This window comes from Drosophila yakuba, chromosome 3R (genome assembly GCF_016746365.2).
Source record: "Drosophila yakuba strain Tai18E2 chromosome 3R, Prin_Dyak_Tai18E2_2.1, whole genome shotgun sequence".
Classification (NCBI taxonomy): Eukaryota; Metazoa; Arthropoda; class Insecta; order Diptera; family Drosophilidae; genus Drosophila; species Drosophila yakuba.
In genome coordinates this window covers 18,675,887-19,767,208 of record NC_052530.2, presented here as the reverse complement: position 1 = coordinate 19,767,208, position 1,091,322 = coordinate 18,675,887, and the positions used below count along the sequence as shown (strand labels likewise).

The 1,091,322-nt window shown below is 43.3% G+C and overlaps 161 protein-coding genes and 14 long non-coding RNA genes across 285 annotated transcripts in view; 84 read left to right on the top strand and 91 right to left on the bottom strand.

Moving 5' to 3' along the window:
* LOC6537574 overlaps positions 1-1,294 on the bottom strand; it is a 2,584-nt gene extending 1,290 nt beyond the window's left edge. Inside the window, exon 1 of the mRNA XM_002098084.3 lies at positions 980-1,294. Within this exon, the coding sequence (XP_002098120.1) occupies positions 980-1,069 (90 nt within the window). The 5' untranslated portion in view covers positions 1,070-1,294. The remainder of the gene's footprint in view (positions 1-979) is intronic.
* A 2,142-nt stretch (positions 1,295-3,436) lies between these two features.
* Positions 3,437-7,564, bottom strand: LOC6537573. Of its 3 annotated transcripts, none has more exons than XM_015192936.3 (5): positions 7,454-7,564; positions 5,039-5,393; positions 4,597-4,743; positions 4,308-4,447; positions 3,437-4,041 (listed from the first exon to the last, which is right to left on the bottom strand). In XM_015192936.3, exons 2-5 carry the CDS (start codon positions 5,389-5,391, stop codon positions 3,509-3,511), a joined length of 1,173 nt encoding a protein of 390 aa, XP_015048422.1. In that variant the 5' UTR covers positions 5,392-5,393; positions 7,454-7,564; the 3' UTR covers positions 3,437-3,508. The 3 variants fall into 3 exon arrangements, with proteins under 3 accessions (XP_015048422.1, XP_039231571.1, XP_002098119.1); XM_039375637.2 differs by lacking the exon at positions 7,454-7,564 and adding an exon at positions 5,715-5,856; XM_002098083.4 differs by lacking the exon at positions 7,454-7,564 and adding an exon at positions 5,481-5,667.
* A 1,802-nt stretch (positions 7,565-9,366) lies between these two features.
* On the bottom strand, positions 9,367-18,876 carry LOC6537572. Its single transcript, XM_002098082.4, has 6 exons — positions 18,426-18,876; positions 12,586-13,300; positions 11,279-11,392; positions 11,056-11,217; positions 10,539-10,989; positions 9,367-10,113 (listed from the first exon to the last, which is right to left on the bottom strand). The coding sequence occupies exons 2-6, from the start codon at positions 13,241-13,243 to the stop codon at positions 9,903-9,905; spliced, it is 1,596 nt and encodes a 531-aa protein (XP_002098118.1). The 5' UTR covers positions 13,244-13,300; positions 18,426-18,876; the 3' UTR covers positions 9,367-9,902.
* Positions 14,718-15,214, top strand: LOC120321859. Its single transcript, XR_005561585.1, has 2 exons — positions 14,718-15,052; positions 15,108-15,214. It is a non-coding gene; the product is annotated as an uncharacterized LOC120321859 (long non-coding RNA).
* A 3,327-nt stretch (positions 18,877-22,203) lies between the features above and the next one.
* Positions 22,204-30,016, bottom strand: LOC6537571 (neuropeptide F receptor). 4 transcript variants are annotated; one of them, XM_039375775.2, is made up of 7 exons: positions 29,534-30,016; positions 28,418-28,627; positions 25,179-25,572; positions 24,947-25,116; positions 23,783-24,359; positions 23,467-23,713; positions 22,204-22,748 (listed from the first exon to the last, which is right to left on the bottom strand). In XM_039375775.2, exons 2-7 carry the CDS (start codon positions 28,418-28,420, stop codon positions 22,733-22,735), a joined length of 1,407 nt encoding a protein of 468 aa, XP_039231709.1. In that variant the 5' UTR covers positions 28,421-28,627; positions 29,534-30,016; the 3' UTR covers positions 22,204-22,732. The 4 variants fall into 4 exon arrangements, with proteins under 4 accessions (XP_039231709.1, XP_039231708.1, XP_015048418.2 ...); XM_039375774.2 differs by having other exon boundaries at positions 23,467-24,359; XM_015192932.3 differs by having other exon boundaries at positions 23,467-24,359; positions 29,582-30,016.
* Positions 30,017-32,164: 2,148 nt separating this feature from the next.
* On the bottom strand, positions 32,165-33,501 carry LOC6537570. The gene is made up of 3 exons (XM_002098080.3): positions 33,111-33,501; positions 32,729-32,851; positions 32,165-32,667 (listed from the first exon to the last, which is right to left on the bottom strand). The coding sequence occupies exons 1-3, from the start codon at positions 33,499-33,501 to the stop codon at positions 32,255-32,257; spliced, it is 927 nt and encodes a 308-aa protein (XP_002098116.1). The 3' UTR covers positions 32,165-32,254.
* Positions 33,502-36,544: 3,043 nt separating this feature from the next.
* On the bottom strand, positions 36,545-39,402 carry LOC6537568. The gene is made up of 5 exons (XM_002098078.3): positions 39,146-39,402; positions 38,646-38,984; positions 38,088-38,504; positions 37,765-37,917; positions 36,545-37,688 (listed from the first exon to the last, which is right to left on the bottom strand). The coding sequence occupies exons 1-5, from the start codon at positions 39,354-39,356 to the stop codon at positions 36,619-36,621; spliced, it is 2,190 nt and encodes a 729-aa protein (XP_002098114.1). The 5' UTR covers positions 39,357-39,402; the 3' UTR covers positions 36,545-36,618.
* A 1,782-nt stretch (positions 39,403-41,184) lies between these two features.
* LOC6537567 (glutaredoxin domain-containing cysteine-rich protein CG31559) lies at positions 41,185-42,312 on the top strand. Its single transcript, XM_043207096.1, has 2 exons — positions 41,185-42,081; positions 42,229-42,312. Exons 1-2 carry the CDS (start codon positions 41,185-41,187, stop codon positions 42,310-42,312), a joined length of 981 nt encoding a protein of 326 aa, XP_043063031.1.
* Positions 42,313-47,631: 5,319 nt separating this feature from the next.
* Positions 47,632-48,748, top strand: LOC26534708 (glutaredoxin domain-containing cysteine-rich protein CG31559). Its single transcript, XM_015192931.3, has 2 exons — positions 47,632-47,847; positions 48,141-48,748. Exons 1-2 carry the CDS (start codon positions 47,836-47,838, stop codon positions 48,612-48,614), a joined length of 486 nt encoding a protein of 161 aa, XP_015048417.1. The 5' UTR covers positions 47,632-47,835; the 3' UTR covers positions 48,615-48,748.
* Positions 48,749-76,066: 27,318 nt separating this feature from the next.
* Positions 76,067-76,893, bottom strand: LOC6537566 (V-type proton ATPase subunit F). The gene is made up of 4 exons (XM_002098076.4): positions 76,764-76,893; positions 76,626-76,707; positions 76,354-76,559; positions 76,067-76,295 (listed from the first exon to the last, which is right to left on the bottom strand). The coding sequence occupies exons 1-4, from the start codon at positions 76,815-76,817 to the stop codon at positions 76,263-76,265; spliced, it is 375 nt and encodes a 124-aa protein (XP_002098112.1). The 5' UTR covers positions 76,818-76,893; the 3' UTR covers positions 76,067-76,262.
* A 10,033-nt stretch (positions 76,894-86,926) lies between these two features.
* Positions 86,927-87,596, top strand: LOC6537565 (general odorant-binding protein 99a). Its single transcript, XM_002098075.3, has 2 exons — positions 86,927-87,079; positions 87,143-87,596. The coding sequence occupies exons 1-2, from the start codon at positions 87,023-87,025 to the stop codon at positions 87,521-87,523; spliced, it is 438 nt and encodes a 145-aa protein (XP_002098111.1). The 5' UTR covers positions 86,927-87,022; the 3' UTR covers positions 87,524-87,596.
* A 460-nt stretch (positions 87,597-88,056) lies between these two features.
* On the top strand, positions 88,057-89,393 carry LOC6537564. Its single transcript, XM_002098074.4, has 2 exons — positions 88,057-88,152; positions 88,585-89,393. The coding sequence occupies exons 1-2, from the start codon at positions 88,102-88,104 to the stop codon at positions 89,272-89,274; spliced, it is 741 nt and encodes a 246-aa protein (XP_002098110.1). The 5' UTR covers positions 88,057-88,101; the 3' UTR covers positions 89,275-89,393.
* LOC6537563 lies at positions 89,369-90,860 on the bottom strand. The gene is made up of 3 exons (XM_002098073.3): positions 90,679-90,860; positions 90,286-90,615; positions 89,369-89,821 (listed from the first exon to the last, which is right to left on the bottom strand). Exons 1-3 carry the CDS (start codon positions 90,745-90,747, stop codon positions 89,474-89,476), a joined length of 747 nt encoding a protein of 248 aa, XP_002098109.2. The 5' UTR covers positions 90,748-90,860; the 3' UTR covers positions 89,369-89,473.
* A 6,997-nt stretch (positions 90,861-97,857) lies between these two features.
* On the top strand, positions 97,858-109,682 carry LOC6537562 (protein obstructor-E). 2 transcript variants are annotated; one of them, XM_015192930.3, is made up of 5 exons: positions 97,858-98,043; positions 103,668-103,877; positions 103,979-104,167; positions 104,234-104,444; positions 108,806-109,682. In XM_015192930.3, exons 1-5 carry the CDS (start codon positions 98,001-98,003, stop codon positions 108,858-108,860), a joined length of 708 nt encoding a protein of 235 aa, XP_015048416.1. In that variant the 5' UTR covers positions 97,858-98,000; the 3' UTR covers positions 108,861-109,682. The 2 variants fall into 2 exon arrangements, with proteins under 2 accessions (XP_015048416.1, XP_002098108.1); XM_002098072.4 differs by lacking the exon at positions 108,806-109,682 and adding an exon at positions 105,015-107,004 and having other exon boundaries at positions 97,859-98,043.
* Positions 109,683-120,126: 10,444 nt separating this feature from the next.
* Positions 120,127-121,959, top strand: LOC6537561 (putative odorant receptor 83c). The gene is made up of 4 exons (XM_002098071.3): positions 120,127-121,119; positions 121,197-121,435; positions 121,534-121,723; positions 121,789-121,959. The coding sequence occupies exons 1-4, from the start codon at positions 120,565-120,567 to the stop codon at positions 121,954-121,956; spliced, it is 1,152 nt and encodes a 383-aa protein (XP_002098107.2). The 5' UTR covers positions 120,127-120,564; the 3' UTR covers positions 121,957-121,959.
* LOC120321899 lies at positions 121,458-121,845 on the bottom strand. Its single transcript, XR_005561631.1, has 2 exons — positions 121,762-121,845; positions 121,458-121,689 (listed from the first exon to the last, which is right to left on the bottom strand). It is a non-coding gene; the product is annotated as an uncharacterized LOC120321899 (long non-coding RNA).
* A 19,681-nt stretch (positions 121,960-141,640) lies between the features above and the next one.
* On the top strand, positions 141,641-144,371 carry LOC6537560. Its single transcript, XM_002098070.3, has 4 exons — positions 141,641-142,039; positions 142,132-142,980; positions 143,104-143,683; positions 143,788-144,371. The coding sequence occupies exons 1-4, from the start codon at positions 141,729-141,731 to the stop codon at positions 144,280-144,282; spliced, it is 2,235 nt and encodes a 744-aa protein (XP_002098106.1). The 5' UTR covers positions 141,641-141,728; the 3' UTR covers positions 144,283-144,371.
* A 492-nt stretch (positions 144,372-144,863) lies between these two features.
* LOC120321964 lies at positions 144,864-146,703 on the top strand. The gene is made up of 3 exons (XR_005561708.1): positions 144,864-145,849; positions 146,138-146,473; positions 146,563-146,703. It is a non-coding gene; the product is annotated as an uncharacterized LOC120321964 (long non-coding RNA).
* Positions 146,704-179,253: 32,550 nt separating this feature from the next.
* LOC6537558 (procathepsin L) lies at positions 179,254-180,491 on the bottom strand. The gene has a single exon (XM_002098068.3). The coding sequence runs from the start codon at positions 180,303-180,305 to the stop codon at positions 179,295-179,297; it is 1,011 nt and encodes a 336-aa protein (XP_002098104.1). The 5' UTR covers positions 180,306-180,491; the 3' UTR covers positions 179,254-179,294.
* Positions 180,492-180,939: 448 nt separating this feature from the next.
* LOC6537557 (procathepsin L) lies at positions 180,940-182,110 on the top strand. Its single transcript, XM_002098067.3, has one exon. It carries the CDS (start codon positions 181,009-181,011, stop codon positions 182,023-182,025), a length of 1,017 nt encoding a protein of 338 aa, XP_002098103.1. The 5' UTR covers positions 180,940-181,008; the 3' UTR covers positions 182,026-182,110.
* A 6,681-nt stretch (positions 182,111-188,791) lies between these two features.
* LOC6537556 (hatching enzyme 1.2) lies at positions 188,792-190,769 on the top strand. The gene is given in 3 exon segments (XM_002098066.3): positions 188,792-188,929; positions 188,931-189,099; positions 189,464-190,769. Coding segments are annotated over 3 exon segments (1,050 nt in total). The 5' UTR covers positions 188,792-188,854; the 3' UTR covers positions 190,270-190,769.
* Positions 190,770-191,286: 517 nt separating this feature from the next.
* Positions 191,287-199,358, top strand: LOC6537555 (ATP-dependent RNA helicase p62). Of its 3 annotated transcripts, none has more exons than XM_002098065.3 (5): positions 191,287-191,723; positions 194,628-195,755; positions 195,886-196,124; positions 198,081-198,259; positions 198,438-199,358. In XM_002098065.3, exons 1-5 carry the CDS (start codon positions 191,302-191,304, stop codon positions 198,627-198,629), a joined length of 2,160 nt encoding a protein of 719 aa, XP_002098101.1. In that variant the 5' UTR covers positions 191,287-191,301; the 3' UTR covers positions 198,630-199,358. The 3 variants fall into 3 exon arrangements, with proteins under 3 accessions (XP_002098101.1, XP_039231104.1, XP_039231105.1); XM_039375170.1 differs by lacking the exon at positions 191,287-191,723 and adding an exon at positions 193,762-193,787; XM_039375171.2 differs by lacking the exons at positions 191,287-191,723; positions 198,081-198,259; positions 198,438-199,358 and adding exons at positions 193,762-193,787; positions 196,704-197,572.
* Positions 199,359-223,041: 23,683 nt separating this feature from the next.
* LOC6537554 (pheromone-binding protein-related protein 6) lies at positions 223,042-223,890 on the top strand. The gene is made up of 3 exons (XM_002098064.4): positions 223,042-223,187; positions 223,250-223,325; positions 223,395-223,890. Exons 1-3 carry the CDS (start codon positions 223,050-223,052, stop codon positions 223,670-223,672), a joined length of 492 nt encoding a protein of 163 aa, XP_002098100.2. The 5' UTR covers positions 223,042-223,049; the 3' UTR covers positions 223,673-223,890.
* A 737-nt stretch (positions 223,891-224,627) lies between these two features.
* Positions 224,628-227,687, top strand: LOC6537553 (general odorant-binding protein 83a). 2 transcript variants are annotated; one of them, XM_015192926.2, is made up of 5 exons: positions 224,628-224,769; positions 226,530-226,758; positions 226,825-226,900; positions 227,216-227,472; positions 227,540-227,687. In XM_015192926.2, the coding sequence occupies exons 2-5, from the start codon at positions 226,645-226,647 to the stop codon at positions 227,555-227,557; spliced, it is 465 nt and encodes a 154-aa protein (XP_015048412.1). In that variant the 5' UTR covers positions 224,628-224,769; positions 226,530-226,644; the 3' UTR covers positions 227,558-227,687. The 2 variants fall into 2 exon arrangements, with proteins under 2 accessions (XP_015048412.1, XP_002098099.1); XM_002098063.3 differs by having other exon boundaries at positions 224,635-224,769; positions 226,552-226,758.
* A 5,781-nt stretch (positions 227,688-233,468) lies between these two features.
* On the bottom strand, positions 233,469-234,118 carry LOC120321779. 2 transcript variants are annotated; one of them, XR_005561502.2, is made up of 2 exons: positions 233,756-234,118; positions 233,469-233,689 (listed from the first exon to the last, which is right to left on the bottom strand). It is a non-coding gene; the product is annotated as an uncharacterized LOC120321779 (long non-coding RNA). The 2 variants fall into 2 exon arrangements; XR_005561501.2 differs by having other exon boundaries at positions 233,740-233,774.
* Positions 234,119-238,792: 4,674 nt separating this feature from the next.
* Positions 238,793-240,543, top strand: LOC6537552. The gene is made up of 3 exons (XM_002098062.4): positions 238,793-239,061; positions 240,335-240,377; positions 240,431-240,543. The coding sequence occupies exons 1-2, from the start codon at positions 238,906-238,908 to the stop codon at positions 240,356-240,358; spliced, it is 180 nt and encodes a 59-aa protein (XP_002098098.1). The 5' UTR covers positions 238,793-238,905; the 3' UTR covers positions 240,359-240,377; positions 240,431-240,543.
* Positions 240,544-241,276: 733 nt separating this feature from the next.
* Positions 241,277-337,719, top strand: LOC6537549. 3 transcript variants are annotated; one of them, XM_002098059.3, is made up of 18 exons: positions 241,279-241,980; positions 261,194-261,777; positions 296,764-296,896; positions 307,670-307,808; positions 307,907-307,976; positions 308,276-308,386; positions 313,200-313,406; positions 313,475-313,620; positions 313,766-313,916; positions 315,380-315,510; positions 315,581-315,740; positions 321,045-321,293; positions 322,004-322,129; positions 322,426-324,552; positions 327,256-327,390; positions 333,509-333,667; positions 334,066-334,334; positions 334,716-337,719. In XM_002098059.3, the coding sequence occupies exons 2-18, from the start codon at positions 261,618-261,620 to the stop codon at positions 335,376-335,378; spliced, it is 5,136 nt and encodes a 1,711-aa protein (XP_002098095.2). In that variant the 5' UTR covers positions 241,279-241,980; positions 261,194-261,617; the 3' UTR covers positions 335,379-337,719. The 3 variants fall into 3 exon arrangements, with proteins under 3 accessions (XP_039231069.1, XP_039231070.1, XP_002098095.2); XM_039375135.1 differs by lacking the exons at positions 327,256-327,390; positions 333,509-333,667; positions 334,066-334,334; positions 334,716-337,719 and adding an exon at positions 325,169-325,593 and having other exon boundaries at positions 241,277-241,980; XM_039375136.1 differs by lacking the exons at positions 327,256-327,390; positions 333,509-333,667; positions 334,066-334,334; positions 334,716-337,719 and adding an exon at positions 325,159-325,333 and having other exon boundaries at positions 241,278-241,980.
* Positions 337,720-338,095: 376 nt separating this feature from the next.
* On the top strand, positions 338,096-342,282 carry LOC6537548 (GTP-binding protein 2). 3 transcript variants are annotated; one of them, XM_015192925.3, is made up of 4 exons: positions 338,096-338,346; positions 340,044-340,716; positions 340,879-341,756; positions 341,817-342,282. In XM_015192925.3, the coding sequence occupies exons 2-4, from the start codon at positions 340,053-340,055 to the stop codon at positions 342,087-342,089; spliced, it is 1,815 nt and encodes a 604-aa protein (XP_015048411.1). In that variant the 5' UTR covers positions 338,096-338,346; positions 340,044-340,052; the 3' UTR covers positions 342,090-342,282. The 3 variants fall into 3 exon arrangements, with proteins under 3 accessions (XP_015048411.1, XP_015048410.1, XP_015048409.1); XM_015192924.3 differs by lacking the exon at positions 338,096-338,346 and adding an exon at positions 338,388-338,582; XM_015192923.3 differs by lacking the exon at positions 338,096-338,346 and adding an exon at positions 338,618-338,923.
* A 123-nt stretch (positions 342,283-342,405) lies between these two features.
* LOC6537547 (evolutionarily conserved signaling intermediate in Toll pathway, mitochondrial) lies at positions 342,406-343,740 on the bottom strand. Its single transcript, XM_002098057.3, has one exon. It carries the CDS (start codon positions 343,650-343,652, stop codon positions 342,423-342,425), a length of 1,230 nt encoding a protein of 409 aa, XP_002098093.1. The 5' UTR covers positions 343,653-343,740; the 3' UTR covers positions 342,406-342,422.
* A 260-nt stretch (positions 343,741-344,000) lies between these two features.
* Positions 344,001-350,257, top strand: LOC6537546 (protein dispatched). Its single transcript, XM_002098056.4, has 7 exons — positions 344,001-344,549; positions 344,818-345,825; positions 345,940-346,031; positions 346,842-347,387; positions 347,453-348,091; positions 348,159-349,139; positions 349,196-350,257. Exons 1-7 carry the CDS (start codon positions 344,394-344,396, stop codon positions 349,431-349,433), a joined length of 3,660 nt encoding a protein of 1,219 aa, XP_002098092.1. The 5' UTR covers positions 344,001-344,393; the 3' UTR covers positions 349,434-350,257.
* LOC26535106 lies at positions 345,851-346,799 on the bottom strand. Its single transcript, XM_015192922.3, has one exon. It carries the CDS (start codon positions 346,754-346,756, stop codon positions 346,049-346,051), a length of 708 nt encoding a protein of 235 aa, XP_015048408.1. The 5' UTR covers positions 346,757-346,799; the 3' UTR covers positions 345,851-346,048.
* Positions 350,258-350,282: 25 nt separating the features above from the next.
* LOC6537545 lies at positions 350,283-351,326 on the bottom strand. The gene has a single exon (XM_002098055.4). It carries the CDS (start codon positions 351,226-351,228, stop codon positions 350,497-350,499), a length of 732 nt encoding a protein of 243 aa, XP_002098091.1. The 5' UTR covers positions 351,229-351,326; the 3' UTR covers positions 350,283-350,496.
* Positions 351,327-351,835: 509 nt separating this feature from the next.
* LOC6537544 (facilitated trehalose transporter Tret1) lies at positions 351,836-357,061 on the bottom strand. Of its 3 annotated transcripts, none has more exons than XM_015192921.3 (4): positions 356,911-357,061; positions 353,734-353,906; positions 353,057-353,470; positions 351,836-352,903 (listed from the first exon to the last, which is right to left on the bottom strand). In XM_015192921.3, the coding sequence occupies exons 2-4, from the start codon at positions 353,876-353,878 to the stop codon at positions 351,987-351,989; spliced, it is 1,476 nt and encodes a 491-aa protein (XP_015048407.1). In that variant the 5' UTR covers positions 353,879-353,906; positions 356,911-357,061; the 3' UTR covers positions 351,836-351,986. The 3 variants fall into 3 exon arrangements, with proteins under 3 accessions (XP_015048407.1, XP_015048406.1, XP_002098090.1); XM_015192920.3 differs by lacking the exon at positions 356,911-357,061 and adding an exon at positions 356,605-356,622; XM_002098054.4 differs by lacking the exon at positions 356,911-357,061 and adding an exon at positions 354,431-354,561.
* A 97-nt stretch (positions 357,062-357,158) lies between these two features.
* Positions 357,159-359,766, top strand: LOC26536226. Its single transcript, XR_001454000.2, has 2 exons — positions 357,159-357,554; positions 359,175-359,766. It is a non-coding gene; the product is annotated as an uncharacterized LOC26536226 (long non-coding RNA).
* LOC6537543 (facilitated trehalose transporter Tret1-2 homolog) lies at positions 359,714-366,340 on the bottom strand. 2 transcript variants are annotated; one of them, XM_002098053.3, is made up of 6 exons: positions 366,204-366,340; positions 362,269-362,377; positions 362,035-362,205; positions 361,425-361,610; positions 361,126-361,370; positions 359,714-361,018 (listed from the first exon to the last, which is right to left on the bottom strand). In XM_002098053.3, the coding sequence occupies exons 1-6, from the start codon at positions 366,228-366,230 to the stop codon at positions 360,254-360,256; spliced, it is 1,503 nt and encodes a 500-aa protein (XP_002098089.1). In that variant the 5' UTR covers positions 366,231-366,340; the 3' UTR covers positions 359,714-360,253. The 2 variants fall into 2 exon arrangements, with proteins under 2 accessions (XP_002098089.1, XP_015048405.1); XM_015192919.2 differs by lacking the exon at positions 366,204-366,340 and adding an exon at positions 362,845-363,180.
* Positions 362,073-362,827, top strand: LOC26534648. The gene is made up of 2 exons (XR_005561747.2): positions 362,073-362,207; positions 362,278-362,827. It is a non-coding gene; the product is annotated as an uncharacterized LOC26534648 (long non-coding RNA).
* On the bottom strand, positions 366,268-367,951 carry LOC6537542. Its single transcript, XM_002098052.4, has 3 exons — positions 367,758-367,951; positions 367,499-367,703; positions 366,268-366,769 (listed from the first exon to the last, which is right to left on the bottom strand). The coding sequence occupies exons 1-3, from the start codon at positions 367,949-367,951 to the stop codon at positions 366,491-366,493; spliced, it is 678 nt and encodes a 225-aa protein (XP_002098088.1). The 3' UTR covers positions 366,268-366,490.
* An 84-nt stretch (positions 367,952-368,035) lies between these two features.
* On the bottom strand, positions 368,036-370,539 carry LOC6537541 (secreted protein CSS1). Of its 8 annotated transcripts, XR_005561745.2 has the most exons (7): positions 370,335-370,535; positions 370,219-370,274; positions 369,782-370,140; positions 369,625-369,723; positions 368,909-369,355; positions 368,285-368,522; positions 368,036-368,222 (listed from the first exon to the last, which is right to left on the bottom strand). XR_005561745.2 is itself a non-coding variant. In XM_039376564.1 (5 exons), the coding sequence occupies exons 1-5, from the start codon at positions 370,359-370,361 to the stop codon at positions 368,401-368,403; spliced, it is 1,188 nt and encodes a 395-aa protein (XP_039232498.1). In that variant the 5' UTR covers positions 370,362-370,536; the 3' UTR covers positions 368,239-368,400. The 8 variants fall into 8 exon arrangements, 5 of the variants coding, with proteins under 5 accessions (XP_039232498.1, XP_015048403.1, XP_039232499.1 ...); XR_005561744.1 differs by having other exon boundaries at positions 369,782-370,274; positions 370,335-370,536; XR_005561746.1 differs by lacking the exons at positions 370,219-370,274; positions 370,335-370,535 and having other exon boundaries at positions 369,778-369,918.
* Positions 370,540-370,821: 282 nt separating this feature from the next.
* On the top strand, positions 370,822-371,843 carry LOC6537540 (vesicle transport protein SEC20). The gene is made up of 2 exons (XM_002098050.4): positions 370,822-370,996; positions 371,050-371,843. The coding sequence occupies exons 1-2, from the start codon at positions 370,916-370,918 to the stop codon at positions 371,650-371,652; spliced, it is 684 nt and encodes a 227-aa protein (XP_002098086.1). The 5' UTR covers positions 370,822-370,915; the 3' UTR covers positions 371,653-371,843.
* A 56-nt stretch (positions 371,844-371,899) lies between these two features.
* On the bottom strand, positions 371,900-372,492 carry LOC120321699. Its single transcript, XM_039375083.2, has one exon. The coding sequence runs from the start codon at positions 372,164-372,166 to the stop codon at positions 371,900-371,902; it is 267 nt and encodes an 88-aa protein (XP_039231017.1). The 5' UTR covers positions 372,167-372,492.
* Positions 372,493-372,885: 393 nt separating this feature from the next.
* On the top strand, positions 372,886-375,635 carry LOC6537539 (THO complex subunit 1). The gene is made up of 5 exons (XM_002098049.4): positions 372,886-373,050; positions 373,121-373,804; positions 374,001-374,287; positions 374,347-374,649; positions 374,704-375,635. The coding sequence occupies exons 1-5, from the start codon at positions 372,973-372,975 to the stop codon at positions 375,491-375,493; spliced, it is 2,142 nt and encodes a 713-aa protein (XP_002098085.1). The 5' UTR covers positions 372,886-372,972; the 3' UTR covers positions 375,494-375,635.
* LOC6537538 (serine/arginine repetitive matrix protein 1) lies at positions 375,542-380,457 on the bottom strand. Of its 5 annotated transcripts, none has more exons than XM_039375082.2 (5): positions 380,203-380,457; positions 379,171-379,470; positions 376,330-376,881; positions 376,211-376,246; positions 375,542-376,149 (listed from the first exon to the last, which is right to left on the bottom strand). In XM_039375082.2, exons 2-5 carry the CDS (start codon positions 379,207-379,209, stop codon positions 375,640-375,642), a joined length of 1,137 nt encoding a protein of 378 aa, XP_039231016.1. In that variant the 5' UTR covers positions 379,210-379,470; positions 380,203-380,457; the 3' UTR covers positions 375,542-375,639. The 5 variants fall into 5 exon arrangements, with proteins under 5 accessions (XP_039231016.1, XP_039231015.1, XP_015048402.1 ...); XM_039375081.2 differs by lacking the exon at positions 380,203-380,457 and adding an exon at positions 379,618-379,861; XM_015192916.3 differs by lacking the exon at positions 380,203-380,457 and adding an exon at positions 379,657-379,861 and having other exon boundaries at positions 379,171-379,590.
* Positions 380,458-380,765: 308 nt separating this feature from the next.
* On the bottom strand, positions 380,766-391,005 carry LOC6537537. Its single transcript, XM_002098047.3, has 4 exons — positions 390,060-391,005; positions 387,160-387,207; positions 386,037-386,426; positions 380,766-385,954 (listed from the first exon to the last, which is right to left on the bottom strand). The coding sequence occupies exons 1-4, from the start codon at positions 390,169-390,171 to the stop codon at positions 385,503-385,505; spliced, it is 1,002 nt and encodes a 333-aa protein (XP_002098083.1). The 5' UTR covers positions 390,172-391,005; the 3' UTR covers positions 380,766-385,502.
* Positions 391,006-393,177: 2,172 nt separating this feature from the next.
* On the bottom strand, positions 393,178-397,937 carry LOC6537536 (zinc finger protein 800). Of its 2 annotated transcripts, XM_002098046.3 has the most exons (5): positions 397,593-397,937; positions 397,341-397,487; positions 396,790-397,258; positions 396,572-396,719; positions 393,178-396,270 (listed from the first exon to the last, which is right to left on the bottom strand). In XM_002098046.3, exons 1-5 carry the CDS (start codon positions 397,746-397,748, stop codon positions 394,320-394,322), a joined length of 2,871 nt encoding a protein of 956 aa, XP_002098082.1. In that variant the 5' UTR covers positions 397,749-397,937; the 3' UTR covers positions 393,178-394,319. The 2 variants fall into 2 exon arrangements, with proteins under 2 accessions (XP_002098082.1, XP_039231012.1); XM_039375078.1 differs by lacking the exons at positions 396,790-397,258; positions 397,341-397,487; positions 397,593-397,937 and having other exon boundaries at positions 396,568-396,711.
* A 287-nt stretch (positions 397,938-398,224) lies between these two features.
* LOC6537535 lies at positions 398,225-399,228 on the top strand. Its single transcript, XM_002098045.4, has 3 exons — positions 398,225-398,418; positions 398,474-398,901; positions 398,967-399,228. The coding sequence occupies exons 1-3, from the start codon at positions 398,318-398,320 to the stop codon at positions 399,143-399,145; spliced, it is 708 nt and encodes a 235-aa protein (XP_002098081.1). The 5' UTR covers positions 398,225-398,317; the 3' UTR covers positions 399,146-399,228.
* LOC6537534 (histone PARylation factor 1-like) lies at positions 399,160-400,660 on the bottom strand. The gene has a single exon (XM_002098044.4). It carries the CDS (start codon positions 400,559-400,561, stop codon positions 399,218-399,220), a length of 1,344 nt encoding a protein of 447 aa, XP_002098080.1. The 5' UTR covers positions 400,562-400,660; the 3' UTR covers positions 399,160-399,217.
* Positions 400,661-400,943: 283 nt separating this feature from the next.
* On the bottom strand, positions 400,944-402,965 carry LOC6537533 (26S proteasome non-ATPase regulatory subunit 12). 2 transcript variants are annotated; one of them, XM_015192915.2, is made up of 4 exons: positions 402,754-402,965; positions 401,644-402,698; positions 401,430-401,586; positions 400,944-401,369 (listed from the first exon to the last, which is right to left on the bottom strand). In XM_015192915.2, the coding sequence occupies exons 2-4, from the start codon at positions 402,690-402,692 to the stop codon at positions 401,067-401,069; spliced, it is 1,509 nt and encodes a 502-aa protein (XP_015048401.1). In that variant the 5' UTR covers positions 402,693-402,698; positions 402,754-402,965; the 3' UTR covers positions 400,944-401,066. The 2 variants fall into 2 exon arrangements, with proteins under 2 accessions (XP_015048401.1, XP_002098079.1); XM_002098043.3 differs by having other exon boundaries at positions 402,758-402,965.
* Positions 402,966-403,315: 350 nt separating this feature from the next.
* LOC6537532 (histone acetyltransferase type B catalytic subunit) lies at positions 403,316-405,105 on the top strand. The gene is made up of 3 exons (XM_015192914.3): positions 403,316-403,627; positions 403,682-404,183; positions 404,330-405,105. Exons 1-3 carry the CDS (start codon positions 403,561-403,563, stop codon positions 404,973-404,975), a joined length of 1,215 nt encoding a protein of 404 aa, XP_015048400.1. The 5' UTR covers positions 403,316-403,560; the 3' UTR covers positions 404,976-405,105.
* LOC6537531 (katanin p60 ATPase-containing subunit A1) lies at positions 404,976-410,821 on the bottom strand. 5 transcript variants are annotated; one of them, XM_015192910.3, is made up of 5 exons: positions 410,417-410,821; positions 407,039-407,307; positions 406,341-406,984; positions 405,700-406,174; positions 404,976-405,647 (listed from the first exon to the last, which is right to left on the bottom strand). In XM_015192910.3, the coding sequence occupies exons 1-5, from the start codon at positions 410,536-410,538 to the stop codon at positions 405,322-405,324; spliced, it is 1,836 nt and encodes a 611-aa protein (XP_015048396.1). In that variant the 5' UTR covers positions 410,539-410,821; the 3' UTR covers positions 404,976-405,321. The 5 variants fall into 5 exon arrangements, with proteins under 5 accessions (XP_015048396.1, XP_015048398.1, XP_015048397.1 ...); XM_015192912.3 differs by having other exon boundaries at positions 406,341-406,972; positions 410,417-410,819; XM_015192911.3 differs by lacking the exon at positions 410,417-410,821 and adding an exon at positions 408,972-409,650 and having other exon boundaries at positions 406,341-406,975.
* Positions 410,822-411,192: 371 nt separating this feature from the next.
* Positions 411,193-435,107, top strand: LOC6537528 (exocyst complex component 4). Of its 15 annotated transcripts, none has more exons than XM_039375066.2 (20): positions 411,193-411,557; positions 414,621-414,811; positions 427,564-427,614; positions 427,690-427,753; positions 427,808-428,136; positions 428,520-428,591; positions 428,780-428,788; positions 428,971-428,976; positions 429,206-429,318; positions 429,375-429,537; positions 429,802-430,012; positions 431,201-431,289; positions 431,547-431,887; positions 431,947-432,697; positions 432,760-432,884; positions 432,943-433,236; positions 433,304-433,705; positions 433,768-434,371; positions 434,426-434,632; positions 434,696-435,107. In XM_039375066.2, the coding sequence occupies exons 2-20, from the start codon at positions 414,725-414,727 to the stop codon at positions 434,870-434,872; spliced, it is 4,095 nt and encodes a 1,364-aa protein (XP_039231000.1). In that variant the 5' UTR covers positions 411,193-411,557; positions 414,621-414,724; the 3' UTR covers positions 434,873-435,107. The 15 variants fall into 15 exon arrangements, with proteins under 15 accessions (XP_039231000.1, XP_039230998.1, XP_039231002.1 ...); XM_039375064.2 differs by having other exon boundaries at positions 411,193-411,622; XM_039375071.2 differs by having other exon boundaries at positions 411,194-411,622; positions 414,621-414,784.
* LOC6537530 (protein jagunal) lies at positions 411,654-413,053 on the bottom strand. The gene is made up of 3 exons (XM_002098040.4): positions 412,861-413,053; positions 412,213-412,585; positions 411,654-412,153 (listed from the first exon to the last, which is right to left on the bottom strand). Exons 1-3 carry the CDS (start codon positions 412,947-412,949, stop codon positions 412,022-412,024), a joined length of 594 nt encoding a protein of 197 aa, XP_002098076.1. The 5' UTR covers positions 412,950-413,053; the 3' UTR covers positions 411,654-412,021.
* A 202-nt stretch (positions 435,108-435,309) lies between the features above and the next one.
* LOC6537527 (m7GpppX diphosphatase) lies at positions 435,310-436,752 on the top strand. Its single transcript, XM_002098037.4, has 3 exons — positions 435,310-435,561; positions 435,623-435,769; positions 435,831-436,752. Exons 1-3 carry the CDS (start codon positions 435,393-435,395, stop codon positions 436,637-436,639), a joined length of 1,125 nt encoding a protein of 374 aa, XP_002098073.1. The 5' UTR covers positions 435,310-435,392; the 3' UTR covers positions 436,640-436,752.
* Positions 436,753-436,953: 201 nt separating this feature from the next.
* LOC6537526 (nuclear receptor-binding protein homolog) lies at positions 436,954-440,827 on the bottom strand. The gene is made up of 2 exons (XM_002098036.3): positions 439,204-440,827; positions 436,954-438,652 (listed from the first exon to the last, which is right to left on the bottom strand). The coding sequence occupies exons 1-2, from the start codon at positions 440,329-440,331 to the stop codon at positions 437,864-437,866; spliced, it is 1,917 nt and encodes a 638-aa protein (XP_002098072.1). The 5' UTR covers positions 440,332-440,827; the 3' UTR covers positions 436,954-437,863.
* Positions 440,828-441,018: 191 nt separating this feature from the next.
* On the top strand, positions 441,019-445,138 carry LOC6537525 (symplekin). The gene is made up of 5 exons (XM_002098035.4): positions 441,019-441,247; positions 441,311-441,504; positions 441,563-443,685; positions 443,760-444,682; positions 444,816-445,138. The coding sequence occupies exons 1-5, from the start codon at positions 441,161-441,163 to the stop codon at positions 444,984-444,986; spliced, it is 3,498 nt and encodes a 1,165-aa protein (XP_002098071.1). The 5' UTR covers positions 441,019-441,160; the 3' UTR covers positions 444,987-445,138.
* LOC6537524 (glyoxylate reductase/hydroxypyruvate reductase) lies at positions 445,056-446,324 on the bottom strand. Its single transcript, XM_002098034.4, has 2 exons — positions 446,128-446,324; positions 445,056-446,051 (listed from the first exon to the last, which is right to left on the bottom strand). The coding sequence occupies exons 1-2, from the start codon at positions 446,265-446,267 to the stop codon at positions 445,148-445,150; spliced, it is 1,044 nt and encodes a 347-aa protein (XP_002098070.2). The 5' UTR covers positions 446,268-446,324; the 3' UTR covers positions 445,056-445,147.
* Positions 446,325-446,590: 266 nt separating this feature from the next.
* LOC6537523 (CCA tRNA nucleotidyltransferase 1, mitochondrial) lies at positions 446,591-448,227 on the top strand. Of its 2 annotated transcripts, none has more exons than XM_039375079.2 (2): positions 446,591-447,819; positions 447,868-448,007. In XM_039375079.2, the coding sequence occupies exons 1-2, from the start codon at positions 446,605-446,607 to the stop codon at positions 447,883-447,885; spliced, it is 1,233 nt and encodes a 410-aa protein (XP_039231013.1). In that variant the 5' UTR covers positions 446,591-446,604; the 3' UTR covers positions 447,886-448,007. The 2 variants fall into 2 exon arrangements, with proteins under 2 accessions (XP_039231013.1, XP_002098069.2); XM_002098033.4 differs by having other exon boundaries at positions 446,593-447,819; positions 447,881-448,227.
* On the bottom strand, positions 448,217-449,421 carry LOC6537522 (probable RNA methyltransferase CG1239). The gene is made up of 3 exons (XM_002098032.4): positions 449,346-449,421; positions 448,532-449,274; positions 448,217-448,470 (listed from the first exon to the last, which is right to left on the bottom strand). Exons 1-3 carry the CDS (start codon positions 449,353-449,355, stop codon positions 448,306-448,308), a joined length of 918 nt encoding a protein of 305 aa, XP_002098068.2. The 5' UTR covers positions 449,356-449,421; the 3' UTR covers positions 448,217-448,305.
* A 15,576-nt stretch (positions 449,422-464,997) lies between these two features.
* On the top strand, positions 464,998-468,518 carry LOC6537521 (transcription factor castor). The gene is made up of 4 exons (XM_002098031.3): positions 464,998-466,061; positions 466,543-467,236; positions 467,307-467,728; positions 467,805-468,518. Exons 1-4 carry the CDS (start codon positions 465,204-465,206, stop codon positions 468,204-468,206), a joined length of 2,376 nt encoding a protein of 791 aa, XP_002098067.1. The 5' UTR covers positions 464,998-465,203; the 3' UTR covers positions 468,207-468,518.
* A 336-nt stretch (positions 468,519-468,854) lies between these two features.
* LOC6537520 (TBC1 domain family member 4) lies at positions 468,855-492,374 on the bottom strand. 6 transcript variants are annotated; one of them, XM_015192900.2, is made up of 10 exons: positions 491,964-492,373; positions 490,930-491,230; positions 482,734-483,192; positions 473,747-474,495; positions 473,476-473,664; positions 472,300-473,187; positions 472,101-472,243; positions 471,450-472,042; positions 470,823-471,392; positions 468,855-470,760 (listed from the first exon to the last, which is right to left on the bottom strand). In XM_015192900.2, exons 2-10 carry the CDS (start codon positions 491,047-491,049, stop codon positions 469,729-469,731), a joined length of 4,743 nt encoding a protein of 1,580 aa, XP_015048386.1. In that variant the 5' UTR covers positions 491,050-491,230; positions 491,964-492,373; the 3' UTR covers positions 468,855-469,728. The 6 variants fall into 6 exon arrangements, with proteins under 6 accessions (XP_015048386.1, XP_015048385.1, XP_039231053.1 ...); XM_015192899.2 differs by having other exon boundaries at positions 492,064-492,373; XM_039375119.2 differs by lacking the exon at positions 473,476-473,664 and having other exon boundaries at positions 491,964-492,374.
* LOC6537518 (serine/threonine-protein phosphatase 2A activator) lies at positions 486,070-487,569 on the top strand. The gene has a single exon (XM_002098028.4). The coding sequence runs from the start codon at positions 486,170-486,172 to the stop codon at positions 487,445-487,447; it is 1,278 nt and encodes a 425-aa protein (XP_002098064.1). The 5' UTR covers positions 486,070-486,169; the 3' UTR covers positions 487,448-487,569.
* Positions 492,375-492,851: 477 nt separating the features above from the next.
* LOC6537516 (ras-related protein Rab-23) lies at positions 492,852-498,193 on the top strand. 2 transcript variants are annotated; one of them, XM_015192896.3, is made up of 3 exons: positions 492,852-492,884; positions 495,423-495,791; positions 496,402-498,193. In XM_015192896.3, the coding sequence occupies exons 2-3, from the start codon at positions 495,672-495,674 to the stop codon at positions 497,086-497,088; spliced, it is 807 nt and encodes a 268-aa protein (XP_015048382.1). In that variant the 5' UTR covers positions 492,852-492,884; positions 495,423-495,671; the 3' UTR covers positions 497,089-498,193. The 2 variants fall into 2 exon arrangements, with proteins under 2 accessions (XP_015048382.1, XP_002098062.1); XM_002098026.4 differs by lacking the exon at positions 492,852-492,884 and adding an exon at positions 495,142-495,163.
* Positions 498,194-498,850: 657 nt separating this feature from the next.
* Positions 498,851-508,636, bottom strand: LOC6537515 (RB1-inducible coiled-coil protein 1). Of its 2 annotated transcripts, XM_015192895.3 has the most exons (6): positions 507,776-508,636; positions 505,456-505,617; positions 501,673-504,735; positions 501,279-501,612; positions 501,119-501,218; positions 498,851-500,915 (listed from the first exon to the last, which is right to left on the bottom strand). In XM_015192895.3, exons 3-6 carry the CDS (start codon positions 504,516-504,518, stop codon positions 500,140-500,142), a joined length of 4,056 nt encoding a protein of 1,351 aa, XP_015048381.1. In that variant the 5' UTR covers positions 504,519-504,735; positions 505,456-505,617; positions 507,776-508,636; the 3' UTR covers positions 498,851-500,139. The 2 variants fall into 2 exon arrangements, with proteins under 2 accessions (XP_015048381.1, XP_002098061.2); XM_002098025.4 differs by lacking the exon at positions 505,456-505,617.
* A 380-nt stretch (positions 508,637-509,016) lies between these two features.
* LOC6537514 (A-kinase anchor protein 17A) lies at positions 509,017-512,759 on the top strand. 3 transcript variants are annotated; one of them, XM_002098024.4, is made up of 8 exons: positions 509,017-509,623; positions 509,764-510,224; positions 510,283-510,540; positions 510,954-511,161; positions 511,230-511,861; positions 511,931-511,990; positions 512,060-512,119; positions 512,243-512,759. In XM_002098024.4, the coding sequence occupies exons 1-8, from the start codon at positions 509,423-509,425 to the stop codon at positions 512,691-512,693; spliced, it is 2,331 nt and encodes a 776-aa protein (XP_002098060.1). In that variant the 5' UTR covers positions 509,017-509,422; the 3' UTR covers positions 512,694-512,759. The 3 variants fall into 3 exon arrangements, with proteins under 3 accessions (XP_002098060.1, XP_015048380.1, XP_039231399.1); XM_015192894.3 differs by having other exon boundaries at positions 512,042-512,119; XM_039375465.2 differs by lacking the exons at positions 509,017-509,623; positions 509,764-510,224; positions 510,283-510,540 and having other exon boundaries at positions 510,602-511,161; positions 512,042-512,119.
* Positions 512,760-513,480: 721 nt separating this feature from the next.
* LOC6537513 (pre-mRNA 3' end processing protein WDR33) lies at positions 513,481-518,242 on the bottom strand. The gene is made up of 9 exons (XM_002098023.4): positions 518,009-518,242; positions 517,590-517,924; positions 516,861-517,130; positions 516,652-516,803; positions 515,510-515,607; positions 515,323-515,449; positions 515,019-515,252; positions 514,746-514,957; positions 513,481-514,683 (listed from the first exon to the last, which is right to left on the bottom strand). The coding sequence occupies exons 2-9, from the start codon at positions 517,869-517,871 to the stop codon at positions 513,653-513,655; spliced, it is 2,406 nt and encodes an 801-aa protein (XP_002098059.1). The 5' UTR covers positions 517,872-517,924; positions 518,009-518,242; the 3' UTR covers positions 513,481-513,652.
* A 223-nt stretch (positions 518,243-518,465) lies between these two features.
* LOC26535673 lies at positions 518,466-524,964 on the top strand. 2 transcript variants are annotated; one of them, XR_001453997.2, is made up of 2 exons: positions 518,466-524,870; positions 524,926-524,964. XR_001453997.2 is itself a non-coding variant. In XM_039375463.1 (2 exons), exon 2 carries the CDS (start codon positions 518,890-518,892, stop codon positions 524,692-524,694), a length of 5,805 nt encoding a protein of 1,934 aa, XP_039231397.1. In that variant the 5' UTR covers positions 518,466-518,675; positions 518,731-518,889; the 3' UTR covers positions 524,695-524,964. The 2 variants fall into 2 exon arrangements, 1 of the variants encoding a protein (XP_039231397.1); XM_039375463.1 differs by having other exon boundaries at positions 518,466-518,675; positions 518,731-524,964.
* A 504-nt stretch (positions 524,965-525,468) lies between these two features.
* On the top strand, positions 525,469-528,896 carry LOC6537512 (gametogenetin-binding protein 2-like). The gene is made up of 4 exons (XM_002098022.4): positions 525,469-525,858; positions 526,589-527,155; positions 527,323-528,444; positions 528,561-528,896. Exons 1-4 carry the CDS (start codon positions 525,763-525,765, stop codon positions 528,777-528,779), a joined length of 2,004 nt encoding a protein of 667 aa, XP_002098058.1. The 5' UTR covers positions 525,469-525,762; the 3' UTR covers positions 528,780-528,896.
* LOC6537511 (mediator of RNA polymerase II transcription subunit 27) lies at positions 528,800-530,077 on the bottom strand. Its single transcript, XM_002098021.4, has 3 exons — positions 529,838-530,077; positions 529,512-529,778; positions 528,800-529,371 (listed from the first exon to the last, which is right to left on the bottom strand). Exons 1-3 carry the CDS (start codon positions 530,005-530,007, stop codon positions 528,927-528,929), a joined length of 882 nt encoding a protein of 293 aa, XP_002098057.1. The 5' UTR covers positions 530,008-530,077; the 3' UTR covers positions 528,800-528,926.
* A 295-nt stretch (positions 530,078-530,372) lies between these two features.
* LOC6537510 (calcineurin B homologous protein 1) lies at positions 530,373-532,557 on the top strand. 2 transcript variants are annotated; one of them, XM_002098020.4, is made up of 2 exons: positions 530,373-530,552; positions 531,399-532,557. In XM_002098020.4, the coding sequence occupies exons 1-2, from the start codon at positions 530,486-530,488 to the stop codon at positions 531,899-531,901; spliced, it is 570 nt and encodes a 189-aa protein (XP_002098056.1). In that variant the 5' UTR covers positions 530,373-530,485; the 3' UTR covers positions 531,902-532,557. The 2 variants fall into 2 exon arrangements, with proteins under 2 accessions (XP_002098056.1, XP_039231400.1); XM_039375466.2 differs by lacking the exon at positions 530,373-530,552 and adding an exon at positions 531,109-531,337.
* LOC6537509 (protein transport protein Sec23A) lies at positions 532,488-536,111 on the bottom strand. Of its 3 annotated transcripts, XM_015192892.2 has the most exons (7): positions 536,014-536,111; positions 535,536-535,837; positions 534,226-535,475; positions 534,016-534,169; positions 533,316-533,864; positions 533,135-533,155; positions 532,488-532,738 (listed from the first exon to the last, which is right to left on the bottom strand). In XM_015192892.2, exons 2-7 carry the CDS (start codon positions 535,812-535,814, stop codon positions 532,649-532,651), a joined length of 2,343 nt encoding a protein of 780 aa, XP_015048378.1. In that variant the 5' UTR covers positions 535,815-535,837; positions 536,014-536,111; the 3' UTR covers positions 532,488-532,648. The 3 variants fall into 3 exon arrangements, with proteins under 3 accessions (XP_015048378.1, XP_015048379.1, XP_002098055.1); XM_015192893.2 differs by having other exon boundaries at positions 535,536-536,100; XM_002098019.3 differs by lacking the exon at positions 533,135-533,155 and having other exon boundaries at positions 535,536-536,099.
* Positions 536,112-536,484: 373 nt separating this feature from the next.
* LOC6537508 (metastasis-associated protein MTA3) lies at positions 536,485-545,264 on the top strand. 2 transcript variants are annotated; one of them, XM_002098018.3, is made up of 13 exons: positions 536,485-536,707; positions 537,930-538,091; positions 540,412-540,519; positions 540,955-541,283; positions 541,371-541,691; positions 541,755-541,943; positions 542,024-542,293; positions 542,358-542,608; positions 543,025-543,275; positions 543,338-543,691; positions 543,819-543,946; positions 544,011-544,126; positions 544,230-545,264. In XM_002098018.3, exons 1-13 carry the CDS (start codon positions 536,674-536,676, stop codon positions 544,363-544,365), a joined length of 2,649 nt encoding a protein of 882 aa, XP_002098054.3. In that variant the 5' UTR covers positions 536,485-536,673; the 3' UTR covers positions 544,366-545,264. The 2 variants fall into 2 exon arrangements, with proteins under 2 accessions (XP_002098054.3, XP_039231398.1); XM_039375464.2 differs by lacking the exon at positions 540,412-540,519 and having other exon boundaries at positions 536,486-536,707.
* A 760-nt stretch (positions 545,265-546,024) lies between these two features.
* Positions 546,025-547,449, bottom strand: LOC6537507 (3-oxoacyl-[acyl-carrier-protein] synthase, mitochondrial). The gene has a single exon (XM_002098017.4). It carries the CDS (start codon positions 547,408-547,410, stop codon positions 546,091-546,093), a length of 1,320 nt encoding a protein of 439 aa, XP_002098053.1. The 5' UTR covers positions 547,411-547,449; the 3' UTR covers positions 546,025-546,090.
* Positions 547,450-547,931: 482 nt separating this feature from the next.
* On the top strand, positions 547,932-548,971 carry LOC6537506 (glucose 1-dehydrogenase). Its single transcript, XM_002098016.4, has one exon. It carries the CDS (start codon positions 547,971-547,973, stop codon positions 548,739-548,741), a length of 771 nt encoding a protein of 256 aa, XP_002098052.1. The 5' UTR covers positions 547,932-547,970; the 3' UTR covers positions 548,742-548,971.
* Positions 548,972-549,148: 177 nt separating this feature from the next.
* On the top strand, positions 549,149-550,161 carry LOC6537505 (uncharacterized oxidoreductase TM_0325). The gene has a single exon (XM_002098015.4). The coding sequence runs from the start codon at positions 549,226-549,228 to the stop codon at positions 550,018-550,020; it is 795 nt and encodes a 264-aa protein (XP_002098051.1). The 5' UTR covers positions 549,149-549,225; the 3' UTR covers positions 550,021-550,161.
* A 141-nt stretch (positions 550,162-550,302) lies between these two features.
* On the bottom strand, positions 550,303-551,267 carry LOC6537504 (cyclopentanol dehydrogenase). Its single transcript, XM_002098014.4, has one exon. The coding sequence runs from the start codon at positions 551,183-551,185 to the stop codon at positions 550,412-550,414; it is 774 nt and encodes a 257-aa protein (XP_002098050.1). The 5' UTR covers positions 551,186-551,267; the 3' UTR covers positions 550,303-550,411.
* A 371-nt stretch (positions 551,268-551,638) lies between these two features.
* LOC6537503 (3-oxoacyl-[acyl-carrier-protein] reductase) lies at positions 551,639-552,603 on the bottom strand. The gene has a single exon (XM_002098013.4). The coding sequence runs from the start codon at positions 552,549-552,551 to the stop codon at positions 551,778-551,780; it is 774 nt and encodes a 257-aa protein (XP_002098049.3). The 5' UTR covers positions 552,552-552,603; the 3' UTR covers positions 551,639-551,777.
* Positions 552,604-552,815: 212 nt separating this feature from the next.
* On the bottom strand, positions 552,816-557,318 carry LOC6537502 (trichohyalin). The gene has a single exon (XM_002098012.4). It carries the CDS (start codon positions 557,084-557,086, stop codon positions 552,884-552,886), a length of 4,203 nt encoding a protein of 1,400 aa, XP_002098048.1. The 5' UTR covers positions 557,087-557,318; the 3' UTR covers positions 552,816-552,883.
* Positions 557,319-557,590: 272 nt separating this feature from the next.
* On the top strand, positions 557,591-558,722 carry LOC120321978. The gene is made up of 3 exons (XM_039376391.2): positions 557,591-557,943; positions 558,001-558,404; positions 558,707-558,722. The coding sequence occupies exons 1-3, from the start codon at positions 557,803-557,805 to the stop codon at positions 558,720-558,722; spliced, it is 561 nt and encodes a 186-aa protein (XP_039232325.1). The 5' UTR covers positions 557,591-557,802.
* A 140-nt stretch (positions 558,723-558,862) lies between these two features.
* Positions 558,863-560,409, bottom strand: LOC6537498 (60S ribosomal protein L13a). The gene is made up of 3 exons (XM_002098010.4): positions 560,307-560,409; positions 559,691-559,931; positions 558,863-559,302 (listed from the first exon to the last, which is right to left on the bottom strand). Exons 1-3 carry the CDS (start codon positions 560,325-560,327, stop codon positions 558,947-558,949), a joined length of 618 nt encoding a protein of 205 aa, XP_002098046.1. The 5' UTR covers positions 560,328-560,409; the 3' UTR covers positions 558,863-558,946.
* A 428-nt stretch (positions 560,410-560,837) lies between these two features.
* Positions 560,838-567,408, top strand: LOC6537496 (CDC42 small effector protein homolog). Its single transcript, XM_002098008.3, has 3 exons — positions 560,838-560,970; positions 565,824-566,182; positions 566,689-567,408. The coding sequence occupies exons 2-3, from the start codon at positions 565,934-565,936 to the stop codon at positions 566,695-566,697; spliced, it is 258 nt and encodes an 85-aa protein (XP_002098044.2). The 5' UTR covers positions 560,838-560,970; positions 565,824-565,933; the 3' UTR covers positions 566,698-567,408.
* Positions 560,843-564,875, top strand: LOC6537497 (DPH4 homolog). 2 transcript variants are annotated; one of them, XM_015192891.3, is made up of 2 exons: positions 560,843-560,970; positions 562,126-564,875. In XM_015192891.3, exon 2 carries the CDS (start codon positions 562,126-562,128, stop codon positions 562,672-562,674), a length of 549 nt encoding a protein of 182 aa, XP_015048377.1. In that variant the 5' UTR covers positions 560,843-560,970; the 3' UTR covers positions 562,675-564,875. The 2 variants fall into 2 exon arrangements, with proteins under 2 accessions (XP_015048377.1, XP_002098045.1); XM_002098009.4 differs by lacking the exon at positions 560,843-560,970 and adding an exon at positions 561,022-562,066.
* Positions 567,409-567,983: 575 nt separating the features above from the next.
* On the bottom strand, positions 567,984-570,616 carry LOC6537494 (another transcription unit protein). Its single transcript, XM_002098006.3, has 4 exons — positions 570,461-570,616; positions 570,334-570,397; positions 569,463-570,270; positions 567,984-569,338 (listed from the first exon to the last, which is right to left on the bottom strand). The coding sequence occupies exons 1-4, from the start codon at positions 570,489-570,491 to the stop codon at positions 568,043-568,045; spliced, it is 2,199 nt and encodes a 732-aa protein (XP_002098042.1). The 5' UTR covers positions 570,492-570,616; the 3' UTR covers positions 567,984-568,042.
* Positions 570,617-570,847: 231 nt separating this feature from the next.
* On the top strand, positions 570,848-576,591 carry LOC6537493 (regulator of gene activity). 2 transcript variants are annotated; one of them, XM_015192888.3, is made up of 9 exons: positions 570,848-571,466; positions 571,555-571,846; positions 573,364-573,499; positions 573,559-573,773; positions 574,208-574,454; positions 575,035-575,607; positions 575,782-575,986; positions 576,111-576,275; positions 576,340-576,591. In XM_015192888.3, the coding sequence occupies exons 3-9, from the start codon at positions 573,367-573,369 to the stop codon at positions 576,557-576,559; spliced, it is 1,758 nt and encodes a 585-aa protein (XP_015048374.1). In that variant the 5' UTR covers positions 570,848-571,466; positions 571,555-571,846; positions 573,364-573,366; the 3' UTR covers positions 576,560-576,591. The 2 variants fall into 2 exon arrangements, with proteins under 2 accessions (XP_015048374.1, XP_015048375.1); XM_015192889.3 differs by having other exon boundaries at positions 570,848-571,846; positions 574,208-574,436.
* A 42-nt stretch (positions 576,592-576,633) lies between these two features.
* Positions 576,634-577,460, bottom strand: LOC120321816. The gene is made up of 2 exons (XR_005561537.2): positions 577,194-577,460; positions 576,634-577,142 (listed from the first exon to the last, which is right to left on the bottom strand). It is a non-coding gene; the product is annotated as an uncharacterized LOC120321816 (long non-coding RNA).
* A 370-nt stretch (positions 577,461-577,830) lies between these two features.
* LOC6537492 (golgin subfamily A member 6-like protein 22) lies at positions 577,831-581,238 on the top strand. Its single transcript, XM_002098004.4, has 3 exons — positions 577,831-578,051; positions 578,108-579,961; positions 580,036-581,238. Exons 1-3 carry the CDS (start codon positions 577,935-577,937, stop codon positions 581,065-581,067), a joined length of 3,003 nt encoding a protein of 1,000 aa, XP_002098040.1. The 5' UTR covers positions 577,831-577,934; the 3' UTR covers positions 581,068-581,238.
* Positions 581,239-581,252: 14 nt separating this feature from the next.
* Positions 581,253-583,291, bottom strand: LOC6537491 (O-phosphoseryl-tRNA(Sec) selenium transferase). 2 transcript variants are annotated; one of them, XM_002098003.4, is made up of 4 exons: positions 583,063-583,288; positions 582,876-583,005; positions 581,590-582,606; positions 581,253-581,529 (listed from the first exon to the last, which is right to left on the bottom strand). In XM_002098003.4, the coding sequence occupies exons 1-4, from the start codon at positions 583,174-583,176 to the stop codon at positions 581,357-581,359; spliced, it is 1,434 nt and encodes a 477-aa protein (XP_002098039.2). In that variant the 5' UTR covers positions 583,177-583,288; the 3' UTR covers positions 581,253-581,356. The 2 variants fall into 2 exon arrangements, with proteins under 2 accessions (XP_002098039.2, XP_039231699.1); XM_039375765.1 differs by lacking the exons at positions 581,253-581,529; positions 581,590-582,606 and adding an exon at positions 582,624-582,649 and having other exon boundaries at positions 583,063-583,291.
* Positions 583,292-583,581: 290 nt separating this feature from the next.
* On the top strand, positions 583,582-588,752 carry LOC6537482 (protein krasavietz). Of its 2 annotated transcripts, none has more exons than XM_015192886.3 (8): positions 583,582-583,727; positions 585,342-585,590; positions 585,661-585,761; positions 586,306-586,444; positions 586,694-586,859; positions 587,123-587,366; positions 587,432-587,774; positions 588,518-588,752. In XM_015192886.3, the coding sequence occupies exons 2-8, from the start codon at positions 585,353-585,355 to the stop codon at positions 588,553-588,555; spliced, it is 1,269 nt and encodes a 422-aa protein (XP_015048372.1). In that variant the 5' UTR covers positions 583,582-583,727; positions 585,342-585,352; the 3' UTR covers positions 588,556-588,752. The 2 variants fall into 2 exon arrangements, with proteins under 2 accessions (XP_015048372.1, XP_002098038.1); XM_002098002.4 differs by lacking the exon at positions 583,582-583,727 and adding an exon at positions 584,560-584,698.
* A 1,989-nt stretch (positions 588,753-590,741) lies between these two features.
* On the bottom strand, positions 590,742-593,697 carry LOC6537481 (V-type proton ATPase subunit E). The gene is made up of 5 exons (XM_002098001.4): positions 593,551-593,697; positions 593,347-593,452; positions 592,635-592,847; positions 592,239-592,565; positions 590,742-592,177 (listed from the first exon to the last, which is right to left on the bottom strand). The coding sequence occupies exons 2-5, from the start codon at positions 593,377-593,379 to the stop codon at positions 592,070-592,072; spliced, it is 681 nt and encodes a 226-aa protein (XP_002098037.1). The 5' UTR covers positions 593,380-593,452; positions 593,551-593,697; the 3' UTR covers positions 590,742-592,069.
* A 312-nt stretch (positions 593,698-594,009) lies between these two features.
* LOC6537480 (splicing factor 3A subunit 3) lies at positions 594,010-595,896 on the top strand. Its single transcript, XM_002098000.4, has one exon. The coding sequence runs from the start codon at positions 594,133-594,135 to the stop codon at positions 595,642-595,644; it is 1,512 nt and encodes a 503-aa protein (XP_002098036.1). The 5' UTR covers positions 594,010-594,132; the 3' UTR covers positions 595,645-595,896.
* Positions 595,728-596,551, bottom strand: LOC6537479 (DNA polymerase zeta processivity subunit). The gene has a single exon (XM_002097999.3). It carries the CDS (start codon positions 596,477-596,479, stop codon positions 595,883-595,885), a length of 597 nt encoding a protein of 198 aa, XP_002098035.1. The 5' UTR covers positions 596,480-596,551; the 3' UTR covers positions 595,728-595,882.
* A 622-nt stretch (positions 596,552-597,173) lies between these two features.
* On the top strand, positions 597,174-606,654 carry LOC6537478 (PHD and RING finger domain-containing protein 1). Its single transcript, XM_002097998.4, has 7 exons — positions 597,174-597,943; positions 598,012-600,303; positions 600,865-604,789; positions 604,874-604,941; positions 605,006-605,134; positions 605,203-605,393; positions 605,453-606,654. Exons 1-6 carry the CDS (start codon positions 597,659-597,661, stop codon positions 605,362-605,364), a joined length of 6,861 nt encoding a protein of 2,286 aa, XP_002098034.1. The 5' UTR covers positions 597,174-597,658; the 3' UTR covers positions 605,365-605,393; positions 605,453-606,654.
* LOC6537477 (dihydropyrimidinase) lies at positions 606,309-614,570 on the bottom strand. 4 transcript variants are annotated; one of them, XM_002097997.3, is made up of 12 exons: positions 614,417-614,569; positions 611,237-611,324; positions 611,109-611,172; positions 610,754-610,944; positions 610,616-610,692; positions 610,191-610,325; positions 610,069-610,131; positions 609,546-609,692; positions 609,059-609,297; positions 607,670-607,905; positions 607,128-607,601; positions 606,309-607,050 (listed from the first exon to the last, which is right to left on the bottom strand). In XM_002097997.3, exons 2-12 carry the CDS (start codon positions 611,313-611,315, stop codon positions 606,971-606,973), a joined length of 1,785 nt encoding a protein of 594 aa, XP_002098033.2. In that variant the 5' UTR covers positions 611,316-611,324; positions 614,417-614,569; the 3' UTR covers positions 606,309-606,970. The 4 variants fall into 4 exon arrangements, with proteins under 4 accessions (XP_002098033.2, XP_039231792.1, XP_039231793.1 ...); XM_039375858.1 differs by lacking the exon at positions 609,059-609,297 and adding an exon at positions 608,297-608,520 and having other exon boundaries at positions 614,417-614,568; XM_039375860.1 differs by lacking the exons at positions 606,309-607,050; positions 607,128-607,601; positions 607,670-607,905 and adding an exon at positions 608,382-608,520 and having other exon boundaries at positions 614,417-614,570.
* Positions 614,571-615,128: 558 nt separating this feature from the next.
* LOC6537476 (GTP-binding protein Rheb homolog) lies at positions 615,129-616,699 on the bottom strand. The gene is made up of 5 exons (XM_039375862.2): positions 616,352-616,699; positions 616,153-616,224; positions 615,848-616,055; positions 615,659-615,788; positions 615,129-615,596 (listed from the first exon to the last, which is right to left on the bottom strand). Exons 1-5 carry the CDS (start codon positions 616,398-616,400, stop codon positions 615,507-615,509), a joined length of 549 nt encoding a protein of 182 aa, XP_039231796.1. The 5' UTR covers positions 616,401-616,699; the 3' UTR covers positions 615,129-615,506.
* Positions 616,700-617,014: 315 nt separating this feature from the next.
* Positions 617,015-618,163, top strand: LOC6537475 (RNA-binding protein 42). The gene has a single exon (XM_002097995.4). The coding sequence runs from the start codon at positions 617,134-617,136 to the stop codon at positions 618,049-618,051; it is 918 nt and encodes a 305-aa protein (XP_002098031.1). The 5' UTR covers positions 617,015-617,133; the 3' UTR covers positions 618,052-618,163.
* On the bottom strand, positions 618,146-621,061 carry LOC6537474 (phospholipid phosphatase 5). Of its 4 annotated transcripts, XM_015192883.3 has the most exons (5): positions 620,337-620,484; positions 620,159-620,275; positions 619,266-619,561; positions 618,783-619,201; positions 618,146-618,722 (listed from the first exon to the last, which is right to left on the bottom strand). In XM_015192883.3, the coding sequence occupies exons 2-5, from the start codon at positions 620,249-620,251 to the stop codon at positions 618,316-618,318; spliced, it is 1,215 nt and encodes a 404-aa protein (XP_015048369.1). In that variant the 5' UTR covers positions 620,252-620,275; positions 620,337-620,484; the 3' UTR covers positions 618,146-618,315. The 4 variants fall into 4 exon arrangements, with proteins under 4 accessions (XP_015048369.1, XP_015048368.1, XP_015048370.1 ...); XM_015192882.3 differs by lacking the exons at positions 620,159-620,275; positions 620,337-620,484 and adding an exon at positions 620,930-621,061; XM_015192884.3 differs by lacking the exons at positions 620,159-620,275; positions 620,337-620,484 and adding an exon at positions 620,583-620,738.
* On the top strand, positions 620,780-621,466 carry LOC6537473. The gene is made up of 2 exons (XM_002097993.4): positions 620,780-621,192; positions 621,252-621,466. Exons 1-2 carry the CDS (start codon positions 620,873-620,875, stop codon positions 621,397-621,399), a joined length of 468 nt encoding a protein of 155 aa, XP_002098029.1. The 5' UTR covers positions 620,780-620,872; the 3' UTR covers positions 621,400-621,466.
* A 462-nt stretch (positions 621,467-621,928) lies between these two features.
* Positions 621,929-627,911, top strand: LOC6537472 (phosphatidylinositol 4-kinase type 2-alpha). Of its 3 annotated transcripts, XM_002097992.4 has the most exons (9): positions 621,929-622,072; positions 622,238-622,618; positions 622,678-623,293; positions 625,357-625,475; positions 625,747-625,877; positions 625,965-626,160; positions 626,226-627,040; positions 627,097-627,165; positions 627,228-627,911. In XM_002097992.4, exons 2-9 carry the CDS (start codon positions 622,454-622,456, stop codon positions 627,229-627,231), a joined length of 2,115 nt encoding a protein of 704 aa, XP_002098028.2. In that variant the 5' UTR covers positions 621,929-622,072; positions 622,238-622,453; the 3' UTR covers positions 627,232-627,911. The 3 variants fall into 3 exon arrangements, with proteins under 3 accessions (XP_002098028.2, XP_015048367.2, XP_039231791.1); XM_015192881.3 differs by lacking the exons at positions 621,929-622,072; positions 622,238-622,618; positions 622,678-623,293 and adding an exon at positions 624,198-624,759; XM_039375857.2 differs by lacking the exons at positions 621,929-622,072; positions 622,238-622,618; positions 622,678-623,293 and adding an exon at positions 625,203-625,287.
* On the bottom strand, positions 627,609-630,455 carry LOC6537471 (DNA cross-link repair 1A protein). Its single transcript, XM_002097991.4, has 3 exons — positions 629,308-630,455; positions 628,798-629,251; positions 627,609-628,693 (listed from the first exon to the last, which is right to left on the bottom strand). The coding sequence occupies exons 1-3, from the start codon at positions 630,381-630,383 to the stop codon at positions 628,001-628,003; spliced, it is 2,223 nt and encodes a 740-aa protein (XP_002098027.1). The 5' UTR covers positions 630,384-630,455; the 3' UTR covers positions 627,609-628,000.
* A 574-nt stretch (positions 630,456-631,029) lies between these two features.
* LOC6537470 (protein-L-isoaspartate(D-aspartate) O-methyltransferase) lies at positions 631,030-632,259 on the top strand. Its single transcript, XM_002097990.4, has 4 exons — positions 631,030-631,195; positions 631,257-631,393; positions 631,564-631,968; positions 632,022-632,259. The coding sequence occupies exons 1-4, from the start codon at positions 631,141-631,143 to the stop codon at positions 632,103-632,105; spliced, it is 681 nt and encodes a 226-aa protein (XP_002098026.1). The 5' UTR covers positions 631,030-631,140; the 3' UTR covers positions 632,106-632,259.
* Positions 631,913-632,468, bottom strand: LOC120321853. The gene is made up of 3 exons (XR_005561579.1): positions 632,390-632,468; positions 632,209-632,301; positions 631,913-631,990 (listed from the first exon to the last, which is right to left on the bottom strand). It is a non-coding gene; the product is annotated as an uncharacterized LOC120321853 (long non-coding RNA).
* A 62-nt stretch (positions 632,469-632,530) lies between these two features.
* Positions 632,531-635,368, top strand: LOC6537469 (transcription initiation factor TFIID subunit 6). 2 transcript variants are annotated; one of them, XM_039375861.2, is made up of 4 exons: positions 632,531-632,939; positions 633,453-633,912; positions 633,971-634,140; positions 634,520-635,367. In XM_039375861.2, exons 1-4 carry the CDS (start codon positions 632,887-632,889, stop codon positions 635,301-635,303), a joined length of 1,467 nt encoding a protein of 488 aa, XP_039231795.1. In that variant the 5' UTR covers positions 632,531-632,886; the 3' UTR covers positions 635,304-635,367. The 2 variants fall into 2 exon arrangements, with proteins under 2 accessions (XP_039231795.1, XP_002098025.3); XM_002097989.4 differs by lacking the exon at positions 632,531-632,939 and having other exon boundaries at positions 633,063-633,912; positions 634,520-635,368.
* A 106-nt stretch (positions 635,369-635,474) lies between these two features.
* On the bottom strand, positions 635,475-636,086 carry LOC26535854. The gene has a single exon (XM_015192880.3). The coding sequence runs from the start codon at positions 636,021-636,023 to the stop codon at positions 635,712-635,714; it is 312 nt and encodes a 103-aa protein (XP_015048366.1). The 5' UTR covers positions 636,024-636,086; the 3' UTR covers positions 635,475-635,711.
* A 1,005-nt stretch (positions 636,087-637,091) lies between these two features.
* LOC6537468 lies at positions 637,092-637,544 on the bottom strand. Its single transcript, XM_002097988.1, has one exon. The coding sequence runs from the start codon at positions 637,542-637,544 to the stop codon at positions 637,092-637,094; it is 453 nt and encodes a 150-aa protein (XP_002098024.1).
* Positions 637,545-638,259: 715 nt separating this feature from the next.
* Positions 638,260-638,857, bottom strand: LOC6537467. The gene has a single exon (XM_002097987.3). The coding sequence runs from the start codon at positions 638,828-638,830 to the stop codon at positions 638,402-638,404; it is 429 nt and encodes a 142-aa protein (XP_002098023.1). The 5' UTR covers positions 638,831-638,857; the 3' UTR covers positions 638,260-638,401.
* A 751-nt stretch (positions 638,858-639,608) lies between these two features.
* Positions 639,609-640,205, bottom strand: LOC6537466. Its single transcript, XM_002097986.4, has one exon. The coding sequence runs from the start codon at positions 640,154-640,156 to the stop codon at positions 639,737-639,739; it is 420 nt and encodes a 139-aa protein (XP_002098022.1). The 5' UTR covers positions 640,157-640,205; the 3' UTR covers positions 639,609-639,736.
* An 807-nt stretch (positions 640,206-641,012) lies between these two features.
* Positions 641,013-641,928, bottom strand: LOC6537465 (histidine-rich glycoprotein). The gene is made up of 2 exons (XM_002097985.2): positions 641,209-641,928; positions 641,013-641,151 (listed from the first exon to the last, which is right to left on the bottom strand). The coding sequence occupies exons 1-2, from the start codon at positions 641,849-641,851 to the stop codon at positions 641,090-641,092; spliced, it is 705 nt and encodes a 234-aa protein (XP_002098021.1). The 5' UTR covers positions 641,852-641,928; the 3' UTR covers positions 641,013-641,089.
* Positions 641,929-642,712: 784 nt separating this feature from the next.
* Positions 642,713-643,428, bottom strand: LOC26536022. Its single transcript, XM_015192879.3, has 3 exons — positions 643,067-643,428; positions 642,845-642,997; positions 642,713-642,783 (listed from the first exon to the last, which is right to left on the bottom strand). The coding sequence occupies exons 1-3, from the start codon at positions 643,281-643,283 to the stop codon at positions 642,773-642,775; spliced, it is 381 nt and encodes a 126-aa protein (XP_015048365.1). The 5' UTR covers positions 643,284-643,428; the 3' UTR covers positions 642,713-642,772.
* Positions 643,429-643,581: 153 nt separating this feature from the next.
* LOC6537464 lies at positions 643,582-644,204 on the bottom strand. Its single transcript, XM_002097984.4, has 3 exons — positions 644,005-644,204; positions 643,731-643,883; positions 643,582-643,677 (listed from the first exon to the last, which is right to left on the bottom strand). The coding sequence occupies exons 1-3, from the start codon at positions 644,177-644,179 to the stop codon at positions 643,667-643,669; spliced, it is 339 nt and encodes a 112-aa protein (XP_002098020.2). The 5' UTR covers positions 644,180-644,204; the 3' UTR covers positions 643,582-643,666.
* A 338-nt stretch (positions 644,205-644,542) lies between these two features.
* On the bottom strand, positions 644,543-646,324 carry LOC6537463 (lysosomal aspartic protease). Its single transcript, XM_002097983.3, has one exon. The coding sequence runs from the start codon at positions 646,093-646,095 to the stop codon at positions 644,905-644,907; it is 1,191 nt and encodes a 396-aa protein (XP_002098019.1). The 5' UTR covers positions 646,096-646,324; the 3' UTR covers positions 644,543-644,904.
* Positions 646,325-646,417: 93 nt separating this feature from the next.
* On the bottom strand, positions 646,418-647,733 carry LOC6537462 (cathepsin D). The gene has a single exon (XM_002097982.4). It carries the CDS (start codon positions 647,712-647,714, stop codon positions 646,608-646,610), a length of 1,107 nt encoding a protein of 368 aa, XP_002098018.2. The 5' UTR covers positions 647,715-647,733; the 3' UTR covers positions 646,418-646,607.
* A 119-nt stretch (positions 647,734-647,852) lies between these two features.
* On the bottom strand, positions 647,853-649,483 carry LOC6537461 (lysosomal aspartic protease). The gene has a single exon (XM_002097981.3). It carries the CDS (start codon positions 649,454-649,456, stop codon positions 648,059-648,061), a length of 1,398 nt encoding a protein of 465 aa, XP_002098017.1. The 5' UTR covers positions 649,457-649,483; the 3' UTR covers positions 647,853-648,058.
* Positions 649,484-650,121: 638 nt separating this feature from the next.
* On the bottom strand, positions 650,122-653,974 carry LOC122319619. 3 transcript variants are annotated; one of them, XR_006245246.1, is made up of 2 exons: positions 653,837-653,974; positions 650,122-650,272 (listed from the first exon to the last, which is right to left on the bottom strand). It is a non-coding gene; the product is annotated as an uncharacterized LOC122319619 (long non-coding RNA). The 3 variants fall into 3 exon arrangements; XR_006245247.1 differs by lacking the exon at positions 653,837-653,974 and adding an exon at positions 650,581-650,612; XR_006245248.1 differs by lacking the exon at positions 653,837-653,974 and adding an exon at positions 650,543-650,576.
* LOC26536096 lies at positions 650,720-651,380 on the top strand. Its single transcript, XM_015192878.3, has one exon. It carries the CDS (start codon positions 650,755-650,757, stop codon positions 651,220-651,222), a length of 468 nt encoding a protein of 155 aa, XP_015048364.1. The 5' UTR covers positions 650,720-650,754; the 3' UTR covers positions 651,223-651,380.
* LOC6537460 (salivary glue protein Sgs-5) lies at positions 652,142-652,873 on the top strand. Its single transcript, XM_002097980.4, has 3 exons — positions 652,142-652,388; positions 652,506-652,691; positions 652,753-652,873. The coding sequence occupies exons 1-3, from the start codon at positions 652,166-652,168 to the stop codon at positions 652,788-652,790; spliced, it is 447 nt and encodes a 148-aa protein (XP_002098016.3). The 5' UTR covers positions 652,142-652,165; the 3' UTR covers positions 652,791-652,873.
* Positions 653,720-654,325, top strand: LOC26534834. Its single transcript, XM_015192876.3, has 2 exons — positions 653,720-653,930; positions 653,997-654,325. Exons 1-2 carry the CDS (start codon positions 653,741-653,743, stop codon positions 654,053-654,055), a joined length of 249 nt encoding a protein of 82 aa, XP_015048362.1. The 5' UTR covers positions 653,720-653,740; the 3' UTR covers positions 654,056-654,325.
* LOC26535518 lies at positions 654,176-654,958 on the top strand. 2 transcript variants are annotated; one of them, XM_015192874.3, is made up of 3 exons: positions 654,176-654,328; positions 654,382-654,516; positions 654,582-654,958. In XM_015192874.3, the coding sequence occupies exons 1-3, from the start codon at positions 654,232-654,234 to the stop codon at positions 654,650-654,652; spliced, it is 303 nt and encodes a 100-aa protein (XP_015048360.1). In that variant the 5' UTR covers positions 654,176-654,231; the 3' UTR covers positions 654,653-654,958. The 2 variants fall into 2 exon arrangements, with proteins under 2 accessions (XP_015048360.1, XP_015048361.1); XM_015192875.3 differs by having other exon boundaries at positions 654,177-654,328; positions 654,385-654,516.
* Positions 654,959-655,035: 77 nt separating this feature from the next.
* Positions 655,036-662,349, top strand: LOC6537459 (leucine-rich repeat protein soc-2 homolog). Its single transcript, XM_002097979.3, has 3 exons — positions 655,036-655,173; positions 657,869-658,463; positions 658,740-662,349. Exons 2-3 carry the CDS (start codon positions 657,971-657,973, stop codon positions 660,182-660,184), a joined length of 1,938 nt encoding a protein of 645 aa, XP_002098015.3. The 5' UTR covers positions 655,036-655,173; positions 657,869-657,970; the 3' UTR covers positions 660,185-662,349.
* A 542-nt stretch (positions 662,350-662,891) lies between these two features.
* LOC6537458 (protein CREG1) lies at positions 662,892-664,240 on the top strand. Of its 3 annotated transcripts, none has more exons than XM_002097978.4 (4): positions 662,892-663,018; positions 663,209-663,659; positions 663,721-663,802; positions 663,866-664,240. In XM_002097978.4, exons 2-4 carry the CDS (start codon positions 663,216-663,218, stop codon positions 663,973-663,975), a joined length of 636 nt encoding a protein of 211 aa, XP_002098014.1. In that variant the 5' UTR covers positions 662,892-663,018; positions 663,209-663,215; the 3' UTR covers positions 663,976-664,240. The 3 variants fall into 3 exon arrangements, with proteins under 3 accessions (XP_002098014.1, XP_015048359.1, XP_039232497.1); XM_015192873.3 differs by having other exon boundaries at positions 662,900-663,018; positions 663,169-663,659; XM_039376563.1 differs by lacking the exons at positions 662,892-663,018; positions 663,721-663,802 and having other exon boundaries at positions 663,169-663,659; positions 663,866-663,943.
* A 276-nt stretch (positions 664,241-664,516) lies between these two features.
* On the bottom strand, positions 664,517-665,920 carry LOC6537457 (protein phosphatase 1 regulatory subunit 7). Its single transcript, XM_015192872.2, has 2 exons — positions 665,904-665,920; positions 664,517-665,765 (listed from the first exon to the last, which is right to left on the bottom strand). The coding sequence occupies exon 2, from the start codon at positions 665,610-665,612 to the stop codon at positions 664,632-664,634; it is 981 nt and encodes a 326-aa protein (XP_015048358.1). The 5' UTR covers positions 665,613-665,765; positions 665,904-665,920; the 3' UTR covers positions 664,517-664,631.
* Positions 665,921-666,190: 270 nt separating this feature from the next.
* LOC6537454 (transcription factor IIIB 90 kDa subunit) lies at positions 666,191-682,949 on the top strand. Its single transcript, XM_002097974.4, has 7 exons — positions 666,191-666,448; positions 666,513-666,881; positions 666,941-667,045; positions 680,535-680,684; positions 680,748-680,974; positions 681,033-681,960; positions 682,024-682,949. The coding sequence occupies exons 1-7, from the start codon at positions 666,376-666,378 to the stop codon at positions 682,170-682,172; spliced, it is 2,001 nt and encodes a 666-aa protein (XP_002098010.1). The 5' UTR covers positions 666,191-666,375; the 3' UTR covers positions 682,173-682,949.
* LOC6537456 (BTB/POZ domain-containing protein 6) lies at positions 667,276-677,752 on the bottom strand. Of its 3 annotated transcripts, XM_015192871.2 has the most exons (7): positions 677,560-677,752; positions 673,053-673,064; positions 672,724-672,989; positions 670,111-670,632; positions 669,890-670,043; positions 669,150-669,824; positions 667,276-669,095 (listed from the first exon to the last, which is right to left on the bottom strand). In XM_015192871.2, the coding sequence occupies exons 1-7, from the start codon at positions 677,628-677,630 to the stop codon at positions 668,558-668,560; spliced, it is 2,238 nt and encodes a 745-aa protein (XP_015048357.1). In that variant the 5' UTR covers positions 677,631-677,752; the 3' UTR covers positions 667,276-668,557. The 3 variants fall into 3 exon arrangements, with proteins under 3 accessions (XP_015048357.1, XP_002098012.2, XP_039232496.1); XM_002097976.3 differs by having other exon boundaries at positions 672,724-673,064; positions 677,560-677,750; XM_039376562.1 differs by lacking the exons at positions 672,724-672,989; positions 673,053-673,064; positions 677,560-677,752 and adding an exon at positions 671,351-671,704.
* A 9,896-nt stretch (positions 682,950-692,845) lies between the features above and the next one.
* On the top strand, positions 692,846-738,614 carry LOC6537453. Its single transcript, XM_002097973.3, has 7 exons — positions 692,846-693,219; positions 711,878-712,609; positions 725,603-725,817; positions 727,260-727,395; positions 731,196-731,329; positions 737,167-737,452; positions 737,561-738,614. The coding sequence occupies exons 2-7, from the start codon at positions 712,426-712,428 to the stop codon at positions 737,905-737,907; spliced, it is 1,302 nt and encodes a 433-aa protein (XP_002098009.1). The 5' UTR covers positions 692,846-693,219; positions 711,878-712,425; the 3' UTR covers positions 737,908-738,614.
* LOC120321751 lies at positions 731,932-734,170 on the bottom strand. The gene is made up of 2 exons (XR_005561468.2): positions 733,576-734,170; positions 731,932-732,501 (listed from the first exon to the last, which is right to left on the bottom strand). It is a non-coding gene; the product is annotated as an uncharacterized LOC120321751 (long non-coding RNA).
* A 17,335-nt stretch (positions 738,615-755,949) lies between the features above and the next one.
* Positions 755,950-756,774, bottom strand: LOC120321848. The gene is made up of 2 exons (XR_005561574.2): positions 756,310-756,774; positions 755,950-756,119 (listed from the first exon to the last, which is right to left on the bottom strand). It is a non-coding gene; the product is annotated as an uncharacterized LOC120321848 (long non-coding RNA).
* Positions 756,775-756,875: 101 nt separating this feature from the next.
* Positions 756,876-763,217, top strand: LOC120321847. 2 transcript variants are annotated; one of them, XR_005561572.2, is made up of 3 exons: positions 756,876-757,044; positions 757,119-757,304; positions 762,453-763,217. It is a non-coding gene; the product is annotated as an uncharacterized LOC120321847 (long non-coding RNA). The 2 variants fall into 2 exon arrangements; XR_005561573.2 differs by lacking the exon at positions 762,453-763,217 and adding an exon at positions 757,489-759,622.
* A 10,387-nt stretch (positions 763,218-773,604) lies between these two features.
* Positions 773,605-774,398, bottom strand: LOC6537451. Its single transcript, XM_002097971.4, has one exon. It carries the CDS (start codon positions 774,361-774,363, stop codon positions 773,656-773,658), a length of 708 nt encoding a protein of 235 aa, XP_002098007.1. The 5' UTR covers positions 774,364-774,398; the 3' UTR covers positions 773,605-773,655.
* A 198-nt stretch (positions 774,399-774,596) lies between these two features.
* On the bottom strand, positions 774,597-775,389 carry LOC120321824. Its single transcript, XM_039375792.2, has one exon. It carries the CDS (start codon positions 775,348-775,350, stop codon positions 774,661-774,663), a length of 690 nt encoding a protein of 229 aa, XP_039231726.1. The 5' UTR covers positions 775,351-775,389; the 3' UTR covers positions 774,597-774,660.
* Positions 775,390-776,873: 1,484 nt separating this feature from the next.
* On the bottom strand, positions 776,874-777,268 carry LOC6537449. Its single transcript, XM_002097969.4, has one exon. It carries the CDS (start codon positions 777,231-777,233, stop codon positions 776,904-776,906), a length of 330 nt encoding a protein of 109 aa, XP_002098005.3. The 5' UTR covers positions 777,234-777,268; the 3' UTR covers positions 776,874-776,903.
* A 19,666-nt stretch (positions 777,269-796,934) lies between these two features.
* On the bottom strand, positions 796,935-797,560 carry LOC120321767. Its single transcript, XM_039375582.1, has one exon. The coding sequence runs from the start codon at positions 797,264-797,266 to the stop codon at positions 797,102-797,104; it is 165 nt and encodes a 54-aa protein (XP_039231516.1). The 5' UTR covers positions 797,267-797,560; the 3' UTR covers positions 796,935-797,101.
* A 109-nt stretch (positions 797,561-797,669) lies between these two features.
* Positions 797,670-831,506, top strand: LOC6537447. Its single transcript, XM_002097967.3, has 7 exons — positions 797,670-797,826; positions 815,471-816,325; positions 823,953-824,167; positions 824,247-824,382; positions 824,803-824,936; positions 830,394-830,682; positions 830,996-831,506. The coding sequence occupies exons 2-7, from the start codon at positions 816,031-816,033 to the stop codon at positions 831,139-831,141; spliced, it is 1,215 nt and encodes a 404-aa protein (XP_002098003.1). The 5' UTR covers positions 797,670-797,826; positions 815,471-816,030; the 3' UTR covers positions 831,142-831,506.
* LOC120321766 lies at positions 809,068-810,168 on the top strand. The gene has a single exon (XM_039375581.1). The coding sequence runs from the start codon at positions 809,177-809,179 to the stop codon at positions 809,579-809,581; it is 405 nt and encodes a 134-aa protein (XP_039231515.1). The 5' UTR covers positions 809,068-809,176; the 3' UTR covers positions 809,582-810,168.
* Positions 831,507-844,643: 13,137 nt separating the features above from the next.
* Positions 844,644-847,528, top strand: LOC6537446 (sodium-coupled monocarboxylate transporter 1). The gene is made up of 10 exons (XM_015192867.3): positions 844,644-844,822; positions 845,145-845,254; positions 845,310-845,444; positions 845,507-845,666; positions 845,723-845,788; positions 845,845-845,896; positions 845,954-846,021; positions 846,079-846,492; positions 846,543-847,234; positions 847,294-847,528. Exons 2-10 carry the CDS (start codon positions 845,160-845,162, stop codon positions 847,367-847,369), a joined length of 1,758 nt encoding a protein of 585 aa, XP_015048353.1. The 5' UTR covers positions 844,644-844,822; positions 845,145-845,159; the 3' UTR covers positions 847,370-847,528.
* A 15,231-nt stretch (positions 847,529-862,759) lies between these two features.
* LOC6537445 (serine-rich adhesin for platelets) lies at positions 862,760-912,248 on the top strand. The gene is made up of 6 exons (XM_039375374.1): positions 862,760-862,949; positions 878,105-878,168; positions 884,768-884,818; positions 895,292-895,471; positions 905,698-911,885; positions 911,952-912,248. Exons 4-6 carry the CDS (start codon positions 895,327-895,329, stop codon positions 912,237-912,239), a joined length of 6,621 nt encoding a protein of 2,206 aa, XP_039231308.1. The 5' UTR covers positions 862,760-862,949; positions 878,105-878,168; positions 884,768-884,818; positions 895,292-895,326; the 3' UTR covers positions 912,240-912,248.
* Positions 912,249-912,473: 225 nt separating this feature from the next.
* Positions 912,474-913,879, bottom strand: LOC6537444 (tRNA-specific adenosine deaminase 2). Its single transcript, XM_002097964.3, has 2 exons — positions 913,258-913,879; positions 912,474-913,200 (listed from the first exon to the last, which is right to left on the bottom strand). The coding sequence occupies exon 1, from the start codon at positions 913,775-913,777 to the stop codon at positions 913,295-913,297; it is 483 nt and encodes a 160-aa protein (XP_002098000.1). The 5' UTR covers positions 913,778-913,879; the 3' UTR covers positions 912,474-913,200; positions 913,258-913,294.
* Positions 913,880-914,210: 331 nt separating this feature from the next.
* On the bottom strand, positions 914,211-915,255 carry LOC6537443 (single-strand selective monofunctional uracil DNA glycosylase). Its single transcript, XM_002097963.4, has 2 exons — positions 914,847-915,255; positions 914,211-914,785 (listed from the first exon to the last, which is right to left on the bottom strand). Exons 1-2 carry the CDS (start codon positions 915,156-915,158, stop codon positions 914,255-914,257), a joined length of 843 nt encoding a protein of 280 aa, XP_002097999.1. The 5' UTR covers positions 915,159-915,255; the 3' UTR covers positions 914,211-914,254.
* Positions 915,256-915,342: 87 nt separating this feature from the next.
* On the bottom strand, positions 915,343-916,139 carry LOC6537442 (baculoviral IAP repeat-containing protein 5). Its single transcript, XM_002097962.3, has 3 exons — positions 915,894-916,139; positions 915,642-915,821; positions 915,343-915,573 (listed from the first exon to the last, which is right to left on the bottom strand). Exons 1-3 carry the CDS (start codon positions 916,041-916,043, stop codon positions 915,442-915,444), a joined length of 462 nt encoding a protein of 153 aa, XP_002097998.1. The 5' UTR covers positions 916,044-916,139; the 3' UTR covers positions 915,343-915,441.
* Positions 916,140-916,411: 272 nt separating this feature from the next.
* Positions 916,412-921,206, top strand: LOC6537441 (protein fem-1 homolog A). 2 transcript variants are annotated; one of them, XM_002097961.4, is made up of 6 exons: positions 916,412-917,192; positions 918,167-918,489; positions 918,552-919,182; positions 919,240-919,783; positions 919,845-919,973; positions 920,039-921,206. In XM_002097961.4, the coding sequence occupies exons 1-6, from the start codon at positions 916,939-916,941 to the stop codon at positions 920,261-920,263; spliced, it is 2,106 nt and encodes a 701-aa protein (XP_002097997.1). In that variant the 5' UTR covers positions 916,412-916,938; the 3' UTR covers positions 920,264-921,206. The 2 variants fall into 2 exon arrangements, with proteins under 2 accessions (XP_002097997.1, XP_039231309.1); XM_039375375.2 differs by having other exon boundaries at positions 917,066-917,202.
* Positions 921,207-923,456: 2,250 nt separating this feature from the next.
* On the top strand, positions 923,457-924,778 carry LOC6537440 (mediator of RNA polymerase II transcription subunit 15). Its single transcript, XM_002097960.4, is given in 3 exon segments — positions 923,457-923,645; positions 923,729-924,036; positions 924,038-924,778. Coding segments are annotated over 3 exon segments (936 nt in total). The 5' UTR covers positions 923,457-923,630; the 3' UTR covers positions 924,651-924,778.
* Positions 924,766-926,884, bottom strand: LOC6537439 (carnitine O-acetyltransferase). Its single transcript, XM_002097959.4, has one exon. The coding sequence runs from the start codon at positions 926,775-926,777 to the stop codon at positions 924,846-924,848; it is 1,932 nt and encodes a 643-aa protein (XP_002097995.1). The 5' UTR covers positions 926,778-926,884; the 3' UTR covers positions 924,766-924,845.
* A 51-nt stretch (positions 926,885-926,935) lies between these two features.
* On the bottom strand, positions 926,936-927,963 carry LOC6537438 (chymotrypsin-2). Its single transcript, XM_002097958.4, has 2 exons — positions 927,255-927,963; positions 926,936-927,196 (listed from the first exon to the last, which is right to left on the bottom strand). Exons 1-2 carry the CDS (start codon positions 927,961-927,963, stop codon positions 927,072-927,074), a joined length of 834 nt encoding a protein of 277 aa, XP_002097994.1. The 3' UTR covers positions 926,936-927,071.
* On the top strand, positions 927,934-930,837 carry LOC122319612. The gene is made up of 2 exons (XR_006245229.1): positions 927,934-928,024; positions 930,585-930,837. It is a non-coding gene; the product is annotated as an uncharacterized LOC122319612 (long non-coding RNA).
* LOC6537437 (chymotrypsin-2) lies at positions 928,636-929,709 on the bottom strand. The gene has a single exon (XM_002097957.4). It carries the CDS (start codon positions 929,633-929,635, stop codon positions 928,817-928,819), a length of 819 nt encoding a protein of 272 aa, XP_002097993.1. The 5' UTR covers positions 929,636-929,709; the 3' UTR covers positions 928,636-928,816.
* On the bottom strand, positions 930,502-931,584 carry LOC6537436 (chymotrypsin-2). The gene is made up of 2 exons (XM_002097956.3): positions 931,354-931,584; positions 930,502-931,208 (listed from the first exon to the last, which is right to left on the bottom strand). Exons 1-2 carry the CDS (start codon positions 931,551-931,553, stop codon positions 930,581-930,583), a joined length of 828 nt encoding a protein of 275 aa, XP_002097992.1. The 5' UTR covers positions 931,554-931,584; the 3' UTR covers positions 930,502-930,580.
* LOC6537435 (8-oxo-dGDP phosphatase NUDT18) lies at positions 931,464-934,504 on the top strand. 4 transcript variants are annotated; one of them, XM_039376275.2, is made up of 4 exons: positions 931,464-931,544; positions 932,851-932,974; positions 933,036-933,294; positions 933,365-934,504. In XM_039376275.2, exons 3-4 carry the CDS (start codon positions 933,045-933,047, stop codon positions 934,135-934,137), a joined length of 1,023 nt encoding a protein of 340 aa, XP_039232209.1. In that variant the 5' UTR covers positions 931,464-931,544; positions 932,851-932,974; positions 933,036-933,044; the 3' UTR covers positions 934,138-934,504. The 4 variants fall into 4 exon arrangements, with proteins under 4 accessions (XP_039232209.1, XP_002097991.1, XP_015048350.1 ...); XM_015192864.3 differs by lacking the exon at positions 931,464-931,544 and adding an exon at positions 932,391-932,788; XM_015192865.3 differs by lacking the exon at positions 931,464-931,544 and having other exon boundaries at positions 932,391-932,974.
* Positions 934,505-934,551: 47 nt separating this feature from the next.
* LOC6537434 (putative tricarboxylate transport protein, mitochondrial) lies at positions 934,552-940,382 on the bottom strand. Of its 2 annotated transcripts, none has more exons than XM_039376276.2 (3): positions 940,255-940,382; positions 935,495-935,848; positions 934,552-935,426 (listed from the first exon to the last, which is right to left on the bottom strand). In XM_039376276.2, exons 2-3 carry the CDS (start codon positions 935,818-935,820, stop codon positions 934,799-934,801), a joined length of 954 nt encoding a protein of 317 aa, XP_039232210.1. In that variant the 5' UTR covers positions 935,821-935,848; positions 940,255-940,382; the 3' UTR covers positions 934,552-934,798. The 2 variants fall into 2 exon arrangements, with proteins under 2 accessions (XP_039232210.1, XP_002097990.1); XM_002097954.4 differs by lacking the exon at positions 940,255-940,382 and adding an exon at positions 936,835-936,979.
* On the bottom strand, positions 938,137-940,876 carry LOC6537433 (putative tricarboxylate transport protein, mitochondrial). Of its 2 annotated transcripts, none has more exons than XM_002097953.3 (3): positions 940,788-940,876; positions 939,031-939,361; positions 938,137-938,948 (listed from the first exon to the last, which is right to left on the bottom strand). In XM_002097953.3, the coding sequence occupies exons 2-3, from the start codon at positions 939,354-939,356 to the stop codon at positions 938,321-938,323; spliced, it is 954 nt and encodes a 317-aa protein (XP_002097989.1). In that variant the 5' UTR covers positions 939,357-939,361; positions 940,788-940,876; the 3' UTR covers positions 938,137-938,320. The 2 variants fall into 2 exon arrangements, with proteins under 2 accessions (XP_002097989.1, XP_039232211.1); XM_039376277.1 differs by lacking the exon at positions 940,788-940,876 and adding an exon at positions 940,255-940,388.
* Positions 940,877-940,927: 51 nt separating this feature from the next.
* Positions 940,928-944,028, bottom strand: LOC6537432 (fatty acid-binding protein, muscle). Its single transcript, XM_002097952.3, has 3 exons — positions 943,873-944,028; positions 941,298-941,569; positions 940,928-941,226 (listed from the first exon to the last, which is right to left on the bottom strand). The coding sequence occupies exons 1-3, from the start codon at positions 943,940-943,942 to the stop codon at positions 941,176-941,178; spliced, it is 393 nt and encodes a 130-aa protein (XP_002097988.1). The 5' UTR covers positions 943,943-944,028; the 3' UTR covers positions 940,928-941,175.
* Positions 944,029-946,078: 2,050 nt separating this feature from the next.
* Positions 946,079-953,016, top strand: LOC6537431 (probable multidrug resistance-associated protein lethal(2)03659). The gene is made up of 8 exons (XM_002097951.4): positions 946,079-946,681; positions 948,010-948,095; positions 948,165-948,312; positions 948,372-948,547; positions 948,605-948,795; positions 949,348-950,942; positions 951,000-952,641; positions 952,702-953,016. The coding sequence occupies exons 1-8, from the start codon at positions 946,605-946,607 to the stop codon at positions 952,735-952,737; spliced, it is 3,951 nt and encodes a 1,316-aa protein (XP_002097987.1). The 5' UTR covers positions 946,079-946,604; the 3' UTR covers positions 952,738-953,016.
* On the bottom strand, positions 952,966-955,859 carry LOC6537430 (GPI ethanolamine phosphate transferase 1). The gene is made up of 2 exons (XM_002097950.3): positions 955,067-955,859; positions 952,966-955,004 (listed from the first exon to the last, which is right to left on the bottom strand). Exons 1-2 carry the CDS (start codon positions 955,842-955,844, stop codon positions 953,068-953,070), a joined length of 2,715 nt encoding a protein of 904 aa, XP_002097986.1. The 5' UTR covers positions 955,845-955,859; the 3' UTR covers positions 952,966-953,067.
* Positions 955,860-955,895: 36 nt separating this feature from the next.
* LOC6537429 (GPI ethanolamine phosphate transferase 1) lies at positions 955,896-958,587 on the top strand. Its single transcript, XM_002097949.4, has 2 exons — positions 955,896-956,709; positions 956,768-958,587. The coding sequence occupies exons 1-2, from the start codon at positions 955,962-955,964 to the stop codon at positions 958,519-958,521; spliced, it is 2,502 nt and encodes an 833-aa protein (XP_002097985.1). The 5' UTR covers positions 955,896-955,961; the 3' UTR covers positions 958,522-958,587.
* Positions 958,588-958,682: 95 nt separating this feature from the next.
* On the top strand, positions 958,683-962,538 carry LOC6537428 (TBC1 domain family member whacked). The gene is made up of 4 exons (XM_015192862.3): positions 958,683-958,947; positions 960,493-960,744; positions 960,933-961,297; positions 961,356-962,538. The coding sequence occupies exons 2-4, from the start codon at positions 960,538-960,540 to the stop codon at positions 961,873-961,875; spliced, it is 1,092 nt and encodes a 363-aa protein (XP_015048348.1). The 5' UTR covers positions 958,683-958,947; positions 960,493-960,537; the 3' UTR covers positions 961,876-962,538.
* Positions 962,539-962,593: 55 nt separating this feature from the next.
* On the bottom strand, positions 962,594-967,510 carry LOC6537427. Its single transcript, XM_002097947.4, has 3 exons — positions 966,429-967,510; positions 965,918-966,371; positions 962,594-965,845 (listed from the first exon to the last, which is right to left on the bottom strand). Exons 1-3 carry the CDS (start codon positions 967,169-967,171, stop codon positions 963,305-963,307), a joined length of 3,738 nt encoding a protein of 1,245 aa, XP_002097983.1. The 5' UTR covers positions 967,172-967,510; the 3' UTR covers positions 962,594-963,304.
* Positions 967,511-967,737: 227 nt separating this feature from the next.
* LOC6537426 (microtubule-associated protein Jupiter) lies at positions 967,738-997,781 on the bottom strand. Of its 14 annotated transcripts, none has more exons than XM_039375154.1 (8): positions 982,234-982,390; positions 981,789-981,890; positions 971,223-971,356; positions 970,889-970,921; positions 969,847-970,107; positions 969,471-969,488; positions 968,966-969,382; positions 967,738-968,744 (listed from the first exon to the last, which is right to left on the bottom strand). In XM_039375154.1, exons 2-8 carry the CDS (start codon positions 981,848-981,850, stop codon positions 968,605-968,607), a joined length of 1,065 nt encoding a protein of 354 aa, XP_039231088.1. In that variant the 5' UTR covers positions 981,851-981,890; positions 982,234-982,390; the 3' UTR covers positions 967,738-968,604. The 14 variants fall into 14 exon arrangements, with proteins under 14 accessions (XP_039231088.1, XP_039231090.1, XP_039231089.1 ...); XM_039375156.1 differs by having other exon boundaries at positions 968,966-969,379; XM_039375155.1 differs by having other exon boundaries at positions 981,789-981,934; positions 982,234-982,388.
* On the top strand, positions 971,356-972,042 carry LOC120321713. The gene is made up of 2 exons (XR_005561416.2): positions 971,356-971,606; positions 971,676-972,042. It is a non-coding gene; the product is annotated as an uncharacterized LOC120321713 (long non-coding RNA).
* Positions 997,782-998,112: 331 nt separating the features above from the next.
* Positions 998,113-999,711, top strand: LOC6537425 (transcription factor Ouib). Its single transcript, XM_002097945.4, has 4 exons — positions 998,113-998,344; positions 998,403-999,139; positions 999,214-999,459; positions 999,517-999,711. The coding sequence occupies exons 1-4, from the start codon at positions 998,210-998,212 to the stop codon at positions 999,638-999,640; spliced, it is 1,242 nt and encodes a 413-aa protein (XP_002097981.1). The 5' UTR covers positions 998,113-998,209; the 3' UTR covers positions 999,641-999,711.
* On the bottom strand, positions 999,696-1,001,113 carry LOC6537424 (gastrula zinc finger protein XlCGF52.1). Its single transcript, XM_002097944.4, has 4 exons — positions 1,000,912-1,001,113; positions 1,000,212-1,000,855; positions 1,000,019-1,000,153; positions 999,696-999,948 (listed from the first exon to the last, which is right to left on the bottom strand). Exons 1-4 carry the CDS (start codon positions 1,001,032-1,001,034, stop codon positions 999,729-999,731), a joined length of 1,122 nt encoding a protein of 373 aa, XP_002097980.1. The 5' UTR covers positions 1,001,035-1,001,113; the 3' UTR covers positions 999,696-999,728.
* Positions 1,001,114-1,001,351: 238 nt separating this feature from the next.
* On the top strand, positions 1,001,352-1,002,987 carry LOC6537423 (transcription factor Ouib). Its single transcript, XM_002097943.4, has 6 exons — positions 1,001,352-1,001,558; positions 1,001,618-1,001,743; positions 1,001,809-1,002,317; positions 1,002,383-1,002,517; positions 1,002,576-1,002,686; positions 1,002,746-1,002,987. Exons 1-6 carry the CDS (start codon positions 1,001,424-1,001,426, stop codon positions 1,002,873-1,002,875), a joined length of 1,146 nt encoding a protein of 381 aa, XP_002097979.1. The 5' UTR covers positions 1,001,352-1,001,423; the 3' UTR covers positions 1,002,876-1,002,987.
* Positions 1,002,988-1,003,186: 199 nt separating this feature from the next.
* Positions 1,003,187-1,004,827, bottom strand: LOC6537422 (transcription factor Ouib). Its single transcript, XM_015192856.2, has 4 exons — positions 1,004,624-1,004,827; positions 1,004,145-1,004,563; positions 1,003,841-1,004,086; positions 1,003,187-1,003,768 (listed from the first exon to the last, which is right to left on the bottom strand). Exons 1-4 carry the CDS (start codon positions 1,004,732-1,004,734, stop codon positions 1,003,615-1,003,617), a joined length of 930 nt encoding a protein of 309 aa, XP_015048342.1. The 5' UTR covers positions 1,004,735-1,004,827; the 3' UTR covers positions 1,003,187-1,003,614.
* Positions 1,004,828-1,005,046: 219 nt separating this feature from the next.
* LOC6537421 (transcription factor Ouib) lies at positions 1,005,047-1,006,676 on the top strand. The gene is made up of 4 exons (XM_002097941.3): positions 1,005,047-1,005,261; positions 1,005,326-1,006,278; positions 1,006,340-1,006,450; positions 1,006,507-1,006,676. The coding sequence occupies exons 1-4, from the start codon at positions 1,005,145-1,005,147 to the stop codon at positions 1,006,619-1,006,621; spliced, it is 1,296 nt and encodes a 431-aa protein (XP_002097977.1). The 5' UTR covers positions 1,005,047-1,005,144; the 3' UTR covers positions 1,006,622-1,006,676.
* Positions 1,006,677-1,006,958: 282 nt separating this feature from the next.
* On the top strand, positions 1,006,959-1,011,609 carry LOC6537420 (mucin-5AC). 2 transcript variants are annotated; one of them, XM_015192855.3, is made up of 4 exons: positions 1,006,959-1,007,245; positions 1,007,315-1,007,479; positions 1,007,595-1,008,012; positions 1,008,076-1,011,609. In XM_015192855.3, the coding sequence occupies exons 1-4, from the start codon at positions 1,007,172-1,007,174 to the stop codon at positions 1,011,334-1,011,336; spliced, it is 3,918 nt and encodes a 1,305-aa protein (XP_015048341.1). In that variant the 5' UTR covers positions 1,006,959-1,007,171; the 3' UTR covers positions 1,011,337-1,011,609. The 2 variants fall into 2 exon arrangements, with proteins under 2 accessions (XP_015048341.1, XP_002097976.1); XM_002097940.4 differs by having other exon boundaries at positions 1,006,960-1,007,245; positions 1,007,312-1,007,479.
* A 91-nt stretch (positions 1,011,610-1,011,700) lies between these two features.
* LOC6537419 (tyrosine-protein kinase CSK) lies at positions 1,011,701-1,029,185 on the bottom strand. 2 transcript variants are annotated; one of them, XM_015192853.3, is made up of 9 exons: positions 1,028,566-1,029,185; positions 1,015,492-1,016,039; positions 1,014,722-1,015,428; positions 1,014,437-1,014,656; positions 1,014,109-1,014,377; positions 1,013,883-1,014,044; positions 1,013,630-1,013,825; positions 1,013,472-1,013,558; positions 1,011,701-1,013,405 (listed from the first exon to the last, which is right to left on the bottom strand). In XM_015192853.3, exons 2-9 carry the CDS (start codon positions 1,015,846-1,015,848, stop codon positions 1,013,229-1,013,231), a joined length of 2,175 nt encoding a protein of 724 aa, XP_015048339.1. In that variant the 5' UTR covers positions 1,015,849-1,016,039; positions 1,028,566-1,029,185; the 3' UTR covers positions 1,011,701-1,013,228. The 2 variants fall into 2 exon arrangements, with proteins under 2 accessions (XP_015048339.1, XP_015048340.1); XM_015192854.3 differs by lacking the exon at positions 1,028,566-1,029,185 and adding an exon at positions 1,020,781-1,021,658.
* Positions 1,029,186-1,029,407: 222 nt separating this feature from the next.
* LOC6537416 (putative elongator complex protein 1) lies at positions 1,029,408-1,033,783 on the top strand. 2 transcript variants are annotated; one of them, XM_002097936.4, is made up of 6 exons: positions 1,029,408-1,030,019; positions 1,030,083-1,031,223; positions 1,031,289-1,032,671; positions 1,032,728-1,032,959; positions 1,033,028-1,033,398; positions 1,033,596-1,033,783. In XM_002097936.4, exons 1-6 carry the CDS (start codon positions 1,029,453-1,029,455, stop codon positions 1,033,658-1,033,660), a joined length of 3,759 nt encoding a protein of 1,252 aa, XP_002097972.1. In that variant the 5' UTR covers positions 1,029,408-1,029,452; the 3' UTR covers positions 1,033,661-1,033,783. The 2 variants fall into 2 exon arrangements, with proteins under 2 accessions (XP_002097972.1, XP_015048338.1); XM_015192852.3 differs by having other exon boundaries at positions 1,029,409-1,030,019; positions 1,032,725-1,032,959.
* Positions 1,033,784-1,034,678: 895 nt separating this feature from the next.
* Positions 1,034,679-1,052,950, top strand: LOC6537414 (serine-rich adhesin for platelets). Of its 2 annotated transcripts, XM_039375516.2 has the most exons (6): positions 1,034,679-1,034,894; positions 1,035,105-1,035,200; positions 1,046,048-1,049,841; positions 1,050,292-1,050,388; positions 1,051,551-1,052,098; positions 1,052,198-1,052,950. In XM_039375516.2, exons 3-6 carry the CDS (start codon positions 1,046,297-1,046,299, stop codon positions 1,052,430-1,052,432), a joined length of 4,425 nt encoding a protein of 1,474 aa, XP_039231450.1. In that variant the 5' UTR covers positions 1,034,679-1,034,894; positions 1,035,105-1,035,200; positions 1,046,048-1,046,296; the 3' UTR covers positions 1,052,433-1,052,950. The 2 variants fall into 2 exon arrangements, with proteins under 2 accessions (XP_039231450.1, XP_039231449.1); XM_039375515.2 differs by having other exon boundaries at positions 1,034,679-1,035,200.
* Positions 1,052,951-1,053,244: 294 nt separating this feature from the next.
* Positions 1,053,245-1,053,951, top strand: LOC6537413 (peptidyl-prolyl cis-trans isomerase FKBP2). The gene is made up of 2 exons (XM_002097933.4): positions 1,053,245-1,053,429; positions 1,053,493-1,053,951. Exons 1-2 carry the CDS (start codon positions 1,053,283-1,053,285, stop codon positions 1,053,760-1,053,762), a joined length of 417 nt encoding a protein of 138 aa, XP_002097969.1. The 5' UTR covers positions 1,053,245-1,053,282; the 3' UTR covers positions 1,053,763-1,053,951.
* LOC6537412 (zinc finger protein 84) lies at positions 1,053,942-1,057,139 on the bottom strand. Of its 2 annotated transcripts, none has more exons than XM_015192850.3 (5): positions 1,056,898-1,057,139; positions 1,056,424-1,056,836; positions 1,055,462-1,056,368; positions 1,054,822-1,055,403; positions 1,053,942-1,054,757 (listed from the first exon to the last, which is right to left on the bottom strand). In XM_015192850.3, exons 1-5 carry the CDS (start codon positions 1,057,036-1,057,038, stop codon positions 1,053,981-1,053,983), a joined length of 2,820 nt encoding a protein of 939 aa, XP_015048336.1. In that variant the 5' UTR covers positions 1,057,039-1,057,139; the 3' UTR covers positions 1,053,942-1,053,980. The 2 variants fall into 2 exon arrangements, with proteins under 2 accessions (XP_015048336.1, XP_002097968.1); XM_002097932.4 differs by having other exon boundaries at positions 1,056,907-1,057,138.
* A 298-nt stretch (positions 1,057,140-1,057,437) lies between these two features.
* Positions 1,057,438-1,058,783, bottom strand: LOC6537411 (transcription initiation factor TFIID subunit 12). Of its 2 annotated transcripts, none has more exons than XM_015192848.2 (3): positions 1,058,654-1,058,783; positions 1,058,008-1,058,254; positions 1,057,438-1,057,936 (listed from the first exon to the last, which is right to left on the bottom strand). In XM_015192848.2, the coding sequence occupies exons 2-3, from the start codon at positions 1,058,173-1,058,175 to the stop codon at positions 1,057,616-1,057,618; spliced, it is 489 nt and encodes a 162-aa protein (XP_015048334.1). In that variant the 5' UTR covers positions 1,058,176-1,058,254; positions 1,058,654-1,058,783; the 3' UTR covers positions 1,057,438-1,057,615. The 2 variants fall into 2 exon arrangements, with proteins under 2 accessions (XP_015048334.1, XP_015048335.1); XM_015192849.2 differs by having other exon boundaries at positions 1,058,008-1,058,487; positions 1,058,654-1,058,766.
* Positions 1,058,784-1,058,828: 45 nt separating this feature from the next.
* On the top strand, positions 1,058,829-1,060,072 carry LOC6537410 (heme oxygenase 2). Its single transcript, XM_002097930.3, has 3 exons — positions 1,058,829-1,059,095; positions 1,059,161-1,059,666; positions 1,059,732-1,060,072. Exons 1-3 carry the CDS (start codon positions 1,058,939-1,058,941, stop codon positions 1,059,957-1,059,959), a joined length of 891 nt encoding a protein of 296 aa, XP_002097966.1. The 5' UTR covers positions 1,058,829-1,058,938; the 3' UTR covers positions 1,059,960-1,060,072.
* Positions 1,059,999-1,063,456, bottom strand: LOC6537409. The gene is made up of 7 exons (XM_002097929.4): positions 1,063,075-1,063,456; positions 1,062,274-1,062,788; positions 1,061,645-1,062,204; positions 1,061,341-1,061,585; positions 1,060,785-1,061,275; positions 1,060,363-1,060,729; positions 1,059,999-1,060,302 (listed from the first exon to the last, which is right to left on the bottom strand). The coding sequence occupies exons 1-7, from the start codon at positions 1,063,367-1,063,369 to the stop codon at positions 1,060,112-1,060,114; spliced, it is 2,664 nt and encodes an 887-aa protein (XP_002097965.3). The 5' UTR covers positions 1,063,370-1,063,456; the 3' UTR covers positions 1,059,999-1,060,111.
* A 387-nt stretch (positions 1,063,457-1,063,843) lies between these two features.
* On the bottom strand, positions 1,063,844-1,067,176 carry LOC6537408. Its single transcript, XM_002097928.4, has 7 exons — positions 1,066,756-1,067,176; positions 1,066,007-1,066,521; positions 1,065,389-1,065,948; positions 1,065,137-1,065,336; positions 1,064,596-1,065,086; positions 1,064,169-1,064,535; positions 1,063,844-1,064,110 (listed from the first exon to the last, which is right to left on the bottom strand). Exons 1-7 carry the CDS (start codon positions 1,067,090-1,067,092, stop codon positions 1,063,923-1,063,925), a joined length of 2,658 nt encoding a protein of 885 aa, XP_002097964.1. The 5' UTR covers positions 1,067,093-1,067,176; the 3' UTR covers positions 1,063,844-1,063,922.
* Positions 1,067,177-1,067,424: 248 nt separating this feature from the next.
* On the bottom strand, positions 1,067,425-1,068,979 carry LOC6537407. Its single transcript, XM_002097927.3, has 4 exons — positions 1,068,739-1,068,979; positions 1,068,177-1,068,661; positions 1,067,751-1,068,117; positions 1,067,425-1,067,687 (listed from the first exon to the last, which is right to left on the bottom strand). Exons 1-4 carry the CDS (start codon positions 1,068,932-1,068,934, stop codon positions 1,067,488-1,067,490), a joined length of 1,248 nt encoding a protein of 415 aa, XP_002097963.3. The 5' UTR covers positions 1,068,935-1,068,979; the 3' UTR covers positions 1,067,425-1,067,487.
* A 407-nt stretch (positions 1,068,980-1,069,386) lies between these two features.
* LOC6537406 lies at positions 1,069,387-1,070,836 on the bottom strand. Its single transcript, XM_002097926.3, has 4 exons — positions 1,070,594-1,070,836; positions 1,070,054-1,070,538; positions 1,069,641-1,069,995; positions 1,069,387-1,069,582 (listed from the first exon to the last, which is right to left on the bottom strand). The coding sequence occupies exons 1-4, from the start codon at positions 1,070,781-1,070,783 to the stop codon at positions 1,069,431-1,069,433; spliced, it is 1,182 nt and encodes a 393-aa protein (XP_002097962.1). The 5' UTR covers positions 1,070,784-1,070,836; the 3' UTR covers positions 1,069,387-1,069,430.
* A 1,624-nt stretch (positions 1,070,837-1,072,460) lies between these two features.
* Positions 1,072,461-1,073,329, bottom strand: LOC6537405 (protein Fer3). Its single transcript, XM_002097925.4, has 2 exons — positions 1,073,097-1,073,329; positions 1,072,461-1,073,034 (listed from the first exon to the last, which is right to left on the bottom strand). Exons 1-2 carry the CDS (start codon positions 1,073,233-1,073,235, stop codon positions 1,072,586-1,072,588), a joined length of 588 nt encoding a protein of 195 aa, XP_002097961.2. The 5' UTR covers positions 1,073,236-1,073,329; the 3' UTR covers positions 1,072,461-1,072,585.
* Positions 1,073,330-1,075,410: 2,081 nt separating this feature from the next.
* Positions 1,075,411-1,076,839, top strand: LOC6537404 (protein ABHD11). Its single transcript, XM_002097924.4, has one exon. It carries the CDS (start codon positions 1,075,556-1,075,558, stop codon positions 1,076,477-1,076,479), a length of 924 nt encoding a protein of 307 aa, XP_002097960.1. The 5' UTR covers positions 1,075,411-1,075,555; the 3' UTR covers positions 1,076,480-1,076,839.
* Positions 1,076,840-1,079,465: 2,626 nt separating this feature from the next.
* LOC6537403 lies at positions 1,079,466-1,081,613 on the top strand. Of its 2 annotated transcripts, XM_015192846.3 has the most exons (2): positions 1,079,467-1,079,546; positions 1,079,621-1,081,613. In XM_015192846.3, the coding sequence occupies exons 1-2, from the start codon at positions 1,079,509-1,079,511 to the stop codon at positions 1,080,990-1,080,992; spliced, it is 1,410 nt and encodes a 469-aa protein (XP_015048332.1). In that variant the 5' UTR covers positions 1,079,467-1,079,508; the 3' UTR covers positions 1,080,993-1,081,613. The 2 variants fall into 2 exon arrangements, with proteins under 2 accessions (XP_002097959.1, XP_015048332.1); XM_002097923.4 differs by having other exon boundaries at positions 1,079,466-1,081,613.
* A 1,143-nt stretch (positions 1,081,614-1,082,756) lies between these two features.
* LOC6537401 lies at positions 1,082,757-1,083,639 on the top strand. Its single transcript, XM_002097921.3, has one exon. It carries the CDS (start codon positions 1,082,842-1,082,844, stop codon positions 1,083,343-1,083,345), a length of 504 nt encoding a protein of 167 aa, XP_002097957.1. The 5' UTR covers positions 1,082,757-1,082,841; the 3' UTR covers positions 1,083,346-1,083,639.
* A 6,813-nt stretch (positions 1,083,640-1,090,452) lies between these two features.
* LOC6537400 lies at positions 1,090,453-1,091,105 on the top strand. Its single transcript, XM_002097920.3, has one exon. It carries the CDS (start codon positions 1,090,464-1,090,466, stop codon positions 1,091,094-1,091,096), a length of 633 nt encoding a protein of 210 aa, XP_002097956.1. The 5' UTR covers positions 1,090,453-1,090,463; the 3' UTR covers positions 1,091,097-1,091,105.
* Positions 1,091,106-1,091,322: the final 217 nt, after the last annotated feature.

Sequence of the window (1,091,322 nt, the reverse complement as noted above, 5' to 3'; positions counted from 1 at the left end):
TTTAAAAAATCCTAATAAAAATATATGTAATATGGAAGAATTTCCATAAGATGTCCATATGCTTTCAAAGTTTATATGCATTTTTAGAATGGATCTATAAAAAATAGATGCAATTTCTGGTTTAAAGATTTATTCATTATACCCGTTACTCGTAGAGTAAAAGGGTATACTAGATTCGTTGAAAAGTATGTAACAGGCAGAAGGAAGCGTTTCCGACCATATAAAGTATATATATTCTTGATCAGGATCAATAGCCGAGTCGATTTGGCCATGTCCGTCTGTCCGTCCGTCTGTCTGTCCGTCTGTCCGTCTGTCCGTCTGTCTGTCTGTCCGTCCGTATGAACGCTGTGATCTCAGGAACTACAAAAGCTAGAAAGTTGAGATTAAGCATACAGACTCCAGAGACATAGACGCAGCGCTAGTTTGTCGATTCATGTTGCCACGCCCACTCTAACGCCCACAAACCGCCCAAAACTGCCACGCCCACACTTTTGAAAAATGTTTTGAAATTTTTTCATTTTTGTATTAGTCTTGTAAATTTCTATCGATTTGCCAAAAAACTTTCTGCCACGCCCACTATAACGCCTACAAACCGTCAAAAACTGTGTTTAAGACTCTCCTTCTCCCTTCCACTAGCTGAGTAACGGGTATCAGATAGTCGGGGAACTCGACTATAGCGTTCTCTCTTGTTTTTTAATTAAATAAGTTGCTAAGATTATGTACGCTGCACCATAAAGATCTTTTTATCAGGCTGACCCTAAAAGTCGTAATGTCACAAAGGTCACAAAATGTCACGGTACCCATTTTACACTAAGAAGGGAAACAACAATCCTTTTCTACTTGTATTTTAGGTGACACTGGCGATGAACTTTTGGATAAAGCAATAAATACGGACAGCCAAAAGAAGGGCCAGTGTGCTTATGCTGCTGTTATCCTTGAAACTGACAATTATTACCGGCATTCCAGGACATTTCCTTACCGTAACGGTGCCATCGCGTCGTTTGCTGCCTCGGGCGGAAACAAGGACCAAGCAGAACGCTAGGAGAGCGCAGACCTTGAATGTTTGCATCGTTGGTTTTGTTTGCGGCTATTAAAGCGATTGTTCAGTTTTTGGCGATTGTTCTTGGGCTAAACTTGCACTGACTGATACACACAAAAGCACACGTATTTCTGGTATATCCTGGCCTTATCCTTTGGCTCTGATCACACACAATCACACTCTCACAGTCGCCCGCGTCTTCGCTCTACTAGAAGTGCTACGCTCTTGCTGTTGACATCGTCGTCTTGATAGAAAACCTAATGCGAATTTCCCGCCAGTGATTTCGATTTTATATGAAAAGCGGCCAAAAGCACCGCAAACACAATACAGGTCTCTGTCGCAGTCAGCGCCGACTGCGACGCCGGCGCTTGTGTTTGCAGGCACAATATCTGGATTTTGCAACTAGCTCCTTGGCCAAGAGCCACTGGTTTGGCCAGTTTCTGGGACTTCTCTTATGGCCTTGCCCACGACTGCCACCCATGGGTATGTCTTTGTTTATGTTTTTCTACGACGACAAGTTCTTTGCTGCCTTTGTTGTCTTTGCCAGCGTGGGTCGTCAATAAAAACACAGCCAGTCGAAAGTAAACAACAGACCTAATTCCCAACAACAAAGAGCCAAATTTTCCCACACAGCATCAGCCGCAGAGGAGTGGTGTGAGTAAGGGGAGGGGGTCGGAAAAGTAGCAGCAAATTAGCAGTGAAAAGCCGAGTGCCATTGACGACACGCATGCAAACCTGAAAACTTTTCAGTTGCTCCACTTTGAGTCCGTGGCGTCACTCGAGGAGGATAAAGAGAGTCCTAGTTAGAAATGGGTAATGTTTTCTTACTGGGAAATATTTAAAACTTATTGTTCTTAACTATAAGATATTAGACCATATACGATCTTATTGAAATGGCGAAATCTTAGTTTATAGGAATTGTAATGTAACTCGGTAGATGCTCTTCGTTTTTCATGTACAATGGTACACTTTCATTACAGCCGCGCGGCTATTATCTGCGGGGTTGAGGTGAAAACTCATGGTTTTTCCCACCGCCGAGGGACCGCCCTTTGGCACAATCAATTTGGGGCCTTTTCTTTGGCGGAACAGATAAAGAGCCGTATTTGTAGCTATTACGGATTCAGAGAGACGGCCCAACAGGTTGTGCGTCCGTTGGCCATTTAGTGAGGAAATTCAATCAATTTCCCCACCAAGACCAAAGCTATTGAACACACACAAAAAAATTGGCGGCCAGCCGCAGAGCCACTCGAATTTTCACGGAATTTCCACAGATCTGGAAGTAGGCTAGCCGGCTGGTCAGCTAAAGTGGCTAAAATGGGACGCCTGGCCACGAAAGTGGTGTGTTCATGTGGTCGCAAAAACCCGCTAGTTGATCTGTCCATAAAACGTTGCCTCCTCCGATCGCAGCTCCCAAATCAGACTTCACCGGGCCACTTCAGGCATTAAGTGCACAATAAAAAATTTTTAAAGACTTTCTTTCTTGATTAAAAGTTGTTTTTTACCTCTTAAGATAGGCGTCCTAAATTTGTGTTCTTAAATTGTTAAGACACTATGACAATTATATATATCCATATAATTAATTATTAGCTGGTGTTGATTTATGAATTTTTTTTATGTGGCATTAGGCTGGAGAGTCATAACAATTTGTTAATCTAAAGCAAGCCGCCTGGCAGCCCAGCAAAGCGGCTGCTGCGCTTTCTTTTGGAAAATGTGGTCCAGGCCAGTCGACTCCTCCGACAGTGTTGACATCGCCAGACACAGGCTTCTCGGCTACCCAGTTGCAGCTACTAGTATCACCTGTTTCGCTTTGGCATTGACTTTGAGTGGGTCGAGCCAATCGGAGGAGGTTCAAGCCGTTGTAAGGGGAATACAATTTAATAAGAAATGAAACTACAAATTTTAAACAATTTTAAAATCCTGTAAATCCCCTAAACAATAGCTTAGATTCCAAAATACTTCGACCCATATAAACTCCAGCAACATATGGTTTTGAACCAAGTTGATTAATGTTTCAAAAGATAAAATAATAAGGAAGCAAGCTGTAACCAAAGGGACATCGAGCTGCAGATGATTTATTGCGATTTATCCGAGCTCAATGGCAACCCTCGCTGAGGCAGGCAAAGCCAAAAAAAAAAAGAAAAACCAGTCCACTTTTCCTCAGCTTCTCAGCTTCTCGGCTTGGCTTTTCATTGCCTTAATTAAAAGCTGAATTTTATATGTATCGACTACGGCGCGAGTAAAAGCAGAGCAAGTGCAGAATTTGGAGAATCGTTTTGTAGTGAAATTTTTGCCGTTAATTGAAAACAGCTCTGGACCTCTGTTTCCAGGCAACTATGGTTTCCTTCCTTTCCCAGTGCGAAATTGAGGTTCATTTCACAAACTTTGTTTTATTTACAATTAGCTTAATAAATTATTTTATAGGAATGCAACAAATAAATAACAACGCGGAGGTGGCTGGAGTCCTCGAAGTTAGCTCTTCTGAGGCTGTTGCTCGGCCACAATGTCCTTGCCAGAGTTGCGTCCGTAGTAGCCGTTGTAGGCCGCTTCCTGCGGATCCCCAAAGCTGACGGAGTTGCCGGCAACCTGCTGACCCTGGACCTGCTGACCCTGGTAGCTCTTGCTATAGTAGTCGGTGTAGGGCTTGGCAAAGCTCGGCTCCTGGCGGTAGTAGGGTCCCGGAGCGCCTCCGTGGCCGCCCTCAAAGTGCTCGTGGTGGTGGTAGTAGGTGGCAGCTCCCACTCCTTGCGGATTGTACTCGGGGAAGGTGTTCTTGCCGCCAAACAGGCCCGACAGTCCACCGCCGAATGCTCCTCCAACGCCACCTGGCGGACGGCACAGCTTGAAGTAGGCGAACAGACCGGGTAGGATGATAGCGGCTAATCCAAGGATCTTTTTGAGGCCAGCGATTCCAAGGATGAAGGGCAGGAAGAGCAGCAGCTTCAGCTTGAAGATCTTCAGCACCAACAGCAGGGGAATGATCATCTTCTTCAGCTTCTTGCGCGCTGCAATAGTATTCAGGTATTGAGGTCATTTTAAGACAATTTAATTATCAATTGATCTAGTTTGTTAGTTCAAAGTTCCATTGCAAATTTAAGAATATTCAATTATGATTCATTCTTCAATCAAATTTTTACATTTTAAATAGAAATTAATAATGAATTTAATATAAAAATCATTCCTGGCTCATTTGCAATTCCATCTACTTAGAACATTTATCCACATGCAAATATCTCTTCAACTGAAAATAAAGAATATTTTTGAGACTTACAGAAATGTCCAGCCCGCTGTCCATCATCAATGAGGTCCAGTTCGCCATCAATGTCGTTTCCGATGAAGCGGGCCTCATAACGACCGGCTTCGGTGAGTTCCTCTGGCCACTCGACCTCCAGAGCCGTGGACTTGAGGAAGCTGCAAGCATGCGGAAACGTGACCGAGAATGAGCATTTACATTTTCATAAAAATCTCATTTTTTATTCAAAAGCCGGGCCAACTTTGCGGCCCAAATTCATTTGCATACGGCACGAGTCGCAGTCATTTGGCTAATTGTGACAGCTTACCGTTCGGTCCTTCGGAGTCCATATTTCAGCAGCTGATTCCATTCATCGTCGTCGCCACGTGGCTCCTCGGAGTACTCGAAGGGCTCCTGCAGCAAGGACCTCTGCTGGGTTTCTGGGAGTCGCACAACGCGGGCAAAGTCGGAGAGCCTGAAAGTTGAAGGGATTCTTGATTAAATTCCTCTTCGAGTGGTTTGTAAGAAAAAGGAAATATGCCTATAATAGCACGCCCGAACAAACAATTTTCCTCAAAGATGAAATTTTGGTCGAGCAACTACATTTTGTGCATAGAAAATGTCAAGGAAGCCATCTTCTATGTGATTTAAGCTAAATGTTCATTTCAAGGGGAATGATGAATGAAATATCATAAGGAAATTCTTTTTCCCTAAAGAAATCCACTAATAGAGATTTCTGACTACAGGTTATGTACAATCCTAGAGCTTACTTGTACTGGTCCTTGAAGAAGATCTCGTCGAAGGTGTTGAGCGCCTGGGTCTTGAAGCACGCGGAGAGGTCGCCGCCGAGGCAGTTGCTATTCGTCCTGGCCAGGAAGGGATCGTTGTCGTTGCCCAGGCCGAAGATGCTAAGCAGGGAGGAGCGTCCCCGTTCCTCGCCCACTCCTGGCTGCTGTGCCTGTGGGAACTGTTGTGGCTGCTGGGGCTGCTGAATCTGCTGCACCGCCGGCTGCGGGGCGTAGACTTGCTGAATGTTGTTGGACGACTGCTGGTCCGGAAGGCGGAGACCTTCGCCGGCCACCAGAGCGGCGAGGGCCAGAAAGATGAGTGCTCTCATTGCCATGTCTGTAAGCAGGAGAAGGTGAAATGGCTTTAAAAAAAAAACTACAGGCACCAGTTTCGTTTGAGTCGCTGAAGTTTTCTCCCAATCACCCGATTATTCCAGCATCTTCGGCTCCGTCACGCGATGACAAAGAAGAAGTGTATACGAGTATAAGCAACTTTTTGGCAACTGCTTGTTGTCTTGTTGGCTTAACGGATCGACTCTCCACTTAAAACTGACACACTTTTCCGATGGCTTAGCGGTCCCGATGCCTCACCGTGCAATTAGCCACTCAAACGTAATAACTCTCGCTTTCAAGCCAACTTGGACTTAACTCGGCTCACCACTCTTTGCTCTTCGGTGTTTACTGCTAACTCGAGTTTGCTCAAATTTCTCGAGGAGCTTTCTGCACCCAAAAACACAGATAAGCCCACATTTGAGTCGGACCCAAAGTGAAATGCAGGCGAACCGGTTTGCCGGCCTATCCCTTTGCCGGCAATGAGCCGACAAATGCTCGTAATTGAATTCCGTGCTAGAGCGCATAAACAGCGGGCCTAATGTGCTTTAAAAAGGTCAGCAGCTCAGTCTGGTCAAGCAGAAGTGCAGTAAGGCGTTCATAATGCGCATTATTGACCGTGGTTCGGATAATAACGATGGGGTATAAAGTGTACGCAATGTTTACTAATACTCGGTCCTTTTAAATTATGATATTATGTAAAAATAAAAATGGATTTGCAATACAAAAAAATCCCTCATTCATTGCAATTTCTTTATATTTCTTTGCTTTAGATTCGCCTTTTTTATATTTCTTTGCTTTAAATTCGCCATTTTATATTTCTTTGCTTTAAATTCGCCATAAAGAAGAGATTCAGACCACTGTATTAAGATGGACGCCAGCTGAAATCGCACGCGAAAAGTTCGTTATGCTCGAGGGGCGATTTTGGCCAGTTGCTTTTACTTTCGTTAGGTTCCCATTTGGGAACCCAAACACAGATTGGAACTGGGACTCATCAGCCGACGCTTGTGTGAATAACAAAGAATTTAGCTTGGCCACCAAGTTTTAAAGAAGTTACATGTCCACGAGAAGAAAAGTTTGTGGAGCGCCAAAGACTATGCAGCGAAAAACAATTTATGGCGCGAAAGTAAAAAGTTTATGGCAACTGCAAGTCGAGCACCCGAAAGCACGCAACAAATTCAGCATAAACAAATGTTTATGAGGGATCGTAATAGGTTGGGAATGGGTGCGTAAGATTTATGGATTAGTGAATCATTTATTGTGCCCAGTTAGTAGTCTTTGAGTGTGATGTCGAAAAAGCTAACACATTTTGGTCACTGTGCCTGCCGTGTTTGTTTCGCTATTTGTTTTGCTTTTCGATTTGCATTCGCCATCGAAGGTCAATGAAATGTGGACTGGTCATGGTCGGCATTTCGAAATTACATTGGCGATAAATGGAAATGATGGCTTAATCGTGTCGGTAGATTAAACAGTTTATGCACACCCTTCAAACGCCCACCATGTGGGTACATATTTGTCGAAAAAAAATATATTTTTACCAATATACATATATGCCCATTTGATTTTGAACACTATACATATAAACAATAGTATATAATGTATAGTACAGTAAAGTAAAGAATAGTATAGAATTGTTGAAAATAGCATCTCCTAACCAATTTTTGAATACATGTGAACAATTAGTTGATGATCAAATTATTTACATTTTTTTTCATTTTCCTATTTTTCATTACCCGCTTATATGTAACTAAATTACTTTTTTCTTATGGTCATGCAGAAAATTATATTAATTGGAATTAATAGAAAATATTCAAATAACTAAAGGCATGTTATAAAGACTTTTCTGTTTAGAGAAGTGTATTTTACAAAAAAAATAGTATATTTTCAACCGATTTATTAAAGTACGCTTAAAACCTTTCTGCCACAATCCAATGGTCGTTAAATTTGGCAATGCTGGCATTTCCCACATCTATTTTATTTGGTTATTACACAATTTCTCGCAGTTCATTTCACTTCACTTCACACAATTTTACTTTATTTTTTCGCTCGGTTTTTTCCGCTGTTTACCTTTAGCTGTTTCCTATGAGCGCCTGGGGTGATTTTTATTGGGTATATCCTTAACGCGTTTTTTAAGCGACTCTGTCTTTCTGTGGGCCAAAAGCGACTGTGCCGTGGCTGCTGGCCGGCAAAGATTTTATATGAAATGCGATAAGTGGCGAGAGGAGGAGTCGTTGGCAAAGTCAATACATGGAGACAATAGGCCAGCCGCTGTCGTCGCTTTTGGCCGACAACGATGATGATGGCTAAGAGGCAGATCTCAACACAGTCGCACTTGCGGTAGGTTGTGGATACGATCAGTCGATCGGGTTTACTTTTGCCTCCGTGGGTGAGAGACAACGACCTGCGCTTTTGCTTTTTCGCGTCCGGCTGGGCGAGTCGAGCGTTCGTGTGCCTTGAGAAAATCCCAAAAAATTATTGTGGCGCACGTCGAGGCCTTGGCTTTAATTTGAGTTTGATTTAAAGAGCCAACAAACTGTTGAAGTGACTCATTCCGGGAAAACGTACGTCACAGCCGCCCGGGGTTATGTAACTCTTGGCCTCTTGCCTCACATGCGATTATTACTTTTACTGCAAACGGGTTTTTGGGAACGCCCACGTTTAAAGCCAGAGCGAAATGCGAACCAGAGGCAAATGCATCCAGTTGGTTTTTGCATTCTCTGCAATTTCCTGCGGTGGCAACTGTGGGGCAACTGGGCAATTCCCCCTCTGGCTGCCACAAAAATCAAAACAACAAGCTGCATGCTGCGGGTTTTCCCGCTGCCACACTCGCACGATTTCCCGATTTTCCTCGGTCAGAGTAGGCACGATCTGCCAACGAGGCCGCAAACAGAAGCCCGCCGGCGGAAATTGTTTCCGTCAGTTCGAGGGCACTTGTCTGCCGTAGGGGGGGTGGGGGCGAAGTTGCGGTCGGGGACGCTCCTCTTTTGCCGGACATGTCCCGACCCCATCTGGACGTAATTGAATCATCTAGTCCAGAACTTTCGAGGATTCGACCAGTGGGAAAATTCATCAAATGTAAATAAAATGGACATTCCGCATATACATACATATATGTACTATGTATCTACATGTAAACAAGTGGGCCGGAATTCCGGTAACATGAAGGCTAAACCCAATATGTGCTTCCACTTTCACTGCCAGTCTGTGCAATAAATAAACCTAGCACAATTTTCCGTAGATAAATGTACGAAGCAATACCAATCGAGGCGAAACGCAATAGTCAAGGGTCTATTAAATATTTGTTACTTAATTGTCAACTTTGAATTGATTGAGAAATCCACTAAATCGTGATATCTGTTTCTATTTATAATAAAGAATATGCCATTTTACCACTATTAGTTTTCGAGTACCGCGACAATAAATATCAAGCTGCATGATTTAATCATAATACGTTTTTCCTAAGTCACTCAATAGAAAACAATTTCACAAGAGCCATAAAATATTCCTTTGATTAAAGTTTCTATAACTCTGTAAAATATAGATATTATTTTATCACACAGAATCATTAAACAAAGATCGATAAAAGTTCAAAACCACTCGTAACATTTTTTTTTTTTTGACAAATACTGGTAATATTAAAACATGTTATATTACAAATGAATTAACTATTCTCGATGGTTCATTGTCACTATTCGGACACTGTATTGAAGGAGAAAGGACAGAACGTTATCTCTGTGAAGGATACTATTATTTATTTACACGCATGTACATACATTTAGATGCATATACTAGCCATATACTAGCAAACACATGTTTGCTTGTAAGTAGGTTTTGTGCTAATTCAAGTCTTGCAGAGATTTCTGTATAACGCAGATATTTGCAATAAAACTAAAAGCTGTTTCTCCTTGACGTCAATTTAAAGCAGGAATAAGCTTAAGAAACCAAATCCCGGTTTCTCCTCCCGTATCAAGCGCAAAGTGTTAATCTTCCGCTGAAAGATTATTAGAGCAGTTTATTTCTGGTGGTACAACATGATTTTATTGAATAATTAGGACATTGAACAACGCTCGCTGACTAATCGCATAACAACAACAGAATAAATAATTAAAACTAGTTGGGTAAGTTTTAAGCATAGTCGTAGGCTAGAAATAAATACTTAAAATTCAGCTAAATGGCTAAAAATAACAGCGTCCTCCAGTAATTGGTGCTCGCGCTAATTAAACTAAACGAAACAAACTTTTCTATTTACAGCGTATTAATGATGCCCCCCGCCCCTGCGCACCCACCCTCGCCCTCCGCCGACAGCTGCCGTCGTCTGACGATCCTCTATATATATGGCTAGGCTATCCTATCTAAAGTACGATTTGCATAATTACACCGCCCATCCCCAGAAGGCAGGCGGGATGTCGGGATGTCAGACGGACTTTTGACGTGACTTCCACGAACTTTGCTGTCATCTCGACTCCATCCCGTCCCAGAGATTGCTCCGTGGTCCATTACTCCATTTCGACCCTGTCTACGCCAGCTTGCGGGCCTGGACCAGTTTGTTGATGTCGTTGTAGGTGGACAGCATTGCCGGGTTCTCGAGGTCCTTCAGCTCCTTGCACTTGGCGAAGGACTCGTCGCAGTCGACGCCGTCCTGGCCGTCCTTCGCCGCCCGCATGTACTTGAAGAATCGCAGGATGTCCGGGTTGTCGGAAGTCGGCTTCCGTAGCTCGTTTAGTTCCCTAAAAGTGGGCGAGGCAGTTAAATTAAATTTAAGGAATTAAATAATTGTTAAATTGTCATTAATATGAATAAGCGATTTCTGTGACTGCCTGAGTGAGAGACCTTATTCTCCGCTGTGCTCTAAGGAGATTCAGAATTGTTAATTGGTTTTTTATTTGTTATTATATTTTTCCACTTCTATCAACAAAATTTCTCGTTCGCCCTTCCTCTAGCTGACTAACGGGTATCTGATAGTCGGGGAACTCGACTGTACATTGTTTTTCTCTCTTGTTGTTATGTTATTAATGTTGTTAATATTAATATTTCAAATTTAGACGGCGCCAAGGACACAAAGCGGTAGCTGGAATTTCCCTATAACATTACCTAGTGTAATATTTCAACTGCGATTTATTATGGCATACTTTCAGGCGGAAAACAAACTCACCTGCTGAGTTGGGCGGATACCAGGTTGCTGTACGGAGCATACTTCGCGGGGTTGGCGTACATCAAGCAGATGAGTTTCTCCCGGCAAGCCTCGTTCTCCGGATTCAATTTGAGCTGGGCAAACACCGAGTCCAAGCGAGACAATAGTGGACTGTAGAAGGGGTCGTAGTTGGACAGCAAAAGCGACGAACTGGGCACCTTTTGGAAGCTCTGGAACGTGTTCATGACCGCTGGCGTTGGTTTCTTGGTCATTCCTGGAGCTCCGCCACCAGCACCTGCGCTGAAGGATCCCGACATGCTCTGGGAGTTCTTGAAGGAGGCAGCCCCAATACTCTGCAGAGCACTCAGATAGGTGTCCTGCATCATCTGCTGACCTCCGTAGCGCGACAAAGTGGCCTGGCTTACTGAGTTCCCATTCACCTGGGCATATTGCGCCTGCTGCTGGGAAGCCTCTGCAGGGTAAGCAAAAATTATAATAACTATCATCAAGACGGCATTTTCTTCTTCAGATGACCTACCTGCATTGTACTCGTAGCTAGCTGGCGTTTTGCTCTCTTCCGCCAGGGAGAACTTGCTGTCGTCATCGAAATTCATGCTGTTGTCCCGGAAGTCCAGTTCCTGCGGCGGCTCCATGGGACGGATGAACAACGGCACCGACCCAGCCGAGCCGGATGTGATGCCTGGCCCAAAAGGAATACAAATGTTTAAATTTATTCAAGTGCCCTAAGCCTATGTAGTTACCCTTGCCAATCAGTCGGCTTACACTGCTGATGATGGTTGGCAGGAACATGGCGAAGAGCACGCTCTTCAGCACTTGCAGTCCCATGTATATGGGCCACATCACCTTCTTCAAACCTGGTGTGGAAAATTGGTATGTCGTTAGTTAATACAAGAACAATGTACCAAGTGTGAATCAATAACTTGAATAACTTTAATATTGGATTGGTAATAGCCGATATACTATTCAAGTAAGCTATTGAGAGAATTTTGTGAGTAACGATGTCTGATGTATCCGATTTTGCTTTTGCTTTTGGTCCCTTTAATTTATTTTACCGTTACTTGTAGAGTACGAATTCAACGAGAAAAAAACGGATTATATTTGATCAAAAAATCGGAAAAAAAAATTTTTGTAAAAAAATCGTATATTTTCAATCGGCGTTTTCGCCATAACTTGGCCAAAAATGGCCGCAGAGCTACATAAGATAAGGACTGTTTTGTGCTGCTAATAAACATAGCTAACTATGTCTCCCTCTACTTTTTCAATTTTTGAAAAAAAAAATTGTACAAATTTTTGCATGTTTGATAAGGGGTACCATCATCAAAATTTGCGAAAAATAGCAAAAAATTAGCATTTCAATCTATGTACATGGATCGATAGAGAATTTTGTTACGAATTCAACGAGGTATGGCATTTCAGTCTTGGACAATTATTTTCCTTGCTATCGAAAAAAAATGATTATTTTTTATCAAAAAATTAAACAAAAAAATTTTTTTAAAAATCTGATATTTTTAATCGGCGTTTTCGGCATAACTTGGCCAAAAATGGCCGCACAGCTAAAATAAAGACTGTTTTGTGCTGCTAATAAACATAGACATCTCTACTTTTTCGGTTTTTAAAAAAGAAAAAAAAGTTCAAAGTTTTGCATTTTCGAAAAGGGGTACCAACATCAAAATTTGCAAAAAATGGCCAAAAATTACATTTTATTTTTTTGAGCTCATGTGGTTAGGAAATTTTGTTACGACTTCAACGAGGTATGACATTCTACTTTTGGACAACTATTTTTACTGCTGATTTACGGTTGATTCATGTTGCCACGCCCACTCTAACGCCCACAAACCGCCCAAAGGTGCCACGCCCACGGGGAACTCGACTATAGCGTTCTCTCTTGTTTTTACTTAATTTGGTTATGTACTTGAAGAAAAGCATGGAGATTTAAGTACTTAAATATGTGTGAAAAATGTTGCTCTTCAAAAATTAATCTACCTGCTACTTAAGTAAGGAGACATTTAATGGAGTTTCAAGGATTTTAGCTCTTACTTTTACTTACCGCTGAAAAAAAGCAGGCGTGCGCTTTCAAAAGCCCTTGGAACATTCAGCTCCACGTTGGTGTCCTCCAAAACACTTCGGGTTGTGCGCTTTCCAGTTCCAGACTGTGGGTGCGAGTGGTTCTGCTGAAGGGCCAGGATCAATCCAGGAGTGGGTTCATATTTGCCGTTGCTGAAGAACTGCTCCACGTAGTCCACGAGTAGATCCTCCAGACCCTTTAGTTCGGCGTCAATAGAGGCAGCGGTATTGTTCTTGAAGGCGACTCCCGAACTCTTGGACTCCTCCTGTATTGGTGAATCCGAGGTGTGCTTAAAGTTCCGGCGACGCATGGCCACTGCCAAGCGCAGATCACTTTCGCTCTCCGCCGGCTGGAACACTCGGTACTGTCCCGACTTGGTGAAGACATTGCGCGATATGAACTCCGGACTGATGTCAATGGGCAGGATGGGTCGGAATGTGTCATCGTTGCGCGGCTGTCCCGCCATCGTAGTTAGGGGCTGACTATAGGGCGTTCCTGCTTCCAATTGCGGAACAGCTGCCGGTATCATTGCCACTTTGTAAAGCAAAATAATTCCATATAGCAGTGGACTGCATCGCCGCTTTCTGTGGATGTTTGCTTTTAATTTCGCCCCGTCGATGTCCTGGCTACTCATTTTCATTATCCTTCGCCTTGCAGCTGCACTCGCATGCCAAGGTTCTCGATTCGGTTCAGTTTTCTGTAATGAATAATTGCTCTTTTCAGTGGGGAATTCTCTTCTCGGTGCGATGGAGTTGTGGCCAATTTCCGCGAACTCAGCGCGGTTGGCACACGAATAAATAACTTTTGGGAACGTGACAGGCAACTGGAAAAAATTCGCAACCTGATAAGCGCATTACGTGTGTCCTTGGATGGATAAAAGTATGCGAAGACTCAGGTACAGTTGGTTAGCATTCTTTCTTTTATTGTCCCCCATAAATAATTTATTTAAGACCCATTGGTAAAGTTTAAGAGCTGCGCACTTCATCTGAGCAACTATATTTACGAATAATATAATATAAGCGAATTTAAACTGGTAAAGTTCAAATTTTCAAATCATTTTGTGTAGTCATTTCATTTATTTGTTGTATTTAAAATCTTTTCTTTCGTAGTCTAACAGTTTTTCAATCTTCAATGTACGCTTATTAACTGACTACATTTCTTTTCAACATTCAGTGTGTATGATGATGAATGAATGATGAATGATGATGAATTTTGCGTGCGTAAAGGGTGAAAGGTGTGGTTATAATCTATTTAATCACCCAAATTGGCAGCTCAAAAATGTATTGTTTCAGTCTATGTTTACCAATTTAAGTTCGTGCGTAAATTTTAACTTATTTTGATGGAAAACTAAATAATATTTAAATTGTTCTATATATGCATTGTTAATTATATTGCCGTAACGATGTATTACTCAATATAATCGTAAAGTTGAAGGGTAACGATATTCGCTGAAAAGTATTTGAGAGTTAGACTGAAGAGTTTGCGACCCTATAAAGTGTATACAATGTTGATCTAGTTTACTAGTTTACAGCTGGGGAATTGATGCTGCTAAACATTTTGGATATTTGTGGTATTGTTTTTAGTGCAGTATAAACCATTTTGTTTGTTTCAGGCACCTCGCTAATCAGGCCGGTTAATGCGAATGATTTCCCGTTTCCCACTCTTTGGGCATCTCAATTGGAGGGGCTCGTGCCCAGCTCCACCAGCACCACCAGCACCACCTGAACCACCCACTCCTCCCCTCAAAAGCGCCACTCTTCGGCACACAAAGCACGTCGCCAACTTTTTATTTGCCTTTGGAATTCGTCGCACTCGCTGTGCGACACGCCATTCATTCGGCATTCGGCATGGGCTGTTCGCCATATTCCATCCACACTTTGGGGCTCCGGAGTGCGGAGCTCCGCACTGGGGAAAAGTGAAAATGTACTCTGTTTTGTTTGTGTTTACATTTACCCAGCACGAGCGCCTCGGATGCGTTGGCGCTACCTCCAGACTTTAGACTTTGGGCTTCGGGCCTTGGACTCCGGTCCAGATCACGTTATTTTCGTGTTGAATTTTCACTTTCGATTTTCACAGCGAGCCGAAGTGGCATGAAAACTATTACAGAACTGTGTTTGTGTGTGCCTCTAAAGCCGCAAATTGCACCCACAATTGAGCTGTACAAAACGAATCAGCGAACTTCTTGTTTATTTGTTTGCACCGCCATCAACGCCAAGAGAGTCTGTCTTCTGCAGTCGACTACTGTAACCTAAATTGAACATCACATGTTGGCAGGTGCTTAGAATGCTCCCCAGTTAATTACTCGAATGTTTCCGCACTGAATACCGTGGAGCAGGGAGAACGTCACTTTCGATCCTGGATGGAATGCCTGGTTACAATGACATTCGACTTGGACTATCAGATGTTTGAAATCAGCCAAAATGCCGAAGAGGAAATTGAAAACCTATAGGTACGCACTTTGCCAGCTGGAATTTCGTAAATTAATTTAGCTTTGCTTTGATTAGGTTGCTGTGTTAATTTACCACTAGCAATACTCAATTGTCTCATAAAAGTCTCTCTCTTAAAGCCCCATTGAAGTGAATTTTAATAAAGGAAAAGTAGACTTAATGAACTTATTGACACAGTATAAATCATAAAAGCAAAAAGAAACATCTGCATGCCCCAGATATTTTAAATATATATTCTCCTTTTCTTATTGTGAGCTGGTCTGAATCCAATTTAATGGAAACTGCTTAAAAGCCGCGGTGACTGATTGAAAATTGTTTCTGCTCGATGCTCGGGTAATGGGAAATTTCCCATGAAATGCAATGGGGCACTTTGTAAGCCTGCAAACAGCTCAGCTCGCATTGTTTGAGCATCAAGATGCATCATGGGAACGCTATGAGAAGACAGTGGACCAGTATCTGAGCAGCTAATGAAAACATTAGCTTTTTGGCCGCCCATTAGGGCAATCATTTATAGGTTTGCGCTTTCGTCGGTAGAATTCCCCTGTGCGACCGTCTGAACATGTCATTAAAAAGTATCGCCAGGCAACTTAAGCTGCGTACTCCCCACGTCGGTGGGTTCAACAGTTTGGCTGCTGCTTTAATTATTCACATTGTGCACGCTTTTGGGTCATGGCAATGGCATCATGCAAATTAGTTTCCAACATTACAATTAGAACTGAATTCCGTACCCTTTGAGCCCCGCCCCTTCTCCTGCACGCCGCCTCCCTTTGGCAAGACTTGGTTATGGTTTGTGGTCGGTCGGTGGGTCGGTGAGTCGGTGGGTCTACCTTCATGCTCTGATATTCCGCTCTGATATAGTTAAGGCAAACTTTTCGAAAAGGCTGCGTTTAATCAGATTTCTACCTCCCTGCCTTTTACCATATTATTCTGTTCTCTATGCAGCGGCGCTCATCCGAGGCGAAGTTTCCCAATTAAGTCACAAAGTTTCCCGGTTTCTGATCTAATGGAAAGCGATGTCTTGGCCGCATATGCTCCATAATTCCAGTGGCTCCATCCCCGCAAAGAGCGTGGGTCACGGGGCTAATAAGCTGGCAATCATTGCTTGCGACACGCCCGTCCAACGACTCTAAAAAACGCACAAAGTATCAAACTTAGACGTCGGCAACCAGTTTGGTTGACAAACAGCGACCACTAACGGTCGAAAACGCTCGTAAACACGCTGCATCGTAACTGTTAGTGTGTGACATAACTGTTAAGTCCAACAATGGCCGAGAACAAGTTGGTCGAGACCTCAGCTTGGTCGAGACCCGAGTGGACTCGCTTGCCCATATGTTCTGGTCGGTTGACAGGTGCATTTACCCAGAGACAGACGCGGTGTCTCTGCCAGACAAATTGGGATTCATGGTCGAGAAGGTCGACTTTGTGGCAGCTTATTATTTCTAATGAAATTCTATTCCCTGGTTGAACATCAACCTTTTAAAGGAAAATATTAAGCGAAGGCCACATTAATATAAGCTGGTTTTGCTCATAGTTGCATAAAGAATTGAAATAACTTTAGTTAATGGTAGTGCTGATGAAAGCTAACTCCCTTTAGCAGTAGAAAGTAGAAGCATTCTACTCGAGATAGTCCGAGTATCATATGCATTTATTATGTTGAAGTGTTATCAAATTGTTGAAAGCTTCCAACTCACTTTATTAAGCTGAAACCTAAGTTGATCAGTTGTGTATTTACTGCGCGAAACCCTTGTCAATGCGTTAATCTTTGGCAGCTCGGAGCCGAGCTAAAGTCACATACGATAGCTTTTGTCTGACAAATCCTGAATTGCTTCAGCGAGCAGTTTCTCGACTTAACTGCTGTTGCTTGAAAGCGGAATAATGGTCGCTACGTGGGGAACGGACTCAGGTCTCAGGTCTCAGACCTTTTCCGAATGGCGTTAAGCCATTCCGGGGTAGGACTTTCGGTTTTAGCCACCCAGCAACCCAGTGAGGCCATCTCTGTGGATTGGAATTTGGTTTTCGCCAATTAGCCGCCAATTTGGCGGCGATGTTAGCAGGCCATTAGGCGCTGATTGTTTTACGGGGCGTTGCCACTCACTCGCATTGAGTGATTTGAATGCGTGCCCAGCACCTAAGAGGTGTTTCTGCTATTTGCCCGCTACTCAGTTGGGCTTTAGAAAGTCGACAGCTATTTATGTCATTAAGTCGGTGCTGTAAGTCCAATTTAAACTCTCTTGCAGGGGCAGAGTGATGCAATCGTGGCTTTCTGTGATTTTACTCAAATGACATTTAATTCACAACCAATTCATGCCGTCCGGATTCAAGTGGCCGTGAAACCACTCCACCATCTACCATCTTGCGAGGATGTCGGGCGAGAGCACATCCACATGGGAAATAAGTGTGAATGCGGTCTGCATCTGCAGCTGTCGGATGATATGAGTGCTCTCGACAAGAAAGTTGCTTCTCCAGCAGGCGGTATTAAAAAGATGGCAAAATGAAAGTGCGAGTCGGTTGTAGTTGGGGGGAAACACTCATGACTCACTAGGATGTGCATATGCCTCTGCATCTGCCCCTTTATCTGAATCCCAACATCCTCTCATTTCACTTAGCTGCACCAATGGACCACTAACCACAATTCCATGGTTCACTGGAAAATAATACGTGCGCTACAGATCACTTACAATCACAAGAGCAATGATATGTGCATTTAAGAAAAGTTTGGGAAGTTTGAATATGATATTATTCGTACATTATCTATTCCTATACATAATATAATATCACTCGTTTTCGTAATTTAATGACATTTCAACCGAGTTGAGATGTTGCTGTGCTGCCCACTCCTCCGCTCGTATCATTTTCATAATTTGCAGTTGATCGACTGAGACGAGAGCTTTCTTCGACGCATTTTTACGCGCTGTGAGCCGAAAAAAGAAAGTATCGTTAAACATTTGGCGACGCTTCGATTGCCGGCCGAGCTGAGCAGATGATTCCCTTTTTGATTCCCCAGTTGGGGTAGGCCAGCTGGTCGGCTTACGTAACGTGGCTCGACAATTAATTACGCAGATTGCGGGGCTTTTCTATTAAGTTAGCGGCCAGTAAGTAGTTGCCGCACACAGTGTGGGACTCCAATAGATACAAAGTAAGATACAAAGGCACAGATGCGGAGGGACAGCGAAATGAATGGCTTTAAAGAGCCCCAGCAGTGTCTACAGGGAAATGTTAACAATCGGTTTCTTGTGGTGGCAACAACCTTCTCCCTAGCAGGCAATACCTCATCAATTGTTGGAATCGAGATACGTGAATAAAGATTGCACAGAGCATCTAGCTGGTGATTAATGAGGCCACTCTCTGGCGGTCATCAATTACAACTCAATTTACCTTCTCGCACTCGGCAGCTTGTAATTCCTGCAGGAGTTTCTGGTTCACTCGGCTGGCTGTTAAGTTGGCAATTAGGTTTTTGCATTCGGCGGCGGAGAACTTTCTTCACCAGACTTTCGTTTCTGTATGTTTCGAAATCGGAATTGCATTCACTGCCGCTCCGCGTCGGCTCTCCGATTTGGCCAGTTGAAAATGCTGGCCAAAACCCGTTCACTCACTGGCTCACTTCCTTTGTCAATGCAGTTGCCACAGCTCGTTTCACTTTAACAACACTTCGATTCACTGCATCCGATTTTTTGGCCACTGCAAACAATACCACCACTTTGAACTGGAGCAGCACACGCCACTGATAGGCTCTATTCTGGCAGTTATTATAATCAGAAGCTCTGGATCGCAAACTACTATTCTCGCATTTCTCGCGCGTATGCGTCCGTCTTTCAGCTCGCAAAGATTTTGACTGCCGGGCGAAAGCCGAACGGCCAGTGCCATCAACCAGTTTCTACCTTACGTAGCACTACGTGAGCAGACCCACTTCTTACGTAGCGAAGAGCGGCTTAAGAGAGCCTCTTAGCCAGACTTTGAGCCAGACCTCAACAGCTAACACTGCCGATCACTACACGGTAAAAAAATGTGGTTAAGCACTCCTTAGCTTGTTCAGCATGCTATCTAACTAACTGCCTTGGCATATCTTTATTTCAAATAAGGTTCACTTGTCTAATTTATAGAATAAGAATATATGTCTTATAAGAAATATGCGCTAAATGATAGTGTATCATTTTAGAGTTTAAATTAATAATCTTCCAAAAGTAATCTCAGTGTCTCATCAGTGACCACCCATTTTCTCTTCAACGCGGGAAATTAGTCGCTAATTTGAACTACAAACCGAGTCGCCGTGAAACTGCAAGCCAATTTTTCATGTGAATATAAATAAATAATAATACGTTGCTATTAAAATAAGTCAAGTCACGGCGCGAAAAAATCGTCACCATATGCTAGCGGAAAGTGGTCACTTATTAGTCAGTCGCCGGTTTAGTCGAACTTTCGATTTCGTTGGCCCTCTGAGGGAAGCTGCGGACCTCAGTTCAAAAACTTGGCCAAGAGTTGCCTCAAACTTTATTTAATTTGTTGCAATTTGTTTCTTGTGTTTTTCCCCGCCACAAGCGGTTAAACTTTTGAATTGCTGAGCAACCCACGCCATTTACACTCGGTTAAGAAAAATAATATTGCAAATGGCCGAAGAATTTAATAACTTTAAAAGAAAACCAGAAATAACGCTAAAGTCAAGATTTTTTGCAAATCAATGGAACTTTGCAAGACTAATAAAACTGTGAAAAATACCAAAACATGTTTAAAAAGTGTGGGCGTGGTAGTTCTAGTGGTCTGTGGGCGTTACGAGTAACGGGTAAAGTAAGCAGAGATTGCATTTTAGGCATTTTTAAAAGGAAAATATAATCAGTTCAATAGTTGAACAAGATAAAAAAATATATAACATTTTATAATAAAAGACACTGCTTGACTGTAAACTAAGTGAATGGGGAATAAGATTTTTTTTTCCAGTATTTCTTTGCAAAAGTTACGGTAGCAAACTTTAAAGTTTTTCTTAAAAGATGCCTGGTTGTAAATTAAACCAACCATATTTTACTGATTTTGAAAAAGTACACCCTCAGGCATAATTTTCTTTTTTTCCTTATTTTTCCTAATATCTGGTATATATCTTTAAATTGCACATTGTGTCGAGGTGGGGATTTGAGGATTAGGTATTCCGAACATGGTGGCAAAATGCAGCTGTGCATCTGCACATCTGCCGAGCATTTTCGATTTCTATAAATATTTAAGCTGAACTAGTTTAGCTGTAAGCAGATTTTCACTTATTTATAAGTTGTCACCGTCACCGTTTGCTCTGTGAACGGGTTTTGTTGGCCGGTTTACGCATGGGAAAGTCGTCGTTTAGAATTGGCCAACTGAGCGTCACATTGTTATTAATTTCTGGTGACAAACTTTGCCATTGACTTGTGGCTAACGAGCGGAAACACTCCGCCCCCGACCATCAAACCACCAATCCGACGAACCACTGAACCACTGAACCACTGGGAAGCTCAAAAGCCAAAACGAAATGAAAGCCAGTTTATGAGACCGCAAAATCAATAACCACTCTCAATGTAACAATGGTCAAAGCAATGTTTTCTAAAAACCCAACCAAAATCGGGGCCAACTTCTTTGCCCGAGAAAAGGCTGAACAATTGACTATCACCCATTTTGGCCATCTTCTGTGAAAGCGCTCTTTGCGAATACAATTAGCACCTATTAAGAAGCCGCCAAAGATGTCAAAGAAAACCCAGGCATCCTCTATCATTTTGACTGACATGTGTCCAGTCTTAAGTGCCTTGAACCCATTCACATATTGCATTACATTATGTTTGAGAAAAGAACCCAAGTCAGAGTCTGAATCCAATACATTGGTATGCAAATATTTAGTGTGCCGCAAATATTTGCAAACCTTTGCGTTGAATTTTATTCCAATCATTAATTTCACTTTTACTCATAAATATGCTAATTGCCAGCTCACGCCGGCTTCGTAAAATTTCGATGGTGCAAATGTGGTTTACTATAGCTGCTCCACGATACTATCACACACCCAGAATGCTTTTGTCAGCATTGCGCAATCTGCATGAGAAGAAAGTGAGATGGGTCTGCGTAATCAGCACTCCGTGGAGCGGATGGTGGTGATGGTAGTGATGGTGTTGACCAAGGGGAAGATGGTGTGGAGCCAAGCCGGCTGAGTGTGACAAAAAGTAAGGTAAACACTTTCACGAGCTCGAGTGCAAAAGGCCGTTACGAGCCGTCAAAACAAACCGTTGACAGTTTTACAGCAGCCAGAAACAGGTGAGGTGAGCCCTCACCTGTGTCGCATCACTCGTCACTCGTTCCCAACGAAATTTTTAATTAGTTTATTTTATTTGTTTCATTTTTCACGCTGCCTGGTGGGAACATTTCTCTTTTCGACTCTGATCCATAATTAACTCGCCACCGGTCACGTTTGTGTCACACGTCGGCGAACTGTGAACCCAGCAGCGATTTTGAGGAGATGGTGACCAGAGTTTCGCCCACGACGGTGCTTTTATACCGGTCGCCCATCCAAATCTGCTAATGAGTTTTTTATTAGCCGGCCTTGGTGCACAACTCTTTAAATACTGTGCTTTTCCTTACAAGTATATTTCCCATATTTATAGATATTGTGGCTCTCAAACTTCCTTACTGCCGTCTCAAATGTCTCACATGCTCGTGCGCTATTTTTATGGGTCGTAGGTTTTTATGTAGCGGCTGCTTGAGTGTCTTGAACCCACAAAAGTGTCAAAGGTTAAGTGTTGGGCCGGTCAGCTGCTGTTTATTACTGTGTTTGTTCAGCTTCGGAACACGGTGTTCCTTTTTTGGCTCACTTACTAGGAAATACATTTAAAATGTCTCGAATAATCTTTAAAGAGAATTAATATATTTTAGTTTACATACCTTATCTACTTCATACTTATACACAACTTTAAGATAACTTACCATACTTCAACCTAGATACACATTTATACTTTATTTGTATAAGGGAAAAAATAAACTGAAGTTTCGGGACTTGAAAGCATATTTTTCTCAATGCAAGAAACTCTAATTTGCACTTCAGTCAAACTTTTGGTGCAACCTTTCTATAATGCAGAACTTATAAACGATATTTATTACACATTTATTCGGGTTTGTGCACTTCTCGCCCATTGCAGACAATAAAACAGTTGCCTTGAATGTTTAAGAGCAGCTTTCATTTATTTTAATATTATCTTTTACATTTAATTTAAATTCAAGTTAGCTTAGTGAATCTACTTTTACTGAGTAACGAACAAAACAATAATTATGGCTAATCCTTAGCTTAGATGATACCAAGAAAAGCTATGACATAGAACGAAAATATTTCCTAGGAACTGTTGGGAGAACTTATTCGAGGTCTTAGGCGTATTCTACTTATCAAATACCCGAAATCCAATTGGGGGCTCAATCAATTACTTTTCGGCATTCGATACGAAAATGATTTACCCATAGACTAAGTCCGACGGTGGATGGATGATGGATGCCATGAGATTGTCGCTTAAAAATAGACTACAAGATCCGAGCTCTTACTCGCGTGTGTCTTAACTTAGGGTTAACTCAGCTTGGCTTTTGATCACTGAACAATATGTGTTAAGTCTAAGAGCGACATGTCAGTGTCAGTCTCCCTCATAGAACGCTGCTCTAGCCGCTTGCTGCTCCAGGATTGCCAATTGATTGCCAATTTAGTACTGTTCCAAACTGAAAATGTGTCACAAAAGGCGGGTCATAATCGATTGCTGCTCAAAAGCAAATAATGTCACAACATGGCAACGACAAGAGTTACAGCTCGACAAGGCAACGATAAGAGAAGCGCATGCATACACTGAGAAAATATATGGCCAGTTAGCCTAACTGAAAAGTAGTCGAAAGTTGGAGCCTTAGATCAGAAATATTCGTACAATTAGTAATGGAAATGTAAGTCAATAATTATCGGAGTAGAGGTTAAGATAATATTTAGATGGTTTTAAATGTTAAGATTGACATGTGCTCATACGATACTTACAAAAATATTTATAACACTTGCTTTTGGTATTTTTGTAAAATATTATCCAATTTTTACACTCAAAAACTTATAGTATAAACAAAAACATATAAATGGGGGAGCAATAAAATAAATTAACATAAGCTAGGAACTTTTCGAACGTGTTTAAGGCTGCTTATAGATTTTACAGCCAGAGTTTTTTTCCGGTTTTGTGACACGGCTTTTCGCTCAGTGTGCTGGAGAGGTGGCAGTTGCAGTTGGAACAAGTGAAACGTAATGCGAGAATGCGAGCAGCAGCGACGTTTGGAACATGCAAATCCAATCAGCCCGAGGGCGCACAAGAGTACATGCACCCATGCCCATACGCATATGTCGTGCGGAGGTGGACGACACGAGACCAGAGCTCAAAGATCTTACGACTACCCTGTGCTTTACCGCGGCATCAGCTTGGTGACCTCCGAGGGCGCCGGGTTGTGATCCGTTAGGGCCACCGACTCGGTAATGGCGCTGCGCAGTCCGCCCTCATGGGCGCCCGTCATGAAGTCGGTGGCCGCCAGACCGCCCTCCCCGCCGCCGGCGGTACCGCTCTGGGCGCCGCCCGGCCCCAGCAGCTTGAGCTCGCCCTTGGAGAGTTCGGCGCCGAACTTGCGACGCCTTCGGGCCGCCGCCTGGACGTTGCAGCCTGTCGTGTGACCGTTAAGAGCAACATTAGTGTCTGAGCAACGGCAGAGCAGTTCTTGAAATTCTTTACGGAAGTTGTCGTTGAGCCAGCCGTAGAGCAGTGGGTTGGAGCAGGCGGAGCTCATGCCGATCATGTGACAGATGGCGTAGCGGACGAGCATGCTCTGAGTGACCGGCGAGCGCTCCATGTCCGCGTACAGGTTAAAAAAGTTCAGCGGCAGCCAAGAAACCCCAAAGATGATGGCGATGCTGATCAGCAGGCAGTTGGTGCGCTTCATTCGCCGCCCTCGTTCCACCTTTCGCTGGGCGGAGGACGCCTGTACGGCCACCACGGTGATGCGGCTCTTCAGCTTGTTGTAGATCCCAAAGTAGGCCACCGAGACGATCAGGATGGGCACCAGGTATTGCACGCACAGCGAGAAGATCGAGTAGTAGAAGCGCCCATTGCGACTGGGCCAGTCCTCGATGCAGTACGGTATGGTGTCCTGCAGCCCGATCTGCTGCAGAAGCGCCGGCGTGTCCGTGTTGATCAGCTCCTTGTAGATGAACAGCGGCGAGGCCAGCAGCAGTGCCAGTGCCCAAATCCCGGCCAGGATCGTCACCGCGCCCACGAACTGCAGGCTGTCCCGCGTGGGGTACACGATTACCTGAAAGTGAAGTTATTTGCACTGTGAATATGACTTACTCGAAATACATATTGTTAAACTGGGTACCTTAAGTGGGTTTTCATAAAGAAATAGTATCTTTAATTAATAGCTCTATGAGTGTAAAGTTTCATTCTCTAACCTGACAATAACGACTATTTTATCACTACATTTCGGATAAGTGGTAGGTGATATTCAAGAAAACTCATAAATCTTTCTTCATAAACGCAAGAAACACCAATACGCCTTAAATGGAAGAAAAAATTGGCTTAATTTATATTTGTTTTACTTCTCTACTTTCCAACATTTATGCATAAATATTTACCCCCAGAACATTCTGACTATTTATAATAAATACGTTTGCCTTTAATCCATCAACCCTTTTTAATGGTCCTCGTTTCGACACCATATAAATAGGTACAATTGTGGGTTAAGCCCTTGTGTAATCGCCAAATATTTACTCGGATACCATCGATTTTCCCTCAATGTCCAATTTAATGGTTACAAATTGAATGAGGTGAACCATTAACCTCGATGGCCCCATTTACATACTAATATTGGCATTTAAAAGGACTCGAACCGGGACTAACCTGATATCTGTCGAAGGCAATGGCCGTTATGGATATTGTCGACACGAAAATACAAAGTGCCTGCAGCATGGCAATGGTTTTGCACAGGATGGAGCAGGAGCCGTAGGGCCAGTACTTGGACAGGATCTCCATCAGGGTCAGCGGCATGGTGACTAGGCATAAAAGTAAGTCTGAAAGTCCACACGAATGAGACATACAATTGCGACGGCTGTCTGTGAGGATGGTAACTCACCCGATATGGCCAGGTTCAGGATGAACAGATTGCGGGCAGTGCGCATGATGGGCTTCCGGATGACGGCTATGACCACCAGGGTGTTGCCTAGGGCTCCGAACAGGATTAGCACGCCGTACATGCTGATGAGCATGTGATACCACGGGCTGTCCACCGCCCGGTTGCTCAGGAACCTGTCGATGAGCACCGGATCCAGCGGCCTGCTCCCAGTCTCGTTCAGATCGGAGGTGTTGATGGCCGTGGTGTTGAGGGCGTGCACCGTGCCCAGGTCCAGGTAGTCCAACGGATGCCGGTCGTCCAGATAGCGCACGCTGTTGCCGCTGCTGGCGTATCCACTCAGATGCTCCCCAGCTGCCAGCTGGGCGGGGGGCTCCGTCTGGTTCATGCTGATTATCTGGGGAACGAAGTAGGCAAACATGGTCTCATTATTCCCCCAAATCCGCGGTATGAAATATTCAATTGTCAGGGGGCAAGTAAGCTACAGCAACTTATGCGTGCCACATCACGTATGATTTATGAGACTGGCTTGCTGCACGCGCGCCACTTTCTAGCGAGCTGCGAAAGGCAAAATTCACTAGTTTAATGCTTTGTGGCCTGAAATATGGGGCAATATCGCATTAAAAGTTTGTTTGGTGCCAGTAGGTGGCCCAGCACCAAAGGATTCTATGGGCACACGACATGCATGAAAAGTTCTCACCCGCAGCCAAACACTGAGAAAAACACGGGGTAATCTTACGAAGACCTTGTTACTGTCAGTTCCATTCTAATATCCATCATAATATACATCATATATTCATTATTTTAAAGGTTTTTAAGGTAAATTAAATAGACTAGAGTACAAGTAACTAGAGTTCTTTGCTAGATTAACATAAACGACAGTAGACAATTAGGCCATTTTAAATAAGGAATAAAACTTGTTATTCAAAAACTGTTTTCTGTTCAATACTTCAGGGAGAATCTTAAAAAACTTTATATACTTTAATCAGTAAATAGACAAGGACAAAGATTTTCAAATTTTCTTAGATAATGACACTATTTTAAGTTAAAAATTACTAAGAGAACATCTTTGTCAACATAAAAATCATATCGAGTACGAGCACCTCATCTTGATGCTAAATCCATTTGTCAGTGGGCCATTTTAATAATTGAGTTCAAATCTCGGGGCTTGATAAAACTTCAAAAGGCCCTGGCATACGACTTTTAATGCCTTTCCGAACACAGACAATGGCATTTGCTCATGGGACTCGACTTGAGTCTCAAATTATCTGCTCCAGGATATCTGTAGGAAGGCAAAATAATTCGCTTTGTTTTAAAGTTTATCAAGTTCGTCGTTTTTGAAAAATGTCTTCCCATTCGCAGTCAATTTATGCAATATTTCTTTGCCGGGCTTCAGTTAGTTGGTTGTTTTCCTTCGTAAATATTCATGCATTACTCGTCGCCGTAATTTATGCAGCACATCAGGGCGAGACATGCAGTTAATTGGAAAAGGTCAAAAGTGGCGTTTCTCCAGGGAAACGTGCGTTTGTTTTTGATGCCTTGCATTTGCTGCCAAATCAAGATATTCCCTTGTCGAGGGACACCCTTCATACCCACATCCAGATACCGATATAGAAGACACAGAAACAGAAACCGGCAGGTTATAAATGACGACATTTGCTAAAAATAATTGTGTAATTTTATGCGGCGGATGGCTGCGCACTTGTCAGTATCGATAAAATCGAATGCCTCGCTCGAAGGTTGGCGAAACAGACTTATGAAGGCGCCCAAAGGTATGCATTATGTGCCCCTGACAGCTGCGATAAATGAGGTGCTAATAAATCTCCCCAATCGGGGGATTAACTCGCCAGATACCACATCGAAAGTAGGGGCTTCGGGTATCGAGCATCGAGGCGAGGGCAAGTTTTCATGGAAATTTAATTTCAAGTTGCCTGGCCCTTAATTGACTAATATTTGCACTTCCAACTCAAACACAAGAGTCCCAAAAGGAAAAGTCTGTCGACCGCTAACTGGGCAGTCTGCCAAGTAGGATTCCCATTCCGCTTCGGGCAAGGAGATAATGGAAAATGTTCATCCTAGCAAGAAGGAGCATTAAACACTGCCCGAAGTTAATCATCAATTTGTCGCAAAAGTTCCAATCACACGACTTCGACAGATTGTTCATGTTCTGTTCAGCAAAGCAAAAGAAAATCACTGCGAAGCTGCTTTCTCCGTTGGGAGGAAAGAAAGGAATTTTGTGTGGGTTAAATTATGTAAAGCAGCCCCCTCCAAGTAATCGGCAGTTGTCACAAATCTGGAATAATTTTAGCAATCCGGGTGCCTACAACATTTTCGCTTTACTGGATAAGCGAGCATGACAAAGATTTTAAATGCCAGCCGTTTTCTGGGAAATTCGATTCAAGACGGATTCCTAGCTGCTGGCACTTTTAGTCAGCTATTTTTGTGATTTATTTGCGGTGGGTCTCATGTTTCGCCCACAATAAGATAAATTTGATTGCTTCTTGTGCGATTTGTTTGCTAGAAACACTGCCGCCTGATGAATTTATTAGACGGTTATTGGGTGCCCATTGTTTGCCTTAAGACTGGTTCCTTATTAATTGAAGTCGATTTAGTTTCAAAAAGGAAGAGGTGGGATGTAGTTTGAATTGGCCTCATCTCCGCGGTTGGTCAACTCCAAGTCATTCACGAGGAGGAAAAGTGTTGTGGTTAAGCGGAGACATCTGGCACAGGGCTAAACTGGGTTTCTACGGAACTAATCATCTAAGCTGCTTAAGAACTGAACGCAAATTCTAGCCATTTGTCTGAGTACCTTGCCGTTTAATCATGTTATTTATGCCGTCCGACACTTCTTTGGTGTCAAAGGAAAGCCACAGGGAGTTGGGATAAAAATAAAAGACCAAAGAGCCCAGACTCCCTACCACGAAAATGTCATGCGATTGTGTAACCAGGTAATTTAATATGGCTCTACGCGACTTTTAAACCTTCTCCAAGTTTTTAATGTGGCCGCCAGGAGGAAGCAATATTTTGAAATCTGTCTCTCAATCCGGCGAGGTATTCTGCAAATAGCAAGGAAGGGGCAGCTCAGACAACCATATGGGCAACTTGGAAAACAGTCTACTTCCCCAAAGCAACTCGAATAAACTTTTTCATTTTGGGAACAAAGAAATTTCGTTCCGTTTGACATCTACTCCTAAATGGCTTTCTGAGCTGGTTTTAAGTATTTACATTGCAATTACACTCACCATCGTCCTGGCAATATCCTTGCCCTGGGGATATGTATGCTATGTATTTGCTTTAGAGCGTGCCGTATTGTTTTCTAGCCGTCGGTTGTAGTTTATTCTTCTGCGAGTGACTCGAGTGAATCTCTGTTTTCCCGGCTGCCACAGCAGCAGTTGATCCTTTAGTTCCTAACTTGGAGTGCACTCATGGGACTTCGCGTTTGTCTCTTTGCTCTTGAAATGAAAAGTAAAGATAACATTTCAGCTAATGGATGTATTAGTTCAAGTGCCGGATGCACCTTGCATTTAATCTAAGCAATCTGGATGCGGGCACAATCAATTTCATAAAATATTCTTTAAACTGAGCAAAGTGCTTGATACAACGTTATCCTCAAGGCAGCAAACACACGGTACTGAAGCTAAAAGTTTTCACAAGTTACACTTTTCGAGTGCCTTGGGCGTTCCAGTTTTTTCCATTGGTATGCATAACTTTTGGAACATTTTCCAGATTCTGAAGCACTTTGAGGACGTTTTTTCCCGTTCAAGTCATGCTCAGTTGAGCGGTAAAACCTCAAACTTTAAATTGACTCGACATGTCATTAAAACTTTATTTAATATTAAGAAGGCAATTTATGTTCTCAGTTCATATTAAACTCGTTAGTTTTCACCGATGAGCATAAATGATTGAATAAGAACAAGAAAACCTAAAAAAATGAAAAAAGGTAAAGCAATAAGTGCTATTTTTTATTCATTTCAAATATCTATCTATACACTTTTTTTTTGTCATGTCATTATAATTATTATTGCTGCCATATTCTTGTCAGAATTTTCCCGTAACGCACAGAAGACTTTTGCGAAATGTGGCGGGAAATCCGCTTTAGTACTCAGCTTCTATAATTAATCCCTTTTGGTGGTAATTTGTGTTGAACTGCAGCACTCGTTTACATTTCATTACGCGCAGTACATTTATAAATTTTCCATCGTTTGGAACGCACTTCAATAGTTTGTTAGGACACCAACTGTCCTGAATTTTTGTTAGAATAAAATTTTGATACATTTTTGCCCACACACGTCACTTGAAAGATTTGTTTGCCCGTGAGGCGCAAGGGAATCATTTCTTTCGATAAATTTACAACTTACATTCACGATTCATTGGAGCGCGTTCGGAATAATAATCATAATAATTACCGACAACTGCGAGGCGTCCGGCAGACAATTGGCGAATTTCCGCGGACCAATTCGCATCACGGAAACATGGTCGTAAATGTCGATGCTGCGTGCGAAATCCTCACACTTCACTTTTTAATGGCGGCACAATTCAGATCCAAAGAATTTGGATGCCCTTGTGCTCAGCCGCCTCAAAATTTAACTTCAATATGCGGCCGTATTTTGATTGTTTCGCTTATTCCCCGCGTTTTTATTACACTTAGTTTCGGTGTTTAGTTTGGCTTTTTACTGATTTCCGATAACCACTCGCATGCACAGTCGGCGACCATCTGTTGGGTTTCAGTGCGCATCCCCAGCTTATATAGCCTCGTACCACCGATATAGCGATATATCCGCTAATTTCTGATTCGCTATTTGCCGCTGCGCGTTGCGTATACGCCGTGTGGCACAAAGGTCGTGACTGAAGGCATCGCACTTGGTCAACAGGCCGTGGGCCCTCGCTTCGAGTTTGTTTTGGATTTGGGCCCGTCAGCTGTGCGGAGCTTTCTTATCACTGAAGCTAGGGGTGGAAAAGCTCCGCACATTGGTCAAGGGGATGCCAGAAACTTGCGTATGCCTGAAAATCATTGATTAAATAAAGTTCTACATAAACAGTCGGGGTTAAGATGGCACCAAAAATTAACGCCAAAATGACAAACTGAGATATTATAGAAGAAAGTGGTGCCTGCAGATAGCTTATCAATTAAAGAGATGGTATACAGCCATTTGGGGAACCTATCTTAACTGCGGGAAATAAAATAACTAAGCACCGCAATAGAAACATACTGCAATATACATGCGCCCCCTTTTCATATCACATATAAGTAGTTTGAAAGCAATAACCCATAAATATTTTAAACTAAACTAATACGAATAATTAGTATGTACGTAACAGTTGCATAAAGTTAGATGATTCTGGTGACCAGAGCTTCAATAAAGAACCAAGCTCATAAATTCATTCGCTCACACCACTTTCCCACTTTCCCACTTTCCATTCGTATTGTTATTCTACACATATCTGACAGTTGCTAGAGCAACACTAAAACTCGGCCTTTGTTGGCTTTGCATCGTACCATCGGGCCATAAATGAGAGCAAACAGATGAATGTGCACACTGATATTTGCCCGGCTAAATCATTTACATGTGTTGCGGCAGATACTCGAATCAACCAGTTGGCCCGATGGCGACTTAACTGGCATTAAGCCAATTGATTACGGGACGTGCGTAGTTGGCTGGCCAAACAAGCGGCGTAGCTTCTTGGGAGTCCGGACCAAATTGTACCGCAAACAAAGGCAGGCCCTGATAAGAAGCTGGTACACATCGGAACAAAAAGGACGCCGAACAGAGCATTTGTATATTGGCCCATCTGGAGCCTGAAAAAAGAATTGCCTGCGGCATAAACAAAATGCAAAAATAACAAATATATCTATCTATCTATAATATATGGGAAGCCAAAACATATTTCATTGTGCTTGCACACAGACAAAGTTATTAATGGCAATCTTTTTAACATGTGTACCGATATTGCCATGTTGAGAAAGACATTCACTTTTGGTTGAATGACATAAAACTGAATAAAATTCAAATTGAAAATAAAATACACCTCAGTGGCTCTTAGCCTCGTAAAAATGAGTGTATAACCTCAATTTCTTTTTTTCAAATTGCGAAGTAGTTAAATATCAAACTATTGATCTTGATATAGTTTAATAGACTTATAATAATAATAATAATGAAAACCCCAACCCCGAGTCTGGCGCAGAAGTTGCTGGATATTTTATACTTATAAAAGTTGAGTCGCAAATTAAATCTTAAATGAATTTAAACTTACCAGCTGCAAGCACGAGCAAGTATGCTTAACTTTCGGCATGTAGCAATCAAGTATTTAAAAAGTATTAGGCATATTAAAAATATTAAATCGCCAACTGAACTTTTTCACCTTTCTGTTAAATTTCCCTGTACGCACAATAAAATTTTTTAGATTTTGGTCAGAAAATTCGGAGTTAGTAGGCGTATTGATTCGAGCAAATTGAAATGGCTTCTCGGAAGGCAAATCCGCATTGTTTGGTAAACAAAACGGCAATGCCATTGATAAGAACCGGGTAAACACTCACACGCTTTTGTTTTCATTTTTATTTGGTTTTTTGGTTTTTTTTTTGGTTTTTTTACCAGCGGTGTCTGTGGGGAAGTGCTTGTTTGCTTTCGTCATAAACAAATTGCTTTATGCCTGAACGAGAATTGTTTGCTCTGGAAAATCCGTTGGGCCAGCGGGGAAATCAACTCAGGGAAGGTTTTTTAATTTGGTGACAGCGCATGCAGGAACCAAAAAATCTAAACAAAACCGCCAATAAATGTTGAAATGGTAAATAAAAATAGTATTTGTTGGTGCACATCTAACATACAATTATCTAAAGGAATATTTATATCATTACTGCGCGTTTTAATGTTTCTCTTAGCGGAACCTCTGTTAATATTAAACATACTAGAACATTTTTTTATTAAAACTCCATCGTGTAGGGTTGCTCATTAAAAAAAAATAAATACCTTTATTAGGATACAAATAAATTACCTAAGCTAATGGCGCGATGACGGCGACGAGTAACAATTTACTAGGTTTCGGTATAGTTGGCACAAGTCCGTTTGGTTCCTCGGATTCCCTCACTGTATCCGCTTGCTGATCGTGTCCAGATAGTTGTGCGCGTTGTAGGCCTTACTCGTGGCCCAGTCCTTGCTGTAGCTATTGCCGCCGATCTCGTGAGGAGCCCCCGATCCGGAGCTGTACGGGGAGTAGGAGTTGGAGTAGCTGCCGCTGCCCACGAACTGCGAGTAGTCCGAGGGATCCGACTCGTAGACATGCGAGTGCGTCTGCACCAGGTGCGGATGGATCTTGCACATGGTCTTGTACTTAAGGTAGTGGATCAGCCAGCCCACGCCGCCCACCAGCAGCACGTTCATGCCCAGCACGCCCATCAGCATGCTCACCAAGGTCATCTTCAGGTGGGCGATCTTCATCAGAATAATGAGGGGCAGGATAATGAGCCACTTCTTCTTCTTGCGCTTCAATCGCGCTTCTGAGGGTGGTTTATCTGCATTATACTTGAGCTATAACTGGTAGCTTCTGCTAACACCCACCTGATTCCTCCATGACTCTCGCGCCGCCCTCGCTGTTCAGTCTCAGTTGCAGTCCATGGTTTCTGCCAAAGGTCTCCACTGCCCTCTTCAGGAACTTGAGAATCGTCGTCAGTTCGCTGTCACCTGCAAAACAAACACAAACACAGGAGCCAAGTCAATTACGGATTCGAGAAATGCAAAAGCAGCGGCCATAATTCTTCAAATTCATTTACAACCGGATGGATCGTAAACATCCGTTATGCTGTGCGTTTTATCCATTTGCCGTGGATACTGAGCAGGCACAGGTGATCAATTAAAGACCCATTCCCCATCCCCCCGCCCCAAACTCGGAGATTCGAGCTGCAGATTGGCCCGAAAACAACTTTCGATTGCGCGGACCCACCTTCCAAGCTCTTGGCGTCGTTGAACACGACCACCTCGTCGGCTGGCTCGCCCAACTGGACTAATCTCAGCCAGCGGCCTCTGTCCCCGGCCAGATCGCGTCCGTACTCGCTGGGGAAGAAGCCCATGCTGTTGGTGGCCAGTTTCCAGATCAGTTTGCTGGCCTTGTACTTGATGCAGGACACCAGGCTGCGGGTCTCGAAGCACTGCTTCTGGTTGCGCGAGATGAAGGGATCGGCTGGGACGACCTGCGATCCTGCCGATCTGGCCATGCTCTCAACCAAGGATACCGGCACCGCTCCACTCTGGTTGCTCTCCCCTGCATCCAGCGCCTGGCAGTAGTGGAGCAGCACTAGCAACAGCAGTGCCAGCACAACGCGACACAGCAGCATGTTTGTGATTGTGGTCGGAACTGGGATTTGGATTCTGTATCGATATAACGCAGGATGACAACGAGATCACTGGAAAACCACCGCACGGCTGAATGGACGACTCGCAAATGGCAACCGAGAGGTGCTGGCTACTCCTTTTATCGCGCAGCCGCAACCACAGGCCAACTCTACTGGTTTTTGCAGCCAGTGCTCATGTAGCTGGAGCATGGAGCATGCAGCATGCAGCATGGGGTATGGAGTATGGAGTATGAGCTTGGGGCATGCACCGGAATCGCAATTCCTGCCGCCAATGCCAATGCCACTGAAAGTTTCTGGGTCAGCGCTCTGCGATCTGCGATCTGCGATTTGCTAGCTGCGATCCGCAGATCTGCGATCGGTGATCAGCGTTCGTTCGATCGACAACCAATTGAAACGCATTGTCGCGGGATTATGAAGCCAGGCAACCGCCAATTGACCGCCTTCCCGCTGCGTGCGAGTGTGAGTGTGAGTCCCAATGAAAGCCGGCCATCGAAAGTGAATCGCGTTCCGTGCCCCAAAACAATTACGATGGCCTGGCGCCACTGGCAGTGGCAGTGGCAGTGGCATTGTCGGTTGCAGTCGCCGTTCGATCCAACGATGCCAATCAGAATAAGTGCAAATGTGCATTTATGCGGGTTTAAGCTGGCCATGCACCGGGTGGCTATTGCATCGTGCAATTTGCATACTTCAGTTTACTCCAGTGCTCGCAGCCTGGGAATAAATGACTACTTGGAGCTGGAGATGGGGATGGAGCTGTGACCGTCTTAATTACCAAGCCGCAGTCGCGAGATGCGAAAGTTGTTGTTGTCGCAGATGGAGATGGAGATGGAGATGCATTGCCCCTGTTGCATTATTGACTAGTGAAAGTAACAATTGGCGCAGCTTGCCGACTCTTTTTGCGTCGAATTCTCGAGCGGCGCTGACTCGCTGACTGACACCACTTGCAGAAAGATTAATTGGATGATGGCTACAAGCTGCTTGCTGGCCACCATATGGGGTCGCATTTAATGAGGATGAGGTAATCGAATGAGTGGCTAGAATCCATCGGGCCACACAGCTGCAGGGAAAGATTTAAGTAGCCACTCGGCACATTCCAGGATCGAAAATATTTTTGGCCAGCAAGCCAAGCCAAGGCTAACAATAATTACCAAAAGCCCACCCCACTGGCTGCTCCATTTGATGCCTACATATTAAATCACAAGGAGCACGCAAACGTGCGGGTATTCCGATCTCGGATTTACACCACAATCCACGGCCCGCAACGACTTTTACGAGAAATTAACAAAGGCGGTGAGAGGCCGAAACCGAGAGCAAATTGCCCAGGCAATTAAGAAAATCCGATGTGCCAAGATTTTTGGACCATTTGCCTGCCCGTGCAGCCGTCGGCCGGATGGGCCGATAATTGTTGGTGCCACTGGCCATGCTAAGCCATGCTAACTTGGCCATCAGACAGACCTGGGTCGTAAAGACGTGGTTACGGCCTTGACCAGTTTGATAGTGAAATTTCTGTTCAGCTGCCTATGCCTGATTGGCTTGGTGCTAAGCCGTTTCAGCAAATATATCCCAGCCAAATGGAGATTCCTTAACCACATTTAATTGACCTTTATTGGGATAACTAATATGCAGACACAAAATGACAAGACTTTGCACTTAGATAGCAAGTCCATTTTAGTGCCACTATTCCCAATGTAGAGGTCCTTTCAATAAAATGCGGATAATTATAACGTGAGTGAAAGGAAAGTTTCATATTATGTTACAGGATAGGTAAAATGTATTTTCAAATAGAAAGAATGCAAAGAATTTATGGTTATATGAATATATATATTCTATGGGCGGTTGGTTGACTCCACGAACAAATTAAATTGACAGTAACCTGGATGAAATCTAGAAACTAAACTCTTGCAAGTAGAGAAAATCAAAGTCAAACACCAGAGCGGTGTTTAAATCCGATATATTTCCTTTATAATTCCTTATTTTTTATACAAAATAGTTTGTTGCAAGAAGCTAGTGACTGTTTAAGCGAACTGTCACCAAATATTTTGTTGGCTAGGTTTTAAAAATGCACAACAAAATGATACTGAATACTAAACGTGAAAATTTAGCGATTAAAGTAGTTTTCTTTCAGAGATTGTATTGATATAAGTCCGAAAATATACATAAATTCTTAATCAACAGCAATAGTCGAGTTGATATAGCCACGTCCGTACTTCCGGTTCTACCCAAACTAGTGCCTTAGTTTTAAAGCTTTTTGCATACAACTTTCCCAAAAGTGTCCTTTCTGTTGCAGATAGTGTATAAGTAAGCGGCAGTTGGCTGAATCAGACTTTATCATACAGCTGACATTGATTTTACATTATACATATAATATTACTCAGTAGCGCCATCTACATGTACCTTCCGATACAAACACCTAAGTAGCAGAGCCACTCGACAAGTGTTTCTGTCTGCTTCCGCAAGATGGCGATAGGCACATGATGTAGAATGCGGGTATTAATGAAGCATTTAAAGGTCGCAATTGTCATTATGTATTTAACGTATGCCAGGTGCTAGTCTCGGATAAATGGTAAAGGAAGTGTTATACGGTTTGTAAAGACTAACGATCGTAGAATTCATAAAAACAAAAATGCATTTAAAACCAGTTTTCCAAATTTTAAGCCATACAAAACTTGTGAGTCACACAAATTAATAGTTAGACCATGCAGAGCGTTTTAATAAAATAAAATAAAATAAAAATAAAAGATAATCAGTACTAACAGTCGTTTTCAGTGTATGTAGACTGTTAGTTATACAGATAGCATTCACATTGAAATCATTTTCTGTCCGATATAAACAGTTTTCCATGCGTGTGTATTTATATTTTGAGCCATAAATATATAAAAGTTGCGATTAATAATGGCCACACTTTAGTGGCTAGCGCAAGTTCTTTCTAAATATTAACCATGTCTAAAATGTAGTATTGAATAACCCACATCAACTATTGAAATTTGTTAAACCCATGAAACCCCTAAGATAGAATCCATGTATGTATATTTAAGTCTTGTATTTATAGGAAACGTAAGCAAGTAACAACTTAAATTTATCTTTAACAGAGCTACGTAACTAGATGAACACGTTTTGGTTGCTTCTGGCGCGCAGCAACCTCATAATCAAGGAGTTCTTGTCGAGCCCATAGATGGAGGTCTGACCACTGGACTCGGAAATGGACTCATCCGCCGCGTAGTCAGCACTCAAAGTGGTCGTGGCCAACTTGTCGGAGGCCACGGTGGTTGTGGGCTCACTCCCCGTGGTTTGGCTGTTCATCTCGTCGGCCTCTGTGGTGGAAGACTGTCTTGCAGCTGAGGTGCTGGAATCCGTTGGATCAGTGGTTTCATCGAAGTCAGTGGTGGATTCTTCACTGTCCGGTTCCGCGGAGGAAGAGACAATGGCAACGCTGGTGGGCAATTCAGTGGTTGAAGGTTCGGTGCTGCTGGGCGCTGCAGTGGTGCTGGGCTCTGGTGGTGGGGTGGTTGAGGTGGTGCCCTTTTTAGTGGTTAGCATGAGCAGCAGCTCGTGCTCATCCTCTTCGTAGACGCTGGCAGTGTTTCCAATATCCAAATTTAATAGCTCCGTGGATGCCCTGCTAAGAATAGCTGGAAGTTTAGCTGGTGGTGCAGCTGTGGTGGTGCTGGTGGCACTTGTTTGCCTTGGTGGGGCCATCCAATAGGGCAGTGGGAATTTCTCACCGTGCGCCTTCTTAAAGGAAGTAGGCTTCTTTCCAAGTAAGCCCTTGACATTATCGAGAGTTTTGCGCACCAGCCAACTGTCATTGGAGGACCAGAAGGCATCTTCCTCAGAGCCCAGGTAATTTGACCCGCTTGACGCACCAAAACCTCCAAATCCCGCAGCGGCCAGCTCGATTTTGCGTATTTTGCGATTGTTGGCTTCCAGGGAAGGCGAAGGGACCGTGAAATTTGTCTTCGCCAAGGACCGTATCTTGTATGGTGTGCTGGGAGCCCTGGTGGTTGTGGACCTACGCAATGGTTTCCGGAAGCGGTTCCGTGGTGTGGTGGCACTCTTTCCATACAAAACACTTGGCACCACAGACGTTGGGCGACTTTTGCCAGTGTAAGACATTGGGGATGGGTTGCCGACTGGCTTGGGGCACTCACCAACGTGGGATAGCTTCCAAACTGCAAGAAGTTTAAATATTAAATATTATTTAAATTTAAATTATTTAAATAATGTTAATAATAATGTAAAACGTACTGCTCTTGGGATCCTTGCAGCGCACTCGCTCCAAATAGCACTCGTTTACGATTGTGTGATTGATGCCGTTTCGGGTGGCACAAATTGGTTGATAAACTGTGGGACAACTCTTATCGCAGCGGCGACAGGCTCCATGATGGGAAATGGTCCATGCTATGAGGAATCCAACAATTAGTATATAATTAGTATATAGCATTTAACCTATTTTCTAGACAGATATAGTAGCATTATCGTAGTTCCAGTCATTGATTTAAAGCGTTATTAAGTGTACATTTTAAGTTACATTTTTGCTGGCATATAAATAATGCCCATGAAGCACTTACCTTTTCCGATTTTTTGGCTGAACTCCATGAGTTCACACACGTTGGAGAAGGTGCGGCTCTGGCCCCTCAAGCTCCCGCAAACGGGTTCATTTCCGAAAACGCAGGATTTTGTGGGGACCCGCCACTTGGATTTGGGGGGTGCCACCACGTAGGGCTTCCTGGCGGGCAGCGAATAGCTCTTCTCCATGGCGCCCGACTGGCTGATGAACTGCGTGTGGAAGGTCGAGGGAGCGTAGATCTCGACGGCGTCCTCCGGTATCTGGAAGTCTTCCGCCTGAGTGGACAACCTTCTGCCTCCGTGGCTCCGCTTGGTGCGCTCCGCATCCGACTTGGGCTTGGCCTTCGGCTTCTGCTTGCGACTGTGCTTCATCTTGGTGCTGTCCTCGCCACAAAGGCCCTCGGAAACGATGCGCCAATCTGCACAGGAGAAAATCATGGAAATTTATGGTTTCCTTTATCACATTTCGTTACAATATAAGTTGATACGAGTATAAGGTACATTTTTGTTTTTCTTAAACGTACTGCTTGGGATTTGATATTGATTGTGATATAACTCACTTCTCTGGGTCTTGATGTTTTCCGCGTTCACCAAACACTCGTTGGAGAAGGTGGACTTGACACCGGCGTACATGGCGCACACAGGTCTATAGACCCTGGTGCAGGGCACGGGCACTGGTGGCTTCTGACTGTTTTGGGGCACCGTGTTGGCCTTGGGACACACTCCCCATCGGTGGACCATCCAGTCCGACCGGGAGAGGCAAGCGGTTCGCAGCATCTCGCAGCGACTCCTAAAGGTTTTCCGTTCCCCGGACTTTGAGCTGATCCCACAAACTGGCTGATATCTGGAGCTGCACTCGAACTCGCAGCTGGGAAAGCAGAAGCGGAGGGTAACGTCATCTGAAGGGAATATATTAAAGTTATATTTAAGTGTGAGTTATTAATAAACTTTTATAAGTACCGATTAAACAAATCAAAATAAATATGCCTTATATTTGATTTCAGCATTAAGCTAACAAAGTTACGAGTTATATATTTAGTCATCGGTAGATATTACTTACATAGAGGGCCATTCATGAGGTTGCCCCGCTGGGCCTTTCGAAGGTCACACTCGTTGGCGAACAAGAAGTACATGCCATTTTCGCGACTTTGGGCGCAGGCAGGGGTGTCGTCGTCGGAACAGAGCATGCTCATCCGATCCTGGTCAGCAGTGGCGAGCACCACAAGTGAGAGTATTCCAAAACAGAGACCAATCGCCCTTCGCCCGACCATGTTCTTGCAGTTCTTCTTCTGAGTCAGTTGCGAAACTCAATGCAACTCGAGATGCGTCCGGGCCTTTTATATGACACCGGAGGCACGCGTCCAAGGTTGATGCATAGTAATGCATAGTATAGCTCGAGTTGATGGTATTATCGGTGCCGAAATTCTGCAGACATCACATTGCGCGATAAACACGCTTGGCATCGGCATTCTGCGAAATTTGTCACAGTCGATAGATGTAGATGCTTCGATTGCCCGGATTCACTCTATTGATAGCGCCATCCGACGCGTCAATTAGATGCTCACAAAGTGCGGAGTGCAGACTCTGCGGCTACGTGATATTCGACCGATTTCGGAAAGCCGCGAGATAAGCCCCATTGCCATTTGCATAGATTGCGGGGCGACAGCTTTATAGTTAGTATCTTTTCCGTTCGCTTCTCTAAGCCGATAACGCGCTCATCCTCAGCCAGAATTGTGGCATAAATCAAAATAAGTGAGGTAGGGTGTTTGGGGAAAATACACATCAGACATTCTTTATTGGCCAACTCATGCTGGCCATGCTGGCACATTTCCACCGACGACTGAATGAGTTACTTTTACCTTTGCTATCTGGACAGGAAGTTGTCCGAGATGCGGTGGATAAGCTGTGCCGATGACGGCGACTCATTCAATAAAAAATTCGGAAAATTGTCACGCACATTGTGTTGAGATAGTCCGAAATACCATGGACTGCTATATGCTAAAAAAAACCGCTTTTATTTCGGTTTGAGTGTCTATAATCGTGGTTACATGTTTTTAATTCACTTTTCTCTCAATAAAGGTGTTAATTGGCAGTCTAGATATTGTTATTAGATAAGGTCAAGATCTAAATACTTTTTATTTTTATGATTTTTATATAAAAAGGTATGTAAGAGCTATAAGAACGGAGCCAAGAACAACAGCGCGTACTCAATATTCTGTGAAAACCATTATTCTGTAAAGCTTTATTATATTTCCTTTTCCTAGAAAATTCACAATATATTTAAGTAGGTCTGTAACAACTCTACAAAATCTGTGCTCCCCTAAATATTTTTGAGCTTATTCATATATACTATACTTAAATTCTCCAAATAGTCCAGCTAATAATACATTTTCTTTGGGCTCTCGACTACTGCTGCCAAAATCAATCGCCAGCTCCTAATCGAAAAAGTGGGTCAGCAAGGTCAAGTTCCAGAGATGATGGGACCCCTAATTGAAATATTATTTAATAAGCGCTGCTGTCTCCGCTAACTCGTGTTATTACGGTTCTGCAATCTCGGAACAGCAATCTGGCCAAGCGATCTGGCGTACTACATTCCCAGTTGGATTCCCAGTTGGATCGCGTCACAGTCACGCGCAGGCGTCATGCCAACTTTGGCAGCTGCTGCTCCCGGCTCTGTAGGCCAATTGCTAATTCGCGAGGCGGCCAGAAACTTCTTCTCCTACCGCCTAATGACAAACAATTTAAGCCCGGCAACGGGCTCTAAATTACCAAAGGTGCAATCTGGCCGAAAGAAAGCCACCTCGGAGTTGCTGAATCTCCGCCTGAGCGCTGAATAAATTGGCCCAGAGAGCAAAAAGAGAGAGAGTTGAGTGAAGCGATCGCAGCTCTGGCTTACCATCTTGGCCAGAAAAAGTCGGGCCAGTCTAACGACGATATCTGAAGCATAAAGACATGCGACGTCTCGGGTGCAACGGCCGTCAGAGTCATTGAACGCTTGCATTTTCCTGGGCCAAACGACAATACAGTACAGTGCCAGCCGAAAGTCGGCTTACTCCGCCAACACTAGATAGCCAGACAAGTGAACAAGTGATTAGCAGAATGGTGCTGGCCACGCCCCCTGTGAGCAAGGGCGGTAACGCGGGCGGCCTCTTCATGGACCAGTATCAGCAGTATGCGGCCCACTGTGAGACCGCGGACAGTGGCAATGGCAGTGACCTGGAGAGCACCGGATTGCCCACCAAGCCGGATGACAGCGAGGAGAGTGGCCCTTCCTCGCTGGGCAGCGACTCCATGCACGGCAGTAGCACGGAGTATGTGCGTCAGTCCGCCTCCCAGCCCAGTGGCCAGCGGCAGCGCCAGAAGTCCATGCGGGTCCTGGGCGCCCTGCTGCCCGACAGCCTGCTCAGGGACATACGGGACCGAAGGAGCACCGAGTATGTGGTGCAGTTCTCCCAGCCAGTGGACGAGCAGAAGATCCAGGTGCCCGACAAGATTCCCGAGAAACCCAGCCCATTTCGCCTGGCCCGCGAGTCGCTGAGCGAGGAGAAAATCGAGGAGCTGCGGGCAGCCGTGGAGCGGGCCAACTTTGTGCAAACCGGTGAGGAGGCGCTGGACAGCATCGATGCCAGTTCGCAATCTCTGCCAGCAAACAGCAACATCGGCGGACACCGGGGCAATATCAACTACAAGTATGCTGACGACCAGTACTACAGCTTTCACATTAACGAGCACGAGAACTTTGGTGCGAGAAGCGCGAGAAGTGGCGACGAGGCGGATCACTCCACGGGAGCGGGAACGGGAACGGAGGCGGGCTCCGTGAGCGGGATCCTAACGGAGCAGCAAGACCTCTTCGCCGGCTATCGGGACGTGCGATGTGGAGCCAGTTCCACCCAGTCCACCATCCGATCGGCCAAGGGAACGGTGCGGGGCGTCAAGAACCGTGTGCGCAATGGAATAGCCACGTTCTTGCAGCTCCAGCAGCAGCCCAATGCCAAGGTGAGTTCCGGGTTCATGGCGGGATGGGATTGGAAACGGAATGGGATGTGTATGCAATATTGAAAAACTACTCAGGTCAAAGTGGAGGCATTGCCAATCAGTAGCATTCCCCTTTTACCGGTTTACTAATCACTGTCTTAAACTTAGTTTCCAGTAATGGTAGCTCCCTGCATCTTGGAAATGTCCGTCCGTCTGTTGTCCATATTAATGCTGAAAGATCGGAAAATATAAAAGCTACATTTTAGGTTTAAATATGCAGATTGAGGCCCACCATTAGTAAAAATGCTTTTAGTTTTTCAACTCTTTTTTCTATCGAGATCCATTTGCGTATAGTTTTTATTAGTTATTTTTTTTACAATTTTAAAGTATTTTTTTTTATAACATTTAGCCCACAATGAAACATACTAACTTCGTTTAAAATTAGCATATTACTCATAAGTAATTTTATATTTTTGAGAAGTAATTTAGGTTTTAGTTTATTTTAGTAAAGCTAACTTGATCTTGGTAACTTACAAGATCATTAAATTACGTCTTACAAACGCTTACATTACCTGATGCAACGACTTCTTGTCTAAAATCTTGCCCTCCGCTGTGATGAATGAATACCGATATGAATATTCAGTTATTCAGTTATCGTTGGTTATATTGGTTCCCACGCTGCTGGGCGTCCAGTGGCAGAGGCCTCCAGTGGCGTTGAGTCACCTGCCCGCCCAAATTATGCAATTGGCTCGGTGCGAGCAATTGCCAATTGTCTGCATCTCGGCATTTCGGCATTTCAGTTGGCTGAAATGGAGAAAGTGCTGGCCAACAATTGCAATTGGCAAAACCGATGTGTGGCTGTGGCTATTCAATATAACATATCTTTCACATTTCGTATTTCGTATTTCGTGTTTGGCATTGCCCGTAATCTAATGAACAGCCCGCGGTTCCCCATCGCCCCCTTGGAAGCCACGAGAGATCTTGGAGACCAGCTGCGCTTTCAGCGTCTTCGCCGGTTTCTTCTTCAATTATAATGGAAACCGTTAAGTGGCTTATTTTGTCTCCGCCGATGTCGTTTTGTATGCGCTTAGCGCCCGCTCACAAAGTTGTATTGCCCAGAAAGTCAGTTGGCCAGCTATCGCCTTAGCCAAAGTCTCGTTTGTTTTAGCCCCTCGTTCCCAGAGACATGTAGTTTGGTAGTTTGGGTGCCGAATTGACACGACTAATCGCAGTTAATGTCGGGCAGTTGGGGCTGGAAAGCAGATACACAGAACAGCTAATTCCGCAAAGACAATGGAGCCAAGTGGCGTTGTCATCGTAAAAGCGGGATTACTGATTGGTAATAGTTTCTTTTCCGAGTGTGAGGCGTGTTCTCGGAACTAGATTTGCATAAAGCGATCTTAATTTATTCACTTGATATATCAATATCTCTTCGCTGATTTATGATCATTGGCTTAAGGAGCTTTCTAGTATTTTGATTAAAGGCATTCAAAGCCTGTGGAATTTATTAGCACTTGAAATTCCAATTTAAATTTGATGTTTTAAGGAGTGACCATACTAATGCTTCACTGCATATAAACTTAATTTCGCATATTTCTTTTTTTTTTTACCAATTTGTTTCGAGAGAGAGCTTTCTAGTAATTCATGATAGCATTAAATAGGTATTAAGTCTTAGATATCAACATCATTTATATTCCCAATGCTGATTTGTTAATACCGACTTTGTATTTCGGCTGCGTCTTCAAAAATCAACGAAATTTTGAGTCTAATGTCTCAAATTATCTCAATTACCGCCATTAGGAATTCCCATTCCCATTAGGGCTGTCATTGATTTCGAGTCTTTCCACATCAAACGCGATTTAGGATCAGAAACCTGTCCCCGTTTGTTGGATTGTCAATGGGTTTTTCCGGCTTTCCGAGCGCTTTTCTCCCGTTACGACTTTATCAACCGTGACGGGAGTAGAGATTTCTTCCATTCCAAATATAAACTTCTGTTTGGGCACGATGTTGTTTTTATGCTTTTTAGCTTTTATTAGTGGCCCGCTGCCAGATTTCCTTTTATCTAATTTAATGAGCAGATTTTAGATCACATTTATTGTTTTGCTTTGCGTCTCGGCCTGCGACTCCGTGGCTTTTCACTTTCTGAACCTGATGAATTGATGGAATGATAGCTGGCTTGCTTGGCGGACTAGAAACAACGGCGAATCGTCTTAGCTTAAGTGGATGCTAACTGAATAGAAATGAGAAATGTTTTATGGCCTTATAGCGGCTCGCATGCAAATGAGCACATGATTCGAATGCCACAATGAGGAAAGTGAGATGCTGCTAATTACAATGCAGCCAGTCGGTATGCAGAGCAGTAAAATCGAAAGTGAAAAGCTGGGCCAGCATTGTTTTGGCCTTTTCTTCTACCTTTTTTTGTTACCCCCTTTTTTTTAGACCTACGAGGGTCGTTTGATAAGTCCGTGACTTTTTGAATAAAATATATTTTTTTCGTCAAAGAAGCGTTTTATTTCTCAACATAATCTCCTTTTAGCTCTATACATTTAGTCCAGCGTTTTTCCAATTTTTTTATTCCTTCCAAATAATAGGTTTTCTCAAGGCCCTCAAAATAGTCGTTTGTTTCTGTGATGACCTCTTCATTTGACCCGAATCTCTTACCGCCGAGCCATTTCTTCATGTTTGGAAACAAAAAATAGTCACAGGGGGCTAAATCTGGAGAATATGCTGGATGGGGTAGCAGTTCGTAGCCCAATTTATGAAATTTTGCCATGCTGACTACACACGTGTGCACCCGTGCATTGTCCTGATGGAACAGCACTTTTTTTCGCCAAATGCGGTCGTTTCTGCTTCAAATCAATATCGAATCTGTCCAAAAGCTCTGAATAATATTCGCCGGTGATCGTTTTACCCTTTTCAAGGTAATCGATGTGAATGATACCTTGTGCATCCCAAAAAACTGTGGCCATGACCTTGTTGGCCGACAGACCCACCTTGGCCTTCTTTGGTGCACGTTCACCCGGAGAAACCCACTGTCTTGATTGTTCTTTGGTCTCTGGTGTGGTGTGGTGGATCCATGTTTCGTCTACGGTAACGAAACGGCGCAAAAATTCGTTTGGATTGCGGTTGAACATCGCCAAACACTCCTTTGAAATGGTCACACGGTTGCGCTTATGGTCGTGTGTGAGCAATCGCGGCACCCATCGCGCGGAAAGCTTTTTCATGTCCAAATATTCATGTAAAATGTGATGTACCCGTTCAGTTGAGATGCCTACAGCCTCAGCTACCTCACGCACTTTCATTCTCCGATCATCCAATATCATTCCATGGATTTTGTCGACGATTTCTGGCATGACGACCTCTTTTGGGCGACCTGAACGTTCGGCATCACTTGTACTGGTACGACCACAACGGAACTCAGTAAACCATTTCTTAACCATTGAAATTGATGGTGCAGAGTCCCCATAATATTTATCAAGTCTTTCCTTGGTTTCGGTGATGGATTTTTTACGCAAAAAATAATGCTTAATTAGCACACGAAATTCACTTTTTTCCATTTTCGTTAAAATTCACGAGATCGTCTGCTTTCAATGCCTATAAAACGCAAACCAAAAAACGCAGCTTTCTCAAAATTTTACAGTCAGCTGTTAATCGATAACTGCTGACAGGAGCAGTGTTGTATTTAGAGCAGGTGCGCGGCAAATACAAAAAGTCACGGACTTATCAAACGACCCTCGTATTCAGCGCATTGCTGCAAGCCATAATTAGAGCGCTCACCGAATTTTCGATTGCCGATTGGCCGCAAATTGGAGTTCGGTGGAGCTGGCCACAAATCACCAGCTGCTGCTGCTGCTGCTGCTCAGCTCGGAAAACAGACAACTCACTTTGTCACCTTCGAGAAGCATCAGCCGCATCAGCATCATCAGTATCTGGTCGGCATTAGCCTCCATCTCGATGCGACTGTTGCCCAACTCTTCGATTGCCAATCACTCCACCGCTGGCTCTTGGCCATACAAGTGACCTGCTTTCTCTTTTGTCCACTTATATGTAGCAGTGGCTGTTCGGTAGATTTTGCTTATGTGCTGTTGCTCATGCCGTGTTGATGTGCTGCTGTGACAAAAGTCGTCAAGCCGCCGAGGTCAACCGTGCAAATCACGTGTGGTAATTGTTAATTGCCGCCGTGTTTTTGGCAATGCAAATCGGCTGCTTCAGCTGACATTGAACCACTGCCTTCGTCAGTGGCGACCACCACCACCAGCAGCATCACTACCATCACTACCATCACTTGGTGGCTCATTGGCTTGGGGGCTTTTCTTTTCGCCAGAAGACAATCGGTGGAATTGAATTGGAAAAACAGCTCGGCGACGTTCACTTGGCACTTGGAGCTGGAGTTGACTTTCCATTTGACCGCAGCTAGTTGTTTGTTTGTTTGTCAGCCAGCCAGCCAGTTGTTTATTGTCGATTCGGTTCGGTTCGTGCTGCGTGGCTTTGAACTTTTCCTCAGTTTTGTCGTGAAATATTTTTCTCGCTTTTGTCGTTTATCGTTGACAACGGCACTTGCAGCTGCATCTCTCTTCGAATGCTGTGTTTTTGTCTCTGACTGGCAGTGTATGTGCGCATTTTCCATTTCCCTGCCTCACCAGCTTAATAAGTTTCCCTCTTCTCATTGGCATGCAAATTCTTATCTTAACTGTTTCAAGAATATCTAATCAGCCGCTAATTTCACGAATTTATGGATTCTTATTGACCTTCGGAAGGAAATTTCAAGTCTATACCAGCAAAGAATAGTATCTTTGATAGAAAAGTATTAAGCACATTTCCTGCATTATGAATATAATTATTAATAAATATTTAAATATTAAAAGGCATTCTTCATTTTTCGAACACCTATTCAACATTCAACTTTTAAGATTGCTCAATCTTTTCTTTTATGTGTACAAGACGTATCTGCACGGTTCATTGATACCTCAGGAGTAGTGCAGGTGGGGGAACCGGGATCAGATCCGAATGGTTCGGTTCGGTTCAGTTCGGTTCGGTTCGGACCGACTTGGTTCATTAGCCAAAGCAGACGCCACCAAAGTTGGCCAACTAACGGAAATGTTAATTGACAAATGAAATGAGCGAACCGGTTTATCTTACAAAATAAGACATCATAAATTGTCGGGAAAACATTCCAGGTTTCCATTGTGACTCTAGCTGGTGGCTGGCGATTGCCTAGCAGTTTTCCTATTATTGCTTAATTGTATTGATAAATAGGATTTTGAGTGACATGCAGAGTTGCGGAGCTGCGGAGTTGGGTTACGTGAGTCCAAGTCTCGAGCTAATGAACTCGAAGCCTGGCAGAGAGAGGTGACTTTTTCACTAGTCGCAGTTTGAAATGCAATTTCCAACCAGTTGGAATTCGGGTGATGAAATCCGAACTCAAAACTGCCTTGTCGAGTTATTTCCAAGACCTGATTCTAGGTCCAAATGTTAGCTATTCTGTTTAGGAAACACTCGAAACGATATACCATATTTGCCCACGTTTATCCCAGAAAATATTTCACAGTAGTCTTTCAATTAAACACCATAATTATTTACTAAGTAACGTCGGAAATTAAAGTCAGACAACAAGAAATCTGATTTTTTCCATGTAAAAATTGTACAAATCAAACAGTGCCGTTCTATGTAATCATCTGAATAACTCGTTTTCAGAGCGCAGCATTAGAAATATGATTGAAGTGCATTGATTACCCGAACATAAGACACAGTCAAACGTAGAATAATATTTTGGGAATGCTAAAACCTGTAAGTTATGCCTGCATAGCGGCTTCCGCATCGCCTTTGTCTGCGGCTGGCCTTCATCCTCAGTGGGTAGAGACCCAGTTTGGCATTGCCATTATTGCCATTCTTGCCTGGCCATGATAGAGTTCGAAATCCGCACTCTGTGGCGAATGGCGGGCCAGTTTCCAGTTTTCGATGGCCTGATTTTCATCATTTCAGAGCGCCGTCGCCGAACTGCAAACTCCAAACCAGAACTAATCTCGAACTAATCTGTGATCTGCTTTTCCGCTCTTTTTTTCATTCCTCTCGCCCCGCAGAACTTCAAGGAGAAAGACCTGGGCAAGGTGGTGCTGTACACCACCAGCATGGGCATCATCCGGGACACCTACACGAAGTGTGCCAACGTGAAGCAGATCCTGCGCACCCTGCTGGTCAAGTTCGAGGAGCGGGACGTCTTCATGAGCGTGGAGTACCAGGCGGAGATGCGCCAGCGGATGCAGAGCGGCCAGGTGCGGGTGCCACAGCTGTACGTCGAGGGCCAGCACATCGGGGACGCCGAGACCGTGGAGCGGCTGAACGAGTCCGGCGAACTGAGGCAGCTGCTCAAGCCGTACAAGTCCATGGCCAGCACCTACACCTGCCAGACCTGCGGCGGCTACCGCCTGCTGCCCTGCCCCTCCTGCAACGGGTCCAAGAAGTCCGTGCACCGCAACCACTTCACTGCCGAGTTCGTGGCCCTCAAGTGCATGAACTGCGACGAGGTGGGCCTGGTCAAGTGCCACAACTGCTGAGCTACAGTCCCAGTTCCAGCTCCAGTTCCAGTTCCACTTCCAGTTCTGGTAGTCGTAAGCCCAGTTAGTCTAGGCCACCAAAATCCAATACACTCGAAATACGCTAGGCCTAAGTAGTAAATAGCTAATCCGTACCAGGGCTCTGTGTTTTTTATTTCTGTTTAATTTTCGAGACAATAGTGCGGGTACTTAACATACTTCTATACTTTTTTCCTTTATCAGGTTTTCTACACAAAAGAGCATTAAAGGGGACATAAATTGGGGAATAGGAAAATATGGGCTAAGTAATTTGCTAAAAATTGTATTCTCTAACTGAATTGCACAGACGCATTTATTTTGCTTATAACGCTATCTAAAACGTGTCAAATCGTTTTTAAAAAAGAGTTAGTTTTAGACTTCTTATAGGATAGGTTATTATTAGGTCAATAAATGTTTCTTTTATCGGTGAACATTTAAGTTTTTGAATAAATATGTATAAGTTCGTCAATTTTAAGCTAGTAAAACAATCAAAACCAGCAAGAATTCAGCAATAAATAAAAAGTCAACCAAGAAGCCAGTATGTTTTCATATGTTCTCATATGTGTGCGATATAAAAGGGAATAATACATTTTCTGAGTGGCTAGAATGTTTGTCGGACCGATGAAATATTTCACCAAGAGAAAACCAATATTTGCCGACAAATTAATTGTTTGCCTGAAGTGCAGAGCATATATTTCAAATGCAATTAAGCCAGTTTAGCGTTTTAATGTTTCATTAATTTGAAATTAAGCCGCAAAGTATGCAAAGCCCAATATCTACTATGCGTTCGGTTAAATGCTGCAGCCATCTTGAATGTTTTGCGGCGCTTAAAATTAATTTGGAAATTCACTGATTGCGTTGCATACTTCTTTGCTGACTTTAGCCCACATGGAGGAGCAGTGGGTGCTAAGCCCAGATGATTATTCCTGTCAGGATCGGCAGCCCCAAATGTCCTTGTATTACCACATCAGCAGGACCATTGAATTCCAGCCTTCTGTGAAAGTGACTTACTGCCCAACTAAAGCGAAGGAGCAGCCAAAACCAAGCCACCGCAGAGCTGCCCAAGACACAGAGTGTATATTTCAGAAAATACTGTTTCAGAATAATACTGTAGAGGGTTTGCTCTGTGTAGACCCCATACATACGTACATATATGCACACGGGCGTTGTAGCAACGATTGCTTTCCGGTCCGAGCCTTAGTCTGTGGCTTATGCTTTAAATCTGACGAGCGTACACTGAGAAAATTTCCTCTAGGGTAAAAAAGAAACGAAAAAGGTAATTATCTATTAATGATCTTAATCATTGCAAACGGGTTCCCAGAAAAATAACACTATATTCACAATTAAATCTGAAAATATTTCTAAATTCACGAAAAGTTAATACTAAAGTTAATACCTGAGACTACAAAAAACTTTTAAAATCAACTACATTTATTTACTGTATACTCGTTATATACACACGTCGTTTAAATTATTTATTTCTTTATCATACGAAAGGTAAAAAACCCACCATTCTTGTTTTTGTTCCTTTAACCTTACATTAAATTTTTACATGATTTTAATTTTAGTAGGATTTTTTAAAACAAACTTTCGGTACACGCTGGGCTTTAAGTGCCGATTTTTTATCCAAGTGCGTCTTCTGGCTCCGGGCAATTATGTAATCCTGCCTTTTTTCTCTTTTTGGACCACACCGACCATGCAATTTTCTCGCGCCATTTAATTTTTGTCGGCCTGCTCCTGGTCGAGCTGGGAAAAGCGGGAAAAGCAGGAAAAGCGGGAAGAGTGGAAAGCTGGTGGAAAGCGTGCTGGCCCCTTTGCAGTTAGGCAAACATTTTGCATTGCCATTTGCTTTTGGTGTCTTTGTTAGTTATTGTTATAGCCCTTTTAATGTTATTTTCCACTTCGCTCACACTTTTGTTAACATGCCGCCTCGAATGCACAACCGGCAACCCGCTGACCAACCGAACTGACCGAAGGAGAACCCTTTCCTTTCAGATGGGATGGGACTCCGGACGGAAGTGGGTGGGATTGTTGCGTTTCCGCCTTCCGAAATCCCCCCCAGATCGTTAAATTCACAGACGGCTACATTGTAATTACCGAGCGGACCACCGTCGAGCTGTTGGCCCAAATCCTTGGCCAAGGCGGCTTGATTTATGGGCCAGCGACGGCGTCGTCATACGCAATTTTTCATAAACAATTTGGCAGAGTAACACACAGGGATTGGAGAGGGGGACATAGCTGAGAGTGTGGGCCTTGAAAATATTAAAATATATATTGTAAATACCGGTAATGCTGACAAACGGTGGCCACGTCATATGAGTGCCGACTGGTGGCCAAAAGCAGCGGGATGGCAGCCGATTCGCAGGCCTCTGGGCTCGAACCGCGAATCGCTGTGCGCCATTACCCAGCTGGTCGCACTCCAGTTAAGCTGTAGCCGGAACTGAACAGTGCACTGAAAAAAAAATATATTGCACACTAGGCAGGAAGGTTATTTTAGTTAAATTAAGAACTTTGTAAAGTCTACTGACATAGAACATAGCATTACATTCTGGAAAAGAAATTCGTTATTTAATAAATTAAAGCAACTTTATAAATACAATGGATGTTTCCATAAGAAGTTCGTGAATATCGCTATACTACATTCTGCTAAAGTAATTCGCGATAATACATTTTGAATTGTTACAGCCTCTCCTTTATTTTTCGAGTGCACGGAAGCACCACTCAATTGCGCTGCCTTTGTTAAACTTTATCCGCGGTAATTAGTTTATGCGCGCAATTTCATGTGCAATTTGGTCATTAAATATTTTTTGCGCCTCACGCTGGTTGAGGCTGTGTGCATTACAATTTTGCCATATTTCGTTGTGCTCCTGTGTTGTAGTCGACCTGGGGGAATGCGAGTATCTAAAAGCCATACCCACTGCCGAAGCCAGGAGCAGGTGGTCTGGAGCTCTGGCTCACTATAAATTAGTGTGTCAAGCGGACGGCGGCATCGCTCCCAATTGGCGACAAACAAAATTAGCCACACATTATGTTTTGGCAAAAACTTTCAAATTGTTTTGGCCACCGCTCCCGCAGCTCATTACACTGCTGTTCGGCGCCATTGTTGTTTTATTTTCCCAACTGCTCTCCTGCTGTCCGCATCCGTAGTTCTGTACTCTGCTGTTCAGCTTTGTTCCGGGCAAATCGGGTCGAATCGGGATGGCCACAAATCACGGACAGCTACTCAACGGATTATTAAGTGAAAATTATGGCACTCTGAAGGCTCATAAAGCATTTACAATGCCTCGACCGGAGCAGCGGCAGTTAGTTACATTTTTTTATTGTCACTGGGCTCGGTGTAGCCGTAACCCATTTGCCCATTTGTCTGACTGCCATAAAACTAGCGTGGCTCACATTACGGCCAGTCTAAGTCGCCTCCCAGGATCCGAAGATCCGGATCCGGAGCCGGAGACGGGAAAATACCAACTTGCGCTGAGTGTGTGCATAAGTTTTAATCTGCCTCCGTTACAATCAGCTGTGCTCTGCAGTTTCCCAGTAAAAAAGTACGCAACGGTGTTTTGGCCAAGAAGCATGAATACGCTTTCTAAGAGACAATACAGCTTTAAAGGTAAATTTGTAAAGGTGTGATAAAAATTTATGATTAATATTTTTATTGTCTAATCAAATGTACCTCTTAATCACACGCCATCAATAAGAATACTACAATTAAGTAATAAATTACTATTTGAATTTAAACAATTTAAGTCATTTGGGACTTCATATCTATTGTTTGGAAAATGTAAATAAGAACGTCTTGTGGTTATTGCCAAGCTTACCCAAAAAGCGTATAAGATAAACCTAAAAACTGGCTCACAAAATAGGAAAGTGCATTACAATTCGAGAGTTGCGCACTCCGAGCAGTAAATAAAATAAACAAGCAAGTGCGGCCAAGAGATAGAAAAAGTAAGCAAAGAATTGATTAAAATTTATGCTCCCCACCCAGATACCCACTTTCACACCAGAAGACAGGCGGCACATGTGCTCTATAAAGATATATCTCCTCGACAGCCATCCAGGCAACCAGCCATCCTCCTTTATCGAAATCTGGATCTGGCCCCGGCGCCTTGTGGGATGCATTGGGCTACGGCGCACAACATTTTGATTAAATTATTTTAATGGCAAGTGCAGAATGTATGGTAAATACATGTCCGGATCTATCGCCGCCTCGTCTCGCGCCTCTGGCGCAGCAGCCAATTAATTCAGTTGCGAACTATGAAAGCACACACTGGGCGCTCATAAATCGTGGCATGAGTTGCGATGGAGGCCCACCTCCACCTCCAGCTCCACAGATAGCCCCGGCGGAGGAGGAGGAGAAGGAGAAGCAGTATCAGCGGAGAACATCATGAACCGATTCCCCAGAATGACCTGCAAATGAATGAATATTTCAGAGACGCGAATCCGAATAGATGCACAGAGGCAAAGGCACTGCCGACGCGGAATTAGCTAAGCACGCAGCTGATGGACGGCTCGGAATTCGCCACGGATTCAAAAGAGCCACTCAACTGGCAGAAAGTGTAGGGAATATGCTTCTTAAATCTACACTTTAGTCTTCTATTCTAAACTTTGCTTTATTGTAAGACTTATTATAAAGACAAGACCTTTTTTGGTTAAAATACTGTAAAGCTCATTCACAGCTCATTTGCAGTGATAACTAAATACTGAAAAACGTACCTATGTGGTTCAGTATCAAAAGTAAGCTTTAAGAATATTTTATTTTATTTTAAGTTAAGGAAGTAGTTGTACCCAAGTATAAACTGAATAATATTCCTTGCCCTTTGTGATCATATTGTGATGCAAATCGACGATTGTGTCCATAATTTCGTGAGACTTTTCGGCGAGTGTGTGACTGGGCATGGAGTGTGCCCGCATGGAGTGTCTCAGCAGTGTCTCCCTTGCCATCGCCCGCATCCGATGGTTCAGGAGGTTCGGTGGTTCAGGGCCGCTACGACTGACTGGTAAATATTTATCGAACACGATTCGCTCGTTAGGCGGACGCAGCACACACATCACCATCGCACATCGCACATCGAGCAACCAACATTCAACATCGCACATCACACATCTCACATGGGGAGCCGAGTCCCTCCTGTCTGTTGCTCTGTGTCTCGCACATTCGTTTTTCACTTTGATTCATTCCGGAGCATTTTTCAATTTCTTTGTGAGTGCCAGCAGAGGAATACCGCCTCGAAGGATGCCTTTTCGGGGCGGAGTCCTTGGCCTCAGTTTCCTGCAGGTATCTTTAAGGGGAAGGGAGGTGGAAGGTGTTCCCCATTAACTGGCTCAATTTTCCTGCTCACCGACCATTGTTATGTTCTTTTCGGTGGCAGAGGGCATACAGCTTTCTCCATCTACACTTTTCCCCGATTCTTATCTAGAATGCTTGGCTCCGAGTGTAGCGATATGTGTGCAAATTTCTACGTGTGTGTGTGTGTGTGTGTGTGTGTGTGTGTTAGTTTAAATTTCGGCTTAGCCTGGCCATCGGCTCAATGGGCCGGGCCCAGAAAGAAACAGTTAATAAAATCCCCTGACACGGAGGCGTTTACATAAGCTTTTAGCAAATAATTGAGTGTGAGTGCCTTTGTTGCTATGCATAGCTATGGTTGTAGCTGTTTGCACGTGTATCGTGCGATTGGCAAAATTGCCAGGATCCGAGTCCCAAAGGATATCGGCTCGAGACTGGCCCTAGGACTAGGACTCCCCGGATTATGCTCCTCGTTTTCACAGTTCGAAATTCAATTGAATTTGCAAAAATTGTTGTTTACATGTCGATTTGCTTGTTTGATATATACAACAAAAAGGTGCCTGTGTGTGTGGGCGGATGAAATGGGAAGGGTGGAAACAAAAATGCCCACACACTAATGCGCATGATGATGTTAACCTGGAAATTTGGCCAAAACAATCTTGGCCCGGAATGAGCGAACTAGAGGGCTGGTCAGCAGCGGACAGTTTTTGCATTAAACCAAATTAGCTGGCAATGAACGAACGGCAGATTGCATCTCAGGATTGGATTTTGTGGCCGTGGCAGGGCTTAATAGACCTGGGATCGGACCTTTTCTTTTCTTCAGCGCCTGGGGATGTGTGGGCCGATTTCAATCTTGTTTGATAAATTTTTCTATTAACATACGATTCTGTTGGAGCTCTCTCCTCCTATTTTCCACTTGACATGACCATCACGTATACGCATTACGCATACGCCGCGTTGCCCCCCTGATGCGGACTAAGAGCTCCACCGCTTGGCCGCTAAGTGCAGTCCTGGCACTCCGAATTCCATCAACGTCAGCCCACATAATGACCTGACTAACACAACCCTGGCGTCGTGGAGGGAGCCCCGACCAGCCCACAATGCAATACTCAAGGAGAATAAAAATTTGTCTTCCCAACAAGTTGCAGTCTAGTTTGCTGGCGAGCTGGGGCGGATAAACATTTTTCAGCAGCAATAAATAATAACGCAGGATGGCGTGGAGCAGGACGGGGAAATATGGAGCGGGCTGAAATATTAATAATAAAAGCACACAACAGCAGTGCGCATAAAGGGACAATGGATGCGAGCTGGACAGAATCTGGGCAGCCAACAAGAAAAGTGCATCCACGAATAAAATCAAAGCCATCAACTGCAATTGCGGCAAAGAACGAAGAAGAAGAAGGAGCGAGGAGGAGCACGAAGGAGCTCGAAGGATTCGGGAGGAGCACTGGAGGAGCACAGGAGAAGCACAGGAGGAGGACCGGATTGAATGGTTATTGGAAGTGCTCGGTGGGGATGTTGAAAATAAAACTTTTGCGCTTCCCTCACGGCCATAAAACTATTACGCAAGATGCATAAAGACTTTGTCAAGTGGAAAATATGAAAAAGTTTTACATTTCTATGCAAAAGGACGTAAATTGCTTCCCCAGTCGAATCCATACATACATATACATACATATAGATGGACGTGTTATCAGCTGCATGCTGTGCGCGCTGAAATTGACTAACTTCCTGATCCGATCTAATTGCCCCAAAGAGGCCATAGAATTTGGCATTATTAAATGGCCCATCAATATGGGGCTCTGCGTTATTAAATTACAGTTAATACGTACAACCTTTACTTTGCTGGCCGATTTAAAGATTACAGTTATTTCGCAGGCGTCGGCACACAATGTGGCAAGTCACAAGGCACACTTTCCATTTTCGGAAAACACATAAAACTTGATTATCTTGATTAAATTGCAAATCAAAAACATGTTTCAAGGATTACTTGTGTGTGGGCAACACACCAACACACCAGCACACATATGTACATACATAGACACATAAGCGCAATGAGAGCTTATCAAACCACACACAAACACCAGCTCACCCCGAGCAAGGATATTTGTATACACATGGCAACAATGTGAGGATATAAATAATAATTGTAAACTGCAGACAAGATTGCCAGGCAGCCCGATTGTGTGGGTGCGCCCATGTTAATCTGTTAACAAGAAGCTTAGATCGATTTCATTTCCAAAGTGTTTATATCAATTTAAAGTAATTACAAGCAGCCGAAACACACAAAGCAAATCGCCAGATGTATGAAAGTCACTCGAACTTGGCTCTGCGTAATGCGAATATGACGAGAGCTGATTATGGCCACGCTCCAAGGACTCCTTTGGCTGGAGGAGCTGCTCTAGATTCTCCCAGAATCCTTTCAATCTGGGAACCACTCGACTGAGAAGTGTGTTGACAAATGCTGAAGCTGCAATTGTTTGGATTAGCAAAAGTTTCCGTTCGCAATTAATATGATTATTGATTCGGTGCGACAAGACTCTGCGCTAGACTCGCTTGTGGGTGTTGATTAATGTCAATCAAGTGATTAGTTGCAGTTAAACTAATTGAATTAAGGTCCTTGGGGACGGAATGAAAGTGCAACAAATATCCTGCTTGGCTGCCCCATTGTTGTCAAACGATTCAAATTGCCTAGTCACGCGGAAAATAATTGAAATTGCGAATGACACAAAGTGCAAAGTGTGCTGCTTAGCTTTAATTTGCATAAGTGTGTTTATTTATTTAGTAGGAAAAAAATGTGTTTTTGATAGCTTACTTATTGAAAAGCTTACTTACCTTATTATTTCCGCCACGAAATTACACATCAAATGAAAATCTTGCCTCATTTCTGATTAATTGCTTGCCAATCGAGGGCAATCTTACCTATAAAGTATTTTATTAGTGCAGAATCACTTTCTGTCCATGTTATTAAAAAATAGAATATCAAATATAAAATATGTATATAAAATATTAAAAATAGAAGATTTGCTTTCTCTATCTAGTAAGTGCAAGATATTTTCACACCAATCATTTCCCATGAGTTTATATTATTAATATTAAATTGCAGTTTTAACAAGGTTCCCCTGACATATATCGACTTTTAGAAAATGATGCAATTTAAATGTTAAAAAAAGACATAAGATATTAGATTGTATATAGTTATAGGTAGTTCCCTAGTTGTTTAGTAACATAATTTAAAACACTCCGCTCTAGAGTATGAATATTTTGATAGTACGCTATTGTGAAGCTCTGAACTCTAATTTACATTCGCAAACTAAGATAACAAAATTATGCTAAACATTTAATCTCTAAGGTTTCGGTTTTCAGGGCTTTTAGCAAGTGCCAAGGGGATCGGATGCATATGGCTTAAAGTCCAGGCAAATGTAGCAGCTGTAGGGCTGCATTCTATGTACACTAATTAAATGTCAGCCCAAAAACTTACCTAGATGTAATACTACTGCTGCTGCCTATGCCTCGGCTGCTGTTAAAAATGCACGAGGCACGGATGGCAACTTTTGCAGAGTGGGGCTTACAACTGGCCACCTGGCTCAGGTAAATCTCGAAATGTCAAAGAGATTAGCCGAGAAGGTGGCATGGCCTAGGGGCGGTGCGGTGGGGGGAGGGGAGGGGCTGTGTGCCGAATACCCGAACTAATCTTACCAATTCTAAGCGCATTGTCTTGCCAACTTCTGCGGGCTAGTTACGCCTTTTGTCCATGTTCTTGCTGTCATCCTTCGTCCTCCGCACCTTATTCCACCTCTTTTTCGGAGCATCGCCCATGAGGCGATGTTTGTGGGCGTGGCCGGGTGGGTAACAGGGCAAAAACCTGGTGTTTCTACGTACGTACGTGTGTGCAAAAAGTGCAAAAAGCAAAAAGTGCCAGCGGCTTCATGTCGATGTGTGTCTGCTGCTGTCTGTGTATTGGTGTCGGCGTGGGTGTGTATGTTTGCACTGCACTTATGCACATGTGTACAAACAGACGGGCGGGACGGAGGGGCGGGAGTTGAGTAGATGACGCTGTAATAGCATTCAAAACTCTTACTAATGAGCAGCAAGGCACACGGGAGGAAGCGAGAGGCAAGACGAGTGGGCGGGAAGTCGGTGGTGTTGTTGGTAGGGGGAGGGGGAGGGGCTAGCTTTTCCGGGCAGGTGATGTGTTGTTGCCTGCAGCGCGTTGCCAGCAATGCTTGAACCAATTTTACATTGTACCCCGCAAAGTAAAAGGGAGAGGCAGTGCACTGGAAAAAAAACACAAATATGTAGATTACATTGTAAAAGTCACAATATACCGCAGGCATTAATTGAAGATGTGAGCTCATATAAATTGAAAGATTAAACATAACGAAGCATCTTCAATATTTTTCAGTGGTGGAGAATCCATGCAATGAATTGAAAAACTTTCACTATCCCAAGATATATTTTTAACTGTTATGTTCTGTTTCCTTTGACACCAAAGAAACGACTTAAATACAATCTTGTCGTAGTCGTTACACTCACTAAAAAACAATCATAATAATTAAAAAGAAAACAAGGGTAAATAAAATCATTTCTATTCCTAATATTTCGTAATAATTAAAAAAAAACAATGGTAAATAAAATCATTTCTATTCCTAATATTTCATAATAATTTAAAAAAAACAATGGTAAATAAAATCATTTATATTTCTATTTGGATCATAGGAGCACATATTTTATTCAAACTAGATCTTTATCCTTTTCTCCCCTTGATTCTTTCTTTCTGTGTGGTTAGGGTGCGAAAGAAAAGGGGCAGCGGGAAAAGCGGGGACATCGGGAGCAGGGGTCATTCTCTGAAGGCAACTGCAGCGGCAGGCAGCTTCAAACTAATTGTGCAATTATTTTTGCATAAAGTGGCATAAACATGGCTAGAAGAGGCATTATGCGAGTGGCCCGGCTTTTGCAACACAGGGGCATGTGTGATGCTTTTCTGTGTTCTCACGAGCGACGGCTGGATGGGCGGGGTGGTGAAGGGCGGGAAATGCGGGAAATGCGGGTAAGTCGAGGGAAATGCAGGACGGTGTCGGAGGGGGGAGAGGGTGGGGCGCGTGCCTAAGTGGCACTCGTAAAATTTGAATGCAATATTCATTATTTTTTGCACATTGTCTGTCCGTCCGAATGTCTCGCTGTCAGTTAGTTACATTTTGGCTTTTCTTTGTTGCGGCTGCCGCCGAATTCCTTAACGGCAATAGGATTGGAGCACAGTGAGTGGAACTACTGTTTAAGGATAATTAATTACGCATACGACAAGTGGAACCTATGCCGAGAAAACTCACTTACAGTCGAGAGTATTATTATTATTATTCCTGGAAACCTAACTTATAAATTAGAGTCTTCATCTGCTTGTTTGCGCCTTAGTTCTTGAGAAGCTCTTTTGTAAAATTAAATGCGGTAGGTATGCAATTTGTTGCTAGAACAGAAGATTAGTGGTTGCACAAATTATAATAATTTTTAGTCATATGTATGGTAAAATTTCGATTTAAATCTTTAAAATCAAAAACACCAAAAATTGGCTTAAATACTCCATTACCTGTACTCCATTTAGCTCCATTTTAGGGTATCGGATATCTGATAGAAGAGAAACTTTACTATGGCGTTTCCTATTGTTTGGTTTTAAACAATTCGATAGATGGGCTTGTGACCCTTATTTAATTAAAATATCATTTTGTGTGGCTAAAATAATCGCATGTGTGCTTGTGGCCCAAAACAATTGCAAGTGACTTGCCTTTCATCTTTTCAGGCAGTTGTCAGACGCACACTCGAATGTTGTTTACGGCTTGGTTCTCTCTAGCAGCAAACTTAATTGAAGTTTAATTTTTTAACTCACAATAAAAACTGTGAGTGTGGCTTGGTGTTTGCGTTTGTCGATGCTGACGACGCCTTTGGAGAGCCAGCGATGCGAGCTGGCCAAACAGACCAAACAAACTTGCCCAACATCTCCGATGGCTGCATGCCATTTTTTCGACAATTAAAATTAAAATAATTAAAATTTCAATATAACGACAGGCGGCTTGTGTGTGGGTGAACTGGGTGTTCAGCGTGTGTGTGTAAGTGTGTGTGTGTGTGGCTGCAGTGTGTAGGCAACCACAACAGAGAGCAGGTCCTGGCAAGGACAACTGCAAAGCAGACCGCAGCAACCAGAAAGCCAAACAGAAGCGCTACGCAGCAAGGAGTCGACTTGCTTGTTGACGGCGGCGTCTGGCCCAGGAATTTGTGCACATATGTAAATGAAATTGTACGACTCGGCGGCACACAGACTCGTGCACCCGCATGTGGCAGTTGCAACATCCCCGCAGCAACTGTATGCTCGCCACTAGGCAACTAGGCAACTTGGAGGTGCAAATGGCTCTGTGTGGCTTGCTTTCTGCTTTCTGCTTTTTGCTTGTAGGTCGTTGACTTCTGAAGGTGCTCGTCGCCGGGGGGCGTCGCACTGGCGCACTTTGGCGCTACATTTATTACATTTGTAATTGTTGTCAGTCGGAGTTGCCGATGCAGCTTTTACAGCCAGGGCCATTCCGGATTTCGCTTTCCTTTAATTGGCAAAGGATCATTTTCAATTACAAGTAAATTAAGTAAAATTATGAGGTTTGGTGAAAACCAAAAGTTTGGTGCATGAAAAGTTTGAGCTCTTACTGGCTGTGATCTTTTATCTGTTTGTTTTCCTTAATTCCTTAGATCTAATTTTCTATTTTCCATCGATTCCATCGAGCCTAAAAAGCAATTTATTTATGACAGAAATTCGTTTACTTTTAAAAATGAATATTTGCATTTCATTTGTATTCTTGTTAATGTATTTCAATAGCGGCCTGTTAGTGTGTGTCGACTGCAATTTCGCGACGCGTGTTAACGGAAGTCGTTGCCAATCGAAGGAACTTCCTGCCTCGGTGGCTTTTTCCTGTCCTGCGGCTCCACCTTTAGCCGGCTCCTTTGACTTTCGCTTTTGGCCGCCTTGGGTCCTGCATGCGAATTCTGTATTTAAAACGCCTTTGCATATTTCATTAGCGTTTTAAAAATGCATGAGCTGCTAATTGAAAACGTTTGTCGTGCTCCAGCTCACACAAACAGAAGACCCGTACGAGGATATTCCAGGACCAGCGGTGCGTAGAGAAGAGTGGTGTGTGTGTGTGAGTCAGAGGAGTGGGAGTTGGGTAAAAAAAGGTTAAAAGGTGCCATCGTGGCACTCAAAAGCCGGGCAACATAGTTTAGCACTTTGCTCCGCCATTGCCCAAGAAATCAAAGCCTTCCGCCCCTTTTGCCAACGCTTCTAATGTTCTAATGTATGCGACCTGCACTCAAAGTTCGCCTACAACATGGCCAGTCCTTGGGTCGTCGGCTTGGTTCCCGGTATTTTCGCATTGTATGCGAGAATACCTAGACACATGTAGTATCGGGTCTTCGGGGTCAGTCCCTTGCAGAGTCCCAACACACTGGCACACCTCAATCACTTCCGCCGAACGATGAAGTAGCTCCTTTGCACGCTATTATTTTCCTGGATCCTGGATCCTGGATAGGAGGGAGTGGGAGAGCCGAGGTCGTATGTAATTGGAACGTGTGGGAAATATCAAGCGACGGCACAAGTCAAAGCTGAAGCAGTCCTACACTCGAATAAAATAATTGCTATTTAAGATTATACAATACCCTAATATGCCTACGAATTCTATAAATGCTTATATATAAAGTCAACTAGATTATGTTTACTAAGTAGTTGTGTTATTACCATGAAACTGTTTATTCCGAATATTTTTGTTTATTTATTACTTACTGTGTATCCCGGTTCGAAGTGGCTTTAGTGCGGCCCTGTTTTGCCGGATGTCCTGTTGGAAGCGTAAATAGGCATAAAACAACGAAAAGAACATTTCTATTACCCCTTCGCTGGCCGGAGCCCCCAGCGAGCCGTAAAAAGTTGTCTAAATGCCTGCGGCAGCGAGGCGGAAACGCTGCCAGGAGCTGTCTAATGGCTACGCAGCAATCCAACAGAAATCCAACAGAAACAGCCATCAGCGATCCTTCTGCATAGGCGTTTCAATTCGCTGGCAATGCAAATTTCCATGGAAACGCCAAAGCAGCCAAAGCGGTAAAACGCCAACTCGCCAAATCGCCACCGACGGCAGCTCATTATGCCAGCCACGGCTTTTGTTCCGCCTTGGCAGTGGAAAATACTCGAGTGGAAGTGGAAAACGAGTTGGCTGCCACCTCGTCCACTTGACACCTGGCTTGGCTGACTGTGTTTCCCACTCCCGCAGCCCAACTACTGCAGCTCGTCCTGGGCGAAAGGAGCCTGTGCCAACCGCAAAAGCTTGCTTAGCCAGTCTTAAAGTCGCGCCTCGAATGGAACAAGGAGCTGAGCCGGAGACAAAGCAAAAGTAGCCGTGGCCAAGTGCCAAATACACGTGCACCTTCCTTGCACGTAGCGTCCTACGTCCAAAGTCTCCGCGAAACACGATAAACTGCTTTTAGTCAACTTTAGTTACTTTGGATAGTGCCCGCCGCTGCTGCAGGACAACCACACTGCAAAATCGGAAGTTATAAATCTGTAATAAGGATGTACATTTCTTGCAGGTTATTCATTTATAAATTCCGATGAACGCAGCGTAATGAGAGTTGCCGAACTTAAATGAAAAGTGTAGCATAAAATGAGTAACCCAGAATTAATGTGTGACGTTCTTTTCCCCAGTGCATCGTCCATGAAGATTCCCCTTGCCAGTCCCAAAAAAAAAAGAAGGGAAATGAAAAGAAACTCCAGCTCGGAGCTGCTGGTCCACTATTTACAACTTTAGTTTTGTGCTTTTCGGCGTGCTTTGTTTGCCTGTCTCGTGTGTTTTGTCATGCCTCTTATGTCCTGCTCCGAAATGTGTAAACAACTTTGGGCGCCCAGCCAAGTGAAAGGTGTACGGTGTACGGTGCGCCGTGTGCAGAGTGCAGTGGGCAGTGCACACAGCACGGCAGCATCACGAGCCACGCTCCATGTCGTATCCATACTGCCCCCTCTCTGGTGCTTTGGCTTTCACGTTCTCAGCTGCCTCCTGACCAACGTCCGCCGTTAATCCGTGATGTTTGTTTACCTTGCTGCCGGGCCGGGCAACTACTTCTCCGGCTACGGCTCCAGCTACGGGTATGGGTATGGTACGGTACGGGTACGGGCACCATTCATCTTGCGAACGCAATAACAAGGACTTAGTCAAAGATTTGGTGCAGCCAGTGTGCAAATCCATTAAATGCATAGTCTCTATATGAAGTCGGTCTCAACAAGTTTTTTCCACCATGTTTTCCCTTAGCATATATGTATACTAAGCAATTTCTAAGTCTTGAAAGTCATAATAAGGGTGGAAACTAAAATATTTCATTAAATGTTATCTAAGTCGTGAATGCCATAATAAGTGTGGAAACTAAAATATTTCATTAAATGATATCTAAAGACAAATAAAAATAAGAATTCTCGACCTGTATGGTACTAAGCACTATTAACAGCCGTATTGTGGTTACTAGGCTAGTGAGGTTAAGAAAAAATACAATATATTAATACAATATTATATAAATATATAATTCATCATAAAATAATATTCAAATGAATTACAAATTGATGAGCTTTATGTATTTGGGTCAGTTATTAGTGAGCCATCTGAGGAGACGCCTAAATGGCAGCAGCAGGATTCATTGACTTTTGAACTGTATTTGCAAGCCAATTAAAGGATTCAACTGAATTGCGGGTTGCTTAAACGAACGAAAATAGAATGGGTACGCGATGGAGCCTGAAAAGAGCGAGGAAAGGTTTTTCAAATTTAATTGTGTTTCCGTGGCGGGGAAATTTTTGAATTTTTAATCGGTTCAACCGCTTTAATTCGCATTTAAATTAATTAAAATCACTTGCGAGCTGACCAAGGCATCTACAGCAACAACAACAACAACCACTGTGTAAACTGCTCAACGACGGCAAGGGAAAAACCCCAAATTAACTTTGCAGCGATACAGAATACAGAATCGGAAAAAGCCACAGCTGGGTCTCGAATCGGGAAAGTGGGGAATCCAGGAGTCTGTGGGCCGGGAAGTCGGGGAATTGGATTCAGAGCACGGCAGGTGGCAAGCGGCGGACACAAAGGACGCGACCGCAAAATCGAGGGGCTGGGGGAGGGAAGGGGGGGCGGTCAGATTCCCCCAGACAAGGACTCCATGTTGCATTTTATTTTAATAAAGACTTTTAATTGAATTTTCAATTGTTGCGCCGGCTTTGATGGCTCCGTGCCATCGCAGCACTTGTTGTTGGCCGTTGTAATTGTTGTAATTATTGTTATCATCATTACAATGTTATGTTGTATCGGCCACGGTTGCAGTTGTTGTTGTTTTCGAAGCTGCGCAAAAAGCGCAAGAGTGTGGTTAAACAATTACATGAGGTGCTGCTGGGTGTGGATAAGGTCCTTCCATCCATGTCCGCCTCACTCAGTCCACGTCCGCCAATCGCGAGTCACGAATGGCGGTCGCCACTTCCGTTTCCGCTGCCGCTGCAGCTGATGTCGCTGCTTAGCATTGCAATGCCATAAAAATAAAAAATATTAAAAAGGATCTGGCCAGGCGTTTTTTTGCCATTTTCCGCTCGCACCACGTTAAATCAATGAACGTGGCAACAATTAAAATATTCTGCCTGTTTCCGTTTAACCAGCGACAAAATGTCCTCTCCACATTATGAGGGTATACTGGACAAATTGGTCTATATTAATTTTTAAATTTGTGTTGGAAGGATGTACGATTATTAAAGAAAAATCAAGTTTTATAAAGATATATATATGTGCCAGTAAAATGATTGTTAACATTATTAGTTTAAATTAATATATTTTACGGTATTCAAAACGTTACAAATACGCTGGGTGCTCTGCAATCGCATACTTCAACTTGGTCAACCTTTTTGCTTTATCTCGTGTAATTGCGGAATTTCAATAATTTATTTATTATGTGTAAATAAAATACAGAGTCGAGTTATTAATTTTTAATTTTCCCCCCAATGTTGCTTTTGTGTACACAGGCGTTTTATTGTTGCATGCTCCACATTTTTTCGCTTAATTTTCAAGCTCTTTATTGCACTTAAAGGCCAGTACTCCCACCCATTCACATCGGTTTAAATCGCTGAAAGCTGAAAGCTGCGAGTGCATGAAATGCAATTGTTGTTCGAAATGCATTTGAACAACCATTTATTGGCCAGCATTGTGTGGATTGAGAATTTTGTTTTACATTTTCAATTAGTTCGCGATGCAGTTTATTGGCTATTGTTTCCACGCTAAGTACCTCCAAACGCACCCGCAAATTCAGCGAGTGCATCGGAACTCAGTCGCTCTTTTAATTTCTTAACAGTTAACAATTATAAATAAATATAAATATTTACACAGTGCTTGTGTGCCACTCTGCTAATATTATTGTGATGGTAAAAAAAGGAATGAAACGGGGTGGATTTTGAGTAATAAATAAATAGTAACTTAGGCTTTAAAAACTAATAATTATCCGTTTTGTATAATAATCACAGCCCTGGTAGTTATAATTCATAATTCATTGCAAATAAAATTTAGGTTCGGAAAAAATGGGCCACTATCTGAGAACTTGAAATGACAAAAATTATATATAATAACAATATATGTTAAAAATAAAAAATCATTCGTACTTAAAATAAAATTTGACAACTGATTATTATGGTGTATATCAGTTACTCATCCAGAGCTTCATTTATCATTTTACTGGTCGGGTGATTTATTTTAATCAATATTTCCAACTTTAGATCGCCTGATTTGATTTGGAAGACCACTCACCTGACTGGCAATACATTAAATACTTTAAATGCAGCCTAAGATGGCCTTTTGAGCCATGCAGAGCACAAAGTGTGAGCAGCACTCAATTAATTGGGTGCAATGGAGACGTCTTCCTGTGACGTGCAATAAAATTTTTAATTGAGTTTCAATGACTGCAGGGCTGGGGCTGGGTATTCGCAAATGCTTCAAATTAGTGCAGTGCGGAGCTCGCACATTTTCACATTTGCATTTGCATCTGCTGCTGCTGTTCGCTGTTCGCTGCACAAATGAGATAAATCAGGCGGGGGGAGCTGTAATTACCTTGCCAAAGTGTGCGAGCCAACTTTGCTCATTTCCGGAAGGAAAGCATGGAGGGCGCAAATTAAAAAAGATGGAGTGAAAAAAGATCTGCGTCTACAGTTTGACCATTTCCCCACCTTCTTTTTTTTTACCTCTTCTTTCGCGGAACAAAGCGCAACAAAACTCGGCAACCGCAGACCAAGGACGGACTCAGCACAAGAATCTCGTTGGGGTCAGAGTCGGAGCATGTGAAAATCGAATTTCCATCCGAGAAGCCACTGCAAAGCCACAGCAGCAGCATGCGGGAAAGGGGAGTCCAGAGGCGGGGGGAGTGCCGCATTAATTAAAATTTGAATGCACGCTCAAAGGCGAGCGCAAATCCGACAAATTTTTCATAGGCTAATAAACTTGAATGCCACTCCGGCAAAAAAGGGAGCAATCCCGACCTGACACCTGCCATCGGCATCGGAACAGAAGGGGAACTAGAAGCGGCGCCACAAGTGCTGGCCTGGCCAACAGTGTTTTCGCTTTTCGCATTTCCCATTTCACATTTTGCATTTTGCATTTCGTGTTTCGCTTTCCATTGCTGGTTTCGTCTTATTTATTTATTTTTTATTCTGCCGCACTGTCACCCAATTATGTCACACAGTGTACAACAAATTAATGCCTCGTTGCGTTGATTGCGTCGCCGCTGCGCGCTAAAGTATGCAGTGCAAAATGAACGCGCAAGTAAAATCACTAAAAACATTTCCATTTCCGGCTGGAGACTTCAGATGGGCAGACTACAGACTACAGACTACGGCCCACTGTCGTGTCTGCGACTATGGTAGCGAAATCATACGGAATACGGCATTCGACATACGGCATATAGTATAGAGACCACTGGCAGTTGCCGTTGTCTGTGTTGATGTCTGCTGTCTGGTTGGGTGTGCATTGATGTGATTGCATGACAATTTCAAACAGATTTAACCGCCAATTTAAAATGAAGTCAATACACACGAGAGCTGTCCAGCGAAGCAGCCCTAAGAAACGGCGGAGACTACAGGCCGTAACATACCTAGTAACCAGTTATAGACAATTTTGAAAAGATTTTCTTCGCTTACATTGATTTTTATTATAAACTACATATGATTCGCACTGACTCTAAAATATTTAAGTTTGGGATTTTAGGAATTTTATGCTAATGAACTTGACATTTAATGGTCTTAAAAAGGTCCAGGTTGGCACTGAAAATTATTTATATTTCCATTAGGTTGTTCTCCAATGTTTTTAAAATAAGCAAACACAGTATTAATCATCCGACCAGTATACCCGCGGCCAATGGCTGCAATGCAAAGAGATCAACGGCCCGTCAGCGGTGAAGTTGATGTCGAGTACGGCTGGGTATTTTGTTTTTCGCATCCGTTTGCTGCATTTTAAAAGGGCGGCTCTGAAGCGTCGGAGCGCTCTGATCTGCCACAGACTAGCTGATGGCCAGCGGCAACGGTGCGTATGTGCGTTCTGCCCATTGGCAGCTGAAAAATGTATTGTTAAACTCACGGTTTTTTGCGGGTTGGGCTTGGGTTGGCTCGGTCGGCTGGCTGGACTTTCTGGCGGGCTTTCTTTATTGTTTTTTAACGCTTTTTTGTAACGCTGCACTGAGCTTGTGTCAGATAAACGATTTAAATGAAATAAAATGAATTGAATGATGAATCACTCAATCGGTTTAAATAAAAATGTAGCGCATGTAATAAGATCCGATGTATATAATCTGACTGACAAACATTTGTAATTCAATGGGTTTCAGACAGATTCGATCAATTTGTCCTTGCGGAGAGACTCTTTGCCGTAATCCGGGCAACTGGTCACACACCTGCACACCTAAGCCAAAAACCAAGTTCTTTTTATGCTAGCTGGTATCCAATCGATGCTGGATATTGCCTGGCAAAAGCCGCCTAAATACATTTGCCAGCACACTGAACCATAAACCAATTGAAAGGGCAATCATTTGATACAAAAGTGAAATGCTTGAATCAAAGTGAGTCAGTCCCTGCCGACCATCTTTTCCATTTTCCCCCTATAGTTTTGGCTTAGTGGCAATCAGCAGTGCATGTAAATACCATGACAATGCACTCAAATATGGGACGGGATTGGGGCAAACTCGATGGCATTAGTCGCTACAAAGGAATCCACACACTCAGCCCCGCACAACCAGCGTGCTGTCCACCTGAATTGTCAACAAACCGTGAAATTATCAACACAAATTGGACGATGATGTCGAGGACGAGAAGCAGATTCAGTACTGCTTGTTTTTTCATCTATTTTTTCTATTTCTACGCCACATCATCGACGCATATGTAAAGCTCCTTCGCCTACAAAAACCTTTTAATAGAAATTGAAAGTACTCAAAGCACAAAAAGGACAAACATGCAACACTTGAGATAAGTGGAATGGTAACTTCCAATGCTAAGTCTGCTTAGGATTTACACTTTTAAAAATTTATAATAACTATTAGAGAAACATGTTTAAATAGACACGATATATAGATCTGGATATTATCTTTAATACTACTTTTATTATTACTTTTTTTGCCTAATGGAGCTACGTTTTTTCATTAACTTTAAAAACAGTTTCGATTTTCTTTAATCTGACCTGGCAAATAAATTATGCTCATTACCAAAACTCTAGATTTCATGGTTAAAAAAGTATTTACAGCCTAGGTAGGTTTTAAAATGACTAACACAATATCTTGGAAATCCCTTCTAGGCGTGTATTTTCATGGTCAGTAGAGTAGGCAAATAAGTGGAGTCAGGGTCCCTGTCCGAATGCCGAGGACGAAGGCTGCCGGAGTCTTTTCTCAGATAAGCCAATCGTATTGCCAAGGCGACGCAGGAATCTCTGCTGGACCTGGGCTAGTTTCTCAGAACACTTCTTTTAAACCCTATTCCCAAAAAAAGCGACTCAAATGCATGAATAACTGTTAGGAAAGTGAAAAATTTCCATGAGATTTACTAAGATGGTGGCTATTCATACCCGTTACTCGTAGAGTAAAAGGGTATACTAGATCCGTTGAAAAGTATGTAACAAGCAGAAGAAAGCGTTTCCGCCCAGATAAGGTATATATATTTTTGATCAGTCTGTCCGTTCGTCTGTCCGTATGATATTTGTAAAATTTTTTTAAATTTTGTAAGATATTTTGTCAATGTTGAAATTTCACCTTCGCACTTCCACTAGCTGAGTAAGGGGTATTCAATAGTCGGGTAACTATAGTATTCTCTCTTGTTACCTCTGCAGTCGGCAAATGCAGGGTCGCGATACGGACAAGCGCCGGAAATAGGCTATGTGCAGCATTTAAATACCCTCGTTTCCGGCGTTGGCCGACCTTCAGGCGGGCGCCACAATTAGTTCATTACGCTAAACGTTTGCATTTCACCTAATTTCGTCTGGAGTTTTGGGGGTCTGTAGGTCTAGAGGTCTGGGCTGCACGCAAAGTGCAACTGGGATCCGAATTTCGGAACCAGAGGCAGGAGCCAGAAAAGAAAACGGAATTTATTTCTCAATTCCCACTTCAATTTCGTAAATTGAATGAAAAAGCGCTTAAAAATATACAAAAGCAGAGCGAGCAGCCAGACCAAGCATAACCCAAATAGTGGAACAAAAGCACACGGAACGCGGAAAGGATACAAGGGGCGGCCAGGGATCAGGGGCGTGGCAGGGCAAGGCAGGACAGGCAGCAAAAAAGGCAAGCGAACGACGAGCAGAGCGAAAGGAAATCTTACAAATAAAACGGAAGTTAATTTACTACGTAAACCGAAAAGCATGGCGCAGCCACATCCGGATGGAAAGCGAAGCCAGACGAGAGGTGGAGAGGTGGGGAGGTGGGGCAACTCCGAAAATGCTACACTGTAAGGAATTGCAGTTGGCCATTTAATTGGGCGACTTTTTGCAGTCCAGCGCCCTCCGCTTAAAGTGCCCAAATATTTGCTCTGGCAACAGTGGCGAGCCCAAAAGCGATGAAGAGGTATTGGACCAGAGATATGGCCAAGAAAAGGAGAGTGGCGATGGACGGGGACGGGGAATGTTGGTTTGCAGGTGGCTGGTCGTAGCACAGGTTGTAGCACAGGTGCAGCTCGCAGTTAAGCCCGCTTATTACGTTAACAATTGCAAATATCGGCGCGGATTTCGCGAGCGGGCGAGACAGGATTACTTTGCATAATTTTAGGGGCATTCAAATAACAGCCAAGGGTTTCTTTGCCACACACACACACACACACCCACAAAACCGCACACACTCTCGCAGAGAGGAAGGAGGAGAGAGAGAGAGACAGCCAATGAAAGCATTTCGCGTTCTTGCCAAAGCGGAAGGAAATTTCACTAGCTGACTGCAGCAGCCGCAGCTTTAACCGCCTACGAATTGTTAGAATACACACTTGAGGTGGCAAAAATAGCACTCATAGTTAGAATGAGTGTGAAAGTACATACAAAGCAAATACAGTAATATTGCCCATCAAAGGATCATAAGCATTAAGTCGTTGCAATTTTAATGGGGAAAGGGTTGTAAACCAAACAATTTTTACTTAAATTATTGTAACCAAAATATTCCTTTCTCTGTTTAGCAAACAAAAAAGCTCGCTCCAGAATAAAGACTATAGGTTCAAAGGGTAATTGGTATGTATTAGTAGTACGAAACTAGCAAATCACTTCACAGTACCAAACAAATATGAGTCAGTTGTAAAAATGTTACTCTTATGGCCAAATAACAAAGGTATCTCGCGGCCTTGTGAAATATCTTAACGTGTCTTTTTTTTTTTTTTTTTTTTGTAAATTTTATTAATTGGAATTAAACAAGTTTACTGCTACCTATGTGGCAGCTTTACCAGGTTTTACATAAATTTCTACAGCATAGGCATAGGCAATATATACATTACTTTACAAATTAAGCTAAAAAACTTAACGTGTCTGTTATCCCTATTAATTTGTTTTATTTGTTTAATTTGCTTTCCACTATTTAAGTGCTATAATTTTGTCCGCATGTGTAAGAGTGTGAAAGCGTGCATGGGCGGTGGGCGGTGGGCGTGGACAAGCCACATTAGAGCAGAATGTAGGTGGCTGGGGGCAACAAAAGTATTTGTTATGCGGTAGAAATGCATAAAAATCCTGAGACCAGCATTTATTTAAATTTATGCCGTTATAACGTAATTTTGCATTACCCCAAAATGATGGCGAGCACCACCCATAAAGGAAGGCGCTACCCACCGTCAGCGGCTCTCTGGTATTTTATTGTTGCACCACCGAGTATGGGTGTTTCTGTGGATGTGGATGTGGATGTGGGATGTGCGGTGGGTGTGGCACACTTTGCTCTGGCATTTTTATACAAATTTTTGCACATTCTGCGGCCAACGCCACCGACAAAGCCCAAAGCCAGAAAGTTGCGCTGCGCCGTTATTTTGGTTAAATAAGTATTTGGCAATTGTTATTTGAATAAACCAAACTCGCGCGTCTTTTATCCTTTGTGCACCAGGCCCACTTGAATTCATTTGCTATTATTATTTTTTTTTATCGCATTTTAATTGTTTATCAGTGTTTACGTGCGCTCCGATTTTTTCCCATTCTGTTATTGTTATTGCAACTCGGGATAATACGAAACTTATTCATTTGTTATGCATATGAAGTGAATCCAAAAATGAGCCTCGCTTTATTGCAGCGTTGCTGTAGCAAACAAAAGAATAGTTCCCCAGTTAGAAGTGCAGTTTCCGCTCGAATTATTGGCGTAGGCTTTAAAATTGGAACTTCAAAGTTGGGGAGACCTGTTTTAGTCCTGGACCAAATGCAAACAGCGCCCAGCGGAGCCGAGCTTCCATTTGTCACTTCCAATTAGACGGAGTCAAAGCTAGTCAGGTGAACTTTGTCCCGTCTGCTAATCTCCCGACATCCGTGCCCAGCTTTCCAGACTTCGGACCCGAGGTCGACCCAGACTCATTCAATCAATTGAAACACTGACACTGCTTTCTCTGTTTTGAATACAAATTAGCCAGAGCGATGGCCGCCCCACAACATGCAGCTGCCACGCCTCCAATCAAGCAGACACACACTCAAAAAAAGAAGGAGTTTTCAGTACAAAACCTCCACTACATTTTGCTCTTGAAACTTCCTAGAGGGAAACTATTAAGTTTTATCGCTTTGTTCGGCAGATGAACAATGAACTATGTTTTCAATGAACTGGAATAAGTACATGTTTCACTCGATCACTCTTGAGTTTAACCGCACTACCTATTTGTACAATTAATATACAAATTAAATAGCAGACAAGCGGTGGTTTACTTACATACATCACTGTTTTTTGGCACCGATTCACGTTTTCCTGAGTGCACGTATCAGCTTGTAACACTACCGAACGAAATTTGCTCCGATGAAAAGGAGGGGGGTTCATTTAAATGCAAAGTAATTAATTAGACACTTGGCTGGCAAATCAAGTAATCCAATCTTGAGCAAAGGACCCGCAGGAGGACTAATCAAGGGCAGAACCTGGCAGGGCGACCCGCAAAGTGACCAGCGGTCTGGCCAAATGTGCTGTACTACTCGTATGGCGTATGGCATTCGAGTGGGAAACGAGTATGTGCCATATATCAATGCTGCCGTGCTTATCCACTCAGTGCCCAGACAATGGCAATTTCAATGATTTTGTTTAGCTCAGTGATTCGGAGAATTGAGTTCGGCTGCGAGTCGCCCACATACGTATTATCCATATGCTACGTGCCGCAGGCAAATCGAGGACGCACAAACCCACCGACGCACACGATTCGAATGCCTTTCAATGAATTGCTGCCAATTTGCAATGGTTAATGAAACGCTTTGTGCCGTGTCGATTGCATCGAGTCGGTGGTAAGAGGGGTAAGAGGGGTAAAGAGGGGTAAGAGGGGAGTGCAGCAAGCAGTCCTCGGACTAACTAATCCGATTCCCTGCAGCTCATCTCCGGACAGAGATACTGCACTTTAACCCGCTCACTTTCCTTGTTTTCTTTGACATTCGAGTTACATTTTGGCCAAGTTCCATCCGTTGACGTTCGAGTGAACTCTGCACTGGCAAAAGGGCCAGAACCTTAACATTTCAAATACATTCCTATATCTCCTAGAAACGACATTATATTGTTTCCCATTCAAGTCTCTTTTCCCTCTCCTCATATACAAGCTGTAAATTAATTTAAAAATTTAAAAATTTTTAATATGTCTAGAGATCAGTTTTATAATATATAAGAAATATTTTGTATATAAGCTTTTATTGATTATTTAGATAGCATATATTTATTTTTAAGCGGCTCCCTAATGATTTCGTGCTCACGATTAAAGTTCAAAAGCTTTTTCCCCCCAGAGTTCGCCTGGCCATTCCAATTTTGTAATTGAGATTAGCTTTCAGGGAATAATGGAGATCAGATCATTTAATTAACTTTGTTTTCGAGCACGTTCCTGCCACTGCGGATGTCGAGTCCCATCTGGGTGGGCGTGGTCGCTACAGGAGCATCCTATATACCGATTAGACCGACAAGTTCTGAAACGCAATAGTTTAGTGATGGCCGGACATTGTTAGTGGGTTAATTTAGCAAGCAACAATTCCATTTGTTAACTCGGCTGGAGACGGCATCTTATGCTCCATTTGGCAAGCAGATGAAGGACCATCGGCCATCGGAGGAGTACTGTGTCCATGTGTCTCGATTTCATTTCCGAAATTGAATTGCCAAAAATGTGGCATCAGTTTCCGCACTCGAGCTTGGCCCAGCTTTCGGCTCCCAGTTCCAATTATAATTATGCCAGTCCCTGTCGCTCTGAAGGACTCCATCTGCCCTGTTCTCTTGTCTATGCATTTCATTTACACTGGCTAAGCCGAGACGGATCCGGCTCCGGCTCCGGATCCGGACTTTTGCCGACTCTGACTATCTTTGTCATCGTCTGGCTGCTGCCGGTGCTGCTATATTTTCACTTTTCCTTCTCGCATGGCTTAGAATGAGCCAAATTGCATTCAGCTGTTTGTTTTATGCGCTGTCACGAGAATTCCAAACTACTTTTGAATAATTTCATTTATTTATGTTCCCTATTGCTCGTCGCAAAAGTTTCGCTGCAATGCTCCGATTCTACGCTGCTGCTGTCTTCAGTCAGTCAGTTAGTCGCTTATTTATTTAGTTTTCTTTCTTCTTTCCCCTAAACTGCTAGAAAGACGCAGAACTTGTCGCTGTGTGTCAAAAGTTCTGCCTTGGGCTCTAAAAGGTCTTGTCCCATTTCCGCCAATTGATGTCATATTGTGCTCGTCTAGCTGATGAAAGCGTAACGTGAAAATTTTAATTGGGGTGGTCATGATGTTCCATTTTCCAGGAACTATTTCCCTGCGTTGTGGCGCAAACTCATTGGCTAACACTCAGACTTAAAAATCGGATCGAAAAAAGGAAATCTTTAAAGGCTAGTTAGTTGACTCCCTTAGGAGTTCGAGTTATATTAACGCAAATGGCAAGTGCGCTGAGAAGTCTCATTTAGCTCTTTGAAGTGCCAATGGCAGGCTCTGGTTAGTATGGGTCTTTTCAAAATGCTTTTGGCAGGTGACAGCCAAACTGCAGCAAAGTGAGCTTGGCAGACGTCATGTAATGCAATTACGCATACGCCCCGTGCACCCCGCTTAATGTAAATGGCATGTGCGGCTAATTAGGTCCTAAATGCTCCACGCCATTTTGTTGTCAAAACCTGCCTGCCCTGAAAAGATGGGTGGCTAGTACTACGTGTCCAGATACTTGACAACCAGCCAGGTCTGTGTTCTCAGCTTTTGACTTTTTGGCGGCACTTCCGGATGGTAAACAATGAGCAAAGTTATAGACATACGATTTCATTAACAGCACGAAAATGAAATTTGAAAAAACCAAAAACCACTCTAACACTCAGGAAATTGACTATAGCGTTCACTTTTGTTATTCCACCTTTCTGTCATCTAAACCTGAAATTTAACTACCCCTCCAAAAGTATCATCTGATATTTTGAAAAAAAGCCAGAAGAATGAAAACGCATTGCAGACTTTTGGGGAGATTTTATTTGAATGGCGTTGGTAAAACTGGAGACCAGTTTATTATAGAACTGGATAATTAGTGCAAACTGAATGATAACCAGACTTTTAAACTGTCCATGCAGAAAGCATAGGACTTCAGCATTATGTACAAGCCAAATTGTAATTATCTGGAATGTTGAGATTCCTTTTCATAAAAGATAGTCGATCATAGAAATTTGTTTGGTTTTAAATCAGGAAGGATTATGTCGATGTCCCCTAGCCTTGTTAATAATGCAAAATGCAAATTGATACATTTATTAACAAAAGCATCGTACCGGGTGAAAATGCATGGCAATTGCCAGTGAATGTGAATGCCTTCTAGCCAAGATTAAAGCAATTTATATTATATAGTTTTGGGCGCAGTTCGTGTGTTGGGGTTGCTGGAGACCAGGGCTACGTCCTCCTTTCTCATTTCTAGATTCTGGGGGCTCGGTTGCAGCAAACTTGTCACTGGAGCAGAAGTTTCTGAATGCATTCTCGGCGCCAACTTTTTGGTGCGAAAAGTTGGCGCAAAATACTTTCCTCGAATATTGTTTTCGCTTGCTTTTGTTGCGCTTAGCAGGCCGTAAGAAGCCGCTTTTCCCCGACATTCCCTGCAACTGGGTCCAGATCCAGATCCAGATCCATCCAGACAACGTAAACTGTGCTGTCTTTTTAAGAGTTTTTATTTTGTCAGGTTTCTGTTGTCCCTTTTTTTCGGTTCGTCGTTTTGTTATACTTGGTTTTATTCGGGTTTCTTCTGGCATTTTTGCAATGTATTGGCATTTCAGCGCTTATTTGTATCGTTTTCGTTCACTTTGTTGGTACTTTGCTATGGCTTTTCCTTTTCTTTTGATTTGTTTTTGTGCGGTTGCTGTTTTCAATTTTGTTGCAAGCGCAAGGCATTTTTGTTGCTTTTCCCCTTTCAGATTGTTGCCGCTGCAGCTTTTTTTTGTTTTTTTTTTTTTGGCAATTTCCTTAAAACGCATGAATCGAGTGCAAAGTTGCCCCATGTAGATATAAGCTTTATTTTCTTCCATTATTTCTGTGAATATATCTATGTTTGTAGGATTCTGAGAACTATTCGAACTACTTTGTAGCACCAGCATTTGGTATGCATTTGAAAACTATGCAAATCCTTCATTACACTCCCCCACGATCGCCAAAGTGAATTCCAAAACTGAGCCGCTAGTAGTGCCTTTTGGGCGGACTGATGACGCTCTGCAGAGGAATTGATGGGGAATTGGGGCTAACTCTTTCACGGCGCAGGCTAACTCACTTGAGCCCGCTTCAGAATCGAGTCCCTGGAGACATCGTATGCCCGCTGCTTAGAGGGAATCTCCAGCACAGTGGGCATGGCCAGATGGTGAGCGTCGACAGTGGGGCGAATCATATCCGCGTAAACCTGGTTGATCAGGATGATGCCTATGTCCGGTCGTCTGAGGAACTTTTTGAAACACTCTTCGATCTGGTCGGAAGTGGTGTCTGGAATACAATTGAATACGATATGAGCATATAGTACTGAAAGTACTGATTACGAAATGAAATTACCCCTTTCCACGACCATGAAATTGGTCTCACGATCCTCGTCAACTTCTCCAATGCCACCAAGCAGAAAGCCGACACACGTGTCCTGAAAAAATAGTGTGTTGATGTATTAATTTGTAAATAATTTGGCTAGGCTCCTACCTCATCGCCAATCACAGCCAAAAGGCGTCCCAGCTCCTCTGTGTGCATCGACATATTTTCTTGGTTGGGAAAAATTACTGAAATTCGAAACAGACAAATTGAAAGAAGCACCTAAGGCAACTGCTACTTAATAGTCAATCAATGAAAATAACTTACTTTTCAAAGGCTTTGCTATAACTAGATTACCGTACCAAATACGAATGTATAATCATACGAATCATTCTTGAATGAAGGAATGAAGGAATGTGCATCTGCCGCCGATGACAAAACAATTGTTTGGGTGAAATGGATGTGGAAAATGGATGTGGTATAGGAGCTGAAAATGGGGAAAACTGCACTTGACAGCCACGCCGCATTTGATGGCAAAACGCTGGCTGCACTTCGCTGTTTGTAGTGTTGTCGAGCGTAAAACAAGTTTTATAATTGTTTAAAATGTTAGCTTTGCCGCTGTCCACTGCAGAGCAATTTTATAACGAATTTCTGTCAGTTGCTGCTCAAAACTTAATCGAAAACAATGGTCGGCAAGCGGCGAACTGTGTGTTAAATTGCCGGCTCACTCCCTTCAGCTCCGCCGTTTACGTAATGCCCATTGGATAAGATAACTTCCCAAAGGGCTGAAAATAGTACGCATAGTCGCACATATCACCTTCGTACCCATTGTCCCTACTGAAAGCCAATCGCACAAGATCCCGGCCCAAAGTTCCAGGCGCCAAGTTGGTGGTGTTACGTGTGTTGGCGAGGCGGCCTAAACCCAAGTGCCTAAATGCGGCTAATTGCCGGGCACGACTTTCGACAGAGCAGCTGCCACTTGAACCCCACACAACACTCGACTCCCAATTACAGTTAGCGTTTTTCAAATCAGCTCTAATTGTTTACAGTTTACAGTCCACATATCAATAGCCATCGTTGTTGCTGCCGGCGTGTGGCATAACTAATTATGATTAATGCTTCAAAGCCAGCCCCTGACATTTGCCATTAATTGACAGCTGGAGCAACAGCTCACACACCTGCACTGGAAGAAATGCCTGTCTCAAAAACCAGAGCTCCTATCTTATTTAAATATAAGTAAGTTGAAGGCTATACTGTTAATAAATATAGTACATATTGAATTCATTTCAAACGATTTATTTAAAAATTATTAAATATAAGTTTATTGTAAGTCAAAGTTTTGTAGATAACTTAAAAGGCAACTTATTTATTTATTATATCAATAAAAGATCCCTACAGTTTTCAAATATAGACATTTTTTACTACGTTGCCAAAATAGTCATGCAATTCTTTTCTGTGCGTAGATGCTTCCCTGAGGTGCATTGAACTTTCGACCAAGCGGAATGTTGTCATTTCACACAGAGACCGACAATGAAACTGCAATCCCACATGAACTAGAACCGAAAACTAAACGCTCTTAGCCAAACCCTAATCGAATGCCATTCCAGCCAAAACATCGCTGCTCTGGCCCGCTGACCTTTTTCTACACATTGCGATTGCTAATAGCGCAGCCATCGAGTTCCAGCCCCAAAATCATAACCGGCCATTCATGCTACCGGTTTTAGTTTATTGACTGCTGACTGCTGACTGCTACCAACATCGCAAGCCGAAGCAAAATCATCCGCAGCAACAGCAACAGTGTGTCAAATGACTTTTGGTGGCCGGCTGCTTAAATATGGTCATGGTGGCATTTAGTTTGCTGCTGCTAGAAATTTTCACTCATGCCCGACACGTTTTGCCTATTTTCCCCGTTTGGGTAGCTGGAAATTTAAATTTTGATTTCGAGTGCGAGGTTCTAGGCTTACCATTTTTCAACGATTGCCCATTTTCTCTTTTTGACTAGATTGTAATGCTCATGAACTAAAAACTCTGGCTAAAATCAATAGGGGTTTGCTTTAGGAAAATTCAAAAAGAATATTGTTGATCAAATACATAAGTCTTTTTGTAGCTCTTAACAAATTTAAATGGCATTAATAAGAAATGTGATGTATTAGTGCCTTTAAAGTCTATTTTTATAATTTTCCCGTAAAAAATGCATGATGTGCCCTTAAGAACAAGGTTTCTCATTCAGCCAATAAGAATTTGCCATTCAACTGCTGCCAGTTGTGGGATAGCCGGTTCCGAGGGAAGGTGAACCACCGTGGCTGGATCTTACGATGGTCGGGATTCACTTGCTCTTTTGCCTTTCGGCCTCTCGGTTTGAGGGGGCCTGATCTTTGGAAAGGCATTTGGAAGCATCACCGAGTGCAAGCACGCCTCTTATTTATTTAGTGCTTAAAATACCACAGCCTTTGCGGGATTATATAATGAAACCTGCCGCGGCCGCTGCTCCGCATGCACATCACGCAAATCAAGTCAAACCAAAATAACCAAAAAAATGGAAAAAATTCGCAATACACTTTCTTCTGAGCTAAAATGATTCGCAACAAAATGAAATGAACCTTTCAGAGCGCGTATCGCGCTACTGCATACTGTATGTGATGTTTCTGCTGTGCCTTTGATTATTCAACAATTTTATTGAAAGGTAAACAGGCGCAAGAGTAAGAGCTGTAATCACAAGAAAGCCATGTGCGAAATGTCAAATGCACTCGAACCGAAGGCAGTACATGTCATCGACATTAACGTCACGCCGCTGACATCGGCCGATATATCTCCCAGCCATTCACTTCACTTGCCAAGCTGACAACACACTATATTACTATATACACTCTCTCTCTGCGCGACTGGCAATCAGTTGAGTTGCGAATCAAATTAGCATAATGACAATATAATAAACAAGGGCAAAGGCCTCGTCAGCACTGCAACCGCAATTGATCGTTAGACAGGACCATCGGTGTTGCAGAACGGAGGGCATCACTAAGTGCAGGACTCCGCATCCCTGCGACCGCGGATTGGAAAAGGTTCGCCGCTTATGGCCACCTGTACTTAAACGGCCTGTTACATGAAAACAAACGTTCAGTATTTATACAATTTATACATATGTTTATGAAGCTGGCCTAATATGTTTCTTATTCCAAAAAACAAGGAACTTTTATTATCACGGTGTTGGTGGAAACCCATTTACAAGTAAAACCTCGCTAGGTCTTTGACTTATGCAGGAATCCAATCTCACGTTAATTTTTGATAAAAAATCGGTAAAATTTTACAATATTTTACCGATTTTTTATTTTACAATATTTTACCGATTTTTTATCAAAAATTAACGTGAGATTTGTTTCCATATAAAATAATAAATAAAGTTTCATTATTTTAACAACGTATACATTTTACTAGGCTGTAAACACATACTTACTATATTCTTATATGACTTTTATACTCGATACTCGTATATTAAAAGAGTATACTAGATTTGTTGAAAACGAACGCCTACAAACCACCCAAAACTAACACGCCCAAATTTGTTATGTTGTTTTCATTTAATTATTTTTTTCCCACTTTCTACTTATACTCCAGAAAATGTTAAAGTTTCTCAGTCGCACTTCCACTACCTGAGTAACGGGTATCTGATAGTCGGGACCTCGATTATAGCATTATCTCTTGATTTCAGAAAAGTACTATTTCTAAAATAATACTTATAATTACGAAGGTAAGAGAGACTGTCGTTATATTGGAATCGAAGAATTGTTTCTCCAAATTGTTTTTCCCATAACCTTTACAACCTAAAGTTGTTTTTTTTTGCAGTGTACTTGCCAACTGGTGTTAACGGGTGTTAACTGTTAATGTGCAGTTGGTTATTATGCAGGACCGAAGCCAAAATCCGTGTCAATGCATTGAACGCAGCTCTCCGGGTTGATGACCTCTGCTGAATGAATCGAGCCGAACGTCACAGCCCCACCCCCGTATTAAAGCCTCGTATTTGTGGATTCCATTGACGAACTGGGTCACCATGTGGCCGCCGAGTTGGCTGGCTGGCGGCGTTTTGGCCTTATTGGGACAAAAAACTGGAGAGCGGGTGGAGCCGGTGGCTATGGCCTATGGTTGTGGATGTGGATGTGGCCAACAGCCAGCGGAACCGTTAATAGAAATGCATTACAATCAAAGCGTTTTGGCGTTTGTTCCAATTCTGAGGGCATGCCGCACATTAGTCTCGAGTAATGGCCGTCTGCAAATCACGCCACGAATCACAATTTATCGGGAAACGTCACGTAATTACCAGTCGACGCCAACTACAAGTTACATTGACAGTTGTCGAAAACAGACGAAAACACACACGGTTCAGACTTCTTTCTAAATTCAAACTCCGAATTCCCAGCAGCTGTCTCCTCTGCCGTGCCGGCAGATGCGTTTGATTTGTGATTTCCATCCGAGAGCCACAGCCAGAACTGAAAGCCAAATCCATGGCTCGTCTTCCACAGATTTTGTGGCTCCATTCTGCACTGCCTTATTTCGTATTCCAATCACAAAGGCGTTGTCACAGCGGCGACAACAACGACGCCCAGCGTGGTTGCCAGTCCAAAGACCAAGCCAAACTGTTTCAGACACACTGCGTAGGAGACCCAGAAGCCAAGAGCCGATCGACACGTCACTCTCTTTCAAGAGGTTTTGCCCAAAAGTGGGCCCAGGGAGCCAGGGGAAGTACCATGCTAAATAGCAGCTTCTCCTCGATCTGAAGATAGGAGTGCTGGCTTTAGAAATCACTCAGATTTGTAGTACCATCCTAATAAAATGGGAAGGCCCACGTAAGCTCCAATGTTATTAAATAGTAAATAGCAAGTTACCAATGACGAAATATTTTTAAATATTGTGTCCACACTATAATTATGTCTGCATCAGATAATATCAAAGATCCATTAACTTCTAAATTCCTAACAAGAATTTTTCCCCTAAAATCCATAAGTTTTCAATGATTTATAAATTTATAACTAAAAATGCTACCTGTATCTAATGACTTTTGAACTTGAACAATATCCAGTGATATTTTATACTGAACTATATGGAACTCATCTTTTCTCCCTCTGCATGGTCAGATAGTAATCATCAGACGTGTGCAAAAACCTTAATAAGCCTTAAGCGGCGTTCCCTGTTCTGGTCTTATAAATAGTTTTCCAGAGATGAACATGACCAAGATAAAAGCGAAAAGTACGCAAAGGCGGTTCTCAGAATTCGTACCTTGTACACAGTTTGTAATTCCTTGCGCGAAAAGTAAAACCCATAATACGAGAGTACTTATGCAACATATCGCATTTTCATTGACTTTCGATGACATGACAGGCAGAAATCGGCGTTAAAAACAAGGGTTTTTATGCCTGCTGCGAATTTGTTTGTGCTGTGGGGGCTTACGCTAAACCTTTTCGAATTGCTGCCGCTTAATTGGCCATTTAAATTAATATAAATTTCAATTTATGCACGCGCACATGCTGCCGCAGTGCAAAATATAATGCGCATACCACATGTGGGCCGCCTGCCTGCCACGCCCCTCGGCGTCTCAAACAGGCGGAGCGTGAAAGAAATGCGCGGATAAAGAAAATGAAACATACACACACACATACACACATCAGATCAGCGCTTATAATACGCATCAAAACGAAATAAAATCGCTTTTTGTGATTGATTGAGGCGTGAGTAATGAAAAATTGAACGTGCAACAGACGCAGACGGGCGGCTTGGTTAGCGATATGTGTTCAATGTCTGTATGACTCTGATTTTGTGCGCTACATTACCTTTGATTTCGATTCACAACAAATCAGGCAGCCATTTACCTAAGAGAAGCGCCATAGTAAATCGAAATGGAACGAATGCCAAGAATGGAAATGGAAATGGATGCAAGAAGCGTGAAAAATATTTAATAAAACTGAATTAGCTCTGTGCACACAGCTGGAACTCCCCGGGCAAATGAAGATGATGATGATGATGACGATGAGCAGCCTCAGACTAAACAAAAGTTACAGGTCATATTAAAATGTCATCGTGTCATTGGCTGAGTCCAGGACATCTGAAGGGTGTGCGATGGGTGGCCACTCCGGAGGACAAGGTCCTGGGACAGCGGCTAACGACAACATGATGAAGCGTAAACAAACATGTCCCACTGGCGGACAGAAGGACAGACGGACAGGCGGCGGACAACGATGGCCAAAAGGAGAGTAAGTAAAACAAAATGAAATTTTATTTTGCATTGGAAATGATTGCTGTGACTCACATGACTCGGATTTTTATTTGTATTCGGAATGTTTTGCAAAAGTGCCAGCAGCATTTTCGGCCAGAGTCCATTTGCTAAACGCCCCGTCCGTTCGCCCCTTTTGTTATTTTCCAGCCAACTAGGAGCAGTAGGAGCACTAGGAGCAGTTGGAGCACTAGGCGAACTAGGAGTCCTCGGACTAGTTTTATTTGTGCCCAGTTCTGTGTGATTTTTGCCCTGCCCCAAAAAGTTGCAGCAGTGAGGCCCGGCTCGAAAAAAACACGAAAAACTCTCTGGGGCACAGACACACACGTAGCCTGACTTTCGGGCGCTGCAGCTGCATTTTGGAGCCGGAATCGGAGTTGGAGCTCGGCAGTTTGGAGCTGGGAGCTGGGAGCTCGGAGTTCCAAGGAGATGACCCGCATGAAAATGCTGGCCCTGGCATATTTTTATGCCGCAAGCATGCAGGACAAATGGCTGAAATTTTTGCAGCTCCTGATGATGACGAGGACCGAAGGGCCGAAAGGCGGAAAAGGACGAGACGAAGGGGGAGGGATGAGGGGGGCTAGGACGGCAAGGACAGCGGTGGCAGCAGTTAGTTTTCGACATGTGTACGTGGCCGCCATCAGCAGTTAGTCTGGTCCTGTAGTCCTGGCAAAAAAGTCACTTCTCTGTCGCAGCCCTTTCCTCGCATACATAGTTTCTTGGGCTCACACAGTTGAAATGTACACTGAAAACAAAAAAGACGAGTTTCCTAAGTTGTAGCAATGTTTTAAGCGATTGATTTATTTATGAAAAATTTGAAGTGAAAATATTAATATACAAAAAGTAAGTAAGTAAAATGTAATAACAGGAAGATCTCTTAAACTTTGGAATGATCTACCTCCTATTTGGGCTCAGTGCATCCCAGTTTCCGTGTCTAGTTCGAGAGGGGACAAGCTGAGGATGGGAAAATGTATGCGAGTGTATGGGAAGAGAAATTGAACAAGTCGTTTGTCGCCCGCCCTAGGAATTTATGTGAGCAGAGAGCGCGCTGCTCGAGTTGAAAATTAAACATTGCGTATACGCCTAGGTGCATAATAATTCATGCCTCAAGTGGAGGCTGCCACTGCTTGCCAGGCGACTGCAGGCGAAATTGTGTGTAAAATGTTTTAATATGAGCTCATAATATACGAGCCACAGACAGGACACACAACCGGGTCCAAAGTGAGTGGACGCCGCAGCTCAATTTGTGATATATGGCCCTCCATGCTTGGGGAGCAAGAACTGGAGCCCCTCCCGGTTATTGGAGGAGCGCATTGGCTCGAAAGTGTTGTTCTTTCTGCTGCACCAAGGACCGAAGGCCATGAAATTTTATTGTTTAGTTTGCTGGCCGGTCAAGGCATGCGATATGCGCTATGCGATATGCCTAAAAATGGCTGCCAGCCGGATATCCTGTGGCGCACGACCGGCAATTGAATTTACATTTGGTTGTTCTCTGCCGGAGAAAACACAAAAACACTCAGAGCTTGGTGCACTTTTTGCCGGCAACTTTTATGCATTTGTTTTGGCTACCCTGTTGTTTCTGTGTCTCTTTTTAATTGAACTGGAAGTTGTTTGTGCTCTGGACGACACCCTCGTACTTTAAAGTCGGGCGTGGCAGCTGCCATTTTCCTATTGAATGGTCCAAATTCAATCAGGAACTGACCTAATTATAATCTGCGTAAATCCTGCACACAAAACACACAGCAGGTTTGATTTTGTTTGCGCTGTTTTTTCGTTTTTTCAAGTAAGCTCTGTTTAGTAGTTGGTTTCCATTACCGAACTGGCCAGCTTATGTGGTTTTCATTTTTTTGAGTTTTCGAGCTGGAAAATCAATTATGCCCTGACTGGTATTTAATTAAATATGGTTGGCATTTTTTGTTGACTGCATATTAACGCAATTATCGGGGGGCACTAGAGGGCTTAGGCATTTTATAAGTTCATTCAGTATTTTTTGCACGCCGCCAAATATTTCTCTCCCACAGCAGGTGGGAAAAAAAGGATGTGGATGTGAAATGGTGATCGGTCCTGGGCGAAATGCAATTGTGAAGCGTTTTGCAAATATTTTAGCACTTTTAAATAAATACATGCCGGCGGGGCAGCTGCACTTTGGTGCAATTTATGGCAGCCAAAGTTAAAACGAAAGCCAGGCCAAAAATTGCATTCACGTTAGAAGTGGGAAAACCTGTGGACTGGGAATGCAAATGGCAGGCCCCGAACACCAACGTGTGTCGACGTTTCGAGAAATTCAAATATTTATTTTAAATTTCTGCGCTGCACAAACATTTCCGTTTTGTTTTTTATTTCCCTGGAATGGGCTGCCTCTGGCTTCCGGTCAATTTCGATGCTAGTAACGGGCGCGTAAGCGAGTACTAAGCTGAAATAATGGTGTTTTGGAATAAAGAATTCGTCCATCATTTAATTTCATAGTACATTTATGAAACTCGGCAGTGAAATTTCATCAGAAAACGTTAAAGGAAATCGGTTTTTACTATCTGCAAAGGCCTTTGTTTGCACTGATAACGTGCCATATGTTGGACATTTAAACTAAATTTGTGTCAAGTCATCTTTATGCTGTGTATGGATTTGGGCCAATTACTTGATTAAAGAGCCTGGATTTCTTTCACAAGCTGAGAGTATCAACTTACTCTTGCGATAATCTCAATCTTTTGTGTTCAGCCAACACACACTCAAAAAAATGATATGTAATCAAAAAAATATGTATTTAGAGAAAAGAAGCCGTTTATAAATCACTTGCAAAAGGTGAACCATTAAGCTATTTTTTACAGTCCATTTGGGTGGTCATGGAGTTCAAGAACCGGGGCCAATGTCGCTGACATGCCGCGAAAGTAAAAGCCAAACAAACGGACGACGCTCCAGGGCCAGGATGTTGGGTTGGGTTGAGTGGGCAGATGGAACCGGATCGCAATATTGCGACCTGGACGAAGGACCCTTTGCAATATGGGCAATAGTCCGCAATATTCAACAATATTTCGCGAACTGCCGTTAATTACACAAATGCAAAAGTCTGTTGAGCCGCCAAATTGGTCGGTAATAAATAAATTCAATTGAATAATTTATTTAATTTATTTTTGGGGCCTGCCAGTCCGCGTAACCCAAAAAGCAGTAAACAAACAAAATATTTTTTTTATCACTTCGGCCTCCTGTGTGTGGCAGGTGGGCAATACATACATATGTGTGGAAAAAATTTGTCCGGGATGCGGAAGTGCGCAGGAAGCTGACACCGAGGTGTTAGAATTTGTTGCAGCGCAAAAAGGCAAGTGGAGCGAGCCAACAACAAATGGTAAACGGGGCAAAACACACATTTTTCAGAGCCACGCAAATGTGCCGCGCAGGCCAAGTGAATTTGTGTAACGAACACAAATCGTTTAATTGGCTTTAGCAAAACGTAACCATTGTACGCTCGCCCCGTTGCGATTATATAACCGTCCATATCCGAGAGCTTGGCCCAACAACGATGCTGTTGACAGCGGCGTAGACTGCGACTCGACTTCGAGTTGGGATTCGGGTTCGGATTCAGGTAAACCAGTTTGCTTTGCCAGTTTCCCTCCGCTCCACCTCTGCGCCTGCGACTGCCCCAGTTAACCCAGCTCCGGCGATCTGCTTCGTTTTTGAGAGCAACTGACGCAAGGGTGCCACACCACCATTCACACCACACACCATACACCACACACCACACACCCAACACCACACACCACACACCACCGACCACTGCGAACCACTCAGCAACGGGTTTGGTGTGCTAGCACAGTGAACTTTGCGTATAGCGACTGCTCGATATAAGCCCAAGTTTGCATGGCTAAGAGGAAATCTTAGCAGTCAATACTAATACCAAATCATAAACTTTAGAATTTTTATAACTAACTTAAGTTTTAAGATGGTTATTCTAGTAAGTTTTCAAGCATTTCTTGTTTTGCCAACATCTTATTTAGGCAAATTCAACTTCGGTGAGACAGTTTACTCAGTAATACTCGTACTGTTTCCAACTTCGGTCCACAATCTGGTCCGAGAAATTCGTGCGTGGCGAGAGCATATAAGTTAATGGAAAATCTTGGCGCGACTTAGTCGCTAACCCATCGGCACATTCGCACTTGAGCCCTCGTCTGAGCCAGAAATGCAGTCCCAATTCCTCCTGCTGATCGCAGCCGTTGCCACGTTGCTGGTGGCCCAGGTGAGTGCCCAGTGGTTGCCCTTGCTGATGGAGATGACTCCTTATCCACTCCTTGCTTTGCAGACTGCGGCCAAGTTCCAGGTGAAGACCCCCGCCGACGCCAAGAAGGCTTTAGAGGAATGCCGTGAGGAGTTCTACGTGCCGGACGAAATCTACGAAAAGTACCTGAACTACGAGTTTCCCGACCACCTACGCACCAGCTGCTTCGTCAAGTGCTTCCTGGAGAAGCTCGAGCTGTTTTCGGAGAAGAAGGGCTTCAACGAGCGGGCCATGATCAAGCAGTTCACCTATAGGAACTTCGGGGACGTGGCCACGGTCCGGCACGGCCTGGAGAAGTGCATCGATCACAACGAGGCCGAGTCGGATGTCTGCACCTGGGCCAACCGCGTCTTCTCCTGCTGGCTGCCCATCAACCGCCATGTGGTGCGCAAGGTCTTCGCCTGACCTGCATGTGATATAATACACTGTACAGCTCACAGCATAATGTAGAAATAAACATTTTTAGTTTTCAGATATATTTTTTATTTTTTTACTTATTGAGATGCCATGGTAGTAATAATTCTTAAAAATATAACTTTTCCGCCATGGAAAATATGCTTGTAAGTTGTTTCTTTATGACATATGCAATTATATTTTCAGGAACAAGGTAACTTCTGTTCAATTAACATTGTTTCAAGTGTGACGATAATCAATGGCGGCTGTTTAACTTCTAAGCTTTCTAAAATCGAAGTCCAACTACTCATGTATGTCCAGTATAGTACGTACACATGGCAAGTGAGTAGAACTGACCTAGACCAAGGCGATCGGGCCACGCGCTATTGCGCTACTCTGTTGAGTGCATCCACATCCACATCCAAATCCACAGCCACTCTCCGGCGGATGAACTGGCATTCGTTGACCCGCCGACGTAATCTCGACTCGCTGATAACCTCCACTTCGCTGCATCGTCGGCGGCTAATCATTGACTCCATCCGGGCGGATGTTTTCGATGCCAGTTCAGTTTGTGCATTGCCCACAGTAAGATGGGTTCCCCGCGGACAGTTCTGGTCAGCCTGTTCCTCATCTGCAGTCAGGTGAGACAGCACAGGACGCAAAAAAAACAAAAAGCCCCGCGATTTTCAAATTTTTAGTCAGAATCCCTTTTATGCTGCTGTATACCTAGTATAAGCACACCCCACAAAGCAATAAACTCTATATAAGAAAGTGGAAGTATTAAATAAAACTTTAAGAAATAATAATACCGAAATAATAAGTACAAAACAATATTTATATAAACAGAATTAAAAATAATAAACTCGACATTATTGAGTCAAACACTCTTATCAATTCATGACTTTGTTAGTACGCCACTGAAATCTTTATTAAAAGATTGTCAAATTAGCACAGCTTCCCTATCTGAGATAGCTAGTATTTGGATGTCACAGTAATATAAGCAGTTAAAAATCTGTCTAAAAGGGAGATTTGTGCGTTTCAGCCAACAAACTAAAGTAGCCCGTACTTTGCAGGCACTAGCTGACCTTTCTGGTGATGCCCAGACGCTGGAAAAGTGCATGCGGGAGCTGAGTTCGCCGGAGACCATCGCTGCCGATCTTCGGAAGCTGGAGCGGTACTCGTCGTGGAGGCAGGAGGAGCTGCCTTGCCTGATGCGCTGCTTGGCCAGGGAAAAGGGCTGGTTCGACGTCGAGGCCAACAAGTGGATGCTCAAGAAAGTGACCGAGGACCTGGGCGCCGATGTCTATAACTACTGCAGATTCGAGCTGCGCCGGATGGGAACCGACGGCTGTAGCTTCGCTTACCGGGGACTCAGGTGCCTGAAGCAGGCCGAGATGCATGCGGGCACCAGCCTGAGCACCCTGCTGCAGTGCTCCCGCCAGCTGAACGCCACCAATGTGGAGCTGCTGCAGTACAGTAAGCTCAAGTCGAAGGAACCCATTCCTTGCCTCTTCCAGTGCTTTGCGGATGCCATGGGCTTCTACGATCGCGAGGGAAACTGGCGGCTGGAAAACTGGAAGCAGGCATTCGGACCTTCCGGAAATGAGGATGAGTCTTTTGGCTCGGACTACAGTGGCTGTCGACTAAGTGGGACACAGCGGCAGAAGGCGGCAAACAAGTGCTCGTGGATGTACCAAGAGTACAAGTGCTGGGAGCGAGTAAATGGGAATAAGCTGGTGGAGGACAACAGGGAGCAGTCGTAAGACGTCGGTAGTATTAAACTTATGGGATACTTGTCAATGCCAAAAATGAATAAGCACTATGTAAGATCTACAACTAAATATCAAAATGCAGAAATATTATCTAGACAAATGGAAGCATACTTCTACCATTGAATTAATATTTAATAAGTTTTACATTTTTCTTCATAATGACAGTTGCTTTGGAAAGTTGCCTAGTTGCCTAGACGGCCATCGCGTAGCAGGTGAACTGTTTGTAATATGTGGCACATCGGTCCTTGCCACGCTGACGATGACAGGTCCTTATGCGAGCTCCTTTGGCCGGAATGCCCAGGTTTTGTTTCATGGCCTCCAGTTTCCACAGTCGCGTTTTCTCCTCAAAGATATGCAACTTGTCCACAAAGCACCGGGTGAAGCACGGAATCGGTTCATTGACAGGATAGTCGGCGAAGACTGCGAAGCTCTTCCACTCGTCCTGGTGGACATCCTGCAGGCAGTCCTTCATTGAGTTCTTCGCCGACTGCGAGATATTTGGCATGTTGTCGATAATCGTGAACGGGTGGTTTTCCATCTGTAATGTATCAATAATATTTAGGTTTCAAAACTTTGATAAACCTTATAACCGTTTAGATTTTTTTGATTCTTCAATTTCTTTTTGATTTTAAAATATTTGAAAATTGCTGTACTCCAAAATATGATCAAAAGCAACGAACAACCGTTGATAAGGCTATAGGTCTTGTTACTCTTAAAGAGATTAATATGAAATTCCGGAGTAGAATAAATTTACATTAATTATTTGTATAGGAGCTGGATTATATATCTGATCTGTGCCATTCCAACGTAAGTACATAGCAGTTTTGCAAAAGACTAGCTTGCTGGGATGGAAATGTCTTTTTTACTGCGATACAAGCTTCGGAATGATGTTCCAATGGAAGCATTAATATATAATAAGCATTCGACAACTAAGGTTTGAAATACTTGAGTTAGTAGGCATCTTCTTACACCACCATTGGAGATTAGTGAAAATCTACTCACGTTTGTGATGCAGTGGAAGCCCTCGTAGGCATGTTTGCAGCTGCTCGCGACTAATTCGGGAGGCAGTTCTAATTTCCTTCGGCAGGCTTCGTAGACGGGGCTTCCAAAGACTGCCACAATTCGGGCTTTATCGAACCCCGTTATGTTATTGTAAAAGTCGAACATCCCAGACAAATAGCACTGCGTGAAGCAGGGGATTTCCTCGTAGCTGTCCGACCATTCCTTGAATCGTTCTAGACGCTCGGCGTTTTCCGCAGTAAGTCCGCCATAGTTTTGGATGCAGCTGTTGATGATCTCGCCTTCGTGCTCCAGTAGGGCCAGGCTATTATTCTGTTTAGTATTTTATATTGAAATACTTTTCAAAACTTTTCAAATGAATTTTTTTTTACTCACCAATGAAATGCATAGGCACAAGGCTATTAATATTCCACTTCTCATCTGCATTGCTAAACAATTCTTCATTTTCTAGTAGTTTCCTTCACGTTCTTTGCTTGATTAAATACTGAAGCTTCAGCAAAAATCATCTATCACCTCGCTGCTATTAGACATTGCACACTTAAAGAAAATATGGCAACCTATAGAATTAAAAAAATATTGATCTAATATACAAATTGTGGAGATTTAGAAGGAACTACAAATTAAATCCCAGTTAACAATCCTTAAACATTTTCACATATGTGAACATAGTTCATATGATGCTTATGACGAAAAAAGTACATTTGAACTAATTTTTCTTTGTTTGAGCTCTAGTTAGCTGACTAATCAGTAACTCACTTTCCGGCTCATTTATTTTAAAAGGAAGGCAAATGTAGCGTGCAGTAAAAACTATTATTTGCGGATAAGGCATATATTATGTATATATTTTATGAATTAGTTGCTCAGAAGCGCAGCCAATTTTAAATCAGTTGCAAAAGCGGTTTCTTAAGCTTTTATTTATGTTGTATTTCATTATTATTCTGACAAATATTTATTTCCAGTGATCTCCTCTGCCTCTATTAATAGATAACCCCATTTTCGACTACCTCAAGTTCAAATCGAAGCTTCCCAAAAGTTGGCTGATAAGAATGCCCTAATCAAGGTGTCCCTCGCTCGAGTTTTCAAGCCCGATTGCGCAAAGAACCTCCGCGGAGATTACGCAACTGTCCGTGGATCGCAGATCGCAGATCGATTGCGATGGCGATGGCGATGGTGATGGCGATGGCTATGGGCCAGCTGCTCTGTTGCATTTTTATTGATCAACACCTGCCAACGGGGCCACGCAAAAATAGTCACTGGGATGGTGCTGCTATTGAATGCAGTTAATTGATTTTGTGTTTTTGTTTTGGCATTTTGCCCGTCTACTTGTCGGGCTTTTCATAATGTCTTTTCTGGTCGGCCGGCTTGTAAAGGAGCGACATCGTCCCACTTTACGCATTTTTGAGCAACCGGATTCGGTTGCTTTGGGTACCGAGCTCCGGTCTCTTAGTGAGCAAAACATGTTTAACAAAACACGTCGCATCATCCCAGCTCGATGAAGAGGTCTTCATCGACGCAATTGCAAGTGGGCAAAACGGCAAATAACTCTAAAGTGGTTCTGCCAGATCGACCAAACAGTCAACAAAAACAACCGACGCAGCTTCCACGAATCCGAGACACGGAAAAAAAGTTACATGAAGATTTAAATAAATTCTTTAATTGCACCTACACGCCTTTTGATAAAACTTCTGATAAGTCTTTGAATATTATAATATATAGCGATTATTTTTTAAATCTTTACTTAAAAATCATTTTAGTTTGGTTTCGTTCGGACTCGAGTCTAACTTATTAATAGGTTCCTGGTTTGTGAATCGGTTTGCGAACATGCTTAAACGAGATTCCGGTATCATATGTGTATATATACTCGTATATATAAATTTATATATAACCGGATTTATATACATACATAAATTGTTTTTAAATAAACAAGAATTACATTTTCATTCTTGGACAAGTGAATGGATATTAGTGGGCAATTATTTATGACGTCGTTTAGTGGAAGCATTGCATAAACAACCTATTGGTGGAGCAAAAGCCGAAGGGAGAAATAATTTACTTTGTGAATTTGTATATGAACAAATTTATTTTAAATATCAGAAAAATAATGTTTATTTTTGCAGCGCTTGGTTTATTAAGAAAAATTTGTTTCTGTGGACGTTTCTCTCACAATTTCTTCGCAATGACCTTGGCTCGTTTTCTTGCGTGTTTGGCCGTAAAATTATAAATCCAGTTTTCGATTTCCTCTCTTCTTTCACTCTCGCACAGTCGCAATTTGAACAAATTTTCGTTGTATAGTTAATTGTTTTTCCCCGCCGCCAGTTAACAGTTGCCAAACGGCTTTCGATGGGGCAACCGCGATGACAACGATGACGACACAGCCCAGCACCACCAAGTCGCACAAAAATCAGAGATCACAAATCAGCACTACCACCAAACTGGACTGTCCAGTGATTGTGAGAAGATGCGTTGCAGTCCAACCTGACCTTTGGCAATTCGAAGTGCAGCGCCTGCAACTTTGGCAACGCTCGGTTTGCGATTTCAAAACGATCCCGAGTTGCTGTTTAGCATTTTCTGACCATTGAGCTCAGCTCAGCATAGATTTGAATACATTTTCAGACCTGTCGCATTAATTCGGCTTTCTTCTCAGCCCCAGACACTGCTAAATGTATTGGGAAGCTGGAATTTAAAAGCGCTGCCTTTGTGTCCGAGTTTTCAAGGTTATAACCCAGTTTCTGCCAGGGCGCGTTCATTCGATTCGCCGCGTTGTCTTCTTTTTTTTTTGGCAACAGTGCTTTATGGTGAGAAAGAAACTGGCACCGAAACTGAAACTGAAACTGAATCTGAAACTGAAACTAAAACGAAAATCGAATTTATTTACTGGCCTTTTGATAAAAAACTGAGATGATTGGGCGATAACAATGGGCAATGGGCAATGGGCTGTCCTTGGCTCCGTTGGGATCTGAACTTGCCCCTAAATGCAGGCCAGCTGCGTTTAATGACATTTACAAATTGGGCCTGGCAAATATAATTAAAAATACATCAGGGTTGTGCAATTTTCGGCACATTTCGCATGCAAATGAAATCTCCACTTAACGGGGTTGCTTCTGCTTGTCGACTACTCGCCTATCCTACTCGGGATCCATTTTCGAGAGTGCCACGTGAAATGGCCATAATTAAAAATACATCTGGGTGGCATGTGGATTTTATGTGTATCCAAGCTGCCCCGAAAACAGTACCGCAAAATCAGTACAGCTGAAATCGAAAGTGAGCTGGCGAAGCATTGAAGAAGTCAACAACCTGTGCGTGTTTGTTGCCTTCAATTTGGTGCAAAACACTCAGCTCATTAACTTGGCATCTTAGGTGGGAATTAATTATGCAGATTTATTCATTGTGTTGCGATTTCAAGTGTGGTAAAATGCAGTCCGCCTAATGAAGGTGTGTGTGCCAATGATGATGATGATGGGATGATGGGATGACGGAATGATGGGATGATGGCTTTTGTATTATGGGCGGCGGCTGTGCCCAATTCGGGAACTCCCTCGAAACCTCTGCCACTCAACTTCAGTTCAGTTCAGTACAGTTCAGTTTGTGATCTGACAAATTAATCTCCGACGAAATGCGCCGGGCCGCCGCCCTGGCAGAAACATTAGCTCTGGAAGTAAGCACTTTTCAACGGATTTTCGATTTTGAAAGTGAATTTCACTGATCATTGACCTCGGACTGTGGTTGCGTGTAATCGGTCGAGACCGAGGCCTGCCACTTGGGGATTACATAAATCCGAAATTAGTTAATAAATGAAAACTGTGAGCTGTGAAATGAGAAATAAGAAATAAGAAACAAGAAATGCTTTTGCTTGAGATATTGAAATCAGGCCGTTATGTTTCGGTAAAACACTTTGCTGCTTTGCTGCAGCTCCGGCTGCAGTTTTTTATTGACTTTTGGTCTACGTTTGGTCTACGTTTGGTCTACGTTCATTAAGATGGCCAATGGAATTGGCTTATGTAAAATCACTGCCATCAGCTGCCATAAACGTAGTGACATAAAAATTAACGGAAGACAAGGTGAGCAAACACTTAAGTGAATTGCCGGGCCTGCAAGCAAAATTAACGCTACTCAAATATCTTGTTGCTAAAATTGTATATTACTGCAGATGGGTTAGTTAATCCATGTGCCTAGCGTTGAGGTCACCAATTAACACTGATTAAAACGGATGCCCACATACCTTTTTTTGTTTTATTTAATCTTCCACTGTCCTTTTTGAAGGTCTAAAAATAAGTAAGTTGAGAAAACGGTTAGTACGAGAAGAAAAGGACGTGAGTTTACTGAAATATATATAATTTAATTGGTAATTATTACGGAGTTCGAGTTATACAATTTTCCCAGAAAGTTCAAACTAAGATTCTATCACTTTCAGTGCAAAGTCGTCAAACGAATTAAAACTATCTAAAAGATAAATCGTTTATGGGAATAGAGTCTGACAACCTAAAAAGCCAAGTGTCATGCAATTATAGTTGTTTTCGTGGTTATAGTATTTTATTTTTATTTTTAAATCGCTTTTACATTTACCTCAAAGAATAATACTATGGTATGAGATGGATATGAGTATGTTGCTAAATACAAGTCTGGGTCTCAAAGTCTTTAGTAAGTAGGAATGCTTTTATATTACTTTTATGTATCTATGCACCTTTAAGCAAATAGTTCACTCTGGAATACTGCATTATTATATATTATTTTTGTATGAATCAATATATATATATAAAATTAATTGTGTGAAATAGTATTCCCACAGTAGATACACAGTTTTCCCTGGTCAAGTTGGCCTAGACCTTGCAACTAACCTAGTATATCGGGCATTTGCATGTAACCTTAGCCTGGCTCTATTAATATTACAAAGTCACTCCACCTTCGCAGGTGATATCGCGGTGACACGTAGCCTCCCAATGCAAATACCGTCTCGACTTTCCACCACACCCTCCAAACTGGGAGGAGACATTCTGATTTTAATGAAGCGGCAATTTCAGAGAATACATAAAAAAATAGGCTTAATTAAATATAAGCCGTTCTAACGGGTTGTCAGTTATTCAAAAGATTCCAGTCACGAACGCAACTCGACGACAAATTACCGTTTTACAAATGCACTTGCCAAATACCCAAGAACCCGCTTAGCCAAATAAGACAGACTAAAAATAATGCACCGATCGCAACGTATCCACAGTCACTCAGGCCACGAGTATCTCAAAGTTTGAGTATTTCTGAGCTACCACCACTTACCACGTGTTTAATGGGGAAAGGGGCAAAGGGAAGGGAGGGTGTGTGTGTGGTTCGGGCCAAAACCACTTTTCTTCCGCATTGCACATGCGATGGCGATGGCGATGGCGATGGCGTTCGCAGACTACTACTTCAATACGACTTCAGGCGGCAACCGCACCCACCCACAAATGGCCCGCTTAAGTCAACAATTAAAACCGCTCACAATCTCCCGCCTGCATCTGATGCAATTTTAACATTTTTCGAATGCTTTATTAATTTTGCGCTCGCAAATTACTATGATAGTATTAACTGGGCAACAGACATCAGAGTTTCGAACTGGTATAATTTGGCATTCAATTGAAGGCGTAGTCCTCGCTGAAAAATAAGAGCCAAACAAGACCCACGAATACAGCTGCATGGCGAACTAGTTTCAAAGCATAGATATAGATAGAACGCGAAAAATCTAGGCTCCGGCTCCCGAAACAAAAGCAAGAAAAAGCTAACTGGCCTATGAGTAACCACTCCGAACTGCTTTTGAAAGCGAAAGCATGCTGGCAAGGTAGCTAGCTTGTTTTTGCTGCTTTTGCTGCAGTTGGGGCTGCTGTGCCGCTTTTGCACTTCTGAAACTGGTTCGCTGTCTGGACATGTAGGCAGCCAACTTAAAGTCTTCTAGCCTCCACTTCAATAACACCCAGGCCCAGCCATCACGACTCGCCCGAACTCAACTGAACTCGAACACATCACGGAAAAAAATTATCAAAAAGAACCAGTACGGACCCCGTGTTGACCAGTCATTAGTCGAAACTCACATAAAGTGAAATTGGTCTACCTTAACTACCTCTGAAAAACCCGTAAACGTAAACTGTCGGTGTGAATTTGTTAAAAGTATTTTCATAATATTACAGCGGCTTGAAATAGCAAAACCTAATTTATTATTATCGTAATATTTATTACACCAATATTACTGCTTATTAGACACATCAGTTACTGAACAACTGTCTAAATAGCCTTTTAAATCTGGAAAAAGAACGTTAGTATGTTAACGTTTTATTGTAAATGTTAAGAGTCAAAATGTTCTTCCTTTCATAGTTTCTCTCAGTGTCCCCAGATCGACTTGCCATCATCGCCAGCTGTAACTTTTTTGCCGCAGTCTGTGAGCTGGCTGTAATTTCATATTCTTCCTGCATTCCGAAACCTTGAATCACATTTCTTGCTATTAATTGCACATAGTTTTTTGCAATTTTTCTTCTTGCCACTTGAAGGCGCCGCCGAGTGGCTGCCGTTGACCGCCGAGCTGGGTCACTTTTAATAGCTATAGCAACAACAACACATCCAGCAAATAGCAGCCGCAGCAAAAACAACTTGCTGGCCTACCTTTTACTGGCACGCACTGCATTCGAGATGACGGCCTGTTTTAAATGCCAGCCAGTTGAGTGACTATGGGCTAAATGGCTCTCCACTTTTGTTTATATTTATTTGCTGTGGCGAGGCGCGTCGCTGGATATCGGTGCATAATTCGAATTGCATTGCCGGCCACCGGTTGACCATCGCAATAGGAAATCAAGCTAATGGAGCTGATTAAATTTAAGCTATGAGTTTTGCTTGCAACAGCCAGTGCGGCGTATACGCGATATTTGTATTGTGCACAGATACTTGTAAAATCACACCCAGCAGTGTCAAATAGAAAACCATTAAATATTGATAAATATATGTATTATTGCGGTGAAGTTCAGCCATGAATTTTCTACATATCTCTTGCACTGCTAGATGCCGTGCCCTCAGCCGTGATTAGTTGCAGATACAAATTGAATGCTAGTTGTGCACTCACACACACATACTCGCTGTGAACTTTTTCGGGCTAAAATTCCATATGCAACCCCCACCTTAAAAAAGTACATAAAAATATGAGAGAAAAAAGAAAAAATGCAAAGCGCAGGCAGCCGGAGTTGGAAGTGAAAAAAGATCAATTGACAAATGGTTTGGGCCACAAAACAATAGACGTCGACGGCGACTGCGACTGTGACTGCGACTGCGGCTGCTCTGCCAGCGTCGCTGCCTGCATACCAAACAGGTAAGCTGAGGTAAGCTCTGTAGAAAAGGACGGAGAGAGTGAAGGAGAGAGGTTCGCCACGCAGCGAGCGAAAAGCTGCCTGCTACGAATACCGTTGCAATGTCGCTGCTCGCGCCGACGCAGAAGCCGGCGTAAGCGTCGCAGCGACAGCGACAGCGACGGCAACGGCGACGTTTACGTGTGGATAGTTCGCGACGTTGCGCATGCGCAGCGGTATAAAAAGCTACCGCTCGACGGAAACCACACACATTTCCAGTCGCGGTGCCAGTGGAGCGCAGTCAGTTCACAGTTTTTGAGCTTGAGTTACAGTCTCAGTTTTTTCAAGTGCGGTTCCGTCGGTCCCGATTGCAACTAATATACAACTAACTACACTCGCAAAATGAAGAAGTTTCTCGTGGTGTTTGTGGCATTATTCGGAGCCGGTATGTATCTTTAGCTAGCTAAGTGAAATAATGAAAAAAAAGAAAAGAAAGAAAGAGGAGCGGCTAGTGGAAAATGCTTTTCCGCTTGCGCAACATGAAGGACACTTGAGTGCTGAAAATCAGTGTGCAAAAATCGAGAGTGTGCTTGTGCAACGACGGGTAAATCAACTATCACTGCTCCACTTTTACCAGCGATCGAAGCTAAAACTGAAGCTGAAACCAAATCGAGATCGAACAGCGAAAAGCGAAAAGCGAAAACCCAGACGCTGAAACGAAACGAAACGAAAAGCGAAGCCAAGCAGAGAAAAATGCAATTGAGCAAGTCCCAACCCAGCCAAAGTTTTCCACGCAGACACACAGTTACAGTTACGCTTGTGACCCAGGGTATCTGTATCCGCGTATCTGTATCGGTGTATCTCTGCATCTCTGCATCTCCGCATTCGATTCGATTCGGTTCGATTTCATTACCTCATCGGAAAGCCTTAAAAGCTGGGAGAGGTTACAACAGCGACGATCGTCTAGCTCCGCTGCAACTCGATTGCGAAATTGGCATCGGTGTGGTAATCAATATTAAGATTCGGGCTGCATTAGATAACCAGTTCGCAGCCTCGGATGTCTAACTTCAATTTCGAATATGCCATATGCCTTAAGACGTAAGGTGTGGTCAAGTCGCAATTCGCCAATTCTGACATTGACATTGAAAAGCACTTTAGACAGCAGCCTCCTAAAAGATGAGATACAACTGAGCAGGGCTGGGCTCAGGAATTTGAACTACGCAACTATGTAGCCACTCCCCAAAAGCCAAATCAAAACCCGTTGGCTTTTTGTTATTCAACATAACAATGCTTGCGAATTCGTGCCATGCATTTTTGCTGCCAAGTCGAGCATGGCCGTAAAAAGCAATTTCTCTACTCCAATTTAATTACCAGTAATTTCGAAGTTATTAAACTTCACAAGAGACCGAAATATAAATGCCTTTTCAAGTTCAAGTTGGCATTAATTATGCAACGGCACTTGCCAGTTTAACTCACTCACTTTCAAGCCCACTTGAAAGTCCGACTTTAAGGCGCAACTTCCATTTCAGTTTTCGAAAACCAGGCCGCTAATCGCGACGATAAACAATTTAAAGGGGTAAATATTCCCAAAAAAAAAAAAAAAAAAAAAACGATAGCGAGCACAATAAATTTCCGCATTCGACTCTTGATTATTTTCCCCTCTTGCGGTTCGGTATCAAAATCTAGCACCAACCGCCGCTGACAAAAAAATGGCCAAAGACAAACAAAATAAATTGTGCCATTTTGCTGTATTTTTATTTTGCTTATTCTCTATTGCCACACAGGCAACGGCAGCAAGTCACGCCTGAAAGGTTTTTATTTTGTGGCAACAAAATCAAATGAAAAGGGCCGACATGCAACTGGGCGTGCCGAATTCTATGGCTTGCATTAGGCCAGGCCAGCACACGCGCTCGGCTATCTATGCTGATTTATGGCCAACCTCGCGAAGGGCCAAAATACAACGCTTTTAAAACTCAATTTGCATGCCAATTTTGGCGAGGACCGTCGTGCTTTGAAAATCAATTTCTTTTAAAAACGCCAGCGTCGATCCGTTAAATTGCAATTAATGTCATATCTATACAGCGGTAAATACATGAAAACCGGCTAAGCCTTTTTGGGCCGAAATATTTATTGCGGATTTCTAGTGACACAAACAAGACGCAAAACATAGAAAATGCTATTTGAAAAGTTCTTATATGTTGAACCCAAACTTTTTCTATAACTATTCAAATATAGTTGGCTTTATAACTGCAACTTTTACAATGTAATTTTACTTAAGTTAATCGCAATGTAGTTTCTATATATTTTGTGTTTCAAAACTCGTATACATCATCATCGAATCGGTTGAGTATCTTCATGTGCACTTCTCGGCCAACAACTATAGAGTAAAAGACAAACAATAGACTGAACAATCCAAATACAGATTAACCCACATACGGACAGCAGGCCCACAACAATGTGGGCAAATATTTAAATATCATTACGATGTTGTCGGCGCCGCGTATACAAAAACTGTTTTTGAAAGACGGCAACATTTAGCGGAAATACTTGAGTGCCGTTGTTGCCGGGCAAATGTAAATACCTAACGGGCCAAAGGCTCCCCAACGAAACGTGCTTAAATGTCAGCAATTTTCTTGATTTATACGGCGGCGATGTCTTGCCAGACAAGAAGACAAACAGCGATAAAAATAACACCACGCCACCAGCTAGAGTTGCAAACAGCCAGGCAAATGATAGATACACACTTGTGCGGCTTGGTGCCTCCAAAAGTGGCAACCTGCAACCTGCGACTCTGACTCTGATTGTACCTGCAACCGCAGGAGCAGGAGCAGTAGCTGACGGCGATTATAGTCCTTGCGGGTCCTTCATAATGCCCCCGAATTTGCCTGGGTTCAATGCGCTGATACTGGTATTTATGGGCTGACGACTGAGTTGGCCGGCATGCGATGGCAAATTGTCATCATTTGTCACGTTACGAGTATCTTCGCGGCAGAACGTCCTGAGATATGCAGCTCGAGATTGCGGATTGCAGATAGAAAGAAAAGAAATATCGATACGTTTCGCATCTAACTACTGAGTTATTTAAAACCACGGGCACTTGACTATATCGCTAACACATTCATTTAATGATTTCAAATTATGAATTCATTTGCATCTTGACAGTGTCTGTCATTTGTGTAACAAATAAATTAATTTCATTTATTGCAGCTCTGCAGAGTTTGTAAATTGTGCCAGAGCTGTGTACATTTTTGGTTAATTAAATGATTATGTTAATGGACGACGACCGGACGTACGAATGATAAACAGCGACCGGGGTCATCCAATGCCAATGGTGTGTAATCAACCAATAAGACCAACACAAATGTCAGTTTAACTGTTAAAATGTCAATAAAAATATATTATTTAAATGCACATAAACAGCCACATAGACACCCATCCGCATTGTTTGCACCAAAGGAGCAAAAAATGTAATTAAGCGCTCCGCACTGATAGATAAACCAATTATGGCCAAACACTAAATTAAATGGCCTGCCACACCAGGCAATCAGTCTAACTAGCTTATAAATAATTCGCTGGCTCACGTGGATTGCAGTGCAAAATGTGCTCCTTACTCCTATGCAGTATTCGTACACTGAAATTGCATTGGCATGCCGCTCAATCTATTTATTTCCAAGGTGCGCCGGGCGGCACCGCCGAGAACAAAAGACATTGCCACATTGCCACATTGCCGGACTTCAGAGTGGGTTAGTAGTCGGTCTAGAATCTGGCCGAACCGGTTCCCCACGAGAATGTGGGCTAGCTGTGCCTTTGGCTTTCATTTTCGTTTTCGTTCGTCTTGCGGTTTGCTTTAAGCTAGTTCAGCGTTATGTCATGTCAACAGAATCTCGGCTCTTGTTAGATAATTAAATGAAGTAGCGCGTGATATGGTTAGATGCTATCGGTTTCAACTGAATTCGAACAGAGTGTTAAGTAAGTGAGTAAGTTAGTGGGTTGGACTTCAAATCGCACAAGCTTTTAGGAAAATAACAGGAATTCTATAGAAAACAAAAAGCTGCTCAAAACAGCCCAAGTCTGGACATCTCTTAATACAGATTGGTACTAAAATGTTTTTAAAATAAGTGCAGTTTTGAGTATACAAACATATAAAGCCCTTATTGCCTTTTCTTGCCCGCTTGCTTGACACATTGGGCTTGGCCTAATATTGCGCATACGCACTGTACACCAGGTGTCTCTGTAATTGCTTAGAAAACATGTGGCTAACTGTGTGTGCCACCACAGCCGTAAGTGCACAATCATCATGTGTGTACAAAGGCATTAGTGCGGTCCATTCCTGTGTGTCCATTCCGCTGCAAAAGGCACTCTTTCGCAGAGTTGCAGATGAAACCAAGTTGTTTCGCCGCTGCTGAAGTGGCGAAGGTTTCTAGCTGCCTGACTAAGTGCAAGCCAGTGGCTGTCCTCGAACCATGAAATGCCCGGCTAATTGAAGTCGCAGACTAATCACGAACGACTCGGAGAACGGGGGCAATAAATTGCCATTCCTTGAACTTAAAAATCATAACAAGAGCTAAGAGCTGCGTTATTAAATTCAAATTTAAATTGTGGCTGCGATCAAACTGCGTAATTAACAAAATTACAATAAACAAATGCGATCAAATGCGATGCGCAAAACGTAGACAAGTAAACAATCAATGTTTTTTGCGAATCCCAGCTGGCTAAATGACTGGCTAAGCCAACCACCATATATGTATATATGTTTGGCAATACAGCATTTTTTCGCTAAAAATAAATACGCAGCGAAAATAACAGTTTTAATTAAAGTCCGCAAATAATTTTGTGGGAGCCAGCGTTTTGATTTATACTAGCTTGTTCATGAGCCCAGAATCTGGGCAAATGTAAAATTTGAGATTTGATTAGTTTGCACACAAAATGAAAATTGCATTGCATGTTGTTTATGCAGACCAGCGAACCAGTTGATTTTTCTATGTTTTCATTCAATTGTTGCATTCATGTGGTTTCCCAGGCGATTTGCACCTGATTTTATGGCGCCCATCGTGGGTCCTTTTTGGGGGGCCTAACCATGGGGGGCCTGACCATGGACTTAGCCCCCGGCTTAGGCAATTGATGCGCACTTTTGATTGAACAGTGCACATTGGAAATGAAACGTGACCGCAACTCTGCGGCTTTGCAATTAGATTATCACACACACACATACACTGATGTACAGGAAACCAAACGGGCGAATTTCTTTTCAATGCCAGACTATACGTGGGTAATTATTTTTTGACTGCTGCCATTTGATTTTGCATCCCAGATATATCTATATATGTATATATAGAAAATGCCGGTAAATACCGCGTTAGTTAGATGTACAAATGCAATTTAGTTCGTTACGCCCTGCGGTTGCATTGAGCTCAGATTCGACAAAAACTGGAAACTGGAAAACCGGACAAGGCCGGCGACGGAGGAGAGGAGGAGAGGAGGAGAGGAGGCTTAAGTCCTTGGTGGCGCATTTCAGGAGCTTCAACTCCCTGTCACAGGGTTCGCTGTAATTCCATACCCAAAAACGAGGGAGAGTAAAACATCGCACGAAACAAAAGTAAATGCAGTTGGCCCTGAGCTGTCAGCGATCTGTGACTGTGTGTGACTGCGACTGCTGAAAGTTGCCTTCGAGATTTATTGGCAACCATCGTCTCCCTGTCAGACATCAGACTTTTTAAAGTGAATGCCTTTTGGGCCACATGACAAACGGCCGTGCCCAACATCATCATCATCGAGTTCGTCTTGCCGTAATAATGATAATAAGCATCTTGGATACGAGTATCTGCATCTGCATGCCTTGAGATTCCGCAATTCGTCTGCGACTTTCGTAAAATATATACTAGTATTGCCCAGAATTGACCGAAGATAATTATTGTATCCACCATGGAGCTTTAGGAATTTAGTTTTACACCTCATTTTATACACTTTTCCAATCGGTTCACCTTTCTACATTCTACACTTTGTAATTTTATTGAATTCTAAGTTGTATCAAGTTGCTTATTCCGTACCTTTTGATTGCATCTCTTACAGCTGTGGCCCAAAGTAGCTTTAAGTGCCCCGATGACTTTGGATTCTATCCACATGACACGTCCTGCGACAAGTACTGGAAGTGCGACAACGGCGTTTCCGAGCTGAAGACCTGCGGAAACGGTCTGGCTTTCGATGCCACGGACTCCAAATACCTCACCGAGAACTGCGACTATCTGCACAACGTGGATTGCGGCGATCGCAATGAGCTTGGTGAGTTATCAGTAAAATGAGGCATTTAGGCAACATTTTAATAATACAGTATTTTTTGTTAATGGTCATTACTTATGAAATGTTATATTCCAATTGCACAGAGCCCCCAATCACCACCCCCCACTGCTCCCGCCTGTACGGCATCTTCCCCGATGAGAACAAGTGCGACGTGTTCTGGAACTGCTGGAACGGCGAGCCCTCCAGATACCAGTGCTCCCCCGGATTGGCCTACGATCGCGATGCTCGCGTGTGCATGTGGGCTGACCAGGTGCCTGAGTGCAAGAACGAAGGTGGGTTCGACAAACCAACAGGTTCGACAGTCCAACAGAGTCAAATAACTATACCCTGAATTGCAGAGGTGGCCAACGGATTCTCCTGCCCGGCGGCTGGTGAGCTGGCCAACGCCGGATCCTTCTCGCGCCACGCCCATCCCGAGGACTGCCGCAAGTACTACATCTGCTTGGAGGGCGTGGCACGCGAGTACGGATGCCCCATCGGCACAGTGTTCAAGATTGGCGACAGTGATGGCACTGGCAACTGCGAGGATCCCGAGGATGTTCCCGGGTGGTAAGTTGAAATCTCTATTTTCAATCTGTTAATTCTGCCTAGGCTGGCACTCTGAACGCCAAAATAAGAAAGGTTAAGAGGTCATCTTGCTTGCACTTGAACATTTTGTGATAAATTGCCTTAGTCGAGGACAAAAGAAATGATTATATCAAAACATTATAGTTCCATATAATCTATTTCTAATTAAATCGAGTTACCTCATATGTACTTAGGTCTCAATATGGAAAATCTAAATTTAAAGAAGTTCCTGTAAAGCTGCCATTATATATAATCCTGCTTAAGGTGTTTTTTTTTATATTTTCGCTACAAAAAGGGAAAGCATTCTTTTAGCCACCCTCAAATATCTTCGGATATGACATTTCGATGCCCAACATTCTGAATCTATTTCGATGTTTTCTGCCACTCGTACATCACCTAGCACCTATCACCACATCCCCCAAAGTCTTGACATTCACTCCACTGTCTATACTCAACACATATCACAATCACTTATCCACGCATCACTTATCCATATCTCTGGCATATTCTTACATACATATCTCTTTACCTGGGTCCCATTTACTTTTGCAGCGAGGACTACTACGGTGATCTGGATTTGAAGAGCATCCGCAAGAGCGAACTTTTAGCTGGACTGAACAGTGAAGGTCGCAATAAGGGCGCGCCAAAAACCAAAGCTGCCTCCTCCTCCTCATAAACATACCATCTACAACAAGAACCTACAACTTTACAACTTTAACAACAATAACTAAACAACAACAACAGCAACTATTATTACAAAACAATACAACAAGATCAATCAATTCAGAACCCCCGTTCCCATCCTGCCAAAAATCCCCCACATCACAAATCAGATGAAAATCAGAAGATATAATACTCAGCCTCAATCTGAAATTAGAATCACATCAAGAACTATTTTCCTGCCATCTTCGAACTTCTCAGTTGACTTCTGTACTATGCTTCTAATTTATGAATCTATAAATCTCTGTCGTTTTGTCTGAGTCAAACTTGCTTGCTCGTCTCTTCATGTTTCTGTTTTCAACAAGTATAAAACATATCGAAATTGCCGAAATATCGAAATTCAGGCTCGAAGGACTTACACAAAATTTTGTAAACAAACATCGAGGAATGAAAGAAATCGTTCAATATGAAGCGTAAAATTTAGAGATTTGTACATTTAAGTGATCCTTGTTTATAAGATTATAATTTTATTTTATACATAAAAACAAAAAACAACAAAAATATATAAAGAAAAACACAATACAATTATAATTTTTTTTTAATTCCCTTCAAGATTTCACAGGAATAATATTACTTGTGTAGGCTAGCTGTTGTTTTACACCCACATTAGTGGAATCACCGGCTTAATTGAATACATTTAACAGGCTTTTATTCTTACTTCCCAATTCACATTTTTTTTGTTGAGTCCAAATTATACTATCTTAATTTTGGACTCTGCAAGGCAAGGAATTTTTGAATATCCTTGGAAAAAAAATGCTTAACAGAGCAGTAAGTATCGTGTGTTTTGTAGTAGGAAAGTTGACGATATCGATTTTTTTCTTCGCCTTTAGACTCGTTAGAGTCTGTAAATAATAAGTAAACATGAAACTTTGCCAGTCATATTTGCGGCAAATGGGAAGTTGGCTGGCATTTTCAAGGCGACCAGGAAGTCTCTGCCTTCTTCGCCGTTGACGTCTTTTCAAATGCACAAGAACTTTGTTAATTATTCATTAGATTCTATAAACAAAAACGCGATACAAAAACTTTAAATGAATTTTCAAATTATCAACACAATTGCAGGCAGAACCAGCCACACACACACACCGCCTTACAAAAAGCAAAAGGGAAATGGAAAATGGAAAATGTGAGCGGGAAAAGGAGAAAGGGGTCAGGAGACAGGGAAACCGTGGGCAGTGGCACCTCGATAAAGGTCCTGGAGGGGCTTGGAATCGAGTAGGGCTTCCTTTCTCCTCTCACTAACTCATAGAAGCTGGAAACTTTAACTTTAGCCTCTGTGTGCGAGTGTCCCTCGTTGTATGGGTGAACCTGGGCTTGTGTGCATTTATGGCGCTCTGGAAAAAAGTTTTAAAACTAATTAAATAAAAATTATAAAACTATACAAACTCCAGGCACAAGTTATCGCAAAAGGACATTTTCTGCTCTCTTCTCCGTCCGTGCGTGTGTGTGTGTGTGTGTGTGAGGCAGAGCTTCGTGTGTGTCGCATAAGCTCTTTTTGGCATCGAAAAGCCGCGTAAAGAGCTCTCGGAATGTTCGGGCAAATATGAGCATAAAGTCGCCTACATCCATTCAGTTTGATGTACATAGCTCCTTCTTGGCTCAGCTCTTATCCCGATGTCCTTGCTCATGGGCGCCACACACCGACCGTTGGATGCCATCTTTCACTTTAATATATTTTGAAATGCTCTCGTTGTGGCTGCGGGCTGGCAGTTAAGTGCAGCAAGTATGGTAAGCAATCTTCAATTAAAAGTTGCTGCTTTTCCCATTTCGCCATAAGAATCCTGTGTATTCTGCTTATGTTTGCGGCTAACTCAGCTTAGATGCGGAAAAAGGGACTCAAACCGATAACGCCCGTCGTACATACAAGTGTTTTATAAACAAAAATGATTTAACTTAAACAAAATTACATCAATGTCCAGGAATAAAGTAATTGAATCACTAAGAGAAAAGTGTGTAGGCTAAATGCGTGAACTTATAATAAGTAATGAAGTCATTAAATATGCATGTTATCTAACATTAGAGAAGTGTAACCATATTCAAAAAATATTTTAATTTGTTTCTAACGGGCTGTCCGAACTTTGTGTGCACGAACCTCTTTAAAATTTATAACTTTGGTAATTTGATTCGCAATATTTTATAATTTTGGTTCCAAGGACCAGATTTTGGCTTAAATCCTCCGTGCACAAGTAGTAACTGGGTAGCAGTCCCTGGCCAACCGCAGTGCAGACACAAGATGGGCACTGTGTGCGACAGAGGATAGTAACTCTTGATGGATAATGGCCAAGGGACGGATCTGTAGGATGTCCGCCTGGCAATGAAATCCTTTTAACATTTTGACTCTAATTAATTTTAATGATGGTACAAACGCAGAAGCAGAACTTATGAGTCGGCAACTGCTTGTCAATATAAAATATTCACATATATATATCAGGGACTGGAGGCGACGACCAACAGTCGAGGGAACCATGGTGGCCAAGAAATGGTGGCAAAAAAATGAGAAACGTAAATAGAAGAAAACAATTTTGGACCACTAAACAACAGCCATATTTTGCAGCTTATGCCCCCCCCACATCCACTACCCACTTACTACATGATCCGCATCTTTATCAGGGCCGCTACATTTATGGTGCTGACTTCTGAACAAGGACTCTGAGCTGTCCTTGGTTTTTGGTCAATTCCGTTTAATTTAATTTAATAGCCTTGCGCTTTTTGGCATTCGCTGCCCAGATCCGCAAACACACTGCGCATTTTATATGTTCGAGTACACAGAAACCACAAACTTGGTCACTTTTTATATTTTGCCTTAAAAACTTTTTTTATTGCTTTTTAAAAAACTATCTTAAAAACGAATAGTTTTCCACATTGCTCTTATTCTTGTCCAAATGTAGTTCATATGTTTCCAGCAGTAATTAATTTGTAACTTTTTTTGAGTGTATCAGAGCAAGGGGGGTGAGAGGACATGCATGTCCTGGCAGCAAAAGCGCGCCTCGCCAGCTCATCGCCATCACACTTGGTCCTTGTTGCCTGCGTTTTAAAGGCAATTTGTTGTTCGCTGATAATGTTGTTATTGCGGCCAGAAGGCAACCCAGCCAGCTAGCGTCTTTTAATCCTTGACGTCCTGTTGCTTTGCTCTGTCTCTGTCTCTATCTCTGTCTCATTCTCCTTCGTCCCTTTCCCCCCTGCCGTTTGCGCTATTCCATCTGGCCAAGCCACAAATCCTTGTGAGCGGACTGAGCCCCTCTCGTCGTTCGCTGTGCTCGTAACAAGATTTTAACAATATTATTTTTAATTACGCTTTTAATAAATATTTCCTTTGTCAATTTACAACACAAACCGGGGAGCTGCTAGGGGCTTAAAAAAAGAAAGGTGGAGGGAACAGAAAGAGAAACAGAAGTTGGGCGCATAAAAATAAAATTCCTTTCGTTACCTAATCAAATTCTCCCGACTTGTTAACCATGTACATACATGGCATGAATTCCTTGGAGCGTGACTGGCAAAAGACAAAATAATTTAATTAAACAAATAAGAGCCGGGCTAAGGAAACCCCTGAAAAGGAAATGCCCCTTTGAATACTATTTAGCAAGAATTTTGATTTATTTAATACTTTTCGTTTCTGGTTTTTTCAGCGAGGATTACTATGGCGATGTAGACCTGAAGGCTCTGAAAAAATTGGGCTTTTAAGGATACACTCGAAAGGCACATCGAATTCACACAAAATTTAAGCCACGGCAGTTGAGGCCTGAAAGTCACTGCGGAAAGGCAAGAAGAGAGGCAACAAAAGGAGTCAAAGGATGGCGAAGGATCAGAAGGAAACCACAATAGCAGTGGGCTTAAAATGCTTGCCACACGTACACTCACAACAAATCAAGACCTTGGATATAAAGTTGACTTTAATTGCGATATTCCGAGGAATGACTGATAACATTATTGATTTAAATTTCAATTGAGTTCATTTAACTACAACGGGTTTTGAATATAACACAGTTTTTAAATTACACCCTTTGTCTACAAAAAGAGAATCTTCAGAGCTCGAGTCAAACATGTTGAATGATTTATTAAAGTTTCTCACAGTGCAAACACACAAGCCACACATATGAAAAGCATAAAAAGTAAAGTATGCACGCAGAATACATAAGAATTGTACAGTTGCCTTTAAAGACTGACCATAGAATATCCCCAAAAATAGCCCGATGAACAAATAGTCGAAGGTGCAATTGAGCACCTTTAAGTTGAAGTAATAATAAAGGAATTCAATCACATTAGCTCTGGATTGAAGACCCTCATGCTTCGTGGGAATTCCCAGAAACCTTTGATGAGCCGGCAGCGAATTCCGTGTATTCCGCGGTTACCACAGTGGCCGCAAAGTCAAATTTAACTTATTTAACTAAATACTCACGAAACCACACACACAGACGGCTCATGATTCCCAGAACCTCTAATAACGTCAATGTATTGTACATAAATAAAAGCAGTTTAGGACATAAGTGTCAATCTGAAATAAAATACAAGTTTTTTTTTAAATTAAAGAAAGTCGTTGAGTTCGCAAAGATACTCGTGATTCATTTTCAGTTTTAAATTGTTGGATCTAGCTCAAAGTAAAAAAGTAGGAATTGAAGAATTTTTAATGTTTGCCGCACATTATTTTCACTCCCTAGTTTTAATCATTATACCCATGGTCAAAATTGATAAATGGCCTACAACAAATGCAACTGTTATCATCATCTTTCCATGCTTTTATTTTCCGCAAAGCTGTTAGCATATACACAGTTTAATCAGTTGAGTAGAACTTGGAGCTTTCATTTGGCCGAATTGGCTCTTGGCCACAATTTACTAGGACTAGGCATCGTTGCTAGCTGGCTGACTGACCGCAAAACAAAACACGCATACGCACTGTTTGCCAAGCAAATAGCAGCAAAATGCCTTAAGCCAAAAAACAAGTAAATAAACAAACAAAAATACAAAATATACAAACTCACACAAAATTGATAATTATTAAGGCTCGAATCGAAGCCCAGGCTTCTGAATACAACAATGCAGGCGATGCACCCGATGGGCGAAAGGGGCGGGGCAAGGCGGGTCAGAGGGCAAGCTCTAACGACGCACAAGTGTAACATTAGCCTATGAAAAGATTGAAAAGCGGCTGCAACAATGGGGGATGTTGCATGCTGCAACGGGAAGACATGCAGTTGCATGTTAATTGAAATCAATAAGTGGAACACACACACACCACCGCCACCAAATCCCACACCACCCAACGCGCTTCGTCTGGCTATCAATAAGTACACTGAGAACAATTTTTTCACTTCTTTCTTCCCAACATGATAGCTTTTTAGAGAGTTCGTCTAACTAAGGAATTATGATTAGAATTAGATCTATGTATGTAATTGCATTGCGTAGTGCAATTTCGACTTTAAATCACGACCTGACATCAGTTTATGTCGGGCCAATTGCCTAATTTTGTCCAGTGTACTTGTGTGTGTGAGCGTGCGGTCGCAATGGCCATCGGGCGCCAGGCGCCTGAACCAAAAGCAAAAGCAAAAGCAACAACGGACAACAGCAAGAGCAGCAGCAGCAGCAGCGGCAGTAGCAACAACACAATGGTTAGTTATCGAAGTAAATGTGGTAAAGTAAATTATTTGCCCAACGGCTAATGACAATGGCATTGGCCACTACGACAGCAACAACAGGAACGGTCCATCGAAGTGGCAACAACAGCAACGTGGCCAACACTCACAAATCCTTTTTATACCCGTTAGTAGTAGAGTAAAAGGGTATACTCGATTCGATGAAAAGCATGTAACAGGCAGAAGGAAGCGTTTCCGAGCATATAAAGTATATACATTCTTGATAAGGTTTAATAGTCGATCTGGCCATGTCCGTCTGTCCGTCCGTCCGTCTGTTCGTCCGTTTGTCCGTCCGTCTGTCCGTTTGTCCATCCGTTTTCCGTCCGTCTGTTCGTCCGTTTGTCCGTCCGTCTGTCCGTCCGTCCGTATGATCGGAGGGATCTCTGGAACTATAGAAGCCACAAAGTTGATATACTAGCTAAGGGTAACGGGTATCAGATAGTCGGGTAGTTCGACCACAGCCTTCTTTCTTGTTATTTATTATTTCGGCAGATGGCTGTTGCCTTTTCCCATTGCCAGCTGCTGCTACATTAGTCGAGCACATGGCCAGACGTAAATAATGCATTGTAATTTTTAGAATATTTCTGAAGCCCTACCTCAGACAGAGAAAGGAAATATTTACAATTAGATTAAAACCGTTTAAGATAAAATAATTTAATTAATTTTCTTATATTGATACATACTCAACCGATATGGTGTTTCTGACTATATTTTTACTATTTTAAATATGTTCGCAAAAATAAATAAAAACTCCTATTTTCGTTTACTTCCTTACTGTGATAACATTTAAAACTAAACTGATTTGATTGAAGTAATTTTTTTGCCTGCAACCCCCTCCTCTTCGATTCCTGGCTGTCTTTCCGATTTCATAGACCAGAACTAGGCTCTTCCTGGCCAGCGACGTGATGGCAATTACTCCAACTCCAACTCCAACTCCGACACCGACTTTGGGCCTCCGGTCGGCAACAACAACTGCCGCAATGCAGTCGCTTGTAGTTGCTGCTGCAAATGGCTCGAATAACGTGCAAAAACTGCAACGCCAAGGCAACTGCAACAACTGCAACAACGCAACATCTATACACGGGAAATGGCAGCAAAGAAAATTATGCTTGCAATAACATTTACATTCGTGTGTGTGCGTCGAGTTGGTAGTATGCTGTGTGGCAAATTTATACGCCAATCGTCGCTTGCGGTGGGCCACTAAGCAACGCAACAACAAGGCAGCAACACAGCAAGACAACAACCCAGCTGGACAGAGGTCACATTTTCATTTCATACATTTGACCAGCCCAAAATGAAAGCAGCCGAAAGAAAGGAGGGCACAAAACTCGAGAATAAACAGCGCGAGTGACTGAATGTCGGGCACGATGGTCAATTTAAGTGCACACCGAATGGTTATGCATAATAAACTAACGGGAAAGCCATCCTAAAGTCATTTATTTAATTTTGCTGTCGTGCAGAAAATGCCGAAAGCAAATATCTGAGAAGATGTATATTCAGTAACTACCAATTGTTATAAATATAAATTTAACAATTATTATAACTTCCCGAGAAAAATTACTTCATTATCCTCCACTTTTCTGATTAGTCATTTTTATTATTCCTCTTATTCTGCTCTTTTTTCCTCTTATATGTAGTGAAACCAACACTTGAAACAGTGCGTGGCTATACAGCTTTCTCGGAGTTTCCCAATTTCCCTACTCATCCTTCTTCAGCCCCAGAGAAGCTTATCACACTTCTTGCAGGCTGGGACAGTCCGCCGAAGCCATCTTATTCATCGGTCATCACAGTCAGCCCGCTTGATTCAATAAGAATTGGCTTCCAGTGGCCATTGTCAGGCGGGCCAGTAATGCGGCCCAGTGGCCAAGTACTTTTCCGATTATGTGGCAGCATAGCATCTTGCATGTGTTGTGCTCCACTGGGAGAAACCAGTCGCAAATTAATAATTGTTTTTTAACCCATAGGAAAGTGTGGATTTTGGCTTGATTGATGTATATAGGAAAATAACATCAACAAAACTAAATTACGATTAAATTAAATGACCAATTTCAATACAAAATCATAGATCAAGAATACTTTGTTTTCTTTCATAGTGATTTTAAATATTTTTTTAAGTTTGTGTATTTAAAACTATAAAAAAAACTTAATCAAACTATGTACATAGTGAACTTGTGGAGATGATTTGCGAGCTACTAGCACGTTCCATTCTTCTTTCAATTGGTTCAACTAGCTCCACTTTTTTGTTCAGTGCACAGCCTGGTTTTCCATTTGCCATTGCCTTTGCGGAGCGGAATGCAATGACAATGGCTGCACTCGCCGTTCCATTCGGTGTTCAATACGCTTCATGACAACGGCGCCGCGGATCGGGCCCAGACATTGCTTATTTTTGTTTGCCCTGGATGCCCCATGCCCCATGCCCCAAGCTCGGTGCCCAATGCCTGATGCCAGATGCCAGATGCCTGAGCGAGATGCCTGGAAAGGACTAATGCCCAGCGGCAGGGGCAACAACAAGCAGCGCGCTCTAACGCCCTTATCCTTGTAACGACTTTGCCGCTGCGCTTTTGCGGTTGACCGCATTTGCTGGGAAAATCTGTTGCTGCCAAAGCATTGGCCACTACCAACTGCTGCTCTTGACCGAGTGGAGCTATAAATATCTGCGATAGCGAAATGCAATTACGTGGCAACAATGAATACAGCGGCAGCGATTGCTTGCTTTTCCCGCTTTTCCCGCATTGCCCGTGCCTTCGTCGTCCTTTCTAAGGACTCGCCCCACATCCGGCAATTGACAATGATGATGTGTATGTAGTTTTTTGTCTCCTCTCCCGGCAAAAGGGGAAGTTTCTGGGGGGTTGGCACTGGAAATGAGGACATCTGAGTATGGCATTTTTCTACAACATTTTACCGCATTGTTGGCCGCTTTCTCGCTCTCCCAAGGAGCGATACATTGGCTGCGTTTTGGTGAATTTATGTGCTCCTTATGAGGGTTCAATGGTGGGCATCATAAAATATTGCAACTGACTACGAACGCAAGCTAGATACATAGATACTTTAATGCTCCCCACCTACAATCCCTACTCACAACTAACTATACTCTTACTATTCCTTAAATTAAAAATAGAAGGAACTTTTCGCATGAAAAGCGCTCGGAGTAAAAATGTTCATCAATCTAAGACTTAAGAACTCCAAAGGCCTCCCGGAATTCGCACTACCTTAACATAAGTCGAATAATGGACCGCAAAGTAATTGCCAAAGGACTTCGATCCAACAATGTCCTTTGCTATTAACTCGACGCATTCCGTAACATCCTGGGAGTGGGACGGCTAAGCACATTCCTTGGGTCAGCCACCAACAACTAGCCAGCAATCTCCCAATGGAGTGACCCATAAAAACGGCAATTTTTCCAGTTGTCAGCGGCAAATGCGTGGCTTAAATTACGGCGATTGGCTGACAGTTGACACCCCAGACCGAGACGCATAATTAAGTTCACGGACTCTATGTTGGCCAGATCCACCCACACCAGCACTTGCCCAAAAATTGGCCAATTCTTGATGCTAAAATATTATAATTTACATTAAATTTAGCGTGTCCTTGTCTTTTTCAAAACAAAACTTATATGTTAAAACTCCCACTACGCCAAATGATTCTCTGTTTTAAACCTTTAGTTTAAGCAAGTTTAAAAAATTATCGCTTTCATTTTTTGAATAAATATTTTTCATTTATTTTTCAATTCGTTAATTTTTCAAATAAAAGTAGTTCGGTTATTATAAAATTTATGAACTTTTTTTTGACGCTATGTTGTACGTCTCAATGAATTCCTACAATTTGAAGTACATATGGTATACAGTTTTTATTCAGTTTTCTTCAAGTGCACATAGCCCAGCAATTGTAAGTCATTTGAAAACAATTTTGATTATATTTTTTCCGAGCGATTTCACAAATCCGTTTTATGTTTGGGTCCGCAAAAACGGACGTGGGGATGGGAAAGTGCGTTTTGCGTATGAGTAGTTAACAACATGCCCCATAATAATAACATACATTTCGGCATTTCGGCATTCACCCACTCCACCACCCACCACCAGCCACCACCACCCACTCCACCCACTAGGCAAACGAAATGTTTGCTGTAAACGACCTTAAAAAACGAAAGCCAACGTCGAAGACGAAAAACGAGAGACGAGTGGCGAGTGGCGAAAACAAACAGAACAGAAATGCCTGCACACATATAAAATCAAGAGCTCCTCCTTTCCTCCTTTCCTTTCCAGGACTCGCTTGCTGGTAGTCCTGTTCTGTGTTTTCGCCATTGTTATTGTTGTCGAGGCAAATTGCAAATAACAAGCGAAAGTTCACACAGGCAGTTTGGCCCATCGACGGTTGGGATCTGGCAGGAATATCAAAAAAAAAAACAAGAAATGTGCGTAGCATTAGCCGTAGTCGACTTGATTTTGATCGCTTCAATGAACATTAATTCACAAAAGGGGCGGCCGTGGGGGTCGTGGGATTGGGGCGTGGCGTGCCGTGCCTAAGTGGGCGCTTGTATACATGCATACATTTGTATTTAGTTGAACTAGTAATCCTGTTCCATACTCTACCCTTCCTTAAATAGTGCTAATGGTTTGTCTGGAAGGAAATTATGTGAAATGCGGATGTACCATCCAAAAGCTAAGACCGTAAGAATAACAAAAAAGGTAATATTCAAAAATACTGATTGAAGCTGTGAAATCAAAATCTTAGCCTGGATAGCAAAGATTTCAGAAGTGTTAGGTTAGTGGAAAACATTTTGAAAATAGTAGTAGCATACGAAACAAAAGAATGCCAATGGAGATTACGCACACTTTTTCGCAAGCCATTTCCTTTGCCGATTTCTTGGCAACATTTGCTTGGCAAATGAAGCATACTTATGGAGGATCTTGATTTGCCAGTGCGTAAACATAACGGTGTGCAAGTGTGCGAGTGTGCGTCACACACACACACACACGTGCGAGAGAGTGTGAGTGAGTGGTGCTATATGGGCGCTTATTTCCGGCGTGGCATATCTCGTTTTAGATGCGTGCCACGGCAATCTCTTTGTGTGTGGCGTTTCGCGTTTCGCGTTTTCCTGTCATAAATGCCGCCGCCGAACCTTTGTTACGTTTCCGCTTCACTTTTATTTTAATAATTCACCCAGCATTTATGGTATGTACACACATACTTTTATTTATAAGTGCTCCCGGCCCCGGCCCCGCCCCTTCCATCTGGCCGCCTAACCTGCTCTCAGCCTGCCATTGTACACGTCATAAATCTCATTTTTCCGTTTCCGTTCTGCCGCCCATTGCCCAGTGATGATGTCCTTGATTGTCGCAGCACGCAGCGAGGTGGACGGGGAATGTACATTAAATGTTTTCCAAGGACTATAAGTATCCAGCTTTCATTCAATCGAGTATTGCCTTAGTCTTCAGTCGCTGGCAACAAGTGAAATTTCAAAAAAATCCATCCAATCCCTTTGCCAAATTCTAATTTTAAGCCCTTGAACGAAGTCTCTCTTTTCTTCCGAGTGACTTTCCGCTTTCCACTCTTATACTTCCATTCAGCGTACTGGAATGCTCTTTGCGCTCACTGAGTGCATTTCCAAGCCCAATTTCTCTCTTTGTATCCAGGCTTTCTCTCTTTCACAAAGGATGTTTTCTCTTTACCTCACCTTAATTCCACTTTGAGTGAAAAAACGAGCGTAATTTGTGGCCTACAATCGCCCGAGATTTTGGAACTTTGTGGAGTGTAATATTTTGAGGAAAACTCGCTTCTGTCTCCTGCCTCCTTCACGAAATGCAAATGTATGGGATTCATTATTATCTGCCACACCTGATAAGAAAGTATGAAAAGCATTCCTTTTTTGAGTTTTCATAATCTGTAACTTTCATAACTTCGAGTTTAAAGTGCTAATTACTTAAAAATATCTTTAAAAAAACTATTTATTATAGCATCGAAAACCTGTCAGATATTGAAGACATTCATTTCGAATTAATATGCCGGATCCTATCGACACCCACAACTCATTCAGATTTATTAAATCTGTACCCCCATGTCGTTCGCTGATTCATTTTAGCTGGCGTTTTTTTGGCATCGAAAAAAAGTGCAAAAATATGTGCTGCGTATTTGCATTTGTTAATTGGCCTTATTTGCTTTCAAACATGACCAATGGCGGTTTATTTGTGTCTCCTTTTTCATTCGCCCCTGACAAGGCAGATATATTTTTGGATTCCACGTTCCACGTTCGGAGTCCCTTCGAGCTCCTTCCTGTGGGATACTTAGCGTCTGGGCGCGGCGTTTGTGTCACTGGATGGATGACAAGTGCCCCAAATGTCGCCCAAACAAAGGAGCAATGCGGCAGGATGGAGGAGGAACGCCAGGCGCAGGAAAAAGTTATGACACACCTACAGCATTTAATCTGACGTCCTTGTAGTGGCTTTTCTCGGCGTCCACTGAGTGATAACCATCAATCAAGCTGCTCCCGGTTAGACGGTAGGCGTTACACTGGTTTTTCCCGGAGACCGAAAGACCGAGAGCCGGAGTTCATTTCAATCATTAGCGTGCCAAGTCAGCCAGCGCTCCTGTTGATGCTGTCAAATTAATAAAGAGCCCAGGGTGACCAAGAGTTGGCCAATGGCATGGAGCAAAAACCGAAAGAGGCAACAGACTACTCCCCACAATTTTGGGCCCACACAGCGAAAAATCTCTTGTTGTCATTGAAAAGTATAAAGTAATACGAATAAAAAAAAGAATGTTTAAATATATGTATATTCAATGAAACTTAATTGGAACAATACAATGGCCTTGTCCACAAATCACTAGAGTTAATATTTTCTTGCAAATTACATTTGGGCGTAAGTATTTCGTTTCCGGTGCCATCTTCAGGCATTCCCACACGCTTTAAGTCACTGCCGCTCATAAGGCCCATAAAAAATTTGTCATCATTAGCCAAAGCCAAAGCCAAAGAGAATGACGCTGACGTACCCGGGGTCCGCCCATCTATCAATGTGTGTACGAGTATCTGGGCACCAGGAGCAAGGACACTTAAAGATATTGCCCTGTCTGGGTCGTCCTGCTGCATATTAGTCGGCAGCTTAAAGCATTCGATTCGATTGATTGATTATGTATCATAGGGGGGCAGTGGGACACTCTGCAAAAAGGTCGCTTCACTCGCTTTAAGGCTTTAAGCCGCCCATTAGGGTTATTAAATATGCCGCTTGTGGGTGTACGTACATATGTATGTATGGTGTATGTGGGCTATTAGGAACGATAATGGATTGCGAATATTAATTTCTTTGCATGATGGAAAGAATCAACAAAGAACAATGCGTTTAATCTTTATAGACACGCAGCCGCAGGAGGGGACGGACAATGCCTTGTGCCAATAATGATAACCGGAAGCCATTAAAGGAAGTTTCAATACAAGAAACACTCTCCCACGCACACACACGCACACACACACGCACACATACACGCACGCTCACAGACAAACGCATGAATGCCTCCATAGGCAGCTTAAGGCTCTGCACTTTCCTTTTTGTGTTGTGCACTGGGCGAAAAACTAGGCCTTTTCTGGGCTTTGAAGGCGGATTGCAATGTTAAAATGCCTAAATTCTTGGCACATTTAGGTCATGTCTCTGGTTTGGATTGCGTAAAAAGGAATTTTAAAACATATGTTTTATCATAGGTACTCATATACATAATCAATATAAATAAATAAATTATTTAGAAAGTATGGTAAATAATTATACCCACAAATATATAAATAACTTATCCTGATTCCCACCCATCGTGTAGTGTACTAGTGGGTGTAGTTGTGCCTGTTGTTTGCCTTCCATTTTCATTGCATCGTCGGCGGCAACGGCGATATTGTAATTTTTATTCCTCTTTGAGGCATTCAGGCGGCAAGCAGCAAAGGCGAATCCTGCGAAAGGAAGCCGTCCTGCAAGTCGAGCGTTCAATTCCCTTTTAATAAGGAAGTGTATGTGGAGGCCAGTAGGTGTTTGTGCTAGTGTGGTTGTGGGTGTGTGGCACCGCACACGCACCTTGCAATCTTGCTAATGTTTTTCCAGTGAGCGCGTCTTAAGAACCGCCTGCAGTTCGTAGTTCGCAGTTCGCAGTTTGCAGTTTGCCGTTTGAGCTCCGCAAACAGCCGGCGGGTCGATGCGGAAGTCAAGTTGGAAATCCGACCCTGGCTTAGGTCACACCACCATGATGCCACGTCATACCATGCCACCACACCAGGGGCATTATGCAGGCAGACAAGTTGAGGCGCCAATTTTTCGGGATAGCAGAGGGAGGCCTCGGCTCGGGTCGACCATCTATGGCACACACAAGCATTTTCAATTGATTAAACATCAAACGCACAGGCACAGGGTTTGTGTGTGTGTGTGTGTGTGTGTATGCCTGCATTTTTTACGTGCCGCAGCGCAAAAATGCCAGGGATTATTATCCGAGAGCATTATGTTGATGCCGATATATACTCGCACAATATGAAATTCCATTGCATTTTATAGGCAGGCAGCGAAGGAAAAGAGAACAAAAATCGTAGGAGGAAAAGTAAGAACTACAAAGTCGAGTATTGCAACTATGAGATACCACGGTATTAACCTTTGATTTTGAACATGTGTTGCATACCTAAAATGCCTTCTTCTCATTCGAAACTGCCTACCCTTTTGATCATATAAGTTAATGTTTGAGCTCTATATCTTTTCAAATATATATATGTATATACTTCAGAACTCGGCATACCCCTCTAATGGGTGCAGAAATCAAACACACAGGCAGCAATACAATGGAAGGCAGTAAAAACCTGCGGCAGGCCATTGTGAGGCATAAACAAAAGATGCAGCAGATGGAAGGCGGAGCTGCTGGATCGGCCAGAATAACAAAATACCGCAGACAAAAACTGAAAGCTGTTCGAGCGTGGAAAGGTGAGTTGCCAAACCACTCCCCCCCATTCCCATTCCCATTCCGCCTTACACATTTTCCGGGCCAAGTACAAGAGAGTAGTTTTAGTGGAGAGGGATCGGCCTTTGGAAATGTGGCAAAGCAAAATTTATAGCTTGGAAATTAATAACAAAAAGCATACAATGAACTAGTGCATATATACCCGCCAGGCCATCCAAAGAGCCCTGACTAATAACGTTCCGCACTCTGAAGTGTATTAGACAACAGTGCGTATGATGAATGCCATAGGAGGACTTTCGAAACAAAAGGGGCATAATTGTATGCGAAAGGTGGCCACCTTTCCATCCACTGACAACAATCCACGGGAAACAAAGGGCGAGGGATCTTTATTGTGCTAATTCTGCGGTTGGCTAACCCAAAGTATAGAAGTCTTCGGCAGAATACTTTTGAAGTTCTCTCTTGTGCACTAAGTACAAAGTGCAGACAATGTGATTTTCTAAGCATAAGGATAGCTTTAAATCATAAATTTATTGAGTTTCTAAACGCGCTAGGAAGTATATAGTCCTTTTCAGGCCATAGGCACTAAACAAACTTTTCATGTTTATACAAAAAAGAAATTAAAACGAGGGACATATATAGTTTAAAATCTTTTACCTCTATACATGTTACCCAAATGGTGAAAGCCAATCCGGTAATTTCGCAAAGCAGAAAGTCCAACAATTAAAGTAGATAATAACAAAATTACTTGTAAATTATAATAATTGCGGTGACATTTGCGGTCCTACGGCCAAAACAATGGTTTCTGTATAAAAGGTAAGAAAATGGAGGCTTAAATCAGTTCCATTGCAATGAGCACTCCTGTGAGACCTTCTAGTCGCTTTAGCGAACTATCTAAGTACATCAATAGTTTGACCAATTTACTTGGCGTGGATATCCTTGCGCCCAAAATGGAATTTAACTATCGCACCTGGACCACGATTTTTGCGATAGCTAACTATACGGCATTCACGGTGTTTACGATCCTAAATGGAGGTGACTGGAGAGTTGGACTGAAGGCCAGCCTCATGATTGGTGGTCTTATCCACGGACTCGGAAAGTTCCTGACTTGTCTGCTGAAGCATAAGGAAATGAGACGCACAGTCCTTTACACACAGGGCATTTACGAGGAGTACGAGAATCGTGGAGAGTCCTACCACAAAACCTTGAATTTGAACATAGATCGTCTTCTGGGCATTATGAAGATTGTTCGAAACGGCTATGTATTCGCTTTTTGTTTAATGGAAATCCAGCCGTTGGCCATGCTTATGTACGATGGAACCCGGGTCACTGCGATGCAGTATGTAATTCCAGGTCTACCGCTTGAGAAGAATTATGGCTACGTAGTCACGTATCTGATTCAGTCGGTAGGATACACTAAAATTGCTGAGATTGTCTCAACACTTGATCGCTCTCCTACACGAGTCATTTTCGTCGATTGCAGGTCACAATGGTCGTGACAGGAGTCGGATTCTACGCCGGTGACTTGTTCGTATTTCTCGGCCTAACGCAGATCCTAACTTTCGCCGATATGCTGCAGCTAAAGGTGAATGACCTAAATGATGCCCTGAAGCAAAAAGCGGAAACCAGAGTTCTGGTGCCAGTTGGAGCTTCTGTTAAAGGAGAGGCAAATCGACAACGCCTTCTCTTAGAGGTTATCAAATGGCATCAGTTATTCACGGAGTAAGATCTTACTTCTTCTTGATTAGAGTTCATACATTTTGGATTATATTTATCCTCAGTATACCATTATCATTGGTCATTGTTTCCTTCGATTTTAGGTACTGTCGCGCCATAAATGCCCTCTACTACGAGTTGATTGCCACCCAGGTTCTCTCGATGGCTTTGGCTATGATGCTCAGCTTCTGCATTAATTTGAGCAGCTTTCACATGCCATCGGCCATCTTTTTTGTGGTTTCTGCGTACAGCATGTCCATCTATTGCATTTTGGGCACCATTCTTGAGTTTGGAGTGAGCTTCAGCAATATTGATTATATGAGCATTTATACCTATGCATATTTATTTTCCTACAACAGTATGACCAGGTGTACGAGGGCATCTGCAACGTGGCGTGGTATGAGTTGAGTGGCGACCAGCGAAAACTATTTAGTTTTTTGTTGCGGGAATCCCAGTATCCGCACAATATACAGATACTTGGAGTTATGCCGCTTTCCGTGAGAACTGCTCTACAGGTGAGTAAATGAGCGTGTACTTTGTTATTCTATACTTAATTTATTTACACTTTAAGATTGTTAAACTGATTTACAGCGTGTCCATGATGATGATGAATCGGGCATAAAATACAGTTTAAACTATAACATTTTAATTATGAGCCTAAAATCATAAAAAATATTCTAATACGCAAAACACAATATCTGGAAGCACAATAATGTTTTTAAAATAAAAGCGTTCCCTTCCCCATAAAGCATATATATAAAGAATATATTCTTGATAAGTACCAATCTTGGGGCTTGGGGACTTCAAAAGATACTTAAAGCATACAGGTTCTTGAAACGCCGATCAGAAGATTGCCACGCCCACCATTGAGCTACACACACACAATTGTGTGCACAATGGTTCATGCTTAAATAATAAAGCCTAATGCGATTTCTTTAAACAAAGTAAATAAATGATAGTAATTGTAATGCTAATTTGATTTAATTCCTTATTTTATGAGCGTGCATACTTTTTAGTTAAATACCTATCAACAAATGCAAAATTGAGTAAAGAATTTTAAAAAATCCTCTGGCTAAGCCGAAGTTTTATTCAGCCAACTTTGAAATGATTCTCTCCCGCCCACTTTGCTCCTGATGAACTCGTTTTTTCTGCATCCATTAACCTTGTCCACTAATTACCAGCACACAGAGCTGAATTTATGGCATCGGTTTATGGCGCTCGACTCGAAAACATTAATTGCGCATCTCATTTTGGGGAGTTTCTTATGCACAAAACGTTAAATATATTTCGCATACTCGCATAAAAATTTAATTTATTTTGAAATGCTTCGTTCACTTCCCCGATATTTGGCCGGAGGACATTAATAGCTGCCGGCCAGGCCATGAATAATGGGCATTTTATAAATGTGGTCAGGACAATGTCCCGGATGCTTGGATAAAAAATAATAACAATAATTGTAACGTTGTTATAATGCAGTTGTAATTAAGTATACCACTGTTGTATGAACATACCATCATCCAGCCAGCGACTATGAAAACAAAATGATTTTAATAAAATCAACAGTCGGAAGGTCAGAAAGGAGCAGAGCAACAGTTTGGTCAGCGGACTCATCGACCTCTTGGATTGAAATTTACGACCGCTCCGCATTCCATAATTTACTCATTTTTCATGAGCTATTTAATTACGCTAAATTATGGCCGCAAGGGGTTCAGCAGTGGTTTGTTTGTTTATGCCCAATGATAGCTGGATATGCGACAGCAAGCCAGAATAAATGTCGAAAGTAGAGGAGATGCTCTACACAATTTGGACACAATTCATTGCAAACAAAACAGTCGTTTTTGAAAATTTCGAAATGAAGAGAAGCACTTTAAAACTCAATAAATTGACTGTCAAACTCACATTAGGAATGAGACGGAGTTATGCAAGCAGCAAGTAGACTGGTATATCTAGGATATTTAAAACAATACAAAATCGTTAACGATACTTCATTACAGAACGCTACTCTTAATGCAGCTTAGGCGTGCCATACTAGTTGCTGTAACTCCCATTTTGTCAAAAGGTCTGAAAAAATATTTTAAAAAATATATATAAATATAAAAATAATGAGAAAATATTGATAGAGGCACAGTCGCGGGAAACTATAAGGCTATAAGGCTCTCGATAAATCGAAAAAGTTGCGCACTCCGTCCTATCCGGTTCCGCTCCAAGTAATGCAATTTGTTAGCTTGTTGGCAGGCAGATAACAAAACTCATTTGATGCCTGTCCACCGCAATGACGCGGAATCGTGGAGTCGTGGAGTTGGGGAGAAGTGGGGCCACTCAGCACTCGGATGGAGGCTCTTAGCGTCAAGACACTTTGTATCAAATGCAGCGACGTCGACAGCCAGCCAGCCTGCCATGCAATACATTTTCTAATGCTTGTTTTGAATCATTTTTAGAGGCGAAGCAGGTGAAAGGGGAGGGGAAGATGGGGGGAAGGTGGCCAGGTCGCCAGCTGGCAAATAAAATAAATTAGTTGCAGTTGAAAGGTGGCTCAGACACAAAAGTCAACACGCAACGCGCGATGGAACCGCAAACAAACGCCAGCTGCTGGGCGCAGATAAAGTGGCAGGCAAACACGCCCAAGGAGCAGGACGAAGGATGGAGAATTGGGGACGAAGGACGACGGACGAAGGACACCGTAAGAGGTGGGAGCTCAGATGGAGAAGCTCTAGACACGCTGGAAGGACCAATGGCAAATCAGCTGCCAGCACAGGGCAGCTTACTGGCAAATATTAAAATGCGAATTTTTATACTCGCGACACTCGAGCCTCCCACTTGGCCACCCAACTTATCTTGCTCCCCCTGGAAGCATAATTCTCACTATGCAAAATGAGGGGGAATGTGCTCTGTTCGCTGCACAGCGAAAACTAAAACTAAACAGATATGATGTGTTCCTCTCCTACTGAATCTAAACAGGACGCATGGCTCCATGTCATTATACCTTACTTTAAATAGTGGGTAAGTAATCTGAAGTAGTTCATCAAAACTAGATTTAAATTAAAAATATAAATATACAGATATATTTTACTACACTTGCCGTATTTTCATGATTTCTTTATATCTGTTTCGTCATAAATCTCTTCGATTCTTCTGCTTTAGCTCATTTTATTTCTACACCTTTCTACACTCTTTAGGTAAAGGGGTAAAAGTAGGTTTTGTATGAGATTCTGGCATCGATCCGATCACCAGCAAATATTAAAATTATTTGCCGTGTTTGAGCTGCCCCTGTTAGCTCCTTGCTGGCGGCTCCTGACTCCTGGCTCGCAGGATGGCGTATCCTTTCGCCAGCATTTTCTTGCCGCGTGCGCACATAAATTAGCTGCCAGGCTAAGAAATGGCGGCGGGCAGCAAAGGTTGTCCCAACTTGCCACGTTCTACCCTCCGCCCACCGCCCGCTGCGGTTTGTTGCGCCCTGTTTATGCGGGTGCCGCTGGTGGGTGCATTAAACCAATAAATCAGCGAGCCAGTGCAAAGAGCGCAAAATGCGAGCAAACTGTTGTCAGGCACTGTTTGAGCCAGCAGCGTGGCTCCGCATATTTAATCAATATGGTGAGCAGAAAACATGAATTAATCTTGGCGCCCTTTAAAGCGCTTCGCATTTTTACGGACACAAGGGAAGATGGCATTTTTAATTTAGAGAAATTCCTGCGGCCATAAAAAGCTTGTCGGGCAAATCAATTAAATTTAAATTGTATCCCATTAGAGCCACATTAAATGAGTTAAGTCATTTGGGGACCGCGTGCCGCGTCTTAGCCTTCTTTTATGCGGCTTTGAAAAGGGTACAAATGAATTCATTTTGAATTTATTTTTTGACGCTCATAGCCGCCGCCCCTTGTCCCAAATCACCGGACCCAACACCCCAACCCCCAGCACCCCAAACATCCCAAACCGCCCCTGGACGCAATTAAAATGCCCACGAGCTACTAATTTGCCATGAAACGGCGGGTGGCTGGCTGTCCAAAAGGCCCAGGAGCCCGATTTTAAAATGCTGCCGAAATTTAAGAGTTGATAGCTATTAATTTATATTACGCATGATTTGTGTAGCATTTTTTTGACGGCACAATCGCTTTCGCTCCCAGCCGGCTGTTGGTTCCCAGAATTTCCTTTTGCATTCTGCGGTAGATTTCCCAGTTCTAATATTGCAAATGGGTGAAATATTTGGGTCATGCAGCTGAAAGGGATCGAAATAGACATCGGGTAACACGAAGCCTGAAACATTTAAATAATTACAGAGATTAGACTGAAGCGGCTATGGAGTTGATGGACGTTGAAAAGACACAAAACAGAATCAAAATAGCATAATACCTAATGTTGAAATTATAAAAATATAAATTATAAAAATAAAATAAGAACAATGATGCGCATCGATAAAAAAAAGAAAGTTTCCTAATAGCTTAAAGTAAGTACACTCAATAAATGTGTCAACTTTGACAGTGTGAGCACATTCAAGCCGCATTTAATGTTCCAAATCTCTTACTTTATAAATTAGGCAATTTGCTGCCTCATGTGAATGGAGGCGTGGTCGTTAATGGCCAACGCCCCCCGATGTCAGTGGCCATCTGCTGAAGGTGGTTGTGTATCGACAGGAACGACGGCGATGACTTCGATCGACTTGGCAAAACAGCGCATTGCGACTGAGTTTTTTTGCCCAGTCGCAACATCCTGCTCCTGATCATCCTGCCCGCCAATTTCTGCTGATGTCTGCCCAAAACTTCACGCTGGCCAAGTAATTATTGGGCACCCGACATCCGCACTGCACTTGGCTCTTGGCTCTCAGTCGGAGGACTCACAGCTCACAGCTGAAAGCTCACAGCTAAGCAAAGTCGAAGCGTTAATGCTGCGTGTCGAAAGCAAACTTTGATGGCTTAATCACTATGGGGGACCCCCAGGGCGAGCGGGGGCCGGTGCGGGGCGGGGGGGGGTTTGCTCCAGTTTGCTATCAGCTTGTTATTTGCTTTGGGGGATTTTAAAGTGCACGTGTTTACCAGGCAGCTTCCTAAGACGCTGCTGGTAGAAACGTGTCTGAGGGCAGTTCAAATTGCACGGCAACAAACTTTTTATTGATTATTATTGAATACAAAAATTGGCTAAACATTGAGGAGACACTCAATAAAAGTACAAATATAAATTGTATAATTAAAATTGTATAAAAACATTTAAAAGTCATATTGAACCGCTAGCAACTTGTATTATTTGTAGTATACTTACTATATTTTTGTTTCTGCTTTTTTGTAACTTAGCTATATCTTCAGCAAGTTAAATGATTCTTTTAAAGTTGAAAACGGTTTTTTTTTTTGCTGTGTGTGAAGGAAAAGGGGAGCCAGAGACTGCAGCACTCGGTGCACAGTCAAAGTCATAAAACCATTTAATTATATTAAACTTTTAATTGCGTAGACAGCTAAGAAACACTCGCACACAAACACACTCCTCAAGGAAAGCCCCAACATATGCAGCCTGTGTGGAAAGCAGGGTGGAAAGCGGGAAAAATGTGGTTGTGGAGAAACCAGGACTCGCTCGACACACTTAACCAGGACAAGTTGGCGGCGGTAGCGTCGCTCTTGGCGTGCCCTGCTACTACTATGTAAATGCAATAATAAAGTTATTAAAAGTGTCATAACAACTCAAGTTGAAATAGCGAAAAGTTTCCACCAGTTTCTTGCTTTATGAAGGGCACCCACCTAGCTCCCGCCTTCCATTTGCTGACACTGAGAAGAGCAGCCCTGAAGGAAGTAAATGTGGAAAGTAAAAATCAAAGAACAGCCCAGACCCGCAGCTCGATGGCCAAGCAATTGATGTTTAATTGATCAATTAGTTGCTTGCTCCCTCAAATCTGAAATCCCTCCTACAAACACCAATAGTCACAATAATAAGCTAGAAAGAATCTAAGATTAATAATTGAATATAAGCAAGATAGTTTTTTAGTCGAAGATTAGTTTAACATGGGATATGGTATACCGCCTTTAGCCTTGTGCTTTAAATTACAAACTACTGATTTTGTTAATTATGTTTAGGGTTAATATTATTATTATATTAAATCACTTCGATTGCTAACGTCTTCACCGCAGTTATAGACGAGGCTTTAGTCTGGCTGTGTGTGCCCTTGTACCCTCATGTGTGCGTGGGCTCGCTGTATTGGAATTGCCCACATCAAAGCGGCATATAAGTATATTGACGCTCATCAATCAAATTGATTTATGCCAACAAATCATTCATGAGCAATTTCCCAAAGTGATTATCTCTCCACGAGAGACGAGACGGCCAATGGACCAGACCAATGGACCGGCCACGCCCCTTCTACAGCCCCTTCTACCACCAACTACCAAACAGTGCAGCTCCGAGATGGCAAACGCAAAAGGCATGTTAACTGACAGCCAGAAGGACATCGGACGGAGCACAAATAGACGACGGAAACGGTGTCTGCGACTGCGAATCCGACTGAGACAGAAGAAGAAAGGCCGAAAGAGACGGGCGCAGGACGCCGCGAAAGAGATGGTAGGATGGGGCAGAAAAGAGACAGGGAATCCGAATTCGAATCAGTCAGGCTCAGAGGCATTGCCATTGCCATTGCCAACGTCAGTGGCTGACTGATTGACGCTTGACTGTCTTCATCACAAGCAATTTGGCCGGCAAACACACCCGTGACTCGTCCACGAGGCACAGTCCACGGGAGCGGACAGGAATCCCGGTTCCCAAATCCCAGAATCCGGCACCAGAAGTAGGGCCAGAATCTAAAGCCAGGCCATAGAGATGCCCTGCCGAGATTGCGCGCCCTTCTCGCCGCTGGCCTTGTGTACTTCGCAGAGCTCCACAGACAGTTAATAAAGCTCAACTAACAGCGACGACAGCCACGCCCCCGCCCTCGTCACCGCCCCAGCACACAAACACTCACACACTGGGAAAAAATCAGATTTAAAATAGGAAGCACAAAGATAATATTCAAATTTATCTAAAAAAGTTACATTAATCTGCATATTGTTAATAGCAAATTTAAGCTAAATGTGTGAGTAGTTTATGGTGTGCTAACTATTCACATTAATGTTATCCGATTTAGCGTTTTTTTCTTCATAAATATGACTAAAGGACTAAATGTTTCCTTTTTTTAATTCTTTGCATTGGTTTATAAAACAACACTTGATTTTCTCAGTGCACAGCTGGCATTAGTCATTCGCTATGCGACTAGCAGCTCCAGCAGCCGATCGGCTTGTATCATATTAGCCGAACTTGCTTATAGCAGGCAATCAAATAAATTTTCACGGTAAGCGATCAAAGGCAGCAAGTGCAGCGAAGGACCTACTTCCCTTCCCCTCCCAGGACCTGCTCCCCGGCATTTTTCACTCACTCACACACGCCCACACTTATGGCTGTGCATCAACACATGTAAAGGGGCGGAGAAAGCATCTCACTTTGCCTAAGGCTTTTGATTGATTTAGTGATAAATTGACGAGGTGGCAACCGAAGCGGTGAACAGATTGCCGGCAGATTGAAGTCGGATAGTCGGAGACCTGCGACTAATTGCCGCCATCGAGGGCTTAAAAGGTCAAGGCGAAACGGCGGCAGTTGGTTGGGAATTCTGAGAAGAGGTGCAGATAGGAATTCTCTTAAATTCCATTCATCCAAATGGATTCTGGTTAATACAACCAATAACCCAACAAACTGAAGTAATGCCTGTAAACAAATATTATTTATCCAAGCAGATTAAAGTATAATATTTAATAAACCGTATAGCTTCCGGCTAAAGAAATACTATTTCGATGTTATTATAATCTAAGCATATTACAATATAATATTACATAAATATATTATATAAATATATTATATTAAATATAATAAACTCTGACTACTAAAGTTGTAAATACAATCTGGAATACTCTTCTGATTACGTGATTAATAAAGTTATAAATACAACCTGGTATACTATTCTTATTAAAAATCATCTGTCCATTGTCTGCAGTTTTCTATAGTGCCTGTATTCCCTTAGTTTAATCAGGTGAAATGTTTGATTTGGCAGAAGTCAGCTATAATTCACGAATTTCCTAGCCCAAACGAGCGTGTAAGTGAGTGTGAGCGCGAGAGACAGCTGCCGGGCCATGATTAATGTTAGCAATTATCTGGCACAAGTGTCAAAAATATTTAAATCAATTGTCGGAAAGATCGGGGATGAAGAAGGTGAAGTGTGGGGGTGGGGGGAAATCTGCGAACAAAGGGCCGAGACAAGGCGGCAGACAGAAAACAAGACAAGACAACACAATTCGCGCAAATTGAGCATGATGAAGAGCAGGAGATTGAGTCCGTTGTTGTTGCAGATGCTGCTTGTCAATGCCAAAAGATGGCTTTTCTTTTTAACTGACTCGTGTGCGTGTTGCTGCCAAGCTGCGAAACTTAAAGACGATGACGTGAGACGTAAAAATGAAGTGGAAGTGGGAGCAATGACAGCAGCGACGTGTCAGAAACATATCATTCATTTATTTTCTATTATAATGGGCACACACACACACACACAACCAACAACCACACACACACACACAAGGGGGCAGCCAGAAAAGATGCTGACAACACCCTTTTTCGCGCCCTTTCAACAGTTGCATTATTATGATGCCGGGGACATATCATTTATCATTGCAGCCCAGTGAAGTCGAGTGAACTCCGTTGACTCCGTCGCATCGACTGCATATGCCAGCCATAAAAATCGCTTAAATGCTCTTTGTTTTCGCAACTTGCTTCGCATTTAAGCTTTAAGACCTTTGTCAAAAGAAATTAGTAAAAAAAAACAGAATAAAAACAAAGCACGCCTGGCAGCACAAATTAAATTGCGATACTACGATGGCAAGCAGAGCTGCAGAATTATGAAACGCAGAATGGAGGGCTGCTTCGCTTTCGACTTCGCCTTCGCCTCCGCCTCGTTTGTATGCGGCTCACACGGCGTATGTGTAACAATGGACTAAAAGTTGCGTGAAACGTTTTAACAAAGATTAATGCCTGCGACGGCTGATGATTTTTTGAAGATTAATTATGCGATGATGAGGCCGAAGACAAAGACAATGACAGCCGGAGGAGCGATGCCAAAACAGAGGGAGTCGTGCGCAAGAGCCAAATGTGAGAGCGGAAGTTGCTTGGCTTGTTAAAGGATTACGAATTTTGTAAGCACGCGCCTTCCGACCATGTGTGATCCTTAATGTGCCAGGGTATTAGTGTGCAGGGGTTGGGCTGGGTGCATTGTGTTCGTGTAGTTATTAGTTATGAATGCCAATGAGGGATGCCAACATAATTATGACAACAAGAGAACACCAAGTGAACGGCCCCAAAAAGCGGGCAATGGTTTACACCAAGCAAAGCACTTCAAATGTATCCCATAAGCGAGAAGATTAACAGCCATGTGCCTGAAATAAGATAAATGCATTTAAAATAATTTAATTACACCTAGTCGACGACAGGGGACTTAACTTATACACTGTTCTAATTAAGTTAACATAATTGGTTGTGTAAGAAATAACGCTCTAAACTGAAATTGCACTTTATATTTTAGTTAGACGATTTAAAAATAATACAAAAAAAATACAAATGCATACGTACATCATCATAAATAGCAAGTTAATCCTTGACTTTAGGTTTATTCTTTTATAAGACTTATCTTGGTAAAACCAGAAGGAACGACTCTGTGACAAATATAAACAAGCACCACTCCCAACTTGTTAAGAGTCGCCACACCGATTTAATCCAGAAGGGACTCCTTTCCAGAGTTGTGCGACGTGCTGCATCTGGTTAAAAAATCCACGCCATGACGGATTTATATCAGATTTCCAGCGAAAAGTATTTGACTTTTGTTGCTCTTAAAGAGCCGCACTCGCTGGTCAGATTTTAATTGCCTTTACCATAACTTTTCATATTAAACGCGCCGACCATTTATCTATGGACGGCAATGCAGGCACCGCGCCGCTTAAATATGCCACGAGCCAGATTCGAGTTCGGACTCAGATGCAGTCCCGTTTCGAGTTGCAGGTGCTGCAGGAGGGGCGGAGGGGGGCGGGGCATGCTTTATGGCCAGGCGAAAGTTTAACGGCAGAATTGGAGGCACAACTGGCCAGTGGACGCAGTGAGTGCGCTTCTGTTGTTTAATTTATCAGGCAAGGAGAACTGTTGCACTATGAAGCCATGAACTGTGTGTGGGAACTTTTCAGTGGCATTAAATGCATTCAAGTTGCTTAATTTTTATGGCCAAAGATTGGAGGAGAAAGGATGGCCGAGTGACCACCGCTGACCACCGCTGGGCCACGGTAGCAAAAAAGCTTTTAACAATTAAAATTAAAAAGTTCAGCATTTACGCAACACAAAAAATGAGGGCAGTGCAAATGCCAAGCGTGGCATAATCAAATTCTATGTGAGCATGCATAAAAGTTGCACCACTCAGCCACACACTCACACACACTCGCAGACACACTCGCACACACACTTGCACACACACCCACTCTCATGCAGTTAAAGTCTGTCTGGTGAATTGTGTGCACTCATTTGTGATCATAAAGCATAAAACGCATAAAGTGGCGTTACAATTTTATGGTGCCCCAAACTCACAGCCGTGGGAGAAAATAGTGGTTCCTCTTAGGGCGCGAATTCGAATTGGATTTACCTTGGGAAAGGGAAATATTCATATGTAATTGCACCTGAAAGGTGATGGAAATATTTTTGCAAGGGCAAAGGCGCTCATTTTAAAAGTTGATAAGCTATTGTTAGCTGCAAAAAACATACGACACTTCTTAATAAAATATTATCTCCAAAAACGTATGCGTAAATATTTTACAACATCCTTACAAGGAACTCCTGCCCTCCAACAGTGCTCGATGCCAATTTTCGGCCAAGACCACGCATCCCTGCGGCTGAGGATGACTGTGGCAATGATGATGATGTCTGTTTCGGCTGCCGGTCCGTGGAATGGAGTTTTACCCACCAGACCATCAAGCGACAATGTAAATTTTGTGTTGAGCTTTTTAATTGTGAATATTGCAGCAGCTTCTCTTCGTACGCGAAACGAACTCAGACCGCAGCCACCGAACTCGCAAAATTTTGGAGCAGAGGACAGGAGCGATGGGAGCTGGACAATTTTATAAATAATAAAAAACAAACGTCCCCAAAATAAAACTCGATTCGAAGGCAGCGGTCCACGTGCAAAGTAGAAGGCAAATAAATTGCACGGCAGTTGGGGAGCGATGTCGTCAGGGGTTCCGAGCCGCTTTTAATGCAAATGCAGCACAAAACGGCGAAAAGTGCAAAATTTTGCATTTTAATTAAGGTGACCGTTCTCCAGTTAACGTTTGCATTTACATTTGGCTTAGACGCACACACAGACGCGTAATTTACAGCTCTTTTAATTAGCTACATGCCAAGTTTTTATGAGGATTTACGCGTGCTCTTAAAGCGGCATATTGTGCACTCAGAAAAAATTGAAGATAAAAGACTCCCTAAATAATTATATATATATATTGAATACAGATTCAATAAAATTGGGCAAATCTAGTTCAGAAATAATAAATATCTTCATTTCTTATAAACGTTCGTGTTTCTATCATTATAAAGGGATAAAACAATTAATGTTGTAAAATCTTTCACTTGCTAAAATTCCCTTTATATATGTACCTTATGTATTCAATTAAATATTTTAAGGCAGTTAATTTAATTAGGTTATTAGATTTAAAAATATATTTAATTTGTTTACAGACTTCCCACCTTTTTGCGAAAGAACTGACTCTTCCCACCAATATCAATACAGCGCAGAAATGAATATATGAAATTGCCGGATTTTGCTCAGTGTGGCGCAGAGCGAGCAGCAAAACGCTTTTGGCCATACGTACGAGTATGCATGCGCACAAAGAAGGAAATAACAATTGCAAATGGAAATGTGCATAACTGCCAGCCAGCCGAGGGCGTGGCGCCAAAAGAGGCGTGGGGAGATGGCGAACAGCAAAGACTGACTGACTGGCAGACAGACATCGTGGCCAGCTGCAGCTGCAGATAGAGATGCAGATGCAGATGCAGACGGAGAAGATGTGGAGACACAGATACAGATGCAGATGCAGATACAGATACAGATGCAGATACAGATGCAGATGGTGATGCAGGCTCAGTGGCTTTGAGCTCTTTGAACGCACCATCGCCATTTCAGCCAAAAGTGCAAGTGACTAAAATGCAAATGGCGAGTGTGTGCCCGTGTGTGAGTGCAATTGTCTGACTCAGTGTATGTGTGGGTGTGCGCGTGGGTGTGGTTGTGAGTGTGGGTGTGAGTGTGGGTGTGAGTGTAAGTGTGAGTGTGAGTATGTGCGAGTGTGAGTGTGGATGAGGGTGCAGTGTTCCATGTTAAAATGCAAAGCGATGCTTTTGCCGCTGCGGGGCAGCGCACGCAATAAAATGTTTTACATCCTGTTTATTTTAGTTAAATACTCGAAATTATGTGTTTGCCTAAGTGTATTTGTTAACACAATGCCAAAGCTCCTCGCTTGGCATGTGAGTGTGTGAGTGAGTATGTGAGCGGGTGTAGTGAAGTGCATGTAAGTGTAACAACGCCATTTTCAACATTTTAAACAGCGCTCGACATCAACTCAGACCAGCCCTTTTTTTGCATTTTAATGATGCTTTTCCTGCGCTATTAAGTACATAAAGTAAATAACGACTAATCTAGTGCTATTACTGGTTCACTTGTTGCAACAAATTTAAGAATTTCTTCAATGTGGTCAATGGGGAAACATGTTTATATCCTTTCCATGTCACATTTGGCCTTAGTCGTTTAAACAATTAACTATCTATTTGGTCAAATTTTAAATGAATAATAAGTGATACCATTAAATTCTTAAAAGTTTCTGCTTTATTCCAACAAGTTGTTTTTTAATTTCTGGAAGATCTAGTTTTAGTATTATTCCTACAATTTGAGTCCTTGCTAAGGCAGATTATGTGCTCCACTTTCGCGTAAGGAGGGACTTATGCTGAACAGCTCTCAATGGATTCCAGGAATAAGTGCCACAAACTGCTCGACGTCGTGGCTCGAAAGCGGACATCAAATGCAAATTTCCGGATCCGAATCCCCAAACATACGCACTCTACCTTTGTCTATGGCAAAAGAGCACGGGCCACAAACAACTTCCGCAAAAAGCGGAACGCAGGCCCGTAAGGACGGAGTCGATTCTCTGTTTTGGACATGTGCAAAACGGGCATTTAATGTCCTGGGCGCGAACCGGACCCTCAAAGGATTCTTTGTCTGGGAGCACCCACTCCGCACATTTGAGCCTGTTTTCCCTGCAAGTGCGTCTAACCCATTTGCTTAATGTAGCGTGAGGCTTTGTTTCGAGTTCAGTTTAGTTAAGTTTCTAGTATTTAGTTTCCAGTTTGCAGTTTGGGCACCATTCGCGTTAATGACTGCACACGAAATAAACTGGGTTTGGCAAAAAGAATCGTACCGTCGACATTTTTGACACTTTTTGTATTAAATTGTATTATTTGAAGTTATTTTTAGGCACCCTAAAAGGTGTATACAAAAACGCAGTGTACCCATTTTACAAGGTGTCCACCAGTGAGCAAAGCTCATATGTTTCCTCAAGTCCTTTCAGCGGGTAAAAGTGAAAAGTAAAAAAGTGAAAAGTCTGAAGGAAGAGCGCCAAGAAGAAATAAGAGTAGGCCACACATATTTTTCGCTCTGTGGGGGAAATGCACGAAATACGTTTTCAATGCAAATGCGCGAGTGTGAGCGTGTGTGATCGTAAAATACACATAAAGGAATAAAATAAATTCACACACAACTGTCAATGGTTGCGTATTTGCAAGGACCCTTGGTCCTGCCCCCCTGCACCGCATCGCCACCCATCGAAGGTTGCCGCCCACATTTCGCCCGCTCTTCCGCCCCACTCACAATCTTTTCTCGACGACGGCTGCTTGACTGTTGGGTCTTGGGTAATATTTTATGCAAATTGCAAGTTAAGTGTGAAAATAGTAGTGATTGGTTTAATTCAGCAATGTCAACCAAATGGACCGATTGGTGGGCCGTGGGTGGATATTGGGTGGTGGCATCACCAAAAAAACGGGAAAAATCGAACGAAGAACGAAGCTGGGAATGTGCGGAAACAGCAAAAAATCAGCAGAACTGGGAAACACCGAACACAGAATACTGAAATGACAATTTCCGAAACGAAGCACCAAAACCGACAAAAACAAGGCCATGAAATCGAGTCTGCGTTCTTGGTCCTGCTGGAAATGCACTTACTGGTATAAAATGGTACGTCTTTGGTTTAAAAAAACAATAAGCCGAATCTAGAAATAAAAATAATAAAAGTTTATTTCAGGAACTGGTTTAAGACATATACTTTGGTTCAAACTTTTATTCAGCAGTGCACTTTTAATGCCAATCTGCAAACTTTTATTTCTGCAGAACAATTTTGTTATTATTATTCTAAGCGTGAATATGAATACTTAAAAAATATATTACGTTTTTATAAGCTTGCTTTATTCCGTACCTATAATGAAGTCAATAAAGTTCCCCCTTTCTCTGCTCTGATATAAAATATAAAAATATATCTGAGCTTCATTAAATTAATTCACTTAAGGCAATCTAAAGAATTTAGTCAGTGAGATTTATTAATTGTTACTGCATTCATGCAAACCTAATAACAATTCTGTAAAGTCTCTCAAGTGAAGGCCTTTTATAAGCAATGCAGACTTTCATTGTCATGTAGCAAAGTCACTCGTTCCAGAAAGAGCAATGTGGCTGGCCCAAGCGGATTGCGTAAAATGGGGCCACGGCGAAAGCAAAAACCAACAGCAATTTCGAGAGCATTTAGATCAGTCGCCGGTCTGCAGCCCTTTTTGTTTTTTATATAAAATTTGTAGCATTTTTTTTTTGGCCACTCAGACTTCGGCTAGTGCGCTTAACCATTTAGCTGATGTAACAACCTCGCCGGAGCAGCCAACTACTCAGCCAGCCAACGGACAGCAAACTAACTACCCAATGGCCCACCCCCTTCGAATGTCCTTGTCAGCATTTTGCGCAGTGAAATTTTCGGTGAAATCTATTTTTCATTTTGGATTATGTGAATACATGAATAGGAAGCGAGAAGAATGGCAAGTTTTATTGTGACAGTTGAAGTTCATTTTCTGCAAACTCGTATCCGCACTTTCCGCAAGTCCTTCTTTCACTTTGAACCCTCGACTGCCCAATGTGTTGTCCTGTGCGACCACATTAATCAAATATCCGCATAATTAATGGTCGCTGATAATGCTTCCCAGTTCGAATTTCTGCTCATGCGACCTAAAATTACCTTTATTATTCTTTAAAAAAAATTTACGATTTGAAAATATACAATCAAACTATTTTAAATCATGTGAAAAATCCTCTCAGTATATCTGTTCATAATCCAAAATATTTTAACAATTAGCCTTGAATTATAAAACTACACCTGTTTTTTAAGGAGGAGGCGAAAACCATCCCTTTGTTTTAAAGAAATATATCTAAAAGAATGCAGGGCTTACTGTTAGTAACTTTTAATAGTTATTTTGCATAAGCTTTAACGTTTACATTACGTATGGTTCACCATCGAAATGCAACTTCAGCTTTAAACAAGGCATCTCAGAATGCCAATGTGAGTCCTTTAAATTACGGCTTGCTTAGTTTCGCTCGGTGCATGGGCTCTCACTTCATTTTCCCGAGAGCGTGTTGCGCTTTCGTCTTTTGAATACCAGACCGATTGTGCCAACCGGATTCGGGCTTCATTAGAGCCGTGTTTTACAAATGCCAGCGCGTATGGCATGCCTGTGTCATCTGCAGTGCGCTCAAAAGTATGCCATAAAGTATGCGATGCCACTGGACGCTGCAGCGTGTGTGGGTGTGTGGGTTTGGGTGTGTGCGTATGCTCTCGCTCTACCCCCCTTTGCCACCTTTCCCCCGCCATTTCTACGACTGTGTGCGCACCTGCCTGCAATCGTAATTTCAATAAAAGTTGTTACGTGCACGTTGAAATTTTAATTGAAAGCCCCAACTACGCTAGCACAGTTTCCCTCAAACACACACTCTCGCACTCTTGCACTCTCGCAAATGCAATCGAACAAACAACCGAGGCTGAAAATATTATTTAAAATTTATTTAAATTGTCTGAAAGTATTTAATGTTTAACCTCACCTTTAATCTTTTAACTGATCAAATCATTTGAAATGTACATAGACTTTTGCACAATTGTTATGATTTTGTTGCACTCAATCCAATTTGGCTATCAAAACTTAAATTATAATTTCCCAAGTAGAGGAGTGGAAAGTATGTAGGTAAGATGAAGAATGATAGTATTTTCTCACCTAAAATTCTGACCGCAACTGTGCCCACAGAGCCTTCTGTATTCTCGTCCTCGTCCTTGTTCGCGTTCTCGGTGTGCGTCAGCTGGTATTCTGCGACTCTCATCAGTGGAGTCCCGAACAAAACAGCAATGAGGACAACGGACATGAGCATGACATTTCAAATGCGCTGCGGCTAAGGAGATTATGTTGGTTTGATGATAAAAAAAAAGATCACCACATGTGACTCTGTTTGCAGGTACACATGCACCTGTCTCTAGCAGCGCTTGAAATTAACTACAACATGGCACTTCCTTGAAACCCCAAAGCACGTTCAAGCGGAACATGCTCGCTTATTAGCCAGGTGAGGAAAGTTACATCAAAGGGGAGTGCAGCCAGGTCTATAAGAAATGCATTTACAATTTCTGCGGTTACATGTAACAATAAAAGGCACCATTTTAATTTACATTACCAGTTCCCTCTTACCTGAATGAACCTGAACTTTTCATAAATGCTACGAAATTCTTCGTTAGCTCGCAAAATATTGTTATTTCTCCAATGGGACTCACCTTTCAATTGTCCACTTGGCGCATTTGGAGTTCGATCGGGTTTGGAGTGACAAGCGAGAATCGGTGGAACTTCGCCGACTTCGCAGTTGAAGCGGCAAAAGCCTCGACCGACCGCAAACTAAGTCGTTAAAACAAAGAACCCTATCGGCTTACGGAAACTTTGTTGCAGCAGCAGTTCCAGTCCCGGGATGGCAAACATGTTTGCCTCGGCCACTGCCAATTGCAAGTTTTGCATGTAAAGCGGCAAAACTTTATGCTAAACTTTGGCCATTTTCCATGGATTCTTTTCGTTTTGTCCCTTTGTTTTTGGCTGAATTTTAATTCCCTGCGAAAGTATGTAAATGTTGCCGACAGCCCAGTATCGAACGGCTCCGATGTCGTTAGATTTTATGTCGAGTTGCAAAGGGTCCCTGTTTCCCCACAGTGCGCAAGTGAGAACCCATAACAATCTGCATAGAAAGCATGTTAAACACGGCAAAATATAGCCGAAATGAAGGGTTTGGGCAGACAAGGAGCTGCGTAAACAAAGCATCACTTACATCTACGACTCGAGAGCTATTTATCGAGCACTCGACTCAATGCAGTTATAAACCAATATCAGCACTTGGTAGAGCAGCCCTCTAAGCCTTATCAAATATTTGAGGTGCCGGTCAGAGGACAACGCACAAATTCCTAGGACTCGAGCATGAAAAACATGTGCCCCCTAAAATGATTACTTAATAAAAGGGAAGTGGGAAGTCTCGGAAAAATAGTAAACACTGCCAAAAACAACGAATTTGCCTGGAAACTTTGTGAGTTATGCAAATGCACCGGGTTCCCTCTGGTCTGTCCAGTTGCTCTCCGCATCTTAGGATCCTGGATCCTGCAGATCCTGTGTGCTCAATGACGCAACACGCGCTGCCCAATGGGCCGTGTACATAATTCTCGCAGTAGCTTCTCGCTTTCGCTTAAAAGTTTAACTTAGAACGCTGAAAATGTTACTTAACTACTGCTTTCTCAAAAATGCGTTTCCATCGTTTATTTTAGATATTTAAGCTTTAACAGAATTATTGACAGTTAAGTATTCTTATTTCGCACAGCCGAAGTAATGGATATTGTATCCAACTGATTTAAGAAAAGTGAATTGAGGCACTTTTGCTAGAAAAGATGTAAAGATATCTTACAAGTTCGATACATTTAGGTGTTATATTCCAATAGGAAAAAAGAGTATTGTAGCTTTCCCTAAGTGCACACCGCAATGCCGGACTAGTTCATCAAAGTTGGCTCGAATACAAATGAAGGCTTCGAGCCGCAGCCATGAAAGATGCATGGCGTCTGCCCGAGTTGCACACCTGCACACTCACCTGCGAGTGGAGCCCCATATCCTACCCAAGTACTTCTGCCTCTGACGTGGGCTTTGTAAGTCAACAAGCCAAAAATGCTTAGAAAGGGCAGCAAATGCAAAAGCAAAGATTCGGGAAAACTCTTCTACGGCATCCGAGAAACCAGAGAAGGGAAACACCATCGTGTCGCGACTGAAAGTTAAATTTTTTTTTTTCTATTTGTGAAGCTTAGATCGACCCTGAGGCCAGTATTGCAAACAAGTCTGTTAAGCAATCGCGCCCACTTTTTGGCCTTTTTGCCTTGGGGGAATGTCAGAAGTTTGCCGTGAGACGGACGGCAGCTCGTAAATTTAAAAAATTTGAAAGCAACAGCGGCAGCAACAAATTCCTTTCGCGCGCTGGCCAAAATTATTTTAAATCACCTGCTGCCCGGCATTTATCATTAGAGCCAGTGGCCACCGACAAGGCGAACTCCCTAACGACCGCAGCCAGTCTTCAGCTCTTAACTCCCAGGACGACTACAACACGGTAGCGAGATTTGCGAGGAGCACTTTATTTTGGCCAAGCCATTGTCACGCCCTTGTACCCCAACCACCCCATTCATACCCTATCCACCCACTGGCAGTATATACTAGCTAACAGCGACCCACTCATAATGTCCGCTGCTTCGGAGGTTATTTTGCCATTTTCGCGCTGGTTTGCGGCTGGGGCGAAACTGTTTTGTTATCACAGTGATAAATGGAAAATTATTTTGAATCGAGTAACTACTTAAAAGAATTCCCAAAGGTTGTAATAAATTTTGGCACACACACAAGGACATGAGAGGAAGGACAAGTTGGTAAGACCGAATCCGAGTTGAGCTGGCTTGGTAATGTCCTTCCAGATAAAAAGGTGATTGACGAAGCGAAAGCAAAAGTCATGGTCGAACTTCCACTTAGCAATGCAGTTGTCGTTCCCAGAAAAGGACGAACAATGTGGATGGTTGTGTCCTGTGTGTGCTGCGTAGTGGTGGGAGTGGGATGGATGGCGAATTTCGTCCTGGCATGCACTTAATTTGTACTGGGAGCTGGGGACCATGGAGCTCCACTTGCTCTGAAGAGATACTCAAAGTGGAACACATTCACAAAGGCAGGAATGCTGTAGGTGCACACCGTGCTAAATGATTTCCTAACAACTTTAAAACTAAATAAATAATTATACGATTATTTAAATGAAGTCGAAATCAGACATACGAGAATATTGCCCACATAGGTAGGAAGGAAGATAAGTAGATCTTACGGAAGAATATTACAACTTATCAACAGTTTGTAATTAAAAGAAGTTAAAAATTAATATAAATATTTAATTTTCCCTGGTCAATAAAAAAATTGCTGCAAAGTCGTTTGCTTTCCTCAAGTGCAGCGTCTTTGTTTGCAACGGCAAGAGCCACTCAACTGCATGCACTATGGAAACCACTGTCAAACTGGAGGCCATCTCCGATCCAGGCACAAAGGCACCCAGCTCTAACAACATCTATTTTTATTTCATTAGGTAGAAAAATAGCCGGCAAGGTGAAGCTCATGGCAGCTCCGCCATCAAAACAAAGCGCAGAATATTGGCCCAAACGGAACGGGGCGTTCGGAGTGGAGTGGAGTGAAGTGGAGTGGTGCTGGCCACAAAAAGAAACTGCTCTCCGCTTCTCAATTAGGTTAGCTTAATTTAAATTTGCTTCGAGTGCTTGGCAAGTGCTTGTGAGACATTAGCAGCAAATATTAGCAAACGCTTAAAGAGCGCCTCAAGTGGAAAATATCCCAGGCGAGTTTTCTTAAATTAGCCATTGTAAACATTGCTTACGCACACAGGTCGGGAATTACAGTGTTTTAAATGAAAACCGAACAGTTTTTAAAGCGGAAGTACGTGAGTTAGGTGAAATGTAAAATATTGTACTTAGAGTATGAAGACTAAGGCACTTCCTATACTAGATTCGTTAAAAGTTAGATGAAACTTATCGATCACTTTCAGAAACAAACTTCAAAAAAAGACTTCCGTCCAACGAACAAACCCCACAAAGGAGCTACTCAAAAATAGCTCCACATGGACTTTGAAGAAGATGAGGAGGTTGTGCAACCGCACTATGCCCAGAAGTTCCGGGCTCCCAGCGATCCCCTCCTGCTGGCCACATATGAGCTGTTCAAGCCTTCTCGCCAGACTTTGAACCTATACAGCGAACGGAATCGCGAGATTTTTGCGGAGGCCTTTATTGAGGGAAACTTGGACACTTTGGTTAATCTGAGCGTCAAGAGTCTGGCCAAACTGGGCATTCGGGGCATATCTCCCACTTTGCAGGCGAGTCCGCAGCTTATGAGGATATTTTACGACGCCCTAGATGTGGAGCTATCTTTGAGGTAGGTATTAGGAGGTGTACAAGTATATTGTTGTATAGTTATATCGTTATTTGCAATGGCAAGAAACCCTAATGAGCTTTATACTGCCGAAGGGAATGCTATTTGATCGAGGACCAGCGCTTTTGGCGACGCGTCGTACTGAGCAAGACTTTGGACAAAACGTTGCACCTGAAGCGCTGGAACGAGTTCGACTGGAAGTCGGAGGGCGTGAGCCGGAAGTTTGTGGAGCAGGTGGAGTCCTGTCCAGTGAACGTGAAGCCGCAAAGAAGGCTTGCTCAGTTGGCTGAAATTGTTTGGGAGTACGTCAGCTCCATGCACATCCGCAAGTTGCAGGCACTACCCGACTATGCTTTTGTTAAGCATTTAGAGAGCGAGCCCGATGAGGATATATCCTCGGAGTCGTCCGACGAGGAGGAGATATCCAGTGATGAGCCGGATACGGATATAGACGACGAGGGCGAGGAGGAGCACAAGTCCAGTAGTTCCAGCAGCGAGGCTGCTATTACCTTCTGGCGCGCGGAAACCGAGGACGAGGACACACTTCGCCGGAATGCGCGACGTCAACGCAATGCCAACCGGCAGCAGGCTAGGGATATCATTGCCAGGAAACGGGAGGAACGCATGGAGCGCAAGAAGAGTCGCCAGGAGAAACTGGACGCTCTGAAGAACCCGGATCCCTCGGCCAAGAAAAAGAAGAAAAAGAAGAAGGAGCCGCCCATTCGAGACGTGTTCAGTATAAACGTTGAACCAGAAGTACTTGATGACGAGGACACCAAACCGGACCAGCGCAACAAGCAGCTGATGCTGGAGCGGATCAAGCGCTATGACTACCCGGATGCCCACTGCCATCACATCGATCTCGGATTTGTGCGCTATTTTGGAAATATGGTGTCTTTGACGCTGGAGTTCTTGGGACCGCCTAATGTAAAGGACTATCACAGGTAAGCTCTCACATGAGAAAGTTATCTAAAGAAACTACATCGATACATGGAATCAGAGATGCATCATCTACGAGCGATGAGCTTAAAATGAGAAGGTGATTATAATGTTTATCCCCCTTACAGCCGGTATATGAAGTTCTCAGACGGTGACATGGTTCGTCTCAGCAGAGGACTGAGATGCTTACCGAACCTCAAGACCTTCAGGCTTCGGAACAGTCGCTTGAGCATGAAGAAGTTTCGCATCCTGGCCCGCGCTTTGCAGAGCCTAGACACCCTTGAAGAGGTGGACTTTGGCTTCGATCAAATGACGGATGAGTGCAGCGAAGGTCTGTCCTACTTGCTGAAGCGCCCAATGATGTACCGCATCATCCAGCTGGAGCACAATAAACTGGGCGCCAATTCTGCAATTGTGCTGGGCGAGGCATTGAGCCAATCGCTGGTTGGGGTCTTGGAGTATCTGGGCCTGGCTCACAATCCGCTTAATGAATTGGCCCTGCACTCGCTCATCACGTGCATTATCGGCACACCCCATGTGTGGGCCCTCAACATCTCCGGGATCAACACCACCCAGGGCTCTTTTGCCCGGGACATAGGAATCCTCCTGCGCAGTCACACTCCTCTGATAAGCCTGGAAATGGCCGCCATTAACATAGGCAACTCACAGGGGAATCAAATACTGAGATCCCTGGAAAAGAACACACGGGTAGGTATAAACCTTAACAAGAGTCACTGAGTGTAGTCACCGTTGTGCAAAGGGTACTGAAGATCACTTTGAACAAAGTATTGAACTTACATTCCTACCCGAAGGTTCTATACGCCGACTTCCGGGAATGTGAGCTGAGCATCGACCAGGAGTTCGAAGTGGACATGATAGTGCGTCGAAATAACTACATAAATGAGAACCTCCATCACGGCGAGAATCTGTGTCAGGTGGTCAAGGATCGCCGCCAACCGATTGTCCAACGAATCGAGCAGGATTTTGCGCGGCGGAAGGAGTGCCTGGAGGTGCGGCCCAAGTTCTCCAGCTCCAGCAAGGAATCCATTCCGGAGGTGATCGATGAGAAGAAGGAGGTGGAGGAGGAGGGCGACTTCTGGGCAATGCTGGCTCGCTGGAACCAGCCGGCAGTGCCTGAAGTGAGGGAATCGCACACTTCGAAGGACTCGCACCTTTCTCCAACTGCACAGCCGCAAGCCTTTGTCTACGAGCCCAACAAGTTCGATCTGGACCAGTTTCGAGAGTCTGTCTTTCTGCCAGGGCCTGGCAATCGCTTTTTCTACCTGCAGAAGAACAAAACTCCCTAATTTGTAGCCCTTTTCACCAGCAACTATAATTGCATAACATTGTACTCTGAGTATATTTTCAAAGCATTAAACGCACTTAGTCCCTATCATTCTCGAGGGCTTGGAATGTCGTTCGACCTAATGGTCACCTTAAACCTTTGCCATAAAGTGCCGCGTTCGTATAAACAGAGATCTAATTAAGTCGCTGACAACGTGTTTGCCCCGCAGCCACGCCCACAATTCCGGGGGGCACACCTCGACCAAAGGTCATTGCAGTGCACTGCGAGTGCAACAAAGTTGAGCAGTTTGCATTTAAGCAGCGGAGATTGGGCAACAGTGTCGCCAGTTTAATGACACTCTCCATGGCTACTCCTGCCTTCCGAGCTCCACAGCCAATGCCGTTGACACTGGTCTACTAAGCCATCAAAAATGGGCATACACTCGAAAAAAAGCGCAATAGCAAACACAACATCAGTGGGCATTATGTGACTGCTAGATAAAAGGTTTAAATTCCGGAAAGCATCGGGAAAATATTTCAAATTTCTCACAAACTATTTTTAACTTGGGGGGGCTTTTTATTTGAAGACTTTGTTTAAAGTTGTTCTCAACAAGATATATCCGTGTTTTCAGTGTACTGGGGGGAGGTTAAAGAAAGCTGCTTGAACAATGAGTAGAAGTTCGTCTTGTTAGCAAAGCCAAAGCTCAGCGAGTATAAACAAATTAATGCATATGCCGGTTCGCCTGAGGTAATGTGTGTCTATCTTCTATATCTATTTGGATACGTTCCTGGGAGTGGGTGTTATATCGAGGGGTTACAGGAATTTACGTGGAGGGGCTGAATATGAGTTCACGGGCCCATTTCGCCGGAACTCTCATGAAAGATGTATGTATGTATGTGCACTGGTAACTCAACTTATCAACGCGCCGAGCCGCAAACTTTTCTCATCTACTTAACGCAGATAAGCGGCTGCCTTTTCGACATGTTTGGCTTCTAATTTGCCCTGCCGCAGAAACACATTCATAGACCCAACTGATGGCGTTAACTTAATTTTCAGCCAAAACTCTACTGGAGTCCGTAAAGAGGGAAAAGTAAAGAAAAAAGATGAGCCAACATTCCAACGGGGGTCGCCCTTTTTCTGACTTCTCTTGTGTGAAATAAAATTAACTAAATACGCTCACGAGTAACATTCATAATAAACATTAAGCAGCAAGGGCGAAAAAAGTCGAATAAATATAAAAAATAATATTTGCCAGACGACTCCTTTTTGCGATTACGATGCGCCGGCAGTGTGGCCAGTGTTTTTCGGCTTCGTCGGGCTGTGGGATCGGGTAAAATTATGGCATAAGTTACTTAGAAGTAAGCTGGTTTCCTGCTTCTGCTCCCCGAATCTTCACCACCACCATTCACATCCAGCCACCACCCACTTTGCAGCCCCCGATGGCATCAACTTGGCTACACTTTACTTTTATGTGGCGAGCTCGGAATGTACTTGCTGGCGAAATAAAGATACAGATACATAGATACGCAGATACGCAGAGAGTGCCCAGATACAAGCACATTTGTAGCGATAAGAGTCATAAAGTTATCGTAAGTAAGCGCCGAAAAATAGATAAAAAACAAGAAGGAAAGCTACAGTCCAGTTCCCCGACTATCAGATACCCGTTACTCAGCTGGTAAAAGTGGAAACGAGAAATTACAATAATATCTTAAGTATCAGTAGAAATTGAAAAGAAAAAGTTAGAAATACAAAATTACAAAAAATTACACAAATATTTTCTAGAAATATGCATATGCACATACATTTTTATTTGATTTCTTTTAGCAGGGACCTATTATCTTATTGTCCATTCTGTCATATTTCAAATATCATTGCAGTTGAAAGAATGTTGCCAAATGCCTCACCAAGAGTATTAAAAGTCAAGAAGGAAACGCAACGCGGCCACAAGTCGAAGGACTCGTTCGACTTGGAGGGGGCACAAATAGAACTATGACAAGGACGTAACTTTTAGCACTCCCATCAGGCATTCCCCGTTGGATCGGGCTTCTGGGGTTCAGCAGCAAGTCAATTACGCACTGCCAGCCAAGTTTCGCGCTTTGTTTCTCCCGGATTTGTCAGTTTAATGAATGCTTTCCCAGCGAATCGACGTATCTGCTAAATGGCGGAGGGGAGTCCGTGGGATTTATTCGCACTGACCGACAGGAGCAAGAGAAGTAAGACCGAGTAGCTTTTTTTCCTTAAAAAAACCCATCAAGTTTAGCACTGGTTGAATATTTTAGTAATATTTCATTTTCATTTACAGCTCGGTATGGGGACATATGTATGCTATTACTAGCAAACCCTGAGAAACCTATCAATTAGTGAAGTAGAGATAATCATTTGAAATTACAGTGGCTTGTGAAGGAATGCATGTGACCATTAATAAGTTAATTGCACATCAAAATTTAAGAATATCCTCACATATACTTGCACTTATTGCATTCGAAGGATGCCAGAGTGACTCGAAACTTATGGCATTGCCTTGGCACATCGTTAACTTGCTGTGTACATTAAGTCGGTGTAATGGCGGTGTAATCTGCCGGGGAATTAATTTAAATCGGTGCACCGAATGGGGGCAGGGCTGAGTCACATCAAAAAATCAAAAGGGAGGCCATTGAGTGCAAGAGAAATCTTTACAATTTAATTCACTGGACCCATCAGCAGACTGGCAGGGACTTCAGCCTTCAGACTGCTGCCAGTCGTTAATAAAACAACATACATACATATATCCCTTCGCCGATCATTCACATTCACATTCACATTCACATTTACACTCACATTCGAGTACTTGCATATATAGTCCTGAGTCAAGCTGTGCTTAAATGACAAGCGGACATGCATAAGTGACAGTGAAATGTTGCACTTGCAGCTGCATCGCAAATGCATCGGTTCGGTTGGGTTGGCCCTCCAACTGGGATTCTTGTAATCGCTGGTCATCCATTCAGGTAAATAAATATGCGCTTTAACGTATTCGCACATCTCGCATATCCACTTTTACAGCAGCTCCGCTTGCTTCTTTAAATGATTAAGGAAATTCCGCGTAATTGTTACAATTCAAATTCATTTTATCCTTTACAGGAAAGAAAGCAAGGCAAATGAGCCAAGATTTTTTTTACTTCAAGAAGGGTATTAAAGTGCCAGTTGAAAATTTCATATTTAATTGTTATTATTATTTTCCCAACTCTTATTGCTAAAAAAGAATATATAGTACATATATTAGTCACATAATAATAATTAGAAATATTACTACTCTCTTACTCTTTATTCAAAATATTAAAATATAAAAATAAGTTTTCATTCCTTTTTCCGATTGATTGATTTATCGAAAACTTAATATATATGATTAGTTGCAAATAAGATTTTTAAAACTGTCAGCTTAGTCTCAGTTAAAACCAAGTGGCACTTTATCCAAGGCCAACTGTTGCTCCCCTCGCACAATTTCCCCATTTCCACCATTTCCACCTGTCCATTAAAGGTGAGAGGCACCCGACTCGATTTCCACACAGACGCAGGACGTAGAGAGCTGCAAGCGGAAAATGCAGACTGCGCAGACGGGAAATGCATTGCACTTCCGTCATCAAATAGCAATTTTGCAAACATTTGCAATTACTTTTCCGAGTCGATCCCAATATTGTATTGATTCCGTGCAAACATCCCACGGGAATGCGATTTGCCATCACCTCAACGTGGAAATGGTTACCCAAAGAATGCTCATCATATTAACACCGAGCGGCACAAGACGCCTCAGCTTTTTGCTAGCAGAAAGTTGTCGTGCCAAATATCTAAAACTAAAAGCCTTAAACTATGCAAAACTTGGGACTCGCATGGAAACCTCGGAGCCTCGGATGGAAACTCTTTTTATGGCACAAAGACGGCAAATCTCGGGGGGAACAGAGCAAACTAAAAGCCAAATCAACCCGACGGTCCGGCGTCTAAACAACAAATGGCGGTCACAACCATTCCAGTGAGTGTGTGTGTGTGATTGCAAAACAGCAGGCTAGTGAGAGAACTAGTTTTGGAAAGCCGAATCTTAAATATCCTTGCCAAAAACATGTAGCTTATATAGCAGCTGCTTAAGAATACCCGTTTAGAGGGACCATTAAAACAGATATGCTTTATAAAGTGCCATCAAGTTTTAGTAAAATTAATGTTGCAGATGCTGCATATGTTTTCATTTAAAGGCATGCCAAGCAAGCCCAATCGTTTTTAAACCTATTTCATATCCTTTGAAGCGTCACAAAGACCTGACCAAACTTCAAATACCTTCAGTAAAGGTAAAAATAAAAAAAAAGAAGGAAAACAACGACTGACAACTTTAGTTTGTGACATCCGGTCCATTTAGCCGACGACGACAACAACCTGGCAGCAATCAGGCGCATTTTCCGGCCCGGCTACTGGCTGTGGTTGTCATGCATTTTAAAGCACTCTCGACAAAAGTTGATTTCTCTTTTGACCCATTATGAAATTGCTCTGGCAATTTTGCATAAACAAATTACAAAGCAAACACAAATGCTGACCTTTCGGCGCGCAGGGCAAATGGGCAGCTGGGCGGCTGGGCAGATGGCGAGTTGAGAAACCCAGATCCAGGACGCACAATCAGTGCCAGACGAGAAGACCTGCTTCTGGTCTTGTCAGTCAGTGGGTAACTTTTTATCTGCCTGTTTGCATAGGATCAACCAGATGGCAGATGGGGCTAGGGAATCCGGGAACGGCGCGTGCATCCCAGGGCAATTTTATTGAGTCCTTTAAGTTTTTAGTAAATAACACAAAGGCAACTCAAAGGCGACAGCAAATTGGCAGTAAATGTGGGCCGATGCGTAGCATTCGGATGATCAATGGAACTCGAAATGGGTTCAGGATAGCCCAACTTCTAAAGAATTTCGTACGAGCTTTCTTTAATTTTCAGCTGAATCGTTTTCCATTAATACCCCCCGGGGGTGGAGTTCTAAAGCGTCAAGCAGTTTGCCATGCAAATGATGCATAAAGTTTTGGGACTCCACAAGAATGGGTGAGTGTGTGTGTGAGTGAAGTGGTCGACCTTTGATTGGAATCTCGATTAAGTTTGTCGAAACTCAACGCAAATTAAAACCTCAAAGCGGTCGAAGAAAGTTGCTCGCCTACTAATATGTTCTAGAAAGTATTTATTCCGACAGAAATCAATAGAAAGGTAAGCTAGTTCGTTTCAGAGGAGTGTCATTGATTTGAGATTTAAAACGAGTTAAATAAAGTTTAATAATTATTTGAGATGTTAGAGGTTTATTATATGGCTGTTCGAATGTCGAAATATGTGATTTTAAAGGCCATTAACTCTGCCAGCAATTAGCACCGCTTCCAAAACTGAAAACTCGTACAGAGTCTAACTCGAATTGGCAGCAGATCAATTATGATTTCAGATGCCTCCGAGTTGGTTCAGCAAAATATGCAGCACATTTGCAGTGTGGCCACAAACAATTGAAAGGCATATAGAACGTGTGCATAATTCAATTCGACTGTCTGCACTCATCTGGGTTGAAAACTGGCAAAATGGGCTCGACAAAAGGAGGCCATTGCAGAGGGATAGGAAGGACTGAAGACTGGGTTTGGATTTTTTGTTATGACCAATGATGCATTGAGGCCAAGCCAACCGCATGCAATGGAGAACTAAGCTATGATAGCAGAAGGAAAACCCATCACAAATTGATGGATATCCATCCATGAAATGGAAAATACATTCAATAAGTTTTAGACAAGTTTTATCCATTACACCAAATGAGAGCACACGGCAAAGGAACTAGAATTTGTCGAAAATAAATTTCGAACGGCAAAGAATGTTACAGGAGTAGGCGGTTGCATTGCTAATCTACTGGAGAATCTAGAGACAGCAACTCAGGTGTGCAGGAACTCAGGTGAGCCGAGCGGAGTGGGGCTGGTAAATATTCTGCCCAAATGCCCAAACTGAAGCCGAGGTAAAAACCAGTGGGATGCTGGGCTTAAGCGAGGTGTAAGCCTGTTTTTATGTTGTTAACCCATTGAAAAAGAGAAGGGAGAGCTCGACTAAAAGCACCTGGATTGCTGCACTCGAAAAATGTAAAATGTCTAAGCATTCGACGTCATTGTAAAACGTCTTTAAAAACACTAAGACAGTATATTAAGTGTTATTAAAACGTTTTTAGCTTCAGCTATATTTTGTGAATAACTTGATTCATTCGATTGTGCTATTCAAAGAGTTTCCTTACCAACACTTTGTTTCAGTGCAGTCATGCTGCGTCTACGACATCTGCATATGCAGGATCCGGGAACTTAGGACAGGACACGCAAAAGCGCAGCACAAATATTGACCAAACTGCTAAAGCATTCAGAAACGGTCAACAAAAATGCCCTGACAGAACGAAACAGGTGAACTTAAGTGGAAGCGAAATCCTCAGACTGGGGCAACTGGATGGTGGAGAATAAAAGGATATTCCCACCTTGCCGATGGTCCCCAACTTCATTTGCGTGCTCCTGCTTGTTTGATTTGCCATTCTCGCTTTCGATTGCACTTAGCCATATTAATTTTCGAGTCGATGTTGCGAGTTATTATGGAAATAGCGCTGCCATCCTGCAGCAGGACAATAAGCTGTGGCAAGGATTTGTGCCGAGCGCTGGATCAAAGCAATACCGGAAACAGGAAACTGCCAGCGGAAATGTACTTTGTCTTTTTGGCGGCGACGGCGTAGTTCGAAAATACTTGGGGCAAAGTATGTCGAGCACAGGCACTACACCACCAGCAAAATCAACGAAACCGGCAACTACAGGGACGATGGCACTGCCATGAGGCTTTCCCGCTGCCGGAGGCCCATTTGGATAGACGCCAAGCCAAGTCAAGTCGGGCTAAGGCACTTAGAGAAAAATTATAGTTACAAATTATAATTTTTTTTATATTATATATTAAATTATATTATTATTATTATTATTATCTACTAAATAAATTATATTATAAATCATAGTTATATAAATTATAGTGGCATAGACTAGGGTACAAAAAGCATTAGATCTGCTACCAAATGAAGCCGACTTCTAGTCATTTTTGTACTTATTGGTAGCTATTAATAGCATTAACTAAAAAATCAGTCGATTACAAATCGATAATATCGATGATTATGAATATTCCCCGTAGATATACAATCAATCTGGTTTTTAATATTATTCCAAGCACATTTGGTAATTGATCATAAATATATGATTATTATTCCGTCTTAAAGTAAATCGATTGGGAAAATTATTTATCAATAAAATAAGTTTTAGTGTACGCCTAGCACTTACCCCGCAACTTCCTCATTTTCCCCTCCCTCGCCAATTCTGCATTTATGCCTCTTAACAAGAATATTTGTCATTTGCTGTTAGCATTTTGGCTAAATGCGAAATTAAATGAAGTGGATTTACATATTTCGTAGCTGGCTGTACTTTTAAGTACACATGGCGGGCTCCCCGCTCCCCTGTCCATCTAGGGAACTGGGTCCTTTCCTTGTGCCGGCATGTGTAGGAAAGTCCTTGCACCGTCGCCTTCGCCATCGCCTTCGCCGTCGCCATCGCCTTTCCTCTTCCCGAAGGCGTGTGTTTGCAGCTGCTGCGGAAAATAACTTTTTAATGAGATAAACTCGTTGATTTCTAGATTTTGTGCGCTGCGGTTTCTTGGGTGGACCGTCGAAGGAGCCTTCGGAGCCCCCGCGGATTACACAAAGTTGCAAAATTTTCTGTGACAAATTTATTTGTGTGCCGCATTATATTGCCCCGGCTCTCGTCCTTTTTATTATATATGTATGTGTATATGTGTGGCCGTGCTTGTGTGCCCGTGTTTGTGTGTTTGTGAGAACTTAATGAGCTAGCAGACTGTTAAAGTAGCTCAACAGCTGCTGTCGCCATTGCAGCTATTCCGTTTCTTGACTCAGCCGCTGTCCCGAAATTAAATTCAAATATTCCGCTTCTGCGAATGTGCCTGCGCTATAATTTGCCAAAAACTTTTGCCATTTTGGCAACTCTACAGTTCTGGTAGCTGCCACAAAGCAAGGCATAAGAAATGGGCCAAGTGTGTTGGTCGCATTTAAAAATGAATGAATGCGAACATCGTTCTACCCAAGGACTCGCAAGACAACTGCATAACTAGATATATGCATATGTGCTGTAGCTATTTGATATTTAGCACCCTGGTTGAGCGACTAGGCAAAAAGTTTTTCCAGCTGCTCGGCAAGTTCCGGAAATAGCGAAGCAGGAAATTAAAGTTGGAATTTGACAAAACTTTGTGCGGGAATTGGAATGGAGGAGTTCCCTTTGATTGCGTCTAAGAATGCAGCATCTAGCCAAGATTGCATGAATTAGCATTAATTAAGTTAATACATAACTAAGGATAATTTTTTAAACCTGTTATTGTAGAGTAAAAGGGTGTGTTCGATTTATTGAAAAGTATGTAGAAGGTAGAAAAAGCGTTTCCGACCATACAAAGTATATTTGTCATTGTAATAGTCGGCGAACTTTATAGAGTTCTCTCGTTTTAAAGATTTATAAGGTGGCTTGCATTAAACCAAGAAATGTAAGTAGTTAGTAATCGAAATCAGGTTTTTGTGAGCACCGCAATATCATTAACCCATTTACCCATCGACAAATGTACCTGACACAACCCCAAAAAGTGCGGACGACCTGATGTGCAATATTCAATGCAAATATTGACTACCCAGCACTTTGCCGGAGTGCTTCCTTTATTGCGCGGCGTGAAGCTTGATCTAATCAAATTACGGAGGATGTCGCCGTAACTGCCACTCCGCTTGCTCGGATATATTAAAAATCTATTTAAGTATTCGCAATGCAGCCGTGTCCAGAAGCGTTCATCCGGTGGCGTAATAAACTTTTGTAACAAAATTTACTTGGCAACATTTCGTTAATAAAGCTGAGATGCCGGTCCCCTTTTTTGGCTCGGACCCTAAAAAGATTATTCACGTTGTGCGTTATACTTTTAATAAGTTGCGACGGACTGGCGACAAAAAAGTTAACATTTATTAAAATTTTTGTCTTTCCAACGTAATTATAATAGTTTGATAAAACATCCTGCGCGATATCCAATACGGCATCCTGCCGCCTCTGTGCGTCCACTCCCGTTTTTGGCATAAAGTTTCGCCTTTAATTTCCCTTTATCATGTTTCAAATTATTAAAAATTTATGCTTTCAGCTGAAAGTAATTGAAAATGTTCAATAACTGCTGAGCGGGACAAAGAGTTATGGTCGCTGGACGGCGATGGCTCTACGATGACGATGGCGATGGCGATGGCGATGGCTATTGGCTGGCGGTCCGCTTTGCGATTTTGGATGCCAGACAAAGTTGCAGCCAAGTGGCAGGACGAAGTCATCGACAATGACGGGCGATGGCTCTTTGAGCTGAGTTGTGTAGTAAAAATTGCAGGCTACACTAAAAGTTAAGTGCGTCATCGTTGTCGTTGACATCGTTGCTCAAAAACTCAAAAACTGCTGCCACTTCTTCAGCTTCTGGTTGTGCTTTTACTTCTGGTGGCTGCCATAGTTTCTAGCAATTTCCGCTGCCCATGTTTTATATAATTATGCACGCTGCGCAAAATTATTAATGAGTCTCGGACGAGCCTTTGTTCCGCCAGCCATTGATAGTCTGCTCCTGCGACAGCAACCTTTGATGTCAGCCCGCAGGGGGAATTCTGGGCAGCCAGTACTAAAAAATGATACTAACATAGGTATTCCACAAGATGGCATCGGCTACAGGAACTTTAGATCAAAATGTTAATGACTAATCAGCAATTTGATAGTCCGCTTCCGCAGAGATAGCCTTATTTGCCACGAAGCATGGGGATTTTATAAAATCAAATTCTTAAAAATGGTACAACAAATATATTGAACAACAATTTATTAAAATATTTTTATTTAATAGAAACAAAGTTGGTTAGCATCCATTGCTATGTTATGCCATCTGTTAATTAAGCAACACAACTATAATTACTAGTTAGCCTTTTTTAAGGCATTTGAAAATATTTTATGTTAATTCAAAAAATTTAGTTGAAGAACATACGCAAATAACGCACACATATTTTCCCAATAAAATAAATTACCTTAATGTGCTACATATACATAGATTACCTATTTACAGAGATAAATATTATGCCAGCTCAAATTAAACACAATAAAATGCTTTACCCAAACTTATTTTTAATTTATCCTTGGCTTGTTACAAATTTAAAGAAAGGTCTAGGAAGAGCGACAAGCATTTTTCTCCGTGCCGCCAGTTGCATTGACAACTTGATCCGCATGTCTTGTATGAATATCAATTAAGAAGCAACAAACCAGAAGTCAAATCCGCTCCTGCAAAAAATAGAAACAATTGACAGCGCCGCCTGACACGGCGGACATCACCTGTCCGTCCGTCCGTGGATTTAGAGCCAATCAAATACGGCTCGTGGGTCCGGGGAAACCGCAGAGAGCAGTCGGCTGGGCCGGCATCTCAATAATAAAAGTAAACAAATTAAAACAGACAATGGCGGGTGAGGTGGTCAACACAACAGCAAAGAGCGACAGCCACAAGCTGGGCAAACTTTCAGCCGTGAAACGACAAAAGTTGGGCTGATGCTATGTTATGCACTGAAAAAACATTGTCAGACAAAATTGTATAATTAAAAATAGAAATTAATTTCCTGGACGAGGGGTATCTGAAATAACAGTGAGCTCATTAGAAGGAGTACCTTTTTAGGAATCAGTTGGTTTAACATCGCGGAAAGCAAAGATAACAAACAAATAGATTTTCATTATTGAAGACTACAGTTGCGCATACGTTGTATTTGTAAGTTCAAGTATATTTATTTTTCTTTTCTTCAACTATGAACATGCTGACCAATATATATGAGCAAGCTTTTTCTCCATGTATGCGGCATTATCCTGCCAGAGGCCGTGAGATTCGCACGCAGCTCAGCTGACGACGAGTAAGTCCATAAAATCCGCACTAATCTTCCAGCGCGAGTTATCGGTGACGGCACAAGCATGCCTTCACCTCCCCCGAAACCCCCACGGGCAGCGACCTACATATGAGACACTCAACCCGGACACACTCCGCAGCAAAGTCATCAACCCACACTGGATCAGCAGAGTCAGGATTCCCAAGAATCCAACCGAAGCACTGGAAGGGGCATCCGGATAAAAAGTGCTGACGCAAGGGGTTTCGCAGACCAAAAGAATTGTACGCTAGGCTTAGAGGAAAATTTATTCTGAATATAAATTCATTCTGTCACCGAACTTCAAACGAGTCGCTTTAATTACTACAAAATCCTCCTTGGCTTAAATACAAAACCAAACAGATCCTCGCCCACGACATAACTGGCGCAGCCGGAAAAGGAACCTGAAGGAGATCCAGGACATCCAGAAGAAGGATATGAAGATCACCGGGATATTCTTAAATATTATACTGTAACGCAGGTAAGCAGCCGGCCAAGTGACTTCAGTAAGTGAGTGCAAATATAAAATAAAGAAAGAAATGAAATTAAAAAAAATGCAGTGCATCCGAACAAATTGTAAATTCCGTGCGCTTAAAAGAAAAACAACCGACTCCAAACATTCAAAAAAATAAAATAAATAATTTTTACACAAAATTCCGTGCGCTTAAAAGAAAAACAAACGACTCCAAACATGCAAAAAATAAAATAAATAACTTTTACACAAAAAAATTTATAGAAACATATTTTTAGCAACGATCAATCGCTGATCGCCGCTATAAAATGCATCGCGCATTAAAATATGTACACGCCTAATATGTACCACAAAAAATAAAACAAATAATTTTTACACAAAAAAATTTATAGAAACATATTTTTAGCAACGATCAATCGCTGATTGCCGCTATAAAATGCATCGCGCATTAAAATATGTACACGCCTAACATGTGCCACAAAAAATAAAACAAATAATTTTTACACAAACAATTTTTATGGAAACATATTTTTAGCAACAATCAATCGCTGATTGCCGCTACATAATGCATCGCGCATTAAAATATGTAAACGCCTAATATGCGCCGCAATAAAAATAATAATAAATAATTTTGCATATTACACAAAAATTTTCTGTGAAAACATATTTTTAGCAACAATCAATCGCTGATTGCCGCTACATAATGCATCGAGCATTAAAATATGTAACGCCTAATATGTGCCGCAATGAAAAAATAATAATAAATAATTTTGCATATTACACAAATTTTTTTATGAAAACATATTTTTAGCAACAATCAATCGCTGATTGCCGCTACATAATGCATCGAGCATTAAAATATGTAACGCCTTATATGTGCCGCAATAAAAAAAAATAATTTCCCATATTACACAAAGAAAAATTATAGAAACATACATAGGCGGCAATCAATAATAATTAATAGCCGCTCATGCATCGCGCATAAATATGTGAATATAGCCACACTGAAAAAAAAAGGGAAACGAAACCTATGTGCCCCAACTTAACAAATGCTAGTGCTCCGCCACCTAAATTAATGCTTGTGTGTATATAAGTGCGGCCGATCATTTCTTTCTGTGTGCCGGGGAAGAAAGGGGAAACCGGCACCGACAGCAGTTCGTAGGGAGCCCCCTCCAGGCCTCGGCAACAGCACTTAACGGTCGACCACTTGAGGTTGTTTACGTAGGCACACATACTTGCATGCACGCCGCAGCGTCCGGCCGCTACATTGTAGACGGTGTCGCATGACAACATAAAATTATATTCAGTAAAATCGACAAAACGACCGCCGCGGAGTCGGATGCTTTTGCGCAACGGATGCTAAAATAAAAATATACAAATAATCAAATTTTACGACTGCAGTGCACAATGTATCAAGAAAACACTTAGAAAAAAAGAGAAACACTGCACTGAAACCACTTGGCTCGGCGGCTTTATTAGATTACTTTTTATCGATTGAGTAAACAATTATTAACGACACCCACTTGCAGATCCCAACGGATCAACCCATACACTACACAATAAAAAAATTTTTACGAATGATAAGTACAAACAAACAAAACATAAATAAACATCGTAATATATAAAATCTTACATTAGCACACAAATACATATATATATATATATTTTTTCCATACTATTACACATACACATTTTTTATACTCTAGTAGTATAAAGTATCAATATACAGATAACCAAATATCGTCAAAGATAGATAGGAAAAATTAAAAAGGGAAAATAAAACAAGAAATAGGCCGAATATCTTAACGTTATACTTACGCGAATTTTCACTTGCGAATAAAAGGGGTTCCGTAACCTAAATGTCAAAGAGGACAATAGTGGACAAAACGAGGTCCAGGCTAGGTCTCAGGAGTAGCGGTAGTCTACCGGAAATTAGGGAGGAAGAATTAATAGCCATGGATTCGGGACACGCCACCGGGGGTTCTAGAACCACCAGCCCGATCCCCGGCGGTTCGAATAGTATAGGGAATATGAGCACTGTCCTGAATACTTCAATTAATACTACTCTGTCCACTACATTGAATCCGAAAGATATTTTAGCATTTGTTAAACAACTACCGACTTTCGATGGGACCCCGGGGACCCTACAGAAGTTCATTATAAGCGTGGAGGAGGTCATTATGTTAATTAGAGGAACTGACCAAACACCTTACGGACAGCTATTGCTGCGTACGTTGAGGAACAAGATAATAGGGAGAGCGGACGAAACTTTAAATATGCTGGATACTAAGCTGGAATGGGATAGTATTCGCGACAACCTAAAACGCATGTACGCATGCAAAAAGACGGAACCCATACTAATATCTGAAATACAGAACCAACCAAACGGTCTCTCCTTCGGGAAGCTTTTTTACGAAATTACCAGGCTCAGGAGTGAACTACTTACACTGCCAACTAATTCAGAACAGGGGGTCAGTGCGGAATCAAAAAGAGCCCTCTATGATGGCATTTGCCTAAATGCCTTTTTAGTCGGGCTCCGCGACCCGCTCAGAACAGTCATTCGGGCTAAAGGGCCGTCGACCATTGAGCAGGCCCACGAATGGTGCCAGGTGGAACAAAGTTTCATGTACCAGAGACAAAATAGGGATAACAACTATAGTAACAGCTTCGACCGTAACAGGTCTTATCAAAATAGATCAGGCGGACGCTTTCAGCGTAACCGCAATTACCCCTCGAACAATTATAGGCAGGACTATAGGAGTAATAACCCTTTCCGACAAGAGGAGTCCCGGAACTACAGTAATAGGGGGCGTAACAACTCCAGGGATGGATCACGCGACCCGCAATCAAATAACTCAGGTCGGCGTAACAGATCCCCCCAAAGGGCCCCCGCCAACTTCAATAACATTGATGACAGCGTAAATTTTCAACAAGGAGCCTCGACCGACAAGTCGGTTACTTAAGTAACAAAACTCCTGGCTCTGCCCTTCCCTATGTAACACTGACTCTTTTTGACCCCCCCAAACTCCTAAAATTCCTTATTGACACCGGGTCATCCTACTCATTTATCGACCCGGACATTATTCCCCAAGAATTGACGCGGACACTTGACCAGGACGTAAAAATAACCACTGTCTTGGACAGTTATACACTAAAAAAAGCAACGACACTACCTATACCGAGGGAGTTCGAGGAGCAAGGGGTCATGAACCTCCTGCTCTTCAAATTCCACCCCTTTTTCAACGGGCTCCTCGGTATAGACTTCCTAACTCAAAATAAGGCAAAGATTGATATTGAGAATTTAACCCTCAAGACACAATCTGCCTCAATTCCAATAATGACACGAACTAACAGGGGTACACAGGAATTGCACATTCCACCACACAGCAGATCTCGCGTCAGACTGCCTGTAGACATTAGCAAGGGACATTTTTCCGTCAATACAGTGGGTATTAGTAACAACCTTACCATCACGGGGGGCCTCTACACAGCTATCGACGGACACAGTTACTTTGAGGTAACTAACAACTCTCACGACGAACGGACACTCTGCTTAGACCAACCAATAGAGGTTACACCGTATAATGAAGACGAATACAACCAAATCTACAGCATGACACTGGGGCCCAACCCCAATGAAAAATACAAACAACCAATCGACCACATCCGGACGGAACACCTAAACTCGGAAGAGAAAAAGGGACTCCTCCTCGTCTGCAACAAGTTCCGGGAGCTGTTCTACGATGAGAAGGAGACTCTCACCTTTTCGAATGCCGTCAAACACTCGATACCAACAACAGACGATATACCAGTACACGTGAAAACATACAGGTATCCTTACATCCATAAAGAGGAGGTACGGAGCCAAATAAAAAAGATGCTAGAACAGGATATAATCCGAAATAGCCACTCACCTTGGGGCGCACCTGTCTGGGTTGTACCCAAGAAAACCGACTCGGATGGCAATAAGAAATGGCGACTGGTCATAGATTTCAGGAAACTGAATGAAAAAACCATCGCCGATCGATACCCCATTCCCAACATCAACGAAATTCTCGATAGCTTAGGCCGTGCCACGTATTTCACTACCTTGGACCTGGCAAGTGGGTTCCATCAAATCCAGATGAACCCCGAAGACAGGGCTAAAACAGCATTCTCGGTCGAAAATGGCCATTACGAATTTACTAGAATGCCCTTCGGTCTAAAGAACGCCCCCGCCACATTTCAGCGTGTTATGGACAATGTCCTAGGTTCATTAATCGGAAATATATGCCTAGTCTATCTAGACGACATCATAATATTCTCCACTTCATTACAAAAACATTTGGGGGATATCGAATTAGTCTTCACAAAACTCCGTACGGCCAATCTAAAAATTCAAATCACCAAGTCGAACTTCCTACGAAAAGAAATAGACTTCCTGGGTCACGTGGTCACCCAGGAGGGTATCAAACCAAACCCTAATAAAATAATAGCTATAAAAGGATTTCCCTGTCCCAAAACCCGTCGGCAAATTAAGTCTTTCCTGGGACTTATAGGCTATTACAGGAAATTTGTAAAAGACTTCGCGCGAATTACCAAACCACTAACCAAACAACTAAAAGGAGGGAAGTCGGTAATAATCGACAACGAATTCCGCGAAGCCTTCGAATTCTGCAAAACACTCCTTATAAACGACCCCATTTTGAAGCACCCAGACTTCACCATGCCCTTCACCTTAACAACAGACGCGAGCAACGTCGCATTGGGAGCAGTGCTGTCACAAGGACCAAAATCCTGCGACAGACCAATCTGCTTCGCGAGCAGGACCCTTAACGAAGCCGAAACCCGTTACTCAACGGTAGAAAAAGAAATGCTGGGAATCGTCTGGGCAGTAAAGTACTTCCGACCGTACCTCTACGGCCGGAAATTCAAACTAGTTACTGACCACAAACCCTTATTAGGCCTAAAAAATTTTAATGGCCAGAACGCAAAACTCATTCGCTGGAGGGATGCCTTAAGCGAATACGATTACGAATTGGAACACGAAAAGGGTTCCCAAAACGTCGTCGCAGATGCACTAAGCAGGGTAGAACCGAATACCCATGTGAATGTCTCGATACCAAACGACCCGGAAGCAATCCCGATATCCCCGAGTCCACTTAACGTCTTTAGATTACAGGCCACCTTTACAATCTCACCAGACCCATCACGCACAACCTGTGCCCCATGCAGAAACAAAATTAGGAGACAGATATCCGAACCTCTCTTTAACTTAGAAATTGTTACGGATATCTTAAAAACTTTGCTAAAACCCAATAAAACCTTAGCCGTGTTCGCCACCGACGAAATTTTCGGAATAATACAAGAATCTTATTCCAAATATTTCGCGGGAACCAACCTTTATAAAATCCTCAGGTGCTTAACGTTCCTTAAGGAACCCTCAAGCAACGAAATAGAATCGATTATCAAGACAGGCCACACAAATAATAACCACCGGGGGGTGGACGAGATGTACACCCACCTAAAAAGGGAAATTTACGCGCCCCATCTGAAAAGCCTCATCACACAAGCAATTCGGAATTGCGAGATCTGCCTCACCCTCAAATATGATAGGCACCCGCAGAAACCGCCTTACAAATTGCCCGAAATCCCAAGCAGACCACTAGACATCCTACATACAGACATCTATACTATCAACAAGACCTACAACCTGACAATCATAGACAAATTTTCCAGATTCGCACAGGCGTTTCCATTACCTAATAGGAACTCCATAAGTGTCACTAAGGCATTCAAAAATTTCTTTTGCCAATTCGGCATACCTAAAAAGGTAATCTTTGACCAAGGAGCCGAATTTGCGGGTACCGTTTTTACCGACTTCCTGGGACAGTATGACATTGAAGTGCATGTGACTTCCTTCCAGCAGTCTAGTAGTAACTCGATAGTTGAAAGGCTCCATTCGACCTTAACAGAAATCTATCGAATCATCCTCACGAAGAGGAGGGAAATGAACCTAGATCTAGATCACGAGGAAATTATGTCGGAGGCAATAATAACATACAATAACGCTATACACTCGAGCACGAACCTAACACCGTTCGAACTCTTTAGTGGCCGCACCCATGTGTTCGAAAAAACAGTCAAGTTCAACAACGAACATGACTTCTTAAGCAGGCTTCATGAGTATCAGAGTAAGCTCTATCCAGTCGTCAAAACACACCTAGAAGAAACAGCCAGCAAACGGATAAACAAACTAAATGAAACTAGGGAAGACCCCCTTACTCTGCCTGTCGGAAGCTCGGTCTTCCGTAAGGAAAACAGAAGGAACAAAATTACTCCCAGGTTTAGCAAACATAAAATTTCTCGAGATAATGGGGTCACCGTGCGAACAATTAAAAAGCAGAAAATACATAAACAGAAAATTAGGAAAATCTCGTTACCTACAAACCCATAAAATTAAAAACTGACCACCTCGGAATTCTCCTCTTTACAGGCTGACGTTAGTCAATAGCCAGCGACTAGAAATAAATAGACTAGGTGAGGAGCAAACCCTCATTAAGCTCAACATGGGAACGGCCCGGACAATAACATCATTTATGACAATCAAACACCTGATCCACCTGGAAGAATACGAAGCTACTACAGACAAATTACACGAATTAATTACGAACCTGCCGGACCTGCCGAACATCGTCGAAATAAGAACACTATTACTTAGGAAACTTAATCAGATAGAACAGAAATTAACTTCACTTCTACCTAGCGAAAGTAATAGCAGACCTAGGAGAGGGCTCATTAACGGACTAGGGACAATAATCAAAACGATCAGCGGCAATATGGATGCCACTGACGAAGAAAAAATTAATTCCGAATTAAAACAATTGGGGAGGAACGCGGAAAATACAGCGCAATTTCAGAACGAAACATTAATAAGGTTCATGGAAATCACAGACCACATAAACAAAGAGCAGGAGATCATAAATAATTTCATCAATTTTAATCAGAATAGGATATCTAAGGAAATAGATACAGGACTCCAAGATGCAGAATTGAATATATTTTTGACTAGAATCAATATTAACTTAGATCTTCTCTACACACATTTGGCAGGTATAGCAGAAAGCCTATTATTCGCAAAACTCAATATTGTCCCCAAATACATCTTAGATAATGCTGAGATACAAAAAATCAAAATGTCTTTAACAGATCAAAACGTTAAGATAAAGGCAGACTACGAAGTTTACAACCTACTATCACTCGAAACTAGCACAGAAAAGAAAACAATTGTTTTTGAAATTAAAATACCAATTTTGTCTCCAAATAATTACACACTGTACCAAATTGTAACCATACCGTTCAACGGGACGGAAATTGTAAACCTACCAAAATTTATTTTAGAGGATAGAATAGAACTTAAAACACTAAACACAAATTGTATTAGAGTTAATGATTTATCAGTTTGCGAAACCCCCACCGACCCCGACAACCCAGAATGCATCCATAACCTGCTAGCCAACAAGACAGCGACATGTACCGTGGTGGAAACCATAACCCAGACACGGATCTACAGCCCCATAGAAGGACTCCTGGTTATCCTCAACGCAAGAGACGTTAATATGACCTCCGATTGTATACCGAGCAAAAGTTTGAGCGGGTCGTTTATTATAAATCACGACAGTTGCTCCATCACCATCAACGGTACGAAATATGCCGACGCCACCGTCACAATGACCGATAGATGGCAGATGGATATAACAAAAACCAACGACGTTAAAACCATGCCAGCCATAGAACCCATCAACCTTCAACAACTGCACCTCAGTACACTCAAAACCAAGTGGGCTATCAACACCATGCAGAGCAAAGCGGCGGACCACTTGACAACGATATATATATTGATCGCAAGCTCTATCGTACTAGCAATCGCCGCATGGATCTGGAGGAAAGACAAGATTATCTATGCAACTACTTCCCTGCCAACCACCGGAACTCCAGCTATACCTTCGTTGTGGCCCTCGTTCCGTCTTGAGGGGGGAGGAGTTATCGGTGACGGCACAAGCATGCCTTCACCTCCCCCGAAACCCCCACGGGCAGCGACCTACATATGAGACACTCAACCCGGACACACTCCGCAGCAAAGTCATCAACCCACACTGGATCAGCAGAGTCAGGATTCCCAAGAATCCAACCGAAGCACTGGAAGGGGCATCCGGATAAAAAGTGCTGACGCAAGGGGTTTCGCAGACCAAAAGAATTGTACGCTAGGCTTAGAGGAAAATTTATTCTGAATATAAATTCATTCTGTCACCGAACTTCAAACGAGTCGCTTTAATTACTACAAAATCCTCCTTGGCTTAAATACAAAACCAAACAGATCCTCGCCCACGACATAACTCGCGCGTTTCGACAAAACGCCAAACACTTTTTGCCAAATCATCCGCACACCTGATGTCTTCTTCTCCGCCGGCCAAGTGGCCCAACAAGTGTGGGGGAACTGGGTGCAAAGGTGTCGGTAAGTAGGTGGTTGCTGGTCCTCTGGCCAGGAGGTGGTTCCAGTGGAGGTGGAGGATGAGGGTGGGATCGTAAAACCGCTTTGTCACAGGGCAATTTCCGTGCGGAAATAAACGGGCTGCTTCGGTCCTTCGGCCGCGTGGCGAGTGTAATAATAGATTTTTAGCAAAGTTGTTAAAATATCCCCTGCCTCCACGAGCTCACACACCCCCACATGCCGAAGTCAAGAGCCAAAAAGGCCCTTAAAGTAAATAAGTCGAGGAAAAACAATTAAGGCAGATAATAATAATATGAAGAACCGGCAAGGGGCCGCAAAAAAAAAGAAAAGGAAAACTTTCACTTTAGCTCATTTTCACATTCAGAACTTTGCATTTAACTTTTGCCTGCTCGTTTTATCCCCGTTTTGCTATCATCTACACTCAAATACTCAATACTCAAAGTCGGAAAACACAAATGTTATAGCACTTTTTTCAGACAAACTTTTTTTAGACAATATTGCTAAAATGTTGCTAAATTGAAAAAATAGAAAAGTATTTCCGCAGAATGAACTGTGAATGATTTTGTGCAATCGTTCTCGCTCACCTATCGGAACTACTTAAACGCAGAACGTCGACGGCAAAATATTTGTTCGAAAGAAAGAACTTGCAAGTAAAAAAAAATACAGACTTACGCATATCCCCTTACAAGACCACGCCAAAGATGCTGAAGAAGAATTTGAGTGGGTTTGAGTTTCTGAAATTGCCTAATTGCTTTAGCTTTTTGGGGGTTCACCTCGACGCCCCCTAATAGAAATTTAATGGAAGTGAACACGTGCGGCAAACAATTCTAATGCCGGCTAAGTAGGCCGCTGAAAAATTCATGTCAGAAGCCACTTGACAAGCGACTTCATCTCATCGCCAACTGATGAGCCGCCGCCAATGGTGAAAAACAAAAAGCAGGGCAATAAATACAAAGGCCACTCGAGCGGGGTGGCAAAACTTTCACCACACTGGCAGAAAGCATTTATTACGCAGAGCGCGGTATTCAATTATTCAGGCGCGGCATCCGCTGCTTCCCAAAAGGATGCTAAATAATGTACAATCCTCTGCAGCTGCATTATATGAAAATGCATGTCCTTTTCGGCGGGCGAGGATGGTAGAAGGAAGCAGGAAGCAGGAAGACAGCTGACGTGCGTCCAAGGAGCGCGACATTCGCGCCCTTGTTTTGCCAAATGGCAAAGTTTTATTTCCGCGCTGCACTCAAATGAAAAATAAATATGACAGTCGACGGCCTCGCATTCGCACTTGCACTTGCACTCGCAGCCTCACAGACTCACAGACCCGAGATCGGGAGACTTGGAGACCAGGACAAAGACACTTGCATATTAAATGATTTTAAATAGTCAGGACAATGCAGCTGCTGCTTGGGGTCCTCCTCCTTTTACTGCCCCTTCCACTTTTAGTGCTGCGTCAGCACCGCATTAGGTTTATAAATTAGAAATGATGGGACCATGCTCCAGAGAGAACTAAGCGTCCTGGCAGTTCGGTAGCTGGACATCCCATATCCCGACTATAACATACCAATTACATTTATGTGGATACCTATTTGAAAAAATAAATTTTTACCCCTGAGATTGCACTACCAAGCGGCACTGCAAATAATCTCGTTAATCATTATCTTTATTACTTATTTCCATGTATTAAAGTGTAAATTTTGCATTCTATACTTTACATATATTTTGCCTAAAAATGGCACACTGTTCAGTTTGATTTTATTTGAAATTATCTTAATCTTACTGTAGCTTGAAATGTGAATTTTACATTAAAATATATCTACTTCTAATTAAAGTTTAAAACAAGCACTGAGAAGGCTTCTTTACATAGTATCTCAATCTATTTAATCTATTTAGTTGACTTTTAACTTTTTACCTATGGGTGCCAAATAACCCACTCATACCCTGGCATCTAAGAACGCAGTTAGAGCTTTATAACCCCGCGATATCGACGCGGGTTCGTTGATTCAGGAGAGGACCTCGGCGTAAGTTATGCAAATGCTATTACGCCGGTGGCAAAAACCTCTGGAAGCCGGCCAATGCGCTAATGATCAGAATCATTATTGCCACCGACGACGTCTATATCTACGTCTATATCATCGCCATGGCGATGCCGTCGCAATCTAATTGCTTTAATTAAGCAATCACAAATTAATACCGCACACACATATTGCATTGCAATGCCATAAAGCCGTAATCCGTACCCGCCACTTAGTTAACGCAATTAAATCCGTAGTTGGTTACTAATGATTCCCACTCGCGTTGGTCTTACTCCCTGATTGAGAAGCACCTTGTGTGCGGCCACGTAACCCTTTAGAATCCACTTAGGTCCTTGTCAGGAATCGAAGCCAACTATCAGTGACATTAGACAATATATCAATTTAAGAACCATTTGGCATTGGTCTTGAGCTCTTGGGAAATCTTAACATCTGGTTTTATAAATGACGCTTTAGTTAAAATTGTAGTTATTATGAAGAAGTTATTTGCAATTGTGACTGTAGTTTTTGAAGAATTATTTTGTATTATGAAATATATTATTTTGAGCCCAGCTGTGTGGAAAATGAAAATTGGGAGGAGACAGCGGCGAGTGGGAGGGCCTGGGCTTAACCACATATCAGTGGTTGCTCATATCCATACCTAAATTAACCACAGCTTCACTGATACTTCGGTTTTATTCCCGATAATACGGCGCTTAGACTGGGTCATAGGTTGCCATTTACATGTGACCTTGCCTCCCACCGCCAATCGCCCATCGCCTGAGTGCTATTGCATTAGCCCAGTTAACGGTTAAATAAAACTTAACTCGTTTAGGTAGCCTGTCTGTATTGACTAGTGTTAATTAATTTGGCCCCTCGTTTCAGTCGGCCATGTTAACATGTGTTTGCTGTCTTGGGCGGTGAAATTTCATTGGATTGTGTATAAATGGGTTCTCAAATGGGAGTTGGTCCTCTGTAGAAATGTGATTACAGTCTAATAATATATAATATTATAAACCCGATGCTCAACTAGCTTAAGCAAGCAAAAAGAAGACGGCTCTTTTTAAAGAACATATACAAGTATTCTTAATTTCCATCTCCCTCTCAGTGCGGCTGGGTAAGTGGTATCTGATAGTCGACGCACTCTGTCGTTATTTTTAATTTTAACGAGATATTATATATTGATAAAATATAAAGAGGCTCATTTAGTATTAGATATTATTAATTTATTATTATATTATATATGTATATATTATAATTTCTATCCTAACGTTAACAGTTTTTAAAATTACAAAGAAATAAATAAAACCAAATCAAACAACCCCAGGAAATACCATTTTTAATTATAAATTGTATACGTAGTTATGTATATCTTTACGTGAACAGCACACAATCCGATTGAAGATTTAAAAAAGGCGGAGGAAAAATGGGAAGCGGAAATACTGGGTCATTTATACGCATTATGGCGACGACAACCATAAACGGGGCAACGATAATCACAGCTAAAAGTCATCAACATAATAAACCCAACTTTTTCCTTTCACATGCACTCTGGCCCTCGGACAATGGTAATCAAGGGGGGTCTGAAGGGGGTTTAGGTCTGACAGGCGGGATGAACAGGGACAGGGACAGGGACAAAAGCTGGCAGCAGCATTTAAACATTTATGGCAACATATTTGATCACGTTTTCTCAATCATTGCCCTTACGACCCTAATCAAATTTCACCTGATGGCAGCCAGAAATTTACCAAAATCCATGAGCACACTGTGCACTGATTGCTACTACTACTGCTACCGCTGCTGCGATGTTGAAGCAACATTTATATGGTTGGTCTGCGGATGGCGATCCGTTCGTGCGGACAGTTTGGGGCTTCCTGGAATGGAATGGCTCCTTTATTTTATTATGAATCTAATTCCTTATAATTCGTAACATATGTTTCGGCCATGGCAGGGCACAGCAGCTAACACAGCTAACTGGCTTTGAATTACAAATCAGGGCGCCCAAGAAGCTCGACCTTCTTCGCGCTTTGTTTTGCTTCCTGGCAAATTTAAGTTAAGACATCGCTGATGACGATGTCCTCTGGTTTTCCCTTTTTAAGGCTTTTTTCGACCAAAGCCCCGGCGCCAGTTGGCCCGGCCATTAGACTAATGCCAAGTGATTTGAGTTTTGCATTTTGCCCCCAGGGCGCACTCGAAACTTGGTGACACTTTAAAGACCTTTCCTGGCTGCGTGTGTCCCGGAAAGCTGGCGCAACCAGGAAAACCCTATCTGACTGTCGCCCATATGAATATTTCATGTCAAACACACGTCATTAGAGTGGGACAGAAGTGGAAGAGGTGGCTGCCCGCTCCATTCAGCCAGTCAGAGTCAGTCAGTGGGATTCAATATTTTTTAGCGTCCTCGAACCATGCGATTCGAGTTGAGTAAAGTCGAGACAACAGCAGCATCAAAGGCAGCCAAACCGAAGTGAATCCTCCTGCACGGCGATCAAAATTGCCGGTATGTACTTTAGTTAAATGCAACATTTCGGAATCACTCAAATTTTTGGAGGCTTAAATAGAAAGTTCCACTGCTGTCTAGCTCAAAAAATATATTACTTTGAATAGTTTCGAAATTCAGTGGGCCCCAAAAGTTTTTCCCAGTGTGCTGTGGGTGGGGTTTTGCTCGGTGGGCGTGGCACATGTGTTCAGCTTTGCTGTGGCATGTGCACGAGCCTGAGCATGTAATTTACCTAAAGCTCGATGCGCCGGTAGCATCGGCTCCGCTGCTCCACTGCTCCGCTGCTCCAATTGCTGATGTTGCTGCTGCCACTGCTGCTGCTCCGGAGTAAATGCGGCAGCTGACCTATTCTAGCAGTCAACCATAAATCCACACTGATGATGTACTTCATGCTATTGTGCTTTGGAATTATATCGCATATTTTTGGTTTCTATTGCACATTCCTTTCAGGCAGGCCACACAAACGCTGAAACCCTCACACACACATGCACATGCACTCGTTCAGGACGAGGGGGGCGGTATGTGATGGTACGGGCTGGAGTGGGCGTGGCCCAGTAGCACAGTATCTGCTGGCACGCCATTTCATCATCATCAAACGGCAGCCACAGTGGCGGCTTAAACTGCGACCTGGCAAGGCGGCATCCGTTTACCCACCCGGCCTTCCCAGCAACTGCATCTGAATTTTCCCGGCTTGATGATATTCGGGGGATCCAAAAGAGACAGGGAGAGAGTGAAACTGGACAGACAGGGAGGACTTTCCAACTTTGAAACGCACGGCAAGGAATTTCGCCGTCCATATTGCAGCAGTATCATTGCCGAAACGAACTACTGCCCACCTGATCGCCCTTAATCACACATAACCACTGGGAGCTGTTCCGGAATGGAGCAGCTAAGAGTGCTTCAATCGCATTTGCTACTCGAGGAGTACAGAAGAAACATCATTAGTGGCTTGTGTATACAGTACAAGTGCCAAACATACTATTATTTATTTAAACATTCTTTCACAGGATCTTTAATACGGCTTAAATAATCAACAAGCAATCCATTTTTGTATGGCCTAACTTGCCAATTGTTGTGTTTTTTGCACAAGTCATTTAAATTCACCTAAATTCACAAACTAAAATATTATGTCTGCACTTTTCTTCCTTTACAGTTGAATAACTATATGTTCATCGTCACCCATTGGAGAACCCCAGTTCTCAGACAATTGCCATTAAATTTTTTTTCCTTTTTTCCTGGAGAGAAACAAAAGGTCCAGCGATCCAAGCCAATCCCCTCGAGATTTTTCGGTCGTCCCTTCGTAAAATTTTGAACCGTTCAGTTTGCAGCGATTTGTGTTTTATTTCCGCTGTGCAAATCGCAGTTACAAATGCAAATGTAACTAAACCAATAATATTTCCAACTGCAGCGGGGAAACTGGGCAACTAACTAACAAAACCGTGCACCAGCTGGGTGAATGCACACTGCTCAGGAATTTAATGGTTAAAATAGTGCATTTAATATTTATACTAAAATATAGGAAATATTATATAAGAGAAAGTTTAGAGAAATAGGATCTTCAAATTACAGCTTTCAAAACATGTTGCATCAACAATGTTGAAGTTAATATTTGTTAAGGCATTTTTTAATCGCATGCAATTGAAGGCACAATAGCTGTATTGATTTTAAGCTAAATCACTTGGCACCTGCAGAGTAATTTTTCTCAGTGTGCCCTTGCTATTTGTTCAAGATGACTGGACAAACAAACTAAAGCGGCGGGGTGGGGGGGAGTGGTTGCAAATCGGACTGGGGCGTCAATATGCAACATAGCTTCTCCATTTATGACCGGCAACCGACTTGCATTTTTTACAAACGCGAATTTGCGTTCGAGCAGCAGCAGATTCGCCGATTCCAATCGCAACACCCTTGCTAAAGTTAATTGCCGTGCAATTTTTGTATGCATAAATAACGGTAAATTTGTTATACACATCATTTTGATTGCACTCGCTAAATCATCAGAACAGCAGATGGCGAGAAACATTTGCTGGCCCCGTGGCCAAATGCGCGTAAAAACAGCACAAATGACTCAAAAAGGCCGGCAAAAAAGCGGCGATATTTATTTATACGAAACGCCGTGCAAACGAAATTTGATTTAAATCAAATAAAATATTTAAACATCAAAATGTTAGCGTCGGCCGAATGAATAATGGCAAAATGTTTCCACAACTATTTGGAGAACCCATGAAATATTAGCACAAGCTTCGAAATAATCGTCCGCTAATTTTGTGCTGTATTCGCAAACGCATTTCCAGTCAGTCATTGAAGTTGCTAAAAGTTAAATTTAAATCATTTAAAGATTTAAAAATCAATAACAGTTTTTGGGGGAAGTTAAGTCACTGAGTCTCTAGGCATTTCTGGGCCAATCTCAATAGTCTATAGTGCACAGCGAAAAATGTAATTAATTTGATTAAAATTTCATCACACACCTCTTTATGATAACGCTAGCTGCATCGATTTTGCGATGAATCATCGTTAGGCATTTAACAGAAAATGATAACTTATTTATACAATTTTCGAGGACATCAACTACAGAGCAGAAGCGGAGCCTCGCTGACATTTAATCTTATTGATTGATGACAGACTGCCATCCCGCGGCCCAAGAAGAATCCTAGCAAAATAGCGACGGCGGCTTGGCAATCGCACTTAGAACTGTTTGCAATCCCAAAAAGCAAAAAGCAAAATGCAAAAAGCAAATAGCAAAAAGCGTCAACGCATTGCAACACACTGGCGCATAAAGAAGCGGTGGCTGCTCTACTAAGTCGAGCATCAGAAGACATGCCACATCCATATAGAAATAAAACACAGCAAAAACATTACGTACAGTTCAACTGCAGCTAGTGAAGTTAATCAAATTAACATTCAATTCACTTGCATACAAAATAAGAGTTCAAGTAATAATAGTCAAGCCTTAACCATCAATGTCTGTTAACTAATAACCATTAACTATTAGCTTTTCTTATTCTTATTTATAGATAAAGCTAGTAAAGCATATATCAACTTTTGTATCTGGTAACAGATATGCAGTGTACTTTTCGGGCAGTGCACTTGTACACTCTATGCGGACTGGCAGCTGTGTAAAATTCATCTGTCATCGCGTGTGTAGAGCCAAAGCTTATGACGTTAATCCTTTAAATGCGCCAAATGCATGCAAAACTTTCCAACTGCAGCCCTTGGAGTGCGGCGTGTGTGTACTTCAGCTGCAGAGCCGTCAGCGCAGCGACAGGGGCTGAAGCTTTCGCAAATTGTAGAAATTGTATGCCTTGGCATGTGGAAAGGCGGAAAAGCGGAAAAGCGGTAGGGAGTGGGGAGTGGGAAGAGGGAAAGCTGGAAAAATGCGGGAGCAGTGGCAGTGGTGGTGTGGTGCTGGAGGTGTCAACTTGTGTGCGGAGGTTTTGTATCTGCGCGACAAAATCAACCAACCGAAAGCGTTCAATCATCGTTAGTTACCATATTCCGTGGCAAGCGGCCTCCCACCTCACACCTCCCAACTCCCACCTCCTACCTCGAACTTTTGATCCTAAAAGAGTGACGGGACAGGTAAGCGGAGTAGTAGAATAAAACGCAGAAACAGCCAGACCTCGCCCAGAAAAATAAGCGAATCCAAATAGAAAAACAGAGGAAAAACGAGGAAAGTAACGCCAGCAAGAATACAGCCAAAGTTGCAAGAGTTGCAGAAGGAGCACTGCATATTTTTGCGTTCGTTGGCATAAACTGGGTTAGATCTCGCACTTAATACGCATTCATGAATATTTTATAGACGATTCGTGCCGGCCGTGATGAACGGTCTGAGTCTGATCCTGTTTTTTGCCATTCATCAAATTAATGTAATTATACGCGAATGCTGGAGGTTTCACGTAATCAAATTCAAATTACAAGTGCCAAAAGAGGAATCGGAGAGGAGCAGCCATTTGCTGCAGTCGTGTTCCAAAACGGGAGTTGACATCAAGAATTTTTGATTTAACCAAGTGCATGATCTATGACAGCCAATGTGTCCCGCACAAAGACAGCTTCAGCTCACTGATGGGACAGAGGACCCACAGATGGGGAGTTAGCACACTGCAAAAAAATGCCCAAATCTACCAAGAAATAAACAAATAACAAGGGAAATTAAATAACTGATTGTTTGGCTTCCGATTGAAAGTTACAGAAATAAACGTCAAGGTGCAGTTGAGATCTATGCTAAGTATAAGAAATAAAACAATAATATATCACATTCTTTCTCCCCTTCACTAGATGAGTAAGTAACTTGACCATTTCATTATTTCTTAATTTATGTACAAGATTTCCCATATCGTAGGCACCTAAGGACATTTATTTTTCAACACCCAAACATCGATTATGTAAATAGCTAAGATCTAGTTAAGATCAATTTGAAATCTATATGGGATATAGAACTACTTTCCCAAACTCAGGGCGTTTTTTGGCCAGTGTCGGATGACTGTCGGTCGCATTTGCTTGGCTTGCTCGTCTATTGCCAGTCAAGAGTTAACACGAATCAATTACGCAGACATACACACAAGGCGAATACTTTCCCGGAAAACTGGAAAGATGGATGTAGGGCATGAAGATGCAGGTGGAGGTGAAGGTGGAGCTGGAGGTGAAGGTGGAGGCTGGGCAAGAGATGGAGATTGAGATGGGTACACAAAGAGATGGAGCCAAAGCTGTGGACTGCGGACTGCGGACTGCGGACTGTGGCCCTCGAATCACCGACTGACGCAGTCCAACTGGATGCGAAGAACTTGGCTGGCTGCTCCTGTCAAATGACATTTGACTTGGCTGCCGGGCCAAGGATTTACAATTTAAGGCAAGTGGCCAATAAACCAGATGAACGAACATTCGAATCCCATGGTTCCTCCTAGTACCTGCCTTTCTGAAGAGCCCCAGAATATTTGACTGACGTAAGTGTATCCCCAGCGTGTGTGTGTTCTGTGTGTTCCATGCACATATGTGTATGTGCGACAGGCTCAAATGCTGGAAAAGCGCTCTGTGCCAAAGCAATTGGGTTTATGGTCGAGTATGTGAGTGTGTCCGAATAGTGTGAGCGGTGAACGATGGCCAAAGGGTAATAAAAACGATAATTACAACATAAATGACAGATGTTACAGCGCCGCCGGGATAGCGACATATACGGCTAGGGGCACAGATAGTAAATATAGCCAAATAATGGGGGCAGACATATTAACAGCTATTAACAAACTATAAAGCTCAAATGGCCGGCTATTGTTTCAGGTGATTTAACCAGGGCTAATTGATGCCTGCTGCACACAAGGAAAATAATGATAACCATTAGATAGAACTCTAAAAACATGGCTCAAACGATGGAACTCAAAATTCTATCGATGCGCTCAAGTGCATTATATTTAACTTGGTTTCAGCTATTTTGGCCCCAAGAAAACTTCAAATTATATCTTAATATGCGTGTTACGACTCCTTTTACGCTGCCCAGTTAGTTACCCGTAGTGGAGAATAATTATTTAGTTTTATCAACAAATGAACTCAATTTAATACTTTTAATAAGCTAAACGAATGGCAAGAAATTTAAATATTTATTTAGCGCTACTAATCAATCTCAAGAATAATGCACCTTTTTATCAATAAGTATATTGTATTACTATACTATAGAAGGTCTAAGACTGAATCTCCATTATCTGAACCACAACTGACAACCGAGCAGGAGCAATTACATTTAGGGTACGCCGAGATAGGCCTACACTGAACTAAAGGCAACTCACGATTTTGGATTGCATATAATCAATGCAATACCCGACAATGGCCAATGGAACCGGACCGCTTTCAGAACATCCCCATCTCACCGAAACCACCGCAGAGGCATTCAAAATAGATGCATCACTCCATCCAGGGGCTTACTGCTTTTTGGGCCGACGGTCCACGGAGCAGTGGAGCAGTGGAGCAGTGGAGGTGCATTTTGCGTAACTCATTAGGACCTCATCTCATTTGGCGATGGATGAGTGGGCGGTCCAGTCAATGGCAAACACTCCGCAGCGGAATTGGAACCGGAGGATGCGAGTGGCAGTGATCAGGAACGCTTTCGATGGTAGTAGCACAACTAAAGCGCGGTCTGCACTTCAAAAAATTTTGACTAACCAAAAAGGACTATTATCGTCATTATAAACCAATTCATTTTAGATATTTTCAAAGTAACGCTGAATATATCAATACAATAAATTATTAATATCAACAATTATTACAAGATGAATAATGTGCGAATTTGAATTGGCTCATTGGGTATTTGCCATGTTGAAAAATGTTAACAACCGAAGAAACGCCTCCAAGAACACTTGAAATACTTTAACATGTGATGAACTTTCTTTTACAATTAATCCGTTTTTTATGTCGGTTTATAACAAATATTTTTTAATGTGTAAGGATATGGCTGCCATGGTTGCAATTTCATTCATCTGCGTTTGCACATCGTCAGCGCGAACGTCGATGCCTTGCATTGTGAATTTTTCCGCCCGCTAAATTGCGGTGAGCAGGTTTAGTGTGCCACTCCCAACGCTGCCACGCCCACACCCACACCCACGACCGCATTACCGCCCATCCCGTAAAGCCACCACTTCCCATCGCATTGTAGTGTGTATGTCACGTTTTCCACTTGCATGACCACTTCCGCAGCAGCTTTTCGCTGGTCCCTTGGCTGCTGGCATGATGTCTTGCATCACTGCTAACCGAAATGAATACCCACATTGCTTAGTTTAGATTATGCCCCAAAAATGGATCACTGTTCAGGACTATCATCAATCACAAGAGTGTCTATCAATACTTCACCCTTCTTTTTTTTAATCGCACAAGCCGCAGTTATAATGCTTAAACTTTAGCTGGTAAGTAGATTACAAAAGGAGATAATAAAGTATTTATTTTATAAACTAAACAAAAAAAATTTACAATTAAAAAGAAAATGGAAATATTTTCCAAAAATTTTGGGCGTGACAGTTTCGGTCGGCTTGTGTGCGTTAAAGTGTCCAAAAGAATCAAATAATAAAGTTTAGAAAAATATTAAAAAATTTTCCAAAAGTGTGGGCGCGAAAGGTTTGCATTGTAAATCTTCTGAATTATTTGTCTGTTCATTTTTCATGTTCATACACAACATTTTGTTTGTCTTCAAGGACTAATAGGAATATATAAAGACTTTTTAAATAATTCTAACAATTTATCCGAAATTTCAAGGACTCATATACACATTTATTTCATATACGCACAATAATAAAATAACCCATCGCCTCAAATAAACCGGCTTGACCAGAATCCCCGTGAGAGTTGACAACCAAAGTGTTTTCTGCAAGTCTCAAGTTGGTATCAAATATTTACACATTGCCGTCGTCCACTAGTTAACAGATTGTCTGGTGGTATTACGCACTAAAGGTATTCCACAGAAACTTTTCGTCACATTTCGTGATTAATTCTAATGGCCCACAAACATAGCACTTCAAGCCGGAACCCAAGCCAGAAGGTTAAGGAATCGCATACGGATACGGCAACTGGCCCAGACCTGTGGTCAACGTTGATTAGCCGCAATCACTTTGGACTCCGCTGGGACGAGTCGTTAACTGTCGAGAGTGCTCCATCGTCTAGTCGTTGGTCATGCATTTTCCATGACCCCGGCACACGCACTCCCGCCCAGAAGCCGAACTTACAGCCGTTTAGTGTCCTCTAGTTTGCAAGAAAAAAGAAAAGCTCACTTAGTGGGTTTGTGTGTCACTATTTAAATTTAAAAAAAAATGCACCTGTAACTTTGCATATTTTGTTTTTTAAGTATGAAAAATAAATGTTAAAAATTATAGAGCCTGATACATCCAACCAAAAATATCGTCTCAATATAAAAATGTTGCACAGTGTTATGTCGAGAGCAGTTGCCACGTAGTGCCGCAAAAACAAATGCAGTCGGCGGAGTCCGCTTGTTCCGCACCTTCCCATTCCATTGCGTATCCCATCCGGTCTCGTACCCCGGAATACATATTTAATAGAAAGAGCTTAGACGTGCTGGGGCCTCCAACGCGAATTAGGTGGCTGCCGAGGGAGGAGAGTAGTGAAGCTGATTTACGGACATTTGTCTATTGTGCCACAAAAGCTAATGAGAAGAGCATGAATCTTTTACTGATCGAAACAGGCAAATAATTTCGGAATAAATTGTCGCAAGCGGTATTTCCTGTGTTCATTATGTAGATCAGAAAATCTGAAAATGTTTAGTGAAATAAAAGAGATCATTTTAGTAGTTTATTCGACGTCAAGAGATTTCAGCAAAGTTTCTATCAAATCTGCATGCTTCTAAACATTCTAGCTTTTATAGTTCCTGCGATCGAAGCGTTCATACGGACAAACGGACACACGGACGGACGGGGATGTTACATACTTTTCAACGAATCTGTATAGTCTTTTACTTTACGAGGAACGGGTATAATTACCATAACCTTAGGGTCTGTTAGTAATTGAGAAACTCAATTTAGTGACTCGATTAGAACAGTGTCAAATTCACGTAACTTAAATTGAATACAAAAACAAATCAAGTTCGGTTTAAAATAGATGGCACTGTCCTGCTCGAGCCGTTTAAATAAAATGCATGTGAAATCCTTAAGTCGCACTCGCTCAATTGAATTTTGCTTAATTTATACAATTGCATACATGTTTGTGAATTTTTGTTTGCCTCAACATAAATCTTAACAAAGCTAACAGCAATGCCAACAACAAATGCTGCTAACCATTTGTCAATTTTAAATACATTTATTGTATTTGCATGCCTGTCTAGTCCCCGCACAACGAAAGAAAAGCAACAATAATTTAATAACCCACAAAGCGACAGACACACGCTCGCAGAAATACACACAAATAAATGGACAGACAGACATTCAGACATTCCACCCAAGTTGCCTTGTTGGCCAAGTGCTGTGTCTATTTATTATTCAAATTCAATTATAAAAATGCAATAAATAAAAAAAATGCTTATATGCAAAGGAGATAAGAGGGATATAGCCGAATGGAGAGGGAAAATGTTACTTGAATATTGAATATATATGAGTAGATTCCCCTGCGAGCACTTTCGGAAGAGCATGTGCTTCTAGGTTATAGGTTTTCTTCTGAATATATATATTCAGAATATTCAATACAGATTTTACTATATTATTTTTCAATTTCACTTTAAAATTAAACTTACATTTCAAAAATAAGTAAACAATTATTATCCGTACGTATACTTAATATTCGATGTATTCATACGTTGCAGTGTGCTCAACGTTTCCGATAAACTTGAAAATAGAGAAGCAAACCCCAAAAAGGGAATATTTATTATTTGAAAAATACCTTAAGGTCGTGGCAAACGTCGTAAGTTCATAAATAACATGCGGTCCCGAAATGGACACAATCAAGCGAAAAGTGCAAAGGGAGGCAAATAGAATTTGATAAGCGATGAGGAGCGTATCCCCGAGGCAGCCAGACAAATAATAATATTAGCAATAATAGTAATCAATGTGTAGTGTAAATAATAAAAACCACCGGCCCAGCACACTGGGACCCAGAAGCGCCAATAAATTGATGAAAGATGATGGCTCGACGGCCAGGACTGCCAGGATGGATGGAAGTTCGGTGCTCAATGTTGGATGGCCCATCAGCGATTAGCCCCTGCACGCAACAGTCCTGAAGAGAGCTTACAAAGGTCAAAGGAAAGCTCGAGTACAAAAACACACACACTCGAGGAGATAGAAAGCATAAACAACATAAATTTATTTGCTGTTAGCCTAATGTTATTTATACCTTTCAATTACAATAACAGCGGGACCAGGCTGCGGGGCAGTGGGCCTCCGTATCTCTCAGAGTAAATAATAAACCATGACCCATCAGCAATCAGCCAGAAAAGAGGACCCCCCCCCCCCCTGCCCCGCACTATCAACCATAATGCGTGCGCATAAATAACTGGGCCATCCCCCGCGAAAGGTGTGAATATTAAGCCGGTGGCAGCGCCAGTTGCCCAAAAATTTACGGTGGCCCGTAAAAGTTCCGCTCCAGTCATAACTCAAATTCATGCCTCCCAGGGGAAGGAGCTGCTCCGCGCTGCCAGCGCATTTGATTTGGCCTCAACGCCCAACGCAGGACTAAGAAACACCCGACAAATGAGGCAGCCAACCGCAGCAATATAATTCGCCAAATCTAAGGATGCAAAACGACATTACCGCTGGAGATTCTGGAGCTTCTCACCCCAAAAACCTGGCAGATTAATCATTCGGGAAACCCTTTTGCGGCGATCATAGCCGGCTTTCCGTCTTGCCCTGAATTTTAAAGATATTTCGGAATTAATATTTAACCTTAATGAGCTGACACAATTTAGAGCTTGGGAAAGACAAGGCGATATTTTTCGATATATACATATGTCATGGAACACGTCAACCTTAATAACAATCTAAAAGCAAGTGAACTAAATTTGAAAAATATCTATAATATCTCGAACTTTTGGAGCACCAAGATAGTTTCTTAAAATTATTAATCGGAATAAATAATCGGCATTTATTGAACGGAATCGCTTAAACAAGAGGATATTGCGGAAGGGTGGCTACCCCACACATGTTGTTCGCATTTCGAGCCAGTTTAAAGTAGCCGCTTTCTCCCCACTCGGTCCCAAAGGAGTTCTTTATTATCCAGTAGTCGCCCCACTTCGGATGGGTTCCAAAGCCAACCAAGAGAACGGAGTGTGTGAGATCGTATTTGGCATTTCCACACGACTGAATCCTCAAAATGCCGCCGAAGTACTGATCGAATTCCTCGTGGAGATGGTCAATGGACACCGCCACGGGTCCAATATTGTAGACCACCTCCGCCAACTCCCGTTCATTGTTGCCGGACAGTGTAACGTATCCCCGCAAGGTGCCTGCACTATTCCTGGGATCCCAGTGGCACTCTTCGTTTTTGGGCTTGTAGGGATAGGACTTCTTGGTGGCAATGCCAAAATCTCTCGTGTAGTTGAAGGCCACGCTTACCCAGCCAGCATTGCAGCCTTGGTTCGGAAAGGGAACACAGTCCACTAAATGCTTGGGCGAAAGAGGCACCAGCTTTCCGTTCTTCTTCGCCAGGTGAGCCTCCAGAACGCCGGAGGTGGAGAAGGCCCAGCAGCTCAGGCACTCGATACCCTGATCTCCCACTGGCGATATATAGCCGTACTGCCGCCAGTCGATTCCTCCGGTAATCTGGTCGTAGGTCTTGTAGTTCGCCGATTTCGTAACTTCTTCAGCAATCGGTTCCGAAGGAACAGCGATCGCTCTACGACGACTGTGAAGGAGGCGGAGATTTATGTCGGAGAACTTGTTCAAGCCCATCCTGAATCCCGATTTGCCCTGGGAAAAGAGTTTGTTGTGATGGGCAATCGCCTGCACCTTCTTTTCGTACAGCCACCGGTGGTATCCGTCCTCTTGCCCATATCGCTTTTTGTATTTGTCCTTGTACCGCGCCCACTCCTCATCAGTCACCGAAGTCAGGACGAGCTCCACGAGGAGCAGACTAAAAAGTACTTGGATTACTAGCAACTTAAAGGAGATCATGGCGAACTGATCATGTCCAGTGCAGATTTACAACTGATTTACAGCTTGAAGAGCACGAGATAAAAAGCTGGACGCGATTGCATTTTTATTCATAACTACTCATAATTTTAAAGAAATAAACAAGAATGAATGCTATAGTCAATAAACTCGACTATTCGTTACCCTTTGCTCTTCCATTGCCGGAAATCTTGACCAGTTCGTTTATAGATCATATATGTATAAAAGTACATGTGTTAAAATACATAGTTAAATGTAGTTAAAATATGTAGTTTATAATTCAATTAAACACATTTCGTTTTTTATTAAAAAACTTCGGTATTTATAGAGTAATCTCGTAAACATAACTGCTAGCTTCAAAAGGCAACAAAAGTATATAATTTATTCTAGAACTAAGACAAATTACTCGAAGACATAGCAAAACGTCATATTAGCTATAGGTACTAAAAGTTGAGAGGTCAGGGCTTAGAAGTAACACAGCCGGCTCATAGCTATAAAATATATAAATAAATAATATAACGTTATATGTTGATAATATATATTTTACTTTCATCGTAATCTTTTGATTTTTTCCAATGTCAATAAGCAGTTTAAATTAAAGCCCCCAGATAATGCATTCGCTGCCCACCAGGCAGCCAGAGCAGCTCTCGATTTCTAGTTTGTGCAGCTCAAAATTATTTACAAATCTACTTTGAACGCGGTCGCAATGGGCACTCCTCGGCTGCCCTTAGTACGAGGTATAATACTTGTGCTCCTTGTGGAGTTAGCTTTGGCTGCTGTCAGCGATACGGAGTGGGACCAGTACAAGGCTAAGTACAAGAAGCAGTACAGGAGCAGAGATGGTTACCACCGGGCGCTATACGAACAGAGAGTCCTGGCGGTGGAGCAGAACAACTTGCTCCATTCCCAGGGAAAGGTTGGATTTGAGATGGGAATCAACCAGTTCTCCGACATAGATCAGAGAGTGCTCTTCACTTATCGCTCGTCGATCCCTGCGCCCCTGGAGCCGAGTACCAATGACTTAACGAAGACTGCGAACTACCGGAGCTACGACCAAATCACCGGAGGAATCGACTGGCGGCAGTACGGCTATATATCGGCAGTGGAAAATCAGGGCACCGAGTGCCTGAGTTGCTGGGCCTTCTCCACCTCCGGCGTTCTGGAGGCCCATCTGGCGAAGAAGAACGGAAAGCTGGTGCCACTTTCACCGAAGCATTTAGTGGACTGTGTTCCCTATCCGAATAATGGCTGCAGCGGTGGATGGGTGAGCGTGGCCTTCAATTACACGAGAGAACATGGCATCGCCACCAAAGAATCCTATCCCTATGAGCCTGTGGCAGGGGATTGCCTATGGGACAGCAAAACCAACAGCAGTGCAGGCAATTTGGCGGGCTACGTCACTCTTGGTAACTACGATGAAAAGGAGCTGGCGGAGGTGGTATACAATATTGGACCCGTGGCGGTGTCCATTGACCATCTCCACGAGGAATTCGATCAGTATCTCGGCGGAGTACTTAGTATACCTGCGTGCAGGTCTTCGAGAAGGGACCTTACACACTCTGTTCTAGTAGTTGGTTTTGGGACCGATCCGAAGTGGGGAGACTACTGGGTAATTAAGAACTCTTATGGCATCCAATGGGGAGAAAGCGGCTACTTTAAACTGGCTCGAAATGCGAACAACATGTGTGGAGTGGCATCGCTTCCCCAATATCCCACGTTTTGAATAAAATCTTAGAAGAATGTGATATCTCTTAATTTATATCTGTTCCTTAAATAAAGTATCCAATTTCAAATAATGCAAATTGAAATTTGTATAATGACAAGTCTCGTTAGTTGAAACTGTGGATAATGGGTCTGCAGGAAAGCAGAATGCAAAATTTCCCGGTTGCTGGTATTACCATAGTCTTCCGTAATCATAAGGGTTCCTTGGACAAAAGTCTGCGCGTCAAATACACTTACTGGGAAACATTAAGGTCTCTGTCAGAGTCACAGAGTCTCCGTGAAAACGAAAGCTTAACAAAAAAGTAAGCTGATCAAGCCAATGCTTATATACCCTTTAATTACACATTAAACAAATGGTGTATACCGTATACCAGATAAATACAAACTTTGATATCTTATAATAATTTTCTGTTAATTCTCTTCTCTGATTTTTGATTTTAATTTTGTATATATATATTTTTTTTTCATATATTCCTATGGCATCTACATAATCTGAAGTGTTAAAATCCGGCCAAATTCCAAATTTCTTACTCTCCGCAATGGAATTAAGACTTATGTGTATGATTTATACAGCAGAAAGCAGGACAGGCGGACAAACAGACGGACAGACATGGCTAAATCGACTCAGTTTTTGATACTTTTTATGGTCGCAAATGTCTCCTTCCCCCTCTGCAAACTTCTCACGGAAATCAATATACTCTCTGCAAAGGTATAATAATGGGAGAGTGTTCTATTGAAATTCCAATTGAATTCTTATCGCCAAGTAATGGCAATGCACTTGCAGTTCCTCGAAGTCAATGGAGATAAGCCCTCTGTACACAATTAAATGGAAAAAAGTAATTTTTTTTTAAATAAAAAATGTGTATTGTATGTATTATGTATATAGATAGATATTTAGCTGTTGAACTGTATGGATGAGTATGAGAACAAAACAAAAAATGTTATGATGTGTTGGCAGCCCTGTTTTACAACCAAACTGAAGGAGAGCCAGACACCTTAAAGGTTTGATGTAATTACAGATTGGTCAATGCTAGATTTGTCATTAATTTGTCACTAAATGCCTGCAGTCAGCCCGTATACTCGTGACTCTTTGCCATGGAGGAGGACAGCTGATTGAGCAGCGGATACGTAGGGACAATTGATAAAATGTGATAAACGCGCAGCAGTGAGAGACAAATGGCGTCCAGCTTTGTGCATTAGCACGTGTCCAGGACGAGGCAGAAGCCACCACTCGTACACAGAAAGAAATGCTTATGGAAGGAAGTACAAGTATTCCGTATAGTGCTCAAAGAGCGCTTACATATATATGAATTATATATAATTGTGGAACATCTTTCGCATGACAATTCGTGAATATTTGTAATTAGTTTGTACAATTCCACGAAAACCAATAACATTTTCTCCCTGTGCAGCCGAGAATGGGACTGCCAGGGGACTCGAGGCAGCCAGCCAACAAATTGAATTTATGGCCAGGTCTAAGTGTTCGGGGTGTCAGCCTGGTTAGGTCTGATTCATTTGCCAGATATAGCATAGCTATATAGCCGGGTGAATCGGGAGTCCGGGAGTTGGGGCTGCTGCTCAAGTGCTGCTTTTAATTTCCGACTCAAGCAGTTGGCGATTTGCCGGCCCTGCGGCCTACAAACAATTTCAAGCAATTTGCCTAAAAGTGGGCAACAAAGTGGGCGGCGCAATGGATGGCTGCCAGTCTATCTGGGGGCATGCATCTAAATGAACTTTGCGTGCTGCCCCAGAGCAAAGGAGAGGGGGGAGGGATACGACAGAGGCAGATTCAGATACTGGGAGTCAGTGGCAGTGTCCCCTGGGGACAGCAGGCAACTCTCACATTGATATGATATACAAATTTAGCAATGTGAATAATTTATAATTGCCACGCAAGCAACTAAAAGATCTAGTGACACACTCAGAAAATTAATTTCAAGCAACAACATTAGCCGTCACAATTTTGGGCTCGCAAAGCATGATAACAATATGTGATTAATGTTTTTGAAGGGTTTTATTGCACTTTATTTTGTTGAGGTTCCAAACTTGTTTTCTCCATAAAGTGGACCAAGTTTTTGGTAGAGCTTCCATCCTTTTATTGCTAATTTAGTTTCTAATTGTTACTGTTACACATATAGACTCATATTATTTATTACCAAAAAACATTTGCTCTAAAAGTAAGAACTTCAATTAATTACATGGACAAGCAATTCAATATGTTGTTCCTCATGCATTATTGCAACTACTTGATAAAAATTTAATTTTTTCCAGTATTTCTTCTCCTTCTTGACAATATGCAAATTCTTGCTTTTTTGATGAGTATTTTTTCTCTCATTGTTATACCCAATACTCCTAGAGCAAAAGGGTATATTTGATTCGTTGAAAAGTATGTAACAGGCAGAAGGACGCTTCCTCCTTATAAAGTATACATATTTTTGAGCAGGATCAGTAGCCGAGTCGATCTGGCCATGTCCGTCTGTCCGTCCGTATGAAGGTCGGGATCTGAGGAACTATAGGAGTCAGGAACTATAGGATATACCAAGATATTCGCACTTCCACTAGCTGAGTAACGGGTATCAGATAGTCGTGAATTCGATTTTAGCGTTCCCTCTTGTTTTTTTCTCTTATTGTTTTTATTTATTTATCGCATTCACTTCGCATTCGCAGTTTGCCGTGTTGAAACCAATTTGCATACTTCAGGAAATGCCTACAACAGCGTTTCTTTTTATTTGCCCGAATCGAATCTGGCGGGAAAAAAATTACTGGGCTGGTGGAGAGCCAGAGCATTGTTTGCCATACTTTGCTGGAAAACCAGAACCACAATAATTCAGTAAGCCGAGGCGCCCTTCAAAAGCCATCATATGTCAGCAAACTATAAAAATCGCCATAAATGTATCGCAGCTTCCATGGAAAATCATAAAAAGTGAAAAAAACACATTGAAATTACAAAAATGTACAGATTGCATGCAAAAAGATTTTAAGTGTGCTGGGGCCGTTATTAAAGTATCAGAATCTCGTTGGTAACAAACCAATAATCTTCCATAAATTTGCTCTTGAAAATTAACGAACCAACTTTAAGCAGGATAGCAAAAAAAAACAGCAAGAATTGATTTAACTTTTAATAATAGCTTTTAATGAAATCTTAGATTTTATTAATTTTATATATATATCGTATTTATTTATTTATTCTGATGTTTAGATAAAAACATTTATTGCTTAGCTAGTAACTTACATGTGTAAAATAATCGATTAAGACTTCCTTAGTTATTAGCGTGCTGTGTAATTTCATTATCTTTAATTACTTAGTGGTAGTAAATACAATTCCTGCATTGCACAAAGAGAAGTCCGAGTCGGAATATTAGATTGTCATCGCTGTTGATCGAAGTTTTTCCGCCATTCTTTAACTCACAGTTAAGCCGTCTTTGGCACAACATTTTTTTTTCCTAGTAAGGAATTAATATGAGTCTTTTGTGGGGGAAATCGAGAGACTTCCACTCGCCCACATTAAGTTTCAGCATCGCAAAATCGACATTAGCGGAATTAAAAGTTTTCCATGCGGTGGAAATCTTGATAAAAAGTTTCGCACTTCCGCTTTATTAAGCGCAAAAGAATTAAACAAAGGGCGGGAAAGTTTCCTTTCAGCGAACATTATAATTAATACCCCACATAAATGCGTTGTTGTGAATATTCCAGAAATCCAACTAAGAAATCCGTTCCATTTCCGTTTAAGCAGCTTTGCAAGCGGCCATTATTATCTTTCTATTATGCAGATTAAACCATTCAGTTGCTATCAACTCGGCCACAAATCACTGGAGCCGCCTTAATGCAATTCAATTAATTCAGTTGCAAGTCTAATTGGAGATATCAGTTTTTGGTGTCAAAATAAACCGAAATAATGTGTGGGGGGGGGGGCTGAATAAAAACAGAAACCAAAACAGAAACAAAGGCAAATTGCAAAAGGCAGATGATGGGGTATGTGTGGCATTGTGTCATTATGTAATCAAATCAAATAACAATTTGTACTTTGTTAAATTTCTTGTCGCCATCGATGGTTGGCTGCCGGCTGTCTTCGCCTCGAAAAAATATGCAAATTTCCATTATTTTCGTTTGTTTCTTAGGTTTTTTGTATTTCTTTGATTGTTTGTCGCCTTTGTGGCTTATTGTTTTTGGCTTCGATGTTTCTGTGTTTTATTACGTGACAACTTTGAATTAGTCGCTGGGTTTTGACTTTGGGTTCGCTCGCCTTTGATTGTTTGTGTTTTGCCTTTGCTGCCTTAGTATTTCGCCATCTCTCTCTCTACTTTCCGCCCCGTCTCTTTCGCTCCTTGGGCGTATCTCTCTTTCTAATACAGACCCTGTGTGGCGCAAAATTACTCGGTGTCGCATTTTTATTGCCCAGCTGACACATAAAGTCAAGTGGCGGACTCAATCGAAGACAGACCCTCAGCAGTGGACTCTCACAATGGGTTAAAGTGGGCAAAGTGGGCGAAGTGGGTTAAAGTAGGGCGGGGCAAGGACAGGTTTACGATTGCAGGCCAATGATATATGACAATTACAGTCCATATTGACAATCAGTCAGTTGGCCAAAACAATGAAAACTGCACAGCATAAAGGGTTTTCAAACGGATAATCAATGTTCTATGTGGATGTCGACTTTTCTCTTTGAACTCTATTGCTCCGAGCTATTTCAATACCTTGATTCATTCTTCCAAGTTGCATAATTTAAACTCCTTCTCTTACCAGCTGTAAACATTTATCTCAGAGCCAAAGAATCCTATAGCTTTAAGAGGTGTACTAAGAATGCCTGTAATTATCCTATATATACATATATATTTATATAGAGCTCTACTTTTTAATCGTAGTATTGAATACTTTTTCTGTGTACTTAGCAACTCATAATTATTTATTTAGCAACCCATAAATAAGTTTTGCATTGCACAACGTTTAAGAAGTTAAATAGAAAAGAATCTATAATATTTACGTAATTATCCAATATACAGAGTAAGATGTCCTTAGAAAATAATTATTTAATTAAATATTACTTACCTACCTAAGTACACTAATACACAAATTTCCCCTCTGTTTGAGTAAATGAATAATTTGTGCGAAAGCCCTCGATTAACTCGGCTATTCCGGAATCCAAACATAATTTGGCACACATGTAAGTAAATTCATTTCGACTATCGCGATTAAATGTGTTTGAGCCAGATTCGTGAGCTGTTGTTGTTATGCTAATTAAGACGGAAAACTAATTTCGCCTAATTAATGATGACCGATTAAAATAGATTGTCAAATAAGCCCCGCCCAGATGGAGATGGAGATAGGGTATTCCGGGTTAACAGCTTAAGCTGCCAACTGACTAATTGGAACCCCGGAAAGTGCAAAGTGCACATTGCAGCCCGACTTTCCAGGCCAAGGTGTCACATATCAAAACCATCCTACCATCCTACATACAGACAGACACAAACGCCATCACAAACAAGTTGAAAGCAGTAAGCCAGGCAAACTGGCAGACAGTAAGAAAGACAGTTAGTTGAGCAGCCTGCACGCGAAACAAATAAGTCAATACTTACCTTGATTAAAGGATCTAAATATTATATATATAGTAAGTTTGTGATATTGATATGATATTGTCGAATTACAACTTAACAATAGCAATAGCAAAAAGTTTGAAAATACAATGTGTGACAAAAAAAGTTATACTTTGCATAATTCGCTCAGGAACAGTTCATTGCAATTAATTCTAGATATTGTTTCATAAGATTCCATTTTGAGTATTTACCGGCATGCAACATGCAAAGAGTCTATCATGTGGAAAAATATCAAAACATTTTTCAAAAGTGTGCACTCAGGGAAATCAGGGAAAAAAATTAACGCTATTCGATATCAAATCAGGAACGAAACGCATCAAAAGCACGGTAAACTCGAATTTTTTTTGTTTCAAGAACAAAAGTTGAATTTCAAGAATAATTCAAGAGAACTAAATTCACGAATAATTGGAGACTAACATTTGATTAGTACGATACAGTACTAATTTAAGAGCGATACATGTACCTACTGCTTTAAGTATGGGAAGTACTTAAACTAAATAATAATAATACTTGACAAATTTTGATAAGTGCATTATTCACGATTTAAGCTATACAAATTGACAACTGAAGTATTTTATGAACGAGATATTCTTATTTGCAGAGCAAACACTTTTATTTTTCAAAAGTTTGGGCTGTTTGTGGGTGTTGCAAAAAGTTTTCTGCAAATCGGTAAAAAATGTTCAATTCTAATTTAAATGTGAAAATATATCCAAACCTATCCAGAAGTGTGGGCGCGGCAGTCCCTTAACAATATTTTTAAATAATATTTATACACTATAGGTTGACTTGCAAGCGAAAGTACTTTGTTTGCCAGAAAGAGAATTTTGGTAGTAGGCCATACCAAAAAGCATTGAAGGTCGTTGCCCAAAGCCGCTAACTCGGCTTAAATTACGTGAGCGTCCAGCCCAGTTCAAGCCTGGTTTAATCAAAGAGTCTCGGCCGGGTTTGGTGGTAGAGCTTAAGCTGGGCTTTATCGAGGAGATTTAGTGCTGTTTGATCAGAGAGTCATAGGTGTAAAAGTGAGAGGGATAGGTGCTTTGCTGCGCGGTGATAGATTTGGGTTTTGTTTACACGCGGCCGATTGCGTGGCGTCTGCCCAACATCGGCGTTATTTAGTTTTATTTTCGCACATTTTGCATAAATTAAGGTGCCAAGACTGCAGACTTTGGTAGCCGCTGGAGCTGTCGGGCTATCAAGCCAGGTTCAGTTACCAATTTCGTGTGCAGCCGTTCGGTTTGAATGCGGCATGGCGTGGAAGAAGTGAGCAAACAGCGATCGAATGGAAATATAGTCACAGCCAAGGCGAATCCCATAGTCTATAATGTGTGCTCAGTTGAGTGAATCAGTGGTGCAGCTGGTGCTGATGGTGGTGGTGCTAGTGGTGCTATCCGCACCACCGTTCAGTGAAAGTGCCAAGCTCCCTGTCCGCCAGTTTGCCGCTGGAGTGGATTTCTTCGAGCACGAGTTCACCAGTGTTGCGGAAGGTTCGTTTCACTCCCAGTTTTCCCAATGACTCCATGAAACACAAAGGCCATTTTTGTTCGATTTGAGTTGTGAAAATCTTAAGATACCTAGTTCGAGCTTTAAAATGTACGCAGGAAGGGTATTCAACAATTAATGCAAATTAATACAAATATCTTATTGGAGTTCTGTTTTGCAGAATCTTTCAAGAATATCGTATCGAGTGTCAAAAAGAAAATAGATTATAATATCGGATTGATACGCAGGCCTACCAGTATCAGGAAAATTGCCATACGCCACATGATTAATGTGAATTTACTGTTTAATTTGCTGTTGCTGAAATAGTTTTGATAACCAAAATATTTAACAAAAACTGGTTCCTTTCAGATGAATACGATCCCTACGGACCCGACATCGGTGACGACGATTTGGGAATCGACGATCCGGAGACCATGCCCCGCCTGTTTCAAGGCGACATTGCCATCGATCCGTACACCTACATCACCCTGCGCCTGGGCGTCAATCCAATGAGACATCCCAAGCGACTGTGGCCCAATGGAACGATTCCCTTTGAGATAAGTCCGCGATACGCAAATGCGGAAAGAGAGGCCATAATACAAGCCGTGAAAACCTTCAACTCCCTGACATGTGTGCACTTTGTGCCGTACGACGGGGAAGTAGATGACTACCTGTTGATCGAACCGCCGGTGGAAGGACCCCAAGGATGTTGGTCCTACGTGGGACGAAGGGGAGGCGAACAGGTGGTATCCCTCCAGAGACCCGATGAGAACAGTGCCCACTGCTTCAGCAGCGAGGGAAGGATAATGCACGAGCTCATGCACGCCATAGGCATATATCACGAGCAGTCCCGAGCAGATCGCGACAACTTTGTCAAGATCCATTGGGACAATATTGTGCCGCGGTTTAGGAAGAACTTTAAGCTGGTTTCGAAAAAGAAGGGCAAGTACGCCTTCGACTACGATTACAACTCCGTGATGCACTACGGCGAGTTCTACTTCAGCAAGCGGAAGGGTGAGAAGCCCACCATGACCCCCCTACAACCCGGAGTTAGGATCGGACAGCGAAAGACCATCAGCAAGATCGACTGCCTCAAGATCAACGAGCTTTACGGGTGCCTGCAGGGGCGCAGGGCCAAGATGTACCGCAGTTTCTGCCACCTTCTCGGGCTGTAAATGGAACGTGGCTAAGAGATATAATTCTATGAATCACATTGATTTGATATTTATTATTTTAATTAATTAATTCGTTGACTTTGATACAAATACATTTGCCGCAGTGTATGTCATGGCTGCCGCATGCACCAAACTAACCAAAATATGCCATTACTCGTAGGGCAAGAAAGATAGTATTGTTCGATGAAAAGAATATAACAGATAGATCGTAATTTGTGGGCGTGCATTCAAATATTCTTGAGTCGACTTTGCTCATGCGCATAAGGTGGAAAAATAAAAAAATAAAGAATATTTCCCATAAGAAGCATAGATCATATACATACATACACATATGTATTGACATCTCATATGCACATTTAAAGCAGTAAACTGCTTACTTACGCATCTCTTTACTGCTCGCACCTATCCATATGCTTTAAAATAGTATTTCCTCAGTAAAAGAAGTTTTATTAAAAATGAGTAAATAAAATAATAACTTTATATAATTAAAATAAGAAACTATGGAGTTAACTGCAAACTCTAGTATAACAAAATAAATAATTTTAAGACTATTGAACAATAAATAATTATGTATGTATTAAGCAATAAACGAAAACTGGGGTGAGTCTTTGCTAATAGCAAAATCACATAATAAAGGTTATTTAAAGCAATATAAACCAATCTGATCACAAACGATGTTTTAGTAGATTAGAAATAGGAAATTTAAAAAATATTAAAGATAACGATGACGAACCGACAACGAATTTAATTTAAAGTTAGTTTCAGCAGCAGTTTAAATAATAAAAACTTATCGGCCAACGTAATGCGCGGCATTCAGCCGACAATCGATAGACCGGCAACCAAATGGTCACTCTAGAATGCGTTTTATAGCTAGCGCGCTGCGGTCACACCGACCCTTGGCTCGATTTTTCCTCTTCACCTAGGGTCACTCTAATTTTGGACGAGGTTAGGTAAGACACGCGCGGATGTCGCGCTGATTAGGATAAATCCGCCATTAGCATAACACCCGTGTAGAGCTAACCCTTCGGGAATATGCTCAAGCTAGTGCAATACATAGCCCCCCGACTGGGCGGCGCCACGCCCAGACCGGCCGGTTGCGGCTGGGGCAACATGCTATTGATTTCGCCGAAAAGTTCCGAGAGATGTATAACGAAACGTCGCCATTTTCTTTTCTCCTCCGCCAGCAGCAGCGGCACTTTCGCTTCTTCTTCTTCGCTCTGCACCGAACACCGACAACAGTTCCACGGGAGTCGCAGGAATCGGGAGATATTACTGTCCCCAAGCACACATAGTAGTCTTCAAGTCCAGTCGCAGCGTGCGTTTCGAGACAGTTCGAAAACAGAACCAGACGACTACCTAGATTCCATCCCGAAAGCAGAGCAGCGGACGAGAAGGAAATCGCTTTTTAACGACCCCGACGAGAGAACAGAGGAAATCAAAATTGAAGGAATAATGTGAGTACATCGAAAGATTTCTTATGAAATGCGCTGGTTTTTTCCACTCGCTGTCGCCATTTTATCACCCTTCGTGCCTTTTTTTTCTGTACACCTACGAAGCGAGGTGATGAGTAATTAGTATTAGCGAAAAAGAGTGAGGAAGGGGAGAGAGAGAAAAACACATGGTTTGCTAAAATTTGACATTCGGAGGTGAGGTTTTCAGCTATTTGTTGTTTTTTTTTTGTTTGGCCCCCACATCCGCAAAAGAATAACAAAAGCAACAAGAACGACAGCGCACGTCATAAAAAGAATTTGCCTGATTTGTGAAACGTGTTCTTGCTTCGTTTGCTTTTTTATAGCATTTTAATTTGTCTGTATGCCCCGAACACGAACACGCACTCACACAGCGGCACATTCAGACTTTCTTGTGTGCGTGAATGCCTGTTGACGGCGGCATTTTCGCGTGCTCGTATAACAGATTCGTAAGTGTGTGCGAGCGTATAACAGTCGGCGGCTGTCACTGACTCGCGCCATCCTACTCTCTCGCCAGCATACCTTTCTATCCCGCTCTTTCCCTCGCTCACACGCGGTTTTCTTAAGATATTGCGATGTATTTGGTATTTAGGGAATTATTTAAAACGTCTGCTTACGGTTATTGACCACAATCTGTAAGGTTATTAAAAATAATATTAGTTCACTAAAACTTTAATAATTTCAAATAGATTTAAATTTTTTTTGGTATAATTATGTTTGAATACTTCTTCTTCAATACCGAGCACAATGTTATGAAATAGTAAGAAGATAGGTTCTCCTTTTACTCTAAAATTTCCATATCCTAAGGAAAGTTCCATTTTCACACAATATACTGGCAAATAATCGGAAATCTATTTTATTTATTAAGCTGCGCCTTTTATTGCTAAAGCAAGCATTTAATTATTATGAACAATGCTTGTTATAAAAAGAAAATTGTGTATTAGAAATCAATATAGATAGTACATAATGATTAATACTCTATCACACATTGAAAGGTAATAGAGTAGGCCAGTTCGTGAACTTCGCCATCACATAAACGGCCCCATTAGTCTAAAATGTCAAATGACGCCAATTGATTATGATGAGGAGCTGCTCCCCCTTTGGCTAGCTTGCGATTCGTCTTTTCGCATGTCAAAAAGCGACAGGTAGACACACAGAAAGTCAGAGGTGCCCCCTGGGACCTTGCAACTGGGGGGGAAACTAGGAGCAAGACATTTGGCTGTCTCATAAATGTTCAGAGCGTTCCGCTCCGCTAGTTGGGCACAAATGCTAGCGTGCCAGTGGGTCCTACAAATATACGTTTACGTTTACGGCGGTACGGGGCTCAAATTGACAGAAAAATAGACGAGCAGACATGGCAGTGGATCATGGAGCACCCCATAGTGATGCCAACTAAGGTTGGAGCTACTAAAGAAAACCGATATAAGCTGGAAATTTCTAGGTTTGTAGGAAGTTTTTCCTATTATAGTAAAATGGTTGGTAGTTCATTACAAGTATGTTAAATATATTATTTGGTTGATTAGAATACAACTTCATCTAGAAGCAGTATTTATTAGCATATTGTATTTACACCCTGCAGTGGTCTTATCATACTTTCTAATTTATTGCCAAAGGGTTTCCTATTCCGTTTTTATGCTGTAATAAAGTTCCTTAGCCAGATCTGACTGAAACTGCCCCAGGTTGATAGTACCAGAGCAATAAACACACAGCTCCTTACGCGGGGTTGTTTAGTTGCGCAGTTTGGGGCTGGTAAACTGGGGTGAATCGGTGAACAATCGGTGGGTGGGAGTAATAGTAACCGTGCTCGAATTGCATGTTGTTGTCAATCAAATTTGCTTTACTGTTTGCATTATTCGAAATTTATTTAATTTCCCTAACACGCAATTAGTTTTATTTAAGTTTATTGCGGTTGTAGCACAACTCTATGTCAGCTGTTTAGCAGCGTCGAAAGAAATCGAAAAGCGAGAACTTACCTTCCAAGTCGGCCAGTCGCAGTTGAAATCCAAGTCCCAACTAGCAGACGTCTAGAACCGGCAGCATGCGAGCAAAGTAAGCCAAGTCACTCGGGTTTTTCCCCCAAATTGCTGCTGCCAAAGAAATACTTAAGAAAAGAAAATGCAGCTGTCTTCACCTAGCCCAAAAATATGGGCCCAGTTAAGCATGGTCTAATTCTCGAAGGCCGCTTTTATTAAGGGAAAATACCGAGCACAAAATGATTTTAGATGGCAGATAAGGAGGAATTGATTATACAAATGTACAACGCTAAATCGCTCACAGATAATACCGACCACCGACCTTACACAAATCCACAATATTCGTTCCACTTTATAAGTTTATGAAAAACGTTTGTACTATTAGTTTGTGGTTCAAACATCTTCACAAAGAACTGCAGTATCTTAATTATACAACCAAACCACAATTCGATTACTCAACTCAAAGTGTAATGCTTCATCAAAGATTCGACAAAACTCGAGGCAGCAAAATAACAAAGTGAAGTCGTTCGATTTTAATGAATAAGCAAAAGCCCTTTGATACTTGACACAAAGTAAATTTCGGCGATTCAGCTTATTCTTATTCGAAATAAATAAATACATTTTGTTAGCAGAAATTTAACTCGTTTGCTCAAATTTCATCAGTTAGCGTATTCATTTGGTTTTTTAGAGAACGAAAAACCAAATTACATTTACATTAGAATGGAATACCAAACAAAAAGGCGAAATAATATTGTAAATTGTAAATGTATTAATTTTATGATAAATCAATGTACCTTAAATGAAAATAAGCTGCAAGATGATAAAGATTTCTTTTCTTGAGCATTCCTTCTCTCTTCTCTCCAGCATTTTAATTCCTTCATTAGATACTCATCGATTCTCTTCTGCTATTTTCTAGGGCACCACACGATCGCGACTTTGGTCACAGTGGACGTGGCGGTCGCGGAGGCGATCGAGGCGGTGATGACCGGCGAGGAGGCGGCGGTGGAGGCAATCGCTTTGGAGGCGGCGGCGGTGGTGGTGGCGGTGGCGGTGGTGATTACCACGGCGTAAGGAATGGACGTATTGAGAAGCGCCGCGATGATCGCGGAGGCGGCAATCGTTTTGGAGGTGGTGGTGGTGGATTCGGTGATCGCCGAGGAGGAGGTGGAGGCGGCAGCCAAGACCTCCCCATGCGCCCGGTCGACTTCTCCAACCTGGCTCCCTTTAAAAAGGACTTTTACCAGGAGCATCCCAACGTGGCTAACCGATCACCCTACGACGTTCAGCGGTATCGCGACGAGCAGGAAATCACTGTGCGCGGACAGGTGCCAAACCCCATCCAGGACTTCTCCGAGGTCTATCTGCCCGACTACGTCATGAAGGAGATCCGCCGGCAGGGCTACAAAGCGCCCACCGCCATCCAGGCGCAGGGCTGGCCTATCGCCATGAGTGGCTCGAACTTCGTGGGCATTGCCAAGACGGGATCCGGCAAGACCCTGGGTTACATCCTGCCCGCGATTGTCCACATCAACAACCAGCAGCCGCTGCAGAGGGGTGACGGACCCATTGCCCTCGTGCTGGCCCCCACTAGGGAGCTGGCCCAACAGATCCAGCAGGTGGCCACCGAATTCGGTTCCTCGTCGTATGTGCGCAACACCTGCGTCTTCGGCGGCGCCCCGAAGGGCGGCCAAATGCGGGATCTGCAACGCGGCTGCGAAATCGTGATTGCCACACCCGGACGGCTTATTGATTTCCTCTCCGCCGGCTCTACTAACCTGAAGCGTTGCACCTACTTGGTGCTGGACGAGGCTGACCGCATGTTAGACATGGGCTTCGAGCCCCAGATCAGGAAGATCGTCTCACAGATCCGGCCCGACCGGCAGACGCTCATGTGGAGCGCCACCTGGCCCAAGGAGGTCAAACAGCTTGCCGAGGACTTTTTGGGCAACTACATTCAGATCAACATTGGATCGCTGGAGCTCTCCGCCAACCACAACATCCGCCAGGTGGTGGACGTTTGTGATGAGTTCAGCAAGGAGGAGAAGTGAGTAGCTATTGTTTTCGGCAACTATAGTTTTAGTTATACAATTAACCCTAGCATTTGGAGAAGTCAATTCCAAGGAGTTTATTTTTATACAATTTTTGTAATTAAATATTTTCTTTTATAAAACCAGGTTGAAGACCCTCCTGTCAGACATCTATGACACCAGCGAGAGTCCCGGCAAGATCATCATATTCGTGGAGACAAAGCGGCGCGTGGACAACCTGGTGCGCTTTATCCGCAGCTTCGGCGTTCGCTGTGGAGCTATTCACGGCGACAAGTCGCAATCAGAACGAGACTTTGTCCTGCGCGAGTTCCGCTCGGGAAAGTCCAACATCCTGGTGGCCACCGATGTGGCGGCCCGAGGACTGGGTAAGTTTGTTCCCGCATCGTTTTAAGACACAAAGTAGTTCGCAGCCGGAAGAATATTATTTGGACGGGCCTGCTGGCTGGCTATAAGGTTACACTTGCTAGGGACATTGCTTACATACCATCACTACTAGAGAACACCGCACTTAACGATCACCCAGCATCATTACACATACCCACTACTTGCGAGCAGAACCTAATCCCCGTAAACCCACACCCCAAATCCCATAACCGCACTGAAATATATATATATCCCGGTATCTATCCACATCTAGCGAGCGCGCCAACTCAGAAACAGTTTTTTTTAGACATAAGCCAAATGACGAAATCGAATAATCAACTTGAACTTTTACCCCACCCCTGCCCCTGCCTGACCTGCAACCCGCCCCCACCCCCACCCGCAAAACCCGGCCCAACCCCTGCTAAAATAATGTATGAAATGATGCGTATGATCGTATGATCTATATGCACTGCGGTGTACCTGGTACGCAATTTTTGTCTTTGTGCGTGTCTCTCTGCCTCTTTCTCTCTCCCCTCTCTCTCTCTCTCTCTCTCTCTTTCTTGTTTCTTTCTCGTTTACAGAGGCCGATTTTGGTAGTATGATGGGGAGGATAATGAATGAGCGGCGACCACTGCGAACACTCGTGACTTGAGCGACTTTTGCCAACATCAGAATCAGATCTGTTATGATATATGATGATAGCACACCCTGTGTGATATCTTGCGCAAAAGGACCGATGAAAGTTCTCAGATTCAGACGGTCGAGAGACACGAATATCGAATATCCCCAACATCATGCATCATATGTGGCCTCTGCAGTCCCCGACTTTTTGTTGAGAAAGAATGATAATGCGTTGATGATACGTTTTTGCGACCAAAGACTACCATCTACCAACCAAAAACCATCTACCAATCAACCAATGATCCAACAACAACAACAACAACAACTGAACCGAACCATCAGAGAGCCAGCTTTTTCCTCAGCAGTGGATGGCGGAAGGCGGCGTGCAAAGTATTGACGTGGTGGCCTGGCCCTTGAGAAAGCACTAGAATTGGACATGCACCATGTCGACAGCGACAGCAACAGCCAACAGCAAAAGCCAAAGCAAAGCAAAGCCAAGCAAGCAAAAGCACATTGACACCATCCACAACACAAAAACCAACCACACTCCCAAATAAGAACACTCGACATTTGCTTGAACCACAGAGAGGACGAGATCCGGAGATAAGAAGATGTGTGTGCTTTGGAGGATCCAGACGAAGATGCTGCTGCTGGGTGCTGCGTCCTCCCAAAAGCTCACTACCACCACCCACTGACCGCGTTTGCCGCCGCATCAGTTAAGACCACTGCTCCAGGACGAAAAGGCGGCCCGCTTGTTGTTGTTAATCCTCCCAATAAGTTAACTCTTTATATAATGGTCGTGTCTCCTCTCGGTGGTCATCTCCAAAATGGTCCATGTGAGAAGAGAGCTTAGTGTCAGAGGCGCACGCGGCTCAATGCAACAAACTCTCCGCTTCGCCGTGCGATCGAGATCGCTACCTTGTTGTTTCTGGGGAGAGTTTGGACCACGAGCTGCGCGACGCCAATCAGAGATTTTGATTGAGAGAAAATTGAGTGAAACAATTTATAGCACCAAGAAGGTAACGTACATTTTGAAACATTTTCTTTTTTTCTCTAAAAAAAATATACAAACAACCCACAAAACAAAAATACCATAGACTCAATAGTATGCTAACGTATAAAAAAAAAAATGAAAAAAGAAAAGACAAGTGTATTCAAAGTGTTCAAGACATCTCGGAAAAACGCTAAAAATTGTTGCAAGCGAGCGCGCATAGTGGAAAAATCATTTGGCAATTTGAAAACTGTTCGTCAATTAAATCATACACCCCAATTAAGTAAAAACAGCCAGGAGCTCGAAACTAATCTGCGTGCCTTCTCTTTTCCCCGGACATATGTAGACGTGGACGGCATCAAGTATGTCATCAACTTTGACTATCCGCAAAACAGCGAGGACTATATCCATCGCATCGGTCGCACTGGACGATCCAACACAAAGGGCACATCCTTCGCCTTCTTCACCAAGAATAATGCCAAGCAAGCCAAGGCGCTGGTCGACGTCCTCAGAGAAGCTAATCAGGTGAGCTAATTGGGCAGTAATACAGATAAGTTATGCATACCACAGTTACATATTTCTGTTCTAATATGTATAAAATCCTGTGTCCTATATTCCAAATCCTACGATTGGTATGCAGACTTACTGATCCCAGATCAAAAACGTGAACACAATACTAATGGTTTCTTTTTATAATTTCTAGGAAATCAATCCTGCCCTTGAAAATCTGGCCCGCAACTCACGCTACGACGGTGGCGGTGGACGCTCCCGTTATGGAGGCGGTGGCGGCGGCGGTCGTTTCGGCGGCGGCGGATTCAAGAAGGGCAGCCTGAGCAACGGACGCGGCTTCGGAGGAGGCGGCGGCGGTGAAGGCAGACACTCGCGCTTCGACTAGATCGCGGACAATTAGAAGAGCAGTAATAGAAGCTATAGGAACAGGAGATTTCAGTAGCTAAACTAAACCGCACTAGGTCCTAAGTTAAATTAAGTTCATAGCTTAAGTTTAAGATTTCGTACTACTTTCACCAAACCATTGACGGTTATTCTCAGACTTAAATTCAGACTTTTAACTCTGTTTAATGAAACACCACAATAAGCGAGCTATTTGAACATAGCGAATTTATGTTTAAATGATTTGTAAGTTATTTGACGCTGCCCGCGAGGTCGGTACACAATCCAATTGAAAACAACAAAAACCAAACTCACTCCTTAAACGCAAAATATTTTCAAATATCATGTGATAATTTCTTAATTTAATGCAACCTATCACTAAACTAAAAGCAGATGAAATCGTAGCGCGAGGAGTATATTGATGTAGTGAAGGAGGAGGAGGAGGAAGTAAGGATCATTCCCGTCTGTCCCGTCTTTATGACAATGAACAAAGGATGACGAGCGACCTTTGTTTGATAAATAAATTCTGCAAATTACTTTTGGAAAATTAACTTTTGGATACCTTTTATGGCTCAACAAGAATAAAGCAAACAAAACAAACGGGATTTCACTACTGACACTAAATACAAAAGAAAAACTGTATGTACAAGATGAGAACTCTTCTCACTTCAATTTAATTTTTCGGAAAAAATAAAGTGTGTGTATACCTATTACAACCTAAACCAACAACAAACGTGCTGTTTTATACATTTTATACATTGAGTTCAAGTGAATTGTGAGCGACTGGGTCCCACAAAGGAATTCCATTAACCATGAAAGGTTGCGGGTGTAAAATAATCGTGATTGCAGAAATATTTTCGCAGACATCATTAAATGCGAGACTTGGTCGCTCTTGGCAGTGTCACCCCAGCAAAACACCCCAGATAAGAGCTGTATTTTCTTCAGGATGAGGGCACAAGAGTTGCCCACCTATGCCGCCTTCTGGCCAAGATTGGTTTTCGCGACTGAAAATTATATAAAATGTGAAAGCACTAGGAATCATTAAACTTGTTAATGTTAGGCAAGAATTTATAGGAATCAACAAAATATATTAAAGTAACTTTAATTCAGGACTCATAATTCGTAATACCTGGTACATTTTTGTATGTTTTTGCTTTAGAACCGTTTTCGAGAGCGTAGTCAGACTGGTTTTCATTCGCATCAATTACTCCGATTTGAAGTTTCAACTGCGTTCTGGAAATCAATAGTTGGCAGCACCAAGAGAAATAAGCACGGAGGACCGGCGGCCAACGTGTCCGTGTCCGTGTCTTTTGACACCACATTTAGGCGCAATGAAGCCAATTTACTTTCGACTTGGCCTGCTTCGTTGCTCGGGTGCCACGACCTTTCTTTGTCCATGGGCCTCATCCGTGGTGGTATGACAAGTTAGTTAGATTGTTGGGACCAGATCGGTCCACTTACCCCATTTGCAGGACGATTTCTGGGGCCCGATAATGACGCCGCCGGGGACGTGAATGTGGTCGGATTGGAGGTCCTGCGATTCGCTGGCTCACGAGACGTCGCGCTCTTGCGGTTGCGGTCAAGCTGGAAGTCAAGAAGGAAGTCATTTGTTAAATTGCTTGAATTGGGCTGTGCGGTTGGAGGACGAAGAGGATGTTCGGGGCAGCTTTGATTGGCGATATGTAAAGCCGAAGCAACTTTGCGAAATTTGTTATCAAGTTTTGATGCAGAAGTTTGTTTAGGTCAGTGCTGGAAAATTTCTCTCTTCTTTCTCTTGCCATGATGGCTTCAACACAAACTGCTTAAATTTATGGACTATTCAAAATGTGATAACTCTTTGTACACAAATTATTCTTAAATTGTTAATTACAATAAATTTATTCAAAACTACAAAGCGTTTAAAAAGTACATTTATAGATGATCTTTATTGAAACTACTCGTACAGCAATAGATTCTAGATTCATTGAAAAGCATTTATTTCATTGAAGAACCAAACACATTTTAACCACGCCCACTTAAATGCCCATAGTTTAAAAATCCTGCAGTGACGTGGTGTAGACTTTTCTTGGCGGTAAGTATTTATTTTGTCAGCTGAAGTTGCTAGGAAACTAATAACTAATAAGTAATAAACAAGCACTCTGAGTAAAGGACATCGGATAGTCGGGGATTGGCTAAGAAATTGGAGTAAGATGTACATAAGGAAACTCCATTAAACGAAAAAGTAAATTCGTATTCCGTAATCTTTTGTTATAATTTAAGGCTAGAACTAATCGCATCAGCAGGCCAGCGATGATAGCCCCAAGTTGAGCATTAAGCAGCCACACAACATTTACTCCATGCTGCATCCACTTCGCCCCTCCTCCATCATCAAAAGCCACATTCCACGCTCCACGTTCGCCTCTCAAGCTCATTTTCATTCTTATCCCCTAGCATACACTGAAACAAATATATTTTTAATAACGAATCCATTTAAAGACTAGCACAAAAAACCTAAACCTTTTATACTAAGTACTCATAGGCTGACATCGATACTTTTCTGGCACTAAGACACATATATTTGAACTGAAGGCATTACAGCAAACCGTGCATTTATTTATTTTAACTATAAAATACGGAATAGTTGGTTCGCTCTTTTTTCCTGAGTGGCTCGCAGTAGCTAGCTTCGAGTGCCGAGCCGCTCGAGGAGGAGGGCCACTTAACCGAGAAGCAAGCAGGTCACTTACTTTGCTGTGCGCGCACTCGGATTACAAAGGGGGTGCCACCAGCATAAATTCATTAAATTTGCCTAATTTCGTTTTGCCAGACGCATACATGGCAGACATGGCAGTCGTACACTCCGAATCTGAGAATTGCCAAAGAGCTATGTAAATGGGTGGGAGTGCTGCGGGATTGGGCAAGGAGTCAGGACAACCAGTTGAAATTCATTGATTGTATTTACAACGCCCGCGACATCACCGCTCCACACATGCTCGCTGCTTTTGGTAATTTGACGCGTTATCACTTGTGTTGAGTTTGTTATCATTAAACCAGCGGCGCCGGCTGACGCACTTAAGCCAAATCAAAACTCGAGGAAGCCGAAATGTGAACCGGGCTCCAGGATCCAGGCTCCAGGCTCCAGGCTCGAGTTCATAAAAGACCGCCTCTTTGGCCTCCCGCACGCACATTAAGCACGCCTTAACTAACAGCCAGGCTGGGTCGCTTGTTTTTGACAACTTGGGCATAATAAGACATTAACTTCATGCACATCAAATACTTTATTTATGGCCGTCTGGGGTGAGTGCTGCACTGCAGCGAAAATATATATGTATGTTACTTGGAGGGATATTCAAAAAAAATCCTTATGAAATCAGAAATAAATATTTAAGTTGATATGACTGCACAAACTGTATTTACTTATTTTATATTTAAAACAAAGTATATAAAGTAAGCCTTTGCTTAGAGATTCAAAGTGTGTGGGAATCAATAACTGCGCAACAAACGTAGTTTTGCGCAGTGTACCTTCTTGTGTACAGAGTCTGCTTCCTGGGGCACTTCAAAAGAAGGCGATTGCGGCTGCGAATACCACGCCCAGTCGCAGATCCAAAGAAGCCAAAGTGCCGCGCCGTCTTGTATTTCTCGGTCTGCTCATAATTTCGGCTCAGTTCCCGCATTTCAAGGGGCTCCTGGCCCCAACCCTCCCTCGCCCACGCCTGCTTGATTTTTAATTTCGGTTACCAGAGCCCCCAAAACGCCCCACCACCGCTCCTGGTCCCCTGATATCGGTTCGGTTGCCCTGGCCCGCGCTGTCTGTTTATTTACCATAGCTGCCTGTTTGGCAAATTAAGTGCAATTGCTTGAATTTAATTTCATGCAAATAAAAGTTTTGATTAGACGCCACACATTACGCACGCCCCCACCCTGCCCCCACCCTGCCCCCATCTTGCCACCCATTAGATCCACCGACACATGTTCGTAATTAGGCACTTGGGCATATGCATGTGTGTGTTCGGCAGGCTACGTGGTGGTCCACGTGGCGTATGCGTAATATAAAACGGAGCGCATGAGATTCCCCAAAAATTGTATATGTGCCGGATATGCGGGTAATATAAACTATGCGAGTTGGGGCTCGTAATAAAATATTGCGATGCTCTCCCACTTGATTTCCTTTTGCTCAAGCAGGAATTTTTCAAGAACTCACACAAAAAGCATATACGTACGTAGTAAGTACACAAATCTGATGTTAGAGGGCTCCATTAAACTGGTGAATACTAAAACATGTTTTATGTTTGGTTGTCTTCAAAATGTGCTTCCTTAAATTTGTTTCATTTAACTTACCAATAATAAAAAAAAGGTTTTAATTAACAAGGATATGGAGCTACTACTTATTCATTTAAGAACATGCAAACAAATTAACACACCTTAAACTGATCTGCATGTACCATATAAATATAATGGGCTTAATTTTGATAAATTATTTTATAGAAACATTTTTACAACACTTTGCATTTCTAAGACCATTATATCCCAGGGGTGTCAGTCATCTAACAGTTCACTTTATGCTGCCAAAATAATTAAAGCACCAAATAATTAATAAAGTTCACTCCGACCTGCCATATGTCAAATTTAATTCCCCGCTCGACAGACCAGAAAGGGAATGGGCCAGAAGTTGGCTGCCCGATAAAGGCACTTCATTCTGTGCCATTTAGTTTGGGCCTAAACTTGCAGCAATTTGTGTCATATTTCTGGGCCGCCACGCCCGCACGGCACATAATTCAATAAAGCGTGGGCGGGCCACATGCCGTTCACGTCCTTGCTCGCAGCCCAGAATCCCAGCCCAGAATCGCAGCCCGTGGAGCGAGTGCCAGCCCGATGCCTGCATAATGATGTCGCAGCACATTACATATTATGTAAATATAAAATTCAATTGTTTAAGCATTTAGCAGGCTGCATAATTTATTAAAATGGCACACCTGACGCATGCCGGCTGCCGGCAGGAAACAAAGGCCAAAGTTGCTCTGGGCTACACTTGAAAACGTGGCTTCGAGTAAGCTAAATTTGGATTTGTGATGCGAAACAAGTAAAGTTGTTATAAATAGAACAAGTTCCAGGTTTTCATTACTATAAAATCAAAATATAATTACCCTAAATGCACTCCAACCCTTTGGAAATCGTTTGAAAAGAAACTTGGAACTTGGAACTTAGAGCTTAGAATTTTGATGTAGGCATACATTTTTATTTATTTTATGTAATTAGCTGAAGATGGCTCACATTGCATTAATTTTTTTCAGTGTGCCAGCCAGCCTGATGGGCGATGATGCTGCGTGATGGCTGCCTCAGCTTGTTCGCATCAGGGTGACGTCTATTGGCTTTTGTTGGGTGCAGGCGACGCTGCCTGACAGGAATATAAACAGGAGGACGGGATGGTTGGATGGGAGGAAGGGAGGTTCTGGGGAGCTGGCGATGCAGGGACTGCACGCGGCGATGAAATTGATTTTTAAACTGCCAGCGGAGCTCATGTCGTTAGCAAATCATAAAAGTGTGGCCGCTGCTGTTCCCGCTCCTGCTGCTGCGCTTAATAGTTGTTGTTTTGTCATCGCATAATGAGCAAAGTGCCGTTGTTCCACCAGCTCGAGCTCCTGCTCCTGCTGCTGCTTCGCAGGATGGGCTCTCCTGGAGCAGCGGGCGGTACTGCATCTGACATTAAGTAAGATGGATGGCGTTGACGTTGCGTGCAGCATTTAGCCCTGATCCCTTTGAGTCCATATTGATGCCAAAGACGCGTCCGTCGCCTTGGGGCAAAATTCAATTTGACCCGCCGATGGCTTTGGTCAACTTCATTTTACGCTCAACTTTTAATGGAGCGCGGCCAATGACTTGATGAACCGTGTTACGTTATTTGCGCTCCACAAAAAAACGAGAAAAACCAAAAAAATAATTTGTAAAATCGCTTTAGTAAAATCAAGGAAAGGGACATTTTCCAAGATTACTTGACATTATTCCTAAATAAAATAAATTCATAAAATTAATGAAATAACTGAAAGAAAATACTGTTTTTTGAGACTGCTTAATGTGAAAGAAAATTGTATTTTACCAAAAGCTTTAAATTCCCATAGCTCAAGGATCCTTATTCGAGTGCCTCCAACTGCTGAATGGTTGCTAAATTAGCGTTGCAAATATCCCCTAACGTTGTTGTTAGCCAACTGATTTTCCATATTAAAGTTGCAGTCAAGTGGTCTGTCCTTCAGGGCTTCCAGGTCCGTTGTTGCTGGACGCGTGCTTTTATGCAAGATTTATGGCTATTTAAACGACGCATAATGTGTCCTGGCTGCTGCTGCTTCCTCCTCCGCCGGCGCAGACACATCCACGACCACACTCGGGCGCAAAAAAATACTAACGGGGCCGTTGAATGTGTGCGAGCTGTGTGTGCAAACACCACGCCACACCACACCACACACACACTCCTTGACAACGTGTTCAAGTGGTTCTGGGCTCCTGCGCCTCCTTCACCCCATTACACCCACTCCCCCCACTGCACCCACTGCACCCACTTTGGACCACCCACCAGCCCGTCCTTGCCATATTTTATTTACATTTTTCACTCGTCGTCTGCTTGGCACATCCTGTTGTTGCCGTTACTTCTGGAGCGGTCACTCAAAGAAATGTTCTTGAATATACTCGTAGCACAATTGAAAATATCAATAGTAAAGAGTAGTAGCTTTATTTTAAATATATTTCTGATCTTTGCTAGATATGCCGACAGATTAAGATTTTACTACATATGTACCTTTTATCCAACTAAAGAAATTAATGACGTGATCAACTAGTTATAATATAGGAAATAATAATTTAAAAATAATATTAAACAAAATCCTCCAACAAATTTTCTCTGAGTGCTTTGTTGATGCTCCTGCGTTGACTGAATCCTTTTTTGTTGCCCGCCTGCTGTTTGCTTTTACTACTCTTCTAGGGTTTTCCTTTCGGATCCATCCCCCGCAGCTCTGCATTCGTTTTATTTGCATTTTTGTTTCATTTTTCTAATGAGCTGTAATTTCTTCTTTTATTTGCAGGCGTTATGCGTGCGTACACAAACAATAAACGGCAAAAGGGTGAGAGTGTGTGTCTGAGGTGTGAAAAACACTTCTAATATGAAAATGGCTTTCCTTTCCGCCCAGCTTTCACTTGGCCCGGCTGTCTGTCTGCCCTCCAGCTCCAGCTCCAGCTGCAGTTCGTGTTCAGGCCAAGGCCAAGTTACCAAACTTGTAATTACTAAGGCAATAGCATTCCAACGACTGAGAAGAGCGTGTCTCAGTCAGTTCTGAAACCGCCGAGATTTCATTACGGCTAATTAGAACTCGCATGTGGAATGATTGCTGTACTCAAGCGCTTCGATCTAACACTCACCCATATTTAATACAAATATTTCTGGCTTTGGTATTTCCGACCGTTACGAAATAAGTATTCATCATAAATATTTGTTTGTTGATTAATGTGCAAAAAGCGTAAGGAACTTCCTTAGTACGAATAGTTTTTCCAGACTTGGGACTTCCAGAATTTGGCAGATAAGATATATTTAATTTTATAAGCAAAAATATACGAACAAAGCACAATTAGGGGCAAAAAATGAATGTTAAAAAATTACTCGTCGCTTTTTAAACAGTAAGAGAATATACTTTGTTCTTATACTTGCAGATTTTCATTCATTGCTGTTTGCCCAACAAAATATGCTACAAATTCTTGTTCTTTTGGAATCTGGAGTCTAGAATACTGGCAATCGCCGTCCACAGGGTCAGCAAGTTCATACTATTTAATTCGTTTGATTCGCCCACTTTGCGGCCTCGCTCGGCTTTCTTTGTTATCTTGCAAAAATTATCTGCATTGCAATTTGTTATGCAGAAATTCAATTTGCGTAACATTTCATTGGCAGCCACTTCTGGCGGTGCAGCCCGGGCGGTGGCTTTGGGTTTTGCCTCTGGCGTTTTGCTTTGTGGTGCTCGAGATTCCGCCCGCTTCTGCCCAGAGCTCCCAGTTTCCAGTTTCCAGTTCCCGGCTAGCAGCTCTCGTCTCGCAGCTCAGAGAATGGCCTCCAGTTAGCGCATTTCGCCGCACTGAGAATTATACATGGCTCCCCCTCTTGAAGTTATATGTTTTCCAATGTTTTTCCAATATAAAATAGATACAGATTGGTCTAGCTTGAAACATATCATATTTATTTCTACATCAACAATCAAAAGCTCCCTACCGACAGAGATTATAAAATTCCCATTGCCCTAAGATCATTGAGCGTTTTCCTCAGTGTCCTGGATCTGGTTGAATGGTTTGGCTGCGTGGCAGTTGGCTGGTGGCCTCGACTCAGGCAGGATCCCAGTCACTCGACTCGGTCGACTACTCCATTAGCCTTTGGAGTGTAAAATTGTGCAAACAATTTCAATTATCCGAAGACGCTTTGCAGACTGCTTGTCCGGGTGCACAACGAAAAAAAATACATCTAAGCTGTGGATAAGTATACATTTCGGACTATGACTGGTATATGACTTTAAATATTTTACTTTGTATATTTATATACTCAAGACATGAAATCAAAACATAAATGCTCTTTTGTGTCAATTAATTTAAAAGTATTTTTTAAGTGGTCCACACTCTCTCGAAACTCAGTGGCAGCTTTTTGGTATTTGGATAATTTAAAACCTAAAATGGTAAACCATAATTTAGCTGGCATGGACTTTAAAAGTAAACTAAAAGGCTAAACTCTAAGGCTAAAGCCCTTTCCCATTCAAAGCACTTACTGCTTTATTTTATGCTAAATATTTTTCTTATTTCTTCCCCTTCGATTCCACACTGCTAGACGTATTTTCCGGAATGGGGAGAAAATGTGGCTGTGAAACGAGATGACAGCGAGCTGAAAGAAAATATGTTTGTAATAATAAGGCCAGCGAAAACAAGAATTTTAATGGCCTCGGACATTGGCTCGTCTCCCGTTGCTGCGCATCCTGGGCGAAACTGGAGCAGCTAGAATTAGGCCTGGCAATTGACTTGGCGTCTGGAGATGGCTCCAAATTTATTAAAGCAGCTCCAACTGGATCTGGGCCTGGAACAGACGGAGCAGCCGCGGGCTAAAGTGGGCCAACCGACTTGGAGTGAACTTTAAGCAGGGCACACCCAAATTGCTAGCTTATGGCCAATGAATGCAAGACGTTGCATCGGACTGCCAAAACAGGACGAAAAAGATGGCGGACACGAAAACTCAGTGCCGGAAATTGGCGGTCGCTATGGCTTTAAAGACTCCGATGACTCGGGCTTTTGCTGGCCACTTTTCGTTCATACCCGTACGTACGTACGTACGTATGTATGTATAGAGTTTTCCTCTTGCCAACTGGCGGGGTTTTCATTCAATCATCCATTTATTTTTTGACCATTCTCCAAGACTACTTGGTGGTCACGATGCTGTGCGCAGGAGGAAAAAAAATTCACCGACGGAGAACGGAGGAACTTAGTGCGTTAAGAAATTCCTTCAGCCGGAAGCAGAGAGATAACATTGTGTGTGTAAGTGTGTGTGCCAGTCTGACGCTTTGTATATAAATGCAAGTAATGCGGAAAATATGAAAAATGTTTGGCATCTCATAGAGGGAGGGGGAAACGCAACAGCGGATAGAAAAGACCTCCTCGAATATAGGAAAATATTCAGTGCTAATAATAATAAAGCACCATTACAAAGTGGCATGCGTTATAATTGAAAATAAATACGACAATAGAATGTGCCTCTGCGGAGTGGGAAACCGAATAAAGGACCTTGAAGGAAGGGGGAAAAAGAAGAAAAACAAACATCAGGACAACTAATTGATGACTGATCGTAGTTGCCTCTTCCCAGCTTTTTCTTCAGAAAGCAACCATTGCAGTGGATAAACTTTGTGTGATTCGCTTGGTCATCCAGTAATCAACAACTAGTGCTACTGATTTCGACTACTTTAAGAGTGATTTTGATGCATTGGGTGTGTTATTTTTGATCATAACACTTGAAATATTGCTCCAAATATGGAATGTTATACCTCGTTGAGTTCGTAATTTCATTTCCCATCAAACTGTGTTTACACCAAAAAATTTATTTTTTTTCAATTTTTGGCAATTTTATATGTTTATTTTGGATTATTGCCAAAAATCGATTTTCTGTGTTTTTGCGATTATAAGATCAGTATTTCGATCATAACATTCGAAATATTGGTCCAAATATGGAATGCTATACCTCGTTGAGTTCGCAATTCAATTTCCAATCAAACTGTGTTTTCAAAAAAAATTTTTTTTTTTCACATCTTTTGCAAATTTTGATGATGATACCCCTTACAAAAAATGCAAAAATTTGGCAAAAAATTATTTTGACATAATCGGTCAAAGAGTGATTTGGTTGGTTGGTATTGGTAATTAGGAGTAAAAAACTGTAATTCTTTCAGCGTTCTGACAATTTTTGGCCGAGTTATACAGAAAATACCAATTGTAAATATTAAATTTTTCTTGAAAATTGTTTTTCTGATTTTTTGTGTTTATAAATATTAGTATTTTGATCATAACATTCAAAATATTGCTCCAAATATGGAAAGTCATACCTCGTCGATTTCGTAATTAAATTTCCCATCAAACTGTGCTTACACCAAAAAATTTTATTTTTTTCAAATTTTTGCAATTTTATATGTTTATTTTGGATTATTGCCAAAAATCGATTTTCTGTGTTTTTGCGATTATAAGATCAGTATTTTGATCATAACATTCGAAATATTGGTCCAAATATGGAATGCTATACCTCGTTGAGTTCGTAATTCAATTTCCAATCAAACTGTGTTTTTACACCAAAATATTTTTTGCAAATTTTTTATGATGATTTTGGATTGTTGCCGAAAATCGATTTTCTGCGTTCAGCAGCATAGATCGGGAGTACAGGTATTTGACTGGGCTTAATATCTTATTTTTCTGTAGCGAAACATTACATTATATACACAATTTCAATCCTTGCATCACTTGGCTTCAATTTCTTGCAAAGCCAGGCCGAAAATGAGTTACTCGTAGCTGTTGTGCAATTTCAAAAGATCCTCCAACAGGTTAGGTGGGCAGCTCGGATTACGCCCCTCGTTGGGCTGGATTGTAACCATTTAATTGCCTGCAGCTGTTGACGGATGGCCAACAATGCGCCGCCGCTTACCTAAGTCAACTTACATAACAAACAAATTATCCCGGTGACCAGGGCCCACATAATTATGGAGACCTGGGCTCTCGATTCACAAGAAGTCGCAGCAAGCCGACACACAACGTTCACAACGTCCAATTTCTGGCACATAATTTACGGGGGAAAAGGAAAGGAAAAATCGCTTTTCAATTGGATGGGGGGTCTGTTTGAATTGCTATTGCTGTGGGGTGCGGGCTATGGTTATGGGTTATCGGGATTGAGAAGGGGGCTGTATTTTCTTCGATCCAGCGCCTGAGAACAACATCTGTGCTGTGTTTCGGAGGCGCAATGCCAAATGAAAATTCGAAAAATATTGCACAGCAGAAGGAGCCATGAAAAGGCCGGAGGCATTCCCGTTCCCAGTCGCAGTCGCAGCATCATTGAAATGTTTTTGGCACTTTCGGCGTGAAGTTGCCGATGAAAATGCCGATGCCGATGCCAATGTCGATGCCTTTGCCGTTATGATTATTATTATTATTGGCAGCACACCGCCCCAAATTTCCACACCCCCCTCTGCCCGCCATGGACAACAATGCATGGATGAATTCAGAAGTAATTTTCCGAGTCGACAAACGACAAATTTCCTTGCCTCCTTCGACACTTTCCAGAGGGTCTGGGCCATACGTTCTGGCCCCGACTGCTGGTGCTGCATTTGAAATTTATGACTTTTTGACTATTGGCAACAGATTGTCGAGCGGCTTCATTATTTGGCTGGCGCAAACTTTTGAATATTAATTTGCAAATTTAGCCCTATTCAGCCATTTTAATGAACTGTGCAGCGCGGCCCACTTGAATTACCCTTTCACTGCCTTTCAACGCCGTATGGGTAACGTTTTTGGCCCCTAATTACGCCGAAAATACATTATACATTAGTATGCCTGAATTCGGTGCCCTTCTCGGGCGTTAATTAAACGATCTGCCCGCCGAAACGCGTAACACCAAACACAGTACAGATAGAGAAAAAAGAGGTTAGACAGAGTGCTATCGATTGAAGGAGACATTTAGTTCAGTATGCGTTGAAAATATAATATGGGTCTCTGGAATAACGTTGCTGACTTAAAAAGAACTTAATGATGAAAAATTTAAAAACAACTCCTGCTCCAAACAGTATCGTGTATGATTTTTCTGTACTGTTCTCTGAGCACACACTAGACACAGAAAATCGGATTCCTGACTACCTGGAGGCATTAGGTATGTTCTCGTACTAGAAAATAACTAACCTTTATACGTGACTCTTAAACACACTTCAATAAATATAAGAAGTTCCCTATAGGAAGAAGAATTATTAACACTTCAAATGCAAAATTCTTTTTTCTAAATTGGTCAGAACAATTAAACTAGGGAGACTTGGTTTTTACCCCTATCAGATACCCTTTACTCAGTAGCTTTCTTCTACCTCTTAGCTACTTTTCAACGAATGCAGTATACCTTTTTACAATACAAGTACGTGTGTTATTTTTCTAAACTCAAGAGAAAATATTTATTTTGTAGCCCTGATGGGGAGTTTGGAGCATTCGTGAAATTTCCGAGTTTCCCAGAGTATTTGCCAGCCAGCCATTACAACAGCAGACTACGACTACAGACTCCGTGTTTGGAGTGGACGGAAAAATCGCGTTAGTTGCCAACATTTATGCGCGTTTCCGGTTGCAATTGTCACGGGAGCCAAATACAACAGAGAAGTACCTCGTATCGGGTGTAGTGTGGAGGACTGGCAATCGAATCGAGTTGGATCGGGAAGTACAGCCGCTGCAGGACCGACTGTGACCCCCATAAAATAGCAGGTTTTATGCATTTAGCGGGCCAAGTGCACACACAAACTTTGAATTTTATTTTGGACGTCTGCGCGAAGCCAAAAGCTAAAGGCGCACTGCCCTGTCCATCGGGCATTTTATGGCCAGTGGCCACCTCGCTCATTTCTATTGACTGCGGGATGCTTAAAGTCGAGGTGCAACTCTGTGCCACAATTAATTTCATCCAGCAAGTGCATTGCTATGATATTGTAGATATATGTATGTATACCGCTGCTAAATCGCACCTGCTGCCGCATTGTGAATGAATAATGCGGAATAATGCTGGCAGTGGCTTATCTGCTCGGAAGCACAAAGCAAGTTTGTTGGCCGGGGCTTATCGCTGCGTTAGCCAAAACTTAATGCTCGGCAAGCCAGTCCAGTGACGATTAAATTGCAATAACACAACCAGACCCAAACCAGCCACTCGTTGGCACTCAATGTTCGTCGGATGGGATATTGTTGTTCAAAAAATGTTACATCGCCGCAAATGTGTTTTTCAATTATCACAGGGATTATGTTAATTTGCGCTTCTTTCCTGCGCTTCGCAACCGCAGCAAATCGCCGATTTATGTGCATTTAGTAAGTAGATTTTACAGATTTTACAGATTTTACACATGTTATGGCATTAATTTATGGTTATGCGAGTGGATTTTGTGTTGTATATAATGGTCGCGATAAGAGCCTGACTTCACGGAGAATTCTTTGCAGCTGTGGGCTTTAATAGCTTTTCAAAATTGCAGTAATCGATGTTACTTAGCTTGTTATGTTGATTAAATACCTAATGAGGATTTTTTGGGATTATAAAAATCAGCTTAGACTGTTCCGCTGTGCCCATTTTGAACATAACTTTACTATAATTCGAATTTACCCTACGCTTGAGAGTCCATAAATAGCACTTAGTAAGAACCAGAACAGATGGCTTCCATCTATTTGCATCGTTTTTTTAGGGCACAAGTAAGGTCAGCAGTTAATACAAGTTTGATTCCACTTGTAATGAATCTTTCGAACTATTTCTTTATGCGGCACTCACAAAAGGAAACTTTCGCAGCGACACAGATTTCATTTCGGACCATTCCGTTCCATTTACTGACATAGTTCTGCTGGGAATTTTGGTGCTAGTTTCGCACTTTCAGCAGGAAAAGCTCGTCATTTAATTACAATGGGTCCAGAAGGAGAGCAATCGGAATGAGAATGAGAATGGGACTGGGATTGGGCATAAAAGAGAGACATTCCATTTGGTTGGCCAACATGAAAGTATCCAAGTTTAGGCAAATTAAATTACATACTTTAGTTTCGGGGCCCAGACACCAAATCAAAGATGCGGCAATGTGTTAACCATGGCCAACTTACGGACAATTCGGATTAGCAAACACAAAATATCTTAAATTATTTTGCCAGTCGGTGGGTCGGTCCAATCCGGTCCGCTTCGAGGGAATTCGGAACTTTGCCTCCTGTTTTGCCACACTTTGACACATTTTGTTGATTTTGCTGCTGCGTGGCTGGTGACGCCCACGGGGCGCATTAGAAATGTTAGGAATGGCAGGGAATGGCATGGATTGGAAGCCCAGCCATGTTGGGTTTGGGATTGTTTGATGCTTTTAGCTAAAGGGCCAATATTGATTTCGATCTTAATTAACTTTGGCACATTTGCAGCGGCCTCCAGCTCCCACCAACCCCCCTTTCTCCCAGCCAGCAAATGAAAAAGAAAAAAGACAAAAACACCGGAGACGCTCGGACATTTGCCCATAGAGGTTTATTTGTGCTTGTTTTTCTTTTTGGGTTGCTCCTTTTGCTAATTTGTTTGTGTGCACCTTACTGGGGCGCTCACTTAAGCACTGCAAGAAAATACGGCGAACCCAGGAGCCACATATAAATAAATACTATGAGTGAATTCCTTAATTGGTTAAGTTAGATATTATGCGAAACACACTTGAGTATAACTTCGCTTTATAATGCCAGTCTATTGACTAATCATCATTTGACAAACTCATTTCTTTCTTTCGACGTTTGTTTTTCTCATCATTTTATTTTGGTTTCCCCACTTAATTGCTTGCTGAATTTAAACTTTATTATTCGACCGACTAAGTCAACAACAAGATGAACAGAAGTAAACAATAAATATATGGTTTCCATACTAAGTTTTCAATAATAGTTTAAATATGGAAATTCATAATTATTTGATTCTGATTCTTATTTTTCTGATTTCTCAATGAATTCAGTCCCCTGCTGACATCTAAAGCATATGGATCTCAGCTCGCAGCTCTGAGACAGCATTCTGTCAGCTAAATTGGTGAGTATTTCCACTGTGTCGCACCTGAATTCCATCTATCCGTTTCGCCGTCGTTTCCATGTTTCCATGTTCCATGTTCCATGTGCGAAATATTCTAGAGCGCAGCTCAAATGGGTGTCAACCCTTGGCAAAAGTTTCCACTGCGGCCAGTGTGCCTTTGGTGTTACCTCAGCTGTATCGCTCACGATACTGGCTTCTATTGCGTTCGGTTGGACAGAGGGAGGTCCCTGAACTTTAGCCATTATCAGTGCCTTTCACCTCAGACCTCAAGCCTCGAACATTGAACCTCGAACCACAGTCCCTCCTCCCAGGACCGCACTGATATGGTATTTTTTGATTGGTTTTAGAGGGACTTCAAGTGGCGTTCGCTTTGCGTTTTAATTGCCAACTGAATTTTCGCTACACTCCGTGCGGGTTGGACTGCAAACAAATTTAGGCAAATATTTTTCTAGGCTTTTGTCTGCGACTGCCAAAAGAGTGAAGAGTGCTGATGTGACTCTGAGCTGCTCTGCTTCCAACAAATCCAATCAAAGAATCTTCCCTTTTTTTGAGCATTCGATTGATTGGTCTGAAGAGTGTTTTTTTTTTTTTATTTTTTTCTAAGCTCCATTCGTTTCACTTTCTTTCATGGCAAGAGAACTGGAAACCAGTGACAGGAAGGACTAAAGTTCTTTATGGAGAGTATACTTACTTTGAAAAATTAAAATTAAAATTTAAATGATTTTTTCTCAGTACAGATACTGCCTAGAATTATGTGAAATTACCCATATCGGCGTTGATATCGCTTTCTCACACTCCAATGCGCTATTTGCGCAACGGCTGCCAAAGCATTATTAATTGATAATTTGTTAATTAAAATCACTTTGGAAGGCACATTGTTATGCGCAACATCTTAGCGCCCTGACTTTGATGTGACCTTAAGTAGGCATAATTATGATGCATACTGAAAGCCATATTCGGGCATTCAGCACTGCGTATTTATTTAATTACAATTGGGCAACTTTCAACTTGAATGGCTGCCCCTGCCGCCCCTGCAGCCCCTGCAGCCCCTCATCCACGAGGACACAAAAGGCCAAACGCGAACAAAAGGCCAATGAAAAGGCATTTAATAATAATATTAGTCAACCGATGGCTAAGTTGCCTAGCGTTTAATTAATGAAAGCAAAACGCTCGGTTCTCGCATGGAAATGTTTAATGTGCCCTGGAGAAAGGGGGCGTTGAAAGTGAAACCTCGGCGTGGGCGGAAAAATAGGGAAAATAGGAAACAAGGCCAACGTCCTTCAACCATTTCTTATTTTGCGCTTTCTCAGCTGGCAGCTTGAAAGTTTTAATTAAACAATTTCTGGCCTGGCAACGTCGAAAAAATATAAACTTCTTACGACAAATTGCATGAAAAATAGAAAAACAAAAAAACAGGCAACAGGCAACACAACCCCACTTATAGCGTCACATTAGAAAGTCCGCCCAGCATTTAGATCTAATTAAATTCTGACTTCTTCCGTTGTCATGCAAAGCCGGAATAAATTTGGGCACATAGATCCCATCTATGAACGGAATTCCCCAGTCGCATCCGAGCCACATAGCCATGCCATGGCAACAGATGAGCGAGCGGAGGGCTTAAAGCCGAGAAAGAAAAGAAGTTGACAGAAAGTTTTAATAAGGCGAGTGCGAGCGGACTCAGGAGCGGACTCGGCCTGCGAAAAATAAACAAAAATAAGTAGTACGAGTAGTACGAGTAGTGGAAGTGGGCAAATAGAAAACGCAACGGGGCGAGCCGGATTCTCAGGCAGGAGGCATTCATTAGAAAATTTCTGGCCAGCTATAATTAAAGTTTACTTTGCCCTGTCCGCTGCAGCAGCAACTTTTCTCTACTATTTTTTGCTTGACTTATTTTTTCAGCTATTTTTTATTTTTTTCACTTTTTTTGTATTTTTCAGTTCTGGAGCCAGCAGCAGCTAGCTGCAAGAGCATGATAAAAAAACTTTCTGGGCGGGCTCTGAGTTCGGGCCATGATTTTCAAAAAGACATTACACATTACGAGGCTTAGAAGCGGGCGCAGCAGCCACAACAGCAACAGCAGCCATTAAATTGACATCGTTTGCATTTATTTGGTTTCACTCGGCTTTTTGCCTGACATTTTAGCATAGAAATTCGACAGGAGGTCGGACACAGGACCTCGGAAAAAATTTCCATTTCCATAGCCGCGGCCGCGACTGCGTCCGCTTCGAACGCGTGGGCCAACCCTTTTGATGTAACCATGCTTTGACTGGCGAAATCAACACCGCAAAATGCGAAAAAAACATGGAAAACTGCCAGCTGCGGGCTATGAATCCCCAAATACCCTTGTATACAAAGTATCACAGAGACAGGCTGAGGATCTATGGATATTGACCTGGCACAACCCTAGCTAGTCGATATAGGGGATATATTCAGCCCTTTCCTGATTACAGACCTTAATTCATGTAAGGACTTTGCTTGCTAAAATATAAATATAAAATGTTAATGAAAGTTGCAAATTAAATTTCAAGTAAAAAAGACAATTGTTAGGCTTCACTTACCAATTAACTAAGGAATTTTTTTTTAACTTATCCATTTCAAAATAATATTAGTTCGCATGGTTATAGTGATGATACTGTTTTCTTGATTTTGAGGGCACTGAATTCATGTGTTGATCTGGCTAAAGTTCCTTACAAAATATCTTTACAATATCTTTACAACTCCAGGTTTTTTTATTTGCCCTTTGAAAGGGTATGCACGCGAAAAGGGACTCCAGGAAAAGATGGTAACGCTTACGGAAAACAAAGGGCGAGAGTTGCTCCTGCTGGCAATTTGACCCTCCTGCCGTTCGCCGTTTGCCGTTTGCCTTTTGCTTTTTGTTTGTGGCCGTGTCATTTTTACAGACTAAATTAAAATATCTGGCCCAAAAAAATGGCGGTCTAATTTACATTTGTAAAGCGAATGCCAGAAGCCTTTCTCCGCCGCTCCAAAAGGAGAGCAGCCAAATCTTAATCACTGTCAAGTTCAAACGCCCCGAGCTCATGAATATCAATGACAATCCTGAGCAGGGACACTTTTGCTCAGTTTGGGGGCTCAGTTATCAAACTGAGCGTATCAAATTTGCGAGTGGTCAAGTGTTAAATGGATTTTTATGCATATTTATTTTGGTATATGAAAACTGCGATTTCCGGTGGCTTTGCTGGTGGGCTGGTGGCTGGTGGTTTGTGAGTGCAAAAAAGTACTCTCCATGTCGTTTGACATTTTATTTAATAAAAATAAATTGAATTTACTTTGTTTGGTCCGCGCACATGGAATGAATACGTTTGTATATTTTGCTCTTAATTAATTTTTAATGACATACAATTTTGTGTATTTATCAGCAATTTAATGCCCAAATGCATAACGTAAATTTGAGAACCGAACCGAGTGGTCAGCATGAGGCAAGCCGCTCACCAGGATCCAGTTAGTTTAAACTATTGAAAATAATTTTACTTTTCTATAATTTGAACTGTACATGTAGTACATGTTTGCTGAATTTGTATTTACCCTTGGGTGATGGACCATTAATTTAATGTTGTTTAATTATGGCCAATACTTCCGTTACACTTCCAAACTTGAGTTTCAGAGGCTCAATGATATCTTAAATTAATATGTTACTCTTCTCTTTATTTTAAGTTTCTATCATGTAAATTATTTGTTATAATGGAATACACTTTGTAAGCAGACTGAATAATGTAAGTACATGTAATACATAATGGAAATATTCCAATATATAATACAATATTATTCATATTGTTTAGTAAACCTTTTTCAATATCTCAGCCCTTACCAGAAAATGTTTCTAAGTCAAGTAAAAGTAAAGGTAGTTACCATAGATCTTTCTGCTAAAAGAGGTATTGAAACCCGTGATAAGCAAAGTGCTTCAGATCTTTAAACTTCATTCGCTGAGTCTTGGGTCAATTAGTATTACGATAACTGATAACTGGACGAAATCCCCGCCGGAAAAGCGACCCAGTTTGTCCACATGTAGACCCAGTTTTCAGTTGCAGTTCCAGTGGCAGTAGCTTTTCCATTTCCGTTTCCCCTGGCGGTTGCTAGCCAGCTATTAGAGCACAATTTTCAAATGTGTGCTTGGCTTGCACTTTGGCTTAATGCTTTCATTCGAGTGGCCCGCATGCTCAACTTGCATTTAAGTGCAAAACTTTCTAATTATGTGCCCGGGGGAGGGAACTAGCCAACGAGAATGGGCTGATGTTGATGTGATGTTGATGTTGATGTTGATGTTTATGCTGATTACGAGACTTGAGACTGCAGTGGCAGTGGCGCTGGAATGGCGACTACAACACGCTCTCAGCAAATTAATAGACTGTGAATATGTTAATGATGCAAGTTGTAAGTTTCGCCTTTGAGCGGTGTGGCATTTTTACGGACGCAAAGAGACGCAAACTTGCGACTACCCTTCTGGGGCATTAATAATAATCTAGACAATAATGAGGTGCAATAAAAATATTAAATTCGCCACTAAATTCAAATGCCCGACGACGGATCCTCTGGACCACTCTGACCTTGTCCAGTTTTATTTATTGTGTGTACTCTGCCTTGCCTAGTGCTAATTTAAATTTATTGGACCCGAGCAGTTTTGCAAGTAGCCCTCTATAAATTTCAAATGCTAAGCCGCCGCTCAAGCCGCAATCATTAATTATAATTCATTGGAGCTGGTTATGGTTATGCAGCCCGGTTGCTCCACTCCTTTCTATTCCTTTCCATGCCAGTCGTGGCCCAAAAGTCTGTGTCCTTTGATGAAATGCGTAGCACGGACTCCCACAATCCCACAATCCCGACATCACTAAATCGATTATGTCCAACCGGAAAAGGGCCCATGTCTATGTCTATGTATCGCACATTAACTGCACAAAACGGTGCACTTAAAGAAACGCCACAGCTGGTAAACAAATGAATTCTTCTATGTTCAATTTAAGTCTCTTTCATAAGCATTAATGGCATATCTTTAAACAGATTGGAGTATGCACTATTTAAATAAATTATATTTAGTATCTTATCTTGCTGGCTTAAGCGATGTTTGTATCTTAAGGCTGGCATCAATGTAAATTAAGCTAACAAATCAAAATTTTTGTTTGTCCTATTGTTCCAATTTGCAGACATTGCAGTTTAGCAAGAAAATAATCCGGTTATTGCGGCTATAATAAGATTTTCTATTCTATATTTTATTTCTATTTTCGATTATGTTACGAGTGGATGGAATGTGTAAAACTCCGCAGTGTAGTTTTCGATCGGACTGCAGTTCGCCTAACGAAGTTGTCGTCCAGCTGTCAGTGAGATCCTAGTCCTGCGGTGCCAACCACTGACGACGGACGGCAACTTTTCATGCCTGGGCCGGTCCAGAAAAATTACACATGTAAATTGCAAGTGCAAACCGCAAACGAGTTGTGCCATTTGCGTGCGAGTGTGTGCCAGTGTGTGCCAGTGTGTGCCAGTGTGTGTGCGTTGCCAAATAAGGTGTCAATAAATTGTGCAGCCAGGACAGCAGAAACCAGCAGACAACTGGACCTTCAACTGCTGCTGCAGCATGCCGATGCTGCCTGCGAGCGTTTAATTTGCAAGTGTCAAATGTCAATAGATTGCTGTTTGCCGCATTAAAGTGCATTATTATGGCCCGGAGCTGGTGGCCAGTATGCCGATGACAGCGGCGACTGAGCCCAAGTCAAACAGTGCATAATGAAAATGGGAAGGGGCGATGGGCGATGGGCGATGGAGCCCACACATGTCAGCCCCAAATAAGCTGACCCCTGGAGCTGGGCCAGCTCCTTTAACTGCTGCGCCAGATGGCGAAAACTTTAATTACAACGCACCCACCAGCCAGCCATCTAAATCTATTATTTGGCAACATTCGGGTGGCGGCGATTAAAAATTAATTTGACACTTTGCGCTTGCATGTCAAAGTATGCGAGAGGTCCTGTCCAAAACTTTTGCCGGGCGCTTAGCTTGCATAGTAATTAATGAATGCTGTGGGCGGGAAAGTGGGTTGGCAGTGGGGTGGCAGAGTGGGTGGCAGAGTGGGTGGCAGAGTGGGTGAGTGGGGAAAACTGCAATGGCCATAATTAACGCGTTTCGTGTGCGACAAATGATGGTGCTCAAGGCGGCAGAGTGCGGAGTGCGGCAAAAGGGCTATGTTTTAGCTCGCATTATTTTTAATGGCTCTCTGTGTGTGTGTTGTAGTTGCTGCTCTTGTTGTTATTGCAATTAACTTGTTGCCACAGTCCGCCGTTTGTTTCATGGCGGTTGGCCAGTTCCATGCATTGCCCAGGCCCCAAATAATTGTATGCATTATATGTTAATATTATTGTAATTATTGCACGACTAAGATTTAGTAATAATATAGCTAATGATTGTGTAAGATAAAATGCTTGTAAGACTTTTACAGTTGCATTCAATCAATCCAGTAAAAACAAAGCATTTAACATAGTTCATTCATGAAGGGACTTAAAAACAGAGGAACTGCGTTTACTGAAGACTTGTAGATTTTTCCCTAACTGCTGTTTGTTAGCCTTGTGGACCACGGTACAACACGGCGTATGATTACTCCGACATTTTGCATTTTCGCGCCTTGCAGTTCGGAATTTGATTGCCGAAGGCGGAGGTTAATTTTAGCGGTTCCTGTTTTGAAAGTCGCTCGGCATCAGCGGGTTCAGCGGTCATAAGTCTTTCAATTTGGCTCGGCACGTGATGGCTACTGAGCCACTAAGTCGCCGTCATCCCTGCCACTCACGTGCATCGATAGCCAGCTTACAGCTACTTAAGCTTTTGGCTTAACATCGTTCCATCGGTTCCCATCGCAGTCACGTGTGGCCACCGGTTCTGTCAGATGTCGTCAAACTTATTTTTGACAGAATTGGGTATTTTGCTGCTCCCGAATTGGGTAACAAGCTAGCTTCGTTGGATTAAAATATGAGCTTGACATCTGCTCAGGCAATCGCAATGTTCCTTTGGAATTTTTCTTATTTTTCAGTTTAGTTTGCTAAGTATCTGAGCAGCTCGGGTATGATATGCACTACAAAAAAAAGAGAGCTTTTCCCGGCATAAACTGGGTGGGCTTTAGATGTAAGGTTATTCGTCACCATGCCAGCTAAGCATCTTTAAAGGACAAATGAAAGGTCAAAAGGGGAAATATTTAACTCCACGCTTGTACACTGTGACAAAAAAACATGAACTTAAAACAAAACAGTATTAGTATTGTAGAATTTCAAAATATATATAAAGTTTACAAGCGAAAACCGAAAGCATCTGGAAATAAATATGGAATGTAGAATGTATCTGCACATATCAAATTTATCTTACAGTAATTTAATTTTATTCCTATCAAGACTCTTCACCTTCAGCAACTTCGGTGCATTACACTCTGGATAAGAGATGTAGAAAATATTCTTTTAGCTTTCATAACCTAAGAGCAGCCATTGATGCTGCAGTTACCAAAAGCGGATAACGAACTATGTAGTTTGTTGCATTATTTTTGCCGGAAGGCGATACAAAGCTGGGGCTTATTTAAGATTTGTGCTTTATTACAAGGTTTTCCAAATAGGATCCAGCTATGCAATGTACTTAGAAGGAAAGGGCTGTAACGAATAAAACAATGTTAAATTCATTTTATACAGCTGTTGCCATTTTATCCAGAATTGCATAATTGTCGCGCCTGATCGATGGCGCTCATAAATCGACCGACTGGCAATGACCCAAAGCATATTTAATTATTTAATTAGCGCTATCTAAAGAGCGCATCTATAATTTTATGCATCGACAAGCATTAATGGCGTCATAATAAAATTAATATGCGGCTGACAGCCAGCTGCAAGCGAGCTGCATCCTCATAATTATATTGCCCATTCCCCAATGGAACAGCAGCTGATGTTGCTTTAGATGTTGATGCTGCTGTTGCAGTTGCTGTTGCTGTTTCCACTGCAATTGCAGTTGCTGCTGCAGTTGCATTGGGTCACGAGTTCCGCGGATGCGCTTGCATTGCTGATTGAGAGCTGCGCATAGAAATTGCTTTGATTTCATGGCTGATTGAAGTGCTCGGCATTGGAATATGTTTGCCGTTAGTGAACAGCAAGCGACTCATATAGAGAGACTCATATAAAGCCATATAGATGTACCAATTAGCTTTGTACTTTCGCATACCCAGCCGTCGTTTTCATCTCTTTCACCTAATCGTGTCTTAATGTGTGTTAAATAGTTAACTAACAATTTCAAAAAGGGTTGACATTATTTATCTCTATTTAAATAACTAATTATATTAAAGAGCGCTATACTAGACTAAATGTATCTAAATTTATGATATATCCATATCTAAATACATACATAACAAAATCACTTTGTAGAGCAGCATCAACTAATATATTTTACAGACCATATGATATATATCTTTGCAAATCAATAAAGGCAGGTGCCGTAGATTGTGGGTTCCTCTATTTCCTAAAATGTAACCGCATATATTTATTATCCAAAGCAATATTCATTCACTTTTCATTTACAACCTCAGCCAGCTGTGATTGAAAAATGGTAATATATTTCCAGGCGCAACTTTGATTGATGCCACCTTTCAGTGCTCGACTTCGAGGCAATTGAGTTACGTTCGGTATTTCAAATATTCGCTCCATTGTCTACGCGAATTTGTTGATGTCGGCGTGTCAAAAGAAGCAAAGAAGCGCAAATTGGAATTGAATTTGACATACGTTTTTTGGCAGAGCGATATTTGGCTTTTATGACATGTTTCTGCCCACACAGTACAGCCGTAATGCGTGCGTGCTGCCACGCCCAAAAAAAAAAAATCAAATATCAAGTATTTTGAATCCAGGGCTTGTGGATCGCAATAAAGCAGTTCGGCGTGTTGGGGATGACACTCAACAATTGCAGGTCCCGGCCACATACAATCATGGCTTAATTTCTGTGTTTCGAGTTTTTAGTTCTCCATTTGGCAGCTGGCTATCAATTGCAGCTCTGTTCTGGGCTGTCATTTATTCATTTGCTTTGCGTGCTGCCAAATGGATTCGCAATGCGATTCGACTGCAAATGGCAAACTGCAAATGGCAGCCGGCAATTAGTGTGCGTTTTCTAATGACAGTCATCACGGCGTTGAATATTGAAATGGAGCCCCGGCAATCTCATAAAAGGGCCGTGCCAGCCCTCCATTTCATTGTAGTTTCAAAAATGTTCAAATACCTGGCACTGGTACTATTTATGCTTGGCTGTGCTGCTGCCCAGGAACCAAGGCGCGATGCAGAGGTTTTTCGCGGCCACAACATGAGTTTTCAATTTTGGTTTATAATTTTCGCAATATTTTCCAGTGGCCACCGCCCGCGATTCTCAAACTGGCAAAGCATTTTCACGACATTTGTGCACCCAAAACCGGCGTAACTGATGGTAAGATTCCACTTGTAAGACGCTGATCTCAAAAATTCGAAAATCTTACAAAATCAAATTAACCAACAGAGGCCATCAAGGAGTTCAGCGATGGGCAAATACACGAGGACGAGGCCCTCAAGTGCTATATGAACTGCCTGTTCCACGAGTTCGAGGTGGTCGACGACAATGGTGATGTCCACATGGAGAAGCTCTTCAACGCCATTCCGGGAGAGAAGCTAAGGAACATTTTGATGGAGGCTTCCAAAGGCTGCACGCATCCCGAAGGCGACACTCTGTGCCACAAGGCCTGGTGGTTCCACCAGTGCTGGAAGAAGGCAGATCCTGTCCACTACTTTTTGGTCTAAACGTAATTTTACTAAAGTTATTTAGGAACAGATAAGTTCGGCACTGGTGAGCGGAGCTAAGAGGACACATACTTTCAATGCTCGTAAAAATTCCAAAATGTAGTAGTTTGTTTATAATAAATGGTAAAAGGATTTAAAAATCATATAAACATTTACTTTAAATATATGAATTTAAAAGAAATGATTATTCTCTTAGGAATAATTATTGTACAGTTCAATACATTGAGTTATCTTATCTCTTCAATGCAAACGATTAGAGACCAACTAATTTTGTAAATATTATGAAATTCGAAAAGGTAAGTCACCCAAGCACCTGCAACTGGTTGGTTGTTTAGATAAGGCAGTATCTGCTTTATTCGTAGAAGTTCAAGTGGATTTCAACTCCAAAAGGAACCTTCGATATTGAGCTACTTACCAAATCTCACCGTCTAGCCCGGATTGACAACAAAAGCCCCATCCGCAACTGGCCATTGTGGGGATTGCCTTACCTTGATTACTTTTGCAGCCAGGAGCTTTCCGTTTTGCATTTCTTTCGCTTTGTCTGCCTCGGAAGTTGATTTAGCCTGCAACGGCTGACCCACTAACCATTTTACACTCGGAAAAGTTTGTAATGGCATTTCATTTATAATAGTTAATAATAGGTGGCAAGATCGCTTGCTTACGGCGAAAAAATGTATAAATAAAAGTCATTGTATCATGAATTTTGCAACGCTCAAATTATTGAATAATTGTAAACGATAGGACCGCCTTGTAACTTGCTGGCTTCTAGCATTCCGAGTCTACTCTGGAATTTTCCGCCTAATGATTAGAGACACGCCAGTGGGCGTGGCCCCGAGTTGCAGCCTGCACTTATATGGGCGATGGCATTATAGAGACATTCGGCTCGGCATAAAGCGCCAATTGGCCCGATAACTGAGTGCGGCAGTCAGTAGTTGTGGTCTTGTGAACTTGGCCAAAATCAATATAAAAGCCAAACGCTGCAAACGGCAATAAAGCAAATTCAATTGTGACTGCGGTTGTCAAACAATTCTTGCGTGTCGTGTCGGGTGTGTGCAGTATCGAGTTCTGGCCGTAACTACTTCTGCTAAAAGCGAACGGTAGGGTGCAGGACTAGCTGCCACATCCTGAGCGGAAAAGGACCTCCCAAGGGTGGGCGGCTGGAAAAAAGGGGAGGTGGTAGAGGTGGCTAGGAGGTCGAAGGTTGCCCAGGCATAGGCGAACGACGCGTTGCAACACGAAAATTGAAATGGCAATTAAAAAACCATCCATCGTTTCTGCCGCACACAACTGTGCGATACGTCGTACTCGCAGTCCATTCATACTACAAAAATGTGCTGTTGCTGTAATTTCATTCGTCCTCCATTTTTGTGCTAGTGTGTGTGCGAGTGTGTGCCAGTGTGTGCGTGTGTGCGAGTCGAGGGCGAATGTCGTTTTGTGGCTTTGTTTCGGTTGTTGCGTTGACATTTGATGAAACAAAAGTGACAGTTGTGCACAAGTTGAAGTCTTTGTTTTGTGTATTTCGGTTGTACAATTTCAAAAGAAGCAAGCGAATGGGAAATTTTATATTTTGATACCCTGGCATCCGGCGCAACGGTGGGAGGATCTGTGATCTAAATATGCCATATTTCAAGACCTACGACATACGATTTTTTAGGGCCAGTTTTTACTTCCAAATAAATATGTACTTACTAACAGTGTAATCCCGAAAATAATTTGAATCATTTTGGTGTTCATTTAAAATATTTCAATATTCGCTTCGTCCTAATTTGTTTTTACTTCCATTAAAATATTGTTATCAATCCGATCTGTGTGAACAGATCATTCATTCTAAAATTAATCACTGCTTAAGAAATGCATTTTTGTTTCCTTTATCTATTATCCAAAAAAAATAAAATGTTGTTTATAAAAATGTAGCTATCAGGGCGTTTACTTTAATTAAAAAACCCGTTGATTTTTTTTATATAAAAAGTGAACTTGAACACTTGGCTTGTGCAAAAGGCCAGTTGCCTCGCCCATACATACATCATAAGCAATCCTCGAACCCTAAAATTCTTAGCTAGGCAATATATCACCGTCGTCCTGGACGCGGGATTACGAGGAGCGGACGGGGGCATGCCACGTGGGCATGTGTTTGTCAGACGGAACACGACAATTGTAGACTTGTGACGACTCGCTGACGTCTCGGGCAGAGTTCCGTTTCCGTTTTGGCGGTCGCTTTTTGTTCGGCCATCAGCGGTTGGAATTAATTTGGCGTGAGCTGAGCTGGCGAGAAACAAATGATATTTTTAGGTTTTCATGGCTTCCAAAAATATAAAATATAAAATGTACAAGGATACAGGATCAGAAAAGGAAACACTCAATGGCTTAAAAAAAACACGCTCTTACACTCTAAGTAACTATTAAAGGCACAGCATTTTATTTTCTAGTAAAATACGTTACATTTGCTCAAAAGAGTTTAGGGTTCTCTTGAGTGAGTTAACAAATTATAAATTTGTATATTAATTTTATACAAAATGCAATAGTTCTCTGCATTTTTCAAGGCTCTCTTATATATGAAATTATTTGTTCAGATTTTGTTTAATTTATTTTTAATGTGGCTTTCCCCCCAGTGTAGCCACATAAAGCCACTCCCATTGTCATTGTCCAGCTGTCACGCGTGGCACATCGTCGTCAACAGCATCTGCATCCTCATCCTCATCCTCATGCCCATCCTGGCCCACGTCCTTACGTCCCTGTTTCTCATTCTTGTCCTTCCGACGCTTGCCCTCGTCCTGTGCCGTGTACTCCGCTATGCATCGCCGCTTTTGTTTCACGTTTCACGTTCCACGTTTCTCGTTTATTTTTTTTTTTTTTTCAGCGTTTGTTTTTGTTTTATTCAGAGCTCGCAAACAAGGCCGATCCAGGGTACAATTTTTGCTGTTTCACGGACGGACCAGGAAGGACCACGGAGCAACGGAAAGAGCCACATTAAAATGGCTTTGAATGGCTTTGGTCGGCGTGTCAGTGCGTCTGTCCTTTTAATCGCCTTGTCGCTGCTCAGCGGAGCGCTGATCCTGCCGCCGGCTGCGGCGCAGCGTGACGAGAACGTGGGTTAATGAAGTGCCCGGCCTCCGCCCTGCCACGCCCACTTAAGCAACAATTTTTAATTGCAGTATCCACCGCCGGGCATCCTGAAAATGGCCAAGCCCTTCCACGACGCGTGTGTGGAGAAGACCGGCGTCTCCGAGGGTGAGTAGCAAATGGCAATGGTCCTCGTCCGAAAGTGAGCCCATAATTGCAGCCATCGCGAGGAGGGGACACTTATGAACCCTTGGCCATGTGCTGAGTTTTGTGTATTTAACAACAACTAAAAAAAGGTGAATCATTTCAAAGGTATTTTCCGCTCATTATCCCTATTTCGTTGAACTCAAGCACATGAGTACTGAAGAGTAAAACAATATATCAGTATTAGTTATCCATGTGCATTTGCACTATATTGCAATATATGAATAATTTCTAATATAAACTTGGAAATGTTTAAATTTCCGTTCGTTTCATATGCAGCTGCCATCAAGGAGTTTAGCGATGGCGAAATTCACGAGGACGAGAAGCTCAAGTGCTACATGAACTGCTTCTTCCACGAGATCGAGGTAGTGGACGACAATGGGGACGTGCATCTGGAGAAGCTCTTCGCCACAGTGCCGCTCTCCATGCGCGACAAGCTGATGGAGATGTCCAAGGGCTGCGTCCATCCCGAGGGCGATACGCTGTGCCACAAGGCCTGGTGGTTCCACCAGTGCTGGAAGAAGGCCGATCCCAAGGTGCGAGCGGAAGTAGCCCGAAATCCTTCTAAGCTGTAACCCAATTCCCAAATCTCTCTCTTTGCAGCACTACTTCTTGCCGTGAACCGGGTGGCCGAGCCTGTGCCGAGGACCAAACGTTGCCGACCCCGCTCTATTTATGTGGTAGCTTAGTTTCTGCTAGTTTTCAATAGCTGTCGAGTAATAAACGTAGGCGAGTTGTGCATGCAAGCTAAGCTTTCAATTATTTGCCGACTGCCAAAAGGGAAACGCTCAATGCGCTGAAAAGTGCGCTGCAAAAAAAAACGGGCCACACAAAGGACGACACACACTCACACTCGTACGCTCTCTTTTGACATAATTTACACGCATTGTGAAGGAGTGTACAGTGTACGCTTGTGTGCATGCGACCGTGTGTAAATAAAATTATGCGTAAACTTCGTCTGCTTGTTGACGCCGACAAGCGTGTTACATTGCGGCATTTACATGCGAGCTGCTGTTTTTGCGCTTTTTGCTTTCAATTCGCTGTCAAAAGCGGCCAAGCGCTGGAAAAAAAAGCATTTAAATAAATGTTTAAGCCGGTCAGGGGCTTTGAGAGTCATTAGTCCGGCTCCGGAGTGGCAAAAAATCACCTGGTTTTATATCTTATTGGGCATCAATCACTTAGCATCAGACAGAAAGTCAAGAGTTGTTTGTGCCTTGGCAAAAAGTTGTGTAAAAACAAATAATTGCTACAGTAATAGACATGCTTCTTGAAAAAGCTTAAATTAAGCGTGCAGATTATTCCATTGAATTTATCTATAAGCAAAAAAATGAGTCTGTCAGCAGGACAATTAAACACCATATATAACCCCTATTTGTTATAATCAGTTGATGTGTTCAGTTGCCAGCTTTTGTGTGGTTTATAAAAATGCAATTTAGGGACTAGCCCTTGCGGTTAAAACATTGAAACATCGAAATAAAATTCCATTTAAGGTGTTTTCCCCATATTTCTGCTGCTTCAAGTTTTTCCACCGCCGCCATTCCATTTCCATAGTCATTAATTCTAATTTTTTTCCAATTTAACATATATTTCATTCCTGTCGGTCAAATGTTCGTCGGCACCTTTGGACCTTTGGATGGAGAGGGGTTGCCGCGCAGGATTATGGGTGGGGTTTGGTTTTTTATTGTTTCGACGACTTGTTGCGCAAAGCTTTTCATTTCAGAGTCAATGATTTATGTTTTCACTTGTGCCCTCGCCCGCCCCCCTCCATAATGCTCTTTTTATTATTTATGCGTATTGGTTTCCATTTTTCTCCGCCGCTTGAGTGAAAAGTTCGCTTGGAAAAATGAGCTTAACTGCGCCGTTGGTTTTCCCGTATCAACCCCCATTTCTGTAATTGTCGAAAGGAGCTTAAGGAAAGCGGTATCTTTTGTGCCGGCCAGCTCATTATTGTCAGCTGGCGATTTTCAGTTGGCGTTGTCATCATTACATTTCACTTAATACTAATTTCCTTTCCTCCTACTGCACTGGAAAAAAAACCATGTTAAAACAACACTCTGCTCCAATCAGTTGTACTCAGTCAATGATTTTCATGTTAAGACGACGGCTCAACGGTTAAAAGTTACAGCTATAGAGGATTTGTTATAATGAGATTGTAAGCAAGATTATTGATATAATAATTGGTTGTTTAGAAATTAAATAGAAATTCTTTAGAATTAAATCTATGACTAAGGCTGAGTTCCAAACTAAAAGTGTTTCATTCGCTCACAGGCACATATGTAATTGTACATTTTTTTTGATAAAACTTTTTGTCCAGTGTGGGGATCCTTCCGTTTTCAAGCCCACACATCTGCCGAACTAATTTGGTAAATTGAAAATTTTTTGACAGCCTTCAATGAAGTGTGGAAGACGACACTTTACGCTGTGCGGTCCATTGGATTCGGAGCGGAGCAGGACCCTCAATGGATTTCCACACGAGCAGCTTGAGCCATTTAGGCAGCCAATTAGCTGCCCAAATGTTGGTTAATTTCCTGGGCGCCTGTTTTTGTTCCTAATGATACAATCATCTAATTGATTCGCCCATGAGGCGCCGTTTCCACTTCCAATGCACAATTTACCGCGAATTTGCAGGCTGACCTGTTTGGGTAAGCAGTCCATGCATTTGTAATTCGAAACTGACACAGTTGGCAGTGAAATGCGATTGCGATTGGATTGGACTGGACTGGTGGACTGGACTGGAGTGGAGTGGAGTGGAGTAGAGTGGACTGGACTGGATTGTCCAGCGGAAGGAGTCTGGGCCACGTGGCGCTGACCGGGCGCACAATTAATGGAAGTTTAACTGTTCAATTGAAGCTGATTTTTTGCCTTTCTCCCGCTTCCGGCGGCCCATCTCGTATTTTTTGTGATTTTTTGTGTTCTTTCGTACTTTTTGAAATGAGTACAAGCGGCCGTGTGCCCGGCCATTAGGGCACTTTGTTCATTTTTCATTTCGTTGGATTTTCCGCGTTTGCGCTGGCCAAGTTTTCTTCCCTAAACGCCGTCCCGCTGCCTTTGCACTTATTTTACGCTCTATTGTTCGTTTTGTTGGCCACGTCCCGAGCAGAGAGCTCCATCACCATCACCATCCCGTCCTGACCTGACCATTCGGTCGACCCATTCATATTTTTGCTGGCTCTCCTCCTTTTGCATTCTTTTTTGGCTCACAACTTACTCCTGTCGTTGCCCGGGCAAAAGTAATTCAAACGGAATTAAATTTTTCCATGCCGTGTTCGTCTTGCGAAAAATTTAGGTTAGTCGCAATGGCCGAATAATTAGCATATAACTCGACAACTGGCCACAGTTTTGTCTTGTCCTCCGACGAAGGATCCGCAAGTGCCGCCAGTTCTGGCAATGCGATTTGCATAAATTGACATTGAATGCAAATTTCTGTCACCATGCCACTGCAACGGCGATCAAAATTGTTTTCGATGTAACGCGAAAGCGAAAAGTGGGCAAACTAACGCGAAAATCGCCGAGCTAAGCGTTAACAAACAAAACTCGATAACGAAATAACGAAATGAGAGCGAGAATTCTTCTCGATTTGTATAAAAAATCAAATTAGTGCGCCATTCTGAAATGCGGAGATAGGCGCACTGGCAAAGAATGACTACCAAGAGTGCTTGACACTAATCATTAAATAATAAAATAATGTTGATGTTATGAAGCGGCTTTAATGAGTAATTTAAGTTTTGCTTTTCATTTACCAGACAGCTGTAATATTTTTGTATTCAAGATTTTATTGGAACTGCAATTGGTTATAAATCCGAACGGATTATTGAAATTTTGAAAGTACAGCTTTTTAACTTTTAAATGAAAGTCCAAAATATATATTATTATAACGATATATTAAATTATATATTTAAATGTATATCAATAATATACTCAATGCATTTGTAGATATTTCATTAACTTTATCCTAGATCCTAGATGGGATTTCTCTCAGTGTTCAGTAACAGAGACACTTTCGCTTCGAAAAGCGACAGCAACTGCAGCCAAGTAACTGAATTGAGGCATTTCAAAAAAAGCTTGGTTCACAAGGCCGGGAGCAATCAGCTCCTACTTCCATATTGGTAGTCAACCGAACCACCAACTGCACCACTACTGCAATCGCCCATGTTGCCCAGTATCTGGTATCGCGCCGATTTTTATTATCCTTGTGCACATATCTTTTATTGTTGCAGTTATCGGATTTGCATGCCCGGTTAGTTGAAGAGCGAGAAGCCGACAACAAATGGTTTATTACGGTTTAAGGAGCCACGGGTTTTTCTAATGATGATGAAAAAATTGCCAAACTTACATATTTAAATGTGTAGGGCACGAAAAATTAAAATTTAAGAGCTATACGACTAGATTAGGCTTTTTTCTTTATGTATTAAAGATCAAATCCCTTACGTTTGTACTGAAAAGGATTTACAAATACAATTTAATAGTGAAGCATATTTAATAAAAATTAAAAAAAATAAACAATATCTATCCGTTTTTAGTTTACAGCTTAGCAAAGAGTATAAACACTTCCACTTATTGCAGTTAACTGACTTTTACTCCAGCTCTTTAAAAGGTTCATTTTCCGCGCATTTTTCACCCAGCACAAGTAAATCTTAATAGCTTTAGCATCGACGGACCAAACATTTGGGGAGTGAAAAGAGGATCCTGGCAGCAATTATGCTCAGTTGCATCAACGACATCGTGTTGCATTGGCAAATGGCCTTATGCTGCATTTAATAATTGCGCATACGCACCGTTGCCCTTAAAGCAGCCAGCCAGCCTGCAACTTGTAGTGAAAGACATTTCATTGCCGGACACATATATCGCAGAGAATAGGAGTACAAAACAGCCGGACTCCTTAGATTTCAAAACATGTACTCACCCACAAGAATAAATATACTTGGGCTTATCCTTTGTCTTTGTTGCAGCATTGTTGCAACATTGTTGCACTGGAGCATTGGAGCACTGTGCTCCACATTATGTCCACGTCAGCCCATGGCGATTCAGCCAACTGCGGCGGCCACAAACGGCGGCCCTAGTCAAATTAACCTCCATAGTTTAATGTCTGTGTGCCCGACTTGTTACCGCCTGACATGGTAGTGTCAGCTCCACACAATCCAAATGCAATGTACATACATATGTATGTATGTATGTACCAGCGGCATGTTGATTTTGTCCTTCCCGGGGGTCATCACCTCTCAATGGCGATGGATTCGTGAGGGTCGTGCTTTTTGACTAGAAGGTATTAGGCAAAATAATTATTTGTTTATTTGATTATCTTTAAATAATACTTAAAAGTTATAGGTTGATTTGAAGCTTTTGTAAACTTCTTATTTACTAAGAACTCACTTGCCTTGCAGGTCACTTACTTTATATAATCCTCCGAAAGGATAATGGGTATGACCTTAGCCTATTATACAAACAACACTTTGATTTACTTATAGATGGGTTAGCTCAAAACCATCATTCCTAGTCCTGTCACTCACTCCCCCCTTCCAGAACTTGTTGCAACCATATGCAAATTGTGTGGAGACTTCTGCCTGCTCTCGTGTTCTATGTAAATAAGCCGACGGCCAAATGGAAAACAAGACGCAATCGTAAACCTCGTCTGGTCAGGTCTGCTTAAGGCCTGCTTTAGATAGGCTAAAAGAGGAGTTTATAGAAAATGCGGCGAAGTCACACATTCCCGAAATGTTAACGAATCAAAGGCTACGCAAAGTTTGCGGAAAACTACAAAGGTGCCACAGGAAACGGACGTCGGAAAAGGGGCGGTGGGTGGTTGGTAGAGTGGTTGAGTGGTTGGGGGGAACCGAAAGTGATGTGGGCGTGTTGATAACGAGCGAAGGCGCCAAAGTCATGCATAATTAATCATTTGTTAATTATAGACTTTGACCAGGTACAGGTACTCAACGGACTCACCTGTCGTCATCACAGGAGCACCACACAATACCACACCCACACCCACACACAGTGGTACGCACACACATTTGACACCTGGCAAAGTAATTGCCTTTGTCCACTTTGAAGTTGTTTAGTTTTTGCTCTGGGCTCATTACAACGTGGGCGTGGCAAACGCCCTTAGACGAACTCATTCCCCTCCCGCCCGCCATGAAGCATTTATATAAATGAACTCGTCGCACTCGCAGCTCTCCGCTCGAGAAACACAATCTGCGTTCGGGCATCGTACACTGCGCGAAATTTCGATTGTGGTCGAGTATACATGGCAACTAAATATTTGAAGGGTACCTAAAAACTAAAAGATTATTATGGCTAATAATGTTGTGTAATATTGTTTGCAGTTAAACAATTTTTTATGTAAGATATTTCGATCTGGCTATGTCCGTCTGTCCGTCCGTATAAACGTCGGGATCTCAGGAACTATAAAAGCTAGAAAATTAAATAAGATTAAGCTCTTCCATTAGCTAAGTAGCAAGTATCTGATAGGCGGGCAACTCGACTACAGCATTCATTCTTTTTAAGATTCATTTTCTAAAAATAAATTTCTAAAAAATAATTTCTAAAGCATATTGCATTTCATGCATTTCAAAGTATTATTTTTTCGGGCTCAGAACCAGCCCGGATAAAGCACCGAGTTTTCCTCAGTGTGCGAATGTTTTGGCCATAGTTCACGTGCATGCGTCGCCCCTCCTTGCTGGTCGCCCATGTCCTTTGGGCCAGGACATGGCGGGCAGCTGGTGTGCGAGTCCTTGTATGCTGACTGTACCATGTTTGCTGCGGAACAGGAAATGAGCACCTGCTGCTTATTTATATTTTCCGCTCACTTGAATGTAAAATTACATAATATTTTGTTTTTCTTTTTCCTTTTTTCCTCTCCTGATGCGGCTGCTGCTGCTGCTGCTGCTGCTGCTGCTCCTCCTCCTGCCGCCCGGCACTTGTGCTAGTCTGAAAATTGCTGTGTGAAAATACTTCTAGTGGAACATTTGAAGACAGCTGGCCGCGGAGGAGAAGAGCAGATTCATGGTGGCCTTTTAAAGAAGTCGAATCATCAGAGCGGGCCTTCTTAATTGCAAGTGTTGTTCATAAATTGAAAAGCAATTTACTTGCAGGCAACTAACTACCTGCCTCCCTGTGCTACATGAAAATATGAATTGTAAGCCTTTCGGATAGAATTCTCTGAGAATGAACTGAAAGGCAAATTGTAAAATCATGGCCCGAGCTGAATAGCTGTAAATTGAACAGATATTTTTTTGGTTGTGGGAAAAAGGGTTTGCGCAAAGCAACATCATTCGAAATATTAGTTAACTATTTGTTCAAAATGTTTGCATACCACGGACATGGACGTGGAGGGCTTTTCCGACCGCTGCAGAAAAAGTTCACTATTTGTTGGCTGTTTCGGTTGCAATGTGGTAACCACAATGTACGTGAAGTGGCGATGGGACAGCCAACTGGCCAAATGGCCAACTGGCCAAATACTCATATGCGAGTTGTTTATGTTGTCGTTTTGGTTTTTTGGTGGCTGCTTTGCACTTTGCACTTTCCTTTTTTTTTGTTTTTGGCCGCGCAACTCGCATAAATTGTTGCCGCTTTTGAGTTTAAGCCAACAGTTTGTTTGCCGGCCACCAGACACCCAACCGGCCCTCACCGCCATCAGTTAATTGCCGTGGCGGCTGCAACATGATTGCACTTATTGGTCAGCTGCATAATCAAATGCTCAACTTTTTGGCATGAAAGTTTAATTAGAGAGCTCGCATGTGCAGCGCGTAATGTGATAGGGTGTGCTGCATTTAAGCCAAACTAATTCCAACTCATAATTAAGCCACTTGCGCTGCGAGCTCCCCCGTAATCAGCATATTTCTACAACTTTAGCTTCGTTTCTGGCTCTGGTTCATTAAAATGGCAAACAAACCTCTCATGCTCTCACCTTACACTGTTGCCGCTTCCTGGGATGGCTTTTATACTCAGTTTCTTGGACCCACTTGAATGCAACTCGTCCTGGCAGCGCTAACTCAATTTGTAACCCAACTTTTGTTGGCCTGATTGAGGGCATCACCATTCGCACAGGCTGCAGAGCGGGTTACCCCTTATTATAAGTCAAACCTCCGCTCTTCTTTCCGGTAGAGATATTTTCGAGCTTAACGTTTCATTTAATATTTTGCCAAATTTACTCGGTCACATAAATCAATGCCAAACAACGGGCCGGGGGCTTCTCCATTCCCATATGAATACTCAAGTGTCTGGCCAAGCAACAAATGGGACAAATTTCCATTTCAAGCCAATGCCGCATAAATGGCACATAATTTACGATATGAACAGCGGAGGGGAGCGGCAGGAGCAGCTAACCAAACATGCAGCTAACTATCCAAAAGCTGGTAACAATATTAGTTAGCAAGGCCGGCAACGGCAACAAAAGCTACAGCCCCACACTCGGAAAAATAAACTATAAAATCGAAATTAGTCAAACTTTCTAGGGCAAAATCGTTAGCCAATCTCATTGGGAGTCTGAATTTCAATTCTTTAAATGGACAAAAGAATGCTGCACAAGAAATGTATGCGAATAAGTGCGAGATACTGGCACACAGCCACATAAAACACAGAAAAGCGCGAATTCTTCAAGATCTGAGTTCTTTGCCATTTTCTATCATTCTCAATCATTTACCATTTTGTATATATTTGTATATATTATATACACTTAAAAGAGACTGTGTTTGTCTAGTAAGACCAGCAATTAATGAAAGAAAGCTAAACATATTTTTTCCCGGTGCATCGGCGCCATCGGAATCAGAGAGCAAACTTTACATTTGTGTAGGTTGTTGTCTGTCGGCTGGTGCTGGGAATACCAGCACCCGAAGCTGGTTGGCGTCAATGTGTGAAGTAATTAATTACAAAGCAACTGATGTGTATCTGAGTGTGGGTGTCCGTATGCGAGGGTGTGCGTGCGAGCCCTGGGTTTTGGATTATGATGCATGATCATATTGGTAGCTGCACGCACGCTGGAAACCCAGGCACCCTACACGCTCACTTTGAAACAGATACAGATAGATACAGTAATGCTATCTGGACATGTGCACCTCTACCTTGTACCACCTTCTCAGCCTGGTTTTCCAGTGGCCAAAAATTAAATTGATTTGCACCTGAGGTGGGAAAGCGGATTGGATAACCAGACCCGAATGCAGTTCGCTGCTGGCACAACGCAAACAACGATTTTCGAATCGGCTGAATTGAGTTGTTCGACAGATGGCATTGATATGAGTTTACTGCACAAAGTTTATGTTTCTGAGTATTATTTAAGACATATTTCAATGAAAAAAAATCACCAATACCGATCGATTTCAATGCTTAATTAAGATGTAAAATGGAAAACCTCCTTGGTACACCCTTTATTATAATCATAGTTTATGGGTGTTTCACTTTCCTAATCTGGCCCATAAAATTCATATATGATTACGATTCCCATGATTCCAGTTCCTTTTCAGCTCTGCTAATCCCAACAATCAAAAGGGTATTCCACATTAGCACGGCAACTTTAGGCGTTGTCTGCCATTGGGAGCTAATTTCGCCCCAGCCGAAAGCAAAAGCCGTCTTTCCTCTATGAACAATTCGATTTAAAATTGCGACGCGGAGCTTCCAGGATATTTATGAATCCCAAACACGTGACGGGGAATAAAAATGTGAGGAGGGACGGGGAAGTGGGAAATGGGAAATGGGGTGCATTTAAATTAATCACAGTAAAAGTGAATTGCCCAAAACAATGTAATATCCCGTGTGGGGACCTTTGGGAACGGAAATCTGTAAACCGTGACGAGACCGAAAACCAGAGTCTGTCACTGTATGCGTGGGTGTGTGTGGATGTGTGTGGATGTGTGTGGATGTGTGCGAATGTGTGTGGGTGCTGCTTGTTTGCTTGTGTGCGTGCGGTTGCTCAAATTAAAACAGAGTGTCGTGCTTTTGATGAAATGTAACGCATTTTGCTTAGCCAGCCAGCCAGCGACGCACATAAATGCTAATTGGCTTAAATATATGCGTGTATCCTCGTCTGCTTTAATGTGTGTGTGTGTGTGTGTGTGTGGGTGTGTGCAAGTATTTTGGCATTTGGGGAAAGCGTTTCCCTTCTTTGCAGGTGTTCAAACTTAAACATTTTATAGTTCGGCTAATTGTCAAAGCCGTCGCAAAAGACAACCAAAGTGAAAGGGTGTGCCAAACATTTGATGACTCAATTATTTGATGGTTTTTGTGGTTATCCTGTGCTGATAGGGGGATTACCAAGAGAAAGTGGTAAAATAAGCATTCAATATTAGATTTTCCACAAATTTAGCCAAGACTTTTCATGAAAACTTAAAAAGTTCAAGTCTAGTGGTTCTATATGCTCCTTTATTGCCTTGAGAAAAGAGATAATTTTTAAAAATCTTCGAACTCTTTCTACTACTCATTACATGAGTAAACGAGATAGAACTTAAACAAGTTAGAAGCTGTAAATATTTGTGGAATTATTCAAATAGCTGCGACCTGCTTTTAGGCTGGTAGAAAACGCAATGCGTACTTGATGGCAATTTGTTTCAGTGTATTGGCGGCTGTCTCCCTGATTAGCATTACCTCTACGTGAGTTCACCAAAAAATAAAGAAAAAAAACAGGGACTGGTAAAAAGTGAAAAACTTGGGCGCTGAGGAAAATTGAAAACAAGTGAAATAAAGTGATTGGCCATAACATTTGCGCGTACGCGTGCATTTTCCATTCGGCGAGCTGGCTTTTCCGATTTCCCTCGCATTTCCCGTCTTGTCGCGCCTTTGTGTGCCCACAATTCTATGCTATTTTTATGTTTATCTGCTTCACTCCATTACGACTTTATGCTCTTTAGCAGACAATCAACATTGTTGCCGCCGCCTCCCCGCCCACACTCCGCCCACTTTTCCACCCACTTTTCCACCCACTTTTCCACCCACTTTTCCACCCACTTTTCCACCCACTTTTCCACCCCATCCCGGGGGTAGAGTACCGTTGGATGGCTCACTGGGCGGACAATGCCCGTGCGAAAAATGCAAATTGCGAGTGGCGGAATGAAGTGAATGAAGTGAATGGGCGCCGCCGAATGATGGAATGAATGAATGAGTGAGTGAGTGAGTGAGTGATTGTTGCTGTGAGCCTTGAGCCAGACATTTAGAGGAATTTGCGCGGCGCTGCCTTGATAAATAGCAAACGCTTGGCCTAGCTTTAACTTGGACTGCCTCATATGCCATAATTTATGCAAATTAATTTATAAAAATATATGTATATGTGTGGTTGTGCTGCTACATACCAGAGTAGCAGCCGTCATGGACGCAGACATATTTCATGCAAGTGCGACAGTTTTCTCGGCAAGTACATAAATATAGTGTGCCTTAAAGTAGAGCCATTTATATGGCTTTATGCTTTTGCGTAATTTCGGGCGCTGACATTTATGATGCATGTCCATTTACACCGGCCTTCATGTCATTAGACAAGTCAATGCTGTTTCACAATTTAGAATTCCGCCAAAAGAAGTTGGAGTTAACTGTTAAAAAGAGATATTTTTAAATCATAAACCACAGCTAGCGTTTGATGCTGAAATAAATTATTTTTAAATGAATTCCATTAAAACCTTCATTACGCATGTTTTTGATCTAACCTAACATAATAACTGATTACCCTTAAGGGGTAATAAGAATAGATCATTGTCATCCATCTGCTGCTAATTCTGTGAGCACTGTTGTAGGTATATTTATGAGTCTTCAGTTAAGTTGCCGTGACGACTGACGAGTGAGTGGACTGCCCTATGACCTGTGACTGGCAGTCAGACTCAAAGTCATTCAGTCAGGTATTCGTTTGCATTCTGAAAGACTTCATGTTAACTTGAATCGATTTTCAAGTGGGCGAACACATTAAATTCATTCGGGGTAGCACACAAGTTATTGAAACATGTGGAAATTTTACTGTCAGTAGTAGTCTCAGATAATATTTGTAACGCGCCGTGAAAATGCCCGAAAAACCAGCAGCAAAGTCAGCTCCCAGGCCCCTGACCAGCATAAAGGCGACCAGGCCTTCCACATCCTCATCCAATCCCACCTCCAACAGGAACAGACCCACAGGAACTGGAGTGGCTCGACCTCCCCTGCCGAATGCACACGATAGGGTAAGACATTGTAGACTTTTTGTAGATGGGAACGTAACGGATTAATTAATCATGGTAATCATCGTAATCTAATTGCATTAGATTCGAGTATGTATGCGTAATTTAAACATCACTTCTAATTTGATTTAGCTCCTTTAAAATAATGGTAACTTTATATAATATACAAATTCATACATTAAGATGTGGATCCCTTAATGAATAATTGTTTTTATACCCGTTACTCGTAGAATAAAAAAGGTTACACCAGATTCGCTGAAAAGTATGTAACAGGCAGAAGTAAGCGTTTCCGACAATATAAAGAATATATATTCTTGATCAGGATCAATAGCCGAGTCTGTCCGTCCGTCTGTCTGTCCGTCCGTATGAACGTCGAGATCTAACTATAAAATGTAATGCATAGAAACCCACTTTTAATGTTAATCTAATTATACCCGTTACTCGTAGAGTAAAAGGGTATACTAGATTCGTTGAAAAGTATGTAACAGGGAGAAGGAAGCGTTTCCGACCATATAAAGTATATATATTCTTGATCAGGATCAATAGCCGAGTCGATTTGGCCATGTCCGTCTGTCCGTCCGTCTGTCCGTCTGTCCGTCTGTCCGTCTGTCCGTATGAACGTCGAGATCTCAGAAACTACAAAAGCTAGAAAGTTGAGATTAGGCATACAGACTCCAGGGACATAGACGCAGCGCAAGTTTGTCGAATCATGCTGCCACGCCCACTCTAACGCCCACAAACCGCCCAAAACTGCAACGCCCACACTTTTGAAAAATGTTTTAATATTTTTTCATTTTTGTATTGGTCTTGTAATTTTCTACCGATTTGCAAAAAAAATTTTTGCCACGCCCACTCTAACGCCCACAAACCGCCCAAAACTGCCACGCCCACACTTTTAAAAAATGTTTTAATATTTTTTAATTTTTGTATTGGTCTTGAAAAGTTCTATCGATTTGCAGAAAAAACTTTTTGCCACGCCCACTCTAACGCCCACAAACCGCCAAAAGCTACCACGCCCACACTTTTGAAAAATGTTTTGATATTTTTTCATTTTTGTATTAGTCTTGTAAATTTCTATCTATTCGCCAAAAAACTTTTGGCCACGCCCACTCTAACGCCCACAAACCGCCAAAAACTGTCCTTCGCACTTACACTAGGTGAGTAACGGGTATCAGATAGTCGGGGAACTCGACTATAGCGTTCTCTCTTGTTTTAATTCAATTATTTCGATGACAAGCAATTTTTTTCAATATATTAACTTTTGGATATTTTATAGATTTGGAAGATCATGAAGATGTAACATTATCTGAAAATAATGGGTAAGTGATTTAAAATTAAAAAGCTGTCAAGTTAAGTCTTTTTATAATTTTAGGTCCCCAAATTGAATCCAAGTTTCAAATCCTGATATTCTTTTTTTATAAAATGTACGGAGTCTTTGGCTTCTACAGCGCTGAATAAAGCGAATAAATCCCAATAAGGAAATTACTCTTATAATTTCTTCATATGCTGACTGGAAGTTTGAGCAAGCGCAGGCGCTTTTACTTAAAGAAAAGAGAGGAGTATTTAAATTTGTGGGGAAATTTTCTCTTTCATAGGTACTTTTTATCAGTTTGCCTGAAGCTGGGTTTGAGGTAAAAAATATTTAAGTCAATAAGAGTCTTAGGTGGTATTATTTTTACCATAAGGGGTTTATTAAACACGTTAAGAAACTTGTCTGCTATCCTTGTTGTTTTTATTGGTGGGTTCGCAGCTTGAAGAATGGATAGTTTCCGGTTATAAAAATGATTAAGCTTGATGTTAACAGCAAGGATAAAAAAACAGCAAAGAATGTAAATATGTGATCAATCTAATGAAGAATATACTGCGTATTTAAAACAGTAACTAACTGCACTTTGCTTAAACAAAGATAAGACTTGAGGGCAGGGTTTTGTTTTAAATCGTCCTTCAGGCAGGACGAGAATGCAAAAGAGCTTGGGATAGGCCCACTTTGGCAGTTCAAATGCAATTTAAACCAAAACAAACTCAAACTGCCGATACACTCTCTTCACCGCGCTCGGGCCATTTTTACTTTCATTCGGTAATTGAGTGAAAACGAGGTAGGTCCACCGAAGGACCTCTTCGTGCGACGAGCGCAAAAGTCCCCGAGATGAAATCGACCGAGCCAAAGGATATTTTGGTGCTCGGCAGCGTTTTTGCCAATGCCGTGGCTCAGTTTCGTATTCGTGTCGGAACGTGGCGCTACGTTCTTCTGCTCAAGGATACGCGAAAGTCCAATCCGCTGGAGGAGCAAAACGCGGCGCATCGAACCCACAAAACAAGCAAGCAAGCCAAACGTAAAAAAAAAGAAATGAAGCAAAAGCACAACTGATTCGGTCGAGTGTGCCTGTGCGAGAGTGTGTGAGTGCCGGAGTATCTGTGTGAGTGGATCGGTCCTGTGCTGTTTGGGCCATTTAATTTTATTAGCGCTCCGCTATGCGTCATGAAAATTGCGGGCAAAACACAGAAATACAACAATAAATGAAAAATTAAATATTAATTAAATTTTGCATACGAATCGAGCGGCGAGCGTTGCGATTCCGCTGATTGAAATGTTAAATAGATATTAAAAATTAATGGTGTATTTCGGCCACACACACAGTCGTCGGTGTCCTTCTGCCGGAAAAGTCAGACTGAGCCGTGGCCCCGCATACAAACGTACACATCCTTACAACTACGTGTATTGGCATCTTGGCCAGCGGGAGTGCGTGTATATGACTTTATTAAACTTGTAAGTGCCCAACTCGCGCGACCTTTTTCACATTGTTTGTGGACTTTTCGACTGCTCCAGATTTGCCAGCCATTTGTTGTTGCACTTATCGCGATTGCCGCACGGATTTCACCACCTGCAACCTGCCACCTGCCACCTGCCACCTGCAACGAAAAGTGCGTACGGAACAGCAAGTTAATTAAGTATTTGGCTTTGCACGTGACAAATCCCGACTTAAGCAGAAAGCACGGGTTTCTTTAATGTTTATCGCCTTTTTTTTATCGCCCAATTAAAACGGCTGTGGCGGGCGTAATATATTCATGGAATCCTTCTGCATGCTGCGCTTAATTGCATTTAACTGGCAATTAATTGCTTTGGAGGCCAAGGAGTCCATGTATTTGTTTCGTCAGCAACGCAGCAATGCATTTTGAACGTGTTCTTGTGGACATTTTTCAATACAATAGGGTTATCAGCACAGCACATTAAACAATGGGAAATAAAAGACGAATCTCAAATATTATATACATTCGTGGAAGGCAAATCAAAATAAAAATGATAAAGCAGTCGGCAGATTTTTACCATTTTACCAGCATTTGAGCAACATTTATGGCCCGCACAGACTGCTAACTGCAAGCCAGTTAGCCCGGGCATGAAAGCTGCTTACAACAAGCCAAAGAGTACGCCAAAAACCACACAGATAGGCCCAAGGACAGGCAATCGGCAAGTGGCTTATTCGCAAGGGCCGGGCTAAGCATTTTGGCCAGACACAGCCGGCATCTGCACTTACCTATCTGCGGCAGCAGCACGTTTTATAATATTTATGCATGTCCCTGCCAACTGGAGATGTGCACTCATGTTTGAGGGGCTGAGGGCTTTTTGTCGAGGGGCTGGGGAATTTCCGGGGCTCAGGAGGCTCAGGAGTTTAGGGGTATGGGTATATGGGTATATGGGCTGCAAAACAAACTCAACGGCGGGGGCAGCATGGATCTGAATTTGGATCTGGAGTGTGTGTAGAGGCACTCTGACATTTGCCAAAAGTAACACTCCACTCTGAAGTGGGCATCCAGGGCATCCTAAGCGATGCATACCCGCCCGAGTGGTAGGCGCATCCGAGAATTACATTTAAAATTATTTTACTTGGCAGGGGCTAGAGCAAACAAGCCAACACAAATGCGAATACAGATACAGGGAAAACAGAAGCCAGGCGACAGATGCCTCAACAACAAAATTAACGAAATAAAAACATGCCAAGAAAAACAAAACAAGTGCAGCCAGAGAAACAACACGCACAAAACGTATTTTTTAAGTTGATGTGGAATGGAATTAACCCATTCGGAAACTCGCTTCTATACGAGTATTTGAGGGCATTTTCCTTAAAGCTTTTCCGGAAGCAGTTCCTTTAATTTTGCTTTGTTGTGGAAAATGTACCAAATTTTATAACCATTTATTAACATAGTTAAGGCAACGCATTAGTTTAAGGAGCTGAAGTACTGTGCAAATGGTTGTTTTTAATATTAAAATGCCCGTTATGATAAAATTCTATTTGCTTAGATGTCGCTAGATTTTCCCTGTTCCTGGGTAAATAAAGGGTTAAGTGTGAATGTCTGGCGGATAGCTGAACATCTCGACGCCCACTTGGCCGTGGCTGTTTGCTAGTTTACACAAGCTCGACATTTTTGACAGTGGCACTTGCAACACGAAATCCATGTACATGTGGAGCAGCTGTGGAACAAGATTGATCCCTCGCCGCTCGGAAAAACGCAGAAAAAGAGAACCGAGTGCTGTCCGAGCAACAGCGAGCCCCTGGGTCCTTGGTCCTTGGTCCTTGACTTTTCCTTTGAAGTATTGCAGTGGCCGAGACCGTTTGTTTTGCTTATTCCCCATTTGTTGCTTGCTTACAGCTGTCCAAATTTATTACGGCCAAAACAAATCGGTAAACTTTCTATGCCAACTTGCAGCAACTTTCACGCACTGAGGGTTTCCCTGTGCACTTGCTCGTTGTTCGCATTCGTGTTGGCCTTTTGTCATAAAGCTTAACACATAAAAATGTTGTCCGATATGGAGTTGTGTGGCTTATGCTGATTTGTGTTTACCTAGTGAGCTTGCAGTGCCCAGGGCAATGGAAAAGAATCGGACATAGAATCAGAATCGGAACGACTATGGACGTTTTATGGTCGTAAGGCTGATTTAGGATTCCCAAGTGAAAGCTTTAAGGACTCGAAGCAAAAGCGCCGTGAGCTGGACGCATATCCGGGCACCAATTATGGAAATGCTCGTAAAATCCCGGCTTACCTAGAGGGAATGTAAAGAAATGTGGGTGGCTGTTACAGGTACAGGTCTACCTATAAATTTAAATTAACTAATTCCATTCTGTTGGGTTTTATGGTATTTGATGTTTTTTAGTATCAACAAAAGAAATTCGTCATGATTTTTTAAGTGCCCCAAAGGGAGTTCTAAGTTAGTTTCTTTAGTTTAACAAATTGTAGTTTTTCAACTGCTAAGCAATTTGTCCAAGCGGACTATTACATTTCACTGCAGTACAATAAAAATAATTTATACATTTCATTGACAGAAAATTAGTCTCTTTGAAATCAGCAACAAAACTAGTGATAATTTAAGCCACACGTAATCGTTTTGAACTTTTCACTTGCTATCGTAATTTATACCAATGAAGATTAAAGACACAATTTCGGAGTATTAGAAGAATATATTATTTACCTCGAAAATAATGTACGGCAAGCCTAAGCTTTCTAATATTAAAATTTATTTTATGACTTATATTTTACGCTTAAATTAATAGTTGTGGGAAAATTGCTTTAATATAAAAGTTTCGCATTAAGCCTTTTTGGACAAGCTGTGACTGTGTGTATCAATATATGTATAAGTGAGTTTAATTCGGTTTGTTCAATGTTTTTCAAAATAAAAAACATTAAAGTTTAGCTAGGCAATGAAAGAGTCAGTAGGTTTGCTTAAAATTATTGGTTTGCATTTATGTGTTGTTTTAAAAAGCGCTATAATAAAATTAAATGGCTGATTTGTTTTAGTTATTAAATATATGCAAACTATTCTCTTCTGAGTTCGGATGCCGTACTTTAGGAATCAAAGTTTGGCCTGTTTGATTCCTGTAAGATATTACACATTTCGGATGTGTTTTAATCCATTTGCCTGCAACCAAATTGAAAACAACGAATTCCTAAGCCCTTTCAAACTGAAGAAGTTATTTATTTAAATAATAATAAACAAAGCTGACGTAATGGCGGACACTTAACCCTTATCGAGTCCAAAGTTAACCTGTAATTGCGCCACTTGAGCATTTAACTTCCAGTAAGCTCGGTGAAAGCGGTGAAAGTGGGGGCTCCGCTCTCATCGGGAATTACACTTCATTTGCCTAACCAAACTGGTCGCCGAAAAGAGTTTTCCGCCGGAGTTTGCGCAAAGTTTTAACTCTTATCTGTTGTCTATCAGGAAATTTTATGCGATTTTGTTTACCTATTTTAATGAGAGCCGAAAAATGCTCGCACAAGAGCTGCGATGAGCGAACGGAGACGGGAAGCCAAGGAAAAACATACAAACTGGCTGAGCCTGGTGAGCAAAGTGAGAAAAGTGGGAAAAGTGGGTAAAGCCCTGGTGGAAAACCAGGTCAAAGCAAACAGAACGAACGAAAGGGCCGAAAATTTATGCAAAACTCAAAAAAACAAAACAGACCTGGAGCGGCTGGGAAAAAGGCACGAAAGGACATACACACAATGCAAGGACCATGTCCGAAATGAAAGTGCGAATATGTAGTCGTGGGGCCTCGTAGGTGTGTAGAAATGGCGTGTATTGTATCAAATTTAAATGCACAGCAGTAAAATAATGAATTCTTTTGTTTGTATTTGCATCTACGCCTGTTGTTGTTGATGGGCGCGTTGGAAGTACATACCTAAAAACAAAATACAAAACACAAATGAACAAACGAACAAAACCGAACCGAACCGAAAATAAAACAATGAAAACCGACAGGACTCACGCGTCCCTGCTGCACGGAAAACAATTTTTCAGGTATGGTTTCTTATCTCATTCAGGGTTCTTATCTATGATGTAACCTTATTTTGTGTCTTAAATGGATATTGGATAATTTTTAATCCTAAAGCAGACTCTAGTATTTTAGTACTAGTATTTTACGTGTTTTGTTTGCCAATATAGAAGGCTTCATCTCACAAAAAAAGAAGTAATAACAAAGTATATAAGACATATGTATTCACTCTTCATGAATTTCTTTTTTCTTAAAATGCAACAATAAATTCGTTATGTCAAATGAATTGACAAATATATATTTCAAAATATAAAGTGTAATAGCTTTGTAGCCAGAGGCCTTATTTAGCTCAGATGTTAGAAATTCTACACAAAACGCCATCGTTAACCTTTTCTCTATGTGCACCAAAAAAATCTCAAGTTCCTGGTGAAAATGTATAATATTTACTGCTTCAGAGATGAAAAGGCCACATGGAAATTACGCTCATATGGAAATTAATGCGTGTACAGTGAAAAGTTTTTTCGTTTGCACGTGTTCGACAGGCAACACAGTTAGTGCAAAAAGTCATTGGTCTAGCAATTAGTACTTGCTATTGTCCTTTTTTCGGGTAATAAATGTAATACACTATATATACATTGGTTTATTATTTTTTTGTTGAATTGATAATTCGATTGATTCTTAAAACTTGTGGCTTGAATTGTGTGCGAAACTATTTTAAAGTGGATTTTAAAAGTTTTTAGTAGTATTAGTATTTTTATAATAAATAAAATAGCATTAAAATGAATTAAAATCAATTAATTATATGTTAAAGAAAGATCTGCTTTACTATACATCGTATTCATTAAAATTAGGCCATCTTTCTGATGCATGATTAAATTTAGATTTTTTTGAGAAACGTGCAAAAAAGGATTTGCTTCGACGTCTGTGGGATTATTTTTCCTTTGTATTTTTTGCTGGCTAATTGCACGCCTTTGTGTGGAAATGCAAAAAGGTTTAAACTTGTGTTCGAAGGCTGTTCTCATAATTGCATGGCTCGGAGCGAAAAGCGAGGAATTCGTGGAAAAATATAATTTCAAGCCGTAATAACGCGGCAAGGTGTAAGCTAACGAAAAACGCTAAGTGAGGGCGTGGATTAGGGGCGTGTTGTGGGACGACTATAACTCAAGTCAACTTGGGGTCAGACAAAAAGGGCAGAAAATAGATCTGAGCTCGCTGGATTTTCGGAGGCGGAGGGCGTTTTTATGGGCTTATAGAAAAGTAACAGGCCTACTTATCGGGGCTGAACGGACTGCTAATATTAGCACGTGTGGGGCCCCACATCTAATACCTATCAATAAAACATTGCGCAGGGCGGTTTTCCAGGTCATCATTCCAAACTACACCTGCCAGCCACTGGCATTTATATATTTAGCTTATGCTTGGCACTTCATGTGGCCGCAAGCTGCCCATTCCCCCGCCCATTTTGCAGTACGAGTGCAAATAAAATCTAAGGCAAACATTTCATTTAAACAATCAACGTCAATGATCTGTAAACAACAATGAAAAGGGTTTTTACTACCGCCGAGTATTTCGAAGGAGGCGTGCATATGCACACTATACATCATACAAAGCAGCCAAGACAACCCCATGTTCCCACTAGAAAGAACACACACACACACACACACACACACACACACAAAGGCGGCCATTGTTCTGGCTGGGCATAAACACACACTTTTAAAACACATCAAGCATACGCCGTGTATGGCGCAGTGGTATGTGGCATGTGCTTCGGCGGGTGTGAGCACATTTGATATGAAGGTAGCTCGCGGGTTACTTTCGGTCTACAAACCGTGAAAATGTTTTATTCAGCAGCAACCAAACCAAACTAAATAGAACGAAAAAAACGTGCATCTAGAAGCAGACAGGCACTCTCGGCCTTAAAGCACTGAAAGAAATTGGGCTTCGAGTTTTAGAATATTTTAAAAAAGTAACAGCAACAGCTTATTAATGGTTTCTTACAGGAGATAACCTCAAGGACAACCTAAAAATTAATCAAATTAACCTTAGGATTATTTCCGGCAATGTACTGTTCTACTTTTTCGCAAAATGATAATTAACTACAAATTGCAACATATAAATCATACAAAAACCCTAAGAACACACATTTTCTACGAGTGCGCACAGATATCAAAGTTAACCACAAGCTACAGCAGCGGAAAACAACAGGAAAAGTTTCCGCCTTCGATGTTTTGTTGGGTTATTCATTTATTTTTTGTTTGCTGTTTGCAACTCCAACACATGCGGCTAACAAACAAGAGCGCATAAAATGTGACTTTTCCAAAAATAAATAACCGAAAGCGCTGAAAGCATTTGCCAGCGGCGTGAGTGTACACGCTCTTATAGAGGTGAGAAACCGCCGAGAGGTTTAGAAAGTGGTCCATGCTAATTTTTGGAAGGAGTCTGGCACGGTTTAAAGCTATATGGGCAGACATAAGTTTAATTTTAAGTGCCAGTCTAGAGTGGTAATTCAGTTTGCTTCATTAGAGCGACTGCTAAGGGCTCGCACATGCGACTTGCAGCTACGGAAAATTGACAAACAAGTTTTGGGAGCTTACTTAACACCAAAGCAAACACATGTTTACAGCATGTTATATATACATGCAAACACTCTTGGAGAAAAGACTTTCAGACAAAGTCGGGCTCATATAGGTACACTGACAGAAAAGCGAAACAATCTTGCTTTCTTACTCCTTACAAAAAAAAAAATCAGTAAATGATTACATTAGTTTTATTCTGTAAAATGTTATATTATTCAATTTATGTAGCTTTTTAGATCGAGTTGCTAGGCTCCGTGTGCTGTAAAGTGCAATTTATGAACCCTGACTCATTTCCTAAGTGTACATCGCAAAATGCTGAAGTAATTATTAAGTGCTGCTCTTTGCGGTAACTGAGGATGGGCCGCATGGGTAGCATGTTGCACTTTTCTCTACTTATGGTATGTTGGCAGGCGTGTTCGAGAGACTTGTAGAGTTTTTTGCTCCTTGAGGCGTATGCGCAATATTTTTGAGGGCAAAAGTCGCAGCCGCATTGTCAACAAACTTGAAGGATTATCAGAGACATGCTGGCTGAATAGCTCTATAGTTGGCTGGCTGGGCGGGCAAACAAGTCGAGTCGGCCAAGATGTCTACTAAACTATTCAAATATGCTTTTGCCTGGCTAAATGCAATTTTCAGCAGCTGCTCGCCTACTCAGTTTATATTGAACCTTCTCGGCTCAGCGCTGGCTAATAATTTAATTTAGCTGTAAATATTTTGCGGTCATTTGTTTTAAATTTAAATTTAATTTCATTAATTTATTTGAGTCCATAAATTGCCAGCAAAGATATTTCGGCCGAGCCTTTGGCCAATTCGCATTCGCATTCACAATTACATTGCATTCACATGCACAGGCATTTTAAAACCTTCCATTCGGGCTGAGTGTGTGTGCGTGTGTGTGTGTGTGTGTGTGCGTGGGCTTGTCGGGCGGAGAGTTGGCAAAATTAGTGCTCGTTTTAATTGAGTTTGTTAATAATTCAGTAATGGCCACTACATTCCATCGGTCTCCGAGCCAGAGAGCTTTAGCCACATGCCGGCAAGTGGATGTGGATGTGGACGTGGGACTTTGGCCAAATGGTTACATGGCAGCTGCCAACGAATTTCCAGCTGTCAGCCATGTTCGAGTCCATTTACAGTTGCGGTTAAGCTAATAGATAGACAGTTTTGTACCTATCCTTATTTCAAAGTAACAATACTAGTTGAAGTCGACACAAATAGACTTTATTATAGTTTCAATAACATCAAAATCGAAAAACTCGTTTTTTGAATTTCGAAGAATATTTGTATTTAAAGGAGGCTCCGACTTCTGTCAAAATGACCGCCGCTGTAGGTCCTTACATATCCTCACGTGTAACTGCAACTGGCGAGCATGTGTGTGTGCGTGAGAAAAACTAATTAACTAGTTTTGCATTTGGCTCATTTCATTTGGCTGCGCTCTCAGAGCTTTTTATGGTTTTGATTAATTTCAAGCCATAAATATTTATGCAGCCAGCTTTATTATTCCGCAGCAGCTGAGCTGGCTAAGGGCATTTAGCTTAGCTCCAGATCCCGATCCCGACTCGACTCCAACTCCCATTCCGAGTTCTAGGCGCACAAAGCTAGCAAAGCAACCAGGCCACCCAGTCAGCCTTTAATGTTTTCCGGGTCAGTCACAGTCACTCACTTCCCTTGAGCTCGTTGTCGGCACTTTTGTTTGTCAGCATGGACGATGACACCGCCGGACAGCCGGAGAGCCAGACGTTCAGACTGCCGGACGGAGTGCGACAAAGTGGGACGATCCCGGCGGACAGATGACGAAGGACGGAAGATAGAGGATACCGGCACCGGGCCAGAACGGAACAGAAGCCAGGGAACAGAGGCCAGGGTACAGAGTACGGGGAACAGAGAACAGGCCATGCCAAAGCCGCTGGCTGCGCTTTTCCATAGGAATCCGGCAGCAAAGGCCGCTTAAGAGGCACCCACAATCCGAAAAAAAAAATGTTTCTTTTTTCCACACAAAGGTAATTTTGTTTAATAAACAAGTCTGTACAAAAGTGTTCGCTTAATTAGTAAATTATATTTCTGTCTAAAAATCCTCCTTTATCAAATATAAATCACTAAATTGCCTATAAAGATTTCATGCCTCCTATTTTCTCCAAGTGCAAGGCAGACAATGAGTCCGTCGGTTCGTCGTGGTGCCATGCACTTGGGCGTCTAAGCTGCATCAGCTCACTGGGCAGCAGCTGTAACTGGGGGCCACCGAAGCCTCCTCTGTTGACAAATAAGCACAGGCCGTGGGCCACCAGCCTGCCGCCCACTTTTCATGCGGACAAATTGAGCAGGACATTGAATTGTCGACCAGGGGCTACGCAACAGCCCTTGACGGCCTGACGAACATTGCACCTCCCTTAGAAGTTCCCAACTCCCACAGTTCAAAACACCCCCTCCTTTTTAGATCCCGACTTCAAAGCCCCCCGACCAACTGGCAACTCCGGTGAAAAGTCGCTGTCTCCGGCGGAGGGGGATGGTTATATTGTTGACGTTGACGTTGATGTTGATGAAGCATGATTCGGATTTTCATCTTTATTGCATTATACTTAAAAACTATTAGTGGCAGTCCAACGGATCCACCGACTGCCATCCAGTGATGATCAGTTAGCTATTCTGCAGAAGCAGATACTATTTTCAACAGCAGAACGAAACATGTTTGGTGATTCCACGATTGGAATACACGGATTATTGCTTTCTTCTAATAATAAATAATAAGTATTAAGTTAGTATAAATTTTAGTCGGATGACAATTCTATAGATACCGGTTTTATACAGCACTGTAAAACTGTGAGCTATTTTTACTGGCCAAATCCATCAACTCTTTGGAATATAAAGCAGGCAACAGTGTGCCTGACATGATTGCATTAGCCGCGAATGGACTGGAGTCTAGACCAACTACTACCAACTACAACCAACTAAGACGTTAAGTGATTTATGTGATTAGTCGCGTTGCCGGGCTTAATGCAGATGAATGATGCTGTTAAAAATTGAGAAATCAAATGATTCGCGGCCAGTCGCTGTAATTTACGGGCTGATAAAAAGTGGCACTTAAGTCGACTGCTCGAAACGCTCGTTAGCCAGCATTCGCTGTGTATATAAATTTAACCAGCCAGAAAATAATGCCCAATAGACAAATGGCCAAGGGCCCTGTTTCCAAGTTGCCAAGTTCCCAAGTTCCCCATTCCCCACCGACGAATTATCTACACGTTGAGCAGCTCGGTGCAGAGAATCTTGATAATGGAAAATTTATTAATCCCATCAACGACAACAATAACAATAAAATGTAAACAAATGACTGACAACGAACGTAAGCTCTGTGGACAAAAGGGTGGCCATAATGTGGCTAACCCCTTATAGAGGTGTTGCACGACAGTCGACTCCATCGATACAAATCAAAATCGGCCATTTCAGAGTTTTATTGGAGCTGAGAAAATATGACCTACGCTACGAGTAGAGTGGGCTCTAATCAGGTGATCGGGGGGTCCTTTATATTGAAAATATACTTTTTTTCCGCACGCAACGGTGTCCATTGTCTGGATTGGATTTGACTTTCATTCGCCACCATGATGATGAAAACGGAGCTGATATACCGCATTGAGTACCAGTATTAACTCGATTGGCAAGATCGATGGTGTTTGATATAAAGTTGGTGATTATCAACATTTTATTACACCCCATAAGGGCCCATTGTTCTGATTTGTGTGCCTAATCCAAGGGCCAATTAACTTGGGCCATCGAAATGCGGGCCAAAATGCTTGACAACGTGCAATGGGCAGGATGGCTGGAAAAAAAGCAATTTAGCAAGTGTCAAAAGTGGCCAATTTACTTGTTACTCTTGGCTTTTGCGCCCAGAAACTCCGACTCCCGGCTGTGTCAACAATGAAATCGGTGAAATTGGCTGGAAGTCCATCAAAAACCCGCTTAGAGAGGCGAACGGAAACAAAGTTGAAATGAAATGAAACTTTACCAACTAATAGAAATGTTATTATTTGTCTGGGGGCTCCAGTCAAACGAAATATGAGGGGCCACAAAGTTGTAAGTTCCAAAGAGCATTGAGTGCCCGTTCTGTTTTTTTCCCCCGTTTTGCTTGGTAAATCAACAATTTGCTTGGGCCGAAACTTCATTAATTAAATACCGTATCCGATCGGGTTTTGATTTGTGCCTCTTAACCTTGAGCAGTTGAAATTGTTCACTCGGCCGCATCCTCAGCGAATCAGCTGAATCACAAGTCTCCGTCTTTTCAATAAACTCTGAAATATTGAACTTTGCCACTAATTAACATTCACGCTCCCAGACTAACTGACTACCTGAATAGCCCAGTTCCCTAGGCTTTCATCACGCCCATCATGTTGCGACTTAACTTTTCAGCGCTGAATTTATACAAAGTCATCTGGGGAGTTGGAGCCACCGTCTTGGGCCGGCATCAAAATAATTTAGTTACCACCTTCGTTCGCCTGCAATCGATGGCGGCTGTCGGAAACTTTAAAACTTTCCCCAACTGTTTGCACAATATCGCATGTTGGCAGCTCGGCAGCGCCATCTGTGGGCGGGGTCACCACCTTAACTCCAGACGACATTCCGAACGCTATATTATTGCAACAGTTCATCAAACCGGAAATCAATACACTGTGGGTTTTTATATATTTTATATTTTAGATTTTGGGTTAAATTTCGAGAAAACTCGGGGAGGAATAAGTGTTATTTTAATTTAGCTATGGGTCTTAAAAGAATTGTAAAATTCTCACGGTTTCACTGTACCAGTATATAGGAACTTAACGTTTTGGAAAGCTTCAATAATTACGGAAGCTTCAATAATACGGAGTATGATAAAAAATTCTTTAAAAAAGACATATAAGCATAATTAATAAAAAAAACTACATAAGCCATTTTATAACTTGAGTTTAGAATTTAACATTGCCATGGACCTTGGCATCTTATTAAAACTTGTCCACGATTTCGGCATACATCTGTTTCTCTCAGTACATCGAACTACATTTATAGCGAGGTATCGCTGTCGATGCCGACGTCCTCGCTAATGTAGATGTAAACGGGTAGCCCCTGGGAGTCACTTTTATCAAACAGCCCATTGGGTATTTGGGCTGGAGCTTTGGTAAACTTTGCCCCTGCTCCGCAGTTCCCTGCCCTCGGGGCCAGCACATCCACATCCACATCCTCATCCTCATCCTCACCTGAGCTCCAACCGGGAGTGAGCTGGGCAAGAAGGGGCTCTGTGAGTCACAGAAAGTTTTCGCTTTCGATTTGCTGCTTGCAAGCCCCCTTGGCCATACCCATTTACGTGCCAGGCCGTGGCCAAAACGCAAATTGTTGAAAGTTTGCACTAAAGTCGTTGATTTCATAGCTGAGAGGTGAGCTCAACTCGTTCAGAAAGTCTGCCAAAGTAGTTGACGTGAATCGATGAGGAGAGGTGTCCGGGGATCGTGAGCCGGGTCCCAGGAATCCTGGGGATCCGGGGATCCTGGGCCAGGAAGCAGCCAGCAAGGCACGTAATTGAGTAAAGTTGCTGCTGCGGCGTGGCAAATGCGAGTGCGGCGGATCCACTTGAAAGCCGAACGGCAAATGTTTCGATATATTGCGTCTGGCAGCCGTAGCGCGACAATGAAACTACCATAACTTCCATGCAGCGGCCGAGTTCCCATCTCCCATTTCCCATCTCCCGATTCCCAGGCCCAGGCCCAGGAGCCACAAAGCTAAAATCATAGTCCATGCCCGGAGGACCCACATCTGCGAGCGCAGCAACTGCGGCTCAAATAGTCGGCATTTACTCCTGGGCTTTTTAATTGTCCGCTTCTGAGCGTGTGTGCGAGTGCTGGGTACAGTTGGGGTCAACAACAATATCAAAACTGTTAGCTTAATTAAAAAAAAAGGGGATTTTGATAAAATGATAAACAACAAGTCGTGCATCAATTATATTCTATATGTATGAACATATTAAACATATGTTTTCAACTTATATTAATCTGTAAAATTTATAAAAAGACTTGTTTCAAATAAGCGAAATATTTGTAAACAATAACACTGGGATATTAATAATCAATTGAAGCACATCTTAAATCTCGAATTATTCTATTTTATATGACTTTTATTAATCCGCAAACTACGAAGCATTTTTACGAAAATTGTTACACGTTTTTGCGTTTGAATATTTGTTTTGCCAGCAGTTTTATTGAAGTGAATACCGGGCATTAGCTGGTGGATTTCAGTAGCTTATGGCAGAGTTTTCGATGCTACTTTTTTAGTCGCAACTGTGTGTGCAGAGTGTGTGGCCGTGTGTGTGCGACCGCGTGTCCGTGTAAGGACTTTGATTGTTTTCTTGCTGGCGATGTGTGGGTGAGTTTTGCAATGCACTGCAATGGCAATGGCTTCCGTCGGGTTCAACTGCATAAGTTTGTGTGTGCGAGTGTGTGTGGGAGTGTGTGTGGGAGTGTGTGTGAGTGTGTGCGAGGCTGCTTTATTTGCCGAGTGTAGCTGCGCTTCAATTTATGACATTTTGACAGCAGTTGCTGCAGTTGAATCCGAAAGTTGCTCTCTTGAGTAATCGCACAGCTTTTTTACTTACAAACGCGCAATTTGTGGATTGCTCAGAAATATTCAGATATATTTTATATACGCCTAGACAGCAGTTAGCAACGGAATTCGAATTAAATATTGATATTTAAGCATTAAAAGAGGATTTCCATGGGTTGGGTCGAAAGTACGATCGCGATTATGTGTAAAAATTCTAAAGAAAATAGTGATAGGTTAAAATGCAATGGTGAGATCACATACTCTGTATTTTTCTCTTTAAATGAAATTATATATGCCATTGAAAACTTGCAACTTGCGTAAATGGCTCAAATTGTTTTAGTGAAAGGTTATTAAATAAAACATAAATACTTTTTACTTTATGGGCTTGGATTTGTTAGTCGATACATTTGTTGCTAGTGAAGCAGAGTGAATCAATAAAAAGTGGAAATCCACACCGATGCGTTTGGTAAGCCGATAATTAGGAAAACAATTGGCCTGAACGAATTATTATTCCGCGTGACAATTGTACTGTAAAAGCGTTTTACCAGATAAGCTGCTTGAAACATCATTTTCCCCCACGCATACCACTACTTGAACCTCAGTCACCGGAAGGCAGCTGAAATTACAACGCACTCGGCTTTATTTGCGCCGAGTGTTTGAGGATGAAATGCTGACGCACAAATACAGCGAGTTAGCTATTAAACATATTTGACTTGCCGTCGAAGTGAGCAAAGCACACACGCACATGCACTTGAATACCCCTTAGTGGTGGCTGAGATGTTAGGAACGCTTTTCCTTGGCCCAATATGACTGTTTTCGAGCCCTCAAATGTCCGTGAAATAGAGTTGTCTTTAAAATATGTCAAGGTAATTCCATTCATCTCAATTGCATTAAGTGTTTTGGAGCTAATGTGAAAGGGAAGTAGATTCGGGCTAGATTTTAAGTCTCATAACATGGAAATAAAGATTTGATTGCTACCGAATACCAAATCTTATATAATCATGTAACTATGGATTATTATTATTATTATAATTATTTAAAGTATGGTAAGCATGGTATGGATGGGTATTTTTATTAGCTTATTATTAAAACAAACTATAAGTGGAATAAATATTGATTTGCCCAGACCAAGTGTGTACTATTTCTAGAATATTAAAAATATATTCTGCTGTCTTTAGAACCAAATATTTTTAGCTCCCTTCGATATACATACATATGTAGTTAGCAACACTGTCGGGATGCTGAAGGCTTTCCCCAGGTCCGTGTTTGTGTCGGTGAAGGAAAGGGGTGGCGGTGTGTGATAATAATTCAACAAATTGTTGTTTAACAAGGAAAGACAGCCACAGTCACGCGAGACGCTCCTTCCTGCGTCTCCCTGCCTCGTCCTCGGATCCTTGGATCCTTGAACCCCTTGAACTCCCGTCCTAATTCCCGAGCCTCTTGAGCGTTCGTCGTGTTAATCGCTTTATATGCAGCGCTTTCGAGTGTGAGTGTGAGTGTGTGAGTGCGGGGTGATGTCTTGTTTTAATGCAATGTGTGTGTGTGTGAGTGTAAGCGCTGGTATGAGGGTGTGTGGGGGTGTGCGAGGGTGTGTGAGTGCCTGGGGCAACACACGCACAGCTGCCGAAATATCTTACCTCCGTTTCATGAAATGAAACAATTAGGAGAAAAAGTTGCCTCTTGCTAAGGACACTTTCCCTCCCCTCCCCATCCACCGAACTCCATGTATTTCCGGAGGGTTTTCGGTTGCGGATATCCAAAACCCAACCCTTTTTATGGCTCGGCAAACATGTGTATGCCTGTAAACAAGGCTGCCTGCTTGAGTGTCTACTATTTGTGAGCGTGTGTGAGCTCTGTGTGCGTTTAATGACAAAATAATTAGAAAACTTTTTGTGTACTTTGTAGCAGGGCCCGGAGTCTGACTCTGAGTATGTCGTAGTGGCCCGGCACTGTCCCCCACATTTCCCACATTCCGCCCTGTCAATGTCACCGCCAATTTGCTACTTCTGCCGCTTTTTCGGGGGCCCAACTTTCGGCTCCAGATCCACCAGCCACCAGCTACCATTGTCCGCATACATAAGTGTGTATCTGCTCCTGGCCACACACACACACATCTGGAAATTGCCAAACAAGGCTACGCCTCTGCCTTCAACGACCTTGGTGTCTCTGGCAATTACGAAGCTGGGGTTGCGACATTGACACCTGACTGCTTGGGGCTTTTTTCAGGGGGAGGTTCATGTCGAAACGTTAAAAATTTAGGCAACTAAGCGCTTAATTTTTAATCAAAGGCCCTGGGGTTACAGCGCTGTGAAATTTAAAAGCTGCTAATGTTGTTATCTAATTAGGTAGCGTGTTCTGCGCGGAAAACGTTGCCGCTGAGTTATTGCTTTGAAATGATTTTATTTTATTCTTTGACTTAGTATACAAATGAAAAATGTATGTTTTCTTATTTAAAAAAAAAAGGTCATAGACAAGATTATGATATAGAACACAAAATACTTGAATATTAATCCAATAAATATGTTTTATGTTCTTTGTCAATGGAAAACCTATTGCCTTTTTAAGCAAGAATATAATTCTTTCGAATATGTCATATAATCCTAAATGATATAGTGGTCCCATGCATGTATTTATAGTTTAAAAACAAGAGAGAACGCTATAGTTGAGTTCCCCGACTATCTGATACCCGTTACTCACCTAGTGGACAGGTGACAGTTTTTGGCGGTTTGTGGTTACATACTTTTCAATTAAAGTAGTAATACTCTTTTACTATACGAGTAAAGGGTATAATAAACAAGAGATAACGCTTTAGTCTAGTTCCTCGAATATTTTTTATCAGTTTTTAATTATCTTTGAATAAGTGCCATTTTACTAAGCTGAAACCACCGCAGCCACCAGGGTGTAAGCCACCGATTGCCCGAATATTTTATTGGATTTGGGTAGCAGCTACTTGGCATTTAGTTATTAAGCACTTGAACACATGGCGCAGCCAAAAGAATGGCAAAAACTTCCGCCAGACAGACACCCATACACCCACACGGTATGCCCACAATATGTGCTGCCAGCAGACTGTGCCACTTATTCCGCCGCTGGCCCACATGGCGTATGCGTAACGCCGGAGTCGTCGTCACGAAACTAGCTGCTTACCGGCTGTGTACGTGTAGGTGTTTTTATTGAAGTGCGTGGCGAAACACTTTAACTCGTTGTCCGAATTGCTGCACGAAGACGGAGATCGCGATCTGAGGAGCTCCTGGCACGACATCTCCGTGCTCTGCGAAGCCACAAAACGTGCCAAATCGATGACTGGCATGGTTCCAGAAAAAGGCAGGAACGCGGAGTGGTGAAATGCTTAAAGGAGGACCACCAGTCATAAAATGAATTACGCATTTCATACTGAAAACTAGACGCTTTTTTAAAAATAATTTAAATGAAATTGAAATAAGTACAGTACACCATGTTTGTATACGAAATGTAAAAGAGACTTCTCTACTTAAGCTTATTTTTACCTTTGATCAGAAATGTTCCATTTTCTATCAGACATATAACATCTTAAATTTACCCTTTTATTTCTTCAAAGTTTAATATAAATTCCACGCCCATTTTCTGTCCAGGGACATATATTTTGTATATGCTTAATGCTTGAGACGTAATTAGAGATATATTTTTATTGGCAAAGCACGTTACTCAATGTTCTTTAACATAGCAATTCTTATAAATATATGAAAAGAAGTAGTCAGCCATATCAAAGGCTAAAAATTCCCGCAGTCCGTTGCTGAGATGCCGTAAAGGTTTTCGGTGAGGCATTGAGTGCTGACCGATAAATGCTTACATGGACTCATACCTGGCCAAATACTCTTATGAATATATACGGACCCGGACCGAGAGCACATTCACTGCCAAGTATTTTCCAGGAGGAGGAGGAGCCGCAAAAAGGAACGAGAGTCGCCGAGCTGAAGGCAAACTTTGGGCCACGTGCTCGGCAGGGTTTTGGGTTGGGGGCAGCAGCTAGTTGATTTCCAACAGTTGAGTCGAGTTTATTTTGCCGGCCAGGTGAGATTGTCGAGGGCGGGCAGGAGGTGCTGGGAAGAGGGAATTCGAGGGAATAGGGATCAGCAGCCGGCATTGCATACATTTTTGCTGCGTGCCTTGGCAGTTTTTCTACCGTTTTCTACCATTTTCTACCATTTTCTACCCATCCAAGCTGGTCAAGTCGAGCGTGAAATGTTGATGAAGTAACCGCACATGTTTGCCGTTCGCCTCTTGTCGTGCATAAGTTCCTGCAAACCGGTTTCACCTCCACTCAAGTGAGTGTTTAGGCGCAAACTTTTGTTATGGTCCCCAGTCTAAGCGTAAATTAGTTTGTCCTGCCAGGTTGCAAAGTTTGGGTTTGTGCATCAGTGAATTCGTGTTTCCCATTCCCCATTGCCACGCCCGATATCCTTTCGACCCCGCATTGTGAGCCACTTGTCCCATATGCATATAAATAAAGCGATAAAAAAGCGCCTGGGCAGGGCCAAAAAAGTGGAAAAGTATAAAAGTATAAAAGTTTCGCAACTAGAGCATGTCATGATGCACGGCCACCATAGATGTTGATGCACATGCATCGTTACCGAAACAACCATCAACCATCAAAAACGAGCAAAAGCGGCCACGTTTTGAATCCAGGATGCTCTGGCTCCAGGACTCTTACTCTGATTCTGTTTCAGTTGCAGTTTCATTTTCAGTTGATGTTGCTGTTGCTGTTTCGCTTCCAAGGACAATGTAACCATGTTAAACAGCAATCAGAGTGGAAATACAAACCACTAGCTGGTAATTTTGCATGCAACGCTTAATGCTTGTGGCGAAAGTGGCGTTGATTTCGGCAGACAACTTTTTCAGTTTTTCGCCTCCACACGTCCCCCTTTTCAGGTTTTTTTTTTTCCTTATTTTTTGTGCCTTTATCCAGCCCGGTGTTTTGTTCTTTCTGCATTACATTTCCCCTTCCAAAACAGTGTCACTAAAGTTTTTTCAGCGGCGGGCTGAAAAAGGGGGCTCTTGGCAGCGGCCAAATTAAACGAAATGTATACAAAATTCGCTGCTGCACTCGAAACTTGAGTGAGTGGCTGCCTGCATAAAATAAGGAAGCCCCACCATCGGGGAATGGCTGAAGGCTGAGCAGTGCCTGCACTGAGAGAAAAGAGCTATGTTAGGAATTGAATATGAATTTATTTGAATCTCATGTTTAGAAAAAAACAGTTCACTTTGACAGTTCTTAGAGCAACAACTTAAAGCTTTCTATAATAGTTTGCTTGTTTTTAATGGATCTGGTTTCAGAAACTCCTCTAATATTGTACTTTTTAATTATATGAATAACCCCTTTTTTAAGGCTAAGCTGGGAAATCAGTTAAACTTAATTGTAATATAATTTTGGAGTATGAAGAGCACAATTTTGTCCGAGTGCCAGTGTTTTTCGGCCTGGGCGACTGGGATGTGCAGGCAGCCATGGCGTGAGATGTTTGCCAACATGTACAACAATGGGCTGTAGCTGCTGCTCCTGGTGCTGCCGCGTTGTCTAAAGTTTGAAGTGCGCATAATAAGCCGGGCGGAGGAAAGTGAATGTGGATGTGGATGTGCTCCATGCCAAATTAGACACTGCAGATAGAGCCCCGAAATGTAGGCAACGTTTTCGGAGGCCAAAATAAGTGAGAAGTGCTCCGCGGCAGGAGACTGGGGTTCAATGAGCCCGTCATCATTGCGCAGCTTGTTAGCTTTCGAAAGTGAAACTAATTTCCGCTTTTACGTGGATACAACTTGCAGGAAACTAGGTCAAAGAGTAAAAGTTTGTATATACTACTACTACAAGGCTAGGCAGAAATTTCTTAATTATGCTTAACGAATACAAAGTAAAATATGTTTAATGACTCCTATTGAAATGGAAGCGTAGTTACACAAATTCAGCTGCGATTTGCATGGGTTATTTCTCTAAGAGAGGGATCTTGAATACATATATATCATAATATAGATTTAGGAAAATGTTGAATATAATGAGAAGTTTAAACTCGCTGCCAGCTAAATTACTAATGCACTGCCTTCAATAACTAAAACAAAAAAGAAGCACCTTTCAGCGGCATTATTATCTCATTAGCTAACTTGTAATTAGCTTACTATTAATCCACTTAAAAGGGATTTTGTGTTTCCCCCAGCAAACGTCAAATTATGATTCTATTCGCCTCTCTTTTTCTCCCACCTCTCGACCTTTTGCAGAAAATTGAAATCGGAAAAACAATGCAACGATTCGAGAACCTCGCACACTTCAGTCCAAGGCAACGGCAGCAACATCGACGGCAGCAAAATCAACAGCAGCAGCAAAAGCAAAAAGTTGTGCCCCGGGCAAAAATTGAAAATGAAACAACTTAATTAGTAGTGGCCGGAGTCGAGAGCAAAAAGCCGCGCACTCCCAGAATTCCGAATCAGCCCAGCTGGAGGAAGTGGAGAAAGTGTAGGAGAAAGCCAGAGGTTCGGCGAAATTTAGGTAATACTTCTTCGAAGGAGCCAGCAGCTTCGATAAAAGTGCTCGCGTGAGCGCACTTTTTTGGAGAAAATTAAATTGAAAACAGCATCAGCGCAGAGGCGGTAAACACTCTGAAATACGATTCGAGCCTGCATATAAATTGCTACACTTTACACAATGGATTTTCCAGCGAAAAGGACTTCCACAATGCCCCTAACAACTTCCTACAACGCCAACATCAGACGAAGCTGCATGGCTTTGTTCACGCTCTTCCTGTTCGCGGCACACATCAGTCTAACTTCCGGTCAAATCGATTGGGACGACGACGATGATCCAGGTGAGTGGATTTGAATGCACTGAAAAAATAAGAACATACTAAATCCGAAAGTATTGCATATGTATTCTGAATTATTAAAAATCTAACAATTACATAAGTTTCCGGACCTACACTAACTTACTTTTAAGACATGCAACTGGTTTCTTCTTTATCAAGGAAAAGATAACAGCTGTCTTTTAATGAAATCAGTGATAAGAACATGGGAATTCAGTAAGCGTGTGCATTAACCTTAATAACATTTACCAGTATTTGAATATTATAAAGAATTCCCTGTTTTCTTTCTGTGTCGCTGCGAATTCAAGTGCTATTCGAATTTCGAATTCAAAGTTAGGCAAAACAATCCAGTCAGCGAATAGCGGTTTCTTTTATTCTCGCTCACCTGGAGCGCCGTGATTTGCATAAATTGCAAATCGCTGTCGAACAGACAGCTCAATCAACTGAAGATTCAAAGCTGTCGAAACATTTTCAATCGAGTTTCGGTTATGTTTTTGTAATTACGTTTAATTGCCAATACGTATACGCCCAGGATGCCGCAAACGGGTAACAGGAAAGCTGAGAACGGGTCTTTTAATTAATCGCAGATTTATGGCTTGAGTTGTGTGTGCGGCCATATAAATGAAATTTTAATTATTCAAAAGCTACAATTAAAATATTTAATGAATTCATAAGTCTGACAGTTTAATTGCAAGAGTTTTGCCATAACTTTGCCTGCGTCGAGCAGAATATTTATAGAAACGGATAAGTCCTGTTGTGGCGACAGGCTCAAGGAAGCGCCCAGGATCCGTGTTGCGAATACCTGTTGGACACATATTTTAATTTATTTATTTGCAGCAGCTGTGGGCGAAAAGTTCAATCTGCGGCCGGGCCATTAGCACAAATATTCATAAACTTTTGTTTGAGTTTTTTAGTCTTTTTTCGACATTTTTCTTCTCTCCTTCACCCCGCATCAAATTTATCGGAATAATTAATTTCTATTTGAGCAGGACGCTTTCACGGCACTTGAGCCACACCCACCGGTGTGGCCTTGTAACCTCTACACTTTTCTATTTTGTGATCAAAATGAAAGTCCTTTGTGGCCCGGTGGGGGCCAAATCACACGGCTTGTCTCATTTATCGATTTTCGACCCATTGTGCGAGGCGGTTGGTGGCGCACGCTTTTAAGCTAACGATGCAAACTGAAAATGTTGACAACAAACATTTTTCAAGCTGTGAGCTCTGTGAGCCGTGTGTTGTCCTTGTTGCAAGGTAGCCGAGCCTTAAACAAATACAGATAGAGCTCTATTCCCCTAGCACAGCGTATACACACACATGTGTGTGTATATGTTGTACTTGGGGCAGAAATAGGAGCAGACAGCACACGGCACCCCGCCGTGATTCCATTTCAGCCCGGCCAACAACACGGCACTGCCAGCTTTTACAGCTGGGAAATATGGTTTTGCATAAAATTGCAAATAAATGCTGCGATATGAGCCAAGGCCAAGATTAGCCAGGCATGATCTTAAAGCGCCGTTTTGTACCGAATGCTGCGGATGCGGCTGTGGAAAATTATGAAAATTAATCCAAGAAGCAGTCGAAATAAAATGCCGCAATTTTTTGCACGACTCGCACTGGAAAAGAAAAGAGAAATAAAAATAATTCAGAAAGGAATGCAGTTCTTAGTTTTGAACAGCTTTCGGAAAGATGACACCTTTTTCCGGAACAAATTTGTATCTATTCAGCTTGACTTTTTTAAACAATTTTGAAAGTTACCAATTTTTTCAAGTGCAGGGCCAACGTGGCACGCCAATGTAGCTGAGGCTATAAACAAGAAGCATTCCTCTTTGTCCCGCCAACACTGTAAAATTATGAAATCATAAAAATATTTTTACGATTACATAAAAAGTTGCGAAAATGTGGGCGTCGCTACAATGTACGCCGTGCTTCTAGACATCGAGTTTGGGGGTTCAGAAAAGCGAACCCCGGCAATTGCGTGATAGTATAAAATTCAACTTTGGACATATGACTTCATTATTTATCAAACGGCCGGGCTTGAGCGTCAAAGCGTCAAAAGGACACAGTGTCCCGGAATAGTTGGCGTCTAACCAACCGCAATCCCCACATTGACCTGTGGCCAGGACCGAAACCTAGTGCCATATATTCAAATTACGTGTGTCACACACGGAGCCGAAGCCAAGAACCATTTTCACTTCCAAGGGGACCAGAAAACCAGAACGGAAAACCACATTCGAACAATTTCATTAAAAATGAGCCACATGTGTGGGACGCTTTTCGGGCTATTTCATTTGCTGAACTCTGCGGCTTTAACCCTATTAGCCTTTCGCCCATGCCGGCCATAATTCATGTTGTTTTCATTTGTTTTGATTAGCAAATGCGGCCTGGATTCTCGCATTTGGATTTTTGGCTGGCTGGCTAGCTGGCTGGCTGGCAAATTATAACGTGACTCGCGCGGTCGCCACTAAAAATCGTATTTGGCGTCGAGTATTCCGCTCTGTCTCGTGCGTGCTTGTTTCACTTGCCACACGCAATCCGCAATCCTTATGCCGAGCTGTGAATTTCTAGACCCAAAGCACACCCAACCCATTCCAACCCATCCCATCCCATAGGGAACTGGAGGCCAGAACCCGCAGGAAGAGCGAAGGCGTTGGACATAAAAATTTTAATTTATGCCGTGTTGAGTGCGTTATGCTCCAGTTCGCCACAAGTGTGCCTACTTTAGATCTCCCCATATCACACAATGTATGTAGATAGCTGGCAAACAAGTCGACTAACAGAAAAATAAATATCTTGCTACTCTACTAATGAAACGACTAAGTCAATGGAATGTTAGAAGGTAGATAAGGAACATGTTACGAAGGTATTTCTATTTAACTGATACTTTTCATATATTTAGTTATATACAATACAGATATTGTTGCCTAAAAGTAGGTAGAGACAGAACCCTTTCTATACATTGGTTAGGCTATGCCAAGACTATTGATCAACCGAATAATGTATAAAAAATATTCTATAATTCTAGAAAATATTTTATTTATAAAAAGGGTTTCAAACACTGTGCGGCTCGAAGTCAGACCACAAATCGGCACTTCTGACGCGATGCCTATAGTTTATTTTGCTGTCGTTCAGCAGGCGCTGAAAAATGTTGGATTTCCTCGGAGCACGCGATGGATTTTCCTTTTCCTTGGTCCCAGCAGCAAACCGAAAGCAGACCGCAAATATGTAAAAATTATAATTCATGTTACTTATTTGATGAAACACATTCAATCATTCGCTGGCAAGGCCGCGGCCCGATAATTACGCATTTCGCCTTTTTCGCCGTGTGGTTATTTTTAATGATAAATGACCGGAGCCAAAGTGTTGGAAATTTCTCGCAGCTTATGCCAAATATTATGCCGAATATTACGGCGCCCGGGTGTTTATGTGCTGGGCGTGTTTCAGCAACCCCCCCAACCCACCTTGTGTAACTAATTTTGTGTCAAAAATACTTAGTGGTAACAGCGATAATACACACACTCGTGTGTTTCGCATGTGTGCGAGAGAGCAAACACAAACAAGGAGCAGGATGTGGGATGTGGCAGCGCAATTTGTCATTTGTCAGAATCTAATGCAGTTAATAATTAGCTAGGCCGTCTAATGGCAAGGTGTCTCGATTCCTCCCGACAATGTAATGCCCGACTTCACTTCCCCCTGGCTCCTGGCTCCCAAAATCTCCTCTGGGCCATTTGAGCAGCCAAGTTACTTCACGTTCGCGGGCCTACGGGGAAATCAATGAATGATTAATTGCGTCAGCTAGACTCGCACACTCTGGTCTTAAAGGATTTGCTATTTTCGTACTGCTCTTTGAATACATGATTGTATAATTTGTGTAATTATTTTGCAAATAGGGAATGTACCGAGTTGGAAAAGTACATCATTGACTTTCCTTACTTTGTAGTAGAAATGTTTATAGAGCATTGTATGATTTACCTTACCTTTTGTCTGTTTAAATGAATTACCCAATTAAAATGTGTTCCAAATAGTATTTTTATTCAATTTTTTATTATTTATTGGATCGAACTTAATTGTCAGTTTGAATGCGATCTGGGGAAAGAGTGCTTTTACACTTTGCTAGAACATTTGCTTTGTTGAAGTATAGTAAAGTATGTAGTACCTTAGTATTTAACTGCACTAGTGGCCTTGCCCCTAATTCATTTATTTGCACTTATTTTTGGAAAGCAACTTAAACGCTGAAGCCCTTAATTGAACAGTTAAGCGTCTAATCAATAAAGTCCCGATTTGCGTACTGGCAAGAATCCTGGCTGTTGACAACATCAGAGTGCTTAACCAGCGATTTCGACGACTTTTGCTCAGCGGGGAACTTTTGCCAGACAAAAAGAAGAAAGGAGAGCATTTCAAATGTCATGTATAAAATGAGGGAAAAGTCAAAAAAGAGGAGAACTAAAGCTGGTAGAACACGCGAAATCCTAGACCCCCGGTCCGATTGCCGACTGTCGCAGAGCAGACACGCTAAAACTGTTCACTTGGCGAAACGTATAAATTTTCTATTGATTTATGCCAAGTTCGCATGCCATTTTTTTCGCTTTTGCATAATTTCTGCCGTTGGCCAAATTGCACTCCGCAGCAGGACGAAGGATAACGGGCAGGATAAGGGGCGGGGCTCAAAAGGGGCGGCTGAGGACCACGGCAAATACAATTGTTGCGATTGCGACTGTCTCTTCGCGGTCATGGCTCGACTGCTACTTACCAACACAATGGCAAACGCATTTCCAAGTTTCCCCGGCACTACACTGAGAGAAATATCGCGAAAGCACTGATTCTGATAAGCCCTGGATCTATCTATTTTGTACTTGTTAGAACTAAACTTTAGGATGGTTTTTGGAACTCGGTATGCATTTAAAAGTGTATTTTGCTATATATGTACTGTATATGTACTTGAGAGTTACTTTTAGTTAGTTACTTTTATTTTCTCAGTGCACCACTGCCACTGCGGCAGTTACAGTTGCGTTACAGCAGTTACAGCGGCTACAGCTTCAGCGGCTGCTGCAGCCAGTGGCATGAATTGCGATGATGGAGTTATCCATTTATACTCGCATTTGCATAGAACCAGCGTCTGTGATTGCCGCTGGGCGAGAGACGCTGCGCTGACACATGACATGGAAAAATGAAAACGAAGCCCGTCGTGCAGTCCGACTCTAGTCGCTTTTCCCCATTTCGATCCCCATCCTCCTGCAGCTAGCTATCTGGTTCTGGTCCAGAACAAATGGTCAAACAGTTGCTGCTGCAAACCATCCCCTGACAGCTCAGAAACTAGCAAAAAAAAAAAAGAAAAAAAAAGGGCAAAAATGCTAAATCCTGAAGAGAAACTGCTTTTTCAGCTACAGCTGCCCGGAAAATGGTGCGATGTTAGACAGAGTCTGCCAGTGCAACATTTTCTATATATCACATGTAAATATGATGGCACGCTGATATGCAGACGATAATGGGCGCAACTATAGGTTTCAATAGGTTTAATTTCTAGTTTCAGTGAAATTTTATTGCTACTTAAAGTGTTTCTTTAGTATTTAGTGCTTGGGTTGATTTTAAACCATTTCATATATCAATCCACCTACGTAGAAAAAGAGCTTGAGCAGTAAGAAACCATTTATTTTGAATTTGTGCAATATACATATTTTTTTATTTCATTTGTGAGTTTCTATAAAATGCTTGCTGGGGCTTTATGGATGTACAAAAGAAACAAACGAGCCGCAGAGCCTTTCAAAAAACTTGTAGTCTCATTTGAAAATGATAAATGTTAAAGTGAAGATAAGGTCTAGGACCTATCTGACTCCCTCTGGCTGTGGAGCCCTATCTACACCGTAGATGTGAACTGTCAGAAATGTGCCCCTATGCTTAGCCTTTCACTTGCACGCTCGGTTGCAAGTCGGTACCATGTTGCACATCTATCACTTGGAGTAAACAATTTTTGATAAATCGCCACCAACGGACCGCGACTGCTAGTGCTAGTGGAAATGGAATGTGGGTGGAGTGGCGTGCCGTGCACTTTGTGCAACATTTTCCAATTGCAGGAAGGAAAACAAAAAGCAGGGGAATAAAGGAAAAGCACAACAAGCTGTTTGGCACGTGCGGCGCAAAAGAGTCCCTAAAGCACTGGACATGTGTATACTAATTGTGGATGGGTTGTTTGGGGTTGGGGCAGCTGCCCTGCTTTCGGCCAATGCAAATTGTGAGGCCTGATTGCTTTCTCGAATGCCAACCAGCCAACCGCCCAAATGGCCAACAGCCATCAACCATCAAGCAACATCCAAATAGAAGGCTGAGGCCGAAAAACCAGCATCAACGGCCTCCATTTGGCTTTGGCTTTTGCATATTTGACTCGGGCTCTTTCCGTGCGGCAATTTGGGCCGTCAACCGTTGTTAAGCTTTACAACTTATCAAAGTGATCGGGATAGACGGAGGTGAGGAGTTTTTGGGGGTGCCGAGGACACCACTTAATGGTGGTTTCTTTTGTGAGTTTCAATACATATTAAACGGGTTATGCTGCAAAAGGATTACAACACTTGTCCCCAAGCATATCATTATGGTTAAACAATTTTTCCGACAACTTTATTAGCCCGGCCCAAACCGAGTGACCCGTGCGCAAAAGGGTTTTTTCCCGGCGAGGCGTGCGAAAAATTCTAAACAAATAAATAAAAGACAAGTTTTCGACCAACAGGAGGGGGGTCAGTGTGGAAAATTGCTATGCGGCATGCGTCAGTGTCCAAAACTATTTTATACTTGATTCGTGTTGTCATCGCCATCGAAAGAGCAAAGAGACTTAAAGGCCAAAGGGGCGGAAGCCGCCAAAGGGGCGTGGCGACGTGGCTGCCGACCAACAGGGCGCATGAGTGTCGAATAAGTCAACGTGGCAAAATGTGTCAAAATGTGCAATTTGTTTTATTCTTAACAACCGAACCCTTTTTTATTGGCTCTTTCCATCACTAAAAGAAACTACAGTTTCCTTTCAGAAAAAATGTTCTTAGATATAAGAAAAATTCAACATTATTCGTCTAAAAACACATTTAATGAAACTCAACTTGGAAATGTATTTAAAACTAAATGTTCTGAAAATTAAGAAAAATTCAACGTTATTCGTATCAAAATAAAAACTTAACTTGGAAATGTATTTTCTATCAATATATGTGTTAGTAATAGAATCTGTGTTTATTTTTTAGCTTTAGGACTTCATTTCACTCGAAATCCCAAGATGAAGGAATTTTTCAGAAAGTAAACTCATTTTCATACTTTGTTTTTTCGATTCGACTTGGTGCTATTTAAGCTAAAAACTTTTAAGTTGTTCCACAAAGTTTTGCAAGCAACATAAATTGGATTAAACCAGAATGATGGCACCAGCGCGTCCAAAGGGCCAAAGCGATGTCACCCAACTTGCCATCTTGCCATCTTGCTTTCCAATCCCATTTGGCTGGCAACTCAGGAAAAGCCCTTTTCCAGCTTTCCCTCTGGACGGCAGACGATTCGTTAATGTGTGCGAATTTCGGGAAATGCACGTGACGACGGGTGAGGCTTTAAAAGCAGCCAAATAGACCCAATAGCTGGGTCAACTCATTAGCCAAATGTAGCCAAATGTAGCCAAAACTAAGCGTATTCTCTAAAAACTTTCAGCGTCCAGGCCGGACTATTGCGATCGGCAAAATCGAATAGGGTGTGGGGAAAAAGTTTGGCCAAGCCCCGGGGAAAACCATAAATGTCAAAGTCAGCTAAAAGTTTGCATAGTTTTTGACTTTCAGCAACGGGCCGAGTACTCCAGGCCACCCAGGCTACCCCGGATGCAGATCCTGGCCCGAGGCCCATGTGGTTGACATATTTGCTGGGGGATTATTAATTGAAACAAGTTAATTTGCCCACAGTATTCCAGGGGACCACAAGCAGGCGCAGAACCAGAACCAGCATCATGGGCACGGTCATGGTTGGGCAACTCCGACAATTACACAGTAGACATGGCCAAGAGCTGGGCCACGCCCCCCCTTTAGCCTCACCGCCCCGATTTTCATGTTCAGAACGGGCGAGTATATATAATTGTGTGTGTGTGTTGGCAGGATAACAAGAAAGAGCCAAGCAAAAACGAGGAAAACAGCAAACAAAATGCTGGCAAAAAGTTATTAAGAGACATCATGTTCTTGTCCGAAGGATCAACTTTTCATATGCTTTTTGAATTAAACACTCAGTAATTTTTCTATCGCATGTGCACTACACTATATGCATGTGCATTTGTGTATATGCATACATTTGTTTATTTGGCATATGCATATCTAGTTTGAATAAACTTTCACAGTCTGTGTCTGTGCGCAAAAACAACTTATAATTAGCATTTAAAGTCACGGATTTTGGAGACAACTTATACCGTGCAGCTGTAGATGCCGAGTAATTGCACTCAAAGTCTGCATTTAATTTGAGACATTTTACAATATATATATTTTTGAAGGCTCAAATCGTGGGTAAAAATGGCGCACAAGAAAATTACTTTCCGACAGACTAATGATGCATCTCTTTGTAATCAGTGCGCCTGAGTAATTCAAGATTGATTGACCTGCCAAATTAAGTTGTCACAGAAAAGCCAAACATCTTCTGCATTGCTCTGAGTCTTAAATACTGATGACTTTTGCCTCAAAAGAACTCAAAGGTTTTCTTCTTGAAATGTTATTCAGCGGAAGTTTAAAGAATGCTATTGTTTTAGGATCTAAAAAATATCACAACTCAACTTATTATTATTTTTATTAATATATAGTTGCATGTTGATGCTAAAGATGCTGCTATAAGTAAATGGCTCTCTTAATACATATAATGTTTGGCATGGTTTTATTATGTTTTTTGATATGGGACGAGCTTTCCTCAGTGCTATTGATTTTACGGCATAGCCTATGGTGGCGTAAAACTTAAAGCCACAACCAATATCTGGTTATTGTTACTGCCACGCTCATTATTTATGCCCCAAGTTATGCGGCCAACAGAACATTAAATGCAAGCTGCACCATCAGCAGGAGCAAAGGACGAAGGAGCTGAATAGGGATCTTCCTCCACACTGCATCACCGCAGTAAACTTTACCGCGCTTGTCTGTCCGTGGGTCTTCGTCTTGAACTCTAATTTTTTTGCCTATTTATGCTGCAAGTACAGTAACAAAATAGTGTAGTAGTATAGTCGGTGGTAAACAATTCATAACCAATATTTTAAGATACGCCATGAAACCAATTAAAACTTTAAAAAAGTTCAAATAAACGTTTTAAAATCAGATATATATCTCTAATTTCTGAAAATAAAATTCTACAAGGGATATATCTAAACATTCCATTTTTCCAGTGTAGACCCAAACAAATGTTTTGTGGAATGCGCTCAAGTCATAAATTTTACAGTACATTGGCGGCGGCTGCCTTCGCCGAGGCATTGCCATTGACTTGCACTGACTGTGTTTGTCTATGTACTTGGCGTTTACTTTTATATTTACTACAGCCCGCAGGATCTCAGTTTTTCCCCTATTTCCGCCCCTTTCCCCGCTTTCCCCCGGTTTCCATCGCTTTTCCCGCTCTTTGGCTGGGTGTAAACATCGCAGACGGGGCCGCAAGCATTCCGCTTTTATAGTTTATTGATGCCAAATGGGTGAAACTCGCGCAGTATTGACGCTGAAAATATTTAAGCTGCTGGATAACAGGGTGGCGTGGTGGTAACTTATTTATTTTAGCTGTTTGAACTTCATCAGGCAGCTCATAATCCCCATAATGCTCATAATGCCGGCGATAATCGCGCCGAAGGGCTGTACACTTTTAAGCAAAAACTGCAGCCAGAGGAACGGCCTTCGAGAGCCAAAGAAACCCGCACATGACAGCGGAAATGAATCAAATGCACCGCACACACACCGAAAGTCCTCCAACTAATCGGATTCTAATGGCAAAATAATTATCACAGGACTTCGCACACTCGAGAACCCATACTCCGGTTAAATTGCGCACATTGCATTCATAAATTTCGGAATGCCATTAGTTTTACATTTGCGGTTTGTGCTCGGGGATAACCGCAAAGTGAAAAGCCGCAAAATTTTCAAGTCATACGGAAATGAATGCCGCTTGTCCGGCGACAAAACCGACTGCTGAGAGATGGAGGGGGTGGGGTGGGGGGAGGGGGGGAGTGACCAGGAAAATGGCAAAGGAAAATCCACACAAAGTCGCAGAGACAGACAGAGTCTGCCAGACCAAAATGTGGGCAGCTCGGTTAGCCCACAACATACATATCCGAGTGTTGATTTGTGCCCTGTATAAACTGTATATGTGTTTGCGTTCAATCAGAGTTTTCAATTAATGTTACATCTCCGCTTGCCACTCGGATTAAGTGTGCTGTATCCCGTTGAGTTTTTAGAATAGAACCGAACCTCTTTGATAGATTTTAGCTTAATATATGGCGTGATTTCATTTCATATATATATTATCAATATAGCATCATTTTGGGCCTTCATACCATCCTAGTACTTACGTTCTGTTTTGTCAATTAATCTCAGTGTACCAATAAATAGAGTGAAATTGCCAGCACAGGCAAACACCAAAGTCGTGTGCATCAGCTGAAAGGAGCGACCAGCAGCTATTCCATAATATCCAATTCAATATTTGAAACCGCTATATAAATCCAAACATTTGCTCTGCCACCGACCATGGTTTTCGTTTGGTAAATACCACCAGAAATGACGATGGATTTTGACAAACGTTTGAATTCGTTTGAAACTCAATTCACTAACGACTTGTGTCATTCAATTTTAATTTAGTCTGGCCTTTAAATTAGCTTTTGATTAATGCTTTCCCAAGCATTAGTTATTGCACAAGAGATATTCACCTGGTGTTTGCATGAAATGCTTGAAATAACTTGGCAAAAGTTAACCATCAATGAGTTAGATGGGTTACTATCATTGACGGACTAGATGGACGCAAAATAATGACACAATGGCTGCCAGTGCATATTGTAATTATAGTTGGTCCGCCTGAAAGGGGAAATAATGAATAGCGCGCCAACTGAATTAAGTCCAGCATTCGTGCAGAGCGAAGCCGATTAAATGGCCGTCGTCCATCTAGTATCGTTCATCAGGATGCCTCCAACTGGAATGGGGATAGATGTGGGGGTTGGACTCCGATGCCGACTCCCTTGGTCAGCGCTTAATGCGAAAATTCAATTAGTGGCATAATTAGTTGTGGCAAGCGTTGAAGTTCAGATTTTCGGGCGACTCGGACTCAATACGAAGTGAAATTGAATGGGATGCCACACACACACACTCACACACACACACACTTCCCGTTGATGAGCAAAAAATAAATAAAGCTGGGGCTGAATTTTACTGCCCTTCTGTATTTTGTGTGATCTTGCATTGCTGTGTCTTTGCGCTTGATTAATGAGCATTAATTAATTCAGGCTAATTTACGAGCAGCCAAATCCACAGAATCCCGAATCCCAAGTCCCATGAAACCCATTTTCATTTGGGAAAATCGTAAGCCCTGTGCTGCGCAGCGCATTGGTGTTAATTAACTAAATGCAACTGCAATAAAATTGATTGTTTTCACTTTGTTTGCAATGCAAATTGCTGTGCCTAATTCCCGCCAGCAAACCTGCAACCTGCAACCTGCAACCAGCAACCAGCAAACCTGCAACCTGCAATCCCAATCCCCAGTCGGCGAACCAGGAAAAACGTTGAGGTCAGCCAACCAAAGCTGCCGTTCGCAAATGACCCAAAAACTGTTTGGCTCCGTTAGGGATTCGTGATTCGAGACCCGCCATTCGCCATTCACTATTCGCTATTCACCATTCGCTATTCGTTCGCTGCAAATGACACTTTTCGCTAACATATGCGAGGTCCTGCGGTTCCGCGCAGCCAAATTGCAGCGACGGCAAATTTAATTAGAGTTTGAGCTGGCCCGCAGACAAATGCGTGTTTGTACAAATGTGGGTGGGTATCTGGATGGATACCTAGATATCTAGATATGTGGATATCTGGATATGTGGATATCTCAATTTGACGATTTCTGGGGCAAAGATGCACATCGCAAATACACAGGAACAGTCGCGTACTAAGAGACGCAGCCAGCTCGCGAAACAAGTCAAATAACAAGTCACGTTCCGACGGCTAATGAGGTCGTGTGTAAGAGCCAATGACGGGTGGAACTAGCCAGGAATACACACGGAGAAAATACTAATACTTGGTGGTTAATATTCTTAAGCTAAAGTAGGGACATCCAATTACATCAGGTATAAAAAGGTAGATTAAAACAGTCTTTTAAAAGCCAGATTACTAAATTATTGCAACCTGATAAAGTGGAATTATGTAGGCATTTAATATGGCTGCAAGCCATTTTCTCCGAGTGCCGTCTGCCATGGCAATCCATAAGCGGCAGGAGCCATTGTTGGCATTGTTGGCCAGGTGGAGGCGGAGCAGCAAGTGGGTGGTGGAGCGGGCGTAATGGCTGCTCCTGCAGAATGTCACTTGGCTGGGCGGGCACGTTATAATAATGACGACGTGCAGCGACGGCAACAAGAGCAGCAGCAGCAGCAGCTCAAATGGAGGTCGTCTGAAGTGCCACCGACGGATATCTGGCTGAATGACTAAAGTTAACACTAACTTGGCAAACAAATAAACATGGAAACAGGGCTGCGACTGGGACTGAGCCTGGAACTGGGATTGGAACTGGGACTGGCACTGGGATAGAGACAAGGACCAGGACCAGGACAATATGTCAACACACATGAGCACTTGGGCTTTATGTGTCGTGTGTGTACATAGGCATATAATTTTACCTTCCGACTTGGGCGCCCCTTAAACTGTTTGCATTATTGTTGCTGGCTGCTGGTTGCGGGTTGTTTGCCCGTCCTGTTTGGACGCTGCATTACAATTACAATTACAATTACAAAAGTGTATTTTGTAATTGTATATTCAGTAATTTGCCATGCATGTGCGCTGCACAGATGATGATGACCCAGGCCATTAACCCGGGTGGCCAGCCACTCCTGCTCCTAGCTTATTGCTCAAATTTTCATCACAAAATAAGCGCTAAAAAAAATTCCAAAAATGCCCAGGCATTAACGAGGATCTGAGGGCTATGCACACTTTTCATGGCATATGATATGAAAGTAAATATTTTAGTTTGCTGTCTCCAGCAGGACTTTATGGCCTCGGACAAATAGGCCACAGATTCAACCATAGCTCACAATGACTTAAAGATAAAAGGTCATAACTATTATAGCATATAGCAGTTTTAACAGCATTCTTGGAGCGAAAAGCGATTTTTAAATACATTTTTATATTCAAATTAAAAATTGCACAGACAAGGAACTTAGGCTCCAATAGTAAGTTACGTATTATAAATGACATCCTGGCCATAAGGAGAAAATTAAAATTCAAAATACTCGTTTATGCAGTTAATTAAACTTTATCCGATCTTTGTACACCTTCATAAATTTCACATGGGTTTCCCTAGAAATATTTAGATGTACGCGTTCAGATACGCATAGTTTTATTATCGTAATTCAATAGAATGCAAAATCCAATGAATCCTTAAATGCATTAATATAGATATTTACAGAAAGTGGGTGCTATCAAATAGATTCGGAGTGAAATGTATGCATCCACAATCTTATTCCTAAGTGCACTACCATTTAAAAAGTCGGTGCCAATAATGGAGTCACGTCGCACTTATGAAATATGTGATAATCCGGGAGCAAAGTAAAAGCGACTGGAAAGCCTGGATCGGCTTTTAAAAGTTTCCTATGGGCACACATGCGTGCCACACTTGCTGTTTGACTTAAGATAGGAGTGCTGGCAATTAAGCAGCCAACTTTTTATGGCCTGGCTATAATTTGATTGTGGGACGCGCAGAGAGCGATATATTTGCATGACAACCACCAGGTGGAGGGACTCATCCACTTGTCGAAGCACGTACGCGGTCGAAGCCGAAAGGAAAACACGGACGCGAATCGGGGATCGACAATAAAAACGTATGCAAAATATTGCGTATACGCACCGGGTGACAACAATAGAGGCCGGATAATCAGGAAGTGCTGGTGACGGAGCATCAAATTGATTTCAGCGCCCGCCTGGTCGGTAATCGATATCGCTACAAGTAGACGTGACTGCTCGCTTGGGCCAAACAATAATAATTCATGGTCCTCGCAAAGGCTTAACGCTTTATCCGGCCCAAGCGGCACATTTAAGCGCACTTCCTGCAGCTGTTGCTGATATGGCCCACCCCCACCCCCATCCTTATCCGTAATCCACAATCCCGCCCGCTCCCGGCTATCTACTCCTTGTCGCTATCGCGTCCCTGTCTCTTATCAATATGCACTCGTATTAAGTGAGTTTATACGCGATAGAAGTAGCTCTAGCAGCCTCTGCTCGCATTCCCACGCTGTCTGTCTTTTTTTGAAACCCACACGATTTTCGGGACCAGAAGAATATACATAAAGAGCGTTCTGCCCCGTCTATGCGTTCTCGCCCATTTTGCTCTTTTCATAAATTTTTGAGTGACATTTTTGATGACATCAGAGCTTTATGCCATATGCCCTGCCAGACCCAACTAAAGGCACCTGTCACCATTGCCAAATGTGGCACGGAATGTTAAAGCGGCAAGTGTTAAGATGTCAACAGCAAAGGGGAGACTCAAACCCTGCCACGTGGCAAGTGCCACGATGCACAGGGATACACGCCTTAGGATGGCGTACTAATCGATTTATATAATATATTTTATATAAATATAAAAATGGCATTTAAAGGGAATTTTGCTTGCTTAAATTACGAGTATGTATTTAAAAATAAAAAAACTAACTGGTATAAATTGGTATAAAACTTTTTAAGCTTACAAACATGTGAGCCATAATATTCAGTCAATTATGAGGAGCACTTACCCAAAAATAGCACAAATAAAACATCTACAATAGTTGCCCCACATAACCCACCAAAATGGGCACTCAGGATGAGTTGCAAACAACTTGACAAAGTCAATGGTGCTCAAGGACTAATAGGGTCTCGTGCCCTGCATCCTTTCACCTTCGCAGATGTCTGAGGCTCCTTTGACATTGACACAGAGTAAGGCGAAGGGTCGGAGGTCGCGGGATAAGTGCGTAGGCAGTCTAACAGGATTATCTGCGAAAAAGGCTACGAAATGCGTTATCACGTATCATAAAGCGTAATCTCAGGCGCGTGGTTTGTATTTACATGACCCCGTGGATTGCTGTTTTAAATTTTGAAGCATGGAAACGTGAAGCCTTTGTCTTACGCCAAATTAAACAAATGCCCTGGAAAAGTCAAGTGGGTGGATGTGTATCTGTATATCATCGCTTAAAGCAACCTTGAAGTTTCTCCGCTTTTTTGGCGAAAAATCAATTGAGCCTAGGTGAGTGAATTGCGCGCAGCGATTTATTCAATTTTTTTATGCGGCAAGGCTAATAAATGGATTTTCGACGGGAGTGAGGATTTCGGATTTCGGGTTTTCACTGGGTGCAGATTCGCAGCGAACTGGAGCTGTCATGTCGCGGCTTGGCAGGGAAAATGTTGCACGATTTATGCGCCTTACACGCTAAGCTCCAAAGCATGCTACATAAGCTGCAGTAGCACTGCACTGAGAACATTTGTTAGTTTTGTTTTCAGAATTTTTCTCTCAATATGTATGCTTTTGTAAGAAACAAAGCAGCAAGCAAATGCTAGCGGTTGATGATGATTGAAAGAACTGCATATATTTACACATTAAAATGAATTTAGTGGAAAAACGTTATAGTTCAATATGATTTTTATTTATTTATCATCTTCGTCCGTAGTTAAATTGTGGATACATTACACAACTCTCAATATGATTTTTGAATTTTTCCAAGTGCTGAAAAACCAGCAAGCGACGCGAAGGCGCTGCCGCATATGTTTGGCCGTTCGGTAAGCTGAAATTCAAATTTTTTCACTGCCAAACGGAGGCGAACGCAAAAAGGGGTTTTGGCTTAAATACGCCACGCCATTTGTCAGCGTAATAAAAATCAAACACACACATATTCCGAGGGGGAAACCTCAAAACCGCTCCGTACAGTGGCGGAGTAAGGATTTGATGGTGGATTCCGGGGGTGCGAAGGAAGCTCCAGCTATTGGGAATTTATATTGGCCACATTTGTAGCCTTTGGCTGGCATTACCTTGAGCGCTTTTTGAAGTTTTCGCATTTATTTCACTTCGCTTGCTCGTTTTTTTTTTTTTTTTTTGTTTGGCCACCCACTCATTGTAATTGTGTGTGCACTTTACGTTTAATGCGGCACCTTGTCAATTCGACCTTTCCCGGCTCGAAGGACCTTCAGTCAAGCAATCCGCGTCAATGTGTTTTACGGCGGGCAATTTATTGCGGCAATTTCTCGGCGCAAATGCAAATGCAAATGCGAATGCGAATGCGAATGCAGGAGATTGGAGATTCTACGCGACCGCTCACCGCGCTGTTTACATTAGTTATTACGCTTATTTATGTGGTTTTATGTGCCGTGCGGCACTTGACTAGAGAGTGCGGTGTGGCCTCAAAATTGATGCGCACTCGCGGCCCGCGATTGCCGCTATTAAATTAAGTTTACTGCCCTGCGATATGGCCAAGCCTTTTGTCTTTCGTTCCACTGCCACTGCCACTTCCACTGCCACTGGCACCTCTGATTCGCACAGAGATTCGCCTGCGGATTCGCGGCGGTGAGAGCATTGAGAAATCACCAAATAATTGCCACGCTTAAACTTTGTCGCTTATCTCGGGGCAGCATTTACAGCAGCAGCCACATCGAACAGCAGAAAATCACTCAGAAAAATATACCATACCCAAAAAACCTAAAAGATTCAGATTGTTCTATTAAAACGGGAATCGTAAAGTTATTCAATTCATTCACTCCCCAGCAAACTTTATTTTCTTAACATTTAGATTGAAATGCTAAATCCTGCAAGACTCTTTTCTGCTAGTGTAGCGCAACTACAAAGCATCGCTTATTCCTATGGGAACGGGGCAGGCAACAAATTACAAATTCAACAAGCGCCAAGTGGACAACCCTCATTAATTTTTGGACCCTAGCACCCCGCACCCCGCACCCCTCGCTCAGCGAGCAAAGTTTTCTATTAAAATTAATAATGTTGCTAAAAACAAGGAGGCGGCAACAACAAAGCGAGCTCATTGACAAAGTCGCCCAGCTCCTTGCCATCTCCTGGCAACGGACAATGTCACATCGAATTTATCAGCAGCGCCATCAATAAGAATTCCACGGGGGTTCCCAGTGAAAGGTGTCCAAAACGGATGGGTTTTATGAGTGGTGGCCAAATGGCAGCGAAAGGTGTAAGGCGATACTTTTCGAAGGCGAAACGCTTCGTATTTTTGGGAGCTTTACATTGTGGTTAAGCTTACTAGATGTCAACTAAGTTCAAATCCTCTCTTTAGTTGTAGTTCAAGTGAAGCTCTTAATTGGTGTCGTAATTTTCTTACAATTATTTATGTTGACTTTCTGCGCGATTAGTTCAACTTTTATACTTATTTATTTTTAAGTTAAGATATATTTAACTTAAGAATTGAGTGTCCATGTTTGTTTGCTATATAGATAAGTGCCATAGGTCTTCTGTTTAATCGTGTACAATTTTTGAAATTCGTATTCTATTTTAAATGGCAGAAAGCACGTCAGTTGCAGGTTACAGTCGTAATTTTGTTGTAGAGCAACTTCTTGGGAAGCCACCAGTTTGACGGGTTTCCCTTAATTGAGTTTTCAGCTCGCAGACCACCTTCCATGCATGGCAGCCATTCCCCAGACAGTTTTCCAATTCATTTTCCTCTCGGCAACACATTACCCATGTCAAAGGGCCAAAGTCAAAGGGCACACGCCTTCTTGTTTGTCTAAACTGGTAATTGAAACTTACAACCCGCCCCGATTCTGGCCACTTTTGTCGCCGATGTAAAATAATTAGCATTACGAGTATGCCATAGCATTCGATGGCTTGGCGCCTTCCATATTCCATATTCCATATTCCATACAAAGGTTAGTTTCAAGTCTGCCAACGCGCCTTACTTGAACCTAATTAATTGAGTTGCCGTTTTATGAATACTTCATGATGGCGCCCAGATCCAAGACGGCGGATTCGCCAAATAACCGCAGGTAACCTAACGAAGCTTGCTCCGTGTATAAATATTTGAGGCAATTTTCAAGTGCGCCGAGACTTGAGACCCGTGGCCTTTGTCTTTGTGCGTGAGGAGTAAATAGCGCATTGGCAAACAAACCCGGGGAAAGCGGTATGCGGAAAAGCGGAAAACGGAAGTCGGGCGAACAAGAAGGCCCAAACTGGTAAAGCAATCAGAGAAATTAGCAAACAAAAAATAAGAAAACACACAACACAAAAGGTTACCAAGACGAGAGGGAGGAAACGGAAATGGCAAAAAGAACGAACATAACGCAGTGCAACGAATATAAATAATTCAATGTTTCCACTTCACTTGATGGCTTGCTCTTTGTTTGCACTCTTGGCACTCTTTGTCTGTCGGAAAATAAGCAATTGAATGCTCGGTTAAATGCAAGAAAAATCAATTTTCCAAACAATTTTACGGCTCCCTACCTCCCTCCCTCCCATTTGATTGTGTATTTTTATGCACTTGTCGCCGACTGCGGGCAATGCTCTTTTTGCTGCTTCTCCAGCTCCAACGATCCAACGCTCCACCTTCTACTCTCCTCCACTCAGACTTTGTTTTGTTTTGCTGAAGAACCCGGCCAAACCGTTCCCAAACCCTTTCCAAAAAGGAAATCGAAAGCTCGGCAAAATCAATCATTGAATCACTTGAGTGCGTTCTCCTCCGTCGCCCAAGAAACTTTCTTGTACTCCTCTAATGATGGGTATTTCGTAATCGTTTGGAATATAAAAATTTTGTGATTTCTAGATTTCCTTGCGCTAACAATATGTTTTTTCTAAACGTGGAAATATATTACAGTTCGGAAATACAACGATTTTGAAATCACTTAGATAGACGTGTTTGGTAATTCTTAAGAATATTTCTCCTCCCTGTGATGTTAAGATACAATATTATGATGTACGGATCCTTCACTTAATAAATTTTAAATTATTATAAAAATTATATGTTCAAAGGCTACTCAATATGTAATATTAAATATTTCTATAACTTTTCTCTGTGGCTTCCCAATGAACCGACCTAGAAGCATTTGTCGTGAGCTAAAGGTGAATAAACCCCAGCTGGAGGTATCCAACTTCATTTTTTGGCCTATTGTTGCCTTTCCCGCTGCTTTCTCCTATTCCCAGAGATTCATTTTGTTTTGTTTACCCGCCAGTGCGATGCGACCAAAATGGCCGGCTAACGATTCCTCCGGGTCCGATAGCTCGACTCCGGCGGATAGAACGACGGAGATAAGCATATTCTCTTAGCTCTGCTCAGCTCAACTCAGTTTGGCTAGAAACTGGTTGCGGCACTTAAAGAAAAGTATTATTATCTTTATATTAGCCATTTACCCATTTTTCGCTTCCTTCTATGAAGCACTCCTATAAACATATATTTTCTTGATCAAGATCACTTGTGGAGTCTATCTGGTAATGTCAGTTTTCATCGGACATTTTCAATAAATTATCTTGTGATTGACTCTCCTCTAGGGCCACCTAGGCTTCGAATTTGTGAAATGCTATGGTTTTTTTTCAGTGTGTTTTTTCAGTCCTGATTTCTGGACTTCAGCTGCGACTTTGGCCTGAGCTTTCGGCGTTTTAGGCGCCTCAATTGTGTCACGCATGCACGCACGTTGCTTCCGTTTTTCCGGTTGCCGGGTTTGCTATTTTTCCTGCTTGCTCTCCTACTTATTTTCCTGCCAGCGCTTTGGGAAAACAACAGCGTGGCCGAGAAAAGCCGGATACCAAAGAGGAAAAACAACTCGATGGGTAGGGGGGGGGGCAGCGACAGACTGGAAAATTTGCATGTTTGGACATGTTGAAATCTTCTTGGGAGTTGCTTGCGGTATGGAGTTTCCCAGTTCCCAGTTCCGAGTACCGCGCTTCTGTTTTTCTTCTCGCACTCGATTTAGCCTAGCATGAAAATGAATTTTAGCATTTGTCAGTGGCGCTGAGAGGATCCCCAAAGAGCCCCGCTCGGAAAATACTCGAAAATACTTAAATATCTGCCGAAGTTGAACCAAATTCCGGTTCAATCCTTTCTCTAGTACTAGGTAAACTATGTACTAGGTAAGCAGCTGACCACGGGTCATCTAACTGCTTAAAAGCCACATTCCAGGGTCCACTACGCCCATGAGACTGCCTTGGTTTTTTTTTGTTTGTCGGCACATTCGTCTCAAGTGAACGCATGCATTCGACTAAGTGAAACAGTTTTCCGGAGGAAGAACACAGGCCAACAGCATTGTTTGCCCACTAAAAATCCGGAACGGAAAAAGGGAAAACGGAGTAGGAAGCAGATCACATATAGGAACACGTGTTATTGCATTTTAAAGAGATTTGCATCCAGCACACTTGGCCATAAATGGAAGAATATCAACGATTTGTGATTTTTTCCCCCATTCAGCTTACATTTCACTGGGAAAATTTCCGTTTAAGAATGTTAAAGATGTTCAGGCACGTTTAAGATTCTAATAATATCATGTGATAATAATGTGATAAGTATTAAGTGTGAGAGTAATTTGTTATAAAATTGATATAACTCGTTCATGAATAATTCCAGATATAAGAGGTTGGCCAGAAACCATCCAACTGCTTATTGCAGATTGGCCAAAAGCAGCTAATGCTAATAAGCTGCCAGAAGTTTTGCAATTGGTTGATGTGCATCTGGGGGCTATTGGCATATCGTAAGCGGAAGATGCTAAACAAATTTAAGGCAGGCAATCGCCCGAAGGTCATGTTCTCGTTTCCTGCGGCAGCAGCAGTGCCAGAAGTGGCAGCAACATAAGCAACATGAGCAACATCAGCAGCAGCAAAAGCAAAAGCAGTTGGCAAAGCAACGCACACAGCTGACACCGGATGCCCGGGAAGCTCGTGCACAGTTAAAAGTTCAATTTGCGCAATAGCGGTAAAGGCATTTCCACCCAACGCCCAACGCCCACCGACCACCACCCACACATCCTTGAGGGGGATCCATTGAAGCGAAAGGAAGAGGAGCTGAAACCCAGAAGCAGCATCAGCATCAGCAAAAGGAAATTTTTCGTTAAATTATTACTTTCCGTTTATGCAAAGCATTTGAGCGCACTCACATTGCTTAAGCGCTGGTTTGTGTTTGTGGTTATGTTTTCTGTTGTGCCCCAAAGAACATGCTGCGAACAGCTGCGTCCAAGACAATAGTTCGGGTTAAGTAATAGCTACTCAATAGCACAGCGGGAAGAAAGAATGAGAATCTCCATTAAAAAAGGTAATCAGAGCCTTCGAAAAGACCTTTAAGGTTCACTTACATTTTTTGGACTATCTGTTTACTTTAATCACCAGATTCTCAGACCCGAGTGTGCATATATATATATATATATATATATGTTTTTTATATGTGGCTGAAGGGCGACTGTCTATCCGGACTGTGTGCGAATTAGTATGTGCGACAAGCAGGGAAATTGCAATAGCATCTCATGATGCCACTAAATGCAACGGCGACGCCAGCGACAGCAACAAGGAAAAAATTCATTTGCTGCATTTGCGAAAAATGTTCATGCACCCAGCTGGGGGGTCGGGGGAAAAGCGCGGCGGGAAAATGAAAATAGAATAGGGGGCACACTGAACACACACAGCGGCAGCTGGGAAACACTAACTGAAATGAAACGAATCGTAACGTGGAAATTGCCAGTACAGCCCCTGTGTGAATGCATTTTAAAGTAAAACGCCTCGCTTTTGTCATTTTAATTTTGCGGATTTTCCCATTTTCCTTTCATGCCACTGTCTTCTCCTCTTCCGCCTTTCCTCAAGGTTAGGCTGTATTTTAATTGAAAATTTTCTGGCAACTGCCAAATGACAAGCTGTTACTGATACTGCCACTTACAAAAGCTGTGGCAGTGCAGTAAATCTCTGAATTTAATTCCAATATAAGACTGATTAATTGTAATTTTTAAATAACATTGAAGAATTTAACGTATTATTATATATAAGTATATTATTTATATATAAAATAGTTGCTGCTCAAACAACTTTTTAAACATCGTTCAATGGCAAAATGTGTTGGCTTCAAAAAGATACTTTACTCGCTTCTATAAGCGTCCAGGTCCGAAGTGAACTTAAGCCACTTGGCCCTGCTCACATGTTGGCCATTTATCTTGCTCAAGGTAATAAAATGTCTATAATTAGTCATTTAATATACAGATTTCCGTTCTGCGTCAAGGGGCGAAAACTTTTGCAGGCTTCTGCTTCCTGCAAAAGGGAAAAAGGGAAAAAGGAAAATGGAAAAGCAGGCGAAAAACCCAAGGAGCACCCATCGAGAATCGAGAACAAAGTTTTTCCTACTGCTCACATGTGGGCGGTGCCTGTGTGCCGGGGTGGAGTAATTTAAGTACAGCGAATGATAAACTACTAAGCAGCGGACTAGCCGACGAGTTTGGTGGCCAGGTCCTTGCCAGGTCCTGGCCTGAATCCCTAGTCCTTTCCCCTTACTGCATGGCGATCCTAAATAAATGTGCAATTAAGAGCTGCTCGCCTTAGTGTTCGGCCGCACAATTTGCTGCCAACTTCTGACCAGTCCACTAAATACTTATGGGGTTTATGCAAGCACTGAGAATAAAAGTCGTTGAATTATGGAATGATATTCTTATTTTCTTATTCAAGGGAAATATATAAAATATAAGCAGCTATAAAAGTAGGAATAGCTATTTAACGTAACCAAGACATTTACATACATATAACAGAGTAACATTATTTAATATACAAATCGTTAATGCATGAGCTAAAATATGAAAAAAGTAAGTAAATAACTCGATAATATCAAAAAATACTAATAATAAATTGTAATTAAACAATAAATACATAATAAATAAATAATCTTAAACTAGTACACCCAACTGAACTAAAAAATATATATTTTAATTAATGCATTATTCTTATAAAAATGTTCTTAGTGTTCCTATTATGTTACGTGTGGCTGTAAGCACGTAAAACTTTTCGAGTCTATGTGTGTGTTGGGCATTTTTAACGTAATATGCTGCCGCTTGCCTGCCTGAGCTATGAGCATTTTTATAATAAATCTTTGTGCTTCCGTTTTTGGTTTGCAAACTTCCTGTTGGCAACGTCTTTAGTAGCTGGCGGACTTAGAGGCAGACGGACAGAGGGACAGAGGAGCAGATAGTTGAGGAACCCAACCCGAGCCCAAAACCATTCCATGCCGACGCTCTGTGACTTGCACGCAACATATGGACTGCGCTGTATCTGTATCTGTATCTGTATCTTTGGATATACATATATCTGGCTGTGGGTGTGCAGTTGCAGCTGGCGCAGCAACTTCAGAGTAGAAATAAATCTTCAAGTTTTTGCTTTATTGCACTTGTCCGACTCAGTATCTCACCGACAGCCATCCTCTATTTGACTCAGAGTGAGGCTTTAAGAGTGTAAGCACCTGTTTGGCCTGTGCCATTTAAATAATCTACTTTTAGGACAACCTTTTCCGAGTGACGCACGCAGCTTTTATTGCCCATTGTGTGTACTTGTGGCGCGGGCATTTTAACGAGGTCCCAAATAAATTTTAATGTCTTTTAAATGATTTCCTGGGTGGCCTCAGAAAGGGTCTGATCTATGGCCCCATCACTCCTCGATTCTCTACCCCTCTGACTCCACTTAATGGCCAATATTCTACGTGTTTACGAGCCCGCTTTAGGGGCTCAATACCCGACTTAGTGTGGTATTCAAGTCCAACCAGGCGGCGACAGATCCTTCATAAATACTCAGTTTGGGCAAAACATCTGCTTCAGCTGCAGTTGGACATTGAATACACTCGCTGCATGTGAATAAAGCCTTTTGGTGGGGCGCAAAAAGCTGAAAGGCAACAAAAAGTACAAAAGTACACGTGGAAAATCGAAAAAAAACTAGACGAAACACAAAAGTCGAGTTTAAATGTTTCTTTGCAACTGCGAGTGAAAAATGCAACCATGCCGTCTGCGCACATACATATTTGTGCTGTCTGCTTTTGGACTTCTTTTTAGCATTTTTTTTTTGCACTTATTGCTTGATGTTTCTGCAACATCCGGAAAAAATGCATTCCCTGGCCCATTCAACTTAAGATTTCCAGTGGTAACGACATTTTTCAAAGGGATGCCACCAATTGTGGACCAAAATTCCCATTTCTCCTGCTCTTCAGTCCTCGGAGGTGTCGAACATTCAACGGGCACTTGTCATAGGTAAACTAACCTCGAGAGGGTCGTTATGCTGTCTGAAAAGTTTCAGTCCATAGAAATCGTGATAATTTGCTTTAATTAAGAAGATATCAGAAACCAACAGATTAAAGAAACCTAAAACTTACGATGGCTGCAATTTTAAGACACACAGTTTGTTTACTAAAATTCTAAAATTAAAGGAAACACAGTTTGTTTGCTAAAATTCCTTTATTAATTATTTGAAATTCTACAATACGAATTATTTAAAGAAATTCTAGACCTTTTCGTGCTTCGTGTTTAAAAGTAAGCTATCTATCTTAAGGATTCATTTACCATGAAATATTGATGTCTTTCATTCGCCTCTCCTCGACTATTACAAACGGGTAAAAAGGATAATAATGAGGCTCATAACATATATATCCTTTATTGTACACCTTGAGAACCTTGAATTCTACTTCAAAGCGTAAATTATACAATTTTTTAATTCAAAAATCTGGGCCGGCTTTGAAGCTGTTTCCCTGACCAGTTGAGTTGGGAGGGTCCTGGTCCGGAATATCCTGTTTGTCAACCAGCCAGCCCAGTTTCGCAGACTTTGTCTCCGCGGTGCCCTGAGTTATGGCTCGTGGCTGTTTTCAAAAACAAAATTAAAGGCAACAAAAACAGCGAGTGGGCGAGCGAAATAAAAATTGAAAAAATTGTAATGCAAATTTAATTAGGTTTTAAGTGCCATGGAACGGCAAGGCAAGGCAAGGCAAGGACATTGCAGACGACGCTCCTGTTGTTTCTGCTGTGTCCTGTCAAATATTTACTTTGAGCGCGGCGGATACAACAGCCAAAAAGGTTGGCCATTCCAAAACCATTCGGGTATGTAACCCCCGGAAGGGAAGGTAATGAAATTTTTCGCGCCGCGTTTTGAAACAGTTTAAAGATATTACGCCCGACTACGTGTCCCCGTTGGCGAGAAATTGATTTTCCTAAAGCCGGCTTGAAGAGGGATTGCGGATGAGCCCGGAACCTGGGCACCCGGCAAATATTTAACCATAATATTTAGTTTAAACATAATATTTACCTTATTTTTTTGTTGCTTCGGAGACGAAAGCTAATTAGCGTCACCCGCATCACATGCAAATCGAAACGGCGACAGAGAAATCCAATTGGTTTATTGCGTAAATTAGTCAATGAAAGTTTCTGACATCCCGGCAAATATGCAAATATGCAAATATTTGCTCAACTTTATTAAAATTCATTTTTGTCATTCACGGCGTGGGCGGCAACTCTTGACAATAATTTTGCCGACTTGCTACTTTCAATGTGGGCACGCAGGCATGCATGGAATTTTTGTGCTAAGCGGCAATAATTGCAAATTCCACTGCAGCACACACGCCATCGCACACACACTTGCACACTCACACACTCGCACACTCAGGCACTCACACATACATGCACGGGGGCGTAACAGGACCCCAAGGAGGCGGAAAACTTTTGCCTTGTCTAACTGTCGGCAAATCGCAGAGCTTGGCGAAAATCTTTGCCAAAATGTTTGCCATAGGCATTCTGGCAAAAACTTTTGAAGCTCTGGCATAAGTATGCTGCGGCTTTTTATATGGCCACAGTGCATGCGGCTCTGTAAATTGCACACATTGCAATGCATTGTAATCTATGACACGCCCACAGCCGCACGCACACGCACACACACACATATATACAAAGGGGGGCGGAGTAATTAAAACTGATTAACAACAGCTGAAATCCCTCCATAAATGGAATAATGCCAGTATAATGCCCATTCGCATGGCTTCAATTAGTGCAGCGAATCAGCGAGATTTTTTACCGAATGTAGTCTGTCGACTACAGTGAAACCTCGCATGAACGCATTTCTGCATGCTTTTTTTCATGCAAACAAAGATATGCCACTCATGTGATTCGATCGTGGTTTTAGCAAATGAAGTTAAATTAGTATTGATTGAATTATTTGGCTGCAACTGCATACATTGTATAGTGAATTTACAAGTGTTGATCTCAACAGTCAAGTTATCATTTCTTAAAAGTTTTACACAGTATTACATAATTGCTACAACAGCAATACTTGGATTTAATATTTATGGCGCACTGATAGCATAAAATACTAAAAAACCTTTTAATTAAAATAAAACGCCCGTGGAAAATGACTAAGGTGCATATGACAAAGCTTATAACAACATTTGTCCGAAACAATTTATTAAGAATAGACTGCGGTTAAAAACAATCTTCTAATGAAGCATTAGCGTAAGTAAATATGTATAATTAGGAAAAACAACTATTTTAGTAAACTGACACTGAAGGTAATACCTAATATAATATGGTAATTGCTTCGTGCTAAATCTAAAGAGCAAAAGTCTGTAGAGCATATAGAAAACCTTTTGCCATTGCTCTTCCTATAGAATTGTTTTTCTGCATACATTATAGTTTAGCTGAAAAAGCGTTCTTTTCGGAATATCCCGCATTCTCTTTTTGTGTTACATTTGTTTTTCGCGTCAGTTTTTATGAAGCCACTAAATTATGCGGTGCACACAGTTTGGCCAGGACTGTCAATTGCCGCCATTATCATCGCTGGCGCGATTTCACGCACACAAAGCGCTCTTGGCCAAAAAAAAAGAAAAAAAAAAAAGAGTAAGAGGACCGTAGTGAGTTGATAGACATTCCGCTCAGTAGTCAAGCAGCGGAAACGTTACGTATGCGACCCATGAGCCAACTGCCGACTGCCGGCTGCCTGCCAGCAAACATAACTAACAGTTCAGTGCACACACTTTGCTCCGACTCGGGATTTTCGGGTCTTGGAGCACCGAGCAGCTGCTCCAATTGCGACGTGGACCAGTCGAAAAAAAGGATGGCCAAAGGTGCCAATTGTTTGCTGGTATGCGGGCACGTATGTGTGAATTTATCGGTTGACATGACAATGCAGCTGCAAAATGCTGGCGTCGAACAGCACTTCAATGTGCTACCAGCCAGTGTGCCAGAGTGCCATAGTTTCCCAGTTCCACGACCAGGTCCTGGATCACCACCATTGCCATTGCCATTGCCAGCGGCAAACAACTCCTGCGGGCTGCCAACTACCTTGTCTGTCCTCCTCTATTCCCATTCCATTCCGAACATCCTTGCTATCCTTACCATCCTGACTCCTTGCTCTTCGATCCCTTGTGTACGAGACCACCATTAGGTGGGATGGCAGATCTGGGCAAGCTCGCTTGTACTTTATGCCTCGACTAGTTCTAGAGTCCGAAGAGTCGTTTTTTTTCAGCCACAGGCTATGAAAGGGTGGATTAAAGAATTATAAATAGTTGTTTAACTTCATTACCATTTAAGAACAGCTTAATGTCAGTTGTAACTTTCTGTTTTGTGATTTCACACAAACCCTTACTAATTTTTATGATGAAAGGAGTCTTTTCCTTGAGTAACAGAAATAAGGACTAGTTAGCGAATGTTCATAATATTTTTCAAATAATTTGAAATGTCTTTTCGACAATGGACATCCATTCTTCGCGTTCTAATCAATCGACCCTCGCCCAGGCTTTCGTCCTGGCCAAGGCAACTTTGTTGGCAGCGAGGGCGCACACCTCTAATGCGACCTCGACGTAAAATAATTGCTGACCAAAGTGCACTCAAATGCAGACACATGGCCACACGTGATGACCAATGCACTTCGGGTCAAATGTACAGAGTGCGAACGAGTGGAACGACGACGACTTTTGTGGAAAAACGAAAATGGAGGCGTAAGGTAGTTCGGGAGCCGGGGGCGTGGCAGTGGGAAAAGTGGGGCGTAAGGCGCCATGGGCAAGATCCTGTTGCCCAACTAGTTATTCTTACTTTTACGGTCAGGTCGGTTTGAAGAAAAGCCGGCTCTGTAATTGATGTAATCCCTGACATCCCGGGCATCAAACTACACAAGGCTGCGCACCCGGAGGTCCTTGCTTGTGCGGTCAGGATCTGGAGTCCTGCCAGTTGATTCACATGCCTCGGCACTTTTGCAACTCGGTGCCCTTGCCCCTGCCCTTTGACCAGGTTCCTCGAGATTCCAGCGCTTAAAGCGACGAGCTTCCTTGACTTTAAGCACCCCAATCCACAGACATACATATTCAAATATCGATTGGGGGCTATGTATGGATGCCGTGAGTGGGAAATCAATAACTGAACGCCCACGCATCTGCGACAGGGTCGAAGGTCAACAATAATGTACAAGTAGACTGGCAGCGGTGCCAGCGTGCCTGCCTGTCAGTTTGTTATTTCTTTCGTTGTTTAACGGGGCCAACAAAGAAGCAAAAGTATTTGCCATTGTTCCACTTTTGTGACTGCCATCATGACTGTCACGACTGCTCTTGGCCCTGGCTATTTATTTATCATGTCGGAATTGAATTTGTGTTTGTTGACCCGGCCCGTCAATTGGCATGCTAAATGCCCGCTCGCCCTTTGTATCCTGGCAGGATCAGAGCGAATGAAGCGCTCCTAATTGCAGGCTATGCAAAATTTAAGCGCAGAAAAATTACTTTGCTAATTACGCGAGGGGAAAGTGTGAGCTATGAGGTGTGCCGTAAGCTGTAAAGAGAAAATGGGCTAACACTTTCCAACGAGCTGCATCAGAAATGCAGTCCTTGGCTAGGAATTTTAAGATGGTGCACTGCGAAAGATAACTAGAATTTATCTTTTTTTTTCAACTTGGTATAAATTAAAAAAGCTGCTATTATTTAAAGGGAAATAAAATATAGAAATATATAATTAATATAGACTTATTATAAATATCTTCTTTATAAACGAACCTTCAGATATTTTTTCCTTAGTGCGGTAACCAAACTCCCCATCTCTCTTCCATTTCCATGGCTTACGAATCTGAAAGGCGAAAATTTAACAAAAGACTTTGTTTTTCAACTAAATTAGTGCAAATAGTGCAGAGACACAGAAACAGCTGCATACACACCATGGCATACGCGCCACAAACAAAACGAGGGCGGGGCACCTGAGAACGTGAGAACCCGAGGCTGAGAATGAAAACTGAGTGGGAAAACAGAGGATGAGGATGAGGCTGCAGCAAAGCGACTTTACCTTGTGCCACTTAGGCTCTACGGCAGGGGCAACAACAATGCCACTGGGCTGTTGTTTTTAGTGGCATTCACTTCCCGCCCACACACACGCACATCCCCATGTGAGACACGCACACACACACACACACACACGGATGCAGCGATGTGCGTTGGCATTGTCTGCCGTTTTGTCAGCTTACGATTTGGGCGCTCGAAAGTATGCTACGCTGGCCATTAACTTTCATCTCAATTGCACACACACGTGCAAAAAGGCTTTAATTTTGTTTATATTTATAAATTATCATTAGGAATCAGAGAAGATATTTCACTATAAATTAATGGGAGTCTAACGTTGGTATAAGTCTATACTTAAGTTTACCTTATAATACTTATATATATCTAGTTATTGCAATCGTAACAATCGTATAATTTTATTTAACTCATTGCTTTCAAAACTTGAGGGTATCAATTTCATTATTTGATTGCTAGATTTAAATAAGATCTAATTTGTTTCCGTGCACGCCTTGAAAGACGCTAACACACTCACGTTCGTATGTGCATACGTATTTATTTAAAGAATTTTCCTACACCCAAGATAACAATATAAATGCAACAGCAACGAGCGACGCAATGGCACGTTTATGCCACACGTGACCTGTTTGGCTCCAACTCGCTCCAACTGCAGCTTTCGACCAGGGTCGACATCAGTGGCTGCCTTTACAGTCTCACGATATTTTTACAAGTGTCTACAGTTAAGTGCTCACATACACACCCACACCCACACACATACACATACACTCACACAAGCGGCCTTGCAAGACCTGCAGAAATTACCATGCTCAGGAGCCGTTGTCGCTGGCATCCCTGCGGTTGTAGCGTGAAATGAGAAGAACAACTTTGGCGCTCTCTTAAGCAACAACACCAAGCGCACACCACACACACACCCTCGCACACATACATAAGCAAACAGACCGACAGCGCAAATAAGAAGAGAAAGAGAAAGATGAATAAGCCAAAGCGCAGCAAAAGAGTTACCGCGAAAGTGGAACGTGGGAAAAGGCAAGCAGCCCAAGTCAAGTAAAGCTAAGAAGCTGCCGCCGTCTTACACTGAAAGTAAAGTTTAAGCTACTTTACTAATAATTCCAAATAACTATATAGGCTTTAAAACACACACATGCAAAAAGAAGCGAATTCCTTGAGGTACATGCATGTTTGTTCAGCAAGTTTCATCAATAAATCCTCAAATTATATTTAGTTTCTGTACATACTACTTTTAAAGACTTGCCAATTTTTTTTGAAGTGCACCCAAGAAGCTGCCGTAGCCAAGGATTTCATTATGCGCATTTTCTACAACTTTTTGGAGCAAGGCGCGTTAGCATTGCATACTTTTAGGCGCTGATGCCGCTGCCTTCTCGCGCTGCCTGAGCTCTTGTGCTCCTCTCGCCACGCTGTGTCTTGTGTCGAGCTTTTGCGCAGACACTGAAATGCAATTTGCATAAGTTTCACAGCTTCTTTCGTTTATATAGGGCAAACGGGGCGTGTGGGGAACGGCGACTTTCCTATATAAATATAAATATAAATACTATGTGCATAACCCAAGTGCGCCAAACGACGTGCCGCAGTCAGTATGTGCTATCTATCCACTCTCTGCATCTGTATCGCAGTGTTTGCCTTGCTGCGTGCTAAGTATGTGTTGCCTAGCTGTTGGCAATTTTCATAACAAAAAAGTACTGGAAATCATGGGAAAAGGACGACAGGGAAATGCGGCGTGCAGCAAAATAAAATTTGTGTTTGTTTTCTACTCTCTAGCCAGCATAAAAAGTGAAATGACACTGGGTGGCGCAGGAAAGACGTCACCGAACCATATAGTACTTGAACCAGCGGAAATCACCAGGAAATTCCCATTCCCTTACTCAGATGTTTGCTTTGGTGCTTCCCCTTTTGCCTATGTGCAAAATGTCGTTTATGTAGGTAAAGGTTCATGCTAGAATATCACTCAGTAGTGGAGATCGAACAGAACTGAATCTAGCTATTGAGGCACTAGTCTCAATCATTTACGTAAAATAATAAATGATTAGTTCCTAATAGCCATTACCTATCAATATTACACAATGCATGGCTGCATTGCAAATATTTCGTAATATCAGTCAATGCGAGAAGCCTGTTTGCATAGCAATTCATGCACCATGATGAGGTGCTTATAAATGTATACCTATAGACTGTTGGTTTAGAAACAAAATAACTTGTACAAGCTGCATTTCAACTATTAACTATTTTGACATTTCAATTGAAAGCAACCATAATGAGGTAACCACAATGACATAAATATGTTTTAGGCTGTCCAGTGCTTAATCAAAATAATTGAATTGCACAAACCTGCTGTCTCTTATCAGCAGATACTCAACCTTGAAGAACACGAAAGGATTATGTTGTTCACCGTGTCTGAAATCAATTTGCTAAAAATATTTTCGCCTTCGATTTGCACTAATAATCCCCAATCGACCTATTTCATCGCTTGTACGAACTCAGGCACATATTTACCAGAAGGCACACACGCGACTGGATGGAGTGGCATTTGTCTATCCGAACTGAACTTAACTGAACTTAACTGTTGCCGCTTGTGGCAGCCCAATTCGGTGACCTCAGAAGCAGCTTGCCACCTAAGCCGCAGCACGCGCCACTTTGTCCAAAACCCAGGCAGTTGGTTTTGGCTGCCTGATTCGTGGTCTGCGGATGGGTCTGGATTGGAGGCCCAGCCATCCCATCCGCGATTCCCCAGTGGCTGCCACAGGCAAATCACTCATTGCACACTTACGCTGGCGCGCCGCTGACGCTGACGAGCGGCGGGATGATGGAGCAGGAAAAGGAAAAGGATCCGGAGGAACAGCAGAAGCAGCCGGAGGAGCAGGCGGAGAAGCACGCGGATCAGAAGTACTGATACCATGGAGGAGGCGGCGACGGAGGCGCATATCACAAATTATGTCAATTTACTGCAACAGCCTGCCCGCCTTTGGGACTGAGACAGTGACAGAACAGGACCAGCACACTGAGAATAATTTCTGATTCAATATCTAAGGTGGTAGAACCAAGAAGTGCCTTGGTTTACTATCCCAATTCTGTCAATTAATTTACTAACAATTTGCATATACATATATAAAATATAGTTTCTATGAACCAAACAATTACTACAATAATAATCTAGCTGCAAAGTTAAGTTGGTATTCAAGGAGCCTTTGGCTGGGATGTACATATTTTCGCGAGCTTGAGTACTTGCCCCTTTTGATCAAACTTTCGCTCAGTGTACGAACCTCATCCGTGTGATATAGAGGGTCTAACTGTGTTTGCCCGTCGAGCATTTGACATCTTACATGGGAATTACAAACGCACGAAAATTGCTAGCATGTTCGGCGACAGCCTACTCACCAATACAGCTGCAGCTGTAGTTGCCCACCAACACTCATACACGCTGTACACGCGTTTATGTCTGTATGGGTGTCTGTCTGCTTGTCTGTTTGTCTGTTTGTCCGTTTGTCCGTTTGTCATTCGGTTTTCCTGCGTGGGCGAGTGTGTTTCAGTGGGTGGCGCTGGGTCGGCGTTTTCATGTGCAAATTTCTGTAGTGTGCCATAAATTATCCGACTGGGAATTGCTTTTCTATAAAACGTGCGCATATTAAATAAATGTCAACAATTTTTGGCATCGTCTGCAGCAAGCAGAGCACTTGCTCCCCAATGCTCCTCCACCGGCGCCACATTTTTATTCCTTTCACTCGTTTCGTTTGGTGGCTGCCGAAATGAAATTACGCGTAACACGATTGTGGGGCTCCCTTTTGGGTATTAATGAGCACCGGGCTGTAAAATAGGTCCATGATGGATGTGCTCCAGTTTCTGGGTTCTGACAGCTGGACAGGTGAGCAATTGGATTTTCAATTTTCCGCAAAAAAAAATCGATTCGATGAGTATGTCGGTCGTCAATCGCTGGCAAATATCTCCGTTTGTCTGATTTGCGTGGGGAATTTGAAGGATATTATAATTTCTTAACCATCTTCTTGGTTCTTGGGCACACACGAGCATATCAAATTCTCGGATTTTTGGGAATTTTAGGGGTGATATACTTTATGCATACTATATATGTTTTCCTACTGTCACTCTAGTTTAATCTACGTCACAGCCCAATCCTTTCTTAATCAATTTATGGAACTTATTGGCTACTCTTTGATGGCTATTAATGTTTTATTCAGCCCGCTGATTAATGGCCATGCGTTTACAGTACATGTTTCTCGTATTAATTTACGACTTGTGGAGTCGGAACTAACCAAATATACGAGACCCGCCACCCTGCGATCCTTCTCACGCCAAAGGACAATTAGGGGCTTTAACTTGATGGCAGCCGGCTGGCTTTAATCCATTGTCATTTCGCCGGATTGATTGGCCGGAATGGGGAAATCGGCGAACTAGATTGGATTGGTAGCGGGTCCTTGGCGTCCGCAAGCGACGACGATGTCCTTGGCATTTATCTATTTTCAGTGGCATCAATTGGCAGTTTAAATGCAAAAGATGAGGCCGCCTGAAATCGGATGAAATCGCAGACCCGGCCATCGTCATCACCATTGTCGACGTCATCGTTGTCGTTAGCTCCAATTTGGCATTAATATTCCCACTCACGTACTTGGTTGTGATTATGCGAGTACAACGATGAACGTCAGCGGCTATTGCGGTCGAAAGGAGCTGCGTGGTTAAAAGGATCTGGGCGGTTACTAGATGGTTGGTTTGGGTTTGGGTTGGGTGGTGGGTTTGCTGCCTTGAGGTTGTCGTGCCTGGAGCTTGCCGCCTTGCGTGCTTCGCGTTGTGGGACGGCAGTCTCGACGTGACACTTAAAAGGCAGCGTTTTGTTGACATTTGCTAGGAAATCGACGAAGGAGTCGAGTCGCCGTAATTGTGGCAACACCCCAGTAAGTCAGTGCTCGAGCCCACAGCAAAAAGGACATTTTCATATTGTGTTAATGACTTTGGCAATAGTTTTGTCATGACATTTCAAAAGAGCCACCCACCTGTCGTTTCATTCAATTGCATTGGGTGGAAACGGTAATGATACACCAAGGGAAAATGAGTCAAGGATTACTAACAGAATCGTGAGCAAAACTTGCACTCATTTGGGCTAAAATCAAAATAAAAAGCCACTGTAAGGCAACTTACAACTCAAAGGTGTTGTATAATTATGATAAAGTTTTAAATTAATATTTGATAAACAGTACAAATAGTACTATTTGTTACATGTAGGATATGCCTTTCGAAATTCATATACTGACCTGGTAAAGTCTTAAGCTCTTTTATAAATATTCTAAGTTAAAAAATAAACATTTGCATATTTAAAAAAATGAATCCATTTATTTAGAAATAATTACGTTAAATTCGTAATTATCATTAGTATATGCCTTTTTTCAACGACACCATCCTTAGATGCCCGCATTATATTCTCAAAGCCTTCTATGATACGAGTAATTAAAGTATCTTCTATTTGATGGCTTTAGTACGTGCCTTTCTATACCACATATGATTATTTTACCGCAGTGCACTCATAATTGTGTTTTCCTCCCCCCTCCCTCTTTCAGTTTCAACAGTGTCCGTGGAGGCCGTTCTGGGACGAACCGCATCCTTGCCGTGCGACATCGAGCCGGAGGCGAAGGACGACCGGGTGTACATGGTGCTCTGGTTCCGTGAGAGCGCCGGAAAGCCACTTTACAGGTAAGCAGGAGCCCCCCATTCAAGGCAGTCGAATTTGAATTCAGGTTAGCAGCCACTTGCTAATTTTATAGTCTCTTTGAGATTCCAAGTAGGTGAATGTGGACGGGGATGTGGATGTGGATATCTGTCTATGCGGTTGACAGAAGTTCCGCCCTTTTTTTGGGGATGGCCAACTGGGGTCCGTATTGCGACTACCTTTGATTTATCGGACCCTCGAATGGCAACTTCCTATACTTACGCGACCCGACAGCTTCATGAGAAATGGCAGCAGTTCATAATTTTCAAATAATTTATTATTTTAATAACATCATCAATATTAACACAACTCTCGGATGGATACTACACTGCACGCAAAGCGACGTATCATATGAATAAGCTAAATGGGCTCGTTTAGAAATATCTTTTTTTGAAATAACTTGAGTCAATCGGTGATGTTCTAAAACACGCGAGTCTTCCAATCACAGATTGTTTATGCCAAACTAAAATATTATTGAAAATATTCAGTTAAATCTACATGTTTTTCCCCTTTTGAAGCGAGAAAATATATATTTTCTTCGAGTGTGCTGCCGCATGAGCCTAGGCCGGGAACTTGGAGCCAGGACATGGCTCCAGGAGTGGGTCAAAGCAAAACAAAGCAACGGTATAGCAGGCGGGCCAAACGGGGCGACATGGGCTCATATATTAGCCGCAGGACCCGAGGCAAAGGACATCCGAGGTGAAAAGCGGGCCAGCAAAATAATGGTATCCAAAGTGAAAACTGTTTTGGCGGCAACTTTGATTGTGGGCGAGTGGGTGCGGAGATCCATACCCATCCTCAAACCTTATCGCCAACCTATCATGGTTTCCATCTACAGCCACGTCCCGCGGCGATGTCCTCGAACTCCTGCTGCCTGTTATTTATAGAGCTCGCTGGCGAACGTGTGCTTAGGTTTAATATGTTGCACATTATAAGCAGACATCGATATCCTTTAGCCTTGTCAATTTTGCTTACATGTGCTTCCTTTCAATATGTTACCAGCGGGTGGACGCGGCTTTTTGGGGAATAGGGACAAAGACATGGATATGGATACATGGATTCGGATTCGGATGCGGATGCGGGCACGAATACAAACACACGCGTATCTTAAGGACGAGCGCGAACTGTGTTCACGAACAGTGTTGCCCAGCTCTCAGATCCTGGTTGAATGTGTTGTTGTTCCTGCCACTTCGTGCACTCAATTGGAAGCAATAAATTTCAGACCAGACAAAGAGCAGAAAATATGAGCAAGGGAGGTGAGTGCTTTGACCAACAAGAACAAACAGCAGCAAACAACAACGGAAAACTAGAAAAATGTGGAAAACAATAATGTCGCAAAATTTCCGGCTTTATAACCAAAAATATCCGAAAGTGATTCGAAACTCGTTTTCCCTTGGAGGACAAGCCGGTGCACATAGAGAAAAAACACAAATAACGAAGCAAAAAAAAAACAAGAAATTGGAATGAAACTTAAAGAAATAAATAAAACTGGCGAAAACAAGAACAACATCAACATGTGCGCAGCCGAAGGACAGGATTCCCAGGGAAAAACTGCAGAAAGGACTTGGCTGCGGCGTAAAATTGCCAGCTCTGCGTGAAATCGAAGGACACAGAGAGCGGCAGCTGAATGGGGCTGAGGAAAGAATCAAAACCAAAGGCTAAAACCGAAAAGGCGCCGAAATTGAAAGCAGCATGTGAAGGGCGGAAAAATAGAGTCGGGGTAAATAGGGCAAGGTTTTTCCTGATAGTGCACCGTGAGAAATTGCTCGATTTTCTGCCTATGCTTACATCATATTTTATATAATTATAGCACAGTACTATGCTAACAAAAATATGACTGTCTGATATCCTTCAGGAAATAAGTAAAGAAATTTGCCCAGTCGGATTCAAGTTAAAACTGAATGTTTATTAATGAACTGAAACAACTGAACAACTAATACCTTAAATTGCATTATCCAGCTGATCGCCATGTTTTCCCCCAGTGTCGAGCATCCTTTTTGTGGACCAGGCTTTGCCACATTTCCAAAGACACGTCACAGCTGGCAGCCTCACCTAAACAGGCTCGCACACACCAACACCAACACCCACATCCACATCCACACCCACATGCATTCCCACACACCAAATACCAAATACCCTGTGGAAAGTGCTGTCTAGCAGGTCTCTGCATTTGACAGCTTTACACCCAGATACAAAGGCAAAAGCTGAGCCCCCGAACAAAACAAAAAAAAAATGTCCTGCCCAGGAGGCTAAAAGCAAAAATATTAAAAATTATAATGTTAACTTTTGCTTTGTTGTTTGACTGGCCGACAAGCAGACAGTTTTCAAGGGTTAAGGCTATTTCGGGTATTGGGTTCCGTTTTTATGGCCCGGATAGCTGGATAGCTGGCCGGGATTTGTTTCTGCTGACTTTGACCCTTGAAATGCGATTTTCATAAGATTTTTATACATTTATTTGTTATGAATCGTGAGCGATAAAGGGACACCGGGGGTTGAGGGGTCAGGGGTCAGGGGGCGGCTGCTTGCCCTGCCATTATTAAAATTAACATTTGCCATGACAGCCACCTGTAACGAGGAGCGAACGGGAAGCTCTGTGGGTCGACAGGCCAACTGTCACGTTCAATATTGCAGGCCATCAATGGCATTGGCAGGAGGACGCCACGCCCACCGCCCCCGCAAAGCCCACATAATAAACAAAAGGCAGGTGAAAATGGGTGGCATGGGTGGCATGGGTGGCACGGGTGAAGCGATACAAAGGACAAACAGGATGATGCATCCGCCGAGTCCCTTGCGATTGGGACTCCCGCTGGGATCAGGCGAAATGAAGCAATGAAAGTATATAAAATTGAATTAAATTCAATTACTGCTCTGGCACTTGATGAGCAGCTCAGGTGAAGACATAAGTATATTCAATTTAAAGTTCATTTCGCGCTTTTTTATGTGCGTAAAACCCTTAAAGTGGTGAATAATTAAGCGTAGATAACAAATTAAGAAGAGCATGTGCAGCTTTGCTTATAATCTCTTTAATTTAGAACACATTCCTCATTTATTGCGAAATGAATTCGTGTTCCGCCTGATGTTGTTCTTCCTTCTGTTATTGATAGATTAGCTAAAACCAAGATATACCCCCAAGTGCCAAGTATAAGCGACCTACAGCGGACTTTAAGCCCGGGCTACAATCAAGGTTAATTGATTTTTAAAGCTCACCTGGGCGCCCGGCTGCTGGGTGCCAGGTATCCGTAGGTTCCGTGGCATGAATAATTAAATTCGCTGCGGATTGGATGGGTCTGCAGCGCCTGGTCTGGTCTGGTCTGGTCTGGTCTGGTCTGCTCCATCCTGAGCCCAACTCGGCGGAGGAGTGGCTGTCAAAAGAGGATAATCTGAGTGCCACGCTAACTGCTATAATCGCCGCCAGCCGCCCATAAATACAGTCGGTGGGAAAATCCGGATGGAGGGGCCAATCGAAAGTGCATTTACTCGGCAAAGACCGGGTCGTGTGTGTATTGGGCGGTGTATCTGGCTGCTTGAGGAGCGGTCTGCCGCAGAAGTAATAAGCCACAAAATGGTATTCAAAATGGCTGGCAATAAAGGCCAACGGCAAGTGGTAGCGTAAGTGAAGAGCAACTGAAGATGGCAGAATCACGACCTGAAGTAGAATACAGCTACACGTGAACTAAATTCGTTTTAAGCGGTTAGTTTGGAGGTAGTTTGGTGTATCTACAGTAGGCCTTACAAGTAAAATATATGTTTCTAAAACTTATAATCATCATCGGACGATAACTTATACTAAAGTTGAGACTAGAAGTTAACATAGAATTTTTTTTGGACCTATAGAACCAATGACTTCACTATCTAATAGACTAACTATTTTTCAACTTGTGTATACTCATATTTTATTGTATACTTTCCATGCCTGATTCTAGGAACAAGCTTAATGTTTCGAACAACAATTCAGGATAAGGATTACTTTTGGATATATTGTGGATAAGATCAGCGGAGTCAAATAAATGTTATCTAGTTCCTTGTGAAAAAGTCATAATTAAAAAGTTCATAAAAAAGTAACATTTATGCTTACAATATGTTAACTTCACCACTTACTACTACTTGCTACTACATCATACAAAATCATTTATTATAATAGAATAGAGTAGAATAATTTGCTAAAAACGAATGGGTATCTAATTCCGATCTTAATAAAGCACGTTAAATTATTTTGCTGAGTGTGCCCATCAGGACAGGCAAAAGTCGTGGTCCAAAGGCAATTAAGTCGAGTGCATTTTCGGGCCATTTTACGAGCGGCAGGCGGCCTGAAGTCGCACTTTGCGCGAATTTCAGGTTAGATGGGATATTTAAAACAGTAATTAAGTTTCAAATGTATATGCGGTCGTGTGTGGGTGAACGTGTGTGTGAGTGTGTGGGTGTGAGGGCGGGCGTGTGTAGTCGTGTGCGTGTGTGGCAGCGGAAATGCAAGTGGCGCATGCAAATCGATTTGGCCGACACTAAGCTCTGGTTTCCACCGCCGACGTGGGAAATGCCAACGTGGGGATTTTCTTTGTTGGGTCGCCACTTGGTCACATTCGGAAATGGTGGTCCAATCCTTCCACTGATTGCGCATTCCAAGGCGGGAGGCCGATTGCCAAACTTCTCTCCATCGTTGTGATTAAGTTTTAATGACTTCGATTTCAGTAATTGGACGGAAGGAATTCACAGTAATTGGAAAATTCTGTAAGCTTAACATACTCGTAGTTGTATATTTCAACAATTTGCTCTTGTTTAAGTTCCCGCAATTAAGTATTTATATGCGATTTAATGGACCGGAGAGTAAATATCTGATTTCAATTGCCAAGTTGCCAAGTTGCCAAATCGGATTTGGTTCATCAATTGCCTAGCAATTAAAATTGATGATCCAACATAAAATATTATACCACAAGTGTAATAGAAATCGTGTTCTAGAAATAGTTTAAAGTCTTTTTTAAATTAGTAAATGTAATTCTACACATATCTTTATACTCGTTGTTTTTAAGCAAATGAATAATTAGTATTCGTTTGCTTCTGCTGATAGAACTTTCTCTCTACAAGAAACGAACAAAATATATGGAATCTCATTTCTGTTTGCTTAAATCAGTCAGAAGTCAGAAATTCCATCAGAGAACCCTTTCCGAGCTAATTTTTAATCCCAATCAAAATATTAAAATCTTTTCTCGGACTCTCAACTGGAAGTCTGAATGGCTTTCCGTTTTGGTAACCCTAACTTGCGGCAATATCCACACAAAGTACCGAAAACCAAATAGGCGAGCCGAGGATAAAAGTTTTATTTTGAATTTATTGCGGAATTTATTGGGCGACACTGCATAAATTTGAACTTGGCTACCGAGTAAAATGGCAACGGCGATGTCTGCCCTTTTTGTTTCTGCAGCTGCCCGACTTCTTTTTTATTCCTGTGGCCCTTCATATATTCATATGCTACAAATTATATAGTAAAAGTTAAGAAGAAGATGGACCGAAAACCAAACAAAAACCAACACCAGCGGCAACAATGTGTGGAAAGATGCCAACAAATGTCAACACCGTTCGCTGCAAAAGCGTGGGGATCGGGAAAATTGTTGGGGATCGGGGGGGGGGGGGCCAAGGGAAAACCGTTGTTGGCAATAACAAAAGAAATTTACAGATATTACACAGCATGGCTCCATAATAATACCAATACCATACCCACACCGCACAAAGGACGATTCGCCTGCAAAAAAGTGTGGAAAAACAAAACAAAACAAAAACAAAGGGGCAGTAAAACCATTTGCATACTTTTGTGTGTACATATATATGGGGGCGTGTAAACAGCCCCTTTTTGGTGCTATTATTGTTTCATATTTCTCTCCGCGCTGCGTTTCTTTTGTTTGCCAATGTGTGTGGCTGTGTGTGGAAACCAATTTTAAATTTGTTGCCACCTTTTTTCGAGTTACGTAGCACTCTTTTTGGCGCTTCGCCCCAAAAAACCCCCATATCGCCAACCCATCGCGATATGGTTTCTTTATGCATAATTTTATACGGGCCGCCAGACAATATGCGAACTCCGAACAATGTGCGGAGCCTATTCCCACCTGTCTAATTTTGTCCACACAGGTGGATGTTGGCTGCACCTCATGCCCTCATAGTTTATTGCCTTTTCCGCGCGATGCATAGTTGAGTTGCACAGTTTAAGTACCCTGTAAGGGGGATAATGCGATGAGAGGGGAAGTTGCAAACAATGAAATTTATTCACATAAATGTAAGTAGGAGATCTGTATCGATGCAGCTAATAAGAAGCTCGTTTGTCTAATTTAATAGATTTTTCTTTTCTTATAGCTATGTTACACTTTCTGTACAAGAGTGTACAAAACTTTATTTGTAATGCTTGAAAAATCCGATGAATGGCAAAACTTAAACTATTTCAGAAGTTGAACCATACATCTTGTTTTACATTGATTTTACATTTATATCTTATTTTACATGAACTCTTTTCAAAGCTTTGAATAAATCGTTTCCCTTAAGTTTGAACATTACCTGTAAATAAAACATTTACTTTTTGAACTTTCTCTATGAAGCATCCAAATTTAATTCATAATATTTAAAATAGAATAGAACAGTTGCCCAATCAATTAAAAATAATCTGACGACTACGACATACTTATGCAGAACCCATCGATTGTCATGAGTAATACTCGGTCGGGCAGAGAATCTGGGATGAAAAGGTTCCCACGCGACAGCAGCATCTGTTTAAACTGTCAGAAAATACCGGCAAACACATGAACACATGAACACACACACCCATATACACCCACACATACACACTTACACACGAAACACCGACACGCTCTGACACATATTGTCATAAAATTATTCAATGGATATTGTGAGTGCAAAAGTTTTCGGTCCTTTTTTATTATATATTTTTTTCAAGCTTCCCACCCACGTCCCCTTTTAGCCCTTTTGCAATCTTTTTGAATAGGATTTTGTAAGCGTTACAAACTGAGGGACGAACAAAAAGGAGAATCATTAAATGGCAATATGAGAAGCTTGCTCTGATATTGGATTTCGGGGCGGGGATCCTCGGTTGGGAATACTAAATTTGGTGAGCAGGGGGGAAAGGGAAAGGGCAAGGGGCTGTGGCGGTCAAAGTTTATGCCAAGCCACCGAAAAAGCCAAAACGTAATTACCAAGCCATGCAACGTCCAGTTCAAGGTCCGCCTCGTCTCGGGATTTGTTTAAAGAACGCAGCTCATTCATTCAGCCCAAGATAAAGTGCTACCAATTAACGCAAAATAAATAAAACTCAAGTAATTGTTGGAAAAAACCAGACCATCGACAAAGAAAGCGAGGAAAGTCAGTTTGAATGAGACAAGTGCACTGCCAAAAAAAAGGTGCTTCAAGTCAATAAGGTATTTGGACAATATATTGAAAAGCATTGCATTCATTAAAACTTAACATATAACATATAAGCTTTTGGAATGTTTCGAAATATTCTATTGTAGGAAGTTCCAAATTTGTAGAAAAAAGTTCCTTAGCTCGTAAAATTCGTTTACATTCAAAATTGCAGTTGAATATAATTTACAGCTAATATAAATCTAGCTCTTTATTTAAACATGTTTTTTGAGTGCAGAGCAAGCTCCTCAAACGGAAGTCGCGTGGTTGCGTCCACTTGTCTCCTACGGTTTCCCAATTTTCCCCCTACTTTCTCCTCAGCTTTCTCTCATCTTCTGGCCTTGTTGGTCTACATTCTCCCCGAACCCCCGCCTTCTTTCCCTGCCCTGTTCTTCGACGACAGTCAACATTTCTGCAACTGCCACAATGTTGTCTTCTTTTCTTGGCTGGCCCATTTTATTTTGCTCCTTGCCACTCGTTTGCTTTCCCTGTTTTTCTGCTTTACAATTTTTACTGCCCGAGCATTTGGCGTTTATTTTTCCCGTCTTCTCCCTTTGTCCCTTTCTTTTTGGCGCCCCCTGCTCCGGGAGTATCCTTGCTGTCCTGCTGTCCTGCTGCTGTGCTCATTGTGCAAACTCGGCATTATTGTTTCCTAAGGCCAACAACGAGAAAACACAACGTCAACAGAGGGCAAGCCGGGCTAAGACCGTCGTATTCTGGCCATATTTGGGTGACGGGTGAGGAAACTCCATTTCATTCCACTCCGTATGCCATGCCATTCCACCTTTCCTTATCGCTATTGCTGCTCCGCCTTTGTAGACTATTCGGCATTTCTCTATTGTTTGCAAATGCGCAAAATTAAAAGCGGCAAAAGCAGGGAAAGCGTGGAAAAGCGAGGAAAAGCGACGAAAACAGCGCGAACCTGGAGCGCATTTCTTTGAAGGAAATTTCGCAAGGAGTTTCCGCACTTTGCAGTCCGTTATGTTTACATTTTCGCGCATATATTTAATTAGGCTAATTAGGGAACGTGCCCTGGCTTTGGGCAAGGCTTAGGATTCGTAATTTATTCGCCGCATGGCTTACTGCACTCCGAGCTCCAATCGTAGGAATGGCCAAACACATGAGAAGTTGACGGAGGAGGAGCAGAGACGGAGGAGGAGACGGAGACGGAGACCCAGTGATAAGCAGAAGAAATATGAGCACCGGATATAAATTGTGTCAGCGGCAAAATGATAAAAAACCACTTAAAGGCGCAAACAATACGGCCGCCGGCGGAGGCCGCGAAGAATCCTGCCTGCCAGCCGGCACAATGACAAACCGCTCCGCTAACCGCAACTGGGGAAGGGGAAGGGGGGAAAGGGAGGAAGGGCGGAAGAGGGGAAGGGCGGCGGAGGACTGAGGGGTGAGGGGCAGAGATAGCACAGACTGCACGACGACAGCGGAAACAACAAAGGGACACAAGGACACAACTGGCGATGACTGTGCTAAGGCGATGGTACTGGTGTGCGGGTCACCAAGGAGCACTCGAAGAAAAGGATCTAAAACTCCTTCATGTAGAAAACAGAATAAGTAACAACAGCATTGTTAATAGAGTGACCCAGCTCAACTGCTTCAATTTAAAGTGCTGTTTTAATTATTAATATCTAAACTCATTTGTTATACGATTGCTGCTAAGTCAATAAATTCAAATCCAAAGCAATATGATTTCAATTCAAATTTAAATATATTGCCATTTCAAAACCATATTTTTTGGCAAACATGATTTTGAACCCTAGGAATGCAAACAAAACAAACAGATTTACTAGCTTGTGATTGAAACTTACCAACTAGCGATATTTCTTCTTTTATTTTATCAGACATCAGTAAACAGAAAGTAATATTTTTTATTTATTTTTTAAACCAAACCAAACACACGATTGCAAACAAAAACGATTAAAACAAAACGTAGGTGTCAACTGGGCGTATACGCAATAAATTGTAATTAGTAAAGATGCAAAATATTGTTATAAATATACATTTGATATGTATGTATTCCTACTAATTATAAACCAAGTAATTGAGAGAGACAGTATTGATGGCTCTTACTGAACAAATACATTTTCTTGGGCATATTTATATTTACATATATTTCTTTGAGTGCCATAAAGAGAATTGTGGGAAAACTTCGCCAACCTCAAGTCATTTACGGCGTGTCACTGGGGGGCAGCTGGAATGGGGATTGCAGGGGGGGTGGGGAGGGGGGCGTGGCAGCCGCAGCTCTTCAGTACGTCCAGAGTCCTTCGGCGGACATTAACAAATACAATAAAAGCGACAAAGATAGCACGTCAGGCTTTTTAATGCGCAAAATTGCAAACGTTTGCTGCTTCTTTCGCTGGGCTGCGAAAATAATGCTAAACGGAAGAAATTAGTTGCGTGCAAATTTATGCTCGGGGTTCGTTTTGTCGACCCCTGGCACCGCGGGGTCAGCGGGGTCAGCGGGGGACAGGAAAAGGGTCATTTTGTAGACGCGTGAAAACCCAGGCCCAGGCCGCATTTGAGTGTGTTGGTTTTGCAATTTTCCATTCAGTATTTATGGTTTGAAAATGGTAGGAAAAGGGCAGCACAAGCTGGCTCCCCAATAAGTGGCCGGCCTTGTTTAGTGGCCTCTTTGGAGGCTTTAAAGTAGACTGACTTTATACAGAGCGCCCACACTGCGTGCTACTATGTTCTCTGTTTTTCAGAGTTTAGCTCAGCTTATGTGTTAAGTGGCATGTCTAGCTCGGCTCTCATTCCACTTTCATTTTATGGCTACTTAGCATTTGCATAGGAGAGCCATAGGTGTATTCAAGTTTATGGCATTATTCTGATTTGCATTTGGCTTAGTTTGTATTAAGCAACTAAGTCAACAAAAAAATACATATTGTTTCAGCTTCGGGCTGAGATATTTGCTTTCTGTCGTATGTGGCAATACTTACTTGGGTATATGGCATTAAAAAAAACGTATTTACATACAACTGAATACAAAAAGTGCCGAAAGCATTGAATTAAGTCATTTGCCCCCACAAAGACTATCCATTTGAAGTGCTTAAAACATAAGGACACAACCTTCGAGGTCGCACGCCGTGAAAACTCTCACATCGCATTAAAATTTACGACCTTTGGCGCGACATTTGAAATGATCTGGGAGACGCATGCTGACACTACTTATCGTCAATATTTTGTGCTTACTTCCCCTTATTCACATTTATTCACATTTATTCACATTTATTCACATTATTTTTTGCGTTCCCCTGCGGCCGTTAGCTAGAGATAACGAAGGAGGAACTACTTAGGCAACTTTTAACATTTCCTCTCCGCTTTTCCGCTTTTCCGCTTTTTTCCAGCTTCGATGTCCGGGGACGACCCTTCGAGAAGGCGCTCTACTGGTCGGACACCAACTCATTTGGGCCACGTGCGTACTTCGTCACCGGACAGCAGCCGGCCAAGTTATCGGTGGACAACATCCAACTGGACGACGAGGGCGTAAGTGGCTCCAACTGCTCCATTGCTCCATTGCTCCATTGCTCTGCCCGAAAATGGCGCCTTCTTATTGTTTGTTTTTTATTGGGACTCCTCAACAGGTTTATCGCTGCCGCGTCGACTTTCAGAACTCGCCCACGCGTAATCATAGAATTAACTTAACGGTTATTGGTGAGTACCCGAAACCCAGTGTGCCGCCATTAAAGGAAGCCATCTTCCCGCCCACTATCAAATACACTCTAAAAACACACTCATGCCTGGAAGAGCAATTAATATATGTAATTTTCACATGGATATTGCTTTTGATTTGAACTCATCAAGTTAAAGATATAATGGTTAACCACAATTAAGAGTAATTTGGTATGGTAGTAGTAGCTAATAGTAAGGTCCTTAAAGTCCCTTCATCTGAAGCCCTTAAATCTAACTTTTGTTAGTGCATCCTCGTTATAACGTCTCCTCTCTTTCGGCAGTTCCTCCGCATCAGATACTCGTGTACGATGCCTCCGGACGCGATGTTGCCGGAGCTGTGGGTCCATTGCTCGAGGGCGATAATATTGTGTTGACATGTGAAGTGCGTGGCGGTAAGTAAATCATGATAAACGACACCAATGCATACACGTACCCTCTGCCACATAAATGTGGCACACAGACAAAAGGTTATCAAGCTGTGGAGGCAGGCACAAAAACGCAACTGATTCCACTCGTGCACTGTGATAAATACTAAATTCAACTGGAATGTCAAAATCAACAGAACTAAAATTTCTTTTAAAATATCTCTGGCTTATATATTCGATGCGCTGATAAATGCAATATATGTATATATATATATATATATACTGAAGAGTTAAAATGAGTTCTTTTTGGAAAGACAAACCAAAGGGTTCTTTTTTCATCGTGCAATCCTTACTGAGAGCTTCAGCTTCAGCCTCGTTCGCATCCATTCGAGTCTATTTAAAGAATTAAAGATGAGGAGCCCCAGATAGGCCCCAGCCGTGACCGAGTCTGGTTCTGGGCAGGGCTAAGTCATCGTAAATAATAAAAATAAATGTATGTCAAAGTCTGCGGTGACAGTGCCGCTGCGCCAGGACAGACGCCAGGACATCGTCTGCGGAGGTTCCTTTTGCGGCTCCGGCCCTGTCAGTGCCATTTTGCTAGCTTTCTGGGCAAAATGCAACAATTTGAAGCGTCTGGCGTGCTTTTGTTGTGCACACACCACATCCACATCCATTGGCCAAGCAGCTATGACCTGTAGGCATATGCGGCATCGTAAATCTTTAAAGAGGTCCCCAAGGTGAAGGGAAAGCACAACCTCACCCCCGAACGGAGTCTCGAAACTTTTTACTCGCCTTTTTACTCGCCTTTTTGCAGCTGGCAAGTGTGAAAAATTTTGCACAAGTTGCTCGCTTCACTGGTTTGGCTTGAGGGCTTCTCCTTGCATCACTGAGCCCCATGGATACGAACTGAGACCAAACCCAAACGACGAATGCCCGACATCAGCAATATAAATCATTAACTTTTGCGAAAACAATATTTTCGGCGCACAACCCAGACGTTTTCCATGTCAACTAGCAGCGCGATTTGCGGGCTTCATTTTCCTTCGGTCATTTAGTGTGGCTTTTCCCAGAGCTTAAAGTCTGAAATGCAGCTGATGGGCTGGAACTGGTTACTGATGCTCGTAAAAGTTTTTAAGTCCGCTAGATAGTGGAATTAGTTGATTATTACAGACAGCCAGTGGCTTCAGTTCATTGAACTGACAGAATTTGCTTGTAAAGCGGTACAGATAACAAATTTGAAATGAAGTATATACATATGTATATATCTATGGTAGTTTAACTTAGACTCTCAATACTTATTAAAGCAATTTGAAAGGCTTGCTGTAGCAGTAGAAGCTGTTATGAGAAAACAAAACTTCGCTGCTGAAGCCAACTTTCCTTTTCACGAATACCAAAGAGAAATCGTGAATGAGCTTCTTTGAGGCTGTTCTTGAACTCCATCAGGCTTAAAGGCCCGGAGTAGTGTCCCAATTCCGGCTGAAGGATCTCCAACTTTGTGCAGCTGCACCCAAATGCTAGCTCATTATTCGCCTCACCTCGAATGGCAGGTTGGGTGCTGGGTAGTTCCAGGTGACTCCGCTGCAAGCTGTGCTCCTCTGCTGGTGCAGCATTCCCTGCCCAAGGATTCATCTTACGCCTTGGCATTTCGCCTCTTGGTTTGCCGTGCCAGCAGTGCCGCACGTCGCCGCTTTGACTAACCGCATGTGAATGAGCTAAACAGCAAGTGGCCCAGGGAGCGGGGTGCGGGGTGCGGGGTGCCAAAAGGAGGTCCTGTGGAGGTTCCAAGTGAAACTGCGTCGACGTCGACAACATTCCCTTTTGACACCTGCTGAGCGACACGCTTCTTGGCAGGTGGTATTGCCTCTGATTTGTATGCAACATTTCCCACACAACCCCAAGTTGCCACCCCGTGCACTGAGCCAAACTGATTTCCTAGTGCTGAGATATAATGTAGAAATTATTTTAATATACTATCACATTCCCCCATTCTTTCTGTAGACTTTAATGCCTTAGTTCTCCATTCCATCATTATATTTTCCCCCATTCTTTCTATAGACATTAATGCCTTAGTTATAGACATTAATGCCTTAGTTCTCCATTCCATTATTATATTTTCGATGAATAGAGAGCTCATTATCGCAGTGTATGAGTTGGCTGCTCGAAGGACCGCAATGCAAGCTCGTATTTCATTTGGCTCCTGGCAAGGGCTCAAAGCCAAATTAACTAATATCGCAATTTCAACGCCACATGGCGTCGACTGAGTTGTGTTTGAGAGATTGCGATTGCGATTGCGATTGCGGACGGTGGGTGCTCGCATCCTGATTAAGGCTAATGCAAATCCTGACGCTATTTTTATGGCCGGCCACTAATCATAGCCAGGACATCGGGCAGGATAAACGATAGACGGCAAATGCCAAATTGCTTTATCAAGTTTATTAACTTCGACTAATAGCAATTAATACCGGCAATAAAAAGCTAATCTAGGCGGCTGCCCCATAAAAGGGCCCGGGTTATTCACTGTGTCCAGTTCCGCAGTCCTTTGCATATTTGGCCACCCATTCCACGGGAGCATTGTCCGGCGGAGCAATTGTCAACAAGCGTAAGTATGGCTTAGCAAATGGCAAGCGCGCTGTCTTTATTACACAAAGGAAGTGGGTGGTGGGCTGGGCTGGTTGGGAGAAAGAAAGTGGCTGGGGTTTGCGGATGGGGGAGGCGAGAGCCAGCTAAATGCCGCAGGGAAACTGTTATTTGTCTATTATCCCTACATTCCCATCCCATCCCATCCCATCCAAGCAATTTGGCGTGTGTGCGTTTGTCCTCGCTGGCTTATTGTCACCGAGTATCCTTTGCAATCACCCCGCACTCTGGCAGTAAATTCCCAAGTCCACACTCCACACTCCACACTCCACACTCCAAACTCCAGCTATCAGCTACTTTCGCCCTTCAATCTCCAACCCCGAATCCAATTCGGAATCCTCAAACCCCAATGCCCAAGTCGTCCAAGTCGGCCAATGCCAATCCCCAGCTGCTTGTTGCTATTGTTGCTCATTTCCGCCGCATTCACTTGGCTCTCTTAATGGCCCAAACCCAAACCCAATGGCTATGTCGGAGCTGTGGGCTTCGGGCTTCGGGCTTTGGGCTTTGGGCTTTGGGCTTTGGGCACTTAAACGGATTAAAAATATTTTCGTACATTTGATATGTGAGCGTGGGCAATGCCTTTTCCTACCACTTTCTCTGACCATTGAGCGATGGCAGCAAAGCGAAAAAGTGATTGCAGAATTTCAATTGAAATGCCGGGCTGCAGAATCACAGAACTGCATCGAGAACTTCCATCCGGCACTCTGAAGAGTAAATCGATAGTCAATCCCACATATGACCGAGTCATATTTTATTAATTTAATATTCGAACTCATTGGCAAATTGAGGCAGGTAGAGATGGGTGCTTCCCCATGGTTGTGTATATAAGAGAATCATTTTCGTTCGAGCATCCTTCTTGTGGTTGATCTACTCGAATTAACAGCTGTAATTGAAGTAGCTCGACAGAAGGGCTTTCTTTTTTAATTAAATTGTACAGCCCAACAAGAAGTAACTTAGAAAATAAAGAGCAGCCAAATCGGATTGACTTAAATTACTACATTTAACTAAATTGACCAAGCGAATGAGAAGCTGTTGTATGCTATCCGCTTCTACAGATAATCTCTTTTAGTTTTTAACGTAACAACCAAAACTAAACTAGCTCATAAATTAAAACCAGAACTAGAATATAAATTAGTGGATCACCAATTCGGAAATTCTGCTTGGATTATTATTTAATATGTGAATAAATTCTCTAACCTTGTGATACAATAATTTGCCCTGCCAAAGCCACCAAAAATATGCCAGTAAATATGTAATGAAATGTGCCCTTTATCCGATCTTCCCTCGCGTTTTATTGTTTTTCGTGTTGGGGTGCTCCGCATGTCGCCAAAACTTTCAAGTCTCCCCATTGGCCCCACAAACCAACTAATTCAATATTCACGCTTATGCGTTTCCTGGTGAACCCATGGTCCATCCATCCATCCCTTCATCCATCCATCCATCCATCCATTTACCCATTTATACAGCCCGGGCATCCAGTGGCCGAACTTTGCTAGTTAAGCTGGCTAAGCCTTTTTTAAAAGCCTTGGGTACACACTGCTAAATGCGCATTATCATTAAAATGTTGAAAGTTTGCTTCTTTTTTCGGTCATAAATTTTCGAACGCGGCTCGGTGGTCACGCCGCTTCCGTTAGAAAACCACCTCGGGAAAACTCCATCTAGACGGGCGGGTTAATAATGCATGAGTGGAAAAGTTTGCTGCTAGCGCAAAACAGTTGGCACGAAATTTAAAATTAATTTATGCATTAAATATTAATTCGAATTTGAACTGCGTGCTTATGACAAGAGCGTATCCTTATTGTTACTTATTCACTGTATATTTCTCACTAACAACTAGGCTGTCCATAATTTAATTTTTGTATTTTTAGAGCTACATCATTTTGCGTATTTCATTTTATTTGTTAATTTAATAATTTTTTAAATAGCACAGCAAGTATTTAAGCTACATGCTTTGCCCAAGTTCAAAATTCAAATTTTTGTAAAGTTAAGTTAGTTAGTTTGAAGCGAATAAAAGCATAATTTCCATGATTTATTTTCAATGGTCAAAATAAAGGCAATATTAAATAATTCATACAAATACTATTGGTAAAAAGGTGTTGATTTTGAACAAATAAAAATAGACTTTAGCTATAAAATGTTTGTGCCTTACACACACCATAGAAACGAAGAAAAGAAGTTGTAGTAATAGCCGCTCTATCAACAGGTCGTCCGGAGCCGACGGTGACCTGGCTGAACGGAACTCGGACCCTGGAGGCGGGCAGCGGAGTCTCGATGGGCCGCCATGTGACCGTGAACCGGCTGGAGGTGGCCCAAATCTCGCGCTCCGCCCTGAACAACACGTACCGCTGCCAGGCGTCCAACACGAAGTTGGTGGCACCCGTGGAGCGCAGCATCCGCATCGAGATGTTACGTGAGTGAACAACGGGCAGTCAATATATGGCCAGTCACGCCTAATCCCTAAACCTTAAACTCCCACAGTCAAACCGACGTCAGTCAATTTAACCAATAAGCTGAAAGTCTTCGCCTCGAACACGCAGTACAATCTCACCTGTATTGTGGCCGGCTCTGTTCCGGACACGGAAATCAAATGGACGCAGAATAATCGGCCCTTCAAACGTGGCCTGGTAAGCTTCCTATACCTCTGGCTCCGGGGCTTCTAACTCAATCTTGGCCAGGCGAAAGCCCCACTTATGAGTTCCTTGCCAGGCACTGCTCTAATCGATTGCAACCCATCTCTCCATCTCTCAATCTCTCCTATATCCCATCTAGTTGTCGACGAACCAGGGCAACGGCAGAGTCATATCCACACTGACATTCTATCCACAGCCGGAGGACGATGGCACCATGCTCAAGTGCGAGGGCTCCAACCCACGGCTCCAGAACTCGGCCATCGAGGACTCGCTCATGATGAATGTCATCTGTAAGTGGAATGCTTTATGAATGAAATAAGAGTACAAACGAATATGTGGCGGGTAATGTTTAAATGCAAAAAAGCAACATATAATTAACAGAAACAAATTCAATTAGGTGGCTCACTTCAAGAAGTACCTTAAATCATCATATAAAATATTGAAGTACAATATCTTTGATTGGTTTTATATCTATAAATATGATTCGTGAACATTCTTTTCAGCTGAAATTGCAAAAACAAATTTTGTGAGTAAAGGTTTTTCAAAATTACCATAGAAAAGAGCGATTCGAAAAAGGGACTGGAGTTGGAGTTTTCATAAATGCAGGCAGGACACAAATCAACGTCGCCTGTGCAAATAAGTCTAAATTATATGACATTATTTACGCAGCACACTGTCATTTCATTGGCTTTGGCCCAGAATGAAGCCGTTCGCCTACATGTCAATATTTATTCCGTTGACTTTTAGCGTGGCCATAAAAAAGCTGTAGCGAAATTTGCTGCCTGTTTTGCTTCGTTGCGCATATTTGCCAAATGTCATAAATTGTACTTTATATGATTATCAATTTAGAATCAACAGTAAGGATGAGGAGCTTGTACTCGTCCCTCCACTAAGCTTTTCCTTTGGGTTAGTTATTTTGTGTTGTCACTTTGTTTTGCCAAGGGTTTTCCTTTGGATAATCATAAATTTATTGAATTTTAAAGCCACGCATAGATCCCCAGCAATGTGTGCAAAATTCGAGCATAAATATTGAATGGCCTTCGCGTAAGCTGCAAACTGAAAGTTGGAGAAAGTTTTCTCTCCGCCCCTTTGTGCCGGTCAAACGTGGAAATATGAAATTAAAAAAAAAAAAATACAAATACAAAAGGAAAAGCTGGTTTAAGGGATTAGCGCAAATGGCTTAAGCCTTTAATGGAACCGCGCTTTCGATTGGACACATGGAGTGGGGCAAATGGGGGGACCGTGATTCATCATGTTTTCCCCCAAAGAAAATCCGTGGTAGCTACCTGAAATCGACTGCTTTACAGTTTCCAGTCTGGTTAACCCCTTCACAGCCATTGCCTCGACCATAACAGTAACATTTTGTTGCTTTCCCTGCAAGAGGGTTCCACTTTCCTTGGCGGGGCAATCATGATGTTGTAAAATCGACACTAAATATTTTATATGATCCATCATTGATATTGGGGCGTTGCTCGCGGCGGCGGCACAACAATTTTAATTTAAAAATTTCTGTCATACCCATTGGATCCAGATCCTTCGCTGCGTTGTTAGCATTTATGGGCTGCGCTGTTGTAGATTGATGACGACAACGATGCGGCGCTTTATTATGCAATAATATTTTTCGATTTATGTTTTATATGAGCCCGCCAGCCGCACGGTAATTTGAATATATATGTATAAAAAGCGCACAGAGCAGTGAAATTTGCACATTAGCGCAGGCAATTAAAAAATGGGTTGTTCAATGCCTTTGCAGATCCGCCGCAGGTCACCTTGTCGCTGGGCTCCACACTGCGTCCGGACGACATCAAGGAGGGCGACGACGTCTACTTCGAGTGCCACATCAAGTCCAATCCCAAGGAGCATCGCATCATGTGGTCGCACGACGTGAGTCTTGGCCAACTAAAATATGTTTAGCTTGCATAAATTAACTGGGTGAATTACCATTCTGCAATAGGGACAACCGGTCACCCAGAATGTATCCTGGGGCATCATCATCTCCACCCGCTCCCTGGTCCTCCAGCGAGTGGGACGCATCCACTCCGGGTTCTACGCCTGCTCGGCGGCCAATGACCGCGGGGAAACTCAGTCCGCTCCGGTCAACTTGAGGATTCGATGTAAGTAACTTCGACCTTTAAGTCATTTTCCATATATGTAGATGACGCCAATTTGAAATGACTGCTAGTAGTGAAGAAGAGCTTCAAACCATAGTATCATCATGGCTTATACAAACTTTATTTTGCTTAAAATGCAACTCAATGTTTCTGGGCAGTGGAAAAGGGCACATAGAGCACAATCAAAAATATACATAATTTCCTTATTTAAAACAAAAGGTCAATGGAGCTTTAAAAACTTTATAAAAATCCCATTTTGTATTATTAAGCAAAAACAAAGGACACCGAAAATTTGCACAAAAATTATGCTGACAGTTGATGTCAGTGGAGCGGAGCATTAAAAATACATATGCATAAATTTATGCGCAAATTGTCACACACCGAGAGAAAATGGGCAGGATGTTGTCCCCATTCGGAAATCTATTTTATTCCGCACCACACCGATTAGTAGGCGTGGCCACGCCCACATGGAAAATTGGCAGCCACAACAACAACAATAACAGCAACAAGAGCGGCTGTGCACTTGACAAAATCGCACAATGTCCTTACTGGAAAGCCGTAAACTAAACAGGATGGCAACAATGTCCAAAACTAAAGTATGCCAAAATGACCGAAAATATTTTGTGCAAAAAGGCGTAATGTGCACTATGCAACGGATATATGTATGTACATTTCGCCGCTCTTCTGTCATTCGTTTACATCGGCATTATATATAGATAATATATTTTATATGTATTAAATATGCGGGTGTTTGAGCGTAGCTGCGTTTCGAGTTCGTGTTTCATCAAACAAACGATGCAACATTTAAATTTTTTGGTCGACCAAAACTAAATATTCCAATTTCAATGCAAATTCACAAAATTATATCGATAAATAGTTCCCTTGAACTGGATGTATATATGTTCTTATTTTTTATTTACCTCAAATAAGCTTACCTTATGTTCAAGAATTTATTACAAAGTTTGTATGGTTTCCTATGTATGTCTACATTGTACTAACAGATTATTTTTCACGTATTTTGTGCTAATTATAATTTTTATTAAAGACAAGGAATATTACAAATGTATTAAATTGAAGTTCACAGTGACTGGTTAAAGCTGAAACTCTTGCCCTAATAAAAGCTAATCAAGTGTCCGGAGTAGAATACTGTACACCTGTCATAGTTCCCATGGCTCCATCCCACTTAATTGACACTTTTGTGGAATCACCAGCTATTTTAATGGACTCCAATTACCTTCAAAGGCAAACTGCTGCTTCTTGTGTTGATCACAACAAAAGCGGGCCGCAAGTGTAAATTGAAACCAATCAATTGATAACTCAATTGATTTCTAATTGTCACAGCTCCGATTTGACGAGGACATCTAGCTTGCTCCACTCTATTGCCACATTGTTCCATTGGCCAACTTTCACACTTCGAGCCCAAAAGTGTGTGTAATTATAATTATAATTTGTGGGCAACAAGGACAGCAATCACAGCGCAGCAAAACACAAAAATAAATGGCCGATAAACGCCGCTCGGCGCCTTTGTGTGCACATATTGAAAATGTCTCAATTACCGCTACAGAGCATTTACTTCCGACTGTATTTCTAAATAATTAATGATGCTTAAATACCTAACCATTCGAGGGGTATGTGTTTGTGTTTGTGTTTGCGTTTGTGAATGTGTTTATGAATATGTTTGGGTTGGCTGTGCATAAATATGCATATGCTACCATAAAGTATCCCTTCGCTCCTCATTTCCATCGGGGCCAAAAGTTTTTGCCCCCGAACTGGAACTTAACGTGTCAGTTGTTCAGTTGGGGGTGCGGGCGGGTTCACCATGAGGGTAATAAAAATGAATGATCTGCTTTTATTATCGAAGCCCAGAGTCATTATTAAACCATTTATAATTATGGGAAAGGTCAGGCGGACAGGTGGGTGCACTGCACACACACGTTCAGCAGGTGCGCCGGGGATATTGAATTCAATTTGTATTTTGCATATTTAATGCAACTGAAAACCAAAGTGAAATAAGCACAGAGGGCAGGTTAACAAATATTATTTAATTAATTGCCCCGTTAAATGAATATTTTGATGCCATTTAAGCCCAAACTTGCATGGCTAGTTAATGAAACTAAAAAATGTAATTGTGTGCGATTTGAGCGCTTCGCTGCACAGATTTTAAAATTAATTGTTCGCGACTTTAAACTTCAACACTTTTTTGTCTAGTAACCATTTCTGATTATCGAAAAAACTATAAAAAACCTTAGTTAACCATCGACTTGTGATCTAAATGAGGAATATTAATTTGTGCATATCCCTGGAAAGTGAAAACACGCAATTATCTCCGATTAGAGATATGCCTATCTGAATTGGCCAGGATGCCGACCTGCAAACTCAAATAAGTGCTACAACTGTTTGAGTTTGTCGAAAACAACATTTTCGCAACATCAGCATGGGAATGTGAAATTGAAAATGAATCAGAAACACAGGCGAAAAAATGAAGCTCGCAATGAAAAGCGAAAACGAAGACATCAGCAAACGTTTGCGCTGCCTTTACTGTATACTGAATACCCAATGCCCGTTACCCGTTACCCTTTTTGATAATTACGATAATTGAAAGTAAATACGAGTACAATGCATAAGGATACACCGCCACCGACTGCTGGGCAAATACTACGTGGGCTATTTACACGGGCATCGCGCATACGCCACGTAAACATTTACATACCGCTGGGTGGCTGATGGTTGATGGTTGATGGTTGATTGGATACGGATGAGATAGCCTGGGATAGCATGGAATGGTGTGGGATAGCCCCACATGCCTGGGGTATGGGGCTTCTTTGTTGTGGGGACCGCGATTGAGATTAATTGATTTACGGCTGCCAGCAGTTCGCTCATATCTTTGCAGAAATTAATCAGCAGAGGTTACAATCGACGTTATACGATTGCGAAATTGATGCTGTCGTAAAAATATTATGGATGCGCACTGCTCTATGGCATAATAAAACTGAGCAATCAGCTGCAGCCTTATCCCCCCCTAGATATTTATAATAATCCGAATTGCGTACTTGTGCCCCAGAATCATGGCACTTCAATTTGCATAGCGAGTAAGGTGGCATGCGCTTGAGTTCATAATTTTCGCCTGGCGCTGTCGTTGCTCTGCAAACAATGCTGTCGCTTTTCCTCCTTTTGGCCATCTAATTGGTTTGTGGCCGTAGTTTTCCCACTTCCCAGTGAATTGCACCTTGTGCTCCGGGGAATAGGTACGGCCATGGCCATTCTAGAGCCAGCGACATCCACGGGCAGCCGAAATGTGGAAGGATGCAAAATAGGAGGCACTTTAAAGAGCAGAAATGAAAGATACTTATATGTTTTAGGAGTTGCTTTAAAACAGTGAAACATACATCATCCTATACTATTCAGAATGAAATATACACAAAATTTCTTACTTAACAGCAGTTTGTAGGTTGTTTATAAATTTCCAAGGTTCATAACGAAATTCCCAGGCCAGCGATTCCAGATTAGGACATAGTTTATGCGTCTTGTACAAATATTTGTATACATACTCATTACACGATTTTCTGCTACAGCGACACACGCACTTAAACTTTTCAAATAATTTTTAATAAAAAAAAAAGCAGAAAGTGTTGCGGCCTGGGTAATAAATGCCTTCAGGTGCTTAGAGGGCTGCGTGTGTTGTCTGCCGCGTTGTTTTGGTTGTTGTCAGTTGGTTGTTGCTTTGTTGCCGTTGTTGCCATGTTGTTTATGACAGGATTCCACGTTGCCACGGGGCAACCAAGGAGCAGGGCGCCGGTGCCACCCACATCGCACACTTGGCGCACAGTTTTCAAAAGTTGCTACCAAAACTTTTTCCCTGAATTTGGAATTTTGAGGGGGTGGGTGGGGCGCATATTTGCCATGCCTTGTATATATGTTTATGACATAAAATTTCAAGTTCAATCGTTTCTAGCCAAAAACGCAAAATGAGTTTACTTTGAATAAGTCATGAGTTGAAGTGGGGCAGTACTCCACCTTTCAGCTGTGGCAAGTTGGCAGTGTGTTCGAGGCTTCTAGAATTGCTACCTGTGGCTTGCAGCTTAAAATCTCTGAAACAATCGTTCAGCCAAATAAATGATACTATATATATTCAATTATAAGCAAGGGAACTAGTTGTGGTTTGTTGAAACTGATATCCCACCACCACTCCGTTGTATTTCTATTTAAGTCTATTAATTGAATTTTTATACCCGTTACTCGTAGAGTAAAAGGGTATACTAGATTCGTTGAAAAGTATGTAACAGGCAGAAGGAAGCGTTTCCGACCATATAAAGTATATATATTCTTGATCAGGATCAGTAGCCGAGTCGATCTGGCCATGTCCGTCTGTCCGTCCGTCTGTCCGTCTGTCCGTCTGTCCGTATGAACGTCGAGATCTCAGGAACTACAAAAGCTAGAAAGTTGAGATTAAGTATACAGCCTCCAGGGACATAGACGCAGCGCAAGTTTGTCGATTCAGGTTGCCACGCCCACTCTAACGCCCACAAACCGCCCAAAACTGCCACGCCCACATTTTTGAAAAATGTTTTAATATTTTTTCATTTTTGTATTGGTCTTGTAAATTTCTATCGATTTGCAAAAAAACTTTTTGCCACGCCCACTCTAACGCCCACAAACCGCCCAAAGCTGCCACGCCCACACTTTTGAAAAATGTTTCGATATTTTTTCATATTTGTATTAGTCTTGTAAATTTCTATCTATTTGCTAAAAAACTTTTGGCCACGCCCACTCTAACGCCCACAAACCGCCCAAAGCTGCCACGCCCACACTTTTGAAAAATGTTTTGATATTTTTGCATTTTTGTATTAGTCTTGTAAATTTCTATCTATTTGCCAAAAAACTTTTGGCCACGCCCACTCTAACGCCCACAAACCGCCAAAAACTGTCCTTCGCACTTACACTAGCTGAGTAACGGGTATCAGATAGTCGGGGAACTCGACTATAGCGTTCTCTCTTGTTTTTTATGAGCAGGGCGGTAACATAATACCCTTGTCTAAGAATAAATTCCAGTCTAGGCAGATTTAATTTAGCATCCACCCATACCTGAGTAAAAAAACGAACGCCAGCTGGTTTACTTAAATTGAAAATCTGAACTGTCAATTCATTCCTCTGGCCTGTCAACAAAATGTTTGCAATATAAATACTTGATGTAGACAGAGCAGCATCGGACAATTGCAGCTGCTCATTATTTTGCATTTTCCCCGAACCCAATCTGTTCCATTCAGTTCCATTCTAAATTCGATCTCCTCGCAATCGTGTCGCCAACAGATGCGCCAGTCTGCAGCAGCAGCTCCATCACCGTGATTGGAGCTTCCTTGGAGGAGGCGGTGCCCATCCCGTGTCGCGTCAACTCGGATCCGCCCGAAATCGACTTCGAATGGACCTTCTCCACCAGCGGCGAGCACTTCGAGGTGCCCTCGGGTCACTACGCCACCATCCAGGACCCCACCATGACCACCACCAGCGATGTGAGGCGCACTGTCGTCGAGTCCAACGAGACGCACTTCGAGAGCTACGGTGAGTCCATGCACTGGGAGAAAATTCATTTTAATCTACTTATAAAATAGGCTGCGACAACTAAAACGCTTAACACTGATTACTATTAACAATATTGCTATAAGTCGTAAAAGATTAAAAGTACATCTTACATTCCTCTGGTATAACTTTAGTTATAATTAAAAATGACCTCTTGAAGATTTCAAATGTCTTAAAATAGGAAGAGTAAAAACTTGCACATTGTTTCTTAAGAGAAGCAAAAGTTAATTTTGAGGAAAGCCTATTTATTAATCGCCTTAATATCAATATTAATTTACAGTCTACAGACTCTAGTTTCTGCCATTGGATAAATGTTAAGAACAGCCTTAGGTGAAAGTGCAATGGAGAGGCAGGTGCATGTGCATGTGCTTGCGCTTGAGCGGGCTTTAGAAATTAGCATTTCGCAGAGGCCTAAGTGCGGCCAGAGGTGGCAGACACACGTGTATATATGTATCTGAACAATAGGGGCTGTAGCTATGTGCTGCAGATACTCGTACTTTTATCAATATCATGCACATACTCGCACCGCATGCTCGCAAATTGGATTATCTTCTGCCGGCCCAGTTGGCTTGACTGAGCTGCTTGGGCAAGCAGAACTTATTTCATTAAACTTTGCCAAAAAAGGCCAATTTATTAAGCGCCCAAACTGAATTGCAATTTGCACCTGTATTCTATTACCAATTTGCTTACAGTGGAAACCGTCAGCGAGCTGATCTACACGCCCAAAGGCGAACGGGACTACGGAACATTGGCCTGTTACGGCCGTAATGCCATCGGAAAGCAGTCGGATCCGTGTGTGTTCCAGGTGGTGCCAGCAGGTGAGTTCTACCGCCTTTAATTATTACCAATCATTTAAATCAATCATTAAATACTAAAGTATGAAATCAATACAGAACAATGAGAAGTAGCACACAAAAACAAAGGCATAACTTTCTATGGTCCTATCAATATACTTGTTAGAAAGTTGTCCAAGTCGGTCAAATTTAAATTGACATTAAGCTAGGAAAACGATCCATTCACCGTAGTTAGTAACACTGTATTTTAGAACATAATACGTACGAATGTTGCGAATGTTGTTTGTCATTGATTGGTTTCGCTTACTCGATCTTTGTAGCCAAGCCGGGGGCACTGCGAAACTGTACACTCCGGCCGTATGTGGTGACCTCCGCCTCGCTGAACTCATCGAATCAGACGACAATGCATGCCAATCAGTTGCTGCCCACACAATACGGCAGACACGAGTCGAATTACCCGCACATGGAGTACGTACGTGAGCGCCATAACAGCAGTGGCAGCGGCAACAATGGTAGTGCTCCTGCCACTGCCCGGAACAATGTGGCCAATAAAAATATGAGGACCGGCCAGGCCAAATCCAATAATAAGCAGCTCAGTCAGCAGCAAGTACAGCGCCTCAAGAAGCGGACATCATTCACACCGTCGCAGACACTGGCGGCCATCGAGCGGCAGCGCCAGAGAAAGCAGCAATCGCAGCAGCAACAGCAGCAGCAGCAGCAACAACTCCAGGCCACTGCTGCCATGTCCGGTAGCGATAGCACACCTGATGGATCGCCCTCCAAGTCCTCCAAGTCGTCCAAGTCGTCGAAGCAGCGAATGCGGCGTGCCAGCCGAGACCCGCAGCAACTGCAGCAGCAACAGCAACAGCAGCAACAGCAGCAGCATGCAGCAACATCAATAACCAGCAGCCAGCGGAAGCAGGCAGAATCAAATTTATCAACGTCGCATCTAGGCAAAGGCAGCAGCAGCAGCAGCAGCAGGAGCAGCAGCAGCAACATCAACAGCAAGAGTAACAATGGCAAACAGCCAGCAAAGTATTTTAATAAGCGACAGAAAAACATGCACAAACAAAAACAAAGGCAATCGCAACAGCAAAAGCAAAAGCAACTGAAGGGAACAACAGACGAGCACAACAGCAATATAATCCATCATTATGCAACATCCAGTTCGAGTTTGAGTTTGAGTTTGAGGCGAAGGAAGCGACTGGCAGCAAATGACATCTTGGCAACTGTGGCGGCGGCTTCCACATCGGCATCATTATCCTCCCCGCCCTCCTCTTCGGCTGCCTCATTGGCTGCCACTGCCACGGCGGCGGTGGAAATCGAGCAGGATGTTGCTGCTGTTAATACTGTTGCTGCTGCTGCGGCTGCTGCTGCCAGTGGCAGCAACAATAAGCGGTCTCGCAAGTCCCTAACCATCCTAGACAAACAGAAGCAGCAGCAGAAGCAGCAGCAACAGTTGCTGCCACCCAATGCTCCGCAAATAAGCAACCAGCCGGTAGCAGCAGCAATTAGCGGCAACAATGTCAGGGAAAGAGCAGCGACATCGGCGCAAGGTGCAGTTGCAGCGGAAGTCAAGGACAAGGCGTCGTCCTCCAAGCAGGACTCCACTGGCAACGACAACGACAACGACAATGATGGTGATGGTGATGGTGATGAGGACAACGACGACGACGACGATGATGACGAAGATGGAGCAGAGATGGATGCTGAAACAGAGACTAATGACGAGGATGTGGACGAGGATGGAGGGGCACATGATGACGACGCAGACCTGGATGAAGATGTTGCCCAGCTGGCCACCGATGCCGATTACTTGGCCGACGGTCCGGGCGAACTGGAGGACTACGATACTGTGGAGGAGGACGGGGACAGGCGGGCGAAACATGTGCACATGCTGTCCCTGGAGGAGCAGCTGGATCTGGAGTCGCTGGAGGACAACGTCGAGGAGGAGGAGGCCGGCGATGATGACGAGGGCGAGGTCGATGATATGTACAATGTTAGCGACGATGACTTCGTTGCCAGTGTGGCTCTCTCCACATCCGACACCACAGCCGCCACTCCGCTGCAACGGACAACAGAAGGACCTCACATTAGGGAGCAGAAAACCAGCCAAGCCACCGACTCCGCTGCTGATTGGCAGCTTCCTCATTTCGACTACTCACGCATGGAGTATAGTTTCAGCAACGGAGTGGTCACCCAGAGTTTGCTGGGTGGCTCGGCAACTGGGCCTGCACATGACGGCTTTGCTGGCGGCGGTACCATAAATTTCGACAACTACGACAACATCATCTACTCCACCATGGAGCTCGAGTGCATGCCAGGATACGATGGCGGACTGCAGCAGCAGTTCTTCCTGGAGGCCTACGACTCCAAGACCAAGAAGCTCCGGCTCAACATGAGCAGCACCTACACGGATGTGCCCGTCTTTCGGATCGATCTGTCAGGTGAGTCTCCCTAACTTCTAAACTAACCAACTGATTTAGGGGGTCTGAGAATTTATTAGTAAAGATAACATATATGTAACATAAAGTAAAGATAACATATATGTAACATAAAGTAAAGATAACATATATGTAACATAAAGTAAAGATAACATATATGTAACATAAAGTAAAGATAACATATGTTACATGTTGAGTATGCTATCAATGCCAATGGTATATATTTCAGGTTAAGTACTTAACATATTAGTTTGGATATAACCAAATATTTGTGGTATCTTAGAACCTAGACTGCACTTTTTGGTCAAAATAATTAACATTCCATGACTTTGCTCCTCATTGCAAAATTATTTATTATAGTATTATTATATTATAGTATTTTATAGTATACCTTAATTTAATTCCTCTAATGTGTGGCTCACATCGCAAACAAAATCTCCGCGAACATAACGTGTTTAAAATAGTCCGTTAAACTCAATCCGGGCAACTCAATTTCTTGGCCTTTAATGGTTCCGGGGAAATTCAATATTTCCGCAGATTCTCAGATTCTCACTGCCCCAGAGCAATGTTTTATTACACGACGCTTATGTATTATTATATTTAAATGAGGTTGGCTTAGAAATCACGAGGCCAGGGTGTTGGTCGTACAATATTTACAGTGCTGTGCGAAAGCCGCAAACTAAGGACTTGGCTTTTATGCGGCCAGCAGCAACAAGGACCTGGGAACAAGGAGCTGGAAGGAGCAGAAACGCAGCAACAGCCACAGCAACAGCAACAAACACTAAAACAAAAACAAATCAAAGTAACAAACTGAGCAAAAAGTTGAGCTGGCGAAATTGCGCGTTGGCTTCAAGACAAGTAGAAAATCCTGCGGCTCGGCGAGGAAAATTAGCAGTGAAAGAAATTTGGTGGTTAAGGGTTTGAAATTTACATGGACACTCTTTTTGGTGGAATTTTTAATTCAATTAATATTTCAATATTTTTAATGATACTAAACTAAACCTTTTCTAAGATGACAGATATATTTATGCCTATTTATCCCGACTATTGCATTTGTATTGCATTTTTGCCTTGTCGAGAGGTACATAAAAAATACCACAACATTTTTCAGGGAATATATTTCCAATGAAAGATTAATCTTAATGGTGAAATCGATTTTGGCTAGTTTCAAAAAAGTTTCACTGTGTAAATATAACTTTTAACTCGTAAAAACTTCAAATATTTGTATAATTTTTTCCAAAAAACCTTTATGCTTATCCCATAATTGTGAGATGCTTTTTTTTGCCGTGTAGGCAGCGAGCTAGCACTACGCAGATTAATTAGTTGAGGGTGCCAGGACCTCAGCTCACCAGGTCCTTCCCCACCAAATCCTTGTGCCTGAGCCATTGCTGGCACATGCTGTTGCCTGTTTTGTTGTAATGAATTTTAGCTAGTCAGCAAAACTTTTATGCCAATGGCGTTTTGAGGTGGGGAATTGGATGAAATAGAATGCTGCCAGAAAGGCACAAGGAGGAGGCGGTTGGAGGACGACGGTGGGCGTGGCTGGATGCCTCGGGAGGCAGGAGAAAATCCAAACTCGAATCGAGCTGTTGAAAAAGCAAGATTTATCATGGGGGTTAACAGGGAACCGAAAATTATAATATTACATTTGATTCTGCGGGTATGAGGCGAGTTAATGAGCCACATTTCGGATTATTAAAGTTGGCAACTTGGCAACGGGCGAGATGGCTCCAAATCTGATCCCAGTTCCAAACTCGCTGCTCAGTGCTGCAGTGGCATCTTTTGCAGCCAGCTATTCCATACCATATCGATGAGTCGGGGTTAAGGGGTTTTGGGGTTTTTGGCGATATTTGCAAAGTCAAACGAAGCGTAAAGTCACGATTAGTTAGACAGGCGTGTTAACGACTCTTCCGTGGATTGGTGGGGGTAATGGGCGAGATTTGGGGTGCTGTTTTTGTTCCTGCGGCCTGCCAATGTATGCGTATTAGTCCTGCCACGCCCCCAACTCTGCCCACACGCCCTTGTGCAGTAGTTGCCATTTTAATGAGCTGCTATCGGTGCAAGGAGAGCAAACAAAACTTTTGATGCGCACATTAAGAAAAAACCAGAAAAAAAGAGAAAAAAAAATAAAAAAAAGCTGAAAATCGGAAAATCAGAAAACAGGTGAGGTGAGGCAGGGTCAGGGGAAAAAACACACGCAGTTTGCAAGCGGGAACTTTTCATTTTATGCGACCGAAGTTTCGCACCGCGACGTGCTAATTAAATGCCTGTTTGCCTAATGAAGTTTGCACAGAGCACTACAAGTTTTAAATTAATGATCAACGATGACCCGACCCATCCCTGCACTAAAATAAAACATAAAAACATCAAAAATTAAGGCGGGAATGTATTATATTTGGACAAATGTGTATTTTTGCCTAAAAATGTGAATTTAGGCTGCTTTAAAACTTCTTTAGTCGTATTAGGGCAGCGATCTTAAAGAGAACTTTTAAAAACAATATAAGTAAAGGATGAACATAAATGGTAAACTGTTGAATAATTAGACGCCTACCAATGAGTATTTTAATTTATTATTCTTCGAAAGGAAACCAATGAGTTTCCTGTTAAATTATCTATGGTTTATGCCCATCTTTTAGAGCTAAAACTGAGTTAATCACCTGCCGTTAATCATGGTACTAATTAATCTTCCCTCTCGTCCCCGCACAGATCTAATGCCCATGGACTACTATCCGGATGCCCATCCGGCCCTGCACCTGGTCGTCTACAGCGTCAATCAGAAGGGTCGCTCGGAGCCTATTGTCCTCGAGAATGTGCCCATCAATGAGGCGGACAAGCGCTCAGGTAGGAGTACAAAAAAAATGGAGTGGAAAACTACTATAAAGTTTTCCGGCTGCACGGATGGCAGGGGGGAAACTTTGGCTAGACCAAAGGACCGAAGCATTCATGGCTTTTTAAGCACCATTTCACCTTTAAAAAGTCATTCAAGTATTTGCATATTCCGCTTAACCGTTTTAGTTTCTTTCTTTCATTCATTTCATTGTTGTGGTTGTTTTTGCCGTCGCTGTTAGTACAATTGCTCTTTTATTTAACGAGTTTTGTTTACGCTGGGGCGACACTGCAACTCCACTTTCCGCCGCTCATCCCCAAGAAACTCCCATTCCCCATTCGGATTACTTCATCCAACAAACCTGGCTGGCCGAAGTAGTGACACAAGATTTCTTATTCATGCTTTGTTATTCAACTATGACGCTAATTTTCTTTAGAAGTTTTTCCGCTCTCGCGACAATCGAGGGAAAAAGTGTGAAAATGCTTGTGCTCTGCGAATTTGTTGTTGGGGGGAAAATACGTGGAAAGTGCTTATAAAAGCAGTACTTCACACACAGTTTACGATTTTATCTAATATGTTTAATACAGAATTAGAAATTACTCATGGTTTGGCATGGTCATATCATAATAATTTAATATCCTTAACTATGATGCACAATTTGATTGTTTAAATCTGATTACCAGATAACTGATATTCTCCCACCTAAGATTTCCATATTTCATCTTCCAAATGCACAAACTAAGAAAATATGTCGAGCTATCAGAACTGCAAATACTTACTCCCATTAGGCACTTAAACAATTTGCATTACTTTCTAGTGAATTTAATGTTTTAATTAGCCCACTACCTTTGCTTTGAGAAGGAGAAGGAACAATATTACATCGTTTGTTGTCCCATATTAAATCAGTCGAATTATGCACCAGCAACCCAGTATTTATTGCATCGGCAATCCGAATGGCAACACTACCTGACCAGCATCATTATGTATTACTTACTGCTTTGAGTACTGTCCGCACCTGGTCAGCCAATAATGTTTATCTGCACAATTGCATATTTGAACGCCATGGACAACAAATCCACTCAATCATCTCCTAATGCGCTCCAGACACAGAGAGCCTTGGAGTCCTTCGAGGAGGAGGCTCCATTATCCGGAGTGTGAGATGGATTGAGTGCTGGATAACTTATCCGGCGTATTATATCACAGCTCGATTAGCAGTTACCAGTTACCAGTTACTAGCAGTTACTAGCTACGAGTTGGGATATTTTAGAAGATGGCCCTGTGTGGGCGACTTAATTTGCGAGCATGCAATCCACCTATACACCTGCCTGCCGGGTGTCAATATTTGCACCTTGGTAAATCTAAAAGCTTTTCTGCCAACAGACGAATAAAATCAGTGAGGTGAGCAGAGGAGGAGGTGTATAGGTGTATGGGATGTGCGGCAGAAACATTTTACAATGGCAACACTTGATGCCACATTAATGTAAATATAATCAATTTCATGTTTTAGCCAAAAAAGCGATGGCAACGTGAAAACCCCAACAGAGAAAAGAAATATCTTGTTATGCTAAACTGACACACAGAGATTCCCCAGGAGTTACATTATTCCACCAGCATACAGCACCGTGCACTGAGAGAAAAAGCAACCAAAGCAACCAAAATTGTTAAAAATATATATAGAGATAAATACTTCAATATTCAGTGCTTGCTGAGTGAGCATGCTGAATATATGTACGTATATTTTCCCCAAGCGAGTTTTTGAGTGCGTTTTTTTCAGTGCACACACATCCACTCTGCGGTCGCAACGTAACAAGGTATCAAAAGCGGCAAAGAAAAGCGAGCAGACACCGGAGCTACAGCTTCTGATACAGAGCCTCGTTGAGCTCGGGCCCAAAGCCCAGGCGCACGAAATATAAACGATTACTGTACGACATGGAAAAATACATTAAACATGTCTTATCTGAATACAATATCCCAAAAGACAACAGTGCAGAAAGTGAAGTAAAGTAAAATAAAATTATATGCCACGCGGATCGAAGGCGGGCGGTAGGGAAATGTGACCGCCATTGCAATAGATGACAGCCAGCTCCTCCAGTTCCTCCAACTTATTTTTATTTTTTATTTTTTTTTACCATGTACCACTGTCTGCCTCGTTTTCTTGAAATGGAGCGCCAGACGCAGACAGCGTTTTCTTTATTTATGCTTACTTTGTGTAAACGCATTCCTGCCCTGAAACCCACATGGGCACGTGAGCGTACACTGGCAGAAAAAGCAGGGCTATGAGGCAATAAGAAAGAAGTAATAAGAAAAAGACTGCAAAGAGAGTAGTAGTACTACATACCAGAACTGCATTGTATACAGCCTTACATTAATAAAAATATAATTTGAATCTTAAGCAATTCCCTTAATATATGAATCATAAATTTTAATTTTTTTGTAAAATTAATCATGTAAAATGTAAGTAAGTCCAAGCATTTTATAAGCACTTTGGTTCGAAGTTTTCTCGCAGTGCTCTCGGTACGAGTATTCCCAATACATTTTAACCAATCCACTTTTTCATCATCTCATCGAATCATTTATATCTCAAACGGGAGCATTAAATCGAATTAAGCTTATGAGCAGCAGAGGCAGCCGGAAGGAGCACAGCCAGGTCCTGTCTGTGTCCTGTCCTGCCTGCACTCATCCAAACGAAGCCCATGCAAACAATTGGCTTATGAGCGGCACGCAGGACTTGTATCCTGGTGGTTGGGATACTTGGGATAGTTTGCTCCTGCTTGCCACATGGAGTGACTCGGCTCCTGGTTGCCTGCTCGGTTGTCTGGCTTATCCGCTTAAGTCTGGAGGGGGGAGGGGCATGTGCATAGAGGAGGGCGAACACCGTTCCAGGTGGTATTATTGGTAAATATTTGCACAAGTGTGAAAATTTCATTACGCCAGTGTGCTTATATTTAAATTAAATTTCTTTTTCTTCTGGCATCTCATCTCGACTTGGTTTCTGTTTCGGTTTCTGTTTCTGTTTCTGTTTCAAGTGCCCTCTTCCTGGTTGCCAAATATACATTTTACATACATTTTATTTGGCAAGCGATTGCTCGCTTCGCTTCGGTTCGGTTCGGTTTGGTTTTGTTCCTTTATGCCCTTTGTGTGTTTGGGCTGCCTGATGCGATTGGGGATTTGGGGACAATAAGGATGCGGATGTATCTGGATGTATGTATGTGCCCAACTGGATAATTTGAAAATGTTACCGCCCACATGCAAAGATGCAAAGGTGTGTGCCGGTTAGTGAGTGCCAATTCTTTACATTTCAGCCATAAATGAGAATGGTGAATTACGTATCCGCCATGTGGTATCTGAATGTGTGTGTGTGGCTGAGCTTCAAACGGAATGATGAATTTATAATGAATTATTCCCACTCCGGCATGACATTGAATAAATGAATAAATTTGGCATTTAATTCAATTCACTCGCTCGCCAATATGCGCATCGCATCGCATCGATTCATAAATCATTTAAACGCTACATGAGCATAACGAAATTAAATAACCATTTATTTATCTGCTCGGATGAGCGTTAAGAAATTAATAGAGCACCAGCTCTTCTAATTCCTATTTGTGCAGCGTAATGATGTCAAATTTCGAATTTGGTTAAACAGTCCGGATTTTGAGATTTGGGTCATGCAAATACATGGCTTCCACGATTGAGGCCGTGTTCCCAAAATCATGATTTGTTTGCCGGCTGCAATTGCAATCCCTTTAGCTCGATCTAATTAAAATTAAAAATGCTTTAAGTCAGCTTGTTAGCTTGTTAGTTTTTTGTCGAGTGCCACGCAAATAAAGCAAAGTTTCCGAAGTTTTTAACTCATTCCATGGCATACCGCACTGTGAAATCTGAATTTGGTATACCATTTCACATGTAAACGACCCTTTGGGAGAAGCTTTGAATTTGCAATAATTGTTATTCGATTAACCCATATTTTTCATCTGTCAATGAAAGGTAATTAAACTAAAATACCAATACACAGTAGCACAAGTCTCAATTAACATTTTTTCAATATTTACTGAATTTTTCCATTGCTTAAATATCTTTATATGCGATTAAAATACATTGTTTCACAAGTTGCTGGATGTTTTGAATGAAATGTTATAATTCGCTCAATGTCCTGCGCTGAATTCATTTTTATTACCACCCTACATACATATATATTGCATGCGAAATAAAACGCGTGTCTGAAATGCTTTTAACCGGCTAAAACTCGATAAACTATACAAATCGAAATAGCAAAAACTTTCGGGGCTCGCATTTTGAACACACAACTACGAGCGTATATATTTGTACTTTTCCCAAAAGTCATGTGCCAGCAATTACAACCCACCTAAAATTGGACGTAAGCGGCGGTGGGTGGTGGGGGGTTAGTGGGTGGTTAGTGGGAGGGTAGTGGGTGGGTGGTTGTGAAAAGTGGGTGACAGTCGGAGTGGTAGTGTGTGTTTTGCACGGATGTATTCGCCGGGAAGCAGCCATGCATAAATGAGCAATTTCGCCAGCGGCGCAGTTTCGTCAACATTTGGCACAGCAACATTCGGCAGTCAAAGAATATTTATTGATTTGCAATTTTAGCGTTTGGCTGACAACAAGACCAGGTTTATAAATTAGCAACAGTCTGCACCATTCATCCATTACCATCCATCCATCCATCCATCCATTACCATCCCATTACAGTCTGTGGTTAGCATGTCGTTTGGTTATAACAGTGTGTACTGCGTATGAACCGACTTTTATAAAGATTTTTAACTGCTTTGGCTTAATGGCGTTGTTGTAAAAATATAAAATAGTTGCCTGTTAGTTTAACCTAATTCCAGTGCCAGTGCTATAAATTCACATTTTATAACATTGTATATGCATAATAAACAAAAAATAAATTGAACATAGCAAAAAACTGAAAAGTAAAATGTATAATTTTAAAAAACAAACAAATAATAAGCCTAAATATTTGATGAAATTTCCAAACAATGGTTAAATGTTGCTAACAAGTTCAAATCCTCTTTCGAGTTTGATTTTGCGATTTCCTCAAAGTATGTCGTTGTTTATTTAGCATCCACTGTACTTCCGCTTCCTGATTCCTGCTGTTCGGTCTGATGTTTGCCTATTGAATTTCTGCGTTGCATATCCGCAGGCGCACAATTTGTTGAATGTCGAGTTTAAACAGTGTACAAAGCACAAAGGTGGGCATCGCATCGCATTGCTCAGGTTGCGTATACGCAGTGTGTGCGGCCTTGTAATGCATATTCAATTACAAGCCCCCGCCGAATCGCCGAATCGTTCGAAAATTCAGCAGGCAAGCGGATTTTAATTGAAATGCTTAGCGCTGATGTTAAAGCCATCGCAATCGCAATCGCAATCGGAATCGCAATCGCAAATACAACAAACTAAGCGAGCGATTGGCTGAAGAACCGCTGCCTGTGGCAGCCACTTGACATGCGACGTGCGTTTTATGGGCGCAAACACGAGGGGCGGGGCGCTGTTGGCCGATATGGGTTATGGATATATGGGGGATATGGGGGAATATGGGGAATATGGCTGGCTCGGCTGAAAAAGAGCTGGGCAAGCAGCAGTCAAGTGGCCCACGCCGCATCCAGTTTATTGGACCCTCGCCGACCAATGGCTATTTATCGAGTTCAGTCAGACAAAGAAATGGCATATAGCTTTCATCATCAGAAACTGGGAAAATAACGTGCATGAGTATGCATACGTTTTATTTCTCAAATTGTATTTAAAGTGCGGCATTCTTAATTATATTTCAACTATGAAATCAATGGAAAATGTATTTAAGTATTTTAAGTTTAAATAAAAGGAAATAGAAATAAAAAGAAATAAACAGGTAAACAGAACAGCACAAGTAAAACAAGAGCGAATGCTATAGTCGACTTCCCCGACTATCTGATACCCGTTACTCAGCTGGTGAAGTGCAAAGGAGAAATTTCTACACTGACAACTTTGGTTTGTGGGCGTACTTTGCATGAGTAAGATTATTTCTATCTGCAGTATAATTTTTTTTATTGAAAGCTCAAACATGATTATAAGATGTATATTTATTAATGATGCTGGTCTAATCCTTACCATTGCTTAACCGCTTTTTTGCAGATGGCCGAATGGGCCTGTCGATCCTGCCCCTGGCTGCCCTCCTCGCCGGCACACTGTTCACCGTGGGCATAGCGGTGCTATCCGTGGTGGTCATCGCAGTTCGCCGGCGCCGTGGCCAAGGAGCCCGCAACATGTGCGATGACAAGGACAAGCACCTGGGTGAGTCATTACGGCCAGTGAAGAGTATTCAAATACCCAGGCAGGGAGTCATCTAGAGTAGATAGATAGTAGAGGTTTCCAGATTCTCTTAGCTGCATATGTCTCTGCACATGTCTTGACTTTATGAAGCATTCATTTAAACGTGGTAAACCACAATCTAAACCTTCAATCTAAATGTTTCTACCAGAACGATGTATGCTGCATTGACTACTGTCTATTAATTACAATAAGCATTATTTATCAAGTTGCTATCAAAAATCAAGCTTTAAACTATTATGTAGTCAGTAAAAAAGATCAGTTATTAGGATGATAAATTGCAAGGGTATTGATAACGCCACAGATCCGAGCCAAACCACTCTTTTTGCTCTTTTTGCTAATGTTTCTCACACTCGTGACAGGCATGGATGTGACGGTGACGGCGCCCCTGGAAACGGGAGCGGGCCACCAGCGCCTCGTGGTGGCCTACACCCTGAAGCAGGGCATCGAGAAGCAGCCGGACATATTGAGCGCCCAGAAGAGTGCTCCAAGTGGCGGTGACGCCTCGTCACCGTTGGGAAATCGGCCGAGTGGTTTGTTCGTCGGCGGAGGAGTTGGTGGTGGTGGTGCGGGCGGTGCATCTGCCGCTCCCATGACGGGCAGCACTGGTGGCCACAAAACCACGGATTATGTAAGTGCCAGTGGCCAGTGGCCAGGTGGAGGTGTTGCCCTTTTAGCATGCCATTTATGTACATATGTAGTCGGTACCACAGGCGTTTATGGTAAACTGGCTGGACTTTATAGACATTCTGAGCCTTTTATTTTCAGTATGTTCCAATAATATAAAATTCACACTTCAAATATATTTTCATTTATATTTTCTATAATATATTTGACAGAGTAAATTCTTTAATGGGAACATTACACGTTAAATGCAATGCAGAGAGAACGCACTAATTTTCTTTTTGTTAAATTTCCTAATAACTTTGCTAAAACAAACTGGTTACCGGGTACATCAATGTTTCATCCAGTACATTCCCTATTTAACTAACTAACTCTATGTTGATTGCAGGATGGCAATGCGCCGCACCTGAACAGCCCGCCCTCGCAGTCCAGCACCTTGAAGCTGGAGAGTGAGCCGGCGGCGAGCAGTGGAATGGTTAGTGCCCGGGGTGGAGGGAGCAATCCACCGCTTCTGTACGACGCCATGCCCACGCTGAGTCGCTACGAGCAGCTGGGCCTGAGCATGGCCAGCTACTCCGCCGGAGCGGCGGGCACGGCGGGCACGGGGGGCAGCAGCAGCACCCTCAGCTCCGCCGGCAGCACGGTAAGCAATGCGATGGCCGCCAACGGAAATCCAGGGCCGGGTGGCTATGCCGCGCACCTGCATCACACGTTGCCCCATAACATGGCTCCACAGCGAGGTCCGCACGATCCGCTCTCTCTGGCCGACTACCTGACCACCAGCAGCCTCATAGACTACGGCCTCAACAAGCCGCCCGCTGCCCACATGACGCTGCCCAAGGGCATGGGTCTGGGTCTGGGGATGGGCGTGGGCGTGGGCATGGGCGTTGGAGCAGGAGTGGGCGTGGGTCCTGGAATGGGCATGTCATCCGCGATGGCCGCCGGCACAAGCCTGTCGCCATCGCAGCTGAACACCATCACGCACAAGTCGGCAGCAGGACGCAACCACATCATCACGGACACACTGCCCGGGCCGGAGAGCTGCGTCTAAGAACCTGTCCTGTCCATCATCCTGGCATGGAAACCAAAAGACTGGCGCACAGCAGTAGCCCAAAAACACAGCCGAATCAGAGTGACAGTGAGCAACTAACTAGTCATGTGAAGCTGCGGTCAAGTTTTTTTAGTTAATGTTTATAAAGTTTATACGTTTACTGATTCTGCAAGATTACCATATCGAAAAATATCTCTTAAAACATAAAGTACATATATTTTGTTTTAAAAATATATCAGTAAATTCAAGAAACATATTAAAAGTTAAACTTTTGTATTTGTAAAACAACATATATCAAATTCACGAACTAAACTATAAACAAAATCATTTTTTGCTTCGAAGAAACACATTTCATTAATTGTAAAGCGTTTTCTAAGCTCTATGATCTGATTAATATAAGATTGTTTTAAACTAGAAATGAAATGGATAATATCATTGTCAAATCGAAAGTTGTTTAGGTTAAATCTGTTGTAAAATTAAAATATATGTAAGAAAGCAAATGTTGAGTTAGATTGAATGTATTGAAATTGTGTAAGTAATCATCCTCAACTGGTTTTAAGCACCTTTACCAAATTCGAACTACCAACTTGACCGCAGTTGTATATGGAAACCCTGTTCGACAACGTCGCTTAGAAGTAATTACTAGATTTATAGAATTAGCTAAAGTACGACTATGTATATGTATTATGTAATGCGTGTGTCTGTGTCTCCGTTCGTTTGTAAATGTTTAAGCTAAGTGTAACCATAGATGTACTTGTATACTACATATATCCTCTGACTGCTGTAAGTCGGAGCCCCTCCCAGCTTCAGCTCCAGCTCGGGCTCAGTCCTTAATTTAGGGAGCGACCCGACCCACAAGGTGAAACTAATCTTCCAGGCCCTGTACCCAACGAGACGCCGTGGTGCTGGGAGCAGGCCTCTTCACGAAAGAACATATCCCCCGGAAAATCCCCGGAATATCCCCTCCAGCCGGAGCCGCACTATTTGAACTGCCCTCTAGCAATCGAGATCAAAGTCGGGCGGAGCCGGAAAAAAAAGGCAAAGTTATATTGGACACGTCTTGCGCCATTGCGTGCCCAGTGCTGGTCATTATTTAACTTTTAAACACGCACCAAACACAGCACCAGATTTGAATTTAATGGTCACAGCAGTTGCTCCCGCTCCAGCTTCAGCTTCTCCATTGGCATCCCCAAACACCCAACACTGCCATCAGCAGCAAACAGCAGCGAACAGCGGCCAACAAGTGAGCAATAAAGAAAAGTTTAGAAAAATATCCCAGTCCCAATCCAGTCCCAGTCCAGACTGCCGAATCCAGAATACCCCGCCACCATGCCGGAAGATAAGCTCACGAGCGATTGAATGGGTATGGAACACAATGAACAAGAACTGGGCACGGGCACGGATTTGTGGATTTTGTGCGCACGATAGCGCAAAACGATGACAATAAATGGAAAAGTTTTTAATAAGCTAATAAAATGATTTATGCGGGTCGAGCAGAGGGATAAAAGGCACCAAGTTCCACTTCCAAATGGCCATTTGATGGGTCCGCCCGATTCCCTGAACTTCACACACCTCATTGACGGACGTTAACCAGTCGGACCTGAGTGCACACAACGAATGTATTCTTGAGCATTACGAGTATTTAATTATTGCATATTAAATGGGTGCCGGCACCGCTCGAAGTTTTTGGGCAGTTCAAGTGGGTGCGTAACCGCCGCCGATCGTCCCACTTTCATTGGCAATTGTTATCAAGGCATTAGCACATCAGAAATGCTATACAACTACATATATCATAGACAAGGGCTAAACGACTATAAGTGTTCAAACGTTTGTCATATCAGTTGGGCAATTCTGACTTGACCTTCTAACAAACAAAAACCATAATGGGAAAATCAAATATCTATGCTAAATCATCGATAGCGTTTAGTGAAATCAATGTAATGTCATAATATTGTATTTAAATATAAAAGTTATAGCATCCAGGCGACTTGTAAAGGAAATCGTAAACTTCCTCCAAGTTTATTCATAGGCAAAGTCCCTGCTGTAGATATCCAAAATCGAGTGCGAGTAGTGAAAATTTTAAAACGATCCCTGTAGCATCACACCACACCCATGTCAAGATCCGCAGATACTATTTTATGAGCCTCAGAGAGGTAAATGATGTACATAACAAACATGCAAGCCCAAGTCCCAGAAACAGACACACAAAAAGAAACACATCATTGTAACTGACTACATATGTAAAAATGCTTAAAATATTTGTGATAAAGTAATAATGTTAATGATAAGGAATAAAACGTAAATATATTAATGAGAATACATTGAGTTTGAAATTATGCAATTCGAGTTGTTTTCTTTCGCTGGGAAACACATGGAATTCACTAATTCTCTTCGTCCTTTTAATAGTAAGTAATTGTTACCAAAAGGAAACAATTTCTCCTACATGCTCATACTTTTCAACGAATCTTTTATACCCTTTCTTGCTTTCTGAGTAACGAATATAATCACGTAATAATGTGGCATAGAAAACACAGAGAAGCGCCCTCGCACGTCACTTTACAAGTCAAGTTCTACCCGTGAAACCCTTAATTGTTAATGATACGTTACTATTTGAATTTGAATTGTGTGCCGTTCACACTAGACGCCGCGCCAATCAGTGTTGGTAAGAGCGCACAGTTGCCAAAAGGCACTAACGCGTGGCGAGCATAAACATCTGTTTGAAGGAGGCACAAAATGTAGGAGGTTTTATTAATCGAGCTAATTGATTGGCTTGCTGGCGCAATTTTTGCGTCACCCGAAATTTGCAGTGTGTGTTGAGGGTGCTCAACCAACAAATGTGAAAAATTGCCATGGCAACGTGAATTGAACGCGAATAACAACAACCACAGAGAACATTGAAAATCGTGGAAATCTTCGCATTGTTGCGCATTATTGCATCAGAAACGAGTTCTCCGAATCAACTTTATGCGTAAGTGCAGTGCATTGACTCGACTTTTGTTTGGCTGATGAAATCGCAGTGCGATTTATGTTTCTTGTGAAATCCCACACTCTGCTTGCCCTGCTTCCTCTTCTTCTTCTGTTTATGGGACCCTGTATGAGTTCAGTAAACACGGCAGTTACTCCCCGGATTTTGAAACGAAAAGAAGCTTTCGACTGAGCAGGTTATAAACAAAATCGAAAGGCAGCCAAAAACAAGGAGCACAAGTACGCATACAACTACACAGAACCCAGATAGCCGAACAACAAATTCGACCTGGGCAAATGAAAAGCACAGCCAAAATCGATATTTTGTGCCAGCGCCGCGCGCTTTCTGACCCCCCTCCCCCCCTTCCAACTTTCGTGTGCTCCGAATAACGGCAAGAGTCGTGGCAAACATAAACAAGTATTTTTCAAGGTCGCTGCAAGGCAAAGAGGACGGCCAAAAAAACAAATGGGGAGAATTTTCAGTTTTAATGGATACACATAAGCAATCTGTTGCGGACAACAACTAGCAGCAAAAATAATTGTTTTTAAAGTGAAACCAACTACGTTGTGTGGAAATAAAAGTAACAATTCTAAAGTTCAATGTTTAATGTTATTTTGCGCCAAAAACAGCAAGCAATATATGTAACTGCTTGCGGTGTCTCAGACTAAATACAAAAATATATGAGTTAACAAATCAAATAATGTATATATAATATTATACATGTACACACATATCTTACTGCTGTTCGAAGATCTTTTTGTATGTACACATACACATACAATATATGTACATTAGAGGGCTGCATAACACCATTCTATTTGTTTGCATTTAGAGTACTCATTCGTTTTAGTATGTATTCAGAATACATACCATTCAGTTGTCGCGATCTCTTTGCGTTCACTTCGTATGCGTTCGGAGTTTTGGGTACCCGAGCGAAATGAAGGCAATGAATGCGCGCGAAAACTAAATGAAGCCAATGAATTTTCAATAGAAATTCAGAGTACTCTGAATACTTTATGTTGTCATTGTGTAAAATGAGTTCGGACAGCGCGGAGGTAAGTCTAAGTTTTCTGTGTTTGTGTATTATTATGTGCGTGTGCGTCTTATTTAATAATATTGTAGCATTTGTCTAATACGAATATATAAATAACAGATAAACGTTCTGCCATTTCGCTTAACTCGGAAAATATTAATAAAATTATGTTTTTACACAATAACATTGAAAATTAAAGAAAAAAAATATATATATTTATAAGATAAGAATATAATGTATTATCAGTTAAGTAATAATAAACAATAATATTAAAACACCAATTTAGCATCTTTTATTGAAACTCACACACACACACACATACGCAGACAAGACATTCGAATCACCCATTCATTTTACTCGGTCTTCACTTCATTCGTTTCAGAATGTGCCGTTTGGATTGAATGAATTGAAGTCGGCGCGCGTTGCCGACTTCACTTCGTTCATTTGCAAACGCGCCGAATTCACTTCGTTCGTTTCAACACGAATGTCTCATTTGCCGGTTTGAATGGTGTTATGCAGCCCTCTATGTACATATTTCAATGTCGCACTTGGCCCAAAAATGTTTTCTTGAGACAAAGCGTTCCTTTGTTTATAGAGAATTAATATAATTTACCCCTTCTATTTGCCCCAGTCATGTGTATTTATTTCACGGATTTCTCTTTTCCAGCAACAAAGTATGGAGTCCTTCCTGAGCCTCTTTGATCCCAATCAGGACGACGGATTCGAGGAGGAGCCTGAGCTGAACGGCAATAGCAGCGGCGGCGGAAGCAGTAGCAGCGACTATGAGACGGACGCCAATGCCAACGAGTGCAGCCTGGTGAGCGGGATGCCCATCGAACGGGGCAACCTAATCTTCGACTTCGAGCAGGGAATGCTCCCACCAGAGCCGCAGCTCGGAAATGTGGAGTACAAGCTGAAGCTGGTTAATCCGTCGAAACAGCGATTCGAGCACCTGGTTACCCAGATGAAGTGGCGTCTGCGCGAAGGAAACGGCGAGGCAATCTACGAAATTGGAGTCTCCGATGCCGGCTATCTGCAGGGCCTTAGCGACAAGGATATGAATGCCTCGCTCACCACGCTCAAGCAAATGGCCCACAGCCTGGGAGCCAGTACATCAGTGCTGCGGCGAAAGACTATCGCCGCACGACGCGCCGTCGCCGAGGTGCTGGTCCGAAAGATCCCCGACGACCAGCACAACATCGAAGTGCGGGTAGCGGTGCTCGGCGGAGCTGATGCAGGCAAATCCACTTTGCTGGGCGTGCTGACACAGGATGAGCTGGACAACGGACACGGCCGGGCGCGGCTCAATATGTTTAGGCACATGCACGAAATTCAGTCGGGTAATATGTCGTTAAGCAAATAGAAATTAGTTTTAGAAGTTAGATATTATGTTTGACATCTATTGACATCAATGAGGTATCTAGATGTAGGACATTCTATTTATCTTTTATAATGTCCCTTTTTTGTGCTTGATAAATGACCTATTTCTTTTTTTTCTTAAGGCCGCACCTCCTGCATCTCACATGAAACCCTCGGCTTTGATGCACTGGGCAATGTGGTCAACTACAAGTACAATGAAATGATGACGGCAGAAGAGATTAGCGACAGGTCCAGCAAGCTGGTTACCTTCATGGATCTGGCCGGACACCGGCGCTACATGCGCACCACCGTGCAGGCACTGAGTGGATACTCACCCCACTACGCCATGCTGGTGGTATCGGCGGGCAGCGGCTGCAACGACACCACCGAGGAGCACTTGGCAATTGTGCGGGCACTGGACATGCCCTTCTTTGTATTGGTCACAAAAACAGATATCACATCGCCAGACGCCACAGTACAGGAGTTGTGCAACCTGCTCACCACCATTGGGTGCCGTAAGGTTCCCTTTGTAGTGACCAACACGGATGAGGCAATCTCCGCCGGATCAAACCAGATATCCGAGAACATTGTGCCCATCTTTTGCGTGTCGAATGTCACGGGCACGGGCCTCAATCTAGTCACAAAGTTTCTGTACGTCCTTTCGCCCGGAATCAGCAACGCCGAAAAGGATCGGCTCGAGCAGGAGTCTTGCGAGTTCCAGGTGGACGAGATCTTTCGGGTCTCTGACGTCGGACCCGTTGTGGGCGGTCTACTTGTCCAGGGCGTGCTAACCGAGAACATGCCCATGAAGATTGGTCCTCTGCCTGATGGAAGCTTTCATCCCGTTACTGTTAATACTATCCACCGAAATAAGGCTCCTTGCCGAGTTGTTCGAGCTGGCCAGAGCGCTTCGCTATCTTTCAGTTTGGATCAGGACCTGCCCACGCTCCGAAGTGGCATGGTCCTCCTGGGTGATATAGGAAATAGTCTGGATGAGCCATACGGGACCTTTTTCTTCCAAGTAAGTTGTTAGTTTTCACTTAAGTGCCATATGTATAATTATCGCTAATTATAACTATAGGCCAAGGTGTCCGTGCTGTTCCACGCCACAGCCATCTACGTCGGCTTCCAAACCACAGTCCACATAGGAAGCATTCGCCAGACGGCCGTCATTCGGGGCATTATGGGCGGTGAGCGACTGGGCACTAACGATTGTGCTTCGGTGATGTTCGAGTTTGTCGGCCACCCGGAGTATGTGCGTCCTGGAATGCGCATCCTGTTTCGCGAGGGCACCAGCAAGGGAATCGGAGTTGTCACGCAGGTGTTCCCCGTCAACAAGACAGGCATAAAGTAATGTTCCAATGACATAACTATATATCTCAAACAAGGATGACATGTACATATACTTAATTAGCAGTTAGAAGGCGTTAAAGCTTAGGCAGATCTTATGTACACTTAGTTTCGGGTTCTGTGATTTTTCGTTTAAGCTCGGCTCACAATCGGATAATTAATTAACCTTATTTCATTAAAAACCACCCCAAATCGCATACAATGTTGCCTTCAATTCACTCTTAGCAGGAGGGAGTGTAAATAATTGACAAGGTGTAGATTTTTTTCGATGAGCATACTAAATTATCAAAACCGAATCCTCTGGTATAGAAAGACGAAAATATGGTCAACACTTTGTTTATTTCGGTCTACTGCTTTTTTGCTCTACTTGACTACTGCTATCACTTGTTGCGGGGACACTGGCGCCACTGTCAATTTCTTGCGCTTTGGCTGGAACTTCGGATGTGAACCGGAAGAGGACGGGCACCTCTCCTATGGAGGGATTTCCGTTCGCTTCCAGCAGACGAATCCACGAGAGCAACGAGTCCTTTGTGGAGGTGCCTGTGGCACAGATTGCCATAATGGTTCCGTCGTCCTGCTGGTGGACAGAGCGCAGCTTTCCCAGCTGATTGTGTCGCCTTGGTGGAGCACGACCAAAGAAAGGTACTTCGATGTGGGAGACATCGTCCTCGTCCAGCTGCCGCTCATCCAATTGAGACAGGAACTCGGAATCTGCATCGGCGCGCAGGGTAAAGTAGTTGATTCGGCGATTCCTAAGCCATATGTGAAAGGGTCCCTCGATGTACAGAGCTTTTTGGCGAGAGTGCTCCCGCAGCAGTTTCTCTTGCTCGGGACTTATTCCGCTCACGATCCACGTATCGTCGATGGCATCCTTCAGTTCGCTGGTCTCAAACACAGTTATTTTGGACCGCAGGTCAACCGTGCACATCCTTTCCAGCGCCAGCTTGGCCATTTCCAGGGTATCATCCGGAACAGGATCGGGCAGGGGCCACGGTGAGAGGTTCTTAAATTTTGGCATCCAGTACATCATGCGCCAGTACTTGCGCAGTGGATGTCCTTGTCTGCCGAAAACATTTAGCAGCATCGCCTCCATCTCGTGGTCGGGCATCACCCCGCAATCCTCCATTTGCTCGAGTAGATCAATTATGCACTGCTGCTGCTTGGGGTAGTGCATGAACTCCGCCTGGAACAGGTTGGTGGGTATGAACTTGCCCTTGGGCATCACGTTAATCAGGGCCTTGTAGACCTCCAAGTCTCTTTCCACCCCAAAATCAGCCATATTCTTGAGCGCCGCGTAGATGAACTCCACATGGTTGCGGCGGTGGACGTCGCGCTCCTGGAAGATCTCCACCATGGTCAGGTAGCTGTTTTTCGTCCTGTCCTGGGCGGCGGCAAAGGGGTTCCTCACAGCCGGCAGGTTTTTGGTGCCCGGTTTCTGTGCCCTGGGATTTGGATTGGGGTTCTGTTTCGGATACCCCTCGTCCGTGGAGTAGCATCGAAGGCGGTTGACCAGTGAGTGCCCTCCATAGCCGTGCAGACGCAGCAGACATTGTGCGCGGCGTATCATTTTTTATTTATAATTAACTAATTGAATTATTTTATAAATACGATTACAAAACATTGCACAAGCTGCGGAACTAGATGGCGTTTTGCAGCACTGCTGCTGCAACATATGTTTTTATAGTGCTGGCAACCTAGCGTATTTAGCCAAATTTGTCAAGTTCCAATGGCGGGAAATTATATTTAATTTTGGCTGTACTTGAAGATTTTCGAGCTTGTACATTACCATACGGTTAATATAGGCATTTACGGTCATACGTTTGTCACAGAAATTGAAGTTAATATAACATAAGTTCATCCTGGCTTTCTTCAGAAATCTCCTTTGGAGAACAGCTGTTTGTCTGGCTTTAAGACCATCATCACTGGTTACCGACTTGTTTAACACTGTATTAACTCAGTGTATCCTTCATGCTGTTTTTTGTTGTTGTTTCACCGTTTTCTGCTTTCCTTATTCGCACAGTTTTCGGTTGTTTTTGTGTTGTTTTAGTTAGTTAGTTGCGTCCGCTCAAATAAAAATGCATTCCAACAAACCGATCTCTGCGGGGGAGGCCTGACCAGCAGTCAGTATTTGTAACAGAAACACAACAATAGAATTTGGCTTGGTCCCAAAGAGCACCCAGCAGCCCAAGGTTATACGAGACTTCCAGCCGCCAAGGATGCACTGAAGGGAATCGAAAACACAAGGAGCATCTAATGTTCCCACTATGCGAAGAGGCTAAACAGGATTCAGGCATCACATTTTACTGACATGTTGTGCTTCGACTCGGAGAGGATGAACTGGTACTACCACGTCCTGGCCAGGCGTCCCTACCTGGTGGTCGTCTCCATTGCTGTCTACTGTGTCGCTTGCATTATCGTGGCCCTCATCCTGAACAAGCTGCCGGACTTCAGCGATCCCACCTTGGTTAGTCATTTAAAAGATTTGTCCAAAACATGTTCTCGGCTTGATTTTAAAATTATTTAGAATGTTTTTATTTTAATTACTTTTTTACAATCAATTTATATAATATTTAGAAGTCTTGTATAAAAGTAGTTCAAAAGTTTGTCACTTAATTACTTACTTCTAAATAAATAACAATAATGAGTAATAGGAATTTGATGAATTCCCCACACTTTACAATAAGATAATTTTTCATGATTTCAATCACTTTTCAATAATTTATCCACTTCAGGGCTTTGAAACCCGCGGCACCAAGATTGGAGAACGACTGACGGCCTGGTACAACCTGCTGCAAGAGACTGACCACCATGGAGGGCTCTTCTCAAATCCATCGGATTTGTGGGAGAGGAGACGGGTGGAGCAGGGCTATGTAGAGGCTAGGCTGCATCCCGATCACAGGCGACGTAAAAACAAGCACAAAAATAGAAACAAGAACAAATGGCGTAAGGAACAAAACCAAAGCAGTCACGAGCATCACGATGTGACCCTGAAGATGAAGCAGTTCAAGAAACGGCTGAAGGCTACTAGTTCTCCCTTCCCAAATCTCGGTGCTGATACTTGGATGGGGGACAGCGGAGTATTTCGTGACTACGAGATTACAAACGACAGCGCTATATCTTCCTTGGAACCCACTCGACGCACTGAGCAGATCGAGTATGGCCACAACACCACCTCAGTGGACGAGGACGAGCATCAGCAGCGGGTCCAGACCAAGAAGAGTACTTGGCGGCTCCTAAAGCAAGCCGCCACCTTGCCCACCGACGGTTGGGCAGACATGCATCGTCGCCAACCCATCGAGGGATTTTTTTGCGACTCATCACCGCGGAAGGAGTACTCCCATTTTGTGGTCCAGCGGATCGGCCCCAACGCCACCGATTCACTATTTGATTTGAACGGCCTGCTGGCCATGTGCCAGTTACAGGACCAAATCACTGAGGTGCCCAGTTACCGGGCTTTCTGCGAACCGGAGATGCTCACCACCGAGTGCTGCCGGCCGTGGTCACTTCCCAACTACGCCGCCATGCTGGCCAACAAAAGTTCCTGTTTCGACCTTACCACGGAGGATGTTACATCGCTGCACACGCTGCTGTTGGGCTGCTATGAGTACTTCCACGACCTTAAGATGGACAACCACTGCAACGAAATACCGCATTGTCGAGCTCCTGAAGAGTGCAAGCGGCAAAATATCGTTTTTAACGTCCTGAATTTTCTCACCGATTTTGGTTTCATCAAGTCAAATGTGAGTTGTTGATTTAAAAAACAAGTTTTTGTTTTGTACATTTTCTTTTGTATTTATCTGTTGCCGTATTCTTATTGCATCTAATTCGACCAAATATGCGTGCCTTTTTTTTAGGACTCGAGTGTATACCTAAAATACGCCATGATATTTATACCCGTAGCACAATCCAACCGCTTGCTGCCGCTGTTCCATGAATGGGAAGAAGTGTAAGTATGAACGCCTGTTAATATTTGCGAAATTGATACCGGTCGATGGGTGTGGAGGGCATTACAGAATTTTTAGCTTTCATCAGTGCCGGAACGCATATAGTATCAAAATAGGTGGTCAAATTGTACTTCCTGAATAGCTTTCTTAAATCACTGGCGATTATCTCCAGAGTCGTGTCCTTTAGCATACGTTCTGGGTAGAAGGCGCTCTTAAAGGGCTCCGTTTCTTGCAAGCTATTATAATAGCACCCATATGTGGTCCGATAGTCCTCATCCTTGAGAGAGTAGCCTTTTTTGTTCCTATAGCGTCGTCGACTTACAAAGGAAACAAAATCGTTTCGAGAGTAATCATTCATGTACACCGATCGACGAAGGTCCCTCACAAAATCCTTTAGAATTCGGAAATTCACTGGCGGATACATAAATAATAGCTTGTAGATCTTTTCGTTACACCACTTGTTGCGCTTGATGAACTGTGCGTAGTCCTCCCGCCAGCTCATTGCTTGGGGCCATGTCTTTGTTATATTTTCTATACCAGAAACTTTTAGATTTGCGCAGTAGTGACCACTTATTAGAGAGGGATCCTCTTGACTTTTCTTGATCGGAGGATTGTAAACAGCTTTTCCAGTATGGTCTGGATAGTCCGCTCTACTAGTGCTTACGAGCACCCTTGTCCTTGGCAATTCCATTTTAATCAATTCCCTTTCCCGTTGAACTGGATCCATTTTTGCAATTTTTTTTTTTTAATTTTTTTATTTAAAATGTTTTTGGTGATTTCTGTTTGTATTAACTTTGTGACTGATTTTTCAGGGAGCTGAGCAACGAGCTTGTGAAAGTGGTTGCGATGGATTTGGGCCTCGAAAACGAGCTCTTTAATGAGCTGCTGCTGACCGACGTGTGGCTAGTTTCGCTGGGAGGGGCATTCGTTTTGGCCAGCGTGTGGTTGTACACGGAATCGGCATTCATCACCTTAATGTCCTGTGTAGCCATCTGCTTTTCGTTGGGTCTAGCGTACTTTTTTTACGCCATCGTGCTGGAGTTTGAGTTCTTCCCCTATATGAACCTTTTGGCCGTGGTAGTAATAATTGGCATTGGAGCAGATGACGTATTTCTATTTCTTAAAATCTGGCAATGTGTGCTGGCCGAGAGGTTCAGCAATCGATGTACCTTAAACACTCAGTCCCAGAGTGCTCTTCCAACGCCCCTGGAGAACAGTGATCACACGGAGTCGCTGGAGAACATAATGTCGCTAACTATGCGACATGCCGCTGCATCCATGTTCGTTACCTCGCTCACCACTGCCGGCGCCTTTTATGCCTCCTACAGCAGTTCGATAACAGCTATCAAGTGCTTTGGGTAAGTTAATATCAAATAAGATGTTTAATAAAACCAGACACTCATTCAGTAAACTTTATTTCCAGGATTTTTGCGGGAACTGTCGTGGTGACTAACTACATACTTATGATAACTTGGTTGCCCGCGTCGGTATCTATCATGGAACGACTATTTGCCACCAGGATATCCTGCCATCATCCGATGTCGATGAAGCTAATACACGCTTGCAAAAAGTCAATTAACCGATTTTGTCAAATATTTGAAGAGTGCATCACGCACAGCATTATGAACTATGCCTATCTATGGCTGATGATATTTGGGGCTTTAGGCGCTTCCAGTGCCATCATTGTGTTCTGGTATCCTGGACTCCAGTTGCCGGAAAAATCGCACTTCCAGCTCTTTGGGTCAAAACATCCATTTGAAGTTTACTCTAGTCTCAAGCAGCAGTTCTGGTTTGAAAAACCATTGCAGGCATACGAGAACTTCAAGATGCACATGCATTTCGTTTGGGGAGTTCAAGCGGTGGACGACGGAGACTATACGAACCCCAATGCATACGGCCATCTGCACTATGACAATAATTTTAACGTATCCAGCAGGCCGGCACAACTCTGGATTCTTAACTTTTGCCAGAGTGTGCGGCAGCAACCCTTTTACAAAGAGACGCTCGGCTTGCTGTTGCCCAATTGCTTCATTGAAAATCTTATCGACTATATGAAACGCAGGTGAGCATCTATTATCTTATACTTGCAAGGGTTTAGATTGCTATAGGAGGTTTTGTTCATGTTACAGATGCATCGATGATATGGACAGTACAAGGAAAGACCGTTCGCCCTGCTGTGACGCACAGTTTCCCTTCGAGCCGCACATCTTTGAGTACTGCTTACCACAAAGCATATCCAACATGTATGACACTACATTTTTCCGGCCTGGCGTGGCAGGACCCAAGTTTGCAGATGCTCCTCGACTGGAGACGGAGGATTATCCAGGAATGAGTGGAAATGAGAGTGCAGAATACAGCACAAACGGATCATTTACACCGCTATTAGTCAAAGCCCTGGTCATCGAGTTCGAGTCCAACGTGGCCTACAGCACCATCTACGCAAATATAAGGCAGTTCTACGAGTCTGTTGAGCAGTGGTTTCAGCTGCAGTTAAAAACGGCACCTCCGGAACTTCAGGGAGGTTGGTTCACTAGCGACCTGAAATTCTACAATGTGCAGGACACCCTTTCGCATGACACCTTGGTTGCCATTTGCCTGGCCATGGCCGCATCTCTTGCAGTGCTTCTATGCTTCACTGTCAACATATTGATTTCCTTCTTCGCCGTGCTAACCGTATCGCTAAGCATTTTTAACACCGTGGCGGTGCTCATCCTGCTCGGATGGCAACTTAACATCTTGGAGAGTATTGCCGTGAGCACGGCTATAGGTCTGGCTGTGGACTTTAGCCTACATTACGGAATTCACTACCGGATGTCCCCGGTGAAGGAGAGATTGGCAGCTACACAGTTTGTACTATCGCGCATAATTGGACCCACAGTGATGGCGGCCACCACCACTGGTCTGGCTGGCGGGATCATGATGGCATCCAACATATTGCCCTACATACAGATTGGCGTCTTCCTGGTCGTTGTGATGATCGTTAGCTGGCTGTACGCCACTTTTTTCCTGATGAGTCTGCTGCGGGTTGCTGGTCCGCAGCACGGTTTTCTGGAACTCAAGTTCCAGTTGTGGAACAAGCGAAGCAGTGGCAGTAGCAAGTTCTACGAGCGGTAAGGCTTTATTATAACCTGTCATCGGGTTTTAAAAACCAAACTTCTTTTTGCAGGAAACCCAGCCAAGTGATCGCCAGCGAGCAGCTTCTGACCCCCACAAGCTCGGCCATCGTGGAGCTGGCGAACTCGGAGACGCACGAACTGGAGTCCCTGAACTCCAACAGCCTGATCAAAACTATTTCGGGCACCGAAAGCGCCCACGCACTGTCTTCGCTGCCGAGGGACTTCGAGCACTCATTCCAGATGCTGCACGAGTGCAAATATCAAACGTATCCGTCTACATCCAATTGAGTTAGTTACTATTGCACGACAGCGCATTGTTGTTGCCAGGGAGAATCAGGCAACTGAATTTTTATACAGGGTACGGCGGCTCTGAAGCCTGCCCAAGATACATTTATATATACATATACAAGCCCTGTGTCGGCATATTTGGTTTTAAAATATGCTGGCGTAGGCATATGTACGTGTTGTGCGAGTTCTACATTGATATACCTTAGAAATATGTGTAATTGTACTTGGTAGGATTAAGCAAAGCGAAATCTTTTAAACTCTCCTTAGTGTGCTATTTTCAAAAGACTTCAGACGATTGCAATATGCTTTTATTATTTCGTTATTGCATGTTTGATGCCCCCAGCCAAGTGAATACGATTTGTAAACTGAAGCAATTAGCGGAGGTACTGGGTACGTCTTTGTCGGTAGGACTGTAAGATGACGGTATTATTAGTTTTTAGCCGAACGTTTCAACACTGTATATGTTTCTTAACTGTAATGAAAACTATTTTTACTCTGGTTTTATATTAGGTGTTGTTGGGCCGCATTGTTGGCACCAGCTAGATTTAGTTACTTTATACGATAGTTATATGGGTAGAGATATGTGTTGTCTATCCTAGTTGTATGCGTTAAAAACAAAAGAACATACACACGCTCACGTTTGTAATAACCATGTAACTGTGATACAGAAGGTGAGAAAGTTAATGAAATCGGTGTTTATACAGACATAGTGTTATATCCATAAACAATGACATATTGTAATTACCTGCAACAAAAAGGCCCTGTACTTCCTTCATTGAACTTATGTGTTGAAGTGATTTAATAAATGTTATTTGTAAAACCGCTATAAATGCATTCTCAATGTGGAAATGACCCAATAGCTATGACCGCTGTCATCTTTAATAAATAAATAAACCTATTTATAGTACTTAGTACTTAGCAGTACTTAGTACCACAGCAGACTCCGAATGTATAATTAGTACAATAATACCTATTAAGCTACAATCAGTATAATTTTATAAACCCAACTGCAGTACTGCAGTAGCTGTGTAATTGTGAATTGGTCAGCTTGATTAGGTGCGATTCAGTGCTTACGAAGTGTGTAGCGATCGATCGGTCCCGATGGCATGATACCATCTTTGGCCTTTATCAGCGCCGGAAGGCAGATGGTCTCGTAGTAGGTGGTGAGATTGTACTTGGTAAACAGCTTGCGCATCTCCTTGGCAAACTTTCCTATCTCCATGCTCCTGGGACTAGGTGCTGGTTCCGGGAGAATGCTCGACTTGAACGGGTCCTCCTCCTGGATACGATTGTGATAGTTGCCATAAGTCGTCCGATAGTCAATGCCATCAGCATCGTGTTGCACCCTATGCTTGCGCTGGCTGATGAGCGAGTGGTAATGGTTGGGCGAGTAGTCCGAGATGTAGGTGGTCTTGAGCAGATCCTGCAGGTATTCCCTGATGAGGAAATAATCGATGGGCGGGTGCACAAAGAAGAGCTTGTAGATCTCCTCGTTGCACCACTTGTTGCGCTTAACAAACTGCGCGTACTCCTCTCGCCAGTCCATGGATCGTGGCCAAGTCCGCGTCTTCATCTCCTGCTTTCGGACTTTCAAGTTGTTCGCATAGTGACCGGAAATCAGTGCGGGATCCGTTTGCTTTCGAAACGCGGTGACCGTTCGCTTCGGCTTATCGGCGGTGTAGTCCTTGTAGAACGCTTGCGTGGTGGTGATATCCTTGCAGCACCTGGGCAATATGTGGTCCAGAAAGATCAAATCCATTTCGGCCAACATGGCGTCCTGTGTTTTTTCGCCCATTGCGGAAAAGTTATTTTTATGTTTTTTTGTGTTTCCGTATGAGTGATTGAGTGATTCAGAAAAATCAATTGCAGTGTTAACTCGTGCAAAGCTACTGTGTTTTCCAGTCTTGAGATTGGAAAAGCTATCAATTGTTTCTTCCCCCTGAAAGAACTACTTCTTATTAACCTGTATAATATTAAATTGAAATAGAGGAAGCTTGCTACAGAGAAATTCGTTTACATTTTATTTAACAGATTTTAGTTAACTTATACAGTATTACGGCGAATTCAGTGTTAACTCAACAGTTCTATAACATTGCATATTTTTGGGGGCATTTGATTAAAGTAATTACCATAAGCCGATAAGAACTATCTTTCAACAGAATTAAGTTGAAACTTAATTTCAAAAAAATGTATAAATGCCAAAGATTAAAGCACATACCATTAAAGCTGAGAGACAATGTTGATATATCGATTTGTCTTGTAATTCTGATCAATAAATCCTCGGATTAAAAATGTTAAAACCACTTGTGGGGGCTATATTATATTGATAAACGTTTTTCCAATATAACTGCAGTATGTTTTGAGTGCCTGAACAGTGAAATAAAATTGTTTGTTTATAATAATTGTAATTACTAGATTTTTATTTTTTTTACGACTTAACAGGAATATCATGTAACAATTGAGTTTGACTTACAACACTAATCAATAAAATACTTGCAAAAGGCACCTTATCATTATGGAATCAAGGGCACTATCAACCAAGGGACCTGCTCTCTAGTTGCGTTTGCCATTGAGCCGATCCTGGATCTCCTGCAGACTGAGTCCCTTCGTCTCCATCACAACGAAGAGAACAAAGAAGAAGGCCACCACCATGCAGCCGGAAAAGAGCCAAAAGGCGTAGTAGGAGCCCAGAGCATCTAGGCTGGGATAGAAGAAGGTGACCAGGAAGCCGAGGGTCCAGCAGGTGCTCGCCACCACCGAGGAGGCCACCGACTTGATGTTCGCCGGGAACATCTCGCCGAGCACAGCCCACGGCAGCGGTCCGAAGCCCGTGCAGTACACGATATTGTAGATGATCAGGGCAGGAACTGGCATCCAGACCACGCTGGAGATGTCGTTCTTGACCAACTGCATGTAGAAGAATGCACCCAGGGCCGCCAGTCCAATGGACATCACACCGGAAGACGTCAGCAGCATCACCTTCCTGCCCAGGCGATCGGCCACCAGAGGCGTCAATGCCGAGGATCCCACCTGGACACATCCAATGATGATGGTGGCAATCGCCGGATCCAGCCCAGTGTTGGCACTGGCAAATATCGACTGGCTGTTGAAGAGCACCACGTTGATGCCGGACAGTTGCTGGAATGAGATCAGGCCAGCGCAGATGAACAAGGCCCTGCGGTTGCCGGCGTTCTTGAACAGATCCATCACTGTACCCTTGCTGGCCATCGCCTCCTCCACATTGGCCTGGATCTCGGCCATCTCGTCATGCACACCCTCGGCACTCTGGCCGCGCAGGAACTGCAGCGACTTCAGTGCGTCCGACTTTCGACCTTTTCCGGCAAAGAAATACGGACTCTCGGGCATCGTGTAGAAGACCAAGTCGAACACCACGGGCACCACAATGCAGCACCACTGCAGAGCCTGGTATGAAACATACGGCCCAATGGCATAGACGTACAGAATGCCACCTGAAGATTAGGGATATAAGATTAATCGTTAGATAATTTTCTCTCCTACTCTTTTAAGGAAATTGGTCCACCATCACTTTAGTTTAAGAAACCACGTGAAAAAACATATTTGAGTCCCACTTTCCCTATGCTCCCTCTATTCAATATACTTACCCACAATGAAGAGCTGCATCAGGGATCCGGTGGCTCCGCGTACATTGTCCGTGGAAATCTCACCCACATACATGGGCTGCACGGTCATCACGAAGCCGACGCCGAATCCTTGGATGAGGCGGGACATGTACAGGATCCACACCTCGGAGGCCACCATATTCAAGCCGAATGCCAGGACAAAGAACAGACTACTGGAGAGGAGCACCCACTTCCTGCCAATGCGGTCGGCCAACGGACCGGCCACAAATGGAGCCACCAGAGCACCGACGGCAATCAGGGACGAAATCCAGGCATCTTCATCGGAAGTAATGGGCCGGCTCAACGGCGAGTCTGAAGTGTCCTCCGACTTCAGCTTTGGGCCGATGGGTGAGGTCCATCCTAGGGTGGTTCCCACCACAAAGGCGGACAAGTTGGCTACAAAAAATGTCATAGATTTAGCAAGAAATTCAACATAATCGGGAATATGGTAAGGTGTATGCTAGGATTCAACAATATATCCTTTTACTCAACGAGTAATGGGTATAGAAATGAGTCAAAACATATGACAAATTGCCGACATAAAAAACATAAAAATAATGAATCAAATTATTTTTAAGAACAATATGCATAATAGTCACCCCTTTGGGATGAGTTAGTTATATTTTATTTATGTTGAATATTGAAAAATATTGACTCACCTGCCACAGCAGCCATAAAAATGCGACCGGACTTGACCGGTTCGGGTGACATGTTTCGAGTGTTTCCTTCGCTTATCTGGAACGAACTGACTTCCGTGTAGGAGTACTGTACACCGCTCACCTCTGTCCGGCTTATTGAGGGCATCTGGCCGACTTGGAGTGTACACAAGCAGCTGCAATGGCACAAGAGTGGAAAAGCGAAAGTGCCTCATTAGCAATTCAGCGGACTGGGATTAATGATGCTATCCCCATTTGTAATTCAATCGGGTGCAAGTTCAAACGGTCAGAGCTCGACACTGCTCCGAAATGCGGGATGACGCATGCCCCCACATAGGAGTGGGAATGGATGCCAGAAAGCTTTCCATTATACACCAAATAACTTGTCACATTATCTGCAGTTTTTAAATCATCACGTTATCAGCCCATTAGCCAGTATATCTGGACTTAATAGCTCCACAAAAAATTTGAACGAAGGCGGAACTGCAATCGGTTCATTATTTAATGCGGTAAAATAACCAAATTATTATAATTGCACTGTGGACAAATTAATGTCTGTCGCATTGGTACTGCTAATTAATTTATTTATTGCTTTTTATGTAATCACCGTTGACACTTTTAGCTGATTTTTGTATTGATTACCAAGTCATTATTAGGGGAATGCACTGTAATTATTAGCTTATTCACTTAGAATTCTTACAAAAAAAATCCTTTGAACCGAAATCCCGAATAAATCCCACTTTAGCAGGATCCGTAAATGAAACTTAAACCGACGTAGTCCACCTGGAGAAATGTAATGCTGTTCGAATCGCCGCATCGCGCGAATTTAAAGATTTTCCGCCTTATATGGCAGGCGTTCGAAATCCATACACGTTCAATAATGCTCACTGACACTCTACTTGACGAGTGCTCTTACACGTGCATAATCTTATCAGGGAAGCGCCTCCCGATCCACGGCAATCCCATTTATAGGCTATACTATACCATTCCATACTATACTATCATCGGAGCTGCCATCTCCCAGTCGAAACTCACTCTCTGCCATCTCAATATTCCGCTGTTGTTCGGTCGAAATCGCGCTATTTGTGTGCATTTTGCACTTGAACTGGCTCATATACGTATTCCCACATATGGAATGTGATAAGGAGGTGCAGCGAAAACGATGCCCCAATCTCAACATTGTTTACCTACAATAGAATGTAGCCCTTTAATACCCTATAATATACGTATGTCCCAAAGCAGGACAAGGCTTTTAAACAAGTTACAAAAATTGCATAGCCAAGAGGGAATAAATTAAATCCCAGCATTATAAATGGCATTAAATTAATGCAAAGGTTCTAACTATTTCTGCCTGAGTATATATATTATATATAGGTATAGGGCTGAAAAAACAAACAAATAGCACTAATCTACAAGTGCCTTCTGCCACTCACACAACCTCCTGAATACCTAAATAAAATCAAATGTCACCACCAAACGCGTAAACAAGTTTTGATTACGACTGTTAACTATTGAGTAACTTCCGATGCATTTTACGACCCTGTCCTTGGAGTTATTTAGTTGGTTCCAAATCGAAGGTGGTGACACAATTTCTGCGTCTCAGGCGAGACACGTGAAGAGGGTGTGAAGGCTCTCGAAATGGCGCCGATTGTCATATCTGCTTGGGGTAGTTTCTCAACAAGTTTGGTGGTCAGGGAACACCTGAGCACTTCAGAAATATCCTCCAACTATTAAACTTAATGGAAAAGTAAGCCTCGCCGTTAAGATTGACACAATTACTACGTAAAGGTGTTACGACACATCTGACATAGAACTTTATATATGTAACTGTATTATGTTTTTGTGAAACCAAACAAAATTTGTATAGTAATACTTTAGTTGGGGTTCCCCTAATTTATTGACATTCTTGAAAAATCCTCCGTGGGGCGGAGTACCCAGCTTTTGATAAGATTTTCGAATAAATTGGACAGCTAATTTTATTAACATTTTCCTCTGTCGCTTGCCACCAACGGAAGTGAGTTTTTATATTTACGGCTGCCTATGGCGAAACTTTCCGTAATTCCATTTAGCATTTGGTTTTTTGTTTTCACTTGCTAAATAAATGTGTTTCTGAGAGCATTCTAGTTTAAATATGGGGTAATATGTTTATTTTTATAGCCCACCAGACAAATGGGGGCGTTTTTAAAATTGTTATCAGGGCGCAAATAGAAAGCAACTTATTAAGCAGACTAGCTTTTCAAGTATAAAGTGTAGTTAAAAAAAATCTAAAGTGTCATTAACAATTAACACATCCGCTCAGATCACTTTTTCGCACACATCTCTATGTTACAAACGAGACACACATTTTAAAAATGTAATTAAAATCGATTTGATAAGAGAGGGTTCCAGTGCCTCCAAAATTAAGTGGTGCTTTCATTGATTGAGTAAGTAAAGATACGATTAAAAATGTTGGTAACCTTCGCAGACATGTCTGGCATCAAAAGCTGATATGTTGAGGAACACATGTCTGATCCGAATAATTCGTGGAGTTTTGGGGGATTTTTACTTGTTTACGAAATGGTTATTGTGGAAAGTTTTCATTGACTGTAGCCAACCACTTGTTTGCTTGGCATTACAACTTTTGGAAAAATACAAACTCTAAAGCTGAATGTGTGAGGGTAAAATAGGATCTATCATTGTTTCTTTACCTTTCATGATAAATCCTTTTTTAAACATACATTTCCTAAGTTTTTAGGTTTCTGCTACCTATTTGATATTTTGAAAAGTTATATAGTTTTAAGATGAGTTGCAATGCAGCAAATCTTTTTATGTAAAGCTTTTACAGGATTAACAGGATTCATTTTATAATTTGTTTAAGCTGATGAAGGAACTTACAGGACCTTCGGGACACGAGATGTGAGGCAGGGAATACAAGTGCGGACCGCTTCAAAATCAGGTGAAGACTAATGAAAGAGGTAACGCGCTGATTTGGGGAAACATTATCTCAGCCACTCGGTTCTCGTTCAATGCGATAATGTGGCGTTTAATGTGGACCCTAATCGGAGCACAAGTTATTATCATGTTTAATATTTATAATAATTCAAGGCGACACTCGATGATCAATTTATCAGCACTATACAGCTGGGCGGCTAAAAGCCAACACTCTGGCGATACACTTACTAACTAGGTCGTTGGACTTACCCATTCTGTAGCCGAAATTATCAATTAGTGGGCAATCAGTGAAACACCGTCTGGCTGCACAATGCGGCGTATACGTAATAAGGGAATTAATTCAGTTCTGGACTGCACAGAGATCAGAGCTAACTGTTTGGCTGGGCTGCCGGAATGGAAATGATGTCGGATCGCGGATGTTTTGACGCTTTTGTGTTGGGCCTCAACAAATTATGACAGACGCATTTATACTCGTACTTAGTCGCAAGTGAGGCTAGATAATACGAATTCCACACACCACAGAGGAAGCTCACTCACACACTACGTTAGGTTGTAGAGATCCAGACTTATCACACACAGGGGCAGCCATATCAGCGAATTAAACGCCGACCGTTGAACCAAGCTCGACTGAGAGAGTTGAATTCTGAATTTGTGTGCTTTTTTTTCAGCCCAGTCGGCAATTGGCCGCTGCTCTCGCAGCCTTTTTTTCGGCATAGAAAAACAGACGAACGCATAAAAAAAAATTTGTCTACGGTTAAGGTGTTCACAGACCTCTAGTTCCGGACTGAAGTGTGGAAAGTTTGGAGCCACATCGATACAGATCGATGTGAATCACCATCAAAGAGGAAGTTAATTAGCATGCAGCTGACTTATTCCGATGGCCTAGCGATACAGTTAGTACATACTCAATTAATTTGCCTGACTAGTCGGTCCGAATTGTGCGTGCCCCACACATTTGCTCATTAAAATGTCTCCGGTGTATTCACTTAAGTGCCTTATATCGACGTGGTTATTCTGGCTAACACCATCCGGAACCGGCACTGCAATATGAAATACATGGAAATCAGTGCGTTTATTTATGACGATCTGCTAAATTTAAATCGGGAAAGTGAACTGCTGTCGGGGTATTGAATATTGATAATGAGCATGTTTTACAAACTCGTTATCAGGTCTTAACAAACTTTTATTACAAAAAAACATTCGAGATTTGTTGATTTGTACAAAAATGGTAAAACAGGAGGCTCGTACTGATGCCAATAAAAAATAAGTTGCGCTTTGTTCATTTTCATTGCATATAAGAGCATTGTATTTACAATGTTTGTTTTGTTAAATAGCGTTACAAATGGGAAAGCTAGCTAGGAATTACGCATTTACCGACTCTTTATCTTTTGCAAATTGGGCATTGCTTGTTTTGCCATTAAAAACATTTAGGATTTCATGTTTAATTTAATTTTATTTATTTCATTTCTTAATGTATTGCTTCTCGGCAGAGGAAACCCTTAGTGCAATCTATAGTATATATATAATTCCTATATATATATATATATATATATATATATAATTCCTATATAATATAGGAAAATTATTTTCATAAATAATAAATAGTCAATAATTAGTTGCTACTTAAATTTTCATAAGCTTTTGTTAGATATATTATATATTTTATTACGCTTCTGGCTATAATAAAATATAAAAACAAGAAAGTCGAGTTCCCCGACTAACTGAATACTATTTTTACATTTTTTGCAGCTTAGTTTTAAGCAATGTGATTACATTGTTATTAATTGGTAACTGATAAAACCCATCAATACATTCATTTTATTTAAGAAACACTTGAACTTTAAACTACTATAGATACATACATACATACAATTGCAGTTAAGCAACTGCAAAATCCAGTTTATAAACTTTTTTTATACCCGTTACTCGTAGAGTAAAAGGGTATACTAGATTCGTTGAAAAGTATGTAACAGGCAGAATGAAGCGTTTCCGACCATATAAAGTATATATATTCTTGATCAGGATCAATAGCCGAGTCGATCTGGCCATGTCCGTCTGTCCGTCCGTCTGTCTGTCCGTATGAACGTCGAGATCTCAGGAACTACAAAAGCTAGAAAGTTGAGATTAAGCATACAGACTCCAGAGACATAGAAGCAGCGCAAGTTTGTCGATTCATGTTGCCACGCCCACAAACCGCCCAAAGCTGCCACGCCCACACTTTTGAAAAAATGTTTTGGTATTTTTTCATTTTTGTATTGGTCTTGTAAATTTCTATTGTTTTGCCAAAAAACATGTATTTAATAATATGAACTCCGCACCCAGCACCCCGCACCCCGGACCCCGCACCCTGCACCCCGCACCCTGCACCCCGCACCACGCGTAAACTATGTTTTTGAATATTAAATTTAATTGTTTTACATTTTTAAATCATTAAAGTTCAAAGTAAAATATGGTAACCGTATCGACGATTAATACCTTAATTATCAATTTAAAGCTAAGTAGTGCATTTACAGGTACAGATGTATATGGACTACGCTCGTATACCATCAATCCCAGCGATATATGTATATACCAGAACGCCAATTGAAATTAGCTGGAAACCACATATGCCATATGATCTCCTTTATCCGCACTTCTCCACCCTCTGCGATATTTGCCATTACTATTTACTTTGTTGCTGATTGTCGCCAACCTGTTGAGCATGTGAGCAAATAGCGGAGAAAATACCTAAGCAAATAGGAGCTTCGATGGGCTTCCTGTAATTGCGTTAAATATTTGCATACAAGCGCCGGCAATCGAACGCAGTGGGCTGGCTGGCTGGCACGATTTCAATTTGCATTTTGTGCATCGATCTGGCGATTCCGACTTCGATGTCGATCAATCAATCAACCAACCGATGATGACCTTCACACTGGCCATGGTGGGCAATCGCCGAGTACTGGCGCCAGGAGTGGGCGTGGCCTATCACCTGATAGTGATCCAAATTCGCACTTTAAGGGGCGTAACCGGGAATGGTGCTATCGCCCCCAATCTGACCCACAAACACTGCGGGTTGCTGTACAGTTTACTTTTATTATCAAATATATGGACATTTGTTTAAAACTAGCACACATATGTATACATTTAGGTATATGTCTTTGCAATCCTAAAATATGTTGAAATACAGAAGGAGGTTTATACAAAAAGGAGAGCACGTACATAGGGTGGAAGTCCATCGAATCTTATATGAATATTTTCGGCTGACAATGAGTACTTAGAAACTAGTTGATCTATACTACGTAACTGAACATTGTGGAACATCATAAGTTAAGTTGTGCATTTAGCCCATTATCGTCTTAATTCTGAAGCAATTCAGCAGTTTAATACAAAACTAAAAAAAATATTACATATCTTGGCTTTCGATGGGTTTAGGTTCAATTGTGCCTGATTCACAATGACTTGTAAATTGTATTAAATAAAAATGAAATATAGAAAGTATTGAAAAGTATAATTGCAATAGTGACAAACGCTTTTGGTTTTGGCTACTTATTCAACTACGAGTTCCATGGCATTCAGCTAGAATAAACTATGGGATGGAGTCCTCCTGTGATCCTCAGCGCCCGCTTAACCAGCTTTGGATTTGGCTGGCACTCTTGCCCTTCGTCTCCTGCAAGGCAATGGCCACGTAAGCAGTGGCCACCGCCATCCAGGCGCTAAAGAACCAGAACGGCACATCAGCACCAGCAGCCGTAAGCAGACCAAAGAGCCAGGTGACCAGGAACACGCACACCCAGTTCATCATGACACTCAGGGAGACGGCAATGCCCTTGACGTCCGGCATGAAGAGTTCACCCATCATCATCCAGGGAATGGGGCCGTAGCCCACCGAGAAGCTAACGATGAACAGCACTATGCAGAGGAGGGGTAACCAGCCAATGGACTGGGATACATCGGTGTGTCTCTGGATCGTGTTATAGGCACCCAGCATGGCCAGGCAGACTGTCATAATCGTACTGCTGAAGATCAGCAGGATCTTGCGACCGGCCTTTTCGATCAGCAGGGAGGAGGTCAGGGTCATGATCACCTGCACCACACCCACCACTATGGTGCAGATGGCAGGATTCAGTGTTCTGCTTGACTCAAAGATCTCGTTCATGAAGAAGATCACGGCGTTGATGCCGGAAAACTGCTGGAATACCATCAACAGCACAGAGATCACCATGCCGTGACGTGAGGCGCGGTTGCTGAACAAATCCTTTACGGAAGCATCCGCTCCAGTCTGGTCCAAGTCGTTTTGGATGGCCTGGATGGCGTTGCTGGTGTTGCAGTAATCTCCCCACAGCCATTTTAGTGCGCGATTGGCCTCGGAGCGCTTACCCTGGAATTAAATAATCAAAATTGTTAATAAAATCATTAGGACATCAACCTAGAAAATCCCAATCGAAAAACTAAAGATTGATTTATAAAATTTGTGTAGTTCCTTACCCTTTTAAGTAGATATACTGGAGTTTCAGGCACGATAAACAGGCCGCAGAGCAGCAGGATGGGTATGATTAGGCAGAGCATGCTCAGGGTTTTCCATGAGACCAATGCTCCTACCACGTAAATGAACAGGATGCCGATCGTGAGGAGCAACTGAAACAAAGTGCCTAGACTGCCACGAATGCTGGTCTCTGCGATTTCCGAAATGTACATGGGAGCCACCACGCAGAAGCTGCCAGTTGAGATACCTGAAACGCTGCACATTCAAACCGGATTCCAACTACACAGTTTCCATCACTTACCGATTAAGAATCTTCCCAAGTAAAGCCAGCCGACGGAATTGGCGAAACTGATCGAGATCCATGCCAAGATAAAGGGAATGTCCATGACCATGGCAGTATAACGTCGCCCGATCGTATCGGCAATATATCCGGAGGGCAGGGCTCCGAAAAGGGCGCCCAAGGGCAACATCGAGCCCACCCATGTTTCTGGAAAACAAACGTTGTTTAATAAGCCCCGGAACTAGCCAATCTATCCAGAAATTGTAATCAGTCTATATCAATATTATCTATAGTGTTTATTATCACGTAAATCCTAACCACTTGTCACAGGAGATAGCAAAATGGGCATAATAGTTTCAGAGGGTCAAGTTCAACTTAATCAATTAGAGGGACCGACAAAAAAAATATTAGTAACGGCCTAAATGACTTTTTATGATATTACAAAAGAAAGAAATTAAATAAGAAGTACTTTAAAATAATTACAATAAGATTTATAAAATTACAAAATGGACACTATTACCCTTAACTTGAATGGGAATCAAAATACAAAAGATATGTTATCAATGTGGAAATGCACTCTAACACTTTAGTCTATAATCTAACAATTCAACGTTATAAAAAGGGTACTCACTTTGCGATTCGCTCAGTCGAATGTCGTCCTTGGTGGAGGTCGAATTGGAAATAACTCCAGTGCTGGAATTCAAACTGCCTTGGTTAATGGTCTCATTTCCTGCAGTTATCTGCGGAAAAACAGGAGCCGTCCAGGATAACGCAGTTCCTGCGGCCACCGCACCCAAACAAACTGTAAGGAATCAATGGTTGGTCAATGAATAAATAAATCAATAAATAAATTCATTGTTCTCACTAATCATAGCCGCCACATATTGCCGGGTCTTCGAAGTCCTCGATTCGCTTTCTTGCAGAAGATCATAGGTTATTGGATTGCGTGTATCCCCATCCTCTTGACTGACAGTCTGCAAAAAGAAGAACTTTCTTTAGGAACTGTTCAAAAGATTATTTCACAATTAATAGTCTCCATTTATAATGATTACGATTGCTGCCCTGATTGGTTTCCTCACTGGCCTGGTTATAATAATAGGCAAGTGTCTAGTGTTTCTTTGGACTTTGTTGAAAACCATATACGTAACTCTGAAAATTGCTAGGACCTTAAGGAAAACACCAACATTTTCCGATGTAAGGGCTCAATTCAAGGAGTTTTCCCTCGCTAAAGGGAAAACTATATTAAAAGAAAAGTTAAATAAATCTTGAACACATTTATGATCCAGTTCACCACGCATTAAACTTTTAAGAAATATCCAACATACCATTGAGGATGGTAAATTATGATTTGAAACCCTTTTTCATTAAAAACACAATTTAAAACCAATTTAAAAATAAAAACTACAGTACATTTGGCACATTTATCCGACAAACAATTTACCTGCCACCAACGAGCCATGGCGCGGACCACTTTTTCCGAATCCATTCGAGGTTCGGTAGATTTCCGGGTTCTTCAGCAACGCCTTATATAAGACGATCGCAGAAAGAACGCACTGCGCCAAATTTGACGCCCCTTTGTTGGTGTAAAAAACACTATTTTATGGTTTGTATATATCCAATAGTCTATTTCACTTATTTCAATCGCGTCTCCTTAATTATCTTCGCAGCGCGTTCCTATATATAATTATATTTCTTGTTTTGATTTTTCCGCTAATTTTATGGGTTGCCTCGGGGGCAGTGGATTGTCTCGTGCGAACACCTCGAGAATACTAAATCGCTGAAGACTGAACTCTTCGAAAAAACTTATTTTTATCTCGATTCTTGGCGAAGATTCTTCTATTGTGCATAAAAGTTTTATTTAATCTGGCACTTTTTTTCGGCATTCCCAACGACTGCCAAAAGATTACGCGACTCAGATGCATTCGAATCATTTTGTTTACCTCAGAAGCAAATGGATTTATTCTGAAAAGAGCATGAACAGCTGAAAATAACCAAACCACCTGCTGGAAGTACCATCAAACTCTACCGCCAATCTACTCATTTTCGCTATCGATCTTCCAATGCCAATTGATGTACATTGTCATATTAATTGCCTAGCGATTGACTTTTTATGTGATTACACGCAAAAATTACGCATACGCCACCGCAAACGAATTGAGCAAAGTCCAAGAAAATTGGACTTGGAGGTTCATCGGCGGCACTAGCCAAGTTAATCAGGATCTATTCTCCGGCCGTAAAAGGAAGCTGGCCATTGATTGGATGATAACCACGTGAGATCGTTCCTTGCGCAGTTGATTTCTTGATGGATTCTTGGTGTTACTAAAACGGAATGTCTAATTATAAAGTGAAACACGTAGGTGCATCTTTATGGCGTCAAGTGCATGCTAAAAGCAACCTGTCGCCGCATTCGCATCCAAACAAGTCAATCACTCGCCGGCGGTGCGAGCGAGATGTCCGAGGGTGCGAAGGAGACAGCGAGAGGGGTTCAAAACGATACGACTGACACACCCACTTATCAGTGAGAAAAAAACTTTGTAAACATATTGTGAAATTGGTGTGTTGAGAGATCAGAAACAGGAAGTTTCATTTTTCATTTAACTAGCGTTACAATTTAATAATAAATAGAAGAATAAAGATTTCTTAGCGATAGGTAAGCCTATAACTATGTTATATGTTATAGCGACCAGGATAGTAAAAGTTGCTGCATTTTCGCACAGTGTACGTATAGGGGCGCCAACCCAAAACCATGCCAATAAGCTTCGTGTCGTTTGCTGTGCATTCCGTTTTCTGTTTTCCTTCTGCTGTTTTTCCGATGTCAAGTTCAGTGCATTGTGCCATGTGCCATGTGCTTTGTGCTATTGCATTTGGGAGGCCTGTTCCCAAGCACCTGCCCCGTTTTCCGAGTCGCATACCCATTCACGAATGGATGGATGCCTTGGGGCCATTCACGAGGGCTTTACGCTCGATGCTTCCACCCACAATTTGCTTGGCTTTATCGTGGCCCGCGCCATTGCAGCTCACTCGGTCGGTAGACAATATCTTTTATTGACGCAATTCCCTTAATTTGCTCAAGTCCATTGCCCATTGCCCATGCGGTAATTAAAGCGATATTGTTTGCCCATGGATGCCGCTACTGTTGCAAGGTGTGCCTGGTATTCAAATGCTTAAAATGTAAACAGTGAAAACGGAAATGCTTCTTTCTTATGGCTTGGCTTATGGACTCCTTTGGGAGGTTTATTCAACGGGATACGACATCCAATTTATTACTTACCCCAATAGAAGTCGCGCCTTAAGTAAGTATTTGCATTAAAACAGCGCTTAGAATAAGGTTATTAAATGTGTAAATTATATCTCATAAGAAGCTACAATGAATATTTTACTAATATAGGGAAATTGGATCCCTCCCTTCTTTCCTTGGATTTATTATAAAGGAGTATGAAATCAAATTGAATGAATATAAAGAGTCAAACATCCATACCAAACATCCAAATGAAACATTTCACCGGATGCGATTGGCCATGAAACGCTACAACTTATTGATATGTAAATATTAGATTGCAGATTGCCCGACAGTTCAGTGCAAGGCAGATAAACCCGGAGTAAACATGTCAGAGAGCATGAAACAACAACAAGTGATTGGCACGCGACTGGAATTATGAACATTATATTATATAGCTGCAATGATTGCTGCCTGTTGTTTACTAAACGATTTGATAAAATATTGGCATTTTGGAGCAGTGCCCAAAAACCCAAACACGCGTGGCCTTATCTTCAGCCGAAAAGTGAATCATTTGGCAGGCTAGAACCCGAAATTTTGGAAATCTGAATCCAAAGAGCCCAGCGTCACGTCCAATGGTGATAGCTAATTGGCCATTATCGAAAGCAGTTAGTGGCTACGTGAACCGCACGCCGATCGCAGCTGCTACTCCCTCCGAAATCTTGACGATCTTCCCGGCTCCTTGACTTCCTAATACCTCATAGAATCACCTCGCAACAGCCACTTGAGAGGCCTTGTCGAGTGGCAACCGTTGTATCGGCGAAGTGGATCTGTTCCACTGCCAAGGGCAAGATAGGGTTGTGTGCCACCCCCCAAGTACAAAACTCTCGATCCTGGGGCCCTAGGCCCTCTCTAATCATTGGTTTATTGCTACCGATAGGAGCTGGAGAGCTTGGTAACCTAGCATACGGAATTGTAAACAAAACTGTTCAGGGGGCTTTATAAATCTTCAACTTTGCGTGCACTTTTTATGGAGGAGCTATAGTTCGATTAGATATTTTTGCTGCCCACTTGGAAATGGTTCGCAATTAGTACCTAATAAATTATGTCTTTGATTGAGGGCAAGATTACGACCACAAATGCAAATTTAAGTGGCTAATTAAAGAGGTAGCAAACGTATTTAGCATGGTAATTGAAAAGTAGTAAGTGCCTAAGAACAAAGCTCAAGAGGCTTCAAGAACAAAATCGATTTCTATGCCTTAAGTTACACTTTTAAGAAATGGTCAAATATTTTGAATAAACGAAGCTATTTTTTTTCCATCAATCGGAACCAAAATGTTCCGGTCTTAAGAAAGAAGAATATGTAGCAATCCATATTGAACTACATTTAAAATGAATATCTAATCTTAGCTATGCGCCACTGGTAGTTTATTAATAGCTATGTTCGCTCCAATGTTACCAAATATGCTGGTCGGCATGTCGTATACGTAATAATTCTTTTTTATTCATTTTTGCCCTTAGGGGTTTTACATAAAACTCAGGTGTACGACTAAGGCGATAAGAAAATTTGTTAGTTTAATTACCGTCTTGAGTTCCTCGGTAGCCACCATGTTTCAATTAATTTTTTAAACTGCACTATTTAGACGATTTGCCGATTAGCCCGCAAATGCGAGGTTATATGTACAATTTATTTATGTTTACGTTGCTACTGCCACTTTTGATCACTCCAGTTCTCCGAAAGCCTTAACTATCGAAACGTGTATATGGGCGCGATGAGCGTCCGAGCTGAACTGAATTTCTCCAAGGAAATCGCTTAGCAGCTAAGCAAAATAAGCGGCAACTGCGTCGGCGACTGCGACAGAGGCTGATACTAGAAGCCTGATATCGCGGTGGCAGAGGCAGCGTCCGCGGCAGAAGTGCGCCGCCCGATATAATTCCGATTCATGCCCTGGGCTTCCACTGGATTTCCTCTGGGAGGGCGGGGATCAGAGTTCATCTTGCTCAGGCGATTGTGTGCGGAGGTAATCGACGGATTGTCCTGGTAGTTCTGGAACTTCTCCACGAGTTTGTCCAAGCCCCGTTCCAGTGATAGCGAGCTGACCTTGTGGAACACCTTTAGCACATAGTCCGCCAGGGCCTGGGCTAGATGCTGAAGGGTACAACGAAAATGTAATTGAATAACTTATCACGATAAACGTAAAAAAAAACTATTTACTGTTTTTAAAACCTGATTCATAGCTACCCACATCGGAGTAATATGACAGGACTATGAGTAACACTATTATTTATTTAAGAAGAGTTAAGTCGATTTTTAATAAGAAGAGTGAATAGTCTTATTTTGTCATTACTCATATTAAATTACACATTATAAATATTGACACCAAAAACAATACCAAACTTGGAAACTTTTTGTAAAGATGTAAGTTTTTCAATACCTAAGTTTTTTTGGCAAACAAGACTAGTTTATATATGTTTATTCATTTTCTAAAATATTACTAAACGTAGTTTTACCTGCCAGTGTTTGCAATTGATAGACATTTCTAATGGTTAATAATTTGGAAAACAATTTTGACTTCTGTAATATTAGTTTAAAAGGGATGTCAATATGTGATAATTCGCTTAAAAGCAATCAAAACGAATTGTCCAATATTAAAGGTGAGAGACTATAATCTTAATGTTAACACTTTAACTGAATGTCCCTCAATCAACACATATTTTTTGTCATTGAAAGTCACAATGAGTAGCAACATCCTGTTTTTAAAAAAAAAACTAAATTAAATATTTAGTGACACATTTATGATCGCATATTATTGTCCAACAATAAGTTCAGGAGTAATATAAAATTTAAGTAAACAATTGTATATGAAATCACACTCACCCCAACAAAAAAGGAGCCCACTTTGCAGCGACTGTGGGTTTGGTTGTTGTCATTTATCATCAGCTGGAACATTACAGAATCTTTCTCCTCGATGAGAAGTCCAAAAAAGTTGATAAATCGAAAAGCATGTGAGTGCAGGGCTTTCAGGTCGAGCTCAGTTCCGTTCCCAAACTTTTTAATACCCCAAGAGTAATCATTTAAGAAGCTGCCAAATATACATAGGTTTGAAGCATTTCCTTGTCAAAAGGAAACCACCTACCTATAGAACACATCCTGACCGTAGCGCCGCTCAAAGGGTTTGATCAAGTTCCACGCCTGTCTGAGAGCCAGTCTTTCGCTGAGCGTGAAGCCCATTTCGTCCTTGATAGGACCAAACTTAATGTTTGGTATGCGCTTTGGGTAGATAAGGCTTGATAATGAGGTTTTCTTGCCAACTATTTCTTCACTCATCATCAAATTTTGTTTATTTTTACCAAATTTTATTTTTACGAAAATTTATACAAAAGAGCAACAAGAACGCGCAATGAAAAACATTAATACTGTGTTGATTGACTTTACATAGTTAAAAAAAGATTTTGCATAGCATACTTAGGGGTTTCTAAATTATTAATTATTAAACGTTCTTTACCGCCATATAAAAAGCAAACCATTCGACTAGATCCTCAGATTCGTAGAAACATTTCACTCCAAATATAAGCAAAAATCGTACTTTTATGCTTATAATCTGATAAAACAAAACATTAATTTTGATACATTATAAATTTAATGGTACAAGGGACGACAAACCATTATTTATCCCGCTGGATTTAATTGGCACCACATTCTCCAAACTTGAGGACAAACACTCTTTATAGAGACTCTTTACAATCTTAAAAATAGCGAAGTTCTTTCTTATGTTCCATCTACGGCATATTTTCACTCGTTGAATTTATATTATTTGCCTGTTGTGTCGATGCTTTAATAATTCTGAGCATTCCATATAATGATGGGTGACTTCTATCACAAATGAAATAGTTGCCGAAAATAAACCACTGAAAAATGAGATTGGGACGGACTTGTTGATATGCTATGATTCCATTTTATTTATTATATGTATATGTTTTATTATTGAATAGCGTTTGGAAAAATTTCAACATAATACTTTGTTAGTCGTATGAATTATCTATCCTATTCTAGCCTGAGAAAGTCAAGTTTTTACTTCGCATACGTGTATTAGGAATATTTTTGGGGATAACTGATTACATAAGAAAACTTAAATAAAAAATTGTTTTTGAATTCATTGAATGAATGAAGAACGGACATTATTTGCCGCCTTTTACATTGTTAAGCCTATAATATAATAAAACTATAATATAAACTATAAGGTGTGGCTCACAGAGCAAATATAATAAAAAATAGTATATAGAACTCACAAGTAAATGCGAAAGAATTGACGTGCAGTTAGCTTCTTGTTGCACATTGGACACTTGTGCGTAGCGCTGATGGCTGTTTGGATACATTCCCGGCAGAAGACGTGTCCACATTTGGTTGACACTGGCTCGCGCTTCGTTACGCTGTCCATGCAGACGGGGCACTTGTATGAGTCCTCTTTATGGGACAGATCTATATCGCGATAAACGCGTTTTGGTGGCGACACATCGTCGAGATCCACTACCGGGGAATTTTCGGTTGACTGAGCCAAGACGCGCCGACGACTAGGAATGGTGAAGGAGTCGTTGGAGGGAAGATTGACTGGGCGACTTCTTGGCCCGTCGGGAGTGCACAGATCTATGACAGCATCGGGCGCACGATTCCGAGCAGATCGAACCGGTGGTACAAACTCCAAATGGGACAGATCTATTATTTCTACTGGATTCACTACAAAAAAAGCAAGAAATGGTATACTGTTTATTGCTGGTTCTATAGGCAAAAGCTAGCTGGCTTTCACAAAATGTACATTTAAAGACGAGTTCGGTTTTACCTTAAAAAGTTCTAACAAATTTATATTTATATTGTAAGTAAGCTTTTAGAGTTCTGGGAAGAAGTCGTTGGCTATTAACAGTATAAATGGAATTAAAACTTTTGGTATCCCCGTCTTACCATTAGTTATGGGAAAATTAGATGCGTTCATTTTAATCTGCACTTACTGGCACTTCTGCGGCGATTTCCACGCACTACTGTTGGCGTTGAGGTACTCGTGGGTAAGGTATCAATCTGTGCTACAACTTCCTCGCAGTAGCGATTTACTGAAATATGAAACAATTAACAAATGTCTTAGCAAAAATTGATATCAGAATTACATACTGCTATCCAATTCTGCTTCCATCTGGGCCACATCCTGGGTAAGTGATCTGATCTGCGAGTGAGCATCGTCATTCGAGAGAGACCAGTTAGCCACAGAGTGGGATTCATCGTGGCTCATATTCAAGGAGCTATTGCTTTGCGGTGACTGCAGTTGGTTTGAAGCTTCTCCGGCCGAAAAAGATTCGCTGGTATTGGGTGTTGGAGATGAGTCTGATTCCACAGATAAATAAGACTCCTCTGGTGATTGGTTATCCAAGGACGAATTAGAATTAACAGATAAATGAGATTCCACGGATGTATTAGATCCGAAATATGAATTGGAAGCTATAGATTCGGATACACTTGAGTTGGAGCTCGAACTGGATACGTTGCTGTCCGCTGACTGAGATAAATGGGATTCCGCAGAAGATTCGGATACACTTGAGTTGGAGCTCGAACTGGATACGTTGCTTTCCGCTGACTGAGCAATGATGGATAATTGAGTAGTTAAGTTCTACTAAACAAATGAAACATAAATCGAATGTAACTGGTTTAAGGTCTGCGGAATACTTACAAAAGGAAAGATAGTCGAATCCGACATTATTCGGGCTAGGAAAGGAGAGGTAAGTTATGAAATAATTTCCCAGTAAAGTAAGAGGCAGGTGAACCCATATATATATAAGGTTGCTTGGTGTAAATCGGAATAATGGCCAAAATCTCAAAATAAGTTGGCTCCTTTTGCGCGGCTATTGGGCTACTTTAAAGATGACACTTTACGGACTATCGATATCTGGAATATTTTTTAGTGGTTAGAAGGACTATTGGAATTCAAAAAAATTTATTTAAAAAAAAAATTACAATAAAAATTAAATCTGCTTAAAAAACTACATTAATAAAAATCGGTTTTGGTGACATTTTGGAAAATAAAATTATTATAGGAATTATAGATTATATATGTTTAACTGACTACAAAGAAGAGTATTAAATGATATCACAAAACTATACCATCACAATTTAAACGATATTTTTCATTCGAAGTGCCTATCGATTAATACCGTGCCGCGCTAGTGTTGAAAAATTGCGTGAATTAACGTTAAATGCACGTCACCATTGCAAAATAATAGAATATTTTAAAAACATAACAACGTTGAAGCCATGGACAGAGATATGTTTACTTTGCAGTCCATCCGGCAAGACCTGATCGACAACAATCTGCAGGCGAAGGCAATAATACAGGTGAGTTTTCGCTATCTGAAAAGAAAACCTAAAGACCGAGCTTCTAATTCTAGGACATCCTGAACAGCCGCACCTCGGTCTCCGAACTGGAGGAGCTGAACGAAGCTGGTCGCTCCAAACTGTCTGCTATCCGCAAAAGCATCGAGCGGCTGGACGACTGGGCGCGGGACACGGCGGACGTGGCGCTGGCCAAGGAAGTGGACACCCACCGTGATCAGTTCTCCAAAACGCTGCAAGCGTTCCGAAAGGCTAACGTGTCCACTATGCTAGAGATCGAAAAGGCCAATCGAGAGGAGTTGATGGCCATTACCGGCGAGAGTGAACTGCGCCAACGGACCACGACACGTACACGGCACAACCAGGGAAGCCTGGTCTCACAGGAGAACGACGTGACCGAGAAGATGCTGGCCATATCCCGGCACCTCTCAGAGACCACCCAGAAGAGCGCAGTCACCCTGGAAACGCTGGTGGCCTCATCGCAGAATGTAGAGGCCACCAGCGACGAACTGCAGAACACGGCCAGCACCATTACCATGTCCGGCAAGCTGCTCAAGAAGTACGGACGACGTGAGTGCACTGACAAGATGCTGCTCTTCTTCGCCTTCTCATTGTTTCTCGCCTGTGTCTTTTACATCGTGCAGAAGCGACTCTTCTAGAGCCTACAAATACCCCCATTCCCAAAATAGCTTAAGGTTGTCGGTTCTGTTGTCTTGGAAAAGCTAGATTAAGCTTAGCACATGACCTTAGCTTCTAAGCACAGCTCCTATATTTATATTATTTAGTGATTTACCTTATTTGTTAAAGTGGTTTCGATAGTATAAAGTACAGTCTAGTATATTAAGGTAAATGCAATTTAGATTTATTTAAAATATAAGCATATGTTGATAAAAAATGCACAGCAGGTTAGTATGGGCACCGAGGCACTCCTCCGGGGTTTGTAAATCCATTGGTGTTAACCAACCTGCAGATGTCCTTATATGACCGCGCAGATTTAACTTTCCGTTCTGCCTGTGGCTGCGTATAACCTCTGTTGTAATAGTCAGGATACCACTGGGGCCAAGAAGGATTTTGGTAATTATAGTCGGGAAAAAGTTGCTTGAGCACAGAGCTAAAGGAGACTCCGCTTAGCGCCAGAAGCCACAGCAAAATGTATATAATCGACTTGCGCATGGCCACCTTGTCAGAGATTAAGATTCTGAATAATACCCGATTTGCATTGTATTTGGCCCACTTATGAAACTTCTCCGAACTCGCACACAGTGGGAAAGTATGAATCTCAAATCTATGCGTATTTGTCTGAATAGCTGATAGCGAGCGTATTCGAGAGCCTTGGCTCAATGCTATTGTTATCAACAAAACATTCGGCCTTTGAATTGATGTATGGTGTCAAAGCAAGTTTATTGAATATGGAGATTTTTATGTTTAATAATGTACAAAGAATAATTGCAAGCTGAGAAAATTAAGTTTGTGAAAAGCATTAAATGCAGTTCAAATGCAATTTTCATTTGTCGCAGTAAAAAATAATAAAATTTTTTGTTGTTTTTTTTATAGTTTTCATAAAATTTCTTTCCAATTTAACGACAATATTCTGTAATTTGGCTTTTTAAATGACTTGCGGTTCAATAATAAACCAATAGATGCGTGACAAATCCCTTTTCAAAAAAAATATTATTTGGTATTGATGGAACAGCGTATTAAGTTTTATTAAATGGCGACCAAAAATCGTCATTACCTAATTTGTGTCTCAAAAACACGTTTATGAAATTCGCTAAAAGACTTATTTTAAAAACTGTAACGTTTCGTAACGTAAAGTAATGTATCGATTTGACATCGATATTTTGGTATTTAAGGTATTAATTGCGCTGCATTATATACTAAACAAAACGATCTGGCAGCACTAAGGGTGATGTTTTGATTGAAAAAACAAATTACTTTATGGTTTCTAGTTGCTGTCGGCAATTTTTATTTAAAGCAAAATGAGCACCGCCGTAGAAGTGGCCAACACGGCTCCGGGAAAGTTGGCCAACTACTTTGCGCTACAGACGTCCTTTGAGGTAAAACATTGTAGATGAACGTACCTTAAGCCGGCAAAGTTCGGATCTGATATTTAATAATAATTTGCAGAAAGCCCTTGAATTGGCCATCAAAGACGGCAACGTAGAACTGTTGGTAAAGGAGTACAACAGCTTTCCAGCCAATACCGAGCACGACAAGCGCTTACCCATGGACCATGCTTTCCGGGTGCTCCTGATGAATCGGCTGGATGACGATGTGAATCGCATTGGAGAGCTGGTGCGACTCTCCGTGGAAGCCACGCGGGCCGAGATTGTTTCTAACACCATACCCGTGGTGCTCCTGATCGACACCTTCGACGTGGTCACCTTGGACAAGTGCCAGAAGATATTCCAGTTTGTCGAGGAGATGGTGGAGGTATGGAAGGAGGAGATCTTTTTCGCCTCGTGCAAGAACAACATCCTTCGCATGTGCAACGACCTGCTGCGGCGACTTTCGCGCACCCAGAACACTGTCTTCTGTGGCCGCATCCAGCTCTTCCTCTCAAAGTTTTTTCCCTTCTCGGAGCGTTCTGGCCTGAACATCGTCTCCGAGTTCAACCTGGACAACTTTACGGAGTACGGTCTAGACAGCAAGGACCACGACGAAAGTGACAACAAGGAGCTGGAGGACACTGCTGAGGACATCCCTCTAAAGATCGACTACGATCTGTACTGCAAGTTTTGGTCGCTGCAGGACTTTTTCCGGAATCCCAACCAGTGCTACAATAAGGCGCAGTGGAAGATGTTCCAGATGGTGAGTAGCACATTGACGTGTTTTAAATTAGATTTTTTAAATCAAATTACAATTAAAATTTGCGAATAATCACTCTCTTTCAAAGAAGGATATTGCTTAATGTCGTTTCATAATAAGTGCAAAGTACGAAACGAAATGCACTTAAGTTTTTACATGTCTTATTAGAAGCCACTATATTGCAATTTTCCCCTTCCAGCACGCTGAGAATATACTACAGTCCTTCTCGAGCTTCAAACTGGAGGACGTGCGTCAAAGTAGCAGCGACAATGCGAGCGAGTCTGACCAAGCAATGGATGTGGACGAAGAGGCCGTTGACACTACGGCGGTGACCACCGTCATTAAAGCGAACCACTTCTTTGCCAAGTTTCTAACCAATCCTAAGCTTTTAGCTCTGCAGCTCTCTGACGCAAATTTTCGACGTGCCGTTCTGGTGCAATTTCTGATACTATTTCAGTACCTGCAAGTCAGTGTAAAGTTTAAAAGGTTAGTATAATAAAGAAAGTTTAGGGACTACGGTCAAACTTTAATGATTGTACTTTCAGTGATACTTATACTTTGACTGCAGACCAATCGGACTTTATTAAGGAAACAGAGACCCGTGTTTATAAATTGCTAGAGGAGACACCACCGTACGGTAAGCGGTTTTCGCGGACAGTGCACCACATGCTGGCCCGCGAAGAGATGTGGAACAACTGGAAGAACGAAGGCTGCAAGGAATTTAAGAAGCCGGAGGAACCAACTCCCAGCGAAGAGGATTTGAAGCCAATTCCGAATAAAAAACCACGACGCGCATTGGGCGATGCACTGCGCGATGCTTCCCGCAGCGGCAAGTTCTTTTTGGGAAAGTAAGTACCGATAGCAAGTCAAGCTAAATCAGTGCTAAAATAATTTATTTCCAGTGACAACCTAACACGTTTGTGGAACTACTCTCCAGATAACCTGCAGGCCTGCAAAAGCGAACAGCGTAACTTCCTACCGCTGTTAGAGACATATTTAGAAACGCCTCACGAAAAGGTAGATCCTGCATTTGAGTGGCGAGCACTGCGTTTGCTTGCGCGCCAGACTCCGCACTTCTTTACGTCGCTCTCTCAACCATCGAGCAAGATCTCCGATTATCTGGAGCAAGTGCGCAAACGTCTCATCCGGGACAAGGAGCCCAAACCAGCTGCCCTGTTATCCAGTAACTCTTCGGAGAACAGTTTTGGCCTGTCGGCCAACAACGCTCAAACGGAAGGCGAGCAGGATGCTACAGTCGCCCTTCAGGACGGTGAACCAGAGCAGGATCTTGAGGTAGAGGACAACGAACCTGTGGTGGAAGAAGTGGATGAGTTACCGTCGCACGAGAAACCCCTTATGGTTACAAAAGAGCACATCCAAGAGGTGGCGCCATTGATAGGCGAGCCATGGATGAAGGTGGGAAAGAAGATTGGGTTTACCAACGACGAGCTCCTCTTCTTTCAAATGGAGCATCCTACAGCGAACGTGGCCTGCGTTGAAATGCTGACAAACTGGATATCCGATGACGACGACGCCACTCTGGACAACTGGGCGTACATGCTAGAGGGATTGGAGATGAATAAGGCTGCCGAAGCGGTGAAGGCCATTATAGAGCGCGAAAAGTCCGGATCTACGGCCGCGCCACCCGTGCCTTCTGCCTCCGATAACGACGTAGAGGTGCTCTCCGATTAGCATGTCCAACCCCATGCCCAACCGACCATAGTTATAGGCTACTTTATATTCGTTTCAATCATCAAACTTCTTTATCACAAGTAAAAGTGTGGTCATGATCACTGTTATCAACCAGAGATCAGCGAATACCTATTCCCAATCACCCATCAACGCCTCTTTGTCGCGGGACCGTTCCGGGGCTTGTTGTGCACCATGTTAACGCACTTGGGGATATGCCGCTCTGCGGCCTGTTCGTTGAATCGGCGACCGCAGTGGGGACACTGGACGTAGTCTGGATTCTCCGAAGGCGGCGGCGGTGGCAGGTCGCTCAACTTACCGCCGCGCGCCAAGTGCAACTGAACCTGCTTGGCCGCTCTAATCGACTGAATAAAGTCCTCATGCTTCTTGCGCCAGTTGTTCTTCTTTACCCCTGTGGTCAGACCCTTCTGCTGGGCAGCACTACTGTACGTGGAACGTGTGCGATTGCCCTTTGACTTTTTGTTGAACGTCTCGGCTTCGGTGCCCTCGATCCGTTGCTTGGAGGCGTCGAATATCTTGCGTTTGGTGCTCACCATGCGCTGGCACACCGCCTCGTGCTTCGCCAAACGATCCGTGTTGAAGTGGCGTCTGCAATAGCGGCATAAAGCGGTGCCCTCTGGGATTGCCGACGTTGTGTCCTGGAAGCGAAGGGTATCCTTATTATACGCCTACTACACACAACTATTCAACGATACTCACCATGTTGACCTTTTTAACAGGGAATTTTGGCTCCGCCTTGTTGGAAACAGACATTAAATATATTTCCAAATATGTTAAGCTTGAGACTGACACCTCCGTGCCACGTTGATGCTACTCACCCGTCGAATAACTGGCGGAGAAACACGAGTGGCTGGCGGCGCAACAGCGGATCCTCCAGCTAATCGATTGGTCGTCTGAGCCTTGGGACTGCGTTGTGGAGGGGGAGAACGTTGGGGCAGCGTGACCTCCTGAGCTGGCGGTGTCTTCCGCGTGACCACGGGCTTCAGGTTCCGGTTCACTGTACTCCTTGGAGTGGCGAACTTATTGTTATTATTGCTATCGCTGGTAATCCTCCTGCCTGCATTGGGTGCATCCCGCACGGTCATGTCTGACACGCCCTTGACAAGACGCTGCATCGGTGGCTCTGGGCGAGATTTCGATGGGGCTGGTGGCGAGGGCAGAGTGCCGATCGGCTTGAGGGGATTACTGCGATCAATGCCCGCTCCGCGACGACGTTCGTCGAACATCTGCCGCACTTTCCCATTCCCGATCAACCTGGTGGTGGCGGCACTTGGCGCTCCAGTGGCCAGATTCTCGGCACTCGACTTCATGCTCATCAGCTCCCGTCTACGCAACTCCTGCTCCTGCTGTGTGCGCTGCTGGAAACGCATCTGAAATGGATTAAATTTGTTTTTACAATTTTCAGATGCTGCACTTCTTAATAGAATACACCGTTTTAAAAACCTAATAACCTTTGTAAAGTCTTTCTATCAGTAATTTGATTTTGTTAAAAACCTTATTTTAATTAACCCATTACTGCCAAGAATTTAAATTTTTTTTAAAAATACTGTGTGTGTTTAACCTTTTTTGAAAATACTTTCTAATTGGTTTATATTTCGGCTTACGGGTGCAGAATAAGTGCTGTTATTGCCACTAGGTGGCAGGTGACTCAAAGCCTCCATGAGGCGCCTGGCTGCCCAGGACTCGTTCAGCTTAAGGGGCAGGATGTGATCCTGGCCGAGCTCGGACTCGAAGTCGTACTGAAGGAGCTCTCCGTCTCCGTCCTCGTTCCCGTCCGTCGCTCGCAACATTCCGGGCCGGCGAGCGCGTGACAACTAAGCGCACGGGACTGGGGCTGGACATTAGCACGTCCACTTCCCACTTCCCCCATAGTGGAGTCATTAAGTGCACAGGTTTCGATGTGTTTGCTCGTCCATTGTGGCGATGGGAAGGTGTGTCACCCCCACTTATAGTGCCACCTACAGGCCCCAGCGAATAAATCCGTGCCCACTTACGTGCCGCCAGTACATAAAACCCCTAGCCACCCGACCCGCCTGTGCGAAGGAAACCCTATCCTGTTCGCGGAAACGGGTGGAGGAAGGGGCGATTGGTGTGGGTGTGGGTGTGGACGTGGAAGTGGTTGTGGGCATGCTCCTTCCGTTGTTGTCTCTCGCAACTAGTTCGCTTGTCTTCTGCCTCTGGTGTCCTGGTAGTGGCCTTCGAGCTCTGCCATGGCCACCTGGCAAGTTGTCCGAGCTAAAAAATGCAAGTCCTTTGTGTATATCGGACACTCGAGAAATCTTAGCTGGTTGTCCTTTTGTTTAGCTGCCCGTTTGTTTTTGTTGTCATTGGCTTGCAATAACAAAAAATCAATGACTGCAACGTTGCCAGGACACGGTCCACATGGGAATACATACGTACTCCCAACCGCCCTAGAACCACCTATAACAAATGCTCTCAGCAATTGTTGAATGCCGCCGAGGAAGAGCCGCGACCAGGTGGCAAAGGACCTTCGCATTGTCCTTTATCCGCACGCCCCTTTAGCGATAAAAATCGCGCGCTACTATTTTCCCAGGTACATTTTATGATTAATGAATTACTATTGCTGAATTACACTCTAAGAAAATTCGTAACTCTCAAAAACACTTTTAAGTGAGTGAGTGCACTTCGTTCTAAAGCGAAGCATCCAATTTAAGGTCAATATGGAATCAATGCACAGGAGCCTAACAAAACCTCTATAAATGTATTCTAATTTAAGTTAAGCAGTTTAGTTAATTTTAAAATCAATATTTATATTTTAATTACTTTTTGCAAGCAATCATTAATGTCATATAAATGTTTGTTGGTTTTTATTCGATTTACGAACGCGCACATGTGCATGTTTTCGCTCTTAATGTCAACCCTTTTTGGAAATTGCCCGTTAACACAGTGACGTATTGTGGCCAACACTAATTACGGCCAATTGTGTGAAAATGGTCTAGCTCCTTTTTGCTGTCGAACTCTCTGTTAGCAGTAAACGAAGGCGACAAAGTGTTCCCATTACCAATTAATAGCAGCGGCGAATACAATTAAATTAGCTGGCATTTTGCCTGGAAATCGAAAGAAACCGAAACAGAACTTCACCAAAAGCTACAGACCATATAGGGTTCCTCACGGAAATTAAAGTAGCTTTCTGCTTGCTATGCCATTAAGTATATGTATTTATACCCCTTACTCGTAGAGCAAAAGGGTATACTAGATTCGTTGAAAGGTATGTAACAGGCAAAAGGAAGCGTTTTCGACCATATAAGGCATATATATTTGTTTTATATTCAGGGTTAATAACCGAGTCGAGCTGGCCATGTCTGTCTGTCCGTCTGTCTGTCCGTTTGTCCGTCCGTATGAACGTCATTTGTTGTATAAGCATATTTCCTTACAAACGTTATATAAGAACTTTTGTATGTTGAATGTGGAATCCTCATTGGGTTTTTACCTTATTATTATTATTATTGACAAAAAAACGGTTTTTTAATCTTTAGAAGGACGGCTATGAATTAAGGCACTGCTCTTCATCGAAAGAGCTCGAAAACAAGCTCCACCAAAAACTATAGACCAAATATATTACGCTTATGCTGGAATATTTTTAGTTTATACGGATTAATACAGACCCTAATTCCGATTTGGGATTATAAATGACTAACCTGCATTTGCGCCAGCCTTGAGGAACCTTGTGACGCCATCGCCAAATGGAGTCTGTTTGATGAGATGGCAGTCGGTTGAATTCGATGCGATTCGATGCGGAGCTCGTGTGTGGGATTCGGCAGAGATAATGACGCGACTGAACTTGGCTCAGAGTGTTTGGCTGCCGCAGACCCGGCTCAGACTCAGTTCAAGTCGGAGACACTCCGGTGAGTCATCAAAGTTGGCACAAAGCAAACAAATCGTCGGCAGTAGCGGCCGCCAGAAGGCGTCAGTGGATGTGCTTGGACGTGGGTGGCAATCTGGAAGTGGAAATGGTAGTGGTAGTGGAAGCCGATAAAACCACTGAAACCGCTGAGATCGTGCCCAGATCAGGTCCCAAAGCCAGACTCAAACAGACAATTGTGGGCCGATGGGCGCTCCTAATACGGTGCGATCAATAAACAAACCAACTTAATTGAATTCACTTTAACTCGCCAAAAACATACAAGTTCGATGAAAGTCAACAATTATCGCTACGAGTATTTTATAAAACTACAAATCTAGACCGAAATAACTCGCGAAAGGTAGGAAAATGCGTTTGAAATTTGTCAGTAGATCTTATACACTATGTGGTGCCGAAATCTGAATCGTTTGCTTTCGATTGAATGGAATTTGGGCTGACAACTGAATAAAGGCAAACTGACTGAATAACTGACTGGATAAGCAAGGAGCTCCTACTGATGTAGACCTAATCAAAATGACTTATTATAAATTTATTATAAAATGACATTTCTTAGTCAACTAGTTTTCGAGTTCTCTGGACAAAGAGGTAAAGAAATAGCTGATAAACATAGTTTATTAAATTAAAATACTTCTTTTTGTACCAAAGCTATATGGGTAAGGGTGTACAAAAGCCGCCTTATACCATACCATTAATTTATGTATTTTTCGGCTTGTGACACACGTACTTTCGCGCTGACTAATCCCAAGTTTGCGCCGACTTTGTTTGTGTTTGGAGCTGCGATTTGCATACCCTGCGGAATCAAACTCACCTTCTTGCCAGCTGAATGGAGCAACGTGTGGCTCCGGACTGGGCCAGCTGGAGCTGGAGAGTGAAAACCGGGCACGCGAGTTTATTGACACACAATGGAGGCACTTAAACAAGGATTGAACTTTAGAGCCGAACCGCGAATTGGGTCACCGAAGCTAGATAGGTAGTGGCTCTTCTGTGGGCAACTGGCCAGCTGTTGATGGCCTGTAATTACGCATACGCCGTGTGTCTCGAGGGTCTGCGAGGAGCTCTGCGCTGGCGACTGTTTGCTTAGAAGTTTGTGCGCTAACTGAGACAAGATTCCGATTCTAAACTCAATCACACACCACACACTACACACCAAACCGATGACCGACCGAACCGAACAAGTGGCGAAGTTGGGGAACTCGACTGTTGCACCGCCAACTGATCTGTTCCATGGCTTTGGTTGTGGATGTGGATGTGGATGATGGCGTGTCGGGTAAGTCCAACTATCGGGTAGGAGCCCCTCTTTAATGCCCTTTGCCCAGAAATCCAGTGCACTGCACATACACATGTGCGTGCCGTAAAGAGAAACATGGCTGCTTTTTGTTTCTTTCTCTCAGATGTTGTTGCTAAACTTTATTTGTTTCTGCTTTATTTAACATTTATCAACGCTGACGCTTCGCAGATGTTTTCCGCCTTTTACTCTTCATCAACCCCTTTTGAAGTCATCGAATCAAAACATGGTTGACGTGTATTTTTAGCATACAATAACAAAGAATAATTAATCATAGTCGGGCGTTCAGTTTGAATGCTCTTCAAAATGTACATATTTCAAAATAATATCATAAAATTATGCATAATAATAAATATGCAAATCTTAACATTTTGAGCTTAATAAAATAATTCACAGGCTTGCAAAATCCCGCAAAATATATATTATAACGATAACCCAATCTGCTTACAGCTTTCATATTGAACTAATTTTCTGTCTGTTAATTAAAATTAATTAATACAATTTTGACTTGCCAATAGCAAAAATGATTTATGGGATATGCCAGAACTAATTAAGAAGTATCTAATTGGTTGAAATAAGTTATTACACATTTCATTGCAAAATTAAGATACAAATTCATTGAAATTAATTTTTACAGGGTATTTAGGCTTCGCATTTGGCTCGTTGGCTGATTCATTTAATGGCTTCATTGCTGTTCGCTTAGCGTCTATTTGCTCAACGTTTCATAATCATTTTTCGTACATTGTTCGCTTGTTTTGGGCTGCGGTTTTGAAACCATACATATGAGAGCGAACTGCGCCGCTCTCTTAACTTGGCCAACTGAGTTGGGCAGTTGGCCAAGAGAGTGGCAACACTTGCACCGGGCTCGAGTGGGTGTAACCCGAATCTGAAGAGATCTTGTGCTTCTGGCTGAATGGGTGTTAGTTAGTTGGTTAGTTTTTTTGTCGAGCTCGGCGGCGTCTGGCGAGTAAACGTCTACAAAGTATATTTATAGACATAGACACATCTATAGAATAACGTGATTACTTCGCTAGTTTCTGTTCTGTGTGGAAACTGGAGGTACTCGATCCACATTAAAAGATCCCGACTTGGCCACTTGGCTGGTGGTTGGAGTGGAGGTGGTTCGAGAACTTAGACCAACTTATGTAAATATGTGGGTACTATGCACACACCTATGAATATGCTTGTATAATTTGTATAATTTGTCTCCTGCGTAGGTCGATAAGTGCGCTGCCGTGCTAAGTCGCCTCGCTTGGTTCCCAATAACAGCTAATTCCGACGCAGTCGGTTTACAATTTGAATACGGTTAACAATGACACGGCAATTCAATATCAATTTCAATTTCAATTTCAATTCAACATCAACATCAACGACACTGATAACAAGCAACGCGAACTTACTAGTATAATTGTGAGTTGCTGCTGCGACCGCCGGGGCGTATACGCAACGTCTGCCGAGATTTCCGGATGGCGGGAGGCCCGCTTCCGCTTCCGGTTGCCCTCGGTAGTTTAAAGTTGCTTGAGGGCGCCCCCCAGGCGGATCGTCTGATTTCCGTTCTACAATTTCATAATTTCATAATTCGGTAACATCAAGATCGGCTTGCACACCTGCTTTGCACCGATTATACCTATATCTAGGATACTACTACTCGTATTCACAGTTCAGCCGACCGCTGAAAATGCGCAGCACAATAAAAACGGGTGTATCTCGCTCGATTCGCGCTCGTAAGTGGGTGTCTGTATACTCTATACATATACATATACATATACTCTATATATACGGTTGTTCAGCTAACATCGGAAATGCAGTTTAAGTGTACAATTATGCTACAAAAATTGCCTCTAAAGTATACTTTGGTTTTGCGTTTGCTTAATTTCCGTTTTAAAACATCCATGTTTTTTGCTATTACTATAGTTTCGCTTTAGATTTCGGTGTTTCTAATAAAGTTTACAAAAATACTTCTCGGTACAACTGAAGAGCTTGGGGATTGACATTTAATTGAAGCTTGACCTGGCTATTGGCCTCAATCGAATGTGAACTTGTTTGGTTATGTGTGTGTTTTTTTTAGATTAGTTAAGTTCACGGAGCCCTTAAGGATTCTATGCTGGACGTGCTAGGACTATGCCATACAAGCCATCCTCGGTACTTTTTTTTGTTTTGCTGCCTACCCAGGGCTTAAATAATTTACATACATTATTTAATCCAGTTTGCCTACATGCGTATGCGTGATTGTCCAAGGTTGATTTACTTTACGTTTATTTTCGTTTTGTTTACCATTTGTTTTTGGGTATTGGTTTGGTTTGGTTTTGGTTTTGCGGTTCAACTCGCTCGCTAACAAATTCCGAATTCGATTTCAATTTCGATTCGGCTAGGCTTCAGACTAAAACATTGTGGTGAGGATATCCTTAATATGTTCCTAACGCTCCCCCGAATCCTAACGCCCGCTCCTAAATCGCTCGGTATCTAGAACTATAAGCCAACATTCAATGCGCTCTAATTTAACGTCTAAACGACAATTGCTTAAGTCTTTTAGTCTACATATAATTATGTTACGTGGCGGGTTCTATATTACGTACGTTTCTAATGCTGCCGATCGCCTATAGGTATTGTGTATTGTATACATGCAGATACATTACATATGCGTAGACACCATAAAGGATTTGTAGCGGGTGATGAGTATGATAGCTAAGGCTGTGGGCTCAGGTTAGGGTTTCCGTTTCCGGTAACGGTTCCGGTTCCGGTTTTGTTTCCTATTTCGATTCGTGTAGCTTGACTTTGATTACTGTTGTACATAAATATATAGTGGTTTATAAGTATACGCACACGTACAAGGACATGCAACAGATGCGCAGGGACTGGAGTGTCCTTTTACCCGTATTTTACATAATATTCGCGATGCTATGCTTCAGCGCTATGCAACATTTCGAAAACCTGCACTTTCTTACGGTACGTACATACATACATCTATCATATTTATCATATTGTATGTGTGGCTCTAACGGGCGCCCGACTTATCCTAGATTCTATATACCCTAACATAGTTACAATTACAGTTTTCTCAAGGTGTTCGTAGCGGCGTTTCCCTTTCGCACATGACGTGTCGAAAGTTTCTCAAAATCAAATTCAAAATCGAATCGATGGGGGTGATTACTGGTGATTACTGGTGATTCCGCTCCCAAATGTCCGTGATAACTAATGGACTCTTAACACTAATTACTCGTGCATACACATTTGCTTGCACATCATTTGCCTTATGCTCGGTGCTTTTTCCTGGGCTGCTAACTTGTCTCTGTGTTTCGTTTGATTTATTTTATAAACTTTACATCAGTACGGGTGGGTATGTCGATCTGAGTGAGTTAGTTTCGAAAACCAATCTAACAATCGGATGCCTTAGGTGCTAACACTTACACTAGGCTGTGTGGCTGTTTTACGAATAGAGTTTGTTTTTTACCTTGTTAATTACTTGTTATTTACCTGGTTTTCCTGTTTACTATCATTTCTGTTTAACATGCTATATAAAAATTGCTATGCGCCACTTTAAATATATCCTCGGGGGTTGTCTCCCTTTTTTTTTGTTTTTGTGTGTTTATCTTTTACACAATTATTTTAAATTTGAATCGATTTCTCGATCGACTTATTTAACGCGCACTGTATCTGTATAAATGTTTCAAAAATTTGCACACAAAACTGGGTTTGGCTGGGAACGCGGGGTGTGGGTTTTTCATCTGTTTCCGGATTCTGTTTGCGGTTAATATTATCGATTTCAAAAATTCTAGAAAATCATGGCAAAACAATTTGAAAAGAGTTTTCATTACAAATTGCATCAATATAAATTTCAAAAGTCTCAAAATACACAAAAGTATTTCAATCTCTTGCGGTTGTTGTTTTCTCGTTATTAATTTAGTTGTCCCCTTGTGTCTGTCTATCTGCATTATTTATTGTAATTTCTTCGCTCGTCGAGTGCGAAAATATTTTTTGTAGCCTACTTATATGCGCGATGCAAAAATGTTTTCGCATTTGAAATGCTTGTGGTTGCAACTGCAACTGCAACTGCAAATGCGATTGCGACTGCGACGGCTGATTGCGGTTGTGTGGGTGGCTGAATGTGGTGCTGTGGCCAGTGGGCGGTGGGTGGTGGGTGGCAGTTGGCATATGTGGGTCGGGAGTTGGCGAGTATGCGGCTTAACACACTCATGTATATGGGAAATACACAGACACACGTGTATCAACCACAGCTGCGGCCATAGTAGTACTGGCATTTGTAAAATATTTAATTTGTAAATAAATTTCGACTCAATTCGGTCGTTTTAAAATGCTTAAATTTGTTTAATAAATTCTAATATTCAAAAAATTTATTCCAAATTTTTAGCGAACTAAAGAATTATTTTTTTTGGTATTTTTGGGAAACAGTTTTGTTAAGCTAAAAAATAATATAACTCTAAAGTTTAAGGAATTGGAATCTTGACTCCATGTCATGATGGCGAATCGAAATATGCTTGGCTACTTTTTTGGCCGCAGCTGTAGACACACCTACATATGCCAAACTATGTATATATAATTCAGCACACTGAGGAAAATCGGGGTTAGTTGTGCAATGAGGTACAATGAACAAGGACGATGGTGCATATACGCAGCGCGCGGTTTCCCTTACATTTAGGAACACCTAAAACTCTGAGGGTAACGAAAGCACTGTTTAATATTAAATACTACCCAAGCGACTACCAGTTGCTGAGTTTCCTCCAATCGAAGACAAAAATGTGCAAATGGCAAGGAGGAATGGGTCCTGCGCGCCGTGTGGATGAACATGTTATGATATAGGAAGTTTAGAATATGAAATCACCGCAGTCCATGGCATAGTCGAAATCCTCGCCACCGATGTCATCCACGCCCGACGAGTGAAAGTCGAAGCCGCCGATGTCGGTGTGGTACACTGCTCCGCTGCAGGAGGTGTCGATCAGGTTAGTGCAGTGGGTGGTGGGCAGGGCGTGCAGGGTGAAGGTGTCCTCGCACTGCGACCAGGTGAGTCCGCCGCTCCAAACGCCGTTGGGCAGTGTGGCCCATCCCCATCCGTGGCCCCAGGGCAGGGCGCAGGCCAGCGAGGCCTTTGAGTCCGGTTTTTTGCTAAGGATGGCCACCGCCGCGTCGCTCTTCACCAGCGGATCCTGGGTCTGCCGGTACAACTTCGTGGAAATCGCCGTTGAGCAGCGGTGGTGTTTACTGCCGCTGGCTCCGTGGGACGCCGCCTTGCGCTGCTTTACCTCCGACTGGGTGGCCGCTTCATAAAGAAATTGGAAATTTTGCCAAGATTATTTAATTTTTTACTTTATATATTATATATAATAGGAGGATATACTCACGTCGAATGCGCACCAGCGGACGTCGGAGCACGTTCATCAGGTGCGGCTTGTCCACCACCAGCTCGATTTGAGGTGGCGGCGGCAGCGTCTTGGTAATCGCATCGATCCAGTCGCTCACCTCCTCCTCCGACTTGGCCAGCATCCAGTAGACCTTCGATCGCTTGCGCTGCGATCCAAGGGCAATCAACTGGGACACATTCACACCCGCCGGCAACGGCGGACGACGAGGTATCTGGCCGGTCCAATGAGCAATGGCCAGCATCTCGGGCGCCTCCTTCACCAGAATCTTACCCGTCGGAGAGGAGCGTCCCGGCTCCGTGAACCAGGCCATGGTCGAGTCGTCGTACAGCACCACCCATTCCTCCGCCCAGCGGTTCCAGAACATTTGCTCTGTAAAGGCATAAATAATATTTATTTTAATTATTATTCTAACTTAAAGAGTATCAAAATGTGCGCCTTAGCAGCTTAGTCGCTGTTCCTGTGTTTTATGAGTATATTGCTCTCGATTAATTTGCCCCAGGAACTCCACACAAATTGTTTAGGACATGAATCTCCATCCAGGACAGCAAACATGACAATGACACATCCATGCCGCTGCCAAATCGTGAGTAATTATGCTTGAATGTGACCCCGAAATGATTACACCCCATTCCCTATGCAAGGACCGCATCCATCTAACTCATCATCCTGTTGCGTCCGAGTTGCGAGGACTGCTGCTGTTGTGCTGATTTGACAGATTGTTTTCTCTTCCAAGGGTTCTGGTTCAGAGCCTACCGTGCTGTCAGTCAGAAAAAGGGTTTAAATCGTGCTTTGAAGGTCCTGTAAATGCTACTACTACTACTCTTGCCGCAGATGAATTCCTCTTCAAAAGAGTTAGTTATTTACTTTAGATTGCGACAGTTTTATAAAATATACAATGAAAGTATAATTCAGAAATAAAAGGTCTTAACACGGCTAATAGCTGTTATATCGCTTACTCAGATAATAATAATAGTTTGATTGAAATATCTGTCGATTGTGTCATTATGTTCACTAAGTTTAAGCTATACTAGAGTCAGGACTAAGTTTAAGCTACTAAAGTCAGGACTAAGTTTTAGCCATACTAAAGTCAGGAGATACTTACTTTTGTAGCGCAGTAGATAGCCTCCCTTGATTTGTTTTCCGCCAGTGCCTGCGAAAAGAATGGAATTTATGGAGTGAGTGCCAAGTGGGGAAAGTTCGCAAGCAAATCAAAGGGAATCTAGTCCATCTAGTCCGCATCCACTGGCCGGTGCCCATAGCCCAATATCCTGTACCCAGATGCCAGTCGTCACACGATGCCACTAATTGAACCAGAATCAAGGTCTGCAGCTGGAGCCCATTTCCCATTCAGGTGCTTCTTCCCCTTTCGTCGCCATTCGAAATTGCCGGAGTTGCGAATTTCAAGTGTAGGCGAGTCCAGGTTGCGACTGGTTGCGCCGGATAACGAATGGCGAAAAACGAAACACGGAATTTCAACGCCAGCAACTTAATCAGCCAGTTGCAGTTCCTCTGCCCTGTTCTCTGCCTGGTCTCTCATTTCAAATTCATTACCGTTGGTATCCCATTTATTTGGTCAAGTATCGAGAGTCGAAAGCGAGGGCAGAAGGAGCAGACGGAGTGGAGATTCGGGAGACGGAGGAGCGGAGTGGACTGCTGCAGGATTTGGGCTAGTGGCAAACACAACGCTTGCGGTGCACTGAATTAATTATTTCAATAAAGATCCGAAGCCATTTGACACCTTTGTCATCAATGAGGAGTTAAACACAAAGTGTTAAATTTACTTCAATTAATTTATAATTAATAAATATATTTTATAATCTGCTTGCACTATTATTATCTCGCCAATTGTTACAACTTTTAGTACGTGAATGAAGTCTAAATAAAACCAGAGAGAACGCTATAGTCGAGTTCCCCGACTATCTGATATAGAATATATTTAATAAATCCGTCAAGCATAATAATTTATCTTGCTTTCATTGCGATAAGTGAAAAAAATCTTAAATTTCTCTTTGTTCCAAATATCTGATAGGCGTTTAAATGTGCCCCGGGTGATATTCTTGTAGTTTCGGATTTGAAGGACCTCTCTGGCACTTTTTCCGCGCTCGACCAATCGAAAAGTTGCCTTTGCAGCAAACTGATTACGACCAAAGTGAATGCAATGGGCCTCTACGACATTTGAAAAACTCTCGAAGCTCGGCCTGCGAAAAAACGCCGCTTGCCCTCAAAAGGGTCTGCATCTGAACATCCTTTCCCTGCGACCTATGTGATTTGTATACACATTAAGAAATATATTTTCTATTGTATGCTTATTTATAAACCATTAGACAATTTCTATTTACTTTAATAATAGATGCGGGCTATGGAAAAAACAAAAGAGAACTGTTTAGCTAAGTGCCTCAGCTATCAGATAGCTGTTATTCTGCAACTGAATGATTCGGAAAATACCTGGAAAAAGTCGGAATTTTGTAATTGGCAAGCTAAAGGAGGTCTTCCTTCTACCTGTTATATACTTTTCAATGAATCAAGTTGATACTCACTCGTAGAGCAACACGGGCAAGTAAACGCATAGAGTAAACGGGTATAAAAAACCAAGTATGTAACTTAAACACATTTTACAAAGTCAGTCCAGTCTTAGTCCCAATAATATGTTGCCAGTGTAGGAGAAGCAAACAAATAGCAGACGACTACGATAGACGCAGTCCAAGTGTCGACGGAGATGATGAAAGGATAAGGTCGGAAGTGGGGCTGCCAGGGGCAAGGGACTTTGGCATATTTGTTGCATTGGTGTTGGTGAGAGGACGAGCTCGCCGAAGGACACCGCCTTGCTTGTGTAAGAAGGCAGGCGATGCAAGGCAGCGGATATCATCATGTGCGCCACTTCAGTGCACGCACACAACCAACCACATGTAGCCATGCATGCACACGCGCACACACAGCCGCACTTGCTTGTGGACATTCTGCATGCTGGCATCCTTGCATCCTTGCTACATCCACATCCACATGACAAATCAGCTAGAATTGCAAGTGGCTGCCACAGCCAAGGAAACCCTGCCCACTCCCCTCTTGGATTCCCACCGTTCGCAGTGGTCCGAAGACGAATCCGAAGGCGAGGACAGCGACAAACGTGTACAGACATAATTGCTGGCCTGTCTAGATGTAAAAGTGAAAAAAGTGAATAAAGTGAATAAAGGGCTGGGATATACACTAAAGGACACTCGCGGAAAATGTTTATGCAGGACGTATGTGTTTACGTATGATTAATTTTATCATTTTTAAGGTAGGACCTGGAGTTACAGACAACACTTTCCACTAAAACAAAACCTTTACATATATGCCTATATTTGATAGAATTTATATAACAAGTTCATCTAGTTGTGTTATTCATCTCTTAGAGATTCCTCCGAGTGCAAGCGCATATCTTATGCATGCGACGAACTGCATCAGCTTGGCATCCTGGGCCTCGACTCGTTTTCAGCAAATACACATACGTATGTCCATGTGGGGCTTGGGGCGATATGGGCTCTGCTGTGGTCTCTACTTAATGATTTAATGCAGAGCACACACACACACAGACAGAGACAGAGGCACACACACACGCGCTGGGTAATGGGCGTGGCACTGTCAACAATTGCAGCATAATGAAACCGCATACTGGATTCCGCTTGATAGGTTAAACGCAGGAGTGGGTCAGGATGTGGCCTGAAAGGACGCAGGATGCAGGGATGCAGGGAGGGGGTGTGCAAGAGAAAGTATCAGACGGGCGCGCAGCTGCGCCTGTGTGCGAATTCATTGAGAAAAATAAGCAGCTGGGAGGGGCCAAAAATGCTGCTGGTGGAGAGGGGGCGGGACGGGGCTTTTGGGGTGGGGCAGCAAAAACGAGTTCAAGGGTTTTCCGCTAAATGAGGGCACGCCGACTGCCGACTTCGGGGCGAATTTCGGTTTGGGTTTCAGTCTCGTTTCGGTTTCACTTTCTGCCCCAATCTTCCTGCTATCCCCACTTACCCATCACTTGGGGCTGCTGCAACTGCTGCATCTGCTGCGACTGCGAATGGTGCATGAACGAGATGTCCGGATCCTCACTCCGCGACTTAACTTTGGTGCACATGGAGAACATCTTGGCGTACTTCTTCTGTTCCTTCCGCTTTTCCTTGATAATTGGCTCTTGGCAGCTTTGTTGTTCTGGCGGTTGTCGTGCAGTATTGGTAGTTTAATTGATTTTGTTGCCGTGCGGCTCGATTGGCAGATTCCCGGGCTCCAGGTTGCTTTCTCGAGCTCGCTTTCGCAGTGAAAGTGATGTCAGCACCAGGCTCGAGTTATCAGGCACTCGCACACACCCACGCAAACTCTCACGCACAGCGGCACACTAATACCACAGCACAGCGAAACACCGACACAGCGACACACCTACACACAGACACACAGCGAAGGGAAAGTGCTTTCCCTTTTTCTTTTTTTTGCGTTAAATTTTCCCGATTCTCGTGGCTCTTTAGGACTTTAGCAACGACTGTTTGTCGAGAAGTTGTTGTTGCGATAGCTGGAAATTAATGGATTTGCATTACTGACACTGACATCGCTAATTAGATTTCCGATTTTTCGATTTGTTGCTCTGCCGCCGAGGTATCTGCTTCTCTCGCATCCGCGTCCACCAAGTGGACCACGAACATGGACGCCTTATGAATAGCGATGCTCTGCCGTCTGTCCAGTTGGCCAGTTAATCGGTTGCAGCTGGGTCAGTTGTCAGTGGAGCAATGGAGCATTGTGGTGACAGTTGCTGTAGTTGTAGTTGTTGGATGCTGCGGATCAAAGGGCAGGGCTCCTGTTCTCTTGTGGCTACAGCTACTCTGTCTGCTCTGCTCTGCTCTGCTGCTGATGGTGCTGTAGGTTTCGGTGGTTCAACTGCTGCCCGCTGCACACCTCTGCTGGGTTAGACGGCCGAAACTCGACTGGCGAGCTTGGAATTCAAGCATCGAGAATCCGAGCTCCTCCTGCCGAGAGCTCGCCTTTCGGTTCGGTTCGGTTCGGTTTGTTACGCTTCGGTTTGGTTCGGTTCGGCTAGGACTAGGACAACACTTGAGCGCCAGACGCAGGCGGCGATGCTGCTGGTGGTGTCCTTCAACGTCCTACAGCAACAACATAAGCGAACCCACCAACAGATGACAGGCAGCGTGGCTTCTTTCACTCATCTACCCAACTTTCTCCCGAGCTTTTTTCATACCTCTCTTTTTCTCTTATTTTTTTTTTGATGGTGCGTCCGTGTTAGTAGGTTACCCAGCCAGCCAGCCAGCCAGCATCACCCATTTCCCCTGTCATCGCTGTCCATGTTTATTTGGCAACCCACTGCGACTCCGGATGGGGTGGCAGCATCTGTTCCGCCCGGCGATAATCGGTAATAATGCGCTCTGCCACTATTCAAATGGGCGGCGAGTAAATAAACAGTACTTAGCACCGTTTGAACACTTTCTGAGCTCCGAAAATTTTACAGGACGCAGCTGTCGTCGCAAAAATAAAAAAAAGGAATCCTGCCGGGAGTGGAGCTGTCGGGCAGTGGGCAATTGCCACCCCAATTCCTTGGGCTGCACCACGGCGTTTTAATTAGCTTCATTTGATTTTAAGTAGTGCCCAATGGCGATGCAAAGTGTCTCCACACGGCGTATGAGCGATATGTGGGATATGCTGATGGAAATCATATAACACATGCTGGTGCTGCTGTTTTCACATTAAGACTAGATATCAATGTTCATCTGAATATGTTCCTATGCTCGTTCTCAATTTTAGTTTGGAAACTTTAAGCTCCGTGTTAAGCACATAAGTAGTTAAATATCCCTCTTAAGAATAGCATTGGTTTAAGATATGAGCAATCTTAGTGGGCAAATGTTTGACTAACGCGTGCCGAAAACAAAATTTAAATAGTTATACCGTCCAACAGCAGTAATCGTCTTTTAGAACAAATTTTTAAATTTTTTTTAAGAAAAATCTCTTTATTTCTCGTATTTTGCCATCCTAGCTCTTGGCAGCTGCAGGACTCCCGCTTTGCTGGCGCGTTTTTTTCTGAGTCAGTACCTCCATTTGTTGAGAAGGGATCCGATTGCAAAGAACTGCCACCTGCCAGCAATTTACCTGTGGTATGTGGGTGTAGTTCATGTCGCCCTTCAATGCGAGCTGCCTGCCTTCCCAGCGCTTTGTTGACGATCCACGTACTGGCATCGACGTGGACGGGTTGGATGGGAGGTGGCCAAGCCCAACCTCCTCGTGAGCCTGAACCTGAAATCACTTAATCAGTTTATGCAGCACAAATTTGCCCAGGCAAAGTGGGCTTGGTATAGGTAAAAGGTTTAATTAGTATTTTGCATTGCCTTCGCTTTGGCTTTCGAACACAAAGCCTTTGCAAGTGGCATTCTTAAATTGTTCTTTTATTATTCACGAAATTTAACTTTTTTAGAACCAAGTGATTCGATTTTTTGTGTGGTAATCAAAGGAATTCAAATATTTCGGTATAAATTTGCAAGAGTTTAAAAAGATTTCTTTACTTTTAAAAATGATTAAACGGTTTTTTGAATATATGTATGTATATTTCACAGAAGCTTGTTTACCTTCGCAATAAGTAAATAAGAATTAAAAAATTGAATTTGCATAGCCTGAAGCGCTGTAACCCCCTGATAAATAAATTTGGAATTCGTATCTGTGCGGCTCCTGTCGAGGATTTCAAGGCCTGGGCGTTTTCACTTTCGGTTTCCAATTACAAACAGTCGCGCCTCGCAAGCTCGCTCTCTCACGCTCCATGCCTCTCTATTTTCCAGATACACAGATACGCTTAGCTTTAAAGTGTGGCCCAGTTTCGGGTTTTCATCACTGCAAACCCTATTCAACCCAACTCCCTGCCCAAATCCGCATGTCCACGCCCATACTCCTGGCCGTGACACAATTTCCATTGTCGGGTGTCCGCAGTAACGGCAGTAGGAGCACAGCTGCCTGTTGACCTGTTTTCCTTCACGGGTGCTCCTCCATCCAGCTGGAGCTTAAGGCCACTAGTCCTGGCGCAAAACAGGACGAACAGGTGCGGTCGTCGGAAATTGGGCACTTGTTGTTGCCCTTTGGGGTATCAGTTCACATTGCGAGCGAATTTTGTTAGTGATTATCGTAGGATTTATTATCATTTGGTGATTTGATTTAAGGCTCTACGTTGTACATTACAATGATATATAAATACATTGAACCACTCGTCTAGATCAGGACTACGCCCAAAGTCTGCGAGTGATTTTCTCCTCCTTACTTGCCAAGTCGACGTGTCTTATGTATAAAATATATATAAACATGTATCTGGGCTGTGTGTGTAGAGCAGACTGCCTTGTTCAACTTTCTTCTGACTTTCGGCTAGTTGCCACAAAAACATTTTGAGTAACAAATTTATGCCACATCATGCAGAAGTCGTCGTGTTCTCGACTCCGCATCTGTGATGTTCCTGAATATAATAATGCTAATTAGGTGGGGGCCGAAAGATGAATAATAGATGGTAAGATGATGCGTCAACAAGCTAAATATCCAAAGCTCTTTCATTATCCGAGATCGAATTAAAGTGTACCGACTTAGTCGAAAAGGGGTAATTCTATGGTATGCTTTAGAAGCGACCTGTGGCTCAAGTCGAACGTACAAATAAAAGTGCAACAAATAAGAATATATTAAACATTTAAGTTTTATAAGCAAAAAAAAAGCTCTATCGTCTGTACACAAGATTAGACGTATTTTATATAAAAAATAGTTACATAAACTGCTTAAATCGGTCCACCTTAATACTTAAAAGTATGGGTAAACCAGGATGGGCGCGGTTTTAATGAAATGTACAAACTGATTCGAGTGTACAAGGCAATCTGACGCATACACTGACAACAACCGTACACACTTGCGTGACTTACTTATTACGGGATTAAAATATTAGGTACATACACAGTATTAACTATAACATTTTAAAAAATCTGTACTTTTTCACACAAACAACAAACATTCGCTAATAGCCAAAAATTATGCTACGTTTTTCAAGTCGTTCTGGTGGTTTTTACCGCGTAATACTCGAAGCGTATTTATCTTCAAGGGATTCTGTTTCTTATTTAGTTGGTTTTACAATAAGGACACTAGTGAATTACATTCAAAACGGTTGATGCCACAGCGACCAGCTGAAAGTTTGAGGAAAAAACCAGTAGGACAGACAATAAACGCTGTAAAAGTTGCAACGATGATGGTGGCGGTGGCTTCCATTTCCGGTTCCGTTTAGTTCTGCAGAGCGGCTCGCAGGAGACTGTCCAGGGTGAACTGTATCGTCCCATTGGCAGCCGCCTGCAGAACGGATGGCGGCTTGGGCAGGGCCGGAAACATTGTCGAAGCTCCCGCTTGACTGCCCTTCCCGCGCAGGCAATCCATACCAGCGGTTGCCAGCGTTTCGGGCACGATGTCTTCGCATATGCTGGGCGGCGACGGCGACGGTGACGTTGGCAGAGGGCTCTTTGATTTTACTGTTTCCGACTTTGTTTCTGGCTGTGTCTCATGAATCTGCTCCTGTCCCTTCTTCTGCTGGGCAATCGCAGTGTTGACCTTGTTCCACAGGTTGCTGATGACAGCGTTATCCTTGCCAGCAGCTGCTGTTCGCTTCGCAATCTTCTCGATAAAACTCTCAGTTTCCGGAGCAGGATCCACTGTAGTTTCTACAATATTTTGCTTTTGCTGCGAACCGCTATCGCTGCGTGAGTGCGAAATAAGACGAGGTCGTATCTGCGGTCGCTCTGAGGGCAATTCTGGTAAAGTAGCAGACACCGCCAGACCCTGGCTCACGAGTTCCAGCATGATTCGTCGTGTGATGCCCAACACAAGAGGCTTCTTCTCTTCTGTAATGTAGGCTTCGCACTGTTTGTGCTTAGTTTCATCATTGCTTACCGACGTCGCCGGACGTCGCAGCTTGGCCCGCATGGATTCTACGGCCTGCGCTCCAGGAGGTTGCTGGCCTGATCCATCTGGTTTGAAACTAACCAAATCGTAGACAAAGTCCTTGTTGACCGCCTTAACGCGCTTACGGATAGGACGCTTATCTTGGGAATGTTCTCCAGATTCGGGTGAGATTTGGGTCCGAGACTTGCGGCGCTTCTTGCTGGACGTGGGAGTGCTCTCCAGCGGCTCCTGACCGGGTTCTTCTTTAATCGCCGCTGTTGGTGATTTGGGTTGCACTTCACCAACAGATTCTGTTACGGTTTTAAGACGCTTCAAGCGCCTTTCATATGTTTTAATAGGGGGTTTGGCATCCTTCTCCGTCACTGTAAGCTGCTCCTCCTCCCTATCCAGCAAAATGATATCTCCGTCAACATCGTCTCGAGAGTACTCGCACTCGTGGGTGGACACATATTGCTCCGTTAGCTGGTCTCGGTCTCCTTCTATCTTATGAGTAAATCCCAAATGATTTACAATATCGTAGCGCCTAAATGCGCGATATTCACAAAGATTACAGCCAAAACGGCGTGCGCGGTAATGGAACATGGATATGTGACGACGTAAATTTCCGAGGGCATTGAACTGCTTGTGGCAGATCTTACAGCGACATCGCAGCTGCTTCTCAACTGGGACGTTACGCTTCTTTTTGGCCTTACCCTTGATATCGACATTGGATTCGGGTTCGGCACCTAATGTAAGCTCGTGCTCGTCATCAGTGTTAGAGGCCTCATCACTAGCAGAGTCACTTACATTGCCCAAATTGAGCTGATCCAATGACACTGTGTGCAGACCAGGTGCAAATGAGTCGTTCGGCTCTGGTAGATCAGCGAACATCTCATTCAGAGTAATTTCCTCGGTTTTGATAGGTTCAGTTTTCGGCATATGTATGGATGTAGTTGGATCGTCATCAGCTGCCTCCAAACCGGAATCATTGCTCTTCATCTTCAGCTTTTTGACGGAAGGAGCCGGCTTGGCCAGCGCCTCCTGCTTCGCCCGACAATTGAGCAGGTGTGTTGACAAGGCAGCGCGACGCTCGAATGATTTTTCGCAATAGATACACAGAGACATGATCTTACGGTGCTCACCGCTGCCATCTAATGGCTCAGGCTCATAGCCCACCACGTCGTCGGAGAGCTGTAGCCGCTTCAACTCCCGGCAGGGGCCCTTTGGCTGAACATCTCCTTGCTGAATGCGTCGCTTAAGGATGGTGTTCCGCATCATTCGAATGCGCCGAGTTGGTTTTCTGAAAATTTGATGTTAAAAAGAAGCAACATTAAACATCAGTTCACATATATTGTTTATTTTTACTGAAACCATTATCATTATAAAAAACTAGCTACTATATTGTTTTATGAAAATGAATTATATTTTATTATGATATATCTATCTGATCTCAATAGAGTGGAAATTGAAGAGCTAGGCAATGTTTTCTTTTGATTAATTTGATTTTTGACATATGAATAAAGTTAAGAAATGGATGGGTCGCCTCTTGAAGTAGTATACTAGTATCAAATGTATAATAGTATAATATTGGGGCAACTTACTTGTGATCCTTCGATAAATGACGAATGACAGCAGCGGCCTGTAAAAAGGTCAGCGAACAGGCTGGGCACTGGAACACAAACGCCGATGATGAGTGGTGCTTCTGAATGTGCACCTCAAGCGTTTTGTGCGTCTGAAAAGTCAGATTGCCTGTGAACGAGATTAGGAAACACATCAGTCACTAATTGATTCCAAAGCCTATTAAGTTAAGTAGTCATACAGATCTCGCAGAAAATACTCGTCTCCGTTTCATCGCTGATGGACTGCTCGCCGGTTTCGCCAGAGTCGCTGCCTCCATTGTTTTCTAGCTTAACGGATGCCAAGGCCTTGCCATCAGGTCCCACAATCGTTTCAGATGGATTAAGCATGCGATGCACCTCGTCAAGTTCTGTCCTTATGCTGTCATCCTGGTCCACTTTGATGGTCTGATAAACGGCCTGGCTGGAGTTGGGCACAGACTCCAGCTGTAGAACAGTCGAGGAGCTACGCTTGGCCTGCGATGGAGCCTTTTCTCGTCGCAGACGCTCAATAACACCACTTAGGTCTCTTATGCTGCCACCTCCTCCTCGTAAAGGACGCACGTCGCGCGGAACAGGGGAGCATCCCGTGCTTCTGCTGCGGAGCATATGTTCGATGTCCTGCGGCGATGGGCCACCACCCGTTTGTATGATCATAGTGGAATTCTGATCCTGGGGGAGAATTAACAGCGATTAGTTGACATCCTATGATACTAGGGGGTTTGTAATAAGGTTGTCTTTACTGCCCACTCACTGTGTATCCACTGCCATTCGCGGAACGAGCGCTGACGCAGCAAAAGACGCGTTTGTGGCTGATGAAATTTGCTAGGCTGCGAAACATGTTGCGGCACACCTTGCACTCGTAGATCAGGCTGCACTCCAGACTAAGAAGCTGGCGCACCTGTGGGAAAAGCGGATTGTTATCCAAGGATTCAACAAATTTAGGGGGGCTCCCCGCCATAGCGGACCACAGTTGAGTCACGTACTCCACACAGATGAAACTCACCTCACTGGTGCCATCCTCATAGGCCCGACGGGCCTCCTCGAATCCCGTGTGGGCGGTGCGTAACGGGCGCTGCAGCAGGCTGATGTCGTCACCGTTGTGGTCCATCTGCTCCTCCTTGAAAGTGTCAGAGTTACAACGCGAGCTTCGCTTCCTCATGGCGCTGGTTTGCGCGGTTTATCCCACTGCTAATCACCAAATTTGAGATCTATCCCAGCGCGCTGAGGTTCAGAATATATTTAGCCACGTGCGACTGGTAATCAGTTCCTAATTCGCGATCAAAGTGGTTTTCCAATTCGAATATGAACCTGCATCTTGCATTTTTTGTATTCAGTATGACCGTGCTGGAGCGCTGCTTCTGCTACGATTCGGATCTGGTATTTTTAGGAATTTGTGCGGCTATACTTTTTTATTTCAAATGATCAAATTCGAATCGTGAAAAATATTAAATTTTTGTAATATTCCACTAGCCTCCCTTACTCAGAGGTCTTAACTCCCATTTTCAAGAACTCAAATGATATTTTCAATACATGAAATCATTAATTGACCTGCTAAGCCTTATTCAGCACTGAAAAAGTGCTATACATGTTTAATACGTATCTGCAAATATAGAAAAGTTTATTTTGGCGTTCAGCACATGGTCACACTGATGACTTGAAAAAAACATAGTGACTGGAATTAAGCTCATCATATTAGTTTCACCTTTTTATTTATTCGAAATAGTCACGATGAGCTGTCCAGGATTTGGAGAACTTAATATACCCTCGTCGCGTGCCTTCTGGGACGACTGCGAGGAGGATGAATTGGAGAACCTGAAGCCTGTGGAGAAGTGCGTGAACTAAACTTATTTAAGCCGTATTTATCATTTGCATTTGCATTTGCAGGCTGCAGCTGCAGTTCGATAATGAGTCCGCGGGAGAAGCTGCCCCTGTGGAGAGTGAGATCCTGGTGGTCATTGAGGGAGTTAACGTCACTCACTTCGCCACCTCTCTGCTGTCAAAGGATTCAAAACGCGTGTGTGCCATTCCTGCCAAGAACTCGTCCCTGCACTGGAGTCCATCGTCTAAACAGTTGCTGGCCATAATCAATGAGGACCTAACCAGTAGCGGCGAGGTTGCTGTGCTCCTACTGCCGTATGCCAAGGTGGCTAAAAAGGTGATCACTCTCACGCTTAAGCCAAAGGTCGAGTTCAAAAGCGAGGATATCCAGCACTACCGGGATCACATTGCCATTGTCCGCGGCATAGGCGCCAACCAAGAGAATATCACTGAACTAGAGGCTCCCAACTTCATTGCTGGAGTTGCAGCAGGCAGTGAGTGGTCTTGAAAAAAGGAGAGGGCCTAATTATCACACCTTTTTGTTCACCTTTATTTCCAGTTGCCAGTTGGCGTGATCAGGCGGAATCTCCCGTTACCTCCTTCGTTATTTACACCGACAAGCTGCCCCTCGATGCCACAGCTGCCCAGCCGGTGATCGAGGTACTTCAAAGCGCGGGCGTGGCCTGCAGCTCAAGCTACATCCCACCGCGCAAGGAGAACTCCTATCTGTACATGTGAAACTACATTTGGCATTGTTTTTCTTAGTTTTAATGCTTGTAAAAATCGTGCGGTTGCGGAATAAAAAACAAACTACTTAAGTACTTCAAAAATGCTGAGGTTCACCTCCCGACTACGTTGCTCCATGTGCGCCTTAGCTATGGCTATGAACTGTGGACGGGAAAGCATTGAATAGGCGGGTACCAGCAACGATGAGGCAAGCATGTGCAGCTCCTTGTGCCCACTGCAAAACATATCGATGCCTAGTTCCAGGGCGCTGCCAAAGTCCATTTCATCAACTGCTATGTTGGCTGCGTTGGCCACCGGTTGCAGCTTTTCAAGAACCGCCTGCTTGGCCGCTCCATTATCGACGTCCTTTCGCTCTAGCACGGCCAGCATCTTCTTGAGCTCGGAATCGCTGACGGTCAGCGGGCGGTAGCCCAGTTGCGTCTTCCGGTCAAAGGGCACAACAATGCCGGCTCGGTGAAATGTCTTGGCCACAACACGCTTGTTGCGCTCCCGCAGTAGTTGGTCCAGCTGGGCCGTTTCCAGGGAATTGTCACTCAAGTATTTCGGCACCGCCTTTTTGGTTCCCGCCAACTGCCCGCTTGAGAACGGAGTGGCCACAAAATCGTGTTCCAGATAGTAGAGGAATGCATCGAAGGCATTTCCAGCCACAAATTGGAACTCGCAGCCTTTCGCAGAGTCATTGCGGGCTATTAAGAGATTTTCCTTGTCCTGCGGCACATCACGCCAGTAACCGTAGTGAATCCCTGTTCCTCGGCGGACGAAGATCGTCTGAAACTCTGGTGGATCGTAGTAGAAACGCCAGTGGCGCAGGTAGTCCCCCGGTTCGCCTAGTTGGGCGCCGTGGAATTTGCCGGCTAGGAACTCAAAGGGACCCACCAACTGCAGTTGAAATACATTGTCTAGGTGCTGCAAGCCAGCAACTTTGGGGTTTACAGGATCAGTTTTTAAGCTAACCACAAACTTCCAAAACTCATAGAAGTCCGGCGGCATTTCGACAAGGAACTTGTGTCGGATGAACTCGTTGGACTCGCAGAGATTGTCGTACTCCTTCTGCACGGACAGGCGAATGCGCTTCTCCAGGATCTCCATGTAGTTCTTCCCGGTTATGTTGCTCATGGCCTCTTTATGAAGCTCCGCGGTTTCGGCTTCATAATTGCCCTTGGCCATTTCCTTGTTCACTATATCCGTACTTAAGGTACTCGTATTGGGCTTATCCTTGTCTACTTGCTCGCTGTGTTTTCCCTCTTCTTTTTCTCCTGATGCCGAGAATGCACTTCTTTTTAACACATTTTTGCCTTCTGCACCGTCCTCCTTTTCTTCTTGCTTTTCCGGATGATTGTATTTTGACAAATGGACAGGATTTCGCTGATAGCACTTGTCCCAGTATTTACAATCTTCTTTGGGCATTCTTAAGCAAAAACAATACAAATTTCAAACAGATTGGCGAAACGTGCGGTTTGCTAAAGTGCAATCATGAATTCCAGTGACGCCGCCAAAAGTTCCAAAGGGGATGATTAGCACACCTTTGACAAAAATACTTTACCATAACAGGGTTATAGAAAATACTAAAAATACAGCACACATATTTCCCCTTCGTAAAAAGTTATAAACTGTTCACTCATTTGTATATTTATTTGTAATTAACTTTTAAATTCAATATTAAACATTTTTTTTAGTTCTACGCACCTGCTGACTCCCCTGGATATGAAGAAGAAGCACTCTGCACATACCCTCAAGTGTTGTGCAATGCCGCCAGAAATCACCAATGACTAGCAAAAACTGCACTGAATTGCATGGACTTTTAAATGGGGATTCATTTAATAATTGTAGTTCAGTGGTTAATACAATTACAGTTGCGTGAGAGTAGGCGTTTTAAAGGGAAAACACTATTCTAAGCACCTATGGTACAGGACTAATCCTCGACAGCGCACATAACGGAGTAGACGCACTCTTCCTTGTTAATCAAGTGGCAGGTCTTGTTGACCAGGGACATCAGTTGGTTCACATCGGTGGCCCAGTTGTTCAGGATGTCGGATGCGGTCTTCTTTTGGGTAAAGTAAATTATGCCGGCGGGACGGTCGATCTTTACGCGGATGGTATCGGTGTTCGCCAGCTTAGAAAGATACTCCTCGCAGCGGCTCGTGGGCAGGTTCAGGAGTTCACTCATGCGCGCCAAATGCAGTCGGGAGTAATACATGGCAATGATGCGAATGTTCTGTGCAATAATGATTAGCAATCAGTGTAAACTAGCAGTAATTTAAACAACAAAACCTACATGCTCTATCAGACGATCTTTGAGCTCGGTGATACACTTCTTGCCGTGTTTTGTGCTTTCCTTAAACATCTCATTTTCAGCCAGCACGAGCCCAAAGTCTGCATTAAATGTCTCGAAGTTGATTAGCTCCTTTGACATGAACAAGCGCAGAATTTCCCTTATAAATGAAAAATAAGTAACGTTAACCAATTGCGTTTAAATCAAAAATACTTACTTGTAGGCTGGCACTTCTTCCAGCTTCTTGTTCTTCGAGAGGTGGGCCATCATGTCGCTCTGTTCGTTGTCGAAGGGAGCCAAAACGCAATATAGCACAGCACAAACTAGCTTTTCTGTCAGCTCCTTCTTCTGCTCATCGGTTAGCTCAGTTTCGACCTCAGGCTCTGGAGCAACCTCTGGCTTCTTATCCTTATCATCTTCGTCCTTCTTCTTCTTGTCCTCGTCCTTTTTTTTTTGCTCATCCGTGGACGCGGCAGAGTCCACTGGTGTAAGGCCAGTCTTTTTGCGCGGAGGTTCGGCTATAGCCTGATAGTGGCGCGAAGTATTCAGGAAGGAGGTGTCTCTGTTTAACTGAATCATTAGATAGTAGAACTTTAGCTTGAGGTCATGCTGAGCCGGATCGTCGAAGAACTTTATGCTGATCTTCTTGGCAATGATCTGCGTGGATACGTAGTCCTCCTTCAGCAGGCAAAGGCGCATCTGCTCCAGGATGAGCTCCACCTTCTCGCGTTTATCCATCGAGCCATATGTCTCTACTTGTAGCTCCTCCATGACGGTGGCAGCTCCGGCGACATCGCCATCGGCCTCTTTAATGTCGGCCAGAATCTTAGTTAGACGGGCTCGCTCAATCTCAACGTAAATCTTGCCCTCGGTAACCGAGCGCAGTGTGTCGATCAGCTTTAGCTTAGTCTCTTTGTCGGGCGTCTTGTCTACGTATGTGACGCACTCTTGGATCATCTTGACCACGGCCTGCTTTAGCTGGGAGCGACGGCGTACCAACAGGGAAACGTACTCGTTAAGGGCGTTCCAGTTGGACGCGTCAAAGCAGATCTGGCAGATGGCCACTAGAACTCGTGAGCAGGAAACCATGTCGGCGCCGATACGCGTCTGCTTCTCCAGTTGTAGCATCATTTCGATAGCTTCGTGAAATGCGTCGGGGTTTTTCTTGGCCAGCTCCTTGGCCAGGGGGATTTTCTCGTTGCACGCCGGCTCGTAGTCCACCTCCATCTTGGTGATGCGGCCGCCATCAAACAAATAGGTGTCCATTGTGTTCTACAAAACAATGTTTACTTCAACTTTTGCCGCTATGACGAGGCAGTTTTCATACCTACCAAGTCCTCGCCTTTGTCCTGCTGCAGTATCACCTTTAACTGTTTTTAACTATGGGAAATGATATACGCCGTCTTGTATTCAACCTGGTGGATTTGCCTGCTCCTTTCTTAAAGTAGATGGATGCAAAAGCGGCTTTTTCCTAATAATAATCTCCGCACAAATTTTTGCTTACAAATGCTGTGTTAAGTTGGCTGCGGGATTTTGTAGTGTTGAAAAGGGCGAATTTTGAAGTGATAGTACCAGCGCTAAAAGTGTCACATTCAAACAAATTTATTTAAGGAAAAAACTAATCGTGCAGACAGTAATTTAAAATCAAAATATGGCGCAATATTTGCTAGAAAAATGGAAGAATGAAAAATCCAGAAAACAACCAGAATTTTGGCTGCTGCGCTTTAACACAACTCTAACTAACTAACACTAATATTTGTATGGCAATAAAGTGACTACAGGTGAGCTATGTGGCTACAATGATGAATTAAAATTATGAAATTACCTATTTCATACAAAATCTTTATATCCATTCTCATTACGGCACTGATAGTTTAATCGACAGCCCTGACCGCGGTTAGTGTTGGCTGACTTGCGTTGTCCAACACTGTTCGAAAGCCAATCACTTTGTTTAGCCGCGAAAATTGGCCTGGAACACCCGCAAAAAACTGTCTGGTTTTGCTTAAAACGTGCTTTTGGATTTGTAAAGCAATAAGTTAGCTACGTGACACTCACAAGCAATAAGTTGCGGAAAGATCTTCTGGTCCAGCATCTGCGGAGGCAATTTGATTGGCGCCTTTTGAAGTACCACACAATGGCACAAATCGAGAAGTACCAGGACTTGGTAATCGATGCTCTCGAAGTGGTCGACTTTAAGCTGAGTAAGTATCCTTGTTTGGTACTGAGGCAGCCCCATGCAATGTTTCTGCTTTCAGTCCGTGACAAGGCCGACATCAACAATGACGCCCTCACCTTCCATCCCGCAATGGCCCACCAGATTTTCGGCGAGACGGAGACCATCTTCGGCTACCAGGACTTGCACGTACGTGTAATGTACACGGCAGGACCTTTGCACATCTACCTGGGCGTTGAGTACGGCAAACGGGTGAACGAGATCTCCGGCGGAGAGATCAAGGCCGACGACGTCGTCAGCACAATTGCCCAAAGTCTGCCGGACGGTTGCTACTTCATTAATCTTGATGAGTTTCTCAAGACTCTGGACAAGGCTGACAAATTCCAGCCTTTCGGTGAGAAGATCAGCGAATACAAACGTGTTTCGGACGACGGCAGCGAGCGACTTTTCGAGATCTACCAGTGCGACTACAAGAGCTCTGCATTCTTAAAGTTCTTTGCTCGGCTGCAGACGTTCATCTTGTGGTTCGTGGACGCTGCCTCCTACATCGACACTGATGATCCACAGTGGTGCTACTTCTTGTGGTGAGTTTTCTGGGACAAGATGATTGCCTTTTTTTTTCATCAGTATGTAAGTCTTGAAGAACTTATATGTATATTACTAAAACTATTTAAGCATTTGTTTAGTTTTGTTTAATAACAACGACTTCTTATTCTCTGCATTCCTTCAGCTACGAGAAGTACAAGAACTCCGATGGCCAGTGGCAATACGCCACAGCTGGTTACACCACTGTATACGAGTACTACGCCTATCCTCAAAACAAGAGGCCTAGGATAAGTCAGATGCTGATACTGCCGCCTTTCCAGAAACTCGGCCTGGCTACCCAATTAGTCGAGAGCATTTACAAGTTTTATCAGTCGCAGAAGAATGTTGTGGACATAACAGTGGAGGATCCATCCGAGGACTTTCAGCGCTTGCGGAATTTTGTGGACGCGCGATCTTGCATGGAATTGAAGTCGTTTGCCCGAGGCGAGATCGTTAAGGGCTTCAACAAGGAGATGGTGCGGGAAGCTCGCGAGGCTCTGAAGCTGAATCCCCGCCAGGTGCGTAAAGTATACGAGCTGCTGCGTCTATTCTACACCAATGTGAAGGATGAAAAGGAATACCGACCATATCGTCTCGAAGTTAAGAAACGGCTAAACGCCGTCTATTACAAGCAATTGAAGGATTTGAAGAAAATGGAGCGCTTCAAGATGGACACTGAAATGCTGCGTGCCCGCCTGCCAACGATTCAACAACGCATGGAGCAGCTGCAGGAGGAATACAGTGTGGTTGAGCAAGATTACCAGAGCACCATTGCCAAACTGAGGGCCTAGTAGGGTCTGTGGATCCAAAGGGCGTTGATTAATTTATTTCGTTTCTCTGTTTTCAAATATGTTGATTACAAAATACAATATGTTGCTATAAACCTATGGTAGGATTCTTTTGAATAAAAATTAAAAATTACATATATTTTTAGTGTATACTTTATGTATTTATAAGATATCAGATTACCGTGTGCACGTACATAGAGGAGCAATGCTGGGCGTGGGGCACTTGAGCAAATAAGCGTATATACGGCTAACGAGTTCGATTTATACAGGTTACAAATTATTGCGATCGGGACATGGAAGTACACATGGGATACAATCATCGAGGGTGCTGGGCCAGCAGGCCGTACAACTAGCAAGACCCATATTCCTCCATCCACTTTTCGAAGCGTGCAACGTCGTCGGCGGACACGGACTTCTTGGTGCGCAGACGGGCGTCCTGGAAGTCCTGCAAAGTAATCGGCTGATCCACCTCCTCGCGGCGTATCTGCTTAATCTGATCGGGAGTGCGTCCCGAAATGAGGCGCCGCATGGCCATCATGGAGGCGTCACGGCACACGTTACTTATGTCCGACCCCGAGTAGCCCTGCAATTCGTCGCCGATCATTCCCGTGTTCAGACTGGGCGACAAGCATACGTCCTTCAGACATAGCTTCAGCAGAGCCGATCTGGTGTCCTCTGCAGAAGAAGTATACTATTATTCACTGTAGGAAAGGCTGGAGCCACTTACCGTTTGGTAGAGGAATATAGATGCGCTTTTCAAAACGTCTTCGGAAGGCCTCATCGATGTCCCACGGGTGATTGGTGGCCGCCAGCACCATGATCACCTTCTCCTCCTGCATGCTCGCATTTAGTCCGTCCATTTGGATGAGCAGCTCGGCCTTGAACCGGCGACTGGCCTCGTGCTCCGAGTCACTGCCCCTGGAGGCGCATAGGGCGTCGATCTCGTCGATAAAAATGGTGCTGGGCGCATAAAAGCGAGCCATCTCGAACAGGAGCCGGACCAGCTTCTCGCTCTCTCCACGGTACTTGGAGGTAAGGGTGGAGGACGACACGTTAAAGAAGGTTGTTCCACATTCTGTGGCCACCGCCTTGGCCAGCATTGTTTTGCCCGTTCCCGGCGGACCGACCATCAAAACTCCACGCCACGGTCGGCGGATTCCCTTGAAGAACTCCGGCATGATTACCGGCAGCACCACTGCTTCCTTTTTGGGGCGAAAAATAAGTATGAATTCAGATACATTTATATTAAGTCTTCTATTTGAATAAATTAATACGCAAAGAAGTCACATATACTCGTACATATGTACTCATATTATAGAAATTTAGCATATAAGAAAGTTTGTAACCATATATATATATAAATCTCACCTGGAGTATTGTCTTGGCCTCATTGAGCCCAGCCACATCAGTCCACTTGATGCACGGATGCCGCTGCAGGATGTCCTTTTCCAGGGTGTCCACCAGATGGACCTCATAGCCCAAGGGCGAGAAGTGCTTGGCCTTGGTCTTGGGCGAGCACTTGGGAGTGTTGTGACTGGTGGCTAGGGACTGGGCATGCGAGTTGTCCTCCAGCGATGTAGTGGCGTCTTGGTCATCCGAGTTTGAGTTTTCGTCCAGCGAGTTCTTCTTCACAGGCTTGTGCTTCAAGTTAAGCTGTGTGTTCGTGCTCAGCTTTCTGGCCCGGAGGCGCTCCACGGATCGGCTTTTCCGTAAGGCAGCGGTCACGGCGGATGCCCTTGCAGGACGCCCCAGGCGAACCGCGCCCATGCTGACGGTCGGTGTAGGTGCTCCTGCTCCTGCTCCCGCCAATCCCACGTTGCCGGCACTACCGTGGTGACTCTGGCTTAGGCTGCTGCTGTTCGCATTGCTGTTGATGGAGGGTAGTGTGGGCTGCAGCTCGGGATCACGACGGCGCAGGGAGGACACCCATCGATTATCCTGCTGCTGCGATGGAAATGGCATCTGGGCCGTCTGACTGGCTCGGGGTTGTGGTGCCACTTCTGCTGCGGAGACTGCATTTTAATGTTTATATTTATATAGGAAACCATGCCACCCGGAGCACAAACCTTGCGTGGGTAGCCGCTGCTTGCTGCGCAAGGGGATACTTCCCCCAATGCCCAATCCTCCGGGTGCATTCGAGCCCAGGTTGTTGATAGGCCGGTGGCGCTCCGCTGTCGAGGAGTGTCCGCCATCCGAGCTCTTCTTTAAGCTGGCGTTACGAGATGGTCGACTGGTGGCCGTGATCTTTGTGAAGGCAAATGGGGACAGCGAGTCCAGGATCAAGGAGTCCATCATCCGGGCCATGTGCGAAAGGCTTGTCGGAGGTGTGGATGAGCTGGAAAAGGCAAAGGAATCTATTGATTGTCCTACTGGAGTAATATACCAATATTATAATAGGAAAGAGGAATCAATAGCATAACATAACATGACCATTTCCAAGTACATAAGTACATATTTATGTATTATGAGCAGTATTTGTTTATATTGTACAAATGTTGCACAAATATAGAGCGTTCCACCTTGTGTCTATCTTCTTCGAAAAAATTAATTAAACATGATCTTTAAGGAAACCAAAGAGTGATCGTAAAGGTTCAAATACCTTTGGCAGAACTATACTATATGAATCTAATTAGATAAAATAATTATCTGTTTTACTAGCTTATTATAGCTCTTTATCGTGATAGGCGATCAATCTAAAAACATGGCACATGACTGATAAGAATAAAAGGCAAGGGTTCAGTTTTAAGTAACCCCAAAACTATTTGGTGGCTCCATGGAGCTGCCATTCAACTTGGCCACATCGCAAAGGTCATTTCCTTTATGAGTCGCGGACAAGTGCCTCGCGTGTGCTGGTGTGTGCACACCATACACCGGTTGGAATCCTCGTGTCTAGCCGCCTAACATTAGTTAGCCCTAGCGGAGGACCTCCCACCCATACTGCCCTGCCCTCCGCAGACACTGCTCGGGAATTTCCGGGAACGATGTGTTTGTGGTGCCTCCAAAGGGGGTGCCTATTCAAGTCGCAGGTGGGGTCAATAAACTCGCTGGCTCTTGGCCAGGTTATTGACGTGCCGGCGACAATTGTTAACTTTTGTATTCGCATTCGAACTGTGAATGTATTTTTGATGTTTTCGCCTTGGCATGCGTCATCTGGAGGCATTAAAGCCTTTAAGGGCGTGCGTTCCGACGGCAACATTGTAAATCTCAATCTGGGAAGTGGACCGCAATATATTTTACGCCAGGCTAATTAAGTTGGCAGCAGCGCAGCCATAATTCCCGGCCATATTGCCTGACTCCTGGCACATCCGCTTGGTATTTATACTTGCACTCGTTCGAATTTGGGTTAATGTTTCCTATGTGCGCGCCCACGAACTCCGATTCTTGATTCCCGTTTCCTGATTTATGGTGGGAATGATTAGTGGAGCGACAAACTAGGCCACAGCTTATTTGTTCTATATACTATTCACGAATCAATGGGTCATAATCTAGGAAGTACATGCCTTTTAGTTGGGCAATTGATTGATTGGCAAAGTGTTACAAGGCCGGATTCACCGGCATGGGAAAGTCCAGTGATGGCGCATTTTCTTGGACTCTTAGTTATGATGGGCCCCTTTAAAATCGTGCACCCAAGAAGTGTTTGGCTAATCCCCCACCAATCTCCCCACTCGGTTAAAACATTGACACAACACAGGACTTTTCGTCTTATGCAAATTGCAGCAAAATGGCAATTATGCCTGGCAGAAATGTGTTCGCGGAGGAAACTGGTTGGGGCCAGGAAGGTGGGGTCAGCTTTCTTGGAACATTGGCGTTGTATGCAACAAAGGAGGTAGTTATTAACTGCCAGGTCAAGGAATTCAAATACAATTCCTTTTTACGAAAATGAAATGCTGTATTGTGAGTAAATGCGAAAGTAAGATTCACTATCTTTATCTTTACCAACTTAAAGCGGTTTCAAATTTAGATGGATTTCTGGTGCTTCAGATCTCCACTAGCTCTTACCACTGGTGCAGATCCCAGAGCGAGTGGTACGGGGTGTGCCGGTAGGTAGATACAAAGGGTACCGCCACCTCGTACTCCACCTGGACGTTGGGCGGGGACTGGGGCCGCGTGGCTAAGGCGTTTGAGCGCTCCATGGCGGGATTGGAATTGGTCAGCGATCGCTGACGCATGAAGGAATGTGCCGCCTGCGGCTGCTGCTGATTGTAGAGACTCGAATTGTTGTTGAGCAACTGGGCCACTCCGCCGCTCGCATCCACGGGTGTCTGGCTCATGCCGAACCAATTCTGGGCACTGGTGTTAAACATGGCGTTGTCCCAGCGTTAAGGACGAGACACAGACACTTCACTTTGAATTTGAAAACACAAGCGGATATGTACGGGGGCGAAAACTTAGCTCCCTGACAGTCTGCGCCCGGAGCCTTCGATTAGCTCCCACAGGGAACAAGGAGTTCAAAAACGCGACCCGACCAGGCGAGCCTCCACCTGACAGCTCGAGGGTTGCAGACCAACTAAAACTGACCGCTCGACTGGACGCGTCCACAACAAAGCGACTACCACTACCATTTTGGACCGGGTAGTTTTCCTTCTCAGTTGGCCGGCGTGTCCGTGTGACTGCGAATTGAGGTTAAAGGAAGTTTCGCTTGGGCGCTGCTTGGGGCGGTTTCAATTATGGTAAATTACGGGCAAAGAGTACTAGAGCTGTGGTGATATTTGATTTTTTGTTTGATCTTCTTGTGATTTAATGAAAAAATATTTTGGCTAATTTTTTAAGTGGCATATGCCTCTAGTAAAGAGCTTTTGATATATACAAAATTTCACATATACAATCTCTAACTGAAACTAAAAGAAAGATAGGGATAACAAAGTATATTTATATTAAAGTTTACTTCCTGATCGCAGTTGTATATCTAATGTCGTAAAGGACATTCGTGCTTCGATTTCACCCCACAAAACTTTAACTCCTTGTGTTACCAAACGCGGGGCGGACTGTGGTCAATGCACGCTAGTTTCTGGCTCAAGATTCCATCGATTTCTGGGGAAAGGAAAGCCTTCCGCTCACTTATGTGTGCCCGAGTATTTACTCAAACAGCAGTGGTTTCCCAATAATAATGTGCCGGTAATATAATTTAATGGCTTGCTTGCGGGCGAAAAAAGCCGGTTCTTGAGTTGAACCCAGAAACTATAGCATACATTTGAGAGCACCGCCATTATAATGGTTTAGGGGGCCTGGAGTGGTTTTTCAAAATCAAATCCGATAATCCGGAGGTGAGCCACAAGCGAAGGCCGTTTCGGATGCGCACACGTACATATATCTGTATCTGAAAATCAGCTGCAGCTCGAGATAAAAATCGATTCCGGGGCGACAGTCATGGCACGCTCGAGTGTCTCGGCACGCCTTGCGCCTCCAACTGCCACCCCTCGTCCATCCCCTCGCGAGGCACTCACCCCGCAGGACTCATCACGGGCAGGTATGTGGAAGTGGAGTCCACGGTGCGGATGGTTGTATTCCCTCGCAGCACAATCTTCTCGCGCGTCGTGCGCCTGTAGGTCGCCTCCTCGCCCCGCATTCTGTTGCACTACTAATCGTTTTGAATTTAATTTCACTAATTTCGTAATTTTGAATTTTTAATAATTTTTTTTTGTAGTTAGCTGTCGTGTTTACTTCGGTCCGAAATGGTGTGTTGGAAAATTTGGCATCCGTTATTTGCACAGGCAACGTCGAATGGGAATTAAAGGAGAAAAGGATGCTGCGGAAAAGCTTTGGCTCTCTTTCACAGCTTTTCCTCTCTCTCTAGAGAGCTCTAGCTCTCCGTCGGCAATTGTAAACAATTGCGCAATGCTCGCTTGCTGTTGCTCCTCCACTCGCCTCGATGCACAAATGGTCACTAAAAACTTGATTGTTGTGGCCAACTCGGCCTGCCAGCCGCATTGCAACGTCCTTCGGGGTTGCAATTGGGTGGTGTTTTTCAGAATACAAAGCTTGGGAATTTGCATCTGCCTCCTTAAAAATAATAATAAATATATGAACATAAATATGCTTTTTAACTTGGAATTATTTAACGTTCAACATAATAGATTCTGAAATACTTATGCCTGCCGATTTTGGTTTTACTTCAACCTTTACAGCCCAAAATAAAATACGATTTTTAACCCACTCAGAAGAACAAATATATATGCATCTTTATTAATCGATTTTTAAAAAACTACTTAAAAATTCGAATAATAAATTACGATTTAAAAAACATTATTACATTGAAATTCGATTCTCAGTTTAGTTTGGCGACATGCCTGTCACTACACAGTATTATTGACGATCAGAAATTGAAAAACTTTGCTTTAACACTCAAATTGCATTTGAATCCTTATTTATAGTAGTGTGTAAACAGTGACAGAAAGTTGTAAATAGTTTGGGGCAGTTTTTAAACATTCGCCACCCGACTTACAGCATGGCACTGTGCAGTTCAATGAATAAAATTCAAAATTAATGTAATTGCAAAAATGAAACGGTTTCGAAATTTGTTGAAAAGTGAACTAATTATCAACTAAGCGAGGAAGTAACCATCCGCGGACGTAAACATAGACTGATGTACGCATATTTTCATGTGTAAATATATATAAAACGTTTCTAACAAACACGAGGCACGTCGAAATGTAAGTCAGCAAAAATGAAGTGATCTCTAGGTTGGTTTTCAGTTTTTATTCCGACTCGGGGAAATTTGGTGGCTTCAGTTGCTTCTTGTCTTTAGTTGACCTCACAAGGCTGCGTGTGTGTATATATGTCTATGTGTATATGGATAAGAGTCTATTTAATCAATTTGAACGGTTTAACTTTTAACTAACAATAAATTTACCGCCGCTTCGTTTAGTTTCGACCATATGTTACCCTTCCTGTATAACTAAGTGTGCGATACCTTAACAGCTGCATAACTTTAGATTTATCATAGTTTCATTACGCTTTTGTGCACTAGTGTTTTGAGTTAGTTTCAAGTTTCCAAATTATTTACAACTAGCCCTGCTTTCCGGCGTTTACTAGTTTGGCGAGTATTTAGATTACTGGAACTTGCGCGTGGCAGTTCTGGCCTTCCAGGCCTTGACCAGATTGTAGGCGAAGTACAGCGTAAACCCGTGCACCTGGAAGCCCACAAAGCAAAAGGCGTACCAGAACACACCGTACGGATAGCCCTGCGGGGAAACGGAATATTAGTAAGGTTTTTAAGGGGTAAACAGACCCGGCCACTTACGCGCCACACAAAGATGTCAGTCTCGTCCAGCTCTACCGACTTGTCCAGCGTGGCGAACTCCCACACGTCAGAGAAGTAGTAGGCGAAGCAGTAGAAGAGCGGCAGGATGGCGAATAGCAGGATGGCAATCATATACTTTTGCATTTCGCGCACCTTGTTGGCCCTTGCGGCCGAAAGCCCCAGGAAGGATGTGAGCAACGACGCGGCCCACACGTACTCCCACCACAGGGGCGGTGGGACCTCCAGCTCCTCGATCTCGAGCACAAAGATATCTAGGCGGTCAAGGATGTCCGACGTTAGCTTGGCCAGCATCACGAAGAAGAGCAGGGCGTGAAAGAATATGCAGTACTTCAACCTGGACTTGTTTAGCAGGCTAAAAGAGCAGAGAAAGTGGTCGTTGAGCGGGGAAACTGTGTGAGTGAGCCCGTTACTGGGGCGCACATGCTTATTGTCTAGCTGGCACTTTGCCCACCCGCCTCCTGCGGCAGCAAGTGGGTGGGAGCTCCAGGGTGCTCCGTCGCTCAGCCTGGGGGCCACATACGATTCGGATGCGGTAGGTGCCACCTGCATCTACTGCCGCAGGCGCCCCAGTAATTAGATAATTTCTTGTGTGGGAGAGAGCTGTCGATAGGACAAAGTGTTATTAACCTAATTTGATATGTGCCAGCTACGCGCTGCCTGAACTCGAAGTCGGTGCCATCGGTGCCCGCGACTATTGGTCCGCCGCGCGTTGCCATTTCGTTGCCTTCGTTCGTGGGTCGTGTCGTTCGCTCACGTCGTTGCTTATTTTTAATAAATAATTGCACAAAATTTAGGGCTGGAACCAGAACCGAAGTTTGTCCGATACTATCGATGCCATCAAAAGCTGGCGCCTATCGATACGCTCCTCGCTACCATCAATTACTTTCGCTGCAAAACAGAGCCAAAAACCGTTACAAAGTGTGCGAAAAGTTGTAGTATACCAATTTTTGTGTTTCGTAATAATAAAACATACTCTATTATGCCTTGGAAATCAGATCAATGTGGGAAGTTTGAACTATTAGCAATTTGAATAACTTGGCCATGCGGTCGTGGTGGCTAGCTTTGCTGGAAAAAATGTAATTGGGAGGATAACTTCGCTAAGCGTGGTGCGTAACCTCGCTAATGTTGTGTAGAGTAAGTGTGTTCTATTTATGTAGAACTTTAACTTTTACTTTAGAAGAATGTTATTAGTTCAGAAACAAGTTAAAACAATATGTAGATATTGCTGTTAGTTAGCAATAATGATTATATTTGTATGAATAATATTTGTATGAATAAAAATAAATTCATCGAAAATAAAACCATGACCATACACTTTCGACTACGACTTTTGGAAGATGAGTGCTGGTTTCAAGACTCTGTTTTAAGATGGTTTTCCATTCATATGAGAAGTGCACTTCTCAATTAGTTATGATGGGAATGGACTAATTTTAGTTTCTCGTGACGTTGATTTTGAATTAGAACTGCAGTTCCTACTTCAGCTAGTCATGCCAAGTGCGTCAACACGAAATTATCATAATTGGGAGCAAGTGCTCTTTGATAGCATTATGCAAATCGCATGCAGCTTTGTGCCCGAATCAGTTCTCCAGAATGCAAGCAGTATTTCGGCGCTCTGCCAACTGACCACCACCTGTTGCACCGAAATCCATAAATCAATCTGCCACGAAACAAGTAGCAAGGAAGAAAAGCAAATCGAGGAAAGAGAGGGCGACTGCGTTTAAAAATAAAATAATGAATTTTCCATTTGAACAACACTCTCTTTATGCTCGCCGCGCTACAAAAGTCGACCATTCGGACCGGGTGTGTCATCAGTTCTACGGCGGTATTCCTCCGATTTGGACGCGTTTTTATCGCATGCGATCGTCTCCGCGAAGTCGCGTCTTTTCCGCTCCGATTTTAATGCCAGTTATTGCCAACTTTCGCACAAATATTTATGCCAAACTTGGTGGCTGAGACTTTTGAGCCCAAAGTTGAAGTTGCGCCCTAGTTTCGAATCGGTAATATACCAAAGTAGCATCAAATTGAGCGATACTTGCAGTTGATCATGATCTTTCTCATGATCGTTCTCTGTGTCCGTCAAAAAATAATATAAATGATGCCCTGATATATCTGTTTTGGCGCGTTTTGGCACCCAAAGTTACACTGGTGCTTTTCACCGAGAGACAAATAATGCTATAATGAAATATGAACAAATTGCTTAACCCTAAGAATAGAAACAAAAGGTCTTAGTGTCCATGATCGATATCTACCGTATTTGCATATGTTTTGACTTTGAGCGCTACGTGTGCCGTGTGATATTTGCCTAGTTATTACAAACCTAAATCCATATCGATCGTGTGCCTTAGATAGCAACAGCCTGTTTGAAGTTCTGCCTCTTTTCGTTTCAGCTGCGTTGCCCGGTGATTTCTGCCCCCAGTGACTTGTCGGTTCCCGAGTCGGGTCTCCCATAATCCGGATAGTCCAGTCCCAGCCACCGATCCCCAGTCCAACCATGTCCATTGCCGACAAACGTGCCTCCTTCGCGCGCCGTGCCGAATCCCTGGTGGAGCGGGTGAGAGTTATGAATACCATTTACGAGGTACCGGCATCAAGTGACCAGGGATCGTGAGATCGATACTCCATTTTGTTTCTTGCCTGCTGTCCGCTTGCTGATTCAGATTTATGTGGCCAGCACTTGCTGGTACGGCTCGTAAATTATGGCTCGAGGCGTTTAATGTGTTTCACCCTTACCCAGTAGTACACTTTCCCCAGTAGAAACAGAACAGTCCCCATTCCCAATTGCCCATTTCCCAGTCCCAGCCCAGTAGCATCGATATATGTGGCACATTGTACATATCTGATTAGGTACAAGTGGCCGTGGGTGGCGGGGCATTTCTCGACTGATGGCGTTGCTGTTTGGCTTGGTCTCCTCCGACTGCTTTAATTAATCTGAAACACTCGTACATTATACACATCGCCTTAATGAGTGGGGCCAAATTGTGCTCGGATCAAGGTCGTCGAAGTGTTCCCTATCACAAGACCGATTGCCACTTATGGTATGGGTATGAGTATGGTTCTTCGCCCAAATGTGTGTGTTTCTTTGGGTTCTCAAATGCATGTACATATGTCTGTTCTTAAGGGAAAAGAATGGCCTCTTTGCCCTTAAAAACCAAAGGTATAAGTGACACAGGTCACGCCGAAGCTATATAGTATTAAAGAACTCCAAGTAACTTGCGGAAACCTATTGAGAATGATCCTGATCCTTGTAGGACATGGCATCATATACTTTCAGTTCGGCTTGCTACCCTCGAATATTCCAGAGACATATTCGCATCCGTGGGGCATAAAAAAGTCATTACTCGGCGATTCTTCCGCTGCCGAGCTAAAAATAGGTGTCCCCAAGCAAAGTGTCCCCAAAAGTGCACGGTCATCGTAGCTGTATGCTTCTGTGTGGGATTGTGGGGTTTGCCACACGATGGATTTCAGCAGAATAGCCCTAAGCGAATTTGTCAGTGGTTGGGAGCCATGGAAAGCCGGCCAGGAGTTGCTTATCGAAATGGGGAAAGGATAAAGAATACAAGGAAAGAAAGCCGATTAGGTTAAGAAAATGTTCAAGAATAGTATTTGTATGGTGTACATCTGATTTGGGGTTAACCATAGTAAGCCTCATTTAATTATGTTTTGTGATATCATAAATGCTCCGTCAGTGCGAGTTGTCTAGCTTATGCTACTTCAATTTAATTCATAGCCATATACTGATTGATTTTATATGGTTGATTTTTGAAAGATCAACGAATATTGCTTAATGCTAAGTATTTGATTTCAAATTCGAATACCTGTCTACTCTTTAAATATATAGACTCACTTTCTACGTTTGTAGAAGCAAATAATCTTCTAAATACTATGTATTTTTTGCTGAATACCAAAGCTGTGCTAATAATGTACCCCCTTTTAGAAAGGTGTTCAAAGAAAGTGGGGGAATCAAAAATGTTAATTAAATTTCTGTTTTAGGTGGAAGGAGGGTGGAACACGAGATAGCTAATGGCATCATTAGTGGGGTCCAGTCGGTTCCAGGTGTGAGTTTGGGGAAATGGCGTAACAACGGTTTTGGTTACACTTTGCATTTCAATTTGGGAGAGTGGAACCGGATGATAATGGTGGTAATGATGCTGATGATGGCGCTTATCAATCAGCGAGGGGATTTCGGTGACCAAAGCTTCATTTGCATTCAATTTGCACGACCTTTTTGACTGGAGCATGATCGATGTGCCCATAAGCCATTCCCCTCAGACTCAGATTATCGTTCTGCTTGTGGGGCCAAAAATAAAAAAGAGCAAAAATAAAATAGGTTGTGGGGCGTAAATTCGCGACCAAGACGCTAAAGTATCGAGCAATATAAGTGAACGATAAAAAGGTAATAAAGAGCGGCATAAATAAATGCGTAAATATCGAGCGTAAATTTATATATACATATATATATATATATATATGGAATTTCTGAAGATTGCTTGTCACTTGGCGCCCAGCACAAGAGGCGTGGCAGGGTGGCTCAAGTGTTGACGTTGTCATCCTTCGGTTGTGGGCCCTTCCAGGACGTGTGTTTGGGTTGCCATTTGGGCTTAAGTGTTCCGGGCTGATCCTGCTGATGCGGGCGGATGCGTGCGGGCATAGGCATTTCTTGTGAATGCCAGGACATAAACTGTTGCAAGTCCTTAAAGGTGCCTAGGCTCGTTAATGTATCCAGAAAATACATTTCAGTCTCCTTTTAATTAGTATACGTTCTTAGATAAAATACGAGAAAATACATTGTGTATTAAAATTGATGTAAAATTATGTACCCTTAGTCCTCGACAGTTTACATGAAGTCCTTTTATTTATTTTTATATTTTTACCCTTTAAACTGCACCCTTGAGATAGCTTTTTCTTAAGCTCCCATACAAAAATTAAATTATTGTTTATCCAGCAACGTCGCTATATATGTATATAGCACCCACTACGAAGTCACAAAAAAATTGATTGGATTTGTTTACCAAGAGCCATTGCATCCTGTTTCGCTGGCTGTCGACAAGTCGCCGTTTATCTCTTGGAATTTAGCGCTTCTTTCCGGGAAAACCTTGAAGTTGAGTTTCTCCTTTCCTGCTTAACTTTGCGAATTGACATAAGTAGGATGTTTGCGCATTGCCAACTCCCCAGATACCTCGCTATCCATCTACCCAGCTACCCATCTACCCAGCTGCTCAGATCCGCAGCTTGGCCCACCTGAACTCGTGCTCTGCTGATTTCGCCGCCTGTGGCAATCGGCTTACAGACTTCCAATTGCAGCCACCCCTTCTTAGCCCATTATATTGTCTGCCATTGTCTGCCACACCTACACCATCAGCTAACCGCTTAAGTAACGCCTATCTACCCATGTACCCATGTACCCATCCGCCTTTCCTGTTCCAACGACATTCGCCATCCCGCCCATAAAACCCACTCCTGCGCGGCTTTTTGTTGTGGGTTCTGAGCCACCTGCCTGGATAATTGTGGCTGACAATGGTGTTTGTTGCTGCTCGTTGTTTATGTGCATGTGCCGCTTTCGCTGATTCCTTTGTTCGACTGCCGGGTTTATGCACTTTCTGTCATCAACATATCCCTATTTGTGTAATTAAAGCTGCTGTCGAAATTAAAACACAAAAAATAATGACACTTGACTGCTTATAGCCTTGAGGGAAATGCATAAGCATTTTGAGGAGATCAGCGAATTGCGGAAACGCTCTCTCACAACGTATACAATTTTTATAAAATTAAAAGAAATTTTCAAAATATTTTAAACTTTTTATTTTTGCGCTTGTGTTAATGCAAGTAATTTTAAATTGCATGTACTATCAAGTTTCCAAGCTAAAGCTGGCGTCAGTTTGGCTTACCCCTAATTGCTTTCGGTATTTTGCACTTTTTCCACCCAACTTTAAATTACTTTGACTTTATTCAGCATTGCAGCATTTTCGAGCTGCATCATCGGTAGTTTTGATAATAATAATATATTCCATCATAGCTCCGTAGCAGTCGCACCTCTGCCCTCCTTTTCCATGAATATTTATGCTTTGTGCCCCCCTTTGTAACCCATCCATATCAGAAATTGTTCGACCAGCTTGCCACGCCCACACCCACAGCCCCTGGGGAGCATAGCCGGCTTGACCTAGGACACGCATATTTCTAATGCGCATTTCGCCATAGAAGTGTGGGTGCAAATGGGGTGGCGAATTTGCGCATTTCCCGCGCGCTCGCAAATTAGAACATCAAAACAAAAAAGCAAAAATGGCTCAGAGCAACAAGAAGAACAGAACGACTGGGAAAGCGAGAACCCGCCGACAATAAAGTGTCTGCTCAACAATGCCCCCCGAACACAAAGTAAGACAAAAGGATTTGTGCATTAACCCACGCAAATAATACACACAAACGCGGGCAGCAGAAACACCCACGTACAGTGCCGAATGTGAGTGGGCGGCAAAAACTAAGCGCGCCCAAAAGTAGGCAACGGAATTCGGTCGTCAGAAGCTGTGGCTGCGCTTGTGTGCGTGTATGTTGCAGTATGAGCGTTGCCAGATGGAGAAAAACGTATATAAATGCATGAACCGCAATAACATATTGCAAAAGTAACAGAAACTTTTAGGAAAAATAAAAAAAATGAGTAAGGGATTATAATAAGCAAGCAAACACGCTTTACATAAATGAATTTTTTAACTAATCGTAATGCATTGTAGCTACAAGAAACAATTATTACCGCATACAAAGTCAAAGGATCTGAAACACAATATCTGAATGAGAAATAACTTTCATACTTTTCCACACAAAACTCGATTTAGAGTCCAATTTCGTAATGCGTAGTTTGTGGGCAATCATCTGGCCACGCTCCATCCAACACCTTCCCAACAAACTGCCCTACGGCAACATTTCAACACTTGCCACGCCCCCAACCGCTTCTTTTTACACTGCAGCATCCCTGCGGGAGCGAGAGAGAGAGAAAGAGAGGGAGAAAGAGGGAGGGGCAGAAGGCGATTTCACTTGGCCATTTCACTTTCCATCATTTTGTTTTGCTACCCATTTCGCTTCGTTCGCTTCGTTTCGTTTCGGCTCGGAAAAGCTCGGCTTTTCACCGGCGATGGGGATGGCGTCGCATTTTCCCACGATAAGCCAGTTTTCCCAGTCGTCGCCAGGCGTTCGAAGATTGCGCATCCCATAAAAAAAAAACGCGTTCACGCCCGTCTACGTTTCGCATCCGATTTCGGTGTCCACCTGCGAGTGCTACTGTGCGCCTGATAGAACGCCGTTCGAGCCTCGCAACCTAGTGAAGCCACCAACACCCAGATCCCGCACCATGTCCAAGCCGGGAACCCCTAGGCACGGCGCCGGCTCATCCTCAGCAGCCGCTGCCACCGAGAAGATTAGCGTGAGTTTCGACCTACCAGTTTACCGCCAGTTACCAGTTTACTTGGTAACCAAGTCGGACAGCTGTTCGACAAGTGCATCTTGGCAGATTTGAGATGCAGCGCACTAGAACACCATGTTCCGTCACACTTTCACTTTTCTGGAATTTTCACTGTGCGTATACGTAATATTCGTAGTGCCCCGTGCTTCAAGTGCGGCATCTCAAGTGGTTTCATTTTTAATAAAAAGTAGGGATAAATATTTGCACGGAACTTGGTGATAGAATTGCAGACGAGTGAATTATTTGTCACAGCGTGCTGAAAAATGTTTTAAATATACTTGTACCACGAAAATGGAATACGTTTTTGTTCCCTCTGAAAAAAAGGCTTGATAGCACGGAGGTGGAATATTTTTCTATAAATTATTATCTATTATTTTTAACTATGTAGCATTATATATTTAGCTCAGGCTGAGAATAAGTTGCCAAATAATTCTAGCTGGCAAATAATTATAAATTTAGCTCAGGCTGAGCATTTGAAAAGAAGTTGCCAAATAATTCCGTGACAGTTTTGTGGATTTGTCTAGCTTAAATGCGTCCCTTTTCTTCCTCGAAATAAAAAAGGTGAACGCTGTGCCACCGCGATCGAATAGAGAATTTAGTAGGGTGATATTGTTGGTGCTTTTTATTTTGTTGGCCCTTTGAGCCCAGTTCACTGAGCACTAAGGGCATAGCATACTTTCTGACTTGCGCCTCATAAAAATTGCATAATTGTCGTCCTCTATGTCGCTGTTTGTGCAACTCTTTGTGGGGTTCTGTGGGTGTGGGTATGTTTATGGGTGTGGGTATGGTTGTGGTTGTGGTATGGTGTGCCACTACCATTAGCCGGGAACTGGATGTTTCCTTTTACGTGCCATTTGCGGTCGCATCTGGCACACAGCAACTACGTAAAGCGGGCCAAAACGAATCTAGGTGCTCAAATGGCCAAAATTATAGCGTCCATTCGGTCTTTATTGCGTGCTATTTCCTCTCTTTATTGGGCAGCTAATTATATTGAAATACTACATTTATTTGGTAATGTGCAGCAGCTTAAATGCGAGCGTTGGAATAGAGTACTGCATTATATAAAATGTTTAAATTAAATCCTAAGCAAGACTTTTGGCAACAGCACTTCCATTAAATAAATATTTGCCAGCTAGCATTTTTTCACTTATTCGCTATTACTTACTTTTACCATTTGGCTGGGTCATGATTTCCACATTTCTCTTTTCCACGGAGCTCATCAAATCCTGTGCACATCACTACTTCCACCCCGAGCACATGGTGCACCCTCTTGTCCTGGATTGCAATCCCAATTCAAATACGCTGACTAAAGGGCTTTGCTGGAATAAGCCTCTGCGATATATATGGCTGGTTTCCTGCCCTACTCGCTTTGTTTCCTATTTCAGTTTCCGCAGGTTTCGCTTATCCCTTCAGGCGAATTCTGAATGCGATGGGATTTAATTAGGAAGAAAGCATAATGGGGAGTCGGCTGTCCATATAGGGGTTTGCATTATACATGATCTGCTGCAGTCGCTGGCCCAACCTATTTCCTGTTCCAGACTCACACTAAAGGATAGAAGTCCTTTTCGGGTTTCAAGTTTATGTTTTTTGCTCCACACAGCCAAGTTTTCACCGGAGCATCTGGCGTGTTTTTGCACTACAGGAAAACTGCTTGACTTCGAAGTCAGTAGTATTTCCAAGTGCTGTTTTCTATATAAAAAATGCATTGTAAAGTGAGTGGAAAACGGCACTATTCTCAGCTCGGTGGCATAAGACTTTTGCCATTGGCAAAGTGTCAAAGTTTCTGAGGCAAGGTTGCGTATACGCCCCGTTAGCCCGTCGGCTCAGAATTCTGCGGCTCTGGTCGCAAACTTTAAGAACATTTAATTGGTGGCTTTAAGTGCAGGCCCACATGTCCTCGTGATTTGTTTGTGTCTATTAAAACTTCCCTGGCAATGCGGTTGGGCCGCCAGAAAAGTGTGATGAAATTTTGTTTCCACAACTTTTCGCATCACTTGGGGGCTTTCGCCTTGATGCTCTCCCTGCAATGTTTTTCATAAATTCAAAGACTCAACATTTTCAGTGCCTTCGTAACGGCTTTCGCAGGCTGTTGGAAAAGTGTCGGGGCATGAAATTGACATCAAGTATACGCACTGTGCGCATTAGCAGGATTTAATCAGACAAATCAGCTGGGAAATCAAATATCCTCTCAATTATGTGGCCTGCACGATGCACCTGCAATATTCATACTTGGCAATTACTAATTGAAACATTACGTTCGCCGCTGGCTATTCGGAATATTAATTGAGATGAATGCGATGTTTATATAACGAACTCGCAAATGACACAAGTACGACGGACCAAAAAAAGAACATTAAAAAGTGAGGCACAACATCCGTTGAATGGGCAGGGCGAGAGGCTGGATATGGATGGCCATATAGATAGAACAACATATGAGAGAAACCAATCAAATCCACAGGCTGGGGACTTTGGGGCATTGGGGGATCCCCAAAGTGCTTCGATGCAAGTGCGGTTATGAGCCGAAATCCATTTACACTTGAATTTGCTGTTGGATAAACTGAAGTGGGAAGGTCAAGATCTGAACCTTCAGTACGCCCATAAACAAACTGGGAAACAAGGCCCTTAAATAACAAATGCAATAAATGGGAAGCAATCCCACCCATTGAATTAGGCGTGTTTGGCAAGTAAGAAAATGCTGATTAGCGGAAAGGAAAACACGGCGAGAAAACAAGGCATTTGGTTGACGGTCTGTGGCCTGGATTCAATGGAAAGCACTTTGTTAAGTAAACTTTCAGTTCAAGTGACGAATACTTCTGCAGCAGACTGGGCACTCAAGAGTCCTCAGCTTGGACCCGGCTTTGTTCTGTCTGATCTTTTGCATCCCCATCCTGGCTGATGAGTTGAAACGCTGATTATCCAACTGGAACTGAGAAATACTAGCTTTCAAAGCTGGTGTATACCTGATGGGTAATTAAACAAGAACAAAGAATTTTGGCCTGAATGGATGGAATACTGAGGTGCGTGACAAACTTTTCGACTTGGGTACAATGATTTTTTGAATAACCAACCAGATGACAAGTTGTGGGTACAGCAAGTTTTCTCGTTCTTGGTAAAATATGATTTGAAAAGTTTGTTTGCCTTTCGTATTTGCTCTTAGAGCAGCTCAAAGATATCCGTTTTGTTTCGCAGCTTAGAAACATAAGGAAGACATGGATCCATGTCTAATTATATTTTAAAACAATCATATAAATATGTATATGAGTAACTGTTTTTAACTTTTCTCCATATAAATTCAAGTCATAAGGAACTTCAAAATAAACAAGCGCAAACAGCATAGCCTCATTGCTCGACTTTTATATACCGAGCGAGGGAGAAGTTTTAAATAAGCTTGAATATTACAGTTTGCGGAAATAGTGTATCAGCCAAGCCATCAACTGTCAGCAATCCTGCAGACTGAGCATAAGGCTATGAATCCTGGGATGATGGATGCAGGGGCTGCCGTGTGTGATGGGCACCACTTTGGTTGCTGCCACATGACTGCGACATTAAAGGGGAATCGGAACAAATGGGATTGGCAGGGGGTTCACGGGTTCACAGGAATCGAGAATCATAATCGAGACTGAACGGAAAAGCACATTCAGCCGGCAGGAAGGGGAAAATGTGCGAAAAACTGGCAACGTCGACGAAATCGGGAATAAGGTGATGCGAGGATGTGGAGGAGATACACGTACGACCGAGAGCTATGGCAACACGGAAGAGCAGCAGCAAGGAGGTCAATGAGTTGACACGTTCTCAGCACAGCGACATTCCGGCAAGCTGCAGCATTGGAAGGACTCCCACCCACTCACTCTTATGGAAGGACCTCATTCGCTTTTGTTATCCTGTGGAGAGCAAGTGATACAGTTTTATGCATGTTTTCTTTCAGGACATCGTTTTGGGCACACATACCTTCTACGAAGCAAAACAGAAACGTATATATAGTATCTGTTACTGATATTCAAACATATATCCGGAAAATGCTGAAAATGAAAACCACACTTTGCAGACATGAAAATGCAATTCGTGTTTCGCCAAATTGTATTGCTCTATTTTGTTGATGTCAAACAAGTAGGAACATACATTCTTGTCTGCGTTTTAAGGAATACCTTGGCGGTATTTGATGTTAAAGAAAAACTGCTTTTGGGCGGTAAGAAAAAATGAGGTAATGTTCTGAAACAACTTGCAACAGCATGCCCAATCTCAACGTCCTAGCCTTTAAAGTTCCTAAAATCAAGAAGTTTATACGGACGGACAGACGAACGGACAAATGGGCGTTGCCAGATCGAGTGAGCTGGTGATCCTGATCATGCATATATGTATATGCTTCATTAGGGCAGCAATCGCTTTACGTACTTTTCAACGAATCAATTGAAGAACTGCCCTCAACTTGGTCTCTAAAAATCAACATCATTGCTCACACGTGTTTCCGTCACAGGAAAATTTAGTCAAAGACATGGCAGTTATAAAGTCGTGTGCCTCAATTAAGAAATCAGTTGCTCATGGCTGCAAAAACCAGGCAGAGTGCAAGCATTGACCCAATCGCAAGTCAATTAAAGTGCGACGAGCGGAGACTGAAAGCCGGCAGAAGGGCAGGGCTAGACTTTTTCACGTAAATCAAACGATTGAGCCAAATGACTTTTTAATTGACTGATGACTCTGGCAATGCCAAGATCCACATACAAGGGGCCAAAAAGTTTTTCTGACGCAAAACGAGTAAACATGTTCGCCCTATAATTGGAAAGAAAATACTCGAAAGTGAATGAAAACTTTCGTGGGCAGTCGCATCAACTTTATCCCATATCGTCGACCTCGTTGGTATAAGATAACGCTGTCGCGCTTTTGTCATCATACTTTTTGTATACCCGTTAGAGTAAAAGAGTATACTAGATTTGTTGAAAAGTATGTAACAGGAAGAAGAAAGCGTTTCCGACCAAATAAAGTATATATTAATAATCAGAATATGTACACCTCGGTCTCAGGAACTATACAAGAATTTTAAATCATAGGATTCAGCCTTGCAATTTGCATAAGTTTGTATGCACTTCATTTTGTTCAGTGCAAGTCAGCGTACTAGAAGCATTCGACTGTTAGTCAAGGTAAACTACTGCCGGAGCCAACCGCACGACATCCGTCATCCGTCATCCGTGATCCGTGGGATGTGCGATGTGAGTGAGGTCAAATGGCGAGGATTCCGCTGGGGGAAGGTAAATGGATGGGCATCGGCAGGTCGTAAAGTGCAGTCAGCCAAGTGCCTTGCAGTCCGTCACACAGGTGGCACCATCCAGATCCGCACACCTTTCCACTTTCGCCCACAAAGTGTGTTGAGAGCGTGCCATTTATTGGCAATTTCATTATTTATAAGCGCTTTCCATGGCATGTATGCTTCTACACTTGATAACTCTGATAGGAGGACAGGTGGACCAGCAGGCTACACTTGCCCCATTGTCAATTCCCCTACAATTGACAGAGTTCCTCTACTTTCGTCACCAATTGTCAACACTTGAACTGCGAGCATTCTTGGAATATATCAAGTAAATAAATTTCCCACGCCCGCGAGATGAATTAATCGCTGTAAAAAGTTCAAAATGTATTAATGAGCAATGAGAAAGAAAACACAGTACAACCAATTACATAACGCTGAGAATTCAAGTAATTAATAATACATTATCCATTTGGGTTACGTCATTTATGTATAATAGTAGTACTATAATATAGTAGTACAGTTCTGAACAGAGCGAATAGTTGTGTCCTCTTTGCCCACTGCGCTCTATTGTCCTTGGCAGAAGCCCAACCCACTTACACCAATTAATGCCAATTGATTTGTGACGTCTGCTTGTTTATTGTCCATTATGCACTGCCCTATTCAACCACTGCGGCCAATCCTCCCCAGTCACTTCCCACAATTCGCGAGCACAGCCAACTGCATCTGGTTGATCCAGCATCCTGGATCCGCATCCGCATCCGCTTTTTGCATGTCCTTGGGCGGGGATATTAGCTCTGTCAGCTGGCAAACGAAAGGCAGTTACATAAATAGTCAATTTGAGTGATTTATTTATGCAGCTAATTTGAATGCAAAACTTTTTATTGGCAGACCCGCAGGTAAAGCGAAGGCTTGCAAATGCTGTGACGGGCACTCAACAAATGCATTTACATAATACCCATTCCGTTTATTTATCTATTTACTGGCTTACCCAAAACCCCCCTAAAAACCCCCCAAAACCCCCCAAATGAGCGGTTTAAACCGAATGGACATTAAGGGGCTTAGGCAAATTCTTGGCCGGAAGAGTTTCTTGGCCCCGTTGCTCTTTTGACACTTGTATAGTTTCGCTCAATTTCAATAAGTGTTCTTCGATGGACGTGGGTGTGTTGTTCTTGTGTGTGTGTGTTGTCTTCGTGTGGGTGTGCGTATTCTCAGGACTCGCAGGACAAAGGACAAAGGAGGCTGCCGATGCTTCCGTATCAATTTGAGCTTCGCAGGCTTATTTGCTTTACGCTTTACTGCATTGAATTCCGAAATGGGCTCTGTCTGAAAGTGATAGCCCAGGCACAATACACTTCTCTGCAGAGTTTGAGTTACACAAATCGATGTGAGTATCGTGAGTTCGCTTAAAGCGAGTTTAAAGTGCAGTCTTGTAGGTAGGTACCCGTTAATAATTTAATTTACGCAGTCATATGCTTGTTATTTTTATACCCGTTACTCGTAGAGTAAAAGGGTATACTAGATTCGTTGAAAAGTATGTAACAGGCAGAAGGAAGCGTTTCCGACCATATAAAGTATATATATTCTTGATCAGGATCAATAGCGGAGTCGATTTGGCCATGTCCGTCTGTCCGTCCGTCTGTCCGTCTGTCCGTCTGTCCGTCCGTCCGTCTGTCCGTCTGTCCGTCTGTCCGTCTGTCCGTCTGTCTGTCCGTATGAACGCCGAGATCTCAGGAACTACAAAAGCTAGAAAGTTGCGATTAGGCATACAGACTCCAGGGACATAGACGCAGCGCAAGTTTGTCGATTCATGTTGCCACGCCCACTCTAACGCCCACAAACCGCCCAAAACTGCCACGCCCACACTTTTGAAAAATGTTTTGAAATTTTTTCATTTTCGTATTAGTCTTGTAATTTTCTATCGATTTACCAAAAAACTTTTTGCCACGCCCCCTCTAACGCCCTCAAACCGCCCAAAGCTGATACGCCCACACTTTTGAAAAATGTTTTGATATTTTTTCATTTTTATATTGGTCTTGTAAATTTCTATCGATATGCCAAAAAACTTTTTGCCACGCCCACTCTAACGCCCACAAACCGCCAAAAACTGTCCTTCGCACTTACACTAGCTGAGTAACGGGTATCAGATAGTCGGGGAACTCGACTATAGCGTTCTCTCTTGTTCCATTTAGAAAAATGTGTTTAATGCCAAAAATACCCCTGAGCTTCGAAACATTCAACAGTTTGGCGTGTCCTTAAATTCCCATTTCGTATTCTGTTGCACGAGTGGGTATTTATTTAATGCACACGCACATATTTACAATGTCGGGGTTCAAATCCAAATTTACACAAGGCAGGGACACCAGGTGGCCGCCAGGACATCAAGGACCTGCCGAAAGCAAGCGCTCACAAAGTCAAAATGCTGGGAAAAACATTTCACATTTTTTGGTCATTTCATGCCTGTAATTTTTCACGCTTGAGTTTGTGTTTATGGCAACGTGGAAATGATTTTGCCTTTTACTTTGCTATGACCAAAGTTTGCCAGTTTTCTAGTTTTCCAGTTTTCAAGTTTTCCTCTAACAAATAACCACATTCCGCACACATACTTCAATTTATTCACATTTTTCGATTACCGCTCCTGCAGAAATACAATATCAGCACAGAGAAATGCGGGGATCTGACGGTTATAGTGCAGGTGAGTTGGGTTCGCACGTCGTCCTTTTCAAAAAGTATCACCTTACTCCCATACCATTATTTTCTTATGATTTAGGGCGACTTGTCGCAGCAGGAGAAACGCGCCGTGTTCATCACGGTTCACGACCTGGGCTGCAACCGTAAGTAGCCGACTCCCGGTAGAACTAATTGACTAATCCTGGCCACGTCCGCAGACAACTCGTTCCAAGAGTTCGTGAGCAGCCCCTGCATGACGGAGATCAAGGAGCGCTCCTGCTTCATCCACGTGGACGTTCCGGGGCACGCGGACCACGCTGAGGCTCTGGCCGACGGGTTTCCCTTTCCCACGCTACAATCCCTGGGCGAGGACCTGGTCACCGTGCTGGACTACCTGCACGTGAAGTACGTGATCGGCCTGGGCGAGGGTGCCGGTGCTAATGTCCTGGCCCGCTTTGGACTGGCCCATCCCAGCCGGGTGCTGGGACTTATTCTGATCAACGCCACTGGCAGCGCCGCCAGTGTGCTGCAGTCCTTCAAGAACAAGGTAAGTAGGATACATGGTACTCCTTGTAATTGGCTGCCCAAGATTCGGGTCATTAGCGTTCTTAAACAATAGTGATGATTAGGTTTAGGCAAGGGTTCCTCAGCATGGCGATACCCGCTTCACTCTTAAATTCAATATCAATCAATAGTTATAAATTAATGTTATGTACAGTTTGGATGGTAAAGTATAATTGCTTAAATCGGATATTAATATTAAACTTCTATCAAGTACTCATGATTCTTTCCGTTACTCATACGCAGTGTTGCTCCATAGAGTAAAAGCTTAAAAAGTATATTATATATATTATTTTTATATATTATATTTTATCCATATATTACTTTTTCCTGGACTCCACTAATTAGTATACATTCCATACATTGCAGTTCATTAGCTGGAAGAGCGACGAGGTGGCCCAGTCGGCTGAGAGCTTCCTGATGTACCACAAATTCGGACACGTAAGTAGTGAAAAGTTCCCATCCTCACCAGCTTTACCTGACCATTGGTCTGCTGCTGTGGAGTGCGTGTTGTCGTTGGTTTGATCTCAGTGTCGTACTCATTGCCTTCTGTTCTACTTTATATTTTATGTTTGCACCTAACAACAAACCGCCGAATCGAATCGAATTCTATTCGTCTGCGCTTTCAGGTTATGGAGGTAAACAGATCAAACGTCTCTTAAACAAGCCCCTTCCTAATCGAAACCATTTCGCAAACCTCGATTCAAATCTGTGCTGCAGTGCCCGCTTAAATTCGAACCCCCATAGTTTTAGGTTTCCCTGTTTAGCGGCATGTTTATTTGTTTATTTATTTGTTACATTTTTCATTGTTTTCTTCTAGAACTGGGTATGTACATACATAGTTTTCCCCTCAAGAATTGGATCCAAGCCACTTTGCAACCAAAATTGGAAAGAAAATATTACATATGTATATGATTTGTGCACGAACTTACCTTTAGTAGTTAGTACGTTTAGTAGATAGTAGCTTTAATTTATAGATCGCTTTAACTTACCAAATTTCCGCCTCATACAAATGTTTCTGCTGCCGAAATCCGGTGAACCACCGAACCTTGCAGCAAATCGTGGGCGAGAATCCGGACAAGGAGAAGATCGTGGCCGAGTACCAGAAGCGTCTTCACCGATCCCTAAACAGCAAGAACATCGGACTCTATGTCAAAGCATTTATGAAGTAGGTTTCTCAATGCAAGAGTTGCATTCAAACTAACCACATATCTGTGTCGCTAGTCGCAAGGATCTTACGCTCAAGGGTTGCAAGGTGGATGTCATCCTGATCACGGGCATGCTGAGTCCCTATGCATCAATGGTCGAGAAACTGCATCGCGACGTGGAGAAGGAAAGGGTCACCATTCTGAAGATCGAGCGGGCTGGTGATGTCCTCGCCGATGCAGTAAGTGTGGTTTTTATGCCTAAAGCAATCTAGAATTAGGAGTATATTTCATATATTTAATATGAAACAATGCACACAATAATCACATATTTTATATATGGAAAAAGTGGTAGATAGTGAATGACAAATTTAAGCAACCTAAACGGATGTTGTTTAAAAGATTGTATACTTGGTTAGCACTGGTACTTGTAGATTCACTTATCTTAACTTGCAAAATAAATTGATTATGCGATAATTAGACTTGGAAATCAACAAATTTTGCAGCCCGGAAAGGTGGCCCAATCCATACTGCTGTTCTGCAAGGGACAGGGTCTGCTCACCTCGGTGGTGATGCCCGGCGTGGACCGCGGACGCGCCTTCTCCACTGCTAGCTCCGGATCCTTCGAGGGCGCCAACGGATCGCGGCGCCTGTCGCGCGGCATCTCGATGGAGGACTACGACAAGCCCAACATCCGCCGGCTCAGCATCATGAACAGTGAGTTGCCCAAGAAGGAGTAATCGAAACCACGACACGCCCACACCCACACCCACGGCTTCAGCTCCGAAAGTGCGCCTGCAGCGTTGGTAGATTAAGCTTAGTTGCGTATTTAAATTACTTAAACTAGTGAAATACTGTTAGTCTGAACCCAGAGCCAAACAATCATCCCAAATGTAACTTCGTTTCTAAGTCGAGGGAGCGGAATTTAAAGCCAAATTTTAAATTAGTAATCGCTTCAAGTTTTTAAAAAGCAGCAAACACTGTATTTACACTGTGTACTTAGGATTAGTCTTATGTACATATGTAACCCCAAGAATCCCACCTGAGAATCTGAAACAAAGGCCAAACATCCATATCTAAATCTTTCGATCTTTTCACAACTGCTAAACATGAACCTTAAAAACGCAATCTATATGATACCTCCGAATAGTAAACTGTACCTAAATACGTAGAAACTAGTATGAAAAAATCCCAGATGTTACTCCTTCTCTACTCTGACACCCTCAACTTTCTGAAATGTTGCTATTTTAGCAAAAAATAAAAATGAAAAAAAAATAAAAATCCTACACAAAGTTTGATTAGTGTAAATTTAAAGCCACACTTCGAAAGAAGCTTATTTAAAGTATTTATACCGAACAAAGGCACGATGTATGTGTAAACAATCAAAACCAAGAGCAACCACAAAGCCAAATAATATTTAATTGCAATGTAGGTGTCATGCGTTTTTTAAAGCAAGTATTACAATTGTTTGATCGCATTGGCTTTAGCTTAACTTTTAGTGAAGACCTTTAAGTCGACCAAGCCACTCATTTAAGTAGATGCAACTACACCGTTACCCAATAAAGTTAAATAAAAACGCCAATTTCTGAGTTTTAATTTGCTGATTAAAATATGACGCGTCTACTTTCTGACTCCTAACTGGAGATTTTGACTTTATTTTTGTACGTTACATTTTTGAGCTTAAAAAATTCAAAAATAGTTGAAGAGAACGGTCATCTCTACAAAAGGGTCCATCACTAATCTTATCGATAGTTTAACAAGCCTTCGGTATTTATAACACTGCTCGAACGGTCACTCTGGTGCTTAAGTGCTTATTTTAACAACAAATTTATGAGCAATTGCTGGAAAATAATGTTGATACTGAGCTAACCTGTCTCCCTCTTCGACCCGTCGCCCACCAAACAGCCAAGCACATCTTCGCCTTCAACAGCGTCTACATGGACGCCCCACCGCCCACGAAACCTCCAAGGGGAGTGAAGTACGGCAAGGATGAGGTAAATTTCTTCAAACCCTCGCTGAAAATGGTGTTCGACTCGCGTCACAGTTTCTCCAAGCAATAAAGCCATCTGGAACTGCGCCTGCTTGTGTTTTTTTTTTTTCGTAGATAATGGTTTTTTTTTGGGCCGTTGCGGGCCCAGAGTTGATGACGACACCATCAGGTTGTTGTTCCTGTAGCACGCCCTCTTTTAGCATAGCGATATTGTCTTAGATTTACCATGAGTAATTCCCCGTGGCCGGCTTACTTTTGCAGTCCGCAGGATGTGGCTTTCTGGTTAACGTTATCAAGTCCCTGGGATTCAGCGAGACCACCGAGGAGCGCCAGAAGGAGAAGCAGAAAATTGAAGCGGAGTTCAAGCGTTCGGATCTACGCTTAAACGAGCTGGTCTCGCGGCACGACCAGCAGCTTACTCAGGTGCTGCCCCTGTTCAGTCAGGTGTCTTCGGAGGTGACGGCCAGCCGGGAACGGATTCATGCCGTCAAGGAGAACCTTGGTGTTTGCAAGCGGCTGTTGCAGTGCCGGCGCGATGAGCTTCGGAAGATGTGGACGGACGCAGTGCAGCACAAGTACGTTCTGGAGATGCTGGAGCAAATGTAGGTCACTTTGCCTTTGTTGTTTATCGACACGCGCTAACTAGATAATTCCTTTCCAGCCAGGAGTTGCGCAAAGTGCCTCAAAGGGTGGTGGGCTACACCTCCAAACGACAGTATCTGCATGCCAGCAAGGCCTTAACTGATGCCCTGGCCACCCTTAATGGACCTCTACAGGCCGTCGAGGGCTTGTCAGATTTGCGGACCGACCTACAAGCCCGACGTCAGCAGCTGTACCTGCGGCTGCATGAGGAACTGGTCACCCAGGTGTACACCAACTCGGCCAACGAGGCCCTCTCCTCGTTCGAACGCACCAACTCTAGTCGGTTAAATTCCAGCTTTACTCGGGGAATAAAAGCTCGTCGCTCTACGGATCGCATCGAGGCCAATGCCCGAGTGCGCAAAGCGCTGGCTGAAATGGCACAGAGGTTTGATTTGGACAAGGCAGAGGTTATTGAAGACGCAGATCTCATTTACCCGGAGCTGAGCATGAGCTACTTCGTTGCCATTATAGTGGAGTCGTTCGGAATGCTGCACAAGGTGCCTGACTCTCTGGAAACACTGCGCGTCCAAATCCAAACAGAATTGCTCAACGTGGTGCGGAACACAACGCATCTGCTGTCTGTGAATGGAGCAACGGCGGATACCAATCCGCTCCTTACACTTCTGGAGGTCATATTTAAGCAGTTCAAGGCAATCGCCAAAACGCATACCTTGTTGCTGAAGAACTATTTGTCGGTGGGACAGAAGTACTCTGTGGTTGGACCACAACCATACGACCTGACCGATTTCTGGGCCCAGGCTCAGTCAGTGGTAAGTTGTGGGTTTTTAAGCTCTTCTGAATCGCACTTCAGCTTTCAACTTTCTATTTTCAGTTGCAACTGTTGCTCACGGACTACTTGGATATACAGAATGCTGCCTCGGACGAAAGTGCCCAGACTGGGTTTTCAGAGCCCACCAGCAACATAAATTCCTATTTTCTAAGGCGCAAGGTACCGAGGTAAGTTACGAGTCAGTAAACGGACTTAATGTATTAACATACTTATTTTAATAATTAGCACCAAGGGCTCAATGTTTAAGTTTGATAAATCATCGCACGTTGGCACCAGCAGCAATAGCGACTCCCTTAAGGAGCATCGTCGCAACGCTTCGGATGCCTCCGTGGATGACAACCTGGCCGCCCAGCTTGGTGGCAGTGGCAAGGGCTCCACCAGTGGCCTCTTTCGTCACGAGAAAAAGCAGCGGGAAAAAATTCTTATTTGTACACCTGATCAAAATATCATTACCAAAGTGTATCTACCATTAATGGGATATATCAAGGAGATAGAAAACTTTATGAAATGCAAGCCAGGGTAAGATGATACACTTGTAGCTTCTGGCTCGGATACATAATACAATAACTTTGTATCGTACTTTTAGGCAACCCTGCAGTCTACATGACTTTTTGAACAACTACATTAAGGATACATTCCTATCCAAAGGGCACAACCGCAACCTGCAGCTGACCATAGAGTCGCTGTCGAAAAACCAAGATGCATGGCGTACTATTATAAGTCCTGAGGAAATTAAGGCTCTTAATCTAAGCAGGCCGTTGTTGCAGTCTACTGTGATGGTCGAACGAAGGTTGATGGAAACTAGGAACCTCATTCAAGACTTGCCCTGTTACTCTGAAGACCTGCTTAAGATGGTATGTGCTTTGTTGAAGGCCTATCGGGAAATATGTCAGGCGGCCTACCGCGGAATCGTGCAGCCAGATTCGGAGGATAAGAGAATTTACAGCGTCGCATGGCTAAAAGATGAAGATATCAGCAGGTTTTTAAAGTACGTATAAAAGTTTCAAAGCAATATATATTTATAATTTCCACTTATTGTTAATTGTTTAGAACGCTTCCCAACTGGACAGATTTAAAGACCTCCAGTCAGAAGTCGCGTCACAACCGAAAACTTCATCGTGGAAGCTTTGAGCCGTCGGAAGAGGAGAGCCCGTTGCAGGTACAGCAGCGCAACATCCGCGAAGCTGAAATGTTGACCAGTAATCTAGGCGAGGGTGGGATCACCCAGCAAGAGATTTTGGTCGATATCAGTGTTCTTAAGGAGCTCGCCATACTGCAGGAGAGCATGGAGTGGTTTTCGTGCCGCGTTTCGGAATTTGCCAACGATTTACGCCGGCCGTTGGTAAACGGACTGAACGCCGTTTCTGCTGAGTGTGGCGCTGACATTGCAGTGAAGGATGGGACGATCAAAGTAATGACTAATCTAGCTTTGGAGTTTGATGAACTGGCGAACACTTGCCTGCTGGTATTGCATTTGGAGGTGCGCGTTCAATGCTTCCACTATCTCCGCTCGAAGTCGAGTGTAAGGACCAACAGTTATGTGGGCTCCAAGGATGACATCCTAGAGCCTGACCGCCAGGTTCAAGTGCTGACCAAACGACTGTCTGAGATGGATGAGGCGTTTAGTGCCACTCTACATCCAAGAAAGACCCGGGTAAGGTGTATATATCAATCCAGCTTTATTTTGCTTTAACGTATTTCTCTATAGTACATTTTTGAGGGTCTGGCGCACTTGGCATCGCGCATTCTTATCCAGGCCTCCAATTATCTGGAGCACATAGATCAAATAACCGTGCAACGCATGTGCAGGAACGCGATTTCCCTGCAGCAAACATTGAGTAACATAACTGCCTCCAGGGAAGTGGCTTTGGATCAGGCAAGGCACTTTTATGAGCTGCTTTGCATGCAGCCAGATGTAAGAGTGATTTACTCAAATTTTTGAATATACCTATTCACTTAGAAATTTGCTTTCCTACAGGAAATACTCAATGCGTTGCTGGAGCGGGGCACTCAGTTCTCAGAGATGCAGTTGCTTAATGCCTTGCAATTGTCCTGCAAGTCCTTTGGCATAACCGACGCCAATCTCTTGGCTTCCTATCAGCAGAAACTGTCGGACATACTAGGCGCCAAGCCCTCCAAGGGAGTAATTGTGTAGTTAACGTGGCAGCCGGTGGGGAAATCACTTTATATATCAATGCTATTGTGTACATCGGCTGTAGGTGTAAGAACAAATTGTGCACTCGTGTTAAGCTCAAAATAATAACTGTTCTAAACATGTTTGGCGAGCGCTAAATGTTACGATGTTGCCGATTGTAAAGTTCTTGAACAGTACTTTAATGGCTTGTACACAATAAATGAGAATTCAACAACGATGTTTTGACGGTATTAAATATGTCTTTTATATAACCATGACCTTCTATCATTGTATATTCTAATTTAATGGCTAACAAGGGCTTGACTTTAATTACAATTTGGACCCCAAAGAATAATTTTAACTCAAAAACCGGTTCAGCAAGGACATTTACCAAGGTTCGAGAATGCGCTAAATTGACTTTGGAAGTATGAAATGAGTATGGATTTTTGTAGAGGCCAGACACGGTCACGCTGCCTCCGTAAAAAGCCGCAAGAAAATAAAAATACATATACCTTTCAAGCTATTGTTATTATTAACAAAAATGTCGGAACCAGTTGATAGCACAGAGGTAAGGTCGCCACCATACGACTTGTCCAAGTTCCGGCTGAAGCGGATTCTAACCAACAACAGCGTTAGGAAAAGTATATCGCTTCTTGGCACTTTTCCGGATCTAGGAACCGATGATGCCATTGTTGTTTTTGAGAAAAATGGTATAAAAACGTGAATTACAGAAGGAAATGTTCTTTATATTATAATCCTCATTAACCGCAGCTTACCGAGAAAGCGATGTGGCCACGGCGTCATCGGAGGAGTCTGCCAAGAAGCCTAGTTATTTTACCTCAGACCTGAAAGTTGACACTGAGTTTATTAACAATATTTACGGCAGTTTTCAGGTTGTGCCCACCCGGGATTTATGCAGTAAGAATTAAATTGATAATTCATACTGATAAAACGTATTAAATAACTATTATTATTACAGGTGTGAAAAGCACGGTCATTTATCCCGCCACCGAGAAGCACATCGAGAAGTACTCAGTTTCCCAAAAATATCTCATTCGGGAGACTCCTGATCTCTACCAAAGAAAAACCCTTCCATATATCACCTCAAGTCAGTTCTCCCTAGAGTGGGTCTACAACATACTCGAGCACAAACAGGAGAAGGAACGTATCGTGTACGAGAACGACGATCCAAATACCGGTTTTATCCTCCTGCCCGATCTCAAATGGGACGGACGTAATGTGGAAACCCTTTATCTGCTGGCCATCGTTCACAAGCGTGACATCAAATCTCTGCGGGACTTAAATGGGAGCCATCTTGATCTTTTGCGTAACGTGCGCCAGTCGTCAAAGGACGCAATTTTTAAGCTATACGGCATTAATCCGAATCAGCTGCGCATGTACATTCATTACCAGCCGTCCTTCTATCACCTGCATGTGCACATCAATCCAGTAAGGAACGATGCGCCGGGCATATGGTGCGAGAAGTCCCACATGCTTGACACGGTGATCAACAACTTAGAGCTAATGCCGAACTACTATCAGCGAGCCACTTTGCCGTTTGTCCTGTACGAAGGCAACAAGCTGTTGGATCTCTATGAGCAGGAGCTACCCATTAGAGCGCTGACAGTTGCGAGTGGCGATAAGGAGCACCCTGACACAGACTCTTTGGGCGCCGCTCCACCGGAAGGCTTTAGCGATGACGAGCCGGAGCAGAGGCAGTGCAAGCGCATCAAGTTGGCCACGCCGGAGCCCAAGGAGTCCGAGTCAGCTGTTCAGGCCTGTGCCTGAGCTTTCTTTCTAAAAGATCAGTGGTAGTACTTAAGGAGAAAGCTTAACACATATCTTACCTTTGTCATACTTATGATCAATCAAATCAAAATAAAGTCATTTTGGAAAATAAATAAGGTCGCGTTTGCGAGTACTTCCAGCTTTTATAGTTCCTGAGATCGAGGCGTTCATACGGACAGAGGGACATGGCCAGTTCCACTTGGCCATTGATCCTGATCTAGAGTATATATGCATCCTTCTCCTTGTCTTCAACTAATCTATTATAATTACTCTACGAGTTATTGAGAGACTGAGTCCGGAAAAAACAAAAAGTCTTTGTAATTAGTCAGCTGGTTGCTATCTTTATTTGTTTAATAATAGTGTAGCTATGTCTGTTGTGTATTATTTTGTTGCATTCACTGCTTGTGTTTTTAGAGTTTTTACTTTAATAATTTATTTATTTATTTCGTGGCCTTGCGTATTTGTTTATATTTGTAATACATTTAAATACATTCCACAGCGGTTGTAGGGTTTGTTCTCCTCGCGGCATGGCTAACTTATGAAATTTGATAATGTCCTAGAAAAAAAGGTTTTTAAATCGGGGTCAAGATGTTCGTTTCTCGAAATCTGATGCGTCTGGTTTTTCGTATTCAAATCTTGTCTAGCCGGAGCTGCGAATTTCATTCGTGCTCGTGTCAGAGTTGTGCTAAGCGAATGCTATGATTTTTGTTAAGCTTGCTAGCAGCGTTTTCAAAAAAGGGTTCCAAAATTATAATTAGGACATGCGGCCAAAACGTGAGGTCGAAACAATTCCTGGCAAATTTACCAAAGAAACTATAGGAATAATAACATTGTTTTTAGGAGGCATGAAACAAGGAATCTATAATATTTTTCGTATTTTCTGGGTACGATCTAAGTTATCAAAACACCAAATTATTGTTTCTCTACGACATGACGCTAATTATTTCTGCGATTTTTAATATGAATCGTGCTCGCGAGACTCGACCCAAGTTTGTCTGCCGTGTGTCCTATGTCATCAAATTCTTTAGCCTGGAAGCCTGGTTCAACATCGTTTATGATACATACATACATAAATATTATTTCAAATACATACATACATACATATATATATAGGTATATATATAAAAATAACAAATAATAGTAGTAATAAAATCGTAATGTGTAATTTCCCAATATAATAAAAACAATACGCGCCGGCCATCCCTGAATACTAAGCTGATACTTTCAATTGCTTGTAGTGCCCGACTGTTCTACGTCGACGTCCACGTTAGCGTGCTGCTGCTGCTGCTCCTGCGGTACATACATCACGGCAGTGCCCTGCTTGTCTGCCTCAGAGGATATCGACCAGTTGCGCTCCAGCTGCTCCAAAGCCGCCATGGTCGCCGTGGTCGTCACACCCGCACCGGAGCTCTCTGCCCCGGCACCGTCGCTCATAACGCCTGCTTTAAGCGTTTCCTCCAGCAGCACCTGGATCTTGTCCTGGTCATCGAGGTGGACGAAGCCGAGGCGCACCAGTTCGCTGGTGAGATCCGCTGCCGTATCGTTCTCGTTCACCTGGCATGTTAGTTGGCGGTTCATTTTGTCGTCCATGCGCAGTAGTATTGTCATGGTTATGTCATTGCTATCCTCTTTGATTTTAACGCTGCACATCATGTTAACGATGCGCCGCGACTCCGTATCCACTGGCTCCGGCGTGGCCGATTTTACGGAGTCAGCCCGCTCCGGAGAGGCGGCCCGGGAACGGAAATTGGGCGGCTTTTTGCCGCTGTACGTAATCAGCGGATACACACCATACTTAACATCCTCGACAAACTTCTCCAGCTTATCGGCGCCCGAAACGTCTGCGAGTCGGTACTGCCGCTCCTGGCCGCCGGCCAGCCGCAGCTGGGCCATAACCACGTCCGGCTGATAGTATCGCTGCATGAGGCCGTCGAAGGCGGTTTCCGAGAACATAGTGCGGTTGGCGGGCGAGAAGACCAGGCAATGGGCAGTCAGCAATTTGAGGGAGTGCACCTGTAGCAGCAAAAAATGTATTATTACCTGAATATTAGGAAAAACTTTGAACTATGTAAAAATATTTATTTTAAAATCAACACTAGAGAACGCTGTACTCGAATTCCTATTAGATACCCATAACTTAGCATTCAAATAAAAAATTATTGGCGTGGCAGAAAGATTTTTGACAAATCAATTGAAATTTATGACTAATAAAATAATGAAAAATTTTCGCAACACTTTTTAAAACTGTAGGCGCGGCATATCTCGGAATATACATATATATCTCGGGAATCTGCTATCTTAATCTCAACTTTCTAGCTTCTATAATTCCTTTCATAAAATCCGTATTTATACCTATATCTCAGGAATCTGGAATTTTAGTCTCAACTTTCTAGCTTCTAACATTTTAGAAAGGCATTATTTCCATAAGAAAAAGTAAATTACATAATGTAATGGATAGGAGAATAAATTGAATTCCACACCCGCAAGATGAATCCGAGAATTAAAATCCAAGGTCTAGTTGACAAGGTTATTGTCATGATAAGATAATTGACTTGCTTACTCACCTCGAAAAGCAGTGGGTGAAAGAGCAGATCATTGGCGCTGGGTCGGTCCTGCGGCTGTGGATTGAGACACTTTCGTATCAAGTCGCGCTGCAGATCATTTTCCAGGCTAAAGATTGTGCGCTGGATGGTCTCCTCATTGATGGCAGTTGACTCGCTATTGCTGGGCTGGATCTCCAGGGCGGCCATCTCCAAGGCGCACATCCCGAAGGCGTAGATGTCGAGGGCGGCGGTCAACTGGTCGGCGGCACCGTACTCTGGCGCCTGGAAGTAGTGGGCGCCTCGCTCGCGTTCACGCTCCCGCTCTCGGCCGCGCCGGACGCTGTAGTGGACCGCGTCCGGGACCACCGAGCCGATCTTGACCAGGCCGTTGTGCTGGATGAAGATGCTATCACAGGTTAAATTGCCGTGGATGATGGGCGGCGAGCAGGAATGCAAATAGCTGAGTGCGGACAAGATCTGAGTGCACCACCGGCGCCACGACTCCAGCGGTAGCCGCTTGGCGTTGCGCTTGGTGCGCTTGAGGAACTGTTTCAGCGATCCGCTCGACATGTACTCGGTGATAAAGACCACCCTGGGCCGCTCGGCCTGCTGCGTGTCCGTCCAGTAGCGGTGGAACTTGACAATGTTTTGGTGGTCCAGCTGCAGCAGATTGTCGAACACCTGCCGCATCTTCTCCTCCTGCGACTTCAGCTCCTGCAGGCTGGCATATTGCACCTCGTTCCACACGACCTCTACGCCCTCCTCGGTGTCCATGGCCAGATGGACACAATCAATCCCAGGCACGTCGCGCTGGTCCACCTCCTCGCGTCGCTTCAGCCAGCGCCCGCATGGCGACTCCTCTAAAATCTCGCTCTCATCCTCCGAATCGTCCCCGGACTCGCGTGGCGACGAGTCCAGATTGACGCCCTCGCTGCCAGCGACGACGCCGACGCCGACTGCAACGCTGCTGCCCGCATCAGCTGTTGAGGCACCAACTATGTGCGGGGGCTGCTGCGTCGACTGCGAAGGCGGCGTCGCTGCTGGGCAGGATGCACTCACGGGGACGGCCGCCAAGGAGGGGTGGTGCTGGATCGGTTCATCCGCTACCGTACTACCGCTGATGCTGGCATTCGCTTGGCTATTTGACATTAGGGTGCGGTCACCGACGCGGCTGCGACTGTTGAGCAGTGCTGTTCCAGTTCCAGAAGGCCTCGTCTTCGGTTTCCAGTGTTTATTTTCTTTGTGCCTCCAAGTTGGCCTGCGCTACGTTTGCGCTAGCAGTTCGTGGTATCCACTACGGGGTCTGGGCAACGAGCTACATCCGCCGCTGCTCCTCTGCCGCTGCCGCTGCCTCTGCCCCACAAACAGGCGCACACATACACACGCACGCGCCTACACAGCTCCTCCACTGCACCCCTCGCCTAGTAAACACTCCGCTGCGACGGCTGGCGGTTGCTGCGACGTTTTTCGTCGCCTTTGACGGCGTCTGCGGTTCCAATCCTCGACTGCGGCGCGAACGTCAATCCGTTAGATGCACTTTCTGGCCGATTCGTTTATTTAGGCGTTTTTTTCACGCTAAAACACCCAAGAAATGTGAGCAAATCGATGCTTCTGGCTTATCGATAGTCACCCCCGCACATCGCTGGGTCAGCACAACTGCAGCATGCTTATCGATAATAACTCGTTAATTTGCGATATGCTAAAAATGGTTTAGTTTATATTGTTATTCCAGAAAGAGCTAACAAAATTTAAGATTGTTCAGCTTAATTTTATTAAATATTCAATTAAATATTCCTATTTTTAAACACATCATGAGTTTGCCAAAACTGGACAGATTGTGCGAAAATATGCTGAATTGACATCACAGAGCCGTTTTCGATAGTTTCTTAATGATACCGATAACAACTTACCACCCTGCCGGCAGCTCTTAAAAATATCCGAAGTATCAGTAGCCCAATTCTACTTCAATTATCCGATCATGGACAGCATTATTGGGCGCAGCCAGTTTGTCTCGGAGACGGCCAATCTGTTCACGGACGAAAAGACTGCCACGGCGAGGGCAAAGGTAGTACACAAATCAGAAAAGTCTAACCGGAATGCACTATGAACTATTTATTTCCACATTCAGGTGGTCGATTGGTGCAATGAACTGGCCAGCGCATCGCCTTCGACAAAATGTGAACTGCTTGTTAAGGTGCAGGAGACTGTGCTTGGTTCCTGCGCTGAGCTGGCCGAGGAATTTCTGGAGTCCGTGCTATCTTTGGCACACGACCCAAACATGGAGGTTCGCAAGCAGGTAGTCGGTTTCGTAGAGCAAGTTTGGTAAGGATATCCGTCCAAGGAAGTAACTTCTTGCTGAAACGTTTCTTTTCCATCACAGCAAAGTGAAAGTGGAGCTACTGCCTCATGTGATTAACATCGTGTCTATGCTGCTTAGGGATAACTCGGCTCAGGTAATCAAGAGAGTGATCCAGGCCTGCGGCAGCATCTACAAGAATGGATTGCAGTACTTGTGCAGCCTTATGGAGCCCGGTGACAGTGCGGAGCAGGCATGGAACATCCTCAGCTTGATCAAGGCGCAAATACTGGACATGATCGACAATGAAAACGACGGCATACGTACAAATGCCATCAAGTTTCTGGAAGGCGTCGTTGTCCTGCAGAGCTTTGCTGACGAGGACAGTCTGAAACGAGATGGAGACTTCTCGCTGGGCGATGTCCCCGATCACTGCAAACTATTTCGCCGTCAGAAGTTGCAGGAGGAGGGAAACAATATATTTGATATCCTGCTTCAGTTCCACGGAACAACGCATATTTCCTCAGTGAACTTAATTGCCTGCACAAGCAGTCTATGTACTGTTGCTAAAATGCGGCCTGTCTTTATGGGCTCCGTGGTGGATGCCTTTAAGCAGCTGAATGCCAACCTGCCGCCCACCCTCACGGACTCGCAAGTAAGCTCCGTGCGCAAGAGTCTTAAGATGCAACTGCAGACATTGCTGAAAAACCGCGGTGCCTTTGAGTTTTCAGGCACCATCCGAGGTATGTTAGTTGACTTGGGCTCCTCCACAAACGAAATCCAGAAGCTTATTCCCAAGATGGACAAACAGGAGATGGCTCGCAGACAAAAACGCATCCTTGAAAATGCCGCCCAAAGTCTTTCAAAGCGAGCGCGCTTGGCCAGCGAGCAGCAAGATCAGCAGCAGCGGGAAATGGAACTAGACACTGAAGAATTGGAACGACAGAAACAAAAGTCCACTCGCGTTAATGAAAAGTTTCTGGCAGAGCATTTCCGTAATCCGGAAACTGTTGTGGGGCTTGTATTGGAGTTCTTACCAAGTCTGCCCACTGAGGCGCCACAAAAGTTTCTTCAGGAATATACACCCATTCGCGAAATGTCTATTCAGCAGCAGGTAACTAACATCTCCAGAATGTTTGGCGAACAATTATCTGAAAAGCGTCTGGGACCAGGTGCCGCAACATTCAGTCGAGACCCGCCGATGAGAGTTAAGAAAGTGCAAGCTAGTGAATCCACACTCATTTCAATGGTAGTGGACGAGGATGCTGTTCAAAAACTAAGTGAAGAAGAGCTCCAACGTAAGGAGGAAGCAACCAAGAAGCTGCGCGAGACCATGGAGCGCGCTAGGGGTGAGCAGACGGTGATTGAAAAGATGAAGGAACGAGCCAAAACACTGAAGCTGCAGGAGATCACCAAGCCTTTGCCACGCAACCTAAAAGAGAAGTTTCTTACAGAGGCAGTGCGTCGCATCCTCAACTCGGAGCGGCAGTGTATTAAGGGAGGCGTGTCAGCCAGGCGCCGCAAGTTGGTCACCGTGATCGCGGCCACCTTTCCTGATAACGTGCGTTACGGCATCATGGAGTTCATCCTGGAGGATGTAAAACAGCGTATTGATTTGGCATTTTCCTGGCTCTTTGAGGAGTACTCTCTGCTGCAAGGATTCACAAGGCACACTTACGTTAAGACAGAGAACAGACCCGATCACGCCTACAACGAGTTGCTGAATAAGCTCATCTTTGGCATTGGAGAGCGTTGCGATCACAAGGATAAGATTATTCTGATTCGTCGTGTTTATCTAGAGGCACCAATTCTTCCAGAAGTTTCAATTGGACATCTAGTTCAACTTAGTCTGGACGACGAGTTTTCCCAGCACGGCCTGGAGCTGATCAAGGACCTTGCAGTCCTCAGGCCGCCGCGAAAGAACCGATTCGTCAGAGCGCTGCTTAATTTTTCTGTACACGAGCGAGTGGATCTGCGGGATCGGGCACAGGCCCACCTTGTCAGTTTGTACCATGTGCACAAAATACTTCCGTCTCGGATAGACGAATTCGCTCTGGAGTGGCTTAAATTTTTAATACAGGAGTCTCCACCGGCAGCTGTTTTCTCGCAAGATTTTGGTCGACCAACGGAGGAGCCCGCCTGGCGGGAAGACACTGGCAAGGTGTGCTTTGGTTTGGCCTTTACCCTGCTGCCATATAAACCGGAAGGTAAGTTGTTGCTGTCCCTTATTATATGAGAACAAACTTTGAAAGTTTATATTAATATTTCATTTCTCCGATAGTTTACTTGGAGCAGATATGTCAAGTGTTTGTGGCCACCTCTGCCGAACTGAAACGCACGATCTTGCGCAGTCTAGATAATCCCATAAAGAAGATGGGTGTGGAGAGTGCGCCGCTGCTTCAGCTGATCGAGGATTGTCCTAAGGGCATGGAGACCTTAGTGATTCGTATAATTTATATACTGACGGAGCGAGTGCCATCCCCGAAGGAAGAATTGGTACGGCGGGTTCGCGATCTTTACCAAAACAAAGTCAAGGATGTGCGCGTGATGATACCCGTACTAAGTGGCTTGACTCGCTCCGAGCTAATAGCCGTTCTGCCGAAGCTGATTAAACTTAATCCCGCTGTGGTCAAGGAGGTCTTCAATCGTTTGCTTGGTATCGGTGCCGAATTCGCGCATCAGACGATGGCGTTGTCCCCCACTGATATTCTCGTAGCTTTGCACACCATCGACCCAAGTGTATGCGACCTAAAAGCCATCGTCAAGGCCACATCCCTTTGTTTGGCTGAAAGAGATTTGTACACGCAGGAAGTACTTATGGCTGTGCTACAACAGCTTGTAGAGGTTATTCCGCTGCCCACACTGATGATGCGCACAACAATTCAGAGTCTAACTCTGTACCCGCGTCTGGCCAACTTTGTAATGAACTTGCTGCAGCGTCTGATCATGAAGCAGGTCTGGCGACAGAAGGTTATCTGGGAGGGCTTCCTAAAGACCGTGCAGCGCCTGAAACCGCAGTCAATGCCAATCCTGCTGCACCTTCCTCCTCCCCAGTTGGTGGACGCACTGCAGCAGTGCCCCGATTTAAGACCAGCATTGTCGGAATACGCGGAGAGCATGCAGGACGAACCGATGAATGGTAGTGGCATTACCCAGCAGGTCCTGGACATCATCTCCGGGAAGTCAGTGGATGTGTTCGTGACGGTAACTATGAATTTTTTAAGTTTGTTTAAATATTGGTCGCTGGTTAACTTTACCCTTAAATGCAAGTAGTTAACGCATCCCTATATCAACATCGAAAATGTTTAGTTACTACATAACGATATCTTTTTTTCAGGACGAAAGCGGCGGTTACATTAGCGCCGAACATATTAAAAAAGAAGCACCGGATCCATCAGAAATTGGTGTAATTTCAACAGTGCCCGTACTGACGTCTCTAGTGCCACTGCCTGTGCCCCCGCCTATCGGCAGCGATCTTAACCAGCCCTTGCCGCCTGGCGAGGACTAGCTGCAGTTTAATTGTTTTGTTTCCTCATAGACATTTTCAAGTTAGTTAATAAGATAAAGCTTTTTTCAATTATTTTAAATACCTTTAAATGACTAAATGTTTAATTAGAATATTTTCCATAATTACAAACAGATGTTTTTAAGGAAATGAGATTACTTGGCTTATAGTTTTACTTCAGCTTCCATTTTTTCGCCAGCCAAGGCAGCAAGAATATTTCTGGCTGTAATCCGTGACATTTCCTTTCGCGTTTCGATGTCAGCACTGCCAATATGGGGTAGAATAACGACATTATCCAACTTCAGAAGAGGATCGTCGAGGGGCAATGGCTCCGGCGTCGTAACATCCAGACCAGCAGCCAGAATTCGGTTGGATTTCAGTGCCTCGTACAGGGCCTTCTGGTCTACAACTCCACCTCGTGCCGTGTTGATAAGAATGCAGTTGGACTTCATCTTTTGAAATGCCGCGGCATTGAAGATTTCTTTAGTCTCCGGGGTTAGGGCGCAACAGACTACAATAAAGTCTGACTTGCGAAGCATTTCGTCAAAGTCCACGTGCCGGGCATTGACAGCAGCTGCCTCCTCGGGGCGTGGCGATCGTGTTGTGTATGTTATCTCCGACGGCTTAAATGGCACAATGCGTGCCGCTATCTCTTGGCCGATGCGGCCGAAGCCCAGCAGGCCGACCCTAGAGCCCTTCAGTCCCTGGCCGCACATCCACATAGGGGCCCACGACTTCCAGCCGCCGTTGTAAACTTGCTTGTTGGCCTCAAATAGTCGGCGGTTGGTAGCCAAAAGCAGAGCGAGCGTTAGTTCTGCCGTGGCATCCGTTAGGACGTCCGGTGTGAAGCCCACTCGAATGCCACGTTTTTTGCACTCCTCCACGTCGATGTGATCGTAACCCACCGAAATAGTGGCCACGCACTTCAACTGCGGACCGGCAGCATCCAGGACTTCCTTGTTAACTGTGTCGGTTAGAGCGCAGTAAATGGCATCTTTTCCAGCCACCTCGCGGATCAGCTCAGAGCGGGGCACCGGAGAGGTCTCATGCCAAATGTTCACTTGGCAGCTGTACAAAGTCGTGCATATCAATATTAGTGCGTATGTTAATAACTAAATAGCCGCTTGCATAAACAAACACACACCTCTTGCGAAGCAACTCCAGACCGCTGTCATCCACATCCGGTCTAGTTACGTACACCTTGGGTTGGGAGCTCATCCTTCGAATTACGTGTCCCTGCAGCAATAAGTTTCTGACTTGGCCGAACGGCAACCGCGCTGTCATTGATTTCAAATACTTTGAGCAAGACGGTGGTAAACAAGTAACAGGTTTCCGTAAGTGTGACCGAATTCTACAATACACATTTTACCGTTAAGAAAGGAATATCACTGACCTCTGGGATCTCGCCTTAAGAGTTCCCTATACATTTATTTATTAAGTATAAAAACCGTTAAACTAGTTACATTTTTGTATAATTACATTTTTCATTGAGTTGAATATTAAATATAGTTATACACTTATGAATCCTCCAATAACTTATAAATTTATTGGTATAACTTACTTCTCTGTCACTACGACGCGTAAGCCCTACCACAACAGCACTACAGGGTATACATAACATATGGTGCCAAAGCTTTCAAGTCTAAACATTAAATCTAAAATTGTTCGGCATTGCTCAAAAGTTAGACACAGAAGGCTGGTTTTTTGGGAAAATTCCCGATTGTGTTCAAATCTCTCCATGAATGGCCCAAGCCTCCTCGTAAAGTTGACCACACGTGCCATCCTTTCATTCAACGCCCGCCACCATAATCGCTGGATAAAGACGATGACCAGTAGTATGGCTTGTTCACGGGGCGCCTCTCCAGAATTGATCGCCCAGCTGGGGAAACCACCCAGAATGCGCACAAACCCGGCATTCCGGAAGATCGCAACTCCTGAGTTCCAGAGCATATTTACCCCCGAGCTAAATGAGCTTGTGGCGCTCTTCAAGAAGTACGACTACGAGCTTCGGATCGCCGGCGGAGCTGTGCGCGACATTCTAATGGGCATTGCGCCGAAGGACATCGACTTGGCCACCACCGCCACTCCTGAGCAGATGAAGCAGATGTTTGAGAAGGAGGAGGTGCGAATGATCAACGCGAACGGCGAAAAGCACGGTACCATCACTCCTCGAATCAATGACAAGGAAAATTTCGAGGTGACCACATTACGCATCGACATCCGTACAGATGGACGCCATGCGGAGGTGATGTACACGACTGACTGGCAACTGGATGCAAACCGTCGCGATTTGACAATCAACTCTATGTTCTTGGGCTTTGATGGCACTGTTTACGATTACTTTTATGCCTACGATGATCTCCAGGAGCGGCGCGTGGTCTTTGTGGGCGAAGCAGATATTCGCATTAAGGAGGACTTTCTGCGCATCCTGCGGTATTTCCGATTCTACGGACGCATCGCGAGTGAGGAAAGTAACCACGATAAGGCCACCCTGGAAGCAATAAAGGAAAATGCGAAAGGACTAACGAGAATAAGTGGCGAGCGGATCTGGTCTGAGCTCCAAAAGATTGTGGTGGGCAATTTCGGACCAGCATTGTTTCTGCAGATGCACCGTTGTGAGCTATTCGAGTACATTGGGCTGCCTAAGGAGCCCTACCTGAATGAGTTCGATCGTCTTTGCAAAGCCCTAGATCAATTTGAAAAGCCACATCACCCGATTTTGTACTTGACGGGCATGCTGCACTCCGTGGAAAACGCTATGGAAATGCACAAACGCCTAAAGCTATCCGCCTACGAACGGGACCTGGCTAGGTTTATTACACAGGAGCGGGAGAAGGTAATAACCTCGAATCCCTAAAGTTCACATAACGTCTTTAAACCCCAGTTTCCACTTCTAGGTTGACTCACAGTACACGACACTGCGGCACTACCAGAAGTTGTGCTTACAAAAGTACATTCAAAGAGATTTCGTAGAACAACTACTAAAATACTCCGGCAAACTGGAACTTTACAACCAGCTCAAGTCATGGGTCAAGCCGGACTTCCCGATCAGGGGAAATGCTTTGGCTCAGCATGGTCTTAACGGAGTGAGGCTTGGTTTGGTGATGGATGAACTGAAACTTCTGTGGGCAGACAGCGATTTTCAACTAACACACGATGATTTACTGAAAAAGATTCCCAACGTGCTGGAAAAGATACCAGTCTCTTCAAGTAAAGTAAAGCGAATGAAGTAGTACTGATCACATTTGAAGCTTTTCTTCTTCAATGAAATTAAAACATGGGGATTACAAGCATTTTTTGATCATTTTCATATTCTGTTTTCCTATGACTTTGTAAAAATCTGAATTGGTCTCTTGAATCCTACTTCGCAGTGCTCCGGTGTGCCCATAAGTTCCATTTTCGCAAAACCCACTTCCGGGCTAAGCAGATATTCGGTGAATTGCTCGGGTCGGAATTTAATTCCATTGTAGTTGTCCCTGATTTTTTCCTAAAAAAATGAATTCATTTATAAAAGTTTGTATTTTGGTTGTTTGTCTAATTACGCTCACCGAGAGCTTCTTGCGCCTCTTGTAGCCGTCAAAGGACTGAGGTTCCAGGATCAGCTTGCCGCCTGGGCGCAGCTGCAGGTACATCCGTCTGAAGGCCTGTTTCAGGCCGGAATCACAGAAATTTAGGTGGATCCACTTAGTGACAGACAGACAGAGTATTACGTCGAACTGCGATCGCTCAATCTCAAGCAGGATGTCGTCCTCTAGGACATAGTTCCCGTGCACAAATTGTATGTGGGGTGTCCTCTGCCCTGGGGTTGCCTTACGCTTGAGGTGACTGGCGGCGCTTTGTGCATCCTTTACCAAGCCACGATCAATGTCCACGCCGACGAGGCTCTTGGCATTAAACTTCTTGGCAATCTGTATAGACAGGTATCCAGAGTTGCAGCCAATGTCTAGTAGCTGCTTGTCCCGAAACAAATCCGGCTGCGTGCCAAGCACGTCCAGGCGTATGTCGTGAAAATCCTTGTCCAGGATGCGCTTCCCGTAGTAGTGCTTATAGTTGCCGTACGTGAAGTTAAGATCCTTGTTGTGCTTGGGCTTTCCGTTCAGTTCGATGCGCTTTTTGGGGCTCTGCGCAGGCGGACGGCTTGTGGCCTCCACATTTGATTCCTCCTTTTTCAGTCTTTTGGTTTCTCCTTGCTTTTCATCTGTTATTACATATTTTCTTTTTTCAGCACATTTTTCGGGTTCTTTGCCGGTTAATGGCGTATTGTTGTTGTTCTCTAAATCCATTGTGAAATCTAAAGTATAGAAATTATTGAGCATTAAAATTACACAGATAACCATTGATTTATCATTAAATACTACATACATGAATTCATGCTTTTTTATATGTTTAAAAACATAAACATCTAGATTGCTAAACGCGTTTTGCGGAAATTTGTAACTTAGAGTGACCGTTTTTAAATACCATACAGATAAATATACCGAAATAAATAACACTGGAAATAACACTTGGCGTTAATTTATTTCTTTCATTATTTATTCATATTTTATTGTTTACTTAATGCAAAATGGTTGTTTTCAAGAGATTGTAACTTAAAGCTTTAGCCGCACTTCCATGTCCAAAAAAGTATTATTTTATTTTACAAGGATGTAAGATACATTTCCTTACATGACAGTTTACTCATGTAAATAAAAGCAATGCCTGTAAGTATGCTACACATATCGAAAATAACACAACTATAACTATACAATTAATTAATTAGAGGATTAATTTTTTGGAATATTTTTTGGTTGGTCTTGTAAATTTCTCTCGATCACGCCCAGTGAGTAACCGGTATCGATTATTGATTTCTCTCTTGTTTAACTATAATTTCTTAAAAATTTTTGAAAAAAATGGTCTACAGCCCACCTAATAATAACAAATATCCAAGTATTTATCAGTTTGTTATATTTCTAATTAAATTTGTTTTTCATTTTTAAATTCTTTAATATGTAATTCCCTAAATTAACATAAATCTCCCAACCGATTTGGGCAACCTTTTGGTGCAAAAAATTTCCAAAATTGATTTGGTTCCGATTTCTGCCCAGCTATTGCCATTTCTGTTGGTGGTAGATGCTTTTGCGCAATTTACATAACAAAGCCCGTGTAATAAAAGCATAATATATGTTTTTGCAAATTGAAATCGTCCTTTTTTGTTTGCCGCATCCGTTTAAGTGTCGGCTGCAACCACGCAGGATACAGATTCCTGACCATTCGCGCGTGCCGCGGATGACCCTTTTCAGTGAAAGGAATGCAGAGGGAGAAGTACGAACAATGCGATGATAGATTCGGCTAGGTGAGCGGGCACCAATGGTCAGTTGAAGTGCGGCCAAGGGTTGAACGGAAAGCGCCGGCTCGTGATTTGATTTTTTTCAGATTTGATCCCTTCCCGAGAATTATTTTTATTTACTACTAATATTTTACTATTCAGAAGATCCTGTTATAATGTGTCCCCTACATCGCCTGTGCAGTTATGATTTTCAAAATCTCATTTAGTTTTCCCAAAAACTCTCAAGATTATCCAAACCTAAAGGGCCCATTAAGCGGCAAGAGATAAATTGTACACTTTTGTCCCAAAACAGCAAGGCATCGCAGAAGACATTCCCAGGAAAAACTTTACCGAATCGAAGGATATAAAATTAAAATAAAATTTCCGCTCGGTGAAAGGGTTGGTCTGGTTTAGGAACCAGTTTTCGCTACTTTTCCCAACAAAAGGATGCAGCGTCTATTAAAACTTCAAATGACTTGTTGTTTTTCCCCTCAGCGTCCATGTCCGTTGATGATGGATGGACAGCCCAGCATCAGCATCTCGGCATAGGAAATGGGCAAGGGCATACGAAATCCAAAACCAGTTTGCCCGAGTTTGTGCATCGAAAGCTGCGCAGCGTCCAACATTTAATCTGCTGCACATGCGCGGCTTCCTGGGTGAAATTAGAAGGGATTTGTTTGGTCAAATCCTCCGGCTGCCACCGAGCTCTAATAATTTGAATACCCATATGAGGGCTGCGCGGCTAACAAGCCCGGCGGTCCACGGCCAGCTCTTGATCCTGATCCTCAGTCCGGCAGAGCCCTGTAATTCGATTCGTTCGGGGTAGCAAAGGGTTGCCCTACCGCCGCTATTGTAACTTTATAATTTCGGGTCAGCGTGCTGGTCTACTCACCTACCACTTCCTCCTGCACTCCTGCACTCCTGCCGCCCATCCACATCCATGATGTGCACGCATATGTAGCATTAAATTATTTTCGAAGATCCAAGCCATTGTTCCCCTCGCAAAACGGTCATTTGCATGTTCACTGGATGAGTGGAAAGTCTGTTCGAATTCGCTCTATTTCCACTCTTTGGTGAAGCACATTTTAATGGTTAAAGTGTCTAATTTTGCGGCAGAGATTTGGTTGTTGAGATAAAAATCGTTTTGTAGCACCAAAAGGGAAATGCTCGTTCAGGCATGGAACTTGGTCAACTGTTCAAATTAACGAGATTTTAATTTAAAACAAGAGAGAACGCTATAGTCGAGTTCCCCGACTATCTGATACCCGTTACTCAGCTAGTGAAATTTAAGAGACTACCAAAAATGTGAAAAATATAAAAACATTTTTTAACGTGTGGGCGTGGCAGCTTTGGGCGGTTTGTGGGCACTAGGGTGGGCGTGGCAAAAAGATTTTCTGTAAATCGATGGATATTTAGTCTAATAACATAATTTTATTATTATTATGTTTTATTATTATAAGTAAAATAAAGTTACAAGTAAAAATCTTTTCTAATACTAGGCTGTTAGATTTTTTAATTATTTCTTGCCATTTAATTTAGGAAAAGTTTGTAACCGAATGTTACTTTATTTCTTCTTCTAATATTTGAAAATAGGTTCTTAGATTTTTTATGGGATCATTTTTGCAAACTGTGTTATCCAAGAAGGGCCAAAGGTGCACCCTTTTGGCCTGACCCATCCCAAATCCAACAATGACTGAGGCTTCGATGGGTCACCTATGAGCAGCCTTTCTCATTAATCTGCATGACTATTGACATTCCTTTGCCATAAATTCGACTTAATGCGGCAATGACCCCAAAAACCAGGCCCTAGTCGGAGCCGATACCTTCTCTCAGATCGAAGTCTTCACGGGTGATTGCATTTACCAGTTCAAGCTGGCATAACAGAGGCCCAGGCCAAACGAAGGCGATCTCTGAACTCACCCTGCCGCTGGGTCAATGAAAAATCGCTTCGGTTTTGAGGAAAAAATCATTAGATTCCTCACAAAAAGGAGAGCACGGAAAGGGGGAAGAAACGGGGAAAAGGAAAGAAAAGCGGCGGGCAAGGGTTGCAGCACCTTTGACAGCGCCAGACGATTCGTCTTTGTTTGCATTTCACCTCTGCGAGTAATTTACTGTGAACCCGGCGAGGATCGGCGACAGGATAAAGATTGGGATGAGGATGAGGCCGAAGCTGAGGACGGCGCCGAAGTAGGCCGATTACTATCTGCGCACTGGGGTGGCTGCTGCAGCATCGCCAGCAGTGACATCATAAGACGTGACACATTTGAGCCCGGCCCAAGGACCTCTGGCTCTGGATCCTGCACCCTTTGATACCTGGCTATGGTGCCTCGGTTATTCGATCGCTCGTAAATTTCTTTTTCGCCAACCCGACTTCTTTTCCAAATCTCTGTCGCAATCCTTCGCCGATTTTCGCACTGTGGGAATTTTTTTGCGGAAGGAAGCGCGATCATGATCGATGACTGTATAGGGTTTCAGTGGGTTGAAAGGGACTTCGATCGATTCAATTGAAAAGAGAAACTTTTAATGGCAGAAAAGCGAAATGTTAAATCTATAAATGCAATTTTTATTACCGCAGAAGACTGCACTTCAAACGCCTCATTAAAACTATTAATAAAAGTTGTGGTATATGTATATGCTTAGAGTATTTATTGTATTTATTGTATATAGATACAGCATCTTTGCAAAAGACTTTATAAAAGTCTTACTAAGTAAGAGATTATTTTGTTTAAAAAGAAAAGGTAAAATAATGTTGTTTAATTAAGATGAAAAGAATGTAAAGAAAGAAGGGCTTTCTTGAATACTATTGAAAGCTTTTTTATACCAATATCTACTATTTAAACCATATTTTCAATTTTAGGCTTAAGTAATGAGTATTTGTAACAATAAAACAATAGGTATGGTGGCCAAAAACCGCTTTATAATACCCAAATTATGGAACCCTTAATTTTCCCTTGGCTAACCGCTTAATTATAGCTTAAGCTGTTGCTTTTCCGCATTTGCACACAATTTTCCGGTCGTTTTTCAGGGAAAACCCGTTTGTCCAAATTGCTCCAGATCCCGCCCTTGACCACAGACCACTTTGATGGATTTTTATTGTGTGTTTTTGTGAAAATTCTGTTGACGCGTGGCCAACAAAAGTTAAACCCTCGGACGGACACACAGGACCGCTTGACCGACGCAGGAGGGGATTTCCCATTGTTTTCGTCGGTGCTGTCAGTCCATCCTTTTTTTGGAGAGCACGTGCGTGTGATTAGGAGGTCGCCTTGGGTCGGTCAGCAAGTTGATTTTGTATCAGAGATCTTGTATATAACCAAAATATATATATGAGAGCGGAAAATATGGTATATGGATGCACAGCAGTAGGGCATCTCCTGCTGGACGCACAGCAACCCTTTATTCGCATTATTTTGTTGGAAATTGTGTGCTTTGAAAACGTTATAAACGCTACATTTTGGCAAAAGGCTGTCATTGTCACGAAAATCGTGGAAAGGGGTAGCTTGGGCGTAGAGGATATATATAAAGGATATGGGATGCTGTGTGCGTCGCCTGACAGCGTGTTCAATTGTTGAGGACATAAAACAGAAAAACGCCGAGCGTTTGGATGTTTGCTAAATACAGAAATTCGCTGACCTTCCCGCAGAATTCAACAAAAACGAGAGAGTGGAAAAAGGGGGAGGGCCGCGAATTTTGCTAGTTTAAAAGAGCAAAGAGTTTATTTTGGGTTCTCTTAAATAACTTTGCAAAAAAGTAGTAAAATCCTCCTCACGGCAAAAGTTAGGCATTTTCAAGGACATTAACGTGGGGCTATTATACTTTTACTTCAAGTTTTAACGATCAATTGCAAAGAGATCTATTGTATTCGATTTATTCTTCATAAAAGTGTTAGATAGCAAAGTCAAGGAAATCAATAAAAATTTTGCAGATTTATGCCACATGCTTCTTGCTGTTGAAAAACTGGGTAATATTTTATTGGACCTAAAAATAACTAACTGCAATTCCAATATTATTGATATTTAAAGAATCGTTTTATTTTGACACCTAAATAATTATACTAATAATTTTACATGGCGGTATTTTAATAAACAAACCCTTGAAATTCTTCCACACAAACTCTATATCCATTTTAGTAATACAATTATAGTTTCCATGTTATATGTTTCCCATTTTCCGATCCTTAACATTCCGTTTCTCACACTGATTGCAATCTCCTTCGTTTAAATAATTCAAATAAAATAAATGTATTCATAATAATTACATTAGAGGCGAGCCCAAGTAATAAATAGCAAATGGCATTGCATAAATTTTCTTAAATTCATTTCGCCAGCTTGCGAATTTTCCGCAGTAACCCAAATGATGCATATCTGAGTTTTTCGACTGATTTGCATATTTTTGGCAGTTTTGGCATTTTCAATTAAGGAGGTGTCCCGAAAATGCGACATGCAGCTGGGGGGAATCCCAGTGCATTTTTGACTTGTGCCAATGTTATGCAAATTTCCCGGATGCACCACCAAAGCCAACGGGTTACAGGGACAAGCCCTTGATTTCATTTTGATGTTTTGTTGTTTGGCATTAACCGTGCTAAATGTTAATTCTCCTCAAGTGCCGATGGTTCCGTCTTCAGGCGTGGAGAGGTCTTGTGTTTGGGTAACTCAATTGAATCTTATTAAATATTCATAAGAGCCATGTTAACGGACCACAAACACAAGATGCGCAAAGTCGATTGGAAATGTATATCTGTAATGTATAATATGTATGTAATGTATAATATTTAGTTAGGTAATAAAGTTAATACATTGCTTTCAACTGCTTTTTGAATGTAAGAACACGTTCGTTTTAGTAATATTTGTCTATCAGATTTCTTATGACCGCCCTTGTTTTAATAAGATTGTGTGAAGTATCTATGGCAATTCGGGTTATTTATTGTTTGGAAAGTTAATATTATTACAATTATCCGAATAGCTTCTTAATTATATTTAATTATTTAATAAATAATAGTATGCTATATAAAAAGTTAAAAATGCACTTAATCATCATGATAAAATGGCCAGCCTAAATATTCTTTTAAAGCACAACATTATTCATATTATAACGGTTACAAATCGTATAAAATCAATTTTTAATTTTTACGGGTTTTTTAAGCGACTAATCTTTTATTCTATGTTGTGTGCATTGTAGAACTATTTATTTGTTGAATTCGCTTGCATCTCAACCATTATCATTTTACCTTAAGTAAATAATTTTGTAGAATTATTATTTAAAAAAATATTGATTCCCCAAACGCTATGTAAAATTTGGAAGAAAATCGTTGGGGCGGAATTCATATTTCGCATAAGTTGGGAAACGCTTTCCTCAACTGTATAAGAATAGGAACAAGAATAAGAGTACTTCCTAAATGTACGACCTCATCGAACTTCTCCTGAGAAAATGTTCTAAATAATATAAGGAAATATATACAAACGAAGGCGAGACGTCTTGTACGCAATTCGCATTCAATTTTCGCAGAGGTGAGCTGCGATTTTCCGATTTTCCCAAGCCTCAGATCTGGGGCATCTATGAATGCAAAATTAAATTTCGCGGACGCCTCAACCCTTTCCCTCTCAATCAATTCATTAATTTCCCATGCTCCGTGTTTACGCAATTTGCAGTATCGAATGTCACGGAAATGGCAACAATAAAGGATTGTGCAACGAATTTGCAAGCAAAGCAGCCGCTTAAAGGACGAACTCAGATGCAGGATGCAGGTTTCCCTTTTTCGCTAGAGTCTCGAGTGCGAGAGTCCTTTTGCTCAGACAGGCGGAAAACCGTAAAAAAATTTTATTCTTTCACCTTTTGCATTTAGGGAAAGGCAACCCTTTTTGGCAAGGAGATCCGCGAGGCAACTTTCACATAAATCTGCAGCAGCTGACGTCATTAGGCTGGCATTTGTCATACGATTTATGCCCGAAGGATTGCCGTAGAAAGTATCATTTTTAGGTGCATTTTCTGCATTGCTGGAAATTCGAAACTTTCGTCTTCTTTCGTTGGGCAACCCCTTTCCGCGATGATCGATGTATTCTGATTAAGAAAAATATCCATTAATCAGGGCGGGGAATTAAAGGATCGCGTTGCAAGGATATTTTCTATGAAATGTTGCCTAAAATAGGTGACAATTTGACTAGGGTCATCCCTTATCCTCATCCCCATCCCCATCCAACTGACCAGCGCAACTTGACCCCTGGCCAGGCAACTGTCAACAGTTCCGGCATATATAATCGTATTAATTGCTTTATTATCAGAACTTGGACCACGGCCAGAGTAAACAACTCAATAGGTTTTTTTGTGCGAAAATGTGAGAAATTTCCCAGGCCAGGGGCAATAAAAAAAGGAGTTTGGGTGATCTTGGGCAAAACCAACCCCCCAGATGCCGGAAAATAGCGCCAGCTGATCGACGCATCGGTCCCGCGATCATCATCAATATCATTTAACCTAATGGACCCTGACCCTGCCCGATCGAGCTAAGCCGTGGCAAAAGTGTCTTTATGCCTGGCTGGACTGCGATTCTACATTTTCCCTTCGCCTTTTCCTCTCTTCCTATTTTTCTTTCATTTTCCATTGCAAAAAAAAATTGGCAAAACCAGAATAATGGGATCGGGGTGGTTTCTTCCCCTGGCTGAGCAATTCTTCCTCTTGACTGTCCAAACAAATATTAATCAAAACTGGTACAACGCTATTTACTTAGGCTTCCTCGTTCTTAAATAGTACTTAAGTTTAGCAATTTTCCCATATGACTCAGAACACTTTCTTAGTTTCTGGGCGGAGTGAGCGATTTAATGGGTGACCTTCTTGGTTCAAGTCCCTTTTCCATTCACAACCTCATTTGACACCCAATTTGCATAAAATTTGCAAGTCATTAGTGCAAAGTTGATATCCGGAAATCGCACACTTGATGCAACTTAACGAGTTGTGTTGACATGCGGAGGTCAGACAGCTAGTCAGCATATTATGGCAAATAATGGTTGTAAATAAGTGCAGAAGGATTCAATATCTCATCTTTTACTGTAATATCGCAAAAGTCAAACCAATATGTAAGTTTTAAAATAAAAAGGACTCTACGAGTCCTTGTTTAACTACTTTCATGGGATCAAGTTTAAAATGTCTACAGGGTTTCCTAAATGAGCGCGAATTTAAAGTCATAGGATTTCAGTTAAACTGAAGTACGTTACTATTAGCCAACTTTTGCATTTACATTATTTAATTATATATTTGTATAGATCTAAATTAATTTTTACGAACCAAATGGGAGTTTGTTATTATTTTGTATATAGATCAGTGTTTCAACGTATTTTCTTGGAAAATAAAAACCGCAGCTACATTCAATTGGAACTTCAATCCTTTTTTCTATCCGCACTGCTGCGATTTTCCTTCTTCTCAGGGACCGCCCAGTTGTTGACAATGGAAACCCAATCAAGCTGCAAACGTGCTTTGATCATGATATCCCGATACCGATTCCGATCTCGATCCAGATTTTGATCCTGCTCTTGATCCTGTTCCCTGGAACTGTGTTGGCGTCGTTCGCCTCATTACGCAACTGCCAAAACCCAAGTTCGAACAAAACGCACAACTGCGTCGGAGTGTAATCCACAAACACGACCAGAAATGGTAAGGAAAATGCAAAAAAAAAAGAAAAAAACAATTCTAGAAAAAGGATACGAGGAAAGCAATCGAGTATTGGGCATCCACCCTCAATCCGATGTCGCTGATGATGCTGAACATGCTGAACACAGAGCACATAACAAGATGTTCCCTCTGCAGCATTTGTCTAAGCATGCTGCGTAATCCTTTTTGTAAGGACACGTCGCATTGTGTGTGTGTGTGCCTTGTGCTGTGTGAATGAAAGGATTGTGCTGCAAGGAAGCGAATCCAGGACAAATGCCGGCGTATCTCCGGCCGGTGCGCAGTTTCCAGGCATCCCGTGCCCGTGAAGATGAAGGGATTCCCTGGAGGCAGCTGAGACGATCGAAGGATGCCCAAAGGATAACAATCCGAAGGGGGCGCTGCCGCTGCCCTGTTTGTTGTGACGATGTAATAAGATTATAATTCCATATTTCTCCTTTCGGTTTTCCATTCCCGACTCTCCATTTCTCTGCTTTTCGCGCTCCAGAGTTCATAGAACTTTGGCAGCTGACCCCTCGGCTTGATTTCGCAGTATAGGAACCATTTTGGAGGGTTGCAAAAAACTCGGAAAATGAAACTTTAAGGAAAGTCCTTAAATAACGAACCCTTTTTCCTGCAATTAGAGAAATGGCAAAAATTTCTTACTTAAGTTTCGTACATTTAGGCAACATTTCGCCGGGAAAAAGGGTAAATATTTATGGATGCTTCGCAAAGTATCTTATAACGTCGCCCGGTTTCATTAATTTTAATATTGTCATTAGTTTTCTGGATTAACCCTCCGAAAAAGGGAACTTTTTTATACTCAAAAATAACGAAAAACGCGTGAGAATTCTCTGCGATCTGTAACTTGAGTCATCGATAATGATTTTCGGGCAATCTTGGAGACAACTTAAGAAGTCTCAGTCTCATAACAATCATCAATCACTTCGGACAGCTGCTGAAAGGACACATATTTTTGATAAATTATCGCCTAAGTTTCTCATTTATTTCCCAATAAAACGCGTGAAAATCTTGAGACGGAGTTTTCGATTACCTTTCCGCTGCGAAAATGTGCAAAAGTTCATTAAATCAATCGCAGAAATCAGCTGCCGGCAAAAAAATAACGACTATTTGCCTGCAACCCTCCGAGGGTTAATATCATTAATAAATTATGCAAATGTCTACCATGTGGAGCGACCTGATGCCTAAAACGCATTTAACAAATATTTGCATAATTTTGGCACAGGCGACTTTTCCACTGAGGCAGCAAACTCCCAACCAGAAACCCAGCATCCAGAACCCCGAGTTATGCTAATGGACCTGCACTTTTCACGAATGGGAGGGTCTACTTTACAAACTCGGGACTGCGCACGCGCGCAATCTGAAAACTTATGCAAATCAGTTCGAGGAGGTAAGTCCCCCGACATCGAACAAATCGATTGATTTTGAATTTTCCCTCTGTTCGGAAATGGACAAAGTTAGAGGAGAGGCGGCAGGATCAGGCCAGGACATGGTTTGTCACTTGGTTGGCGAATTGGGATTTAAGTGGATTTACCAATTGTTGCCATAATTGAGTGACATGGATAACGCAGCAAGAGCGCAGAGCGAAGTAAACCGAGTTCGAAGCTATTGATTACAGAAAAGGTTCCACGCCACATTGTAAAATGGCAACGGAGAACGGAAATCTGCATGAAAATGCGAACAAAAGCCCATACATTTGCGTTCATTCATAGTCTTGCTTTGCATTTATGCTTTTGCATTTGGATCTCAAATTTACATATGACAATTTCATATTCAGTTACAAATGTTCCGAAGTAGAACACTTTTGTTAGTCACCTTTGTTAAATGTTGTTGCTGGCTGGCTCAGTTGATTGGAGTAATCGCAGGACGCAGGACTCAGGGTCCTGGGACTGCCATTTCGATCCATGAAGCGGCAGATATTGTAACTTTGGTATTTGCATCACACTGGCAAATCAATTAGCCAACTGAAGGGCATGTCACAAACTGAAGAGTCGTTATGGGGTTTTAATTGCAGTGGATGTCCATCTGCGGGAGAAGTTACTGTACAGTGGAACAAGTTATCTGCGATGTCACCAACGTGAGAAAATACCCGAAAACAACTGAAATTTCAACTGAGAAGTTATCTCCCATCTATCTCTCTAATTACGCCAATTGCCTGTGGCACTTCGATTTCTTTGTTCTTTTCCCAAATTTTCCTGATTTATGCTAAGAGTAAACAGAAAACCTTTGAATATTCAATTCAAGGGGCTCTTCAGTGGGCATGCACACCCTATTTACCTATTTTTTTCTAATCTTCAGGAATAGGGAAAATTTTCGTATTTTCTTTCTTTTTCAAAGCCTCTGTATTGGGATGATTCAGATTTATTGCCCAAGATAATTCAGTCTTAACTTTCAGCCCCTAAGATGTATCTTACCTTCGCATTTGGGATACTTTACCTTGGTGAAAGATTGCTGACCTTTGGCAAAAGTACGGTGATGGTTTCAAGGCAGTAAAATTGCTGAGATACCTGAGTCGAGATGAATATTTATTTCTGACCATTCACAATCCAAGTGGACACGTGTGGATTTCCGTGAACAATGGCGACACGAGTGAGAAGTCAGAGATTATCTCTGGAAGGACAGTGACCAATGGGCAGCACGCGCCCTCAAAGGATAATGGGTGCCTTAGTGAGTGGTCAAACAGGTTTCTCGGCAGGCTCGTCGGTGGTCATCTTGACTGGTCAACACATTGCTTTGTACGCGTGGCCAGTAATCGAGGACTAATTGCGAAGGGCAGTGGTCATGCCCCTTAATTTTCCTATTTTCCTACCACCGCTAATTTATAACGGTTATTTTGGAATCCTTTCAAGGATCTTCAATCTACAAGGAAAAAAAAACTTGAGAAAAGGTTTCTCATCTCATCGTTGTCCTTCGGGTCAGGACCTAATACAATGAAGACGAAAGCTGCAATTTTATTCGCTTTTGCTCATCCTTTCAGAAGCGGTCCGGAAAAACACAAAAGGGTTGGTTCAAGGGTCGCTCGCTGGAAGGACCGCCTCGCCCGAAAACCGGACCAGACTCGCGACCACGAATCAAAAGTGAAAATCACAAGGAAACCGGTTTGGACATTGGCATTAATTTTCAGAAAGGCCGCGAAGAAAATTCGACAGCACAGCAAAAAAAAAAAAGGTTGAAATGGCTAAACCCTTGCAGGATATACAAACCATATGGCAGTCTACAGCCGGATCTGGTCAGCCTGGAAGCAGCGAAGCGATGCTGCTGCTGGATATTGGGTATCTCGTCCTGATTCTGATCCCCGTTCGCGTTCCCGTTCGCGATGCTGCGAGTATTCAATGTCCTTGGGGTGGCGAACGGACGGACGTACGGACGGACAGGCGGTACCCGGTGGCGACCCGGTTCAAAGGGTTCCCATGCGGTCATGCATTCAAATTACCTTCCTACCTTGTTCTCAGCGTGTCCTGCGGAGGTCCTGTCCCGTTCGGGAAGCTCTGCGGACGGAGGTCAGCCATTTTGTTGAACCCGTGTTCCCCAATTAACGGACATTTCTCAAGGAATTCACGAAAAACTTTTCATGGGAAGCGAGCAAAATAGATCTTTGTTAGGAAAATAAAACAGGAGAGAATGAATGAATATGTAGAATAGAATGGAAATTAGGGGAAAAATAATAAAATGAAAATAAAACAAAAATTTGGGCTTGTTAGTTTTGTGTTGTTTGTGGGCGTTGGAGTTTTTTGCCAATCCATAGAAATTTACCAGACTATTAAATATTGATAAAATATCTAAATGTTTTTCAAAATGTCTATTTTGAAGACGGAGATGACTCGGCTATCGAACCTGATCAAGAATATATATACTTTATATGGTCGCAAACGCTTTCCGTTGCCTGTTACATTCTTTTCAATGAATCTAGTATAAACTTTTACAGTACAGAAAGATGTTCTAATTATATTTCTAGAAAAAACACAATTTCAAGAAATTGTTGAAGTCATTATAAATATTACCAAATAAATACTGCCAAGTAAAAGGAAAATAAAATAGAAATAAAAGCAATTAAAATTCCTTTTAGTTTCAAAAAGAGATTAAACACAATATTTTATTTAATTTTAAGCCTTTTTTTAATGATGGCAATCATTAAAACACATCAATTATGTGTATAGATCCCTTAATAGGTCACTTACCAACGAGGACGTGTGCCAAACTGACCCCTGGAATGACCTTTTGAAGACCATTTAATCGTTAACCCCTTGGGTACGTCCAGAAACCCGTTCTTGACCAGTTCCAGCGGCTGAGATTACTCGGACGCGTGTCCATCGTGGGGTTGGTCAGTTCGAGATGCCCAACTGCCCGGCCCTAACACTTAGCACATTTGCATTGTCTTCTGTGACTTCGATCGTCTTTGTCCATCCACTGCACCCCTAAGTGGCCGAGGATGAATTCCTCAAGAAGTGTCGACAAAACGATCGCAAATGAAGATCCTATTAGCATTGAGTGTGGTCATTGATAGTCGAGATTTATGCAAAAGGGACAGCAGCCAGGGATTCTTTGCTGGGGGTCATAGTTCAGCAGTATTGCACAAACAAAGAGCGAGAATTGCCAATGAATATATTGAAATATCATCGATCTATGGAATAGGAGGAGTTCATTTCCTTCGGGGGTAGAAGCTGAGATGGCTTATGCAATAAATCTGTGGCTAAACGCATCCCAAAACAAAGGACCTCAAAAAGGAAGAAACTACAAAAAATATTCCATAATATTGGAAAATGAGGAAAATAGGGAAAATAGGTAAATAGGGTGCGCATGCCCACTGAAGCGTCTTTCGGATTGAATATTCAAAAGTCCTCTGTTTACTTTTCAGCATAAATCAGGAAAATTTGGGAAAAGAACAAAGAAATCGAAGTGCCACAGGCAATTGGCGTAATTAGAGAGATAGATGGGAGATAACTTCTCAGTTGAAACTTCAGTTGTTTTCGGGTATTTTCTCACGTTGGTGACATAGCAGATAACTTGTTCCACCGTACAGTAACTTCTCCCGTGGATGGACATCAACTGCAATTAAAACCCCATAACGACTCTTCAGTTTGTGACATGCCCTTCAGTTGGCTAATTGATTTGCCAGTGTGATGCAAATACCAAAGTTACAATATCTGCCGCTTCATGGATCATGGATAGCAATGGCAGTCCCAGGACCCTGAGTCCTGCGTCCTGCGATTACTCCAATCAACTGAGCCAGCCAGCAACAACATTTAACAAAGGTGACTAACAAAAGTGTTCTACTTCGGAACATTTGTAACTGAATATGAAATTGTCATATGTAAATTTGAGATCCAAATGCAAAAGCATAAATGCAAAGCAAGACTATGAATGAACGTAAATGTATGGGCTTTTGTTCGCATTTTCATGCAGATTTCCGTTCTCCGTTGCCATTTTACAATGTGGCATGGAACCTTTTCTGTAATCAATAGCTTCGAACTCGGTTTATCCATGTCACTCAATTGCGGCAACAATTGGTAAGTCCACTCTATACCCAATTCGCCAACCAAGTGACAAACCATGTCCTGGTCTGATCCTGCAGCCTGTTCTCTGCTCTTGCCTCACCTTGCCCATTTTCGAGTAAAATGCAAATTCAAGATCAATCGGAATACCCCACCCCTCGTCCTCCGCCAATCGATTCGTCAATGTTCGGGGATTCCCTTGCTGATTTGCATAAATTTCCCGATTGCGCGCGTGCGCAGTCGATTGGCGATGCCGAATCTGTAATGGAAAGCAAACCCTCCTCCCCGAGGAAGTGCAGGTCCATTTGCATAACACTGGCTGGAGGAGCTGGTGATCCGGATGTTGAACTTCCTACCCGCCGTAGGCCGATGTGCCAAAATTATGCTAATATTTTACAGCAATAATGTATGCAAATTACGGTGCGCAAAGGATTTGCGGATCCTGCGCAGCGGATGTTACATGTAGATGTCGCCAGCATCGAATGGAAATGTTTTTTAGGGGTTTGCTCAGGTTCAGCAGTTCTGCAAACGTTTTTTTTATATGCAAATTTTTTTTGCAATGGGCCTATGAAAATTTTGGCATTTTTAATTGTGTTTTTTTGCATGATTGTAATGCAGATTTTTTGCTCGATTGTAATTTTAATTTTGGGAATTTGGGTTTTTATTTTTTGCATTTGAATGGATTTCATTCGATTATTTCGAAAAGGACAGACAGCTGCTCCAGTTTGATATCCTTTTTTGCAACGCGCCAATTCCTTGAAATCATTTCGATTCTCAGTTTTGCCGAAATTTTTTAGAATACAATTTGCATAGAGATGTGAAGGAAAAGGTAACAAAGGATTCTATAGTTTGTACGAACTAAGACTTGATTATATTTATGGAAATAGGCGAATAAGATTGCAGTTGCGAGTATTAACTGTGAGAAAGTATTTAACTGGTTTTTCTGTTAAACAGCATTCGCATATGAAATAAGTATTCTTAAAATAATCCTTGGCATTACGAACTTTAGAATATATTTTTCTTGATAAAATAGAAAATACATATATAATTATACTATGAACTATGTTCTTAGTTTTACCAAACTTTATGCAAGTAACTGCTATTTTCATGAAATTTTCAAAAATTTGCGGCGAATTTGGAACAAATTCCTGCGCTGATCTGTGCTCTTCTATCTTTCGCTGTCCTTTTCTGTCGCACGTGGGACATGCAGGATTCCTTCACAAATACCCGCTCCTCTGTCGCATTCGATGGTATTTTTTACACAAAAAACTCTCTTTTCCACATATATTTACATGAACGCTGGCGTTTTATTGGTCGGGAAAAGCGAGCGAAAAAACGGAAACCAGCCGAAAACAAGCTGTGTTTTCCCCGAGCATTTTCCGGCGAAGGGTCGCTAAAAAACTAGGGGATGAAGGTCGAACCACCACCAACGGATTTCTCATTTTATTCGTTTTTTAAGAGAGCAAAAGCGGCGAGATCGGTTTTTTAAGAGAAGCGAGAGGGTTGCAGTTGCGCAATTTTTGCTATATTAGCCGGACGCCGCGGAAGAGTTGAAGCAGTTTGAGCCTCGCAGCCGAACTTTGAGGATCGCTAAGACGCCGTGCGAGAAAGTCAATCGAGGACGAGAAATCCTAAATACGAGATCCGAAATTCGAAATCCGTGCTGTGATCTGTGCTGTAAACATTATTATTGAAGAAATCTTAAGGAATTTTAAAGAAAATCCCAGTGCTGTGCTGATTATACCCGCGAATTCTGAGTGTGCCACAAAAATGTCCAACCAAATGGAGTTTATTATGCAACTCTACATGATGAACTTGATGAAGCAGCAGCAGCAAATGCAGCTGCAGCAGCCGCAACAGCAGCAGCAGCAGCAGCAGCTGGCTGGATACACCTATACCCAGAACGAGGATATCACCAGCAGCACATGTCTGCAACAGCAACAGCAGCAACAGCAGCAACTTCAGCAACAACAACAGCCAGATCTCCGCAAGACAAGAACGCACAAGCGCATTAGCTCGCAAAACACCAACTGTAGTAGTAGCCGTAGTTGTAGTCCCAATAGTAATTTGATTGCTTTTCAACCGCAACAATACCCAGGCGCTACAGCGGCAACACCTCCCACTCCTAACAACAACCAACCCAGCAACCTGGTCAATCAGATGTTGCTCCAAAGCCTGCCGCCGCTGACGCAGCTCATGTTGCAGCATCAACAGCAGCAGCAGCAGCAGCAGCAACATTTGCTGACCACCTCCAACCTCCTACTAACACCCACCCATACCCCCAGTTCGCTGGGCAAGCAGGATCCACTGCAACATCAGTTGCTGCTGGGCCAGTTCGCCACCTCCTCCGAACAGATAGCCACAAATAACTTCCTCCAATCCTCCACAGTGACCTCCACGCCCATCGAGAGAGAGAAGGCAGCCACACCAGCAACTGCCGGCAACCTTTCGGCGGTCCAGGTCAAGTTTGAGCAGGAGTCCGCCGACGACGAGGACGATGACAAGCCGCTGTCCAGCCTCAACAGCTGCAGCTCCTCGGGCCACACCAATGCCAGCTCCGAGAAGCTGCTCCTGTCGGGCGTTCATCCGCTGGAGTCGACCACCGACAGCCTAGACTCACCCAGCATGGTAAGTGATCTAGGGATCTTAAAGGATCTTCAACCTTTCCTTCATATAGATATCCCCATTCATACCATACAAATATACATATCAACTCAACAACTTGATTTGTTATAAAGAATAATTTAAGAAGAAAACTTCTTTCAGTTTAAGTCGCATAATTAACTATTTTCCGATTTCATCTCAGAAAGCGGTATATTTCTTCCTTATTTTGCTTTGTTATTTTTTTTTTTTTTTGGGATATATCCCACGCTCTGTTGCTGTAATTTGAGAAAAGCGATTCGTGATTTTAGATATTTAAGTGTGAGAGTAGCCAGAAAGCTGGCGATTCCATTGAAAAGAAACAGCTGTGTCGGCAACGCGTGGGTTCCCTTGTGGCTCGATAGCTGCCCAGCTGGGCACCAGGCAGTCTGAGTCTGGATCCCCACATATGCATCTGTAAACTAGTATTGACTATAAAGTTCCTCCACCCTTCCTCCTTCCATTGCAGTATACGCCCGTCAAGCAGCCGGCGGACTCATCGTACCAAATCCCAACAGTCGAGAGCGATCTGACGACCCCCAATACCCCCTCCCAACCGAACCAAACCATCTCCCTGCTGACACCGCCCTCGAGTGAGCAGAGCAAAAGCCTGGTAAGCCTCTCGACGGCCAGCGGCCTGGATGCTCTGCTCCAGAACGAGGAGGCACTGAAGAATCTGCGCAAGGTGTCCTCCTACCTGGAGTGCGAGAACAGCCTGTGCCGGCAGGAGAACCTGCGGGAGCACTTCCACTGCCACGAGGAGCCCTGCAATGGCAAGATCCTGAGCAAGAAGGACGACATCATCCGGCACCTAAAGTGGCACAAGAAGCGCAAGGAGAGCCTCAAGCTGGGCTTTGCCCGCTTCTCCTCCTCGGACGACTGTGCTCCGGCCTACGGAGAGGGCTGCGCCTACAACTGGAAGCAGACCCACTACCATTGCGTCTACGAGCACTGCCCCAAGGTGTATGTGAGCACCAGCGACGTCCAGATGCATGCCAACTTTCATCGCAAGGACTCCGAAATCGTGAACGAGGGCTTCCGGCGCTTCCGGGCGCACGAGAACTGCCGCATCGAGGATTGCCCCTTTTTCGGCAAGAAGATCTCCCACTACCACTGCTGCCGCGAGGGATGCAATCACACCTTCAAGAACAAGGCCGATATGGGTAAGTCTACTTGAAAAGCTAAAATCATATATATTTATAATTTATTTATAATTTATTTCTTCTTGCTTAGACAAGCACAAAACGTACCATCTGAAGGACCACCAGCTGAAAATGGACGGCTTCAAGAAGATCCTGAAGACCGAGGTGTGTCCCTTCGACGCCTGCAAGTTCTCCACCGTCTGCAACCACATCCACTGCGTCCGCGAGGGCTGCGACTACATCCTGCACTCCAGCAGCCAGATGATCAGCCACAAGAGAAAGCATGATCGTCAGGACGGCGAGCAGGCGTATCAGCAGTTCAAGATCAAGCAGGACGTGGAGGAGTCCTCACTGGATGCCACGCCCCAGCAGCAGCAGCAGCAGCAGCCCACTAGCCTTAGTCAATCCCAGGGTAGCAGCTCTGTATGTGGCAGCAACACCTCCACTCCACTCTCCTCCTTGTCCGCCGAACACTTCCTGGCCCGGAAACGCGGCCGGCCACCCAAGAAAATCGTAAGTTTTCATTTATATTTTATATATATAAATTTTCCACGATATTAAATAGATATTTTTTCTCAACCGACTACAGCAACTGCCAGCCGATGCTCAGCAGCCGGAAGCCAAGCGCCCGAAGGTCGAAGATGAAACCTCCAATCCCGCCATGCTCCTGCCCCAATCCCAGCCAGCAGCCGCTGTGCACCCGCTGGCAAGTGGACTCTTTCCCGGCCTTCTCCCCGCTGCCGCCGCTCCAGGAGTGGATGCCACAGCCCCTAACTTCCAGCTCACCCACCTGATGGCCCTCTTCCAGCTGCAAAATCCCCTCTTCTACCAGAACCTCTACCCCGCAATGACCCAGAATCCCGCCATGCTCGGCAACCTGGCAGCACTTAGCGCCGCATCAGCAGCAGCGGCGGCGGCAGCGGCGGCAAATGGATCCGGAGTCCAACAGCCGAAGTCGGAGTTTAGCTTTAAGCCGGAGTTTAAGGAGTAGGAAGGATGCGTGTCCTTAAAGTAGTTTCTAAATAGTTAGTTCGACCGACGAACGTTAGACATTGTGCATATGCGCTTCAAGCCAGCTTAGATTTTTGGTGGTTCAGGCAGGTCCAGGACATGACATCCTTCCCTCCACAAAAACCAACTCAGCCACACTTTGAAAAGAGAGAATTCTCCATTCAAAGTGTAGCGGAATTGGCTTTTGGTATATATTTTTTCCTCTAGTTTAGATTCTTTCAGTGCCACATTAATTTTTAAAATTTTCAGCTATTTTGAATAAAAAGAACTTCTTGAATTTTAGTTTGACTAATCTGTGATGTTTTCATTAGAGTAGCCTTTTTTTTAATTGATAGAGCGAGTGTAGGATATGCCGGACTTGGGGAACTGGGATAGTGTATAAGCATTACATTGTATGTGATATACTAATAAATAATGGCTACTTGTTTTTAAATTATAATTTAAGAGGATAATATCATAATAAATAATTATACACTTTAGAAAAAGCCGTTTTCGTCTAAATAAAAGAACTCAAACAAATTATATGATGTTTCAGAGCTTATGTTGTTAGGAAAAAACATTCGAGTTATTACTGTACTAAATATATAATGCAATTTATATACCCACCCACATATGAAACACCTAAATATTTGATTAAATAATTTATGAATTTATTCTGTTTTCATATAATTGTTGATTTTACTCATATTCTAACACAAATCAGCTACAAAAACTCAGGACGCCTGATAAAAACCGTCCAGCTAAGCAATATTTAAGTACTTTACACAAAATTAATTACTTTGCTTGTATTGTTTTTTAATTTTTATAGTTCATAATCGTATATATATATGTAAACAATCAATACAATCCAAGTACCATAATTAACAAAAGAGATTTAAGAAAGTTGTATCCTAGTCAAGATAGCAAGTATCATCGTTTCATAAATTAGGTTTTTGCCTTTTGTATACATTGCAAAGTGTAACCCTGCGAGAAATGTACAAATATAGAGAAACTAAAAATAACATTAAGAACTAATGGTCTAGAATTAAAGAAACACGAAAATTAACAAGTAAACTTCTAAGTAAATTCGTTAAAATGTTATGTCAAAAGCAGGGAAAAAAACAAACTACAGAATCATTAATGCCTTTTGATTATCTTGTTTAAGGTGATGCTTAAGGTTATAAGCTTCGATTTTGATGCGTTAGCCAAATTTATAAAACCTTGAAAAAGCATTATACAATTTATTCCTATAAGCATTTATACTTGTCTAATTTTTGGGGCATCAGTTTATAACGATTGCATAACTTCCGGAGCAATATCTATGGCTATCTTGTGCGTACATCGACACATACACACAATTTGAAAGCGAAGTATAAGTTTGTATCTTATAGGTTGGGTTAATCGTATCTAAGCCGCAACAGAAAAGGTTATGAGTAGCGTTTGAGTTTGAAAGCTGCCCATTCTGCCGGCGGGCCCTAATCGCGGTAAAATCCGCGCAGCAGCTTCCCGATGAATCAGAACCGTTAGCTGCGACCGGTGGTTGCAGTGGCCACTGGTGGAGTCAGCTCCACGGGCACGGGAGCCACTCGCACCGTGGACTCCGTGCTGGATTGGTGCTGCACTCCACTCAGCGGAATCGCACGCATGTGGTGCACCGGACGTATGGATTTCAGCTGCGTGGTGCCCTTGAAGCGCACGTTCACATCGCCCCCGACTATGCTGAGCGGATGCATGAGCTGCGGCTCCTCGTCATCCTCCCGAGGCATTACAGCCATCGTCGTTGTGGGCGCCACTTCCTCCGTGTGCTGAGCAGAGGGTGCCGTGGTAATTGCCACTCCGTAACTTTGTCGCTGGGCCAGCGGAGATAGAGCTGGGGGCGTTGTCCGATAGCCCATGCGGCTGAATATGCTGCCTCCGCTGCTGTTGCTCGCCGTGCTGGGCGGGCTGAGGGGCGTTCCTACTCCAGAATCCACCTCCAAGGGACTTTTTATATTTGCCACGAACTTATCCACATGCTCCGGCAGCTTCAGCTCATCCAGTTTCACTTGCATGACAGTCCGTGCGCTGACATTGTCCAGCAGGCGATTGGGTCGCGAAGGTGGAGTCGGGGACACCGACTCAGCGACATTGGAGTACTGCCCGTTGGGGCGATGCTGTTGCTGCTGCTGTTGCTGTTGCTGACGCAACTGCTCAAAAAAAGGTGTCTTCTCCTTCTTCTGCTTTTGTGGCGAACCAAGTTCGTCTCTTTCGGTCAGCTCTTCGAGCACCTTGAGTGGAAACCCCAAGTGACTATTGACGGAAACGGATTTGCCGATCTTGCGTTCGGTGAATATCGGTTTGCGACGCTGTCGATCCAAGTCGTCCAGCTGCTGGAGCATGCGCCGCACCTCGTTTGGCAGCTCCAGGTCGGGATTGTGTTCCACCAGTTGGCCAACATAGCGACCGAGCGTTTGGATGGTTAGCTCCAGAGACTGAACCTGCGATTGCAGCGTGGTTATCTGAGCTTGCTGTGAGGAACGAGTGGTCTCCAACTGAGCAATCGACGATTGAGCAAACTGGAGAATATATACATACAAATTAAACAATTATTTAAATTTGTTAAGTTTCAAAAGCATACCTGCAATTGTTGCTCCAGATGCTGGTTCTGCGTCTTCTCTCTGTTTAGCATTTCTAGGTGATGGTTGGTGGTGGTAATCTCCTCCTGAAGCACGTTGTATTCCACATTGTATTCGGCAAGCTGCTTTCCTATGTCCATGCTAAAGACCAGCTTCATAATCTGTTCCATGCACGAGTGCTCCATCTTTGGCACCACCGTCTTCAGGTAGTCCATAATTTCTTCGAAGTTATCCTTGGCCAGTAGTTGCTGCTTATGCACGGAGAGCAAGGCAATGGCAAACTTAAAGATTACATCGGAGGATTCCAGGAAGAGCAGATCAAATACACGGGCCACAAATCCCAGCGGGAACTGTGAGCTAAAGACGGTGAGGATCCATGGAGCAGCATACAAAGTAGGCGAGACATCGTTTTGATCGAGCCACACGTACAGATCTGGCAGATGATCCTTAACCAATCGGGAGAGCTGATACAGCTGCAGTTGAAACTTTTTCATGTCAGGCAGGTATTTTGTGCGCATATTACGGCGGAACATCAAGTGCTTTAGCAGTTGAAATGCATTGGCTTCATCACACTGGAAAACACAATAATTAGTTAGTGTTCTTTCTAGAATTCGATTAAGAAAACTCACATGCAGAAGTAAGACGCCGCAGATGAAGCCCAGACCCTGACAGTAACCTAATTCCGGATCTAATATGGAGTACGCCTTCAACAGGTTAAACAGCGACAACTGGCCGAGACCAAGCGGATCCTTGTAGAACTGGTGATTGGGAAACGTTCTGCCCAGATCGATGAAAATCGCATGTTGATGCTCAGTAAGGTGTTTCAGCAGCGTGTGATACGGTGTATTGAAGTTGGGGAATCGCTTAGTGTCCACCGGCGCCGTGTTCATGGAATGCTGCTCGGCCAGGAAGGTCCAGACATCGCCGCGCTTTGAACGCGGTACTCCGGTGCGAATGGCGTGACCCAGGACTTTGGGATCCTTCTTGTTGCCTATCTGTGTGGAGTTGCGCTCGATGATCTGCTCCCATCGTTCGATTAGCTGCTTGTCGCAAGGCACAATCTCCTCGTAGTCCAATTTAATGCGCTTCAGTTCGTTTTCATTCTGACGTGCCTGCAACATTGCGTTCTCCGTCTCCATGCGATTGAGCATTATAGTCTGCCGAATGGCAGTGCGCCACAGTTCCCTTAACTCTGCCGCATCCCGTTTACCACGCTTCACAGCTGTCATATCAATGATTATTAATCATAAACGATACTCAAAGATATTGGGATTACTTACGCTTTCGCATTGGCGAGAGAAACTCGGTGGGAACCTCACTATCCAGACCCTTGGATGGTGTCACTACACTATTAAGTATGGCCTGTCGCCAGGAGCTCTGATGGGTTTCCGCCTCTTTGGGGCTGTTGCCCACCTTCATGAATCTATAAAGTGAATTATATTAGTGGATTTATATAAAAACATTAAGTTCTTAACTTACATGTCCATCATGGGACTCTTCAGCTGCTCAGCTGTGGGCTTGCTGCTGGGACTAGCTCCCACAGTGTTCGATCGCGATCGGAAGCCCTCGGGAGGTGACTGGGTGCCCAGCGGCTCGGCGGATCCTTCCCTGATATCCCTTAAGTTGTGCGACGGTACGGCAATGTCATCCTTGGAGGGCTTTCGCTTGAGGAGATTATCAAATGAGTTGGTCAGCGAGCGCTTGGCCTTCATGAATATGGTGCTGCCACCGAGATATTGGTTAAGGAACTCCGACCGGTTCTCGGCGGTGTCGTGGACATGCCTCTGCTGTCTGGACTCGCAGTGCGCCCGAAGAAGCATCATGAGAAACTGGTTTTGCTCGGCCACCGGAGCATTGGTCTTCTCAGAGCCACAGAACTTGGCCCACACAATCTCCTGCTCGTCGTCACTCAGAGTCTCGATGCGGCGCAGGATCAGTGCCTGGGTCTTCTTCTCGGAAAGGCCTTCGACGTCGGTGCATAGCTTGTGGTACCACAGCATTGGGCAGTGCTCGCAACTGAAGATTTGGGTATCCTGCTTCTTCTTCTGCTCCGCGCAGGTGTCAAAGGCCTGAGCAATGGCGGCCACTATGTCATCGCACACATGCTCCGACTGGCACTTGAACACGTAGCCAATGTAGCCATCGTTGTTCAGCTCCCGGCAGATGATGCCAAAGTGATCCAGCGACTTCTGGCCGTGCACGCAGCTGGCCACGTCCTTGAAGTCCTTGTAGAGCAGCACTTGCTTGCGATCCGGCGAGATGAGACGGAGATCGCATCGACCCACTAGGAATACCATCGTCCGGTTCTGCTCCACATACGGCGGAATGCAGCCCTGCGAGGCGGAGCGATCCCTCAACTTGGGTATGCTAGAAATACGTGAGTTTTTTAATCGTTTTGAACATATTTCGGTGATTCAAGTTCTAGGTGCTTCAGGCGGTGACATGCAACTAAAAAAAAGGAGGGAAGCGATGGGTGCTACTGGGCAAGCGAAACAACTAAAACAGGATACTCTATTGAGGGATCACAGGCAAAACTATTTTCTTTCCTCAGAATCTTGATTCTTAAGATTTAAAAACAAAAGCTTTGGAAACAATAACCAAGAAACGAAACGAAAACGAACATGCGACGTGATTGCTGGCCTAGCTGCCACTTACTTATCCATCGCATAATTGGGATGCAGTTGACTGGGACCCGCAGAAGCGGAAGTAGCATCGCCATTTCCATTGCCACTCCCGGTCCCAGTGCCCACTGCCTGCTCCCTGGGCGGCGTGGGCTGCTTGTTTACAATGACATTGTGTGCCTCCAGTTGGCTATGGGATGCTGATGGCTCAGAGCCGTTGGAGCTTTGGGGTTTTGCGGCAAGACGGAGAAGTTGTTCGTCGAAATGTCAGGGGGATAAGATAACTCGAATGACGGGATACTTACTGCTCCTTGTGGCCCAGTTCGATTTGACTCTGACCTCGCAGCAGCGGCCGTTTCTCCGGCGACTTGTTCTCTTTGTCATCCTCCAGGGGTCGTGGTGCTGCTCCTTCTTCTGCGCCCGTCAGTTGTAGTTGCACCACGGGTTTTGCCTGTGCATCCTCCTGCCCCTTGAGCTCGTGCTCCTCCTCGTCCTCCTCCTTCAAGTCGTGACTCGTAAGGGAGCTGCTGGGTTTCGCTTCGATGCCCACACCACCCTCACTGCTGAGAGACATCTTGCGATTCTGGAGAAGTCTCAAGCGTTGAGCATCATACGCCTTGAACTTGGGCAGGGCGTCGTCAATGAAGGTGTTGGGCACCCGCTTCTGGGACACCCGGATCTTGCCCACGTACATCACCTCGAAGAAGTGCGTGTGATTTGGGGAGATGTCCGCCAGCAGGGAGAGATTGCTCTGGGCCGACGTGGACGTGGGAATGTTCACCGTGCCCGAGGAGCTACTCAGGCCATGGGTGTATGACTTTGAGGCCTTCATCTTTGAACTAACCGGATTGGGACTGGCGTCGTGCTGTGCGTTGCGCATCGCCTCGCTCATCTTCAGATTCGTGGCGGGCGTGGCATGGATTCCGTTCAGTGCTCCATTGGAGTTTCCGTGGCTGCCTCCTCCGCCGCCGCCGATCAGCGTCTGCGGAATGCTGCCCACGGAACCTCCCAGCGTGTGGGCCGGATCCCGCATCTGGTGCATCAGCTCGGCCATCTGTAAGATATTCGCATACGGAAACACCGGTTAGACACTCAGCTTTCAGTAGTCTGGGATTTTGAGGAGAGTGTTAGGAACGTGCAGCAGTCGGTACAACACCAAAAGTTTGGTCAATTTGATGGAATGGCCAGATAGACTCGGCTATTGATCCTGATCAAGAATATCTATACTTCATACATACTTTACATACTGTAACATACTTTTCAACGAATCTAGTACACCCTTTCACTCTACGAGTGGTACAAGTGGTACAAAAAAGCACAGATAAATATGCGAAATATTTATTATATATATTTAATATACAGATGAGCGTCAGGCCCATTAGGCAAAACCGAGATACAACTGGGATACTTTGTGACTCACAGAGAACATGTTCAACAGTGGTCATGCCGACGCAATGTCTGCCCATCGGATGCATCAGCTGCTCCCGGCGTGATGATGATGGTGGTGCCCTGCTCACCGATCAGAGAGCAGCCTCTAGGGCGTTCCTTGGGCGAGAGATCGGGCATTCCGCACGTCGTCCCAGTTTGCATTGAATAGATGCCAGAAATGATTTCGCTGGCGGGTGCCAGGCAAGTTAAAAGTCCAATGTCAACCCACTCTCGTCGGATGCAGCTGTCCGTCAGATGCGTTCTCGCACGCACACATGTATCCCAAAGATACATATGTACATACATCCGTGTGGACCACATCTAATTGTCATTCATCGGCAATTTTGGGGCACGAATTCTCGGACTCGGACACACGAACAAATTAAAAAGTTATCTTCCTAAATTGATTTAAATTTTCATTCTTATTTTGGTACTGTCCTCTTCCTCTTCCTCGTGATCAGTCGTTTGGCGAGTGATCGTGACGACATCTGCAGAACAAGTTGACCAATAGCCACACTTTGAATATGTACTGCGCTACAGCAACGGTCACAATAATAGGAGTGAATTATCTTGCAATCTACACGATTAGGTCTTGCGTGTACCTAAGAGAAGCTAATTAATTCAACTTTTAATAGGAGTATTAGAATCAAGAAGTTAGAAGTGATTCTTTAAGATATATAACTATGTATTTGACATGAGCAAAAGGTTTTAATTTATTTTGAAACATATTTATTAGAGTTATAAAAGATGCAAACTTATTGGCTCTGCTTGTATATTGCTTATGATTTGTGCGGCACGCGTGTTTTTTAAACGCTCCGACAATATATGCATGAGTGTTTCCCTTTTTTATTATTATTGCTTAAGCAAAACAAAAAAATATACACAGCACACATAAACAATGAAAACTGTTTGCAGGAATTCAATTCAACGTCACGTTTGCCTGACTCTGCGTTTCACTTGATGACTCTGTGTTTTTGCTTCATTTTTACGTGTTGCACTACTGCTGCTGTGGTGCATGTGTGGCATTGCTTTTTAATAGCAATGCGCATATCTAAGGCCCAATCTGTCCAAAACACAGAGCTTAGATCTCAGAGCCCTGGAGCACAGAGCCACGACAGGCAGCAGTGACGATAAAGTCGAGTTACACGCGACTCGCTCACAAATCGCACGCGTTATTATCGCCAGCGATTTTATGGCATTGCTTTGTCGCCCAACTGTTTTGCATTGCACATGTCTTAATAGTATTAACTTTGAAGTGGGTTTAACACACAAGCGGTATACGTGATAGTATTCTCCTTTCTGTAATTTAATAATAATTCATATTTTTGTTTTGGCAACTAACACACTTAATTTAAAATATCTATCAAGTGTCTTACAGCTTTTATCACATGTTTGAACTATAATATTTAATGTTTCATATCCCCGTTTTTTGCATATGTCATCAACATTTATGATTTTTTGTCTTACTTGTCTGACATATACTGACATCTACGCGTTTCCCATTTCCCTGCCAATTACTTCGCATTGTGGACAATTAGTTTCGTTCCATTGAACCACCAATGGTGTTTATTGTTATGTATTTATCAAGCACTAACCAAAACAAAAACCCATTTGTACTATATATATTTGGAAAATCTACGCAAAATGAATTGCATTTTAATGCTGGCAAAATCCACGAGGGTAATAATAATTAATGGTATAATTTAGCATTCAGCTCAAATTGCGATTTAATTCCCTTGCTAAACCACTCGAAGCTCTAAGTTCATCGCAGATATTATATTATATTGCCCGGCAATTTGTGACCGGTTTTTAGAAAGCCTCTAATTCAATTGAAATTTAATTTGATTATATACCCCTTCCTTCCTAGAAGGTCGGTAATCATCAGTTATCATTTTACATGTCTATCTAACTACATGAAGTTTAAAGTTCTGTTGAGCAGCAGATACTAAAGCGGTTGCAGCTAATTTTTTGACCCATTCACCCACTTGACCCATTAAACCATTTTTTTTTAAATTTTTCACTCCAAACTTATCACCCGTAGTGCGTTTTTTCAGATCTCAAAACGGCCTTTGTGCAACTTTTGAAGCCCATCAAAAGTGTACAATCGACACGGCTGAAAAGTTAAAGCCACCCAAAGTGTTTGTTCCCAATTGCGGCGCTCTCTCGGACGCCAGGGTCATTGAAGTCGCCATGGCCATGGTCAAGCGGCACATAAAGGACGAATCCGAGAAACTTTTCTTGGCGCCCATGGCGGAAACTGTGCTCCTCCCGGGTTCCACCCTGCTCAGCCTTTTGGCAGCCGCGCGGAATTCATTTTGAAACAAAATGGAAGAGTACGGAAAAGCACTTTATATGGTAATCCGGGGAATAGAATATCGGAGCCATTTACATGGGAATTGTCTCTGGCCTTTTAAGTTTCAATAAAAGTCAAACTTGAAACGTGAAAAGATGAAGAAAATGGCACAACGAATTCATTATTGACGAGATGAGAAGACCATTTCAAGGGTAAATCAATTACTTAGTATTAAGTGGAAAAAAAGCGAGGTTGGGGGGTGAGGTGCTGACTTTTAACTTGGCTTAAACGCTGCAATTAGTTGGAAAACAAAAGAACAAAGCAATCGCAGCAGTGCATGCATAACAAACCCTTGCATAAGACGACAAACAAAAGGCAGGCAGCAAGTAAACAGTACATAGAAACAAATTACACAAGCTCAGAAGCAGGCAGAAAATTGAAATCAATTGAATCAAGCGGTTAGTTAGCGGTTCAATATGAAATACTGGCTACACTGAATACTCTGGATACTGAATCCCAATCTCTACGTACGGCCCGACTCTTGTTGAGCACCGATGCATCGCTGACGGAGGTGGTCAGAATGGTGTCCCGATGAAATGGCACAGTGAACATCTTCAGATACTTTCCTATTCGCCGGGATGCTCTGGGTATTCGGTTATCACCACTTACTTTCACAACTTTCTTTTAGCAACTGCGGCTTGTATCACAAATGTCTATTTTGAGATTTGTACTTTGAGATTTTGTACGACTACCACACGTTTTCCACATCTATTATCGATTGATATATTATTATTATGCTTTTGATATAACCAATTTCTTAGATAGCTATTGACAGTGGTTATCTATTTGGATTAAGCACTTGTTAATGGCATATTGCATTATTAACTGTCACGTTTATACAGCCCTTAAACTGATCTATTCATTATGGTATTTTAGTTTTTCAAATGTGCATATATATTCTCGATTGCTGCTCGACGCCCGAAAGATCACGTAAATCAGCAGCAAATAGCTTTTACGACCGTTCACGGGGCTCGTTTAGTGTGAAATGGCCATCGAAACGCGGCGACAAATGCGAGCAGAGCGATTCTCGCGACCAACGAAAGTATTTTCGAGTTGCGAACGAGCATCTGTGATCGATCAGCTGTTAGAGAGATATGGCATATATTGCAATGTACGAGTATGTTATTTTCCGATACAAAAGGGTCAAAGTACTCTCAGCTCCGCTTGGCTGGCCATAAACCATTATCTTATTATATTTATATGGATTCCCAGAGCTGCACTTGCAGATAGAACACATTTCCCCGGTACCGAAACTACATAGGTATTCCCAACCGTCTAAATAGCGCTTTACAGTCATTTGTTTATCCGTATATCTAATTGCCGCGTTAATTGACTTTGCTCGACTTGATTTCCGAGTCGTTTGCACTGGCACTTTGAAAATGTGCAATATTTAGAACGCCTAAAGATGCTCAGCCTTTTGTTTATTTTGAGTGGAAAATGCTGAGATCAGCTTATGTAAGTTTACAACTAAGATGCCGAATACAAATCAATTGGTTGCCTACGCCTGTCCAAGATTCTTCAAATTCAAAAGCAAACGTCGGAGAGAACAAAGAACAGAATGGCCAAAACAGACAGAAATAAACAGAATTCTATATGATTTACACATGTGCGGATATATATACACTGTTTTGCCTTTCGATTTGGCTGGCGCGTTTAAGTGACTGAATTATTTTTGGTTTCGAAACGCTTTGTTTTTTTATTTCGAGCACGGTAAACAAGTTTACTTTCTGCCCATTTCCCTAATTCTGGTGACTTTCGGGTATTATCAATGTCCCCCGTTAATTATGTGCGTATTGTTTTTGGATATTTGTACATATTTTGATATACCGGTGCTATACGTCTTTGTCGCCACAAACTCGCAAGCGAAACGCGCGCGATTCGAGTGCCGACCAGCAGATCGCATACTAGAAGTGCGACTGGGAATATGGCGATATAGCTACATGCGCATACGAAATCGAAGAGGATATATGCGGGTGCTAGCGAGAGTCGAAATAGAGCGAAAGAGAGGCAGAAAACCAGTGAGGAAGAGAGAGAGAGAGAGAAAGGGAGAGAAAGAGTCAAGCGAACCACACGGCGTATACTTCATGTGGCAAACAAGATCATAAATTACAAACGTGCATTGGGCAACCGACCACGATTTCAATGGGCAAATTACAAAATGAATAGCCCAACTCGATGCCAAAGTGCGCATTGCCAAAGGTGCGGATATTCTCTCAGTGTAATTGTCAAAACGGATTAAAAACGGATTAAACAAGGGAAGTGCAATACATGTCTTCAATAATTCCACAATAATGCTGCTGGGAAAATTCGTAAATTAGTAAAGTTAAAATGAAACATATAATATATAAACATATATATAGTTTTTTGCGATGCTTTTAGGAAGCAAGCCACATTATTTCTTTGAATTATATTAACGCAAGATACAAAAATATTTACATTATAAACTAAAAGCCTAAAACTAAAAGCCTTTATGATGTGTCGTGTCTTATTTCAAATATATTTACTTCTTTTGCAATGTTAGTTTGTAGTACTTGTTATTAGATAGTTATGTATGTATTCTATAAGCGTTACGAAAGTGCTGTTCAACGAAAATTACCCTAGTGTCCTAGTGAAGCCTTGAAGAAACGAAGCTATAAAGTACTGTCTAAAACAGAAGTGAGTATAATAAAGAGAAACTAAGGCAGCACACCCTGATTTTTGCAGCAAACTAATACCTGACTGTAAATTCAATTTGGAGCAGGCACAAAGAGCCAAAGGAAGGGACCAACTCCAATCTAATCATGGCATAAAAGGCTTCTTCCTTCCCCGATGTGCGACAAATTCAATTTGTTCACCGGGCGCGCTTGCCAAGTTCTCCTTTCCCAAACGGAAGGAGGCAATATTTTGCATGCGATTCGAGGAAATAAAAGTGAAAGCCAATTATCTGCCGGCAAGAGCGGCTTCGGGTGAAGCGGATACTTTAAACGTTCAATATCGTTTTCAAAAGTTATCCAGTGCCAAAGTGTATGGCAGAATGGTATTTGTGTTTGTTATGCATTGCATTCTTCATAAACCTGAAGATGGCATCCGCAAAGCATGCGAAGCTATCGACAATTTGACAGCTTGCCAACTCACTCTATTAGTTTCTTGTTTATCCAGCCGAGTTGTTCAGCCGGCCATGCAGAAGACCATGATGACCAAGACCGCCACTGACACTCGGCTCGAAGGACCATTTCCTATCCTACGGGAGGGAGCAAGGACAGTAAGCTCGCTGCTTAAACGGGCGAATGGCTGTCCTGCGCCATGCGCCATTTAGCAAAGGACCCACCTGCTAATGAAGCACAAGGACATTTCGCAGGTGGAGCGAACAAAGGCCTTAAATATTTACGAGCTTATGATGTGGTTTAAGTGCCGCCGAGAAACACATCTGCGACTGTTCCTGGAATAATGTTTTTTAGTACTTGCGTAATGTGTTCCCTTTTTGCCTTGCAAACAGAAAGGATTGCGGGGAAAAGTGCGTTTATCTCTGCGCCTAATGGCTTCAATTAGTGGCTCAATCGCTGAAACGTAGGATGACTACAGTTTCTTAAGGATAAGAGTTAGGGATTTCATTTATTGCATTTAAAAGGAGTGTTTAAAAACAACAATTGCACTATAAATAGGGTTTGATTAACAGAACTTCGTTAGATAGAAGATTTATGAGCCTAATTGTAATTGTAGTTGAAATAGAGTCGTGCTATTTAATGACATTTTTGAAGACATAATTATTATTTTATTCAGGAATATATAATTTTACAAGTAATTAATTTAAAATAAGTGTAAAAAAACTTTTAATATTGAAAACATATATTGTTTGATAAAGCATTTGTATCCTAAATAAATTAGTTCATGTTCAAAGAAAACAATTTTACGCATACATTATAAGAGAAGGAGTAAAATCTATTGGGGCGCATGAAAGTGTAAAATGCATTAACAGAAACAGAATATAAGCGAATTGAAATAATTGGTTTTCAAAGAGCGAGCATGTGAAAACTTCGGTGGGTACTTTAAAATCCTTTTATGCCACAACAAGCATTTCCACAAAACACATAAATACTTTGCTTATGGTGACCTGCATTGTGCTTTAACATGCCATCGGAATTTGTGATCCAGATATTGTGATTGAAACCAGCTGGATACTGAGTCTCAATAAAAATTTCGAGCTCACACTGTCGAAACCCACTATCAACAATCAAGCCAAGTCAACAACAAGGCCGAAACGCAGGGCTTAAAATGCTTTTGACATGCAATAAACCAACAACAGCTCTCGCGAAAAACTCTCTACCGATTACGATGAAATTAAGTGGAAACGCTCAATGTAGAGATTTACAACCAAAAAGCAAGAACAATTGAGAGCTGCCCACCTCACGATGAGCTTTAAAAATTACTGGCAATAATTGAACTTTAGGAGCACCAAATAAAGTTCGCTGTGACTTCAGCACCAGCTTTTCTGCCAAAAACTGGAATTTAATTTTTCACCCCATTTTCATTTGAAATAGCGTAGAAGGGGATTTTTTCTTGGCCCGTCGGTTGGAAATTAACCTTTTGCGTGTATTTGGCAGAAGGTCATGCGAAGTCCTAATTTAATGTAATGTTCCTCGGCGAAGAGCAGCTTTTTGATTGCACCCCACTGGCCAAAATGCTTTAATTAGAAATGCAAACGGAACTCAATTCATGGCGTGCTGGGCTCAAACATCAGGGTATAACACTTGATTGAGGAGACGAGGTCGGATCGGTCTATTTTTGCGTTGTAAATGAAGCCAGATTTGGGTGAATTTTAGATGCAGATTTGAGGGTATCAGTATCATTGGTTATTGTAGTAAGTACTGAGGAATCGGAAAAGATGTTCTAAGTAGGATATACTTGAATGTTTAAAAAAGAAACAAGAGAGAATGCTATAATCGAGTTCCCGGACTCCAGAAATCTAGTACACCCTTTTAATCTACGAGCAACGGTTTTAAATAAATATGTATATACATTTTATTGAAATTAAGTCCAGTTAAACCACTTTCACTAAGCCACAATTTTGGTTAAGTCCCTTTTAACCAGCCTAACCTGAAAAAGCAATTAGAATTATGTCACATTTGTGCAACCCAAGACAGTCGCTCCATAGGCATCAAAATTTATTATGGTCGCTGCTAAAACCGCAAAATCCTTTTGGGGCTTTTCCTGCACGTTTTGTGCCATATTATGCAAGCAGTTTTTATATGGAAACTATTGTGTTGCAAGTTTTCTAAGCATTTCCATACGAGAGCGTTTCAAAAGGCCACAAACTGTCCGCACACAAATCTGTGATGCTCGGTTCAGTTCACTTTCCCCTCAAAATAGCAGGGATTGTGGGATTGTGAGAGAAGCAAATGCCGGAGGACAGACAAGTGAAACCATGTCGACTAAAACTGTCGACAACTTTTTCCATCCGTCTGCTGGGCCGGGACCCGGAATTTGGGATCTGGAATTTGGGATCGGAACTTGGGATCGGGGCCACCAACTTACCTCCTCGACGGCCTCGCACTCGAACAAATAGATGTGCAGCAGCGGGTCCTTGGGATCCTTTAGCAAGTAGACCAGTCCGGTGATGGGTCCTTGGAACTCCATAAAGTTCTGCGGCTGCTCCGCGGATGCCTCCGCCGACTGCTGCAACTGCAGCTGATAAGCACACGCCGCACTGGAGGAGAGCGAGCCATACGACGTGGATGCGGTCAGTGTGTGGCGCAGTCCGTTGCCATTCAGCGAGCTGCCGCCTCCGCCGGCCATCGAGGATGCGACTGCTGAGGAGGCCGACGCCTGTCCAGCACTCGACTTCAGTTGCAGGAAGCCGTTGCCGATGCTCTTCGCCTGTGGCTTATGGATAATGCGGCACATGCCGACGATATGCTTCAGGGGATGGCTGAACTGCAGCTCAAAGTCCGAGTTGTACGACTCCAGGATGCCATGCTCGATGCCCACCGACAGCTGCAAGGGAGGATTTAATTCAAATTATATGTATTAGTTTAATATTAATAATATTGTGATATTTAAAGCAAAAGAAATCCCGATTGTGTGGTAAAATAAGCAAGAGCAACGGGCAAAACACAATGGTGATAACTGCGCGTTGTTCATAATTTGCTAGAATGTTTCCACTACGCGAAGCACACTAACAATATTAAATTCCCTTTTAATCAGTTTACATACTTGCATGCACAAGGAGAAAGGGTTGCCCCGCAATGAGAGCGTCAGAGAAAGAAGGAAACGCGCATTGGTGACAACGAGGACAACGAGGACAACGACAACATGACATGCCTGCCAACATGGCGGCTGCTCCATTTCCGGCCCCGCGCACTTCCGCCTCCAGCTCATTTGCCTTCTTTTCGCTTTTTCCCCTCTGTTCTTGGCCCTTTTTTATGCCAACAACTAACAACCAAAGCCCGGTAACTAGGGAGTGTCGACACTATGGGCCGAATGGTTTTTCTGGAGGGAGTGAGCTGAGGAGGAGTCGGAAATTGGGTGTAGTCCCCACTATTGGGTGTGTCGTTGTTGTAGCTGCCTTGGTGTAGTTATATCAGTAGTTGGCAGAAAGCAGGTCGTTGTGGTTTTAGGTCCCTTTGGGACGGCATTTCTTGTTTCACCACCAGAGTTTGCTGTTGTCAAAGGCTTTGCAAATAGGAAAAATTGAAATATGAAACACACACACGTCAGTTACAGGCGTGATTTTCTAAATATAATTAATTCAAACTGAACTTTTACCAAGCAGTTATGTTAATGATAGCCCAGAGATTTTTAATTCGCATCACAAAAAGTAGAAGCAATCAACCTTCCGAGAGGGTAAACAAATGAAGGCGTACTTTATCGCTCGATAGCTACAACAAAATGAAAACTTTTCCTTTGCAAATTAAATTAAAATCAAAGCAAAGTTTTTCCCAGGTTTGAGAGTGTGTGGGCGTGCTCATGAGATGGGCGTTAACTTGGCCAACTGAAAAAGAATGGAAAACTTTGTATCCATGTGTGGAAATCACAAAACAGGATACGTTGAACTTAAGGCTTCAGAAACTAGGGCGTCATTATAGGGTCAGAAAAACATTTTATTGATTTTTTTTTAATAAGACTTTTTAACATTTTCCTGGGGTTTGAGTGTTCAATATTTGAAAACAAAATTCATCTGCATCTTTTATATCTTTAAAACTAATTGGTAGGCAAACGGTTTCCGCTTTCAAATTTCAACAAATCGATTTTACTGAACCCAGCTTTTTTTGAGCTCAACTTTCTAGCTTTTATAGTTCCTGAGATCGAGGTTTTCATACGGACAGACAGACACGGCCAGATCGATTCGTTTAGTGATCATGATCAATAATATAAATACATATATACTTTAAAGGGTCAGAAACGCTTCCTTCTACCTCTTAAATAAGAATCTGGTATGCCCTTTTACTTTTCGAGTATCGCCTAGTCATCCACCGGGCTTGACATTTTAAATTTAATTAATTTTTTTAATTTGACACTTGACGAAGGATTCATGCTGTCTATCACAGGCAATGCCATTCGTCGTTTATGGAGTACGGAATTAAGTGCTTTGCAAAGGCTTTATTGTCAAGTAAATTGCAATTTAAAAATATTTAAACCTTACAACATTTTTTACACTTTATTCCCCGTGCTGCCTTGGAAAATATCTTTCAGATTCCAGTTTTCTGATAATTAGGTGGTATAATTTACAACATAATAGAAATCCTAAGACATTGGTCCACTATTCTCCTTACCCTTTTCAAAAAGCGAAGCATTGTTTGTGCTTACAACTTTTTTTTAGTTGTTCATTATAATGACGTTGTCTATTCTTCATGTCTAATTGTTTTCCAAAACCCCACAGGCAAATTGTTATGTGGCACACTGCGTATACGTAATCTCTTCACTTGCTATAACAATTGACTGCTTGACCTCTTTTGGTTATTCTTTGGCTACTCTCTTCTCCTTTCTCCGCGATTCCTAATTGGAATCAAGTTTCGTAGTTTATGAAGTCAAGCGCTCATGCTAGGGTGGACCAATTGTTGGTGAACTATTGTATACCTGTTTCTCGTGGAGTAAAAAGTTATACTGCATTCTTTGAAAAATTTGTAACAGGCAGAAGGAAGCTCTTCCGACCATATAAAGTGTATATATTCCCGATCATAATCAATAACATGATAAGTAGATCATTTGTCGAACTGGCCATGTCCGTCTGTCCGTTGTCCGTCCGTATGAACGCCTTGATCTCAGGAACTATTAAAGCCAGAAAGTGTTTCCTCGCCCAAAACGCCTAAAAGCCGCCAAAACTGCCACACCCACAGTTTTGAAAAATGTGTTGCCTTTGAACGTTGTCGTTGTATTTGCCCCATGATGATGGTAGTTTGTTGTTGTCATTACAATCGCTGCCAGAAGCAGACGTCGCGTGTTTTTACCCCTTGATTTATACGTTTTAACTGTTTTCTAGTACATTTTCGTGCCCCCAGCTGCAGTTTGTTGCCTAATAAATTGTCTACAATTGTTCATTGCACTGCTTCATGTCGGTGTTGTAGTTGTTAACGTTGGCGCAGCTTAGCATTGTAATTAGCATTAACTGCAGTAACTTTTGTTCCTGTTATTGTTACTTCTGAAGTACAAATAACGAATCTCTAGCTTTGATATACGGCCCACCGTATTATTATTCACCACGGGGTCAACCGAAGAACTTCTCTATTAAGTACGAAGGAGGGTCGACTTATAAAAGGGGAACAACTCTATCCATAACTTGTTATTTATCGTAACTGGTTGTTGTTAAAATAAATAATAAAAACGGTACCTAACATAGTGATCAAGGAGTTTAACAATTAAGGTGAATATTCCACTTAACCTTTTTGACATAGGTTTTAGTTTTGGATGGCTATTGAAATAAGCACATGACAACACACATCGATACAAATAAAGACTGTAGATACTCGAGGAGATGGAGCAGCAGAGTGAAGTGAATCCCAAGCGGGTGGCCGCCTTCTTTCGGAGAAGCAACTTGGGACCTGTGTGCCGGGTGCAGTCCACCTCGGACATGGAAGCCTGGCTAGCCTCAAGTGCGTACTTCACACTGATCACATACTTGAACAATGTGAGCACCGAGATACAGGGTATCCGGAACACGGACTGGTTTCCGATTAGCCAGAACATCAGGCGACTGACGGCCATATTCGACAAGTTGGACGCCATGATTGTGGCCAATCCTCCGGCGCCTGTCGTTCCAGGTGCTACCTTGGATCCAGGAAACAAGGGCTACAGACGCTGGGCGCACAGCATGCTAAGGGACATATACCAGCTGGTGGAGAAGGCGGTGCCTAGCGGCAAGTGCAGGCACGTGAACGAGCTTGGAGTGTATCTATCGGGCTCCTTTGGCAGCTCAACAAAAATCGAGTACGGAACCGGGCACGAGCTGAGCTTCCTGTTCTTCGTGTGCGCCCTTTTCAAGGCGGAGATCCTCAATCAGGAGGAAGACCTGGCAGCCTCGGCTCTGGTTCTCTTCGATCGCTATCTGCAGTTCGTGCGCCGTCTTCAGGTGACCTATTCGGTGAACTCGTCCAACTGGCATGGCGGATACTCGCTGGATAAATTCCAGTTTGTGCCATTCATTCTGGGATTCGCACAGTTGTGCTACGAGGCGCCTTTCTCCCCACAGAAAATGCTGAACGAGGACACCATTGCCGAGTACAGGAAGGCGTATATGCTGATCAATTGCGTGGGTCACATGGCGGCCACCAACATCGGCACCTTTGCCCGCCACTCCAGCCAACTGTGGAGTCTGGCCGCCCTGTCCTCGTGGTCGAAGATCCATCGCAGTCTGATGTTCATGTACATGGAGGAAATCCTCCTGGACGTTGACAACCTGAATGCCCTGCGGTTCGGGGAACTGATGTCCTTTGAGGAGGAGAAATCTGGCCTGCATCTAGGCAACGCTCGTATGGGAGTGAAGTCACCGCTACGCCGCCAGCTGGCGGAGGATCAGGACGACCAGGATCAGGAACAAGATGTGACATCTAGAAGCGGCACTCCCTCCATTTCCAGGTCGGAAAACAACGTATTCGTTGCCAGGAAGAAACCCAGAGTGGAGGAGCCCTTTAGCGACGGCCTTTCTAATAGTGGACTTTCCCAGGGCAGCGAATGCTCTTCACTCAGCGGCGTGAGTGTCCATCTGCCCACTTGGTTGGATGATTGTCCGGGCTGCAGCAAGAGCGCGTTTTAAAATTAGGGTTTTGTGAATCGTGTTATATCTAAGTGTCTAAATTCAAATGCTCTATCAAAGTCAATTGCTCATTGGCATGTAAAACTAAAACATGTAATGAATAAACATGCATTTATCCAATAGTCCACATATGGATGGCAAATATTTAAAGGCATATTGCCATACCGATATGAGCATATATTCCAGCTACTATGGCGCCCTGTAATGCGAATATTATGTGTGTCATCTTCACGAATGTTCGGGAACGACATCAGCTATCTACAATGTGCAGTTTGGCAGAATGACAACGACGTCAAGAGACCTCAGATGGCATACACGGGTCCAGGGATCAGCAGGCCACGTTACCGACTTTCATCAAATGCAAAACAGCAGCCAACCGGAATGCAGTGGCGTTCTACTAAATGTGGCACAATCTAAGGGTGTATACGCCAGGAATATAACGCATACGCCGCGTAAGCCACGGAAAAGCTCGTGGACAGCGGGGTGGCGACGTTGAAGTGCGAAGGCATTTATGCCACTGCAGAGAAGGACCGGAGGACTCTGTGGGCGAAGTGGGAGTGACACGACTCAAGTGACTCGACCAAAAGCGGATTACCAACGCGACTTGAGTGACTTCCCGAGCAGGAGGCGGCAAAACAGCTAGAGTAGCAACAATTGAAGCGGCAGCAGCAGCAGCAGCAGCAGCAGCAACCAACGCGCAGCAGCGACGAGTTGGGAAAATGAAAATGGAAATGAAAATGAAACAAGCGGCGTATTGATTTTTCCTCTCCCAGCCCCATCGCTTAACTCAACTCCCTGGCGTTGTGACGTCAATGGGCCACTACCACGCGCCCACATCACAAAGGGGATGAAAAGTGGGGGGCAATAGGGAGGCCCACTACCTGAAACTCTTGTCAGACCTCATTCGTGTTAACCAAAAGTATCGAAGGGGAAAGAAGCGAGCATAGCATCCCCGCCATTGTTAGTGGATTAGAAGTCCCCCATTCACAGTAAATACATACGTTAGAGCCTCGATGTGGGCCAATACACTCAGGACAGTGAAAAATTTAATCATTTTTTTGTATAAATTAAATCAACTTTCTTTGTTTTAAAAACCTTGTTGCTAGCACAAAGTTTGGATTCATTTCTGAATAAAATTTGAAACAATTTTAAACAATTCCATTGCAAGTCTGAGAATATGTAATGAAAAACAAAGATGATATGCAAAACATGTACAGATATTCTAATATCTTAAGACATGTTGCCAGGAGAATAGCTAAGCAGCTATGACTTTGCGGCCTACTAATGTCGCATTCCTTATTTGCGGGAAAATAGTTCAGGCAATTGAATAAGTTTCAAATAGATAAATTTACCCTATAGGCTAAAATATATTTCTTTCATTGCGTTACAAGCTTCAGACCAAAATTTCAAAGCCCTTTTGCATGGCTTTAAGAGTCCTTAATAGTAATAGTAAATACTTACAGATACAACCAATTTAATTTATATATAGGGAACCAAAACAACTATTTTTCTCGCATCAGGAATTAATTATTATTATAAATAGTTTTATATTCAACACTTTTTAAACGAATTGCAAGAAAAATTCGCGGCTGACAAAAATGTAAAAGCTGCGTGACGCATTTTCTTTCTGTTTTCCACGCCTGTGGGTAGGCCATCTATTCATCCAAGAAGCCTGTTATAATTTTCATGCGCTATTTAACATAATAAAGCAATAAGCCGCCGCACCACGCCGAATAGGAGAGTGGGAAAGAGGAGGCAAACATTTCATTTATGCCGTCTCTTTCGCACAGGGTGCGTGTTGGTTTTGTGTCAACTTAATGCAAAAAACAAGTAAATGTTAAAATAAGAGAATACTGAGCATACTGCGGTAATGCAGAACTAGCTAAGTTCAAAATAACTAATTCAAATTATTATAAGTTATCCCTGCAAATTTTTGATTACCATCTCTACCACAAAAAGGGACTAAAGAAAGAAAGTTACTCAATAGAAAAGTGAAATTTCTCTGATCAGTAACTCAAGAGGATTACTGAGAGTTCCTGGGTACCGCAGATTTACTTAGGTACTTGAGTACTCCAAGGAGTTCTTCAAGGATATAACTTCACAGTACCCAAGCTTAGCCAAAGTTATACTTATAAGTATGCGAATCCCCCAGGACAAATTCAAGCCGAGTTGTTCCCTGTCGAAGTGATTGGGAAAGCTCCTTGAGGCCAGGCACATTCAGTGAGCATCAACAACAATCGCAGGATTCAGGTGTGAGTCCACCACAGATCCTTGGGGCATGGTCACAGCACGTAGAAGGGCTTCGTTTTAATGCGAGTAGGAGTAGGAGTAGGAGTTGTGTGGAGTGCAGAAGAACATGAAGAGGAGTCACACGCAAGGAAAACCGAAATGGGTAAATAAGGTGTCCTTGTGCCAAAAGTTGTTTGCTTAGGTTTCGCAAAAAAGTGCAATACAATGCAGGAAAACATGTTAACTAGACTCAAAAGTTTGAGAAAATAGATCTGTGTCCACATTAAATAAAGAGTAATTTACAATTTATTCAAATTATTATTCTGTGTTGTATATTTAAGTTAAGTTTATCCTCTACCCACATATGTATGTAAGTATTGGGCTTCACCTTTTGATGCTCCTTTCCAAGGATGGAACGTGGTCTCCGATGACTGGCTAATTGCGGGCTTTGCTAAAATTAATTTTCCTGCTTCTAATAATATTAACCCAGCGGTCGAGCAAGGGGCTGAGAGGGGGTGGAGGGGGGCACGCGCCTTGTTGTCGCACGTGTTCAACGCGGCGTATGCTTAATCTGTTTGGGTTACACCTGCTGACGTGGGCGTGCCACAATTTGGCTTTGGGCCTTCAGTTGTTTCATTACTTTGGGTTCGTCATCGGTTATCTGGGTGCTATTTATAGGGCCGAAGCACACGATGATCGGCTGCCAATGGGTGACTAATTGCCATAATTATCCTTTATGGAGCACAAACTTATTAGGTAAATTCGGTTCGCTATTTTGCCAGCATCTCACTTGAAACATAATTGATTTGCCCAGCCGTAATAATGGCAAATTGCCTTTAATTGTTTTCGCCAAAGGCTGGCTTTCATGTGCACTCTGTGCACAGCACTCAGTGTTTGATTGGATTAACGAGAAAAGTTTTTGTGGGTGGCGACTTAAATTAAATCAAACTCAATATCTTTGAAGGGATAGTGCCTCTATGAAATTGATTATATTGATATTGATATACAGTGTGTTTATTGGAAGTGTGAAAATATCCTATAGTCTTTAAAGTTAAATTACTGTGCCTCAGTATCTAGTTAACTTTAATTTGTCTTAGCAAACAATTAATTGTTATCATAAATCAGAGCTTCAAATTGTTTTGGCTCTCTCTGAAACAATTAGTCCAATTAGTTTGTAAACCAAAGTAAGTGGAAGCGAGTTAGACCAGAGGTATTTATTTACCCATAAATCATAAATCATACGTGGTATTTACCTTCGTGTAGCTCTCCGTGGACCTTATATCGTTGATGGTCCAGGGCAACATGGAAGCGGAGTAGCGTGGATCCACGGATGCACTGCCGCGGAAAGTTAGCGAAACGAGGCGCGTTTTCATCTTCACTGTTTCAATGTTGACTTTGATTTCAATTTGAATTTGAGTGTGAATTATTCGTGTGTACTTTCGCCGAACGATAAACTGTTAATTGAGTTGTGGGCCATTTATTTACTTTGCATTTTATTGGCCGCTTTGCAAATTGCTCTTTAATCGGTTTTCGTATATGTTTTCCTGTAGCGTGCTGCAGTCCAGGATCGAATCAATATTTAATGGGAGACCGCGTTTCCACATTCCCAGGCGGAAGGGAGTCGCTGATGGAATTCTGAGTTTGTGCGCTGCATGAGTCACACCAAAGGGGGGCGGCAAAGCGGGCGGATAGTGCGGAAAATAGGAAAATGCGAAAATAGGAAAATGGGAAAATGGGCAACGGGGGTGATGGAGCGAACAATGACCACCTGACTGCGCTTCCTGCGGGAAGGTCTCGAGGAGAGGAGCATCCGAGAAATTACTATCAATATTGATTTTTATTCGCAGCCATTGCCGTCTTTGTTTTTCACATATTCATGGCTCACACATTCGCAAATGAACAGTGCGCGCTCGCAATAGTGGACATGCATGCATTGGGAATATTTAGGAATTTTACAAATCCAGTTAAAGAGTTTATCGTTTAACTTTTGCAAATTTTATCAAAGATAATATTAAAAAAATGAATCAAATTACTTTATGAGTCCACGATTCTAAAGACACGTATTTTCCAATAGTGAAAGCTCTGGTTGAATGTTCCCCTTATCGGGCGCACACTGTGTTTTTTTCTTTGCCTTGGAAAGGACGGGAAGACGTGGATGGAAGAGGGTCAGGAGGAAACCGAGGACGAGCCACCACCATACAGACTGCGAAAAGACCCCAATGTCGGAATTTACTTTTTCACTAACTTGGCACTTTTTTAACTTTCTACGTTATAAGGTTTCCACTACCTTTTCGCCGCCCCTCGCCGCACAAACTCACACACACGCGACTTAACGCATACACACACACGCACACGGATGGTGGCGAGCGATTTGCAACAATAAATACCAATTTTGGGGATTGGTCGCCCGAGAACACGTTGAAATGGCACCAAATTCCGCTGAGCACTGAGCACTAAAAGTCGAGTTCCTGCCGCGTCTCCAATTCGCGATAGCAATCATTTCTCTAGAACTCGTCCTTCGTCCTGACGCCCGATAGACCGCGATTGCCGCGCACGCGCGTGCTGCCAGCCAAGTGGGTTGTAAGCTATAACTATGACATTATAGCCCAAATCGGCCCCTATAAGACTGGTGGGATAATCTTGCGGGAACACATCTCAATTTGCGCTTTTTAAAAGGCAGCCGTCGAAAGTCAAACAAATGCGCGTCTTGTCGTTTCGTTTGGCAAACAGCTGATTACACGGTGCTTCTTCTTCGGCGAATGCTAGTCACAGCGAAGCAGTGCTGCAAAGCGACGTTAGAAGTGGTAAGAGCCGCAACAAATTCAAAATTTCAATTTAATAGGTACCCAAAAAAATATAAATATAAATCAAGCGCATGTCCATGAGTATGTGCAGTTGATTTTACTTCAATAAATAAATGCTATATACTAATTTGAAAGTAATTCATAATTTAACATTTTATTACTTTTATATTTTTTTTATGAACCAATTCTCAAGTCAAATAAAAAGATGTATTATTAAAGTTTTTACAAGACGAATAAATTCAAATTCTGCTATTAAGTTGACATGCAGTTCAAAAAAAAGTAAGCCCGTTTACGTTTACACCCGTGTGACCATCTACCCAGCGGCAAACGGCATTTCTCTCGCTACGGTCACTCTGCTCGTAAGCCAGGCTTGACATTCAAATTTCGATCGCGACGAGCAACAGGTGCGATTTGTTTGCCATTCCGGTTCCCAGTGAGGCGCATTTCTCCCACTTGGCGCCCTAAGAAATCGGCCGGGGGCAAAAACCATACACCATAGTGTATATCGTGTGTGCGACCAGACTTTCACTGCGGGTCAATTCAGAGATCGGGATCCCAGGCGATGCTCGTCTTTAATTAAGGCGCTTCGCACGCGTTGTCGTCGTTGTTTTAGCTCCAATTTAGCTGTTTTAGCTGCTTTGTAGTTTTGGCCAAGTAGAAGAGGGGCTCTGCTGCGAACGTGTTTACGATTTTCAGTGCGATCCCAAGCTGTGATTCGAATGCGAGCTTTGCGTTTTCGCACTCGCAACTTCTTTTCGTTTATTTCTCACCAAGCAAAACACAATCGCAGTCGACTGTTGTTGAGTGGATTTTAGTGAGAAGTGGTAGTAAAAGAGTCATGAAAAATATGGCAAGACATAAAAAAAAAACACACAATAACAGGAGAAGCAGAGGGCGACACTGTGCAAAGTACCGTTAGTGCGCGACTGACTGTTTAATCATGATTTAAATAATGATGAACTCGCGGTCGTAATTGATTTAAGTAGCGCTCGGCATTTGAATAATTTTCCCCATATGAACGAACACACACACACACATACGCCAGCCTAGAAAATCCGTTTTTCCTCTGTAAAAGCAGCAGCAGCACAAGAAATGCACATGTGTAGGTGTGTGTTCAGCCGTGCACGGCATGCATGTGTGTAGCCAAGATCAGGTGTATTGGTACTGTTGTGAACCTAAATGGACAAGTTAGAATCCACATTCCACAACAATGGCCAAGAAAACGGCCGCCGCCGATCTATCAGTTCCTTGGGCAAATTCAAAGATAATTGCAGTGCAACTCCGTTCGCCATCTACTCCGTAGCCTGTGCAGAAAACCATTGGTAGCTTACAGGCTCACTCACACACAAGCACCTGGATTTATTGTCAATCTTAATTGTATTTTTCCATACAGAGGAAAATATATAAATCTCGCACGCGTGGGCTAATAGAAGTATTAATATTCACAGAAATTATAAAGCTCAGGCTTTTTATAACATTCAACATTTTAATTTTGACACAAGATACAAGAATAGAACAATCTCGCGATCAAAAACCTTTTTTTTTAAAGAAATTTAAGTGTACACATGGCTATTGAACTAAATCTATAACCGGTGGCCTTAATTATCATGACAATGAACTACAAAAAAGCCAACGAAAACAGCATGAACCTTTTAGAAGAAGCTGTAGGAAAAGAGTCGCGGCATAATTAGAACGAGCGAAAGGTGGCACAGTGGGTTAAAGGTGGATTTTGGGTTAAGAAAGATGGAAAGAAACAGAAAAGAAAAAAAAATGGAAAACACAAATCCTGTGTTACCTATATAGTTAGTGCAGAATGGCAAGTGCTATGAAGAAAGCTGAAGAAAGCCTGCCGGGAAATAATTAATTTTTTTATTTGCTTCCTTCGAAGGCAGATCACAGTATTTGGACAACTGAAACCTTGAGCATTCCACTTAAATGCATTCATATAAACCATATTTTCCACAACAAGTTTTGTTATTCATTTAAACACTGAGTGGAATTAGAAAAAAGCTGTGGGCTACACATATTTCAGTTTTACAGGTGATCCAACACCAATTGATAGTGGATTTATTATTGATATTTGGAACACCAAACTTCTGATTTATTGTGAGAACCGTAGAACCAAACTAAGTTGCCTACCAAACGGATAAATCTCCTTCACAACACAATGTAAACAAGTGGGCTTAGATACATGTATCTAAATATGTATGTATCTACACTCTAGATCTATTCCGAACCCACGTAGCCGCCCACGGGGCCGCAGAAAGCAACTGTAAACGGGGGAAAGGTCAGAAGAAAGAGGCAGAATTTTCAAAGAATTCATAAGCAGCACGCGCTAATGAGAATACTAATGCCATGCGTGCACCATCTCTCTTCTGACCACCATCACTGTGACCAGTATCCACTGGCTCCGGTTGTCCCACCAAACAACCTGACCACCGCCTACCTCCCTACCTTCCCCCGGACTGCCCACCCGGTCGCTTACCCGGGCGTTAGGTGTGTGGAAGCACCTGTTGTTGAACAACGTAACCGTGCGTTCGGGTTGCGTCTTAATGAAAGCCGCATTCGGTGGTTCCGGGGCCAGTTGAGAAAAAAGAGAGAAAAGCAAGAAAAAACACAGGGGGAAACGAAAAACAGAATTGGCCAAAAGAAGCGAGAAAAACAGCGCTGAAAACCGGTTAAAGTGAATATGAAAGAAAACCTTTTGCATTTACAGTCAAACTTCTGGAAGGGAAAATAATTTCAGTCAAAATATTGGTAAAACTTGTTGCATGGTCTTCTCTTAAATTTAAAGTAAAGAAATCGCCAAGAGAATAAGGTTTATAAAAATAGTTTTCCCAATATATTTTTCATTAGTTCAAGCTAACGAAATTTGACTGTACAACTTGCCTTATGTTAAGACTGATGTCTCTGAATAGTTTTTGTTTTTCGCTTTTCCACAGATCGAATTTGGTGAAATCAATGCGTAGAAAGTGAGAGGCAAAGTTGGAGGAAAAGTGAAAAGCTGCGGAAAACTTGGCTAACCAAACAAACACATTTGGACACACTCGCATTTGGCGGATTGAGATTTCGTGCTCCACCTGATCTGCTACGCCCGCCGGAGCTGCATTTGAAGCTGGAGCTGGAGCTGGAGCCAGAGTCCCAGCCAAAGTCAAACACCTGGGCGAGCGGCGGCCCACCTGCCGGCTTAGATGCGTCTAATCCAAACGGCAACCGGCGGTGCTGCTGCGTCCGTTCTGCAGACCCACTCCCAGTCGCAGTACAACTACACCAGCATGCGTGAAGATGATATCGAGCTGGCCATTAAAGTGGTAAGTTGCCCAGCTGGTCGCGTGAATCTCTTCCATTCGGAATGATGAATGGCTGAAATGAGTGCACATGAAGAAAAACAGTGTTACTTTTAAGGTTACTATTAGAGTAAAACCAAAAACTGAAAACCAGTTTTATTATTGATTTGATATCGTATATAGTTTTTTTTTCAGTGCTGTTTTCTCTCTACAAGTGTTGTGTATGGCAATGGTGAGATAAAATCCGATGGATGAGTCCGATGCTAATGGCGAAACTGAACGAATTAAGATTCTAGTTCAATTAGGGGTTATCCTCTTTCTGAGTGGAGTTGTTTCTAATGGGTTTTCTGAAATTGTTTCAAATTGATTTACAGAATGATTTCTGGATGTCTTTCTGCAGACAAGCCAAATTTGATTGAAATTTACCCGCTTAATTAACTTAAATGGCTAACGGATTTAAATGTCCAGTAGAAAGCAAATAAATATTGTGAAGAGTTAATTTTCTTATAATACATTTTTGTTAAATATTATTGAAATGGATTATTATTTGCTTATAAATGTATTAGGAAACTTCTACACATTTTAAAAAATACTAAATAATAAATTATTAACATAACTCTGGATTTTTCAATAGGTCATTGTTGGAAACGGTGGCGTTGGCAAATCGTCAATGATACAGCGGTATTGCAAAGGCATTTTCACAAAAGACTACAAGAAGACGATTGGAGTGGACTTCCTAGAGCGACAGATAGAGATCGACGGCGAGGATGTGCGCATCATGTTGTGGGACACCGCCGGCCAGGAAGAGTTTGACTGCATCACAAAGGCGTACTACCGCGGCGCCCAGGCTTCCGTCCTGGTCTTCTCGACGACGGATCGGGCATCTTTTGACGCGATCAAGGAATGGAAGCGCAAGGTGGAAAACGAGTGCAACGAGATACCCACGGTGATCGTGCAGAATAAGATCGATCTTATAGAACAGGCGGTGGTCACGGCCGACGAGGTGGAGACGCTGGCCAAGCTGCTCAACTGCCGGCTCATTCGCACCTCCGTCAAGGAGGACATTAACGTGGCGTCCGTATTTCGCTACTTGGCCACCAAGTGCCATCAGATTATGACCCAGAGCTACGACCAGGCGGCAGGTAACCAGCAAAACTCCAGCCATCCGTCCTACAGTAGCACGCCCACGATCAGCGCCTTCAGCCCGACCTTCACAAAGTCCAGCAGCGGTACCATTGTCCTTCGTCCAGCAAAGAAGGGCCATGGCTCCAGCGTATCCCGGAAGCGAAAGATAGTGCTCAAGAAGTGCGGAATATTGTGAGGAGTTTTCGAATTAGCTGAATGGATGGCAGGGGCGACTCGGCGGGCAATTAATATCTGGAGCATATTTAACGCCTAATTATTTTGGAGCCTAATGATGTTGTGGCCGGGTGGCCAGCCAACCGTTGGATGCAACCACAGCCATTCACTAGTCGTGCACAGACTCCGCGTGATGTGGTTCAGACATGCTTACAGAGCAGCAGAAATAATCGGAGGCAGCAAAGTGGATCTTCTGGATCTCCACGAAGATGAGGTACCCTCGAGGGCGGACTGAGAAATTTTGGATTTTAAATATTTGATTTACACTACACAACGGAATGTTTCCGATACTCATATTTCTCTTAAGAATTACACATTTTTATAACTCCAATTCATAGAATTAGCCGACTTTTTAACGCTTCGGATTTATTACTTCTACTCAAACTATTTAACACTCCTGTTTATATTTATCCTATATAAAAGTTATATACACCCAATACTCTTTGGCTATACGAGGCCATTAAACCAAAACAATAGCATCCAATCGACAAGGATAAGTTCTCAAAACCATAGACAATATGCATGAGCACGGCAGTTTCTCAAAAAATTGCCCCAATTAGTTTTAGATATGAAATCAAATTTGTATGTATGTATGGCGCACACTGTTCTATAACGGAGACTGAAGCATCTTTGCTTTTATATCGGATATGTATATAGGGATTAGCTTGGGTAATTAGTTTCCCTAACCAAGCACAATTAAAAGGCTATTTATCACGCTACCAAGCCCAGATATCCATGTGAAATCCCTTTGCCAATTCGCGTTGGCCAAATGTGCAATTAATTATTCAGCTTTTTTAATTATTAACTAACTAACTTAATTATTAACTAAGTAACAAGTCATGTCAAAGCGCAATTTGACGCGATTCGTGTAGACCAGTGTTCGCATTCTATGCAAAAAACTGCAGATAGAGCACAAGGAATTCGTGAAGCATGTAACATGTAAGCGGAATAGGAGAATAATAGTAAATAACCCTAAGCCTATTAATATTGTATTTATAAATGTAATTAAACATTAATATGTTTACCTAATAAATTATTTTGTGTAAATTAACTAGAAATTTATCTAATTGGAAATGATTTTTGTTAAGGGGGGGGTAGGGTTTTAAAGGGAGAAAAAAACAGGTTTTTACAGATTTTTTTTTGGGCGTACGGTAAAAGTAAATTTATTTCTGATTATTGTACATTAAAGAGTAGTATTTGAACTATATTCTGTGAAATATTGGTTGAAAAATATTGAAAATTGACCGAATGGCAGCAATTCTTCGTAGGCGCCTCAGAAAAAATACATTTTGCGGTGCACGTCATACCTCAGCACTGGATAATCTGATATGAAATACCCAACGTTTTTCCATCAATTTTTATGTCCCTCTAGGTATCCCTGTCGAGTTTTTCCATTTATTATAATTTTTGAACTTTTTACAAAACTTGAAAGTGAAAATACCGATTTTTGGCCAAAGTTCATGACTATTGTTGTTAATAATAAAAAAATTAAAATCAAAAACGAAAAAATCTCGACAGGGTTACCTCATAAATTATGAAAGGAAATACTGTAAAAAATTTGAGAACGATCGGTTGAATAGATTTTGAGATACAGAGTGCACCGACTCAAAAAACATCGATTTGAGAAAAACGTGTTTAAAGTTTTTGTTGCTGTCTTCCCTGCTGAGGGATTACTCTGGTTGTCGTTCGAGACCCGCCTACTTCCAAAGCTATATCTTTGTGAGTTTTGCTCCGATTGACTTCCTATTTACAGACAACAATCTTGAGTTACTATACTTTCATAATATGCAATTAAAAAAAATTACTTTTTTTGAACCCTCAAAACCCTACCCCCCCCTTAAGTCAGCTGGCACCAATTTATGGAAGTGTGTTCGAAATTGGAGTTCAGTTAAAATAGCCTAAACACATTGGTGGGAAGTTTAGAAATTATCTTTCTTTAATCATAGATTAAAACAGCAGTCGTAGTTTTGAAATGTTTACCATTTTTTATTTGATTTTTGATTTTACACTTTTTTTGTAAGCTTGACAATTCTGCGATCCGCTTCAGTTACACCATCGTTTACAAGTTTCCTCATTTAAATCGTTTAAACTATTTTAAATCTAATTTTTTGTTTCTTTATATTTACACTTTGCGTTAAAAAAACTATTGCTTTATAACGCATAAATCATTAAATGGTATATATCTATTTTGTTGTAATTTTCAAGTGTTTCCTTGTATTAATAAAGGCATAAATAACTATTCGTCGATTTCCGTTCTTATTTATATACACAAAGTCGAAAAATCAAAATATCTTAGATATAGACAAGGAGAGAAAGTAGAATGTTTAATTTTTGGAGGGACAGGGGAAGAGAGTGTTGTAAGCTGAGCATAAAACTGTGTTTTTGCAGGCTGAACCCTGTGTTGTGTTAGGGTGGGTGTGTGTGCAAACTCTTTGTGTTATAGTCTTTATAAAATGGCTATAAAAAATATAATTTTGTGTTCCTCATCTCAATTTTACTCGCTACGAAACTAATGTGACTTGGAAATAATTTTCTTGGCACTAAATTAAGCAAATAATAACTTTAAACCGAAAACTACCGATGTAAATATTTTGATTATAAGGTGAATTTGTTAAAGTACATTATTTTTATTTTAAATACAAATTTCGAAAATCCTAGCTGTGCCTGTATCTCGGTATAGTTGTGTTTGAAGGGGTAGGGCCCGTTTTTAGATTTGATAAGATTATTTCATTAAGCAGACATTAAAACATTTGTTTCTAGTTTCATTTTGAATATATATTGCGCACTTGGCTAACTTTAAATCAGTTAGTATATAACTTTCACGTTGCTGTTTTTGTTAAAGGTTGCTGTTGATGTTTGAGGCTACTGTATTGTGTGTGTCGGCACTGAGGCTTATTTTCGAATATTGTTTGTTGGATTTGACGCGGTTCCTACATAGAGTACAAGATTTAGCCTAGATACACACTCCATTTATGTATATTAGTAGTTATATGTGCCTCCCAATTAAGGTGCACTACCCAGAAATCGGAAACTCATCGGCATCACCATCATCTTTGCCCTCCAGCGAACGGTACTCGTCCGAGTCCTCGCTTATGGTCGCCGTGCCAATAGACATTGGCAGCATGGAGGCTGTGCTGATAATAGGCTCCGCACTGATGCTGGCCAGGATGCTAGCACTTGTAGAGGGAGTAGCAGTTAATACAGCTGGGGGATTGGGGGGCACATAGATGGTGATGGTTTCCGGTTCCGGATTCTCCGGTTGGATTGATTTATTTGAACTTGTTTCAGCCAAAGGCGCTGCACTTCCCACCTGAGCTGGTGGTTCAAGTTCCTGTTGCTGTTGGTGTGGTTGTTGTGTTAGGGGTTGTGTTATTATATCAGCAGAGGCCAACAGTAGATCCAATTTAAGTTTACTTGATGCCGTTGGCTGCTCTGTTATCACAGACTGTGCTTGAGTTACTGCCGTCGTAGCAGTTGATGTCGGACCTCCTCCTACCAATGCAGCAGTTGTAATTGGTGTTGCAGATGATGATGCTGTCGATGGGGCTGTTGCAACAGCAGCTGTTACTGCCGGCACTGAGCCACCAGCAGCATGCAACTCATCCTCTTCGCTGACGCTTATGTAGCGACAACGCTCGCTGAGCAGCGATGCCGACTCATCATCCTCCTCATTTACGCTCGTAATGCTCACCGTGCGCTGTTTGAAGTTCTGATAGACGCTAGTGCTGCTGCCGGGAGCATCAATGACATCTCTGGGCGATACGACGACAGCGGCGGTGGATGAGCTGGCTGAAAAGGGAAATCGTAAGTTAATTTAGTGCATTTATAGATCATAGATTACTTAACCATTAAACAAAGCTAGCTCAATATTTAAAAGAAAATATCACCAATATTGAGTAAAATGAATTTGTTTCAAATACATATAGGACATGCATTTAAATGATTCAGTGTTCCCAACTCAGAAGGATACACCAGCCTCAATTGTTACTTACATTCTAAGCGCTCACGCCGCGAAGCGTTTCGAGAGGGCAAAGGGGCCAGCTTGATGCGATAGAATTTGGATCCCCTACTGACGCGATACCGATTGTCATCCTGCAAAGAAACCACACTGGTAATTTATTATGCTAGATAAATATTTTATTATGTACACACCTTTCGCGCCTGGCAGTACTCCTTGTCGGTGACCCGGCCAATGGCGTAGTAGGGCAGCGGAATCTGGTTGAGATCCACAACTGTCTGCGAGGGGTCCAATGCCGGAGTGGGTGTGTTCGGAGCTGTCAACTGCAGACTAGCCAAACTGTCGGCATGGACAAAGTACAAAGTGAGCGAGTCCTGGACGACCATAAATTGCGCGTGGCGCATGCTCCAAACGACGAAGACAAGATCGCCTCGTGCACATCCTTCCAAGGCGATAGATCGGTGACTGGGATTTACGCCAGACTTCGATCGGGTCAGGGGCCCACCAACATTCAGATCGTAGGCAGAGCTATGGGCGGAAAAGCTAATTGTTAGCATTAATTAAACGGGTATAAAAAAAGGTTCTTACTTTCTCATGGCGGCCACACTGGACTCCATTTCTTGGCGCCGGCTCTTCTCCTGGCTGAGCTCCTCTTCCAGCCGACACTTGTCCTTGTTAAGATAGTCGATCTTCTCCTTGAGCCAGCTGTTGCCATCCTCGTTGGTGATCATCTCCAGTCGGGTCTTCAGTTGGTACGTCTCTTGTGTGAGAATCTTATTCTGCTCCCGCAGCTGCTCCAGCTGCCTTTCCTTGTCGGCCAACATGTCCTTTAATATGCCCACGTTGGCCATCACAGATTCAGAGTTCAGGGGAAGCAGACGTGATTGCCATAGTGATCGTTCCGAATCAACGGCTTCGCTAATGGCACGTTCCTTTTGGGCCAGCAACTCCTGGCGCTGCTGGGCCAGCAGTTGGTCGATATCCACACCAGCGTTTGCGCTGACCACGCTAGCGCTGCTTGTCGGTCGCTCTATTTTCTCAAGACTGCTGTCCGATGGTGAGCGCTCCATAGAGGTCATCAGTTTAAATCGGCAACGTAGGGACTCCAGCTCCGTTTTGTGCTCGTGGATAAGCTCCTCACGCGCCTGGGCCACCGCAGCCTGCTTGTCCTGCTCTACCATTTGCAGTTTTAGGCGCATCTTCTCCAGCTTCTCTTGCGATTTCTGCTCCCGTGTCTCACACAACATTTTTAGCACATTGCATTTATCTCGCAGAAGATGCAACTCAGACTGGAGTTCATCCTGGTAGTTGGCAACGTCACTGCGAAAGATGCCCACATTGGAACGAGCTTCGGCAAGGCATGATCGGGCCAACTTGGACATATTTTCCATATCGCTTCGCATCCTCTGGAAACTGCCTGCATTCTCTTCGGTTAGGGTGCCAGCACTTAGCATTAGCAGGTCCTCGGTAGCAGTACTCTGTGCCACTCGCTCCACCAAACTGGTCGAGGTTGATGTAGCAACACACTTGGAAGTGGAGCTAAGCTTTTCGAACTCTGTTTCCGTATCAGTTTCGCAATCAGAGGCTGCTGCCTGCGCCTGTAGCTCAGCCAAACGTGGAACATTTAGTGGGATATCCCGGTCCTCCTCTTGGTCTCGGTCCACATTCTTAACCGAACGCAGGGCGAAAAAGTCTATCACAGGCTTCATGTCGGGCAACTGCATCTGTGCGGCCAGTTCTGGCAACTGCGAGGAGAGCAGCTCCATGTCCGATCGGCTCAATGAAGGGAGACGTGTGTCAAAGGTCAAGGGGTGCTCATTTGCAAAAGCTGGGGGCATGTCACCCATGCCAGGAAACAGAATATTGAGAAAATGGCCTTCAAAGCTCGCATTGAACTCTCTCCTTCGGCGCAACTCCTCGCTGTGGATGCGATCAAAGTCCGCAGAAAGTCGAGTGGCCCACTGCCGAAACTCATCCGAAAAGATCTTCCGACGCACCACCTCCGCCACGGCCGAAACATAAGTGCTCGGCGCCCGGTGGATCTGCTCGATGATGCAGATGTGACGTTCGGCACGACGCAAGCAGCGATGATTAAACAGCAATCTGTTGTCAAACTCACTCATCCCATTCTCAATCCACACGATCCGCCGCAGACGTGTGTGCAGATTCCAGCCCAACTCATCCTTGGAGTTGGCTATGCAGCGGCAGTACTCGCGTATCTTAGTGTGATTATCCAGCATTACCTGTAGCTGGGAGCGATGCGAGAGGCAAAGATCCGGGAGGACGGAATTGTCGCGCAGATTCTGCGCCCGCGCCTCATTCTGCTGAAGGGCTAGTGCTTGCTCCTTTTGCTCCTGCACCATCTTCTTGATCCGGAACTTAAACTCCTCCAGCCTGCAGAGACGGTCGCCGAGGCCCTTTATCTCCTTAACATCGGCCTGGTTAGCCAACTTAATGATCTGATTGACTTCCTCCTTCAGCTTCTCGTAAATGTCCGCACTGAAAATGTCCAGTCCCTGGATGCACTCGTCTGACATGAGCTGCAGGGCCCTGTGGTTACCCTTGGAACTGATCCACTGCAGCAGATTTAGGTTGGGACGACGGGAAAGCGAACTGCTGCTAGTCTGAACACCGCGCTCCGGCTGCTCATCAGATTCCGTTTCCACCTCGTCGCCCATTTTCAGCTTTTTATTGGGAGAATCCGATTGGGAGGATTCGGTGAGAGCCTGCTGCTGCTGCGCTGGCTGTTGCTGGGCAGTAAAGACGTCGTCGTTCTCCAACAGTTCGTCAAAGCCATGAAACTCGGCCTCGGCAAGAGACATTAGATCCGGAAGTATGGGAATCCTGCCCAATTGCTTGAGATCATCGGGAAAGTTGCGCAGCAGCTCCAAAAAGCTCTCTCGTTTCTGGAGATGCCGATCAAAAAAGGAGCAGAAATTTTGGAAGCGGTCGCAAAACTCGTTTGTCAAATCCTCCATATTGGCCACCACAGCCGACCAGCCCTGCTGCTGCAGGTGCTGCTCATGAACCAGACGCTCGCACAGATCCTCCTCCTTTCTGGCCAACTCGCGCATGTGTTGAGCCAGCTGAGCGCGCTGACGCACTGTCTCCAGGGCCGGAGGTAACCGGTGACTTTCTTCTACTTGACGACGGAGCTCGTTGTCGGCGTCCGAGTTAAATATCGTTGGCGGTAGGCGCTCGTCCCCCGTGAGAAACATATAGATAGGATTAGTGTCCGTGCCAGCTGAGTAGCACGACACTTGGGTGGAGTGCGTTAGCATTTCGCCTCCGCTCACCAGCAAAACAATGTTAGCGGCTGGGATGTTGTGTAGCTTCTGGATCGTCTCCTTTAGATGCTCCACTGGCTGCAGTGCAACGTTCATGTCAAAGCTTAGCATGCGGCCGACGTCCACATGGAACACGTACAGCATCATGAAGCCGTTGGTGATTTTCTGTCTCCGACTTGGCTACCGCTTTCTGGAGGGGATCCTCCCGCTCCTCCCTCTCCCACGCCCGCTTCTCCTCCCTCTAATCCTGATGCTGTCGTCTCTTGAATGGTTTGGCAGTGCTTCAGACGATATAGTGGTATTTCCTCATCGGTACATGTGCCTGTACTTATGGTTTTCTTATACTCGTGTTGTTATTGATTAGCTGTAAGACAAAAATACTGATGAGTACAGATAGTCTAATCTGTGATACGCATTTTACTTATTAAATTACACTCCTTATTTTACACTTTTGTTTTTGTTTCAATTAAGTACAAAGTAACAAACAATATCACATTTGAGCATTCCAACACCACACAATCGTACACGTGAGTACGGTTTCAGAAAATTTGTCAAAAATGTTTTTGTTTTTGCCTTTTGAACCGTAAAAACCAACTACACTCAACCGCTTACAACGATTGGATCCACTAGTAAATCCACCGCAGAGGCAGAGATTTGCTTAGCTATTTTTAAGCCATTTATTGGATCACTTTTACTGCCCAACAGCTGTTAGACAGACTGTCGCAGTTGCTTTTCGCTCTCTTTGTGTCGTCACAGGGACAATAGAAGGGAGTAGGCGCATGGTGGGGGGGCGGTTTAAATGTTAATGACTAACTGGTCCATTTCCGAGTCGCAATAAAAAATAGCAGGCCGAGCATGTGCACAGACGCTTATTCATTTTTATTTTTATAATTTTGTTTACAGTTTAGCCTCGTAGACGGCTTTTGGCGATAAAGCGCCTAGCATGGGAAACGGAAAAGCGGATAGAGCATGGCTCCGCATTTAACACACGCGCACTCACTATTCCCCACACTGTTTATTTATTTGCGAGCCGTAAACATCAGCAACCAGAACAACAACAGAAAGAAACGTGTTATCAACGCACCTTGATTTCAACACGTCTAGACTTGCGGGTGGCTCGAAAACAAATGATCACAGCAGAGAGAGCAGCGGAGAGCAGAGCGCACGACGAAAGACGGAGACACTTTGAGCGGGCGAGAGAGCGCCGCAAGTGTGTGACGATGAATCAGCTATTTTGTAGCCAAATCTAAAACAAGAAAGAATGTTACGCTAAAGTCGAATGCAGGTAGTGAAAGTGCGAACAAGAAGTTTTCAGGCATATTGATAGAAATAGAAAACAAGGATTTTATGAAAGTAATAAACATATGTTTTAAAAACAGTGGGTGTGACACTTTTGGGTGGCTTGTGGGCGTGGCAAAAAAATAGTTTAGGGTCGGAAACGCTTCTTTCTGCTTGTAACGTACTTTTCAACAAATCTAGTTTACCCTTTTACTCCGCGAGTAACGAGTATAATAAAGCAAGCAAAATCAAAACCAGTTTAATTTAAGAAGTTTGAACGCACGAGTTTAGCTCCTCGTCGGAATAACAAAAAATAACCCTTTTAATACATATATAATTAATTTACTTTTAGTTTCATTAATAGATTAGAAATATCAATATTTCGAAAGAGATGTGTGGCATCACTGTAGAATGAGAGAGCGATGCTGCACGCATGTGTCAATGCAAACGCTGAAGCGAACTGCGACGCTGACGCATCAGCGTTTACCTGACTCCGCGATAATTTTGTACCTAAGCGCATTGTACCATTCCGTTAAACGAAACTTTTTAATTTTCAAGATACGGGATATTAGGGAGAGTTTTCTCAAAATTTTCCACAGTTTGCGAACACGTGTAACGGTACGCCGATTTTATAGCTGACGAAATACCAGGAACGATTAGCTCAGGATCATATATAATGCCCAGGTAAAAACGCGAGGTTCACTTAGGCAAATTGATGAAATAGCCGTTGGAATTGATAGGCAGAAAGCATTAATCATCCAATGCAATTATCGCCGACTCTTCAATCCAAATAGATTCGATAGCGAACAAGCCTGATAAGATCTTATCAGAGGGGTGGTAAGCTGTATCTGTATTACACTTTAGGGGGTATGTATCAAAATATGTGTGATAACCGGGAGAACCCCCAAAATGTCATTGGGTGGATAGCTCGGAGTCAAATGTTTCATTATGTAGTCTTGATTGTACGGACTTAAAGCATTGCACTTTTATTTTTACATTAAAACATACCAAAGTGAGGCAAATAACAACACCTGTTGGATGTTAAAACAAATTTTTGTATTTAAATAAAATGTAGAGAATTTAGAAACCTACGCTTTTTTGCTGCTTAAGATATGACAAAATGCAAATAAAAAACCCGACGCTGACGTACTGAACTGAACTGCTTATGAAGTTTATATGAGGTTGATGTACTCCGCAATCAAAAAATCCAAGCTACCGGATCATTGTGGCGAGTCTAGGTGCCAAATAGCGGACTTGTAGAAGAGGATTGCAGTCAGAAACCCTGAACCCAGCCGGGTGAACTTAAACTGAACTTCTCTGCCACTGCAAACTGATTATAGCGCAGTCAGAGTTTATCAGCCTTAGCCGCTTCTTTTGTTTTGTCGTTGTGGGGGGCAGAAAACCCTCTTTCTAGCAGGGATAACCATAAAGAGAGCGGGGCTGGCTAATGTGTGGTTGTGTATGTGTGTCTAACTACATTTAATTGTATGTAGCCCCAGCACTTAATTATAATGTATACATATTTACATCATCTTAAATGGGATTTAAATGCAAATGTAAACAAATTTGGCCAAGAAACAGAAAAGCCGAAAAAACAAAGAATAGCAGACCATTAAAACGAAACTGAAAAATCGGTTGAAGACTAAACACATGATCAGCTGATCGCCTGCATCTTATCGATATTCGATAATTCAAGCCGAGCTGCAGCTCATCCTACGTTTTCTCTTTCCCCGCTCCATGCCTTTCTCTGCATCCCGCTCGCTCACTCAGATGTTGTTTTGCTTTATTCCCTCTCCTTCTGCACTCATTCAAGTGCAGTGCATTTAAAACAAAAAGCTCTCGAATGACTAACAAGTACACACAGACTTGCACGGTGTTCTTGTAAAATATGTAAATTATGGCAATTAATTGCAATTTGGCTCAAACGAACGAACACAAAGCGTGAGGGTTGCTGGAGTTATTCAAAAGCGATACAAAAAATGGCAGCAGGTGTATGTAGTTGCAATGGGGTGCAAAAAGAGGACGGGTGGGATTTCTGCAGTTAAAAGGGCGTCGTCGGATGCACTGTCGTTGGTGTGCATAAAACTATAACTAACGATTAATTAAACTACCCCACTCACACTCACCTTATATTCTCTTAGCAATTTCCACAATAGTGCGTCAGTGTGATTGTGTTGCGTGTGTGTGAGTGCGAGAGTACGTGTGTAAAGTGTTATTGTTGTCTGGTTGTGTGCGCGGTGTGTTTTGGTTTTAATCAATTGTAAACGGGCACGAACACACAGGCTCTGCAAATTATTTTACATCAGCTGTGGCTGTATCTGTACCCAATGTGTTTGTGTGATTGTTTTTATTTTCATCAACAACAGTTGCATTTTTTCCTCTTTATTTTCGCTCGGTTGCTGCTCCCTCTCTTTCAACGCCACTGTGTTATTTTATTCTCTTCCTCGCCTTCTCTCGCTTTTCTTATTTATTTTGTATGGCTCTGCTTCTTTTTCCGTCTGCGTATTACTTTTAAAACTGTTTTCGTTGCGTATCAAATGTGCAAATATCATTAACTCGACTTTCCTTAGTCCAAATGTCTATCAATATGTTCGGCCCAAGAAATATTTTCCAAATAATTTATGCTGTTTTCGTTATTCTCTTTCTTTCGGTTCTCTTTCGCTGTTCGCCTTCCCTTTCTTAATCTATTTCTTTGTCTATCACAATTGCGTTTTTGTTGCTACTACTCCTGTCAGTGTTGTTGTTGTTGTTAGTGTTTGCTTATGCTTTCTGTTTGCTGCTGCTTGTTGTTGGCAGTTTTACTTTTCGCGTCAGTTTTTTGCCATTTACACGATGCGGGCACGAGAGCCTTTTAGGTATTTAGAGTCACACAATTTCACTTGCGCATTTTGTGGCTTTGCTTAGATTTCTAATTAAATTAAATGGTATAAAAATTAAATAACGCACTTGGTTCTCACTTTTTTTGTCTTTGCTTATGCCTTGCGATGTGAGAATGACAACAGATTTTCAAGTTGATATCGATAGCAGAGCTGGTGGGGATACGAAACACAATGGTTGCCAACCGATTTTCATTGGCCGGTCTCTACTGGGACACAAAGTAAAGTTGTTATTAAAGCAAAACTTATAAAAGTTTCAACAATTCACTGTTTGAATTAAATTTGAATCTCTATGTTTAAGAGTCCGACATTTTATATAGAAATATATTCTGTACCTACTTCCATAATTAAACATTTATTTTAGTTAAGTATCCTGTTTTTTTTACTAAACATCTTACCAAAACCTTACGGTATTCTGTTTAGCTGTTGCAAATACCCTCAATTGTCAAACGAGCCCTGTTTTTGGTCCATCCCTATGGTTTCGTTAGGAAACCTATCGAAAGTCGGCCGCCTCTAGTGAAAAGTGCAAATAAAATTACCCGAAATAGTTTTTCTTTTTAGCAAATAGCGAAGCAAACGCATACAAAAGAGTCACAGCATTTATTATACTTAAATAGCCCATCTGTACTTGTAGTAGTATTTACAACATCAGAACGACAATACCCCATTAGGCCCACTCATTAAGTCACACTCACACTCATGAAACACTCATCTACGCAAGGGACACGGGCTCCTTTTTTCTTGGCGTTATCTTGGGCGTTTCTTGGGATGTCTCCTTAGGTTATAGCTCTAGGCTTAGGTTGCTTACTTGATACTCGACACACAAATATTACTTTCTGTATTTTGTCTTATTACATTGCACTGTTTCGAATCAAAAAAAAAAAACACCTTTTCAAAATGACCCACATCCAGACTATAGAAAATGTGGCAGACTGCACTCCTCTTTACCTGCCGCACAGCTTGTACCTCAAGCCTCTGGCCAAAATGCAAATCTCCGTGTCGCTGCCATCAATCAAGTCCGGTAAATCCGTATCTAACCTTGAGATAATGGACAAACTGGGCGCCGAGCTCAAGCCTGACAAGTTTCTGCTGCTCAAAGTAAGTACCAAATTTTGACTTTATGAAACAATTTTGTATACCACACGTTTTTTATGCACAAAAATAATATTCACAAATTTAAGAACTCTAGAAATAATCCTAAAAGAATCGTGATACTAATAATGCCTATGCCCGGCCAGGTCTCAAAAAGCACTGTAAACACCATCCGACTGGAAGCTGAGCTGGACGAGCGGAAACGTCTGAGGGCGGCCATCCAACGTTTAGACGGCATTTCGTTACGCATCTCCGGCTTTAGTGAGTCGTTCCGAGTGCGTTGTGCAGAGTTTAAGGATGACTTTCCAACGCGACACGACTGGGACTCTTACTTCCGGGATGCCAGAAACATGGATGAAATGAAGGCTGGTGAACGTCCGGACACCATTCACATTAGCCATCTGCCCATGCGTTGGTTCTGTCCGCGGCACTCGGAGCACGAAGAGCACGTCAAGCCCAGCGAGAGCATCTTTAAACGAATCTTTGAAAAATTTGGACGCGTCCGGATGGTGGACATACCCATCTGTGATCCTTACCGAAAGAGCATGCAGGCGGACATTAACGGCATGCGGACGTTTAGCTTCGAGCAGGATGTTCTATTTGAAGCGTAAGTTTCAAATAACTTAAAACCATTTTGCTCGTGAAGTCAACACTTTTTCAAGCAGATATGTTCAGTTCGAGGAGTACTCCAGCTTCGTCCGAGCCATGGACGAGTTCAGGGGCACTAAGTTGGTTCGGAAGTTTGTGGACAAGACTCAAGCCATCAACATTTGTGTGAGCTTCGACAAACAGAAGCATTTGAGCGACTTGCACATACAGCGCAGAGAGAGGATGCGAAAAAAGTGCATCGCAAAAGCACAGGACGAGGACGAGGAGCGGGAAAAACTAAAAAAACAGCAGGAAGAACAATTGGAACGCGAAAGGTTTGATAATTTTTTAGGTCGGAGAACGAAAGCAGTATTAAGCAATACCTCTGTCTGATTAGTATTCTAATTGAAAGATATGGCCTCATTAAATCTTAATTTAACACAGTAATGTTCAGTACGTACATATGGTCCTTATAAACAAGTTTTAATATCATATTTAGATTTGCAAACTTTCTTTTTTAATTCCTAAAATATTCCGCATTGAGTGTTGCTGCTATTCTACTGTTTTCATATCTAGCCACTTTACATTTACATATTTATGCTTCTTACCTGGCGGCCGCTGGTTGAGGCGAGCCTTTAGCCAACCGTTTTCTGTATCTTCTAGACGAACAGTTAACAAATATTTATTATGCATAACAAATATATCAAAAGCAAAACAAAAACCCGCAACATTGCAACAAAAATTACAGGCAAAAGCAAGAAGAGTTAAAAAAAGCGGAAGCGGAAAAGCAGCGTGAACGCGAAGAAAGACGCAAAGAAAAACACATGAAAAAGATCCAGGAGCGCGGCCAAGTGGAAATCTCGCAAAAGATTCGCATCGAGGAGCGCAAGCTGATGATAGCGCAACGCAAGCTGGAGAGCATACGGACTCTTGAAAAACTATTCGAGCGAATACAGGTGGGTGAAAGCCTTATAATAATAAGCAGTAATAATAATATCATGTAACATTTGTCTATCTACTAAAGCTGAAACAAAAGGATAAAAACCGGCGAGCCAAACAAGATGAAGATAAGGACATCCAACGTGGTCGTCTGGTCGAAAAGTACAAGGCTGCCACTGAGAAACTTATTTGTGATCAGCGTAAAATCGTACAGGAAATTAAAAGCAATACTCCTCTTATTGGGCTTCTAAAGAGCAAGTCTAAAAAAATCACGGCGCCCGTAGACGCCAGCAGCGAAGACGAAGCGGCGGCCAGTAAGCGGCACAAAATGGGCAACGGAGTAACGGAATCCGCAGCACCAGGCGATGTTAACTCCGCACTGAACCCTTTGAAAGCGGTGGCCGCAATGGCTGCTGGCGTTGTTCCAGGAGCAGGAGGCTACACTGCTGAGGCTGCCAGCGAATGGATGCAGTCTCTTTCGATGTTCGGATACGGCCTACCAGGTGTATTTTCTGGACCGCTTTATCGGCCGCCTGCCCCGTTTCCAGTTTCAAGCAATTATCGTGGATTTGCTCCGAGACCTCGCGGTCGTGGAAGAGGGCGTGGCATCGGGATAAGAGGAAGTCGTTCCGGATATGACTCCTATTACAACTCGAAGCACGATCGCTACGAAAACGAAGGCGACAATGGCTACTACCACAAGTCTTCACGGGGGAGGTACGATTTCTAAACAAATTTTGTGTTACACTGAAGTTAAATGTTTTGTATACACTTTGTGAATTTCAGAAATAGGTCGCGTTCTTCATCTTCGTATTCAAGGAGCCGAAGCCGCTCCCGTGGACGCCGGTAAGTAATGCATAGCATATGACTATAGAGTACTATAAAAAAAAAATATAGTATTGTTTGTCGTTCCAGACGCTCGAAATCACGCAGTCGCTCCCACTACCGAAAGTCATCTTACTCATCAAGATCCAGGTAAATATTCAAAATGTTTCTTCTTTTTTTTATTAATAAATGAACGCAGTTATTTTTCCAGTTCTGTTGCATACTTGTTTCCATTTTTATAATTAATGTACCCGACTATTTAATTTGTTTCAGGCGCAGTCACAGCAGATCCTCCCGCAGCCGCAGCAAAACGCCGCCACAGCGCAAAAATCGAAAGCTGGCATCCACACGCCGATCTCGTTCCAGCAGCTATTCCCGGTCGCGATCACGCTCACACTCCTGCAGGCGATCTAGTTCCCGCCGGGATCACCGGAGCCGACATCGTAGCAGTCGCAGTCGCAGTATCAGCAGAAGCCGCAGTCATACGCCAAAAGAAGTGATACTAGAAGCTGACAAGTTGGTGGCCTCTGCCGAAAAAATACAGCGCCACATCGAACAACACACCAAGGATAGAATGCGCGTGGAGGAACGTGAAATCAAGGAGAACTTCAAACACCCCCGTACCAACAGCAACCACTTAGCCGCCGACCCGCAAGAGGAGGCCAACGAAAGACGTGACAGTATCAGTAACCGCAGCAGTCGCCGCAATTCACTGACTGCCTGAAACATGTTCACTAGTTTCGTTGTTAGTAAGGGTTCCAATAATAAATATTTCAAAGTCGTTCTCCAATCACGCTTGTCTTGTGTATATTCAATTTTATTAAAGTTAAGATAGCAAATAGCACAAAACTAAAAGAACTGCCAATAATATAATATACAGTACAAAAATTGCAACCTTGCTTTTTCTACATAAATGGTTGGAAGGTCAAAATAAAATGTTAAATCTCAAATAGCTGCTAGACCCAAAATCTAAAGAAAAGGTTTCCAAGAAAATAAAGATACTTATTTATTGAAAGCTAACTTAAAGTATAAAACTATAAGGTAACTGAGAACTGGCAGCACTAGAAGCTAAGGCATTCCGCTCGTCTAGGATGATTTTGTTTTGATTTGGAGTGTTCTGTTTCTAAGCTTTATGCATTTTTCGACTTCGCCTCCGCAGGCGAAATTCTTTGATTAGAAATGAAAAACTATTAGCAGGGTCGAGAACTGGGTCGGATCTGGATATAATGATGTACTTGGGTCCGGGGGAATTTAGAAGTACGGTGTTATTGGTGCTAGGATTTTGGATCCCCCATCTTGGTGTTGCCGCTATATACCTGACCCGTAGGTTATTTCTCAATTCTTCAGATTCAATAGCATTGGTTTTAGATATTAAGAATTGTTGTTGGTTTGGGTAGATTGCTTAATGAGTTTTAGGTTTGCTTGGCGAAACTGATCTCAAGAGCTGGATTGTGACTGAAATAAAGATATAAATGTTCCATTCTAAAGATCACTTGAAAATACTCGAAAAATTAGATACAATACGTATAATATATTACAATCCGAATTTCTTTTCGTTTCTTGTAAAGCAATATAAATTGATTTAAGCATTACAAAGCAAAAGTTGCAAAAGAGATTGAGTCAACGACATAATGTGGCTTATAACTGAAGAATGTGTAAATGGGTGTGTTGGTGGGATAGCGATTAGTAACGCCTGTTGTTGTTGTTGCGACCGCGATTTCGGTTGCTCCCACCGCCTCCGCCGCCGTTCCCAGGACCGGCGTTGTTGTTGTTGCCCCGCCGACGACGTTGGCCACCTCGTTCCCGATCGTTGAAACCATCCGCGCCACTGTTGCTAAAGCCATTGGATCCATTGCCATTGCCTCCAGGATTGCCATTGTTTGACCACGGGGCATTTGAAGCCCAGGGATTGGGCCTGCCCCCTGATTGGTCTCTCTCCCGTTCACGACCGCGCTCCCGCTGACTTTCGCGCTCTCCGTCTCGTTCCCGCTCCCTATCCCTTTGCTCTAGCGGCGGTTCGTCCACAAACTCCGTGTTGGGTTGCTGTGCTTTCGATGCGACTAGTGACTGTAGGAAGGGCTTTTTCAGTTGCATTAATTCTCGAACGCACACCAACTGGGCGTTATGCTGACGTGGTTCGAAGCGGGACTTCTTGGTGGGCGGGGAAACAACCTCCCCACGTGCCTCCACTGTGGGGGATACAGATCTGGACCTATCTCTCACTGGAACTACATCATTTAGCTCCTCCAGCTTTCCAGCGTCGATGTACTTGTTGAGAAACTCAGCTCCCTGACGGATAGCTGCCATTAGTCGAGAGTCCGGGTGCACACGAATGAACCGGTTGTACACGAGGACCCCGACAATGGTTTGGGGATCGAGGCCGTTAAGCATGCCGCTGGCCAAGATGCCCTCCATTGTGTTCTCGCTGATTTGCTGGTGGTTCAGTCCGCTAGTGGTGTCCTTGGCCTCGCGGGCGGCCAGCTCCTCGTGAATGCTGAGCACGCTGGGATCGTCCGCTCTCCTGGGACCTGCCCAGTTCACCTGGAAGTTGCGGGGAATGGGCTTGCTGTACGGGACCTTTTTTTCCCGGTCGCGGTCATTTATTGCTTTGGTAGGATCCAAATCCAAGCCGGGAATAAAGCCTTTGTCGGCAGTTAAACTTTCAGTAAACTCCACCCGGTCCTCGGGTCCCATTCCCGGTATAATTGCATCATCTGTTTGAAAGAAAGAGTACATAATAACATTGTTTTTTTCTACAAAATAAGGGGTAACATACCGTATTCACACTCGTCCAGGGCAGCCAGGCTAGCAGGCAATGTGTTTAGATTGTATTTGTCTCTCATTAGATCTCCCGGTCTGTTCCTCGTCCAGAATTTGATCGTATGATCATTGGAGCCAGAGCACAGAATGTGACCCAGCGGATGCCAGGCAAGAGTCCAAACAATGCTGTCATGTGCCGTCTCCACACAGCCGATCTCCTTATCGGTACTGTAAGCGAAGAATGTCATCAATCCAGTTAACTTTTAAGCAATAGGAGGCTAGCACCCACCCAACATTCCAAAACAAAATGGAACCATCGGAGCCGCCAGAGCAAAAGAGGCCCTCGTGTATGGGATGCCAGGATACTGAGCTGGCCTCCTTCTTGTGACCACGGAAGACCTGAACCTCCTCCCGCAGGTTGCGAATGTCGAAGAGCTTGAGCAGATGATCTCTGGATGCGGTGACCAGCCAGTTGCCATTGTCGTTCCATTTCAGATCCATTACGGTGGATTTGTGGGCGTGTCTATGACGATTGAATAAAATGAATATTTAGTAATGTGCGGTAGAAACCAAGATGCGGTTTGAGTACTCACAAAGTAGCGAGGGCAATGCCGCTCTTTGGATCCCAAATTTTGATGGGCTGCTGGTTGTCCTTACTTCCGCTGACGATCATTCCCTTTTGTGGATGCCAGTGCACGCACTTGACGTCAGCTCCGTGGCCTTATTGAAATTTATAGTTAAGCTCGGTGCTCTGTATTGTGACCACCCTCTAAATCTCACCTCGTAGCACTCGCTCCTCCTGACACCGCATGAAGTCCCATATCCTCAGGGTCCCGTCGTCGCTGCCGCTGACAAACTTGCTGTCGGTAGGACTGAAACTGCATTTGGTGGATTGCATTGGAGAGTGTTAGAACGTAACAAATCACGAATTGAAGAATGATCATGAGTGTGGGCGAAGTTAGTTTGATTAATTGATAGTTTGAAATCCGGGAAAACGTTTCATTTTTTCGGTACGTGAAGTATAAGCTCACAATAATACAAAGCAAAGAGTGCGTAAGACATAAGTACTGCAAGAAATCGGTCTAAAATTGAGCAGACGCATTTAATTACATGAAACCATTTTTATATTTCCACTCCTATTCTATACAAATTCTATTCAAGTTGTGTACCAGTGGTTTAAATATACACATAAAATACATAAAATCTTTATTAATTGCATTGCCTGTTGAATAGTTGAGTGCATTAAAAATCACCAAATTATTTTTTTATAAAAAGTAAATTGTTTCCATATATAACTTGTATGTAATGTAAAGATGTGGCCGATTTAGTTGATCTGTTTGATAGATCGGTGTTGTCCTTACGCCAAGATTATGCGACAGTCTTGAGAAAGAAAACACTCAAACCCCCGATTTTTCGAACAATCAGTGCACAATGCATTTTATTTATTTTTAATGTTGTGACCGCGGAAATAAAATTGTGCAGGGGTTTCTTGTGTTCTTAGTCAGATGGTTTTATTGTTAGCTTTTCTCAATATTGCATTTGTATCATTTTACTTTCAGTCTTTTTATTTCTTTTCATTTTTATTGATATATCACAGAAGAGTTCGCGGCTTACAACATACTTGAGCCTTTTTGTTCTAGTGGCGGAGAGGTTAAAACGTATATAGCCAAAAAGGCGAAACTGATATCTATATGGCATGTTGCTATATTGACGGCTTTATTGATATGTATTTGCAACAGCCCTGTAAGGAACCGATCCACTATGTTGATTAGGCAACAAAAATACCTAAAACGGCCAAAGCGACCCAAACTAAATGAACTATGTGAGCAACGAGAATCTGGCTTTGGGTTTGTCTTGGTCGGTTGGCGGCATCCGCTATAAAATGGTAAATACATTCGACAATTACAATTAAATGGCTATACCTTATTCCCCTAATCGCCTCCTTGTGCGCCTGGTACATCTTCACGTTGTTCATGTTGGACTGCCAGTACTTAACATAGCCGCCATGGTCGCCGGTCACCATCCAGCTGTCGTTGTGCGACCACACCATCGTGCGCACAGAAATGTCGTGGGCCTGTTTAAAAACATTAGATTAGACGTGATCCCACGGGATCTTTTGACGGAAACCCACCTGCAGAATGGTCTCGAAATTGAAGGTTAGGCCGTTCCATAACGTAAACTCGCCGGAACTGGCCCCGGTAACTAAGCGTCTACCCTCCGGCGTCCAGGCCAGTGTAAAAATCGGGCATCGCATCTTATTTGTAGCCGTCTTTACGAACCTTGTGGTCACTGCGTTTGAGGGATTGTCCAAGTAAGCTGAGGGCGGCACCATATGGGGCACATAAATGCTGTCCGGCTGTAAGGCCAGGCGGTCCCGATAATCACGCTGGTATAATCGGTTCTAAGGAAAAGAAAGTATATTTTTGAAACGTTAAAAAGGACTAACAATACATATCACAGCTAAAGAGACAATAAATGTTTCTTATAAATCTATATTTCTAACGTAACATATTTCCTCCATTTAAAGCCCCCATTTACTCATAGTTTATACCGGAAATAAGAAATTTTATCCTACATATGGACAGAAGCCAGATTATATCTGATACCTACATATTTGGTGTATATATAATAAAGGATTTTATAGTTTTAATCTGGCTAAAAAAAGTTACATGGTTACATCCTCCACTAATAACTACACATCTGCTGATCGAATAATAATTAAAAATTGTGACACAGATTGCAAATTTTTTAAGTGCTTCAAAATATAAAACAACGATAATTCCCAACCACCTATTTGCTACTAATAAACCGAGACTTCACAGCAAATCTTCTTGTGTTCTGTTTGAGCCTAAGGAATCACCTCCAGCGCCTTGATGATAGACGCGTTGTAGTCCACCGTCTTTCGCATTACACTTTTCCGCAGCCGCTTGCCGTCGAAGTCGTCCTGGGACATTCCGAAAGGCCGCTGGAAGCCGCCGGGCATGAAGGGTTTGAATTGGTTGTATCCGTGCTTGTTGGACCCATGGTGCTGATGGAACCGATAGTGCTGGCCGCCCATGTTTGGCGGGGGCAGCGATGTAAAGTTGGTGGCCAGGGCAGAGGGTGCCGTGAGCAGCTGCGGTGGCGGCTGGGATACGTCCATGTTTCTGATGTTTTGTTCAATGCCTCTTTTCCCGCTTGGCTGCAGAAATAATTCTTCGCCCGCACACAAACACACACAGATGCAAAAGTAGGGAACATATTAGTTGGCTGTTTTTATCCACGCAAAGCTCTACTTACTCGTATTTTCTAGAGTGTTGGCATTGGCGCGGTGGTGGGTGCACTAATGCATAGGCTAAATAACTTAAACAACCTGCAAACCGCCGCGTTGCAAATAACTTGTAACTTTTGCCGAACAACGCGAATTAGAGCAGTTCACAGTGAAACGCGGACACCAGCGTGTGCCATCTGCGATAAATGGCTTCGATTGCAATGTTATCGATTTCTAACAGTACTGTTTTACTGTTCCTGTTATTTATACTCATATACAGTGCCTTACACAATTAAATTTCCTGGTTGCTTTTGTTTTTCCGTTGCATATTATTCTTAGAGTTGTTTTGTTTATTTTGGAATCAAATGAATCATAAATGTTTCTGAAGTACCAAACTAATTAATTGTAAACATGCAAACAATATTTAATATATGTATATTTAATATATTTCGGTATATTCGATAATTTTATTTACTAACAACGAATGGTATTCTATATCAGCTGTCGCGGAACGGTTTAGGGCTATCGATAGTTAGTCAAGTTGCATTTTAGAGCCGCCAGAACTTAGAGATATTTGTGTCAGGAATCTCGTGAATGTGTAATTCGGGCACACTAAATCATGTAAAGTTATGCTTAATTTTGGCGGATAGTATTACTACGATTTGAGCATCACACTGAGTGGGAAGGGAAACTGCGGTATGTAAGATAAAGACTGTATTGCAGGTTAAGTTAACCATTGTATATCCCACAGAATAAAACATAAGACCCAAATACTCTGTTTGTTATCGAACACGAGGTGTTTTCTTGGGCGTTAACTTGCAATGCACCCCGTGATAGTTCGAGCGTCGTCATTTTCTTTTATTCGCACTCTGCATTCGCAAGGTGCATTGGATTTGCACTCTGCGAGAAGATGCCAATGAAGCATTCGCCCCGGCGGAGCCCCAGACTGGATGTCGGGGGTGCTCCCGCAACTGCGACCACCACGGCCACAGCAACTGGCAAGCCGGCCAGCTCTGCGAGTGTGGCTGGTGATCGGCAGCGGCCACAGACTCCGAAGGAAAGTGGAGTAGCCGCCAGTGAAGCGGCAAGTAACCTGCAGCCCGCAGCTACGGGGCAGCTTACGGACTCCACGACTGTACAAGTGGCGGCCCTCATGGAAAGGATCGCACATCTAGAGTCGGAGCTGGTGAAGGCAAGGGCAAATGAAGGGCATGCAGAGGCCGCCAGGGATCCCGTTGGAGTCGGGGCACGCGGCGTTGGAGTGAGCGGTACGGCGAATACACCGCCATGTTTGAGTGAAACGGTGCCATGTCTGAGAGCAGCACCACGGCAGGGCTCGAGTGAGAGCCTGCCCAGGCAGATTATGAGTGACAATCTGCAACCGGAGCTTGGAGTGACGCCATCTTTGGATGCGCAGTTGCCGGCACAATTGAGTGCAAGTTTGCCGCCACAATTGAGTGGAAATTTGGCGCCGACGCTTGGCGGCCATTGGGCAAACGGGCAACCTGTCACACGGAGTTGTACAACAACAACAGTGAGGTATTCTCCGCCATTTTGTGTTACCGCCACGGCGCAGCCTGAACGAGGTTATGTTCACCCGCCACGGGAGCCAACACACAATTTGGAGGTATCAACGCCATCGCCCCTATCATATGGAATGGCGGCGACGAGCATACCTGGATGGACGCCACGCAGACTGCCTGATCTTCCCGAGTTTGAGGGTCAGCCAGAGGAATGGCCAATATTCTTGTGCGCGTTCACGGAGACAACGGCAGCTTACCAGTGTACAGATTTGGAGAATAACCAGAGGCTAGTGAAAGCCCTGAAGGGTGAAGCCCGAGCAGCTGTGAAGTCGCTGCTCATCCACCCCAGCAATGTGCAAGCTGTTATGGAGCAGCTACGATTCCGGTATGGACGTCCGGAGCTTTTGATCCGTAGCCAACTGGAGAGCGTGCGCGATGTGCAGCCAATACAGGAGGCCAACATCGCAAGGATCGTGCCGTTCGCCACAAGGGTGAGCAACCTGGCAGCGTTCCTGCAGTCAACCACGACCGGCAGCCAGCACTTAGGGAATCCAACCCTAATGGAGGAGCTGATCGCCAAGTTGCCTGTGAGCAAGAGGTTGGACTGGGCGAAGCACGCGGCTACGATACAGCCATATCCGACAGTGGTGCATCTAAGCGAGTGGCTTCATGAATTCGCTAAATTGGTGTGCACTGTCACGGACGTCGGAATCAAGGAGCACCCGAGACGAAGGGTATTGCACGCGAATAGTGTTCGCGAGGAGGAGCGGTATGCAGACCGCCCCAGATGTTGCCCCTTGTGTGAGGGACAACACAGCATCAAGGACTGCAAGGAATTCAACCGAGCTTCTACAACGAGGCGGATCGAGTCCGCGAAGAGGTTGAGGTTATGTTTTTCGTGTCTGGAGTATGGACATATGGCCCGGTTCTGCACGAAGGATCGAGGATGCAACGTCTACGGATGCCGGATGAGGCATCATTACCTACTCCATGACCCAGCTGGACATCCCAGACGACCGCCAGTCGCAGATGGAGGCCGCAGGAGGGATCAGCGGAGCAGTCAAGACCGGCAGCTGTACAGAGACAGCGGCCGACGGATACGAATGCCACAGTCAGTGGATTCCAACGAGAAGAGCCTGCCTACGTCAGCTGCAGTTATAGACGCGGGACGTAAGGAGGATGAGAGGCGATCGACATGCGACCGCCAGGAATTATCGCACCGGAACTTGAGTTGTGTCGATTCGGATGGAGGTCACCTGCTGTTCCGGATTTTGCCCGTGACGTTGTACGGGGAGAATACGCAGGTCGACACCTACGCACTGCTGGATGAAGGTTCGTCCGTCACGCTCATTGACGACGAGCTCATCCGCAGCCTGAACCTGAGAGGCGAGAGTCGACAACTAAATGTGCAATGGTTCGGCGGAAAATCCGTCAAAGAGCACACAAGGATGGTTAGCCTGCAGATCAGCGCAGCGGGCAAGCCGAAGCGCCATGCGCTGAAGAATGTGTACGGAGTAGCAAACCTGAGTCTCCCGATGCAGAGCTTGCGTCGAGAGGATGTGAAGGCAGCGGGCGCGAGTGTACGTCTGCCTGTAAAGCCGTACAACAATGCGGCGCCAAGGATCCTAATTGGATTGGATCATGCGCACCTAGGAATACCCTTCAGAACCAGGAGCTATGGATCTGGAGGGCCATACGCAGCAGCCACGCCACTTGGGTGGGTGGTATATGGACCGGTGAAAGGAAAGGCAAGTTCACCGCTTCAGAGATCGTGCCTCCTAGCCGTGCCACAGGATAATCTTCTGGAGAAGATGGTCAGCGATTACTTCGAGATCGAGAGTTTCGGAGTGAAGCCGGCACAGCCAGTCGCAGCTGGCGGAGTGGAGCTGGCGCCGTCAGTCGCAGATGACGGCAACGCACGGGCCCTGAGTATCCTGGAGGAGACGACTAAGCGAGTAGGCCGACGATACGAGACTGGGCTGCTATGGAGAGACGACGAGGTGAGACTGCCAGAGAGCTACAGTATGGCACTCAACAGACTTGTCAACATTGAGCGGAAAATGAAGCGCGATGTGGACTTCGCGCGGGCCTACAAAGGAATTATGGACGATTACGTCAAGAAGGGTTACGCACGACGACTGGAGCCCCAGGAAGTCCAGAGGTCCCAGGAAGGCAAGGTATGGTACCTGCCGCACTTCGGAGTAGAGAACCCGAACAAGCCTGGAAAAATCCGGCTGGTCTTCGACGCGGCTGCCAAGGTGAACGGAGTGTCCCTGAACTCAGCGCTGATGAAAGGCCCACAGCGCTACAAACCCCTCCCAGCGGTGCTCTTCCATTTCCGGGAAGGAGCAGTTGGGGTTTGTGCCGACATCAAGGAGATGTTTCATCAGGTATTGATGCAGCCAAAGGACAGATGTGCCCAGAGGTTCCTATGGAGGAACGGAGAAGATCGTCGGGAGCCCGACATATACGAGATGCAGGTGATGACGTTTGGAGCGGCCTGCTCACCATGCTCGGCGGATTATGTGAAGACCGTGAATGCTTCGCAGTATAGCAGCACGGATCCGCGAGCAGTCCTGGCGATCAACGAGTATCACTACGTGGATGACTACGTCGACAGTTTCCCCAGTGAAGAAGAAGCTATCGCCGTCTCGTCACGGGTGAGAGATATACATGCAGAAGCTGGTTTTAATTTGTGTCGATTTACTTCCAGTTCGGCAAGTGTGGTCAGAGCGTTGAACCCACTTGAATCCATCGCTAGCGTTAGATGGACCGAAGCTGAGGAGAAGGTACTAGGAATGTACTGGCAGCCAGCTACAGATGACTTCAAGTTCGGCGTCAAATACCATCGAGTCCCAAGAAGTGTGATGACAGGAGAACGCGTCCCCACGAAGAGGGAGTTCCTGAGCCTGGTCATGTCCACGTTCGACCCGATTGGGTTTTTGAGCTGCTACATGGTGACCGCTAAAGTACTAATGCGAGAGATTTGGCGGAGAGGAGTCGGCTGGGACGAGCCGCTACCAGACACGTTGGCCGCAGCCTTTGAGAGCTGGCGGCAAGGGATGAAGAAGATCGAAGAATTCCGATGTCCACGCTACTATTTCGGCGATGGACGAGTGCGGACACTACAGCTGCATATCTTCGTGGATTCAAGCCAGTCGGCGTTCGCAGCAGCGGCCTATTGGCGGGCCACATACGCAAGCGGAGATGTGCAGGCGCATTTCATATGTTCGAAGACGAAGTGCGCTCCGATGAGGACTATGTCAATCCCGCGACTGGAACTTCAAGCAGCAGTATTAGGAACGAGACTGATGGACACCGTCAAGCAAGAGCACGGTGTGGCGATCAGCAGCTGCGTACTATGGACGGATTCTAAGACTGTGCTGCACTGGATAAGCAGCACCCACCGGAGATACAAGCAATTCGTCGGAAACCGGGTGGCAGAGATCTTAGAATCCACGGAGGCGTCCCAATGGAGATGGATCCCGTCTGCCGAAAACGTGGCAGATGACGCGACAAGGCCGCGCGAGTGCGTGGACCTGTCCATTGGATCGCGGTGGCTGAGTGGTCCACCATTCTTACGAGGATCAGAAGAAAGCTGGCCGAGATCGCGCGAGGACTGGAATCCCCCGACGCCAGATGAAGAGGAGATGAAATGTGAGTTTGCCCTAGTCATGGCGAACTTTATATCGTTACAGAGATTTTCAAGTTACAACCGATTGGTGAGGAGCACCGCATGGGTGCTCAGATTTATTCGACGATGTCGTGGACTACGTAGCGTTCGAGAGGACCACGGACTGACGTCGATGGAGTGCGCTGAGGCAGAGCGCACACTGATAAGGCAATCACAGCGAGAAGCGTTTGCCGTGGACAGCCATGGAAAGGCCGCCAAGGGCAGCCGACTGTATGGGTTGTCACCGTACTTCGACAAGGACGGAGTGATGAGAGCCAGCGGAAGGATCGACGACGCGGCGTGTGTGCCATACAGCGCGCGACGGCCGATCATACTGTCTCACGAAGAGGCACTGGCGGAGATGATCGTGCAGCATCACCACGAGAAGATGTGCCACCAAAACGTGGAGGCAACTATTGGAGCGATCCGGCAGAAGTTCTGGATTACGAACTTAAGGAGGCTGCTACGGAAGGTGATGAGCAACTGCAATGTATGCAAGCTGCGGAAGGCGCGGCCTACGCAGCCAGAGATGGGCCCCCTGCCAGAGGACCGGCTGGAAGCCAACGGATGGCCATTTAAGTATACCGGCCTGGACTATTTTGGACCGCTATTTGTGACTGTTGGACGTCACACAGAGAAAAGGTGGGTGGCATTGTTTACGTGTCTAACCACAAGGGCTATCCACTTGGAGATGGCCCACGATTTGTCTACAGATTCCTGTATAATCGCCATGAGGAACTTCATGAGCCGCCGTGGACCGGTGGTCAGGATAAGGAGCGACAACGGGAAGAACTTCGTTGGAGCCGACAGAGAGGCCAGGAAGTTCAGCGAAGTGTTTGAGCCTGCAAAGATCCAGGGCGAGCTGTCGTCCAAAGGAATCGAATGGATCTTCAATTGCCCGGCGAACCCAGCTGAGGGAGGCGCCTGGGAAAGGATGGTGCAGTGCGTGAAGAAGGTGCTGGCGCACACAATGAAGGAGCTCGCGCCCAAGGAGCACGTACTGGAGAACCTGTTGATTGAGGCGGAGAGTATAGTGAACTCTCGTCCGCTCACTCATCTACCAGTGACGGTGGACCAGGAGGCTCCACTGACACCCAACGATCTGCTGAAAGGAGTACCCGATGTTCCGGATCTTCCCAAGGATAATGGACAGGAGTCCAACGGATGCGCTACCAGGAAGCAGTGGCGCATAGCGAGAATGATGCGGGATCGATTCTGGAAGAGATGGGTGCATGAGTACCTGCCAACGCTTGTGCGCAGGGAGAGATGGTGCAAGCATGTCGAGCCCATTCGTCGAGGAGACCTGGTGTTCATATGTGATCCGGCCATACCACGAAGAGAGTGGAAGCGAGGCGTCGTGGAAGAGGTGTTCGCCGGAAGAGATGGAATCCCTCGTCGAGCGGCGGTGCGGACTAACGATCGAGCCAAGACGATGATGCGTCCCGCTTCGAGGCTAGCTGTCCTGGACGTGGTGAAGGCGAGTGCTTCACGGGGGTGGGGATGTCGCGGAACGGTTTAGGGCTATCGATAGTTAGTCAAGTTGCATTTTAGAGCCGCCAGAACTTAGAGATATTTGTGTCAGGAATCTCGTGAATGTGTAATTCGGGCACACTAAATCATGTAAAGTTATGCTTAATTTTGGCGGATAGTATTACTACGATTTGAGCATCACACTGAGTGGGAAGGGAAACTGCGGTATGTAAGATAAAGACTGTATTGCAGGTTAAGTTAACCATTGTATATCCCACAGAATAAAACATAAGACCCAAATACTCTGTTTGTTATCGAACACGAGGTGTTTTCTTGGGCGTTAACTTGCAATGCACCCCGTGATAGTTCGAGCGTCGTCAATCAGCATTAAATAAAGAATACATTTTCTGTATAATAATATATATTTTGGAACCCCGGCATGTTGAATGCCTTAATGAGCAATTCGAAAAGTTAATTTAATCCTACAAATTTTAAACTTTAAGAAAATAAAAATGAAACGTAAATAACAAAACATATTTAAATTATTTTATGTCGCACTGTTTTCACGGAGAACTACAGTAAAGTGCAGAAAATAAAATACAATAAAAATATTTTTCAATCGATTCGAAAAAAAAATGTAAATAAAAATAAGTTGTTTATTTTGATAGTGAGAGACATGCAAGGTTTTCTATTGCGGGCATTCAGATTAAAAAACACATACGACTGAATTAGAAGTTACAAGCCCAAATATTCAATAAATATATCGTATTTTCGATATTTAGCAGATAAATATATCGGTTAAATTATCAACATCCCTACTGGCAACCCTGCTCGGTTTTAATGGCGACCGGACCGACTTGCTGCCTACTACGTGTTTGAGATAGAAGATATTTTTGTAGCCCATTCTAGAGCGTTCCCAAAGCCACTCCAACTTCGTGGAGAGTGGAAATTGTTGTCAAAACACTATTTATCAATCCGTGCGCTGCCGCCATACTCCCGTCGATTCTAATCTCCGTTTCCCACACCCGGACCTCTGGAGAAAAGTGTGTGTCTGTGTCCCAAAGTGCCTGAAATTTCGTTTTGCCCCGTTGCTGGCTCGCGAAGTCAAATACCCATAATGGCAAGACTCACAAAGGTCTACAACACGGACGACGATGACTCCAATTACGTTGGTCGCAGAAACTTGCCTCTGGTGGCTGGCGATAAGTTAATGGTAAGCATATATCCGCACCGATTTCCGCTATATGTACGGCCATCCAAAGAAAATGACTGCCCGTAGAGAGAACCCACACACACGCACAACAGAGACGGCCGCTATGCGTGTGTGCGTGCACTTGGTCCAAAAACTTTCATAACACGTCGGATTGTTATGTGTAAGTGGCGGATGGCGATGTGTGGGTTCGGTTCTAGTTGGTGTGTAATCATGCGTTTATTAATTGAACTTGAGCTGCGATTCTGCACCTGCCACCACCACCCGCCGAACTTTTCTTCATCCGCCTCCCTGTCCGCGTCCGCCATGTTGCTGGAAAGTCCAACAACACAAACCTGTTTGTATGGACTCATATGCACCCCCACGCCATCTGTTGAGGCGATCTCTCAGGCCAAGATTCTCTGTCCAAAATCTCCTTATACCGGTTGCACACCCAAACGCATTTGCTATCAATACGTATGAAGCGCATTTTTCCCAGTTTCCAGAGCTCCGTTAGTTTTTCAAACGAACAGCTGTTTTTTGTTTTGTATTGTATGTTTTCTCGGATTGTTAATTAATTGAATATTATAATAGTACTACCGGCTATTTGACTCCTATGTTATGTGATACTGTAAAATGACAGTAGATTGGTCCTATTTATAATTTGTGTTTGCTGTATGTAATGTATTCGAGCAATACTCACGATACCATTTATTATAACTGGCCCTAATTATATTTTCCACTTTCTCCGCAGATGCTCATGGACCTGAACAGCAAAGGACTAGTAATCGACAGTCCGCTGATCCGTGGACGTGACTTGGAGGAGTTCTCACGCAAATTTAAACTGCTCACAGAGGCCGAGCGCCGGCAGTCGCTGGAGATCGACAGCACCAGTTTCATGGAAGTCCTCAATCAGTGCGTCCAGTGCGTCGGCTGCCGTAGACGCGTAGAGCGGCTGTTTCACCAACTAACCGAGACGGGGCACCGAACACTCGATCCGCTGGAACTGCGCCCCACCGCCACCCTGGGCATTGTGGAGGAGAAGCTTAAGACTCCGCAGGCACTGGGAACGCTGCTTTACCGGCACCATGAGGTTCTCAATAACCTGCTGGACAACAAACTGCGGAACAAGACGCGCTGCGTTCTCCATTCGCTAGACGCCTTCCGTGCCAAACCCTTTTCGGAGACCTGGCGAGAGGTGTGGTCCGCCATGAAGAGTAACTGCCGAAACGAGCTAACCATCATCGAGACAAAGGAACTGCACGACGTGCTGGAGAACTACCTGAAGAAACACAAGTTTTGCTCTGGCTGCCGTACAAAGGTGAGACACAAGATGTATAAATTAACGTCGAAATGTGATTCAAAGGGCAGAAGTGGGCGCGGCAAAAAATATGTTTGGGAAATCCAGAGAAATTTACAAGACTAACAAAAATGTGGAAAAATGTAAACAGTAATTTTACTAAAAAACTTTTTATTTTTTTCTTGCAGATTGAGCGCGCCTACAAAATACTAATTGGTGAAATATCTTCTAAGGAGAAGGGTTACGCGGCCCAGTTGTACGCTCATATTCGGAAGTGCGTGCCCGACCAGCACATCCACGTGACCACAAACAAGATAGAGTTCCTGGACGCTCTGATCAAGCGGGCCGAGCCCGAAGTTAACGGTAGCTACTCAAAACTGCGCGAGCGCCACGCTAAGACACTGGAAATTGCCCAGGAAGAGGTGCTGACCTGCGTGGGCATGATTATGTACGAACGACTGCGTCGCATCTACGTCAGTTTGCGGGAGGAGGAGCGCGCCTGCCAGGTGCTGGCCGCTGTGGGTGTTCATGCCCTTTGCCGCAGCTTTGACACGTTCGTGGAGCAGAAGCAGGGAATCAGCAATCTGGAGCTACTCTACCAGGAGATCAGCCGAGCGGAGAGGGCCAAGCAGATCAAGCGCGAACAGAAGAAGCTTAAGAAAAAGAAGAAGAAGGACGAGAAGAAGAACATGCTGCATCGACAGTGCGAGGATACCGAGGCCAATGAGTCCGACGAGGAGGAAGAAGAGTTGCGGAAGGCGCAAGATCTGGAGGAGGAGACTCAGGTGCAGCATGGTGAGCTAAGCGATCCAGGTGCGGACGATGGCATTGTTATAGAGACACCGCATCCGGAGCCCGAGCCCGAGCTCACGTCCAAGCCAACGAAATCGAAACCGAAGAAGCAATCGAAGAAAAAAAAGCAGAAGAATGCGGCAACCGCAAAGTTAGGTAACCCAAAGCAGATGCAGGCCACGGCTACGGTCCAACCGCTGGACGACGATCATCTAGACGTGTCCAGTTGCATTTTGTCAAACATCGCCAAAACAGTTGGCGATAAGTGCGAGGATTGCCTGGTAACCATGCCTAACTGCCAGTGCGAGCAGGATGTGCGCGATTCTGGATACGGCAGTGATCCACCTTCTCACGCCGACTCTAGGACATCCAGCGCGGTTTCATCACCAGAAGGCTCGGAAGTGTCCTGCTCAGATGGGCTGTGTAATCACGACGTCAACGACGAGGACTCAGACGACTTGCTCTTCTACAGTCATCAGTCGCAGTTGGATCACAAGTTTTCATTGTTGCAGATGTGGGTGAGTCGCAATATTTTCACTTTAAAGATAGGAAATGGTTAACGAATAATATTTATATAGTTATTGTTAATGGACGCAATATCAAAATGAAACTAATATAACTTAATTAATTTCAGGACGACTTCGACGAATACGACGACAAGGACGAGGAGATCTATTACATTCCCCAGGAGGTAGTTCTGGCATTCAAGTGCCACCGAGAACAAGTGCAGCGAAAGCGAGAGGAACTCCGCGCAAAGCTGCGCGCCAACTTCGAGCGGCTGTGCCTTCAGCATGGCGTTCAGACGCAAGTGCAGAAATCAAAACGGGCGACTTCTGCACTGGTTGGCCAATAAAACGCATTAAACCGTTGTAGTTATTCAGTCGACCGAGGCGATTTAAAAAAATCCGCCCGGGTGCATTCAAAGTACATATAATTTTTTGTTTTTGAAATAAATGAAGTATACAAGTTACAACTATCGGCGTTAAATATTTTAAAATCTTTAGCAATTTCGGCAGTCCTCGTGAAAAGGTTCGAGAGTGCGCAAGTCTCTCCACGTCGGAGGCAATCCATGAACTACGAATTTCCCACAACGCTTGCATGGTTCCAGGAACAGTTTTATATGACTGTTCAGCCAGGTCACATAGCTTTTTACTGCCAGATCGGGTAGCGTTGGCGAGAAGAAGTGCAGCATGGCTGAGTGAGCGTGCTCCTGGACTTTGCGGAACACCTCGTAACGTGACTCGGCCCACAGGTCGTCATGCTCCAGTGGCTCATCAAATCCCTTTACCGTAACCCACTCTATGAGCACTCCTTTGAAGACAATAGCCGCTTTCATCACGTTGCTTATTGTCACGATGGCGACAGCGTTTGTGCCAAAGGGACGGTAAATCCTGTACGACGTATGCGGTGGAGTGTTGATCTCACTGAGGAGCTTATCTATATGGCTAAGGATCAGAAAGAGATGGAAGTAATGATTTAAGTAAAGCTACGCACTAAAGTTCTAGACTTAAAACGATTTATGAACTTCCATACGAACTACAACAAAATAATCGCTATTTATATGTTAGTCTCACTTTATACTTACTCTGGATCGTTGTTGAAGGACGAGAAGGGCAGTCGCTGGCGCTTCTGGGAGCAGTAATTATAGGAGCGCCTTAGCGTGTTCTGGTTGAGATTGTTGAAGGCTAGGAAGCTGTGGTCGTGCACCTTGTCTATCCACTTGTAGCTGTTTACTAATTGAGGGTACAGCGCCTGTCGATCCTGAGAAGTCTCCTGCGCCAGATAGGCAGTGTTTCCGAGAGAATAGGGTGTTGGGGGCACCTGCAGCCCATTGATAAGCTGCTCTACCTCACTGAAAGTGGTTTAGTTCATATGTATTCTCCATTGGAAAAAGATTAAGTGCTCACTAACCGCAATTGCGAGTTGATGGCTCCGAATCTTTCCTGAAAGTCATGTACGAATTTATTCCGGCTCTCCTCGCCGCCCTCCCCATCGGTTCCATCGGCCAAGTGCTCAAAGCACTGCCTTACGTTGGATCGTAGGTTCTTTACGGCAGTTAGAGTGGAATTTAACTTATCCATAACTATAATTCTCGATCCGGTTAAACAAATGTTTACGTTATTTTCTATGCGAATGCTAATAGAGATGGGAGGTAACAGGTAGTGATGAGACGAAAATACTCAGGGCCTTGCATATAAAATAGGGAACTTCCTGTTCTAAAAAATATGCTTGTAATTAACAACTATTTGGTAACTTTAATATTTATCGGCATCGTTTACTAATAATTGAATAAAATATTATTAATAGAAAACACAAAAATAATGTATTCCTAATGTATAGGGGAAGCATCCCACCACTTGACAAAGTCCATCTCTAGTGCAACTATCGCAGGCTGTTTAGTATTTTTTACACCACCCGATTTTTGGCATTTTCCAGCTACTCTGCTCGAATTAAGGCTGTACACAAATCGAACTTCTGATCCAATCCAATGCCATTCAACGCTCGTCTGCGATTGTTGAAAGTTTAAATAAACTAATCGGCGCACAAAATACTGTCACCATGGGCAATAAATCGTCGCTTTTCCTGCGGAACGAGGAGATCGCTCAAATCCAGGAGGAGACTGGCTGTGAGTACGATTTCTGGGAGAGATGTTATAACCTAGTGCCCTTTTAACCGGAGACTTTTAACCCGCCGCACTAAAATCAAATACGCACTTGGATATAAATAAATTGGGCCACGAGCAACGCAAATAACAACATCACACAGGAGTGTTAAAAGCTTTTTGGGTCTAAGACCATTAACATTGATTGCTAAAATGGATTCCATTCGTCATGTTTATAAAAATTCCAAAACATTTATGTATGTGTAATGTTTTAAATAACTCCGTTGAAATTATGCAGAACTGCGTCTGAACGATCTGTGCCCGCCTTATATAAGACGTATATACACAAATGGTTTCCAGCAAAACCAATTTGCATTAAAATTGCACATGCACTTCCCGCATGACATCATGTGCTATATATATATGTACATACATATATATGAGTGGGGGGGTGTGGGCAAAAGTCGGTGCCTATCACCAATACTGGCTGTCAATTATCTAGTGTCCAAAACCGTGTAATTTCAATATTCCGGCCGCGATAACCGCACAATTGAAATTGCCACCGCATTGGAACTTGTATCCAACGTTCAACCAGCTAGTATCAGCTAAGATGATAAGGTGTTCGCTCTTATCAGCTAGATTTTATAGCCACTAATTCCGAATGGGCTCGGACTCATGGACACACCGTAAACGGGTTCCGTTCGACGATTTTCGTGGCAAAACAAATTTATCTGAACAGTATCGTACAACAAATTGGAATTGTGTTCCCAAGCTGTAAAGCACTGACTTATCATTAATAATCATTCAATGTAATAACGAATATAACTTTATACTGTTCGCTGATAAATTAATTTTCAATTCATTTTTCAGTCACCCCCAACCAAATTGAGCGACTTTACTCTCGCTTCACCTCGTTGGATCGCAACGATTGCGGAACCCTGTCCCGGGAGGATCTGATGCGAATCCCGGAACTAGCCATTAATCCGCTGTGCGAGCGAATAGTTCACTCCTTCTTTGCTGAGAGCAATGACGATCGGGTGAACTTCCGGCAGTTCATGAACGTACTGGCGCACTTTCGGCCGCTGAGGGATAACAAGCAGAGCAAGCTCAACAGCCGAGAGGAGAAGCTAAAGTTCGCCTTCAAGATGTACGATCTGGATGACGATGGTGTGATCAGCAGAGACGAGCTACTGTCCATCCTGCACATGATGGTAGGCGCGAACATAAGCCAGGACCAGTTGGTCAGCATTGCGGAGAGGACGATCCTGGAGGCAGACCTTTGCTGCCAGGGTAAGATCTCGTTCGAAGACTTCTGCAAAGCTCTGGACCGCACTGACGTGGACCAGAAGATGTCTATACGGTTTCTCAACTAAGCTGGATTTAGGGATCACGAGGAAAAATCAAGCTTCATAGTCAGTGTGTACCAAATAGTTTAGAATGAAGTAAGTCGAGAGGCATTCCGGCGGGTTTCTGAAACCTCTGATGATTTAAAAACAGAGGTTGTTGTTCTTATTATACCAGAAGTGTTTTTTGAACATTTAAGAGTTTCAATTTAATAAAAGTGTTGCACATTTTTTTAAACCTCTGGAATTTGCATGAAGCTTGTCTAAGGTATTATAGTTTTGAGGTCATTATTTGTTTTGATCACAGGTGCTACTGACACCTTTACAAATAGAACCAATTGTTTGGTATCTCACTGTTTAATGTGTCCGGAAATCTGATCAAATATTAATGATAAAAATAAAAAAAAAAACTTTTGTTGTCTTATTTCTACTTTCCAAACTAGTGTTTAAAGTCTTGTAGGTTTCAGGAACGCGCCGGATATATTTGTATTAGTAGTTAAAGAAAGATGTGCAGATTTCATTTTGTTATTACCTTGTTTTTATAACTACAAACTCATTCCACTCAACGTAAATTATTACCTTGTGTTCATCCGCTTACGAATAAAAGCAACGCGGATTAACATAATTTGAATAGTTTATTGCGTTATCAGACGATCAATTGGAATAAAGTTGGTGTATAATTGTAATTGCATTGCCTGGACCAAAGATTCCAGGAGTCGTTCGCCTTTTTTGACTTCGCCAGGAAAGAAAGCGCCTGAAACTAGAACCATAGTCTATTTATGTGGTAGTGGACACAGCCAGCTTCTTAAGGTGTTCCATGAACAGCTGCAGCGATACGTCATCCGTGAGCACTGGAGCACCGCCATCCTGTCGAGATAATATCCAAAAAATTAGTCATACGATGGGAGGGGCGGGGTTGGGCCAAGTGGAGAGGAAAGAAATGAGAAAGGGCTACAAACACCGAGAAGGTTCCAACACCAAAAGCCGCTTATAATTATAATGTATGAATTACAAAAAATCATGTTTGAAATTATTAAATACATGAAAAACTAGAAACACAAAATCTTTGGTTAGATTAAACCGTTTGGTCACAATGCCTCTGAGATTAATTAAAAAAAAAAGCAGAAAACTTATTTTGTATCATGACAGTAAATAAGAATGGATTTAAAATGCAGATTGGACTTAAACCATTAATTTTCCCTATTATTCCAAATAACTAAATTTCCCAGTTTAGATGTTAAAAGATAAACAAAAATGTACTACCGTGACTTGACCAATAGGCGCCTGCGATTGACAAAGGAGCGGTTACGGGTACGGATTATACAATGAGAGAAACAAAACCAACATAAAACGAGATTAAGATCAAATTTTCGATGTCGCAAAAATACGCACTGCAAAGATCAAACAAATGTGGCCAATTGCTGGCCATTGCTACGAGACTCACCTGCCCGTAGGCGTACATGTTGTTGTGCGTCTGCGAGGGGTTGACCTTGGACAGGAGGAAGCGGGCCTGGGATCCGCCGTGCTCCGTATCGATGTAGCGAGGCATGGGGAAGCGCGTTTGGAGAATCTCTTGCGCATCGTCCACCGGCGCTTGCAGCAGCTGCTTGAAGTTCTCATACTCGGGCATGTCCTGGTATTTTAGAGCTCGCCACTGGGCGATAGTCTCGCCGTGGTAAATTAGAATCTGGAAAAACGTGTCCATCAGGAGGATGCGATCCGCCTGGATCGAAGCCGTATCGAGGAGCACCGGTTCTGGAGGTCCGTTGAACGAGTAGCTGTAGAGAATCGGTTGGATCATGATCAGCGATTGGGTGAGGTCCTCGCGCATTAGCATGTGTCGATAGAATGTGGTCTCGTCGGGTGAGTTGTTGAAGACCTGCAGGAACTGCGAGCGACGCAGGTGGTACATGAATTGCGGGAAAAGGCTAAAGTTCTGCGACAGCCTGAAGCTGTTGGGATCGTCCTTTGAGTACTCGCCGAACTTTTGACACTGCAAAAGCAGAAAAGACAAAAGGATTATTTTGGGCATATATGGAAATTGGGAAACAAAAATAATAAGTGTGGGCGTGAAAGTTTTGGGCGGTTCTTCTGGATGAGATACAATACAAGTCATTTAAGCAAATGTTACACAAACAAATTACCAGACGAATCAACTGACGATCAACCCAGCGCAGAATATCTGGTCCTTCGTCAGTCTCAGCACGATAGACGACCATACGGGCCATCAGAACCGCGGCAGCCTCCTGATCGAAGCCGGCGCTGATGTGGTGCACGTTCGAGGTGGCATCGGCCCAACTAAAAAGAGATTGAAACACTTAGGAAACTCTTGGTTGATTTCAGGCAAAACATACTTTCTAGCCAGTGTGGTAACTCGGATTCGACGCTGTCCACTTGGATGCTGGTACTGCGTAATGAACTGTATGCAACCACGCCCGCCCTGTGGAATGGGGGCTGCATGCTGGTTGACCACCTCAAAGAAGTATGCCACCGTGGAGCTGGGATTCAGTGTGCACAGCTTCCACTGCACCGTATTGCCCATGCCGATCTCCACATCCGACACCGACGGGCTCTTCACATTCAGCGACACACACGAGCCGATCCCACCGGAGATCTTCAGCTCGCGCGAGCACTTCACCTCCAACGTTGCATTGAAGGCCATCTTCAAGTCGTTGCGACCATCACGTGCGAACACGCGTTGGAATGTCTGCTTGAAGAGCGATGAGTTGAACGAATCGCCCATGACCATGTGGCCGCCAGTAGAGTTGCATAGTTGCTTCATCTCTAGCAGGCCTGTTTGATCCAGTGCACACGAGTATATGTCGACACTATGCCCGTTGGTGGCTGCCCGCAAGGCCAAGGCATCATAATGTTTGATAGCCTTCTTCATAAATCGCACGTTGTCCTTGTGGATGTCGTGATGCGAACGGATCGGGTGCTTCAGCTCGTCGTCGACCACCTGGCCGGGGCCCTGGGAGCAAGGGCCACCCACGAATGTCATAATGCGGCCGCCCGTATTGGGGTAGGTGCACTCCAACAGACCAACCGCAATAGAGAGGGCGGCTCCAGTGGAGCGCAGGTAACGCTTGCCCTGCGGCACCGGCCAAGGATCGCGCTGCAACTCGCTAAGCAGATCGCCCAGTGCAGCGTCACACTGGCCGATCGGCTGCAAGAAGCGATGGGCGGGCGGCACAGGGGCTGTTGCTCCAGCCGGCTGGCCAGGCAGCTGCTGTTGTTGCTGCGGCCCCGGAGCCGCTCCACGCCCAATTCCGAGCATATCCTGCACCTGCTTGGCAGTCAGGTCCTTGGTGCCGCGGAACACGTAGCTCTTAGAGCACCCTTCGGCGCCCAGCTCGTGCACCTGTATCATTTTTCCGAATGTTATCAGACCCACGAGAGCGTTGGATGGCAGCAGACTTAGCGACATTTGCAACGAATCCTTTAGGGCATCTAGCTCGTCCTCGTCCATACAGGTGTCAACCAGAAAAATGAAGACGGGCGGCATCGTGGGGGCCCGGGTAATAGTATATTCAATAGTACTGAATCCAGGAATCAGCTCCGCTGGTTGGTGCTGCTCTGATATGGCTGCATATTGTGGGGGAAACTGAAAAAAATGACTGTCATTCAATGCCGCAGAGGGTTTAAAGATCACCAATGGGCTCACCGGGTTGCGCTGAAAACAGAAGTTGCACACCCACAACTTGGCACGGTAGTCGACCTGGCACAGGGGATTCAGGATGGCTCTGCAATTGCTACGGGTGCACAAGACCGGCTCATATTGAATAGGCGGCAGGTCGGGGCGCTCTTTCAAAGGCTGGTAAAGACAAGCCAGGGGCACCACCAGCCTACTGGCTTCGATGCGACTTGAGGGCCACACATTCCACGTCAGACGCACCCCGTCGCGGTCTTCGTTCTGCTGGATGAACTCCTCGTAGGTGGTCATAGCCGCAACACTTAAATGTACTTCTTAAATGGGAAAAACCCTGTCAGACCACTGCCAATTGGAAAAATCGCTCGGCCACGTCACGAATTGACAGCTAGTCGTGACACCTTTTCTGCTGGTGACAGCCAAAATGCTTACGCGAAGGTAAACAAATTCGCGAGAATAGTTTTTAAGATGCTTATTAAATGAAATCACTCACTTTAAGAACAATTTATAAAAACGTACAAAACGTAGAAACCAAGACTACGAACTATTATAGAATTTTCAGTGCAAACGTTGCAGATCAGGGAAGATAGTTTTCAAACGATACTATCGCATGGGCGCGATGAGCTTTATTTAAAAATGAAAAAATAAAATCAGCAAGAAGTAATAAATAGTAATAAATATGTTTAAATATATTTATGCTGTTGGTATGGGTTGACTCGCTAATTACTCAGTTCATTTTCTGTTTGCTTTTTACTATTCAACGAGTATATATAATAGAAATATTGATAGATTCTATAATGCATATAATTCGGAATGCCGTTTATCGTTTTCCTTTTTGTCTTAACTATGTCCCAACAATTTTTTTTTAACACATCATCTATCGATTGCCATCGATTGCAAACTATCGCCCCGGGGAATGCATCCCTGGTGCAGCTGTTTACTCGGAGCTGTGTGTGTGTGTGTGTATTTTTTAGAGTTGGGTTGTTTCTAAGATGGCGACGAAAAAAACGCGTCTTCTTATGTGAAAAATGCAATCATAACAACTCGATTTTTTTGCTAATAAATGTGCGCTAATTTGGAACAGGACCATTGAAAAACAGTGCTAAACGTGTGCCGAGTGTTTTGCATGTAAAAGTTTTGGTGCGGGAGTGTAATGAAAATGGCCACAAATATGTATCGAGTCGGAGGTGAGAAAAAATTTCCCGTACCCGCTTTTCTATCATGTTTCGTTATCGGCGCCGCCGTTTCACAGTGTGCGTGTGCGTTTCAGCGTATATGTTTGTGTGTCCAGTGTGTGCGTATGCGTGTGTGTTGTGTCTGAGAAGGGCTTTCCAACAATAACGAAAGTGCATTTTAATTGCCAAAAATCCTTTAGTGGTAGTCCCTACACACGTGTATATGTATGTGTTATCAATCCCAAGAACCATCCGCCCAAAAGGAGAGACTTTTTCAATTTCTTTAAAATTTCTGTGGGGGAGGGGGCACTGCTTTTGTGCCGCAGCTGCAGCAAGTGTTTTCGACGTGTTCCAACCGATAGGCTTTAACTTATGCTCTGGGTGTATGCGTATGTGTGTATTTTAGGGCTAGGGAACTGAATTGCATTTGCATTTGGATGTGGATTTGCCGAATTGTGACCTCTCCAGCGTGTGTGTTTGTTTGACTGTGGGCGAAAGTGTATCTCACTTTTGGGTGAGCCCACCCGCTTTGTTGTGTTTTCATATGCTAATGAGCTTTTGAGCATCTTCCCCCACCTTACGCGTCCTCCTCACTCTGTTTAACGCACTTTTTGTCAACCATCTCGCTCGCACTCGAGCGGTGACGTTATTGTGGTGTCTTCACCTGATTTTCGCAAGTGTGTTTGTGTGTGTTCTTTCGAAATGGAAACAAGCTCGGTCAGATACGCAAGCTTTCAATTAACGGAATCAAAATAAATAATAATGGCATATGTATATATTTGTCGAATTATCTGCTCTATTATTGTCTCCATCGGCGTTTTTTGTTTCCCGTTTTTAATGGCCACGCACACAGTCACACACCTTCGGCGATGCTTTCTCACTGCCTCCACACTTTCTTTTTCATCTCTCTCCATTTATCTATGTATCTGCATCCCAAAATGTATCAGAAATGCACACGATGTATGCATGTATAGTATATACACATATATATGGAATTTCTTTTTATGTTTTTGTAATGGTCACCGACAGGTTCCGCTGCAGTTGTTGTAGTTATACGGATGGATAGCCCCATTTGTATTTAATTGCGTTTTAGCTTGTAGTAGTGGCCGCAGTTAAGTGAATCGCATGTATGGGTGTCTGCGCGCTTACCTATGACGTATGAATGAAGTTGCAGTTCTCCCGTTCCTTGCCCTGCTTGTATCAGCCAGCCACTTCAAGACTCTACTCTTTTCAGACTATGTTTACGTTGAGACAGCGCCGAACAGTCCCTACTTAATTCGACGCATCGAGGAGCTGAACAAAAACCAAACCGGCAATGTGGAAGCGAAGGTCATGTGCTTCTACCGCCGCCGGGATCTGCCCAATCCGCTCGTGCAATTGGCCGACAAACACCAACGTGAGTAGAGAACCCCTGTTCCCCAAAAACCGCATCAACATCTTGCGTTACGTTACCCCTAAGTGTGTATATTTTTTGTCAACAAAGTGAGGTTATGTTGCCAAGAGTCGTTGTCGTGGCCTTCAAACAAGTTAAAAGTTAAAACCTGACGACCAGATCTGCTAAGTACATTCCCCACAAAACAACAAAAAAATGAACCCAGAAGAGGCCACTGTGTGCGCGGTGTAAAGGCATGTGGAAAACCAAACCACCCAACAAACCACCCGGCCCTCCAAACATCCCGTAGCCCAAGTCAAATTTTCTGAGCAACAAGAACCGCAGTGACAACAACTGTAAATGCAGAGCCAAAACGGATTTCGTCCAGCATCCGTCTCATCCACATAAACGGGCAGTGCAACCACCTTACTTCGAACCAGATGCCCCTATTAAGGGGCCAAATTAAGATCAGTATTAAAAAATAGTCGACATTTATGTAGGTTATTACATTAGATTAAACTAAAATTTTTTAGTATCTAAAAATGCTTTCGGCACCGATAAACACGCTTCGTGGTGCGGTAAGACCAAAAAAAAAAAAGAATGGGCAATACTGAATTATTGAGTTCAACCTTAACCATATGTTATGGTGTCAGTAATTTGCTCTGATGATGTTTGACTGTAATAAGCTGGGCTGCACTGTACCCGTAATGCGGTTGTTGCTGTTTTTGGTTGCTACTAGGCGGTGCGGTGCGGTGCAGACATCAATGTGAATGTGATACTTGGTTCGGCTGTAGGTAGACTGGCTGTCTACCTCTGAAAAGCTGCCACACATACCCAACCCCAACCCCAAACCCAAACCCACTGACACTGCTGCTCTGTGTGCACGAAAATGTTCGTCAGAAGTTGGGATCTGCAGGGGATTGAAGGTGGAGTAGGGTGTGTGGAACTATGGCGATGTAGCACACGCAGGGAGGCGCGCTTTGCATTCGTGTATACATACACACACCGACTTCATCCACTGCCACTTGGTCGTTCCAAAAAATTAAAAAAAAACCACGACCAATTGGGCTGAATTTTTGGCTTTGGCCACCCACTCGAATTCGATGCGTGACCGTCGCGAAAATGCGTTTTCCGGAGGCTAACCCCGCACAGCAACCCTCCTCCTGTACTCCCACAAGCCGACATGCGCCAACAATTCCCATTAATGCAGCCCATTAACATCATCGGGCCACTGTCGTCTAGCTTTATTTCTTATTTATTTTATTCATTACGCTCCACGAGCCAGTTTTAATATACTCCAACCCGAAGGTTTGGACTTTGTGAAAGTGTCTTTGAGAAGTAGTTTTCCGAAGTCCAAAGCTCAGATAAACCTACAATTTTTTTGGGATAAAATTGTTACTATGTTTTCTTATAAACTCTCAGTTCGCTTCTGTTTGCTGCCGGAAAGGGTTTTTTTTTTTTTTTTGAAAAAATATCAACATTAGTATTTAACTTGAAGCTCGTAACATAATTAAATTTTATTGTAAAATGTAAAAATTCTGATAGCCGACCGCCTGGAATAACCACTCTCAGGTGCTAATCACAATGTCAATAGCAGGCCTTGAACTTTGCAGGGGTGTGGAAAGGGTGTAGAAAAGCAGATACGCTCGAAAGGCAAACAAATCCCACAACGGCGCAGCCCCACCACCCACTTTTGTATCATATCTATAGCCATCAAATAACGCCCAAGCCTTTACCCTCCATCCACCACCCGTCGTCCTCTTCTGGGTGGTCTAGCTTCATCTTCGAAACAAACACAAAATACAAATACATGTACACGTACATTGCTTCGACTCTCTTCTGTGACACCGGCGATGCACCCACGCTCGTTTGTCCACCGAGGAGGTGGGGTGGTGCTTTTTGCCGCCCCCTTTAGAAATGCCAAGCGTACATTTTTTAATCAGCCCAGCGAATTTCCAGGAAATTCATGGGGGTTACTCTCGGATTTTGCAACCCACAAATTCCGGGAAAGCTTGAATGTATATTAAAACGAGTAACGGGCATAAATATACAGGGTTTTGAAAAAGTATTACTTATAAAAAGAGAAAATCATATTATAGATAATTTATTTAAATAAAGGCTGAACACTATTTTTTTAAATGTTTAGTGAGTTCTCATCAAGAAGGAATATATGACCATCCTGCATCCTTAGTACATCACAACGACTCTTGGGAAGTTATTTCTAACTCTTTAAAATGCTTTTACTTATAAACATAAGCACTGTCAATAAACGCATTTTTCCAAAACGCAACAAATCATACCTAAATCCTAACCATCTTAAATATAAAATAACGCATCACATCAGTGGCCACCGCCGAGGACTCTCCGTTGGCGACCAAGCTGAAGAAGACCTGGCTCCGCACACCCGTAAGCGAGGAGCAGGCGGCGCAGGCTGTCCTCGATCCCTCAATAGGTACCACTTCCAGCTGATTACTCAAGTACTATCTGCCACTTTCGTAGTCCCGTAGCTCAGAGTCAAGACTTATGCTCTCATTTGTATGTTTAGCGTTTTAAGTAGAGCACGATAGTAATTTCTGTAGTGTAGTTACCCTATCTAAGTTGGTAATCCTCATTTAAATTCTATTCTGGCTTATGGAAATATAATTTACTATTAAATGTTAATAATATTACTATTAAAATGATTTAAAAATTGCAATTGTTTTCATTTGAATAGATATCAAGATTTGTACATTTATTTTGGTTACCATCAACCTATTAAATACTCCTAATTTTTAGTATCTTTATAATTATGTCATTTAACATTTTAAAAGTTAATTCAGGCTAATATGATCCATTTTAAAACTCCGAACCGGATCGACGTACCTAATGTTTTCTCTGGTTTTTTTAGCTGCCCTGGATGAGGAGCGCACCAGTCCGACGCAAACGTCCGGCGGAGGAGGTTCAGCCACCGGAAATTCCGGCAGCAACAGTGGCGGCACTTCCAACAACAACAGCAGCAGCACTGGCAGCGGAGGAGGAGCGGGTGGCGCCGGAGGTGCAGGAGGCGACGCGGAGAAGGGCGAAGCGTTGACCAGCAAGCAGCGCTACCAGATCAAGCACCGCGAGCTATTTCTGTCACGCCAAGTCGAGTCGATACCCGCCACACAGATTCGAGGCAAGTGCTCGGTGACCCTGCTCAACGAGACGGAGTCCCTGCAGAGCTATCTAAATAAAGACGTAAGTTTCTTGTTTGCTTACATTATGCACTTTAAAACCCCGACAAAAAAAATGATGGCTAATGGTTACTAATAATTCGACCCACAGGACACATTCTTCTACTGTCTGGTATTCGATCCAAATCAGAAGACGCTGCTCGCTGACAAGGGCGAGATCCGGGTCGGCAGTCGCTACCAGTGTGATATACCCGCTAAGCTTAAGGACACCGCCACCGACGACCGCAAGCTGGAGGAACTAGAATCGCTGATGTGGACGCCAGAGCACAGTCTGACCGACCGCAAGATCGACCAGTTCCTCGTCGTCTCGCGCTCCATCGGCACTTTTGCTCGAGCCCTGGACTGCAGCAGTTCGGTGAAGCAGCCCTCGCTGCACATGTCCGCCGCGGCGGCGAGCAGGGACATCACACTGGTAAGAGACAATTTTGATTTATCGATGGGGTCATAATGGTTTTTAATGGTGTTTACCTTTCAGTTTCACGCAATGAACATTCTGCACAAGCACGAGTACTCGATTGAGGAGTCTATGTCGTCGCTAGTTCCTTCCACTGGGCCGGTGCTCTGCCGCGATGAAATCGAGGACTGGAGCGCATCGGAGGCGAATCTTTTTGAAGAGGCGCTGGAAAAATATGGCAAAGACTTTAATGATATTCGACAAGATTTCGTAAGTTATAATGCACATTTATTAAGCGTGATGAAATTTAAAATATTTAGATTGTTTTTAAATGAAAATTATTTTTTCAGCTGCCTTGGAAAACGCTGAAACAAATCATCGAGTACTACTATATGTGGAAGACCACCGACCGCTACGTGCAGCAAAAGCGAGTGAAGGCCGTCGAGGCGGAGCTGAAGCTCAAGCAGGTCTACATACCGCAGTATAACAACAATGGCAAGGGGAACGGAACGTCTGTGAAGGCTGGCGGAGGAATCTATAATGGAAACACAAACGGGAGCACAGATCTCTCTAACAATGGCAAACCATGCGAATCTTGCGGTACAACAAAATCATCACAGGTTAGCCACTGGGATAATGTACTTTTATTTAACTATGTTATTATAATTGCCTTTCCGTCCACAGTGGAACTCGGTCAACAGTGGGCACAGTACGTGCCGTCTCTGCCTGAGCTGCTGGGAGTACTGGCGGAGGTACGGCAGTATGAAGTCGGCGACCAAGGCCGATGGTGGCGATGGCGACGCTAAGAAGAAGTCACCATCGGCTGCGTCGACGCCGACAGCCACGTCAGCGGGTTTAGCTACAACGCCGACGGCTGTGGTCGACCTGAATGATGACGAGAAAATCAGTGATCTTACCAATCGTCAGTTGCACAGGTAGGTGCATTCTGAAAGAAAATAGATAAGTAAAATCTAGTAAATCAACAAAAATGTTGGAAATGTTTAAGCGTAATGTCTTCATTATATATAAAATATTACGAAATTTTTTTAAAATCCTAATTTTTTCCTGTTTGAGTTCTTTTAAATTGATCATTTTGTTGTTTAACTTTTATTTCATTTACTTGCATACATTTTATACATGATAGGTTTAATTTATCAATTGTATACATATTTTGTAAATGAAATTCGTATGGCAATGTAACATTCCTTCGTAATACCTATTAAATAGAAGAAATGCCTGAATGCAGTGCAATTTCGAGATAAAACGAGTAAAACATGCTCTTTTTTATTGTTTTTTTTTTTTAAAGGTTTATTATTATTGCCCGAGTGTATTAAAATCTTTTTTCCTACAGATGTTCTATTGTCAATTGCGGCAAGGAGTTCAAGCTTAAGACCCACCTGGCTCGCCATTATGCGCAAGCGCACGGCATCGCCATCAGCTCCGGATCGCCGCGGCCCATTATGAAAACGCGCACTGCCTTTTACTTGCACACCAATCCCATGACACGGGTGGCGCGTGCCATCTGCCGTAGCATCGTTAAACCGAAGAAAGCGGCGCGACAGAGCGCGTACGCAATAAACGCGATGCTGGTGAAACAGGAATGTAAGTCTCCTTAGCTATGATAGCTCTAATGATCCACTCTTATGTAATATGTTTATCTTTAGTTACAAATCGTATTAGTGGAAAATCACAGGCGGAAATCAAGAAGTTGCTGTTGCTAAAACCCAAGGATCGGGGTAGTGTAACCAAGATTGCCAACCGCCTAGGTGCGCCGGGCAGCGGACCGCATGAATGGCTAGTACTGACGCCCAAGGACAAAATGCCGCTGCCGGCTGTTGTCTCGTTCCCTAAACCTCCGAAAGCGCCCGATGGCAGCTTAGTATATGACCGGGTGCCGAATAAGTCACCCGATGTCGTAGCCGTGCCGGCCGACAAGGACCTCACAATAATTCCCACGCAAGCTACGTCGACGATACGAAAGCGGGCACACGAGGAACAGCAGTTGAATGGCACTGAAGGTGGGTGTTACTTTACATAAGTTTTTAAATACGAATCCGACGTAATGTGGAAGTTATTGCTTCGTATGAAAGCAAAGCATTAAGTTTATATTATTATATTCTGACTAATTAGTTCCGTTTCTTGCAGTCACTATAGTTCCCAGCGGACCTCCTGCCAAGCGGCCAAATAAGGATCCCATGCCCTCGCATTGTCCCAGTCCTGAGCAGTTTGCGGCTATGATGGCTGCATCTGGACAGCCGCTCTCCAGGCATCATGTGAGTAATACTTTTCTTTTGGCTGGTTTAATTTTAATCGATTTATACATATTCGTCTTTATAGCTCAATGGTAAACAGAAGATTGCGCAGATGGCCCGCGGTGGCAACGGACGCAAGCAGGTTATCAGTTGGATGGATGCGCCGGACGATGTTTACTTTAGAGCTAACGATACACACAAGTGAGTCCTCTGAAAATTAGAATAAAATTATTTGCCTCAACTGGCACTTTATTTAAATTTTTTATTATTTATAATTTATTTAATATATTTTTTTTTTTTACAGAAAAACGAGAAAAATACTCTCCGCCGTGGACCTGCGTCGCGCGGCGCGCAAACCATGGCGAACACTGCCCATTAAACCTGCAGCACCCGAGCCGAGTAGCAGGCCCATTGAATCACAAATCGTTATACTGGACTGACCGTCGCCGGCGAGCAAATTGACAACATCAGCAGCATCGGCAACCAAGTTGTTATCGTCTTCAGCAAATAGATTCGAGCAGCAACACCCTCCATTTCCATACACTATGGATGCACTGCTCAACTAGGAGCATTCTCTGGTTTGAAGGGCTTGCCATGTACATACCCCCGCAGCACAAGGCACACAGACGTGTGGACAGGCATTCGACTTAGGATCAGTGTAGTTACAGCATCACTGTACGACAACAGAACAGAAACCGATAGCAACCACAAACCACTTTATTAGCGCTTAAATAGATGTCTTTTTAACAACAAATAGTAAGATAGGAAGTGTTAAGGTCTGTAGTAACAGTATCAGAACGCGAAACAACAAAATATTTATAATTTTTTTATGTATTTGAAATTTAAAATCTGAACACACCGAATGCAAGCTGCACTTTCCTATAAAGGTGTAAGCTTCAACGCGCGAAACTCAAAAGTTCGTTGATTCGTTTAGTACACAGCGCATTTGAAATAATTTTAACATGCATATGTGAGTTTGAGTTCTTTAGATATGTTCTGTAGAACTTTAAAATCCCGCTCTAAAGTTCCACCCTTAATTTCCTAAATCTAGCTAAAACCAGATACGTAATTATGAAAATGAATGGCCTCCGAAAGTTTAAAATATTTTGCTGTCCAGATTTGAATTGTAAGCCGAAAGATATATTTATAATTGTTTGAGCGATATAAATTAGAGAGTGGAGAAATTTAACAATGTTAATGAATGTGACGTGCAAAATTAAGTAATAAAAACACAATGATTTCTGCTGTAACTAAAATTGAACAACGTAAACCACAAACTGTACAGTAAAAACTAAAATTAAAAGGTTAAATTTCGAATAAAGTGTATTTTTATAATTTATGTAACAAACGAAAGTTTGGTCATTCAAGAGCTATCACAAACACACACAGCCTGCACACACCCCTCACCCACACCCACATGTAGCACATTATTTACGCATATAATTAGTACGAATCTAAGCCGCATATACATTCAAAGTGTATGATTACACGGAGATAGCAAGGAATGTCTAGACTCTAGAGATAGAGCAGCAGGGCAAGCTGAATCCAGCAGAACATCAATAGAAAACCAATAAAATTAAATGATTATGAAGAGTTTCGATTGTAAGCCAACATACTTTAGTTTTACGACCTAAGCAATTTTGTAAAATAAAAACACTTCAAATTAAACAATTAGTTAAGTCAGATAAGTGAACGGATTGAAAGCTGCAACTATTGTCAAATCCATGCCCATGACCACAGCAAAAGCCGTGCGAAAGCAAAACCAGTCATCAGCCACTGATTTTACCTTAATTTTCCACAAACTCCATTGCTTTCAAACAAGAAAGGCGGCGAGTTCAGGCAGCAAAACAGCAATAACAAACAGCGACAAGCAACAGAAGCAAATCAAACAGAGCTATATACATAATTATATACCTATATATATATATTATATACAGATATACAGTATAACAGTACATACATGGCGCATTGAATAAGAACATTACGCATAATCCTTTTTACAGAGCAAGAAACTGACGAAGACGACGACATGACGGCCAGACAAGCAACCGAAAAAGTTTTCCAAATAAAGTTTTAAAACTAAACATTTTTCCTAAAAATATGCAAACATTCAAGGATTTTATTTACTTGGGTCTTTTAAAAAATAGTTAACAACTCTTAGCTAATTATTCAATGTAGCTAGCAATGCAGAGTGAAGCATTAGTTCCTCCGAAGCCAAATGAATTCTTGAGGGCAACGCGTCGTTTTTGATCCGATGACCATTTAGTAGCTTTCGTGATCACATTGACGTCCACATCGAGATGATCAATGTTGATGGAGGGCGGGAGCTGGTTTTCCGCGCAGGCGAGCACCACAAAAAGGGCTTCCAGGTTGCCGGATGAGCCCAGCAGGTGGCCATGCGCTCCCTTTGTGGAGGAAACCCTCACCTGGGGAGTGTGTTTCCCAAAAACACGACCTATAGCGTGTGACTCAATGCGATCCCCAGTGGGCGTGGAGGTTGCGTGAGCGTTTACATAGGTAACATCCTCTGGTGCAATCCCAGCATCCTGTATGGCCCGCTTCATGGCAAGAGTGGCTCCGGCACCATCATCGCTTGGCGAGGTTATGTGATAGGCATCGCCGGATAATCCGTAGCCCAGAATCTCGGCTAGAATAGGAGCTCCCCGAGCGCGGGCGTGCTCTAGTTCTTCCAGCAAAAGGACAGCTGCGCCCTCGCCCATTACGAAGCCATCTCGAGATTTGTCAAACGGTCTGGACGCAACCGCCGGATTATCGTTAAATGCGGTGCTCAAAGCCCGCAGTCTGCAAAACCCAGCGATAGAGAGGGGGTCTATGCAGGCCTCGCCACTCCCCGCCAGCATCACATCCGCATCTCCGCTGCGAATAAACCGCATGGCATCCCCCAGGGCATGGGCACCAGTGGCGCAGGCTGTGGACACCGAATGGTTCGGTCCTCTTAAGCCATTTCGCATACTGATGTGACCACACGCCATGTTGGGCAACAGCCTGGGCACGAAAAAGGGGCTGACTCTGTTGTAGCCACGTTGTAGCTGGTTCCAGGCTCCATAGACCTCTGCCAGGTCGAACATTCCCATGCCAACGCATACTCCAAACCGTTCAAGCTCTTCCTCGCTCAATTGCTTGGGGCACAGCTTTCCGGTGGCCAAGGCCTCCTCCGCCGCCAATACGGCCAACTGTGTAGCGGGGCTCATCAGCTTTATGTCCGACTTGGTCAGATGCTGGTCCAGCTGTAGGTTTTCCCTCGGGATTTGAGCCGCAACCTGGCAGGGCAAGCCCTTGAACCCCGGACCTAGCCGAGAAATGGCCGACTCGCCGGCCAGGATGCGTCGCCAGGAATCCGGTCCATTGTTGCCCAGCGGTGTGACTGCTCCACTTCCCGTGACCACCACTCTTCGGCGGCCAGATTGCGTGGATAAGTTACGGTACTGCCTGACCAAAATATTGCACTTCCCTAAAACCCGCATTTCGTTTACATGATCACGTAAGTGAGACCGTGTAGTCCGTTAAATATACCAAGACTTAATATTTTAAAATATACCAACATTCATTTTTTTTTTAACAGAAACATTTCATGTAACATATAAATAAGTATGAATTTATTGAATAACAATCAAAATATGTTTGTTGACCAACAAATTGTATTATTTACGTATATTTTTTAGAGGAACATATTGTGTTAAACAAGCTTTGCGGTTGTTTAAAATTGTATGTCGTATCTTAAATTACTATTAATAATGCATTATTTAATGGTTGGGTTTTATTAATCTTGTTAATGAAGCTATTACATTATTGCAAAAGCTAAATAAAATGGGTCAATTGATTTTAAAATTGTTATTCCCCATTCACAAAAATTAAATTCTGGCAAATTTAATTGATCAATTTATAAGATCTTTTAAACATAAATCAAGTCAGATACCGTTTTTCTAAATTAATTTTTCTGATTTTACCTAGGTGACTACCCCTATTAAAATCAGCAAGATGCGTACTGAGCTTGAGACCCCCTTACATAATTCTGGTTGGGATCATGAATTTCGCCGGTAAAGTGGTCCTTATAACGGGAGCAAGTTCCGGAATCGGAGCTGCAACCGCAATTAAGTTTGCCAAGTACGGTGCCTGCCTGGCCCTTAACGGTCGCAATGTGGAGAACCTTAAGAAGGTAGCCGAGGAGTGCAACAAGGTTGGCCAATCGCAGCCAGCCCTGGTGGTAGGCGATATTGCCAAGGAGGCGGACACCCAGAGGATTTGGTCGGAGACCCTGAAGCAGTACGGCAAATTGGACGTGCTGGTCAACAATGCCGGAATCATCGAAACGGGCACCATCGAGACCACTAGCCTGGAGCAGTACGATCGCGTGATGAACACCAACCTAAGGGCCATCTACCACCTGACTATGTTGGCAACCCCCGAGCTGATCAAGACCAAGGGCAACATCGTGAACGTTTCCAGTGTCAATGGTATTCGCTCTTTCCCCGGCGTCCTGGCCTACAACATATCCAAAATGGGCGTGGACCAGTTCACCCGCTGCGTGGCGTTGGAGCTGGCTGCCAAGGGTGTCCGGGTGAACTGCGTAAATCCCGGGGTGACGGTCACCAACCTGCATGCCCGTGGCGGCATGGATGAAGCGACGTACAAAAAGTTCCTGGAGCACTCTAAGACCACCCACGCCTTGGGTCGTCCTGGAGATGTCAAGGAGGTGGCTGCGGCCATTGCCTTTCTGGCCAGCGATCAGGCCAGCTTTAGCACTGGGGTCAGCCTGCCGGTGGACGGAGGTCGCCATGCCATGTGCCCACGCTAAATCCACAGGACATCGGCGAGGGAAATTTTAGACTCGCCTGCATGGATATTTCCATGAGTAAATGCATTTAAGTCGCTTTTTAATTGTTACTCTGCTTTTTATATTTGATTGTGTACATAATACTGATTAACATTTATTTTGCCATGTTTATTCAGGACCAAACTAGTTGCCAAAAACTAGCTTTAGCCTGATCGTGATTTGGATTATAAGCTACTAGCTAATTCTTTAAATGTTTATCTCTCAATTAATTTGTTATCTCAATATTTCTTTTAATTTCATTGGGCATATTCGAGCTCTTTATTCCAAGTTTTTGTTTAGTTAAAAACGTTTTGTTGTATTTTTTATTACTATTTATTGATATTAACCCAGCTCTAATCAGATTAAGAACCAAGTTCACGTTCTTAATGATCAGGGTTATATTTCCTCGATATGTCAGTTACATATGTAGTTTGGATATCCACTTAAAACTTGGAAATTTGGTTTGATGGGCAGCAAGGGCAAGGCTGGTCTGGACTTCTCCGGCAAGGTGGTGCTAATCACTGGTGCAGCCTCTGGGATCGGGGCTGCCGCGGCGGAAATGTTCTCAAAGCTGGGCGCCTGCCTGGCCCTGGTGGATCGGGAGGAGGAGGGCCTTATATCCGTGATGAAACGGTGCATGAAGACGGGCCTCGAGCCGTACGGCATAGCCGGAGATCTGCTCAAGCCGCCGGAGATCGAATGCATTGCGCGGAAGACAACGGAGCGCTACGAAGGCAGGCTAGATGTGCTGGTGAATGGTGCTGGCATCATGCCCACGGGAACGCTGCAGAGCACGGAACTGGCTTGCTTCACCCACGTGATGGAGGCCAATGTGCGGTCTGGGTTCTATCTGACCAAGTTGTTGCTCCCCCAGTTGCTCCATTGTAAGGGCAGCATTGTCAACGTGTCCAGCGTTTGCGGACTGCGCGCTTTTCCCAATCTGGTGGCCTACAACATGTCCAAGGCAGCGGTGGACCAGTTCACCCGCTCCCTTGCCCTGGATCTGGGTCCCCAGGGTGTCCGGGTGAACGCGGTCAATCCTGGTGTGATTCGCACCAATCTGCAAAAAGCTGGGGGAATGGACGAGCAGAGCTACGCCGAATTTCTGGAGCACTCGAAGAAGACACACGCCCTGGGTAGGATTGGGGAGCCAACGGAGGTGGCGGCCGCCATTTGCTTTCTGGCCAGCGAGTTGGCCAGTTTCGTGACTGGCGTGACCCTACCTGTGGACGGTGGCAAACAGGTCATGTGCCCCCGCTAGTCCCTGCTAGAATATTCTATCTGATCTCGTCCAGACGAATGTCTTTGCTTTTCCCTTGTTTCCCGCCGATTCAGTCCATTACTACCAAAATTCAAATTTTAAGTATTAAATTAAATCTTACGTACGTTGCCAATTATTAAAGGGCCACTTTCATTTAAACCCAATCCAAGGAACCATTCCCTTGAATATTAAAAAAATTAATTGTTGAAATTCGTTTAACCTCTCAATAGCGAACTACTAATTTAGATAGAATCTTATCCTTGACAAGAAAAGTATTTGAAATACAAGGTATTAAACGAGCTTCTTTAATTATATTTATTTTGGCCCATAATATTTGTAACATCCAAACATCGCTGGAAAGTAAATGTATTACGGATAAACACCTCGATTCTCATCTGGGGCACATGGCATGGCGACCACCGTCCACGGGCAGGCTGATTCCGGTGCTGAAGCTGGCCTCATCGCTGGCCAGGAAAGCAATGGCCGCAGCTACCTCCTTGACTTCGCCGGGACGACCCAAGGCATGGGTGATTCTGGCGTGCTCCAGGAACTTGGCGTATGCTTCCTGGTCCAGTCCACCTCGACGCTGAAGTTCAGTGATGATCACGCCGGGATTCACAGAGTTTACACGGACACCTTTGGGAGCCAGCTCCAGCGCCACGCACCTGGTAAACTGATCCACAGCAGCCTTGGAAACATTGTAAGCCAAGACTCCGGGAAAGGAACGGATGCCGTTGACACTGGACACGTTCACAATGTTGCCCTTGGTCTTGATCAGCTCCGGTGTGACCAGGTGGGTCAGCTGGTAGATCGACCGCACGTTGGTGCTCATTACGCGGTCGAACTGCTCCAGACTGGTGTTCTCGATGCTACCCAACTCCAAGATCCCGGCGTTGTTTACCAGCACGTCAATGCGCCCGTGGATGGCTAACGTGGCAGATACGATGCCCTGGACGTCCGACTCGTTGTTCATGTCCGCTGCCACCTGGAGTGGAGGCGCTCCTCCAGCCGCCACTATCTCCTCCGCGGTCTCCTTGAGCTTATCCACATTCCTGCCCACGATGGTGAGCAGGCCTCCCAGTTTGGCCAAGAGCACTGAAGTACCTGCTCCAATTCCTGAACTGGCACCGGTCACGATGATAACTTTATCTTTAAAACTGGGCATGTTGAGGCGATCCGCTGGAGGGCTGAAGTGATAATGATTGGTGACATTGAAGGCCCAGAAGTCAACAATATCCGAGGCTGCAATCCGATTACACTATCGATAGTCTGGAACCGCAAAAGCTACTTATTTCCAGCGGTTGTGAAATTCAAACAAAGTTAAGTGGAGTCGCGCTTTCGGCTGGTGTTAATTAACTTTTAACTTGATCTTTTTTTTCCAAATACTATGTATGTATGTATATATGATCGGTTATTGTTTTAAGTGGTAACTTTTTTAGGCAGAGAAGGTGTAAACCGAGACAGAATAATTCTAATGTCTTTGGTCTAAAAATACTTTTAGGTCTATTTTTGCAGATTTTTTGGGCAATACGAATCTTGACTTTGGACCATTTTAACAATTAAAACATTGTAGTTATAATCCACTTTTTGGGGAATGAAATATAATAAATTATAGAAATTTTATTCATACATCAAAATATTAGTTTATTATGAGAGATGTATTTTATTCGTATACTTTAAGTTAACTACTGAAAATGAGTAAATAAATTCGATAAATGCCACCGGGTAAATGTTTACTCCATTTGCTCATCCATATCTTATCTCGGGCACATAGCGTGGCGCCCACCATCGACGGGCAGACTGATTCCAGTGGTAAAGCTGGCCTGATCGCTGGCCAGGAAGGCAATGGCAGCCGCCACCTCCTTGACATCTCCAGGACGACCCAAGGCATGGGTTATCTTGCAGTGTTCCAGGAACTTGGCATAGGTCTGCTCGTCCATGCCGCCACGCTTGTGAATGTCAGTCACAATAACGCCTGGATTTACGGCGTTCACGCGGACTCCTTTGGGGGCTAGTTCCAGAGCCACGCAGGCCGTGAACTGGTCCACTGCCGCCTTAGACACATTGTAGGCCAGGACACCAGGAAAGGCGCGCAGTCCACATACACTGGATACGTTTACGATGTTACCCTTGGTCTTGACCAGCTCCGGAGTGGCCAGCATGGTTAGTTGGTACAGGGAGCGCACATTAGTGTTTATCAGGCGATCGAATTGTTCAAGGCTGGTGGTTTCGATGGAGCCCGTCTCCAAAATGCCCGCATTGTTAATGAGCACATCGATGCGGCTGTGCTTGGTCAGAGTGGCGTCCACTATCTGCTGCACCTCCGCCTCCTGAGTCATGTCTGCCCGCAGTTTCAAGGCCGGCGCTCCTCCGGCTGCCACAATGTTGTCGGCCGTCTCCTGTAGCTTCTCCACGTTGCGACCCACGATGACAAGGAGCCCTCCGAGTCTGGCCAAGTGGACGGCGACACTTGCTCCGATGCCAGAGCTGGCCCCGGTCACAATAATCACTTTGTCCTTGAAGGATGACATCGTGGGATGATTGGTTACGTTAAGCGAATTTCGATCACTGGAAACGATAGACATACAAACGATGTGCTTTCCACATCAGCTGTGCCGGAAAAGCTTTTCAAAAAGCTCTCCAGCGGTTGGAATTTTCAAAAGGTGCCAGTGGAAGATCATTATACCCGTTATACCCGAACTCTTATTTTAAATTATTTAGCGTCTTTTCTGAGTCCTGGAGTCCGAAGTTCTTTTCCCCCAACTAAACCACCGCCCCACACAAATAAAATCCACTTATAACACAGGCAAGATCGAAATTAAACCATAAACAAAACTGAAACTATTCTAAAAAGAAAATGAAATCAACATTGTTTGTAATCCACACCAAACCGCTGATCCTTCCATTCCTTGTAGAGGCGCTCGATGCTTTGGAGTGCGACGCATGAGATTGGGTCACGCAGGTCGCAACAATCGCGAAAGAGATTCCTGATCCCGCGTAAGGAGTCACTGCTCCTGGACAGCCGCCTCCACAACTCAGAAGTCTGCTCCTCGGAATTGCGACATATCTCGGCCAGGCGGCGGCTTTGTAGTTGGCTCTGTTGATTCATCAAGTGCTTGGCTTTGCGCCTCAGAGCTCCAACACCTCGTCGTGCAAAATCGCGGATGAACAACTTTTTGAGGTGAGACTTCAGCTCGACTTCAAAATTTAAAATTTTCTCCGAGACATTGGGCGAAATTGACTCGTTGGATGTTAACAGAGTCGACATAAGAGTCCTAAAGATTGGCTTGGGGAACAGCAATTTGCTATCAATCTCTTGCAGATAGATTTGCTCCAGTTCTTCTTTTTCCAGAGATGCATTCTCTTCCTCGAAACTCTCGATAAATCCGTCATTCTGGAATAATCTTATCACATACCTTGAAACTCGCAGAACTGACTCCTGCAAATATTTGTTTTTAGCTTCAGCCAGTTTTTTCTCTAGAAGAAAGTTCTCCGCGCCCAATATTTCCGGACTGCAATCGAATGCCCGAGCCTGCGATAGTAGCTGTCCAAAAACCCGTCTCTGCTGCAACGGATCCTCCTTCAGTCCGCAAGAATCCTGATTAACCTCAGATTGTTTGATCTGCGGAAAACGCTTCTTTCCAGTTCGTGTGCAGTAAGTCAAACCAATGCCACTTGACTTGTCTTCACTTGGTGCTCGTTCCTCGCTCGGTGCTGTCGCGTCAGTAGAGTAGGAACTTGGTGGTGGCCAATCGACCACCTGGTTGCGTACATAGGAACCGAAGGCTTCCCGCTGCGCTGAGTCTTGATATGGGATGGGTGGAGCACTTTGGCGCTCCACCGTGTAGGTCTTCTTGAGTGGACAGTACGTGCCCACGAGGGTGAAACAGGGTTCCGGAATCGCATCGCTATCGCTGCTAGAGCGGATGACGCCATTCCGACCCTGACTGGGAAAATGCTCTGCTCCGGACTCCTCTTGAGCACATCGAGCGCTACGCGTCTTTGAAGAGCCTGTCTTTGAAGATTGTAGCTTGTAACGTTTGCTGAAAGGATATTGAGCTTCCAGTTCTCCTGCTTCCAGCCGCAGCTTTTCAAGCACCTGAAACTTTTCCTGCACTTGCTGAATTATCCTGCTGTTCCTTTCTTCGAGCTTTTTTAACCGGACTTTGGCATTCTCATAACGATCGCCTTCTAGTTGCTGAGAATTTCGATTAACGTTCGTCACATCTTTGCCAGTTAGTCCTGGTTTCAACATGTCTCCTGGGGCATTCTCCACAGACCCATTCTCCGTCCAGATTTTTGATTTTCTTTCGCTTGTAACTTTCTTTAAGTTCTTTTCGTCACCCATATGTCCTACTCCTGCCCTGTGATCCCCTAGTCGACTTATTAGGTGCCCCTGCAGCCGCTTCGCCACCTTTCTTGCCTCACATTTCATCATGAGCTCTGTTTCCCCACTCTGTGATATCTCCTGGATTCTTATATCCCTCTCTATCTCCTCCTGATTCGGGCTTACTGGGTAACGTCGATCGAGCTCCTCTTCGTCTTGTTTTCCTCCGTTTCTTGCTTTCCAAACGAAACTTTTCTGGCTTTCTTTTTCCACCTTTTTCTTTTCCTGTCTTTCACTTGGTAATCGATCCAGTGCCTCTCGGTTATTTCCCTCAGCCCCTTCTCTTTCCCTGCGCCTATTTCCATCTTTAGTTATGCTCTCCTTAATTTTCCTTTCACGTTTCTCGCGTTCTTCTCTTTCCTTGTCTTCCTTTTGCGCTTGCTTTTGAAGCCACTTTCTAAGGAGCTTTTCTCTTTCCAAATCATCTTCGCATTTCTTTCTCTCCCGTGCTTCTCTTTCTACTTTGCTGCGTTTAAGCTTTTCCAACAGCCTTTCTTCAAGTCTTTCTTCTTCCTTGGCGATTCTTTCGCAATCTTCTTGCTCTTTTGTATCGAGTGCCCGTTTGAGTTGTTGCTCATTCCACTCTGCATCTCGCTCTTGTAAATCCTGGAATTTCTTTTTAAGGTCTTCAATTGTTTTCTCCTCTCGCTCACGTTCCTCGCAGGTCTTTCTTTCGAATGCTTCTCTTTCTTTTCGTTCGGCTTCTAGTTTTTCCAAAACTTGCCTTTCAAATACTTCTCTGCTTTGGAGTGATTTGAGACACTTTAAATCCTCTTCCCGCAATTTTTGTATTTCTTCCTTCTGTTTTTGCTCAGCTTCCAGCTTTTTCTCTAATTCTTTTCTTTCAAACTCTTCTTTTTCCTGGCGTTCGCTAAGATTTTTGAGTTCTTCCCGCCTTTGTCTTTCGAATTCCTCCCGTATTTTTCGATCGGCTTCTAGTTTTTCAAAAAATTTTCTCTCAAATTCTTTATCTGGGAGTTTTTCAAGTTTATCTTCTCGCTGTCTTTCCAATTCTTCCTTTTGTTTTAGGTCGGCTTTTAATTTTTTTTCCAATTCTTTTCGTTCAAACTCTTCTTTTTCCTGACGTTCCTTCAGAATCCTGAGCTCCTCTTGCCTATTTCTTTCAAACTCTTTCCGTTCTCTTCGTTCGTTTTCTAGTTTTTGCAAAACTTTTCTTTCAAACTCTTCTCTTTCCTGCCGTTCTTTAATGATTTTAGCCTCCTGTTCCCGCTTTCTCTCAATTTCCTCCCTATTCTTATCGTCCTGTCGATCAATTTGATCATTTCCCTTGCGTTCACTGGTCTCCAACTGCCTCTTCCTACATAACTCCTCCTTATGATCGCTTTCTGCTATTATTGGGGCATTTCTTCGTTCAAAGTCTTCTCTCTCCTGTCGCTGGCTAAAGCCAATAATTTTACTATTTTCTTGAAATTCTTTCCTTTCTTTCTCCACATTTTTTTGTTTAAGGTTTTTTCTTTCTGTCACATGCATCTGTAGATTCCTGGATTCTTTGTTCTGCTCCGCATTCCCGTCCAACCGCAACCGTTCAACTTGCGCCCTCTCCCGATGATACTTCTTGAGCTGCTCATAGGCCAGCACCTTCCGCCTGATGTTTTCTTCCCGAAGGTGCAACTGCTGCATCCGTCTCGCACTTTGGGTAGTGTCGCTATCGACCGGCACGGACTTGGTGTTTTGGAACAAGTGGCTAGTTTCATGTCGATCGTCTGGTTTCGGCTCTAGACTTGCTCCCTGCTGAATTTCCACAAACTGAGATGAAGGTGAACTGGGGCGTCGCTTGGCCCACGAACGCTCCTCTTGCAGACGCTGCTCATTTCGCTTTTTCAACAACAAATGGCGCTCGTGGTCGCGCCGCTCCTTGACTTTTATCTGCTGCTCCCGCAATCGTCGGTCGCGTAGTTGACGCGCCTTTTCCAGGCGCTGCTTTTCCAGCATCTGCTCTTTGGCCAGCAGAGTCCTCTGACGTTCTCGCTCCTGCTCCCTGAGCTGCCGCTGCGCGAGATCCCGTTCCCGGCGCTTCAGAATTTCGCGCTGTTTTCGCTCGCGCTCGCAAAGATCACGTTCAGCCCGTGGCGTGAGCAGTGGGACATCCGCCTGGACACCGATCGTCTTGACGCGTTTCCGTTGCCTCGACACTGTGGCCAGCGGTTTCGGCTTAAGACACTTCGCGGATGGCTGCTGCAAGCTCCACACTTCCTGTTCCTCACGCCAGTACCGGTCTTCCAGCTGGTCCAGATGTCGCATCCTCCGTCTCCACTCAAACGAAGACGACTTAAGCCGCCTCCTGTTCATGCTGCTGCTCGACGGCATCGGGGCCAACACCTGACGCGGACTGATGCGTCGCAGCCGTTGACGTCCCTCCTCGTCCAGGAGCAGGCGAAGGTCCAGACTGCAGTTTGCCAGGTTGGTGAAGGGTAGTGACAGGTGGCCCGTTTCCCGCAGCTGGCGAAGAATCAGCTCCACGAGGTAGTCCTTCGCCCTGCGTTCCTCCTTGGTGGCTCGTCTAAACACGTTCATCCACTTGGCGCACAGGTTGAGATCCATGGCAGTCGCCTGTCGGGAAGTCAGTCTGCGCATAATCCTCGCGTTCTGGCGGTAACTGTCCTCCAATCGACTCCTCCTGCCGCGATTCATTTCATCGGTTTTCTTGGCGTTGGTCATTGTAATTTGAATGCTTTAAAATAGTATTTTTACTGTATTTCTTTAAATCATACTTGCACAACCCTACTGAAGAAATCAAAGTACTGTCACGACTCGGGTAAATTCTTTAATATTGATCTTTGGCTTGCTCTGATTCTAAAAACTCAAAACAAAACTGAGTTCCTTCACCTCAGTCTCCGAAAGTAGCAGTGTATCAATAACCATGCTTTTACTTTTAAACGAATCTAGTATAGTCGTTTCTTTTTAGAAGGTTTAATAAAACTATATGATTTTATTATACATAACAAATACTACGATATTAAATCCATTTGAATAAACTCCGTTTCTGGAGTGAGCTGTGAAAGTACCTGAAAATTATTTAAAATAATTGCTTATTTAGTTTTGCTAAGAATTAAAATTGGCTTTTTATAAAAAAACATGTCTGTATAGAGATTGAAATATGTTTAATTTTTTAAAACCCCAATTTTAGAAACAACAAAACCTGAATCCTTATCACAAACATAAAACTGTTATCCCAGTAAACTCAGTGAAATTCTTATCCTCGTAAATAACATAACATAAGCCAGCAATTGTTTATTAAGATAGCAATAAGTTTTCCATTCCTTTGAGTGCGTCGTGTTTTATACATACATAAATAGCTTAATAGGTTAAGCTCTGAGATGGCATGGATTTTTCCATGAACAAAACTTTTCCTTTCTCCTATTTTAGAACTATGGATGTGGCTGGTTACTGATATGAAGTCATTATCCACTGCATATTTTCCTATAAAAACAAAGTCCAGAACTAGAAGCTGCACAGTAATACTTTCTATACGTCGCAAAATGCATTCGTATATCATTGCAGCTTTAGCTTTCTTGGTAAGTCCTCAAAAGATAGTTGTTCAACGTGTGTATGATCCTGGAACATTATTTCAGAGCTACACGTGTGGCACTCCAACGAATTCAGAAGCTCCCACTTTGAATACAGCAAAGCCAGAGAATTCCAATTGGACCGTAGAGACCTCTACACCAGTCGACACAATAGACTGGAACAATGAGTTTTGGATAACCACCACTCCGCTGCCTCCGATAGTCACTTTGCCCGATGCGGACAAGATGATTTTGTGCAAATTTCTGGGTTCATTTCAGACATTTAGAACGTTGCTCTTCACAGTCATCTGGTCCGCTAACATGGAGTTCCTGTCCAACGCGGAGAAACATTTCGCCAACGAGTTTCGAGAGGAAATGGACCGGTCAAGCACCTCATCTGATCACGATTACTTGGAAATGGACCCAGTGCAAGCGAACGCAATATTTCAAAACGCGACTGCCTACAAGGAGTATGTTAAGGATAATGTCGTTAAGGAAAACACACTTAAAATGCTCATCAAAATATTCGAAGGAATACAAATTATCCATAAGCAAATAATGGACGGTGAAATTAAAGCTAAAAACAGTATCAGCAAGGAAACCGCGGAATCAGAAGCGGAATTTTTCAAATCATTTGAAAATATGAAGGAACCAAACAATGATGACATATTAAATCTATTGAATAATTGGGAAACAAAGCTAAAACATAGATATCAGTGTTCAAAATCGCTGATACTGAAAAAGCTATTTTAGCTCTTACAATTATTTGTAGCGTTGACCTTAAATAAAGATAAATTTCATACACGCTGCATAAACATACAAATATGCAAATTGTATGAAAAGATCGGTAAACTTCCGCTAATCTTTTATATTTCATTAAGACGATGTTTGTTTGTAAACAAATATGAGACCCTTAAGGACGAGTTTGTTTTTTAAACTAGATGTTGTTTTATTCTCTTTTAAAAAACTTCTACGCATCTGAACGTATGTAATTCTGCCCTTGTTGTTTCCCTTAAACCTCGTAGCCGTAGGATTTGATGATTTTGTTGAAGGGCTCGGCGGCCTTCGCGATGTTCTCGCGCGCCTTGACCGTCAGCTTCTTCAGCTCGCGGTTGTGCTTGAGGGTGACACGGAGCTTGGCCTTGCGCTTGCGCTCCAGGCTCTTGATCACATCCTGGTAGTGCCAGCCGACCTCGTGCGACAGGCGACCGACCTGGCAGTACTTGCGGTCGGAACGCAGGGTCAACACACGCATAGCGATGGGCACGACGACGCGGCGACGCTTGTCGTAGGGCGATGGGATGCCGTCGAACACACGCAGACGGGCGAGGGCGGCTTGGCCACGCTTGGTCTTGTGTGGGATCATTCCTGAAATGGAGAAAATAGCATGTGAGTCGGGATTTACAATTGTGGCGGGAGGTTTAGCTAGGTGAAAGCATCAGTTGAGAGTTGGTTACACGGTTTCTCGTTCAAATAATGTAGGTAAGAATGTAATATTCATCATGTCGAGTGGAGGAGCAGCTTCCAATCAGTTTTAATTGCTTACCTAAAAGAGTAAAGAAAATAATGATTAATAGGTGAATTATCGGGTTGGGTATTCGAGGTTGGAGCAGCAGCAACTGTAGCAGTATCTCTCAGTTATGTTTCGTTTACACGGTTTCTCGTTCAAATAATGTAGGTAATAAGTTTAAAAACATCATGGAACTGCTCTGAACTCAACTATCTCCTCCGGGTGGCGAAGGGTGAGAGTACATACCTCGGACAGCCTTGTAGAAGATGCGAGACGGGGCACGGAAGTGGAATGGACCACGGGCCGGGTTCACGTTGCACCGCTTGCGCAGGTAGGCCAGGAACTTGATCTTGTTCCTGTAGAAGTGTCCGGAAAGGTTCAGCTCCTCGCAGCGGACAACGGCCACCTTGCCGCCCTGCAACAGGTACTTGGCCACCACGGAGGCCAGGCGGCCGAGCAAATGGCCGCGACCATCAATAACAACGGTCTGAAGTTAAAAGGGAAATTTAAGTTAAATAAGAAAAACAATTCGGATTCGGTGGGGGAGGTTAGGTTTGCCCGCAAACGCATAAACAAATGTGTGTGGAAACATAGACTCGTTGAGACACGTTGTTTTTCATTAACAACCAAATCATTACACTGTTTTTTTGCCTTGGGCTAAGAGCTCACTTCGGGCTTGCACAGATGCCGTGTATTTTGGCACGTGTACGACGCGACGCCCTTTCGCACACTCAAAACAGCACTTTTACGCCTCTAGTTTGCTTATTTTAGCACTCGCACTGTTGGGCACTATTGCGCGCAATACTTTCCACACATTTGCTTAGGCCTCGCACCGTTTTATTTGCATTTTTTCGGCACTTACCCTGTTCGTCAAACCAGTCATTTTTACGAACCGCACGGAAAGAAGGCGGAAGTTGCGTTGACAGTTCGACCATCGCTTCGCAGGGTTGCTTTGGATATCGGAACTAGTTCACAGTGACCTTTTGCGCTGCCACATTTTTAGCTAGCCGAGACACAAACCTTGTTGTCGTTGAACGATAACCATATTTCTCTAAAATACGCAATATGTCCTTACTAATAATTACACTTTTGTTGTGCTGTTCTTCGGAGACTCGTCGCATCGCTTAGCATCGATATAACAAAAAAAAAATCGATATTCGCTGCATCGGTGTTTTGTTCCATCGCTAGAAACTTTTAAAGTTTAAACACTTTTGTCTGCTGTAAACGTTTAACGCGCTGCTTGCAAGTTGCAACCCCTAAGTCGCAGTGAATAAACGCGAGTTAAGTGCTGGCTGAATACAGCTTCACATGACGACACTTGCTATATGCGGGCGAGAGCAAGGCGTGTGCTTCGGTGTTCGAAAAAGTGCTGAGAACAAGCGACTGAAAAGTTCTGAAAAGTGCGTGGGTTGTACCACTTACCGCTCCCCCCGAAAAACAACAGTGCTCAATTAATAAACAAATCGGCGGCGCAACAAGATATTTCCACACGTAATCTGGGAGCAGGAAAGTCGTCACCTTATAAGGCAAGTTTTGAATTGCCAGCGGCGGCACCCACGAAAATCATATGTGCATTCTAAATTAGGTGTCCCCTGTTCGATGTTCGATGTTCTGCCATTAATTAATTAGCTCGAAGTTCCGGTCTCGGGGCAAGTTGCTTGCCTCTTTCCATTTTCGCTAAATTTGAAATTGGGTCAGCGTGTGCGATGCCACATTCGCTGTTCGTGTTAATACGGGCTGTATTTTTTTTTGGTTGCCGCTGCTAACCAGTTTATTGACCTTGTTTTTGGCTCTCCAAGTGCAATTGGGGCCTGACTTTTGACAATATGTCCGACTTTTCTTTTTTATGAGGATTGGGGAACGGCATCTATGGACGGACTGTAAATTATGACCGGCGCACATGCAATGCATTTTCCAGCTCTTATTTGTGTGGATATGAATGTTTATCGCACCCTAGCAACATAAATATTATATATACAAAAAAAAAATATACACGCTCAATCAAAAACACTCCTTTCTTGGGGACATTTCCCATTTCCGTTAATCCAGCAACAAAGGCTGCGTGCGTGTGTATGTGTGGGTGTGACTGAGTGCGTGAGATGGGGGTGCCGTTTTCATATTGATTAAATGAACTGTTATTTATTCCATCGAGCGACACGTTCCATGTAAATAACAAACAGCTGTTTTGGACATTCGAATATTAGTGTTGGTAAACACCACGCTTTTTAATCGCACATTTTTTACGGCGTTTCAAGAATAAACAAATTTGCCATAATTTTGGCATCTAAAATCAGGCTTTATTTGTGAAAAGATTCGTTTTAAACTTACATTTGAGATGTAAACTCAATGGCAAATGATCAAGTTTTCAACTATCAGTTACCTAATCTAAACATTGAGATTAATGTGACTCACAAAAACAATTTGCAAGATAAACTTTAAAATAACTTAACTAAATGCTGCATACCAAGTACTGCATCATTACCAGTTTAACATAAATCTTTTATGTATTGGTACATAAAATTACAAACTAGTTAAATATTGATAAAGTGTATGGTTTAAGTGGTGTTTAAGTGGTTTAAATTCTTATAAATCATATGAGGGAATCCTACCTTTAGACTAAAAGTAAGTACAAAGATATTTATGTTTTCAATAGAAAAACTTCACGGATTTCCCCTTTCCAGATGCCCGACTTCTATGAACTCTTGAATGTGTCATCCACGGCCAGTTTCGAGGAGATCAAAGGCAGCTACAAACAATTGATACTACAATGTCATCCCGACAAATTGCGGCAACTCGATGACCCAAATCCGGGATCGGAGCTCCAGAACAGCGATTTCAATGCAATAAACGCGGCGTGGAACACGCTGAAAGATCCCATTAGGCGCAAGTACTACGACGCCGAACTGCTGCAGTCGAAATTCCGAGCCCATAGCAACATATACGCCACTGTCGTGCTGGATGAAATGCAGCGGATCCAAGTGGAAATCGAAGAAGACGACGAGGCACCGGCACCTCCATCACCACCTCCACCTCCCTCACGAGCATCTGATTCGGAATACGATGCAAACAAAAGACCGGCGACAATGTGGAGCTACGCGTACGACTGCCGATGCGGCGGACAGTATCTGTTCGATGGACCCGCAGACGATGATGAGTCACCCGAAGTGATTGTGGAGTGCAACGAGTGCTCTTTAGTGATTATTGTGAAACAAGCCGCAAGTTGTAAATAAAGAAAAGCGGAGGGGGAAATAATGGAACTGCTACCCAGCACAATGCTTCTGCTTTAAACTATTCGATTAAGAGCTCTTTGAAAACGAAGTTTATACTCTATACCGTTTACTGGGTTCTTGAACCCCGGGCTCCCTTTTCATATGCAAAGCATGTTGTCATCGACATCGACGTTGTGCATTTCGACCCTGCCCCTTTCTTTGTCGCCTGTTGTGCTCAAAAGTGATGTAATCAATTGGTGGTACATTACTTTGATTTGGGTTCCCACTCCCGCGACTTATTCATTATTTATATCAATTTATTAAATAGTATTTAACTATATCCCATTTAACGAATCGTAGCTCCATCGACTTCCATTGGATTCAATGGGGTATTAAGTTCTTTAAACGTAATTGTATTTACTCGAGTTTGCCCATTTTTCGCTTTTTGTGAAGATTCAATAACCCTGCCTGATCGCAGCAACGTCGACGATGATGTCAGCACTGCAAAGGCCCAAAAAAGCTTAAAAATACTTATAAATAACTGTGTAGAGAGCATACGAAAAAGCAGAGTGCCCGCGTCGGGAATCCATTTATTTATGATTATTGCAAAGTAATTTGCAGTAGATGGGCAAATACGCACACCCAGTCCGTCGGAGATTTTTTGTTGTGATTGGTTTTTATCAATGCCCCTTGGAAAATCTCTGGCCACCGGATAAATACATCACTCGATCTCGATGGTTAATTAACGATTGTCTAGCTTTCGATTTCTAAACGTGCACATGACTGTCTATAGTGAGTGTGTCCATATGCTAGTCTGCGCATAAGAGTGCTATTAACATAAAGCGGCAGACGGGCTTAATAAACACTTGATTTCCAGCCCCAGTTCGAGTTCGGTTTATATGAGAAAACAACAGGCGGTGGAAAACGTGCGTACCTTTCGAATATGAACTGTTACATTTGTATATTACACTGCAGGAAATACCTGACACCTGTCTTGGAAAATGTTTGTTTTCTAATAAGGTGCAAATAATAACGAGTGCTTAAATGAAGCTATTTTTTTGCTGCCTTAGGATGACTAAAAAGAAAGTATTTAAATCTAAATGCATGGCCATTGTATAACCTTTTTTTTTTGGTGCAGCTATCTCGGTTATCTCTCACTTTAATAGGCTTTTGACACAGAAAATTGAAACGCTTTAGCGCATTTGGCCCTCATTCATTTCGTCATTCCGTCAATTATTCCTGCGTAGTTGCCTTAGTGGCAAGTTGTTCGCACACTGAGGAAAAAAGAAGTGGAATACACATTATGGAATATAAAGTAATAGAAGCATCATTTGAGATTTTCTAATAAATTTACTTGCAGTTAAGATTATACATAAGTAACATTAAGTTATTTTTCAAGTACCAAAAAGTACATTTACAATGATGAAATATTAAACATTTGTTTGGGTTAGGGTAACATTTAAATATTTAATTTTTTGTTAGATAGAGCAAATCACTTAGATTACATTTACCCAAATTCTTTTATGTATTTTTTTTTTGGGGGAATTGTCTATAAATTTAATTCGATTTAGAGTTCAAGTTCGGGCTGATTTCTTACAGTGCGCCACTTTTGTTGTGTGACACGCGTCGCGATTTGAGATAATAACGTTAGTAACGTTCGCTCTCGGAAAGTGCAGATATGTTGGCTACAATAAGCCGGACCGAGCTCCATCTCCATCTCCAGCTCCATCCACTGCCCCAAGTCAGACGACCATTGGCATATTCCAACTCCACATCGCTGCCCTGCCGCCTGGCACTTTCATTTCGGTTTCACTCGGCATTAAGGCATTAAAGACGCTTGAGCAGCTTTAATTGCCCAGTGGCCAGAAGAAAGACTAAAGACGAAAGACCGAAGACGAAAGACTGCGCAACACGCGTAGAAAGCCCAAGAAGTTTGCCTGTCATAGCCACTAACCATCTTTGTGATCTAATGGCAGCTTAAATTGGAACTCCGTTAGAAGGAAAGCGATGAAGGGGCATTATGTAGTTATGTACTTTCAATAGTGCTGAATTAGTTCAGTTGTTATTTACACAAATATGTAAATTCTAAACTATTTAGTTTAGTTATTGAAACAATACAGGTCAACACATATCCTGCTAGAATTTAAACATAAACCAATTTCAAATCGCTTTCCTGAATGTGAAATGTAATAATAAATCTGATTGCCATCGTTTAAATTTGAGTGACAAATGCGCATATGTATATTTTTGAAAACAGTTGTCCGTATTTTGTTTTGGATTTTGTGTCGTCCAGAACAACTGATGGTTATGGAGCCATATAGCTTTCGGTATTTATACAGATGACTTAAGGATTGCTCTTCAATTGAAACCGCACAGAAACCAGTCAAAAAAAAGGCCAACAAGATCTTCCCCAGAACCCGAACTAGTTGAGTCAGCAGACCACGAAGATCGTGAGTGATAGCTTCGAAGTCCCGTCTTCTTTGTGGTTCCTTTTGTGTTTTTCTTTTAATCATTTTTCTTTTAATTACACAAAAATGCCAATTAATTGTTGATTTCTTGTATCACTTATGCTATATTTTTCTTTCACAACTCAGCGTCTTCTCAGGCAACGCCTCGGGCCTTATACTTATAATTCTGTTGTTCTGTTTTGGTTTCTGTTTCTGTTTTGCGAGTCTGCAATGCCTGACCAAGGTGGCCGCCGCACCTGATTCTGTGTCTGTATCCGAGTTGCTAGCCAAGTGAAAAGCTGGTAGCAAGTGGAACAGCAAGTAGAGCGGGCAAACAGCATGCAGATGCAGATAGGCCTCCCACACCTTCCACAGCCAGCAGAATGAATCGCACATCTCTGTACGTCACTGGTTTTCTGGAGCAACGCAAATGGTTGGTTGTGGGTCCATAGTTGGCTCTTTTGGGTTGGAACTGAATACACATATTCTTATTTCCCATTAGCTATATTTATGTATTAATAAAAAGTTGGTTTAAGCCTATAACTATAGTTATATCTACTAATTTGACTAATTGGATTATCATCTGCAAATGCAAGAAGATGGCCATCAACCTGAAAGGTGTAGCGATTGATAGGGTTATTAATTGAATAACAACATTTAAATTCAATTCTTAACTTCATAAAGTATTTACTTAATCGCTCAACCGCCTTTTGATCATTTTAGGAGTCACAGCCAGCCTGGCTGGGAGCAGCTGCCTCACGATTGATCGTCCGCAACACCGGAATACTGAATCGCCGTCCAGCGCCTGCCAGCTAGCCAAGAGCAAGGGGAAGATGGCCAGCACCGGCGAGATCTGGCTGCAGTGGTTCTCGTGCTGCTTCCAGCAGCAGCGATCGCCCTCCCGCCGCCCACACCAACGCCTGCGCATCGACCGGTCCATGATCGGCAATCCCACCAACTTCGTCCACACGGGCCACATCGGATCCGCGGACGTGGAGCTGTCGGCCAACCGCCTCAACGCGATCTCAACCCAGATGCAGAGCAAGGGCGGCTACGAGACCAACTCAATACACTCGCTGCATGTGAGTTGACTTAACCAACTTGGCCGATTGGTGTCCAAACTAACTGCTTCATGGGAATCACGCCGTGAATCAATGGTCGCAATCCATTTTATTCATATATCTACATCTTCAGTTGCTTGTGAATGTTCTACAACGAAACAAAAAATAGCAAATGTTCAGTTCTCCATTCAGTTCTCCCCAGAGTTCCATTTACTAGGGGCTTAACCCACATCCCAGCGATTGAGCTTCCCATTGAACGGCGAATAACACACCCCACTCTACCAAAATTCAATGAATCTACCCCTTTTATCGACACACATATATACGTATGATCATGTTGATAAGACCTCCCCTGCCTCCTAATCCCCTTGTCTCACCCACGAATACCTCTCATATGGAGCTAATTGAGACAACGGAGCTGTTGAGCTCTGGGCGGGCACTGGACACGGTCTAGTGCGTCGCTTAAATGGTTGACAAGCACATGGTCCTCGACTCATGTTTCTTTCGGTTTTGCTCTTCATTCGCAGGCTTGCTGATGGAAGCCCCCATCACCTGGCAACACCATCACCATCTCCGCTATGAAGTGCATCTCGTGCAATTTTCTACAGAGGAGGAGGACTGGGCCAGGGACAGGAGAGGAGCAGCAGACATACCTTTTACGATTCGTGGCAAAAATGGGAGGGAGTGGAGGCCTAAACGGCGCCCAGATCTGGAAGTCATAAGGAGGTGCTTAGATTAGGTTCCACATAAGAACAAAAAAAATAGAAACCAGACTGCGAGACAACGGAATGCATTTCGGCTTTTATACGCGGACCCACTCGATTTTGGGTGATTTGCTTTTTGTGAGTATTAGCTAAATGAAAAATTGCAAAGAGTGCCAAGCGACCAAAATCAAGCGACCATTAAGCCTGAAACGATTTACACACAGAGTTTCAGGATTAGGTATCATTTCGAAATGTACTTAATGACAAAACAAAAGGAATCCAGGGGGAACTCCAGTTGATTTCCTATACATAATGATTACCATTTCCAAAGCCCATTTTTAAAATCGTCTATTAAGCTCCTACGAAAACTGCCTTATAATCACCAACAGCAATAAATAGTCTGACCCATGGTTTTTGGCTGAAACGGTGCAACTAGCAAAACTTAATTTACAAAAGCTGATGTAGCACTTACACAGCGTATATACACAGCGATAATAGGGCAAAGTGTCGCACAATCATTTTCAATACACAAAGTAATCAGTTTTAGATCGTCTTTGATATTTGAGTGCTTGGGGAGTGCATCTCAACAGGATTAGATCCCATGCAGACTGGAGTATGTTGCTTTTTCTGGGCCAGCGACAATTCACCTTAGATGGACAAGTACCTTTGTAGAACCCCGTTTCAAGAAGCATACATATATAGTTGTGAAATCAGATGCCGTTGTAGATAACAAAGGAGAAGAAAGAGTTTAGAATGCGTTGGGTTTTAAGCATATAGACTAATTGTATAAACAAATATTTAGGCAATAATTTATGGAAATATATATATATTTAAAAGCAAACCGTAAATATCTCGTGTGTTTTAATGGCAAACATCAGTGGGCACTTGGAAATATCTTGCAGCATCACGGTTCAACGGACAGCTAATTGCTCTGCCTAAGTGCTTTTTGCCACTGACTCTATCGACCAAACAAATACTGGCCATCTGGGTGCCGACTTTCGGCCAATAAACAATGGACTTGCTATGGAAATGAACTAATTTTAAACTTTTGCCAAATATAACTAAATGTAATGTAACTAACCGAAGTCAAATTCCGCAAGATTAAGCAATTCAGCGCGTGAAAATGAAAAATTACTTTTATTGGTGTGATCAAGGAACGCAAGTGGACTAGACAAAGCTAATCATCGTTGTCGCTGCCCGAACCGCTGCCGGAGCCACTGCCACTGCCGCTTCCACTGCCCGACTTGCTGCTGCCGCCGCCGCTCTTTTGGCTGCCCTCGTTGTCGCTGCCGCTGGCGCTGCCTCCTCCACCGCTCTTTTTACTATGGCCGCTCTTGACGCTGCCTGCGTCCGATTCGCTGTCGGAGTCGCGCAGCGCCTTGCTGGCCTTGGCCTTATCCACCTTCTTGCTGCGACGCGCTTCGAAGTCGGAGCCCTCGTCCTCATCAGACGAGTAGATGGTAGATGCCTTCACCTCTGCCTGGCCGGCACCAGAGCCCTTCTTGTATCGGTTCTTGATGGCACTCAAACTAATGGCGTTCTCATCATCGCTGCCATCATCGTGCTGGTAAGACGAGGTGCCGCCTCCAAGCAGCGGTTCACCCGCGCCCGGTTTCTTCTTCTTGGGCTGCGCCTTGTGCTGATTGCGCATCGCCTGACGCAGCTTGGCCTCCTCCTCCTTGAGCTGCGTGGGCCTGTCCGTGGTGGGATCCTTGCCCACCTGCGTCAGGATCTTAATGCCACTGGTCTTGCTGGATCGATCGGCCAGCGACATGGTCATCTTCTTGTGCGTGAACGACTCCGTGGAATGAGGACGGAAAGTTAGCTTGGTCCTGAAGACTGACTGGCCTTGCAGACCCGTACCTTGGCGGATGAACAGATGATTGTGGTCACCTAGAAGCGGCTGTCTGTAGGCGTCGAAGATCTCGTTGCCCAAGTGAAGGGACATGCTGCCGTCGGACCAGCGCACGAATCGCGCATTTGACTCGCGCACCATGTCGCCCTTGTTGTCCATGAACTCTCGCCATCGGATCGTGTTGCTCACTTTAAGCTTGATGCGCTGCCTGCCCTCCTCGTCCATTGTCTCCTCTTCATCGATCTCATCTTCATAAGTTTCAGAATCAAAAGGATGCGTGACCACTGATAAAAAGTTGGGAAGCTTGATGAAGTGCTGCTCTTTTCCTAGGTCTGCAGAGATGCGCGGAATCTCTACATCGATTCGGGTTTCCGGCAGCGGTTCAGGCTCATCCTCCTTGGGCGCCGGTTCTACTTGGCTCCCAACTTTATCGCGGGATCCCGATCTGGACCGGGAACGCGAACGGCTCATCGAACGACTGCGGGAGCGGGACCTGCTGCGACTTCGGCTTTTGGAGCGTGCCGGGGATTTTCTGGTGGCTGGTCCAGCCTCCTCCTCATCGTCACTTATATCATCGGCATCTCCAAATATGTCAGCCGCAGCGGGAGCTTTCTTTGCCTGCAATATTGAAATGTAAATACTTTTATTAGTAAGCTGAAGTATTCAAGGCTGTTGCTTTTCAAAAATATATAACTACATAGTTAAATATCCATATATTAAAGTTGTTCAGAGTGTGCCTTACCTCATCCTGATCGGACTCACTGTCAGTGTCGATCAGCCGTGATTTCTTTGCTTTGGTGGGTGATTCTTCCATGTCGCTATCGCTGCTGCTCTTGTTCTTCTGCCGATCAGAGCCACTTGCCTTGCGTGTCTTCTTGGACGCACCAATATCGCTGCCGGACCCGGATTCGCTGCGACTACGACTTCTATTGGGCGACGGCGTGCCCGTCTTGGAGCGTGATCTGGAAGTGCGACTGCCACTCCGGCTCCTACTTTTGCTGCGACTGCCGCTTTTGGAATTGGCACGCTCATCGTCTATTTGAAGATTGGGCGAATTGGACCGCGATTCCTCGTTGCCACTACCCTTGTGTGTACCGCTATTAGACCTGGATCGATAGCGGGCACTTTGTGCCGAACCAGATTTGCGACTTTGAGCGGATCCAGATCTCTGGGAGTTAGGAGATCCGGATCTACGACTGTGGGGGGAGCCGGATCTGCGGCTGTGAGGCGATCCTGACTTGCGACTTTGAGGAGAGCCAGATCTACGACTATGAGGCGATCCTGACTTGCGACTTTGCGGCGAACCCGATTTGTGACTTTGTAAAGATTTCGGAGTTCCAGATTTACGGCTATGGGCAGATCCCGACCTGCGACTGTGAGCAGATCTTGATCTCTTACTACGAGCGGAGCCAGACCGCTGGCTGTAGCGGCTTTGTGCAGACCCGGACCTGGCACTACGCGAGGACCCTGAGCCAGACCGGGATCGGGAAGACCTGGACCCCGATCTTGAACGATCGCTGCCACTACCCGACTTACGACTGCGTGGGGATCTGGAATACGAAGGGAAGCAATCAGCATTCTCCCAACGCCGTTTTTAAATATCAAAAAGTTACCCGGGTGCACTGCCTCCTTGCGGCGTGACACTTCGGCTTCCACTTCGACTCGAACCGGATGAACCTACATATGTAAACAGAGAAAATAGTATTTGCACCGGCAGGGAAGAAACCATTAGCCACTCACCACTGTCGTCGTCCGAGTTTTGGCTACCCATAATGCCAAGTAAAATTTGTGTTTAATCAGAAAATCTGCAATTAAAACAATTCGAGGCCGGGCAATAAAGTTGAGTTTGGGAGGCCTAGGCACTTTTACATTAATCGATAACTATAATACTCAAGGAGGTCTTAGCACAGGCACACCAGGTGGCAGCCCAATAACTGTTTTTGTCTATCGATTAAAAGTAAACAACTATTAAACTAATCACATAGGTGAATAAAATTGTCATTTTTAAAGAAAACAATTAAAATATTCTTTGAAATATAAAGAAAATGATGCACCAAACCCTTTCGTTGAAAACTACCGACTATCGATAGCAGCGCTGCATCGATAGCAAATTTTTACATCCCTAATTCCTGTGTGTTTGTATTCGTGACGGCCACAAAGTTTTTTGCGGAACATTTTTTGTGTACAATTTAAAGCCATTTCGGGCGCTAAAGAATTGTTTACTGCCCCTTCATAGTGGATTATAAGGACCCGGCCCCATTAAGTCCGAGTGCATTTGCGGGCAGGCGGCGTAAAAGACGCGCTAATCCAGCAGAGAATTTGCCCCATTCGCTGCTTCGGGTGAAATTTCAATGAACTGAGAAAACAAAGACAGACACATATACAAACACACGCACAGGGTCACAGACACAGTGCTTGTGCAGCAGTGTAGAAAGAAGCAGAGACAACAGCGCAATTGCGAGCGATTATTTACTTACAAATAAAATACAAAAAGGAAACATTACCAAAAGCCAAGAGACGTGTGTAACGTGCGCGACATTTGCATAAGCGTGAATATAGAAACTACAGTGTTCGCAAGAGCGGCGCAGAAAAAACGGACAGCCTCCGCCAGGCATCAACATCCTTCGACTCTCCTCTCTTTCACTCTCGCTCGCTGCCTCTTCGGCACGAAGACCACGCTGCATACAGACGAGGCACATATACATACATATATACACGCACAGCGGTATATATGCCATTTATTTAGGTACGACTCGGCGCGGAAAAGTACTAACTAATCTCGCTCCCGCTCCCGCTACGATCCTAGTTCCCGTTTCTTCGTTGAATCCTTCTAGCTTCCAGCGAGTGAGCGCTAGAGAGGGAGACACCAACAGCTAACCAACTGCTGCCCAGTGGGAATTAGCGGATTTTCGTATTCCTGCTGTTTCGCCAATCGGTGATCCGTCACAGTTACGGTTACGGCGCCAGGACAACGACTCCCACGTCTTCGTCCCGCCGGCCGCTTTGGAATGTTAAATGCGGTGAGAACGATCCAAGCAGTGTATGTTGTTGTTGCTGGACAGAGTGGAAAGCGAGCGTTAACAGTGGAAGAGCAAGAAGCGACAGTATCGTCTAACGTTTATTTAGGTAAGTTGCGCAGCCCTCCTTTCGGACTAGTTCTCTTATTGTACGTGCGGAATCGACCAAGGTTAAAGGGTTTACTTGGCCCGAGAGTTAGTCTACGCAGGCCAGTGATTTTTTTGTAAGCGCGGGCGCCAGTGTTGCAAAGCGGTCGTTCGATCAGCTGATAAAGTTACATGCGCGCAGGTAAAACAGCGATCGAATCGGTAGCTAGCCTGATAAATTCCTAACAGGGAAATATCGTTACCCTGTTTTCGTATTCCAGGGAGATTAGCTTCGGCGATATTACGGTGGCCGATAATATCCTGTTGCTGTAGATGTCACTCTTCAGAGGAGTTTAGCAAAATGAATTTTCGATAAGATAAAGCCAATATAGGCGTGTAAGAACGAATAAACGTAAGTGTATGAACTTAATTCTAGTGTTATTTACATACTAGCAAGCAGCATCAAAAAATGACTGGGACTTTTAAAGCATATCATTAAGACATTTATCAATCTTTAAATTGTCCCGTGGTGGGTATAATGTATAAAGCTTTGCGAATTCCAAAAGTAAATTTTACTGTACACATTTTTGCTCTGCACTTTACTGCACTGAACACTACCTGCATAATTGATCGAGGGACAAGTTAAGTTTTATATCCTTATGCACTCGCCCCGTTCTTCTCCCACTCCTTGGCATCCTGGTGGCAGTCATTCTGGTTTTCTCACCCACACCATCGCAATGGTCTTGGTCTCCATCTTATCCACACGGACTGTGTATGTGTGCCCACGACAAAGTGGAACAGCAATAATTGCCGCAGCCTTTCTGCTTATGTTTCTCCCTCTCCACCTCCTTGCTTACCCTCTCAATTTGCTCTACTCTCCTCTTCTCCTTCTCCTTCTGCTTTGTTTGCTGTCCGAATTCGCCAATCGGCAGCTGATGCATCGGCCATTTAACAGATTCACTTGGCGCGGGCGATTTTGTTTATAGCTATACCAGAGATGGTTGCCCTTATTGTGCATCCCCCTTTGCAGTGAAGGTAGTACTACCTATATATGGCTCCAAGCTTCTAACCTACAAGGTTGTGGTGGTTTGTTTTAATACGCATATGCTCGCATTTAGTGTGCGACAATTATCTGCGGGGAGCCGATTTGTTATCACTATTGTCCCCCTCCACTGAGTCACACAGTTTTTATTGTAACCTCTTGTTTATGGGCGAAGAATTTCCCGGATTCAGACATTTGACAGCAGTTCTCTGATTACTGCGCAGATGGCTCGATGAGTAGTTATGTTGGGTTTTGGATGCTGTTAGTAACTGGAAATTATCCAGTTTGAAAAACTAAGTATTAAGAAATTATATAAGGGACTACAGAGCTTACAGATAGCAGTTTATGCTTTAGGAGGCACTTTAAAATCAGATGTGGCCAATAGGAAATTCCTTAACCATTACAAATTACTGTTAATGTGAAACTACCATGTCGACGCTGATATGCGTTTTTATTTTGGCCGACAGCATAATAACCGACAACCCCTTCCTTTGCAGATTATGGCGAATTTAAATTTTCAACAACCCCCGAGAAGTATAGCGAACGCGGCATTAGCTGGCCGGACAACAGGCGGATTCGGTGGTAGCTCCTTGGCTGGCCATGTGACGCCCACGTCGGGCATGTTTCAAACCGGTAAGCAGTTGTGAATCCAAAGCTTTTTTCGTAGCACCAACGCACATTTGTTGCCATAGACTTCGCCAACTCCTATCCAGGAACGGCGACCTACGGACAGGCGCCGCAGCAGCAGCAACAACAGCAGCAGCAACCCCAACTGTCGCCGAACCGGAATGCCCAGCTGTCGGTCGGCGGACCCGCCATCTCGAGCGGAAACCGGAACACCAACCTCTTCGGCCAGCGGCAGTTTGTGGAGCGGCGAGCCATGCAAGGATTGGGCACTGGCCCCATGGTAAGCAGTGCAGCATTACAACTAAGTCTCACTCCTCCAACTCGGTCGTGTCCAAAGTTACTTAATATAAAACTTATAACAATATTTAACCCTGATTAAAAAAAAAAATCCGTTTTTAATTTACCATTACACCAGCACGGATTATACGAAATTGAAATGAAAATTTTTCCTTGTTAGAGGAGATATTGGTCCTGGATAGGCTTATGTTTAAAAAAGATCTTAATATTTATTATTTATAAAGGATATAAGCGTAATGTATATTTGTAAGTAGCCATATAAGGATCTACCTTTCCATTGCAGTAAATAAATAAATAAATTCATATTTAGATTACATAATAAATGATTGATCTATTAAGATTGAGTTGGAGATGTTAGGCATTATTAATTATATAACAATTTGTAAAGACTTGGCTAATAATAATTCCTTTACGCAGTCAAACATGGGCAACTTCATGCAGACGGGTCGCGGCGGCTACGGAACGGGCGGAGGCGGTGGCGGTCCTTTGAATAACTTCCACGTGTTCGGCGGCGGTGGGAGCGATACCTCCACGCCTGCTCTGCTCGATCCCACGGAGTTTCCCTCGCTGACGAATGCGCGCGGCCAGAACGACCAGACACTGCCCCAATCGAATCCGCTCCAGCCGCCGGGCAGCAAACCTTATGGTAATTTCTTTACCTCTTGTGAGTTCAAATCAAAATCCACTTCTTTTTATTTATTTCTGTTTTTAAAATTAAGTTAAATTATTAAGAATCGGCTGTTTGTGTTGTGTTGTGATCAGCTCATTGGGCCCACTTTGTTATGCTACGCTGTATTTTTGACTAATCTCGGGTGGTGGTTGTGGATATGGCAAAATTTAAATATGGACAGTAATACAGACAATAATGGAATCAGAAAATTTGAATTTGAAAATAAATTGGGTTGAACATGTTGGCTGATGGAAACGACTTCTATATATGCAATCCCATTTGTTTTAAAAGATGTATAATATTCAGAATATATTCTTATAATCGATGAATTTAAACTGTTCACATAATAAAAGACACTTTTTAAATTCGTAGTTTGGTGAAGGATTACTTTTAATTTACAGTAAAATGTGTTAAAACTTAAACTTATTGGTTAAATTGTTACTCCATCTTTTCCGCGCTTCTATTATAAAAAGTAAATCGAGTGTATTGTATAAGCTTAAACTTATTTAGTACGTCAATTCTTCGCTTCACTCATTTCCCCTGGGCGACCTTCTCGCTCCATTTCTCATTTCAGTTGGCATGGTGAAGCAACCGACGTCAGAGCAATCGGAGTTCACGATGTCTAACGAGGACTTCCCTGCGTTACCGGGCACCCAAAACTCGGACGGCACAACGAACGCGGTGGGGAGCGTCGGCGGACCAGGAGGCTCCGGAGGTGCGTCCACAGACAACCACTTGGATGGCACGGAAAAGCCGATTAATTCGATAGTGGTCAGCGGATCAGCGAGCGGGAGCAGCGGTTCCAACGTCGGCGTTGTAGGCGGCAATGGTCTCGGTGCCGTTGGCAGTGGTATTGGGGGCTTGACAGTAGGCGGCGGCGGCGGAGGAGCTGGTAGCTCAGGAGGCGGAGGAGTCGGCGGCAATGCAGCCAGCGGAGTTGTCGGCGGTTCTCACGTGGGACTGGTGGGCAGTAACAGCGGCATTGGCGGCGTCAACAGCGTACCCAACAGCAATGCCATGATGGGCGTGGGCGGCGGCTTGGGCAGTGGAAGCGGCTCTTCTGGGAGCGGAGCGGGCGGCGAGCATCTGAACGATAATTCCAGCAACGATAAACTTGTAAAGAGCGGCGTGCAAACTTCGCCAGATGGTAAGTGCCTGAACACTTATCACAACATTTATTTAGTACCAAACGCTGAAGAGAGCTATTTGTCCTTTGACTCATTTAATCCACAAATAATGCAACCATGAAATATTTGATTTATTCAATAATGAAACATTGTTAATGTAACAAAATTACCTTTTGTACGTTTTGTATAATTAGGCAAGGTCACAAACATACCAGCGACCATGGTGAACAACCAGTTCGGCATGGTTGGCCTGCTGACGTTTATTCGGGCTGCAGAAACGGATCCCAATCTGGTGACGCTCTCCTTGGGTACGGATCTCACGGGTTTAGGCCTGAACCTTAACTCGCAAGAGAGCTTGCATACAACCTTTGCTGGCCCCTTCGTCGCACAGCCCTGCAGGTCAGTTTACTTTACCACACAAGTTGGTAGGCAGAAGAACATAAAGCTTGAGAGATACAACATTGCTAAGTTACATAATAAAAACTTATTTAATAATATTGTATTTGTATTTATTTTTTTGCAGAGCACAAGACGTTGAGTTTAACGTGCCACCCGAATATCTGATTAACTTTGCGATAAGAGACAAACTAACAGCGCCAGTACTGAAAAAGCTGCAAGAAGATCTGCTCTTTTTCCTTTTCTACACGAACATCGGCGATATGATGCAATTAATGGCAGCTGCTGAATTGTGAGTACTTCCCACGTAACCTCCATTATTTAACCTATATACTAAAACTCTGATCTGATCGCAGGCATAGTCGCGAGTGGCGGTATCACGTGGAGGAGAAAATATGGATAACTCGAATTCCTGGCATTGATCAATATGAAAAAAATGGTACAAAAGAGCGCGGCACCTTCTACTACTTTGATGCGCAAAGTTGGAAACGTTTGTCCAAGGTGTTCCAAATAGATGCCGAGAAATTAGATAAATGTCCCAATATAAGTGCGTTTATGAATGGACAGTCTGTATAAAATTAATAAAAATGAAAAAAATTGAAAAAGAACATATTCTGTTGTTTTTGCATTGCAACAAGGACATTCAACACTAACATGAATAATAAGTTTTATTTTAAAAATTACAAAATTTACTTGAGTTTTACTTCTACAACGGTGTTAGGATACATACATACATACAGCTGCGGATTAGGGATTAGTGTTTTAAAGGAGCTGAAATACCTTTTTAAAAAGGTTTAATAATTCACTTTTTAGGAAATGAAAAAAAATCACCTGTTCTATGAATTCTTAACTTATTTAAGGAACTTTATTAAAAATAACAAAATAGCGCGAAAAAAATAATAGCATCACTTTATGAAAAATGCTTTAAACTTAAAATATAAACTTAACAGTAACAAGTTCACTAATAACAAGTGATTGCATATTAAAACTACGCCCATCCCACCAATTTACTATTATGTAGTGTATCCTTTATTAGCAATAAGAGCTGCGAAACGTTTTGGCATTGAGTCAACCAGGTCCTGGCACCGTTTTGGGGATATTTGGTCCTGGAGCTCCTCAATCACGGTCCATAGGCTTTTGTTATTAGTTGGCTTAAAAGCTGCAACTGGCTTTTTAATATTAGACCACAGTTTTACGATGATGACTTTACATGATGCCTTTGAAGCTTGTCACCAGGTCTCTGCCAACAGTATCCGTTTAAAAACGTTTAAACTTAGATTCGTCCGACCAGATAACATGTTTCAACACGTTTTGAAAAATATTTTTAAATTTTTTAATTTTATTGATTTGCTATTGTCTAGCGATATGTCAAAATATTTTTGTCACTCCCATAACGCCCACCGTTTCTAATAAATGTTAATGTTAAAAAGTCATTTTCCCACTATCTCTGAATATACCTGTTATCTCCACTATAGCGTATTCTTTTTTTTCACATTTATTCTATTAGTAAATCTACAGTTTTCTTGAATGAACAGCAGCTGCACCTACCGATGATACTCAATGATAGAAATTTTGACATATGTATGTGGATACATAAATCTATGGATATTGATAAGCAAAACAACATTTTATAGCTTATGGACGGCAGGCAGATTAAAGCTTTATTGATGTGGCAAGAAGCATTTCGTCATTTTGGTACCTTTTGGGAAGATAGTCATTTTAAAATTTAGCAATTGGAGTGTATGTACTTTGTACTTCACGAGTTTCAACTAGTGTAAACGCAATGTTTTCTTAGCAAAATCGGTTATCGCACTTAACAGCACTCGGTGCTATGTTAACGTCCAAGACGTTAACAGAAGCAAGAGGAAGAAATTAGAGTTGCCTACGAAAACAGCGCCTGCGCCTCGGAATTTATTTGAATTTGTCGCTTGTGGCGTCGCTTGTGCTGAATATGAATACACCAGGTATAAGCCTTTTTCAGGGGGCGGACACCCTCAACGTGAACTCCACACTGGACCGTCAGGAGGAGGAAGAGGCGCTGCAGGATCAGAAACGACGCGACGAAGAGGTAAGTGATCTGGGAAATCCTGGTAAACAATGTCACCGATTCCAATTCTACGCCAGCTTGGGCAGATCCTGGTGGGCGCCTTCGATGACCTGGATGATCATGAGAACACAATCGACTCGACGACGAATTACCAGTCGGATGTGGAACAGCCGCCTGTCCTACCCAACTACCCATCACATCAACACCAAAAACCCCTGCACGACGATCCTCAGCGAACCAACGAGATCGAGATTCACCGCCTCAAGATGCTGCTGGAGTCCAAGAATAACGAGCTGCAAAACATCCACCAGGAGTCAAACGCTGCGCATACAAAATTGGATGAGTTACAGAAGCACCTGTCTATCACGAAAGCCGAGCTGGAGCGAGCCTTGCGGGAGAAGCAAAACACTCACGAGTTGCTGGTGGAGACCAAAGAGAATTGCTCCAATAAGGACAGCGACATAGACAAGCTGCGGTCGGAAAAGAAGCAGTTGGAAGAAGATAACACGCGCCTTGTTGGTCAACTAGAGACCACTAAGACCATGCTATCGGACGTCCAGCGCAAATATGACATGGTGCAGGCCAGTAAGCAAAAGTGGGAGGATCGGAGCGCCGATCTGCGTGTGAAGCATATCGAGGACAGGCACCGAGCCCAGTGCGATCTTTTCCAGCAGCAACTCTGTCAGATGAAGGATACGCTTGATCGCAAGCAAAATGAGTTGGATCAGTTAAACTCGCGCTACCATGCTCTGCAGTCTGGTCATGAAACAATGCTTTTGGATAAGGCCGCCAAGATTAACGAACTTAGTCAAGCTTTGGATGACGCCCAAGTGCGCTGCAATCAACTAAGTGCAAGACCCGATTTGCAGGCTGAAAATCATAGGCAGCAGCAATGCATAAGTGACTTGAAAGCTCGCATTGCATATTTGGAGAAAACAGTCGCTTCGCTTCATGAACGCCTAAACGAAACCACTGCGGAACTAGACCTGATGGATTCACTTATTCAACAGCATCAAGCGGATGAATCGCCAACTGGTCGGCTAAGTCAAGTGGGTGGATCGCGCCTTGTTGGTAGCACACCACTGAATCCTCTAGACAGAGTTAGTCACATCAAGCAGGAGTTGTATCGAGCCCTGGCCAACCTCAAAAACAAGCGGGAAGAAGTGCGACGGCTAGAGAAGCTTTTGGAGGAACGCAACCAGGAACTGCGCGTGCTACGCGACCATGAAAATCAATCCCTGGTCCAACTAGAAACCCTAAAGGAAGCCAAAATGCGCCTAGAGAACAAAGTGAAATCCATGCAGCAGGAGTTGGAAGAGCAACAGCACAAATCACAACAGGAGTCGGGTCTGCATTCACAACTGCAAACCATCGAAGCCGAGAGGGATGCACTAAAGGAAAAACGGCAGCAGATCGAAGAACAACTCAGGAATGTAGAAAAAGATTTGGAACAACTAAAGCAACATCACGAGAGCCTTCAAAAAAGTTACGATCAGCTTTCGCAGGATAATCGGCAGTTGCGAACTCGAGCAACTGCAGACAACCTGCGCTTGGAGCTGGAACGCCACAAGATTCTGTTAAGAGATTCACAGAGCGAGGTAGAGCGGCTTAAGAAACTGTACTCTGACATCGCCACAGACAAGGAGTCATTAGACTATGAATTAAGGAAGCTAAGAGAATCGGACACGCTTAAGGAGTTGCAGGATCAACGTCAAAATTTGGCCACTGTTCAGCGAAATTTGCAGTTGGCGGAGATGAAATCCGAGGAGCTAAAAAAGCTTTTAGAAATGGAGAAACTCAGCCACGAACGCGATCTGCAGACCTTGCGCCAAATGAGCGAGCGGGAAAAGCGCAAAGGAGACCTTGCGGTGGGCAAAGAAAGCTTCGAAAACTGCAGCAAGTGCCTTGAAACTAAAGCAGAAATTACCAAGGTAAGCGAGTACACAGCTTCTCTAACAAAAATTTTTAATACTTTTACTCTTACTTTTTAATAATTCACTTTTAGTTGGAAATTCAGTTGTTAAAGCTCCAAAACGTGAACTCAATGCAGGCCAAGGAACTCGAAGAATTGGAACACGAACTGGAGCAGTCAAAAAGTTTGCAGGCCGCGATGCAGGAAAAAATCGAGCTTTCAGGAAAGCAGGACGAGCTCATTAACGATCTTAAGGAGAAGGCCAAGCAGTTTGAGGCGTACATTAGGCAGCAAGAAGAGCATAAGCAGCAGAATAAGACGCTCAGTCCGAAATCAAATTCAGAATCCTCGGCTGAGCCATCGCCAAAAGAGCTTACCCAGAATCGAATAAGGTTGATCGAACAACGAGTTCGCGATGAGATGGCCAAACTTTTTGCTGGTGAACTCAAGAAGTTTACCACCCGACTGCAGCAATCTGAGGAGCGGAGCCAATGCCTCCAATGGGAATACCAAGCGGTGTGTGGAGAGCTGCAACAGAGGCAAACGGAGGTGGATCTCCTAAAGCAAACTATCCTAGCAGAACGCGAGAATATTGATGAAATTCTGGCCGGCAAGGAAGAAAAGCAAAAAGAAATGCTGCAGAAGTGCCGCCAAGAGCTGCAAGCAAAGAACCAACGAATTGCCGAACTGCTCCGAGAAGTGGAGGAGCAGCACGCCAGCATCGACTCAGAAAGACAATCTATGAAGGCTGTTATGGCCCAGTGGGAAAAACAGCGTCAGTCAGTCGACCAGGTGGAGCAGCACTGGCGCAAGCAGCTGGAAACGCTGCGTACCACCCACGAAGAGGCGATGCGATCCGCACAGCAGCGATATCAAAGTGCCAAGCGCACTGCCCACAATTACAAGTTGTATGCTGAGGACAAGGAGGCACACATGAAACGCGAGTATGAGCGAATTAAACATGAGTACGAACTATCGCTCGCCAAGATCGAGGCGACCATGAACCAGCACCTGGAGCGCCGGAGTCGCGAGAAGCACCGCGATAAAGAAAACGTGCCGAGCAATAGCAGCAACGACCCAGTCGGCAGCTTGAATAGAAAGCCCAAAGGCACAGGTCACAGCTGAGTCTTAGGAAAAAGGTTATATTTGCCTCTTTAGTGGAATATCGTTATTGGATGCACTGCCAAATTGTTTTAACAAAAAAAGTCGATGTACATTCCTAACAACATTGTGCTCTTCTAAAATATATAATTCTTTAATATGATTTACTACATCTAAATCTACTAAAATGTCAAATTGAAAGTTTTAAGTACATTTGGGATGTATCTGCGGTTTTTATTATATCTTTGTTTAAGTTTATAAGTTTATCATCAATGTTAAATAATAGGTTTTTTTAATCCATTTAATGCTTTTTTCAGTCTATTGCTTCTGGTAGGCTTTTAGTTTTATCATTTTTATTTTGAAAAAGCTGGTTCCAACACTTGCCAAAAATGTCAAAGAATTTGTCGATCTCCTCCCGGGATATTCCTATTCCCGCCGCAACAGTCAGATACGGAACTTTCAGGTCGGAGCGATGGGAGCCAAAATCTAAGCGAAATAAGAAAAATTATTTTCAGAAAACAAACCTTGAAAGTTAATATTACTTGCCTACAAACTCATGACCATCTATACTTTTGGCTTGCCCAGGAACTATCACTCTTGCTCCGGAAACACCTCGCATGTGTAGCATGGAGCCAAGCTGGGTGATGCCTTCTTTCTGATCCCCAGCAATTGTAGCCAATGTTATGGCCAAAGATATAGAGTTAAACCTGCTGTCTAGCACAATCTCTCCCCGAAGCTCTGCAAATTTCTTAAGTTTTTCTCTAAGGTAAAGGAAGTTCTCGCTCCGCTGCTCAATAAGCGATTGAAAGCCGTTGCGCCCAAGTGAGAGTAGCGTCATTAAGACGTCCAGCGACTGGGAACCACTAGCTCTCCCCGCATAAGTACTGGCCACATGCTGGAGCAGATTCTCATTGAAACTGGCCACAATGGCACTACCCACTGGCACCAACAAATTTTTGTCGCTGCTCTGGACAAAGTAATCAATGCGTCCGACTCGATTGGCCAACTCCAACTTATGAATGATGTCTTTTGCCTGCAACCCATAGGCATTATTGACCATATGGGGAATCTGCCATTGCTTTGACAGCTTGGATACCTCTGCAATGTCATCGCTGTTTCGAGGAGCAAAACAACTGGTTGTGGTGTACAGGCAGAGGATGCTTTCCACTCCTAATGAAATGATCTTTTCTCTGAATAAATCTACGTTCGTGTCCAGGGACTCTCCTTGAATCAGGCAGGGAATGATTACCGGCTCCAAGCCCGCTGCTGTGATGGCCTTGAAGCAAGACTTTTGATCGATGCGGGACCACAGCACATACTTCGCCGCGGGTCTCTGCTTGCGAAGACTCTGCAGGCACAGCGTCAATGTCATGCCGGTACACATCGGCACCAAAAAGCAGCCGGCACAGCTGGGCAGTCCGATTCCACGAAGAAGGTCCAAAATTATGGCATTTGTGAGACGAGCGAGCAGCGTGGAACCAGCTGCCTTGGGTTGTGCCTCTAGTAAGTCTCCAGAGCGGCCGATTCCATGACCGAAGTTATAGTGCCGGCGAGCCACGAGTTCTGTATAACAAATTCATTTCGGAGTATTTTATTTAAAACAGGACTAATATAACATGAATAATGAGTGCACTATATGCAATGTAATTATGTATTTATTCTATTATATTGCTATTCTTTAATGCTATTTCGAAATCGTAACACTGTTAGTTTGATAATATTTGGATCAGCTAAACTGACTAAATATATTTAATGCATGATTTTTTAAAGTTGTATTAAAGATGTAATGATGTTGGTAATGTATTTTTCCTAACGGAAATCATGCAACTTACTGCAGGCTATTCGGGCCTCCCGCTCTCCCAGTCCGATCTTGTGAGGGTAGTTATTGCTGTCCAAGGACGCCAGCAGATGCACCAGCTCCTCGATTTGTTCATCGGACCAACCATTTTCCGGAAGCTTTCGCTAGAAATGATCATTATACCTTGAGTTATTTCATTAAGTTACATTTAGGGTTTTCACCTTTTCGAGCAGCTCCTTGAAACTGCGCTGCTTGCTGCGTTGTGCAGCCAGTCCCAGTTGTAAATAGTTGTCCGGCACCAGTTTACCTGGTATATTTACATGATCAAAGTTCATTTTCCCGTTAGGTTGTATATTAACAGCAAAAATGAAGAATGTATATCGTCGAAATTAGATGCGCCAAAATAGTTTAATTTTCTTACTGAGCCAGTTAAACGGCGTTGCCACATAATAGATTATCTAGCTTTTTTTGCGGACAAAATATATATATAATAATATATGATATATATATATATAGATAATATAATATATAATATATATATATAATATCCGGTTAATATTAATATTAATATGTAATATCCGATATAGGACATAAATTTTTTTATAAGAGGTTACATTTTAATATCTTGTTACTTAAAAATTACAATGTGTAAACCATTGAATTTCCATTAAAAGTCCGGCAGCGCTGCACATTTTTGGGTCCCGGCAGTGTGGCCAGTCCACAGCGTCACCAGAAAGTTACCACATTCTGGCCACCTTATTGAGCACTGTACCATTTTGTACGGAACACGCCACGGTCATACCACAAGTCGTCGAGAAGAAATAGCCCAACAGCTACGCAAAAAGTTACTTCTATTCGCAGCAAAACAGATTTTTTTGTTTTAATCGTAAGTACCCAAGTGCACAAAACCTATAGAAAACTCGGCCCCAGTACAGAGGGGCAAATAGGGCAAGAAAATCCGCGGTTCTGGTAATTTCTATAGCAATGACAAATCCTTTGTCTGCGCTCTCGTTGGTAAAAGGGGTTATGTACGAAATACGTACATATTTAAGGCTAGATTAGTCATCGGGCAGCCATAAATTCAGGCAAATAAGCATTCAGTTGCTTGCGGGCCTTTGTGCAACTGTACCTTGCACATTATTTAATAAGCTCGACAGCAATATGAAAACTTTGAACCCCCACCTTTTTTTTTCTCGCCGTTTCCCCTGTTTTTCGTTTTCCTTCGCCTCTCTTCCTGCGTTCGTCATGTCAATGTATCGCTTCAAAATGGCGCTGAACCACATGTCTTCGTTATCGGCTCGTCCGCTTCGGCCGTTCGCTCGTGTGTCGCCTCATTCGCTCTCCGAATTTCATTTAACAAAGTGGTGCGCGCAGAGGGGCGCTGGACTTGAGGCAAACAATACATACTACATACCAAGTAACCGATTGTGATAGCTGTTAAAAATAGAATTCCGGACGTAGTCTGAATTCGACTCGAGCTAAATTGTTAACGTTGATATTAAAGGCAGAAAAGTAAATTCCGTTACAAAAAATTTATTTTCCATTTGCTCTCCCCTTTCCTTCGTTGTTGAGTGAGTGAGTGTGCGTGCGTGTCAGTTTTACAGTGCAAAAGCTCGCTAGTACGAAAAAAGAGGTAAGGAAAGAAAAGATCTGCCCTCTGTCTCTTTGTTTTTCGTCGACTCGAGTGCGAAGTATTAGCCAGCGCTTTGTGAGGTTAAATTAAAATACATATTCTCGCACGTTCGTCAGTTGTGAAAAAGCAACAGGCGCACACGCACACACACTCAACCGAATTCGATTGCTTGCAAGGACACGCGGAAGCGGCAAACACAAGGCTTATTATCGTTGGGTAGAAGTGTAAGTTCTCGTTCCTTTTACCAGTGTGTACTTGAAAACCTAGATAATTTAATATTTGCGATTTTACTGCTTTGGCAAATTTATCGCAGCCAACCAACCAACACAGTCATCGGCCGCGTTTGAATGTGTGCAACATGAACAATGACCTCGTTTCCCCACCGCGCGCTACCTGGCACAGTAACCACGTCAAAAATTTCACTTTATTCTGCTTTTCTTGGTCGGGCTGTTCTCGCCTCTCAATTAATTTCTTTTTTCGACTTCAACAAGCTATAAGTGCGTGTGTCTGTGTGAGAGAGAGGGAAAAAGAAATGTGAAGTGTGCCCGTTCTCTGCTCTTAAATGTGTGTGTCTTAACCACATGTACGCGCTGGCATTTTTAGGTTAAGGCTTCCATAGATTAAGTTTTCAATAGTTTCAACTTAAACGCCGGTGAAAGGTGAAGTAATCTGGTAGTTTGATTATAAGCCCAACGATTATACATATACAGAGAATGGTTTTCCACCGGCCACACCACAGCTACACTGAAATTCAGAGAAATCTGAAAATAAATCTAGTGGCCATGATAATTCAGTCTCGTCACAAATATAAACTTACAGGGCCAAATCGAAAACGCCTCCATCTCTAATCCACTTTAATCTTTGCAGCAATTTATTGTATGAGTCAAAAAACTGAAAGACCAGTGCTATCGGGTCAACGCATCAAGACCAGAAAAAGAGATGAAAGAGAAAAATATGACCCAACGGGATTCCGTGATGCGGTCATTGCTGGTCTCGAAAAAACTGAAGGCGACCTGGACCAAATCTCTAAATATTTAGACAGCGCGGGCAACAAGCTCGACTATCGTCGTTACGGTGAAGTTCTCTTTGATATATTGATTGCAGGAGGTCTACTAGGTAAGTCCCCAATGCCAGTAATGGGAATAGTCTTTTCACTGACTATTTGCCATTTTTGTTTCAATTGCAGTGCCTGGTGGTTCCATATCTCAGGATGGCGAAAAGCCGCGCACAAGCTACTGCATCTTCGATGCGCCCGAGAGCATGGAGAGCATGCGCAACCATGAGCAGGTTTGTAATCCTTTCATCAGTTTAGATTTCAATTATGATAATTACAAAACGAAAATTAGTTTGATTGCATCACAAATTAGGCTCTAGTTGTTTTCCAAGCAAAACATTTATTTAGTTCTTTATGCATATTATTAGAACCGATTATAAAGTTTCAAAATGTTATCGGTGTCCAAAATATGCAATATAAATCGGCACATTTACTTGTCTTTGGTTTGTTCTAATCACTAACGTTCTGGAGATTTCTTCTGTGTCGACAAATATTCTCTATTCAACATTATATAAGTGTATGCAAGTACTGCGAAGGTCACGCTATTGAATCAAAATGCATATTATTAGAACCGGTTATGCATCTCAACATCTCAATCGGTGTCAAAATATGCAAAATAAAAAGCTACATTTTACTTGTCTTTATTTTGTGAAATTAATACATAACCAATTTAAAGATTTCTAATGTTGCAACAACAATTACAAAAGCAGAAATTGAGAATGGAGTAAAAGTACACAGTCCGCTAACAGAGGCAAATACACTTTCTACTTTTTCTAGGTATTTGTCAAGCTTATCAGACGGTACAAGTACCTTGAGAAAATGTTCGAAGAGGAGATGGGAAAGGTTCTATTATTCGTAAAGGGCTTTACTCCAAGTGAACGCATCAAGCTTGCGCGTATGACAGCGCTCTGGTTAGGTAAGTGTTAAAGTTTTAGTAATAGTTTAGTTCTGCCCAATTCGGTCATTCAATTAGTTGTTCCGATGGACACTTGTTCAACTTGCTGCTGAGGGGCTAAAGTAAACTTTTACTTGGTATACTGACTCTTGGATGAATTACCCACATCCAATTGCCACGAACCCAAGGACAAGATTGCTAGCAGGCCGTCTAAACCTGTTTTGCGAAAACCTTTGACTATGCGCATTTAACACTATCTTTCTTATGCAGTTAACGGCTCTGTACCGCCAAATGTTTTACTGGTACTAAACAACGAGCATCTGATCAAGGATGGCATTGCACTGGAGTTTCTACTAGAGCTATTCCAGACGTTCAAGCAAGAGAAGGGCATTGCATATCTGATTCAGGCGCTTAAGAAGGGTGGACTGGAAAGCAAGTAAGTTTATAAGTCTGATTTGTTTGTTTTCAGCCCGGAATGTTCTCAGGAAGATGACTCAATCATTCAGTTGTACATCTTTAATTGATATTCCTAGAGTAAGAAAATCCGACGGATTTTTACCCAATTCGCAAATGAACTTTCGCTTCATTTGGGTGCTGATTAAATTTTCGTACACCTCAATACGTAATTTAATAATGTTGATTATCGAATGCGTTTACTGAAGATATTAATAATGGTTCCACGTTTTGCCGTTATTCCAGACTTATGGACTTTTTCCCACCAAACAAACGTACTGAGGAATATTTTAAACAAGTTTTTCTTGACAAAGAACTCAACGAGATCGTCAAGCTGCATAAGGCTCAGGCTAGCCAGGAGGCGAAGCGTGAGTTGCAGCAGGCGCTCATCGATGATATCAACGATGAGAAGCCATATAATGAGATAACCTCAGACATTAAGGAATTCTCGCAACGCACCAACATTCCCGATCATGAAATAATTGTTATTGTAAGTTAATCCGTAAATATAGCGACTGGATTTCCTTTCTCATGCTCGAGTATGATCTTTACCAGATTTGGTCCACCATCATGTCATTGGGCGAATGGAACAAGAAGGAGGAGCTGGTTACCGATCAGGCTGTTCGTCACCTAAAGAACTACTGCCCACTGTTGCAGTCTTTCGCTTCAACTGACCGATCGGAGTTGGCCCTTATCCTGAAGGTGCAGGAATTCTGCTACGAGAACATGAACTTCATGAAGGCCTTCCAGAAGATCATTTTGTTGTTCTACAAGACCGAGGTCCTTTCCGAGGAGATCATATTGCGCTGGTACAAGGAGGGTCACTCAAACAAGGGAAAAATGCATTTCCTTGAACAAATGCGAAAGTTTGTGGAATGGCTTCAATCAGCCGAAGAAGGTTAGTACATAAAAAAAAATAATTATAACAGCGTGCAATTTTTGAGAATGGTCTTGACTTAAATAGCTTGATTCTGGTACGTAATTGCAAGAGAAATTTGGGTTTTTTGCTTGCCTCGTTGCTTTCGATTCACTGAACAACGTAGGCCAATGAAAACCTGAACAATATAGTATTAAAACGATGTTTCTTTTGAAATTTTAAACGTTGCACATTTGCAATTTTTGAGAATGGTCTTGTCCTGGATGAGATTTTCATTGTACAAAATTGCAAGAGCATATGAGTTTTTGCTTGCCTTGGTGCTTCACAAAGTCTGAGCACCAATGGCCAATGAAAACTTGGACACTAATATAAGTCTTCAACTAGCATGCTTCTTACCAAGCTTTTAAAGTGTTTCCAATATTGGGAACCAGTTTTAAAGGGTTTATGTACAGTATGCCAGAGCAAAAGAATGATTGGGTGTCCATATAACCCATTCTCGTGGTTAATTGTGGCCAATAATCGTTTGGACAGCTGCATTTGTCTCAGTCTGCATGCACACTCCGTTATAAGAGCTCCGAGTGTTTACTTCGTTCGATTGAGCTGAAAGGAGTTGTGCCAGAGCATTTGAATGGTTGGGTGTCCAGATAACTTTCCATAGTTAAATTTGGCCAATAATCATTTGGACAGCATAACTGAGCTCCATACTTTTTTAGTTTATGCGAATTGAACCCAATACTGACATTTTGTATTTTATTGCCTTACAGAATCCGAATCTGAGGACGAACAAAAGAATGGCGAGTAACTTTCTTGATGGCTAAATATAGAAGAACACAAACGAAGCCGCCCTTTACCATCCCCATCTGAAATTTCGAAACCAGAACCTACAACAGCCAGTCGAACTATATACAACAACTCACCCCTATGAATAACGTCATTTTGAAAACTCCACCTATATAACACTCAAAAAATTCCAACAATAAAGGAGAGAGTAAAACAAAACATGCTAAAAACTTAACGTTTGCAGTCCAGTCTAATATTGTTCATGAATCGTAACTTAGTTCCCATTTGAGGCAGTATACCCCGTGTTGAGAAGTTAGGAAATTCTGATCAAATGTGTTAATACGAGTACCAAACCAAATTGGAAATGTCGGCAATGCCGGAAGTAATAAAAAACCTCTTACCTCTAAAAGCGTTGAAAGCCAGTCGCTTTTGAGTGAAGATCCTTGGGAACTGTGTTGCACAAATAGGAAACCAAAATAGATGAAGAGATGTTTAATGCGGATAAGGGGATGTGTTCCGTTTGAATGCTTGCAATATTTATTAAACATGTGTCCCCACATATGTGTTTAACAAATAGTACTCCATCTCAAATGATTCGCCACTTCAACAAGGACATTAACAAACGATTTTTGAAGGTTCACTGTCGCCTTGCATGCTAGCAAGTTTCGTCGAACTAAATCTGTGGATTTATGGAGAAACATATGTATAAAACCATTCAATAAAACAACCCTAAGCATTTAATTTTAACGCAATAAAACATTGTATTTAAACCGGATTGGCATATTGGGGCCTTGGGTGTATCAACCGTTTTTAACATTTCACATTCACTTTACATTATTACCGACATATTGTCCAATTCTGTGTAAAGATTTGCCGAAATGTATGCAGCATTAGTTTGGTTCGGGGTATATAATTTTTGTAAATACAAGAGTAAGCTTGTAAGGGAATATTCTGTGGCGGTTTTCATTGAATTTCAGTCAAAGGCTTGACTGGGGGTGTTGCACAAAGGTCTACAGTGTAAGCTGAAGCCTTTTCTTACCCCGTGTCTACAATAGCTTGTAACTTCTAGAGAATATGTCGTTCTGTGTAACGGTAAATGGTATCAAATTATCAAAAAGGCCAATTTGTGCAGGAGTCCCCCAAGGCAGCGTCCTTGGCGTCCAAATGATGAACTGATGTCACCGCAGCTTTAGTTAGAAACCTCTCCCTGGCCATTGCCTTACAGGCTTCTTAAATGTCTTGGTGTCATCCTGGACAAAAAATTACACTTTGGCCGGCATGCTACATTGGTGAACACGTCGAAAGATATCTGGCAATACACAAGGTTGGTGACGTCACTCATAGGATCTCTCATTAGGAACCCTTTAGTAACGAACATCCTAATTTCTAATAGTATTTGTCAATAAAATTGAAATATGTAAAAGATGTTTCCTTGAAAATATGCAATTATCGTTAATGTTATGTCCACTACAACAGTATTCTAATCCCCCTTCTTTAAAATATATAATTGTTTGAGCCTTCTTAATCCTACAGTACACTCACTTATAAAATAAAAAATTTCATATACGACTTAATCCCCTGGTTTAAGTGTAACGAAAAGGTGATCAAGAATATACAAAGGCCCAACCGAAATATGCAACATTTTGAAAGCGTCTGATCAAAGGAAGCAACTTTTCAACCATCTTTTGAAATGGAAAATAACATCCCTATAAGAATTCTCATCTGCCCCACACTCCAAGACTAGGCCGCATATCTCACTACATGCAAGGAAACACCCCCAACACTCCCACTCTAAGCAACTAACTTATATACAACAACAGAAAAAAGAATTAAACTAAAAAATAATAATGTTTCAAAAGTGTGAGCGTGACAGTTTTGGGCGGGCTTGTGGGCGTTGAAAAATGAGTCAACAAACTTGCGCTGCGTCTTAGTCTCGGAGTCTGCATGCTAGATCTTAACTTTCTAGCTTTCTAGATTACATTGTCAGCTCTTCAAGGTCTTCATGCGCGATCCCCAATCCAACTGCCAGTCGGTCAAGGGCGGCACCATGCCGGCAACCCCAGCTAGCTTTTGCGATAATTTTTACTGCGGGTGTAGTGATCCTGAAGTGCTTAAGTAGTTTGAAGCCGTCGATTATATTTCTTAAATGGTTCACCCCAAATTTTGTTTTTTAGATCAACAAAGCAAAAGGAAGGTGTTATAGTTAAGTTTAGTTTTTGGAAATACTGTTTTATTCAACATAAATTGTGTTTAAAAGTAATTTTACTTGCATTTTGTATTTCATGTAATGTATATAGTACTCGATGTTATATAATAACGCATATGCTATTTGAATTTGATTGCTAAACTTGTAGCTATTCATCTTTGAACAATTTCGATTTACTTGGTAACGGTTAGAAAATGAGCTAGAAGAATACACTATGAACATTGGCAAACATGCAAATACAAGGTTCAAATCTGCTGTAGTTCCTGCGTGCTAGTCGTGTGTATCAACATGGTGTTGTTTTAAAGCCTGATATGAAGGTGCAGCGACGGGTGGAAACGGTAGCAGTTCGGCAGTCCCCTAAATTGTATATCTAATTTCCATTTTTTCATATTTTCTTTTAAGTAGTTATATAAGGGTGTGGAAGCTGCACTTAATCGTCAACAATTTAGCTACTTGGCCAGCTTGGCAATACTTAATCGTCGTATGTGTTATGGGGTGGGTTTATGTGTTGCGTGCTAAGCAGTGTGTATTCTTAACTTTCGATATCTCAACAACAGACATTGAAGATGTTCGGGACTTTTGTTGAGCCGGTGGCAGCTGCACATGCGTCCGTTGCCCACGAAGCAGCGAAATCGGTGGTTTAGGTCCATTTCGGTGTTTCGCTGGGCAACAATGCTGTGTGGTAACATGCGCAACCTGTCAGCGGCTCTTTAAAAATGGCGATCCACTGCTGTTGTTCCTCCTAAACGCTGCACTTGATAATTACAAACATAAGCGACATAGACATATAGAAATTTAACAAAGACTACAGAACATAATGTACAAAAAAGGAGGGAAAAACTGAAATAAAAATTCTTGGACAGGAATGTATGCAAAATTTTAAAATTTATAAGCACATGTCTGGACCTACTGCTCAGCAATATGTGCATATGTAAAAAAAAAACAACGAACAAACTTTAACAAACTCGTATTATGCATTCATATGCTTCTAGGATCGTGTCCTCTAAACTATATAGTAAGTATTGGCATACAGACATATATATCGGAGAATATATATGCGTGTTTAGTGTGGTTACTATTATAACTGTTGCGTACACAAGGACCGAAATATTCTTGAGTGTTTCAGTTTCACTATAAAAAGACACGGCAAAAGTATTTTGAAATCGAATATAATCCTAGCTGTTGCCTGACTGCCAAAGGATGAGTTTAGTTGGGTACAATATTTAGTGGGTGGAGCTTCTGTTGTAATAACTTGAACTGTTTCTTCTGGATAGGTGTTGATGCTGGTTCTCCTTCTGGTTAGTTATATTTTGTTTTGCACTTATAGAATTTAGTCGGTGAATTTGCGATTGACGTTTCGGCCGAAAAGGGCGTTACGAATCTCGGGCACCAGCTGCTGCGAAATGAGCTCTAATCTGGACTCCAGCGTATTGGGCACCTGAAGTGATTTATAAGATCATTTCGGATTTCTCTTTTCCCACCGAACGGGCAGTGCTTACCTTGATGCGTCCGTTGAGAGCCAGCAGCTCAACACCACCGCAGGTGTCAGCAGAGAGGAAGTCTTTCTCGTCGATAAACAAATCGACGTTCTGTTGGATCTGGGCCTTGTATTGCTCCACAGCGTTAGGCAGGACGTCACGTACCAGAGGCACGTCCACCTCGCGGCAGCGCAGGATCACCTTTGGCTCCATGATCTGAAACAGGCCCTGAACGATGAGCTTGGTCAGCACAGTCTGGTACTCGGACTGATTCTTGGTGACTTCGCCGAGACGCTTGCGGGCATCATCCAGCACGCTGCTCACATGGTCTTCGCGCACTTTTAGCACCTACAGAGGATTAAGAATGAAAACCCTTAGTTTTCATGTTCTTATGGCAATCAATTAGACAACACCCACCTTCAGACGAGCCTGGTTGAGCATGTTGGAAGACTGAATCTTTTTCTGCAGCTCCACTTGCTTCTCCTTCTTTTCGTAGTACTCCATGATCTTGAGACGTTGCTGCTGGACGAGACGTCCCTTCTCAATGTTGAACTCCTCCTCGGCCTTGGCGTCGATCTCCTCGGCTTTCTCATTGGCCTCCTGCTCAATGAACGCCATCATGTGTTTGATCTGAAACAGTCCTCCTGTTTAGTAGTTGCCTGTGTGTCACATGATAACTGCATTTAGTGGACAAGAGAGATGTCCAAGACCCTAGCCTCTATTTATTTTCGTTTAAGTTTTGATAACGTAAGGGGTCCGCTGGTCGTGTGACAGAGAGTGCGAGTGTGGGGTGCAGGGCTAGTCGTCTCGCTCCAACACATTGCCCCATTGCGGGGGCCGTGTCACATGACCAGCACGAATTTGTACTTACTTTTAACGCAAAGTATATTGGACAAATACATTTATGTCTTTATTAACCAACAAATCTGCTAAAACTCCGGCATTAACTAAATGAACTGGCGCAGTTGGAAGGGTGTAAGTGTAACTGGACTGGCGGTGAAAAGTTCACATGACCTGGGAGATCCCATGACTTCGCCATCTTTATTGCAAAAGCAAACTTTGAAGAAAACTCTAATTTTGCTTGTTTTTCTAGGACATTGATGACCTTTTCGTTCCCAATTTCAATTACCTGCTTTTGTACATCAGCATCGCTCAGTGCCATTTTGACTGTATTTTTCACTGCACAAACCGAAAAGAAATTCAAGTGTTTCGAAGAAGCCCACGTACAACAGTGCCTGAAATAATTGCAAATTGAATTAAACCAATAAATTCACATCGGAGCTGAGTTGGAAACCGAGGCCGAACACGAGGAGAGTGGAAAACGATAAGTTACTTTTGCCTTCTGCCCAACGTCTGAAAATTTTCACTGCAAATCGATCATATGATTTCACGAAAGTGTGACCCTGCGATTGGATGGGTTAAAATGTGTATTTATTGCAGCTGTCAGAGCACCGATGTAATTGTTATCGCACTTGTAACAGATGGGGTATTCACTTTAATCGACAAGACGGATACCAACTGAAAAAAAAGGTATTTTTAAAATATTTTATGTTCATATAGTTTTTATTATAAATAAGAAAAAAAACCTTTAAAATCTATAAATATAATAATACAATATATTATAAATAATAATATAGTAAATATATTAAAATATCTTTTTGAAGCAATAAACAAATGTATTTTCATTATGTTAGCCAAGAAAAGCATTTGCATTCAAGATTGTGTTTTTAATCGATAGTGTGATTGGAGTATTACAACCTGTGATGTGACAATTTTTGCCATCCCTGTTTTGTGGTGAGTGTATTTTAATATAGACACGCTGACAAAAAATTTAGTTTTCTTCGGGATTTCGCTGAGCCTTTGAGTCCTTTTCAACTATATATTTTTGCGCTTTTAATCCTCACATTTGAGAGCCATGGAGACGCTCTTGGAGCAGCAGCGGCGCTTACACGAGGAACGCGAGCGTCTGGTTAAACTGATGGTGGACGAGCATGCAACCAAAAAGCCGGGTGAAAAGGAGCGCATCCATTCGGAGCACCGGCTTAAGTATCTCATGGAACTTCACCACAATGCCACGTCTCAGCTGCGCGATCTTTACGAGGACAAGGACAATGAGCGAAAGGCGGAGATCGCCGCTCTCTCGGGGCCCAACGAGTTCAACGAGTTTTACGCCCGCCTCAAGCAAATCAAGCAGTTCTACAAGTCCCATCCGGCGGAGGTCAGCGTACCGCTGTCCGTGGAGTTCGACGAGATGATTAGGGTGTACAACAATCCGGACGACATGAGTGCCCTGGTGGAGTTCACAGACGAGGAGGGCGGCGGTCGATATCTGGACCTCAACGAATGCTACGAGCTGTACCTTAACTTGCGGGCCGTGGAGAAGCTGGACTATATCACTTACCTTATGTCCTTTGACCACGTCTTCGATATTCCGCGAGAGCGCAAGAATCGCGAGTACCGCTTGTACATAGAGACCCTTAACGATTACCTGCACCACTTCATACTGCGAATCCAGCCACTGCTCGACTTGGAGGGGGAACTGCTGAAGGTGGAGCTCGACTTCCAGCGCCAGTGGCTGATGGGCACGTGTCCGGGTTTTTCAATTAAGGAAACTGAGTCGGCGCTAGCCAACACCGGCGCCCACCTCGATCTATCCGCCTTCTCCAGCTGGGAGGAGCTGGCATCCCTAGGATTGGATCGTCTAAAATCGGCTTTGGTGGCCCTAGGTCTTAAGTGCGGCGGCACGCTGGAAGAGCGAGCACAGCGTTTATTTTCTACGAAAGGTAAAAGCACTTTGGATCCCGCACTGATGGCCAAGAAGCCAAGTGCAAAGACTGCCAGTGCGCAGTCACGGGAGCATGAACGTCAAAAAGAGATTGCCCAGCTAGAGGCGCTGTTGTACAAATACGCGGAGCTGTTGTCTGAGCAAAGAGCGGCTACCAAGGAGAATGTGCAAAGAAAGCAGGCTCGGACCGGGGGCGAGCGAGATGATAGCGATGTGGAGGCCAGCGAGTCGGACAACGAAGATGATCTCGACGCGGACGACGTTCCGTACAATCCCAAAAACCTGCCGCTCGGATGGGACGGTAAACCTATCCCCTACTGGTTGTATAAACTGCACGGCCTAAATATCAGCTATAATTGCGAAATATGCGGAAACTTTACATACAAGGGGCCCAAGGCTTTCCAACGACACTTCGCCGAGTGGCGTCATGCGCATGGCATGCGATGCCTCGGCATTCCAAACACCGCCCACTTCGCCAATGTCACCCAGATCGAGGACGCCATCACGTTGTGGGAGAAACTCAAGTCCCAAAAGCAGAGCGAGCGCTGGATAGCCGATCAGGAGGAAGAGTTTGAGGACTCGCTGGGAAATGTTGTCAACCGAAAGACGTTCGAGGATCTGAAACGCCAGGGACTACTATAGAGAACATACTTATAGTCGCTTAAGTACTGGTCAATACTATTTGACGCTTCTTGTAATTCAAAACAGAATGACACAAAAATTGGTTTTAAGGAATCTAATGTTAAACTATAAAACCATTGGGCGTGCTTTTTATTCATTAAAAAACACCACCATGGATCATGCTACGATTAATTATTAGAATCATTTGTAGTTTAAAATAATACCAACGTCGTGTAGTTTTCGATTAAGGAATATAACATTAGTAAACAATAAGGGCCTCCATTTTCAGTCCCATATCCTTCACCTTAGCCAAAGGTAGAAGGGAAATGGTTCGCCGTGGCACCTGGGATTCTGTTTTTTGGGCCTGAAGCCAGGGAAACTCCTGGTACTGGCTCTCTTGGCTAAAGCGAATAAATGCCTCCTGGGTGGTGTGCAGATGAACCTTAAACTGGCAACTTCCGGCGGGGAGCTTAGGAACCTGATTCATGCGCTGAGAGATTTGGTAGATGGCAGACCGCATTTCTTGCTCAAAGTCCGTTAGCTGATCCTCAGCCGGTAGGCCACAGTCCTGGGCTTCTAGTTGAATTTTATAGCGCTCCAACTTCTCATTCTCCTTCTGATATACTATTATCTCTAGGCACTGCAGCTCACGGCGGCGGAGAAGTTCTTGAGCGGATTTTAGAACGCCGGCTAGGTAGTTATTAAACGGTGGATATATGGACACAAAGATGGGCGAATTATACATCCGCTTTATTTTAAAAATGTGCGAGGGGTATATACCCCGCACGTATAGAATGTGATTCACTAGCACCTCCATCGCCTCTACCATGATGTCGGACGCAATCTCCGCCTGCATTTCGCAAGCAGTTGATATTTTATTTGTTTTCAGTTATAAGCTACGTTGATTAGTGGTGGTACACTAAAAAAAACAATGAATCGATATATCAAAGGAATATCTTTAAACCAACAGAGCAAATCGTTTTAAATGGCTTTCATTTTCTTGTAAAGCATATTTGTCATTAAACCCGTTCAGAGCAGGCGATCTGCTGGCTCCTCAACTACTGAGTTATTCAACTGATTTTTAATTGAAAAACTTATATATGCTATTCTCTGATTATCCACGTTCACCTCTATTATCCAAAGAATTTACTTGTATTGTAAGCTTCGTATGTACGACATTAGCTGCGTCATTTAAATCTTTTAGCTTTTCATTTCTTACATTTCTGATTGCACTTTTTATACATTTATGCTAATCTAGAGTAAATTTAATATTTATACAGCCATTTTTAAACGAATATTACACCTGTTGTACAGCATTTTGTAATAAGTTTTAGTTATAATGAAATTAAAGAGTTTACCATTTGTAGAGCACAAGCCAAAAGTATTTTTAGTTAATCTGCCAAGCGATCATATATTCGTAATGAAACCTAATAATCCGCAACTATTTCGAATTGAGCAACATACGTCATGACGCCTATCGCCGTCTAAATGGAGTCGGCTGTGGCACAACAAAAATATCGAAAGCGCTCGCTGACGTTCTCCCACCTCTAGTTGAAAAAATGGCTGAAATCCAAGTGTGTGTGTGAAGGAAACTGTGTGAGAAAAATTTGCGTTTGCTACCAATTCGGAAATAACAGCGTTGGGGCTACAAAATAAGGAAGCATTACCCATTGGCTACCGCACCTGCCATTTACACGATTCTCCACGGAAGAGGTTGAGCAGCAAACCCCAGGCGGAGTTCCCTAAAATTGGCAATTGATGCCACTCACGGAAATCGGCACCCTGCACTCTTCGGTCTCAGCGGCCTGCAATTATAGACAAGCCAGGCCGAAAGGCGACTTCACGGACTCCGGCTGGGAATCGTATCGAAAATGTCGCCAAGAGCAGAGACTACCAAGTGCGGATAACTAGATGCAAATCGGGCGAAGAGCACTCCCTATATGTAATATATATGTAATACACACGCGCCTGCCCCGCCGACAGTGTACACACATCAATATATCGGCTTGATACACACATACGCAGTTGCATCAGCATGTCCGACCGTGATTCCGAATCCGACGCTAGTCCGCCCCTGAGTCATCAGCGCGGGCAGCGGAACCGGCGCATCATCATGCGGATCGAGTTCAAGGACTCGGAGGACACGGCGTCGGACCACGACCTGGATGAGCGCCCATCCTGCTCCACGGCGACGCGGCTGAGACCCATCTCCCGTCGACAGGAGGTAGATTCGGATTCGACCTCCGTGCCCCGGAAGTCTACGCGGAAGCTGCGCAGTCGCTATGGGCCGCGGAGCGATTGCTCATCCAGTGGAAGCGAGGTAAGGCGTTGAAGTTGCAGTTCCTTCCCCGGCATCACTTTTTGAATGCACTACTTTCTTGTTTCCAGATCGATCACCGGGCCACGCGATGCAGCAAACGAAAGAAGGTAGAATCCTCCGATGAGGAGGAGACGGAGCGGACGCCGAGCACGGTTGGAAGACTCCAGCCTGCTCCCGCTGACCCCGATAACGGCTTTAGTTCCGACAGCAGCAGTAACGATCTGCTGGAGAAGTGCCCTATTTGCTTGCTTACTTTCCGGCAGCAAGAGATTGGTACGCCAGCAACCTGCGAGCACATATTCTGCGCGGCCTGTATCGACGCCTGGTCTCGAAATGTCCAAACTTGTCCCATTGACCGCATTTCATTCGATCGGATTGTTGTGCGGGACTCGTACGCTAGTCGCCAGGTGGTAAGAGAAGTTCGGGTGGACCTGAGTAAGTCCAAAACGGAATTGGTCACAGATGAAGAGGCAGATGCCGCTGCGGTTTCCGAAGAGGAAGTCACCAACTGCGAAATCTGCGAAAGTCCGGAGCGGGAGGATGTGATGTTGCTGTGCGACAGCTGCAATCAGGGATACCACATGGACTGCCTAGACCCGCAGCTGCACGAGATCCCTGCTGGCTCGTGGTATTGCGACAACTGTATTGACTCCGACGGAGAGGATGAAAATGAGGAGCTGGAGCTGGCTGACGATTTGAGTCAGCTATACGAGGATATTAGAGGTATGGGCTTGCCGGAGACTCGTCTCAGGGTGCGTGAGGTGCAGGAACCGCCAAGAATCCTGCGGACCCGTCAAAACGAACGCATTAGGGCTGCTGTACTGCGACGCACTCGATCAGGCGCTGCGTCTGCTGAAGATTCCACACTGACCCGAACTCGTACCCGCACCACCACCACTACCACAACCACGACTACAACTAGCCGGCGCACAACTACAAGCACGAATAAAAGACCTGTTCAGCGTCGGCGACGAAGAAGGACTCGCCAACGCACCTACGTGGTCGAGTACGATCTGAACAACTTTGACGAAAAGTTTGCCCTTAAAACGAGCAAGAAAGTGATAAGACGACGTAGGCGCCGGCGTCGTCGTGGCGTTGCCACTGCCTCGAGCGAGGGGCCTGGTCGACGTCTTACAGCCAGCAAGCGACTTGCAGAGCAGATGGGAGTAAAAACGGAAGGAGTTCAACGTTCTCATCTAAGTGGTGGAACAGCCTCCAGTTTCTCTCTGTTTGGGAATGCGAACGACTTGGAATATTTCAGCGATAGTGATCCAGATGTAGGCGGCAGTATCAGTTCTGCTGGACTCGGATCGACTGCAGTGCAAACCACAGTGCGGATTGCTAGTATTGGAGCACCGCGAATCCGAACGGCGTTGCTCCAGGGCAAGGCGCGCATAGCAGCTCCATCCTTAGGTCCCACTGCAGCTGCCGCTGGAGACATACTGTCCACCATTATGGATCTGCAGGATCGCTGGCATGATGCCTCGCGTAACCTAGGCGAAGTGCATATTAGGGCGGATGGTACACTCAATCTTCCCCAGAGACCTGCACTTACAACGAAAGCAGCACCTGCGCCAAAGACAGGTGTTTCTAAGACCGAGGAGCATCTAACCCAGGCTCCGCTTTACCAGCGGGGAGGAGGAGGACCCAACTTTAACAGAGGCGGAGGGGCAGGCTCAAGTGATAGCTACAACAATCGTTACAGCGGAAATAATAGTTACCGCGGAGGTGGTGCTGGAGGTGGCGGAGGCGGAGGCGGCGACGGAGGATCTGGCGGTGGCGGTGGTGTGCCCAGCAGTAGCGGCGGAGCTTCCTCACGACAATTGACCGGTGGTGGAGATGGTCAAGGAGGCGGTGGCTTCAGCAACCAGAACTTTAGCAGCCCCAGTGCCAACAACAATAGCAACTCTAATGTGTCGAGCTTTACTCCGTTCCACCTACGTTTCAACACGCCCAACCGCCAGCAGCAAGCACGCCAGCAACCAAACCAAACCACTCCCCCTTTCCGTGGAAGTGCACCACACCCGGCCCCAGTAGCGTCGTCATCAAACAGTTTTCCAGTACAGACTCCAATGTTCGCACCTCCCGTAAATCATCATGCCACACCAGTGATGGGTATGCCAGTAGTGCTGTCCATACCACCTCCGCCCATGCCACCTGCCAGCCTCCCCTGGAACAGTCCTCTCTTCAAGATGAACCCACTCCAGCAGGCACCGGTGAAACCCAATGATCGTAACAAAAATGAGGACGCCGACAATTGCCCGAACTTCTCAATTTACTCGCAGGAGTCGCAGGCGGTTGCTAATGCCTCGGCGATGCCGTCAGGGGTTTCACAAGGACCAGCGGATTCATCTGATAAGGTATGACATCTTTGTAATCACTGTACTTAAACTAGAACCTAGATATATTTCAAATGAATGATAGTAGAATATTTTAAAATCTTTATAACTACTTCTTATAACTACTTCTGGTTGGAAAGTCACAAGAAATATTAATTTTTTAATTATGGAGCGCTTTGTCCACAGGGATAAATAACAGGAAAGAATAATTTTCGCCTTAAATACATTTAGTAAAATCGGATTTCCATTACAAAATTTACGGCTTGAAATGGGTAGTAGTTGAAAACAAAATTATGCAAAATATCACCTAGAGCCATTTCTATTTTTTAATTTTATAGGTAAGTAATGGGTACCTACTTATTCTAGTCATTTCCCAAGACAAAATGTCATACGTAAAAATGTTTAAAATTTTAATTTTCAGTTTTTAAAAAAATATATAATGTTATAGAAACCAAAGCAAGCAATGTAATTAGATAAGTAAGTCACGTTTTATAGTTTTTCAGCCGCTTTCTTCTGCGACGCTTAATAATCATGATATTTCGTTCTCTTTTCACCTTCATTTAATCCTTTCCACTGGGACAGGATGATGACGACATGAATGAAGATTTAGTACAATTAGATGATGATGATGAGGATACGGATATACCATTGCCTTTGGGACCGGAGCCTGAACCCGTCCCCGAAAAAGTTCATGATGATGACCTGTACGAGCCAGAGAATCCAACCGAAGAACCTGATGAATCCGAAATGGTCGACGAGTCCTGTACCACCGTTCCGAAGGAAAAATCGGAGTCTTCCGATCACGAGCCTTGCAACTCCATCGTGGGAGCTGCACCCTCAGGGGAGCAAGATACTGAGGAAGCTAAGACGCGCAGCACTCCCAGCCCACTGGTCAAAGAGGATCGCGTTGCGGATCGAGATCGGGGCAAGGGAGTACTAGAGCTTTATGATGATAGCGACTGGGAGGAATTAGACATTGACAAACCGAAAGAGTTCGAAAAGGCGCTGGTTGCGGAAACGGAGGCACAAGCCAGCCCTAAGACAGCTCCGCCTAAGAGACCAGCTTTAAAGAAGGATGCAAGTTTAGAGAAAGAAGCCAACGCAAGTGGTAGTGAGCACGAGCAGGATCGCTCGTACACGCCGTGCCTGGACGAAAAGAATTTGGCAGATGAAGAAGAGGCTGGGGCAGCGCATAAAAATAATTCTAGAACGAGTCCCAAGCCTCGATTGTCTAAAGTCGACGACGACGAGGATGAACCAGAGAAAGCTATCGGTACGGATATTCAGTCAGAGGATGAATTGAACAACGAGAACGTGCCAAAGCGACGCAGTCGAAGCCGTGGCCAGGGCAACAATGAAAAATCAAAGTCAAAGTCGCGTTCAAAACGCAACAAGGCCGAAACTTTCAAAAAGGTCGGAAAGCGACAAAAGGATCGCAACTACCGTGGCGACAAGCCGGAGACAGATCGAAGCCCTCGTTCAGGCTCCAGAAGTCTCACTCCAAAGATCCGTTCTAAGAGCCCGAGAGTCAGCAAAAGCATTAGTCGCAGTAGGAGTGGAAGCAGGAGCATAAGTAAGAGCAAGAGTAAGAGCAGAAGCAGGAGCAGAAGTCGTTCCCCAAGTCGCAGTAGAAACAGGCGTCGACGTAACAGCCGCTCCAAGTCCTACTCCCGCTCTCATTCTAGGTCACGATCGCGTTCCAACTCGCATAGCCGCCAGAGATTTTCGTTTCGCGGAAGAGACCACCAGCGTGGCTTTATCCGTGGCCGTGGAGGTCTGCGTTTTAACTACCGCAACCAACAATACCACAACAGACCGTTCCAGCATTACGGTCAGAATTATCACCAAAATCAAAACTACCACAATCAGCACCAACAATATTTTCACTACAATCAGCATGGCCAGCAACAGCAGTTCTTTCATCGTCCCAAACGAAGAGAACTACCTCGCTATGATGTTCGAAATGTGGTGGGAGCATCGAGACATCAACCACAGGCCAAGGATCGCTATGGACGTGACGCAATGCGGTCCCACAGAAGTCGTTCGGGAAGGCGAAACTCACGCAGTTTCTCGCGAAGCGTTTCTCGTGACTCAAGGGGCTCTCTGCGATCTGGTTCGCCCAAGCGACGCAGCTTTAGCATCTCGCCGACGCCACCGCCAGGAACTTCACCATCTCCTCATAAACAAGGCGTGGGCCGTCGAACCTCTCCGAGCAGACGCTATGTCCGCTCACCCTCACCAGTACCGTCTCCCCCCAATGAAAGGCTTCATAGTCCAGTTCAATCTGTTCACTCGAGAGGAACGCGTTCGCACACACCTAACCGCATCAATGGAGATGGTAATAGATCACCCCTATATATGGACTCGCCGCGCTACACGCCACGGTTAAGTCGCAGCAGGAGCAGAAGTCGTTCCGCGAGTCCCAAGGATCTGCCCAAGAAGAAAAAAAGGAAGTCTGATAAGAAGAAAAAGAAGAAGAGGACGGGCAGCGGCAGTCCGACGACAGCAGCGCGAATGCGACGAATCTCACGACAACGTGATCCCTTTGAGGATGCTGACGACTTCCTTGCTCCGCAGAGAAAACGAAAGAAGGGAGGAATGCCTACTGGTCAGTGGTCCCCATCGCCATCACCCGGTCGCTGCGATTTCCTGCACGACAGCGCCGTCCAGGATAAAAACCCGTCTTGGACGCCTCCGCTGGGATCTCCAAAAGGATCAGGCGGCCATTATAATAATGATGGCGCGTTAACGCCCAAAAAAACGAAGCGCAAGCGGGATAAGAGCAAAAAGAAGAAGAAACAACATCAGCTGGAGAAGCCACGCAAAGAAAAGAAACGTAAACGTCGTACCCAGACACCAGAACCTCTGCCATCGAAGGAGGTATTTGCTTCAGGCAACAATATTCTGGTGAGCGTAAGCTTCAACAAAGATTCGACCACAAACAATGCGAGCGCCACGCTGGGCTCCCAGCAGCAATCTGTAGTTGCAATCCCACCCGGCAGGGAGGATCTGTTGAGCAATCGCATGGCCTCCATAGCCTCCAATAGCAAAATTGGCAGTGCTGTGGGAGCCATAAAAAAGACGAAGCGTAAACGTAAAAAATTGGAGGCTAAGCCAGTTGCTATCATTGATTTGGAACGCTCGCCCTTCCAAGTTCATCAGGAGCCGGCAGATGTCATTGTGCTCACGGACAGCGAGGATGCGACAGACCCACTCTCATCGAGAAGGGAAAGGGAGCGAGACAGGGATCACGATCTAATGAGGGAAAATGGCCAAAGGGAAAAGACTCCACAGGTGGGTTCCCTGGACGCAATCATGGAGACCTCGTATGAGAACATGACGCAGTCAACTGGTCCTAAGACACCACCTGAACCGCCTCTCGTCAAGTTCAGCCTGCCTACCAAAAAGTTGCAGCACAAGGTGCGCAACAACCCGCTTCACGAAGACGTTGATGATATTAACTCCGCAGACGAGCTGGAGGCATCATGTTCTATGGCGCCCGAGGAGCAAACGCCCCAGCACGGCCATGCCAGTCACGATGGCGGTCAGAAGATTGGTCCAAATACACCGCCAGAGTCGGGACCGTGCTCGCCAGATGCCTATGATCCCTTCGAGCCCACCAAGTCGCCCTCTCTTTCGCCACGTTCGCCGACACCAACTCTGGGCCAAAACCTAGAGCAGCAAACAGCTAGCGTGCCGGCGAGTGGAGCAACCGGTTCGGTATCTGTGGACAAGGGAGAGAGTGATGGCACCCATGTTACTGTATCCAATGCGAGCACCAGCACCCAGACCCAGACGAACGCCCTTAATCCGGTTGATCTGGTGATGGCGTTGATGAACAAACCGAACCAGAGCGGGCCCATTCAGCAGGAGAGTGAGGTGAGCTCCGCTCAGTACATCAGCAGCAGTTCCGTCAGCCTGTCCGTGGGCGTTGGGTCTAGCACGGGCGGCAGCTTAGGAGGTGCAGGTGGAGCCGATAACCATGACAAGTCAGCCGATGGAAAGACCATAACCGTTCTTTCTAACGTGTTGCTCACGAGCAGCAGCGTGGTGTCCAGTTCGCAACACATACCGTCTATTTCTAGTCCCACTCCGCCTTCGAAGAAACTCACTCCATTGCCCAAGGCCGGAGGAAGTGTGGCCAGCAGCAGCAGTGGCGTCGGCAACATGCCCACTACGAGTAGCGGAATAGGTGGCCCTCGAAACGGCAGTGGCCTCGGGAATGCGGGAGGATCCAGCAACGCTTTAGACGACTCCTTCAACATGGATATCGAGAGTCCTTACTCGCCGGGCTCAGCGGACTACGAAGATCTGTTCGAGCCACCCATGCCAATGGAAGGCAGCAGGCGAGCGAAGGGTGGAGCAACCGGAGGGAAAGTAGAAATTTTCGATAACCTCTTTGGAAGCAGTTCGCCCGTAGGCAACATCCGGATGTCTTCCCGGTACAACACGGCGGTGGGCAAAAAGTCGCATCGCAGCAAGGCCGACCGAAAATCTAAAGTTAAAGGTGGGTGTGAAACCTATTTTAATTTGATATTACGTGAAGTCAAATTGCCGAAATATTTGTAATGTATTTTTCTTCAATGATTAGGTTCAAGAAATCCCGATTTATATGACGATGTGCCGAACTCGGCAACAGATCTACAAAATAAGGATAAAGTAAGTCTATTTTAAAGACACTTGTCTGTTCTCACAGAAAATAAAAATATTTATTTTTTTTCAGCTTTTACGGAAACTAAATCGGCAGGAACGCGTCGTTGAGGAGGTAAAACTGGTGTTGAAGCCTTACTTTAACAAGAATGCGATTACTAAGGATGACTACAAGGACATTATGCGGAGAGCCGTGCCAAAGGTAAGTACCAAAATATCATCATAATAGTTATAGATAAACATATAATGATTATTCAATATAAATTGTAGATCTGCCACAGTCGGTCTGGTGAAATTAATCCGCACAAGATTAAGAATCTGATTGACGCCTATGTAAAGAAATTCCGGGCAAAGCACAAGAAGTTGAGTCTCCTTAACACAGGACAAGTTAGCAGTGCGGTTAAGTGTGCCGCCTATTTGAAAAAACTGTAAGCGAGCAAGCGATCGCATAGTATCTGACAGTAAGTCCAAGCACCCAATAGCTAGATGCAAAAATGTAAAATATGTTATTTGCTTTCAGCGTTGAATAGATAAATAAAGAGAATTTGCGGTCGCATGCATTCCTACGATCTACCATCAAATGAAACCAACAATATTTACCAGCCACCATCGCAAAACTAAGGAAAAATAAAAGAAAAACTGATAAATTGTCACTAACTATTGGAATTTAGTTGTTAAGTCAATTTTAGGTCACTTTACGAATGATTTTAGAAACGTAAGCAAAATGCAGAAGTGAATATTTTTAAATGATAAGCAAAAGCAGGTTTAACACCCAACTTTCAGTTACCCAACGCACTACAAAACACTTTATTTATATCAAGACTAGTTCATTAGATTGTTAATTTGTACGCCACCTGTAATGATAATATTATAATTGTTTTGCATGAGCACTAACCAATTGTAAGTAGTTAAGTGAAGGCAAAACCAATTTGTATTTTACCTCTGATAATTAAAACATCTGAAAAAAATTATTGATAACCTCAAAAAAACAAGGCTTACATTGAATAAGCAGTAAAATATTTTTCTTGAACGAAGATTGTTACAAAACAATTGTAATTATGTATTCATACGAATAACTGCATAGCCAGTTCAGTTCACGCAGTTCATCTATAAGGCACTTGATTTTGCATAGTCTGTCAGTCATACCTTTTTGCAACACAATTGGTAACAGTATATATACATCTAGAAATTGTGCTAAATCGTTTTGTAAATATCCATATAAATATAAATAAAAGCGATCAATAACTAATTTATGTTGTCTTTATGGGTGTTATTCGTTAATTTCACTTCACGAAACCAAAATATATATTTGTTTCGGTTTCGTTTTTATTATGAGGTTTTCCCATTTGGTAACCGTTGGAAATTAAAAGATGGAATTTCATATTATGGTAAAGTTTATTAGCTTGATCTTTGTGTTCTGCATTTGTTGTTAAATATATGTATATAAAGTATGTATTTAATATAAATAGTTTTCCACATTTATAATTTTTTGTTATAAAAAATGATTGAAGTATTATTTTTAGACATCCTCAGATACAATGCCGAATTTGCTCCCAAACGCCACATTGTCTCACGTGGCATGATCGATGTACTCTACTTCGAAGCGGGTAATCAATAAACCATTGTCATAGTGTAATGAATTTAACGGAGTTAAATTGTGCTAAATCTCCTTGTAAATAAACAAAGTATTAAATTAAACGATTTCAACAAAAATACCCTAAACAGCGAGATTGTTTGTTTTATAACTTCACATGCTTCAAGGCATCATAGTTGATGAATTTAACAAAAATTGTATCAACAAGAGGCAATCGGTTCTAAGTATAAAATGACAAAGTAGATTCTATTATGCTTTCTTAATTGGCTTGTGGTTATACTCTTATGTAGTTATTTGAAATTTGGTTAGATTACGATTTTGTTTCAGGGTTGTTCTACCTTAAATGCCATTTTAGTTGTCGAATGAGCGCAGGCTTTGGCTTACACTGTCGTCGGAGATTGTGCGATTGTGCATTCGCACACATTGCAATGCGACATCTGTGATCTACCAGAATCCGGAAGACTTTCCACCGGGCGGGTTCTTCACTTTAATGCACGCTCGAACACCAGACCTGTCAAGTTCCTCTGTAAAGAGATAACAAAATAGATTTTTATAGTAAAAAATATTTCATTTATGAAATGTTTTTTAAAAGTCAACCTACCACTTATGGAGAAGGAAGACTCCTGCAAGTCACGCTTTCCATCAACGCGACCACGCACCGAGGGTGTGCTGCACAATGATCCCTCCGCCGGCATGGCCAGGTTGCCAGCCAGCATGGCGCTAATAGGCTCCTGCACCGGAATCTGTATGTCAAGCTCAGCGAACCGCTTGGCCATGTTGCCGTTCTGCTTCTCCTCGTGCTGCTCCTCCGGCTGTGACTGTACCTTGCCCTCGATGATGTCGTAGACGAACGGTGGACGGACGGGGGTGGGAATGAACCGTCCAAAGCCCTCCGCCACACGCACATTTCCGCGCTCGGCACAGATCCGTCCGCGCACCAGGACAAATTCGCAGACGCCGTGCACGGTCATGCCCTCAAATATGTTGAAGTCACAGGCGTGGTGGTGGGTATCCTTGGAAATGGTACGGGTGGCATTCGGATTCCAGATCACAATGTCCGCATCCGAGCCGACGGCTACAAGATTAAAGAGCAGGTAGCTTACAACACTGAGTGCAGGTCGGATTTTTGTTAAACTGACTTACCAATACGTCCCTTCTGGGGATAGATGTTGAATATCTTGGCTGCATTTGTGCTGGTCACGGCCACAAAGCGGCAAGGATCCAGAAGCCCAGCGTGGACGCCCTTCTCCCAGACCAGCGACATGCGATCCTCGACTCCGTTGACTCCATTGGGAATCTTGGTAAAGTCACCCTTGCCAAGCGCCTTGTGCTCCTTGTTGAAGGTGCAATTGTCGCTGCCAGTCAGCTGCAAGTCATCACTGTGAACATAATGTGTATCAATGGCTGAATTAAGGTAACCCTTTTAGATGGCCAGTTAAAGGTAACAAAACAAACAATCATCGATAAGGTGGGAAATTCAGCGATCGTCTTTTGATTCTTGGATACTTACTTCTAGAAGTCTGGATATGAGGATACAATGAATTTACTGTGCTTCTGATTTAATTAGAATATAATATATAACCGCCAGTTAACCAAAAAAAACGGTGCGAATTCTTTAGATTATTTTCAATTACATTAAGTAACGCAAAACCAAATCAAAGAAAAGTAATCATGGAAAACTTAAATTTGTTGTTTTTCGCTTGAAACCTATACAATTTATCATTCTTTGCCGTTTAATCTTGGATTCCACTAAAGTAAGGCGATACTTACTATGCCAGGGATTTCATCAGTTGCCTGGGTGTCTCGGCGGATTCGCGGATCGGGGGACTGGTGATGGCGTAAATGCGATCGCTCTTCGGCACGGCGCTCATTGAGCGGCCCAGTGAGCTGGCCAGCGTCTCGCCGAACACGCAGTAGCCACTGCGGCGGGCACGACCCACGAGCTCGGCGGAGGATTTGCTGGTGAGGCCGGACACGAAGAGCGGCGTCTTCATCTGGACGATGTGTGAGCGTGTGAGTGAAGCAATGGCAAACATGGAAACGTCTTTGGATTAGTCAGTTAGTTTGAGATCGCGCACAGTTACTTAGTTAGTAGAAACAAATTAGGCAGGCAAAAGCGTAGACCAAGTTAGTATGCAGATTAACCAGTATCAACAAAGTGAAGTTATTTCAGGACCAGAGACCGTAATCATTGCAAAAGTTGCCTACACGAGTTAACATAGAAAAATTGATGGCTTAAACCCTTGTTTATCAAATGAAGTATTCTTATAATTTTATATGAGGGAAATGTCAATGCCAATACGAAATGCCCATTTAGTATTGTATTGAATTTATGAAATTTAAATTTTGTTTCTAAGATATCTAAAAAATAAATATGCAGCTTTCTGTATACAAAAAGGTTCCTTAGCAAAATCAAAAATCGTGGTGCGTATCGAGAACATCCTCAAATAATTTGAGTGCGGAAGAATATACATATGCATCTCACTGATATTTACGGTCCCGGTCAGGAATCTGAGTGCAGGCACAACTTACTTCGCCAGCAGCTTCATCAAGAACTCGGGGGTCGTCTTGTCAGGCCGCAAGGGCGGGCTGAGCACATGCGCAGCCTCGGCGTCGAAGCCCAGGTGCTGGCAACAGGTGGCATCCGTGCCCAGCGCCGCGGCCAGGGTCTCGCCCATTATGTATCGCCCCCGGTAGCGGTGACGGGCCCTGGCCAGCTCAATGCCCGCCGACTTGCTCATCACGTGGACCACGTAGAGGGGACAATCGGCCTAAGTTACGTTTATTGTGGGGTTATATCGAGTGCCGCATACCACATACCGCATAATATGTACAGGGGTGCATCATACAGAATGGAAATAATAAGAAATCAAAATCAAAAATAACATAAATAAATAAACCATGATTACAATGCGCGGCATTGAGTGAGTGACACTCAACCGGCATGGACACACACCGTCCGCTCCCATTCTTCCCATCCGTCTCATCCCACTGACTAGCGACATGGGAGTGGTCTTACCTGGTGGGCCAGGACGCAGGCGCGATGCACCGCCTCGGCCTCGACCTCCTCGGGCCGCGACAGCTCGTGACCCTCCGGCCCATTGATGCCCTCGGCCAGCAGGCGCTGCGTGTTTTTCGCAATGATGTCGCCGTTCTCCGCGTGGACCTGTGGAATCGAATATAGTTGTACAACAATGGGATAAATGTGGATGGGAAAAGGTTGTAAATTGTGCATACAAACATTGGTTAAGTATGTATGTACATCTAAAAACCATCATAAAATTATTCACAATACTTTGAAAATGCAAATAGAATTTTCTATGTGTTTTCCATATTTAACAGACATTTCTTGTAGGAGTAATATAGTTAAAGTCTATCATAAGTTATCTTAATTGAATATCATATTTCTACATTTAGTAGTATCTTTTTTCATATCTCAAACAAATGAAAAACTTTCAATAGAGTTTTAGAAAGGACTTGGCCAGATGGGTGTATACGATAAAAGCAGAACGTTACATTAATAATTGTCCAAATAGCCTTACCATAGCAACGCCATTTAAGTGCCTGATGCGCTCGAACACATCCAGAAGGTCTGAATCATTCAGCTAAAATGGTGTTAAACCATTAATTATGAAGCGGATGTATTCCATTATAGCCAACGTACCTGGTAAAGTCCTTTGTAGGCCATGAATGTTTTGAAGGAGTTCACTCCAAGCTCTTTGCACAGAATGCCAATCTCCTCGGAGACTGACTTTGACCACCAGGTGATGCCCACGTGCAGACCGTAGTCGCAGCATACCTAAATAAATAATTAGATTCATTATGTAATAAGTAATGACATATACATAACACATACTGATTAGTGAAATATATAATGATAATGACATATATATATTCAACAAGCCATTTCAAGTCCTATAAAGGAGTTTATACAATACTCTCATACGCAGTGAAATTTTGTTGGTAGCAACAGCTTTAATGTTGCTATGAATATGAACTACTGTGCATTTTCTTATTGCTTATACATCACTTCCCTTTTACGTGGATTTGATTTATGTCAGTTCCCAATATACACTCGAAATTTCTCACCTTAGGATCGGCCCAGCTGCGCCACTTGTCGTAGGCCTCGATCATCGATTCATGTTTGTTGGGCAGAACGAAGTCGACTAGGAGAGTGTGGACGGGAATAAATGAGTACAGATCGTATGCATTGTAAAGCCTGCTTACTGATCATGGTGGTGCCACCTGCAACGGCGGCCTTGGTTCCATGGTAGAAATCGTCGACGGCCACGGCGCCACCGAAAGGCAACTGCATGTGGGTGTGGGGGTCGATGCCGCCGGGAATGATCATCAGTCCGCTGGCGTCGATGGTGCGCACTCCTCCAGGTATCGTTATTTCTGAGGAGGGTCCCACAAACCTTGAAGTAGGATAAGGGTGGCTTAGTAAGGGTTTCCGTACTTTTCTTGTGAGTCATGCCAACGCCATTGGCAAATCAGTTTGGAGAGGCGTTGGAGTTTATTTAAGTAATGTTAGCTATGTAATGTTTGGCTATTTGAAATTAGAAATTTTCAAAAGACGTACTTGATAATTCCATCTTCGATGTAAACGTCCGCTTTGAACGTCTTGTCATGGTTGACGATCTCGCCTGTAATGATATCAGTTTTTAACTTTAATTATTCTCGCACATGTTCGGCGGCTAATGAGCTTACCATTCTTAATGTAGACGCGATTCTGGGCGCTCTGCAAATGAATCGGTACCTTCTTAACCGGTTTCGGGCTGGTAGACATTGCAAGAGTCTGCAATTAGATGGGTTCTATGAGTGAATCTGAATGTCGGACAAGACTGGGAAGGGTTTCCATATTTCCCACACACACACACAGACACGAGAGCTGGCGTTTTTCATTCACTCGCTTGGGGTGGTTGGGCTTTCAGTGGTGGCCATGGCCTATGACTCATCGGAGGCATCGCTCCAGGACAGGCTAGAGACACGTGCCGCACATTAAACTACGCAAACTGAATTTAAGCCCATGCACTCGAAGAAATATTACTTCTATGGATTTTGTTTACCATGTATACTATCTTATTATTGATGATAAATTCGTAGGAATTTGAATTTGGCTGAAATCAGTACTGTGTTTTCAAGATTTCTTCCTTATTTACGTTCATGGGGTTCATGGGGAGTGCACTCCCCTTGCTCTCGTTATCGGTAAGTACTTGTGCAGCGGGGTGTTGTGGGTTCTTTTGCAAGGGTTGACGATGCTGTGACCCACAGTGCAACGGCAACAAATGTCTTTTCAGCAGATTGGGTTCTCCACTTGGAGAGGGCTTTGTTCCGGCGGCAGAGCAGACACGGAACCCATCGCAACTGCACAACAGGCGGAATAAAAATGCTGCGCCTAAGCCGTTACAACCCAGTCAGCAGTCAACCTCAACCAACCAGGCCAGCGGGCATTAACCCCATGGTTGGACGGTCTTCCTCTCTCAAGCACATAATGATTGTATAGCGTATTGCGTGGCGAAGTGACGAACTACGTCCTCGTCACCCACACTCTCACACATCGGATGTGGCACCACTGCGGTGGCTCCCAGAACGGCATTGACGCCAAGTTCGAATTGTGCCACACGGGCACTTTAGCAAACGGGGAAAAGAGAGTAAGCCAGGGCGAAGCGGAGAAGGTTTGTTGTGGTGCCATGACTTGCCGTTTTTGTACACTTGCGGTCAATGGGCCAGAACCCCACGGCTGCAATGAAATATGCATGTGGGTTAAAGAGATTTGTTTTGCGACCATTGCTTCTGTAAACGTATCGGCCGGGGGACTTCATTTACGGTATTTGCAGGTTACAAAATCTGTTACTGCATAACATGTAAATTACATAATTCTGTAAATAAGTACATATGTATGTACACATGTATATATTTTGGAGAAAATAAATTGAGCCACTTTTAAACGTTGAATAATGTATTTATTCTACATAATTATCCATTTGTCTATAATACCCCCCACTCGTAGAGTAAAACTGCCACGCCCACACATTTTTGAAAAATGTTTTTATATTTTTTCATTTTTTTTGTTAGTCTTGTAAACTTCTATCGATTTGCCAAAAAACTTTTTAACACGCCCACTAACGCCCAAAAACCGTTTAAAACTGTCAGTGTCTCTTCTTCGCCCTTTCACTAGCTGAGTAACGGGTATCAGATAGTCGGCTATAGCGTTCTCTCTTGTTTATTGATTGTTTAAGTGCGATTCTGTTCTTTATTTTAGTCAAAGACCTTTCATTAAACAGCGAACTATATTCTAGATTATTTCTGAGTGTACTGCAGCTCCAGGATATTGAATATGATTTAGTAAATACTGTTTTTACCGCAAGTGTGTGTCTGAAAACTCAGTTGTTAATGATTATCGGGCTAAATTACGTGATGGTGGAGGATGGCTAAATTTCATTAGTTAAATTGCGCCTGATTCCCCTGCAACATTGGATAAGTGAGCACTTTCCCCTTTGGCGGCGCACGTCGAAACACAAAAACCTTATGTGCTTGGATGCACTGATCTAGATCTAGACTATCTTTTAGCATGGGTATGCATACATATACATATGTAAAAACGCGGACCGAGTGTGTTTTTATATATTGCACACAAGTGCGCTCGTAGATATGTACATATATAATGCAATTAATGCGGGCGAAATGTGCTAAGCTCAAACTCTGAATGAATTTTGTGGGTCGCTAGGCCGCTTTAATTTGAAAAATAATGCCGGCTAATTGCATTTAATGGTGTTCGCTGGTTAACTATTAGTATTTTGCATCAGTCACTGGCACTTGGTCGTCCAATCAAGCACCCTAACATGGCTCCCAGGTCAGCTGGATTATAAGTGAAAATACTATTAATTGCGGACAGTTAAATTCATTAAACTATGGATGTTATTGGTAAGGCAACTGTTGTCTTTCAATTTGTTACTCCACCTTAAATGTGTCATAAAAAAAATTCCTTGGACGTTACTATGTAATATAGAATCTTTGCTTATAGGCTGAATAATTACGCTGATATTTCTTGCTGTGAGTTTAATCTGCTGATAGCACAATCGGCAGGCTTTCCTTGTTTTGTGGGTTAACTGTGGCTTTGAAGGCAGCTATAAAATCGCCACTTATCATAGCAAATCCCGGTTTAGTAGCACCAGGGGGTATGAATATTGACAAGCAGGCAGCACTTATCGCGAGTCATATAGATGAACCTGGAAATCAAGACTCGACCTCGAATAGAGACGTCCATGTGTACCTCTGCACATATGTACGAACATCTACAATTTCCAATCCTGTCCAGACATCGCCGCCAATTGCGAGTGCCGGTTTTTCGCAGAGTCCAACGACTTGAAGCCGTTCGTTTGTTATTAAATCGATAAAAGGCTGTGGCCCGGAAAGGAAGCAACAAGAAAAGCCAGTACCCACCCATTCGTATTGGAATTCCGAATCGGAATCGATGGATGTTTATATGTACATTGCACCTGATTAGCGGGTTGTAAGTGCAGTTGTACAAACATACCTATCCACATATGTACACTTGTATGTACATAAATTGCTTACAAATCGGGACTGGTAAATGCCGTCACAAAACTCGCGATTGTCATGTGCAGCGAAATTTCAATTAACGGTCAAACATAGTGTTGTACATGTGTATACTATTGTGCGATAGCAATAAAATTTTAAAATAGAACGAAAAACTGTGAAAATACCCACGCATAGCGCACAAGTATACACACACACACTCCCATCGAAAGGCGGCCAGAAAAACAATTGCAATACAGAATATAGAAAAGAAAAACCAGCCCGCTTTCTTCTGCATGGGGGACATTCACATATAATACGAATCGCTCTCTTTTCTCACTAAATTACCGTTAAATGCTAAAAATCTGACGCGATTTAAATGCTGAAGGAGTTTAGTTTTAACGCACGCACAAGTTCACTGTTTGAAAATCGGAAAACATTTATCTCTCGGTCCGATTGGAACTCGCCTAGTGGTGGATTTTTCTTTGCGTGGTGGGTTATGGCAGCTGACTGTTAACAGCACTGTTAAACCGCTGAAAGGTCTGTTAGCCGGCATTTAAATTTATGATTATTTGGCATGAATATTTGTATTAAAGTTCATAATAGGTTTATTTTCAGCCCTAACAAATATTAAGTCAACCAAATCTTACCTAAAATTTTTAATCAAACTCGTCAGACAAAATATAATATGTGAAATGACGGTATATCATTTTAGAGAGTACCCTTGTTTCATGTTATTGCTAGAGTGACCAGGCGACTCCTTGAGTTCTTAGCAAGTTTTTAAATTTACTCTTATTCACCAACCATTTAGTTTTCGCCCAGATCGTCCCAATTGTTTTGATCCATGAACCTTGCTCTTCAGTATTCACAACAATTTGGAATCATAGATAATCATGAATATGCCGATCCTAATTGATGAGGTATAATGAAGAAGCGCAATCCATTACTTTGCTAATGGAACTGGAAGCTTTTTCGTCGCATCTGTAATTTCAGTAAAGCGACGTCTTTTATTTTTATTCCACTCCAAAACTTTTGACAAAAAGTAAAAAAAAACCTCGAATAGTATTTGGAAAAATTATATTTAAATTGAAACAAAATGTTTGTTGAAATTGTTTATGAAATTTGTAACTGAATTGTTGTTGTGAAAAATGGTACTAACGTAAACCTGTTGTGTTGCTCTAAACGCGAACCACAAAACCTGCTGGGCAGCGTTAGCGGACGCATCTGTGTCGCTTGACGCTTGTTTACTTGCTGTGTGGTCTTAAAACTATTAGGTCTATTAGGTTATTAGATTTTCCTGCTGCGCGCAAGGGGCTTGGCCAGCCACGCCATGCACGCTGGCCCAACTGTGTAGATAAGAGATAATCGATTTTCGTATTGCCATAGCGATTCGCCGTATTACCAACAGTTCGGCCGAAGTTGTAGCTAAACAGCCTCCCTACGAAACCAGGCAACTGCTTTTCTCCTGAGGATTGCCGTTCTCGTTTTCTATGAGGATCAGCAGCTGATGAAATATATCTCCCACGGACTGCAAAGGAAATGGCTCAGTAGCCTAGTTGTTCACCTAGTTTGATTGGTTTTCCTACTTACCTCGTTCTGTTTGGCAGACGTTTCAAGAAATGCTGCTCGCCAGGACTCGGCCAGCTTCTTGCCTTCCTCCGTGGAAACGGTTCGCTCCGGCTGCAGATCGGTCTTGTTGCCCACCAAAACCACAGGTACACTGAAAAGTAAGGAAGGTTAGCTTAACTATCAACTGGAACTCACAGGGAAAAAGCCTACTATTTCTTGCCCATCACATCCAGCAGCTTCTCGTATATGATCTTCACCACCTCAAAGGACTTTTGGCTGGTTATCGAGTATACCAGGACGTATCCGTGGTAGTCCATGCTGTACTGCACCGGGAATATGCTGTACTCGTCCTGGCCGGCCGTGTCGATGAGCTTCACGATGTAGTCTTGCGACTTTACGCGCTCGATCTTTGTGAAGGCTGTGAATGGGAATTACCGATCATTACGCATTGCTATGCAAGCATGGAGTCATTCTGGCTTCTAAGAAATCCGGACGGAAACGAATGTTGCACTTACTGTTCTCGATAGTGGGGTCATAGGAGTCCACGAACTGGCCCTCTACGAACTGTATGCATAGCGACGATTTGCCTGCAGGTGAAACGCAATTGTTATGGGCAATTGTTCATAGTTGTTGCTTTTGTCGAAATACTACGCAATTACAAGTGCTAGCAGCACAACAGATGGGTTTCATTTGGAATTTGCTGGGAAAACTTACCCACGGATCGGTAGCCCATCATAGCTATGTTGCGCTCCTTGGTTGGCATTTTCCTTGGGGTTAGGGCTTTCAAATAAATGGAGAAATGTATAAGTTTTGGGATTTTCCGCACTTTTTTGTTGCTGTCGCCCCTTCGACTTTTTGTGCGCTTGTGTGGGAATGCCTTTGCTCCTATAACTGTGTATGTGTGGAATATTGCTTCTGATTTTATTTTTCTTGCTGAGGATACTTGTTGCTATCACAGATAGGGCTTTTCCGCCGATTTTAATTCAATTATTATTTATCAGATCCTCTAAAAGAAAACAGTAATTCTCAAGTTGAGTCAGTGCTGCTGTCGAAGATGTCGAAATACCTCCTAGCTTAGCTAATACAAGGCATTTACTAGCTATTGCAAAACGGTCATACCGCACTTTCGACTACTTTTTATCGGTCGGCACTTGCAGTGTTTAGGTTTTGCGTAAAAAGGGCGGCTCTGTTTTTACATGATAAGAACAGACAAACAACTGCTCCTTTATTTAAAAAAATTGTATTAGCCGAGTTGTATATGTGATGTAATTAAGCTATCTTTGTAGCTATCAAGGTTTATTTTAAGTTGGTATGATGCAGATGCAGATGCAGCCATGTCTAGACAGGCCTTTGAAATAAGCCTTACTAAATCGATTGGTAATAAAATCGATAAGTGTTTACTTCAACATTTCTACAGCATTATTCTTGCATTTTTGTGAAAAGTTGTTTAGATCTGAGAATCTTCAAGTTTTCTAGTAGCCCCAAACCCACTTTAAATGGGTACAAAGCGTCGGAACATCGAGGATGAGCTCTCACGCTTCGAGGCGGAGATCTCGAAGCCTCCCGCCCGCAATCTCTTCGTGCCCAACCAGGTGCGCCCGATCATTGCCGCCAACACATACCACAACACGCAGAACAAGTTGCAGCATCACCAGGGAATCGGAGGATCGCGCCTGACCGTACCCCCGCCCCCGATACCACCACCACCCACCTTTATGTCAACCTTTGTGCCAACGGGCAGTGGAGGTGGCTCCTCTGCCAGCTCCAAGCCAATGTCGGCCACTCCCGTAGTCCTGAGCAGCGCCCCCAAGCTGTATCAGTGCCGGCAGTCTGTGCACGTGCCTACCGTGGCCGTCGCGCCCTCCATTGACATCAACGCCGTCTCTTTTGACGTGACGCAGAAGCTGAAGAAGCTTAAAGCGGAGAAGTCCGGACCCAATCCTATTGCAGAAGAGGCCATTAAGGCGGCGCGTGCATCATCGGCGCTGCAATCCTTCCAGACAACGGAGCGGAAGAAAAAGGACCGCAAGACTGTACGTATCGCTGGCGGCACAGTGTGGGAGGATACTTCGCTGGCTGACTGGCCCGACGATGACTTCCGAATTTTCTGCGGTGACTTGGGAAACGACGTCAACGACGAGGTCCTCACCCGGACCTTCAACAAGTTCCCCTCGTTCCAGCGGGCCCGGGTAGTGCGGGACAAGCGCACAGGCAAGAGCAAGGGATTCGGCTTCGTGAGCTTCAGAGAACCAGCCGACTTTATACGGGCCATGAAGGAGATGGACGGTCGCTATGTGGGCAGCCGACCTATCAAGCTGCGGAAGAGCACGTGGCGACAACGCAGCCTTGACGTGGTAAAGAAAAAGGAGCGCGAAAAACAGGTGCTGCTGCAGGCGTTCAACTCGATGACCTGAATCTGAGTGCGCATACCCTGTCCTTTAAGCTAGTTTCGGTCATTTTGACGTAGCAAATTATATTTCGATGTTGCTGCCAAAGATGAGCAATAAATTTACGTTTAGCAATTGACTCACTAACTTTTATTAAAGGAACTACAAACAAACCCTTCCCATTACGAGGTAAACCAGTAGCACATTTGTAAATCAGCAATTAAGCGATGTCTAGATATGTTTAAAAAGCTTAAACGGGGAAGCAAAACTAACTATATTAACGTAAAGCTTTTAGTACCATTTGGACTCTTCCTTGCCAGCGAGGAGAGGTCTCCGCGCCGCATCGCCGTCAGCTCGATCATCACGACATTCATTTTCATTCTCTCCTGACAGTCGCTGGTACTTTCCCTCTCTGCTGGGCCACCTGACCAGCGGTTTGCCGGCATCAGGTGTGAAAATGGAGGGATAGTATTGTCTGTAGCTTATATAGCCTGCACAGAGACCAATCAGGCCGCCGATGGTCACATCCTGCCAGTGGTGGTGGTAGTCGCAGGTGCGACTAACTGCAACCAGCAGTGCGATGAACAAAGGTATCACTGCGATGCAGAGCCGCCAGGTCTGTCCGCGTCCCCGGATATCGAAAGCGTGCAGCTTGGCGCCAATGTAGTAGGCAATGAAACCAAAACTAGCAAAGGCGACTAAAGGTGGCGTATGAAAACGGTTAGCGGGCAAGGATTAAATTCCAGACTTCAACTTACACGAAGAGTGTCCGCTGGGGAAGCTCTTGCGGCCTTCGTTTATGTCGCCCGGAAGTCCTGTGCAATTGAAATCCAAGCTGGAACTGTCTAAGCCACTGGACGTTGTGTTAAGCACCATTACGCCATCGGGAAAGCAGCGGTAGAAGTAGTCTGGCCTGGGCCGCCCCACTGTTATCTTTAGTACGCTTGTGGGGATGCCATTCATGCACAGGGCCAATGTCCAGGCCCAGCTGGCGGCCCTGAAGTCCCGTTTGTCTTTTGTGTACCAGTAGAAGGCGACAGTGACCAGAAAGGGAGCCACTATCACCCAAAAGAGCAGCTCCCCGCCCCTAACGATGTCCGGCCTCCTTGGATTCTTGTATAGCCACAGCTCTTCTTCATGGATTTCCCGCTTAAAAGCTGTCATCGTCTCCAGCTTGCTGTAGATATGAGTCATGCGTGATGGACTTAGTCAGCATTTGGAATGTAACACAAAAAACTCACAAGAAGGCAATGACGAGGAGAACGCGGAGTACAACATCTATGGCATCGCTGATCTTCGCATTGGAGTTCCCTGTGCTGGGACTTGGATCCCCTCGCTTTTCGGGCTGAGCGTAAGTGCTGTCCGCGTTCGTAGCAAGTTCATTGCGCCACATTTCGTCGTTGGACTTGGTAATCGATCCTGTGTGCCCGACGTCCTCTGCGGCACTGTCGCTGGATTCTCGGCCATCCTTACCCGCGGGCATTTCGTTAGTCCGTTGGGAATATTTGGTTGTCAGCTTCGGTCTGGTGTTTGTCGCCTAAATAATTAAACAGATAAGAAGCAAACGACGAGTCATTAATAGTTGCAATTATGCGTAGGATTGAACTAAATCCGGTGTGAGAAAGATTGATAAAAGGCCTATCTAACTTTGTTACTTCATGTACTTATGATTCGCGGATGGGGAAGGCTATTTATTGATGAATTAGCGAATGCTCTTAGAGAGTATACCGGAATAGTCATTCAAAACCCCCTTAGTGAAGCGGTGGCAAGGTGTGAAACGTACAATTTTCGCGATTAGATAAAAATACTGAAAAAAAAGTTCCCATAAGAGGAATTAAATTGAGATAAATATTTTTCTAATCATTTTTGCGATTGTGCCACACTAAAACTAAACTTTGATTCAATATTTTTCTGGGTATTCCTGGAATTAATCATAGCACAATCTTTTCTTTCAGTGCACACTTGGCCACGCTTTGCGTCAATGTTTGTCATCAAACGCGGTTACGTATGGCCAGAGACGTGTGGATGAACGTATAGTATAGTGCATGGCTATATCGTATAGGAAGCCGATGCCATATGCACACTTGGTGGATTTAAGCAGTTTTGCTTAATAAACATTAGCTAGCTGGCGCACCTGCTCCTCGGCTGTGCCTCCGATATTGCCGTTGCGGTCGATTGGATTTTCGCAGCGGCGACTTCGTAGGTCCGCTTTACAACTGGCGGGCATTATCACGGAAACCGATGCGATCTCCTAGAATTTGGGTATATTTGAGTTGACTTTGGAACTGTTTGCACTTGGGGCATGCACTTGCTGCTGATGCTGGTGCTGTTAATCTCAACGTGTTTTAAACTTGGCTGCTTTCCGACTGCGGATGAATGCTAATGGCAGGGCTTTTTATAAACTTTCTCTAATCTCGCGACAGCATTGTAAAACAAACAGCGAAGCAAACCCCTTCACTTCACCCCTCTGCGACAACTAATGCTCAAGAAAACAACAACAGCTGTTTGCCCTTTTGGTTAGTCGGATTAGCCGAGAGTTTGCAGCTTCGCAGTTTTACCTTTTAATTGGACATGACCGGGTTTGTGGCGGCAGCAATTAAAAGTCATTGCGAAAAAGACAGACGCACGCGACAAAAGCAAACATTTTGCAGACTTTTTTTTCTCTTCGTTTTGATTTGATTCAGTTTTTAGTTTGCAAACCAGAATCGGGCTGACGATAACGATTGTTATCGAAAGGAGTGCCAACTTGGCGCATAGCAATGATAAGTCAGGGTTGTTGGTGCAATCATATGATTGAAAAATCTCCGTCAGACCGAAATATAAATAAATAAAGTTATTTTAGCCTACAATGAGCACCAGAAACAGCGAAAAGGAGGCCGCTGGCCAGCTGCTGGATAACTTGTACCTGGACATGTTCCACCTCGTCGAGGAGCACACCCAGTGTCGGGTTAATTTGGAGCAAAGCAACGCCAGTGGGGCGATTCTCCTGGCCCGCACCAGATTTCAGCACGGAGGCAGTCACTGCGTGTCCACGGCCCAGATTCCCACGGAGAACAGTGCCGAGTTCAACGCTCTCTGTCGGGTGGTGGACTCCACGGATGGCATCTCAATCGAACGACAGAAGGTGGACAAGTCCAAGGGTTTCGTGGAGCCCCTCCACTGGTTCTCGTAAGCACTGATAACGCCTATGTGGGTCAATGTGATAACTGTTTTACACCTCTTTCCAGGGTTCTGCCACCGATGAGCTTGCGCAATGCTGTGTCCAAGTTCAAGGATTGTATAGAGCTGGTCGCCGAGAGCACTAATCTGCAGCGGCAGCTGGGAGAAGCGCTGGACTGGATTACAAATCTGCGCAGGAGTGCCGTGCTGAACTAGACTAGAATACTTATGGCGTACACACAATTTTTAAAATGTTAAGAATAAAGTAGATTTGAAAACCTTATTTAAACAGCTCCCTTATAACTCTAAAAAGAGAAACGAAGAATTATCTTAAACGTCAATTTCATACATACTTGACATATGATCCCACCTCATTTTCAAATAAATATAAATGACGACGAAAAGAACTTTTTGTAGTATCAACATATATTATTAAAATGTACTAAACCAATTAGTTTTTCCCAAACTAAGAATGCTATTAATATAGCCCATAAGAAATCTGGTCTTTTAGAAAAAACATAAAGTATAGGACTTTTACAATCCTTATGGGTTCCAGTAATGGAAAGAGTTTAAAATAAATAATAAAAATAATCTCGTATGCAATCTTTTCAGTGTACGCAGTCAAATTATTTTGCTTGTTTAATTGATCAAGTTCTATCAAATTCTTACTATTTAAATTTGATATTTTACTAATATCCAATTTGAAATATTTCCGCCAAGGGCTTAGCGCTCTCATGTGCGAGGCTGCCACTCGGCAAGAACCAGCAAGTGGGCAGCACCGCGAGTTCTACGCGTCAGCTGTTTGGTTTGTCAACCATTTTTCGCTTCGTGTTCTTAGCGAAAATAAATTTGAACGCGTAATTCACTTGTTACATTTGCGGAGTGCATGGTGAGTGCCCAGCTCAATGGTATTTGAGTTCCTTCGCGTCTCAAGATCCGTTTCTAAAATACTACTGGAACAGAAGTTGGGGCTCTAAGCCAAAAATCGATAATTGCTTTACGAAATAGAAGCGTACAATTGAATCTATTAACAAGTAATGTAATCACATTCCAGCCCAAATAATATAACATATTGTGCGAAAGCATGCGAGCGGAGGAAAAACGGAGGTGCAGATAACAGATAGCCAAGCGACGCCCAAAAAGTCACAGATAGAAGCGCAAGAAGAAGCTGCAGCGCGGGCCTTTGTTGTTGCGTCTGCAGCGGATCCAGGGCAGCAGCACCCTCTTGACCCACGCCCAATCACATACGTGCCTGCCACCCACTGCGAACATGAGCGGCGCTCGGGATCAGGCGGATCCCCCGCTGCTCCAGCTCGAGGACGAAGTGGATCTCATTGGGGACTTTGTCAAGGACCAAACGCCACCTACAAGCCAACTAGCTCCGCTTCTAAATGGGTTCGAGTCGACTAGCAACCAGTTGACCACCAAAGTTGAGGTAATTGCACTCCGTTCTCAACCTCACCCACTGCAATAAGAACTGACTTTTTTCTTTAGATCAACACTATTGGTTTGGGCAAACGCAAGACCAGAAGAAGAGGCAGAAAGGGGCGGGAACCCATGCTATTGTCGGTGGACGACGAGGAGGATGAGGAAGAGACGCCAGAGGAGAGGAACCACTCGAACGGGCTGCCGCCAGGGGAGGAGAGTGCCGGCGGCGATGCTGGTATTCAGAAACCGCAACTGGATAAGTTGGTTATGCTCCACGACGACCAGACCGACGACGAAGATGGCGAAGAGGCAGTGCTGTTGAAGAGAAGCTCAAACCCGCGCAACCAGAGATTCAAAGTTCGCACTGAGGAGAGCAGCGAAAGCAACCAACAGCCCCAGATCATTAGTCACATTGCACCCGCGAAGGTAGCATCGATATCTCCGCTAAAAACCACTTCGCACACTGCCCTCGTCCGTCATCCGCATGACGAGGCCGACGAAATTTGCCTGGTGCCAGAAATCGACTTCGAGGGCATGTCCACGGACGCCGGCAGCGACAACCGGGAGTCACAGCCGCTCTTGGGTGGAGGCAGTGCCAGTCACGGCAGTCGCATCAGCGAGCTGTTGGGTGGACTAGGACGCGGGCACGATCATGTGGAGTTCGTGTCGAACACATTTGGCGGTGAGTGCGCATCGGTTTAATGAAGTCGTACAAGTTGCATTAGTACTAACTACACCCATACTACGTTGCTCCCTTGTTTGCTTTGAGGCTTTACTTATGATGATTATCACTTCTACGTCCGCATATGGTGGTTCTATTTAAATAAGTAGAAGCTTAGAACAGATTATTTAGTGACTCTAGTCTGTAGCTTTAAACTAGCACTTCTGCCTCTGTAAAATATATGAATATAAACGTATGCATCTAGACTATAATATCCGTCCAAATTAACACAAAGAATTAAAGCAATGCTTACAAACACAGTGCATAAATTTCTGAGTCTACACAGGCACTCTGTTTGACCCAAGCATTTCCGTCCGCTTAAAAGATTATATACATGAGCTTTCCTTTTCTTGTTTAAAACCTATTGCAAATTTATTATTTACTTTTTAGAGATAATAGAATAGTTTATAAAACGAAAACACACATAAGCGTAAATAGTAGTCGCTACGAGGCCATAGTCGATTATTGCAAATTATTTTTGTATGTCCTTGCAAAGATAAATAATATTTCTTCAATACAAAAGTGATAATGATAAAACTAAAGGGTTTTCTAAGATTTAATGTGCACGGATCTAAAGCCTAATTGTATATATGTAGAATGTAGAATGTGTTGTGGGAGTGATTTGCACTGCCATATGTGTATCGTCTCGATCTCGGTGACTTTTGTGACTCAGTTGATCGTTTTGCTCTGCTGCATTTAAACATGTGAGTAATACCCCCTCATTTGTTTTAGTTGCATCTCGAAATGACTTCTGAACGCAGTCTAAAACGTTTTAGTGAATTCTCAATAGGTTTATATCCCTAGATACACACAGTTTGCTAGCCTTATGGCTGCTAGTCTTATAGTCATCGCCCCACATTTCAAAGTATTTTTTATACTTGTATGGTTTCTACTAGTCCCACTTTTTTCGACTTTAAACAACAAAATTGTGTGTTGTAAATGTTGGTGTACTTGGATGTCATCGTGGTCGTCTGTAGCTCGGGTTCGAAGTCAGTCTGGGAGCATTTAAATAAATTCAAGGAAGGCTCTTCAAAAATGGAACTTGTTCCTTTGGCAACTGTCGCCAATTGGACATAGCCCAATGTCGAAAACCAACATAAAGACGTTTCTCAGCCAGGAGCCATTGCCTAACACTATAGCAGCCAAGTACCCTGCCGAATCAAGAGACGATGAGCAGCCGACAACAAGCAAGGATGCGCTGGAGAGCAGCTCCTCGGTGCCCTCCGCCTCGGCGCCCTACGCCTGCATCTGCTGCGAGAACAAGTGCCAGCTGGACAAGAATTATCTTGAGACGCAGTCCGAAAAGGAGGGCACTCCGCCCTTTCTGGTGAACTCACCGTCAATGGCGCGTGACTCCAAAGATACAGTAACCGTTCGATTCGCGGCTCCTCGCTGCAATTGCGCCAATTGCCCGCTGAGGAACTTCTGTAAGTGGGGGGTTGGCCCTTATCGAAACGCTTTGGCTATGCTAATTGTGACCTGGTTCTCCTTTATCAACTGCCAGTCGACTCGAAACCTCTTGACTGCCGGCGCATTTCATTTAACTGTGGTTTAATGGAACGTTTGTCGAGCAGCAGTCGCGAAAACTTCATCCAGCAAGTGTTCTCAATTTGCCAGGACTTGCAGGGCGATTTTAACGACAACTTTGATTTCATAGGTAGCGCCGAGAGGATTTGCGTAATCTGTTTGATATGAGGGAGAGTCCAATTGTAAAGTGTAGGGTGGGGCCTTGAACTTCATCGCAGTTTTATACGCGTTTACGTGCATGTTCGCTTCAATTATTTTTATCCAACAGCTGGCACGACAATGCCGACTGATTTCGTTTTCAGTCGTCGTTAATAAATTATTAAAACCATAATTCTAAAGCAAATGCGTCCAATTTAAATGAACGAACAGTCTGTTCTTACACGCCGCTTGAGGCATGCGAATCTTCGTTTTACGCACAAACTTCTTCAGTAATTTTAAACTTTAGCGCAAATGTGTATTTGATTTAATTCTATTTAATGTAACTTTGAATCTTACAGATGACCCGCTTTTCTCGGAGATTGTGGCGAAGGCGGAGGGTGCCATCGAGAATGGTGTGCTGCCCGAGCGCATTTACCAGGGTAGCAGTGGTTCCTATTTCGTGAAGGATGCCTCCCATGTGAGTAGGAAATCGAGCCGGAGTTCTTCTAGCCGTTCTTGCGCATAACGTAGGAGTTAGGTCGTCCAGTTCTGGGTCTAACTTCGTTAATTTTTTACATTTCCGCGCATAGATAAATAAATCAGTTAATAGGGGAAGTTCTGCAACTATAAGCCTTTGCAAAACTTTTGGTTTTTTTCTGAAACAGTAGAAAAATATTTTAGAAGAATACCCGGTTATACTTTATATACTATTTATTCCAATTTAATCGATTTCTTATGTTTTTCCTCAGCAATGTCTGGCTGTATTTAAGCCAAAGGACGAGGAGCCCTATGGTAGACTGAATCCAAAGTGGACGAAATGGATGCATAAGCTGTGCTGTCCGTGTTGTTTTGGCCGAGCTTGCTTAATTCCCAATCAGGGGTAAGATAATATTACTTGTGTTTATTCATCAACACGACTTGTAATTATTCATCATATACAAATTGAGTAAATTATTTCATTTGTTAGGTACCTGTCCGAATCAGGAGCCAGCTTGGTAGATCGAAAACTTAATCTAAATGTGGTTCCAAAGACGCGTGTGGTTAGATTGGTTGCCGAGAGCTTTAACTACGCCCGCATTGATCGACAGAAGGCGAAGCTGAAAAAGCGCATCAAGGAGCACTATCCGTCGGCTCACTTCAACCGAATGAGCCTTCCTCTAAAGGTGAACTGCACTCGAAATACAAACCGATTAACCAATTAGGTATTAACCAATTTAATTTCTTACAGACTGGCTCCTTTCAGCTCTTCGTGGAGGGCTACAAGGATGCAGACTACTGGCTGCGGCGCTTTGACAGCGAACCTTTGCCGCCTTCAGTGGCCAAGTCATTTCAACTGCAGTTTGAACGCCTCGTCGTTCTAGATTATATTATACGCAACACGGACCGGGGCAACGACAATTGGCTGATCAAATACGTGGCACCTAAGATCACGACCCAGGTGGGTGGCACCGGCGGCAGAACCATGCACGGTATTGTGAGACCCAAATTGCCCAATGCGTTGGGGGCTTCAAAAATCATTGATCTAAACGAAGTGCAGGCTATTCCAAATACGACGGCCGATGGTCGCCAAGTAAACCACCTGGACGGTGGAGCAACCACCAATGCACAGCAGGACAGCAGCAGTCTGAACAGCAGCGAAGATGAACCCTCCTCGAGATCCCCTTCGTCGGAGCCCGATTGGAACGTGGTGAACTCTGCATTCATTCGGATCGCTGCCATCGACAATGGCCTCGCCTTTCCATTCAAGCACCCGGACTCTTGGCGAGCTTATCCCTACCATTGGGCATGGTTGCCACAGGCGAAAACTCCATTTAGCGAAGAAATAAAGGAGCATGTGCTGCCACAGTTGTCAGATATGAACTTTGTAGAGGAGATCTGCACGGATTTGTTGTACCTCTTCCAGCAGGATCGTGGCTTTGACAAGCGTCTCTTCGAGCGTCAGATGTCGGTGATGCGGGGCCAGATTCTTAATCTTACCCAGGCTCTGAGGGATGGTAAGTCGCCGGTGCAACTGGTCCAGATGCCAGCGGTTATAGTCGAGCGGTAAGTACTATATTTGCATGATTATTGATTGCCGGTAATGTTTCTCAATATTTCAGATCCAGTGGCAGTCGTTTCTTTTCCTTCACGCAGCGCTTCCAAAATAAGAGTCCCTTCTTCTCTTGGTGGTAAATTGCGAATTATTGGTACTTAGTCGCATCATATAATAGCCTCTGCTTTTATTTTTTAGCTAAATGGAGTGTAGCCCCTTCCAACCCCACCAAAAATCAAATCGAGCAGCTGGGTACTACCGTCTCATATTTTCATCATGTATATGCGATTAATTGTTCTTTAGTATATTTCCAAATCGTAATCGGTTGCTGTCGGCAAGTAGCCCAAAAATGTATTTTGTTGTATATGTTAGTTTCTTTCGCCAAAAAACACAAAATGTCATATTTAATAATTAATTACTTTTATTACGAGTTTATGGGATAACTTACCCGTACCATGGTTACATATTTAGAAAATATCTTTTGTTTGTGAAGTGCTTGTATAGTCAATTGTTTTCGCATAAAATACGAAAATCAAGGGAAGATCCTGGAGTTTTGTGAGATAATATGAAAGAACTCGCTTAAGTGGATTACACATTACTTTATTACTTAATTTAAATTATAAAGCATATAGGTGAAAAATTTAAAGATCGTCTATCCTCGTTAGCACTTCATTGTTATTAGCATAAGCAAACTTTTCCAAACTATAACCTAATTTATTTCATATTGTACGGTACGTTGCACACCAAACTAGTTGATGGATTCGGGAAGCTAAATAATGTGAAAATATATATATCAACCAAAATACAGATGTAAAGTATTTAATTGTATGTAAAAGGCAAGCCTTAAATATAAAGATTAAACTCAAGCTCTTTTCAAATATATGTATATACCTTATTATTAAATTAGAAAATATCTTTAAACTACCAGCAGACGTACTAAAGTCCTAAGAACTTGTACTAAAATTTAATAACTATAGGAGCCAATCGTCTGATGCATCCGATGCCAGTCTACTAAGTAAGACAGCCTCGCTTTTCTGGACCTCAATAACATTGCATTGAGTTAAAGTTTCGTTTTTAATGTATATTTCAACATATGGAATTTGGGATTCCATTGCATTGTTGCCAGCAACTATTTCAGAGTTTGGAGACGAGTCTGGTCCCAGGGGCTCGTTTTTAACTGGTATTTCGCAATCATTTCGAAAACACTCTTCTTCTGTAGGGCTAGACATAATAGTTACATGATCTGTTATGTTATCTTTGTTTCCTTCGAAAGCATTCTCTTCCACGGGGCTTAAAAACACTTCAATATCTGAACTAAATTTAGCAAGAGCTCGTTTTGGCGTAGCTAGGAAAGTGGATATCGACGGCTGATACCCTGTACTCAGCATACATGCCCGACCTTCGTACTTGTACCACTGTGTCGGCACATCTCCAGTGACAAATAAGTCGCGACCCACAGGAACGGTGCTTATGACTCGCTTTGGCTTGAGGAAGCGTACAAACCGCTCCAACTCCTTGTAGCTGGAGTGTTCCGAGTACTCGATGCCGATGGTGCTAATTCGCTTTCCGTAGGAAGGCTTTGTGTTTTTTTCCCACCCACTTGGCCTTATGCCCAGCAACATATCATATTGGTCTTCAAATAAGCTGAAGTAATCAACCAGGCTCTGAAACAAAATAAAATCCTTAATGAATTGCTGCAATAGTAAGGTTGAGCCTGAGCAATTTTACTCAAAAGCTTGACAATTTTAGAAATATACTATAGACCCACCGGATAGCTGATTTTTCCCATTGCAACAACGTGCAAGTTTGCTTCGCGGGGATCTTCTGTTAGCACGGAATCCAGTTCTGGCCATTTCAGACATCTTACAGCAGTGCTGCGATTGCTTTCCGTCCAAACTCTCAGATTGAACTCTTTCGCCAGGGCAAGCCATATCTTCTCCTTTCCTATCACATAGGAACCGCAGACGATAAGTATTCGTTTAGATGCATTTTTCTCTAAGAAGACGCGCACCAGATCAACCGCTCGGTCAACGCTCTCGCTTTGGTGGCAAAAGTCGTAGTTTTTGTTCAGATACGTTGTATCCAAATAGAGCAGGTCGATGTTTGCATGGTTCCAGAATATCGGTAGGGATTCCATGTCCGCGCTAGCCCGAAAGTCTCCAGTGTGCAGTATGCACTCGCCAGACCTCAGTTTAAAGAAGAACATAAGTGCTCCAGGACAACTGAAAAGAAATATCAGCTTGGTAAGCCTCCAAACAAAAATAGCGATTGCTCTTACTGGTTAGCTTCCAAAGCGGTTACTTCGACGCCATCTACTGTCAGGGTCTGGTCCACATCAATCTCATAAATGTACGTTTCATCGATTTTAATAAATGTTCGCACCAGGCGCGCTGTAGTTGGACTCACGTAGAGAGGATAGCAGAACTTTTTAGTCAGGCCGATGTAGTGATCCGCATGAAAGTGGGTGAGAAAGTAATGTGTGACTCTATCTATATCCCCAAACTGAAAACCATCAACACAGAAGGTTGTACCCTCCACGACTTTATAGGGCGGGCAAGGCTTTGGTCTTTTTTCTTTGCGTCCAGTTCCTTTTTTAGAGTTTTTGGCCAGCGGGCTTTCCTTTGTGATTGTAACCGTTGATGAGGGTGAAGAATTATACGATGAGAATTTCTTGGGGACGTGCGAAATTTCCTCTCTGCATAGATTGTCTTTGGGACTGCATAGCTGTGTTTCTGGTACGGAAGCCTCTGGACTTTTAAGCTTCGATGCTATTACAGGGCAACTTGTTTGACAGGGAGTGGCTACTACGGAAGGTTTTGTTTTGATGGTCTGCTCGTCCTCGGAGCACAGGTCAATTACTTCCGATTCGGAGAGGGCGTTCTCCTTGCCTTTCGCACGGCGACTAGGCTGCACTCGCTTCTCTGACGGTATCGCATCCAGCTTGTCCGTGGCGGCGAAGGAAGTGGATGTAGACTCCTCGAACAGGCGTTTGCGTCCCCTGGGATTTCCTTTCCGCTTGGCCAACGGAGGATCCACCGTCTTGGAGGAGGAATTTGGCACCATGTTAACTTTGTAGTTCTTGACAGCACTTGCAAAAAAGCTATCTATGCGCAATTGTCCTGGCAGCGGAGTCTTCTTGCTGGAACGTTTGAACGCAGTGCTGGCTATGATTGAACATGGTTCCGCTTTTGGTTGGATTTTTTTTGTCGTGGAAGCCGCACGAGCTCTTCCCCTTCCTTTTTGTTCCGGCGTTCTGTTCTTGGTCGTGAGCGGTGGTTCCGGTTGCACATTTTTTTGTGTAGTGGCCTGCAGATCTGCAATTGCTTTTATCTTTATTTTTCCTATATTGGACATCTTGTTTACAAATAACTCAATAGCAACATCATGCCAGGATCCCACATGTTCGATTGCCCGATAGCCAGACGAACTGCTTGTTATCATATCGAAAAATGAGATGGCGAGTTCTACCCAACCCAAGGTCCCACTAATAATTGCGAGCGAAATTTGAATTGCCCACTAAAAACAAACGTAATAAAAAATGTGTTAAGTACATGTGAGTCTCCCAAAGGATGAATTTTCTGAATACTTTAAGTACCAATGACCTGTTAAGCACTATTGAATGAGTGTAATATCGTTAAAATTCTACGAGACGATCTGTTGCTGTAAAAAGATTAGGGATTTTGTATTTGTTTTTAGAGTCACATTATCCAAATTATACTGTCTTACTGTTTTTGGGTTGGCTCAAAGTCTTAAACTTCGGCACAAAATGATCCGAATAATGGTGTCCATAATGTAATAACTTCCAGCATGACATATATATTACTGTGTCAGAACTGATATTAAGGGTTAAATAAGAGTACAATTTCATTATATCCATGTATGGAGGCGCATTTTCATATGAAATTATTAAAATTCGATTAGTGATATTTATATTTATTAACATCAAGCGTAAGTACTGCTTGAATGTATCGTTTCATTGTGTTATCGTTGTTTTGCCATCTCTGTTAGATTATTGCAACAGAACTAAACAAAACAAAGCAACAGAACGGTGAAAAAAAAGCATCTTGCTTTGGGGATTGTTAAACTGGGGTTCTTTTTCCGTGCCTTCAGCATGGCATGGCGATCCGTGGGAGCCAATAATGAAGACCTCATACGCCAACTGAAGGGTGAGCTCTTGCATTCGCTCTGTATAATGGGAAGAGTTAATAATAGAACCGAATCCCCAAGATCACGGCGTCATTGCAAGTGATGCGGTGGCCCAGGCGATGAAGGAAACCGACCGCAAGCACTACTCTCCGCGCAACCCCTACATGGACGCCCCGCAACCCATAGGTGGAGGTGTCACCATCAGTGCTCCTCACATGGTAACTTAAAACCAAAAAGCCCACACTCACGATTCTTTTAGAAGGATACCAACGTATGTTGGTAATTTCACCATTCTTATACTAAAAACATTTCTGTGGCTCATCTTCTTTGTTAGGCTGCAAGGCTACGAGATTAATAGTTGGACTTATTATTTGTTTCACTTTCTTAGCATGCCTTCGCCTTGGAGTATCTACGTGATCACTTGAAGCCCGGTGCACATATACTGGACGTGGGCTCTGGATCTGGCTACCTAACAGCCTGCTTCTATCGTTACATCAAGGCTAAGGGAGTCGATGCGGAGACCCGGATTGTGGGCATAGAGCACCAGGCAGAGCTGGTACGTCTGAGCAAGGCCAACTTGAACACCGACGACCGTAGCATGCTGGACTCCGGCCAGTTGATAATCGTCGAGGGCGACGGCCGTAAGGGATACCCCCCGAACGCACCGTATAATGCAATCCATGTTGGAGCAGCTGCTCCCGACACGCCCACCGAGCTCATCAACCAACTGGCCAACGGCGGACGCCTCATAGTTCCAGTCGGTCCCGACGGCGGATCTCAGTACATGCAACAGGTGGGCAGATGCTTACGAGTAACTGCTGGAATAATATGAATCAATTTTCACAGTACGACAAGGACGCTGATGGGAAGGTGCAGATGACACGTCTTATGGGCGTAATGTACGTCCCACTTACAGATCTTCGCTCCTGACTGCACAGAGTGGGAAGGTCGATAGTTGTGGTGCTGGTGCTGGGTTTTATTCTCTATCACATTTGGGCTTACTTGTTAAATAAATAAAAGAAATAAATAATACCTTAATTGCTTGTTTTCACGTTGAGTCCAAATACATAAGTTTTCTGAACAAGCGCCGGCTTTTATGTTTTTGGTTTAGAACTAACTAATTTAGCTGCAAAGAATTGATAAAATATTGATAATTGATAAAATCATCAGCAATGTTTAGAAGGGTAATATAAATAGAAATTAAAACTCGTTACTTAAGGGCAACTTTTCACAGTGTTGTTATCCAATAGTGTATGTTTTTATAAGTTTTGTATTTACCATTCGCACTAGGCGGTTTCTACAATTTCACTTGACATTAATGTCAAAGTGAAGTTTAGTCGGTTGTGGAAATACTATGAAGGGCAGTAGTCGAAAGGAGCTCGACCTGGAAAGGTCTCCCAGCGGTCACAAATTACACAAAAAGTCTTAAAACGCGAATTAAATAAGCAGTTTTTCATATAGTAAATTCGTTGAAAATCAAAAATTAAAATGGCAAGAACGGTCAGGGTTAACCTTGATGATGTGGTGATGTCCTTGGGGCAATAAGGGTTACATACGTAGTTTTATAGAGTGTGCTTGGAATGCTTTTTGTGTAACCGTTTACGTTATGTTATAAGGCAATCAAGCTGTGAGTCACGTGATATCAAGAACATATGTATATGATGTATCTTGTTTCACTTATTTCCTTAATATATTAATTAAATTGCGGGCAATGTTAAGAGAATTGATGGTGAAGTTTTTTTTGGAAATAGTATTACTCCTTGGGTAAGTTGTGGCAAGCTCTGCCAATGTTGAACTGACATTCAAAAATCAAAACAATCCGCATTTGAAACTTTCGTCTGCGAGTTTTGTTTCTTTTTGAAATTTTTGAAAATCCAATTAGCGGGTATCGAGTGACGACCTAGTCTTGACCGATAACGGCGTTGTGCATCGACTATCGACTGGTGCCATCACTAGTGCCAGAATGTGGCAATTTGAAAACAAAAAGGCAACTGAAATGAGAAAGTCTTACAATGAAATGCCCGACAAGGACGAGAGATTCCGCAAAAAGTCATTGTCGCGGCGTTCTCTGTACGCGATATCCTTGCACAACACTGGTCAGCGGCTGGACGACGGAGCAGCCGATTGGCTTTCCCGTAATCTTAAAGAAGACATAACAAACCTGCTGAACGAGGCGGGAAAATACATGAGGCGCATCCGGGAGCGCCTATTGAACCTGTCCCACATTCAGCATGCTGTCCGAATGGACGACAACCTGCGTCCCGACATTTTTTTCAGGCTGGTCCATTGTGACTATTGCACAAGGCCTCTGGCCAAAAATGTACCCAGAATCATCAACGAAGTTGTAACCAACGAAAATAAGCATATACCTCTCGTTACCGGGCCGGAATCCAAACCGCAGATTTCTTTGGAGCCGTCTCCCGTCCGCCACGGCTGGTTCAAGGTGGAGCGGGTGCTGCTAAGTTCCTGCAAGCGCTATCCGCTGACCAAGGAACAGCAGTCCTTCTTCGAGTTGGTTACCGAGGCCTGCGTGGGCACATCTGATTCCCGGCGCCAGCGGGCCCTCCAAACCCTCACCACTGATCCTTCGATAGAGGTGTTGCTGCCCACGCTGACCATGTTCATCGCGGACGCAGTGGCTATCAACGTGAAACAGCAGGACATGGCGATGCTCTTTTACCTTATGCGCATGATTAGATCCCTGTTAGGAAACCATCGCTTTAGCTTGTTGCAATATGTGAGTATTTGGTACTGAGGAATAGGATAAGCTGAAGAATGCATCTGTTGCATTGCAGCTCCACCTGCTCCTGCCAGCCGTTCTATCCTGCGTGCTGGCGAAACAAGTGTGCGCATCTCCTGACTCGGATGACCACTGGGCCTTAAGGGAGTACTCCGGAAATATAATGGGCCATATAGGGCGCCAGTTCGACGCTGCCGACACTAGCATTTTGCCCAGAGTCATTGGGCAAGTACTCATCATATGTGCGGCTTCTTTAATCATTTTATGAGTTCTGTTTAGCCCTTTAAAGAGCTCTTTAAGAATTCATGATCATACCATTATATTTAATTCCATTCTTCACTTTTGCCCCCTATAAAGTCAGATAAATGGCATCTTTAAATACTTTTCCTTTCTTTGAAAAATTGTAAATTGAACTTTTGAAAAGATCTGGTTTTTTCTGGCTGTATTCACTATTTAGAGGAATAAATGTTCGTTTTACTTATAAATTCTTGATCATGATCACTAACTGAGTGGATCTGATCATGTCCGGCCTAATCATTAGATTTTTGTCTCCAATCTCCATAGCTAACACTTTTTGATTTTTAAATTTACTTTTATATTCTAGGGTTTACAAAAAGGCGCTATTGATGAAGCCACTGACGACGGTGTTCGGAGCAGTCATTGGCCTGGGAAAGTTGGGGAATCGCGCAGTACGCGCCTGCATTGTGCCTCAATTAAAGTATCTATCTGAACACACCGCGCCTTACATGACCACCAGCGAAGACAGACTGGCAGCAAAGTACATTCGCCATCGGGTGGTGAAGATGTGCACTCCCGTGCTTTTTAGTTTACATCAACCACCTGATCTGCCAGAACAGTACATGGACAAATATGGATCTTTGGGCCTGCTGTTGAGCGATTCCGTTAAAGTGATGCGTATGAAGACACAAGCAGGGGCTGAAGCCAAGGCGGAAACAGAAGTGGCGTTAAAAAAAATGGCTGCAGAACACCATTGCACCAGAATGGCAGGAGTTCTATATATCAGCTCCAACGGTCCTATCTCTGGCAACCAGCTGCCCGGCAATGGCGTTCGTCACACAAGCCAAGCATCCCAATCTGGCTATTCAATTCAACCTATAAATGTGAATACCCAAACGCAAAATTCGGGCACTCCAATGCTTCAGTACCAAAAGCAGGCTACTAATTTGAAGCCTTCGGACTGCATGGTTTCCCAATCGATGCAATTCAAAAACGCTTTAATTTCGCCCACTTCCCAGCGCTCCGTTTCGCAATCCAGGAACGAAATGCATTTGAAGCCCAACAATGTTTGTGTTCGTCCACCCGCCATAAATGGATTTGGTCGTACGCAATCCCATAACGGCAGAATGCCCATTAATTACTTAGTTTAATAGCCGATCTCTGTAAAAATATTCATACTTTATTCACTTTAATAATAATAAACTTGTTCAGTTTTCATAATTTTTCGCGTCCGAGTGCTGAAACTAGCAATCGTCTTCAAAGCTTTGAAGCCTTTAGAAAAAAAATCAAAACCGTTCAAATCAGTGAAATTTGGCTTTAAAATTAGTAGGAATAGAAGAATAAATAGCGCGCATTCCGAATTGAAATAATCTGCAATTGTGCAAATCTAAGTAAACAACTAGTGCTAGTGAATCCTTGCTCCGTGTTTTTTTAGATCTAACACGGAAAATTTGGTTAAATTAAATGTAGTTTTTACAACATTTTTTATTTGATTAATATCTCTTTCTCCATAACATTTTTTCGGAGACTGATTTAGTGCTTTGATTTAGCTTTTCGAATTAGTATGGTTTTTGAATCCAATTGCGATTATGGGCATAATTAGCTCCACCGCCGACAGCAGGACGAGAGTTGGATCCAGTTTGGCGACGACCAGAAGTAGCCACAAGACGAGGAGCAACTGGGCGAACAGCTGGTGATTTAGCCTTGGATCCAGGGGCTGGTCGCACTTCGGGGAAAGTAATGGCAGCTCCTGATGAAACATCCCCAGCAGAATGAGTTTCCACCGAGAATACAGGTTCCACTTGCGTTATATAGGATCCCTGAGCAAGGACGATAAAAACACAGATCACGAAAACAAAGTGGAATGACATATTTTTCGTTTTTTTTTTACTTGAGATCAAAAATGAATTTAAGATCTTTGTACGGCTACTGATGGTACCTGTGCATTAGCTTTCTTTTTTATACGCTGGATTTTCATTAAAAAGTATAAATACAGCCAGAAGTTGAGAATTACTTTTAGGGATTAATGATATAATTAGTTTAAATGTGCTTACCGACTTGAAAATGCAACAAATCTTATTTGCGGGAGTTTCCCGTTTCTATATACATTAAATACTTTAAAATTTACTTAATGTGAAATATTACTCAATAGCCTCATTATCACGCTTCATATTAGAAGAAATTATAGTGACTAAAAAATATATATTTTATTATTAGGTTTTTATTATCAGGTTTTTGTATGGACGTGTGGTTAGTTTTACGTTAACACTTATAAGATTGATATTTATTATAACTTACAGGACGTTAAGAACAAACCTAAAGGTATACTAGATTCGTTAAAAGTATTTAAAGGAAGTGTTTCCGGCCATATAAAATATATATATATTATTAATCAGGATCAATACCCGAGTCGATCTGGCCATGTCCGTCTCTCCGGCTGTCCGTCCGTATGAAAAACTTTTTGAAACGCCCAGAGTCCAGAGTAGAAGGTATAAAGACAAAGTACCAGGTCCTATTGAAGTTTTATTCAGGAGCCATTTTATTTGGGTATCTCCATCTTTTACATAGGTTTTTTAAAAGATTTCACATATGAAATATGGTTTTAAAGATGAGTTCAAAATACGTGTATCGACAAACACATTTCTGACGTTTTTCATCTTACACCTTGTTTTATAGAAATTCTTAAATATCCTTGTTAATACTCGTAGATGAAGTATTCAGATTACCAGCCTGTCAAATTATAAATATTGCGATAGTTTTGTGGTACATTTTTAAATACTGGCAGTAATTAAATGGATAAACAATATTTTGATGTACTTGTATTTATTTCAATTGTATTTAGAAGTTAAAAGTAAAGTTTTTAAAAATGTGTATAGATCGATCTTTTTTTGCGACGGTGTTACTGCAATGGCTTCACATGCGTAAATTTGTAGTGCAACCTAATAGGGCTTGTGGCCAAGGTGATGAGTCTGATGAATGTTGCCGTGACCGGAACCAATAGCAACTGGTGCCGCCACTCCATGGGGATGGCGGATAGGAACCACTGGGGCAGCCACCACTCGGGGAGCTGAGATCACGACTCTAGGAGCAGGAACGACCACGGTAGCTGGTCGATTGAAGGATACCGAGGACGAAGGATGAGGACTAGCCAATCCTGATCCGATCACACGATGAGTTCCGCCGACTGGAATGGATCCTGGGCCATGGCTGTAGGTCGGCCGTTGCGGTTGGTAGACTGATGGATTTCCCTGAGGAACAACCACAACCGGAGCTCCGGACGAGGCGACCCCAGAGTGGAGTGCTACTTCCGACTCCCGTTCAATGGACAAAATAGTTGATCCTTGAGTCAGGACGAATATAGCGCTGAAGACAATAATGTATTGAGTTGCCATTTTGGTTTTTTGGGATTAGTGTTTCAGGTTAGACTGATGACTTCAATGTGGAAATGAATGCTTTTATAGTCGAATTTAAGTATTTACACTTTTTATATAATTACAAAATACCAAGGCACTTTATTAAATGATAATCATGACATCTAATCATGAGAGAAAAGTACATTTGCCTTTGAACCTTTCACGAAGATACAACTGGAGTTCATTGTCTCATTATTTCACGAGAAGAAAGTCAATAAACTTTACAATTGTATAGTTTTATTTCTAAATTGTTTATGCTAACTATACATACATTAGATGCATTTTTTAAACAAATAAATTATAAGTCAAGTAAACAGCTTAGGGCACTTATTTCTCAAATGACAAATAAAAAGGATTACATCTAATATCCACGGTTATGTGAAATTAGACTTTTCTAAGGAGCGACAAAATCTAAATCACTTAAATAAGATTTGCCTTAAAATTTCTTATTAGTATCTACAACTTTAGGCCAATTTCATTTTTATCCAAGGTATTATTTATGATATGTAGAAACTGGTGAATCAATATTGTTGACAAAAAAACTACTTCATATCTAATATCACAGTAATAAACTATGCTTCAATTTCAACTTGGAAATACAATGATTTTCAACTGTTTAGCATTAGATCACAATTACCTAATTACCCAAATAGTTGCATTTAAGATATTCCCAACTGATATAAGAGTATTGATATATGCTTATCAAAATTTTATTTGCAGAGTATGGCTATTAGATATAGAGTTATGAAAGAACAGCGTAGAGTTCATTTAAATGATTGGGTTTGAAACATTTTTTTCGGATCGGGACAGAATGATGTACAGTTTTGAAGGTGCATTTAATATGGTTTCTGGTTGCGGTTGCGGTGGGCATTTCCTGGGGCAGCTCCTCCTGCGATGGGACGACCATAAGTGCCTGTAGAAGAACGACGAGGAGCACCACCATGAGGACGAGATCCGGCCGCTGAAACTGCGCCCACTCGACGGGATCCTTGAATAGGTCCAGAGATGGATCCGTGACCAGAGGCAGGACGCTGAGCCTGAGAAGCAACCGAGCGACCACGGGTAACACCAACGACAGGAGCTCCAGATGAAGCCACTACAGATGAAGCCACTCCAGATGAAGCCACTCCAGATGAAGATACTCCAGATGAAGACACTCCAGAGTGATGCACTCCCACCAGAGTCTCCTGCTCAAGTGGCGAAATATTTGATCCTTGAGCCAGGACGATTGTGGCAACGAATACGAAAATGAAGCGGAGAGCCATTTTGATTTTCTGCTTTGTGCGTATTGCTTGTAGCACAACTGATGCTTTTAGTTGGAAAGTGTACCCTTATATGCATTTGAACACCCGCAAATTTAGGGAGCAAAAGCGTGTAATTAATTATTTTAAAATAAATAATATCTGACTCACCAGTCTCAACCATCTAAATAATTTGCTCCTTCAATTCTCTTGAATGCCAATTAAAGGTTTATGAACTTAAAAGCTTTGCTTTAAAAAATTCCAATGAAATATTTTACTCGTAAAGTAAAATGGTATTATAGATTTAACAGGTAGCAAGAAGCGCTTGCATCATATAAATTAGATTTATAATCGTTACTCGTAGAGTATACCATATTCGTTGAAAAGTATGTACTAGGCAGAAGAAAGCGTTTCCGAGCATATAAAGTATATATATTCTCGATCAGGAACAATAGCCGAGTCAATCTGGCCATGTCCATCTGTCCGTCCGTCTGTCCGTATGAACATCGAGATCTCAGGAACTACAAAAGCTAGAAAAAGATAAAGCATACAGACTCCAGAAACATAGACGCAGAGCAAATTTGTTGACCCATGCTGCCACGCCCACTTTAACGCCCAAAACTGCCACGCCTACACTTTTGAAAAATGTTTTGATATTTTTTAGTTGTTTTATTAGTCTTATAATTTTCTCTCGATTTGCAAAAAAAAAATTTCCCACAAGCCGCACCCCGCAGTTGCTAAATTTATATATATTGGGTTTCTTAGACTTATTAAAGAGCTTTACAAAAATTAAACGAAGGAATTGGTTTCATATTTTTTATTTATGTTATTGTGGTTTTAAACATTCAATTTTCACTAGTTCCATAGGGTTTCTATAAAGTGTGTAAAACGGTTTCGCAGATGGATTCGAGTAGAGTATTTGTAGGGCTCTTAGCCATGATGGCGACCATAGTAGCCATTTCCGTGACCAGCGCCCACAACGACTGGGGCAGGGACTCCATGAGGCTGACGAATGGGAGCCGCAGGAGCAACCACCACAGCAGGAACCACCACGGCTGCAGGACGAGCGTAGGACACAGCAGGACGAGGTGCTGCCACATAGGGTTGTGCACCAGCCGACCCTATTCCGACTCCGTGATGAGCGCCGCCAACTGAAACTGGAACTTGAAGTTGGCCATGACCGTAGGCAGGAGCAACGGACTGGGACACAGATGGATGTCCTTGCGAAATGATTGCGACAGGAGCACCAGAGTGAATTGGCACCTCGGCTTCCTGCTCGATGGGCAAAAGAATTGATCCTTGGGCCAGGACCAATATGGCGCTGAAGATTACAATGAAGCGGGCTGCCATTTGGATATTTGGATATTTTGCTGATTGTTAAACAACTGATGCAGTATGCTGCTTACTCTGGACTTTTATAGGAGAGAAAAAACAGAAAGTCAGAAGTTCCAAGAGCTGTAGTTCATAAATTTCAAGTAATTATTGTAAGTGCTGTCATGCAGTGACATCCAAATTCTAAGTTGACCCAGTTTATTGCACTTTAAACCGATTCCTCATCTTGATTATGAAAGGTAATGCAATTTTAATAATACAAGGCAATTACTGCTTCGGCCCTAATTAATTTAAAATTTATTTAATGCAATCTACTGTAATTATCTAATGTCAACTAAGTAAAACAACTTTGTTTTGCCTCTTATATATTATGTATATATTATATATTTATATTTGAAGTCCATTACTCAAAAATTGCGTATATTTAGTGCAGCGTAAAGCATTTACTACTTTTTATATAAATAAATCAGTTATCGTAGGTTATTCGTTAATACTAGACTCGTTAAATGAAATAATGGGTATCTAATAGTCGACACACTCGACTAAGGCGTTCGTTCTAAATTCTGTATTTTAAGTTCAGGTAAGTTAAGTCCATCTAATTAATTATAGTTTGTCAGTATGGAATGAAATGTGTCTCATTTCAATAAACCCACCAGTTGGTTATATGCTTTTTAAATAAAGTTATAATTTGGGTTGCACAAATAGCTGTTTTAACTTCTGATAACGAAGAATGTCCAACTTTTTTATTTAAATTCTCTCTTGTTTTTTGATGTCCTTCAAAAACCGATATATGCATACGATTATCATACAAGTAACCCCAAATGTGAGCAAATAGTAAACACCACATTATTTCATTTGACAACAATATATTTCGAGATAGGAAGACTATACAAGTCATAGTAGGATATAATTAAGAATATATGGTCAGGTTCAGTTATTTTGAGCTCAGAGTTAGTGGGCACTGTGAGCGCTGGGGAGATGATGACATTCGTGCCGGCCGATGTGCCTCAAAACTGCAAGTAAACAATGATATCATTTGTGATACTATTTATGATAAGATTATAACCAACCTGGCTTGAGTTCATTGCGGCGCAGACAGTTCAAAATGGCCAGTTCGCAGGAGTTCTCCACCTTATAGCAGAGATGTCCATCGGTGGCATAGGTTGGACTATGAACCCTGGGGCAGTGGATGGTGGCGTGGCAGTTGCGATGATGAAGCAGGTGATGCACACCATGAGTTCCGTGAGTTCCGTGATATGGTGCCTCCAGATGGTGGTGGTGATGAGGGGATCCGTGGATGAGATGCTGATGATGGGATCCGTGAATGCCATGAACTGGTGCCTCGGGTTCTTGGTGGTGATGGTAACCGTGATAGTGGTGATGCGGAGATTCGTGGATCAGATGATGCGATTCTGACAACTGATGATGATCGTGGGACTCAGATAGGTGATGGTGCGATTCTAGGTGATGATGAGGTCCATGCTCGTGATGATGCGATTGAGATTGGTAGAGATGTCCCAATTGATGATGGTGTCCCACTTCAGCAGACAATTGTGCGTGATGAAGGGAGTGATGCACTGAAGCATCTTCAACAGGCAGGTATCCTTCCTGGGGAACCTCCGCTTCTGCGCCAATAATATCAGATCCGTGCAAAAAGGATCCTTGGGCAAGGACCATCCAAGCACTCAGAAGAACAAGGAAACGCAGAGCCATATTTGCTTGCTGAAATTGCAATTGTTTCGTTACTCGTCAGCCAACTGATGCTGATTCACAGGAACAGTTACGGTTTTATACCCAAAGCACACAAGAAGCGGAGTCCAGTAATTTAAACTTAATAAGAAACCCATTTTAATTAGAAATTAATTAAAAGATAAGAGCCGCAATAGCATCGCCGGCAAGCAGCTAATTAAATAATATAAATACTCCAACGCAAGGCATAAATCACAACCTTATGGTATATGCAGGCTAGGAACGTTCAACTTCAGCGATTCTTTCTTTAATCCAGTTATCCAGTTATTCGCAATATCTAGAGCTCTGAACTCTAAGCCTTAGGAATGTCAACCCGAGTTGACTCAACCCATTCGCATGTTTACAAAAGCATCTTTAAAAATTGGTTTAGGCAAAAAAATTAAGAATGTTTAACTAATTGTAATTTTCATGTCGGAACGCACACTTATTCCTGGTTTTAATTCATTGTATGGAAAATTATTTGGTTGACGCCCCATAATTATCAACTGGTTCAAAAATATATATGAATAATATATACGAATGGTACAACTTATATGCCCACTACACACCCCTTCATATAATGTTAAAAGTATTTTATTTTTATTTTTAAATACTATTTATTTTATTAATAATATATATGAATGGTACAACTTATACCCACACCCACCACCCCGCAGCTTTCTAAGTTACTTAAGCGGCTGTTTATATCGGAATGCGACTTTAATATTTGCTTTAAGTTAAGTTATAAATTCACTTTGTAACTTAGCTCTGTATAAATAAATAAATAAATATTTGCTTTCATGCTTCAAACCTCCAAGGGCCCTAATAGATAAAAACAACTAAAAGTTATATTTGTAGGTGTAAAGATCATTTATTTGCGTTCACGTTTAAAACTTTCTGCGTGGCTTACAAAAAAGCTGTAAAATTGCATAAAGAGAATATTTATTAATATTTAAAAGCGTATATAGCTGAACTTACTCTCGCCAGTGCGACAGGTGTGAGCTCGCTTTTCACACTCGTTGCCAAAGTTTAGGACTTTGCCGTTGTAAGTGCCACTTGTTGGCTGGTAGATAGCTGTGCAAAAGTCGGCGCAATGCTTTTGACACTCGTCCTTAGTCGTTATGGTCAAGGCTTTTAAATACATATATCGTTTTATTAGTTCTTAATGAACACTAATAAGATACAAGAAGCAATGCTTACCGGGCTTTCGGTGGCAGTTCTCCTTGTCGAAATAGCATTTATTCCGGAAAACATTGCAACCTCCTCCCAGAGCCCAAACAACTTCCTCCGTATCGGGACATTCTCCTGTGCAATTACCACTAACTTGGCTTAGAGCCAGGCACAGCAATAGGTAAAAATAGAGGAAGAACTTCATGTTGAAAAGCTCCAAAGTATTGGGATGAACTGAGCCGATCATGTGTTTCCTCCACTTTTATATATGTTTTTGTTGGCTTGGAGGCACGTCTGCGGAAACTTTTGTTGGCTTTAATTTATTCAAGCAGCAGAAAGTGCCAGATGTGTGGGGGTTTTTTGTTTGTTAATAAATAACACTGTAAATAACTCTTTTTAAAGGCGCCTGTGATGGCACATTGGTTGCTATTATTTTAAATAAAAATAACTTACATTGGTACTTTAAAAACTTTTAATTTACATTAAGCGCAAAAATTGCCACTCACATTTAAAATTAAAGCCTTACCAAATCAAAATGCAAAATCTACATAAAGATAGAAGCTTTATTTATGGAACAACGACTGTATTTAAATTCCTAGTTAAGGACCTTCAGTACATGAGTAGAAAGCCCTACAAAAAAGCTGTGAAAATACAAAGTATTAATCAAGAACACCTTTTTTAGGGAACTACTTACTTTCGCCAGTCCGACAGGTGTGAACAATTTTTTCGCACTCATTGCCAAAGTTTCGCACCTGACCCTTATAAATGCCACCTGTGGGCTGATAAACTGCAGGACAAGCATCAGCGCATTGTTGTTGGCACTCCTCCTTTGTGGTGATGGTCAAAGCTAAACAATTTGTTTACTAATTAAGCACCAAGTTTTCTATTTCTTGAAACATGTTCGCACCAGAGTCTGGTTGACAGTTCGTCTTAACAAATAATAATAATATATAAGAAGCAATGCTTACCTGGCTTTCGGTGGCAGTTCTCCTTGTCGAAATAGCATTTATTGCGGAACACATTGCATCCGCCTCCAAGAGCCCAAACAACATCCTCCGTATCGGGACAGCTATCCGGACAACTAGCAGCCACTTGGCTTAAAGCCAGACCGAGCAGCAGACCCAGAGACAAACTAGATTTCATCTTGAATATATTTCTATAACTGACTACGGCACAGAGTGAATCTCTCTTATATATATTTTAAGCTAGTGGCGATTCCAGGTACTTTTTCAGTGTGAGTATAAGCAGAATCGTCACAAACCAGATGTCGGTGATTTTTTTATATTATTTGTATACGTGCTTCACACGTATAGGTGGGTTTGAAATTAATAGACAAAGATAAGGGAACCCATATATAAATAATTATCATCAGAGTTTACTGCACTCTCACGCTATTAACTTTATCACGATACAATACATATAATTATAGCATTGTTGTATATATTTATGAATAAAACTAAACTTTTTTATTAATTAATATTATAAGTAAACATATTGCTAGTTTTAAATGAGTTTGAACTATCTAAATGTGATTAGAGAGAAATGAATAATCAAAAGCTAAGTCAAGCAAAGCATACAACTTATAAAAATAATAATGTCGCCGAAAAATATATTTAAAAGTATGTATTTAAAGTTTGTTTACAGATATAACATATATCTTTCATTAGGGGATTACCTTAGCTAAAAAGTTTACCAAACCGGAACGTGGGTTGGTCAGCTGTTTTTTCCACTAACTGGATTATTTGTGGTTTCTCTGTGTAACCAACTCTTGTGATTTCTCTACGGCACCGTTTGATGTCCAAGTTTGGTCATTAAATGGAGCAGATACTTGCTACTCGCCGGAAACGAAACTTGGAAAAACGTGCTGTTTAGGCCGCTGGGGCAAAGCCAATTCGCCGTTGGCCCGCATCAAAGGCGGTGTAATATCGGCCGATGAAAACGTCTCCCAGGATCCAGAACTCGGCTTCCATCAAGGTAAAAGCGGATAGGCAAATTCTAGAGCCATCGTCGTTGGTGGCACTCATTACATAATCTCTGGGCTGCAAGCCAAATCGCTGTCCACCAATGATGAACACAATTTCGGGCAAACTATCGATTTCCGAACAATTGAGCAAATATTCGTTATTTGCGGTGGGCAAGCCGCCAAGGAGACTATTTATTATTAGGTATTCCCTGGGGGGAGCTGCCAATAGAGATGTGCCCGTATCGGCGATGGCCTGTCGATGGTGACTGATGGCAGTACCGCCCACTTCAATGGCATCCAATGGGAACTGCCAGTAGGCGGCATGGGTGAGGGGCACGTAGGTAAGGGTTCCCGAAAACTTCGTCTTATCCAACCCACCGAAAAGAAGTTCTCCACCCATTCTTTCACTGCCATTCCGCTTCAGATAGAACGAGAAGACGCACTCATCCACCAGCTGCTGCTCACACATGCTCTCGAACAATGGCTTAATTCTCTGCTCGGCTAAAGGGCGAAAACCAAGTCCCACGATGCCGGCAAAATTGGTGTCCACAAAGGTGGGACCCGGCTCGTGTGTGGCCATTGCAAAGGTTTGATTCCGCACCACCAGCTGGCCAATGGTAACCATGTCCTGGGCCAATATTCCCGACAGACTTCCAGTGCCGTAGGCAATGGAAAATCTCCGCCCATCCGGAACAAAAGTACTCGACGCACTGGCGTTATAGCGATGATGACGATGACAGGCCACACTCTTTGGCGAACACTCGGCACTTGGCACCCAGAGATTGGCAGAACCGGTGTCAAAGAGCATATTGAAGGGCTGACCCGGCGATCCAATGCTAATGGGTCCCGCGTACTCCAAGTTCAATCGGTTATCGAGCGTTTCGGTGGCTCCACCATTCCTTAACGTCGCTGCCTCCTGTCCCCCAGCCACATTGTACTTGGCCAAGAGGGACGATCTACCGGCACGGTGTTGACGGCGACTGGCCATGAAAGAGGCCTGATATTGCATGGGAACGCGGATAAGCTGGCCCTGGCATTTCGCCCAGAACAGGCACAATAGCCACAGGGACAACCACAGTGAAATGAGGAAGTGCATCACTGGCCCGACCAGTCGACCAGGCGAATTGAAATCGATGCGAACCGTTTGTAAAGCCCCTTCCAACTAATTGGCAGAGATTCTGGCCGCGATTGTTTTATAGCACCTGCAAATGGAGCACTTTAATGGCCAAATTCGTCTGGCATTCAAATGGAATGGGTTAATGTCGTGGCTGAACGCACTTCAATGTTTGCGTAAAGTAGAGATAAATAGGGCGAGTACATTTAATTGAATAAACAAAGCAATTGGAAATTACACAATTAAGTTGTGCGAACAGTGGTACATTGGCATGGGCTTTCGCTTTAATAACAAACAATTAGGATATTCGAAATTTAACAGTGCGCCTACATTTATTTTAAATCAAAATAATATTGATAGACTTCTCACTAGCAAACATTTGTGGGATCTATTTAATTTTTGGACATACAGTTTAAAAATATATATACCATGCATAAATAATATATACACTTCATATATACTTATATTATATATATTTATACTTATCAATAACTTCACTTGGCTTGTGCCAATCCGATCCTCCTTTCCGTGGCATCGAAAACCGTATAGTATCGGCTGAGAAAGATATCGCCCAGTACCCAAAATCCCCTGTTAATGGGAGCAATGGCCAATACACAAACTGGTTTACGGTCCAATATAACTTCCATTAAATAATTGCTGGGTGTTAGGGGAAATACCATGTCTCCGATGAGAATATTAATATTTGGCAGCGGTTCACTTCTGCATGTCACCACAGAATAACCATTTTGTAACTTTGCTGATAAGGCATTCAACAGGTTTTGGTATGTTTGTTGCGGCACAAGAACCAGTGATGTGCCCGTGTCCAGGATGGCATTACTTTTACCGCCAACTTGCTTAGTTGCCACTGAAGTTTTGGTTATTTCAAGACTCCAAGTACGCCATTGGCTCACTGGCACATAGTGCAGTTTTCCTTCAAATTTGGTTTCATCGAAACCGCCAAAGACTATCTCCCGCGGCTCTCGACGGAGGTACACCGAAAATATACATTTCTCAACCAATCGGTTGGCGCACAGGAGTTCCAAAAACGGCGTTGTATTGGACCAGGACAAGACGCCCAGACCCAAGCCCACTAGTCCATCGAATCGTACTTCACTGAAGGCAAAGTGTTGAAGGAATAGACTTTCTCCGAATGTGAGGGAGGGCAACTCAGCTCCAGCAATGTGCATGGTGTCCTTTGATAGATAACCAACCACCCTTCCCGATCCATATTGCAGGGTGAAGTTTCTGCCATCCGGAACATAACTACTTGATGCGGAAGAGTTATAATTGCGGTGATTTTGACATGCTGCATTACTCTTCGGGCAGTTCACAGAGGGTAACCACGTGTTCGAAGATCCTGTGTCGAAGATCACACTGAAGTTTTGCCTAGGGTTTCCCATAGATATGTTCCCATAATACTCCATATTGTTGTGCGTTTTTAGCAGCAGCTGAAGTGTTTCACTTTCTTTGGTTGCATTTTCCGCCAGAAGGACTTTACTTCCTTCGAAGCTCCTCCTAACATGAAGCGGTATCTTTAGAATTTTTCCAGTCGCAAAGACTAAACTTAGACCCGCGAGCAAGAAAAACAAAACTCGAAGCATCTTCTATGAAATTGCTGGTAGAACTGAAAATATTACTCTTAACTTTAAACGTTGCAATTGGAATTGCGCACACGTAACTTCGCAGCTGCTCGGGCTAATTAACTAGGTAAATGAGTAGGCTGAAAAGCATTGCAAAGGTTTGGAAGTTTAGATATTTGTATTTAAGAAAACGTTACAAGATAAAAAATACTAAACTTAAAGCTTAACTTACAACAGTTTAAGTAAATGTTTTGAAAGTATGTTGCAAGGTACATAGGAGTAGAGAGTTGTAAGTAACAGGTGTACTTAAATTTCAAATGATCGTCTGTGCGAGATCAGCTGCATTATAGGTAATACATTTAAGTCTATGTGGCGTACGTAGTGGCGGCGAATCCGATGCGATTGTTGGCCAAGTCGAATACCGTGCAAAAATGCCGGATAAATGCATCGCCCAGGATCACCGGTTCGTCGGGAACTTCAGATACCGCCGATATGCAGACTGTCTTCCCTCTGTTGGTTTTCACCTTGACCTTCATCTTGTTTCCCTTCACGACGAACTTCTTGCCCGCAATGACAAAGGTGAAGTCGGGTATTTTCTTGGCGCACTTCATCCAACACTCTCCGCTGGAGGTGGCGGTGCATCCAATGACCTTGTTGATCTTGTTGTAGATGGCCGTCGGAGCTGTGATCAGGGATGTTCCCGAATCCACAATGGCCTGCACAGAGCCACTCACTTTGGTGCTGCCCACATAAATGTCCTGCAGTGTAAACTGCCAATATCCCTTCGTCGTCACCGGAGTGTAAGTGTAGCTATTGGAACCGCTGTACGCACTGGTGTTGGAGCTGCCGAAGATTAGGGCACCGCCTCGCGAGGAACTGCCGCCGCCCTTCATGCAAATGGCGAACTTACAACTGGTGATCACGTCCTCCGAGCACATGTTCTCCACCAGCGTCTTGACATTGTCCACCGATATGGAACGATATCCCAGTCCCAGTATGCCATCGAAATTGGATGTCACGAATGTAGTTCCCGGTTCCTTGGTAGTCATGGCGAATGTCTGATTGGCGACAGTCAGCCCAGCGATTCTCACCGTATCCTTGGCCAGAACTCCAGCCACACTACCCGAGCCATAGGTGATGGCAAAGGATTTGCCATTCTTAACATAAGTACTAGACTTGGCCGGATGGTATTTTTTGTGCTTCTGGCACGCCTTACTCTTGCAATGCGGTCCTGGCACCCAGATATTCGAGCTTCCAGTGTCCGGCAGCACGGTGAACTTCTGCTTGGGTGTACCAATATTCATTTTGCAGGTGTACTCCATATTCGCCGTGTTTTTCAAGGTGGCAGTGCCAGAAGTCTTGGCAAAACTAAAGCCATATCGACTGGCCAAAAAGGCCTTCTCCGATCGCAGGTTGTCGGTGGTTCGCACGAAATTCTGCTGGAAATCCAATGGTAAAATAGCGTATGTTGCACCACTTCTGGCGTTTGACTCAGTTTTGGCCTTAGTCTTCCGCTTTGACTTTCTAGCCAAGTTACGCCTTCTCCTGTTTTTCTTGGCCGCATTTAGCCTGCGTTTCCTGTGCTTCCCAGATCGGGCAGCCAATCTCCTTCCTTGACGAACACTACTCCGCTGGCTCCTGTGTCCACTTCTCACTGCCAGTGATCTTCTATCAGCGGAATGTTTAGCTTTCCTCTGTCTGGCCTCGGTCAAAATTACAAGGAGGCAAATGATTGCACACAGCACCAAAATCCTGCACCGCATTCTTTGAGTTATTTCGAGAATGTTTAGTTGGTACTAACCCGAATAATTGGGGAGTTATGGGTTTTATAGAGATCCGTATAATGCGAAATATGTTAGCCAAGGTCACCGCGGAAACCAGCTGTGGGAATGTTTGGATTTCCTCAAAAAAGAGTTGGAATAATAGCAAATAGCAACATCTACAATACGGATCACATGGTAGTTAAGGCTAAAATTAGAACTCAAAGTACCATTGTCTCCGTACATAAATAAGAAAAGACCTTACTCAACAAAAAAAAAACAATTTTCACAGTAGCATAGGTAGGTTACACTTTTGAAAAAATATTTAATGAAATAAACGTATAAATACTTAGTAAATTCAAGTCAAAGTCATTTGCCATAAAAAAAGTAAAACAATACACAGACATTCATTTCAGTGTAGAGCCACAAATACCCCAAAACATATTTTATTCTGCGAAAGGCGTCAATTCAGTTAGTAAATTAACGTCATAACTTGGTCCATAAAACAAATTGTTGTGTACTTTCGAAATTTATATTTAGTTTAGCGGTATTGACTGCAGGTGGGCGAACTTCTTTTACATTTTTCTTCATTTTGTTTGCACCAATCTGCGGGAAAATCATTTTAAATAAATATTAATAGGGCGTAACAAATTATGCCAGGTACTCACTTATTCCATGACGACAGCTGCTGACACCTAGCTGGCAGCTATTGCCAAATAAACATCGAACCAATTTCCCATTTATCAAGGCTTCTACACACACAGGACTGTAAATTGCAGGACATATTTCAGGACATTCCGGCTGGGTTTGTGCCGCTATCTGTGTTGAGACAAAAAGCAAACAAACAATTACGCTAAACGACTTCATTTTAGGAGTAATGTGATATTCATTCTGACTGATCGTGACAATGTAATGAGCTTATATAGGCATATAGATATATATTGATATATGATGAACTGGTTCTGAATACAGCTGTTAAATTCCATGAACATTTAATAGTGTTCAGATAAATATAAATACAGTTCAACTGTTTTTGTATGTAATCGCTTTTTCATTGCCTATGCAATCCGAAAAAATAAAATTGTTTACACCCTGCAATCATATTGCTAAACTTAAACTTCACTCACGCTGGTATCACTTTGAATGGCTGTAAAGTCCAAATTAAAAACTTGACGGTCAGGCTAACAATTATATGTTTAAAGTTCAATTTAAAGCGATCATTTTCCAGCACAAATCGATTCGGTTTGACCAGCACTTCAACTCCCCAAAGAGATCGTTGAAGCTCCAATCGAAAGTCGGTCATGCCTGCTGTGTGGGTGTGGTTGTGGATGTGGATGCTCTTGGCGGTCATGAATCTGACGCTCGGTCAGTCCATTGGTGACCATGCAGACAATGAGGTATCGGAACAAATCCAGCCGAAATCCCGCAGATCTTCATGTAAGAAATGCTATCCCTATTTGTACCCTAAAGGCAAATACTACGTGCTGCCTAAAAGAACGGCAGAAAAAAGGCGTCATAATGTCGTGTTTCTTGTAAAAGACCTGAAAACGGGACGACCTGTCAAAGTAGCCTTTAGAAATGGCCTTAAAAATAACAAAAATGTTCGTGTTTTGAAGGCTTTTAATAACAACAATGACCCATGCAGAGCAAAACCTGGACGTTGTGTATATCGCCTATTCAACCGGAAAACTCTGCGTACATACAGGGCGGACCTCAGGACTGGCAAAAAGAATGGAAAACGAGTTTCTGTATTGAAGCTAATTCCCTAAGCGCAGACGTAAAATAAAATATTTATAATTTAAACAAAAATATGCTAGACAAATTTATAGCAACAAACTTTTCAGAAGGCTGTCCTAACAGCTGGAAACTTGAATCAAAAATACTTTGTGTCACATTTTCGAAATAAAAAGATGTAAGATCATGAGTACTTCTCTGAGCCATTTTCAAAATGAATTACTCGGTGCCACAATAAACCTCAAATAATGGTAGTGCTCCGTGCTCCCAACAATCAGAGCTCCCATTCACTTGGCTGCGACCTGTCGACTGTCATGTCTTTTTGACCGGGCCAAATCGAAGTTGGCCAAGCTGACAGAGTCGAAGATTTATTGCATATGGAGTTCAAAGATTTGCTTGCTGCCTTTTTTAGCCGAGTTAATACACCGTCACGAGACCAAGTCAATCAAACTTGGTCTTACTTTCACATTAAAAGTAATATGCAAAAGAAGTAATGCATTTTAAAAACCTTATAATAATTAAGCATTAAGTATTGCTTTTTAATTAATTAAAAGTAATTCGTGGCACGGTACTATGTAGTAGTTATTCTGTTCTGGAAACCAGAATGCACGTTTGGATTTAAAGGCTTTGGTCATATGTGCCAACTATTCATAATGGATGCTTAGGAAACTATATTAATTATATATATAATTATAATTATTTATTTATGAAAACTGCGAAAAAGGAAAAGTTTGTCGAAAATGATATAATGCTTCAAGTTTATCTACACCAAAATCACAAGTTTTTGCTCTCAACTTGCTTTAATTTGATTTCCGTTTAACTTAACAGGTGCCGTAAGATGTATATTATTCCCAGCTGATTAAACACTGATTAAATGGGTAAGAGCGAAATCGAAACACTTGAATTAATCTTCACAAATATAAATAAATAAGAACCCTACGGAAACCGTTCCAGTCGCCCGTGTTCATCATTCCCAACATGTTGGTCAACCTCTCCTTACTCTTCGTCCTTTTGGGTGGTATTATCAGTCTCACTGAGGCTCAGACAACAGATTGCTCGAATACGTGTATGTTTCGAGCCAGATGCACTCCCTACTATAAGGATCTGGTCTGGTCAGTGGTGGATCGCGTTTGTCGCGTCTTTCAGAACGGTTGCATCTTTGCCAATGAAAATTGCATGAGAGCCAATCGCTGCTTGCCACGTAAGTTAATCCGAGTTATGATTTCACATTCCAAATTGGTAAATGCCCACGAAAGCGGTTTTGAAATTTAATTCTATATAAAGTGGTTCAAGGATTATAAATTGAGTATCCCTCTAGCCATGGTAGCCACTACGAAGGAGGAGTGTACGAAGGAGATCTACTGTCCAAGGTGGTGTTCTCGAGGAGCACCGCGGGTCTGTGCCTGGTTTCCCTATACAGACAGTAATGGGAATACCGGCGGTCGAGACATGACATTCGGAAGTCGCTGTCTACTAGATATGTACGCCTGCCGTCATGCAGAAGGTGAGTTCATCTGTATACCATTCTATACCATTATTATACCACTTTAAATATACCATTGCAGCCTATGTCAACGAACCACGGATTGGATCATGCACTTAAAATGTCAAATTAAATGAATATTTACCAATAAATGCGAGCTAAATTGTATGATTTTTTATTTATACAAGTGGCCTTTTATCTTACCCCTTGAATTCACTACAACTCATTGGTCTAGTAAACAAGTTGATAAAAATCTTTTAATACGCCTACAAATATTGTTTATCCATACAAGAATTTTAAATAAATAAAAGAGAACGGGTTAAATCAGCTGTGTGAACAAAAACTTGTTTGCCCAGGTGAATGTTTATTATCTGAAGATATATGACTATTAAATTTGTCACAAGACTATAACAACTTATTATAATTATGGATGTTTTAAAACTTTCTTTGCCGTTCGCTTTTTTCGGATTTTCAAATTTCGGATAAGATATTCTTTTAAAACTTGTACTTTACAGTTTTGATTGCGATAATTAATATTGGCTTATTGACTTTATTATTCGCTTAGCTCTAATTCCAACTTCTCAGTATATATGGATAACTCCTTCAAGAAAATAATTTGTTTGTGGCGCATTGTTCTACCAAAAGATTAAAAAAGTTGCAAGAGTACGCAAGATGATGGCTTTGTGCTAAGACTAGTAAGTAATTAAAAAAGCAAATGGTTAGTAAATGAACTCTTTTGTGATAAATTGTGCTCGCCCGAAAAGTAGACAGCGGTTTTAATATAATGGTACCATTTACCCCTTTGTTGTTACTTTTTAAAAATGCCTAAAGGTGCACCTTACTATTTTCTGTAGTATATATTATTATTCCTTTTTTTTAAGAATTGCCATGTTTCGTAGCATTATTAACGGAAACACGTGCAAAATGAACACACCTGCCTATGGGATCGAAACCTTTGTTCAAGCGACATATGGATTTCGAATCGAGTTCATTGGCTGGCCTATTTTCGTCCAGATATAAAACTACTTTCAATCACCAGCTCGAGACACTTTAACAGCCCTTGCTCCAACATGAAGTTGATCATCCTGGTCGTTTTTTTGGCTTTTCTTGGACTAGCGAAATCACAGAACTGTAACAATAATTGCTCGAGAAACGAAATTAATTACCTTTGCGGGAAAACTGTGAGGAATGGTAGGGAAATTCGCTGTACCTACAAGAATCCCTGCGAAATGGATCTGCATGCCTGCCAAAAACGGGAGGGTAAGAAGAAAACAGGAAAACTGACATGAATGCATATATAAAATGATATAAAAATTATTTCACCAGAGTGGAGAAAAGATACAACAGGTCGATGCACACGGGACTCAGAGGAGTGCAGACGGTAGGGGGAAAATAACCAGGCGCAGGAGAAGCAGCTGAATATTTTTAAGAAATATATAAATATTTACACAATTGACAGGGCGAAATATAAGATGTAAAATTTTTTGAGTCTCTGAAAACTTTTGTGGAATTGAATTTCAATACGAGTTTGGCAAAAAGCGCGAACGGTTGTATAGTAAAAATGCAATTTGTATGCACGTTGGGCAACAAACTACTTCTCATTTGTGTGCTTCTAGGGATCTTCACAATAGTTGGCGGCCAGCTTTTTACCTTGAGTGGTAAGTCTAAATCTATATATTCCGAGCACTTTTTCGAAGACCACTTGCCCCAGTAGTTCCCAAAAAGTGTCATGATGTGTGTCCAATGGGATACCGAGTTGTTTGTGCCCTGGACGTCCTTGATGGCTGCCTAAGAACGTTTGCCAGCAGTTGTGTGATGCAAATGTACAACTGCAAGTACCAGAAGGGTAAGTCTTTTGATTATTTTCTTTTAATAAATAATAATAAAAATGTTGTTGTATCCCTCTCGCAGATTATCGCATAATAGCGAAGAGGGCCTGTGAATTTATCAGCAACGACGAACTTCTAGGGATGGACATCTAGGGGCCAAATATGAAAGCGGTTGGGTGCTGTTGTCTGCCGCCAGAGGGCGCCAGCTGGATACGGCGCACGCGTCGTATACGCGATGTAAGAAGGAGGGAATTGCGCGTGGATGCAAACGGGCAGGATATATACCAGCAGCCACCAGTGGTGTATTTATGTGTAACTCTCAACTCTCTAGGCACGCGTCACGTCACCTCCGCGAAAGAAAATCGCCAGTTTTCCTCCGTTATATTCCCGGAAAATCCATCCTTTTTGTACGACATCGTTACTGTTTTAAATCGCACGAATAAATTATTATAAATTGTAGCTTAAGTGTTAACGACTAGGCCAAGAGTGTTTTGTGGCAGTGATATTCAGCCGAAAATAGTTGATAAAAGTGGAAAAGTCAAAGCTGTTGGCCACAAGTAAAAAATTGTTTGGGCAGGCAGGAGCAGCACAAAGGATATAAACTACTTACACACGAGTGCTTCCCCTGAGCGCTGAAGGCTGAATAGTTTTCTCGCTTCGCTATTCAATAACAGGTTGGTTTTTTTATCCGCGAAATTGTTGTTATTTCCTTTTCAAGCGCAAGGCATTATTATCATAAATTATGTATAACATACCTATGCGCGTGTTTTGTTGCATATATTTTGGGGTTTGATATTTGCTTACGTGACCTCGAAATGTAGCAGTTCAATTGCTTATAATTCATTTTATTGGGGAAGAACCTTTAAAATCAAAAATTTGTTACTTAGAAAAGCTTAGCATGTTTGTAACATCAAAATATGTACTAAGTTTTCTTCATTTTTGTGGAATGTCTCAACATTGTATACATTGAGGCAAAAACATATTAAAGCTCCAAGGTAAGAGCTTTTAACAAAGCTTTCGTTACAGTTGTCAGCTTACAGTTGATCATTTGTCCCAAATCTTATTAATCATTATTTCAGTTTTTGATATTTACATAAACAATTTAAATAAATAGGGTTTTATACTTTTTTTTTTTAAGTAAAAGCCAAATTTAAACTTCCAATATATCGAGCGCAATCGAACTGGATTGAATTGAACTTATTACGTTTTTTTGAAATAATTTATTTAATTAATTACAGTTAAAATATTCTCAAAATAAAACTTAAGATATAATTAATAACATGTCTTTTAAGATATCTGCATAACAACTTTCTTTAAATATTTAATAAAAAATATTGACTAGCAAGCTTTAACTGATTTGTCGTTCATAATTTTGTTGCCAAAAATTCAACTAATTGCGTATACTATTAAACTAGGTTTTAACTTTAATATTGATAAGCTAATTGCGCCCTAGTGTAAACAGTCTACAAAACGAATTGAGTATCGATAGTTGAAGGAAAGTCAAAGCATCGATATTATCAAATGGTAATCGCAGTGTGTCCCAGCTCTAGTGTGCAAATTGAATAATAACAATATAATAATGCGTGCAGTGGTGTCCTGATCGGCGGAAATAGCGAAAGAGAATTAGCAGTCAGTTTTAATGGCATATTAAGTGAAAACAGTAAGTTGTATGTCTGCCCACTAGTGCTATCTTCGCGTCTTACTGTTGGCTGCTGCCAGTGTTTGTGCACTTTGCACATATGTGTGTCCATTGTGTGTACATATCTGTGCCGATTTATGTTTGGTTCCCCGCCCACAAACAAGGCGAAAGAACAACAACAATAACAGCAGAGGGACCCAGTGCAATGCAATCAAAGAAATGGAAATTTACCATGAATCAGACTGTCAGTTCTCCAAGTCGTCGCTCTATCTATCTATCTATCTTTATCATAAGCTACGTACGATTCCAGGGATCAGTAGAATCAAATCGCCTACAGTTGGAGAATATACGTGTTGAAACTATCAAAGAGAATATTTTTACTTTTTGATATGATTGATACGATTGGTCTTAAAAAGCAAAATATACTCTGAAACCGAAAGCGCACTTACTTTGTTCAGGTATAGTTCATAATTAAATGTAAAAGATTTCTTGAAATCCGAGCAATGATCATGTTATCTGCCCTTTATTCTTTCCCGTGTATCTTCCACTTGAGCAGCCACTCAAAATTGGCCGCAATGTGCATTGTTCGCATATGCAAAATCTGTGAAATCCGAGAAGCCTGTCTCCTCCAAATTTTCGCTTTGAGTAAGAATCCAGTTCGGGTTACGCTGCGTCCGGTTTCCCAAGATATGGTTTAATATGGGCAGATTGCGGTGCACTTTCAACCTTTGACTTTGGCATTGGCTCTGGCTTTTCCAGGAATCGCCTGACGCCCCCTCTCACTGACCTTGACATTTGCCGTTGAAATAGCAGGAACGTTCCGTGTGTGACTTGGTGGGTGGTGGCTGGAGGGCGGTGGGCGGTGGAAAGCGGGTGGCAAGGTTGCTGGGTGGCCCACTGCACGGGGTATGCGATTCCTGCACGTGGCCTGCGGCATTGACAGCTCTTAAAGTATAACAGCAGCGGCTTACGAGCACCCCTAAACTAACTAAGTGACATTTAATTTAATTAATGAGCCTGGAGCAAGTGATGCTTATCTAATCTTATCTATAGTAAGCATTTGCTTAGTATTCAAATCAGCCTTTCCCCGAATAGTTACTTTCTTATCACAACTTACAAGCACCCACGAAACCGTGAATTATCTTTTCCAGCAATTAAATTAGAAATTATCACATGGACTATTTGCATCACACACATAAGAAAGCTTTTCATTTGATATTACACAATTATTAGTAATTATTAAGGTTATACATGTATTAATGAAATCATACTGGGTATTTTGTGTGGTGAGAATCCTCAGCGAGACAATTTTTGTTTGCCTTATTTTGACGTCACTGTTGGAATGCTTAATTATTGATTTGCGTGTAGGGTTTCTAAAAAACTTTATGGTCAACTGGTTAATAAGGAGCGACGGCGACTGTCAGAAACAAAAGCAAAAGTAAAGAAGCCGGGCTAACAGCGGAGGGGTGGGGATGGGGCTGGGTGGAGCCGGGGATGCGTGGGTGGGAGCACCATGACGATGACGCACGATGCGATTGCCGCCCGGCTGACGCAGAATTGATAAAGTGCAGCCATAAACGGGTGCGCGTATTGTATTCCGAACTTTCCCTTTCCTGCGATTGCTCACAGGAAAACATAAAACACAAAGATTGTAATTTGATATCGTACAGAAAGTACAGATTTGGTGGCATGTTTTTGGTATTGTTGTAATCGCAATATTTCCATTACAGGGTAGAGCAACGAGTTCCTCCGGCCGCGGCTGCTGCTGCTGTTGCTTGGGCACACTTCTGGGCAACGCATTGTCGCCGCCGACCGCAAAGCTGGGCAAAATTATGAACTTGTGTTCCTCGGGCGCAACGGCATCGACCACATCGTTATCGTCCACGGGCCAGGCGGAGAGGAGCGGCGGGGTACCAGGAGGAGGAGCAGAAGGCGGCGGAGGAGACGGAGGTAGCGGTAACAGCGGCGGCGGCGGCAGCAAAACCAACGACGGATCCACAGAGGCCCCAACACTCTGCTTTGCGGGAGGATCGGGCACAGCAGGTGCAATCGTCGGATCGGCGGAGCTGTCCAACGCCAACAGCCCGGCAAACGGAGCAGGAGGAGCAAGTGGGTCCACCGGCAGTGGACAACAGCCGACTGGCAGCAACGGACACAGCCACCTTCACAACGAAAACAACGCAAACATGCCGCCCGAAACGCGTCCCAAAATGGTGACCGTCAAGCATCCGGAGTCCAACAAGCCCAAGCCCACCACCAAGAAGAGCAAGCCCATCCAGGCCGACCAGGATGTCATCAAGGCGTTGCAGCGTTGCCGCGATGAAGGCAAGTATTTGGACCTTATGGTTATCATACGCGTATTTCCTTTTTTATTTAATCTTTGTCTGAATGAAATAAGAAACATGACACCAGGATTAATATTAACTTGCAAATGAATTAAGGATGCTCATTATAATTGGAATGGATGCTTGTCTATACGCGTAAAGAAAGAATTTAAAAAACTGTCTCGAAATAATTCATTTTAATTGGAATTTGTTTTAAAGATGAAAAACTTGATTCACTTTATACAACATCTGTAATGCTTTTGTATGCTCCCCGCAGGCATCAAGCGCTTGGACTTGAGCAAATCTTCGATCACGGTGATCCCCAGCACGGTGAAGGAGTGCGTTCATCTCACGGAACTTTATCTGTACAGCAATAAGATCGGCCAACTTCCGCCGGAAATCGGCTGTCTGGTGAGCTTACGTAACCTTGCGCTCAACGAGAACTCGCTGACCTCGCTGCCGGAGTCCCTGCAAAACTGCAGCCAACTGAAGGTGCTGGATCTGCGGCACAACAAGCTGGCGGAGATTCCGCCCGTGATTTACCGTCTGCGCAGCCTAACCACTCTTTACCTGCGCTTCAATCGAATCACCGCCGTGGCAGACGATCTGCGCCAGCTGGTCAACCTGACCATGTTGAGTTTGCGGGAGAACAAGATCCGGGAGTTGGGCAGCGCCATCGGTGCCCTGGTTAACCTCACCACGCTGGACGTGTCGCACAACCATCTGGAACACCTGCCCGAAGACATCGGAAACTGTGTAAACCTCAGCGCTCTGGACCTGCAGCACAACGAACTGCTGGACATACCCGATAGTATTGGGAATCTGAAATCCCTGGTGCGGCTGGGCATGAGATACAATCGATTAAGTAGCGTGCCGGCCACTTTAAAAAACTGCAAGAGCATGGACGAGTTTAATGTGGAGGGTAATGGCATAACCCAGTTGCCAGACGGCATGCTGGCCAGCTTGAGCGGCTTGACCACCATTACTCTTTCGAGGAATCAGTTTGCCAGTTATCCAACCGGCGGCCCAGCGCAGTTCACCAATGTCTATAGCATTAATTTGGAGCACAATCGGATCGATAAGATCCCCTATGGGATCTTTTCGCGGGCCAAGGGGCTCACCAAGTTGAACATGAAGGAGAACATGCTGACGGCATTACCTTTAGACATTGGCACCTGGGTGAACATGGTGGAGCTAAATCTGGCCACAAATGCGCTACAGAAACTGCCCGATGATATCATGAACCTGCAAAACCTTGAGATACTCATCCTGTCAAACAACATGCTCAAGAAGATTCCGAATACAATTGGAAATTTGCGAAGGTTAAGGATACTAGACCTTGAGGAGAACCGCATTGAGGTGCTGCCGCACGAGATTGGATTGCTGCACGAGCTCCAACGTTTAATCCTGCAAACCAATCAAATCACCATGCTGCCGCGTAGCATCGGCCACCTGGGCAACCTGACTCACCTGTCTGTAAGCGAGAATAACCTGCAGTTCCTGCCCGAGGAGATTGGTTCGCTAGAGAGTCTTGAGAATCTGTACATCAACCAGAATCCCGGTTTGGAGAAGCTGCCATTTGAACTGGCTTTGTGTCAAAATCTAAAATATCTAAACATTGACAAGTGCCCGCTGAGCACTATTCCTCCAGAAATCCAAGCTGGCGGGCCATCGCTGGTGCTGCAGTGGCTCAAGATGCACTCGCCGTACCGCCAGATGTGAGATGTGGACGGCGTTTGGCGCACCGTCTACGTGGGCAGCGACTGCTACTACCAGTATGAGCTGCAGACGGTGAACCAGGCGCCCGGTGCTGGTGGCAACGGTGGTGGAGGTGCAACAGCAGCAGGAGGATCCGCATCCAGAAGCAGCGACCGTCGCTAACGGTGCGATCTCAGCTAACGGGCAAGAACCCGTCCCCATCCTTTATCCCAACCATTAAGGGAGGAAGCCGTGATAGATAGGTGTTTTAGTTGATCGGGATTTGAAAGCGGGATATGCTTGCTAAAGGTTCGAATTATTTAAGTTTAATTATTTGACAAAGCACATGAATATGTAATTGATTCCAGCTTCTTTCCAAGAGCGATTCTAATTGCTTCACCTTCTACTTAGGCTTGCTCCCTTAAACCGACTGGAGTGCGTTGGCTGACAAAACGATAGCTTTAAAACGTTATACCAATGTCCCGCGTATTGTAAACTGCCCCGATTTGCTTTTTTCTTTCTGTGTTCAATAACACTTCAGAGTCCGCACTTTAGGTTCTAATTTAACTCATGCTTCCAAGCTAGTCAAAAATGTAACACGCGAAACGAAACGAAAGTAAATTGAAAGCTTTAAATCTTCTGTTCTGTTTTTGGTCATGGATGAAGAAAACCTAACATTCAAAACTTCACAAAAAAAACAAAAAAAAAAAAACGCAAGCGCCAAGGAATTGTTTGAAAAAATTAAAACTAAAAACAAAAAGTGGTTAAGAAATTATTAATCTGTATACACATTAAGCGTAGTCGTATTTTGTAAAAGCAAGCGCAAAAAAAGAAACAACAAGTATTAAACTGTGTGTAATTTGTTTAAATAAGAAGATTGCAAATGTTTTTTTGTGGCTCCTCCATACGAGCTTACATTTTTCGCAAATGTAAGGTAGTGCAGCATTTTGTATGTTAGTCTAAGCTAAAAAATATCCACGTAAAGTACTAAAGCCATCTGCACTTTGGGCTAATGGCATTAAACTAGCGAAAACTAATGTTGTATACTTCATTATTTTAATGTCGGTGTGTCTGTAATTGATTTGAATGAATATTAAGATGATTTAAATGCATTTAGTTATCATAACCATAATCAACGATATTTGTGTGGCAAGTAAAAAGTGTAAGGCGTAACTGAATATTGTATAATGCCACAAAACTGATAAGCGCAAAAGATATCTAGAGATAACATGGACTCTGAGTTGCTGTTCTTTTAGTGAAGTTGGATTAAACCCTACTTATAAAAGAAAGAAGAAAAGTGTTCTGACGCGATAAGAAACAATTAGGTGTTTAACAGAGATTAATAGATTATTTGCTAAATGTTCTTTCTGTTGAATAACTATACTTTTCTGCTGTCCTAACACTTTTGTTCAGCTCCTTTGTAGCTCCGATCTGCCATTATGGTACTACTCCATTGAATCCGCTTAAAAACAAGTTACAAATCCGATTTATTTATTTTTATATCGTAAGCAACATGTCTTGAAACATATTACGGGAGAAAATAACCATTTAGAGCTACTCCCCCCAACATTGCAACGCAAATGGGCTTTACATTTTAAAGAAATCTTTAAAAAATCAATAAATCAACGAAGCTAACTTTAAATGTTTTACATCCATACAAACATATTTACACTATACACGTACGATCAACTTTTACACATCTATTTTTTGAGAAAACACTCGAGATCTACGCGTACATATTGATTTCAGGACTCCATGAGATATGTACATATATTTTTCAAACAAACTGTATGCGGCAGGGTAAACTAATCTGGCAAACGTAATTTAATTACAACGCAAAATGTCAAATAATATGAGAAAGAGAGTATATTTCCAACGGTACAAAGATAAAAAACGTAAATGTAACAGAAATACAAATAAATGTTAAACTAATAATCGCACACTAGAATAATGAAAAAAACACAAACACACGGTGGATATTCAGAAGCAGCGTTTGGCGAAATTTCGAGCCAATCACAAATAGAAACAATAAATGTAAAATGAGGTCAAGTTAAATGCAAGTGAAATGTACAAGTTATATGGTAAAAATGATTAAGTCAAGCATAAAGATACTCCTAAAACAAAAATCATATTTAAGCATACCTACATATTTGCAAAATAAAAGGAAACAAAATGTTAAACTACTTCAATTTCGATCTGTTAATGCGCGCTTAGTTTCATAGCAGTCGGCTTCATTTGAGCTGGCAATGCCGTGTGCCACCGTTATTGGATGATCGTTCAGTTGGCACCCTCGGTTTACGAATGACTAACTAGTTTGGTGGTCGGTACGGTTCTACTTCGCTTGCCAATTGCCCCAATAGAATTCGTTTTATCAGTTCTAGTTTTTAACAATTTATTTTCCTTTACTTCAATAATCAAATTATTATCAATGCTGATTCAATTCAGAAGTTGCATTCTTTCAAATGTGAAATTTACATTGGTTTTTGGACACAATACGCCCAGTAAATTTTTTAAAACCCCGTTAGGTCAAACCCAAATTTTATTTAATTAGATATTCGGTTTAATTTGTAATTTATGTTTACATTACCAACTAAGTGCTCGAATAACCAGTTAATGGGGCTGCATTTGAAATCAGCTTGTAATAAAAGGCACTAATGGATTTTTGAGAGATACAGGAGATATAACCACCTATGCGTCACATACACCCCACCGAAACCGAGGTACCTGCTGAAAACAGCTGGTTCTGGTTCTTTGTACTCGAAGCAGGTGATAATAAAGGCGCAATAGTAGCACAGTCAGTTGACAAACAAATCGCAAAGCAGAAGTACCCACAGGGGCCATTAGTCCAGATCCTCCAGGTAGGCATAAATACATATGTATGCGGAAATTACTGGCGGAGTACAGAGCACACAGGCGCAAAAAGGTCAACGCTATCCGTAGTCTGCTTTGTTTTCGGCCCACATCGTGATTCACAGAAAGTACTAAAAGAGCGGATCATCATTGTCCAGTGCTCAGTGATCTTTCAGAACCGAATCGTTATACTTGCAGTCAAGCCATGCAATCCTGCCATTCCCTACTATTGGCCCTCATTTTGGCCCTCCTGAGCTTGAGCCCCTCATCTGGTTACTCCCAAAGCAGAGATGAACGTATTATTAGAGAATATAAGCGACAGCAGGAGCTAAATCACGCCAAGATTGCCAGGGATTTGGTCCATCGCGCCAATTGGGCGGCTGTGGGAAGTCTCTCCACCAACGAACGGGTGAAGGGGTATCCGATGGTCAACATTATCTCCATAGATGACAGCGATGCTAACAACAGGTCCACTGGACGGATTCGATTCCTGCTAACCGATTTGGACTTCACTGGTCCCGACTGGCAGGCGGACAACAAGGTCACACTCATGTTCAGTGATGAGCAGACCCTCAGGTGCAAGGACGGCGGAAAGGATCCCATGGAGCCTACATGTGCCCGCTCCATGATCAGTGGACAGGTCAAGAAGGTCTGTAGAATATATTAAATCCTATTTGAAATTGTAAAAAAAATGTTGGATTTATTCGCAGATGGATCCCAGCGACAGAAGCTATCAGCCATCGTTGGATGCCTATGTGAAACGTCATCCAGCTGCCATCAATTGGGTAAAAGGTTAGTACCGCTTGGTTATAAGATTATTTCTTTGATTTTATGATTGTGTTGCTTCCCTTACAGCCCACAATTTCTACCTTTGCGAACTGGAAATCAGCAATATCTTTGTTCTGGACTTCTATGGAGGTCCTCACAAAGTAAGCGCCTCTGACTATTACGCTGTTTTGAATTGACGATCTCCTCCAGAGGGAAACAACTTGACGCCTCATATACTTTGTCAAAAAATTAAATGATAAAATATGCTTATCATGCGAACAACATGTCTGCACAAAAGAAAGGAATGAACACAAAATACATGTTCGAAAGCCACTTATCAGTTAAGCTCTGTGATTTCACTCGATAGAACAATAACTTTTTTATAAACAAAAGTACATTTCTTTGTACTCTGACATACTGAAGTGTGATTGTGATGGTTTAATAAAAACAAGATTTTTTAAACTAAAGCGTTTTTATCTTAAAGTAGTTATATACATATGTATATACTATACTACCACATCTGCAGATCTAATTGAAATAAAGATATCTTTTCAAATAATTAAGCAACAGAGATATCCATACCATTAAGTAGCTGATAAGGTGCAGCCTAGGTGGATAATATATCTGACTCATTAGGTATACTTCACGTTCTGAATCACTTATTTTTACATACACAAATACTTACGTCTGAGGACTAGCTGACACCCTTCGCCAAACGATTCGTTGGTAAAAAGAACCTTTAAAGTGGTTAATTTTTATGTATATTTAAACGCAGTTTTCCAAAGTTAATCGATATAAATGTATTGGCGCAACGCCGTGGATTAGTCTTGTAAGGGGTTCACAGGGGTTCCATCTAGGAACCGGGCACCTTGCACAGGGTGGCATCAATCTTCTGCAGTTGCGGCAGGATGTCGCGCAGTTTGGAGCGGTAGCGAACATCCTTAGCCAGAGGATTGTACTCCAGGTAGATCGTCTGCAGCGCCTTGTTCACCTTCAGCAGCTCGATGTTCTTCCAGTCATCGACTCCATTGTGGTTCAGCCATAGCTCCTCGAGGTGTTCCAGCTTCTCAAGATTGGCAATGCCCTTCAACCGGTTCTTGGCCAAGTCGAGGGTCTCCAATTTGGTGTTCTCGGAGAGATTTTCAATGGTTTCCACTCCGTTTTCCGAAACGTAGAGCTCACGGAGGTTGGCAAGCTTTTCTAGGTTCTCGATTTTTACAATGCGGTTGGCCTGCAGACTGAGGATCTCCAAGTTGACCAGTGTGTCCAAGTTCTCGATCTTTGCTATCTTGTTTTTGCCCAGAAAGAGCTGTCGTAGGTTCACCAGCATTTCGATGTTCTCGATCTTCTTCAGTTTGTTGTCCCCGAGCTCCAGCATGGTAAGATTGGTGAGCATCCCTAGGTTCTCGATTTGGGTAATCCGATTCGACACGAAGTAGACCTTCTCAAGCTTGACCAACTTGTCCAGGTTCTCTATCTTCGTAAGACGATTGAAGCTGATGTCCAGCACCTCCAGTTCGGTTAAATCGTCCAAATTCTCAATCTTGGTGATCTGGTTGTCGTACAGCTCCAGCTCAATCAGTGTTTTCAGGGAGGACAAGTTCTCGATCTTCTTGATCAGATTCCAGCGCAGGAACAGACGTTCGATTCGCGTGAGCGGCTCGAAATTCTCCAGCTTCTCGATCCGGCGATGATTCAGATCGAGCTCATAGCAGTCCGGATCGATGGTGATTACCTCCTCAATGGAGGCCACATCCTCGGCGGGAATCACCTGGATTCCACCCACCGTTTTGGCGGCTTCCGGTTCGTTCATCGCACGGTCAGCATCGCCCATGACGGATATAAATTGACCGGTATTTCTATTTCTAAATCAAAGATGACTTCTCCGAAAATTCAATGCTCACTTGACTTGTTTATTTCGCTGTTCAGGGTGTAGAACAATGTGGGGTGGTCTTTCCTCAATGTTAAGTGATGTTGAAGCTTGATGCTGTTACAAAAAGTTACAAGAATGTTTTCAATATGTATACGAATATATAGTTTAAATTCATATATTAAGGGTAAACTGACTGGTTTACTCTTTGCTTTTTATCTGAGTATAAAATGTCAGCAAAATATGTTTATTCACCTTACAAGCTTACCGGTACTTTAACACTTTTGTTGCTAGAGATGTGCACTTAAGAACGTGATATTGAACTAGTGATGTTATATATAGACCATTAAATATTTAAGAAATAAGTTTATTGAAAAATATGCCAAAAGCGTTGAAACCAAATATTTAAAATAAGCGTTACTAGTTTTCTTTTATTGTTGCAATTTACTCTCTAAAACTCTTATTAGAACTTTCAGTTGGGCAAGAGTGATTCGTGATTGCGGAATGCGCATCTCTAGCATATCAGTGTTGAACAACGCCGCCGGTTGAATCAGCTGTTTTCCAAGCGTGTTGATTTCAATTGGCAACAAATTGCAAATTGTTCAAATAAAAGTAGAAAAATGCGTTAAATTGACAGCAAACAAGTAGTTTAAACTGTCAAAACAGCGGGTAAAAACTAAACCTCGCAGGCGGAAGTGTACATTTTGGCAAAGAACGAACAACAATCATGTCTTCGGGCTTAAAATGTCGCAATTGCGGATCCAATGAGATCGAGGAAGACAATGCTCGCGGAGATCGAGGTATGCTGGCTGTGGCTATATTAACATTAAAGGATCCATAATAACGTTCACTCACTCACTCTAGTTTGCATGAACTGCGGCTCGGTCTTGGAGGATTCTCTCATTGTATCAGAAGTGCAATTCGAGGAAGTGGGCCATGGAGCAGCTGCAATCGGCCAGTTTGTGTCCGCCGAGTCGTCGGGCGGTGCCACCAACTACGGCTACGGCAAGTTCCAGGTGGGATCGGGCACCGAGTCCCGCGAGGTGACCATCAAAAAGGCCAAGAAGGACATCACACTGCTCTGCCAGCAGCTGCAGCTATCCCAGCACTATGCGGATACTGCTCTAAATTTCTTTAAGATGGCACTGAGTAGGCATCTCACTCGCGGCAGGAAGAGCACCCACATTTACGCTGCCTGCGTGTACATGACGTGCAGGACAGAGGGCACCTCCCGTGAGTCGGGCATTCCTTTTGCTTAAGGAGTATCACATTAACTGCTCATATTTCTACAGATCTCCTCATCGACATCAGCGACGTACAACAGATCTGTTCTTATGAGCTTGGGCGAACCTACTTAAAGTTATCGCATGCCCTTTGTATCAACATACCTTCTGTGGGTAAGTGAATACGAATACCAAACTATATGTTAAAATGGCGATCCATAGTCAATTCTACTCAAAGAGCGACTTGTATTCATAGGGAACCCAGGATCTTGTATTTTGTAACTTGATCTTGCTTAAGTTACTTTGCTCAGGATTTTGACATTTGACTAGTAAGTCAAATTCTTCTTTTTTACTACTTAGGTAAATGGTCAATCCCAATAACCAACCTTTTCAACTCGAGAAAGTAAATTCGCAAAAATCTAATAATGTATTTGTTTGATTAAAGTACATAATGATAATAGATTCATAATCAATATAGGATAACATTTTATATAGATATATGTATATAAAAACCATAATTGTCTTATCAAAAGCAAAAAATCAGTACAATTTCCAAAGAAATTTAAAACTCGAACGTAAAACTGATTGTTGCGCACAGCAGGCTATAATGCACAGGAGAAGTACAGGGCTTAATATCAGTAGAAAGGCATATTGTGTATGTATGAGAGATATAATGGAACAACTACGAAATATATATAATGCATACTACAAGATTAATATTTGAATATATATGTAGAGAAGATTTTGTGCGCATACTCGTACAAGATCCCTTGATTTCATTTTCGTTTGCTAATTCGTAAACTGGTTAACTTGGCTTTCATTCAATTCAAATTCGTCGTATGCATTTCTTAACATGGCCTACTCTCCCTTGAAGTATTTAGGACTATAGTTTATCATTATCAGATCAGATGTGTGTATATGTTAGGTATATGCTGGCAAAAATATGTTTGGTATATATCGTATTAGCTTTTGTCCACTCTCCCTTTAACTGTCTTTAGAATATTGGTTAACGCTAGCTTGACTGATTGCCCGATTTTCACTTATTGCATTTATTTATGCGTCTCTATATAGCGCCCATATTACCCCACCCCGCCCTCTTAAATCGTGGAACGTGTTAAGTTTTCGAGTCAACTACTAATCTGCATCTATATAGTTAAGGGTGTATATGATCAACTTTTTTCGATTTCAAAATATCTTTATATGCATTACCAACAGACTATGTACAGTGCGTTTTAGAACTGCAAAACCGTGTATTTAACTGGCTTAACATACTTGGGATATCGAAGGGAATTTTTCATATATCGCAAATTCCTTATATCGATTGACTTGCTTCGGATGACTTTCCTTTTGAGATGATCACGTACTGACAACTGTGTTGGAGCTTTAAAACGCACTGCCGAGGTGTATATATATGTGTCTATGCTTTGACGTGTATATATGTCTATATATATATAGGACTATTATGAAAACTAGAGCACTCTACTATCTTGGTATATATATATGCGCCTAAAATTCCAATTTACTTTGTTGTGCTGCACTGAAAACCCATGAGTTTCGATTTTGTATCTGTAGCTTTTGTGGTTGCTGTGTTTTGTATTGTTCTGCTGGTCTCCTCTGTTGCTGCTGCTGCTGCTGTTGGCGGTAGTAACAGGCTCCCTGCCACTCGGCGCAGTAGAGCTGTGCGCATCAGGTGCTTCCGTCGCCATCCTCCCCAGAACTGTTGGCGTTATTGCCAGATCCATTGCTGCCATTTGGAACCACTGTTCCCACTGCTGCAGTTGAAGTCGCTCCTGCATTAGAGGAACCACCACCAATTGGCGTGGGACACAGTGAATTTGTGGGCGAGCTCATTGCGGTCACTGTGGTGGGTCCGTAGAAAATTAACTCAGGAATTTGGCCACCCTGAACTCCAGTGCCGTTGGTGCTCTCGGACGAGCATTGAAACTGGAAAGTTACATTGCCCATTAGCACCTCGGACATGCCCTCCTGGCCAAAGAAGCTAAGCTCGTTTCCATCCAGGATTACGGAGGCGGTGTAATAGCATTCTGGCTCGATCTGGATGGGGTTCTCGAAGAACACGTGGAACGTGTTGCTTGATCCGTCCGAGAAGAACTTAGTGTCGTTCTCTGCAAGGGTGCGGCCCAGGCGTTTAAGTTCGATCTTTACGTTATAGTTGGCAGCGCCAGTTGACGAGCCGTACAGTCCAAAACCCACAATGAAAATTCTAAAATTAGAAGTTCTTCATTATCTTAATCCAATAACTGTCTGTCTATCTCACCTTCGATCCACCGAGAACTGAATTGAATCACAGCGTCCACGGTAGCGCCACTGGTTTGAGCGATAAGCGCACGACTGGAAGCGGTGGCAGACCTGAGTCTTTAATCCCGCCCTGGAGCGTGTGGGAAAGCCCAGAGAGGGCTTCATCTTGGCTGTGAAGTGCAGGAACATGTCGATAGTCTCCTGCGACGAAAGAATGCCTGTCTGGGCCACACCGTTGGCGAATTCCTCCAGCGACATTGTGGGAATGCGGATGAGGTGCAGCGCTTGTCCCAGCAGCCTGCGTTTGTTCTGTGGCGTATCGTCAATGCTCATCTTCTCGCAGGCGTTCATGGCCCAGTTAAGGGCCGCCTCGAACAAGTGGATCTCCTTGCAGTTGAGTGTCTCTCGCGAGAGAATCGACTCAAAGGTCTTGAGATCAATGTCCACAAAGTCCTCGGACTTAACCGCCATCTCGGCCTGGGCGTCGATCACTTCCCAGCAACGTTGCATCAGCTCGGGCTCCTCGAACAGACGCGATTGACTGAGAAGTAGGCAGGCGTTTTTTGCCGTCAACTTCACCTCCAGGTAGTTGACGCATGCTCTGGCTAAGTGCGGGACGATGTACTTCTTGGCCGCATATAGCGTGGCCAGAATGTGTTCAGGTTCCAGTTTGATTTCATCACAATAAAGGTACCTAAGTGGAATCGTAAAGGGTTTTGGTTGGTTAAGGTTGATTTTTAATGCAATCTGCACTCTCACCTTAGCAACGTTAGGAAGGCAGTGGGTTCCACGTCAGGCACTTTGATTTCCTGCTTGTTCTCCGCCAGTCCTCCATAGAACATAGCATAGAATACGGAACTGCCCGTGGCGAGAATATATTTGTGGGCGGGAATGGTCTGAATGGGATCGATGTCTGTTGAAAAGACAGGTGATGAGCAATGCTGTGTTATTCGCTAGTGAGCCTAGTGAAGATCGCTTACCGAACTCTCCGCCCACAATGAACTTGACATCGGACATCAGCTCGTTGTTGAACATGGCTGCATTCCTCTCGAGGACCGTCGCCTTGCTGGCCTGCCAGTTGGGATCAGCCGTATCGATGGCATTGGATGCTGCCACAGCCGCGAAATGCCAGTTGGTTCCGGCGGAGCACACATACGATCCACTCCCGCTGGTGGGCGTAGCCGAGATAGCAGCCACAGCCGCCGCTGCGGAACTGGAGGGCAGACAAAAGGCTGTGGGACTGCCGGAGATTCCTCCGCCACTTCCTGCGCCACCTCCACCACTGCTGCTACTGCTGTTGAGGGCGCCCGGTGAGGCCAGCGGTGAAGATGGAGCACTGATGGGCTGCGTTATCTGGATATTGTGATCCGCACCGGCAGAGGCACCTCCTGCGCCTCCAGCTGGCGATGCACCTCCTCCGACTCGCTGTTGTTGCTGCTGCTGCTGCTGGTGATTGTGGGGCGGCGAGTGGAGCAGCCCGTTGCCATTGTTCAGGGTTTCCACTGCAAATGGGGTTAAGCAAAATGGTTTAATATTTGGGTTAACCGGGTTACGTGTTTCTGTCCTAATGATCCCACCCAGTTCGCTCAGAATCAGCAGCACGCGTGGCCACATTTGTCCAACTTCCGCTGCGTGTGCATCATAAATAACAAATGCCAGGGTCTCCCCTTTTTTCCACAATTATTACAGCCCAGGTACAGTGGGGCCTTGCTGTATGGGCACCATGTGTGTACCTGGCAAATGCATTTCATGTTTTAATGATGAGGAAGCTTCTAATGAGCATTGTATTATTCCCGTGCATATGTAAGGCATATTCCAGAGACAATAAAACCTTGACCTTTGAGAATGGAGCCATAAAAGTCACGGCTGATCTAAGCTGTGCGCATATTTATTTCTCGATTTCAGTAAAGTTTAAAGTTCATTGCATCGCAACAGAAGTTCTTCTTAGCGAGGCTCCGCTGTTTCCTAAAAGTGGAGCGTCTCAAAATAGCAACGCATTGGGGTTATGTTGTTGTTGTTGCTTGTGTTGCCAGACAGCGCCCCTCCCGATCCGCCTCCCCCGCTACCCGCTCCCCTGGCGACAGTGCTTAAGTTGTGTGAAAAATCAATAACTCACAGACGCAGTGCACCTGCGCTGCCCCCTACCCCCTACCCACCCCCTCGCACGCCCCTAGGACAGTGGGCGCCTTCGCTAATCCGCCTCCAGGTCCTCCGCCTTACCATTTATCCAACCGCCGTTCGGCTGGGAGTGCGACATGCTCTCCTGGTTGCGCTTTCCGGCGGACTTCAGGGACAGTCGGTTTAGCGGATTGTGGCCTCCGTGATTGTTGGCCGTGGAATTGTTGCTGCTGCTGGCCATCGCGGTGAAAAGTGCGATTTGTGGCCTCCGGAAGGGGAAAACGCAGAAACTTGGTGAGACTTCAGTCGAGTGCTCGCTGATCAAACATTTGCCTTCACTTAAGTCAATCGTATGACATATTTGCGGCGCTTTTTCTACTTTTTTTTTTGTATTATTTTTTCCAGAGAATAGAATATACGAGTATTTATTGCGAGGGCTGGAAAGCTTTTGCAACCAGTGTTGTATTCGGATCAGCTGTGTGTAATGGCTGGAAAGGTGGTAATTCATGGCCTTTTGCCAGCTGGTCACACGAATCTGCTGGGGTACTTTTTGCGACAGTGTTGGCTAGCGCCGCGATTGGGCGCCTGTTTTGAATTTAAATTAGGTGAAATACGTCAACTGTGGATTTCGCAACCCATTTTGATTATATCACGGCCACTCGATACTAATATGTATTTCCGTCATGGCGCGCCATAAAAATACGTACGTGTGGGAGCTAATAGGGCCGATCCAAGAGGTTTATGTTACACAGCAAAAGAGGATCTTAGATTCTAAAAAGTTCTCATTTTTGGTACAAAACACAAGAAGAAAAATCCATACAAATGATATTTTTTAGACCAAGTTTGCATTTTTGATGTAACATGACTTTTCCAATTTAAAACTATTGTTTCATATATTGGCTATATATTTTTCTGTGTGTTACTACTTCCAAATGCAAAACTTTTATTTTACAAGTCTATGCCTCTTTTCGATCAGCCTTGTTGGTGGCTTTACTCGGTATTTGCATGTCCGAATCGTATTTGGACTATTATTTATTGCCTGTCCCGCGAATATTTATTATGAAGAAACATAGCGCTGAACTTGAAATCGATTTTGATGTGTTTGCTCGGCCACCGAGCTTACTTGTCAAGGTTTGTTTATCTCTTAGCACATTCGTGTACAGTAAAACCAGTTTCTGCACCAGCCGCACCAACAGAAGCACAGAAGCACCAACCGGCAGCGGATCGAAGATGTGTGCCGAAATATAAAAACATGTTGTTGACCTTTGGCTAAGTTGATATCTGAGTCATACCCCAGCTACCTCCCATTTTGGTGTATCGGAAATCGGTTGGTCGGCTGATAAAGCCAATAAATGGTGGCCTGCTATGCCATCTCTTTACAATCCCCAAAAGGGTGGGATAATGTATATTGTATTTAAAGAATTTCTATATATTTCCATGTAAAAACGAGTAATAATGTTCTTAGAATAACTCACTGTGTTCTGGAGGTGGCAGCTCCTCGTTCTCCGGCACTCGAGCGGCGTACTCCGGCTCATAGTTGTGCGCGTAGGCGCTGCCCCAGTGGCCGGCGAAGTCGTCCTCCTCGAGGGTGAGCAGGTGGTCCAGCACTTGCACTCCCCGCTCGAGGGGGCCGTGGAACTTGTTGATCAGCTCGGAGAGCCGCAGGTTGAGGCCGTAGTTTCCCGAAGTGGCGCTGCTCGATTCGATGGCCCAGTAGAAGAGGTGGCGTCCCAGATGGCTGCTAAAATGATTCGCAAAGGCCTCGATCATCTTATGTTCAGTTGCGGGCTCATCTTCACCTTACTTCTGCTTCTGGCTGCAATAAAAGTTGGAGGAAATGATATAACAATTATATAACTTACTAAAATATATATCAAAAGTTTATTAAATTAATTGGTTAGTACTTTATACAATGAGATGGTTTTTTCAGTATGCTAGGATTGTTGCCACCTGTCGTTCTCAGTTTTAACACTTCAGTTTAGCGAGATAAAAATAAATTCATTTCGTTGAAAGCTAACCGCAAATTGTAATAGCACCCCCATTAGTTTGGCCGCGATAGTAATTTTTTTTTATATGTAACATAATCTGATTTTTATGGATATAAATGATACAATTTCGATTCAATTTTGGCTCAGTACTCGAGCTTGCCACTCATATGAAAAATGGCCAATTGCGGGCTCCACTTTCACTTCTCCATTTCCATTTCCATTACTATTTTCAATTTCAACTCCAGCTCGCACGCATTTGTCGCTTTTTATTAGCTGCAGGAAGTGAATTTAGGCGAGCCCCTCACTTTTTTTTTTTGTTGACTTTGGGGGTCGCAATCCCCAGCAGTTTGGGCTAAAAAGTGTTTTTGGGTCAACTGGAGAACTCTTGCACCTGACTCTCTACCAGCGGAAATTATGCAAGCGGCTACTTTTAATTGGCAGCATGGCGAAGTCCGTAACCAAAACAAAACTGCGACAGACATGGACATAATTTTGTTTCTCTCACTTTATTTTTGTCTCGTCACGGCCTGTCTTTGCCACAATCAACGAGTTTGTGGCGAGGCGATACATGTGGATAAACGTATTCCTCTCCACCTGTCACACTGATGTATGTATGTATGTATTACGAACTCCCCCACAGCCACGCCCCCAGAAAAACAATGACATTTTCCGCCGACGCCTAATGAAGTTCTTCATGCTTCGACACATCTTCGGGCTAAAATGAGTTGGATCTTTGACTTGAATTAGTTTTAGTTGCATCACTGAGGCAGTTTTGGCTGATAGGAAAATACTTTGGAGGGACGGAAATATTATTTAGTATAACTCTATTAGTTTGGATGCTTATCATTTAAATGGCGGTAGCATATTTGTGTTGCATAACAGGTATCGAAACAATGGAAAATATTTGCATTGCCATTTAAGATCATGAATGCATCAATCTGCTGCGTCATCTTTCATTTGACAGAATGAATATACAGTGGTAGATCCTGAGCTTCTCAACTAATAAATTTGATTCCCAGTGATAGAAATGATTTTTTTAGTAACAACGTATAAAATATTCTTCTAGATTTATAATTATAACATTTGGTAAGTATTTTAAAATAGGCCTCTTAGTAGCCGTGAACTGTTGAACTTTTAAAACCTGCTGACTCGCATTTACACTTAGACAAATTGCACAAAGTTCTAGGCAGCTGCCTTGCACTCCCCCAGCGAAACCCCTGCGATTCGCCTTAACCCCTCAACCCTCTTAGTTGCCATGCAAATCACATACAATTTATGCTAAATTAATTTCATGGCTTAACAATCGAGTCACGTTTATTATTCATCAGCTGTAGGCTTTCGTTATTTTCGTTATTTTTGTTATTTTCCAGCCACATTTAAATTTCGGCTTGTTTCATTTCATTTCTTTATCGCGCGTGGAAGCGCCGATTTTCGTATTAAATGCGTTTTTTCTTTCGGTATAAAGGTGCATTTCGCATTTACTTGCATTTACTTTGGTCGCCCTTTTCCCCCAGTTGTATTCGTTGTTTTCCTCAGCTCGGGGTTTATTTCACTATTTCACTTTTCATTGCCTCTTTAATTGCAAATGGTGCGACCCACTTTTTGGCCAAGTCTCGGGTCACCATCGCACTCACACACTGAACGAAAAAAAGGTAAAGTTGGTAAAGGGGAGACCCCAAAGCAACGCCCGCGTAACACTTTCGATTTTTATTTCCTCATTACATGCTTGGCCAAAAAACCAAAAAAAAAATAAAACCAAAATAAAAGCCAACCACAAACACAAGATCACAGCAAACCAGAAAGTGAGAAAAAAAACAGAAAAAAATGAAGAGTTTGTCTCTTTTTTCTTGCAGTTACTATATGTGGAGTCTTTTGTTTTCCCATTACTCTGCAGCCCTTTTTTAACGAGCTCCTTTTGTTGCATTTTTTGTTTTGCAAATGGCCACGCATTTAGTTGATTAAGCAAATGCGTCATGAACTCTCGGATTCTCTGGATAAAATCTAAGCCTCGAAAGCAATCGACCTCTGAAGCCCCTCACATCGCAGTTGCCAGACATTCGCTCGCTAACGTGGCCAATAAAATAAAATAACCTGTCGAACTCTTGGCCAAAAGCACTCAAACTGTCGATTGGGCGATCAGTCGGTCAAGTGTTCGGCAAAAGAGCTCGTTGATTTGCCGATTTTGCACTTAAATTGTTCGCGCTTGTCTGATTTTTGTTTTTGGCCAATTCGCCAACTTTGTACATTTTTTATATGCCTTTATTTTGTGTTTTTATGGCAATTTGCAGCTCTGTAATCTGATAAGGGCTATACGATTAAAGTATAAGTTTTAAGTTTTTAGTATAATCCGATTGGGGTCAAAATCGCATGTTGAACAGATTGTGCTCAAAGGATTAGGAATGGACGATTATCCACAAGTGGTTCTTTTTGTCAAAATGCTTGTTATATGCTTCTGATTTCTAGCAGCTTTTTTCGATTAACTATACTATTTTCGATTATGAAACAGCAAACTGGAAATTATTGAACTTTTCCTTCTGTTACGGAATCTTTGCAGTGTAAGAATAATAATATTTAGTAATTACTTCACGTGTACTAAGTTCTAGTACTAGTTATACATTAGCCTATGAATATTTTGCATTCGCTCCGCTTGGCGTCTCATTTGGCAATATTTCTGGACCAGAGTGTCCAATTCTCGTCAAGCTTCAGAGTTCCATTTTCTGAGAGTCTCGACTTTTGTTTGAGGTGTTCATGTGAGTTTGGACCTCGGTTCGAGTGCCCTTAGGTTGTTTCGCAATAATTCAGACCGTCAGCTGTCGGTTGGTGGCTCTGTCTTTTGGTTTTTCAGCCTTGCAGCTTTTCAGCTTTTCAGTTTTTCAGCTTTTCAGGCAGCGTCTTTGGCTTAGACGCTTTAATTTGCGGATAATTTTATAGACATTAACATGCAGTTTTTCTCACTCACTTTTCATATTTCTTGGCATTATTTGGTAAGTCATGTTGCATTTTGTCTAATGACTTGACGAATTAACATTTTTTACAATCGTTTACTTTTGTTATTTGCATTCGATTCTTTTATGGCCCAGAAAAATCCCCATTTGAATGGTCTTTCGATTCGCCGCCATGAGTTGCTGAATTCTAAATCGGTTTTCTGTGGCTATGGCGACATTTGGTTCTTTGTCAAATCTTTTATTTGAAACCAGTTTTCGTTTCCTCTTCTGCTTATACATATGTATATTAGTTAAAACTTAAAAATTGTCATCGTGTTACTTAATATTTAGGCATTCATGCCGCCAGGCTGCGCGGTTTTCGAGTGGAATTCTAAATGCGAATTCGATGTCTAGGGGGAGAAGTCGTATTCCGCTCGTCTTTTGTTTGTTTCCCCAACCTTTCCTCTTCTGTTTGGGTGGGGCCTTATGAGCGTTTTTTCTAAAGTTTACCTTGTGTTTCGAAATACAAACACGAAATAGTGTGGGACTTTGGCTGCCCGCTAAATTGAAGTATTTTCGAAAGAGCCACAAACACTGAAAGGGCTGTCATTAAAAGCAGCGCCTCTAAACACAAATCATAGTTATGAGCAGTAAATTACAAGCAAATGCTCGGCAATTAACCGAGAGTGCAGCTAACAGATAATTACACGGCGCAACTACCTAAGCCACGCTGATAAGAGATTATAGCCCTAATTGAGATCTCATATCTCAGAAACTGTTTAAATTCAAAATGCGATATGGAGGCGTGCATTAGGCAGTTCATTAGGAAGTCATTATTGAATCAAGAGATTTCTCGATTTCGAGTGGTTGCAGTTAATGAATCGAAATTCTTCGATTCGCTGATTGATTTTAGCATTGCTAAGCACTTTCCGGGTGGCACTTAATGGGTTAAACATTGAAACAATTAATTAACCACAGCACCTGTTTATCCGCAGCCAAACTCGATGAGTTCGGTACACAGTAAACAGAGAGTATGGAAAGAGAGAACGTAGGGAAGATGATCGTGACAGGTGTGAGAATGGGGTTTGGGGGCGATTGATGAGCCTTAGAAGCAATTATCTGTGCGGAATTTTTGGGGATTTTTTCAATGCCTCCTCTGTTTTATTTGCACTTCACTCAAAGCAATTTTCTTGGCATGTTTTTTCCATGTTTTTTGTTTTTTTTTCATTCGTTTACGCTCAACCGGCATCGCCGAGCTGTCGGCTGAGTGATGAAAAAAAGTGAAAAATACAAAAGTGCACATAAATTAAAACTTCAACAGAAGAACAAACAAACGAGCTACGCGCACTTTGTCAACGATTATTATTACTTTAACAAGCAATCAGGCAGATATACACACTTTTGTAATTTGTTGGGATTCGTTGTGCAGATGGCTGATGGCTGACAACTGATGAAATGGCCCTTACACATAGAGGGATCTCGTCCCCTCAGCCACTTCTTTTATTTAATATTTGTATTATTTTTTTTTTTTTTATTAATTTTTGGCTTTGCGCATGCGCGACGACCGGCCACGTTTTGAATGGTCGTATTTGATTGTATTTCTCGTTTCGACTGACGGCTGCGACTGCGACTGCGCGAGTCAACGAACGAATTCGTAGTGAGTTACTAATTTTTCTGGTGAGATACAAAACCGGCAACTCGAGACTCGCCAGCCGATCGACCACGATCGACTATATGGTTTTAGCTTCGGTTTTTTATTCGCTCGCCTTGAGACGGTCACATATATTGCATGCGATAAATGCGATCAATGCGACGATTTGATTTGATTTTCGCTTCATTTTAGGTTTTGTTTGCACGACTCTTGTACGCGACATTTCCTCAGATTTCATTTCCCCATTAATCTCGCGTTCTTGGTCAATTACAAAACAATTAAAGCAGCAAAACTCAGTTAATTGTGGCTGCAGCATGGAAACTCGAACCCAAATCGTTGGCATTTTTCGCAAAATGCAGAAGTAATCAGCGGCGCAGGGGGGGACACAGCCGGCGGTGCACTCAAAATGATAATTGCTGTCATGACAAACGCAAAAATAAAGTTTAAATAATAATAATTTCACTAGCTGCAGTTGCGGCATTCGCAGGATATCGCAGCAAATGGGCTGCGACAAGGGGCGGCAACATTAAGAAACCATTAGCACCAGCCCTGCTGGCAACTGTCAAAAAGCAGCAGAACACTGCAAAAAAATATTCCAAGAAAGTCAAATAAATGAATAGGTCCCCAATGTATATATACTTGATCCCTATAAACGTTGAGTTTGAAATTTGGCTTGAAAAGGCAAAAGATCACGGAATTGTTTGGTAAATATGTTGCTAATAGAATTTGAAAAGAATATTAAAGCCCATTTATTACTAGCGATAGAAGTGGAAATTTTGAAGCCACAGAATAAATTGAAGCTAGCAAATATTTCTTTGAGTGCAGCACTAGCTGCTTCAGCAGTTCAAGTAACAGCTGTGGCAGATGAGTGGGCGCTGTGCTGAAGGGTCAATGCAGTCACAGTTTCCGATCACAGTTCGCAGTCACCGCATCAGCGGCATCATTTTTCAAGTGGACCACTCCACAACGGCAGTAGCAACAAAAAGCAGGGGCGATGGCTGAGGGGCTGTTACAGGGGGCGCCAGAGTTTGAGTGCCGCCTCTTCGGGGCCTCCACAAATGTGCCCATTCATTAGGGTTTAATAAATAATTTGTTCCTCCTTTTGCGAAGTTCCCTTTTTTGCGCTGTTTTTTGTTTGTTTGAGGAGTTCAGTTGGCGAGACTTTGACAAGCATCTTCCATACAGTCGTTCTAGCCCCTCGTTCTCGGTCAGCAGGGGTTGACGTTCAACAGCATCTGGCTTTGTGTGTCAAGTGGCGCTGCACAAACAACAAACGAGTCGGGAACTGGAGGGCGAAGGATTAGCAGTAAGTTCCGGAATAATGTGCCAACCTCCGGGTGGGTGGATAAATATGAGAGTAGCTGGTTAGGCAGGTATTCATTTTATAATCGAGCATTTTGGGGTAAAGAATTCGGATATAATAATGTCTGCTTATTATTTATTTATCATTATTTTATAATGATCCACAGATTCATCCACCACTTCTGTCTTACTTCTATGAGCCCTTCTAAAAATTATGCACAGCAGAGAGGTCCATTGTAGTTATTTCAATGTGGTCAAATTAAGGTTGTCCATAAAAGATTGGGCCGCTATGTATTATAAGTAAAATGTTGTAAAGCAAAGTATCTTTTTTGTAATTATATGAATAATTAAAACCTATATGGCCTACCATTTATTTTGCCATTATCTTGAATAATTATTCCAGCAATTATGTAAAATGAAATTGTACAACTCCAGTGACCATACAGTTGAGCCACTGTGGGGCTCTTAGAAAATCCTCTTGTCCAATTTGTGGGCAAATTGTAAACTGTTAGTTAAGTACGAAATGGAAAAAAATATTGGCAAATAACTTTGACAAGGTCGTGTGTCTGCTGGCTTTGATTTTCCAATGCGTTTCGCACTCTTTTTTCCAAGTATTTGTTGTGCGTTAATTGCCGTTTGAGTTTGAGTTTGAGTTTGCGTTTGGGTTTTGTTTTTCGGTCTGGCCGAAATGACTGGGCCAAGTGTTAATTGCACATGTTGTCTAGTGGGTTTCCTTGGCAGGGCCTGTCTTTCATCTAGTTCAAATACAGCTAATTATCGGTTTAATAGGCCAATGAATGGCCCAAAACCTTTGGCGCGACTGCGGGACTACGTGACGGATGCGTGATGTTCGTGCAGAGCGCACAAGTAAACATATCGCATGATAGAAAATCTCTGTCGCTTGGCGACTCTTCGGGCCTCAAAAAGTCTTCTGTTTGCTCACTCTCCCACAGCGGCTCTCTGCACCTCTCATTGCCATGTAAAAGTTGAATGAATTGAATAATATCGGACCTGAAGTTCGGGTTCAAGATTGTTTATTTCGGCAGCTGTCCATGGAGACGTGGGCCGGTTATTGAATGTTTTCGGTTTCATTGGCTAGACCGACCCGGCTTCAAGGTCGTCGAACAAGTTCTTCGTCTGATGCTCTTGCAGTTGGTGTATTTTATAGGAATCTCACATTTTTTATGACGTTACTGCGAACTGGGGTAGTGGTCCTACTCACTCGCAAAGAAGAATGAATGTTCCTATGCTATGTTTATTACTGTGCGAAATAACCTTTCTTCAAAAATATAAATCAGCTTTATTGTTCGCTAATTGGTTTCTACATTTTCCGTGTTTATCAATTAATATCCCCCTGCTAACCATTAGTTATAGAATACATCTTTTCGCATATTAATTTATACTGTTTCTCCTATTTACAGACCCGTGTTTGTACATTATGCGTTTTGCCAATCGACTGCAGTTGGGTGCCAAAACGCACGAGGTTTCGATGACGGCTCTGAGGATTGTGCAGCGCATGAAAAAGGACTGCATGCACTCGGGACGACGACCCACTGGCCTTTGTGGGGCAGGTGAGTGAACCATGAAATCGAAATGAATAGCGGCGCCTAAAGGGGATTACTTTCGACCTTAAGCTCTGCTGATTGCGGCGCGGATGCACGATTTCAGTCGCACCATGCTGGACGTGATAGGTGTGGTCAAGATCCATGAGTCAACGCTGCGGAAGCGCCTTTCGGAGTTTGCTGAAACGCCCTCGGGTGGCCTAACCCTGGAGGAGTTCATGACCGTTGACCTGGAGCGCGAACAGGATCCGCCCTCCTTTAAGGCAGCGCGCAAAAAGGATCGCGAGAGGATCAAAGATGTAAGTATAAATCTGTGTAATTCTGTATACAAATAAAGTAATTTAAAAATCATCTAAGATGGGCGAGCACGAGCTAACAGAGTTGCAAAAAGAAATTGATGCTCACCTGGAAAAAGATCTAGGCAAGTACTCGAACTCAGTTTACCGACAACTGACAAAGTGTAAGGGAGGCACTCCACTAAGCTCGCCAAGCACACCCAAGAGCACCTCGGAAAAGGATATCGAACTGGAGGAGTCCAGGCAGTTTATCGAACAATCTAATGCGGAGGTCATCAAGGAATTGATAGCCAAGAACGAGGACGTAAAGAAGACCGAACCAGGTGGTTTGGTGGCTGGGATTGAAGGCCTTCGACCGGATATCGAGGCTATTTGCAGGGTGACGCAGAGCGATCTGGAGGACGTGGAAAAGGCTAAGCAGCCGCAGGAACAAGAACTCATCACCGATGATCTGAACGACGACGAACTGGATCAGTACGTGCTGACTGAGGATGAGGCGGTGGCCAAGCTGGAAATGTGGAAGAACCTCAATGCCGAGTATCTGCAAGAGCAAAAGGAACGCGACGAGCGGCTGGCCAAGGAACGCGAGGAGGGAAAGCCGGAGCGAAAGAAGCGGAAGCCACGCAAGAAGGTCATTGGTCCCTCGTCCACAGCCGGCGAGGCCATCGAAAAGATGCTGCAAGAGAAGAAGATCTCCAGTAAGATCAACTACGAGATTCTCAAGACCCTGACTGACGGCATTGGCGGACTGACTGATGACTCTCCCACAACGAGTGCGGATACCAAACCGAGCACTCTGGAAGAGCTGAAGCAGCAGCCGGTCATAGTGGAGGAAGGCCCTGTTCCTTCCAAGAGCAGGGGCAATAGGGCAACCTACGATCTGCCCGGACCCAGTAGGAAACGTCCCAAACTAGAGGTGGGTCTGCCGGTCAGCCAAGCTGCGGATGTGGAGCAGCCGGATTCCAAGCCAGCAGTTGTGGTGGAAGCAGGTGGGTCATACCAAGTAAATCACGTGGGTTGTCAGCTCATAAATCTGTACATTACATTCCCAGATGACCTGGACGAAGATGCCGAGGCGGAAGCTGAGGATCCTGACGTCGAGCCCGAGGCAGAACCGGAGGCCACTCTTCAAGACATGCTCAACACGGGCGGAGACGACGATGAGTTTGGCTATGGTTTTGACGAGGAGGAGGAATACTAGGCATAAGCTCGCATTTAGCGTTTAAAGCATTTTAGTATATACACGCAGATTCTATCGTACCCGACCTACTCGTAATACAATTAAACTAAGCATTAAGGGCCGTGCACTTGTTGCCGCCGCGCTATTTCCTGGGCTCCTTAGCAGTGGAGGCCATTAAATCATGGCCTCCTCCTAGCAGCCATTTACATGTTTAAGCCATGTCGGCGCGAGGAGGCGCTGAGCCGGTACTCCCGAACACTCTGGGCTGGTACTCGTAGCTAGCTTCTAATTGTTGGCGCTACCGTGGCGCGCCTCCAAGTGCTGCAAATAAATATTTCACTCTTAATCATGTTTTGCACTCTGTTTTGCTTGCCTTTCTCCGGCGCTGCAGGCGGCCAGTGTTCAGCCCAGTTCAGTTCTGTTCAGTTCTGTTCAGTTGTTGGCCCGGCCAGGAACTTGGCCCGGCTCCACGGCCATTGCGTTGAGTGGCAAGTGCCCGGCAATGAGCTGTTGAGTCTGCCGGGCACTTGTCTCTGCGATTTTATAGTTATTATGTTGTAATTAGTGTTAATTTACTTGCCTACGGTTCAGCAAGTCAGCATCAGTGCTCCCATAAAGTATAGCATAGTTCGGGGCAGTTTCTTGGGGCTCATTTACGAGTTTCCAATTGTGACCGTTTTCCCTTCTGAACAAATTAGCAAACTGTAATGTCTCCATCTTAGATTAAGTTAATGACTAGCGGTAACATCTTATTTATGCTGTATGTAAAGTAAACTACAAACTCCAATTTTTATATAACCCTTTGCATTTTATATATATATAAATAAATATTATGAATAAAAATATATATACTTCTCTCCCTCCAAAGTAAAAGCAAAGAGGGGCAATTATCGACTGCATTTTAAAAAGCATAGTCAACTTTCGCTTTAAACTTCCCCCCCACTCCAACTAATGTTTCCACAACTTTTCTGTTTCCAGAACATGTAATTCATTTCACTTTTCAACAAATTTATGCCGGAAGTAAAGTTGAGAACAGCCAGAACAGCCAGCTCTCCCCGCTTCCAAATGGCTGCCGAAGCAGGCTGAAGTTAACTGCACTTAATGCCCGTTCGCTAATTTGCATAAGCCCACAGCCGGGGCCCAAAGGATAATTATTAATAAAATGCACACGAACCGCTCGAGAGTCGAGTCCTGATGGGGCGTGGTCCTGGCCATTTCCCGGAACAGGCTTAGCCGGCCAAGTTGCAACGATAATGTGAAATGTATGCACATGTAAATCCCAGAGCAAATGTGACAGTAAAATGGCAATTAGTAGACATCTTGACTTGGCCAGCCACTTGGAAGTTTCCTGGTCAGTGCGACTAATTTATGCGCAGCCAGCTGGGAACAGCCAGTTGTGAACTGGGGGTCGCTGCTTCTCGTCCTCGTCCTTCCCTGACTGCCTCCTGATGTGGATAATCGCCCGATTGAGCACATTAATCCCTGCTAATACAATTTTTATGCTTTCATGCGCGCTTTTTCCTGCGATCATGATGGGTGCGCATTTTTATGTATAATATATATATTTGATAAATTATATATGCACTATATATTAGTATACATATATACTGTGTATCAGAAAACTGCAGCAAGCCACCGGCACTCTAAGTGCACCCGGTAAACACCGGGTGTCTCAGCAAATAGAGTGTCAACAAACACCTGGATGCTCTGCCATATAGTACATATATATTATTAATTAATATTTATACTTAAATAACACTATTCTGTTTCTATTGCTCCAGATGGCATTCAAAGTGAAAATATAAAATTATACATAAGTAAGATAGTTGAAAGTATTACGTTACATTAAAAGAAAATAATGATATACTAAATACTAAATAATACTTAATACTAAATAATACTCAATACTAAATAATACTTAATACTAAATACTAAATACTAAATAATACCAAAATATGTGTGCCCTTCTCTGCGCTTCTCAAAAGTCCTACGTAAGCAAACAACTTGTTCGATGTTTTTTTTTTAATACTAATTGTGAGTGAGTGGTGCAATGATTTTATGTGGCAGCAGAGGATATCAATAATGTGATTTTGACCTATTGGAGGAAGTGCCTGAGCTAGCTATTTTCCAGGAGCTACAACCAGCTGTCAGCTCTGACGTGGAAAGAGCTTGAGGAAAGGGGTGAGTATCTGGGAGAAAATGGAGTGGGACGCTTAACTTTCTGACTTTTGGCTGCGACTTCTGTGGCTGCTTGTTTTTGTTTATCATTCCAAAAAGAAAAATTATAAAGTTAAATATGGGAAGCAAATATTAAAAATTGTAACAAAGCAAACAATATGATATATGTATAAAAAATAAATGTCTATTTCGAGTTGTTTAAATTTTTGTAAAATTAAGGCGAAAAAGGAGGCTATCTACAGATTTTGGGCATAATCTATTTCGTTTTTCAGTAATTATGTTACCACAGACACTCGAGTGTCTACCAGACGAGTCATAAATGTGTATTAAAAGATACAAATTCCATTAATAAAAAATACCTTGCATGAAAAGGGACAACTTTAAACTATGAAATCGTGTTAATGTAACATATGATTCTAGATTAGTAGAGTCTGGTCTTCGTTTAGCCCAAAATACGCTTTGCAACAATTTCCTTCTCAACACTGCGTCGGCTGTCACTTGCCGCACATTAATTAAAAAATGTTATTTGCAGCTAGAGTTCAATATAAAATATATGGTACATATATATTGAACTCCCGCTGGCCATATATTTTAATGCAGTTTAATTAAAAATGTGCCAAGCTGAGGTTATTCCACAGATCTGGCGGATTTTGTTGGCTGCTCTTTTTTATCTGTTGATTTACTTTTTTTCCCGCCGCTGTCGCTCGCCTTCGCTCTCAATAAAATTTTTATCATTTACACTTTATTTGCGGATTTGGCTGCTTTATTATTAAATACAGCCGCCACAGGCTGCCATGGTCGGCGGACTTCTGGCGACGCTGGAGACCATTTTGAAAAGTATTTAATAAGTGGAAACAAATAAAGCGGCAGCGGCAAATACCGAAAATGCGAAAATAATGCGTTTAATTAAAATAAGTTGTGTGGGTGCCTGTTGAATTCGCTGGCCAGGCGAAGGGGCCGCGCATCCATGTATAATTGAGTAAATGAGTGAGCAAAGCGTTTAATACGCTTAAAGTGCGCTGCATTAAGTATACGCAGTGGATGACCGGTGCCAGCAGGACTAATTTCTGGCACGCCCATTATTTAAATGTTCATTAAGCACTGGAAACCTGATTAATTAGGTCCAACTGCCCCACAAATTAGTTGCATTAAGTGCAGTTTTACTGCAAAAAAGTAGGCAACCATTTAAAGCTACCCTTCGATTTCGATTTTGCAATTGATTCGTGATTTAATATTATGTGGGGCAGCTAATTTATGCGCTAATTATGTTGTGTTTTGGCTGTCCAGTGTTATTTCGGCCCGATGAATAATTAAAACGCGTTCTCTCTGCATGCCCAATAATTAGGCCGCTAAATGCTTTGTTTGGTAATTTGTTTTGCTCTATTAAAGTGGGTTACTGCAACGGTTTTAATGGACAAAATGAGACTTTTAATAGCTTTTATATTTAGCTCTGCTGCAACTTTTTTGTTTTTAATTCCAAATGACAAATGTACTCCTTCCAATTAATCCATAAATTTATTTATTAAAGCGAGCAAATAGAGAATTATATATTATATATATATATAACGAATCTAAATTTAAATTTAATCCCCTGTTATAAGTTTTAACGAAACACTTATCTTGTGACACTCTTACGTATATTCAATTTTGTTGATTAACATCAGCATAGGCATACAAAGCAATAAGTTAGTCGATGGCGCATTGGACCACCATTTGTGCTGGCGATGGCAATGGCAACGGGCTGCCCAATCAGCGGATCGCTGGCGATGTTTGGCCACCGTTTTGGCCGCAAGAAGCCGAAGGGATGGGGTGCCGATGGATGGGGTGGGGTGTGCTGGCCAACTTTCGGTGGCTGCTGATTATGGCCGCCGCACATTAGCAGCAGCAGGTGAGTGCCACAGCGCAAGTTGCAGTCATCTGCGGCAGCACGCCCCAATGGGCACACATCCTTGCAGGATGCAGTGGCAGTAAACAGACAATTTCCAATCGTCCTGCCCCACGCACACATTCCCATAAACTACGCACATTGGGGCCTGCGTGCAAAAATGCAATAATAAAGTAAATAAACGCTTGACAGTCGCCATTAAGCTGCAATATAAAAACACAGCACGCAGTTACAGGACGTACTTCATAAAATAAAACTTTTTTTGCAAAAAAAAGGGAGCTGGTAATTTTTAAAAGTTAATACATTTCGGCATAAACTATTTTGAATATAAACTATGTTTATTGAATGGAAACATCAAATGTGTACTTTATATTTATGCTTTTGCATTAGAGAGTGTTAGTGGATCTCTACTGTACCTGTGCATCTATGGCCGCCAGCGCATTGAACATAAAGTGCCTGGCAAACTAGGCAAGGCTGTGATTGCAAAACACAAGTGCAATTACCTGGCCTGCAGGCTCTGCATATACACAAACACGCAGGCGGCTAACTACTATTACCAGCACATCGACATACGCAACTAAAGTCAGCCGAATAGTTGTCGTCTTGGCTTTAAAGGGAAAATTGTAAAATTTTCTAATTTGAAGAGCTCTAAAGAACTAGAGATCAAAATGTGCATGCTCATTGTAAGCCTTGTAAAAGTGCTTTCCCTGTTTCGAAAGTGCAGGCACCTACTATTTTGGCCGCAAGTGTAAGCAGGCATGCATGAATATATGCACGCTGGCTTGGCGCTGCAAAGTAGGCAACGATAATGTCATAAATTCAATGAATAAACATAAACGGAAAAGGCAGATACACACACATGTGCATGGACGCGCGCTCACACACACAGCACACATAAACAGCAGCTGCGTGAGTTGCTTGTTTGCCGCGAAATAGGCAGCACAACAACAATGGGAGCAACATCGCAACATCGCAACATGAACATCAACGGCGGCAAAATATGTATTAGCCCCCGAAGTTTACTAACAAAATTAATTATGCGAATTAAGCGCAGTAAAAGCACTTTAAGCAATCCCCCTGCCGCCCCTTTCATAACTTCGCAACTCTGGACCGCAGCAGCACCTCGCCCAGGAAACCCAACACCCCCCACCCCCCAACATCCAGATGCCAACGGCACATAATATGTGCCTCCTTCTGTGCCGTGTCATGGAACTGCACTGCTACGATCTCATAGTCCATTTCAACTAGTACCACACGCAATTTAAATATTGATCAATTGTGCGTTTTTGTTGTTGTGAGATAATCGCTTATGCTTGCATGTACTGTAGTAGGCTGATCGTCTGGTCCCACTGAGATATCGATACTTATACCACACGATAACGATGTTAAACTTATGTTAAGACTATGCTAAGCTGATGTAAATAAGATGAAGAGTCAGTCTGTACTTGTGGGCAGAATAAAGAAGAACTGAAGAGAGCGTGAGAATATAAAACCCTTCCACACTACTTTGATCTTTGATATTTGATCTCACTCTGCGCACTGTATGCTGATTGTTTTCAGTGCAGGGATAAGGACACCGGGAGTGGGGATGCTGAGAGGCCAGGACCTGGGCTCCTGGTATTGTTCAATTTATGCGTGTTTGTGTGCGTGTTCCACTCAGGAGTTATTCTTGCCGCCATGGAGCCCTCCAAGTGCCACCCGCCTCCGCCCCCCCCCCCTCCACTCGCACGACTTTTCGCCAGTTAGCAGTTTGTGGGCGCCCAAGTAGGCCAAGTAGACCCGGAGCTGGCCAAGTGCAAGCCCCAACAGTCAACAGCCAACAACATCGGCTACAAGCGACGGCAGCAGCCTGGAAGTTGTTTATTTAAGTGTGAAATTTAAGTGCAACACTGCGTAATGTGTAAGGACCCAGCATATTTAGCATTATGGCTGGGGCAGATAAGCGACGTCGACTTTAATAACCTCGCCCAGCGTATGGGTAACTGAGCTGAGTTGCAGTAATCGTAATTTGACCTGCTAATAGATAATAAAACCAAAACCCCGTCGAGCAAACATCAGCCGAGAAATGCGGGACACAAAAAAAAGCTGAAGAAAAAGTGTTATTGCAGCGGAAAAAATGTGGAGTGCACTACAAGCGGATTTTTGGCGCCGCCACTGACCAAACGAAATAAATAAAACAATTTGTCGCCGATTTTTGGGGCCAGGCGGACGCCAAGCCAAATTAGCTAAAAGTTTGGACATCCACTTAGTTAATTGTCGCTGTGATTCAAATTAAACATATAAATGCAGGCATTCAACTCATAAATTTTGACCGAAAAACAATGACAGTATACACCACCCCTTTGGCGGAGTAATGTTCAATTAGTTTTATTACCAAGGCTGTGCAATTCGGATGGAAAACAATAGATTTTTGTGTGTAGAACATGCCTCTTGAAAACCATTGAAATTTATTTGCATGCTATTGCGTTCCTAATTATGTTAAAGTGCTATTTTAATTACTTAATTAGCTCAAGACTTGTTTCCTCCTCTGGCTGTGCAACGATTGTTAATTTAGTTAATTTACCTTAATATATATATATATGTACATGCTTAAATCAGATTACGAAAGGAAAGATAACATGTTGTGTTAGGTAAAATATGGTAAAATATCTACTATAAAGCTAGCATAGCTTTTTGTTCGCTTCGAAATGAACATCCAGTCAATTAGGCTTGAAATAAAAGTGAATAGAATTGGCGCAGTTCAATAAATGTATTTTTTCCTGGAATTCAGTTGCCCATTCAATTTCACTCAATTTAAATTCAAATCCATTTAGATGTACGCTAAAAAAGGCAAAATATGGAAAACAATGGAATCGCTAATGGTAAATTTAATTATTGCACTCTGAATTTAAGCTTCTTGCTAAACATTCAAAACTTGGGCAAAACACAAGACTGGTTGTGTAATGCTACTTCTGATTTGTGCGAATTTTGTGGTGTCGATGAACACTATAAATCAACTGTCAATCAAGGAATGCTAAATAAATGGAAACACAGCTAAACTTGAATAAACTTCTATTCGCAAACTTAACTCTAGCCCCCTCGAACCGCAGAGTAGCCTGAGAAAAACTTCATACTGAAGTTGAGCCAACTGCCAGGCCATGACAGACAGATTCTGGTTATATCCTTATAGCCCAGCCAAAAACCCCCCCCCCCAAAAAAAAGGATGCCATCAGAATGGACGCTAATTAGCGGGCAAAGTTAAATAAAAATCAGCGAAAATTCTGCTTTCAATGCAGCACGGCATATGGTAAGATAATTAATTAATACTCACTCGCCTGATTGGTGAAAAACGATAGCCGGGGCCGAGGCAATTAGCCAAGTTCTGGGCCCAGGCCAAAGGCAAACAATGATGAACCCTTGCCGCTGTCTCTTTCCCTCGCTGTTTGCCATCTCTGTTCCTCCCTCTCGCCCTATCTCTTTCTTGCGCTTGCTTGGCAAAGTGGTTGTGGGTGGTGGCATCATATTTTTATTCGCTTCACTGAAGAAAAGTGCACTTAATTGAAATATGCGTTAAATAGCAAATATTAACATAGGTAAAAAGACTTCACTCTTTTTGGATTTATATTATTTTATATAGAGTAATTAATACTTACATATAGTTTTATTTCGAAAGTTACAGAGATAGATTAATTCTCGGAATCCAACCAAAGTTGCGAATTTTCCAGCAGTGCTGTTTTCCGCTTTATATGTGAAACGTTTTTACATTCGGTTTTTTATTGCTCTGCTGCCTTTTGCCTTTGCACTGTGCTCCCCCGTTTTTGTAGTCATGTTGTTGTTTTTCCGCTGGCTTGCTACTGAGCTTGTTTCTTGGAAAATAATGACTGCACATTAAGTGTCTGCTGTACACACACACATGCTGGGAGGACAAGGCAAGTAAAATGTCAACAAATGACAACAGAAATATGATGCAAATGGCTCATGTAAGTGGTTCTTGCCGCCAACATTTATAAAACAGGACAACTTACAATGCAACAACAGCAAAGCGGCTACAAGCGAAAGGAAGCGGCTGGGAGAAAGTGGGAGTTCGAGTAAGGGGCGTGGCGTGACGGCGTCTGTCCGCTGTAAACATTCTCCATTCTACTTGGCAATTTTTCATTTCCCATTTCACTTCGCTATTCAAGTATAATTCGCAGTGCTTAGAAGGGCAAGAGGCGGCGTTTGCTTAATGCTGAAATTAGCTTTTATTCGAGCATTGCGCATACGCCGCGTTGGCCGTAGTCGTTGCCATTGAAATGCCTTTCAAGAAGACGCTCGCCTGCAATTAAAAGCGCATTTAATAGAAATTGTTTAAGTGCAACTGCATGCCAGGGGTATCCTAAGGGAAAAAAATGTGTAGGCAATCGGTAGGGGAAACTGACGTGTGCTACTATTGTCTTGATCATAGATTCTCAGAACCGTTTCATTTTTGGTGAAAACTGCAATAAAATTAATCATTTGAATGAAAATTTAATTGAAAACTGCAATAAAACTAATCATTTGAATGAAAATTTAATTCCATATCTTATAAGCATTTAAAGGACGTGGAATATATAAGTACTATTTCTGGGATTAAATTGCCATGCCTTCAAATTAGAGCCAGAGCAATGGCTATGGGCAATGGTATTGCTTTCTCGGACTATGTGGCTAATCAGCGTTATGTGCGTTAAGTCAACAGCCGCATCAACATTATCATCATTATTTGTACAAAATGAAACGGGCTAAAGCCGAAACCGAAGCCAAAGCCGCACACTCACACAATTTGGCAATTTGTGGCGAACAGCGGTCAACAAAAAGCAGTTCGGGCAAAGAATCATCCCGGCCAGGATGGCCCACCAGGACTACACTGACATTTGGTCATTCGGTCAGTCTGTCAGTCAGTCAGGCAGCCAGTTGGTTGAATTTGGATGGTACTCGGTTTTGGTGATGGTTCTGTTCCTGGCCACTCGACTACATTGATATTCCACGCTCGATGCGCGCCGCTGTTGCCATTGGTCATTGAGGCTCACTCATCCTGCGTCTCCACTCCTGACCGGCCACTAACGATAGATGTCCTTAAGCCAGCACACACACACACACACACACACATCGCACATATTGCTATAAAAAAATATTTATCTATATGGCGATATACGGCCGGAGTGCACGGCCATTGCTATAGCTATCCGGCGATCCGGGTAGCTGGGCAACTTTGTCCAAAAAATGTTGCCGGGGCCGAAAGCAACGATGCTTTGTTAACTTTTTCAGTTTAATGAAATCAATTCACAAGTCACGTTGTTGCTGGACAATAAATACATCAGAGTCCATTTAATAAAATCATGATGTGCACTTTGGGATGATACCAGCTCGCCGCACATATATCAACTTTGGTTGGCCATATCGTATCGATTCGTATTCGTGTATTGCAAATAACTTTCGGCTCTCATTGGAATGCCGCATATGGCATATCCTCCTCGTATATGGACATCCCCTGCTCCCCCAGTTCCTGCTCCTCAATTGCTCGATAAGTGCGCGGCAGTGCTAAAACTTAAATCAAAATCCACATTGAGCCACTGCAGCTTCCAGTTTGCCTCCAACTCTCCGGCAATTTGTTGCGGATTCTGGCTTGGTTTTCGCTGGATTCGGTTCATTATATTGATCTGTGACTTGGCTGTTTGCTTTACGTCTTTCGCACAATCATTTTTATTTGAGTGCCCCGGCTAAATGGCGAACTGAATTTTTGGGGATAGGTGGTTGGGGAGCATGGAGCAGCAGCTTTACGAGTGCATCGTTGTGGGGAAGGTACTTATTGCTTGATATGAGAAAGCACCAGCCATTTTCACTTGCGTAATTAATACCAAAGTAGAATTAATATTTCGGTTATTTGTAAGTAGATAGAAAATGAGGTTCATATTGGGCAAATTTTAGCAAATATTCGGATATTCATTTAATCAAACGTTCCACAAACAACAACAGCTACCAACTCCCATTTTGGTCTGCATGTGCTGAAACTTAAGCCATCCTCATTACTGAAATAACGTAATTAAGGTGCATTGATTAACAATTATAAGATGATTCTCATGTTTTTTATGTGCTATTTACTTTGATTGCATTAAGCATAAGCAAGCGTATATTTGAATGATGTTCCATGGCCCACATTTTGTGATGTGTAAAGGATTACATTACTATCTACACGGTTATCAAAAACCAGTTTTGTTTCTGTTACCACTATTTCCGACTGTTTTCACACCTACTTTGCTTCTGCGCACTTCAGCATAAACAGCTGTTCATTTCACAGGACTGTTCCCATTATTATCCTTAGAGGATGAAGGACCTTACCCTCGCCCAGTTGACTGTTCTACGCTCAGCTGATTTGGACATGCTCTTCGAATGCTCTCTTAACCATGACCATAGGTAACTCAGAAGGGCTTGCACCGAGCACGGCGAATTCCAGGGCCTTTCTCTCTTAGCCGAGTGCAAATCATGGCCCAGTGTTATACAATCCGTCCGGAAACGAGAGCCGGAGACCACGAAGCCACACGAATGGAGGCGAATGGACGCCACTCGGGTGACGAAGCATTCCGACTCCGATTTCTGGGTGCGTGTACACAGCCTCCGTGCATATCTGATGGCCAGCGAGCGAATCAGTCAGATGCGTGGCGAACGTTGAATTTAACGGTCGGTTTGGCAGTGAAAGTGGAAAGTGGATGCCATCGCCGTGCTCCACGAGCCTGGCCAGCGAGTTGTTTGGTGCGAAAAATACAAACAAAAATCATTAAAAATAGCGAAAAAGTATGTACAAACCCCAAACGAAATATGAAAGTGAATGTTAGCCCAAAAGCGGAAATACATTAAAGTGCATAGCTTGCTTGTAGCTAATACAATTCGGTTCGAACAATCCGAGAGTAAAGTGTCGAATAGAAAAGTGTTCAAACATTGCGTCAGTTAAACTTGAAAAATAAAATCAAGTGATACCACCACGCTTGGAGTTGGAGTCTTCGAAATTTGCTGGTAAATTATTCAAGCAAGTTGAATTTTTCGGGGGAATAGAAGTCTTAGATCCTGTGCCGTCATAAAGTTATACAAATTATTGCCATCCTGACTGCCATTTGGTTGGCTTTAAACTTTCGCTTCACGCAGCGTTCGCATTAAATTTCTTATTTTGTTGTTTTTCTGCCTTTTATTTCCTTTCCGCTATTCGCGTGGCACATGCGGCGTATACGCAATGTATCTCCTTCTATTTTACTTGTGTGCACGCGTGAGTGTGTGTGTGTGTGTATAACCTACATTTTTGTGGTCCTCGTTGTTTTTCCACTGACAGGCTGACAGTCAGACAATGCCGAAAACAGGATCTTGAGCTGGGACCCCGTAGCCGTGACTTTGCCAGCCGAAAGTTAATTTTATGGATTTACGTCCTTTGTTCGCTGCTTCTAATACTAAGTACTGGGCTGATCCACAAGTTGGCGATGCTCTATATATATTAATTTTAGCAATATGAACGAATAGTTTAGTTTGTCCGAAAACTTGGTCGCCGTTTGACGTAGTCCACCGTTTGTCTTCATCAACTTGGTCTAACTTCTACCAAGTGATTGTTGATTTTCTTTGATTTGCTGTTTTTGTTTTTGTTTTTGGCTGTAGCTGTTGGCTTTATTTGATTTTAGTACTTTGGCAGAGTCAACATTCGTTAGCAAAAATTTCGCTCACGTTCCATTCGAGCGAGCTCTCGATTTCATGAGTTTTGGATGCTGCTGGTCCGTGTTTGCTTCCCAGTTCCGCCGCTTAGCCATCACTTCTCTTCTATATCGGAGTACATATATATTCCTATTTCAATTTCTGCTTTTTGTCACCAAGTGTCTGGCTGTTTTTCCCCCCAGTTTGTTTTTTTGTTTTTTGTTTTCACGCCACATGCACTGTGCACAGTCAGTGCGAAGTACACAAATAAATATATATAAATCGGGCGGATATATATGCGCAATGGTGAGTGGCGAGTGGAGCTTAGCTGGGCTGTCCTTAAGATTATTTATGCGGTGATTAGCCGCTCTGAATTATTGCTGAAATTATCAAGTGTGCTATAAAATTTCACTGCCATTTATTTGCGCAACTTTTGGCGGGGCTCACGTACTACTAACCGAGCGCCCCAGCTTCCCTTTCCATTCTGCAGTTACTCCACTTCAGTCCGCTTCAAGCGGCGCCGTCTCATGTGTATCGTTGGCTCGAATTCTGCATCGGTTTGGGTTTGGGTTTGGGTTGGATTCCCGGATTCCTGGTTCAGATTCGGATGTTCGGGTGCGTGCGCGGGAATGTAACAAATTGCCAGAGTTTGATTTTTAAGTGTGAAATATCGCACAACGAAATTGGATTAATTACACTGGGGCCGGTTAGATTGCGTTCGCTTTAAAAGCCAAAAGCGTTGCCAAGGAGTCACTTTCGATTTAAAATCGGTACGCAAGAAAAAGCATTTTAAATGTAATAATCAGAAAATGTCCACCATGAATGAAATAAAGGTATACCATCGTATATTCTATGCCACTAAGACCAACACGTTTCAAAGAAATATTTTAACTATTTAATATGAGTTGTAGAGAAACAACCACTTTTAATTAAAACATGTAGAAAGGTGTATCAAAGAAGTGGAAATAATTTATGAAAGTGCTACAGAATTAATCGTTCATCTCTTGTTGAGCATCCAGCTGCTGGCCACAGATGATTATTCACTTAACTATATTATTTATGAAAATACCATTTTCCCTAGCGCCGAAGACGAGGGTCCAGAACTTAACATAAATGGCTTGTAGAGCCAAACAAGGATTATCCGGCCGGGGCGAGGGAAATGAGATTTTCCAGAAGCCGCTAGCCCCGCCCACTTTCAACAGCGCCCACTTAGCTGGCAACTAATTGCCTAAGCCCCAACCTGAATCCAAATGAGATGCTAAAGCCGGAGCTGCGGCCAGAGTCCAGAGACTGAGCTCTGCTGAGATTAATTACATTTAAATAAACAGGAATGGCTGCAAACATGGCCAAGACCGCAACAGTTACATGAACAATTCAACCGAACAGACAACAATAGACAGCCGACAACTCACTCAACTCAACTCGTCTGCATTCAATCGAATGCTACTACCATTGGGCTACTTTAAGCTGATTACGGCCAGAGTTTGGGCTGATGGGTTGAGATGGACATTTGGCACAAACTAAATCATTAGCTTTTGTTTTAGCCAAACCAGCAAAATTCACTTACCAGCAAAATGTTGTACTTTTGACAAGGGTTTTTCGGTGGGGAGAGCATATCCACAGTGCTGTTGAAAATATTAGTGCTCAAAGGATTAGTAGTAAATGGGTTAGTTGTAAAAGGATTGCTAGGAAAAGGATTTCTGGTTCTGAAAAGTTTTACTAAAATATTTTTGGGGAAGCAAATAATCAGAGCATATTGATTACATGTTAATGTCGAGTGAAGCCGAGCAAAGTATGATCAAATAAAAATAATAATATAATATATATAGCTATATAGGTATATTGAAAGGAAACCCCTATTACTATTTTGAACGCAGCTGTACATGTTATATCTTTGGGCGAATGAAAGTCAAAGCCGAGTTTAATGCCGGGCTTAGTGAAAGCGATAGCCAGCGCTTTGCATATGGCAAATGCCCAATGATTTATGACTGGAGCGGGCCGACGCAGTCAGCAGACTTTTGTCCCGCTCACAATTGGTGGTGAAAAGCGTGGAAAACTGTCGGCCACATGGAAAATCTCGGTGTGAGTGAGTCGGGTAATGTGGGAAAGCGGCAGAGTAAATTCAATTTTACGTTTCACAACTCAGCATGATTTCTATCAAGCCGGGGGAATCCCCTTTTCCACATTGTGTACCGCAAACTGATTGCTTTCGGTGGTCCCTCGACTGTCTATGTGTGTGTGTGTGTGTGCTGAGCGTTTGGGAGGCTCTAAGTGTATGTGTGTGTGTGTGAGTGTAGCTCCAAAAGCAGGCTACATAAAAAAATCACTAAAAACTTGTAAAAGCATCAAAGCGCACTTTCTGAGCTCTCTGCTCGAAAAAGTTGCGCTTGTTCGGCCCATTGTTGTTGTATCCTTAGTGTTTCCTTTACTGCCCCTGTTGTTGTTGTTGTTGTTGCTGCTGCCGTTGGTGGAAAGTTCAAAACTTTTCAAGTGAGTTTTGAGGGCGGTTTTTTGGGGCTAGCTATTGGCAAAATTGCTTTCTGATAGCTTGTCTGGTGTATTTATGCAGTTTTAATGAGAGCTCCTTGTAAAGTGGTCTTTGTTAATACAGGAAATTAATAAGTTAAGTAGCCATTAGGTGGTTGAGTGCAAAGTTCGATGGCGAAAAGTTGAGATTACAAGCGCTATGAAGTGCTCGTAAAAAAATATGCATATTCTTTATCAACTTTTTATTAATATGCATATTACATTCTCTTTTTAATGCTTTATATCATTCACAAATAATTTCACAATGCATACGTTTTAAATATTCATGTTTCAGCTTTTAAAGGGAAAACAAATCTAAACATGTGAATCCTAAGGCATATCCCATTTCAATCCGAATTATTACTTTATTTTTGCAGTACAGTCTGAGTCTGTGCTTTCTCCGAATATTTTTGGTTTATTTTATTTTTGGCGACTGCTGCTTAAGCCGCGTTTTATTTTCACTTGAGGCAAGTGTAGTCATCTGTGAAAATATTGGCAAAACTCAAACAGCGCCAGCATTTGACATAAATCCTTATTATCCCTTTGTGCACAAATTGACATTGCACTTGTAAGGCGATTGCCGAGACTCTGCTTGACATCCCCTTTTTGCCCCTCCCCCCCCCCTCTCTCACTCACCCCTCCAAAGCCCCCGGATGCCTTTCAACTTTCATCTGTGGCTTTGTTTTCACTGCCAATGCAGTGGGCGTGGCATTAGCAGCATCTGACAAGTGCAGGATGCCCTGGCTGTCCTGGCAGTCCTGAAAGGAGCCTCGTCCTTGATAAGTCTTCGCACTTAATTGAGCCTGACACACCGCTGCAGAGAGCAAAACTATGTAAACATGGCATCTATTTTATAGGGAATTAAAAATCATATTATTTAAAATTGGAAATCAGTAAAATCATTAAGCATAAGTTGTATGCTCTTGGTGTAATATACTTTTGACTGACTTTTGCCAATTTTTATAAGACTTCTAAGATACGACATCAGACCGATATACCACAAATGTTTTTTATCAATGAATGCATGAAATATTATCAAATAGTTGGTTTAATGTGCACAGTGTATGATAGCAAATTTTCCATCAGTGTACCCTCTCTCGCATAAAGTGCACGAAATTAAAATTCATAATGTTGACTTTAATGGGGCTAATGCTGAAATATCAAAGCTGCTGGCTTAGGTGGCAGCCAGCACATCTCATAGATTAGCCAGGCTGCCATGTAAGCGGAGCCAAGAAATCCAGGCCAAAAGGCATCTTCTTCCTGTCAGCCTGTGCCTTCGTGGCATTTTATTATGCGACACGCAGCCCAACCACCTTAGCCGAAAAAGCAATGGAGCAGAGCAGTGGGCGCCCACCCAACTTTGACGTTATTAAATTATGCGGAGATTTGCGCACTTTTTTTTTTTTATTTGGATTTTTCGAAAGCCTCTTGACGTTCTTAATGATGAGGCAGCTACTCGGCCGCCGACTAGGCCGAAATTAAATTATTTTATTGCCGGAAATTCATTAAATCATGCCTTTATGCAATTTCCAGACTACATGGCTGGCATACGCAAGTGGGGAATCTGTCAATTTATCTGCCTTTTGGCCAGATGGACAGCCTGTCGGCATTTTCGCTATCCCACTCGGATACGCCATTGATTAGGACGTGCCGTTGTTAACATTTCTATTATGCTTGTTATAACGCCGGCTTATTGTTTACCCGGTCGCGGAAAATCGATTGAGTTGTGATCTATTTCCAGACACATGCTCAAAGCCCAAAATCCCTAGCAACGCGACGAGACAATGCAAATCTGACACCGCCAGCGGAGTGAAATTTTATTTATGTTTTCACTGGACAACAGAGCTGGAAAACAGAATGGAAAACCTAAGCTACAGGCTTAGTCACGGCAAAACCGAAAAACCAAAACAATCATCAAAATAGAATCATAAAAACAGTTAGCAACGATCATAAATTTTTCACAAAGACATAAAAACTGTGCCACGTGGGGTGCTACATAAAAACCGCCGCACTCCTACCTATAGATATATATGTACATACATATATATTTATGTGTATATGTTTGGCAGATGTATGGCCTCGACATTTGCTGGCCGAATAATCCCTGCAAATCAGCAGTTTTCCCAGTTATTGGGACACATACATTTCATCTAATAAATCTCGGAACAATAAAAGACAAAAATTTACATTTTTATAGGAGTGACGGTGGCCAGAAGAATCGTTAGTCAATTCAATTTAATATGCGATCCAATCGGGCTTACCTTGCGTATGCGTAATGCCCATGAAATTGCATTGCTCTAATATGAAATACGTATATAATTTCATCTGTCTGCCCATGGAAAAGAACTCATTAAAATGCTAATCGACTTTAGTCACTTATTTATGAGTACTAGATGGGCATCGCACTTATAGTACAGTTTGCTTTAAAACAGCGAGTCTACTAAAACATGAAAAAATAGACAAAACTAAAGTCTTATCTCCATAAAAGGCACCCGCTAATTCGCGTAATTTGCCAAGAAACCACTCCCCTCGCATTAAGTGAAAAAAATATAAAAAAATTGCGTTAATTTTTTAGCATGTTGCATGGCTAAAGCAATTTGTCCAGTGGCCCTTATTTCTAGCACACTGAGAAAAATAGTTTCAGACAAAAATCATTTTAAATAAACGTTTAGTTTTGAAAATGCGGCACATACAATTCAACAAACTGAAACGACAGTTTTCTGTATAAAGTTAATAAAATATAGATTTTTACTTAGCCTTTTATCTTCTTACCACAAACTTGTTTTCTGTGCAACCAAACGACTCCCCGAAGATTTGGCCAGCAGCTTTTTTAAGTACTTGACATGAAAATTGTGGCACAAAACTCAAGCCAGACCCATCTGTAAAATTAAACGCACGCCAAAGCCCGTGCTCCACTGCATAGAGCCCCCCCTTCGAATTTCCAATTTCTGATACCAGAAACCCAGCGAGTACTCCAAAATCCCCACCGATGTCTGATGCTGCACTGATGTTTATCATAACCGCCTACAACAACCACAATGACAGGGACCACAGCAACAATATGGTTGCCCATTGCCGCACCCAGCCAAATAATTTGCTGGCAGGCGTAGCTAATGACCAACTCGTGTAAGTGCGATGGATGGATGGATGGATGGATGGATGGATGGATGGATGGATGGAAGGATGGGCGGTGGGTTGGTTGCTCGGTTGCTGGGCTAGAGGATGAAAAATCAGGACGCAGTAGCCCCCAAAAAAAAAAAAAACATAGCCCACACAGCTCGAAAACAACAGCAACAATCACAAGCTTTGTTACAAGCAAAATGATGGCATGAATTCATCATGGGAGCGCTGGGCAGGAGGAGCCACCAACTCGGACTTTGCCAGTGCCACTGTGCCCAATCCTTGTTTTCCCCACCCCGCCTATGGTTTTTGTTTGGGGGAAATTTAAAATGAGTGCACTGAGGGAAAACTCCATATGAAAGATGACAAAACGGCATCGCCAAACGACGCATTTAAGCTTAATTAATATCTAATTTCTTACTCTGAGTTTGCAAAAGTGAGTTAAGCGATCATTACTTTCCCAGAAAAATAAGCTTTTGGTGTCCCAAGTGTTTCACTCCGCGCAACTTTGTTGATTTAAGACTGTTGAATTAAGGTCTGTGTTTTTCAATTTTTTTTGCGGTGCAAGGACACAAAGTCTTGCCCGCTCCAGGGAGATAAACAGGAAAGGACGAGGAGCGACATCGTTCGCTAATTTTATGCTCTTTTGTGATTTTTGTGCCGGACACACCCTGTGGGCATGTTTAGTGTCCTTTCACTTTCCAAGTAAATGCAAACTTTGCGCGCTTTTGTCATTAGCGTTGATAGCTGTAACGTGAACAGGAAGTCGGGGGGAGATACCGAGTGGGTGGGTGGGTTGCATGGGTATGATGGGCAGATGGGTTGGCAGGAGATAGCTCCTTGCCGGCTGCCTTTTTGGCCGCTTTTCACGTGTTGTTGGCCTTATTTGTAGACGGCGCGCTGTTGTTGTCGTCATCTGGTTTGCGGTCCCCAACAGTTTGGTTACTTTTAATGAGCGGGGCGTGGCACATAGCCTGAAACACTGGTTCTAGGCGGTAGGCGGTGGGCGGTTGTCTGGTGGGCGGTGTAGAGGGGGAGAGTAAATGGGGTGCTCTCATTAAGTTGCGGGCGTACAGTTTTATTTCACTCCCCGCTAATGAAAGTGAATTATTAAATGAAAGCCAAGCAGCTGAATGGCAGCCGTTGATTCTTTCGCCGAGTGTTGAACTTGTGACCCACCTACTAGTCGTTGTCAGTACTTGAAAAATAGGCTTCTTCTCCGAAATGGTTGGTGACAACCAGATTCGTTGACCCCCCTCAAACTACACATGGGCATCGACATCAAAGCATTTCGTTCAGAAGGCAAATGGGTAGGTAACCCACTTGGAAAAATTGAAATTCATCCAAACAAGATTTCGTTGTGGTGATGGCTGCTTATTAAAGTGGCATCGTTCAGACATGTGCTGCTCCGTATGGAATATGTATGCAAATGTCGGCATTTTTAAGAAGTTCAACGAAAAATAACAGAAGAGCTTAGAATTGGTTTGTATTGTTGTGGATATACCTTTGAGTTGTTGCTAAGATAATTTTCATTGAGTGGAACTGAAGAGATGGGTAGAATGTATAGTGCCTAACAGCTGTAATATAACTTTGTTATTTTAAATTCTGTAGTTTTTCTGAAAACTTCAAAGAGTTGATTATTGCAAACTAGGTTTTATTATTCATTTGTTAAAGTTTAATGAAATGGATAAGTAAAACAGGATTTTTTGAAAAAACAGCATACCCTTTTTTCACAAATTTCCAAGCAGCATAAAAAACCTTACCTAATTACACGGTAAGAAAAACATTGGCGTAGGTGTATTCCTGTATATATGCATATGTACGTTTCATTAAATTTGCAATCGTTTTTAATTTATGCCCAGTTAAAAGCAACAGCTGGCCCCCAGAGACGCAGACAGAGGCAAATTAAATATGTAATAAATAAATCAGCCTGGAATGTATGAATAATGAATGGGTCATGTCGACTGGCTGTTCTCGAGTGTTTGGGTTTGGTTGGGTTTTCTTCATTTGAGTCCAGTTTTCCCTTGCTTTCCTTTTACATTGTTCGAATTCAGAGTACAAATATTTTTGGCAACCACAGCAGAAAATAGATTACTCCTAGTTATATGCCGAGCAACAATTTATGCAAATGTTTGAGCTTTTGTTCAGCTGAATGGCGCTTACGCCATTACCTGTAGTCACCCTTCGTGCTTCGATGTTTTGCGTTGGCATTTTCTTTAATTAGTGCAACGAACTGTGTGCAACGGTGGGGTGCAAATAGGTTCTACTGTTCTCATGGTGGTGAAGGTGTAATGCTATTTTGAACATAATTGCAACGACACGCGGGTCTCATTTGAAAGTTTTGGCAGCCTCAACCGCAGCAAAGCAAAAACACACACACACACACCAAAGCAGCGGTTGCCACATCAGCAGCAGGAACTAAGCACATAGTAGCACTGAGCTTTCAGTTTACTGATTCTAGTTAAAAAAATATATATATATTAATTACTTTTGGCTATTTACATTTATATATCTATGAGGCGAGTTCTTGTGAAGCAACAGTCTACAAAGCCTGCTTCAAATAACTAGCGTCTCGCTATACACATTTTCTCTGAGTGTAAATTGAATGTGTCTGCCTGTGGGTGTGTACGCCGTGTTTGACGGACACACACAGCGAGCATGTGTCTGCAACAACTTGGTGGCTTGCTTGCGCAAATGTGCAAATATTTCACTTGCAGCGCCTGGAGTTATGCAACACTAATTTGCGAGGCGTTGTTTTTGTAGCTGCCACTAATTAGCGTCTAATGCAGAAGCGGCAGCAATAATAATGTGGTTTCTCTTCGGGGGTCCCTGCCTTAGGTTCCCTAAGGATGTCAGTGCCGTGGCCATCGCCATTTCCATTTCCATTTACTGATTCCTGATCAAGACGCTAACGCGCAGGGAGGCAATAAAAATGGCATGAAAACAGGGAAGACATCAAAGTAAAATCTCACCAAATGGCCGTGCATAAAACTTGACAATTTGTTGGTCAAAACTTCTCACTCCACGGTCAAGTATTTTGCAAAACAATACGCCATTTAACTGCTTCAATTTGAGTTTGGTTGTAAAACTTTCCCTTGCCAGAGCCTTTTTTTTTTCCTTTTCGTTGCCCAGTTTTACGTATCTATATAAATTAAGGAGTGTGTGTGTGTGTGTGCTTGCGCGTAACCTTTGAACCAGCGGAACAAAATGGTTGAAAGAAAAAATGCTTGCCAAGTTTATTAAAAGTTGCGGCAAGTTGCAGACCCCAAAAGAACAAAAGGGGGGGGACAAAGGGGGCTAGAGCATGGAGAAGGGGTCGCGGAGCAAGGGGGCGTGGCAGGAAGTGAGCGCTGACAGCCAGCAACTGACAAATGCCAACGCTAACTCACTCAACTCCACGCAAAATAAAATAAAAAAAAGAAATTCTCAAAACGGCCAAGAAGAAAGATTTCAAGTTTCTTCCTTCGCACTTTCTTGTGTTTTCTTTTGTTTCTACTTTATTGCTCTTGTTGTTTGTGTTTTCATTTCTTTTTTGGCAACATGTTTGAGCGCTTTTTTATTATTATTATCTTTGACCTGACCTGGGACCTCGCCTCCTTTCAAACATTTGTTCCCCCAGCTTCCTATACCTACTATCCCTTTCCCTTTCCCTGTTTCTCAATTCTTATTTATGCACAAATTTTTCGGTGCTTTTTTATGCATTTTGCGTGTAACTTTTGCGTATATTTCACAGAGTGCCACCGTCTTTTTAGGTCAATGGGTTGTGCATACATTTTGGAATGAAATACTAATGGGACTTGGACCATTATGTTGCCATAAATGCAATTTGGGTTTAAAAAATCACTGAAAATTATTATTATACGTTTTGGAACAAACGTAGGGGATCCTTAGGATGTAGGTGATTTTAGATGTTTCTTTCAAAATATTTAGTTATTTAACAGGATTTATAAACATCTCTTAAACGACTAAACTTCTTAAACAATGTTTGCTAAATCCTCCCGAGAATCGGCACTACTTTTGGCAACATTTTAAAGTCTCGTTTTCGATCGGCTTTGGATGCGACCACTGGAGAGCTACCGACACAGATTCTAATAAACATCAAACAAGCGCCACGATTGCATGGCAAACAGATCAAAAGTCCGGCAATCTGAACTTTGGACATCAACTGCCGGACTCGCAGTTCAACAAGCTTTGCTCAAGCATCGATAACGTGACTACACTACTCCCTCTCACTTTCTCCGTGCATTTCTCCCCGAATTTCTCCCACTATCTCCAGAGATGTTGATGACGACGATTCGATGCGAGATGCGAGATGGGAGATGGGAGAGTGGCTTAATGTGGAGGAGGAGGAGGAGATGTCCTTGGAAGGCCCTGGCAAAACGGCTCTGATTGAACACAACAATTTTGAAATTGCTAGGCACACACGCACACTCACACACACACACTTACACACACACGCACGCTGAGTGGGCGGAAAATGGGAAAGTACAGGGGGCGTGGTCGTGCGATGGAGCTCTACACGTTCGCATTACGTGCTGGTGACATTAGTGCCGAAAACGAGCAAGTGAAAAATTTAAGCAATCCTGTGTCCTGGCTTCAATCAATTGGCAGAAATTCGCATCTGCTGGCCTGCACTGTCAGTAATCAGGGGCATGTTTCAGTCCTAAACGCTAAGTATGTATATCTATTAAGGTGTAATTATAAATAAATTTGTTAAAACAGATTTTTGAGATTTAAGCTCACACAGATTTTATTCATGTTTGTTCAGTTGCTGCTATCTTCGCTACATCTTTATAACGTACCACAAAAAATGAATTTTTTAGAGACCCATTTCAAAACGGACACTTCTCGTGAATAAGCCTCGACTTCAAACAAAATTCCCATTTTATTATTAAATCATCGATTGGGGAAAATTGAAAATACTTTTGGCGCGGTGCGTCAGTCGGGGGATGTTTGCCAGTGTTGTTCCGAGGATGTCTCGCATTTCCGGCACATAGCCGTTAAATGATTTTTAGCAAAAATCGTGCGGACATGACACACTCAAGTGGCTACCAATTCCGATCCCCAGTGCCCCCCATCGGGATTGCTCACCCCCAGTTGAGATGCCTTCGCCTGGCCTATCGATGGATGTTCCGAGTCATGTCGAGTGGCGGGGAGGGTGCTCAAGTAATTTCCATTAAGTAAGTGTTTTGGCACTTAAAGCTCGACTGCAGTGGCATTGGCTGCTGTGATTGCATTAGACGACAAGTGGTTGCCCAAGTGTCGAGAGCCGAGTTTTGGGCTTCGGGTTCAGAGGTCAGACCGACGAGAGGAAAAGCGTCTTTAAGCCGCTCAAGCGCGTATTTTCCGCTATTTCCTGAACTGTGGACTTAAAGCCTCCTATTGCATTTATTTATGTTTCCTACACTGAGAGTTTATGATAAGACTCGTAGTTTACTTACTGAGAGGTCCACTTATTGCTCCACTGAGAGCCATAAAACGACCATTAATATTTTTGACTTAATGTAGTAGGATTTTCTGCCTGTGTAGTCGCTGGTTTCTGTTGTTTGCTGTCAGCTTTTTACCTGAGCCAAAAGTTGGGCAAACAACAGCTGGCCTAGGCAACTGGCCACCCCATCGCTGGCTTGTCATCACCATCATCATCTGGGTCGTTATACCAATGTATGGCTGCTGTGAACGGACGATGGGATGTTTAACAAAATCTTCGTTTTGAAAATGCCATTTCCGGCAATTTCCCGGAAGCCCAGCATCCGCCCACGAAAAGGGGGCCGTCGAATGGGGCGGGAAGACAGTGGCGACAGACGACAACGCTAATGGCGCCATTGTTGTATATATAGTCACAAAGTCAGAGGATTGGCGGCCTAGCGCTCATTAGGCATCTCCTTGACAAGGACCCAAAATCGGAGCCCGGTTTCCTTGGTCTCAGGTTAAATGGTAGAGAAACTAGAAGAGATTTGGTTCGATTTATCAGAGTATAATTAAATAAAACTCTGTGTACTAATTATCAAAAATATATAATAATGTTTTTTGTATGAAGAAATCTTTTTTAAATTGATTCAAAATATTTGTATAACTATTATTATATTTCACAAACCAATCTTCTTGCCTCATAAGTGCCCAGAAAAGATGAGAAACTTTCAGGTGCACCCAATTGCCATGGACTGTGATTAAGTTAGTTCCGAATCAAGAGGTTCCTGGAAAATCAGTTGAGTGATCTGCTCAAGTGTGCACTGGGCTGCCCGAATTTGCGATACATTTAAATTGATTTGACTTCCTCCTTGGGATATGTAAATATTCGTCTCGTAATTATTTACATATTCAGTGGGGTTGTGCATCGTGATTAGATTGATTGGGACTCATTTGCATGATACTTCTGGCAGCCATTCGGCAGGTGGTAAAGGAATTTACCACTCTACGTTGGCTTTGATTGCTGTGCCGTTGTGTATGAAGTGCCTGACCTTTCAGTTGGCTTTATGCCTGCTTTTCCGTACTTTCTGCTGGCTCTCCGCTTCTTTCAAGCTCTCTTAAACAAAACACAACCCGACCCCGGGCTTATTGGGTCAAGCGTCCTGGCCACAGAAAATGTGTAGCGAGCGACAACAATTGTTCTACAGCCAGCCCCCAGAACTGGTTTATCAACAGCTCCTTTGGCCTTCAGTGAGAAACAATAGATGCACTGCACAAAACTGGCAACAAAGTTCTTTAATTTAGTATTATGGTGATATATTAACATTAGGTTTAAGGGTTACATACCTTTTTTTGAGATGTAAAACAATTTTAAATCTTGATAGCATGAGTAGTATAAATAATCGTATGTACTTGGCGTAACTTTTCTCCCAGTGTGCTGGTCTCGTTGGCAACGTTGAGTTTGAGTTTGGCCAGTGAAAAATCAAGTTCATTTCTGTGCAGTCTGCCGTGAGACTGAGCCGAGTTCTTGTGGGCCAGAGTCTCGGACTCGCACTGTGTCAACAGCGGTCACAATAGGTACTCATTTGTAGTGAAATTTTGGTCAACAAGGCGTGACCTTGCCCTGCTTTCCGCCCCCACCGCCCCACCATTGCCCCAGCACCACCATTTTCTTTCCCTCAGTGTGTGTGAGAGCATGTTAGGGAAAATTGCTTTTATATTACTTGTAGTGAAGCTCGGTTGGGTTTTTGCTCGGCTGTCGTTTCCCTTTTGGTCCATGTGTCATTATGTCGTATACACATTGTTGCAGCGCCTGCTGTGTCTTACACTTCCGCAGTGGCAGCTGCAGACACGCCCACTCCCTCAACGCCACCATCCTAAGAAGCCCCTTTCCCCTCCCCCCACCATCATGGGGGTGGGTGAAATTTTCCTTAACCTTTGGGGGTCAGTTCTTCCCATCTTCGCACGCAGTTTCCCGGCCGAGTTCTTGTCTTGTCATTGTTTGTTTAATTTTGTATGCCGGATATCCCAGCGTGTTCTTGCCATTGTCCTGCTGTCACCGAAATGCCAGCAACAATAACAGTAACATAAAGTGTGGGCGTGGCCAAAGGCTACCTCCCAACGCCCACCTCCTCACCTCCTGAACACCCAACCACCTCTTCATCGCACTTCCATCAATGTTTATGCCGCTGACAACAAAAGAAATTAAATTGCCAACACTGAAATTCAATTGTATCTTCCTTCCCGAACCTCACTCAAAATTCCTCAAAGCCACGGTTGTCGTGGAAAGCGGAAAAGTACGGGGAATGACGCCAACTTGAATGGTTATTGGTCCTGACTTATTGGAACATTGATTTTCCCTTTGTCGAGGCCTCAATTGAAGGAAGTAAACATTTTTGGCGCTTTCAATTTATTAAAAGGCGCGTGAGGCAGCCATAAAAAGGTCAATGATTATTATGCCGTCCATGCAAAATGGCAGACAGTATCCCAAAATAGTCAAAGTGCGGGAAAACAACTCAGAAATACACAGAGAGAAAGGTTATCAATTCAGTGCATTTATTAGTCAGTCACTTTAACTACTATTATTTGAGGTTGACACTTTTTATATAGTGTTGTATTTTATCCAACTAAAATTAAAAATGATATATATTTTTTATTGTTTCCCTTTTTTATAAATTTTTTCCGTGATCCAATTTGTTTCTTTTCGGTTCCGAAGTAAGGGCGACACGAGTTGATGGAATTCTTGTGGTGCTTCATGGAGATGAAAAGGAAGCTCGGCTAAATAAACTGGCCCTTCCCGATAGTTCCCGATTCAGTTCGCATCCGCATTAATATGGAAATTTAATTCGCAGTCGGGCATTGTGCTGCGCTCTTCCAGGCCATAAATCAACATTTAACACAACCTGAACATCCGCCGCTGTTTGCTCAATTTTTTAACCATTTTCATTTCCAGTTTCAGACCGTTTGGCCCGTTTGCCAGCTTGCATTAAAGCCTGCTTTGTAGCGCTTTAACTGCAATTATAACCATTAAAAGTGTGCATAATTAAAAAATGTTGCCCCTTTTTATGACACATTAACATATTTGCATACGGTCATTGTTGCCATAACTCCCGCTTTTCCGATTTTCCGCTTTTCCGCTTTGATCCCTGATGGTTAATTTATTTATTGAAACAAACAGCAAAGGGTTTTCGGCTTAATTGGAATGCAAGAAGGTGCCTTACATGCATGGCCAACAAGCGCCCATTTGGGCCAAAATGTGGAGTGATGATGGGTGGAGCATGTCACATTTGCATTCCGCCGGCGATTGTTCCATTGTCCAACTGCCGCCTAATTCGGATTCGGATTCAAATTCAGATTCGCTTTGGGTTTCGCATACAGCTGCAGTTGCATTCGATTACGGCCAGCGTATAATTGTGCAACGCTAATCAAAGCGAAATCGCTCCTGGCCCGCCGGGCGAATCGATTAATGTGCCAAGGATGCATTGCCAGATGCAAATGTATCTGCGGGTAGAATTCCGCATTACATGTTATTCCCATTATCGTTACTGCCATTACTGCAGCCAATAAACGGCGACATTGAAATTCCCCTAAGCTGCCCAAAAAAGCTGCCTTTGCTCCGTACAAATTATTCAGCATAAGGACCATCTTTAATTGGCACCAAGGTAACGCATAAATTTCAGCTGCGAGGCTTTCGGGTGATACTGAAGATACTGAAGAACTGCCGCAAAGATTGAATACATTCCGTAGTAACCGGAAATTGTGAGGGCTCCACATGGCGGCGAGGTGGGAAAATCGGTGGCACACTGAAAGTAAAAAGGTAAAGAAACAATTATAATTAATAATTACATTTGAACAGCAATGTTTAATTGAAGGAGATACGTCGTGTATATTTATGGTTCTTAGATCGAACTTTTCCCAGTTTAATATTTTTTCTTTGGTATTTGCAAACTATAATTAGTTAAGGCGTCCTAGATAGAACAACTGACTTTTCTGTCTAGTATCTTATCATTTCTCGCAGTGCAGTGTTTTCCCTCTTCGCAGTCGCTATGTGTGAGAGAATTATTATCTTGTACTTGCCCATGTCAAGAAATTTGCATTTTTCGGTCCGACAAAGGACGGCGCAACGGAGGAGAGGACGAGGTGGTGCAGACAGGACTCTCTGTGGTGCGATGTCAACGTGTGGCAGCAGTTCCAATACCTATTCCAAATTGTCTGCCACAATGGACTGACAAGGTGCTAGATTGCATGTGTGGGTCTGTTTTAAATAGAGCAACAATGTGCAGTGGCAATGAGATGATGGCTGCCAGCAAATGTGACACAGATACGAGCTGAAACTTTCCGATGTACTGACGAAAACCACTGAGGGCTTATAGATGGAGTTCTTGTGTCCTTCGTCAGGGACTCGATGTCATGCGATCCCTCTGCCTTTTTAATTAAAACGCGTTTCTTTCATGTTATCATGTGGTCGTTTTTTGTTGGCAAACATCTCCGAAACAGAAGAATCGTATTATTTTCGAACAAGAAGTAGTTGTACTTTCACCATTTTAAAATCGAAGAAAAAAGGCGAAGATAATTGGTTAGTTAATCCCATGGTGCATATCAAGCAAGCAATTTGTTAGATTAAACATTAATCGCACCACCCAGTGGACAATTTAGCCGTGTTGAAGTACTTGGCCTTGAGTCCACCGTAAAACTGGAGTACTCGATCCGTTTATAGCGCCCGGTGGAGGCATCATAACCATATAAAGCACACCCATATGTTCCTGGGGACCAACGCCCCCCCAAACGCCCCAATATCCTGGCCATCAGCCAATCCGCCCATTTAATTGTGCGGTTTCTCAGCCATTTTTATGTGTTTTAATTTTCATTGGAGCACTAAAAACTTGTCAACGTCGTCAATGTCAGCGTGTTGCCGCTTCTGGGGGAAGAAAGTGGATGCAAGTGGGGAGCAGCGCCAACAACACGATCTCAAGGAGGCCAATAAACACTTTTATAAAATTCTCAAATCGCACGTGTTGCGTTTGTCAAGGGGTTGCTGTGCATTTGAAAGTGGAAGTCGCCCCGACATCGGGACCTGCAATACAATAAAACTGCTAAGTGCATGGGCATGTTGTTGTGGCATACAGCTCCACATATGTATGTAGCTCCATATAGCTCTATTCGGTCCCTACTCCACGATATATATGCATTAATCGAGGTGTGCTGCATGCCGCCCATAAAAACCAAGTGGGTGCACTCGAAAAATTATAGGATTTACCTGAGGGCAAACACGTTATTTGCCTGTTGGGAAATCCTGATTACTGCCCTGTAATAAAATATAGAATTCATTTATTAATTCATATATTACAGTCAGCTCTTATAATCTTCCATAATATCATATCCTTTCATACTTATTTCCTTAACGTGATATGTATGTATTTAAAGTAGTGATTTGCCTTTACATATACTATGGCTTGCTGCGAAGATAAGTTGCCAGCTTTTCTTTGAGTGCACAACAGAATTGGGAATGGAAGTGGCGGCAGCATCGATAAGCTTCCAGAAAAAGAGTGCAGCGCGTGTGGCACATAAAAATGGCATTTTGACATGGCCACCGGGTGGATGTTGATGCACGGGGGCCGAAGGGGTGGCTAATGAGCATTATGAATGCTTGCCATGATGTCATTGCACTTGAGTGGATCTAGTTGTGTTTTCCTTTATGTATAGTATGTAGGGGCAACCTTCACACCCCCACCCAATGCCAACTCCCCCAAAGTCTTACAAAACAGCGGGCAATGAAAGCCGGGAAATTTTGTTGCATGGAGAGGTGGTGGCGAAAAGTAATTGCAACTTAAATAAACAAAACGCCGGAGCGGCGACCGCAGGGCGGAGGAGGATGGACAAACAGTGGCGGAGTAGCAGTAACGGGTTAAGTGGCCGCATCCTCCAGTCGCCCTGCAAAGGGTTAAGCTCACATATTTAGTATTGTGCACATGGGGCTGAAGAGCCTGCCACTTGTGCACAGCCTCATTAGCAGGAACAAAAAATCAGGCTCACAAAGAACTCACTTTGTTCTCGTTAAATTACACTCCGCTCTTTGGTTTGTTTGCATTTCGGGTTCTGTTGCACATGATTTGTTATTGTGTATCACTTTAAAGTTGGCTTTGAGTATGCACGGCGAGAAACTGGGTCTTACTTATCTTAGATCACTTGAAAAATTAAGGTTCACTTTATGTTACAAATCAAAAGCATTCAAAAGCAAATTTTATAGAGTTTATTTATTTTTTTAAGCAACTGAGGAACTAAGAAAAGATAATGTTAGTTAAAATTGTATGTAATTTGTGGAAAAAGTAGTAAATCAAACAAAGAGTTTTCATCCGAACTTTTTTAAGGCTCAATGCTTGTCTTTTCAATACTACAGATATACAAAAATGGTGTTTAATTACAAAGATAATTTGATAGGGCCTAAACACAGTTATTATCTCAAATATTAATTATATATTTGTCAACCAGATAGCGATGAGAGTATAACATTTGAGAAGCATGAACAAAATGCCATTTGTAGTTTTAATTAACAGATGTTGCGCGCTGCTAACGGCAACATGTTGCTGTGCTGTGCTGTGCTTCCAGCAACATGCTGCCAGCGCCCTTCCAGCGCGCTAATTTTGGAAATGCTAACGCTGCGCTACGTCACACCAGCCCAGCAAGTCTTCCTGTCTTCACGTTTTTCGGGGTGTGTTCTTGGGGTCCGTCCTGATAGCTCCGCAGTCGTCTGTCAACTTGTCGTAGGCGCGGATTGTCGCTCCCGGGAATATTTTAGATTCGGATGTGCGGTGCGTGGCGGTGTGTGTTGTGGTGCGGTTTTCACTGTTTGTTTACATGCCAAATACTTGCGTTTTTGGGGGACGACGGCTGCTCTATTTAATTACACAATAACTAAAGTTTGTTTGTTGTTCATTTCGCTTTGCAGAGCACTTCCGGGGAGCAAAACAGCTGGACACAAGGGACAAGGCTTATGAGTGCGTGAAGTGAAGTACTTGGCAGATACCAAATGGTTGCTGTCTGAAATCAAAGAAAAAATAAATCAAGACCAAAAGGAAACCAACCCATCGAAAGTTGGGGGCGTGCAACAATTAACGGGCGGAAATGGAAATGTATAAACAATCAGCAAAATGTGCAAATTCGTGGAGAGCCAATCGAAAGTCAGCTTGAGTGAAAGTGAAAAACTGCGGCGCGGGCAAATTATTAATTATCCGGCTGCTCTTTAGCGCGATTTTCCCAGGGCGCAGTGCAGACATTTTGTTTATGAGCCAATTTGCCGAGCGCAAATAAAACCGAACCGCTGCCAGTCGAGCATTAATAATTTGCATATTCCGTCCCATCCCCACATTTAACCCCCCAAAAGTCCCAAGAAACAGACAGTGCGGCGTGCGGAGTTGAAGTGTTTATTAAATTGTCTTTGCCACAAATGCAAGAGATTTTCCCGACACGCGTCGCAATACCATTTTCCCCCTCGTAATGCTGGAGTTGCAACTTTGCGGAGATTTGTCAGCCGGCGACATGAGCGAAATTCCCAAAATGGGACACCAAAGGGCCACGGATACGGGACATCGCCAGATCCGGAGCCACAGAAAATCCGACTGCCGGACTCTTCCAACCAGATGCCTCCTGCTGCTCCTCGGCGCTTTACTTTTGAGCATGGGTAAGTCAGCCATTTGTTTAGTCTAATTATATTGCCAATGATAATGTTTACCAATCGGGAAACATCAAAGTTGCGGCTAGAAAAGCCATCAAACAAACATAGCTGTAGCTTGCAGAAATGTTTCTATATAAAAGTTGTGCTATTTTTGCTTCATGTCTGAATTGAAAAAATACTTATTTACGTACTTCATGGGAAAAATCGTCCTCTTCCTCCAAGGGTTTTTAATAAATCATAGAGCATCTTTGTAAAGCATCCTTACTACTTTCCGAATCGCCCAATTCGAGACCATTAAAAAGCACTTTAGGAGTTTCATTTGTTCAATTTAATGAAGTATTTGTCAGGCATCGCCAGTCAGCACCCCCTTTCCCTCCCCCACCCCATCTGTCATCCCTTTTCAAGTGGTATCTGGGCATCTGGAGGATGGGGCGTTGTCAACCACACACAACCCCCAACTCAATTGACTGCTCCACTTATTTTTTGCCAAGTTCCCTCGTCGGACGCTGCGGCTGCTCAATTAAGTGCCTCGAGTGTGACTCTAACTCCAAGTATGTCCACCCTTTCCAATCGAACGTCGGAAATGTAAGGAGTACGAAAAACACATACTTTGTAATAGAGATACTCAGAACAAATGGTCCAACTTGCACCACATCTTATTTAAAACTAACAATGGAATCTTAGAATGAAGAGAATATTGTTATTCACTCTAGTATTCACTCTGTTTCAGTCAATAGCTCTTGGATTTTAGCATTTGGTTAAAAGTTCACTATGGTGGGTATTACCATTTAAGTTTAATATTCCTTATACAAACTACCAGTTTTGTTTGTGGACACACATTTGGCTTCTTTGGGTTTGGGTTTTCTCAGTGTAGATACAAACAATCGATACTTGAAATGACATTCGAAACAACACTTTGGCATAATAAAATACAAATAAAAGGGACATCGACTGCGATACACAGCCGCCAATTGATTGACGAAGTGGCAAAGATCTGGCGAGTGGAAAGTGGAGTGGAGAGTGCCGGGCAATAAAAGGGATTGACAGGCGGTCCTAAGCGGTGGCGAGGTGTCATCATGGCAGTCGAAAAGGGGTTCGATTAGGGAAGGGGTGCCAAGGGATCCACTCGACTCGCTGTCAATGGCAATCAGCAGAGGAATCACATCCCGCACACACTCTACACTTTCGAGGAGCGCTAATGCCGATGCCGATGCCGCCGATGCCAAATGCTTGTAAAAAGTTTTTAATGACCCCGGCTGCCGTGTCGCCATGGCCACAAAACTGAACACTATGGCGCCCGGAATCGCACCGAATCGAGGCGGATCGAAACGAATCGAATGGTATAGAATAGAATCGAATGGAAGGGAATGGAATCGAATATAGAAGCGAGAGGGGTTCACTTGGCGAGTGAAGGGGCATCCGCACTTGCCAAACCAAATCTGTGTCAGACTGTTGCTCCATTACTCCGCTGCTAATGAACAGCTTAAGCAGCATTTCAATGGGGACATTCCCTCGATTGCAATCAGTGCAGTCGTTCTGGTTGTTTTGCGGCCTTTTCTACACATTTTCGCATTTCACGGAAATGCAAGGCCACACACAAGCAAAGTATAGCCCTAAATGTTGATTAGAAATAACTTTTAGTGGCTATTGATATACATCGTGATACATTGTTACAAAGAAAACCAAAATAATAGCCCACTCTAAAATCAGGGCTTTATTTAGCCATTTTTGATACTATTCCATTCTTTTAGGAAAGTCGGAAATTTTCGAAATTGGAGTCCAAAATATTACACATCTCTGCCTCGAGTGGATTTTCCGGTAGCCGCGGAAGGGGTGAGAATGCCTTTGGTGTTGGGGAAGGGATGGAAGTGCCGAGATCCGTGACTCTTTGGAGTGCATTGTTGTAGGTCTTTTCCAGCCCAAAATCCGGAGCACTCCAGTTCACGGCATTGTGAAGATCTGCATCAGCATCAGCATCAGCAGAACGAAATCTGAGGCATCAGCTCCCTATTAAATGGGGCCGCGGCGCTAATGGATGGGGTTAATGGGCTGGGGTTGGCGGCAAAGTGGTGTATTAGTAAAAGTGAATTAGAACCAAAAACGGGCTGCCATTGTTCTGATGTGCCACGGACTGCAGGCCATAACCATTCCCCCCCAAAAAGTGGAAGTGAGGCTGTAAATCTGTGCATTGAAAGCTGTGCGGATTAGTAATAAATTTAATTTGATTTTTCGGGCGAATGGAATCGGGAGTTTTTGGGGGGTTTTTATGGTCCGTCGACTATGTAAACTCGTTTCCATCAATTTATGCTCTACCGAAAGTGCATAATAATCAGCGACATATAAATACCATAAATCCCATAAGCACACTGATGGTAAACCAACGGTGGACATTCGTAATCAATTTCCCCAATTGCTCACTAATAACAAAATGCAATTCACCTATAAATGCGATGCTCACTCGAATGCGTCAAATAAAAATACATTTCAGCGGTCGAATTGAAGTAGACTATAAAATACCCAGTACTCCCAATATTAAACCCGATACTACCGTTTTAAGCTGGTATTCCGTAAATAAAAACTGAATGAAGAACAATTAAGTCGCTGTTTAAGTTGATAGATAGTAACTTAGATTAACAAATAAAATGGGCAATTTTGTAGGACTAAAGCTTTTGCAGATTTATGCGTTTTCAGCCGTTTTATTATTCCGACAGTATTTGTGGAACTTAAACTGATGTGCAGTCGTGTTTGCCAAGAACCATCCACAAATGCAACGGTTTATCATTGAAATATTAATTGCAAAATAATATTGACAGCAGGCAAACAAATTACAAATAACATATGTAAATTTCCTGTGGTTCAGTACTTGCGAAAATGCTGAATGCCACAGGCATTCGAGTGGGCGCAGTTGGGCCAAAAATTTTCGGCCACCAAACAAATTATGCTAGTCACGCAAAAATTGGCAAAAGGTAAATCGAATTCGCAAATCAGGCTTAGACTCGCGTCTGTATTTGTTTATTATTAATGCAATTTGTAATTATTTGTTCCGGTGGCGTGACTGCCAGCATGTGAGCCCGCAATGCATGTTCGCATACCCATTTCCATTTCCATTCTCATCCCGATTTCGTCTGTTTGTCGGCTTGTTTATTTGTCTGCGCGCCACAGCCGTAAAACGCAATTATCGCGCACAAAGAACAAAGAGCTGGGTGCAGGAAAAGTGCACATCCAACTATATATCTGGGGTATATATCCTAACCAGTATCTAAAATGTAGTCAGAAAAAAAAAAAAAAACAGAAAGCCAGGGAGAGTTTTCGCAAAAGCTGCAAAAGTTGTCGCCAGCATCAGAGAGTTTCGCATTTTCGCATTTGCGTTGCCATAATTAACTTATTTTGTACATTAGCAACAGATTTTGTTTATTAACGCATGTGCGCTTGCTTTCGGTAATGCGATACCATTCACGCACCCACGGGCTTTAATGTGTTAAGGACTGGGGTCGCAGGACTACAGGACTACAGGACTACGGGGCGTATACTTATCTTTTGGCATTGCGAAGTGAGTTTATTTGTTTTCTGCTGTGGTTCTTTGGGTGGTTCGGGTGGTTTGGCTGGCTTGGCTGGTCTGGAGAGTCGGTGGCTTGGCATTTTGTGCGGTTGCTGTCGCATAATTTATTTATCATTAGCAAAATTTGGCAAGCATTGGAATGCTTTCTTCCCTTCCCCTCCCCCTCGAAAACTTGGCGATGTCTGTGCGTCTCTGTATTTGGCTAAATAGTTGAAATAATTAGGCTCATTAGAAGTTTTGTAGGTCTCTGGCTGCGGAGTGTTGCCTTGATTGACAAGTGCAAATTGGTATTAATGCAGAAGTTCGGGAAACTTCGGAAGCCACAAGCAAAAGGGGGAGCTTTGAAGCGAGCTCAGGGCGATTATTACGAATTAAATTGGAAAATTCCACGAGTAAATGAGCCAGTTGAAATGGAAACAAAAGCAATATTTGTGTATATATATGTATATATATGTACATATATACCCCATTATATATAGCCTTATAAATATGCAATACTGAGTTTAAATCCATTTATAAACAGAGTTCAGCAAAAGAGTTTAGTACTCTGTACTCTTGCGATACTAATGCGATTGGGCCACCAGATTATTGGAAAAAACGAATTTTCTAATATTTAAACTCCATCTGGCAATAGTTCACGTTTAATTAAGCAACGTTCACAAAAAATACATGGAACAAATCACGACGACAAAATCGCAACTGGCACACCCAAAAATACCAAACTTTTGTTGCAGTTTTTTTTCAGTTTATTCTATTTTCACTCTGTTTTTGTAGGTATTTCTGTGCCAGTTCAGTGCCACTCCCCCGAAAAACAAAAACAAACTTGTTGTTCGCAGGATGCGGGGGAAACTGTGTGTGCGAAATGCAACAGCCGCAACAAAAACGACATAAACTTTTAACAATTGCAAAACCAAATAAACAAAACGTAGGGCGAAACAAAGGGAAAACACTAAAAACTGCTGCAGGCTATAAATCTGCAATAGGTGGGTGGGAGGAGATGGTGGAGGAGTGGGAGGAGTCCTTGGGTGGTGCTGGGTGGTTATGGCCAAAAATGCCGCAGGGTCCTTTGCACAGAGCCATTCATTCACACATACAAAGCAAACACTCACACATTACGGAGAACGCGCCTGCTGCGTAAATAACTAATAAGGCTCGGGGATAAATTTCAAGTGCAATTTTGTGAGCATCGTAACCAAATACAACTCGAAACAAAACAAAAACCCACGGCCGCCGGCTGGCGGCAAAACTCGCACACAAAAGTTAACCGTACTGGTTTGGATACACTGAAAACAAATCTATCTAGTACATTAGGAACTTTGAGCTCATGGGAAATCTCTTGAAAGCTTACTTTCTTCTTAAATAAAATAATATTTTAAGTGATATACTTACCATCTTTTGATTGACAATAATAGAAGTATTTAAATAAAGCACAAATGTTTGCCCACAGTGCAACACATCTGCGTTTTGTGTGCAGCACGTTTCTATGACTTAATTAAAATTATGAATGTTTTTGCCACTGAATCGCTGGCATGACCAAAAACAGCCAGCAATGTTGGATGGCGGTTGGGGAAACAGGAAACGGGAAAACGGACAGGATGTCCATGGCAAATGCGCTTTTTGCCAGCGAGCCAAAATAAATAGGCAAACAAACAACTAGTAGCATCAATTTATGCATAAATCAGAATGCACAAAAACCATGCCAAATTGTAAACATAAAACGAAATGGATACAGAGTCCACCCTTTGCATTTCCCACATAACCCATTGACACCACATTTGTGTGACAGCGTCGAGAGATCTAGTTACCAAAAATGAAATTTCCGAATGTCATTGTCGCTTATCGCCTGCCCCACGGTTTTTGGACGATTTTTCCCAGCCCTTATCCCAACTATCCCCTGCGAAAATGAAAATTGCATTTAAAACAGCGTCGAGATTAATTCTTTAATCAAACAGAAAGTTTTGTCGTAGCTTTGTTGTGGGCAAATTCATTTGAACTTTTATTGCAATATAGAGTTGCGATATCGAAATTGCGATTGACAAATATTGACCATCGACTACTAATTAGCAGGCTTTCTATTTATCTATTGCTAGATAGCGATAGAGTTCAACCCATGATCAAAAGGATTCGTTGGGGAGACATGGCAGGTGATTGCTTTGTTTCAGGCGCAGTAGGATTTCCATTTTCACCAAAAGAACAGCCAGCCAACGACTTGTTGAAAGACCTGACAAACTGTTGGCTCGCAAAATTGATACCAGCAGCAAAATAGGAAAAGCGCAAAAAAAAAAAGAAAAACCGAAATATGAAAGGAAAAGGCTTTGAAAAAAAAGAGAAGTTGTGCGAATTCGAGTTCTCATAAAACAGAAGCACAAAAATGTTGTTCACGAAATCGTTGGTACACTAACGAATTTGGTGTACCAAGAAATCAGCATCTTTAGAAGGACATACAAAGTGTGTTTAATAACTTTATAATATTTAATATAAGTAATGCTGTAAGCATAGTGGAAATATTTATTATTGTAGCATTATTTACATTCTCTTGATAATTCTTAAACCCAAACCAAATAAAACCAGGCAGAAAAAAAACTAAAAAAATATTTATTCGCTAGAAACATGTTTCCATCAAAGTTTCCACATAGGCTGATGGCCATGCCGAAGTTCCAACTCCCATTCCTTGAATCAAGACCCAGGGTACCAGAACAGTGCTCCGAGGAAGGAATGGAAATGGGCAGCGGATAGCACAAACGGTCAAAAGTTCCATTAGTGTCAGGCCATGAATGCTATTTACAAGCAGTTCGCGATGCGGCATGCGAGATAAGCGCTCTGACGCTCCGACTGGGCCAAATGGAAAAACTGAATGAACAAGAAAAGCGCCGGGAAAAAAAATATACTTGTTTGGGGGGGGGGGGGGGAAAGGAAACCCAGTCGGCGTGCACACACAAAACGCAGTTGGTGGGTGGCGAGGGGGTAAAAGAAAAAAATTGCGAAAAACTTGCTGAACTAAAAATCCATTCGGCATCGATGCTGGTGCCGAGATAACAAAATGTTTGCTGCCCAGCCTCAATTGAGTCGTATTCGCAGTCTTCGGCGTTCCGGCGTTCAGTTGCGTTGCGTATACGCCAAGTGAGCGGGGCTGAAAACAAACTAAATAAATACGACCCCGCAGATGTGGATAGGTGCACTAAAAAAAAAAATTGTAAAGTTTCAAGTATTGTTACGAAAAAGCGTGCTGCTATTGTTATGAATTGATACGTGAGGAGGAAACATATATTTAGCATTCTATTATACTAATGTATTTATGAGCAGTTTCAACACTGTAACTAAACTGAATCTCTGTATGTTTTCACCAGATATTTATTTTTTAATTTAAACACAAACAAAGTTAAGAAATTTCAAATGTAACAGTACATTTTTGAGAGCAGTGTAATTCTCCGTGCTTGAGGAGTAGTGCAAATTAAAATGGGGCGTCGACTATTCAGCTGAGCAACTTGTGAGCACTGCAATGTCACCCGTTAGAAAATAAAAACACGAACGCATTCACATGCATATTTATGTTTTTAGCAGTGACTGTTTGCCATTTTCCCAGCTCACCATCACACCATCACACCAGCACACCAAGCCGTCTGCACAATATTTGCACAGTTATCCTTTTTGTTTTATTTGCTTAGCGCTTCTGTGCAAAGCGGAGGATAACGAAAGACCATCTCGAGACCAAGGAGTGCCAAGGAGTGCAAGGATAACCCTGGTACGGCGTCGGGGTTAAAGGACGGCGTTTCGGCACATCATCATCGCCACCATCATCATCATCATCTCCATTGCCATCATCCACTCGAGCTGGCAACACTCGGATTAATGTTTGTTATTATTTTTTCATTTATCGCATATATTCCCATTGTTTGCCCTGTCCAATGTCTGTTTGCAGAAAGCAGACGAGGAGTGTTTTTTCTTCGTTTCATATATTTTTTCTTGCTTTGCCTCCCTTGGGAGTAGAGTGAGTTAGTCTGGATTTTGTTTTTTATAAACCACTGCCGCCGAGTGGTAGAAAGCTGCAGAGCATTGTTATCAATAACATGCTTGTGCTGTTAATTGAAGCCTATAAAAAACGCGGCATTAAACAGTTGATGCTATCGAATTTAATGGCAATCTAAAATAGTTAGAGCCTCTGGCGGAATCAATTGTATTATTACGTACACGTGTAATTGCGCAGTTTTTTATAATTCCATCACTTTCATATAAGTAATTTTAATTATTTGTTTTTTATTTATTTTTTATAAATTACTGAAGGGCTTAAAAAAAATAAATCAAAAGGGCAAGCAGACTAGCAATCAATTAAAAGCTTGTGATGTTAATTGAACTCTTTAAACACACATTACCTAAACGATTTAAATTTGAATTTTTTCTGCTATCACTCGATTGGATTTGATTAACCAACACATAATTAAATTGTCATTCGTAATTGAATTTAATCATCAAGCAATTAGGAAATGAGAATTGTGAAATCCAAATCAAATCCACTCCCCAACCAACTCATCCACGGCCAACGGCTCATTTAGCAGCCATAACACACAACAAATTATAGTTGGCGTTTTCATAATCAGCATTTTTCATTTCCTTTGGCGAGGTGTGCCACGCCCCTGGACAAAGGAATTTTAACTAAATTATGCTGGTCCTTTGTTGTTAGCCTGATGCCCGCTGGACACGTCACGAACGGGTTGGTTTCAACTTCGGGTTCGGTTTATGTTTATGTTTATGTTTCTGTTTCTGTTTCTGTTTCTGTTTCTGTTCCTGTTTCTGTAACGCTTATGTTTCCGATTTGAATGTGTGTTGTTGGGTTGGGCCCTTGCCCCCCGCAGTTTTTCCTTTTTCCTTTGCGGTTGTGACAAAAGCACAGCGCAAAACAAATGTTCCTCGAAGTCCAACTTCAGACTGCCATAAGAGCCCTGTATCGTAAACCATAACTAGCATTTTCGGTTTCATTAGAAGCGCTTTTCCAAGTTTTTCCTCGCCTTTTGCTACCACCCCTTTAGCTAACCCTTTTTCTCCGATTTTCTTGCCGACTGCACTTTTTTGCCAGACATTTTTCCAGCTTGGCTGCCGTATTAGTTCTTTCCAAGGCATTAGTTTAGTGCTGGGCGTGTGCGGGCTTTTGATTTATGGTCTCGAATTGTGCGAGTTGCGTTTTTTATGTTAATTAAATTGCTTTGCCTCGGATTGGTTGGGGTCTCGCCCATCGCAATTACTGTTCCCGCTGCTGAAGTGCATGTTCGCCGATGCCTGACTAAGTGCACTTGGCCATCCTACCCGCCAGCTATTTCAATCGTGGCCAAAAGCAAACCGACGCACGAACCAACCGCTTTTGACTCGCCTGAGCAAATGAACTGCATCACGCTTATTGTCACTAAATGCTGTTGACCCAGCAGGAAGGCTTGGCTACTCCTGTTCAGGTCTTATGGTCTTCAGCTCTTCAGCTCTGCAGCTCTGCAGCTCTTTGGGTCCACCATTCTCGATTTGAGTCCAGTTGAGACGGGGGAGCTGTGGCAGTTATTAGAAATTCCATTATGCATGTGTATGGGGTGCCCATGTGGGCTGTGTCAACACTGACGGTCTGGATTCAGGACTCTGGACAGGTGGCTCGTCATTGGAGGTACACTGCAACTTAATTACTTCCAACTGAAAATTTAAAAGAAGCTGAAAGTGGGAGAAGCACTGTAAATTACCATTTGTGTAGTGCATAGTATAATACTTATATATAATCCAAAATCATTAATTAAGTAAATACTCTTTTTAAGGTCAGCAGTTAATTTAAAGTGCTGCAATTTAGGACTATAACAAACAAAAGCGTACTAGACATCTTCTTAAATTCCCATTTCCCAAACCCCATTTCTCTCAGTGCGCCAATCTGCTCTCGGGCCACCCACTCCTATGCGAGAACCTGCTATTTCTGGTGAATGATAAATCTTTCAATGAGCTGGCAGCCGTGCAATAAGGACGCTGGTGGGAAACCGAAACAGCAACAGGAGCGGAGGAGTGGGAGATCCAGGGCAAACAAGCATGGCAAGGAGCAAAGCGGGACTCTCCACCTCCACCTCCATCTCCACCTCCATTTCCATTGGAAAGCTGCAACAAAAGCCTATTAAATACCGAGACAATGCCACCCACACGTACACATGAATGCACATAGATATTACATGCCAGCTGGCCTGGTACTGGTACTTGTTTGTTTTCGGCCTCCCTTGATATGAAAGCGACTCTGCAAATTATTATGCTGTGATATTCATCATATCGACCCACTCCAAATCGGCCTCACGTTTGCCTGGCTGCCTGCCATGTTTTCAGGACCTCAGGATTTCGTAAGCGAGCGCAGTGTTTGTCAAGCAATTCGAAACTCGCAACAAATTGAACACAGTTCAGGGCGGCTCTTCAAAGGGAATCGATCAGTTCACAACTAAAACTAATATACAGGGCTCAAAAATTCAATTTAGTCCCCTTTTTTAGGTATCTTGTGGCACAGAGAGAAATACTCTATTTCTTGGGCATGATTTACATGAGGTACTTTCAATATACATAGATAACAATACAAATAACAATTGTACTTAACAAGAGCTAAACTCTATATTATACTTCATCTGTGAAGATAACTTGTGTCCCAGTGGAATAGAGGTGCATAAACTTTTCCTGCATCATCTGTGTTTTCCGCAAAAGTTCACCAATCGCCCGGGAAAGTCGGTAGAAAGGGCAACTAATTTCAATTTGGTATCACTTGCGGCTTCGACGAATGACGCACTCCGGCCAGATTGGAAAACAATAAAAGAAAAGGGCAGGAAAGTGCTGTGAAAAGAGCGTGAAAAGCGTCCACTGGCCCGAGAAGTGAAAGGGCAGTTGCTGACAAAGAAGAACTGCGAGCAGTACAAAGAGTATGGAAACAAACAAGCCAGGTGCATTGATATTTAGCAGGTGAGCAAATCCTCAATCCAGAACGATATTCCGCACTCCAGCAAAGGTGGGCTGCTTTTTTTTTGGGTCCTTACTTTGCTGCCATGTAAACAAATCGCAAAAGGATAAGGACAAGGCACTTGTGAGCTGGCACTTAGCAGAATCGAACAAATATGTGACTTTTGCACAAACTTTTTACCTTTCCAACTATATCTGGAGTGTGCGTGTGGATTTATAGACATTGTTCGGCTGCTCTCCATTGCTCTGTTGCTTTTCCCCAGGTTTTCCCTGGGTTTTCCCCAGCACCCTGGCTGTGTGCTATGATTTCTTGCTGCATCTTCCTGCACCTAAACACTAACAAGCAAAGTTTTCCGAGCAATAAGCAAGTATTTGCGGTTGCATTTTGCCGCTTCTGTTGCTGTTGCTGCTGCTGCTTTTTTGGTCCGGAAAACTGGAAAAGCTGGGAAAGCTTGGCAAGCTGGGAAAACTCTCAGCGGGCGGGATCCGGCAACTACACTTTCCAATTTTCAATTGGCAAACAAGCGGAATTTTCGATTTCAGTGAGCAAATATTTATGCGGCTAGCAGGGACTTTAAGGTACTGCTTAACTTAAGGCAGGTGTTTTTGCACCGCAGTACCAGCACAGATTAGGGGTATATAACTTTTGTCGAGGCTCATTTAAAAAAGAAACAATTTACATAACAACTAAACAAATATTTTTCAGTACTAGTACATGGAAAATAGTATTATTTTCACACATTTACTGAAGCATAATCCAAATGCGTAGAGAAGAAGTTTTCCTGAAGATATTCCTACCCGTGCAGAGTAATTTAAAGTCCATACAATGCGTTTTAATTCCCAGCCTTCTTTATTTTGCAATTTACTGTTGCCCAGGCACCGGTGTCCCTGGCCAGGACACAGAGGCAGTTGGCCAATTATCCTGGCCAGCCCCGCTGGTCATTAAGGTCAATGTGCAAGAATTCATTTTACAGCCTGCAAATAGAGTAAATGTTAAAGGGCAGCTCAGCTCAGCTCGACAGCGGCATTGGCATAATGAAAACTCTGCTGATTTTCCCTGCCATTTTCCATGCAGTCGCAAAAGATATCGCCCGATATGCAAAGAACTCCCGAAGGTAATGAATTACGCACAGCTGGCATGTAGAAAAAGAATGAAAACAATTTTATTTTATTTGCCTCGCGAGAGATTTACAAGGAACCGAATCCTTGCTTCGCGTTCCACGGACTTTTCTCGGCTTTTCCCGCTTTTCTCGCTTTTCCCGCTCCTCCCCTCATTTTCCCTCTCTTCTCACCCACAAAGGGACTGTTGGGAAAGCCGCAAATTATGTGCCATTATTCTTAAGGGCACAGCCGCATGAAATGTGACCCAAATAAGATATAAAAAATTTTTGAGTGCCTTGTTAGGCTATGTTGGAAATGCTGGCAATCGCTTGTAAAACACCAGTTCCAGAGCGGGATAGCGCCATTGGGCCAGCTAACCCACTGCAGTGGGTTAGAGGGAGAGGCACTCACCACTGCCTGGGCGCCTTGAATTATGCTACGCATTTGTTGACAAACGACTCTGAAATGGGCGGTCATAAAGTTGCCGGAAATTGGCGTTGATTGTTTGGTAATTAATAAAAGTTGGCGAGCAAGCAGGAAAATTGCCCAAGCAAGTGAAGGTCGCGAAAAACTCGAGCCCAGTGTCCATAAATCTGGCTAAGTGTTTGTCTTAAATATGAAGCGTGCCCTCCAATGATTTATGTCATAATGCACAATTTTAGTTTGGCACTTCTATTGGAATTTTGTTTTACAATAAAACGCTATCTTAGTGTGGGCTTACAAATGGACAGCGGTTTTTATTTTAATATTCACCATTTAGTAATATTCGTTTGCATAACTGGCCCCGCAAAATCCCACCATAATCTATCAAGCTTTCGAAGTCTGAAAAAAATATTTATAAATCATTTAAGCGCCAAATATGACAATCAATTGACAAGAAACACGAACAAAAACAAGCTGCCTGGCATTTTAAATACTCTTAAATGTAAATTCAATTCTAATGCTGTTGTATTGACTTTTTAAAAATAATTTTTAAATGCAAGCGTTTCCGAAACTATAATTTACTATTGATCATGTTTTTTGGTAAGCTTATAAAAACAAGCTATTGTCGCAACGACTCCATATAACAAAAGAGTAGCGAAAAAAACTGACCAGCTAAATTGAGTTTTCAGCATATTTGCATGCCATTTTAAGCATTTTGCCCGCCGGCGAACCCAACACCGCGAAAACCAATGCCAACTGCAAAACGCCTGCAACTGAAATGCAAGCAATTGCGGTGCAGTTAAGCGCCGGATTATGTGTTATCAGTGTCGCAGGAAAGTCCGCTTTGGGACAATATTTCAATAATTTATTAAAATAAATACACTAAATTGGAATCCCCCCGGCTTTGCGTTCGCACGTAATTCCATCACCGTTTTTTCACATCACCATATACGTTTCTGTCTTTTCAGAGCTCGTCGAATGCGCGCTGCGCAATGTCAATTTAATAATCGAACCACCGGCGGTGCGACGGGGCCAGCATGTGGTGCTGCGTTGCATGTACGACCTCGAGGGGGCTCCACTGTACTCGGCCAAGTTCTACCGTGGCCAGCTGGAGTTCTACCGCTACACGCCCGGCGAGTTTCCCAACACGAAAGTGTTTCCGTTTCCCGGCATTCACGTGGATGTAAGTATACATTTTAATTACAAAGTAACTATTAGGTATATAGGTTTGCAACCAAATAAAGTTATACCCTAGTTCATGAATTTAGAATTCCACATATTTTGTGATTAATATATATTTTGTATTTATTAAAAAGTTTAAGGTACGCTTAATTAATTAGTTTGTAAATAGCAAATGGCATATAAATAGCATAGCATAAATAAAATGTGGTAGGCCTACTACTTACCTATAGAATTTAAAAGGCATTGAAACTACAACACCACATTTGTTAAGCTGATTGAAATGGGAACTGGCTTTTCCAGGAAAGTTCAAAGATCTCTGAACCGTACCCTTCGACTCAGTCAGTGTGAAAGGAGGCAACCAGCGAGGATCCACTTTGATGTCCTTAATTGCGCGCACACTGCATTTATTTATATTGTATATTTTAAACTTTCCGCTCATGCATATTCAGTTTGGCAGTTTTATTGTTATTGGCGGTTATTCAAAAAATGCCAGGGGACACCTGGCCGCCAGGATGCGGATGCCTGCCGTCGGAATGCCAGCTTTTGTGGGCGCTATCAACGCGCGGCTATCTGCGGCAAAAATTTCATTTAAATTTTTGCATGCTGCGTCTGAGTTTTGTCGCCCACCTGCAAAAACTGCAATCTGCCGAGCGAAAAGGGGCGTGGCTGGCTGGAGATGAGGACGAACAGACTCAGGATGAGGCAGAGGATGAGGGTGAGGTTGAGGCTGAGGTCGGAGAATTGAGTCTCGGATGGGGTAATTCTACTTTGGCTGGATTATTGAAAAAGTTTATCCAGCCGATGGTGGGCTAGTGGGGGTAGCTGGTGGGGTCCCTGCAATTTCGTTGCTTCGATAAAGTTGCTCCGAATCTGGCTAAATATTTCATCAGGCTATTGAGTTTGTGCCAGCGAGTTTATCTTTAGTTTTTGTATGTACTCTCTTTTTTATTTTATTTGTACACCCAACCGCCTGATGTTTTTTGCGTTTTGTCATCGAAAACTTTTATTTTACCTAGCCGAAGGCAATTTTTGTCGTTCCTTTTGCTCGCCTGTCTGGTGGTTGAGTTTGTATTTGTTTGTTTTTTAAGCTGTTTTAATAAATTTAAGTGCATTTCTTTGTTGGTCTCGATGTCAGATTGCGGACAGCTGAGCGATGGCAGGTGGGTGTCGATTTATAGTTTTTCCAAGCGCAGAATAAAGCATAACATGGCTTCTTTGGCGGAAAAAAAGAAAATACAAAGTACCTTACAAACCTAAGTGCAGAAATGTACGTTTTTCTTGCCACTAAAAGTAGAGCTTGTGCGGTATAGTAATAGTTTTAGTAGTGTTCTTTCCTACGAAGACGTTTAAGGATAAGCGAAAGCCAGCTTAAACATTAACATAATTTTTATTGCACTGGATATTGCTCTTATTAAATACTGCATCTGCTCTTCTGCTCAACAGGTAAGCAGCTCCAATGCCACACAGGTGCTGTTGCGCAACGTGGGATTCGGTCTCTCTGGCAACTTTTCATGCGAAGTGACCGCCGACGCACCGCTCTTCTCGACGGCCACCGCAGTGGACACCATGCAAGTTGTTGGTAAGTCTGACTCTAAGCTGATTCAACCAAATTGGCCTAAAGTGCGCTTAAAAGCTTTCAAAGGAGCGGCGGACGGGCGAGCGAGTGTATCAGCTCTTTCGGCTTTCGTATAGCCTTTGACATTACCCGCCTTTGATCGTCGGTCAGCGTTCCGTGGCTGAGTTCAGTATCCACAGTCCACAGTCCAGAATCGCAAATCCTGTGGCTGCTCTTCGACCGGGACCGGGAGATAAAGTTTTTCGCCTTCTTGGCAATTTGTTTTTGGCCGGGGCCAAGGTCGCAGCAGATGTTTCTGCTGGTTGCCAAAGTTTTGCGCTGAAAATTGCGTCATTAACAGGCCATTTCGTCTTTGCCAGATAAGCGGGTTTGCCGGCAATGAGGCGCGGGTTCAATGGCTAGGTGGTGGTACTGGGTGGTACTGGGTGCTTCTGGGTGGGGGGCACCTGTCTGGGGGTCATTTGGTAGTCTTACCTGTGCTCCACGCATTTCACGGCCTTATGCGCTTTAAATGAGCGTGGAGCGCCGCGCTCTGAATTACGAATTTAATCAGCGTGCCAGGGTCATGAAATCCAATGGCCGCCAGTCCGTTTCGGCGTAACAATTATTTGTCCTTTGTGATACACTAGGAATTTTATTTGGCTATACATATAGGAGCTGGAAATTAAGAAATTCAGTTTATTTCAAATTTTTGTTTATTTTGTATTGATTTTTTATCCTTTTAAAAGCTAGCATTGAAATATATTTGCTTATAAATGCCGAGCCAGGTGTGCTACTCCTTGAATTAAACACACAACTTACGGCAGCCCCTTTGTCCCTAGTGCATACTCTGCGATGCACAACAATGTGGCCTCCACTTGTGCTTGTTTTGTGTGGGACTCGGCAGCCATATGGGGCTGTGGGGCTATGGGGCGTATGCGTAATGCGACCTAAATCGATGGCGCAGCTTCAGCGCTCGTCGGAGTTAATCTTTCTATCCGCTTGGCCTCAAGCATTCGAGAAATGCGCTCCGACAGCTAAATTGTGCTTTATTCGCTGATTTTTATGCCACTTGCTGGACAGGATTTATTTGCCACACCCCGCCATGTCCTGAAACCCTTCGATGGTCGAGGGTTGAGGGTCCTTCTTTCTGAGAGGGGAAGGCCCGCTGTGTTTGTGCGTGTGTTTGATTGAGAGCTCGTCTGGGTTAATGGCTCACTGGCTCACTGGCTGCTTGTTGCCCGGCATTAAACATTCAGATGTCTGCCGTTCTGGCCTGGCCTTTATTAGATTGCCATTGCCTTTGGATCTGCCACCGCCATGGCTTTGCCCCCCCGCCAGCCGTCTACTATATATTTAACGCCGCATTTAGCCCATTTAATTGGCCGCTTTTGCGTAACTAGCATCTGGGGATTAAAGCCTTTGATCGTGTATTTGTGTATTTACTTTAAATTCATGAGGCCGCGCTCAAGGACGCCTCCAAACTGATTAAAGTTTCATTACGGGCTGCGGCATTTAATTGGTTGCTCACTGGTCGTGGGTCCTCGGTCCTTGGGACCACCAAACATACATCAATGCTGGATAAGCCAGTTGGGAACTGACACACTGACAGCCCACTAGCCCACTAGCAGCCTCAAATCTCGGGCTTTGGCGGTTTCCCCTCTGTATCTGTATCTATATCTTGCGGGTTCTGTAAGTTCGTTTCGCTGGGTGCTCGGCTGTAGGCTTCTGCGGCTTAGGCCTAATGTCGTCGACACTAAAACCCCAATAACTTGCCGGCTAAACAATAAATTACTGTAGCCCACAGCAGGCAGAAACAGCCACGGACACCATATTGTTTCTACACAGAGCGAAAACTACAAGACAAATATTCGCAATTAGCCTAGAAAACTTTAATATATTTTTAACTTTGACCAGAAGCAAATCAAATACTTGAACTAGTTTTTCTGAATGCTTGAATCAAGATTTTATTCTGCTAAAGAACCCTCCTAATTTGTGGCACACGCTTTTTCTCAGCGCCCCATCTTGTATTTCTTTGGTAAATCAGATTTTCTTGGCTTTAACGACTGACACCCATCTCATCTGCGTAAACTTGCGCTTTAATTTCATCGATTCAGCGCATAGTTTTCCCGATGGCTGGCCGCCTGATGTTTTATGCAACGAGTCAGAGTCAGAGTCAGCTGGCTGCTTTTGGCCAGGTTTAGTTGTGCGCACTCATTCGCTTATGCAGCCGCTTCGTCCTCGGTGTAAATAACTCTGAGGTTTAATCGTGTGTTAATGAGCTCAAGTGGCAATCAGATTGCGGCCCAAGGATCCAGGGATCCAGGGATACGGCGAGGAGCCCACTGAAAGGAGGTCTCGACGTCGGCGTGGCACATAAAATAAACACTTTGTCCTTGCGGGGCGGGCAATTCAAGGCATTCAGCCGGCTTCAAGGACACCACGGGGGTAGTGGGTGGTGGGTGGTGTGAGTGGGCTGCTTGGAAATGGGTGGCCCGGCCCCAAAAGTTATGCTAATTCGGGCTTTCATTAAGTCACAGCCCCCATCACAGGTCGTCTTCTTCGGCTGGCACAAGTCAAAAGTTTATAGTTGGCAAACATTTGGGCAGCCTTAAGTTTAATAACTTAATGACACGAGTCGAGGCTAAAACCAAGTGCAAAGTAGGCTGGTCAGCTGCTAAATTAAGTTCGAAGGGACGGACCTACACTGGTCGAGATACAAAAGTTGTTGACTAAATTCCTTGCAGAAAATATGCAGAGCTCTCTATTAATTCGATGTAATTTTTTGTAATAAACTAAGTATGGTATTCAAAACTAATGCTGACTGCACCTTGTGATCAAGTAAAATGCATTCACTTTTACAAATTGTCATGGCTGCCTGATACAAGAAACTGAATATCCTTGTTGAAGGATTGCCCATGTGTTCCGTGCAAAGCTGTAGCTCTTTAGGACAGTGTGCACTCGCAGACTGACCCTCATTAGGGGGCATTTGACGGCGGAGTCTCAAAGGCAAAGGCGAAGCAAAAGCCCGGCAAAGAGGCATTCGATGCTGGTCCGTAAAAAGGTCAGAATCTGCAAGGCAAAAAGCGCAGGCGAGCAAGAAAGCAGAAGAGAGCATGGGGATTAGAAAGCGAGCCACCACACAGAGGTCCTGAAAGCAGAAAGTTGCCTCGGGGCGGGAAAAAGAGCAAAGTTGGCGCCGCCTTTGTCATGGAAATTACTTTCTTCATTAGTTACTTTGTTTCTCTCTCTCTCCCGGTCTTGTGGTAGTCCTTCCCATCCATCCAGGCTCCACATCCCGGTTGACTTAATTAAAAAGTTAGGCGTGGCGAGTGCCAGGATCTTCGGCTTGCGGTTGTGATTGAAGGGTCTCCCGGTCTTCGACTGCACTTATGCGCCTATTAATGTGTTTTGTGTCCGCTGGGTCAGCTAATTGAATTGTACTAGCCTGCGCCCTTCCCCGCATTCCAAAACGAAAGCACCCAAATTGTCATCTTTCATGGCTCAGGGCTTTAATTAAATTCCTCCTTCAACAGCAGCAGTATAGACAAAATATAATAATAAAGTAATAGAATCTAAAAAAATGTTCATATTGGAAATAGACAATGGGCAGCTGGGCTTCAAATATCAGAAACTCAAAGCGCGAAGCCACGGGGGTTTGTAATTCAATTGTTCTCAACACATTCTTTTAGTTTGTTTAATTTTATCCAACTTGTACAAAAGAGCTCTCACAAATGCCGTTATTTGGCAAGTGATTTTCACAATTCAGAGTCCTGCTCTATTATGTTAGTAAAACTAAACGTATTATTCTCCCTGTTTTTCAGAGCTGCCCGAGAAGCGTCCGCAGGTTTTCACGGAACACACACGCTACGAGCCCGGCGATGTCCTGCGGGCCAATTGCAGCACTCCGCCGTCGCGTCCGCGGGCAGAACTCACATTCACCATCAACAACTTGGTGGTGAGTACTTGCAACACAACTTTCAACTCCGCAATCACTCCAATGAATTATTACCGACCTGCCCGGCCGGCTGGTCGTCTTCAATTTATTTCATGTTCCCGGATAGAGCGGAATTCAAATCTGACAGCGGGTCAGCGGCTATTTCGTGTTAGCCGAGCAGATCCTTTGAAGTGGCTTGTCTATCCTGCTGAGAAATGAACATGAAAATTGGCTAGGACAAGACTTTAATCAAAAGGGTTCTGCTCCGGCTTGTTTTTTTATTCTTATTTTTATTTTGCTTTTCTTTTTTTGTGGTTTATTTTGCAAGCATTTGCCTTGGGGGCTCGTCCATCCGTCAACGTGGCGTATGCGCAATTTCACAGCCTGCCAGCGAGCGTGAGGATTGTCATGTGTATTAACAATGCATATGAGGAGGCCAAAAGAGGAAGACTCGGTCGCATCTGTGGCCCGAATGCCCGTTTTGTCATTTAGTTACTGTGAATACAGATTTCTATGCGGTAGCACACTCAAAGCGCCAGTGTCAGTGATGTGCAAGTTTGGCAGCTAAAACTGATGTAAATTACTAAGAACGACAGCTATTGATTTGTAATTAGCAATGATAATTTTCTTTTGTCACCATGCCATATATTAAGAAGTTGGAAACTAAAAGTGATATATAAATTAATCTTAAATAAGAAATGTGTACAAGAAGCTAGCACGTCAGCACTGAGGATAAGAAGCAGTAGCATCTGTGCGACGGCGCCTTCCCAACTCTCATGGCTGTCACTCCTTGGATTTTCACTTTTGGTTGCTGTCGTGTTGCCATTGTTGTCCTGCGAGCGGTTCCAGTGCAATTTTATGAATATGCATGCCACATGCTCGCTCCTCTTTATTTTCCTGCTTATAATTTCGACCCAGGCCCGGATGTCAAGAGCAGTTCAGGTTCAGAATCGGTCAAGGCGATGCCTCTGCTGCCTCTGTTGCTCGCTCTATTTGCGGTTGAAAAGGGTAGTTGTCTGGGCCAGAGGCACTCGAAGCTCGAAACTCAAAACTAAGGAGTCTGTGTATCCCGAATCCACGTGCCTAACTGGTTGCCCACGTTCCCTTTACTCCACTCCATTCAAAGGACTTCAGTGCAACTGCATAATCGTCCCTTTTGATTTTCAAGCTGTTTGCTATGCTAAAGATGAGTCCTGCTGAGCGGTTGGGAAAATTGTTTATGGCTGGGGCTTAGTTTAGTATGAATGCATAATTTTCTATCATAAAAGCTTCCAATTGGATTGCGGTTGCAACCAAGCGAGTGCGTGTGCGATCTCCATGGGATTATGTCTTGTACCTGTCTATGAACTCAAATAAAGGAAAGCTACTCTTTTATCAAATATTTACACATATTTTAGTAATCAGAAATTCCTATCAAATGTTTGAAAGTTAACATTTTCTTTTTCTAGCAGAATATTTTGTTATCCGAAAAGCCTTTAAGGTAGCTCTTTTCACAGAATTAAGCTAGAATGGTTGTCCTGATTTTATTAACTCCTCTTTAAGGAAGGGCTCTCTATTAGTCTGGGAAACGCTGTACTCATGTCAATGCTGTTGAAAAATGGTTGCCACATTCCAGAAGCGCAGTTGGCAATCTCGCATTAAACATGATAAATGAATTCAAATCATTTTCGCCGCAATAACTCGCTGCCGTTACGAAGGGGGAATTTTGGGGAGAATATTCAAACGGGTTGTGTTGCCTGGAAATGAAATGATAGCTTATCGGCAATGCCTCTCCAAATGCCAATGATGCTGTGCGGTTGCGCTGTTGCGGGCTAAAGGGGGGGAGGGGGCTTTGCAGGGGACTAGATGAGGCACAAGGAGCTGCAAGGACACCGAGAACTTTTGGCAGTGGCAACCAATGGCAACCATTGGCTGTGAGACAACAAACAGTAAGCAAACGTGGCAGACATTGACTAAAATTGAGTAGAAAACGATACCGCAGGAGGAAGATATATTACAATTGCCGATCACAGGAAACAAATGAATATTTCATGCTGTGCAAATCAACATGGCAAGGGGGGGAGGGGGCAAGCAGGAAGGGTGTGCGTGGTCGGAAGCACACACACACACCCTGGGCACACACACACACACTCAGGCACTTCCGACATTTCCTGCAAAGTTTACGTTAAAAGGTGCGCCGGCAAGGAGCCACAACTTTCTGTTGACAAAAGTTTTTGCGGTGAAATGCCACAGGAGTAATTTGCAAGAGGTCTGGACCCAAAACTCACCCACTGCCAAAGCCCGGAAAAGCATTTCCACACAGGAACAGCAGCGGTCAACATATCATGGTTCCAATAAGGAAGGGAGAAAATTGCAGGCTGTGTCTTGAAAGATGTACTTAAGAAATAGTTAACAGAAATGAAAAGTAATTCTGAGATTACTCTGCATTTAAATTAGAACTAGTAAACATTTTTATCAAAGGTCGAACAGATTATTTTTAAATAAATGAATACCTACAAAGTTCTTTAATTGACGCATAACACCAATGTAATAAGACCTTTTCGACACAAGCGAGCTATGCTCTTGCCCGCGAGTGCACCTTTACTTTGCCCCCGGTGACATATGTGCCTTCGGTTTAAGACTGCTGCTGCGGCTCCATTTCGGTCTCCTGGCTGTTTCCGCCCTGTGGGGCCCAGGCATTAATCATTCGGCATGTAAATTGCCAATTAATAACTGCTGCATGTCATTTGGCGTCGGCTTAAAAATGCCACGCAGAATTTGCCATCATCAGGGTTGAACGAACGGAGACTGAAGAGCGTCGGAATCTTGCTGGGTAGCTTGCCAAAGTTCTAGGCGCATTCGCATTAATGAAGACAAATAGCACTTAGGCCCTGCCAAATTTAGCGGAAAATTGAAAAAAGCTTCGCAGCCAGCAGTTGGCTGGCTGACTCCTTTGTGCCATAGTTTTTTGCCCATCCCATGTATACGACATACTTTGGCGCACTCTTCTTGGCAGCCAGTAAACCAGCTTCCAGTTACCAGTTACCAGTAACCATTTGCAGAGATATTGCAGTGCTATCCACAATTTATTTGTTATTGATACGCTGGCAATGCATTGCACACACAAAAACATACATACATGAGGGGCTGAGGGACAAATTGTGCACTATATTGGATGAAATATAAAATATATTTATTGTATTTTTGCATCGTCTGAGAGGGCGGAGTCACCAGGGCTTCGGTTCATCGAACGTATGAAAATTTATGCCTGCAGACCAAGTGTCATGGGAGAAAAATTGGGTAAAAACCCGAATTTCAAATGTAATTCAGTCTTGTTTTCCCAAAAAAAAAGTATGCTAGAAGGGGCCTCTCTTAAGCTCTTAAGCTTTTATAGGAATTTTGAATTTAAATATTTAAAATCAGTATTTACCTTCAAGCTGCGTGCAATGGCTTGAAAACCGAAAAAAGGACTTAAGGATTAGCTAAATGCCATAAAATAAGCAATCACTTTCAAACGGAATCTGAATGATCCCAAGCTTGTCTATTCTCTGGCTAAATGCTGTGGCCTTATTGTAGAGGTAAGCGTTTTCAGAAATTAGCACTTGGCTAAGAACAAAAGTGCAGTGTTTCAGCCATAAATACGAAGAAAAGGCGGATTACTCGAATGGGTTCCAAATGAACGACACCCAGGCAATGCAAAGCATGTCTCATAAAGCAGCTTTATTTCTGGCTTATCTGGCACCCACTCTCCATTAGTTTTGACAATTTCCCAAAAAGTGCTGCTAAACTGATGCACGAAGTGCAACCATTGCCGAATTTCGCACATAAGTTTGGGCCTAAATTCTACAGAGACAACTACTAAAAATATATAATTTTCCTCGTATGCAGAGAGAGAGTCGAGTCGAGTTGAAAAAATAATAGATGCTGGCAAGAAAAATACGGAAGTGGAGAAGAACTTTTGCTGCTTAAACATCTGCTTTTTGGCATGCACATGCGTATGGGTAAAAATTATTTATCAAAGCGCAAATCCTTTTGCACACACAGAGGAAAGAGACTTGGCGATGGCGATGGCGATGGCGAGTGGCAGATTCTCCTATGGCAACAATTTTACAGTGAATTGCACTAAATAACTGCCATTAAGCATAAAAGCTGTTCTCGCATGAAGGAGCTGCTGGCAGCATTTAAGCCAAATGCAAGTTTAAGCATCTTAGAGCTGGCGCAAATAAAGTGGACTTACGCAGCAAGGACATGGACGTGGCCTGGGGTATAGAAACGGATCCGGATTCGTATTCGTATTCGTATTCGGATCCGGCTGCGGATGACGATGCGGATGCTGATGCTGATGCGGATGCGGATACGGACCAATACGGATGCAGGCCAAATGAAAAGCAGAAATGGCGCATAAGAAATACGAATCCAAGCGGCAAAGGTAAAGGAATCCGCCGAACCAAAGGCTCTGAAAAGGTGGCAAGGCCTGCACCAAACTGGCGAAAACTTTCGTCAAATGCCACGCAGTTTTGGCCCTCTTCGTTTTTTTTTTGGACAGGCATTGCTGTGCTGGCTGTATACTATAGCATGTCCCCAGTTCCATGTAGAATGTCCTGCCCATGTCCTGCCGGCTGTCCTTGCAGCCACTAATGTGCGAAATTGTGTGGGATTTTTTCTGTCACTCTGGAGAGGAGAGGGTATAATGTTCTGAAAAACATTAGGAGCATTTTAGGACAAAATATTAGCATCAGGAAAGGAATTGCTGAAAAATCTTGATGAAAAAATAAATTATTTTTGGGGTATTTGTTTTATGTTTCGTACTCTACTACTTCTTACAAAATAAAATAGGTTTGCAATTTACTAGGCAATAAATGGAAATAGGTGATAAAATCTTATCTTACATTTCTTCAAGTTTTTCAGGGCCATTACTCTGTTTCATTGCATTCTAAGTTTAAGTTCATATTGGTGTAGGTATGGGTGTTTTTATTTTGAAGGGCATGTTTCCGTCGGGCAAAGTTTCTAACTCAGTTTTTTCATCCTTTTGTGTGTTTGTGTTGTGCTCAGACGCCGCTGCTTTTTGCTGCATTGCATTAACACAGATAAAGTTCCTTGATACATAATTTCCATGCATACAGAAGTGTCTCCCAGCACATGTGGCAAATCCCCTGACTACCCAGATACTCAGATACTCCTCCTCCTCCGAAACCCCCTGGAAAAGCGCTCCCCCGCCGCCACTGCTCTTTGGCAAACTGTGCCAACTTGCAAATGGCGACAAGATGCTGGCTGGCAAAAGTTTTTTCCTTCCAAACGGCCCGGTCCATCCAAACGGCCAAAAGGAGAAGTACAAACAAAAGTATTACGAGCGTGAGGGCTAAACGTTGCCAAATGCTAAGGCCTCTCCTCGCCGCAGTCTCCTCGAGCGCCTTAAAATATGCAAATGCATTTGCGAGCGTAAAATAAACAGGCGCAGTCTAAAATTATAATCCCCTTGTATACGCCTGCCCGAACACTGAGAGAAACGAGGCTTTAAATCAAGATGGCACTTTTGAAAAGCGAACTTTAGGGAATTGGGCGAAAAGTGCATAAAACGAAAAGCACTTTTTGCTCGCAATAATGAAATGTTTTAAAAGAACAAGGTTAGATATAGATTGTTACAGATTTTTCTGTGTAATTCCTTAGCAACACCCAAACTGCTTTGAATAAATTAAACTAATATGATATGTATGCTTTGTTTGTGCATTTTTTGAGTCCAAAAACCAACTTGCTAAAGTATTATCTAGCTAAATATGTATCTTAGATATGGAACATAGGGAAAACAACAGCCTTGGCTGTAGTGAAAACAGAAATGTAATTAAATAAAGTTGTAATGCTTCATGTTTTTCTTCTTATAGATGAGCAATGTGGACATCGAGTACATTCGCACCATCGATAATCTGATTGCCACGCGGATCTCGCTGAAGATGCAACTGCAGGGCATTCACTTCTCCAGCGTGAATCCGGTTTACAATAACGGTTACGGGCCGAACTCGGTTTACGGACATGGCGGACCGGCTTATGCACCGAATGCGAATCCCGGCGGATTACTTTTGCGCTGTTCGGCGCAAATCGGAGAACTATACCAGGAGTTTAAGGAAATCGAGCTGGGCACTCCGCAAAAGGATCCGGTACCGGCACGTGGTAAGTGTACGATAGCCGCCAGTCAATTACACCAGATCCAACTGACTTCCGTTTCCGGTTTTTCGCCGACTCTTTCGCTCTTTCGCTATTTCGCTCTTTCACTCGCAGTCACGCTCTCATCCGACACGAGCTTCAAGTCTTTGTTGAGCTCGTATTTCTCGACCTCGGCAGCGGCGGCATCGCGACTCCTGCCCGGCGTCTACATGGCGCCGCTTATAATGGCCATGCTGGCTAGTTTATTCCGGCTAATTGAGGCTGCATTCGAGCCCTGCGATGCCAGCAGCCAGGATCCGCAGCCGGCGACCGGACATTCGATGGAACATTCCAAGGAGCGAGGGGAGTCCAAGGAGCAGCGTTCTGCTCCTGTGTCCAGCTGCAGCGCCTTCAAGGCGTCCCGACAGCAACTGGCCTGGCCAGGATCACGGACAGAGAGTCTGGATCTGGGTCTGGGCTAGGCGTGTGTTACGAGTTAGTTAAATTCGAAATATATTGGGGGAGTTCGCTAGACCTGGGCAATTAATAAGTATTTCAGTGATCAAACTTTCGATTTTTTGGCTTAAACGTACTTGAAGTTATTTTCACTGAGTCAGATACAAATTATACATTTATTATTTAAACAGGTCTAGGGAACATCCGCACTTCGTTGATTTCAAGTATCTTCTTTTGATGACTGCTTTTCATGTTAACTCTTATTTTACACCAAAAACCACACTTTGAGATGTGGCGTCTACTAGCGAGCTAAAGAGAAAAAAACAAATTAAGTTTAAGCAAACATTTATAAACTAGCCTAGTCATAAAGAAGAAAACCGGAGGTTGGACAGCAGAACAGAAGAGTTTAAAACCTATAAAGCAGGACACATACACAATTCAAATATAAATGTTTACACGAACGAGATAAACGAGTAAAAGGAGGAGAATATGCTAAGTACATGAAATTACTGATTCTACTTTTAATGTGCAAAATAACACAGAAATAAACAGAGCAGCATAACAAACCAAAGCCAGAAATCAAAGGTGTGTATCCGTGGGAAGGGGAAATGTGTGTAAAATATATTTAATGAAACATATTAAACTAATTTAATTTAAAGTAAATAAATCAAAGCCTTGTATGGGCATATTGTAAATGGTGGTGAAATTAAATAAAATGTGTGTTAATTTTAAAGCTAGATGGACTTTCATTATCCACGTTTCTACGAATCTACCAAAGGCGAACTAAAAACTGAAGAGGTAAATGTGCTAATTCCAAGATCTTGCCCATTTTCCTCCAATTTACTTAGGTTGTCTGACCGGTGACCCAAGGCATTTTCCGATTCAACAAATTTTCACTGTTGATTTTTGGCGTTAGGAATTCTTACTCAACATTTTTGCAACAAAGGAGTGTTTTTCTTCAAAGTCCACCCTTTCTGGTTATTGTCTGCATTTAGTTTGCCTGCCAAAGTGTGAAAAAACTTGCCGTTACGCAGCGGAAGATGTGAAAGAAATATAGAATAAGGAATCTAGTACAATGCAATGCACACTCCCTTTCCGCTTTTCCTGCATTTTTTCCTTCGTTTTTTGCCATTTCCGTTCTGCATGCGCATTTTGTATTATATTTTGTGCTTCCTAGTTTTCCTCGCAGCTTTTCCGAAATTATTGAAGCGCGCTTTGTTATTTCTTTTCAATTGCGGCCGAGTGAAGTCGTTCCATTTCTTTTTCCATTTCTATTCCAAGAGGGTTCGTTCTCCTCTGTCTGTCCTCTGTTATCACAAATAATTGTGCTACGTATATTTATATACATAAGGATCCCCCCTAGCGCTCACACAAAATAACATGCGTATAGTTGTTGCTTATAAAGTTTCATGGCGAAAGAAGCATTTGAATTGTGCGTGATAGAAAATATTTGAGCAAATAAAGGCGAGCAAATATAAAAATACATTCAAATTTCCATTCGTTTGCCCAGCGTCTGGAAAGTTCTGTGTTCTGTGTTCTGTGCTCTGTGTTGTGTATTTAAATTAAATTGCGAACAAACAAGCACCAAAATAATGGCAACCATTCTGAAATTGATGGCAACAGAATGTATCAAAATACACACTGAAGTTATGCGGATCTGTGTCGGTTGCAAATTTGAAAAGTCCTTGACTTCGACAAGGACCTTCTGCCAGGCAATCTCAAATATGCAATCTCTTTTCACTAATCCAATTGAACTCGCACAAAGCATCAGTTTTTACAAATGTTGGTTCTGGAATCAAACGTAGTCAGAATTCCATTTTGCAGACAATTAAAAAAGGCTAAGAAGCAGTAATGTGGAAGTACTCTCGCAGTTGGCAGTTGGCACTGCATGAAAATATACGTTTCGGTTTGCTGAGCTTTATAAAAACGAATTTCAAATGTTATAAATTTACAAAATCGAATGAGAAGTAAGACTATAAATCCACGAATTAAGAGACGAGCCCGTAAACCGCAACAAGATCCTTTCATTATTCAGTGCACATGGACCATGCATGTTTTCCCTGAAAACCCTGACCCTCCTGATGATTTCCGATTGCAAATGTGTTTCGCCAGGGCCAATTAGATACTTTATATCTTCGGCAGGGCAGGACACGGCCCAATATTTCTGATGGCGAAACACTGTACTGGACTGCAGCAAAATGATGCAGTGCCTGCTAATTGAAGTCAACTAATTTGCATTGCAGATGGCAGCAACATGGAAAAGGCATGAACATATCCTGCGTTCGAATGATACTGGACCGCGGCTTATTTACGTGCCATTAGACGACCAGCGAGTACGTGCCAGCGAAAGGTCCTGCAAAAATGCACAACTCACAGCAAAGAGCGAGCCAAATTGAGTTTGACAGACCGCAGAGCACAATTAAAATCAATTAGCTACGCGCATCGAATTACAAATTGATTTATTTATGATGTTTTCCACCCAGCCACAATCGCCGCTGGTTGGTGGTTGATCCTGATTCCTGATTTCTGATTTCTGATGCCTGTTGCCTGATTTCTCATTCCCGCTTCCTGATACGTTTGCCGGAGGTCTCTGTTTGCCTTTCTCATGATATCCTGCGTTATCCTCCCGACCTGCGCGTGTCGCAGGATGTCAAGTGTGCATTTCAAATGGCCAACTAACGCTGTTGTCGCGTCATCGCTTCACCGTCACTGGATTCCCGATCCCAGTTCCCCGTCGCAGATCCCTCTGCCTGTCACTCCGGCAAAAAGCAGACATTGCACTGGCCAGCAGCGTAAATTGAATCCATTGATTCGCGCTCAAATTTATAGTTACCCGCCGCCCGGGGGACTGGCACTTGACTTTCGCTTTAGCCTCATCGAGCTGGGCTTAGAGAGTCCACCGTGGGGAAGTCACACTGCGAAGAATTTTGGCACAAAATATTTAAAGTGAATTATGGAGCGATCTACTCCTAGTAGACCATCTCTGAGGTCCAATGAGTTGTATATAGATTAGATAGTTCCCCATTTAATCGGCAGTGCATGGGTTTTAAGCTTTATTCAGGCGATACACACGGCGGATGTGCGATATTTATCGCCGCTCGATGGCAATATTTGTGCTGACGAAAAGAGTTGCAAGCGCACGGAGCGTGATTAACGAAAATGTGCATTAAGTGTGCATGAATGCTCCGATTAATAGAGCAAGGACTCGCCTCGGACCGCATTAAAGCTGCCGCCGAGCAAATTTGCAATCACTTAAAGCAAAACGCAAATGAGGCAGCATGAGTGCACAATAAATACGAGAAGTGACAATGCAGCGCCGATAATCGATGTGGTCCAGTCTCTGTGCTCTTCGCCATTCGGTGGCCCGGGGAGATTTGCCACGCCTCGAACTCATTTAAATTCGCAGTGAACAGTGAACAGTTAACAGTGCAAGTTGGCCTGTTGGCCTGCTTTTTATCACAAATACGAGTGTACACGATGCAGCAGTAGGGACGTAATGCAAATAAATAAATGCGAGACTGAACTCCCACATCTGTTTTCCTCAGCGGCAGATGTGACACTTTTCACATAACTGCAAATGGCAGATGGACATCTTCATTCGGAATTGCCTGCACCGAGGAGGATGGGCTTCCAACGGCCCAGGACATGGACACTTTACAATGGACGGGGGGGACATGAAGACTTATTAAGAAAAGTGTTGCAGCCTCATGAATAAACAGTGCAATGAGATGTGATGCGATGCGATACGATGCCTTCGAGCGAACTGAAAGCCAGTTGTCAGTTGGCAATTCCTTGAGTGCCGTTCACAATGGCTGGAAAAGGAAGTTCGCCTTAATGTGTAATATATATATACATATATGATAAAAGTAAGAAATAAAAGGGTTCGTACCGAAATGCAGCAGTTGGCTATATGGGAATGACGTCAGTCCTGAAGAATTGTTACTTATACCTATATGGTCTTGGGTACATTTTACAATCTTCAGCTTTTGCATAGAGCCATATTTTTTGTCGCAGTGCATGCAAGCCCCTTTTGCATTCCCTAACACGAAAAGGTAAGCTTTGCCAACTATTTCTAGCCCAATTTCGCACTCGGGCCTGGGAAAAAAGGGTTCATTAAATTAACATTTAACATTTTAGATTTTCGGGCCGAGCTACAAACTTCGACCGGAGCTGCCTCGTTTATGCAAAGTGTCGCCTTATTGAATTTGCGATGAACAACTTTTGTCATCGCCGGACAAGTGCTCCAAATGAGTGTGGAAAAGTTTGGCGAAATTCCGGGACTTCGGGACTCGGGGAGTTCAGGACTACAGGACTCTAGGACTCCAGGATTGCAGGACTCCTTCGAGCCGGACTGGTCAATGATCTCTAAGCACCGGGGAGCATCACACACGACACTGAATTGGATTTGGAGTAGGAGTTGCCATTATATATGTACATATATCTGGGCGGGAGATACTTGGACACGCGCACGCCTTCGTGTAATAAACTTCAAAAAAATAATTTCGGCAACGTCTACAACGACAACTGAAACTTGACACTTTGCAAAGAAAGTTTTTGTGGCCTGAGTGTTGTGAGGAAAATGGAGGAAAAAGCAGATGCGGCGGGGGGTTGGGGAAAGTGTGTGGCATGGGCAGTGACAGCTTAATTTAATTTGCGCACAAATTTCCAAACTTGTGAGTTATCGAAATTTTCACATAGTTGTAATGAATTATGCAGCAGCACTTCAAGCCGAAGATAACTGTTGCAAACTTTCTATATACTACTCGTATAGCATAGCATACGTTTATAATTTAATTTGCTGATACACGTATAGAAATCCGGGATTCGAGTGCTTAAAAATCCAATTACTGGTGACACTGGGCTCGCATGCCAATGCCAATCATCATAAAGCAGTTTTGGGCCCATTCCCAAGTTCCCAAGTGCCGAAGTGCCGAAGTGCCCAAATGCCGAAGTGCCCATTCCCATGCCCATCAAATCAGATCGAATTAAGCCGTGGAGAGATGGATAGAAACTCGAGGGAGTTCGCCGCTGGCAGTGTTCGCACGATTCGCAAAGACAACAAGAAAACTTTTAATCCATATTAAATGAACTTTTCTGCACAATTTTCATCAAATTTATTTTGTATTTATTTACACTTTTGTTTGGTTTTTCATTCGTCGCCTCTCGCAAACGCACACTGCAGCAGCAAGAGCAACGAGGACGAAACTTTTGTCATAAAATTTGTTTTTATGTGCCCTGCTTGCGGGAAGGACTTCTTTATATGTATGCCAACTAAACCAGAGCCGGCAAATGCCTCACGTTCTTCATTATTTCCATCGAATAGCTCCGAAATTGTTTGGCTTTTTATTAGTTCTCTCAGTTCGCTACAGTTTGGGGAGTATTAAGGGATTGTTTTTCCATTTCGCCCGGAAAGCTCAAAATTTAATAACTCGTCGTCTCGCTTTGACTATCCACTTGCTTTGGCAACTATTTGTGCACTAATTTAATTTTAATGATTTCTGTGCTCGGGCCACAAAACAAACAAATTACGTCAAACTACTTTGCGAACAAACTTTCGGCTTAATTCGGCGAATGCAAAAGCGAACAACAAATTCGCGTCCTCGTAAAAATGCAACAAACTAAAGTCGTTGAACTTGTGCGCAATGGCCAACAAGTTGCCGTTCTCCTTAAAGTTGCAACTGTTTCTCTTCCAGTTGCAGTTGGCAAAGTCTAAGTTAAAGTTAATTGTATGAAACTTAAGTGGACACTTAACGCAATTTCCGGCTGAAAGTAAGTCAGAAAGAAACAAACAACTTTTTGCCCAAAGATTTTATTGCAAAGTTTCGCGAGACAACATTTGCCCATATTGCACATACGCAGATATATATACTTACATATGTATATAGAGACACGAATGTATTTGTAAGCCCAATAAATTCGCATCTCTTGCAGAAACATTTTGCACTTGAAGCGTTAAATAAAATAAATAGCTCCAGCCAGTCCAAATGCTTAAATGCTGTGGGCCCTGAATACGAGAATATCCGTAATATGCAACACCGACAATGCCCAAACACCCAGATATATGTTATGTGTGTATATCTATCTGAATGTGGACAAACACATGTTACAAGCAGCTGCAGTGTCCAGTTGTTTATGGCTGCGGCTTTGATGGCAGCGGGGCTTGTGAAGAGAAAGGGAAACAGGAAGGGGAAAGGGACAGGGGCGGGAAAGTGACCGGGTCATAGGTCCATTGACAAGGTTTTGTTTGGCCTGCCTTGGCTTTTGTTTTATGGCCTATGCGCCTGCCGGGCAATAAATTTATAGAATATTTAATATGCATATTTGCAAATAAATGATTTATGCCTGCTAGGTGTGTGAGTTGGCTTAAGTGCGTCTACATATGTTTGCCAGTCCCACACACTTGCTACCCTTGCCATTGCCCATGGAATCCGGCTTCTGTTTCGATTTAGTTGCAAATTTGGTGACTGCACTGGGGAAAATACAGCAGTAGTAGCAGTAATGGAATGGATAAAATATAGAATGTTGTCCAATTCTTACGAGCATTTGTTATAATAAATAGTTACTCATGAGTGCAGGATAGATCTTGGACTGTGGATATATGAGTGTTATATCCCTTGCTCAACTGAAAGAGCTTCTGCCACATGTTGCTAGGACATTCGCGAGTCCTGAATTCAGTGCCATCTCCGAGACACAAGTAGATGCACAAGCAAGTTGTACAAAGTTTACACAAAGTAATTTGTATGCACTGCAATTGAAATTCTTTTGTACTACAAAATGAATTCTTTTTGTTTGCGTTTTGGCCCCAACTGCAAGAAATGGGGGTGAGGGGGCGACCGGCGACCGAGAAAATCGCGCAGCACAAAAACCTCGGCAAACTAGTTGAAAAATTTGCTTTTGAGCAGAACTTCAAACTAATGAAGTGGAAGTCGACTAGCCAACTGCGTCTGGGTCTTGCATCCGTCCGACTGCCGGCTACTGAAAACTAAAACTAAAACGAATACAAATTAAATAAAATAGAATTTCTGCTTTTGCCCCTTTGCTAATTTGCATGCAAATTTTTTTGGTTGGGCACGAGCTTGTATCTTTCCACTTCCACACGGGCAGAATGCATCTCAGATTGATTTGGTTTTGACACCACAACGCCGCTCCTTCTGCTTTCCCGCTCTCAAAAACAGGAATTTGATTTCAGAAAAGGGGAAAATCAATTGTTGTGGGACTGCACGTACTCGTTTTTCTTCGATTGACTCACTTAGTTTCCTTAATCTGGTTCAATAAGTCTCTGGTCTGATCGGACCGACTTCAATTTGTATAATTAAAATGCAAATTGCTGTATGGCCATCAAGCTGGCCATTCGGGGGAATGAGGAGCAAATTAAGTTTATGAAAATCATCGTCGAGAGGATTCGGCAGTCCTGTGGCCACAGCTCATTAAAGTTCGGAGTGTCCTGGCGGTCGGACAACATTTTCGTCGCCTTTGACATTTGGCCTTGTCGTAAAATTATGAATCTAGAGCAGATTATCTTTATTCAAATTGTATCTCAGCTACATTGTTAACCAGTTAACGTTACAAAATATTTACAATTTTTGTAATAATGTTAAAATTATTGTAATAATGTTACAAACCACAATTATAACGGTCACGTATTTAATCTTATTTTACAAGCACAGCTTACTTACAGTTGATTAAATGAAAAATGCTTGGCTTGTGTGTTGTTCACTTAAAAGATTCATATTAAATATTAAGTTGGCTCCAAGTTCTCCAGTTCTCTCCACCACTGTGCACCTTGTGGCAGGGCCACGTTAGTCGCGTGTTTTTATTTAATTTAGCATATTATGCTCCCCTTCATGTTGGTTGCTTCATGTTCGGGGGGCGGCTTATGCCACGCCCCCTTGCCCTTTTGGCGACGACAAAGTGTACTTCGCTAATTTTTGGCGTGGCTCAGCCGAAAGCTTTTAACATAATTAGTTTCAACTTTTCTGACCACGTTTCGTTTTCGTTTTTGTCCGCTGGCCTGGTTAGTGTTGCGTTGCACACTCAATTGTTGTGATATGTTTTCCGGCGGGGTGATCCGGCTTCGGTGATTAAACAGCGGCCATTTCCATAAACTAGCAACAGTTTCAATTAAAGAGAGAGCCGCACTTCGCCACCGGAAGCGGAAGTCGAAGCTCCGCTCACAGAATTCACAAACAGCCGCCGGGGATAATCGTCAAATAGCGCATTAGTTATCGAGGGCAAACAAAGTCCTGCTTTTTGCCGGCTTTACGAGTATATGGGTTTCAATCCAACTACATACTTTGGTTTTGCAAGCGTGCTGTTTTTAATGCCAGCCAGCCTCGTAAATTCAGTTTTTAAATTAAATGGCAAACGAATATCAAAGGGTTAATATCGGCGTTTGCAAGGGTCGCTGGTACACTACAAAAAGTTGCTTGGTTGTATAGAAAGGTATACTTCTATACCATTCGATTGTAAAGTTTACATTTTTACAAATAAATAATGTGCTGTTAAGGCTTTTAGCTGTTGTACTATTTGTATTGTAATATTTTTATGTTTTTATAGTTTTTATTCCTTTCTAGATTTTCCCAGTGTAGCGCTATTGAACTCATTTGTGTGCGAGGGCCGAGTCCTTTATCGGTTTTCAATCCTTTTCCCGGGGTTTCGGACACATAAAGATTTTATTAGTTGGCACGTGTTAACACGAACGGGTGTCCATGGATTTCGGACAAAGTCCGGGTATTGAACTGATTTAGATCCTGCCCCGAACAGGGCTCGTAGTGAATTAATAAAGTTAGGCACATGGAGAGTGGGTTTTCCGGGACGAGTTGTCGACTTTGTCTGCCAAGCGAAACGCCGGAGACGCCACAAGCCAAGTGACAAGACAGCTGCGAGACTTGTCAGCCCAGCCGAGGAATGCAATCTTGGCAGATATTAATACTTGGCAATAAACACTTTGACTTGGTTTTGCGCACTTGCCTCACCTTCGACCTGCCACGCCTTGCTTTCCCAGCCGAAACTTTGCTGTGGGCGAATATGCTAATAAAGTCGAGCTGATGCGGTTTCATTTCGGTTTCCATGGCTGCTTCGAATGAGCAAACAAATGCAAATCTGCAACTTGCAACTTGCTACTTGCAACGTGCAACGTGCAACCGAGCGGCATTTGCATAGGCAAATGAAAAGTGCAGTGTAGCAAATTTAAGACTCGCATGCGCCCTTTAATATTTTCCTTAACCACTTTCCACTCTTAGTTTTTTTTCGGGGGCGGCAACAAATGCCACAAGCACTTAGCCTTAGCCCTGCCTGGAAAGGATGAACCTGAGGATGGAAAAATGCGGAAAAAGAGAGGCAGTACTACGAAACAGGTGGACAGGGGGGCAGCAGGACTGGTGGACCGACAGGCAGCTTCACTCAAGTTGACAAGCGCCCGGCATCTGAGCTTCCCAGCATCCTTCTGCCCTGCTTTCAGCATCTTCTCCTCCGCTCTGCCGCATCCACCTGCACTTCCACCTGCTCTTTCACCTCCACATCCACCTCCACATCCAAGTCCACTTCCACATCCACATCCACCTGCAGCAGCACGGCATCGTTTGCCCTGATAGTTGCTCGTTGACTAAGTGACCTTTGTGAGCGCTAGAATGCACCAACCTGGTCCAACTTTGCCTCGCTCACCTGCCTGCGACTGGCAGGTGGAAAGTGAAAGGCGGGTTGGGGGCACACTCAGCTTTTCACTGGGGGAAAATGGCAGTGACAACACGAAGGCGAACATATACTGCAACATGCTATACGGCAAATGAGAAGACCTGCATCGAGATCCCATCAGACATTTTCCCAGGAAACCCTATCGGAAGTCAAGGCTTTGTATTTCAAATTATGAGTATTTCTTTTAATTTCGAAAAAATATGAATGCATCGGGAATGAACACTAGGAAGGCCATAAAAAGATTGAACAAGGTTGCAGATAAATCAGCATTTTAGCTTGAAGATGTAAATCCATTTCTTATCACTGAAAAGTAAATACTTAGACATACTATATTTATTAGATTTTCTAAAGGTTTTTAGAACTTATGTATTGTTATGATTTAAAAATAAACAGACTGTTTCATGGCTTTGAGTGCCCTTTTTTCTCAGTGTACGGCTGGCTTGGCCTAGCAAAACATAGTGGCATACTGCCTGAGATTCTCCTCGCTGGAGATCTCGTGTCGCCTGTCACCTTTAAATAATGTCCCACGACGCCTTTCAACACAAATCGCATGTGAAAAGTGCTTCACACATGAAGTGTTTTTGGAATTTTTACTACGTTTTTTGGATTATGATCGCATGCCCGTGGAAACCACTCGTCCGCCGCCCAACATCGCAAAAAGCCGTCTCACATCCTCAGCGTTTTCGGCCTGTGTTTCGTTTATACCGTGTGTGTTGTTGTGTGTTGTTGTGTGTTGTTGTGTGTTGTTGTGCGGCGAGTTATGGACTTTATTGCGCTGACAGTGGATTCTGTGGCTGCTCTGAAGTCCTTTGGCCTTGCTCACCGCTGCACCGGGCAGGCGTGAAATTTGGAATTACACTTCTCGCCGAGATAATTTTGTGTGGCTCACGCGGGCAGTTTGGATTTGGAAAACAATGCAATTTTGTAGTGAGGTAGTTGGTTCAATGAGTAGGCTTTCAATTAAAATCATATAAGTTAAAGCAGAAGTTTCAGCCAGCTTAACTGGTCGGATTTGAAAGCCCTTCATTCCCACTGGTCACAGACACCGGAATCCTCGAGGAATTCGATTAACATGTAATAATTTATCTTGGCCCGCTGCCTTTGTGCTGGCATTTCGATTTGCATGTCCCTTTGAGATTTTAGTTGCTATTTTTCTCATTTTCATTTTCATTTTCGTTTTCATTTTCATTTTCCCAGCTGCCAGCAATCCCGTCATCAGCTGCAGCTCAAGTGCCATTCATAAATATTTGTGCCATGGAAAGTGGAGAAAATGTATAGGATGGGGATAGATACTATGTAAGGAATGGATAGAGGAGGATGAAGGAGGAGATAGAGGCATCAGCCGCAAGTATCTGTGGGAGTGACATGTGTCTGGGGAACAACAAGCTGACATTTTGTAATAAATATTTGATGACTTTGATATGCAAAATCAGAAGCCGCTCAAAAATTGGTTTAGCTTTAACTGATCTGGGATTTCTGTGCACACCCAGAACCCGAAAACCTTCCAGCGTTTTCATTTGGCTACTGATTTTCCTTTCCATTTTCTTTGTTTTGCATTTAGCAGTTAGCACTTCATAGCAATTCATTTGCCGGAAAATGCAAGGGAGTAGCTGTATGCACACAATGTCCTTGCTAATCCCATGCCAACATTCGCGTCTCTGATTTTCAGCCCCAATATACATATACACATATTTTTGGCTGTTTTGGCAACGGTTCGCCATGTTGTGTCCTTAGTTTTATGGCTGCCGCAGCGAGGAACTAGAGACTTAATTCCACTGCATGCATTGTTGCGCTTTAGCACCTCGCCAAATGTTTCTGTTAATTTGTTTCCAGTCGCCACACATGGCGTATACGTAATTCCACTGCAAGACACCTTTTGCGATTTTTGAGAGCGCTGGTACTGCGCAAAGGTATTCTGTTGGATGGCTACCAGAGTCGCAGAATGTCCTTTGACTGCTTTGAGCACATCTTACTTTTTTCGTTGCTTTTCAAGCCACCTTTCCTTTCTGCTCTGAACTTCTTCCTTTTACTGTCAAAAATGTACTAGACAGCTTTAAAGTCTTCCAAGCTTAATAGAACAACTATTAAGATATTAAAGAAATTTATTGAATAATAGTTCTCTTTGCAGAAAGTCTCTTATATCCAAATTGATTTGAAACCCAAACTCTGCCTCGCCATATGAGGTACAAACTGGCGGTTTAAATTTCATCGTGGCGGTTTGCATTATCACTTGCCGCGGCTATTGGCTAATGTTACCATTATTGGAGGCTATTGGCACTCAATTTAAGCCCAAGGAAGCGGATATCAGGCGGTTCATTGGCATTTGATATCGGGTACTGCGATAGATTATTGGTGTATCGGATGCAGATAAAGCACGACGCGGGTTAAACATGGATATTAAGTTGTGTTGAATCAGCTGCAGCGTGAAATACAGCACACCTCATAATTCAAATGGATCCTGGTGGGTGAAAGCTCTTATTGCTGGATAAATGCGATTTGTTCGATTCGTGCTTTGCATTTCAATGCGGTATCGTGCCAGGACTTATTCGTTAACCACGCCCCCAAAGACCTGGCTCATTTGCCGCCCCTTAATGTGCATTGATTTGCATGAAAAGCGGAACTCGTTATACGCACATTTTGCGCCATTTTCCGCGATGGCCACGTATTCAAGAAAGTCTTCTCCTTTGCTTCGCTGCCAGCTCTTTCATTATCGAAATACTCTTAAATTATTGAATATTTGCATAATGCGATAAGGAAGCTCTGCAATGCCATACAAAATAAAGGAAATCCAACTTGTGTTAAACTTAATAGAAGAGCTTTTTCATAATGCTGCGATCTATGAAAGGAATACATTAAACTGCTTGTGCAGCTTTGAGTTTTAGAAATCCTCGCAATAAGTCGGACATAATCATATTAAGCTGGTAAAAATGAATTAAAACATCTATGCACGTATATCGGACAAATAGGATTTACGAAAATCCTATTCAATTGCCTGCTTTAAGAAGTAGGCCACAATCGGACAGCGAGCAGCTGGCACTTAATGAATGTGGCACACACGGCGTATGCGTAATAATTGCGTCAACAGTTTATTAAACGCTCGTATTTACACGCTACCCGGCCTGCGAATGATGAGCGATTTATCTGCAAGTCACGTTTGGGGTACTTAATAAATGGGCCAGGCAAATGTGTGAAACAGCATAAATACTGCTCTTTACATAAATTACCCCAGGGGTTCTATTGTTTGCTGGCTCTTTAGGTTCGTTTTAAGCCCTTAACAGTTAACTGGTATCCGGTTCGCATTAAATCCTCTCGACGGCAGCAGGTGGAACGCTGATCGGCTTGAATTGTTATTATATCAAGCTTAATATTCCTTACGATAATAAAGCTAAAAACTAAGGCAAACAAATCGATTGGAATCTTTGTTGGCATGGATGGAATGTTTGTTTATTTTGGACCTGTTTACTCGGGCGGGCCTATTTATCACGCAGGACGAAACAAGTTGATACACTTTTCATATTTCAATTTGACCGGCCTTGGCCCCGACATTCGATGTCTCAATGTCTCCGGAAGATGTATGAATAACCATTTAATTTTATTTGACTTTTGTTGGCGTCCAACCACGGCCTAAGTGCCCGCCGCCCAGCCACTTATTTATGGCCCAAATGAGCACTTGGCCTGCAGTAATTGTTGGCCGCGTCTGCGATTGCTGCTGGCCTCTCATCTAAGCGCAATTTATGCTCCATTATAATTTCCCGGCGATTCTGCCTAAGTAAAAATAACATGAAATATGGCCGAGTGGCGCTGAAAAATGAAGAAAACGGGGCAAAACCTAAAAGGCAAAAAGGCAAAAAGGCGAAAAGGCAATGCAAAAAGTAAGGTAAAAATATGAAGGAAGCAGGAACTATGTAATATTGCGCATACGCCACGCTGGCTGTTGCCTGCGATTCGTTTGCCCTGGCGGCGTGTCGTTAATTTAAAATTATGTTTACGATGCCCGACCCCGTTGTTGATAATAAAATAAATGACTTTAATGCCGTGCCCACCCACCGTGTATAAATCACATTTTTATTGAAATTGCCGTTCTTGCATTTAACATAGAGCGATTGCGAGTACGAGTGGTAAGGGTGCTGTCAGGACCTCTGGACAAATGAAGTTTTTTTAATTGAATGCAGTGGCAGTTGGAATTGCAGCTGCTGTCAATTTGACTGCGAATGGTCGTGTATCTGTCCCCCATCTCTCAATCACCGCTCTTTTTGCTCCATTTTGTTTTGGACAATCCCCCCCCCGAATCGAAATCGGAATCGGAATGCATATTTAAGTGGCTTTTAAAAGCCCTCAGAAAGCGTCTCAGCTTGCAGTGACCCCGTAATTGATTGTCACACGCCGCAGCAATTAAAATGTCAGTCGGTTCAGTTCGCGAATTCCTTGCATTCGATCCTTTTTTTTTATTCTGTTTATTTTGCGGCTGAATGGGTGTCGCTTTGCAGCGAATTTCGGCGAGTTTCGGGTTAAATTGAAAATTAACTGTGCATATTTCATGGCAAAACAATTTGCGTTTATTTGAAGGGCTAGAAAAAAGACACACAAATTCCAGCTTTCGACTCTAAATGTCGCTTAGCGTTGCTGACCGCAGATGACTGAATCGGGATGGCTAAAGGGGTGGCCCAAAGGGTGCAAAAGGGCACCGAGGCTGCCCTGATGGTCACTTGAAACAAGTGGCCAACAACAAGGGCAACTGGCAACTGGCGACTGGCAATGGCAATGGCAAAGCAAATGCTATTACCATTTAAATTTCTCTAGCTAACCAGGCGCAAAAAAGGACACTCGACTGTACGTTAGAAGCCACCTTTTAGACGCAATCATTTACCATCGGTCAGTACACCGGTTTAGTTTTTAGCATTTCGATGGGTTTTGGCCAAGATTAGGGGTTATTCTAGTCGTGCAAATATTTTAAGTAGCTTGGAAAGGGTGAGGCTGTCAATCGGTGCCAGGTATTCGGCATTAAGTTTATAGGACGTTACAGTGTTTTAGAGTGCCTTTAAAATGCTTTAATTTTAAAGCAAATATCTAAATAAATGTAGAATTATTTTTCAATGTTTTGTGAGCATAAAAAGAAGTCCAAAGAAAGTAACATGAGTGATATTCATGTGGCAACCCAGTCCGACCTGCTAAAACGCTTCGCATTATGCCAGTTAAACGAACGTTGTCAGTGGCGGCAGTTCGCCGCTCAACTCGCTTATTTTTGTTTCTGTTGGAATTGTTCAAAAGTTAGTTTTAAGTAGCATTGGACAAAGCGCGGTCAGGAGCTTAAAGGGCGGCGAGGGGGGGAGCGGGGGTGGTTTGGGCCAGGGATTTGAAGCTTTGGCTTTTGGGAGCTGGAAACGTTGTTATTTTTGCAACTGCTGCGCTGCGCTGCCCGCTCATTTACTTTGTGCCTTTGTGTGTGGACTGGCATGTAAATTGAATTCAAAGTGGGTATTATTGCATTTGTGTCCTTTTTCAGTCGCTTTGTATTTCAGTTTTGCTTTGTTTGCCGCCTGCCAAACGGCAAATGGCGGCTTAACCCATTAAATGCCTTAAATACCGATCTGAAAGCAATCTTGAAGGGAAAGGGAATCCTAAGAAGATACTTTTATAAAAAGCTGTTTTGCTAGCTAGTTAGGTAGCTATTTATTATTATTTTCTATTTTTGTTTGTCTATCTTTTAGTCCTTTGAAAAACTAAGTGACCCGATAACTAATAATATACTCCATTTTCTTAATTTGTGCAACTGCAGTCTGTTTGAATGGTTAAACCCACCCGTTCACGCTGGAGAAACATGAAGATGAAAGCCGGACAAGTTGTTGCTGCTCCGGCGGATAGTTGGCAGTCTCCAGCTTCCAGTTTCCAGCTCCTTCGACTGCCTGCTGCAAAGTGTGGGATCATTCATCAAAGCCAGGTCCTAGCACTGGCGAATGCCATCAAACATAATAATCAAACATCAGCTACATAACAAACGACCAGGGCGACCCGAAATGCGGCGGTTGCTTCTTTGGCTGTCGTCCCTTGCCTTTTCCTGCCTTTTGCTTTTGCCAGCTGCCTTTTGGAGGCAGCCAATCAACTGAGGTGTACACTGAGAAATAAGCTCTCTTACAAGGAATATACCATACACGTATGTGCTTCTTATGAAGAAAATTTAGTTAACTTAGCATTCGCAAACATTTTGATTAAGCTAAATATGTGTTTTAAGATGTGAGTAAATTTTTAAGAAATATTTTAGTGTAATTCTTCAAGCACTGCCATATTTCTCGGCAGGACCTTTGACCTGCCACCCCCACCATCACCAACGAGCAGCGCCAAGAAAATGTTTTCACTCAAAAGCAAATGCAATAAAAAAGGCAATTTATCAGCATAAAATATTATATGGCATGCCATTGAGTCGGTTCATTTTTTTAAGCCCCGAAACTCAGCTCCTTTTACACTCCTAAATGTGAACCATTTACGCCTTTCGCCCAAAGAGTGCCTGATTTTAAATTTAAGCCAACGAATGGCATTGCATGTATGCGGTTATTCTTTCTTTGGCTTCGAGACGAGAATTGTGCGGATGCCGTCGAGTGGCTGGCAATTGTGGCTGTCACTCAAATTAGCGCCATTTACAAAGGCATTTGCATGCTTTTAGGCATGCCACGCACCACCAAAACCACCACACCACCCAACCACCCAGCTTTCAAGCCACCCACAAGGCCAGCCATCCCACCGCAATGACGCATTCGTTGGCCTGTGTTGTGATTTACAAGTATTTGCCAATGCCTGAAGGCACTTGAGCGTCTGCTGCCTGCTGGCTCACATACACTGAGAAAATATATATATTTGTAACGAATTAAAATGATTTACTGGCTAGAAAATGGCAAAGGCAGTAAAACTATAAATTTCACCTCTGGTGATAGTTGAATATATATATATATATATCATCCAATTTATACAAACAGTTTTAGAAGTCGTAACTAAAGTATTGAGCTCCTTATTATGAACATTTTTGTAAGTGAATTCTTATTGCTGATGTGCCCCAGTCTGCTGTTTTGGTTGGGGCATGCAACTTCTCGTTGACATCATTTGCCAGTCAGTGGTTCACGCATAAAAAGCTGCTCACTCGTTAGGCCCACTTGTTCGGATTGTTCGTACTCTGTCGGCTCCTCTGTTATGTACCGCACTGTACTGCTTTGTGTTGGTGCCTTTGCGAAAGTCAAGGGTTATCATTATGCGTCCTAAGTGCGCCTGCAACTTAAATTCTGACCCACAACAACGGGGCACCAGCTGTAGTTTCTCTAGTTTCTGTCATTTTCCAAGCAGTTGCAGCCAAATTGTGCCAACGCCAACGCCCAGGGGAAAATGCCCAGGGGGGCAGGCAGAGGGCACCGAGGACCAGGCACCAGTCACCAGTCACCAGGCAGAGGGCACCAAGCACAAGGCACATCCATGGAGACCACATCCATAGCTACAGCCAAGTCAAGATGCCAAGGCCGAAACATAGCGACCCACACACAAAGCCCGGTGACAACACAATGTTGTTGGGTGCAGGCATTGAGATAAGATCATACCACAAAACAGGACACTTTTGGCTTGGCCCATGGCCAAAAAACCAAAAAGCAGGCAGTAGCCACCGCTGACAAGTTGGCCAAAGCAAAGGACTTCCAGAAGCCGAAAGCAAAAAAAAATACAGCCAGAAACGAGGGCGAGCCATCTGCTTAAGGTCCATTCCGAACTGCCGGCTTACATAATCAATTAGCTATTCAATTTGGGGGCCAAAACTTCGCTATCCAAATGCTGCCGATAATTCGAGCTGCTGAAGTCGAGGCTTCCTTGTCATTGCAACTTTTGCGTGTGTCCGAGAACCGCAGATGTAGTAAACTTTTCAGCATCAACACACATTCAAAACTCACTCATGACTGCGGCCTTCGAGGGGATGGGGGAAAAATTTCCCAGAGCCCCAAAGAATTCGTACTTTTTTTTTGGGTCCCTTTTTATTCGTTGGCCGCTTGTGGCGGGTTTCGTTTCTTTGAAAAAGTAGCTAATTTAATAAGAAATTCTTGGAAAACTACACGAAAAAGGCTTAAGTTCTACATGAGTAAAGTTATAGAAAAGTTTAAGTTGCCAAATCTAATTTGCTCAGAAATGCTGCCAAACAACAACACAAACAGCAACTAGAGTTGGGTCGAGTGTGTAAGCCTGGCCAGAAGAAGCAGCATTTTCGCATTTTCCAGGATTTACTTTGCCTTTTGCCGCCAGCGGACTTTGCGGCTCTCAGCCAGGCAAAGCTGAATATAGAAGCACTCGGAAAAATTGCACCAATTTCCCTTTATTTCCCATTCTTGATTTAAGCAGCACATGTTAAAAAGTTAAGAATGAGTAAGATCAACTCAAGACGCACACAAAGATATGGAAATCAAATATATTTGGTTGTATATATTTTTTAAATTAACAACAGAGGATACCTTCTCTCAGTGCATTTAGGGAAAGGTGTTGGGGGTGTCCGGTAAGTGGCCGTAAATTCTGTATATGTGGAATTCTATTAAAACAAATAATGGAAGAAAGTTAGCTAACGGTTGGGAGTGTGTCTTTGCCAGTCCAAGACCTGACCTAACATAATCAAGTTTTTAACGAATCGAAACTGGCAACAACTCATCATAAGTTTAAGCAAACTTAATTCAAAGTGAAAAGGGCCCTTTAAGTCATTGCCAGCTTAGGGGGAAAATCACCTCCAAACCCTTCGCATTGCGATAATGCGAGAAAATCCTTTGGCAGACGCTCGCCACTTTCCGCACTTCCGATGCGCTGTCATGTCACACCAAGTCGTGATTTATTTGCGCGGGAATGTCAATAAATTTAATACGCGAATATAATATATTTTACAGGCAATCAATCACACGGTCTTAAGTGTCCCACACTCAAACAGAAGCACGAACTCAAACTCAAACTCGGAAAGAAGTGCACACAGCTAAGCTTTTATAATCGCGGCGCTTTAAGGAATGACATTCAATAAATAGCACAAAGTTCTTGCGGCACTTTAACTAAATTCCCTCTAATTAATTATTTATACCCTTTACTCGTAGAGTGACAGGATACACTATATTCGTTGAAGAGTATGTGCTATTACATAGCAACTCTAAAAATATGTATCGATTTCTTCATTCAATCTCATTTAAAAAGGCGACTGCTACAATGCAAATGACCTTTCCCACATGTTTGACTTTTTAATATTCACGCTTGGCTTTTTAATTAAAAGCAATTTGAATCGGTAGGAATATGGCATACAAGTAAAACCCTGGCAAGTAGTTCTATTCTGGAAACCGAAATGCACGTTTGGATTTTTGCGCTCTGTGGCCTTATATGCCAACTACTCCTAATGAAAGCTCATGCCACTTTATTTAGTATTACTAAAAGCTGCATCGAAGGAGAAGTTTTGACCCTTCACAAGCATTGTCGCAAGTTAAGTAATGCTTTATAGTTTATCCACACCAACATTATACATTTGTTGCTTTATTTTGATTTTCTTTAAATTTAACAGATGGCATAAGATGTTTGTTATTCCCAGCTGTTTATACATTGATAAAATTGTTGGGAGTGGAATTCTAAACACTCCGTTGTGACGGAATATCTCCACGAATATAAATAAATAAGAACCTTCGGTAACATTATTCCAACATATTGTTCTTCGAGCAAGATGCAATCCCTACTATAAGGATATAGCCACGTAAGTTAATCCCATTTATAATTCTAAATTAAATCGTTAATAGTTAAGTGCCACGTGTCCCACAAACAAAGCTGTCACGCCCATAGTTTTTAAATTGTTTTACTCTTTTTTTGTTTTAATATTTTGCTTTCCAATTTCTAAGGAAATAATCAAAATTTCTTTCTGGCACTGCCACTGCAACTAGCGTAATTACACTAAACCAGTGAACTCTCTTGCCAAACGCCAAATTGCATTCGCAATTCAGGTCGATTTCCTGAAAATGCGATTCAAAAATGCCACCCCTTCATTTGAAAACTAAACCCAAGTGCGCGGCTGTGATGAAAAGATGAAAAGTGCATCCAAGAGGTGGATGTGTGTTTGCATACGAGTGGCAAATTCAATTTGGCCAACTCCCTGGAAAGCCGCAGGCCAACTCTCAAGCTCAAGGCCCACTCAATGAGTTTCAACTAATTGCCAGGTGAGGAGAGGCGAAATAAATCAGAATGAAAATATTTCCATTTCGAGGTTGCTGCTGCCACTGCTGCTGGGATCTTTCTCGCCTGAAAGCAGCGCAACACATTTCCACACAGCACCATCCGAGTAGCCCGACTTTTCCGGGGAAAACAATGCAATTTTTACTGTTTTAGCGAGAATTCCACCTCTCTACGGCCATTTGCAAGGGGTGGGGGATGGTGTTTTGGCGCCGGGGACGGCCAATCCGCCGGACAGCCGGTTGAACATAATGAAGTCCAGTCCCCGGATCTCTGTTCTCACTGCCACTCTCTGTTCTAGTCAGTTCGGTTCGTTTGGGTTCGGCAACATGGCCACGTTAAATGGAAACGGACGGATACGGCCCGGTTTTATCGAATTAGGAAGCACCCTTTTAGGTCGGTGGTTCCAAAGTGTTACTTCATAAAATCTCATAAAAGCAGGATAATTAAGTAATACGATTTTTGAGATGATAAAATGGTATTAGCTTTGAGATCATGTTTTTTTTAAATAAATCAGCTTGAAATATTTTAAATCTGCCATATGTAAGCGCCTTATTTAATTCAATTTACTTTTTTGTAGTTCCCCGAATCCAAAAAAAAAATACATTCAGCAAAGTCTTAATTTCATAAATGGGATACCTTGACAGCTTCTTTTTAATGCTTCGAAGTTTCCGTAAAGTGATAGTACACGCGGCTAGGGTATTTAAAAGCGAAAAGAGAACTGCACAAAATCAAGTCAAAAGCGCGAGCGTGCGAAAAAAATTCGCGAAATTGAGTTTGAAAATAAATTAAATTATCGCGCCGTTGCATGTAAGTAGTTCGGAATGGCGGGACACAACCAGCACCACCAATACCACCCGCACCACCCGCACCACCGGGCTTGCCGTTGTCCAAATGAATCAATTTCAACTTAAGCGCCAATTTAAAAGGCCAGCCAGCCAACTTTCGACACGCAAATCTAGCCGTCTGTTCCGACTTTGGACCCCCAATCCCCAACCTCCAATCCTCAACCTCCAAGCCCCACGATCCTGTCCGCCCGACTGGCTCCTCCTGCCAGTTTATCCATCTATCGAGCTGTCTGGCAGTTTTGCATATTACCCTGCTCCTCCGGGAGTTTTGTCGACTAAAAAGGAGAACAAACTGAACACAAAAAAATAAGACAAAAAAAAAAAAACAAAGGAAGTGTAAAAGAAACTATCTGGCGAAATACTTGCAAATTCTATTCGACTTTTAAATTAGTTTGTCGGGGACGTCTGACAAAAACTTTTCCCCAGGCCCCGAATGCAATTAATGATTGAGCCGCCGCAGTTGGCCGCAATTGGCCAATTCGAATGTTCATAGGCCAAATGCAAATTGCTCATTACATCGCCTAATTTCAGGCCGTAGCTCAAATGGCTTACACATGCCGACGGGCGGTAGTTAAAGGGCGAAATCAATGAAATATGATAACGTTTTATTAGGTAAGCACTTCTGACAATTTGCAGCGGTCAATTTAATCGCTGCCCAAACAAGCGGTGGCCACTACTCACTACCCAGTTCACAGTACCCACTGGACTTTATTCCTGTGCCACACTGCCACACAGCCCATATTTATTGTTCAGCAGGCAATGACAGCAACGTGACTCGCAGAACGAAATGCTGGAAAAATGATAACGTAAATATGGCCATGACACTCGGGAAATGGTGAGGTGAGTTGCTGTGGCACAGTGGTTGAAAAGCCTTACTTACTTTATGGGATAAAAATTATTAAATCATAGTGTTTTTGTATTTTCTAATTCATAAAGTATCTGTCTATTAATTTGTTGTGCTTATCAATCGGATTGTTATTCTAATTTATTTAAAATTTATATTTTGTGCTAAACTCTTCCATTTAATTTCTATGACGAATTCAAGTCTTTTTTCCCTCTAATACTTTACAAATTTCTTAAAGTAAAATAAGTTTTTCAAAGAGGTATTTTTGGTTGTGACAAATCGCATATCTCTTATCCTTACAGTCCTAGCATCCTGTCCTTGTCCACTTTTTCTGAGCATTGTGCGAATGCCCTTGCACAATTCGTGCGAAATAAATTTGCCTGCTTAAAGTGCAACTCATGATCCCGGTGTTCTTTATGCTCCAACTGCCTGGATGGGTAACCTTGAACGCTTCGTTAACTGCATTTAAGGCCGTCTTTTCCGACTTCAGCCCCATTTCCAGGGAAATTCCTATATATATGTATATATGGTATACGTTTGAGCTCGGAGCGCATTTCAAAGCGGAAAATCAGCGCTGCAAATGGCAATAAAACTTTTGCGCGCGCAAAAGCCAAATATGAAATGGCACATACGTGTAGCGTAAATAGTTAAAATTCATTAAAACTTTTGCAATTACTACGCGTCGTAAAGTCATTAATTATTTCTTCTTTCGAACCGTTTGAAGCGCGTACAAAAAACCCTCGAGATTAGGGCGAAAAATCAAGCCCGGCAATTAGCAGGTCGCCGTGTCGGCATTAATATGGCCAATTAGTAACTGCCGATTGGCCTTGTCAAGAGACATTCGATTATCATAATTATGGGCCCAGAGCCCTCTACAAACCCGACTAAACGGTTTGACCCCCGTTTTGGCCCAGCTCCCACGTAAATGTGCAATGCAATTTATGCCCATCTTCGACTCTCTGCCGAACTCGTACTCAATTTGTTGTCATTAAATTAATGAAGTTTGCTGCCCTTCTTGTCGGACACTAATCTTAAAATTTGTCAATGTCATCGATGTGTTATTGTGTGTCCAATGGATTGCTACGTGAGCTAACACCCAAAATCTCTCCCTTCATGTGAATTAAACTGACACACGGAGAAATCTATCCATATTTAAACAGGTCATCATTTAGATGGGAATGTGAATGAAGGAAATATAATAGCCCATTGTTAGTGGGCTACATGATAGTCGAGTCTTGTATAATTCACTTTAATTCCATACTAGCTTAGTAGCTAAATGTCATATTGATTTTTTCGTAGTGCAGGCGCAAATCACACGGAAATCTGTCCAGCAGCATCTGGCCAGAGAATCGTAAATTAGTTTGGGCAATTATGTTTACCTACATCTAATTAGCCTAATTGAAGCAGGACAAAAGGTCTGGCTACAGGGCCTCCTTGGTGGTTATCAGTGCTCTGTCGACTTGTCGATTCAAAGGAGCAGTTGGGCGTGTGCTGATTGGCCGGGCATCCAATCCTGGCATTCCTTGCATCCCATCCCCAACATGCTGTGCCCCATCAGTGCGTATGCCACTCAGACACGGCCAAAAGTGAACCGAGCTGGCCAATAGATCGATCATTGCGTCGAGTTGACGCTATGCGAGGCGCTGGCAGCGCTCTAAATGCCTGGGCCACCGCTTTTTTGGTTCACCTCAGCCAAAACCAGCAGCTTCAGGTGTTGCCGTTGATGCAGGCATCCAGACCCGGGCACTTTAAGACTTGCGGCTGCGGTTGGGCGGCGGAAAAGTGGGTTAGCCCGCGGAAGCACGGGAAAACACGGGTTAAAGCGGGGGCAAGCCAAGGGAGAAACGAGTGCCAGGAGCACAAAAATGGCGGAAAATGCAGCCCGAGTGCCGAAATCGGGCGGGCCAACTGAAGCGTTATTCTGCAACCGCGACACTTGGCACTGACGCGCCGCATTAAGCACAGGCGAACGAGTTCGGAAGGGCGTTTGGCCCCGCGCTTGGGGTTCCCCAGCGTCATCCACCAGCGGCAGACACACGAGGGACAGCTGCGGTCAGGAGAATGGAGGCGCTGCTGAATGGCACTAGCAGCTGTTTCTCAGATGGAGAAGGAACTTATACAACCATGTTGATTTAAAAACGTATTTTGTCTAAGATTAAAGCTTAGACACTCAGAGGAAGGGCAGTAACTAAATTATTATTAAGGCCCTGTTAGAAACTAAACTACTGTAATAAGGTAAAAAATGTAAATATCACACGTCACTTATATGGGATAAATATTTAAAGTAATTTCGACGCTATTTGCTTGACCGCAGCTGTGCGCAGTCCGTATGCGCATTAGTTGCTGCTGCTAATTTCTGTAGCCGCTGACGACGGGCGGCAACTTGGAGCGCATCATCAACGCAAAACTAATGCGAAAACTTTTGCACAATTTTTACTTTTAATTGTTTGAGTGTTTGTTGCCGGCACACAGACGCGGGGATTAAAATGGGGCGTGGCAGTGCAGTGGGCGCCAGCTGGCCGCAACCACCGCAATTTAGTTAAAGCATAACGGCAGGAAGACCGCAGCAGCAGCAGCAGCAGCAGCGGCAGCGGCAGCAAAATCCAGTGCCACAGCAACTCCAGTTGCGTCTGCAACAATCTCGACTCGACTCGAAATCGCAAATCCTCTTTTCTGCATGCGAATTAAATGCACGCTGCCCCCTGCACAAAATATTTTTGCTCCTTTGAATCTGCCTTCTGCCATCGTTTCGTTGCATTTCGTTGCATGGAATGTTTCACTCTTTATCGTTGATTTAACAATTAGTTCAACGGAGCTGCATTCCGTTTTTAACCGAATGTTGGCAAGCATTTAAATTATTTGTTTGCAGTCTCGTGTTTTCCGCCCCCCCCCCGCGGCAACTTGTTGAACTCTGCCCCGTGCTGCGTTTGCATCGTTACTGCATTTTCCGTTGCAAAATAACCAAAGGCGAATTTTCTTTAATTAGTTTTTCAGGAAACCTCTTTTCGCGTTCATTGGAAAAAACAACCTTTGCTGCCCGATCATTAACGCAGTCCACACGTCGCAAAAAGGGACGCGCTATTGGCCCTGACATTTATTTAATTGAATGACCCTGGATCAAAGCGGAACTGTGTTTAACACTTTGGCCTTTGGCCGGGCGACAAGTCCTGTAATTGGTTGCAAGTTAAACGCCGCTGTGGGAAATTCCCGCTTTTCAGACTCATTTTCGCCGCACTGCATATATAAATCATACGCCACGTACGCCGCTGCTTTAATACATCAAGCAGCCTGTGAAGCTTAGGGGCAGAGCCAGCTCAGGTTGGCGCAATGTCAGAGCTTTATGCCTCAAAAAAATAAGCACTGGCAAAAATGCCAGCCATGTTCAAGAGGTTTATCTACCCAAACTGCAACTATATTTTAATTCCCGCTTTTAAAATATTTTTAAAACATTTAATTCGGCTTACAAATACCGAAACTTGTATTTATATCCTGTAAAAATATATAGCAACTTTTACATACTGTAATAATTTAATTTTTTTTACTGAAAACATTTATTGTAATTATTAATATTGTCAGAAAAATGAGCACTGCCAAAAATGCCAGCGTTGTTAAAGAGGTTTATCTACCCAAACTGCAAACTATATTTCAATTCCCGCTTTTAAAATATTTTAAAACATTTAATTTGGCTTGCAAATACCGAAACTTGTATTTATATCCGGAAAAAATATATAGCAACTTTTACATACAGTAATTATTTAATATTTTTATTTTACTGAAAACATTTATTGTAATTATTAGTATGAATATTGAGGACATCCTGAGAGTGGTTCAGCTTCGTTCCTTTGCTTTGTGGTCTGTGTAGAATAGAAAACTATTCGGGGCTAGCATTTCTGTGCCAGGCCTGACCTGCTCCAACCTGGAAAAGAGCTGCAGGCGGAGATCGGGAGGTCCTGGCAGTGCAGCAGTGCGGCAGTGTGGCAGGAGCACAATTGTTTATTTGCAGGGAAATTCATTTGCCAAATGGCATGCGTGCCTGAGCCACCAGAAATACCCGGCAAGTCTGGTGCTGCACAAGGCTGTTTATGCTTAGCTCTGGTTTTGGGCACTCCTGAAATTGTTCTGCACTCGTCGGTGGTCGTCTCATGTTTATCTACATTTCCCAGAGCTTTGCGCTGCTGATGCTGATGCTGGTGCAACTATAAAATCGTTTTTAATTCATTTTGGAGCCGAATGCAAAAGTTTGCCATCAGGCTTTAATGGCAGTCTAAGTCCGCTGAAGGGGGAAACCGAATGGGTTGGGATTTACGAGCGAGCAGCGTTTTGCGTTAATGCGACGAGATAATTTCCGGGCGCAGCTTAATGGAAGAGTTTGTGGTCAAAAGTCCCTAACTCACTCGCTTATAATATCAACGTGGCAGCCGAAAATGTAGAAATTACCACGAATGTATTTGCAAGCGTAAGACCAATGAATTGGTCGGAGAACAGTTTATTTATTTATAATCTAGCAAATCAGGTTCATTTTTCCAGGCAGTAAGTGCGTTTTGAAGCTTGCAAATGGGTAGTTCCCGGCATAGTTTTCCAGTTTTATGCTTTCGCTGGCACTTGATGGCGACGCGGGTCAAACGCAGTTGCTTAGCGCGCAATCAAATATTAATTGCACTTGGCACAATGTCAACTTTGTTTGCCCGCTTTGCCAGCAGCAGGGAAACGAGAACGAAAAGCCGGGAAAGCTGGGAAAACCGGTCGCCTGGGTCGAATTATGGAATGACAACAACAACTGCAGCTGCAGCGGCAGCATCAACTGTCATTGCTGACATTACAAACAATGTAAAATGCACTAAATTGTGGCCGCAAAATGAAAAAGAATAAAAGGGGAAAAGGATGATCTAGGATGGGGGCCACAAGGATATTCTGCAATCAAATCAAAAACGAATTGGGTTTTGCCCAGCTGAAAATCAAAACGAAAACATGACAAAGATTGCATGTCACAAAAGGCGAGCGATTCAGTGGGCTCTCAGCCTGATTGCGAATCGATACAGAATCGGAATCGGAATCAGAATCAGAATCGGAATCAGAATCAGAATGCGACTCGAAATCGGTACGTAACTCTGGCTCTATGGAGAGTAATTAACCCAGGGATGCGGCTCATTACTGCGAGTCGACCAAGACAAAGCAATAAATCAGGCGGTCTTTGATGGACTACCAACTCGTACCAAAGTACGAGTAATTGCAATGACTGTGTGGCCATTAAAATCAGCACATTGAAGATTTCAATTATGGCCCAGCCTCGCTATCTCCGGCTGCACGCCATATATCCATCGTCATATCCATCGCCATTGCCATTGCCATAGCCATTGCGATGCCATCGTCATCATCATCATCATCATCATCATCGATGTCCTCGTTTTCATTATCATCGTCGATGGCCATCATATAATTTAATTTGATTTTTATTTAATTGAAATTTATAACAACAATGGGCGGGTGGTAAACAACGTTACGAACTGCTGTGTGTGCTGCGTGTGAAAGGCGAGATTCATTCGATTCGCCTCGATTCTCAAGAGCCTGCGAATGTGAAATCAAATGAAGAATAATGAGATTTACTCTTATTGTTATTGTTCCTTGCTGCATTGCTCTTGATTCTTATGATTCTTATGACTGATTTCATTTTGTCAATTTCCCATCATTCGATTCGAAATCGCTCCTTCGTCTCTGATTGACAGTCGAATGGAGTCCCAGGACACACAAACAAAACCCGCAGTCTTTGCTCCCGAGTTGGTTGCCGCTTACTTTAATGACCAGAATGGGCTAATTAAAGTAATTTGATTAGCGCGAATAAAACCAAAGGAAATACGTGGCGGGAACACTGGTGTAACAATGGTATCATCCTGCCTTTTTATTATATTTCAATTATTTCACAGCCTGAATAACAGATTTGTAAAAATCGTTTCCATTTTACACTTAAATTTTTACATTGTACAACTATTTCAAAGAAATGTCTACATCTGTATAATAGCTTTGCAGTCAGTTTGTACATATACTCTTTGATGCCAGTGCAATAAATATAAAGTCCGTTATGAATTCAGAGGAAAATCAAGGCACGGCAAGTGGAAAATCCCCTTTTGTCATTATGGGCTGCGGCTGTTCTTGTGGTCAGCTTTCAGTGCTCCACAACCCCACACATTTAAAGATTAGAGCATTTTGAGTTTTCAAAGTGGATTAACAATGCTCTCCGGGCTTCCCCTCTTTGAGACTCCAAGCTCCCAGCTCCCAGCTCCCAGCTCGCCAGTTAATTAAACAAAAACTATGAGGGGGCTGCTGCTGCAGACCACTAATGGCAGGCATTTGGGATTTGAGTTATTGTGGGGCAGACCGTTGGCATTTGTGGCTCTCAGTCCTGAATGAGTAGTTTCAGTTACGTATCCGCCAGGTTGGTCGAGTACCCAGCCAGTGCAGCAAAAGTATTGCAATCACTTGTTAGTGATAGTTTCTACTGTAATCCAATTAGTAAACCTTTTCCTTTTAAAATTTTTAAAAATTGTATTTAAATCCTTGCCTTTGCAGATTATTACATTTACTTTTTAGACAGAACGCAATGTCTTTAAAAACTAGCAACAGTACAAAATAGTTTCTTTAAATGAATAAAAGCTACAATTTGCAATGCTTTGCATTTATTTAAAATATTTGTAATAAAAAATAAATGTGGCATTATTTTTATTTTTGAATATGGCTCTGTGAGCACATTTTGTGGCTTTTTGAGCGCTTTTTCTATTGCCAAATGGTGAGTCTAGTTTCGGGTCTAGCCAAAAAGTGGGGCGCAAAGAGCATGCGAAGTCAAATAACTCAGATGGTGGGGCCATTTGGCTAATTGCACGAACGTGCGGCCGTTGTTCTTGACTCCGTGGAAGGCGTCCAGGGAGTCAGGAGCTCAGCCTTCGAGTGAGCCGGAGCTAAGGACCGGAGATTGGGAGACTTCCAGATGCTCCGGCAGACATTTGGCAGCCTATTCCGGCGAGAGCCCGCGACGCAGTCACGTCGAGTTAACAAAACTGATATAAATTATGAGCGCGGCGTATATTTTACAGAACTGTCAGCACTGTAGCGCCACTAAAACATATTCAGCCCCTAATTTTTTGTGCGCCTCGGATGCCGAACTTCTTGGAGCGCCCGTTCGCAAACTTTATTCCCTGCTTCGACAACTTTGCGACATGTTGCAGCCCCCTCCGAAGGCAGCAGGATCCTCGGGAGACGTCGGGCCACGATATGCTTCCCTGGGCAATAAATTCGCCACTCGTCCTGGCTGCACGGCGCACCTATATCTCCGTACCCATCCTGGCATCCTACCATCTACGCCCACTGGAAAGCACTTCCCACATCTTCTGGCACAGCAGCAAAGTCCTCGTCCACACTCGCGAGTACTTCGCTTTCGCATTCCGACACTCCACTAACTCAGCTCTAAACTGCACTCGAAAAAAAGTAGTTCCATTTCACTATATTATTGCATATAAATGTTTAAAACTAGAGTTGTATTTAAAACACTGCCATTTCATCTTATCTTTTACACATTTCACCTAACAGGAATATTACTTTCTTATGGAACGATTTCCTTGGGAAAATAGTTTTTAGTGTTTTTGATTTCTCTTCTTCGACTCCAACTTCGACTAGTTCGTTTTACTGCTTTTCCGGCTGCGTCTTCAGTTCGCAGAAAAGTTTGTTGCCAAAAATTTGCCGCGATTGGGTGTGAAGTTGGCGACCCATTCCCAAGTGTCCTGCCCTCCGCCTTTGCCGGTCGCTTTTCCAGCTCAACTCCATGCTCCATGGTGCCGTCGGTTGGTCCTACAAACTCGCATATTTTGCTGGTGCGGAATACCTTAAGGCTTTTGGCGAGAATTTTATTTCAGTCGGCGGCGTCGCTGCTGTTGTGACAGTAAACATGCAAGCACACACGACCCATCTCGCAGTATAAAAGATTGGGATACAAGCGGAATGTTAGCTGCACTGAGAAAGAAATGTATTCCTTTTCTTTGAATTCTCAAATGTCAGCGTGACATTTTGGCTAAGAATTTGCATCACTTTATTGCTCGTCATACAAAGATTTAAATGCAAGCAAAAGCATCGCACATCTATAATGTTTCACTTTAAGCTATATACACCCAAAATATAAAAGAATAGAATTTTCCCACTTTCTTTCCGTGCAATTGGGCTGGTGTGTGGGCGTGGCGAGTGTGCGTTTGTGGGCGTGACGCCGGCGGTGCACACTTGAAACACCTTCCACTGCAGGAGGCAGTCAACTTTGCGGAAAATCGTTTGAAGCGCTTTGCACTTCGTCGACATCTTCTGCATCCCGAGTTTCCTCAGCAGCTCAGAGTGCAGAGTGCTATGTATGTATATGTGTGTGGTGCTGAATGTGTTGTGTATTGTTCCAGCAAGGCGAGCCAGAAACTTCAGCCTCAAGTTGACTATTTATGGCTTTTTATGTGCGGTCTGCCGCCTGCGGCTCGCGATGATCATTTCGCCCTGTTGAATTTTTGGCCAGCTTTAAGCCGTGATCCATTGGCCAAAACCCCCAGTGGGCCATAACTCATTTCAGCCGCTGCACGCGCCGACAAACTGAGTGTGACAAGCGGGCCAGAAGACGCCGCCGCGCAATGGCGTCTGGTGGCCGGCGTTGCACCTTCCGGTACCGGTTTTCCACTTCCTTCAGTACCTCCCCCTGCACCCCTCTTTCCAGCCCACCACAGCCGCCTAGCGGAAAACACATCCGCCACACACGCAAGTTCAACCAACCACCCACTCGCCAAACAAACGCAGCCCGACAGCCGCAAACAAAGACACCACACCACACGTGCTCAGCCCCAAAACTTCTCTAGTTGGGCCTCTGGTCTACACTGAAAAAAACAGTGTTCTAAGCATATGAGCATATGGTTGCAACTCAATTAAATAACTTGTTTCTGTTGGAAATCGCTGTTTAGCTATTTATTTCAACAGTTATTATTTCATGAAGATTTGGCTTATAAAACGTATTTCCTTCTGAATACAAGTATATCCTTTCTTTCAATTATGTCCCTTGAATTTCGATTTTGCATTAATAGTAAGCTGTACTTGTTGTGAAAAAATCGAAATATGTATTCAGCAAAAATAAATCATTTACTTGAGGATGAGCAGCTGATTTATGTTAATTGCAGTGCTAACCGTTCAGTGCAGTAATGAAATGACCACAGTTTTTTGCGAGTGTGACATGGGTTGGCCCCTGTGTGGACCCAGCAATCAATCCAAATGATATACACATTTCAGACTTGGCTCACTTCTCGGCTCAGCTCTTCTCAGCTCCGCCTGGCTTGGCATGTTTGCTCAGGGAAGCGAGGGGCGAAGATTTGATGTATTTGACAGATAGACTCCGTCCGTCGGTGATTTTTTACGGGTGGGATGGTGGGTGTGTGGTCTGGTCTGCGGACAATATGTCTCAGTCCCGGGCAGAAATGGCGTGAGCAATGGCTCTTCGGTCAACGGGCACAGGGATTATTGATATTTAAATGGCAGCTAAGCAAATTGCCAGCTGGAACGGTTGGCCCAAAAAATATGCTGCGAATATGTGTAAATTGTGCTTATATTTTATGCTAATGCCGCACAGTGTTGCATTTATCTTGGCCAATATATACACATTTAGAAAAAAGATTTGCAATAAATTAAGCAGATGTCAAGTCTATAGATTATTAGAATCTATTGAATATTCAGATTCACAGTCCCATTGCTATGTGACATTATGCTCTCCCTTGAATAAAAGAGTTTTTAATTTGGGTAATTTTGACGAACGTAAATATGGCGAAATTAAAAATGTATTATACTCCTGGCGCTCGGCGCTTGACAGAGGTTTTGGTTTAATTCAATTAAATAATGTGGAGCAGCTGTCCCGCGATCCTTCTGACGCAGCGCCATCATCATCCGACCGGGCACACTCGCATCTAATTAAAATAATGAAGCCCCAACCACCGGCTTGTTTTCCTACGGAAATATTTGCGGGGCGTGGCGATTGCCTTGGACCAGGAACCCGAAATCCGGGGTACGGAATCGTCGGAGCCGGAGCTTCCGGCCAAGAAAGAGCGGCGGCGGCATCAGGGCGTAACGAAATGCGCATAAAACAGGGAGAATTTACAGCCAGAGTCCTTCTTAATGTGCCATGGCGAACCGCAGGACACTGCCTGCCAGAAATCAGACACCAGTCGCACTGGGTATGCTTTTTTGGGTATGCGGCTTTTGGCCTCATTTCCAGCGTTTATTCATTGTGCCTTTTAAGAGCTTCCGTTTCGTCACGCATAACGCTTTCGAACGACAATGACACGAACATCAAAATCATCAGCATTATCTGCACAGCCACACGGAACACGGACTGACTACGTAGTGCGTACGTAGTACGGAATACAAAATACTCCGACTACGGAGTCGATGTGAGTGAGTGTCCGTGGAGGCACTGGCTCTTAAACGCCCGCAATCCAACTACAAAATGGAACAAGTGCCGGAGCGTAGGGATCGAGCGGAGATGGCATCCTAGCCAGGAGGAAAATCCTATTTCAGCCTTACTATAACTATAAATATTTATTAAGGACCATTAAGTAGAATCATACTGCCTAAAATGAATTTTTACTAGTACACAGATAATAAAATATTCATATAATATAATTATTACTAATGACTTCCGGTGTAGTGTGAAGCATTTCCCTTCAGCAGTTTAAAGCTGTCATCACTGGCATGAGGCTCCCAGCCACTGGTTGGCCCAATGAGTGAGGTGTTCCTGTCCGGCGCTCCTTGTCTGGCCATGTTTGACAACATCTAGGCAAAATGGTGACGTCGTCGTGGTCGTCGAGGTTCCTGCATGACATGGCGTATGCGTAACGTTGCGTTTACGAGCGTGTTTTTATGGCAATTGACATCATCCGAGGTGCTTGTAAGCGCTGGTGCGTATTTTAATTTAATGCTAAGCTGAACTATAAGCACGTAAAATTTGATTGCACTCGCACTCGCACACTCGTACCGAGATGATAAATAAACAGTATAAACACATAGGCAGTTCCGCTGGCATAAGTAAACAATTTATATAATTACCCGAACAGTAGCTGCGCAGCTACTGCGCTTAACTGATTGCTTTATTATTTTTTCGAGTGTCATGTTTGCCGTTTTAATTCCGACAACAATACGGCTGCAGCATAAATATTTACGAGCCAAACGGACTGAGCCAAAGTCCGGCATCCAGCGAATCTCGGCCATAGTAATAACAATAATGGTGGGCAGCAAAAAAATGAAATACTCGGCTTAAACATATGCAAATAATATGGCAAATAAATTTGTTCACATCATCAACACATTTACTGCACGGGTAACTTAATTACACGTGTAAACAATTTCATCAATAAGACCATTTCATACATAAAAAGCGCTGCCATTGCTGTTCATTGGCTTTGGCCAAATAGTTGGCCAAGAGATATGTACATATGGCTAGCAATTAGGCCCGAATCTTCAAAGCCATATTCAGTGAGCAGAAATCAAAGCCAAGCAATTATCGGCGAATATGTGCTGGAATTTAGAGGGAAGCAATCGGATTTCGGATTTCGGATTTACATGTGGATTGCTTCTCAAGTGGCAAAGGGGCAAATGTGAATGGAAATCGCAACATTTTCATGCCACTCGAACATGCAGCGAAATGAGCAGTGACTGCCACCGGATTTTTGTAATTGCCACTTGTCGTGTAAATAAAACGAGTGCCACTGTCATGTGCAGTGTCCCTCTTGCATATATTACCACTCGCACTTTTTCCGCACGTCACTGTGACTGTGAGTGCCGCATGTACTACTTTTTTTCGCCAGGTGCATTGACGCATAAATTCCAGCAAATACACGCAAAAGGGCTCCCATATATGTGATTGCAAGTGGCAATGTTGCAACATGACTGATTCGATGCGCAGCTATAAATAAAGTCGTTATGCATGCATTATAAATAAATGCTAGTGGACCGGACCACTAATCACTGCACTGATTTATTCGAATTGGCTGCGGAATTTATGACAAGATTTGCCAAACCACTTCCAAATCCATGCCTAAATTTAAATAGAATTGTGTATGGCCTCTGCCACGCAAACAAATCAACTCAAGTGTATCGAAATGAGTTTCGCTTGATTTTCCCCCATCATCCCATCATCCCAGAATATATATGCATACCCACCCACATCTCCCTCTAGATTTCAGTCAGCCAAAGGCTGTGACATTTCATTCGCGGCAATTAGGAGCCAATTTCACGCGTCGTTCTCGCAGCGAAACCATAAATTTCACTCGACACTTGTCCGGCTGAAGGCGACTTAAATGGTTTAAGGTATTACGAACGAGACTATATTTTATTGGGAATAGCAACGAAATGTGAGGTATGCACCGCATAGACACTTTTGAAAAGTTGAAAAGAAGCCAAAAAACTGTTTTCCCATTAAACAAATTATAACATTCATGTAAGCAAATTGGAAAAATATTTTCTAGAACTCTAGATGAAAAATTATCAGCAAACCTGTTGAAAAAGCATTTGAAAACTGAATACTAATTTCAAATAATTTCTTTTATACTTATACATAAGCCAATCTCATTCAAGTTGTGCATTTTTCATGCAGTTTACATGAACTGTTGCTGTCCCAATGGCTTAAAGGCATTTCCAGTTAAGAAATCAAAGCTATTTCAGGAGCAGCAATAAGAGCAGTCATTGATTAAGCCATCAATCATATTAACTTTGACTGCATGACAAGATGCAAATGCCGGCTTTGTAAATTTCCATATTGCATATATACCAAAAGAATCGACTCTTTGGTAAGAGTTCAAAGGCAAATCCTCAAAACGGGCCAAATGTCAACTGGAATAAAACGGAAGTCGCAATCGATGGCAAGAGACATTTGATGGCCATCGGATCATTTTTCACTTCATTCATAAGCCGGAAGACGTAATTTATGATGGGAAATTCCTAAGACGGAGCAGCAGGCGATAAATTTACAGTTTGCGAAACGTTATTAATTGCTAATTACCTCCGAACATGATTAATGCCCTCTCCTAGCCGCCGCATCATCATCTGCATTTCACTATGCCCATTGATGTGCCATTTACACATAGAGGTAAAATAGCATAGTATCGAGTAGGAAGTGTTTTCCACACTTGGTTTTCAGATCTCTGCGGTTTCTAGGTATATTTTGTGAGTATATTTCGCACAATAATTCCATATTTAGATATTTAAGTCTTTGTACTCTGACTTACTTATTTACCTAAATTTAAAATTTAAGAGAAATTTATTTAAATATTTCGCCATGTGGAGGAAAGTCGTCCGAACTTCCACTTGATCCAAACGTCAGCCACGTGTGACTTTCTTTCGGCTGGCCGAGCTCGAAACTGCCGTGTAATGTAATTATTGCAAAACTATTCATCATGTTTTGGGCGCCGCTCGGAGCGCTGGGAACAGCAGCCACTTGGTTGCGCGTCTGGGGTCTGTCAAACGCGGCGTATGAGCAATGTGGCCCCAAACGCACTCGCACACACACTCGCACACACACTCGCATACGCACACACACAGGCGTGCGAGGTTAACTAATTAGCATGTCAAAGCCATCCATATTGCCACAACGAAGCCATTTCAAAGTGTGTTGCCTCCATTGAAAAGAAAAGCCAACCCAAAGGCGCAAATCCCATTTAATTACGCTTTTATATTCATAATCCCCTTCCATGTTTTCAGCATAATGCGATCCTTAAAGGACACTCACGCACACTCACGCACACTCACACTCATCTATCTGTTTTGATTAATCCTTTGTCAATGGCTCGGACTTAAGGCGAGCAACTAATTTGCTCTCAATGGGTCCCAAGAAAGGGCATGCTGTCGTAAAACAAAACGACCCAGCACACACAATATAAAATTAAATTAAATTTGTCAAGGGCTCGATGGTGAGCAGCATTAAATGTCCATAATGGCCATATGTGTTTGGGTTGTGCACATCGAACATTGTTGGAAAACGTATTCCCTATTGGCTGCCAAGACAAGCAATTAATACTCACTTCGGGCATTTGTATTTCAGATACTCAAAAGAAGCCACAAAATAATGGCAAGTTCATAGTAGACAACACTTTTTGGAAAGTTCTTTATTTGCCGAGTATAAAAGTCGATTAGCAGAGTTTCTATCCTTTTGCCTCGTGTCGGTGCCTCAACTGGAGTCCATAGACGTGGTTGCCGTGCTTGTAATTTCCCGTCTTACCCTTCTTCAGATGACACTGACCGTCTTTCCCGGGACTCTCATATGGGCGACACTTCCGTGCGCTTCGGAGCAACCTGCCCGGCAGGATGTAGTTCTCTCGGGGAACATTGTGCCCCGAAATGGGGGGACCCGTGTATGGCGCCCTTTTCTCTTTTTCGATCTTGATCTTTTCCTGATGCACGCTGCGTACCGATCCGTAATTGGAGTACACAATCTGCTCACGGTGCAAGCTGCTGTGGTGCACTGGCACTCGATTTGAATCCCTGTGTGGTGGAAACGGTGGCTTGGAGCAGCCAAATGGAGTCCTCACCTCATCCTCCTTGCACTGCATCAGGTCGACCAGGCCAGCTCTCGCCATTGCATTGCCAAAGCCTTCGTCCTTCCAGGTTCTCAACATGATCTTGTTCAGAAAGTTGTCGCGATTCACGCAGCCATTTTCGGAAAGAATCTCATCTGACTTGCACTTGGATGAACCAGAAGCCTCCGGTTTACTAGCTGGTTTGCTAGCTTCTTCGGCAGCTATGGGTGATGCAGTGGGTTCAGTTGGCGGTACCTTAGGTTCATCTTGGGAAGAGGCCAGTAATAAACTGTAGTATAATAAAAGACCGCAGAAAAGGCGGTGAACTTGCATCTTGGGGTGCAAGACTTAGCGTACTGAGATATATATCATACAGACATTGAGGTGTAACGTGTTTAGTGTAAGACTGGAAAATTAATTGGTTCTGCATTACCATAAAGATTCGATTCAAAGATTTTATTAAGTTAACTTTTGATAACTATACTATTTGTCTGTAGTATCAAGTAAATATAAACTTATTTGCTTAGCCTTAAACATAAACTGCAACTGGAGGTAAAAACATTTTCTGCATACAAACACGCAAGAGTTTCCTTTATTGAAACGGTGTAATAATCCAAAGTATATGTTAGTTTATTCCCCTTTTTCGTTTTCGTTTTCGTTGACCCCATGGTGTCGTTTGCCAACTGGCCGTTTTCTTTGAATGCAGCGACTCCTTCTTCCCCGGACCTCATTAGCCCGACACTTGTGTCCCTTTCCAATGCTCCTTCCCGGCAAGAATACGTACTTTCGGGGGCGCTTCTCCCCAGTTATCGGAGGTCCCACCACTCTAGGCTTTCGAATGGGTTTCTGTTCACCATCTTCCACATGGTGATAGAGCTTAAAAATGCCCTTGTCATGGATAATCCGTCCGCCATCTAGTCTGCTGTGTTGCACTGGCACTCGATTTGAATCCCTGTGTGGTGGAAACGGTGGCTTTGAGCAGCCAAATGGAGTCCTCACCTCGTCCTCCTTGCACTGCATCACGTCGACCAGGCCAGCTCTCGCCATTGCATTGCCGAAGCCTTCGTCCTTCCAGGTTCTCATCATGATCTTCTTCAGAAAGTTATCGCGGTTTACGCAGCCATTTTCGGAAAGAATTTCATCTGGCTTGCACTTGGATGAACCAGCGGCTTCTGGTTTACTGTCCTTAGGAGCTTCTTCGGCCGCTATGGTGGATGCAGTTGCTTCAGTTGGCGGTACTTTAGAGTCATCTTGAGAAGATACCTCTAATAAACTGAAGTATAATAGAAGCACGCAGCAAAAGCAGTGAACTTGCATCATCGGGTGCAAGACTTAGCGGACTGAAATATATAGCCTAAAGAAAATTAGGTGTAACGTGTTTACTATAAGACTGGAAAATTAATTTGTTTTGCATAACCATAAAGATTCGATTTTCACTTCAGGTATCCCTAAAGCTCTGAATAGGTAAAACTGTTCATAACTATACTATAACAATAAGAAGTTTCCAAGAAGAAGAATCCAAGTGTGAAAACAAGGGCTTTGCGTAGTTGAGTGGAGCCTTGACCTCTCTCTCCTTGATCTTATTATGATCATATGATCTACGAAAGCCTTGGTCCTTCCATCTCGATCTCACCACGATCTTGTTGGAAACGTTCCCGCGATCCATGCAGCCATTTTTGGATAGATTTCATTTGACTTGCACTTTGATGCTGCGAATGAATGTCATACTGTTTTCTGGATCTTCTTGAACCTGCAGCTGGTTGTGAAGTAGAAGCTGGAGTTGTTGGCTCCATTAAAGATAGAATTAAGCCTATTTCCCTTCATGTGACTACTTTCCTGCTGCTCAGCTCAGTCGAAATTAGAGCATATTACTTAGTGTTATGATCGAGGAAATCCATTTGTCTTGGTCCCCCGTGAAATTTAGAGCTAACTTGCATCAAACTTTTAGTAATGTCTTATAAACTTTACATGCTCGTTCCACCATGCACACGTTTTCGGGAGTCGCAAGTGCTCAAAGTTTTAAATTACGAGGGTCGTTTGATAAGTCCGTGACTTTTTGAATAAAATATATTTTTTTCGTCAAAGAAGCGTTTTATTTCTCAACATAATCTCCTTTTAGCTCTATACATTTAGTCCAGCGTTTTTCCAATTTTTTTATTCCTTCCAAATAATAGGTTTTCTCAAGGCCCTCAAAATAGTCGTTTGTTTCTGTGATGACCTCTTCATTTGACCCGAATCTCTTACCGCCGAGCCATTTCTTCATGTTTGGAAACAAAAAATAGTCACAGGGGGCTAAATCTGGAGAATATGCTGGATGGGGTAGCAGTTCGTAGCCCAATTTATGAAATTTTGCCATGCTGACTACACACGTGTGCACCCGTGCATTGTCCTGATGGAACAGCACTTTTTTTTTCGCCAAATGCGGTCGTTTCTGCTTCAAATCAATATCGAATCTGTCCAAAAGCTCTGAATAATATTCGCCGGTGATCGTTTTACCCTTTTCAAGGTAATCGATGTGAATGATACCTTGTGCATCCCAAAAAACTGTGGCCATGACCTTGTTGGCCGACAGACCCACCTTGGCCTTCTTTGGTGCACGTTCACCCGGAGAAACCCACTGTCTTGATTGTTCTTTGGTCTCTGGTGTGGTGTGGTGGATCCATGTTTCGTCTACGGTAACGAAACGGCGCAACATTATTGATTTTCAGTAGTTGGCGAAATAATAAGCGAAATCAATTGGAGGACACGCGAAACTTTCAAGGTGTTGCTGGGGCCTTTTGCTTCTTTTTTGCGGCTTGTTGTTTCGCTCTGCAATCAAAATTTCCCCCACAATAAAATTAATGTTTTACGTAGCCAATTCCGAATCGTTTATTTCACATAAAAATGCGATAAATAAGCGACGCATCGTCCACCAGGCCAGCTCTCGCCATTGCATTGCCAAAGCCTTCGTCCTTCCAGGTTCTCATCATGATCTTCTTCAGAAAGTTATCGCGGTTTACGCAGCCGTTTTCGGAAAGAATTTCATCTGGCTTGCACTTGGATGAACCAGAGGCTTCTGGTTTACTGTCCTTAGGAGCTTCTTCGGCCGCTATGGTGGATGCAGTTGCTTCAGTTGGCGGTACTTTAGAGTCATCTTGAGAAGATACCTCTAATAAACTGAAGTATAATAGAAGCACGCAGCAAAAGCAGTGAACTTGCATCATCGGGTGCAAGACTTAGCGGACTGAAATATATAGCCTAAAGAAAATTAGGTGTAACGTGTTTACTATAAGACTGGAAAATTAATTTGTTTTGCATAACCATAAAGATTCGATTTTCACTTCAGGTATCCCTAAAGCTCTGAATAGGTAAAACTGTTCATAACTATACTATAACAATAAGAAGTTTACCTCCGAGCACCGGGCTTGAATCCAAGTGTGAAAACAAGGGCTTTGCGTAGTTGAGTGGAGCCTTGACCTCTCTCTCCTTGATCTTATTATGATCATATGATCTACGAAAGCCTTGGTCCTTCCATCTCGATCTCACCACGATCTTGTTGGAAACGTTCCCGCGATCCATGCAGCCATTTTTGGATAGATTTCATTTGACTTGCACTTTGATGCTGCGAATGAATGTCATACTGTTTTCTGGATCTTCTTGAACCTGCAGCTGGTTGTGAAGTAGAAGCTGAAGTTGTTGGCTCCATTAAAGATAGAATTAAGCCTATTTCCCTTCATGTGACTACTTTCCTGCTGCTCAGCTCAGTCGAAATTAGAGCATATTACTTAGTGTTATGATCGAGGAAATCCATTTGTCTTGGTCCCCCGTGAAATTTAGAGCTAACTTGCATCAAACTTTTAGTAATGTCTCACAAACTTTACATGCTCGTTCCACCATGCACACGTTTTCGAAAGTCGCAAGTGCTCAAAGTTTTAAATTAGCAACATTATTGATTTTTGTAGTTGGTGAAATAATAAGCGAAATCAATTGGAGGACACGCGAAACTTTCAAGGTGTTGCTGGGGCCTTTTGCTTCTTTTTTGCGGCTTGTTGTTTCGCTCTGCAATCTCAATTTCCCCCACAATAAAATTAATGTTTTACGTAGCCAATTCCGAATCGTTTATTTCACATAAAAATGCGATAAATAAGCGACGCATCCTGTGCGACGCTGTCGAAGACGCCAAGGATAAGCCACTGTTGTTGTTATTGTCGTTATTGTTGTTGTTGTTTTGGTGCGTGGGGTCTTGATTGTTGTTGTTCCTCCTTGCTGGACTGTAGTGTTGTTGTGCTTGCTGTGCTTGTTGTTGGTATTTTACTCGTTGCGCACCTCCAGCATCGTGTATTTATAGCGCAAACAATGGAAAGGATGTTGTGCAAGGACATACGCGCCGGATTACTGCGGAGCGCGAAGGGGCAGCGTGGTGCCATGGAAAAGGGGCTTACGAACAATGCGACGCCACGCCCCCTCTTCTCTTTAGCTATCCGCCTTTCTCCTTTGCTGCTGGTTAAAAATAAAGAGGCGAGCTTACTTCACGGGCTGGTTACCCAACGCAAAGTAATGGGCATTCACGGGCAAGATCGAAGGTGGAATGCTTAGATTGGGGTTAATCATTTTCTACACATTACCAGTAATTTCAAAATATTTTGCATAATTCAGCAAAACATTCAAATTAATAAAGGTATATTTTGATGGAAATGTTACTATTAGTTAGAAAAAGAGGTATGTTTAAGATAACCTCGTTGAAATTTGAAATACCTGTATTTTTGTTCAATTGTGTTAAAAAGATATCAAAGAACGATTAAGTAACGAGCTTCAAAACTTCATTGTAGTAACCCCAGAAAGCATATAAAAATGAAGCATGTAGGTTGAGCTGGTGTAGTAGGGCGAGTGCGGCAACAATGGTGTGGCACGTGACCCCGCCGAAATCCGGGCAACCCTGACAACCCTGGCAGCTCTAGCCCTCGCTTGCGGCTCCTGTTAAAAATTTCATGTTAATGGCCACACGAAGATTCGCTCTTAACCCTTTTGCCCCGTGGGTGCTGCTGTAAGTGTGTGTGCATGGGTGTGGGTGTGGCTGTGGCTGTGGCTGTGAGTGTGGGTGTATACACTATAGTCCCGAGTGTGTGGTGGTGTGGCTGTATCTGTGTGCAAGTGTGCGTAACAGGTCATTGTACCAGTGTTTTTCGGTCGCACCTTTATGGCGAGGACAAGGCAGCTTATTTCCTTTGGCTGTCCTTTTTGCAAATTTCAGTCCAGCCAGTGCACACGCAACCGTCCTTCGCCGGCGTCCTTTCGTCCTTTTCCAGCGGAGGGGAAATTGCTTTAATTAAGGATATCTTGCGAAATGTTTGCTCATATTTATAACCCACTCGCTTCGTTGGAGAGGTGAAAACTGAGCAGTGAAAACTAGAAAAGGTGCGCAATCAAAGGCGGAAAATCGTTAGAGAATAAAATCGAAATAACAAAGCGGCCACAGGAGAGAGATAACGAGAGAAAAAGGGGGGAAAATAAGATGGGCAGGCGGGACATAATGCGCTTTTCCCGCTGTGGAAGCGGTTTGTTTTCCCTCTTTTTTTTGTGTTTTTTTTTTTGAACTGCCAAAGGTCCTGCGGACATTTTCGGTTGCCTTCTGTTTTTCCAGCGGTCCTTTGACTATTTGCCATCTTGCCGGCTTCATTTGTTTGTGTTGGCTTGTCTGCGTTCAGCGTTCAGCGTTCTGCGTTTTGCGCTCAGTGCTCAGCGCTTTGGGTATTTCGCCGGGATAATAAGATAAAAGCTTTAGTGCCATTCGGGCCAAGTTAGTTAATTGCGTGAATGGCAGTTGTGCCCTCATTTTATTCCATTTTATACAGCTCTTACTCCGATTGAATCGTGCAACCAAATTGGGTGATTAGCAACTGCAGTTCACCGGCGATAATCCCCCAGATTTTCCCCATTTCCCCATTTCCATTGCCCCACCTGAAATTTCTCCAGGCAGTCAAGCCCTACTGCTTCTCATCTTTTATTCAGCACGCAACAATGACAAGTAAAATTTCACCAATGGAGCACATGAAATTCATGCAAAACACTTTGATATTCATATAGTTGCAAATACACAGCGAGAAAGTTGAATGGAAATGCTTAAGCTTGAACAGAGAAGTGGACACAGTAACTTTTTTTACTTTAAAGTTACTATTTAAATAGCAATTATGATCATGCTTGCGATTATGTATTTCTGCAATCTTAGGTTGCTCGCGCTCTGCTCAAATATCTTTCCCAGTGTAGTTCCATAGATACACCACGTCCATATATGTATGTATATGTGGTCTGCCCTGAGTGCTGGTGAAAAAACAACAAATAAACATGAAGGCAGCAGCAACAAACAATGGCAGCAACAACCGGCAATTGTTTTTGCAAACACACACACACACACACACACACATCATACATACGCATATATTCGACACTTGCAGTGCCGCCTAAATGTTCATGAATGCTCCATAAAATATTAAATGTTTATGAATTTCAAAGGGCTCCTTACTTCATTTGCATAATCCCAATGTTTGTTGCCAAGTGTTTGTGCGTGTGTCCGTATGTCCGTATGTCCGTATGTCAGTATGTCCGTATGTCCGTGTGCTCGTGTATGGCCAAGTGTCACATATCGTTAGTCTGACTTGTGGCAATAGCTGGAAATGTGTCACATCAGAGTGGAGAATGTGGCATATAGTGAGGCATCAGGCTCAGGATCAGGATCATGCGGGTGTCAAGTGCTTAGACATCTCGGCCCAAGTCGCCCACTTCTAGGCGCCTCATCTTCTGTCATCTAATTCCTGTTTTTCTTCGCACGCGCAGTTATCGCTTTTATTGCAATCTGCTCTCGTCCAGCACAGAAAAAAAATATTTAAAAAATACATACTATAGAAAATTTCATGCCCTCCTACAAAATACTGTTCTACTACTAACTAACAAAGTATTTATAGCTATAGAAATCATATTACTTTATGAATTAGTTAAATAATCTTACTTTTTCTCACGGTGCACACTTTCCGCTTCTGCAGCTCCTCGAAGGACTCTCAATAGGGGCAGCACGTCCTGGGACTCCTTTTTTATGGCTGCTGGTGCATAGTTTATTGCATCCGCTTCCTGTTGCCATCTCGCATCTCTGCATACTTTCTGGCTAATTCGTGTTAACATTTTTTTTTTCATTTTGCCATTGTTATGGCCCTTGCACTCGTTGCTGTATTTTTTCGCTGATTGCAGCTCATTTGCATGGGAAAGCAGTAAAATCGGGGAAAAAGCGACAGCCTTCTTATCGACCGTCGACTGTTTCCTTGACTTAATTGCCATTTGGCTGCGTACTGGATTTTATTTATGGGCTCAGCTTAGGCCTCCTTTAGTCAGTGGAAATAATTACCAATACAATTATCACATACTTGCTCACCGTGCACTGAGAGAAACCTCGCATATTCTGGAGCACACACTTTTAAAGTACTTGTACAGAGATTCTTTTAAGTGTATTTCCGCTGCCCGGTGGAGCGGTAAAAATTTATGACACAATGCCGCTTGCCAAACAAGAAATTAAAAGTTTGCGACCCGCACTCGCCAAACTTTTGCGCACACGCATGTGGCGCAGTGGAAAATTTATTAAACTAACTGCAAATTAGTGCACAATTGCACACACACTCACACATGTGAGTTGAAAACTTTTAAGAGGGGGGGTCTAGAAAAAAAAAAAAAAAATAGGGAAAGTCGGCGACTAAGGGAAAAGAAAAGGCTGCAGCATAAATCAAGTCGCCTGCAACGGGGACTGCCCTTAAATTATGTTGCCAATTGGCTAAATATTTCCGCCAGATTGCTGCTCTAATTTCCACAATATTAAATAGGAATGGCGCCGCGGCCAAAAATACGAGTACAAAACGTAAGTAACGCCGCCAGACACACGACAATGCCTCTAAGTGATTTTCCTTTGTCACTGGAAAATTGTAAAACAATTGTTATAAATTCCATGCGCTTTTTTGCGTTGCCTTGTTTGGCGCTTGATAAATGCAGACAATTAGCCAAATGGTTGAGTGGCGCCAGCCTCAGCCATGGATAGACAGTTAGTAGCCGACTGCCATGCCACTGAGAGAAAAATAGGCTGCAGAAGTATAGCAGTTTCCTAAATTAATGGAATATCTGAATTTACTGTTAGTTCGTTTCAAATACTTATTATATTTTAATAGCAAAGTAATATGTACTAAGTAAACAGCGAGCGTAAGATCTCCTTGTTTGTTTGCAATGAAATACTTACCTATATTTTAAAGACTACAGCTACTTTTTCCAATAGTTACAGTAAAATGTAGAAGTTTCTTGAAAGTGAAACCCTGCTTACTCGTATGCAAACTCCTGGCGTATTATTTTCTTTGCTACGATAAATTGCAAGATCTATTTAACGAACTCTAATTTAGCTTGGAGTTCGCTTAGCCCGGAGTCGTTTATAATTTTGGCGTCAGTTTGCTTAACTTGATAGCCGCACAAGGTGTTCTTCGTGACTATTTATGAATTCCTTGCTGTTGCCAATAACACACTAATTGCCAACACAGATCCGACCCACTTGATTCCCATCGAGATGCCATCGCCCCAACCAGACGATTTTCGACAAATAAATCCCCACATGGGGCACTTGGGGCCTGCTGTGGCTGTGGCTCTGGCTGTGGCTGTGCAGGATTGCCGAGCTGGATGCTAGGAGAGCAGGAAGAAGGAAGAAGGAAGGAGGAGCTGCTCCCTAAGAGGGACGCCCACTTGGTGCATTGTTATTTCCGCTCGCACACAACAGCAGCAGCAAGCGGAAATAGTTTAAAGGATATTGCAGCTGAATTCGGGCTGCTGCAGGGATAAGCATCGAGTATGCAAAACTATCAATTTTTCGTGCATGTGAGGCGAGTGAGTGCCCGTATGCAAAACCACTTTTGCCGAGGCAGCAGAAGTTTGTCGAGGAACAAGGAACCGAGGAGCCAAGAACTGAGCCCCCAGACAAGGCAACTATAATTAGAATCGAAAATGTAACCGAACGGATAAAGTCGACTTTCGCATAAAGTTTGGCCTGCGCTGCGATGCGAATGCATTTTCGCTCAGATCACAGCAGCCTCTCTAATTATTGACTTTGCTAATTGGCAATTTATAGGAAATTGTCTTCGACAAAAGTTTTCGAAGGCAAAGCCATTTCCTTCAGCCATTTCGCCTTCTGCAAGGCGAGGCTGCAATTTCATGTGAGTTACTTACTTTGCTTGTTCAAGCCGACGAAAAATGCCAAAAAGTTTCAATCAAAGGCTCCTAATATGCGTAAACAACATTCAAGTTTGCCCTTTGACAGGACACACACAGGAAGGGCGCACAAAATGTCGTGGTCTACACGAAGACAAATAGTCGAAACTTTGGTAGCAACCTAATTGAGAAGAAAATTGAAAATTTCTCTAATGAAATGCAAAAATTATATAATAAATTATCCATTCCGTGTGCAGGAAAGTGGAGACTTGTTGGCATCTGTCTGCTGCAAAATGGAAACGTTGGGGGAAAACGCAGCAAGAGTTCTAGCTGCTAGCTTCTGGCTGTTGCAAAGGAAGACTGTAATTTAATGCTCTTTTGCACCTTCAAATCCTTTCAATTTCATAAGACACGTAATCACATTCGAAGTGCTCGCCACCCCTCGTCCTTTCCGTTCTTTGCGTCCTTTCCGTAATCACCTAGCACTTGATGAAATGTTGCAATTTATATAGACAAACCCGCCCTTGCGCTCCATGCATGGCTCACTACTATGTAGGATTATTCCTGGAGTCGCAGGTTGCAGGTTGCAGGCTGCAAGTTGCAGGTTGCCGGTTGCAGGTAGCAAGTTGCAAGCTTTTCTCAGCTCCAGGTTTTCTGCAATTTTGACACACTTGACGGACTCCGTGCACTTAGGGGCAACCCAATCCGACCGACTTTTTCCTCGCAGTCCTGCATTATTTGTAAACAGAGAACTGACTGCACATGTGTAATGCACTTCTTAAATTATTCGATTCGAAATCCGGATACAATTTGACTGATCAGTTTGCCCCACTTTGTTTGCCAACGCAATCATGTAAGCTTTTTGCACCAATTTCTTAACGAAAATTAAAAATGCTGTACTAGTAGATAAAATAGCTTGTATATTGTTTATATAATTTTAACATATCTAGCGAGCCAAGTGCCTTGTTATTTTAAGCCTGCTCAAATGATTTATTAGCTTGGTTAGATAAATTGACTAATCTCTCATAATTCGTGAAGGTTTTTCACATTTTTATCCATAAAAGGATATTGCCTAGATCTAAATTTACACTGCGATTCAACAACGCCAAAAACCAAGCGCAGCTGCCGCAATTACAAAAAAGCGTAAGCCCGAGGCTTCGCTTGACCACAGCCAATTAGCAGTTGAGCAGTTTTGAAAATTTCACCAACCGCGAACTTGTGCACTTAAAAAAAATAGGGCTCATTTAGGTAATTTTTTGCTTATTAATATTACCCCGAACTATGCTAAAGTCTAAAAGCTCCTATCTGCATTTAATTTGTAAATGCACAAAAGATCATATCATATGAACATTAACACATATTTCAAAACACTTAAAACATGTTTGTAATAATTCTACAAATTCTAGAATCTTACAACTATTTCTTCTCAATTTGGCAATGGTTTTTTGAGTGTTATGTGGAAGGTGGTGGCGACCGCCCTGGGGTCAAAATAAAATCAAAAGCTGAGCCTCGCCGGGTACTTGGCCGCTCCCCAAACTAATTTAGGCTCAGTCGAGCGTGTGGGAAACTTTCCAGATTTCGGGCACTCGGATTTTTTGGCATACATGTGTTGTGCATTATTTGCCGTTAAATGAAGTGCCGCCAGCTCCGCCAACGTAGCCAAAATAAAAGCGTGCAGTGTATTAGCTCATTGTTGGCGGTTCTAGGCTTCTGGCCCCGGGTGTTTGTGGGACTCCTCACGTGCACCGTGTGCGGTTGGCTGGCTAAACGGACCTGGTGGTGGTGCTGGTGGTGGTTGGGCCTTAAGTTGTTTTGCCAAAAACTTTTTGTCATGGCTGGGACTAATTATAAAATAGCTCAAAGGCAAGTGCGGGGGGCACAGGAGTGCGATAGGCAGATGGCGACATACAGCCAACTTTTAAGTTGTTGTGCGATGCGGGGAGGTTGGTGGCAAGTTGGCAACATGTTGCCACAAACTAAACATTTGCCTGCCAATTTGTTCTTATTTATTTTTATGTCCGCTTTCCTTTTCCCTTTCCCTTTCCCAGCCCAATCCAGCCCACGTGGCTTGTAATGTTTGGCCATTAAAAATAATAGTGCGGTTGTTTGTTGTTGTCCTTGTTGCTGGGCGTTTCGCATAGACTGTTCGGTTACATAAAATTTTACCTTGATATTTTTCCCATGCGTTTTTTCTCGTACACAACAACCTGCCAGATTTTTACCAGAGCCACAGGAATTTTTAGGGTTTCACCACGGAGAAAAAGAATAGCTTATCTTAGGAATAAAATTATTAAGTTTTAAGCTGAATTTCTATTTCATATCGATATATTTTTCTTAAAATTATTCACCAGGTTTTCATAGGAATACCCAAACACTTAACCTAAGCTAAATATGTTAAAATGTTTTTTTTCGTCGTGCCAAATGACTTCGTATTTTTCTAGTAAATCTCACAGTTCACAATTTGCATTTAATATAATCTATAATATATTATATAATTTTTCCAGTGAAAATATAGTATACAAGATATCTTGTTATTGCCAAGCTGGAGACAAGAGCCTATCCCCAGGCACCCTGTACTTGTTGTCTGAAAATTCCACACACACACACACACCAAACCGAGTTACACAAAAACCCTTTGGCCAAATAAATAAAGGCGCTGAGAAAAAAGCCAAAATCCTGCACAATTTAATGTTTGCTAAATTTCTGTCATTTAGCAAAACGATTTCGATTTTTTCTGTTCATTTGGGCGGCCCAATTCGTAGCAATTAATTTGCTGGCGGCGACTTGAGGGGGTTTAGAGGGGGGGTGGGCACAAGTGCTTCGACTATAACTCAGTAGCTTTATCAAAAAACCACTTACACACACAATAAAGTTAATGAAGCCATAATTATTTGGGTTAACAGCTTGCGGCTGAGAAACCGAGCTCCGAGTCCCTCGGACCAAGTGATTGTGGCCAGTTCTGCTCGGTGGGCTACAAAGCTACAAATCAAAGTGCGCATTTGATAAGTAACCGAGCTGAACGAATACATTTGGGCAGCAGGCACATTTGCAAGCCTATTTAATAAATGGACCAGCATTCCACTGGCCAAAACAAATGCGTTGCCAGCAGACAACTTGGATGGAGCGTCATCAATTCAATGGTCGCTTCTATGCCGTCTGCAAATGGGGTTGAATGTTCCACTCAATTGATCAATGAAATTACTCAGTATTTTCATCCAAAGGCAGTGCACCTGGCACCTGGCACCTTGCACCTTGCAGCTCTTAATGTGACCTAAATCCACTGAGAACAACAGAGTCTCGAAATGTAATTTTCTTAAAAGTTACAGGTACGTACGTTATTATACACCAAATTGAGGAGATCAGAGTCACTGAGTCACATAGTGCCATTCTGTCCGCATTCTGGCAAAAAGCAACACAATGGCGTTAGCTCTTGATCCAAGTCTCCTCATAACAAGGCCGTGCTACATAATCCGCTACCAATCATGGCAGAGCTCATACGCACACGTCTAGACGTCCTTTGAGCCAAAGTCTTTGGCGCGTCTGCGGTTATTCCCAATATCGAGTGTCAGTGACATGAAAAGGGTCTCCAAATATTTTGACGACGTTTCCCCGCCGAATCAAAGCATTCTGCTTGCTGCGAGGTCAATGAACTCAGCTAATGCTGTGCTCCAATTAAATGACATCAATTGTTTTCCCAACAGATTCGACGTAATTTTAACTAATTCGTTGTTGTGCTAAAAATCATCATGCTATATTGCTATATTGCTATATTGCTATATTGCTATATTGCTATGCATAAATACGCTCGAGTGCTCCCAAATGACTTTTAGCATAATTACGCGAATTATGAGCAAGCAATTTGTTTAAACCATGAAAAATTGATGCGGCAACTAAAATCAAATGCCGTGCAAGTGCCGCGCCCGGAAAACTGCCAGGATCGCTTGTCATTGAACGCTATTAGCGGAACGTATTAAATTACACAAACTGGCGTTGGATTCATATTGTTTATCCACCCTAAAATGCACAGCAGCGGTGGTGGTGCGGTGGTGGTGATGCGGTGGTGGTGGTGCGGTGGTGGTGCAGTACCGAAATATAAATAATAAACCACCGTGTAATCTGCCACCGAGGGAGCAGGAGGAGATCCAGGATAGTCGGGCAGGTAGCACGAGCGATTTATTTATTTGCCTTCCCATTTGGAAATCTGTTTGCATTTCCCATGGCAGCCCAGTTATTTGCTTGGGTCCCAGCCTTTGTCAATACTTGCCGAGATCAAAGTGGACCCAAGACTAGCTGGCTTATCCGTGGGCAGATATGCAATATGTCTGTTAAAGACTGCCTCCAGTTAAAAATGTTTAAGAATATGCTAGTCATAAACGTTGATGTCATGTGAGTCAGTCCATTGTTTTAAATGTTACACCTGCGATGTAACATAATATTAATCTGAATATCCTGCTGTGAAACGAAACGTTTTAATTCGCAACCAATTAAGCTCTTTGCTGTTGGTACTCCGTTGTTCAACTCATATGTACATATCCCTATACATAATAGTACCGCTTCACACGCTTAATGAGATTGCGATATTTAATAATCTGCAGGCTCAAAGGCTTCAAGTCTGTCAGCAGCAGGCGCATCGCGGTTTAATTAAATCGGCGAGACAATCGTCTCGATTACCAGCACACAGATAAATAGTGTCATCTAGTTTTGGGTATTTTCCGGACCGAGTTTGCTGCAGATTATGGCCACGTTTTCTCCGCGGTTAATTATTAATTTTAGCCTCGACTTTGTAACAAAATCACCCGGCTGGCGCATAACTTGGATGGCATAATAAAACGATTTCAGGACGGCACATGACGTCCAGGTTTTTATAAGCTGTCAATTTGTTTACGCATTGCCGCTGGAGGTACTTTTGACTTTGACTTTCTCGCCGCTAAAATATTAACGGCTCCTGCGATGCGTTGAGTTCTGCCAACCTGATACACTGCGACAAATAATAATATAAAAAGAGCATGTGAATATACTCCAAGCAAATTCTAGCACCTTAAAACCCTTTTCTTTGCATATGCAACTATGTTCTAAGTAATTGCTTAAGAGTAAAACTAGCCTGACCTGTTTTCCCTAAGTGTACGCCTTGCACGTCTATTTTGCTCATGTCGCATATCCATAATATTTTCGCCAGCCGGAAATGCCCCTGGGAACTCGGAGCTGGTGGCTCACACTTGGTGCCACCTCATCATCAGCACAATAACTCGGCACTGAGCACAGACCTCGGAGGAAAACAAGACGCCGCATGGAGGCCCCGGGTCCTCTGAGGTTTTGGGGTCGAGTTGCGGGATTCGGGATGCGAGATGCGGGATGCGGGATACGAGATACGGGATGCGAGATGCGGGATGCGAGATGCGTCTCTCATGCGTGCGTTTATCTTGATGCGTGCGATATGGGGATGTGAGTGTTTTTCCTTCGGTGATTTGGGCGCTGTGTGCGTGTGGGCGTCGGAGTTGGCGACAAACGCATAAAACAGCATAATTTGTCAGCATGAACACGGCAGCCACACGCCGGTGGCATAACAATGAGCCTGGAGGCCTTCGCCATCGCCAGCCAGTTTATGATCCCGCTTATTGCTGATATTTGCTTCTTTTTCGGGGAAAGCGCTAAAATCGGGTGGAGTTCTTGGGTGTATTCGGATCAAGCTGCATGGCCATTTAGTTCCATACATAATACTTTTGTATAGAACAAATTCCTTAGACTGTCCATCGTTTTCACTTTGAAAACCCAGCTTAACTGAATCATCACAAAACTATATAAATGTTGATAAACTATAAAATACATGTAGAATTATTATATATCAGAGAAAAGTTATAGCCAGCCCTGATAATTATTATTATAACTATTAAATTCTACAAAAATAATGTACTATGGAGAAGGACAGAAGTTATTAAAAAAGCTTTTCGCATTTGCCTAGTTTGCAATAGTTTTAAATCATCATTGCTCCATTCAGTTTTTTGTGTGTGCTGGCTAATTTATTTAGTTTAATTAAGTTTCGCCTTTGCGTGCTTCCACCACCACTGACAAAGCCAACCCGAAATCAAATTAATTATTTGTTGAATAAACTTTTTGCATTTGCTTCTAATGCAGTTGTTTTGTTCGTGTGGCTTTCAGTTCATTACTCATACGCAGCGTTTTCGGCCGGGCACTTCTGTAGTTTTGCAGTCGAAATTCCTTCAACAATACATGCACTTGAAATGAACCGAGTGGCCAACGTGGAGCCCACGTTGGTAATTGTGTGCTCGTATTACAATACCACGCTTGGCCTTGTTTCATATTTTTATTATGATTTGCGCGCCAGCTGGGTTTCCCGTTTACGGTGCGCTTCAGTTCGCCAAGGACCGGACTGAACTGGACTGGACTGGACCGGATTCTGATTCAGATCCGTATCCTGATCGGTTGAGGCGAGTCGAGTCGATTCGGGCAATTAAAAACTTTCACGCCAGGGCCGCAGCAATTGTATCCGCGCGCACAGAAGTAGACTATGCCAGTTATTTCCATTGAAATCGATTGCTGGCACGCTCCATTGCCTCGTCGATTATTCCTGGGGCCCATGCATGATGCACTGCGTATATATTATAATCGAAACAGCAGGGTATGAGCGGTGGAAGCACTGGCAAAAATCATAGAGTACTACGAGTGATGAAGTGGGCTTACAGTGGGCATATTGAGATACATCAGCAGTCTGATAAGTACATATGTATAAAATATAATAAGCCACTGACATAAGGGAATGTAGTATAAAATTTAACTACATTTATCCCACAACTGAAGCTTTTTCTTCTTGGTGCACACCTGGACTCCCTCGAGGTGCAGAGAGCCCAGTAATTTCATTCCATTATCGCAACAACCGCCCCTCGACTACGACGCAGCCATTAAAACAGGATATTTTCATTTCGCAGGCGGCTTGCATATGCGAAAATATTTAAAATTCGCTGTAAATCGCACTCGCAACCAAGACGACAATGAAGCCGTGCGCGACGCATTCAATCACTTTGCGGAACGAAGTGCTTGGCCACAGGATCCAGGATCCATGAACCAGGAGCCAGGACACATGATTCGACTGGCACGCAGGCAGCTAATTTAAATGGAAATTGACATTAAAACATATGCCAAAGTAAGTCGGCCAGTACATCAAAGTAGCTAGCGCAGGATGGGTTACATGGATGCTCCTTCCTGTTGCTGTTGCTGCCTCACGTAATTAGCTTGTTTTTGATGTAATCAAAAGCGACGACGAGCTCCAGTCCGCAGTCTCCTGTGGGCTGTGTTGCTACTCAAGAATTTTGATTTAATTGTTGCCATGGCAGCGTATTCTTTTAATTTGTGTCAATTTATTTAATCAGACATTTGTTGCCGCCCCTTTGCCTTTTTCATTTTTCCACAGCCACCACAGCCAACCAGCAACCACCGACAAAGCGCCTCCATGGCATTTGTAATTAAAAGGCTCTCGCGAGCGGTCCAGCTAATTTGAAAATTAACTGCCGAGAAAGGAAGCTGGTGAGAGGTCCTGCGGCTCACGTTCAGGTGGCCCCATAAAAAGGCAGCGGGCCAAAGTGGAAAATGGTAGCGAAAAAGCGTGGAAGCGCGGCAGCAATAAAAATAATACATTTATCAATCAAAACTCCAATGAGAACTTGGCCCCAAAGTTGCAGCATAAAAATATTCATTCAGGGAAAGAAGCGGGAAACCATTCGTTTAATGGCTTCCATTTTCCCAGCTCAACTCAACAAGCCACATGGTGCAGTGGCGTCGTGGAAAATCTGCAATGGTAAATGGTATATTCAACACATTATTTTTTGTACTAACTAAATATTTTTAAATGCTTAAGGAGCTAAATATATTATTAGTTAGATGGTTTTTTAATAATAAGTTGTTACTGTGATGTTTAGAATAAAATTTTGCTTTTTTAAATTAAAAAACTCATTAAGTTGAACAGATGATTTAAATATATATGTATGCACCAGAAATCCCAAAATGGTTTTGATGCACTACGCCACTGAAAGGAGCGTGGGGATGTGCTGATGTGGGTGGTGGGTGGTGGGCGGTGGAAATGGGGTGTTACAGGAGCAGTGGGGACACGAGAAGGACGTGCACGAAATGCGCAAGTTCACGCACGCAGTCGAATTGGAGGTACCCACTAAAATGTGGGTCAAGGAAGTGGGGGGCTGCGTGCTAATGCTAATTTCGGAATGCCCTTTGTTGCCGCAGCATCCAGAACTCACTTCATTAAGAAGCCATACCCATAAAAAAATCATAAGCAAAACTTTTTCAATATATATTTAAGCGGGATTCATGTTTTTACTTGATGCTTTTCATTTATGCCCCGATGTTTCTGCTTGGCGATTTTGTTTTCGTTTTTTTTAGAGCTTTTGCGTGAGCTGTTTATCAACTGATTTTCGCGCACATTATGTTTTCGTTGTGATGCAGTCGCAAAAACTTTGCTTTTGACTCGTCTCAGCTCTCTTTTATCCAACATCAAATGTTTTTTAATCTTTCGAGTGCCGCCCAATGAATATATGACATGTTTTGGAATTAAACACAAACATCTAAACCAAATGAATGATATTATATGCGAGTATTTGCTCATTTATTTATACTTTTTTCGTGGTATCTGTGCAAATATTTGCATGGCAATGAGGGTGATTTTTATACCCGTTACTCGTAGAGTAAAAGGGTATACTAGATTCGTTGAAAAGTATGTAACAGGCAGAAGGAAGCGTTTCCGACCATATAAAGTATATATATTCTTGATCAGGATCAATAGCCGAGTCGATTTGGCCATGTCCGTCTGTCCGTCCGTCTGTCCGTCTGTCCGTCTGTCCGTCCGTCTGTCTGTCCGTATGAACGTCGAGATCTCAGGAACTACAAAAGCTAGAAAGTTGAGACTAAGCACACAGACTCCAGAGACATAGACGCAGCGCAAGTTTGTCGATTCATGTTGCCACGCCCACTCTAACGCCCACAAACCGCCCAAAGCTGCGACGCCCACACTTTTGAAAAATGTTTTAATATTTTTTCATTTTTGTATTGGTCTTGTAAACTTCTATCGATTTGCAAAAAAACTTTTTGCCACGCCCACTCTAACGCCCACAAACCGCCCAAAACTGCCACGCCCACACTTTTGAAAAATGTTTTAATATTTTTTCATTTTTGTATTGGTCTTGAAAATTTCTATCGATTTGCAAAAAATCTTTTTGCCACGCCCACTCTAACGCCCACAAACCGCCCAAAACTGCCACGCCCACACTTTTGAAAAATGTTTTTATATTTTTTCATTTTTGTATTGGTCTTGAAAATTTCTATCGATTTGCAAAAAATCTTTTTGCCACGCCCACTCTAACGCCCACAAACCGCCAAAAACTGTCCTTCGCACTTACACTAGCTGAGTAACGGGTATCAGATAGTCGGGGAACTCGACTATAGCGTTCTCTCTTGTTTTTTTCCAGTTCGGGGTCTTTGTGGAACTTTGTAATTAAATGCAAATTAAGTGAACCGTCATTTGCGCCTTGATTTTGTACCCTTTTTTCACCGCCATCGCCATCGCCATCGAAAGGCATGCAGACAATTTTAAACTTGTTGGCGAACTCTTATTGCCAAAGTCCTCGATAAAGTCGCCGACTCTATTAGCGTCAATGTTGCGTTAATGGCGGGCAAAAACAAAGTTTGAAAAAAAAAGGGTTAAAGCGGAAGTGTTACCCGTGATTGGGCCAACTTTTCTAATTAGCGTCAGTGAAAGGATTCTTGGGGGCTCCATTACGCCATTTTCGTATGCATATCAAATGCAGCCTAATGAGCCAGCCATTGACGAAACGCACTTTCTGTGGCAAACACCACGCCCTAGTATCAACGCCAAACATCGCGGCACGTCATCATAAAATATGCAATCTTCTTCGCTCGACGCAATCAAAAAACTCCTTCCAAGGCATTAGAAATGCCAACCAAAACAAAACTAACAGAGAACTTTGCCGAGCAAAAACCACAAAAACACACGCGCCAATCGACAATGTCGATTATATTTCAAGTGTGTTGGAAGAGGATCCGGAGGATTGAGGGTTCCAGGATATGGATGGGTGTTCGGAGATGAAGACGGAGATGGAGATGGAGATGGAGACTCCTTGGCAGCTGTTGAAAGTTAAACCGAAAAAGCATCAAAAGCGGCTGCTGCTCGTAATTACAGATTGCAAAACGAAACGAATCGAAAAGTAAACGATGTCGATGAAGTTGAGCCGGAAAGATACGGAAAGGCAGCCAGAGATACGGAATAAGCGAGAGATGCAAACCCGGCAAAACTTCAACTTCAAAACTGATGACTGAGGCAGTCGCAGTTGTAAAACTTACCCAGGTGCCAGCTACGCTTTTCCGGGGGGCCAAAAGTCCCCACCCACAAAAAAAGGGGTAAACTTTGCACACAGCACAGCGTCTTAAGCGATTTTCTGCTACGCCAAGCTGCACAACAATATTCCTGGCAGTGCACTACCAAAATCGGGGATATTCCCCAGATCGAGAGCAAACAGTGAAGCATGGTATTTACTTATGCCGCCTTCAATTACCTGATAAGCATAAATTCTAATTCCTGTTTGTTGATTTTTCGGCAGACGAAGTTTTCAGCAAAGCAAATGATCCAAAGCAATATGCAGGCACTTTAATTTCATTATAAGTATTCTTTTATGGCAACAAATATTTAAAAACCTATTTAAAAATATACCATAGACACAGAACATAGCACTTTCGGTTAGTTTTTGAATGCGATTTTCCCCTTTTCCCACTGTGTGTAGTATTCCCAAGGAGAGGATAAAAAGTAGCCAGACGTAGGCGCAAAACTCGGCGAATGTGTGAGCAAATTCACGGCAAACGAAAATTAAGAAACTTGCAGCCACCTTCTCAGACGGAAGGGCGGGAAGGGGGCGTGGCTGCGGGGGAATCCTGGCGCTGATTGCATCGCTCTGGAAGGATCAGAAGGACGAGGCGGCGAGAGATGCCTTACTTATTTATGGCGCACAGGTAAACTGTGTGCATGTGCCATCATCTTGATAAATGTGCGCTGCCAGTGCATGACTATGGGAAATGGATTCCGAGCTGAGACGCTTCTTGATTTAGCATGTGGCTGAGTTATGCCAGCCACCCACCAGGATCCACCCACAGCTCCTCCATGTTCCCCTCCTTGTACCCACCTTCCCCGCCATAACAACAACAGCAATGGGAACTTCAATTAGGGCCGTGCCGCGCCACTCTTGGCCCGAAGTTGCAGTTGGTCAGCAGCTAAGTGGCGGCCAAGACGAGTGTTCATTCTCGGCCCGGAGCAAGAAGCTCTTACAAAGACAAATGCCGGCTAAGCTGTCCTCACTCAACAGCTGTTCACTCAAACAAAATGATTAGCTGGTGCTTTATGAAAAGCTATATATTTTTATTGCAAAATATTACAGTGAAAGATACTGAAAAACAATACCTATTTCGTTGGAAGTACTATTTAAAATGTATATATTTAGTTTACACAAAATAGGTGCCTGCGAATGAGTAAATACTCTTGTAGCTTACTAACCAAATCGATTAAGAAACTTAATATGTGGCTCAAGAAGTATTTAGTTCATGCTGGGTTTGTATACATACTTTTCTCTCAGTGCCATTTCCGCTGTCTGGCTGGGGGCGTCTTGAAAAATAAACGAGTCAGCATTTGTAGCGTTGATTGAATTGTCAGAGGTGAGCTTAGGAGTTGGGCTTTCGCCCCTCTCTACACCTGCCACGCCCACGCCCACTCCCACGCCCACTCCCACTCCCAATCCCATAAACGTACTGAGCCGGGGAGCTTGGCGCTTTTCAATTAAGACTATTGTCAACGACAATAAGTTATACAAGTAAAGAGCACGCTGCCTCAGCAGCTGAAGCCGTTGACAGTTGCACGTACGCTTAATTAGAAAAAGCTGCATTTCTTTTTTTGTGCCGTGTCCACCTAGCTGCCACGCCCAGCGCCCCCCAGTCAGCTGTCAGCGGGCGGGCGGCACGCCCACATTTTGCAGCGGAAGTAAATTTACACTTCGCTCCTTGGCTGCACTTTTTATTCCTTTCCGACGCGAGCGAAAAGCGCGACTAATTTTCTTGAGTCCTCCGCCGCATTTCGCTTTTACTTTTTTTGCCTGCTCCCACCGCCGAGTGCAAGTAATCCCAGAAAATTGTATAAAAAATGCAGCAAGTCCCCTGGCCACCCTCTCATAATTTTCTAAAAACTAAACTGGCGGGGGGGTGCGGTTTCAGCAGGGGCTTGGTTATTTTACACCCGCAAAGAGTGCATTTTGCTCTGTTTGCTTGCGGAGCGTGTGACTTCGTTGGCCCGGCCTTTGTTTTCATACCCAGTAGTGTTTTTGGCACGTGGCTATACCGATTCTACCATATCCTATATCAAACGCATTAAAGGAATTCTAAGAATACTAAGACAAAGTGGTTTTCATTTAGTTCTTGGGGAAACGCTTATTTTTTGCCCGTAGAAAAACCCATAATATGCTAGGAAAATCCACAATCCCATTCCAACAAGATAGTCCCTGGTAATTAATAAAGCTATATATGTAATAAATAAATTGTATTTCTTTAACTGCTAATTAAAATTATTTAAAATTAAAATTAATTATCACCTTGAATAGTAATAGTTACTATTTAATAGCTCAAACTTTTTTTTTGCTCACCAGGTATCTAAAACTCGTAACTTTTGCCTAACACTGCGTACTTACTTTTTCTGACGCTGCGGCTTTTACTGTTGGCTGATGGTTGATTTTCCCGGCTCCGTGGCCTTCTCCGGCTTTCTCCCTCCGCCTTTTCACTTGCGATGGCGACTCTCGGACGGACAGCGGCAGAACCGTGCCGGATGTCACGTGCGCATCATTTTCCAACAGCTTTGTTGCCGCTCGGCGTAATTATAACAAGGCGCAGCTTAAATTAGTTGGCTCCGACAGCAACCTGAACCCAACCTGGTAACCCGTGTGCGCTGGTTCCGTTTTTCTCGGACCCCCGGACCCGCGGAACCTCGGACACCCGGAACACGGATCCGGGCATTCATTAAACCAGCCCCCGCTCGCATGCGATTTTTATGACCAGAACCCCTCCGGTGGGATATGGCAAATGCCATATGCCATATGGCGTATGGTGTATGGTGTATAGCGTATATCGTATATCGTTCAGTGTTTGGTGTTCGGTGTGGCTGGGCGTCGGTTTATTTGGCCCTTTGTTTAGTGCATTTTCTGTCAACGTCAGCGTGATTAGTTGTGCCATATTGTGCCACTCGCTTTGTTTCTCACTCAGTGTCCTGGCATTGTCAGCGGGTCCTTTCGGGGTTACGGACACGGTAGAAAATATGAATTTCCATACTCGAATTGCCGCACCAAAGAACCGAAAAGTGCGCTGCCTTTAATGGCTAATGCAACATTGAAGTGCGGATCAGTTGGGTAACTTTCGCTCAAATAAATCAAAAGTTGATAGCAAATAAAGATTGGCTTTAAATCATGAGCAATCATTAACATAAATATATGTTAAGCATGGAAAAAAAGTAATTACTTCAACTTCATATTATTTATGCCTTAAATGGTATTTTTATTATATTACGAGTATTACAAGCGAATAAGCTTTTAAGCCCTTTTTGAGTAAGCTAAATTGCATTTCTCGCAGTGTAGGTCAGGTAATACCAATTAACAAAACGCCGCGTGGCACGAACTCGACCCCAAAAAATATATATGTGGGCATATAGAGCCCACTTGACTCGATTCCACTGGCATCTGTTGGCTCTTGGCACCCAAAACCCGTCCGCCCGCCCAGCTTTTGGCACTCGGTATTCAGGTTTCAGGTTTCAGCTTTCAGCTGTCAGCATCCAGTTGCCAGTATCCATCCAGCTTTCAGTATCCAACTCACAGCTGCCGCTTACATCATTAACGGCATCGTTCTTCACACACGGCAACACATTAGAACACTTTAAGTTGCAACTAATGAGACTCCAAAACATAATTGTTGGCATTTAGTTAGATGAGCGGCGCCAGGTTGACACACACTTGCACTCGAAAAGTGACACGGCATGAAGATGAAGCAAATAAACAGCAACAAGAGAAGAGGCGGAAGGGTTGAGAGGCACTGGATGTGGGATTGGGAGTGGGTGGTGCGAGGTGGCACTGGTCAGGAAAACGAAAACAAATGCACCTAATGACACAATTTCTCCCACAGACGCCAGGACGAAAAACTGGAGCATGAAAAACTGTTATACCGGCGAGAAGAGAAGCTCGGAAAAATCGCCGACAAACCCGCTCTTTGGCATGCAAGTTCGTTTGCTACCCCGACGAACGTGATGCGGCGAATTCCGGAAAATCCCAGACAAGTCGGGGGCCAAGAAATCGTTTGCCAGTTGAAAAGAACCAACAAAGCGAAGCAGTTCTGGCCAAGCCGGCAAGTGTGACGAATACCGAGAAAACCGAGTGACGACGCGTAGTTGGTGAAACGCGAGTGATCTGCGAGCTCGGGCACTGATTCCTCTGCATTGAGCATTTTCAAACGAAAACCTAACGGAATTTTCCATCAAACTAGGTATGTTTCACAAGTTTGTATTTGTCCCTTGAAAATTAAAGAGCTGCGCTTCAGGAAAAATGCAGACATCACGTCTGGGTTTCACGTTGCAACTTGTAACCTAGTTTTTCGTAGTAATGCCATGTGTTCCCATACCTCCAAGTGTTCGTGAGTGTGGCGCGCTTTTCTTGCACTTTATGCTGGCGCGCTGTTTTCCGCCTCTTTTCCTGTGCATTTTCTTGAATTTCTGACGTATAAATTCATGCTTCAGCCCCCCGAAAACTCGTGCACAAAAAAAAAAAGAAACCAAGAACATGGAAAACAAGAAGGCAGCTCACTGAAAAGTGCAATGGCAGCCCGGAAGCGGCGGGCGGGCCACTGTGATTTGTATGAATGCTGCCATTAAGCTGACACGGCTTGAATACGCCCCGCTCCGCATTTTCTTCGTCGGCCAACGAGGCGTATGCGTAACGTGAAACGAGATCCCAGCACTGGCGGCGTATTCGCTATATGTGCCGGGAATAAAAAAGTTTTAATCTGTACGCGTATTACATAGAAGTTTGCCGACCCCTCCACCACCGTGAATTCAATTGCCATGAGTTTTATTTGGAAACAAATGGTGGCAGACTTTTCTGCGTTTCTTTTGCGCTGTTTTAAATGACATGAATTAAGATAACAAATTCGCGGAACACAGAAAACACCGAACGCCGAACTGAACCAAAGAAAATAGGAAGGAAAACAGGGCAAAATGCTGTGAAACTTTTTTCCAGTCGAGACAAAAGCCCGTCAGGAAATTGTTGCGGAGCGCAAATAGAAAAGCCGGCAGCAACAACAATTGCAAATACTTAAGCCAAAGTCGCGACAGCGACGCTGTCAAAGTCAGGAAGCTTTCTGGGGGCAGCCTGTTTTTCCCTGAAAAAGTCTAATAAATTAAGCAATTTACATGAATTGTCGTTTGCTGTGCAGCATCGTCCTTATATATCGTCCCTTATATTCAACTCATTTGTGTGTCGTGGGATTTGTCGGGGGATGAGGGGGAAAAACTTTGCCACTCGCTGACAATGACTCAAAAGGCAGGTAAAGGTAACCGGAGCAAAGCCCGGCAATTTGTTTAATTTCATTACATCTCAGTACGCCAGTTGATGTTGTTTTGCAGCATGCGCTTATCTCTGCACATTTGCAACTTTTTCCGCTCCCATTCCATTTTCATTTCCAGTTTCGCCAGCGACTTGTTGTTTTTATTTTTGTATTTTTTTATTTGGAAATGAAATTTATGTGCATATTTTGGCCATTTGTGACTTTGAGTTGTTTTTGTTTTCTTGTTGCATGCTCGTATAAATGTCAACTTGAGTGCCACGGGCAGTGAGGCAGCGAGCATATGTATGCCCCTTCTATCTCTAAACATATTTATTTTTTGCTTCTTTGTATCTAAAAGTTTTCTATGCCCCCACAGATAACCGGCAACAGTTCAAAGTTTCTTTATTTTCCTCCATCGGATTTTTGTTTCTGTTTGTTTATTTGTTGTGGCAGGGGCAGGGGCAGGGGTGGCGGAAAAGTTTTTCGCTGGCAGGCTTAGGGCTAATTTTTCGCTTAAAGTCAACATGTGGCAGAGGAACCTAATCAAACTATTGATTGTTTGACGGATTGTGGCAGCAACTGGCAATGTTTTTATTGCCAAGGCGACAGGTAAAAGTTGCCAGCACAGGGAGAACTTTCCCTCATCTTGGCTTTAACTTTTTTGGGAAAAGTTTTACGCTCTCCCTTTTGGCGCCACAGGAAATTGATTTCTGATGGCCCCGAACTCCTTTCACGAAATGGAGCCATCACGCCGCATCCCATCACTTTGTACTGCTCTTTGTGTTCAGTTGGATTCGATTTCGCCGGGGGGATAGACACACACCGGTTAGGTGTTATAACCCCTTTGACATGCGTAAATATTTTTCCTGCACTCTGCTTTTCCCCCATGCGTAAAGCATGCTCTCTATTGATTTTGCATAAGCAGCAGGGCGTAGCGGTTTGGGAAATTGAATCTCACATAAAACGCTGCAAGTACTTTGCATATAAAATCAAGTATACGACACGTTGGCCCCGCTCATCTCTGTCGTCGAGCTGCGAAGTTGTGTGCGCATCTGCCAGGGGAAAGATGTTTCAGGAAGGTGCCAGATAAAACCGAACATCTTGTTTTTGCTAAGAATACCTCTATAGTCCGGTCAAGAGCAAGGCAAAGTTTTCCCGCTCTCAACTTGCACTTTGGCACTTAATCAACAACGAAACTAAATGCGGTCGGTGGTCTTTGGCTGTGAAGTGCTCATGCTTATGTCCATGACAAATGTGTAAATATTCACTGCCCAATGTCCAGAGTGGCCCAAGAGCCACATGCAAATTGAAATGCTGTTGAAAACATTTTCCGAACTGCATAAAGTTTCAGTTTGCCCAAAATTGCTGAAGCACGTGCTTCTCTATTTACAGGCAGATAAAAGTGAGATAAGTAGGTGGCACTCAAAAGGCAGCACAAAAGAGGCCTAAAAGGTTGCTTGAATTGTTGTTTTAATTCTGGTAATTGAAAACCAAGCCAATGAATTAATCCCCTAAAACGGAAGAGGGGGAAATTTCTTTCTATCGTATATGTACACAGCTAAACTCCTGAGTTTCTTTCTTTAACTTCGACTCGGGAGTACCGAAAACGTGTTATGCTCGTTGCATAATTATTTTTTTATGCTCAGCGAAACACACACTTTGTCACATGCTGAGGGTAAAATGGCATTTTTGCGCTTATTTAAGCCATTGCATAAATTTCAACTGAAAATGAATGGCAAGCCGCACACACACACACACACACACACTCGTGTGTGTTGCTGTGTATGCAAATTTACTCTGTGGCTGCGGGGCAAGTGGAGGGAGTCGAGTCCAGGGGCAAGTGCAGGAGCCAGGACCGGAGCATAATGTGTGCTGGCCTTTAGCAACCAGACAGACGTGTTTCAGACATTTAGCATATAGCCACACACACACCCACACCCGCACACACACATCGAAGCAGGCCCACACACACACATGCGCACGCTTCAATGTCAAAGTTGTCCAAAGAATGTGTGCGAAAATATTTTGCGAAATAAGGCGCGAATGAAAAATTTATAAAATATTCAAATAAGCACTTCGCATTTTAGCACCACGCTAAGGAAACACTGGAAAATGGCGTACTGCCCTCATAAAAATATCTGTGGTCGTCGCTTAAAAAATTACACAAATATGCAAAATTTTAATAAAATTAAGCGGGTGAGAGTATTTGTGGAGATTGGCAATGGTGGGGCTCTTGGTTAAATTCGCCGAAAAAAAAACTTGTTTTAAATGCAAAACCAAAGTCCTCAAACTTGGGCGATAAAAGCAAAAACGTTTCCATTCGCCGAAAATAAAATAATAAAAGAAAAAATGTTAGCAACAAGAGGAGGAAAACTATTTAAGTTTTAAGCGTTTGACGCTTTACAATCGCAAAATGTCGACCGTCGACACAAAGTTTCACACGCACACCAGCGTCCTTGTTTTCCTTGTTTTCCCGGGAAATGGGCAAAACGACAAGCTGAGCAGCGCATCACTTCATTGCCATGTTAACCCAAAGTCATAAAGTCAGGGATAAAATGCAAAAGTGCCGAAGTTTTAATTTAAATTTGAGCAGCTACGCTGGCAACGCAGATAAAAAATATGATCTCTCAAAAATAATACAGAGATGGAAACTTTTTGTCAGGCCAAGCCCTTTTCCTTTCCTCCTCTCGCTTCCCCAGATGCCAATAATTCAGCGCGCTCCTCTGATACCGAAATTGAAGTTTCTCGGCAAGCTGGTGGTGCACACAAAGAAGAGGTAATTAAAATTCTTAAAATATTCACACATATTTTTAAATCAAATAAATAATCTCGCAAAAGAATTCTAGACTTTGTTTGTGTCAGTCGAAAATACAATAATAATCCAATTAATTATTATCCACAAAGGAGATTATTCAGGGAAAGACTAGTTTTCTGGTCACATTTTTTCTCTGTGTGGGAGAAGCTGCGGTGGAGAAAGCTGCGAAAATGGAAAGAAAGCGCCGCAGAAGAGTTACGATGCCTTTGAGTAAAGCACTTTCTGCGGTCGCCCAGAAAGCCGCCGTCGCTTTCGAGCTGCGCTGAGCGTTATCTGCATAACTCATACGCACCGTGGCCGCCTAGTTTATTCGAGAGCTGGGAACAGCGCGAACAGCGAGGAGTTGCAGAAATTTGCAACACATGGCAGAGTCCTGCCACCACCATTACAGACTCGCACACACACAGGACACATGGTGCGATTTAAGCTTACGTAAATATGACCAGACTTTCCAGCTTTTCCTCGGCATTTTTTCATTCTCCCAACAACATTTTCCCTCGCGCGACTGGCTTATCGACTTGGGTTCCTGGCAGCTAGGTAAACTCCTCGCCGCACGACTCGGGTATTATCTATGCATGAGTGTTTTTAATTTCTCCCCGACCATATAACGTTCTTTTTTTTGCACTGATGCCCTGATTAAGCTGCTGCTTCAAAGTTGTTAGGGGCCAGTGCCCGCAGAAGATTGCACAAAGTTCCACGCCTTAGTTATTGATATCAAGCGCCCAAATCCTTAGCGATGATGGAAACTGTGCGCAGTAGTTAAGGGTGTATGAGCATATTTCAAGGTCGAATAACTCACCGCAATGTAGCAAATTATTAATATTTAAAAAAGTGCGCTGCTCTGTTCATTAAATTGAGTCATCTAAACTTAACTCTTTTGCGAGCTGACCTCAGCTGTCGCCATCCATCAAATGCCAACTGATTCTTGGCCAGCAGAGAGCTGTTCGCCCACCCAGGGCTATCCATTTCGTTTGGCTCACTCATCTCATTCACGCCCACACAATGAATGAAAAGCCAAGGAGTTCGTTTGAAGAAGGAGCAAAACAACAGGACTCTTTATGTTTTCCCACACTATTTTCACGCCAGTTTCCATGACGCACCGAGCGAGTTTTCCCGCAATGAATGGCTGAATGACAGGCAAAATGAATGGCACTGTCGGGGTATGTTCTCCTTTTGGAGGGGGTAATGGGTATCGCGGCGTCGTTGTACAGTGGACACGGCAAGATCCGTGTGTGACTAATGCAGGAGCATGGAATTGACAGGCACCGCGCTCCAACAGCACAAGACAATGGGCAATAAACTTGCAGAGCCTAGCACTTCAGAACGATGTGCAACAGGGATGCGGATTGGGGTATTTTCCCTACAAACAGCATAGAACTTCCTATGAGGGTAATTGATTAGAAAGCTATGCCATTTGATAGTCGGGGTACTGTTGCTGAGAGAAATAAATTCAAAGTGCTTAAGCACCAGAGATTTTCTTGGGTACAGTTTCCACATCTCTTACAGTTTGAGAGGGAGCTGGGATTCAAATTAGAAGCAACCAAAAAAATGTTGTCTCTTAAATGTATTTTTGCTCTGTGAATCGCATTTCTGATTATTTGTACTTCTGTTAATATCATTTTTTACACTACTTAGCATCGCTGATGAACTTGCTCATCACAAGAGAACAACCAAATCGAAGTGAGCAAAATAAAAGTTGGTGTCTAAGGGATATGTTGGCCCACTTGCAGCAATCACAAGGGAGTCGTAAAGAATCAGCTTGTAGTGACCTTCAAAAGGGTGAACTCCAACAAGTCACAAATCATTTAATTTGCCATCGAAGAAGAGTTTGTGGATGGAGGTGCAGAAAGCCTGGACAAAGAATGTCTGGGTCACCGCAGACAGGTAAACAATGGGTTCTGCGAAATTTAATTGGCCCAGCAGAAATAACAAATGAGCGCTGAAAACACAACTGATGTTGATCTTTTTTACCTGTCTGGAATTATAAAAATTGTGTAAGCAAAAAATTGGAAGCGTGAGCTCCAGACGAGCGGTTGTCATTGGTGTTACGTCCTCGAATCTGACAGAGATTGGATGTGTGGCAAATGAAAGTTTCACTGCTGATTGAGTCAATGATGATGCCATTAAAAGTCGCAAATTGATGTTTTTGTTTCAAACGTGTATGTGTGTGTGTGTATGTCTTCATCTGTGTCGGTTTGTATCTGTGTGTGCCAATTACAAGCATTAGACTCTGTTATTCGCATTCTAACAACGGAAACAAGCCAGAGATTTATTTTTGATATTTCCGCTTTGGTGGCGCAGCAGCGGCAGCAAAACATCAGGGAGAAACTTTTTCGATAAAAATGTAAATTTATTGGATATGTGTGACAAACACGCTACAGTATGTGTACACTGGAAAAATATTTATTTACCGAATTGACAAGAGATTTGGAATTTTGGGGCTTAGAGTAGACAGCATTTATACTTTGCCCTCTGTAATTTCTACCAAATTGGCATGTTATTAAAGAGTTTCTCCTTTTAGTGGGAAAATATTGTGGTGGACTTAATTAAGACGTCATTTGAACGTGATCAAATTGTCCTGCATCTGCCATTTCTTTCAATGTGTATGTCAGACACACACATTTACGAGTATACGATTCAAATGCGAATGACAATAATGCTCATGTTGTCGTTGATGAGGCAAAAGAAGAAACTTTGAAAAAAGGAGGGGAAGAGCTGTGATCTCTGCTCATCACGCACGACTTGAATCATATTTTTATGGTTTTTTATTGACACATTTTGATATGCCAGTTAACAACAATTCATTCATTTGGCTTCGACTTCATCGTTTCTAGTTAGTTTGTTGTCATGCCAACTTACTTTTTACTAGTTTCACAAGTCTCTTTTTATGTAGCGTAACAAATTATGTACATTCAGCTAAAAACTTTGGGTATTACGTACAAAAATTTATCACATATAAGCACATAAATTCCTTTGTGAGGCGATTTCCAAGAAAATAAGCATATTTGGACATCCTCAAACGACGTAGGTGGCCTAGACAATAGGCGTTGAGCATAAAAAACTTGGCTTAATGGTCAAATTAAGTTATGACCAGGCATAAAAAGTTTCTATAGCAACTCTGCTGCTCAAAGAGTTATTTTGGTTATAAAAAATGCACGTAATCATACATGTACTCCTCCTTGAAAAGCAAACTCATAATTAAAATATTACGAAAACAAACAAGCTAGTAAAATGAACAACTGCCCTGGAATTTAATTAATAAATAAATCAGGCCACTCAGACAGCCAAACAAAAATAAATAGTAATTAATACCAAATAATTATGTATTTAAGCGGTAAAATAAATATTAAAAAAGAAAATGAAATGGCGCCGCAACACAAATATTATTTCAGACAGCAGAAGGTAGAAATTAATGACCAGAAAAAACAGTATTAAATAGCCATTTTAATTTAAGCAGCACAGAAATGTGAAAATGCATGCGTTCCGAACATCTCAAATGGCAGTGCGAAATGCTCAAAGGGATGCGGAACAAGGATGCTGAAGGATACTAAAGGATGCTAAAGGAGGAGAAGGCCGCCAAGGATGATGACAACGTTATCGGGTGGAAATAATTTTCGAACAAAGTCGTCTAAAAGGGGACACAATCGCATTCCCTTTAAATGATTGAAGAATAAAACATATTTTTAAATCAAAGCTGGGTAGGGAAAAAGGATCTAACCGCTATTAGGCCGAATTGAGTACGGAAAGCGGAGGAGGAGGCGGCGGTGGCGGTGGCAAATCCAAAAAGGTTACAAATAGCCATCATAAAAACTTTATTTGTGCAAAGGATTGAAAACAAGAGTCGAGCGAGGGACAAAAGACGACGACGTCCCATGCATGCCAAAGTCGCCGTCTCACTTAACTCGATGCTGCACTCTGCGAAAATCGTGTGTTACTTGTGTAATTCACCAGGTTAAACTATCAATTGTTGAAATTAACTTTAAAGCACATGCATAGTTGGGAATACTAATTATAATGGTTTCCCTATTCCATATTCCCCTTTATAGTAACCCATTATTAAACTAGCTTTGGAAAGATCCAATAACCATATTAGTGGTGCATTTTTTTCCAGTGTTAAAACCTATATACTCCCTATAATATGGTCAAAAGGGGGTGGTTGCGTGCTTTGGGTGGTAAAGGTCGACAAGCGTGTTTATTGTTGTTTATGTGCCATGATGCTTGCCCACAATTTGCAGTCCTCAAACTCCCCTTTGATTTTCGTTATTCGTTCGTTTCGGTTTCGGTTTGGTTCGGTTTGGTTTTTTTCTGGTGCTTTTCAGATTGCCTTTGTTTGGCGTTGTTAAAAAACATTTATGCGCCATTATTAAAAGCAATGCGACACCCACACACACACACACATACACATGTTGCTTATTGTTGTTTACAAGGTTATAGCATTTGATTATTGCCGGGATTAAGCTATAATTGCGTATCGCATTTCGGTTATTTGCTTTCATTCCACGTCCGAGAATCGGTTAATACAGATTTTGGGTGTTTTTGGGTGTTTGTGTCGTTGGTGTGTAGTGGCAAAGATATCGAAATCATTAGCGGCCGCTATATGTTTTGATGATTCCAGCAGCAGGAGCCCTTAAGCCCTTGCATTGGTCCTGAGCTCCGTATAATGTATTATCTTGATTTAGTGGCCGAAAATGTGCCTTCTTACTGTGGAAAACCTCTAAATTTTGGATAGACTCAATCAGGAAACCGCACACACACTGTAGCCAAAAAATGCCTCATCTATGTACATCTCGTTTGTGTGCAGAGCAGCTGGAATTGGTTTGAAAATTCAGGCATATTTGGCAACGGGTCATTAAATACGGAAATTGAGTCAACAAAAGCCAAAGACGGCAGGAAAGGAGCAGGAAGGATATGTACAAGCCACTAACACACACGCACTTTACCCAGAAAGGCAAATACAGCTGGGGCCATTCAATTAGTGCCACTATGAGATATATGTATCTATAGTATAGAATGTACTCAATTTATTGAATCTATTTCTAATTAGTATGGAAATTGTATATCAAATGTATTTACAATACGAAGTGTATATAATATAATTAAATATATATCTGCATACATAAACATTTTCTGGACTTTCCAATAGGAGCTCTCTCTATAAATCGTGTGTTTGAATTAGTTCAATGTATATTCTGGCATTTATCTCTAAGAGATTTCTGTGTGTTCATATAAATTCAGTTTTCAAGCCACTATTATTACCGATGCTGTACTAAGCACATGTGAGGAAGAAGGCTGTATACACACAACACCCACAAAAAAACAACAAGTCGGAAGTTTTATTTTTGGCCTGCTTCGGATCGCTGGCAAAAGTCAAGCTATATAAAAGATGGCCCGAATCGGTAACTTGTTTTTGTTGCCCCAGCCGCCTGGCTTTTGATTATGTAACTCTCGATTTTAAGGGACCCCAACGAAGCATAACAGATGCAAACCTCACGAATAATTGCCGACGAGTTGGAGAAAAGGTCTGCCTTCGATTGGCTGCCAATAACAGAACTTCTCGGCCAGAAAGGACTCGAATGCGTGTGTACATGTGTGGCCAACCAGTGTGTGTGTGTGTTTGTGTGTGTGAGTATATGTGCTCGAGTCAAAGGTTAAACTAAGCAATGTGTTGATTGTGGGTCAAGCGTGAAAGAGGTCCAAACGAATTTGCTACTACTACATTTAAATTGTTAATTTTGTGCAAATGCTGCACTTAGGAAAAGTGTGGAAGTGGCGCTTCTCCATCTCCAGCCACCAACTTGGAGCCCCAAAAGTTCCCTGATAAACAAGACAGCCTGCAATAGACAACCAGGCGCACCAATTATGTTGTACAAGGCAATGAGAATAGCAGGAGGTTGCTGCCTTATGCCGACGATTACTCACCCACCAACCGAGCTGAGTGGGAGTTATAATTGAAATAATTTCTGGTTATTTAGAACAATCAGCACAGCAGGTGGGTGGCAAACTTTCGGTTCGTTTCGGTTTTTGGGGCTTGGACTTAGTTGGGGATAGTTTAGCCAACCTCCTAAAAATTCATACATATGTATATATATATCCACATGGCGCCCGCTGTGTCTAAACAATTGCTCATTATCTGGGGGATAATTCATCTGTCGACAGATAAGTACATTCTGCTTCTTTCGGAATGAATATCTTACTTTAAGTCGACTAATTGCTTAGGGGTTTTCTAAATTTGCATCAACATGTTTCAATTTCGCCGTAATCCACCAACTTGTAAGCTGATTTTATGACACAAATTATAATAACTTTGGATAACTGTTGGTAAAGGTACCTTATTACTATATTCCTAATAATTGTTTTCTGCAATTGTGAAAATCAGTTACGCGCCATTTTATTCAAAAGTACTTGCATTTCAAAAAACCTAGTCTAGTTTATTAACCAGTTTAGTTAATTCAATTGCTTGGAACCGACCCATTAGGTTCATTTAATGCAAACCGCAAACAGTGATGCCTAATTGCAATTGAAAGTGGCGTCCATCTAATTAGGTGGTCAGGTGGTCAGATGGTCGGATGTACAGAGCTGTGAAGCCCATTGATACACTCCACGAAGTCCTCGTTTGTGCTGCCATGCAATAAAGAAACACCCATGACAACGATGGTGGAAGTGGAGTGGCGAGGTATGCAATAAACATAATTAAAACGCCTTAAATTCACGATACAGAATGCCAAGAAAATTAACTTTTCAGCATTGTTGGCGACAATTTCATGCAAGACCTGCCGCCGTTGCAGATACTTTTGCCCCGCGGCACAACAGGCGCAATTAACATATTTTATCAATCTTTTTTTCTGGCTGGTCTCGCTGCCAGCTCCACTTACGCAATTTAAATAACTCAAGTGTCAAACGGCGCAAAAGAGCAAAGGACACTCGAAGCCACGCAGCACGGAAGGCCAAGGAAAGGGGCTTCACCAGTCCACGGACGTATGGCGAAGTCACCAGCTCCATAAACACATTAACACTTTGCGTATGGGTGGGGCATTTTCTGGTGGCTGTTTGGGTGGTTCGGTGGTTCGGTGGTAGGGTGGTTCGGTGGCTGGGTGGCTGGGTGCCAGGTGAAGTGCTGGCGGGTCAAAGTTGGCCAGGCAACATTAAGCGCGCCAAGTATTTCCATTTTTTCACATGCGGCGTTGATTCGTGCACTGGGAAAAATCGTATCGGAAAATGAAACATCTTTCTTTTTCTCGAAACTAGCCGAATTTTTCCATAAATATTATTGAGTTTTTTAATTTCTTGGTTTGAATCGCGCTTACTTTTTTATACAACACACATGTATGCTTTATCAAAATAAGAAAAAAATGCAAATGTATTCAATTTGCTTAGGTTTTAATTTATTTTTAATGTATTTAGATATTTTTGTACGTGTCGCTAGGTCCGTGAGTCAACTAGCAAGGTCGCCAGGCGGCGGCCAACGCACGCACTTGGCGGATGAACAGGATCCGCAGGATTCGCAGGATGTGCGAGAGGCTGCCACATAAATTACACTTTAATTTTGGAGCATTTTTGGCCACGGCTTATAAATCAACCGAGTTCCAGCAAACGCGCCGACGACGACAGCTGCTTGGTTCTCCGCCGGATTCTCTCCGGCTTCGGGTGGCTCCGGGTGGCTCCTGGTGGCTCCTGCTCCTGCGGGCTCTTCCTCATGGTGCTTGTTCCCCCCGCCCTCCCCGCGATCCCTTCACAGCTGAGGGCCAGGCCAGGCCACTCGCAATATTGAAATTTCAATTTAATTACATAGAACGAGGGCCCGACCTCAGGCCCATGAGCCCGCAAAATGAGCTGTCGCTGTGGTTCAAAAAGAGTCAGCCGCACCACCCAAATACACCACCGTAAAAAACTGGGTGGTGCAGGGTGGTGCAGGGTGGTGGCCTGTTAGATCTGCTCACTTGAACTGAACTGCTCGGCGGTTTGGCTTAATTTGTTGAGATAATTGTGCCGAAATTATATTATTATTAAATTCGCATCCGTTAGTCCTCCTTTTTTTTCATGCTTATTATGAAAATTGGATTTCAAGTGCTGTGTGTGCGTGTATTTTGGGTGTGTGGGTGAATTTCGACCTTAGTCGGGGTTTTCTTTCCGTTACGTAATTGGATTTTGTGTGAGATTTGCCAGAGAAAAAAGCAAGCAAAGGAAACGGAAAAGGCCAAATGTTATTAGCTGGGGGTCAGAGGAATCAGTTCCTGAAATTTTGATGGCCAGGCGAAGGGCAGGAGGCGGAAGATGTACTCGCACTTTATTCTAAGTCTGCAGACCCATTGCAATCCTATTTGCGACTCAAGTTGCGCAAAGCCATAGAATAACTCAAAAGTTCCTCAGCAGCACTTCAGCTGTCCCTCTTTGGGCCATTTATAAATTTCGCACGCTCGGCGAATCGCGGATTTGATGCTAAAATGGGCGTGGCAGCCGCAACAACACAATGCACGCGCTTTGCTTAACTTTTGGGGCGGGGGGGGAGGGTGGGCTTTTAATTAATTCGCGGGGCATCAAAAGTGGAAACAGAAGCCAGCAGCGCAAAGATTCAAAGTCAAGTTGGCAGGCAAAATCAGCGGAAAAACGCAAAAGCCAGAGACGCGAAAAAGCAAAAATAAATGCGTATGAATTTACAAAATATGATTATGAATAAAGGCCATTCATGCAAAAGACTCAGCGTCAGACAGAACCGCAAATGTGGGAAAGTTGCCACATGAAGAGGGTTAAATTAAAGGCGGCTTGTTCGGTGAAAGGGGAAACGGGAAACGGGGTAGGGGTTAACCACATGCCGATCATTGGGCGTGCAAAATCAATTTTAAAGCGCATTTAATAACAGCGCATTTATGCGTTTCTGCGGCAATTAAGTGCTGCAGAGTGCAGCCAACGTTCTCATACTGAAATCGCTGACTTAGCCCCATTGCTTAACCCATTGGAAACTGAAGCTGAAGCCTTGAATAAAAGTTTACTCAGATGGGATTACGAAGGAGAGCTGCAGTGAAAATACTAATGGCAAGCTCACTGCAAAAATTTAAACAATTTAATAAGTGATAGTAATGAACGTAAAAGCTCATTATTATGTAACTGGATTACTTGTTATTTACATAACTTGTTTCCTCAGTTTTTCAATTAATTAAATGATAGCATATTGTACATATAATATATTGCTAAAAAATAAAGTGGCTTTTCCGCTTTAGCATATATTTTAAAAATGCGATATATTCAATATGATGTAAGCCTAAATTTTAAAATTTAAATATATTGAAACTCAATATCTGGTGCATTTAAGCCAAAGGTAATCAGCGGTTTATAGCACGTACATGTCCCAGTTCCCCGCTCACTTTTATTGGTGGTCGATGGGTTAACGTAGCTGTCGCAGTAATTAAGCTGATGTGAAAATCTTCGACTTGGCGCGAAGGCAGCGGGCGGGCAATTAAATGTTCCACCAGCGGGCAAACAGGAAGAGCCGCGGTCTTAATGCCGCAGCACCGCCGATGACATCACAACGCCGCTGCACCACGGATATGTGGCACCTCGAAAGCACCACCCCTGGGGATCAATGTCATCGACTGCAACATCGACAGATTTATGACAGTCCGAGGGACTTTGGCCCATCTGGGTCTCATGCTCACCTGACAGCTGATGGCCCGTTGAAGCACCGAAACTTTGAAATCAACATTTCAATTTGTTGGCGGCTGACGCTCTGGCAATTTGGTGTGAAAAACTTGTAGCTATTTTTAAGTCATCAGCAGAAGCAGCCGAAGTAGCAGTAGTAGTAGAAGCAGCAGAAACAGGAGCTGCAACAACTGGAGTTCCCCGGCAACTTTTATTGCCCATGTGCTGGGCATGTCTTCGTGCCAATTGCGTCATGGCAGGCGAAATGTGTCAAGTGAGCGGTGACTGATGTGGCGAGTAACAAGCAGTACTCGCACACTGAGCGAAAGAAGTAGTAGTAGTTGGAGAAATTCTGGAAAAACACACACTGCTTTGTATGTGTATATGCTATAAATTATTACTGCTCTAGCACACTTCTTGAAGAACTTTTAAATACTATAAATAAATACCTTAAATATTATACTATACTACTGAATATATATGAAATAGAAACCAAATTCAAATTCGCGCACAATTAATGTCGAGTGAGGCTTTCGCTTTAAATTATTCATAGTAATTGCATATTGACGAAGTTGGGAGGGGCTTCAAAGTAGCCACAAAACGAAAAGCCCGAGACAAAGGAAACTAAAGCTCATTATCTACGTTGAGGGATTATTTACATTATAGCTAATTATATTATATTAGATTTCAATTGTGGTTCGAAAACACATAATAGATATTAAAGTGGGGATTAAATTAAGATTTAGTCTCAAAATTAGACAAATTTAGCTACACTTGCGTCACATCAAATGCAATCGGATGTATCTGGTTAAAGGTATTATATTAAAGGCATTTTTTTCAGTGTTCCCCCGCTTTTTTCCTAGCCCCTTTCCCGAGTTGTGTTGCATGCGAGAAGCGTGCATAAAAATGCTCCATTCAAGTACTGGAATTAAAAGTAACGAGAGCCGCGCTGGCAGGAATGAAAATGTTAAGGAGCCAGGAGCCAGAAGCCAGGAGGCAGCACTCCAAATGGCGTTGGCTTTATTCCGGCAATTGTCAGAGACAGTAACCCCGCACAGACACTCGCGGATATGTGTTTTGCAGGGGGTGCTCTATATAGGCAACTCTTGAGCCGCTGTCATTGTCAATGTCTCCAGACAAATGCGCCCGAGAAGCCTGAAATGGCGTAACTCGCGGGTGAGTTTGAGTGCCCGGGCCATCTAGTCCCATGCCAAGGCTTTCCAAAAAATGGGGAACAATAATTTTCGTGAGAAGTGGGTGGTGAACTGGGTGAACTGGGCTGGATGGGTTGGCAGGCTTTTCCCACGCAAATTCGCTGCACGCGCAATGCTAATCTGCTTTTAATTAAAACCAACTCGCTGAGGCAAATGTCTAAGAGGCTTCCTGCCTTCAGTTAGCTAATTGTCTTTTGTCATTTGTCTTTTTGGCCAAAATATGTTTGCCGGCGACAAGCGACAGTCAGCGTAAGAGCTACAGTTACATATGTGGCAATTCACTTGTCCCAAAACGACAATTACAATACAAATGTTTCTCGTTCTGACAGTGACTGTTTTGGTTTGGGCAGCAGAGGTTGAACCCAATAAGTGTATCAGAGCTAATTAAAATGAATGGAATTAAATACAGTGACAAAGGAAACCAGGAATTTGGATGGAGAAAGGCAAATCCCCTCGCCTCTGGATCCTTCCTTTTGTTGGCCGGAAACAATTGTTATACATTTATTGTTTCAGAACGAAAGTGTGTACTTTGGTTAGACAAAGTTACATGTGTCATATATTTTACAAAATAATATCCGTAAAAACGGTGGAATGCGCAAAAAAATGTCCTAAATTATAAATGCATTGTAATTGCATTTGGTAATAGATTTCAGCCTAGGGCCACACTCCTAATGTAGTTTTTCATATGTGTCATTTTGAAATATAGTAAATAAAGAGATTGAGATCCAAGTTAGATATAAATTATTGATTTTAAATACACTGACGGTTAGTTTGCAAAAGGTATAGGCGCAGACCACAGATGCTTTTTTTGACATTTAACCTTTTAATGGCATGTTGTAAATAAATTGTAAAATCACCTTCCTGTCCGTACTGTTTGGCAATAAAGATAAATGGCAAAATATTAGGTAAAATCAATCAAATTGTAAAATCAGGTAGGCACAAAAAGGACAAGAGCAGCAGAAGCGTATAAAATATGTCAAACACAATTAATTATAAAATTCATAAAACAAAGCCACAGGCATAAAAACAACATTGGAGGCCATAAAAGCGTCAGAGAGGGAAAAATGCATGAAAAATGCGACAGACAAAATTATCATTCATAATAATTTGTACAAACAAACAGGGAAGAGCTGGGGAAAAGTGGGAAAAAGTGGGGAAAAGGAAAATGTTTGCAACTGTAGCCTAGGTAAACAAAAGAACTGGGGGGAAAACGATGGGGCAATAGAATGTTTCACGCCGAGCCAACAATTACAAAAAACGATGTTTTATTTAAAATACCAGACAGGGGCTTTTGAGGGGGAGAGGTTGCGGAAGGCGAGCGGGAAGGGGATGGGGAACGGGCAGTTGGTGGAAACAGACAGGGAATAAAAATAACAATGCAACAGCAGTGATAATGTTGCCGGCAACACATGTTTACAGCAGCCAGAAAGAACCGCAGATACAACAACAACGGCTGGCAGCAGACTCAAAATCATCCCCCTCCCCCTCTCGTAACCCTCCCCTGGCCCATAAAATGTCAGACGCCTGTGCACACATTTTAATCAATAAACAAACGTGAAAATATGACAAACAAATTAATAAAATGCAGCAACGCCGGCCCAGACAATGACAAAATATTATAAATGAATCGCAGGGCACTTCTGTCTGAGTAGCAGGGGGAAAAGTGGCGGAAAAGTGGGGGGAAAAGTGCCGTGGAAAATCGGGGGGGAAGCGGTCTATATATAGCGCCGCAACATCCAGCCCTTTTCCCCGCGTCTCTCGACCAATTGTGACAATTCGGTCTCACACAAATGGCATAATAAATGTTGAGCAGAGGAAATGATGTGTGAAGTGCAGGCCTCTAGCCCCCTTAACCCACCGCTGGGCTTAACCCTCTACTTCCACTGCACCTCCTACTCCACCCAGCAATCAATGACCAAGCGGAAGTGATTTTTGGTTTCAGCGCACGATTTTCCGTCAGCTGGAAATGCATGGAACAATGCTGATGCTGCCCCAGCAATTAGCCAAACTTTGCATACACTGAGAGAGCAGCAGGGTAGTTACTGCTACATGCGGCAAAAGGAGAGGATAACAGAGATAAGAAGCATAGTAGCTGCAAAGGTGATACATTTGTAAGCCAAATAAACACACCAAATATACCTGTTTCCCTGTAAGGGTTTAACACAATATAGACTATTTTAAAGGTTTACATAATTAAATTACTAAATATAAAAAAAAATATATTCGTTAATTCCAATCTTAACAAGTTCAACAATTATTGCTTGCTCTTCTCTAGATTCTGCAAATTAAAGCAAATGTTATTTGAGATTGATCAGATTACTTTAGTTTTTATCCAGAAGGGCACCAATTAGTGTAACAAAACAAAGCGATAGAAATTCCGGATAGTGACACATTTCTCCACGTGCGACTAGGACCAAGCGCCCTTCTTTGTTTTTCAAACAATTGCTGAACAATGTCAAAACTCAAAACTCAAAACAGGAAGCGGAGCAGAGAGAACACTTTTTTTTTTGGGGGCATACTCGTAGTTACGTAGTTTGAAGCACTGGCGGCGAGTGTGCGGTTTCCTGCATTGAAGCGCATAATTGAGCATTGGGGAAAGTCGTAAATAATGCAAAACCCGATTGCTGGCGGCCGGCGAAATAACCAAATCCAAATTGGATGCCTTCGAGTGGACGGCCTGCTAATTAGTCCCCAGCTCGCATTTTTGTGCCCCCGAGCGATTTGGGAAAGGTCATTGGGCATGGGACATGGTACTTGCTATCTCGGGGTCCCTGAACGCATAAATCAATGGGGAAAAGGGTCGTCGCACGTGACGATCGCCGGAATTTGTATTTGTAACATTGTGCACTTTACGAGACAGCAATAAAATTAATATTTCTGCCTGTGTCAACAACTAATTGAGGCATTTTCCGCCTTCTTCTTCCAGTCGTTGCAGGTCGTAGTTTTGGAGCAGCATATGAAGTAATTAGGAGCCGCACTAAAACCCCCCATAAACGTCAAAAGACAAACATTTTCGCGGAAGAACAACTGCAAGGCACTGCCATCGACGCTTTCCAGGCAACATGTTGCCGACAGACAGCAGCAGCGGCAACAGCAACATCAACTGACGGCAGCAACACCAACAGCCATCAGCAACATTCGAGCATTCAGTCGCAATTCTGACGATTGCGTGACGCGTTCGCATCGCGGCGATGAAAGAGACAGGACGTCTCGCGAGGAAAGAGAACGAAACAGTGACGGACACGAAGTTTGAGTTTGATGTGCAAAGTATAAATAAGAAAACACACAAGCAACAAATCAAAATATGTAATAAAGTGCGTGCCAACTCGGAGAAATAATTGAAAAATAAATTCGAACAAGTTACAAAATAACCAAAAGAAGCAAGGAACACGAGCGAGAATAATATAAGTTAGCATAATTTAGCAAGGATTTGCCGAGACAAGCAGCATTCGTTTCGCACTTAATTAGTGTCCAAGCGCGTTGACAATGTGGCAGACACTATCAACTTTTAGCACATCACTCAGAGCTGCAACAGCAGCACAACCAGCGGCAACTTGCAACTGTAGCTGCAAGCTGGAAAATGCGGAAAACACTGAAAACACGGAAATGCACAGTCACATGTTGCCATCAGCAGACAACGCGACAGCGGCAATGCGTAGGTGTTGCTGTCGCACAAGAATCACCCGCAGCAGCAGCAGCAACAGAAGCAGCAGGAGCAACTATAGTTGCAACTACGGCGGAAACATCCTGCAGTGGCTACTGCTACTGTGCCTCTTCTGTGGTAAGTAGTAGATTGTAGGTAGCAGGGGGCAAATGAGCCATGGTCGAGTGCAGTAAGTGACTTTTAACAAAACGCGCTTAAATGTCTCTGATTTAGTGCGCCACGCCCCCAGGGCCCCCAAAAGTCGCACAAAAAACGCTGGGGATAAAGGGGGGAGGAGAAGACAAACCGCCAAACCAAAGTGATATAGAGATGTGCTGCATGAAAAAACTGCTGCAGTTTTAGCCCTTGAATAAGATATACACGCGGGGAGTTGGAACAAAATAAATAAAAACGCTCAACACAAATCAAGATGAATTTCCGTGCATTTTTGTGCAGATTTCTGTACAGCTTTACCAAAAAAAAAGAAAACAGAAAAAAAAGAACAGAGGGGAAAAACAGCAGAGACAAACACACATGGGCAGCCAAAAAAAGGAAACCAACACACAACGCTTGGTTTTGGGTCCTTTTTTCTGTTTTTCTGTTTTTTTGCTACCACTGCAGCAGCAGCAAAAAATGGCTAAACAGCTAAGAAAAACATTTGAAAATAGCGCCAAGAAATGGAAGAAGATTAAATGGCAACCGCGTTGTTGGTGAGGGGGCTTGGAAAAAGTTGGGCGGTACGTCAGCGCAATATAAATTGACTCGTGTTTTTCATTTAAACGTTTTCGCCCCCCTCTCCCATACATCCCATACATCCCATACATCCCATACATCCCATACGTCCCATTCGCTTTTTGCTGGCTTCAATAATTCGACTGCAGCAGCTGCAGCTGCAGTTGCTGCCACTTAAACCTGAAATTAACTTTGGCCCACGAAAGTATGCAGCGAAGGAACAACATGGCAAATCGGCCATACACGTATGTGCTGTACTGTACTGTACTGTCTGCACTTGTGGCTCTGGTTTTTTGCTTTTCGTGGCCAGCCCTCCATGGTCCTCCTGTATGGCTTGATTATTTCGTTTGGAATTGATGCTGCCATCAATTATAGAAAACCACAAAGAGGAGCAAGACAGCAGGATGGGAAAAATGGATCCGGTTAGCAAGGCAGCGGAGTCTGATACGAGTACATTGAGCGAAAAGTGTGGATGCTGCATTATAAACTGCGATATTTAATATTTAGCAACGCACACATTTCATCTGATTAAGTTCGATATTACATACAGTAGCCATAGAGAACCAGCAACATCAGCATCATCGGTGCTTAGACATAAACTTCATTTTTCGGGAGCCAGAAACTCGATATTCATTATCAACGAAACTGAAACTCGGCTTGAAACTAATCTGCTAGATCTAGAACTGGCTGCTAAATCGCATTTTCCCGCTCAGTGTGGACCAAGAGTAATGGACAGCGTGCAATTGAGTTTCCATTGCCGCTGGCTGATTGGTTGGTCGGATGGCTTTAAAGCCAACGCTTTGTAATCGATGGCCCCGCAAAAGCGCTGGCCAATGCTAAAATAAACCGAAATCAATTTGGTTAAGCCCCTCGACGAGCTGGCAGACCTACCGACCGACCGCCCACTTAACTAATCAGGATAAATAAATATTTATAATTAATTTAAAATATAAACAGCATAGAGCCCGGGCAGCGCAATTAATTTCGGCTAGTTTCGGGATCCACAAATGGAATATCAGCGGGGCACGTAGAACTGAAAGTGGAAAGTTTCATTTTGATAACAAGGCAAACAAGCAAAGTTCTCATCGCCCCAGACTCGGGCATATGAATAAATGACTGAATGCATGAATAAGCAATCAACAATAATGGCCCCGAGATGCGGAATCTGGCTTGAAGGAGTGCCCAACGAATGGAAGGTGAGATGGGGATTTTATGAAAATATATGCACAGCTTCGGGGGCGATGGCCAGGACCCAACTGGCCACGGTCAAGTGCCTGGAGGTGCGAACGGGATGCCCAGCTAATGAGCCAAGTCATCAGGTGTCGACTCAATGGGCTGGGTGTTGGGTGTTTGGCTGTTTGGGTCCTGGATGATGAGCAAGGTGACCCAGCGGGGGTGGTGGAAAATGAAAGGAAACGGAAAATGCGTGAGCCTGCGCGTGCTTAATGAACAGCAATCAATGGACACTGCCAGTCGATAAGAAACCTGAAAGTCGTCAGATTGTGCGTGCAGCATGATATTGACCGCAAGTGCAAACACTCAACGAAAAGGACACTGGCCGAAATGTGTAAACACTGATACGCTTAAAGTTGTACGGTTTATAAAAGAAAGTATAATACTAATATAAAAAGCTGCTGCTTTTTTAGTAGAAGAAACACTAACGCTAATTGCTCCAAAATAAATTAATATACTCATTCCCAAACACTTTTCCTTCAAATATGAACTAAGAGCGACTTTATTAGCATGAAAGAGCATACACGGATTTTAGACACGTGAACTCTATCTAAATTGCAGTGATATTTTCGCCTAGCCAGACAAATTGATAGCTAGTGATTTACAGAGTCCATGCCGAGATTTCCGCATTAATTACGCACATTTTGTGGAAATTTATTTAAGCACCGCAAAACATTAAAGGGGATGCACATGTTGGGGAGGGGAAAAACAGAGACATGGCTCACACCCTTTTGCTTGCGTGAATCGGTTTTGGGCGTGAAATTGCCTTCAACATTTAATTACAAAAGGTTCGTGCGGTGGTTTATTTCTGGCCCATCACCGCACTTTCATCCAACCGAGTTGCCACCGCTATTCGCTGCAATTTGTTATCAGAACCCAAACACGCACCTCACCTGCGGAATGGCAGTCTTTGTTGTTTACCTGGACGTGTGGATGTGTGGATGTGTGTCTGATGTTTGGGGATAATATGAGGGATTAGTCCAAGGGGAGGCAGCTTGTGTCTGCCGGGCAATTAGCCACAAAATCAATTTTACACAAAACAGCCGAGGTAATCAACGCCTTGAGCCCGAAACAAAGCGAATAATTCCGATCGGTTAGAGCCATTATTGATTGAAGCCTCTCAAGGTGCTTTCATTAAATTAAAGTGCACATGTGTGAACAGAATAATAATAAACCACAAAAAGAGGAGCATAAACTATAATACTACAAGTGTATTGTCAGCAATAATGGCAGCAGCATGGAGCCTTTTCTCCGGCTTTGTGCGCCAACTGTGTGATATAAAATATAATTGAATTGATATGACATGAGGCATTCGAAGTGGCATCCTACAGGCCCAAACAACAATGGCCGCCCACATGGCTGACATTTATTTTTATGATTATTGGCCGCATGCAAATACGAAGCTCAAAAGTCGAAGATAAAAGTCCGACATTTCTGTATACGTGTATAGTTAAAGAAAAATCGAACTGGGATCTAAAGGCACAAGGTTTGTCACAAAAACTCTTTTACAAAACAAGACACACAGAAAGTAAATGAAGATGATCCGTCTTGATCAGAAAAAGTCTAAACTCTCGATGTCCTTTAAAAGTTACAAAATTCTCTTCAACGAAACACACTTAGTTGCAAACTAAAAAGATTTTATTTATTACCCATACTTCCAGATGATTGATAACTAATCACAATTCAAGCATTTCCCTAATCCACTTTAGTCAGAAAAACATTGTTATGACCGTTCTCTGCTCGGTACGCAGTTATAATTTGTAATGACGAGTTGGAGTCCATTAAAATCCACTAAAAGTATTCAGACACACTGCTCACTGTTAGAATTAGCAATAAATGTTGGCCAAAATGTTAGTTGAATGGCAAGTTTTCATAACGCATAAAAACTATAAAAACTTTTCAGCATTTCAATTCATAATTCAACACATAATTATATCATGCCAGCTTTGTTCATCTCCTGTCTCTCTCTCAAACGTTAGCCACCTCTCTTTCGCTCTTTTTCGGACAGTGGGTCGAGCGAAATATGTCAGAAACTTTTCAAAACTGTAACAGCGCCAATTTGTCTACAAAAGCGTTGACCGTAGACCACTCCACAATCCCCTAAAACATTTGCCCATCCACTTCAAATGTAATTTCAACGCCAATTTGGCAGTGTAAAATTTATGCAAATATTTCTATGCTCTATCTCTCTCTCACTCAGTCTCTGTCTCTCTCTTTCTAATATATACCGCTGTAGTTGCTTATGCATTATGCTAAATAATTGCGAGCATTTTTTGTTCGTGGCGAAAGTTATACGTTATTGCTGGTGCTTTTTAGTATTTTGTCCAGCTGAAATATTGCGTTAATTATCGCGAAATGCCACAGAAAATGTATCTCGAAACTCATAGATACATATATGCATACATACATACACTTTTTGGCCCAAAGGCATCTGTATCTGTTTGATCCTGTTTGTCTGTGTGCAACCACGCGATTTATATTTTTGTTAATTTTGTTCATTTTCGGGCACGCGTAATTACATGAAGTATTCATGCGTAAAATGTTGCTATTGTATTTTACGTCGTAAATTGTTTAACTTTTAAACATTTATTGCATGTTGGTTGGTATCATCCGAAAAACCAATTTTCACTCCTGAACTGGAAGTGTGGGTTGCTTCACAAAGTTGCTTATTTTTGGGGCAGCGAAGCTTAAAAATCGGTACTCGGAAATAAATACTAAACATTAAAGGGGATGGCAGATAGCTAAGGAAACCCGAAATGTGCTTAAATGTTTTTATCACTCAATAAAGGGAGTTAAACAAGTTAAAAATAGTCGAAAAACGAACATGAGCTTTACGCAATGGGTTAAATTGGTTTTGGTAGTATTCCTGCGTATTATCACTCTCTTGTTCTTCACGTCTGCCTGTCTTTATGGCAATAAAAATATTAGCCATAAATTCTCGCAAGTGAGTTCATCACATAGCTTGCACATTCCCGCTTTTTCCACCGATTTTCATTCACTTGGAGTGCCCCCGATTCGCATGTCTGCGAAAAGTTCGTCTGGCTTTAGTTTACCAACAGCTGGTCCCAATCCCCCTCGCCATTCAACCTCCTCCAAAAGGACCAAAAGGAGCAAAAAGGACCCATTCTAAGCCCCAACCCACTGCATTTACCACTCTCATTTGTAACTAAATCTGGGCGAGTGGCGCTGCAAAAGTTTATGAGTGTGCGGGTTTTTCTACACATGGCAGGGGCGTAGTCGTAAAAATTCCAAGGGGACTAGACTGCAGGCAGGACCTCGCTCTTTTGGGCACATTTAAAGTATACACCTTGAATACATTTTGAAAGGAGATCCTTATTATTTAATTATATAAAGTGGTTATGATGGAACTCTTTTTTCCCTTTCGTAGCAACGCCTCTGACACGCAGACATGCATACTTGCGTAAATATATGAGCGTTTGTGCAACTGCATATTGTCATAATGGTGAATGCATGATATATTGAATTTTGCAGTCAATAAACGTTTTATGATCACAGCTGCACATATTTCACAATTTTCCTCTCGTTTTTCCCGAACGCATTTTTTGCCCTTTCGCACTGGCAAACTTGCATAAAAGTTAATGGGACAGTGGTAAGTTGGGGTGTTGAAGGGAAAGCCCGTTGAGGGCAATCGAAAAATTTAAGGTCATTATGTGGAAACACGCTGCGTTCCCTCTTCTGGCTGCAAATCGGGCTAAGCTGCTGACGGCTGACTGGGCCCAAGTTGATACAGATCCCTGGCAATCCATCGAAGGGCCATAAAGTTCTTCTAGTCGGCAGGCGAAATCACTGCTGACAAGAATTCATCATCAATGCCAGTGCCTTTTTTCACCAACGGCATTTGCCATATGCCACGTCCATGTGAAAGCCGGCAGGAGCCACTTCAACTGCAGGGGGCTGTAAAGCTAAGCCGGCCTAATTTCCAGAGGCAAATGGCCGAATGCTCAAACTGCAGGGTGGTGTGCGAAAAAAAATAGTAGACATAAAGTGAAGCGAAGACAACACAACACAGGAAGCTGTCGATGAAAATGAAGATGAAACAGCAGGAGCACTGTAGTAAAAGCAACAAGCCCAAGTCGAGCGGATATTGAGCCACGCCCACTGGACAGGAGGAGAAAAAAACAACTAAATTGGGAAACAAATCTGGAATTATGTCGTGTTTATAAAATAAACAAAAAGCAGAAAGTATTTGTACAGAGATAAGAAAATATCTCTGGGAATTTAAAATCAAAAAGTTGGTTTAAGTTTATACCCGGAAATATTTATCCAAAAAAGTCAAAATGGACTGCATTTGAAGTTATAGGTGTAGGAAAATATCGTTTAAGATAAGCCATAATACCGATAAATACGTCTCTCGTTTGGGATAGCGTTTTTTCCCAGTGTATGGACATCGATTATGCAGCCTTCCCATCGTGATTTCTATTTGAAACAAAGTACAGGCGGAAAAATAGCAGTGCGAGTGCCCAGCAACCAGCAGCAGAATCAGGAGCAAAAAAATGGCAGCAAAGAGGTTTACAACTTCTCGTAAGGCGGCTTAAACGATTTGCGAGTTTATGGAAAGCCAAACACACTCTCATCGCAAACACACACGTCGAAGTCATACGGCTGTGATTGTGATTGTGTCTGTATCTCTCTATGTGTGTGTGTGTGTGTCTGTCTCGTGAGCCTGGGCATGTGTGGGTGGCCAGGATAAGCGGCGGGGTCGGGCATATTGTAAAACAAATGGAAAATTGCTTTTTGATGTAGTCAGTCAACTTTGCCTTGCCGCCTGCCTGCTGCCATCATTGAGAACGATGACGATGATGGGAATGACGATATGGGAAAATGGGAAAACGGGAATGGAAAACGGCCAGGCAATGAAGATCAGTGCTGAAAAGTAAATCAGCTATTTCCAAAACCCCTTGACTCTTCAACGACTCTTAATCGGAGATGGTTATGTCAATTTAGGCTCTTTTCCATCAAATGTTCATCAATTTTTAACCCATTTCTATGATGTTGTTAAAAGATATACTCATTTTGGTTGTACTACATTTATTAAAATATTTTAATTTATTTATTTATTTTGTATGCTAAAGATTCTATTTTCTTTTAATACTTAATATACCTTATGAAAACTAAAGTAATATATTTTCTCTATACTTACGATGTTGAATGATTCAAAGTGTTAAACCAGCCAAGATTAGCCAAAACCGAATGTCTTAAGTGGCCAACACTGATTCCAGTGAGATGGTGAGATAGTTTCCCTGTTTGGCCTGGCTGCAAAGTTATAAGGCTTTAAGCGCCCAAGAGTGTGCTGCACTTTCAGCGGCTGCAGTTCTTAATCCCATGGGGTTTATGTGTGAGAGCCAAGAAAGGGACGACGATGGTGAGGAAGCCGCATCCACTGTCGCCAGATTCAATATTGCTCCACGCTCCTGAACGGCCATGCAAATGCCAGTGCCGAGAGCTTTTATAATAACAAAGGGTGCCCCGGCAGAGCTCCTCTTTAAATTAAGGCATATAGGCGGAGACCTTCAGATTACACTGCGAGAAATTCCAAGAGCAAAGAAAGAAGTTTTGATGGCTGACCCAAAACTTAGATGGGTTAGATGAGCTGAAGTGACTTACTTGTGAAAATGAATAAATAATTTAAAAGCATTTTATTTTAAGGATTAGAAAGTGGGTTTTTTGATGCCATACCATAACATAAAAACAGATCTGTCAATTATTTTTCTCTCTGGCTAGCTGCACATCCACCTTTATGGCACTGCATCCCTTTGAATAAATCTCAATCTCTTCACAGATTTTGGCCAGGCGGCGCTCCGTGACGTAAATCTGATGGTGGAGCCTCCGGCGGTGCGAAGGGGTCAGTCGGTGGCCCTGCGGTGCGATTACCAATTGGTGGAGGCGCCCCTGTATTCCATTAAGTTTTACCGCGGCCAGATGGAATTCTACCGCTACACACCGGGCGAGTATCCGCCCACCAAGGTCTTTCAGTTTCCGGGCATCAGAGTGGACGTAAGTTGCTGTCTTTTCGGAGTTCGGCTTATTGTTTGACGGATTGGAATGGGCTCGGTATTTTCGAATTTTCCCACAGGAGAATGGCTCGAATGCCACCACGGTGCTCATCCGCAACGTTAGCTTCGGCCTGTCCGGACAATTCAGCTGCGAGGTGACGGCGGATGCCCCACTCTATTCCACCGCCACAGCCTTCGCCCAGATGCAAGTTGTGGGTGAGTATCTGCGCCCCTGGTAACCCCTGGTATCTGACAGCAGCTCACGGGTATCTGACAATGACAATGACAAACAGATCGTGTCTCATTAGTCGCTGGCAAAGGCGTGACTGCGAAGTGCAGCGAACAATGGGTCAGGATGGGGATGGGTCCTTGTCGCTCCGCTGCCAGCAATTAAGAATCCACCAGAGTCCTAAACACTCACCTACTCGGCGGAAACTGGCATTTGGGGTATTGCATTTTCCTAAAAAATGTTTAAAGCCTTTTCAAAATGCAAGGACATTAATTAAGGAGCTTAGAAAGAGTCTTATACCGCAAATCCGACTTTAATTTAATCTTTAGTGGAACTAGTGGGTTCAAAGTTTTATTTTCAAGTTTTAACCAATATTCTTGTATTTTTTATTGTTATGTTTTTTTTAGAATTTCCGGAAAAGCGACCGCAGCTCTTTACGGAGCACACGCGATACGAGCCCGGCGATGTTTTACGTGCAAACTGCAGTACACTGCCATCTCGTCCTCGAGCTGATCTTCGTTTTACCATCAACAGTGTTCCCGTAAGTATTCCTCTACAGTTAAATCATATAGGCTATATAAATCTTAAACAAATGTACAAGTAAACGATGTACAATAGGAATAATTGTCAGGATTCAAAGATTCTGATCCCATAGCCGTGGGCCATAGCCAAAGAGCTTTGCAATCGGCAATTAAAATGTTTTACATCATGCCGCGCATTGATTGTTAATTAATGTCTGGTTGGTTCAAGACGTTTGGGCCAAGTGCGTGGGGGATTTGCCTAATTAAAGTGCTTTGACTTGCCTAACGGCATCGTAAATCCTGCATAATGGCGCCCACCACTGCTTTTTGGGAACATGTGTGGCTTTCGGTTAATCCACGGCGACGTGCCTCGCAAAATTTGTTCTTTATTTATGAATATTGTGTAATTTAATCAGAGCCAAGCGACTGAATTACAAGGCCTCTCATCTCAGCCACTTAATTAAAAATTTTGAAGTCGCAACCCAAGCAAGAAACCGCAGGGTATTCTTCATTCACCCTTAGAAGAAGGGTCTCATTCCACTGAGAAGTCAATAAAGCAAAAAAGGGTTGTATGCCAGGATTTGATTTGATGCCGTGATTTCCTTTTTGTCATTTATCATAACGATATGGAGGAGAGGCTCAGCAAACCAGTAATCTGCATATATATGCCTTCAAACAGCACTCTTCATGGCAATAGCATCAAAGAAGTTGTATTTGCAGCTGCAAAAATATGCTTTAAATTTGGGAAAAATGCTCAAGCACCTAACAGTTATGTAAATAACGTATCAAAATGCTGGCTCTTCTTCACTAAACAAGATTACTTCGGATTGTTTTGAATACTTAGCAGCATAAGGTTTTTATTGTATCCTCCTGGTATTGTACACATTGCCAGGATATAAGCCTCTAAGATCATTAGTCATTTGAGCTTCCATTTCTGCATCCATTCTGCGAGTGCCGCTAATCAGTTGCATAAATCAACAACGAAATGCTTCCGGCAATCGTTTTAAAGCGAGTCCAGATCCCAATTTTTTGACCTAACCCCGAAATCCTTTTCTGTTTCCTCTTTGCTCGTAATGTTATTAATCATAGCTGAGACATAAAATAAATTACGTTCAACTTGTGGCAAAAACGAAATTGCCGGACGGGCCAGTGGACAAAATGGCCAAAGGACAAAGGACGACGGACAACGGACAACGGACAACGGCTTTTAAATGAATTTACGAGATGAACAAATTTTCAGTTGACACGCCCGCTGAACGAATTCAACTTTTCTACGATTTCCCAGGGTGCGGGAGCAAAAGGAGCAAATAGCAAAGAAAAAAAAAAAAAAGAAAAAAAAGAAAAACAACCAAGAAGAAAACTTATTAAACGCTTCATAAATTTTTATATTATGTCTACCCACATCATCAGACATAACGTGTCCTCCTCTGTCCGTTTGCTTTGTTTCTCTCTTTCTATTTCCAGACTCCTACGCTGCTGTGCGTGTGTGTGTGTGCATGTGCGTGTGTGTGTGTGCATGTGCCTGTGTGTGTCTTATCCTGTCGTTTTATATCTGTCTCCTGTAGTCTACTTTTTTGGGCTCTCGCACACACACATGCTGCCGGCGCTCACATGCAGGCCGTTTAACATTTTATCTAGACTTCTTCGCAGCCAACTAATGACAAAAGCCGAGACAAAAGTACGCCGCTGTGTTTGAGGATTGCGAATAGTAGGGTCTCGTCTCCCCGTCTGTCACATAAAATGTTATATCTACACTGGGGAAAAATGTGAGGCTAACCAGTAATTAATTGGGAATTTTCATTGTATTTCAGCTTAGCATTCTGATAGGTTCCCCTTTCAGGTGTGGTAGCTCACATAAATATCCATATATATTAAATTTAATATTTAGTATATTTCTTATTTTATATTTCCTTTCTAAGCGCAACATATTTTGCCGTGCATAACGTGTTTATGTGGCCAGAGAAAACAACAAGGGGATAGCGAAAGGATGGCATCCATTCCCATCCATTCCCATCCATTCCGGTAGCAATGGCCGTGCAATTTAGTTTCATATGCCCGAGCAGGAGATGCCTTTTTGATATTGAATTATGATCTGCGCGCTGGAGCTGTTCTCGCTCTTTAAATTAGATAGAAGGCCAGGGATAATACTCTGTCACACAAAACAGTGCCATAAATAATTCCGAGCTGAAAGCATTGACCCAGCACGTGTTGAGTTCGAGATTAAAGCCACGACCGAATCCCCACTGCGATGCGATGCCCACATGTGTGTATGACCCACTGCTATGCGGGAGCGGAAAAAACTTTAACGACTCACATAATTTGTTAAAAAGTTTCTGTCATATTAATGAAAAAGTAGCTCAAAGTGCGTTAGTCGTTTTTTTCTCCGCCACTCGTGTTTCTTTTATGTGGGTGATTCGGGGGAATTAGTTGAGATTAGGGCCAAAGTCTTGACCATTAGACGTGCGGATTTGTGCGGCCATCGATTTTTGATAAATTATTTATTGGGCATGGACATAAGGAGTAAGGACATAATTAAAGCTTGGCTTACCCATGATTAATGGATGTGTGCCTGTGTCAAGGAAATCGATAATACCAACTCGCTATTTAAGGCACTAAATTGGGGCAGAAATATTTGCCTATGGAAAGCCACACAAGTAATTGGAGAAACATATAAAATGCAATTTCGCATTGTTTGTGTTAAAACGGCCTGTGTTTATTTTCCACACAATTTACATAATCCCATCGAGGAAGAAATTATCAAGACGATATTAATTGCCAGGCCATCAAAATACAGTTGGCCGTATATAGTATATAGTAGCAGCCCAAAACCCAAGCACAAACAAACTTTTCTAGCTTGAAAACAATTTTCCGGGCAAAAGTGTTTAGGCCAGCAAATGCCAAATGCTCATTTAATTGCCCAGAGGTCGAAGGTTGAGGGTTCTCGATGCCGTAAAGGTAAATCACAAGAAATATGAGGGTATTTTCACTTTCGGGTCGCTGCCTCAGCCACATGCTTAATTAAAGCGCTTGGCTTCTTAAGAGTGTCTCGTAAATTACGCGGCATTAAATCGGCAGAGCGAGATAGGGCATAGGGCCAGAAAGAGACAGCGGCTGGCAAAAGGAAAGAGAGAGAACGAGTGGAAAGAAGAGGCAGGACCAACTGAAAATGACTTTTTATGTCGCTGCGTCTGGGCTTTGCCACTGCCAGCATTAAAATAAAAATAAAATTCAAATAAAATAAAAAGGATAAGCCAAAAAACGCACAAAACCCAAAACAAAATGGGGCAGTGTGTGTTTGGGTGAGAAGCTGTTCGTAAAAAGGGTTAAAAGGCCAGCAACAACAAACAAGAAGCGAGCGCGCTCGGCAATAAAGCGCTTTTGCTTTTAATGTTGTGGGCGAGTGGTGGGGAAATGAAGGTGAAGAGATCCTTGAGAGAATCTGCACAGGGCAAAATGGGTGCCGAGAAAGCCGTGTTCAAGTTCTACACTCAAAGCAATCCGAATCATTTAAAGGAATACCAAGATTGGAGTGCAACAATCAGAAATGTTCAACTTCAACGTTTGCCAGAGCTGTCTAGTCAATTTTTCTCAGTGCTCCCCTTTAGCTGACCCAAATTCTGGCGAAACCCGTTATATCTTACACCTTTTTGTCTTGAAGGGGGCCAAAATACATGCATAAGTAAATGGCGCCCAAATGAGTTTGTAAGTGGAAATGAAATGCATATTTATTGTATTTAAATTGCCGGCGAGTTTCCCGTCGCATCTTTTACCGTCGGCTAAGCCCAGGTTGTCATGTGAACTTTGGCGGAGGGCGGGCTGCAGGGGCGTTAAGGATATGAATCAGCAACAGGACATGCAGCAGAGCGGAAATGGCAGCACGAGCGTTTTCAAAATGGCGCCTGCATTTCCCGCCATCTTTTTTTTTTTTGTCCTGCTGCAACAATGGACGATGCGCCATTTGCGCACTAAAAGCATTGCACGGCAGTTTAGAGTTTTCTTTTCGCGCCAAAAGGAAATTGTGTGCGAAGCTAAAGGAAAACTCTGGCAAATGAAGCGGAAAGCTCACACAGGAGTGTCGCATATGCATGCAAAATATACAAAGTACATATAAGCATAGAATATTCACATCAGCAGTCAAGCTTAGGCGCTGCTGTTGGTGTCATGGCGGAAATGAAATTTTCAGCGCTCCTCAAAAGGCATCACTTAAACAGTTTTCAACGGCAAACAGCCTTCACACGAACGGACACAGTGTATGCCACTGTGTGTGTGTGTGTGTGTGTGTACACTCGAACAAAATGCCGGACACTTTGGTTGGGAGCAGGGGACAAGGAGGCGAACCAACCAGGCGGATGAGTGAATAAGTGTCTCTTGATGTTTCTGTTGTTGCCATAGTTGTGTGTAACATTGAAAACTCGTTTTTAAATGGCAATGCCAGTGGCAACAACAGTCGTAACGACAACTGTGGAAACAACAACAACTTGGCCAACAACAACAACTAGCCACAAACAACAACAAAAATATGACATGCACATGTCCGTTCGTTTCGTTTCGTTCGCTTCGTTCGCTTTCTGTGTCCGTTTCCTTGCCTCGCAGCTTCCACTGCACTTTCCTGGCCGGGCCGAAAAGCCCAGCACACTTCTCAGCTGCACTGAAAGAAAAATCGTTGAAGTCATCTAAAATTAAATTCGAAATGAAATATTCCCAAAGGGGTATAGCTGTTACCTAATTGGTATCACAATATTTTACTTTTAAATTAGTAGCACATTCAGCGATTACCTACCTGCATTCTTTGTTTTTCAATTTGTTTTTCTGAGTGATCTGGTCAAAGGATTGGTCACTGGCAAGCAGCCATGGCCACAAGTGCAACATGCTTGTAATAACCCCACACACACACACACACACGCACACACAGTATTTGCACAGACAGAAAAGGGAACGAGTTGGCGAAACGGACAGACGACAAATTGCCATTCATATGCAGTTGCACAAAACTCGATGCGAAACTCTAGCACTCTTTTTGGCATTTTTTACCCTTTGCTGCTGTTATTTCTCCTTTCGGCCTGCAAGCTGCAACATTATTTTCTGACTTGTGGAAAGGAAAAAGTGGGGGGAAGTGAAAGGACGTGAAGGGGAGGGGGCGAGTGCGTCGGAAGCGGAAGAGAAAATCAGTTGCAACTGCAATTGCTGCTGGAAGCTCTCCATGAATAATTTAAAGCATATTTTAGTTCATGTACTAGCATTCGATTAGTATGCAAAACGACAGAGAAAAAACTCACAATATTGCGGTTAAAGTATGTCGATTGATTTGATTGAGTGCTGCAGTCGAAATCTCTCTCTTTAATAAAAGATAATAAATAAAATATTTAACCAAAGTCTAAGAGCTCAAAGTAAAAAGCGTTAAGGTTATTCGACTTTATCATTCTTATGACAGCATCTTGCCTGGACAGCTTTTGTTAATACTTCTCCTCTTGCCACAGGTCAGCTCGGAGGAAACGCAGTACATTCGAACGGTTGACAGCCTGATTGCATCCCGGCTCAGTCTGAAGCTGCAGCTGCAGGCGACCCACTTTGCGGCTGGACTCAGTGCCCATGGAAATGGGAATGGTAATGGTAATGGCAATGGAAATGGCCTGGCGAACACACTGCACCTCGGTGGAGGCGGCGGAGGACTCATCCTGCGTTGCACGGCGCAAATTGACGATCTCTATCAGGAGTACAAGGAAATCGAGCTCGGCACACCGCAAAGGGATCCGGTGCCGGCCAGAGGTAAGCCTCAAAAGGATAACTGAAGCACTGAAAAGAAAATAAATATTTGATTCGAAAGTGTTCTTTGTTTCTTCCTCATATCTATTTAGCAAGGTTCTTTACCGAATTTTAATCAGACTCTTTTGTGCAAAGTGTATATAATGAGCTGGGCTTAAAACCCAAAGAGATTATTTGTTTATGTCTTAAGTAACCTAAAATGGATTAAAATTTGAGTAATAACTATTTGTGTATATACCTATGTATATCTTTATGTCTATATCGAAATACCGCTCTTATTTCTCTCTGTAAAAATGCATCTGATGGACCATTGCAGTGACGCTGTCATCGGGAACCGGACTTCGTGGCTTCTTGGAGACCTATTTCCCCACATCTTCGGGCCCCAGCAATTGGCGGGGATCGGCGGGAGTCGTGGCCATCGTCCTGCCCACCGTGTTGGCCCATCTAATTACTGGCAGCTAAATCGGTGGCCAGTCGCCTGGAATGGGAAATGGGAGCACATGGCGAATCGGAATGCGAACGTGTGTCGGCTTATCGGGCAGCGATGGAAATTAGGGAGCCCTCGGCCGTAAACTGCATTATTTATCTGTATCGAATGCAATTTAAATTTATACACACGCATGAGATGTCCGTGTGATTGCCGGTTAAACCCACACATGCACACACACAAGCCCTACGTAACTGTAAATATTTGCTTTAATGATGTGAACGGATACACTTAAATGAACTCGCACTCACACTCACACTCACGCGCTCACGTACACAGCAACACGCGACTAATTGTTAATTAATGGATTATTTAATGATGCATAAAATATTGGATAAAATATGAATGTTTCATTTGCATTTAGCTACGACCCAAGCGAATATCAACTTAATGTTTAAGTCATTTAAAAAATGTAAATCGTTCAAGCGATACAAGTATAAAAACAAAACCAAACAAAACAAAACAGAAATGAAATGAAATGCCAATGCCAAGACAAAACCAAAAAAACATTCAAACCAGAATAAACAAGCGAAAATAATCAAATTGATGCGACTTTTTATTTCGTTGGAATCTTCATGGGCAAAACGGTCTTATTAACATTTTGATTGAAGTATATTAATATTTATTTCTTGGCCACTAAGGCGTGGCCTCAGATATTCATATATCTAAATTTGTTCTTTGAGTTTTGCATTCATTTTTAGACACTGGTTCTTTGGCAGATTAAACTGGAACATTTCAATGACAGTGCCAGCTCAGCTGCATTCAAATATTTATTTCCATGGAGAGAAATGAAAAAGTCACGACTTTACGGGGCATCAAGCGCTGACAAGTGAAATGAATACGACTGCGAACGCGTTTTGTGCGCGGTTTCAAACGCCACAGCGACTTGTGGCAGCATTTTGTTGCATAGTTTTAGGCCGCTGTTGTGAAATAAACTGCTTGCTGCAAGGGCGACGGCAAGCAGTGCATTTAATGCAATTAAAATCAAATATATACAGGGGCCAACATCTCGCAATTTCAGCTTTGCACTTTCCCGAAAAGTCATTAAAAGATAAAATCGCAAAATCAATTAGCCAGAAACTTAAGCTGCCCGCTGCCTGCGGACTCGAACTCTTTCTGGGGCCAAACGGCTGAAATCAGCTGTGCCAATTTAGATATTAATAGCTAGAAATAGCAGACCCTATGCAGGTTTCAATTAGTAAATATACTAATTTGATGCATTTAACATTGGAAATATACTAATATGATGCTTTTAACATTGAAAATATACTAATATGATGCTTTTAACATTGGAATTAATTATAAAACTACATTTATTCAACAAAATTATTAAATTTTCAATTGCATGGAACTATCTCTTTATGAAATCTCAACGATGAAGTTATGTCATTTAGCTAGTTTTCAGCTAATCTATGCTCTTAAATGTGGTCAGCCCTGCAGGATGCTATACCGAAATCGAAGAGAGGACCGAGTCTGGGCGCCATCTAGCCTGACCATAAATTGCAACACTTTTATCGCCGTCCCAGGCCCGCCTGCTGTTGTCCTTGTGTGCCGCCTATTTTTGCTTTTCCCGCTTCTTCTTCTTCTTTTGCCGCTGCTACTGCACAGTTGCACAGTTTCCGATTTCCGTTTCCGCTTTTGAGGCGGCCGCCTTGAAGCTGGTTTTTATTTGCCGCACACTCGCTCGCCTCGATGCCTGCATAAGTGGGCAGAAATCAGCTACTGCTCCTCCACTTGGCCACAAAGTTTGCTGTTCGCCATGCTGCTGTTGGTTTTTTGGCAAACGCATTTTTTCATTACTTTTCCACTGGCCGTGGGCCAAAATGCGAGCTTCGTGGCTATTGGGTATCTGGTATCGGGTATTGGGTTGCTGGGTGCAGGATACTGACTACTGGGTAAATGCCTGATGGTAGATGGCAAATGCATTTGCTTGCATGTTAACGGCGACTAGGATGGCACTTCCGTTCGCCGCCTCATTGGCCACGCCCCCAGAGCTCCAACACCCTGAAAAAATGTATAGCATACACACTCTGAAAGTCAGCCAAAAGAAGGCAGTGCATGAAATACTTTTATGCAATTGAAACGAATTGCGGAAAAATGATTTATGCCACAGCATTAAAGCCCAAATTGGTACAGGCCGTGATGCATTGTTATGCGATACGCTTTATAGGGCAATCCGGTTGATAACATTATCCAAAGTTATGGGGATTAAGAATAAAGTCGTCTCATGGCAATCGAATTGAAAAAGCCTGTAAGATATTTATAAATTTCCAGAAAAAATTACGTTTATGCTTTCAAGAAAGCGAGGAACAAACTAATTAGTATTTGAACTACAAATTTGGAAGAAACATTAAAAAGACAGTACCAGGCATCTGAGAAACTCATAGTGGGCATATAAGAACCTATTTTTATTGCTGAGATCCCATTTCCCACTCAGTGTCAGTCGGGGGGAGCTCATTACAGGTCAATTAATTAATTGAAGCCTGCCAAATAACTGAACCGAGCTGCCAGCCAATATAGCCATAAAAGTGAATGGAGGCCGAACGGAGACCCAGGAGCCAGAATGAGGCATTGCTGGTTGGCCAAATAAATTGCCATAATCACTGGAGCAACAGCCGGAGCCACTCACCGTTCGAGATATAGGAGTTGGAAAAAGGAGAAAGGAGAAAGGGAGAAGGAGAGTTTCGGAGGAAAGAGAGGAAATATGGGCGCATACGAGCCGGAAAACAGCACATGGAGTGACATATTGGCCAACGAATTTGATTCGTCTGGCAGAGGCAGAGGTCATGGCATTTGACCATAGCCACTTGCATTTGACTTTTAATGCCCAGCGAATATGTCAAAGACGAGCCAATGCATCGTCCTCTTGCTCGGAATTCTCCGCAATTGTGCCGGTCAAACAATTGCTTCGTTAGTGCTTAAAACAGAGCAAATTCATTTCCATTTCCATTTCCAATTGCAAATGCCAGGCTAAGCCTGCAAATTGTTGTACGAGACACAATTTAAGGATTATGCACAGGGATATGGAGTTTTAATACGCGAATCCATTCTTATGGGCACCACTCGCAACTTTGGTAATTCAGCTAGGCCATACATTAGCATAAATTTGGCCAGCCATTGTCGTGGTCGGATTGCAGGATTCCAGGATTCCAGGGCATGTGTCAGGAGCCAGGACCCGTTGATGCCATGAATATTTTATTCACATCGGCACGCTCCAACTTTCGACCTCAAATCGAACCAGTACATACATATATGAAAGAGCAGTTGCGGGCAATTTAATAGCTGCTAAATATGCAGCTTACAAACATGGATTTTTGGATTAGTTTTAGCATGGAATTTCGGATTAATACAGAAATAAGTAATACTCCCAGCAATAGTTTACGCTTTTTAATAAAGAGATTCGTTTTTACCACACCATGTATACCAATGTGCGCAAATGTTTACTTACAGAAAATAAATAATCGACTTCCCACGAACTCTTTATACTAATATTATGCTCAGTACTGTTTATAGCAACGTATGTGTTCGAAGGATGGGGGTTTTATGTAATCCCACCAACTGAATTGGGGAAAATGAAATTCGCACGAATTTACATTGCATATTGTTCGGCTCCTCTACGTGCAATCCGCTGACAAATCGTCATTAATAAAACCTGGATGAGTTACTGGCCGGCTTTTTTTCTCTGTGTAATCAGCGGGCGAAGGGAGCGAACTTGTGGGCGTGGCAACAATGGAGCTTCGTTAGTGCAGCAACAAACCTGGCGAACGGCAATCAAAATTCAATTTATTTACGCACACAATTTGATTTTGATATTTTTCACGCAATTTTCGCTGGATTCCTTGCCGCTCGTTTTTTATTTTGTGACTGACTACCTCAGTCTGGGGAAATGGAATTTAATTGAAATTTGCTGTGGCAACACAAAGGCGAAATTAATTATGGGTGAAATAAAATGATAGCTAATAGGCAAAAACTAAAAATTTAATTAATATTCTGGTCCAAACAAGAAATTACACGACATAAATTCCAATGCCAAAAATTGCTCGCCAGCTAATTACCTAACATAATTTATTTTAATTGTTATCCTGTAAAAAAGCGACATGCACAAAGAAAAACCGATATACGAGTATATCCGCAATGGAAATGTTTATCATCGGAACCAACCAACGTAATATATACTTAAATACACACCGATTTCGTAGTTGTTTGGCAAAAATTAAATGTAATTTAATAAACCGAAATTGGGCATTTATGTCGCTTGTTTGCGTTGGCTGCATACAAATATCAGTGTATATATTTGCTCTAGTAATTTGCATTTAATTTCGCTATATGCAAATTTTAAATTACATACTATACATCCCGCTCCCACATGCCACCGCATATACATATGTATGTATGGGATTGTATGTATATACAATCGAATGTATGGGTCTTTAATTAAACAGACATAAATGCGCTGATAAAAACGCAGCCCTGATCGCTCCCAGATGCCGCAGAAGCCGCAGCCTTTAAGCGCCGTTTAAACTCGCTGCTCTTGCGGCCCATCAGCAACCTGTCAAACGGAAAAGCACTTGTGGGCCAGCTCGCCAGGGATCCAGCGATTCCGATTCCGACTTCAATGGAGATGGAGATGGAGATGGAGATGGACATGGCGATGGATGGGAAGAGGGATATGCAGATGGAAAGGGATATGCAGATGGAGTGCAATCAACAGTTTAACAAATGGCTGTCCAGTGGGGAATACAGTTGGCCACGTCCTGGGCCAGGACTAAACTGTCTTCCCTAGTTGGATAATAAACTCTTGGAAAAATGATAAGCGCACTCCCCCTTTGAATGTAAGCATAACACCAATCATGATGAGATACAATTGTTCTACTAATTTATATATTTCATATCTCATTATCATACTCCGCAAGTACTATTTCAAATTTACGAATAAACTTTCATACTAAATATTTCAAATTACAGAAAAAATGCACCAAACTGTTTAAGGAGCAAAACATTAACCCAAGTTATATGTTCTAAAAGTGTACAATTTCATAATGCTCCACTTGCTGGTCAAGTGGAATCCCTTTCGAGGGCAAGCTAACCGATATATAATGGAATCTCCACGGACAAAAGTTGAATTCCATCCGGCACTTTGTCATAATTGTTGAAATGCAATCGTCCGGCGACAAGTGTTGACAGTTAATGCACGCAAAGCTGTCAACCAAACGAAACCAAAGGTCCGCGAGCCAAACGAGTTGCAGTTGCAACAACTGATGATCCGCGGCCTTTTAAAGCTTTCAATTTGCACACCTGCAGCCGGAAAAGAGTGGTTACACAGAGAAAACATGTTGTACTGTCCGAAGTTACACAATTTAATTAGTCAGTTTAAAGGGGTATTTTAATATACATGAAACTAATACAAGCAAGCACAATACAAATATTTTCTGATTGGCTTTTTTGACTTGTATGTGTTGTACCATAATTATACGAACTACTTGCATTGGATATTTCTCCATAACGATCCTATTTAATGGGGGTGTGCATTTTGCAACAAACATCTACCATTTTTAGCCGTGCAGCAGCATCCCAGCATCACGTAGTCTCGAGAGTTGTCTGCTCTGAACGCAAATTCCACAGTCAGAATGCCTAATTGTGGCATGTGCACATGCACACGGACGACAAATACAGCAGCAGGAGCAGCAGCAGCAGCAGCAGCAGCACATGCAACACATGCAACACAGGCAGCAGAGGCAACACACCTGCATGCAGGTACGTAAGCTCATTACGCATACGCCGTGTGACAGCCTAGCAAACAATGCCAGCACGCTGCCGCCGACGAAGACAGCAGTGGAATCCAGAATCCAGAATCCAGAATCCAGAGCAGCAGCGACATCCCAGTTGCAGATGCAACATAACCACATCATAAACGTTGCTACCACAGTTGCACGCATGAATTAAGCATTCCGCAAAAGTAAGTGCACTGCAGCGAGTGTAATGCGTGGCAATTGCCGAGGACTTTGGCTCACAGGTTTGGCCCAAATCACGTACCTGCCTCGCTGAAATGTTCCCCCCTTTCCCGCCTTGTTTGCTCGCCGCTGCGTTGGCGGCTAACCTTCAGCTGAAGCTGAACACAGTTGCAGCTGCTGCACTTGGATGCTGGACTGCAGCCATTTACCATGGACAATGTCAGTGGCTGCACTCACAAACTATTCATGTCAAGCCACTCAAGAGATGCATCATAGCTGTCCGCAATTTACCCGAACATCCAAAAACAAATATCTATAAATATAAAATATTGATCTGTGTTCCAATTAAACATAATTTCTATAATAAAAAATCCAAAGAAAAACAGAAATCATCTGAAAAGATTATATTCCTCAAAGGAATAGTTGACTATAAAGATAGACAAGGCAATCATACGAAATTTCAAAGAAAACTAGAATTCTTAAAGTGCAGACAGCGAACTTTTGGAATTGCCATGCAAAACGCGCGGTCTTGTCTCAGATGCGATTCACGACCAAAATGCATAAGCGCGAATTCTCTTGGCATGCCTAAATCAATTGCAATTGCTATTGCTATTGCGGAGTATTTCTTTGAAAAATTCAATTGCCAATTGTCAATGTTATTTTATTTGCGCGCCTTTCCGCTGACTATAAATTTATCCTGGTCAGCGGCAGCAGCTGCAGCCAGCGACTCTCGACTATTTGATACCCAATTTGGCAATGGGCGAATCCGAAAAAGTGCTCGTGGCCAGCGAAAAGCGGTGAATCTTTCTTTAAACTCTAATGGGCAGCTAGCAAGAAAATAAAGTAGTACAAAAAACTGGAAGAAAACATTCGCCACAAAACTCGCCGGCCGCAGTAAATTCAGAGGAGCTACAACAATGGTTATAACTTCATTTCCGTGACTGTCCTGCATAGCAACTTGTGTATATATAGCATTGTCCTTGTAGTCCTTAGCCTTCCGTAATTGTTTTTATTTCCTCCTTTCGCCGTGTGTTACCTTAAAAAAATGTGAAATAAATTCCTGCAGCTCTTATTTACTTTTTGTTCCGAAAATATTAGTGTGTTTTGCACACTCTCCATTCCGGCTGCTGTCTTTTTTTATTTGCGGTTTGCTTCCGCTTTTCCACAGAGCTTTTGGCCAAATTTTATTTACGCATTTTATTCGATTAAAGTTGGGTTTGTTCACTCACAAAATTGCGTAATAGAGCACTGTCAAATTTAATTTGACGAGGACGTTACGACCATGAGTTTTGTTCAAGAAACAAAACGTATTTTCTTCTAAGAAATACAGATTTCAAATGGAGCATGTAACACATTGCAACTAAGCTGCAATACTGAGATTAGGCAACAGAAATTAAATGGAACTACGAGTATATATTTGAATTACGAACTTTCAGGGAACCAAACTTTTTCACTCACAATTCCCGTTCAAAGAACTTTATTTCTTTTGTCGATTAGAAGAGCAGAACCGAATTTTCCAGATTCTGGTAGAGAATGGGAAAATTATGCGAGCAACTTTACGGGAGGCCTTACAAATTATTTCTACATTCAATTAAGCGAATCTTTAGAAATTCATGGTAAATGCTTGAGATTATGTAAATAAGAAATTCTACAAGCACAGAACACACACAGCACTTGAGCAAATTAACAAAATTTCAATCACACTTCATTAGCAGAGAGAAATTTCCATGCGTTGCATTTGCTGAAGGGCGGGAAAAACGGAAGTTTGTGTGTGTGTGTGTGTGTGTGGTGCGAACTACACAATGGCTGGTGGGTTGGGCATTTCGGGTGGATTGGATGGCTTTTGGGTGGTTTTTGGCAGGTGGTGCTCATGAGACAACACACCACACATTTGCCAAATGAAATGTTTCAAGAGGGAGACGACGCTGATGATGACGGCACAGTAGCATTCGAATTATCAGTCAAGCTGCTGAATATTTAAGCCAACCTAAAAAAGGAAGTGAAAATGCGTAGTTTACCCTTGCAAATTAATTGTTTCTAAGCAGACAAATATTAGGGTATTTCGCAGGCTGCTACTTTCCAAAACAAAATAGGTATTGGGCCGTATTTACTGAGCTAGTTCCTAGATTTTTGATAGCTTTTAATTACTTCAGCTACCTTAAAAATGTAGACAGATAAATATTTTTCCAAGACTTGAACAATGTTTGGCCAGCCAGGAAACTGTATAAATATTAGGGCGAATTGAACACAAAAAAAAAAAGGAGAGCCCGCATAAATTGGGATTTTTTTGAACGAGAGGTGCATAAAATACTAAATGCTCTTAAAAATATTACGCGGCTGCCTCGCAAGGAAGTGATGTGTGGGTGATGGGTGGGTTTTTGGTGGCTTTGGGGATTTCATCGGTTGGAGATGGCGTAGGAGAAGGAGAAGGAGACGGGTTGGCTGATGTGTGCGCCACGACTTCACATATTGCCCCTGGCGCCACTAAAATATTATTTGATGAAATTTGCTTAAGGATGCAGCAGCATCAGCATCAGCGGCTGTGGCAGCCAAAAAGTTTGCTTATCCTTGAAAGTTTATTTTGTGCCGGAAATAAACAAAATTGCGCTCGTTTGCCGCCGCCCCCCCCCAACATGGGCTATAGTTGCCCCATTCCAGGGTGTTTGGGTGCTTCTTGCTGTTACCGATGCCGATGGTGGTGCAAACCGAAAATGCATCATCATTATAAGTGGTGCGAGCTGAACAGGTGAGCAGGTGGGGAGTCAATGCAAACAGGTGTGGCAACTAACCTGTCGCCCGCTTTATTGGCTGCTTCAAGTCTTTAAGAGCGAGCTGTTGCGGAAGAACTCCTCCTGATTATAGGACACACTTTTCCACGGCCAGCTTACGCAACTTCTTACATAATGAAATAGAAAAACAGACTATACATAATTGTACCAAAAACTTGTTGCTTTACCGCTCCTCATTCACAAATGCTGGCATTCTTACTTTAAAGCAGTTTAAGAAATGGCGAAATCTTCGGTGTAAACTCGAGTTTATGCTGCCAAGATCCCTCGGCGAGTTTTTCCTCAGTGCGAGCTGTCCCATTTGACAACCTGCGTTAGCCTTGACAGGACCTCTTCAGGAACTCAGGGCTCTTGAGTCGAACGCCGGCGGCGTCTGTTCGCCAGGCCAACTAAAATAAATACACAATGTTGTAATTTAGGAGAATATTTGCACAGCAATTATTTTCATAGCAGTGGCCGCAGTCGAGCGGTAACAAGGCCAAAAACAAAAGTGAATTGTTGGCCCAAACCACGGAACATAAGATCTCCGAGTCCAGTTCCAGTTCCCGGGCAGAGGCCACTGCGAAAACATTTAATTGTTATTTTTACCAAATGAATGGCAAACGGCCCGCAGCACACGACACAAATTGCGGTGTGCTCATTACGGCAATGTGCTCTTGGGCGCCCAGGGGGGAGGGGCATGGGAAATGGGTTGACTCCGTCCGGGGGAGTGGGGCATCTAGGATGGCATCACCATCGCCATCAGCAGACAGGAACGAATGGACCACAAGCGCTAACGCATCTGCCATCTTTCATGCCTGGCTGACACACACTCAGGAAAATGACGTGTTGAAACCATTATATTTACTTATTTACATGTTTTACTTACTACTTACTTTTACTTATGCCAGAACTATTAGGCGCTTTACAAAATTGGGATCTGTAGGTAATTTCTTAAATTTGAAACCTAATTCGGGTTCCGTTTCTCGCAGTGCAGCTTTCCTGTGCTGCCGCCCAACAAAGCTGCATTGTTGCGTCGACCTGCGGCAGTGGGGAACGCATTGAAGCGAGTTGGCCAAGTGGAGCACTTCATTGCGTGCCCTGCGCCATATTTTTTCCACTAATTAAAATAAACAAAATGCCAGAAACCCGCAAGTGGGCATCTCATCGCCATCGCCATCCGCATCTGCATCTGCATCTGATATGCAGTGAGACAGGAAAGTCAGTTTGTCGGTGGCTGTGGCATTCTAGTCGTTAGATGTTGGCTTTTTAAGGGGAAAAGTGGCACAAGGTTGTGTTGCACCGACCACAGTGGACAGCAAACAGCAAACTGCGTGGTTGATAGTGGCGACCTGTCCTGGCATTGACATCCTTTTGAGCATATCAATTGCGATGCCCGACAGTACAGTGAACTCTATCGCAGTGCAAACAATTACCAGCAATTAGCCAGAGTTCCGACAATTCGACCCCTAGGCGATAAACTCTCTCAAATTACGTATACGCAACATGGGCGAGTGAGAAGTTTGGGAACGTGACCGCAGAACACCCATTACGTTGTCACACTTTTACACATAATAACATATAATTATTTAATTTATTATACCCGTTACTCGTAGAGTAAAAGGGTATACTAGATTCGTTGAAAAGTATGTAACCGCACCCCGGACCCCGCACCCCGGACCCCCGGATCCCGCACCCCGGATAGGGTATCAGATAGTCGAGAAACTCGACTACATCGTTCCCTCTTGTTCTTTTAATCCTTTAAAGAATACATTTTAATTTACGTAGAAGTTTAAATGTTGCAGGTGGAAATGGGGAATATTTAACTATTTACACAGATTGAACTATAAATAACATGACTATCTGGAAAGTAAAAAGTGGTTTCATCTATAATACAACCTTGAACTCCTTGGTCAAGGGAATAAAAACTGATTGAAGAGTACAGGAACCCACGGAACATTTAACAATGCCCTGCAGGGCGGCACTTGTCTGTGCAGAACACTATACTCTCATTACGATTTCACATAATAATTTTAATAACAACTTTTTAATTGCTTATTCATGTAGCGCTGTGGAGAACTGCTGACGGACCAGGGTCCGAGTTCTTAAGCAAAGGATCTTAGCGCCGTACTGGTCCTGGCATAAACTTTTGCTTTTTAAATGTTTCTTTATTAGTTGCTGTAATTGTTTTTTGTTTTTTGTTTTTCACTGGGTTTGGAGGAAAATGGGAATACTTTTGGGTGGTTGGTTGTCTGGTTGTTTGGGTGTTTGGGTGTTTGGATGATTTCGGTTGGTGCTGAAACGCTGAACACGGATTCAACTCTGATGCTGTGGTGGCTGTGGTTTCGCCTTGTTTTTGCTTCATCAAAGAAATCGAGACTTGAGTTCTGGAAACTTTAGCGAAATGCAGCTGCAACAAAGTTGGCCAAGAAATATGTAGCTGAGAACGTTTCATTGTTCCCGTCTTCGTTTTTGGGACTGCTATTCTGTTTTTCCCTGTTTTATTTAGATTTTGGGTTTTTTGTTTCCTTACGCTCTTTGTTGTTGTAATTGTTTTGTCTTTTGTAAGCACACCGGATATGCTCCAATTTTGCGTTGGACCATTGCGGAAATGCTTGGCAGCCACACCACAAGCGCAAAAAACTGTATCTGGTTATCTGTATATGCATATTTATGTACCGACCATTTAAAGTGCTAAATTAATGCAAAAAATACGCCATCCAAAGTCTTTAAATGCGTTAAAAAATATTGGTAAAAATGTTGGTAGAACTTTAATTATAGATATGGGGAATTTAAATACATCATTTCTTTCCGTTACCAATTGAATGAATGAATAAATAAATAAACTATATAAAAGCGAAAACACGTTCGTCAAGGCAGAGTTTTCTATCCGAATAAATTTAACCTTTTATAAACGATTTTTGATACATGCTGGAATTTTGCTGTAGATGCTCGGACTGCATGTTTATATTTCTTGCAACAAAATGGGCAAAAATTTCAATTGTAATTTGCGCCTTTGTTTTGCTGACCGAGTAGAAGTTTCTTTTGCCCGAAAACTTTTGGCAACAACGAAGATAGTCAAACCCAGAGCTCAGTCAACACCTAAAACCAATGTACAGAACGCATGAGACTGGGTAAACGCCACCAACTGGCAAAGAACACACATACATAAATATACGTGTAAATACAAGCCAGAGAAATTTAGAGTTACAACTAAATTAAAGAAATGCTCTTGGCGACAAAATATTTTGCCGAGGCATGCGAAACTTTTGGCAGCAAGGGCGGTAAGTGTCGAATTTGGCTGGTGCATGTGTGCAGGGAATTTACGCAATCAACATTAGCATGTTTGTCGAAACAGGGAATGCAATTTATTTTCAGCACAGAAGCGCCAAAATATATTCACTTTCAGTTGAGTGTACTCAAAGATTGTTTTTATAATTTATTCATTGTGCTATTTTGGCCAACACTAATTAGTTTATTTATTTAAATGCTCATCAAAGGCCATGCCGTGTGTAACCTTTTTATAAAATAGAGATAAAATAAATATATAGAGTGCCAAAGCTGAAATAATAGTATTAAAGAAGCGAAAATCACAGAAAGTGCAACCATTCCTATAATTTAGTGGTTTCCTTGTAGATTTTTGTTCTAATTATCCGGCTCTTTGTATTGATGAAGGGGAAACAGCAACTAGAGGAAGGTAATGCCCTAAGCTCCATGCGTCGAGTTCGCAATCCGCAGTCCGCAATTGAATGACAAGCTGATAACAGTTTAACACAAGTTAATTGCCACGAGCAAACAAACGAGCAACAGTGCTGAGAAAGACAAGGATATACGGGAGTGATTCAGGATGAGGAGCAAGGACTTTCGGGACGGGGTTAGGGGTTAGGGGTTAGGTGTGAGGGGTCGGGGGTCAGGGGGCAGCCACAATCGCATATCCATGCATTAACACATTGGGGGATCAGGTGATGGACGGCGGCCATGATGTTGACATGTGTAAGTAAACTGGGGCGCGCAAATCGATGGCCAAATGCAGAGGCACAGGCAACTCGACACATGCCGCCAGTGGCAACAACAATTGCCAATTGCCGAGCACCGAGCACCAAGAACGGAGCGCCGAACACCAGCTAACAACTAACAACTAACAACGTCGAGGAGCGCCGAGCAGCAGCAGCTCATTAGATTAATGACGCTGGTAATGGATTAGCGAGCATCGAAGGCGACACCAGGCTACAGGACAAATGCAGGATGTGCCATTGAAGGAGGGCGCAGGACGCAGGACAAAGGACGATGGGCGATGGGCGACAGGCGACTTTGTTGTCGGCGTCACTTTGTCTAAGCTGGCGACCAAACAGCAGTACGTAATTAATTCCATGGGTCGGGTTCGCGATCTGGTTTTGGGTTGACTAAACTGGAACCTGAAACCTGCCAACTCTAAATGGCACACATTTAGACACAAAAACACTAAAATAGATGTTTTAAATTTTAAAACCCCTTTTATGATACCTTCTTTAAATCGTAAATAATGATTAATTAAATTAAATTCATTTTCCCAACAACATTTCAAACACCAAAACCCTCAGTTGACTATCATTGTATTAATGTATATTTACAAAATAAAGCACCTAGTTAGGTGATCATCGCTGTAACTTCCATAATCGTATGTTAAACCAACGGCACCTTCCATGCACCCCAATCTCCAAATCTTTGCATTCCCTCTGTTTTGCTTCTATTCTGAAAACCGAAGTCAGTATCGAAAGCCAATAGAAACGAAACACTTGCTTCCGTTTAAGTGTAAATTAATAGTAATTAATATTAAATTAAATTATGTTTACCTAATTATGATGCTAGGCTCATCTTGAAGTGTTCTCAACAAAGTTTTACTTATTACTAAATGTGTGTTGAACCTTTTATTTATCTTATGTCACGAAACCACAAAATAGGTAATTTCATGACAACCTATTTTTTATATGCTACTCCGAAACTTGTTTTGCCACGGGGCGCCATAAATTCACAAATTCGATTGTGATATATTTCCTTCTTAATTATATGCGCATCACTATTGTCTTTCCGTGGAGCGTGGATGTTAAACAAATAGAAGCTTCGGCTTAGTGTATGTTCTCTCATAAGAGGAAGCGGACTTGATTTTGGACCTCTTACTTAACTGAAGTGCTCACTATTTTAATCTCAAAAGGAAGCATTTCCTTAAATTTGATACTTATTAATTTAAGTGATATTATTTATATTGACAAAACCATTTTGCAGAAGGAGAGCAAGATCATGGACAACTACAGATTTGGCACAGTGGACTACATCGTGCTGCTGGGCATGACGCTGTTATCCACGGGAACGGGATTATATTTCGGTAGTATCAAGTGAGTATGTTTTTATTTCATCTGGACCATTCCTTTGAAATTCTTTCATTTCAAGAAAAAAACAGAAAACCCTTAAAAGCACTTCCGCAGACACTCGAAAGACGAATTTCGGATCGGAGAAGATAGACGAGTATCTTATTGGTTCGCGAAGTATGAATGTGATCCCAGTATCCATAAGTCTTATAGGCAGGTAAGCTTTTGGATTGCAGATAATTAACTATTCAAATAATAATATACATTATTTTAATGCAGCTTCGTATCGGGTGTTACCATCATTGGAACTCCCTCTGAGATTTACTATTATGGCACCCAGTATTCTCTCATTATCGTTGGCATCATTCTTCAAGGATTTGCATTATCCTACGTCTACTTGCCCGTGTACTCGGCTCTGCAAATTGGATCTGCATACGAGGTTGGATATATGTACTTAATACTGTAAAATAATACTTATCTTTTCTTGCATTGCAGTACTTGGGAATGCGATTTAACTCGAGCATAAGGAGCGCAGCATCTTTCATTTATTTTTTCAGTGGAGTAAGTCAATAGTAATTGTATGCGTTACAAACTTAATAAATTATTCAAAATTGCAGCTCACTTACTTGCCATTCGTTGTGTATGTTCCGGCCTTATCGTTAAATCAGGGTAAAATGTGTCCGTAAGGAACTTTGCGAATTCATAAATATGTGATCTAATCTCCAGTTTCTGGCATTAATACCCACCTGATTGGAGTGGTCATCATAATTGCTTGCGTTACCTACACATTTATGGTAAGCTGGTAAGCATTTCCTATGACTTGGAAGACACCCAAATGATTTCCATTACAGGGTGGTCTTAAGGCTGTGGTCCACACGGATGTTTGGCAGGTGGCTGTTATGTTTCTCTCCATGGTTGCGGTTGCCGTTCTATCCATATACTACTCCGATGGCCTAGGAGCTATTTTCTCCGACGCGGAACAGGGAGGACGATTGATGTTTGCCAATTTGAATCCGTCGCCCTATGTTCGCTATACACTCTGGAGCATTCTCACCGGCGGCTTCTCGTACTGGACCTCTATTAATGCCGTTGGTCAGCACATGGTACAGCGATATATGTCACTGCCTTCACTGAAGAAATCTCAACAGGCTTCATTCCTCTTCACCATTGGAGTGTGTATCTTCGTCGCCCTTTGCTGCTTTATGGGATTGGTACTGTTTTCGAAATACAAGGACTGCGATCCTCAGAGTGCTGGAATGATTTCGGTGGGTAGATATTCTTAAACATCCCACACTGACAAAAACTTTGTGTTCAGAATGACGATCAACTGCTGCCCTTGTATGTGGTTCAAAACGTGGGACATATTCCCGGAATGCCTGGTTTGTTTATAGCTGGAATATTCGGAGCTGGTCTAAGTTCACTTTCCACGTGCTTCAACACTTTTGCGCTGGTCTTCCTTGAAGACGTAGTTCGCGGATTCTTCAAGATGCAGCCCAGCGAGAAGGAGGCCACGATTCTGATTAAAACCTGCATTATTTTCCAGGGAATCGTTGCATTTCTGCTAGTATTCCTACTACAGCACATGAGAGGCATTTTGAGTGTCTGCAATTCGATATCCTCGATTACGGCAGGCACTTCCTTTGGAATATTCACGTTAGGCATGCTGTTCCCATGGGCAAATAGCATAGGCACAGCGGTGGGTGCCATATCTAGTGTCCTACTGGCAGGATGGGTTTCCTTTGGATCGCAGATCGCCGCAGCATCGGGTCAACTGAGGTCTCAAATGCTTCCCGTTTCCGTGAACGGATGTGTGGGAAATGTGACTCAGCCCGAAGAGACATGGGTGGATGAGGAGCAAGTGTTTCCATTATACCGTCTCTCTTACCATTGGGTCAATCCCATTGGAATCGTCACAGCTGTGGTGGTGGGAGCAATAGTATCCCTGTTAACTAAGCCCACTGATATCAAGACGCTTCATGCAGATCTAATATCCCCAGTGATCCATAGGTCAGTATATACATTTTTTAAACTTCAGAAAATTGAATTAAACGGAAAACTTGTTTTAGATTTCTTCCAAGAGAATGCTTCAGAGGCCGCAATTCAAATGAGAGGACTGAAGAGCTAATCCGTTTAAATAAATAAAGTTAAGTTTTTGAAGTCGAACGTGGCATATGATAAGATACATATTTATGTGGCACGAAATTAAATGCTTACATTTGAATTTTATTATCAACGAATATATATATCAGCTTTGTTTAAAATTCTTGATGAAACCCATTAAAACGTTAAGCGCACATTTAATTAGGCATTTCGAGTTTAAGTCCTCAGCCGCCTGAATTCTTCACACAAGTCGGGCAGCCAAGTCCAACATCTGAATTAACCAATTCACTGACCAATCCGCCATGACAATGTTCTTTATAATATCAATAATAACTTAAGCATCTTTGGCGTTCCGCTCCCCTTTTCGCCGATGTCTGCTGCATTCCAATTAGGCCGCATCTGCACATCGGACGACCAGTGAAACCTTAGCAGTTAAATATATAAAATACAATTGTATAAAAAGGCTTGTCTGTGTGAACGTAATGCTCTGCTTTTGCTTGTTTTAAAGGCTAATTTGAATAAATGCCAAAAAGAGAGAAGCCTGTAGGAGAGTCGAGAATACTGAATACCCCTTTCTGTACTAACAAAAAACTATGAGAATTCAATCTTAAAGCTAATCTTCCCTATGAATTTAAGTTTATAAAAGTATTTACATTTTTAATGTGAAAAATTTTAAAAAATTGCACAGCCATTTCACATACAAATATACCCCGAAAAGGAGCATGTGAAAAGACTAAAAGAAACATTTGTTACTTGGTTTTTGCCCCACTTCTTTGGAAACGAGATTTGCATGCTGAGCAGGCCATAAGACCAACAACACGAATTAGCCATGCCATCCACTCATATTCTGCCCAGAATTTATGCCCAACAGGCAATGAGAACTTAAGTGATTTCGCCTGTAAGCTAATTGAGAGCCTTGCCAACTGGCAGTGGCTAAATGTCAGAGAGTCCGCTTCGTCATCGCACCACTGAACCACTGGTGAAAATCTGCGGCTGTTCGCACCACAAAATTGACAGCTTCAATTTCCTAAAACCGTGTGTGAATTGATCGGGACTTTAGGCCCAAACGGTTGGACGCTTCTCGTCTGAATTTATCAATCTGCACGCGACGAAAAACAATACAAATTTAAAATAAAATAATTAAAAACAAAACGGAATGGATATTCAGTTAAATAAATAAATGGTCCCATTATAAGAAAACCAGATTGAATAATTAAATAGTACCATCATAAGAAAGCCGAAATAATTTGCTAGAAAACTTAGTTTCCTACTAGTCTTCAGAATGGATTTTTGGGCTATATCAAAACCTTCTTGCTTTACATTTTTTTTTTATATTACGCTCACTCTATATATAAGTTTCAGTGCATTTCATTTGGCGACGGCAGATGGTCATGGAACGCGTGCCAGCGGCTCAAACACGCTTCTAAGGTCTGAAAAGAACTTGCAAAAATCAGCGAACTGAGTGGGCTCTTTGGCCCGGCACATTGCAAATCTTGATTTGCCAATTGAAGTGCAGCTCACGTAGCGGTTGTTTTTTAATCGATGCTAGTTTTTTGTTGCTCCCGCTGTCATATTTTACCCCTGCCCAGTGCCAGAAGCGAACTGCTCCTGTCCGTTGGCCCATCTCCACTGTCCGTTGCCCGTTGTCCGTGTGTCCGTTTGTCCGGGAACTCCTGTCCGCCGACTAGTGGCGTTTCGCATTCAAAATGTCATGTTGTCAATCGCGTGGACAAGTGTCCGCAGCTTATGTGCCGCTTATGTGCGGTCTGTAGATGAGCATAAATTACGGATGTCAAGGAGTGCGAAGCGGCGGGGCGCCTTCATTAAATGTGCAACAGTTTTTTGCCCATTCATTTATAGCACTCCACTATCAACTATCCACAATCCACGGCAATCCGCGGGAGCTGGTCGACATCGAGTTATTTGTAGCAGGATGTAGGTCGGGATCGACCTTGGGAATCGGAATTGAAAATGAAATCGAAAGCGATGTCAACGACGCTGGGTGTGTCTGCTTCAATTACAATTACAATTACAAGATAGATAACTGCTTAATAAGACTTGACCATCGATATATATACTCAACTTAGTCTGCTCAGTTTGGAGTCTGCTAGTTAGCCTCGAAGCATTTTTAGTCCTGTTTAGCTAACTCAAAGCTAAATCAGCTTTGGTTAAATAGAAGAGCATTGTTATTTATTGTTAAAAAACTACAAAGTGAAATAATCCCATGTCCATGTGCTGTTCTTCAATAACTAGGTCAACAGCATAAAATAAATAGGAAGCTCACAATATTGGCATTTTGCATTTATGTCAACAATAACTGTCTGTTGTTTGCATTAACAATACTCTAATAAATAAAGCTTGCAGATTTGTCAATTTTCTTTATGCAAATGTGCAAGCATTTCCGCTACAATGAAGACTGTTTACATTCCGCAGCAAATGGAAAAAAGTCGCACCAATCCAGGGTTCATTAACCGCAGAACAAAATCTTTTCTAAATTCGCACGCTCTTGGTTAATTTCTCTACTCTAACTTAGTTTACTTAGCTCTTTTTGAACAGTAAAAAGGGATAAATATAGTAATCAGTTAGTCAGCAAAATATTCTTGCCTTTGTAACCTATTCATCAAGATGAAAAAAGTTTGGGTATATTTATTTATTCAATACAAATTTGGTTTTCCTGTATATATTAATAAGAGTGTTTCTATAGTCTACTATTTAACACTCTAGTTCGGTACTAGTTTATTTTATTTAAATAACCGTTTTTTTATGTATTCCTTCACAGCTTAATCTTAAAAACTAGGCGTGAGAAAAGAAAACAAAGTATTTGACCGATCTGTGACTCCTAACTGTAAAGCGGGCATATCTAAACATCTTAATCTAGATGCGATCCCAACTATGCCGAACTTTCCCGCGAAAAAGAACACCCAAATGTCAAGTTGCCAAATTTAACGCACGTTCGACAAACCGGCACAAAAAAGAAAAAACCATCCATAAATTGGCCATAAAAGCTGTGTTATTGCCCATGTACAAACATCTACCCCGAAAAATTCTCACATATAAATTGCTCGAAATTAAGCAAGCCAGAAAAAGAAAAGGGGTGAACTGGCGAAATAAAATCAAAAACGAAACAAAGCGGAATAAAAACCAAATGCGAAAGTAAATGAATGCATGCCTCGTATGTGCGCGTGCCCCGTTCTGGACTTTCTCTTTTCAAAAGCGTGTAAATAACATTTTTATTATATTTATAACATTTATGTAAAGCACCCACCCCATCCCCACTGCCACGCCCCCCGAGAAGCAGGTGTGACACTTTTTTATTATTTCAGTTTCGGTTTTTTCTTATTTTATTTCATATTGTGTGCGTTTTTTTTTTTATTATTTTTATTATTTTGTGCCGGCGCGCGTTTTACTGACCCACTTATCACGCGGTGCGGCATCAGAATGAACTGCCAAGGTTTCTTCCTGGCGCGAAAGAGAGGGGCGAACGTGGCCGAAAGAGATAGCCACATATTGCATACCCGTCAAGCCGTCAACTGTGCAAATATTTCCATGCCTGGCGAGCGCATTAAACAATGCCTAGTGATAATGGGATTATTAGCAACTTTAGAAAAATACAATGTTCCAGAAAAAATACGCAGAAAATGAAGCATTAAACAAGACATTTATTGTTCAAATATTAGGTATTTTTTCCTATACATTTATTTAAATTTAATAATTAACAATCCACGGCTGAACCTCCTTTAACTCCAACACGTAACCATCTTTATTTGAAGATAAACATCTTGCATTTTAAACATATTTTTCGCTGTGTACGAAGAGAGAGTGAAAGAACAAAAGAATCGAGCCCACATTTCGTAGGCCATGAAATTGTCAGCGAATGTGAAATTTTAAATAAAATGATGAATTTATAGGAGTCGCGGCTGCCGTCAAACGTGCGAGAATTTCAAAAAGCAAATCAACTGGTTGCGAGCGTAACTTTGGTTGCCAAGCGTGTATCTTTCAGATACTTCTGTTTCTCTCTTTGACTCTGGCATGTGTGAACTGCACTTATGTGAAAAAAAAAATAAACAACTAAAAAAGCGCAAGCATTTCATTCAAAAGGGACGGAAGGCAAACAAACCAATTTACCCAAGAATTTTTTCAATATTCTTCTTCAACATTGACTTAACCTGAATTTGCGAAGAAAAGGTTCATGAAATTACATTTGCATTGCATTTACACTTACATTTGCATTTATTCATTTTAAGGACTTAAGAAAGCTGACAAAATACACAGTTCCATGAAGAAATAAAGAAATGTATCTTTATAAATACATTTAAATATTTTGTATTCGAAATATATACTTTACACTTCTAAGAAGGTTATAATAAATAACATTTTGCAATAGTTGGCTTACCATTTAAGCCCTAACTCTTAATCTGGCAGCAATTTGGGGCACAAACACATGGAAATCAGATCCGATTCCTTGGCAAAGGATTACACAACTCGCTGTCGAAATGACTTAAGCTGTTTCCCTTTGCAGATTTTTCCCCGATCCAGTCATTTTCCTTCAACGTCCGCTGACCGACGAGATTGTTTTTGCCTTTGGAAACGAGCTGCTTGAATAGCCGCTGTGCCAACAATAATAATAAACCTCGGTCTCCCATTCCCGCCACCCCAATGAAATGATAACTTCAGCGACGCTGACACTGGCATTCAAATTGATTCTGAGGATTCTGCGGACGCACAATTAAATTTCTTGCTGGGCGAAATTAATTATGCGTGCACATTTCAATTAGAGAGCGAACTACTCAGCAATTAGAAGGTCACTCGTCCCCAAACACAATTAACTTTGTTTTTTGCTCTGCAGCGTAAATCAACTTAAATTGTTAAGGCTTTTAATATCAAGTATACGCAGGGTGTAAAAATACAAATGAGATTGCAAACGCAGGGTGCTGTACACGTAAAAAAGTTAGAAAATGTTTACAAAAGTGAAGTTCAAAAGCAGTTGTCACTGATGTCGGAACCCATTGTTATTTAAATAACTCATGAGGATTTTGATTAAAAATATATTTAAAATTGGTAAAATATAATAAATAGATTATTGAAAGATATATTAAAAATAATGAAATTTAATAAAAGACATTTTATTACAACACAATATTATTTAAATAAATCGAAGAACACAAATACCCGTTTCATGTTTAGAGTGTACAGATTCCAGATAACCGACATTTGCATGACGACAGCAACTCCGATGACGAGAACGACGACGATGGCTCGGACGCTCTGTAAGATTTATTAGCGCATTTGACTTGATTTAGCTTGTTTATGTTTTTGCTGTGCAAAACTTATGGCCGGGCATTATGGCCACAAAATGGACATCGAAGTTGTAGCCAGAACGACCCACTGCCAACCTGGCCACTGCCACTGCCACTGCCACACGTTGCGTGTGCAAGGTGTTTTCCACTCGCTGCAACACGAAGCTCCACTCGGCTGATGTGCATCATAAATTATTTTGATGTGCGTTTAGTTGCTTCAGCTCCTGCTGCTTTGAATCCTGATCGGTGCTGCCCAAAAGTAGCCAACCCGATTGTAAATACATAAGTAGTGATTCTAAATATTGTTTTAGAAGGATCCTAAAAAAATTGGATATAAATATATATATGGAATGTAATTAAAATACAAATAAAAATGTAATTAATGTGGATAAGCAGGTAAGGTAAAGCCTTGTAATAATTATTGATTCAATAAGAAATTATATAGCGCACAATAAACTAAACACATTATTAATTCTACTAACAAATTTACATTTTGGTAATAGTATGGAAATTTTAATCTTTGTACTCGCCCTTCAAAACAAGCCAACTTTACAGCACAGGTGCTCTTGAAAAATCTGATTTTCGCCGAGCTGAGATAACTCCAGTGGGTGGCAGTTGGGGCAGGTGTTAAATGTCTTGTGCAAAGTGCTGCACATAAATCGACGACAGATGTGTGTGTCCGAGGGGCGACTTTAAAATGACAATGACTCATTTAAATGATCGGCATTTGTTGGTGGCCCCAAAATGTCCTTTGAATAATGTGCAGCTCCTGCTTTGATTTGATTCGCCCTGCCGTGTTGTCTCCGGCTGAAAAAAAGTAAAGCAGGAGTACAAATTAATGAGCATTCAGTGTCAGAGGCTATAACAATGGCATCCAAAAGTGTCCCCTGTCCGTGGCAGACACAACAAAATAATCCTTTCGTCTTGCATAAAACCATTAAGGTCACCTCATGTCGGGTGCTAATGTTCATGTCTTGTTGGTTGTCAGTGGCGCACACAAAAACTCGGCCGAATGCAGCGTCATTCATCACAGGCAAACAAAACTCGAGTGCTCGAGATGGGAAGTTGGAGCTGGCACTGGTCGAAAAATTAGAAAATTAAGGAAGTATGTAATTAAAAATTTCAGATATACATGCGGCAGTTCTCTTTACAACCAAATCAATTAAAATATACCCTTCGTTGATTAAAGTTGTTTCACTTGTAGTTAATGTCGTGTGCTATATATGAGTTGTTAAATGTAAAATGATATAAAATCATTAACTTTATTTTGCTTTTTATTTTATTTTGCAAAGCCTGTATATGTCATGAACAATTTAATAGGGATCGTGTAATAAACATTTTATTATACATATGCATTGAATGGGAAATCAGCGAGTACATTTATTAGTATAGAGCCGATGCAAGGAAACACCCGTATTAAAATGGCAGTGGTCGCTTATAAGAAATTCGGAATCATAATTCACCTGCGTTTTGGCTAGCGTTTTTCCCAGAGTGTGTGGATAAACCAGGACATTGCTCGTTCCTGCACTTAAAAGCCGAGCAACGAACCCAGAGACAAAAACAGCTCACTCGACTCCTGGCAGTCCTTTTGTTTTTGCCACATCCACATCCATATCCGCATCCCTCCCGCTGCCACGCCCCAAACCCACCCACCGCCCCTTTTGTGGAGCAGCGCAGCTCACTTAAGCTGTCTCATGCATTTCGTTTGGCCGCACAAACAAACACACAAAAACATTTTGTTTCAGCGCCCCGGCAAAACTGTTAAAAAATTAAAATGCTGCTTAACAACTTTGCCGCATGATAAATGAGCGCAAATACAGCAAAAGGTGCTTTTCCCCCACCCACCTGCTCTTACCTGTTCTTATTGTTTATGATCCTTTGTGCGGCGTTGTCCAGTTGAGAATGAAGGAGGGCGAAGGGGGTGAGGCAGGGGGTGGTAAACGGGGGCAAGAAGTTCCAGCAGGGAGCGGAACGTTGTGGCATATTTAGGACCGAAGTGTCATCGTAATTACCAAAAAATGAGCAACAAGGCAAAAATTCGCCAGATATGCAAATTGATTTTAATAATAAACGGTGTGCATAATTTGGGATGATATTTTTCGCCGTTACCTCCAATCTTACAAGTGTTGACTGTGGCTGAATAAGAAGGTTCTTTGCATTGACTTACAGTTAAAGATCATTCTCACGTTCCTCGATGAGTGTGCACAATACTCATGAATACAGATATTGCAATCCATCAATGAATAAAATCGTTTGTGCCAAATAAGTTTTTATTCCAAATATTCCCCTGAACAATGTTAATACATTAAAGTGAGCTCTAATTTATAGTTTGGCTAAAGAATACTTAAATTCAACGCTCAATTAAATGTACAGCAGCCCATGAATTCCGTACTGCAGGAGTTTTTGCGCTGTCGCAGCTATATCTCAAACACTGCCCATTAAAATAGCAAACAAACAACTTTTAATTAATTTAAAATTAACCGCTCCGCAAAATGAAACAACAAACAAACAAACAATTTTGCTGACTCTCCGCTGGCCAGAGTCCTGAAAACTGAAAACTGAAAACCGAGTACTGAGTACTGAGTCCTGAACCCTGATGCTGATGTGATTGCGGCTCATTAACATTAACTCGGCAAAGTGTGGGGCTCGGCCATCATTTACACGCGCATATAACTAATGATAATGGCTCACTTAATATGGCGGGCGGACATGGTCTGCCGTATTTGCGTAAAAAATATCCAAAGGGACTTGCTGCTTCCTGGAAATTATTACAAAATATTAAGGGTTCCCGCACAACCGCGCACTTTTGAGGAAAGGCACACAAATAACACTTCAGCCATTATTGCGAACGGGATAATGAATGCTGACAATAAGGACAGCAAAAATGTCTGTAATGGGGAAAATATAAATGACAACATTATTAAAGAATAAGCGAACGCAAAGGGACAAGCCGAGCTCATAGCTGTCGTTTTTCCATAGAAGTGATGTCATTAAATAAGATAAATAAGAAGTCACTTCACCAGGTAAAACCAGGTATATGCTGTATGGATTTGCATTTACCTTGTATTCCAACTTATTTAAAAAAAATACTTTTACTTTTGAATATGAAATTAATTAGAAAGAGAGACACATCGTAATGCATTTAATGGGGGAAATTATTTTATTTAAAGTGCTGTCTACTAACGCAATACACCTTGATTGTTCAAGGATTACGCGGTATGAATAATTGATAAAAGTTAAGTAAATTTAAATATTTGTCGCACAGCAACGAAGCTCAAGTCCCACAGAGCATGGGAAATGAGTTGAGAGCAGCTAATGAAAAGAAAAACGTAGAAAATGAGTAGCTATATTAAAAAATATGCATTAAAGGTGCAATATCCTGATAAAGTCAGCAGAACTTTGTCGCCATGCCAACCTGTGGGTGAAAGACGAGTATTTGAAACTTATAAGAACTTAAAGATGCAAAGCGAAAGGCAAGGCACTTAGCAAGTGATAAGAGTCTAACCAACAGCTGTTAAGGCAGAAATTTGTTGTATAAGGGTAATTTATCTAGGAAATGAATAAAGGCTTAGATACAAACGAAGTATAAGCGGAAAGGGCAAACGAATTGTGGACATTAGGTAACCAAATTATGGTGTGGTTTGAACAAGGACCACAATCCGCAACCACACACGAATTTCTCCTAATTAATAAGCAGTCATTAGATGTTTGGCTTCCGTGTCCGCACGAAATGTGTCATAATTTCTATTTATGGTCGGGCGGACAGCACGGCCGGGTTGCGTTTTAATATGATTTAATTTAATAAATTGCAAACAACTCCTCGGTGAGCATTTGAAAAATAGCTCTCACAAGGCGCAAAACACGCGAAGTGCGCAGCAAAAAAAAAAAACGGGACACACCAAAATGAGATGAGGACACTTTAAAGCGAAAAGCTAATTAAGTAATACCTGGCACGCAAAGGGATTGTGGGAAAAAACACGTATACGTATGCTAAATTATTAGGGTTATGGTAATGCGCCGGAGCAATATACCTTTGACAATTTCCAAGCCTACATATAAGTAATTAATATTCCCCGAATGGCGAATGTCTGTGCGAAACCCTCGGCTTTATGACGTTGAAGCCATAACAATGTTTAATTTTGCCAGTTACAAGCGTTAGGGCACATAAATGTATCGTAAACACAACACTCAAGATATTAATTTTCAACGTCGCTTCATTGGAAAGCCACTGACCAAAACAAAATGCTAGAATGCTAAAATGCTCAAAATGCTGAAAAGCTGAAAAGCTAAATGCCCAGATCGGCAGTCATAAGAATTTCCATTTTATGATAAGGCCGCAATTTTATTGCACACCCAACTGGGGAATCAAAATCCGAATGGAGTCGGCAAAAGAATCCCAGTTTGGAGCCAACCTGCCAACTGACAACAGACGAAAGCCGCCCTGACAGCCATTTACAGGCATTTCAGATGCACTCAAGCCACTTGTAAGATACTGCTTACTGCGATATGCTTACCATAGATAGATAAGGCTCGTAAAATGGGGCTTTAAGGCGCCGTAAAATACAATATAATGAAATCACAAAATGCCAGCAAATGAAAACTTAATGATTTCATCTAATTATAGCCGCCGTTGCAACTTGCAACTGCAACTGGGCGGACCTGGCTAATTTAGTTAGCCGTCCGCACTGCGGAAATGCCACAAACACTCGTCGACACTTCGCCACCAAGTCACCAGGAGTCGACGGGCAGGCAGCTGTAGTCGTCCTCGGGGCCTCATCATCGTCAGAATCATCAGCAGCGGAATCAGCATCAGCATCAGCAACAGCTAACTATGACAATCTATGACATCTGCTGCCGTTCCCTGCGCCTCTGGCCTGAGCTCTTCCATCTCCTGCTCCTGCCTCCAAAGCAGGCCGAGAAGGAGCGGGCCCACTAGGAGGAGGATGAGGATGAGGTGGAGAAGGAGGAGGAGGAGGAGGAGGAGGAGGAGGACGTGGCCAAGTAGTTGGTGGGGTGTGGTGGTGACCGTCTAAATTTAGATACAGATGCTGCCTCAGACTGCGCCTTTTATGGGCTTTGATCTCGAACAAAACGCTCCCTTGGGAAGAACACGGAAAAAACGGTTGACCAAGTCATTAGCCACCTAGAGCTAGTTAGTTTCATTTGACTTAAAATATTGTTTAGCTAAATGTGTCCTTTATATGTACCGCCATAAGTTCATTTGTGAAGTAGGAAATTTAAATTTAAAATTTAAAGTTTAAAAACCTTTACATAAAAACCTTTCTCATTTTTTAGAACTTAATACTTCTCTTACTCTGAAAACGTGCTTTTCCCAGTGCAAGGAAGTCCGATTTTGAGTTTAAGTTCTTGGTTCTGACCAACGCTAATTGTCCTTCGGCATTCCTCCTTTACATCATCATCGCCTTCCAGGCGTTCTGAACATCTTCGCTAGCTGCATACACAACAACCACGTTCATAATTGGTGTTTTAGAGTCTTTTGTGTCTATATTTAGATTACAACCTGAGCAAACGCCTTGATTATGTTGCTGAAATCACAGTAATTTGCCCTAAGTAGACACTGTGTTTGATTTCGCTGATAAGTTATGGCCAATCTCTGGGTACTTAAAGTTTTAAAGTCACCTTCACCCTTACCTTCACCCCTTACCCAATCAATTAGAGGAAAAGTGAAAGTAAACATATCGCACCCAACACACAGTGATTTAAATGCAAATTTCATTTTGCATATTTTAGTCGGACGAAGAAAGAGATGGGTCAGAATAAAAGGTTATGAAGTCAAATGAAGCAATCACCCGAGCAGACAAAAGAAATTAGCATCAATGCGTCACAATATTTGATGTATATTAATTATGGCAAAAAATCGAGTGTGGCGTTTCCCCCACACCATTGACCCAGCTCATTCATCGGATCGAAAGCAATATATGCAAATTACAGAAACGAATCCCACCTAGAACCCCTATCATCGCCAGGTCATCGGGTTGCCTTCTTCGAAGCTGTCAGATGGTAAATTGATTAACATCCCATGGGGAACCTCCAAAGCCAAACAAGCTCTCTCCAAGTCGGATTTTAAAGCGCTCGAATTAGCAAATCATTTGGAGAACTATTTAAATACTGCCTAGTTAGGCGGGATATCTGATTGCGATCTTGGCCAAAGTGTATACTCAACTATTGGATTCTCTGCAGTTGTACCAAAAATAAGAAAATTGATTCTAAAGGATTTCTATTTAAAACTACATATGTAGAATATTATTTTATTAAATCACAACTTCTTGAGGAATCTTTTCTTACTTGGAAATAATTAAAACAAATCTTTTCTTTTTATTATGGTATTATTATTTTCTTTTTTATTGTGTGGCTGCAAGTCCACAAGCAACTTGTTAATTAATATTGATTAACACAAAACTATGTCACACAGCTAAAAGCTTGCAAAATTACCTTTCCTGAAAGAATAGAATTGCCAGATTTGAACATTTTATTACAGCGCTTTGTCTGGGATCGTTTTGTTCCCTAAAAATCAGTAACATCAAAATAAAGCCATTGGGAGGGTTTTAATTACAGCAGCAGCAACCGGTTTGTACCGTTCCCAAAAAAAAAGCCACAAAAACGCTCAAGTTCAGACGTCGAGAGCGCGAAATATTTCTGGCTAAATCAATCTGCAAACTGGTAGCGGGTGCTCAATTGTGCGAGTATCTCGTAGATTCGCTACCCGCTACCCCGAAATCGCCAAAGGCGTCGGCATGGCTGAACAGCCGGCAAAACCAATTTTTCTCGGTCACTGGCACAGAATTTTTGACAGGGTGTGGGCTCCGCAAAACAACATACCACAAAAAAATAAATTACAAAAAATAACAGAGTAAGAACAAAAAAAAATAAATAAAAGAAGTGAACAAGAATACAATAAACAATTACAGCACCAATGAGCCGGGGAAACTGAGCGGCACGTCGGCGATAAGTTTATAAAAATTCAGATGTTGTCTGCGTTCCAGCGAGCTTCTTGCACTGGATTTACTTTTAATGGCCTGCCTTGACCAAAACCCCCATCCCCTTTGATTCCTGGTTTTCGATTCGCCCAGACAACTCCATATACAGAGTTCGTTTTGATTTCGTTTTTATTTACTTTTCGGCCAATTAATTGGGGAAAGAACTTTCTATTGGCCGGCGTAAACGTCATCATCTCGGCTCTCATCAGCATGCATTTAAGGCGTCAGGCGGTGAAAGTACTGATTTGGAGACAGGTCGGACTTTTGGCCTTTCCCATGTGTGTGGTGGGCCCTTCTGAAGTTCTGAATTCGCATGCTCAAGTGCTTAGTTCCCGATAAGAATTATTTTTGCTTTTGGGGGGTTTTCGCGCTGTCTGTAAGTCTCAAGTGATTTCAGCGAAGTAAAACATTGAAATTTACTTAACTGTATCTAGAAGGTTGGCAGCCTTTGTGGTTATTTTGATTTAATTTTATTTGTATTTCGGAGATGAGTGGTTGGTTCAATGGCGGTGGAGAGATGCCGAAAGAAAGCCGCTTTTGATGCGTCATCGTCAGCTGTACGGCCTTTGCGGACTAAGAAGTGTTCTCTTCTTAGAAATCGGTCGCTTATTTGTACTTTTTATTATGTTTCATTCCCTGTTCTGTGCAGACATTTAAACAAGATATGTTTATAGACTGGCCCAAATTGGGTTACAGCATTTTCGGCTTTTTATTGCCAAGTTTCTGATGACGCAAACCCCCCGGGTTGACAAACCTGAGATAATCAGAAAGAAAGCCAGCGCCCGTAATAAATGTAATTTGTGATTTCATTTTAAAAGTATATTCATTTCAATTAGTTAAGTGTGTAGTATTCTGAATTATACAAAAGAATGCCTTGGGTAAAATGGACATAAATAAGATACTAAATATATAAATATCTAAATATCTAAATATCTAAATATCTAAAATGTTTAATATCAGAAATGAATTTTTAAATAAAAAATAAGAGTAGTATCTCTCAGATTTCGTATTTTTACTTTGTCTCAGTGCAAAAATGCAGAAACCGCAATATTTCACTTAAAAAATTAGCCTGGAATCCTGCTAACTAATATTCATAAAAAATAATGCCCCAGCTCATCTGTTAGGCAGCCCTCGACTGTGTTGGGATTTTCAATTTTCAGCAGTCCAAATTGGAAAATCTGTGTCGGCAAACAAGGCGAAACCGGGCTTTCAACGCTGCCGAGGCGTGGAAATATTGAAAATGTTCGCATTATGATAATTTAATGCATGTGATTATTGAAAATCATAATAATATTTTTATGGCTTTGCGGGGGACTTCAACAAGATGCGATGCGATGCGATGCGATACGATGCGATATGCTTTTGGGCAGTTTGCTGCCGTGGGGGGAAAGATGTTGCTGATGTCGTTGTCGCATTATTATTGTTATTACCGAGACACATTCCTTTTATCAGCACATCGAAAGTGCCAATAATTCGAGGCAATTTATTATTTTAGCATTTGTATATCAAACAAACGCACACACTCGATGTCTGGGCTATTTGCGAATGCAAATCACGTGCGCGCATAAACTGCCAGAAAAGCGGAAAAGAAAAAACCCAAGTTCAACTTGTGCGCCTGCTGGCGCCAACAACACCTGTGCTAGGCATCTTCCCCAGATACAGATACAGATACTGCGATACAAAGATACTCGACCGGAGTCCGCCCGCCCAACTGGAGCTCACTGAACCTGACACCGATATTGAAATCATTCGTGCCTTTTTACTTTGCGGGGGAGGCGCAGTAAAAAGACAAATCTTGGCCGAATTTAAATTTTATGCGGAAGTGGTTCAATGGAAAGAAACCAAAACCAATAACAAATATATATGCTAAGGCAGAAAGCTTTCACCGTAGAGCGCACGGAATTAATTTTACCCAGATAAATTTAAGCATTTTTTTATCTTTATGTGTACGACAAAATTCGACGAGAGGATTTCAATTTCTGTCAAAGGAGGCGAAAATCCCAGCACGTTCATTGCGCTGATATGGCAAATGATTTTGTGGGCGGGCGGCTACATCTAAGCCGGGAAAATCCTGTCAATTGAAACATTTTCTTTTGATGGCGAACGGAAGTGAGAAATTCTGCGGGACTGCAGTTAATGAGCAGCTCTCAACCGATAAATATAAAAAACCGCCAACACTCTGACTTAATTAAAGGCCCATGAATCACTTGTTGCTCTGCCAGATTCGCCGCTGACAAACAGTAAACAAATATTTTCCGGCATAAATCAACCAAAATGAGCGAACAAAACAAAAAACGCGCAAAGTGAGTAACGAACAAAAACGGGGAAAAAACAAAAAAAAATACAAAATACAAAATAAAAATAAAAAACAGCTGAGGGCTCTCCTCGCCAGTTGGCCAATCGCAGAAGACAGGGCCAAAAAGGCCCGCTTGACCAACAACAAGAAGGCGCGTACTTTGGGCCGCGTTTTTTGGTAGAAAATTCTGGTTTCTGTAAGTCGAAAAGGGAGGGAGATAGAGCCCGGCTGGCAAAAGGCAAAAATTCGCAAAGACAAAAAGCGGCTGCGAAGTCGGCGTCTTCAGAATCTGCCGCTTAACCCATTGATGCCGCTTGGCACAGTGCAAACCTTAATTGTGCTTAGCCCACTGATCTTTTAAATAATTTATTTAAAAAAATGTTGGGCAAAAACTTGTAACGCAAAGGTCAAAAGGTAAATCAATATCAGAAGTTTTTTCTCTACTAAAACCGAAAGAGTTTTGGACGAAACCTACTTTGTTACGAAAATTTATAAATGCTATTCATGTAATTTTAAAACGTATAAAGTTAAGTTATTATTGAAGGCATTGTTCTATAAGTCTGGGCGTATTATTTCAATTAACTTAGAGTCTGGTTGCAATGGGTTAAAATGAAGCGAACCGCTTACAATTTATGCCGCAAACGCGAGCAGCGACGTCGACGGCGGAGCTTGGCTTTCATTACAGCAAAAAGATCGCGAATTCTGCCGGGCCCAGAATCTGGCAGCGCAGTCGCCAGAGGCAGTGGAACCTCATGATGAAGTTCATTAGCGACGGCGGCAGAAGAAATTCAGAACGAGGGTATAAAAGAACCCGGCCCCACTGACCATTGTAGCAAAAACTCTCCCGATTCGGTTACGCGTGCGCCGACTTAAGCTGCGCCCCCCAAAAGCCCATATCCTGGCGGCAGGATTAAGACAAAAGTGAAAAAGTGTCACACGAAAATTGAAGTGCCAACAAGAAAGTGCTAAACGACGCGAGAATTAAACTTACGAAAAAGGACCTCGACTCCTTTAACTGCTGAAAGAAAGTGGTGAGTGCTGAATACACAAAGGTCCATAAACCGAAACTTGACAATCCATAAAATACCCGTAACAGAAATTTTTTTGCGTTTACTGCTAATAAACTTGATTTAAACCAGAGCCATGAATCAAAATACGACAAAGTTATGATCAATAAAGTATAAAAATATTCATAATTATAATCAATTATTAAAATAAAATACAAAGCAATAAATTGACCATATTTTGCCATTGTTTAACGAGTTCAAGGGCCGGCCACTTTATTTATTTCGCTCGCCCACTCAAAACCGAAAACAAACCGGAGAAATGATTGTTCTGTGAACTCCGAACGGGAACCTCATTTTCGGCTGGCATTAATCTATTTTTATGTGCTCCTAAAACCTATATCAAACCAAATGACCAGCCACCCAAAAGGGACGGATGCAAAACCTCAGAAAAGAGCAAACACTTAAGGGCTGAGGGTTTTTTAGGGCAAACTTTTCGCTCACGCATTCAAATCTGAAGGTCGCCTGCCATTTTCCCGTGCAGTCGCCTTAAATGTAACAATGTAAAGTTTAATTGACACCATTGTTCGGGCAACACTTTTTGCTCCATTTAACACAGCCCATAGATTGCGCCGAACGCGTTGACAGCTGAATCAGAAAAAATCGAGCAGCAAGCCAGCTAAAAAATGTGGAAAAGATAACGAGCTTAGGGGAGTCGGGGGATCCGTACTCCTCCCGTCTGAGCCATGTCACTGGCCAAGTCCATCAGTCACTCAGGCCCAGTGCGACACTTCTCGGTACACGGCGAACAAAACCACAGGCGTTCTTATAACTAGCTAACCAAAAGATTAAAATGTAACATAATGAATAAAAGAAAAACATACATTTCATTAATTCAAGTGCACCCTTCTCAGTTTGAAAAACTATTGAATAACTAATTCAAACTTTTCTTTAAATTTCGTGATTTTTTGCGCGAATTACACTTTTGCTCCATCAAAAAGAAGCGAAGGCCAAGTTAAGGCAGTTTAAAAATAGGCCAAAAGATATCCTTGTGAACTTTTCTGCGTGCATGCAAGGAATAGAAACAGTGGCGACCATCGCTGACCAGTCATCAATTCCAGGCACGTTGTTCAAATTATTATTATGCGCAAAATCGCAAAAGGATCTCTCACCCCAGCTACACTTGTAGTAGCTGCTACTGCCTTTGGCCTGCCACTCGAGCAGACAATCAAGAAATTTAAATTTGATTCGTTGCGCAAACTGGCCAACATCAACAACAACAACAGAAAAAGCTGGCAAAGCGCACTCAAGTGTCAAATGTAAGGAGAGAGATAAGGAAAAAAGGAGGAGGCTCACACACTTGCACTACACTTCAATCGAAGGACGTTTTCCTTCTGCATTTCAACTTGACTTCTGGTCCGTGTCCGTGCCTTCCCGCAACCTTCCGTTTCCCTTGCCCTTTCCATTTGCATTCCCACTCCGCCTTTAATGCTCACTTTGTCAATTTGCTTGGCATTCCGCTTTAGTTTTGCAGCGATTCTCATAAATTAAATTGTTTGTCCCAGGACAACACCGACAGCGCCGAACGTTGACAACTCTTTTCCGCGGCGATTTATGTGTGGGCGTGGTCGAAACCCGACAATTCAATGCATCAAAGTCTGGATAGTCCGAATAGATAAAACGCTCGCCGGCAATGATCAATGCAATTATTGCTGGGAATTTTTTAAAACATTGTAGTTCGACTAAGCAAGAACTTAATGGAGAATATTAAATCAAATATAAAGAATTTTAGGGATGGTAATGATATTGTATGATGGGTGTGATTATCTAGTTGTTTATCACTCAATATTCAATTATTTAGTTATTTATCACTCATAATCAGAATAATTCTATGCAACATTCCTTGGGAATAAAACGTTATTGATGAACACTTGGAACTTTCATAACAAATATAATTCTATAATTCATTATAAATTCCGTTTATTCCACAAAAATGGCCAAATCCGAGAGAGGCTCGAACAAATGTTCCATCACTTTCTACAGCTTTCTGTCCGGGTTGGGATCCAGCAATCTGCATATATAAAATCGCTGTGACAAGTTCCCAAAAATGCTGTGAAAATTTGTTAATTTAAATTCCATACATTAGCCGGCGACAAATATACATATTAATAATATTTGCACACGCCAAGGAGCAAGAAGTCCGCAAAAAAAGAGCGCAAGAAAAGTGAAATGATATCGTTCGCCGGTCATTATGCATTCCGATGGCTATCTGGCCAGTTCACTTGCTCAGCAAATTATGCTAATTTTATGTGTCAATTATCTGCCAATAAGCACGATGGGGGCTGAGATACTTTTGGGTTACTCGGCCAAATGGGGACGAGCCCTGAAGTGGCCGCTGCTCATGTGTAAACATGATTTGTGCCAGTCAAGTGGTCAGGTTCTCTTATTTTTCTGGGTCCCTTGCCCAAGGAATTTGCATATTTTGTTTGCTTTATGCAAATGAATTTGGAATCTCCTCAACGAACTTTAAAGCAGCCCGTTACAATAGAAGCGAGCCAATTAAGTAAGGCCGTAAATGCATTGTGTGGCTTTTTAAGACATTGACCCACTATCGAATGGTATGATATCATAGCTGGTGCTATAATTATCTCAAACTTGTGAAATCAATCAGAATAAAATATTTGCCCAAAGTGTCAAATCTCGCACATTCTTCAATTGCCTAGCTGAAAAGACTTTCTCCGCCCCAAGGCAAAAACATAATTCCACTGACTCATGATGCAATTTCAATTAGAATCAAGCCAAGCGTACGAAAACGGCAAACAAACAAACAAACACTAAAAGGAAAAAATTAACAAGCAACCAGAGAAGTAAGCAAACAAAGTTGGCCAACACAAACGCAAAAACAATAAAAAACAAATAAGACAAATAAGCAAAACGCTCGAATTAAGCAACAATTCGACTTCAACTTGAACTCTAAAAGGCACGCGATTCCCGCAATGATATAATCGATTAGATGAAGCCATTATCATCGAGTACACACGCCAGCAGGTGTGCACTGAGAAAAGTGTTCTACATTTTGAAATTGAGAAATAATAATATAAATATGTAGTTACATTATAAAATATTATTTATCATTAAATAAAAAGTATATTCGTATGCTCAACAGTATTAAATTAAAATCATGTCCAGCACAAATTGTTATTTAGTTTCAGCATTAAGAGCATTTGCTAGCAATTCCATGAGCTTAAAGCCTAAATGATCCTAATTCAACCAATAAAATCTAAAAATAGGTTTTTAACTCTCTTTCTCTGCACACAAATGTATCTTCAAACGCGGTAGAATCGGTGTTAGCATCTTGTTTATGGGCGAAAGCCGGTTGATCGCCCGACTCAGATTGAAAGAAACTTCTGCAGAATCCGTGTGATTCGCAGGCACCCATTCTGCACCCATGAATCAGCATTCCCAGTAGAGCAGCAGAAATCAAAGTAAAAGACAATCGGTATAAAAACTGTTACACTTAAATCAGCTTTTGTGGCCAGAAGTGCTTCGAGTGCTGAGCAGACAAGCCACTCTGTTTGGCTATTTACGTAGCAACAGCTTTGGGGCGCAGGAACTTATGCAACCAGAGTCGAGCAAATCTGCCAGCCAAATTACCATAAAATTTACATAAAAGCTTCCGTGTAAAATTTATTTAAAACAAATAAAAAGTAACATCGGCAAAAAAGTAAACAAAATGCACAAAATCCTGTGGACACTACATCTTCGGCTAGGCGGAAGCCAACAGAGGTTGTCTTGTTGGCCAGGGCCATAAACATAAACATAAACATAAACTGCCGGGCTGTCCAGCAGTAGCAGACAACAATTGGCAACAGGTGTAGGCCAGGCCAAGACAAACCTTCGCCCAGGTCTTGCCCATGTTCTTGAGCCCTTATCTAATACAGTCAAGCTCCGCTAAGCCAGGCCACTTTCAGGCAAACCAAAAAATGGTATAATATAAATTTTAATAAATAATTTAAGGTCACGAATATAGGGTTTCCACTGTAGCAGAAGCGATGCGACAGCACAAAGGCTCCAGCTCGGAGGAAGGGACAAGTGTGAAGCCGAGACCGGGACACGTGGTCCTCTATTCGAAACAGGTCTTAACTTGGCTTTGACAATTTGGGTTGCCCCCCGGAGAAGTCGGAAACGGTGCTGGGACCCCGTTGCCCGATTGTGTTATAACATCACCAACGGATCCCATCCCATTACATCCCATTCCATCCTATCCCCATCCAAGAGCATGCTATCCTGTTTGTCCGAGAGTCCGAGGGTTGTTGCTCAAGCCGTTGGCTTTTGTCTGTCAATTTTTGTGTTATTGTGGAACGCTTGTGTGGTGAGGTGAGGTTACTACGTGCAGGGTCCCAATGCCTTTTCCAATGCCTCTCAAGGCCTGTCATTGTGCAAATTTACAGTTTTCCGCCAGTCGAGTGGCTCCGTTTGGGGAAATCTACGAGATTGTGTGGCATCAAATGCGACACTAAAAAGACAAACACGTTTTGTATTGAGCCGAGAAATTCCCCCGGTAGCCGGACTCAAAATTAGCCGAATGAAAAGGTTGAAAGGTGGCTAGAGGATGGTGGCTTCCTAGGCTTCCTAGGCTTCCTAGGCATTCTAGGCTTCCTGTGCTCCCTATCTGCAATTGGGCAGGAGCCAACTGTTTGGCCATGTGAGGCCGAAATATAGCGAGGAGGAAATTAAGTAATTATGCACTTGACTGGCCGTTTTTACAACTGCCCAGGAGCCAACGAGCCAGCATGCCTGGCACTCCATTTGGGCCAGCTTGTTGCACCGACAAAAATTAGGTTGTTTGATTTTTTAGAATTATAACAACGCAACTAACATATATGTTGAAGTTTATTGGAGGAAATAAATGTCAACAAAAATATAGAAATGTAATGGCCATTTCTTACATGTTTTCTATTCGTCACCTCTCAGACTACATACTTTTAATTAAAGAAAACTAAATTGTACGTTGCAATATTCTTGCTTTCTCGGCACCATAATATCACAGTCTCTAGGAAATTTCTAAGAGAAGAACCTGGAACTTGGAGTTTCACGTTTCATTATGAAACCATACTTTTCGGCAGTGTATAAAGCCTACTCGCACATATTTTCACCAGTCCCAGATGCAGTTGTAGTGGCCATCTAAGTCCCATTTCCAGTCCCTGGCCTTATGCAGATACCAATACCAATTTCAGTGGGTTCCACCGAAAATGGACTGGCCAAAACACACACGAACTGCAGGCTGCTGCCATTGACGGAGCGAATATTGGCCCATTGGCATCATGTTCGATTTTGCAGACACAGCGACGTTTTGTCTTTAACTAAATTATAGCCACTGCCCATGGACACATGGATCGGAAGTGCAGGCACGGAAGAGGAAGAGGAAGAGGAAGGGGAAGCGGAAGTCGAGGACAAAAAGGCCAAAATGGCTTCTCCTTGGGCAACAGCTTTGGCTTTAGCTATAGCTGCAGCTCCAGCTCCAGCTCCAGTTTCATCTGGTTGAAATGTGCCAAAAACTGTCGGTGAACGAGTCCGGTGGTAGCCAATGGAAGCCAATGGAAGCCTGCAACTGACGTGATATCACCCAACCTCAAGTTTTTGAGCCGGACCCGGGAATTTGGCCCCGCCCGGCAGTCAATAGTCAACTAAACTGCATCAAAACTGTCTGCCAAGTCAGTTGGCTCTCCCAAGGACCGTCCTCCTGTTTCCCATCCGTAGCCATCGTAGCCATCTCCCTGTCTCTGGAGCGATATCGATATAAGGCATTACCTGCTAAACTGTTTGGCAGCATCGCACAGGTTGCGAATCGGCATCAGCATCGGAATCGGGCAGAACCAGGTGGAATCCGGAATCCGACGGGGAGATGGAAATGGAGATGGAGAGATGGAGGCGGCATGTCAAACAGTTTTGCAATTGTTTCGAAATTGTCTCTCGTGCAAATGCAATTTTCTTCAATTTCATTTGGGCGGAGGCGGTGGAAAAGTTGGTGCCAGTTGGCAGTTGGCCTGTGTCAGGACTTGGCCTCATCCGCACGGATACACCGAGGATAAAAAACGCCAACTAAATTACACAAGAACATTTTGCTTCAAGGATGATTCCGTAAGATAAATTAACTGCAATCGATTGCACCTCTAAAAGTCAGAAGCACTTATCTAACGAGTTAGTACTTAACCTCGCTTGATTGACTAATTGTTTATATTTTAAGGAAATTTAAGTTTTTAAATGGTTTTTCTTCGGTGTACAAAAGCTGAAGATGAGCTTAATCTATTACATAAAACAAATTGCAGATTTGCTCATGTTTTCCCCCAACATGACATTTAAGTTACTCGATTCTTCCATTTGTTTGTTTGATTTGCAAAGGCTTAGAAAGAGGCGGACTGGCTGGAGTGGGCGTGGCACAGGTGGTAATGGAGGCTTTGGCAGTCGGCCGATAAGCTTGATTTCTGTTCTGTCACTGCCCCATTTGGATTTATGTGCACCGACATGAGTGACCACTGAAATGGATCGTTGGGGCTCCAGAAAAACATACAGATTAAGGAGATTTCGACTTCTAATTTCCGGCATGACGTATACTAACATAGTGTAAATAAAGGAGTATAGGCAAGGGAAATTGGATCTGGGAGGTATTTAGAAGACAATTTTTATTACACTTGATTAAGTCATGACACCCCTTAAATCCTTTTTTGTTCAATTTAATATCGTCCTCATCAAAATGCACTCCATCACCAACTCACCAACGAACAATTACGGTCTCAAAATGCAACAATTTTATTACACAAAGCTTATGGTCAGACTAACAAATATATCAAAGCTAAAAGCCTGGAACATTCGCAAAAATACCAGAAAAACACAGACGAGGGGAGCGGAGCCTCGACCTCATCCCAAAATCCAACCATGATGATCCCAGTGAGCTCCCCAATGAACAATGGTCCAATGTTGACATAATAAAACGCACATAACTACTGGGAAACGAGGGAGGGGGGGTGAAAGGACACAAGGCCGCAGATGCCACAAATTCCGATTTTCCACAAACACACACTATGAAACACCCATATATGGTCAGTAAAAAATGTTATTAAAAAATATATATCCCATAAAGAGCGTGGCAAAAAGAGGCGAGAGGGCTGGCTGGCAAAGTTGGAAATCATATAAAAGAGAAATCAATGCAAAACTATGGGATTTAAAAGCGCTTTAAATCGCCCAAGAATATGCAAGGCCATGGGTCATAAAATTGCGGTTTCATTACACAAAAAACCTCAACCATGACATGAAAGGATAGAGCAGAGACGGTATAAAATATGCTATTAAATCTACGTTGGAATGTTGGCAGCCGCAAGAAAAATAGATGACACAAAAAATAACCGAAGAATCGGGCTCCCTCTCTTTGACCACTCGATATATATCCCTATGCCGGAGTAATTCAGAGTTAACGATGTGTAAATACTTAGGGGCTTAAAATGCAAAGGCCAGTGCCTCAACCGCAATTATGACAGCACAAGCCTCTGTGAAGTGGATTTTTGGGGTGCAGTCCGAGCAGTTCGCAACCAATTACTTCTGGGCCGATGGCAATGATTTGTCCCCGGCTCCTGAAAAAGCTAACAAAATTGCAACCTCTTTTGCTGCACAAATGAGCCACATTGTAGTGGAAAAAGGCAAAAGGGGAACCGAGAACCGGGAACCGGCCGAGACAACTAGTAGACCACATGGACACAATTACCGACAACGACAATTACCCGCCGGCAATTTGCTGGCATTAACACCCATCGCACACGCAGGCTTTGGCTTTTATAACTTCTTCAGAGCCGGGAAACTCGAAACAGAAAACTGAAAACTAAAAAACAAAACCGAATCCGATCCGATGGACCGGAGAAGCAAGGCTGTACCGGCATAAATTTATTATGACCGCGATGAGATTGCAACGACAGAGCGGCAAATACGACCTTGAGAAGCACCTGGATGGTCTACGTGATGCCCTTAGGGACATGGCTTCACTGCATTGTTACATTCCCCTCTTTGGGACCAACTCTGGCTCCATCATCATCATTAAAGCCTGGCCAATAAATTCGCAGCGTCCAAAGCGATTTGCAAAGGTTTTTATTGTCCGGCCAACATCAGGTGTGGATGGCTAAAATTGAATTAAATGCCAATACTCAAGGGAACTTAAAGAGAGCCGTCACGTAAAGAAAAAACTGTTCTAAAGGTGATGTATAAAGGCCTTAAGAAAATGGTTGATATGTCAGTTATAACTGGATGTATCTGAGCTATGTGTGTTAAAATTAACCAATCTGGATAGATGTTTATACTTGTTCTTTTAAAATTAGGTTTTAAATATATAAATATATTTAAAAATATATTTAGCAAGTTTCTTTCTGTGCAACTTTCGTTTTTCTTGATGCGCATCTCACAGGCTCACCAAGTCAAAGATCAAAGGGACTGGTCCTGAGAACATAATAAACCAGCAAAAAAGATACAAATCCAAGGGGCGGTTTTGAGCCTAGGCCCATGGGCCACGCCCCTCCATTGCATGCCGCGTGATTTAATGAGTTGCACAGACACTGATTTATGCCTAATGACTGGGCCTAAATCGTTCCGCCCTTACACAATCTGCCTTACCACCAGCACCAGCCACCGAAATGGCCCAAATACTCGTACATGTATGCAAATTAAGCAAGTCAAACAAAATGCAAAACTAAATTGCTTGAAATAAAACTTTTTGGCAGATTTAAGCCGCACATCGAGGGTGTATGCGGAACTTGGGGCTTCGGGATTCGGTGGGTGCTGCAGAAGAATGAGAATCACATCAGAAGTGAGCAAAACAGATTTGTCACAAAACCACAACAGCCAGTAAATCAGCATAAAAGGCAAATGCAAGTCAAAACATTTCAGAAATTATGACCCCGGCCAAGGGCCGTTCAACTAGAGGGAAAAGTGGGGGCCATCGGGTCGTCTGCCGCAAGTCCAAGCCGCAAGCTGAATGGGCCTGCGAGGAGCGGGGATTGCCTGGGCTCCAATGGGCATGGACTCGCATTGGGATTGGGATTGGGGCTTGGGTTTGAGTTTGAGTTCGGGTGTTTCTGAGCGAATTGGGGACTGGGCCAATGATAATTGCCAATGCTGTGGGCGAAGTAGCACATTCCCATGCGAATCGCATTCCAGAAATTTAAGAACATCCAGGAAATCGAAGGCTGGAAATTCAAATCGCATGCATACCCTTCTGGGTAGTAGTTATTTTTAATATAAAACATTCTTACAACTACATTTATGGTAAGATAAAATGATCTTATCTTGAACATTCCCATTTCATCATTGTTATTTCTATCTTAAAACTTACTATGGAGTTAAAATTAAACTCAAACATTTATAACGCATTAAAGGCAAATTACTAACCGAACAATTTATTGAATAACAACAAAGTACACATGATTGGCTGAAGTTAAAGTTAAATTGAAATTAAATTTTCCTGTGTTCCTTTAGAACAATTAAAGTTCCGAAAGACATGATTACACACCTTAACTGAAAATGATATGGCAATACCGACTTGAAAAATGCCAGCATTGTTGGCACATGTGATACCCCAAGAAAGCGTATGAGAGCAGGAAAAAGAAGTCGGAGGAAAACTCTGTGTGCAAAGCTCTGAATCCGAAAGGCACATACTAAAGCCGACGAGTATCTGTGAAGTAGCTGCAGCAGCTACAGCAGCTGAATTTCATAAATGCAATAATTGCTGCGCCAGCTGTGTGTGTATTTGTGTATCTCTGTGTGCACTGTGCATTAGTGTGTGTCTGTGTCTGGATGCATGCAAAAAAGATGCAAATCAGACGGACAGCTGGACACCGGCAGACGAACGAGCTCACTCTCGTAAGCATAAATAAGTCGTCTGAACCGCCTCCCAAACCACGCCAAAAATCTAACGAGACCGTATTCATTACAACCGAAATGCACTCAGAAAAATGCAAAATTGCTTATTTCACAGATATTAAAAACAAACATTAATGAGTATTAGCTAGACTTGGAATAGTTTCCTAGTTTACTATTTTAATTTGTCTCCTAATAAATAAGTATTTCACTGATAACTAATTTTTTTTCGCGTACGATTCGGCTGCCCATCTTGGCCAACTAGAAATGGTTAGAAGGGGGTTGGGTAGAGGGGGGGAGTGGAGTTCGGGCGGCACAAGGGCATAACAAACAGCTTGTTGTTGGACGGCTCAGTTGGGCAGACATCGGAGTAGCAGTGGTCCACTGACACTTCCGTTTAGGCTTTGTTTTTTCTTGCTCTCCGCTCTGTTATAACTCATGCTGGCAAAAACAAAGCAATTAAAAGCTTTAACTTAAAGCACAACATCACATTTGTTTTACTCCACTGCAAGAGCACATGAATTTATGCAGATACAGTAGACATTTGCTTAAATCCACAAACTCCAAAGAAAAACTCGTAGACTTTTAACATGCTAGTTTCCTATTCATGTATTTTTGTGTTTAAAAGCCCACTCATTAATCATATGAAATATTGAAAATACATTTTATTTTACAATTACGTTTTCATTCAGCTTTGAATACTAACAGAGCTCACTGTATGTTTGAGCATACAATTTTCATGCCTTTATTTATTTATGGTCGGCCAGTCTGATGCTTATTAAATAGTTTTGCATTCGAAATTTATTTCGGTCAAAAATCTCCTTTTGGGGAGCAATAATTTTTGGCTTTTGGCACACGTTCACACACGCACTCACTTTACAGGCATTTGACTTTTAAAAGTCGAGTGCGTTTCTATTTCAATTTACGGATATAAATAAAGCATACATTTTCTCTGGCATTCTGGACTTTTAATTGAGGCAAATATCATTTAAAAGCATAAAGATGGAATATGAGCGTGTTTGCCAAATTAGACGGTAAATTCAAACCGACTTTGGATTTAAATGTATTCTACTAATTGAATGGAATATTAAGTACATGTGTGCGTTGGTATTCAAGAGCAGCTTCAAATCTAGCGCATTTCTGTGCTGGTATTTCAGGGAAATTCTGCAAGAAGGGGCAGGCCATGGAAAATTCTGTGGAAATGACAGGGCGTGTCAAGTCCTGCCAAACAAAACGCACACATGCGTGGGGGCGCCTCCCATTTTCCGACTTCATGCTACTTAAACTTCAGCAAAATGTTCTGTCATTTTGACAACATTTCCCAACCGAAAGACAAAAACCCAAGGAGAGCGAGGAAAACTATCGTCATGAAGCCAAGTATTAAGCGACGTGAGCGCTGGCGAGCACAGAAAAAATGCCGGGAAAATTGTGAAAACCAAGAAAAACTAACATAACTGCAAAGCGAAAATGTGCTTCAGCAATAATAGATTCCCACACACCGAGAGATGGGTTTGTGTTTGTGTTCCACGCAAAGTGCAGATCAAATGCAGTTAACTAGCTTGTTGACATCTTCACACACAATTTGCTGACAAACACAAACAAGCAGATTCAAGTTCTTCCACCATTTTTTCCTTATCCGGTCGCCTTTGTTTCACTGCCGTTTACTTGAACCAACAGTTTGGCCAAAAGTTTGCATCCGAAGTGGTTTCCACTACATAATATGGTTACTAGAAAAAACCGCCAAAGTAAAATATATGTGCAACACTCAATCATGTCTGCAGTTTTTCCCTTGCTAAAATAATAAAATTCATAAATATCTAAATAGCAACACATACCATTTCCAAACCCCTTACTCCAATGTAATATACTTATTTCTATTAAAAAATCAGTACTTTTGTAACGCAAATTAACGCACATCGCTTAGTATTAGTAAAAGTTAGAAAAGCCAAACTCCTCATAACACCATAACCAAATTACTTGTGTTTTCCTAGATTTTCCTTGGTGTACCAACACCATTTGAAACCACTACGTGCATATATAAATGAATGTGTGAGCGTGCGGTATACGAATTTATTTTTCATATGTTAAGTAAAATGAAGAAAAACAATGTTGTTGGCCAAACGGATTGCCGGAGCCTTGCGATTGCTACGTGCGTTTGCAACACATTGTAGCATAAACACCCAGAACTTCCCCTCCCATCTACCGCCCCCTCACCCCCAGGAGCGGTCGTGTCCCCTCGGTCGTGGCACTCATGCAAAAGTAAACGATTTTTAAATGCAATTCCACAAATGGCCCGGTAGAACCTCTCTCTGCCTCTGCCTCTGCCACGTCTGGCATTGTCGCAAGCAAGTTGGCCAAATATATTATATGAGCAGATTAAAATTTTATGCCCAGCCAAAGATAAAATTTTTAAAAGCATTTTGATTTGCCCAGCAAACACCTGGGGGCTGAAGACATAAATCGTACCATGGCAAATGCATGCCAGTTCATATCAAAAAATGGCATCACGAAATATTTGTAGCCTGTAAGCGTTTGACAGTCTGCATTCACGGCTACCTCACATTTCAGTGCTGGCATTCAATCTCATCCCGAGCAGGGATTGCCGAGGATTACGAATCCCAGCTGCTCCGGAAGTTAGCCAAGTCCAGTTCTTGACCCCCACATAAGTCCAGGAAACTGTTGCTGCATGCCACATGGCAGCCAGACGCACAGACATTCGCATTCGCATAGTTTTGCGGCCTGCATGCCAAAAAGGTGACCGCTCCCAGGACCTTCGGCAGAAAAAGATAGCTGCTCGCATAGCGTTGCTAGAGTCGGTCGAAACACTGCCACAAAATAACTAACCAGATGAATTACTTTTATATTTAATAACTTCTTATTTTAATAATTTTTAATAATATTTTAATAAACACTTATTAATTTAAAGGGGTGTGTCCAAGCAACTAGTATTTGCCTGTAGCCCGACTGTATTTTTCAGTGTAGGGAATGTCGTGTAACTGACTCGTATTTCCATTGCAGAGGCGTGTGGGTCATTGCGGTTCAAGCGGCCAAATAAAATTGCTCTACAACTCACTAAAGACTCTTGTTTAGTATTCAAAGCTCTGCTACAAGTATTTTCCTTCGATTTTTCTCCGTGAAAAGCACAGTCTTCGATTATGGAACGTTGCATACTTTGTCGAACACAGGGCATGCACAAAATTTCAGAAATATGCCGTGCCAGTTCCTGTGTGTATTTGAAGTTTTGTGTGAGTGTATCCGCATCTGCATCCGTATGCGTATCTGCGAAATTGCCTACTGAAACTCATTTTTTGTGATTTCGGTCGCAGACGAAAGTCAGTCAGTGATACAAACAACATAAGGACGAAAGGGGAAAACAACAGGAAAAAGTCGTAGCCAAAAGCCAAAGCAATGCAATAAACGTAATTACAATTGAAACGTCCCTGGATGAGAGAGTTGGTTAAGGGACCCAATAACAACAACATGTTTGTCAACCGGCATACATTGGAATTTATCAATAATTCCCACACAGACGGCTTCGTCCGTAGTCCTTTCCTTTGGCAATTACACACACGAACTGGTCCTGGACTCATGCTCATGCTCCTTTGAGTCCTTTTTTTTTTCCAGGACATCCAATACAATGTTCAGTGCACGTGCTCATATCCATTCCGAACATATCCCACAGCCAGGCCGTATTTCATTGAATCGCCTGCAGTTGTGGCATCTGAAGGGACTTTGTGTTCATCTCGATACTCAAATAAAAATAATTTATCGCCCAAGTGCCTATCGTTTAGTTACAGAATACAGAACAACATCCCATTTAAAAAAAAATAATTAACACAAATTTAGTGAGCATTTTGCAGTCTAAATACATTCCATGTATTTATGCTAGCATTGTGTTTGCAATTATGTTTAGAGTATTTACTCACATTGTTATAACGTGCACTTGTATGACAAGCATTTAGTTGTAAACTAAACAATTTGTTGCAAATAATGGTCAGCTTAAAGCTATTATTTTAGTTGTATTGCAAAACTATATTTCCTGGGGGTTTAATCAACAATTTATTATGATTTCCATGTCTGTTTTCCCAGACTGAACAAGAATGAAATCTTAAGTGCCAACAGCCATTTTTATGTTGGTTAGTCTTTAAACTACAACTGCAACTATACAGGAAATTCAATTAAAACGGCCGAGAATGCTACCAATTCCTTGGCGGAATGAGGGAGCTTTAGATAAAATGCAATCCCTGGGCTTTTACACTCGATAACTTTAATAGAAAACGTAATTCTCCTTTAAGCGACCGTTCAGTTTGGATTTCAGGTGTTTTATTTCCTTAAAGTTTACATAGTTCGGCGACGCTTTTAAAATAACTGGTATTTAATAATGAAATTTTCGAAATTACAAGCGTTTTACACAAAGGTCTTCAATTCATTGGCTTAAAGACTGAACCTGGCATTTGATGTTGCTGCTGCGATTGCTGAATTTGCCAGCTTTTTGCCCGCAGCATTTGACAAGCAAAGGTGGCCAGCAATGCAGCCCGCCACCGCAAACTCCAGCGTGCAACATGGCCAAGTTTTGCCGCGTTTCCAGGGGCTCCAAGACGGGGGGGTAGGGGAGTTGGTTGAACAGGCCTACAATGCCGACCAAGTGAAAACAAGCGTGAACAGATCCCGCCCACAACAAAAAACAGGATGCAGTGCTGCCGTGCATCCTGCGCCTTTGGCGGTTGCCTTACTGCCCGAAACTGCGACTGCCACTCGAATTTTGAATTACGGCCAGGATGGCCTGGCCGCGTGTTTAGATCCACTTCCCGGCTGCCTTTGAAAGTTTTATGCCCTCACCCATCCGCCATTTGCTGGCAACTTTGCAACTGTACATAAATTTAATTTCGTTTTATGAGGAGGCGCAGCTACATCTTTCCGAACTTATGGCACACGCACACTCGAAAGGACACTCGAATTTCCTATTAAATCGACTGGGAAAACGATTAACCATATGAAAACAATTTTAAAAATATTTAGTAAAGTTATTACAAAAACCAAAAAATAGGTTTACATTTATTGATTGCTCTGAAAACTCCATTAAAAGGGATTATTTTCATTTTAAAATCACACAATCGAGTAAAAAACTTCCTTAAGATTATATTAATAGCACAATTTATTTGATACATTTATACTAAAGTTACTGGATTTTATTAGCCTAAAATATATATTTTCTCGATCGATTTCCCGCCGTGTATGCACCACTAATGCAATTTTATTTCCCGCTCTGCCATTTTTCATTGCAGCTAGCCCTTGGCCATTTTGCACAGTTTTCTTTTTGGGCGGCGCTTTTCGGGGGAAACTGTTTCGGTGAGTTAAGTATGAATTATGTTGTTTTAGCGCGGCTCTTCTGAGTTTGAAAACTTATTGAAATATGCGATGGCCGTGGAAGGAGCCAACTTGTGTGTGTCCTTTCCAGCTTAATTGAAAGTTCGGGCCCACTCGAGCGATATATATATATATATAAGTATATATGTATATGTAGCAATATGGAGGTGGAAAAGTTTTGCCTGGCTGTAAATTAGCGACAGCTGTTCTGTTGGCCAAAGGTAACTGAATTTCCCAGGGCAGCCGTTCAATTGAATTTCCCACATTCACATTTCACGCAGCCACAAAATGTTTGTCAATCAGAAGAAGGAAGTGCGGTGAGTCTGCGGCTGACATTTGGAAACCCGAAAATCACGCTCACCATCAGTCACATGTAGAAGTTCCATCTTCATCCTGAGAACTTTTCACGCACAACAAATTTTGCTAGTGGAAAACAAGTCTGAGGAAAGGAAAGGATGTGCATAGAAAAAATCTAACGAACGCCAGAAATCTTTTGCAGCTGCTCATAAAAATGTCAGAAAATGTCCCCCTCCTCCGGAGTTGCAGTTGCTTTTGTGAGCAATTTGTTATTCGATTTTTATATGGCCATGCAAAACTTAAACAGTGGAAACTTTTCCTCCGCCAGAAGTGGAAATAGAAATAGAAATAGAAGAAGTTGTGCCACTGACTTGGCTGGCTCCACGGAAATGGCTTGAAATTGTCAGTTGCGCAATGATGCACATTAAGTGTCAAGTGCCAAAAGTTGTTGACAACAACACGAGTGAGGGATAGAGCTTTCCGCCATTGACATCCATCGTGTCATTCCCCTCAGCTGCACTCCTAATATTTATTTATTATTTATTCTCTCCGCCACTTTGCTCATTCGATTTTGGGAATTCCAAGGCGTGCTGCTTTGTGTGAGCGAATTCCATAAGGCTCAAAACCCCACCCACTTGTGGTTAAAGCTTCTGTACAACAATGGTGCAATGAGGGCATGCTGTCGCCAATCTCGATATTTATTTACATTTACACTTCGCTTTTGTAACTCGCAGAATTTCACAGAGTTCTACGTGCTCCCCTTTGATGTTCGTCAGAAATGCAATATGTTTTTATAACTCCTTTGCAGGCGGAACTGCATTTGGATTATATGTTTGGAGTGCAAATAGGAAAACAGTTTGCATTTTAGCTCATGCATTTTCATCAATAATCGAAAATATAAAAAAAGGTGACGGCTAGTGAAAATCACTTTTCCTCCGGGCACAAACATGATTCTCCAACTCCTTCCAAGTGCATTCAATTGGAAAAGTTGTAAAATCAACAAGTCATTGGCAAACAGCAGCCCAGACGACAGCGCAAAAAACATTGCTGTTAAAATATTTTGCTTATTTGCATACAAAAATACACACAGTGCAGTGAGATAGGTATAAAGAAAGGGGTTGAATATCTGCACTCAGAAAAATTTTAATCTTTTATATATATATCATTTCCTCAAATAAAAACATTAAAAATCTTGTAATAGCTTTACTAATAAAATATATGTAAATATATAGTATATATATCTCAAAATATATAAAGAATTAAAGGACACTTTTTAAATGAAAACATTTTGTTGCATAGTTGTATTAACCATTTTCATCACTTGGTGTCGATCCGAATTAGTTGTGATAATTTCCACCTGGCTCAAAATCTACATACAATTTTGCTCTGTGCTGACAAGTTCCGTGGGTAAGCAAACAGTTGCTCCCGGGACTGGAAATGGCTCCGGTTGGACGTGGACTGGGTGCCGGAATGCTAGACGGACGGACGGACAGGCAGTCAGTCAGGTGGCTGATGCTGCTCAAGTGCTTGAAAGAGCTCCATGGCTGGCAGCAGTGCAGAAATAACTATATTTAGAACCGGAAACGGAACCGAGCGCATCCATATGTGCTGGTGTGTCTGCGTGCGGAGCAGCTGAAGCTTTTCTGCCAATTGAAACTGCCGGGATTGTATTTGCTATTGAAAAACATAGGAGGACGATTGGAGAGGATCGAAAGTCCGTTACCGAAGAGGGTATGCATTCCCGGCGAGTGCCAGCATCAAATGAGCCGAGAAGAGTCGAGCATATTTCAAAGGGATTTGCTTGGCCACCTTGAAACCACTCCCTTTGTTAATTCCATTCTTCTGGCCAGGCTTAGCAGTTTTGAATGAAAGCGGGCCTAGCTTTTGAAATCAATAAGCCAGTTCAAATATCACACATACGCCATTGCACAGAGCTTTGTTTTGCCTAACGAATCATGACAATAATAGAATTAGAAATGTGGTTTGCCCTAAGCCAGGTGTTAGTTTCAAAACATTGATAAACATTCTTTATTAGCTTTAACTGCATTTACACAGCAGCGTTACATTTCGAAATATTTCCAAAATATTAAAAAAATAATTTTCCAGCTTAATTGCTGAAAGTATATTGAGCAATGTTGAATCTTTTTAGAAACAACAATAACATCGTTTTGGTCATTTTAAAAGCCAAACACGAAGGGTGGGGGCTAAATGACAGTTAACTTTTTGTTTTGCAAATGCCAGGCGGCCGGACGGCGAACATTTTTGCAATTCTTGTGCAAATGATGCCCTCCGGAAGAGCAGGACACACGGCTCACGGTGCACATGTACTCGGGGAAAACTGGGAAATGGGAAATCGGAAAAGGGGCAGGAGGCTTTCTGCCGCTCGTATCCGCAGAATCAATGTTAAGCTTGTAACGTGCAAAAGTTAATGCCCAGCACGGCCAAAAGAGCTGCAAAAAGCGACCACACGGGGCCAGCAGAAGCGCAACTAAAAAGCCAAAACGGAAAATGGACACAAAACAACGAAATGCCGCGAAAGAATATATATACGTATCTATATGCAAAACAAAACCAACCGCGAAAATAATCAACGAGACGTAAAAATGCTGCCATATTTAATAGGAAATTGTGTGTGTGCAGCAGGAACAATGAAACTAAAAATTATAAATGCAAAAACGATGCTCAAAACTCCATGAAAACCGAATGAAAATCGAAAAAGCAAACTTCGCATGAATAGATATTGCTCCTACATACATGTGTATATGTATATATATGAGTGACATAGTGCGGTGAACAAGGGCTTCAAAAAGAGCAGCTATCGTGCACAATATTTGGCTACACAACTTGAATTGGCATTGTTTTTGGCCGCCATTGTTGCATTTTTGTTGTCATTTTTAAGCCAATTTCCGTTCAATTTGACGCTTCCGCTGCGCATTCCCACACCCTTTAAATATGGATTCTTTAAACGAAGGAGTTCTTGAAATACACAGCAAATAAAATCTATTTCAATAGAGCAAGCTAGGTTTACTTTCTTGAAAATAAATAATTTGTTATTTATCAGTATGGGAAATAAAATAAACGTCCGACTACAATAAAATGCTTAGCAAATCCAATCAAATTGTCTGTTAATTGCAATGACAGTCGGAAGAAGGCAGTGATAAACATTCTGCCAGGGCAATAAAACACTCGATTGGATTGCTTAATTTTATTGCAAGTAATCGAACTGTGAAAGCTGGTTCCTGCAAATGGAAATCATTTTCCCCTTCTGATTTCTGTGGCCGATTACGAAAACTGAATCTGTCCCAACGAAAAATAATTTTACTTCACTTACTTCTATGCCACATACTTTTTTAGTTATTCCAATTATTTAATGTTACTGCAAAATAACATACAGCGCACTCATGGCAGACAAATATAAACATATAAAGTTTATTTCATGCAATTGCTATTTACAAAATCTAACAAAATTCAGACCTCAAATGAAAAGGCTAGAGGGCGACTAGGTATTATATATGAAAAAGCCGACTGCATGAGTAAGCAAAAAGCCACAGAACCGGACTTAATTCTTTGTTTTTCATTCGTAAGCGAGTTAGTAAAATTCACTTAAAGTAAGCTAAAAAGTTCACTTTGTTGTCGGATCGAGGGGCTTGAGCATTTGTAACTGACTGCCTTTCATAATTGAAATATACATTTCTTTCTACTCAGCTTTTTCCGGTTTAATTGAGCACGTTGAGCACGTGTAGAAGGGAATTTATTTACATTTTTGAGCAGTGCTGCATACCTTCTCAAATCACTTTAAATGCATTTTGGTTTTTTGAAGGAAAAGGTTTGTTTAAAAACGTACGAGATGGACGGCATTTTTGCACCATGCGCTCAATCTCATGGCCAGAAAACAATGTCCTTCGTGCCATCAGATCCATGCACAATGATCCCAAATGCCGTTGGCGGGGGATATGCACTGTTGTTGGCCCAAATATGGGTAGTATTTGTTAATATTTTCGCCCTATAGTCGATGACAGTTGCCGGACAATGTCAACAAGGACAGCGAATTGCATAGGTCGCTGAAAATGGCAATATGTATGGCCCATTCAGCCGGAGGGCTTGGGTGGACTGGATGGACTGGATGGATTGGATGGATTGGATGGTATGGGGGCACATATCGATATGGCACACAGTTGTCACGCTGTTTGCCGGATAACCGTTATTATATCCTACTCCGCCTGGTTGTTTGCACGGTTGGTCCCCGTTTGGACCTCGATCCATTTGACATTATGGCAACGCATCAACGGGCAGAGTTGGCAAACTTTCGCCATCGCATAGGTCTGCAAATTAATTCCCGGACTCCGCCCAGAAGCCAAAACGAGGTCGTTGCGTTGCTCATCACCTTTGCTCGGTCATCGCAACTTTTAAATAAGCTCCATTTGGTGCGTTTTAATTAAAAATGGTGCCAAAAACTGCAGCGCGTTCACACTTAGAACAATTTACTTAGCAACTTGAGTGAATATATCATCATGATGGTATTTCTAAATATTTAATTAAATAATATATGATATGATTTATAAGTATTTATATTTAATTAAATAATATATGATATGATTTATAAGTATTTACGCTTTGTCGATTAACAACCTAATTATGCTCTTGATTTACACTTTTCTGAGTGTAGAATTTGTACCAAAATTGACCTCTGGCTAAATGTGTGCCAGCGGAGCATTAAAGAAATTTCATTATTGCGCCAGATGGTGGCTGATCCAAACCTATAGCTGTGTGTTTAATGTTTGTACTTGCCACATATGTACATATATGCGCTCATATGCATATGAAAGCTTTATTATGCCAGTTTCTGCCGAAAGTTTCGTTGCCCCATTAAAACCGAAAAGGGAAACATCTGCAGGCCACGTAGTTTAAGGGCAAAGAATTTTAATAATTCATAATGAGATGCAGTTCGAAAAGTATTTTATTGGAAAAAATCGCATCGCAAGGGGGTGTTGAAAATGTATGGCAGTTTCGTGCGGCCAAAGGTAGCAAAAGTTTATTCATTTTCACAGCTAACACATATCGTTGCCTACTTATGGGGGCACAAACAAGACAAATGTGGGGGTGGCATGGCAACCACCACTTCTGGAACGCACACATGTTGAGCAAATATTATTGCCTTGTATTTCATTTTTATGTTGACTTCTGTCTCAGTTCGAAGTTCGCCCCCTTAACCCACCGAAAAAAAGTGTTTATTTAGCGTGTTGCAGCAACACAAATAATTGTCGAACAGCATGTTGCACGCGTGAATGTGTGTCTTTGTGGTTATTTACGATTCTCGTAAGACGCATAGATAAATATTAAGTATACGCAACATTGTCACGTCACAAACTAATGAAAAATTGCTCAAGGCCTTGGAATGAAACGTTTCGGAATTTATGCTGATGGAAAACTTTAAACGATAAACCATCGATAAAAAGCGAACGCTGTTAGTTTTCCGAAAAATTCAAACGGCAACAGCTGGGCGAACAAGGCAAACCTAATGCATATATTGTGCCACCCATATATGTACACGGCACTAAATTAGACCTTTCTTGAGTATGGAGTAATAAAGTAATAACGATTTTTTAGTTTTATAGCTCAAAGAGCTACGATGTTGCCATTTTAAGTAAGAGGCATACAAAGAATAAATTCACATTTCCAATATAGTACTAGCAATCTGATTGTAAATAAAGTTTTTGTTTTGTGTAGATACACATACATGTGCATGCCTATCTATGTCTGTATGCCATCCACCAAAAGTTAGCTGCTGAAGAGAAAAAAAAGGGAACCGCTGTTTCCGAAAACTCGCTGATGCTCCTGCTGCTCCTGTCTGCCAGGGTCCATGTGCGCGTAAAGTCCATTAACATGAAAGGCAAACAAACAGGCAGCCAGGCCAGCGCACACTTTTGGACACTTCATAAACAAGCGGGCACAAAAAATGGCCCAAAACAAAGCAAGAGCCCGAAAAAGCGAAATTCCAGCTGCAGTTTGCAGGCGAAAAACTTTCCAAGAAGAGTGTAATCACATTTTGAGCCAGAATTTTGCGGCGTAAAATTCGATTTTTGGCCACAAGCTAAACGTAAACCAAACTAGAATTATATTAATTGAAGCATACCAAAAGGAAGAATGCAGGTAGTTCAGGAAAATACCTTGCATTGATTTGGTTATTAATTGCAAGCAAACACTGTCTATTGCAAACCCCTTGATTAAACGGAACTTGTAATTTTACGTCGAGAACTCATCAGTGAATTTCCTTTATATTTCAGGTGTCGGATACTGAAGATACTGAAGAACTCCCAAGGTTGCGGGCCCAAAAGGTAAGAGATCTGAGGCTAATTGAAGGGGGCAAGCAAGAAAACTAGCAAATAGCTGGAATTCGGACAATTATTGTTCCCAGCATTGGTTAGGTCACGCCCTTAAGCCAATCAACTAAGTCAACAATACGCATACGCCATGTATGCCCAACATACACACGCCGACTGACCCGACACGAAAATTCAAGGCTTAAAATCTAACCAAATAAAGGGATTGTGATTGTGATTGTGAGGGGCAGCAGACTGACAATTATTATGGGAAATGTTTTTTGGGTCTGGGTACGTTGGGAACGTTTCATTGAATACAATGGCATTAACAACAATAACAAAGATGCGCACACAATCGAGCAAATATTTAGTGAAGGGAAATAATTTCTAATAGGTTTTCCTTCCAATTGAAATCGGATATTATGTCTGGATGAGGGTTCGTGTGTGCCTGTGTCTGTGTGTGTGTGTGTGTGTGTAAGTGGCTGATTGTGTTTACGCAATGTTTGGTAGAATTACACACAACTCCATGCAAATATTTGCGCTTCCTTTGGTTTTGGGCTACAACTTTTTAATTAAATATATACGTATATATATATCCCGCACTACAGCTGCTAAGCGATGGCTTAATAATAATAAAGAGTATACTGTTTTCCCATTTCATTTGCTTTAAGTCGCTTCCCCGATCCAAGCATTAGTTATGCAAAGCACAGACCAACCAGTAAATTAAGCCAAACTAATTTCCAATGGGGCACAGTGAAGGAAGACCAAGAATTTAACCATCAACTGGCGTTAAAGTTTGTGCGGCGAAATAAAGCTGTTATGCCGCGTAAAACAAAAAAAAAAAGGAAAATGATTGTGAGCAAATATTCCGAACGGCACGGAGTTCCTTCAGCTTCAAGGAACCAAGCTATATGCATACATGTGTGTTTATTTCACACCTGAAGTGTGATGAAAATATGACAACAGAACAGAAGCACATCCCACCTGAAGACAGGTGCCGAGTGAAAATTCTCCTGCTCTCTCGGCATCTTGAACGTGTGATTGTGGGGCATTCGTGCTTGAAGAGTTTTCTCCAGCGCTCTGCAAACAAACATAACTTGAAGCTTTTCTTTTGCACATTGCCATCCAGTTTTTGTGATTGCACTTTGAAAAACATCAACACAGAAATAGTGTCCAGGATTATGCTGATTTTTTAACAAACTATTTCTATGCAGAAAATCAAATTTTAACAAGGCATTGAAAAGAGCTCGCATGTGTCATAAAACAAGTTCTATAAAAACGTTAAAAAATCTCACTTGCTGGATTTTTAAAAATTATAAATTCACTTTTAACTTAAAATACATATTACCAAACTACCTGGTTGACATTGTTATTTGTTAAGTGCATAGTCGTTGGCTTTTGCCCAACATTGCAGATATCAAAATCATGGTCGTTTGTTGATACCGATATTGTTTTCATCCATCGGCAGCACTTTGATTGAAAATGCAAATAGCAAAAATAGTTGGCAAATATGTACAATCAGTTTGGCATTCAGCAAGCCGCCTTCTAGCTGCCTTCCATTCCCAATAACTGACACTCGAATAATCTTTGCCCCTTCATCGTGATAATCAACTTAATCGACAGCATTCCCTTGCAGACGTCAAAAAATCCGACAAGTCACCCAAGTTTACCCAACCTTCAATCTTCATATTATGTTATTCCCCCTATTTATAAGCATTAGCTCGATCATCGTCGAATGGGAACTACATATATATACACACGTGCAATAAAGGAAAAATGCTCATTTAATGCTGTATGAGAGCAAATATTTTTATGGCCTTGACAAATCAGTTTTCCTGGTATTTTTTATAATAAGCAGCGTGACAAAACGCCAAAACCCACCCACACAAAAGTCAATTGATTGGGCAGCTGCCGAAATTCCTTGGGGGCAGAGGGCGCAGTTCGATGGCAAAAAATAGAAGCCGTGCAAAATTCATTCAAACATGGCCCAGATTGATTTTGGAAACGAAAAAAGCACATCGTATACAGTTGCAGTCAAACAACTAGAACTTAAAAAAAATATTGTTTAAAATATTAAATATTACTTACTTTCCATTACTTGTAAAACTTATTAATTTAATCGTACGAAAGTTTTAAATTAGTCTTGAAAATTACATATATTTGCAGTATGAGAAATTTAATAGGTAACACTAGTAATTTGCCATTGGTTGTGTAAGGTCCCGGGATATATTTCAAACACACTCACGGGACGGCAGAGAAAAAAGACCAAATTTGGGTTGCCTTTTGTGAGGTGGTTTTCTTGTTGCGACAGCGACACGGCATTTATAAAAATCATACGCCCTGTTGTACCAGCAGCACACGGCAAAGTGCTCACAGGACAAAGGCAAACGGCAATATATTCGTATCGCTTGTCAGCCAACATGTTCGCGAACGATTTCCGCATACGTAATGTCGATTTTGACAAAAACTGTCACCTTCTCGATGGAATCTGGTGGCTCATAAAAACATTGGCTCCTTGGTTCCGGTAGCGGTTGAAGTTCGAAGCGGCAAATCAGAATGAATATCCATCATTAACAGGCCTAATCCACTTGCCGTCAATGCGTTGAAGTGTGAAGGATCCGCCCAGTTAAGCAAATCACTTGGCTATTGTCTGGGTGGCTCTCACCTTGCCAACTTTTTCGACTTATTGCTCATAATTAGAGGTGGCAGCTGGCACTTAACATGAATCAAGGATCAATTCATTGACAATAAGTTAGTTGATTTTGAGTGAATAAAGCGGAATGTACCAATAGATACTAAAATCTTGATATATTTTAGGGAATCACTAGCATGGAATTTATTTTAAGAATTAAGTGCTGTCTGGAAAATTAAATAAAGATAGAAGCTGAGAAAAACCTTCATTTAATTTGCCCAAAGCTCCTCCACCCGAAATACTCCTGTTCAGAGTTGTAAGTTGTCATTTGGCAACGCTTACACCTACGAACACATAAAACGCACGTCAAATGCGACAGGAAAACTTCAGGTTGACAATTGAAGGGGCGTGTGTGAATGTTTAAGTGTGGGGGGGCGTGTTCGTGGACAAGTCCTTCAATCGCTGACGGAAAAACTTTGCCCAATTTAAGGAGGCACAAAAAGAACCGAGTGTGCGAAGAAAAATCAAAGTGTACAGGTGCACAGAGAACTAACGCGACATCAATTTTATTGCTATGTTCTCTAAAAATCTATGTGCTTTAGGTAACAAGATTTTATTACAATTTTAACAGCCTTTGATTAGAAATAGTAAATATACTATATACCCACACTTTGATTCGGTGCCTATAGTTTTCAGTGTAAGACCCGAAAGAGATCAGGTATAAGCCAAGCTTAGGCAGATTCCGGCCGAGTTGGAGTTTCTTTGGCCAATCGCCCCTTGTCACTTGGCAACGATTTCGAGAATCAGACTGTCAATCAGCAGTCTTTTTTGTCGTGTTTTTAAGTCAAAACACAAAGAAAAAAAACCAACTAATTGGTTGAAATGCAGAGCAGTTTTTTTAGGGACAGCCGAAAAGTTTCACGCTTATTACACCAAGAGCAAAACAAAGCTGCGCGAAGCTAAAAAATGATGCAAAGATGGTGAGAAATTCATGATTCATTAGAAAAGTCAGGCCAGGCAAGTGCGTAACTTTTCAGCCACGTCCATTGGACCCACTGGCAGTTGGCTTGGCTAATTTAAATTCTTTTGGCGCCGCCAAAGACGCAACCACCGCGCCACCGAAGGCGGACTCCTATTGAAAGTAGTCGGGCATGACAGCTCCTTAAGCGCCTGAGTGATTGACATCAAAAAGGTCTACGGCAGAGTGAGCAGATAATATAATGAGCACCAACCCACTGCGAAAAACCTACTAACATAAAGATTAATTAGGGCAAAAGGCAGGAATATGCATTTCTATAATTATGAGTGGAGAAATCAATATATCAACAATAGGTTTATTACGTCTTAAAAAAAAAAACAACAAACAAACATTTAAATCATGGTAAGCGTTTAAGTAATTAAAGCAATGTCAATTTTCAAATTCAATTATTTGAATTACTATTAGTTATTTTACAACATTCTTCACAGAGCTTTACAGCTTATCCACTGAGATACGCTAAGTGCACATATGTACGCTTGTGGAGCATATAATTAAAATTGCTCATCATTAGGAATTTGTAAATTTGCCCAGGCTTATTGCCAAAAGTTAAAGCGGCCAATGCTGGAAGATTGAATGAGAGGGCAGTTTGTACAAGCGGTTTTTCCTTAAAAGGAAGTTTTCTAAGCCCACTAATGACACACAGAAGTAAAGCCGTCCAAAGATGGGGCAAAATGCCCATACTTCCGGAGAGTTGTTAGGGACAACGCTCTCGACACTTGTTCAAAGGCAATTTAAAAATATAAACGCAGCATCAGAACGCAGACAGTTCTTCAGGTTTCCCGCGACAACAAAGAAAAGAGTCTACAGTTTTTCTTATTTTTTGGGGGGCCCATCAAATATTGTGTGAAATGAAAGCCCAACTTATCCCAAAACCATCCCATCTGACAAGCGACTTAAGCAACTGGCTAACAAATCTCACTAAATGCGAAGACAAAAGTAAATGAAATTGCACTAAATCTATGGGGAATTTGTCTTTGGAAAATTTCAACCTTTTGGCCCAAAAACACGGTGGGGTTTCCGGGGATCTTTCAAGGATTGTGGAGCTGGGCTGGGCTGAGCTGGGCTGCCATCATCAAAAAGGTACGAACAGGCCTAGGCCAAAGTGATAAACCGTTTCCACTGACATTGCATATAAATCTGCGACAAAGTTGCGTCTGCCACGGATAGCTCCAAAATCGTGCCGGATTTGTCACGCCAAATCGCTGGAAACGCTTTGGCCTTGTTTATGCCCAACTTTCCTCCCACTTTTCCCTATTTTAGCTACCGAATTTCGCACAACAACAACAATGCGAGAGAGAGAGATGCTCGTAAATCTTTGAGTAGCTTATCTCCAACAAAACTGTGCGCTTTTTTAATTCGCTCGGAAAATGTATGCAAAACAGGGCCAGGAATATCAAGAAGAAATGAAACCGAAAAATGCACAGAGAAAATGCTAAATGTTTATTTAAAATGAGGCACATGTTCAACGCGGGGCGGGGAATATTATTTATAGAAGAAAGTCGGGATAACAGCTCTGGAAATTAGGTTAGCAAAGGCAATGTTTCACTCTCCGTTTCCGTTTTTCCCTTGGCCAAAACTTAGATCAACAACTTGTAAGCCGCTTTTCACTCGACACCCGCACCGAAAACATAGAAAAAAAAAAAAAAAACAAGAAAAACAAAAGCCAGAAATCCGCTTTCACATTTCCCAGCCATTTATCATAAAATGCCAACACAATGCCACCGATATGCAGACAAAACCAAATTCGAAGATTTTGTCTTCAAGTTGATAAACGAGATGTCACCGATAGAATTTTGTGTCCTAGAATTAACACCTCGCCGAATCGAATAACAAATTGGTTTATTGAAAGGGCCCAAGAACAGCAAACAACATCAAAGTTTTGCATCTAATTTGCCATTGTTTTGTCTGGTAATTAGGGTCTATGGTGAACGGAGAAATCAAAACACGAATAACAATGATAAATCTGCACCAAGATAATTCGATGAATTCATCAGACTTTGATGTGCCAAAAAATAATTGCATGCAAATTTATTTTAATGCATATTTACCCTCGTAATTGCTGCAAATTTACGTTTCATTTAATCGACATTGTCAGAGGGTCGAAAGCAGAGCAAAAGAACAGCAAGATGAGATGGTCGAGCATGGAAATACTCTTTAATTTTAGTCATTTTATTTATTTAAGAATTTAAAAAACTTGTTAATAATTTTATTATTTAAACAAACCGCTGATATATACTTTATGTATATAATTTAGAATATACAGCAAATAAGTTGAATTATATTTCATAAACTAGTAACCCTTTCAACAAATAAACAATTTAATCATAACAATACTTTAGTTAAAGCTCATATATTTGCAAGTGGCCAGCTTACTATTTTCTGTGTATAAGCAAACCATATATTAAAACACTCGATTTATTATTATCAATTAAACAGATAATCCCCATGAAGTTGACATCTTTATGAGCTCTGCCAGGCTCTACAGAATATAGAATATACCCCTTTTCCGCTGCCGGCAGTCAAATGGCGACTATGAAAAAGCGGCAAACAGATTATAACTCCCAACTGACATTTGGGGACTTTATTATTTGGCCATTGAAAAATGCGAGACTATCCGCGGAGTGGCATTTTTTTCTGTTGGCTTTTGTGGAGGGGTTTCGGGCTGGGTTTCGGGCTGGGTACCCAAGTGGATTTTAATTTTTCAAAGTTAAACAGCGTCGGCGACCCTTTTTTTCCCATTTTACCCATTTTTCCACCGCCAAAGGACCTCGCCTGACTGGACACTGGGAATTGTGGACCGAGCCGTGTTTGCATGAATGCCGAAGCGGGAGCTCATTGTTTACCTTCGCGACTTTGCACTGATTGATCCCTTGGGAGGCTCAGCACGCCTCGATTTCGTCCGGCTGCGATGGGTATAATTAATTTCGCTTTTTGATTTGCGATTTGTGCCCGGCAAAAGCATCGAATTGTCACGTAATTATATTTGCGTTAATGATGTTTTGGGCCGCGTCGTTGTCGCGACGGCCAGCGGAAAAGTCAATTAATATTTTTGGTGTGCGAACAACAATTTAGACCGCTGTGGCGCTGGTCGACTTTAATTAAAATGCTTTTGGCCGTCGTTTCACTGCATGCTGGGATTTTTAATTTTCATTGAAATCGTGACAACCGATTTCATTCCCTCGTCTTTGTTTGCATTCCACTCATTCTTTTTATCACATGTACATATTTTTGCGGGCACGCGACTTTAAAATCCCGCAGCCAGAATTGACCGAAATGGCCAGAAAAATGTTTGACCATTAAAGTATTTAAGCCTTAATTGGCTGTTAAACTCACCTTAATTTTATTGGTCAAAACTTGTTTCGGCTTCATTCTCATTTGCATTCGCAACTGAAACTGAGTGTGTTTACTAACGCATATCGAGATTATTCGAAGCTTTTATTTAACACAAGAGATAAGTTAAAGAATATATTTATATTTTATGACAATCGCTGCCATTAAAAGAAAGCGATTTATTACATTACACACCGGATTTCCACATCCAGAATCTTAGTAATATGTTATATAATTTTTTACCACTGTTATTTTATTATTCTGTAAGCATACAATGTAAAATTGGTGTAGCTTCGAAATGAAAATTCCAAAAGGAAAATGTGAACAAGCTGAAATAACATCACAAAACTAGTTAATAGACAATACGAGTGCATATTAAATTTTCAAGTTGTCCGGCACTTGACAGTCATGCTCGATGGCTGATATTATTCCGCCGCACACTTTACATAATATATATATGAAATACATTTAAATATATATATAACATACATGATTGCCAATAAAAGGGTGCGATTACAAATGCGTTGCACTCCATCGTCGGCTCACGTGCTGCATATTCATGTCCAGTTGTCTGAAGTGAAGTTGAGATATAGATTCCCTACACAGGGGAAAATTACCATAAATTAAAATATAAAATATATTAAAACATTTTAGTACACATTAAAAAGTCTTTATGATTGTAGCTACCACAAGACGAGTGGCACGCATTCTCACGTTTTTGGGCTTAAACTATTAAACTATTAAAGTTAAAGCTAAAAGTTTTGAATATCCAAAGATAAGAGCTTCCTGCTGGGCATCGGTATGAATTACTATTAATGGCGAGCAGTATAAATTAAATTTCATTACATGACGACGTCAATTAAAAGCACGTAAAACTCAATCGGCAATGACGTTTTTTAAATGCAACCAAGCCATCATCAAGAAGAATCAGATCCATGGCCCGGGGGAAATAATGGGAGGTGGTCGGCGGAGCATTGACGTTGGCTTAATGAGTCGGCAAATGGCTGATAAAAATGCAGAGTGAATATGAAAATCGCTGGCGCTGACACTCGTGACGTCGTGACGCGGCGCAAAGTTCTCGAAACTGACAGGAAACATTGATAAAAGCGCCAACTGACATTGCGTAATGATGGTGCGCCTTAATAGCCGGCTCATTAAACCAGGCGTGCATTAAAAGAAACAAAAACAGGACACAATTGGCAACAAACAATGAAAAACATGATAATAAATAGGTTGAATATCAAAAAATCACACTGCAATTGCGCACAAAAAATGAATTAACATCCATCAGATGAGAGAAAGAGGTTTTTTAATCTAACTTACTGCGCCGCCCGTATTTCACATTCGGTGATATTAAAAATCTAATTAAAACTTAAACAGCATTCGGTATTATACTCGTACACTCGCAGTGCGGAGGCATTTTCGTAAGCGCAGTAAAAACTCGTTTAAGCCAAAAGCCCATTAACAATTATGACTTTCCTTTGCCGCCCAAGTAGTTGAAACTTGAAAAGAGGAAAATGCACTGCCAGTGACGCAGGCACTGCCTTTTCTTTATCCCCACCCACCCCTTGGCTTTGTCATAAGTCGTCGACAGTTTTTGTCCGGCTGCCCGACTTTCCCGATTCACAAACTTATATATTACTATATATATTATATATAATAAGAGAGAGAGAGAGCAGAAGCAGCAACATCGCTGGCAACAACGCTTTCGCTTTGGCTTTGCTTCATTTTCAGTTTTACTTTTTCAAGTTTTAATTCTTTGAATTTTAATGACTTCTCGTAATAAGTTTTCATTTCTCATAATTTCTTGGGTTAATAGAATCTCTGCAGTTTTATGTGTATGGCTGCTGCCATACTCCATGTAGTGCAACTTTAAGTTCTATAACCGTGGGCGCTGTGCAGAATAAGAATTTTCAGAACCATTACGATTAAACAAAAGCAGAATGCACTTGAAATTGAATCGAAATAGGGGAATACCAGGTAATGGTAATAACACTGGGACATCTAAATTGTTTAACATTTTAAAGATTTCCCATCATCAATTACAATCCATTAAGCTCTACAGTTTAGAGCCATCAGTATTTCTATTTTTCCCATTTAAAAAACTTACGCTGTAAAGTAAAGCTCAAATACAAATAGTATTAGGTGCAATAAAAAGGTTAAAAACATACTTATTGAGCATCGAATTGAAAACAAATGCTCAACCAATTCAAGACCACTGTGCCCAGCTCATTGAAACTTTTTTTGTTACGAAAACTATAAGAAAATGGCAGAAACTATAATTATGGAGTTGACACAAAGTCAGGCAGCAGTTACAGCGACCAGTGAAAAAAGCAGACGACAATAATGACTCGGACGAGTCAAGAAGCGATGGTGGTGGTATGGGGTCCTGCGGCACGGCGAAACAGGACTATGTGGAGTCCTTGGCAGCCATGAATCGTATCGGAGGGGAAGCACTAGAAATGCATAAAAGTCGGACTGCATAAAGCGCAGCAGGACCGCAGCAGTTGACATTTATGTGGCACTGTCACTGCTGGCTTAAAGTAAACTTGGCCAACTCAAAATGGTCGGCCAAATGGCTGGTGGTGCAATGGGTGGTCTGCAAACGTGGTGTGAGTGGGCAGTGAGTGGGCAGTGAATGGGTAGTGAGTGGGCAGTGAATGGGTAGTGAGTGGGCACATCTTGGGGGTTCAGTCCTTGAGCAGCGCTAAATACTTGGCTTCTGATTGCAGCGCTCGGCGGTTGTGGCTAATCATAAATTCAAAAGCGACAAAAGTGCAACAGCAGTAACAATTAACTTATTAAATGGCGGAGACAAAAGCGAGGGAATGTGAGCATGGAAATCGTGGAAATGAAACCGAACGAGGCGTGAAGATGGCTTCCATGGGGTGAAAAAAGTTGTCGCAGAATGGAAGTGAAAATGGGGACATTTCCTCATGCAATGCACCCTGCTACTCACTCTACAAAAGCTTAATATAATTTATCGGTTTTCGAAGGGAATGACAGTTACATTCCTTTAGGGAAAAACGTCCTTCTCAAATTGTTTATTGTAATATGTTTTTTGATAAAATGTTCAAAAACACTTTTAAATTCAATATCGATGTATTTTCTGTTAGAAAATATGTATTCTAACGAACTTACGTTCAGCTCTCCCTTCCGCTTAGCACTTATTAATTAATTATATAACTTTTTAATTATTTTGCTGCACAGTGTACAAAGTCACCTCCTACGAGAGACACTCTCTGATTACGCGAGACATTTGCTAATTAGCGAAATTGATTTGAGTTTTATGGTGCGAAAAATTACGCTGCCTGGAAGTGCGGGAACTTAAGACTCGGTGAGGAGTACCAAGTCTAATTGAAAGTAAATGTTTTCCGTTGAATTCACTGAGTGGCGCTTAGAAATCAAACTGTTTTGCCCCGGGACAGGGAATTTCAAGCAAATATCTCAACACTTATATCCGTTTTTTCCGACACTCTCTTTGCAGCTGTTGTGACATTTTTTTGGCAAAGCAGAAACGCAATGGCGCCAAAGACGCCGCCATTTTCACAGCTCGACAAAATGGCGACAAGGACATCCACATCCACATCCACAACCACATCCACATCCAGTTGGCTCTGCCGCCTGCTGCTATTCGGCTTTTGCATTGGCGCCGCCGCCGCCCGAGGTAAATATCCATAAACATTTATACAAATTCATTCGCAGCTTGATCGCATGAAATGCGCCAGCATAGATAGCTTTTGTGGCTTAAAAAAATAGCGATATTTATACATACGTATACTATATAGTCGGGTGCATCCGACAAATGAAAACAGCCACGGCACCTGCGGCCTTATGGTGTACAAAAACTAATTATGTATCTGTCAAAATCGAACGGGCAAACAATGCCTTCCGCTTGTTTCGGCGTGTGCATCGAATACCGCACATAAATATTATTAATTAATCTGATAGTTGCGCTTTAAAAACGGCGTAAAATTCAATTAAATTTATTTTATGGGCATGGGCAAGAAATCATTGCATATCGCGGGCAGAGGTTTTTAAAGAGAATTAATTCAATCCGTAACTTATTAGTTCTTATAGAATTTCATATTCTTTTTATCAAATCCTAAAATACTATATATAAGAGAACTAAATTACAAGTGACCCTATAAAGAAAAATTCATGTTAGATAGTTAGTTAAGTGTAAGGACAATGATATTCAGAAAAACTTGCTAACAGTATCAGTATCAAATCACACGAAAGCGGGTTACTCATTCCACGAAATGAAATTTGCACCCGCATTTTAGCCAAAAACTGAATCAACAAAATCCCCAAATCAACTAAAATGCACAAAGTGACGAGTCAAAAAAATCAGACGACACATATGTAGATACATATGTACATATCTATTTATCCAAACGGTGTTGCAGTTGACGGTGGAAAAGAATTGCACGTGATACCAGTGAACGATTTAAAAATCAGAATTTCCCTGAATCGAAGAAGGGGCGGCTGGCAATCATGAGAATTTTATTGCAATATTGCGACAATTTTTATTAAAATTTTAGAATTTTCAATTTATTTAGCACTTGAACCAGCAGTCGGTGCGCCCGGTCGCCAGAATTTGGCTCTTTGATTTGTTGCAGCTGCGTGATATTTGGTCAGCAGATATTGGCCAGTAACGGAACGGACACTGTACGTGATTTGATTTCGCTTTACATGCCGGACTCTTTCCGTTTAGTCAGCACAATATCGCCGCTGGCAAGTCCAAGTATTTTGTAGTTTTTTGCGAATTTGAGGGATTCAATGCAATTTGTTTGGCCATTTAAAGCGAATCGAGAACAAGTGGGGAATCGAAAGTGAGGCTAATAGAGTTCCAATTGAATTGGTCATTTTGTTAATATTTCGTAAGGGCAACTCGAATGTTTATCGGCCAGACAGGCAACGATTTCGCATCCTCCCACTTACAGGGAATAAATTAAGCAGTGTCCCCTGATAACGACTTGTTAATGCTCTTTTATGAACACTTCAATTGGTGAACGTTTTTAAAATGATCTACTTACTTATCTTACTAGTTGTTGCCCACACTGAAAGCTATTCAAAGAAAGTGGCTTGTTTTTCAAAAGGGTCTCAACTTCACGGGAGGACCTCTAGGTTGTCCATTTGCTTCCTCTTCTAGTCGGCGGGTCTGTCAACACAGTGATAAGTTTTGCCGTTGCGGCCACCCCCAGTTCTTCTGCATCCTGTGTCTCTGGCCTGCTATCCTGCTGTCCTGCGACTCCTGTTGACCCAGGCAAATGCTAATTTTATTATGACAAATGCGCCGAGTCAGGTAGAGAGTTTTCCATTTTCAACTTGCTGTTTGGCAATCACAAGTCTAGACAACACCGGCTCCTTCCATCAAGGAGCTGCCTCATTTATTACGAACGCTAATCTAACAACAATCTGCAAAGTGCTTCGAGTCATTGGTTCGTTAGCTTTGGCTTTATAAACGATGCTCCCGCACTTATCCCATAATCGGAATCAAGCTACCGTCTTACCCACAACAGCTTCTAAATCACGCCCCACGATGGGGTCTCTAATTGAAAATGATCACCGGTTTCCAGCGGATTCGCCCCACAATTACTTCCTAGCTGCGCTTAACCTAAGTAGACAGTTTGTTAGCCTGTTGAACAACATAAACACGCCTCCTTCAGCAACGCAAGCAAACCTGAAATTTGAGGGCAATGAAGATCTTGCAACCAGTTCCGGATATAAGTATCTGAATCTATGTATCCGCGCCTGCGTTCTGGAGCTGCGTTCTTCTGACTGCCTCTGCAGAAGATTTCCCCCACTTCGGTTGTCAGCTCTAATCTAAATAAGCGATTTGTCTGTGCATAACTTCGGCTCAGTCCAAGAAGCCAGTCACATGCCAAGAAGGACATGGAACAAAAAATAATAATTTAAAAATTTTTATTATTATATTTATTAAAGAGATTGTGATCTATTGATACCCCCCAAACTCATCATTAAATTATATTGGTATCAGTATACGCAGTTAAATATTTTTTTAAAATATTCCTTTAAGTATAAGATACGTTTCTTTCTCTGTACTAACTTCTCCCAGTGCACAGTCGTTTGTGCAGCTAGGAGTTAAATAATAATTTGTATAATTTATTCGAGGAACTCTTTTCCTGCGCAAGTGGTGGAATTTACAAGGCGATAGCTTCTTATGGCCAACTGATTTATCGCACCGGGATTTCTCGTGGAATTTCTCTTGGACGAGGAGTAGGGGCATAAATAATTAACACGTGCATAGCTTGAATTGCAATTTGCGACGGGCTGTTGGCATTTTTATAGAAAATTGTTGACTCTTTGATTGTCCACTTTGAAACCCAAGATGCTGCGATTCTATTCTTTTCTGAGAAGTAGCGAATAAAAGCACTTCCGTAAAGTTCTCAAGTGTGGTGCTTTTGTTCTTCGCTAGAAGTTCACTGTCTACCTTGGACAGTCGAAACGTTTAATTGTTTATTCATGGCATTGTTTTGCTAGCTAAATGAATGTTAATGACCTATTCGAGGAAGGTAAATATTTAATTGATGGGAAGTGTTGAACTACAGCTCTTCAAACTCAATTTGAATTTTATACTTGCAAGACTGCATGGCTGAAAAGAAAATAAAATGAAATTGTAGAAAAGTCAAGGATGGAATGTATTTAGAATTGGGAAGCAGTTTTCATAGGTATACGCTTACATTTGTTTTCTGATAAACAACCTTGATTGAACCACCTGAGTGACACATAAAATAAGGCTAATGATACACTAGTCCGTTGGTCTACACTGGTATGTTTTATTATTATTGGCACAAAACTAACGCAATAAAAAAGTTTGCTCTGATATAACCATAAACAGGACAAGAAGAACTCCAATTGCCGCAACAGTGGGCAAGGATTTGGGGTCTCATCAGCGGCAGCTGCTTTGATTGCCGCACTCCAAGTTTTCCAGCTTGCCACAGCTGACTGTGCCAACAAATTCAACTAATTGTCAGCAATTCATTTACAGAACTCAATGTAACTTTGCCCCACTCCCTTGTCGTGTATTTCAGTAATTGCTTCGGCACAAGCGTCTTCACTTTCTTGAACATACGATATGTACACCTCCATCACCTATTTCCCTCATCCAATTGTGGCTTGTTTCTTGGTTGACGTTAAACAGAGCTAAAAGGACCGAGGACTTTGAAATTTTACACGGGTTTCTACTTGTCACCAAATGTGCAAAAAAGTATAGCGTTTCAGTAATGGATGTTTTAGAAAAATGTTATCTTTCGAAGAAAGATGATGGTGAATTTTGAACAAAATGCTATGATTTAGTTTCATATCAAGTTTGGGAAGTAAGATCCGCGACCTTCTCTTCAGGTGATCTATTTATTTACAGAAAGTGTCCTTTTTTATGAAACTTCTTAATATAAAATAAAGGATAATGCAGCTTTTTAATTGCTCTTATCCAAAAACGACGGATTGCGAACGGAAAGCCATTTTCCAGAAAGGACCACAGACTCCTTTCCTTTAAACCATTCCGCTTTAGCCCTGCTCGTACATGTTGTAATTGTTATTATTCTGCTGGTATTGCAGCAGCTTAATTGAAAATATTGTGTGTGTCTGGCTCTTTTGTTTGGATGTGTTTAGCTACAGCCGGGGGCCTCCTTGTGCGCCACTCCACATCTCCGCCACTCAGGCACTCCCTAAATGAAATTAATTGAGGAGCCCGGGGCCAGGCGAACACACTCCCCCAATTGGCAACTAAATTTGCGCCATACATATGTAACTTTTTATACGCCCAATATCCGGGGGCTATTGTTGCAGTGTAGCCAAACTATGGGCATAAAAGGGGTGTGGCACGAAAGGGTGTCGGCCTACTCCGATATGTGAATACAATAGCTGGAAAGTTGATCAATTGTTCGGTAGTGGGTGCTTTCTTTGGCATATGTGCGATTACTTGAAGGGAACTGTGGGAAAACTTTCGTTTGCTTTAAAAAGCCGAGTAAATGTACGCAACTTATTAGCCATTAAAACGAGTCTGTATTACTGAATGAAAGCAACCAATTTTCCCACATGACGGTCAGATAAATATGTAACTCCGCTAAGGCCACGAAATTTGAGGCATATCGAAGCACAACTTGATGGCAAATTTATTCGTTATGCCCGTTGGGAGAGGAACCCAAAGTATGTGGGTGTGTAAGCGGAGCACTAAGGCCTCCTAATGACATTAGCTTTCACGCAATGTGATTAACTGTCTGAGCAAATTGAGCAGCAAACAAAACATCAGGTTGCCTGGCACACAATTCATTACATGACCACCTCACCGCCAGATCAACGCTATATATACGCCTATATATCTTTAGGGCAGGTGGAGGGCACGAACTACCTGCTAACACGCCATAATCCCATGGCAAGGACATAATATAAGTCGGGCAGGAAAACTCCAGTGATAATAATGCAGCCCCAAGGAGGTCAGCAGTGGCAAATGAAGTAACTTGGCCAGGCCAAGTGACTAGTAACTGGCCGAAAGGACTGGATAACCGGACACCCAGTTAAGTCCCGGCTAAGACGGGCACGTTCCACTTTCGAGGAAGCCATGGACTGACCTTCACCTTACGAGTTCTGTAACTCCGCCCACTGCCCCCACTTAGCACTGTAAAAGCCTTTGCTGTTGCTTTCATCATAATTTCAGTTAGCAGCAGTAGCGAAATGGCCAACATTGTCTCTGCGCGTGTGCTTTTATGGGTACCGGTTTCGTTGTAGTTGTGTGCGTGTATCCTTATGCAATTAAATTAAATATTAAACTTAATTACACTGGGAAACTAACACGGCACGGCAGCAGTGCCTGCGAGAGCCTCCGAGAGCCTGCGCTCCACAAAGGACCTCCTTCGTCCTGTCAAATATGCCCAGCACCAGGCCTCAATAATGCAGCCAGGAATGTAAGAAATAATGAAAGTCAATTGTCAGTCAGGCCATCGCTAGATTTTTGCCTCCACCACCCTGGGTCTTGAGTCCTGCGTCTTGAGTCCTTTCTTCCTGGCCAGAAGACGATGCTCTTATCGTTGCTGCACTGCACGGAAAGTATTTAAGGTAATTTCGGTAACAGACTCAAATTGTGGTAAATTGAACGCTCTGGCTTAATTAAATAAGTATGAAGGTATTTAATAAAGCAAATATAATTCTAATTCAAGTTGTCTGGTTAAATAAGTTAAGTAAGTATTACAGCCTTGTCTTAAAGGAGCAACAGTGAACTCGATCCATAAGTTGAATATAAGTTATAAAATTCAGTTTTTCAGTGTACCTTAGATGCTTTTGCCTGAAACCGTAATGACAATGTTGCTTTCATTTCGTGTTCCTGTTGCCTGCTAATTGAATTTAATGTAGTTTAATTGAGACGAACGTGATTGTAACTAAAAGCGCTTTATGCTTAATTTACCGGCAGGATGGCAGGTCCTGGGGACCCAGATACCCACCCTCCCATTTGGAACGCCTTCTCGCCATGAGTGCTGCGGGTGCCTCTAAATAGTTCAAATTCAAATTAATTGCTCCTAGTTAAAGGCAATTCCCAGCGAGATGGTTACGAGATGGGGGGGGAGTCGGTTTCGGGTGGTAAAAGGCATTTAAATATTTAACATTTTACTGCCAGCTGTCGTCAGCTTCTGCGACAAGTTTATCCAGCGCAGCCGCATCGCCATGAATAATGCATAGTGGCGATTGTGTCACACGCTGCGTATGAGTAATGACTGGAACTGCTGGCCAAAGCGAAAATCCTAGCGAACAATCGATGTCCTCAAGGACGTTGCCAATATTAAAATTTGCTCGAGCGCAGCGCAGCGCGAAATTCAAATGCATCTGGCGCATCGCATTCGAAATCGGTGCTGAAGTAGAAAAAACTCAAAGGAGACTCCGAAATGAAGCCCGACAGATGCCAGAATTAGCGCGAAGTTCACTCATTTTTATTTTCTGTTTCATTTTCATCCACCGAAGCTGTCAGAAAGCAGTAGCACAGGATCAGGAAAAGAAGCCGTAGAGCACTGAAAGAAACTCTTTAAATTACATTTGTATATATTTAAGGTTTTTCATGTGAGTTTAAAAGGTATATTCGACGTAGATATATAGTGAATACTTCAGGATTTCATAAGCATGCTAAGCTTCTCTACCAATGACTAGAATAGATTTTTTAACAGTGCATTCGCTGGAGCAGTAGAAAAAGCTGTCATCTTAGAGAGAGAATGGCTAAAAACTGTCAGGCTGCATAATAAATTGAATTTCCTGAAGCTGGTCATTTGCCACCATGAAATTTGAGCGGAGCAGGCGGAACTGAATGAAATGGGCGTGGCATAAACATGTACTTGAAATGAAAATACGGCTCTCCACTATATCCCCATTCCGGAGTCCGGAATCCGGACTATTCGGACTATCCGGCCAACACGTACGTCCACTCGCTCGTTTCAACACAACGGCACAGGCGTAAAATGCCACCAGAGGCAAATGAAATTACCGAGTTGCCAGCCCGACGATGCGATGGGCGAGAGCTCAAAAATCCAAATATCATATTTACAACTTGCAACTACAAAGCCCTCGGGAGTTTTCCAGTTGGAGTGGGACGGAGTGGGATGGATAGCGATAGAGCAGATGGAGAAAACAGACATGGAGTTAAGGATATTAAAGGATGCGACAAGCTTCTAATGTCAGGCTGCTAACTGACATTCGAATTACCCCTTTTTATGGCACTCCCTAAGCCAAGTAATGGAATCATGTCAGTAAAATCATTTAGCCGGATGCTAAGCTGTAGAGCTCGGATCGAAAAACAGTAAATACATGCTCAGTAGGAAAATGAACCTAAAAAACTCATGCAGAGAAAAGACATTTAAGCTCTAAAAAAATAGATAATAAAATATATACAATTTTTAACGTTAGGTGAAAAACTAAGAGCGTTCAAAGGAAAAACTAAGTTTTTATTCAAACGTTGTTAACAGTTAAAAAAGGCTTGTACTTGTATGTGGAAATAAAAATAAATGTATACAAATAAAACAAATGTATACCTTAGCATAATAATTGCGCCCAAAGTGGACCCACATTCTCACCAACTCCCTTTTTTACACCTTTAGTTCATATCTAAGTCAGTTAAATTTGAAAACCCCTGCGGTGGTGGTATCAAAACAAGGCCGCAGCATCCGGCACTGAGTATAATGACTAAACTTTTAATGACTAATTTAATGTAAAGTACCATTGCGACTGCTTGCAACAAATACACACGACCACGAAACAGCCCAAAGCGACAATGTAACGCTCAAACGGCCCCAGTTGACATTTTGTGAGACCTCCAAAACAATCAACTATTAAGAGCAGGACTACAGTAGGTCATTTAGAAAGCATTCAATTTATCTAATGAAAATGGAAATTGCAAGCATTCCTGTTCAGCGAAGCAAACTCTATGGCAGCCAGTCGCGAATGGAAGCGTAAAACCGCACAAACCAGCGGCTCACTAAATATTTAATTACCAAGGAAAAATCAAGTGAAAAATGGGATTCACTATTTGTCATTTTCGCCATCTGGCTGACCCACGAAAATTATGCCTACACTGTACAAAAAAAGGACAACAGAAAAAGGGAAAGTAGAAAGGGGCGTATTCCACACAGTGCAGAACGTGTACTTGTGAATGAATGCTTTTATAACTAAATTTTCGTAAACCGTAACGTGCTTAAATGTTGAAAATTGAAATTTTAATGCAAGGGGCATGTAGAATATGGAAGCGGGGAGGGGTGCCTGTTTTTGGGCGGCTTAATGGGTGTTTTTGGGTGGTGCGTGGTGAGCGGTGCCGGTGGTGAGTGGTGCCGGTGGCAATGGCAATGGCATATCCGAAACTATTTGCGGCCATGCTCTGCGGTCAGATTGTGGCTAACCATGTTACGCCTGCTCCCGGTTGGCAGATGCCAGGGACTACTGTATACAGTATACATACATATGTATGCTTTAATATATATATGGATGTGGGTAGCAGAGGGGCGTCCGGCGGGTTGGAACGCACAATTTTGCGGTCGCATTGCCGCGCCCTCCTCCTTCGTTTCATTTTGCATAAGTTCTAAAGTACACATCATATATAATTAAAATCGTAAAACGGTCAATTTTCCCTCAACGCTGGAGGACGGCGGAGTGCGAGGCATCGGCATCCTTGGTGGCACACACATCTTCACCGCTCCATTCTCCAGGCTCCATGCTCCATGCTCCATCCTTCGCCGCCATCTGGGTAATGGGTTTAGCATTTTTGGGCTTTCGTGTACAAATTGAAACTTTATGTTTGTTTGCCAAGGGGGCAGCGGACCAAGAGCCGTGTGCTGTGAGGCGTTCTATTAAATTAGTTTGCTGGATTTTCGGCTGCAGTCGGGCAAAAGGTTACATGGAAAATTTAAGCGCTTTACCAATGTTGCAAATGGGCGTGTAAATACCGGGGGTCATAAGGAATTAGTAGGAACTTAATTATTTAAATGCTCCTTGAAAGTGTTTTTGAAGATGAAGTTACTCTAATCAGTAGGGTTCTGATATACCATCATTAGGGTATTAGAATTTGTACCTTATTAATTTTTCTAGAATTTAATACTTCAGATTTTATTTGTATTAACCAGATAGTTCTTCCAATCAATTTATTGCAAATTAGTTTCCATTTGTGCAATCATTTATGCTCGCCACCAAACACGGAATGTTTCATCAATCTGACACACTTTCTCGCCCAAGAAATATTCCCCTTCCCTTGCTGCCAAACCACATTTGCTATAATTAAATTTTATGGCCATTAAATTTGGCAATTTTCATAAGAAATATATGGCCTACGACCATTCTGGCCATAAAGCATTGGCCAATGGCTCACACACTCTGATAATCGCAGCGGGAAGGGAAGGAAGGGAGGGAGAGGAAATCAAATATATTAGGCACTGACTGATGGGAATTTATGCCTAGAAAAGCTCTAATTTTAAGCCGCGCATTTACAATGTTCACAGCCCGCTGGCCTTCTTTATTGCCACCAAACACTTGAAAAAAGAGCTGGCAAAAATCTGTAGAGCTGGGTAAAAAAAAAACATGTAGAAGGAAAAACACATACTCACAATTCATTTTCAAAATGAATTTGTTCCGCTGTAACGGCCATAAATGCATTTAAATTTATTGGAAGGCAAAGTCTGCGTATGCCACCGCCAAACAACAACAAGAAGAACAACACAAAAAATTGAAAAAGAGGACTCTCGCACATTGAATGACAATAAATTATCAATTTTATTTTGACAGCGCGAAAAATCCCGCAACGAATAACGAAAAACGAAAGACGAGCGCGGAAAATGTCAAACGAAATTGAGCAAAATATATGTAGATAGCTGTGTCCGACATACAAGTACTATATCTATATAAACATGCAAACATACATATACATATGTATGTAATATATGCAGCCGGCAGAATTTGTGACAGGAAGTTTCAGTTCAATGGTTTGTTCCAGCGGGCGATTTCAAATTGCCTGGCCATATATATTAAAAAAAAAAAAAAAAAAGTATGCTAATTTGCAGATTGATACTCTTCGTTTCGAAAACAAATTGGAGACAGGACAGAAGTGCATTTTTTACTTCACATAATAGTTCACTCAACGCAAATGAAGGTTTATTCAATTTATTGTGTTTGTTCGAAAGTGTCAATTCGATTTGTTTTATGTTTCAATTTGAATCCAATCAAGTGCAACATAAACTCTTCGCACCCTGGGATTATATTGTTCGACTTCTCATAGGGATTGCATAACAAACGTACTTTCTTCAATTGTAAAAGGGAATACTCAAACTGAATTAGGCCATTAAACTGTTTTAAAACTCGCAACTTAAAATCCCCAAAACTAACGACATTTCACTTCCTTCATTACAGACATTCGATCGCCGATGGACCAGACAGACGTGGCCTTCTACTGCCCTGGAGAGGGTCTGTTTGCGGACGACTACGATTGCCGGATTTATTACCGCTGTGAGCGGCGTTTGGGGCAATACATCCAACCCTACCTCCTGGCCTGTCCAGAGGACGCGGTCTTCTCCCGCACCCTGCGCATGTGTCTGCCACCAGCGATGGCTGGGCGGGATGAGTGCGTTGACCAGGCGAACGAGGTGAACGAGGTGAACGAGGTGGACGGCGGCAGCATGGAGAAATGGGAGCAGGACGACTACGGACAGGATGACCATAATGCGATGCTTAACCTGGCCGTCACACCTGCGGCCAATGAGCTGCGAACATATGCGTCGACCCACCGTCTGCCCACAAATTACGGTCTGGCTGGTCTTAATGGTGTCTCTGTCATATCCTTCTCCAGCTCCTCATCCCTGCGCGCCGTTGGATCAGCGGAGGAGGATGGCATAATATGCCGGGATGATGGCTTCATGACCGATCCCAGCGACTGCACCGTGTTTTATCGCTGCATCTCGAACGGCCGAGGCTATAACAAAATCGGCTTCCGTTGCTCAGATGGCACGGCGTGGGACGAGTCCCTTCAGTCCTGTAACCATATGTTTGACGTACGTGCCAACGGAGGATGCCGCAATCAAGCTGCTCCACAGAACGATGGTTATTATGCCGGCCAAACGTCAACACAGTCGTCGCAGACGAGTTACCAGAACTCTACCGCCAGCAGTCAGCAGAGCTCGTCCACCAGTTCATCGAACTCCTCTCAAAGCTCCAGTTCCACATCCAGTACGACATCCAATTCCAGCTCAAGCCAAGAGTCCTCTACGTCCAGCAGCAGTCATCAGTCGTCCAGCTCCACGTCCAGCAACAATCAGGAATCCAGTTCGGAGTCCAGCAATAGCCAGGAGTCTAGTTCGGGATCTAGCAACAATCAGGAATCTAGTTCGGGATCTAGCAACAATCAGGAATCTAGCTCCACATCCAGCAGCAATCAAGGCTCAAGCTCTCAAAATGCTGGCAGCAACCAAAACCAAAGCACCGGCAGCAGTCAAAGTTCCGGAAGTAGCCAATCCTCAAACAGTAACAGTAACCAGAGCTCCAGCAACAATCAGAACCAAAGCTCTCAAAATTCTGGCAGCAACCAAAACTCGGGCAGCAACCAAAACTCGGGCAGCAACCAAAACTCGGGCAGCAACCAATCCTCTAGCAACAATCAAAACTCCAGCAACAATCAGAGCTCTGGAAGCAACCAGTCCTCCAGTAACAATCAGAGCTCCAACAACAATCAATCTTCCGGCTCCAACAGCAATCAGAGTTCTTCAAGCAGCCAAAACACCAGTGGATCCAATAAGCCCGTGCCCACCGAGTGCGAGGATGAAAACACTTATATCCCTGATAAAGAAGACTGTGCTAAATTCTACAGATGCCGCCAAGATAAGGACGGAAAATTGGAGCAAGTGCCGTTCACCTGTGGTCCCGGTACCGTTTGGAACCAAGTGGATAAGGTCTGCGATCTACCCACCGAGGATCAAAAGAAGAAATGCAACATTCAATCGGGCTCGTCAACTGGTAATAGCAACTCTGGACAGCAATCTAGTGGAAGCTCCTCCAACAACCAGGGCTCTTCAAACAGTCAATCCTCAGGCAACCAGAGCTCATCTAACAATCAAGGCTCGTCAAACAACCAAGGCTCCTCTAGCAATCAATCTTCCAGCAACCAGAGCTCATCCAGCAATCAAGGAACGTCTAGCAATCAAGGCTCGTCAAGCAATCAAGGGTCTTCCAATAACCAATCCTCAAGCAACCAGAGCTCATCCAACAATCAAGGCTCTTCTAGCAATCAAGGCTCTTCTAGCAATCAATCTTCCAGCAACCAGAGCTCATCTAACAATCAAGGCTCTTCTAGCAATCAATCTTCCAGCAATCAAGGCTCGTCCAGCAACCAATCATCCAATCAAGAAAGCAGCCAAGGATCATCGAACAATCAGTCCTCCAATCAAGGCTCATCTTCATCGTCCACCTCCAGCAATCAGAGCTCCTCAAGCACTAGCAATAATTCTACGAGCACTCAAATAAAGCCATCCAATCCCGATGGAGACTGCCAAGATACGGAAACATATTTGCCTGATAAGAAAGACTGTGCCCGATTCTATCGCTGCGTAGAGAATGGCAGCGGTGGCTTCAATAAAGTTCCATTCGACTGCTCCCCTGGAACGGTCTGGGATCCTGATACGAAGGGATGCAACCATCCAACGGATGTGCAAAAGGAGCAATGCAAGGCTATGGCCAATGGTAGCGGATCATCAACCAACCAGGGATCTTCTTCCAACCAGGGTTCCTCTTCCAACCAGGGATCATCTTCCAATCAGGGTTCCTCTTCCAACCAGGGATCATCCTCCAACCAGGGGTCTTCTTCTAACCAGGGATCATCTTCCAACCAGGGATCGTCCTCTAACCAAGGATCATCTTCCAACCAGGGATCGTCATCTAACCAAGGATCATCCTCAAGCCAGGGGTCTTCCTCCAACCAGGGATCATCATCCAATCAAGGTTCCTCTTCTAATCAGGGATCATCTTCGAACCAAGGATCCTCCTCCAACCAAGGATCGTCCTCCAACCAAGGATCGTCTTCCAACCAAGGATCTTCTTCCAATCAGGGATCCTCTTCTAACCAGGGATCATCTTCCACTCAGGGATCATCTTCCAACCAAGGATCATCCTCTAATCAGAGTTCCTCCTCTAACCAGGGATCATCATCAAACCAGGGATCTTCCTCTAACCAGGGATCTTCTTCCAACCAGGGATCATCTTCCAATCAGGGATCATCCTCAAATCAATCTTCTTCGTCCAACCAGTCATCGTCGAATCAATCCTCTTCCAATCAATCGTCGTCGTCTAACCAGACTTCATCATCTACTACTGAGGGAGCTTCATCATCCACCACACAAAAACCCTTTAAGCCGGCAGAGAAATGTGAGAGTGAGGAAACTTTCCTGGCTGACAACGAGAACTGCTCCAAGTTTTATCGATGCGTGGATAATGGTAAGGGCGGCTTTTCAAAAGTATCATTCACCTGCCCACCGAACACTCTATGGGATCCTGAGGCCAACAGCTGCAACCATCCTGATCAGATCCAGACCAAGCCACTTAAATGCAAGAAGGTGGTGAATCAAGATGGAAGTTCGTCTAACAGCACCAGCAGCTCCTCGACTAGCTCCTCTGCGAACCAAGGATCATCTTCCAACCAGGGATCGTCATCTAACCAAGGATCATCTTCCAGTTCATCCTCCAGCAGTGGCTCCTCCTCCAATACGGGTACGGGTTCAACCTCAAACAGTGGTGCCTCTTCCAACGGTGGCTCATCGAATCAAGGCTCCTCCTCCAATAGTGGCTCCTCTTCTGGTTCAAACTCGTCTGGAAATGGATCCTCATCTTCGTCATCATCATCTTCATCATCATCAAGCAATAACAATAATCAAGGTTCATCCTCATCGTCCTCCAGTTCATCCACCTCTAGCAGCAGCTCGTCTTCATCCAAACCAAATCCTTCAGAAACCTGCAAGGTTAATGGACAATTTATTGGCGATCGTACGAACTGTGCCAAGTTCTATCGCTGCGTCGATAATGACAGAGGTGGCTTCAGTATGGTACCCTTCAGCTGCGGTCCTGGCACTGTTTGGGATGCCGAACTGCAGGCCTGCAACCATGCGTGGGCAGTAAAGGAATGCGGTGGTATTGCTCCACCTACAACTTCCACTCCGACGACCTCCAGGCCCACAACCGCAAGCACTTCCAGACCTTCTGACCCATCGTCTACATCGGGACCTTCAGGTCCACCCACTACCTCACGTCCAGTGACTGTCAGACCAACCACAACCAATTCTCCATCTACAGCTTCACCCACTCAAACAACATCTCCTGTTACTCAGTTACCCAATACGGATGGCAAATGTAGGTCGGAGGGCTTTATGGCTGACCCCAGTAACTGCTCCAAATTCTACCGTTGCGTAAGGAACAACAAAGGCGGCTTTACCCCAATTCCATTCCAATGTGGATCTGGTACCGTTTGGGATCAGGATCTGCAGACTTGCAACCACAATTTCAACAATTGCAATACTGGCACTGAAAGTACCACCTCAAAACCACCTTGTGAGCCAGCAACAAATGGAACATCGACCACGTCCTCGACCTCCAAACCTCTGCCCACCACGACTGATTTACCACCCACTTCAACAACTCCGACTACAACAACCGAAATACCACCTACTACAACAACTAGGTTGCCTCCTACTACAACAACTGGCTTATCTCCGACAACAACAACTGGGTTACCACCGACTACAACTAGCTTACCTCCCACTACAACTGACTTACCTCCGACTACAACAACCGGACTACCCCCAACTACGACCACAGGAGCTCCAACCCCTACAACAACAATCATTCCGGAACCTCAAACGTCAACCGTAACTTCAAGCCCGGAAATCACCACGCAACCACCGTCTACAACCACTATGAAACCTCTGCCAGCGGGCACGGAATGCACAGGTGAGGGTTACATGGCCGATCCCGAAGATTGCAGGAAATACTACCGATGCATCAGTGCTGGAACCTCCTACAGAAAGTACAATTTCACGTGTCCCAAGGGTACGGGGTGGAACGAAGAAGTTCAGACCTGTGACTACATGGAGAATATACCGAGGTGCTCGAAGTTACCCGCTGAACCAATAACTACAACACCAAGTGAAGAGGCCAAGGATCCTGGAAGCACCACTCCACAGTCAACGGATGAGCCCACCACAGTGACGAAACCCATTACAAAACCCACTGAAGAACCTTCAACAGAAATGCCGGCGAAGCCGACGACTGAATATCCGGAAAAGCCAACTACCACTCCAGAGAAGCCGCAGAAACCCACTACAACCGAGTATCCTCAAAAGCCAACCACCACAGAAAAACCTGCTCCAGAGAAGCCCCAGAAACCCACTACAACCGAATATCCTCAAAAGCCGACCACTCAAGAACCCACCACCACAAGTATTCCGGGCTACAATCCAACAACCACGTCCGTTCCGGGCTATAACCCAACAACCACACCTGTTCCGGTAGAAACTACAACCGCTACTCCGGGCTATAAGCCAACTACCACCAGCGAACCTATTACCACGACCACATTACCTCCTACAACCACCGACGCCACTCAAGAGCCCACAACCTCAGCAAAACCTAAACCCACTACAACCACGGAGGGTCCAGAATCCACCACATCTGAAGGTTCAGTAACCACTCTTCAGCCGGAACCACAGCATAACTATAACTGCTCATCGGAGGGATTCTTCCCAGATCCCGAGGACTGCAGTCGCTATTACCGTTGTGTAGATGCGTCCAAAAACGGCAAGTATCAGGTTTATGCCTTCAAGTGCGGTAAGGGAACTGTTTGGGACACGTCCACCGAAACCTGCAACTACGCCGATCAGGTGTCTGGCAATTGCTCATCTGGACAAACGACCACGCCAGGAACTACTACGGAGCCTGGTACGACGGAGAGTACAACCAGCTCTGGGAAGCCAGAAACCACTTCGAGGGCCCCAGAAACAACCACAACGGGAGCTCCTGAAACCACCACCACATCATCTCCTGAGACCACCACCACATCTTCTCCTGAAACCACCACCACATCATCTCCTGATACCACCACCACATCTTCTCCTGAAACCACCACCACAGTGGGCCCCGAAATCACTACTTCTGGCGCAACCACCACCACTGCAACACCTGAAACCACTACTACATCACCCAAGCCAGAAACCACGACCATATCTGGGGAAGAACCCACAACGACGCAGTCCCCTACCACCACAGAGAATCCTACTCCCGGTACCAACACCTCCGCTCCTTGCCCCGAAACCGGTCCAGGACAGAATGTGTACGTCTGCCCCACTGGATTCCGTCGGCATCCGGAGAAGTGCGGCATGTTCTACCAGTGCAGTGAAAGTGCCGATAGTAACGACCTCAACATCGTAGTGTTCCAATGCCCCAATGGAACCGTCTACCAAGACAAGTCCTGCAGCTGTGGCAAACCACCGGCGGGTGACAAGTGCTCCAAGGATATGAAGAGGACCACCAACTTGTTTGACGAGGAAACGAGACTTCAGAATGTGGTAAGTATCTCTAAAGTCTAGTCATTCCATACAAAATAATACAATTTATTTGTTCACCATCATCAGGTACAAATCAGCACGACGGATCCCCTCTGCCCGGATGAGGGTCACTTTGCGCTGAACAACGACCAGTGCGGCCAGCTGTTCGTCAAGTGCGGATTCTCGGAGCTGACGGGTCGCATCGAGGGACAGATCAACCGCTGTCCACAAGGATTTGCCTACTGGAACGTGAGTCGGCGATGTGAGCCCGCCCGCAAGCTGCCCAACTGCACCCCCACCACCTACAATGTGGGCGGAAACGTGCCGCTGGAGTGGCTGAACATTGGCCATAGACGCCGCAGCATGCGCATTTAATTAGATTTAGTCTAGATTCACTTAGTCGCCCGCCATTGATTGTTTGCTGCGCCAGTTGTTTGAGTTCGATGGCCAGTTTAACCAGCTGATTGCGATCGAGGTAATAAGCTGGCACAGCAAACGATCGAACAGAAGAAATAGTTTAGGACGTAGAGAAATTACATTAGGTTAAGCTCGGGTGCAGCCCTCCGACAAATTCATAATGCATAAATGGGAACTTAAAAGAACTACACATTTTCAGAGTTAGTCTAAAATACAACTTTATATTTTAATAATATATTGCTTCGATTGTTGGAGGGTAAACTAGATTCTTGGTGTCGGACTGCGAGACTGCACTTTACGCATTTGAAAAGGAAACAAAAGGTTTTGAGTAGTCTTCCTATAGTGGAAACAGGCACAGCCTTCACTACACACACGTAAATGTTGTAGCTTTTATGCAGTATTTGTATTTATGTTTAGAGTTAAAACATACGTTCTGAACGCCATATACAATGTATCTTAGACTATGCTTAAAGATTATAATAAATTGAATCATATACAGAAATCGTCGAAGAATGATGCAGTGGTACTTATTTTACTTCGTATATATTCCTCCAGGATGCGGTTGACTGAATTCTTTCATCATGGAATTGTAGTTCTTTATTCTAACTACTTTAATTTCTGGTTGAGTGTTTTTTTAAATCCGTTCTCTATTTCACGATACTTTCGACGGAATACTTTTTCTTTTGTAAGATAAATACGCTGATTGGCTTGTTCCCTCCTAAATAGTGAGAAAACTAGAGGATTGCCTTCTGTTTCTCGGTAATCTGTTGGATTCCGGAGTTTATCCGTTTGGAAGTAGTAATTTTCCGAAGAAAAGCAGAGTTTTACATTCTACTACTCTTCTATAATTTTATCATAATTTTAAATATTATTCAATGACTGTAATAGCTTCCTTCAGTGAATGACTCCATTCATGTTCCTAAAAAAACAAAAAATGTATCGTTCTCTCTAGCGAATTCTTCAAGTTTATAATTACCCCTTCTTCACGAAGCAACTGGCTCCACCAAGTGATCCTACTTTTTCTTCTTGGCCTGTGGCGGTGCCGCCGGATTGTCGCCCTTGTAGAATTCCTTTAGCAGAGCCATCGCCTCATCCGCCCGCACACCACCTGTGATCTGGATCCTTTGGCCGACGACGGCGGCCACGTCCACCACCGTCTTCCCTCCAAAGCGGTCGTTCTCGCAGCCGTAGATGATCTCCTTGACGCCCAGAGTGTGCAGAGCGGCGGAGCACATGATGCAGGGCTCCACGGTGACCACAACAGTGATCTCGCTGAACAGCTGGCGGGCCGGAAGACGTCTCTCTCGGCAGCTGGCGAGGATGGCGTCGATGCAAATGAATTCCGCGTGGCGAGTGGCGTTCCGATGGACGTTCACCTCGTTCCCGCCACGTGCGACCACCTTGCCCCCATGAACGAACACACAGCCCACGGGCACCTCGCCGGCGTCACGTGCCCGCCTCGCCTCCACTAACGCTTCCTCCATGAAGGCGGCCATTTGGCATGGAAATAGACTCGGGCGAACTGGGTGAAAAGCCGCACACAGATGAGATGAAATGACCAGGTCAACAAAAACAATGAGTAGCTCTCACTCTGGCGGCGCTTTCCAGCACTAAGCAACAGCTGGCGGTCACGGCGAACGGTCACTTCACGGCGGTCACGGTGAGAAGGCGAAGTCACGCTTTCTATTCGGGGTATTCCCCAAGTAAATGAATAACCTAAGATAAATATTTATGTTTCAAAATAAAATAAAGAATACTATTTTACAGTCAGCAATAATTTTGTTATATTTTAATATTAAAAATAGAGGATTTATTTTTCTCTTTAGTTATAAAATATGCAGTAATTACAGATAATACATATGTACATACATACATACATCTATTAAGGAATTTGAAAAGTTTGTACTTTGTTTTCTTAGCCAATTTTCAAGCATGAAATACTTTCTCGTTAAGTTGCATATTGCATTTGAGCCTCAAGCCTCATTCCGCATGAATCTGATTAGGTTGTTCTCCTCCAAAAACGCCTGAGCCTTTTCTGGCCAGTTGGTGTTGTTAGTGGACCGCGGACTAGGATGCGGCAGTCGGAGCACTGGAACGGAATGAGATTTGCCGTATCCTGAACGCTTCAGTGCACTCCGAACGTACTCCCCCACAGCCACAATCACGTGGGGCTTAAGAAGCTCCAATTGTTCGTCCAAGGTTTCCAAGCACAGGTCACCTAGCTGCCTTTTGTAAGGTCCACTAAGTTCACTGGGTGTTATGTTCTTGCCGTCAGCGCCGAAAAAAGCTAGCGGACAGAAATTGTGGACGAAACATTGCCGGGAGAAGATCTGCATGCTGCCAGCCAATCGGAGGAACAGTTCCCACAGACGCACACCACTAGGCTCCTCAGTGCGACAATCCAAGCCAGCGACAGTACGTTTGGGATGCACGACAAGAGGTTGGTCCACCGGTCCTGCCAGCTGCATTGAGACCTTTACGGTGCGCACATTGCCAAAAGGAATCTGCAGAGTGCGACAATGTCAATTCGATCGGATCGGATAATATGCAGGAATATGCTCTTACTCCGGTTTGGCCCATACCATTGGGTCCCGGATTCATCCCAACAAATACCAGCTTTTTGGGTCCGTCCATATAACGACGCAAATAGTCGCGGTGCAGCTGGGACGCATACACTATCGGGTTATAGATGAACGGAGTGCTTGCAGGAGGAGCCAATTTATCCAGCGCCTCATTTAACTTGACTTCGGTTTCATAGAATTTTAGCCACAGCGGCTCAACGAAGAAATCGGATGTAGTGCCCGGCCTGGGAAAAGACTTCGTGGGCTCCCCATTCTCCAGACTGTCTTTCTGCTGATTCAATTTGCGCTTCAGCATAACGAATGCTTCGGCGGATAAGGACTACAAATGGAAGGATTCGGTCTAGTTGGCTTTAATCAGCTGTTCCAAATGCTCAAAACGCTTAGTATGACCGTGCAGCGTGGATGTTTTGGAGTTGAATTCGCGGCAGATTTGTTCAAATATAGATAGCAATTGTTGCATATTCGATATGCTATACATATGTTTTGGTACATTCAATGGGACTAACATTGCGTTTTATTGACAATCATGATAAATAGCAGGTTATATATATATATTAAAGGTTTAAAAAATTAGCGCTCTATTTTTGATTATGCGTAAACTCATTCAGACGCTCCTCGTTTTCCCGAATGAAGCTCGATTTAAAGGCTTTGCAGGTTTTCTCTATGCTGCCTTTAACAACGGTTCCAAGAATTTCGAGAAATTGTGACACCTACAACAAAATTAAAAGTTTAAGATGACAGGCGGGTTCAGTGAGCCAGTGAGGTATGAGGAACATACGGTTAGATCCCTTTCGGGGCAGCACAGCTTCGCAAACTCGCACTGGGGTGCATGCTTCAGGTGCTCCTTCCAAGGATCATCCTCGGGTTCCCAGCCATCGAGGGTTTTTCCGCACACAAAGCAAGTAGCAGTGTCATTTTCCCGCTTGGTGCCAGTCCAATAGAACCCCGCTTCGGCCATCTGTGATATATGATAGATTAGTTAATATAGATTACCATTTCGATATTTTAAATCTTTCAGTGACTTCCTTACCTTCGAAATGCTGCAGGATGCGGACTCTGGGAAGGGCCAACTCTTGTAGCTCTCCAGGCGATGCTGTTCCAGGAGATTCAGCTTGCGAAACACCTCCAGTTTTTCACCGCCCAAGCCCGCTGCGACTTCGTTCACCGCTGGCGATTCCATTTCCTATTATTTAATAATTCTAAAGAGAAATCCTAAAATTGAGTTATTTTTTGCAAACAGCGCGTCGTTGTTGGTGTGCCTTTGAAAACAGGGTTGCCATAAATCTGAAAATATCGATAGCTCGTAGGCCCGGTTATTATCGATTTCCGCCTTAAATAGTATATATGTAAAAAGTGTGGTATGCCACACATAGCTTCATTTAAGGTACGGATTTAGATTCTGAAAATGGTCTTAGCTTGTACAAATTACATACAGGTTTAGTTTAAAGTAATACCACATGAAAAAAGAACGAAAGCCCATGCTTCGGCATGGTGTGGCAGCACTGTCCCTCTGTTATGGCCTACAGTCGTATGTTACAGCAGCTGTTTCAGTTATTGTCATCCCCCACTTGTGTACACACTGTTTTGACGTTAAGATTTTTGCTGACTTTTATTTATAAACAGAAAACACGGAAAAACATGGTGTAAACCGTGATCCAGACACCAACACCAATACACACCGCTCACGTTGTTGTTTTTTTGAATTTTGCCATTGCGAACCGCGAGTATCGCCTTTGGAACTACATAGATTATGCACACAAGTTTCACGCTACATAGAAATTGATTCGAAGAAAAGAAGGAAAGGCAACCAAGCGGAGATACAGAGAGAGAAAAAGAAAGTGTTCGGACGGCCTTGGGCTGAATAACGGGAGCAGCGAGAGGCAACCCAATTAAGTAGAAGTAGCTCAGGCTGGTGGGTCACCGCACCGTTTTTGCAAGGGGCAGTGGCCCAAGGACAACCGGGAGGAGGCCATTCACCACCCACCACCCACCACCCACCACCTGCCCGTCCACACCCACTGCAAAGGATATAGAGCCAGCCACCCATCAATTGGCAATGAGACGGTGCGCTGGCAATGCGCTCACTTGAAGGCAGCCGTCGACAGGTCGAGCAGCTGCAGCTGGTGCTAGAAGCCAAGGATCAGGATCAGGAGCGCAATATCCGCCAGGAGCAGGAGCAGCCAGTCCCACGGCCATCAATGGCCAACGAACGCAAGCAGAGCGGTCCCAAGGTGGAGCTAACAAAGCTCAGTCATGAGCTGATCGAGCAGGTCAAGGGCATCCAGGCGGACTCGATGCTGTCGCACCACCTGGTCCACGAACTGGAAAAGTATGTCCCTGTAATTATCTCCCATGAAAATAGCGTTTCGCAATGAACAAGCCCTCTCAGTTGGTTCAGTAGGCACATTCCTCATCATTTTATTTCATTTAGCTAATACCAGTGACCAATTCTCTGCTGAAAGTTTTCCCAAATCAATAATAGGGTCAGCAGTGAAATATTTAAAAGAGCCAATCATTTGGGTTCTATTTAATAAGCATACAGTTGATATAATCACTTCTCAAACAACTGATACACTCCTTTAATTCCTGATATTTAAAAGCAATAACACGACTCGATTCGGCTGAAACTTATAATGAATAATTTACAAGGACACCATCTGTCTTTGCGTCCTAGACAAAGTTCCTTTGCACGAACATTTTCATAAGTAGAGGCTATTAAATAATTCATTCTGCAGAGATTAAACGAATTGAAAAACAATATTTTTCGACAGTGTTCTTTTGATTGCTTCTAAATACCCGTATTAAACAGACGGACTAATGGAAGTAATCGAATCGCCTGACTTTACTGATAAATAAAGTATTAAAATTATAGGGAAGCCACCTTCTCCAATACAACTCACGTCATGAAATGAATTAATCTCTCGATTGTTACGGTATAGACTTTCGGATACTGCGTATAATTCATTCTCGGAATTTTATTGTCTTATTAAACAGATATTGTAATAGATAAATTAAGGGTTAGTTTCAATTTATGGTTTTTGTAAACACCCAAATATTTTCTGTAATCACAAAAAGCTAGTTAAATTTATGTGAATTTGCTACTGACGTGTAGCGTCAATGTGTTGACGTCGTCGGACGCTCGATCTTATCAACAAATGCCTACAAAATCATTGCCCCTGCACGTGCTTCCGATTTTTTACCCTACCTTGCACAGAAAGAAATTCGGAAAAGTCTGGTCTAATATTCGAAAAATAATATTGAATTAATAAAGTTTATTTACATCGATTTCTTATCTGTTTTTAGGCTGCCCTACCCTACTCGTCGCGAGGTGGTGCGAAAGCAGCGAAATGGCTGCGCACCCCTCTTCATCGCCTGCAAACGTGGTTGCGTGGACATCGCCAAGTATCTGATCAATACTTGCGGGGCGGACATCGAGCAAAGGGGCCACTTCGAGGTGCCGGAGGATAATAGCTTTCACTATGTATCGCCACTTTGGGCGGCCGTTGTTTCTGGGAAGCTGGCCATGGTCAAGTACCTGGTGCGCATCGGTTGCGACATTAATGCCACCTCCGATTCGGGATCGACGCCGGTGCGAAGTGCCTGCTACATGACCCACTTTGATATCGGTAGGGAGTAAACAACATTAAAGTTAATTGTAATTATCAATCTGCACTACTTAAACTTGCAGTAAAGTTCCTGGTTGAGAACGGAGCAGACATCAAGCGACCCAACATTAATGGCGGCACCTGCCTGATCAACTCTGTGCAGTCGGTGAAGTTGTGCCTGTATCTGGTGCAAAAGGGTGCTGACATTAATGCGAGGGACATACAGGACAAGACGGCGCTGCACTACGCAATCCAGGAGCACCGACTGGATACCACGAAAATGTTGATTGAGGAAGGCGCAGACCCATATGCCAAGAGTCGCTACGGTGACGATGCCCTTCGAACTGCCTGCCTTAAGGGAGCACATCAGATCTTTGACTTTTTGAAAAAAGAGTTGAATTACACGCCTGCAAGGTTGGCCGAGGCCCACGAGCTGATGGGATCGACGTTCCTCGATGAGCACAACGAGTCGAGGGTGTGCATCCTGCATTGGCGCATGGCGCATCACATCCGGGCAGCTTATTCACCGTATATAGAGAAAAAACCGCAGGTTCCTCTGCGCACCGCCTACGAAAACGCCGTGGAGTTTAGTACGCTAGAGGAGCTGGATAACATTGCCACCGATATGGATGCAATGCGGACCCAGAGCCTGCTTATTTGCGAGCGTGTTCTGGGACTGACCCATAAGGATATGCTCTTTCGCTTAACTTTTAGGTAATTACAAGTCAATTATTTTTTCTTAAACTCCTAACATTAAATCTCTTAATTTAGGGGTGCTTCGTATGCGGACTCACTCCAGCTGCAACGCTGCATTGATCTGTGGCGCTTCCTGCTCGAAGTGCGCGTGTCGAACTGGTCTATCCTGCATTTTGAAACTTGCTTTGCGGCACAGGCGCTGGTGCGGTTGATGTTGGACTTGCATGTCCAGAACTCCAGTCATATAAGGAGCGATGCAAGAGCAAGGTTTGTCCATCAGGATAAAGTGTTGCCCAGGTTCGAGGATGTGCTCGGGGTATTTCGAACACTGTCGGAAAGCGCCATTGTGGTGAAGCACTTGCTGCTCTTGAGGCCTGTTTTCAGGAGACAGCAGGAGAACTACGACCGGGTGATGAGGTGCTTGGCTCACCTTATCTATTTACTGATAAATACCGTCCACACGGAGGCGCAGAACAAGCTCATCCGCCAGGTGGTCCACGAAGCGGTGGTGGTGGGAAACTTGCGAAGTGCCAGTACCGCCGACACCATGCTACATCTCTGCGCCTCGCGGCTAAATGTAATTAAGAGCGGCTACATCACTGATGACAACTTTGCCGATGTTCGTAAACACCATCATCTGTCATTAGACATTCTTTTTTAACTGCCTCTATCATCCGTAGAAGACTGTGTTCCCTAATGCGGAAGTCATCAAGCTGCTTATCCAGTGCGGTGTCGATGTCAACATAAAGAACGAAGCCAAATCCACGCCTCTGCATGTGGCCTGCCAGCCTTACAACTATGACAATGAGGTACGAGGGCCATCAGTCAGGACGTATAAACTCTTGATTAATACAATTACTATTTTTCTCCTCAGATTGTTCACCTTTTGCTCAAGTGTGGAGGTGACATCGATCAACCGAATCGCGCTGACAAGCGGCCCTACGACTTAATAGCCTCCAATCCCACCAGCACCATTCCACTGCTCAACTTCGTAACCCTGCAGTGTTTGGCGGCCACGGCGATAAGCAAACACCGGATACCCTACCATAATCAGTTGCACCGGCAACTGGAAAAGTTCGTCCGAAGTCACGAGCCGTGAGAAGGAAGCTTAGCTGAAAAAAAAAAGAAAACGCTGAATCGAAGCCGGAAATGTGTTTTATGTCTATGTCTTGTCTAAATTAAAGGCGTTTCAACTTAGGATGATTACCCCCTTTTGGAATTTTCAAAATTTCACATGCGTCGGTAACTTTGTTTCGCTCTATATATTAAATACATATATACAGATATCTATACCTATTGTTAAATCGGCTCTACGTAGTTTAATACTCCAATCGAGATCAGAAGATATAGATGCAAAATCAGAACAAACATTGTAACAGAACAAGCAAAAAGTGTAAACGATGAACGTGATATTAAAAACTATATATATATATATAGAGTGTATCGAAAACATTAATATTTTAGAGAACTTACAAAGCGGATGGCGGATTACTTAACAAGAGTACTTAACAAACTCTGCTCTGCCGTTTGATTATTAGATCCTATAGAGAGAGAGAGCAAATCATTGTAACGCCAATACATTTACATTTTACACATTACCTACATACACAAAATTACGCCTGAAACATATACTAAACATACTATAAACATATATATACACGCAACTAGAATAACTAATTGAACACTTGTTGAACCACTAATATCGAACTCGATAGCATGATAGAATGTGAATTGCAATTTGTGAGAGGGCCAAAGTCACCCAATTTGTTCGACAGCAAATGTCCCTTAACTTCTTATGATTACCACGCTTTCTAGACCTATGTACTACGTCGTGTATGTGTTTGGGCCTTTATATTGTCTTGGCCCAAAGAAAGTATTTTAACAACCATTTCTGTGAGACCGATGGATTAAGTTGGTATAGCACGCGTGTTGCTTAAGCCGGATCGAATATTTATCTATCTTATTTTGAGTAAAACGCCAGTCTAATCAATAAATTGAATAGTTTACAGTTTACTGTCAATAAAATGATTGATATTATTTAATTGGGTGCTAGCTAATTTTTCTAACATATCAGGCAAAATTACACATTTTTTGCCGCTTCTACTTGAAACTTATAAGAAACTATCCGATTAAGATATGTCGGATATTGAGCCTCAATCATTTGTCAATATTTGTCCCATGTTAAACTGTCAGCTTAAGCGCAGAAGAAACAAAACACGATTCGATTCACCTGCTTATTAAAATAATAATAATTTTATTTTGTATGGTTTGCTGGTCATCCCAAAATAACCATTTTTAGGCCAATAATTAAAAATGCATTTATTATGACCGGATGGTAGGCATCGCAGGCGCATTTATCGCCCAATCAATTCGATGGATGGATTTGGGATACGGATTCGCAGGTGGACGGGGAGTTTGGGTTCGGATTCGGTTGCTAATGCTATGCATAGAAATGGACAAAGGCAGCCTATGTCAAAACCGCCCATGGTGTGAATTAATAAATTAAAATAAAATAGTTTTGTTACGCAAATCATAATTTCTGTGCCGTCAACATTCACTTTTATGCTTTGACTAATCTGCGCACCGAGTGTTTTGCATTCAATAGATTTTGGCAACTTATTCATTTTGCATAAAATATGCAAAGTGCGGCAATAGTTGCGACTCATTAATCACAAGAGCTCTGTTGTGATCGTATTTTATTTATATTTCCATTTAAATTGATAATTTTCTGTTGTTGCTACTTTCATCCTAATGCATTTGGGTCTATTAATTAATGACAAGGTAATTTTGGTTTCCCATTACAAACAGCAACTTATCGTATATTTCTTTGACAGATCTTTGCATCTTTAATGACCCACATAAACAAATTATTCGACAAAAAAAAAGGAAACATAGTTTCGGTTCCATTTCACTGTTTTTCATGGTCCCCGAAATTGGCGTGAGAAAGTTGGAAACCAGTTTTTTGGCATCGACCAGAAAACACCCGTTAAAATGTGGGCTAACTTATTATCTCGTGGCCAAGATGCCTTGACTGGTTTATTTTGATTTGTGGGCAGAATTTCACCCAGCTAATGAGATGCACCCTGTCGGATGCACGAGATTTTGAAATATATCTAAGGTGGTAATGTGTAAGGTCCAAATTGGAAAGGAAGCAGCGAACCTTGCTATCTGCTCTTCGATATTACACCATATTACACCATTTGTACATTCACCCCAAAATAATAGGCCGGGCAATTAGCCCTATAAGGTCTATATCTCAGCTCATTCCGTATGCATCTGTTTGTTATGACAACTAATTTCCGCTGGAAGTTGGCTTATCCAATTGATGAGCTGTGCTTTCGATTTTATCAGGTTATTTACCTTCACTTTTTAGTTTGAAAACCAATTCCAAGCATACGAGCATTTTGCCTCAATTTGGCACACTTAAAGCTGACAATAAATCGCCCAACACTTACTAACAAAACCTAGACCTTGGGGCCAGACCAAAACAGATGCGAAATGCTGAAGTCCCCGAATACACAATTTTCAATTTCCATTTGATAGCTCGGGTTTCGAACAATAAAACAAAATAGAGACAATGGTCCCGTAGACAAAAGTGCATTTTAAGTCGGTCTAGTAACCTCGTCGCCTATCGTCGTCATCAATATTTACATATCGCTCTGGGACACTCAACTGATCTGCAAAAACCAGCAAGATAAACAATATTTTTGTATCAATTTAAACGGACCTTTTGATTGTCCACTTGTCAACCATGAATAGCTTTAGATGTCTTTTACATACTTACAATTGCAATGCTAGTGAAACATAACATATTTTATATTTTATCAATTTAATGATAATCTAATTATTTAAACAAATGAATGTACGATAAAGAAATTCTAATGATTAGTTCCCTGAAAATTATTTTATTTACAAATCTTGGCACGTAAAATTCGTATGAAAAATCAAATAGAAAATTCATTGAATTATTTTTAATATTTTGTATGTTCTAAAATAAATACATAAATACATTAAATACATATTTTAGTGAACGGATTTATAAGGCATTATTTTTGATAAATGGTCGAAATAATATGGTTACAGCTTGACTAACTTGTTTACAACGATTGCGGATTTTTTTGTCGTATGTGTATCACCCATTGTTAGGGTTTCCTCTCGCTCGACGTTGGAGTGGAGTCCATAGAGTAAGGTTAATACAAAAGCCAACTTGCCACCACCAAGCAGATGAATCCGAACAACCTCTGCGCCACGCATAACAAATGTTTTATGACCCCTGCACTGTTGCAACTGTGTTGGCTGCTGTTTCACGATTTGTTTCCGATTATAAACAAGTTGGAGCCGTGGATTGGTATAAAAGAGCCGGTGCCCGGTTGACCCATCATCACAGCACCAAGAAACTCGGACAGCGAGGGAGCATTCGGCCAAAGACAGCTAACCAGCAGAGAGACACCCACCCAAGCGACAGCATGAAGATATTTGTGGTGCGTTGGCCCTTCGATTGGATTACCTCATGCTATACCATGCTATGGATTACAAGGGATTATAATGATTGCTTCTCTTTCAGACGGTTCTCATGGGCGCCATGTGCCTCAGCCTCAGCCAGGCGGACATCAGCTTGACCCAGGCGGGTTACAACTACCGCATCCAGCAGCAGCAGCAGCAGCAGCAGCATCAGCAGCAGCCTCCCATTGTGGCCCACCTGTTGAACCAGCAGCTGCAGCAGCAGCTCCAGCCGCAGCAATCCTCGCATCCGGTGCTTCCCCCCCTCCCACTGCCCTACCTCCCGCCAGCTGGTCACCTTCATTCTGCCCAGCCTGCCGTTCGTCCCACATCCGGATCATTCCCTATGCCCGCCGGTTTCCCCGTAAACTTCCATCCAGCAGCAGCGCCGCGCTCGTCCGCGTGTGAGGATTCCCAAGCGTCCCATTGTGACCAAAAACTTTTTCATTCACTCGGCGCCCGAGGAGTCCGAGGATGAGGTGCAGGACGAGTTGAACCAGTTGGCCCAGCAGCCTCGCAACCATTACAATGTGCTCTTCGTGAAGACGCCGGCTCAGACCAACCGCGCGGCAGCTCTAAACTTGGCCAAGACGCTCAAGCAGGAGAAGACCGTGGTCTATGTGCTGGCCAAAAAGACGAGCGCCGCCGATCTGCAGGATGCCATTGCCGAGGCGCCGCAGCAGATCAACAAGCCGGAGGTGTTCTTCATCAAGTACCGCACTCCCGAGGAGGCACTCAATGCCCAGCGGCAGATTCAGTCGCAGTACGACACTTTGGGAGGCAGTTCCACCATCACCGACGAGGGAGTCGCGCCCATCACCTCGGTGGTTGGCTCCTTGGATCCCCCAGAGGAGGAGGAGGAGGAGCAGCAGCAGCCGCAGCAGCAGCAGCAGCTTCATTCAGAGGGACACTTTGTGGAGAATGGTGCTGGAAATTCTGGCGTTGGTCCCATCGGCAATCATTATCTGCCCGCGAACCAGTTCTAAGTATTCTTCATTGCTCGTCACATCCAGATCTAGTTAGCTGTCATCAAAACCGCCTAGTTTTAAGTGTTTGCCAATGTTACCCAAACCCGTATTAAATTAGATTGTTTTCAAAAACTTGAAAAGTAAAAGAGGTTATCTTTTTAATTGAATTAAATATTTTTAATGGAATGAAAAGTATGTTCTAGAGAACCACTTTCAAAATTTGCACTTGAGCTTTGGCGGCTTATCTGTCGAAGGTGGACAATCTCCGAGTACCTCCCTCATTTGGACAAAGGACTGCTCCAGCAACTTGGCAAACTTTATGTGATCAGTGGCCAGACAACGACGCCAGGCGGATATGGCCAAAATGATGTCATGTTCACGGGGATTGTAGCAGCATGCGTATCCATCTTCTGCAGAGGGTCCATATCCCATGAAGGCGTCATATTTGGTGGCCACCTGCGACGTGGACATTCGAAAGTGTGTGGACTTCACATAACCGGGCGATGCAAAGAACTCCGGAACGGGTAGGCAATTCTCCACCACCATTTGTCTAAGTCCAAAGAGGTGACGATCGACTCCCTTGCCCACAAGAGCCAGCTTGGCATACATCTGGTGGCACATCACTGCCTCACGAATCGTTTGAGCCTTTTCCTCAGCCGGTGAACTGACATCGTCCATGGCGAGACAAAAGGCCAGGGATTCATTGGAGCACGAACGTATGGTTTCGGTTCTGCCGCCATCAAAGATGCGCAAGTGCGCGGACTCGTATTGAGCAGCTGGCTCGGAGTGCAATTTAAAGAAGGCCAACTGTAGGGCCATCTGAATATAGCTATCTGGACCGAGACGCTGTTTCTTGATATAATCCTTACCGTAGCCATCGAACTTAAGAACCTTCATTTGAAGGTCCCGGACAAGTTTGTCCACGTTCTTTTGCGCGATTATCAGCCACTGCTCCACGCACTTGCTCACCTCGCAGAACTTTATTTTCCGCGCTGGAGTAAAGTCCTCCGATCCGCATTCCCCGTAACTCGGGTCATCCTTCATCTTCTTCACCACATAGTCCATCATCATGGCGATCGGTTGACCCTCCGCCGGCGAGTGCTCGTAGGTAAATCCAACGTTTCCGTTCGGGTTCACCACCAACTGAATCGTCTTATCCATCCAGCGGTTGGCGCTGTTGCACTGGCTGCCCTTTCCATGGATCAGCGAGAGGACCAGTTCCTCGGCATCTCGACCTTCCTTTGGGCTGGTACACTCGTCCAGGGACACCGTGAACATGGCATTCTGAATGGTTTTCAAGGCATCTGTATTACGGGGCGTATTCGATAGGTGTTCATAGGCCTCGGCCCAGTTGTCTCTCGAATCGGTGGTCAGAATGCCATAAGGAACGCCCCGTTCTGTTTCCTTGGCCATTATTTTCTCTAGTTGAGCAGCCAGACATGGTGCACTTATTAGTTTTCCTTCCTTGTCGTATATTTTCAGTTGGTAGAAGTGATTCAGGTAGATGACCACCACATAATCAGAGCACGGATTGTAGACGATGTCGTCCGTAAACCTTTTCGGTATCCGGCATGTGCCGAACACTTTGCCAAACTGACTGTTGTCCAACTCGTTCTTGCCCATTTTCACAATCGGAATCTTCTTGGCGTGCACCAAGTCATTGAACTCACCCAATCCGAAGATAACTCTCGACGTGTAGTCCACAAATTGGTGGGTATTTTCAAAGTTTTGCTTGGGAAAGGTCATGCCGGGACTGGAGAAGCAGGTCACTGGCGATCGGAACTGCAAGTAGGCTACCTTCAGCCAGCGATGGGCTAACCAGTTCTTCTCCTGACCACCCACTTCCTCCAGGAGATTTTGTAACTCTTCACCCTTCCCATTCTGGAAGTCGTGAGTAATCTTCTCCTGCTCTTTAAACTCCTCGGGTGTCAGCAATGGTTTTACGGTGATCATAAAGCGGTTCAGGGTTTCTTCGAGCGGTAAGACATGATACTTCAGAAGGTTGGGCTGATCGGATGTGGAACTATCCTTGCTGCTGCTAAGACGGGCAATTAGAACTTTTTTTGCAAACGCATTTCGTGTCTGTTGCAGAACCGATATCCTTGCGAAACTCCAGAGAACCCTTCCATTGTCACGGAACTTCATCTCGCCGTTGGCGGTTCTCTAGAAATACCCTCAAAGGTGCTAAGCACTCTACTTGTGTTCTAAACAACTGTATAATTTGTACGTTTTTTTACAAAATAAAGCCCATTTGTTACAGTATACTCCCAGTGTGCATTGATCAGCACGTTAGGTTAAATAAATTAATTCGAAATATATACTTTAATGTAAGCAGGACTACACGAACTTATAAAATGTGTACAAATAAATTTCTTTCCTTTATATTTCCAAAATTTTAATGAATTGTGTAATGTTTTATTTGCAGGGAAATTCCTCCATCTATCCTCTATTTTCATCCTGGGGAGTAACAATCTCCTCCTGGAGATCCTCAGAGCTGTCCGTTTTGGACAGACTTAGGTGAGTGCGTATAAAGTCGTGATAATAAGCAATCGAAGCATGAGCATCTGTACAAGATAGTAATGACAGTTAATATGTATTCTAGTAACTTTAAATCACTCTTACCTGGATAACCTTTAGCACAGGGCAATCCCCAGTTGACCAGGGCCACCAGTTTGCCATTGTGCACCAGGGGACCACCGGAATCGCCATGACAAGCTCCGCGTCCCTTGTCATTGAAGGTGCAGACGTGGCCAATGTCCACCCGAGTGCTATTGTCGTGGGCAGCGCGACACTGCTCGAAGGGCACATAGTTGACCTCCAGACTCTGCAGACGGGCTGGGACGTCGCCGCCCAAGGAGAGAGTTCCCCAGCCGGTCAAAAGGAGACGGGATCCTGGTACCAAGGCCTCGTGATCCAGTTCCACCGGTTGGGTGGCATTGTCAAACACAATCGATTCATTCAGATGCAGTAGCGCTATATCGTTGCGATACTTGCGTGGTGCATAGTTGCTATGCTCCACAATCCTGTCGGGATAGTAATACTTGGTGCCATTTTGATGCAGATCCTGTGTGCCTGTAAGGACTCGAAATGCCGCCGCCTGTCTGCCTCTTGTACAGTGAGCCGCCGTTATAATCCACCGCTCATCGATGATAGCACCGCCACAGGAATGAGCTCCACTTCCGATTCCCTGAAGGGAAATCTGGTATGGAGCCAGCCCCTCGGCGGCCTCCTCCCCGCCCACAATGCGATTGTTGGTATACTGGGGAGGATAAAGGATCTGACTTGTGGCACCCGAAGTGAACAGAACCAGTGGCACCCAAATGAGCAACATAATGCCTGCCTGCTCTTTGAATTACTGAATTTCGTTGCCCCTTGGTAAATGTTTCTTATAGGTAAGTTGCGCTTTGAAATTAGGAATTAAGTCACGTTCCAAAGTCAATATCTGGTTGTAAGAGTCCAGCTGAGTGAAGAGCCCTTCTTTCTAGGCAAACAAGGTTGTTCTGATAAGTGCGACTTGCACTTCATTTACATAATAGGAACTTGACAAGGTAGATAGGTTGGCTGAGAGTAAGACGATACTAAGTACTTGCTCAATAAGGAACATCTAACATTTGTGTTTTATGATATAATATCAATCAAAGTAATCTCTCAATGAGCTCCATTTAATTATCTTTTAATTTGAGAACCTGCTGGAAAACTACTTAAGTATTGTTTATTTCCATGACCAATCACACTGTGAGTCTAATCTCTAAATTAAGTAATGCCACAGGCGACAGTCCATACTTCCTGATATCCCACTTCTTCCTAACTGGCGCTTGTTTGTTTGTTGACTCAGTTCTGATAACTAAATATCACGATGGATCATACGAATGACTGGGCTTTTGGAGTTATCTGAACAGCATGAAGTGGGGGATTTCTTTCAGTGGGTCTATCAATATTGCACTTTTTAAAAGTGCCAACATGAAACTCCCGTGTTGAAAACCATGATATATGTACATACAAGTTTTGTTTTTAACTGAAGCGCAATTGTTCATTTATTTGTTCATAAATATTTTATGATATCTTTGATATCTTAGTGATTAAATTTACAGTCTAATTTGATCAATTTGCAGAAGCCATTAAATGACAGCTGCTATTTTTGTTCGCTTTTGGCTTTTGGACCCCATCTGGTGACTTTTGGACCTTTAGCATGCGGTTCCAGAGTCTGTCATCATCTGTTCGATCCAATCGTGGTAGTAGGCGACCGAGCCGAAGACATCCGGATAGCCAATGGCACATGCCTCACCCCAGTTGACCACGCCGACGAGGGTTTGGTTGGCATCCACCAAGGGTCCACCGGAATCGCCATGACAGGATCCCTCTCCCTCCTGGGTGAAGGTGCACACATGTCCTTCGCTCAGCCAGTTGGCGTTTCGCACTCGGGACAGGCAATTGTCGTGCTCGATGTAGTTCAGATCGATCTTCTGCAGCTGGGTGGAGTACCTGCCCCAGGTCTTGGTGCTGCCCCATCCCGTCAGTGTCAGCTTATCTCCCACCTTCGGCAGTGATCCCTTACTGGCCAGTTTAATGGGTTGAGTCAGGGCATCGTAGACAATGGGCTTAGCCGTGTGAATTAACGCTATGTCATTGTGATAGGCCGGCTTGTCGTGACTGCAATGGATCTTCGATCCATCTACCAGATACTCCGCTCCTGGTTTCGTATAGTCCAATGTGCCGGTGACAATCTTCAAATACTGAATGGGCCACTCCATGCAATGGGCGGCGGTGAGGATCCATTCTGGTGAAATGATACTGCCACCACACACATGCTCGCCAAAGGTGTTCATGATGGACACCTGGTAGGGAGCGAATCCAGAGGGGGAATCGACGCCTCCAATCACCCGGGTCTCGGGCTTAACGTGACCCAAGTGATGATTAAACTGGTGTCGACGATGGATCTTAACGCTTTTCGCCGAACACTGAGACAGGATCACCAAAACACTGATCAGTACTAGCCACTTCATGTTGCTTCAATTATGTGTTTTAATTAATTGTAATTTTTTTTAGTGTTGTGTTGTGTTTGAGTTCCGTAAGCGGTTTGTCCACTTTTTGGCACCTAAATTGCTTTTATAGCCTGTGCGAAATTTTCTTATCACTCGAAGAGTTTCTTTTGAATATTTTTTTGCGATAAGCGACTCAGTTCGGGGGAAGCTTCGATAATGACAATTTCCATAGGGCCTATATAACACCTGATAGGGGGGAATTCTACCGCCATTTGGACTGGGAGTGATAGACAACTAGCACACGACCGTAGCAAGATTACTCATACGCAATGTGGACGGACTTTGTGACTGCTCGAGTTGTGCTAGGCAGATCTTCAGACGCAGCCGGCTGATAATCGGGTCGTAATCGGATGGAAGTTTACTCGAATTTCGCCTGGAATAATTGCGAAATGATTGAAGGCCCCTTGAAGATACTGAAGTTGGCATACTCTTAGGGAAGACATGTTAAAAAAGGAAGTAGTACAATTGTAAACAAATATAATAGGATATACAAATTTAAATCGATAACTTAGGTAATGAAAACCATACTTATTTTTTTATCAAGTAATAATAATAAAAAAAGAAATTGCATAGAAATGGTGCGGCTTATCAAGGCTCGGTAGTGTATTATATTGTTTCTGAAAAACCAGTTGATTTTTATGGCTTCAATGAAATTTTAACGTTTCACTTATCACCCACAATTACAACAATTGGCAGACGTCTGGACAAGGGATTATCAAGATTTCAAGTTAATCAATTGTTTCACATACTGAATTTTGGACTTTGACATAATTTGGGAGACTATGTATCTTTTGGACCATCCCTGATACTACTCAAAATGCAGACCACAATTTTTACACTATTTTATTGAATGAATGTATCTTTCGGCAACTAAAATATTGGATAACAAACTTTGCAATTTTTAAATTAGGAAATAGCACAGCCGTTGATCGTGGATATAATCCAGCTGTAGTAAAAGCTAATGCGCGCGAAAACATCGGGGAATCCATAGCCACATGGAACACCCCAGTTACCAATGCCCACCAAGCGACCACGGCTGTCCACGATGGGTCCTCCGGTATCCCCATGACAGGCTCCGGCTCCCACATTTCCCACGGCACAGAGGTGACCCACATCCAGATCCGGACTACCGCCGTAGGTGGAATTGCACTTTTCCGGGGCGACATAGGTCACATCCAATTGACGCAGTTCCCACGAGAGGTCTCCACCCACCTCCGTGCTGCCGTATCCGTATATGGTCAGCTTTTCTCCATCTGTCAAATCCTCCAAGGGAGTCATTGTGATATTCTGTGTCACATCATCGTAATCAAAAAGAGTTTTCGTCTTGATCAGGGCAATGTCGTTATGGTACATCGGATTGTCGAAGTTGCAGTGTATGATGATATCCTCCACGGCGTATATCCAGCCCGCCGATCCCCAGTTATTATAGGTGGTGGTCACCACCTGCACATTGTTTTTTCGTAATCCAGCCAAGCAACTGCCTGCGGTGACGACATGCCGATCGTCGATGATGCTGCCGCCACAGAGGTGGTTACTAAAAGAAGAGTTGCATAAAGGTTACTTAAGATAATAAAATTATATTTCCTAAAAAAAGTAATATAACTTCTATGGTAATTCGACAGGACTTCCTACTAATAGCTCTGAATATAGAAAGAAAGTCCTTGTTCTAAGTTGATTACCCATAGGCGTTTTGGATCGAGACTAGGTAGGGTGCCGCCAGGACATCGGACTCTTGTCCTCCAACGATTCGGGAGCTAAATTTATTCGCGGCTTGGGAAATTTCTGAGGTGGAAGCTCGACGACGTAGACTAGCCTCCGAAAAGGATAACGCCATCAGGAAGAGGACGAGTAAAGAGACCGCTTTGGATTGGTAAGTCATCTTGGGCGAACAGCTGAAATTGGACTAATTGCAAAGTAGTGCAGCTGGAAAGCAACTAAGCTCCAATAAACGATACTCAATATACGATATTAGATATTTTGCGTGATATTAATGAGCCGCCATAAAGGTAGTGCAATCTCAATCATGGTCAGCCTGAACAAAACCCACGAATTCTCCCCTCGTAAAAATCCCATATCTTTTTATATGTCAGCAATCCAATCATGTTTTCTGCTGTACTTGCCCGTACTTACACTCAGGGGAAAAATTACGTCAAATGGTTTTCGAATGACTGGCAATAATTATTTGTATAACCGTTAGTCGTAGAGTAAAAGAGGTATACTGGATTCGTTAAATATGTAATAGGCATGTCCTTGTCCGTTCGTCCGTCCGTTTGTCTGTCCGCCCGTATAAACGTCGAGATCTCAGGAACTAAAAAACCTAGAAAGTTGAGAATGAGCATGCAGATTCCAAAGGAAATAAAATGTTTTTTTTTTTTCATTTTATTATTTTGTTCCTAAATTTGAACTATATTCTAAAAAATCTTGAAATTTCACAGTCGCACTTCCACTAGCTGAGTAATGGGTATCTGATAATCGGGGATTTCGACTATTGCATTCCATCTTGCATGTTTACCTAAAACAAAATTAGGTAATATACCATAAAATTAATTATTTAACTAATTTTTCGTTGTATATTGAGCCATCTGCATTTGTTAAAAAGATATAGTCAATAATTCACCAAATGCGAGGCTCCATAATTCGAAAATAGTGTGAAAGGGGCATTTTCAAAGTAAACAAACAAACCAGCGTTGCCAGACGCTGCTCCTAAGAACCCAGTGGCCACTCTGCCCTCTATTTACTAACAAAATTACCTGTTCTTGGCCGCACTTGCAAATCAATTAAGCCATAAATGGCAATGCAATAAATAATTGTGCGCTTAACTAATGACCCATCGATAAACGGAGTTGTTAAGTACTGCGAAGAACAGAATAGCGAACAGCTGGCTCAGACGGAGACGGAGACACATTCCGATGCACTTTCTCCCGAAGAAAACCCGTCGAGCGGCTTATTTGACATCCATTTCGATATCAATACAGAGAAATAGAGAGAAATAGCGAGAAATAGAGGCCACAGCACCAGCCACCTGTGTAGCGACAACAGCCGCTGAGCTGCAACAACAACAACGAAAAGTTGATTGCCATCGTCTTGGCCACTTTATTGGGCATTATAGCAGCAGTCAGTCACATACCGCCCGTTCTTGAGTTCGCCACGATTTCTTAAACTGTTTGCGTTTGCAGAGCACAGCACTCCAAAGAATTTGAAATTTGCATATCTAGAACCGGAGAGGTATATGCAGAGATTCAGACTGGGCGTAGCATGTTCAGCGAACTGAGTCAGCCGCCTTGAAATTCTGCGCTAAAAGTGAGTTTCAGAAGATACCAGTTGTGACTCGAATTTCTAATGCCTTAAGTGGATCATTTAGCAAAACAGGATGGCTTCGATTGTGGAGAAAGTGCGTCGCATTTTGGATTCAAAAGATCTGGGCGACATCACCACGGAACTCTGTGACTTTTCTCTAAAGGAACAGAATGCCACCGCCGAGGCCCAGGGTGTACAGCCCTCATCTGCATCCGATTTTGTGCCAATTCTTGGCCAGACAGTCACCTATATTGTGGCCTGTGTGTTGATCAACGAGCACGATGAGCTGCTTATGATCGAGGAGGCCAAACAGAGCTGCGCCGGTGAGTAGGGTATTCCAGATATTCAAAACCACAACTTAAGAACCAGCTAACGTTGCACTCTATTGATCAGGCAAGTGGTACTTACCCGCCGGTCGCATGGAAAGGGGCGAATCCATCACGGAGGCAGCCGCCCGGGAAGTTTTCGAAGAGACTGGTCTGAATGCCGAGCTGACCACTTTACTAGCGGTGGAGGCCGCCGGTGGCTCTTGGTTCCGCTTTGTGCTTACTGGACGCATCACAGGCGGGCGACTCAAAACTCCGGCGGATGCAGACGCCGAATCCATTCAGGCGAGATGGGTGCGTAACCCCAAGGAAGTACCGCTTCGAGCCAATGACATACTGAGTATAATTGAGATTGGAAGAGCCTATCATGAGGGGCAGAAGATTGTCATCAGCCCTTCACCCTGGCATGGAAGCATACTGCCCACACGCTTCTCCCACAAACGAAACTATCTGCGGGTTTTAGCTGTAGCCAGAAAGCGAGCACACAACTCTTTAAACATCCTGGTCAGCGAAAAGAACGCCCACCACTTTCCTACAGTGGAACTGCATCCGAATCGCAGCCTGCACTCTACGCTGCGCAAGTTCATGATTGAGATTTTTGGCTCGGAGCTGCCACAGCATCGACCACATGGCTTACTAAGCGTGGAACACTTGCCGTCGGAGCATGAGAACACTGATGGAATATGCCTGAATCTGCTCGTGGCTTTCAGGCCGCCACTCGAGGAAATCTCGCTGATCGGCAAATGCATTTGGCAGGAACTTGGCGCACCCCTTGACGAGATGCTGGGACGCATTGTCAGCAGCAAGAACGCATCCATTCCGCTAAATGTGGTGCGCTGAAGGCCTTAACTAGAGTAATCTGTCCTTATTTATGGTGCAAGCAATCTATCCGTTGTTAGTTGCAATTAAAGATAGCTGATGTCTGCCAGATGTCTGACTGTAAGGCAAATATGTTTCCCCTCTTTGGTGCTAAATAGTGCATTACGTAGATAAGTCTCTGCGAATCTGTCATTAAACTCCTAGAAGTAATCTTAACTACTAAACCCATTTCCGTTCCTTGGTGAAAGATCTAATCTCAAGTTAACTTCTTTGCGTAGCGTAATCTATCTCTAGTGATTTACTTAGAAAATTGTTTACTATTATATAGTACCAATTAAAATATTTATGTTTTCACACAAACTAAATAATCCAAAAAACCTAAGTCCAATTTTAACTCGAATTTTAATCTACCTATCTCATCCAGTTTAGTTACGATTTAAATGGGAACTTCAAATAGACACTTCATATTTATTTCAATATTTAAAACAAGCTGTATAATTTCTATAGCCACTTACCGATTACGGGTATAAAGTGTATATAAAATGCTTTCTTGGAATATGTCACGAAACTAGAAACTATTGCAACAGCCGACTAGGGAACAATGGGAACAGAGACAAATGCACGAGTGGGTTTTTGGGAGTAGGATGAACTAAGTAACTAAGTCGCCAAGCCGCCTGCTGAGTTACACCCACACCTTATTGAACAGATCCATGAAGGAGTCGTAGATCATGAAGGTGATTGCCACATCCAGGCACACACGACCCAATCTTGGCACGGTGCCCTTGTAGAAGGCGGCGGGACCTTCGTTCTTCAAGATCTCCAGCGCACAATGCGCAGTGTTCTTGTATTTGGATGCTTCCAAACCCTGCATCCTCGTCTTGACCACATCCAGCGGCGTGTTGCCGAACACCGAGGCTGCTCCGGCGATAGCTCCAAACGCTCCCACCACCAGCTTGGGCACTGGCTTCGTGTGATCGTCACCCTTGTACAAATCCTTAAGAGACTCCAGTACGAAGAAGCGTATAGCCTGGTTGGAGCCCTGCTTCAGGATCGTGGGCGTAAGGCCCTTGTAGATACCAGAGATGCCCTCCGCCTTGATGATCTGTCCCACTCCGTGGGCGAATCCCTTGAACTTGGGATTGGCACTGCGCTGATCGTTTATGAACTTCACCTTGATGGTCTCCATGGGGGTTACTGCAACGATGGCCTCACAGACGCCAGCGCCCAAGCCGCAAAGCAACTTTCCAGAGTTGCTTAGTTGTCCACGGGAGTCCACGGCTTTCGATTTCAGGAATTCAAAAGCACCGAATCTAAAAGTAAATTAAAATATGTTTTAATCAGCAAAGCTTAATCTACAACTGTGAGTAATATAACTTACCTCGCGGCTGACTTTGGAATGCTGCCATAGACGAGCACACTGAGACCACGGTAGAGACCGAAGAATCCACGCTCCCCCACCGTCTTCTTGACGCAGTCGAAGATGCCATTGTACTTCTTCCCCGCTCCTTTCTCGTCCAGCTGCAACTGTGTCTTCACATACTCGGTGGGATAGGTGATGCAGATCTCGATGCCGCCCGTAATGCCGCCGGCGACAATGCCCTTGAGGCCGACCTGACCGCTGGCCGCAGCCGCCGCTCCTTGCTCCTTCATCCACGGACGCCGGCGGTACGGGCTGACAAGGGACGCGATGGCGGAGCGATCCATGCTGACTGGGTGTGTGGTGTGGAATTAGCTGCAAGAGAGAAGGAAAATGTATTTACTGTACTTGGCGATAAGCAATTCTTGTCTCCCCCGTAATTCCAGCTGATTTGTGGTCGATTGAAAGTTATTTATATCTTATTGTTATTGACGGATCAAAATAGACTCCGTTCTGCGTGGGTGTAGCGGTTTCCAAAACATTCCCTGACATTTATATATTACATATTCCCTATCATCAGTTTAAACTATATAACTATATTTATGACGTACAAACGTGATTCTATACGAATCTATATCGACCTTAATTTCCGTATCAAGTGTTTGCTCAAGTGCAGTTCTGCTCTATTACTTATGCAATTTCCAAGGGAAAAGAATTCGAATTGAAGAGCAGATGGCTCCAGAGACTCCATTTTAATGGTAGTAATCAGTGCTATTATCATAGGTACTTTCCATTGTGCCAAGCTCTCTTTTCTCCCTAAACATATTCATTTGTCGCCAGAAATTTCACCTTGGGGACAAGGTTCAAAACAAACTGGGAACGAAGAATCGACAAACTAACACAAACAGAGCGAAAAACCAAATGTTCGAAAATCTCAATACTGATTACTTAAGATCGGGTGATATAGTCTGGGGCGCTTTGAGTGGGAGCGGTACTATATCAATATCAGCAGGCTTGTTTGGTTCGCTCTTTGCACTTGACAAATTAATATTGTTTCAGAGCGATTACATAACTTTGGCATGACCATAAATTAGAATCGCACACAATTATAAGTTCATAATTATTCATTTAATGCCATTGTTTAAGCCACTTTCCGTATCGGTCTGGAAATCTGGATAAACATAAACAATGCCCCCTGATAAGTCGGCACTGGAAAGTGTCTACCGACATCCACACACACACCCACAAGCGGTTGATTAAGCTCCACACCCACACACTCAAATCGCACTGTGGTCTGGCAAAATTGCAATTAATATTTGCCCATGGAGCTTGGCTATCGGATTTAGTTCTCTTCTACTCACGTTAGAATACAAAAAACCGAATAATTATAATTTTGAAATGCCCAGGCAGCGGTGAGGTGAAGTGGCCAGAGAGCACGGCGATCGTGGACAGCGGTTGAATCTCAACTGATCGGGGGCTACGAAAAAATTCCAATTTCCAATCGACGAGCGAAAGCGGTACAGTGCTCTCTGGAACTAACGGACTTTGGGTGGTGAGATCCACCAGTCAGCAGTCTGAACAACTCTATCTAATCATTTTAACAATTAAAAGCTCTTCCTAAACATCAAACTTGTGGGGTACAGGCATCAAATCGATATAACGGGCACTCTGCTCTTTACAGTTCACTGCATCAGGGGCGCACTGTAATTCCAATGGTTGGCGTTTTGTAAACAACAGCATTTCAGCGGTATCCACTCTCCCCGCGCTCAGTAATGTACACAGAAAAATATTAATATTTCCTAGTTCAATTTGGAAAAAATCACTGAAATTTAACAGAACAGAAATGATGATTATTCCTAAAAAAAACCTATATATGGTTCGTTCCCAACATTAATTGGCTATTCAGAGATTGCTATTGCATTGGTATTGATATTTTCTTATCGAAACGTGTGTGTTTTGATCACTTTAAAGAGTCTAAATAATACTTTTTTCTGTGCAGAGAGTGAGTGGAAAGAGTGAGCGCCAAAGTAACGTATTTTTTTGCTGACACCGCAGTGCAGATCTCTCTCTATCCCTCTCTGCAATCGGAAACCCGTTTGTCCAGCAACAACAAAGTGGACAGAGCTTTAGAGGCGGACTGGAAAAGCTCCGGTAAAGAACAATAAAGAACATTTGAGTTTGTATTTTGATGTTTGGGACGCCGCAAAGTAGACCAACTTTTTTTTCCTCTCAGCCCGAGAGGCTTGATTGCCGCCATTCTGGATAAAGACGTTTAGGAAGGAGGTGGCACATGGAATCATCGTCAACACAATGAAGCCTGTCCGTAAGGACGAGATTGCCAACAGAAGTTCCGGATAAGGAGTATTCCAGTGCGGTGGCGGGAATTCTACCACATAGGCGACTAAAGAGTCAAGGAAGGAAGGAGTGCTTTTTTGTTTCACATCCAGCTCACCGATGAAATACATCGACTGGCAGTTCCGGTGAGCTTGACAAGGACAGGAGTGAGAGCGGATGAGGTTTTTGTTTAGTACGTAGGCATAACTCTACTTGGAAGGTCATGAATCGTGCATGCCATCTACGGACCGGTAGTTGGTATCTTTAGAAGATTTCATTTTCCTGCCGTATACACGATACACAAAAAAAACAACAACGCGATAGTTACATCCAGGTTATCAGAGCATTTAGTGCTATACCAATATAATCGATATCGGTGCTTTAGCTTTTTAATTTATAGGGCCCAATTGACCAACAACAATTAAGTGTTTACTATCTTTCGACTGACGTCACTCGGCGTCAAGGGATACACGTAGTTCTGACACTAAATAAGTCGCCAAGCCGCCTGCTAAGTTACACCCACACCTTGTTGAACAGATCCATGAAGGAGTCGTAAATCATGAAGGTGATGGCCACATCCATGCACACACGACCCAATCTTGGCACGGTGCCCTTGTAGAAGGCGACGGGACCTTCGTTCTTCATAATCTCATATGCACAATGGGCAGTGTTCTTGTATTTCGAAGCTTCCAAACCCTGCATCCTCGTCTTGATCACATCCAGAGGCGTGTTGCCGAACACCGAGGCTGCTCCGGCAATAACTCCAAACACTCCCACCAACAGCTTGGGCACTGACTTCGTGTGATCGTCACCCTTGTACCATTCCCTAAGAGACTCCAGTACTAGGAAGCGGATGGCCTGGTTGGTGCCCTGCTTCAGGATCGTGGCCGTAAGGCCCTTGTAGATACCAGAGATGCCCTCCGCCTTGATGATCTGGCCCACTCCGTGAATGAATCCCTTGAACTTGGGATTGGCGCTGCGCCGATCGTTTATGAACTTCACCTTGATGGTCTCCATGGGGGTTACTGCAACGATGGCCTCACAGACGCCAGCGCCCAAGCCGCAAAGCATCTTTCCGGAGTTGCTTAGATGTCCACGAGAGTCCGCGGCCTTCGATCTCAGGAATTCAAAAGCACCGAATCTGAAAGTAAATTAAAAAAGGTTTCCATGTGATTTTATATATATATATGGTATATATATATACTATTAGTAATATAACTTACCTCGCGGCTGACTTTGGAATGCTGCCATAGACGAGCACACTGAGACCACGGTAGAGACCAAAGAATCCACGCTCCCCCACCGTCTTCTTGACGCAATCGAAGATGCCATTGTACTTCTTGGCCGCTCCCTTCTCGTCCAGCTGCAACTGTGTCTTCACATACTCGGTGGGATAAGTGATGCAGATCTCGATGCCGCCCGTAATGCCGCCGGCGATAATGCCCTTGAGCCCGACCTGAGCGCTAGACGGAGCCGCCGCTCCTTGCTCCGTCATCCACGGACGCCGGCGATACGGGCTGACAAGGGACGCGAAGGCGGTGCGATCCATGCTGACTGGGTGTGAGGTGGGGTATTTACTGTACTTGGCGATAAGCAACTTCAAAGGGGAAAAGTATTCCACTTAAAGAGCAGATGGCTCCAGTGACTCCAATTCAGTGGTAGTAGTCAGTGCTATTATCACAGATTATTTTTATGGTGGCAAGCTCTCTTTTCCTCCTAAACTTATTTATTTTTGGCCAGAAATTTCACCTTGGGGACACGGTTGACAACAAACTGGGAACGAAGAATCGACAATCCAACACAAACTCTGGAACTAATGGACTTTGAATGACGAGATCCACCAGTCAGCACTCTGAACAACTCTATCCAAACATCTTCCAAATATCAAACTTTTGGGGTACAGGTATAAAATCAGCAAACCGAGCACGCTTTTCCCTACAGTTCACCGCACCAGATGCGCACTGTAATTCCAATGGTTGGCGTTTTGTAAACAACAGCACTTCAGCGGTATCCACTTTCCCCGCGCTCAGTAATGTACACAGAAAAATATTCATATTTCCTAGTTCAATTTGAAAAGTCTCACAGAAATTGAACAGAAAAGAAACGATCATTAGAACCTATATCAGATCAAGAGTGAGCGCCAAAGTGAACGGAGCTTTTGGGGCGGACTGAAAAAGCTCCGCTGAAGAACAATGCAAAGAACATTTGACGTTGTATTTCGATGTTTGGGACCCCGAAAATTAGACCAACATTTTTTCCTCAGCGATTACACAATGAGTTCAAACACACACACACGCACACAACGCGCGTTGCTTACGCACACCCACGCGATTGTTACATCCAGGTTATCAGAGCATTTAGTGCTACAGCAATAAAATCGATATCGATGCTTTGGCTGTTTAATTTATAACGCACAATTGGCCAACAATTAAGTGTTTACTATTTACCGACTGTCGCCCCTAGACGTCATGTGGATACACGTAGTTCTAACTCTGCCGGCAACCAACGACGAATGTTAACAAAAAAAAAACCCGGCGAAAGTGTGGCCGTGCTGCCAACTGAGCGCTGATAACGTCTGCGCCTGCGCCAGCCCCAAAATGCAGCAGATGCCACCCACACTTGTGGCACGCAATTGGCACAAAACCCCATTCACATGCACAGTGCAAGAGCAAATGAATCGCAGCGGATACGCGTGGGCGGAACATCCTCATCCTAAAAGCAAATCAGAGCAGTTTGAATATCCATTCAGACTTGTCCCTCCTCACATTTACAGTAGTACTTCAATAACTGATACCGAAACTAGCACATTTACTGACTGCTTTTGATAATCTCGATCCCAGTGGGCAATTAAAATATGAAAACTTTTGGATTCCCAAAGTTAACTGATAAACCAAGCTAAAATAGTTCGCCTGACAGAGGAGCAACTGCCCCATTTACTTTTTCGTCATAGGTGCAAAAAGCACTTTAGTTGCATACTCACAAAACCGTCAATTTGTGTAATAGTTAGGAAAAGGCCAAAATATTAATTTAGAACTAAAACAAAGATAATTTTGATTGGTGGCTCTAAGCACACATTTCGTCATTAACTGTAACCGTAAATGCAAATATGAAAGTCGAATATTTTAAAAGCACTTCATGTAATAGTTTATTCAAATGCATTCGGAAATTGGTCCCCGAGTTCAGGGAGTATTTTCCACATACACCGACTGCTGGTGTACGGGTGCGATTATAAATGAACATTGGGCAGAGCGTGCAATTCCATTTGGTTTGGTTTAGTTCACTGTTAGTCAACAAGAATATTGGCTATCTGAGTTAGTTTCAATGCATGTAGTCGTATGAATGTAGTTTTAGATTTTTAGATCAGTCTCTTAGACGCTCTTGTAGACGCGCACGCACTTCACGCTGCCGATGGTGAGGGTCTGTGAAGGGCAGGGATTGGATCAGTTAGGTGGGGGTTGTAATATATATAGAGGGTATGGAAAGCGCTTACGGTGATCAGCTCGTTGTCGTTGAACTCGCGGACGATGGTGGTGGGCTTGTCGCCCTTCTGCTCCTGCGTCAGCTTGTTGCCATCCAGGGTGATGATGCTCTTCACGTTGCGACCGTCCAGGGTCTCCTCGTCGAACTCAACGCCCAGCTTGAAGCTGATGGCGGAGGTCTTGAAGGTGGAGGTGGTGGTCAGGGTGTAGGTATCGCCCTCCAAGGTCACCTCCACGGTGGGGCTCAGGCTGTTGCCCATCTTGCGCGTCACCAGACCGACGCCTGCAAGTAGAAAGGCAAACAGAAATCCAAGAAATGAGTAAAATTCGTGAGATGGGAATATAAGGAAATCAAAAATCGCACCAAAAGATGAATTATGGGCAGACTGCACATAATTGAATTAGCCCAACTAAGTTGAGGACCCCAAAGCGGTCACAATGCAAATCATATCACATTTAATTAAAAATAATAAAGCAGAGTCATGAAGTTCCCTGCAGACTCCGCTGGAACGTCAAAAGTCGTGCTCAAGGTTAACGAACAATGCGGGCCGTCGTCTCCTCCGCTGTCTCCGCGCTTATCAATTGGCAAGCCCCCCTCCACGTAAGTATATATATGTATATATATATATAGATCTGACGAAGCACCACCTTATCTCGGTGCAGCATCCCATATGCATGTACATATATGTGGACATGCTGATTGTAGGGCATTAAGCTTTAGAAAATATATACTTTTCGACAAATATGTGTATATTCAATACAATTAGACTTGCTGAAGTGCTAAATTTTTGAATCGTAAACCGTTGAAGAGCTGATTATTGTCATCGAAAGATAAGAAAAGCAATTCAATCTTTAAAAGATAACTTCTAATGGTTGTTAGGAATCAATCGTGCTTAAGTACTCGCAATTGTCATTTAATTTTATTGGACTTGTAAGTACTAAAATGCATAGCAGCACGAAGCTGTATGAGTAATTTTGCATTATTTTTCCTATTTTAAGTAAAAAGTTCTTCCAAAAGAAACAGTGAATCAAGAACAATGTATGAATCACTGTACTTATCGAATGTGCCTGCAAATAGGGCATACAATTTCCCCCTGGTCAGTATTATTTCGAATTTAGAACATTGTTCGGACATCAAACCAACAAGAGGTCCAATCAATTATGTTCAATTATGTATGGACCACCACCGCCAGCTTGTACTTTTGTCCAGTGCCCTCAAGTCAAGTGTCAACTGTCGTGGCGCGATAAGTCGCCAAGTTCCCACTCATGGGAACCCAGCAACTGTACCAGAGATCGATTATATGCATCGTATATGACAGGGGAACCTTGAATAGATTAGACTGGCCTGCAATTACGAACCGTGGTCTATGGGTCTATGATAGGGGTGGCTGCCCAAAGTGCAAAATCCGTAATCGCGCCTAATTATCGTGACTTCTGCCACATTGTATATATGTACATATGTACGTACATAAATGGGCATATAGTTTATCGCATTTATATACCACAGCTGCTGATAAGTGCGGCGAGGCCCCAACGACAGGTTGTTTTGGATTTGTTTGGGCTTGAAAACTGAGAAGTACGTGGCTCTCAGACCAAGTCTAGCATTAAAACCGAAACCGCAAAGTGTGTAGGCGAAAAGTTCTGACGAACTGGGTTCTGGTAAATAAATCTGGACGCGACATCTCCGGTTTCCAAACGCATCCAGTTCCTCTGGCGCGACCCCATATAGGCGTCTAGACGGCAACCGAAAGTATCGATCAGTTTTAGTGGCACTATATAGTCGAATCACGATTACAATACAAAATTGCACTTTGATTCGGTAAGAGAATCGTGAACCATTATGTCCTATAGTTAATATCTTGTGCTTTATTGTTGCTTAAAGTGACAGACTGGCCAAAGATCGCTGCTATAAAGTTTGTAGTATAGTGCAAAGTTCAGTGCGAGACTTTCTCCCAAAATCTAGTACACAAATAGACGACACCTGTCGCAAAAGCTAATGTCACCATGATGATGATGTCGGTCCCATGGAAAGCAGTCGGAGCTGACTCAAAAAGGGGAGCAAAGTTCAGGCCCCACACTTAATTAGTTTTTTGGGTTTATGACTACCGTAGATGAGCTTTTACGGATTTTCTACTTCTTGCCTTTCGATTCGCAACTGTAAAGTTGAGGGTGAGGTGAAAAAACTGGAGCACGTTTTTATTGCTGCACCTCTTTCCCTGTGCATCTCTTTCTATGGTCCTGTTCTCTATTGATTTTTATCTCATTCATACGCATGGGAGATTCAATGAGGTGCGAATTTATGAAGAAGGTAAGATTTCGAATAGTAGGGAAAACCTTTAATAATCAAGTTCATTCATTCATTCATCTTTCGTTGATATAACTTTTTTCCGCAAGAGATTTACTTTTTCCCTCTCCTTTGCCCATGAAACTTTTTGCACACTAATGCGAAAAATGCCGGCCGGTCGATTTTCGGTGGCGTGTTTTTGGCTTTTTTTTCTCTCCCCCCGCTCTCGCTCTCACTCTCTCAAGCAAATTGACTTTGGATTGCTATTTTCGATGCACTGCGAATTAGTTTTGGCAACTTACCCAGCTCCTTCATGTACTCATCGAAGTTCTCGGACTTGTCCAGCTTGTACTTCTTGCCAACGAAAGACATTTTTGGAGTATTTGGTCTGTGTTCTGCACAAGATGTTCACTTTTGAAATTTTCTGAGCGAATGAAAAGCTCTGCGGCGTGCCGGCTCTTATATACTTTCGCGTAGCGGCTACAGCGTTGCCAGATGCAAGTTTATACCCTCTCGCGCTATTCGCTCTCGCTCTGTGGCACGGCGGCTTTTGCATGTTTCCATTTTGTTTGTTTGTTTTCGGATGCTTGTGAGAATAAGCGGAAACATTTAATGATGTGGCATCGGCTGAGCATCGGATTACCAGATGCAAAGCCAAGTACAGCCGCCAAGGTATCGAAATGTCGGCGCCAAGCTTACACATCGCAGCTTTTTTAGTTGCTCTCCAAAACATATTAACGGTTCTTAACGGGCCGCCCCTCTGCATATTGGTAATGGATCGGACGTGTTACTGCCGCCCAGCGTCTGCCCCTCCCCCCGGGCACCTAAGCACCTTCACCTTGGCGCGATCAATTGGCTGCAGCCTTAATTGGTTCAAAGGCACCGGTCTAATAACGAACGCCACATTGTCATGGTGACAATGAAACTGCAGTAGGGTATAGGTATCGCATCATACAGCCAAAACCTTGCACCTTTTTTCGGCGAACTTTAAACTTTTCTGCATATTGGGAATTTCTCATTATTAGCACCCTACACAATCTAACTTTGAGCTTTAAATATACCATCGATAATTACTCAAGTTTTAAATATTTAAATACGTTTATGAAAACGTTGTGGCTTTGATTTAATCAAGATTTAATTTTGAATAAAATGTATTTACAGATTTGATGGTTCGTAATTCACGTTTCTGAGTCTCGACTGTGCAACCACAATTTATTCCAAATTAGTAGACAGTTTTCTGTGGGTCAGTGGCACCATTAAAAGAATCTCCAGAGCTTCTAAGTGCTGATGTGCATGTGTATAAATAACTTTCGACACAATTCGTTTATATTCTGGTTATGAATTTCTTTTGATAAGTCGCCGGTGAATTGTAATCTAATCGAGGACTTCCTTCCACCCATGGTCAGGCGGCAATGCAATATTGAGATTACCCACGATCTCCACAAGCCTGCCCATCCCGTGTGAGGGCCCACCTACATATATACATATGTACATGCATACTCACTTTGTTTGTTGCTATGCGTTATCTTATTAATTCAATTACCAGTCCGTGCTGCCGCACCCCCTCGTCAATCAGCCCTTATTATTGCATTGATCGTCATAAATAAAGAGGTCATTTATGCATACCATATAAGATAACCTATATTATTTATACACTTATACTAATATTAAGCTTTACTTAAACAATCTCAAATATATATGATTAATTTGAATAGGTTTTAAGCAAGCCATTCTCTTGGTAATTTTAAAAGTAACGACTTTGTAACGAAATCTTTGGTGCAGCATACTTTTAGTCTCCCGGAAAATTGTAAAGCCCATAAGTATGCAATATAAAATTGTAATTTCAATCCGAACTACATTAACCAACAGCTGCGGTCAAAAAAATAGTGTGATACTTTATTCAATTTACTAATCGTAGGTAATAATAATCCATGTATACTGTGAACAAATTAATTGGATTTGTAATGGAATGAAAAAAATAATGAGAAAACATTTATTCCTTGACCGCCACTAATTTTAATACTTGGACTGCAACAACTATTATCTGATCCTAACATTTTAACCACAAAGTCTACGCTATGTACTCTAGCTTTATTGGACAAGTTAAAATGATGTTTGCCAGCACGATAAAACGGCGTATCGTTGTCACACATTGATTACAACTGATTACTGCAGCAGAGTGTCATGCAAAAAGAGGAAAACACTTTTCCCTTATCAACCGATGAAGATTTAACAATTACCCCACAGATACAAAAGAGATCGAGAGTAGTGTTATCAATAAGCGATACAAAGAGAGTGACAAGCAGTTCAACGCAATCACCGCAATGGAGCCCCCACTTAAGAGCGCCAAAGAGCGGAAAGAGCGCCAAAGAGCGCCAAAAAGCGCCAAAGAGCACCCGCAAGAGGGCGCTGATCTTAGCCTGGCACAACACCCACCCAAAGAGAGCTTAGTGGAGCATGTATTAAAGGTGCAGCCCGAGAGCGGATGCCGTCAGAACGAGGCGGACCGTCGGAGCGAGCGGATGCAGATAGTCGTGGGTAGAGGTAGAGTAGTGCGCAGTGCCATGTGTAGTTCTATACGTTCGCGATAAGTATGATGTTCTATGGATTAAATCCCCTACGAAATACAGCGCAATCTGTGACGAAATTCGCCTGCAATAGATAAAAAGAGCGAGCATCTCGGCGTGAAGTGATCTTACTTGGAAGCGCGATCATTCCAAATCGAGTGCCACGCAATATTGATGCCTGCCGTGGGCCAGTGGAAAAGTTTACTTGCCGCAAACGTGAATAGAAATCGAATTCGTAGATCTGAAACTGAATCTAAAAGCGCTCGCATTTCCATCTGGTTTCTCGCCGGCTAATGCCAAACTAATTATATTAATACCGAGCGCGTGTCCCCTTTCGTATCGAAAAGTGCTAATCAACCGCTGCCGTCCAAAGACAATCGAAGAAAACCCGGTGACCGAGCGCGTCCCCTGTAATTGTAATGCAACACTCTATATAGTGCAATTTAGCTCCAATCAGTGCAATCAGCATGCAGTCGATGAAAGCCGATGAACTGCCGGAGAATCCGCGGGAGCGATCCAATCCCCTCTCCTCCCTTATGTTCTGGTGAGTGTACGGCGTACAAATGATATCTTTCCGGGCATTCCGAGAGGAAATTTTTCCAATTGCTTTCCAATTGATTCTCTGCGATCTCAAGCTTTTATCAAATGGTAACAGAATAAATATACTTGTGGGCACAAACATAATAAGTCTTAATAGAAACCAGTTTACAAATCTATTAATACACATTTTGATTCTTTTTTATCGAATATCATGGCATTGTTGGTAAACTGAAATCGTTAATTCGTTGATGATAAGCAAAAAGCACCCATTGATGACTAGTTTCGGTGTTAGTTATTCGAGTTGCTCTGCTTGGGGGGTGAAATTGGGAGGGACTGGGGAACCTACATATAACGTGACAGCACCGACAAGTTGATTATTTCATTCAATGGTTCGCTTAATTCGCATGGCCGAGGCGACAAAATCATTTTGCATTTGACATTCTGATTGGTTACCAATTGAAGGCGACACTTAGCTAAGTGCTATTTTCTAAAACCATTTTAAGGCAAAAAAAAAAGAAATGTAGTACAAAAGTAGATATCCACAGGTGACATATGCCTTAGGCGTAGAAACTGCTGACAAGTGATATGAATCATGGGCGTGCAAATGACGACAAAACTATAAAACTTTGGAGGAGGTGTGGATGTATCCAATACGTTTGAACTCTCGTAAAAGACTCTTATCTCGCAACAAACATAATTTGATTTATAGCCACTGATAAGCTTGCTTGCTGACATAACACAATTCAATTATCTTGGGCAACCATATCGAGCTCTTATATTTTGTTTATGCAATGTAATTATTTAATAACATATAAGATAAAAACGCACAACTGCTCTTTTGTGTCGGCGTATCGTAAACTATAGATGCATTTGCGTCGGAATAAATGGATGCTGTGGGAAAGTACCAATACTCACTTATTAAGATTACATTGGTTTTTATTGCGATAAGTATTGTAGTTAATAACATTGAACTTTGTGTGTGTTACACAGCTCCGCCGTGGCTTAATTGCTATTTCCACAGTCTGTGAAATTGGAGCTAGAAAAACATAATTTGATTCTAACAATTTTGACCGTGACATACTCGCTTTATAACACCACATTGGCTAGCAACTGTTTTTTTTTTTTGCTGATAAGCGCCTGGGAATGTCACTTGTCTGTTCGCTCTTTTTTTGGTTGTCTCATCATCACAATAGAATTATCAGTATCAGTGGCTGATAACAGACCACCAGCCTTTCGCTAATTATGTTTTCATTGCACGCCCAATAAAAACTACCTACGTGCTGCTGCTGATGCCGATGACGATGATGATGCCAATGCCAAAACCACGTGAAGTTTCGCCCTGCCCGTTCTGTTTAAAGGGCGCAAAAAGACGCTGGAGCAGAAGGATCTGTACAGAGCTCTGAAGGAGCACAAGTCGGGTGAGTGCCATGATCAAATCCCAGCCTTAGCAGCTATCTATATTAATGGGCATAATCTTCCATGTCCAGACTCCCTTGGTGATCGGTTGTGCGCTGCCTGGGATGAGCAGGTGGCCCAGAATAAAACTCCACGTTTGGGTCGCGCCCTGACCAAAGTATTCGGCTTTCACTTGTTTCTCACGGGAATATCCCTGTTTGCCCAGGAGTTTTTGACCAAGTAAGTGGGCTCTGAATCATGCAAATTGATTTACCAATTGATTTATCAATCTTTTACAGAGTCACCCAGCCCATTTGCCTGATTGGGGTGATGGCCTACTTTGCCGGCAATGACCCGGATCGATCCAAGGCCCAGTTGTGGGCAGCGGGTCTCATAGCGGGTTCCGTGTTCAGTGTGTGCTTGGGTCATCCCTATATGCTGGGTCTACTTCACCTGGGTATGAAGATGCGCGTTGGTGAGTGCTGATTATCTATATCAGCTAATCCACATTGTAATCCCCTCCAAATTGCAGCACTTAGCAGTCTAATCTATCGCAAGGCTCTGCGGCTGAGTAGAACTGCTCTGGGGGACACCACAGTGGGTCAGGTGGTCAATCTGCTCTCCAACGATGTGGGTCGATTTGATTTGGTTCTGATCAACGTTCACTACCTGTGGATAGCTCCGTTGGAACTGATTGCAGTCACCTACCTGATGTATCTCGAGGTACGTGGGTGGTGGTCAGCAAGTCACAAAGAATTCTATAGTCAAAAGCTCAAACTCCTAAAAAAACTTTTTTGAACAAACCCCTTAATGTTGAAAAGAGTGGCCCTTTTGACAAGTTTTTGATGTCACTGAGCATGTACTATGTGCATATGATTATAGTGACTACTTTTGTATATTTATGTATACCTTAAAAACGCGGAAACCCGGAAACAATAGTTATGAATGGGAACTTTTAGCTTTGAAATGTAAATCTACATTGCTATCTAATTTCGATTCAATGTTAATTACTGTCTTTCGAATGAGCTTCGATCAATCTTAAAGTCTTTTTCTATTATGGCGCCAATTGATAGTACGCTCTTCAAATATATATATACATATATATACAAATATATATATATATATATGTACATATATACCTATTGAAAAATGTTTTTGACATGAATACAAATGTGTTATTTCTATTAATTGCTCGTGTGCGCGCAACTATGGATGTCAAGTACATCCATTATTGAAATTGACAGATTTAACTAATTTATTTTTCCCATATTATAGATTGGCATTTCATCCATGTTTGGGGTCGCCATAATGCTTCTGTTCCTGCCATTCCAATCCTACCTCGGCAAGCGGACCAGCGTTCTGCGCCTGCGTACCGCTCTGCGAACGGACGAACGCGTCCGCATGATGAACGAGATCATTTCGGGCATCCAGGTGATCAAGATGTATGCGTGGGAGAAGCCATTCGGCAAGGTGTTGGAGATGACCCGCTTCAATGAGATGCTGTGCATCAAGCAAGTGAACTACATCCGCGGCATCCTCATCTCGTTTTCCATGTTCCTGTCGCGCATATTCACCGCCTCCAGCCTGATTGCCTTCGTCCTGTTGGGCAACATGCTCAATGCCGAGAAGGCTTTCTTTGTCACTGCCTACTACAATATCCTGCGCCGATCGGTGACCATGTTTTTCCCGCAGGGCATCTCCCAGATGGCCGAACTACTGGTTTCCGTTAGGCGGTTGGAGACGTTTATGCATCGCCCGGAGACAAAAGTCGGGGATAAGTCGAAGGGCAAAGCTGCCATCCCGAAGGCAGAGTCCCTAAATGGAGACAGTCCCAAGAGCAATGGAATACCGGAGAATTTGATCGAGTTCAGCCAGTTTCAGGCTCGCTGGGAGAGCCATTCGCAGGAGCCTACACTGGAGGACATCAATCTGCAGCTGGGTCGTCGAAAGTTGGTCGCCGTCATTGGACCAGTGGGCGCTGGCAAGTCGAGCCTTATCCAAGCCATACTTGGAGAACTGCCAGGTGAGAGTGGCACCCTCAGGGTCAATGGCAGTTACTCCTATGCCGCCCAGGAGCCCTGGCTCTTTACGGGAACAGTTCGCCAAAATATCTTGTTCGGCCTGGATTGGGACAAGCATCGCTATCGCACCGTGGTGAAGAAGTGCGCCTTGGAAAGGGACTTTGAGTTATTGCCCTTCGGTGACAAGACCATCGTGGGCGAGCGAGGAGCATCACTTTCCGGCGGGCAAAAGGCCAGGATAAGTTTGGCACGAGCGGTTTACCGACGCGCAGATATCTATCTACTTGACGATCCACTTAGCGCCGTGGATACCCACGTTGGGCGCCACTTGTTCGATCAGTGTATGCGCGGCTATTTGAGGAGTGAGCTCGTCATACTGGTCACCCACCAGCTGCAGTTCCTGGAGCAGGCTGATCTTATTGTTATCATGGATAGGGGTAGGATCAGTGCCATGGGCACGTACTCGTCTATGAAGCGCAGTGGACTGGACTTTGCCAAACTGCTGACGGCGACCAATAAAGATGATGAGGATCTGGACGAAGTCGACGGCGCAAGTGGAGACGGTCTAGACCTATTGAATGTGCCCTCGCTGAGCAGAAGGGGCAGCAGGAATAGTAAGCCGAGTACGCGAAACAACAGCTTCACTTCGCTGAGTTCCATGGCGGAGTCAATAGCCCAGGAGGCGTCTTTGCAGATGCAGGAGACGCGAGTGGAGGGCAAGATCGGTCTGGGGCTGTACAAGGAGTATTTGACATCGGGCAGCAGCTGGTTCATGATCTTCTTCATGGTCTTCCTCTGCCTGGCCACCCAGATTCTATGCTCGGCAGCGGACTACTTCCTATCTTACTGGTATGCGACTTGAGATATATCCGTAACTGGTAATTTGTAACTTTCTTGCCTTTACAGGGTGGACAAGAACGTGGACGGTCAAACAGATATTAACACGGATCCGCAGGACATGTACTACTTTGCGGCGCTCAATGTGGCTGTAGTGGTGTTCACCATTGTGCGGACCATGCTCTTCTACAAGATGGCCATGCGCAGTTCCACGCAGCTGCACAATGCCATGTTCCAGGGCCTAACGCGGGCTGCCATGTACTTCTTCAACACGAATCCTTCGGGACGCATACTCAATCGATTCTCGAAGGATCTCGGCCAGCTGGACGAGGTGCTGCCAAGCGTTATGCTGGATGTGGTGCAAATCTTTCTTGTACTGATCGGCATCATCGTTGTGATCTGCATCACTAATCCGTACTACCTCACTTTAACCTTGGCCTTGGCCATAATATTTTACTACATCAGGGAATTTTATCTGAAGACCTCGCGGGATGTGAAACGATTGGAGGCGGTAGCCAGATCCCCCATATACTCCCATCTAAGCGCCACGATTACCGGGCTGCCAACGATACGCGCCTTGGGCGCCCAGAAGGAACTTATTGCTGAGTTTGACAATCTGCAGGACCTGCACAGCTCTGGATATTATACCTTCCTGGCGACGAATCGCGCCTTTGGCTATTATCTGGACTGCTTTTGCACGTTGTACATTGTGATCATCATTCTCAACTACTTTGTTAACCCGCCTCAAAGTCCTGGCGAAGTGGGCTTGGCCATTACACAGGCGATGGGGATGACCGGCATGGTGCAGTGGGGAATGCGACAGTCGGCCGAACTGGAGAACACAATGACCGCAGTGGAACGCGTTGTGGAGTACGACGAGATCGAACCCGAGGGCGAAATCGAATCACGCGAGGGCAAGAAACCCGCTCCAAGTTGGCCCGAAAAGGGTGAGATTATCGCGGAGGACCTGTGCCTTCGCTACTTCCCGGATCCGCAGGCCAAGTACGTCCTCAAGGCGCTGAACTTCCACATTCGTCCGTGCGAGAAAGTGGGAATCGTGGGCCGCACTGGAGCTGGCAAATCCTCGCTGATCAACGCGCTCTTCCGCCTTTCCTACAACGAGGGCAGCATTACCATCGACGACAGGGACACGGCTGACATGGGACTCTTTGATCTGCGCAGCAAGATATCCATAATACCGCAGGAGCCGGTGCTCTTCTCGGGCTCCATGCGCTACAACTTGGATCCCTTTGAGGAGTACAACGATGCCAAGCTGTGGGATGCATTGGAGGAGGTGAAGCTGAAACCTTTGATTGCCGAACTGCCCAGTGGACTGCAGAGCAAGATATCCGAAGGAGGCAGTAATTTCAGTGTGGGCCAACGCCAGTTGGTGTGCCTGGCCAGGGCTATTCTCCGCGAGAATCGCGTCCTGGTAATGGACGAGGCAACGGCCAATGTGGATCCGCAAACGGATGCACTGATCCAAGCCACAATAAGGAGCAAATTCCGGGACTGTACTGTGCTCACGATAGCCCATCGTTTGAACACGATAATGGATTCGGATCGTGTTCTGGTCATGGATGCTGGTCATCTGGTAGAGTTTGGATCTCCGTACGAACTTCTCACCTCCACCGACTCAAAGATCTTCCATGGAATGGTCATGGAAGCTGGACAAAACACATTCGACAATCTTCTGAAGGTAGCCGAAAAGGTAAGTCATATTTACATACAAGCGTAGCTTTCTAGTAAATGAATTGGGTATCACTTGCAGGCCCACTTGGAGTCGAAGAAACCCAAATCGGAGTAGATTAAGGATCTGGTAAATGCTGGTTACTAAACTGGAAGCCAAAAAGGTCTCATTTCCTGGCTGTAAGCGTCTGCAAAGTTGTACCTAATCCAGCCAGCTGCATTTAAGCTAGTTTTCTACTTAAAGTATTATACCTTCGAACCATACATACTTATAGAACTCAATTCTTATAGAGCGTAATGCAATGAATCAGCCCAACGAACGGTTAAATATACAGTCTCAAAAATGTAGAAGTTTAGTGAAAGCTTTATAAAGTTTAAAACACATGTACACCATAAATTTGTTTTACATTACGATAATTTCTAAGCACTTCAATGCCCCAACCCCCAATTAGACATCACTTGAGATCATCGTGGGGCAGCTGGCCATGGCTCTCTTGGATTGAATTTCTGCTTCGGCTGCTGAAGATCTGTTCATCTTAAGACCACGAAAGAAGATGGTGACCATGGACTCGCAAGCCAGGAGCAGGACGACGGTCAATTGGGCCAAAAGTGCATGAGCTACGGATGGATGTGCCGATGGCCAATGGGCGTTGTGGGGAACAAACAATATGAAGAATAGAACGACGGTGTTGCAAATGAGCATCAAACTGGAGAAAATCGAGCGAAGCTCCTGTCCTCCAAAGGTGCTCAGTGCGCGCACGCTGGCCAGGATCACTATTGAGGGAATTAGCAAGTGGATGAGCACCAGCAGCGGCATTAGTGCGCTGCAGGAATCCGGAAGAAACAGTCTAGCCGAGTTGGCCAAGTAGGTGAAGCTGCCTAGCCAGTGTCCAGTGCCAAATAGGGATACGTAGAAGTAGAGTAGGATGGACACAGCGAAGCGATAGCACAGCTGCAGATGCTTCGAGGGAGCGAGTAACCCATTCACCTTGATCTCCACATCCTCATCCGCTTCCACGCACTCCTCGTGCACCTCCAGTCCCAACTGGTACTCGATGAGCAGACCCTGGGCGAAGAGCGAGACATATGAATCACTCAATAGTACATGGAGCGTGAGCAAGTTGAAGCGAATCAACTCTAGGCGAGATTGGGGGCTGGTCCTCGCACTGTAGGGCACTGATGCGAAGGCGTAGACGAGATAGGCCCAGTTGGCAGCTAGTAGGTATATGGGTATGGGTTTGCCCATCTCCTTGAAGAAGATTCCGATGGCGGCAACCACCAGTATTCCACCGTTGATGAGCCACACCCTCCACTTGTGATTCTCGTTAAGGACACAGGGACGCACAAGCACCACCAGCATGCTGACCGCCTGCAGGACCACACGATAGTTGGTGGTCATTAGGACCTGCATTCCCTTCTGCGACCACAGGAATCCACTCAGCAGCAGAACGAGCGCCAACCAGGCAAGGAACTTTGCCGACGGGTGCACCCAACCACGTCGATTGTAGAAGCCAACACAGAGCACATAGGCCAGGCTCAAGGGGCAGCTGCAGTAGAGCGCCGCAATGATCACCGCAGCGGGGGCTACTATCCATCGAAGGTGTTTCAGTGGCTCGAAGATGCAGTCACCCTTCAGGGGTAAGGCGGCCAAGGTGACGCACCAGACGCCGAAGGGCACCACCAAACAGATGACCGTGAGGAACGGAGCCCATTGCAAGAAGACCATTTCGCCCAGCAAAAGTCCCAGCGAAGCCAGGAAGATGGTGTACCAAGTGAGGTAGCCAACGCGCTTCTCCTGGGAGTCCATCGAATGTTGGGATAACTTCACCAATAGGTAGAATTGCCAGCCTAGGAGGGCCAGTCCCGTGGTCACCACGAGTGGAATGTGATAGTATCCGTAGTAGAACTTCAGGGACTTTTGTGCCACCTGGATGGCCAGCGTGCTCGTCTCCAGCGCTTTGCTGCGCCAACCCATGTCGATGAGGTGGTCCATCTGCTGTTGATAGTAGGCAATCTGTTGCAGATCGAGATCCTTACCCTTGGGCAGCCACTTGTGGAAGACTCCTTGCTCGTGACACCTTATAATGGCCTTGGCCTGGCTCAGCAGTTGCAGCGCATTCAGGTGTATGGCCTTTCTCGCATATTCCCGCGACACCTTCATGTAGCCCTGGGGCAGAATGGCCAGATTGTTGACCGGTGGCGGTAGGCCAATGAGGGCAGACATAAGAGGAGCCAACTGGATCTGCTGCAGTCTGTGGAGCTGCAGACTAGCGCCATTGTGGAGCACAAAGTCAGAGGTTATGTTTTGGGTCATGTGCTTAACTCCGGCACCCCAAAGAAAGAAGGGCGTCTCCCGCTCATCATCCGAACCGCCACCATGGGAGCCTGAAATGCCAGAATTGTGCCAATCCTTGGAGTGATTGAAATATGACCAAAAGTACACTTACCGAAATAAGTAAGACCGTGTGCTGAGGTATAAAGGTATGCTGTCTTCGAGTCATTAAAGGTGTCCTCAATTAATTCATATGCATTTCGGATGTGCCGCTGCGCATTGTGCAGCTTCTTTTGATAGCCCATATCCAAGGGACTAGCTCCACCGACTTCGGCCAGCTTAACGAGCATCACCAGCCTAGTTGAGTTCCTCAACTTGTCCAGGCAAGCCCGTTTCGTCAGCCGGAGTCGAAGATCTGATAGATCCGAGATGCTGAGAACGGCCCCCTTGTCGGAAGCCAAAGTGCGATTGAAAATCGTATCGAAAGTGTCGGTCGGCAGTATGGATGGCATCTCATTGAATCCAGCGAAGAGGGCGACTTCCGCCGACCGGGTCAGAGTTGGAACACTAGTCGTAGATATGCCGATGAGTCCCTGGCGCATGATTATATCCCGCATGTAGGCGGCGCCACTGCAGTTGTCCGCAAAAAGCGTGTCCATCCGGAGTCCTTCGAGAAGGAAGACCACCAGGCGATCGGCGGGTGGTGGTAGACCCATTTCCGGCAATGTCTTCTGCGGTTCCAGGGGAGCCAGTGGTCCGGCCTGATAGTAGATGCGCAGCAGGCACATCAGAAGCAGGAGGTGCAACAGCACCACCTTGGATTTCCACAGCTCCATCAGGATTAGTACTTTACCCACTAGTCGATATGTGAGGCGACGATACAATAGCAACGACACATTGACGACAACTGAACAGGAGCACCACAGGAACGTCTGAAGAAGGGCCAACTTCATCTCTGAAATATTCAGCACTGAATGATCGATTCGTCTGAAAAATAGAAATTCCCTAGCAAGCCTTGCTAGGTAAATTGACTTAAGTAGAAGCTGAAGGGAAATTCTATATCTGGGATAATGTTGTATTCAAACAGGAGTTTTGTGCTGTTCCAGCTGCTCTTGCTCTTCTCGGTTGTATTGATCTACATTAGATCCACATCCCCGGGCAGCTTGGAGCCGCAGGAAGTGGAACCACTGAAGGAGCCTCCGCCTGCAGATCGACTTGTGGTGCTCGTGAGGGACGGACTAACTGCTCAGACTTTTCTGGCGAACCGCTGCACCAACGTCCCACAGTTGCAGCAACTCTTCTTGCACCAGGGTCTGGTTGGGATTAGTCGTCCGGAGACAACCACCTACCACTCCATATCCCCATATATATCCCTGTTTTCCGGATTTAATGAGGATGCAGCCACAGTGGCACGCGGATGGCTGGGAAATCCGGCACCCATTGACTCCATATTCGATCGGTGTAAACGCAGTTTTGCGTGGACAACGCGAGAAATAATTTCACGTTTTCCCGCAATTGAAAGACCCAGGACATTCTCCTTTGAAGCATTTAGAGAAGGTGTTACCAAGTCGTGCTCCGAATTGGAAGATTTTGTATGTAGCTCAGTTCAAAGATTTCTCGGCGGTGCATCCCGGCTCTTGCTAAATTCGACAGAAGTCATCTTTTTTATCCACATGACCGGTGTGGAACCATCATGTGAAAGCCTCCAGAGGATTCAGGAAAACGTGTGGAAACTCTACAAAAGCTTTGAGAAAACCTTTCCCGATCAGAGAACCGCATACCTATTTACGTCCAGTCTCGGCGATCCCCAAACAAAAAGTAAGGCATTCGATAATCTCTTTAAAATAGAATTAGTCCTCGAGTGTCCTGTTTTCAGGCGAGTCCAGGCCGGCAGTTGAGTCGCCCTTCTTTCTCTGGGGATCTGGCGTGAAACACATTAAATCCATGCCAGGACGCAGCTTTTTGGCCAACGAGACGGGCTTGAGGCTGCCCTTGCACGTCCTTAATCGTCCCCAGCTGACAGCCCTAATGAGTGCCCTTCTGGGAGTTCAGCCACCAGTCCACAGCCGTGGAATGCTGCCCAAGGGAATGCTCAACGCCAGCTTGCGCTACGAGGCCAATGCCATGCTGACCAATGCCAAGCAGCTCCTGGCTCAGGCTCGCCGGCTGAGGGAACTGCATCCCAAGAAGATACCCGCCTTCTGGCTAAACTTTCAGATGATGGACAACTTTGTGAGGGAGTCTTTAGTCCTCAAGCATCAGCGACGTTTCAGGGCTCTCTTGGAGTACAGCTGCAACTTTATGCCCGTGCTGATCATGGGAATGGACTACTTCAAGGATTACTACAGACATGTCTTGGTTATAGCAGTGAGCTTGGCCGGAATCGGTTGGATATATTGCCTGCGCTGTCGGCTAACAGGTGGAGGAAAGTGCAGAAACCAAATGGAGATCCAGGATGTCACCTCATCCAAGTGTTTGGTGTATGCCCGTGGATTTCATCGATTGCTGACAGGTGTGCTGGTGATATTTATGATGCTCGAAAGGATTCCATGGATGGTGCAGGCGATTCTGCTCATGCCCTCACTGTACTGGCGGACGACGCTTAAGGTTCTGGGCGAGAGACCGAGAATGGCATGCCGCAAGAGTTTGATCTCCACCATTTTACTGGCATTGATCTGCTTGGGTGGTTTTTTCCGACGCTACATCCTGGCAGTGGGCTACCTGGGCTTTGCCTCCTATAACAACAGGGTTGCCTTCCGGAAAAGGGGCCTCCAGTTCTACCTGTGGCTGCTACTGCTCCTTGGGCTCACCGCGTTATCAGCTCTTCCGGAATCGCTGGGTTGCTCCCAGCCCAGTGCCCTCGTGTTCAGTATTTTTCTCACTCTTCTGCGTCCTTTGGCCTGTGGAGTGTACCTCAATCTCCTAACCTGGCTGAGCAATATACTAGTTCTCCTGGTCGCCTTGGAGTACATCCTGATCGGCTGGCATCCGTGGATCACGTACATGGTATCCTGGATCTATTTGGGATTTGTGGCCATTTGGCAGCGACGCAATCTGCAGGCCAGCGAGGTGTTCTTCTTCAACCTGAGCACCCTGTACACCCTCACATGCACAACTTATGAATCGGTGGTTATCCAAATGCTGGCCATGGAGTTGCAGCTGGCCCTGCGGATGAAACAGAACCGAAACGAATGCATTGGTCCAAAGACAGCCGCCTACTACATACTGGTGTACAGCTGGTACTCCCTCTTCGTCATTGGCAGCTTTCCGGCCTTCGACGATTACCTGGATATCTTGCACGAGACCTGCTTTGGATACTCACCGCTGACCTATGGCCTGGTTATGGTGTTGAAGCTAATCCTTCCCTGGCTGCTTGTGCTCTGCATCCTGGCGGGTAACTACAAGAATCTGGCTTCACACGAACGGCAAATCTTTGTGAGGCTTCTGCTTATGAGTAGTGCGATGTCCCTGGTGCTTCTGCACGGGATTACTGATGTTGGTCCTTGGAGGGAGATCCTCAGCAGATTCGCTGAGTTTGCGGTGGTACAGGCGTTTCCAGTTGTCTGGCTGCTGCTGTGGCGACTGGCACAGCTTAAAGTGGGCTCCAAGTGGATGTCCCAGCTCCCCTAATGAATTACAGTTCTTTAAATAGTTAGTTTAAATAAAGCGAAGAAAGCGCCATATAACTATTAAAAATTCTGGCAGCCTTGTCAAAAAAGCCATAACTTTAACGTTGCCACCTAGTTTCTTTCCACCAAGTATCGATAGCCCTAACGGCTATCGCACAGTAGTTGCTTCGTTGCCATCGCCAATCTCGCTCTCCCTTATTTTGCATAGAAAATAAACAAAAAGCTCTGCTGAAATAATGTTTTCACAATAAAATCCAACACATTTGTGCTGGCGCAAGTGTGTGGTGGATAAACCAAACGAAAAAGAAACCTAAAATCGCTTAACACTAAAATATCGCCTATTGCGCATTCCACGGCAGCAACAATACCAGTAGAGGCAGCAGCAACAGCAACAACAACAACAACAACGAGAACAGCATAGCAAAAGGTGAGGCAAAAAGTTTACATGTGAATGTGGGGGCGGGCGGTGTGGTAACGGTTAGCTGTTAATAACAACAATTGCCCCGTATTGTGCACACTCGCGCACACACACACTGAGGCACACTGGTTTACTCATTTTGGTGCGCGTAGGCAAAATGGCAGCCGAATGTCAGTTAAGTTAAGAAATGAATGGGCTCAAATAGTTGTGTCTCCAACGCCACCAACACCACTAGCACCACCACTACCACCCCCCCAAGCACCCAGTCCAAACGCCCGCCCACCCACTGAGGTGACGCGCCGCCGCCGAGGTTTGCGATCTTGCTTTATATGCTTTTATAATCATATCACCCGCGACTCGATAAGGGTTCTCGTTCCGTTCCACGATCGGTAGGCCTCGAAGGTCGCGTTTCGTCGCCTATCTCGCAGCCTTTGCCAGATTGCATTTGTGTTCGTGCAGTACGTTTGCATCGAGCTGTTCCCCTTTCGCTGATTTGGCACCCCTTCCTAGAGAGGGTATGATGGTTTGGCGCTCAACATGTCACTGCAGTGATAATAGATTCTGATCGGTAACTGCAAAATTCAAAACACACCTTAAAGAAGATGATTTTCCAAAAAGAACTGTTATTCAGAAATTTAGATGTGGAACTGTTCCGTCTTAATATTTTTTTGGCAGGCTAAAATAGTTGCTAAAAGCATTTGATCTACGCAAAATTGCATTATCCCCAAATGGGATACTGGGTATCAGAAACCTCGTTTCTGCAAATTAAAAGCCCTTCTTTCTGGCTTCTTTTGTCTGCCGGCTGCAATTATTCAGCCACTTGTTCTGGCGCAGACACAGTTGCCTCAATTAGTTGTTGTTTCTTTTGTTTTTGTGACTGCCGCTGAGGTGAAGAGAGTTGTTCATTAAGCAAAACTCGAGCATCCGGCGCTGCATGTGGAAGTGGAAGTGCCACCGGCGACAGCCCGTGTCCCACTGTCATTAGACATTGTAGAATCGCGTGAGTATGGAAGTGCTCCCACTTTCACTGTCCCATTCCGTTTGGAGGCATCTGCTGCGGATGAGTAATTACCGCGTTCCAGCGATTACGGCCGATTAGGGACCAATCAACAGCTGTTTACGGCGCTCTTGGCGGTAATATTACAGAGTGAACGATTCAGATTTCCGCTCAGTTGGTGGACAATGCCTTTTCTGTATCTTTCGCCACTGGGCTGTAGTCTTAGTCGCCTGGAACTGCTCCACGAAGATGAGGTGTGACCCTGAGCCCATCATATTTCATGATCAATTAGTAGTTATCACCCGAAAATAGCCCAAAATGTACCTTAACAAACCTGGTACTGATAGCGATAACAGTTGGAGATTGCCGCACTTAATGTGGGGCATCATAATTACGATTTCCACTCCACTTAAATGCGCACTTGCTGTTATTCAAGCACAGAGAGACTCTCGCCGGGCTAATTTATCTATGGCGCTGAATCGGAGAATTTGCATTCACAATTAGTGGGTGCTGTTAGTGGGCGTACATGCTGATCGTGTAACGATTTGTGCTTTCAGTGCTTTCAGTTCACCGCCGTTGCAGCCGGAGAGCTGGCGTTGGCGATGGCCACGGCACCGCGATCCCTGGACACCATCTCCCTCTGCTCGACCGTTTCCAGCTGCCCGGACCGAAATGGCTTCTATGGCGGTTTCCAGCGCACAGACAAGCCCAAGGAGCCGCTGTCCAAGGCGCAGATCATCGCGCGGGAGAAAAAGTGGCTCTACATGATCGACAACTGGTCCATTTACATGTCCAAAAACTACAAAAAGGTAACATCGAATGTGGTTTATTTAAAGCTAGTGATCTCACTTTTACGCCAATCAAATCTGTAAAATAGTTTCCCATTTAGGCACTTCTTTAAGCCTAAGAAATGGAAACAAAGAAGCTCATTTTATCTTTACTAGTATGAGCACCACAAATATGTTTACAAAACCTAATGTATATTTTTATCGTGCAGATCCGAGATCGCTGTCGCAAGGGCATACCAAAGTCGGTGCGACCCAAGGCCTGGTTCTATTTATCGGGGGCGTATCTGCTAAAGAAGAAGAACCCAAACGTGTACAACGAGCTTCTGGAAAAGCCCGGTAACCCGACGACCATCGAGGAGATCAAGAAGGACAAGCATCGCCAGTTCCCGTTCCATGAAATGTTTCTCGACGAGCAGAAGGTCGGACAAATCGAACTCTTTAATGTGCTAAAGGCCTACTCGATATACAATCCCAAGGTGGGCTTCTGCCAGGCGCAGGCACCGATAGCAGCGTTCCTATTGATGCACCTGCCCGCGGAGGACGCCTTCTGGGTGTTCGTCAGCGTGTGCGATGTGTAAGTCCACTTTAAAGTCGTATTTGGGCAATTGTATTTAAAGTGTGCATTTTTACAGATACCTGCAGGACTATTTCATACCCGGCTTGGAGGTGATCCAGAACGATGCTGGCATCCTGGAGGGTCTGCTAAAGAAGACATGCCCGCCAGTGTTCCGTCACCTACAGAAGCACAAAGTGGAGCCGCTGCTCTACATGACCGACTGGTTCCTGTGCGCGATGACGCGGACTCTGCCCTGGGAGACGCTGCTGCGAGTATGGGATTGCTTCCTGGCCGAAGGCATCCGGGTGATCTTCAAGGTGGCCCTGGTCATAATTGGGGCTTCGCTGAGCCGACATAAGGTGCGAAAGACGTGCACTGGTCTCTGCGAGACGTTGGCGGTGCTGCGGTCACCCGAGGAGCACATTGTGGAGGAGGAGTTTATCATTAACAATATGATGCGGCTGAATCTGCGCGTAGAGGACTTCCAGATCGAGCACACACGCCAAAAGGCTCGACGTGCCAAACAGAAGGCGCAGCAGGAGGCGGAGTCCAGCGGTTCCGGCAACGGACATCGACGCAATATGCCAACGCTGTGAGGAACCGCAACTACTACTACTTCAACAAATTGTTACTAAACACACAAACAACACACACCATGCATAGTTGCATAAGATTTGTACGTTTTAAGTCGAATAGAGGAGGCAGGTCGTGCACAAAGTGGAAGCGAGTGGATGCGAGTGACCCCGCACTGGTTTAGTCAGTTGGTCAGTCAATTACGGAGACATCATTCCATGCAATCAGTTTGCTAATTTTAAGACCATTCTTTTGTTGAGCTCATTCGGGCTGGACTTGTATCGGTATTTGTTTTCGTATTATTCATTTAGTGGCAATTATTACGAGTGTGCAATTTGTTTATGCTTTTCAAAAGTATTTATTACATATTTATTATTATCGTATAACACTAAAACCCGTAGCGTTTAGCTAGCGTTGAGTTGAGGACCCCGAACATATCGTATGATTATCATTACCACCCCAAAATGCAGCTGACCCAAGGACTGGAGGATCATATAGTTTGAAATTTTGACTACTTTATCCGTATTAACTCTGAGACGAGAATGTTGATATTTACCTACGATAATGCGTTACGAACGACTTATGTTGTGCCCCCGAGCCTGAAAAGTTTGGAGATCAGTTTTGTGACTGGTTTTAGGCAAAAATAATATAAAACTTGAATACTAATAAAACAAAATATACCGAAACATTAGCAAAAGGTTTGTTTCTTTTCTTGTTGCATAAGTAAAACCATACCAAGAATTTCATTTGAACTGGTTGCTAAATTAAATGTCTTATTTATTAACATTAATTAAACAGGGCATAACCACTTCATCGAGAATAATTTCTTATTAGCTGAAACAGCGGTGTTGAAAATATATTTATAATTTGTTTATTATAATTTTGATAATATCAGTTACGGTTCATTGAGATTATATCGAAAATAAATAGCTTGCGTACTTACAGTTAGTAATTTAGAGAGTAGCCTAGATATTAACTACAGCTAAGAGTCCATATAAGATTTAGGCGGTGTCTATGGATAAACTATACGAATACTCTAATTAATCTCTTGAAAGTGAACGGGCAGCCCATTACGGCGACTACCAGAATCTCTTTGCCACTGGAAGTACATGTGTTAGGGAAGTGAATTAGGTTATTTCGACTTGGGTCATAAAAAACGGTTTGGTCTTCGTGGCAAAACGTAATATTTGTTCGATTCGCAGAGCTTTCGACTTTTAGATAAAACACTAAACTAACACAGAATTTAAAAGGGAAATACATTTCCACAGTTTTAAAAATAAACACTGCATAACACAATATGCAAATATATCGAGCTAGGAAAGTTAAGCAACGTTTTTGACAGCTCTTGGTTTCTTTTTAAAATAAAACAGATTTGCATGGTATGGTCGAAAGATTACATTCTGCCACTACGATCTTTTTTCAAATAAATCGAAAAACTCGTATTTGTTAATACTAGCCGAGCAGATACTGATCTTCAAATTCCACGTCGCCATCGTCGTCCAATAGATGTGGCGGCAACGGCATATACGGTCCTGAATCCTGACCAGTATGGTTTTCACCGTCATTAGTTTGCTCCGTGCCCTCCTCCTGCTCCTTCTCCTCCTGGATTATCTGCTCGATGAGCGATATCATCTCGGCATCTCCCAAACTCGGATGGTGCTTACGAATGTGCTGCTGCAGCTCACGGAGGCTGTGCAACTCAGCCACCGCTGCAGCACCGTCTTCACTGCTCTGCTTGCACAGTTTACATCGGATGTAGGCCGCGTGGGGCAGGTGCTGGATTCGATGGAACTGTAGCACCCACTGTCGATTCGTCTCCAGCTCCTCATCACAGTCCTGGCAGCGATAGACGTCCTCACTCACTTTGCTCATGTGCAGAAGCTCCAGCTTTGTCAAGCCATGGTGGTCGTTGATGTGCTCGCGCCACTCCTTTTTGTTGTGAGTTTTGAAGCTGTCACCACATTGGGGACACGTAAGATGGTAGATGCCGCTTAATAGCGAGTCGTGGTCGGGCTCATCGTCATCGAATTCCCGGTGCGGACGATTGTCACACCGGTTAGTGTCTCGGTTCAGGTGCTTGAAGAACATTTGCTTGCGCACAAACTCACCGTCGCAAGTCAAGCACTTGAAGGATCTGTGGGGAAGGTGGCGGAACTTGTGCGACTGTAGCTGTCCGATGGCACCCTTGGTGTGCGTCACGGTCACCCGTTTGTAGCACTCGAGGCACAGGTAGTGATGGTTGTCGATCTGCCGAAAGTTCAGGCCTTCACGACTGTTAAAGTTGTGCTGCTCCACGATATGTTTGCGCCAGAATGCATGAGAGTCAAAGTTCTGATTGCACTTGGGGCAAAAGTACGTGATGAAGTCCAGGTCGACGGCATTGTGGTACGAGATGCTGTCCTCCAGCGTGTTGAGACCAGCTGGACGGGCTGGCAATCCACCGGGCTGCGGTTTCAGGGAACGACTACTCGCCGACGAAGCAGCAGAGGAGGAACATGCAGGTGGTGAGGGCGGTGCCGGTGCCAGTGCCAGTGCCGGAGCCGGAGGAGGAGAGGGCAATTTGGGGTTCTCCCTACTGTTATCCTTGTGACGGCCGAGCACTTGTTTGGGTTTTGTGATCATCGCCGGTGTCTCCCTATCATAGATGCTGTGACGGGCTCTCAAATGTGCCGCTATATTCGGCTTATGATTGTAGCAGGTGCCGCAGATCAGGCACTTGAGGTACAGTCTATAGGGCAGGTGGCGGAAGTGATGGTCCTGCAAGCCCTTCAGCTTTGAATTGCACACAATGTCCTTGCACTGGGTGCATTGGTAGCGATACTTATCCAACTGCCGCATGTTTAGATATTGGCGCTTGTCAAAATTGTGCACCTCATTGATGTGACGGCGCCACTCGAACTGAGTCTTGTACTCAAATCCGCAGGATGGGCACAAGAAGATGTAATTTTGTTCTACGGTGGGTGCGGATGGATCCGCAGAGTTCATCACTGGCTGCCGCCGCCTTCTGACCACTGTCTTCCTGCACCGTTTTTCGCTTATATGAACACGGACGGCCGCCTGGGTGGCGAAGAGTGTGCCACAGTGGACGCACTTGTAGCGTTGATGGTTTCCTTGAGATGTTGGCTGTGGCGGTGGCGGTGGTGGAGGCGGCGCAATTGGGTATTCTTCCTCGTCCGCCTGCATCTGTTCGCCAAAGTCGTTATCCTCCTCCATTCCACCTTGGTCTACGTCATCCAGATAGATTATCTCGTACGTTTCATTGGCCACCGTCACTATCTGTTTGCGTGGTTGCTTGGTGGGTGTGGGAATTGGAGCTGCGCATCCTCCCGAGTGCTTTCGTGGCCAACCAACGCGATGATGGGTAGCCAGATGCTTAACGAGACCCTTCCGGTCCGTGTAGGACTTATGGCACTTGCGACACCTGGCATAGGCTTTGAATGGAAGATGTGTGATCCTGTGTTGCTGGGCATTCTGTATTCCATACGCATTGGTTATGATCTTATCGCACTCAGTGCACTTAAGCTGCCGTTCGTTTATCATCTCAAAATTTAGCTTGCTCAGATCGTTCATGCTGTGCGCCATGACCACGTGGGTGCGCCAGTGCTTCTTCTCGATGAATTCTTTGCCGCACTGCGGACAGAGGTAGTCGATGTGTGGCTCGAAAATGTCGTCGCTGCTGATGCGACCGCCGCGTCTGGGTGCGTCCTCAAAGTATGGTGAATCCTCGTCCAAGGGGGCGCCATTTCCCTCGCCGTTTCCATTGTCCTCGACGCATTCATCATCCGCCACTATGGCCAATGGAGCATCACCCTCCTCCTCCTCGGCGTCCTCCGACATAAGCGTATCCATATGATGCTGCTGCAGCAGATGTCTGATTATTTCCTGATGATCCGTGTAACCCTGGTAGCAGAGTTTACAACGCAGCCACTCGGGCTGCGACAAATGGCTAAATTTGTGAGCGCGCAGTGATTTAATGGTATTGGGAGTCACAATCTATTAAATTGAATATGAGATAATTTAAATGAAAAGCTGAAAGCTTCATAGCTCAGTAACAGCTCATCTCACCTTTTTGCACTCGAGGCACTGCATTTGCATGTCCACGCTCCGGAAATTAAGTCCCCTTCGGCTGACGTAGTCGTGGACGAACTCGATGTGCTGGCTCCATTGGGCGTGGGTGTCGCACTCGGTGCCGCAGTCTGGACACATGTAGTGTATGTAATCCTCGCACAGTTCGGCGGCTCCTCGACTGCCAGCCTTTTTCTTGGAAACCTCTTCCGACACGGGCTGCTCCTGGGTGCCAGACTCATCGGCATCCGGTTCTAGGAGCTCATTCCGCACCTCTATGCGATCAGAATCCTCGCCAAGGTCATTATTCTCACGGAAGCTCTTCTCCCGCAGCAGCTGCTCGGTGCGGGATTCTCGAACCCGTGTCTTTCGTCCGGCCGCATTGTAACCCTCACGCATCATGGCCACCACTTCATCGCAATGGACCATGCGGAGATGAACCATTAGATCTTGCCTTTAATACAGAAGAACATTTAGAAGAAGGCTCTAAATAGGTAACTCATTGCCATACCTGTATTTGTACTCCCGCTTGCAGATGTAGCACTTGGTGCACCTGAAGGGCAGGTGCGTGAACTTATGCTTAAGCAGGTTCTCCCGGCTGTGCATGGCAATCCGCTTATTGCACTCCCTGCACCGCTGATAGAGCTTGTCCAGCGGCGTAAAGTTCAGGCCACGCAGGGTGTTGTACTTGTGGATGTGGTTCATGTGCCGCTTCCAGTGGTCCTGTTGCCTGAACTCTCCACCGCAGGCGGGGCATATGTACACTACGCCCAACTCGTAGTTAATTGGCACTCCGTTTTCGTCCGTCGCATTGATTTGCGAGGTGGTGGGTCGTACAGACTGTCCGGGACCCAATCTGGGTCGACCCACAGTTCCGGGGAAGGAGTGTCGCTGCATTGGGGGTCGCACTTGGTGGCCCATGGGTCCAGCCGGAGCCAACGATGGATGCTGCGGCTCTGCTATATCTACAATGGGTTCCATATTGAAATCAAAGAGCGCATCGTCGTCGGGATCTGGTGGCTTCGGCCCCTTGGAGTTCTTTTCGTAGTCATCCTCCTCTTCCCTCTCTTCATCCTCGCCATCCAGCAGATCATCGATGGCATCTCCAGAATCCAGGATCTCCGTATCGCCTAGAAAGTCATCATTGCCATTTCCGTACTGCTCGCTGTCCTCCAGTTCCGCCACCCCGCTCTCCGGCTCACCCTCATCGAAGTCGGAGGAAAACATCGACGTCCACAGATCCATGCCCTCCATTTTTGGACAGGGAAGAGGCTTTTCTGCGACAGTTCGCGTCTTCAGTGGCTCTTCAATGTGTGGGTGCGTGTGCGTGAGAACTAGTTTTCGTATCCTATATGCCACAATTGGCAATAACGACGGCTGTCTGGTTTTTCACTTGGTAGAGCTCTTCTGTGACGTTGCGCACACCAGGTTCCATCTTCACAGATGCTGCAGTTGCACAAACCTCACTGGGTCCTTTTGCATCGGTTTCTAGCCCACTGCGGCATCGAAAATATGGCCAAAACTAAAACTTTTTTTAGTCTGCAAAAATCAGAGCCATTTTGTTTGCGGCGTCGCAGAGCTACGGGCCGCAAATAAACTGTGACGGCGTTGCACGGTGTTGCCAGACCATGGCTCTGAACATCGATATCCAGCAACGTGTCAATCGATAGCTTATCGAAAATTTAAGCTGATGGGCGCGAAAAAATAATTTTTACTTCATTCCCAAAATCAAGTTTACAACTTTATTCCAAAAGGCCATGAAAGCACTTTTTAGTTCCATTATGTTCTGCCCGCCCACTCTCTTAAAAACAAAAACTCGGTTATTTACGAAAGGTTTTTATTGAACAAATATTCGCGCTTGAATTTTGTATTTTTACACTTAATTAGTACGTGCACATTAGAAAGTGCTGGCGTACCGTTTAAATTACATATTTAATGTAATGTAATACAATGTTTATAATGTATGTGTTCTCGTGAGTGTTCGTGTGAATGCGGTTGGTATAAATATAAATATATGTGGCGTGTAGTAGCAACTAAAATAAAATCCAGTTGTGATTGAAGGACCCCATCCGTCCGCCTCCGCTTGCACCCTTGCTTCCCGCTCCCTCTCTCACACACACACGCACACACGTACGCACACACCGCCGCGGTGATAATGTAGGTGTGCATCCCACCTAACCGGAATATCATATATAATACGCAAGTGCAGCGGGCAGAGGATCGGATGCTCCAACGTGGGCGTTTTTTTTTTTTTTTTTTTTTTTGGGGACTACACGCGTTTCATGGAGTTACACCAACTAAGGAATTTAAATTACAGATTTGCAATGGGGTGGTGGTGGTGTGGTGGTTGGTAGTGAGGTTTTGGGTGCAACGACGCCCTCTAAAAGTGGTTGATTAATTCTCGTCGGCGTGTACAGCTGGGACGCTCATTATTGCATCTTCAGATCGTTGAGCAATTGTTATTCTCTCGCTTAATTATTCGTTGGCCATCCTCCTTTCCCGCCTGCCTTTCGATTTTCTGAGCTGTTTTTCCTTGGATACGGATGCGGGTAGGGTTATGCGTAATATTATATGGGTAGTATGATTTTTTTTTTTTTTAGCTTTTGTTGGTTTTTCTTATGGTGTCTCGTCCCGCCATCGGCCCCCTCTCATTGCTTGTGCTGGGATCTGAGCAATTCCGGCTGTCATTACCAGAGTCCCGACGAGTAGCCGCCTGGGGGAATGCGGTTCTTGTTGATCACCGGAGTGCCGCCATTGTTAGACTCCTGGCGGTGGTGAAAGTCGTTGCCTCCGGCCTTGTAGCCCTCGCCTGTGACGGGGTTGCCCTCTGTGGAAATAAAGAAATATAGATTAGAAAATTGCACTATTCCACTATTCGGAAAAAAACTGGTATATAAAATCGAAGTGGCAAGAAATCCAAATCATTGATATAAAAAGTATAAAAATTGAGGCGCAACTAATAAGAGTACTTAGGAATTGGCTATGATCTGTTGGGAGTTGGGGGAAACGGAATTTCATAGGATGCGACAAGCAGCAGCAAACGCCCACCTCGAATCTTGAGCTTCTTGGGCTTGAGACCGCCAACACCATCGCCGTTGAGACCAAGGCCCGTGATCGGATTGCGAGAATCGAGTTTGGAGCACGCCTGCGCGTCTTCTTTAACTTCGTTTGGACAGAGCCCGAGGGGCTCCTTTACATTGGCCACGCCAGCCATCTGGTCCAGCGAGTAAGGAAGTTCGGGATTATTTCCCGAGTCTCGGCGAGTTTGACAGGCCTCGTTCACCTGATCGGACTTCGTGTATGTGCTGTTATCGGCCGGCACGTCTCCTACTTCGCTATCTCGGCACGAATTGTCAATGGGCAGGCTGTCAGCCGGTGGGGTTGGTACTTCGATAGGGACCGGTGATGGGGGACACAAGGATTCGCGTTGAGATGTTTCTTTGGTATCTGGTCCTGCTGCTGCTGCTGGGCGGAGATGGAGGAGGAGCGGGGGATGGAGCGAATCGGGGATGAGGAGGAGTCCTAGTGGACACTGGACACTACAAGTACTCACTGCTCATATTGCGGAAGACTGACGCAAAACAATTCGTTTGATTCAAGGCGAGATTCGGATTTAACGTTTTTAGTGCGTGCGTGTGCAGTAAAAAATATACATATATATATAAATATATATATAAAGAAATTTATAAATGCAGAAGAGGGCTATTTTAAAACTTATTTCGATGGATACAATTTTGTGATCAAGCGCTCTGGTTATAATCGGTGTAGCTACTACGTGATGTAAGCTCGTACTGAATGGAAATCCAGTCGTTGGCCGGCTCACCAATCTGACAGCTCAGTTCTTCGATCGAGTTCAAATCCAGCGACTACTACTACTTTTGCTAGAGCCTAGCCCAAAAGTTGGGATAGGTAACGATAACGATGCTCACCTGATCTCGAGCCACTGTTCATCTTGAGGTTCTCGGTGGAGGACGACACCGAAGACGAGGCCGAGGACACCGATCCGCTCTTGCCGTTGTAGTGGCCATTGGTGGTCAGCAGCTTCTGGGCGGAGGCAACGGCCTCTGTGTTCTGGCCAAAGGGAATGCTGCTCTTCATGTGATTCTTGCCGGGGGTGATCGGGCGGGCGGGCTCCCCAAACAGCCGATTGTGGGAGTCGACGGTCTTCTGGCCGCGACGTGGTGCATCACCTGTGCATCATCAGGTGGTCATCATTGATCATCAGTGGTCGGTGGTTGGTGGTTGGTCGGTCATCACGGTCATTGCGGGAGTAACAAATCCAAAGAAATCAAATCAATTGGGGAAACCAAAGAAAATAAAACGTTCAAATTAGTGGAGTTGTGTTGGAGTAGAATGTTAAAATTAGTTGCTTAATTGTGTTTCACAAACTTGTACTTCATTTGGACAGTGGATGGGTAGGTACACTGAGAGAAATCATAAAATGCGTAATTTCAAAATTATATACATTTAGTTCATTAAAGGAATACATTTTACAGCTTTGATAATATTTTAGTCAAATTCGTTTTGTTTAATGAAATTTGCAAAGAACACAAGGATTTAATACTTTTGCATTGTGTGTTGTGTGGCAAAGGTTAAACCAAATTGAATGAGAAGAGCAGCCTTGAGTTCTTTTCGGCTTTTATCTGCCTGAGCTCGAAATGTCATCGGCGGCAGGTGGAAAAAGGAAGCAAGCCAACCGGTTGGGAATGCCACTTCTCGAGTGGGAGTGGGTCAGTATTTCTGTGGGAAGTGGGTGAACTGTGAGCTGTGTTCTGGGTTTAGTTTAGTTTAGTGGAGTGTCGGTGGCTGTGTCTGTGCAGCTGGAGAACTTGCGTTGGAACATAAATTAGCACAAAACTGACGACAACAACACAAAGCAAAGTGAACACAATTTTGGTTTTAACTCTGGGTGAAGGACTCTGTGCAATTGTTGACATGAATTAGGAAAGGAGAGAGACATAGTTCAAGTACCAATGAAATAGAATCTGTGAGCTCCTTGTCGTACTGCAAAGATACGTAGAAAAGAAAAGATATAGAGCGGGGATTTGGGGAAAAAAAGAAGAACGAGAACGGGAAGAAAACGATACACATTTAATAAGCATTTAATAGACCAGAATCCACGGCATAATCTAAAGACATCTTCTTTCATCATGGGCACAATATCCCAATCAAATAATAGAACAAGCAACTAAGGTTGATTTGATTATCATTTTTGATCGTTTGATTGCTAGGGATCACACATCACATACATATACATACATATATGGGGTGGATATATTGGGTGGTGGTTAGACCTTAAGCTTACCGTTGTTTTTCACTCCATTATCTTTCTCGGCCGCGAATATGTTGGACGCCATGCGATTCTTCACGTTCCTGGGGGTCTGCGGCATCTCCGATCCAAAGATGTCGCTCGATCCGCCGCCCGGAGGCCTCAGCACCCTGCAAAAAAAAAAGAGGAGACTCATTAATTACAAGCTCATTCTTTTACGCTCGGTAATTGATATGGCACAGTGCATAATTCACAAATTTCCACACGCTCGCCGTTGTGGAAAACACATCGAGCTTAAGTGCGGTGGAAATGCATTTAATGTCTGTGTCTAATCATCATCACTGCGGCTGGAGAAATGGCAAAGGAGTTGGAGTTGGACTTGTAGTTGCCAGAGGAGCTGCACTCATCGGAGCTGGCTGGGTGAGCACTCAATGGGCATTAGAAGTCACGCCAAGATGCATCTTCCATCCTCCATCCTCCATCCTCCAGCTGCATCGCAATTAAGTGGAAAACCCTGGCATAAAGAATTGCAGCCGAGACAAAAGGCTGGCCAAAAATGTTATGCTTTGTGGCATTCACCAGCCACTCAGTACTCAGTCAAGTCAGTCAGTTAAGTCAGTCAGTTCGTCGCCGTCCACGCAACGTTGCCCAAAACCCCACCAGCTACAGTGCCGGACGGAGCTGTAAGGCCCAAACGATGCCACAACGCTGCGGGTAATCGTTGTTTATTAAAATTGGCCCAGGCAACGCAGCAGGACTGAGCAAAAATACGTGCTATAATAATAATTGTTCAAAGTATCAGCGAGTAAAATAATAATGTACATTCTCACAAAGTTTAAGCAGTGTGTTAAAATAATTTACAAGACTTTCAACTATATTTATGAAGGCACTAAAAGGCAGAGTTTTATACTTGATACTAAATTTTCCCCCCTTTACAGACAGACATTTGATCTTTTAATTTGGCCAAGCTCTCGGCAAGCTGTCTTGCACACGTGAACCGCACTGTCAGCCATCGAAGGCAATCCGAGTATCCGAGTATCCGATTATCCGAGTGTATCTGAGGTTTCTGCGAATGCATTTTACCGCCGCCAGCATGAGACGTCAATTAAACTCTGCAACAGTTAGCTGAACTGTGGATGCTACCAACTTCTCCAGCTTCTTCAGCTGCAACCCAACTTCCATCTCCTGGCGGTGGATGGATTTGCCCCTAGGCTCGGAAAGCCAAAGACCATTCACTTGTCAACATTTGCTTTTGCTCGCTCTCTTGGCCATTTGCTATTGCCATGGCTATTGCTATTGCTAGGCTAGTTTACCACTGCGAGACGCCTTCCTCGGGGCGTCAATCAAATCAGCGGGCTTTCAGTGGGCTAAAAGATTGCGTTTTTATGCACCATCTGCAAACTGCTTGCCACGCGGCACGCACTTCTCCTCTTCGCCGGAAAGTGAGAGTCGGCGTTTGTTACACTTTTGTGATAATTAACAAAATTGCATTGTAATTACGGCCGATTACTGTTGGCTTAAACAAAGCCAAAGTGTTTGGGGCGCCACAAACAATGAGCATAAATAATAGGGGCAATTCCCAGTTTAGCATTCATTTCGGGTATTAAAACTTTCTACCGCTAGAATTGAATTGAGTGCAGCGGCGGAAGGTGCGTCTGCGTCTTCCTGCTAGAAAGTGCAACCCAAATCGCGTGCCTCCGACGGAAGAGAAAGAGGAAGGTTGTTGCTGCGGCTGCGCCTAATTAATTATGCCACACTACCACGGCGGCTTCTTGTGGGCCCAACTCTTCTTGGCCCTCCAAACATGACAAGGCGTCCAAAGCGCAGCCGCAAAGGCAAAACAACCGTTAAACGGCCGCCGCAAGTGTGTGAACTGCTCGACGAGCGGACAGGTGCAAAGGGGGAGGCAATTTGACTACACGGAGCGAAAAACCACAGCGTGTGCAACACGGAAATCAATGCTGCATGACAAACATTGAGATTGGGTGCTTTCATCAGATTATAGAATCTTTGGAGCGTTAGAGTTGTAGAAGTTGTGCTAAAGTTTTTCCAACCTGAGGTGTGATGTAGTACTAGCTTTCTTGCATTATATGCACACAATGGGTAGGTTCCAATCCTAATCCTCTGACTGCTGAGATCAGTTATGAAATATATTCTTAATGAATTACTTTCCAGTGTAGTGGAGCTCGGGAAATAGCTCGCAATCGCAGTTCGGGTTGGCTTGGTGTGTGGGGTAATTGCGATCATAACTGTCGCACACTCTATTTATAAGACGTGGCCCCCGTGTGCAAAGTGTTCTTATTAAAATGTCTTCGTGCTTGTTAGCATAGCCAGCGGAGCGTGAAACTCTTCTTTTTTTAACTCTTTTTTTTTTTGACTCTTTCTTTTTTGACAAAGACTTGTTTTGTTTCTCCTGCTTTGTTTTCATTATTTTCTGTCGGATCTTTTTTTTCATGTTTTTTCTGTTTTCCTTTTTTTTTTTTTTTTTTTTTGGACCGGCAGGGTTGAGAGGAAAAACTAACAAAGCAACGGTAAATGGGCAATTTTTGCGCAAGTGACGAACAAGTAATAATTATTTAAACAGTTAAGCCGCCGGCTAGGCCATGCATGTGAACTTACAACTTACCAACATACAACTAACCAACTTACCGAATGCGGCCCGATCAAATGGAAAGCGAAAGTTGCGTTTGACTTTGGCCCATGCCACATGTGGCATTCAGCATTCGGCATTCGAGCACAATATCCATGCACTTATTGCCAAAGCGGGCAAGATATGCCGACCATCTTAATGGCCGCCAGTTAGCCAGTTAGCCGGGCCTAGACTAAGACTAATTACCATCCACACGCCGGCTAAAACCAGCGAATGGCATAAAAAAGGTCACCAAATTGGGAAGCTTTGCTCTTTTAATGGCCCACAGGTTGTGCACACACTTCAATCCCCATCCCCATCCCCACCAGCATTATTGTACCCGGTAAGTACCCGGTCGCAGTTTATTTTGGCATGGCTTCCGTTTGAGCTGGTTTTGGCCACTTACGTTCCCCACACGCACCACTGTGCTCTGTGGTCCGGCTTCCCCGGAATCCTCCAGTCGTCAATGGGCTAATTCGCAATTAACCCATTTTCGCCGCCAGAACATGGCTATTTCAGTGGTTCTCCTTCAACTGGAGCTATTAAGTGCCAACTCTATTGTTTGAATATGAAAAAGAACAGAGCTTTAAGGTGACTGTTTAATTGGTATAAACAGTTTGGGAAATATAGGCAACGAAAATCGTATCAAGTGTCTATAGTTTGCAATTTTCCTGGGCACTTAATAGCTTGGCTCGGTTTGAAATATGAGCCAAATCGAATGGACCAATCTGGACGCCCTGCCTCCATCCGCCCGCCAATCCCCTGGCCCATTTGATCGCCGGATCACTGGAGAGGAAAACCTTTCACACACCAGGCGCCGCGGGCAAATGTTGACCAAGTCTGGAGATCGGCGACAAAACAAGACCGTTGGTCAACAAGTCGACCAGCGAGTCAGCCAGCCAGGTGGAGCTGGGAGTGCGCAGGTGGCTCCCAGTTGGAGGAGGCTTCCTTCTCCCGTCCTGGATGATGACAAAAAATTAATGTACATCGAGGGCAGGGGATGGGTGAGGATTGAGTGCTGGAAAGAAAGGAGCCCGCAGCAGCAGCAGGGAGGAAGAGGCCAATCCGAGCGAAAGGTAATGTGGCATGGTGCTTGTTGCAACAACAACAACAACAACAACAGCGGCGAAATTTGAAAACAACCTTTTCGGGTAAAAGTTGTTCGGGTTGTGCATATAGAAAATACTTGGCTCAAAGTGATAGTTGTCGCTCTGATTTAGTTTGGCTTTAGTTTTTTCGATTTTCGATTTTTCCCTCTTTTCTCGTTCATGGCCTTTCTTCATCGACACGGCTCTAGGGTATTTTCCTTCTCCAGCTGCCCCAAACCCCCCCTCCCTTCTTTTTCCATAAAATGCTGTTGCGATAATTGTTTTATGTTTGCACACATAACATGCATATATCGAGGGGCTTTCCCAGGTTTCCCTTTTACCCGACGCCGTCAATTAATTACAACACCAAGGGGGCGTGGCTGGCCCAAAGTGCAGGCCAAATTCCAAATCATGGTCAATATCCAGCAGCACTTTGTTGTAGGCCTCTCGATTTTAAATTATGAAATTAAATGTAACTTTCTATTAAGCTTGATTTTAGTTTGATTTTAGTTTTCTTGGGAATGAAGTGGTGTGTTCCATATGACTTGAGCATGATGAAAATGAATGTAGCAAAACCAAAAACAAACCTAGTGGTTAGTATTAATAGATAATCTGTAGATAGCTTGAAAGTAAGTAAGAGTATTTCCGCTTCGAATTATCTTGCACTTGCGTTGAGCTTCATAAACTTCAACGCCAAACTCATTTCGACAGTTTTCTAATTAACCAACTGTCAAAATTTCGTCTTTACTCAGCGCACAAGTAAAAGTTGAAATCGGAGATCGCCTTCCTTCCTCTGCATTTGCGAAAAGCTGTTGGAAAACCATTTTGTGTATTGACAGCGTGTGGGAAAGCGAGCGAGCCGAGGAGCGAAGTCCAAAAAACAGAACCGAAATAAAGAAATTGAAAACTAATGCATTTGGAGCATAAGAAGCTTATTTTCGTCTCTCTATGCAGTTTCTAAATGCATTCCCTATGACGAATGCCTCAAAAATTTCGTAATGAAAACGGCTGCTGGTGTGAAAATCTCAGTCTTTTTTTTTCCCCCCGCAAATCTGTCTGTCTCGCTGTCAAGCTGCTGCTTCTGGCCAAGACAAGGGGCCAAAGGCGGGGAAAAAGCCAAGAAAAAGTCCGAGAGACAAGAGAAGACAAGGCTGAAATGCTTGTCTGTTGTCCGTTGCCAAGCCAAAGTTAATTTGTTTCTTTTCTTCTCTAGTTTTTTTTTGGTTTTTTTGGCTAATGCCCGATTTTGATGGAGAAGGGGGGCTGGGTGGATGCCTCATGTCGTTTTATAATGAAGTTGCTGCTATTTGGGTGGAGTAGAGGAGGTGAGGCGGTGCTGCAAGCAGCTTGATTAATTGCAATTGATTTTTATGACTTTGTTTAAACTCTGCAACCAGCAACAACGGCCGGCTTAATTCACTACGTGTATGCACAAAAGGGGAGTGGTGCACCGTGGCTTTACCGGGAATAGAAATGGAAAATGGAAAAGCAAAAGGGTCGGGTCATACCGATTTTCACTCGAGAGGAGTCTTCTCTGGACTCTCCCTCCTCCCTCCTCCCTCCGCATTTGTTTGCTTTTCTCCTGTTGATTTGTTTGCCCGCTGAGAGCAATCATGCAATAAAAATGCACAATTTACTGCCAGTCAGTCGCGATGCCTCAGCTTTATGGTTTAGTCCATAAAGCTTCGGCGACTGCGTCCAGTCGATCGTTATGCTGCACTGCACCTGTACATCATCGTGGTCATCCAGTTGGAGATGGAAATGGAAATGGAGCTGCTGCAGCTGAAGTTTGGAGTTTGGAGTTCGGAGTTCGGAGTAGGTAGGTAGGTTCCAGTTGATTCGGCTTAATTCGAATGTCCGGGTAATTGTTTATCGGACGAGTACACTTGATGTGATGTGTTACTGTTTAGATCTCATTCCTCTGCATTTTTGCTACCCACTTATTATTGAGTTTTGGGTTTGTTCGCCTCATTATGCTGCTTGCTGCTCGACTGCATCGCATTGCAGTGGCTGCGTTGCTGCTTCCTTTTGTTTCATTTAAAACGTGTCCCGTCCGCTTCGTGCAACCGCAGAATGGCAGAGGGAAGAGGGGAGTGTGGTTGAGAAAAAAAAAAACAAAAAACCTAATGAAAATCCAACTGAAGCACGAAAATTGTGTGCGGTTTTCAACTATTGTTGCTGCCACTTTTGTTATGATTGTCTCTCCCTCCCATTTTTTGATTTACCTAAAAACGTTGATTAGTCGATTCCATTATAATTGCCGCTTCGGACAAAGCCGAAGCCACATCCAAATCCAAAACAAACAAAGGCGGGCAAATACCCAAGTCGAAGAATCTACTTTCCCCGCGGATCCAAGAGGAAGGGGAGGAGGAGCTACTCTCTTTTTCTCGGGGGGAGGCGGCGGAAGGCGTGGCGGCAGAGATCACTCGAGCGCGGTATGTTTACCGTTGCTTTCCACTCAAAAGCTTTTCAAATCCAATCAGCTGTGGCCGACCGTCCAACATACAAACATATATATCATATCTCTATCAGTCGGATCGGCATAGTCGGGCATTCCACACAGGTGATTGCAGGAATGCTGATAATTGGCAGCAAGGAATTCGCACTCATCCCAAAACGGAGGCCTTGCTTAATTGTTTTAACATTGTTGAAGCAACAATTGGAAATGTCACTTTACACAAATTTTGTTGTATAAAATAAGGGAGATCTGCGTGAAATATTTAATAACCATTATTCATTTACATTCCTCACGATTTGAAAGATTTGAGTCAGGGAATCCCAGGGAATCTCCTGCTGCGCCTGCCAATTAAAAGCGACTTCCTTTGCCCATGTTTCAACTACAATTTGAGTGTCAGGTCCACGCGCTTTTCCCATTTCCCTCTTTCCCGCGCTCAATCAAGGCAATAGCATTTAGATTGATATGTTTTCCTGGTCAGTCACGGTCGGGAAAAGTGTCAGATGACAGCGGGCATGGAGGATTGGCTCCTCTTCCACCGAAGACATGATGACCAGGAAGACACAAGAGGGCACCAAATCAAAACCGCAGCGGGTGGTGTTTTCTTATTTTTTTCTAATTTTTTTTTATTTGGAGGTGTGATTAATGGTCGGAGCGGGATTTGATGAAAATTCATAATTGGACAATGCTGGGAGGAGGCGGTGGGGGAAGGAGTTTTTGTGCGGCGCAGCAGCCAAGCCATAGATTGTCAATTATCGATAGTGTTGGCCTGAGCCCGATGAATAATTATCGATTAGCCGTAGCCGTGTGCGGTTGCAGTTGCAGTTTCCGAGGAAAGTGCAGTGGTGGTGCAGTGCTCGAGAGGAAAGGAAAGGAAAAGCTGGAAAAGCTTGGAGGAAAAGCCGCATGTAGATGCCGATAGTGATGCCTGGCATTTTTATTATTATGTATATGCGTACGTAAGCTGGGATTGGCTTCGCAAATTGTGCATTTCAGAGCCACAGAGAGCAAAACTGAAGCCAAACTGAAGTCAAACCATACCAGAATTGCTGACACACTCATTGCAGCGAAAGTTGCAGATCTGCCGCTTTTAAATATGTAATTAATAAATTTGTATTGATTAATTTGCGACTTTGTGGAAAGCGAAAGGACTTTCTAATATATTCACCCAAAACTCCTCCCCCCGCCCCCTTGACAAGAGGACAAGCTCCTCCTTCGATTGGCGCCCGATCGATGGGAACTGCATACTGAACAGCCTCATTCATCGTATCAGGCACTCTAAGGTACAACAGTAGTATAATCCATCAAGAGTCCATGTATTTTCCATAGAATATAGTACATATACTAGTATATTTTTTGTGGTTGCCAGGGGAACACTTCCACGGGGGGGCCGAAAAGTTTTCCTCCACTTTTCCTGCCCGATTTCCGTGTCAACAGGAATTACATTGACGCAGGCATTACGGAGAAATGTGTTTGATTTCCTTTTCGGTTCTGTCAATAGGTCATGATAATACTGGGGAGGCGGTGGTTGTGGTGGTGCAGATTTTTGTTGATTATTACTTATAACGACTTTGGCTCGCTTTCCGCATGTTCCACAATCATTTGCATAAATGTTGACTTGGCAACGCCAAAAAAAAAACATTCCCATCGCGGCCCATTATATATGGTTATAAATATATGGAAATTCTTGATTTGTTTGCCGACTTTCCTTGCAGAATGAGGTTAACTTCAGGTTGTAAACAGTAGATATGCATTGCAGACGGGCATTGTGCAAAGGAATTCAAGCGTATAATGATCGTCAGATGGATAGACAATGCCATAAACAAAATGAATTGTCATGATTTCCGCCGCTTATACAACGCAACAAAGAGCGACAATTCAATCCGATTTCTTGGCGCGTCGCACCTTTGAGATTTAATTTGATTGTTTACAATAATAAGTCTTGGCTTTGCCGAAGAAAGGGGCACACACACGGCAGACAAAACGCTGCATCGAAATGCAGAGGAAAAGTATATTAATCATTTTCCCCCCGGGCCGCCCGCGGGAAAGTCCAAGGCGGTATGTTATGTTACACAATCGCAATCAATGACAATGATTAACACATTTTCCACACTTTATCCCCAGCAGCAGCAACAGCAGCAGCAGAGGCAGCTGTGCAGCCACCCATCGATGGACCATAAAATCCAGCAAATTGTTTATAATGCACATGGCACACATAAGGAAAATTGTTTCTATTTGGTTTCTGCCGCGACCAAAACTAATCTCCGATCCCAACGGCCGCGGAGAGAAGCAGGGGTTCAATGTCCGCCACGGACCAGCGGACAACGGACAACGGACAACGGACAGCGGACAGTTGAGCGGACAGACGGACGGAAAAGCGGACAGGGAAGCGGACTTGGACACGAATTCAAACTCGGAACAGGTACGAGAGCGTAAGAGTGGTAAACGGAACAGACATAAGCATACAAGAAAAAAAACAGAAAATAAAAAAACATTTCGGTAACGATTTTTTGTTGTTTCCCCACTCGAAAGGCGAAAAATGGGTGGTACTGGGCACAGGGGCTTGGTCCAAGAATTGCATGCAAAAACAAATGCCGAAACTAACTGAAAAAGAAAGGCGGGCAAAAGTTGAGAAAAGTCGATGGGGGAAATACCCTGGTACAAGCGGCGATAAACAATAATAATATAATGATTTATTTTTAGCGCTAATGGGGCGTGATTGTTCAATAATAAACATTTTATTATATTTCATATCATTTGGATAATAGGCGAACCTAATCAGTAGTTTTTATGTTTAACAAATCCGAGTGATTGCCCAAAAGTGATTTAGAGCTGAAATTGAATTTTGAGAAAAACTTCATGGCCTAATACTTTCAGTACACCATAGGCGGCTATTATTAAGTTTAGTATGCCATAAAAAAATCATAAGCTCCATAACTGTAAAAATGCCAGTCTACTCTTTTAACAATCAATGTCTATGTACTAATAAAATCAATCCTAATAAATTTTTTTATGCAGAGATTGACAGGATTACGTGGAGTTCAAGGATCATTTAGCGGAGGAGGAGTTCATTTTTGTTTTGAGGTGCAAACATTATTATGGCTCGATAAAGCAATACATTTGTAGTCTAATGTCACATCAAAGTGTACATTTCGTAAACACCTCGTAATTTCAATTAGCCATTGTTGTGATGGCTCGAAAAGAGATTGTCATACGCCTCGGAGTTCGAAAGGGTATTTTCCCAAAGAACGCCGGTCGGTCGGTTGGTCGGCCCCTTTGACTTTGGTGTGGTGCGGTGCGGTGGCATCGAGTGGACGACTGCAGTGGTGGTGTCGCGGGTGGTGCTTTGTGCGGTGGGTTGGTTGCCGTGGGGCAGCTGGCCGTTGGCAAAGGAAAATCAATGAGACATCCGAAGACATGCCAACACTAGGCAGCTTGGCTTGGCTTGGGTGGTTCACTTGCTAGGTGGTTTCGGTTTTGTGGGAAGTAGGCGCTTGCAAAAGTGGTGCTCCCCCAGATTACACATACGCCCCGTGTGCACGCGACTGTATGTGTAGTATTAGTTAGTCAGTCAGTCAGGCGGCGAGGTGAATGAACGCTAAATGAATCTACACACATAACCGAATGAATATGCAAGTGTGCGCGGTGTTTGTGCGGCCCCACAGCTCAAACAATGGGATAAAGTTGAAGATGAGGATGAAAATGAAGATGAAGATGAAGATGGAGATGTTGATGCAGATCACGAGATTAGGCTGCCTTCCGAAATGTTTGCCAATCAAAGTTCACTCGAGCGGTGGCAAACAATAACAAAATATGCAGTAGGCACGTAACAGTTGTTAAACTTCAGGGAAAATGAGTCGGTCGGCGGATAACCTCAATATAAGTCATACACATTGAGTAACATTTCACAACTAACATTATGATAATACCCAGATTTCAAAACAAATACAGAATATTTTGATTGGCCTAGCCTATAAGGCTATTCATGATAGCCGACAATGTGTCATTATTAGTTGTTAATAAACAACCTAATAATCATTGTTCGTCAGTGTCAAAATAAAATTCCTGCAATTCTTTGCAGCTTGTCATAATTAGTAAGACTCATTTTGAATAAACATTGATAATGTATCTATTTGCTGAATTTAACAGGCATATGATTCTCTTTGTTTGATTTTCCTTTAGTGCGTCATGGTAATTTAAACCCTTTTAAAAGCTCAGGAGATGCTTTTTAACAAAGGCATATTTTAACAAAGGCCATTTTTTGTTCTGGGTTTTAGTGCCTTTGCTTGCATAAACTCCACTTTCATTTTAAAAATGAGTAATAAATCCGAAAGACAAACTTATCGATTATCCTTTTGACATGCAAATTCTTTGTTCTTCGCAAGTCTAAAAAAATGTCAGTTTTAGTGTATCCTTAGGGAAATTCTTACCTCTTCTTGGCTTTGCCAACATTGTAAAGCTCAACGTGTTTGAAAGCAGCGTAGGCGGCCATTTCTGTTTCGGTTTGTTTGTTTGGCGAAAGGATAATCTCTCTGTTGAATGGATGCAATTGCTTTACTTTTCGCACTGGAAAAATCTAAGCGCACGCGGATGTGGGGAAAGGTGGAGATTAGGCACGTGGGTAAAAATGTTGCAGGATGGCTGATGATGATGACTCATAGATGGGGATGCTGCATGTGCGTAAAATCAATAAACCCTCAACTGTGAGAGAATGCACGGAGCATCCCGGGCGAGAATAGAAGAGAGTTAGGGGAAAATCAGAGCGGACGGAAAACGGAGAACATTCCTTTAGTCATAAGATAAGGATAAGCTAGGATATCTTGCAACATTTTCCCCAACCAACTCCCGAAAAATTCCCAAAAACACTTCACTCACAAAGAAAGCTAAAAAACTTTTGATTTGCACTCGCGTGGGTATTTTTCGGTTCGAAGGATATTTTGTTGGGATAGCAATATATATATGCAATATATATGTTTGAGTGTGCGACCGCTGGTGATGTGCACGTTTCGATTAATGTCTGGCGACTAAAGTGCAGTGGGAAAAGTGAAAAGCATTTTATACCACGGCAGCGCGAGAAGTTTTATCGATCCAAAAACAACGACCGAAACCCAACTCACTCAGAGCGCAAAAGCTGCACGCGAAGAGAGCGCGAGCGCTAGTGAGCGAGCGCCAGCCATGTGGCGCATCAAAACAAAAACAAACTACAGCTGATGCTGATTGGAGTTGGAGCTCGCTCTCCTCCTTGCTCTCTTTTTCTCTCTCCCACTAGCGGGACAGAACCCAACTCGTGGTGAGTTCGGCACTCTGCCGCTTGTAGGTCACAAAAGAAGTTAAAAAGTTTAAAATACGCAAGGAACTGAAGCGAATATAAAACATATACTTAAGCCGTGTTTAAGACACTTGCGGGATTAACATTCTGCATTTACTTATTTCATTTTATGTGCCCCGCCGGCGAGAAGTGTGCGCAGATATGCTTCAGTTATGCCGTGCCATTGCAAAAAGCGCTAGAAAAGCGAAAAAATAGTTCAGGTCTAGTGCACTTCAGGGTTCCTATGCAATTGTTTCTTCTCTCAGCTTCTCAGCTTCTTCTTCTTCTGCTTCATCTTCTTCTTCTAAGGTTTTTGAAACTAGTTTCTCTTAAAAAAAAATAAGTCAAGTGCATTCAAAGTTTTGAACAAATAGACACCAATCGCAACTTTTTTGAATATTTGCAAAATAACTTAATTTATTAGAATTTGACTTAGACATATCGAACCTAATAATAATCTAGATCCCAACTCGACTAACAAATCACAGTTGAATGGGAAAAGAAAGGCTCTTATGTATTAGGATTTGCACATAAGCATTATGAACTTAGCCCCTATTCCCAACACGCTCCTTATCTTTGATTACAGGGTGTGTGGACAGCAGCACTGCCGCAAGGCGGTAGCAACCCACAAACATGTTTCCTGGCCAAGATGAAGCTGCTGCCAAGCCAGACATCGGGTCTCGTGTCTTCGAGGAGCTGTGGCACATTGCCTTTGCCGGACATAAATCACTTTCATCATCGCCAAGCGTTCAGTTCAGTTGAGGCCAAAAGCAGCAGCAGCAGCAGCAAACTCTAATTTCAAGTGTCTTGCTACTAATGAGGCCGCCCCTTTTGCCACTTTTCCTGAATCTGCCGCACTTGCTGCTGATGTGCTGCTGCTGTTGCAGCAAGAATTTAAATGCAATATGTATTTGCATACTGCGTTTTCTTGGAAAACATTTGGCACAGATTTGCGCACACAGAACAGGAAGCGCAAGCCAGCGCAACTAAGAGGATCGGGCCATGGAGCCACAAAGTCGGTGAAAAAAGAGTCGAGAGCGGAAAGGGGGGCTGGGGGCATCGGGGGGAAGCAGCTGGGCCAAAACATTGGTTATTTTTAGCTTGCGAAGACACTTTTGTTTAGCCGAGGAGCCAAAAGTTGACTGGCCGTCGTCGCCGCTTCTTGCCGTTTTGCTATTTTTTCCATCGGTGGGTCGTGGGACTTGCGACCCACTGAGCGGTGCACGGGCTGCGATGGGTGGTGCGGGCCTTTGGCGGAGTGGTGCACATGCGGCAACCTGACACCAACATGCCACTTGCCCCCTTTTGCCGGTCGCTGTGCGCAAGTAAAAGCATAGGCGTTGTGTACTTGCACCAGAGTTGACAGTTCAGCTAGTTTTATTCAAATCACTACTGCGACAAATATGGTAATGCAACAATTCAAATTATTATATGCAACATTCTTAAATCTGAATATATGATGAGATGTACTCTTTATATATTTCTGAAATACCATTTTAACAGAATGTGTCGAATGTATTTTTGATTACCTTCCTGATAATTTCACCTGAAAAAATTGGCAACACTAACTTGTCCAGGGAGTGAGTACAAAAATCGGGCAGGGGGAATGACTTGGAATGGGGACTGTGGGGCACAAGCCCACTCCATGTGGTTAAAAATAGGAGAGCTGCGTCTCCTTCGCCGACTTCTCGCAGCTCTTGCTCAATAGTTAAGTGTCGCCTGATGTTTCCCGAGGAGAAGTGCCATGGAACTCGACGCAGTCGGCACTCACTTTATTTCGAGTACAGTGGTCCCTGGCTATATGTATAGGGCAGCGTCCGGCTGTTTTATCGTTATAAATTTCCGCTTTCCATAAATACGCCTTTTACCTATTTCGCATTCATTTACATTTGTAGAGGCTTTCCCCAAAGTACGTTAAAATATATTATTAGCATTAGGCATTGTTAAGTGAGATGGGGAGATGGGGTGGCAAAACCACTAGTACGGGTAACCACAGTGACTGCGTGTGTGTGCGAGTGTGTGCCTAATCTCAATCGAAGTCGTCTCCCAACCACCAGCACCACCACCCACGCCCCTTTTTTCGACTCCATGTGGTGCAGTGTGGTGTGGTGCCCTGTCATGTGGACGACTGACTTGGAGGTAGTTAAACCATCATAAGGCTTTAAAGTAGGGATGGATTGCAAGTACAAGTACGAGTATCTGTATCTGTATCTGTATCTGTACGTGGGCAGCAGTAGCAGCAGCGGTTACTGACAATTGAAGTGACGCGGCGGCAAAGCCTAATGATTATAAGCCAGACACCTCACCTCTTGCAAGGCGACGCAGGCATTTCTTCATTTCATCGGCACTTCGGCACATACTGCGAATATTTAAGCCAATAAATAATTTCACTGCACAAAGTGAAATTTCCGGCTGCCGAAGCCCTGCATAATTACCATGATGGATAATCCATACGTTGTATGTACGTGTCCAACATATGGAAATATGTAAGTGGCATGTATCTGTGACATTCGGAAATGCATTTTCCAAGCCATATTTATGGCCAGCTTTCGTTAATTAAAAACTTTACACTCACACTGACTTTTATTGCTCACGCTCCTCTATTTTTTTTTCAGTTTTTTTTTCTATTTTTTGGCGATGTGAGCTGAGCACAAAGCTACTGGAGTTACAGGTGCAATAATTCAGAGCCTTTAACGATCGTGAGAAGGTGAGTGAGCAGCCCAAGGCACATGTGAATGGATTTGGATTTGGTCAGGACATAGCGAAAGCTATTGTTATAAAACCCAGGGGGGTAAAGATAAACTTTTCCTAATGAGCAAAAAGTCAATAAATGCATTTGCAGTTATAAATAGCTATCAGTTTAGATTAGGTTTGCTTAGTGCGACGACTCGCTCAACGACCCATGAAATCACTCAATGCAAACAGATTTCTTTCATCTTTCATCTTTCACTTAAACTTATCTCCATCTCAGCCGAATGGCCAACTGGCGAACAGAAAGAAACAAAGGAGCACTGCCCCTACGTAGATTTTCATATATGAATAGTATTTAGTTTTCTCTGCGGGCCATTGACTGACCACCAAAAAGTCTTAAAAGCGGAGATTAAGTGGAGCAATTAGGAAAACGTGCACTGCAAACAACCGAAACAACCAGCAGCAAACACAAAAACCCAAAAAAAAATAACTAATAAATGGAGTAGTGGAGACGGGAAACAGTAGAGGAAGTCAAACACACGGTGAGCTGAAAGCCATCAAAAAGCGACTTTCGGTCAGAAAGGTGAGCGGTTACCAGTAGGCTAGGCTAGGCTAGGCCATCGGTGCTCCCTCCTGGATCGCTGGTGCTCTGGAAACTTGGCCATGCCTCATCCAGCGTTCAACATTCAAAACTCCCCTTGCCACATGCCACATGCCACGTTTAGTTCGGGCTAACAACTCACTTGCCGGCTTGGCTTTCCCGATGCTTCGACTGCTGCTGCTGCTGGGAAATGTCTTGAAAATTAATCTCTTTTTTGGCTGGGCCAGTTTATCATATTATTAAGGCATTAGCAGCGGCCTCAGGGGCCACCACCAGCTGCAAATCGCCGAATCGGGGAAATTATCAAGGGAAATGCATCATCGTCGGCGAAGGTAAATCTTTTAATCAATCTCCATTTCCATTTCCACTGGCGCCCGTTAAATCCAAAAACCAAACTCTGTAGAACGAATGCAATGGATACTCGTCGTATGGCAAACACTTTCGCTTTTCGCTTTTAAATGCCTTTCGTAGGTCCAAACGTAATGGGGGAAAAGATCCAACATGGCCGGGCATATGGGGCTTAAATTGGAGTTTGGCCCCAAACGCCGATACCAAATTGTGTTTTAATGATGGCCAAAACAATAGCGCAACTTCCTCGAGTGCATTGTGTGTATACGCACTCGCAAACACTCGGCTATTAAAGGTACTAAGGTAACAATTACCAGAGCAGCACAAAAAGCTAAGCAAAGCTGGCGTTAAATTAATGCTTTAATTTCTTTTGACTCTGAACTTTTCAACTCTTTTCGGGTTCGTTTCTTCTAGTGAAACTTTTCGCTGATACACTACGAAAAATATCTAGGTGCAAAGGAATTGGCTTGGCTTGGATATATAGAATATATGATAGAAAATCCTACATATGTGAATTAAAGTGCATGAAGTAACTAATTTTAGAGCCAACCCAAATGTGGGCACATTTTGAAAATGCGTGCGGTCCAATTGAAAACTTTTGTTTGTGGAAAGAAAAATTCATGTTGAAGTGAGCAGGAAATCTTGCTAAATTTGTTGGACAGCTCCGCCAATATGCAACATTTCCAGATGAGTCTCGTATATATACGCCTGTTCATGCTGCGTCTGGGCAATAAAATGTCTGGCACTTGATGTGGCCAGACTAGCCCATCCATAAGGAAGCTAGGGAGCTGCTCCCGAGGCGTCTTTAATGGGCTCGAGATGTGCAGCAGACCACTTGGAACGTTCTGCAGCCCTAGAGCATTTGCCCAACCCCTAGAAACATACGAGTAAAGTATCTTTTGCAAAAACTTTCAAAACTTTCAAACTTGCATTTGCATTTGCTCGAAAGGAAATGCCTTTGCCTATCGATCGCCTGGAAAGTTTCCGAGAATTATCTTAATCGATTAAGGTAAGTTTTCTTCGCCGCCACGCCCATTCACATTCACATGCACCTGCATTACCGCATTTGCCTTGACATTTTCCCCGCCCCTCCCGAAGAAAATGCACCAAACTTTTCGCGGCATTTGCAACTCACATATGGTGCTGGGAATATATCAAATGCGGAGTAGGAGGCAAGGTCTACAGTCTGTAGTCTATAGTCTGTAGTTCGTAGTTAGGTCCCAAAAACGCTTTCAATTAGTTGTGGCATAAACTTTAAATTGGGCATTCTCGGCGATAAATTAAAGTGAAATTAAAACAATTGCCAGCCGTTGATGACTTTGCGGGGCTACATTTCTATGAGCAAGCCAATTTCTTGGATTGGCGTGGGTTGGAAGACCTCGGCTTACAATTTCGATTACATCGATTTCGAACTTATTTCACATTCGCAATTATGCGTGTTTATAACTCTGTAAACTTGGCAATTGATGCCGCAATAAATGGCAATTTTATAGTTAGCGATTTTGTCGGAATCTAAACATAAAGCAATTGTAAATATGCAGTTAAAAGTGGGCAGCACATCAACAGCCCGTATATAGAAATTGATTATAAATCTTAAATGATCCTTGTGGCTGTACATTATCCAACTACTATTCGAGTTACTATAACTTCAAATTGCCAGTTATTTTTAGTGGTTGAAAATCTATTAAAGCTGCAATTTTGAATGGGAATTTTTGAGAGGCGGGCTCGATATGCACACACATATGTTCGTCGGCTGCGTTCCCTGCGAGTTGAATAATTGCAGCAGCAGCAGTTACAAGACTCCCCCCATCTGCGTTGCTATTCAAATGCAACAATGCCGGCGGTGGCAATGGACCCGCAGCTATTTCGAACCCCATCCGACGATCGCATGTCTCAGGTGCATTCAAGGTGCTGTGCTGTTGCAGCGCTGGGAGACGGATAATGGTCAAGTGCAATGCGTGATTCGGCGCACTCCAAGCTTCAGCTCGGAACGGATCGGATTGGGATTGGGTTTGGCATTGGGATTCGACTGGGCAGGGTGGTGTTTGCCTAGCCATTAGGCCAAAGTCGAGTGGCTAGCGCTGAAATTGGGGATCAATTTTGGGGGCTCTTCGATCGGCTTCGACTTCGACTTCGGATTGTTTGGTCTCGGTTACGGAGCCACAATTTCTCCCCGCACCAGTTGGATGTGGAGTGAAAAGTTTGCACATAAAGCCAGCCAGCGAAACGGGGGGCAAGTCACCGAGGAGCGGCCGCTGAATTATTATTTGTTTATTGAGCGAGTGAAAGGCACGTCGAGTTTGAATTTGTTCCACTGTCTGCTTAATTAAAACCACTAAGAACGATTCCCGACTATATGATGCCCTCTACTAAATGCTGTTTCCCCGTTTTAGCACGCCAAAGTCTAAATTTGAAAGTGTTATGAAAGTATTATGGCATTGATAAAAATATGAACGTGATTTTTCTCAATTAGTTGTTAGATAAATCTGTTTACTTTCTGCAGTGCATTTTGCGTAGTGTTTAAAAATGTGCTAGCTATGCAAAATAAGTTTTATGGTCAAAATAAGAAAAGAACGGAGGTAAATAAATATTCATCAACGTGTTTATTAGGGCACTTGTGAAATAGCGAGTTCCTACAACTTTAAACTACGACTGACCTTTGCATATGCTTTAACCACCAACAAAGCATTTTCCTTCAAAGGAAAGGATGCCTTAAAATCTCTGCTAATTGCCCAGTCACGATTTCTGGTGACCCACAAAGAATCCCTAAGGTGCAAGAACACCCTAGCTTACTAGTCTTCTATATAGTCTTTCAAATCGAGGAGGAATCGTGGGATTTACTATATATGTATATATACAACGCTTGCCATTTAACTTCACATATTCGGTTGTAATTAACTCGCAGCCAAGTCGCAGACCCCAAGCAATGTCAACGAATTTATGGCTAATTCTGGGAAACTCACGTTTGCCGGCCGCTCCGCTGACTAATATTTCCGACCAGAGCGTTAACACAGTTTAAAATCCACTAAAACCGGGTTGGGGGAGATGATAACCCATGGAGAAATGGGCGGTTGAATGGAGCGCGTGTGTGTCAGCACTTTTCACATTCAGTGGTACGTGCAGCCAAGAGGAAAATGCAGCTGTCGTCGTCGTCGTCGGCGTCGCGATGGAAATTCTTTTCCAGCTTAGAGCAGATCTTAGATAATCCGCAAGCCGAAGAAGTCTGGCTGAATGCGTTGCCCATTTCCCAGCTAATTGAAATTCCTGGAAACTAAATCAAATGTTGGATGAAATGCTCCACGCAACTGGTTCTCACTACGCATTGCCCCATTGCTCCACTCTACTCCACACAACTCAACTGGGATCCCGGATCAGTTTGGATCGTTTGACGATGTGTGGCATGCAGCTGAGCTACAGTCAGAGCCAGAATCTAAATCCGAATCCGAATCGGAATCACAATCCCAATCCCAATCCTCATCTCATCTCGCGCCCGAGCCAACGGAACATTAGCGCGAGATGAAAAATATATATGTATGTATATATGGAGTAAACTCGGTGAGGAGGCAGTGATCTGATCTCTGCTCCATTCTCTCCCAAAGATGGCCCAGTATCTACGACTGGGAGCTGGGAGCTGCTGGCTCAAATGCATTCCATTCATTATGATTACTATTAAATTAGGAATTCCCGTTCATTCTCAACTCCTTTATTTTCCACTACATCTTTCGTTCTGCAGCTCCATGTCTCAGATGCGAATCGTTTTCGCTGGCAGACTGCGCTCAAACGATGGTAATTATTTACGCCGATTTCAGTGTGCAGATAATGCCGCAGCCACACAGCCACACAGCAACAGCAACAAAAGTGCAATTGTGGCACGAACTCTGCGCCGACTTCCCCCAGTCTCCTCATCCAAAAAAAAAAAAAAAATATTAGACAAATGACTTAAGTTAGCGGGGAAATGGTAGATCGTAGAAAATATATTGCAACAATCGCAACTAATGCGGCACGTAATAATTCGACACTCTATGGCGGATTCGTAATAAATTTTGTGGAGCTATCAAAACGATGGTATACCGAAACGAAACTCGGTCTATGAACCAAATTCAATTGGGCTGCACTAGAAAGTTATTTTTTGAAAATTGTTTTATGTTCTCTGCAGCTGATCGTATACAATTCAAAGTGAATTATAGCCCCACCTTATTAGTTATTTCTCGCAGTGCATCTGCATCAACTGCATATCAGGCTCAATCGATCATCTCTGGTGGCTTCCCCATCTTGCAACCGGGACAAACGTACATAACTTTTTGGCCAACGAAATGTGCAAAATGCAAATTCAATTCGCCGAGCAGTCAATCATTTCCACTCATCAATCCATCAATCAATCAATCAAACTAGCACCGCGGCAGCAGCTCCTAACGCACTTATCAATGGATCACGGCACCAAACTGACATCGATATTCCCCAATTGCACATAAATTGCAATGCCATTTTCACATTTAAGAATTAATAAAAATAAATCAAATGAGAAAACCCAAATACGTGGTTTCTTTGGTTTGTAATTAAAAAAAATATCGCGTTTGTTATCTCCTTAAGTCTAAATAAAATTATATTTAATAATTCCATTAATTATTATTGAATTAAAAAAAAAAGGCTTCCCAAGTTAGTTATTTCTTTAAACTATTAAACATTTTAAAACTGCGATCAACAAAATGACAATTTATAGTTGTAAAATATTTAGTTTTTACTTTTACATTTTACATGTATTTGACATAGAGTGGCTTTGAGACGCCACCTAGCGCGTTCTCTATGCACCAGGCGTAGGGTTGCCAGATCTGCGTTTCAACGATTGCCACACAGAGGGCGCCACCGAAATGTTGCCGCACATTTAAACACTCAGTTTGCTAACTAAATGTTGATAAGGAATTTTTAAGGGACCATTTATTCCTTATAACTGATTAATGTCTTATCTCGAATTATTGCCCCTAATTTGACCCTTAACCCCCGGCTGCCAGCATGCTGCGCCAATAAATGCCGATCTGTGTGTACTTAGGCAGCCTGCCATTTATGTGCATCTGTTATCTCGACCGGCTGCTATCGACTTGCTTTGTTTACATCCGCTGGGATTCATGGGCGAGACGACAATAATAATCAAGGAAACTCAAACAGAGTTTTCAAATCACCATCCCACATAGGGGTTCCCAAACAAACAATTCGGAATTCAGAATTCGGATTTCGGATTTCGGGCTTAGGCCTGATAAACCCATCATAAATCGATGTACCCCTTGATGAATTTTGTCCCACAATCGCCCGCATTTCTCGATTGTTTATGTTTTTCAATCAGCGCCGTCTTGGAAACTAATTCCAGGAATTAAGTTCCGATAAGGGGGAGAGCGCAGCCGAAGTGGGGCACCTGCCACAGCCGGTTCTCGGCCGATTCTCCCAAAGAGCGACAAAGGAATTTAGCGGAACGGAAGAAAGCGTCGATGGGCTGGACTCTTGGAACCTGTTTGCAGATCAGTTCTCGAATCGAAAGACGAGCGGAGCGACCTAGCTGCGAACTGCTGATCGCTGAGCGCTGAGCTTGGATCCCTTGGCAGCGATTTGAGGAAGCCAACGCAGCTCCTTGGATGGTGCTCGATCATCTCGGGGACCACTTGGCACAAATGACGCGGCACAAATCACAAATGGCGGGGAGGATGAGCTGTCAGAGGCCATCGGATGTTGTGTGTACATATATGTGCATATATGAATGTATGCATTCCGTCCTCTATGCCACTGCACTCCACTCCACTCCACTCACTGTTTGCATGCGAATCCCGGCTTCTCCATTTCAGTCAGAGTGTCAAGAGTGAACGAACTTTGGGGGCAAGACGCAGAAAGACAAACTTCTCTTGTCATCCTCATAATCATCATCTACAGTCAATGGACTTGGCTTAAACCTGCCCCGCTGCCCCCTGCAAGTATCGCTATCTAAACAGCAGCTGTGCCAATGATCTGGCACAAAAGCGAGAGCCCCAGAAACGAACGCGCAGCGCACTACACACACTATATCTCAGCATTTAAATAATATGGGGCAAACATTTATAAACCATATATGCACACTGCCAAGACAGTGGGTGATCGCTAAATGAGAATTAATTGGATGCTGAGACAGAGTTTCAATTCATTGCATGTCGAAATAAATCATGCCAAAAGTCAAGCGAATGAGACGCACAGCTTTTGTAAAGTTTCACATAGTTATATTTCCATATGGAATATAGAAAATGTCCCTCGAAGGATGTCTCACTGTCTCTGATATGAATGGTGAATTGTGCTGTGAACTGGTTAAAGAAGTCAACTTGAACTTATCGCCAGTGGAAGATCGGTTCGCGAGGGGCGTTGTCGGAACAAAAAACAATTTGCATGGAATAACCCAGATTGTGGTCATTGACTCAGTGGATCGCATTTCGCATTTCCAGTTTGTTATTGGCAAAAGATCTTTAAAATGATCTCTATGCAACTGGGCCTGAGTTATGGGCATTATGGACCGACCAATTAAGCGTAAATTAATTCACTGTCAGAAGATCTGCAGAAATCAGCGAATAAAAATTCGTCTGGGGTGTGTCAGTTCCCCGAGAAGTTTCCAGAGACAAAAGAATCTTTGAATATATAAAAGTGCTGATTAAAGCCAATGAGTGTAACTTAACGTTCTTCATTCTTTCCAGAGAAAGTTCTAGAATAATATCCTTAACTCCCGCCTGTCTGAAGAGCTTTGGTGTCCCACCTTCATTAATCACGGAACATGCTAACACCGAAATTGATTTAATTTGTGCATAATCCCGGGGAATTGCAATGCTGGGAATCAACCCTCAGAGAGGTCTCCATAACTGGTGGTGGTTGCAGTGGCAGGAAAACCCCTGCAGGCCGAAAGTGGAGTAGCAAATTCACTTTCACGAATCCCACTCAGCTCCTGCTCCAGATCCGCCGGAGGCCTTCACCCAGCCAGCCAGCCAGGCAGTGCACTTCCAAATGCAGCGGCATCGGAGCAACCCTTGCGAATCCTTGCTTCAATTGCCTCGTTTTTAATCCTTGGGGGATTTCCACATTTTCGCAAATGGGGGTGGCCACGACGGCGTCTGTCTGATTTCAAGGTCCAAAAGTCAGCCGGCGAGGGCAGTTTTGTGTTTTGCGTTTGTGCCTTGACATCAGCTTCAGCGTCAACGGGAATGGCAACGGCAGTGGCAGCGGCATCGGCATGCAGGTGGTAGCGGGTTAATCGCATAATTGAGCAGCCCAGGAGCAGGCGACACACACTCATCAGTGATTCACAGCAAGGCAGCCAGGCAGCCAGGCAGGGCAGACGAGGGAATCGTCTGGCTGCAACAAAGGAATAACACACCCTGTTCGAGTCTCACAAAGAAATCGCAATGGAACGTGTGAAGCCTGCCGATTATGGTGGATACGGGCGAGGAGCACGGCCCACAATGCAAATATGCACAACTTATAAATACATCGGATCCGAGGCTCTGTGTGGGAGCAATTCATTTAACCCGAGTCGAGCCAGCTGGCGAAACTGCAAATTACAACAAAGAGCGAGGCCGGAGAGAAAATTGGCTGAAAGGTTTTCCATCAGCGGCGCTGCTGAGTCAGGGATCCGCGTCTTGGATCTCTGAATTCGAGACAGCGGTTCGGCAATAAATTCATAACCAAAGGGAGTTGGGGATCCCGATCCATGTACACTTGCGGTCGGCATAATAGAGCAGCAAATTAAACTTGATTATCCCGGTTCTTAATTTCACACACGGAAGATTTCTTCGCTTGTAAGCAACATTGTTGAAAGCATAGAAAAGAAATGGGAATACATTTAACAAGGTATTAATTACGAGGCGTAAATTATATAAAGAATACCGTTCTTCCAGTTTCGCTATTAATAAGCTTTTTTGAATGTCTTGAACTTAACTCAAATATGGCCAAGCAATCACATTTCAACAAATGTCATTTGAGGCTTCTCGTTAATCATCCCGTGAAGTATAAGTGAACCACTTTTACCATGGAACAGTTGTAAGTGCTCTACTATTTTTATGGCCGCCTCTGTACAGACAAGCAGAGGGCGTAGAGCTAACCATAATGGTAATCGCCCATGTACAACAAACGCCAGAAGGCAGATACGACGCAAACAGATCGTTCTGCAAATGGCAAGCTGATGCAGATAGCTATGCAAAACGGGTAATCCAAACGGCCGGCCTTATAAGGCGGCCAATGGTCCAAGCCAAACCGAGGGGCAGAGAGAGAGAGATACGCGTTATTACTTAACAACAATTGCCGAAAGTGAGCTCGAGTGCCTGGCGTTGTGTGCCCAATTATAGCGGAAATGTTGCCGAAATTGTCACTCAATGACTCGACTTCCTTGGCGCAGATAGACGCCACAAAGAAACCCAGCTGTCTGCTTATTGGAGCGTTTAGCATTGGCCCCGCAGACAGCCTTGAGATTCGCATCTACGGCAGCCAAAACCACTGGGTTTTGGTTTATGTACTGGAACTACAGCCAAATAAGGACATCGCAGTGACGTAAACATGGACTTACCTGCAAAGAGAGAAAGGAGAACAAAGAGCCAGTTAATAAGTGCATAAGTTCTAGTTTTCATGTTACCCCCTTCTACATTAATCATCCATCTATGAATTGGGTTGCCTTTTGGGCATGACTCACGGCTGAATAATGAAGATCTCCCTGTTCTACAGGAAACGTGACGGGCTAGGGCTTCCCTAATTTACACAAAAAACGAAAAACCATTTATCTGCCAGGCCCACCCTGACCAACATCAAGAGCCAAATGCATTTGGAACAGTGACAGATACCGAGGACGGAGGACGGAGGACAGGAAACATGACAGATATGTCCTACTATGGCCTCTGTCGGGGTTGCTTATCGTGGGTTGAATGCGTCAGTGACTAAACTCTAAAACTCCTCCTCTGGCACTACACTCGAATTTGTTTTTCAAACCATCCAATTGTGTATATATTTATAGGGCTTCTAAATTGTATAACTATTATGCAAATGTAAGCGGCTGTTATTTATGACCTGGTAGTTTTTATGGTTAGTTTTTAGTCTTTTTAGCCGTTGGCCACCGTTTTGTTAGAGCCTCTGAACTCAAGAAATTTTGTTAGTGTAGATCTAGCACTATTCCTATGTCGGATTAATGTGGGCCCGTCTGTCTGCATTTTGGGTGCGGCTAGGCTGGCTGGCTGGCTGCATTCCCTGGCTGTGGCTGTGGCTGTGCAGCTTTCTCTGGAGGTTCTGCTGGGAATTAGACCCATTGACTCATTCTAGGGCTGCGCCCAATCCTGAGCCAATCATAAGCCCAATCCCACTGCTGGCCGAACTAGTCGCGGCTAGGCAATCAAAATCGACATTTAGTTTTATGGCGAGTCAAACAACAACAGCGGCAGCCGGCGAACATGCAATGTGTCCCGGGTTCAATGCACTTGCCACTCAGCCACTCAGCCTCAAACTTCGCTGCAGTGGCTCTTGGCCAGATACACAAGGCATACAGGAATACTAGCAGATCGCGTGACTATACTTAAATATAGTTAAGCACCCAGTGTGGCACGTGACGATATTGGGGCAGAAAGTATCCACCATATTGTGATATATTGTGGACACGGGTTTTTTTTTTACCGGGAAAACAACAATTTGGGTGTCCGGTGGGCAGGAGTGTGCCCTTAATCACTGGCCACCACTGTTGTCAGGGAGCGACGAAGAAACGAGAACGCCATCGATTTCAATTGCAATTACTCATCATCTATCGCGCCAATTACCCGTATTATGATGATAAGTGCGAACCGAAACAGCTGCCGGCAGATTTGCGAGTGACTCAAGGAGGCCACTTGGAGCAGTGCTCGCATACTTGGCTACTTTACTTGGGTCATCCGGAGATTTGGCAAAGCTCAAGAGCGGAGGAGATAGTGTCCATAAATAGCTAAGGATTCTATCTCTTTATGGAAATTTGTCGTTTTTAAATTAGATTGCTTTATAACTCTATAACGAGTTAAAAATAGCTGGAATAGTATCTATAAATTCTTATGGCATTTTTATGTTGTTTGAAAACATAAAAGTTCCTTTGTAAGAATAGAGGTAAATTACTTTTAGGGTTTTTTTTTGGGTATTTTACTAAACTAAAGTGCACAATTGACTCATTTATAAACAAATGCTCTGATTATAGTGTACTAATCGTTGTGCCTGGTAGAGTCACTCTATAAGATTGCTTATAATGGCTTCTATTCCTGTATATTTTCTTTATGGGAAATTAGCAGAAAGATAAATAGGGAATGCCAATTGAACTGAAATTGAATTTCTTAATAACTGGAAATGGTTTAGAAATTGGATAAAGCAAACAATAAGTAAAGTATCCTACGGTCCAACTTTTATTGATCCACACTTTTGAGTGGGCCCTGTACAGTTTCCCCGGCTTTTCGCCTACTTCAGCTATTTTGATGGTCGGCCCAGTGGTAGTGGAGTGATGACCAATTTGAAAACTGGCACAGAGAACGGAAAACACAAAAACAAGCGCCACCTCGCTTGCAGTCATAGAAGGAGGCGATAGAAGGGGGGTGCGGTGCGGGGTCAGGGTTCGAGATGTCCATCGGCTGATGCGCTAGATATAGTTATGTATGTGATATATGTATGTACAATATAATAATGGGGGTGGGGGAGGGAAACTGGCACACTTGCTGACATTGCAGTGTGCACTTAACTAGAACCACCACTGTGCAGCACACACAAACACACACACACACACACGAGAATGCCCGTGCATGTACTAACTACTCAAAATGGTCATTTTCCCGGTTGCAGCTGAAGTGAGGTCCTATTGACAGCGGGGGTTGCCTACGGGGCAGCACACATATCAAATATCGGTTGTTAAGGGCGTTTTCTAAGGAGTCCATAACAGACGGGAAATGGAGTTCCGAAATCGAATAGGAATCATCATAATCCCAAGAACAGTTATATAGGTGGTTAAGCCAATAAAAGATCAATACACGCATTGTGCGAATTAATGGGCGAAGGGGTATAGGAGAAGGAATTCGGAACGGAAGTAGGAAGAGAATTCACGGAGGAAGCACACAATAAAACCAATGGAACGATAAAAAAAAGGAAGAAGCAAAGAACGGCACTCGGTGTTGTTTTTGCAAATCTGCAAATCCCAACCAATACCACCATGCACACCCACACACACACGCGTAGAACATTTTTCAAAAATGCCGGCAACTGCTGGTTTTTGTTTTTAAGTACTTACTTGCTGCTGGCCTGATTATCGGTGCAATCAAAGTTAGAGATCATCTTGCTGTTTTAGTCGCTTATTGGACGCTTGGTAACGATTAAATAGAAAACTGGCACACACGCAACAAAGTGAAACACACAAAATGCAAGTGGAAATGCACGGGAAATTGCAGATGCCGCGGCACGTTCGTTCAGTTCGAAAGGCGAATTAAGTGTGGCTGCCAGTGAACCGCTAAATCACGCCTTCGGCTTAAAAATTAAAGGTACTAAAAAATACCACAGCTGCAGTGGCGGGGCTACGAAATTCCCGCCGGGGCTCGAATATTTTTTAGCTTATTTATAGCTAATAGTTAATAGGCCTTTTTTTTTTACATTGTTAATAATATTTGAAATACACACCTTATTAGTGGAGATAATTCAAAATATAGTAATTAGTTTAAAAAAAATTAATAAACATATTAAAATATGATTATAATTATTGGTAACTTCCAAATGAAATTAATTTAAAATACTTGTGTGTGCTAGCCTTGTTGGTATTTTTTTTACCAGCGAATTCGGTCACACATCGCAGGTCCATAATTGTTGTTTACAACTGATTTATTTGGAAAAGCCTTGATTATCAGCTCCTTTGCACACAACCGCTGGCGAGGATGTCCAGCATGCCCGGGATTCTGAAATGCAGGATCTGCTTGGGCGATTTCGAAGAAGGCCAAATGAGCTCCCTGTTTGAGGGTGAAGGCGAAAGTGACCTTAGGGAAAAGTTGGAACTGTGCTGTAGGATTAAGGTGAGTGAAGCTCAATAGATGGGATGTATATCACATTTTAGTGCTGCAATTCCCCTAGGTTCGGCAATCCCCACAGTTGCCGGAAAAGTCCTGTAGTAGCTGCTGCGAATTCGTCCACATGTGGTTCAACTTTCGCCAAATGTGCCTGAACTCGCAAGTCTACTGGGAAACAAGTTTTTCGGAATCGGAAAGACCAGAGGCTATGGCCCAGGCAAGCGATGCCGAGTATATGGAGTACCTGTATGAGAACCTACAGTTGAAACTAGGCTCAGAGAACCAGGACCAGGACGAGATCACCGCAATAGAGGAGGGGGATGAACAGCTGGAGGAGCAGTCACAGGAAATTCTTGATTATAATGGATACATCATAAGCGAATCGATTGAGGATGATGAGCCTATTACAGAGAGCCCTGAACACATGTTGATTCCCCACATGGACTCCTACGTTGAAGATCCAGAAATGGAAGAACTTATTGATGATAAGAGTGAGTTTGTCGAAGAATTATCGAGTGCGAACGATGAGTATTATGAGGTTGAGTACGAGGACGAGGAACTTCGCCTGCCAAGCGCTCCTTCACCACATCCCAGCTTTAAGATGGACAAACGGAAGCCAGGAAGACCCCGGAAACCGGATGGCGAACTCAAGTTCAAACGCAAGGAAATCAACGCAAAGGAAAAAGGCAGCAAGGACGAGGACAAGTTTATGTGCAACCTGTGTGGAAACGTCTATTACAAGAAATCGGTTTTCACAGCCCACATGATGACCCATACGGAATACAAGCCCCACCAATGCGAGTAAGTCATAGATACGTTTAAGGAGGACATAAATGTGCCAAGCATTTACATATTAAAATCGTATTGCTTTCCAGAATCTGCACCAAATCTTTTCGACAAATGGGCGAGCTGCGAGCACACATCCGTCGTCATACGGGCGACCGTCCATACAAGTGTATGTACTGCGACCGCCATTTCTACGATCGCAGCGAACGGGTCCGCCATGAACGAGTACACACCAATACGCGTCCTTATGCCTGCCAGGAGTGCGGAAAAACATTCACGCACACAGCCATCCTCAAAAATCACATCCTTTCGCACTCCAGCGAGAAGAATTACAAGTAAAGGAGAACAATGCTATTAAGATAACTTCATTACTAATAATTTAAACCTTTCAGCTGCGACATTTGCTGCAAGTCATTCACCCTGCTGCACCAGCTAAAAGCTCACATGCAAACGCTCACCCACCGAAACAAAATTGAGCAAACCATTCCCAGCTCGGCGGAAATGCTAGAGAGCTAATTTAGTATAATAATTTTAGAATCTAAGTAAAAGCCTCTCTTAAGTATAAAGCCTCTTTTTTTCAAAAATTACAAGCTATGTTTATTAACTATTCCACCACGTCGCTGTACTCTTTAGCTACCAGAAGGTGCGCATGAGACTTCTCGTGCGCGACGAGTTGGTGCTTTAATCGGAAATCCTTTTTGCAGATGAGACACTTGTGAGGCTTTTCAGACGTATGCAGAACGTAGTGAGCCTTACGAGAGGTGGACAGGGAGAATGTTTTTCCACAAATGTTACAAGCGTAGGGTCTTTCATTCGTGTGCAAACTAAAATGATGAACATCAACATTAGAACTCAAATGCAGTAGAGAATATAAATATTTGATGTGAAGCATACCGTTGGTGCTTCCGATGAGTGCTGCTGTCGGCAAATTGGCGCGAACAGTAGGAACATTTGTAAGGTTTCTCGCCCGTGTGGGTTCGCATATGTGTTTTCAGGTTGCAGGCGGCTCTGAATGTCTTTTGGCAAACCCTGCATCAAAAATGTTCTCTATGTATCATAATTATCATAAAATATCACGGATACTTACTCGCACTCGTGGCCCTTTTCCTTGCGGTGCATCTGCATGTGCGCATTTAGCTGAGCTACATAAGCGTATGTGTTGCTGCAGATCTTGCATCTGTACTTGTCCGGCACGCATGCCACTCCTAGATCTATCTTGTATTCGGCAGTGGTTTCGTAGTCCTCACTAGCCTCCTGAACAACATCCGTAGCAACGCTTTCGCTTTCTTGCGAGTATGTTTCCGAGTCATTGTGACCGGTGCTTTCCCTGTCCAAATCCAAGTCACAGATGGTATAGTCTTCCTGATGTGTGTTCTTCTCGTTTTCCGGATTTACGTTCAAAACGAACACAAAATCGCTTGAATGTTTATTTACAGGTGGGAACTCTTCGTGTTTTGCGGTTTGCGATGAATTATCATCAGTCTTAAAGATAATGGGATTCTCATCAATGAGTCTCCCTGAAATGTTCTGCTTCCTGGTGCGTTTTTTCTGTCCAGATGTGTCCTTGTCCTCCAGCGTCTGAAATGCCGCTGCAGAGGACAGAGTTTGGCGAACGAGGGATCTCAGGTGCTCGTCGGATTGTTTGCACTTGCTAAGGAATCTGTCCACCTCCTCCAGTCTCTCTAAGCAGTCTGCGCAAATCTGATCGGGCAGTCCATCATCCTGTTCCACCTAGGAGATCAATTGTAATTGGTTAACTGGAAGCCAAACAGAAAAGGAGTACTCACAGCTATGCCGGCATAGGAGATCAGCAGCTTGTGGGCATCGGACTCAAAGAGCGAGTGCAACGTGGACTGCGATCCTTTTTTGCGGCAAGTGCGGCACATGCTCCACTTTATGCTGATTTCCATCGTTAGATCTTTGGGAACTCCTCTTTTGCGTCAAATGCCGATTCAAATACCAGAGCATTGCATTAAAAGTAATAGGGTTGTCAAGCACGCGAAATAAGAACTATGTTATTCAACTATCGCTCCGAATTTATTTGTTATTTTTTTCCTAAATTGTACTTTCATTTTATTTGGAGGACTTAAAAATAAATATTTAATTTGGTTCAACTGTTTCTTTAATTAAAGTTTAAGATGTAATTATTAAGATCAAATTGTTGGCAATCAATCGATATGCCGATAGCAAGGTCGATAGCCACTTATCGTTTTAGGTGCATGACAACCCTGGGAAAAGTTCCAAGACGCTTGTTTATTTCAGAATTGCAAGCATACGGACGGCCAGGACGTGGAAAATCATGCCCGAGTACATGTTGTGCAGGATCTGTTTGACAGAGGACATCAACTCGGAGGCGATGGCGCCCCTGTTCGATGACAGCGACGCCCAGTGCAGGGAGCTGGTGCGCAAGATTGAGGAAGTGGGCAGCATTAAGGTACATGTGGATGCACCTGTAATTCAAGCCCAGCGACTTATCGCACTCTGTGTTTCCAGCTGGTGCCACTGCAGAACATCCCGAGCATGCTGTGCTTCAACTGCGTGGAGCAGCTTACCAGTGCCCACAAGTTCCGAGAGCTTTGCCAGGAGAGCGAGCGAACATTTGCCACCAATGTAGTCAAGGTATGTATAGAGCTGAGTTGAGCTACATATGTATAATTAAACAACTTCATCCGAAACCATGACAGGCCGAGATGAAGTCGGAGCCAACGGACGAGGTCCCTCACATAGTGGCGGACCACATCGAGTACATCTACGAATCAGCGAACGACTTCATCGATGGTGTCGAGGAAGACATCGAAATGGAGAACATAATGGAGGAGCGCTTGGAGGGTGGGGTTGCGGAAACGACTCAGGCCTACGAGATTAGCACTGTGGTCGACGACCTGGACGACAATGACCTGCTGGTGCCGAATAGCACCGATAGCGACTACCAGCCCAGCGAGCGTTGCCGCAAAACCAAGGTGCGAAAGACACGGATGGCTAGACGTGGACGTGGCCGTCCCCGTGGTGCTAGCTCCAGACACTCACGCAGTTTTAGCGAGGAGCGAGCACCAGTTCAATCTAGCTGCAAGTCCTCTCCCGAGGAGTCCTCCACGAACATTATGTGCGAGATCTGCGGTAATATCTACTCCAAGCGAGCGGCTCTCAACATTCATATGCGTCGTCATATGGCCGAGAAACCATTTGAATGCGAGTGAGTATCTAAAATTATTATATGAAGCATTTGTGTTACAATATGTAAACCGTATTCCCTTACAGAATATGCGGTAAAACCTTTGCGGGTCCATCCGAGTTAAATCGCCATATCAGAGTGCACACGGGCGAGAAACCATTCATGTGTAAATACTGCAACCGCTCGTTTGCAGATCGCAGCTCCAATATTCGTCATGAAAGGTGATGCCTTAATTCCTCAAAAGAATCTTCATATTAACTGAACAGATTCCTTTTATAGAACCCACACAAACGAGCGACCTTTTACTTGTTCCACATGCGGCAAGGCATTCTCCTACTCCAACGTGCTAAAAAACCACATGCTCACCCACACGGGCGAGAAGCCTTTTCTGTAGGTGCTTTATGAACTGTTTCAATTATGGATTTCTCAAAATTCTATTAATTTTTCAGTTGTCGACCGTGCAATAAGACATTTTCCCGCAAGCACCAGTTGGAGCAGCATATCGGCACGATGACCCACCAACAGACTGTAAGGAACCACCAGAATAACGAACCGATGCGGCACTCAGAGATCTATTAGTCTCAACTCATGCAATACAATTTTTGCTAGATAATTCTTTAATTTAAATTAAAATATATGTATATTGTAAAATAAAAAGAGTACAAATGGTCCGACTGGATGTGTGACATAATCAAATTTGTAATATTACTATTTCGTTAAACAACTTGTTTGAGAACACATAAATATTTTTATTCATTTTTGCAATTGACAGAATAGTATTTTAACATTGCTTCAAAATTCAGTATATGTAAATAATATTATTATATATTAGTTATTATTATATTAGTTTCGTTGATTTTGGTAATACTTTTTAATTACATACACATATATTTATTTTTGTGCGTTTATTTGGTAGTGTTAAGATCATTATGGCCACTAGACGTGTGTGCGTTGTTAATGTTTCTTTTCTTTGTGCTTTGTCGAAGACGTGGTTACAATTTTTGGAAGCTTAAACTTGACATAAAATTCGAATGGCACAGGACTAATATAACGTCTTTTTATAAGACAAGTAAATATGCTTAGAACTTGTAACGTTTCATACCAAAAGCTAATAGCCTTTGCAAGGCGGGCTGGATTCGGCTGTTTTTCTATTTCTTAAGGAAACAAGAATTTGAACAAAATCGTTTCTGCTATAAATGTCAGAAATGCTAAATACTGGCATAAAATCGATTTCATACCCTGTAGTTAAATGTTAGTTTAACTTTGAAATAATTTTGTCGAACAAAAGGACGCTGAACTTTAAGATTCTTTCCTATAGCTAATTAGTATAATGACTAGATAGGCAGCTATATTGTAGGTGGCGAGCTTCCTGAGCTGCCGCTGCCTCCTGTGCTTTTTGCTTATGAATACTGGTAGACAAGTGAGTCATCAAATGGGAGATCCGTTGGAAGTGCTTCTGACAAACGTAGCAGCTGTAAAATCAAGGTGTGTGAAAAGGTGTAATATAAAAGGTGTGTGAAATTGGCATAAATCGAAATGCGCACTAGTGCTTCCGTGTGGCCACATGGGTCATCTTGTGCTTGCTCAGACATCCGGAACTCACAAAACTCTTCTCGCACATGTCACACTCGTAGCGGCGATCGTTCCGATGGCGACGATGGTGTTCCTGCCGGGCGCTTGAAGAGGAGAACCGACGTGGACAGTAGACGCACACGAATGGCTGCTCGCCCGTGTGGGTACGCATATGGCTGGTCAGCTCCTTTCGGGTGGCAAAACTCTTTTCGCAATCCCTAAGAAGAAAAGTGGTATCTTAGGCACGCTAGCCCAATGGTTATGAAAGATAATTACCAAAAATCACAGTGGAAATTCTTAATTCCCGTGTGCCTGAGCAAGTGCTCCTGAAAGTTCGCCTTGTTGTTGATAGTCCTACCGCAATCTTCGCATACATATGGACCACAATCGCCTCCAATTGGCAATTGATGGTTCCAACTATCTGGTGCTGAGAGCTTTTCAGTAGTTCGCTTTGGAAGATCTTCGACTTCGGGACTTAAATTGGACTCGTCCAATTCGCTCTCAATTTGGTTATCATCAATGTGCTCATATATTATTGGGTCTGTGGGGCAATCCTTGCTTGCGCACTCAATGCCAATCCTTTCAAGATTCTGTTTCTCGGCTATGATGCAGCGCTGGCGGAACTTAATGGCTGTCTGCAGATCGCCCAGGCACCCCGTGCACATTTGGCCGGATATCTCGTTCGTGCAGTTTAGCTGGCAAATATAAATAGCAAATTAAGTGCCTTGATTGGATAATATTTATAGACATAGTACCTCGACTCCAGTGATGGAGTGAATTTGACGAACTAGATGTCCGTTTTTTGGATCAAAGAGGTCAATTGGAGCATCTAATCTAGAGCAAATGCGGCAGTTTAGAATTCGCATCTCGGCTCTTAGTTGTTGTTTTTAAATATTTGTTTATTGTTTACAACTCTTGCAGCTTTTGCGAAATGTGTCGTTAAGCTATTTGCATGGTCACTCTAACTTTTGCAGACATAAGCGCTGTCTAAGTTTTTGCACAGGGATCAAAACCGTATTCTTGATTAACTGAAGTATTCCAAGTAAAAAATACATTTTCTAATCCCATTTCTAAGATCTACAAACCTTTATTGCACTTTTTGAACCATTTAAGTGACACCATGGCATTGCCGCACTTATCGATTTTATCGATAACCAAATCAGCTGTTGCATCACATATATATATATAGAGCGGATGCATTTACAAAACAATTGATTGTTTATATTCGAACTTAGCTAAAGTTGGGGTAAGCTTTGGTTTATTTTGAACTAACATAATGACGCTTCAATGCCGCACCTGCGGAAGCGTCATCTACAACAAAATGCCCAAGAATCTCTTTCACATTGAGAACGAGACGTTGCTGCAAAACATAAATCTTGTAACTGGCACAATGGTAATCTCGAATTGAAAATAGTTTTCCTTCAATGTATATTGTGAAAATTATTCTGTGATTGCAGCTCCACAATGATCCAGACCTGCCCAGCTGCATATGCGCCTGCTGTACGCTGGACTTGAACCAAGCTATTGTGTTCCGGGAGCGGTGCATCCAAACGCAGGAGCAACTCGTCCAGCAGCATAGATCTCCCGAAGCAAAGGAACCGGCTGAGGATGATGAAGACTGTCTACAAATTAAGGAAGAACATGATGCGGAGGAGCTGGCATCGCCGGCGGATGAGCTGAACGATCCATTCGGGGAAGTCGATGAATACTTCGAAGAATCCCCAGATGAGGATGCGGATCGTGATATTGATGCGCATCAAGATCTGGATGAGGACCAATATATTGATTCTATTGAAGATGCTGATGCGCTTCAAGATATGGATGCAGTTCAGCTGGAAGTAGCCGAAGAGGTTTCTCATGATGCCGAATCCCTAATCTCAAGTGTACAGAAGGAATTTGAGAATATTTACAACGACGACAGTAACTCGGACAACAAGGACTTCATGGAGGCCCAAAACGGTGCCTATTTCACTGAAACTGCGAATGAATACGAAATATCCTCGAACCCAAACTCACCACTGCCCGAGTTAAAGAGTGCAGAAGGTCGGTCAACAGCAAACAGTGGCTCAACGAAGGCAACGACCACGAAACCCAAGCGGAAAAAACAGTACGTTACGTGGAAGAACATGACCGAGGAACAGATCATAGAGCGGAAGCGTCTGCAGCGTAAACGCGACTGCGTCTGCGAACAGTGTGGCCGGCACTTCACCGACCAGAGCAACTTCAAGCTGCACATGTTGCGGCACACGGGCAAGAAGAACTTCGTCTGCCAGCAGTGCGGCAAGCGGTTCTACACCGACCATCTGATGACACTGCACCACCGGATCCTTCACCAAGGCGAGAAGCCCTACGCCTGCCGGTTTTGCAACAAGGCATTCCACAACAGTAACACGCGCCTTATTCACGAAAGGTAAGTAAAGGTTTCTTATATCCTTGATCTTGGAGCTCAAACAAAATATATTTCTTTCTAGGATTCATACCAATGCCAAGCCTTACAGCTGTCATCAATGCGACAAAAGTTTTAAGTCAGCTTCTGGGCGCAAGCGGCACGAACTAATTCACTCGGGAGTGCGGGCTTTTACGTGAGTATTTTAATTACGCGTTGGTATTCCGAGTATGAACATGATTTTCTTTACAGCTGCACTATCTGCAATCAATCCTTCCAGCGCAACACCCACTTAAAGGCCCATCTGCGGTCCAAGTTTCACACTGCTAAAGCGAGAAGCATGGGTGCGGAGGATCAACAATTATAAACTAATGTATAGTGTTTTATTGAAAAACAATTATTAAATATAAGATCTAAAAGAATATTTTTATTCATGTGCCAACATTTAATTTGCGATAACATGCTAGCAACCCGCTTCAATAATCGATACGCGTACCATTGCAGCCCTGCCGATAAGTTTCCGAGGTGGCAGCGCTGACATGTTGAAATATGCATTTTCAGCGAAAGTAAGAGTTTTTAGTCTTGTTTGTACGTCTGACCATAATTTCTAAATAAATTCGACGGCGAAAGTATAAAATATTGTTTTAAATAAATCATACAAACGTTGAGTTTTTTTTATCCAGAGGGCTGTCAACTTTTGGTATACTTTGGCGCTTCAGCAACGGTCACACAGCTATCATTTCGTATGAATTTCACATTGCATTTCTCTTTAGAGTTAATAGAACTAAAAAATAAAGTTGCTGTCAAGATTAGAGGATTGCATACGATCCTTAACGACCCAGCTTGATCCACCCGCCAAAAGTGTTCCCCTCCGCGCGACTGCACTGTGAGAAAACCGGTTGTTGACCTTCGGCAGCATGGAGCGTCGTCGCTTTAACTTGAGCAGCATGTCACCCATGGCGGATTCCACGCGGATTGACGCGTCGCTGATGTGAGACACCACCTGTTCAACTGGATTCGAAGCGGTTACTAATCAAATTTGTTTTCCTTTGTTCAGAAGTAATCGTCCGACGGCCAGTAGTTTCCTGAGGGGACTGAGTCTCAGGGGGTCGAATATCTCGCTCAATGGCACACGCACACCGGAGAGGTCGTTGATGAACCGCACTGCCACATCGCCCAGCGCCATATCGCGTCAGAAACTGAACCTCAGCCAGGTGGATCCCAGGTAATTCAAACGATTTCATGTCCTTCTGTGCCATTTCACCATGTGACGACAGTTCGCATTTATATATACATATTTCCCAATATGCAATTAATACAAATGACCTCTAACCTTACAGAACCTTTGCCGATGTGCATAGCAGCGGACTGGCATCCAGAGTCGTGGCCTACCATGAGAGCAGCTTGGGAGGACGCAGTGGTCTGCAGCGCAGCATGTCCGCCAGCAATCTGTACAACCCACTGACGCAGCCGCGCAGAGCGCCCGCTTCCCCGCTGCCCTACAAGTCAAGGGCGCCAACGCTTTCGATAACGCAAATTGCACCACCAGAGCGTAGTTTTTATTCCGGCAACACGCTGCCAAGCTTGTTGCGCTCCAACTCCTTAGCAGGTGTAGTGCAAAAGACCAGCGAACAGGAGCAGCTTTCAAGAGAGAATCGACCAATCTTGCACCCACCTCATCCACAGCATGAGAGCGAGCCAACAAGAAGCGTGCTGGAGGAGCTTAAGGAGATCTCCCGGAAGCGCATCAATACGGGAGTAAGTATAAGCCATCAAGCATCCTGTGAAAAGGACACCGGCTTAGGCTTCGCTTGTTTTCAGGATACGCAGCAGCCTCATGACTTTACAAAAAGGAGTTGCCAGCGAAGTGCGGACTTTGTGGACCATCACCGTCATCAACAGCAACTACATCATTTGCAGCAACAGCAGAGTCAGTCCTTTAAAAGGCAACGAGAGCTGACAGTATCGGTTCCCCTCAGGCATCATTCGACATCTGTGTCGGCTGCCCCTCCTGCATTGCAACATATGCACTCGAATGGAAACGTCTCTCCAACACAATCTCCGGAGCAGGTGGCCAAACGGCCCAACTGTAGCTACAGCAACGACATTGCTTCCTCGCTGAGTTCCAGTTGGCGTCACAGCAACAAGAGGAAGCTGTTGGACATGCGGGAAAGGTTCCAGCACAGCAAAAACGACACACTAGTCAGTGGAGGAAGCTCACCTGAGAACTCGCCCGAAAATGTGGCCAAAATTCAACGTAAAGTTGATGCAGAAACTGTTAGCAAGGCATTGAGCATGCCCTCTCCGGCAGTGGCGGCTGTGGCGGCAGTCCCGGCTTCTCGAGCCATTTCGGCACCTCCCATACAAAAGACAGACCAGCAGCATTCAGTGGTGGTTCCGCAGGTGACGGAAAAACCTAAGCTTACCCTCTTCAATGCGCGACAGTCTCAAACTAAAGCGGAACAGCCGCGACCGGATCTGAGTAGCCCGGAAGTAGACGCTGGCGAATATGCGGGCATTCAGTTTGTAAAGCCCAAGCAGCAGAATTCCATGCTGGGCGTTAAGAACCCTAGCGTAGAACGCACTCACAAAACCAAACTGGCTATTATGCTGAGTGGATTGAAGGGCGAACTGTACCAAGGAGAGCCGGACGAACTAGATGCTCCAGCGCCTAAACAAACGCCATCGCCAGCGCCTCTGACTCTTCCAACGCCCATCAAACCGATCATAGCTCCTTCTGTAACCACATCCACAACGACTGTAACTTCCACCGCAACTACATCAACTTCTGCCCCCAGCAAGCCGGTAATATTAAGTAACCAGGTTATAAAGCCAGCAGATGTGCCAAACACAAATACCACTAGTTCAGTGCCCAAACTTGTACTTGGTCAGCCTGCGCCGCCCGCTGCTTCAACGGAACAAACACCACCAAAACCCACCGACAAAGTACCGGCAGCACAAGCAGAAATCCCAGCCAAGTTTGAGCTACCAGCCAAACCCGTCACTCCAGCAACATCAGCTCAACCACTGATCAGTTTTGGCACACCGAAAACCACAGCAGCACCATCATTCTCATTTGGAAATGCGACCAATACCACTAGTAGCACTACTACCACTATTACTAATGACACCACCTCAAAGCCCATATTCTCGTTTGGACAAGCGCCTGCCAATGGCCCCACAGTAGGCGGCCTCCCTGGATTCAAATTGGACACCCCAGCAACGACGCTGGCGAGTACTGCTAACCCTGGGACACCAGTCACATCTACAACTATGTTCGGAATGGCAGCGCCCAAAACGACGGCTACCGTTGCTCCCACTACAACTCCATCGCTTAGTTTCGGCCAGCCGAATTCAGCAGTATTAGGCGCCACCACCTGCAAGACCACTACAACAGCAACGATGCCATCATTTGGAGCACCAACCACGGCGGTCAAACCAATGTTTTCGTTTGGACAATCGGGCAACTTAAGCTCAGGAACTCCCACAACCAACGGAAACGATGCTGCTGTGGCCAAGCCGCCTGTATTCAGTTTTGGGGGTAGCACCACTCAACCAGCTACTGCTGCTCCGACACCGGTATTTGGAAGCCTATCGAAACCCCTTGGTGGAGGTTTTATGTCACCCGTGGCCAACAAATCCGAGACAACAAAGCCTGGCATCTTCGGCAATTCGGACAACGGATTTGGAAACGCAGTGAAGCCACCAGCCAATGTAGCAACAACCACCGCCGCCGAGCTACCCAAGCCATTTGGGTTCCCAGCTACAACGACCGCGGCTGGTGCTGGATCGTCGGGCACAAATCTCTTTACATTTGGAGGGACGGCCACTTCAAAAGCGGCGGAACCAGCTCCAGCAAGCCAGAACAACCTTTTCGGACAAAGCGCAACTCCAAGTACGCCCTTTGCCTTTGGAGGAGCAGCAGCCAACGCAGGAAACAGTGGAAATAAGGATAACAAATCAATGTTTGCATTTGGCGGAGCTGACAACAACTCGGTAGCCAAGCCAAGTGGGCTATTTAGCTTTGGTGGCACGGACAAGCCGGCCCCACCTGCCTTTGGCAGCGTAACGACATCGGTGACATCTGCCACAGCGACGCCAACAAACAGCGCCTTTGGATTTAGCACAGCTCAGAAGCCCGCAACACCCATGTTTGGAAGTGGATCAACGCAACAGTCTTCGACACCTTCGGTGGCAGCCGCCAAACCTTTTACATTTGGTGGTGGGACCGCGCAGCCCCCTGCACCGGCAGCTTCTACAGCTTCAGGTGGATTCTCGTTTGCCGCCGTTGCGTCCAAAAATACCACGGAGCCAACAGCAACAAATTTGTTTGGCAGCCCCGCCAACGCCAGCAAGCCAAGCTTCAACTTTGGAGGAAACACCGCCACCCAGACAGCACCAGGAGCAGCAGGATCACCAGCTGGTGGCTTCTCCTTTGCCACGGCCACCAAGAAGGAGGACTCTGCTAGCACCAATATGTTTGGAAGCCCCAACACCGGAGTGGTGAAACCTAATTTCAGCTTCTCCAGCAACAATTCAACCACACAATCGGCAGCTCCTACTCCAGCACCTACCTTTGGCGGATTCGGTGCTCCGGCAGCTGCTGCACCAGCAGCTCCCTCAACTAATCAGAATAAGCCCTTTGCATTCGGAGGTAGCACTCCGGCTTCCGCCCCCAGCGCAGCGCCCTTGGGCGGCAACCTCTTTGCCAATGCAGTGTCCGCTACCCAGAACCAACCGAAGCCAGGAGTCTTCTCATTTGGTGGCGCCAAGAGCACACCCAGCGCCACAGCCGGCAATGCTCCCTTCTCGTTTGGCGGCGCATCTGCTGGGGGCATCGCCTCGCCGCCCAGTAATCAGGGCTTAAATACCGCAAAGCCTTTCAGCTTTGGTGGCGCCGGAGGCACTCCAGCCCCGAATGTCTTCGGAAGTCCAGCGCCTGTTTCGCAAGCAAGCAATCCTGCAGGGGGCTTCAGCTTCGGCGGCGCCAGTCCAGCTCAGCAGGCGAATGCTGGAAACTTATTTGCCCCCACGCCAGAGAGTCGGCCCATTCGTAAGGCCACTAGGCGGCTGCAGAAATAGATACGCTTCAGAAGTTAATTTGTAGCTTATTATTGTGTTGCTAGTTAAATTATTATTTTTTATAGTTTTAAAAGAGTAGTTGGCAGTCCGGTATGTAATATATAATATCAAATCTAAATCCACTCTGGTTCGTTCTGTGAAATGTAATTGACAGACTTCTCTTTGGAATGTCACTAAAGTATAGACTAATAATATGGTAAATAATAATTTAATACTATTATAAGAAACGTAAAAGAGCAAATAAAATGGAAACAAATATAACTATTTAACGTATGAACGCCAAAAGTGTTTGAATTCAATTTGGAACATTTCCCCCATTTCAGTCAATCGAATCGTGCTGGTGAACTAAAAAAGAAACGCAACATTCATGTCATGCTTGTATTCTTTACTTTTATTAAAAGTTTTAGAACTCTCTGCCTTCCATTAATCACCTCGTTTAAGTTTTGTGTATTGGTGCATATTTGTGTTGGTTTCTCCAGGGTCTCACTAACGCATAGAACTTTCGTTTACAATGTTGATCGAAGTGTGTTTGTAAAAAAATAATAACTTTAAAATTAATTAAATATATTCCATGTGGACGTGTGTGTTTTTGTGAGGGGGTGTGTGTTGGTGTATTAGGTGTGTTTTACATAAAGTATACTAAAATTAAGTGTTAAAGCAAAGTGGCTGCCCTTAAACGAAAATTAAAACGCATAAATGTACAAGTTGCTTAAAGGGAACATTAAAATAAGCATTAAATGTTAAGTTAATTACGGGGTACGTTTAAAAAATAAATTACATTTTTCCTTTGCCTTTTCGCCAGCTGCATTGGTTCGATTAAAGTACAGAGAAGGAGATTCCATGTTAGAAGAATGGACCGAATAATGAACAAATCCACGAACTTTGCGCGTAATAATTTATATTTGTATATTATTAATCGATTTATAAGCTAAATACGTAGGTAATGTGTATTGTATCATATGTAGAAGTTTTAATGTAATGCATATTTTCACAAGTGTTTTTCTCTTTTTTTCATTTTCTTGAGTTTAAGGACACGCAGCCTCAGCCGCCTTTGTTAATTTTTGCTTATGTTTCGCTTGCTCATTTTGCATAATTTTTGATGGATTTTGTTTTGTTTTATTATTTTTAATACAGATAAATGTAACTAAATTTAACTAATTCTCAGCGTGATCTCTATTCCAAAAACTTGTTGGACAAGTTTTTTGTGGTCATCCCTCAGTTTTGTGCTACAAACAGAAACGGTTAACAGAAAGAGTACGGAACTCGAAAAAAACTTGTCGTTTTTACGATTCAAAGGGAAACATCCTATAAACAATTGCTTTAGACAGGCGCCGGCCCAAAGGAAGGCGCTCATATGTATGCGTATTCTATAACATAAAGATACAGACGTGGTCACGAATCCAGAAGTTCAATGTTACAGTGGAGTCCGAACCAAGAAGTTAACTAATAAATAGCTACAGTTAAGTGTACACATAACATAATATTGTGGTAGTTAAAGGTAGTAGTAGGTAGTAGTAGGCTACGCAGCTGCCCTTATCCTCTGCTCTCCTTCTCCCGTAGTCCGTTCGGTTGGTTATCAATTAATTATATGTCGGAAGCTGGCGCAACTCACTAACATTGCTTGATTGTGTTGGGTTCCTTCGCTTAGGCTTACAAAACTTATTCCATAAATTATATATGTAAATAAATTGTTGTAAAGTAGTTATATATTCATGTATGTATATAATCGTACGAAAAATTGTTGCGTTCAGTGTCGAGTCAGTTTCAGCTTTGGATCTGGCGCATTTCTGGCAGGGATTGGCTCTGCCCTTGGCTTAAATGACAACTGGTCTAAATAATTCGCTTTAGTTTCGCTTCCTTATCGCGCTGGCGTCACTCCCTGGAGTGTCTCCTCACGCCGTGGCATTGTTCAGCAATTGCAGTTTGACCTTGAGCTCCGCGAATGTGGGTCGCTTGGCGGGATTTAGGTCCCATGCCTGGCGCATCATTTCGTAGATCTCCGGTGGACAGCCCTCGGGCGCTTCCATTTTATAGCCCACCTCAACGTGCTTTACCACATCGGCTAATGGCTGTGGGGTTGCAAAATAAAAATGTGGTTAGTCACATCTGAAGTAAACATCGTGAATGGAACTTACAATTCTGGGATAGGGGACGCGTCCAAAGGAGTAGATTTCCCATAGCAGTATGCCAAAGCTCCACATGTCCGATTTGTTGGAAAAGCGCTAATTTGACACAGATAAAATACATTAGTTCTTATGTGCAACAGTTTTGTGCTCAGTGATTTTAATTTTACCCCATTTTTAAGAGCCTCGGGAGCCGTCCATTTGATGGGCAGCTTGCCAACGTCCAGATTGTAGCATTCCTCGCGTGCCAAACCGAAATCCGATACCTTGGCCACGCAGTCCTCTGATATAAGAACATTGCGTGCTGCCAGATCGCGATGGACAACCTTTTTGGCTTCCAGATACTCCATACCAGAGGCAGTGTCGCTAATGAGAAGAGTTGATTAAAATCGTTTCGAAATGGAATCACAATATATGGCTTACTAGGCAAAAATGATTTGATCCTTTTTGGTTATGTGCTGTCGTCCTCGCGATCGCAGGTAATCAACCAGTGATCCCTTACTCATATATTCCGTCACCAGATACAGATGCTTGCTGGTGAAGACAAGGCCGATGAATTTCACCAAGTTGTCGTGTTCCAGCGTGCTAAAGAAGAATTTTGTTATACTTGGATACTCATAAATGCATTGAGTGTGTGTGATTAACTTACGTCATGACCGAGGCCTCAGCCAAAAACTTCTGCACGGCCCCCTCGTCCTTCAGCATCTTGACGGCCACCTTCTCGTTGCGTAATATGCCCAGCATCACGTCTCCGAACTCGCCCTTGCCGATGCTCTCGCGCAGCTGCAGCTCCGCTTCAGGGATCACCCAGCCCTTGTCCACGAAATCTTTGGAGTTAATGCAGAACTCTTGTTTGCCCAGCTTTGGCAAGCATTTAATCAGCTGAGTGCAAAGCCCATCCGCATCCGCCTCGTAGTGCTGCAAGGATGAACTGGTTTAATATGCTTCGCTGGAAGCTTTGCTAACCGTTGACCTACCGCCACTAGCTGGCCCAAATTCTCAAAGTATTCCTCGTCGTCGATGGTCAGCTTGTTCTCTAGGTACTTGACCCGGTAGTGCTCCACCTTGGACTGGAAACAAACGCAGAGCGTGTAGTCGCCAGGGAAGTTTGTGGACTCGCGAACCAGGAACAATCCATCCTCACGTGGCTGCAGCAGATGCTCCGCCTCATCCCGCGTTATGCTGCCATGGAACCATCTAAGTAGAAGTACATTGATTATAATCTATAGGCTCCACAATTTCTTCATTGCTTATCAACTTACGGCATGGCGTTCAGTTTGACCTCGCACCTGGACCGACCTTGCTGCGGTGCCATCGCTGTGGGCGAGAGGGAAGCATGGTTCATGGCAGTCGTGGAGCCGCTGGACCACGCGCTGCTCGCATTCACCCCGCTGGATGCGGTGACTCCATTAATGTCGAAGCTGTGCAGCGACGTGGACATGCCCGCCGATCCGCTGCCACTGACGCCGACCACTGCCGCTGGCTGGGATGCCTGTGGCGGTTGCGGGGCTGTGTGCAGCAGCATGTTGCTGCCGTGCTGGCTGCCACTCAGCGCCAGACTCTTTGGCGGCAGCGCTCGCTCGTTAGCGCCATGCATGCCCATTTGGGCTGCATTCAGTGAGGAGGACATCAGACCCGCTCCACCGGGTGGACAGTTGGCCAGCAGTTGGAGGTGCTGCTGTTGCTGCTGCTGGGCAACGGCGGCCACGGCGGCAGCGGTACCGGCAACGGCCTGCGATCCTGCCGGCTGAACGGCGGCGACAGTGGGGGCGGGCGCAAACGTGGACAGTATGCTGTGGGATGTCTGCTGTTGTTGCTGCTGCTGCTGCTGTTGGCTCGTCGTCTGTTGCTGCTGCGTCTGGCTGGGGGACTTGGGCGAATGATTGCTGGCGCTGCTGATTAAATTATGACTATTAAGCGCATGCGATGACAAATGCAATGCGGCTGCCGCGCCCGCCTGGATGGGGTGCTGGAATGGAGGGCAATGTCAGTAGAGCAATTTAATAAATTTGAATATAGACAGTTCGCATACCACATTGTTCTCGCGATGGTGGTGGTGGTGTGGCGGTATGCTGGGCGGCACAATGTGCGGCTGCGATTGGCTGAGCTGCTGCTGGTGTAGCAGTACCGCCCCAACCGCCGAGCCAGGTGCAGCGCCCGAGGATCCCGCTCCCAAAAGCGCATTCGGCTGTGGGGCAGGACGCTTGTTGTGCCGCAACGGTGCAGTGGGTGGCATCTGGTGACCGGTGGTCTGCAGGAACCATGGATCGCCAGCCGTGCTGCCTGTCGTCGCTGCTGCGGCCACCGTCACCGAGGGCTGCGAGAATCCGCGATGGTGTCCGACGACCGTGGTTTGTCCGTTCTGCGTGGCAGTCGCGTGGCTATTCATAGCCTGGCCGGACGTCGTGGCTGCCGTCTGCTTCCTCAGCAATCCCTGCTTGATCTCAACGGTGATCAGATCACCCTCGCCGGACGCCTTTCTCGAGAGCGCTTCCTTCTCCTTATGGTTCTCCTCCGGCTGCTGCTGCTTGGGCTTCTGGCTCTTCTCGTGGCTGGTCTTCCTGGCTTGGGCTTCCTCGTCTGCAAAAACCAAAATGAGTTAAAACATTAGTCTGTTACTGTTCTGCTTTATCAATGGATAATGTTATTTTCATTTGCTGATAAAAGGAGGCGAAAAGCATCTAATCTTATCACAGTTTCGCAGCACAGCACCTATTGACAATGTTATCTTTACTAATTATATTATTTATACGAACCAGCAATCAGCTGGTCAAATATGTAATTTGTTTTATGAACCGCACACAATTCTCTCCATTTTCGACATAACTTGGCAATTTTAATATCGAAATTGTCACAATATCAATATCAGACAATGTCATATCAATTGAAATTCCACAGAGTGCTTCAAATGCATTTCTCGCTGAATTTCTCCAGTTGCCAATATGAACATTTATCACTTGTGATATCTGATTCGCTTATACAGATAGACGCATTCACCGATCGAGCTGATTTCGCTGTATAGCCAAGCCAAATCAACTCCCGTGATCGGATGAAGGCCAAACTCACGTTTATTTAATCAGTCAGTCAAGTCAGTGGACAAATAGCAACGATTGCATAAGCGACTCGGATGCGCAATGCTAATTGTTGGTCAACACACTCAAAACGCAGCTCAGTGACTCAAATGGACACAAATGGCATGTTAATCGGGTGAACCGCGCGAATCCGCTCGCCAAATGTAAAGCATTCGCATGTGACGGGCATAATTAAACCCAGTTTATTGGCCACTTTCGGGCTTTGGGCTACTGTGTGTGCCTGGACACGAATTTGGATTCAGGATGAGTCAGTTTCATGTCACTTTAAAGCTACCCGCAAAGCTGTGCACGCAAAGAAATTAGGGTAAAGTGGATTAAATATAACTTTAAATCCAATGTTACACATTTATCTGAAGGATTGGAATAACTTTCCTTCGTAAATGTCTGTTTTTGTGAATTGAAGTTACTGATTTCGAATTTGAATTTCAAATGCACTGCAATTAAAACACTTGTGTACACTTAACAATTTGCTCTGAGTGCCGAGTGCCAAGCCCAAAATGGCACATGTTCTTCCAACCTTTTTCCCATTCTTGCTGCCGAATTTACTTTACTTGTAATTGCGCTGTTTTAGGCAGTGAAGCCTCTTTCCAGGGGCTTAATTTCTTAGTTTTATGCAAATTTCATTAGCGAATCTCGCTCGCTCGCTGGGCGGAAACGCGTTTTGCATATTAAGTTCTCATTCTGCGACGTGAATTTATCGTGGGAGTGAGGCGAAGTCGAGGCGTGGGCATTGTTTAAATAGCGACAGGTTGATGGAAGTGGCGGAGGAGATGGAGGCACGCGCAGGTCAGTTTACCGCTCGCGAAGATCACCCGTAAGACCTTGCCCGTAAATGCCGTAAGTTATTTGGAGCCACATCCGCCATTCGCGGCAAACTGAAGTTTCGGTTATCGGTCTAAATTGGTTTAGCATGACTGTTCGAATTGGAGAATCCAACGTGGAACTGCAGTCGGTCATGCAGTCATAGTCATCGCCATTCGTCGGCGGCTTCCTGTTCAGCGGAGTCGGAGCTTTGAAGTCACACCTCCAGACAATAGACTTTATATTTGTGTACTGACCGCTTTTTGTTTCAATTGTTTGTGCCACAAACGTGAAATTTTGCGCTGCTGCGAGAAAAGTAAATTGAACCTAGGTTTCGCATAAGTTTGCACTGCAAGCAAAGGAATCCTAAACGCTTTTGAGACTTTTGTATAATAAAAACTAATATTAAAAACAGTTTTGCACTTCACTCAAGCACTTAAGTATTCTAATACCAAGTCAAATCACTTAAGACTCAATAATTATTTAATTCAATAGTTTTTAAAGTGTATAACTTGAATGCCTTTAAACTTGTGAATGCATATTTAAAAATAGTTTTTGCCTTTCGTATCGCTCTTACAGCAGTGTGATAGTGGTTTATATTTTGAACTTGAGCAATGTACGAGAACTTTGTTTCTCCAGCTGCGACCTTGACTCCAAAGAAGTGGAACAGTCATCCCTGTTCCGAGAGAACTCTTGATGTCTGAGTCAGCGGAAGCAAGAAATCGTAATATTTTATGCCGATAATTTAAATAAAGAACATTAAAACAAAAACCTATGTGGAACGAAAGATACTGAGAGCTGGGTTGGTAACAGAAACTTCATGCAGCTACCATTGATTAAGCGGTCTAAATATCTATATGTATATAAATACAGTTGGTGATTACTACTTCCCTCTATAAGAAAGTGAAAATACCCGCTACCGTAGTGTAACGTTCAAGTGCCGTGTGTAATCTTGCGTTGAGCCAATGCCCACTCAACCTGTCATCGCTGGGAGTGATTCGGAGCCTTTGATTAGTCAGCGTCGGTGACAGGCCAATTACAGTGTTCCCCCGCACCTGTCGACGTTTACATCAGCGACTTTGCATGTGCGTGCTAGGCAATACTACGTACATATGTACGTACATAGCTGGTATCGACAGGTGTTGCCACACACACACACACCTGTGGCTTGGTCGAGTGTAAATAATGAGCGGAAAGGAAAAACAGCGCTGTTCTTGCAAAATACCGCAAACAAAATCCACACAAATAATTAATAAGCACTTTATTTTTTTGGCTAGCCAAGAGTTGTAGACGCCAGTCGAACATAAACCACCACTGGAATTCGTAAACAAAAGAGGTAAATAAATGAAGGGGAGTGGTGCCGAAACACGCTCCTCAAATATAAATCAACTGTTCTCGAATGAATAAACAATGGCCGGCAGCAGATGAGCTTCAAAATCGGTATTTGTGTATTGTTAAATCTCTCAAATTAAAATAATCATAAAAATGCAAAAAGTACAAAAAATTAACGACAGCGATCTGCCGGACATGAGTGCAAAAAACGCGTCCAAAAGTGCAAACAATAAAGTTGAATGATTCATTGGCAATTGGCAATTGGCAGTTCAACGCACACATAGCGTGCGGGTGCGAATACTTTTGCAATGCACTGTGGACTGGTTGTGGGTGTTGAGCAAAAGTCAAATGAAATGCGCAGTAATCCGACTGTCCCGATTACCTCATACTAATTAGGCAAAGCTACGAAAATGCACTGTGCAAAATGTGTCAGAAATGGAGAACTCAAATGTTGGCATTTTCATTCGAATATTGCACCTCTGCTGTTTTGGCACAAAAACGACAATTTATAGCTTAAACTTTATGCCATCTATATGTGCATTTTTAGCACTCTAAAGATTTATTTGCGTTTCACTGCTCTTGGTGGAAATTGTCAGTAACGCCCAAGTATTTTACCTAATCCCCCGAAACTAGCGACTTGGCTAACGAAAGCTCTTTCTGCCAAGACAGGTGATGAAATTGTATATGAGTGAGCAGGAGATATAGGAAAGGAAAACAGTGCAAGACCTTTAAAGCCAACGAGCTCATACGTGAGAATCTTTTGTATTGCTTCCTTATTGTTTGAGTTAGTGCCAGAACACACACACTTTCCAAAAATAACAAAGGAACATTACTTCTGTTCAGCCGAAGTCATAAATACTCTTGAAGGGATATAGCTCTTGTTGGCAGCAATAAAAATTATAGTCAAATTGTCTTTGTTAAGAAATAAAAACATTTTTAATGACCATCTTATCCGTATGGATTTGTGGCAATTAACTAAACCAACTGATCTACTCTATCTTTCCTATGTTTTCTAGAAAACGTATTTATAACTGAAACTATTTGCCCGACACTCAATGTCCGACTTGAAATATAAACGCAACACAAGGTGCGATGTTTTATCACCTGTGCCTTGCCAATTTCTGTGAATAATTGCACTACCCCATGGCGCGGCATTAACATAAACAAATACATATGCATGTATATGGAGCAAGTGGAGCAAGGGGACCAAGTTCCGACATTCCCACAAGCTTTTCTTTCTTTTTGGCGGTGGCGAAGGGGGGCTGCAACGACAGGTAAATACACACGGCAGACAATCACTCCTGCACAAAGTCAGTCAACAGTTGCCGGCGGTTCCTGGGCCATTGTGTTGTGTTGTGCTGTGTTGTGCCACCAGTTGGAAAGTGCAGGCCGAAAGAAAGAAAGGTAACCTTAGTCAGTCAGTCAGTCGCTGGGTTGTGGGACCCCAAAGAGGGTAGGGAAATGCTGAAATGGGAAAATGGGGGGGAAAAATGGCATGAATGGAACGCGAGGCGCTCATGAATGGCGTGTGATGGTTTGCGCCGGTGCCCAGAAATTTGCATATCGCATGCAAGGCGATGAGCAGCAGCAGGAAAACCGCAAGCAGGAAGAAGGAAGCCAAGCCTACACTTGTGCAGAAACAGAGCTACATGTATCTGCTAATTACACGGTTAGCTGCCCCATGTGGTTGACCCTGAGCGGCGCGGAGTTTTTGCGGAGAACCCAAGAACCCTTCTCCTTCTTTGAATCTTGGAGCAGCCGCAACTGGACACCGCCAACTCTTGCCCAACGGTTAGACCATAATCCAATACCCCAGCCCAATGTCGAGGGGCTTGAAACCAAATCTGCGTATACTGCTTGCAACACCAGCCGCAACAATTGGGAGCGGGGCTGAATTGCTGACTGTTATGAGATATGAATTTGTGCGCGTTGCACAAAACTTATTTCAGCTACTTAAGGGGAAAGAACTGCCAGAGTTCTGGAAACGAAAATAAACTAAATTCCGGAAGATTGGGAGTTATACTGACTAATAACCGACTAGTGTTGAAGGTTCTTTTTTGGCTATATCTTTTGGATATATCTTGTCATTTACTAACCGATCCACTCCTCTGAGCTGGCAATGGGTGGCAGCGAGCGGGACGTCTGCTGTCCGTTCTTACTGCTCCTCTCCCTGGAATTTCCGAGGGATCTGTCTTTGGTTTGTGGGAGCTCTGACTTGGCTTTGGACGCCTGGAACTTTCGATGGGCGCAGCGCAGAAAGTTCAGCAGACGTGCGTCGATGGGCGGGGAGGATTCGTGCTTGGCAGATGTTGCGGATGCAGTGGTTGTAGTTGGAGTACTCCTTCCCGGTCCGGGTGCATACTTGTCGCAGAAGTAAAACTCGCGGCGACGAGGAGGCGCATAGGCAGCACTCAGGCTGCTGCACAGGAGGATGGGCTTGCGACGCGCCCGGGATATCACCTGACCACCAGTGTGGGTGGCGTGGGTGGCCGCCTCCTTGTGGGTAACACTGCTGGCGCTGCGCGTTAGTCCTGAGCCCGAGCTGGAGAGCGTGGCCGCCGCAGCAGCCTCCCTGCTCTGCTTGCACCAGTAGATGTCCTTGCTGCCAAAGTAGTAGCGTCGCCTCGTGTCCTGCGCTCCCGATCCTCGATGGGTTCGGTTCACAGATCGATTGGATCGCTTGCTGGCACTGGACGCCGTCTGGCTGCCACTGCTCGTCTGCGAATTATCGCTTTCGTTGTTCGAATTGGAAGGCGAGGCCGATGCGGATTTTAGCATCCGATCCGTGGATGACGATCCCGAGGCACCTGCTCCGCCGGGAGAAGGCGTGGGCATGAGGTATGAGTTGGACTGGATGAACACTCCATCGCAGGTTATCTTAATTGTGGTCACCATGTTCCCGCATTGCGTTTACATTCGTTGTCAGTTCGCTCTTTAAGTGATTTCTATTGCACTAACCTAAGATCTGATTCTGATGGCGCAAAACCTCTGGTTAAACTTTAATTGTACGCATTTACAAAAGACCTATTCGAATTCAGTTGAATGCGAATGTAATTTTGCAGTAATTGCGACCAATACTTTCCAATTACCATCTCATTTCCAATATATATATACGAATTAAAGTGAAAATCGGAGATGGTTCTAATGGCTGCCATTGTGAGTGCCCAGTAGCAGATAGTACAAACATAAAACATAAAAATTCTCCACTCCACCCTGTCGTAGAACTGAAATCGAGGCTAATGCCCAGTCCGTAGTGGACAAAGCCCGGCAAATTGTTTTCGTTTCTAATAATACTAATTAAGGTTCTGTAAGCGCTTCGATTTGGCATCGGCCAGCATCGACCAGCATCGAGGTATCCACAATGGACAACTGGGCGGAATCAATAGCGAGGAGACCGGGGCAGATAATTGTTGGCGAAAAAAAAGCGCAAATGGAAAATTTCTAAAGAGAAAATTCAAGCGAAAAAACAAAGACGAATGGAATAAAAGCCCGGCCCGGATGGGTAAGGTTGAAAATCAGAAAAAAGAACCCGAGCTACGTACAGAAATTGACTTCTTTGCGAGGAAAACCATGGCACTCCACTAGATAATAGTAACAACTCTTTGGCATCTATATGTTTGTTTTTTTTTTAGCTGGCTTTTGGCTTCTAGTTTTTTGCTCAGCAAGTCAATTCGTCACATTAACGGTTTGTCAGCGGCTTACTGAAATAGTCGACAATGGCTTTGAGTGCTCCACAAACAGCTAAAAATGCTGGTTGGGCCAAAATCAGTTGCCATTCCATGTTGGCTTATTTCTCTGGGTTGGGAAAACACGAAGCAGCCACCAGTCGCCTGAATTGAATTGGAATTTACTGGAGCTCTGGCTATACATATACATACATATTGTGCAAATAATTTGGGCGTGGGAACCTTGCAAAGGAAAACTATTGTCTATCCCTAAGGCAGGTGGCAAGTGTTGGGAAAGTCGGGGGAAAGAGATATTTGGGCCCTGATAATGCGATTTAGATGTAAGCAGCAGGCATTTAATTACTTGCCAAATTACCTTCATGGAGAAGAAGGAGATCACTTGCATTTTATAAGTTTCTATCTTCAAGATAGCATAGAATCTAGAAATGTTTGCCATAAATGCTGTATTGTTTCCATAAGAACTCTCACTGCATCTTCACTTTCATCGGCGGATTTTGAACTTTCCTAGGTAAATGTCAACTTACAATTAACTATGCAAATGAGCCAGAATTGGGCACGTGGAAAGTGATTGCTTATCATGACCCACAAAGGAACAGGGGCCAAATGAAATTCTCCGCACGATGAGTGTTTCTTTTTCTTTTTTTTTTTTGAGTGGGAAAAGCGTTTGGTTGCCGAAAGAAGCGCACCCAAGAAAGACAACGAAACTAATTAAATAAAACAATAACAGAATTATGTATGACACAACGAGTTTCTGTTGCCGCTGACGAAATGCAAAATGAAAAGCCGTAGCCCCAAAAGTCGAATCAAAATAAAAACCAAAAAGTCTAACCCGTTGACTGAGACAAAGTGGGCAATAAGCGAGGAGAAAATCCACCAACAGAGTGGAGAAGAGCTAAGACAATGGGTCGGGTTTTTGAACTTGGTCGAAATGCGTAAGCTAGCTGGTCCGGATATCCTCGCCATGGGCGGGTTTTTAAGCTGCGTTTTGATAACCCGAGGCAGTACCTGTTGCATATATCATTTTGGCAAGCGGAGAGTGAAAGTTTCTTGAATGAATACGCCATACGCTCATCCCCAAAACGGCAGCTGTAACTTGGTGCAAAAAAAACCCAAATGATTGGCCATTTGACTTGAGACAAAGAGCATTTAGCATTCGCTATTGTTTCTGACCATTTCGGGGGCTTAATTAATAAGTTCATTTTTACAATTACTTTAACGTGCCTGGCACGCATTGCAAGAAAATGAGAGAGTCCAAGTGGAGAAATGAAATGCGCCATTGGCTTTCGAGTGTTAAGAGTGGGGCTTTGGGGTTTGGCTAGTTTGGGGGTTAAGCTCGTCTTCACTTGTGTGCAGTGAATGGCAAATTGAATAAGTGGATGGAAAACACATAAAAGCCGTGTACAGAGCCAAGAAAAAAACATTAAAAATTGTTTCACGCGTCTGCAGTTGTATTTGAAGTTTTTTTTTCCCTCCATTTCTTCATATATTTTTTTGTTGTTGTTTTTGTCCACTTTCACTTGGTCCAGCCAGCTTGGAGATACAAAATTCAGTGCGAAATTCAATCTAAGATTCGGACTCGCGCAGGACGACGTTTGGCGGATTAGTTTCTCAACTCGTAGAGCGTTGGCAAAAACTAGTTACAGTTTAAGGCCCCGGTTTTGAGTTTTTCTTTTGGTGGCCGATTAGAGCGGCGATGACTAATGCGCTGGAAAATTGAAAATGCCCCGACACGCCAGCCTACAATGTTTTCGAATTTGCAGTCTTTTTATTCCGGTTTTTATTTTGTCAAAGTCGAGTGTCTGCACGTCGCCAAAATTAGCGTGCAAATCGATTGTGCAGAGGGTTTTTAGACCGAGTGATTCATGCAATTTGGGGATCAGCTGCGCTCGATCCACCTTAGTTGCATCTGCGATCTGGGATCTGGGATCGGATTAAAAAGTGCAGTTAGAGAGCGAGCAGAATGGAAGAAGAAGCGAAGAAATTGCAGTAATGGCAACTTGGGGGCAGGGGGAATTCAATCCACGGAGACCTGGGAAAACAATTAGCACTCTGTGATTGAAGTTGGCCCGGAGCAGCAGAAAAAAAAACATGGTAATCGGCGAGGGAAGGGAAGTGAAGTGGCAGTAACATGCTGCCAAGGCACTTTCATTCGAGACTTTCAAACAATCAAATATGCAGCGACGCGATCGTCTTCATCAGTTGCACACGAAAAAATTACACGGCCAGGCGAAAAGCTTGACTCGAAGTTGATACGCTAAAAACTTTGAATTTGTATGATTTTAGAAAGGTGGTCTATTAATTGGCACCTTGTGCAAAAATCATTGGGCAACTTAAAAGCCCTTTATAAGTTGATCATTAATTAATTCGACCATTGTCGAGGTCTTATGAAAATCCAAATCAAATAACTAGATAATTAATATTAAGTTAAATCCCACTTTGAGCAGTATGCCCTAAAATCAACTTTAGTTTTGTCTGTGGATGCCTTGAGCAATTTTGAATTGACCACGGACACACTGAACACACTGATTGCTACTAATGCCCGATACATCTGACCCAAACCCATAATTAAGCGGACATCCTCAACATGGCAAACATATCAAACACTAAACACACAAAGGTCATTGCGCCACCAGAGCCAAATCTCTAAAATATATATATATACTAAAGCCATATTCCATGCTCATATGAATTAACTGAAAGCCAAAGAAGGCTGATCTTTCAGCGCTTTTTGTTTCACTTTCTTCGCACTTTGATAATGATTTGCATTAATCACTTCCTTGAGGCGCCCTCACACAAATAACGTGGGCTTGTATAAATAAATTATTTTATTATTACAATAGCTATATGCACAATTCGCATTCGCGGTGTTATATCACGATCGTCTGCCTTTTTTGTTTCGCTGAACGGATCGGATTATCGAGAGGCCACTTTGCATACCGTCATAATTTATTGTTATTATGTATTGCAAAAAGCCAATTGCAATCGATTCGCTTATTGGCCAATTCGCACACACGCGATGATGAGCTGCGCATGCGTGGTGAGCTATTTTATTATTTTTCCTCTATTTTCTACTCGATATTTGAATCTAAACGCGACCGCGCGCCTTGCCTCCAACTTTTCAACTGAAAACCGCTGCACGAAGTTGCCGCCGCAACTGAGTCACGATAAATAAACCAAAAAACAAAAAAAAAATGGAAAGAAAGAAAAAAACAACACAAAATCAACCTCTGAGTTTTAGACAGAGAGAGAGAGAGGGAGAAAGAGAGCGCTTGCCAAGCTCTGATTTTCTTGGTGTTTGTGAGCCGGCTTCTTCTCTTTATCGTGCATTTATTGCATGCGATAAGAGCAGTCGCTCGCATGCGATCGCCCACCTGTTGCACTTTTGGCCACCGCCGACTGGCGGTTTTCCTTTTCGCAGCGTGGCGCTGTGTGGAAGTCAAATCAAAACATGTGTTGCCCAACTCATTAGGCCGATTTTGGCCATTCAAGTCGTTGCTGCGGTCTCGCTTTTGGCCTAGCTAAAAGTAAGTCACTCTGCGGTCGCCAATTTTTACACGGAAAAACTTAATTAAAAGTATTTATTTTATTGAATATCTGCCTGATGTCTTTATGAAAAATAAACAAACTCTAATACAGAAATTTATGTATAAATCGTTGTTAATAATTTAAAAAACAAATTGAGTACAAATATAAAATATATTTATGTATCTATATCTACAATGTCCTATTAGGCTTTCTTATGTACATTAGAATTTACTAAATTTACCCACAGTGCACTTTGTGATATCGGAGATTCAAGAGGCAAATGATCACAGTTTCAAAAACACACATCCAGCAACATTGGAGGCTTGTGGCTCGGATCGATTTCCTTTCTGTTTCGTTTCGTTTATTTGGTCTAATTGCCGCCGCTGGCCATGTTAATTAATTCCCCCATTATTGGTCGACCGACCCCATCCCCCTACCCCCATTTCCCCCCACGACTTTTATGGCAAATAGTTTTTCTCTTGCATGTTTACTTTTCGTCTCCGTTTCCAGGCAATTGGTTGCCGCTGTCGAATCAGTTGTTTGCAAAAATGTAGACATCAAAATGTTTATTGTGGCATTTCCAGCTGCAGTTGCAGTTGCACAGTTCGTGATTTTCTCCGATTTTTCTCTTTTGCATTTCTTGCATATTTGCAGAGCAATTAGCATCAAGTCGGTATCGTGCTCAGGCTATTTTCTGACGTCACCAGCTCTCCCAGCGAATTTGCCAGGCAAACCCGAATGGCAAGTAGATCAAAAGCGAGGGATGTGTGCTAAAAATATCCGCGAAAGCAACATAAACAAACATACGGGAAAAAAGAAGCTCAAGTATGCGAGAAAAATTTTTCCGCCGGGCAGCAAAACGAGGAAAGTAAAAAATCAAGAATGCGAAACACATACATATATCAACGCTTCCAGATACAGTTTACATTTCTGCACCGCGTTTCCAGATAAAAGTTAATGCATATTTCGTCTGCTTGATGATAAGATTAAACGGTCGACAGCCCTTTTTTTAAAGATGATAATATAAACCTAAACAAATAGTTTTACCGTGTGCGGATTGAAGTATCTTTTCAGGTAAAATTATATTTTTGGAAGGTTTGAATAGGACATTAGATCAAATTTTTTGGCAGTGGTTCAAATACACAAAAATGGGATGCATATAAAAAAGCATTTACGTAATTCGTCGTATTGACGAATATGACGCAAAACTGCATATATAGTATATATATATTCTGAACTAACCTTATATCCCTAGTCACCTGCCCAACCCTAGAAATAATGGTTTATGGCCAATCGGAATAATTAAAATTGCAAATTCCAATTAGCATTCCAATCAGTCCAGAGTACAGTGGTCATGCAAAGGCGTAATTAGCGCAAGTGAAAATGGGCACAGATACTCGTAACGTAATAGGCGCAATAAAGGGAATATTGAACAGTGGGCGCCAAAAAGTTAGTACATCATCATGTCAATGCAAAAAGTTCACGCAACACTGACCTCACACAGCCAAACTTGCTCACTCACACAGATACAACTGGAGTATAACGCCCACGCATGTTGCAATACACAAACAAACGGGATACAGAGAACGCAAGGGAGAGAGAAGGACAAATAGGGGGTTCGAGTGTGGCTGTGGGTGGTGGGGGGAGCTTTGTGGCGCCTAGGTGTGACGTCAGCGACCGAAAATTTTTGCCGACGACGCAGAAACTGACCGAAAGACAGCAACAACAGAAGGAAGGCATTACTACGAACGGAAACCCGTAACAAAAACTACGATGCGCCACGCTTCGGTTATTGCCTTTAATTACTACTGTGGCTATCGTTTTGTTGTACGCATCGGTCATTCATGGCCCGATTGTTGGCTATATATGTACATATGAACATTTCTGTATAAAACTTTGTGTGTGTGTTTGTGTTTGTTATTCAAAAAACGACAACAGCAACAATGAATTTCGCGCCGCAAAGTTGTAAAACGTGTTTTTGTTTTCGCTTTGATTGGAACCAAAATGCGTAGTATTTGTGATTTTTTTTATTATGATATTTTCTGATTTTGCTTTCGTTTTGAAGCAAACTAGTTGACCTCAGACAACAGCATCAAAATACAAAAATAAAGACGCTGCAAATGGGCGACCCAAAAATAGGCAAAACAAATACAGTAGTAACTCGGAAAGCAGATCTGTGTGCGCATTTTAAGGAGCTTTTATAGGAAAAATGTTACGATTCTCTTAAACAGTTTATAAAAAGGTATTTTTGTGTAAACAATCTGCACTCTGGTGCTTTTTTTTTGGCCACTGTATCGGGTGCTCACTGTGCGCCTTTACAAGTATTTTGTTTGTTGTTGCCCATTTCATCTGCATTTATACTTCTCATCCTCATAATGAGGCAAATATTTATGCAATATTTGCTTTTCATTGATGGAATTGTGAAAAAGGTGTTTGCAGAGTTTTTATTTGGCCACTTTTTTATTTGCCCAATTGCGCTATCCCTTTTTCGCAAGCTTTCCTCACTTTCACACCGACACAGGCGCACACACGCACTCACACAACGACAAGTGTATTAAGGAAGCAGACAGCGCGACGCTGCAAAAAAGGGCGTTGGGCGGAGTCCTTAAAACGGGCTCAAAAACATGTAGTCCCGAATAGGAGACACACAAACCATATGACTTGACTTACCCGATTTTCAATGATGTTTTCAGCTATAGTTGTTTTTATTTGTTGGTATGTTTTGCTTTGTTTTTGTTGTAGTTGGTGGTGCTGCCGTTGCTTCAGTAGTAGTGGTTGTTGTTGTTGTTATTCCTCCCAGTTAACATTCCAATCCGACGCTGCTGCGCTGCCGACGTCGGTGCCCACTCCGATGCCTGTGCTGGCGCTTTAAGCCATCAGCCACATGCACATTTCATTGGATTTATCACGCATATATAGTAAGGTGTTCCTTAATATATATTTATAAACATTTGCACCACCTTTACGATACGATCCGATCCGATATGAAAAATATAAATACACACAGACACACTTGCACAAGCACTCTCACGCACACACACACCGACAACTGACTGTTGGTTTTGTGGAATTTTCGATTGTATTCTCCGTGTTTTCGGCCCTCCTCCGTTGATGCTGATGCATATCCGCACTTGCATCCGCCTTAGTTCATCCCACGCATGGCGTTCCAATAAAATTCGATTGCTCAAACAGTCCGCACCACGGGCGATTTTAATTCAAACAAAAAATTCACACGAGAGCAGAGCGGCCATCTTGCGCTAGTGTTGTTTAACCTTTTTGCTGGACTGGAGTGTGACCAGTCGGCGGTGATGCAGGAATGCAAACGGACTAGGCGGAACAGATCTGGCTATTTAATAGCTATGTCTGTTTCTGACTGTATTTATGTCAAACTAAAGTAATATGAATATTAAAAAATTATAATAATTATAACAATAAGAGTGAATTTACATACACATGTATATGGTTCAGAAATTGAAAGAGCCCCAGCTATAGTTTTACACTGCGGTGACTTTAAAACCTCTGGTCACACAGTTCCACACGTGCAATATTTACGAAATATGCGCAATCTGAAGCTGCAATACTGCAATGAGCTGGATGCAGTGGCTCATCCCCGGCGTCTGCTCCTGCAACCGGAACTAAATGGCGGCGCCTCTGACACATCATTCGTGGTGGCCGACAACAAGGTATACGCGGTTCAGGAGTCCGGAGATGTGCCACCAAAAGTCATTGCCGATTTGCCGGACATAGTCGGAGCAGAGTTTTTACAGCTGGACAATGCAATCTGCGTGGCCAGTGGTGCTGGTGAAGTGATCCTGGTCGACCCCCAAACAGGGGCCACCAGCGAGGGAACGTTCTGCGACGTCGGCATAGAGAGCATGGCCTGGTCACCTAATCAGGAGGTGGTGGCCTTTGTTACCCGCACTCACAACGTGGTGTTGATGACCAGCACTTTCGACGTTATAGCAGAACAGCCACTGGACGCAGAACTAGCCGCAGATCAGCAGTTTGTCAATGTGGGATGGGGCAAAAAGGAGACGCAGTTCCACGGATCGGAGGGTAAGCAGGCTGCGAAGCAGACTGCATCAGATTCTACCGTCAGCCACGACGTACAGGAACTTAAACAGGTGCGTTAAATCTTTTATGCCAGTATATACAAAAAAAACTTATTCGTCCTGTATAACCCACAGGATGTAAGCATCTCCTGGCGAGGCGATGGAGCCTTTTTTGTGGTGTCTTTTGTGGCAGCCCAACTGGGTCGCACCTTTAAGGTGTACGATAGCGAGGGAAAACTTCATCACACAGCCGAAAAGAGTGCAAATCTAAAAGATGCTGTTGTCTGGCGGCCAACGGGTAATTGGATTGCCGTACCCCAGCAGTTTCCCAACAAGTCCACCATAGCGCTCTTTGAGAAAAATGGCTTGCGACATCGCGAACTGGTCCTTCCCTTCGATCTTCACGACGAACCAGTGGTGCAGCTGCGCTGGAGCGAGGACTCCGACATACTGGCCATTAGGACAGCTACCAAAGAGGAGCAGAGGGTGTACCTGTATACAATAGGCAACTACCACTGGTACTTGAAGCAGGTGTTGATTTTTGAACAAACAGATCCGCTGGCACTGATCCACTGGGACACGCGGGTTGGAGCCGAACACGCACTTCACATACTTAAGGAGAGCGGCAAGCATCTCGTCTACCGCTGGGCATTTGCCGTAGATCGAAACGATGCTGTTGTGGGAGTCATTGATGGCAAACGCCTGTTGCTTACTGATTTCGACGAGGCCATTGTACCACCACCCATGAGTCAGCGCGTCCTTAATCCACATAGCTATATTAATGTCTTTACATCGCACAATACCACCATGTGTTTATACACCAGCTGTGGTCAAATATACTTGTTTGAGAACATCAGGCAGTTAAGTGAGGAGCATGGGCGGCCCAAAACGCTTATGCCAGATGCAGAGCTTTCTCGCTTGCAGCTGGCCAATCTGACCATTTTCTCAAAACACTATCTGCTGGCCACTCACAGTTCAGCAGGGTCCACACGCCTGCTACTGTTGTCCTATAAGGATGAGGTCAACGAGCAAGGCGAGCCGTGCTATCGAGTGCAGAGTTCTCTGCGGATCAACGGATTGGTGAATGCTGTTGCAGTCGCATCGCATGCTATGGATAAGTTTTACGTGCAAACAGTGAATAATGGTCACACATACGAGGTGTCCCTTAAAGCGGACAAGACTCTTAAAATGGAGCGAACCTATGTGCAGCTGGCTCAGCCGGCTGACCAGATAGATTGGGTTATCAGCGACGGATTCATTTCGGATGGCAACACAGGTAGTTCATTTAAATGCAGTTGTTTTTAAATGTCTTTTATATATTTTCCTCACTTTCTTCCCTAGGCTCTCTCGTCACCCTGCGCAATCAGCATCTGCTCCATATGGACGGCCATCTCATTGGCGAGGACGTCACTTCCTACTGCGTAGTTGGAAATTATCTTATATACACCCAGATAAATGCGATGCACTTTGTTCGACTGAAGGATCGCCGCCAAGTGGCAAGCAGGAACATTGAACGCGGTGCCAAGTTAGTAACGGCAGTGGACCACAAAGCACGTGTTGTGCTGCAGTTGCCGCGCGGAAACCTGGAGGCCATTTGCCCACGTGTGCTTGTCCTCGAGTTGGTCGGTGGCCTTCTTAACGCAAAGAAATACCAGAAGGCTATGCAGATGGCGCGCAAGCAACGTATTAACCTGAATATCATTTTCGATCACGATGTAGAGAAGTTCGTGGTCTCAGTGGACGACTTTCTGCGAGAGATCAAAGAATCTCAGTGGCTCTGTCTGTTCCTCAGTGAGTTACAGAATGAGGACTTCACCAAAGGAATGTACTCCAGTAATTATGATGCGGCCAAACAGATATATCCCTCGGATTATAGGGTTGATCAGAAGGTGGAATACGTGTGTCGGCTGCTGCTACGTCAAATGAATGAAGAGGATAAGCGTTTTCGTATGCCTGTGATCACTGCCTATGTAAAGTTGGGCTGTTTGGAACCGGCTCTCCAGCTGATTTGGAAGGAGAAGAAAGTAGATGCGTCCCTTGCCGACCAATTGCTGCAATATCTTCTTTATTTGGTGGACGTCAACGACCTGTACAATGTGGCCTTGGGCACTTACGATTTTGGGCTTGTTCTGTTCGTGGCTCAAAAGTCACAGAAGGATCCTAAGGAGTTCCTTCCCTATCTCAACGAATTAAAGGCATTGCCTGTAGACTATCGCAAGTTCCGGATCGATGATCATCTTAAAAAATATGCTTCGGCACTTTCACATCTTGCTTCCTGTGGAGAGGAGCATTACGACGAGGCTTCGGAGTTTATCCGTAAGCATGGGCTGTACACTGATGGCTTGGCGATTTATCGGGAGCACAAAGAGTTCCAAAAGACAATATACGTGGCCTATGCAGATCATCTTAGGGCCAGTGCCAAACTGGATAACGCCAGTATCATGTACGAACGAGGCGGTGAGTTGCAGCAGGCGTTACTTAGTGCAAAACACACTCTTGATTGGCAGCGTGTTCTGGTGCTGGCCAAAAAGCTGGGTGAACCTTTGGATCAGGTGGCCCAGTCGTTGGTGGGACCATTGCAACAGCAGGGTCGCCACATGGAAGCCTATGAGTTGGTAAAGGAGCACTGTGACGATCGAAAGCGGCAGTTGGAAGTGTTACTTGAGGGCCATCTGTACAGTAGAGCCATTTACATGGCGGGTCTGCAGGATGAAGATGTCTTAGGTAAATCTCTTCTAAATTAAGATTGATGTAAGTATAAAGTTTTAATTTCTTAGCAGAAAAAATCGCGCCCGCATTGTTGGCCTATGGTACTCAACTACACAGCTCCCTGCAAGCCGATCTTGAGCTCTTCCTGGATTACAAGCAGCGGCTTTTGGACATCCGGCAGCGTCAAGAAAAATACGGTGTGGGGAATATCGATGCAAATGTGGATCTGGAGGAGGTGGACCTACTGTCGGACACAACCAGTCTTCACTCCTCGCGATACAGCGGCACTTCACGAGGGACTGGGTAATCCAACGAATGCTTCACTGCACCCGGCCAAAGTTTCACTTTTCCGTTGTGTTCCTCCTTTCCAGCAAGACATTCCGCTCAAGCAAAAACCGACGCAAGCACCAACGCAAGCTGTTCAGCCTGAAGCCGGGCAACCCCTTCGAAGACATCGCGCTCATCGATGCGCTGCACAACCACGTCACGAAGATAGCCCAACAGCAGCAGCCTGTGCGTGACACATGCAAAGCGCTACTGCAGCTCGCCAATGCTGCGGATGCAGATCCCCTGGCAGCGGCACTGCAGCGTGAATTCAAGACACTGTTGCAAGTGGTGAATGTGGCGCTGGACGAGATCTGGACGCCTGAGCTACTGGGCAACGGATTGATGGCGCAGCACCTCACGGGACCCAATGTAGATTATCTCGCACTGCAGAAGGAGCAGCGCTATGCCTTGATAAGTGGGTGCCTTGTGCTAATAACGTTTATATTGTCTTTAATCCCTAAAAGTACAATTTAATTGTTCCACTAAAATTGGTATTTCAAATAGGCTTGACTTTGTGAAATCTCAATGTCAATTCTAAGAGCCCAATTCAAATTTCTATAAATGGCCATTTAATATGTAGTAATTAATTTAATGAAAATAATTTTTTTTCAGGTCCCCTGAAGCGCTTCAAGCCGCAACTGATTGTGATGGATGAGCAACTCGAGATCCTCCAGTGAATCATCGCCGGGATCATTGGATTTGCGTGCTGCACTCGTCCCGCCCCCCCAACCGTAACCGTCTCAGCCTTCCCACTGTTTACTTTCACTGCTTTCAAAATAAATGTAGCATTGAAATGCTAATTGAATGTATCGAGATTAAACAAAACGAAGCGCACTGGCCAGTGGGCAGCGTAGTGCCAGTCGGATGTCAGGCAGATGGCAAAAGTGGGCGACCCGTCTCCCAAATTCATGCTTGATTGCAATTTATCGCTTTTAATAGGGGGCGTCGGGTCTTCGCATTTACACTAAGCTACGCCCTTTATATTCCTATGCCAGAAAGCAAAACATATTTCCTGATAATATCCTGTTGCCCCTGTGTAGTCAGGCACTTTGTTTGCCAAACAAAAACCGTAAAAGGCTGGAACCGGTTTCACCTCTACGGGATTTGTTGTGGGCGCTCATTGTTGCCAGGTAGACGTGATATGAACACTGGGTCGAAAACGTTCTTAAATGGAGCGCAGAATAAAATCGATTTGAATATATTATAAAAGTATGGTTTAAGCGGAATATATGATATATTTTATACAAGAACATTTTCCTAAATGGGCAAGATTATGTTAACATACTGGTCCAAAAATGATCCCTTTAACATTGCACTTGCACTTTTCTGTTAAAGCGCTGTTAAGAGTCGTATTCAGACATGCGCAGCATTCTGCCAGCGTCGCAGTCAGCGTCGACGCTTCGTTTACTCGGATGCAAACACACTCTCTTTTACACAGTGGGACTTTCGACAAATAGGACGATTTAAGTGGAAAAATATACTTTATCATTGAAAACCTTTTATGTTCGTCATTTTACTCTTGATGTGTTACAATTTGACAGAAGTCTGGCCATAGAAGCCTTATAATTTCTCAAGTAAATTGCCTAAATCACCCACTGTGCCACTTCACTACTCTCTCACTCTCTCTCTGCTGCCGCTGCTTGGTTCGCAGCCGCAGCGAGCTCCACCACAGTGGAAAACAAAAGATTATTAAGTAAAAAATCGCCGAACGAGTCGGACGTGTGCGCTGCTGGGGATGCTGGCGCTTTTTTCGCGTTCCGTTTTTTCGAGTAAACAAACACACAAAAAATATTGTTAACACAATTTTGTCTGTTCTATTGTGCGGAAACCGAGTGAGCGAGAGGGGAGGTACACGGAAACCGCAAGCAAAAGCAACAAGCGTGTGGGAAGAGGAAATCGAAAGGGGAAATTGTGAGTGTGTGTGTGTTCGTGAAATATGGAAATTGAAAATGCAATTAATCGTGAATTAATGGCAAGCCATAGAAATCGCTCAATGGCTTAAAGTGCAAGAGAAAAGTGAGCTTTTTGTTATTGTTGTCAATGCGGAAGACAAAAACCGAAAAGTCTGTGGTGGAAATTTTAAATACGTGTATTTATTTTCGTTTTCGCAACAACAATAAGCCATCAAGCGAAGTGCTGAAATAGTCAATTTACAATTGGAGCTGCCGAGAAGTCTACAAACACAAATATATACATATATAAAATATAAACATTTTGGTAAGTCTACTTGAGTTTCCTTCTCTCTCTCTCAGCTTCGCTACACAGAAAAAATCAGAGATCACGTCGGCAATTATAATTGGGCTTATCATGGGTCGCCATTCTGCTAACTTTGAGTTTATTTAATAGAAATCCCAAAACAATAGAAAAAATAGAAAATAGAAAAAAAAAAATCATAAATATTTTTTCCTGTGCACTGGAGAGTGGAGAGCTAAAGCACAGTGGTCAAACCCGCAAAACGACTTTCAACATCATTCGTCGCCTTGTTGTTTTTGCTATTTTCGGTTGTTGCTGTCGTTGTTGTTCTTGTCTAGTGTTTAGTTTATTTTTCAACTTCTGAGTTGCTGCCGTTTTTTATTTAATTACGCTATTGTTATAATCGTATTTGGTTTTTGTGCGCATTTACTTAATTTTCACACATGTGGAAAGACGGCAATTATTTTATTTGTAATGTGCCATAATATTTGAGGACTGCGAAACGTGGAACATTTCGTTTACTTATTTAGCACATTACTTAACTACTTTCTTGGTAATGAACCAATCTCTAGAATGTATTTTGAGTAAAAGTCAGGGCTTAATCATATTTTGAACGTTAAAAACGGTCATTAAGTAAATTGAACATCAAATAGCCATATTTTCCTTCACCTAACATTATCTGAATTCAAAAAAATGCATTTAGCACGTTCGTCTCTGCACCTTTTCAATAAAAACAGTACTTTTTACTGGCCCGTTTCAATGTCAATGACATAACTCCCAAGATTCTCGGTTTTCAATCTGCGGCTAACTCCAGCGGTGCGTTAACGCGAGACCTCAAAACTAAGCGATCCATCCATTCAAGCCGCTTGAGAGGAATTCCAATCCCATCTCATTGAGAATCGAAAGCGGCCGGCGAAGGCCGCAGACAGCTATTTAATTAGAGGTTACTTAGCCAAAGACGCCGCGACGGAGGCAACAATGGTTGCAAATACACATGGCAGATGGCGTCTTGTTGCAGTTGCAAGTTGCAAATTGCAGGCACAGAACAAATGCGACGGCAAAGTCGTTTTGAATGCATTATGCATGTGCGAACGGGCAGCATAAATCGCTGGGTAATGGGCCTGGGTTAATAAAGAAGCGTTTTGAATGCCAAATGAGTCGAGTCGACGAGGATGACGAAACATAAGTGATTTGGAAACGAAGGAGGGGCAGTGCAGCAAGTGCACAGAGAGAAATACTACTAAATACTACAAAATATATTGAAGTTATTTAATGTAATAATACATGCTTCACTAGATAGTGAAGCAATGAAGAGTTAACACACAGTTTTCTTTTCTGTGTACCTTCCATGGAATGTGGTTGCCAAGAATCGGGCAAACCGGTCTCCTGCCGGTGCCAGGCTTGAGCCGATAGCGAAGGTCTCGAGGTCTTCGATGGAGAAGGAGACGGAAAGAGACGCAAAAGAGAGCCAGTGGAGATCGCCGGTGAGTCACGTTCGGAGCCAGATTCGAGACGTGCCTGCTTGACTTTGGCGGGCTGGCAATTGGGAATAGAAACCAGAGGTGGCTCTGCGCCCAGTGCATAACTTGGCCGTCGGTGGTGCGATAATGAAAATCTTAGAAAACGAAGCGAATTCCGATTTGTGATTGCCAGAGGAAATCCTCTCGTCGTGCAGTTTGTGGCACGTACCCATGAGATCTGAACCCTGCTCTTTCTGTCCATATCACCTGTGGTTCTATTACTTATATGTTGTTCAAGATGTTGTGATTACTACACTTCATTGATGGCAAATGCTGGGGAATAAAACTACGCACAGCGGAAAAGTTGCATATCAAATGTGAATAGTGAACAGTTCCAAAGGAATTGAAATCATTTTTCCTAGTGGGAGCATAAATAAACTTATGGAATCCGCAGACTTATTCAGGCATGTAAGCACATTATTTATAGAACTGATTCGCTTTATGTACATACATATGTACATACGTGCCACTAGTTCAGTTTTATGAAAATTAATTATAGACTTCTTCGACCTGTATTGAAATAATGTTTGTAAAATATCTGAAGATTAACCCATGTACCTAGAAAACTGAGTGATTGGCATTCATGGAAAACACCTTTCATCTGACCATCGGCTGCAGTTCTCGCTCCACTTTCCCGATGCATCCCACTTCTTGTCGAGTGGTAATTACACACCTTGATGACTCAAAATCTGTCATTAAGGCAAAAGTGCAGTTCAGTAGGTAACACACATATGGATCCCCTCATCCCCTCATCCCCTCATCCGCCCATGAACCACCTCCTCTTCCGTCTTCCGCAAGTTCTTCAAGAAACTTAAAGAGAGAATCATCAGACAAAACAACTTGCCCTGCCAACTCAGAGACCTGACCTATGAGCTTTGTCTTTAGCATTCGCATTTAGTACTGCCTTCTTCTCCGTTCGACTTTGTTTCTTTGTTGGTTTTGTTACTTCTGTTGGTTTTGTTGGTTGTGTTGGTTTCTGCCCCATGCCTTCCATTGTTTCGACGTTTATCTCGCTTTTGGGGCAACAGTTTTGCTTCGATTTGTGCGGTTTTATTTTTGTATTTTTGGAGCTACCTTGGAAACGTGTTCTGGCAGTCGGAGAATGGAAAATGATCGGCCTTTCCACAACAAACAAAATAAATTACATTACTTAAGTGCAATATACTGTTATAGCCCCGATTCCCTACAGTGGGCGTCGAATTAAATTACTCAATTGAAAAGTCTTTGACTCTTGGCATTATTCTTCACTTTGCACCCACTCTTCCGACTCCAGTCGGCTTAATTTAATTAAAACTTTAATTGTTTTGTTGACAGGTAGACTTAATGTCAATGAACCAAGCCTATAGAAAATATATGGATTTTTATCAGGTGCCCATTTTCCTGGACAACTGATATATATATATCATATATGTACATAGTATGTAGACTTGTTCTGTTGCCTTTGTAATATTAATTCAATTCTAGACACTTGCCGGGTGAACAATCGCCAAACACTTGGGCACTGATTGAGCCTAATTGAATTAAGAGCAGTTCGCCAGTTACATCTTCACTTGGGTCAGCCATGCAGGAAGTCAACCTTGTGTTACACTCACTACTTGCTGAATAAAAATAGACTCAAACATATTCATTCATTTGGGCAACTATAGTCAATTGCTAAACATTCTTATTGAATAGACACACCTACAGCGAAGTAAATAAACTTTCATATCGTTTCTGTGGCCAGTTCCTGTCAACTTATGAGCTCATATGCTGGCAATTTATAGAGTAGCTCAAGGCAGCCTTTGAACTAGTTTTGCTCGCCTTTCATGCGACTTGAAAGCCATTTAGTTGACTTCGGGTTTCTTTTGCCATTTCCTCCACATAACCACAGATGTTGCCACAAATGGGAGCATATGTGTGTTATTTATGCGCTTATATGAGTGTATGCCACCACCAGCAGCACCACCTTCTGCATTCTCAATACCGCCTTTGTTTTTGTTTACCTTTCGGGCCTGAAAATGTGCCCGCCAGTGCAATGCATTTGCCGTTTGTTTACGCTACTTACGTATCTGAAAGATACACAACACTAGTGCCATATTTCATCATTCGGATGCCACGAGCATCTCTCAGATGCATTTGCATGCAAATAGGGTTCCAATCTTATAACAACTTTGCATACCAAACACTACAAATGTTTAACCTTTTTTTTGCTGCAATTTAGCGAAACGTTTCTGGGGTTTTTCTGAGCATTACTTGTTTTTATAGCACTTGGCCTTTGGGTTTATTGTCTAAACGAATTCTCGCTAATAAAAAACCCGTTTCACAGATTCTATAGGGTTGGTTTGGGGTCCGCTTACGTACTTTGTTTTATGAAATGCAAATGAATTTATATGGGTTCGATTATACGCGACTTCAGCACCAATTAGCACATAACAAACGACGCAAGTGATCAATTTCTTGGAGTATATTACGCACCTATGATGTTATGGCAAATTTAGGGAAACGTTAACGACCTTCGATTTGGGCCTGCCCCTTAAAAACCCTGTCTGAATTCCTGGTTAACAGAGCGGTGCTAATAAATAATCGCCACAAACCTTGAACCCTGGCTGTTTGAATGAATATTGCACACTGTCTTCAATTGGCACGCAGCTTGGCAATGGGAGATTCGCGTGCAAAGTGGAGGAAACCCCGAAAAAACTTTGACCCAAAAAGAGTTAAAATCCCCCGTGTTTAATCATTTTTTAGGTGACGATTGAGGTTGAACAAACAAAAGCAGAGCTACTCATTATACTCATATGGTATTTTAATAAATTGCCTTGATATTTGTTTCGATAAATAGTACTACTACTACTTTGTTTGAGGTATTTTCTTTCTGTGCAGTGCCAAAGAGTTGGGGAAAGTGTTTGGCTAATTTGTGAAAAGTAATAACATTAAGCCAAAAGAAAAAGTGCCAAAAAAAACTCGTAATTGTATCGGGTAGCGTGGGAGAAATCTCACTCTTTGGCTCGGGTTCAGTAGCTTCCAAACGAAAGTCTCCGAACGGAGGGTTATATAACCCATCTGGATCTACCAGGTAACGCCCACCGGATGATTCTCCGGCGACATCAGCCGTCTCTCCCTCTCTCTCTCTCTCTCTTTCTCGCAGCTATTAATGCTCTTTAGCAAACGAATGAAACTCGTTTAGCACTTCGGTGAGGGGAAAACTTGTCGCTGCCTGCTGTGGAAAATTGGAAAAGTATCTATGAGATACGCGATGGGGCGAAAAGTAAAAGTGCTTTGGCGGCTTCCACTGCGCCCACTTTTGCTTTCTTCCGCCGCTTCTTCAGCCGTTTAGCTTCCATTGAGCCGTAAAGTGACAGGGCGGTGCAAATAGCTGCTAGCCTTGCGAAAAATCTGCCAACTGTGCTGCAATAGCAACAGCAACAGCAACTGCATTGTTTTGGGCCACATCCAATCCAGCCCCTTCTGGGCCCTCCCCAAATGACAGCTCCTACGTAACAATGAATGAGCCCACATGAGTCACGTCCACGGTGCATTCCCAGGCCCACTACCCACTATACACAACCAACAACTTACAACCAAAAAACCAAAAAACCAAGAGCCAAAGACCAAACACAAACCCCGAAACCCGGGGCATGCGTGAAACGTTAGCTCATCTGTCGGTGGGGTAACCTCAATTCGGTTCACTTTGCGGCTGCGCTGTAACTTCAACTGCCCGCCCCTCTCAGCTGCCCCTCTCCCTAGCCACAGTTAACCCTCTGAGGGCCAACGGTACCAATATACACTACTAGTTGTTTTGCTACCTCTAAGCTCAGATATAATTGTTTTAGCCAGATATAAAACAAGAATACTCGCAACTCTAGTTGTGCATTGTTTCGTAGATCGCCTACAACCTATTTTGATTTATATGGGTAATATTAAATCAATTATTCTGTAACCAGATTGTGGGCATGACTGGGTTAAGCCCCAAATCTAGTACACGTTACAGCCACGTTCGTAGATCGGCCAGCATGAAGAAACAACAGCAAAGCTGCAGAGTGGTTACCTCGCTTTTGGCCAGTCACTTGGCCAGCTTGGACAGCTTGGACAGTAGCCCTCGTGCCAGTTACAATTTGTTCGACTTGGACTGGACTGGATTGGTTTCGTGACATTCAAAATCGGTTCGTTCCAGGCGGTGGAAAAGGGCAGCCACCGATCGAGGGGCATTAATTTAGAAATGGATTTCCCAGCGCTGAGTTATTGCAGCATTACCGAAATGACGAAATCCTGCTTTTTTGGCTTTTTATTGGGGCAATGGAGACACTAATAAACCGCTTAGCCATTATCGCTCCATCGCAATTGCTTTGCACAAAGGAGAGCAAATTAAAAGCGAACCAAGCAAATTTGTCAGTTTCGAGGTAAATGCGACTTGTGGCGATTCGCTGCTACCCACTAAGTTGACAAATGTCGACTAACAATAAACAATGAGCATGTTTTCTATAGCGAGCGAGCTTGGTGACCCAAATTGTTCGGCGGGGAGACATTAGAATGGGAACGTGAAATATGGACGCATTAGATGGCTATCTATTCGTGCATACCAAACACTAACAGAAACTTCGGATCGGATTTCAGTTCAGCACAAATCGTTCTAAAGAAGAAGACTTCTTTATATTTTAATCTTTACATTTAGTTAGAATTTGAGTTAAGTTCAGCTTGTCGCTATCCCAAAAGTGCCAGAAACAAAGAGTTCCTTATGACAACTGTTCCTGAATGTTCTTTAAAATTAAGTGTTTGGGAAATAGATTTGATAGCTTGAATTGAGGCATTTATGGACATGATTTCAAGCTCGTTTCTCTAAGTGCACGCACTCGTGTGTCTATTTTGCATTTGTTGTGCGGCTTGCGACTGAGCTGCAGCGCTTGCCTAATTGTTCAATTGCATTAGGGGCAATTATGCGGCTGACATACATGTGTGTGTATCCGAGCCCAAGTACGCCTGTCATTAGAGTAATTGCACAAATACAGATACAGATACAGATAAGCCATCACAGACACAACGGCGACCCAGCGGACAATGGTTGTCCAAATTTGACGGCGGCTTAAACTGCACATTGCGTGGCCAATATCCTTATCAGGGCATCTAAAGAGCTTTGACCACCGCTCCAGACTTCAGGGGTTACTTTGATGGAAGATATGTCATTCCTTACAGTTCCAAGCTTTTAGAACAATATGAAGAATATTTAGTACGCATCAATGGGGCTTTTATGTATTCCAAATGGAATACATCTGCTGTGATCAAGTTGGGCTATCTGGAATTTAGAAAATATCAAGCGCATATTGTGGCAAAGTGTTTAAAAATCCAAGCATTTAGCGATCGCAATTTTTCCCAAACATATACACAGCATTAATGCCCAAACTCATTTGCGATTTGGCCAGGCCAAAATGTTGTTGCCACCAGCTGGCTGGTTCAATAAACGCCAATGGCAGGGCCAGCAAGGTCAAAACTGATGAAGGCGATCGTTTACTGCACGTGGAGAAAATGATAATATTAAATGATATATAATATATTAGCCGAAAAAGGTCAAAATAACCCATGCACAAGTTGTTTTAGTTAATTAAACGTATATATCATCTGATAATATTTATGAAGATAGTTTAAAACATGTGAAAGTACTTAATACGAGAAAATCTTTATCTGCAGTTTAGCACATGAGCCAGTTTGGTTCAAGATTCACTCACTGAAATACAAAAAACATTTTAATCTTTTTGTGGAATGACATTGACAAAATGTGTTAGAATGTGAATAAAAAGCAAATCATGAAATTTGTAAAATGTTTCAGCATTGATAATATTTTCTCGCTGTATGCCAAAAACATTTACAGATAAAGCAGTTGACCGCTTTGGATTTTCGAGTTTGAGTTCGATTTCATAGCGGGTTTCGATTTCTTTTATGAACTTCATCGCGTTGAAAGTTCAGCTCGAGGCAGAGTAGCTTTGATTTTTCTCCGAAAATAAAGAAATTTGTCTACACACATATGGGAATATGTGAATAAAGCATGATATAAGCGAATGTCATGCAAATGAGTCATCGGCAAGCCGTTTCAATGGATACAAATTTCGAATAGTGGATTGAGTGAATGAATGGGGTCTGCTTCTCATAATGATGCTATGATACGCATGGCAAGTTCGTAAATAGGGAGTAATGATTGACTCATTCGAATGAGATACTTCCGTGGATGCTTCTAAGGCCGCTCTCAACAGTTACACAAACAGTCTATAAAGCAGCGGTAAATCCGAAATCCGAATCAGAAACAAAAGAAGTCCCAAATACAAACTATACGTATGTTTTTATATATAGATATGTGGCACTAATGACACAGTTATCGTTTGAGCGTGCGACGCCTCGCATTCTCCACCACACTTCGCTGATTTTGGAGCGGCACAAGCCGCGCTCGCAATTCATTATTGATAACATCTCCATCTTCATCTTCATCGCCATCCTCAACGAACTTCGCAGAAATGGCTAGAACGCAGCTCTATCTGCCTCCCAAGTGATCCCAGCTAACTGTTGGCATTCTTTGGAATTCTATTTGGAGCCGGGAGTCTGCGTGCGTAGTCCGTCATTTGGGTTAAGATAGATGTGGCTGTGGATTATGTTGGTAATTCCAAGCTAAATAAGGCTAATTCCACGAAGCTCATCAATTTGAATAGTCTGAATGCTGATCTTCAGCTCATTGTCTTTATGTTCTAAGCATCTCTTTGGTCTTTTGTATGTGAATCTCGATCATCTGAATTTGCTTTAAGTGATGCTCATCTCTCTCCAAATTTCAATAATCGCCTTTCGCTCATATAATCGTTCCCAGTTTAATCATAATTTCGACTATCCACATTTTGACTGAAGCTAGCTTGGGAAAATTCCCAATGATCTCTTCTCTAAGTCTGATCGCTCCAAGCTTCTGCCCATCAATCAGCAGTGCAGATCAAGCCATGACTACCCAGTTGGCTGTCATTATCACAGGCCACCATAACAACTACAACTACAACTACAAGTGCCGAGATCATTAAGATACCAGGCGATGGCCAGCCATTCTCCACATCCACATCAACATCCACATCCATCGTGATCGCAATGCAAGTGAAATCATAATTGCAAATCGAAATCGAAGCGGCTTTATTGGGCCGCAAAAACTGGTTTAGCATTCTCTTGCGATCATCCTCGATCCGATCGTTATCGCTGGATTTTCAGTAGTTGCAGTCGGAGTTGGAGTTGGAGTCGGAGTCGGATGACGGGCGATCCCAAGTCGGAGAATTCTGAGCCATTCGTTCATCCTGAGTGCGTGCTGCTGAAGCGGAAATGAGTCTACTTCGACTTCGACTCTCTAATGCTAACTTCTGTTTACAACTCGTACATGCACCGGCTCCCCAGTTCCCTGTGCCATCAGTTCACTGCCAATGCCACGATGCACTTGATTCCCCCGATCGAGTCACGTTTCCAGTGGAGACCAAGACCAAGACCAAGACCCAGCGCCCGCGGGCACTTTGGTTTCATTTGGGTTAAGTGGTGGGTTCAGGTTGCGGGCACTGCCTTCCTGGCACTCCCTTGCCCCCGGCTGTGGTTCACTGTATCAATGGGTTGTTCTATCTCTGGTCGCTTCTCGTCAATCGATACATCCGAGTTGCTAAATATCGAGAGTATTCATTGCTGTAGCTTGATCGTGGGTGGTGGCGCCATTATGCATGTTGCGCCTTGTTTTGGTACTACTAAGTTTGAATAAAAATCACTGCATACTCTCGGGCGTTAAACGAAAATATTTTCTCTTTATTTGAATTGTGATTATATTTTATATGAATCTGAAATATATGCATAAAAAACAGTAAGACACTCAATAAAAAATATTAGAAAATATCAAACAAAAACTGCAAATGGCTCTCTTTATTGATCTTAATGAAAGCTTTGGATTTTCTTGCGCTAAAAAATTATATTAAACAAAAACCCAATAGCCAGTGCTTTTCGTTCTTTTCATCAAGCAATCAAAGTCTCAGGAGCATAATGTTAATGGCCTTGCAATATTTTTAGAGTCAATAAATCATAGCTCCAACCCAGCAGTGGCTATTTAATGCCCTTTTACAACCCACCGCTGGCCTCCAGTGACAACAACATCACCGATAATTGTTTACCTTTGCCGCTGCTGGCTTATCAGCAGCACCGGAGTTGACATTCAAAAATAAAAATAAAATTACAAAATACCTCGCTGTGATTTTGTCGTCCCTGTCTGGCTGAAGCGAATCTTATCTGCGGGCACACAGGTGCATAAATATATATACATGTATTTAGCGGCATTAGTCAGCGGTCGCATGGCAAAAGCGAGCTGAATGGAAGTGCTAATATTGTGTGAAATTTTTACAGCACTTTTGCAAGAAAGTAGCACTCTTTGAGTTATTAACACTCTGATTCCGAACGAGACATACAGAAGGGGTGGCGCCACGCCTGAATATCGCACCACCATAGGGCTAACGTCATTAATGACGAGCCACCACCGAAGTGGTGGTGGGGCTTTCAGGGCTAATTGCTGACATGGGGGTAGGCTTGTGTGGCCCAGGTGACTGGAAAAGCGCGGTAGGGGATTTTCCACCTCTTTTCCAAGCGCTGCTTGCATGCACTATTGACATGACATCGCTAGGATCGGCAGATAACAACGCGGCGATAACCATGGCAAATGAAGTCGGTAAACTCGCGCCCTCCACCAAAATAGTCTCGTATGGTTATTATTGGGTGGGTCTGTTTGCAGTTCGACTCGAATCAACTTCAACTCCCAGAGCAACTTTTGGAGGGGTTCGCCGAGGAGACCATGGAGGCCGTGGTTGAATGAACCTTATGCACTTCGTTCCATGACATCGATTTGGCTTATATGAGCAACTCAAAGTTGGAGCCATAGCTGTGCGATGAACCCTTTTGGATTCCTTGACATTATTTATCATGGGAAAAGCCAAACAGTCAAAGTTCAGTATCATAAACCATCATATATTCCGAAGTAATAGTTTTCTTAGCACATAAGTTCTGGTGTTATTCTGGTTATTATTTACATTTTATTTACTATTTATTACGAGCAAATGAGCTATTTTTAACACAAACGACACACTCGGCCTTGAACTTGTGGTCACAAGCCTTTGTATTTCGGGAAATGCGGAACGTGTCATTAATCGCATTAATTATAGTTGTGGAGAGCTCCCACTTATAGAAAGGGAAATTTCCACTTACTTTCCAAGGAATACTTAAGCGTACTGCCATTCAAAAATGGCAGACTATTTATGGGGAACTGGTACTCGTAGAAAACGAAGTGCATTTAACATGAAATTCGTATAGCTAATTAGTATGCATTCCTTTCTCTTGCAGGCGTATTTTCCAGTTGAAATGGAAGCAGAGAGCTGAAATATGTAAGAATAGGAATAAATTGCTGCAAATTGCTAAAAATAAAAATGAGAAAACCAGCGAAAACAGAAACCCAATAACTCAGACTCAAAGGTGGAAATAAAACCAAGCGATTTTGAGGCCCAGTCGAACGTGGAATCGACTTGACCCACAGCGGTGCACGAGCAGAAAGAGACAGACACACCGCCGTAGAACGAGAGGCAGCGACACACGATGCGTGTGGCTGGGTGGCTCAGAGGTGGCTTAATGCTCGCCCTGGCCGTAATGGTAACGCAGGCACGTTTCATTGCGAAAAGAGAAACCGCCGGCTTGGAGCAGGCGGTGGCTTCCACCTCCAATGACCCTGACATGGTTAAGGCGCCCAGGGAAAGTGGGAGCGCCAGGGAACCGGTTGAAATGAAGGGAGAATCTAGCTCACAAACCCATATTGGAGATGAAGGAAGCGCATCAATTGTGGATCAAACTGAAAGCCAAACTGCTAGTCCGAAAGAGAATCTCAAAGTTAAGGAAACGACGGCAGATGAGAGTAGGACTACCACCGAAAGAATGATAGCTAAAGAGCAACTCAAGCTGAAGGAGTCTGCAAGCACGGAACCTCAGTTGAAGGCAGCTCCAGTGGATACGGATACAGATATGGTTAAGGAAGAGTCCAGCATCACAACCACGTCTCAGTTGGATCAGAACCCAACCAAGGCGACAGCTAAGGAGTCTACCGAAGCTCCTTTAAAGGAAGAAACTCTTTTGAAAGAGGTCTTAAACACAAGCACTGAACATATTTTGTTAACCGAGAAAGCACCTGAAAAAGATGTGGTCATAACGAAGCCTTCCTTAAGAGAGGCTCAAACTGAGTTGAAGGATGAGGTCGCAGAATCTGTGGCCACCATTCCTTTAAAACCCTTCTCTATTGAAGTACCAAACACCACAGAGCGAGTGGTCAACGCCACAACCACTCGTTCTTCCGATCATGGCCGATCCATGCAGTACTCATCCACCACTGAAGAATCAAACCGATCCCCTGCTGCAGTTACACCCATGAAATTGAGGCCACTACCCATGACTTCCACACCAGTCAGCACCACTTCAACATCGACGCCATCGCCAACCACGCCATTTGTGTTCGCCTCCAATGAGAATGTCATCGAGGAGTCCACCTCAAAGTCAGAGGTGCGCCAGTTGCCGGAGAAGCGAGCCAAGTTTATAAGTGAAAACTCCACGAATGCCCAGCAACTTACACTGCCCAACACGGCTGAGGTTTGGAGTCTGGCTGCAATGAAGGCGGTGCCCAAGGCATCGCTAACTACCACAACGATCGTGCCACTCCTCAAGCACACTGATCTGGCGAATGATATAGACATGCCGCTCAACAAATCGGAGCTGCACAAGGAGAAGAATCTCCTGGATTGGATGAACATTGCCATGTTACCCTCGACGCCCGAGAATCGCACTGAATTTGTGGTCCGAACCACTCTGGATGCCACCGAGGGCGCCACACAGGCTACCACCGAAGCTTTGGCAGAGAAGGGCCACCACAAAGATGATATTACAGTGGGATTGGAACTGGATAATGTCACAACAGCAAGGACAATACCTTCAACACCTGATCCTGGTTCCATGGACCTGAATATGACGACTACTACGCAACAACTGGAAGTTCCAATGGTGAAACAGATGGCCGATGTTGCTAATGCCAAGTTAACAGAGGCGATTACAGAGGCTCAAAGGGAAACAGAAGTGGCAACAGAGGCTGCAACAGAGGCGGCAACAGAGTCTGCAACAGAGGCGGCAACAGAGGCGGCCACATCGGTTACATTACACGAGCAACTTGCAACATCTGCCGTAACAGCGAGGGTTGATTCAAAAAATGCTACAACAGCAGCAGCAGAGTCGGGTGAAATGTCTAAGGCAAATTCAACAGATACTAGCACAACTACTACCACAGAAAGGCCAGTATCTGTGGAAGATGTAACCGCTGAGCCAGACTTGGAAGTAGCAACATCACAGGCCACAACATCTGCAACATCAAGTAAAGTTACAGAGGCAGCAGCAACATCAACGATAAGTGCAGCCACTTCAGTTGTCTCAGGGGCAGCAACAGCAGCAGATGCATTAGCAACATTCGAGGCTACAACAGCTGCAACATCAAGTGTGGCAGCCACCCGCAGCACAACCGAAATGGCCACAAAAGCGACTGAAATTAATAACATCAGCAACAGCAGCAACAGCAGCAACATCAGTAACATCAGCAACAACAGCAACTACAGCAACAACAGCAACATCAGCAACAGCAGCAACAACAGCGACGGCTATGACGATAACAGTAACGACGTCATCATTGCCACAACCAAATTTCCAGAGAGCGCGCAGGCAGCAACAACGACAACGGCAGGCGTGGAGCCAACAGCGACGACGACGGTTAGTGTGCGAGTGGCTGGCGAGGTGAGCACTTCGATTCGGCCAGAAATCGTAGTTACCAGTAGTACGCGGAGCGGTGCGATCGCGGGTACAAGTACAGCGGCGACAAGTGTAGCAACACCCACGCAAACGGAAATTGCGCAAATTAGCAATGAAGTGAACTTGGAGGCAGTGGCAGTGAAGACGCGCGACGGAGACGGCTACGGCAATACGAATGAGCTAAGAACAGCTGAGAAAACCGATAACGCGGTCAATAACAGTGTGGCCATAACAGAGAGCGACTTGGGGGCATTGGCAACAGCAACAGCAACAGGGGAAAGCAACCCCACAACAGCCACCAGTCTGCTTAGTGACGTGAGCCAGCTGAGCAAACTGAGCAAGGAGCACGAGTCCTCGCTGGAGACCAACAACATCGGCGAGGCGTCTCCCGAATCGACGACGCCATCAGCAGCAACTGCCACTGTTGCTGTTGCAACGGATGAGAGCACAGCGGCGGCAGCAACAGGTGGCCAACAGGAAATCGAGCGGGAGGGTCAACATCATGATGGGCAACAGGTGGTTGATGCGCAGGACACAGAGCAGCAGTTAGCCAAGACAACGATGGCGGTGACAACGACAACGACAACAACCAGTGCTACAACAACTACCAGCAGCACAACAACAAGCACAACGGAAACGCCCTCAACCACGACAACAATGCAGCCGGTGGAGATAAGTCTGCTGGACGACAGCACCACCAGCAGCACCACAACACCTGCACCACCCACGCGGGTATACTTCGAGTCCTCCACGGTGGCCAGCACCAGCAGCAGCAGCACCACCACCAGCAGCAGCACCACAAGCAGCAGCACCACCATGCTGCCGGACACGTCGCCGAGTCAACTGCCACCCACATACATGGCCCCGTATCCCAACGAACTGGACCACATGCAGACCAATGCCCAGGGCAATGGGACGGACGTGAATGTGATCATAGCCATCACGGTCAGCGTGATTGGTGTGGTGGCCCTCATCCTGCTGGTGGCCTTCCTCTACTTGATGCGCAAGCGCCAGAAGCAGACGTCCTATGGCCAAAGATGTCGTCCCGTGAGCTTGGATGCCTACTCCCTGGACAACGTTTCCGTGCTGGGCAGTGTGCGGCGCAAGGGTCGCGACGTGCGTGCCTCCAAGCGGACCTATGGCAACGCCGCCTTCGATGATCCCTCGCTGCGGCACAATCTCCTGACCGCCAGTGAGTTGGCGCGCTTTGCGGAGCGACGCTCCGACGTCTTCGAGGAGTTCCGCGACGTGCCGCAGATCATCGCCAGGGCGGACGAAGTGCCTCCTGGTTGTGAGGACAAGAACCGGTGAGTAAAACTTTGAAAACAGTTGCTAGGAAAGTGAACCGAATAATGTCTATGGAAAATATTGATTGTTTTCATAGCATAATGGGCTTGCCAAAGGGCTGGGTCACACTTGTGTAATCTGGATGATTTGATAACACGTTTGTGATACGATAAGATTAGGCCTAGTTCAATGGTAGATAATTAAATGTGGGAGAAACGTTGGGAGCACTTTATGCCAAGTTAATTTATTCAGAAACGTGTGTTGTTTCTACCTTAGCGGTGCTCACTGTAATTAAGGGTTCACTTTCGCGGCACGAGTTCACATCGAATTGTCGAATCAATTACAATACTGATCTCTGGCACATCTCTTCCTGCTTTTTATTTTCCCGTCCCGTCCAAACCAATAACAACCCGTTGCTGCGACGATGATGATTCAACGTCTCGACCTCGAACTGGAACTGCGAACCGCAGCTACGCCAACGTGATTCCGCTTCCTGAGACGCGGGTGGTGCTCCAGCGGCAAGGCGATGATGACAAAACGGAATACATTAATGCAAATTATGTGCGGGTAAGTAACCGAGGCAGTGCCTCCCAAGTGGGCGGCGGATCGGCTCATCCGCAGCTAGACAAACAATCGACTGGGCGCTTTCTCACACACATGTGTAGTGGTTGGTTGGTGGGTTGATATGTGGAGGTAGTTGCTTATAGTGCCGCGTTTGAGGCATCTTTCAGCGAACTTTGCAAACATATGTGGCGTTGCATGACGCCCTGCCCTAACTGGAATCTTCGGGCCCCTCGAGGGCCATTAAACATGGCGCCCGAATAATTACACGCCCGATGAGACTCACCTGCTATGTAGCTGCTCCTCAGCTCCTCTGCTCCTCTGTTCCTCTGCTGGCCGTGACTGTGAATTGGGCTCATCGTCTTTGTTGCCCAGATCCGCGCAAGCAAAATGAGCCTCTGCGAAAAGCAGCAAGTAAAGCTGGTAATAGCTGCGCCAAGGGAAAGTGCCAGCCAAGATCAACGAAGTGTGAATGCCCTTACATCATGCTACGCCTCCATGCGCTGAGCTACAAGAAATCACTTAGAAAACAAACAACTTGTTTGCATACACAAGCATTGATTTGATATGGATAAGGGAAAGCAAAAATGTTTTATACAATTCCAGACAATTTTCTTAGCTAATTACCATAACCATTTTGTTGGGTAAATTCTCAAAGCTTCAAATGAGTTAATAGCTTTATTTCGGGTTCTTAAAGCTAATTATAGTAGTATACTATAGACTATTCAAATAATTAAACAGTGCTGTATGAAGCAGGACGTGTGTCCAACGACTCCATCCATGGGATGTTTCAGTTGTTTAACCAAACGCACTTTAAACAACTGCATTCAAGCGTGACGTGGACGATGCATTGCAGCGCATTGAAGCGAATCACTGCGAGAGCGCATCGGCATTGCACCTGGCGATAGCATGAGCATGTCGAGATTTCAGCAGCAGAGGTCTGTTGTGCGACTTTATGGTCGTTTATCTGAGAGTCAGCCAGTCGTTGTGTGGGCAGAGGCAGAGTTAAGCCGCAATAGGTTTTAATTGATGGTTATGGTTATGTCATTACTCACACTGGCGTCTTTGCGCTATTTAGTTTCCAATTCAAATAACACTACTATACCATCAAATGGAACACAAGTTCATCAAGTTAAAAGACATCTGATACATTTTTCGATCACTTCAGGGCCCCCGAGATGCGCCCAACTACTACATCGCCTGCCAGGCGCCGCTGGAGAGCACGACCAGCGATTTCTGGCGCATGATCTGGGAGCAGCAGTCGCGGGTGATCGTCCAGGCGACGGATCTCAGTGAGAATGGCATTGAGCGGTGCGCCGAGTACCTGCCACCGTCGGCGACTCTGGACAACCACAGCAGCTATGGCGATTACCAGGTGACCCTTAAGCATCGCGAGGTCAAGGATCGCTATGCCATTTCCACATTGGTACTAAAGCGCGTGGATGGCGAGGAGAGCCGTGAGCTCACCCACTACTGGTACAAATGGCCGGAGGCGGGTGTTCCGGCCGAGGAGGCGCCCATCATTGCCATGCTGCTGGAGGCGCGCTCCTCGCTGAAGTCCTACTGCCTGGAGCAGGCCAACGAGCTGCGCGAGAAGTCCGCCACCCTGGAGACGTCAATGGATGCGGACGGCAGCAAAGCCGAGGCGGGCAGCACGTCCAGCCACGAGATTAATGGCAACATTTCAAGTCGAAGCGCCACGCGAAGTCAGCAGGGGTATGTTGACATATTCCATATCTGTTAATCATATCAAAGCGTTTGTGTGTTGCATGGCTTTATTAATGTTTCGTGTCTCTCCGTCTCTCCCCCCTGTAGACCGCTAACCGTTCACTGTTCTCCAGGCACGGGACGAACCGGTACCATTATAGCGTCGGACATGGCCATCCGCAGTCTGGAAACGCCGAAGCGGTCCGTGGACATCCCCCAACTGGTTTACTACGTGCGACGGGGACGTGCCAGCGCCGTGCAGACCAAGGAGCAGTATGAATTTATCTACAAGGTGGCCAGCATGTATGCGGCCAAGATCACAAATCTGTCCAACGACAACTGAAGGCCAAGGGGCGGATGGCTTTGGCGGCAGACCCCATCGAGTGGAAACCGAATTTTCGATTGATTTCGCCTTTCCAGCACTGATCCATGGGACCCCCTGTAATAAGTAGTAGCTATATTTTATACGAAATATTAGTGTAAATTAGTATTATTAGTATGCTTGAATGTTGGCACCTATTTAAGCGTCGTTGTATGTCGGGCTTTAAATATCATTTAAAATGTATGTATTCCTTTATTATTGTGATATAATCGTACATTCGTATATCTCCTGATAATCTGTTGCATATTTATAATGTCAATTTTTGTTTTTTGCACTGTCCCGAGTTCCGGGGCCATATAATCCGGAGCAAATGATAATTATTTGGAGCTCTCCTTGTTTTAAGAAAGTCAAATATGTAATCAAAACAATGTGTGTATCTATTTTAAACGAGCTTTAATGTACGTAAGTTATTTTAAGTCTACATCGAGCTGTACTCTACTCATATTATTGTAAATTACAAGAAAAATATGTTCAGCAGAGGTTTTTGAAGTTTTAAATTTGGCGGGCTTTTGGACGCCTGTGCGTTTTAGTGAGACCTTATCTGCGGGGTGTTTAAAATTTAAACTTTAAATTAATAACAATAAACTGAAGTTCGACTTCTGCTCTTACTCTTATTTTCATAAAAATAACTTTTGTTAATCATTTTTTAAAAGTCTAAAAAAAAACACGTTTTAAAATCTGAATTTTGTAGGAAACAATTTCTAATGTTACATTAATTTTGATTTATGGGTGCAGTGGGAACAACTAAAATTGCTGTAGCGCTTTGGTCACACTGAACCCGTAGTGTTTTTTGATACTGGCGAACGATAAGATGAAGTTAACTTATATTTTGTTAATCAGCGCTTTTGTGGCCGCCACCGCTGCCAGCGACCCAAAGGTGAAGATCGGCATTAAAAAGCGGGTGGAGAACTGCACCCGGAAGGCCAAGGGCGGCGATCTCGTCCACGTGCACTACAGAGTAAGCGAAATCAGATAAGGAAGATCTCTAGCCGACCTAACCCCGAATTTGGAAACACTCTAGGGAGCACTGCAGGATGGAACCGAGTTCGATAGCAGCTACTCCCGCGGCACGCCCTTCTCCTTTACCCTGGGCGCGCGTCAGGTGATCAAGGGCTGGGATCAGGGAATCCTTGGCATGTGTGAGGGTGAGCAGCGCAAGCTGACGATTCCACCAGAACTGGGATACGGAGCAAGTGGAGCAGGTGGCGGAAAGATTCCCCCCAATGCGGTACTCGTCTTCGATACGGAGCTGATGAAAATCGAACCGCGCTCTGGATCTGAAGAGCTGTAAAACAAATAGGGCCATCAATAGGCATTCCATGCTACACCCAAAGTTTACTTTCAACTAAAGTCATAAACATTTAATGCTCAAATAATTTACAATTTTACCTTTAAAAGCAATCCCTTAATTGTTATATTTTGTTTTTGAAACGGTGCCACGCCACGACCAATAAATAGTAATGCCATTCCTTTTATACTAGACCAAATTGTATTTATTGCAAGAGTCCCTTACTTTTGGCGCCTCAGCCACGTCTCCACCTCGTCGAAGTGACGCCGCATCAACCGATGCTTCTCCAGCGTGCTGCTCTGGATGAAGCGCTCGCCGCAGGTGCCGCACACAAAGGGACATTCTCCGGTGTGCTGCTGGAGATGAAGCTTGAGGTCCTTGGCCTGGCGGTAGCTCTTCTCGCAGTATGTGCATTTGTGCGGCTTTAAACCGCTGTGCGTGAGCATATGGCGCTTGAGCTTATCTGAGCGTGCAAAGTCCTTGCCGCAGACGGTGCAGTGGAATGGCTTCTCGCCGGTGTGCATCCGGCGGTGCGAGGCCAGCTCTGAGTGGCGGGGAAAGGCCATCTCGCACAGATCGCACTTAAAGGGCTTCTCGCCAGTGTGGCGTCGCATATGTGTGACAAGGGCGGCAGCTGATCTCGTCTCCATTCCGCACAGGGAGCAGAGGAAGCGCTTGATAGCTTCCTTGCGCTTGCGGTCGCCGTTAATGTGCACATCGCGAATGTGGTTGTTCAGGCGAGACTTCATCTGGTATGTGCGATCGCAGTGCGGACACTGTAGCAGCGGCACTCCGTCCTCAGTGGCATCCTTTTCCAGGTCACCGGTTCCTGGCGTGCGTCTGACGCCAGCTGGATTGCCGACGGAAGACTTGCTGTGCTGCAGAAGAACATGCTGCTCTAAGTTCTCTGGCCACATAAACTTGTAGGAGCACTTGGCGCATGGATGCTTCTTTTCTGTACTACTACACTGGCCTTGCCGGTGATGGTCCATAATGCTCTGAAGCAATAACGAAATTTACAAATGAATAGAATAGAAATATAATACACATTTAGAACCTCACCTTGGAGACACATTTAAAGATGCAGTCGTCGCATTCGTGTGGCATTTTGTCAAAGCGATGCATCGTCCGCTGATGCTGGATCATTTCGAACTTCCGCTTGCACTGCACGCTGCACAGCTCGCAGATATAGACGGGTCGACTGCCAGCACCGGACTGCATCTCGTCCTCTGTTTCCGAATCCTCCAGCTGCAGTTCAAAACCAGATTCGTTTGTTATCGAGTAATTGTGCGGAGAGTCGTAGCTCTGGTGTAGCGACAGGGATAGCTTGAGCTCCAACTGGATATGGGCGCGCAGATCAACAATACGCTCGAAATGCAGATTGCACATGCGGCAGGTAATGCGCTTTGCACCGTTTGGCCGAGAGGTGGCAGCAATCAATGTTTCTGCCAAGGGAATGTCCTGCTCTTTCAAACCGTGGCGCTTCAGGTGCTTGACCAAGTAGTCGTGCCGATAGAATTTGCGACTGCACCACTGGCAGGGTATCAGCTTTGATTCCTCCGCATGTACGCTAAGCAGGTGAACGGTGAGGGATTTCTTTTTGTCAAATACCCGTTTGCACTCGGAACATTCAAATGTTTGATTCTGTAAAATTCATAAATGTAATGTTTCTGCGTTTTTATCGATTCTAAGCGCAACTTACTGTTATCCTGTGTTCGCGGAAGTGTGTTTTCAGGTTGTGTTTCCAGCGGAAGCGCAGCGGGCATTTGTGACAGAGAAATCGTTTTTGTGCATTCCTACACTGCGACTCGTTGTGGTGCCGCAGCAGCTGCAGACTAACAAAACGTCCATCACATCGCCCGCAAACATGAGGGGCGTCTGACCAACTGTGGCTCTGTCGCTGGTGGTCATAAAGCTGATATTTTCGCGGGAACTTTTGCTGGCACAGTTCGCAGCTGTAGGTGGCTTTGCGCGACTTTTTTCGCCTCTTTTGCTGGTCATCAGGATCCCCGTCCAGATCGCTGTCTGTCTCCGAGCTGTCCAGATCCATTTCGTAGCCACTTTGGTTCGTTATCGAATAGAAACGCTGATAGATACCCGCCGCCAGGTCCTTGCGAATCAAGTTGATTACCTGCTCCTCACTGAGGTCCTTGGAATCGGGATAAAACAGCTCCGCCAGCTCATGGGGCTCCATATTTGGTCGACCACATAGACTGTTAATATCGGGGTGCTCCTCCAAATGTCGTCGTAGATCAGCAATCTTGTTGTATTGGCTCTGGCAAATCATGCACTCAATAAGCTTGTACCCATGCGGTTTGCAGAGATTCACATCCACGGCCTTTGCCTTCTTGTGCTCGCTAATGTTCGCCGATCGTTTGGAATTCCGGTGAACTTTCAGGTGCGCTTCGAGGGCTTCGCTGCGGCTGAACTTGCGAATGCAAAGTGAACAGGCGTACAATCGAGTTTCTGGCTTATGAACGCGCATTTCATGGCGTTTGAGAAAGTCGAATCGTTTAAAACTCCTCGGACAGTCCTGACATTTATATACAGTCTTCCTTCCTGTTTTCCACTTTTGAATGCGATTATACAGCGGCAAATTATCTAGGGAGCTGCAAAGTTTGGTGGTTAGAGTAAAGCAGTTAGAACCTTTAAATTGTCACCCACTCTTCATCTTCAAAGTCCGATGACGGATCGTCTTCCACTGGTTTCTCAACGCTCCTCGGCTCCATTTCCAGTTTCACAGTCTCAATCATGGTCAGAGGGTCCACGGACTTTTTGCTCTCCATATCCATCTCGTCCGGTTCCGGTAGCTCGGAGCAAGTGATGGTGACATCGTTTTCGCCACAGTCCTCATCCTCGGTCTCCAGCTTGACTTCCACATGCTGCTCGGCACACAGCTCCATCGGCGCCTCCTGCAGGCAGTCGGTTGACGATGGAGCACCTCCGTTCTTTAGATGCTTCATTAGAAGTTCGTTGGCGGCCAGCGCCTGCTTCACATAGCAATAGGCGCCCATTAATTTCTTGGTGCATCCGCTGCACAAGCATTGCGGAAGTTTCTGACTGCCAGTCGCATCCAGCTGCAAGGAAAATGTTTGATTTTAGTTAGAAATTGTTGTTGATTTTACTACTTTTCCGAACTTTGTTTACATTGATTTCGGTTAGCTCGCACAAAATCTCCGAAAGCAACTTGTCCGGATACTTTTTCGAGGGCGTGGCAAGCTTTAGAAGGTTGTCGGTGTCCGTGGAGTCGCACGTGCGACAAATCACCGGCAGCTTCATGGCGAAAAAATTTCTTTGGCCAATCGCAAGCTTTTCTTAATTTTAAAATCAACAATCAGAAAATCAACATTATTGATGGTATGACCGTAACGCAAGTGAGGGAAAATACCGTCGGCCCTTATAAAAATACCAAGTTGTTAAAAATTATAGCAATAAAGTGGATGCGTTCAGCAGATATCTCTATTTATTTTGAAGGCAAGTATTAACAAATGTTTATTTAATTTATTATAAATTAATTATTAAATTAAAGTGCAGAAAATGTTGAGTACTGAAAAATATAAATCAAAGTCATTAAGGCAAGTAATATATGTAATATATTACTGTAATACATTACAGGATCGTAGGTAACTGTGATTTCTTGAAAATCACGACTTAAGATTTGCTGCCGAGTGCGACCAATTGTTGAATGGAAATCAATAGTGTACTTTTATTACATTAAATCTACAATAGAACGGCGTACTTTGTTCTTTATTCTAAATTGGAGCTTAAAATAGTTTGTGGCGTGTGCACGGGTGGCATACGCGAAATCCGGCAAACCAAAACAGAGCCACGACCCGATTCGATTCGTTTCAATTCTCTAGTATTTCTTGATCGTTTTCCGGATGAGTGCCAGGCGCTGTTTGTGGGCCTCCGTGACGGCAGCCCGCTTGTAGGGACGCAGTTCGTCCGTACCGAATCCGGGTATCCACATGTTGTACTTCCGTTCAAAGTGCAGCTGTACGTCGCGCACCTCGATCTTGTTGGACTTTCGGTGCTTGGCGAAGGCGCTCGTGGACTTGACGGTGTCCTCAACAAAGTCGTCGATGATCTGGAGCAGCAGCTCCTCCACATCCTCGTCCAGTTGTGTGGTCGTATCCACCTCTCGGACGAGTTCTGTGAGACGCGGCTTGGTTAGCATCTGAAATGGGCAACAAAGTTAAGCTGGAACCAGGCGTAATCCGTGTGCACGCCATAAGGCACGCATCTTACGGGAGTGTTCTCGGAGCCGGCGGCGGATGATGTGTGATTGGATGACTTGCTACCACCAGATGGGGTGCCCATGCCCGTACCCGTGCCCAAACCGGAAACCGGAACGCCGTTCTGCGAGGATGAGTTGCTGTTGTTGGTCATCGGACTGTGCTGGGAGGGCGAGGCCATGGGTGGGTCGTGGAACTGTCCGCTGGCGGACGATGTGGAGTTGTGGTTGTGGTGCAGGTGGTGCTCGGCGACGCCGTTGCTATCGAAAGTGGTAAAGAGATCCGACATTGCTTTTGGGTTTCTTCAGAGTCAAATCAAGTGGGTGGGTGGTTGGTTGGTTGGTTGGTTGGTTGAAAGTGGGACAGGTTGGTGGGCGAGGACAGTACAGAAAGGTTTTTGGGGGAGTGGGTAAGAGTGCAGAACCAAAGCCAAAAGCGTTATTGTACTTGTTGTAGTTTTTGTTGTTTTTGTTGTGTCGTCCTGCTTTCTCAACTGCAGTCGGTGTTTGTGTGTGTGTGGGTGTTTGATTGCAAGCGAAATGAAAGTAAAAGAATAGTAGTTGTCAATTTCACGCGTGTGGTCTTAAAAATCCGTCGCTTTGTGTTTTGTAAAATAAAACTGTTACTTAGCAGTTGCTCTTAGCTCAGGCCACACTTACAATAATTGCGGTATAGACACTGTGATCTTATAGTATGTTTTTCCTAAATTACTAAACAAAATAAAAATAAGCAGAGCAACCACAGCCAAATCAACAGTAGGACCAGTTGCGGGCGACTCTGAAATCCGCGCGAGTAAGCCAAACCATTTTGGTATATTTATGTTGAAATGTAGTATATTTTTGTGGAGTTCAAAACAAAACAAAGACGGCGTATTTTGCAAATATCACGCAGATAAGGAAAACATTCTACTTATTAATTTGGCACAATAACTGCGCAAAAGCAACATGTCAGCGACTGAAGAAACAACAGCGGACAGTCAGATGCCCGAGAATGTGGAGGATGTGGAATTCGTGGACATGGCGTTCACAAAGGAGTTGCGTAAAGCCACTAAAGATGTGCATAATCTTACTGATGTTCTAGTAAATGCAAAGTTCGCACTTGGTGGGTTTATTGTTCATTACCATTACTATTACCAGGAGTTATTAGACATTTCTCTTCTTTCGCAGCCCTTTCGGATGACGAGGTCTGGTACGATGGACTCCTGGCCTTCTACGAACTCTACAAATTCTTCGAGACCCATCTTCCGGAGCGCCTGCTGCCCAAAGAATTCCGCAGAACAGCGGCATTCGAAAGGGATTTCGACTATTTCTACGGCTCCGATTGGCGAAAGGAATACGAAATTCGTCCGGCGGTGCAGAAGTATCTCGAGCACCTGGAGAAGATTGCCGCCCAGAACGAACTCTTGCTGTTTGCCTACTCCTATCAGATGTACATGGCTTTGATGTCCGGCGGACAAATGCTGCAGAAGAAGCGTATGATCGCTCGCAAGCTGTGGATCTTTTCAAAGTCCGACGACGAGGAGCAGCAAAAGCAGGCCGACAAGGAGGCCGAGTTGGCCACCGCCAGAGCGGCTGATGGATCTTTGAACCAAGACGACTTGGAGGCCAGACCAATGCCTGCCCAGGTTACCATTTGTCCGCCTGGATGTGAGGCCACTTATTTTCCTGAAAAGGTGCGTAGCTCTTGACTTTGTCGCTTCGAAAGTATTTATAATAATGCCCAACAATCCAAATTCAGATCTCAGTCTTGAAGGCCAAACTAAGACGCGTTTTCAACAATCACTACGGAGCTTTCGACGATGACTTGCGAGCTGCTTTTATCGAGGAGAGTCGTAACGTATTTCGCTTAAATATTGAAGTAGTGCGGACTATAAAAGGCGTGAATCGTGCCAATCTTAGGAAGCTGGCCCTCGCACTAATCTTCGTTTCCAGTATTGTAGTGGCTGTAAAATTTGCTCTCAAGTAGGAAAAGTGCGGAACCAAAATGTAAGCTCTCTTGGGCAAGTTAGAATTGTGATCACACATTATTTAGTGGCTTGTTAAATAGTAAATAAACTGAAATTGAACTGATTCTCACAAGTTTTTTAAGAGTATTTATTGGGAATTTCCGGTGGCGAATCAATCAAGCAGTCCTCTCCTATTTAACCAAGGCATAACTCGCTCTATGTTGGCCCTATATCGTTCGTTACTGAAAATGGCTGCCCTTAGCGATTCGGCACTCTTATCATCTCCCAAAAAGCTTTCCGTGGAAAAGTCATCAGTTGTCTTGTTCAGGCACATCGACAAGGTGGTGAGCACGGTTTCAACAGCTTGAAGAAAAACATAAATTAATCAGATAGCTATAGATTTAAAACCCTTTCGTTAATTACCAAAAATTGAGTGCTGTATCAGAATGGCGTGCAGTTCCTTAAGAGAGGGAACAAATCCGTTGTAGTTCAACAGCTTAGCATGCTCCTGCAAGTTTTGGTGATACCATCGGATGAGGTAGTCAAACTGATCGACTTTGATGTCCAGTTGAGTGGAGCTCATTATGAAGTAGTACAGATCCTGGGCAGGATTTCCGTACTTCGTGACTTGATGATCCAGCAGAAAGGTTTCCTTTACACGACCATCTGAGTCGTGTTGGAACATAATGTTGTTTATCCAGGCATCGCCATGATTGAGCACATTAAACTCTTGCTCATCTATCTTGGCATCTTCAATTACTCTGTCCACATGAGTATCCAAGAACTCTGGCTGCAAATTGTGATTTTTGGAACTGAGTTACAAAGAACTAAGCAAAATACCTTACCAATTTGTGCAGGTACTCATCCACGCCGTCAAACTTGGCCACTTCTTCCATGAAGGACTTCTTTGTGTGAGCGAATATACCCTTAAAAACAGGTGCAGTTTGTTCCGTGAAAATGCCAGTGTCGTATCTGGATGGATAGGGCCCATGGAGCTCCTTGTACTTCAGAGAGGCTGCATGCCACTGTGCCAGCTTCTTCAGCGTGCATTTGGTATGCTCCAAGTCCATTCCAATCAGGCGATCGGCCATCTTAAAGCCGCTCGGCTGCAGGTTCTCCAGAATCAGATACTCCTCGCTGACATCCTTGGTGAGTCGAAAGGACTTGGCACTAAATGTGACTGGCAGGCCAACATCCTTGTAGAGACCCTCAAAGGCGGGCACATAGGTGCTGTAGACCTCGATCTCTTTTGGGAACAGGTTAAAATCGGAAAAGTTGATCCCGTCATTGGCGGTGTGCACTTTCAGGATGTACGAGAAGGTCTTAACGCTGTTGTCTGTTGAGTTAATAATTGGTTTTAGTATGATAAATTTATGTAAGGAAGTGAGGTATACATATTACCTTTTAGCTGCGCCTCGATCTCGACCTTCAGCAGCTTGGAAGCAAAGTTGTCGCCAGGCTTCGTCGCCGACTTGGAAGTGCCGCTTAAAATCTTCTCGAAATTTGGTTCCGTGGAAGCAATGATGTCCTTGAAGTCGCTAACATTCAGCCAGTCCAGGATCTGATCCGTATTCTCCGTCTGTGGCTGCTGAGGTGTCTGCTGTGATGTCTGTAGTGCCAGCAGTTCGATGGGAATTGGGTCCGTGCTAGAGAAGTAGTAGTAGTATTTATCATTTGGCAAACATCTCATTTGCGAAATATTCACCTGGCTTCCAGAAAACCTCTATTATCCAACCAAGGCAGAATCCGTTCGATGTATCCTTGATAGCGCTTGTTGGCGTACAAACCATTCCTGAAACCGACCCCAGCTTCAGAGTCCGACATAAAATTATCAAATGTGGCCGACTGAGTGGGATCCAAGAGAACCACTGGCAACACGGAGATGGTTGGGAATAGCATCCAACCACCGTACTTGATTATCGTACGGTGCAATTCCCTTAGCGAGGGCTTGTGGCCAGTGAATCCCAAAATGTCCAAGTGCTTGACCAGCTGCTCGTGGTAATGCCTGATGAAGAAGTCGAAGTAGTCCAGCTTGTAATCAATTTGCACCGAGGTCATGATGAGGTAGATCACATCCATGGCGGGAGTGCCGTATTTGGGGTTCTGGAAATCGACAAAGACCATATCCTCCAAAGCCCCCTTGGCGTCCATCTTAAAGAGGAGATTATTCATCCAGCAATCGCCATGGTTCAGCGCATTGAACTCGTTGGGATCAATGACACCAAGTTTCATGAACTCCATGGTGAGGCCATCGAGGGCTTTTACCTAATCAAATTGGATAGAAAACTAATGATCAGATGAGACTATTTATATTTGCATACGCGTATAGCTTACAAGCTTCTCCCGATAGGCTTCTCCGTTCTTGAACTTATCCAGGTTGGCCAGGAACGACGTTCTAAAGGATCCCAACATGCCTTCCATAAACGCAATGATAGCTTCCTTGTTATTGCCCATCATGCCGTATAAGAATATATCGGGATAGGGTCCATGCACCTGGACCATCGTCGCTCCTGCTGCATGGAACTGAGCCAGTCTGGTCAATGCGAACTTGGTTTGCTCCAAGTTGAGGCACTCCAGACGATTGATGTTTTTGAACCCATTCTGGCCGAGATCGTGCATCAGCACCGTGTTGGCCAGCTTGGGCTCCTTGGTGGCGTCCAGTTTGAATGCTCTTGGAGCAAACTTGATGTGCAGACCCTTGGCCTTGTAGAGCTCCTCCATTTTCGGTAGAATCTCGGTGTAGGCCGCGTTCTCGCTGGTAAAGAAGTTGGCCATGGCCATCATCTGTTCCATTTGCGGCGTATCGTGGGGCACTTTCATCATGAAGGAGACCAGCTTGGTGCTCTTGTCTAAGAAATAATTACATATTTGTATTTTAACTACTTAAAATTCCAGTGATAATTGCATCATTAAAGAGCTATTGAGTCGGTCAGTAAGCCAACTAACAGCATCGTCATTGTGAATAACAAATCAATTTTCAAACATTTATAATCGACTGACCATAATGATAAGAGTACAGGTACTACAAGTGATATCTTATCGCAGACCTACGCGAAGAAACCCACCCACTTTATTTCTGGCTTTACGAGATTGTCCCAAATTGCTGCTATAAATAGTAGTGCACAGTGAACTCACCGGTCAGCTCCACATCTATGTGGATTCTCAGCATAAGTGTGGCATAGTTCTCTCCGGGCGCCATGGCGGGCTTCACCCGGAAGCCCACTATCTTGGCGAACTGATCCACAGTGGCGGTGAGTAGTTCCTCAAATTGCGTTTCATTCAGCCACTTGGGCACCAAATTGCTGTCATCAACCGCTGGCTCAGACTTGGTGGGTGGAGCTGTGGGTTCAGAGTTCACCTGCGGCTTTGGTGCTGGTTGAGAAGTTTTCACTTCATAGCTCTGCTTTTGCTTGGAATTTCGCAAACCCATTTTATAAGAATTATTTTGTATATTTTGATGTAGTAATCTTTACTAGCGATTCCCGTCTGTTCCACTGGACGATCGACACTGAACTGGTATGCGGCACACGACTGGGTGCCCAAGTTATGCATTCCTAATCACTGGTTCGCTAATCACTCGATAGCGGCGATAGCAAATTGGCATTAAACAAACCTTTGTTATTTCATCAGTTTTAACAAATTTACGCGTTTTTATAACCAATCGTTAAGTGCGATACCAGTGAACCTAGGCCTATCAATGCAATAAGAATGATTAGGTTGATAGGTTTAACTATCAGCTGGTTTCTTTATCAGTTTCTGTGTTCTTCATTAGAAGAATTGCTGGTTACCTCTAGTCTGACACGTATCTTTATCTTTAATCTAAGCCTATAAAAAAAAAACATATTTTTATACGAGTATATTAATCAAACAGTATATACATTTATTTGTATCTTTGTCCATCAAGTAATTTTCAAACAATGTCAACAATTTATTGATGCTTCATCATAACACAGTTTTGATAACTTCTAATAACTTTTGATAAATTAGGGATCGAGAAGGCCCCTCCTGTTAAGCCAAGGCAAAATCTTTTCAATATGGGCTTTGTAACGCTCGTTGCCAAAAAGTTTTAATCTAAGGACTTCGGATTCCGGAGTCTCGACAAAGAATATTTCCGGATTGAAGCCCTCATCGGTTAGGCAAATAGTTAGGGTACTGATGACTGTGCCAATAGCTGTAAGTTATAATAAACGTGAGTAGAATTCTTATTAAATAGACCAAATGCCACGTACCGAAAGCCGGATGCTCTATCAGTATGGAGTGCAGTTCACTTAGTGAGGGCACGAAGCCGTTGTATTTCAACAATTTTGTGTGCTCCACTAGGTTTTCGTGATACCATCTGATCAGTTGGTCAAACCGATCGACCTTGATGTCCAGCTCCGCCGAGCTCATTAGGAAGTAGTAAAGATCCTGGGCCGGATTGCCGTACTTCGCATTCTGGTGATCCAGCAAGTAGGTTTCCTTGAGTCGACCCGCTGCGTCGTATTGGAACATGATGTTGTTTATCCAGGCATCGCCGTGGTTAAGCACATTGAACTCCTGCTCATTGATCTGGGCATCTGCCAGAACCTGGTCCACATGATTCTCCACAATCCATCCCTTTGAAAACAAATGTTGGTTAGTAATTGTAATAAAGAGTAGCATGGTGAAATTCCTTACCAGTTTGGGCACATATTCATCAGCGCCTTCAAACGTTCCGAATATCCGAATATAAGCGTCCTTGGCCGAGGCGAACATGCTGTGGAAAGTGTCTCTCGTCTGCTCAATATAGATTCCATCGTTGTACAGCGGCGGGTATGGACCATTTAGCTCCTTGTACTTGATGGAAGCTGCATGCCATTGGGCCAGTTTCTTCAGCGAACTCTTTGTGTGCTCCATGTCCAAACCCTTCATGCGATCGCCCATTTTGAAGCCCTTGGTCTGCAGATTTTCCATAAGCAGATATTCCTCATTGACTGGCTTATTGAGGACGAAGGAATTGGCACTGAAGGTGACCGTCAAGCCTGCATCCCTATAGAGCTGCTCAAAGGCGGGTACATATTTCCTGTACATTTCCATTTCCTTGGGAAACATATTGACGTCGGTAAAGTTATCGGGAGTGGACTTCGGCAGCACTTTCAGGATGTAGGAGAAGGTCTTGGCAGTGTTATCTGCAAGGATATTCTCAATGAAACCCACTCTCACACATATAACTACGTACCTTTCAGTTGGGTCTCGATATCAACCTTCAGGAGCCTGGAAGCAAAGTTGTCACCTGGCTTGGTGGCCGAGGACCAGGATCCGGCCACAATCTTTGCGAACTCGGGTTCGGCGGATGCAATGACTTCTGCAAAGTCATTCACATTTAGCCAGTTCAATATTTGATTGGGATCTTCGGATGCGATCGTTTTGGGCGGAAAGCTGCAATAAATTGATAAGTAACTGATGTATAATTACAATAATTTCAGCTTACTAGGCTTTCAGGAATCCCTTATTGTCCAGCCATGGCAGCACTTTTTCGATGTAGCCATGATAGCGTTTGTTGCCGTACATAAGATTCTTGAACTTAACGCTGGACTCGCTGTCTCCCAGGAAATTTTCAAAAGTGGCCGACTCGTTGGGATCCAGGAGCACCACTGGCAGCACGCTGATCGAGGGGAACAACGCCCAACTGCCATACTTGTACATCAGCAAGTGCAGTTCCCGGAGAGAAGGTTGCTTTCCGTTGAAACCCAGTAGGTCGAGGTGCTGGGTCAACTGCTCATGGTAATGGCTGATGAAGAACTCAAAGTAATCCAGCTTGTAGTCGATGTGCACCGAGGTAATGATGAAGTAGAACAGATCCTGAGTGGGTGAGCCGTATTTGGGGTTCTGGAAGTCGACGAACAGCATGTCCTCCACTTCCCCCTTTGAGTCCACCTTGAACAGGAGATTGTTCATCCAGCAATCGCCATGGTTGAGTACGTTAAACTCTTCCGGATCCGGCTCCATTAGGTGCTCAAAGTCCAGGAAAACCTCTGCAAACGCAATTTCCTAAATAAATGGGTCAGCATTAGGATATGATTTCTAATAAGTGAAAGTAACAACTTACTAGTTTCTCGCGAAACTCCTCTCCGTTCTTGAAGTTCTTCAAGTTGGCCATGAAGGCCGTTCGGAAGGAGGCAATCATTCCTTCGTAGAAGGCTATTAGGACCTCCTTGTTCCCACCCATAACTCCATTAACGAATCGATCTGCATAGGGTCCATTCACCTGCACATTCATCGCAGATGCTGCATGGAACTGGGCCAGTTTCTTCAGTGCGAACTTGGTTTGCTCCAAGTTGAGGCACTCCAGGCGATTGAGGTTCTTGAAACCATCCAGACTCAGATCATTCATCAGCACGGTGTTGGCCAACTTGGGCTCCTTATCGGCATCCAGTTTGAAGGCTTTGGGAGCAAAGGTGATATCGAGTCCCTTGGCCTTGTAAAGTGCCTCCAATTTGGGCAGTATATCGGAGTATACTTCATTCTCGCTGTTAAAGAAGTTGGCCATGGCTAACATCTGCTCCATTTGGGGTGTGTTGTGCGGAACCTTCATCATGAAGGAGACCAGTTTGGTGCTCTTGTCTGGTTGGGAGATCGTAATTGGAAAACTCGTTAGTTGAAATATTCACTGTAATAGCATTTGGGTAGTAAGCTAACTATTGCTGCACATGCACTTGCTATTGCTGGAAAATGACCCAAACAACAAGCAATAATAGTGTGCTGGCTATAAATACAATGAAGATACTACTTATCGCCAAGCTACCCAATTATGGGGCCTTCATGGGGAATGTCACGTCCTAGGGGAGGAGCACCTACCAGTGAGCTCCACATCTATGCTGATCCTTAGCATCAGCGTGGCATAGTTTTCGCCGGGTGCCATGGCGGGCTTCACCCGGAAGCCCACTATCTTGGCGAACTGATCCACATTGGCGGTGAGTAATGCCTCGAATTGCGTTTCATTCAACCAATCTGGTCCCAAATTGGGCTCCGCAATTGCAGGGCTGGGACTCCGTGGCGGGTCAGCCGTAGTGGTTGACCCCTCAATTTTCGCGTTTGATGAGCCAGAACTTATTACGGAGGCTTTTTTCTGATTCCGATCACCGGCGGAAGCCACCTCGTAGCTTTTTTTCGACTTGGAATTACGCAGTCCCATTGTGGGGCGATTGTGGTTTGGGTTTGACTAGAACTCGCGAATTCTGTACGTCCGTTTCGCTGCGGGAACGGCTGTGAACTGATGTTTGGCCGCCCAAGTTCCCCCTTACTAGTAGTTATGCCGTTCAGATCGGCGTTGATATGGTTTAATTATTTCATCAGCGTCGACTACTTTAAGCTCTAGCGTATGCGAGTGTTTGAGCTATTCGCTGAGTGGGTGCTTTTCACTCAAATATAGAATCTATTCAGTGATAACAGTCGTACAGCTGATAAACCCGACGCACACACCTCAAACGAAAATGGGTGATAAAGGTTTATGAACTGATAATGCAATTATAATTATCTATTGTCTTTATTTAGTTACCTACAAACATAATATCAACAGTTTGTACATTTTTATTTGGTGACTTCGAAGGCGCCTCTTCTATGCGCCCAGGGAAGAATCTCCTTTTGGTGGCTGATGACACGGGGATTCTTGAACATGTTGTTCCGGAACTTGTCGCCAGCTCCCGCGCCGTCCATCAAACTGTCTATGTTGGCATCATCAGCGCTATCGATGAGGACAACGGGCAGCAGAATGGACACAATGGGCAGTACTGGGTTTAAAAGCAGTTAAAATTAGTATCAATTGATAGCTGAATATTCTGCAATTGACTTACTCCAGTCGCTATGAGTGAAGATGGATTGATGCAGGCTTCTGAGCGAAGGCACTGGTTTGGGGTACTTGAGCAGCTTAAGACTCTCGCTGAGCTTTTCGTGATAGTACTTGATCAAGTAATCAAACTTGGCTATCTTCAGCTCCAGTTGCGTGGAGGAGAGTATCAGGTAGAGTAGGTCTTGGGCCGGCGATGAGAAGCGACTCATTTGCAGATCCACAAAGTATACATCAGCCAGCTTGCCCGCCTCATCGTATTGGTACATGACGTTGTTGCACCAGGCATCTCCATGATTCAGCACTTTAAATTCTCCCTCGATCTTGGGCGCAAAGGCCTGGAACATGTCCTCCGCCTGGCTGCCATAGGACTCCTGCAAATGAACATTGTTTACTACGACTGCAGTTGAGGGTTTTTGTGCAGTATCCTTACCACATCCTTTGCCAAGTGCGAGGCATTGTAAAGGGGAAACGCTTCGACGTAGGCCTTCACTTGGTTTTGCCGAAACTCTTTGAAGTTGTCCTCTTTGCTGCACAGATTCCGTTTGTATTCCTCGGGATAGGCTCCTTTGAGCTCGAATCGCACTGCGGATGCGGCATGAAACTGGGCCAACTTCCCCAGAGTCGCCTCCGTATGCTGAATGTCCAAGCCATTTTGGCGCTTCACATTCCTGAATCCGCGCTGGCCCAGATCCTCCAGGACGATCAGTTCCTCGTCCAGCTTAACCTTTGACTCATAGTAACGTGGTCCAAAGGAAATCCTCTTTCCGGCTTCCCTGTACATCTGCTCGAACTCGGGAATATATTGTCCGTAGGTCTTGCGCTCCTTATCAAACACTTTCCAGCTGGCGACATTTTCCCGGTTGCTGGAGTTGGGCAAGATTTTTGCTATGTAGCAGGTGCTCTTCTGCGAGCCATCTAATAAAACAAAGAATATTTGAATATATTTTATATATACTAAATAATACATTTTCGAACTTTTTTGCTTTATTTACCATTAAATTCCAATTCAAAATGGGCTCTCAATAACAGCGTTGTGTAGTTTTCACCCTTTCCCGCCGTGGATTCCAACCGGAATGACTTAATTTTCTTGAGATCCGGAAAATCCCGATCCAGGATCGGCTCGAATTTCTGCTGATCCAGCCAGGCTGGGATCTGATCGATGGCACCATCCTCTTTTCCCTGAACCATTTCGTATACCGGTTGTCGTCGTTATTTGCTCAGTTTCGTGTGTGGGGCTGCCTTTTATTGGTATAACCACGTATAGCTTTTCGGTTGAAAGCTTTGGCTCCATTTCGCTAGATGATTAAAGTCGGTCGATTGGGAACGCTTTTCGATCAGGGTGGACCTGCTGATTATACCGAACGACAAAAAAGCGTCTAATCAGCCGTACTAGACAACTTGTATTTCTTGCTGACTGAACTTCAGTGATCACCTCTGTGCTTTTTTTTGCAGGCTCACTGTTACGGCGACTTTCTCAGCAATGACTGGCAGCCTTGACTTAATTATCTGCCTTCTCATAGTAGCTCTTAAAAGTATCTGCCCCCGTGTAATCAAATGCAATCTGAGCCTCCAAAAGCTGTTGATACTGTGCATAGTATTATAGTACTCTGAAGTCTTGTGTAATCAACGTGTATCTTATGTAAGCTTGTAAAGGGGGTATCTATTTATTGTAGAATCATATAGTTTAGTCTTCTTCGAAGTATCCACGATTCTCCATCCAGGGCAGCAGCTCTCTGATTTGCTCCCCAAACACGGGATTCCTAAAGAGCTCTTCAATGTCGTTGGCTGCGAAATCCGAGAGAACGATCGGCAGTATTTCCGTGGCAGCTTCAAATGCTGTCAAAGTCACAATTAGTTTTTAGACAAACAGATTATATGTTCTAATATGACCTACCCCAATGACCGTACTTCAGGAAATCTAATTGAAGATCCGTGAGACTGGGTTTCTTGCCCGCAAACTTTAAGATCTTCAGATTTTTGATCAACTGATCGTGATAGAACTTTACGTAGCCGTCAAATCGATTTGATTTTTCAGCTGGCACCGTGAGTAGCAAATTGAAAAGATCGTAAACAGCTGGTCCATATTTGGCAGTATGAAAGCCACTAAAAAGGGCGTCCTTAACATTTCCAAAAGCGTCTATTTGGAGTAGCAAGTTATTCGGCCAACAGGATCCATTCAGAATGACGTTGAAGGAAGTTCTCGTATCCAAAATCTCGATACCAGCTTTCACATACTTTTGAAAAGATTTCTAAGAATAACTGGGGTTAGTGAATGGGTATCTACAGTAAACTACGGATAATACCTACCACCTTATCTTCGTATTGTCTGGCGTCGTTCGAACGAAGACTTTCGTGAAATCTCAATTGATACGTGCTCTTCAGTTCGGCAACCTCATCATCCAATTTCGTGTGCTCCTCGAGCTTTGGAAGCTCCCTAATCTTGCCGGGATTCTTTGCTATATAGGCCGCTGTTCCGGCGTGATAAGCGGCCAGTTTCGAGAGTACGCCTTCCATGGCGGTCACGGACAAGCCTTTGCGGCCATTTGCCACGGAGTAACCCTTGTTTAGGATATACTCGCAGTAGATGTGATTGGATGTCTCCCTTGCCTTGATCACTGGTGGGCCAAAGTGAACGATCCTATCCGCATTTTGATATAGCTCCTCCAGGGCAGGTAACACCACCTCGAACATGTGTCGCTCCGTTGAGAAGTCTCCCTTTCTGGGCACTTTCAATCCAATTGACACCGCTTCTGGTGACTTGATTAGGTAGCTCACTTGGCGTTTCTTATTGTCTACGTTTAGTTTAATGTTAATATAAATAGGCAGATTCTATTTATAATTTCTTACCTGCCACAAGCACCTGGACATGAACACAGAGTGCCGGCTCGGCCAGTTGAGTCTCCCACTTCCATCGAAGACCCTCGATTTTTCTGAACTCTGGGATCTGCTTTACCAAAGCCTCCAAGTCCTTCTGATCCACCCAAGTCGGCAGAGAAGCATCCTGGGATTGTTGTGTTGCCAGTAGTGGGTGCGACATCCTCCTGCGTTCCCGATTGCAAACTAAACTCTTTGGGAGCCAAGAAAACCCCACGAGCAGTTTTCATATATGTGTACACAAGAATCGATAAGTGCGTTGATAGGGAATGTGGGTTGTATGATTGAAATTTATGAAGTCAGGCAAACATGATTGTGGACTTTTGAGTTATCTTAGATAAGTCAGAACATTCTATTAATTCGCACAAAATGAGTGCAAACTGTTTATTGGATAGTTAAGTAGCTTTGAAAACAGCTGCTATGTTTGCTCCTAAATCCCATCTATCATGACCTAATGCATATTGGATTCTGCCCTAATAGAGTTCGAAAAAAGTGTCGAAAAATAGCGAAAAATGCCAGAAATTGTAGCAAAATTCAATTAATTTGTCATAGCCATTTGACATGCAATGCACAAGGGGAGGAATCGGATAGTCAATCTCAGTCGATGGTTGAAAATGGTGTTTTTCAATGGGAAGAAGTTAATTTGAGCCACGTGCCATTTGAATTTTAAAGCCCTAGTTAGATTCCCACACCACAGGTGCCGGAAAGATCAACTTCAGGAGTTAAGATCAAGATATATGTATATGTATGTATAAATATGAAAGAGTTTACTAACGCGCTAATCGGCGGCACGTGAGGACACTTCATAGGCGTTGGGATGTGGCAAGCCACCCCGAAGGAGAGTTGTGCATACGGATGGCTATCTAATGCGGCATGAAGTGTCACAAATTCATCAAAACATATTGCACACCAAACTACCAAAACATTGCGAACGAGGGGTGCAGTCAACCCCCAGGTAGCAGCCCACTTTCCGACTTCCGAGCCCAATGTCCTTGCAATATCCGTTCCGAATTAATTTGGTCGCCGGAAAAAGGGCGCTAATCTGTTTGCGATGGGCGTTGAACGCAAAAATTCCTTGGTATTTAGCCTGGTTTCGAGGGAATCCCTCAAGTGTTACACTTGTTCCTGGGTTGTCCTTGGTTAGGGGTTGCTACAATTGACTTGGAACTGCTATCCTCCCTTCTACCTTTTGCGTTCTCCCCTCCGAGTGAGTGCCTCAATTTATTAATAATAATTTCACGCTTTGTTTGCCTTGTCAAATTTTGTATAATAGTTTTCCCTCCATTCGGCGGCGTCCGTTTAGGAAACCCCCGTGATATCTATGCAATGTGACTTCATTGGGACCACCGAATGGACCTTTCCAGCTGCGGAAATTCGCACGCAAATCACGACATGGTTCGCTTTGGTTTTGCCTCGGTTTTTTAGAAACAAGTGCGGGTTCTACTTAGGGGGATTATCAGGTGTACTTTGATGGTACTTTTGACTCTAAAGTCACCACCAAGTTTGGACAGCCAATTTGTTAGATTTAGTTTAATTGCCTTGCAGACATATCACAAAAAATTCGATCTTATTTGAAAGATACTTATTTTAATCTCTGTTTTTTGGATCAGACTCATTTGAATAGGCGAATAGGTGATTGGTAAATGTTTGTTTAAATGCTTCCAAAATGCAAATGAAATTAGAATGTTTATCTGACTTTTAAAAATGACTCCACGAATTAAAAAAAAATGCTTTAAGAAACAAAACAAATGCTGGTTTTTTTTATGTTATTTATTTTAAAATATTTTATAATATTTCTATTGTTTTTTAAACAATATATAAAAAATTAGGAAAACATTATTTATCTATTATTATTTATCCTATAACTACAATATTTGAACAAAACTGATCTGGCGAGAGGCAGTAATTACGTGTATTTGAGTATTTAAATTTTTTTACTCGATATCCCCAGCCTAAGCAACCTCACTAGGACAAACTGTGATTATAGGGTGAAGCAAAGTCGCGTTGATACGCCGCCGCAGGATGCAGATGATGTGGATGAATAGCCGGTGGAGGCGCCTGATGGTGACCATTCATGCTGCCATAGACATCGGACCGGGATTTGTGGGAGTTCGAGGGCGTGCCGCTCAGCAGCTCCGCCATGAAGCCAATGTAGGTGATGGCCAAGCGAAGGGTTTCGATGCGGGACAGCCGTTTCTCGTAGGCGAAAGTGGGCACCTTGCGGCGCAACTTGTCGAAGGCCTCGTTTAGGTTGAACATCCGACGGCGTTCGCGGATATTTGCGGCTCTCCGTTGGGCCATCGAAGCCACTCGCCGTCGCGTTTTCTTCGAGGAGCTGGAGGAGCCATTGGTCCTTCCATTCGTCGACGGACGCTGGGGCACCAAAGGAGTCACTTGGGAGCGCTGCCACAGAGCTTTAGAATTGAAGAACATATTAAGGCACTGCTTCCATGGGAGTTCCTTTCGAGGTACTTACACAAATCAGTGCAGGGAAACCCGGCGATGAGCTCCTGGTAGGGAACAATGGGCGGCGGTGGAGCCTCCTGACCCCAAAGCGGCTGGAATGGCACATCCGGCATATAGGTGGGCTGGTCACTGGGATGTGGGTGCTGCATGACTGTCTGCTGTATTGGATGTATTAGATGTATTAGTTGCTACTGCAATTGGAAGACCTTTGGTCTGTTCTGCTTGGAAGACTGTGTTGCAATAAATTCTGATTGTCCTCACGGTTTGCGAAGTCAGCTCGGTGCTGCTCCGAATTTTGCTTATTGGATTTTCCTCCCCGGCGGATGGCAACATCTGCTTGGAGGCCATTTTGGATTGGCAACAGTTTGCTGCGATCCGATTGGTCGTCCTTGCTGCAGGGTGGTTGCGCTACAATCTGATGTTCTGACTTCCAAATCTGATAGGAACTGAACAATTATGTCTTTTATCAAAATGGGAGATTTTATTATAATATTTTATTGTAGTCTATAGTAATTGAAACGTATTAGCGTCTAGCTAACGTCTAGCACGTTGTATAGTTAAAACTTAAAAATTCACGGCTTACAAAGTTTTGGTATATGTTTATAAATTTTAATCATATCTTTTATACTGTTTAAATAAGCAAATAAACTTATCAAAATCCTACAACCGATTTCTTACCCATGACTCCCACCCACGAAACGGTTATAAACTATTGGTTGAATACTTGGATATTATACAAAGTTGCTGTTAGGCATCCGTGACACGAACCGCGTAAGGAAACTTACCGGTTAGAAACGCGGATTTTAAATAAGTTCTAAAGGACTTTTAGATTAGAAGGCTTTCAAACAGTTTATTATAATTTTTTTAAGATTAGAAAATATTTTTAAAAAATGCTTGGTTTAATTCAATTTAAAATCATTTCATTAGAAATTTTAGGTAAATCATAAAGATAGTCGTAACGCACTTTTGTCTTGCCGCTTGCCTTCATGCCTACAATCTGTTGCATGCATTTGTTTTTGTTTATAAGTGACTCTCTGGGAGTCCTGCTCCGCACTCAGCGCTCCTGCTGAATGGAGTTCAGTGCACCTGCGCGGATAATTTCGCCGGCTTTCCGCTCGCAATCGGAATCTCGCTAAGACTGTGATGCTATGGAGATGAAAGGCATTCCCCCAATTGTGGCAAGTATTTAGCCGCGTGGCAACAGGACAGCGTCCGAGGCTTAGAATGGAATGCGCTGACAGACTGAGGTAATCCTTTGATGGGAATTTGGAGGTCTGATTCCCCGGGGGGTCGTAGCCAGCATTCGGAGGATTTCATTGTCGCTAAACTTTTCAATGGAGCTGATTGGAAAAGGGGCAAAACACGACTTCAACTATGGGTTTTGCATTTGAAAGTTCGTTTTTATGGCTCCAAATGAGGTTTCCAGTTTATTTTTTTAGTTCGTTTTATGTTCTTCCAAGCCAGAGGAGTACTGCTACTCGAGGGTGCTTCATTGTGTCAATAGCCTGAAATTGGATATGAAGTGCCTTCGATACTGTCAATCGGAGACAGACTGTCAGACCTTCAGACAGACAGCTGCCATGAAGTGTATCCACTTTAATGGCTAAATCGAAGTTCAAAGGCGAGGGATTCCGGGTAAAAATAGTTTGGAAATTTGCATTCATTTCGATTCCAGCCATTAGACGGCGTCCGTTGGCGTGATTATCCAAAACAAACGAACTCCGTCTTTCGATTTGTGCAACCAAAAAAGGGAATTCAAGTAACAAGAAACGTCTCAGACCATTTGTTTGTCTCTGTGTCTGTGTCTGAGCACTCGCCAAGATTTATGCCCTCTGTGATGGCAAACTCAGCGCGCTTACATTGTGAAAATGTAAAAAAATATAAAAATGTAAAAATATGAAAATGTGGAAATTTGAATTTACTCCCCCTTCTTGTGGCGCTCTTTCTGCCATTTCCTAATTTTCCACGCAAATGCATTTTATTTATTACGCAATTTGGGGATTTGCACTGCCAGCCGCAATTGTAAGCGACATGAAAGCGCTTACACTCCGACTCCGGAGCGTTAAACGAGGCATTAGCCCCAGTGGATTACGGCTAATACCATTGTGTCCTGAAACGACAGTCCCTACGGGGCGTATACTGAATATCCCAAGCCACAACTCGAGCTGTTGACTGAAAGAAATATGAAATATACAAATAAAAATGCTGCTTTTATGCAATGGCAGGGAATAACAACCGCATTGAAGTATATATACCACTATAATATTTATAAAATGAAACGATACTACAATTGTATGTATTTTATATATATCTGTGAAATGTCACATGATTTCGTTAGAAAATTGAAGGGATCTTTCAAATTGGAAAGATTTTTGTGAATTTCCAGCACAAAAAAACAAATAATTTTTACATGGATAACAGAGGGAGACGCACCTTTTAATGTAGTTCAATTCGAAATTTTCGGTAACCATGGCAAGACAGCGACTTCTCGGCTCGATCCTGGCCAGAGTCGGAGCCCAAGTGCGGCGAAACTATCGGTCTTCATTTGTCCACGGCACTCGTCTGGAGTACGTTTCCTACAGCTCGCCGCGCAATATGATGCAGGCGCCGCCCATTGTGGTGATGCACGACCTCAATCTGTCATCGGCATCGTGGCGACATGTGGCTCTTAATCTCAGCCAGTCAGGTCTGCGCCAGGTGATCACCGTGGATGCACGGAACCATGGCCTCAGTCCCTACATAACCGGCCATTCGCCAATGCACCTGGCCGCCGACGTGGAGGCACTGATGAGCCACCAGAGTCTGAACAAGATCGTGGCACTCGGACACGGCATGGGCGGTCGGGCAATGATGACACTGGCACTCACGCAGCCGCAACTCGTGGAGCGGGTCATACTGGTGGACATCACACCGGCACCGGTGCCCAGTAACTTCTATCTAACGCGGCAGGTGTTCGAGATGATGCTCCAGGTGGCGCCCAGTATTCCATCAAATCTATCCCTTTCCGAGGGGCGCACGTTCATCCTGCCAATCTTCCAGGATGTGGTACACGACGCCACCGAGCTGCGCCGCATTATCTACAATCTGCGCAAGATGCAGGACAACACCTTTGGCTGGGCAGTCAATCCGCAGGCGGTGCTCAGCTCTTGGGGTGACATGATGATCAACTATGAGGCCACCTTGGGCGGACTGCGTCCTTACATGGGCGAGGTGCTGCTCATCGCCGGTTCGCAGTCGGAGTTCGTGACCACCACCAGTATTGCAGTGATGCAGAGGTACTTCCCGAATACAGTGGTACAGATTCTGGATGCGGGACACTGTGTGTACGAGGATCAGCCGGAACAGTTTGTGGAACTGGTCGTGGAGTTTACTCAAACATGCTTAGTTTGTTGAAGAAACACTTCTTTGGTTATCGTGACTAATGTGACTTTTATATATCGCTGGCATTGGTATATGGGCTAAAATTTCAGCACTCAACAGTACTCCATCGATAATTGCGCTGTCAGCAGAATGGAAACCGCAGAAAAAAGAGCTGAATGGCATGACCATTTGTAGCCCAAATCGATGGCAACTCAACGTGGCAGGCAATCGAAGCGATGTTGAGTACTGAGTACTCGATACGCGACGCAGGTGCTCCAAGTGGAAGCCACAAGGCTTGGAGCACAAAGGCCAATCCCTCAACCCGCCAATTTGCCAATAAAGCAGCCGAAGGTGGAGACGAAATGCGCCACAATGCGATACAATTTAGATTTATATGCTTTGTCTGATTTATTTGTATTGGACGTGTGGGCGATGGAGGAGACGTCTGCCTGGCTTTTGTGTGTCTGCCTGTGCTTCAAAAGTCGATAATCTGTGTGCTGGCGAGTGGGTGTTGTTCAGCTCCTTCGAACAGCAACAGCTTCTATTTGTTGCGTACTTTTGCTGAAATTGAGTCATGACTGAGATTTGAATGTGCAAATGTACACAGCAGCGCCTTGAAGTTGTTTGCCCGAACTTCATGCCTTTGTTCTGGCTTTAATGAGGATTATGTGAAATTTCATTATGCCCCGTAATAAATAAGTAGCAAGTCAAATAAACAGGGTCTGGCAAACACACACCCCAACACACACATTCCGCAATAAATGTACATGAGCATCTCAACTGGATGTGCGCACCCGAAACCATATTAAAATTTAGACACGTACACATTTTATTGCTTGTTATTTTGCTTCTCTGTGGCAGTTGCATAATCCCAAATTCCGGTGGCACTGAGCTCAACTTCCAGGGTTTTCTGCCTCCGTGCACCAGTGATTCGACCTTAACTTTATGTACCTGGTAAATTTAATAAAACCATGCTATTTCGCTCAAATCAACAAATTACCTTGTTTAAAACTATTTCAGCGGAACAGCAAATCTATGATTTATGGTTATAATTGGATCTGCTGATCTTATAGTTCCCTATGAAGTCCTGTAGAAGTGCAGTGAAACACCTAATTGCACTCAGCCCTTTGAATTGGATGGCAGCCTATGCTGAGTGCGTGCAATTCATCTCAATTAAATATGTATTACATTTTATGAATATTGATTTACAACGCCCCACTGGCCGCCCCTCCGTTAATTCGACTTTGGGCGGGATTGGGTGGTATAGGTTGGTATTCAATGGGGTAAGGTGGATAAGTGTTTTCGATATCCAATGCACCTTGCGATTCGTGTCAGTTTATTCAGGCAGATTGCGCTGAGCTCTGCTGCGTGTTTGCTCTGCTCCGGCAGCCAATTCATTAGCTGCTCCACCATCGCCTTTGCCACTGCCTTTGCCTTCGCTCCAAATGGAAGCCAACATGGAAAGACAACATGGTAGCTGCACTGTGCACTGAGAGATGCTGATGAGGAGTCATCCCTTTGGCCATGCCATGGAATGGAATACCCGAACGCATCGCATCGCATCGAAGTCATCATATACCAGCTTATATTCCGGGCCAATTGCTGCGCTGCGCTTTTGTCTTTTTCAATTACGGACGAGCTTCAAAGTCGAAACTTTTGTGCAATTATACTGCAAGACAATTTGCCCTGTCTCGATTTTTATGAGCGCACAAAAAGTTTCTCCACCAACGGAATAGGGAACTTTCCCGGCAACAGTTTCCATTTCGCTGTTGTTTTCCCTTCAAGACAGTTGATTTTTAATTTCGTGTCGGCGGTTCCCAGCTTCATTCATTACTTCATTTCAGCGGGCGAAATATTTGACGGGTTAAAGTAAAACTTTGCCGCTTCGAAGTTGCTGAAGATGCTGACCCTCCTCCGGCCTTAGAAATCGACACCCCAGCGATGGCTACTAATGAAGCTGGGGCTTCCGTACAGGACACCGGACAACGGACACTGGATCCCTGGGTCCGGAATCTGATGATAAGGTCAGCGGACTTGGTCGTAAAGAGGCGGCCATAAAAGCGAATTGCTGGTGAAAATGTTGATTTTTTTCCCTCTTACGAGCTGGCGACAAACGTGGCACTTTCGTTTATCAGGGTGGCCGGGCTTGAGTTCCGGTTCGGGATATTAATAAACATCTCTTCAGTGTCCACGCTCCGTTGGCAGGACATTACTCTAGACTTTCCCCGAATTCGGGTTCGCTTGTGGGGCTAATGTGGTGGTCGGTCATTAGTGGGTTAATTGGCAGCTAATTGGCTTGATGAGTGCCGGCCATCTTGATTGGTCAGAGAGTCAGAGGATGAGTACCGTCTTTAAATTAAGTTCCAGATCTCCAGTGGGAGTTGCTCCACTCGAAGCTCTTAAATGGAATTCAGGTGATTTTCTTCGCCATCGCACGCTGAGAAAATGTAATCAAAGTTTGCTGATTAAAGTGAAAATGTGCAGAAATTATGAATCAATTTGCCGAAGACGATGGCAAGCGAAGTGCAAAGTCATCAGCGAGCAGCCAAAGTGGTTGGATGCATCCAGTTTTAGCCGCCAATCACGGAAATTTGCATAGTTCTCCGCGCTTTCAACTATCGACTAACGTCGATGGCGAAACCAGGTCATATCACTTGAAAGGTATGGACGTGGAAGTGCCAACCAATTTGATGGCCATATTGCATTTTTACTTTTGCCATTAATACATTTTCACTCAGCAAATTCCGCATAATTGAATCAATTTAATCCCGCTGCTGTCGATTTTATTTAAAATATTTTCATTGGCATCAAACGGTTGATATTGGTTGGTTTTTATGTGCAGTAATGATATTGTTAATACTTTGGATTATATTACGATGTGGAAAAAATGATTATTGTATTGTGTATCACATCACAGTTTTTCTGATCCAAAAGTAATGAAAATAAATGGTTTACCATTTGATTGAATTGGAAAAATATGGCCGCCAAGTAGGCCACTACACAATCTATCAGAGAAACTTAGATCCGGAACTCAGTTCATTTTTATACTCCTAGTCTCTTGGATGTTATCAAAGATTTCAGTAGTTTTTAAAAGGAATCGGTTCGTGTTTGATCAGCAGTGTAAAGGCCCCACAACCAGGAGTTTTACCTATATTTTTTACCTACCATGGATAGCACCTCAGCCAGCGTAGTGTATGCCAATGCTTTTTACGCTCCAAATTACCCGGACACCCAGCAGTCACAGCCACAGCCACAGCCACCGCCACCGCCACCGCCACAGCTGCAGAGTCAGCAGCAGCAGCACCAGAGTCAGATGTTCCACGGCAGCTTCATGGTCAGATCCGCATTGGGTTCTGGACTGGGCCTTGGCCTCGGACCCGCCCCCAATCCGCAGGCAAGTGCCAGTTCCGGCCTGAGTCCCAGAGGCGGCATGTACAGTGATCTCTATCGCTTCGAGGACGGCAGCGGCGATGCCAGCGGATCCTTGCTCTTGGGTCAGGAGGATGACCACTACTGCGGCGGCGAGGCGGAGCAGCAGCTGGGGGCCAGCACGTCATCCTCATGCCCGACGACTTCGGGCGAGTCCGTGAGCATGGACACTGAGCCGGAGCCAGAACAGGAGCTGCAGATGAACCAAGGCGAGTTGGAGGAGCGGGCAGAGATGAATGAAATGGAGGACATGGAGGAGCTTGCAGAGGAGGATACTGACCAGCAGAGGCCGCCGCATTCGCCCTGCATGGGTGGCAACACATCCTACATGGTGTTCCCGCGCACCGCCGCCGACTACATGCCCCGCCTGCCACTGCCGCGCCATTGTCCCTACATAAACATCGGCCAGGAGCAGTATGTGATCCAGGCGGAAACGGTGTTCGTGCTGGGCATGCGCCTGAATGTGACCAAGAACGATATCATCCTGTTCTTTGGCAAACTGGGCGTGATCAAGATGGACGAGTCGACCAACAAGCCGAAGATCTTCGTCTACAAGAACAAGATGACGGGACGCTCCAAGGGTGAAGCCACCATTACCTACGTGAGTCCATTCTCCGCACAGGCGGCGATTAGTTGTCTGAGTGGGGCCAAGTTCATGGGCCAGGTGCTCACCGTGCTGCCCGCCTACCTGTCCACCCGGCGGGGCAGTGTCCGGTACAGCTATCCGCGGGAGCTCAACTCGCCGGAGCACCAACGTCGCCAGCGGGCGCTGAAGTGGAAGCCGGCCAGCGACAATTGGGTGTGCATGCTCTGCCGGAACAGCAACTTCGTCTGGCGTTCCAGCTGCAATCGCTGCCAGGCGGACAAGGTGGTCGCTGTCCAGAGCAACGGGGCGAGTAGCTGGATGGGATCTGGCGGAGGAGGAGCCGGTAGCCCGCGTCGTTGGCGGCCACAGAGGAACGACTGGCTGTGCAAGCTATGCTTCAATATGAATTTCTGGTACCGGGCGAAGTGCAATCGCTGCCACGCCTCGCGTTCCGATGAAACGCAGAGCTCCGAGTCGACGGAGGAGGAGGACACCTGGGAGCTGTTGCTGAATCCTCCATGTGCCGAGTAGACACAGTGCCTGCATCCTGAATCCAGTCCACCTCGTTCTGTCTGCATCCATACATGTTACCTGTTTTGTGTATCCGCATCCGTTTGTGCGCATCGTCTGTTGACGAAGGACACTTCTGCCTTCCTCATCCCTGCAGCTCCCGGACTCCTAAAAATTTCAAGTGATTGGAACGCGGACTGCGTCGTGGTATCCAGATGCGACTTCAATTGAATTGAATCGATTCGATTTGGAACTCTGTGCGCCATCCACCAACAGCAAGAAGAGCCAAGAACAAAAGAAACCTAAATTCCTGTTAATGTCCGTCTTAAAAGAGGCATTCTTTGTCCCAGAGATCCTGAGATTGTGGGACGATGCAGCTTGCTGAATGGTAATCCACTTAATCCGGGTAACTGAATATTTTACCCAGGCACAAAAGCCACACACCACCGACGGACTCACCTGGCCAGCTCTAAACGTTTAATGAATTTATTTACTTTCCCAACGCCCGACGCCCGCAGTCAGTGGCTCAGTGGCTCAGTGGCTCATTGGCTCTGTGGAACTGCACTGAAAATCGAAATATTAGTTTCTATGAAGTCTAAATTGTTTAATAAAATTTGTCTTCTTTTCATGTATTTATAGTAAGGGTCCAGTGTATGGCATTAAACTCGCTCACAATGAAATTTCAACATTTTGAATCCCAGAGCTAATCTTGCCATTTTGATGCAGCTTATAAATTTTTCCTTGTGCAGTGGTATCAAGCCACTTGAATCCATGTCCCACAAGTCCTCCTCCTCCTCCTCCTCCCCTTATCCTTTCCTGTCATGTGATTTAATCAATCTTTGCGTCAGCCAAATCTGTGCCACAACAGCTTGGCTGGCTGGTAGATGGTAGATGGTGCGGCAGGTGAGTTGCTCTTTTGGCTGCACCCGCAGTTGTGGCTGCCTGTCGCCCTTCGTCCTTCGTCCTTCCACTTGCCACGCCCCCTGCTCACCAGAGGCGGCGCCAGGCAGACTTTGTGTTGTGCATTTACTTTGCACTTTCTTCCACGCGAGCGGAGAAGGCACCTGGCTGGAGCTGTGTGCCCGGAGTCCATCGTCCGCAGTCCGCAGTCCATAGTCCGCAGTCCACAGTCCATAGTCGGTTGTGCTTGGTCTGCCGCCTGCGGGGTATTTGCGTAGCTGCAGGTGTTGCTCCGTCCGCTGCTGCTGCTGCTGCTCCTCCTCCTCCTCCTCCTCCTGGCCGAAAGCCCAACCCAGCCTGGTAGACCACCAAAGCCGCCCACAGTGTCGCCGATTTAAGTGGCAGCCGGGGAGTAAATGCAATAAACACCATTAGCTGCAACGACTCCGTTGGTCGTCGCTTGTTGGTCGTTGGGCGTCGTCTGTGGGTTTTGCGCCCAGTTATCCATTTGGCCGGGAAAGTTCACTGCGAACTGGGCCATCAAGGTACGAGTTAGTGGATGGGTTTGAGGATGGGGATTCTGGGGGAAATGTTGCCGCATCAAAATGCAAACGCGAAAGGCGAAAAGGGTCTTAAGTGAATTGAATGGAAAACTTTCAAACTGCGGGCGCCATCAACTTTCGGTGCAAGCGGGTGGCAGAAAGTTTTCTGAAGCCTGATTTGTTTATAGTTTTCAAGATTGTCGACTTTTGTGACCCATTTTAGCCTTTACTTTAACGTAATTACCCCAACTTGGTTTAACTCTGCTATTGGGCCAACAATCAGCCACATTTTCAGTGCCAATTTTATTGCAATGTAACTTATGAAATTTTTTAGTAGGCCTAGAAAATACTTAACAACTGAACAAGTCAGTTAAATAGAATACAAGGCACAGAACGTGACACAGAAAAAACATAAATACGTAAACACAATGCAGAAAAGTTATGCACCAAATACGAAGAAGACCAAGCCCAAGAGGAAGTTTGCCTTTGGCATTGGTTTCTATAGGAAATCCTCCGAATTGCAGGAGCGAACGACCAGCAATCGCGATTATGGATTGAAAAGCACCAAGGGAACGGGCACTCCATATCCGCAAAAACAACCGAAATTGGATCATTCCGTTCTAACGGCCAAATTGGAGTCGCAAAGTCTGATCCGATCGGTATTAAGCGAGACCTCAGTGTGCAGCTCCCCGGAACCGAAAGTGGCATCCATGGGTGCATCCGATCCCACGTTTGAGATGAGGCGAAAGCTGTTCGACGAGGGCGAGTTCACCATCTGCAAGGGTCGCAAACTGAGCCTGGAGTTTCATCATTCAGACGAGAATCAAAACCAAGTGTTGCACCAGGCGTCGAAGGCCACCGATAATTTTCCCTACAGCAATTACATGGATCTGAAGAACTTCTGCGAGCAGCACAACATTAAATTATTATAAAGCGTTCGCCATTGCAGTCAGCGAATTAGGAGCGGGAATGAAGTGCAGGAGTCGGGTATTCCATCTCTGCATCTCCACCATCTGTCGCACTTGAAAGTGTCACTCACGGAGGATAAATGGTGCCAAGTGCAGCGGAAAAACCAGGATGCAAGTGAGAGTGAGGGATTGTGGATACCTGCTACGCACATCGTTCTTGCTAAACGCTTTTTCAACTTCAAAGAATTCAATTCATTTAGAAACTTTAAAGCACCCCGCACGCTTACTAATAAAGAGATCTTATAAAGGTTTAGTAAACTACGTTTTTCTTCTTCTAAAATAAGTGCTTAATAATATCTTAAAAATAAAAACAAAATACTTAAGATTCAAAATCGAGAGACATCAACACAAGAGAGACATCAACTGATGTTCTTCAACTGATTTGTCTAAAATCTGTTTCTGGAATACTTAGCACCCGAGTACTTTGAGCATACCTCTTCGCGTTTTCCAGGACGCAGGCACAAAGACAGAAATCCACTTGGCTTCACCCACATCCCATCCCAGGACGACGCCGCCCACCAGCTTCTGCGGTTCATTGTACTTTACGAGCATTTTCAGCGTGCTAAGCTCGCGACTTCCGCGTGTTTTTGCCGTACTTTCCGGCTGCCATTTTGTTGCGTTTTTCCGTGAATCCCGCTGCTATCCAGCTTTCATCCTCTTTGTGAAAACATCGAACAATGGCTACATGCAACGGTGTGAGCTGGTGGTGCTGAAATGTTTGGCTGTGAATTATGGCGGCAGAGATCGACACCGTTTCTAAGCTCCGATTGGCGTGACTGTGACATTTTCGAAAGTTCGCTGCATTCGCGCATATCGCGTATACGCAGCGTTGTGCCGTTCGGTTCGGTTTCTGGCTGTCATATTGCAAACGACACGCCTGGGAAGTCCTGGCGCTTGGGAAGCGGGAGAACAGGGAAATCAGGGAATCAGGGAATCAGAAGCCCCAACTTCGGACCGACTGTCTATTTTGGTCTGCGGTCGCCGTGCCCCCCAAAAAGTTGGCCGGACACAAAGTCGCAGATTCGTGGCCAGCAACAAAAACGGATGCCCTGACAGCTGTTCGTGTTTTTCGGTCGGTCTGGTGTGGCCTGGAAAAACTGCAGAGAGCAAACAGCGAACAGCGAACAGCAAATTGGCAAAGGCCGTCACATTAGCGCCATTTTCCACTCTGCGGTCATAATTCACTGAAATTAATTGTCGCATTCGAGTTTCGTGCGGTCGCGCTGTGAGCAACTTTGGCGGCTATTTTTCTGGTCTTCTCCTGACTACAGACTCCTTTGCAGTCCTTCGAGTCCCCGGGGTGCTGTAAATATGCTTTGGCTATTCGACTTGTATTCAAGTTCTTTGCCCAGCAAGCGGAAATCGTTAAAGAGCTGAACTCGCGGGCATTAAGCGAATTTGTCTACATTTAAATCAAAGCCTTCCACTTGAGGAACTTCGCCAGCTTGCCAAAAGTATTTGGCCGGATCGTCGGAGTTAGGCTGAATGCCAAGGGTTCTTCGCCAGCAATGTCCTCCAAGGCATACCGCTCCTAATTTCTGGCCAGCTAACAAAAAAAAAGGGCAAAAATTATGCAAAACATAATAATAAAATTTAATAAAAAATACCGGAACAATACCGGGATCGCCGGCTATTCCCCCTGGATTGTCCCAATGTGTAGTGGCTGCCGCTAATGCTGCAACATTTTATGCAAATACTTTTTCGAGTGGACCCGAATCTCCAAACAAAACGCCGCCCGTTTTTCCGCTTCAGCTTTGCAGCTATCTTTATCAGGTATTTGTTTATGCAGCTGCCAAGTGGCGGCTTATTTTATTACATTTCTTCGGGGACTTGGGGCTCCCAAAACCTTTGCCGTTTATACAAATGGCTTTTGAAATAGGCAAGTAAGTACTTGGTAAGTAAATTTCGGGCAGCACCTGCTTGCGCTTGCCTTCAATCGGCTGCCTCGCTGGCACATGAAAATAAGTTGACAGACAACGATGTCATTCAAGGAGGACCAAACAAAAAGTTGAAAAACTTTGCTTTGTTTTATTTGTTTCGGGTTATAAAATGAAACGAATGTAGGCAAATTTCAAAGCGCGTGGCGCCATCAGCCACGCCCATTTGGGGTAAAGCGGGGGCGTAGGCGAATTAAAGCTGAAGTTCCATACAATGGGTTTATAATAAAGATGTTGTGACAAGTATTAAGTTCCTTTACAATATTTAAACTGCAGTACCGAAACAATAACTATAGGAAAAGAAAATAGATAGTAATGTGAAATCTTTATAAAACCTACAAGACTTTGATTGTAAATGAACACGTTTTTTTGTGTTTAAATCACCACGACTTCTGTTGCCCTCTTTTTGTGCCACTTTAAACCCCGTGGCCATAATTTCTGGGAAAAAGCTAGGGACTTAGCCCACAGTAAACCCACTGCCGATCTGAACGCCCCCGGAAACAATAAAATTGCCGCGTTCACAATGTGCCCCGAATAAAAAGTGCTTATTACGTATAGCCGTATAGTTGACTACGGCCTTTTGTCGGCAAACAGCGGAAGCTGCGGCAACAATTGAAATAAATGAATTGGGCTAAAGGATTGCCGGGCAAACAGAAAGCGGAATTACGGGGAATTACTGGAAAGGGTTGGGATTTGGCCCGATTAAGGATTACATTTTGACATTGCAATGCAGCCACTTTACAGTCACTCCTTATTGTTTATGCCCCCGCAAAGTCTTTGGAAACCTATACATTAATGTTTAAGTGAAATTTGGAAAATAAAAGGGCAGCTGCACTCACACTCCTTTCATATATCCTTCGGTTTTCTGTTTCGATGGCAACTCGCAACTAAGCCAATTTCAGAGCCCACCGGCTGGGAGGCCAGAGAAGCTGGCACCTATTTCAAACTCAATTAAACACGAAAAGGCCAGAGAGTCGACATCCTAAGCCCCACTCCCCCAACTGCTCCACATCCACATCCACATCCCAGTTCCCAGTTCCAGCCCAATGCTCCAGTCAGGGTTTTTCATTCGGTGTGTCATGAAATTCAGCACGGTGGACACAGCTGTTCTTTATGTGGCTGCCACCGATGGTGGCAAGTGGGCGAGTGGGGTTTATTGTGAATGCAGTCTGCCCGGTTGGATTAAATATTTGAATACAGTTGCCAGCGTGTCCTGGCCGGGTGTTTCAATTTCAACTCATTTAAAGGGCTTCCAGCCACCTTCACCCACACGTCTAAATAAAGAGCTTTTGGTCAGCACCGAAACTTTTAATAAGAGTTTGGCAGACTGTAACCTTGTTATTGGGGAATGTGTAATTCCACATAAAATTCAAATCAATTAGGCTGGGAACTGAAGTTTCTCTGTATTTTGCACTTTAATTTTACAGAGCTTCAATCGCGTTAGATATTTCCAAAGATATTTTTCTAATGGGTTCATATTTCTGGCATACTACAAAGTAACTTACCTGCGAATACCCATCCATTCCAATCTGCTGGAATCCTTCTTATGGCCCAGGCTGGTTATCCTTTGGCATGGCATTTAAGTTCGCCCCTTCGAAATCAGCAAAACAAGCACAGACAACTCCATATCAACAAAAAGCACACAAACACAATGGCCGATTAGAATGTTTGCTGTTTTCCGGTCATTTGCATACATTTCCCATATTCGGGCCGTGCCAAAGGAGCATACATACACAGATTCGGGAACATGGATACGTGGGCACATGGACACGTGGACACGTGGACACTTGGACACTTGGACATTGGGACACTGGTAGACTAGGACACGTGGACACCTTTTTGACCCATCCAGCTTTGCATTCAAATTCGTTAAGTGACCCGCATGGTGACCATGCATAATTAGAACCAGTTTTTGGGGCCTTGTCGTTGTTATGGCCCAAATATTTGGCTTGTAAATTGATTTCGCTTCGGAAGTTATTGTGTCATGTGTGAAATCCTGTGACAAAATCAAGGATGTCATGGGACAGCAAATTTTAGAACTCATCAAAGTCAGTGCCATGCTTTTGCAATAAAGTTTGCAGTATTGTTCCGACCTTTAAACTCGCTATTTCCACTTTTATTTCAGTGAACCAATTAGTTGGAAAATTCCCAATTCGTAAGGTATGCATTTATTTCTTTTTTCCCAAGTAGTGCGGAATTTTGTTTTTATGATGTGCACGCGTATTTGATACAATTTTTATAATTGGCAGTATATGACAAAACAAATTGAATTGCCTTTATACTTCCGTTGGCATATTTTAAATATTAATTACTATAAAAACTTAAATTGAATAATTAATACAATTAGCTGACATCCTAATGGTCGATACAATAATGATTTTTATACAATTTTTTTTTTAAGAAATTTCTTCTTCTGCTGCTTGTCAGGCATACAATCATAAATTCGAGCTGATTGCCAAATACGTACACCTGTTCGTCGATGCTTTTTATAGCCTCGCAAAACAGAACAATTATTTGGGAGTCAACAAACCAGCCAATCCCATCCAGAGTCCATCCAATTCCCATACCATTCCCATTTCTGATTTCCGATCCCAATGCGAAATGTCCTTTTGCTGACCAGTGCGCTGTGGAGCGGAAAGCTTGCCAATTATTGTGTGCAAAGTCCATAAATAATATGGCTGGCATTGATGCAGAGGGTGGTGTGTGTGTGTGTTTGTGCTGTGCTGAAGATTCACGGAGTGCTCCAAATGATGCCACTTGCATTGAGTGAGCAGCTTCCTGCCCCGCATTCCCCCCTCCTGTTCCTAATCTAATCTACATTTATGCCGCCTGGCCTCCCGGAAAGCATCTTCTTCTCTGCTACTCTAACTACTGCCTATTGCCTTTCTTGCCTACTGCCGACTGGCTTCAGGAGCTCTGTTTGTCCCCGGCACACATTTCGAGTGTTTTGTTTATGTGGAGCACACATTTCCAAGCTGAAGACATGGAGCCGTCGTTTGCATAATAATTTAACTCATTACCCACGCCCATTCCCACTCTCTCTCTCTCTCTATTTAGCTTTAGCTTTAGCTTCAGCTTCAGCTTCTGCTCCTTTTGGGCCAGAAACTAAATAAGCATAAGTAAGACACATTCATTTGCCAGACGAGCTCTCCTCGTCGTTTGGCCAAAGGATTTGCGGCGCCCTGGAGCACGAACGAGGTAATTTCGAGGCTCGGCGAGGTCAAGATGTGCCAACGACGACACTTGCAAAGCTCCAAGCACCCAGCACACAGCACCACCCACTTCCACCCACTTCCAGCCAGGCGGTGATGAATGCATTTCTGTTTTAGGGACGCTCATTACGCATACGACACGTGCGCCCGTCGCCCAAACGTTCTGGCATTTAAACTGTTTCACAGCAACGCTTACCTCTGCATTACCTCGCATGGTGTTCTCCTGGTGTCCTGTCAACATAATTGATTTGGCTTGCCACCGGTGGGAATCGATAGCCAGTCGCCTTGGGCGAGTTTTGCCTTCATTTTGCATACTAGTTGTTGGCCCGAAGTTCACCACTGCAGCGGTTAACGATGCACATAAAGTGCTGCAGGTGAAAGTTTGGTGGCCTCCGTTGCGGTTCCTCATCTGCTGCCATCCACGTTGCAAGTTGCAAGTTGCGAGTTCCGCGTTGCCGCATTGCATTGTCCAAGTTTTTATTGCCTCCGCGGTGCTCCAGTTTCCGAAATGGAAATGTTAAGAAAAACTATGGATAAATTACTTTTCCCTTACTTGCTTTTTCATCTACTTAAAGAGGCATTTGCTTAGTTACAGTTCCCTTAAATTTCCCATCGACTTTAATGCTAGAGCTATAAAATAAATAAAAGAGGCGATTACAAAAGGATGGTAAAGCTGCACTTAGTGACAGGCGAATGTCAAATAAGTGCAATTAAAATTTATTTAAGGTTTGCTTAGGTTTTACATTTTAAAAAGAAAGTTATATTGAAGATGCTGAGTTTGAAAAGTAATTTTAGAAGAATTTTTTAGAATATGTTGATCCCTGTGTTCTGCCATATTTAGTATCCGTTTTAGAGCACTGCCATCTGCACATTAAATCGCCAGCTTAATAAATAGCCCTGAACACAATACAATGTCTAGACGGAGTAGGAATGGCAGCAGGAACATCGAGAAATCAACTAGTTTTTCCAACAGTTTCAGTCCTTTTTATGCGTTTCCATTTTCCCCCTGCGGAGTGGAAATATTCTTGTATTTTTTTTGTGCTGATTCCCGCTTTTCTCTAATCTCTGACTCTCTGACTCTCTCCCTCAATCGTTGCATTTCTCGTTTTCCTGTCCAGGTCAGTGTCGTCACCCAAGTGCTTTCACATCCCTCGGGAGCTGTTTTGTTTTTTTTATTTTTTTTTTAGTTCTCAAGTCCCGGGCTACGCCCTTTCAGAGCTCATCCCGCATTTTCCGCTTCTTTTGCCTTGCAGCGCCCGATGCAACGGCAATTCACTTAACTTACTCAAGTCGTTGAGGGCATAACTTCCGCTCCGCATTCCAGCAAAAGACCCAATCCCCATCTCCATCTCTATTCCCATCCCAATCCGAATGCGAATCATACCGCCACTCCGGTTACTGTCTTAATGCCAATGCTCATGCTCACACATTTTGCAGGCAATCCTCATACGCGTTTAGCAATCCTTTTCCATCGGTTCATGCAATTGTGCACTTTACTTAAGTTACTTTACTGTGAGGTTGCCTAAAGTAGTTGGATTACTTGTGATTCCTAGTCACTAGAAGAGTGTAAGTCGCAGTCGTTTGAATAGAGTAAATATTTACAGACTACGATGCTCATTTTATTTGAACTGCTTTTGCGCTTCGAAGTGCTCGGCTAAATGAGATGATATGGTTAAACATGTTGGTGGAGTTCTTTGAATACTCTTTAGACTGCACTTTGGCGCCGTCTGTTTCATGGTCGTTAGTGAAATTGGTTTAACTAGATCAGTGAGTTGCCACCAAAGTGCTAATTGCACTGGATTCGGGCCTTAAAAACTCTCTTTGGCCAAAACAAACAAGCCAAACAAGCCGCCGCCAGAAGAAAGTGAGTGAGTTGAGGTGCGAAAACGCATGGCTCAGTTTACCGCTGATTCTCGCAGCAAACGGCAGCAAAATGAGACTAGAAGTTGTTATACGAATATACCTGTTCCTAAGCTGGATGCACTGGTGCTCCGGCGAGGGTCACCTAAAACGCTTGACCAGATCGCTGATCTTTCCGCCAACGAGTCCCACGCGTGTGCAGTTCATCGGCGGCATTGGTATTCCCGTGGAGAATCTGCACTTTGAGTCGGTTACCTCGGGCTATGTGCTCAAGGCGGAGTACTATCTGCCCACCAATTCCACGGAGATAACCAGGGTCTACCTCAAGCCGATGGCCATTACGGGCAGGGAGCAGGAGAAGGAGAAGGATTCCCCCTACGGAGCACTATATCGCTGGATCATTTACCGCGGCATCGAGATGGTCATCGAGAACATGGGCTTGCCCGGCCGGAGTTGTCTGCTCCGGCTGATTTGTGAGCATGCCGCACTGCCGCTGAACCACGAGTCCGGCCTGCTGGGCGAGATCATGGACATAGTGTTGAGGCCCTCCAGTTCGGTGGACCAGCTGGCACAAAGCTCGGATCGAGAGTACCACACATCGGAGCACTTTGGCAAGAGGGGCGGCGACTGCCAGGCGGCCTATGCCAGCAGGTGCAAAAAGTCGCCCATGGAACTGATCAGCCTGCTGCTGGAGGTCAATGAATAAATACCTGATTCTGATACTGAAATAAGCAGTTTTTGTTTCGTTTCATTTCGAATTGAATTGAATTGTATCACGTGCTGCCACAATTAGGGTGTGACAATTACAAAGTTGATAAACATTTTAATTAGTTTTGGCGCACTGGCTGCGTGATCCGCCTGCGAATCACCAGCACTATTACCATCAATTGTAATTAAGGACACGCTGGCTGACGGGGCGTATGCGTAATGTG

What these genes read in the sequence shown, in the direction of transcription:
- LOC6537439 (XM_002097959.4), bottom strand. Translation starts at nt 926,777, where the DNA reads ATGAAGTTCCGTGACAATGGAAGGGTTCTCTGGAGTTTCGCAAGGATA.
- LOC6537540 (XM_002098050.4), top strand. Translation starts at nt 370,916, where the DNA reads ATGGACAGAGATATGTTTACTTTGCAGTCCATCCGGCAAGACCTGATC. An exon ending in AGGCGAAGGCAATAATACAG is followed by an intron (nt 370,997 to 371,049) that starts GTGAGTTTTCGC and finishes TTCTAATTCTAG; the next exon opens with GACATCCTGAACAGCCGCAC.
- LOC6537434 (XM_039376276.2), bottom strand. Translation starts at nt 935,820, where the DNA reads ATGGATCGCTCCGCCATCGCGTCCCTTGTCAGCCCGTACCGCCGGCGT. An exon ending in ATTCCAAAGTCAGCCGCGAG is followed by an intron (nt 935,427 to 935,494) that starts GTAAGTTATATT and finishes ATTTACTTTTAG; the next exon opens with ATTCGGTGCTTTTGAATTCC.
- LOC26535518 (XM_015192874.3), top strand. Translation starts at nt 654,232, where the DNA reads ATGCAATTTGTATGCACGTTGGGCAACAAACTACTTCTCATTTGTGTG. An exon ending in CCAGCTTTTTACCTTGAGTG is followed by an intron (nt 654,329 to 654,381) that starts GTAAGTCTAAAT and finishes CACTTGCCCCAG; the next exon opens with TAGTTCCCAAAAAGTGTCAT. An exon ending in CAACTGCAAGTACCAGAAGG is followed by an intron (nt 654,517 to 654,581) that starts GTAAGTCTTTTG and finishes TCCCTCTCGCAG; the next exon opens with ATTATCGCATAATAGCGAAG.
- LOC6537563 (XM_002098073.3), bottom strand. Translation starts at nt 90,747, where the DNA reads ATGAAGAATTGTTTAGCAATGCAGATGAGAAGTGGAATATTAATAGCC. An exon ending in TGTGCCTATGCATTTCATTG is followed by an intron (nt 90,616 to 90,678) that starts GTGAGTAAAAAA and finishes AATACTAAACAG; the next exon opens with AATAATAGCCTGGCCCTACT. An exon ending in GCTTCCACTGCATCACAAAC is followed by an intron (nt 89,822 to 90,285) that starts GTGAGTAGATTT and finishes GATACATTACAG; the next exon opens with ATGGAAAACCACCCGTTCAC.
- LOC6537428 (XM_015192862.3), top strand. Translation starts at nt 960,538, where the DNA reads ATGGCCACGGCACCGCGATCCCTGGACACCATCTCCCTCTGCTCGACC. An exon ending in TGTCCAAAAACTACAAAAAG is followed by an intron (nt 960,745 to 960,932) that starts GTAACATCGAAT and finishes TTTATCGTGCAG; the next exon opens with ATCCGAGATCGCTGTCGCAA. An exon ending in TTCGTCAGCGTGTGCGATGT is followed by an intron (nt 961,298 to 961,355) that starts GTAAGTCCACTT and finishes GCATTTTTACAG; the next exon opens with ATACCTGCAGGACTATTTCA.
- LOC6537549 (XM_002098059.3), top strand. Translation starts at nt 261,618, where the DNA reads ATGGATTTTCCAGCGAAAAGGACTTCCACAATGCCCCTAACAACTTCC. An exon ending in TCCAACTGGACGACGAGGGC is followed by an intron (nt 307,809 to 307,906) that starts GTAAGTGGCTCC and finishes ACTCCTCAACAG; the next exon opens with GTTTATCGCTGCCGCGTCGA. An exon ending in AATTAACTTAACGGTTATTG is followed by an intron (nt 307,977 to 308,275) that starts GTGAGTACCCGA and finishes CTCTTTCGGCAG; the next exon opens with TTCCTCCGCATCAGATACTC.
- LOC6537545 (XM_002098055.4), bottom strand. Translation starts at nt 351,228, where the DNA reads ATGGGCGAAAAAACACAGGACGCCATGTTGGCCGAAATGGATTTGATC.
- LOC6537541 (XM_039376564.1), bottom strand. Translation starts at nt 370,361, where the DNA reads ATGTCGGATTCGACTATCTTTCCTTTT. An exon ending in GGAAGCAGAATTGGATAGCA is followed by an intron (nt 369,724 to 369,781) that starts GTATGTAATTCT and finishes TTCATATTTCAG; the next exon opens with TAAATCGCTACTGCGAGGAA. An exon ending in AAATCGCCGCAGAAGTGCCA is followed by an intron (nt 369,356 to 369,624) that starts GTAAGTGCAGAT and finishes CTTTTTTTGTAG; the next exon opens with TGAATCCAGTAGAAATAATA.
- LOC26534834 (XM_015192876.3), top strand. Translation starts at nt 653,741, where the DNA reads ATGAAGTTGATCATCCTGGTCGTTTTTTTGGCTTTTCTTGGACTAGCG. An exon ending in TGCCTGCCAAAAACGGGAGG is followed by an intron (nt 653,931 to 653,996) that starts GTAAGAAGAAAA and finishes TTATTTCACCAG; the next exon opens with AGTGGAGAAAAGATACAACA.
- LOC6537435 (XM_039376275.2), top strand. Translation starts at nt 933,045, where the DNA reads ATGGCTTCGATTGTGGAGAAAGTGCGTCGCATTTTGGATTCAAAAGAT. An exon ending in GGCCAAACAGAGCTGCGCCG is followed by an intron (nt 933,295 to 933,364) that starts GTGAGTAGGGTA and finishes TCTATTGATCAG; the next exon opens with GCAAGTGGTACTTACCCGCC.
- LOC6537474 (XM_002097994.4), bottom strand. Translation starts at nt 620,251, where the DNA reads ATGCCCGCCAGTTGTAAAGCGGACCTACGAAGTCGCCGCTGCGAAAAT. An exon ending in GAGGCACAGCCGAGGAGCAG is followed by an intron (nt 619,562 to 620,158) that starts GTGCGCCAGCTA and finishes TTAATTATTTAG; the next exon opens with GCGACAAACACCAGACCGAA. An exon ending in CTCCTCGTCATTGCCTTCTT is followed by an intron (nt 619,202 to 619,265) that starts GTGAGTTTTTTG and finishes TCATATCTACAG; the next exon opens with CAAGCTGGAGACGATGACAG.
- LOC6537422 (XM_015192856.2), bottom strand. Translation starts at nt 1,004,734, where the DNA reads ATGCGAATTCTAAACTGCCGCATTTGCTCTAGATTAGATGCTCCAATT. An exon ending in ACTCCATCACTGGAGTCGAG is followed by an intron (nt 1,004,564 to 1,004,623) that starts GTACTATGTCTA and finishes TATATTTGCCAG; the next exon opens with CTAAACTGCACGAACGAGAT. An exon ending in GTGGCCACACGGAAGCACTA is followed by an intron (nt 1,003,769 to 1,003,840) that starts GTGCGCATTTCG and finishes TTGATTTTACAG; the next exon opens with CTGCTACGTTTGTCAGAAGC.
- LOC6537535 (XM_002098045.4), top strand. Translation starts at nt 398,318, where the DNA reads ATGAGCTGTCCAGGATTTGGAGAACTTAATATACCCTCGTCGCGTGCC. An exon ending in AACCTGAAGCCTGTGGAGAA is followed by an intron (nt 398,419 to 398,473) that starts GTGCGTGAACTA and finishes TTGCATTTGCAG; the next exon opens with GCTGCAGCTGCAGTTCGATA. An exon ending in TGCTGGAGTTGCAGCAGGCA is followed by an intron (nt 398,902 to 398,966) that starts GTGAGTGGTCTT and finishes CTTTATTTCCAG; the next exon opens with TTGCCAGTTGGCGTGATCAG.
- LOC6537521 (XM_002098031.3), top strand. Translation starts at nt 465,204, where the DNA reads ATGTCCAACCAAATGGAGTTTATTATGCAACTCTACATGATGAACTTG. An exon ending in CAAGAACAAGGCCGATATGG is followed by an intron (nt 467,237 to 467,306) that starts GTAAGTCTACTT and finishes CTTCTTGCTTAG; the next exon opens with ACAAGCACAAAACGTACCAT. An exon ending in GCCGGCCACCCAAGAAAATC is followed by an intron (nt 467,729 to 467,804) that starts GTAAGTTTTCAT and finishes AACCGACTACAG; the next exon opens with CAACTGCCAGCCGATGCTCA.
- LOC6537554 (XM_002098064.4), top strand. Translation starts at nt 223,050, where the DNA reads ATGGAGCCCCGGCAATCTCATAAAAGGGCCGTGCCAGCCCTCCATTTC. An exon ending in AACCAAGGCGCGATGCAGAG is followed by an intron (nt 223,188 to 223,249) that starts GTTTTTCGCGGC and finishes AATATTTTCCAG; the next exon opens with TGGCCACCGCCCGCGATTCT. An exon ending in CAAAACCGGCGTAACTGATG is followed by an intron (nt 223,326 to 223,394) that starts GTAAGATTCCAC and finishes ATTAACCAACAG; the next exon opens with AGGCCATCAAGGAGTTCAGC.
- LOC120321699 (XM_039375083.2), bottom strand. Translation starts at nt 372,166, where the DNA reads ATGCGCAAGTCGATTATATACATTTTGCTGTGGCTTCTGGCGCTAAGC.
- LOC6537451 (XM_002097971.4), bottom strand. Translation starts at nt 774,363, where the DNA reads ATGCAAGTTCACCGCCTTTTCTGCGGTCTTTTATTATACTACAGTTTA.
- LOC6537403 (XM_015192846.3), top strand. Translation starts at nt 1,079,509, where the DNA reads ATGTTATCAAAGATTTCAGTAGTTTTTAAAAGGAATCG. An exon ending in GTAGTTTTTAAAAGGAATCG is followed by an intron (nt 1,079,547 to 1,079,620) that starts GTTCGTGTTTGA and finishes TACCATGGATAG; the next exon opens with CACCTCAGCCAGCGTAGTGT.
- LOC6537564 (XM_002098074.4), top strand. Translation starts at nt 88,102, where the DNA reads ATGGGTTCCCCGCGGACAGTTCTGGTCAGCCTGTTCCTCATCTGCAGT. An exon ending in TGTTCCTCATCTGCAGTCAG is followed by an intron (nt 88,153 to 88,584) that starts GTGAGACAGCAC and finishes CGTACTTTGCAG; the next exon opens with GCACTAGCTGACCTTTCTGG.
- LOC6537443 (XM_002097963.4), bottom strand. Translation starts at nt 915,158, where the DNA reads ATGCTGAAGCGCAAATTGAATCAGCAGAAAGACAGTCTGGAGAATGGG. An exon ending in ATGGTATGGGCCAAACCGGA is followed by an intron (nt 914,786 to 914,846) that starts GTAAGAGCATAT and finishes CGCACTCTGCAG; the next exon opens with ATTCCTTTTGGCAATGTGCG.
- LOC6537480 (XM_002098000.4), top strand. Translation starts at nt 594,133, where the DNA reads ATGGAGACGCTCTTGGAGCAGCAGCGGCGCTTACACGAGGAACGCGAG.
- LOC6537404 (XM_002097924.4), top strand. Translation starts at nt 1,075,556, where the DNA reads ATGGCAAGACAGCGACTTCTCGGCTCGATCCTGGCCAGAGTCGGAGCC.
- LOC6537493 (XM_015192888.3), top strand. Translation starts at nt 573,367, where the DNA reads ATGGCGAATTTAAATTTTCAACAACCCCCGAGAAGTATAGCGAACGCG. An exon ending in TGGTAATTTCTTTACCTCTT is followed by an intron (nt 574,455 to 575,034) that starts GTGAGTTCAAAT and finishes TTCTCATTTCAG; the next exon opens with TTGGCATGGTGAAGCAACCG. An exon ending in TTAATGGCAGCTGCTGAATT is followed by an intron (nt 576,276 to 576,339) that starts GTGAGTACTTCC and finishes ATCTGATCGCAG; the next exon opens with GCATAGTCGCGAGTGGCGGT.
- LOC6537572 (XM_002098082.4), bottom strand. Translation starts at nt 13,243, where the DNA reads ATGAAAATGAGTAGCCAGGACATCGACGGGGCGAAATTAAAAGCAAAC. An exon ending in AAGCCGACTGATTGGCAAGG is followed by an intron (nt 11,218 to 11,278) that starts GTAACTACATAG and finishes CTTTTGGGCCAG; the next exon opens with GCATCACATCCGGCTCGGCT. An exon ending in TAGCTACGAGTACAATGCAG is followed by an intron (nt 10,990 to 11,055) that starts GTAGGTCATCTG and finishes CTTACCCTGCAG; the next exon opens with AGGCTTCCCAGCAGCAGGCG.
- LOC6537412 (XM_015192850.3), bottom strand. Translation starts at nt 1,057,038, where the DNA reads ATGAAGCTGCCGGTGATTTGTCGCACGTGCGACTCCACGGACACCGAC. An exon ending in CCGAAATCAATGTAAACAAA is followed by an intron (nt 1,056,837 to 1,056,897) that starts GTTCGGAAAAGT and finishes TTTTCCTTGCAG; the next exon opens with CTGGATGCGACTGGCAGTCA. An exon ending in TCTTTAAATGTGTCTCCAAG is followed by an intron (nt 1,054,758 to 1,054,821) that starts GTGAGGTTCTAA and finishes TTATTGCTTCAG; the next exon opens with AGCATTATGGACCATCACCG.
- LOC6537560 (XM_002098070.3), top strand. Translation starts at nt 141,729, where the DNA reads ATGGACTTTGAAGAAGATGAGGAGGTTGTGCAACCGCACTATGCCCAG. An exon ending in AATGTAAAGGACTATCACAG is followed by an intron (nt 142,981 to 143,103) that starts GTAAGCTCTCAC and finishes TCCCCCTTACAG; the next exon opens with CCGGTATATGAAGTTCTCAG. An exon ending in CCCTGGAAAAGAACACACGG is followed by an intron (nt 143,684 to 143,787) that starts GTAGGTATAAAC and finishes TCCTACCCGAAG; the next exon opens with GTTCTATACGCCGACTTCCG.
- LOC6537512 (XM_002098022.4), top strand. Translation starts at nt 525,763, where the DNA reads ATGGCAAGACTCACAAAGGTCTACAACACGGACGACGATGACTCCAAT. An exon ending in GCTCTGGCTGCCGTACAAAG is followed by an intron (nt 527,156 to 527,322) that starts GTGAGACACAAG and finishes TTTTTCTTGCAG; the next exon opens with ATTGAGCGCGCCTACAAAAT. An exon ending in TTTCATTGTTGCAGATGTGG is followed by an intron (nt 528,445 to 528,560) that starts GTGAGTCGCAAT and finishes AATTAATTTCAG; the next exon opens with GACGACTTCGACGAATACGA.
- LOC6537562 (XM_002098072.4), top strand. Translation starts at nt 98,001, where the DNA reads ATGAAGAAGTTTCTCGTGGTGTTTGTGGCATTATTCGGAGCCG. An exon ending in CGGCGATCGCAATGAGCTTG is followed by an intron (nt 103,878 to 103,978) that starts GTGAGTTATCAG and finishes CCAATTGCACAG; the next exon opens with AGCCCCCAATCACCACCCCC. An exon ending in GCCTGAGTGCAAGAACGAAG is followed by an intron (nt 104,168 to 104,233) that starts GTGGGTTCGACA and finishes CCTGAATTGCAG; the next exon opens with AGGTGGCCAACGGATTCTCC.
- LOC6537426 (XM_039375154.1), bottom strand. Translation starts at nt 981,850, where the DNA reads ATGGCCGCCTACGCTGCTTTCAAACACGTTGAGCTTTACAATGTTGGC. An exon ending in GTTGGCAAAGCCAAGAAGAG is followed by an intron (nt 971,357 to 981,788) that starts GTAAGAATTTCC and finishes TTTTTTTTGCAG; the next exon opens with GGTGCTGAGGCCTCCGGGCG. An exon ending in TCACAGATTCTATTTCATTG is followed by an intron (nt 970,108 to 970,888) that starts GTACTTGAACTA and finishes GATGATGCACAG; the next exon opens with GTGATGCACCACGTCGCGGC.
- LOC6537423 (XM_002097943.4), top strand. Translation starts at nt 1,001,424, where the DNA reads ATGCCCGAGTACATGTTGTGCAGGATCTGTTTGACAGAGGACATCAAC. An exon ending in GAGAAACCATTTGAATGCGA is followed by an intron (nt 1,002,318 to 1,002,382) that starts GTGAGTATCTAA and finishes ATTCCCTTACAG; the next exon opens with AATATGCGGTAAAACCTTTG. An exon ending in TCCAATATTCGTCATGAAAG is followed by an intron (nt 1,002,518 to 1,002,575) that starts GTGATGCCTTAA and finishes TTCCTTTTATAG; the next exon opens with AACCCACACAAACGAGCGAC.
- LOC6537558 (XM_002098068.3), bottom strand. Translation starts at nt 180,305, where the DNA reads ATGATCTCCTTTAAGTTGCTAGTAATCCAAGTACTTTTTAGTCTGCTC.
- LOC6537420 (XM_002097940.4), top strand. Translation starts at nt 1,007,172, where the DNA reads ATGGAGCGTCGTCGCTTTAACTTGAGCAGCATGTCACCCATGGCGGAT. An exon ending in CTCAGCCAGGTGGATCCCAG is followed by an intron (nt 1,007,480 to 1,007,594) that starts GTAATTCAAACG and finishes CTAACCTTACAG; the next exon opens with AACCTTTGCCGATGTGCATA. An exon ending in GGAAGCGCATCAATACGGGA is followed by an intron (nt 1,008,013 to 1,008,075) that starts GTAAGTATAAGC and finishes GCTTGTTTTCAG; the next exon opens with GATACGCAGCAGCCTCATGA.
- LOC6537513 (XM_002098023.4), bottom strand. Translation starts at nt 517,871, where the DNA reads ATGGACGTATCCCAGCCGCCACCGCAGCTGCTCACGGCACCCTCTGCC. An exon ending in ATTTCGAGACCATTCTGCAG is followed by an intron (nt 516,804 to 516,860) that starts GTGGGTTTCCGT and finishes GTTTTTAAACAG; the next exon opens with GCCCACGACATTTCTGTGCG. An exon ending in ATTTTGTTTTGGAATGTTGG is followed by an intron (nt 514,958 to 515,018) that starts GTGGGTGCTAGC and finishes CTTCGCTTACAG; the next exon opens with TACCGATAAGGAGATCGGCT.
- LOC6537543 (XM_015192919.2), bottom strand. Translation starts at nt 362,889, where the DNA reads ATGGATTCGGAAAAAGTGGTCCGCGCCATGGCTCGTTGGTGGCAG. An exon ending in CCATGGCTCGTTGGTGGCAG is followed by an intron (nt 362,378 to 362,844) that starts GTAAATTGTTTG and finishes TTCTTTTTGCAG; the next exon opens with ACTGTCAGTCAAGAGGATGG. An exon ending in ATATGTGGCGGCTATGATTA is followed by an intron (nt 362,206 to 362,268) that starts GTGAGAACAATG and finishes GATTCCTTACAG; the next exon opens with TTTGTTTGGGTGCGGTGGCC.
- LOC6537477 (XM_002097997.3), bottom strand. Translation starts at nt 611,315, where the DNA reads ATGTCTACCAGCCCGAAACCGGTTAAGAAGGTACCGATTCATTTGCAG. An exon ending in ACTTAAATGGCGTTGCTATG is followed by an intron (nt 609,693 to 610,068) that starts GTAAGGCTATTT and finishes TCGATTCCACAG; the next exon opens with GTCCACGCGGAGAACGGCGA. An exon ending in CCTGCGTCCTGGCCCACCAG is followed by an intron (nt 609,298 to 609,545) that starts GTAAGACCACTC and finishes AACGTAACTTAG; the next exon opens with GCCGATTGTCCCCTCTACGT.
- LOC6537425 (XM_002097945.4), top strand. Translation starts at nt 998,210, where the DNA reads ATGTCCAGCATGCCCGGGATTCTGAAATGCAGGATCTGCTTGGGCGAT. An exon ending in TACAAGCCCCACCAATGCGA is followed by an intron (nt 999,140 to 999,213) that starts GTAAGTCATAGA and finishes ATTGCTTTCCAG; the next exon opens with AATCTGCACCAAATCTTTTC. An exon ending in TCCAGCGAGAAGAATTACAA is followed by an intron (nt 999,460 to 999,516) that starts GTAAAGGAGAAC and finishes TAAACCTTTCAG; the next exon opens with CTGCGACATTTGCTGCAAGT.
- LOC6537539 (XM_002098049.4), top strand. Translation starts at nt 372,973, where the DNA reads ATGAGCACCGCCGTAGAAGTGGCCAACACGGCTCCGGGAAAGTTGGCC. An exon ending in CGCTACAGACGTCCTTTGAG is followed by an intron (nt 373,051 to 373,120) that starts GTAAAACATTGT and finishes AATAATTTGCAG; the next exon opens with AAAGCCCTTGAATTGGCCAT. An exon ending in GGCAAGTTCTTTTTGGGAAA is followed by an intron (nt 374,650 to 374,703) that starts GTAAGTACCGAT and finishes ATTTATTTCCAG; the next exon opens with TGACAACCTAACACGTTTGT.
- LOC6537400 (XM_002097920.3), top strand. Translation starts at nt 1,090,464, where the DNA reads ATGAGACTAGAAGTTGTTATACGAATATACCTGTTCCTAAGCTGGATG.
- LOC6537526 (XM_002098036.3), bottom strand. Translation starts at nt 440,331, where the DNA reads ATGTCAAATAGCCAAGCGAATGCCAGCATCAGCGGTAGTACGGTAGCG. An exon ending in TTCACCCACTGCTTTTCGAG is followed by an intron (nt 438,653 to 439,203) that starts GTGAGTAAGCAA and finishes TTGCTGCTACAG; the next exon opens with GTGCACTCCCTCAAATTGCT.
- LOC6537442 (XM_002097962.3), bottom strand. Translation starts at nt 916,043, where the DNA reads ATGGAATCGCCAGCGGTGAACGAAGTCGCAGCGGGCTTGGGCGGTGAA. An exon ending in CATCCTGCAGCATTTCGAAG is followed by an intron (nt 915,822 to 915,893) that starts GTAAGGAAGTCA and finishes CATATATCACAG; the next exon opens with ATGGCCGAAGCGGGGTTCTA. An exon ending in GCCCCGAAAGGGATCTAACC is followed by an intron (nt 915,574 to 915,641) that starts GTATGTTCCTCA and finishes ATTTTGTTGTAG; the next exon opens with GTGTCACAATTTCTCGAAAT.
- LOC6537473 (XM_002097993.4), top strand. Translation starts at nt 620,873, where the DNA reads ATGAGCACCAGAAACAGCGAAAAGGAGGCCGCTGGCCAGCTGCTGGAT. An exon ending in GAGCCCCTCCACTGGTTCTC is followed by an intron (nt 621,193 to 621,251) that starts GTAAGCACTGAT and finishes ACCTCTTTCCAG; the next exon opens with GGTTCTGCCACCGATGAGCT.
- LOC6537548 (XM_015192925.3), top strand. Translation starts at nt 340,053, where the DNA reads ATGGAGTCCTTCCTGAGCCTCTTTGATCCCAATCAGGACGACGGATTC. An exon ending in CATGCACGAAATTCAGTCGG is followed by an intron (nt 340,717 to 340,878) that starts GTAATATGTCGT and finishes TTTTTTCTTAAG; the next exon opens with GCCGCACCTCCTGCATCTCA. An exon ending in ACGGGACCTTTTTCTTCCAA is followed by an intron (nt 341,757 to 341,816) that starts GTAAGTTGTTAG and finishes TTATAACTATAG; the next exon opens with GCCAAGGTGTCCGTGCTGTT.
- LOC6537537 (XM_002098047.3), bottom strand. Translation starts at nt 390,171, where the DNA reads ATGTTCTCCATGTGCACCAAAGTTAAGTCGCGGAGTGAGGATCCGGAC. An exon ending in CTATCTACTGCGCTACAAAA is followed by an intron (nt 386,427 to 387,159) that starts GTAAGTATCTCC and finishes ATGCCTTTACAG; the next exon opens with AGCAAATGTTCTGGAACCGC. An exon ending in TCCGCTGGTGCGCATTCGAC is followed by an intron (nt 385,955 to 386,036) that starts GTGAGTATATCC and finishes TTCTTTATGAAG; the next exon opens with CGGCCACCCAGTCGGAGGTA.
- LOC6537479 (XM_002097999.3), bottom strand. Translation starts at nt 596,479, where the DNA reads ATGCAGGCGGAGATTGCGTCCGACATCATGGTAGAGGCGATGGAGGTG.
- LOC6537472 (XM_002097992.4), top strand. Translation starts at nt 622,454, where the DNA reads ATGAGCGGCGCTCGGGATCAGGCGGATCCCCCGCTGCTCCAGCTCGAG. An exon ending in AGTTGACCACCAAAGTTGAG is followed by an intron (nt 622,619 to 622,677) that starts GTAATTGCACTC and finishes TTTTTTCTTTAG; the next exon opens with ATCAACACTATTGGTTTGGG. An exon ending in CCAGCGGTTATAGTCGAGCG is followed by an intron (nt 627,041 to 627,096) that starts GTAAGTACTATA and finishes TCAATATTTCAG; the next exon opens with ATCCAGTGGCAGTCGTTTCT.
- LOC6537528 (XM_039375066.2), top strand. Translation starts at nt 414,725, where the DNA reads ATGTCCATTGCCGACAAACGTGCCTCCTTCGCGCGCCGTGCCGAATCC. An exon ending in GGGCCCAGGCTCAGTCAGTG is followed by an intron (nt 432,698 to 432,759) that starts GTAAGTTGTGGG and finishes TTCTATTTTCAG; the next exon opens with TTGCAACTGTTGCTCACGGA. An exon ending in GATATCAGCAGGTTTTTAAA is followed by an intron (nt 433,706 to 433,767) that starts GTACGTATAAAA and finishes TTAATTGTTTAG; the next exon opens with AACGCTTCCCAACTGGACAG.
- LOC6537461 (XM_002097981.3), bottom strand. Translation starts at nt 649,456, where the DNA reads ATGCGGTGCAGGATTTTGGTGCTGTGTGCAATCATTTGCCTCCTTGTA.
- LOC6537468 (XM_002097988.1), bottom strand. Translation starts at nt 637,544, where the DNA reads ATGGCAACTCAATACATTATTGTCTTCAGCGCTATATTCGTCCTGACT.
- LOC6537497 (XM_015192891.3), top strand. Translation starts at nt 562,126, where the DNA reads ATGCCCGACTTCTATGAACTCTTGAATGTGTCATCCACGGCCAGTTTC.
- LOC6537414 (XM_039375516.2), top strand. Translation starts at nt 1,046,297, where the DNA reads ATGCGTGTGGCTGGGTGGCTCAGAGGTGGCTTAATGCTCGCCCTGGCC. An exon ending in GGTTGTGAGGACAAGAACCG is followed by an intron (nt 1,049,842 to 1,050,291) that starts GTGAGTAAAACT and finishes TGCGAACCGCAG; the next exon opens with CTACGCCAACGTGATTCCGC. An exon ending in TTAATGCAAATTATGTGCGG is followed by an intron (nt 1,050,389 to 1,051,550) that starts GTAAGTAACCGA and finishes CGATCACTTCAG; the next exon opens with GGCCCCCGAGATGCGCCCAA.
- LOC6537421 (XM_002097941.3), top strand. Translation starts at nt 1,005,145, where the DNA reads ATGACGCTTCAATGCCGCACCTGCGGAAGCGTCATCTACAACAAAATG. An exon ending in ACGCGCCTTATTCACGAAAG is followed by an intron (nt 1,006,279 to 1,006,339) that starts GTAAGTAAAGGT and finishes ATTTCTTTCTAG; the next exon opens with GATTCATACCAATGCCAAGC. An exon ending in TCGGGAGTGCGGGCTTTTAC is followed by an intron (nt 1,006,451 to 1,006,506) that starts GTGAGTATTTTA and finishes TTTTCTTTACAG; the next exon opens with CTGCACTATCTGCAATCAAT.
- LOC6537516 (XM_015192896.3), top strand. Translation starts at nt 495,672, where the DNA reads ATGCGTCTAATCCAAACGGCAACCGGCGGTGCTGCTGCGTCCGTTCTG. An exon ending in TCGAGCTGGCCATTAAAGTG is followed by an intron (nt 495,792 to 496,401) that starts GTAAGTTGCCCA and finishes ATTTTTCAATAG; the next exon opens with GTCATTGTTGGAAACGGTGG.
- LOC6537431 (XM_002097951.4), top strand. Translation starts at nt 946,605, where the DNA reads ATGCAGTCGATGAAAGCCGATGAACTGCCGGAGAATCCGCGGGAGCGA. An exon ending in CTCTCCTCCCTTATGTTCTG is followed by an intron (nt 946,682 to 948,009) that starts GTGAGTGTACGG and finishes AACCACGTGAAG; the next exon opens with TTTCGCCCTGCCCGTTCTGT. An exon ending in TCTGAAGGAGCACAAGTCGG is followed by an intron (nt 948,096 to 948,164) that starts GTGAGTGCCATG and finishes TTCCATGTCCAG; the next exon opens with ACTCCCTTGGTGATCGGTTG.
- LOC6537547 (XM_002098057.3), bottom strand. Translation starts at nt 343,652, where the DNA reads ATGATACGCCGCGCACAATGTCTGCTGCGTCTGCACGGCTATGGAGGG.
- LOC6537427 (XM_002097947.4), bottom strand. Translation starts at nt 967,171, where the DNA reads ATGGAGGGCATGGATCTGTGGACGTCGATGTTTTCCTCCGACTTCGAT. An exon ending in AAGCGGGAGTACAAATACAG is followed by an intron (nt 966,372 to 966,428) that starts GTATGGCAATGA and finishes TCTGTATTAAAG; the next exon opens with GCAAGATCTAATGGTTCATC. An exon ending in AGTGCCTCGAGTGCAAAAAG is followed by an intron (nt 965,846 to 965,917) that starts GTGAGATGAGCT and finishes TCAATTTAATAG; the next exon opens with ATTGTGACTCCCAATACCAT.
- LOC6537458 (XM_002097978.4), top strand. Translation starts at nt 663,216, where the DNA reads ATGCAATCCTGCCATTCCCTACTATTGGCCCTCATTTTGGCCCTCCTG. An exon ending in TCAGTGGACAGGTCAAGAAG is followed by an intron (nt 663,660 to 663,720) that starts GTCTGTAGAATA and finishes ATTTATTCGCAG; the next exon opens with ATGGATCCCAGCGACAGAAG. An exon ending in TGCCATCAATTGGGTAAAAG is followed by an intron (nt 663,803 to 663,865) that starts GTTAGTACCGCT and finishes CTTCCCTTACAG; the next exon opens with CCCACAATTTCTACCTTTGC.
- LOC6537566 (XM_002098076.4), bottom strand. Translation starts at nt 76,817, where the DNA reads ATGTCGATGCACACAGAGGAGCTGGGACGCCTTTTGGCTGTGATTGGC. An exon ending in TGGCTGTGATTGGCGATGAG is followed by an intron (nt 76,708 to 76,763) that starts GTAGGAGCCTAG and finishes CTATTTTTTCAG; the next exon opens with GACACGTGTGTCGGCTTTCT. An exon ending in CGATTCTGAAGCGGGCTCAA is followed by an intron (nt 76,296 to 76,353) that starts GTGAGTTAGCCT and finishes ATTCCTCTGCAG; the next exon opens with AGCGTCATCAGTCCGCCCAA.
- LOC6537571 (XM_039375774.2), bottom strand. An exon ending in CCTGAACCTGGCCATATCGG is followed by an intron (nt 25,117 to 25,178) that starts GTGAGTTACCAT and finishes GTGGACTTTCAG; the next exon opens with ACTTACTTTTATGCCTAGTC. An exon ending in TTGCCTTCGACAGATATCAG is followed by an intron (nt 24,360 to 24,946) that starts GTTAGTCCCGGT and finishes CTTCACTTTCAG; the next exon opens with GTAATCGTGTACCCCACGCG.
- LOC6537567 (XM_043207096.1), top strand. Translation starts at nt 41,185, where the DNA reads ATGGTGCTGGCCACGCCCCCTGTGAGCAAGGGCGGTAACGCGGGCGGC. An exon ending in AGCAGCAGCCCAATGCCAAG is followed by an intron (nt 42,082 to 42,228) that starts GTGAGTTCCGGG and finishes TCTTAAACTTAG; the next exon opens with TTTCCAGTAATGGTAGCTCC.
- LOC6537491 (XM_002098003.4), bottom strand. Translation starts at nt 583,176, where the DNA reads ATGAACTTTGATCATGTAAATATACCAGGTAAACTGGTGCCGGACAAC. An exon ending in TCAAGGAGCTGCTCGAAAAG is followed by an intron (nt 583,006 to 583,062) that starts GTGAAAACCCTA and finishes GATCATTTCTAG; the next exon opens with CGAAAGCTTCCGGAAAATGG. An exon ending in GGAGGCCCGAATAGCCTGCA is followed by an intron (nt 582,607 to 582,875) that starts GTAAGTTGCATG and finishes TTTGTTATACAG; the next exon opens with AACTCGTGGCTCGCCGGCAC.
- LOC6537523 (XM_002098033.4), top strand. Translation starts at nt 446,605, where the DNA reads ATGGTGCCAAAGCTTTCAAGTCTAAACATTAAATCTAAAATTGTTCGG. An exon ending in TTACACAGGAGCGGGAGAAG is followed by an intron (nt 447,820 to 447,880) that starts GTAATAACCTCG and finishes TTCCACTTCTAG; the next exon opens with GTTGACTCACAGTACACGAC.
- LOC6537453 (XM_002097973.3), top strand. Translation starts at nt 712,426, where the DNA reads ATGCTGGAGTTGCAACTTTGCGGAGATTTGTCAGCCGGCGACATGAGC. An exon ending in TTCCCGGCATTCACGTGGAT is followed by an intron (nt 725,818 to 727,259) that starts GTAAGTATACAT and finishes TCTGCTCAACAG; the next exon opens with GTAAGCAGCTCCAATGCCAC. An exon ending in GGATCCGGTACCGGCACGTG is followed by an intron (nt 737,453 to 737,560) that starts GTAAGTGTACGA and finishes TTTCACTCGCAG; the next exon opens with TCACGCTCTCATCCGACACG.
- LOC6537471 (XM_002097991.4), bottom strand. Translation starts at nt 630,383, where the DNA reads ATGTCCAATATAGGAAAAATAAAGATAAAAGCAATTGCAGATCTGCAG. An exon ending in ACCGCTTTGGAAGCTAACCA is followed by an intron (nt 629,252 to 629,307) that starts GTAAGAGCAATC and finishes ATTTCTTTTCAG; the next exon opens with TTGTCCTGGAGCACTTATGT. An exon ending in TGGGAAAAATCAGCTATCCG is followed by an intron (nt 628,694 to 628,797) that starts GTGGGTCTATAG and finishes ATTTTGTTTCAG; the next exon opens with AGCCTGGTTGATTACTTCAG.
- LOC6537446 (XM_015192867.3), top strand. Translation starts at nt 845,160, where the DNA reads ATGGACAACTACAGATTTGGCACAGTGGACTACATCGTGCTGCTGGGC. An exon ending in GGCCTTATCGTTAAATCAGG is followed by an intron (nt 845,897 to 845,953) that starts GTAAAATGTGTC and finishes TCTAATCTCCAG; the next exon opens with TTTCTGGCATTAATACCCAC. An exon ending in ATATCCCCAGTGATCCATAG is followed by an intron (nt 847,235 to 847,293) that starts GTCAGTATATAC and finishes AACTTGTTTTAG; the next exon opens with ATTTCTTCCAAGAGAATGCT.
- LOC6537406 (XM_002097926.3), bottom strand. Translation starts at nt 1,070,783, where the DNA reads ATGTCGCACCCACTACTGGCAACACAACAATCCCAGGATGCTTCTCTG. An exon ending in TGTCCAGGTGCTTGTGGCAG is followed by an intron (nt 1,070,539 to 1,070,593) that starts GTAAGAAATTAT and finishes AACTAAACGTAG; the next exon opens with ACAATAAGAAACGCCAAGTG. An exon ending in GACAATACGAAGATAAGGTG is followed by an intron (nt 1,069,996 to 1,070,053) that starts GTAGGTATTATC and finishes AGTTATTCTTAG; the next exon opens with AAATCTTTTCAAAAGTATGT.
- LOC6537553 (XM_015192926.2), top strand. Translation starts at nt 226,645, where the DNA reads ATGGCTTTGAATGGCTTTGGTCGGCGTGTCAGTGCGTCTGTCCTTTTA. An exon ending in CGGCGCAGCGTGACGAGAAC is followed by an intron (nt 226,759 to 226,824) that starts GTGGGTTAATGA and finishes TTTTAATTGCAG; the next exon opens with TATCCACCGCCGGGCATCCT. An exon ending in GAAGACCGGCGTCTCCGAGG is followed by an intron (nt 226,901 to 227,215) that starts GTGAGTAGCAAA and finishes TTTCATATGCAG; the next exon opens with CTGCCATCAAGGAGTTTAGC.
- LOC6537444 (XM_002097964.3), bottom strand. Translation starts at nt 913,777, where the DNA reads ATGGCCGCCTTCATGGAGGAAGCGTTAGTGGAGGCGAGGCGGGCACGT.
- LOC6537544 (XM_015192921.3), bottom strand. Translation starts at nt 353,878, where the DNA reads ATGCCCTCAATAAGCCGGACAGAGGTGAGCGGTGTACAGTACTCCTAC. An exon ending in TTTTATGGCTGCTGTGGCAG is followed by an intron (nt 353,471 to 353,733) that starts GTGAGTCAATAT and finishes CATTTTTTGTAG; the next exon opens with CCAACTTGTCCGCCTTTGTG. An exon ending in GATGCAGCTCTTCATTGTGG is followed by an intron (nt 352,904 to 353,056) that starts GTAAGTATATTG and finishes CCTAATCTTCAG; the next exon opens with GTGGCATTCTGTACGTCTAT.
- LOC6537515 (XM_015192895.3), bottom strand. Translation starts at nt 504,518, where the DNA reads ATGATGCTGTACGTGTTCCATGTGGACGTCGGCCGCATGCTAAGCTTT. An exon ending in AGTACTGCCAGGCGCGAAAG is followed by an intron (nt 501,219 to 501,278) that starts GTGTGTACATAA and finishes GTTTCTTTGCAG; the next exon opens with GATGACAATCGGTATCGCGT. An exon ending in GCGGCGTGAGCGCTTAGAAT is followed by an intron (nt 500,916 to 501,118) that starts GTAAGTAACAAT and finishes TTCCCTTTTCAG; the next exon opens with CCAGCTCATCCACCGCCGCT.
- LOC6537520 (XM_015192900.2), bottom strand. Translation starts at nt 491,049, where the DNA reads ATGAAAACGCGCCTCGTTTCGCTAACTTTCCGCGGCAGTGCATCCGTG. An exon ending in CCCAATTATGCGATGGATAA is followed by an intron (nt 473,188 to 473,475) that starts GTAAGTGGCAGC and finishes ACGTATTTCTAG; the next exon opens with CATACCCAAGTTGAGGGATC. An exon ending in GCGGCGTCTTACTTCTGCAT is followed by an intron (nt 471,393 to 471,449) that starts GTGAGTTTTCTT and finishes TGTGTTTTCCAG; the next exon opens with TGTGATGAAGCCAATGCATT.
- LOC6537565 (XM_002098075.3), top strand. Translation starts at nt 87,023, where the DNA reads ATGCAGTCCCAATTCCTCCTGCTGATCGCAGCCGTTGCCACGTTGCTG. An exon ending in CCACGTTGCTGGTGGCCCAG is followed by an intron (nt 87,080 to 87,142) that starts GTGAGTGCCCAG and finishes CTTGCTTTGCAG; the next exon opens with ACTGCGGCCAAGTTCCAGGT.
- LOC6537494 (XM_002098006.3), bottom strand. Translation starts at nt 570,491, where the DNA reads ATGGGTAGCCAAAACTCGGACGACGACAGTG. An exon ending in AAACTCGGACGACGACAGTG is followed by an intron (nt 570,398 to 570,460) that starts GTGAGTGGCTAA and finishes TTACATATGTAG; the next exon opens with GTTCATCCGGTTCGAGTCGA. An exon ending in CAAGGAGGCAGTGCACCCGG is followed by an intron (nt 570,271 to 570,333) that starts GTAACTTTTTGA and finishes TTCGTATTCCAG; the next exon opens with ATCCCCACGCAGTCGTAAGT.
- LOC6537407 (XM_002097927.3), bottom strand. Translation starts at nt 1,068,934, where the DNA reads ATGGTTCAGGGAAAAGAGGATGGTGCCATCGATCAGATCCCAGCCTGG. An exon ending in TTTTGAATTGGAATTTAATG is followed by an intron (nt 1,068,662 to 1,068,738) that starts GTAAATAAAGCA and finishes TTGTTTTATTAG; the next exon opens with ATGGCTCGCAGAAGAGCACC. An exon ending in CTTCACTCATAGCGACTGGA is followed by an intron (nt 1,067,688 to 1,067,750) that starts GTAAGTCAATTG and finishes TTTTAAACCCAG; the next exon opens with TACTGCCCATTGTGTCCATT.
- LOC6537433 (XM_002097953.3), bottom strand. Translation starts at nt 939,356, where the DNA reads ATGGATCGCACCGCCTTCGCGTCCCTTGTCAGCCCGTATCGCCGGCGT. An exon ending in ATTCCAAAGTCAGCCGCGAG is followed by an intron (nt 938,949 to 939,030) that starts GTAAGTTATATT and finishes ATTTACTTTCAG; the next exon opens with ATTCGGTGCTTTTGAATTCC.
- LOC6537457 (XM_015192872.2), bottom strand. Translation starts at nt 665,612, where the DNA reads ATGGGCGATGCTGACCGTGCGATGAACGAACCGGAAGCCGCCAAAACG.
- LOC6537557 (XM_002098067.3), top strand. Translation starts at nt 181,009, where the DNA reads ATGGGCACTCCTCGGCTGCCCTTAGTACGAGGTATAATACTTGTGCTC.
- LOC6537456 (XM_015192871.2), bottom strand. Translation starts at nt 677,630, where the DNA reads ATGTGTAAGGGCCATTTCATCAGTTGTCAGCCATCAGCCATCTGCACA. An exon ending in GCTGCCACCTCCAGAACACA is followed by an intron (nt 670,633 to 672,723) that starts GTGAGTTATTCT and finishes CCCCATTTGCAG; the next exon opens with TGGAAACCCTGAACAATGGC. An exon ending in CATTGTGGGCGGAGAGTTCG is followed by an intron (nt 670,044 to 670,110) that starts GTAAGCGATCTT and finishes TCTTTTCAACAG; the next exon opens with ACATCGATCCCATTCAGACC.
- LOC6537561 (XM_002098071.3), top strand. Translation starts at nt 120,565, where the DNA reads ATGAGCACTCCTGTGAGACCTTCTAGTCGCTTTAGCGAACTATCTAAG. An exon ending in TGGCATCAGTTATTCACGGA is followed by an intron (nt 121,436 to 121,533) that starts GTAAGATCTTAC and finishes CTTCGATTTTAG; the next exon opens with GTACTGTCGCGCCATAAATG. An exon ending in GCACCATTCTTGAGTTTGGA is followed by an intron (nt 121,724 to 121,788) that starts GTGAGCTTCAGC and finishes TTCCTACAACAG; the next exon opens with TATGACCAGGTGTACGAGGG.
- LOC6537429 (XM_002097949.4), top strand. Translation starts at nt 955,962, where the DNA reads ATGTTGTATTCAAACAGGAGTTTTGTGCTGTTCCAGCTGCTCTTGCTC. An exon ending in CGGCGATCCCCAAACAAAAA is followed by an intron (nt 956,710 to 956,767) that starts GTAAGGCATTCG and finishes TCCTGTTTTCAG; the next exon opens with GCGAGTCCAGGCCGGCAGTT.
- LOC6537531 (XM_002098041.4), bottom strand. Translation starts at nt 409,276, where the DNA reads ATGTTTAACACCAGTGCCCAGAATTGGTTCGGCATGAGCCAGACACCC. An exon ending in GCAGCGGCTACCCACGCAAG is followed by an intron (nt 406,985 to 407,038) that starts GTTTGTGCTCCG and finishes ATTAAAATGCAG; the next exon opens with TCTCCGCAGCAGAAGTGGCA. An exon ending in CTATATTCCTCTACCAAACG is followed by an intron (nt 405,648 to 405,699) that starts GTAAGTGGCTCC and finishes CTTCTTCTGCAG; the next exon opens with AGGACACCAGATCGGCTCTG.
- LOC6537530 (XM_002098040.4), bottom strand. Translation starts at nt 412,949, where the DNA reads ATGGCAACGCGCGGCGGACCAATAGTCGCGGGCACCGATGGCACCGAC. An exon ending in GCTGGCACATATCAAATTAG is followed by an intron (nt 412,586 to 412,860) that starts GTTAATAACACT and finishes CTGCTCTTTTAG; the next exon opens with CCTGCTAAACAAGTCCAGGT. An exon ending in CTGACATCTTTGTGTGGCGC is followed by an intron (nt 412,154 to 412,212) that starts GTAAGTGGCCGG and finishes GTTTCCCCGCAG; the next exon opens with GGCTATCCGTACGGTGTGTT.
- LOC6537465 (XM_002097985.2), bottom strand. Translation starts at nt 641,851, where the DNA reads ATGGCTCTGCGTTTCCTTGTTCTTCTGAGTGCTTGGATGGTCCTTGCC. An exon ending in CCGCAATGAACTCAAGCCAG is followed by an intron (nt 641,152 to 641,208) that starts GTTGGTTATAAT and finishes GTTTACTTGCAG; the next exon opens with TTTTGAGGCACATCGGCCGG.
- LOC26535106 (XM_015192922.3), bottom strand. Translation starts at nt 346,756, where the DNA reads ATGGATCCAGTTCAACGGGAAAGGGAATTGATTAAAATGGAATTGCCA.
- LOC6537522 (XM_002098032.4), bottom strand. An exon ending in AGAGGCGCAAGAAGCTCTCG is followed by an intron (nt 448,471 to 448,531) that starts GTGAGCGTAATT and finishes TCATTTTTTTAG; the next exon opens with GAAAAAATCAGGGACAACTA.
- LOC6537401 (XM_002097921.3), top strand. Translation starts at nt 1,082,842, where the DNA reads ATGCAGAAAAGTTATGCACCAAATACGAAGAAGACCAAGCCCAAGAGG.
- LOC6537518 (XM_002098028.4), top strand. Translation starts at nt 486,170, where the DNA reads ATGGAGCAGCAGAGTGAAGTGAATCCCAAGCGGGTGGCCGCCTTCTTT.
- LOC6537514 (XM_015192894.3), top strand. Translation starts at nt 509,423, where the DNA reads ATGACCCACATCCAGACTATAGAAAATGTGGCAGACTGCACTCCTCTT. An exon ending in GAACAATTGGAACGCGAAAG is followed by an intron (nt 510,541 to 510,953) that starts GTTTGATAATTT and finishes CAAAAATTACAG; the next exon opens with GCAAAAGCAAGAAGAGTTAA. An exon ending in CACAAGTCTTCACGGGGGAG is followed by an intron (nt 511,862 to 511,930) that starts GTACGATTTCTA and finishes TGTGAATTTCAG; the next exon opens with AAATAGGTCGCGTTCTTCAT.
- LOC6537542 (XM_002098052.4), bottom strand. Translation starts at nt 367,951, where the DNA reads ATGATGAGTGAAGAAATAGTTGGCAAGAAAACCTCATTATCAAGCCTT. An exon ending in GGTCAGGATGTGTTCTATAG is followed by an intron (nt 367,704 to 367,757) that starts GTAGGTGGTTTC and finishes TATATTTGGCAG; the next exon opens with CTTCTTAAATGATTACTCTT. An exon ending in TGGGCTCCTTTTTTGTTGGG is followed by an intron (nt 366,770 to 367,498) that starts GTGAGTGTGATT and finishes TGTACCCTTCAG; the next exon opens with CATCTAGCCCAGGCCCTGGC.
- LOC6537467 (XM_002097987.3), bottom strand. Translation starts at nt 638,830, where the DNA reads ATGGCTCTCCGCTTCATTTTCGTATTCGTTGCCACAATCGTCCTGGCT.
- LOC6537432 (XM_002097952.3), bottom strand. Translation starts at nt 943,942, where the DNA reads ATGTCTTTCGTTGGCAAGAAGTACAAGCTGGACAAGTCCGAGAACTTC. An exon ending in TGAGTACATGAAGGAGCTGG is followed by an intron (nt 941,570 to 943,872) that starts GTAAGTTGCCAA and finishes TTCTACTTGCAG; the next exon opens with GCGTCGGTCTGGTGACGCGC. An exon ending in ACGACAACGAGCTGATCACC is followed by an intron (nt 941,227 to 941,297) that starts GTAAGCGCTTTC and finishes TGCCCTTCACAG; the next exon opens with ACCCTCACCATCGGCAGCGT.
- LOC120321824 (XM_039375792.2), bottom strand. Translation starts at nt 775,350, where the DNA reads ATGATGCAAGTTCACTGCTTTTGCTGCGTGCTTCTATTATACTTCAGT.
- LOC6537416 (XM_015192852.3), top strand. Translation starts at nt 1,029,453, where the DNA reads ATGCGCAATCTGAAGCTGCAATACTGCAATGAGCTGGATGCAGTGGCT. An exon ending in GCAGGATGAAGATGTCTTAG is followed by an intron (nt 1,032,672 to 1,032,724) that starts GTAAATCTCTTC and finishes TTAATTTCTTAG; the next exon opens with CAGAAAAAATCGCGCCCGCA. An exon ending in GGCACTTCACGAGGGACTGG is followed by an intron (nt 1,032,960 to 1,033,027) that starts GTAATCCAACGA and finishes CCTCCTTTCCAG; the next exon opens with CAAGACATTCCGCTCAAGCA.
- LOC6537449 (XM_002097969.4), bottom strand. Translation starts at nt 777,233, where the DNA reads ATGATGCAAGTTCACTGCTTTTGCTGCGTGCTTCTATTATACTTCAGT.
- LOC6537525 (XM_002098035.4), top strand. Translation starts at nt 441,161, where the DNA reads ATGGACAGCATTATTGGGCGCAGCCAGTTTGTCTCGGAGACGGCCAAT. An exon ending in CTGCCACGGCGAGGGCAAAG is followed by an intron (nt 441,248 to 441,310) that starts GTAGTACACAAA and finishes TTCCACATTCAG; the next exon opens with GTGGTCGATTGGTGCAATGA. An exon ending in GGTTTCGTAGAGCAAGTTTG is followed by an intron (nt 441,505 to 441,562) that starts GTAAGGATATCC and finishes TTTCCATCACAG; the next exon opens with CAAAGTGAAAGTGGAGCTAC.
- LOC6537510 (XM_002098020.4), top strand. Translation starts at nt 530,486, where the DNA reads ATGGGCAATAAATCGTCGCTTTTCCTGCGGAACGAGGAGATCGCTCAA. An exon ending in AATCCAGGAGGAGACTGGCT is followed by an intron (nt 530,553 to 531,398) that starts GTGAGTACGATT and finishes TTCATTTTTCAG; the next exon opens with TCACCCCCAACCAAATTGAG.
- LOC6537408 (XM_002097928.4), bottom strand. Translation starts at nt 1,067,092, where the DNA reads ATGGGACTGCGTAATTCCAAGTCGAAAAAAAGCTACGAGGTGGCTTCC. An exon ending in AAGGGATTCCTGAAAGCCTA is followed by an intron (nt 1,065,337 to 1,065,388) that starts GTAAGCTGAAAT and finishes AATTTATTGCAG; the next exon opens with CTTTCCGCCCAAAACGATCG. An exon ending in GATAGAGCATCCGGCTTTCG is followed by an intron (nt 1,064,111 to 1,064,168) that starts GTACGTGGCATT and finishes TATAACTTACAG; the next exon opens with CTATTGGCACAGTCATCAGT.
- LOC6537424 (XM_002097944.4), bottom strand. Translation starts at nt 1,001,034, where the DNA reads ATGGAAATCAGCATAAAGTGGAGCATGTGCCGCACTTGCCGCAAAAAA. An exon ending in GAAAAGGGCCACGAGTGCGA is followed by an intron (nt 1,000,154 to 1,000,211) that starts GTAAGTATCCGT and finishes TTTTTGATGCAG; the next exon opens with GGTTTGCCAAAAGACATTCA. An exon ending in ACTCATCGGAAGCACCAACG is followed by an intron (nt 999,949 to 1,000,018) that starts GTATGCTTCACA and finishes TCATCATTTTAG; the next exon opens with TTTGCACACGAATGAAAGAC.
- LOC6537445 (XM_039375374.1), top strand. Translation starts at nt 895,327, where the DNA reads ATGGCGCCAAAGACGCCGCCATTTTCACAGCTCGACAAAATGGCGACA. An exon ending in TGGCGCCGCCGCCGCCCGAG is followed by an intron (nt 895,472 to 905,697) that starts GTAAATATCCAT and finishes CCTTCATTACAG; the next exon opens with ACATTCGATCGCCGATGGAC. An exon ending in AAACGAGACTTCAGAATGTG is followed by an intron (nt 911,886 to 911,951) that starts GTAAGTATCTCT and finishes CACCATCATCAG; the next exon opens with GTACAAATCAGCACGACGGA.
- LOC6537502 (XM_002098012.4), bottom strand. Translation starts at nt 557,086, where the DNA reads ATGACCAACGCCAAGAAAACCGATGAAATGAATCGCGGCAGGAGGAGT.
- LOC6537532 (XM_015192914.3), top strand. Translation starts at nt 403,561, where the DNA reads ATGGCACAAATCGAGAAGTACCAGGACTTGGTAATCGATGCTCTCGAA. An exon ending in AGTGGTCGACTTTAAGCTGA is followed by an intron (nt 403,628 to 403,681) that starts GTAAGTATCCTT and finishes TTCTGCTTTCAG; the next exon opens with TCCGTGACAAGGCCGACATC. An exon ending in CAGTGGTGCTACTTCTTGTG is followed by an intron (nt 404,184 to 404,329) that starts GTGAGTTTTCTG and finishes GCATTCCTTCAG; the next exon opens with CTACGAGAAGTACAAGAACT.
- LOC6537470 (XM_002097990.4), top strand. Translation starts at nt 631,141, where the DNA reads ATGGCATGGCGATCCGTGGGAGCCAATAATGAAGACCTCATACGCCAA. An exon ending in CCTCATACGCCAACTGAAGG is followed by an intron (nt 631,196 to 631,256) that starts GTGAGCTCTTGC and finishes CGAATCCCCAAG; the next exon opens with ATCACGGCGTCATTGCAAGT. An exon ending in GATCTCAGTACATGCAACAG is followed by an intron (nt 631,969 to 632,021) that starts GTGGGCAGATGC and finishes CAATTTTCACAG; the next exon opens with TACGACAAGGACGCTGATGG.
- LOC6537506 (XM_002098016.4), top strand. Translation starts at nt 547,971, where the DNA reads ATGAATTTCGCCGGTAAAGTGGTCCTTATAACGGGAGCAAGTTCCGGA.
- LOC6537411 (XM_015192849.2), bottom strand. Translation starts at nt 1,058,283, where the DNA reads ATGTCGGATCTCTTTACCACTTTCGATAGCAACGGCGTCGCCGAGCAC. An exon ending in CCGGCTCCGAGAACACTCCC is followed by an intron (nt 1,057,937 to 1,058,007) that starts GTAAGATGCGTG and finishes TGCCCATTTCAG; the next exon opens with ATGCTAACCAAGCCGCGTCT.
- LOC6537413 (XM_002097933.4), top strand. Translation starts at nt 1,053,283, where the DNA reads ATGAAGTTAACTTATATTTTGTTAATCAGCGCTTTTGTGGCCGCCACC. An exon ending in TCGTCCACGTGCACTACAGA is followed by an intron (nt 1,053,430 to 1,053,492) that starts GTAAGCGAAATC and finishes GAAACACTCTAG; the next exon opens with GGAGCACTGCAGGATGGAAC.
- LOC6537460 (XM_002097980.4), top strand. Translation starts at nt 652,166, where the DNA reads ATGTTGGTCAACCTCTCCTTACTCTTCGTCCTTTTGGGTGGTATTATC. An exon ending in AGCCAATCGCTGCTTGCCAC is followed by an intron (nt 652,389 to 652,505) that starts GTAAGTTAATCC and finishes GTATCCCTCTAG; the next exon opens with CCATGGTAGCCACTACGAAG. An exon ending in CGCCTGCCGTCATGCAGAAG is followed by an intron (nt 652,692 to 652,752) that starts GTGAGTTCATCT and finishes ATACCATTGCAG; the next exon opens with CCTATGTCAACGAACCACGG.
- LOC6537538 (XM_039375080.1), bottom strand. Translation starts at nt 377,301, where the DNA reads ATGTTGCGAGCGACGGACGGGAACGAGGACGGAGACGGAGAGCTCCTT. An exon ending in ACAGCACTTATTCTGCACCC is followed by an intron (nt 376,882 to 377,115) that starts GTAAGCCGAAAT and finishes AATCCATTTCAG; the next exon opens with ATGCGTTTCCAGCAGCGCAC. An exon ending in CTGTTAAAAAGGTCAACATG is followed by an intron (nt 376,150 to 376,210) that starts GTGAGTATCGTT and finishes CTTCGCTTCCAG; the next exon opens with GACACAACGTCGGCAATCCC.
- LOC6537534 (XM_002098044.4), bottom strand. Translation starts at nt 400,561, where the DNA reads ATGCCCAAAGAAGATTGTAAATACTGGGACAAGTGCTATCAGCGAAAT.
- LOC6537505 (XM_002098015.4), top strand. Translation starts at nt 549,226, where the DNA reads ATGGGCAGCAAGGGCAAGGCTGGTCTGGACTTCTCCGGCAAGGTGGTG.
- LOC6537464 (XM_002097984.4), bottom strand. Translation starts at nt 644,179, where the DNA reads ATGAAATCTAGTTTGTCTCTGGGTCTGCTGCTCGGTCTGGCTTTAAGC. An exon ending in GAACTGCCACCGAAAGCCAG is followed by an intron (nt 643,884 to 644,004) that starts GTAAGCATTGCT and finishes CAAATTGTTTAG; the next exon opens with CTTTGACCATCACCACAAAG.
- LOC6537482 (XM_015192886.3), top strand. Translation starts at nt 585,353, where the DNA reads ATGAGTCAAAAAACTGAAAGACCAGTGCTATCGGGTCAACGCATCAAG. An exon ending in TATGACAGCGCTCTGGTTAG is followed by an intron (nt 586,445 to 586,693) that starts GTAAGTGTTAAA and finishes TTTCTTATGCAG; the next exon opens with TTAACGGCTCTGTACCGCCA. An exon ending in GCTTCAATCAGCCGAAGAAG is followed by an intron (nt 587,775 to 588,517) that starts GTTAGTACATAA and finishes ATTGCCTTACAG; the next exon opens with AATCCGAATCTGAGGACGAA.
- LOC6537475 (XM_002097995.4), top strand. Translation starts at nt 617,134, where the DNA reads ATGGGTACAAAGCGTCGGAACATCGAGGATGAGCTCTCACGCTTCGAG.
- LOC26536022 (XM_015192879.3), bottom strand. Translation starts at nt 643,283, where the DNA reads ATGATCGGCTCAGTTCATCCCAATACTTTGGAGCTTTTCAACATGAAG. An exon ending in GAACTGCCACCGAAAGCCCG is followed by an intron (nt 642,998 to 643,066) that starts GTAAGCATTGCT and finishes TGTATTTAAAAG; the next exon opens with CCTTGACCATAACGACTAAG.
- LOC6537436 (XM_002097956.3), bottom strand. Translation starts at nt 931,553, where the DNA reads ATGACTTACCAATCCAAAGCGGTCTCTTTACTCGTCCTCTTCCTGATG. An exon ending in TCGATCCAAAACGCCTATGG is followed by an intron (nt 931,209 to 931,353) that starts GTAATCAACTTA and finishes CTCTTCTTTTAG; the next exon opens with TAACCACCTCTGTGGCGGCA.
- LOC6537509 (XM_015192892.2), bottom strand. Translation starts at nt 535,814, where the DNA reads ATGACCACCTACGAGGAGTTCATCCAGCAGAACGAAGACCGCGACGGG. An exon ending in GTTACCACACTGGCTAGAAA is followed by an intron (nt 534,170 to 534,225) that starts GTATGTTTTGCC and finishes ATCTCTTTTTAG; the next exon opens with TTGGGCCGATGCCACCTCGA. An exon ending in ATCGTCAGTTGATTCGTCTG is followed by an intron (nt 533,865 to 534,015) that starts GTAATTTGTTTG and finishes CTGCTTTTGCAG; the next exon opens with TGTCAAAAGTTCGGCGAGTA.
- LOC120321767 (XM_039375582.1), bottom strand. Translation starts at nt 797,266, where the DNA reads ATGCCAACAATTATGTTTTGGAGTCTCATTAGTTGCAACTTAAAGTGT.
- LOC6537438 (XM_002097958.4), bottom strand. Translation starts at nt 927,963, where the DNA reads ATGTTGCTCATTTGGGTGCCACTGGTTCTGTTCACTTCGGGTGCCACA. An exon ending in CTGTGCTAAAGGTTATCCAG is followed by an intron (nt 927,197 to 927,254) that starts GTAAGAGTGATT and finishes TATCTTGTACAG; the next exon opens with ATGCTCATGCTTCGATTGCT.
- LOC6537462 (XM_002097982.4), bottom strand. Translation starts at nt 647,714, where the DNA reads ATGCTTCGAGTTTTGTTTTTCTTGCTCGCGGGTCTAAGTTTAGTCTTT.
- LOC6537478 (XM_002097998.4), top strand. Translation starts at nt 597,659, where the DNA reads ATGTCCGACCGTGATTCCGAATCCGACGCTAGTCCGCCCCTGAGTCAT. An exon ending in CAGCGGATTCATCTGATAAG is followed by an intron (nt 600,304 to 600,864) that starts GTATGACATCTT and finishes CCACTGGGACAG; the next exon opens with GATGATGACGACATGAATGA. An exon ending in TGCGGAGAGCCGTGCCAAAG is followed by an intron (nt 605,135 to 605,202) that starts GTAAGTACCAAA and finishes TATAAATTGTAG; the next exon opens with ATCTGCCACAGTCGGTCTGG.
- LOC6537454 (XM_002097974.4), top strand. Translation starts at nt 666,376, where the DNA reads ATGTCTTCGGGCTTAAAATGTCGCAATTGCGGATCCAATGAGATCGAG. An exon ending in CAATGCTCGCGGAGATCGAG is followed by an intron (nt 666,449 to 666,512) that starts GTATGCTGGCTG and finishes CACTCACTCTAG; the next exon opens with TTTGCATGAACTGCGGCTCG. An exon ending in AGCAGTTGTGGTGGAAGCAG is followed by an intron (nt 681,961 to 682,023) that starts GTGGGTCATACC and finishes TTACATTCCCAG; the next exon opens with ATGACCTGGACGAAGATGCC.
- LOC6537405 (XM_002097925.4), bottom strand. Translation starts at nt 1,073,235, where the DNA reads ATGCAGCACCCACATCCCAGTGACCAGCCCACCTATATGCCGGATGTG. An exon ending in GTTTCCCTGCACTGATTTGT is followed by an intron (nt 1,073,035 to 1,073,096) that starts GTAAGTACCTCG and finishes TCAATTCTAAAG; the next exon opens with CTCTGTGGCAGCGCTCCCAA.
- LOC6537476 (XM_039375862.2), bottom strand. Translation starts at nt 616,400, where the DNA reads ATGCCAACCAAGGAGCGCAACATAGCTATGATGGGCTACCGATCCGTG. An exon ending in TGACCCCACTATCGAGAACA is followed by an intron (nt 616,056 to 616,152) that starts GTAAGTGCAACA and finishes TCCCATTCACAG; the next exon opens with CCTTCACAAAGATCGAGCGC. An exon ending in GATGTGATGGGCAAGAAATA is followed by an intron (nt 615,789 to 615,847) that starts GTAGGCTTTTTC and finishes CTTACTTTTCAG; the next exon opens with TGTACCTGTGGTTTTGGTGG.
- LOC6537504 (XM_002098014.4), bottom strand. Translation starts at nt 551,185, where the DNA reads ATGCCCAGTTTTAAAGATAAAGTTATCATCGTGACCGGTGCCAGTTCA.
- LOC6537466 (XM_002097986.4), bottom strand. Translation starts at nt 640,156, where the DNA reads ATGGCAGCCCGCTTCATTGTAATCTTCAGCGCCATATTGGTCCTGGCC.
- LOC6537459 (XM_002097979.3), top strand. Translation starts at nt 657,971, where the DNA reads ATGAACTTGTGTTCCTCGGGCGCAACGGCATCGACCACATCGTTATCG. An exon ending in GCAGCGTTGCCGCGATGAAG is followed by an intron (nt 658,464 to 658,739) that starts GCAAGTATTTGG and finishes TGCTCCCCGCAG; the next exon opens with GCATCAAGCGCTTGGACTTG.
- LOC6537419 (XM_015192854.3), bottom strand. Translation starts at nt 1,021,579, where the DNA reads ATGGTGACCACAATTAAGATAACCTGCGATGGAGTGTTCATCCAGTCC. An exon ending in ATTTGGGCCAGCTAGTGGCG is followed by an intron (nt 1,014,378 to 1,014,436) that starts GTAGGTCAACGG and finishes TCATCCTTGCAG; the next exon opens with CACTACGAGGCGGATGCGGA. An exon ending in CCGAGGCTCTTAAAAATGGG is followed by an intron (nt 1,013,559 to 1,013,629) that starts GTAAAATTAAAA and finishes GTGTCAAATTAG; the next exon opens with CGCTTTTCCAACAAATCGGA.
- LOC6537533 (XM_015192915.2), bottom strand. Translation starts at nt 402,692, where the DNA reads ATGGACACCTATTTGTTTGATGGCGGCCGCATCACCAAGATGGAGGTG. An exon ending in GAAGAAGTGCCAGCCTACAA is followed by an intron (nt 401,587 to 401,643) that starts GTAAGTATTTTT and finishes TTCATTTATAAG; the next exon opens with GGAAATTCTGCGCTTGTTCA. An exon ending in AAGATCGTCTGATAGAGCAT is followed by an intron (nt 401,370 to 401,429) that starts GTAGGTTTTGTT and finishes ATTATTGCACAG; the next exon opens with AACATTCGCATCATTGCCAT.
- LOC26536096 (XM_015192878.3), top strand. Translation starts at nt 650,755, where the DNA reads ATGCCTGCTGTGTGGGTGTGGTTGTGGATGTGGATGCTCTTGGCGGTC.
- LOC6537430 (XM_002097950.3), bottom strand. Translation starts at nt 955,844, where the DNA reads ATGAAGTTGGCCCTTCTTCAGACGTTCCTGTGGTGCTCCTGTTCAGTT. An exon ending in ACACGGTCTTACTTATTTCG is followed by an intron (nt 955,005 to 955,066) that starts GTAAGTGTACTT and finishes CTGGCATTTCAG; the next exon opens with GCTCCCATGGTGGCGGTTCG.
- LOC6537508 (XM_002098018.3), top strand. Translation starts at nt 536,674, where the DNA reads ATGAAAATGGCCACAAATATGTATCGAGTCGGAG. An exon ending in TGTCCTCGATCCCTCAATAG is followed by an intron (nt 540,520 to 540,954) that starts GTACCACTTCCA and finishes TGGTTTTTTTAG; the next exon opens with CTGCCCTGGATGAGGAGCGC. An exon ending in GATGCTGGTGAAACAGGAAT is followed by an intron (nt 543,276 to 543,337) that starts GTAAGTCTCCTT and finishes GTTTATCTTTAG; the next exon opens with TTACAAATCGTATTAGTGGA.
- LOC6537441 (XM_002097961.4), top strand. Translation starts at nt 916,939, where the DNA reads ATGCGCTCACTTGAAGGCAGCCGTCGACAGGTCGAGCAGCTGCAGCTG. An exon ending in CTCTTTCGCTTAACTTTTAG is followed by an intron (nt 919,183 to 919,239) that starts GTAATTACAAGT and finishes CTCTTAATTTAG; the next exon opens with GGGTGCTTCGTATGCGGACT. An exon ending in CTGATGACAACTTTGCCGAT is followed by an intron (nt 919,784 to 919,844) that starts GTTCGTAAACAC and finishes TATCATCCGTAG; the next exon opens with AAGACTGTGTTCCCTAATGC.
- LOC6537507 (XM_002098017.4), bottom strand. Translation starts at nt 547,410, where the DNA reads ATGCGGGTTTTAGGGAAGTGCAATATTTTGGTCAGGCAGTACCGTAAC.
- LOC6537568 (XM_002098078.3), bottom strand. Translation starts at nt 39,356, where the DNA reads ATGGTCGGGCGAAGGGCGATTGGTCTCTGTTTTGGAATACTCTCACTT. An exon ending in CCTCATGAATGGCCCTCTAT is followed by an intron (nt 38,985 to 39,145) that starts GTAAGTAATATC and finishes TATTCCCTTCAG; the next exon opens with ATGACGTTACCCTCCGCTTC. An exon ending in AAACATCAAGACCCAGAGAA is followed by an intron (nt 38,505 to 38,645) that starts GTGAGTTATATC and finishes TCTCCTGTGCAG; the next exon opens with ATTGGCGCATCGTTTCCGAG.
- LOC6537463 (XM_002097983.3), bottom strand. Translation starts at nt 646,095, where the DNA reads ATGCACTTCCTCATTTCACTGTGGTTGTCCCTGTGGCTATTGTGCCTG.
- LOC6537555 (XM_002098065.3), top strand. Translation starts at nt 191,302, where the DNA reads ATGCTCAAGCTAGTGCAATACATAGCCCCCCGACTGGGCGGCGCCACG. An exon ending in ATCAAAATTGAAGGAATAAT is followed by an intron (nt 191,724 to 194,627) that starts GTGAGTACATCG and finishes GCTATTTTCTAG; the next exon opens with GGCACCACACGATCGCGACT. An exon ending in TGTGGCGGCCCGAGGACTGG is followed by an intron (nt 196,125 to 198,080) that starts GTAAGTTTGTTC and finishes GGACATATGTAG; the next exon opens with ACGTGGACGGCATCAAGTAT.
- LOC6537409 (XM_002097929.4), bottom strand. Translation starts at nt 1,063,369, where the DNA reads ATGGGTTTGCGAAATTCCAAGCAAAAGCAGAGCTATGAAGTGAAAACT. An exon ending in CATAGATGTGGAGCTGACCG is followed by an intron (nt 1,062,789 to 1,063,074) that starts GTGAGTTCACTG and finishes ATTATTTCTTAG; the next exon opens with ACAAGAGCACCAAGCTGGTC. An exon ending in ATGAGTACCTGCACAAATTG is followed by an intron (nt 1,060,730 to 1,060,784) that starts GTAAGGTATTTT and finishes CACAATTTGCAG; the next exon opens with CCAGAGTTCTTGGATACTCA.
- LOC120321978 (XM_039376391.2), top strand. Translation starts at nt 557,803, where the DNA reads ATGTGGCTGGTTACTGATATGAAGTCATTATCCACTGCATATTTTCCT. An exon ending in TTGCAGCTTTAGCTTTCTTG is followed by an intron (nt 557,944 to 558,000) that starts GTAAGTCCTCAA and finishes ACATTATTTCAG; the next exon opens with AGCTACACGTGTGGCACTCC.
- LOC6537570 (XM_002098080.3), bottom strand. Translation starts at nt 33,501, where the DNA reads ATGCTGCTGTGTCGCGTTGTGCTGGCACTGCTGTTGCTAGTGCTGCTC. An exon ending in CGACGCCAAGAGCTTGGAAG is followed by an intron (nt 32,852 to 33,110) that starts GTGGGTCCGCGC and finishes TTTGTTTTGCAG; the next exon opens with GTGACAGCGAACTGACGACG. An exon ending in GAGAGTCATGGAGGAATCAG is followed by an intron (nt 32,668 to 32,728) that starts GTGGGTGTTAGC and finishes AACCACCCTCAG; the next exon opens with AAGCGCGATTGAAGCGCAAG.
- LOC6537481 (XM_002098001.4), bottom strand. Translation starts at nt 593,379, where the DNA reads ATGGCACTGAGCGATGCTGATGTACAAAAGCAG. An exon ending in TCAACCAGGCTCGTCTGAAG is followed by an intron (nt 592,566 to 592,634) that starts GTGGGTGTTGTC and finishes AATCCTCTGTAG; the next exon opens with GTGCTAAAAGTGCGCGAAGA. An exon ending in CTCTCAACGGACGCATCAAG is followed by an intron (nt 592,178 to 592,238) that starts GTAAGCACTGCC and finishes AAATCACTTCAG; the next exon opens with GTGCCCAATACGCTGGAGTC.
- LOC6537469 (XM_002097989.4), top strand. Translation starts at nt 633,139, where the DNA reads ATGTGGCAATTTGAAAACAAAAAGGCAACTGAAATGAGAAAGTCTTAC. An exon ending in GCTTTAGCTTGTTGCAATAT is followed by an intron (nt 633,913 to 633,970) that starts GTGAGTATTTGG and finishes GTTGCATTGCAG; the next exon opens with CTCCACCTGCTCCTGCCAGC. An exon ending in ATTTTGCCCAGAGTCATTGG is followed by an intron (nt 634,141 to 634,519) that starts GCAAGTACTCAT and finishes TTTATATTCTAG; the next exon opens with GGTTTACAAAAAGGCGCTAT.
- LOC6537503 (XM_002098013.4), bottom strand. Translation starts at nt 552,551, where the DNA reads ATGTCATCCTTCAAGGACAAAGTGATTATTGTGACCGGGGCCAGCTCT.
- LOC6537447 (XM_002097967.3), top strand. Translation starts at nt 816,031, where the DNA reads ATGTGGCAGACACTATCAACTTTTAGCACATCACTCAGAGCTGCAACA. An exon ending in CGCCCAGATGCAAGTTGTGG is followed by an intron (nt 824,383 to 824,802) that starts GTGAGTATCTGC and finishes TGTTTTTTTTAG; the next exon opens with AATTTCCGGAAAAGCGACCG. An exon ending in TTACCATCAACAGTGTTCCC is followed by an intron (nt 824,937 to 830,393) that starts GTAAGTATTCCT and finishes CTCTTGCCACAG; the next exon opens with GTCAGCTCGGAGGAAACGCA.
- LOC6537511 (XM_002098021.4), bottom strand. Translation starts at nt 530,007, where the DNA reads ATGGATAAGTTAAATTCCACTCTAACTGCCGTAAAGAACCTACGATCC. An exon ending in GCCATCAACTCGCAATTGCG is followed by an intron (nt 529,779 to 529,837) that starts GTTAGTGAGCAC and finishes AACCACTTTCAG; the next exon opens with TGAGGTAGAGCAGCTTATCA. An exon ending in TCCTTCAACAACGATCCAGA is followed by an intron (nt 529,372 to 529,511) that starts GTAAGTATAAAG and finishes TCTGATCCTTAG; the next exon opens with CCATATAGATAAGCTCCTCA.
- LOC26535854 (XM_015192880.3), bottom strand. Translation starts at nt 636,023, where the DNA reads ATGTCATTCCACTTTGTTTTCGTGATCTGTGTTTTTATCGTCCTTGCT.
- LOC6537552 (XM_002098062.4), top strand. Translation starts at nt 238,906, where the DNA reads ATGCCCGAAAAACCAGCAGCAAAGTCAGCTCCCAGGCCCCTGACCAGC. An exon ending in TGCCGAATGCACACGATAGG is followed by an intron (nt 239,062 to 240,334) that starts GTAAGACATTGT and finishes GATATTTTATAG; the next exon opens with ATTTGGAAGATCATGAAGAT.
- LOC6537498 (XM_002098010.4), bottom strand. Translation starts at nt 560,327, where the DNA reads ATGACTGGTTTGACGAACAGG. An exon ending in TGACTGGTTTGACGAACAGG is followed by an intron (nt 559,932 to 560,306) that starts GTAAGTGCCGAA and finishes TTTTAACTTCAG; the next exon opens with ACCGTTGTTATTGATGGTCG. An exon ending in CTTCTACAAGGCTGTCCGAG is followed by an intron (nt 559,303 to 559,690) that starts GTATGTACTCTC and finishes TCTCCATTTCAG; the next exon opens with GAATGATCCCACACAAGACC.
- LOC6537573 (XM_015192936.3), bottom strand. Translation starts at nt 5,391, where the DNA reads ATGGCAATGAGAGCACTCATCTTTCTGGCCCTCGCCGCTCTGGTGGCC. An exon ending in TTCTTCAAGGACCAGTACAA is followed by an intron (nt 4,744 to 5,038) that starts GTAAGCTCTAGG and finishes TTCAACTTTCAG; the next exon opens with GCTCTCCGACTTTGCCCGCG. An exon ending in GGACTCCGAAGGACCGAACG is followed by an intron (nt 4,448 to 4,596) that starts GTAAGCTGTCAC and finishes GCATGCTTGCAG; the next exon opens with CTTCCTCAAGTCCACGGCTC.
- LOC6537492 (XM_002098004.4), top strand. Translation starts at nt 577,935, where the DNA reads ATGAATACACCAGGTATAAGCCTTTTTCAGGGGGCGGACACCCTCAAC. An exon ending in AGAAACGACGCGACGAAGAG is followed by an intron (nt 578,052 to 578,107) that starts GTAAGTGATCTG and finishes ATTCTACGCCAG; the next exon opens with CTTGGGCAGATCCTGGTGGG. An exon ending in CTAAAGCAGAAATTACCAAG is followed by an intron (nt 579,962 to 580,035) that starts GTAAGCGAGTAC and finishes ATTCACTTTTAG; the next exon opens with TTGGAAATTCAGTTGTTAAA.
- LOC6537536 (XM_002098046.3), bottom strand. Translation starts at nt 397,748, where the DNA reads ATGAGGAAGCGAAGCTCGCGTTGTAACTCTGACACTTTCAAGGAGGAG. An exon ending in ATGAGGATGGCACCAGTGAG is followed by an intron (nt 397,488 to 397,592) that starts GTGAGTTTCATC and finishes CTTTTCCCACAG; the next exon opens with GTGCGCCAGCTTCTTAGTCT. An exon ending in CGAATGGCAGTGGATACACA is followed by an intron (nt 397,259 to 397,340) that starts GTGAGTGGGCAG and finishes ATTCTCCCCCAG; the next exon opens with GATCAGAATTCCACTATGAT.
- LOC6537410 (XM_002097930.3), top strand. Translation starts at nt 1,058,939, where the DNA reads ATGTCAGCGACTGAAGAAACAACAGCGGACAGTCAGATGCCCGAGAAT. An exon ending in AAATGCAAAGTTCGCACTTG is followed by an intron (nt 1,059,096 to 1,059,160) that starts GTGGGTTTATTG and finishes CTTCTTTCGCAG; the next exon opens with CCCTTTCGGATGACGAGGTC. An exon ending in CCACTTATTTTCCTGAAAAG is followed by an intron (nt 1,059,667 to 1,059,731) that starts GTGCGTAGCTCT and finishes ATCCAAATTCAG; the next exon opens with ATCTCAGTCTTGAAGGCCAA.
- LOC120321766 (XM_039375581.1), top strand. Translation starts at nt 809,177, where the DNA reads ATGAACAGGATCCGCAGGATTCGCAGGATGTGCGAGAGGCTGCCACAT.
- LOC6537524 (XM_002098034.4), bottom strand. Translation starts at nt 446,267, where the DNA reads ATGACAGCGCGGTTGCCGTTCGGCCAAGTCAGAAACTTATTGCTGCAG. An exon ending in CTGGAGTTGCTTCGCAAGAG is followed by an intron (nt 446,052 to 446,127) that starts GTGTGTGTTTGT and finishes GACTTTGTACAG; the next exon opens with CTGCCAAGTGAACATTTGGC.
- LOC6537527 (XM_002098037.4), top strand. Translation starts at nt 435,393, where the DNA reads ATGTCGGAACCAGTTGATAGCACAGAGGTAAGGTCGCCACCATACGAC. An exon ending in TGTTGTTTTTGAGAAAAATG is followed by an intron (nt 435,562 to 435,622) that starts GTATAAAAACGT and finishes CATTAACCGCAG; the next exon opens with CTTACCGAGAAAGCGATGTG. An exon ending in GCCCACCCGGGATTTATGCA is followed by an intron (nt 435,770 to 435,830) that starts GTAAGAATTAAA and finishes TTATTATTACAG; the next exon opens with GTGTGAAAAGCACGGTCATT.
- LOC6537437 (XM_002097957.4), bottom strand. Translation starts at nt 929,635, where the DNA reads ATGAAGTGGCTAGTACTGATCAGTGTTTTGGTGATCCTGTCTCAGTGT.
- LOC6537496 (XM_002098008.3), top strand. Translation starts at nt 565,934, where the DNA reads ATGGCCAGCACCGGCGAGATCTGGCTGCAGTGGTTCTCGTGCTGCTTC.
- LOC26535673 (XM_039375463.1), top strand. Translation starts at nt 518,890, where the DNA reads ATGCCAATGAAGCATTCGCCCCGGCGGAGCCCCAGACTGGATGTCGGG.
- LOC6537546 (XM_002098056.4), top strand. Translation starts at nt 344,394, where the DNA reads ATGTTGTGCTTCGACTCGGAGAGGATGAACTGGTACTACCACGTCCTG. An exon ending in TTCCATGAATGGGAAGAAGT is followed by an intron (nt 346,032 to 346,841) that starts GTAAGTATGAAC and finishes CTGATTTTTCAG; the next exon opens with GGAGCTGAGCAACGAGCTTG. An exon ending in ATCGACTATATGAAACGCAG is followed by an intron (nt 348,092 to 348,158) that starts GTGAGCATCTAT and finishes TTCATGTTACAG; the next exon opens with ATGCATCGATGATATGGACA.